At 39.0% G+C, this 1,153,433-nt stretch overlaps 10 protein-coding genes, 1 non-coding gene and 2 pseudogenes across 36 annotated transcripts; 7 read left to right on the top strand and 6 right to left on the bottom strand.

Annotated features, from left to right (window-relative positions):
- Positions 1-34,781: 34,781 nt before the first annotated feature.
- On the bottom strand, positions 34,782-87,956 carry LOC134471850 (uncharacterized). Its single transcript, XM_063232025.1, has 3 exons — positions 87,412-87,956; positions 36,878-36,953; positions 34,782-36,783 (listed from the first exon to the last, which is right to left on the bottom strand). The coding sequence occupies exons 1-3, from the start codon at positions 87,954-87,956 to the stop codon at positions 36,676-36,678; spliced, it is 729 nt and encodes a 242-aa protein (XP_063088095.1). The 3' UTR covers positions 34,782-36,675.
- A 13,554-nt stretch (positions 87,957-101,510) lies between these two features.
- On the top strand, positions 101,511-107,767 carry CUNH18orf21 (chromosome unknown C18orf21 homolog). 2 transcript variants are annotated; one of them, XM_003474078.5, is made up of 5 exons: positions 101,523-101,732; positions 101,814-101,836; positions 103,687-103,886; positions 105,390-105,577; positions 107,376-107,767. In XM_003474078.5, the coding sequence occupies exons 1-5, from the start codon at positions 101,656-101,658 to the stop codon at positions 107,527-107,529; spliced, it is 642 nt and encodes a 213-aa protein (XP_003474126.1). In that variant the 5' UTR covers positions 101,523-101,655; the 3' UTR covers positions 107,530-107,767. The 2 variants fall into 2 exon arrangements, with proteins under 2 accessions (XP_005005601.1, XP_003474126.1); XM_005005544.4 differs by lacking the exon at positions 105,390-105,577 and having other exon boundaries at positions 101,511-101,732.
- A 24,729-nt stretch (positions 107,768-132,496) lies between these two features.
- Rprd1a (regulation of nuclear pre-mRNA domain containing 1A) lies at positions 132,497-193,226 on the bottom strand. 2 transcript variants are annotated; one of them, XM_063231765.1, is made up of 7 exons: positions 192,915-193,222; positions 168,390-168,519; positions 165,942-166,048; positions 165,763-165,860; positions 161,199-161,325; positions 160,918-161,093; positions 132,497-135,938 (listed from the first exon to the last, which is right to left on the bottom strand). In XM_063231765.1, exons 1-7 carry the CDS (start codon positions 193,063-193,065, stop codon positions 135,789-135,791), a joined length of 939 nt encoding a protein of 312 aa, XP_063087835.1. In that variant the 5' UTR covers positions 193,066-193,222; the 3' UTR covers positions 132,497-135,788. The 2 variants fall into 2 exon arrangements, with proteins under 2 accessions (XP_063087835.1, XP_063087836.1); XM_063231766.1 differs by lacking the exon at positions 132,497-135,938 and adding an exon at positions 151,800-159,613 and having other exon boundaries at positions 192,915-193,226.
- LOC134471746 (apoptosis regulatory protein Siva-like) lies at positions 164,955-165,236 on the top strand. Its single transcript, XM_063231386.1, has one exon. It carries the CDS (start codon positions 164,955-164,957, stop codon positions 165,192-165,194), a length of 240 nt encoding a protein of 79 aa, XP_063087456.1. The 3' UTR covers positions 165,195-165,236.
- A 29,149-nt stretch (positions 193,227-222,375) lies between the features above and the next one.
- Slc39a6 (solute carrier family 39 member 6) lies at positions 222,376-247,010 on the bottom strand. Its single transcript, XM_003474077.5, has 10 exons — positions 246,615-247,010; positions 244,117-244,842; positions 242,188-242,371; positions 241,246-241,415; positions 239,533-239,751; positions 232,072-232,177; positions 228,638-229,015; positions 226,812-226,892; positions 225,101-225,291; positions 222,376-223,558 (listed from the first exon to the last, which is right to left on the bottom strand). The coding sequence occupies exons 2-10, from the start codon at positions 244,831-244,833 to the stop codon at positions 223,406-223,408; spliced, it is 2,199 nt and encodes a 732-aa protein (XP_003474125.1). The 5' UTR covers positions 244,834-244,842; positions 246,615-247,010; the 3' UTR covers positions 222,376-223,405.
- A 369-nt stretch (positions 247,011-247,379) lies between these two features.
- Positions 247,380-289,888, top strand: Elp2 (elongator acetyltransferase complex subunit 2). Its single transcript, XM_063231764.1, has 22 exons — positions 247,380-247,624; positions 250,065-250,143; positions 254,107-254,177; positions 257,572-257,728; positions 258,311-258,388; positions 260,220-260,284; positions 260,964-261,030; positions 261,512-261,649; positions 262,600-262,695; positions 265,484-265,584; positions 265,777-265,908; positions 268,335-268,484; positions 269,145-269,333; positions 271,693-271,762; positions 272,525-272,620; positions 272,766-272,823; positions 273,549-273,621; positions 278,694-278,886; positions 280,760-280,881; positions 282,484-282,617; positions 283,080-283,193; positions 289,009-289,888. The coding sequence occupies exons 1-22, from the start codon at positions 247,487-247,489 to the stop codon at positions 289,163-289,165; spliced, it is 2,478 nt and encodes an 825-aa protein (XP_063087834.1). The 5' UTR covers positions 247,380-247,486; the 3' UTR covers positions 289,166-289,888.
- Positions 286,205-288,128, bottom strand: LOC106028572 (heat shock cognate 71 kDa protein-like; annotated as a pseudogene).
- A 23,097-nt stretch (positions 289,889-312,985) lies between the features above and the next one.
- On the top strand, positions 312,986-365,089 carry Mocos (molybdenum cofactor sulfurase). Of its 2 annotated transcripts, XM_003474002.4 has the most exons (15): positions 312,990-313,708; positions 319,380-319,469; positions 322,678-322,744; positions 323,646-324,287; positions 328,498-328,574; positions 330,389-330,588; positions 332,455-332,571; positions 334,610-335,062; positions 336,986-337,148; positions 343,410-343,488; positions 346,507-346,631; positions 349,114-349,219; positions 351,849-351,987; positions 358,624-358,728; positions 360,829-365,089. In XM_003474002.4, exons 1-15 carry the CDS (start codon positions 313,567-313,569, stop codon positions 360,943-360,945), a joined length of 2,622 nt encoding a protein of 873 aa, XP_003474050.1. In that variant the 5' UTR covers positions 312,990-313,566; the 3' UTR covers positions 360,946-365,089. The 2 variants fall into 2 exon arrangements, 1 of the variants encoding a protein (XP_003474050.1); XR_010041452.1 differs by lacking the exons at positions 351,849-351,987; positions 358,624-358,728; positions 360,829-365,089 and adding an exon at positions 343,919-344,018 and having other exon boundaries at positions 312,986-313,708.
- On the bottom strand, positions 344,804-345,235 carry LOC134471793 (large ribosomal subunit protein uL15-like; annotated as a pseudogene).
- An 11,074-nt stretch (positions 365,090-376,163) lies between the features above and the next one.
- Positions 376,164-820,825, top strand: Fhod3 (formin homology 2 domain containing 3). Of its 19 annotated transcripts, none has more exons than XM_063232039.1 (29): positions 376,165-376,497; positions 427,724-427,830; positions 442,130-442,194; positions 577,001-577,068; positions 581,942-582,047; positions 638,808-638,902; positions 655,519-655,630; positions 662,438-662,532; positions 669,733-669,876; positions 682,018-682,259; positions 701,226-701,336; positions 704,363-704,719; positions 705,120-705,194; positions 709,944-710,057; positions 734,491-734,589; positions 738,832-738,882; positions 744,751-744,968; positions 761,187-761,462; positions 767,367-768,250; positions 779,806-779,964; positions 786,912-787,094; positions 788,483-788,602; positions 789,311-789,472; positions 792,429-792,619; positions 797,719-797,911; positions 801,519-801,542; positions 803,166-803,340; positions 808,650-808,811; positions 820,223-820,825. In XM_063232039.1, the coding sequence occupies exons 1-29, from the start codon at positions 376,333-376,335 to the stop codon at positions 820,303-820,305; spliced, it is 4,836 nt and encodes a 1,611-aa protein (XP_063088109.1). In that variant the 5' UTR covers positions 376,165-376,332; the 3' UTR covers positions 820,306-820,825. The 19 variants fall into 19 exon arrangements, with proteins under 19 accessions (XP_063088110.1, XP_063088109.1, XP_063088107.1 ...); XM_063232037.1 differs by having other exon boundaries at positions 734,455-734,589; positions 761,190-761,462; XM_013157173.3 differs by having other exon boundaries at positions 734,455-734,589.
- A 3,502-nt stretch (positions 820,826-824,327) lies between these two features.
- Positions 824,328-864,186, bottom strand: Tpgs2 (tubulin polyglutamylase complex subunit 2). Of its 2 annotated transcripts, XM_003474001.5 has the most exons (7): positions 864,020-864,186; positions 852,849-852,928; positions 838,850-838,937; positions 836,729-836,857; positions 834,653-834,766; positions 832,938-833,098; positions 824,328-831,172 (listed from the first exon to the last, which is right to left on the bottom strand). In XM_003474001.5, exons 1-7 carry the CDS (start codon positions 864,099-864,101, stop codon positions 830,945-830,947), a joined length of 882 nt encoding a protein of 293 aa, XP_003474049.1. In that variant the 5' UTR covers positions 864,102-864,186; the 3' UTR covers positions 824,328-830,944. The 2 variants fall into 2 exon arrangements, with proteins under 2 accessions (XP_003474049.1, XP_023422584.1); XM_023566816.2 differs by lacking the exons at positions 824,328-831,172; positions 832,938-833,098 and adding an exon at positions 835,782-835,859.
- Positions 864,187-864,253: 67 nt separating this feature from the next.
- Kiaa1328 (KIAA1328 ortholog) lies at positions 864,254-1,152,139 on the top strand. 4 transcript variants are annotated; one of them, XR_001202191.3, is made up of 12 exons: positions 864,254-864,554; positions 873,213-873,248; positions 874,139-874,281; positions 880,505-880,599; positions 899,424-899,539; positions 954,631-954,758; positions 1,013,946-1,014,619; positions 1,037,267-1,037,374; positions 1,095,814-1,095,995; positions 1,113,246-1,113,354; positions 1,147,431-1,148,373; positions 1,151,427-1,152,139. XR_001202191.3 is itself a non-coding variant. In XM_003474074.5 (11 exons), the coding sequence occupies exons 1-11, from the start codon at positions 864,254-864,256 to the stop codon at positions 1,147,639-1,147,641; spliced, it is 2,103 nt and encodes a 700-aa protein (XP_003474122.2). In that variant the 3' UTR covers positions 1,147,642-1,150,027. The 4 variants fall into 4 exon arrangements, 3 of the variants coding, with proteins under 3 accessions (XP_003474122.2, XP_023422582.1, XP_023422583.1); XM_003474074.5 differs by lacking the exon at positions 1,151,427-1,152,139 and having other exon boundaries at positions 1,147,431-1,150,027; XM_023566815.2 differs by lacking the exons at positions 864,254-864,554; positions 1,151,427-1,152,139 and adding an exon at positions 864,571-865,932 and having other exon boundaries at positions 1,147,431-1,150,027.
- Positions 964,493-964,594, top strand: LOC111758065 (small nucleolar RNA U13). The gene has a single exon (XR_002792300.1). It is a non-coding gene; the product is annotated as a small nucleolar RNA U13 (small nucleolar RNA).
- Positions 1,152,140-1,153,433: the final 1,294 nt, after the last annotated feature.

Below are 1,153,433 nucleotides of genomic sequence, written 5' to 3'. Positions count from 1 at the left end.
GGTGGGTGTTGTTTGAGAACCAGCAGCCAAGCGTACAATTGCTGAGTGTAGAAGTGAGGAATTATAGGATGCAGTCAGGTGGATCTTGAACAGCAGGGGACTCGAAACTGGGAAACAGCCCCAGGAGTCTCTCACCTGCTGTCCCTGGTCACGGCACCATCTGATAGAACTGTGAAGGGGGAAAGAGGAGTGGGAAGGATTGACTGCGGCTGAAAAGATAAGAAATATAAAATATAAATAACCTTTATTTTGAGAATGCAGGGAGAGACACCCCCGACCCCCTGAGGCTTGGCATCTCCACCCCGGGGCCGGTGATCTCTCCCGCGGACACATGGCGTGGGGGAATATAAGTAGCCTAAGCTTAGGGCAGTGTCCTAAGGCCATTAGAGATGCACAAGTATTTCATTGGCACACGTTTGGCACTAGGGGCAGGTTTCTAAGGGTGGGGGTATAGGGTTACAGGTAAATCTCTAGGGGCGGGGGAGGCAGGAGCTCCCTAATTCTGGCTGAGGCTTTTCTGGCTATAGTGTCCGGTCTAGGTCAGCAACCCTTTCAATGAGGAATTTGGTCAAATACCAAATATTACCCAAAAAGGCCCATTTTGCCCAACACACAGTATATCAATCACTGAAGCAATGCATTTTTTGAAAGAAAGTTTATTCATAAGACAGTCAAACTTGAGCCCCAATTGTTAAATCCATCCCCCCCAAAGTAGAGTTTAGCGGTTCTTATGGGATAAAGAAGCAGAGTGGTCTGAGGCATGGGGAAAAATGATTGTAGATGAAATAATCAGTGATCTGTGTCCATGTGTAATCGAATTTTGTGACTCTTTGTAGGATGTGTGGTCAGGAAATGGCTGCATTAGTGTGGTCAGAGAGTGTGTTCAGTACACTGATGTTAAAAGGCCACACACTGAACATTGTGCAGATCCCACTGAAGGGTCAGTGGTTCCAAGTGGTTTGACATAGAAAAAGTGTTTTCCAAGTTGCTGAAGAACATCTTAAGCAACTGTATATCAGTAGTGTTAGCTACAGAAACACTAAGGAGAGTGTACCACTTAGCTATGTGATCTCTCAAATTGATGATAAAAGCAAGTACAGTAACCAAAATCAACGGAAGTTGCAAGGCTTACTCGGGTTTTCCTGGTTTAAAAAGATGGAGATTCTCTCTGACTTAACTGGATTTGTGCTAAGAGTAGGCTCTGTAGGTCTGGCACAAACAGGATAGGTGCAAAAGGCCACAGCCAAAACCAAGTAAGGAGGAGAATTCAGAACTGACTAAAGTTTGGTTAAGGAGAGAATCTTTTACAGAAAAATTGCCTAAAATGGGGACTTGGGAGCAAGAAGGCCCACAAGATAGAGGCTTTGGTCTCTATCGTTGGAGGGCAATCAACTGCCTAGCCCAGGATGACCAGTCCAGTGCAAGTCACAGGCTGCCCTGGGGCTGTGGGGACAAGCTCCGCAAGTGTGAGGAATTCCAAGCTGAGGCAATGGTCTCAGCCTATTGGCGAGCATTGCCTAACACCCCTAAAGGGCACCTGCCGCCCTAGAGAGACATAACATAGTTTTCCCACCAGCTAGTTTCCAAGGAAGTCTTCATAGAAATGAAACGTGGACTTCAACTCAGCCTTGACAGGTCCTTGACTTCCACTGCAGGAAAAAATTTGAGGACACTCCGGTAAGGGGCCCAGGCAGATTTATCAGGCAGCATTGTAGAAGCACACACTTAGAAAATAGAATTATGGGCACTCAAAGGGGAGACACACTATTGAGATAGGAAACAGGACCCTAGCTTAGATTCGGGGAGGGGACCCTAGAGCCCGTGCAGAACTGCTTCTCCATTATGTGAAAATCCTGTGGGTTCCCTTGGGGTTGGGTTGCACAAAATGACACAGGTGCCATGAAGAGCTCCCTATCCTGGTTTCCTCATGGTGGCCTGCCCTGGGTTCCTCAGGGGATACTTTTTTCCATCTTTTATATCCCAATCTCACTCTGCAGAGCCAGTTTCTCCCTTCCCTTTACTTTTACTCTTTCAAATAAACCTTGTCATCATTTTTGTTTGTCATGCTCAAACCATTGTTCAAGATGAGAAAACCTGGAAACCAAGAGGAGGACATCCCCAAGCCAGTAGCTCTGTGGTCTGGGGTTGGGATACACATGTGGTTTAGCAGTATCTTCTTGCCTAAAAACATTCTTTGAATCATTTGTACCTACCTCTTTATCTTTTTTCTTACATGATAGAACTGTGGGGGGAGGAGGACCGGCGGTGGCTGAAAAGATAAGAAGTATGAAATATAAATAACCTTTATTTTGGGAATGTGGGGAGAGACACCCCCGACCCCCTGGGGCATGGCATCTCCACCTGGGCCGGCGTTCTCTCCGCGGAACATGTGGAGTGAGGCACATAAGTAGCCTCGGCTTGGGGTGGAACCTAAGGGGGGCATTAGGGATGCACAGGTAGCTCATTGGTCTTTGTTTGGTGCCAGGGGCAGATTCCTAAGGGAGGGGGAGATAGGAGCTCCTTGGCTTTACCAGCTACAGTATCCGGCCTGGGCTAAAACCCTTTCATTATACACTCCTTAAATAAAAAAATAAAATAAAATAAAATAAAATAAAAATGTGTTTTATTAGTGCACATCAATTTTGTTTCTCTGTCTTTAGGTCAGATTGTTGTCCTTTACTTTATTGACGGAGTTAATTTGTGGACTTACAATATCTTTAAGAGATTTGCAAGTGATGGGCCTGGAACAAAAACAAATAAGCCTAGGAAGTAAATGCACAAATTACCTGTGTAACTCTGATCATGTCTTAAAACTATGATTTCCTTCTCTCCTTTCTATCTCTCTTTATCTCTTCTATCTTACCTCAGTTTGACACACAGTTGGTACTATTGACACCCTATTAACTAACTATCAGACTGTGATGCTAGATACTGGCGTGTGGACAATTCATAAGTTGTAAATAATGTCTCTGGTGGTTATAGATTTCTTGCTCTGTGAACATTAACCATTTCTATACTTAATTTAGCAGCCTCATCACTGCTTTCTTCCATTGGCAGTACAAACAAGTTTTTTTCAAGCCATTTTATTGCTTAAGCAAAGGACCTGAGCAACGTTTTTCAGGCAGTTTATGCAAATACACATAGCTCCAATAAAGATGACTCCCGGGATGATCTGAGCATCCACCTGCAGAAGAATTAAAACACTGTCAACCTGAGGGGGTAGAGTGGGTGTTTTCTGGAGCCCCTTAGGTACCAATCTCAGCAAAGGTAGTGGGAGCGATCTATTTCCATAACTCACACTTCCTTCATTTAGGAACTTATTGATTCAAATATGCAAAAAAGCCCGCGGCAGGGACTAAGTAGGTGTGAAAGACAGCCTGATGGCTCTGCTTCGCATCAATTAGCATTTCAAAAAGTGTCAAGGTGCTGGAAACCTTTTTTTAATTGCTGTTAATCAGAGGTTCTACAGGGAGCAAAGAGCTCTCTATAGGTGCAAACCCAGTGCAGAAGTGTCCAAAAGAGAATGAAAGGGTGTCTAAGAATAGGGAGTGGGGTGGCACTGAGACACAGCCCACCAGGCGGACAGAGAGCAGGTGCATTACTGAGCTCTTAACCTGTTACTCATTAAGAACAAGGTTTGTGTTTTCTTCTGAAACATGCTTTTGCAAAAGGAGTGACTCTCCACTTTGGTCTGCAGATGCACAATGGGGAATTAAAAGCAGAAAAAGCTTCAGTTTCATTTTTCACATATCTCCATTATTACCTTAAAACTTTAGGTCAGATCCCTGTTTCGCTCTGCTAAAAGTTTTGTGAATCATTTAGAGAAGTATTTCTAAAAGTTGGCAGTATAAATTTGATTAGCCTTAAATTTACATAAAGTATTTCCTTCTCCTTTGAAACTAGAGACACCAAAATAAGAGATTTACAGGGACATTCAAGTACCAGTGGGCATGTAGAGGCCCGTGGCCATTTTTCTAAACCTGTGATCATCTTGGATTCCATCAAAGCCTCCACAAAACTGAGACTGCCTCAAGCAGAAATGACCTTCTCATGGAGGCCAGATTGCCAAGGACTTTTCCAGAGTCATCTTGCAAAACCAGAGCTGAGATAAGGATCGGCCAGCAGGGCCCCTGCCCACCTCAGCCATCTTATAAAATCTGGCTTTCTTTCTTTGTTAACAGGCCAGTCAAACCCTCTCCATCCAAGTTATACCCTTTCAGCTCCTCAAACTGAAGCTTCTTCTTGCTTTCTCTTACTATGTAATTGTGCCTCGAAAAGTTGCCTAGGCCTCTCAGTTGCCGAGTCCTGAAATGCTTTTCTGTGATGATTCTGTGCCTGGGCTGAGTTGCAGTCCACATCTCCTCTTTAGGGCTACTTCTTTGGACTCTGTGCTGTGTCAGATCTTCAGCCATTAGTTGGAAAAGGGCACATATAAGGGGATTTCAAAATTCTCAAGCTTCATTCTCTACAGAGCATGTTGAATTTCACTCACAGGCTCGGTCTCAGAATTGGCCACTTGCCTTTAATATCTGTGTGTGTGATGCAGAGACAACTCCAAACCCCAAAAGAAAAGGTGCCTTTATGTTCCTCTCCTGTCACTAGATTGTATTCTTTTAAAGGAAATAGAGCCCATCAGTGCAAAGTCATTCTCGCTTCATTATGAGGATATTTTCCCTTTGAGCAGCTGAGGGTAGGATACAGGCAGGAGTCTGAAGAGCTGATATAATTTATCTAGGGAGGAAATAAACAGAATACTCAAAGTGACAACCAGGCAGAGGGTGTGTGTTCAGAATTCCAGCAAGGGAGTCGTCCACCACCATGAGTTGTGCTGGCTTGCAGAGACTCAGGGGCCCGCTGGGGAGTAGGAAAGCTTTAAAATGGAAGAGGAAAGGCTTCCGATGAGCCCTGATTGGAGGCTGCTGGAAAGTCAAATGCTGGCTGGCTAGAAAAGAGACAGGTTTTAGATGACCACGTTAGGGTGCATATTTGGGTTTCTCTGGTTGGTTCTGAAAGGGCAGGGCCAAAACGTCAGGAAACTGAGCCACTGCCAAGTGCTGTCGTCTCTGAGCTGAGTGCTGCAGAGGGTTTGATTTGGTTTTCTAAGCTGGTTGCTATGGAAATCATAGGTCAGAATTCCATCGTTATATGTTGTCTAGTCAATGTCCATTTGTACATTTAGTTGCCAGGGTTTTTCATTTTATTTTTCTGGTTGATTGGTTGACTTTTTTGTTTCTGAGACATGATCTTGACATAGTTCGGGCAGGTCTTGATCTCACCTGGGGGCCGGGTGGGCCTTTGCCTTGGGTTGTTTTGAGCACAGATTAAACACTGTTCACAAACAGCTCAGGTGATGGCAGTGAGCCATGGCACATAGAAATGATGGCCTAGTAATGTCTCTAGTGTCATTTTTCCCATGTCAGACCCTCTATGAAATTGTTTTACAAACCTGAAGGCCATCATTTCATGGATGGCCAGTCTCTCATCAGAATTTTCACTGTCCTCTCTTGATATAATTTCCAGATTCGTGAGCAAACCAGGCTTTTTCATTTGAAGAGTAATTAGGGGTTTCCAGGAGAGGAGGTTCCAGGATGTGGGGCATAGCTAGGGCCTCTCTTTTGGGTTATGGGGCTATGATAGCAGCCTGCTTTGCTTCCCTGTCTGCCTTTTGGTTTCCTCTGGCTTCTAATGCTCTAATCCATCTGGGTCCCCTGCATATAACAATCACCTTTTTGGAGCCTATATAGCATCTAGGAGCTATAAAAAATTTTTTGTACTTTATTTCCTTTTCTCCAGCAGTTAGGAGCTTTCTCTCTTTATATATATAACCATAAACACATATTTGGAATCAGTATTGATGTTAGCTTTTTTGTGTTTTGCTAGTAAAAGAGCCCTTGTCAAGACTCTAGCTCCACTGTTTGTGCTGAGTTTCCAGTAGACAGAGTCCAGTGTCACTACTGCATATCCTGAGTGGCAGATACCTTCTGGTATAAAACCATTTAACAGCAGAGTCTCTGAGGAGTCAATCTGTGTGACCCTGATTTGAGAATACTTCCTCCACTATTTCCACAACGTAATGAAGGCAAGGTGAACCGGGGGCAAAGTAGCCAGGTTAAAAGTGTCCACTATTTCCAGTGTTATGCAGGGATCTTTATGTAGGAACCCCTGATACTGAGTGATCCTCAGATTTGATAACTAATGGTTTCCAGTCTATCAAGGTTAGTTACTTTTCTCTTGTTGCTGAGACAAAAATACCCAACACCCAAAGTTAAAGGAGGAAAGGTTTATTTAGCTCACAGTGGAGGTTTCAGTCCATAAGTGACTGTGTTATAATTTGTGTCTAAATGTCCCTCCAAACCATATGCAGTCATGGGGTAAGGCTCTTCACAGGTGGCTGAATTTAGAGTTTGTGATTGATTCGTGGCCCAATGCTGGGATTAAAGGTGTAAGTGCTACAGCTCTAGGGTGGGTACCCTGCACACAGTATAAGGGACAGAAAGAGTCTTCACTTTCCCTAATGCTGCTTTGCTACTTTCTGCCTGCCATGACTGCTCTCCTCTGCCAAAGCACCCTACCTTCGAGCTAGCCAATTATGGACTGAAACCTCTACAACCAATGTACTAATCATATACCCTTAATCCTAGTGCTGTATACTCTAGATTCAGCCACCTCTGAAAAGGTCCTATGACTACATGAGGCTTTAGGAGGACAACTAGGCACAAATCATAAGTTTACAACTGAGTATAGTACTCAGCCATTGTTCCAAGGTCAGTTTGTCCTGAATCAGCAGACAGTGGTAGCAAATGCCCCAGACACAGAGGCCATCCTAGGGGCACAGAGTCTAATTGTTTGACAAGTATGCCACTGGGCAATGCCAAGATCCCTGATTTGAGTTAGGACTCCAATGGCCATTCTCTTCCATTCATAGACACATAGAAAGGTAGACTTGGTTATATCTGGCAATCTTAAGGCTGGGGCCTGAATTGGGAATTCTCTGACTTGTTTAAATGTTCTTTCCTGGTCAGCTGCCCAGAGGAATGGCTCCTCTCCACCACTATCCACCATCCCACCATAGCTTCATGCCCACTTAGCCATAAGTTAGACACACCTTTTAGGTTAGCAAAATGGTCTTTTTCCTAGGACCCCAGCGACTCCAACAGTAGTTGAATGTTTGGAAAACAGCACAATGGGCTATATCACTATTGATTATTCAGCCCTGCTATCTACTACACAGTCCATGAATTGCATTCTAACTTCCATTGTGACCATGGGCTCCTTGGGGGTCTAAGGAGAGGGAGTCCAGTCTTGCCTACCTTCATAACCTTCAGTTCCTCCCAGCCCTGTGAAGCTGGCATCTGGCTCCTTCTAGGGCCGACAATCTTTAGCCAGTGGTCTTCTGGCTTTATAATTCTCATCATCTCTCATTTTATAGGCATTCATTTTCCTAGTGTCTTCTTTTTGCATTACACACATTGATCCCTGGCTAGTCTTGGCTGCTTCTCAGGTCCTTGCCTGGTTTGGCCCCACCCCCACAATGTCTGCATCTCCACGATTTGGTGACTTTCATTCTCCTCTTTATGAGCACTGCTGCCAACAGATCTACTTTCTTTTTGAGCCTCCAACTGGCTTCCCATTTAGCCTGTTGGTCACAGTTAACATACACCTTGGTGGCCACTTCTAATGTTGGGTTACATTCATACTAGAAAAGTTGTGTATGTTGTAATTAGGGGTTGTACGGAGAACAATTAGAATCAGGACATGGAATTTATAATATTGTTTATGATGGTCACCCAGAGTTAACACAAGAAACTGCAAGAAATCTGCCCACAACACCAAAGACATACAATATTTAGTCAAGGGCCTAAACCCCAAAACAATGTCCCACATGAGTCCAGATGAAAACCCAGAGCTCTTGACAATGCCTCCCACGAGTCCAGCTGGAGGTCCAGCTCATGACAATGCCTCCCATGAGTCCAACTAGGGGTCTACAGCCCACAAGAAGGACTCACACCAGTCCCTTTTACAGATCCATGCTGGGAAGGCCCAAAGGTCAGCAGTGGAAGCCAGAAAGTCCATGCCAGTGGGGTGAAGGAGCTGTGCTAGTAGGCTGAGGGTTCTACACTGGAGCTGAGAAGTCACACTCACAACAAAGACCAAGGCTGTCCTGAAAAGCATCATTGCCATCCTCAATGACTTGGAGGCCCCAACCTCCTCCAACGACAAGCACAGTCAAGTACTTGCCAGGAAGCCAGCGTGATGAGTTCGTCCTGGAGACCAAGCGGCACACATCTTCCACTCCAGAGCCAGGAAGCAATGCTCAATGTGAGGACCAAAGCTTCTCCAGGAGAACCTAATGGCTCAAACAGCAACACGTAGGAGAACCCACAATGCCTCAACACAATAACGCATTAGCGCTTCAATGCATCTCCTCCATTTATGCTGGCAACTTTCCTCAGGTGAAACATCATGCTCAGCAGCATGGTGATTCAATTCCACTGGCATTAAGTTGACCACCAGTTTTTAATCCCTAACAGTCTACTTTCTGTAGTTTTCACCTGGTGTCTTCCTAAGCCTGTCCCATGAAGCCTGAATTTACCTTGCACTGATTTGACCTCAGGCTTAAATGAATTGTAGAGCCAGAATGCTTCACAGAGCCTCTGGTAAAACTGGCTGGGACTTTTATAAGCTCTCTCTTTTTTTTTTTTTTTTTTTTTTTAACAAGGATTCATTACATAGGTCAGGCTGTTCTGGACTCACTATGTAGCCCAGGCTGGTCTTAGACTTACAGTGATCCTCCTTCTTGAGCCTCCCAAGCTAAAGCATGCACCACCACATCTGGTCTTGGAATACTTTTGAGATCTTTTCCAATATTGATTGTTCCCTTTCTGCCTTCTTTTGTTCCCAAGGCTATGAGAGAGCTGATTTTTCTTTTACTTTTGTTTTTAGGCTAGCTCAGGCCACAAGTGTTTTATTTTATGCCACTAGACAGTGCTGTCACTATGCAGGTCTGGTCTTGACTATGTTCAGCCACAAGTCAATATAAGAAAATTGGTCCAGATGCCCCAGCTGCCCTCCATTCCTGGTCACCACCTGATGTAAATGCTCAATCATTACCCTACCTAGGGTCTCTTTGATTGCCACTCAACATCAAAGAAGGGCCAATTAATTTCATAAAGAGTTCTCAAACTCTGGGGGTGTGGGTAGCTTTATCCTGTAGTTTTCCTAGTCCTTTTGAGCAACAAAGAGATTTAGATAGAACAGCCTGGACTCTACCAAACCAAGAACCGAACATACGTATTTATTTTGATAGACTACCCCACCAGCTTTTCTTTGACATACATGAACTTTCCAGTTTTGTCATTATCGCTATCTAGCAGGACAGACTTTTTATCAAACAAAATTCTTTGATACCAAAAGTTTATCTCTTATACTTATAACCTCTTTAATACATTTTTCTATCCCATTTATAAATATTCATAACAAATTTGGCTGCAGCCACTTGGATTTTAAAGTATGTCCCCCTTCTTTTCTTTTTCTCTTCTGCTCTCAAATTGTTATATTTTAAACTTGACTGGCTGTTAACAGGCTTTTAAGTAACCTTGAATCAGGGTTCTTATCTTAAGCCAGCAGAAAGCAAAAAGAGAAAGAGAGAGACAACAAGTTAGCCCTGTAATTATAGTTTAAGAATTTACAATGCACAAGAAATGTTTTAAAAATATATATTAAACAACAATACCAGCCTAAAGTAGAAGCCAAAAGTAAATTTATCAGTTAGCTAAGATTTGTAACCCAATTTTTCCCTTGTCCAGGGGAACTTTCCTCAAGGGAAAGAGGGGTTGAGCTCCCTGATTTATTTACTCTCCTTTTTGGTGTTTAGAGAAACAGAAGATTCTGATCATCTTTTTGGCTCCTTTTAATTTAATTTCATGTTTTTGAACCACAGATAGACTTTTTCATTAACATACATTCTAATTAGGTGGATTTTGGTGCTTTTTATCCCATATTTTCCCTATCCCTAAGCTCATCCACAGGAACCAGTTTTTCTCACCTATTAAAGACTCCCAGAAATCCACAGTAAGCCAGTGACCCTACAAATTCTTATTTCTCTATGGGCTTCGATCCTGAGCATGGTACCTTGGTCTCTGGCTTCTTGACTTCACTGGTGTTTCCTGGTCCCTGCTGCTCCTCTTGCAAAACCTCCCCAGACCTGGCAGGATACAGTCATAGCTTTCCAACTCTGGCTACCCAACCCCAGGCTGGGGCTGCTCCAGCCTCCAGACACTTTCAGGCAAAACAAGGCTGGTGACACCAAGTAAGCACCATACCAAAGCTCCCTAAGCCAGGTGAAGTAGACCTTGGAGCCAGCTAGCACCTTTCTGCCCTATACCCCAGAGCAAGTAGCCTGCAGCTGCTGGACTGGGGCTCTGGCTGGTGTGTCCTCCTTATGCTCAGGTTTCAATGCTCCCAGTGCACCACTCCCCATCCACCTGCTACAGTATCTCACACCTATGGGAAGCCCATAGCTTGTCCCTTGCCTTTGCGGACAATGTGTGCCTGGCCAAGCCAAGTGAGGCTGTGTTGACAGTGGTGCTGTACCTGGGCCAACACTGGCATGGGGGAAATCTTTCCTCTCCCTGTACTGCCTTCAGTGCTCTGTCTGAAATGAAGACCTTCTCTGCTTTGTCCCTTCAACCTCAGCAGGTGCATATGCACCTAAGCCTATCGTCCCATGCTTACACCCTAACCCAACAGCCAGACCAGCTGGATGCTCAGGTGCTCTTCCAGTCCTGGTGGGTCACACTCTTGCTCTGGACTTACAGTCTACACTAAGAGACCTGTGGCTCCATACACTTCACTCCACTAATTCACACACAACCCTACATGTCCTGTTTTGGCTCCTTTTCCCAGCTTGGGTGTAGCTTTTCTTCCAAACTTGCTTGGGTTGGATCACTCAGTACTCAGTGGTCTCTTACTAGCCAATTTTCACTGCATATTACACTTGCATTCTTGACTTGGGGTATAGGTTTTGCTGGGATTAGATTACTCTGTAGATCCTGGGAAGTGATCAAGCTCCTCTTCTGTCCTTATGGGAAGAGTCCTGCCTCAAGCTCCAAAACATTGCTGCTGTGTTGAAGTACACTGTTCCAGAGTCATCATTTTGTTCCTCAAGTTCTTCTGCCCTAACAAAAAAGGCTCTGGGATGCAGGAGAACTGATTCTCTCTCCAAGTTTTAAGTCTCACCTGGTGGTGCTGAGGTCTTGGGGTCTGCTTCAGCTCAGGGTCTGAGCTTATAGGCAAAACAGAGAGTGAGACTGGAATCTCCAGTCCCAGAGGACTCCTCAGGAAATGTTGGAGGATTTTAACAGATCAGAGTGACAAATGAGTGAAACAGGAGAATTTATTTTAGGTGGGTATGGACTCAGTGAACTTGTGTCCAAAAGCTGAGCCCTAAACAAAGAAAGGGCTCTGGTTTTATTTTTTGTTTGTTTGTTTGGTTGGGTTTTTTTGTACCAGGGATCGAACTCACAACCTCACGCTTGCTAGGCAGGTGCTTATGCCACTAAGCTAAATCCCCAGCCCCTGGACTCTAGTTTTATACATGTGGTCAAAGGGGTTGGTCTACCCAGTAGTGCCTAACTGGTGAGTGGGCAAGCAAGTTTACAGAAGCAAGATAAAAATCATTAATCATGCAGTGACAGTCTTGAAACTTAGTAATAGTCATGGGGGTGGGGAACTGCTTAAGGTTGGGAAAGCTTTTTTTCTTCTTTTTTTCTTCTTTTTTTCAAAGTTTTGCTTCAAGGGAGGTCCATAGCCTTACATGTCATCCTGACATCCTCTAACAGAAGACAGGCCAAAAAGAGAGAAGCACAAAAAAATTTTTAAATCAAATTTTTACCTGATCCTAAGGGCCTTCCTTTGGAAAACCCAGAGATCTACTTGTTTTAATGCATATAAATCTTGGGCAGCCACATAGAAATGCAGTTACACCAAAGGATAACAATCTAATAGTAATAGATTGAGTGGGGAAACCGAGCAAACTTTGTCTGTTCAGATTCTTATCCTCTTGGTTGTAGCATTTCTGCTTCCAAAGCACAAGGTGAATTCTTTAGGATGAGCATCACATTATCTTTATTGAGACAAGGGGGAGATCAGAGAATTTCTCTAGGGCCAAAAGAAAAAAAAACATGGGAAGAAGGGCAATATTTTTAGATTTTATGTCTTTCTGTGGGGCAAGGAGGTTCCAGTTTCAATACCCTACCCTGGGGAAGGTTTCTAGTTTCTAGGGAAATTTGGAGGATTCTAGTTTCTAGTTTCAGGGAAGAATGGAGGATTAGGGACAGGAGAACAGGAGTTGGTCAGAGACCTTGGTTCGGAGGCTGCTCCTGAGACTTTTTGGTTTCCTTTTGTTCAAAGTGTTCTGCATGCCAAAGCATCATACTCTGGTAGAATTTTCTGAGCTGCAACATCAGTGAAATGCAGTTGTACTCCCAGGAGTAGGCTGGTCCAAAGGAGCAGATCACCTAAAAAGAAACTAGGCCCTTTTCCACACTTTTATCCCAAACAGAGAAACCCTATTGCTTACCTTATGGTAAAATAAGACTTGTTTGGCAGAAACGTCTTTCTCATTTGCCTCTATTCCTCCTTCCCCAAGCCTTTGATAACTGAGCTCCCAGGCTAGAGAAGCAGGGTGGCTAGTGGAGGGCCTTGCTGGAAGCCCTGCCTGGTAGCATCTGTCTGTCTTTCAGCTTGAAGAAACCTGGCCCCTGAGGTGAACAGGAAAGGACTTTGGGTTGAGAATCAGGAGAACTGGATGTCAGATGACCCTAACTAAAGCATTTAAATTCTCACTGTTTATTTTAAGAAATGCCAAAATTAGGAATGCTGCTATGTCTGGGCCAATGACACTTTTTTTTTTTTTAAACTGCAGTCTGACATAAAGCACAGGACTCCTAGAAACAGCAGACAAAGGGAAATAACTCATTCTCCCAATGGTTATAAAAGTCAGGAATAGGAATTCAGTTGTGTTATGTGCATGTACCAACTTCCCACAAGGAATGTAAACACTATACTAGAAACATGTACTATTTTTAAAAATTAATCTGAAAAAATTCTGCACATTACCTGGCTCCTTCCTTACCTGAGAATTGGATTCTATATCTGACCAAACACCTCAGATCTGACTCAATTTACTTATCTTTGGGGGAAAAAATTAGAGATGGCTATGACTAAGGCTGTTCCTCTGCCATGCTTTAGGGAGCAGGAAAGTGAGGGGTCCTGACTTACTTCTTACTCTTTGGGACAGAAACTCTTGAGTTAAAGATGTCATCTGATCAACAATGTTCTTACTTCATGGGGGAACAAAGGAGACAAACCTCTCTCTAGTCCTTTTCAATAAGCAAGCCTAATTTCTAACCAAAAAAGGGAAAATTAACCAAAAATTTGTGAAGTTGAACATATATTTCCTGGTTGGAGATTCACATACATGTTCTGGAAAGGCGGATATTAATCTTTGTAGACATCACTTTATAAAAGGAGATTATACTTTGTTCTATTTATTCTATCAGCTTCCATTGAGAAAAATAAATGGCCAGTGCCATGAAGGAAAATATTCCCCAAGGTATCCCCAAATAATGCTAGAGTTTCTGTGTCAATCGAACATTGTTCCAGTTTGGTCTGTGTTTGCAGTTTGGGAAACAACCAGTTTATTAAAAAAAAAAAAAAAAAAAGCAAAAGCAAAACCTGTCACAAGAAAAATTCTTTTTCTTACAAACAGAGTATGTGTATTGATCAAGAAAAGACAAATTCTTGCTTAGTTTTGGGAATGAGGGGAAAAGATGGCCAGAAATAAAAGACCCGGCCTTTGTCTTACCAACAGCAATTTTTTAAAAAAATCTAATTACAGTGAAAAGCTGCTCACCCAAGAAGGGAATGAGGCCCACAGAGCTGCGGTGGCATTGAGCCTGCAAGAGGCAAAAGGGGTGCAAGGCATGCTGAGCTACTGAGCATCCCCCAGTTCCACTCCACCATGCCCTCCTGGGGCCTCGGGGGTCCCCTCACAGCTCGTTCCATGGGTCAGCAAGGGAGACTAAGGGACTTGCTCAGGTTCACTTGCTGCCCCACCGACCCTGGCTCTGATTCATCTTGGTTTGCACTACAAATAGTTATTCCACAAAGTAACATTTTGGGGCCCTTCAGAAAGCTGTCCTGGAAATAGCAGTGTGCCAATGTATCTCCCCACCCTAGAAGCTTTTCTAGTGGCAATGTGAGAGTCCTGCCGTCCAGTGTGGGTTGGCGTGTGTGACCTTCCTGGATGGAGGTCTTGGATTCTCAGTCTCAGAGGGACTGAGAATCAGATGCTGCCAAGGGGGAGGAGCACCTGATGTGACCATGTGCTCTTGTCAGGTCCGTCCTCACACCCCCACGAGTCTGATTCGGTGAAATTCCATAGGGACAAAGATGAGGTCCTACGAATGAGCTGAAATACAAGCAAAGTCCTTGGGAAAGATCAGAAATCTAACTTCTCTCCTTTGATCCTAGTCTTGGGGATTCTTTGTAAAATCCCAGGACCTATAAAAACAAGAAAATGGGCTACCCTGACCAGTCCCTGCACTGATAGACACACAGGACCCAGAGAAATAGAGACCTACAGAAGACATGCAGTTCACTGCCTGCCCACCCTAGAGTGGGTATCTACGTGTGCTGGCTGTGAAAGATTGCATAAGCAAAGCAAAGAAAGAAAGTTTGCATAAGCTACTTAACCTATCTCTTTCCTCATCTGAATGTGGAATAAAGTCAGCACCCACTCACAGCACCTTTTCAATAAATGTTTTATTTGTATACTTGGTTTAGTATTTTTTTGAGACTCCTCAAATAAACGAACCACTATCGTTTGGATCCTGAAGATCTCCAAAGACCCATGTATCAAAGGCTTAATCCTAGCCTGTGGTTTTTTCCTAAGTGTATCTAAACTGTCTTTCAATATTTTTTGCAGGGTTGGCTTGGTGATCGTGAAGTTCTTCAGCTGTTCCTTGTCATGGAAGTATCTTATTTCACCATCGATTTTGTGTGTGTGTGTGTGTGTGTGTGTGTGTGTGTGTGTGTGTTTGCTTTTTATCGGTACCGGGGATCAAACTCACGACTGCCTGCTTGCAAGGCAGGCGCTTATGCTGCTGAGCTAAATCCCCAGCCCCTCACCATCGATTTTGAAGGACAATTTTTCAGGGTACATGGGTCTAGGTTGGAAATCAGTTTTCTTTAGGATCTGGAATACTTCACTCCATGCTCTTCTTGACTTTATTGTTTGTGCTGAGAAGTCTGCTGTGATTCTGATAGGTTTTCCTTTACAAGTGATCTGTCTTTCCTCTCTGACAGCTTTTAATATTCTATTCTTATATTGGATTTCTGGGATGGTGATTATGATATGTTTGGGTATAGTTTTATTTTGGTTATGACTATTTGGAGTTCTATATGCTTCACTGATCCTGATGTCGGTTTCTGATCTCATGTTTGGGAAATTTTTTAGTCAATAGAGAAATCCAAATTAAAACCACACTGAGATTCCATCTCACTCCTGAAAGAATAGCCAGGATCAAGAAAACCATCAACAACAAATGCTGGAGAGGCTGTGGGAAAAAAGGAACTCTCCTGCACTGTTGGTGGGAGTGTAGACTGGTGCAACCACTGTGGAGGTCAGTCTGGAGATTTCTCAAAAAGCCAGGATTGGAAGTCCCATTTGTTCCAGCTATCCCACTTCTAGGCATATTCCCAGAAGAATAGAAAGCATCATACCACAGTGATATATGTGTACCCATGTTTATAGCAGCACAATTTGTAATCTCCAGATCTTGGAAACAACCTAAATGTCCATCAACTGAGGAATGGATAAAAAAGTTGTGGTATTTTTATACAATGGAGTACTACTCAGCTATAAAGAAGGATCACATTGAGATATTTATAAATAAATGGGTGCAGCTTGAGACCATACTCATAAGTGAAATAAATCAAACTCACATATATGAATACCGAAGTTTCCCTATTGTAAGAAATAATTCAAATATATAAAAGTATGTGGTAATCATGATTCCCCATTATGTGGCTTTGAAGCCTTATAAAATTTTCACTCACTAATTGGAATGGCTTTATTCTGGGCTGTTTGATATTATTGCCTGTGATGATATGAACAGCTATTTTGAAGAAAATAAGACATTATAATAGCTAGTGCTGATTTAATATCATCTTGTTTTAAAGTCCCACCAAACTGTTGTTCTTCTGACTCCATTGGTTTTATCATGTTGTATCTTCCTGGATTTTATTATATGTGATAGTACAAACAAAAATTTTTATAGGCAAAGAGATAATATAGAAACCATTGTTTGTTTTCCATTAGCTGGTTCTAAATACCCTGTAATACTTTCATCCTCTTGAATGGTTTCACACTGCCTTGATATGTTTGAAGCCATAGTATACAAAGTTATATTCAAATATTTCAAGGAAAGAGACACTATGTTAACTAACTATTAAGTCAGGTTATCTTGTGGTGAAGCACCAGGTTGCTGAAATTGTTATGCTTTGACCTGTATTGTTATGTTGTTATGTCCTCTTTTATCTCAATCTCCCCCCTTTTTTTAAAAAAAATTATTTATTTATTATTATTTTTTAATTAAGGAAAAAATTTTTAAAAAATTAGCAGGATATATTACATTACTTTTTTGATTTCCTATTAACTTGATTTGAAGCCCTGTATTGCTCCCACCATCTTGTTTTGACTGATTTTACTCTGTTCTGTTCTGCTTGATAGTAACAAGTTTGAGGGTATAAGCAACTTTGAATGCAATAAGATTAACTATGACTCCCATTCTGGTTTGGCTATTATCTTCTTTTGAAGTCTTGTAATGTCTCCAATGTTTAAGTTTTATTGGTCTTGTTCTGTACTGTTTTGTTCAATTTTATTTTACTATACCTAATGATATAGGCAATTTTTTTTAAGGTAGAAAGAGGCATTATGGTAACCATTATTGATTACCTTGTATTCTATTTTTACATCATGTACTATGTCCATCCTTTGTTTTGACTGACTGCTTTGTTTTGTCATATTTGGTTTTATTCTCTTCCCTCTTCCAAAAAAAAGTAATAAGAACTATGGGAGTAATAAAACCCAAAATGTGTTTAAAAAAAAAAATCCTAGCCTGTGACACTACGGAGAGGTGATAAAGATTTGTGAAAGGAATTTAGGACATTGGGGAACATGAGGACCTCAGTCCCTCCTCCTGTTCTGGTTTACTTCCTGGCTACCATGAGAGGAGCAGCCTTCTCTGGCAAGCACTCCTGCTGTGATGTGATGCCTCACCTCAGGCCCTAGTGGCAGCGCAGCCAACCTGCATACCATGGGCCACAACCACTGCAACTAAGAGCCAGAATAAAACTTTCCTCCTCACAGCTTGAGTGCATCAGGCCCTTCATCACAGCTAATGGATAAGGGTAAATGTAAACAATTAACTTGAGAAATATGTATAGTTATTACATCTATAAATGTATTTATTTGTATAAATAAATTGTGTGTGCATATGTGCGTGCACACAAGTATACAGGATAAAGAAGACACAAGACCTGACTTTTTAAAAAGTCCATTTGAGAAACTGAAGGTTTTAGTTAGATGTAGATCCAACAGGAACCAAGATGTGACAAGATCATTAAATGAGTTAATGACACTTGAGGCTCAGAAGCATCTAGAGAGGAAAGTGCCTCAATGACTTTTGGGTTAATTGGATCACATTTAGTCCATTGTTCTCAGCTGTGAATCACAGTTACTGTCACTTAGCTGATAACTAGAATGAGAGGCTATCTGGAAACTGTCACAGATAGAAAATGCAAGGCAGTGGGGAATATTTGGCCAAGGGAATACCTGGGTAACAGGGGGAGGGTAAAATGTAGCACTTAAATTCTATCATGACAGCAGTAGAAATTATTTAAGTAATAAAGGCAGGACAATAATAGAAGTTAATATGCTAGGATGCATATTTTAATCCTTGTAAAAGGATAAAATTTGTAGTCACCACAGAATCCACTATGCTTGGCTCTGTGAGCAGTATCTAGCTATTGTAAACTTTTTTTTTCTTTTTCCTTTTTATCAGTACCGGGGATCGAACTCATGACTGCCTGCTTGCAAGGCAGGTGCTTATGCCGCTGAGCTAAATCCCCAGCCCCTATTGTAAACTTTTAATAATTTCTGCATTTAATGTATTAACTCCTGCATCAATAATTAAAAATGACAGCTACTACTATATCTAAATCTTACAACTCTAAGATAAGGCACACAGTATTTATGCTATTTGTTGTAGTCAGGGTTTGCCAGAAAAACCACTACATACAGGACACATAATTTATAGTATTATTTATAATGATCAACCAAGGAGTCAAATACAAAGAAAGTGCAGGAAATCTGTCCACAATACTAAAGACCTAGAAAATCCAGCTGAGGACCTGGATCCCTTGGCAATAACCTGTATGAGTTCAGCTAAAAACCTAGAGCCAACGACAATGACCCATGCAAGTCTGTCCCATGGATCTGCACTGGGAAGGCCCAAAGCTAGAAGATCTATTTCAGCAGGGTGAAGCATCTGTGCCATTAGGTTGAGGGTTCTGCAGTGGAGCCAGGAAGCAATGATCAAAGAAGGGCCAAAGCTCTCCCAAAGTGAACCACAGCCATTCTTAGCAACAAGGTTCCCAGCGCCCCTAATGATAACAGCTGAGCGGGGAGTCAGGGGAGCCAGCATGACCAGCTCCTCCGGGAGAACCAACAGCTCCAAACAGCCACACTTAGGAGAACCACAACACTAGTTTTCCTCTCCAGGTCTCCTTATTAAGCTGGCCACAGTCTTCAGATGGTCTATCCATGCTGAGCACCACGCTGATTCAGTTCAGCTGGTGTTTAAGTTGACCACCAGTTACCAATCCACTATTTTTTTTTTTTTTTTTTTTTGGTGTTTTGAGGCAGGGTCATGCTATGCAGTCCAGGCTGGCCCTCAACTCACTATGGAGCCAGGCTGGCCTTGAGTTCATAGAAATTCTGTTTCAGCTGCCCAGCTGCTGTGACGTCATTTTATAGGTAACAAAACTAAGGCTCAGGGCTGGGGATTTAGCTCAGCAGCATAAGCGCCTGCCTTGCAAGCAGGCAGTCGTGAGTTCAATCCCTGGTACCAATAAAAAACGAAAAAGACAAAAAAAAAAAAAAAAAAACAACAACAACAACAACAAAAACTAAGGCTCAGAAAGTTAATTTAACAGGCGCGTGGTCATCTAGTTATTACAGTGAGCCAAGATGCAAGTTTAGATCTCACCCTAAATTGCACGTATGATGCCATGATGTCAAACCTGCCAGCTCACTGTTTCCTGTTTCCATAATTTTCAACTCCCCACTCTATTTCCACCTGGTTTTCCAGAATTAAATCGAGAGTAGTTTCATCCATCTCTAGTCTGAGTTGCTTAGACCTTTCTTGAAAGAACACAAGAGCTACTAACATGGAAAATTAAATAAAGAGTAAGCTTATAAATTGATATTTTGAATCCACATACAAAAGTGCCTTAAACAGAAGGTCAAATATGAGTCTCTAAAAATTCAAATGCACATAGGGCCACAATGGCAATGGTCTCCATGAAATAAGATGAAAACACATACACACACACTGCCTTCTTCTTTGCATGGTTATCACCAAGGTGCAGTGGGTTCTTTTTGTGTGTGTGTGGCACCAGAGATTGAACTCATTCCTCGCACTTGCCAGGCAGGTGCTTATGCCACTGAGCTAAATCCCCAGCCCAATGGTGTGGTGAGGTCTAACTCTTGGCCAGTAGGAGCCAGCAGGCCCCCCTGCACATGTCAAGGAGCCCTCTGGGAACAGAAAATCAAGGAAACCTCCAGGTTTTCACAGAAAGGGTCTTCATAATCATACAGTTTGCCAGCTTCTCAATTCACAAGTGAAGAAACTGAGACCAGGAAGGTAGAGTGACTTTCCTTAGTGTCCAGAGAAGGTAGTATCTAAATTAGGGGCTAGAACCACAGCCTCCACACCACAGCAGTGTGGGCTCCATGAGAGGTGCCAAGGCCAGGTCCCATTCCAGCACAAGTGAATACATGCAGATAGTTTCAGTGCTCCCTGGAATAATCTGCCTACATGATTAAACAAGCACACTACAATTGCTTTTTTAATCTGCATTTTAGCTTGCCAGTTTCTTTTCTCTGTTTCCTCCTGCTTTTGTGTTTGCTTTTATAGCAGCCTTTCTGAGATATAATTTATATACCATACAATTCAATGCGTAAATTTCAGTATTTTTTAGTTTTTCGGAGTTGTACAACCATGACCACACTTTTTGAACACTTTCACGGTCCCAAACCCCGTACTCACTGGCAGTTACTCTCCAAGGCCCCCAGCCTCTCCAGCCACTGACAACTAATCTGTTTTCTGTCTCTGTGCATTTGCCTATTCTGGGTATTTTATATTAATAGACTCATACAATGCGTGGCTTTTGTGACTGACTTTTTCACTTGGCACAATGTTTTCAAGGTTCACCCATGTCATCACATCAACCAACACTTCATTCCTCTTAATTATCAAATATTCCTTAGTATAGACATGCCACCTGTTAAAAAATCTTTTTATCAGTTGAGGTCCTTGGATTACTTCCACTTTTTGGCTGTTATTAATAATCTGACATAAACATTCATGTCCAAATTTCGTTTTCATGTACAAAGTTCTATGGTGTATGTGTTCTTTTGTCTAGGAGTAGAGCAGCTAGATCATATGGTATCTCTATGTTTTAAGTCTTTGAGAAGCAGCCAAATGGTTTTCCAAAGTAGCCAAACCATTTTATATTTCTAACAGCATGTGATTGTTTCAATTTCTCTATGTCTTTACACTGCTTGCAATTATTTTTGATTATAGCTATCCTATTGCATGTAAAATGGTATTTCATTATGGTTTTGATTTGTTTTTCTCTGATCTATAATTTTCTATTTTTATATTTTAAGCTTCTCTATTAGGCATGTAAAGATAACACTATTATATCATCTTTCTGGAATATAACTTTTTCCAATATGAAATATGCCCCTTGTCCTAGAACACATTGTATATTTTTGTTTCTGTTAAATTTTTCTGGTACATTTTCTATCTCATTTTGTTTTAGAGAGATTTGTATGTAGCACAGAAGATTTATTAATTTTTAACCACTCTGAATTATAATATAGCTAGTTTATGTTTATTTTGATTATATGCTGGCTATACCATCCCCTTCAATTTAGATGGCTTTTAAAGTATTTTTTTCTTTCATGCCTTCTGTAAGATTTACAGAATTTTCTTTGCTCTATTTTGTTCCTTTTAGTGTTTCCCTTAAATATTTAAAACATATATTTTTAAAAAATATATTTCTATGTAAATTTAACTCCTCCCCTGAAAAGAAGATTCAACCAGCTTTTCTTTTCTCTTTATTCATTCCTGCCACACCTCATGTCACAATTACCTAGGATTTTAGAATCATTAAAAGTAATAGTCTCACACAACGTAGCACACACCTGTAATCTTAACACTTTAGGAGGCTGAGGCAGGAGGATATCAAGTTTAAGCCCAGTCAGCACAAATTAGCAACTTAGTAAGACCCTGTCTCAAAATTTAAAACAGAATTTTTTAAAGGCTGGGGTTTAGTGAAGGCCTTGGGCTCAATACCTAGTATCCAAAAAACCCTCTAGCAACTAACATATGTAGTTTTTTTTTGTTTGTTTGTTTTTTGCACCAGGGATTGAACTCACAACCTTGTGCTTTCCAGGCAGGCAACTGTGCCACTGAGCTAAACCCCCAGCCCTGCAACTAACATTTCAAAAGCCATTTGTTCTACAATTTGCCTCAAATTATTTATAAATGTCTCTACTCTTACATATACATATATATATATATATATATATATATATATATATATATGAAGCCTATATTACTTATTGCACAGGCAATAAGTGAGAATCAAAAGATACCATCAAACACAGATGAACCAGTCGGCGAAAATTAAATAAAAAGTAAGAGCTGTGGTACATGACTGTAATCTCAGCTACTCATGTGGCTAAGGCAGGAGGATTGCAAGGTCAAGGCCAGCCTAAGCAATTTAGCACAATCCTGTCTCAAAATAAAATAAAAAATTAAATAGGACTGGTGATGTAGTTCAGGGGTAGAGTGCTTGCTTAGCAGGGCTAAGGCCCTGGATTCAACCCCTAGTACAGAAGAAAAAGTTTCCTACTACTAATCAGCGAAGTGAAAGCTGTGACAATACACACAACACTGATAGAACAAGATGCTCTTGACCCTGAAAAGACAGTCTGCAATGTCCACTCAAAAACATATGGACATCCACAAAAGTTCTTGTATTAGTGGGTCACAAAAAAGCAGAGGCAACTTCTTTTTTTTTTTTTTTTTTTTTTTGTCTTTTTCATTTTTTATTGGTACCGGGGATCAAACTCACGACTGCCTGCTTCCAAGGCAGGCGCTTATGCTGCTGAGCTAAATCCCCAGCCCAAGAGCCAACTTCTTTAGTAGAAATATTACAAATGTTCTTTGATCATGATGTCATAACATTAGAAATTAATGACAAATTTAAAAATTATGTCAATTTGTATTCTACATGGAAATAAAAATCATATATTAAAACATTTACAGAATTTCTAAAAAGTGATAATGATAACACTACATTTCAGAAGGTATAGGATGAATTCTTTTTTTTCCAGGGTTTGAATGCACAACCTCCTGTTTGCCAGGCAGGTGCTTACACTGATGAGCTAAAGCCCTGGCCCTAGAATAAATTTTTAAAAGCATTTAAAAAACTGGGTAGGTTGCACATGCCTGTAATCCCAGGTGTATTGGATACTGTTTTTCTCATTTCTGAGACAAAATACCTGATGCCCAAATTAGGAAAGGAAAGGTTTATTTAGCTCACAGTTTGTGGAGGTTCCAGTCCATACGTGGCTGATTGTAAGGCAGAGTAGTGCATGGCAAAGGAACAACAGTTCATAGCAGCAGAAGACAGCAAAAGCACAAGAGCAGAAAGAGAGGACAGCAGAGAGAAGTCTCCTTCTGTCCCTTGTGTTGTATGTAGGTTACCCATCCTGGGTGGGTGTAGCACTCATACCCATAATCCCAACACTGGACCGTGAATCAATCATAAATCCTAGAAGCTCACTCCCAGGACTGCATGAGGCTTTGGGAGGACATCCAGACACAAACCACAGCACCAGCATTCTGGGAAGCTAAACTGGGAAGGTCAGAAGTTTGAGTCCAGTTTGGGCAACTTAACAAATTAACAAGATTCTGTCTCAAAATTTAAAAAAAAATTTTTTTTTTGGCTCAGGGTACCAGAGATCAAACTCACAACCTTGTAGTTACCAGGCAGGTACTTATGCTGCTGAGCTAAATCCCTAGCCCTAAAAAATAATTTTTAAAAAAGGCTAAGAGGGGTAGCCAGTGTAAAGGCCAAAAAAGAAAAAAAAAAGTGATTAGAGGGAAATTCATAGTTTTAAATACTTATTATATCAATAAAAATAGAAGGATGAAAATAAATTAATTAAAAATCTACTTTCAATATCTAGATGAAGTACAGCAAAGTAAAATAAAGCAAAAGGAGAGAAGTAATAAGAAAGTTAAAAAACAAAGTCACCAGGAGTGGTGGCACACACCTGTAATCCCAGCCCTTGGGAGGCTGAGGCAGGAGTATCCTTATGAATTCGAGGCCAGCCTGAGCTACAAAGTGAGCTCAAGCCCAGCCTAAACTTCATCGTGAGACCCTGTCTCAAAAAGACACACATATACAAAAAAAGAAATATATTTAATTATCAAAAGTCTAATTCTTTGAGAAAATAAAATAGAACACTATACAATCTAATAAAAAAAAAGGAAGAACACCAGATGAGCTAATCAGGAGAAAAGAGAGTAAGAAATGAAAAAAGAAAAAATGATCATTGACACACTTTTAAAAATTATAATAAACTTCAAACGTCTGTGCAAATAAATTTGAAAGCCCACATAAACTCTAGCCTAGCAGCTCCTACAGTAAGTCGCTGGCCCTGTCACTCTAGTCTCAGCCTCTTTTGTGTTACTTTCTTACTTTTGTGTCTATGTGGTAAATCTCCCTCTCTTTTTTCTTATAAAGACACTGATTATTGGATTTGGGGACCACCATCAATCCAGAATGGTCTCAAGATCCTTAATTCAATTACATTTGCAAAGACACTATTTCCAAATAAAATTATAGTCCCCAGAACCACAGGTTAGAACTTGGACATTCATTATTTGAGAACACTGTGCAGCCCACTCCACTGATCACACATTTTATGCCAGGTACCGTGCTAACCCAATTACATGGATGAATTCATTTAGCATTCATAGTAACACCACGAATCCATACCCATTTATAAGTGAAGAAACTCAAGCTAGGAGTTTTATGCCTAGTAATTTAAAGATTTGGAATTCAGACCCAGGCAAGATGCCTCCAGAGCCATCACCCTAAATTCTGACCCTGTCCCACACCTTTCAAGCAGCAGACTTTGAGGGAGTGCTGCATCCCAGGGGACACAGCAGGGAACAGCCAGTGTCACTTTAGAAACCATGGACAAGCCTGTGTTAACAGGCTGGGAACCTTCCTCCCTGTTTTGCAGCTTGTATACCTTGTAGCAGTTTCTGCAGGTCACTAGTGTTGTCCACTTGGGACCCACACACACTTTAGTCAGACTTGTCTTGATTGTGACGATGAAAGACCACACAATATTAGTCTCCTAAGGGGTCTATCATTCTTAGCAGACAGCTGGCACAGAAAGGGAAACCGCAAATAGATGGGAAGTCGAGAACAAAAAGTTCAATACATCCAGGCAACGTGGAAAAGAGAAGAGGGAATCGCCAGGTCCTGAGCCGCCCTGGGTGAGAGATGTTCCGCAGAATCTGCCTCCTGCGCCACTGGCCTCTGGCTCTTCTCTGTGCTCTGCTCAGTACTCACCAGCTGCCCCTGCTGCTCTTGAGTCAGCCTCCTCCTTGACTGACACACTGCTTCAGCTTGCTCCAGCCTTACTTTGCCCTGCTCTGCTGCCGTTCCTAGTACCTCATGGCTGAAATTATTGGGAAAGTCTACATGGTCCAGTACCTCTTCGTGCCTAATCACATGGGAGCCTCTGGCAGCCCGCAGACGAACGGCCTTAAACCATACGCCCACCCAGGCAGTCAGAGTAGGACAAGGTCACACAGAGCCAGGGAGGCAAGTGCCTCACAGGCAGCAGTCGTTCTGAGGAACGGCCCTTCCAGAACAGCATGTCCACCCCTGTAAGCTCACTGTCATGTACAAATGTAGGCTATATTTTACCCACCATGATGTTCCCTCAAGACGAACCATACATTAGATTAGGGCTTCAACTCCTGCCCCAGGAGTGTCTTAGGACCCTCAATCTGTATTTCCAGTATCATCCTTGGGTAAACTGAGTCGCAACCTGGGCAGCACCATAACTCTGGTCTATCACTGACCCATCATCTTGGTTCTTGCTCTAAGGCTAGCTCCTGTACTATGTAGAGATTTTAATAGTGCATTTAGAATTTTGTATCACTGCAGTAGCAAATCATTGCAAACTTAACACAAGATTATCTTTAGTTCGCTAGCTTATAGTCAGTCCAGTACAGATCCCAGACAGTTAAAGTCAAGGTGGCAGTGGGCTCTGTTCCCTTCTGAAGGCAAAGGGGACAAGCCATTTCTTTGCCTTTTTAAGTTTGTAGAGGCCTGCCGCTCATGGCCTCTTTCTCCATCTTCAGAGCTAGCATGGCAGGCTGAGTCCTCCCACCCTCTCTGGCCTTTTCTTCTGCCTCCCTCTTCCACTTTTACGATAACCTATGATTGCATTCGGCCCACCTGGCCAATCCAGGTTACTTTTCCTGTTTTAAAGTCAGCTCATTAGCACCTTAATTCCTCTTTGCTGTTTAATATAACATATTCACAGTCCCTGGGACTGGCTGATGGACATCATTAGGAGGCCATTATTTTACTACCACAGAGCTCAGCTAACATTTAATGAGATCCTACCACATGTAAGCAACTGCGACAAGGTCTCATTGTACCCCCAAAGTAAATAAAGATTGAAGGGAAAGATCACAGGCCTTGTCATCCCACTCAGGGGGCCCAGAGGAGACTTTCGTGGGTGAGGTCCTCAGGTTAAAGAACACACATGTGCAAGACATCAGTAACTACAGCAGGCAGCACAGAGCAGAGCAGAGCACAAGAGCACAAGGGCATAAAAGCAGCTTGTGCCTTTATTGCATAACTCTTATACAGGTTTTTAATCACACATTTACATTCTTACCTAGCGCCATAACCAGCAGATGCATGCATACCTGTGCTAAGTCATGATTACCTGTGTCCTACCGTACACCTGTGCCTGACAAGCAGGGTCACCTCCCCAGGAGTCCATAGATGCCTTTGAGCTTTGAAGCCATCTGAGTGGTTCCCCACATCCCATCCTTTCAAAGGTCAGGAGTATACAACTGTAACATTCTATATGTAACAGGCACAAATGTCTTCCTGCACAGCAGTCAGAAAAGCAAGAGTTACGTGGTTTTGCAAAATCACTCTTTTTGGTTTGAACTGTTTCATCCATAAGCAAAGCCTAATTTGCAACAGTCAAGGCCTGGGCCGTATGTTGAGCAAGGGCTTTGACCTGGAGATCTAGGTTTATGGTCCTTACCTGGGGTCAGATGTTATTCTAGTGGCATCCCATATGCAGCCGTCAATATTTTTGGTCAGACACTTTGTAGTGGTCAACCATTGCAATGCCTGCTCAAAACATCCATTACATCATTTCCTGGCAAGAAGAGGGGCTTATGTCCTGAACCATGATTCCCTACAGGGTCTGCTTTTTGGTCACACTCCCATGTCTTGCAGTAGGTAGGCACCCTACAAGGTACAGTGTCATGTCCGTCACTCTTGAGCTGCCTAAGCTGGCAGCCAGAGCATCACCCTTCTCAAGACAACCCAACTGTCCATGTACACATATTGGGGGCCTTCTTCATGTATCACAAGCAATCACACTGTCTGCAACTATGCCCATTGGCTTGACCTGCCTTGCTCAAGTTTCAAATCAGAATAGTTCTGTATTGGCTGGACAGGGACTGCTATCCATTGCAGGGATTCGGTCATGGCTAAACCCATCAGTATACTCTGTGTCAGCCAGAGGTCCCTCTTTCCCTTCTGCATAGGGACTAGGCAACATGTCCTGAAGTCTGTCTTCCTGGATGGGTTTCTGGGATGTGTACATCGTGAATTCGTAAAATCTTTTCCAGTTCGGCTGCTGATGGGCTAGCCGAGAAAGGGGCCTGCTGTCGGAGGTATGTTCCCCAAGGCGTGAGAGTGGGGGCCTGTGCCACTCCGCTTCTGGGATGGGCTGTCCATGTCTGTACCCAGCCCTGTCTCTGTCCCATGAGTCCTCACAGTCATGCAGAGCAGCGTACAGCATGATATCAGGGTTCTCTGATATCAAAGAAATCAGCTTCGAAGGGATTAAGTATGAATAACTAACAATTAGCAATAATCTGCACCTTGGATAAATCTCACTGGCTATTGATACGGCCGCTGTGCAAAGCTGCAAAGAACTAACAGAAAGCAAGTTTGTTATCTAGAATTGATAGCCTGACAAATCTCAGCCATGTCATGAGAGAAAATCCCCAACAGTAAAAGGCATACTGAGTCACAGACAACAGTACCGAAGGCAGTCACATAGGGCCCCAAACCTGAAGATCCGCAAAGCCCTTGCAGCAGGGTGGCACAGCTCATTAACCACAGGAGAACTAACAACAAATATGTACTTAGCGCCAGGTGCACCACTAGTCTTGCTGCTTCTTGCTGTTCGTTTCCTTGTGGTCAGTTGTCCACAGAGCAGCTAAAGGTGCCCTGTTAGAAGTCAGATCATGTCATTCTTCTGCCCAGTTCCCTGAAATATCTTCCATTTGAATCCAGAGTAAATTTCAAAGTCCTTAAAGTGTCTGCTATGGTTTGGATGTGGTTTAAGTGTCCTCCAAGTCTTCGTATGTTGAAATTTGATTCTCATTATGAGGTATTAAGAGGTGGAAACAATCTGACTGTGGTGTTTAGAGATGTTTAGAGATGGGGCCTTTGGGAGGTGGTTAGTAACAGATAAGGTCCTCAGAGGGGAGCCCCCCATGATTGAATCCTGGTGGTTTTATGAGAAGAGGAAGAGTCCAGAAGAGACACAGGTACACATGTGTTCTCCCAGTACCTGCTCTTAACTTCTTTCCACAACTGTGACCAAAACCCAGCAGGGTGCTTCTATTTCCCTGTTTTTGCCACAGGCCTCAATCTATCGCCATCAACACTGAAGGTTAGGATAAATGGTAGGTTAGGGTCAATAAGTTGTAGGGCTTGCATCTGTGCAACAGCCTTCTTTGAGTCTTGAAAATCAGCTTCCGCTGCATCTATACAGCAGGCAGCTTCCACTGCACCTATCCAGCCCATGTTGTGCCCCTTTTGGTCACCTGGCATAAAGGGCAAAACTAGATGTGTTATGTCCACCAAAAACCTAGCAAACCCTCATACTCCTTTAATTGGCATGTCATGGGTCTGGTCTTACCTGACCATATAATACCCAAGAATTTGATAGACAAGTCAGTTCCCTGGACCTTGTCTTTGTCCACAGCCCACCTCTATATCAGCAAAGCTGCTTTCAGACTGTGCATGATGGCTTTCAAATCTGCAAGGTCATCAGAGGTGAACATAAATCACCAATACAAACTGACATGGGGTATGGCTTGGCGCAAGTGGCTAGGTCTTGGGCTACCAGGCCATGACACAAGGTTGGGCTATGCAAATAGCTTTGTGGCAACATCTGGAAGGTCCATTGCCTGCCCTCCTGGGTGAAGGCAAGTTGGTCCTGGCTGCCAGCGTCAGGATGAGACTTTATAGTCAGTCGCCATGATCCATCTGGCTTCTGCACAGGCCCCATAGAAGGGCTCTGCACAGGGTGTATTCACTTCCCCTTTTCCAATTCAAGACAGTCTGTCCCATCTCCTTATGGCCTCCAGGTAGCTGGTATGTGCATGGCCTATGGGAAAGTCAGTGGTACACGGTGTGAATGTCCTCAGGCTACAGTTTTTATTACTCAAATTTGCAACCAGAATTCCCTACACAGTTTCAAGCCAAGCATCAGTCAGTATGTCCACCCCCAATATGTATTCAGCCACCAGGGAAACATAACCATGATATGAGTACAGGGCAAGCCTGATACCCAAAGTCACCTGGGCCTTCAGTACCCTTCTATGCATGCAGCAGGTCCAATGAAATGGTCTGTGTTGCCATATATTAGTGTTGACTCAGCTCCAGTATCTGCCAACACTAGTACACATTTTTTGGGACCTGTAAATAGTCAGTTCTACATTTGGGACACCCATGCCCCCTTCCCCCCTGCCAAGGCCTAGGAACCTCAGCTTGCCTCCTAGTTGGGGTAAAAGGAGGCCACTGTCACTTCTTCCTGTTTCACCAGGGCTTCTTCGGCCTTTTGGCCTTGGCCCATTGGTTGGTCTTGCTGCTCAGGGCGTAACTGCCACCACAGAGCAGCAACACATGCAAAGGCCACCTGTCTAACTTCTCTGTGGCTAGGCCAGCAGTCAGCAGGTTCACCCAGATCTGGGGTCGACTAACCTTCAGTGCCCCACAGCCTGTCCCTGGGATGATGGCTGCACAAGTGACAAGTTAGATATGCAAACCCTGCATGTTTTTGGTGTCTAATACTCACATAGTCACTTCTTCAGGAAGGACTTAAGACACTGCGGGTAGCACAGTCCCAGCAGCTAATGCAGAGCTGCTGCAAAGGGCACTGAAGACTACTATACAAACGGGGCAAGAACAGAAAACATGCAAAGAGTTACCTGAGGGATCAGAGAAATATGGGGGAGCACCCAGGGATACAGAAGGACAGCCTTTAACTCCTGAGCCTTTAAACAGAAGCAGTAGGGAGCTGTTAGTGGAATCCAAGGAGAACAGTGGCCTCAGGGCAGCGCCTACCAGACAGATGAGTGCTGGGCAGGGTGGGCTGGACCCAAGAGGAGTGTAAATACAACCTCTCTTTCACTCACCATCCTCTGATCTGCAATTGATGCCTCCATAGCTAATCAGAAGCCACAGGCCAAGAAATCCCAGCTGCCACAGCGCATAGAAATCCACCTTTGGGGGCACCAAGTGGGTGGAATGAACAGAAAAGGGTTTACTTCTGGTCTGCTCCTTTTTCCAATAATTCTAGAAATAACTACATTCGGTGAAGCTCGTTGCAAGGATGGAAGCCACAGAAAGTTTTAGTTACTGTCACTAGAGCCCAGGGCCCTGACCACCCTGACCAGGGCCCGTGGAAGCTCCAAGAGCAAAGGGAAAGAAGGACAACAGGAAAGGCGAAAAGAGACACTCAGGGCAGAGTAGGGAGCAGTGCAGTAGGGGAAGGGAAGCTCCTTGCTGTCCTACTGTCAGAGGACTGAGCTCAGAGTCTTTGTTTAGAAATCAGTGCATTGAGCTGTTTACCCACCTGCAGCACTTGTGACAACCCTACCTCTGCCGTTACATTGGATATGCCCACGGAGCCCCCACGCTGTTCCTGGGCTCATTCTCAGTTATATTAAAGCACGTTTTAATTGCTATATCTTCCAAGGCAGAGAAAGCCTAATCTGAATGCAGCTTTAAAACTCACAGCAATCAGCAGAGATCTATCAATTAGTGTTCAGCATTAAGCAATGCAGAATATTTTCCGGGGCTCTGAGGGCCTCTCCACACCTGAACGTTTTACAAGATTCATTCTCTCCTGTTTGAATAATTTTTGTGGCTCTTGACTAGCACTCTTGACTGACAGTTTTTCCAGCTGCCAAAAGAAGAACAAATTTAATACAGTAGTTCTTTTCTAACTAAAATGGTACAGCTCCAACAAAGCTCTTTGCCACACATTTTTTAAGAGGAAAAAAATCTCCACTTCAACCACTAGTTATAATTTTTTATAACAATTCTTCCTAGGAAGCAGAGTTCTCAGTATAATTAACTGCTGAGAAGTAGGATGCAGCAACTGTTTGTTTAGTCTCAGTCTACTTGTTCAGAATTGTCACCCCTTGAAACTTAACTCACAATCAGATTTAAATTCCAAATATTATGGAAGCACTGTCAACTTTGGGGTGAATATTTTCCCAGCAATTTTCTCTTTTTCTTAAGAATTTTATTTAGCTTATGCCTGCCATATTCTCTAGTTAAGAGGGAAAGATTTTATTCTAGAATGTTAACATATTTATGACATTTCCCTAAGATTGAAATGTATGACTCCTTAGCCTCAAACACAGCTTTTAAAAGCTGGGCTGTGGGAAGTTTGGAATGTACAATTACTGTCATTCATTCAACAAGCATTATTATGGAAAGACCTCTTATCCCCATGTTACTGTGCCGAGAACTGTGCTGATCTGTAAGATACGGATGAAATGCACAGCTTCCAATGCTGTTGTGAAGATTAAGTATCATCTGAGCATTTGGCAAAGAAAAGGCCTTGGTACAGGGCAAATAATTCTTGCTTTTCTTCACCAGCAGCCAAGGAAAGGAGACATGGTTGCGTTGGTCAGCTTTCCTGTTGCTGGGACAACACGAGGAAGAGAGGTTTATTTTTGGTCATGATTTCAGAAATTGCAATCTGTGGTCATCTGGCTCTCAGGCAGAAATATCATAGTGGAAGGGAACAGTAGAGAAAATCTGCTTGATTCCTTGCATCTGGGAAGCAGGCTGCAGGGGAAGAGTTCCAGAGGAAGGAGCCGGGAGCCAGATAGAGCTTCCAGGTCACACTCCAGGACCCGCCTCTCCGACAGGCCCATCTCCTAGTAGCCCACCCAGCTAGGAACTCCTCCATGAGTTAAGGAGGTTAGGGAGTCTCTTAATCCAGTCAAGGAAAAAAATCAGGGCTAAATGACACAGTGGCAATGGTCAAAGTGGGTGAGAGAGTAAAGGACAGGTACTTACGCTGATCTCGAGGTCCATGATGGGAACTATCTACAGATGACCGGCAGAGCAGGACAATCTCTAAGCAGACAGACTTCTGAAATTCTCAGTGCTTAATTTATAACACAGTCACCAGAACCAAGTGGCTTTAAATTACTTGAAATCTCAAGTGGCTAGGGTGACCAATACTTCATTCAGTCACCTTCTTATCTGGCTCTCTCCAACTTTCAGATCATTTAAGCACCAGGGACTCAGATTTCTTACATCACAATAAAGTTAATGGCCTTTTATTGTGTGAGTTTATGAGACTATTTATGAAGTCCTGGGAATTCCTGGCCAAAAAGTTGCTTTACAATGATACATGTTGCCTATAGTTTGCCAATATATTTTGCTCAGATGTCACCTCTGGGAACTCAGAAAGTTATTATCTAGAGATTTAGAGTAAAAAATAGAGAGAACCAGAAAGGAAGCTAAGCCTCGGTCTGTGAGCCAGCAGGTACCCAGGCTGGGGAGAGAAGAACAACACCTTCCACCCCCAACCCCATCCCCTTCCTTGAGCAACCTGCTGATTTGGAGGAACTGCTGTTGTTTTACTGACTTTGCAAGCCTAATGCCAGTAGTCTGAACAACTATTTAGAAGACAACAATATGCAATATGGTAACTATTGTAGATTTCCTACTGTCTTATCAGTGTTTCAATTCATTTTATTGTTTTATTCCCTTTAAGATTAAATTTTAAATTTTAAAAATTCTTATAATCTCCAAACTAATACTTCCCTTAAATTAATTCATCTTATGAATCACTGAACCACCTCACATGTGCTGTTAATGTAACACTCAACCCCTTCCCCCAAGTTCCACCCAAACCAGCAAACCAACAGAATTCTACTTACATAAGGCCTTTGCAGGTGTAACAGACTTTAGTGAGACAGGATGATGACTTCCTCAGCAACACAAACATCAGACTGCATAATAAAATACCTACCACCCTGACCCATCCTTTTCTCCCCACACCCACAAATTACTCATTAAAGTCTAAAAACAACCTAGATGCTTCTTTTGATTCCTTTATGCTTGCTAACCCATACCGCCAGGACATCATTTACCATCCTAAGGTTTTTTCCTTCCTAGACAATTGCCTAAGAAGAATTCTAGTATCAACTACTGAAATTATAAACATTTTCCTTTTTTTTTTTTAATTGGTACCGGGGATCGAACTCACAACCTTGTACTTGCAAGGAAGGCACTTATGCCGCTGAGCTAAATTCCTAGCTCCAACATTTTTCTTCTTAGTTTACATAAAAAAAAAAAAAAAAAAAGCCTTGGAGAAAACAGAGCAAAATATTAACAGTGGTGGTTTTTGAGTTGCAGAAACATAGTTTCATTTCCAATTTTGTTTAATAAGCAAAAATTTTTAACATTACAAGAAACTGTAACTTTGTCTTTCAAGTGCGTTTAAAATATTTTGAGTGATGGCCTACACCTATAGTCCTGACATGTTAGCAGCTGAGCCAAGGGGATTGCAAGTTGGGCCAACCTGGGCTACACAGTGAGTTCAAGAACACTCTAGAACATAACAAGAACCTCTATCAAAAAAAAAAAAAGGGAAAAAATGAAACAGTTTCAACTAGCAGAAAAACTGCAGGGATAAATAAAAAGAATCTTTTCATCTTTTTGAGACAGGGTTTCACTATGCAGTTCAGGCTAGACTTGAACACACTTCGTAACCCAGGCTGGCCTCAAACTCGAAGCAATCCTCCTGCCTCAGCCTCATGAGTGCTGGGATTACAGGCATGTGCCACAATGACTGACAAAAATAACTTCTTTTAATCTGACAAAAAGAACTTTTTCCGAACGTAAAATGAGTCATTTGATAATGATGTATGGACATGTTGTTCTCATTCTTGGTGTTTTAGTGTGTGATCCCTACAAACAAAGACATTTCACTACAGAAGCCCAAAGTAACTCGAAACCAGGAAGTCAATCTTGTTAATCACCACCATCCTATCCTAGAAGCCGGCCAACTTATGGTAATTATCTCAATAATTTCTTGTTTTTCTTTGCTTGCTTTTCTGTTTTTGCAGCACTAAAATTTAAATCAGGGCCTTGAGCATGTTAAGCACATGCTCTATCACTGAGTTGCATACCCAGTCTCTAATAATGCTTTTTTTGTAACAAAAGGATCTAGTCCAGAACTACATAATGCCTTTGATTGTGATCCCTCTTTAGTTTTTCTCAATCTGGAAAGGTTTCTCGGTCTTTTCTTGCTTTTCAAGACGTTAATTTTTTTTTATTTCATCTTTTTGAGACAAAGTGCTGTGTAGTCCAGGCTGGCCTTGAACTCACTGGCCTAACTTGGTCTCAAACTCAGGGCAATTCCCCTGCCTCAGCCTCCCAAGGGCTGGGATTATAGGCATGTGCCACCATGCCTGGCTCAAGACATTAAATTTTTTGAAAATTACAGGTTCGTCATTTCAGAAAATGTTTCTCTACTCTGACGTGTCTGATTAGTGTGCAAGTGTGTGTGTGTGTGTGTGTGTGTGAGAGAGAGAGAGAGAGAGAGAGAGAGAGAGAGAGAGAAAGAGAGAGAGAGAGAGAGAGATTAGATTTAGGGATTATCATGGAATTAATTCTGGGTCTACAACTCCCAACAGGTGGCCTTCATGTGCTCTGTTCATTACTGATGACATTCAAAGTCATTTTGCCTTTGCCATTAGTGGGCTGTACACCAAGACTGTGTAAAAACTCTTTTCCTCTTCAACTTTCAACATACTCATTTATTACAGTTTTAAGTCAGCAGAATTCACAGCTTTTCACTTTATTCTTTAGGCTGAAAATACATATATTAAACTACATATCAATACATATTTTAGTGGTTGAATAGTCTAACATGGCCAGTGGACAACTCTTTAGCTGGCCAGTGTCCTCTGGACAAGCATTCATCATTCAATTAAGAGATTCTTTACTTTCTGAGATAAGAGGTTCCAGGTACCTTTGTCTATTTCTCTCCCAGACCTAGAATCATCTATTTCTCCAAGAAGCCCCAGATACTTTCAAAGGAAAACAGTATTGGAAAACCAAATGTGGGCACATTTTTGTAGGGATGTCCCAGTCCCTCCCTATGGTCCTCCCCATGGACACTGCTATGTAATTGTGTGTATGTGTACATGTCTTTGTCCATCTATAAAAGACATAAGCTCGCCATAACTATTTCAGTTCTATTCCAACAATGGTTATTCTGGTGTTTTTATTTTCCATATAACGAAACTTTCTTCTTGGCTAGGACATGCTACCTCTATGTTCCTTGTTGTATTATTTGATTGTTCCCACTCTAAGTAGCCCATTTTCCTGACAGAGCCCTGCCCCAAATACAGACACCCTCCTGCCCTGGAGTCCCATGCAGAGCTGATGCCAACCTCACCCCCTAGTGTTCTGGTGCCTCCCACCAAACCACTGAGACTCCCTCCGAGACACCTCTTGCTCAGCTCCTTGGAGTAACTTCTAGACAAAACTGGTCAGAAAGGGAAGGAAAAGGGAAAGAAAGGAATAACTTTTCTTTGAAAGCACAGCAGTGAAAACCTTACAGGCATGGTGGTGGTAACACACCTGCAACACCAGCACTCTGGGAGGCTGAGGCAGATATATTGTAATTCCAGTCCAGCCTGGGTAACTCGATGACTTAGTAAGGCCAAAAATAACAAGTAAACAGGGACTGATGATGTAGTTTAGTGTGAAGATCGTGGGTTAAATCCCCAGTATCCCACCAACCTGACAAAACGACATGCCCGCCTAGTGAAGTACAGCCAGTCCTGTCCACTTCCTTCCTCCGGTCTTCATTTGTGGCTGCTCACTTGCCCCAGCCTGGTTTCAGTTTCTTGCCAGCTTCTGCCATGCAGGAAAACACAGGCTTCCCACATGGCAACCGTGGCAGCGTTGATTTAACTATTACCTGTTGTGTGGGGGAGCCCAGCTCCTCCCTTTTGTCTCAATCCACTCAACCTCCTGCTTTCCCGTTATTCCTATTTAAATACAGCCTCTCATTCTATTTGGCTCCCCTCCAAATCCTTCAAAAGAAGAAAAACACAGATGAATGTCACCAAAAACTAGTCAATTTCCTGTCAAAGAGGAAGGGGTAAGAGCAGCGTGGGGCCAGGGTAAACATGGGGGAATAGACAGCTGCTTTTCCCCCAGGACACAGGGCAGGTACGGGGTCACCGCACGTCTGTGTCTGACTAAAGGATGCCATCCAGGGCAGGAAACTCACAGAAATATGACCCATAGACCCCATGTGTGCACACGGGGCGTCCTCACTGGACCTGGCATCCTCAGGGTCCAGCCCAGTGCTGTGACGGCTGAATGGATGAGGGAGCCTTGTCTTTGACACCTCTCACCTCCCATCTTTAAGGGTGGGGTCCCTTATGGGGAGCGGGAGGGTCTGCCACTTCCCATGGAAATTCGTAATGTGGTTTCATTTCCTTTCTGTCTCCATCCTGCTGGACAGTAAATTCATCAGTGAAACCCATCTTGCAGAAAATGTGTCACCCAGAGCTAAAGTGAACCAGGGAGGGGGCCAAGCCACATAGGAGGAGACTGAGCAAAGATAAGGGAGGGCCAGGCAGGCGCTGCCCAGGACGATGAAGCGGAACTCTCTGCCAATCACTCCGCCGCCTTCTCCCTTGGTTTTCTCAGAATCTCTGCCTTTGTTCCCTGTGCCATCTCCGAGGGCCTCTGAGCAGGCTCTGCTGCAGACCTGTGTCCCTCCGGCTGCAACACAAGACACGAGGGGTCAAATCAGCGCCCGGGTCCTGTGTTGTAGCCCAAGGACTCACACTGTATCATGAGCTCAGACTGCCCACACCTGCCCGGCTTCTTCCAGGTAGGCCACTGGGCTTGTGCTTGGGGAATCCAACTTGCTGAGCATCCAGATGAGGAAACTGTAAAAGAACAAAAACCAGCATGAGTAGTGGGATTGGGGCCTGGGGTTGTTCTTTGGTCATTAGAAGAAAATCCAATAGCTGAGAGTTAAAGAGGCTGGTGAAGCCTGGCACCAAGCCTTGCCCCACTGCCTGGGTGACCTGCACTCCAGGTGAGCAGCTCACCTCATGGAAATGGTCAGAGAGGGGAGGGACCACACACAGCCTTTCACTGACCACATTCCTTGCCCTCTGACCAAAGAATTACAGCTGTTTGCAAGCCACTAATTATACTTTATCATCACAATGCTTCCTGTGAAATGCTTTTTACACTAAGACCATGATGAGAATTTTACAAATGCCAGACTCCTACAATGAATTGTATTGAATTATAATAAATATCATGCTTCAGGAGTAAGGCAGTAAACACAACATTATTGCTGTCCATTTCCAATGGGCCTGAAGAAGATTTATTACTTATATAGGGTTTATTTTCATTCAAAACAATGCTTATATATCATTTTTATGTGAATTGTTTGGTGAGTCATTTCAGTTTTTTTCTTTAAAAAATCAAATGAAATGGGTCCAGAATTTTTTAAAGACATCAAGTCTTCCAAAGTTCTGACCTGCTGAAATTTCTCCTCTAGATTCTTTACTGGTTAAACTGTTTGCAGAAATCCATGGCTTTAGGACTTAGGAATGAAGTATATTACTCTCCATTTTGTTTTTTTGGTTTTTTTTGTTATTGTTGTTTGCTTGCTTGTTTTCTCTGGTGTTGAGGATCAAACTCAGGGACTCACACATGTTAAGCAAGAGCATCTTCCCCACTCCCCACTGGAAACAGTTCTTGCTGTTGACCAGACGGATTTCAAACTCCTGGTCTTAGGCAAGCTTGCTGCCTCAGCCTCGCAAGGTGCTGGGACTACAGCTACCCACCGTGCCCAGATCCTCTCCTTACCTCTCTCTTCAGAAAAGCAGAACTGGCAGTTTTTTCAATAAAAAGGCAGTAGATTCTAAGCACAAATTAGTTATTAAGCAAAAGTATAAAACTTATATATATCACATGGTTTCCTATCAGTGAACAAAGATAAGAGTCTCAGAGACTTGCAAATTGGGAGGAAGAAGGATTTTCAGAGGAATTTAGAACTGAACAGTAGAGGGCTGGAGGGATCCTTCTCCTGCCTAAATTATCAAAAACACTTCTAGGGTCTCTAGGTGACCTGGCTTCTCACTGTTATACCTGAGTTGTACACAGTGATATTAAGAAATTTTTTCCCCAACTGCCCTTTACAAACTGAGTAATCCTTTCCCAGGACCATAGGAAGTCCTGGGAAGTAAAAGGGACACATATCAGGCACTGCTGCCCACCATCCTCTCTGCCTTCCCTGCCCTCTTCCTCTCCAGGGGAGCCTGGCGGTTTCGGAACGGCCATGGCTCAGCATCTCTCCCAGCTTGGCTGCCTGTGAGGAGAGCGCGAAAGGGAGGTAGCAGATAAACAACACATCCTATCACTACTGCATACTTGAGAAAATAGCAACAGCAGCTCAGGGAATGGCAGTGGAGAGGAAGAGCACCCACGTCATATTCTCCAGACCATCGCCTTGTATACCAAATAGGACTTCATGGGACAGAAAACTGAGCCTCTGGTTTACACAGACAAAGGTTCCTTTTCTCACAGCCTCCTACTGTAGGTGGCTCCCTCCCCTCTCTCTGCCCACTTCCTCTAAGAAGCCTGACTTACCCAACATGCCCTTCTTAACCTCTTGAGTAGGGGAATGAACAACTTTTTGGCTTATGCTACTGATTTCTGGGGTCTCTAGGCTGTCGTGTTCTGTCTCTCCCAGATATCGTACATTTTGTCAAGGCTTTGTTGTGTTCTTGGGCCCCAATATAATAGCTCTGATAAAGGAGAGTCTGTCACAGAGCCACCAGGCAGTAGGCCACTCTGCAGGACCCTGGTAGAGCTCCCTGGTCCAGGGTTTGGTCCTCTGCTTCCCAAGTGTAGATGTTATCCAGGGTCCCCGTGAGGGCCCTGGATGTGTGTGGCTGGATCATTTGACAAAGCCTGGAAAACACTGAGAATCTGCTCATGGTTATCTGACCTTGAAAGACAGAAATGGGCTGCATAAGGAAGTTCTATGTGAGCAAAATGAAGGTGTCCCCAGTACTCAGTAGTAGCTTCGCATTGCAAGCACATGTGGCCCCCTGGTCACGGTTTGGTTTGGTTTGGTTTGGTTTGGTTTTGAGACCCTAACAAACATGGAAGTGATGAGGATTCTGGGGAGCAATCCAGAGTAATATGGGACAGGGAAAGGTAAACTCGCTCTGACCACAGTGGCCAGTGAGGCCACAATGGTCAACCCTGGAAATCCAGAGCCCCAGAGCAGCTTCACAGACATCCTGCTTGTCTCACAGTGGCTGCAGAGCTGGTGGACCCCAGGGTAGCCAGGGACCAGCACCAAAGTGTGGGCTGACAGGGCGGAGCCTCAGCCTGCAGGAGCCCCCTGAACCTGCACACCGTCTTGGAGCAGCAGGCTGCACCTCCCCTGATTTGGGGCTTAGCTAGAGCAGCAGAGTGGCCAGTCCCAGGCAGGACAAAAGCACACAGGCCTGGATAGTGGGCAGTTGGTGGCGTTGCAAGATTAGGACAAGCCCAGCCTCCTGCTCCTTCTGGCTGCCAGGACCTTCTCCCTCCATCCTTGCCCAATGTAACCACACTGAGCTGGGCAGAGTGAAGAGAATAGAAATCAGAAAGAGCATCGAAAGAGGGAAACGGGATCTGCACACAGGGAGGGTGGCAGGGAGAGGACAAAGGAGAAAGAGTGATTCACAAGTAGCATTGGTGGCAGGCGGTAGGTCAGGCACCTCCTCAAGAATGGTGAAGCCTGGAAAGGGGCGGGGTTTGGAGAAAAGAGAGGTCTCTTATGGGTGGCCCACATTCTTGGTGGAGTGCAGCTGGATTTCAGGCCACACAGGCCACACCAAGTGTCCTGGCAGCACCAAGCCAAGCAGAAGACCGCAGGACCAACCCAGGGCAGGCTGAGGGCTGCAGCAGAGGGCAGTGGACAGAACTCCTACCAAGGCTGTGCACCTGGGGTGCAGGACCCTGGTGTCCCTTGCAGAGGATAAGCTCATGTTGATCTGAGCTAATTTGAGAGGGAGAAGGGCTGAGCCAGAAGCCAGAGCTCTTGAAGGACCCTGACACTATGTGTCAGCAAAGGCTAGGCTTGTCTGTCCCTTTCCCCCTCCCTGGGACTGCTCACAGCGTGTGCCAAGCACACACAGACAGTCCTGCAAGACAGCCTGTGTTGAGGGGACAGTGCGGTGGCGGAGGGGGGGTGCTATCCCATTCTTGACCATGTGGGCCAGGGCCTGAACCCAAGATGTGCTGGAGGGAGGTGGCAGGGGCAAGGCCAGCAGACACAGGGGAAGGAGCAGGGGACAAAGGCCCTTGTCATTCACTGGGAGTGCCAGAAAGCCCCTGAAGACTGGCAAATAATGATAAACAGTGGTGCTATTGGCAAGATGGCAAAGCAGGCCACGTTAAGCACGGCTGTCATTCTGCTGGGTCATGGGTGGTAACAGGGGCACCAACGAAACAGGCCCATTTGCCTCTTTTGCTGCAGGTTCTGTTTGCACTCTGTTTCCCTCTATTTATTTTTATACCCTACAAACAATGCTGCACATTAAATAGCCACCTTTCATCCATTTGTAATTCTCTCCCTCTGGGCACCATACATTTCTGTTATATGATTATCATACTAGGAACTAATAGGTTTTCTCTCCTTGGCTTCAGACTTGGCCTCACAGCTGTTTCCACGGCAGGACCTGAGACCAGGGGAGGCAGGGAGGAGGGAGGACCGCCAGCCATGCCCTCTCCTCACCACGTCACACCTGGATGACTGCACTTAAATGGGCCCATTGGTAAAATCTTAAGCCCATTTCCAAAAATAATGCAAATGAGGGGGGAAAAAACCGATATGCATCTTAGAGCCTACAGCATTCTTCAGAGGAGGAGGTTTACCAACACAGAGAAAGAGTGCTGATCTTGAACGCAGGAAAATGCCTTTGAATTCTCCACTGCAATGCTCTTACTCTGTGACTTCAGGCAAGCCATTTAAACTCTCAGCCTCAGTTTCTTCCTCTGCAAAATGGAGGTATTAAACCTGCCCTGGCCTTTGCAGATTTGTTTGCACAGGTAGAAGTACATAGGGTCTACTCTGTGACTTCTGAAATGAGCATGCTGGTACTGTACTTCCAGGAACTATGAGCAAGGAACAATGACAATAAAATATGACATTGATGCAAAATAGCAGGATTATTATTTAAGGAACTTACTCTCTCACAGTCATTTAACAAACATCATTGAGCATTTAGTTTGCATTGAGCTCTTTGTTAAGCAAAGGAAATAAGGCGCCAAAACCTTCACTGTTTAGGTTCTGGTCAGATTCTGTTACCTGTAGCAAAAGGCAATCCTAGTTCACTTGCCAAGGGGCAGTAGAGAGGTTAAAGGTGTGGGTTAAGGACACAAGCTTTGGAGACAGAGTGACTCGAGTTCAACTCTAGCTTACGAGCTGTGTTTCCTCTAAAAACAAGTTTCTAGATCTGTAAAATGGGGGTGATAACAGTGTCCTATTTGTAGAATGGCCATGGTCATGTAATGTCATAAAGTGCGTGGGGCCCAGGGCCTGGAACACATGGAGATCCCATGAGCAAAGCTGTGCTGCCATATGTAACAGCATAGTGGACCAAATGTGTGTGTCCACCCACATTCATCTGTAGAAACCCTAACCCGCAAGATGATATATGAGACGTGGGCCTTTAGGTGGTGAGTAGGTCAGGAGGGTGAAGTCCTCTTGATAGGATTAGTGCCCTTCTAAGAAGAGACACAAGAAAGATCGTCTCCCTGTTATTCATAAGAAGATACAGTGAAAATGCAGCTGTCTGCTGGGCAGCAGTGAGCCCAGACATCAAATCTGCCAGCCTCTTAATCTTAGACTTCCCAGCCTCTAGAATTATAGTTGTTATTTCTATTGTTTATAATGTACCTGTTTATGGCATTTTGTTATAGCAACCTAAATGGACTAAGACTATCTGTAATATGGTTTGCCTCAGTGACACACTTGGAGATGACACAATGCTAATAACTCCAGTTTCCCCACAGAGGTGACTCCCAAGCCACTCATGCCTGTGCTTAGTCTAGACTCCAGCCAGCAGGTGAACCTGCTCTACCCTCTTCCTCAAACAGGATGAACTTTCTGAGGCAAAGCAGATTTCAGAAAAAGGACAGTCATTGTGGCTGGCAGTTACAGAGGTGGCATGGCTCCCCGCATGTTGTAGGTACTGAGCACACCTGGCTAAATGACCAACCAGTGCTTGAAGATCTGAGCATAGTCACAAACTTTTTCATTTGTTGTACACTTGCTGTATGCCAGGTACTTTCTTAGCAAGCGTGAAGGTCCTGACCAACTCTAGTGACAGCTTTAGGACTCCCAGGTAAGAGGTTATGTTCTCGGGAGATTCAAGGCACTTTTCATGAATCCATATGCCTATGGGATCAGTTCAAAATTTCAAACTGGCAACCTACAGATAAGATAGACTTAGTAAAACAACTTTATAACATTAAAGTTGGGTGTCCCTTCTGTGCAGCTAGCAGGTATCTTGGAAGCTGGACTTTCCCTTTGTTGACTTGCACAACCTTATCAAAACATCACACAAGGTGGAATTTTGCAACAGGCTGTCTCGGGCTCTGGCCAACTGCCTACAGAACAAACTAAGGCTTCTCTCCCAGAGACATGCCTGAGCCAACCTTGCCAGGCTCCCTGACACTATTGAGAAACTGCCAATTCTCTTCTCAGGCCATCTACCCATGCTCCTAATCAGCCTTGCCTCCATACCACCTGTTAGTCATCCCCTTCCCCAAACAGCAAGCTCAACCCCTTAGCCTGGCACTCAAGTTGCTTTCCTTAAAAGCACTGGATTTCTGCCTAGCTTCTCCCCATGGTCACTTCATGGTCCAGAGATACTGATTGCTTTCTTGCCTCCTGCCCCCAAGACCCCGCCCACACCATCACCCCACGAATAGCCCCCTTCCCTTCCTCTGCCTAACACTGTGCTGCTCATCCCTGAAGGGGCAGCTTAGGGGGGTCCCTTCCCATTGATGCCCCACTTTTTACCTCCTCAAGTTTCCAGATTGCACATCTTCACATTTTTCTATAGGTCTATGTAGGTCTTTTTAAACAATAAATGCTTTTGGAACTCCCAGGTTGTAAAACTCTGTTAGATCAGGAACGGAAATGTGTATCCTGTGGTCTCTAATAAGATATCTTGGATATTCTGGGTAAGTAATGAATATTTGTAGAATAAATTAAATTACTTCATGAAAAGTTCCCTATTTATCATTGAAATGGCCTTTTTCTCCCACAGTCAGAATACAACAATTCAATATCTCAAAAGCTTTTGCTGATATCATTTTCTCAAGCACAGCTATTAATAATTTGCTCTAAAATGCTCATTTAAGTGCCCAACGTGAAGATAAGAGGTCTGCTTTCCTGTTGATGCTCACACTCAACCATAATTATCTGTCATAAGAGGCACAAAGAGGTGTGAAGATGAAAGCTCAGAAGGTCACGTGGGTCACCTCAAAATCCTGAAATGGGGAACAATTAGCAGCAGCCTTAAGTGCTAGGAGAAGGGGGCACTATTAAACGCATGAGGCCATTTGTTCTGAATGTCATAGAATTCAATCTCCCCTCCCACATCTCACCATAGTGCACGCATGCACACACACACACACACACACACACACACACACAGAGGCACGCAGAACTATCCTTCTCCCTGCTGGGAAAGAATATCCACAAATGATTTTGAGATAGCTGAAGTGTGCTTTTTTAAAGACTAGAACTAACAAATCTGTAAGGGTTCAGATGGGTCTGTCCAGTCTTCCTACACATGAGAGTCTCAACATAATTCAACCTTTCATTTATAGCTCAGGGTCATTATTGCAGACCTTATTTATTACACTGTGCAAGCATACTGTAATTTTCTCAGAAGCATTGTGCCTTTTCTTCTCAATGGCTAAATATTTAGTTTCTGTATCTGCTTTTCATCATTTTTCAGCCTTGCCATGACTGTCAGACTCTGTTGTCATTTCATGAAAGGACAGCCTGCAGAAGCGGTCCCCAGCCCCCAACAGCCAGATTTACAAAGGCCAGGAAGCTCGATTACCAAGTAGATCAGTCATGTCTGAGCACACGGCATGTTGCCAAGGTAGAGAACAAGGGTCCCAAGAACATTTATTCTGGAAGGTCTGAGGCCTCGTCTTACACATTCCTTGGTTTCCTAGAAAAAACCTGGTTCTCTAAAAAGTCCAAGTTGCGAGGAGAGAAGCTCAGTTCAGGATGAAGATGGTAGGCAGCTCTGCACAATTTGTGAGCACCAACTGACCACATGACCAGCATGACCACATCATGCATCAATGCCATTAATTTAAATTGCATTGAGTTTATAGTTTTATTATATACCACTCAGAATTCCATCTGCATATGACTTTGCATGTATTAAATAGCATTATAATAGTCAGCACTGGGGATCCATAAGAATCTGCCTGGAAAACTATGAGTGCTTGACATTTGATCTGCCCTCATAGGGAAGATTTGTTGTTGACCCAGTTCTTGACTAGCAGTTGACACTGGTGCAAAGCGACTGACAACACCTTTGCCAAACGCGAGACACAGATGGTCCTCAGGGGTAGTAGGTTGTGAGGCTTTTGTTCAGATCATCCAGACTATAGTTACTGAAGTCCATCTTTTTATAACCACCAACATATTCAGGTAACTTTTCTTTTTTGTTAAACTGCTTATTCTGAGATAATTGTGTACTCACATGCACTTGTTAAGAAATAATACCAAGAGCTGGGCTAAGTAGCACACACCTGGATTCCCAGCTACTTGGGAGGCTGCACCAGAAATACCACAAGTTCAAGCCCAGTTTGGGCTACTTAGTGAAACCCTGTCTCGAAAAATAAAAAGGGCTACAAATCAGTGTGAAAGCCCTGGGTTTAATCCCCATTACTGCAGACAAACAACTGAAAGCCAAAGAAAGATCTCATGTACCCTTCACCCATTTTTCCCAGAGGTAACATCTTGTAAAACCATAGTAATGACTGAAAGTCATCACTGATACACCCATCTTGATCTACCCAGATTTCACCAGTTTAACATGTTCTCATTTACTCGTATTTATTCTTATGTGTATATAGTTCTATACAATTTTACCACACACGTAAATTTGTAAATCTACCATAAGTCAAGAAGCAAACCAAACCCAGTACTACAAGTATCCCTAGAGCTACCATTTTATAATCACACACCCCCCAAATCCCTGGTAGCCATTAGTCTGATCTCTCTATTTTTGTCACTTTAATAGTGTTACGTGAATGGAATCACATAGCATGCAACCTTTTAGGATTAGCTTTTTGTTCTTAGCATAATTTCCTCAAGATCCAACTAGCATGTTGTGTGTATCAGTATTTTCTCCTTTTTTTATGTCAATAGAAATTGAAACTAGGACCTCACCCATGCTAGGGCAAGTGCTCTGCCACTGAGCGCCTTTAATTACTGAGTAGCATCCATGATATAGATGTATCACAGTCTGTTTAATCATTCATTCACAGAAAGACATCTGTGTTACTTCTCATTTGGGGCTACAAATAACCCTGCTATGAACATTCCTGTATAGGTTTTTGTTTGAACATAAGTTTTCATTTCTCTGGGGGGAAAAACCCAACATTGAGAATGCTGGATTGGGCTGGAGATTTAGCTCAGCGGCATAAAGCGCCTGCCTTGCAAGCAGGCAGTCGTGAGTTCGATCCCCGGTACCGATAAAAAGGAAAAAGACAAAAAAAAAAAAAAAAAAAAAAAAAAAGAATGAGAATGCTGGATTGTATTTTGTTTTATAAGCAACTGCCAAGCTTTTCCAGCATATCTGTCTTTTTTACTCAACTGTATTTTGTAAAATTCTCTTCAAAACAAGGACCCCAATTTATAAAACACTAAGTTAGTAACTTACACCAGACAACTAAAATATCAATAAGGTGTCTTTGAAAATAAAAAAAGAAAGAAAGAGAGAGAGAGAGAGAGAGAGAGAGAGAGAGAGAATGAATGAATGAATGAATGAATGAATGACTGGTCCTAGAAAAAAATAACTTGTAATGAAGATATTCTAGAAAAACTTAAAAAGAAGTTCTCTGCCTCCCAAATGGTGGAAATGTATTTCTTTACTTATTTATTGCTAATTTTTTGTTTTTCAAGGCACCATTCCTTGCTGTAGATAACAATTTTTTGGCAACAAATGGAAAACAAGTCCCCACTTGCTCAGTCTCAAAATCAACCCCCCGTAAAGGCAGATCTGCAGGTGAGGAGGCAGAGGCTGGCTTGGCGCTGTGTGTGGAAGGTAATTTTCAGCTGACTACACAGACCTCTGAACCGCCGGCTTCAAGGTCCCCCTCTTCTACAGGTTGCTTCCAAGACCATAGAAATATGGCCATAGGGGGCTGGGGATTTAGCTCAGCGGCATAAGCACCTGCCTTGCAAGCAGGCAGTTGTGAGTTCGATCCCTGGTACCGATAAAAAGGAAAAAGACAAAAAAAAAAAAAAAAAAAACATGGCCATACATTGCTAATTACTAAATGTTTTAATGACAACTGAGCAAATCTATAGTTTATTTCTACTCTCACCTTCCGTATATCACATCCTCCTTCAGGAAGGTGATGGTGGAATAAATGCTCATAGATGTTGAGGGCTCAGAAGGGAAATAGGTTGGAGATACATTTGGTTCAGGTTAGTACGACCTGCTTATGTAATGTATAGTCACTTCCTTGTGTACTTCAGTGATATCTCACAGCTCTGATAAAGAAAGTCTCCCAGAGAAATCCCTGGCCATGACGGTTGAGACCAATCGATGTACTACAACATGAACATATCATAGAACACCAATCCACAGAAGGATGTGGGTAGAAGTGGGATGTTCTTGCAACCATCAGACATTTGAAGTTGTAAGCAGAGAATTCATTTCTTATCAACCCTAGTCAGAAGTTCTTCCTAGCCAAGAAAAGTCTCAGTAATAAAGTTTACAATATTAACACACCATATTCTTCCCTTTGTAGATAAAATACATTTTATCAGACTCTCTGTGTGTGGGATGGAGATAGCCTGTAAGATACCACCAACACTGAGGACATCTATGTGGAAGTTGCAGGTTTTATGTATTCCAGCAGATGCGATCACATTTTAATATATATGGCAGTTCTTACCCTAAAGTTCGGTGGCTCCAAGAGAAATCTGACCAATCTCAAGAAAACTAGAATAATTAAAATCATGCTAGATAAAGTATTTTTTGTATAGAGTCTTTATCAGTGATAGCAACCCTTTTAGAGCTTTCAATGATGCAAACAGCCCTCTGTGGCATTTGTGTCATGGGGTCACCACACTAGTCTACATAGAGTATGCTAGGTAATCAAAGGGTATGCAGCCAAAAAAGGTGGGGAGAGGAATACGGAGGTTGTTACTAGATGTGTATTTTCTTGAATTTAGGGGATTAAGGTATGGACATTGTTGGAGGCCATTATTCTGTCTGCCACAACCCACAACTTGCTGTGTAATCCTAAACAAGGTTGAGGGCTCTGCCCCATCTTATACATGATGAAGAATTAGAGTAAATCATGCCTTTTATCTCTAAAATTCTATGCATTCATAACCAAGTTCTCCAGTATATTTTGATGAGATGGTATCTCAACCCATGTGCCATTTCTGTGCTGCTAGGTCCCTGTGGAAACCAAGTAAAAAGGATATGGCATTTTGTTTGGGAGCTAGGGATGTAGCTCAGTGTAGAGCACTTATGAGACCCTGGCTTCAGTCTCGAGCATCAAAAGAAGAAGAAGAGAAGAAAAAGGAGAAGGAGGAAGGAGCCGAGGAAGTGGGGAGAGTGAGAAGAAGAGGAAAGAAGGAAGAGAATAAGAAGAGGAGGGGAAGAAAAGGAAAAAATTGTTTTGAAGACATTTGGAATAATACCTGAAATAGTTTCAGGAAATTGTTTTCTGCCCTTTTTTCTCTGTTTTGAGTAAAGCAGTCTCATGAAGCGAAGGTAACCTTCCTATTCTTTGTGGATTTAGACTTGCAAATTTAGTCATCAAAACATTGTTTTCTTTCCCTTAGATCCTCATAGCTAACATAACATGTTTGGTGCCTCTGGTAACCCAGAAATTGGAGCCATGCTCAGTGCAATTTATTTTTCCTCCCTCACTCAGTGACATTCTGGTGGCACCCAAACCTTACCCTCCACTGAGTCCACTTAAGGCCTCAGCCTCACAAGCAGCAACGCTTCCTTCTCTCTGGCTAGGGTGAGGGAGGGCTCAGCTCAGAGTGCCATCTCCATGAGGCAGAATGCAGCGGATGGCAGGAGCAAGCTGCCCAAGTGACTGCCCTTGTCTGGCACCTTAAGATCCACCCTGCTCCCTGTGTCCTCTGGAAAGGGAGGCACACAAACAATGCTGTTTTGAGGGGAGAGGCTGGTCTGCCCTCCGAACTCTTGTCACTCAGGGGTATGGCAGGGCTGCCCCATTCAATCTCCTCTAATCACCCATCTCCAGCCTCCAGTGACCCCATCACCCAGCATGCCTTGCTCAGCCAGGGACCAGGGGAAACCACCGTTATTTTAACCACAGTGAAATGCAGTGTTGCAGGTTGCTTCATCACAAGTAGTTTCTCTTCTTCACCATAGTTGTGTTCTTCCCCACCATCCAATGTGTGCACTGCAGATACAGATGACCAACCAGGGGCCTTCTGCCAACGACCCACTGACTCAGCAAACATCCCTCTATAACCAGCTCAGGGCAGGTGGGGCTGGAGGGACTGGGAGTTGAGCAGACTGAAATTCCTGCCCGCTGTGAACTTTCAAGTGGTATGAGAGAAGAGAAGAGGAAAAGGGACTGAGTGAGGTCAGGGGAGGAAGAGTGACAGTAGGCAAATCAGCCCAGTGGGGTTGTAAATGGTTTGGTCAGAGAAAATGACATGTTAGCAAAGATCTGGAGTAAGGAAATGGGAGGAGCAGATATTTCAGGCAGAGCATCCCAGGTAGATATCTCAGAGGGAGCTGCTGCAAGGAGTCTTAGAACGGAGAGGAGGCCAGGGGAGCTGGAACAGAGTGAATGGGGGAACAGTAGGAGGTGAGGCTGGAGAGGTGAGAGGAGAAGGCAAATGATAAGGGTCTTGATAAGCTACTATATTAGTCTAATTTGTGTTACTATAATTAAATGCATGAGGCAGGCTACTTTATAAAAAAATGATTTTGGGGGGGGGGAATCATGAGTCTGGAGGTTCAAGACCTAGAGGCCTTGTCTGGCATGGCCTTTTTTCTGGCAGAAACAATAGGCAGCACAGAGCTTCACAAGGTGAGATACTGGGAGAACACGTGTGTATCTGTGTCTCTTCTAGACTCTTCCTTTTCTCATAAAACCACCAGGATTCAATCGTGGGGGCTCCCCTCCGAGGACCTTATCTGTTACTAACCACCTCCCAAAGGCCCCATCTCTAAACACCACAGTCAGATTGTTTCCACCCTCTTAATACCTCATAATGAGAATCAAATTTCAACATACAAAGACTTGGAGGACACTTAAACCACATCCAAACCATAGCAGACACTTTAAGGACTCTGAAATTTACTCTGGATTCAAATGGAAGATATTTCAGGGAACTGGGCAGAAGAATGACATGATCTGACTTCTAACAGGGCACCTCTAGCTGCTCTGTGGACAACTGACCACAAGGAAACGAACAGCAAGAAGCAGCAAGACCATTTGCAAGACCACTAAGCGACCCAGACAAGAGATGAAAGTGGCTTGGGCCAGCATGATAGCCATATAGAAGGTGAGAAATGGTTGAATTCTTGCTCTGTTTTGAAGCTGGACCAACAAAATTTCCTGGCCTATGTGATGAGAAGAATGAGAGAACGGGAAAAGTCAAAATTTTGGGCCTGAGCACCAGGAACAATGAAGCTGCCATTAACTGAGATGGGAGGAAGAGAGAGTGGCAGGGGAAGGGACGTGTTAACTTGAACGTGTTCGGTTGAGATATCTGTGGGCAGTCAAGTGGGGATATCAGGGAAGCAGCCAGTATATAATCAGCATGACATTTAAAGTCACAAGAATAGAGAGTCCAGAAATAGACCCACACACATGTAGTCAACGGATCTTTGACAAAGGAGCAAAGGCAATTAAGTGAAGAAAGAAAAGTCTTTTCAACAAATAGTTCTGGAACAACTGGATGTCTATTTTAAAAAGTGACATAGACTTTACAGACCTCCTTACACTTTGCACAAAGTAGATCGTGGACTGGAATGTAAAGTATAAGCCATAAAATTTGTAGAAGAAAATATGGACTAAAATCTACATGGAAGCTTCAGAATGATGATTTTTTAGATGCAAGGCCAAGCACAAATCATGAAAAAATAATGGTAAGATGGAATTTATTAAATTCAAGTCATGAGTCTGGACAAAATCATCCAGGGAGGGAGTGAATTTGGAGAAAAAAATCAGTCCAAGGATGTTTCCAGCATTTGTAATGTTTCCAAAATCACCATAAATAACTGTTTTGAGCTCCTGTGGATTTAGGTTGAGGCAGGGTTATTGATATAAATTGGATGCCAACATAGACTATACTGAAAGTAGATAACCTAGAGAGTATCCCATGGGGAGCGAGAGGGCATAGAGAACCGAGCCTTGAAATCTCTACCATGGAGTGTTGATGCGGTAAGCAACGCAAGTAAGGCAGAATGATCAGAAGCAGACAAGGAGCAAGAGACAGTGCCATTCCCTAGGGAGGGAAGAAAACTTCCCAAGAGGAAAAAGCATCAAGGTGCCACATGCAAGTAATAAGCCACTGGAAGCTGAGGATAAACTATTGGATGGGCTGCCTGTGGTCCCTGGCAACAATGCTCTGGGCTGTATTGCTGCCAAGGCCCAGCTAGAGCAAATTCAAGAAAGAATTAAAGGACAGGCAGTGGGGACAGTAGGCAGATCTGTCACCGAATTCTTTTGAAAAGAGAAACCAAAAATTAGCAGTATCTGAAGAGGAGGCCAAGTCAGAGAGAGGGCTCTCTGTAAAAGGGAGGGATTGCAGCGTTTGCATTTGTTGCAAATAGTTCTCTAGGCAGGGGACACTTGATAATATAGAAGGAAAAGAGAGAACTGCAGAACAAAGGCCTCAGCGAGAGAAGAGAAAGAGTGATCCGCAGTCAACCACCTAACACCACAGCAAAGAAGAAGACTCAAATGCATCTGGGAAGGTCAAATGCGGGACTGACTTCCTTAATAGGCAAGGCTTTGTCTCAAAATGAAAACAGAAAAGCAAACACACAAAGGGCTAAGGATGTATCTCAGTACCAAGGCCTTGGGTTTAACCACCAATCCTGACCAAAAAAACCCAAATAAACAACAACAACAAAAAAACTAGGTCTACACTGTAGTGGCTCATATTTGAGGAACACCTAAAGGTAAAGTCAAAGCAATGGTGTGCAATTTCAGATAAAAATTAAATGATAAGCAAACAAAAAAAAATCCAAGCATTAACTCTGCTTCTCAAGCTCTGCAATTATCTACCAACAGAAAAGTTTAGGCCTTCAAGGCAGCCAAGGCTTCTGAACTATTTCACAAAATATGTATTAAAAGATAGTAATAGGTGATTTATCTTTTAGAGTATTAAAGTTATCAGATTTCTTATTTTTTTAGACAGAACATCAAGTTATACAAAAATAGTTAACTTGTCTGTGTTTTGCTTCACCCCAGGTGCACAACAGAAGCTGTGTTTGCAAAACATCTCCTGTTTCATCACCGTATGAAACTGTTTGCAGAAAGTAGATTAATGCTTGCACAGGCCTGGGGCTAAAAATGGGATATAAATGCAAACAAGCCAGAAGTTTTTTGGGGGGTGATGGACATATTCTAAAACTAGAATATGTAGTAATATTAACAACTTTTAAAATATGCTAAAAGCCACTGAACTGTATGCTTAAAGTTGTGGTGGTATGTAAATTACATCTCAGTGAAACTGTTACCCCCCAAAAAGGAAACTGTTCTGAGAGCACAGGGGTCCTCTGGGAGGATGCTGCTGCCCTCCGGCTTCAGGATGTACTGGTCACTTCTCAGAAGCCAGAGGGTGCCTTGGTGCTGCTGGACCTGGATTCTCCAAAGCCCCCTGCAGAGGCTGAGGCTCTATCTCATGGCATTCAGGAGTTTCTCAGACATAATAAGGTTCATCCCCAGGTTATGTTTGGGTGCTGATTTCATCTATAATTACCAAGCCTCAACACATAAAAATGCTTATCAGTCAGTGAATACCACTGTGTCTGGCACTCTTTGATAGTAGTAGTCTCAGAGAACAGATGGAATTCACAGGAAGAACCCAGGCTGGTTTATGGTCATAGGCCATTTTTCATTAGTATAATAAAGTATCTGAGGCTGGGTAAGACACAGAGAAAAGAGGATTGCTTTGAGCACCATTCTGAAGATCATCGTGCTAGCACTGGCTCAGCTCTGGTGAGGTCCTCATGGTAAATGGCATCATGGCGGGAGCAATCACACATGAGACAGGAAGCTGGAGAGCAAGGTTAGCCTTGCTCTTTTAGAACAAACCTCTTGAGGGAACTAGACTGGATCCCCTATAATTACGTCAGTTCCTTCATAGAACAGGACCCCCCACTGACCTCATCAATTCCCACAGATTCCACCTCCCAAAGGTCCCCCATCTCTTAACACTGCCATACTGGGGAACAAGTTTCCAACATATAGGCCTGGGGGGACACACTCAAACTATAACGAAACCATAGTGCTCATCCAGGTAATTTTCTACACTCATTCCTTTTCTTTTACATAGGGATTCCCTTTTCTCTTCCAACTCCAGCTTGGTACTTGTATGGGTTTGTTTCTCCTGACTGTGTCCAAAACTCTCCATCTGTGTTCCAATCCCTGCCTAGATGGATTATGTGATGATAATCTGCCTCTTGGATCACAGGGCCATGTACATAACATGCAACTCATCATAATCCTCTAGAAAACTGCCCTGACTTGGCGCTTTTGAATGAAGTGATGTCTGAAGTACTAATGGGAAGGATTAAGTAACCTTAGCTGGACCTATCACTAAACACCCCAACCTTTCAAATCCCAACACTGTGGCTGTCTCTAACAATACCAACCCCCAGCGATGGCCGGAATATACGGGCCCCTGGTGCCAGTGGATGACAGATTTTCTAGGTTTCTAGGTGGGCTCTATCTCTCTGTTTCAAGACAATTGGTGTCCTATTTGGTCCCGACCCCTCCATTTACCTTTGGTCTCCCCTGACTTACAGTTCTTATGTCATATTCTGACTCACAGATTTCCATCACAGGTACCCCACACCTCCCCATCAATACAAATCCTTTCAGACCTGAACAGATGAGAACAGAGGCTCAAATCCTGGTTCTTTTCTCTGGGTTCCTTGGGCAATGGCCCTGGGCACCTCTGTACGATTTTGTGATTTCATCTATTGCGAAATTAGATGGCTAAAACAAAATAGAGTTCATTAGTCCAGTGGTGCACCTGGCGCTAAGTACATATTTGTTGTTAGTTCTTCCTGTGGTTAATGAGCTGTGCCACCCTGCTGCAAGGGCTTTGCGGCTCTTCAGGTTTGGACCCTATGTGACTGCCTTCGGTACTGTTGTCTGTGACTCAGTATGCCTTTTACTGTTGGGGATTTTCTCTCATGACATGGCTGAGATTTGTCAGGCTATCAATTCTAGATAACAAACTTGGTTTCTGTTAGTTCTTTGCAGCTTTGCTCAGCGGCAATATCAACAGCCAGTGAGATTTATCCAAGGTGCGGATTATTGCTAATTGTTAGTTATTCGTACTTAATCCCTTCGAAGCTGATTTCTTTGATATCAGAGAACCCTGAAGTCCTGGCAGTATTTTGTCAGCCCTGCTTGCCCTCAGCTCTCCATGGCTTTTTGCCCACACCAGAAGCAGAAAGACGAGCTGCACAGCAGACATTCTCATTTGTCGGAGTAAAACCCTTGTCCTCTGTAGGGATTCATTTCTCTTCTCAGCCCTAATTCTTTGCCCTTTTAAGCCAGAGCTATTATTACTTCTAATTTGCATCGAATGGTCCCTTAGCAACCATCACACACTGCATTTGATACCAGCTTGCCTCTACTACTGCTAGATTTACCAAAATCTTAGGTTTTCCAGAATACAACTTTAAATATGACAAACAAGTAACCAGTTCTCACCATGTTCGCCTACATCAATGTCCTCCTTTACTAGGTAGCTAAACCACAACAGCCAAATTGACTGGCAAGCGTATTTTAGGTGAAATTTCCCTTGCCTTACGTAAAAAGTCTTATAGATTTACCATTCTTGAAACATTACAACCCAAAACAATGCCACTGCTCCTAAAAATAAAAGAAAGATTAAATAACATACATTTAAATAACTACATACTTTATAATACATCTTCAAAACACACCTATTTAGACTCGACTTTTTCCAAAAAGGCTATAAGTAGTGATATACTGGTAAACTAGCTCCCTGGAAGGAAAAAAAGAGGCCTATTTTGCAGTGTTTGCCTATATTCGTGGTGTAAACACTTCCACTATGGCTGGTCTCAATTGTTTAAAACAGGACTCACAATGACACATAGATCACCCATGGGCACAGAGGAAAAACAAACTCCCAGGCTCTTCCTCTGACTGATTAAAAGCATAATTTGTGTGCCTCCTTGTGAGGCAGTCAAGAACTTAACACATTCTGGCCAACTTGAACCACAGGTGGTTTAGAGCCACCTAGTAGTGAGATACACAAATTACAGTCCCATCACAAATGTACTGAAAGTGGCTTTTGCTGGGGCTGGGGATTTAGCTCAGCAGCATAAGAACCTGCCTTGCAAGCAGGCGGTCATGAGTTCTATACTGATTAAAAAAAAAAAAGTGGCTTTTGCTAAAGCCATGCTCTTTCCTTGGGCCTACAGACATCTATTAGGTAACTAACCACAAAACATAATTCGACTTTCATTTTATATTCTACATTACATTAAAACTTTGCATACAAGTATATTAATCACTTTTTTTTAAAAAAAGGTTGTCAAAACAAGATTTGTAGTCCTAAATTTACCTAACCTATCTCATTCTCCTTTGAGACTAAGGAGGTTAAGATAAGAGTAACTAAAGTAATTTTCAGGATTTACAGAACTATTCAATTAATTACCTTTTGCAATGCTCAGTTCCAGACGCCCTCCCTGAATAGATACCTGGAAGTCTGCAGCCATTGTCCTCAGTGGGAGCCTCACAGATTACCTATCATGATGAAATCACCCTGCTAAAAAGAAATGCTCATTTCACGGGAACCAGATTGCTCTTCCTGTCCTGCAGATTGCTCCAGAACTATGGAAATCAGAACAGATAATGATCAACCAGACCTTGGCCCATCTCAGCTAATCCTTAAATCTGGCCTCACCTTTTTGTGAGTGGGCCAGTCTGATCCTCTTGTGTCAGAGTTGCTGTTTCTGGCCACTCACGCTGGCATTTTTTCACTATTTTCTTACTTTCCTTTGTGAAGGAGTCACTAAATCTTTGTACTCTCCTTTACTTCCTAAGACCTAAAATCTCTTACCATTTTTTTATTTTTCAATTAAAGCTTTTGTCTATAAACTCATACTTTTCTTTCTTTCTTTTTTTTTTTTTTTTTTGAGGCAGGATCTCTCTATGCACTTCAGGCTGGCCTTGAGCTTACTCTGTAGCCCAGGCTGGTCTCAAACTTGCAATGATCCTCTTGCTTTAGCCTCCCAAGTGCTGGGATTACAGGCATGTGCTACCACATCTGGCTTCATACTGTTGCTTTTGTTTAATTTCCATTACCACTAAAGCAAAGACCCACACTAGCTGATGATAACAACATTCCATATCCGAAGCAGATTCTAGCACATCACTGAATGCAGCTAAAAAGATACATAAAATGCATCCAGATAATATAAACACTCGAGCATGGTGGGGTTTACCTGCACTCAGGAAGCTGAGGTAGAGACATCACAAGTTAAAGACAACCTAGGAAACAGCAAGACTCTATTACAAAACTTTTAAATATTTTTTAAAGGACTTAGGATGTGGCTCAGCATTTCTGGCTTCAATTCCCATTACCATACACACCCAAAAAATGAAAAGTAGAAAGAAAAAAAGAATGAACCAAGATAGACGTATAAAAATGGAACCAGGAATTCATAAACATACATTCTACAAGGTCCTCTACACAAGTTTAATACTCACACTTAGTGTTAAGAAATTTCCAGCACAAACAGAGAACCTTACCTGGTTCACAGTGTTCCTAAGATAAAAATAAGTTGCATGCTGAGAAGTGCCAGGTTCTTGTTCTCAAGTAGGTCACTTTTCTTTTCTTTTCTTGAGGGTCCTTTAAAGCAAAGACTATGTCACAGAGTGAATGTCCTCATCAACAGCAGGCTAATGAACTGACCTTGGGACTGCAATTAGGTGAAAGCAATGTGACAGGCCAAGGACCCAGGCAGAGTCTAGAGACTAGCTTTCCCATCATGCTGCAGTCCTAGCATAACCCTTGGCTTGTAGGACTCTGAATATAAGCCACAGCCTTGGGGCTTTTGCTAAATACCAGACTGTGGGACATTTAGAATTGCTCTTCCACCTGAAACACAGTTACTGATCATAATACCCAACCCAGAGGTCCTGACAACATGGGCTCAGGAAAGAACATTCTTAGGAAAATAGAGGGGTCTCCCTGGAACCTCTTATGAAGCCTGTTTCTCTACTTACAGGTAAGTAATTGCTGGGGAAATATTCAAAGCATGTACTCAGTATCTAGGTTCCGATTTACATTGGCACAATGATTTTATTGGTCCAAAAGAAGAGGAAGGGAGTGACAGTTGTGCAGTGAGTAACTGAGAATTTTCTCAACTTTAGCAACCTCCTTCCCAACAGTGCATAAAATGAAAAAGGTCACTTCTCCATTCCCTGGAATTTGGAATTCAGTGAACACTGTTCCTTTAAAAATAAGCTTTTTTCGAAGTATAATGTACATGAAAAAAGTTCAAAAATCATAATGAAAAAAGAACTAAGATACTCATACTAGATCAAGAGGTAGAACATCACCCCCAAATGTTCCCTTACACTTCCAAATGTTTCCACACATTAGTCCATAACCACCTTCACCACTGATTCCTTTTATCTGCTCTGGAACCTTACATTAATGAACACATGAGTACCGTTTTGTGTCTGGTTTTTTTTCACTCATCATTGCTTGTGAGATCATCCACATGGTTACAAGCAGGTACAGACTGTTCATTCTTACTGCTGTGTGGTATTCCAGTGCTTGAGTAAATCCCAATGCATCCATTTTACTTTTGGTGAGAATTTAGCTTGGTTTTAGTTTTTATCTACTATTAAGGCTTTTATGAATAGTCTAGCAAATGTCTTCTGGTGGACATAGCAATGTCCTTTTGGGTATATATATATAGGAGGAAATTGCTGGATCATATTGTGTTGCCATATTAAGCACTGCAATAAATTTTTTCCAAAAAGATAATATTTCACTCATTTAAACAAACAAAAATATTTATTTGATTATTTGTTCATTTTTGTATTCAACACCATACTCTGCTTCCGGTCAGAAACGTTTTAAAGGCCTGAGACCCTCCATAAGTCCCTTTAATGCCATCTTACAGCTCTTATTGTAAGATTTAAACTCTTCCTGACACATGATGAAATGAACAGATACTTTGAAGAAAAAGACACACTAAAATACCCAGTGCTGATCCTGTAGTGTCATAATGTGAAACCCAGCAATAGGATTATTCTTTGTTCAGTGATATTAGCCTGCTTGGGTTTGTTCAATGTCTACATAATTGAAGATATGGATAACTGCATGTATGTTTAAGTGTATAGGATTGATAACCATATTTCTAAGTTTTTGTTGGATAGTTGAACAGAACTGATTGCAATCTCACTGTTTGAATCCCCACTTTATATGCTCTTTAGTATCTTGAATAACTATTGTAAGAAGACAATCTGTAATCATCAACTAGTGATTTCTTATTATTTTTTCCTTTGAAATTATGCATTATTTCTACCCATTTTCTGTTTTGTTTAGTCTTTCTTTAAATTAAATTTTAAAAAAAGAGACATTACAGTACCCAGTGCTGATCACGGAGTATCATGATGTGAAATCCATCAATACTATTATTCTTTGTTCAGAATGATTTTAACCTGCTTTAGTTTGTTTAATCTAAACATAAATGAAGATATGGATAACTGCATGTATGTGTAAATATATAGGATTGACAACCATGTTACTAAATTTTTGTTGGACAGTTGGACAGAACTGTTTGCAGGTTCGCTGTCTGAATTCCCACTTTACATGTTTCATTTTTGTACCTTGAACAACTATTTGTAAAATGACAATATGTAAACATCAACTAGTGATTTCTTACTGTTTTTTTTCTCTGAATGTATGTATTATTTCTACCTATTTTCTGTTTTGTTTAGTCTTTCTTTAAATATAATTAAAAATAAATAAATAAATAAACTCTTCCTTATGGCTTACAGGATCCTGGTCTTCCCTAGTATACTCCTGTTCCACTCTGGCCTCTCTCACTTCTCTGCCACATAGGCCTCAGTTCCTCCAATAAGCTGTGTTCTCTCACCACTCAAGGCCTTTACACCATTCCCTCCCCCTCACTACCCTGTGAACCAGCCACCAGGGACAGAGAGGAACAAACACACACACACACACTGTGAAGCAGTCCCTGCAGGCCTGAGGAGACAAAGCCACACCCCACAGTGAGCTCCATCCCAAACAAGTTTAGGAGACACAGACACAAAAGAAATTGAAAGTTACACACCTCCTTTGTCTGAAGGACTGAATACTTCTGCAAGCAGAGAGGCATCGCAGCTTCCTGAGGCACCTCAGCCTGTGGTGAGTGCCCAGCACAGTCTGCCCAAATCTCAGACTGTTCCAGACCCCCCAGGCTTCTGGGTGCAGAGAAGTGGAACAGTGGGTTAGAGGCCACTACAGCTGCCTCCCCATCCCCCCCGGCTACACTTGGAAGTCTGCTGAGCTCCTGACGGATGGGCGGGCCTACACTAACCCCCGAGCCCAGCCGCACCTAGCCATCTCCTGCAGAGGAGGAGCTGGGCGGATCCGGAGTCCCTGCAGAAGCCCGTTCCTTTGTCTGAAGGACTGAATACTTCTGCAAGCAGGGAGGCATCGCAGCTTCCTGAGGCACCTCAGCCTGTGGTGAGTGCCCAGCACAGTCTGCCCAAATCTCAGACTGTTCCGGACCCCCCAGGCTTCTGGGTGCAGTGAAGTGGAGCAGTGGGTTAGAGGCCACTACAGCTGCCCCCCCCCCCCCCCCCCGCTACACTTGGAAGTCTGCTGAGCTCCTGACGGATGGGCGGGCCTACACTAACCCCCGAGCCCAGCCGCGCCTAGCCATCTGCCTGCAGAGGAGGAGCTGGGCGGATCTGGAGTGCCTGCAGAAGTCCCTTCCTTTGCCTAGAGGACTGTGGATATCTCTGCAAGCAGGGAGGGATCACAGGCTCCTGAGGCACTGTGGCCTGTGGAGAGCACCCTAACCCGGCTGCAATTGAAGAGCTGTGGATCTTCCAAGGGGCAGGTGGGCGCACAGTGTCCCTGAGGCCCAGCTTGTCTGGAACTGCGGAGTTCTGAGCAGGCAGAGGAGGGACACTGGTTCTGAGGCCCAATGGCTTGGGGTAGTGCGGTGTCAGAGGCTCAGTAGCTCCAAGCATAGAAGGGGATTTTCAACAGATCCTGAGGAAGCTTTCAAATAACACTTGAAACACAGAAATATACAAAATGACAAAACGAAAGACCAAATTACAACCTCAAACCTCCAGCCCATCTCAGGAAACCCTAGGAGCAATGTATATAGAAGAAAATATATCCCATCCACCTCATATATCGGACATAATAGCTACTGAAGTTGACAAACAACTCCAGGAAGCTTTAAAGAAATTCAAACTCGAAATAATCTTCCAGATAAAAGAAGAAATGATAAAAGAAATGAAAGAGATTCTAAATATATCTAAAGAAAACACAGATAAAAAATTGGAGGAACTAAACAAAAAGATAGAATCCCTAGACGAGCAATATAAGAAACAAACAGAATACATAATGCAGATGCACAGAGATATACAGGAAATAAAAAACTCCACTGAAAGTTGTAAAAACCGCCTTAATGAAAGTGAAGATAGAATTTCAGACCTTGAAGACATGATTGCAGCTAGTGAACAGGAAAGGAAAGATCTTTTGAAAATAACAAGGAATCAGGAAACAACAATTCAACAACTGCAAGACGATGCAAAGAAGAATAACATAAGAATGATAGGGATTAATGAAAGAGAGGGAGACAACACGAAGGATGTCAAGCGGATATTTAGAGAAGTAATAGATGAAAATTTCCCAAGCATGAGATCAGAAACTGACATCAAGATCAGTGAAGCATATAGAACTCCAAACACTCATAACCAAAATAAAACTACACCCAGACATATAATAATCACCATCCCAGAAATCCAACACAAGAATAGATTACTAAAAGCTGTCAGAGAGAAAAGACAGATCACTTATAAAGGAAAACCTATCAGAATCACAGCAGACTTCTCAGCACAAACGATAAAGTCAAGAAGAGCATGGAGTGAAATATTCCAGATCCTAAAGCAAAATGATTTCCAACCAAGACTGATATATCCTGCAAAACTATCATTCAAAATAGATGGTGCAATACGATACTTCCATGACAAAGAACAGCTGAAGAACTTCATGAACACCAAACCGACCCTGCAAAAAATATTGAAAGACAGTTTAGATACACAAAGGAAAAAACCACTAAGCAAAGCAAATAATTAAACAGAACAGAAAGATAAAGATGCAACAGCAGAGAGATAACATTCCTACAATTAACCAGCATTTAACAGTAATAACCATTAATGTAAATGGTCTCAATGCACCAATCAAAAGAAACAGACTAGCAGAATGGATCAAGAAACAAAATCCAACCATATGCTGTTTACAGGAAACCCATCTAACCCAGAAGGATACTCACAGACTGAAAGTCAAAGGATGGAAAACAATTCTTCATGCAGCAGGAATCCAGAAAAAGGCAGGAGTAGCCATTCTGTTTGCAGACAACGTGAACTTTAAACCAACAATGACCATAAAGGACAAAGAAGGTCACTACATACTTGTAAGGGGAAAACTCCAAGAGGAAGAGATAACTATCTTAAATATATACGCACCAAACTCCAGAGCACCAAGTTATATAAAACAATTATTAACAGAAATGAAAACTCAAATTATCAGTAACACAATTGTAACAGGAGACCTTAATACGCCATTGACACCAAGGGACAGATCAACCAGACAGAAAATGAGCAAAGAAATAACAGAACTGAATCATACCTGTGAACAAATGGGTTTGATAGACATATACAGGATGTTCCACCCAACAACATCAGAATACACATTCTTCTCAGCAGTACATGGATCATTTTCTAAAATAGACCATATATTAGCTCACAGAACATATTTAAACAAGTGCAAAAGAGCTGAAATCATCCCTTGCATGTTATCGGATCATAGCGCTCTGAAATTAGAAATTAATGAGAAAAGATACTGCAAAAATCCCACAAACACATGGAAACTGAATAACACACTCTTGAGTAATCAGTGGGTCACAGAGGAAATTAAAGAAGAAATCAAACAATACCTAAAAGAAAATGAAAATACAGATACAACTTACCGGAACCTGTGGGATGCAATGAAAGCCGTCCTGAGAGGAAAATTTATTGCACTGAGTTCCCACATCAGGAAAACAGAACGAATACAAATAAATAACTTGATGCTACACCTCAAACAGCTAGAAAAAGAAGAGCAAGTCAAGCCCAAAGCCAAAAGAAGAGAGGAAATTATAAAAATCAGAGCAGAAATCAATGCAATAGAGACTAAGAAAACAATCCAAAGAATCAACAAATCAAAGAGTTGGTTCTTTGAAAGAATAAATAAAATCGATAAGCCCCTAGCCAACCTTATTAAAAAAAGGGAAGAAAAAGCTCAAATTCATGCAATAAGAAATGAAAAAGGAGAAATCACTACAGACCCAATAGAAATACAGAAGATCATCAACACCTACTTCGAAAACCTCTACTCTCAAAAGTTTGATAACACAGAAGAAATAGACAGATTCTTAGAAGCATATGAAGTGCCAAAGCTAGATCAAGAGGATGTAAAACTGTTGAATAACCCAATCTCTGTTACTGAAATTGAAAATGTAATTAAGTCCTTACCCACCAAGAAGAGCCCAGGCCCAGATGGATTCACTGCAGAATTCTACAAGAAATACAAAGAAGACCTAATGCCGACACTCCTCAAACTGTTCAATGAAATTGAAAGGGAAGCAATCCTTCCTAAGTCGTTCCTGGAAGCAAATATTACTCTAGTACCAAAACCTGAGAAAGACCCAACTAAAAAAGAGAACTATAGACCGATCTCCCTAATGAACACAGATGCAAAAATCCTCAATAAAATATTGGCAAATAGGATCCAGCAAATCATCAAGAAGATTATACACCATGACCAAGTGGGATTCATCCCAGGAATGCAAGGATGGTTCAACATACGCAAATCAATAAATGTAATCCACCATATCAATAAAGCCAAAAATAAGAATCACATGATCATTTCTATAGATGCAGAAAAAGCCTTCGACAAGGTCCAACATTTATTCATGATAAAAACTCTACAGAAAATTGGAATAGATGGTCTTTACCTCAATATAATAAAGGCCATTTATGACAAACCAACAGCCAGCATCATTCTAAATGGCCAAAAATTGAAAGCCTTTACTTTAAAATCAGGCACAAGACAAGGATGTCCTTTATCACCACTCCTATTTAATATAGTACTGGAAGTACTAGCCAGAGCAATTAGGCAAGAAAGAGAAATAAAAGGGGTAAAGATAGGAAAAGAAGAAGTTAAGTTATCATTGTTTGCAGATGACATGATACTCTACATAGAAGACCCCCTAAACTCCATTGAAATACTCTTAGATACAATAAATAAATTCAGTAATGTGGCTGGATACAAAATCAATACTCAGAAATCAATAGCATTCCTATACACGAACAACAAAATTACAGAGAGGGAAATAAGAGAAACTGGACTATTCACATTAGCAAGCAAAAAAATGAAATATTTAGGAATTACTCTTACGAAAGAAGTGAAAGACTTATACAGTGAAAACTATAATACACTGAAAAAGGAAATTGAAGATGATCTCAGAAAATGGAAAGACATCCCTTGCTCATGGATAGGAAGAACAAACATTGTGAAGATGGCCATTCTCCCAAAACTCTTATACAGATTCAATGCAATCCCAATAGAAATACCATCAACATACCTTATAGATCTAGAGAAATCACTCCTAAATTTCATCTGGAACCAGAAGAGACCTAGAATCGCAAAGGCAATTCTAAGCAGCAAAGGCAAAGCAGGAGGCATCACAATCCCTGACTTGAAATTATACTACAAAGCAACAGTAGTAAAATCAACATGGTATTGGAATCAAAACAGAGGCGAAGATCAATGGAATAGATTAGAAGATACAACCACAACTACAAACACACTCAACCACCTTATCTTTGATAAAGGAGCCAAGCAGGTTCACTGGAAGAACGACAGTCTCTTTAATAAATGGTGCTGGAAAAACTGGCTCTCCATTTGCCGAAAACTAAAGCTAGACCCATGTCTATCACCATGTACTAAATTAAAATCTAAATGGGTCAAAGATCTGAATATTAAAACAGAAACACTAAATCTATTGGAAGACAAAGTGGGTAGAAACCTTGGAGACATAGGAGTAGGTAGAGAATTCATGAACAGGACTCAAACCGCACGGGAAACACTTCCCAGAATCAATAACTGGGACCACATCTTATTAAAAAGTTTCTGCATGTCAAAAGAAATCTCCAGCATAGTGAAAAGAAAACCCACAAACTGGGAAAAGATTTTAGTGAACTCTCTCTCAGACAAGGGACTCTTGTCTAAAACATATAAAGAATTAAAAAAACTCAGACCTCCAAAATTCAAAGATCCAATCCAAAAATGGGCATCTGAGATGAATACGCAATTCTCAGATGAAGAAATGCAAATGGCAAATAAATATATGAAAACATGCTCATCATCATTGGTCATCAGAGAAATGCAAATTAAAACCACACTGAGATTCCATCTCACTCCTGAAAGAATGGCCAGGATCAAGAAAACCAACAACAACAAATGCTGGAGAGGATGTGGGGAAAAAGGAACTCTCCTGCACTGTTGGTGGGAGTGTAGACTGGTACAGCCTTTGTGGAGGTCTGTCTGGAGGTTTCTCAAAAAGTTGGGATTGGAAATCCCATTTATTCCAGCTATTCCACTTCTAGGCATATTCCCAGAAGAACTGAAAGCATCATACCACAGTGATTTATGTGCACCTATGTTTATAGCAGCACAATTTGTAATCGCCAGATCTTGGAAACAACCCAAGTGTCCATCAACTGAGGAATGGATAAAAAAGTTGTGGTATTTCTATACAATGGAATATTATTCAGCTATAAAGAAGGATCACATTGAGATATTTATCAATAAATGGGCGCAGCTTGAGACCATACTCATAAGTGAAATAAATCAATCTCGCATGTATGAATACCGAATAGTTTCCCTAATGTAAGCAATGATTCAAATATATGAAAATATGTGGCAATCATGATTCCCCATTATGTGGCCTTGAAGCCTTATAAAATTTTCACTTATTAATTAGAAAGGCTTTATTCCGGGCTTCTTGATATGGAAATATTTGAAGCTATAGTATATGAAGTTTTATCCAAATATCTCAAGGAAAAAGACAGACACTATGGTAACTATTATTCTTTAAAAAAATTATTTAGTTATTTCTTATGTTTATTTTAATTAAGGGAAAAATTTAAAAAATTAGGATATATAATAGTAACTCTTTTCGATTTCCTATTAACTTGTTTTGAAGTCCTGTAATGCTCCCACGATCTTGTTTTGACTGATTAGACTCTGTTCCATTCTGTGGGATAGTATCAGGTCCGAGGGTATAGGCAACTACTTTGAAGGCAGTAAGATTCACTAAGATGCCCATTCTGGTTTGACTATTGTCTCCTTTGGAAGTCCTGTAATGTTTACAATGTCTAAGTTTTATTGGTCTTGTTCTCTACTGTTTTGTCCAACTTTATAATATCTAATGAGATAGACAAATCTTTTTAAGGAAACAAGAGACAACGTTGATAACTATTGTTAATAACCGTATACTCTGTTCTACATCATGTGCTAAGTCTATCCTTGGTTTTCACTGACAGCTTTGTTCTGCCATATTTGACTTTATTCTCCCCCCCCCCCAAAAAAGTAATAAGAACTAAGGAGTAATAAAATCTAAAATGTGTAAATTTGTTGTAAAAAGAGAGGAAGGGGAAAAAAGAGCTCTAACGGATATAACAGCAAGTGTGTATAGGGATGTTGAATAGCTGACTATATTAATGTTTTTGGATCATTGAACACAGCTGTTTGCAGTCTCTCTGTTTGAATGTCTACTTTGTATTCTTTGATACTGTGATTTGAGCAACTATTTCCAAGATGATAATATGTAATCTATTAACAGGTGATTTCTTACTGTTATGCTTTTTTTTGTAGTTCTGTATTATATGTAACCTTACACTGCTTTGTTTTGTTTTGTGTTTTTCTCTTTTTCCTCTTAAATAAAAAAAAAAAATTTCTAGGATCAATCAAAAAAAAAAAAAAAAAAAAAGAAAGTTACACACCTGAAATTTCTGAAACGATAGCAACTGAAGTAAAGAAACAACTTAGGGCTTATATTGTTTGATTAACTTTGCATGCCTGTATCTAATAGTCTGAGCAACCTTTCAGAGGATAACAATGTTCAATATAGTAACGACTGTTGATTTCCTACTGTCTTGTTTCTGAAATCCAGGGTTATTCTCACTGTACTTCTTTGTTTTATTCTCTTTAACATACAAAACAAAAAACAAGATGCTGGAGGATAGGGACATTTGTGTGGTTTGCCAGTGTATGGCAATCTCAATTCCTAGTTGGTTGTTTGACTACCACACACACATACTTATCTTTTATAAGGAGCAAAAGGATCTCTCCCTAAGACTTTGTCCAACTCCAAATGACCACCTCATTTGTATTGCAACTAGCTCTTCGATCCCTCAAGCCTCTTCCCCAGAGTGCAGGCAGCACAAGCCTCAAAAGATGTAACCTCTGAAAGGATGAAGAAGAAAAAGTGAGCTGTTTCCAAAGTCATGCCCCAGAAGTCATTTTTCCTTGGACACAGGCCTAGACTGGTCTGCTGGATCTGATATTACCAGGCAGTCTGCAGCCCAACTGCTATCACCCCAGCTTCTTGTGTCAGTTCACTGGAGAGATGCTAGAAAAAGAAATGTGTAAACAAAAATATTTTAAAGCATAAGTAGCCCAAGTTGAAGATGTTGTGACAGATTTGCTATATTTATATATAGCTTGTAACACAACTGCATACAATCTAATATCACTGGGCATTATGAAATAAATAGATCTGTTAATTCAAAACAAAAATCTAATGATTAGTCCAAGAAGCAGAAGACTAAATATACATTCATTCATTCATCCATTAAACAAACAAAAACAAGCCATTCAGGGTATACGTAGTAATGGAAGGATTTGTCTCCCATTAGAGGCATTTCTATTAAGATAATAAACAAGATGAGAATGATTTGTATCTCACCAATTTTTCTCCATTGTATTGCAGGTTGTAGCTGATGGGAAAGCATTTAATGATACGTAAGATTTAAAGAAGCAGAAAAGAGGAAGGAATACTATTTCTATTTGCTGAGGATATGAGTATCTACAAAATCCCTGAGAATCCATACAACTAACTCAGCAATAATTCAGCAATGAAAAAGGTAAAATTAAACTTTAGAAACAAGCACTTTCATTACACTATCAATAACTAGTGAGAAAATATAATGGCAGAACAAATTCCATTTACAAATAACAATAAAAATGAAATACAGTATATAAGAATAAGCAACAAGAAATGTACAAAATCTAAATGAGAAAAACTTCAAGCTCCTGATGACAAAAAAAGCAGATTTGAATGAATGGAAAAACAATTTTTGTTCTTGGGTAGGAAAACTCTACATTTAATTTATAAATGTAATGAAATGTCAATAAAAGTAGCAACACTAACAAGCATTTTTATCAAGGTAGGTGAGCTGACTCTAGAATTTATATGGCTAGTCATAAAAGATAACATATTGTATGGGTATATTTATGTAAAGTGTCTAAAATGGGCAAATTTATAGTAGCAGAAATATTAGTGACTATCTTAAGACCAGGAGAGCATAAAACAGAGAATAGGAATTGACTAATAATGGGTATGGGGTTTCTTTCAGAAGGGACAAAAATGTTCTAAATTAAACAGTAGTGATGGTTTTGATATTCTATAAATATACTAAAAAATTGGTTTTCAAACTTTAAATGGGTGAAATATATGATATGTAAGTTATCAAATTTTATGCATAAATATAAACATACAGAAATTATCACAGTAAAAAAGACAGGACTAGTAATATATTTAAATATACATATTAAAACCTTTGTAATTTAAAAAAGCAAGGTACTGGTGAATGAATACAAAGACAGACTAATGGAATAGAATACAAAGCTTAAAATAGACTCCAGAATATATGAAAATTTAGAATACAAGAAAGGTTGCATCTCATAATATCAGGACAAAAATTGACTTTTTAATAAATAGTACTGTGATAATTTATTGACTATTTATAAAGAAATAAGATTCATACTTCTTGCTTTATAAATAAACTCCAAATATATTAGGAAAATAATGTAAAAAGTTTTAACAAAACCACTCAAACATTAGAATAAAACAAATGTGTATTTCTCATTAACATGAGTGGAATAAAAACTTTTTAACTGAAACATAAAATCCAGGAGCAACATATGAAGATATTAATAAATTTACACTTATAAAAATAAATATTTTTTCATGACAAAGAAACACCATAAACAATGCCAAAAGACAACTAACATGGCAAAGGCAGAACAGTTTGTATAAGGCCAAAATACTTCTCAGATAACAACTATCAAGCCCAGAGAAAATACTTTTGAGGCTAAGTGTAATACTCTAAAGACACGGGAAGCAGTCAGGAGCAGACAGAAACTGGATAGGTGTCTAACCTTGGAAGAAGTAACCGATGTGATGAGTTTTTGATTTTCAGTCAAGAGGTTCTGAATCTCACCCAAGGGTATTTCCTAAATTCTAGAAAGTAGATAGAAACCTTCAGTCTTCCTGATTTGAGGAATCAAAGGGTGAAGCTCAGGGATATTTTCACAGCTGAGAAGGAAAGAGGGAAATCAATAAAAGAACAACTCCACAAAGGAGGCACTCCAAATATAGAACACAAACTGTAAATTTCTCGGTGCTGTAGATGTATGCATGTATATGACAGGCTCCAAAGAGCTAAGTACAGTAGTCATCGGCTACAAAATATTAGCTAAAACTTCAGCTGTTGCTAACCACAGCTGAGACCGATTTTGGAATTTGAGTTCTGTCAAGTCCATTGCCTACAAATGCCTATTGAAAGAGATATTTGAATCTCATCAAACAATCTATAACAGGAGCCATAACATATAGAACATATTGTTCACAATGTCCAGAACACAATAAAAATCCTCAGACATGCACAAATCTGTGTATACACACACACGCACCCACACAAAAACCCCTAGAAATAGTACCCCGTATGTAAGAGAAAAAGACAAGCAACGGAAACTGATCATACTATAAGCAACATATTAGATTTATCAGGCAAAAAGTTTTAAAGCAGTAAATTAAACTATATTCAAGGCTGTAAGAGAAAATAAGCTTATAGTGAAGGGCAAATAAATCTCTGTGTGCAAACAGAAACAATAAAAGTTACAATAAAAATTATGGTCAAAATTTACATCTAAAATTAAAAAATCACTGTATGGACTTAATTGTATATTGGGAATCGCAAAAGAAAGAACCTATGATTTTGAAAAAAGATCAATATAATCCAATCAGAAGAGATAGAAGGAAAATATTTTTTTAAAAATCTCAGTCACTTTAAGCTTATTCACCCACCCTCTTGGTAAGCGTCGCAGCGAGGGCCAGGAGGAGAACCATTACTTGTGAGCCTACTGCCACGCGGGCTGAAAATCAAACACCCTTCCCCTGCCCGCCACCTGTCCCCCTTTGCTACTGGGGATGGATATCTCAGCATGTCTTGGGAGGGTGACCATATGCAGTATAGCAAATATGGCGGATTTCCTTCTGTCTTCTGTTGGAAGGCAAAGGTTGTTTTCACTGGTTTGTTTTATGTTTCTTTTGCTCTATTCAGTATTCTCCATTGGTTTCATAATGTTCTATTTTTGGTTTGATTTTGTTATACCTAATTGACTGGACAACTACTGTGAAGTTAAAGAGATATACCATAGTACCTATTACTACTATCCCAGCATCCTACTGTGAAATCCTGTACCAATTTCACTGCATTGTCTCAATTGGCTTTATTCTGTCTTGTGCTGTTGCATTTTTACTACTTTCAAAATAAAATTTAAAAAAAAATCTCAGTCACTTGTGGGACATCACCAAAAGGTGTGATGTACATATAGGTAGAGTTCTAGAGGGAGGGGAAAAGAATGAAGGAAAAGGTTTGTTGAGAAATAATGGCAAAATACCCCGAAATTTGTTGAAAGAAACTTCAACATCTAAAAGAAAACAAACAACAAACAAAAAACTTCAATGAACTCCAGGATATATATATATATATACCACAGTCAAATTTCTGAAATAAAAAGTAAAATCTTAAAAATCTTGAAAAAAGGAAAAGGATAAATTACATACTAAGGACTAATAATATGAATGATGGCCAACTTTTTATCAAATAAAATGGAAACTAGAAAATAATGGAACCACACAAAGTGCTGAGAGAAAAAGACATCAGTCCAGAATTTTATATCCAAGAAAAAAACACTCTTCAATAATGAAAGCAAAGAATATATTTTCAGACAAATAAAAACAAAATGAATCTACTGCCAGCAGATATACACTGTAAGAAATGAAATACTACACAGCAGAAATCTATGAAACTGAAAAAGATCAAACAGTATACAAACAACAGAGCTAAAAGCTGGTTCTTAAAAAATTTTGATAAAACTAATAAACTTCTACTTCGACTACATAAGAAAAAGGGAGACACAAATCAAGAATAAAAGCCACATGTGGTGGTACACACCTGCAATTCCAGCATTCATGGAAGCTAAGTCAGGAAGATGGAAAATTCAAGCAATTTAGCAAAACCCTCTTTCTAAACAAACAAACAAAAAAAACATTCTGGGAATATAACTCAGAATGAGAGGACAGATAAATTGAACTGGGTTCAATTCCCAGCTTTAAAAAAACACCATACACTCAGGTATAAAACCAAGGACATCCCCATAGATCTTGTAGACATATAAAGAATGATAAAACAATATTCTGATAACTTTATGGCAATAAATCTGACAATTTAGATGAAATGGAATAATCTCTTGAAAAAGTGAAGCTGACACCTGATGAAAAAATGCTACTAGCCCATACTTATTAAAAATATTATCAGGTTAAGTATTATCAAAATTTTCTCACATAGAAAATTCCAGAGATCCAGATGGTTCTTTGGTGAATTCTATTAAGTATTTCAGAAAGAAATAACATCAAATTTGAACAAACTCTTTCTAAAATCAGAAGAGAAGGAAAGATTGCCTAAGTCACTTTATATGTTCAATATACCTTTGATAACAAAAAACTAATGACGATATTGTAGCAAAAAAACATAAACTACAGAACATTCCTCATGAAGCTAAATGCAAAAATCTTCAACAAACTACTAGCAAATGAAATACAAAAACATATACAAGCAACAATAAACAAGTGAGTTTTTTCATAATAAAATGCTTTAACAAGTTAAACCATCAGTGCAACCCAAATATTAATAAAATGATAGGGAAAGCCACTATCTGGTCATTTCATACACCAGAAATACCATTTCACGAAGTCCAGTGGCCATTCATGATAATGATAGAACATTTTACACTCTTTTATCTTCAAAAACAAGCTGATAATGTATTTTCTCACCACTACTCTGCAGTTTGTAGCCTTCAATGGCACAAACACCCTGCTGTAATATTTGTGACATAGCTTCACCACCGCTGTCTTAGACAATAAAAGAAGAAAATGAAATAAAGGACATAAAGATTGAAAATGAGAAAGTAAAATGCTGTCTGGGTGACAGCTTACATAAAGGATCCTGAGGAATTTTCCCATAAATGAACAAACATACCAGCAAGGTCACAGCCTATCAGGTCAACATACAAAAATCAACTACACTTCTATTTATTACCAAGAAAAAAATAGAGGCATATGAAGTTGTAAAAGGAATTCGATGTCTAATACTACCTAAAATGTTAAATGACAAGGAACAAAGTTAGTAAGAGCTGCTCAAGATCTCTACAGAGAAAATTATAAACTTAGAAACTTAAATAAGTGAAAACTCAGTATTTTATATATATGTATTTTCCTCAAATTGATTCATAGAGTTGAGGTAATCATAATCATAATCCTGTAGGCTTTCAGAAACTTTGACAAACTGATTCTGAAATTTATATGAAAATACAAAGGACTTGGAATTTCTAAAATGATACTTGGAAAAAAGAAAAAAGTAGGCCCATTTGCTATTCCCTATGTCCTTTTAAAGTCACTTTGCATTGGTCAAGTTAGTGTGATACTTTCAAAAGTTTATATAAATACATTAATGAAAAAGAATAGCCTATAAAGAAATCCACAAGGTTACTTAATGACCAACAAAACCACAAGATTTTCTAGTGCAAAACATAAATTCTTTTCAGCAAATGATGTTAGAATAAGTAGATAACCATCTGGGAAAAAAAGTCTCAGAAACAATCTCAATTCCTATCTTAAATCATACACAAAAATTAACTCAAAATGATGATAGACTTTTTTTTTCACCTGGTACTAAGGATTGAACCCAGGACTTTACAAACTCTATCACTGAGCTATATCCCTGCCTTTTTCATTTTTTAATTAAATCATTTATTTGTGTGCTTGTTTGAGGTTCTGAGGGTTGAACCTGGGCCTTTTCCCTCAGCTCCATCCCCAGGCTTTTAATTTTTTTCTATTTTTTGACTAGGATCTTACCAAGTCACTTAATTCTCCAGGCTGGGTTTGAACTTGCAACCCACCTGCCTCAACCTCCTGAACAGCTAGAATTACAGGCCTGCACCACTGCATCTGATTCAGACCTTTACACATAATACAACACTAAAACTGTAATGCTTTTTAGAAGAAAACCCTTGTAATCTAAGGCAAAGATTTCTTAGGTCACAGAAAGCAGTAGGAGGAGAAGGACAGGAAGAAGAAAGAGGGAGAAGAAGGTGGAAAAGAAGACAAAAGAGAAAAAGAAGAAAGAGAAGGGGAAGAAGAAAAAAAGAAAAGAACACTAAAGTAAACACCAGTAAGGTGAATGCTTCTTAATTAAAAGATACTGTTAGGGGACTGGGGACATAGTTCAGTTGCACAGTGCCTGCCTGGAAAGTGAGTTTGATTCCAAATATTTTTTTAAAAAGATACTGTTAAGGAAATGAATAGATAAATCATACTTTGGGTGAAAGTGTTCACAAAATATATGCCTCACAAAAGATTAACACTCAAATATGTAAAGAACACTCACAGCGCAATAACAAAAATATAAGATATTCAACTTTTTAAAAACTGGACTAAAGACAGGTACAAATACTTCACAGAGGAAACAAAGGGATGGCAAGTAAGCAAATGAATTTGGCATCATTAATCAATACAGAAATGAACACTGAAACCACAGGAGATACCATTACATACCTGTGAGAATGGCTGGTACTGAGAAGATTGACAGTGCCTGGCAGGAGAAAGCACAATACCCAAGAAATGGATGGCCCACCATCTACTCCCTATGTCTTTCAAAATTCTGAGCAGGACTCTTCAAATACAACGAGAGGACACAGTTTTTGCCCTGGAGAAACTCCTGGGTGAGCATTCTCAGGGCCACCACTCTCCATGCTGTACTTTTCACAAGTATAAAAAGGAATCCTGCACAGATCCAGACTAGTACCCAGAAGTAGGACTTGGATACAGAGCTTTCTTGGTTATTTTTCTCTCGTTGTTCAGACAGAATACCCGACAACCAAAGTGAAGCAAGGAAAGGTTTATTTAGCTTATAGTTTTTTGGAGGTTTCAGTCCACACTCAGCTGGCTCCAAGGCAGGATGGTGTGGCTGAGAGGCAACCATTCGTGGCAGCCACAAACAAAAGAGCAAACAGGGCAAAAGAAGGAAAGTACAACTCTTTCCCACCCTTACATTGTATGTCGGCTCCACCCCTGGGCAGGTGCAGCACTCACACCACCAATCCCAGCACTAGGTAACAAACCAATCACAAATGCTAGATTCTGATGAGTCCTTGATTGCATGAGGCTTGGGGGCCATCTGAATACAAACCATAACAAGAGCATTCAGCAGCGCTCGCCTCTTGTACAGGGCAGAAACTATAGTACTGTGCATACATTATTGCCAAATGCCCCTAAGCAGAAATCCCTAAGGCTCTGCAAGTGTGGACCACAATAAGCCAAGTCCCATGTGCTAGTTAACTGTGATGTCAATTTGAATGGATTAAAAAACAGGTAGTGAAGTTGTAGAGCACAGTTCTGAGTGTGTCTGGAAGATTGACTTGTAAGCCACAAACTAAAGAGGAAAGACCCAACCAGATGTGATTGGCATTAGTCAATAGGCTTTTAGCCTGGATGTAATAAAGGAAAGAAAAAGGAGACTTCTTTTCTCCTCCTTTGGAGGAACTTTGCTCTCTGTTCTTCACCATGGCCTTTGGACATTTGTCTCCAGTTCCTTCCCACGCTTCAGCTCTCTGACATGGACTTGCACCGGACTCTGCAGTGAACTCCAGGTCTTTGACCTTAACTGGATCTTCTGACTTCCCTATGTACAGATAGCTATCTTGTATTTTTCTACCTGACTCTGCAATTGTAAGCTAGTTAGTAAATACATATAGTATATATTAGTAACCACTCACTGTTCCTCTAGTGAATCCTAACTGACACATCCCACCAGGCAGGACCTCTCTCTGCAGCCTTGCTCTCTACTCATTAGCTCATGAAACCTAAAACTTGATCAGCTACTCACAGATCCACAGTATGAGGGCCACGGGTGAGTTTTTCAAGAAATGGCAGTGTTCACACCATTCACATGACAGGATTCTTTGATCCCAGGAGCCTGACCACCAGGCATTCCAAGACCCAGCGCCTCAGCTAACCTCACTCCATATTCCGGCAGACCAACAGGAGGGCTGCCCACAGCCCTACAGCATCACAGTTTGCATACCAGCTGCTCTTTATGAGCTGCTGAGCAGGTTCCTCCATTCTGACCTACCCTTCCCAGTGCTCACCTCAGTCTCCTGGTGGATCCCGCAGCTGACCCCACACAGGGCCTGTACTTGCCCCCACTCACTGGACCATGCCTTTAGGTCTCACTCATGGGTGCAGATGTATAGTCTTGCTTCTCAGGGGAAGAAACTGTCCCGGTTCACACTAGTCTTCTGCTGTCACCAAAAACACACCAGACTCAAGCAATGGCCTTTCCGATTTCTTCAGTCCTTTTGTAGGTAGAAGCTATGCAAATAGGGAAAGGTGCTAAGCACTTGACACTAATTACTGAGACAGTGATAATTGCACCCTAAGTTCACAGCACCTTTCCTGCTATCAAAAGAGCCTGGGCCACCTTGGCCTGGTTTTCCTTATTAAGGACAAAGCAACCAATGTTCTCCCCAGCACCAAGCTCTGGTGATATGTAGAGGCTCTGGCCTTGCCAGCCATGGATGGGCTCTCAGGCCATTTGGGTCAGGATAAAGAACTGGCAGAAGCTGTCTCCTGGGGCATGTTCCACTGAACTGAAGACAGACAGAGTGGGTGAATTCATTTTACCCAAAGGCCCAGTACACTGTCCTGGGCTGTCTGGTACGGGGCTGGTTCCTGCAGATGCATATTAAGAGGTTATCTGACTCTTGCTTTATGGATGCTTCCATTCTGTTTATGCATTCTCTTCCTCTATCGGGTGCATGGTTCCCATTCCTTTTCCATGTGCCATTGTCCAGATAGACTCCCACTTTTCACATCAGAACTGTCTGAACCCAAGTTCTCCTGAACTGCAATTCCTAAGACTCCTAAATCAAGCTCCTTTACATTCAATTTCTGGCTTTCAATTGACTAAATGTGTGTGTGTGTGTGTGTGTGTGTGTGTGTGTGTGTGTGTGTGTGTGCATGCATTCAGTTCTTTTTTCTCATAAATCCATTAACCACTTATATAAATTGTAAAAAGATATAAGATAATATAGGTAATGGAAAGGAAAAAATTTATATTCTAAAGCAAATTGAAGTATGCCTTGGCTAATCAAGAGGAACCAGAGCCCAGAATGTTTCTCACACTCTTTGTAAGTGTATTTGCTCCTTTGAGGGTCTTTCTGGTGAGGACGGATTAGAGGTGATGCTGAAGGGAGCACTGCTCTGGCTCCAGGCCTGAGGAATTCACCTCCCCTCTTCTTGATGTGCTGAACTCAGCTCTCCAACAAGCTTCCAGCTGGTCGATGAGCCCTGTAAAACTGCAAACCACTGGTGAAAATCACACAGGGACAGAGCTGCAGGAAGCGTTCCTCCTGGCCCTTCCTAGAGAGTCACACAGGAGATTCTTTCCAGAGCCTCTCCAGAGAGAGTGTCCTGGGAGAATGCACAAGGCCTGTCAAAGAACAATTGGCGTCATCCATTCCAAATAAATACACAAATGTGCATGGGATTATAGTGGTTATAACAGTCAAAATCTTTCCTTTATTCTCCGTTCACTAGTGCTGTCAGATGAAGCGAGTGACACACCTCCCTCTACCTCGTGTTCACACCCCTCCTGGGCAGCACCTGGACTTGTTTTTTGTTTTGGAGGGTTTTATTGTTTTGTTTTTGTAGTAAGAGGGAGTGCAAGGCCTTTGCACTGAGCTACATCCTTGGCCCTTTTTGTTTGGAGGGAGGTTCTCACTAAATGGTTAAACTGCTCAGGTTGGGCTGGAATTTGTGATCCTTCTGTTTCAGTCTCCAGAGTGCTGGGATTTCAGGCATGTGCCACCACATCCAGCTGCACCTGGGCTGTATATGGGGTTAAACACCCCTGGGCTGCCCGGGTTCAGCAGGCCTGACAGTCTCACTCAATCAGGGCAGCTCTGTTCCTCTCACTGGGCTGTCTGATGCAGGGCTGGTTCCTGCAGAGGGAAGGCGGCTCAAGTAGTGTTTGTCAGACAGAGCCAGCAGCCCTGCCACGCTCAAAGAGGCTGGCTGAGGAAAACCCAGACCAGAGCAGAGTGAAGGCAAGGGAAACCAAAAGAGAACAAGAACCTGATTGAACCACACCTGGGTCCACCACACACTTGTCACAAAACCTAAGGGTCCCTTCTGATGTTCCAACCTATGCATTGGGTTAGATTTTCTATAACCTGCAAGCAGAAACAACCTAACTGAACAGTCACCTACCTTTCAGTTGTTAAAGAATAACAGAACACAAACTATCAACATCTCATGTAACAAGTTTTACAGATTTTGACTTTATTCTCAGAAATGGCTGAACAACCTACACAGACTACAGTTTCATAGAGAAAAGATAGCTCTAATAATTCATGCATCATTTTTTATTTATGTACTATTTGCTACTAAGAGGATTTGAGTCAGTTTATAATAAAAAGCCTATCTGTACTTGGATGATTAAAACAATTAATTATCCAAGGAAAAAGGAGGATATATCAGAAAATATCCATGAAGAATATTTATTACACTGGAAGGGCATGCTGAGGGCATGGGCTCTGCAGCTTCTCTGGATCCTTGAGGATGAAGAAGGCAAAACAGTGGAGAGAAGAGGGTCAAAAAAGTAGAAGGGAGACCGTTTAGGGGAGTTCTTAGAGAGATGAGTGGCCTAGACCCTGATGAAGCGGGAGAGAGAACATGTGTTTCATCAGTGTGTGCTGCTGTGAGTCTCCATATGTTGGAGACCACTACCCAGCAGCTCTGAGGAGGATTTAAATTTTACTAATTGGCCTTCTATGTTTATCTGTGAGTCTGTCCTAGGCCTCAGCCCCTTGCCTGGCGATGGGAGCTGATTCATAGTAAGTGAACCTCTATGAATCACTGGTCCTGGCTGAGGCCTGTAGTGGCCTGTGAGGCCAGAGATAGCTCAAAGGGCAAGACAAGGCCACAGCTGTGGACACTTGGCTTCAACACTAATAAAGTAAGTCGAGACTGTAGCTGAAGGAATTTCACTCCTGCAGTCTCAATCCTACCATAAATGTCATCTTGGAGATAAAACAGTTTTCCTAAATTGGCATAATTTACTACTTGGAGAAGCCTTTGAAATGACTCCAAAGGTCCTGCTCATTTCCCACACTTTCCTCAGTTTCTCTGCCTTTTGTTGTTGGACCTAATAAAAGTGGGCAGTCCAGAAAAGTCTTTGTCTTAGCCCTCAGAGTCTCGAGCTCACTAAAGGGTTTTGACCCTTCTGGAACCCTAAAATCATACCACTTGTCTCATTTTATTTAAGCCTCCACCATACACTTGTTTGGGAGATTGAAGACCTAGGTCAGGACTTGAGATCCGTACTTCCCCAAGGAACTATGGAAGCTTGGAGAGGTTGTGCCCAGCTTGTACATAAAAGGTGAAAGATCTGCACAGCTGAGAACAGAAGAAGCTGCTGGGTAACTGCAGCTACTCTGTAGTGATCACGCACTCCACAAGGTGAGTTCAGTACCGTTATTACCCACATTCCACAATGAGGAAAGTGATGATTGGTTACTTGCTCAGTCCCACGACTAATTAATGATGGTGTACAGGGTCTGATTTCAGGTGGGGAAATGCTTGACACCCACAACTTAAAGGCAGAGATGTCTATTTTGGATCATGATTTTCAATGGTTCAGGCCAGGATTGGCTGACTCCATAGCAGAGACAGTGGAGGGGGGACAGAGATTCTCTCTCTCTCTCTCTCTCTCTCTCTCTCTCTCTCTCTCTCCTCCCCATCTTCTTTCTCTCCTCTCTGCCTCCTGCCTACCTGCCTGCCTGCCATGGAGTCAGCCAATCATGGCCTGAACCATTGAAAATCACTACCCAAAATAGACATCTCTGCCTTTAAGTTGTGGGTGTCAAGCATTTTCCCCAGCAACAGGAAAGTGGCTAATACACCCCTCAAACCCTGCAGCAAAGTCCTCCCTCAGGCTGTGATAGAAAGGAAGCTTAATCCAGGAGACGTTATCCATGTCAGGGGACATCAGAAAGCAGAAAAAACAGTGTGTCAGACTCCCAACCAGCTCGTACTTTCGTTGTTAAAGCCCTCAACCACTGCCCTGCTCCAGAGAGAGGTCACAGAGAAGAGAGATTCTTAGGGGAAAATAGGTTTAGGGCTTAGCCAAAGGCAAAACAAAAATATCTGCCTGACCTGTACATTTTCAGAATGATGACTTGCCTGTTTCAAATGAAGTCATGACAGGAATCACCAGACTGTGGAGTTGTTGGACAATGTGTAGTGTTCCCAAGTAAATGTATTTCAAAGCATTCTTTCTCTTGGGAAGCTGTCTAAGGCTGATGAAATGTATTTGTGTAGTGTTGCTTCCAGCTTCCCATGCCTCTGATTCTAAGCAGGACAGAAAAAACACCAAAGAAAAGGGGAAAAAGGATACATTGACATGCATATTCCAATGCCATAAGCACCTATGTAAAAAAAAAAAAAAAAAAAAAAAGAACCCTGGATTTCCAGGGAAGGAAGGAAAAAAAAAAACTAATCTTCCAGCCTCTCCAAAGTGTCACATTTTACCAGCTGCTTGCAAAGTATAAGCCAATTGTGTGGCAGAGAGATTTTCTTAACAGCATTAGAGTTATGCAATTGTGTTCAGCTGTCACTATACGGTCTGGGGGTGTAGTTCATTGGTAGAGTATTTGCTTAACATGTATGAGGCTCTGAATTCAATCCCAAATTCCACCAAGAAAGAAGTCATCACAGGTCCAGGTACTTGCCCAAGGACAGCAATTGACTACTACTAGAGATTGGGATCTCCCTGAGCAAAAAGGAGTCCAAGAAGATTATCATTTTCCTTTGCATCACCTTTTCCTCAGTGATTCACCATATGGTTCATGAAATTGTTTAGAAAATAAAATGTCATTAGAGAATTTCATTTTATGAAACATCCAGGAGAAAGTTCTCCAGGCAGGTAGTGCATTCCTCAAACACAAGAGGGCAAACTACTTCCCCTGGCCCTGGTGCTTCTAGGCTGCTTAGTGACAGAATCCAGGTGGCTCTGAGTTGGGACCAGAGGGAAAGGACAAGGAGGCCCTGGATGGCTGGTACTGGTGTCCCTCAGAGGGCACATCTAGATGGGCTCTGCGAACAGGATCCCAGAGCCTCTGATTTCCTCAGTTGGAACCAAGGCCTTGTGGAGTCTACTCAGTGCCCCCTGCTGGTAGATGCTAACTGGACACAAATAAAGTTTGCATGGTCACTGCCCCAGCACCACAGAACAGGGCAGCGCAGGGTGGGTTTGCAGCTGGCAGACAGCACAATAACAGGCCCAGTTCTCAGCAAAACTTGCAGTCTCCGAATGTCGATGATGTCATTTTTAAATATTGCCTGTTCTATGATTTAGAAGAAAAAAGTAAATATCAAGGAAGGCGCAGTAGAACTGTAGCCTGCTGTTGTCATGCAACCATGCACCCAGTGGAGGAGGTGGCTTCGGGTAAAACCTGGTAAGGGTGAGGGCTGTCTCTCCTGCATGCAGCAGCAGCTGCGGTATCAGTGAGGTAGGCAGGAGGCTGATGATGTCAGACATGCGTATTGTTTGGTGTGCCACTGGGAAATCAAAGGTTGCAGAGAAAAGCAGAGAAAAAGAAAAGGGGGCGAGGTTTCCGGCATTTAAAAAAGCGTTACACACTGTGGAACAGGTGGATCTAGCAGCTTGTAACTCATTAATTCATCCTGAAGAAAAAGCAGTCACATTAAACTACCTCTAGATCTGCTGGCCCGCATTCTCCTTTAACTTTGGTGAGGAGACAGACAGGAAATAAGGCTGACACTTAAAACTCCTAGGAGCCCACAAGGCATCCCTCCTAGGGCATGAACTACCTGTCCTGGACTCACTCCCCAGTTCCCACCCCAAGCAAGGGGCCATTCTGATCACTGCACGAAAGCTTTTGGAAACTTGTCTTTAAAGACACAGGACATGGAGATGTAAAGCACTGGCATTTATTAGCCAAAAAACTAGATGCCCAGGATAGTCAAGGTGTGACTGATGATTGACAAAAGACAATCTGCAGACCCCAGAAAAACGATCTCTCAGAGAACACGTTTGGCAGGATGAAGACTTTGGAAGGCTGCGGGATGGAAACCCCAGCTCCCTAGGGCAGCAGATGCTCCTCTGCTCCCTTGGTTGCCTTCTAGAAGGTTTTGGGTTATGTCAATCCCTGCCTCCCCAGCAGTCCCAGGGAGGAGATGTGTGGCCTCAGGCATGGGTACCTTGTAAGGTCTTTTCCTATCAAGTGATGATAAAGACATTTAGGTTCAGAACGGGAAAACATGACACAATGATGGAGTAAGTATACAAGAATGCTCTGAGGGTTATGCTTTGTGCACCTTCTAAAAAGCTGCCCAGGCTGGGGATTTAGCTCAGCAGTATAAGCACCTGCCTGGCAAGTACATGGTCATGAGTTTGATCCCTGGTACCAAAAAAAATAAAATAAAATAATAAAAAGGTGCCTGGCTCTAAATGGCCAGGATTATAGTTCTGAATACTTTCTGTTGTTTGTTTTTAACTTTGGCCACATGCTTCTGTGCAGCATGGATGTTTCTCCAAGTTCAAAGTGAAAACGGTCTTTCATCTTTCCCCTGTGGCTTTTCCAATCTCCACCTGGCCCTTGCATCATGGCAATACTGGCCTGTGTCCCTTGCTCCTCGACTGCTTCACTGTGACTGTCCAGCCATGTAAACCTCAGTGCTTAGTGGATGTTGTAATTAACTTTTGGGGGGTAATTACAGTATGGTAAGAGTCCTGTAGGAAGTTATCTTTTTTCCGCTGAGGCTACAGGCAGAAAGCCAAGGAGCCTCGTGCTGTCAGGGGACTGATGAAGCCCCCCCAAATCACACGCACGCCTTTTGTGTATGTAGGTGTTTTGTGACAGATGCGTCCCTAGCATTCATCAGATTCTCAGAGAATTTCTTGACCTCAAAAAGAATGAGAGCCCTGAACCTGTCTAAAATTGTTCTGTGAATGAACAGAGGACACGGAATAAAGGGGTGAAACGTGAGCCTGTCTGCTTTTGCTGCCCACTCGATCTTGATGCCCATCCCTTGCCCCCTCTCCTCTCACACACACACTCTCCCCCCTTTAATTATCAATAGCTGTTTATGATTTTAATTATTAATAGCTGCATTTAGGGTTGTTCTTTTTTGACCACACTCATGTCAAGTGCTGGTCTGCTGACCCCATGTTCTTGGAGACGAATATGGGGAATAAATAATTGGTTCAATTTAACACAATCCTGGTGTCCCTGCGTGGAGAAGGCCTTTGCTGTGGTGGGAGAGAGTTCTGGGGGAACTGTGAATCACAGCCAGGGCCACTCTCTTAGGGCAAGTGTCCAAGAAGCCAGGGCTCTGGCCTGCTGCGCTTCTTATTTATACCCACGCTGAGCTTCCAGCTGGCAGCCTCAGAGGCCAGTCCTAATACACACACACACACACACACACACACACACACACACACTCACACACAAGGCCCGCCCCTATCGACCAACACTTTCTGAGGCCTGCCGGCTCTTGCAAGTTCTCTGATCCCCAGCAAACATTTTGGAGACCCAATTACAAGCCAGGTAATAAAGCAGTTAAGAATGAACTTTTGTTGCTGTTGTTTTGTTTTGTTTTGTCTTTTTTGAGACAGAATCTCACTATGCAGTTCAGGCAAGCCTCGAACTCACAGCAATCCTCCCGCCTCAGCCTTCTGAGTGCTGGGATTACAGGCATGCGCCGCCACCTCATCCTGTGAGAATTAACATTTTGTAAATTCAGTGTCTGAGAAGATGGGATACAAATATACACATTATAGTGCAATCTAGCAGGAACTGTCACTAGAACAGGACCAGAGCCCTGCCAGTGCACAGATCGAGGGGGCACAGTCTGTGGGACTCTGTAGAAATCATCGCTCCTGATCTGTTTTCTATGTGACCATGGTCCTATCAGGAGCATGGTAGCTGCCCAGAGGACAGGTTGCCCATCGTAGACCCCTGCCTGCATGTGGGTACCTTCTACTGCAGCCTACTCCAGCCTTGGGAGGGGGCCCTCACATTTAGACCCATTAGACTCATGGGCAAAGGAATATGAACAGCCAGCCTGCACGCCTGAAAACGTCCAGCACCGCACACTGCAAGAGCAACATGAATCAAAATGACACCAACACATGGTCAGCATTTGAAAGACTGCTCGGAACTAGCATTAGGAAATTGTGCAGCTTGTATTTTGCTTCGGGAGATTTATTTATTATTTTTAATATGAGTTTACAGTACATGACTATATTTATCGAGGGCTGATGGTACATGTACAAAATATACCTTAATTTGGGTCGGGGATTTATTAGCTCAGCAGCTCAAGCACTTTCTTGGTAATCGTGAGGTCATGAGTTCAATCCCCCCCCAAAAGAGAAAGAAATATATCTTAATTCTTTGTGATGTGACCTTTCCTCCCTTCCCTCCCTGCTCCTTCCAACTTTTGATCCCCTTCACACTTCTATTTCATTTTTTTCTTCCATTTTTTTCCATTTGCTATCCTCCCCTCCCCTTCCTGTCTCTTTTTTCCCCACTCATTTGAAAAAGGTCTCTCTACTTCTTCTTCACTTATCTTTCATTTTAGTCCTTATTTACATTTGGGGGATCCTTATATAAAAGAAACCCTGCAATATTTAAGCTTATGTATCTGACTTATTTCACTTAATATTCTGGTCTCAAGGTACATTTCTTTGCCTAAAATGACACAAATTTATCTTTCTTATGGCAGAGTAGCACTCCATTGTGCGTAAAATACAATGTCCTTTATCCATTCATCTGTTGACGGGCATAGACACTGTTTCCAAGATGCAGTTATTATAAATTGTGCTGCTAATACTGTGGGTAGGCATGTACTCCATGTAACATGATGACTTTAACTCTTTTGGGAAGGTACTAGAAGGGGAATACCTGGGTCAAATGCAATTTCTATTTTTAGCTTTTTAAGGAATCTCTACACTGAAAGAGAGGTTTAAGTGATATAAGGTTTTGGAAAATAATCTGACAACACCTATTAAAAATACAGATACATAGCATCTTGACTCAGGAGTCTTACATTGGGAAATTTCTCCTACAGAAATAAAAACATTAGCACTGTTTATAATAGAAGAAACAAGACTGGAGCCATCCTAAATAGTCACAGCAGAGGAATAGCTGGCTAAATTAGGATATCTTTGTCTATGAATATTAGCCAGACAAGAAAAAAGTTAGTTAGATTTATATGTATTTAATAGAAATATACAATAAATGTATTATTTACAGGGAAAGGATAAAAGAAAATAATAGAGACACGTAGTTTGTATTTTTTAATTTTTTGTGGTTCTGGGAATTGAATCCAGGGCCTTGCATATGCCAGCTAAGTACTGTGCCACTGAACCAGAACCCCAGTCTACCCGAGGTTTACCTTTGAATAAAAATATGAAAGAAAAACAAATCCACAAACATTTACACACTCACACACACACACATCCCACAAATACATTTGAGTAGAGGAAAAGATGTGGAAAGTTATTAACTAAACTGTTCAGATTGTACATCCAAGGGTATAATTAAATGCAAAGAATAGATTATTGTTTTTCTTAAAACAGTATATATTTGATTTATTACACATGCTACAATGGGCAGGCTTTTTCCTGTAATTAAAAAAAAGCTTGGTGAAGCATTTCGCATTAGACACAGCCCACCCATATTTGGGGGTGCTGTCCTACGGGACTAGGCACTGGGCGCCCAGCCTTTCAGGGCGTTCCATGGAGCAGTTAGGAAGTGGAGCTATCTGTGCTGCAATGAGAGCCTGCTGCAGCCTGAGCTATGAAGACACAATGTAGATGGCATGGCAGTACACACAGCACCAGCCTGTCAGTAGAAACAAGACACACAGGTGTGTGCTGTGACTGCACAGAGGAGGTGCTGGAGGGAGGGTGAGAGACTTTTTGGCAGCAGAGGCCTAACACCCTCCAGGATGGGAGGGTATGAGACTCCTCCTGTGTTGTCTGCACTTTACAAGAGCAGATTATAAATAAGTAAAAGCTAAGTGCACCCCTGACTGTATCCTAGAACTCAGGAGGCTGAGGCAGGAGGATTGCCAAGAGTTCCAGGCCAGCCTGGACTAGATAGTGAGTTCAAGACCAGCCTAAGTTACATAGAGAGACCCTGTCTCAAAAAAGAAAAAGAAAGTTACTTGTTTCAGGAAAAGTCATTATGAGTCGTTTTGTTTTTGTCTTTATGTCTGTTTTTGTCCATATTGAAAGGCTACGCTACGTTCTGAGGTTATTCTCCAACCAGTGGTGTAAATACCCAAAGCAGCCTCAAGCTCAAACAAACCATCATTTCCTCCACAATGTTATCTGACCTGGAGGTGTATATAAAATAAGTGTCATAATCAATAAGGCTGTGTTTAACCTAAGGATAGTACTATGCACAACTGCACAGTGGTTTATAGTCTAGGAGGGGCAAAAGTCCCCTGTGAGGAATTTTTCTGAGTGAAAATAAAATAGAATTCAGTATATTATGCAAGCAGTAATTTTAAAGGCACATTTTAGCAGAACAGCGATCATGCCCTTCTTATAAACACTTACAAAAATAATCAAATAAATGTATCAGTAGTCTGCAACATCTCTGCCCAGAGCTATTAGGTAAGCAATTATTCACACACACACACACACACACACACACACACACACACACACAAAGCTCTCCCCACACAAAGACAGCTCATGTCTTTGGTTAAGGGATAGTGTAAAACAAACTGAAAATGTGTTTTCAAAGGTGCTTGGACATCTCTGACGTTCTCAAACAAGCAGTCTCAACTATATCCCTGGCCCAAAAGAAGCTTTTAAACGCTTTTAAACATCAGTAAAAATAAACCTTGCAGAATTCTCAGTTATGATGAACTTCTATGGAAAATGTCATTCACATACTGAGCTATGTCCTCCAGCCCTTTTTTAAATTCTGAGACACTGTCTTGCTAAGTCACTAAGTTGCCCAAACTGTGCTCAAACTTGTGATCTTCTTCTTGCCTTAGCCTCGCAGCGTGCTGGGATTAGGAGGCTCTGCCACCACGCCTGTCTTAGTCTAAGCTTCTTCACGCATGGCTGGTTCCAAGAGTCACCGGGCCAGATCTGACTGGAGGCAAAAAGACTACTTCTTGTTTACTCCACATCTTGAAAGGAAAAGTGAGGAGTCTGCAGAGTCTGCAGCGGTTGTTGGCTGCCTTTGCAGACAATCTACCGCAAAACTTAAGTGCAAGTTGTTAAATCCTACTAGCTACAAAGTACCTTTCTGCTCTTCTCCCTGGCTCCTGTTCCTGCCTCGCATGTGGGTGAGATGACTGGAAAAAGCTTCAGCTGTCATCTTGCATCCATGAGGCAACCTGGAAGATGAGAGCTGCTCACTGAGGATAGCAAAAAAAGAGCGAGGAGGCCAGGCTCCTAATGAGATAGAGGAGCTGTCACACCAGCTGAGGACTGCCTACTGCCAGAGTATTTACACACCAGACAAAATACAGACTTCTGTCTCCCTGATGCAAAGGTTATTTGCTTTTTCCATTGTATGAAGCATGGAAGGCCCAGATTCAAATATGAGCAACTAACAGAATTACACAGAAAACCCACAATGCAACATCTCTTGTTCGTAAAAATATAACTAATAGCACATAGTTTAGCTAATTGCTAACTTCTGTTAGAACCACATGGAATATATTAAAGCACAATTCAAACTAAAGCCTTAGTGGCAAGCACTTTGGCTGACAGGTAATAGGAATCAGTCCCTGCAGGCACAAACAGTGCTGGAGAAAAACCCCTTCATACCTTTCAACCAAAATGAAGCTCAAGTGATGTCCTGGAAGTCTCATCATTTAGGAAGAAACAACATGCCAAGTTCAGAGAGGGTCATCATTTGAAGTCACCTCCCCACCTTCCATCCTTTTTCTTATTCAGTCAGCAGTCCCCATCCACTGAGGTTCTCTGCCATGTCTGAGGCAGAAAGCTAATCCATCCTTTCCCCTTTCCTCTCAAATGTCTAAAACATGAAGCAGAATGGGCACCTGTTTTATGGCAGGTGTACACAGGAGGCCCCTAGAACTGGCAGGTAGAGGACGGGAAGCACAGGTGGGCATTGCAGGGCTGACTGGGCACACAGGTGTGAGTGTGCAAGGGCAGACGTCTCTTCAACCCTCGAGTGTAGGACCAGGACAAAGGGCTGCAGCCACACACAATAGATTTCTTTTAAAAAGTAGTTGAACTTAATACTATAGTATTACTTCACTCATGTAGAATTTGGCAAAATGTTTGCATACGTCTCAACTTACTGAAATATAGTCCCATCTATTTTAAACGAGTCACTAGCAGTCTAAAACAAATGGACATCTTGTTTCTATAAATACAGAGTAAGTACTACTACTACTGCGCACAATGGTGAGACCTAGAGTAAATAAATCATTTATTATGCTGCTTGGCAACACTTTCGTAATAAATGCTAGTTATTTACAAGCAATGCTTTTCTAGAAATTCCTCTCGGAATGTTTTTCAAGGTATAGAGAAGCACCCCTTGTAACTGATCAAAGCCAGCTAAACGTTCATCTCCCACCACTTGAGGATTTGTCAGAAGGAAACTTGTTGCCTCATGCAGCACGGTTTCTATCCCTACCTCCAGGACAAAGCTCCGGCGATAACCAGGGATCCTCAGCCAATGAGCTCCTCCGGCTCCTGGGCTCGGCCCAAGTGCGCGCCCCTCCCGGCAGGCGTCCAGCAGCACCGCGCCCCGCGCGCCCCGCCGAGCCGGGGGACCTCGCCGGCTGCTCTCAGAGGTTTTCTTTTTAAATCCCTTCTTACCTTCTAGTCTTTGCTTTCCGTTGCCAATTGACGTCTCGGGTTTCAGCACGCACTTTTTCCCCAGCACCCCCAAAGCGGCGCTGCTGCTCCCTTCTGCAGCACGTTCCCCCTCGCGGTGACCCCTGGCTCAGGGCGCTGACCCCGGCTCTGCTCTGGTACAAAACGAGCTCGCCAAGGTGCGCGAGGGGATTGCAGACGCTCGGCTCGGGAACAGTCACCACTCTCCGCCCCCGGCTCGCCGTCTCATTAGCAGGACACATTTCCACCGCTCCCGCTGCGAAGCCGCTTGGTGGAAAAGGGTCCTGGGCGCGATCCCCCGGCCCCGCAGCCAGAGAAGGCGCAGCTGTGCCCAGGCCCCTGGTCTGGACTCGGGGCGCGCAGCCCTCCGCTCCAGACCATTTTGACCCCCACTGCTCGAGTCCGAAAGCCCCGACCCTGACCACGACCCGAGTCGCTGGACGTGGCTCCCTTGGGTCCGCCGCGCAGCGGGTCTCGAGCTCCCTCGACCCCTCGCGGGCCCGGGCGCACGCTCCCCGGGATCGCATCGGACCCAGGCTCACCTGGCCCCTCGGGTCCCGGGCGCGGCCACACCTGGGTCCCCCGCTGCCCGCGCCGCTCCGAGGAGGCTTTGCGCGGCCGCAGCCCCGAGTCCGGGCTGGGCGGTCAGCGGGGAGTCCCGGCCAAGTTGTCCCGGTGCCTCGGAGGAGAGGGCTTCTGGGGATCCGTGCACCCAGTTTCGCGCGGCTTTGCGTTCCGAGTGGCTCCTCTAGGCCAGTTTCTCTGAACGCTAGCCGAGGTCTCCCTGGCGCCCTTCCCTCTGATTAGGGATTTGGCGCCGCGGGGCAGGAATCCATGCGAAACGCAAAACTACTTTTTCCCCCTGCTGGTGACTGTTGGGAACTGCATTTGCTGAGCAAACCGGGTAAGATTTCCCTTCCTCTCAACCGCGCAGGTTGGGGTGGGGGAGTTTCCTGCCATGTCAAAGGTTTTAAAAATTTGCTTTAAACCAGGCGTGGTGGCGCATGCCTGTAACCTAGCACTCGGGAGGTTGAGTCAGGAGGATTGCTGCAAGTTCGAGGCCTGGGTTACAACAGTGACTTCAGTGGCAAGCTGAACAGTACAGTAAGACCCTGTCTCAAACAACAAATAAAAGTTTCCTTTTATACATTTTAAATTTTTTTTATATTATCACATGCACCATACTAACAGAGGGTACATGGTGTCTGCCTGTAATCCCAGCACTTTGGGAGGCTGAGGCATTAGAGTCACAAACCCAAGCCTATCTTGGGCAATTCAGTGACTTATAAGACACTGTCAAAATAAATAAAAACAAAAAAGTAACAGCGCTTCAGTGTGAAGGCCCAGGATTCCATGGGGCAAAAACAAGACACCATTGTTTTTCTGTTTCTTGTTTCTTATTAGGGAAAACTGCAAATATAAAAGTAGGCAGTTGAGCCTAATGAGGATCTAGCATTTGGTAACAGGTACTATTTCAGCAAATAAGAAGTACAAAATCTGAGCAAAACTTTTTTTAAAAAGTTATTTGAAGCCATTGGAGATTAACCAAAAGAAGACATGGAGACCACACTGAAAGATGAGCTGAAATTGCTGTGATTCCTGTGTGCCTAGCATTTTAGGTGAGGACAATGTCCAATCCCTGGGCAGCCAGGGCTTCTGGGAGCCACAGCTGATTGGCCTGAAGAGAACAGAAAGCTGTTGTAGGCCAGTAGAATGGGAAAGTTACCAGGTAATCCAGGAAGGGAGGACTGTATGGAGAGGCTGGCTTCAAACTGTGTGTCTTGTTAGGTTTCTGTTACAACGTAACAAGTTTCCACACTTTCTGTGGCTCAAAACAACACAGATGAAAGCCTGCAGTTCTAGAGGTCAGGAGTGTTGTGTAGATCTCACTGGACAAAATCTAGGTGCTGACAGATTGCATAGGTGCCTTCCTGGAGGAAGAGGCAAATTCTCCCAGATCCAATTCCTCTGGAGAGCACCACAACTGTTCATGTATGTGTTGTCTGATTTCAGAGAACTAAGTAAATACAGAAGAAACTGATCCCGTAAAAAGCCTAAAATATTTACTATCTGGTCCCTCACTGGAAAAGTTTAGACCTGCTTTGACCATCTCCACCTAACTGATATTTATAAAACATCACACCCAACAAGTGCAGAATACACAGTCTTTTCAACTAATGTGGATCATCCAACAACTAGACGATGGATTTGGTCATAAAGTCTCTCTCAATATACAAATATTCCTTGACTTAGGATGGAGTTCTATCTGGGCAACATCTTGAAACTCCAGTTACATCTGGAGTTACAACTTGACGATACCATGTAAGTAAAAAAAAGAAAGAAAGAAAGAGGTTTTTCTACATTTAATTACTAAACATCACAGTTTAGCAACACAGTACATCATAAGGTGTCATTGTTTATCCTGGTGACTGAATGGGTGACACTGCTAGAGCCCTTCCACCCCAGAGACTCTCCCTCCCAAGAGACAGGCTGCTTCACTGAAGTCAGCTCTGAGACACAAAAGAATTCTATCTTGCAGACTCCAAATATGCCTCCCTGTACCTTCCACTTTCTTCATTCTCCTGGACCCAGAGAGAGAACCATTCTTATTTCTCTTCTGCATCTCTTTACCAATATTGAGAAGGCCCACGCTGTGGTCCCCCAGTATGCATTTATTCCTCTGGACTTGTCATCCAATTATTCCTACTATTCCCCAGGTGATACAGTTGCCAGACTCTTCAGTGACTGTTCTCTCTGGGCCAGAAGTCAGAGTCCTGGACCATGGCCCTGCCTCTGGCTATGATGCTCCACGATCCATGTGTGCTGTGACCTGGGCAGAGGGCAAACCTGGGTGACAGACAGGGTAGAAGCCCAGAATGGATGCATTAACTTTTCCAGGCTTAGCATCCTATCTGTAAAGAAAAGATGAAATATATTTTTCCAAAAAGAGCTTTGTTCTCAAATCAAATGAAATAATGTTATTGAATGTACACAGTATGTAATAGGTGCACAGTAAATGTCAATCAGTTTAATAATTTAATAAAAGCTGTCCCCAGGTTCCTTCATCTGTAGAATCCACATTCATTGGGAAAGATGATAAGGAGATGAGAGGGACCTGTACTAGAGTGAGAGTATATTTTACCATGTATCTTTATCACCATTGAAAAGATGGGTTAAATTTAAATCATGAGCTAGTGATACTTTGCCATTGAAAGATACTCATTATTTTGAAAATTAGTAAATAAGGGAAAGAAATTAACCATTTACCCTGTGTATATGGTATACCCTTAATACCCTTATACTGTATATGAGTTATCTGCATAGTAATAAAGTAGATATTTTCTTAGGTTTTTTTAAATAAGATGTGTGTGTGTGTGTGTGTGTGTGTGTGTGTGTGTGTGTCTTTTTAGACAGGATTTTCAGCAGTTCAGGCTGGTGTGGAACTCACTATATCCCAGGCCGGCCTGGAACTCACAGTGATAGTCCTGCCTCAGCCTCACAAGTTCTGGGATTACAGGCATGCACCACTACACCTGGCCTTGAGACAGGGTCTTGCTATGTAATTGAGACTAGCCTTGAACTCACTATATAGCTTAGGCTGGTCTCAAACTCCCAGAAATCCTCCTGCCTCAGCCTTAAAAGTTCTAGAATTACAGGCATGTTCCACTACATCTGGTGGAAATTTTTTTTTATAGAAATACTTCAGCTAATAACTGAAGAATGAAACACAGAATTAGAATACCACCGGTTAACAACTCTGAATGAACGAATGACCTGGGCATTGAGCATCAATAGCTGCTCACACCACAATATGAGGCAAACAAGCAAGCATGTGTCTGCTGATGAAGAAACATCATCAACCATGACATACTCTTGCCAATAAAATCAAATCTAAAGATTGTCTTTCCTGCGAGCCATGCAGACTATTCTGGGTCCAGGAAAAGAGAAGCCAGTCCACTGTTCCTGAAAGTCAGCAGAGGCCATGCTGGGTCTGGGAAGAGCACATCAAGAAGCTAGTAAGCCGTACAAACCACGTAGGGCCCAGTAAGAGAGCAGTAGATTGCCCTTCCCGTGCAGCACAGGGGCTCAGAATCAAGACCTCTTCGCCCCATAAGCAACCAGCTGGCTAACCTGATAGCAACCAAGGTACAAAAACAACTAAATGCTTGTATTGTTTGACTGACTTTGCAGGACTAAGGTGAGCAATATAAGCATCTATTAGGAGGATGACAGTATGCAATGTGGCAAGTATGGGGGATTTGCTTCTGTCTTGTTTTTGAAATCTAATATAATTGTCACTGATTTGTTTTGTTCTGATTTATTGTTCTGTTTTATTCAATGCTCTGTTTTATTCAATTTTACTGTATCTGAGGAAATGGACAACTATTGTGAAGTTAAGATATATTATGGTAGCCATTGTTGGTGACCTATTGTCCTGTTTTGAAGTTATGCACCACTTTCACTGTTTTGTTTTGATTGGCTTTATTCCCTTTTGTATTGTTGGGTTTTATTCTCCTTAAAATAAAAAAAATCAAATCTAAATCTGATCATGTCTCTGGATCTAGCTACCAAATGATAGAAGACAGAGAAAGCTATTAAATTATGAGACAATGTGAAACTCTACATTAAAAATAGCCAATTTTCTTCAAATAAATTACAAAGCAAAAGGGAGGAATAGAGGGTATTATGGTTTGCATCTACATATCTACCCAAAGCTTCGTGTAATCATGGGGGCAGGCTTCTAGAATTTGTGTTTAATTCATTTTCTAGTGCTGGGATTATGGGTGTGAGTGCTACACCCACTTTAGGTGGGTGGGACCTACATCCAATAGAAGGGACAGGGCTGGGGATTTAGCTCAACAGCATAAGTGTCTGCCTGGTAAGTGCATGGTAGTGAGTTCAATCCCCAGTATATGACAGAAAGAGTCTTCTCTCTATGTGCTCCTCCCTTTTTCTCTTGTTGCTTTTGCTGTCTTCCACCACCATGAACTATTGCCCTCTGCCATGAGCCACCATGCCTTGGAGCCAGCTAATTATGAGCTAAATACAGCTTTCCTTCCTTAATTTTGGGTGTTGGGTATTTTGTCTCAGCAATGAGAAAAAGAGGAACCAAGCCAGAGGAGAAACTATAGAGCAAATTTTTAAAAATCTATCGACCATTTATGATGTGGGGATCTTATTTAGATTTTGGTTTAAACAAACTTTAAAAACCATCATGTATATGAGACAGCTGGATATTTGATAGTATAAAAGAGTTATTTTTTTCCTTTTGGTGTTGTTGTTATTCTTAAAATCCATATATTACAGTTATCTGGTGAATACTTGCAGTTGAAATGGTAGATTCTTGGGACTTGCTGGTAAAATCATATTGGAAGAAAAGAACGTTGAGAGTATTAAAATAAAACTAGATTGACCATGAAGGACAATTATCAGCAGTGAGTTTATTACATTTATTTTTTCTTGTTTTAAAAATAATTTTATGATGAAAAATTTCCATCATATACAAATTAAACACAACAGTACGATGGAGCCTCATAAATTCTATCACTCAACAACTTCAACACTTATTGCCATCCTGGCATTCATGTTTCACCTGTACCTCCCCCTCACTCTTTCAATAATTATAATTACATTTTTTAAATGTTTAGGTAAAATGTATCTATGTTCAAAAATGAATATAGCCCTATGAAGAGAAAATTATTTTCATCACCCCTGAAGACAAAACGTGGCCAAGAAAGATTTCCATCACCTCCATAAATTTCCCTAATATTCTCTCCTAGACCACAGCTCCTGATAAAGGCTGCTACTGTTCTCCACCCAATGGCCCATATATTGGCTTTGCCTTTTGGACTTTCATATAAATGGAGCCATAAAGTATATACTCTCTTCACATAGGTAATTTCTGGCTTTCTAAAACTTCACATTCATGAAGTAGTATGCACACTTTCCTCTTTCATCCCTATTGTGCGTGTGAATACTCTGTTCCTTTCTATTGCTGATTAGTAATCTATTTTACGAGTCTATACTTTGATTTGTATTTGACTGTTGATGGACATTGGACCTTTCCAGTCTGTGACTATTATAAATAACTGTGATGAACATTCTTATACGGTATTTTTGTAGCCTATGTTGGGTGCTGTGCCCAGCAATAGGAAAACTGACTAATACAGGCACCTTGATGTGGTTTCAATAAGCATTTACTTTACACAAGTGTATGGAGCCCTTTCATGTAGCTATCGGCCACATTTGTGACTTTCTTTATGAAGTGTGTATACAGTCTTTGGCTCATTTAAAAATTTATAATTTTTGTGGAGCTATTTAAATTATTTATAATTTTATTAAGAATTCACTGTACATTCTTAATAAAACTCTATTGCTTGACTACCTATTTTTAATGATGTCTTTTGATGAGCAGAAGTTTTTATTTTGATGAGATATAATTTCTCATAAATTTTTATCAACTTCTGGTCTCACCTCTATGCTGTGTATGTGTAGATCTTATCAGTCTACCAGTGGCTTTAAGAACCAAGCACTATGGGCCGGGGGTTTAGCTCAGTGGCATAAATGCCTGCTTGGCAAACGTGAGGACGTGAGTTCGATCCCTGCTGCCAAAAAAAAAAAAAAAAGAAAGAAAAGAAAAGAAAAAAAGGGGGGGGGGCTGGAGGTTTAGCTCAGCGGCATAAGCACCTGCCTTGCAAGCAGGCAGTCATCAGTTCAATCCCCGCTACCGATAAAAATGAAAAAGACAAAAAAAAAAAAAAAAAAAAAAAGAACGAAGCACTATTTCTCAGATCCCAGACCATCACTGTATACATTCAGAATCTTCAGAATCTATCCAAATGGCATTACTAAGGCTTTAGACACTTAAATGACATTTTAACCATAACTTTCAGAAGGTGAGTTGAATTTGGCCCTAAACCTAAGCAGGTCTATTGCCAAAAAATGAAAATATGTACATTTTATATGGAAGTTAAACAAGATCTAGAGTTTCATTGTATAATATTCAAAATATCCAGCAAGCAATGAAAAATTAAAAAGCAGATTAAAAATCAGAAAAATCTCAACTCAAATGGGAAAAGATTGAGCAGATACCAACACTGAGATTGTCACAAATGTTCAACTTGTCTAACAAAGATCTAGTGCAGGTTGTGCATAAATGCTTCACTGAGCAATCATGGACATTCCTGAAATGACTAGAAATATAGACAATGTCATCAAAGAAAAAACGATACAAAAGAGAATCAAACAGTAAATTTATTTTTCAAACCTTTTTTGGTTTTATGTGACAAAGTCTTGCTATGTAGTTCAGGCTTATCTTGACTCCCTGTATAGCCCAGGCTGGGCTTGGAGTGAAACTCTTAAATTCACAATGATTTTCCTGCCTCCGCCTCTTGCTAGCATTATTAGGCATGCACCACCATGCCCTGCTCAAACACAACTTTCAGATCAAAAAAATAAAACAAATATTTAAAACATATTGGATCGGCTTGGCAGCATTATATAGATGACAGAGAAGAGTCTGTGGACTTCAACATAGGATCAATAAAAGCCATCTAGTTTTAAAACACAGAAAAAAAGTGATAAACAATTGACCACATTTTTAGAGTCCTGCAGGAAAATCCCCAACAGTCTAATAATATTCATGGCAACAGAGTATCAGAGAAGAGGAAAAATATTGAAGTTCTGAAGAAGTATTTGAAGAAATAATGACTGAAAATATCCAAAGTCTGATGAAAGATATAAACCTACAGATTCAAGAGTCTCAATAGATTCAAAAGGATAAACTAAGGAAATCCATGTTCAAAAACATCATAATCAAATCACCTAGAACTAAAGACAAAGAAAAAAATCTGAAGATAGCCAGCAAAAACCACTGTGTTACCTTTAGACTGCACATTTCTTAGGAGGAGCCGAGGAAGTCAGAATGAAATGACATGACATTTAAATAGTGCTAAAAAGAGCCAAGAATTCCACGGTATTCTACAGCCAGTGAAAATTTATTTCATTAATAAAGATCACATAAGGACATTCTGAGATGGAGAAAAATTAAGAGATTTTTGTGCCAACAACACTTTTGTTACATTTTTTTCTGGAAAAAAATGTCCTAAAAAGGGAAAGGATATCAGAAAAAAAATTTGGATTATCAGGAGTCAAAATAATAAATGATAAAATTCTGGTAAGTATAAAAACTATTTTCTCCCCTTGAGTTATTTAAAGCATATTTGATAGCTGAAAGCAAAAACTATAGGTTTGTCTTATGGGATTTTCAGTGTATGTAGGTGTAATATATGAACATCATAGCATAAAGGAGGCAGGTAAAGGAGATTTTACACTGGTAAGATTACGACTTTTCTCTTGGAGTGAAACTCTTAATTTATATTAATTCTAAGCAGACTGTGAAGCTTTTATGTATATCATTCCTAGAGAAGTTATTAAAAAGCCTGTATGAAGAGATATAGTCTAAATTGTTAGAAAATTAAAATGCAAAACCGAAAACCATTCATATGATGGAAAAGATGGTGGAAAGGGAGAACAAGGACAAAAAACAAGGAACAAACAGAAAGCAAGAAGCGTACTATACTGAATTCTTGATATTAGTAAATTCTGTCTGTCTCTTCTTTCTTTAATCGGTCCTTTTGTGGGTTTTTTGTTTGTTTTGTTTTGTTTTTTGACACAGGGTTCACTATGCAGTTCAGGCTAACCTTGAAGGCACTTTGTAACCCAGACTGACCTCAAACTCACAACAATTCTGCTTCAGCATCCAAATGCTGGAATTATAGGTGTGCAGCATAATAAACCTAAAATCAATGACCTAAAGTTTCACTTTCACAGCCCAGAAAGAGTAGGGGAAATCAAACACAAAGTAGAAGTAAACAATAATAAAGATTGATGTAATCTTAATTACTTTTCTCTTGTTACTTTGACAAAATACCTAACTTAATGCCCAAATTAAAGAGGGAAAGGTTTATTTAGCTCACAGTGTGTGGAGCTCAGTTCATAATCAACAGGCTCCAAGGCAGGGTGGCATGGTGAGGGGGGGACAGTCCAACGTGGCAGAAGACTGCAAACAACAAGAGCAAAAAAGAGAGGACAGCAAACCTCTTTTCCTCCCTTCTATTGTAAGCAGCCTACGGCACCCAGCCCACCCTCCCCTCACCCAGTGGGTGTAGCACTGACACCATCTTCCCACCCTCTTCTTGCACAGAATAGGGATGTTTATAAGGTGAGGCCTCTCACTAGACTTAACTGAGACTGATGGCACACATCACTCAGGAGGCTGAGGCAGGAGGGTAGAAAGGCTTTCCTGGGCTAATAGCAAATTCAGTCTCAGCTGGGACTATGTAACAAGAACCATACAGAAAAGGATAAAGGAGAGGAAGAAATGGGACTGAAAAACAGAGAATCATTAGAGGAAATTTAAAAAAGATAAAATTGATAAATAGCAATCAAGACTGATCAAGTACCAGGCATGAGGACATGAATGCATGAGATAACTAAGGCCATTTGGAATTAGTAAAACTTTTATTGTGCTTGTGCTTCTTCCTAGCAGCATTTTTATTTGTCTCTAAAAATCTTTCAGTTTTTTACCCCTAAAGATCCCACATCCATTTGTTTCAAAACCATCCAGTCAGAAGGTGGGACAGCAAAGGGGTGGAGCAGTGGGGGGGAACAGGTGAAACAAAGTTGTCATGTATTGACACTTACTGAAGCTGAGGACATAGCTCGATGGCAAAGTACCTGCCTAGCAAGCGCCAGGTCATGAGTTTGATCCCCGGTACCAAAAATGTCCACCTGATACTTACTAAAGCTGAGAAATCAATTACTATACCGTTTTTACTATGTTAGCATACTTGAAAATTCCCATGATAGAAAGCCATTCTGAGGAGCAAAATGAGTGAAATGGAGAACAATACTATTCCTGCAGGCAGGACATGATTCATAAATGTATATCTCATTGAGAAAAACCATTCAAAAGCCAAAATAAGCAGCCAAGTACAAAGCATATCTGCATAGCCATAAGTGTATCTACATAATTATCTATTCAGCCCCTCTCTTGACACTGACCTCCACTCCTTGGTCTGCACTGGCCAAGGAATGACCTTCCACATCCAAGTGCTGCTCTGGACCCTAACGGCTTCCTCCTGCCTCCCCCAAGTCCATCAGACTCCTCTGGACAAGGCCTGCTGTAGGGCCTGCTCATGCCCTGACAGTGCTTTTTTCCTTGTGGACCAAGTTAGTGAATGTTATGCCAAATTGAAAGAATCTCAGCTAACATGAGCACCAGACAAAGATGGATTTAAATCCATGTGATGGCAAAATAATTTAGTCATGTAGAACTAGAGCTTTGATTTCCTTGGGGTGTAGGAGTGGGCCCTGAAGAAAGCACCAATGTCTTTTCAAATTTATGATGATAAAATCATTGATGAGTAATTATTTTCTACTCCTCCCCAGGCTTTTCTCCCCCTGCCCTATCATTATCAACGTTTGCTACAGTAATTCTCAATTGCTTTAGAGTTTTGATATGCTCATGCTTATGTAACTATCCTCCATCTCTTCTAAAGAGACCCACCAGTGTAAATTCTTTTTAAAATTAAAGTTGGTCAAAAATATCAATTTATGGCTGGGGATTTAGCTCAGCGGCATAAGCACCTGCCTTGCAAGCAGGCGGTCGTGAGTTCGATCCCCGGTACCGATAAAAAGGAAAAAGACAAAAAAAAAAAATATCAATTTATTACAATGGTTCTGAAAACTTTATCTTGACTCCTGAAAGAAAAAGGAGTGGTAATAGATGCTGGCGATGAACATGGGAAACGGTAAGCATGTGAAGACAGCACTGGATCCTGTGCACACCCAGCCTTCCTTGAGCTTTAGGAGCCTGATGATGATAGGAAATCTCCCATCCTTTTTGGGTTCTGACCTCCCAAGTTCTAGGCATGTGGGGAGTGAGCATACAAATGATATATCTAGACCTACATTTGAGATATCTAGAATCACATTTATAGTTCCATCTCACTTTTTTCTTTCTTTTTTTTCAAATGGTGTATTGGTTGTTTTCTCATTGCTGAGACAAAATATCTGATGCCCACAAGTTAAGGAGGAAAGGCTTATTTTTGGCTCACAGTTTGCAGAGGTTTCAGTTCATAGCTGGTTATATCCAAGGCAAGGTGGCATGGCAGAAGAGAAACAGTTAATGGCTAGCAGACAGGAAGCAGAGAGGGATCAAGGAAGTAGAAAGGGTATATACTTCCAGGCTATGCCCACAGTGACCCACCTCTTCCCACTAGGCTTCACCTTCCAGTATCACATTCAGCTATAAGCAAATTAGTCCATTAGTCCATGATCCAGTCACCTTCCTGATGCCCCAGATATGAGGCTTCAGGGGGATTGCTAGATATAAAGCATAACACATGGCCAAACTGATGCATAGCCATGCTAAATAAAGTTTGTTCATGGTTACAAAGATTTTTAGGAAAAGAACAGAGTCCAGGTGTTCCAGCCAATCTTTGACTTTATCCTGCCTTCTTGCTGAGCTGGAAAAATAATTCCTGGGTCAGGGAAATTTAAAGTACAAATTTTCCAGAGAAAGGAGAAGTCGTGTTGATGAGAGACAAAAAAGAAGGGCTTGATATTTTAGCCAGAGAAATTCAGCTGGACTCCTATTGCAAGTTTTTGGAGCAGTGAAATGATGCAGAGAAAGCTAATAATGTAGAAACCTGGATTCAAAGTGCATCCTTGCTATGAATGATGGTGCACATCTATAATCCCAGCATTCTGGGAGGTTGAGACAGAAAGATCTCAAATTAGAGCCTACTTGGACAGCTTATAGAGACAGTGGCTCAAATTTTAATTTCTTTCAATAGCACTTGGGATATATCTCAGTATAAAGGCGCTAGCTTCAATCTAGCACCACAGAAAGAAAAATAAATAAATTCCCCCATGGATTTGTGATACTTTAAAAGATCAGTAACAGGTGAATCAGGCAAGGAGAACACCAAAATAAAGAGTAGGGACTTCAGAGACAAAGTTTAATGAAGCAAAGAATGACTCAAGAATCAGACATCCCTCAAAGCCAGAACAGGGTCAGAGAACTTTGACTTGCACCATGGGCAGGTGGTATTTATAGACAAGAAATGGAATGAGGCCCAATTAATTACAACTCCATGTTTGCCTTATCTGAAGTTGTTCTCATCAGTTGGCCACCCATTACTGGTTTGGGCTCAACTACAATGATTGGCTGAGAATGAGTTATTTGTTATAAAAATATACCCCTGTGTTAAACATTAGATTAATTTACATACTGATAAGATGCTCTTGTAGCTTGTATCTAGGTGTCCCCCAAAGCTCATGTGCTTATAGGTGGTGCTTTTCAGAGCTATGGAGCATGATAGTGCATTAGTCCACTAATTGTTTTTGCATAGCTCTGGATCTGGATAATGAGAAGGCCCAACCTGTGTGTGGGTGGCACCAACCAATAGGCTGCAGTCTGCATGGAATAAAAGGGAAATGGAGGCTTCTGCTTGCTGCTTTGTGCCTACCCTGCCATGGACTGTTTCTCCTCTGCCATACTCCTTTGCAATACCTCTCTGCCTTGTAGTCAGCTAACTATGAACCAGGGGACCATGGCAGGAGGACAGGCAAGCGAAGAGGGTGGACGTGGTGGTGCAAGGAAGTTTGTAGAACTGTGGCTTACCGCTGGTGGACCTGCGGCTGTACCAAGTACAGGTGGTAGAGAGAGAGGAGGCAGCAGTGCTGTGTAGGGGTTCTAAAACAGAAGAGAAGGCAATCAGGCAGGTTCCTGAGGGAAATCAAGAGCGTTAATCTGGCCACATTGCACCTGAGAAGGCAAATTGTAATTCAGGTAGAGATGCTGAGGAGACAACCAACATAGGACTGTGATGCTCGGAGAAGAGAAAAACAAAAAGGACTGTTTATGGCTAGGAAGCAGAAGAAATGTATTATTTCCCCATTTTCTGCTTTCTTGGTTAATGAAATAGAAAAGTCTAGAAACAGCAATTATGTTAATTTTTTCCCTACATGACAAAGTGGCATTTCACTTATGCTATTACTATAGACAGCTAAAGTAAACATATTATAGGCAGTCAAACAGGGCTAGGTCCCCAAAAGAGCAAGTATAAAAGATAAAATATAACTGTGGGTAGAGGTATATTTATCAGAGGCCAGAACTCAAAACAACTACACCCACATATGTCCCTAGAGATAAACACTAATGACTGATATTCTAACAGACATCAATCACCTGTGTAGGGGGCAAAAAGAGTCCCTGACCGACCCACCCCCTCAAAAAAGGTCTTTGTTCTTTCCATACACGCTTCCTACGTGACTTGCTTTCCCATTAGATTAGTATTATCTACGTGACTACACTTACAATCTTAATAATTGATCATAGTTTTGTCCCATCTTATACATACCTCCTGATTTTGTCTATAAAGCTTCCCCTAAAAAGTGGGCTTCTCCACCACCACTCAAGACCCCTACTGTCTTAGAAGCTTTCTTTCCCCCAATAAAATTTTCCTGCTCTTAACCTTTGCTAGTCCTGAAAATTCATTCAATTTTAAAAAAAATACAAACTCGGCACATCAGACATTTAGCAGGTTAAGAGTTAAAATATTTCCCTTAGATTATGTAGAGGTCCTCTTATCACGTTTTTGTGAGGATAAGTCAGCACCTTTAAGAGACCTGGAAAAGTGCTTGGCATATATTAAATGTGTGCTTGCTGTCTGGCTTCAAAAAAAATTCAACTCTTCTACCGTTAAAAAAAAAAAACATTTAATATTAAGGAATTTTATGACAGAAATCAAACTACAAAAGTGAGGTGCAACACTCTGAGATGAATAGTTGAATTTCAGCATAAACCAGGTCTGCGGGGCCTCATGCCATAAGGAAACTACAGGTGTCAGAGAGAGCCGACCAGGTGGATGACAGAGAGGCAGACAAACTCCGAGGTCGGGCCTTGCTACACCAAGAACCCGGCCTCCTGGCTCAACCAGACTGCGCAGCACGGAACTGGCAGGGTGAGCACCACCTCCCACTAGGCATGCCTGCGCGCCAGACCGGAAGTGCAGGAAACCGGAACCTCTCTGCAGTCAGGGTGGGTTTCCGGAAGGAGCCTGGGTCCTGGGGTCCGTTTTGGCGTTGCTAGGAAGTTGGCTTCCGCGGTGGTCTCCTGTGTCTGAGTTTCAGCGGGGAGGAAGCGGAGCGCGGGCCATGAGGCAGAAGCACTATCTCGAGGCTGCGGCGCGAAGCTTACAGGATAGCTGCCCTGGCCAAGCCCGCTATCTCCTGTAAGCGAGGGACGGGAGAGGAAGTGGGAGGCGAGCGGCGAGGTGTTCTTTGCTCATCGTGGGTCTCTTTCTCTTTCACAGCTGGACCTACTCTTCGTCACACGGTAGGAGATCGCCCTTCTGTTGTGGGCTCGCCTTTTCTCTTTCCTCTGTTTCATACGGCTCTCGGAATGTTCTAAAAGAGAAGGCGGATCGATTCACGCTTCATTAACAGAATCTAGAGGCTCCTTAAATTTTGTGAAAAATCTTAATGTCTTAATGTGTCCTGCCTTGCCTTTGGGTGACATTTACCACCTTGTACATCTTTCTGTCTCTGTCGCTGTCTCTCTCCATCTCCCTCCCTCTCCCTCCCTCCCATTTTCTCCCTCCGTCCCCGCCCCCCCCCCCTTCATGCAGTTTAGGCTGACTTTGAAGTCACTATATAGCCCAGGCTGGCCTCGAACTCGTGGCGATCCTCCTGTCTGACCCGAGTGTTGGAATAGCAGGCGTGCACCACCCCGGGCGGGCCTCGCTCTTAACGAAAGTTTTTCCACTTGGTTTCCAGGTCATTACATACAAGAGTAGTTCATCTTTAACCTCTTGCGCCAGCACTTACCCTTCCTTCGAATCCCCCAGCCTCTTAACTACTGTCCCTTGCACCTTCTTTCTACCTACACTTAGTGGTGACTTTCCATCCAGCCTTATAGTATTTAAATACCCTATACTGGGCCAGGGATATAGCTCAATGGCACAGCACCTGCCTGGCAAGCGTGTGGTTGTGAGTTTGATTCTGGGTCCCAAAATCAATCAATACCATATACTGAAGGCTTCCAAATTCCAGGCCAGACTCATTCCAGATTCTTGACTCACGTACCAGATACCTTCTTGACAGATTATTTTGAATGTTTGCTACGCATTTCAAACTTAACTGTGTCCAAAATCCCAAGTGTTACTCCCACTATACTTATCATCTTACCACTTCAGTAAATAATAACCGTATCTTCACAACTCGTTAGCCCAAAACCTTGGAGCTGTTCTTCTTAACAGCTCTTAACTCTGTCCTGCCCCACCCCAAACCAGTATACCAGCAAATCTCAGTGGCTTTAAATATCTGCCAGGTCTATCCACTTTTTCCTATATCTGCTGCACCCACCCGAATCCTCTCCATTCCTACAGGCAGTGTGATCCTGATAGAAACTAAAGCTAGATCATGTCCTTTCTTTGCCATAATGGCTTCCCATTTCATAGTAAAAGTGGGCATGTAGGAAAAGGATTGTTTTGCCCTGTTGGACAGATCCACATAACCTCTAACCTGTTGTCACCTCAGCCACAATAGGACCCTTCTGTGCTGTCACGTTTCTAGACCTTTGAAACTACCCTGTTCTCTACCTGGAACTTTTGCCGCATACACAGGCTTTGATTCCACCCTGCAAATGTTACCTGATGAAGCCTTTTTCTAGCCACCTTACATAAAATTACAGTGTCACCATCCACACCCTTTAAACCCTTTTCCTATCTTTTATTCCCAGTACTAAACATTTAATGTTATTTGTATTGTCCGTGTCCAGGAATTGTCCTTTTTTCACTGATATAGCACCAGTACCCAGAACAGCATCTGGCACTTAAAATACGTAAATATGACTGAATTTTACATTTGGCAGAGCTGTTGTAAGCATGTTCTTTGCTCTTTTGTAGTGCTGTTGAATTTAGAACTAAGCACAGCGCTGAACAGTAGGTACTCACTAAATACTGATTGTATTGTTTTAAAAAACAAAATCACAGTGCAGTTTGTTAATTTGTGGAAAATTTGTTGGTAAAATGGACAAGACTTAATTGCCTTTTTTGTTTTACATAGTAGCAAGTAATAAACCAGGTAGCAAAGCTTGGGTCCTGCTTCTCATTTGCTGAAAGGAGTGAGTGGATGCAATTACAGGATTTTACAGAATAAATTATTGCTTTATTTGTGTAATTTTAGATGACAAGAGCACTTTTGAAGAAACGTGTCCGTATTGTTTCCAGTTGTTGGTTCTGGATAACTCTCGAGTGCGCCTCAAGCCCAAGGCCAAACTGACACCCAGAATACAGAAACTTCTTAATCGAGAAGCTAGAACTCATACACTTAGTTTTAAAGAAGCAAAAATCGTGAAAAAGTACAGAGACTCCAAAAATGTATTGGTAAGATTTCAGTTCTGGTATATTAGAATAATTTATATTTTTCACTTAAAGTTAAGTGTCAGCCTATCTGTAATTCAGATTTATAACCGTATATGTGAATTATTGACATAAATTATTTTTCCCCAGTAGTTAATGTTTCCTCAAGAGTACATCTTTTGAAAATTTTTTTCTATAACCTAAAACTAAATAGTTTGAGTTCTTCTCATGGTTGAGCACAGTTATTTTCATAAATTTGAGAATTTCTTGAGCTGACCAGTATGACTGTATTTGAATTGCAGTTATGAATAAGTTCAGTTAATGGTCCTTTCCTTTACACAGCTGTACTTTATGTATGCAGGTAGCCAGTCAGTATATGCTTACTAGTATGCCAAGCAAAGATGAGTACATGTGGTTTTCATTAGGCATTTTTTAAGGATCTTTTGTGCCAGTTAGTATTGGAGATACAAAATTGAATGAAGTAAAATCAGATGACTATGAATTAGTAGATAGAAACCAGTATCAGATACATTTTGTGTCCTGTACAGTCTGTGTTAACATTTAATAACTATTCATGTACATACCTGCTCTTTGGCAAGCACTGTGCAAGGTCCTGGACATTATGACAGCGTAAGTCCAGCTTAAACTTATAATTAATAACTTGGATTGAAAATTGCCATATTAGCTGGCCGTGGTAATATACCACAGTAATCCTAATCCCAACACTTGGTAGGCTGAGGCAGGAGAACTGCCACAAGTTTGAGACCATCCTGGCCACATAGTGAATTCAAGATCAGCTTGAACTGCACAGTGAGTCGCTGCCTCAAAAGTCAAAACAGAAGAAAATTGCCATATTTAGGAGTTTACCCATATTAGATAGAAATTTTGTTTTGTCATAAAATCAAATGCTTAAGGGGGTAAGAGAGAAGAAATAGGATGTTAACGTAAATATAATTCACTGTTGTATCTCCTCAGAAAACTACTATTTGGAAAATGTTCCTAAATAGGAAGATAAAGATGATTCTTCTTCTTCTTCTTCTTCTTCTTCTTCTTCTTCTTCTTCTTCTTCTTTTTTTTTTTTTTTTTTTTTTTTTTTGCCTTCATGAAGCTTACATTCTAATATTTTAAACAGAGATCAGCCATAAGGGTGAAGGAATATTTTACTCTTTAATTTATGTACAGCCACATTATAAAAAGTATAAATAAAGCAACATAGGCCTTTGATATACGCAGATCTTCCATTTACATCAGCTGATGAACATCTAAATACGTCTCACCTCAACTAGTGTATAAATTCTGCCAACTCAGGTATTTTACATCTAAGTGTCTTGCCGTTAATTTTGTATTGAAAACTTTTACTTTAAATTTGTCTCGTGATTCCTGCTGCTATATTCAAGCTGCCAGAGGGCAGCCTTTGCGTTGCTCACCTGTGTAGCACTCTGACATAAAAATTCAGGAAATAGATCATTTATTGGATAAAATTACAAGAGAACTCAAAGGCCCAATATTTCTTCTTTTTTATGGAAGTCGATTACTTGTAAGACTTGCAACAGAACAGTTAAACATCATGGTAAAAGTAGAAGCTTTCTGTCAGCGTTGAAGAATGTTCCTGCTACTCCTACAAGTAAACTCGGCCCAAAGAGACCAGAAAAAAAGACTTCAAGCTCCACAGATGTATCTGATTCCAAAGGCCAGAGCCCAGCGTTCATTTTCAGGTATCTTAATTCACTAACTTTGAGTTGCCACACTGACTCTTCTAATTTTCTTTATTTAATATAAACTAAATATTCCATGCAGATCAGGTGTTTATCCCTTTTTTGCTCCGTATCTTGTTCTCTAATGTCCCACAATCCATTGTCCTCAGCTGTCATCTGAAAGCATATGACTTCTAGTTCTGTTACTTTTCAGTCTCTCCTTGGGCTGTTTTCAGCTGCTGATAAATATTACCCAACTCCTTGCATATCCAAAATTTAGTTTAGAGAGGCGAGAAGAGAATAAATTACTGTGGAAATCTGTAGTTGAGTACGGATTTGTCAAGTGATAAGAAACTATACATATGACTAGGCACATGTTTGTAGTAATCCTCAAGATTTCAGTCACCGTGGTAGCCTGTACATGTAATTCTATAGAAACAAAGAAATTTTGGAACATTTTGTTACAAAGAGAAAGCTGAAGTCTAACTTTGTCTATTTTCTTAATTTTATTTCAACATTTCATATAAAAATTCCTCATAGAAAATTTTACTTTGTTGGATGACTATAAAAGAAAGTTTGGCTCATTTAAAACAGTTTAGTTGCCTTCAGACCAGGCTATTGTCAGCCTTGCATAGGATCTGCATCTGCAGGTTATCCAATCCTAGATCAGAATATTTAGAAGAATAAAACCTATGTCTATGGAAGATGTGCAAGCTTTTTTTCTTGCCAGTATTCCCGAAACATAGCAACTATATACAACAGTATGTGTGTTGTATTAGGTATTACAGGTAATCTAGAAATGAACTAAACTACAGGAATTGTGAATACTATGCCATTTTATATAAAGGATTTGAGTGCCTGTAGATTTTGGTTTCTGGTGGGGGAGCGGGGGTCCCCAGAACTAATAACTCCATAGATACCAAGGAATGGTTGTGCTTTTTAATATGCCCAGAAGTGGGAAGATCCTGCACGTTTATCACACAGGCAGGTTTCTGTCTGATACCAGCTTGAGGAAAAGGGATAAGACTGACGAACTCCAGGTGAGGGTAGAGAAGCATGGGATGCAGTTGGAAGCAATGAACTACAGTAGGCCTGGATGAGGATCCATGGATTCAGCAGGTGTTTCTAGAGCACCTCTTAGATGCCTGTATGGTTAAAGCACTGGAATATACAGTTAATAGGATAGTGTCTGCCCTGTGGAGCTGACATCCAGTGGAAAAGGTAGAGCAGAATGATACCTGTACGAGTACATGCCAGTCCTTCACCTTGAAAAAGTAGTGATCTTGAGCTGTGAAGGAGGAGTGTTTTAAAGTCCTTGCATGGAACTTTCATGACTCTTGATGGCAGGCTGAAAGGAAACTTAAACCTGATAACATACCACCTCTGTTAGTGGTGGCGAACCTGTGCCATGTGTGTTACTGTGTTTTTCTAAGACAGAAGATGTTACCGTGTGAGGGGTTTTTTGTTTTTTTTTTTTTTTTAAAGTAAAACATCAGTATTCAGGTTTAATTGCAGTGTTGAGTTATTGTAGACCCACTTTGTAATAATTAAGTGGGTTTGGGGTTGCACTTTGGAACTTGGTCTCTAAGAGCTTTGCCATCATTACTTTAGGCTCATCTTAAAGACCACCCCATGTACCTCCTAAATGCTGCCTGAAGCCTAATACTCCATGAGATTTTTAAAAGTGGGAATGACAGCCCATATACAGCAGTAATATGAGAGAGTAGAAAATTATTCTGGTAGCAATTATAGAAAAGGTATTATTTATCAGTATAACCTGTTTGTTTGTTTGCGTGTGTGTGTTTTTCCCTCTTTTCAGAACACCTCCATCTGGCCAGTCAACACCCATTTGCTCCTCAAAGAGTGGGAGCAAAAGAAAGAAACACTTCTCTCAGCTAAAAATGCTGCTCAGTCAGAGTGAATCCCAAAAGGATCCAAAAGTAGACTTCAAAAGTTTCTTATCTTCACTGTGAAGACTGGACTTTGAAAATATGAGATGTCTACTGTAATTTTTCTTTCTTTCTTTCTTTTTTGGTGGCACTGGAGGTTGAACTCAGGCCTTGTGCGTGCCCAGCAGGCACTCTACAGCCTGAGCTGAAATCACAACCCCAGTCTACTATGATTTCAGAACCTACAATTAGTAAAACAGTTTGTTTTTTTTTTTACTTTTATTTATTCTTTGAATAAATGGAAACTAGACTCAGGAACAAACTTTTCTTGGCGTCCTTCAGTGTTTATGGGGGAATCTGTCATTAGAATGAGTAACTGTCTCACAGGGTGCATGTGGGGATTGAAGCACATGAAAGGTGCTTCTCTTCCTTTAGTTTTAGCACTGTTTGTTATTTGTCATTTTCTTTCAAAAGAAAATTGAAAGCTTCCGTGTGAAAGATGTGTTCACGCATGAAGGTTTATTCATGTGTCTGTAGCCTTCTTAATGCTAATTCAGAAAAAGAACCAAGAAAACCGACATCCTTGTTTCCTCACTGTCATGTACACAGCTACACAAGTACAATCTAAGCATTACACTGGCGCATCGGGTCACAGACGCAGTTCTCTCAAGAATTCTGGTCACAAACTGAATAGAGAACAGAATCAAATTTCCCCATGAGGTCAACACTGATCCTAACCATTGAGTATGCTTCAGTTCTCATCCAACTCGGTTTGCAACCAGAAGCATGGAGAGAATCAAGCTTCTAAACAAAAGTACCACTGTGTTCCTCTTTTGGATACAAAAGTAAATGTCTGGCACTTTCTTTTCAGTGCTGGGTCTTGAGCCCAGGGCCTCACACAAGCTAAGTAAGCACTCCACCTCCAGCCCAACATTCTTGATTATAAATGACTCAGTAAGACACTGGAATTTCTACTTTTACAGCTTGGTATTATTACTATATAATGTTTTACTTTAAAGTGGTATTTTAGTTTGCTCTGATGAGAATTATATCCAGTCCAAGAAATTATATCAAAGTATTACAACAGCTAGAAAGAACATACTGTTTTTAAAAAATGATAAACTAGGATTTTATTGAACATGTCTTTTAGAAAGCCCTTTAAAAAGGGGATGCTTGTACCTTGTTGGAGGTGTTATCAGTTAGTACAGCTATTTAAGAAAAACTGTAGACATTTCTTTAAAAGTATAATTACATGATCAGCAGTCCCATTTTCGAGTTATCAAGGAATTGAAGTCACTGTGTTGGAGAGGTGTCTGCACTCCCACCTTCATTGCAGTCTTAATTTACAATAGCTGAGAAATGGGAACAACCCAAGAACCCATCAGCTGACAAATGGATTTTTTTAAATGTGGCATGTATACATAATAGAATACATTCTGTTAAACCCCAGCACATGGGAGGCTGAGGCAGGAACATTGTTGGGAGTTTGAGACCAGCCTGGGCTACAAAGTGAGTATAAGTTCAGCCCAAACTACTAGTGAGACTGTCTCACAAAGATGTGTACACACACAAAGAATACGTTCTGTCTTTTAAAAACATTTGCTACAACATGAATGAACCTGGAAAACGCTATGCTGAATAAAAAAGCCAGGTAAAAAGAAATCTTGTTATATTTCATATACACATGGATCCAGAACAGCTGATCTTATAGGAGGAAATAACTATTTGAGGTAATAGATAATGTTACTTAGCATGATTTGTTCAATCTACAATATTTACATGTAATGAGACCTCATATTACAATAAATATATACAATTATTTGTCTATTAAAAATGGCACCAGAATTCAGTGGCTCAGGCTTTTAATCCCAGCACTTGAGAGGCTGATGCCGGAGGATTGCTGTGAGATCAAGGGCAGCCTGGCTACCAAGACCTTGTTCTTATAACAACAGAAATGTAAAAATAAAGTGAATGGCCAAGAGCTCCATGTAGTAAATCTTACAAAGGGTAATGAACAAGAAAGCAAAACGTAAAGTCATTTAAATACCCTGAATTCTAATTTGTTTCCAAGCCTTTCATCACTTGAAAGTTTAAAGCAAATTTTCATTTGAACTTGGCAAATTGACACACCAGGGTTAACCAGCTGTTCTTACATTTGTATAAACTTAACAAATACAAGTACCAAAACTAATGAACTGAGCTGGGCTTTCCCTGTGCCCACAGCGTATACCACCACTGTCAGTATTAATTAGGCTTCTGACAACTTGGGTTCATTAAATGCTCAGAAGCTATGGAAGAATTGTGCAATGGGTATTCTCAGGAAACGCTCTAACGTTCAGAGGTGACCCATCACACTTATCATTTAGTGTAGAAAAATTTTTCAGCTCGTGTTCCAATTCTCATCAATAAGAGTTGACAGTTCTGATTTTATTCATAAACAAGAGAAAGTTACAATGAAATGAGCATGTGTGACTATACTTGCCGACTGTTCTATAAAAGAACATGACATGGGGCTGGAGGTTTAGCTCAGCGGCATAAGCACCTGCCTTGCAAGCAGGCAGTCGTGAGTTCGATCCCCAGTACCAATAAAAAAAAGACCAAAAAAAAAAAGAATATGACATGAATAATGACAGAGTTCTTTGACACAGTTTCCAGAATCAAAACAATGGAAGAGTTTACAATGTTGAGTTTAAAGCTAGGTTTGATTTTGTTTGCTTCTTGTATCTTTTGATAGTCTTCTAGAGAGACACTTTTTTAAAAAATCAGAACACTTCTGCAAATAGTTCCTGAAGTCATGTTTCAGTTTTATCCTGAAAATAAAAATACATTGTGCAGAAGAATTTTTGAGGACATAAAATACAAATTACAGTTTTATTAAGTACCATGCAAAGAATCAAGTGTATACTTTTTAAACAATATCAAATGAGATTTCCAATATGAAGAATTTAAAAAGTGCTTATAGAATGCTGTCTAAATCCATGGCCTTCACTGAGTAATATTGCAAAGATGGAAAGCAAGTCCAACTTCTAAAAAAGCCAAATTGGGGGCGGGGGGAAGCAGATTATTTAAATCAAATTATGTTTAATAATGGATATAACTTTTTCTAATAAAACTAGTTTATCAAATGACAGCAAGATTTAGTCTCTTCATTTTTTTACCTCAATGTGTTTAAAAATCTATTAACTGCCAAAAATATTAGTGAATATTTTATTTCATATGACTATGAACTATACTTGAAAATAAAATTATAGGGCCAGGATATAGCTCAGCTGCACAGCACCTGCCTGACAAGTGTGAGGTTGTGAGTTTGATTCCCAGCACCAAAAAAAAAAAAAAAAAAAGGAAATTGTCCATTGTGCTTAATTGTTTAAGAAACAATTGTTTTGATCTATGAGAACTTAATTTTGGGGCTGGGGGTATAGTTTAGCAGCACAGTGCCTGCCTGGCAAGCACAAGATCATGAGTTCAGTTCCCGATACCAAAAAAAATTTTTTTTATTGGTACCTTTTAGATAATACATATTGATCACTTTCACGGTAGGAAATTTGTACCTGTACGCAATATACCTTGTTTCTTCTTTTTACCTCAATCCTCTCCCTTCCCTTTAATACCTCTTCCCCTCCTTATTTACAAAACTTTTACCATTTTTTAACATAATTTTTTATTTTTATCTTTTTTTAATTTTTGGTACCGAGGATTGAACTCATGCGCATTTGCAAGGCAGCATTTATGCTGCTGGGCGTAAATCCCCGGCCCATACCATTGTTTTCTCTTTCCCTCTTCCTTGTTCCCCTTGCCATTTGAACATTTTCTTCCTGTTTCCCAATGTCCATTGTACATTTTTGTCTTTATTTACTCCTTTGGTTTCTCACATCAGAAAAACAATGCAGTATGTCAACATGTATGTTCAATTTATTTCACTTAAAAGTATGGACTCAAAGATATTTACCTAGAAATATCTTAAATTTATCTTTCTTTATGGTAAAATAATACTGCATTATATTAAATAAATATGTAAATAAACCACACATCTTTATCCATCTGTTGATGGGCACTTGGACTGTTTCCAAGATTTGACTTACAAACTTTGCCACTATAACCACGATGTACATATATCGCCATGGTATGATATTTTTAATTCTTTCAAGAAGATAAGAAAGGGAATAGATGGGTCAAATGGAATGTCTAGTGCCAGAGATATAGCTCAGTGGCCCAGCACCTACCTGGCAAACACAAGGGCCTGGGTTTGATTCTCCATACAAAAAAAGTGCCAGATGGAACCCCTAATTTTAGTTTTGTTTTTCTTTTAATAAGACTTTTTGGTACATTTTAGATATACATAATGATCACATTGATCATAGTTTGTACCCAACCATGATGTAACTTGGTTCTTTTGTTCCCTTCCTCTACCTTCCATTCAACCCCACCTCCTCTCCCCATTTACCAAAGTTTAGTTTCCATCTTTTGCTTCTCACTTTTTTTTACTTTCCCCTGCTTTCCTTTCTCCCTCCCATGTCCTTTGTTCCCCTCCCCATTTGAACATTTTCCTCCTATTTCACAGTGCCTATTGTATATTTTGGTCCTTATTTACACTTTTGGTTTCTCACATCAGGGAAACAATGTATTGATACATGTATCCATTTATTTCACCTAAGAGTATGGTTTCAAGGCGTGCATCCATTTACCTAGGAATGTCTCAAGTTTGTCCTTTATGGTAGAGTAGTACTCCATTGTATTAAAACACCACATCTTTATCCATTCACCTCTTGATGGGCTGATTTCACTTCTTGATGGATTCATTTCTTGGTAATTATCCTTCTTCCTGGGGCAAGATGCAATCTCAGCTTTGTTTTAATTAGCATCTCTTGCATGACTAGTGATGTTGAACATTATATATTCATTGGCAGTTTGTATTTCATCTGAGAAGCGTGTATTTGTCTCAGATGCCCATTTTTTTTAAATAGCCTTTTTTATTTTTAATCGGTACCGGGGATTGAACTCACAACCGCCTGCTTGCAAGGCAGATTCTTATGCCGCTGAGCTAAATCCCCAGCCCCTAGATGCCCGTTTTTTATGAGTCTTTAAATCTGAAAGGACTGATTTTTTTTAGTTCTTTATATATTCTCCATAGTAATCATTTGAGGAACAGCTGGAAAGCATTTTTTCCCACACTGCAGGTTGTCTCTTCACTCTGTTAGTGGTTTTTCTTGCTGTGCAAAAGTAGGGTGAGATTCCATTTGTTGGTTCTTTGCAATAGTTCCTGAGCAGTCTGGGTTCTGATCGTAAAGTCTTTGCCTACACCAATGTCTTTAAGAGTTTTACCTACTCTATTTTCTAGCAGACTTAATGTTTCTGTTTTAATATTAAGGTCTTTGATCCATTCTGACTTTAGCTTGGTACGTAGTGAAAGACATGGGTCCAACTTTAATCTTTGACATGTGTAGAGTTAGTTTTTCCAGTACCATTTATAAAAGAGGCTATTTTTCTTCCTGTGAATGTGTTTGGCTCCTTTGTCAAAGATAAGGTGGCTGAGCATGTCTGCCTCTTCTACTCTGTTCCACTGATCTTGGGATCTGTGTGTGTGTGTTTTAACAGTACCACACCTTTTTTTTTTTTATCACAGTAGTTTTATTGCATAATTTCTTTTTTTTTTTTTTTTTTGTCTTTTTCCTTTTTATCGGTACCAGGGATCAAACTCACGACTGCCTGCTTGCAAGGCAGGTGCTTTATGCCGCTGAGCTAAATCCCCAGCCCTATTACATAATTTCAAGTCAGGGTTGTGATGCCCCCTCCCTTGCCTTTGTTGCTTGGGAGTGCCTTTGCTATTCTAGGTTTCTTCTGGTTCTAGATGAATTTTAGGATTGTTTTCTCTAATTCTGTGAGATGTGCTATTGGAATTTTGATTGGAATTGCATTTGATTCCAATGCATTTGCATTGGAAATTTGATTGGATCTGTGTAACTGTTTTGGAAGTATGGCCATTTTCAGGATATTGGTTCTTCCCACCTAAGAGCATGGGAGACCTCTCCATTTTCTAGCAGATTCTTCAATCTACTTTTTCAGAATACTATAGTTTTCAATATATAGGTCTTTTACTTCCTTCATTAGATTGATTCCCATATATTTCATTTTTGGGGGATGCTACTGTGAAGTGTGTTGTTTCCCTAGTTTCTGTCTCAGTGAATTTGTTATTCATGAAGGCTATTAATTTTTGAGTGTTGACTTTGTGTCCAGCTACACTACTGAATTTGCTTATCAAGTCTAGAAGTCTTGGTGGAGTTTCTGAGATCTTATATGTAGAGTATCGTGTCATCTATGAATAATGATAATTTAACTTCTTCCTTTCCTATTGTTATTCCTTTTGATTTCTTTCTTATGTCTAATTGCTCTGATAAAGTTTCCAGAACTATATTGAATAACAGTGGTGATTGTGGACATCCTTGTCTTACTGCTGATTTTAGATGAAAATTTTTAGTTTTTGTCCGTTTGCTATGATGCTGGTCATTGGTGTGTCATACACCTTTTTTTAAAATCAGATTGAGATAAGACCTATTCAAATTTTCTGTAGGGGTCTTTTTTTCATGACTTTATCAAATTCTTTTCCTGTGTCTACTGAAATGATCATGTGTATTTTCTCCTTGGTTCTTTTAATACAGTGTATCACATTTATTGATTTGTTTATGTTGAATCATCCCTATATTCCTAAAATGAAATCTTACCTGGTTATGATGTACTATCTTGATGTTTTGCTGTATTTTCTTTTCCAGCATCTTATTAAGAATTTTTGCCATCTGGCCAGTCTGTTTCTTTTGATTGGTGAATTGAGACCACTTACATTGATGATTATAACTGATATGTATTGACTTGGCCTTACTGTATAAGGTGTTCTTTGTCATGGAAGTGTCTTATTTCTCCATCAGTTTTGAAAGATATTTTTGCAGGTATATCAATCTGGTTTGGAAATTGTTTTCGTTTAGGGCTTGACATACTTCACTCCAAGCTCTTCTTAAGTGTTTGGGTTGAGAAAGCTGCTGTGATTCTGACACTTTTTAATATTCTGTTCTTGTGTTGAATTTCTAGAATCTAGATTATTATATGCCTTGTTGTATTTTTTTCTGGTCATAGCTAACTGAAGTCCTATATGCCTCACTTACTTGGATGTCCAATTATTTATGCATGCTCAGAAAGTTTTCTGTCATTACTTCCGTGAACAGGTTTATTATGTTGTTTGTGCTATTTCTGCTTTTTCATTGACACCAATCAATTTTGTGCTATTCTTCTTTGTATCATTTAGCAGCTTTTTCATGGGTTTTCATGAGTTGCTTTTTCATGATTTCTTTGTATTTTAAAGAAATCTTTGTTTTCATGATCATTAATCCCAAACCTATCTTCTAGATCTGATGTTCTATCTTTATATTGGTTAATTCTGCTGTGTATACTTTCATTAGAATTTTTAATTTCTTAGATATTTATTTAAATCAATTTCATGGATTCCACTTCTTTCCTATGTTGGCGTTCATGATTTCCATCATTTTCCTAATCTCATTCACTTAAAAAAAACTATATGTCCCCTAGGTGCACTAACTATATTCTTCATTATAGTCATCTCTTTAGTTATCTAGGAAATTTTTTTCTAATTTGATTTTTTTCCTAGAGCTTCATTCACTGCTTTGTTCCTTCTTCCGTTACAATTTCCGAGAGTGCAAGTGGGTGCCTTTTAAATTGTCCCACCTCACTGTCCTCTGGGTTTTGCTTTAGATGAATTGCAGCTCTGGAGTTGCATCTTGCTTCTGTTTCTTTTATTTTTTAAGCTTATTTTTGACATTGATGATTTTAACTTGCTTATAGTAGGTAGCTTTATTGCTAGTATTGAGAATTCCTTTTAAAAATGACTACTTTTCAGAGATGTCTTATAGATGTAGCTGGCTTTTGGCCTCTGAGTCTGTTGCCAGATCCTACCTCTTCAGTTTATTGGGAACTAGAAGTTACTGCTTATTTGGCCTAATACCTGGTTCTTTGGTATTGGCCTATATATTGCTTATGACCCTCAGCAATCTCAATCTTGGCATACAAGAGCGAATAACTGACTAGGGAAAACAACTATGTCCCTGAGCTAAAGTAGTACAATCACTAATAACAATAACATCAAGCACAACCAGATAATGACAAACTGTAATAAGTATTCCTTTGCCACCATTAATTATCTTAACAAGATTTATACTTATATAACAAAATCTAAAACAAACTAGAGAAGGATGTAAAAGATCTCTACATTGAAAACTATAGTCCTCTGAAAAAGGAGATTGAAGAGGATACTAAAAAATGCTCTTGGAAGAAACAACATAGTGAAAATGGCCATATTTCCAAACTGTTATACAGTCAATGCAATTCCAATCAAAATTCCAATAGCACATCTCACAGAAATAGATAAAACAATCCTAAAATTCATCTAGAATCAGAAGAAACTTAGAATAATGAACTTAGGCAATCCTAGATAACAAAGGCAATGCAGGGGGCATCACAACCCTGACTTAAAATTATACTATAAAGCTACTGTGATAAAAAAAAAAAGTGTGGTACTGTCAAGAAAACAGACCCCAACTTTAGTGGAATAGAATAGAAGATGCAGAAACAACTGCAGACACACTCAGCCACCTTATCTTTGACAAAGGAGCCAAACACAGTCACAAGAAAAAAGACAGCCTCTTTATTTTGCTTTTTGTTTTTTTGGTATTGGTCGGGGATCAAACTCACAACCTCTCGCTTGCCAAGTAGGCACTTATGCTACTGAGCTATATAGCCAGCTCATGATAGCCTTGTTAATAAATGGTGCTGGAAAAACTAACTCTACACATGCTGAAGATTAAAGTTGGACCCATGTCTTTTACCATGTACCAAACTAAAATCAGAATGGATCAAAGATCTTTTTGTTTGTTTGTTTGTTTTTTATTGTTTTTTTTTTTTTGAGACAGGGTCTCACTATGCAGTTTAGGCTGACCTTAAGCTCACTTTGTAGCCCAGGCTGGTCTCAAACTCACAAAGATCCTCCTGCCTTAGCCACCCGAGTGCTGGGATTACAGGCGTGAGCCACCACACCTGCTGAAGATCTTAATATTAAAACATAAACATTACATCTGCTGGAAAATAGAATAGGTGAAGACACTGGTGTAGGCAGACTTTATGATCCAAACCCAGATTGTGCAAGAACTATCACAAAGAATCAACAAATGGGATCTCATCCTACTGAAAAGCTTTTGCACAGCAAGAGAAACCACTAACAGAATGAAGAGACAACCTGCAATGTGGGAAAAACTGTTTTCCAGCTGTTCCTCAAAGGATTACTATGGAGAAAGAACTAAAAAAAAATCAGTCCTCTCAGGTTTAAATCAAAAATGGGCATCTAAGATGAATATACACTTCTCAGATGAAGAAATACAAATAGCAAATAAACATATAAAAATGTTCAACATCACTGGTCATTCAAGAGATGCAAATTAAAACAGCTGAGAGATTCCATCTCACCTTAGAAATGATGGCTATTATCAAGAAACAGAGGCCTCATTTGATCTAGCTATTCCCTTTCTAGCATTAAAAATATTGTACCACACTGATATATGTGCACACATGTTCATAGCAGCACAATTTTTTTTTTTATTGGTACCAGGGTTCAAACTCACGGCTGCATACTTGCAAGGCAGGCATTTATGCCACTGGGCTAAATCCCCAGCCCCATGCAGCACAATTTGCAATAGCCAGATCTTGGAAATAACCTAAATGCCCATCAACTGAGAAATGGATAAAAAAGGTGTGGTACTTTTATACAATAGAGCACTACTTAGCCATGAAGAAAGACAAACTGGAGACTTCTATAGGTAGATGGATCCAACATGAGACCATACTCATAAGTGAAATAAATCACACATGCGTGTGTAAACATTGTATTGTCTCACTGGTGTGAGAAGCTGAAACAATGCATGCATATGTGTGTGTGTATATGTGTGTGTGTGTATTATATAGTTATACTACTGATTTCTCAGAGTTCATTGAAGAGAAAGATTTATGCTGGTATTGGTTGGACAATTGGGTACACATGTCTTGTGCTCTGGGTGAATGATTTGGGGATGACAGTACACAATGTGTGTACCATTGTTGCCCCCTGATTGATGTATTTTGAAATTTTTTCTCTTTTTTTCTCTTTGAAATAAAATGGATTTGTGAAAAAAGTAAGAAAGAAATTTTGGTTTTTTTCTTTTTGAAATAAAGTTAATTTGAAAGAAAAAAAATAAATCAGAATCTAGTATACAGTAAATATCCCTTCAATATGGTGGTTTTATCTTCAGGAGTGAAAATTTAACAGGGGTAAGCAGAGAGAGAAATGGAAGAAGAAAAAGAGGTTAGAAACAGGGCAAAGGACAAATTATGCAATCTTTGAGAAATGGAAAAACGAAGAAAGAAAAACAACAAAATAAGACAAAAAGAACAAAAAACCCCTAAAAACATGTTCACACTCATAAAAACAAGAGCAATCAAGAAAAAGAGAAAAATAAATGTCCGCTTCAGGTAGTTTAGTTGATCCCAGAAATCGTGCTGTAGAATAATGGTAGGATGGTGAGTAATCCTTGCAAGCCGGCTCTTCAACTCCATGAAATTCAAGCTGATCTTAGTTTCTGGCTGTGAAGCTGGGACTCGAGCTGTTCAGCTCCCAGCACTCTGGGTACCCCTTTCCAGGTTCCACTTGGCTCCCTGACCTTGGGTGTCTCCCAAGTCATTGCACCTTACCCCTCACCTTACCCTGAAACTTGGAACCCTAGAATGGGACCAATCCCCTGCATTTCTGAGTCCTGGGTTCAGTTGGCCCCTTTCCAAATGAAACCCAGCAATCACCCTCTTCTGCAGACATTTAAACTGGAATCACTTACCAGCCACTGCAGCCCAGTGTCCACTGCTCTGTTCTACTGGTGCATTTCTCCGTGTTGGCCTCTGGAAGGTCATCCCTACTCACTTTACCTCTGTAGGTTCCACACACCTCTCACACTGAGCTGGGATTCAGGGAGAAAGCACCATTTGCCACCTTCTTCTTCTGTGTTGAGGTCCCTTTCTTCATTCTCCCCCTGGGCTCAAATTCTCACTTCAGATCCTTGCTGGTCGGTCCCAGGAACCTACTTCCCTCCTTCTTGTCTTCCCCACCTTGCTATAGTCTAGCGTCTGGACTCCAGATCTCAGAGAGACTGATTTGCTGCTTTTAACCAATCTTCCGTCTTCTCCAATAAGATTCATTGTGACGCCCATTCTGGTTGACTATTATCTTCTTTTGAAGTCCTCTAATGTCTCCAATGTTTTGGTTTTATTGGTCTTATTCTTTACTGTTTTGTTCAATTTTATTATAATTGATGATATAGGCAATTCTTTTTAAGAAAACAAGAGGCATTATGGTAACCATTGTTGATTACCTTGTATTTTGTTTTTACATTATGTATTATGTCCATCCTTTTGATTTAACTGACTCTGTCCTGGTATGTCACATTTGGTTTTACTTTCTTCAAAAAAAAAAAAAGTAATAAGAACTGTGGGAGCAGTGAAACCCAAGATGTGTAATTGTCATTGTACGGAAGAAGGGAGGGGAGAGTTCTCTGGGGGATTAACTGCATGTATGTTTGGGTGTGCAGGATGGATAACCATATTGCTGAGTTTTATTGGATCATTGAACAAAACTGTTTGCAGTCTCACTGTTTGAAGGTCCCCTCTGTATGCTTTAATTTTGTAACTTCAACAACTATTTCTAAGATGACAATATGTAATTAACTAGTGATTTCCTACTGTTTATTTTTTCTGAAATTCTGTATAACTTGTACCCTTTTTCTGTTTTTTTTTCTTTTTTCTCCTTAAATAAAAGTTTTAAAAAATTAAAAAAAAAATCTTCCATCTTCTCAGAATATTCCTAGAGCTAAAACTGGCAAGTTTCTGAGGAGCAGCCAAATAGACTTAAGAACTTCAAGTAATAGAGGTTTTTTTTTTAATCATTCTGGAAACTTTCCTATGTTTATAAATTAACATTTTGTTCATGTTTCTAAGTGCTACGCTTGGAAGATACTAAACTAGAAAAAAGAAAGGAAAAGGCAAAAGAAAACACAGGAAGGACGGAAGGAAGAAAGAGAAAGATTTTTCTGACTCAAGCTCTATGCTGTCTTACAAAAACTGCTGGCTAATCAGCCAGTAAGTTCAGTCACTAACAGTAACCTTCCTGTTGGTTGTGAATGGAGAAATTTTACGCACCTGCAGAAAGTGTTATAAAATTTTACTGCATTTATACTAGTGTATTCCATCAATGCATATAAAGGAAAGCAATCAAAGAAAAGGGTCTAGAAAGAAGTCAGTTTCTCATCTTCATATTAACCAGACATGGAAAGACTAGCAAATCAAACAGGGAGAATACCAAGCACCAATGACATCTGCCTCTAGTTTGACGTTTGCCTCCACAGCTATCAGCCACATAAGGAAGGATCAAGATTTGGACATGAAGTTCACCTGAAGTCCTGCAATACACCAGATCAAAAAAGAAGAATGAAAACAAGGTTTAACTTCCCGCAGTTAAAAACACTCACCACAACCAAAGAACCATTTCACATCCTATTTATGTTAATATCATGAAATTATACATACATACCTTTTAAATATTCTCTCAACTTTTATTTCCATAAATAAAATGAATTTTTTTTTTTGCTGAACAGAGAGATACATTTTAAACACAGGGTCATTTAAATTAAGACAAAATTTGTTTTTTTACCCTTTTTGTGAAGCACAGAATTCAAGTGATTAGTATAATTTTAAAATGCATGAAACATTGCACTTTGATCAGTGATCTATTTATTAAAGTGCTGTGATAGTTCATTGTGGTGTCAACTTCAGTAAGAAACACCTAGCAGATTAGTGGAGCAGAGTTCTGGGTGTGTCTGAATAACTGACTTATTAAAGAGGGCAGACTCACCCTGGATCCTGGTGGCACCAACCAATAGACTTGTAGTCTAGATGAATAAAAAGGGAAGGAAGGAAGTTGGCTTTCTTTCTGCTTCTCATGTGGAGCTTCAGTCTTCATCATTGCCTTCAGATATTTATCTCATTTCTTCAGTCTTCCTCTGCACTCTTCGACATTCCAATGAAGACCTTTCAGCTTCCCCGTCCGTATGGACTTCGTCAGACTTCAGTGAGCTGCAGGTTTTGGACTTCTGACTGGTTCCTGCAGCTCTCCAGAGCTTCTTTCATTCTTCCACCCCTGACTCTTCACTTTCCAGGTGGCCACTGTAAGTCTCCCTGGTAAATCCTTACATGGGATGTATATATTCTGCTCCTCTAGCAAACTCTAACTTATTCAAAAGGCATTAAAATGTGTTTTCCCATCGTATTGTCTCACTAGTGTGAAAAGTTGAAGTAAAGACATATGTGTAGAGCCGCACGTGGTGGCTCATGCCTGTAATCCCAGCACTCGGGAGGCTGAGGCAGGAGGATCGTTGTGAGTTTGAGACCAGCCTGGGCTACAAAAAGAAAAAAAAATAAAAGACATATTTGTATGTATATATATACAAAAAAAGATAACATAGTTATACTACTGATTTCTCTGAGTTCAATGAGGAGGAAGATTCATGCTGGTATTGTTCAGACAATTGTAAAGAGATATCTTGTGCTCTGGGTGAATGATTTGACAATGAATGAATGACAATGCACAATGTATGTACCATTGTTGCCCCTGATTAACATGTTTTGAAATGTTGTTTTAGGTTTTCTTCTTCTTTTTTTCCTTGAAATAAATTCACTTTTAAAAATGTGGTTTCTCTTTTTTATTATCCAAAAAGCTGAAAATAAAATCACATGGCTTTTATAATTACGAACGCTAACTGTGGTGGCATAGATACATGATGATCCAGACCCCAAATCACATTTCTACTTGTGCTTTACTCAGTCATTCTCGCAATTACAACAGATGACCTAGACAAATAAATGAAATAAGAAAATAAAGAGAAAACTTCCTGAGTGAAAAGTGGGAATCAAAAGAATTGAAATAAGGCAAAGCATTCTTGGCTTATAGGAATACATGCATGCCACTACAATTGCTTTTGTTGATGGAGTCCTCCAGAGAGTTCCTATATATGACAAGAAATCGTTGTAATGTTGAATGACTAAAACATCTTAATTACCTCAAGAGCTTGCTAAAAAAGAAAAAAAAAAATACATGTCCCCAACCTCAGATTTCCTGAAGCAGTAGTTTGGGGCCCAAGAATTTGTGTTTCTAACAAGTTCCCAACTGAAGTTAATACTAATGGTGTTAAAAGAAAAAAGTAGCCAGAGATTTAGCTCAATGGTTCAAGCACTTGCCTGGTAAGCACAAGGTCATGAGTTCAGTCCCTGGTACCAAAACGCAAAACAACCAAAAACCCACTCTGATTCAGAAGAAATATGCTCGTTTATTTATTTTTTTTTTAAGTTTTCTTTTTTTGGTCTTTTTTCGTTTTTATCGGTACCAGGGATTGAACTCACAACTGCCTGCTTGCAAGGCAGGTGCTTATGCCGCTGAGCTAAATCCCCAGCCCCAATATGCTCGTTTAAAAGTCAGCTGTACTCAATTCTAAAAATTAACACTCTCGATCTCACTAGATTGTGAACTTTGTTGAGACCAGACATGCAATTGAATAAAGTCTGTATACTTCAAAAGACATCACAATGCCTCAAACATCACAGGAATACACTAAATGTTGTATCTCCCATCAATAAAACTCAGATTTGTTACTGTCAATACAAATGACTATTTTGGGGGAAAAAAAACTAAATTAGAAATGAAAGTAAGGGTTTTGAGCAGATATGGTTGAACACCCATATTCACTGCAGCACTCTTCACAAATGCAAGAACGTAGAAGCAACTCAAATGTCAATCAGCAAGGTATGGTATATACAATTATTATTTAGCATTAACAAAGAAGAAAAGTTCTGATACATGCTACAATATGAAGCTTGAAGATATTATGCTAGGTCTGAAGGATAAATATTTTATAATTCCAATTATATGAGTTATCTAGGAAAGTGAAATTCATACATGAGTAGTTAGTGTCAGGAATGAGGGAGGGTAAGGAGTAATTTAAAGGGTATAGAGCTTCAACTGAGGAAGATGAAAAATTCTTAGAGATGGATGATGGTGATGGTTATATAAGAATGCCATAGTTAATTGCCAGAATATAGTAAAAGTGGTTAAAATTTACCCTATGTATACACCATTAACTATGCTGCTTTCTAATTTGCAAATGTGCGTTAATTTCATTGTAACCTAATATGTTGTTGTGGCTTATGTCTAGATGTACCCTCGGAGCCTCATGTGGTCATGGAAGGGCTTTTTTTCAGAGGTGGCTGGACCTACCATGTGTGATGCTAGGATTAAGTGTGTATGATTACTAAATTAGTCCACTGATCGGTTGGGCATAGTTCTGGGTAGAATTATGGGTGCCCTATCCTGGATGGGAGTGCTACCCATCCTAAAGGAGGGTAGCCTGGATGAAATATGAGGGACAGAAAGAGGGCCGGCATCCTTGCTTGTCACTTGCTGCCTTGTCATAAACTGTTTCTCTTCTGCCATGCCAGTCTGCACAGTAGCCAGCTAACTATGAACTGAAACCACTACAATCTGTGAGATAAATAAATCTTAACTCCTTTATCTTTGGGTATCAGGTATTTTTGTCTCAGCAATGAGAAAAAACTTTATAGAAATATTATAGAAAATGTGGTCCCGTGAGCACAGGCCTGGAGGATGACTACCACACTCCACCCTGGCTCAGGCCGCTGAGCCGCACCTGTGCCCATGCACCCTACCCCCACCCGCTGCCTGGAGGACAATTGCCATACCCCACTCTGGCTCTGACCACTGCCACGCCTGCAGCCCAGTGCACTCTGCCTGTGTGCCAACCCAGAGGACAGCCATGCCCACCCTGGCTCTGCCCAATGCCCTCAGCTACCCTCCTCATGTCTTAGACCAAGCATTGCTGTGAATATTTGGCTCCCACTATCCCTCTCAGAACCTTGAACTGCAGTGGATTGGCCATGCTGGTTTGATGGGAGACTTGGTGGCCCCTCGCCTAGATGGAGGACCCCAGCAGGCACTGGGTACCGGTCACTATGTACCCAACAATTGGGTGAATATCAACCACACAGTAGGACCCTGAGAGACACAATGCCAACAGTTGTGACTACTGGGATTGAATAACCAGATTTTGACCCAGAAAGTGAAAATAACAAAAGGAAAAAGGAAAATGCAATCTCAAACATCTAGCCCATCAGGAGCAAGAACAGGTGACAGAGAAATGGAGGACTTTAAAAGTCATACACCAGAACTCTCTGAAAAGATAGCAAATGAAGTACAGAAACAAATCCATGAGGCTATGGAGGAAATTAGAAATAATGTCTTACATAAAAACAGAAAAAAAAATCTTAGTAAACAATTTGCTCAACATACCTAGGGAAGAAATAGATTAAACAGATACAGGAGCCTGGGAAACTGATTGAAACTTTGAATGAACAATGTAGAAAACAAGCAGAATCCATGTAACAAATTCAAAGAGATAACCAAGAAACAAAAAATTCTATTGAAAGCTGGCAAAACCATTTAAGTGAAGCTGAGGATAGAATTTCAGACTTGAGGGCAGGATCACAGATAGCAGTCATGAAAGGGTAGACCTTATAAAAACAACAAAGCAGCATGAAGTGACAATATAGCACTTTCAAGATGATGCCAAGAAAAACAATGTAAGACTGATAGGCATCAGTAAAGATGCAGGAGACAACAGGAAGGACATAGCTAAAATATTCACAGAAATAATAGCAGAATATTTCCCAAACATGGGGGAAAATCTAATATACAAATAAGTGAGGCATATAGAATGCCAAACAGTCACAACCAACATAAATCTACACCCAGACATATAATGTTTAAGATCCCAGACATACAGCATAAAAAAAGAATACTAAAAGCTGTTAGAGAAAAGACACAACTCACCAATCAAGAAAAGCCTATTAGAATCATGGCAGACTTTTCAGCACAAACCTTCAGGTTAAGGTGAGCTTGGAATGAAGTATTTCAAGCCCTAAAAGAAAACTGATGTACCCAGAAAACCATGTTTCAAACTTAAGGGAGAAACAAGATACTTCCATGACAAAGAACAACTGAAGAAATTCATGTCTACCAAACCAACCCTAAAAAGAGTATTGAAAGACATGCTAGATACGGACAAAAATGACCATAATCTCTAGAACAATAATAGAAAGAAACCACCAGGCTGGACAAGAAATTAAGCAAGGGAGAAAGTGGAAAGCCAACAACAGGAACACAACATGGCAAAGTCAAGCCAGTACATATCGGTGATATCCATAAATGTAAATGGGCTCAGTTCACCTGTCAAAAGAAACAGGTTAACAGAATGGATCTAGAAACAAGACCCCACAATATGCTGTATACAAGAAACACATCTGACTCAAAAAGAAATTCATAGATTAAGAGTCAAAGGATGTAAAACAGTATTCCATACAACAGGAACACAGAAAAAAGCAGGGGTAGCTATTCTGTTTGCAGACAAAAGTGAACTTCAAGCCTAAAATGATTAAAAGAGATAAAGAAGGCCACTGCATACTTGTAAGTGGAAAACTATAAGAGGAAGAACTAACAACCATAAATATACACGCACCAAATACAGGAGCACCCAACTATATAAGACAAATACTAATGGACATGAAAAACCAAATACACAAGAACACAATTGTAATAGAAGACCTTAACACCCTACTGTCATGAAGAGATAGATAAACTAGATAAAAAGTCAGCAAAGAAATAACAGAATTGAATCCTATCTGTGAGCAAATGGACTTGGTAGATGTTTACAAAGTGTTCCACCCAACCACATCAGAATGTATATTCTTCTCAGCTGCACATGGGACATTCTCCACAATAGACTACATATAAAACATTCTTAAGTAAATGCAAAGGGAGTGAAATTATCCCATGCATAATATCTGACCATAGTGCACTAAAATTGGAAATCAATGGAAAAAAACTCTGCAAAATAATGTTTCACCCCCAGATATCCTGACATAAAAGTAGTTACCATAGTATCTTTTTCCTTGAAATCTTTGAGTATAACTGTTTCTTGTCTCTGATGGCTTTTAATACTCTGTTCTTATATTAGATTTCTAGAATTTTGATTATTATATGCCTCGGTGTAGTTCTGTTTGGGTTGTAGGTGGCTGGGGTCCTGTATGCCTCATACATCTGAGTATTTTTACCTTTTGCTAAATTAGGGAAATTCTCCTGGATTATTTCTGTGAATAGCCTTTGTAGTTCATTTGTTTGTGTCCCTACTTCTTCTTTTACATTCTTAATCCTTAAGTTATAGATCCTCTTATAATCTTCAAGCTTTTGTGTTATTGCTGTTTGTTTTCTTGTTATTTTTAAGAAGTTTTTCATTTCATGCTCCCACATTACAAATCTGTCATCCAGTTCAGATAATCTATCCTTAGTTTCTTTCAAGCTGTTATGCCAGCTTTCAATAGAGTTTTTAGTTTCCTGGTAATCTCTTTGAACCTGCTTCACGTATTCTACGTTTTCTGTTTTCTCCATCAAACAATTCTCCTCTTTTTTCTGTTCTTCCATTCCACAATCTGTTTTTTCTTGGGAAGTATTTAGCATTTCTCTAATTCTACTTATATCTTGCTTTAGGTCATTAAATACTTCACTTTTCAACTCATCTATGAGGCTCCGGAGATATCACTTTATCTCTATTGGTGCCGTGTCTGATATTGCATGTTTTCTGTCCTCATTCTCCTTTGCCTTTACCTTTCCTGGATCAGTGTTCTCAGGATTGGGGGCCGAGGACCCTTTCTTGTTGCTCCCTCTTCCCATACTTTTGTTCCTTCCATACAAGCATATATAGGAGGCCCAGTTTCTTTCTTTGTCGATTAAAGTTTGTTTGAATCTGCCGGCTAGGTGTTCCCACCCACTGCAGTGTACTAGGGAGACACAGACCTGAGCAGTCTTTGCTGGGCCCACCCCTCCAGGTCAACCTACTGAAGGCTTCACTGCTAGGGTGCACCACCAGATGTTGGGACCTGGTTTGGGTAGCCTACTGGGTCTTAGTCCACAGCATCACCCAGGCCAAGCACTCCCCACCAATCCTGCTTGAAAGGGGAATATGCAACTAAAGTCACTGCAGCGTCCTGTTCTGGCTAGTCTGCCCAGTCCCAGAATGTCCTCTGTTGGAGCCTCCTACTCTATGGAAGGGTCCCTGTTCCTCTCACTCACCGCAGGTCGATACAGTACTCCCCACCAGTCCCGTTCTCAACTCTGTTCGCCAATTCCCGCTCTCAGAGGTTTCACCTCTCTGTCCCTGCTGTGCTGATTCAGACGCAGCGGCGGCGGCAGGAAATTCAAATCACATGGGTTGGGGCTGGGGATTTAGCTCAGCAGCATAAGCACCTGCCTTGCAAGCAGGCAGTCATGAGTTCGATCCCTGGTACCGATAAAAATGAAAAAGACAATCACGTGGGTTCCAGCTTCGGTGCTGAGATTTTATCTGTTCTGGTTATAGTGCCAGGATTGCATTTCCAGTTGGTTTCTCTCAGCTTAGTTCATTCCTGGGTCAGTAGGGTATATCTCCCCTTCCTTAGGACTCACACCACACCATTCCTGAATTCTAAGCTGGCTAACTCATAGAGCCTCCATAGCTACTGTTATCTATCCACCATGTTCTCCTGGAAGTAGAGAAAATATTCTTAAAATTCATCTGGAAACAGAAGAAACCTAGGATAGCAAAGGCAATTCTGGGCAACAAAGGCAAGACAGGAGACATCTCAATTCCTGACTTGAAACTATACTACACAGCCACAGTAATAAAATTAGCATGGTAGGAAATAGACCTGAGGATCAGTGGAACAGATTAGAAAATACAAACACACTACAAAGACACTCAGCCACCTTATATTTGACAAAGGGGCTAAACATGTTCACTGGAAAAAAGATAGCCTCTTTAATAAATTGTGTTGGAAAAACTGATTTTCCACATGCGGAAGATTGAAAATAGACCCATGCCTATCACCATTCACTAAACTAAAATCAAAATGGATCAAGGATCTAAATATTAAAACAGAAACACTAAATCTACTGAAGGACAAGGTAGGTAGAAATCTCAGAGACATAGGGATAGACAGAGAATTCCTACAAACTGCATGGGAAATACTTCAAAAAATCAACAACTGGGATCTCATATTACTAAAAAGTTTCTGCACTTCAAAAGAAATCACCAACAAAGTAAAAAGAAAATCCACAGAATGGGAAAGAATTTTAGCCACAATCCCTCAGACAAAGGACTTATATCCAGAATATATAAAGAATTGAAAAACATCAAACCCTCCAAATTCAAAGACCCTCTCCAAAAATGGGCATCAGAGATGAATATACAGTTCTCAGATGAAGATATACAAATGGCAAATATATATATGAAGAAATGTTTACCATCACTGATCATTCAGTAAATGCAAATTAAAACAGCATCAAGATTTTATCTCACCCCGGAAAGAATGGCCGTCATTAAGAAAACAACTGATAACAAATGTTGGCGGAGGATGTGGGGAAAAGGAACACTTCTCCCCTGTTGGTGGGAGTGAAAACTGGTATAACCAGGTGGAAATCAGTATGGAGATTCCTTTAAAAAAACTAGGATTGGAAATTCCATTCAATCCAGCTATTCCCCTCCTGGGTATTTTCCCAGAAAAATTGAAAAGGTCATGTCACAGAGATATATATGCACTCATGTTCATAGCAGCACAATTTATGATAGCTAAATCTTGGAAACAACCCAAATGTCCATCAACCACAGAATGGATGAAAAAAATGTGGTATTTTTATACAATGGAATACTACTCAGCTATCAAAAGGATGGCCTTGAGGCCTTTATAGGTAAATGGAGGCAACTTGAGGATATATTCATGGTGAAATAAACAAGATTCATATTAGTAAATATCACATTGTCTCTAGTGTAAAAATAATAAAAACTGACAGAGTAATGGGATACAAAAAGTATAATAGATATTGCAAAAGGGCAGGAAAGTACTCTACAGGCTATAACGGTATGTATAGTGTGTAAGATAGATGATCATATTACTGAATTTCTGTTGGATCATTGAACAGAAGGGTTTCAGAAGGGTTTACACTGTCAATGTTTGAGTACCTAGCCACGTTTTGTGCTTTGATTTTGTGACTTTGGCAATTATTTTCAAGATGACAATGTGTAATGTATCAACTAGTCATTTTATGATGTTAATTTTTTTGAATCTGTGTTGTTTTACCTTTTTTGCTTTTCTATTTTGTTTTTTAAATTTTCTTTTTTTAAAAAAAGATAACAATATGTAATATAACAACCACTGTTAAATTTCTTTCATTCTGTTTGGAAAGCCTACACTGTTATTGTTTGGGGGTTTTGTTGTTGTTTCTCTCTTTTGCTTTTTTTTTGACTTCTTTTTTCTTTTTAAAATTAAAACATAATAAAACTAAAAAAAAAAAAAAAAACAAAATGTGGACCTCAGCCATGTATGGTGGCACATGCCTATAATCCCAGCACCTGGGAGGATGAGGTAGGAGGACTGTAGCAAGCTCAAGGCCAGCCTGGGCTCCACAGGTAGTTCAAGACCAACATGACTGTATAACATGACCTTGTCTGAAAAAATGCTTTTTAAATGTGGACTTGGTGATGGTGAAGATAGTGAGTGGCAGATAGTTAAGGAGTACAGTAAGTCCCTGTCTTACAAACAAGTTCCATTCTGGGAGAACACCTATAAGTCAGGTTCATTTGTAAGTACAGCAAAGTGAGTCTTACACTGTACAGGCTTGGAGCCAAACTCATAACGGGTTTGAATGTCAGCTTCACTATTTATTGTTTAGGATTATGCAGAACTTAGTTTCCCATGTGTAAAACTGGAATAGTCAGAGTGTCTGTCACAGAGTATCTTCTGTGTTTAGAACAGTACCTGGTACACAATAAGTACTCCTTTTGGGGGAAGCCGCTATCATCATGTATTAACTATGCTACGTGGGTCATTGTTCTCAAAGCACAGTTTGTTGATTATCTCGTTGAGAATCATCTGGGCAGCTTATTTAAAATGTGAGCCTCTGCTGAAGCTTACAGCTGGGTGGTAGAGGTATCGTGTGTGTGTGTGTGTGTGCATGTGTATGTGTGTTAGGAGTATCACCACAGGTTTCTGTATTATCCAAATCAGAAACAAACTCTCAAAATAAAATAAAAAGAACCTCTGGTAAGTTCCACTGTGTAAAACCTACTATTGCAGAGGAAGTGGATGGGAATTGGCACTTGAATTCAGATAGTGACAAGATGCCAAAGAGCACTAGAAGAACTAGCCAGAAGACATCTCCCCATTTTAGAAAAATCAGAAAGTTTTGATTCTCTGTATGTCCTTCTTGAAAATGCACCGAAGTCTAATCAAAGAACTCTAGCAAACACTACCGTACAGTTTCCTGATTTCTGGTATTTCTTAAGGTGTCCCCTACCCTACTCAGTGCAGGGGATGGAACCCAGAGTCTATACACTGAGCTACATCCCAGCCTTTTGGTTTTCTTGAGACAAGATCTTGCTAAATTATCCAAACTTGAGACAAATTTGTGATCCTCCTGAGCTTCCCAGGTTCTGGGATTATAGGCATGAAATACCATATCTGGCTTAGTAGTCCCCCAATTTTGATTTAAATTAAAAGACCAAGGCCAAGGATATAACTCACTGATAGGGCACTTGCCTAACAAGTGAGTTTGATGCAGCAACACAAAAATAAATTTCAGGCCCACCAAGAAGGCCTGTGTTGCAGGAAGGTCCAGGCACCACGTGACGCTGGACCTTTGAAAGCACTCAAGCTACTGTTACGGCTTGCATATAGATGTTTTCCCAAAGCCTCATGCAGGTTTAGGTGGGGAATTTCAGAGGGGGCTGCATCTAAGGCCGAAGATGCTGGATTAAGGGTGCCACACTCTGGGTGGGGTGGCAGCACCCAGAGGGCAGAAGCATAAAGGCAAGCTTGGTTGCTGCTACTTCTTTGTGGCTTTGCTACTCCTGATTTGCCAGTGTTTCTCCTCTCCAGTGTCCCCCTGCCATGTCACACTGCCTTAGAGCCTGCTGATGATATGAACTGAAACCTCTATAAACCTTTCCTCCTTAAACTGTGGGTATTGGGTATTTTGTCTTGGCAACAAGCAACTAAGATTTTGGTGCCAGGAGTGTGGTCATCGCTGTGACTGTACTTGACCACATAGTTCAGGAACCTTTGGAACTGGCTTGCAGGAAGTTTGGAAAGGTTTGGAGATGTTGGCTGGAAAAGCCCTGGAATATCTTAAACTGTACTTGATGAAAGATTCTAGACAGATTCAGATCAGAATGCTGACAGCAATAATATAGGAAAGACTAGGTTTCTGTTTGAAAGCAGGACTGCATTGGCTGTTGGGACTCTAGCTCTTGTGTGGTATACTTTGGCAGAAAACTTTGCATTTTACTTTTGTCCAGAGACGTGGAGACTATTAAAGGCAGTGGACTAATCTGGCAAAAGAAATTTTATGGCAGTCTAATGCTGAAATGGTGGTGTGGCTACTGTTGGGGGCCTTTACCAGTCTGTTGAAATCAAGAGCAGAGTCCAGCAGGATGATTTAAAATGTTTTGAGTTTAGCCAGAAAGCTTGCTCTAGTAAAGTTGCAGCCTGGGCCAGGAATTTAGGTCAGTGGTGTAAGTGCCTGCCTGGCAAGTGCGAGGTCATGAGTTCAATCCCTGGTACAAAAAAAAAGTTGCAGCCTAGAAAGATGGAGCAGAGGAGAAACGAGTTACTGAAAAGACAATAAAAAGCCAAGTATTTTAGAAGAGGACAATAGAAGAGACAACGTGGACAGCAAAAGAACTAACAGGACTCCAGTGTTTGTAGCCTCAAGATTGCAAAGATAAAAGGCTTTAGTTTGAGAGAAGAACTAGAGCATCGTGTTCAAGAATGACATCAGCCTAGTGTGTGTTTCTGGGACTGCGTTCACAAAATTCAGCAATCCAGGCACTCACATCCTATAGCCAAGCGAGAAGCAAGCCTGGCTATTGCTCCAGCCAATAGCAAAACCCTGGCATCATCTATATGGTGCTTGTTTTAGATGCATGCAAAATTTAAGAACTGTGGGATCAGGAAGGCTTCTGTTCAGATTTCAGAAGGTCCTGGAGGGCAGGCAGTGTGCTCTGAGAGGACAGTCTGCGAAGCCTAAGGTACACTGGAGACCGCAGAAGCTTGGAGAAGCCAGGAACGTGGATTATATGAGGACAGTTGCTAGGTGTAAACAAACCCTAAGTACATAAGAGCAGACACACCCAAGCCCTTTGGATTTCAGTCCTGTCAGACTGCCTTAGATGGTAGACATGAAACTACAGGACTTAGTGTGTGCCTTGCTGTATTTTGGTCATGCTCTGTTCCCATTTATTTTTAATCCCCTCCTTGTAAATTTTGGAACGGAAATGTCTGTCTTGTGCCATTGTATGCTGGACGAGTTTAATTTTCTTAGCTCACAGATGAGTTTGCCTTAAATTTCTGAAGAAACTTTAGACTTGAACTTTTTGAGATAAAGTCTCACTAAGTAGGCTGGCCTTGAATTTAGTAAGTAGGCTGCTTATAAATATGCTATATTTTCAACTGAAACAAGTCACAGACTTTAAAGTTGTTCTACAAAAGTAGTTGTCCAATACGTGGTCCCTAAGCTCAGAGCATTATCATTAGAAAAGTAAACTATCAACTTTTTCCTCAGATTTACTGAACTAGAAGCTCTGTGAGTAGGGCCCAGCCATCTGTAGTTTAATAAACACTCTGGACAATTCTGATACTCCAGCATTTCTCTGCCATAATATAGGTGAATACTGCCAGTACTTTCTTTCTCTCCCAGTTCATTAACCTGTCCCCTTTACATCCAAATCCAATGAGTCAGTTACAGAAACAACGTACACAAGGAAGCTTCCAAAAGAACATAAAACTTTATTAAGAACATTTATACTGTCATCAGATACAGCCAAACAAAAAAAGAAACAGGAAGAGTTCATCTTCCCATGTGCTACTGCCACCTCAGAACAGTTTGGATGGCTGGAATTAAGAGTTGCCAACAAATGCTCTCTATAAATAAATTCATTAAGTAACACAATGTTCCCTTTCTATATGGAGAAGAACTGGGTGTACACTTTAAAAAGCTCTGATATAGTGCAACAATTATGAAACATGACTACATCGGTGAGGAGCTATTCTTAACAGAATACAAAGCAGTTTATTAGCTTCATGTTATTCCACATTATATAAATTTTTAGAATGGAAAATTCAGAAAGAACCTTTTAACTTTCCCTAAAATGTACTTTTGAAACTCTAAATAAATGTCAGGACCAGTACACTAACTATACTGTGAAGAGATGAGTTGCTCCTCTACAGCAAAAACTAAAAACCTAGGTTTGTTCTTTTAATTTTGCAAATCAAGGTGACTGGGTCATTCCAGCTTTTGTTGATTTCCAAGGATTTCTAGTAGAAAAACCCTGATTTAGAGTGCATGTGGAAAACGTACCAAAATAGCTGCATCTAGAATGGTTTTCCTCATCGGGAGGTTGGTATTGAACACAACTCATTTTCTCAGACTCCCAGTTCCTCACTATGGTTCTTTTACTTACTACAGTGATGGAAGGAGAAGGGAGCGCCAGGGAATGTGTTCAAATTGCCACTCTGAACAGCAATCTGCACTGTTTATGGAGAAAAGAGTGGTGGAATCCATTCAAAGCATAGTACCCCTCATGCAAATATAGTGACATGCTTTTCTCTCAAGGGGCCAGGCCAAACCACATTCAGGTGCATGATTTGCCTCAGGTACACAGTGTAGAAAACGCTCATGATTAAGAATTTGGCATTATAGTCCCCCCAACCTAACTAATCCCATTTACTGTGAAAATTTAGCCTTCCTTTTAGGAAGGAAGACTATTTACTGCTAAGGCTTACTAAGCTAATTATAGTAAGGCTGAGAACATGACTTCTGAAATAGACTGTTTATGTCCAGTTAGGGAGCTACCCAACTCAAGTTTGTGGAGGACTGATCAAGAAGTGGGACTCAGATTTTTGAGTACTATTCCTTATCACAAATCTCATCAAGCTCTTTAAAAAAATAATGCATTTTTATCATAAATATTTAGAGCAGATACTGGCATTAAAATCAGTATCTAAGTCAGAAATCTGTGTTTAATGGTGAAAATATTCCAACAAACTTCTAAAAGATTTCAAATCTCCCCACAAGTACACAGTTTATAAATTAGTTTTAAATGGAAAATATATATATATACATATATGTATATAGATACTGAATGGATAAATCACCACTTTAGCAGATCATAAATAAGGTCAACATATGGAAAATAAGTTAGTTTTTGCTTTCACATTAGCAACAAAACAGCATATTTCATAGTAGATATAAGCAGGTTTTCTAATTGTATGTTTGTTACTCCCCCTTCCCTCTGCTGAATCATTTCTTCTATTTCCTATACAGAGGTACACAGAACAGGCAGACAACCCCATGTGAGTTTGGCTGCCACACACAATCTTTTTAGAGTGATGTTACAAATATTGGTCAAGGCCTACAGTGAAGTAATTTATCAGCCATACTGTAAGTTAAATACATCTGTGGTTAAGTGGATTAGGTTCCTATGTGAGCTTTCAGTGGTAGTGTGCATAGGGAACCCAACTACTGCTGTTTGTGTAAGAAAACATATCCTAACTCCCAAAAGTTGCCTGAAACCCTTTGGAATATAAGACATATATGGTTCAAGACTACTACATGTGTCTCTGTTTTGGAGACAGGTGACACCAGTATGAGCACTGTTTCTACAGCTACTGGCTATTAATAAATGTATGCCTTTTCCTTCTCATGTAAACTTACTTGAATCACAATCTCTAATACTGAAGAAAAAAACAGTGAAGTCATTCAGAGTAGTGAAATATAACTGGCTTGTGGGATTTAAAAGATGTTTATTATCTAATCTGAATCTGCTTACAATGAGAAATGTCTAATATGTAAAGCAATGAATGAGAAAAATATTTATCCTAAGTTATTATTAAAGACAAATTCACAGCTTAATGTGACTTAAAAAGAAAGCTAAGACCATGCAACTGCACTAACACACAAGGTTAGAAATAAGAGGTAAAAGTACATTTGTCTTGTATTTACATCTGTAAATATACAAATATAAAATTTACCAGATCTACCCTGTAGTGTAGCACTGCTTAATTTTCAAATATACAGTCATTCAAAAATCCTACAGAAACATAAAAAATGTTCCAAGCTACATTACTACACAGTAATGAATACTGTATTCTAGAGCTATGAGAGCTAAAAAATACTATTGTTTTTTAAGTTAAATGGTTAAAGGGATAACGAAAGTATCATTCTTTTAGGTTTAATTGACTTCTATACTTGAATGTTTTAATTAAAGGATTAATTATGTTAAAAGACTGATTTGTCAAGTATAAATCAGCCCTAGAACTAAAGTTATTCTCTTGACAGAGTGTCAAAATTTACAGTATTTCCAAAGCTTTTTCATATGTAGTCAAATAATTCTAAATAGTGTAAACAAGGGAGTTCCTATTTAACATCTTGCTACTCTACACTCGCAGTTGGAATGGACTGCTACTGGGGTAAAGTTCTTTACGTTCTGCACTGACCCTTCAGTTTGTGCCTGTGTTTAGTGTTAACTGCTGGCCTCTAGGGATCGAAGGCAATGGAGAGGCATGGAACTAGTATTTGGGTTGGGAAGAAAGGCAGAGATTAAGTTGGAACATTTAATTTCTTCTATAATCAAGTCCTAACTATACCATAATAAAGTCTCAACCAACTCTTGATTAGTTCTTCCTCTTTAGTAATTAGATAGTATACAGTGATTAGATACTGAAAATACAGAAAAACAATTGAAAACATATGAAGAAATAGAAACATGGAACTTTTCACAAGGTCTTGGATCAAAAAAATTACAAAAAGATCTTTTGAAAATAATCACTTTGTGAGCTTATTAATACACAGAGATCATCACTTTGTTTAAACTAAGTCATGTTAACTTACTAATAAAATAGTAAACAAACCAACATTTTAAACAATTTTATAAATTACTTGTTTCTTTTGTTAGCGACATTCTCTCAACAGTATACAAAAATAACGCTACATACAGGACTATCCACCTAACTTGTCTCCATCTTTTGCAAAGTCCTGGGCCCTGGAAAAAGAATGGTCATCAATCTTCACTGTACATGTCCCCCGCAAAGGGCAGATGCATGTGGCTGCCAGTGACATTGGGCAATCGAGATAAATCTGGCAGGCTCTGGATCCGGGATCTGAGTTCTTTGCGCACCAGGGAAACTCTGGCCAACTTGCGCTTGTATTCCTGCAACACCAAAGCATTCTTGTTAGCATCTGGAGGTTCAAAGAACTACCCAGTTAACGCCAGATATAAACTCTGTGCCAAATTTAAAAGAATTATCCCAATATTGAGCTTTAGTACCACAAGATAGACTATGAAAATATATGTATCTCTATTATTTGAAAAAACTCTTTTAACAGTAGACTAACATATATGACTAAAATGAGCATTTAAGATTTCCAGGTATTGAGCTAATAATTAAAATTACATATTTATCTTTACAAATTAAAAAATTTATCAGTTTTCAGCTGTGAATGTGGCAACAAATCATCAGTTTTATTTGTACCCACGATCACCTCCAACAGAAACCAACTGCTCCAAATTAATTGCTTTTTAAAACCACTGTGTATTTGAAGTTACATTTATTACTATGTTTGAACACTGTGGTGGTAGATTCACTGCTCAATGTGATTTAAGCTGGGTGAGGTGGTGCACCCCTGTAACCTCAGCGCTTGGAAGGCCGAAACAGGAGGAGTGCCATGAGTTCCAGCCCAGCCTAGGCTATAGAGTACTAAATAGTGAGCTCTTGTCTCAAAAAAAAAGAAAAAAAGTATTTGTTAATAAGGAAGCATGTATTATTGTACAAGTTTTAGAAATGTTTCCTTTGTAATGTTATGTATTTTACTTTATGCATTTAAAAACACTTTAACTTGAGAAGGGGTCCATGGCTTCATCAGACAGGATATCAATGGCTCACAAATAGGTTCAGAGAACCTGCAAACAGAGAAGGATGCTGACTGAATGGCTTAGTGGGAAAGTCTCCTAGATCCTCAACTAAATCCTCTTTCAGGGTGGCAGAGGATAACTCATCACCTGACAGAGATGAGACTTCAAAGGTGAGCCTAGAAAATGAGTATTTTTCCTTCTAGAAAGACCAGAAGCTTTTCCCTCCCTTTGACCAAGACTGATCTCATAAACGAAAGACTAGGTTAAATGATACTCAGCTTTACTTTCTAAAGGTTTAGTGAACATTCTGTTACCTCCACAAAGATGTAACTTCATTACTATATCTCAATTCTGGCTGCATATCAGAATCACCTAGGATTTTTCTTGAGAACTCCTTCTGATTTTTCAGAACTATGGACCCCACTGCACATCAATTAAATATATGGAAAATGAGTTCAGAATATATGACTTTGCAAAAGTTCTGAAAATGATGGTGATACAGAGCTGGAATTATGAACCACTCCTCTACATTAGCTAGGCTTCATTGTATTAGTGAGACTACATTTTAGAAGTGTCAACTTTTACCACATTTACACGTTCCTGATTTGTTTCAACACAGTTCTATAATCTCGAGGTATGATCTTTTTCTTCCTGCTTTCTCCCTTAACCAGTGATAAAATTAGAATGCCATGTAGGTTTTAGCACTCAGCAGAGAAACACGGGGCTATTTCACATTCTGGATACATCCTTCTTAACAGAATTTCCTGCTACACCCTTCCATGTGTACGTTGCTCACAACATGCCAGTATGGTAGCAAACACATACCTCCACCTGTATCACATCAGTGACCCTGACAGTTCTCATCCACATTCTCCTGAATACCCAGACACTTTGGGTCAGTTCAATACACTCAGGTTCTGTTCACTTTCAGTCTAAAACTCTCCCAACTGAGCTATTTTGGCTCCGCCCTCTGTTCACATTCAATGTGAATTTATTCTCTGCTTGTCTTCAGGCTGACGTTTTGAGAAATGACTGTTTCCTTAGTAGTCAACTTCCCCAACCCTAGTTTCTAATCTCCAACATTCAGATAGGCTAGTCTTTTAATTACTAAAAGTTAGCTTTAAAAGCCAACAAGTACCATGCACTTGTAGTTCCTGCTAGCTGGGAGGCTGGAACAGGAAGATACCTGGAGGCCAGGACTTAAAAAGCCAGTTAGGTTGAACTGCCTGAAACTCTGTAACTACCTGACTGCAGTACCCAGACCTTGGGTCCTGAAAGTTTTATACTGACTCACTAGTGGTCTAGAAAGAGGCACCAAGATTCCAGATCCTGGTTTATTATAGCAACAATGCTCACAATAATACATGCATGTTACCCTGGTTCTGACGTACACTACTAGTAAGACTTCTCTTGGGTCAGATACATAGCAGCACCACTCACTCACTCCTCTTTCAAATCTTTTTATAAAAAGCTTGCTACTACTGCTTTATGTACTGTCCATTTTGCACCAAAGAACTATGAAGCACTGTAACACATTTCAAGGGGAAAGGACCATAAAAACATACAAATACTATTTCAGATATGAACACAATGAAGTAACACTGGTAATAGAATAAAATGGGAGCAGTATGGGGGAGAGGCCAACACTACTCTACACGTAAGTCAACAGAGAACCGAAGGCCCAAAATGTTAAGTTTCGTCGCTCTGGATCTAGAGGAGACTGGCCTTTACCATGACAGTTTGAGAGAAGCCCCGCTGCCTGCTTGTTGGTAAACTAGAGTACCATTTAAAAAATCACAATCACTAAATAAAGTCTCAGAAAGTGGTCCTAAGAGCAAAAATCAAATGAAACATCTGTTTAAGAAAAATCTACACAAACCCAATAAAAATAGCAAGTGCGTGGTTTCCTCTCTTCCCACCTCAGCAAGGCACGGACTCCACTTTAACTGCTGCAACCCACAACATAAAGCTCACTCTCCTCAGAGCTGCCAGTGCTCCCAGTAGAAGGGCTTACTCCCAGAAAGCGCAGGCCAGCAGCATTTTTCACCCTGCCACCAGCTGCCTAACATTCAAGTCAAGTCCTGGGGAAACCCCTTTGCCCAATGCCCACCCTACCTTGGATGTGAAGCACTGACAAAACTGAGTTCCTGAAAACTGGTCCACACTTCAGGAAGCAGTGATTCCATGCCAGATGAGGCAAACACCAAGTCAGGTAAATATGAAGCAATTCATAGAATTATCAAAGCAAAAATGCAGAAAGTCAAAACAAAAAAATCTTCAATGGAACAAGAAAAATCCACTACTTATTAAGGACACCAGTAATACTAACATTCTCCTTCTCAGCAGAAATACCAGATGGCAGAAGCCAGCAGGAAAAAACATTTGAAGAGTTTAAAGAAAAAAACTTTCCAACCAAGAATCCTAAATCTGGAAAAGTTACTTCAAAATTTAAGATCTTTCTCCAAACTAAAAATTAGAATGTTACTTTCAGATTCACTTACAAATATATTAAAGGAATTTCTTCAGTAAAAGAACAAATGATCTCTCAAAATTATTGGAATCCCCCAGGTGTGGTGGCTCATGCCTGTAATCCCAACACTTAGAAGGCTGAGGCAGGAAGATCCCTGTGAGTTCAAGGCCAGTCTGGATCTCTTACAATTTTTGAATCGTTATTCAGTTCCAGCTTCCCACAAAGGCCCACTCCCAAGGGTTAAATCCAAGCCTCTCTATTCTCCAAAATGTTACCCACTTTATAGTCCACATACATTTTCACTTTGACAGAAGCCCTTTCCCTATCCCTGCCATCCTTACTTCAGGTTCCCAGAAGCAGCGATCTCTGACCCATCTTTCTAGTCTACATATATGTATGTTGTTCTGACACATCTCCCCAAAGGCAGGAGCATTCTTTTTTCTTTTTTTGGTACTAGGAATCAAACTTGGGACCTTGTGCTTGCCAGGCGGGTGCTGTGCCACTGACCTATATCCCTGGCAGGAGCATTCTTTATACTGTCATGACACTTTGAAATGATCACTCAGGAGTACAACAAAACCCTATGCATTACACATATTTTAGTTTGCGTATGCTTTTTGAGACAGGATCTATGTAGTGCAGGCTGGACTTGAACTTGCAGTGATCCTCCTGCCTCAGCATTCCCAGTGCTGGGATTCCAGGCATGCTACCCCATACCTAGTTTGCCATAGAAATTTTTCTTACTCTAGCCACAACCTCTGATGTTAGTACTAGTTTTTGCTTTATCAAATTATTTCTTAAAAATATTACTAGATTTGTCCAGTTTCATATCATAATTAAGGGGAAACATGTTTGGTATTTATTGCAATATCCAGCAAAGCAATCAGTTTTAACAGGGCCCCACTGTCTCTACTCCATGGAGTCAGGAGACGTGGTTTGAAATAATGCCTCTTTAACTACCTATGTGACCCTGGGCAGGAACTACCTATAATCTTCTGAGTTTTAAATGCTTCTTCATAAAATAGGGTTACCATAAAAAGCTTTGAGGATTAAATAAATCAGAATTAGAGGTATTAAATCAAAAAGTTCTGTACACCTGTGGTAACCATTCTCTAATGGCATCACTATCATTTTGTATTAAGAACAGCTAAAACAGTAAATTTCCCAAAAATTCAGAGCTCTTACTCATTTTAGGGCTGACCCAGATAGTTGTTCTAAACTTCTAGCTGCCTTAGATAAATGATTCAATTATTTCTGAATTTAAATTTATGGCTGTCCTTTTCTTTAAAATGCTAATAATTCAAATTGCACCCAAATGTGAATTTTGGTGGCCGATTCCAAACGCTATGCCTATAGCCTCATTGGCTTCCTACTTACTTCTTTAGATAGTTAGCACAATAGAAACAGAAGAGCACCAAACCAGGAAGCAGGATCCTGATCCCACTCAGCTAGTTATCTTTTGTAGGAAGCAAATATAAACAGTCTAGATTTCAGAACGCTGTGAAAACCAGGTATGAGTTCCTCCATCTCTCTCACTGTTCATTAGTGTCATCTTCAGGTTCTCTTCCAAGTGTAACAGTATGTCTAGGTTGAGCAACATCCAACATAAAAAGATGTGCTTGCTGGGTATAGTGGCGTACACTGTAATCCCAGCCTCTGGGAGGTTGAGGCAAGAGGATAAAAGGCAAACCACTGTCTCCTGGGGTTTTGTACTCCTCCTAGGGATGGTAAAAGATTTGACTAATTTCCACAGATTCAGAAATTCCTCGAGCTGAGTGTGGTGGTGCAGACCAGTAATCCCAGTATTTGGGAGGCTGAGGCAGGAGATGACTGAGATTTGAGGCCAGCCTGGTTAGTTCCAGGTCAGCCTGAACTACACAGCAGGACCCTGTCTTAGATTTTCACTTAGCTTGAGAAATTTCTAAATCTGTGGAAATTAGTCAAATCCGTTACCATCCCTAGGAGGGGTACAAAAAGCTCAGAAGACAGTGGTTTGCCCTTTACCTTTTAGTTTAGCATACAATCTTAAACTGCTAATTTTTAAAAAATATAAAACGTAACAGACAAATCCTTTCTCATTTTGTTTCACGTTATCATCTACTTGTTGAATGGAGATGGAGCTGCCTTTATTTTCTTTGGCTGTAGGAAAATACTTTCAGTGGAAATTACTTCATTGTCAATGATATCATCAAACAGTCTTACTTCTTATAATCCATCTTTGGGCTCTTACTCCTACAATTCTATTATGCCAACTTTGATGAGCCTTCTGGATTATTAACGTAGCACTGGGGGGAAATGTTTTATCAGGTTTTCTTCAAGGAACCTGATGCCTAATTAGCTAAGGACTGATTTTTGGAAACCAGTAAAGCTAAACTGTAATGAAGGTTAAGTATTATTAAAAATAGGCTTTATACACGCCAAGATTTCAGTCAGCACACTGTGACCTAAACCATGTGCTTCACCGATCTTTGTTTTCAGCACCCCATTTACTTTTCATAGAGGCTAACACTACTCATACGCTGGATGAAGAAATTTTAACTACAACTAACCAGTAACAGTTTCATTTAAACTTAACTAAGCAAAAGGAGCTCAAACCCAGACATACTGGCTTCAGAGTCCTTATGCTTCCTCATCATACAGTATTATTGTGCTTCTTGTGTGCTAGTATTTTTGAGAGGGTTATTTTGAAAAAGTTATGTTATCTGAGATTCCTTAATCAACAATAAGATCACCACAATGACAAGTCTAGCAATCATGCCCTTAAAATTCCTAAGTCCAACAATAAGGAAAACAAACTGACTTGTATATAGTCTGTCATTAAAGTATCTTTGGTACTACCAGTGGAGAGTTGACATTTTCCCATGAATAATAGCATATGCACCTTTGAGATTAATTTCTTCACAATAGTAGCAACAAAATAAAGACTTGGGGAAATAAAGCCAAGAAGGACTAGTCCTACAGGAATGCTGCCCAACACTACAGGAAAGCTGAATCCACCAATAATTATTGGTTGTAATCTTCAGGGTAGGGATATGGAGGCGCAAGTCAGGAGCTGAGGCAACATTTAACATTAGCTATTACTCTACTAAGTACACAACTTCAAAATCAAGAGAACCAATGTAAGCAAATGACCTATACGTATTTCTACATGTACTGTTAATTTAAATGAGGAAGTTGGCTTGATCACTACTCTTTGTACGACTTTCTGGTGGATCCTTAGTATATATTTAGATACTGAAGAATCACAGGATCTCAAGATTACTGTGTTCTTTGCTGTAACTTTGCTCAGAACCTTAATATGCTGAAACTCAGTGTGACGATCCAAGGTTAAAATCTGGTTTTCAGTATTCCTCAAAATCCTCAAAACGTTTTTACTGAATATTTAATCTTCAAGAGCCAACTTTTCCTCTAAGTATGAATGCGATCTTTATGTGAATCTAAAATTTACTAAAATCTTTCTAAGCTCACGTAAGTAGCATATATTTTTAAAAAGAGCTAAGTTATCTATAGAACACACCTCTGCAAACACTGAGCCCAATTTTTCTCATTCTTGTTATTCAAACTCAAATTCTTTATTCTCTCTCACAGCAGCAAACTCACTACAAGGATAATTTCACTGGTTATGGAATTCTGACTTTTTGCTTGCCTAGCTCTGCCACAAAGTCCACTCTGTGTCTTTGTTCTTGTATTAATAGGGTGCTCTCCATCCCTGACTTTTCAATCTCCTGTCCTGGATTTTATGCAGTTTGAATATGATTTATCTAAATGCAGACGACAGCTTTGGTTTGTTTTGGTTTTTGTACTTTTAAATAATCTTCATTGTACAGGGCTGGGGATTTAGCTCAGCGGCATAAGCACCTGTCTTGCAAGCAGGCAGTAGTGAGTTCAATCCCCAGTAATGATAAAAAAGAAAAAGACAAAAAAAAAATTTTTTTTTTAATCTTCATTGTAGCTGGGGTTTTAGGTCAGTGGCATAAGCACTTGCTTGGCAAGCATGAGGTCATGAGTTTGGTCCCCATACCAAAAAAAAATTCCATTAAAAAAAAATCTTCATTGTTGCTCCCTGATTGACATGTTTTGAAATTTTTAGGGTTTTTCTTTCTCCTTGAAATAAAATAGACTTGGGAAAAGAAAAACTTCTTGAAAATAAAAATAAATCCTGATGGAGTTTACAGAATCAGCGGTTTTCTGCCATTAATTTCAGAAGTTCTTAGCCAGTATTACTTCAAACACTTTGCTTCATTCTTTCTTCTGATATTCTAAGCATGTTATGTTACACTTTGCCAAACAGTCCCACAATTTCTGGGAGCTCTATTTATGAGGTGCTTTGTATTTTCTTATACTGAATTTCAATTTGGAAAGTTTCTAATGACCTATCCTCAAGCTCATCAATTATTTCCCTGGCAGTATCTAATCTACAGCACTGGGGTGCCCATTAAATTCATTCTTATTATTTTTCTACTTCTAGTACTCTATTTGCTTTACATTTTCCCCCAAGTATTTCCAGTGCTATTATCATCAATGTTTTTCATGTCTACTTTCACTGAAATTCTTATTAAGGATCCTTCTAAATTCATGATCTGATAATTCCAAAATCTGTCATGAGACTAGTTCTGATGCTTCTCTTTGGATGTTTTTGCCTTTTAATGTATTGTAACTTTTTATAAACCCAAACACAGATGTATATACCAATAAGGTAAACAGGTCTGCATCATAAGATTTTATCTGATTAAAAGGCTGTGTTTAATGTCTGCCGTAGACACATTAAGACACTGAAACTTGCTACCTTATTAATGAACTTTCATATTAGGCAATTTTAACTAGCATTATCTTGATGATGCTGGGTGTAGTAGCACACACCCAGCACTGTAATTCCAGCACTCGGGAGGCATGAGGATCACCATGAATTGAAGACCAGCCTGAGAGCCAGGGGCATAGTTAAGTGGCACAGTGCCTGCCTGCTAAGTGTGAGGTCCCGAGTTTGACTGCTGGTACAAAAAAAACAAAAAACAAAAAAACGAGGCTCTAAAAAAAAAATCCTGCTGGCCACCTGTAATAGGTTCATTTGGTCACAATCCTTCTACAAATGTAAACCTAATAGCCAGATGGGGTGATGCATGCCTGTTACGCCATCACTCAGGAGGATCACCACAAGTTTGCAGCTAATCTGGGCTACACAGTAAGTTCAAGGCCAGCCTGGAACACATATGGAGACCCCATCTCAAAAATTTTTTTAAAATTTTAAAAAGTATACCTAGTTACCTTTTCCTGGTAGTTTTTGAAGTATTGAAACTACCAAGGATTTTCAGGAAGATAACGTGTAAGACATGTTTTGTTAAATCTTTCGAAAGACCTAGGTGTATCTGACATGAGAGGAAGGGGGATTCATCATAAGGAATAATGAAGATTATTACTTGGTTATTTCATTATTAAAAAGTCCTCATTGCTTCTTTAACTTCAGTTCCTTCAGTGCACCACTGTTGATCCATCAGGAGAGTGCTATTATTGGTAACTGTACAGTCTAGTTTATTTAACCACTCCTGGTGTTTTAAAATAGTACTAGAGCTAGACTATAATGATAATCTGGGTATCATTGTATACATCAGATTTGTTCAAAGAAAACTTGAACCTGCTTAAGTCAGAATTTCTTATAAAATATGTTCAAAATCTAGTTAAGACCACATTATGGAGAGTGTAACTGCTTCAACATTCATCTCATGTCTTTCCTTTTTTTTTGATACGGAGTTTTGTTACGCAGTTCAGGTTGTCCTTAAACTCACTATGTACCCCAGGCTGGTAGTTCTAGCGGTACAATCTTTTAACTACAGATCGCAAGTACGACCTACTTGTGCCACCAGTGGACAAGATCCAACAGTGGACTCTCCCAGTAACTAGTTTTCCATATAAATGACCCCCCACTGCTCCTGGTTCTTACCAACCTGAAAAACTACCATTTTCCTTTGCTCCAAGCCATGATAAAGCAGACTCCCCATCATTGCAACCTGATTTCAGGGGGAAGGATGAAAGGGCCTGACCCTTCTGTTTCCACTGTGTCTTCAGTCCTAGTGTGTTGGTCCCACCTCCTCTTGCCAGTTCTCACTTCTGGTATCAGAGATTTGTCTAAATATTTCCACTTTTTACAACAGTACATGGGAGGATATAGATTCTTTTAGTTCAATCCTGTCAGTATTCCACTTTCTAGGAAAAAAGCTGACTGCTTCTTCTGGAGAACTTATGGTCAGTCACTGTCTCTCTGCTCAGCTCTTTCTGTATTTGGAGACAGCCTCACTAAGTTGCTAATTTGCCCAGGGTGAGCTGAACCCTGCAATCCTCCTGTCTCAGCCTCCCATATTGCTGGGATTACAGACGTGTGCCAATACACCTGCCTAACGTTCTTCCCTTTTTAGAGCAGAGATATTACATACATATCTTTACACTGTTTTGGTAATCTGTATCAGTATTATAAAGAATTTCTTGTAACAATGGAAATGTTCAGTATCTATGCTATTTAACATAATAGCCAATGGCCACATGGGGCTATTGGTACCAACAAATTAAATTTTATATTTTAACATTATTTTAAACCACTTACATAACTAATGACTACTTACTGAATGCAGCAGCCCTCTCCACATTTCATCTCTCAATCTCTTTATGTATCCTCCATTTTCTTTCTCTTTGTCTCTCTTTATAATATGGAACAACTTATACATAGTTTCACTATATAGTATGACAAAAATAATACACTAGGTTTCATTACATTTTAATATATGTCTTTTTCTATAACTTCTACAAGAAAGCTGCAACTCATTTTTAATAGGAAGTCAAAGGCAGAACATCTGATTTCATTCTTTAAAAGACAATTAACACCTACATCAGGCAGAGAAGTCAGGTGACCACATTTTAAACCCAGGTCTCAGATCCTGTGGAAATACAAATCATTGATACCTACTTCAAAAACTTCTACTCCCATAGGTTTGATAACACAGAAGAAATCAACAGATTCCTAGAAACATATGAATTATCAAAGCTGGATCAAGAAGATGCAAAACTTCTGAATAACCTAATTTCAATTAATGAAACTGAAAATGTAATTAAAACCTTACCAACAAAGAAAGAAAAGTCCAGGTCCTGATGGATTCACCTCAGAATTCTACAAGAAATTCAAGGAAGACTTAAATGCCGGCACTCCTCAAACTCTTCAATGAAACTCAAAGGGAAACAATTTTCCCTAACTCATTCCTGGAAGCAAGTATTATCCTAATACCAAAACCAGAGAAAGACCCAATCAAAAAAGAGAACTATAGGCCAATCTCCCTAATGAACATAGACACAAAAATTCTCAGTAAAATACTAGCAAACAGAATATAGCAAGTAATCAATAAGATTATATACCAGGACCAAGTGGGATTCATCCCAGGCATGCAGGGATGGTTCAACATATGGCAATCAATAAATGTAATTCACCGTATCAGTAGAGCCAAAGATAAGAATCACATGATCATTTCAATAGATGCAGAAAAAACTTTTGATAAGGTCCAACACTCATTCATAAGAACTCTACAGAAAATAAGAATAGATGGTCTTTATCTCAATGTGATAAAAAGCCATCTATGACAAACCAATAGCCAGTATCGTATTAAATAGTCAAAAACTGAAAACTTTTACTCTAAAATCAGGAACTAGACAAGGGTGTCCATTATCTAAACTCCTGTTCAATACCGTACTAGAAATACTAGCCACAGCAATTAGACGAGAGAAATAAAAAGAGTAAGGATAGGAAAAGAAGTTAAATTATCACTTCCAGATGACATAATGCCCTATATAAAAGACCCCCAAAACTCCATTGAAAAACTTCTAGGTATAATAATTCAGTAATGTAGCTGGATACAAAGCCAACACCCAAAAATCAATAGCATGCCTATACACAAACAATAAACTCACTGAGAAATAAGAAAAGCCACACCCTTCACACTAGCATCCCAAAAAATGAAATACTAGGAATCAATATAACAAAAAGAAAAGATCTAGCTGGGCGTGATGGCTCACGCCTGTAATCCCAGCACTCAGGAGGCTGAGGTGGGAGGATTGTTGCAAGTTCGAGACCAGCCTGGGCTACAAAGTGAGCTCAAGGCCAGCTTGAACTGCATAGCGAGACCCTGTCTCAAAGAAGACCCCCCCCAAAAAAAATCTATTCAGTGAAAATTATAATATCCTGAAAAAAGAAATTGAGTAGGATCTCAGAAAATGGAAAGACATTTCTTGTTCACGGATAAGAAGAACAAACATTGTAAAAATGGCCATTCTCCCAAAACTGTTATATAGATTTAATGCAATTCCAATTAAAATACCTCACAGATCTAGGGAAATCATTCCTAAAATTCGTCTGGAACCAGAAGAAATTTAGAAATAGCAAAGGCAATTCTGGGCAACAAAGGCAAGGCAGGGGAATCACAATCCCTGACTTAAACTTATACTACTGTAATAAAATCAGCATGGTACTAGAGTAAAAAGAGACCTGGAGATCAGTGGAATAGACGAGAAGATACAACTACAGTACAAACACATTCAGCCACCTTATCTTTGACAAAGGGGTCAAACACATTCACTGGAAGAAAGGTAGCCTCTTTAGTAAGTGGTGCTGGAAAAACTGACTCTCTACATGCCAAAGATTAAAGCTGGACCTGTATCTTTCACCATAGACCAAGCTAAAATCAGAATGGATCAAAGATCTTAATATTAAAAAACTCAAGTCAACTGTCCCTCAAAGAACTTCTGTCTAGAACACACAAAGAATTTAAAAAAAAAAAAAATCAGACCCCAAAATTCAAAGACCCAATCCAAAAATGGGCATCTGAGATGAATATACACTTCTCATACAAATGGCTTATAAACACATGAAAAAATGTTTAACATCATTGGTCATTAGGGAAATGCAAATTAAAACCACACTGAGATTCCATCTCACTCCAGAAAGAATGGCCAGGATCAGGAATACTACTAACAACAAAACCTGGAGAGGTTGTGGGGGGAAAAGAAACTCTTCTGCATTGTTGGTGGGCATATAAACTGGTGCAACCACTATGGAAATCAGTCTGGAGGTTCCTCAAAAAGCTGGGATTAGAAGCTGGGATTATTTGATTCAGCTATTCCACTCTGGGGCATATTCCCAAAAGAATTAGAAACCTCCTTATCACAGTGATACATGTGCATCTATGTTTATAGCAGCACAGTCTATAATAGCCAAATCTTGAAAACAACCTAAATGCCCATCAACTGAAGAATGGATAAAAAAGTTGTGGCACTTTTATACGTGGAGTACTACTCAGCTATAAAGAATGACCACATTTTATAGGTAAACGGCTGCCAACTTGAGACCATATTCGTAAGTGAAATAAATCAAAATCTCATGTGTAAATGCTGTATTGTCTCCCTAGTGTAAGAAACGCTAAGAGTAAATAAGATACAAAATCCTCAATACTGTGAAATTAAGAATCTGCTCAAAAGGGGAAAAATAACTCAGGAAAAAGGAGGGGGAAAAAAAGGAAAAGAAAAATAAAAGTTTGTATATACACACTTAAGATAACTAAGATGACTATGCTACTAATACTATTAGTTCTTAGAACAAAAGTTAATATTCATAGAATTGGATCAATTTTGTATGTTTGTGTCTGGTAATCTGAGGAATTCTTGAAGATTACTATGTAAAATAGCAATTTGGGGGGCTGGAGATTTAGCTCAGCGGCATAAGTGCCTGCCTTGCAAGGAGGCAGTCATGAGTTCAATCCCCAGTACCAATAAAAAGGAAAAAGAAAAAAAAATAGTAAACCGTTCCTATTGCCTTGTTTTCAAAGCCTGTATTGTCACTGTTTTAGGGTCTTTGTTACCATTGTCTTTTTTCTTGTTTTTCTAGTAATTTGTTTGGTTTTGCCTTCTAGCACAGAAAGGACAGATGTACAAGTAGAGCATTAGACATGCCTAGACCTTCTCCTAAACAGTTTATGATGATGTATTACGTGTGGTATAAATAGCTACTTTGAAGAGAAATTAAGGTAGCCATTGCTGATTCCCTATTATCATGCTGTAAAGTCCAGTAATACTTTTATTCTTTTAGTGGTTTTAGTCTTATTTTGTATTATTTAATTTCAATATATATGAAGGTATGGACAGCTATTTGCATTATTTTCTTCTGACCTGCTTTGTTGTTTTGTTTTATCCTCTCTAAAAATTTTTTTAGAATAAATAAGCTAATCCTGGTCTCTTAGTGTAACCATTCTAGAGTGCTGAGGTTGGGTCAATATATCAAACAAATGCTTCTAAGAAATCATAAAAGTTATCAAAAAGGTAAATTTGGAAATGCTGTATCTTTTTGAAATGAAGTAGCTTTCATACACAGCAGACAAGTAGATGACTCAAAAAAGTCAAAAACTGAATATATTCTTTAAAGGTACTAAGAAACCCACTCACAATTATCAAGATACTAAAACTGTAACTAGCAAAACAAGTACTTTCTCTTTGTGACAAACGAAAAATATTACAGACCTTTGACATTCAAAAAAAGATTGCTTGAGCCCAGGAGTTCAAGGCCAGCTATGGCAACATAGCAACTGAAAACAGTAACGACAAAATATCCCTCAAAATGACACAAATTCACTGATTAAATGACAGTAACATTAAGAAACTCTCTAAGATTTTTTGTGTTGCTAAATTTCTAAGGTATTTATCTTAAGTACCCAATTCATTTGAGTCCTCTAACTGCTACACAAAGTAGGTGTAAATTTTTATCCTTATTTTCTAGACAGGACAAATGCGTTGTCCAATGTCACTATGCTAGCAACTCTATTAAAAGTGCCAACTCTAGTTACAAAGCTCATCTGCCTCTCCAAGAGTTTACTGAGTTAAGGAAGACCAAAATCAATCAAGAAAAATTTCTAAGCATAGGCCTGTTTTGGGCCTTTTCAATATGCAAAAATATGTTACACAACTTTGTAACTTAGAATATATCACAAAAAATGACAAAAGCACAAGTTTGTAAAAAGCCTACAGGCAAACATACTGGCTCATTATTTTTGAAAATATATAAATTAACCCCAAGATTAATAATGGTAATTGTTTTAAAAAACTGAATCTTATAGTTCGAAATTTTATGCAAGCAAAACAATCCTAATATTGCTTTTTCAAAAAAATAAGTATATGCTACAAAAAGCATCTATCTTAAAAGTATTTGTTTTTTGTTTTACTGAGACAGGGCCTCATTCTGTATTCAGGCTTTCAACTATGTATCACAGGTTGGCCTCAAACTTGCAGCAATCCTACTGCCTCAGGCTCCCAAGGATTACAGATGTAAACACCAAGCCCTGCTAAGTTTTTATACCACAACAAGTGCCATAAAGTATTTAATAGGAAGGATTTTTACTGGATCTTACTTGGTTTTATATACATATATATGTGTGTGTGTGTGTGTATGTAATTGTATTTACTTTGCTTACTGAAATTATTAATTTTTTTTTTCAGAGACACATTCTCACTTAGTGCAGGCTGATCTTGAATACATGGCAATCCTACCTGTTTCCCAAACTCTGGGATTACATGCATGGGCTACCATGCCTAGCTGAGATCCTTTTCAGAGAACACCACTTCTGTCAAATATATACTTTCAAATCTTTATATGCATAATTCCTAAACTCACGGATTATGAAAAGTAGTCCTGGCCAGACATTGTGATGCACGTCTGTAATTCCTGTACCTGGAAGGCAGAGGCAAGATTAAAATTTAAATCCAGCCTAGGCAATTTAGCAAAACTCTGCATCAGAGTTTTAAAAGGCCAGGCATAATGGTGGCACACCTGTAATGCCAGCACTCAGGAGGCTGAGGTTAAGAGTCACTGCAAGTTCGAGGCCAGCCTAGGCTAGAGTGCGTTCAAGGCCAGTCTGAACTGCATAGTGACACCCTGTCTCAAAGGCAAAAAACAAACAAAAAACAAAAACTGCAAATACACTAACATGTGTGATGAAAACCATCTAAGTACCTCTCAATAGATTAATTAATAAGACACATGCTGTATAGCCTGGACTAACAGTAGGGAGAAAGGGAACAAGGCAGGTCTATTTAAAGTAACCTAGAGTAGTCAAATTTATAGGTATGAAGTGGCTGGGCAAAAGGAGGCAATGGAAGTGTATCATGCAGAGCAGGTCTGGACAATGGAAGAAGTTCAGGAGACAGGTTATACAACAACATAAGTAAACTTAACACTACTCCCCTGTACACTTTAACACAGTAAACTTCATTCATATGCTGTATATTTCCCCACAATTTTTTAATAAAAGAAAAAAATCCATGCCATCCCTTAATTGCATGTTGAATGCATCCCACTACTTTAGGCCATTATGTAATTTAAGTGACCCAAAAAAGAAAAATATGTAAAATGAAGGCTTCTAATACTTAAGTGACTAACAGCCCTTCCCAGATTAGTACATATCAACTTACATGAACAGTATGTAAGAGTTCCCACTTCCAACAACCCCTTGCCATCACAAAGGATGTCATTTTTTTTTCTGAAATCATAGCTGATTTAAGCATAAAAAACAAAATCCTTTTTCATTTTTGCTTCTATTTCTATAAACTTATGAAAGAACTACCACATATAAGCAAAGATTCAACAGTAAAGTGATACGGGGTATTATTATTCATTTTCAAAAAAAGTACTGTAACATAAATGCCAAAAAGTTACTTAAAGCAATGTTTTCCAAGAGCAGGAAAGCTGAGCATGGTGGTACACGCCTACAATCACAGCACTCTGGAGGCTGAGACAGAACTGTTCCAAGTTCAAGATCAATCTAGGCTGCAAAGTGAGCTCAAGAGCCTCAACTGCATAGAGACCGTATCAGAACAAAACAAAAGATAAATGATCAATCTAGGCTACAAAGTGAGCTCAAGAGCCTCAACTGCATAGAGACCGTATCAGAACAAAACAAAAGATAAATGCCAACAACATGATCTGGTGAAAGGAGTATTATTTCTGCAAAGTCAAATATAACTTAGCTAGTGAGATTGATAACTTGGGTTGTGAGTACAACTCAGTGGTATAGCTCCTGCCTAACATGTGCAAGACCATGGGTTTAATTTCCAAGAGAGACAGAAACAGAGAAAGACATGTGTACTAAGATTATGCCTCCAAATTTTATCAAAGAGGTGATGAACTTGTAGCTAGTATTTGTTAGGTACTCTGAAGTATGATTAGCACACAACTTTACAATTTAAAAAAAAATTTCACTGCCACCACCTGCTACATAATTCAGGACTTTACTGCTCCACAGATTTTTCTAATTAAGTCCTATCTGAACTCCCTACTGCAAATCTCTCTCCAACTGATCCACTCAGCAACTACATTAGGTTTTCAAATACTACCAATGCTCCTATTGCTCTTTGAACTGTTTATAATCACCTGCTCATTGAAATTAAAGTATCCTAAAAAATGTGGCTCATTTGTTTTTTCACCTAATTTCTCTTGCCAAGCATGGTGACACATGCCTGTCCCAGCATTCTAGAAGCTGAGGTAGGAAGAGCACTGCAAATTAAAGGCCAGCCTTTACTTTCCAATTTCTTTACTTCCAACAACTCTCAGCTGCTGCAAAACAAACTGTAGCAGTTACCAGCTGTCAAGGGCTCCCATTGCATAATTTAACAATTACAGATTAAAATCCACTTTTACATTGTAGTATATGTAACATAAAGACACAAGCAAGGATTCAGATTTGTAGCTTTTATTGCTCCACTAGGTGGCACTGTTACTTCTTATGAATTCAATATATGGTGTAGTATATTGATGAGTACTTGTTTTGTACACAGTAAGTAATATACTATATAGTGTAACAGCATATTGTACACAATAGTTGTATACAGTAAAACTTATGAGTACTTATTAGAGAGTACCTGTCATTCACATATTCATATACTGTCAATACTGTCAATGTGTTACTCTTATGGGAGACAAAGTTGTAGTGATTTTACAATTTCAAAAAGCTATTTTCTTCTTTGTTCAAAATGCTCTGGTACTGCAATCTTCTTATTCATGGTTTCACTGTATTTCAGTTTAGTCACCATGGTTCAAAACCATTACTGTACTATAACAAGGATTATTTTGGAGAAAGGGAACCTACATTCACAATCACATTTATTAAACTGTAATGATTACTTTTATATTATTATACTTAATTTGAAAATTAAACTACCACAGGTAGTTAAATATATATGAAAAATAGTATTTATAAGGTTTGATACTACCTACAGTTTCAGGCATCCACTAGGTGGATAAGGGTGGACTACTGCACTGTACTATGCTATGATGACTTAAAGATCAGCTAACCAGAGTGGTGAGAGCCCTTGTCCAGTACGTGTTTGATTGCCCCCTCCACATTAGCCTATTACACTGAATGTAATTTTATTCAAAAACTTCAAATATGTTTCAATCACTTATTCATAAAGTAATGATTCTTTTTCAACTTAAAAATCTAATTTAAAATATAAAAATGCCTCTTACAGATTACATTTGTAGTGGTATTCATTCATCATTTTAAGGCCTAGTAAATTTAATGACAAAATACCCAAAGGCCTACCAGAAGAAAGGTACCGCACTAAATGTAGAATTGAGAATATGGAAACATGAAAAACAGACATGGTTCTTCACCTCACAAAGCTCACATTCTAGTAACAAGTACAACTAGAGAAATTTTAAATTTTTCAAATAATGCTATATGCCAAGAAGGAAAATCAAAACAATGCAGTGCTCGCTTTGGCAGCACATATACTAAAATAGGAATGATACAAAACAACAATGCAATACAGTTGTAATTGTAGGAAAGGAGTAACTGCAAAGGAAGAAGATTCTCTTGAGGAGGTGACATAGGAACATGAATCTAAATGAAGAAGGAACCAAGAATAATTCTGAACCAGCAAAGCAGTCACACTTAGAATCAGTAAAGCCAAGGATGTGAAGACATCTTTTGCCTGCTGGAAGAATACAATGAAAGCCAGGGAGCCGACACAAGGTTAAACAGAGACTCATCACTGTGGTCTTAAGACACGTATGAGTAAAATAAGATCCAGAAGTGAAATGAGAAGCCCTGCAGAGTTTTGAACAAGGGTGTGATGGGACCTATACTTAAAAGATTCATCGGGCTATAGTTATGTGGGGAGTATTAGAGGGATCAGGATGATAAGTCACAAATGCAGGCACCATGTACATGACAAACACTTAGAAGAATGGCTGGCAACACTTATGACACATATTTCAGCTCTGTTTAGTAAAATATAAAAAATGGTCCATTATATGAGAGATGGAATATTTTATCTGCTCCCTGACAAAAAGCCACTACAATTTACAAAGACAGAAACCTAGCTGGGCATAGTGGCACATACCTGTAACCCCAGCACTCAGAAGATAGGCAGGAGCATCTCTAGGCAGGACTGGGCTACGAAGTGAATTCAAGGCCAGCCTGAAATGCACAGTGAAACCCTATCTCAAAAAGAGCAAACAAACAAACAAACAAAAAAAAACCCAGAAGATAATGATGAAAAGTAATGCATGAGGCAGGCGAATCTCTGCAAGTTTAAGATAGCCTGGGGTACAAAGTAAGCTCAAGGCCTGCCTGTACTGCATAGAGAACCTGTCTCAATGAGATGGGGTGTGGGGGGGGAGCCGACCCCAAAACAAAAAATGATACAAAAGTAATGCATCCAAAGAACTCTGATTAGGCCCAGGACTTTTGAGGTGTCAGGCTCCTTAAAACACAATAGTGACTCAGGTAGACAGTAAGATCAGAGAAAATCTACATGAATCTGTTAAAACTTTATCCTTGCCAAGTATGGCAGCACACATCTGTGTAATTCCAGCATCAAAGAGGAAGGAGGGCCATAAGTGATCAAGTCCAGCCTGAGCAACTTAGCATTACCCTACTTCAAAACTTTAAAAAAAAAAAAAAAAAAAAAAAGTAAAAAATAAAAAGGACTGGGGAATATAGTTCAGGGCAAAGGCCCTGGGTTGAATCTTCAATACCAAAAAAATTTAATTTTAAACAGGTATTTTTTTCTGGAGAAAATGAATTGGCCAGCAAAGAAGACCTACTGATAGCATTTGGGAATCACCAATAAACTAGTATCTTATTGACAGTCAAGATTAATAACAAATATCAAATCTTTAACAAGATTCAACAATTTCATCTTTAGAGACTAAACACCAAAAAGGGAATAGCTACACACTCACTAAAATAGTTTCTATAATATCAAAGCAGCGGTCAGAATCATAAAGAACAGCAGAAAACTATAACACAGCCATACATTAACAAGGAAAACAATGACACAGTAAGATGCACGTATCATATAAAAAAGGTAATGATGCAGTGACAGACCCACTATACAGGGCTGTCTTTTAAATTTTTTCCTGCAATAAAAACAGATTACTTGCAGTCAATAAACCTGGTTAAAAGATTACATGGTTGTTTTTAAAAAACTGAATTATATTTAGACTATTGTTAGCTCTTAAAAACTATATAAAGTATTCAGCAATCAGCCAACTATCTACCTACTTTCCTCCCAGTTGAGGAACTGAGCTACATTCCGTTTTGTTTGTCTTACTTTTTGAGATAGGGCCTAAAATGTATTTGAACTTATGATCCTCTGTCTTGGCCTCCCAGAATGCTGGGGTTAAAGGTGTACACCACCAAGCCAGTAATTTCTCTTTAAAAAGTAATTTCATCTTATGTTGAAATCTAAACCAAGTAAATATTTCAATGGAAAAATACAGTAAGTAATTTTAAAATATAACTGAAAACCAAGGACTCATCAGCTATACAGTGGTTTTTCTTTTTCTTTCTTTTTTTTTTTTTGGTCTTTTGAGACAAGGTCTCACTCTGAAGATCAGGCTGGCCCTGAGCTCACTTTGTAACCCAGACTGATCTCAAATTTGCAACAATCCTCCTGCCTGTCTTCTGAGTGCTGAGATTACAGGCATGTGCCATTATGCCCGACTACTGAATAACATTTTTGATCTGACAAACTGACAACAAAATATTGTCCTTTTTAAATGTTAAGTATGAAAGAAAAATTGAATAGCTTCAATAAATAAATATTCAAAGTAATCAAAAATCAAAATCTAGAAGACAAATGGGCCAGGAGACTAAAATAGGGAGGATGCCATCATTACTGTAGACACATGTATATATAGGAATTAAGTGTGACAAAAATGGTATTTGATGAGAATAGTACGAAAGACTGTGATTAAATTATAAAAGTGTATTAATCACCACTATGAAACAATGTTAGGACCCTGGATCAGGTCCTAAAAAAAAATTCTGATAAAATTGTTGAAAAAAGTATTTTTACAGCTATTAAAAAGGCCATCTTAAATATATATATATAAATATATAAATAAAATGCCCAGAGTATACAAAAATATAGTAAGGCATAAAACCAGAACCAAATAGAAAAGTGGTCAAAGAATACAGAGAATTGCAGGAGAAATAAAATGGTTAATAAATAGTCTTAAAATATAACCATTCTCCCTAATTGGCATGTTTTCAAATTATTTTTTCTCATTGAAATAAAATGGATTTGAAAAAATATACAGCCATTGAGCTTAAAAACTCAACCTATCAGATGTTGAAAAATTACAAAGATCACCATCATTCTTGTGTGCGAGTTTATGTAGGAAAAGATGCACTCATACTGCAAAAGGAAGAATAGTTCAGTGGCACAGTGCCTGCTTAGCATGCATGCAGTGCTGGGTTTGATCCCCAGTACCATTCACACAAAAGGTAGAAGCTTTTCAGAGCACTTAATTATACTACCAATATTTAAACCTACATCCTTCTGAATCCACTGTACTGTAGTTCATTAAGAATCTGCCACACAGTTGCAAGACTATGCAAACCTCTATTCAATCACCAGCATGTTGTTGTCTTATTTATAATGTGCAAATGTCATAATGAAGACAAACATCTTAATGGAGTCAATCTGATACCAACAGAATAGGCTTAAAATACACTATCCATATAATCCACTGGTTTTTAAAAAAGGAGGCAGATATGAATATACTGAAATAGAATGGCAAAATATAAACACTTATCTTCTCTAACATATATTCTCATTCTGATTTCCAGAACTTGGAATTCTTTCCGCCTTATCCTTCTCTGGAAGCCAACAAATTATGCCTTCCAATTTTCTATGGAAACCTATTCCCAAAATTAGAAAACAACTTTCCACAAAATCTAGTAAAAATAGATCAATATATTTTGAGATAAACAGGAACTTTATAAACGCACGTTTCCTTATAGCAACTGTATTGTGGAAAAATATGCAAAACTGAGCAACAAACACATTATATTATTGAATATGGAAGAATTTCTGATCTTTGTATTTGCCTCTTTTCAAAAATATTAAGCCAGGTATGGCAGTACATGCCGGTAATCCTAGCATTGGGGAGGACTGAGGCAGGACTGATATGAGTTCCAGGCAAAAAACAAAAACAAAAACATTAAAATTAAAATGTTACTTTAATTCCCTTATTCATGAATGACTCCTATAATAAAGCAAGGCATAGTGATATACACCTGTACGCCCAGTACTCTGGGAGGATGAGGCAGGAGAATTCCAAGTATGAGCCCAGCGTAGGCAACCTAGTGAGCTCAACACAAAATTTAAAAAGGGCTGTAAAGTATGAAGGTCTTGGGTTCAATCTCCGATATCAAAAAGAAAAGAAGTTAAATCAGTAATAGTTCCTACAATACTTTCAACTTCCTAAATAGTGAAATATAATTCCTCTAGCAATCCATGAAACAGATTTTACAAATGTAAAATAAATTAAGTGAATTTTAAATTATTTGCTAACCTATCGCTTCAAAAATAACAACTATTGATTTCCAAAATGATTTTTGAGGCTTTGTATTTTAATTATTATGAATGCTTTAACAGTGGCTTCCTCAAGAATTAGTCAATTCCTAAATTGATATTTTAAATATATGTTCCATTTTCAAGAAAGAAAACGACCGACGATCCACTGATATCCAATGATAGTTAACGTTCCAAGATGTATGAGAACAAGTGTCACGGAAAATACCAATCTTCACATCTCAGTCTCAACTTCAAAGTGATGTTTCTACTTATATCTCAAATTATCTTTGTCTTTTGACAAAAGGATACTTAGTTCCAGATAATTTAAGTTCTACTGAGTAACTTCCAAATTTATATAGTAATTCTTTAAAAAGTTGAACACAAATAAGGTGGTTTCTTTAGAATATAGAGGGAGTCAAAACATACAGTGAATACTAAAGTTTTTAATGAAGTTACTACAATAAAAGCTATTGCCATTAGTTCCCTTTTGAACACTGCCCCCTTGCTCCAAATACATTTATCGTATCATTCTTGCCACTTTCTAAAGCAGTTTTGGAAGTCTTAGCGTGTTTTTACTGCCCTAGTAAGGCTGCCTTTATGTCCTAAATTCATTCAAGACATTTATCTTTTATTGTCATTTTGACTTTGGAGAAGCACCAGATCCAGTAAGGTAGATTGGGACCCAACTTACGTTTTTATAAGCTTGCTTTTTATTGGATGGACCTTGCCAAGTGCATTTTCCTATGTTTTAATCATACCTCATAAAGACACTCATAAGAGGACTTGCAGAACTGCTTCAGAAAGTGGCAATAATGGATATGTGTGTTCAAGCAAGGGGTTGTATTTTGAAGAGGACTTAATGGCAATGTTACCTCCAACTGTAATGGTTTTCTTTTTTAAATTAAAAACATTTACCGTATTTTTCAATCACACCTTTAAAGGATAAAATTCAGTTGTACTGAACAGCAAAAGTCCCTAGAACACTATTTTAAGATAGTAATTACTTCTGAGGACCAAAAAGAATTGAAGAAACAGGGCTTCAGTTTGCACTGCAGCCTCACATTTCTTTAGGCAAAAACAGGAAATAAATGTTCTTTGTGACTAAGTGCACTGACTCTGGAGGGCAGATTCCCTGGGTTCTAAACAATTCCCTAGTTCACGGTGACCTTGGGCGACCTAGGTTATTTCCTTATGCTTAAATTCCATGCCTATAAAATGTGTGATACATCTTGTTACAAGGATTAAATGAATTGATAATATGAAGTGCCTACACTAGTACACTGATACATAGTAAATGCTATTGTTATCATAAGCCCACCATCTATGAATATTAACTATGAAATCTGGCTACGCTGCAATGAGGAAAGAGGAGGTTGCAGAAGGGTGGGTAGTATTTGATCTATTTTCTACACTTTTCAAATGTAAACTTTGTTTTTGAAACCAGTGATGATCAGAATCGCAAGTGAGAAAGCAATAAAGTAGAATAAGAAGTTTCAGTCTTTTCTTCAGTTTTCAAAAACATGAGACAATACAGGCTTTTGAGTTTGATATTTATTTTTAACAGGAAAAATATGCTAATGGTGATGACATCATTAGAAGATACGCCCATGTCCAATATCTGCAACAGAAGCTTGATAGAAGTTAAAGAAACCATACAAAAGACTAAAGACAAAAACTATATTAATTTTACTTACCCTTAGTTCTGCAGACAATGAAACAAATAATAACATACTTAAGGCTGAAGTTTCACCACAAAACCAAAGAAATGACAAGCTAATTATCAAATGTCTTTTTAGAAAAATTCACCTTTGCTTTTCCATATAGAAATGGGCAACATTTTCAAGGATAGAGCATAGTGCCATTAACTGAATATGTCTATGTGAGCAAAGGAGGAGCAAATTAAAAGGGACAGTGATAATTAAGATCTGAGAAACTGGTGTGAGAGTAATCATGTAGCTCTCTCCCAGTTAGTAGTATCAAGCCAGTCAAAGCATCATTTGGAGCATAACTAGATATTGTTGAAACAAGAACTAAGTAATAATATACAAAAGCAGCTTAACAGACACAGTACTATAACATCTACAAATTTGCAGTGAGCTAACTGCAAATGAAGGTAATCAAACATATCAGAAATTGTCTTACTACTAGAATAGGAAATCGGTACAGTAGTGAACAACTGAAACAAGAACTAGTCAACTAAAGGGTTCTTTTGAAACCAAATCTAGCTCATCCACCCAGTGATAATGGCTATGATACTGTGCCTTCTTATCTCCTGAGCTGCCAGGCTTATTAACTGTGTCAATTACTACTTTCTACCTACACATATGTATGAGCTGGGAGGTATAATGAGTGTGAATATGTTAAGTACCAGAATCAGGGTAACACAGGGGTTTTTAAAGACAAGGGCTTGATACATTTCCCAAGCTGGTCTCTTAACTCATGGACTGAAGCAGTCCTCTGCCTCAGTCTCCCAAACAGCTGAGACTATAGACACGCATCCTCAGCCCTGGTTTACAAGGAAATAATCTGAAGGGTTAAATTATATAGCTAAAAATTGCATGTATTCAGAAAATGAATAGACTAAATCTAATGGTAATTTACTACAGTTAACACCAGACTGCTATTTTCCAGTTATTTCTGTGTTAGAAAATAAAATTCAAACTGATAAATGACTGCCATTGAATGGAATTACACATGAATGTTTTTCAAACACAACTAATTCTGCTAATTCCAAATTTCAAAGTTTACTTAAGCAGATTGATTTGGTTCAACTAAAAGCAAACTCACTAATGCAAGCTTACCTGAGCTGCAGCCTAAAAAGGTCTATGATCCCCAAAAATGCATGATATGCAGTTATATTCACATATGTTAGAATTACTACCAAAAAATAAATAAGCACTAAAGAAGGAAAAGGTTACGCACTTCCAATTTATGCTCTTTCTCTGCAAGGGCTTCCTTTTGACAACGAAGAAAATCTGCTAACATTCGAGTGAGTTGCTTCCTATCATCTATTTCTGCCGCCAATCTGCCATTATAATCTGCCAGCAACATGCAAGCATCCTCTACCATTTTAGAAAGCCTTTCACCAGACTCTTTATCTAAGAAAAAAACAAAATAATGAAATTAATACACAATATAAACAGCGATATCCTCTTTCCACATCTCAGGATCCAAGAGTTATGGAGCTCATTTTTTTGACTCACCGGTTATTTTATCTAGTAGGGATACTTCTTGGACTTCAACAGGCAAAGAAGCTATCCTCTGATGAACTGCTGCATCACCTGAAGCTGCATTTTCTAGGTCTTGTAATGCTCTAACGAGATCTAGAGTCTAAAAAGTTATACAACTTTAGCACCAAAATAAAGTTTAAATAAATATAAGACTTGAATTTTTTCATATTTATAATCCTTGATTTACTTATCTCACAGTTTCCAATATAAACTGCTTAAGATAATTCATCTTTTACACATTAAAAAGCTATACTATGTTAGTTATTGAAAATGTAAATGAGATAAGGCCCCGTTGACCTTGAGAAGGTCACACTTGAGTGATATAAACAGTATAAAAATACTTACCTAGTTATTAAAGTGAGATAAGTGACTGATTTATATGGCAGATATATCAATGGTAAAAGAGAAGGTAGGCTACAACTTCAACCTAGAGAATACAAGTTTTATGTATGATATATCGTTATATTACCATTGCAAATCACATTATCATTGAAAGCATTTTCTAAATTTTATTCAATTGAATTTTGGGAAAGGGAGACACAAATTATCTGCTAAAATAGAGAAGAGACTCTGATTTTATTCCTAAATATTATAATGCGTTTAAAAATGTACTTTTGAAATATGTTTAAATAGAATATATCTTCAACTCTCTTATGGTTTGTTAATAAGAACATTAAATTTTATGTATCTAATGACTATTTATATACTGCTTAGCCAGTGTACTAAGTAATATTAGAGTATTTTAGTTGCACTATTCATAAACTATAACTGGGAGAAAAAAGTAACACTTTTCATCTCACTATTTTCATACTAGCTGTAATTAGGAGAAAGTGGGGAATTCTTTGCTGTCAATTTCACAAATCATAATACAAGTTATTTATTTATTTTCTTTTAAAAAAAGATTTTCTTTTCTAGCCTCTAGATCTTTACCCTATTTTTGTGCTTTTTTAAATGTGTGTTTCTTTTCTAAAACTACATTCAGGAACACTAGGAAATTATATATATATATATATATATATATATATATACTTTAAAAACATAAAATACTACTAATTTTGAGTATATATTAAGATGACATCTAGGCAGGGATAGTGATATGTGCTTATAGTCCCAGCTACTTAGGAAGCTAAGGCAGGAAAATCACTTGAACTGAATTGATTAAAAGCCAGCCTGAGTAATTGAGACTCTAATCTCTTTGAAAAATATATGTATGTTGTTTCAGGATATAGTCCCTCTACAATGAAAGGATACTTTGCAGCAATGACACTTACCAAGAAGCTTTTTTTCTCATGGTTCCTCAACTAATCATAAAAGTTCAAAAGTTTCCAGATTCCTAAGAAAGTCTTGCTTTATGATTTTTTTTCCCCAGACAGGATCTCATTGTGTAGTTCCAGGTCACCTTGAACTCACTATGTAGCCCAGGTTGGCCTCAAAATAAAAATGATCCACCTGCCTCAGCTTCCCAAGTGCTCAGATTACAGGCCTGCACTACCATACCCAGTCTGGCTTTATGGTCTGGACAGGGCCTTTATGCTGAAACTACAAGATATGGTAAAAAAACATAGTGAATTTTTCTTTTGAGGGAAGGAGACAGGGTGTTGCAATGTAGACCAGGCTAGCCTCAAACTTGTGGTAATCCTTCTGTCTCAGCCTTCCATGTGTTGGGATTTTAAGTGTGTGCCACCACATCACACCTAAAATTTTTTTGAAAACACAGTAAAAGACACATTGTCAAGAAGAATGGGATATGTATGTACAAAGGAAGAGTGAGTGTCCTGAATATTTTGAAAATTATGATAATGTTTTTCACTAATAAAGTTAAAACATTTTTCCATATTCATCGTATTTTTTGATCACTCAACACCATTTACAGCAATTTCTGTCAAAAACATAACGGTGTGTGTGTGTCTTCATCCACCTTATTCACCAAGTCTAGAGCTATATGACTTTGGGCTCTTCCGCAAAGTCAAAATGACCACCAAAGATAAATGCTGTATTCATGACACTGAGGCAGCCACAACTGCACTGCTAAAGACAAAAGAGGACTTTGAGAACTGCTTCAGAAACTGGTACGTTTGAAGACAGGAGTGTTTTGAGGGAGATTAATGGCAATATGACTTTTAATGTAACTTTTTTTATTTTAAGCAATCACCGTATGTTGACCACCTCATACAAATTGAATTTCGTCATACATTCACATCCCTTCCTACATGAGTTAATTCTGAATTCTCATTGCCAAATCAAGGATTAGATAAGAAAACAAAGATATCTGAAACACTAGTCTAGGACTTCCTACTATAGGAAAGTTCAACTGTATTTTGCAAAGATACATTTTTTGCTATTTTAAGATGTTATAATGACCACAAAACTGAACTACTGAGAATTAAGCAGCACGACTGATCTGAAATGATCATTATAGAAACAAAGAACAGCCAGGGATTTAGCTCAGTGGCATAAGTGCCTGCCTGGTAAGCGTGAGGTCTTGAGTTTGATCACCGGTACAAAAAAAGTTTTAAAAAATTAAAAAGAAAAATTGAAAGAACAGTTCCAGACATGGTAGCACATGCCTGTAATCCCAGCACTTAGGAGGATGAGTCAGGGGGACTGCCCAAAGACTAAGGCCAGTCTAAGGCTACATAAGTGAATTCAAGGCCACCCTATACCACAAAGGGAGACCCTCTCTCAAAACAAACAAAAAAACATTTTATACAAGTACTAAAACAGTCCAGATGGTTACTAAAAAATACGAAGTCCAACTTGTAGCTACTCTTTTACCAGTGCAAATGATAGACACCACATCTAGATCTCAGGTAAAACACTGTTCACAACATGATTTTCTGTCATGAGTTATGAGCAAATAGGGAGAGACATAGATGTTAATGTTTGGTTATTCCAAAAGTCATGTTCTTACTAGCTTTCTACTTAAGCTCTAGTCCAAGGCGACCAGCTGCTTCAGCATTCCTCATCTCTGTCACTGGGTTAACTAGGTTGGCTCAAGTCCTGGCTGACAGCCTTGGTCTACTTCTTCTGCCTTCCTAGCTCTAAGAATAATAAAAACCTACAATTTTAGGCAATGAATGATTACCTTTCAAGATCCTTTCACCAGGAAAAACACCCCTTTCAGCTTCCTACTACATGCAACTTTGAGTCCAGTCCCCTAACTTTCACGAAGCACTGCGATATATTTTTACATATAGGATATAATTTTTTTTCTTTTTCTGAGTGGGGGGTCCTCACTACCTAGTTCATCAGGCCTTGAACTCACTATGTAGCCCAGACTGGCCTTGAACTCAGGGTGATCCTCATGCCTCAGCCTCCCACGTGTGGGATTACAGGCATGTACCACCACACCTGGCACAGGACATGTCTGCTTCTAGACCAGAACTCAACAGAAAAAAGGCTCTGGCCAACATAATGTGTTATGTTTCTGTACTGTTCTGGCCCTTGAACATATTTACCTTGTTAAAAGAGAATGGCTATGTCTTCATTTTCTCCTTTGAAATTTTATCTGTCCCTCCTATATGTTTCAAACATAAAAGAAGGGAACTTAAAGACTCAATACCTACTTAATTAAAAGATGAAAATGTCTTTCATCTAATGATTAAGAACAATGTACTATACCAACCTGGAAGATTTACAGTATTAAATTAATGATTCTAATTCATCTCATTTTTGCATAGAACTACATAGTATTATAGAGAACTGTGTGAATATATGCTTGTCACTCTAATGTGCATTTTTGCCTCCAAAGCTGACCTGTCCTGGGCAGCGTCCCGTGCCTGCTCATCATGCGTGCGAGCTGTGGATGGGAAGGTGGTCTGCAGCCAGTGCGAGCGGGCCCTGTGTGGGCAGTGCATGCGCACCTGCTGGGGCTGTGGCACTGTGGCCTGTTCCCTGTGTGGCCTTGTAGACTGCAGCGATGTGTGTGAGAAGACACTTTGCGGCAGCTGCGCCATGTCCGATGCCTGAGGCCGTGTGTCAGCGAGGAAGAGGAGCAGCAGCAGCAGCAAGCACGTGCATTCGTGTGTGTGTGTATGTGTATGTGTGTGTGTGTGTGTGTGTGTGTGTGTGTTTTGTACTTTGATGACAAGTGAATAAAGCCCTTTATATTTGCAAAAAAAAAAAAAAAAAAAAAGCAAGAATACTGTTTATAGGGGCTGGGGATTTAGCTCAGCGGCATAAGCGCCTGCCTTGCAAACAGGCAGCCCTGAGTTCGATCCCGGTACCGATAAAAAGGAAAAAGACCAAAAAAAAGAGTACTGTTTATAACTAAGGTTATTTTAGTGTACTTACTTGATAAAACAGTATATACCTAAGATACCATATATAATACTTAGCAATCAGAAATTCTATGCAAAATTATTTCTATGCAAAACATGCAATATTAGAACATAGTATATTAATATGAGCAATTTGTTAACCAGAAAATAAGACAGACTCGTGCAACTTCTTTCTTGTAACCAGAAAGAGTAAAATTAATAAAGCTTGGTGGACACAAGAAAGTAAAACAACTTACTTATTAGAGAAAATCTTTTACCTGTGGTGGTTCACTTGGAGAGCCCAAAGAGGAACAATTTTCATTTTCATCTGCCTTTATTTGTTCGTAAGCTCGCTTCCTAGCCTTTTTATCACCATCTGAATTGAAAGAACATTGAAGTCTTACAGAAAACATTTTAAGTAAGAGATCACAGTAAGAGACCAAGGCTATATACTTACACAGAGCTTGCTTAAGTTGGTCTAATACATCATTTTCATAAACAGATCTCTCTTCCCAAATAGACAACACTCTTCCAAGGTGCTTTTTACAACTTTCATCAGTTTCACTAAAGCAAAAAAGAAAACTATTAGCAATAAAAATGTTCTGGTTTTTTTTTTTTTTTTTTTTTTTTTTTCTTTTTGCTAACGGGGATTAAACTCAACCTTAAGCACGTGCTTGCCAGGCAGGTGCTTACACCGCTGAGCTAAATCCCCAGCCCCAGTAAAAATGTTATTACATTCCCTAGAAAAATCAATCCAGGGGCTGGGGATTTAGCTCAGCGGCATAAGCGCCTGTCTTGCAAGCAGGCAGTCGTGAGTTCGATCCCTGGTACCGATAAAAAGGAAAAAGACAAACAAAAAACAAAACAAAAAATCAATCCAGATGTTTTCTGAGTATTACTATGTGGTCAGCAGTTCAGGGATAATGTGAACAAGTTATATTACCTGTTTTTCTTAAAAATCTTATAAACAATAAAATTACAAAACAAAATGTAAATTTTAGGATTTAGGAGTTTTAAAAAATGTTCCTAACCTAATAAAGGCTAAATATGTGGCTAAGATTTCTAACAAATGACTTTACTCAACAAATATTTATTGAACAAGCTGCTGCTTCTAATACGGTAATCAAACAGAGTTTTATAGCTATTATTTATAAAAGCCTCAAAAGAGAACAAAGTGCTAAAGACAGAAAACAGAGACAAATCCTAGTTTAAGAAGGATCAGGAAAAGTACTTAAGAAAGTCATATGAAAGTGATATTCAATTATGTTTCAACAATCAGATATACAAGAAAATGGGAAACAGATTATTTTGAAAATGGGAAACAGATTATTTCTAACCATTTCTGAACTTCCCAAAAAGATTAAACAATAGAAACCATGGCAATTATACAGAAGGACGCTTCAGTAACTAAAAGGAGAAAAAAGCAACTAAGCGAAAGTACATTATGTGAATACAGAAAATGAACGATTCAAGAGTTCTAGAGGACGACTGATTTTTCTTTTTCTTTTTTTTACAACTAATTTCTTGCATAGGAATGTGGATGGAGCTGCCATTCACTGACACAGAAGCAGTATGTTTGACCAAAAGCATAGAAGTGATAAATTCAAGCGGGCTGTGGTGGCGTACACCTGTAATCCAGCACTTGGGAAGCTAAAGCAGGAGGATCGTTGCAAGCTTTAGACTGGTCTAGGCTACAAATTGAGCTCAAGGCCAGCCTGAACTGCATAGTGAGACCCTGTTTCAAAAAGACAGACAGACAGATGAATGAATGAATGAATAATGAGTTTATTATCAGACAGAGTGAGATTTTTAAGATGCATACAAGTAGAGGTCAGGTCACTGTACTATATATATAGGTCTATGATTAAGGAAGAAATCTGCCTAGAGAATAAAATTTTAAGTCATTATTAGAGTATGCACAATAACTAAAAATATACAATATATAAAATCACCAAGTTGGCAAGTAAAGAATATGGTCCCAAAGAATGCATAGGACTTAACTCTAAGACTTAGATATTTAAAGAGATGGAAGAAGATAATATCTAAATTGAAGGGTAAATAATAGCAAAATGCAACAGTATTTGACATTACTTTTTTTCCTCAAATGTGATTAAAATTTTAAGGTATGTGGTGAGTAAATTTTCACCCTTCTGTGAATCATTATAGGCCACCATTTACTACTGTATTCTATAATTTAGACTGATTTAATAGTTCATTCCAATGCTTGCCTAGTAATCTATCATATACTTGTAGACAATGTTCAGAAATAAGTATTTAAATGGGAACAAATTAAAGTATAGACTATCACCCTCTGAATTATCTGTAGCAAAATTTTTCAGCAAGTTTATAATTATCTTTATTTCCAGAGCATTTAAAAATGTTAAGACATACAACCTAACACCAAAAAAAATAAGGTTTGCCCATACAAAGATGCGAGGAAAAGAATACAGTAGTTGCTACATCCAGAAATACTAGTGACAAAATTCACGTTTTTATATGTACACAAATTTTCAATGCAATACCTTTAATCATTCTCAATGAAGTTCATTCCAGTTTGGCAGTTACTAGTCTTTTTTTTTTTAAGTGGTTCCAGGGACTGAACTCACAACTCCACGCTTGCAAGGCAGGTGCTTATGCCATTGAGCTAAATCCCCAGTGCATCAGTTACTAGTCTTTTAAGGACAGCTGTAATTCAAGTACTCCAAATGATAATCTTAGCAAATCTCCTTCTCAGAAAGCACTTAGCATGTTCATTTACAAAAGCCAGTTAGAGATAAGTCTTTTCAAATGTAAGTTTCAAAAAACACATTTTGTTTTTACTGTAATGCTTTAAAGTAAATTTTAGCAAAAGGAAACACAGCACATTTGAAAACAGCTTACCTAGAACACCAAATAATTATCATACCTTGAAACATGCTTAAAAGCCTCCACTATAACTGGTGCAAAATCTTTTGTAAACTCCGGCCCCTTCCTTTTGCTGTTTTGAATGACATCATTGGCTAGGTACAGAAAAGTGAGCTTTCTGTTGGGTTTGGCTGAAAAGTAAAGAATAAATTGTTAAAAATCTACTAAAAAGGCAGTCATGAGTTCGATCTCTGGTACCGATTTAAAAAAAAAATCTACTAAAAATATCCTTCTTTGACTTAGACAAACTTTGTCAATACCTGAATTAAATACTTTTGAGGACTATAAGAACCCACTAGGCTTTTATGTGTCTTGTTCAAACCCAGCTTCTCAATCTACTACCAAATTTACCAAATCTCTGCTGCTAACCTCACCAAGATGATTCTGTAACTTCTAGAAATGAAGCATGTGAACAGGGAAAGAGGAGGGGAGGGGGCAACCCAGCAGGCAGAGGTAGATAAATTACAGCTCATTGCATCTCCTTGGAGTACTGCTGCCCCAGCTAATGTTTCATTCCTTGCCTTATCAGCACTCCCAAACTAAATGGTTTTTACACACTGAAATCCTCATGTATGTATAAAAATGCTTCTCTGTGAATTTATTCTATATTAAATTTTATTAAAGCCATTATAAACAATATGAAGCACAGTCATTTGAAATAAGACAGCAATTGGTCATATTAAAATGGCACCTAGGCCGGGCATGGTGGCACACACCTGTAATCCCAGCACTTGAGAGGCTGAGGCAGAAAGATCACAAGGCCAGCCTAGGCTACCTAGTATGTTCAAGTCCAGCTTGCACTACAAAGCAAAATTCTATCTCAAAATAAATAAATAAAACTTAATACTTAAAAAAAATTAATATTCATACTGACTCAAAATCTGTATTCAGTTACAGTGAAACAACAGAGTATGGATTAGGTATAGGGCTCAAACACCAACACATTATTTTCAATTTTTCCTTGTAGTATCCAGGCTACAATTTGAGAAATTCCTATCATTTATGTATGCCCTTAGTCAAATTTTCAAGGAAAAAAATTGGAATACTTCTATTTTACGATTATGTGAATTTCTACATAAAGCAATTAATGAAAATAACACATAAAATGCCAGGGGAGGGAAAAAAAATCACAAAAATGATTTTTCACATGAATTCTGATGAATTTTTAAAATAAAAGCCGCGAACTATTGTTAAAGATAAGGTACAAAGTTAACAAAAGGGCAGTCAAACCATTTTATAATTCCTTAAAGAAACACAGTCAGTAAAAGAAAATGATTCTCAGGTGGTGTGTTGCTGACCTTTATCCCTGCCCCCTTCAATGTCAGTCACATTTAATGTTTTCTATGTGCCAAGGACAAAAAAATAACCATTTCTAAGTTTGCAAACACCATATAAATTGACAGGTCCCATCACTAAAATTCCATTTCTCGTTTTTCCTTTATTTCTTCTGGCCACAAACACATCACACCAACATGAAGGCATTATATTATATCCCACTGTACATTTGAGGATGCTTCTTTATCTGTATCAGTAAAGTATAAGCCAAATAAGTACACCAAATATGTGTACCACCATTTTCTTACCCATCTCCATAAGCAAACTCTTACACTCCTCTAGGCAATAACTAAGTACCTTGTATAAGAACATAGTACAAGTAAACTGAGTATATCACTCCCACTCTGTAAGGCATGGTAATAAAAGTTCAGCTCATCATACAAGTAGTTGTTATGTAACACTGCACAAACACAGCCAGGTGCAGTGGCTCATAGCTGTGATCCCAGTGCTCAGGACGCTGATGCAAGAGGATTGCATTGAGTTTGAGGCCAGCCTGGACTACATAGAAGACTTTGTCTCAAAAAAAAAAAAAATTTATTTTTCTTTTTGCAAATGTTAAAATAAAGATCAATTACCAGGTTTCAAAAAATGAAATCAGTCTGTGCTATCTGATAAATAATATAAAACAAACTTGGTCAGTGAAAGAATTAAAGAAATGTCACCTAACTTCACTAACTCATAATTGATGTATAATCTGTTTATTTTCAGAAAGTGACAGAAGCATTACTAATTTTCTTATATTGTACAGACCATTTGCCTACTCATTTTGATATGATGCAGAATATCATAATATTAAGTCAATCACCCATGCCTTTATGAAGATGATGATGATAAATGCAGCAAACAACTAAAACCATAAAAACCATGTTTCGAAGGCAAACCTCTTCATAAAAAGAAGTAGGAAAAAACTGAATAAACATCAGGTGTGGTGGCACATATGCCTGTAATCCCAGTATGCGGATCACTGCGAGTTTGGGGCCAGTCTGGGCTACATAGTGAACTCAAGGTCTTTGAGTGAGACCTTGAACTACAGAGGGAAATTCCAGAAGAAAGGAAGGAAGGAAAAGGAAGGGAAGGGGGGCTGGGGATTTAGCTCAGCGGCATAAAGCGCCTGCCTTGCAAGCAGGCAGTCGTGAGTTCGATCCCTAGTATCGATAAAAAGGATAAAAGACCAAAAAAAAAAGAAAGAAAAGGAAAGAAAGGAATGTGAAAGGAAAGGAGGGGAGAGACACAAAGAGGAAGAGGGAGGAAGGGATAGAGAAAAGAAATTGAATTGGATGAGCAAATATTTACACATATAAACACATCCATGGAAGAAATGAGCATTACTGTAGTTTGTTGTTGTTTTGAGGTTTTGTTTTGTTAACAGGGTGTTTCACAGAAGGGATCATGGAAAAAGCAAGTGCTGGGTCAGAGGGAGAAAGTATCTCAGATTCATTGTATTTGCTTTTCCTTGAGAAGAGTTACTCATCCACCACACCCTATTCTAGGTTTTATAGTAGTCTACATTAAAATTATTCCATTTTAATGTATGCAAAGATCACAGGTGATGTTACTGTCATTGTTGCTGTTAAATCAAGGAAGGAGAGCTACATAGACTCATCTACTGCAAGACTCTGGAATGACGGCTAGGAAATGACTATGCCATATGCCACACAGTGCTCAGCCAAAAGACCCCTTGCATCTCCGTGCCCAAGGTCAAAGGATCTGCAGATAGGCACTACTGTGTTGGCCTGATGGGCAGCCCCATAATGCACCCAGGTGTGGAAGTGTGCCAGCAAGCAACCCAGTTGTGCACCTGTAGGCCTGATCTCCCACTCTATTTCACCTCCTAGAGACAGAAATAGGGAAAAGGCCATTATATCTTGAAACAATTATGTATCATAAAGATTTATTAACAATTGTTATGGCTAGAGGTATAGCCCAGTAATAGAGCACTTTTCTATCATTCATGGAAATCAGCAGTACCAAAAAGAAAAAGAAAAAAACAGACAAAGAATCTCAATTATTTTTGTGATAAACTAAATTATAAACAAGTACCTAGCTATTCACAGATACAACAGGTTACAAAGAACAGAAAAACACAGTCAAGTTCATACATGCCTATTTATACCTTAAATATAAAAATGCTATGAAACATCAATGGAAAGAATTATTCCAGGCAGAAGCTCCTACGTGTGACCTAATCAGTGTTATCATTTGTTATGTACAGAAGGTAATGGAGTAAGTGAGAAGCTGGAGCAAAAGGGAGGACCCTAAATACCAAAATAACAAGTTTAAGCTTCATTTTGTAAACAAACAGAAATTCTGAAGTTTTAGAGGTGGGGGCTGCACACAAAACACTTTCAGGTGTATTAGGAAAGCTAAAGTAAGTAAGACTGAACACTTGAGAAAACTACAAGGGACAAGAAAGACAGAATCCAAAATTAGAGTCAACATCACGGGAATTCCTTTGTTCTAGTTCAGTGATGGCAAAACTCTTAAGGCTTTCAATGATACAAACTGCCCACTGCAGCACATGTGCCATAGGCTCACCACCACAGTCCTAGTTTCCCCAAATCTAATCACCTCTTAACAATTCGTTTGCAAAGGGAGATACTTACACAGAAGAAAAACTCATATTATTTTATAGAAATTTCCACTTTATAATAATTTACTACATCTTCTTGAGTTACATAACTCTTTTGAGAAGTTGTTATTCAGAATGAGCCAGAGATATTGCTCAATGTCAGGCAGAAAACAGAATTTCACATTAGAAGCTGGGCATATGGCACACACCTGTATTTCCAGCTATTTGGGAGACTAAAGGAGAAGGATCTCAATTTCAAGGCAGCATTCAAGGACAACACAGCAAAATGCTGTCTCAAAATAAGTTTTAGGGCTGGGTAGCTCAATGGCCTAAGCGCCTGCTTAGCAAGTGCACAGTTGTGAGTTCAATCCCCAGTACCAAAAAAATAAATAAAAATAAAACAATTAGGGGTCTGGGATGTAGCCCAACTATATTAGTATCCATGAGTTCAATCACCAGTACTGGAAGAAAAATATTCTACATCAGAGCCTAAAGTAGAATGCTATCACAGAAGCTGAGTGAAACTCAAAGGAGAAATGAATAAAGGTTTTCTGCATAATCTGAAATACACAACTCAATCAAAAACAATCTATTCCAAACTCTAGGGCTGTGATGGTGAACCTTTAGAGCTTCTGATGATACAAACAGCCCAATACAACATACATGCCGCAGGATCATTACCAACACTCTAGACCAACACCCAGATACCATCTTTACTTCTAATCTCCATGTTAAGAATTTTAAAAAGTGTTTTTCATATTAACCACTGGTTAAAAGTTAAGATTTCCTTTCGTGTATATAGTTAGGATTTCCTTTTATGTGTGTATGAGTTCAACTATGGCTTACAAAAGCCTCTTGCTGGGGATGTAGCATAGTGGCACAGTGCCTGCCTAGCAAGCACAAGGTTGTGAGTTGAACTCCTGGTACCAAAAAAAAAAGGCTCCAGTTATGGATTGAGAACTGGTGGTCAACTTAACACCAGCTGAACTACATCAGCATGCATTGAACGAAGATGCTCCACCTGAGGAGGGTTGCCAGGATAAATAGGTGGAGAGGAAGGGAAGTGTAGAGGGTTGAGGCGTTAAGGAGGTATTGTGGGTTCTCCTGAAGAGGCTTTGGTCCTCACATCAAGTACTGCTTCCTGGCTCTAGAGGGGAAGACATGTGCTGCTTGGTCTCCAGGATAAACTCGTCACGCTGCTTCCTGGCACATACCCAACTGTGCTTGTCATCGGAGGAGCGCAGGGCCTCCATGTCGCTGAGGACGGCTGTGGTGCCTTTCAGGACAGCCCTGGTCTTTGTGAGTGTGATTTCTTGGTTCCAGTGTAGCACCCTCATCCCACTAGCACAGCTCCTTCATCCTGCTGGCATAGACTTTCTGGCTTCCACCGCTGAACCTTCGGTCTTCCCGGCATGGATCCGTAAAAGAGACTGGCGTGAGTCCTTTTTGTGGGCTCTGGACCTCCAGTTGGACTCGTTGGAGGCACTGTCCTGAGTTCTGGGTTTTTATCTGGATTCATGTGGGACACTGCTGTGGGGTTTAGGCTCTTGACTAAATAATCTATGTCTTTGGTGTTGCAGATAAGATTTCCTGCATTTCCCTGTGTTAACTTCCGGTGAGCATATAAAAATATTATGAACTCCATGTCCTAAGCCTAGTTGTTCTCTGTGTACAACCCGTGACTACAACAGCTCCCTAGAATCTTTTTTTCTAGACTTGTTTCCTCATGCTGTCTTAAGTCCCCCTATGCATGCCTATTTCCAACTTACTAAGTCCTTTCCAAACTAAATTCAATTCTTTAGTTCAAGAAAGTCTGTCAATAGATCTAATTCAATTCAGTCCCTTAATCCTTAGAAATCATTTAATGCCTAAGAACTCTTTTTTAAAATACAGTGCAACAAACTGAACTTGAAATCACATTTTGGCAAATAAATATTCTCTCAGGTATATATAAAAAAAAGCTTGCACTGTGCAGAAGTGCTTACATACTGAGAGTATATTCTCTGAAACGGTTGCCTGCAGGTTCTACCAACTTCACAATTTTTCCTCCTGTTCTGTAATACTGTGGAGAAAACATGTTCCTATGGCTGGAGGCAGAAACAGCTTTAACAGTAATTTTCTTTGCCACAGAAAGTACGTACATTATCAACAGATGACTCGTGTAAATTCTATCTGTCCCAGCCAGAACAAATAGTTCAATCAGACATAGTTAGCTGTTTCTTAATAGCTAAGATGGGTGAAAAATTGATGGACTTAATGTATTCCTATACTACTGCCAGAACACCTAAGATTTTTGTTACCCCTCAGAAGTTGTACTTAAACAACCCACAAGATTGATCCTCACATGTCCTGCTTAAAATCCTTCAAAAAGAGTGAGGCAAAAGGATCCTAAGTTCAAACCCAACCTAGGCAACTTGGTGACTTAGTTCCTATCTCAAAATTAAAAATAAAGGGGCTGAGGATTTAGCTCAGCGGCATAAGCGCCGCCTTGCAAGCAGGCAGTCGTGAATTTGATCCCTGGTACCGATAAAAATGAAAAAGACAAAAAAAATAATTAAAAATAAAAAGGGGTGGAGGCACAGTTCAGCATCAAAATCCGAGGTTCAATTCCCAGTACAAATTTAAAAAAAATCTTTCAAAGACTCTCTATTGTTCACCATTTAACATTTTAAATCCTAATATGAATCAAATCTATAAGACCTGTCTCCACCATCTTCCCCAACTTCATACTACAATTTCCCAACTCAAACTAGTCTTCAGACTTCAGTTAAATTACATTCTTCTATTTTTCTCTGACCAAACATTCTAAGGTAAGCACTCTTGATACACTCACAGTATACCACATTTTGCCAATGGCATACCTATTTTATATGTTTTTATCTACTGTAATGGTTCCTAAACTAAGATCTCTTGAAAGCAAAAAGTGTCAATCTCATCTCTCAGTCTATGAAATCAAGCCCTGATAAACAAGGCAGCTAGGCAACTATTACCAGTGGCTATTAAAATCACTGAAAGAAAAGTCATACAAACTTTATAATGGATGATTCGCAAAAGTGACTGAGCAATCTTACCTTTAAAACAACTTAACACTGTCTCCCAGTGTGATGTACGACATGAACAATGAAGTATTACTTGAAAATAACATCATAGGAGAAATCATATTAGATGCTAGAATATGACAACATGAAGAGGGCCAGATGGATAACGATTCTTAAACCAAGGCAGTAACCGAAGGGAAAAATAAAACTGGGAAAAGGAAGGAAAAGCGTGGATGGAGAGCTGAAGCCCGATGTACTCACAGAGCCCCATTCCATGCTGTACTAGGCACAGCCGGAGGATTTAAAGTTGTGGTAAGACCACGACTGCCAATAACGGGAGTCTGTGAACCCCACACCCCTAATGCGACACACTGACCAGTGGATCCAAAACGAAAAGCTATATTGGCTTTTGGCGACTGCTGGAAATCGAGACCTGGGACCCCACAAAGTAGCCAGGGCTGCCTGTGCCGGAGGAGACTGCGAGAAGCTCCGCAGCTCCAAAGCTGGACACCGTGCAGTTTTCTGAACAATCTGCACTGTGCAGGGAATGCAGTGAAGACAAGTGGCACAATGTGCAGTGGACCCAAGAGGAAAATCTGCATTGAGTCCCGGTGAGTACTAGGGACTGTGTCCTGCGGCTGCTGTTGCTGGCTGGAGGACATCTTGGAATTGGGCAGAGCCCACCACCACGGCGGCATCAGTGACTCAGAGAGGCCTGGTGGAGGACATCTTGGAGTTGGGCAGAGCCCGGGCCATGGTGACATCAGATAGTTAGCCCTAGTGCAGAGAGGTGTGGTGGAGGACATCTTGAAATTGGGCAGAGCCAGACGCTGTGATGGCATCAGCAACACAGAGAGGACTGGTGGAGGACATCTTGGAATTGGGCAGACCTGGCGCCGCAGTGACATTAGATAGTTGCTCCTGGTGCAGAGAGATCTGGTAGAGGACAGCTGGGATTTGGGCAGAGCCCTGTGCCATGGTGACATTAGTCAGTCGCTTCTGGCACAGAGAGTACTGGCAGGATCTGCTGGGGCTGAACTACGCCTCTGGTTAGGACCCAATAAGCAGATACAAAATAGTTGCGACTCTGTGATGTCCACAAGGTACAACCTAACTTGCGGATTGACTGGCACAGAGGCTGTAAGCTAGCTTGCACCGTCCCTGCATCCCTGCCTCAGATAACAGCAAATTGGAGAGGGCAGCAAAAACTCAAGTAAGCATGCTTCAGAACAGTGCTAAGCAATACTGAGAGGGCCAGAGACCCCCAGGACACTCCAGTCTGAAAGAAACCAGAAACATGACAAGAGATAGGAATAAAAAAAAATCTCCAGTTGCCGAACATGAGAAGTAAACACAGAAGAGAACCAGCACAGTAACCATCCAATACTAAACACAGCATCAGCTGAAATAAATACCTTCATGACCTCACAGACGAATTTAAAACTGTACTTCTGATCCCAGTGAGGCAAGATATAAAGAGACTAATCAAAGAAGCCCCACCCACAGAACACAGATGGAAGAACGGAGGAAATCAGAAAAGAAAGAGAAACTTCTGAAGAAGAATTTAAACATAACCTAGAATACATGAAACAGATCCAAAGAGATTACCAGGAAACTAAAAACTCCATTGAACACTGGCAAAATGCCTTGATAGAAACTGAAGTTAGCCTTTTGAAACTTGAAGAGGGATTTATGATATATGATCATGAAAGAAAAGACTTCTTAAAAATAACGAGGAAATAGAAACAATTCAAAGGCTAGAAGACAACAAAAGGATACATAACTTAAGAATAAAGCACCATGAGCAACCAAAAATAAAATACAAACAATATTCACAGATATAGTAAAGGAAAACTTCCCAACTATAGGAAAAAGAAATGATATCCAGATAAATGAGGCATACAGAATTCCAGCTACCTAGAACCAAAACAGATCTACACCCAGACATATAATAATCAAGATTCCAGAAATCCACCAGAAGAACAGAATATTAAAAGCAGCCAGGGAAAAGAAGCAGATAACTTACAATGGGAAAATTATCAAAATAACAACAGACTTATCAACACAAACTTAAATTGAGAAGAGCCTCAGGGGAAATAGTCCAAGAAAATAATTTGCAACCAAGACTGATGTATGCAGAAAAACTCTCTCTCAAAATTAATGGAGAAATAAGATGTTTCCAAGACAAGGAGGAACTATGGGAGTTCATGGCCACCAACCCAACCCTACAGAGAGTGCTGAAGGACATTCCAGAGAGAGAGAGGAAGGGATACCAGGATTCCAGCAACAGTGACAGAGAGGCCTCAATGAATGGGACAGACAATGGAATGAGGGAGTAAGGTGGACAAATTATAGCAGTAAAGTGGAATACCAGACATGAGGCAGAGATGGTAAGCTATAATCTTTAGTACAGATAGCTTTGATACACTATATAAAAAAAGGCAGACGTCATTGTTAATAGTGTATCAGGATTTAAAAGTCACAGTAGCCTTATTACTCTGTTCAGCTTGAATTTAATTTGTTCCGGTCTGTCCACTCATATCAGATCTGAGGGCACAGACATCTGACCCAAAAATAGCAGGTTATACTGTGGTAACTATCCTTAATTTCCTATTAACTTAAACTGAAACCCTGTATTACTTACACTGTCTTACTATGACATCTTATTTGAATCCGATTCGTTAGACCGTGGTCTTGCCTTGGCTGATTTTATTCAAATTTGGTATGCTTGATAGTATCAACCCTAAAAGTAGAGGCTACTACTCTGAAGATGACAAGATGTAAAAGATATCCATACTGGTTTTGATTATTAACAGCTCTCAAGTCCTACAATGTTTTCAAAGTTGTGTTTTTATAAAAATAGCTATGTAATACTACGCTTAACTATATTAAGTCTGATGATGTGGACAAGTCTATTGAAAATAACAAGAGTAGGAACAGTAACTACAGTAGATCATCTAATATTGTGGTCTTATGTGTCTTTTTTCATTGCATGTTTTTCTAGGAATTCGTTTTGCTGTTTTGTTATGATTTGTTTTTCCCTATAATACAGAGAGGATAGATATACATGTAGAAACTCACATACGGGAAGATTTTTTAAAACTATTTACGAGAACAGATTATATAATGCAAAATGTAATGAACAGGTACTCTGAAGAAGAGACACTAAGAAACCCAATGCTAATTCTGTATCATTATGATACCTTCATCATCCTGTAATGATTTGATTAGTTCTATAATATGCAATATGTATTTAATGTGTGTGAAGATGGGGGCAACTGGGGCTGGAAATTTATTTCAGTGGCATACGCACCTGCCTTGCAAGAAGGTCCTGAGTTTGATCCCTGGTACTGATAAAAAGAAAAAAAAAAAAAAGATGGGGACAACTATTTGGTAAGAAACTAGAGACAACTAGATAAACAGTGAAGATCTCCAGTGGACTTGCTTTGAAATCTGTATGTCTTTAAATTGTTTCTTTTTGAACTGTTTTGTTCTGTTTTGATATGTTTAATCTTACCCTCTTTAAGATAAAAAACAAGTGTGTAGGACTGATAATCATATTACTAAGTTTTTGTTAGATCATTGAGCAGAACTGTTGGCAATGTCACTATTTGAATGGCACTTTACATACTTTAATTTTGTAACCTGAACAACTATTTCTAAGATGACAATATGTAACTTATCAACTGGTGATTTTTTACCATTTATTTTTCTGTAATTCTGTATTATTTTTATCCTTTTTTTCTCCATATATATTTTTTTTGGTTTCTTTCACTTTAAATAAAATTTAAAAGAAAAGAAAATAGCATCGTAAAGATGAAATCAGAAATATGTAATCAAAAACTGTATAGTCCATGTGACACAATCGCAAGTAATAAACTATTATGAAAAAAACAGGAGTGTAGTAATCTTAAGAGATGTGTTAACCAAAACGCAAGTGTGGACTTTGCTGAAGTCTGTTTTTTTTTAGTACTGGGAATCGAACTCAGAACCTTGCACTTTCCAGGTAGGCACTGTACCGCCAAGCTATAACGCTGACCCATCCGGGAATCGAACTCAGAACCTTGCACTTTCCAGGTAGGCACTGTACCGCCAAGCTATAACGCTGACCCATTGGAGTCTATTTTGAACATTATTAACTTTTCTTTGAGGGAAATGTGGGCTACTGACCATGGCCTAGGTTTAAGATAATCAATAATTATAGTACGTTTGTTAGGCAAAATAGTACCCTTGTAATTACAGTAAGTGTAATGTAAGTCTTACTTTATGTACTGTATGACATACTGTGATTAAAGTGGTCTCTTGACTAGCGTTTGCTTTAAATAACTAGGGAAAAAGTGTTAGGGTAGGGATGATTCAAAGGGAAAAAAAGATAGATATTAACATGGAAGTGGGTGATGTGTTCATGGAAGCGCAAGATCTAGTCTTGTGGGGGGGTGCTTTTTTGTTTTTGTTTTTTGTGGTCTATTTGAGACTGTAATCTCGAGAGCTGGGATAATAGGCATGTGCGATAATATCTGGCATTTTAGTGTAGAACTTTAAAAGTCCATCATAAAAAATTCATAGCTGAGCACAGTGGTGCACACCTATAATACCAGCATCAGGAGGATCAATGCGAGTTCGAGGGCAGCCTGGGCTACAAAGTGAGCTCAAGGCCTGCCTGAACTGTATAGTGAGACCCTGTCTCAGACCAAAAAGAAAAAAAAAAGGTTAATAAATAAAACTGAAGATTGAGCATATAATGAATATCCTTTCATTTCCACATTTCCCCCATCACAGACATGTGTGTGTTAATAATTTAGTTTGTAGTTTTAGGACCATTTTGTTTACACTTGCAAGAAGTCATTATACACATATATGTATACATGTTTTCTCCAAAAATAAGGTCATGTTGCACATATTTTACCTAAAGCCACCATACATCATATATCCAAGTCATTTTTGTATTCCTAAGCATATACATTACCAAATTCTTTTTAACAGCTTCATTCCTTTTAATAGCTACTAGACATAAGCTGTTTCAAATCTTTAGTGCATTTTATCTTTGTAAGCAAGGGCAAATATTTCTGTAGAATATATTTAAAAAGCAGAGGTATCAGATTAAAAGATACAGTTTAAATTTCGACAGATGTCACATTGTCTACCAAGAGTCTATCTGATGATTAAAACACTCATTTCCCTACATCATAATCAATGTACAGTACTATTTAACTTTTTGCCAGTCTTGCGGAAGTAAATGATTTATTTCCAACTCTGTGAATTCTAGGAAGGTTGATTTCTCAGTCATTTATATTCCTGTTTTTGTGAATTGCCTGTCATGCTGCACATTGTTTAAGATACTTGCTTTTTTCCTACTATTTTTAAGATCATTTTACATGCTATGAATATATTAGTTTTTCCTGCTTTGGGTACTTATCAAAATTTCCTCTAAGTCTTTTTCAAGTTGAAATCTAGTGTCTTCCACAATCAGGGACATTATTCAATTTTTGTTTCATTTTGTAGTCCAGTTGGCCTTGAACTTGCTAGGTAGCCCAGGCTGACCTCAAACTCACCAAACTCCTGCTTTAGTCTTCTGAGTGCTAGGATTATAAGTGTGTACCACCACTCTTAGCAAGTACTTTTCAACTTCATGTAGTCAAATGTTTGTTTGTTTGTTTGTTTGTTTGTTTTTGTACTGGAAACAGAACCCAAAGCCTTGTACTTGCCAGGCAGGCACTGTACCACTAAGTTACATCCCTGGCCCTATGCAGTCAAATCTATATGCTTTATGAAACCTAGTTTGTATGTTACTTAGAAAATCATTAGACAATCTTAAGAATTATAAAGGTATATCTCATGCCTTCTTTCATGGTTGTAGTAATTAATTCTTTCAGTGCTACATCTTCAATTCAACTGAAATTAGTTTATAGTATCAGATAAAAATATAAAATTCCTTACACTACTCTAGTCCTATGGACTTGAAGTCCCTAATTACCATAGGCCTGTAAAATTCTCTTAAATCTCTATTTTGTTCCATTCAAACATATTCCTACTCCTGAGCTATCATCATACTATTATAAGTAACTTTATAATCTGCTTGGAGATCTAAAAAGATGCATTAGCTCCATTTTTCTTTCAAACCTAGCAACTCTTCTTCCAAGTTTACTTTTCTCAATCATCTTTTCTTTCCTTTTTTGGGGGGGGTGGGGGGACAGGGTCTCATTGTGTACTTCAGGCTGGCTTTAAACTCATTATATAGCCCTAGAAAAGTAACCAAGACAGCAGTGTTGACAGAAGATTTAGTATTTAATGCACTCATTAGGAAAGATGAACAATGCCATATTAATAATCCAAGGCTACAATTTTGGAAAGGGGCAGGGCAAAATAAACCTAAGCAAACTGAAAGAATAAATAAAGGTAGGAGACCAGTTAATCTGAAAACACAAAGGGGGGGGGACCTACTTCTCTGAAAAGATCAATGTAGCTGAAAACCCTTTAGCAAAAATAACAAAGAGAAAAAGAAGACACAAACGACCAATACTAACAACAAAACAAAGATATCAATATAGACCCTAATTAGGACAATATCAAGACAATAAGGGAATATTATCATAACTCCAGAAACATAAACTGAACACACTAACATGGACCACTTCTTCAAAAAACACAAGCTACCAAAATTCACTCAATATAAAATAATTTGAATAGTCCTACAATAATTAGAGAAACTGAATTCACAATTCTAAAACTCAAAAAAGAAATTTCCAGATCCAGATGGTTTCCAAATGGAGAATTATACTAAATGTATAAAGAATTTTTAAAATTCTACACCTCCAGAAAACAAAACAGAGAAATATCCCACTTCATTTTATAAATTTAGTGCTACTCTGATATGAAAACCAGAGTACCCAAAACAGGACAACTACAGACCAACAACTCTCTCATAAATGTATGTGCAAATATTCTTAATGAAGTATTAGTAAGTGAAATTCACCAATATATAGAAAGAAATACAGAACAAACAAGAGGAACTCATACCAGGGATGCAAAGCTGGTGCAGGATTAAAACATCGATCAATGCAATACACCATTTTAACAGGCGAAGAAAACTCTCTGACTCTATCAGTGACAATTCAATGAACATTCAATATAAAATTTACCAGAAGCCAACAACAGAGATAAAATGCATCTAAAACTTGATCAAATGCTTCTAAAAATCACTATATCTACAGTTTATCAGAAGACAGAATACATCCTTTCTAAAACTGGAAACAACACTCTCATCATTCTTATTCAACACAGTGCTTGAAATTCCATCAAGTAAAATAAAACAAAACAAAAAGAAAAGAAAAAAACATAAGCACAGGTCAGAAACGAAACTATTTTTACATGACATTATAATGAAAATTCCAACAAATCTATAGTAAGGGGCTTATAAACTAAATTTATTAGTTTATAATAAAACTAATTAGCAAGGCCAAACAAAACAAGATAAATACTCAGAAGTCAACTGTATTTCAATATATTAGAAATAAACATGTTGATAGTAAAATTTAAATACAATTTTAAATTGCTCCAAAAATTGAAATACAATTTTAAATTGCTCCAAAAATTGAAATACTTAACTGTAAATCTAACAAAACGTATGGAACTTCATACTAAAAGCTACAAAATGACGAAAAATATCCAAAAAATCTAAATAAAGGAAGAAATATATGTTCACAGATTAGAAAACTCAACACGGTAAAGATGTCGATTCTGCCAATATCTTACATATAGGATTAGGGCAAATCTTACAGAAATTTCAGCAAGATGTTTCCTGATAGATGTTGTCTTTGTTTTGTTTTGTTTTTGAGACAGGGTCTCCCTATACAGTTCAGACTGGCCTTGAGCTCACCTTATAGCCCAGGCACCAGCTCACAAACTCACAATGATCCTTCTGCCTCAGCCTCCAGAGTGCTGGGATTACCAGCCAAGAAACTATAATTAAAAAGCAATTTTGAAAAAGAAATCAATGTACCTTATTCTCAAGACTTACTATAGTAAGGGTTGGAGATTTAGCTCAGCGGCATAAGCACCTGCCTTGCAAGCAGGCAGTTAAGAGTTCGATCCCCGGTACCGGAAAAAAACAAGCAAACAACAAAAAAAAAAGGCTTACTATAGCTACCATAATCAAGATTCTGTGGTACTGGCAGAAGTATAGACACATGGATCAATAGAACTGAACAGAAAATCTAGAAATGGACCTCTACAAATATGCTCAAGCCATTTTTATCCAAGGTACAAAAAAGCAATTCAATGAAAGCCAAGACGGCCTTTTCAGTACATAAGTACTGAGGTAAAAATTAAATCAAAATGGATCAAAGAACTATCGTAACAGCTAAAAGCATAAAACTCAGAAGAAAATGTATGGGAAAAAATTTTAAAAAGAAAACACAAAAATAGCTTCAACATACTGGATTTTGCAATGATTTCTTGGCCAACTCACTTAAAAGAACAGTAACAAACCGGGCATGGTGGCACACGCCTGTAATCCCAGCACTCACGAGACTGAGGTAGGAGGATCATTGCAAATTCAAGACCAGACTAAACTACAAAGTGAGCTCAAGGTCAGCCTGAACTGCACAGTGAGATCCTGTCTCAAAAAGAAAAAAAAAGCAAAATACTAGTAATTAAAAGATAAAATGGACTTAAAAAATTAAAACATTTAGGGGGAGGGATTTAGGTCAGCGGCATAAGCACCTGCCTGGCAAGTGCAAGATTGCAAATTCAATCCCCAGTCTAAATAAAGAAACAAATAAAAACATTTAGTACATATTGTTACGGCTTGTATCTAAATGTCCTCCCAAAGCCTCATGTGGCCTCCTCATAGGAGGGACTTTTCAGAAGTGGTTAAATCTAGGTTGTGTGATGTTGGGATCAAGTGTGTGACGCTAGGATTGATTCACAATGTAACACTAGGATTAAGGGCTTGAGTGCTAAGGGTGAGTATCCTGGATAAAATATAAGAGCAGAAAAATGACTGCTGCTGTTATTGCTTGCTGCTTCTCTGCTACCTCACTGCCTTGCTGCCTTCTGCCTGCCATGAACTGTTTTCCTGGGTGATGACCCTTGGCCATGCCACACTGCCTTGCTGTTAGCCAACTGTGAATTGAAACCTCTACAAACTGTGAGATACAAAAAGCCTTTCCTTTTTTAATTTTGAGGGTTAGGTATTTTGCCTTAGTAATCAGAAAAATAAGGCACATATTAAAAAAATTATCAATAAAGTGGAAACATAACCCACAGGAGAAAAACCTTATGTGATTTGCAAGTCATGTATCATTTCCTAAGAGATTAATGGCCAGAATATTATTGTAAACTACTATGACAAAAAAAAGTTATACTGCTGCCTAGACATGCACCTTGAGTCCATAATTAAGTGAAACAAATGGGACACACATGTGTAAATACTACATTGTTTCTCTAGTGTGAGAAACCTAAGGTATAAATATGAACTAAAATGTGTAATAGGTATTGTGAAATAGGAAGAAAACACTCAAATGGGGAGAAAAAAAAGGGAAAAGGAAAAAGGAAAAAGTGAAAACAAAGCTTTTGTAAATGAGGGGAGAACTTGAAGGCAGAGTAGGGAAATGGAAGAAATGAGTTTTATCATCTATAGGTACAAATTCTCTGATGAATATGATCGTGTATATCTAAAATGTACCAATAAATCTGAATGGAGAAAAAAAATAGATTTTTTAAAAAAAGAAACAAGTTGTATCATCTATAGGTACAAAATTCTTTGTGATGGGGGCTGGGGATTTAGCTCAGCGGCATAAGCGCCTGCCTTGCAAGCAGGCAGTCGTGAATTTGATCCCCGGTACCAATAAAAAGGAAAAAGACAAAAAAAAAAAAAAAAAGATTTAAAAGTATCAAATCTGTGTATATATGTACAGGAAAATAGTGCATAAAAAGGGTTTGATACTGCATATGGCTTCAGGCATCCACTGAAGTTCTGGAACACAGCTCTGGGATAAAGGGGGAACTACTGTAATGGTTGAGAACTCCAAACCTTAAGGAAAGACATGAATCTGTAAGTCTAAGAAATTTAATGAAATCCAAAGGATAAAAATCAAAGAGAGCCACACTAGAACATATAAATTATCAAAAGACAAAAGCACAAAGGGAATCTTGAAAGTATTAAGAAGTAACTGTTCTGTGAAGCCTCAATAAAATTAAAAGCCAGTTTCTTGGCAGAAAATTTTGGAAATCAGAAAACAAGACAATATATTAAATGTCCTGAAAGAAAAAAAACTATCAACCAAAATTTCTGAATTATGGAGGCTGAAAAGTCCCAAGAACTGTAGCTGATAAACCAGAGATGTAAGCCAGCGAGCCAGCACTGCAGGTCCAGTCCAATACCAAAGGCTTCAGAACCATGTCAATGGTTTAGTTTCAGTCCTTTGGAGGCCAGAGATCCAAGGTGAGCACATGTTCAAGGTCACAGGCAGGAAAAAGCCAATGTCCCAGCTTGATAAAAGTTAGGCAGAATTTCTGAGGACTTCCTCTTCTTCACCAGAAAGTCAAACATTTTTGTTCTATTTAGTCCTTAGACTGCTTGAAAAGATTAACTGAAGATTACAGAAGCATCTACTTTACTAAATCTAATGATTCAAATGTAAATCTCACCCAGAAATAACCTCACTCTCAACCAGAAACAACCTTACAGATGCACCTTTTTAAAAAGTAAATGAATAATAATAAGGGGCTGGGGATTTAGCTCAGCGGCATAAGCGCCTGCCTTGCAAGCAGCCAGTCGTGAGTTCGATCCCTGGTACCGATAAAAACGAAAAAGACCAAATAAATAAATAAATAAATAAAAATAAAAAGTAAATGAATAATAATAAATGTCTGACCAAATGTCTGAACACCGTGTGGCCCAATTCAGCTGACCATATAAAATTAACCATTACTGCCTGGCATAGATACACCTGTAACTCCAACACTTAGAAGGCTGAGGCAGGAGTGCTGCTGTTTGAGGCCAGCCTGGGCTACACAGTGAGTTCAAGGCCAGTCTGAACTGCATAGCAAGATCCTGTCTCAAAAAAAAATTACAAGTGTTTTTCAAGATAGTAACACCTCATAGTATTCTAAGAAAACTCAATCTTTTGGGTATTTTGGAAAAAATAAAGTCCCTGACTGCCTCAAATTTAATTTCTTTTGAAGAATGCTCTTAAAATAACAAAGAGACATAGGCAACTTGCTGGGTTAAATATCTAAGGCTTTTTTTAAACCATGCTCTCTAAAACAGAGATGTTGCTTGAACCAAAGTATGCCATCACAAAAATCAATACAAACTATTTTTCTCATTTACAAAAAAACTCACAAATTTTTTCAATTTTTTCTTCCAAAGTGACTGAATCCTTCAACAATTTCTCTTATTAGCCTAACCTAGAATCAAATAAGATACATTTAATATAAACTGGGCAATTACTTTAAATTTAATTGTACATTTTAGGATACTCTTTACAGAGCTTTACAAACATCCAGAAAAAGTATCTGAACAAGCTGAAGAACCACTTAAACAATTACAATAACCACATTTAGAATAAGATTTCACAAATTTCAGCCTAACTCTTTACATTATAAAGATGTAAATTTCATTTAGGCTACTACAATAAATTAATGTTAATCTCCAAAATACCAAACAATACAAAACAAAACAAAAATACCAAAGCACTTCTTTCTTGCAAATGACAAGTTAATACTAGAGTTTATATGGAAAAACAAACTAATAACCTCTAAAAAAAAAGAACAATGGGGTAAGGAAAAGTAATATCCCATCATATACGAAAATAATATAATAGTTAGATGTGAGGATACAGTCCCATGAAAGAAAATAATGGTGTAGAGATATATCCAAATATATATAAAAATACATGACGAAGGTCTCTGGAATGGGAAGGGATAAAAATGAACTTTTTAAAGTTCCCTCACCCCTAGTACTGTGAACTGAATCCAGGACTCACACTGAGCTACCTCCCCACCCTTTTATACTTTAAGACAGGGCCTTGAGAAGTTGCCCAACAACTTAATGCTTGTACTGACTGACTGAAGCTAATAGTCCAAGCTTCTGTTTAGAGGATGATAATACGCAATACAGCAACTATGGGGAATTTCCTTCTGTCTTGTTTTTGAAATCCAGTATTGTTCTCACTGTTTTGCTTTGTTCCATTATACTGTCTTGTTTTATTCCCTTAAAAAAATTCTGGAAGAGCAGCATTAACACTTTTTCCCCTCTCTTCATAAGCCTATTTTGAATTTTATATTATGTGCATTATTTTTGTCTAGTAAAGTAGTACTACAGTTTTAAGTTACACCTGGAAAATCTAAGCACTTACAACAGTATAAGCCTTTATAAATTTCTTGGTTATTTCAAAAGGGCTAAGGAAAAGCTTTAAGGAGAGCAAAAGTAATAGCAGCCATGAGTTATGCTGAAGAACCACAGATGACTCAATGATAGGAAACTGACCAAGTAAATAATTCATCATTATAATCTTTTTAATGCATTCTTATGAACAAAAACATTAATGTATATCCTAAATCACTTAAAAGTTTCTTCCAACCATAAAATGTGTATTATCCTGCATTGCTCTAAAAGGACTTAATGAATTGAAATGTTTCACATAAAAATGTTAAATAATGTATGTGAGTCCACATTCAAACAAGCAACAATAAAAACTATGTCTTTATTCTTTGCACAACTTCTACTGGTAGTAAATTCTACTCATACTCCAAAACTTAAAAGCCTTCCCTGATTTCCTAAACTAAGCTGGCTCCCAAAAATGTATTCCCTTCCATTACGGTAAGTTACCAATCCAGTAGCCTACTTCCCTGGCCAATATGCTAGTTCCATGAAAATGACTGTGTCTTTTTTATCTACTGAATAATCTTAAACCTAGTAACAAAGAAAAGGCTTCAGTAAATACGTCCTAAATAAAGGAAATCAACAAAACGTATTTTATTTGTACATTTCAAATGAAAAATGCATTTTATCAAAAAATCTGCAAACATTATAGATTATTTAATACAGCACACCTTTACTTTCATTAGAAATGCAAAGTTAGTCTGCTTAACCAGCAGCAAAAATACCAAATCATTTTTTTCAGAAAGAGCTTATGTCTGAAGAAAACTTAAAAAAAAAAAAAAGAAAAACTAAAGAAAATTAAACTGTGAGTTAAAGGAAATTTTCATAAATTCAGTGTTTAGGTGTCAGGGCAATTAATATTGTAAAAAGAGTATCTCCTTAAGGCAAAAATGTATCCTAGTTTTTTGATCTAACTACTAAATTAGTTCTTAGCATACAGCCTGTAGAGCATTAGCACTCCTCAAGACCATTTCATGGTTAGGGTTAAGGTTAGGTTCATGAAATCAGAACTACTTTAACAACAGTGCTAAGACATCACCTGCTTTTTTTTTCCATTTTGTTCTCTCACATACACACTATGGTGTTTCTCCAGCCATCATGTGATGTGTGATACACCAAGACTGAATACAAAAACAAACCTTAGAATCCAACTTCTTCCATTAAGACACAGTGTCACAGGAGTTGGGGGTGTAGCTTCTCATACTGTGCTTAGCTACCAGAAGCCTTGGGTTTGACCCCAGCATCACATACAAAAGCAAAAATGCAGGATCTCAAGTTCAAGCTCAGTCTGACAAATAGGGAAACCACTCTCAGAGAAAGGGCAGGGAGGACAGAGGAGACAAAAAGTCCTGGATTTCCCAGTAATTGTTTGTTTGTTTATTTGTTTGTTTTGTTTTTTGAGACAGGGTCTCTTCATGTAGTTGAGACTGACCTTGAACTCATATGTAACCCAAGCTGGCCTCACACTCACAACAATCCTCCTGCCTCACCCTTTCCAGTGCTGAGATTACAGGTGCATGCCACTATGCCCAGTCCCAATAATTTCTAAGAAGTAAAGGGATCCTAAACAAGAAGGTCTGAGAGTCCTAGCTTATACTGTCAAAATTTCAATAAAACAACTAATTTGGTTTTCTCAAAGAATGAATTTAAAATAGAACACTGAGGGACTCCACAGATGTAAAGTGAGTAAAGGAATACAGTAAACCCAGCGTGCTAGTGCACATCTGTAATCTAGCACCAGGAGGCTAAGGCAGGAAGATCATCTGAGTTTGAGAACAGTCTGGACTATGTGGTAAGTTCAAGGCCAGCCTGGACTACCTAGTGAGGCCCTGTCTCAAAAAAAAACTGACACCCCCTCCACAAAAAAAAAAAAAAAAAAAAAAGGATTACAGTAATTAATCACAATAAATGAACTTTACTTGGACCTTGAATCAAACTAATAACTGAAGGGAAAAGCTAACAAAACACTGGCTGCATATTTGATTATTTTTTAGGTGACAAAATCTGTAACTGCTGAAGCCAGATGTTGATTATATGCCGTTTATATCTGCCATCTTTCATAATAAATTTCTTTGACCAGCCTAATAACTGATAATTTAAATCTGCCATTCTAAACTGTTGCAAAAATCACTTTAAATTACAGAACTTACTGGGGATGAGAAAAATCCATGAAAAGGGACGAGAAAGGTTATATACCTAAAATATAATTCAGTAACTGTCTTCAAAAACACAATAAATATATATGCTCAAATTTATAGTCAGTGTGAAATCATAAAATCCTTTTACCCTTTACTTCTTCAATTCTAACTCTAAAGGAAACAAGTAATAGTATTAGACAATACAAAAGCAACTGAATTTTCAATTCAGAATAAAATTGCTTCATTTTAATGATTTACACATCTATATGTTTTAAAGTATTTTTGAAAATACTTTTTTATTTTTTGGAAAACGAATTAGAGCAGCGAAGAATATGCAGTATTTAGCATCTGATCAAAAATCTTGCTAGTGAGTACAAATTCAACAAATACTTAGGCTTTTAAGTCTGCTGGAGTTAAAGGAGCTAAAAACGGAAAAAGAAAAGCATAAAGAAACCATTACTTCATAACCAATATGTGACACACACACTCCAATTTCCAGTGCAATACAAAGTTATAGTTTTCTGAGTACACCACTAGTGATTACCATTCTGAAGTTGATGAACAAACTGCCCAGCAGTGAGAGGACACTTTGCTTTGTTCTGCAAAGGCAGTCAAATGTCAAGGAAATGAAACCCTTAGTGAACTAATACAGAAAACATGAGAATTATAGCAGCAGCACATTCACCGTCACTGTCATCATTTGCACTATCACCATTCTCCTCTTAACGCATCTATTTGTATGCCTCAATTTTTCCTAATTATGAAGCATTTAAACAGATATCATTTGCTTGTATGTTTCAGACAGGGTCTCATTGCAGTTCAGACTTGATCTGAACCGCTCTGTAGCCCAAGGTGGCCTCCAACTTCCAACCCTGTGCACCACTACATAAGGCACTATTTTAGAATACAGTGTTAATTACTGCCATGTGTGTTCTACTGTATCCAGAGGTACATGTAAATAACGGAGTACCACTTTCACCTCTTTATGTTTTACCAAATGGCATTCTGGTCTGTACTTTGTTTTATAATTTTTGTTTGTTTGTAGACAGGTTTTACTCTGTAGCCCAGGCTGGCCTTTAACTCACTATGCAGCTTAGACTAGCCTTGAACTAATGGCAATCTTCCTACCTCAACCTCCAGAATGCTGGGATTACAGGTGTGTGCCACCACACCAGGCGCTGCTTTAAGATTCCCTGTGCTTTTAACTTTACTTTTTATTAATATATATTTGTCATACATATTGATCACATTCACTATAGGGATTCTGCACCTGTACCTAACATATCTTAATTGTTTTTTTTTTCTATTCCCCCTTCCCTTCAACCTTTCATCCCCTTATAAAAAATGTTTCCATTTTTTTCCTTTTCCCTTTCTCCTTCTCTCTGTTGTTTCTCTTCTCATTTGAACTTGTTCTTCCTGTGTTAGTTTTTAATTGTTATGTGGTTTTATGTAGTTTGAGTTAGTTTATGAAAACTGCTGGATAGTATTATATATGAATACCACAATTGTCCATTCTCTAATGCAATGTTTAAATTGTTTCCATTTTTATTACAGGGCTGCTGAACAACTGTGTGCATATATTTGCTTTTAGGATACGGTCCTATAAAGGGAACTGCTAAGTCAAACAGTATATTCCTTCAGCTTCATTAAAGGCTGCTAAACTGATCTCCAAAATGGTTATATCTTTTTAAATTTTCACCAAGCAATGCTAAGTGTTAGTTATTCATTAACCTCAATACAGTAGTTTCTGGTAGTTTGTTTGTTTTTTTTTTTTTTGGGGGGGGGGACGACAGGGTTTCACTATGTAGTTCAGTCTGCCTTTAACTCACTATGTAGCCCCCAGGCTGGCCTCCAGTTTTAGAGGATCCTCTTACTTCATCCCCCTGAGTGCTTGGATTACAAAAAGTGCTGAGACTACGGGCGTGTGCCACCACACTAGGCTGGGACGACATTTTCTTAAACACAAGCAAATTACACCAGTACACGTAATTCTAGCACTCAGGAGGCTGAGGCAGGAGGATCGCTGCGAGTTCGGACCAGCCTTAATGAGTTAAAAAGCAGTCTGCACTACAAAGTGAGACAGAGACTCAAAAACAAAACAAAACAAAAAAAGACAAATACAGTTTGTCTCCAATCCATACAGCTACAAGGCATTCACATCAGCCAGTAATGAAGCAACTACTTTGATTAACGGCTTATTAAAATCCTTAACAATTACATCCATCAGAATATCTGAAACAATAAGGAAGAAATTCACTCTGCCAAATGAATTAAGAAGATACGAACTAAGCAGATGAGTTTAAATTTTCAGTCGCCCTAACATAAATCAGGCCTTTACAGATGCAGGTGCTCTGCAGAAGTAAACTCAACTTCGTATATTTTAGCAACATATGTTTGCTCAAATTTTCCTTCATTTACAGAAGCATCATCAACTGTTCTGTAAACTAATGACGCTGCTTAAACGTAATATAATCAAAGAGCAGGAAGGGCCCTTAAATCACTTAAACTGACGCCTCCATTTTTAGGTGAGGCATCTACAATACGAAAGTTGTAAGAAATTTTCCAATCCAGATCCTCTAAAATTTACAAAGTCAGGCCTCTTTCCATTGCATCACGAGACTTTTTTTAGACTCCGAGTTCTAGCATTTATTTATGCCTATTAATTTTTTAAGTGTAGGCTGATACGTTCTAGAAATGATGGAAGTAAACACACACCGATCTTTTCATTTCTCGACCCTTTCCTTCTCCTAGCCTCCATTACAACCCACAGAATGAAAACAATAACTGCCTGAGTTTCTGGCCCTAACTGGATGCAGCGTCCCAAGACTCTGTACTAAATTGGTCGAGTTTGCATTATTATTAATTTCTCCATCCGATAAATAGGCACTAAGCGCAGGCTTTGCAGGAAGCGCGATGCAAGTCGCTGCCCCCGACCCGCGGAGCCCCGCGCGAGGGCACGGAGACTGCTCTCCCGACGCAGCGACGCAGGGACGCCCGGGAGGGGCACCCAGGGAACACAGCAAGCGGCGGTCAGCACCGAGCGGCGAGGGACACTCACCTTTCCGCAGCTCCCGCTCCCACACCGTGACGATGGGCCGCGAGTGCTTACGGTGGTGGATGAGCCACAGGGACAAGGTCTGCACGCTCTGCTGCGAGTTGCTCAACTCCGACAGCTTCTTCTCCAGCGCCGCCTCGGAGAAGGCGGACATCCCTCCAAAAACACGTCCACGCCGTCCCACGCAGAAGGGCCAAAAAGAGGAGAACTCTGTCGCCCTCGTCGCGGCCTCGCCCACTCACCCCACCCTTCTCCACGCCCTCACCGCAGCTGCCGCCTCCACCACTTCCAAATCCGGCCGCAAGCTAGCAAGATGGCGTCCCGCCGGCAGTGACGTCACGGCCGGCGCGTGCCCCGCCCCTCCCGCGGCTGGTCCTGGGAAAAGTCTCGGCCGGGAGGCGGAGCCGCCGGGCGGAAGGGGCGGGCCTGAAAGTAGTAAGGGCGGGACGCCTGGGTCAGGACTAGAGGCAGTTGGGCGGGGCTGCGAGTGTTTTTGACAACATTGATTACAGATCGCGGTGCAGCAGCTCTGGAAGACTACTTCCGTAGTCGTGACACTTCAAAATGCACCATAAACCAACACCGTGGAAAGAGCCTGGAGACCTGAATACTCTACGAGGCTGAGACAAGAGGATGGCTTGAGTGCAAACCGGGCAGTGTAACAAGATCCTGTCTCAGATGAAATAAACAAACACTAGTTAAGGTCTGAGAGTGTAGTTCAGTGATGCTTCACTCGTGGGAAGTTCCAGGCTCAGTCCCCAGAACCAAAAAAATAAAAATAAACTAGTGAGTGGGCATGTGGGGGTGATGAGGCCGAAGCCAGATGCTGAGATTAGTCTTTCCAAGAGATCCAGTGTTTGGCTGATTTTCTTTCCCAAGCTCAGCCATATGCATTCCCTACCTTCCATGCCACCTCCCACGCCTACTGTATGGTCCTAGCTGTGCTGAATACTGTACTATCGTCAGCACCTTAAACCAGTTTTGTTTTGTTTTGTTTTGAAATCTTCAAGCCCAGATAATACAAGGTCCCTTGTGTCCTTGATTCCGCTTACCTCTACAACTAAGACCCTGGATGATTGTACTCCCTTTGTCACACTCACACTACTTCGTGTGTGTGTGGGTGTATAATCCTGGCCATATAGAATGCAGATGGAAGCCATGCTGTTGTACAAGACTAAGAAAAGAATGACTCCTGGTTAAGTTTATAGTCCTGTTTTTCCCAGAGATAACTGGAACTATACTTCTCTGTACATCATTTTTCAGCCTCAGGAACATAATTTGTCAACTGCTGTGTAGTGATACCAGACCCAGCATTACATAGAAAGAAACACGATTCAGAGGAGAAAAAAATATTTATATATGTATATATATATACATATATATACACACACACATAAGGAAAATACAACTTCTGTGCAATTTCACCGATTGCTACCAATGCTAGAGAAACACTGGTGTGTTTGCGCCAGGAGATGCAAGCCAGGTGTTGAATCCAATGTAGCGGCAATGAAAAACTGAGACATTCACAGCAGATAAATGGCTAAATTGTGACCCATCTGTTTATAGAGTATACATAGAAATGTAAAAGATAAATCAGTGGTGCACATCTGTCACCCCAGAACTCTGGGAGGATGAGGCAAGAGGATCAAACAGAGTTAAAGCTATATTTCAAAGTGAAGGCCCCTGGTTCAATCCCCAGTACCACAAAAAAGCAGGCAGGCAAGTCTAAACACAGTGGGTTTGAGTTTTTAATAGTGGTCGCAGGAAGAGGATCAAAATTGGAACCTTTAGCTGGGCATGATGGCACATGCCTGTAATCCCAGCACTCAGGAAGCCGAGGCAGGAGGATTCAGAATCAGCCTGGGCTACACAGTGAGAACTTGTCTCAAAAACACCCCCAAACAAAAAACAAAAAATTTAAACCCTGAAACTTTGCCTTATATTTTTGTTTCTATTAGGATAAGAGGTTCATATATTACTCACATGACAGTTAAAATTTTTTTGTTTTGTGTTTTTGCGACAGGGTCTTGCTGTATAGCCGAGGCTGGCCTTGAACTCACTATGTAACCTAGGCTGACTTCAAACTTGAAGTGATCCTCCTGCCTCAGCCTCCTGGGTACTGGAATCACAGGCATGCGACCCCACGCCTGGCTACCATAGTTAAATTTTAACTCCAAGGGACTGGGGACGTAGCTCAGTGGGACATAGCTCAACATGTGTTTTACATGTGCAAGACTCTGAGTTCAATCCCAACTCAACAACAACAAATGTTAACAAATTTTAGAAATCTCGATTTTTTTTTTAAACCAGGGATTGAATTTACCACCTTACACTTGCCAGAGTAGGGGCTTACGACACTAAGCTAAACCTCCGGCCCTCAGAAATCTCAGTTAATCCAGAATATTTTGATACAACACTTGCCTTAACTATGAACATTCACAATGGATACAAAAAGATGGACTTTGTCATATTCTAAAGATTAATACAAGAAACTTCCAGAAACATGCATTTTAAAAAAACCACAAAAATCCCTAAACCTCCTACTGGATGTGTTGGCACACACTTGCAATCCTAGCACCTGGGAGGCTGAGGCAGGAGCCCAGCTCTGATTTCAAGGCCAGCCAGGGCTACATAGTGAGGCCCTTCCTCAAAAGAAAAAACATCCCTGCCTAAATCATCTTTTGAGAAACACCATTCTAGAACTTTGTACCAAATAGGCATCAAATGTGTTTATTAAGTTCTTTGGCTATGCGTATAGTTTATCTTTCCCATTTTTCTTCCCTTTGTTAAGGAATAGGCTTCAGCAGAAAATCTTTCCCATTTCTCATGGCATGGCCAGTTAACGTTCAGAGAGAGCTGAAGATGTGTCGTAACTCTTTTGTTCTCCTCTCACTGCGATGTCTATTCCTGCATTTACATCCTTCACTGCCCTATAGTGTCCTGTTTTTTCAATCCACTTAGTCTAATTTTTAATTTTAACATAAGTGGAGTTTAACCTACACATCCTCAGAAACCTAATCGTATCTTTAACACTATTCCCTTCCGTGAACTAACTCTACAGCCACCCAAATTGCTATTTATGTTAGGCCAATTTCTGTCTTCACCTGAGATTCCAACCCTCCCACTCTTCATATCTCAATTTTACCTAAACTTTAAAAAGAAAGTTAACCCAAGCGTGGTGGCTCATGGCTGGTATCTCAGCACTCTGGGAGCCTGAGGCAGGAGGACAGCAAGTTCTACCACAGCCTGGGGAACTTCGCAATTTAACAAGATTCTATTGAAAATTTTTAAAAAGGCTTGAGAGTATAGCTCAGTATGGTTCAAGTAGTAGAGCCACAAAAACAACAACACAGCACTTTACATTCCAGCCTATTTTGTTTTCATTACTGGGGATGGAACCGGCCTTTACAGTGAGGTACATACACTGCTTATTTATGTATTTATTTATTTATTTATGTCACTTGAGACTGGGTCTTGTTAGTCACTAAGTTGCCTACACTGGGCTCAAACTTGCAAACCTGCTGCATCAGCCTCACAGTGGACTGGGATTGCAGATGTGAACCCACATACCCCACTCAGCCTTGTCTGTTTTCCTACCCAATCCAACTGGATGTAAGATTTCTTTCCTATGTTGTTTATTGATCCGTATGTTTTGTTTAGCATGTACACTACCAGTCTGTGTTATTTATAATATAATGTATATTCTTTCTTGCTAGCTGGGTTTTTCTGTCAGTGACTCAGTTAAAACAACTCTTCCGTCTCCTTTGCTTTTCAGACTGACTTTGCTGTTCCTGCTGTAAACTCCCACTTCTGCTGTACATGAGTGTGCCTTGGCTCTGTTTCAGCTTCTTAGATCTATACTTAGTTGACACTGTTACTTCTTTCTGTAGTTTCACAATGTCTGTTATAACTATGTCATAGATATTTATGACTTATTTTGCATCTTATATCCAAATAGAAGGAAAAATTATCCCTACTCATAGAAGAATTTATTTCGTATCTTTAAGATATAGAAATCTTAAGGACCCAGATGATTGAGGCAGAAGGACTGCAAGCTCACGCCCAGCCTAGACAATTTAGTGACCTAGTAGGATCCTGCCTCCCAAGGACCAAGCATGTGACTCAGGGAAAAGTCTCTGGATTCAATCCCCAGTACAGACATAGAGAGAGGGAGAGGGAGAGGGAGAGAGAGAGAGAGAGAGAGAGAGAGAGAGAGAGAGAGAGAAAGAGAGTTAATAAACAAATTCACAAAGTTGCAGGATACAACACAAAATATGCACCAGCAATAAATGAGTTGCAAATAAAATTAGAAAAACAATGTCATTTATAGTAACATCAAAAAGAATAAAACACAGAAATATAAACTTAAACAAGGAGGTGCAAGACCTATATAATGGGGGGCTGGGGATTTAGCTCAGCGGCATAAGCACCTGCCTTGCAAGCAGGCGGTCGTTAGCTCAATCCCTGGTACCGATAAAAATGAAAAAGACAAAAAAAAAAAAAGACCTATATAATGAAAACCACAACATATTGGTAAAATAAAGACCAAAATGTTAGAAAGACATTCAATCTTCATTGATTGAGGGACTTAATAATCCTTGGGCAGTATTACCCAAATCAATCTTCAGATTCAGGGCAATCCATACTAAATTCACAATGGCCTTTTATGCATAAATGGAAAAAACTAACCCAATATAGAATTGCAAGCAACCCAATAATCTTAAAATCTTGAGAAAGAAAAATAAAGTCAGAAGACTTACACTTTCCTATTTCAAAAGGTACTTCACTAGAAAAAGGTGGTGGATAGATAACAACTGGCTACAGAGGCTCCCTGAGACAGTCAACTTAGAATTCAACATAACATAGAGTGGGGAGCCCCAAACAGAGGTAGATGAATTCCCTCGTCCCAAGAAGAAATTTAGGTGAGAAGAATCAACCAAACATATAGTCCTGGTGCTATTATTGGAACAGCTAAAGGTTCAGCGTTCCTGCCACAGGGCGTGACTTGCCAACCATCCAAGGTCCCACTGTGACTTGCCAAAGTCCCACCGTGACTTGCTGAGCTGTCCAAGGTCCCACCACTTCAATTCACTGGAGGCATAGTTACACTGAGTTTGGGGTCGGCAGGCCGAACAGAGAGCTGAGTTGGTGGGGTGCCTGCATCAACCAGTAGTGAGTGACAGGAGGGGAGCCATTCCACAGAAAGGGGGACTCTGCTGGATGACATTCTGGGACTGGACAGGACTGGCAAGTACAAGGGGCATCAGTGACTTCAGTCCGTTGTTCCCTTCCCAAATGGATTGGTGGAGTGAGGTAGGCCTGGGTCATGCAACCTGGCTGAGACCCAATAGGTTATCCGAAATCAAGTCCCTACAGCGTGGCGCACACTAACCACACTCACCCAGGGAAGCCTCAGAAGTTTGACTGACTTGGAGGGAAGGTGGCACAAAGTAATACAGTGCAGGCCTCAGCAGCTTGACTAATCTGGAGGGGAGGGGCCAGTATACACTGTCCCTGTCTGCAACTCACTAGCACACAGAGTGAGAAGGGTCATCTAGCCAGCACGCTTCAGAAGAATTGTAACCATCAAAAAAAGAAACTGGGGCCTCCTGAAAGAAGCAAAAAAGATGGGAAGAGGAAGCAACAACAAAACGTCCCCAGGTCCCAACCCTGAGCACATTGACCCAGGACAGGTAAATACAAAGGAGAAAGAGAATAGCAAACATGCAATGTAAAACACGGAACCAGTGGACATAGAGAGATATATTCTGGACCTCATAGATGAGTTTAAAAGTGAAATATTTAGCCAAGTAAAGCAAGGTATAAGAAGATTAATAAAAGAGGTACTAAGCACCCCTCAAGCAGACACAGATGGAAGAAGGGAGGAACTCAAACAAAGGAGAGAACCATTTGATGAAGAATATAAAAAAAAATAGAATATGTGAAGCAGATTCAAACAGATTACCAGGAAATTAAAAACTCTATGGAAAGATGGAAAATCAGCTTGAAAGAAACTAAGGATAGATTATCCAAACTAGAGGACAGTTTGCAATGTGGAATTATGAAAGGGAAAACTTTTTAAAAATAACAAGGAAACAAACAGTAACAATACAAAGGCAGGAAGATGACAAGAAGATCTATAACTTGAGAATAAAGAATGTGAATGAAGAAGCAGGGGTACAAATAAAGGAACTACAAAGGTTATTCATAGAAATAATTAAGGAAAATTTCCCAAACATAGGAAAAGGAAATGATATTCAGATCTATGAGACACACAGAACTCCAGCCACCTACAACCAAAACAAAGCTATACCCAGGCAAATAATAATCAAGTTCCCAGAAATTCAATATAAGAACAGAATATTAAAAGCTGTTAGAATCAAGAAACAGATAACCTACAGAGGAAGGCCCATCAGAATAACAGCAGACTTCTTGACACAAACCATCAAGTCAAGAAGAGCCTGGAGTGAAATATTCCAAGCCCTGAAAGAAAATAACCTCCAGCCCAGATTGATATACGCTACTAAACTGTCTCTAGAAATTAATGGAGAAACAAGATACTTCCAAGACAAAGAGGAACTTGGGAAATTCGCAACCACCAATCCAACTCTACAGAGAATACCGCAGGGCATTCTAGAGAGAAAAGTACTAGGATTCCAAGAACAGTGGCATAGAGGACTCAATGAATGGAGCAGAAAACAGAATGAAGAAGATAAGCAGACAACTGATAGCAAAAAAAGAGCATCACATAAATGAGGCAGAGAAAATTTTATTCAAAACTGATATGATTGATAGTATCAAGTCTGAGAGTATAGGCAACTACACTGAGGATGACAAGACTCGACAATACATATTCTGGTTTGATAACTGCTGGTTTTTGAAGTTCTATACTATATACAAAGTTCTGTTTTTATTAATACTGTTATGTACTGATATATTCAACTACACTATGTCTGATGATATAGCCAATTCTATTGAAGATAACAAGAGACAACACAGGAACCATGGTAGAACTCTTTGTACAACGCTCTTATATGTTTTTTTCATTTCATGTGTTTATAGGATTATGTTCTGTTTTGCCTTGCTTTGTTTTGTTTCTCCCTCTAATATAGAAAGGATAGAAATATGTGTTAAGACTCATGCTTGTGTAGAATCTATAAACAGTTTATGAGAACTGATCTTATGACACATGATGAAATGAACAGATACTTTGAAGAAAAAGACACTCAAATACCCAGTGCTAATCCTAGAGTATCATAATGTGAATAGTAACAGCAATAGTACTATTCTTTGTTCAGAGTGATATTAGCCTGCTTGGGTTTACTCAATGTCAACATAACTGAAGATACGGATAACTGCATGTATGTTTAAGTGTATAGGACTGATAACCATATTTCTAAGTTTTTGTTGGATAGTTGAACAGAACTGGTTGCAATCTCACTGTTTGAATCCCCACTTTATATGTTCCACTTTAGTATCTTGAATAACTATTTGTAAGAAGACAATCTATAATCATCAACTAATGATTTCTTACTGTTTATTTTTTTCTTTGAAATTATGTATTATTTCTACCCGTTTTCTGTTTTGTTTAGTCTTTCTTTAAATTAAATTTTTAAAAAAAGACACTACAGTACCCAGTGCTGATCACGGAGTGTCATGATGTGAAATCCAGCAATACTATTATTCTTTGTTCAGAATGATTTTAATATGCTTTAGTGTATTTGACCTAAACATAAATGAAGATATGGATAACTGCATGTATGTTTAAGTGTATAGGACTTACAATCATGTTACTAAGTTTTTGTTGGACAGAGTTTGCAGTCTCACTGTTTGAATTTCCACTTTACATGTTCCATTTTTGTATCTTGTTGTAAAACAACAATATGTAAACATCAACTAGTGATTTCTTACTGTTTATTTTTTTCTTTGAACTTATGTGTTATTTCTACTTATTTTCTGTTTTGTTTAATCTTTCTTTAAATAATTTTTTTTAAATAAAGATACTTCCAAGCTATGATAACCAGAACTACGAAGTATATTATTTAACCATAAAAAACCAATGAAATAATAATACATAGTACAAGATATATGAGCCTCAAAATACTATGTTAAGTGAGAGAAAGCAGACACAAAAGAACATATATAATTCTGCTTATTTGACATATCCACAATAGGTTAATGGAGAAACAGAAAAAGATTGCCTTAGGGGCTGAAGGAATGGGGAGTCACTGGCTAATGGGAGTTTCTTTGGGGAGTGAAGGAAATATTTGGAACTACTGGGCACAAGTGAGAGTTGTAGAATCTTATGGATATACTAAATGTCATTGATTTGTACACTTCAAAACAGCTAATTCTATGATGTATGAATTTTTCCATAGCAAAAAAGGAGAAGAGGGAGAGATGGGAGGAGGAGCAAGGAGGAAAGAGAAAAAGATGACTGTTACAACAACGCTGTTGACATCAGCCAGTAGGAATAATGAGTTCCTTTCATAATTTTAGAAATGAGCCCCCAGACTCAAATTGTCGTGCTTTAAAGTATGCACTCTGACAGCAAAACAGAGGCCTCAATAGAGAAGTTAAAAGTTTACTTCTGCAAGAGGGCATGAGTGCACTCAGACCAGAAACAGCAGGCATGCTGAGCCATGGAGAACCAGGGTTTTTAAGCCCTAATGTGTGGGAAGCTTCTATCCTTTAACTTTATAGGCTAAATTCAAAGGCTTATAACCTATTGCAGTTGGCTAGTTTAAAGGAGCACAAAGGGGAAGATCCAAATGGTTGCTGAGGAGACAGAAGACCTGAGGAGGGGAAAGGATGTGGGCAACAAAAGTCCTTCGCTATTGATAAGCTATCTTTGGTCTGCAGCTATATTCCCAGAATTTGAAACTGAGTAGACATTTCCCATAATTCCAGTGTGTTCAGGAGGGGCTGCGTAGGGTAGACTAGAGTCTAATATGGAGGCACTCCGGTTTATATCCTTTGATCGCAAAGGCAGGGCTTCAGTTTCTCACAACATTCCCCACATTTTACTTCTTTTGAGGAACACAAGGGATTGAACTCAGGGCCTCAAGTGTGATAAGCACATGCTTTGTCACAGAGCTGTACCCACTTCTCCAAATTTTAACACAAAATTATTATGAAGGCTCTTATTGTTATGATTTAGAGCTAAAGTGTCTCCCCACTGTATTCAAATACAGGGGTTTTGGAGGCTAATGGGATCATGAGGTCTCCGACTTCCTCTGCAAATTGATGAGACCACAGTTTAATGGCATAATTGGAAGGTAATGTGTCTTAGTCACTTCTCTCATCATGGGAACAAAATTCCCAACATTAGCAATTTAATGGAGGAGAGGTTTATTCTGGATCATGTTCCAGAAGTTTCAGGCCATATTTGGCTCCAACATAGAAATCATGTGGTGGAAGGGGCTACTGGGGAGGAAAATGACAGGTATCATGGCAGCCAGGAAGCAGACAGAGAGAAGAGGAGGACAGGGAGAGAGAAATACCCTAGAAGATCTGGTCCTCTTCCAATCAGGTCCTTGCTCCTAACAGCACCCTCCTAATCTCCTTTCAAAAGCCCTGCCTGTGAGGGTATGAGACTCTGGATGGGACAGAAATCTAGATATAAACATAATAGAAAATTAGGAGGCAGGACCTAGTCGAAGGCACTGGATCCCGAGCTGTGACCCTGGGGATATATCTGGTCCACAGGCCCTTCCTCTCTGGCTCTTTCCCCACTGTACACTTTCTGACTGCCTCAACGTGAACAGTTTTGTTCTATCTCACTCTTCTGCCATGATATCCTGCTTTACTTTGGGCCCTGAAACAATGGAGCCAACCAAGCTTGAGTCAAACTACAAGTTTCTTTCTCCAGGTTGTTTTTCTCAGGTAATCGGTATGGCAGTAAAAAACTAACACATCAAATTTAGGATAAAAGAAAAAAAATCAACTATCTAAAACATTGTCTTACTAAATTAAATAATGTATAAACTATTAATATACAGATGTTTCAACATTACTGTGCTCAGATTAAAACAAAATATACAAATGTTATTGTACAAAGACTGTGGAATAACAGCCTACAGATGATTCTAGTTGCAGGTTTCCAAATTTTATAAGACAGGGTCTCACTCTGTAATTCAGACTTACTGTGAACTCACTATGTAGCTGACGCTGGCTTTGAACTTGTAGTGATCCTCCCGCCTCAGGAGGGACTGTGTGCCAGGATTACAGGTATGTGCCACCACACCCAGATCCCAACAATTCTGAAAGATAGTTTTGCAGGATTTATCAGTCTGGATTGAGTTTTTGAGGTGATTTCTTTAAACATGTCATTCCAAACTCTTGCTGGGCATGGTTCCACATGTTTGTAATCCCAACATTTGGGAGGCTGAATCAGAAAGATCCCCACAAGTTCAAAGCCATCCTGGACTACATAGTGAATTCAAGTCCAACCTGGACTACATAGCAAGACCATCTCTCAAACAAACAAACAAAATCAAACTCATTCCAAGTGCTGCTCACCATTAAGGTTTGTGTTGAGAAGTCTGCTTTGTTTCTCATGGGTTTTCTATTGCAGGTGATTGTTTGCTTTTCTCTAATACCTTTTAAATTTCTATTCTTGTGCTGTCCTTCTGGGATTTAGACTATCATGTATTGTGGAGAGGTTTTCTTTTGTCTGATCATGACTATTAGAAGTTCTATATGCCTCACCCATTGTAAGGATATATTATGATTAATAAAGACACAGTTACAGAATAACAAACTTATGGACACATAATCACATAATAGCAAGCTAAAGTCAAATAATAGGCTCTGTGCTCTTGCAGCCTGTTATGTAAACACCCTGCTGAATTCAGTCAGCCTTGACTGTCTGGATCAAGCTGCTTTTCTTCTGATAATGCCCTGGGCCAATTTGACTATTACGAGCTTACCTTAATTAAGAAAATATATTACTTTTAATTGGTTTAGGACTTTGGTTGGGTGAAGTGACCCAGTCAAAGACACTTTTTAACTTTGCTTGCTCCACTTGAACTCCCTTCCCTGCATCCCCAGGATGTTTCTATGTTGATAAACACTGCCTTTTAAGAAAATATATTTAGATTTAGTTTTCCTGACAAAATATAACTTAATTCAATCCATATAATCAATCATGTAATGCCTTGTACTTCCTGATTGTAAACTGTATTCAAACTGGACTCAAAGCTGGCTCTTTGCTAGTGATTTGGACTTGGTCCCATTAACCTGCTAGCATAATAAACAGTTGTCTTCTAACTCCTCAGAGCAAAGAGTCTTCCATTTGGTTTTTCTGCAACACTATCTCTGTGTTAAATTCTTTTCCCATATTTGGAAAGTTTATAGCTATTATTTCTGTAAACAAATTTTTTATGCAATGTGTGCTGTTTTCTGATCTTTTACTAATTCCAATTAAACTTAAATAGTATTCTTTGTATCACCTAGCAGCTGTTGGATACATTTTTCATGATCTCTCTCTCTCTCTCTTTTTTTTTTTTTTTTTTTTTTTTGCCTTTTTCCTTTTTATCAGTACCGGGGATCAAACTCACGACTGCCTGCTTGCAAGGCAGGCACTTATGCTGCTGAGCTAAATCCCCAGCTCTGATCTGTCATTTTTAAGGTATCTTTCAATAGCTGATTTCTGACAACAACCCTGTCTTTTCTTTTTCACAGTCTCCTCACCTTAGTTGTCCCGGTGCTCATATTTTTCAATAGAATTTTTAATCTTTTGAATCTCTATCTGGTTCCTTTACATGGACTCTAATTTTTTTCTTTTCTTGACACTCATGTTTTGCATCACTTTGCAAAGCTAGCTTGGCTAGCTTTTTATTAGCTTCTTCTGTAAAGTTGCTGACCATTTGCTTTATTAGGATCATTTTCAGGTAGCTTATTTCTAAAAGGTAGCTCACTAACTAAATGGTACCAGATTCTAAACTGCTCACCTCTCCTTCTGGAGTTGGATTCTAGGTTCTTCTTGCCTTGAGTAAAGAATTGAATGAAGCAAGCAAAAAGCAGTAGCATCTGGCAAATGAGAAGTCGTGAGTTCAATTCCTAGTACTGGAAAAAAAAAAGCAGTGGCAAACTCTATTCAAGAAAGAAAAAAAAAGCAAAAATGAAGAGTGGAAGAGAAACTGGTTCTTCAGAGCAAACTTGGACAGAGTAAATAGAAACAGAGGGAGAAAGCACACACAAAAGTACATGCTGTGTTCGGGAAATTCAACAAGAGCTATCAGGGAAAGTTACAACAGCAAAATTTCCAGAGTGTCTGTGTGTCCTTTTGTGTTGCCTAAATCTTGAGGAAACCCTCAAGAACGTTCACATATGGGTCCTGCTTGGATTTCACATAGCCTGAGGGCTGATCTCAGGTCTAGGCCACCCTGTTGAAAACTTGCTCAAATTCTCCTCACTGAGGAGTTCATAGGCTGGCTTTAGGAGCTGTTCTGCGCCTGTGTCTGGGATTTTGTCATATGTGTGTGTGTGTGTGTGTGTGTGTGTGTGTGTGTGTGTGTGTGTGTGTGTGTGTAAAATCTCTTCTTTTGGTCTTTTTCAGACAAGGTCTCACTCTACAGTTCAGACTAGCTTTGAGCTTACTTTGTAACCTAGGCTGATCTCACAACAATCCTCCCACCTCACCCTCCCAAATGCTGGGATTATAGGTGTGTGCCACCACCCCAGCCAGGATTTTATAGTCAGTGGGTCATGCCTACTTTCCCAATCAGTTGTTAACATGTCCTAATCTCCTATCTCAAGGTCATTATCTGTTTAGTTATATGTTCTTTGAACTCATCAAGCACCATATTGATCTGGGATTTTTTATCTAAACTGCCATCTTTAAATAATTTGTGGCTTCTGATGGAAAAAATCTATACCCCCTGGATTGGCTTAAGGGGAGCTAGGAGTTTTTGGAAACACTGCTCTATTTTTTTGTTTCGTTTTGTTGTTGTTTTTTGTTTTCTGTGCTTGAGGCTTGTGGGTCAATTATAGTGTTGCTAGTATGGAGGCCTCTTTAGTTAGTGTTTGCTTTACAGTGATAGACTCTGGGAATGGTTAACTGTACCCCTTTATCTCTTTTCCTAAAATCCTACCACATCTGTTTGGAAGGGAAGACCGCAGTGTATTTGTCTCATTTCTCTAGAGCTGGGCCACAGTATGGCTAATGACACCAAGGCAGGGCTGGGAATTTAGCTTAGTGGCATAAGGACCTGCCTTGCAAGCACATGGTCATGAGTTCAATCCCTGGTACCAGTAAAAAAAAAAAAAGACACCAAGGCAATACAGATATTGGCATACAGAAAATACCAGTTGATAGTCACAACTGTGTAACTTTGGATATAGTAATAAAATCAGCAATTAGATAAAGTAGACAAACTAGATATTGACATATTCTAAGAACCACTCATCTCATTTACTTAACAATAAAAAGGAACCTATAATTATAGTAAAAACAATAAGACAAATAAATCTAGACTTATAGTAACTATCTACTAAATGTAACAACTTTGCCTCCACTAAAAATGTAACATTATGCAACAGTAATAGTGTAGAATTTATTAACTACCAATGTTACAGAAAAAACAGTGTCAAACCATATGGAAGACTCTACACCCAGGAATATAGAGGGCAACTTTATCGAGCTTGACACTAGTGGACTTGGAGACGTTTAACAGTGTCCAAATCACCAGCAAGGAGCCAGCTTTGAGCCCAGTTTAAATACAGTTTGCAAGCAGGTAGTACAAGGCAAATGGCAAGTTATTATATGATTGGTTACATGAATTGAATTAAGCCACACATTGTCAGGCAAGTTAACTCTTAAATTTACTTAAAAGGAATTGTTTACCATAATGTAGGAACATCCTGGGGATAAGGGGAAGGAATCTGAGCAGAGCAAGCAAAATTAAAAGTGTCTTTGACTTGGGTTACTTTGGCCCAACCAAAATTCTTGAAGTGAGTTAGAAGCAATATATTCTTTGAACTAAGGGAAACACAAGCTGCAAATAGTCAAACTGGCCCAGCACATTATCAGAAGAAAAACAGCTGGACATAAAAAGTCAAGGCTGATTGAATTAAGCAGGGTGCTTACGTGACAGACAGCAAGAGCACAGGCAGAGACTACTATTTGATCTTTAACTTGCTATATCGTGTAGAAGTTTGCTATTTTATAATTGTGCTTTTATTATTTGTATAATAGTGTCCTTACACCAAATTATTCATAAAGCTCAATAGTTATTCTATTCAAAATAGAGTAGGGAATTAATGGTAAAAGTAAAATTTAAAATATTAATCAATGGAAGATGAGAAGGCAGAGGTATAAGTGAGACAGATGATCCCATAAAAGTGTAAAAGAAAATTAATAATATTAGATAAAGGTAGCAAAAAAGAATGAAAAAGAAAAATAATTAAAAAAATAGAAATCAAAATAAAAGAAAAAGGGATAACATTAAAAGGAGAAAAGAAAAAAAGAAAGAAAAACATAAAGCCACAACACCCAAAAAAACAATAAAGGAAAAAATAGGGGAAAAATTTAACTGACAAAAAAATTCCTCTGTGTTATTGAATGAAAGGTTTCTTTCTAGAATCTATAGCCTCTCTCTCTCTCTCTCTCTCTCTCTCTCTCTCTCTCTCTCTTGCGCTCTCTCTCTCTCTCTCTCTCTCTCTCTCTCTCTCTCTCTCCTTTCTCTCTTTTGTCTTTTTAAGACAGGGTCTCCCTATGCAGTTCAGCTGGCCTTGAGCTCCCTTCATAGCCCAGACTGGCCTCAATTTTGCAATGATCTTCCTGTCTCAGTGTTGTGATTACAGGCATGGACCACCACACTTGGTTTAGGATTTATAGTTTTGGAATCCAACAAGTCATGATTTTCTTCACCTAGTCTTATGGTCTGAGAGTTTATGGGTGCCCTTTCTAGTCCATACATAGGCTACTGTATCCATACACCCCAGACTCTGACAACAATTCAAGCCCACATATATCCTTGCTCACATTGGTAGATGGGAAAAGCAGTCACCCCATTGCTTTCTGGGGGAGGGGTTCAAGCATACTGTTGGATTTAATGCCAACACTTTCAGATACAGCCTCCTCTGAAAATTACACTCACTGTGCAGGGCCTGTGTCCTTCCCAGCCTGAGTTTAAACTTCTCAGGGCGTCTATGTCTAACTTGAACCCCCTCCCTGACTATCTCCTATGGCTATCTTTTACCCAGGCACTGTGGGAAGGTAGCCCTGGAAACCCTGAAGTGGAGTTGTTCTAAAGCTCAGTTTTAAACATTCAAGCATTTCCCAAAATAGTGCTTGATTATATGTCGGGTCCTGATCTAGATCCCCAGTCTCCCAAACGAGTGTACAGTGAAGGCTTAAAGAAAATGAGACAAGTGGTATGATTTTAGGGCTCCAGGAGGATCATAACCCTTTAGCTGAGGTTGAGACTCTGAGGGCTAAGACAAAGACTTCTAGGTCCAAAACAAAGGGCCGGGAAACTGAGAAAAGCACAGGCAATGAGCAGAAACTTGGGAGTCACTTCAAGGAAGTTTCCAAGTAATGAATCATGTCAATTTAGTAGAACTGTCTTATATGAAGACATGGTAGGAGTGAGACTTTAGGAATAATTCCTGCAGCTGTAGTGTATTTGATGTTTGAGCCAAGTGTCTGCAGCTGTGACCTTACCTTGCCCTTTGAGGTATCTCTAGCCTCACAGGCCACTATAAGCCTCAGCCAGAACCAGTGATTCATAGAGGTCCATTTACTATGAATCAGCTCCCATCACCAGGCAAGGACTAGGACAGACTCACAGATAAACACAGAAAACCAATTAGTTAATTTTAAATCCTGCTCAGAGCAGCTTCATAGTGGTCACCAACAATTATACACTGTCTAGCTACAGGTTGGGCACTGCTCTGGGTGTCTTCTCCAACTTTACCCTGCATTGAAGGAGCCTTTTTTATTTTTTTGAGAAAGAGTCTCACTATATAATCTAGGCTGGACTTGAACTCACTGTATAGCTCAGGCTAGCCTTGAACTTGTGATGAACTTCTGCCTCATCCTCCCATGTGTTGGGATTACAAGCATATGGCACCCATCTGGCCTGAAGGAGTCACTTTTGGAGTAAACCCCATTCTGTTTTTATAGTATACAACAGCTATGGGTTTTTCTGTGATTCATCTTGCTGATCAGTTTTGTACTTTCTTCCTGGGCTTCCATTCTCTCCCTGGGCTTTGGTCTTAACTGTGATCAGGCAAGTCAGTAGGTTGGTTGGTACCTCTGCTCCACTGTGCCAAGGGGAAACAAAATATGGAGCCATACACAGAATCCATACGTATGGGGTCAGTTAGGGGCAAATGTGCATGTGATGGGGCTGCTGTATTTTCCAGGTCAGACAGTGCACAGCTGATTTGAATTTTTATTAAAAAACAATTCTAGACTATACAAAATGATGGTTAAGTGAACCTTCCCATGTCACTATTTTCAACATTTTTCAACTGTTGGACAAATTTTTACACATCCTTACTCAATAATTTTGTAGCAAATTTCAGACATTATATCATTTCATCTAACATTATTTCTCTCTGCATATATATATATATATATATAAAACTTCATCAATTATATCCTTTACCTCATTTTCTTCTTCCCTCCTTTTAGATAAAATCACCATGATATCCAATGAGAGAATTATTTGCATTTCCTGGAAGCATACAATCCAGAGCAAAGCCCTACTTGCTTCAAACAGGTCCCAAATCCCCTAACCTAAGCTCAGTGCTACCTGAGAACACTTGATCATTGAGTGGCTGCATGTTGGAAGTTCTTACCTCTTATGGCAACAAGCCTTAAATTCAACTTGTTCAGCTGCAGGGTGGGTTTGTGGTGGTTTTCACTGAAATAATTGATATACTAACCACCTATTATGAGCCACACAATTGAGATATTGCAGTGAAGAAAGTAGAAAAAAATCTAGTTTTCTGGAAGTGAAAAATGAACTATGACTGTTAGATGTGATATATATCATGTCAAGTTGTGCCTACAGGTATGGGGATGGTGAATTGGGTGTTAATATTTCCAGTTGGTAAGTCAGGGAAAACCTTCCTGAACTGGCACTCCAGGGTCTGGAAGAGAGGCAGCATGAGTTACAAAGTTGTTTCAGGATGTGTGAGCAGAGGCCGGCCTGGTGAAAAAAAAACCCGTGGGGTGTAATTGTGCCTGGTTTGGCCCAGGAATAGTGAAGAGAACTCATGCCACTCAAGGGGGTAATCAAAGAGGAGAGTAACAGAGAACTGTCAGATGTGGTGTGGAAAGAGGAAGGATCACACAGGATTTTGTAAGCTGCTACAGTGAATTTAGATTTTATGCTGAATGAGATATGGGATGTTACTTGTAGTGGATTGAAAACTGGCAGTCAACTTGTAATAACAGCTGAACTGAATCAGGGTGGCCTGAGTGGAGTGCCCAGCTGAGGACTGTTGCCAGCATTAAGGAGAACTGGAGACATTGTTGTTGTTTGGTGCTGTTGATTCTCCTGTTGTCATGGGTTCTCCTGGAGAAGCTTGCTTCTTTCCTGATATGAACTTGGCTGTTCTCACTGTCAGAGGAGCTTGGGACCTTATTGCTGAGAATGGCTGTGATTCATTTTGGGGGAACTTTGGTCCTTATGTTGAGCATCACTTCCTGGTTCTAGAGGGGAAGATGGTGAGCTGCTTAGTCTCCAGGAGAAGCTTGTCACACTGGCTTCTTGGTATGAACTTTGCTGCTCTCATCATGAAGGAGCTCAGAACCTCATTCTCACTGAGGATAGCTCTGGTATTTTTCAGGGGAGCTCTGATTCTTACTTTGAGTGTTGCTTCCTGGTAGAACCCTCAACCTGCTGACACAGATCCAGCATCCCACTGTCACAAACTTTCTAGCTTCCACCACTGACCTTTGGGCCTTCCCAGCACAGATCCCTGAAACAGATTTGCATGAGTCATTGTCATGGGCTCTATGCCTCCAGTTGAACTTGTGGGGGCATTGCCATGGCTCTAGGTCTTCACCTGGACTCATGCATAATATTGTCATGGGTTTCAGGGCCTCAGCTGGATTCCTCAGGTCTCAGTGTGTAGACAGATTTCCTGTACTTCTTGATTTAACAGTCTGAGTGACTATTATAAAATAGTTCTCTAAGTTATGTGCCCTGTATGTAATTTTTTCCTTGCAAACACCTGAATACAACATTGTTGGAAAGCACTGAACAGAAAAATGGGATGGTCTGACTTACATTTGTGCTAAAAGGAGACTAGGTACATATGTCCATAATTCCGGCACATGGGAGGCTGAGGCAGGGGGATCACAAGTTCAGGTTTGGGAATTTAGTAGGAGGCTGAGTCAAGGTGAAAAGTGCCATTATGTCCCTGATAGTGGGGTCGGCTGGAGGACAATGAGTTCCCACTTTCCATTCCTCCATTATATCCCGGAGAGTGGACCAGCTGCAAGACAGTGAGTGTGCACACTATGCCCCTCCATTACATCCCAGATGGTGGGGAAGAGAGTTTGTGCTCCAGGCCTCTTCCATTATCTCCCCAAACCAGCTGGGGGGACTGGAAGAATGTAAGACTGACAGGAGCCCCAAGACCCAGGATGACAGCCCAGTACACACATGCACATACACCCATAGAGGGTGACAAGTAATCAGCGAGCTCGGTAATGTGAAAGTGTCTGAGCAGCAGCAAGGAGGTAGTGCTTGGACTCTGGCGAACTCCACTGACAGAAGACCAGTCCCAGCTCCCACATCCAGAGACCGGGATCGGCTCCGTACCCAGCACACCTCTGAGATGTAACATGGACATTATCACAGAATTGTAAATACCAGAAGGAGGTAGGTTCTTGGGATAGCTATAAAAAAAACCCCAACTACATCTGGAGGACATCCCCGAGGAACAGACACCTCTTTTCCTTCTTGAGAAAGGCCTCAATGATAATGGTAGAGTAGGCATCAATTTGGAAGACAAAATAAAGGAAAAAACAGAAGGTGGAGAATGGCAAGACACAGATGTGGGATGTAGTCCCACCCAGGACAGGCCTGGATGGATGAAATTGGAAGTCACACATTGGAACTTCCTGATATGATAATAACAGATGTTGAAAAGCAAGTGGAAAAAGGCTATAGAGAAAATGATCTCTCAGGTACAAAAGAAATGATGCTAAAAATAAATATTAGAGAAGACACATAAAAGAATAGATGAGCTTAGAAAAAGATGGAAACAAAAAATGCCCAACATAGAAAAGAAATGAAATCCATGAAACAGATCCAAACAGAGATCTAGGAGATTAAAATCTCCATTGAAAGTATATGCAACAGATTGAGTGAAGGAAAGGATAGAATTTCAGATCTTGAAGACAGAATTGCAACTTGTGAACATGAAAAGGAAGAAAACTCAAAAATAGCAAGAGACGGTGAGAAATCAAATCCAACAAGATGAGGCAAGGAAGAATAACATGGGATTGACTGGGGGCAATGAGGACGCTAGAGACAGCACAAATGCCATAACAATCATAAATATATATGCACCTAATGCAGGAGCATGCAACTATATGAGACAGTTATGGGCAGACATGAAAAATCAAAAGAGCAGTATCACAGTTGAAACAAGAGACCTCAATACCCACATAGAGACAGATCAACTGGACAAAAAATCAGCAAAGAAATACAAGAGCTGAACCAAACCTATGAACTAATGAAGTTAATCAGAAGAAGAGAAGCCATACCCCAAGGCCACATGCCAGCAACCTACAGAAATCCAGTGAGCCCAGCAAGCCCAGTGTCAGCCTGGAGAGGCAGCCATGCACTGAGGCCCTGTGCCAGTGGCCCAAAAGTGATTCAGCATGCCCAGCACTACCGGCTCAGAGAAGCCATTGCCTGAGATCTGGAAAGATCCAATGGGCCCAGTGCAGGCTGGAGAAGAAGCTGTGCCCTGAGATCCTGCTACTATGGGGGAGTGTTGGGAGCCACAGCCCCGAGCCCGGTCGCCTCACTTGGCGGACGTGAGGCCTGTAGTAAAGAGTAAAGCCTGAGGTAGATTATCCCTCCCATCGAGCACGTTAGTTTCCTGCTTACCGCGTAAGCAACCCGCTCAACAATATAGTCTGCCTGGCAACTGATGATGTTAGCCAATCAGCTTGCCTTGCTTACTTTAACATGATTGGACACTGTATCCGTATATATACTGGTGCCACCCCTGGGGGGGAAGAAGAAGCCCGGAAGTAGAAGCCCAGAAGGAGCCGCGGGGAGCGGACCAGAGGAGGCTTCGGCTGGGAGCGATCCCAGGGCAGGCTGTACGGAGAAAGGAAAATAAAAGAAAAGGTTGTCCACTGCCAGACTTTGTCGTGTGTCCTTCCTGCCGGCCGGGAGCGGACATCGACAGGGGAGCATCGGTGAACTGCTGCCTTGCACCTCTTTACCACTCTAGGAGCCTGAATTGGAGGAACCCAGGCGCCTACTCCATTCCACTATACTGAGGGCCTGGAGCCAATGTAGGATACACCTGGGATGCAACAATGAGCCGAGTCTGAGGAACACAGGAAAACGTCAAGATGAAGGAGAAAAATACAATCTCAGACTTCCAGCCCACAGAGAACAAGTTCTGGAGACAAAGACATAGTAGAAATTAGAAGTCACACACCTGAAATTTCTGAAAAGATGACAACTAAAGTAAAGAAGCAACTTAGTTCTTGTATTGTTTTGTTTATTTTACATGCTTATGTCTGATGGTCTAGAGAGCTATTTTGAAGATAACAAGAACTTATGGCAGCCATTGTTAACTTCCTATTATCCTGTTTTGAAGTCCTGTAACACTTCCATTGTTTTATTTTATTTGATCTTACTCTGTTTTATTTTGTTTGATTTTATTATGTCTGATCGTATGGGCAGTTATTTGGAAGATAACAAGCTATATTATGATAGCCACTTTACAGTATCTTGTTTTGAAGTCCTGTGTTGCTCTGTTTTATTTTGATTGGCTTTGTTTGGTTTTATTCTCTTTAAAATAAAATTTCAGGAAAAGGATGGAGGCCTGGGATTTAGCTCAGCGCTATAAGCACCTGCCTGGCAAGCATGAGGCTGTGAGTTTGATCCCCAGTACCAAAATAAAATAATTTTTTAAAAAAAAGTACAAAGGCCTTGAGTTCAGTCTTCAGTACCAATAGACTGAGAGTTGCAGCAGACAGCAATCATTGAAGCAGAGAGAGCAATTACTGGTAACACAGAAAGTGAGAATCAGGCAGATTCTGGATATATTTTGAAGGCAGAATTGGGTGTGGGGATCAGGGTGAGAGGGAACAGTCAAGTCAAAAGCCAACATTTTCAGCCTGAGCTAAAAGTGGAAGGCTGGGGTTACCATAAACTGAGACAGAGAAGACAGAGGAAGAGCAGGGATTTGTAGGGGAAAGAAGAAGAATTCACATTAAATTGACAATAACTAACAGAAATGTTAAGTAGGCAAATTCAGAGAGGTCTGGGCTAGAGTTATAACATAGGGAGTTTGGTTCCAGACAGCAGTGTTTAATAAGGTGGTGAGACTGGATGAAATTATGAAGCAGAGGTGTGCAGAAGGTCAGGGACTGAACGCAGTGTAATTCAAATGTTCAGAGGCAGGGAAATAAAAAGAAATGAGTTGATAAATACTCAAAGAAACAGCTACTGACATCGGAAGAAACTAGTAGTGTGAAATCATTGAATCCAGAATGCATTTGAAGGAAGGAATAGAGAATGTTAAATTTTGCCAGCTGATCAAACAAATGAAACCTGAGACTTGGCAATAGCTTCTTTGTGTCTTTTCAGGAGAAATAATCTGCTTCCTTAATTTTTTTGACACAGGGTCTTGCTGTATAGTTCAGGCTGACTCCAGGCTGTCCTCAAACTTGAAGTGATCCCCCTGCCTCAGCCTCCTGAGTGCTGAGATTACAGTTGTGCATCCCCATGTCTAGCTTCTTAATAATTTTTAAAAACAAAGTACCACTTTCTAACATATTACACAATTTACCTACTTCTCTTGTTTCCTATGTATTGTTGTTAGGATGAAAGCTTCATAAAGGCAGGGACTTTAACCTATTTTACTAATAAAACACTGTACAAGCTGGGGATATAGCTCAGCAGCACAACATCTGCCTGGCAAGTGCAAGGTCTTGAGTTCGATTCCTGGTACCTATAAAAATAAAAAATAAAATAAAACACTGTACAGAACAATGTCATAGTAGGAGCTCAGTAAGGGTTAATTGTGTTTTCAGCAAATGCTTTCAGATCCATCCCAACGTTGGTTTCACGTTTTGGACACATTTGTTTGGCAAAACTTCTTGAAAATGTTTTAAGTTTGTTGCAGTCACATCCTGGATACTACAGTGGTCCCCTTTAGCTCAAAGTCTGACATTTTATGGTGTAGCTCAGCAAGTCTAGCCTGTTTGGCAGGCAGACCAGGTTGCTACTTCATGCTTCCCTAACCAGAATTATGCACTTTTCCTGTGAACTTCAGAAAAAACTTACAACCAGTCAAACCTTCATAGTTCCAAATGTGCTATTTCTCCACTGGCAGAAACCCATTCCTCAAAGAAAAAAAAGGTGAATAAAATTTTAGATAGTCAGATTGGGAAATCTGTTTTAAAGGCAGTGATACCTAACCTGAATTCCCAAACGTTTGAGCTTTGGAAGACTGGTTCAGGCAGGGATTTAAACCTTGTCTCTGACGTCAATTAGCCCTGGGATTTTTACCAAAACAATCAGCCTTACTGAACTTCATTTTATTTTTCTCCTCTGCGATATAAAACTAATGAAGCCTAACTTGTAGAACTGAGATGAGAAATAGAGAGAATTGTGTAGACAACTACAGAAGACCTGAAAAAGTGAATACTTCATTTGTTTTGTTAGGTTTGTTAGAGTAAAGTAAGAGTAAAGAAGAGAGTTTCTTTATTTCTTTCCTTTTCTTTCTTTCTTTCTTTTTTTCCCCCTCTGATGCTGTGGATTGAATTCAGGGTCTTCACACTGAGCTACGTCTCAGCTTTTTTTTTTAAACAGGGTCTTGCTAAGTTTCTAAGGCTGGGTTTGAGTTTGCAGTCCACCCGCCTCTGCCTCCCAGAGTACTGGGGTTACAGGTATTTGCCACTATGCTTGGAAATGTTTTTAAAAGGAAAATGACAATGCAATAAAAAAGGGACAGTTACGGAAGCCTCAGGACCTGGATCCTCTATGCCAAAGATGGCGAACCTTTCAGAGACCCAGAGCCCAAACTGCAGCCCCAAACACACTTATTTACTACAAAGAGCCAACACTATAATTAAACTTGGATGCTGAGATTTAATTTAGGAAAAAACAACTGTTATCCGATGCTTGGCTGCTCGGGTGAATTGGCTTGAGTGCTGAGGAAGAGAGCTCTGCCTGCCCACTGTCACACATGTGCCATAGGTTAGCCAACAATGCTCTGTGGCACAGAAGGAAGATGGCGAGATTAACGCAGCTGGGGGAGTGGTAACAAGAGCTTCAGAAGGATACAGAGAAGGCAGGAGCTCTACACTCGTTCAAGATTGATCATAGCAATCAAATTAAGTGGAGAAAACCCCATGAGCAACCTATCATATACTCTCTGGTGTGCTTAGCATAATTCCTACTTCTCAATCCTCAATAAAGGTTTTGTTGAATAAAAAAAGGACAACTACAATATTTGTTTTTTTGTGCGTGTCTGGTTTATTTCACTTGGCACAGTGTTTTCAAGGTTCATCCACATTGTAGACAATTATACTTTTATCTTGTTTTGCCTTTTGAGACAGGGTCTCGCCGTGCAGCTCAGGCTGGCCTGGCATTCACTAACATAGTGCAGCCCAGCTGACCTCTAACTTGCAATGATCCTCCTGCCTCAGTTTGCTGAGTGCTGGGATTACAGGTATGTGCTACTACGTCTGGCTGACACATGTTTTAATTTGCTTTTTTATTAAATAACATGCAATTTTGTATGATGGAAATTCATCTGTATATTTTCTCATGACTAGTTAATTCATTTCTGTAAGCTGAATGGGGTGGTACATGCCTGAACTCTCAGCACTCTAGAAAAATGAGGTAGGAGGGTAGCAAGTTTAGGCCCAAGATGAGCAATTTAGCAAGTTAGTGAGCCTTTGTCTCAAAATAAAAACAATAAAAACTGGCTGTGGAGCTGGTCTGATGGCAGTGGGTTATCAGAACTTATTAACATTAGTGTCACTAAAGTTGGTATACAACCCTCCCACTGCTAAATTTGACTGGCTTTTTAAAAAATAGCTGAGGATGTACTTCTGTGCAAAGGCCCTGGGTTCAATCCCCAGTTTTGTGGGGGAAAGAAAAATCATGTCTGCAGTCTATTCCTTCTATTCAAGAACAGGAAAGGCATATTTACTTAAATCTTTAGGTCCATAGGCAAACTTTGAAATTCTTTTCATGTAGATCTGGCATAGCTATGTTAAATGAAACTAGTTCTTTGTCACTGAATAAAAGAAAAGCTAATAGTTGAATCAGGTGGCATTAATTTCTAAATTGGTCATTCTCTCAATTTGTAAAACGTGAAGTTGCTTTGAAATTCCACAAGGCGGCAGAGTGGTTCCATTAAATTGGGCTTACTGCACAGGTTCAAATGTAATTAAGTGTGTTACATACTCTCAATAGAATATTTAAAGCTTTAAAAAGGAATGATACTCTGCCATGTGCTAGAACATAGATGAACGATCTTAGGTGATATTATGAAACAAATCAGTCACAAAAGTTTGGAGAAAGGTGGGATGGAGAATTATTATTTAATGTGAGTGGAGTTTCAGTTTCAGAAGATTGAAAAGGTCCTGTGTGTGGTGATAGCAGCATAACAATGTGGAGATACTTAATGCTGCTGAACTGTGCATGTAAAAAATGGCTAACATCATACATTTTGTTATATAAAAAGGTAAAAAAAGAAAGGCAGAGAAATTTATAAACACTAATCTTCACTCCTACTTGTCTGTATCTTTCCAAAAATCTCTGTAAGTACATACATCTATGTATCAATTACTTAATGTTCTAAATTATTATAATTAAATCAAGGGAAAAAATCTCTGTAAGAAAAAAAAGTTCAATAAACAGGAAATTTTGTCATAGACTTTGTTACAGTCAGGGTTTACAAGGAAAACAATACAGGACACAATTTATAGGATTATTTATAAATGTCACCCAAAGAGTTAAATAAAAAAGGAGTGCAGGAAATCTGTCCACACACTAGACCCAAAGAATCCAGCTGAGGGGCTGGATCTGATGGCAGTGTTTTGCGTGAGTCCAGCTGAAGACCCAGAGCGCGTCACGGTGCCCCATAAGTTCAACTGGTGCCTGGAGACCATGACAGTCTTTCATACAAATGTATTTTATTTGTCTGTGCTGGAAAGGCCCAAAGGTTAGCAGTGGAAGCTAGAAAGTCCGTGCCAGTGGGGTGAAAGATCTGTATCAGCAGGCTGAGGGATCTGTACTGGACCCAGGAAGTAACGCTCAAAGTAAGAACCAGAGCTTCCCCAAACAACCACAGCCATTCTCAGCAACAAGGTCCCAAGCTTATCCGATAATGAGAGCTGCTGAGTTCATATTAGGAAAGATAGCCTTTCAAGCTTCTCCAGGAGAACCAACAGCACCTACTTCTTCCTTTCCAGTTCTTTTTATGCTGCTGGCAGCAATCCTGAGGTGGCCTCTCACACCCAGCATCACACTGATTCAGTTCAGCAGTGTCACAAGTTGATTACCAGAGTTCCAGTTTGTTTTTCTTAAACTGGGCATTGAGCCTTGGATTAGGGGTGCTCTCCCACTGAGCTACATCCTTAGGCCATTTTGAGACAGTCTCACTAAGTTGTCCTTGCTGGGCTTGACCTAGGGATCCTTCTTCCTGACAGTTCTATTAAGTTTTAACAGATGAATACGTTTGTATAATCACTACCAAAATCAGTATATAGGAGACTTCTATTACTCCCCCACACACTTCTTGTGTTACTGTTTTACATTTATGTTGACTCTGGCATGAATCCTGGGAAGCCACTGATCTGTTCTCCCTAGCAAAATATCATGTAAGTGGAAACTTCCAATATGAAACCTTTTGAGTCTACCTTCTTCCACTTACTAAAATGCCTATGACAGTCATGGAAGTTGCCTTTATCCATAGTTCTTTGCTTTTAATACTGAAATATTGTGTTACACAAGTACTGTATACCACAGTAGGGCTTATCCATTTAACTGTTGAAGCACATTTGGGTGGTTTTCAGTTTCTGATGATTATAAATAGAACTGCTGTGCAGGTTTTTGTGTAAACGCAAGTTTTAATTACACTAGGGTAAATACACAGTAGAAAACTGCTGGGTCACAGTGTGTGTTTACCTTTTTGAGGAAATATCAAATTGTTTTCCATACTGGTTGAACTGTTTTGTATTTCCAACAACGATGTATAAAAGTTCAGTTGCTCTGCCAGAAACAGCATGTCTTATCCAAAAACATTTTGCTAGGATTTCGACTGAAGTGAACACATCTATCATGTTATTTTCTAATCAATGAACATGATATTGAAAGGGAAAAACTGTACAAGAGAAATAATTCTTTTTAAAACTTTGTTCTTTTGAAACTGCTTAGCTCTGTAACTGCTTCATGGTTTTGTAATTGCTTTCTTGACTCCTGTAACCACAAGAGCCTAACCAAACACACAGTATGTCTGACTGTCCCATTTTACCAAGCTTCATAAACTGATGGTTCATTAATCTCCCCTTGTGGCAGTGATCTTACACTGCCAGCTAACCACAACTGCCAGGCTGTTGTCTCGCCTTTGTACTTTTTGCTCGTACATCATATAAAAGCTCTAAACCACCCAAGATGGGGGCCTGATATTCTTGGAATGATCCCGATTGGTGCCTGTCGATGTAAGTATATCTCTCATTTATTTTATCAGCATTTAAAAATTCTCAATATAAACCTCCTGTATGTTTTGCTAGAGTCAAATCCAAGCATTATTTTTTGGGGGAAACTAATGTAAATGGAGTTTTGTTTTTAATTTTTAACTTCCAATTGTAAGTAGGAGATTGAATTTTTGTGTCAACATCATGTTCTTACAATGCTGCATGCAGCAGTTCTATGAAGTTTTCAATACATTCCTTGGGGTTTTCTATGTAGACAATGTCATCTGTGAATAGCAATGGTTTTATTTTTGCCCAACCTGTATGTCTTTTTGTTATTTTGATAGAACTTTCATCATGATATTGAAAATGAGTGATGAAAAGACACCCTTGCTTTACATTTGACTTTAGAGGAAAAGCATTTCTTTTTAACCAGCAGGTATGTTAGGTACAGTCTACTGAGGTTTCTCTCATAAATGGCTAACTTCTAGAAAGTGTTTTTCTACATTCATATGACCATGAGTTTTTCCTTGGTCTACAGTTTTCTTGGCTGTCCTTGTTGGGTTTTCATAGCAACAACGTCTTCATACAGTAGTTAGGACATACTCCCTTTTCTAATTTTCAATGGAGATCATTCATATACTGTACTATTGTGTATTTTTCTTTACATATTTGGTAGAATTCACCAATAAAATCATCTCAGCCTGAAACTTACCTTTCAGAAGTTTTAATTACAAACTCAATTTCTTTTTTTTTTTGTCTTTTTCCTTTTTATCGGTACTGGGGATCAAACTCCCGACTGCCTGCTTGCAAGGCATGTGCTTATGCCACTGAGCTAAACCTCCAGCCCCCAAACTCTGTTTCTTTACAGACTAATCACACTGCTTATTTGTGTTGGTTGTTTTAGCAACTTGGGGTTTTTGAGAAACTAGTCCTTATTACCTAAGTTGCCAAATTTATATTAGTATTTTTTTAAATTAATTTTAATTATCTGAACAAATATGAAAATGCAACATATTAAAATTTTTAGGATGCAGTTAAAGCAGTGTTTAGAAGCAAATTTATAGAATATTTATTTGTATTGGAAAGATTTTGAATCAGTAAGTTTCTATTTAAAAATGAGAAATGACTCAACAAATAGAAAACAATAAACTGAAAATCAAAGCAACTGAAAACAGATAAAACATTAAAGAAAATGAAACCAAAACCTTATTGAGAACATCAATGAGAACTTTAAATATCATGGTTCTGATAGACTTTTGATTCCTAAAATCTCCTGTCTTGTCTCCTCTTTCCTTTTTCTATCAGTCGGATAACCTTCCTCAAAGATTAACCTTTTGTGCATATTGCCCTCCTGCACTCTCCTCTAATCTATATTCTCCCACACAACCATGGGAACTACTATCGGCTTAGACTTTCTTACTCAATAATGGGTTCTGACTACAGTGGGAACCTTTTCACCTTTCCTTGGGTGGTCAGGGAACGGAACATATTCCCCACTCCCCGCAACTTTGGAATTTTTATGAACACAGAAAGTGTCTCTGTAGTCCTCAAATTCCTATAGAAACTTTTTTCTTTTTTGGTGGTGGTATTGAGGATTGAACCCAGGAGTACTCTAATGAGCTATGTCCCCAGCTTTTAAGTGTTGAGATAGGGTCTTGCTACACTGTGTAGGCAGGCCTTGAACTTGTGATCCTCCCACCTTGGTTTCCCAAGTAGCTGGGATTACAGATGTGCTCTGCTACATTCAGTTTAGAGGAATATTTCCAGTTATGACAAGAACGTCCTCATTGTACACTGATCTAGCAGTGATGCTACTACAGTGGGTCTGTTTCTGAAGCAGAGTAACCACTCAGCCAAAGCAGATGCATTTTATCCTTTTTGGCTCCTCAAACTGTAACTTACTTGTTATTCTTATTCCATTACTTGTTTTGGGGAACAGAAATAACATCTCTCTTGTCTCTCTTAGGCTTCAAAGTAGGAGGTAGACATTGTCTATTATTTCTGATCTTTAGAATGCAGGGTAATAACAGTTCTCCAGTTTTGGGTGGAGGTTGAAAAAATGTTAGGGAATTCTGGGAACAACTGTGGATCAGTGTTCTTTGAAATGCCCTTTGTGATAATGAATTTAGAAACTGAATAAGGTCATACAATAAAATATGTTACCTAGTATATTGTAATCTGGTTTGTAATTTAGAAAATGAGACATTTCAATTTTATAGAAACACAATGTAGAATGGTAAAGCCAGGCATGGTAGTGCAAGCCTGTAATGCCAGCACTCAGGAGGCTGAGACTGGAGGATCATTGCAAGTTCAAGATCAGCCTAAGATACAAAGTGATTTAAAGGCTAGCCTGAACTGCACAGTAAGTTAAAAAAAAAAAAAAAAAAAAAAAAAAACCTCCAGCAATGTAGCATGATAGTTTTCAGGGGTCAGGCGGGGAAGGCAAGGGGTGTACAGGGAGTTATCTAATGGGTACAGAGTTTTGATTTTGCAAGATGAAAAGGTCATGGAGATCTATTGCAGAATAACTTAAGACTCAAAACTACTGAAATGGTTAAGATGGTAAAAAGAAGGAAACAAACTATGATGTCTGACACGAAGCATTTATTTTGTAAGAAAGAAACATCTACACAATGCCACAGAAGCCCTAGTATGTCTATGTACTGTATATAAAAGGACCACTGCTCACAGTGACACTGGAGCACCATAAGGTATAAAGTACTTTCTGAATTCAGTAAGTCAAATATACTCAGAATGGGTACTAATGTCCTCACACAGATCAAAGTTTTAGCACTCTGGTATTGTGTAAACCAGAAAATCAGAACATCCAATCATGTAAATTTTGGTGATATATAATTTGGTAGTAACACAGTCTTTTGGTGATACAAAAACTTACTATACTTATCTTGTATATTTCCACACAAATACTCCAAATTCCAATTTCTCAGCCAAGTGATATATTGCTTGAATTCATTAAATATACTTAGATTTTGCTATTATACAAACAAATGTACAACTAAATTAGTACATATGTGAAAAGTGCTATGTCTTTACGGGAACAATAATACTTCACAAATATTTATGAAGGTACTCTATACTACTTATTCCCTTTAAAAGTTGCATCTAAATTTCCCCCTCTATATTATTACCAATTTTGTGATTTTTATAAGAAATCTATACCTCTTGGTTCTCAGATTCTTTTTTCCGTCCTCATTCATTAGCTTACACTTAGGTTTTGTGCGTGTTTGTGAGAGACAACAGTTCTTCAGAGGCCTAGATCCAGTATGAGAATTAATGCATTAACTTAGTGTACAAAAAGACATTTTTTCTGACAATATACAGAACATGTCATGCCAAATATCTTGTTTATACAATAAACTGAGAATATTGGTGAATTGCACACATAGCTTCTATTTCCAAAATAGAATAACTTAAATATTAAAACGTACCTTTATGTTACCAACATAACTGATCAGCATAACAAATGACAATATTCAATACAAAAATCACAAAATCCACTAACTTTAAATGCTCTATATGACAGGATACAAATTCATCTCCCTATGACTCAAACTATAGACAGCAATTCTTTAAAGCTACTCTAGCATTTATACCCTAATTAGAAATTTATACGAAACACAATTTTATGTTCAAATATGGAAATAAGTAACATAATTCCGAATCCCAAAAGTATCCCAGCATTCTGTAAAAAGAAATATCCCCAGCGGCTACATCCATGGTCACTAGCATCATTATGTAACATCTCAGGTACCTTAAAAGGAAAAAGAAAAAAAAAAAGTAACATTTAGATTTTCAGAACTAGAAGTCAGCAGCACAATTTGTAATAGCTAAATCTTGGAAACAACCAAGGTTCCCATCAACTGCAGAGTGGATGAAAAAGATATGGTATTTTTACAGAATGGAATATTATTCAGCTATAAAAAGGATGATCTTGAGGCCTTCATAGGCAAATAGAGACAACTTGAGGCTAACCTCATTACTGAAATAAATAAGAATCATATTTATAAATATCACATTGTGTCTCTAGTGTAAAAAGTAGTAAGAAATGCAGGAGTAATAAAACCCCAAATGTGTAACTGTTATTATAAAAAAGAGAGGAAAAGAAAGTACTCTAAAGGATGTAACTGCATGTACCTTTAAGTGTGTAGGATTGATAACCATAGTACTAAGTTTTTGTTGGACAGTTGAACAGAACTGTTTGCAGTCTTGCTGTTTAAATATCTACTTTGTATGTTTTACTTTTATAACTTGAACAACTATTTCTAAGAGGATAATATGTAATTTATCAACTAGTGATTTCTGTTTATTTTTTTGAAATTATGTATTATTGCTACCCTTTTTCTGTTTTTTTTTTCTTTAAATAAAAAAAGAACTATGAGTTACTTTCTAGAAGACTTTTTATGAAAATATATTTTTAATTTATATTTGGGTATATTATGGCTCAATTCATTAAAACATGGCTACATAATATCAAATTTAATAATGTTATACTACATTTCCTAGCAGTTTAACAATAATTATTCATGGGTGTTCTGAACAGGAAAAAATTTGTATTAGTACAGTTAGCACAAGTGGACCAAAATGGAAATGGAAGGCTACACTGATTTCCCTAGTTCAGTCACACTCTGTATGTTTAACAGAACTGAATGTAACACATGGTTCACCTTTAGTGCAGCAATGGGAAAACCAACACTCAATAAAGTATAGTTTTATCAATAAAACTGGCTCAAACTGTTGTGAGGATGTTGGTGACAAAGGCATAAATCTCCTTTGTTGTCAGTTGATAAGGATACATTAAGCATTCTGAAGTACACATAGCATGCCAACAATACATGGGTTCTACTAGGTTTCTTTTCAATCTATAAACAATTCCAGAGCCTCATTACTACTCTAAAACTCTCCTCTGAAAAAGATACATCAGAGGAAGGTAGCTATTTACATGTATCCTTGTAGGCAATAGGCAGGATAAAGGTGTGCCTATGACCAGCAATCCAAAAAAAATAAACTCAAAGGAGACTGACTGACTGATTTTCTTGAGATAGGGTCTTGTTATACAGTTCAGTTGGTCTTGAACTCACTACGTAGCCCAGGCCAGTCTCAAACTTGCAACAACCCTTTTGCCTCAGCCTCCCAAGTGCTGGGATTACAAGTATGAGCCACTACACCAGATGGGAGTTGTACTGTTATATGCCAGACACTTGCATTTAAATTAAAACCTTTTAAAAAATGAACCTTACTGAAAATTTTTTCAATTATGTATTTAGTTAATGTCATCTGACTTCTTAAAACTTACCATATCGACCAGAGCGACGTACATGAATAAACCAGCAGTAAGTGCAAATATCCACATGGAAACATTTTCAGCATAATGCCCAATGAAAATTCCTGTTGCCATTCCAAGATACGCCAGCATGGCTGACAATGCATTATAAAGCACAGCCTGCTTAACAGTCATGCCAGCCTTTAGTAAGACAGCAAAGTCACCTTTAACAGAAAACAACATAAAACAATTGAAAAATCATGTTTAAGATATACACCCAAGAGTCTTCTCACTTGGAGGAAAAAAAGATAAGGCAAAAAACCAACCCAGGGTTATAGCAATGTTGATTTATATAAGTAACATAGTTCTTGTAAACTAAAAACTCTTGTATCCAACATTTTCTTAGGGCTTATACTTTATCAATGACTGATGAACAGCACAAAGCTAGTATAGTATGTCGGTGTTGTCTTTAAGGAGCCTGTAGTTCCTTGAGAAGGGGAGTGCAGAGAACACACACGAAATGATTAGCAAATGCAAAAGTAATACATATGAAGCACCAAAGAATGTGATATTACAGTTATAAGCAGAAAAAGAGATAAAGATAAAAATGGTTGACAGGTTTCCAGGGGCTTGAAGGATCTTGAATGTGGAAAACAAACGAGATATTGAGGTTTACCAGTACTACAGCACAATCCGTAAACCCAGCTACTAGAGAGGCCAAGGTAGGAGTACTACAATGTTGAGGCCAGCCTGGGCACCTTGTCTCAAAATAAAATTTAAAGAAGGGCTGCAGATATAGCTCTGAGGTAGAATACTACTGGGCTCAATTCCCAATTCAAAAAAACAAAGTGGAAATGGTGTCAGGGTGTAGACTGAGAAATACATGTCCATAAGGAGAATAATCAGGAAAAGAGCTGAGATCAAAACTACAGAAGGTTTCAATTCCTAGTGACAGATGACTATGTCAAGATACAACTCATCAACTCCCCCTTTCTTCAATTCCAGTAAGGTCCTTTCCCCTAGGATTCCTGTTAATGAAGATCATTTCCTTGTATTACTCACAGTGTGTGTGTGAAGATGATCACTGTTGTCACCACTATAGGGGCATAAAATCATAATAGGGAAAGAAGACACAAGGGGCCAGATATTTCTTTGGCAACACACATAGGCAACTATGTACTTGTTGGATCAGACCAAGTGGAGTTGGGCATGGTGGTGCATGCCTGTAATGCTAGCACTCAAAAGGCTGAAATAAGGAGGACTGTGGGGAGTTCTAGATTGCCTGGGCTACATAGTCAGTTCAGGACAGCCTGAAGTACAAAGAAGACCCTGTCTCAAAACAATTTTTCAAAAAAGGCCAGGGGTGTTGGTGCATACCTATAATTCCAGCATGCGGGAGGCTGAGGCAGAAGGATCACTGCGAGTTCAAGGCCAGCCTGGGCTATAAAAAAGCCAGAGTTTGAGGCCAGCCTGAATTGCATAGTAAAATCCTGTCTCAAACACACAGACACAGACACAGACAGACAGACAGACAGACAGACACACACACACACAATCAAACCAACAGAAAAAAAAAAAAAAAAAAAAAGAACTCTTCCCAGCAAAGAAAGAAAGTTGGATAGGCCCTCAGACTCATGAGAAGAGACAGAAGTTATAAAGATGCTTGCTAGAATGGTCACTGGGAAAAGCGAAGAACAAGAGGATATTCTGCTCCTAAGAAAAATAATTCATATGGCTCTCTTACCTAATTCATGAGGCAACTCATGACAGAACACAGCGACAGAGGTACTTAACCCACTTGATAAGCCTTCAGTGAAAGCAGCTCCTGTAAAAATCAACCAGAAAAAATTTAGACACATTATTTTGTTTTCTTTTCTTTTCTGTGAAGCAGAGGGTACTGAGGATTGAACCTAGGACTTTCACACTGAGCTATATGGTCCTGTTTTCATTTTTTATTTTGAGCCTAGGTTTTGCTAAGTTGCTAAATTGCCCAGGTTGGGTTTGAATTTAGAATCCATCTGCCTCAGTCTCTCAGGATGATGAAATTACAAGGGTATTTTTCAGTAATGGCACACAAAATGAGGTTAAAAAAACAAAAACAACAAAAAACTGTACTTTGGCTGTGAATAAATACAAACTTCCCAATCCGGCTCTTATCTTTAAGAAATCTTAGATTACATTCTATTAGGTCATTCTATTAGATTACATTCTATTAGGTCTAAATTTTTCAGAGGAGTACAAGCAGGTAAAACAGAGAAGGAAAAATTCAACTATACCTTAGAATGAGTAGAAGATCTATAGACCTCAGAAGTAACTGCTACCACATAAAACACTTACTCAAGAATATAATGTAAACTGATTTAAAAGATTTAGAAAATATATTCTGCCACTCAGTGCATAAATGTTGCACAGCCTCAGAAAATTCAGTCATTAGAATTGTTTACATTCATTTTCTTATAAGGAGATTCTAAGACAAATAACTATCCCTCATCTCCTAAAACACTAACACATATTAACTGATCAATTATTGACCAGGACTGTGTTTTCAGGCATTATTGCTCCTTTGACTGTTGTAATCTGTACAATACAGTATAGAAGGAAGAGTAACAAACTTTCTGGGGAACAGGCTGGGCTCATCTCAGCCTGGCTTTGTCTCTGTTTCAGGCCTCAGTTGCTTTATTTGTAATTACTTCCATGGTTCCTTCTGGAGCTAAACAATTAAAATCTGTGTTTCCTTATTTCCAAATTGTGGCACAATAACTTAATATATAAATTTTTTAATTCGGACCAGGCGTGGTGACGCACGCCTGTAATCCCAGCACTCTGGAGAGGGAGGCAAGAGGATTGACATCAGTTCAAGGCTAGCCTGGGCTACCAAGTGAGCTCAAGGACAGCCTGAACTGCATAGTGAGATCCTGTCTCAACAAGACAAAAGAAAAAACATTCTGTAATTTAACTGGACTTATCAAGTCCATGAAGACTCCTTTAGCATAAAAAAAAAGATGACAGTGCTAGGCATCATGGCACATACTTATAATCTCAGCTACTTGGAAGACTGAGATAGGAAGACTACAAGTTTCAGGCTAGCCTGGGCAACTTAGTGAGATCCTCTCTCCACACCAAAAAACAAAACAAAGGGTGGTTGGTGATGTAGCTCAGCAGTAGTGTCCCTGGGGTTCAATCCCCAATATAAGAAGAAAAAAAAGAAAAAAAAAAGATTTTACCTTAATATAGTTTATATTATTGATATAAGAAATTCAACATGTAGGGTGAAAAAAAAAACCTCGTACATGTGCCCTACAACTTGAAGCCTAATCTTAAGGCACTGCAAATGAAACACTACTTTTGATAGTTAGAATTTATGTAACAGGCTAGACACAGATCCTAGCAGGTAATTATCTGTATGATACTTGTAAAAGTAGCCAAAAAAATTTTTTTTGACAATATTAGTAACTTCAGCCATTAAAATCCTTACCTACAGTAAATGAGCCTATTCTTTTGTAAAATACAACTGAGTATTTAATCTCATCTGTAAGTCAAGTAACAAAGAACAAAAATGCAGATGTATACCAATTGCTAGGCCATCGCTGAAGTTGTGCAGGCCATCGCCCATTATCACCATCCAAGCCAAGGTGGCAATGCCAGCATCTTTCAGCTCCTCCCGAGAGTAGCGCTGACTATGGCTGTGGGGGTGGTGGTTTTGGTGGTGGTGGTGATGGAGAATATGATGGTAGTCGTGATGGTGGTGAATGAGGTCATCTGATTGGCCCAGAGTATCATGGAAATGTGAATGGCATTTGTTCTTGCACCCCCTGGGTACATATTCATTGTAGACTTCCTGTGGATGAGCATGAGCTATCATGACCTCCTCTTCTTCCAAGACTGCTGGCTGCTGAGAATCGAAGTGGGAGGGCTCTTGTGAGTCTGCCCGTAAATAGCTTTCGGTTCCTAAGAATAAACACAAAGGACATCAGAATGAAGTCAAAAGGCTTGGTTAATGTATTTGGACACATCTGAAACATTACCAGACAAAAAGCAACAAATAATCTTAAAGTCTGTTAATCTCTCACACCTGCAGAACTAAACATTACAGCACTGAAGAAGACCAATAGATTTTAGTGAATTTTAGAAATGAAATGATCTCACATATTAGGAATGGATTTTATTCATGTATTTTTTACTATTTGTCTTTTTGAGACAAGTCTCTTTATGTAGTTCAGGTTGGCCTTGAATTCACTTTGTAGTCCAGACTGGCCTTGAACTTGGAGTAATCTTCCTCCCTCAGCCTGCCAAGGGCTGGGATTATAGGCACAGCAGGAATGGATTTTAAACACTAACTTTCAATAACTACCTTGCTAACTCTCCTCCAATTTTTTCTACTTCCCTATATTTAAAAGATGAGTTATTTCTGACCATAGAAACATCATATGCTTACTCTTAAAAAAAATTATGGTAGATATTGAAAATATTTATTTAGAAAAATATCCAAAACTGAAAACAAAAACCCTGCATAATCTTGCCATCTGACTTCTTTTTTTGGAGGGTTAAATTCAAAGAAAAACAAAATAAGCTATTTACGTCATCATCATCATCATGATGAAGTATTTGTTATCTATTTAGGCAAGAAAAAGTAAACCTGACCACAGTGGGACTGTTACTTCTTTGTCTTGCACTGTTACCAATTTTCTTGGGAGCATCTCTATTGTTGTGGTGCAATTCTCCAGCTCCTATTCCTTCCCCTTATTTCACTGAAGTCCATTCAAAATGTTGAAGAGGGAACAGAAGTATGAGTAAATCCAGGCATGCTGGTACACACTTGTAATCCCAGCACTCAGAAAACTGAGACAACAGCATGGAGAATTTGAGGGCAGCCTGAGCTATGCTGTCAGTCTGAGCAGACCTGGACAATTTAGTAAGACCCTGTCTCTTAAAAAGAGAAGGAGGGGGGCTGGGGATTTAGCTCAGCGGCATAAGCGCCTGCCTTGCAAGCAGGCAGTTGTGAGTTCGATCCCTGGTACCGATAAAAAGGAAAAAGACAAAAAAAAAAAAAAAAAAGAGAAGGAGGAAGAAAAGTAGGGGGAGGAAGGAGAGAATAGGAAGAATAGTGAGGAATTTTACTCACTCTTTAGAGAAAAACAGCATATTGGAAAATGTAGGTAAGCAGGAAACCTTCTAGGTAGACAAGTATCTAATGAGCACCTAAACTATGCAAGGCTTTCTGGTCTGCCCTGGCGATAGAATGGAGCACAATAAAATAAGTGTCAAGAAACCTAAATTAATCTGAGGCACTGGCACCAATGAGGAAAAGTAAGATGAAGGAAAGTAACTGTGAAACCTGTTGCATTGGAATGATCAGAGAAGGCCTCTAGGAGGATGTATCAATTGAGATCTAAAGGATAGAAGGAATTCATGTGAAAATCCGGGAGAAGAGCATCCCATGCAGAAGGAACAGTGAGTGCAAGGCCCAGACACAAACTCTGGATGTTCACAGGAAGAAAGGTGTGAGGCTGCAGTAGAGCGACAGTGGGGAGAGCACAGCAGGCCTTGAAGTTCACAGCACAGAGCAGAATTTAAACACACGACTCTTAACAGAGTCCTTCCAGTAAGAAATGCCACGCTCCCAGTGGTACAGGAAACACAGTAACTGTTCAGCTGAGAAACATGCAAATATGACCTTAGTCAAGTAACCCAAACTAGCATTACCAATGACAAAGCATCACAGTGGGTGGCAAATCATGTCATCAAAAGGAATATAATTCCACTTTGGTTTTCCAGTCCAAACTGATCATCTAGTCATAAATATAATTTTTTTTTTTGTACCGGGGATCCAACTCATGACCTCATGTTTGCCAGGCAGGCGCTCATGCTGCTCAGCTAAATCTTTGGCCCATGAAAATATATTATACAAACTAAATGAGAAGCAACTAAATGCAACATTCAATACTGGCTTGCACACTGGACAATTTTTTTTTTTCCTTTGAGTGGAGGGAAGGAATAAAGAGAACTGGAAAAAAAAGAAAAAAGAAACAAGTTTCACTAAGTTTCCCCAAGGCTGGTCTTGAACTTGTTATCCTCCTCAGTTCCCTGAGTAGCTCTGATTACACACCTGGTGAACTTCCTGATTTTGAACTGAACCACAGTAATAAATAAAAAGGAAGTATCATGTTTATAACTTACCTCCAAGTAGTTCAGAAAAAAAATGTGTGTGCTTATAGATAGAATGATAAATAAGGCTATAAAATAGTTGGGAAAATTGAGTGAAAAATATTCAGTAATTCTTTGAACTACTCTGTTTTCTTTTTAGGCAGGGTCTCACTACATAGTTCAGGCTGAACTTGAACTCACTACATCATAGCCCAGAGTGGCTTTGAACATAATGCAACCCTCCTGCCTCAGCTTTCTGAGTGCTAGAAATATAGGCACTTGCCATCATGTTCAGCCTGGGATACACAAAGTGACTGGTCTCGAAAGACAAAGCAAAAACAACAAGCAAAAGAACTTACAGGAGCTGAGGAGGCAACTCAGTGGACAGCCATGCTTAGCATGTACAAGTCTCTGGGTTCAGTCACAGCACTCCCCCATAAAAACACATAAAAAATAAACATAAATATACATAGAAACAATTTAATCATTGATGATTTTTGTTGTTTTTTGAGAAACGGTCTGCCATGTCATTCAGTTTGGCCTTGAACTTGTGGCAGTCCTACTGTCTCAGCTTCTTGAGTGCTGGGATTACAAGCATGCATCACCATGCCCAGCTGACTTTTTTTTTTAAGTATGAGATATTTATTTATGTATTTATTTTTGGTACCAGGAACCAAACTCACGACCTTGTGCTTGCCAGGCAGGCACTGTACCACTGAGCTATATTCCCAGCCCTAGTATGAAGTATTTAAAAGAGAAAAACAAAAAGGACATAGCCCCACCTCTTCCAAATAGTCCCCACTGCCTGCAAATCCCATAGCAACCCCCTGCAGCCCTTAGACTCGCTCATAAAGACTTACGGTCATCTGCATCTACTTTCTCCTCATTTGTTGAAAGTTGAGATTCATATTTGGACAACTGCTTCTTAATCTCCATGTCATCATCATTTTCAGGCTTTTTTTGATTCTAAAATAGAAAGAGAAAGCATACTTTGAAATAGCATATTTGCTCATGGGCATAGCTATAAATAAACGTGTAAGCAAAAGACACAGAAAAAGACAACAGAATTAACAGATGCCTACTGGAATAAAAGCCATTTATGGGCAGCACTTACCTTATTTTGCACAGCACCTAGAAGAGGATTTTAGGCAGAGTTACCTGTCATAAAGGTTAAACTGCCTCTGTAATATGAGATACAGGGCATCACATATTCATCTTCCTGAATGTTCCACTAGCTCATCTACTTGGGGGCCCTCAGGCAAGCAGCAAAGTATCACCTGGAAGCTTGTCACAAATGTAACCTCTCAGACTTCTGGGGAGGTGGCAGAGTGGCAAACAACAGAAAAGGAACCACTCCAACATTTGGTATCTTGATACTGGAATATAGTAACATGAGAAAGAGAAGGAGGAGGCATGTGTCCCTAAGACTCAGCAAGATTCTAAAGTGAGAATTTCCCAATGCAGAAAAAGGAGGTGGCAGGCAGCGCTTTGTCCCTGAGCCCTAAATCAATGCTTGGGAGGGGCAGCTCAAATCTGCAGACTCAGTGACTACTAGAGACACCAGAGGTTTCTATGGAGAAACACACCAATGGAACAAAGTGGTGGATGCAGTGGACTGCACTGGCTGGTGAGCTATTTGGATTTAGATGTCCTCAGGAGTGGGCAACTAGCCAGTAGCCATCATGGAGAGAGGCCAATAGACTTAGAATTCAGAGCAGCTATGTGCTGGTTCCATATAGTGACTTCCAGGGTCAGAGTGAGGCAGAACTGAGTTCAGGCTGGTAGGAGGCACACTAAATGCTTTTTAATTAATTTTTTCCAAATCCATTTTATTTCAAGGATAGAAAGAAAGAAAAAGAAGAAAAAACAACAAAATTTCAAAACACATCAATTGGGGGCAATAATGGTACATACATTGCATACATTGCACACTGTCATCCTCAGATCATTCACCCAAAGCACAAGACATCTGCATTCAATTGTCTGAACAATACCAGCACAAACCTTTCTCTTTAGCGAACGCAGAGAAATCAGTAGTATAACTATCTCAATTATTATTTATATACATACACATCCATATATACATAGCTTTTTTTTCTGCTTCTCACATTAATGAAACAATACGATGTTTATACATAGGCACACTGAATGTTGCAGGCTGAACAAACAAGGTTATAGTCTCAAAGCCAGAAACCAATCTGAACTTCAGTGGAACTAAAGGTGCAGACTTGCTAGGATTATCCACTATCCTACTGTAAATCTACGGCTGCCTTGATGGGACTAATCAACATGGATCTGGGCTCTGTCTGCCCTCTCTGTCTACAAGTCACAGCAGAGATGCACCCTGAAGTGAACATTCTTTTCTTCTCTTTTAAAATCTTTGTTTTTCTTGTTTTTATATAAATGAACATTGTTTCTAATATTATTGTTGTCTGTCCTGTTCTTTTTATTTCCTTCTCTTTCCCTCCTATCTTCAACAGTTTCCCAAAGTTTGTGTAATCTTTCTTTGCCTTACAGTCTTGTTTCTAATCTCATCCTCTCTTCTATGTCTCTATTTATCCCCAGCCCCTTTCAAATTTTCTCCCCTGAGGGTACAACTACCATATTGAGGACATATTTACTGTATATAATTTTCTGGTTTGTTTAGATTTTGTTACATAGCCACAAATATAATTCGTATGATTAAAGGCTGCAAATTAAGTTACCACAGTTTGTCATTCTCTAGGCTGTGTATGATGCTACTGTTATTGCTGATTGTACTACTTTAGCCAAGATGGCATAATTTTTCTAAGCAGTTGTTCTTCTTGGTATGCCAAGAGTAAGACTGCCTAAAGGTCAGAAACAACACTATAGGCCAGTGCCAAAAATGAGTAAGTTGAAGAGGTAGGATTTTGCAACAGTCTCAAAAGCCAGCTAAGCCTGGAAGACATCTCTCAGAAGGCATTTCCTAAGGGTTCTAAATAGTAGCAATAAACCTATCTTCCATAAGCAATTTACAAGCATCAATCCAGGAATTAGAATGAATATGAAAAAGACACTTAAGCAAGATCCACTCCAGCTCACTGAAGGCAAACTTAGGGGGAAATGAGGTGGGACAATTTGAAAGCCAACCACCTGAACTCTCTGACATGGTAACAGCAGAAGTATCAAAGCAGATAAAACAAGGATCCAAGAAATCAGAAATGAACGAAGGTCTTCAAAAAATCTCAAATCAGGGGCTGGGGAGTTAGCTCAGTGGCATAAGCGCCTGCCTTGCAAGCAGGCAGTAGTGAGTTTGATCTCCGGTACCGATAAAAAGGAAAAAGACAAAAAAAAAAAAAAGAAAAAAATCTCAAATCAGAAACAATCTCTCTGATAACTACAGAGATGGCAACCATAATGAAAGACGTGGTAAGCAACACTAGAGCAGATATAGATTAAATAAATAAATAAAGCCAGGCATAGTGGCTCACACCTGTAATCCCAGCACTCAGGAGGCTGAGGCAGAAGGATCATTTCGAGTTTGAGACCAGCCTGGGCTACAAAGTGAGCTCAAGGCCAGCCTGAACTGCATAGAGAGACCTTGTCTCAAAAATTAGACACCCCCCCCCAAAAAAAAAGAAGATCCTAGAAAAATGATAGAAATCATGAATGCCCAACATAGGAAAGAAATGGAATCCATGAAACAGATTCAGACAGATATCAAGATTAAAAATTCCACTGAAAGTACACGAATCAGCACACTAAACCATATAAAACAAGCATTAATGGATACGAAAAATCAAATTTTAAGTACTAATACAAGTGTAATAGGCACCTCAATACTCCTCTGTCACAAACACATCAACTAGATAAAAAGTAAAAATCAACAAATATCACTACTGAACCAAACTTCTGAACAAATGGACTTAGTAGATGTCTACAGTGTTCCACCCTCCAGCAACAGAATATACTTCTCAGCTACACATGGGATGTTCTCCAAACAGTCGACTACTACTTCATAGAATATGCTAAGTAAATGCAAAGGAATTCAAATTATCTCACATTATTTTATCTGATGAAACTGGAAATCAATGGTAAAGAAATCAGAAAAACTGAAACAATAAATCGGACACAGATGTTTAATTACTGCATTGTTTCTCTAGTGTGAGAAACTGAAAGTGTAAATAAGGACCAAACTGTGTAACAGATATTGGGAAAAAGGAAGAAAATGTTCAAATGAGAAGAGGAACAAGGAAGAGGGTAGGGGAAAAGGAAGGAAGGGACAAAAAGAATAGAAATAAAAAAAAGGAAACAAGCTTTTTGTAAATAAGGAGGGGAAGAAGGGCTGGAGGGGAAGGGAATGGGAAAAAAAGCAGCAAGATATATTGCGAACAGGCACACATTTCTTATGATGAATTTTATGTTGTATATTTAAATTGTTACCAGGAAAAAAGAAAAAAGGGAGAGAGAAAAAAAAGAAATGCAGCCTCTTAGGCCACACTCCAGAAATGAGGCAGAATGTGGATTTTAATTAGATCCCTTGGTGACTCATCTGTACATTAAAATTGAGAAACTCTACTGTAGGTTAGTAATTTAGAACCAGCTAGAAGCATTTCCTGGCATTTAATGATGTGGTAACCAACTGCTTGGTTTCCTCTATGTTTGTATTCTGGACACAAAACTTTACACTTCTTATCTATCGGGACTGGTATGGAATCCAGGGCCTTTGCACTGAGCTATAAAACCAAATCCTTTATATAATTTTAGACAAGAGTTTCACTAAGTTACTAAATTTACCATGCTGGATTTGAATTTACAATCCTCCTGTCTCACCTCCCAGAGAGCTGGGATTACAGTCATGCGCCACCATGCCCAGCTGCTGCTCATACTTTTTATAACCTAAAACTAAACTTAGCTTTTTAGTTATTGAAAATAAAACACTTTTACCAGACCACCGCTATGTTTTTTCTTTTCCAGCAAGTCTCTATTAGCTTTAAACTTTCACTGGCCTTTTTATTTTGTGGTTAAACCACAAAAAAATTTTTCTATTTATCCCTAGTACTTTCTCTGAGGCATCCAAGAAAGTGCATAAGTATCTGTAAAAATAAATGAATTCACAGTATTTTAAAGTTTCACACTTTTAAAAACTGTACATAAAACTGTACATGTTTTTGAAATAAGTTAAAGGTACTGTAAAATTATTTGTTAGTGCTTCATATTTAACCATGTTTTTCTATTGTAGGTATAATGTCCCTACATGCTAAACAATGCAGTGCACAAATAATAATACACAGTCTATTTTCTTGGAACTCACTCATAGGAAAAGGGTCTAGCACAGATAATGATTACACAGTTCTTTGAATCCAATATTCAGCACACTTTACAAAAGGAAAATGAGACCTAAATGCATTTCAGGTCAGGTTCTTGAAAAACAAATGTGACAACTATACGAAAACTTAAGTAAAAGTTTTATGGGTAAGGAGACCATGTACCAGGCAGAGATCAGTGTATGGTAGGGCCCTGACGCAGAAAAGGACCAGCTAGGATCATCCTGGAACTAAAAGAAATACGGGTTGGGGCCTCCTCTGTCAAAGAGAAAGACTAACAAGAAATGAGGCTGGGGCAGCGGAAGGAGTCTAGACAATGCAAATCACATTAAGGGTAGTGGACTTTTCCCACAAAGCAATGGCAAGCTATGATAGGCTTTAAGTAGCATATAAATCCTTATCGTCTTTGCAGCTAAACAATTACTACCTGATTTGTGAAGGAAAACAAAGTCACATGGACAGGCCAGTTATGCTGTAACTGCTGTCACTAGGGCCCACACTAGAATGATGGAAGATGGAGAGAAATGGAAAGGCCGCAGACATATTTAATACAATTAGGTTGGAAACATGGATGAGAAGGATGTCACAAATGATTCTGAGTTCCAGTGTGAACAACAGCCTTCACTGTTAGAAGATTTGAAGTTAAACTGTCATAAGGTTCCATCTATATTTATCAGGTATGAGAAGTGACCCTAATTGGAATTAGAGATTTCAGACTGACAAACATGATAGGTGACCTAAAACTATGCTCCCAAGGGGTACAGCATGGATCTCTAAAGGCAAATGCTAAGTAAAATGTCCTCTTAGATACTTGAAGTGCTCCCAACAGCCATTACATGAAGAATAGAGTTTTCTTTTTGAAACAACCAAATGAAATGGAAAACTATTAAGTGATACTAATATTTGGATGCCCCTGACAAAAACAAAGAATGTATTCTAAAAGAGGAAAAGACTCTGTTTGCAAAATTCCTGCAGCAAGTCTTTGACTAGAAATTATGCTTAGTGTTTCATGTTTCTTACAGATTCAATAAATATTTATCAATTATCTATCAAGTACCAGATATTCCTCTAGGCATGAGGAGAGATAGAGGAGAAAAGACACAGATGCCGTGTGGTTTGATGTATGACTGTGGGCACCCTAGGAGGGTGAGGCAGGAGGATTATAAATTTAAGCCCAGCCTGGGCAACACAACGAGACTGAGGTAGCTCAGTATAAAGACCCTGGGTTCAGTCTCTACTACTGTAAAACAAACAAGCAAACTAACAAACACCAGACAGAGGTCTTGGCCCTTAAGAGTTTACATTCTAGTATATACTAGTTTAGAACAGACATTAAACTTCTCTCTACAACCCATACTGATATATATAAATTATACACAGTAATATATTGTTAAGTTAGTCTTCTATTTAAAAACACTGTTATAACCCAAATATTACAGCTCACTGCTTACAGTTGTAACTGGAAAAGAAAACTGTTACTATATTAGATAAAACTGTTCTATATTAGATAATAGCCTGTCTCTTAGAATCCCAAGTTTGAACAGGTTAAAGAAAAAACAGTCTTACGGTACAATCTGAAAGCTGAATTGAAATTAGAATACTAAATAGATTATGGCATTTGAAACAGAAATACAATACAAAAACACAAATGAAAGCCCTAACACAACACATTGAAATTAGAATACTAAATAAATTATGGCATTTGAACCAGAAATACAATAGAAAAACACAAATCATGACCCTCCCACCAAAATGAAAAAATATCATTTTTAAAAAAGAAAAAAAAAAAAACCGGTAAGAATAACTCTAAAGGACATAAAAAGAAATAGGATGCATCCTGAGACCAGTCTAAGTGACACAATTGAGAAACTGAAACATGGAAGATTACTTCCTAGCGCAAGAAGGAATGAATGATTATTTAACTACTTCATTCAAAATCCATAAAGGCAAATATTCATAGGCCACAGCCTGCTGCTCTCCATGCTTCCTTCCCACAGTAAGCTTGATACTCAAGAAGAAGCAACTGTTTTCAAATCTCTTCATGCCAGTTATACCTGTTACTATAATTGCACAATTTAATTACATGTTGCTTCAGTTATGAAATGCTGATGGTAATAGTTACTTCTATGAACATGTAAGTATAGTGCTTTTAAAAATCCAAAGGCAAGCTGCTAAAAAAACGAACATGATATAGGATGGCTATTAAAGAAAAGAAAAAATATGACACAATTCCTTAATTCAAAGAAGATACTGCTCATTACCAAATAAATATATGAGTCAAATTAAAGTGTTTGAGATGTGTACTTTTTTTTTTTTGGTAATAGGGTTTCTTTTATCTGCTTTTCTTGAGAAAGTCTCACTGTCACTTTGTAATTCAGGGTGATCTTGAAGCCACTATGTAGCCCAAGTCTGCCTCAAGTTTAGTGATTCTCCTGCCTCAGGCGCCTGAGTGCTGAGACTGCAGGTGTGTGGTACCATGACCGGCTTGCATTTGTCATTTCCAAGAATTCTAACAGTCTTTCAATATACCTGCCTGATCATATTAGATAGAAGAGATAACCTCAGAGGTCTCAAGGTATTTTTACTTGAAAAAAAGCCTACTCCTTTGTTTCCTATTATTTTATGGCCCATTTTGCAAAAAGTCAGAAAATGCCACATTCCTTTGAAACACAACAGAATAGCTACTATGTGAAGAATTTAAAATCAATCACCGCAGTTGAATCACTAATAAATATTGATGGTATATCCATGAGCCTCCTGGGCTTCAGGACCCTGTTTCTACACTGTATATGGTCATTTATGCTTATTCTTGCCTTTCTTACCTTCCCATGAGTTTCTAGGAACAGTGAAGACAGAAAATTCCAGGGTCATCAAGATACAGCATTGCTGCTCTATAGGAATGTCTCTGCGACAGAAAAGTGCCTCTGGGGTACTGAATTCCTCAACAGAGACTGTACAACCCGAACAAGCTATTTTAAAAACCTAGTTAGAATGCTACCCTAGATAAATGTCTGGCCAAGATGTTTTTCTTACCTTTTTCTTCTTATCTTTAAATTGCTTAATCAATGTGAGTACATGTTCAACAAGAAACATGAAATATAAGCCTCCAAGAGCTGTCAGACCTTTCCACGTGGAATCAAAATAGGAACTTTCTTCTATGTTTTGAGAAGACAGATGACTGAAAAGTGGGCCTCTTTTCATTTCCATTGATGGCTCTTCATGGCTATGACTGTGGTGGTGATTTGCATGAGACTAAAAACGAAACGATACATGTTTTATAAGTTCATTAGTTTCATACATTATAGAAAAACTGGCCAAGAGAGTAGTGTCAATTTTGAAACCATTCAGAAGTAGGTAACTAATGGGATACTTAGGAATTGAGGGAGGGGACAGTAAAAGTAAAATAATCAATGGGCAGCTAGCTAGCTAGAGCTTAACATATGCTATGTACTATGGTACTTATTAGAGTGGGCCTGTTTAGCATAAAGACAAATACATTCCGTAGAATATATATGTAGAATATTCTCACTGTTTGACAAGTGGCCACAATTAACAGGAATTGCTGGATGTAACAGGCATGGCATATTTACTACTCCTATTCCCAAATGGAAGGATTGCACTAGTGTCATCAGCCATGATCAGCCATGTCACAACAATGTAAGAAGCCTCGTCTGTACACAGTGACCAGGCTCAGCAGGCCTCTCAGGTCTAGATGCACTAACCCAGGAGCCTGCAGCTGAGTACTGCAGTAACTACTGCTACTGCAGGTTAGGGAACTGGGTGTGGAGCATGCTAACTGAGGTCAGAGCTCCATGTGCACGCCAGTTCGTGTTGCAGATACTTTTGAACATCTGTCATCTGACAGTCAGGGAACCTATCATAACATTTTTTTTTTCCCCATTACTGAAGAGACTTGAGATTTATTGTGTTCTAGTTACTGAATGATTTTCTTTTTTACTACAAAAAAGTTTTTTTTCTTTACTGAAGAGACTTGTGATTTATAGTGGTATAGTAACAGAATGATTTCCTTTTCTACTATCTGAAAATCTCCAAGGGAAATTTTAAAAAATGAGATCCCACTATTTTCTGCCTGAGATTTATCCCACTTATTTGTTTATTTATTTAAAGACAAAGTCTCAAACTAGGTAGCTCTACTGGCCTTGAACTTGCTTATGTAGCCCAGGCTGGCCTCGACCTCACAGTGATCCTCCTGCCTCTGCCTCCTGAGTGCTGGGATTAAAGGCATGCCCACCAGGACCCAGCTAGTTCCTACATATTTAATGCAAAAATAAATTCACTTTTTCAAATCAGTTTTAAGAATTCACTCATGTCATTGTCTGAATCTCAATATACACTCAGAATTCAACTCTGAGGAAAGCCTGAGTTTCTTGGGTACATAAATGGTAACGTATTTTATTTCTTTGACAACCACATAAAGAAGCAAGCAGGTAATTCCCATTGTTGCAGTCTGACACAGTACTAGTATCAGCAGAATTTGTCCACTTTTAAGTAGGTTCAAAAAATCAGTCTTTATTTAGTGGATTCCCTTAAAGAGAAAAGCAATAAATCCATTAAGATATGGAACAAAAATGCAGCTTTGTTATCAAAAATATTTTAGAATTAACTTTTCTAAGCCAAAATTTTAATCTTTAACACATATTGATACAAGTAATTTTAGTACAAATCAAACATGTATAACTATTTTCGATGTTGAATAATAACATGAGGACAAGTTACTGTACTTACATGTGGAAGAAGGTGCAATAAAGCATCACCACTCAAAGTTCCAACAGCTAATGCCACAAGGAAACTCAGGAGAAATTTGAAAAACACCCGATTCATGAGAGGCACCAAAATAACCCCCAGCAAGGACAGGAAACTGATGATGGAAATGGCTATAAAGCCACCAACCCAGGCTGTTAAAAGAGAGCAAAGAAAACAACATATAATTGACAACTTTCAAACAGAGATTTGTGGAGAGCAGCACAAGGCAACATGTTGGACCCAAGAAATTACAAAGAAACAAATTCAGTGCAAATAAGACTATGGCAATTGCACAGTAACTAAAAAAAACTATTGCTGACTCAAATGAACAACCTAGCTGGTAATTAAGAATCCTTCAGGTAAGGAGTACAAGTTGAAAATTCTTCAAGGAGTGGGAAAACATTTCTAAGGATGAACTAGCTCACTTGTGGCCTGAACCTTCAGAGTCCCCAAACAGTTATGAAAGAGAAAAAAATTAAAAAATAAATTTTAAAAGGAGCAAGAAACAAACTAGGAACTCAAGAAATTCTCCAGTAAACAAAACAATTATTTCTTCTTTATAGCTTTTGAGCAACGTAACCCAAGACATCAGGATTTTACAATAAGAACTCACAAGAATTAGGCTCCTAAGTAACAGAGATAAACTTTGATCCTCCTCCCAAATAGTGTAACATGACATAAAAAGCCCAAGTTTGAGGTAATCCTGACTCATCCTTTGGGATGACTTTAGATAAAGCATCATCTTAAATTGTATTTTCTGATTTTGTTCTTTAAGGGGCACAATAACAACACACTTGTTTTCTTCACATTTTGAGTAACAAAAAACTAAGACGACATATTTGGAATTGTGACAAAAAGTGAAGCAGCACAACATAAATGTACCTATTTTAAGGTTTTGTTTTTATATTAAAAAGGCAATTCTACCTATTTGTAAAGAATAGGTCTTTGGTGGGATATCAGCCTTCTTCTCACTCGCTGTATGAATCAGACAAGATCTAGCATCAATTTGATTGATGATGGCTGGGCAGAGATAGCTGAACTCCGTTGCATTCAGAGGAACATGGATACCCATGCCATGAGACATAAGCAGCTTTGATGCATTGAAACACTGAAGGAAACAAAGCAGTGAAAATCACTGACGGGCATTTCTGTTAGAGAAAATATAGTTTGATGACATACCTTAACCTTAGTAGTCCTTTACTTACGTCAATTCATGTTAAAAGCAACTTTTTTCAGTACTTCCGAACTGGCCTCTAGTTATATAGAGGAAATGGCACTGTGTACTATGCTACCTTCTGTTCATTTGAGAGATGCACTTAGGTCATTAGTCACTAGGGAGAAAGCCTCAAGGTACAATAAGCTTGAGGATAAATGAAGATTCACAAGCCTGTTAACTCACTGTATAAATCTCTTAAGGAAATGAGCTTTAATTCTGAAGTGGGATTCATCAGGGTTTGAGAAACACATTGTAGTACTAACACTAATCTATGTGGCCTAAACAAGCCCAAGACATGTTCTTCCATCAATGACCCTACTTGCAAAAACTTAGCTCAGTTCTGTCTACATACTTGGCAAAATGCTCTATGATGAGAGGATATTAAATTACGCAGACTTCTCTTGCAACTTTGGTTAAAACAAACCTGTCTCAGCAGGCAGATGTTTTCAACAATTTAACTGGGTAACAACCATGGTTTGAAGGGAAAGCTTTATGCCAATTTAGCCTCCCCTACAAAAAAAAAAAAAAAAAAAAAAAAAAACTACAAAAACACCCTCTGCCTGTTTCTTAGGTTCTGTAAGGATATTTCAGACTCCTGGAATTCTCGGAGGATACCAGTAAGAAGAAACTTCATTACCATTGCTGCTTTGTTTATGACCATTAGTAGGATTACTCCAAATTTATGTTAATACAAGCACCTTAGTACCTTACTATAGATGCTCATGGTCAAAGTGGGAATGGCTTCTCTTAATGTTTTGTCTATATTCTGAAGCCGTTTCTTGAACCCTTTTCTCCATAGCAGTAGAAAAGCTGCTGCAGATGTGTTGCCAGGTGACCACTGCTGTGTCAACATTGATGCTGGTTTGAAGTACTCAAGTTTTTCTTACTAAAGTATATCAATGAATTCTTTTTTCTTGGCATCTTTTAGCCAAGGTAAAACAGGTGGATGTTGGAAGTGCAAAACCACATAAACTCTTAACCCCATCAACCACACTTTGAGCTCGTCTAGTATGAAATTCTCCATAGCTGCTCCAATTTTCAATCTCTCTGCAAGTTACTGTAAGCCTTTCGCCAAGGAGGCCACTCTACCCTTGCTGTTCTTCAGTCCTTTCAGTTTTTCCTAAAACTTAAGATTCCAGCTACTACTTTTCAATTTTTCCATTTTCTATTTTTATTAATAATTTCTCCAAACATAACCTTAGTATCTTTCTACAGACATTTTACATTCTATATATTTTACAAAAAGAAGAGTACACAACACTCTTCTCACCAAAGACCTATTCCCCAAGATCTGTACAGGAATGTTTACAACACGGTAGGCTCACTGTGAGCCTTGCTGAGGAAGCAAAACATTAGCAAGGCAAGGTGTGGTGGTGCATTCCTATAATCCCAGCACTCAGGAGGCTGAGGCAGGAGGAATGCTACAAATTCAAGACCATCCTGGGCTGCACAGTGAGTTTAAGGCCAGCCTGAATTACACAGTGAGGCTCTGCCTCAAAAAATCAAAAAATAGCAGAAAAATACCCTTTTCAATAAATTCCCTGTTTTATTTCATACTCCTTACAACTAGAAATAAGAATGGCAATGACAAGACAGACAAGCGAGTATATTAAAGCATTGAACAGCCTTTATCTTACCTCCTGAGTATTGTCATTTATGTTTCTGGAATACATGAAGCCCTTTCTGGGCTCACTCACAGACTTGTTAGTTTTCCTACCAACCAGCCGTCCCACCCAGCTCCTTTCTGTGATACTGGGTGGGGTGGAACTGTTTACATCTTTGGGAAGTTTTCCAGGCTTTGGAGTCTCCACTGTTTCTAGAAAGTGAGTTCCTTCAGAGACAGTGTTATACATGGTTGAGGTCACTTCACCAGCGCTCACACCTTCCTTGCCATTCTTTCTGCTACTGGCGTGTTCCAGGTGGAGAGATCCTTTCCCCTGGCTGTTTCTGTGATCTTTACCTGAACCATCAGAGTCATGGTCTGGGCAAAAAGCTTTCCAATTGTTTTTACCAGAAGCAACACGATTATGATGATTGTGACGATCATGGTCAGAGTGATGCTCATGGTCATGGTGTGTATGGATTCTTTTAATCTTTTCTATTCCTATATTCTGAAGCAATTTTCTGAACCCTTCAATTGACAAGGAATTGTTCTCTCCATAGCGGTAGAAAAGCTGTTGTAGATGATGATGTCGTGTGGTCACTGCTGTGTCAACATTAATGCCAGATTCCCAATTCAGATTAATTTTCTCAGTGGTCTGAGAGAAAGCAGCAGTTGATTCTAGTTCATGAAGGGGATTTGTGACCAACAGAGCAAAGATCAGGATCAAGATTACAGATAAATTCCTTGCCATTGCACCTTCCTAGAAAAGATGGGGGAAAAGAATTCTTGACCCGCTTTTGAAACAGTTTGAATTAAGAGACCTCATGCTGAAAATTAACGTCTAATCAAGTAACCAAGGTTTACAGAGCATTGTTTAGTGGGATGTTAGGTACTGAGAAGATGCAGAGTACTAAGATTTCACTTTGCATTGCTAAGACACCCAAAGCAAGTAGAGAACAGTGAGTGCCCAGAGACTGTAATCAGCACTGTAAAATTAACTATTCAGAGACAAGAAAGACCCACATGGCATGGCCACATTGTAACTTCATAGCTTGTTGAGAACCTTGATTTAAAACTGAAATCAAACCTAATTAACCACCCTAATCACCACCATTTCACAAGAGATTTTAAATACCAAAATACAATTTCAGAATTCATGTTTAAATTTTTTTCTTAAACCGGAACATTCTTCTTATATAAAAATCCATTTATGGCCCCCCCTCCCATTAATCAAAAGTGTTGCATTTTACCAGGTTTTTTTCTTTCTCATCACTCTATGTTCTTTGAATGACTGCATCATAGTTCTTTCGATAGATTAAACTTAATGAAAATTTACTTTATTGTTCCTTTGTTGCTACAAACCTGGTAAATTTTACCACAAACTATTACTATTACTCCTTCACCCAACAGTATTTTAAATCCAGGTAGAGCTTGAGACATCAGTTAAGGAGAAGGAGGTATAGTCAGATCAGTGGAGAGAAGGTTAGTTCAGAACCCTGTAAATGTTCAGCATTTGATGACAGATAGTTGATAGTGGACAAACTCACGTCTCCAGCAAAAGATCCAAAGATTTTGGATCTAAAACAAAAACAAAAACACCTGGGGCAACCAAACCTTACTACTTGCACGGCTGTTTTTTCCTGAGCCAGGCTCTCACATTCATCTCACCTGAAAAGCCTGTAATACCTATTGAGCAAGCTGAATGAGGAAAACAAATGTATGTTAAACCTAAGTATTGCTCAATTTCTCATTCCCAGGTTAACTAGTCTACAACTAGGTTCCTGAATGAAACTTTCGGGCCTTAAGTTTTTAGCTTCTCTCGAGATGGGGGTCTTACCCTGTCGTCCGGGTTGGCCTTGAACCCAACATAGCCCAGGTTGGCCTGGAACTTGTGATCTGACCTCCTGCCTCAGCCCCTGGAGCGCTGATATTACAGGAATATGCCATCGCGTCAGGGTTGGCCTAAAGTTTTAAAAATTCACTTAACAGGCAAAAGGGAACCACTAAAAATCATTTCTAGGAGTGAGGCGAGGCGCGGGGTGGGTGGGGACAAATGCAAGGCCAACTGTAAGCGGTTCCGTGCCTTCTGCAGAGAGGATGCTCAGGGCGATCGTGTACTGGTCAGCAGATCTCTTCCCTGCAGGTCTGCGTGGGTTGGACAGAAAAAAAATAATCGAAAGAAAAGGCCTAAAAGAGCAGGGAGAGTGAAGAAAATGGAAAAGAGGACACAAAGCTTTGCTTCCGTTAAGGGCTTTTTAAGCGCGTCAGTACCTTGTTTGAATACACGATAAAAAGTACAGCTCATCACCTCAAAGTCCTCTGTTGAATCCCTGAAGCCCATCTGGGTATCCCAAGCAGGGAAACCCAGCTCTCTGGGCGAAAGGGCGCCGACAGTGGTCACTCCCCGCCACATCCCTCCTCTACAGACAGGCCCCCCCAACCCCGCGCCTGGCTTGCCGGTCCCGTTTCCACGGACCCCCGGGCCGTGGGGCACCCTTTCTGCCATCCCACACTCCGATCTGCAGAACTCACCTCTCCGCGGCCTCACCGTCCTCCGGCCAGGCTCCACGCGCAGGTTCAGTTCCCCGCGGGAGCTCCGGACGGTGGGAACTGGCCCGTGGTGGTCTCCGAAAAGCCTTTAAACCTAGCGCCGATGAGGCGGCCCAGTCTGTCCCCGCCGAGCAGCCCCCGGGAGCCACGCCCAGCACCCTCGCCTCCCCGGAGCAGGACAATCAGGAGTCACAACGCCGCGCGCCACGCGCCAAGCAAAGCCAGGGACCGCCGCCCCCCGCAGCAGGCACCGCGGCGCACGCGCAGTGCGGCTCTGGAACCCCAACTCCAGACAGATCCGCTTTTCCGCGCCTTCCCAGATGCCTGGGCTCGCGGGGGGCGGAGGAGCAGTGGCGCCGCGCCGGAGATGTAGGCAAGATCTGAGTGGACAGGGAGTAGCTAGGGGTCCTTTTCCGAACCTTTCTGCGCCCCTGCGCTTCTCTGAGGTCCGAGACTTGTTAGCCAGGGTGCCCCAGAACAGTTCGTTCAGAGGATAGGAGCCAGGTCTTGAAGGGCCGCCCTGGCACTAACGCAGAGGTCTTTGTGGAGGATCCCGACATACTCCATCGGGACGTGCCTCGTGCGCGGCGCGGCGGCACAAAACACGCGAGCGAGAACGCGCGCGCTGGAGAGATGCAAGCGGGAAGGCGCGGCCTCGCTCTCGCGTTGGCTAGGATTTTGGAGAAGCTCTGGGCCGAGCGGGGGCCGAGGGGCGGGGCGGGGGGCGTTTACGCCCCGCCCCCGGGCGCCGCGGAAACGTGGACCGGCTGAGGCTTGCACCGAGGCTGTGGGAGTAGTTCCGCTCCCCGGGCGGAAGTGCGTGCTTTGGGCTCGGGTGCTGACCACCTGGCGTTATGGTGGTGCCTATGCTAGAGGCTACTCACGTGTTTTGCTGCCCGAATCGGGTGCGGGGAGTCGTGAGCTGGAGCCCTGGGCCCGGAGGACTTCTAGCTTTTGGCACGTCCTGCTCGGTGGTTCTCTATGACCCTCAGGTAAAAGGATAGCTGGATGTCCTATACCCCTTGCTTCAGTGGCCAAACCTTTTGGGCGGGACTATGAATTGCCATCCAGAGGGAGGCCTTGCTGGGCGTCTCCCGTGGGCGCGCCGTTGTCGCCCTCACGGTTGCGGGTTCTCCGTGGCCCATGTGCTGCCCGGGATCTGCGAGCCCCTTACTGGCACCAGACGAGATTTATCTGGAGCCGTCTCACAAATTCTCATTCTATTTAGGAATGAATTTGAAACTTAGATTGAAACAATGAAATTGAAACTTAGATGTGAATTAAAATCATCGTCCCACAGATGCAATCTTAGCTCTGTATTTCCCTCAGTGTTAATGAATTTGTGTTGTATTGAATTTCAAAGAAATGTGGATATTTTAACTAGGAGAATGCACATTTTAAACAATTTGTCACGTGAGGAAAGAGTCTTAGGGGTGGGGATTGTAACCACTGGTTATAAGGCAGGAGTTATCCAGTCCCTGAGTTTGTCGGTGTTTGAAAAAATTTCCCCTCCGTTCCAGGGTTCCAAGTGAGTAGTTTTGCATGCTACCCAATTTTTACTTCTGGTTGATTAAGATAAAGTTATTCTTGCATTTCAATGTAAAGTATAGAAGGTGAGATGCAAATGTGAGCCACATGAAATTTCTCCTCTTTAAATAAATGAAATGTAGAAAATTAAAATGCAGGGCAGGAGTTGTCTGTATTGCTTATTCTTTTATTAGTTTGATTTGATTTAAAATTCTGTTATCCTTTGCAGATTCAAATTTCTATATGAAAGTTTTTTATTCACTTTTGTGTATCTTGAGTGTGCTTATCATTTCTCTTCTTTGTTTCTTGTTAACTGGCATGCATTTTTAAGCAGCAAGAGAAAGCACATAAAACCAAGGAAGCACATGATAGTTACCATCAGCTAAGGACTGACTCAGTCATAGAGGCCCATCTTTGTGCAGTATTTCAATAGCTCTGTCTCCATGCCATTTTTAATAGTAACTTAATGTCTTTTTTTTTTTTTTTTTTTACCAGGGATCGAACTCACGACTTAGTGCTTGCCAGGCAGGCACTTATGCCGCTGAGCTAAATCCCCAGTCCCGATAACTTAATATCTATGTTAGGGGATTTAAGCATATAATAAAATACTTTTTTGGTAAATATTTACTGGGTGTTTAATAAATGTAGGAATAAGAGCCAGTTAGGTACTAAAACGAAGGTTTGGAAATTATGCTTATAATACCATCCTTTGAGAACCCTATGTACAAACCTTCTATATGCTAGACGATGATGGCACAAGATAATGTATATTTACTCCTACCTTTTAAGAAATTTAGTGGGAGAAAGAACGGAATACAGGTAGTGGTTTCTCAACCTCAACGCATGTGTGAAATGTATTTTATATATATTTGTCTCTGTGTCCCTTTTTCCCAGCCATGAAGGTTCAGGTTGGCATATAAGCAGACATAAAGCTGGTACAATTGACAAAAGAAGAGCTGTAAAGAGAAGAATATATAGCAGTCTGTTTTGTTTTGTGTTTTGAACAGGGCCTTACCATGTAGTTCAGGCTGGCTTCTAACCTAAGGCAATGCTCTTGCTTCAGTCTTGTGAATGCTGGGATTACAGGTGTGTGACACCATGCCGGGCAAAGTACAGTAGTCTTAGAATTAAAATTTTTAGCAGTGAGTGGAGGGAGGATGCTAAAGGATGGCATGGTTTGGTAAAAAGCAGCAGCCCGAAGGTCAATTGGGACCCTGATACGGCTTGCAGGGATCTGCTATGTAAGAGTACCTTGGTTCACTAGGACTAAAGAACCTGCCACCTGATCAGCTTTAGAAACTGAGTCATAAATTTCTGTATGCTAATTATGAATTCCATTGTCAAAGATTTTTGTTAATGAAATCCCCAAATTAGTGCAAGCATAGTAAAAGTAGTCCCTGAAGCCTAAGGAAGACGATGCTTGTCTAGTTTAAGAGTGTCAGGTGAGAAGGAAAACGTATGCAGAGATCGTGGAAGAGTAAACTAAAGCAGGCAGATGCAAACATGAGATCTCAGTGTAGTGAGAACACCAGACACTAGGAATGTGGAGAGTGTTTGCAAGCAGGAACATCTAGAGTGAAGACAATGAAAGTGTTAAGCCACAGTTAAAAGTTTTACTAGTTGAGGAGACAACTATGTTGGTATAACTGATCTTATTACTGTCAAAACACAGAAGTCTGGTTTTTTTTTTTTTTTTTGAGGCAGAGTCTCACTATGTAGTTGAGGTTGACCTTGGACTCTTTATAGTCCAGGCTGGCCTCGAACTTGCAGGGATTCTCCTGCTTCAGCTTCCTGAGTACTGGAATTATAGGCATGTGCCACCACACCTGAGCAGAAGTCCGATTTTATTAATTTGTTAATTCTTCTTTAGGGCGAATTTACTGATTGCTGTTTTCTTCTCTTAAGGAAAGGGTAGTTGTTACCAACCTGAATGGTCACACTTCTCGAGTCAATTGTGTACAATGGATTTGTAAACAAGATGGCTGTAAGTATTAATCTGATTGTTAAAGCTGATTTCAGTTGTTTTCTGAAAAAGTATGATTAATCATTTTTCTTTCAACCTGTCTCTAACTTAGCATTATCTTATGCAGTGTTATGGAGTTGGAGAATAAAAAAAAAAATGCTAAGTGAGTTATCAGACCTATCTTTTTAGTTTGTAGCAGTTGAAGCACAGATAACACTGTAGGGTTTAGGATGAAGGTAGAAACACTATCTTTGACTGTGGCAGTACCCTCCCCCACTACACCTCCAAAAGCCCACAGGCTTTGAAAACCCGTAAGTAGAGCCCAGGTTTTGACTGGCATTCAGAGGACTTGGCTGCCAAATCTGTTTTTGCCATAGGAATAGGCCACTCTTTACTTTTTTTTTAAGGCAAAACATTACATTTCTATTGACCCCAGTTTGTACCTGTTAGTACTCTCTGGAAAGGTCCATATAGGACTAGTTCAGAGGTTCGTGACACTTACAATGTCAACATTATTTCCATAGTAAGAGTAACAAGTACTCATAGTTTTCATTCATATTCTGTCACAAATGTATAGTGGAATTTTCTATCAGTTATATGATGTGTGATGTGACACATTAAATACAGAAGCAGATACAAAAATCCAGCTGTAGTATAATATAACCAGACATTGAGATTTGCAGAAATTTGAAACAGCGTCTCTTCTCATGAGTTTTTTTGATTTGAAATACATTGGTGGTTCCCTTCATTCCCATGAAAATAATTGTGTTGCCATACTGTGGGCTTCCTCGTAAGTTTTTTTTCTTTCTTTTTTTTTTGAACCATTTCTTGTGTAGTTCAGCCTGACCTTGAACTCACTTTGTAGCCCAGGCTAGCCTTGAACTCAAAGCAGTCCTCCTGCCTCAGCCTCCTGAGAGCTGAGATTACAGGATTGTGCCATCAAGACCAGCCCCCTCATAATTTTAAAGTTTGTTATTAAATAAGTAGTTTTCAAATTTCTAATATAGGAGCTGGGGATTTAGCTCAGCGGCATAAGCACCTGCCTCGCAAGCAGGCGGTTGTGAGTTCGATCCCTGGTACAGATAAAAAAGACAAAAAAAAAATTTCTAATATAGTTAATATTAGTAATATGGCTCATATAATCAAAAGCTTTTGGGGAGCCTTAGAGTGTATTTATTGGCTCTTCTTACTTCATCTGAGAAGTGTCTGTTCATTTCAGATGCCATTTTTGATTGAGAGCCTAATTATATATTTATATATATATGTATATGTATATATATCTCCTACATATAGTCCCATTTCTTTTTGGAGACAAGGTCTTGGCACGCAGCCCAGACTGGCCTCAGACTTATGGCACTTCTCCTGCCTCAGCCTCCCAAGTGCTGGGATTTTGTAGGTTTGCGCCACCACATCTGGCTTGATAGCCCTTTGATAAGTCTTAGTTTGCAAAATTTTCTCCTGTTCTGTAGATTGTTTCTTTATTCTGTTGGTGGTTTCCATTGCTATGCAGAAGGATTCTCAGAAAATTTAAAAGTGTGGAGTCCTGAGACCAAAAAGTTTAAAATTGATATATTACTGTGGATTATTTCTCTCCCATTTCTAAGATTCTCTGACTTCAGGATTCTTAATTACCGTATTGGTTGTTTTTAAATGATGCTTTCAAAAATTCAGTGGAATTTCCTTAAGTATCTTAAATATACCCACTCTGAATTATTTTTCATTCTATAAACATTCGCTGAAAACTTCTGATCTGGGTGGGGAATTTCGTCAGTTAGTGAGACTTTGCTATGATTTTATTGTCACATTAAAAGTTTAATAAGCTGTTTATTTCAGTTGGTAAAGCAGGATTAGTTGTGTATCACATTTATAAAAAATATTAAATCATATAGGAATGGCTGTTAATTCAGTTGTTAAAAAAGTTGTAATTGCATTAAATGTTACTTCAGGACGTCAAAAATTACTTGACTTTCAGTATAGGAATTTGTTATAAAATACAAATTTGGTCTTGTGTGTTTTATCTCCCCTTTAAAAGTGAGTTAACATAAAATGAATTACATGTGGGTCATTGAATATGTAACTATTATGATTGATTTCCTCTAAGAAAGGGACTTGTCACTAGATACAGTAATTTAGGTATCCTTTCCACTATATCAGGGACATAAAATTTTAATACCATTTTATATTCTAAGGATGTCTGATTTCCTCATGTACTCTTTTTATATACCTTTTCTACTTATTTTCAAAGTTATAGAAATAAATGGCTTAATTTCTGTGATATGTAAGAAACTGAAGCCTAAGATCACAAGTGGTTGGTGGCAGAGGTAGGATATGAACCTGGGACTTGTGAGTTCAAGTCTAATGCTATTTGTTTATTTTTATAGCTGAAAATTTTAATTATCCTCTTTAGACTGTCTCCCAACTTTTCCCTAAATATCTAGCACATACAGCAGAAAAAAAAAATAATAATGGAAAATCCAAACCAAAATTACATTGTTTTTTTTCTTTTTTGGTACTTCCTTCTTTTTTATTTTCATAAGATTGTAAATATTTAAAAGAGCTATTTTGAAGTATTTCTTTAATCTCAAAAATAAGTCAAGCTTGAGTGCAGTAGTTTACTATAAATTTCTCATATAATGTTATTCATTCAAAAAGTGTTTAGTGTAAATCTTAGGAAGTGACAGAAATCTAGATTAAGAGACACTTTGCACAACAACTGGCCTGTGCTATTTTCACAAAAAAGAGGAAACTGAGAAATTATCCTAGATTAAAGGAGAGTACAAAGGTGTGGTTACCAGATAGGTAATGTGTGATCCTTAGATTCTGAATTCAAAACAGAAAAGCTACAAGTGATGTGACTGGAATAATTTGGATTATTTTAATATGGACTGTAAATCACATACTAGTACTGTATCAATATTAAATTTCTTAAATGCAGTAATTGAGATAATGGAAAATGTTTCCAGAGATACTTGAAAAAGTCTGAGGATCAGCAGTCATAATGTTAGCAACTTATCTTTTATTAAAATTATTGACATACATTAATTATAGATCACTGTACTATTCCCATATATGCATGTATCCTGTCTATCCGCCCTTCTAACTTCTCTATTCACGCTGACCCCATGTACTGAGCTCATGTACTATATTTTGGGGTCTTTTTTTTTTTTCTAACTTCCACATGTGAGAGAAAATATATGATACCTGTATTTCTGTGTCTGGCTTACTTCGCTTACCATGCTGCCCTCTAGTTCCATTCATTTACTTCCTTCCTTTTAGTTCCACTCATTTTCTTGTGAATAATAGGATTTCATTCTTTTAAGATTGAATTAATAATACTTCATTGTATATGAGGTTGATTAGAAAATACATGCTTGCATTTCTAAAATTATAGTAAAAGACATGTTGACATGAATTCCTCCTGGGACTTCCCCCAATTCAAGTATACGTATTCCTTCTCGCCATTTTTGCATGCATTTCCACAAGTTCTCTTTTGTGATTGAGTTTAGTTGTGCTGATGTGACTTTGATGTTTCATCTTTCTTGGTCATTTTGACTTTGGGGAAGAGCCTGAAGTCAAATGCTGCCAGATCTGATGAATAACATGGATGAGAACACACCATAATGTATTTATTCGATAAAAATGGCTATAAATGTAACGATAAACTGCTTCCAAAAGTGGCAAGAATGATGGAATAAGTATATTCAAAGTGAAGGGTAGCATCTTGACAGGGATTAGTGACAGTGTACCCTTTACCTAAATAATTTCTAAAAGTATTTTTTGACCACCTCTCATATATGTATCATGTTTTCTTTATTCATTCACCTGGTAAGCAGCTTATTTTCAAATGTTTGGGAAATGTGTGTTCCTGCATGTATAGGGAGTATAAGACATAGGGTATCCTTATACATTTTCTGTAACTTTTAGATTTTTAGAAATAGGGGAATCAACTGAATAAAAATTTTTACTGCAACATGATTTTTTCAGCTCCTTCTACTGAATTAATTTCTGGAGGATCTGACAATCAAGTGATCCACTGGGAAATAGAGAACAATCAGGTAGGTAGATATTATTATAAGAAGTGATACGTATTCTTATTTTTCCTTTCATTTCTTTGTTTTCTTTGTGGTGTCCCTTTCTTTTTGCTTATCTGTAACCCAGATGCTATATATTCTGTACTTCATACTCCTGTATTCCTCTCTCTAATTTATTTTTTTGTTACAGGGTCTCACTACAGTTCAGGCTGGCCTTTAGCTCATTTTGTAGCCCAGGCTGGTCTTGAACTCGCAACGATCCTCCTGCCTCAGTCTCCCCAGTGCTGGGATTAATAGGCACGTGCCACCATACCTGCCTTCCTTCCTGTAATTCTATTCCCATCTGCCTATGCTGAACATCATCTCTATGAATTTCCTGTCATTTTATAGTAATTTTCAGACTGTTCTTGCATGAACTGATCTGTTTTCAGTGATAGTAAAGATTTCTTCTGTGTCAATAGGGCAGCTGTTGCCAGGTGAATGCAGAGCTTCTGAATGATATAGTATATGATACAGATGGTCCTCTACCCTGGGACAGTTAGGTTTTTTTCTACTAGTAATCAAAAACATGAAAAGGTTAGTGGGTTAGATATTTGAACACCTGCCACATATGTAGTTAAGGCAAGACCTGTTCGTGAAACAAGTATGGTACATATTTTTGAAGGCAAAATGTACTTGAATAACTAAAATACAAGTGACTACAGTGTGCAAATGTGAAAACTTGCTGCCCCATGACCATGGTATTGTGAGAGTTCAGATGAAAGTAGTAATTCCCAGAATTATTAGATGTTTAAAATTCCCCTCCGCTATTAAATCTCTTGGCATCCCCTGGAACTCTGAGGAAGACAGTTTTGGAAATATGAGATAAGACATTGCAGGTAATAATCCTGGAGAAGTGGAATAGGAGAGGGCCATGAGGGAATTCGAATACTAGCTTTAAGCATTTGTTCTTTACTAGTCAGTATTTGGAAGGCAGTGATGATTTTTAAAGCACAGGAGTATGGCGTTCAGAAGATCAATCTGATGGTAGCGAGGCAAATCAGAAGAGAAAAATGTGGAGGAAACAAAATCGGGTATGTTTTAAAGGAAACATGAGTTTGGCACTAAGGGTAGATGTCAGAGGAGTGGGAATCTATCCGGTAGGCCGGAGGATGACTAATCAGAAACAGTGGGATTCTGTCTAGGGGCCTTTGAAGGGAGATGTTTGTACAGAGAAACACAGGCAAGTAGGGAGGAAGATGTGCAGTCACTTCAGAGGTTCTTTGCATTCCTGGCTGGGCTGGGCTCACACTCAGAAACGGAGGGCAGGTGTGAAGGTGGGACCTGGAAGCTTCCTGCACCTGAATGAGAACCCCAGAGTGGGGCAGTGTAGTAAACTTGGCTTCTGTTAGGCCTAACCTTGGCAGAAGAGTTTAGAGAGGAGGATTCTAATATTTATTTATTTTTAAGACTTCGAGATTGGCAAGTCTTGCCTCAGTGCTGCCCCAAGCTTTGTCTGACATTTTAGAGAGGATTACAGGCAAGCAAGTATATGATGGAACTCGGTGTAGAGAATGTGAGGCCAGACAGGCACAGAGAAGGGACACGAAAGCCATAAAGGAGGAGTGAAAGGGATATGAACAGTCAGAGGAAGGGGAATTGTGACCTCCTTAAGGGCTTAAGTGTTCTTTCCCATATGTATTTCCACACACAGGTGCTCAGTGCACCTTGACTGCTGATAAAAGGAAATAATTCTAAGTTGCTATAAAGACAGGTTTGAGTCTTTGAACAGTAAATATTGTTTTTTAAAAAGCTAGAAAATTTAAGAAGTTTCTTCCATTGTTTTAAAAATTTGTCCAGTGGTTGAACTAGTAACCCTGCTCAAAAAATGAAATGAATATTTTCAATAAATTTGTTAGGGGATAATGATACAGTCATGTAAAGAAAGTATATAAATACAGAAAATTGTAAAGAAGGAAAAAATTATGAAATATGAGGAGAGTTAGCTTACTGATGAACATAATTCCAGAATCTCTAGTCCTATGAGTGTAATTACATACAAAAGAGATTATAATATTTTTGAATCTTTTAAAAATATTCTTTTTTTTTTTTAATATTCTTTCAGCTAAGTCAAAGTTGGGTGATTTAATTTTCTGTATAGACCCTTATGTGTAATTATTAGCAACTTTCTCGAGTTGCAGAGTTCAACTTAAGTAATTGGGAAAATAGCTAAGGAGGCATTTAGGGAACAGTTGTATTTCAGCAGATGATAAATGTACAGAAAAGATCTCCTAAAGCAGTAATGGAATCTCAGACATTTGAAAGAAACTCATAAAATAGACCTGGATTGGAGGTATAGCTCAGTGGTAGAGCTTTTGGCTAGTGAGAGACCCAAAGTTCTACCATCGGCATTACAAATACCAACAAAACAAACCAAAGGAGTAGTGGAAAGTTGCCAGAGGGAATATTAATTATCTGGTGAATAGATAGCTTTTACTAGCAAATGGAATTTCTGTGTTCAGTTTTTCTGTTTTGGAGCCATAATTGATTTAGGCAAGTATCACAATTGGATGCTAAGAATACTTGGTAAAAGTTTGATAGGAAATAAACTATTTACTCAATGCTTAAGTGTACTCAGATATTATCGCCAAGTAAAACATTAACTACACAGTGGAACAAAAAAAATCCTGTAGACTCTACCTTGCAAGATAATAAGTTTAACTTAACTAAAATTGGAACAAACTGACTTCTGCGTCTTGATGTGATGCATTTATGTACCAGTGCTGTCAGAATGCATATCCTGAATCTGTTCATGAGGAAATGTTTTCCGAAAGGAAGAACATTCCACAAAATTGGCCTGTGTTGAAGAACCAGTGTTGTAGACCTTTCAATAGCAGTTGGCATTTATTTATTTACATTATCCTTTTCACTGGCTTCAATGTATGTCTGCTATAATTCAATCAGTTCCCTATCAATAATTTTAGATTGTGACTTTTTTCACTATTATAAATGGTATGCCGGGCTCTGGGGATTTAGCTCAGTGGCATAAATGCCTGCCTTGCAAGCGCACAGTCGTGAGTTCGATCCCTGGTACCGATAAAAAAAAAAATGGTATGTGGTAGTCTGTCTTTTAATATTTGTTACATTAGCAATATCGTCTTTAGATTCTTTGCTGTATCAAAGAATACAAGTTTTGTTCTGTTAATAAGGTCAGACAGACTTCTTGAGTGTTTTTATCTTCTTCAATTTAAGAGAACCTATTTGTAGGTCAGGTTGTGTTTTTGAGTGCGAGTCAAGCTTGCTATTTATTTATATACTTTTTGCAGGTTGGTCTCCATGCCTTCTCACTGAGCTTTTTGTTTTTGAGGCAGGTTCCAGCTAAATAAAGAAAAAACTGATAATTTCTTTGTATTATAATGCATTTGTCATTCTGATTCAGCTTTTAAAAGCCACTCATCTCCAAGGCCATGAAGGACCTGTTTACGCAGTGCATGCTATTTACCAGAGGATAGCATCAGACGCTGCATTACACACACTGATAGTCTCTGCATCTTCAGATTCTACAGTCCGATTCTGGTCTAAAAAGGGTTCAGAAGGTAAGTTTAGATGCATTATAATCCAAATAAATGAAATAATAATTATTAAGTGATAACTAGAATAACATCCATATAATTTTTTCACACTTCTAAGTAACTGTTTTGTTTTGTTTTGTTCTTTTGCTTTTCGTTTTTTGAGACAGTCTCACTATGTAGTTCAGGCTGACCTTGAGCTCATTATACAGCCTTGGCTAGTCTTAAACTTGTGAACCTTTTGTCTCAGCCTCCTGAGGTTGGGAATTGTAAGTCTATCCCACCATGCCAGATTTTCAAGTAAATTTAAATTTCATTGAAATGTTTAGGTTTTTTTTTTTTTAATACTTTCTCAGAATTCTTGTACATCAAATTGTTAGACCATATAAATTTATTTTAAGCCTTTTCATACAAGTTGTTTTGTTCTCTGTAACATTGTTGAAATTCGGCCATTTAATTTCACATGGTCAGTGGAGCTTCAGAGTTTGTTATCTTCAGACCTTTGTTATCTTCTTGCTGACACACACAGGGCTGTGACAGTTCTACCCAACTTCGCTATGTAGGTGAGCTCAGAGATAGTTATTCATGGTATTTTTTATTGTTTCTTAGTAACATGCCTTCAGACCTTGACCTTTGGAAATGGATTTGCTCTGGCTCTGTCCTTATTCTTTTTGCCAAATACTGATGGTGAGTACTCTGCTAAAAGAAGAGTATAGAGTATTTGCGTATCTCCATAGGACCAGACCCTAAAGAATTGTATTTTGTCTTAGTTGTGTATCTATATCTTATTTTGTTATTTTATTGTGGTTCAGGAGATGGAACGAAGGGTCTCACATGTGCTATGTAAACACTGTACTACTGAGCTAGAGCCCCAACCCTGCTGAAACAAATTCAGATGTGGATAACATTTTTGTTACAGTATTCAAGTGGTCTAGCTATATAGAACATGAGGTTAAGGAGAGACTACTAGGAATTTTGATAGCTGTTCATAATGTATTTGTGAAATAGATTATGAAATATATAGATATAATTCAGAGGATACGTCTAATTCTTTAGAAAGTAAAGGTCTGAAATAAGTTGAAAATTACTGTGGATGGTCCTCATGAGCATTTCTGTCAAGAATGCAACTCTTTCACATTGTGCATGATGGGTTTGCCTGAAATCACTGAAAAATCTCCAGACAGAAAAAGTTCCTTTTTTGCTCTGCAACCCATCTATGCCTAAAGATTGTTTGCTTGGTTTGAGACAGGGTCTCCCAATGCAGTTCAGGCTGACATAGAATTCACTGTGTATCCAAGGTTGGCCTGAAACCCTGAAGGGATCATCCTGCCTCAGCCTCCAGAGTCCTGGGATTACAGTCACGTGCCTCCACATCTGGCTTTTTCCTTTATCTTCCATGAAGATGATAGCTAATGTGAAGTAATTTTCTTTCCACCCATTATTACCTGGAAGACAGGTTGGTGGCGAGAGGCAGGGCCTGGAAGCACCAGCTTCTCTTGCCTTTTGCAGCAGGAACTGTGCCTCCGTGGTTTCACGTTCATCTTCCATTTTGTGCAAAGGTTCCCCGAGCAGAAGCTGTAAACTCTTTGGTTTAGTAACACAGAATCTCATTTCTTCCTACTGACATTAAAAATCAGTGACTAGCCATTTTTTTTCTAGTTGATTTAAAATAAAGTCTTTGAAAAACACATTGAGTGGTAGCAAGACATTTTCCCAGAAAAGAGTTCTTTCTTTATCTTGCTTCAGAGTCATTAGAGCTATTCTTTGATATGTGAGTTTGTTCATTTATCTTATTAAGGAAAGCTCATTATAGTCACTCCTTTCATAGCTTTCCAGCTACATATTTTATTACCTACTTTTAGTGTTGAGTTCAGCCTCTAACTGTAAAGTCCTTCAAGTCATAAACGTATTCATAAATCATTGTATGGTAGCTATGATGCTAGAATCATACTAACTCAGATTTATTCAGTTAGGCTAACAACTTTTCATATTTCTCCTTTGGCTGATGTTAAAATCAAAAGCCCTGCTTGCTGTTGAACTTCTTTTTCATTGTTCATCCTTTCATAATAAAATAGAATGTAGGTACTAATTATCTCAGTGAAATAAGAGTATTTACCAAATAACAATTGAATAGAAAGTTTTAGATTATGTTATTTGTGGAGACTTCTTATGTTTTCTTTTTTGCGGTTCTGGGGATTAAACCTAAGGACCCAACCATACTGGGTAAGTCCTCTAAAACTGAGGTACATCCCTAGCCCTTTTCTTTACTCTTATTTTGAGACAGAGTCTTGCTAAGTTTTCCCCTTTGGCCTCCAACTTGTAATCTTTTTGCTGCAGCCTCCTGAGTAGCAGGCAGCTCATGACACCCAGCTCCTGGAGACATTTATTGAGCATTTTCAATTCGTTTGTTCAGTGTTGCAGGAAACAAGTCAGAGTTTATCATCTAGGCTTAGAATCTACATGGAGGATCATGTTTATGGTGGAGTACCTACAGTAATGCTTATTTTCCCTCTTCCAGTACCAATATTAGCCTGTGGTGATGATGATTGCAAAATTCACTTATTTGTACAACAAAATGATCAGGTAATTAACAATATTTATTTTAATCTTAAAATAATGTTCTGCTTAATAATACATCTTAATATAGACTTAATTACAGAATTTAAGGAATGTTATAAATCAAACCCAAATAATACAATAGGGAAATCTTTTCTGACAATCCTATGTTAAGTGATCTTTCACTCTGTGTACATCAAGAAACTGCTGCCTTTACTACCAGGCCTGGAACTGTCAGAGAGAAATAAGTCACTAGATATGGGAAGAAAAGAGGTATGTGTGCAGGCCCAGCTGTGTGTTTTCCTCAGATGTTTTAAATGAGGTTTAATATACCTTCGATGAAGCATCCTGTTATCTGTCCACATGAGCTTTAATCTTTTTTTTTTGGTGGTGGTGGGGATTGGACCCAGAGCCTTGCACATGCTGGTAAACATTCTGTCATTGAATTATAGCCCCAACTGCTGAGCTGTAATCTAGTAAACATTTAAATCATTGGAGTACTACAGACTATTATATTTATTTAGCGTTGCTCAATTAACAATTCAGATGTTGTGAGTTTTACTGTCAAATGAGTGTTGTAGTGTGTATCTGATAGATAACATCTTCAGTAAAAATGATACAGAACTGAGACCAAGTGAAGTCATTGATATACATGAAAAATGTTAAAATCCTTATATAATCCCCATGAATTCTGTTATCTTACTAGTTTCAGAAAGTGCTTTTTCTCTGTGGACATGAAGATTGGATAAGAGGTGTGGAGTGGGCAGCCTTTGGTTAGTATGAAATTTTGTTACATAGATGATGGGGACAAGTATAGGAAACTTCTTAGAAGCAGCCTCTCTTATGCTTTAAGTTTTATTTATATACTACTTTTTAATTATTCTAATAAAAACATGTGTAACTTTCTATTAACTATTGAGAATAAAACAAATTGATATTTACAAGATGACACTAGCTGTTTTGTCTGCATAGACATTCTTGGAAAGTTCTTTGCAGAACTTAGTAGACTATTTGTAAAAGTATGTTACTATTATACATTTATCAGTGTTTTTAAAAATGAACATAGATCAAATGACTGAAGGGTAAAAAGTATTTTTCAGGAAATCTAGAAATGAACACATTGGTAAAGAGAAAGTCTTTTTTGGAGAGGGTACCAGAACTCAGGATTTCACATTGGCCAGGAGGAGAAAGTCTTATAGAAACTGTTAAGAATATAATGTTTTAAAAATAATAGAATGTATTTTTTTTAATTAGGAAGAGATCTTTTCTTAGCAAGCTGTTCACAAGATTGCCTGATAAGAATATGGAGACTCTGTATAAAATCAACATCTTCAGAAATGCAAGATGATAATATAAGACTGAAGGAAAATACGTTTACCATAGAAAATGAAGGTAACAGTGAAAATATTCGATATAAAAATACTTAGGTCTCCTTATGATTTATTTATCCATTTTTCCACATGCCTATGTGGAATTTAGTATTTCAGAACTATCAGATTCTGTTCTTTGGTTTATGAAAGTATTAAATGAATTTATAAAATGTTACTAAGTTTTCAGTTTCATGATAGGATGACCTACACAACCAGTGTGAATTGTCCCTATTTTTGCAGTATAGCCATAAGAGCAAGCTGAATCCCTGTATTTGAAAAGCATGTGCAATTTGGGTTTTCTTATTATCTACTATTAGAACAGAATCCCTGCTTGGTATATCTTGTTGAATGTTGTACTGTAGAGAATGTATTTTTGGATGAGTTTTAGATGTGTATCTGAGTTATAAAGTTAGTTTTCAGTAGGCATCATTCACATAGATGTGTGGTTATTTATTGCTATTCTTGGTTTTAAAGCCCATTACAGTTCAGATTTTTGTTAATAAAGTTTTTTGAGAACCAAGAAATGATATAACCAGCAGATTGTAATTAGCTGTACCCAAATATGAAACTTTTCATATTTTTATTGATTATTTTAAAAGTCAAATACTGATTTAGTTTCCATTATTTAAAATTTTATTTAAATATATTTACTTACTGTGGTACTGGGGATTCAGAACTATGTATACATAAGTTTGTGAAGTATAACAACTTTTCAGAAACTTAAAAAAACTTATTTAATATTTATGATCAGGTAAAGGAAATAGTAGAGAAAAATTTATCTTTAGAACTATTTCTCCTATAATTTTAAACAGTAGGTGAGATTATGAAATTTAGAATGCATTTTTTTGTTGAACTTCAGCAATTATGTTTTGTTCTGATTTTTTGGACATAATTGCACAACTAACATGGTTATACAATTGTTACCTTGAAAGGAGCTTTGGGGAAAGAATACCTTCGTTGCTTTTGTTGTAGGTAGTGAAGTAACCTTTGGAGTTACTCTGGAGACTGTGTTGGCTGGTCATGAAAACTGGGTGAATGCTGTTCATTGGCAGCCTTCATTTTACAAAGGTAGGAAGAAAAATAGCCATAATCCTTTATTTCAGTTAAAGTTTACAGTATTTTGTGCTGACTAGCTGGATATTTTTTGGAGTGTAATTAGAAATCTCAAATATGGGGCTGGGGATTTAGCTCAGTGGCATAAGTACCTGCCGTCCAAGCAGGCGGTTGTGAGTTCAATCCCTGGTACTGGTAAAAAAAAAAAAAGAAATCTCAAAAATAAGATCGTTTCAAGTTGGTAGGACACATTCCTAGTGTGCTGAATACTCAGTGAAAATTAAGTGGGCAAAGTATGATTCTTGCCATGATGCCAAAACTATCATACTGTTACCTTTATCTTTTAAAAGTTTTTCCCATACCACAGTGATATATGTGCACCCATGTTTATGTGCAGCACAATGTGTAATAGCCAGATCTTGGAAACAACCTAAATGTCCATCAACTGAGGAATGGATAAAAAAGTTGTGGTATTTTTATACAACGGAATACTACTCAGCTATAAAGAATGATCACACTGAGATATTTATAAATAAATGGGCACAGCTTGAGACCATACTCATAAGCGAAATACATCAAACTCACATGTATAAATACCGAATAGTTTCCCTAGTGTAAGAAATGGTAAGAATACATAAAAGTGTGTGGTAATCAGGATTCCCCATTATATTGTTTTGAAGACTTACAATGTTTTCATTCATTTATTGGAATGGTTTTATTCTGGGGTGTTTGATTTTATTGTCTGTGATGGTATGAACAGTTATTTTAAAGAAAACAAGACATTATAATAGCTAGTGCTGATTTAATATCAGCTTGTTTTGAAGTCCCATCAAACTTTTGTTGTTCTGTCTCCATCGGTTTTATCATGTTGTATCTTATTGGATTTTATTATATGTAATAGTATAAACAAAATTTTTTATAGACAAGGAGATAATATAGAAACCATTGTTCATTTTCTGTTAGTTGATTCTAAATACCCTGTAATAATTCTACCCTCTTAAATGGTTTTTACACTGTCTTGTTATGTTTGATACTATAGTATACGAAGTTATACTCAAATATTTCAAGGAAAGAGACATTGTGGTAACTACTGTTATGTCGAGTTATCCTATGGTGAAACACTATGTTGCTTAAATTGTTCTGTTCTGACCTGTGTCGTTATGTCCTCTTTCATCTTAATCTCCCCTTTTTATACATATATATATTTTTAAATTAAAAAAATAAATAAAAGCTTTTCCCTAATCACTAAGGGACTTAAGAAAAACCTGACTTTTTTTCTCTTGCTGTATTGGGGGATGGAACCCACAACCTTCTTACTGAGCTACATCCGCAGCCCATTTTTTTAATTTTTAAGATAGGATCTCACTAAGTTGCCCAGACAGAGCAGACTTGAGCTCCTTCTGCTTCAGCTTCCTGCAGCAGTAGGATTCTAGGTATGTGCCACCATACTTGGCTCAAAGAAACAGACTTTCAAGTCAGCTTCACTGAAATCTTTAAGATACATTATTTACGAAAACTTAAGGCTGTCTTTTTTCTTCTTTCACCCTTAACCTCCATTTATGGAACTGGAGGCAGAGGAGTTGTTTTTTGAGAGTCTTACTATGTAGCCCAGGACAGCCTCACTCACAGTGATCCTCCCGTCTCAGAGTACCTAGTGCTGGGGTTACAGGCATGTGTCACCATGCCTGGTAAGGAGTGGTGGTTTTATTGTGCCTAAAGTGGTGCTGACTGTAGAGACACAGTCTCATGTTCTTCCCCCAATCCCATCCTGAAAACAAGAATTGTGGTAATTAATGCTCAGGTAATAACCAGTTAGTTAGTTCTTACTTATATTTACTACAGTTATAATTATTTTTTCTTTATGGACCAACTCTGATTCATTCCATCTGGCGTTGCCTATTGGATTCTTCCTTTCCCATCCATAACATGGCCATTTTTGCCAATTCAAGCCTTTTATTATCAATTAAAATAGGCATCAGTATCTACTTTGTACTGGCAGTTACTGTTCCATAGTACTGGTTAGTTTGTTTGATCTCAGATACTCATGATTAATTTAAAAACCAGAAAAAAAGAAGGATAAAAATAGAAAGAAACCTCAATTTTATTTTTACTAAAAATTTGAAATTATATTTTCACTGTAAAATAAAAATAAGAGACCATTGACTAAGCAGCTTGTATCATACCAGGCCACAGAACTTAACTGATACTCATAGTGATCATTCGTTAAAGTTCTGCCTCTCTGAGCTAGAACTAAACTTTATCTGACCTTCTAAGAGAAATTAGGATTAGAGAGGAACAACCAAATTTTCCATGGTTAAAAAAAAAATAAGGATATTATAGATGCTGAGAACCTGTGTGTATTCTTCTGAGCCTTCCCAGTGCATCCTCTGTAAGGCAGCTGTAGTACTGAATTCAGTGCATATCATTCCCATGCACGTTTTTGTATTTTTAATTATGCATTTATGTTGCCATTAACACATTGTTTTATAGTTACTAAAACTTGCTATCAATATGTATTGTTTTTTTATCATGTTCTTTTTTAGATTAACATGTTTTGGAAATTCATCCATTTTGTTTCATGTAGTGCTAATTGTTTTTTTTTTAATTATTCTGTAAAATATTCCATTGCTTGAATATACTGTGATTTACCTAACAGTTCTTTTAATGTGCCGTTTGCAAATTATTGCATTATTAACAGTGCTACAGTGAACATATGTGCAGTATCTCTATTGTTGTTTTTTTTTTCTAATCTACAAAAGTAGTACCTGTTGATCATCTAAAAGCATTAGTTTTTATTATTTAGATGGTGTTCTACAGCAGCCAATGAGATTGTTGTCTGCCTCAATGGATAAAACCATGATTCTCTGGGCTCCAGATGAAGAGTCAGGAGTTTGGCTAGAACAGGTAAAATGTACACATTGAAGGGAAAAAAAAAATCAGACTTTATAAACTAAATACTTAATTCCAAATCTGTATTCCAAGAGCTGTCCATTTTTATGTTCTGTATACAATAGACGCAACTAAATCTCTGGAATCCATTCCCATTGTGAAATGGGGCTATTGGTTGACAATTGTTTTCTCTCGGTTGCTTTGTAGGTTCGAGTAGGTGAAGTAGGTGGAAATACACTGGGATTTTATGACTGCCAATTCAATGAAGATGGCTCCATGATCATCGCTCATGCATTTCACGGAGCACTACACCTTTGGAAGCAGAGCACAGTTAACCCAGTAAGAAAAGCATTTTTAGACTTTCTAATCACATAGAGTGAATCCTAGGTGAAAGCTAACTAATAGGATTTATTTATAATACTCTACAAAATGATAGTTGAAGCATTTAAGTTAAAGTGATAGCACTGATTTCTATAGACCTTATATTGTGTTCATACTAGATGACTTATACTTAGAAGCACAATTATGCACAGCATTGTTGAGGTACTGCAAGTGTAAATGAGAGTGTATAGAAGGCTAGCTAGAATGTAGCTGAGTGGTAGTGCTTGCCTACCTTGTGTGAGGCACTTGGTTTGATCTCCAGCACTACCACTAAAAAACCTTATATACGTGAAAAATAGAGCCTGCGTGTACTTCATGTGGTATATTAATATGGTATGTTAAATAATGAAAGAAATAAGAACATTGAGTGAAATGTGGCTCAACATGTCTAGACATCCATCTGATAGCTTCCCTTAAAGTAAAAAATTCATGGATTCACATAACTTACTTTGTGAGGTTTGTAAAAATGTTGTCGTCCATGAGGGTTAGACTTAATTCATGAAGGGATTTACTCTTTCCCTTGTGTCCTCCAACCATCAAGATTGTTTCGACTATTATAAGCTGTGAAACTGTTAAGGTAAGGCATATTTTTAAAGATAAGCTGTTTCTCTTTTTTCTGTATTAGGAATCAAACTCAAGACCTTGCACATGCCAGTCAGGCACTTGTGCCGCTGAGCTACATGCTTGGCCCCAATCTTATTTTCTTAACTGAGAGCATTCTTAGGAAAAAAGTATCAAGATTAAGGAGAAACCCAAGCCAGAAGACAAAATCTCATTGTACTTGTCCTTATGATTTGATTTCTCAGGTGTTGAGGGTAATTTGCTTTTTAAATGGGCTTCGTATTTTAGAGCCATTTTAGATTGATAGCAAACTGAGCAAAACATAGAGTTTCTGTATGTACAGCATATGTACAGCATTGCCCACTATTGGCACCCTAGGCTCAGTCTATACATTTATAATAGGTAGTACAACTTTCTTTTCTGTTTCACTGCTGAAGGTTGAACCGTGGGAGTCACACAAGCTAGGCAAATGCTCTATCACTGTGGTACATCCCCATCTATGTGACTTTTAAAAATGAATAAACACTGTAATTGAATAATGTTTCTATAGAAAATAGTGTGGTTAATTCAAAAGTGCTATCCATTGATCAGAATTCTTTATAAACTTCAATTAGTACTAACTTCACAGTTTCTTTTTGTGTCACAGGAGAAACTAATATAATTTCTTTATAACAGCCTTTCTTTAAAAAATTACAAATAAGGGCTGGGGATTTAGCTCAGCGCCATGAGCGCCTGCCTGACAAGCGGTAGGCTGTGAGTTCGGTCCCCAGTACCACCAAAAAAAAGTAAGATAGTTTAATTACTGATTATATTCATCAGATTTGCCTTTGAATGACTTTTCAGTTATTTACAGAAATTTGTTTTTCTCTTTGTAGTCAAATTTTACTACCACTTGATATTATGTAAAAAGAGACTCTGGACCAAGCATAGGATATTTTCTATATTTTGTTGTCATTGTTTATATAGTTGTTATTGCAAGTTCCTCAGTAGGTGAACCAACTAGATTTGATTTGTCTCTGTCCTTTATACCTGTATCTTTTTTAAGCTTAATAAAAAAAGCCACCAGACCCACATCAGATCTACTGATTCATTTTATATAGTAGTCTTTTTTTTCCATACAGTACTGGGCATAGAATCCAAAGTGTCATATATGGTAGCAGCCATCCAGCCCTTTTTATTTTTAATTTTGAAGCAAGGTCTCACTAAGTTGCACAGGCTGACCTTGAAGTTGTGATCTCTGTCTTATCTCCTGGAATTACAGGTGGGTACGATCATGCCTGGTTCACGTAGTATATTTTCTTTTATTCATCTTAACAAATACAGGGTATAATATGTGCCATCATTATTCTGCATACATTACAAATATAAATTAATTGAATCCTTTTGGTGCTCTCTGAGGTAGTTGCCATTATTATAGTACCTGTTTTACAGAAGAGTTATTTAAGAAGGGTTAAGTTGGGGCTGGGGATTTAGCTCAGCGGCATAAGCACCTACCTTGTAAGCAGACAGTTGTGAGTTTGATCCCTGGTACCGAAAAAAAAGGAAAAAGACAAAAAAAAAAGAAGGGTTAAGTTGTGTTCATGCCTGAAAACATTGAATAAATGAATAATGGGAAATTTTCAGGGTTACTATTCAGAGAGTACACCTAAGTTTTAATATGGCTGATTGGAAAGCAAATCATATAGTTTGTGATCCTATCTTACAAAGTGTATCATTTTATGTTTCAAGGGCTTTATTTGCCTTTTCCCAGACAAGCATGCTTTACTTTGAATGGTGATGGTTTTTGATTATTTCGATATCTGTCATGAGCACTTTCATTGCAGAAAGAATGGACTCCAGAGATTGTCATTTCAGGACACTTTGATGGTGTTCAAGATCTAATGTGGGATCCAGAAGGAGAATTTATCATCACTGTTGGTACTGATCAGACAACTCGGCTTTTTGCTCCATGGAAAAGAAAAGACCAATCACAGGTAAAATGTCTACCTCGTTGACTAATCCTCTTAAAAACTCTTCTACGAGCACGTGTAAAGTGGGCTAAGATTGTCAGTCATTAGGAAAATGTAAAGTAAAACCTTGAGATTCTGCTGTAACCACTCTAAGGTTGGCTAAAGTTTAAAAAATACAGATAGTAACAAGTGCTGGTAAGGATGCAGATTGACTAAAGCTTTAATACATTGCTGGTGGGAATGCAAAATGGGCCACCCATTCTGGAAAATAATTTGACATTTTCTTTAAAATTTAAACATACTTCTAATCTCTGCATTTTAAACAATAATTGAAATGATGATCATCAAAATGTATTTATTTAATTTAACACAGAAGTGCTATGTCTTACAATTTTAGGGTTTTGTTTTGTTTTGTTTTTCGTCTTTTTGGAGCCAAGGTCTTGCTATGTAGTTCAAGCTGGTCCTTGAATTTAGATTTTTTTGTTTGTCTGTTTTGGTACTGGGAATTAATCTATAGACCTTGCTTTTGCCAGCGCTGTGCCACTAAGTTTTATCCCTGGCTGGTCTTTGAATTTATGGTCATAGTTCTGTGGCATAATAATTTTGCATTTCATATTTAGCTTATTGAAAATAATTGGTTTTTAAAAATATGGTCATTTTTGTTTATCTTATTTTAATACCCAGGTGACTTGGCATGAAATTGCAAGGCCTCAGATACATGGATATGACTTGAAATGTTTGACAATGATTAATCGGTTTCAGTTTGTATCTGGAGCAGACGAAAAGGTTCTTCGAGTTTTTTCTGCGCCTCGGAATTTTGTGGAAAATTTTTGTGCCATTTCAGGACAGTCACTGAGTCATGTGCTTTGTGATGTGAGTATTTCTCTAAATCTTTTATTTAAATCTGTTTTAAATCCTACATTTTTTTGCTTGAGCCTACGAATGCTCAAAAGTTATCATTCCTTATTGGTTTGACAAACTTTTGTGTGCACTGTGGCATTTATTTATACAAATAATAAACCAGTAATTTTATTTAACAGATGAACTCAAAACTGGGCGTGGTGGCTCACGCCTGTAATCCCAGCACTCAGGAGGCTGAGGTAGGAGGATTGTGGCGAGTTCAAGACCAGCCTGGGCTACAAAGCAAGCTCAAGGCCAGCCTGAACTGCATAGTGAGACCCCGTCTCAAAAAAGACAAAAAAAAAAAAAAAAAAGAAAAACCAGATGAACTCAAAACACTATAAAGCAGCAATACTATGTTCTTTTATGACATGGGTTTCTATGTTATCACTGGGTAGGTAATTAAAATAAATTACAAAAGATAGGTCCTATTTTCAAAGATTCTACTATCTTTCTGTAAGGTAGGTGTAGCAAAATGAAGCCAGGTAATAATAACAGATGCTGGCGAGGCTGCCAGGGACAAAGGAACCTTTCTGTGTTGGTGGGAAAGTAAACTAGTACAGCCATGGTGGAAATTAGTATGGAGATTACTCAACAAACTAAAATGCAAAATTTGACCCAGCTATTTCTCTTCATAGTTAGCTTCCTGAAAGAGTTAAAGACACCATATGACAGTGATACATGCATACCCATGTGTATAGCAACCCAGTTCATAATACCTACATCTTGGAAGTAGTCCGCTAGCAGATTAATGGATAAAGAAAATGTGGCATAAAGAAAGATAAACTTGAGTCGTTTGTGGGAAAATGGATGCACCTTGAGACTGTAATGTTAAGTGAAATCAGTCAGACAGAAATGTACATATCACATAGTTTCACTGATGAGAAACGAAAATTATAAAGAGCAAAATGAAAGATAATAGGAAGTAGGGAAGTAGATCTTACTCACATGGAGAGTGGGTCAAGAGATTGAGGGAAAGAAGACGGGAGAAGAAAGATGAAGAAAGGAATTAAAATGTGTTATTACATGTGGCAGCTCCATTCAAGAAATAAATATTTTGTACTATAAATTTGTACTAATTAAAATAATTTAAAGTTATATTTGAGAAAGCAAAAAAAAAGTAATTACCAAATCTTTAGGTAGTAAAATAGTTTCACAGAAGAAAGAAGTCATTGTGTTAAAATACTGAGAACACATTCAATGGGACTTCACTTGAGTTTATTTTTTATTGTACCCCTTTGCTATAAAAGATTTGAGCTACTTATGAAAATACAAGGGTTATAGAAATTATTGTACAGTCTTTTACTTACCCTTGAGTCACAGATGTTCTCAGCTCAGAAAGACAAGTACGTTTTTGATAGGCAGAGGGAGGAAGGAGAGGGCAAGCAGGAAGGGGACCAGCACTGTTGGGCTGCGTGTTGGAGAGGAGGGGGAAGTGGAGCGTGAGGCAAGTCAAACAGCAGAGTGTCTTGGGAGGCAGACACACTGCAGACTAGAGCGCTGTGGAATCCCCCACACATAGAATGTGGTGACAGAATTTTGGGACAAACCGGGCGTGGTGGCCCACACCTGTAATCTCAGCTTTTAGGAGACTGAGGCAGGAGGAACATGGAAAGAATTTTGGGACAAGGAGAGTTATCTGAGGGTCTGGAGACTGAAGAAAGTGAAATCTGCACTGTCTGGGAAAGCTGGGCGAAGAAATGAGAGTCATTTGAAATGAACTTTAGCTACTCATGTTTATGTTTAGTTTCAGTCCTTGCATTAACGTTTAAATTGTAAGAAACACTGTTAGCATATGGTCTTGTGCCAGTTTTGATGGCTAGCGTCTGGTTTCACATGGAATAACTTAAAGCTTTAAATTGCAGATTCTGAGTAGAGTTGTTATTTCACATGACACATAAGTTTTGAAATATAGTTTTCAGTTATTTAAATATGTTTAATGAAAATACTTTCTGGGAAACATCTGTGTTTGTAGGATCATTATCAAAGATATCCCTGTGGGGCCTTCTTGGAGGTGGAGATCAGGACTTTCCATTTCCTGTCCACTGCCTTTGTTGTCAGAACCAAAAAACAGTTGAGCCACAGGATTGGATGAGCTTATGGATGACAGGAGACAAACGTTGTGGATTGGGTGAGGGAAAAGGGTTAGGGTCTGTCTGCTGGAGAGTGGTTGCTCAGCGTTGCATCTCTTGGTTTAGGAAGTAGTAGAGCAGGCATGTGTCCACACAAGGGGGTCTTGAAACAGTTTCTCAGCATTTATTATGAACATGCCTTTTACAGTATTTGAGGTCACGGTAACTTTAAAACTTATGTATCTTGTTTCTTATTCTAGCAAGATAACGATCTTCCCGAAGGAGCTTCTGTCCCTGCGTTGGGATTATCAAATAAAGCTATCTTTCAGGGTAAGAGTGAGTTCTGAAAAAATTTTGAACCTCTAATGGTACTTAAAATCTTGTTACAGCAGGGCATGGTAGTGCATGCCTGTAATCCCAGCACTCAGGAGGTTGAGACAGGAGGAGTTCGAGACCAGCCTGGGCTAAAAGTGAGCTCAAGGCCAACCTGAACTGTATAGTGAAACCCTGTGTCAAAAAAAGAAAAAAGAAAACCCCTATCTAGTACAGACTATATGATATACCTAATGTTTGCTACTGAAGATTTTTTTGTTTTTAAGTAACAGCACATTGTCTTCTCCATCAGATATTCTGGGATAAGCATTCTGTTCGCACCTGTAGAGCACTAATGTGGGTACAACTTCCACAAAGTTTTGTAGAGCCCTGCAACCACACATGTGAATACTTGACAATCTGTTGTGTAGCCTAAGAAGTTTGTGAACTGTTAGGTCAAAGAAAGTGGCAGGAATCTTTATGGAATTAGGTTTTTTTCTTCTTTTCTTTTTGGTACCTGGAATTGAACTCTTGACCTAAGCTTGCCAGGCAGGTGAGCTAAATTCCTGGCCTTATGCAAGTGATTAATGCTTCTAATTTGGAAAATACTGGCACAGTAGAATAACTTTGGCTTTGGAACCATGTGGATACAGCTCTGAAGTGTGCCATTTTGAGGCGTCACTGATAATAACTGACAGCCTAATAACTCACTAATACTGAGGTGGTATTAGTGACCTAAAGATGGTGACTCCGTTCATGATGATGCATTTTTTTACATAGGAGACATGGCTTCTCAGCCTTCTGATGAGCAAGAGCTATTCACGAATACTGGTTTCGAGTATCACCAGGTGCCCTTTCAACCCTCCCTGCTTACCGGTAAGAAATGACAAAAACATGATTTAATAAAATTGCTAGTACACACTGTATGGTATATCACTGCTGACCTAAATATGTGCTATAGAATTTCCTATATTTGGTCTAAAAATTAAAAAATAATTGGAATACTATATATTTATTATAGAACCTCCCACTGAAGATCATCTTCTACAGAATACTTTGTGGCCTGAAGTTCAAAAACTGTAAGTTAAATTATTTCTGGTCTGATTCTATGATAATACATGCTTCCCCATCATCTTGATTTTTTTGTTTGTTTGTTTGAGACAAAATCTGACTATGTAGTTCAGGCTGGCCTTCAACTCACTGTGTAACCTAGGCTGGCCTCTTAACTTCCAGTGACTCTCCTGCCTCAGCCTCCTGAGAATTATAGGCGTGCACAGTCACACTCCACTTCAATTTGGTTTTGTGCTTTACCTTTCTCCTGCCTATGTTTTCGTCATGCTTTATAGATCTTTTTAGTAGCCCTTCAAAGGAATAAGAATAAAACTCATGTTGATTTTTATGTTCTTATTTATTAGACTTATTGGTCTTACTTTTTAAAGTAGACAAGCATGACATATTTTTCCTTGAAAAAGGTTTAAGTTTCATCTTTCTAGCTGAGCTTTTTTGTCTTTGGTGGGTTGCATCAACTTTTTTCCATGATGGTTTATTGTACTTGCTGGTTGGGAGTAGGAGGTAAAAAGCCGTTGGTTAATCTAGTTGTGAATGTCCTGTGTTATTTTAAGAAACGGGCATTTTTCTCCAGTCTCCCTGTTTTCCCCAAATATTGTCTGCACAAAAATGTAATTTTTAAAAGAAATATATGTTAGCTGGAGAGATAGATGTTAATCTTTTTACTTGTTAAATTTTTGCAGTATGAGAATAGATACATTCACTAATATAGAAGTCATGCATTTTTGTCTTTTAGATATGGACATGGCTATGAAATATTTTCTGTTACTTGTAACAATTCAAAGACTCTGCTTGCTTCAGCTTGCAAGGTAGGGAATTTTACTTTTCATTGTACTTGATCATGAACACTCCTGCAAGTTTGGTAAAGATTGAAGCAGAACTCTGTGTGAAAGATCACCAGTGTCTGCTTTTCCTGAATCACACTTTTTAAAGCTCTCTTTTCGTTTCATCCTTTCACAAGGTTGTAGTTGCATTTTAAATCTATTTTAGCTGTACATTTTTGTTTTTAAATACTGGACCATTGACCCTGGAACAATGCAGTGGTGGGATGCTAGCCCCTGTGCACAGTTGAAAAATCTGCATTTAACTTCCTGTGTGTGTATTGCTGGGAGTTGAATCCAGGGCCTCATGCATGGTAGGCAATGGTCTACCTCTGAGCTACATCCCAGCCCACATATGTAACTGAGTTTGTCTTTCCTGCCACGAGGACAAAATACTCAACATCTGCAACTTCAGTGTGGAGAAGTTTATTTTGGCTCAGTTTCAGTGGACTTCATCCATGTTCAGATGGCTTCAAGGCAGAAACAACTTGGTGCAAGTTCGTGACAGAGGAAGACAGCTCATGCCCGTGGTGGCCAAAAAATAGGGGAGAGGAGCCAAGGACAGGAATACACCCTGCTGAAACATGACCATCCAGTTACCTGCCCTTTCTGACCAGTCCCTGCCTCCAAATGTGGGACTTTTGGGGGACATTATATCTTTTTATTTTATTTATTTATTTTCTGAGACAAGATCTCACCATGTAGTCCAGGCTGGCCTTAAACTCACTATGTAGCCCAGGGTGGCCTTGAACTTACATCAATCCTCTTGCCTCAGCCTTCCAAGTGCTGGGATTACAGACACACACCACTATACTTGACCTGGGGGACATTTTATTTTATTTTAGTTTTTATTTATTTTGGGGGGGATACTACAGAACGAACTCCGGACCAACTTTGCACTTGTAAGGCAGGCGCTTATGCCGCTGAGCTAAATCCCTGGCTTGGGGGACATTTAGATCTAAGCCATAACAATAACTTCAACTCCTTACAAAGGCAACAGGGTGTCTGTCAAGTTTACTGCATTATAGTAGTCCTTACGTAAGAGGTTTGTGTCTATTTTTTGTGGTAATGTGAATTTATTGTCCTCAAATATTTTATGCAAACATGATATCACTTTCTCTTAATTTTTTCTTTATTTCTTGGCTATGTAGTTTGTCTTCAATTTTTTTCAAATTGTTACAAATCTCCAAAAGAAATCTGGGTAAGAGACAGTTCAAACCCATGTTGCTCAAGAGTCAGCTATACTGCGTTCTGGGAATCTGAGAGGGAAGAATGGGGCTCAGTAGCTCAAATGGTTGTTCCTCTACTGAGCAGCTGGTTTGTCTTTAGTTCAGGATGCTGATTATCGTGGTACTGATTATCCCTTTTCAATTTGGCTTACTTGTATGTGCATTTCTAAATTAACATTTCATAGATCTTTATTGAGGTGCCATTAAAATATTTTAAATTACATATTTAATATGCAAGACAATTTGATAACTTTAGACATGTACTCCACCTGTAAATTACCTGTCACAATCAAGATAATGAAAATATCCTTTAATACCCAGTTTTTATGCCTCTAGGTAATTCCTTTTTCCTGAGCATCTCATCTACACTGTGCCCCATATCCTACCCTCTCTCTATCCTTAAAAACCTCTAATCTGCTTTCTGTTGTGATCTCTTTTCTTTTCTTTCTTTCTTTTTTTTCTTTTTTTTTTTTTTTGTCTTTTTGAGGCAGGGTCTTGCTATGCCATTCAGGCTGGCCTTGAGCTCACTTTGTAGCCTGGGCTGGTCTCAAACTCACAAGGATCCTCCTGCCTCAGCCTCCCAGATGCTGGGATTACAAAAGTGTGCCGCCATGCCTGGCTTTCCATTTATTAACATTATGTGATTCCATCTGTATAACCCGTATTCTTTTGAGTGGGAAGGCTTCTTTCATGTAGTTATTTGAGATTCATCCTTGTTGTATATATCAGTAGTCTGTTCCTTATTGTGGAGTAGATTTCCATTTGTAGATGTACCACAGTTTACTGATTTGTTCACTTAATAATAGAGATTTGACTTGTTTTCTAGAGCTTAGCTTTTACCAAGTGACTAGTTAGAAACGTGTGTCCAAGTCTTTGCACAAGTATGAATACATGCTTTCATTTTTTTGTTTTTGAGACAGAGGCTCACTGTGTAGTTCAGGCAGGCCTTGAGCTCACTGTGTAGCATAGGCTGGCTTCCAACGTGCAGCAGTCCTCCTGCCTCAGCCTCCTGAGTGCTGGCATTGCGGGAATGCAACATGATGCCTGGCTATTTCATATTTTTCCAGCACATGTCTATCAGTGGAATTTTTGAGTGATATGGTGGATGTACTTTTATATTTTATTGTATTTCATTTTATTTTGGGGGGATGTTTTTGAGACATGATCTCACTATGCAGTTCAGACTGGCCTTGAGTTCCGAGTTCATTTGTAACTCAGGCTGGTTTCAAACTCACAATGATCCTCCTGCCTCGGCCTCCCAAGTACTGGGATTACAGGCATGCTCCACTACATCTGGTTTAGATATACTTTTAAATTTTTAAGGTTTTCTTAGACTACTTTCCTACTTAGTTACACGTTTTACAGTCCCACAAGCCATATAGCAGTTCCCAGTTGCTGTGCACCCACCAATAGTTGGTATGGTCAGTCTTTATTCTAGTAGGTATGTAATAGCTTATTGTAGCTATCACTTACATTTTTCTAGTTATTAATTATATTGATCATTTTTTCCATGTGCTAGTTTGCCACGTGCTAATTAGCCATCTATGTATCTTGTTGGTGAAATACATGTTCATCCCTTCTTTGTTGGATTTTCTTATTACTGAGTTGCAAAAGTCCTTTATGTTCCCTGGATACAGCTTCATCAGATATGTGCTACATGGATGTTTTCCCAGTGGTTTCTCCTTTCATTTCTAATAATCTAAGAGCTGAAGTCCTGTGTTTTGGTGAAAGTCAACTTACTATTTTTTTTCTATATTGGGTTGTACCTTTCATGTTGTCTCAGAAATCTTTGCCTGAATCAAGGTCACAAAGATTTATGCTACATTTGTGATTTATGCTACAATGTGCTAGGAGTTTTATAATTTGTGAGTTTTACATTTAAATTAAGGAAAATGTTTTATTTTCATTCTTTTTAATGTTTGTTTATTTATTGTCCTTTTGTGACAGGGTCTTGCTTGCAGTACAGGCTGGCCATAAGCTCACTTTGTAGCCCATGCTGGTCTCTAAAATTTGCAACAATCCTCCTTCCTCAGCCTCCTGAGTGCTGGGATTGTAGGCACACACTCTTGCATTTTGGTGTGGAGTACAGATGCATATTGATTTCTTTCATGTGGATATCTAGTTATTCCAGCATCACTGGTTGAAGAGACTGTTCCTTTACCACTGTGTTGGCTTTTACCCCTCTACTTGAAAGTCAGCTGTTGGTATAGGTAATAGGTCTATTTTTAGGCTTTATTTTGTTCCACTGATGTTTTGTGATCATGCCAATCAATAATTTATCAATAATTATAGTTTTATAATACAGTTTGAAACTCAGAAATTAAAATAGAAATTGTCTTCCAACTTGAGTGTTATATTTTACACTCATTACATTTCATTTTACAATCAACTTGGCAGTTTCTACAAAAAACAAAGTGCAGGAATTTGTGGATATTACATTGGATCTGTATATCTAGAGAACTGTTGAGTATTTTGACATGTGAATGAAGTATGTACCTACTAGGTCTTTAATTTCTCTCAGAAATTGTTTTTTTTAAGAAATCTTTTAGGGTTTTGGTTTTTTTTTTCCTTTTTTGAGATACAGTCTAACTGTAGTTCAGGCTAGCCTCAAACTCATGGTGATCCTCCTGCCTCAGCCTCCCAAGTGTTGGAATTACAGGTGTATACCACTTACCCAGGTTTAGAATTAAGAAAATGCAGAGATTATTACCTAGAATGTTCATATTCCTCTCTCCTAGTTTTTTCCAATGTTAACATCTTAGCATTACTGAGAATATTTACAGTTTTCAGTGTTAGGTCTTATACACATTTTGCAGATTTGTCTTTTTTTGTGTGTTTATATCTTATTGCTCAATTTTTACATACGGAAATACAGTTGCCTTTTGCATACTGATCTTCTGCCCTTGGTGGATTTATTAGTCCTAGTGCATTTATTGTAGATATTATAGGATTTTTCACATAGATACTTATATTGCCTATGAATGAGAAAAGTTTATTTCTTCCTTTGCTATATTGAATGTCTGATACGTTTTGTGATCATGCCAATCGATAACTGATCAAATAAAGTGACAGCAGCAGTCTTTGTGTTGATCTTCGTATCAGAAACAAAACATTTAATGTTTGTCCATTAAGAATGATGTTTGTAACAGGGTGTGGTGTTGTACACCTGTAATTCCAACTCAAGAGGCTGAGGTAAGAGGATTGCTGCAAGCCTGAGGCCAGCCTGGAATACATAGTGAATTCAAGGCCAGCCTGCACTACATGGCGAGAACCTGTCTCAGAAATACAAAACTAGACAAAAATGATATAACAACAAAAAGAATGATGTTTGTATAACTTTCTCATGACTTCTTTATCTGGTTGCAAAAATGTTCTCCCCTATATCTTCTGCTTTTCTCAGCGTTTATTAGGAGCAGGTGCAGGATTTTTGTCATGTTTTCCTTTTTTCTGTCTCTTGTTTTCATTTATAAACTACATTAATTTTTAACTTATGTATTATCATTATTTTGTGTGTTACATTGTATGTACTGGTGATTGAACCAAGGACCTTCACACTGATCTACACTTGCATCCCTTTATTTTGGGTGCCCTTAAGTGAGTCATTAAATTGCTGAGGCAGGGGTTTAAATGTGTGATCCTTCTGCCATAGCCTCCCAGAGTGCAGGTATTACAGGTGTGCACCACCACAACTGAGTAGGCCATTAAGAAAGAAAAACACCAGTAAACCAACTTTGCTGTTTTTTTACACCTGAATAATACAGTATTTTAAAAAACGTTTCCTTTGGTTTATTTCTATTTAAATAGCTTCATTGTTTCACTTGTATCCTACAGGCAGCTAAGAAAGAGCATGCAGCTATCATACTTTGGAACACTGCGTCTTGGAAACAAGTGCAGAATTTAGTTTTCCACAGTCTGACTGTCACGCAGATGGCCTTCTCGCCTAATGACAAGTTCTTACTAGCTGTTTCCAGAGACCGAACCTGGTCATTGTGGAAAAGACAGGATATAAGCTCACCAGAGTTTGGTAAAGCTTTTTCTTTTGATTTTTTGAGACAGAGTCTTGCTTTGTAGTATAGGCTGGCATTGAATTGTAAGGATCCCTCAGCCTCCAAAGTACTGTAATTACAGGTGTGCGACACCATGCTGGCCTAGTAAAGCAGCTTCCCATTGGGAAGATTATCAGTGGAATACTTACGTACATTGTATCCCCATCAAGCAGCTGGTAGGTTAAGAGAAATATGAAACAAGATGAAGACAAAATCTTCCATTCATATGACTTGCATACACTTTGATCTTGAGGTATTTCTAATCCTTTATTATGTTTCAGAGAATAGAAACTATAAAACTTGTGCAGTAATGTGTATTAGAATAGATTACAGATGGGACCTAACTCATGATGGTTTGACTTAGGATTTTTTGACTTTATGATGGTACAAAAGTCATACTATTTGGCAGGCCTTGTACTTCAGATTTTGAATTTTGATCCTTTTCTGTGCTAGTTGTTTACGGCACATGATGCTGGGCAGTGGTCACAAGTTGCAGCGTGCAGCTGCCTGTGTGATCATAAAGAGCAACAGCAAGTGCTCTGCAGCACGCTGTGTTGCTAAGCTGTGATGTTTGGTAGGATGCGTGTATTAAATACATTTTTGACTCAATGTTTTCAGGTTACCGGGGATTTATCAGGGTGAATACTAAAATGTAGCATGAATTTTGTAGAAGTTAAAGTGCTATTAATAATTATAGTGCTAATAAAAATTTGTAATAGCTAGATCTTGGAAGCAACCTAAATGCCCATCGATGAAAGAATGGATAAAAAAGAGATAGTATTTTTATACAGCAGAGTATTACTCAGTCATCAAGAAGGATAAACTTGAGACTTTTAGAGGTAAATGGATGCAACTAGACACTGAATTCATAAGTCAAATCAAACTCATTGTGTAAACATTGTATTGTCTTCCTAGTGTGAGAAGCCGAAAGAAATTCTATATATTTAAGATAGTTATACTACTAATAGTTAAGATAATTATACAGTTAAGATAGTTGTACTACTAATTTCTCTTAGTTCATTGAAAAAGAAGGTTTTGTACAACATCATTTGGACAGTTAAATCTTGTACTCTGAGTAACTAAAGATAACAATATGCAGTGTATTGACTGTTCTCTAATTATCTTTTGAAATTTTTTGTTTTTTCTCTTTAAAGTAAAAAAAAAATAGTGCTAATAAAGCAGTTACATGTTTTAGGTTTAGTCTATATAAGGCTTAGAAGTTACTTTATATTTAACTCCTATGAGGAAGATACTTCTTTTTTGTTTTGTTTTTGAGATAGGGTCTTGCTGTGTAGTTCAGGTTGGTCTTGAGTTCACTATGTAACCCAAGCTGGGCTTGAACTCATGGCAATCCTGCCTCCGCCTCCCAAGTGTTAGGGTTATAGGCATGTGCCACCATGCCTGGCAGGAAAATATTTCTTTAACAGTGTTTTTCTCTTTCTAACATCTAAACAGTCCATTAATCTTTTTCCTTTCCTTTTTTTTTTTTTTTTTTTTTTTTTTTTTTTTTTTTTTTTTGCATAGCCCAATATGCAAATCTGGCTACTTCCAGAGTAAAACTAAATTGCATCAAATTTTTTCCATAGTCATAAATCGAACCTTAGTTTACTGAGAAATGTTTGTCATCAGCCACTAGAGTGACTAAAAGGTAAAAAAATAACGCCCTAGTAACTACATGCCCACAGCTTTCTGGTGAGAGGTCAGTTTCCAGGCCTCAGTCTGTCACCAGAAGTGAAGCATATATAAATTGATGGCTGAGTCTCCTTAAGTGTTTGTCATTAAAAAGAGCTTCCTGATTGGTAAAAAATAACTTCTGCTTTGTGAGTGGGGTATAAATATTTTTATTTTCAGATCCAATTTTTATTCTCTTTGCCTTCACCAATAAAGTCACTTCTGTGCACAGTAGAATTATTTGGTCATGTGATTGGAGTCCTGATGGCAAGTATTTCTTCACTGGGAGTCGAGACAAAAAGGTAATTTTCTTTCTTTCTTTCTTTCTTTCTTTCTTTCTTTTTTTTTTTTTTTTGTACCAGGGATTGAACTCACAACCTTGCACTTGCCTGGTCCTGAATTTAATATTCAAATATAAAATAACATTTCCATAGGTATGAATAAAAAATTACATAATTCTGCTTTACACAACTTTTAAAAATCAGTTCATGAATCCCTTGTATTTTTCATATCATATACATTAAAAAGACTTTTAAAAAATCTTATTAAATTCTGTAATATATTTCTCTAAAATAGCAAATACACAGAAAAGCCAGGCGTGGTAGCACAGGCCTCTAATTCTAGCACTTGTGAGGCTAACGCAGAAGGATCAAGGTTCAAGGTCAGCCTGGGCTACAAAGTGAATTTAAGGCCAGTCTGAACCACACAGCAAGATGCTATCTACAAAAAAAAGAGAGAACAAAAAAATACATATACAGAGAAAACCTTTTATACACATTCCCTTCATCAAATAGCCCAAGTGGAAGAAGGGGATAAATGGATCAAAACTAAGAAACTTGGAGAGAAGAGAGCATAAGGGGAAAAATTACTTCTACTTTTCTGATTTATTTAATGAACTTAAATGTTTGTCTATAACTTAGGACTATAACCTTTTTATCCAGTAGTAGAATGGAGGTGAAGAGTGTGACCCAAGTTTTAAAAAGAGAAAAACATGTTAGCTATATGTTCTTGAATGTGACCTTCACTCTGATTCTCTCGGAAATGTCTGCCTGGCCTGTTCTTTCCTGTTTCCATGCTCTGTAAACCAGTAGGCCAGAGGCTGAGGAAGCCCACCAGGCGATTTAACATTTCTTTTCCTCTTCCCAGTCCTAGATGCGTTACCAGTTACCGCAGGGGAGGGCTGGTGTAGGCATTGTGCTACTCAGGTTAATCACTTCAGTGCCGGCTTCTCAGCGTCTTTCTCCCTGACCATCCCTTCTGCTCATTTGCAGAAAGACTGCAGTCGTGGCTGGTAGAGGTGGCTTGGCTGCAGCTCTCAGAGATAGGTCAAGGGCTGAGCAGAACAGACACCTTGCCGTGAACACTGTCAGCAGTGTGTCTGTGCTTGATTGGCCAGAGCTTTCTGTTCAAAACCTTGCAACTGTTGGCTGTTTAACTTCCCTCTCTTTTTCTTTATGATCAGTCACATACCCTTGAGGCAGGAACTTCAGGAAAACCTCATTTCTTGTGAGTTCTCCTAATATTTGAGTTCCCTGAGCAGTGGTCAGGGTAGAAGAAAATCTGGAGACTGGTCTGTAGCTTGATTGGTCTGCCTCCATAAATTTTATGATAATTTTTAGTAGGAATGTGATGGGTAGAATTTTTAGTGAATCAGAATTGGTTTGTGAATACAAAGGACACGTTAGATGTGCTCATGGTTTCTGGGTGGAGATGGTCCATCTGCAAACCACCAAGTCTCAAAAGACCGGTATCTGCCACGCTGTGCCTTCTCTCTGATGCTTGAAATGCTCCAGAGTTCTAGAATCATACACAAATGTAAATGCAAGTTTTTATATATCAGAGTAAATATTTCTCTGCCAAAACGTTGCCAAAAGAAAACTTTACAAGTGTGTTCTCTCTGCTAGGTGGTGGTCTGGGGTGAGTGTGACTCCAGCGATGACTCCACTGAGCACAGCATTGGGCCCTGCTCCTCAGTCCTAGACGTGGGCGGGGCTGTGACAGCTGTCAGTGTCTGCCGGGTGCTTAACCCTTCCCAAAGGTAGGTCTGCGGGGGGCCTTGGTTTTAAGATGGCCACTTGCTTTCTCACTTATTTTAATCCATATGTTCTTGTTGCTTCCAAGTTACTGTTATTTTCAAAATGCTTGATGTTTCTCATAAATTTTGCCTTAATAGAACTCAGTAGCTTAGACTGGTGAAATATGAAATATTAGGAATGTGGCTGGGAAGGTTTTTAGTTTCACCGTCTACAGGACTGTAGTCCTTTTTTCTGTAACAAGCATTTTGAAACAGGTGTCCTTGAAGCCAGCTCATGTATGCAACCTCTGTAGAGTTAATGTTCCTGAGGACACAGTAGAGCGACACAGCATCATTGGGCTGATACTTTTAAACACAGTCCTCTATAAGCCAGGGAGGCAGTGTAACGAACTGCCTTGGAGTAATGATGGAGATAGTGGAAATTCATGCTAAATTAATTACAGTCATCTTCCTTTCTTAAAACAGATATGTGGTGGCAGTTGGATTAGAGTGTGGAAAGATTTGCATATATACCTGGAAAAAAACTGATCAAATTCCAGAAATAAATGACTGGATCCACTGTATAGAAACAAACCAAAGGTATTTCCTTCCTATTTTTGCTTTCATTGGAGTTAAGTATAAATTATGGAGTCTTTAGTGGCAATTTTTATATCACATTTTCATATAGAGGGACAGAAATCTTTGACATTATTAAGGCATACTCTTGAAATTCATTGTGTTGAATCCTGTAGAGCAAAGTATTGGGTGTCGGGGCTGAGGATTTAGCTCAGCGGCATAAGCGCCTGCCTTGCAAGCAGGCAGTCGTGAGTTAGATCCCCGGTACTGATAAAAAGGAAAAAGACAAAGGGAAAAAAAAAAAAAGTATTGGGTGTCCCTGAAAGCTTTCAGCCACAGCAAAGGCTTCCTGAGCCTCATGCCATGGGCGTGGCCTTTGTTCCTTGAGCTCACATAGACCATATAAACCTGCTGTTTTAGGCTTCTTCAGCCTTCATATATCTGTACTGCTCCAAATACAATTTCAGGTACACTTATAAATGATAGTATCATGATGACAGTGAATGACTTAATGGAAAGAGATTTGTGAGCATTGTCATTTACAGGATACCCAATAGAGCTTATCTCCTTATTAGCCAAGCATTTTAGTGCTCCTTATATTTATTAAAGTGCGATTCTGCCTTTATTTCTATAGCTGTTATGGTTTCTGTTGTAGTCAAGGTTTACAAGGGAAACAACTTAATATAGGGCGCATAGTTTTTAGGATTTTATAATGTTGACCCAAAGAGTCAAATGCAAGAGTGTGGAAGATCTATTCACACACTAGAGACCCAGAGAATCCAGCTAAGGACCTGGATCCCCCGGCAGTGTCCTGTACGAGTCCAGCTGGAGGCCTAGAGCCCAGGACAATGTCTCATGCAAGTCTGTATCAAGGATCTGCACTGGGAAGGTCCTAAGGTCAGTGGTGGAAACTAGGAAGTCTGCACCAGTGGGATGAAGGATCTGTGTCAGTAGGCTAAAGAGATCTGCACTGGAACTCGGAAGCAACACTCAAAAGGGCTGGAGTTCCCCCAAAAAACGGCAACCATCCTTACAACAACGAAATCCCAGGTTCTTCCAGTGAGAACAGTTGAGTTCACATTGGGAAGCCAGCATGACAAACTTCTTCAGGATAATTAGCAGTGCACCATCTTCCCCTCCAGAGCCAGGAAGCAATGCGCAAAGTAAGCACCAGAGCTCCCCACAAAGTGGACCACAACCATCCTCTGTGATAACAAGGTCCCAAGCTCCTCTGACAGAACAGCCGAGTTCGTATCAGGAAAACCAGTGTGACATGCATCTCCTGGAGAATCAGCAGCACTATCTTCCTTCCCCTCCAGTTCTCTTTTTATGCTGCTGGCAACAATCCTCAGTTGGGCTCTCCATACCCAGCACCACGCTGATTCAGTTCAGCTGGGTGTTACAAGATACCCGTTAGGTAATCTACCAGTTTCTCTCCCATCTCTGACACTGGGTTTAGCAATTGTAATCATTTATAGTACTGGTTTGTTGAAGCATGGAGAAACTCACCGAAACTCCGTATTGAAATCATTTGACATTTTCTGTCTTCCTGGGCTCCCCCACCCTAGGCTTCTCTTTTTCTTTCCCTTGCTCATCTACAGTGTTTGCTCTGCCATTGACCTGGTACCCAGACTGCTTCTTTGGACCCTGTATAGGACACTGGCAGGAATCCCCTTAGAAAGCATAAGCGAAGGACATACAAGAATTTTAAGGGTTTTTTTTCCTTTAGCATCATAATGACTTAGGCCTTGCAAGGTGCAACTAATTCTTGACCTAACACATTATATATTATTTATATTGCTGATATTCCAGTTACCAAATTTGTAGTGTTTGCTACAATGAAATTCAAAGAAAGAAGCATTGTCTTTTATGTTGGCTTCTCAAACTCCATTTATTTTACTTTATTTTGTTTTATCCACTTTTGTGATACCAGAGCTGGAACCCAGGACACTCTACCACTGACTTACATCCCTAGCCCATCATACCTTTTAAATGCGTTGCATCAGCATGCTAAATTTAATAATACCGGGCCAGACCTGGGTGTGGTGGCTCATGCTTGTATTCCCAGCAGTCGGGAGACTGAGGCAGGAGGATGGTTGCAAGTTCGAGACCAGCCAGGGATACAAAATGAGCTCAAGGCCAGCCTGAACTGCATAGAAAGACCCTGTCTCGAAAAGACAAAAAAATAAATAAAAATAAAATACTAGGCCGGACATGTTGTATGCCTGAAATGAGCATTTGGCAGGCTGAGGCAGAAGGTTTGCTGCAAGTTCAGGGCCTGCCTGGGCTAGTTCAGGACCAGCCTGAACTACTTAGCAAGACCCTGTCTCAAAAAAACCAAAACTACTGCCCCCCAAAACTCCAAAAGACCTTTATAGCCAGAGAAGTACTGGCCCTCAGATAACTCCTTCAGAAAGAAATATATTTGTTTCAATGATGTCATTATTTCCAATCATTCTTTTAATGAAATGAAAGAGTTTTAATATTCTTATTACTTGCCTTTTCCAAAAAGCTTACCATTCAAGTTTTAAGCTTGCCTGCCTTTCATATTTATTTCTAAAGATCACCCCCAAATGACTCTGGACTGCTTTCAGTAATCAGATTACCTCAAAGGAAGATGAGCTCTCATTGAGAGGTCCTGAAGCGACGGTCGCCTCATAAGAAAGCCTTTCTTCTAGCAGGATTTCAGATAACATGGCAAAGCAGCGCTGATGGACTGACGGCTCGCAAGGGCGTGTCATTGCATAGGGCCTGGTGCCTTTTAAATTGTCTTTCACTACTTCAGATGTATGCTTCATTCTTACTTCTTTTCTTTTTTTTTTTTGACAATTTTAAGTAGTTTTATTGAAGACCTTACATTTCCACTTATAGTACAGTGCTTATCAAAGTGCAGTGTTCTTTTCCCTGGGTACATGTTCCATTGCTTAAGTATTGAGAATGCCCAGTACTTTACTATAGCAGTTAAACCTTAATAACTGCTACAGAACTTGCTACAAATGTAGGTCCTTCAATTTCATTACTGTTGTGAAAGAATGCTAACTCACTGTATTTGAAGTTGGCTTAACCTCTTCAGTGGTGGGCCCTGAGGAAGCACCACCAGAGGGAGGACCGCTCCACCAGGGAAACGCCCAGGATTCCTCCAAGCCCGTCTCCTGCACTGTGGTACAGCTTGGTGACGATGGAATTGCAGACTTTCTCCAGCTCCTTCTGCCAATGTAGTCTCATTCATATCCAGCCAGTTGATGATTTCATCACACTTGTCAGGAATCTTCTGTTTATCCTCATCATTGATCTTGCCCTAAAGTTTCTTACCTTTGGCAGTGGCTTTCATATTGAAAGCATAGGACTCCAGTGAATTCTTGGAGGACACCTTATCCCTTTGTTTCTCATCTTCAGCTTTGTACTTCTCTGCTTCCTGGAGACCATACGCCATAGATCCTCCTTGCTCAGATGCCTTTATCATTAGTGATAGCAATCTTATTCTCTTTTCCTGTACTTTAGTCCACTGCAGAGACATTGAGGATGCCATTGGCATCAGTATCAAAAGTGACTTCAATTTGAGGAATATCACAAGGTGCTGTGAGTTCAAACTTGCCAAGCAGGTTGTTATTCTTAGTCATGGCACCCTCACCTTCATTTACGTGAATGAGCACACCAGGCTGGTTGGTTGTCAGAGTAGGTAGTGAAGGTCTGTGTCTGCTTGGTAGGAATGGTAATATTACACTTGGTGAGGACTGCCGTGAGTCCACCAGGAGTTTCGGCACCAAGAGAAGAAGAGTGACGTCTAAAAGCAGCAAACCTTGAACATTTTCGGACTTGTCTCCATATAGAATAGCTGCCTGAACAGCTGCACCATAAATGGCCTCATCAGGGTTGATGCTCTTAATTCTTTTCCACTGAAGAAGTCTTGCAGAAGCTTCTGGATCTTGGAGATATGAGTAGAACCACCCATCAGGACAGCGTCCTAGATCTGTGACTTGTCCAGCTTAGCATCTTGAAGAGCCTTCTTCACAGGGTCCAGAGTGCTCCAGAATAGGTTAGCATTCAGCTCTTCAAATCAAGCACAAATAGTGGAGGTGCAGAAGGCAATTCATTCATAGAGGGAATCTGTCTCAGTACTGGCGTGGGTGCTGGAGGAGAGAGTTCTCTTAGCTCATTCACATGTAGTACAAAGACAGTGGACAGCTCTCTTGTTCTCACTGATATCCTTATGCTTGCACTTGAATTCAGCAATAAAATGACTAACTACTCAGTTGTCAAAATCATCTCCACCTAAGGGGGTGTCACCTGCTGTAGATTTCACTTTGAAGATTCCACCTTCAGTCATGAGGATTGACACATCAAAAGTGCTACCTCCTAAATCAAAAATCAGTACATTTCTTTCAACTCCAACCTTTTTGTCTAAGCCATAAGCAATAGCAGCTCATTGATAATTCCAAGTACATTAAGACCAGCAATGGTTCCAGCATCTTTGGTTCCTGACGCTGAGAGTCATTAAAGTAAGCTGGCCCAGTAACCACAGCATTGGTAACAGTCTTCCCAAGATACGCGTCTGCAGTTTCCTTCACCTTTGTCAGCACTGTAGAAGACACCTTCTCTGGACAAACTCTTTCTCTCTGTATTCTACTTGAACCTTGGGCCTGCCTGCATCATTCACCACCATAAAGGGCCAATGCTTCACACCAGACTGGACAATAGCATCATCATCATATCTACGTCCAATCAGATGTTTGGCATCAAAAGCTGTGTTGGTGGGGTTCACTGCCACTTGATTTTTTGCAGCATCTCTGATGAGTTGTTTTGCAGTATCTCTGATCAATCTTTAGTGAAAGCGACATAACTTGGAGTGGTTTGATTTCCCTGATCATTGGCAATTATCTCCACTTTTCCATGCTGGGAGACACCCATACAGGAGTAGGTTGTGCTAAGATCAGTGCCAGCTACACATCCCTTCGACATGGTTGCTTGCTTATAGGCCCAGCTCTCCTGGTGAAGAAATCACACAAAAACCTACTAAGCTGCTGTCATGTTCAGTGAGCCATTCTTTGTGTCCTGCGAGTCCATCTGCTGACAGGGTCTTTCAGCGTCTGACTTTGTAATTCATGTGCACCAGTAGCGTTTTCAGGGTTCAGATCTACTTAGAGGTCGCACTTCATTCCTTTTTGGTTTGGGATCTACTTTGCAGGTAAAATGTAGAGAGGATGTTCGTTTTCATAGACATTTAGTGCTAACTTGTGTTTGATAGTTCCTGGGTCTGCCCTTTTAGAGACTCTCAGGGTAATAGGCAGCCTTAATATGGTTATCTTGCTCGGTGCAGGTCCACAAAAGACCAAGACTGTTTTGGTGTGTAGTGTTAAGTCTTTCATTAAAAATATGAGTAAAAGCCTGCCTGTCTCATAGGAATGTGAGTACATGGCAAAGTTGAAATTCTTAGAAAAAGAATGTCTTTAGCACTGTTAGCTGAAAAACTGACTTTAATAGTCATTTTATGAAATGTGATCATTAAGACATCTGACTTTTTCCAGTGCTGGGGATTGAACCTAAGGCCTTGCACTTGCTGGGCAAGTGCTCTGCTACTAAGCTATAGTCCCCACCTTGTCTGACCATTTTAAAAGTAAAGGTAAATACAGTAAGATACTTTTCAAGTTAAAATACAATTGCCAAGATACTGGTGGTGGTATTAAAAATATGTACATTATAATTTTCAGGTTTTTACTTCTATTTGTGTTTCTGATATTAATATTAGAACTATGTAAATTAATATGTAAGTGAGCACCTAATAAAAAATTTTATAGTCATGGTATACATTAATTTTATGATTCTTCTATCCTGCTTTTAGCCAAAGTCATACACTTGCTATCAGAAAATTATGCTGGAAGAATTGCAATGGAAAAGCTGAACAGAGTGAAGGAGAAGGTGCTGAGTGGTTACACTTTGCAAGCTGTGGTGAAGATCACACTGTGAAGATATATAGAGTTAACAGATGTGCACTGTAACGGACTTAATAACCATCTGCTTTAAATCATTGCTTCTTAAAGTGTGTATCATGTAAATACATCATCTTTAGCTTCATAGTTGAGTCACTTCATTGCTTAACTAAGATAGCCGTATTCTTTATTTGGTTCCTAGACCCTTAAAATCTGATGAGAGCTATACATCCTTATACGTACTAAATACCCTATTGACACATACCCAGAACTTTGCTCTTAGTTTCAGAGAGTCTTGGACTTCCCTTTGTGTGTCTCAGATTGAGAACATCTGTTTTTTCATGACCAAAGTTGCTGATGTGTTATTTTGGAACTTTTCACTTGCCTATCTTGGTCTGTTTTGTGTTGCTGTAACAAATATCTGTGGCTGATTAATTTCTACACAAAAGAGCTTTGTTTAGCTTGCAGGAGCATAGCCCAGTATCTTTTCAGCTCTGGTGAGGACCTCCTGGCAGGTGGAATCATGATGGGAACATGTGGGGAAGGAAGAAGGTCTCATGCTGAGATAGGAAGTGAGAGTTTCAGGCGAGGTGTTGGACTCGCTAGTGACAACCCACTTTTAGGAGAATACACTCAAACAAGAAAGTACTTGTGTTCCAAAAACTCTATTCCCTCTTAAAGACTTAATTGCGTCTAAGTCCTGTCTGTTAAAAATTCTTCTTCTACCTCATGATGGCTAACATTAAGTCTTTATCATTCTTTGTAAATAAACATACTGCACACAGTGTGGTAGCTCTGAGTTGACCCCTTTCTTTTAGAATACACCACTTATACTAAAATTTGTCACGTGTCGGTGTGAACCTCAAGCAGTCTTTCTTCTCCTTAAAGATGAAGAGGTTTATTTTGGCACACATGGATGTTTTAGTCCTGGATAGTTGATCAGCACCAAGGAAGAGTGGTATCCCAGAGGAAAGCTATGCATGGCATAGTATTCATTGATAACTAGTTGTGGGTAACTTGTCTGGGTACTGGTAACTAGGGTAACTGTGGTTAATTAGTTGTGGGCAACTAGTCATTGTGGGTAACATGTCCTAGTTACTTGTGATTAGTTGTGGGCAACCAGTCATTGGTAATTAGTTGTGAGTTACTAGTCCTGATTACTGGTAACTAGTGACTAACGAGATGTGGGCAGTTAGGCATTGGTAACTAGTTGTGACTAGTCTTGGTTACTGGTAATAAGTGGCTGACTAGTCCTAGTTAGTGGTAACTAGCTGTGGTTAACTGGAAAACTAATGGGACAGGTGGAAAGCTAGTTCTGGTTACTGCTAGTTAACTGGTTAATGGCCAGCTAGTCACTGGTAATTAGTTGTGACTAGTCTTGGTTACTGGTAACTGGATAGCTACTCATTGGTAACTAGTTGTAGATAATTAGTCATGGTTGCTGATAACTAGTAATGGCTAATTAGTTATGGACACCTAGTAACTGGGAACTAGTTGTGAGTAGTAATTGATAACATTATTGGTGATATTTAGTTATGTGCCATTATTGGTAATTAATAACTTGCAACTAGCAGTGGTTAACTAATGCTGAACTAGTCACTGGGAACTAATGATGGATAACTGGTCATGGATAACTAGAAGCATAACCAGCAGTAACTAGTCATGGTTAACAACTGATGACTAGTCCTTGGTAGCTAATAAGTGGTAACTAGTTTTTAAGTGGGCAATGAGTAGTTTATAACTAGTTCTTAGTAGCCAAAAATTAGTAACTAATTACCAATTGGTAACTGCAGTTACTATGCTACACATGGGCAGCCAGTAATTGGCAATGAACAGTGCGTAGCTTGTATGTTAGTAGCTATATATAACTAGGTTACTAGCTGTCGTTAATTAGTTTGTGTATAACTAGTGGGTAACTAGTTTAAAGTAGGGTAATGGCTAACTGGTTCTGTGTTACTAGTAAAAGGTAACCAGTAATGGCTAACTAGCTGTGAGTTAACTGGATAATTGGTGATTTATCAGTCCTGTAGCAGGTAACAAGCAACTAGTAACTAGCTATGGATAACTAGTGCAACACTGAGTTGTGGAAAATTAGTTGAGAGTAACCACCTGTTGGTGACTAGTAATTGGTAATTAGTGATGGTTGACTGGGTGACTTATAGGTAAATAGCAGTAGGAAAGTAGTTATGGGTAACACCAGTGGGCAGCTAGTTGTAACTTAAGTGGTGTTTAGTGGGATAAAGCACTGAGAAAAATTAGACCACACCAAAGGCCCAGTCAAGAAACGGGCTACGGAAACAAGTAGACAGTTGTCAGAAGTACAAATGGCCAATAAAAACATGACAGAAGGGGCTGGGAATTTAGCTCAGCGGCATAAGCACCTGCCTTGCAAGCAGGCAGTTATGAGTATATAAAAAAATAAAACATGACAGAATGTTCGACTTGACCATTAGACAAATGCACATTAAGGCAAACTCTTAGCTGTGAGTCCCTATAAAAATCAAAAGGAAAGTTAAACACTGCTGACATATAATGACACAAAGCTAAACATTCCCATTCCAAAAGAGGGATAGAACTCAACGGGACCAAAGCAATTCTGAAATCCAGCAGGGAGAACATTAAATCCTGTAGTTCTATGTCCAGCACCGGGGGCAGGCTGTGGCAGGCTGTGAACTGCAAAGAGCTTGGATGGCCCCATCTCCACAGGATTGCTGGTGGTTGTAGCCCTCCTGTCTTCTGTCTTGGGCTGGCATTGCTCACTTCTGAGAGCTTTGCTTAGACATTCCACATTCCTGGTTTCTCCCACTTTCTGATGTTTGTACTGCACTTTTGCCTTCACTCACATTTTCATGCACTGCCGTCTCATAGGCTACTGTCATCTCAGGTGCACACTGCCTGGTGTCGCAGGCCTTCTACAATCAGAGTGAAATCCTCCATAATCCCACAACTCTCGCATTCTGTTTTCCTATAAAACCAGCAGTGATGCCAAGGTCTTGCAGCTCAAGCCATAGCAGGACCCCTTGAATAGCAGCTGCAGAGATCTCTGCCTGTATGACTGGACAATGTGAACTGAATCCAGGGTACCAACACCTTGTGTGGCCTCTTCTCCAGTGCAATGCCAGCTCTCTTTTCTCTGGTGAAAACTTTACAGCCTTGCGTGTTTGAGCCTGTAAAGAAAGGAGGGGTCTCACTGATTCCTGACCTACTCTGAAGCCATTTTTTCCTATTGTGTAGATGCAAAGTTCGTGGCTTCTTCTTTATGCTAATCTGTAACCAGGCTCTCTGTCCATCTTTGTGGGCCCTTTCTTCCTGGCAAAACAAAACTTTTAAAACAAAAGCCCTTGCCTTTTCACTATATACCTGATTAAAAGCCCCCAAAACATTTGAAATTTCCTCTACCAGATTAGTCGTCATTCTAAGTCTTCTGGAAAGTTCCAAGATGTGAGCAAAATGTTGAATTTTGTACCAGAGTATAATGACCTAGAGTCCAACTGCCTGTGCAGTCCTTGTTCCCAACTGAAGTCTCCTGAGCCTGGCCTTTACCATCTGCAAGTCTGTGAGTGTGGTGGTCTACTAAGGTGTGACCAGAATTTCCCATCAAGCTTGATTTACCTCACTCGGGCTTTTTTTTCAAACCTTTTCCAACTCTTCCGGAGAACCAGTTCCAAAAGTTTCTAGACGTGTGATCAAATAATCACAGCAACATCACTAATCCAGGACCTAAATCTATTTTAGCCACTTTTCTCATTGCTGGAACACAATACCCAACACTCAATATACCCAACACACAATACCCAAAACTCAAAAGAGGACAGGGTTATTTTGACACATTTCAGTCCCTAATCTGCTGGCTTTGAAGTGTTGTGCCAGAGAGGGAGGAGAGTGTATGCCACACTAACACTGCAGCCAACTGGAAATCCTGAACTTACATCAATAAAGAATTAGAAGGCTGGGGATTTAGCTCAGTGGCATAAGCACCTGCCTGGCAAGTGTGAGGTTGTAAAAAGAAGTATAAGGTTTAGAAGGGAGTACAAAAACTTATTTGCATGAAAAGAGGAAAAGGGGACAGGAAATTACTTGTGAGAGTAGGTGGTCTAGAGCTGGGAAAAACAAACCTATGGTCCTTTGTTCTTGGCTGCTTTAGTAGTCAAGAGGCCTCAGTGTCTGGGTCAGTCTGCATAAACACAAAGATATCCTGACAATCAGGGCATAGTGGGCATGGTAAAAAAAAAAAAAAAAAAAAAAAGGCATTTTTAAGATCTATGATTGTAAAGTGAGTAGTGGAAGGAGGGATATGAGGGAGCATGGTATAAGGGTTTATCACCACTGGGTGGATTGGAGTAACAGCGTTACTGATTACCCTAAGGTCTTGCACTTCACAATAAGACCCGTCAGGCTTGAGTATCAGGAGAATGGGAGTATTGTAGGGCAAATGGGTAGGTTTAAGAAAACTGTTGTCTAAAAGGCGCTTGATTATAGGTAGGCATGGCATGGGTAGCATGGGTGGGATTGGAGGTATCTCAAACTATGGGATCGACCAGAGAAGAAGGGAGAGGAGGGGATGGCTTTGCAGTGCACTGTGAGGGTGGCTGGAGGACAGAGCTGTGGGGAGGGAGAAGGTAAAGAAGAAGTTAAGTTTTTGAAGAAGACCTCTACCTAAAAAGGGTGTGGGACATGTTGGAATTGCTAGGAAGCTATGGGTAATGAAGAGAGTCTGGAACCTGCATGGAATAGGCTCTGTCTGCACGGGCTGCATGGGTTGGCCGTCAACACCCACTACAGAGACTGAGGACTTAACATAAGGGTCTGAAAACTCAAGAAGAACACTATAGATGGCCTCTATGTCCACAAGTACACAGACTGTCTTACCTGAGACCTCCAGCGGGACTTGGGGTTCTGAGATAGATACCGTAATGGGCTGTGGACCCCGAGTCCCATCAGTCCTCAGCAGTAAGTCCAAGTAGATCGGTCAGCAATGAATCTGGTGGTGATGAGATCTCCTGTGAGGGCAAGGATTTAGAGGATGGCTTACCCGCTCTCTGGCAGCTAGGCCAGTCACTCTTCTGATGGCACTTAAGATTGCAGAAGGAGCACTCTCTTGCCCAGTGTCCTTTCTGTCTCACTTGAAGCATGGTCTGGGAGGGGCTTGGGCAGCTCCACCTTGTCTCAGTTTACTTGTCTTAGAGCTCCAAGTGTCACTGCTAAAAGATCAGATTGTTATTTTTCTTTTGATTTTTATCTCTGTTGTTGAAAACATGAAAAGCCATATTAAAAAGGTCTCCCTGAGGGGTTTGAGGACCAAGTTTAGCCTTTTGTTTTGGGATCTGGCCCACAGTGGAAGGTATCTGTCTCCTTCACAGTCACCAGACATCTGGTTCTCTGTGCTGGCTATTTTGAGCCCTGTGTGACTGCCTATAATATTTTTAACTGACTTAGCTCCCTGTAGCATCTTTTCTCTGAGGAAGTAACACAAACTGCCATGAGGGATAATGGGCGGAGCCCGATCTGACTTCTTTAGGCGGAAGGCGGTTGAAGTTGTCCAATGGCAGTTAGGGATACTCTGCAGAGTTTAACTAGTGGCCCTCAGTAGACAGCAGGCATTTTCATCTTGGGTAGGTGTACAGCTTTAAGTCTAAAGGAGACAAAGGCAAAGAATCAAGTATGCAGGAGTCAAATAATCGAATCAACAGGGTATTTATGAGTATAATTTTAGAAATGGCTTCCTATAAGGAGGGTAAGGACAAGGTCCAGGGAATTTTAGAAACTAACACATCATTCATTTGTTATACACACATTTAAGTTTTACAATTCTATAAGTACCTCTTGTGCTGTTAGAATGTCTAATGCCATCTGATTTTTAAAGATGGCCTGTTTTATTAATTTTACCTTTTTATTTAGGAAAGAGATCAGTTGTGGTGTCATTTAAGGCCAGTTGAGTATAGTTAGTTATGGCTGAATATGTGTCATATAACATGTTTCTGGAAAATGTCTGGTGGATCCCAGTAAAAGGAATCTAAAAAGAATTTAGTATATTTGTTATGATGCCTTGGGGTTTGGCACTTTTTCAGCAAGAATATACTTTAATCAGAGCATGCATAACCAAAGTATAAAACATGTATAATCAGGGGCTGGGGATTTAGCTCAGTGGCATAAGCACCTGCCTTGCAAGCTCATGGTCGTGAATTCGATCCCTCGTACCACTAAAAATTAAAAAAAAAAAAATGTATAATCAAAGCATGGCAGTAGGGCTGACACTTAAGTTTAGTAACTGCTTTTAGGTTATAGCAATTGTAACTCATTGGCTCTTAGGTCCTTTTGTTGATGGACATTACATCAATTTTTGTTTAAAAATTATCATTTGACTGATGACATGTTGATCTGATTTGAATCTCTTGGCTGGAGCATAAGAAAAAGGCAGATGTCTGGATCTGAAAGAAAATATTTATCATTATAAACAATCCCAATTTTATATTTGAAGGCATCAGATCAGCAACAATGAATTGTCTTAGTCATATGAACTTTAGTTGGGGTGTCTCCTATAAGGCTATGGAGATTATTGGAGCCTCCAATTAATGAACAAGAGCTGGTTAAAGTTACCAGGTGGCCACTTTCTTATTCACCAGTTGAAGTCCTGTCCAATGTCTCCTTACCCCGAGGATTTTGTCTAACCAATTGTAGCATCATTTTGACCAGCTGGCAACGTAGGTGGAAGCATGTTTTTTAAAATCTATAACCCAAATAAACCTTGATTAAATGGTCTGAAAATGCAAAAGAAAAAGGAAAAAGATTGTTGAGCTCAAATAAAAAGGAACAGCTGTTTACAGAGCAGGCAAATGGACAAACATGGACAATCTGTATAGTATAAACAGGCTGGATAAACAGACAACAGATATAGAGGCTGAAAAACATGTTACAAACTCAGTGCACTCCAATATATTTGGCCAATTTGAACTATAATAAATAGACTAGTGTGAACCTTTTTGTAGATTAATAGAGAGCTCTTGAATAAGAATAGCAGAAAAGGAACCTAATTTATGGTTATTCTGAGATAGGTTGGTGAGGGAAAAAGGAACATGAATATGAACTAATTCCTTGGGGCCAGCCTGTTCCTGAAGCGGGAATAGGGACTGAGGCTGAGAAGGCTGTGGAGTGCAGTATAGATGGCCAATGAGCAGCCAACTGCCCAGCAGGAGTCTGTGTCTGAAGGCAATTACTGGGTGACTGACTATAAAATGGCTGCTTGTCACTATGTGACAGGGAAACACAAGATGGCGACTGATTACCAGGAGACCCACAACTATATGGCTGCTGCTGGTCCCATGATGAGGGACCGAAAGATGGCAGCACACCATCGCCAAAGGGGTCTGGTGGGGAGGGAGGGAGAGTTCCTGGTGGAGCAGAGTGAGCCAGAAATATCTGGACCATCATATAAGACAGAGTGAGAGAAGGACATGTCCTTAAAGTAAAAAAGGCCTTAAAATGAAGGGTTTCTGCCAACTTGCTGCCATTGTGACAAAAGCATAAATAAAAGATCAGATTTTTGGTTTTCCTAGTCTTCTTGAGGCCAAGAGCACCAAGGTTATGAACCAAGCCTCTCAGAGTTGTGTTTTGTGGGGAACAGGAAATGGTTTTCATGACTGAATTATAAGTGAGCTGAGAGAACAACTTTGCCTCCGGACATAAGAGCTTTAGCTCCCCCCAAGGGACGTGGAAGCTGTCCTGGATCACACCTATTAAGAGTGGTCACCTTGGCCTGGGGATTTAAGCGGTATAAGTGTCTGCCTTGCAAATGCGTGGTTGTGAGTTTGATCCCAGGTACCGGTAAAAAAAAAAAAAAAAGAGTGGTCACCTGTTTGGAAAGTCCCCAAACCCGTTCTTCTTGGCCCTCACCAAAGAATGGGGTAGGGTCCCAGGGAACAAAAATAACAGTTTTGCCTCAGGTTGTATGGCCTAAGGAGCATGAAAACTAGTGTCCCTGTTCAGGGACTGCACTTCTGACGCAAGCTTGTGAATTTAAAAACGGAAACAGAAAACCTCTGATGGCAGCTCACCTGTGAGTGAGGAAGGTCACTGTTGCACGTGGATTAGCAGCAGCAAGTAAAGAGTCCCGGAGGAAAAAATAGGTGGTTCATTGGCAGGGTAGCTCGAGCTGGAAGGGGCTCCCAGGAGCTATCAGATTCTGCCATCTGAGTCACATTGTTAGCACTAAGTTAGCATTTTTGGTGCAATAAAAGAGCCAAGTATAAAAGTAAAAAGTAGCCTTTATTCCAAGGACAAAGAGTCCATGACCATAGGTGGTCTAGATTTCTTTGACCAGACAGTAGGGTATGGGATATACATATAACCTCTGACCGGGGGTGGTACTTAGGGCAGGCACTGATGATGTGCGAGGAGTTGATTGGAACTTTTTTGCATGCACTGGGAAAGGAAAAAGGAAGTTGTAATAGGGGAAAGAGAAAGTGACCTCAAGGTAAGCATCTGATTTTGCCTCCCACCACCATTAAATCATGTAATTTATTCTAGAGCAAAACTCTTTCGTATATATATATATATATATATATATATATATTTTTTTTTTTTTTTTTTTTTTTTTCTTTTAGGTGGTTTCCCTTTGTCTCCTTTGCATTTTTTTCTGGGTACTGGGGCTTGAACTCAGGACCTCATACTTGCCAGGCAGTTATTTATGCTGCTGAGCTAACTCCCCGGCTTCCTTTGCATTTTATTGGAGGTGGGTGAGGGTTGGCTACTTTGGTTTCCAGCACCTTGCTTCCTGCGCGCTGTCTGCCCACCACCCTTTTTTTTTTTTTTTTTTTGTACTGGTGATTGAACTCATGACCTCATACTTGCCAGGCATGCACTTATGCCGCTGAGCTAAATCCCAGCTTGCCAGGCAGGCACTTATGCCGCTGAGCTAAATCCCAGCTTGCCAGGCAGGCACTTAGGCCGCTGAGCTAAATCCCCAGCCCTTCCACCATCCTTCTTGTCTTGTTAATTGCTTTCTCCAGCAAAGCTTTTAACATTTTCTAGTCAGGATTAGCCAGAAAGCCCAATAAGGCCTTTCCTTATTCACAGACCCCTTTGCCCTGCAACGGCAGGGGTGCACGGCAGAGGAGAGTTGCTCATGGCATGGCAAACAGGAAGCAGAGAGAGCTCCTTTAGTCTTTCAAGGTACAGAGGTTCTGCTTTTAGGGGTTTACTTCAAACAGACTACCCTGACACTGAAGCCTAACCTGAGAGTGGGCTTGCACCAGTCCTTCGGAACATGAATCATCTGGCAAATTGAGTATGTTGAAAGAAGTAAGGTGAAGACTTTCTTGGTGGTGAGATAGGAGACAGGGCATGACTTGGGCTGGCAGAGAAACAAAGTATGGTGGGACCCCGGGATCTATACAGCTCTGCCTCTCAGGACCCCATAGATGTGGATGACGTAAAGGAGATGGTCTCCACAAAGAACCCACGACTGTGACTCTTCCCAGTAGCCCATCCTGTATTTTCAAGACCAGGGTGTATTTTTCTTTTTGCTCTCTTTTCCTCTCTTGTTCAGCCCAAGTATGTTCTCCAGCCACAGTTCTCCCTCACCTCTTATTTTTCAAACCTTTTTGCTGTTTTTGGCTTGTCTGTTTTGGCTTGTCATTGTTCAAGGCAAAAAGGACCTAAAATAAGTCTAAGTGATGAGCCATTTCTAAAAGGAGTGGGAGTTTATCCATTGTCTAGCATGCTATTTCCTTCTAAAGAAGTTTAATCATGTTTTCCAACTGTAGGTCTCAATATAATATAGTCTGTGCAGTATTTCTCTAGTATTGGGGTCTGTGCCTCCCAAAAGAGTGCACGGTAAAGGCTCAAATGAATGAGACAAGTGGTATGATCTTTAGGGCTCCAGGAGGACCAAAACCTTCTGCAGAGTTCTTAACTCTGGTGGTTGAGACAGACAATGTCTCTGCATGGCCTATATTTATTCAAACAAGGATAGGGTTAGAGGGGAAAATGCAGGAAACCTGAGCAGGACCTCCTCACAACAGACAATGCTAATTAAGGAGAACTATCCTAGGAGAAAATCTCCAGATGTCCTCAGCCGTGGCCTATCTTGTCCTCCAAGGTATCTCCTCATTCTCAGTTCAGCCATGCCCAGACCATGCCACAGCCCTGCATGTACATTCAGTGTCAACAGCTCTAACACCCTAGTCCAAGAGACTAGAATAATATATAACTTAAAAAATATATGTATGAATACACACACACACACACACACACACACACACATATACATATATCTTAAAAATTTTAGCAACCACATAGTAAAAGGAAACAGGTGAAATTTATTTTAATTCAATATATCCAAAATATTAGATCAGCATACTGATGGCCCTCTGTATCCACAACTCTGAATTCAACCAACCATGAACCAAAAACATTCAGGGGAAAAATTACATTTCTGTTGAATATGGGCATACTTGAGTTTTTCTGATTTCCTGAAAAAACATACGTACAACTAAATAGCATTCATGTTGTATTAGGAACTGTAAGTAGTCTACAGATGACTTAATTATTTTTTTTAAATCCATTTTATTCAAACATAAAAAGAAAGAAAAAAGAAGAAGAAAATTTTAAAGCACATCAGTCAGGGGGTAACAATGGTACACAGGTTAAGCATTGTCATCCTAAAATCATTCACCCAAGATGTCACAAGACATCTGCCTTCAATTGTTGAGCAATACCAGTACAAATCATTCTCTTCAGCAAACTCAGAGAAATTAGTAGTGTAACTATCATAACTTTTTATATACACATATACATGTTTTTTCTTTGAGCTTGTCACACTAGTGGAACAATATGATATTTATACATGCATGTCTTATTGCACTAATAACTATGTTCTCAAGGTGCATCCATTTACCTATAAAAGTGTCCAGTTTATCACTCTTTATGGCTGAGCAGTACCCCATAAAAATAACACATCTTTTTTATCCATCCCTCAGTCAATGGGCATTTAGGTTGGTTCCAAAATCTGACTATTATAAACTGCACTGCTATAAACATGCGTGCACATATATCCCTGTGGTATGATGTTTTTAATTCTTTTGGGAAGATACATAGCAGGGGAATAGGTGAGTAGAATGGGGGGGCCTCCAATATTGGTTTTTGAGGAATCCCCATATTGATTTCCACAGTGGATGCACCAATCTACACTACCACCAACAGTGGAAAAGTGTCCATTTTTCCCCACAGCCTCTCCAGCATTTGTTATTGCTTGATTTCTTGATAATAGGTATTCTTTCTGGAGTGAGGTGAAATCTCAGTGTTGTTTTAATTCACATCTCTTGAGTGACCAGTGATGTTGAACATTTTTTCATGTATTTGTTTTTTTTTTTTTTTTTTTTTTTGTCTTTTTCCTTTTTATCGGTACCGGGGATTGAATTTATGACTGCCTGATTGCAAGGCAGGCGCTTATGCTGCTGAGCTAAATCTCCAGGCCCTGTTTGTTTTTCTTCATCTGAGAAGTGTGTATTCATTTCAGATGCCCATTTTTGGATTTGTGTCTTTAAATCTAGGAGGACTTGGAGGGCTAGGGATTTGGCTTGGCAGCATATGCATTTGTCTGGCAAGCACGAGGTTGTGAGTTCAATTCCTGGAACCAAAGGAAAAAAATCTGGGAGGGCTGATTTTTTTTTTTTTTTTGAGTTCTTTAATTTCTCATTGGTAATCCTTTGTCTAAGCAACAGCTGGCAAACATTTCCTCCCACACTGCAGGTTGTCTCTTCACTCTGTTGGTGGTTTCTCTTCCTGTGCAAAAGCTTTTCAGTAGGGTGAGGTCCCATTTGTTGATTCTTTGTGATAGATTGTGCAACCTGGGTTTTGATCATAAAGTCTTTGCCTACACCAATGTCTTCAAGAATTTTACCTGCTCTATCTTCCAGCAGAGTTAATGTTTCTGTTTTAATATTAAGATCTTTGATCCATTCTGACTTTAGCTTAGTACATAGTGAAAGATAAGAGTGTAGCTTTAATTTTCAGTATGTGTAGAGCCAGTTTTTCTAGCACCATTTATTAAAGACTCTATCTCTCTTCCAGTGAAGGTGGAATTCCATTGAGTTTTGGGTCTTTTTTCATCTATTCCATTGAGTTTTGGGTCTTTTTGTTTTTGATAGTACCACACTGTTTTTTTTTTTTAATCACAGTAGCTTTGTAGTATAATTTCAAGTCAGGAATTGTGATGTCCCCTGCCTTGCTTTGTTGCTCAGGATTGCTTTTGGTATTCTAGGACCCTGGATCAGAAGGTCCCTTCTGATTCCAGATGAATTTTAGCATTGTTTTCTCTAATTCTGTGAAATATGCTATTGGAATTTTATTGAATCTCTATAACAATTTGGACATATGAACATTTTCACTATATTGATTCTTCCTACCCAAGAGCATATCTATATTCTAATATCCTGTTCAATCTCCTTTTTCAGAGTATTATAGTTTTCAGTGTAGAAGTCTTTTACATCCTTTGTTAGATTGATTCCTAGGAATTTCAATTTTCTAATGCTATTGTGAAAGGTACTGTTTCCCTGATTTCTCTCTCAGTGAGTTTATTTGTGTACAAGAAGGCTATTGATTTTTGAGTGTTGACTTTGTAACCAGTCACGTTACTGAATTTGCTTATTAAATCTAGCAGTCTTTTGGTGGAGTTTTTGGGGTCTTCTAAATCAGATGACTTAAATTAGATAGGAAGTATACTTTAAATATTTTAGAAAGGGAGAGACAGCTTGAGAATGTGACATTCTTTTTTTAATTTACTAAGTTTAATACTATTCAAACCACTTCCTCCCCCACTGTGGAGGATCCCAAAATTCAGCATGAGTGAAAGGGGAATATTTAAATTAAACACAATGTAATTCATTTGGCCTAAAGGATTTTTAAAAGTGTTGTACTTGGGGTTTGCAAGGAAAACAATTACATATAGGACACATAATTTATAGAATTATTTTATAATAGTCACTCAAAGAGTTAAATACAAAAAGCATTTGATGATCTCTAGAAACTTTTGTCTTGGAAAACTGAAATCTACCAAACAACCCAACTATCTTCTCCACGCAGCCTCTAGCCCACTACCATTCTACTCTGTTTTTAATGCAGTTGATATTCAACATAACTTCCTACATGTAGAATCATACAGTATTTGTCGTTTTCATACTGTTTACTGTAAACATAATCAGTTTCATGGTATTACCAATTGATAGTTGGTTTACTTTTTGTGATGGATTGACAGCTTGTAATACCTGATGAGGTCCTAAATTCCACGACAATATCCTATATGAGTAAAGATGAAGACCTGGAGCACATGACCACGCTGCCTGGGAATCCAACTGGAGGCCTGGAGCCCATGACAGTGACTCATGCAAAGTCTGTTTCACTTATCTGCACAGGAAAGGCCCAAAGATCAGCAGTGGAAGCCAGAAAGTCTGTGCCTATGGGATGAAGGATCTGTGCCCGTAGGTTGAGAGTTCCACCCTGGAGCCAAGAAATGAAGCTCAAAGTAAGCACCAGGGCTCCCCTGAAAAGTACCACAACTACCGTCAGTGACAGTGAGGTCCTGAGCTCCTCCGATGATGAGAAGAGCCAAGTTCATTTCAGGAAGCCAGCATGGCAAACTCCTGGAGATTGAATAGCACACACCTTCCTCTCTGGAGCCAGAAAGCAGTAAGGTAAAGACCAGAGCTCCCTCACAGTGAACTGCAGCCATTCTCAGTGACAACAAGGTCCTGGCCTCCTCCAGCGATGAGAGCAGCCAAGTTCATATCAGGAAAGAAGCTCAACAAGCTTCTCCAGGAAAACCAATGACGACAAGAAAACCAACAATGTCTGGGAGAACCAATACCACCACTTTTTCCTCTCTACTTCTCCTTTTTATGTTGGCAACAATCCTCAGATGGGCCATCTACACTCCTCACCATGCTGATTCAACCCAGCTGGTGTTACAAGTTGACCACCAGTTGTCAATCCATCACAAAAAGTAAATCAAATTTCAATTGATAACACCCTAAAACTGATTATGTTAACAGTAAACAGTATGAAAAAGATGAATACTGTATGATTCCATGTGTATGAGGTTATCTTGAATATTAAATGCATTAAAAACAAAGCAGAATGCTAGTGGCTAGAGGTTGAATGGAGGAAAAGATAGTTGAGCTGTTTGGTGGATTTCAGTTTTCCAGGACAAAAAGTACAGTATAGCAGTGTGAATATACTGAACTTTACATTTGGTGTTTTGTTTTTTTTTAAGAGCAGAAATATTTATTGACAGAAAGAAAGCTTCTGTCTGTGAGAGAGACAAAAGGGGTCCTGAGTGGGTTATCAAAGATTCTGTATTTTCTCCGGATTCATATAGACTAAAACCATGAGGTGAGGTGGGTCTTCGGTGGGGAAAACTAGGAACTCACAAGGTGGATGGGCATGAGGTGGGACAGAGCTATGGTCAGCCAATAAGTTTAATTGTTCAGGTAAAACTGACTAAATTAGGGACAAGTGGGGAATCGAGTCTCGTAGCAATCGAGCATTCTTTATGGATCAGTGACTCTTCCTATAGGGGGTTGGGATGATGACTTCTGGCTTCTCAAAGTGATCCAGATTTAATCCCTAGGGATTATACTTAAGGGTGTGGTTGCATTTGTTCTGCATTCTCTCTCTCTCTTTTTAAATCGATACCAGGGATGAACTCACGACCATGCACTTGCAAAGCAGGCGCTTATGCCGCTGAGCTAAATCCCCAGCTCACTGCATTCTCTCTTGAGATTTGGCCCACAGCAAAGGTGTGTGTCTCCTCCAAGGTCACCAGACATCTGGTCCTCTGTGCCAGCTTCTTCGAGGGCCTAGCCCTGTCTGACTGCCTATAATATTTCTAATTAGCTCAGCTGCCTGAAACAGGTAGACGTAAAGCTGTAAGTCGCTGTCCGATGATCTTGGTGGAAGACCTCCAAATGATATAGAGGAACAAAATTCCCAACCTACTATATGTCAAGTTCTCTAAAATGAAAGAATGAATTTTAGGAACAATGGAGGTTAAGAGTAGAAATATTTATTGACAGAAAGAAAGCTTCTGTCTGAGAGAAAGACAGAAGGGGGTCCTGAGTGGGGTTGTCCTGGTGTTTTAAGATGGTAAATATTACATTTACTTTCCCGCAATTTTAAAAACTGTTTCAAGAAACACCATTTCCAATAATGATAATTATTCTTTAAGTAGAAATAAAATACTGTGGGGAAACACTCAGACTGCTTCAAAGCTCAGGGGTATCTAAAGACACCTGAGGACATGATCCCACTTGTCTAGTGGGGGTGCACAATGGGATACAGTTATGTAGCCATGACTTAGCACAGGTCAACACACATGTGCTGGTTATTACACTATACAAGAATGGAAATATAAGATAACCACCTATATAGGAATTATACCACAAATCCAGAGATATAGCTCAGTGTGGCACAGCACCTGCCTGCAAGCAGGCAGTCCTGAGTTTGATTCCTGGTACCACAAACAACAGAAGAATTATACAATAAATATACAGGTGGTTTTGTTCTAGACCATGCTGCCTGCTGTCATTGCTGATGTTTTGTATACCTGCATTCTCTAGGCTCCTCACTGGGAAAATCTCCGTTGGGCCCCCAGAGTGGTCTGACAGCTGGCGTAGTTGACAGGACATTGAAATGAGTGGTCCCATGGCAGCTGTGGAAACAGCACCCAAAGGCGAGGGAGAGCCTCAGGGAATAGCTGCTAAGTGACCTTGGTCTCACTGTGGCTACCTTAGCCACCTTCTGGGCACTGTAGAGGACTGGGAAACAGTCCTTCTGGAGCCTGGGGATGTCTTGCAAACCTTGGAAGTGACAAATTTCTCCTGCTCATTGTGAAATAGGGTGGATGACTTGGCTGTTTCTCATTTTCTTCTGCTGTGTAAATCAAGAGGTAGATGGCCTTGTCTGGGAAGTAAGCAGTCACAGCAGATAGAGGAGGACCTTGAGCAACGGTTGGCTGCTGCAGAGCTCAGGTTGCAAGGTGTGGGAAGCACTACCTCCTCCAGAAATGTCTCCAGAAGCCCAGGTCCTCATGTCCACAAAACCCCCAGGATAACCCCCTGGTTTTGCATGCTGGGCCAGTTATTCATCAAAAAGTGAAGGTTGAGGAACACCTAGCCCAGGGAGGAAGACTGGGAGAGCCACCTACCTCTACCCAGCACACAGTGTGCATGACCCATACTGCATGGAACTGCAGAAACTGGCAAAACAAAGCAGAAGGTGGGTGAAATAGTGCCTGCGTAGCTGCTATGGCTGTGGGATGATGGGGCTGATAATGTTCAGTTAAGCCTACAGGAGATATCCCAAATAGCCCGTGTGGCCAACATCCGCTCTAGGAGACAGGTTCCACAGGATGTGCAGAGGAGAGCCCCAGAAGCAGGTAATCAGACTGTGATAAATTGTTTGATGGCCTGGTTTGGGAGAATCCAGCTAACTTGCCAGAGCAAGTCACTACATGGACAACTACCTAGACTGGGTAACTGTGCCCTATGGAATAGAAATGAGGCAAATGTGCCCAATGGCCCAGATGAGGACTGCTGATAGCACACATGAAGGACATGATCCTGGAAAGCAGGCTGGCTGGCACGTTTGGGTCAGTGGCAGCCCTTCTTGCCCCCTTTGCAGATTCCCCGATCCATGATGCTGTTGATGCATTGGCCAGGCTGAGAGGTGTGGAAGTAAAGCTCCAAAGTAAGGTGAGATCTATAAAAACTGTACTGGCAAAGGAGAAAAAGAAGGGGTCCCCTGGACAAGTGAGGCCATCCCTCCAAGAACAGGCTGTGAGGCCCCCGATTGGTCAGTCAGCACCAGATCTGCATGAACCTGCTGGCTGCTGGCCCAGCCACAGATAAGTCAGATGGGCAGCCTTTGCATGTGTTCCTGACTGTGGGAGGCAGTTACGCCCTGAGCAGCAGTACTGGTCAATGGAGCAAGGCCCGAAGATCAAAGAAGCTCCAGTGAAGTGGGAAGAAGTGACACTGACCTTGTTGTACCCTGATTAGAAGGCAGTCCAGAGTACTCAAGTTCTGAGGGTCCTACAAGACTGGAGTCCACATGACTATTTACTGGTCACGGAAATGACTATTTACTGGTCCCCCCAAAATGTGCAGTTTGTACTGGCATTGGTGGATACCAGAACCAAGTCAGTGTTAATGTACAGCAACCCAGACTGTGTAGGACCTACATGCTCAGAAAGGTATAGAGGTCTCTGTATCACAGTTTGGAAGGCCCAGGTTCCTTTGGGTATCAGATGCCTCTGTGCCTGTATGATGTTTATGTTTCCCAGTGGCTGAACACCTACTGGGGGTGGACATACTGACTGGTGCTCAGTTCTACATATGACATCATGCAGGGAGAATTCCAGTGGCGAATTCATGTAGTAGAAGCCATTGTCCGAGGGCATTCCTATCACACACCACTGACTCCCACAGGTCACGTGGGTTGTGTGCATGAAGCAGTACTGGCTACCTGGAGGTCATGAGGCAACGGAACAGAATGTCTTGACATTGGGAGAAGCAGGGATGATACACCCTGCACAGATCCCTTCAGTGTGGCCTGTACCGAGACCACATGGGTCATGGCAAATGACCGTAAAGTCTCCCGTGATGATGGCAGCCAGGACCAATTTGCCTTCACCCAGGAGGGCAGGCAATGGACCTTCCCGATACTGTCACAAGGCTATTCGCATAGCCTAAATGTGTGATGGCCTGGTGACCCAGGATTTGGCCACCTGGGCCAAGCCACACTCTGTGTCAAAGTTTTGTATTGATGATTTATGTTAACTTCTGATTGCCTTGGGCTAGGGATTTAGCTCAGTGGTGTAAGAACCTGCCTGGCAAGCGTGAGAAGCCACCATGCACAGTCTGAAGGAAGCTTTGCTGACATGAGAGTGGACTGTGGAAAAAGATAAGGTCCAGTAAACTCACTTGTCTGTCAAATTCTTGGGTATTATATGGTCAGGTAAGACCAGACCATGACAGTTTGCCAATTATAGGTGTATGTGGGCTTGCTAGGTTTTAGGTGGACATAACACATAACACTCCTAGCTACCCTGCTGTGTCCTTTATGCCAGATAACCAAAAAGGGCCACAGCATGAAACTACACAGTGAAAGTTGCTTTTCAGGACTCAAAGAGGGCTGTTGCACAGGTATAAAGCCTATGAGTTGTTGACTGTACTCTGCCATTTACCTTAACAATCTGCGCAGGTGACAATGGATTTGGCTGAGGCCTATGGCAAAAACAGGAAGTGGAAGCACCCTGTTGGGTTTTGGTCACAGCTGTGACCAAAGGGAGCCAAGAGCTAATATTTCTTGATTGAGAAACAGCAGCACTGTGTGCTGCTCTGCGTCCCTCTGAGGAATCACAGGACAGATAGAGGGCTGGGTACAGATGTGAACTCCCAAGAATGGGACTAGCACAGGCCCCCACTCTCACACACTGGGGAAGGCCTCTCTCAGGCCTCATATTTACATTCTTGTATAGCCTCTTGGCAGCCAAACCAGCAATGGTTTTGGGATCCATGATGTGCAAGGCCCAGGAACCTGCTCGGGAGTTGGACTATAGGACGTGACCTCTACTCCTTAAACAAAAGGGAAAGAGGGACTCCAGCTGACACCTGGTATACTGATGAGTCTAGCTATGACCCAAGCCCGCAATGGACAGTGGTCACTGTCCAGCCCAGTATGGAGTACTCTGGTTTGAAATCACAACAGACAGCTGAAGCCAATGGGCAGGGTTGTGAGCAGTGTGGCTAGTTATGATGCATGAAGAGGGCTCCTTAGGTGTGTGTACAGATAGTTGGGCTGTCCTAGGGGGGCTGATGCTCTGGCTGCTGACTTGGGCAGCTCTAGAATGACAGGGCACTGTCCCTTGTGGGGTACCGACCTATGGTAAGACATGTGCAAGTGTGGCCAAAAAGCTGACCATGTAGGAAGGGTATCATGGTTCAGGACATAAGCCCCTTCTCTCACTGTGAAATGACTTAGCAGATGCCATGACCAGGTATTGCAATGGTTGACCACTAGGAGTAGCATCTGACCAAAAACATTGACTGCTGCATATGAGAGGCCATTAGGAATAGCGTCTGACCAGGGCATAAACTTAGCCCTCCAGGTTAAAGCATTTGCTCAACATATGGGCCAGGCCTTGAATGTTGTATTCCAGGCTTTGATGCTGCGTATGATGAAACTGTTCAAATGAAAAAGTAGTTTTGCAAAGCCACATGGTTCTTGATTTGTTAACTACAGGTACTTGTGCCCTGTTATGTGCACAATGTTACATTTATATACTCCTGACCTTTGAGGGGGCAGGACATGGGGAACTGCTCAGATTGCTTCAAAGCTCAGAGGCATCTAAGGACACCTGGGGACATGACCCCGCTTGTCCAGCATGGGTTCACAGTGGGATACCATGACTTAGCACAGGTAACCATGCATGTGTTGGTTACAACACTATACAAGAATGTAAATATGAGGTAACAACCTGTATAGGAATTATACAACAAAGATGCAGGTGGTTCTTGCTCTGGATCTCTACTCTGCTCTGTGCCACTGATGTTTTGCACAACTGCATTCTTTAACCTGGAGACCTCTCCTGCAAAAATCTCCCTTGGGCCGCCTCAGCCAGCCAACAAATACATTTGAGAAATACTGGGCTGAATAAAGTGAGCTATCTTGAGGTTGAGTTGGCATAGCACTTAGGAAGCTGAGGCAGGAGGGTTGAAAAGCCAGCCAGGGCTAGATAGCAAGTTCAAGGCCAGTGTGAAGTACATAGACTTCCTGGAAGATGGCAGAGTAGTAAGCAGCAGAGAAAGAACCTCTCTGAGAGTTGCCATCCAGACACTAGAATATAGCAATTCGAGGAAGACAAGAGGGAGTTAAGTGGGTCCCCTGGACCCAGGAAGGATCCGAAGTGAGAAATGAAGCCTATGGAGAGAGCAAAGAGAGACAAACTTCTGAGGAAGAAGAGTTGGCTGGTGGAAACTTCTCCTCAAGTTGGCACTCACTGTCACTGTGTGGGAGAAAGGGGCTACATAAAGAGACTGTCTCCAAAACAGAAGAACAAGAAAACAGAAAAAAGACATCTTGTTGCTAACATTATACTCTTTTAAAAATATGTTTAATATCCCTACATAACATTTTTAAATGAAAAATAAGAATGAATGCACCCATCTGTAAATGAAATACAAACAGTTTTACTTTGTAAGGGATCTCTTCTTCTAACAAGTAATGGATTTGTGGGGCCTTCTGACAAGCTTGAACCAGAGCAGCTGACAGAGACCATGAGCTGTGGTCAGGAGAGAGAACCTGATGCCATGTCTGATTGGTGGCTACTTGATTTGAACTCCATTGTTGGGTGGGCCCACAGGCCTGGAATCCAGAACTGAGGCACAAAGACACCAGAGTAAAAGAGAGGCCATGCTTTGCCAGAGACCCTTTCTCCTGGGATGCAAGTGGCAGCTCAGCAAAGGCTGCCTTAGAGGGACTCCCTGCAGCTGGATGGCAGCCCACACGACAGCCCCGAACCCAGGATGGTAATATCTCTGCCTGGTACTGCCACCTACCCCGGCCCACTTCCTCACTACTACTCTCCAGTGTTGGCTATTGCTGATATTTCCTCTTCTACCTTTTCCCTTAACCAAATTCTGTGTGTTTCTTAAAGCCATCTATGTAGGGACTGGGAACTGTACTCAAATCAGAAGTGGGCTTAAATTCTAGCTCACACTGGCTCTCACTCAGGGCAAGTTTTCCCTCTGTAAATGGCTTTAGTATCATTCTGGCTTTAGTTTAGTTATGTGCGACAGAAAATGCAATTTTATTCCTAGATTATACAAGAACATTTCTGTCTCAAAAATACTTAAACAGTCCAGGGTAGGCAGGGAACTTCTCAGTGTGATTAGATCAATCAGACCAAGGGTTTTTTACTTCACTGTCAGGCACTAAGGGCTGCCTGGCCTCCTGCCATGATCTCTGTATTACAAGCACAAAGGAGGAAGGCATAGGAAAGGCCTTCTCTTAAGTTAGAGGATGTTTCTTGGAAGTTTCACACTGTTCTGTCTAATCTCTTTGGCCAGAACTTAATTTTGTGGCCATACCTAGCATGAAGAGGAGCTGGAAAGAGAAGTGTTTATTGCAAATAGCCCTGTGTTCTGTGGAAGTTGGGGTGCTTTATTCTGGAAGAAAGGAGTACAGATTGTAATCTCACTTCACAAATGGCAACCACTTTGGCCTCTCAGAGTTCTAGAATGACAGGCATGAGCCACCATACCTGTCTTTATTTTCTATTTTGAGCCAGGGTCTTGCTAAGTTGCCTAGGCTGGTCTTGAATGTATGATCCTTCTGTCTCAGCCTCGCAAGCTGATAGGGTTATAGGCCTGCACCCCCACATCCAGTTGGCATTTGGTGTATTCTGTCTTCACTTGTGTATGTCTTAAGCTATTTTGGTGAGATGCTTTCTGTTACAAGAAAGTTCCTCTCAAATAGACACAAAGGATTCTTATGTCACAGAACTGACAAAAGTGGTAATTTAAGCTTCAGGTTTAGTTTGACTAGGACTGTATTTCTCTTTCTCTGGTTCTTTCAGTTCTGCCTCCCACCATCAGCTTTCTTTTAAGGTTGCAAAGGAATACAATCAGTCCAAGAAATTACTTATTTCCTTACTTATATCAAAAGAAAAACATTCCAACAGACTCTGTAATTTTACTCTTTGATTGGACCATCCCTAAACCAATAACAGTGGGCAGGAGAAATCTAGATAGTGGCTTGCACTTATTCATTTGCTGTAACAAGAGCCAGGAGATGACCTATTTTGAAGCTGAAGGCAGGCTCAGCCCCACTTGGACCATACAGCTTGCTCTGTTTGCGTGGGTTTCCAAAGTGAGGTCAGAAGGGATGAATTCTAGATCGGCAACCACTGCAAGCACACCACACAAGTCAACAGAACTGAACACTGGGTCTTCTTTTTGTTCCCTGCTTCTAGCAAATATGCTGCCACATATTTGCTAAATTCATGAGTGAGTAATCTTGGCAGTGTAGACAGCTGGAAGAGGAAGCATTCATGAGTATTAACTGCCAGTTGGTAAACTGAATAACTGGTAGCAGATCCCTTTCCTGTGTTGGTGGCGTTAAGATTTAAGGGGAAATGAACAGGAGGGGGAAATGAGGCATCAGCCTGGAGGAGACCAGAAATGCTAGCCTGGCCCAGTGGACCTGCTTACAAGTGAACACAAGAGAAACTGAATGTCCAGAAAAAGAGCTTCAGGAAGATCACTGCCCTGGGCCTCCACCCTCAGTCCTGTGGTCTGCTGGTGGGTGTTCTGTTGTTTTGAATATTCTGAATGTGGATACAATGAAGCCTTGTTCCCAAACATGTCATGATTTCCAGACACCCTTTTTACTTCTGTTCACAAAAAAGATTTCATTTCACTCCAAGGGTGGGAGTTTTCTGGGATTTCTGACTTTTCTTTCTGCAGCTCTCAAGTTGCCTCCAAGAATACACACAGCTAAGTTTTGGAGAGAAACCTGCTCCATTGCTGGGCCGGCCCTCTTCTGATTCCTAGCCACTTGGATATCCAGGTCTACACGTTTTCTTTGTAAAGGAAATGTACACTAAAATACCAAGGTAACTTCATTTTTCCAACTGAATTCTGCCTTCTTGGAAACACCCACCCGTCCAGACAACTTGGCAGGAAGTTTGTTCCATCATCATTGCCGCCATCCACCACCCCCCCTACAAGACTGACAAGCAAAGCTCTTCTGAGGCCAGGCAGTGGGACAGCCTCTCCCCTTCCTCATTTGAGGGAGACTTGACCTGCTGCCAGCTGCACCGAGATAACAGGTGTCTCCATTTAGGTCATAACACACCACCTAACCTGCAAATCGATTATTCTCCTAATTGGCATCTCAGCCTTACACGCCACCTGGTGTTCACCCCTACTCTCCCCCTGTGTATCTGAACCTTCTCATGGAATGTAGCAGGAGGCAGAGGCCCATTAAATACCATTGTTGTCAGGGCTCTGCGTCTAAAGGTCCTGCTTCACAACCGTCTGTATGAATGTATCTCCAAAGCTTCTTGAGTTCGGAGACATTTATATGACCTTGTTCAAGCCCCATATTATGTCCTGTGCCTCAGATCCTTTTCTCTGCATACACTCAGTCTCTGGCTCCTACAGCATCCAGTCACCCTGGGCCAGTCCTTCGGAAATCCATCACTTGGGCACCATCCGGGTCTCTGAGCGAGCACCCACAGCTCCTCGCCAGGACTCCTGTCCCGCTTCTTCCAAGCAGGCAGTACCCAGTGCGGAGAGGCAGGGCCGCACTTAGACCTCTGTGGCCTAAGGCACATGCTGGGCCACCACCATTGCCACGCAGATAGTGCTCGCCTGGGTGTCGCACGATGCGAGTTTGAGGTATAGCACCCTCCCGCCTTGTCGCACTGCGGTAAGGCTTCTGGGTCCCTGACTTGGGTCCTCCATTCTGCGCACAACGGAAGGACTGAGGCGAGGGGAACGTGTCCACTTATATCTGCGCACCTCTCCTGCCACCACCTCCCCCAGCACAACGCCTCGACCTAGGGCGCTCCACAATGTCACCTCCCCCAAAATTTGTTTCTTTACCCAGCTCCTCGCCGGGGTTTCGCAGTACCTGATCTCCTGGCACCCCATCCCGTGTAGCTGGCCAGTACCTCTGATCGCACGCGAGCCACACCCTCACTCCTCAAACCCTGCCCACCTCGGAGTACTTTGGCCCCATTTCGCCCTCTGGCCCCCTCCTGGGACTCTGTGGAGCTCAGGGGCACGGCTTCTCCCGCCCCAAGCGCTCCGGAGTGAGGGGGAGGGTTACAGCCGGGAGGGAGGAGCCAGGAGGCGCCCTCGCCTGGTTGGCCTAGGAGCTTCGCTGTTCCGACGTGAGCTGTCTAGTGGATCTCGGATGAGTGGATCTCCGATGAGAGCTAGTGGATCTCCCTCAGCTCAGACGCGATCTCAGAAACGCAGAGCGCGCGCCCAGTAGGACGCAGCACCGGAGAAGTCTGTCTCCTTGCAGTTGCCCCGTCGCACAGCTGCACCGAGGTGGCTGAGGTCCCTGGCGCTGTGCAGAGCAGAAAAAAGATCCTCGTTGCTTCTTCCACTGGCACTTCCGTAACAACCAGGAGAGAAATTCACCTTTTTGGTGTCGGGGCTCCTTTTCGTGGGCTCCACTGGGACTTTGTTCAAAGTCAACAAAAGCTGTCATTGGAGTCCCTGACCCTGGGGCGACCAGGCGGGACAGAGGCAAGACGCCGTGAGTCAGCGCGCCCCGCTAGGCGCCGCCCCGGACCGGGACGGTGCCACAAAAAAGGCGCAGCCGGGGCGGAGTCGCCGCGGGCGGGTCCTGCGCACTTCCCGGGCTGGCCGGGCTGACGGCTCGGTGGGCAGACGTGGGCCATGGCCGGCGAGGCGGCGGGGCCGGGGGCCGAGCCGCTGGCCTTCCCGCAGTGCTGGGACCCGAGCGCGCCGCGCCTTGCCCGCGGCTACGGCCAGCGCAGCCTGCGCGAGCTGCGCGAGAGCGAGTTCGGCCGCCTGGCAGGTGAGACGCGCGCGGGCGCCAGCGTGAACCTGGAAGGAGCTTTTGGTTTGTTTTCTGCTCCCGGTGGGAGCGGCACCGTGTCCTTTGGGGAGCGTTTTGAAGGGAAAGAAGAGGAGGGATGTGTCCACCTGTCCGCTTTGTGGATACTGCTGCCTGGGGTCCCTCCTGTAACCCCAAGACCTCTGGCTGCTGCTGTTCCCTGGGTTCTCCAGTGGGGCAGCACCGACCTCGTCCCTTTTCACCTTCCCTAGCCGCTGTTGCCGCGGAACGACACGATTCTAAAGGTCGAGGTGCAGTCAAGGTTGCAAAATGCTGCTAGTCCGCTGCCCACCACTGCTCTGACACCGCCGAGGGCAGCAGCAGGGCGCGGGGTCAGGATGGTTCCTCCGGGGCCGCGGGGTTGGGACCCACCGGCTGCGGGCTCCCGGCAAGGCTCTTCCGAGACCGCGCCCCGGGCTCCGTTGGAGTGATCCGCTTGCAACTTTCATTTTCGAAGCTTCATTTTTCTCATTCTTGCGGTCGAAACTGTGCTTCCCACCTCCAGCTTCCAGGGAGAGTTGAAAATTAGCGAACTGCCTAGTTGGAACATTAAGAACGGGACAAGCCGGTAGGTAAATTGGACTCGAACACGGGGAGTTCCGCAAGGCGGAAGGATTGAGCAGAAATCGAGCTCGATCTGGCCATGGCAGCTCACTGCTTTAGCTTTGAAACTCCCGTGTGCAATGGACATTGAGTCGGGGCTGCTTCATGAAGCCTCAGATCTGCCTGCCTGGTAGTAAGGCAGGGACAGCAGTCGAGGAAGGCAGTCGTGGTCCAGGTTTACTCTCCTGTTTATGAACCACTGGCGAGCGTTCCCGTGTTTTCGGCAGAGCTAAGCTCTTTGAGTCATGTCTCCATGTTTTGAAGGATAACTGTTTCTTTCCCTTCAAGGGTGGTGTGGGCTGTGGTCTCCTGCTTGTGCAGTTCCGGGCTCTATGCACGCACGGAAAGAGGCTGGAGGGAGGCAGGGGGTCCTTGCTTACTTCTTTGGGCCTCCGGGTTCCTCTCTGCCCCCTGTGGACATTACTGCATTATTGCCTGCTGGAGACAGCCTCTCACCCCACTACTTTCGCTGCCCCTCTCTCTTCCTCTTTCTTATGGAAATTTCCTACCACACAGAAATTGTCTGATGCCATGAGCACACAGGTGCAGAGGGGAGGAGTCCCTCCATTCTTTAGAAGCAAAGCCCAGCGCCTCTATCATTAATGGATTATTATTTCAGCACAATACGTCCTTAATCTCCCAAATCCCTTTCTAGCTCTGATCCTTCACACCCACCATTGGTTGCTCTCCCCCCTCAACACTACCCTGTAAAACACAGGCCTGCTCAGGGCCCCTCCTGATTTCACTCTTGTTCTTCAGGGGATAGCACATTTCTCCTCTAGAACGAAACAGTCCCGGCAGCTAGGATTCCAGAGCCGCTGTCACATCTGCCTATTTGTTGTCCTGTTAGGTGTGTCCTCAGTGATTTAGAGCAGTTTCCAGCATTTCCTGTACATCATGGGTGAAGAGGACTTTTGTGAACTAAACTGACACTCCACCCACCCCTCTGGGAGTCTAAGAACAAGCTCAGTTTTTATTCATAGAAGAGATGGCAGGGAAGGACAGACCAGCCAACCAAACAAAAATAGTACTGTATCACCTCTTCTTTTTCCTGTGAGTTTGAACATTTATCTGATAAGTGGAGGTTCTGGGATAATTAAATGCTCAACCTTTAAATGTTGAGATGTTTCATTTAATCAGTTGGATGGGAGTTTTCTCATTTTAGTGTGGAGAGTACATTGTGTATATAGATGTAGTTCAAATCCTTTTGGAAAGCTTACAGTACTAATTGAACTCTGTGTGAACCAGAATATTGATGAAATGTCTACTAGTTGCTTTCCTTGTCTCCTGGACAAAATACCTGATACTCACAATTTAGAGTAGAGGTTTACTTTGGCTCACAGTTTTCAGAGGATTCAGTCTGGTTGGTTGGCTCCAAGGCTGAAACAGCATGGCAGAAGAGCTGTGGAGGAAGGGGGCTCAACCCATGGCAGGCAGAGAGCAGAGGGAGAAGAGAACTCAGAGTGCACCCACCCTTCCAGGTCACACAGCCAGTGACCCACCTCCAACCAGTCTAGGCCCACCCTCTCAGAGCACAGACAGCTATGAACTTGTATTAATCCACTGATAAATATAGAACCCCCTTGATCTGGTCACCTTTTAGAAACCCCACCTCCGAATATAAAAGGTTTTAAAGGGGCATTTTACCTTTTTTTTGAAACAGGGTCTTGCTATGCAGTCTAGGTTAGGCTGGAACTATCAGTTTGTTATGTGGAACTCAAACTCAAGGCAATCCTCCTGCCTCAGCAAGCCAAGTGCTGAGATTACAGAGTCTCCCACCATGCCTACTCTGGAAGGGGTATTTTAGATGTAAATCATAACAGAGCATGACCCAGGAAACGCCTTGGAATTATCTCTATTGAAGATATAATACCAGTTGGCTTTGGGATTATTTGAGTGCTTCTATTAACAACTAAAACCATGGGCTGATTTCTGTTTGCCAGGAACTGGATCAAGTGCTTCTCCAGTTTCCTGGGGTCTCCACTGCACTTTCCTCTTCACTCTCACAGCTTTGCACACTGTGCTGTCAGGGCACTCTGAATGGCCTCCCAGGCCTTCTTCTGAAATCTGGGTGAAAGCCTCAATGGCCCTGTAACTATTACACTTTGCATGCATTCAAAACCAAGAGCATATGGATGATGCCAAGGTCTATTGCCACTCAGACAGTACCCCCCAGTCACAGCTGCAGAGGTCTCTGAGTACAAGGAAACAAATCCTTAAACTGAACAAAGAGAACAAATTCCAACTGCCATTCTTAAGCAGTATACTCTGGGACTCTCTTCTCTAAACAGAAGCTTTCACTTTTCTACTAGTGAAATCTTTCAAGTTCATCTCCTCAAGGTGCCTCTTGTATTGCCCCAATGTAAAGTATTTGATTTCTTTTAATGCTAATCTTTTCAGCAACCAAGTTCTCCTCTGCCTCAGCTTTATAAGCGCCAGCTTTTGGTTGTTGTTGTTGCTATTATTGCTCGGAGACAGGGCTCACTTTGTAGTTCAGGCTAGCCTTGACCTCCATATAGCCAAAGCTGGCCTTGAATTGGAAGTAATCCTCCTGCCTCAGCCTCTGACTTTTGGGATTACAGGTGTGCACCACCACACCTGGCTATGCTCCAGGTTTGATAGGAGTTGAGCTTCCTCTTTGGTGAAACTGAAAACTTTAAAAATTACTCAGCTGTGTTATTTGCTCTTGATTCTCCATGTAGAGCTGGCTAAAAGCGTCCATCAGTACCTATTCCATAGCCTGAATGTTGAGCTCCTTGAAATTTCCTGTGCCAGACTAATTAGTCCACCACTCTTAGTCTCCCACAAAGTCTCAAGACATGAGCAAAAATGAAAACAAATTTTCTGCCAGAGCCTAACATACATGGGCTTAAGTTCAAGCGCTGATGGATTCCTTCTTCCCAAAAGAAACCTCCCGAATCTGGTCTGTACCCTCTACTTTCTAGTCAGCATTCTAGTCTTCTGAGCTTCAACCTGAATCTCCCATTAAGAGGGGCTGACAGCATTCTAGGGCTGCTTTTCCAGCCAGTGTCTCCAAACATTTCCAAACTCCTCCCACAGATCACTTTCAAAGGCTTCTGAACCAGATGGTCAGGTACTGTCCTAGCAACAACCCCTCTCTTGGTGCCCAAATCTGCATTAGTAACTTTTTCATAGTGAGACATAAAACCAGACACCTGAAATTTAAAGAGAGATTTAATTTTGGCTCATGTCTCAGTTCCTAGTCAGCTGGCTCCAAGGCAGGCCAGTGAGGCACAGGAGTATGGCAGAAGAAAAGCACGTCATGGCACAGTGGCTGGGAAGCAGAGAGTGAAGGGAGAAGCGTGAGAGGGAGAGAAACCCTTGAGGCCACACCCTTAATGACCTGAGTCTTCTCACTGGATCCCATCTCTCTTTTGTCTTTTTGAGACAGGGTCTGCTATGCAGTTCAGGCTGGCTTGAGTTTACTTTGTAGCCCAGGATAATCTCGAACTCACAAAGATCCTCCCACCTCAACCTTCTGAGTGTTGGGATTACAGGTGTGAGCCACCACGCCTGACTGGATCCCGTCTCTTAATAGCAAATCAGTGATGAGCCCCACAACCCAGAAGTCTTGTATGTGAGCACATGAGGCATTTGGGGGACATCTAGGTGAGCCCAGCCTAGGCAACTTAGCAATTTGTCAAAAACTAAGAATTTCAAAATGGAATAGGAGTTGGGGATGTAGCTCAGTGCAAAGACTCTGGGTTCAATCCCCAGTACTGCAAAAATAAAATAATAAAATAGGATAGTGAATCATGTGCTTTAAGAGGAAGAATTTTATGGTAAGTGGATTATATATCAGTAAAATGTTAAAAGTAAAAATTAATCATATACAACATCAAATATTTAAGTGAATAAAAGAATAAATAGATCTATTGACATTGTGTGTATTTGAAACAATATTTCAGGGTTTGTTCCATGTGTTAGTAGTATAAAGTCCTAGATAAGTGTGTAACAGTTCTTTATTTTAGGGGCTGGGGATTTAGCTCAGCGGCATAAGCGCCTGCCTTGCAAGCAGGCAGTCGTGAGTTCGATCCCTGGTACCGATAAAAATGAGAAAGACAAAAAAAAAAAAAAAAACAAAAAACAAAAAACAAAAAAAAAACCACAGTTCTTTATTTTAAATGTATGTTGATAGACATTTTTCTTTTTCTTTTTGAGACAGGGTCTGGCTACGTAGTGCAAGGTACTCTTTAAATTTCAGGTGTCTGGTTTTATGTCTCACTATGAAAAAGTTACTAATGCAGATTTGGGCACCAAGAGAGGGGTTGTTGCTAGGACAGTACCTGGCCTTGAATTCACTATGTAATCCACACTGGTGTCAAACTCACATCGATCCTCCCACCTCAGCCTCCTGAGTGCTGGGATTAGAGGCATGAGCCTCCACATCCAGCTGAAACATTTTTTTTCAATTTTTCCTATTACAATGTTACATTCAATATCCTATGTACTATACAGGTCATTTCACAAAAGGATGGGTATTTATAAGAGAGATTGCTAGGTCCAGAAGAGTCTGCATCACAGTATGTGACTGATATTACCAAATGGCTTTTCCTCGAAGAAGTTGTACCTACTCTCTCTTCTACCAGCCATGTACCCATGGGAAAACAGAATTAGGACTCACCCCTCCAGGAATGGCTTAGAACCTCCAGAATAGGTGTGAGTGAATCATGGTGAAATAATTGTATTACTGTTTATTGCGAATATTTGCTGGGCACCTCATCTGTGTGGGATGCAATTCAAGGATCTGAAGAGAACTGGTTAATCAAGAAGGCTCCCTCAGGGCTTTGCAGCTCATTAAGCAGAAGCTCTGTTCCTCCTTGTTCACGCTTGGATGTGGATAAGAAGCAACACATCCAACTGCTCAGGAAAATCAGTGGCCTGGTGTGATGTTAAATGGGTAGTGGGTGGGCTCAACAACTGATTTAGGCAAAACATCTGGGAGATCTGTGCAAAACAACCTGCAACTTTATTATTATTATTATTATTTTTATATTTTTCCCTCCAGAAACTATCTATCTTGACCATGCAGGAGCCACCTTGTTCCCCCAAAGCCAGCTCACAAACTTTACTAAGGATCTCATGGAAAATGTTTATGGTAAGAAAAAAAAATTCCACCAAAACTGGTTTTAACCAACTACCGGCTGTACTCTTGCTAAGTTTGTGTTTAATGATGTTGTGTTGATGGAGAACGCACCGAGAACACAAAGCTGATGAAGCCTCATGTCAGACAGAGGGGTTCAGGCAAGTGCCCAGGGTCATTGTGTATCATTCACACAGTGCCAGGATGGAAAGGTCCAGCTCAGGTGTGCACAGGTTACTCCCAGAAGAATGGGTCTGTGTCAGGAAGGGCCTGGAAGTTTGAAGGTGCTGTGTTTGGTACTGTGGGTGACTCTGCATGTGCAGGGGTGAGGCAGCAGGAGGAACATCATTCATTCATTCACCGCAATGAATGTTTATTGAGACACTATGGTTGCAAAATAAACATGATCCTTTTCTTTGTGGAAAGTATAGACTAGTTCCAGAAGACAAGATCTTAATCCAGGGATCATCAAATAAATATAATCACCCAGGTGTGAATGTCTATGACTCAAAGGTATGTGGCCCATAGGAGTATGTATTTGCAGAGACAGTGGTTGGCAGTGTATGTGTCAGGGAAAGCTCTATTGGGAGTGAAGTGGATGCCAAAGGTTGAGCCAGATTCGCGAGGAAAAGAAGAGGAGAAGGTGCACAGGCAGTGGTAATAGCATATGCCAAGATCTAGTAGGGTTTTCAGGAAGCAGCTGAGGTCTACGGAGAGAGAGGAACATGGATGAGGTGTCCAGGGAGAGGCAGGCCTGTGCAGGTCACTGTGTTTTAGGACCAGTGGGCCACCATTGAGGGCATTTGTCAGAAGCACAGCTGTTCAGGGGTGACTTTGGAAAGGGAGTTTGAAATAATAACAGCTGTAATATTCAGCAATTATAGTGATCAGTGTCATTCATCAGCGACTCACGTATGTGTCAGGTACTGTCCCCGGTGCTTTCCAAGGGTTATCCTTGTTATCCTGACAACCGCCCAAAAAATACAGGTTCTCTCATTACCCTAATTTATAGGTGTGCACGTAAGAGGATGGGTAACTAACCCAAGGCTGCACAGCCAGGAAGGACTTGAGCTGATTCGTCTGGACATTTGGTTTCAGAACCAAAACCTTACTCCAGCCTGGCTACCTCTAATCATGTTAGTTCTGTTTTGCTACTCTAAGGTGTTTGAACCTCAGCTGTGGGTAGCCATTGAACTTTATATCTTAGAAAAAAGTCAAAGACATAAAGTCATTGTGTTACAGGGATGCACATGTTCTCATGTTTACAACTGCACAATTCCTAATAGCTAGACCTTGGAAACAGCTTATGTGTCCACCCACAGAGAAATAATGTGCTGGTCATACACAGTGCAGTACTACCGTGGTGTAAAGGGAGATCAGCATGAGGTATTCATAGGTAAATGGATGCACCTTGAGACCATAATGTTAAGTGACATACACACACAAGCTTATGTATTGCATATCTCTATCTGTATCTATAGCTATAGAATGGGTAAGTGGAAAGTAGGAAAATCTTTTTCAAATGGATAAGGAGGGAGGGGGAAAGAAAGGAGGAAAAGGAGATGGAAAAAAAGAATTGAGAAAAAAATGAAAATAAAACTTTATGAATAGGAAGTAGATCAACAGATGGAAGGAGCAGGGTGGGAGGATGAAAAAGAAAATAAAAAAGAATTAAGATCTATTCTGTACCAATCCACCACAATAAATAATCCATCACTACATACTACAAATATGTATTAATAAAAAGTTTTAAAAAATGAACCTGGGGAAACCATCAGGGAAGCTGCCAACTAGGAACTTTATCTTGACTTTAATCCGTGATTTTCAGAGAGACCTGCAATGCCCCTTCTGTAACCTTGATAGGAACTACAACCATAGTAAAGCTGTTATCCCGAGAGGTGGCTGCTTGGGGTTTCAGTTGGTCCTGATGATACAGGGCTAAGATCCCAGGTGAGGGAAGGTGATGAGGACAAGTATCAAGTCTCATAGGTTATTAGTGACGTGAAACATGAATTACTGGTAATTGCATGGACCAGAAACCCAGTGTGACCCTTCAGGGTGAGGTAGGGGAAAACACTAAAGTAAAAAAAAGCCAAGCCTGTGGGAACAAGCACACGTGGCCCTGCGCATGAGAAATACCAGGCCAGGCTTTGCCAGAGCTCTGTGCTTTTGTCTGTGAACTGAGTTTGGAGAGTGAGTAGGATTCTTTGGGATGCACAAGGGGACATTAGAGTGTGTGTGCGTGTGCGTGTGTGTGTGTGTGTGTGTGCAGGGGGGATAGACATCACCAAAGAGCAGGGAGGTGGGGAGCCTTTTGTTTCTAGAGTCGAAAGACAAGGAATCTGTTCCTTTCACATGTCTGGAGGGGGAGATGGGTGCATTTCTACAGGGACAGTTCCAGCAGCGATGGAGGGAATAGTGGCGCAGAAGAGGGGGCTATGTAAGTGGGATTCATGGCTCTGTATCCTGGGGTTGTGTCCTGGTTCTCTGGAGTTAATAAGCAGAGCCTCTGGCCACCTGTAGGGGGACTAACAGAAAAGGCTCTTGGCCTGGTTGCCTCTGAGCTAACTTCCAGCTCTAAACCCCTTTTGCTGGGCCCCATTTTATTTCATAAGTGAAAAGCGGGCCCCCCAGCAGCTTTGTTGAGTTATATTTTACATATCCTAAAATCCCCCTATTTCAAATATAGAATTCAGTGTTTTTAGTACTTTCACTGAGTGAGCCGACCATCTCTGTCAATCACTTTCTCCCACGAGGTCCTTCAGGCCCATTTGCAGTTAGACCCCGTTGCCACCCCCGCCTCTAACTGGGCATTTCATTTAAATGGAATCACACAACCACTTGTAGCCTCTAAGTCTGTCAGTTAGTGTGTTTTGAAGTTTGTTTATGGCATAGCCAGTAGTTTGTTCCTTTTTATTGCCAAATAATTGTCCATTGTGTGAATATACTGTATTTTGTCTATCTGTTCCCCAGTTCATGAGCATTTATATTGTGTCTGGAATTTGGCTTTATATTCGAGCTGCTGTGAACATTTGCACACAAGCCTTTGGATGAACATATATTTTTATTTGTTTTGGGTAGGTAGGTAACTAGGAGTGGAATTGCTAGGTTATGGGGTAGTTCTATCTTTAGCTTTTTGAGAAATGAGGGAGAGCATTTTGAAAGAACACCAGAGGAGACAACATAATAATGACCCTAATGTTTTATCTTTGTGACCTGCCAGGTAATCCTCACAGCCAGAGCATCTCAAGCAAGCTCACCCATGACACTGTGGAGCAGGTGCGTTACAGGTGAGTGACAGGGACACCTGCCTGCCCTGGCCACATGTGTGTTCCTTCTAAGCATCTGCCCATGCTCTACAAAGATTCTGAGTAGGTTTCAGGAAGATCACATTTATCTCTAAAGGAATGCACACATGATGATAAGTATCAGTCAGAGGACACAAAGGTGAGATTAGGTACCAAATGGGGTAGACAAGAAGCCCAGGTAGGTGGCTGTGTAGTTACACAGTTGTTTAAAGTAGGCTTGAGGGAATAATGAGATCACAAGGCATGATCTGTGTTCCAAGGTCTTATTTTCAGAAACAAAAAAAGCACTGTCTGTTTATATCCCCTTGTTTGTTTGTTTGTTCCTTTATTTATGTGTTTATTTCTGAGACAAGGTCTTGCTAAATTGTCCAGGCTGGTCTTAAACTTGTGTTCCTCCTTCCTCAGCCACTTCATAGCAGGCATTTCGGGTGTGAGCCACTACACCTGATACCCACCAACCCATCTCTTTTAACTAGTTGTTAAATAGCTTGTTATAATTTTAAATATATAATAATTGGCTCCTGGTAACTAATTTCCAGGTGGTACCTAAAGCTACATGTGTAATACAACTTCAAGTTATTTCAGATTTGAAATAACAGTTTGGTGATAGGATTGCCAAGATTAAAAGGGGTGTGAAACAGGTTGATGATTGAAAATTTGTGGTGGACCTGAAAGGAGACACATCAAAGGAGAAGGTGTATTCGGCCAACACCAAGTTCACTGTGGGTTTCGGTGTGTTGCATTGGGAATGGATTAATCTCCAGTGCCATCCACTGCCTGAGTCCTAACTTCACAGCTGTGGCAGAACCATGTTCTACTTTGTAGAAATAACCTCCAGACAGTGTGGAGGCCCTGACACCACCTGACTCTCTGCTTCTTCCAGGGTTCTGGCACACTTTCACACCACGCCCGAGGACTATAGCATGGTTTTCACATCCGGGAGCACAGCTGCCCTCAAACTGGTGGCAGAAGCCTTTCCTTGGGTGTCCAGAGGCCCAGAGAACAGCAAGAGTCAGTTCTGTTACCTCACTGACAACCACACCTCTGTGGTAGGCATGAGGAAGGTTGCCGAGGCCATGGACATCACATCCACTGCAGTCAGCCCGGAGGACATGCGGGCAGCCGAGGAACGGGGTGCTGTGGCCTGTGACCCTGACTGCCAGCTTCCACACCTCTTCTGTTACCCAGCCCAAAGTAACTTTTCGGGAACTAGATATCCCCTCTCCTGGATAGAGCAGGTCAAGTCTGGGCGGCTGGGCCCTGTGGATGTGCCTGGGAAGTGGTTCGTGTTGCTGGATGCAGCCTCTTACGTGAGCACCTCCCCTTTGGACCTGTCGGCTCACCAGGCAGACTTTGTCCCCATCTCCTTCTACAAGATCTTCGGATTCCCCACTGGTTTGGGTGCTCTGCTGATCAATAATCGCGTGGCTCCATTACTGAGGAAAAGCTACTTTGGAGGTGGGACCGCCGCTGCCTACCTTGCGGGAGAAGACTTTTACGTCTCGAGGCCTTCGGTGGCTGAAAGGTAACTTTGCCTTGGGGGTGGCTGGTACAGCTCTCCAAAGCAGGTTGGCATGTGTCACCTATGGGATTATGCAAGGTGTGTCTAAGCCACAGAGTTAGGGGTGCTGATCACTGCTGGTAGGGATGGATTGGCAGCAGGACTCAAATCTGGGATGCAGAGGTTGTTTGGAGCATGCCACAGGCAGCTCAGTGGTCTCTGTCGCCATGTGGCACTGAACTTGACCCCACAGCACTCACAATGGTGGCAGTAATTGCTAAGGACTCAGTGGCAGCACCCTCATTCTCCACCAGCTGGAGCCAGCTCTGCTTGGCCTCTTAGCAGGAAGGCTCAGCAGGATCAGAGGCCTCCAGGGATGGGGGGCAGCATCCACGGGAAGGTGAGGGCAGGCCATCCTCAAACAGGTGGGGGGCCTTGATGGCTTCCTTGGTCTCTGCCATTGGTGGTGAAACTGTCTCACACATGCCATAGCGGGCACACAGAGCCCTGTCTGTTGGCATGTGGGCCAAGCGTATGAGTGTTTTCTAAACTAAAACCACAGTATTTAGGTTTAATTACAGTGCTGGCACTTTGCAGTAAATAAGTGGGTTTTGGGTTGCAGTTTGGACACTCCTGTCTGAAAGGTTTGCCCACTGGCCTATCCTTTCCACAGGCTGCAAGGACGCTGGTATGGGTTATGGTGAGGACTCTCCAATGTGGTGGTGGCAGCACCATCACTTTGAATACGTGTGGCAGATGAAATGGTCACTGACCTGGACTTCTACTGAATTCAGCAGTAGGGGCCACCATGAGGTCAAAGTAGGGAACTAATCACCTTGCTGGTGCCAGCAAAGGCCTGGGGCTGAGGGTAAGGTGGCTTAGTCTGCCACATACCGGGGTGCAGCCTCTGGATCCTGCAGACAGAGCCACACCTCAGTGGTAGAGTCAGGGTTGGCTGTTGGCCTGCAGCTGGGCTACTGAGGGGGTGGGTCAGCAGCTGGGGGACACATGGCTTGATCTCTGTACCTTATGTTTTTCCTGTAGCCTGGGGGTGATGGTACTATCCCTTTACAGCTAATGTGGGTGAAGCACCAGGGGAGAGAGGGCATTGATACGTGTTATGAGACACTTTACAGTCTTTTTTATTTAAAGGACATTTCCATTGTTCGGGGATTCTAAAGCAGGAATACTAATGTGAAATCTTTAAATCCATGTATGATAATTTAACATGTCATAGAACCAAGCAAGAAATGAATGACTGGCAAACATAATGTAAATCAAAGGCAAAATAAAGAGAAACTACAAATTTAACATGGCCATAGGACCCTGAGTGCAAGGAAAGGCCAGCTTGCTATGGGCCAGAGTATGGGTGGGCTGGGCTGGGCCGGGCCGGGCCGGACCTCTTTGCTTTGATTTGGGTGGATTACTTTACATACAGCACATACCTCCTGAAGACTCTCAGAAAGCAGAACATATTCATTTGCCATTTTGTGTGGGTTCTGGGAATCGAACTCAGGACCTTAAGTTTGCCAAACAGGTGCTGTGCCACTCAACTATATCCCTGGCCCTCATTTGGCATTATAAGTATTACTTTTTTCTTACAAACTTCAGACTAGAAGTCAATATATAGTACTCAACCCAAATGCTTATTGAACCAAAACCATACTCTTCACCTTTTGTATTTTGTAATTCAATGAAATACAACCCTTGATGGAAACAAAAGGCTTTCCTCTCTTATTCTAAGGAAGAATTTAAATTATTAATTAATACACTATTTATTGATGATCAACTAATGACTTAAGTCATTATTAATTAATGTTTAGTTTATTAGTGATTATTTACTAACTTGTGATTCATCAATTAGTAATTGATTCATGATTAATCATGAGTTTTAGGTATATTGCCATTAGTTTTTGCTTATTTTTTCAGATCATTTTCTTTATTAGTACATTTCCTTTTAATTGTATCAATATATATTTGCAGCACATGAAGTTTATATTCATCTTGATTCTTTTTTTAAATTCCCTTCCCATCCACCTCCCTCCCTCCATCTCTATATCTCTTTCCCCATTTTCATTCTTGTTATTATTCCTAGCTCATGTTTATGACTTACAATGTTTGTATTCATTGTGGTATTTGATGCCTCTACATAGAGTGTCTTAATTCTTCTTTCTTCCCCTTTGTCTCCCCCTCTCTCCTTAACCTTGGTCTCCTAAACTCCTTTTCATTTGCAAGAGGTCTATCCCGATGTCTCCTATCCATCCTTTGTTGTGCTCTTTGCACCTTTCTGTCCTCATGTGAGAGATACCATTCAGTATTTAAGCTTGTATGTCTGAGTTACGTTACTCATTGTATTTTCCAGGTGCATCCATTTTCCCACAAATGTCTCAAATTTATCCCTCTTTGTAACTGAGTAGTGTTCCCATAAACACCACATTTTCTTTATCCATTCATCTACTGATGGGCATACAGGCTGCTTCCAGGATTTAGCTATTATTAATTGTGTTGTTATGAACATTGGCATGCATGTATATATATTGCTATAGTATGATGTCTTTAATGCTTTGGGGAGAAAATACACAGAAGAAGAATAGCTGGGTCACATGGAACTTCTAACTTTAGTGTTTTGAGGAATTCCCATACTGATTTCCATAATGGTCGTACTAGGTTACATTCACACCAATAGTGTACATCGTGTTTGCAGCACATAATTTTTACATCTCTTGTGGGGCATTGGTACATACACAGAATACATCTTAATTCTTTTTTTTTTTTATCTCTTTCCCTTCCGTCCCTTTCCCCTCCACCCATCTCCCAATTCCCTTCTTTGTTTTGTATATGTTTTCATAATCTTTACACAACTTGTGTGGATTAGTTCTCTAAAGAAATTAGCATTGCAGTGACAGTGTTTTAAGCACAGATTATTTCTAGAGTGTTAAATACAAAGTACCATGTTTCCATTGAAAGCCTTTACTGGCCTAAGGCAGCGGTTGCTCATCATCCCCCCCGCCCCATTACCCGAGTTCTGTCCTTCCCCAGGGGCCTCCTTGAAAGCCAGGACGCCTTGAATCCTCACTCCTCTGTGTGGAGCCTTCCAGCACTTGGAGTTTCACGCCACCTCTACTTCTGTCTGTCTCCTGCCTCAGTCCCCTGGCTCGCTCAGATCCAGTCCCAGTCCCTGATCTGCTGTCTCCGAGTTGTACCAGGCTTCTGCTGCCCAGGGCCTTGGCTGCGCCCTCTCTCCCCACAGTCATCCCGGTAACTGTCATCCCCGCCCTGGTGAACATTAGTTCTTTCCCTTGCTCCTGCCCTCCCTGCTTACATGATTTTCCTCAGAGCAGACTCATCTCGACCAGCTGCTCTCTACTTATGCATCTTCATTGGACTTATTAGACTCTGGCATGTTGCTTGCCTGGTTTCTCCATGTCTTTTTGCTGGGTTTTATTCCTTGTTTCATAGAATGTAAGGCTATGAGGCCAGGGATTTTGTCTATCTCCTTCTCTGCTGAACCCTTAGTACCTAGGACAGTGCCTGACCCACAGTAGGTGGACAACAAAGACTTGATGTAAGTCTAATGAAACGAATAAGCACGAAATGCAGAAATAACACTGTGACAATCAGGAAGGTGTGCATCTGCGATATTAATGAAGGCAGTGTCATTTTAACCAAAATCACCGCCGAGGACCTTTTGGTTAGAACTTCATAGCTGCTTTGCTGATCGCTGTGAATTGATGTCCTGTTAGTGGTGCCCTCTTGTGGTTAGAGAGCAGTATTTCGAGAGCCTATAGCACTAGGCTTTAAATCCAAATCCTTCCTTAGATAGCAAAGCAGTCTCTTGTTTTGTCAAAGCGGTTCAAAGTGATAACTTTGTGTGTGTGTGTGTGTGTGTGTGTCTGTGGCTCTCTATCACCCTGCCATTCTACCTTGGAAGTCTGAAGTAGTTCTGGAAAGCTGCAGAGCTGGTCAAGACCATACGCAGCCAGGCGGGTCTTCTGAGAGACAGAGATTGAGAGATAGAGAGAGAGAGAGAGAGAGAGAGAGAGAGAGAGAGAGAGAGAGAGAGAGAGAAAGAGAAAGAGAGAGAGCGCGCAAGCGCAGTGGTTCTCACACAATGTAGAGGGTGCCTACTGGAAGGTGCCACTCTCCTGACATCAGATGGGCCTTACATACCACACAGTGCACTTGCAGTGTGCTGACCACAGCTTGACCTTGTTCCACTGCCCCCACACTGCAGGTTTGAAGACGGCACCATCTCATACCTTGATGTGATAGCATTAAAGCATGGATTTGATGCCCTGGAGCGCCTCACAGGTCAGTGGACCTTCTTACCCATGTGGAATTGGCTCTCATGAGCTGTGTCCTGGAGAGTCCTGGTAATGGTGTGGTTCTAAAGGAGATGATGTTTGTGCAGGGGAGTAAGTGGCACATACCAGTAGTAACTGGGCGTGGGATGCAGTTAAATCTGATTCCAATTATCTTCAATGTGACTTCTCAGAGCAAGGAAACAAAGAAGGTATTGGGGAGTTTTCTGTTGCTCGTCAGTTAAAAGAATTAACTGGTAGGAGACATTCTGAATCAGAAGCGTAGTAGCTGTGGGGGTGCACTGGATGGTATCTGAACAGGGAATGGTAATCCCAGGGGTTTACTCAGTTCTCCCCTTGCTGGATCTAAAGCCATATTGAGGAGCTGGTGTTAAGTCCATTGTGCCCTCAACGGAGTAGTGGCTCAGGGAGCTGGTAGCTAGGAAGGCTAGGATTTAAACCCAGGCTGACTAATGCCTAACTCCAAGCTCCTGGCCACTATTTCTGTCACTGGCCTTTGCATGAGTGCAGTTTCTTTCCTGATTTGTGCTTTGGACATGGATAATTGGGGAGCACCCACTGGAGGCAGATAACACGTCCCATCTTCCGGAGATGGACACAGAAGAACACAATAGGAACAGCCTGACTGGTGAGCCAGGCATGATCTGTGGTGCTGTGCTTGTGGGCTGAGCTTCCTTCTGGAGCTGAGCTCTGAGAACTGAGTGGTGCTGGCCATTCGGGCCAGGGTTGTGGTGAGGCAGGGGTGAGGCTTACTGGTTAGGCAGTCTTTCCTCTCTATTTTACAATAACGGACTCTTCAGGTTCTCAACCTCTGCCCAGGACTGGGGCAGAGGGATTCATGGACAGGAGGGTCACCCTGATAGTGAAGCAGGGCGGTAAGTGGGCATTGTCCAAGACAGAGGGAGAAGGTGGTCAGACAAGCCCTGAAAAACAAGCCTCTTCCAAGAAGTATGTTAGCAGAACCTTCCACCCCCAACCACAGGTGGCAGCATCTAACAGGACTTGGGGCACCTATGAAAGCACAGGTTGACAATCCTGGTCCACATTATAGCAAACCTTGATTTTTTTCCTATTAAGTTGCTTTAAAAAAAAACTGTGGTAAAAAATATATATATATAATGAAATTAGTAAATGCACAATTCAGTGGTTTTAGGTACACATGGTTGTGCAACTGACCAAAATGTTTTCCATCCAAAATGTTTTCATCATCTTAAGCTGAAATTCTACCTGCTAAACTAGCTTCTTAATTCTTCTTCTCCCTAACCTCTGGTGACCACTGATAAGATACACCTTTTGCCTTGCTGTTCCAGATACCTTATATAAAGGAATAATTCAGCGTGTGTCCTTTTGTGTCTAGTTTATTTCATTTAGCATAGTATTTTCAAGATTCATACTTGTTAAACATGTATTCTTAATTGTTTAATTCTTTAATTGTATAAAGTGATTTAAACATTAATAAAAACAAAGTGCAAAAATATTTTAATAATAAAATTGTATATTTTTGCCATCTGCTATCAAAGGGTCTAAATCATCTGAATTTTAAGTAGTACTATATAGATATACACACATATATTTAAAAAAGAGAATGACAAGAATTCCTATAGAAAAATTCTGCCTAAACTATTTTTCAGTACCAAAGACTTAAACCTTTATCATACAGGCAATTCTGTACCATTTACACGAACACTTAAAATCATCAATGTGTGGTCCAGGTTGACCAGCTGTAGTGATCTTGTTTCCTTACAAATGTGAGAATGACTTTCCTGTGAGGTTCATGACTCTGCTTTTCTGCTTGGCATTGAGGTGGCATGGAGAATATTGCACAGCACACCTTCACACTGGCTCGGTACACCTATGCCACCCTGTCATCTCTTCGCTACTCAAATGGAGCCCCAGTGGTGCAGATTTACAGTGACTCTGAGTTCAGCAGCCCTGAAGTTCAGGGTCCAATCATCAATTTTAATGTGCTGGATGACAGCGGGAACATCATTGGTTACTCCGAGGTAGGTTTGCTTTTCTTACAGATGAACAGAATTGCTCTTTTCTGGAATTTGAAAATTTTACTGAGCCTTGAAATTTGCAGTGGAGGCCTCTATACCCCTGGAAATAGCTGGGATGAAGTGCAGATACTTCTGGGGAGCCCCAACCCTTGCTCTCCAAGTCTTTATCTCTCAATCATCCAGTTCTAGCAAGCCAGGCTGTGGATTTTTCAAGCCCTTTTTACTCAGGTAAAGTAGGAAATTTTAAATTGGAAGAGAGAGGCTGATTCTTTTGTTACCAGTGGAACAGGTGATAGCTTGCCATCACGAGAAGACAGAAAAGTACTGTGGACAGAACCACAGCTGAAGTCATTTTGTTACAGACAGCTTGGCATCTGATTGCATATCACCACGTTGTAACATCATTCGTGGCAGATCTCCTTTTCTATGAGAAGCAGAAATAGCCCACAGAATTCTGTTCATGATTAATTCAAAGAATGCTCTTAGTTTTTGAATCTTTCTGACTTGGACTCAAGATACAATGGAACAGAGACAGACCATCTCTCCTGTGTGCAGCCTAAATTTCTAACCCACTGTGGCATACTACAGTGGTCTTATTCTTCCAAGTTTAGCTGACCATTTTGCAGCAGTGGTAACCAGGACCGTGAGTTTGGGGGTTGAAAAATGGTCATGGGGAACTTCTGTCCTTTCTGTTAGGGACTGAGGATTTCCCTAGGAGCTGGCCTGTGAGTAGAGACCAAAATCTGAAGATAGACTTGTCCAGTGATGCTGCTGAGTTCTTTCACCCAGGGCTAGGGACCTCTTGGATTCCACTGACAGGTTTTTACGCCACTGGATTGTTAGCTAAGGATGAAGGAAGAGTTGTTTTTCTAAGGCTCCTGGTTCAGCCAGGAGGTTATTTCTTTTTATTCTAATAGACCAGGGAGTCGGCCACAGTGAGGACAACTATGGTCTTAACAAGGTTCTGTGGGAGGTCCCCTTGCCCAGCTGACAGCTCAGTCCAGCGTGGTGGCTGGCGGACTACAAGGCACACCATGCTTCCATGTGGCTGCCTCTGGCCATGCCACATATGAGTTCAAGGGCTTAGCCATCTGGGCACAATGTATTCATTTCCCCAGCTGCAGGTGGGTGACTCCTCCCTGACTTCAGCCTGAGCCATGTGGACTGAGAATCTACTCCAGGCTCTGTGGCCCTGAGGGAGTGGAGTTCTCAACCTACAGCCAAGGTTCAGGATGAACCTATTATCCTGGGGGCTCCAGGCAATATGAATGACATTCCTGAGCCTCCAGAGGGCAGGAAAGAGCCTTGGGAACTTCTGCACTGAGCAGCAATTCTGAATGTACCAGAAGTTGGAGAAATTAGGAACAGGAAATAGATATCACCAGGTGTTGGTGGTGACCCTTGTGGGCCAGGCTGGGAGCCCAGGTGATGCAGTGCCTTGCTGGGGCTGTCAGACTCTGCAGCCGATGCTGAGGAGCTGCTCAAGTCCCCAACGCCACTGAGTTATTCTCGTGGCCCTCACTGGAAATGTGAGTTCTTAGGATTTAGCCTGTTTGATATTTTCACTTTTCTCAAGCATACTTCTACAATTCAGCTGGAGATGCTTTAAATTCCTGTAATATTTTATAAAATGTTTAGTAAACCCACCATAGAGCATACATCTTAGAGCAAACTTCCAAGCTCAGATTATCTTTTCTTTTTTGGTGCCGGGGATCGAACTCAAAACCTCGAGTTTGCCAAGTAGGCACTTATGCTCTTGAACTAAACCCCCGTCCCAGGTATCGTTTTATTGTTAGGACACTGGTCTGAAACTCTCCCAGGCCAGCAGAGTAAAGCGGGATATCTGAAAATATCATATTTGATCCACAGGTGGACAAAATGGCCAGCCTGTACAACATCCACCTGCGAACTGGCTGCTTCTGTAACACAGGGGCCTGCCAGCGGCATCTGGGCATAAGCAACGAGATGGTCAAGAAGTATTTTGAGGTCAGTACAGGACCCTGAGGCCCAAGCATTGGGAATCATGGTGGTTACACTTGTGGCTGGTCACCTGTCTGGTAGGGGCTGGCCATTTGGGCTTATTTCTTGGGACTTTTCTGTGACTGTACAAAGAAAAAAGTGAGTCATCAAGAACGGAAAATATTTTGGGCCTCAGATGTAGCACAGTAGCAAGGCTCTGAGTTTGAGTCCTGGTTAAAAAACAAAGCAAAACAAAACAAAAAAACCCAACAGAAAATATTTTAAGATACTATTTCTTGCCTTTTTTTTAAAAGATAGAGTCTCACTATGTAGTTCTGGCTGTTCTTTTTTCCCCTCCCTTTTAAAATTTATTTTGAAGGTAGTAAAATACAACAGAACCAGACAGAACAAAAGCCAGTTGAGACAGTGCAGTGAAATTGGTACAGAACGTCATGGCACGTTACTGGGATAACAGTAATAGATGCCATAGTGTATCTCGTTATCTTCACAGTAGTTGTCCTTTCAATGAAGTATAGCAAAATCAAACCAAATACAGAATGTTATAGAACTTATCAAAACAGAATATTGAATAAAGCAATATAATTAGTTAGAACAAAGCAAAACAGTGATAACAATATTGCTTTCAAAGAGATGTTAGAAGGAAATCCCCCCTATTTGCTATATTGCATACAGTCAACCTCCCAAGAGATGCTCAGACCTCTGGCTCCCATTTGCTGCTTATCAAGGGGGTGAGCGGGTTACTTTCTTTCCCAGCGCCCTAAGTTCCAAGATGGTAGGGTCTCGAGAAACACTGGCTGGTTCTCCCCCTGGGCCACCCACCACTTTCTCAAGCCATGTCTGGCTGAATTGACTATATAGCCCAGGTAGGCCTTGATCTCACTTCAATCCTCCTGCTTCAGCCTCCCGAGTGCTGGGATTACAAGGCACGTACCATCATTCTTGGCATTAAAATATCATTTTCATGGCAGTGCTTTTTGGTTCGTTTTTTACTTGCAGGGCAAAAATGTAAAGTCAGAGAGGGCTGTTAACAGGGGATATACTAGTACACACTCTTTAGTCTGGTTTCGTCACCTTCGGGTTGGGGGTACAGTAGAATTCTTCCACAGTTTTAAAGATTTTGTGTATCCAAGAATCCCCACCCTTCCTGTCTATCCTCAAGGCTGAGGATTTTTACTCTAGGGTACAGTTTGTTTTGAACTATTTCATAAGAATATTTTGAGTGGCAAAGTGCCCTGATTTATTTTGAAATAATTTATAATTTGAGTTTCTGTTGGTTGCTCTGAATATTGAAACAGAGAGAGAGAGAGGAGCGGGAGGAGAGGGAGGGAATGGGTGGGGCAGAGAGGGTGGCAGAGGATCAGAACATAAACAGATGCAGTTCCTGACACAGCCGTGCCCCTGTAGGATGCCATCGCCACATCTCTGGGTGACCGGCTGGACTCACTGGTGTGGTGTCCCAGGCAGCGTAATGGTCACACCGATCATCAGGCAGCGGGACTTGGGGATGACCTCCTCCTGCCTCTCCTCCCTATCCTGGGAGGGACAATCAAGTTGACACAGGCCTTTACAGTGGCCTTGGCCGCCACCTCTGCCCTTTCCACCTCCTGGGGGCCATTCTCAGGTCGCAGGTTCCCTTCAGTCCTAGAGAGGCCGATAGTCTCGGGTGGCCAGCAAGTGTTTCTTGGGCCTCAGTCCTGGTAGACTACAAAGTCAACCTCTCAGCAGGTCTGAAACTTTGGCTCATCTCCCGACCCCTCTGTGGGTCAGCGGTGCGGCAGCTCTGGGTGAATGTTCTCCTGAAGCATTTCTCTTCAGCTCTCCATGGCTCCTTGAGATTGGTATCAGCTTTAGTTCACAGCTGTGCAGAGCGAGATCCGGGGAGAGGGCCCTGTGTGTTCAGAGCTGTGTCTCAGCAGCACAGCGCATATTAGTGTTGCAATCTGATCTCCTGGGTTAATTTAAAAATTATCAAATTTGTTTTACAAAACTGTTTCCAGTCATGGTGTATGAGCCCTCCGGTTGATTTATTTCCTTTTTATTTCAGGCTGGTCATGTCTGTGGAGACAATATTGACCTTGTAGATGGGCAGCCCACCGGCTCTGTGAGGATTTCCTTCGGGTACATGTCCACATTTGAGGATGCCCAAGCATTTCTCAGGTTCATCATAGCCACTCGCCTGGGCTCACCAGGTGACCAGCATGTCCCTCAGGCTAGCACTGAGGAGGCCAGAACCCCATCTGCAGAGGGGAAAGTGCAGGACATGCTCACTGCCGCTGGAAGAGATTGTATCTCACTTCAGAAAGGCATGGACTCTGGGGTTTGGAACAACTCCAGCTCCACTATGAATACCATGAGTTTGTGCCCCACTCTGAGCAAGACCACCAACACCCAGCAGACTCCTACAGAGGAAGCTGCAGGCATCCTGCCTGGGGACCTTGGGCCACACAGTGTCACCAACCTTTACCTCTATCCCATCAAGTCCTGTGCTGCATTTGAGGTAGGGGCCTTCTCTTTGCACAAAAACTGCCTCTCTTTAGATTTTCTATAAAGTTTGTTTTTTCCTAAATAAACTGAAGAAAGGATATAGAAAGTGAAAAAAGCATGCAAGACCCAAAGCATGCAATGAGAGTGCTGTGGGTGTGAAAAACTCATTCTCATTTTGCCTTCTTTATTGGGCGCGTAATGTAGGCTGGCTTTTGAATGGAACTCTGCTTACAGGGACCCCTCAGAGCCTCCATTTTTGAGTGGTGAACACCTCACTGCTGGTAATCACCATAGCTGTGTTTCCTTGAATGTATGTGCTGGCACCTTGCTGAAACATTTGATGCTTCCTGCATTTGATACTTAAAGCAATCACGTAAGGAGCATGGCAGCATCATCCTCAGGTGTGGATCCCTAAGTTAAAGTTAAGCACTTTGCCTGCATCACTTGCTGATAGACGACAGAGCAAGGATTTGAACCTGGATCTGCTTATCCTTAGGTCTTTGTTTTGTGTGATTTGCTCTGCTCAGTTTTCCCTGTGGTACCAAACTATAGTCAGTTCTATACACAGGTTCTGCATCCACTGATTCAACCAACCACAGATCCAAAATATTTTAAAAAATACACTATACTGGATGAATACACACCTTTTCTTCTTGCCATTGGTCCCTAAATAGTACAGTATTAATAACTACTTATATAGTGTTTACATTGCATTAGGTATAAACATAATCTAGAGACGGAAACTAGATGTGCACAGGTTACACACACATACTACACTGTCTGGTGTAAGATTTCAGTATCTCGAGGGGATCCTGGAACCCGCAGGACAACATGCACTACATCTGCAAATGGGCTGGCCAAGTGGTCCTTATACCTGGAGGCTTTGGCTGGCAGCTAGCCCTCATCTCCAAAAGGCTGTGTCCCCTGCTGTGGCCAAACTGAGACTGTATTTCTATAATCTTTCTATGTGTCCCAAGTCCTAGACTCCTGAGTCTCTGGCATGACAGGTTTTTCAGCTCCTCATCAGATGTACCAAGGTTGGGGCTATTCTTTGGCCTGCATTTTAGGGTGTTCCCAAAGGAGTGTGGCCTCCAGGCCGAGACCGTAAGCCAAGACTTCATCCCCGCTCCTGAACAGAGGCAGGTGAGGACTCTATACAGGACTCTGCCTTCAAAGCTGGTGTGCATTTTGTAGCACAAACATGAAGAAGGCACAGCAGGCATACAGGTGAGGAGGCTGAGCTTCGTAAGGGTGTAATTTTCCTTGAATCAGTAAGCTGATTACACTAGAGCTGCAGAATGAGTCTTGACATTCATTTTTCCAAATTATCCTGATCCAGCCCTAGAATCAACCACTTCTCCAAGGAGTCCAAGGAGTTCTTTTTCTTGGACAATGGTATTAAAAATCAGGATCTAGGTACTGGGTATAATTTGTATTTTTATTTTGTAGAAATAGGAAGAATTCAGGAAAACTCACAAACTTAAAGTAGATCAACTCAGCTTCCCAGAATAGCCACAGTTTGTAATGAGAACCATATCTATAAAGTTAGGAGGTTCCTGGACATCACCCACCATAGAAGAAGGGTGCACGAAAAGCAAGAGCCATGGGCTCTTGAGGGGAAGGGTTCTGGAGATGGGGTAGGACAGAATACACTCTTGTACTCTTGGCATTTTGTGCATGAATGTACCTTACCAACTCAGAACAGGCTGAGGTGGACGGGGTTGGGGACCGGCTCTGGAGGCTGCATGGAAGGTATCTCACTTCCACACCATTGTATCCTTGCATTGCCCTCTTTGTTTTGCTTTCTTTTCCTCCCCTTCTTCCTCCAGGAGTATATGCTGCGTTCATGGCATCCACCTGCATGTGTGCACCCCTGTGTGAAAACATGAAGTGCATTTTTGACGAGCTCTAACCTAAAATACTATCTTTTGTTTAGGTGACCAGGTGGCCCGTAGGAAACCAAGGGCTGCTGTATGACAGGAGCTGGATGGTTGTGAACCACAATGGCATTTGCCTGAGTCAGAAGCAGGAGCCAAGACTCTGTTTGATCCAGCCTTTCATCAACCTGCAGCAAAGGATCATGGTCATCAAAGCCAAAGGTTCGAAAACATTTCATTTCTGAGGGTAGCTGCAGAGAGAGCTTTCACACTCAGATTAAAGTAAACAAATGTCTTTGTGCCACCTAATGTTAAAAATATTCTAAAGTGTTGGCTGGGGATTTAGCTCAGCGGCATAAGCACCTGTCTTGCAAGCAGGTGGTCGTAAGTTGGATCCCCAGTACCAATTAAAAAAAAAAAATTCTAAAGTGAAAGTGTAGGACAGGCAACAAAAAGCTTGTTTCCTTTTTGTTTTGGGAAATTACTGCGAAGAGTTAACAGTTTGACAATCCAATCAGAAAAGAAAGAGTTCTAATCTTGGAGTTGTATGGTGTCCTTTGTACTTACCTTCTGTCTTTGTTACTTTTCTTATTGCTGAGACAAAATACCCAACTCCCTAAGTTAAAGGAGGAAAGCTTTACTTAGCTCACAGTTTATAGGTTTCAGTCCATAGTCGGGGCTCCAAGGCAGAGGGGCATGGCAGAAGGCATCACAGAGGAGAAACAGTGCATAGCAAGCCAGGCAGGAAGCAGAAACAGCAGCAGCCAGCCTGCCTTTCCTCACTCCCTTTATATTCCATCCAGCCTATAGCCCTAGTGATTGGTGCCACCCACAGCCAGGCTGAGGCCTCCATTATCCACATGCAGAACTACGCTAAACCCATTTAGTTATCACACATCCTTAATCCCAGCATCATACCCCACCTCCAAAAAAGCTCTCCCACAGTGACTGCGTGAAGCTCCAAGAGACATCTAGATGCAGGCCATAGCACCTTCCTTCTCTCCCTTCACTCATAATGTGCATTGTAGGCCTTGATTCTTCCTTGGTGGTTTTAACACATGAAAAAGTATAGAACAGTTCTGTCCAATAGAACTTGTGATGAGCGAACATATAACATCTACACTGCACAGTTCAGTGGCCACTGGTCACCTGTGGCCACTGGGCCCTTGAACTGAATTTTAAATTGTGTTCAATTTCAAATAATTTTGATAGCTATATGTGGCTTATGACTACAGTGTTGGATTCATAGGCCAGAGAATATAATATAATATAGTATAAAATATGATACATAATTATAGCATCTAGTTTTAACGAATTGTAACATTTGGCCACATTTCTTTAAGATTCTTCTCCTCTTGTGTTCCTACTTGTGTAGGCATATGTCACTATATATGTATGTCTTAGTTACTTTTCTCTAGTTGCTGAGACAAAATACCTAATTCCCAAAATTAAAGAGGGTAAGGTTTATTTAGCTCACAGTTAGTGGAGGTTTCAGTTCGTATTCAGCTGGCTCCCAGTTAGAGTGGATATGGCAGAGGGCAACAGTTCATGGCAGTGGAAAGCAATAAGAGCAGAAAGGGAGGAATGTGAGAGAAGACTCTTTGTCCCTTATATTGTATGTAAATTACCCACCGTAGGGAGGGTATAGCACTCACACCTATAATCCCAGCATTGGACCATGAATCAGTCACAAACTCTGGAAGCCTGCCCCCATGACTGCATGAGGCTTTGGGGGGACATCCAGAAACAAACCATAGCAATGTATATATGTATGTATTTATCCTTGTACTGGGGATTGAATTTAGGGTCTCAACACCAAGGGACATGTCCGGCTCTTTTTATTTTTTGAGACAGCATCTTGCTAAGTTGCCCAGACTAGGCTGAATTTGAGATCCTCCTGCCTCAGCCTCCCAGAGTGCTGGAATTATAGGCATGAATGACCATACCTAGCTATCCTTTTTAAAAGAAATGATGATAAAACATTATAGATATGGCTGAAATTCTCTGTGTGCCCTTCGTGGGCCTTATTCCCCTGCCTTCCTCACCCTATCTACCATTAACATAATATTCCAGTTTTTCCCCTAACTTGTAGATAAGCTTAAGTGAGGTACTATATTTGCATATATTTATGATCATATTTCTTGACTGTGGCTTTTCTATTTTAGTCATTTATTTTTCCGTAAATCAATAGGCCAATATCACTATTGTTACAGAATGAGTCTTGATAGCTCTGTCTTCCAAGGAGTTAGGCTATTCTTGGCCTTTTGTTCTTCCATATAAAATGTTACACATATACATATTTGTGTAGCCATCCCCACAGTCAAGGTACAAGCGTCCTGAAAACTCCTTTGTGCAAGCCCACTGTAGCCTGCCCTGCCCTTCAAACTGCTAACCAGAGATCCTTTCTCTATCACTGTAGTTTTATCTTTTTGAGAATGCTATATAAAAAGAATCCTGTAGTAGGTGATCTTTTGAGGTTGGCTTTTTTTACTCAATGTGATGCTTTCATGATCCCTTCAAGCTCCACAGGGAACAGTAATCTTTCTTTATTGTTGAGCTGTGTTCCAAAGTATGAATGCAACAGTGTGTTTTGTGCATTCATTCATTGAAGGCCATTTTAGTTGTGTCCAGTTTTGAGCAGTTATTGTCAACTTTTTGTTTATGTAGAATTTTGAATAGATAAATACTGTGATATTTGAAAAGTCAGTCTCTCTAGCTGCAACCTCTGTGAGCAATGTCAAGGATGTCCTTCCAGAAACATATCAGTTTACTTAAGGCATTATGTACGAGTGATCCCCACCAGATCTGCCGCCACCAAAGGACTGATAAAGCCCAGGGTCTTTTGGCCGGTCAGCAGCCTCTGGTCCAGCTGGGCATCCTATACTTCCCTGAGCTCTGGCTGTGGGGCCACATAGTTATAGAGTCCAGACCTCCAGTGGATGAGTGTCATTCCACATAGTGCTATCCAGTTTTGAGCAATTATTAATTGAACTGTAAGTATTTACGTGAAGGTTTTGGGGTGACAATATATTTTTATTTCTCTAGAAGAACTGTGCTGGGAGTAGATTCTCAGGTCATATGGCAAGTGTATGTTAACTTTAAATGAAACTTTTGGGCCGTTTTCTAGAGTGGCACCATTGTGCAGTCCATTCAGCCACGTGTGAGACTTTCAGTTGCTCAACATCCTGCCAGCTTTTGGTGTTGACAGTATTTTAAATTTTATTTCTTTTAATAGATGTGTTGTGGTTTTCGTTCTTGGTTTTTGTTTGTATTTTCCTATGGATAATGATGTCAAGCTTCTTTTTGGGTATTATTTGTGTTTCTTACATAGATTGTTACAGATATGGCTAAAAGCTAATTGTTTACAGATTTTCTTGTTATCCTTCCATTATTGACATTTAGTTTAATTCCCTTAAACTCTCCAAAAAAGTAAAAAAAAAAATTGTGTATGACTTTAATTCATTAAATTGGTTACAGTTCAGTTTATGATCTAGGATACCTATTACCGGGAACATTTCATGTGTATTTGAGCAACTATTAATTTAGTTTCTATTGCTATGGATTTTCCCATTATGGATAGATCACATAAATGGAATCAAACAATGTGTGATTAGCTTCTTTATTTTTGCAAAAACTATTCTTGTGTGGCATGTATTAGTACTTCATTTTATTGTGGAATAATAATCCACTGAATGGATTTTCTTTATCCATTCATCAGTTGGCAGATATGATTGTTTTCCTAAATTATTGCCCATTTGTATATTTTCACAAGAATGTCTTCAAGTTTTTTGCCCATTTTAAAATGGATTGTTAGTTCTTTTTATCATTGAGTTGTAAGAGTATTTTATGTATCCTGGATATATGTTTGTTCTTTAGAACTGCTTTAAAATTGTCTCCTTTTTGACTTTTGATAGTTTGGTTATAACTATTCCAAACTATAGTTGATCTCTTTGGTTCATTTTATTTGGCTTTGTGTTGGTTTCTTGGATCTAGGAGTCTGTTCCTTCTCCAGATTTTAGGAGCTTTCAGCTCTTATTTCTTCTCTCTTTTCTCTTTTTTTGGGCTTCCATAGTGTGTATATTGGTCCTCTTGATGGTTCTTCATAATTCCTAAAGCTGTCTTCCATCTTTTTCATTTCTTATTTTGCTTCTCTGATTGAGTTATTTCCAGTGACTGGTGCTTGAGTTTTCTCATCCTTTCTTCTGTTTAGTCTGCTGTTGAAACATTTGTAGTTAGTTACAGTTTTATGTTCTTTAGCTATTATATTTTTCAGTTATTAGGTTATTCAGTTCTTATGTTTTCTTTTTGGCATTTAAATTTTTAAAGATCTTTTTTGTCCAAACCCTCATTTTGCTCATAAATTGTACTCTTGACCTTGGTGAGTATTTTTATGAGAGTTAAGAAATTCTTCATCTGGTAATCATTAGGGACCATTCTGGAAATTTATCTTTTTTGTTTGTTGTTCTGGAACGTTTCCTGATTTTCCATTTTTCTGCACTCTCTTGTTGGTTCTGGGTATTAGACAAAGCAGGAGCTCAGACTTCCAAGCTTCTTACAGGAGACCTTCACCAATCTGCATGATCAGAGATCCTGAGGTTCTCTACCAACTCTTTCTCTCCCTTAGGAGAAGCGGGAAGCTATGTATTTGTCTGCCTGCTCTGAGCAGGGAAGAGGACCAATGGTATTTGCCAGCCCAAGCTTCTGCTTCCTTTCTCCCTGAGGTGGCTTAACTGTGCCAAACTTGTCACAGAGCTCTAAAGCAGTGAAGGCATAAGCCAGTCTGCAGTTGAGCACTCTCAGAAAAGTTGGGTGCTGGGCACACAAACCAACCCTTCTTCCTCCAGGGAAAGCTGGAGGGTGGAGGTCTTTCCTGGCCTCCATGGCACTGCACAGAGGGAGGGTCTCTGGGGACAGGGTGTCGTGAATGCCCCTACTGTCTTCAGTGAGCCTGGCTTTACATTTTCTGGGGATGCAGGAGTTTTTTAGTTAGGTCCTAATTTCCCATATCTTACTCTACTAATATTTTTGTTATCTTCCTTTCCAATTTTCATTTCTTTTTTCTTTTTCTTAGTACATTGCTAATCTGTCTTATGTAATATTGAATGGAGTAGTGTTGGAAGCCACAGTTCTCTATTACTGACTTGAGTTGCCACTTCCGAAGTTTCAAAAATAAGAATGATGTTTGTGTTAAATAAGATTTAATTTGTCAGCTAAAGTAGTTATTTTCTTATATTGTCAAAATCTTTATGACTAATTGTTAATTTTTACTGAATGTTTATTCTGCATCTGTTCTTTATTATTTTTTCTTATACTGTTAATGCAATACATTGTTTGTAGATTGTCTAGTACTGCAGTATCCTTGCTTTCTTTAGAAATAAAAATACTGCTTGTCAATAAATTTTAAACATATTGCTAAGTTTGGTTTGATAATATTTTGTACTTGGCATTTTTTATACGTATTTTTATTAGTGAGATTGATATATATGTAATCTGTCTTAGTTACTTCTGTCTCATTGCTGAGACAAAATACCTGACACCAAAGTTAAAAGGGGAAAGGTTTATTTAGCTGACAGTTTGTAGAGGTTTCAGTTCATCATCAGCTGGTTCCAAGGCAGAGTGGCTTGGTGGAGGCGCATCCAGAGGAGAAATAGTTCATAGCAGCAGAAGGCAGAAAAAGCAACAAGGGAGGAAAGGCCTTTCTGTCCTTTTTATCTTATCCCCACTGCAGGGGTTATGGTGGTGCCAAGCCAGTCAGTAGACTGATTTAGTAGTCACACACCCTTAACCCTAACATCACACACTCGAGATTCAGCCACTTCTGAAAAAGCTCTATGACCATATGAGGCCTGGGGGGACATCTAGACCTAAACCATAGTGTAACTTTGTATTGTTCCCTTTGTGTTTGAATTTGGTACCTAAGATATTAACATATATTATTTTAAACTATTATAAATGTATGTAACATACATATAATATGTATAACAAAGAAAAAGGAATAGTTTCCAATCTCAATGACATAGTAGGGTTTTTTTTAGGCAGTAATGACTTGATGCAAGAATTTAATTTAATGTTACATTTTTTACAGCATGAGGCTTCATGTCTGCCTGTCTATTTATAGAGGATTTAAGATAGCTTAGAGGATGATGACCTCAGAAAGTGGAGTCCTGTGGAGTGGAGAAATCTTTCAAAGTAATTTATAGAGCATCACAGGGACCGTGAGCATGATTGCTCCAGTGCAGGATCTTCTGCCAGGAAGTTGCCTGAAGCCACTCTGCTGGTGGTACTGAATAATGATGAAGAAAATCTCTGCTTATAATTTCTTTTTCATGTATGTGTTATAAATTTCTAAAACCCAACCATGCTCTTGATCCATCCAAGTTCCAGAGTCATTAACATTCTTGTAGGTGTCACAACCATGGACTTTTCTTGCATAGCTGTTCATTTGGTATGATGATAAACTCATCTATCCCCTTTGTTTATTAGGGATGGAGCCCATAGAGGTGCCTCTTGAGGAAGATAATGAACGGATTCAGATTTGCCAAAGCAGAGTCTGTACAGACAGGTAAGACTCTGAGGTAGGTGACAGTCCTGGCTATCATGGGCATGGTGGCACAGAGGAGAGGAGAGCACTGCCCTGTATGATCCGTCCTCTGCCACACTCCTCATCCTGTTGGTGGCACAATCCATTCTAACCATGGGCTCCTTTGTGTTCTTCATAACTACCACACACACTCCTGAGGCCTGGAATGCTCTTCCCTTGTTTCTTATTCTATAGCACTCAGTTCTTCCCCTTCACTGGTGTCCCCTCCACCAGGCTCTGCCCCAAAGTTCTCTTCTCAGAGGACCCCATGATCAACCCCGTGATCTCCGCCAGAATTTGACCCCTCCCTCTCCATGGCTTTGTTCATGTCCTTCCTGTTTATTGTTCCAAGCATACTCTATTTGTTCATTTATTGTTAGCTCTTCCCAGAATTCCTGTGTTCTTCCCGCAGAGCCTGGAACAGAGCTGGGTACACAGTATGGGGCAGGAGCACAAAGTACATCAGGAGGAACAGTTTAGAGGCCACTGCAGCAGCTCAGAGAAGCCCCATGGTGAGGGAAGAGACTTAGTTCACATTTTTCCGACTGGCTGATGGGTACAGAGTAGCTGGGAAGGGGTAGGATGCAAGTGGGAAGGTTGGCTAAACGCCTGAGTGGGCAACATAGGTGAGGGGAAATGGAAGCTCGACCAACGTCAGGGGGAAAACCAGGTGGGCCTCAGATATATATTCTGGAAATACTCCATCAAAACAAGTCGCTGAGTGGACCAGGAGGCCGAGGGTGAGATGTGTGTCACAGCATCCCTCAGGCTTCTAAAGTGGAGCATTCAGGTGACACACTGCAAGTTATGTACTGTAGAGCTGTGCAGTGTTACCTAATTTGCATTGTTGATGATAACACCTGCTAAAATCTAGGAAATGTTATGGCTTGATTATACATAGTTATCATGGAGTAAATCAAATACCCATGTCCCTTGTGATCTAAATCTGATCTGTACCTGAACAGCAAAGCTTACAATCATGGGAAACCTGTCCCATCTAATACCAACCAAATTCCCACCCTGACCATGGCAACTGACTATAGAACATACATTAAGGATTTCTATGTACTGAAACGATACAAGAATACGAATTGCCCATCAGTTACACAGTGAACTTGATAGTGGGTGGGGTGTGTTTGATTGTTGGTGCTACTCCATGGTATCAGATTGGATTATATTTCTACCTACACTGCTATGGACCTACACAATCTTGCCTATCATGACATGCTATTTTTTAAATTATTTTTTTTGAAAACCATATATTAGCATTTTAATGAGCCCCCCTTGTCCTGTGGCTTCAAGCCACCAGAATACAGGCAGCCCCAACACCCTTAATCTTCTCCTCAGCTCTGCTGCTGAAGAATTTGGCCTTAATGATGACAGGCTGCTGTAGGAGTTTTCCCTCCCAAGAACTTTGTGATAGCCCGGCCGCACTGCATCAATGATGGGACCTGCTCCAGTCTTGTTTTTGACAGCATTTACTCGTGTCTGCTGACTGACAATTTATCAAGGCTGACAGTTGGGCAGAAGCTCTGGGTTCTCTTTAAGTGGTAATGCCTCATACCAGCCTTCCCGAAGTAACCTGGGTGATACTTGCTGAAGTCGATCCTGTGGTGATGCCTCCAGCATTTCCCTGGCCTCTAGGGTACTTCTGGTGCTTGCCCATGTGGCCATGGCCATGGCTCACACGGCCCTGAAGCTTCCCGGTCTTCCTTAGTCTGGATGGCATGTCAGCAGCTGGGACCAAAGAGCATGACATGATATTTTATACTCAGATACTAGAGCTACATCCAAATTGGACCTGAGTACTTAGTGCCCCTGGGCAGAGGAGCCCAGAAGAGGGCGTGAAGATCCTGGAGAATGACTAGGCCCATAACACTGAGTATCACAGGCACTGGTCTCCTACTTGAAGGACGGCTGAAGAATTGAGACATACTCTAGCTTCTTGCCAACACTTGCTATAATTTAACTTTCTGCCAATTTAAACATTAATTACAGCACAATCTCAATGAGAGTAATGAATTTGGGGGCAACTCTTTGCCACATTGCTGTTACTCACCTGCCAATAGAAGTGTAGTCCTGGAGGGAGACCAGTAGTTACTCATCAGGCTCCGCCCTGCTTGTTCACTTCGCTCTACTGTATGTGGGAGCAGTACTTTCTTCCTGTTAATAAAGCTTTTCAGATGGCCAGCGCTAGGGATCTCTCCTTGGACCCATGGATACTCAGTGTAACAAACATGGACAGGGTGCAGTGTCTCAACACACAGGAGAGAAAGTTACACAGAGGAGTCCTGTTCACTTCCTCTCCCAGGACAGGAGGGAAACTATTTCTCCTAGGAAAAATTAAAGATAACATAGATTTTCAACAATATTATCTTGTAATCTCAAGATAAGATATCAACAATTTTATATCATAAATTCCACTGATGTACATTTGGAAGATTCTAGAAGATCCCCAAATTTTAAGACATTGGTTCAATAAATGTGCTTATTCTAGTACCTTATAGGCACAGTGTTCATTTTGCAAACCAAACACATCAGCCACATGATCTGGCTGTGAGGGAAAATGCTTCAGTCAGGTTCAGCGTGCAAAACCAGGACACATTTCAAGTGCTTCTTCATGCAAAATGCCTTTTGGGAAGATCTCAAATTCTAAGCTTTGTGCTTCTTAGTGTCAATAATTAATATAAAAATGACTATAAAGAGGAATTTCTATGGTGTTTAATCTGGTCCAAAGGCTTCTCCCAAGCCACATAGGATAGGGTTTCCTTGCCTTGATCTTCTGGCAGCCCCCAAACCACCTTCTGCTCCTAGGGGTACTTGGGGAATGTTGTTGTTTTGTTTTATTTTATTTTAATCTGACTTCTTGTGGTACACATAATTGTTCTTAAAATACTACATAAAAGTTCACCCCTTTTCTCTATTTTCTTTCCGTTATTCCTTCCTTCCCTTCTTTCCTCCCTCCTCCCCTCCCTTTCTCCTTTCTCCTTTTCCCCCCAGGGTAAATACATATGATTGTGGAGAAAAAATTTCGAGCTGGTTGTCCAAGTTTTTGGGCCGTCCCTGTCATTTAATCAAACAAAGTTCAAACTTGCAACGAAATGCAAAGAAGAAACAAGGAAAAGGTATTATTACATTTGGGATGGGTTCTTAGAGGGCAGGAACTCTGGTTTACTCTGCATGCATCAAAAACAGCCATGAAATGTCCTCACAGGGTGACTGGCTCACGTGCAGAACACAGGGACAGTCATCCATCAGCAGGAAGCTGCTGGGGTAGCCCCCATCAGTGAGACCAGTGGGCTCCACAGTCCCTTGTAGAGAGAGGCCGAGGAGAGAGTCACACCAGCTGCCTTCCTCTGCTCAGGGGTTCGGCCCATTCCCATGGGTGTGGGAGCACATTCAGTTTTGTTAAACAAAAACATTAATAGCTTCAGTGTCCCCAACTTAAATCTAGAAAGAAGAAGACCAGGCTTCTAATTTTTAGTTCTATCACCAAATAGAGATGAAATCTTGGCAAATCCTAGAATCTCTTGTGTCTCAACTCTGGACCGTAACTACTCAGACTTTTGAGAGTTGTGGCATCTTTTTCTCATCATGAGCCATTGTTAAAATGCAGGCAGATGGTGAGGAAACTGGGAAGAAGGGGTGCCAATATCTTATCTTGTGGCTGCAGGAACCTTTGGAGAATTCTAAGCTCGGGAGTTTGATGACATTGCTTGTGTCTGAAAGGCGCTCCTGGTGTGGTAGGGCAGCTGCTGCAGACAGGAGACTCGGGGAGTAAAGAGGCCAATGGGAGGTGGCTCCAGTGTCCTAGTGGGAGACTGAGGCCTGGGTGAGGCAGGTGTTGGGTGCAGAGAAGAAAGCCTGTCACCCACATGTTACAGGAGCAGCGACTGTCACCTGTGACTATGCATCAAGCATGCCACTAGTGGTGCAGAGCTCTCTGGGTCTGCCCTGGACTTCAGACACTTTAGTGTTGTTGCATTTTGGCAGAATTTTTAAAACTACATTTCCTCCTTATACATTTTTATATTATTACCTGAATTTTAAGAATGTTTTGGTGATTTTCAGCACATTGTTAAACATACAGGGCTCTTTTAAGTACAGCCAATGGAATTTCAGCACCACAGCAATTTGACTTTCATGAGTATTCATTTAAAATATATGTATGTATGTGTATATATATATGAATAAACTGTGTTTTAGTCATTAGAAATTTTCTTTGTTTCATGTTCCTTCTTTACCTAATGTTTTTTGTACTTCCTCAACAGCATTTTATCTTAATGTTATATATCATATGCTCACAAATCTTTCACTGATTGCTCCATTATATCTCTCTAAAATTAAAATGTAAGTTGAAATGTCTAAAAAATTTTGAAGCTTGTTGAGATTCTAAGGATCTAGGTGTCAAGAAACTTCTTCTGGGTTGAGTTCTTAACAGTCCTAAGTTGATCAAAGTAACATAAGTATACTACATATTTTGAAAAATAATTATTGAACATAAAGAGCAAAGATGAATCTCTTACTGAGCCCGCAGGGCTCCCTGCCATTGGTTCCTTATGGGTGAGTGGCTGTCACTTAGGGCCAGTGTCACTGTCTTCTGACAAACCTTGCTTAAGTAATAAAGAGCTGGGGAAGGAAGGAGCTGCTTAACACACTGTCACTCAAACCCTCTGAGGTCCTTGACCGAAGCACAGGGATCTAACATTAAAATGCCTTTAATCATCTGCCCCTTGACAACTTAATTAGCTTCAGCAAGTTTTGTGGCTAGTAAAGAATCAGAATCCATCTGACCTATAGGAGGATCATTTGCCCGAGCTGTGGAGACTTTATTTTCTCAGTCCCAGCTCCAGGGTTTTGAATGAGGCTTTTGTTTGCCATGCTGGAGATTTTCATCTTGGCCCTCAGGGGCAGTGTGCCTTAGGAGACCCCGAGCTTTTGTGGAGGGTGCACCTCCTCTTTCTGACAGAGCCCTTTTAGCAAAGAGGACAGATGGAAGAGGACAGCCTGGACATTCTTGTGTACTCCAGGGTCCATAGTCCAACTTTGGAGGTGGCTTATTAGGTCCTGGCCCAGTCAACCCTTTTGACCAACAGCTTGAATAACGATAATGGGGGTGGGCCTGTTAGACAAAGCCAGGCTGCTAGCAATTCTGATGGCCTTTGAAATTTTCTTTCAATAGTTTTATCTTTTTTCTTTCAGTAGTTTTAAATCTTCTACCACTTATTTCAAAGTCAGTATCTTTTCCCTAATTAGATTCAGAAGCTCCGAATGGGCCTGCTGCCCTGTCAGGCTCCTCTCCCTTGTCCTGTGTGTTGGGGAACGTGGCTCCAGTCCTCCACCAGTGCTCTTCTTCTAAGAAACACCAGGTCTCCTTTGCTGGACCGATTTCACTTCAGCATTTCATCATTGCTGTTCTCTTCAGATAATTTCACATTCCTTTTGGATCTTTGGAAGATTTAAGCCATGCTTAGAAGATTATTGTTTTTGTCAGTACCCACCCCACCTAGTAGAAATAGCATATGCCTTTTGAAAATGTAAATTTATGGAAAGGAAACTTCATTAGCATTCCAAGAAAGCAGCTCTTAATACTTCCTTCATTTCTAGATCAGCCTGTTGGCATAACAGCCACCCTTTCCTTGGTGAATGAGGCACAGTACCTGCTAATAAACACATCGAGCATTCTGGAACTTCATCAGCACTTGAACACCAGGTATGATGTCTTCCACAAGACTGGCAGACTAGGGGAAACCCGCTCGCCCCTGGGGACAAGGCCTGACACCTACTGGGGGAGGGAGGATCTGAGAGAGACAGTGAGTCCAGACCTTTCATTTACAGATAAAAAACTGAGACTCAGAAAAAGTCAGCATGTAGTTTTGACCAATTCCCATTCATCTTTCCAGGAATTCTCATCTGTCTTCTATGTTACAGTACTATTACTGTAACAAATAACTGAGATAACCAATTCATAGAGTTTAAATAGTTTTAGAGAGGTCAGTCCATGATGGGGAGGCCCTGTTGCTTTGGGCCTATGCCAGCATATCGTGTGAGGAATACAAGGCAGAGGAAATCCTATTTATCTCACAGCAAGGTGGAGAGAAAAACAGAGGAAGAGATGAGAGCCCCACAATCCCCTTTGATTGTGAATGTACCTCTGATAACCCAAAAGCTACTCATGAGGCTCCACCTTTTAAAGTTTGCACCACTCCCCAGCAATACCACACTGGGGACCTAGTCTTTACCACATGGACCTGTGGGATACACTAAAGATCTAAACTACAGCATCTCCAGTGCTCCTGACACCTTCAAGATTCCCAGTAGAGAACCTTTAGCTTGCGTTTATTAATCATTCAGTTTCTTAATATTTATTTCAATTGAATTGTCACCAATGTGACCCAGTTTCCTTGCCTGCCTTCCCAGCGTGCCCTCAGACCTCTGGCCTACTTCACAGTCATTTTGAGTGTTGAAAAAGAGAAGATCTGAAAACCTTTCAGGATTGTTGGTGTACTTCATTTGTAAGATGTACTGTCAGATGAAGCAAGCAAACCTGCCTTTCTCCCTGGCATGGTTCTCTTCTAAGGGACCTGACAGTTTTAGTGAGTCAGTTCAGCTCAAAAAAGGATTTGGTTGGGTGAAACTTTTTGCTGTTCTTTAAAGAAAACTAAAATACTAAGGTAACCAGGCAATTGGAGAAAATAACCCAGCTGTTATACCAGAGCTGTCTGGGGCATGTGCTCCAAATTCGTAATGCACAGACCAGAGAGGTGGATATACACCTCTAGGAGCACCTGCAGCCAGGCATCCTGGGATGGTCTTGTGCCATGTAGTCATGGGCAGACGTGGACACTTGAAAATGCACAAATATAGCTTAATGGAAGTGGCTGAGGATCCCTCCTGGGTCTCTCTAAAGGTGGACTGTTGATGGTAATTCTTGTTTATAGTCTTTGGTGAAATCATACAGCAGCATTTTCTTGCTGTGGGCCAGCTCAACCTCCTTGGGAGTAGACTTATGATGCAGCGACAGGGTCCTGGAGTTCACTGAGTTTTCCTAGAGTGTGGGGACCCTGTTTTCCAAGTACTCAGACCAGGAGATGAGGAGTCTGCCACTTTCTGCCTTGTCTCCCATCCCATTCCCACTACCCCATGGTAAGATTAGGCTTTTTTTTTTAAATTAGTGTTTATTAGTATGTGTTTGTAGTACATAATAATTAGGTCCCAAGTGAGGAGTTGGTACATGTACATAACACATCTTATTTTGGTTCTTTTTCCCCCTGGGGTTCTTGATGTGGAAAGATAGGAAATGAGGACTGGGTTGCTGCAACCCTGAACCTTACCAGGAGGGGCAGCATTTCCCACCAGCTGGTGTAGAGCAAGGCTGAGGGGTGGGGTAGATAGTCAGAGGAGAGAGGTGCAAACCTGAGACTGGTACTGTGTGTGAGAGCTTCCCTGTGGCTCCTGCTTGGTTTCAATTCCGTCTCCAAGGCAAATTACACAATGCTCAAGGATCACTCCAATCCTAAGTACACACCAATTCATTAAAAAATATTTATTGGAGTACATGAAGTACATATGAATGAATTTTTGGAAATACGCACTCATGTAACCAGATCAAGTAGAGAACGTACCCCTGGAACCTCCTTTGTACTGCTTTTAGGTCAATTCCACTGAAGGATTAACCCCTATTTCAACTTCCTTCAGTGGAGGTAATTTTATTTGTTCTTGGACTTAATACAACAGGGTCATACAGAGTATGCTTTTTTGTTGGGGCAGTTTTAAGGTCTATCTTCAATGCATTCCTGTGTGGGCATGCATCAAGGTTCTGTGACAATACAAATTTAAACAAGGGTGTTAAAAATAGCAAATGCTGGCTAAAACTACAAATAGAATGGAAGCTAGAAATATTATCCTCTGTGTTTCTTTATGATGTTTCAATATCTAAGCCAATGTTTGGTCTTGGTGCATTGTATGCTGTTGGTAATTTAGCTCTTTAAGTGCTCTGTTCTGTCCCACATTGTAGAACTTATTTTCTCAGAACTTAGTTCACTGTGCTCCATTTATCTGGTTTCTTCATTTCTTCAGCTTACACATGTTTACCCTTTACCTGGTTTTTGTGAGCATCTACCTGGAAGTGAGATCATATCTTGGGTGGGAGGCATTGATATGTCTTTAACAGGTGGGTGAGTGTCTCAGCTTTCCACTTGTGTAAGTTTGTTCTGACCACCTGGGCATCAGGCAGGAGTAGAATTGATAAAGTCAGGCATTGCATGGTAGGCATGTCGAATTATTTCTGCAACAACCAAATTATCTGCACCCACTTAGTCATTTTGGTATGTCTAAAACAGTGATGAGAATGGAAAGGAGGAATTATTTCCAATGAAAGATCTCATCTCACGTTTCCGGGCCAATATCATCATGAGTGGAACAAAAGCATTTGAAGAAGAGAAATGGGATGAGGTCTCAATTGGTCCCTTGCATTTCCAGGTAAGTTCTGGGAAGTTTTATTATCCTTTCTCTAGGGTTGTCAATGACAGTTGACCTTAACCTCAGACATGAATGATAGCAGGTGAGCATCCCTCCCTATCCTTGCCTCTTATCCACAAAACGTCAGCAAGAGGGGATGTGACCTCAGCAGTCTGGGACATCTTTTGGGATCATCCATCTCTTACTCCCCACAAGGGTGGCAGTGACAGTTTTCAAAATGACTGTTCCCCATGGGTGCTACCTCTACACTGTCATCATATCTAGGCCTGAATTTTCTTTCTCAGAATGCTTTGTGTCTATGAAATCTCATCACTCTGAATCTTGCTGGGTTTTCTGACCACATGGGACTTGTGCAGGGAGACTCAGAAATCTTGGGGTCCCTTGGTGCCTGTGACCACGCTGTCTCCCCAGGTGCTCTACCCTCTGCCCTCTCTGGAGCTGGAGAGGAGATTTCATTCATAGGCAAGGCCACTGATGTCATCTCTGCCCAGGTCTGTAGAACCTTTGCTGTGGCTTCAAAGATGTGAGAAGGGGAGGAAATACTTTAGGCAGTTATCCGTACTCCTCTCACAGCTGACAAGGCCCTGTGAGATCTGTCCCTATCAACTTTCCCCAGCCCATCCGCTTTTCTGCTCTGTCCCTCTGATGCTGACCTCATCTCCATACCCTAAACAAGCCAGCTTTCCTGTCTCAGCATCTTTGCCTTTGCTGATCCCTCGGCTGGCACTTCACTCCAGAGTGTCTCTCAGAGGTCACTCCTTGAAGGCATGGTTTGGCCCGGGGCACTCACATTCTTCACAGTGTCTGCTTGTCCGTCCAGAACTCACAGGGTGGAGACCGAGTCTGTTTTGTTCCTTGCGGTGCATCTTAGTACAGCTTAGTACAGCTCTGGCTGAGTTAGTGCCCCCTAAGTAACTGTTGAGAGTATGAATGGACAGCAGTGCAAGGAATCACTGGGGTGGCAGGATGGCTCATTTGTAGAGAATGTGCACAGTTCTTCAGTGGGAATAACATTATTTTAATGCTAGTGGTGTATTAGCCAGTGGCATAAACTGGATATAATGGGCCTCGCTACCTTGTGTCCAAGCTATACTTTCAGAGTGGTCATCTTTCCAGCATTCATAAAAGCAGTAAACAGTATTTTAAATCATTATCAAGGAGTTTCAGGTCTGGAGTGAGTGTGTGTGTATGTGTGTGTGTGTGTGTGTGTGTGTGTGTGTATTGAATAGCAAGATATAGCAAAAGGTCTAGTGATTTTTTTTTATTTAACTCCTCAAACTTTTTATCTTGGTAGCTGTCACCCCTCCTCTGGCCCCAAAAAAGGATCTTTTATTTCCCAAATTCTCTCTTGTAAAGCTTTCTCGGGCACCTGCCTTCCTGCATCTCTCCTAACTCCATCCAGACTTCCTCTTGCCTCCATTCATTTCCATCACTGTCTCAGCTATGTTTAAAAAACACCTGCTGTTGCATATTCTGCCTGGCACAAAGTAGGCACTGAATATACCTTTATGGATAAGCAAGGAGAGGTAGAGAGGATGAAAGGAAGAGAAGGAGGGAAAGAGCTAAATGAAACTGGGGTCTCTCTCAGAAACTTACCTGGCAGTGGCAGCACTGGTGCTTCTCGAGGTATCTGGGGTCATTAAAAAGAAAAAAAGACTCACTAAGGAAACTTTCTGAGATGATAGCTAGCATTTTCCTTTCTTTAATTATTGTTTTTAATAAATAACAGTTAAGGAAATTTAAGATATGTATGCCTTTGGCTCCAATAATTTCACTTTATACATCATAAAAATATTTATACAAATTTGCAAAATATATTACCAGATTATTTATTGTAGTATTAGTATAATTGTGAAAAATTAGGGAACATTCTAAATATTCATAATAGGGAGGTTGGTTGAATAAATAATGCCATATCCATACAATGTAGTCCTGTTAGTAGTCCTGTGTACTGTTAGTTAGTATAAGATACAGTTAATGCTGTGCCTTTCAAAATGTAAGTGTTCAAAAGATGTTTGTTGATGTTAACAGTGCTAGAGCTGCTACAGAGGGAATGACACCTGTTTTTTTTTTTTTTTTTGCGGGGGAGGGGCAACTTAGCAAGACTATTTTTGTTTTTCAATTTTTCTTTCTTGTTAGTGCATAATGATTATGTTCCTCATGGGGAACTGGTTCATGTGTGTAACACATCTCAATTCTCCTTTTATTTCCTTTCCTTTTGCTCTCTCTCTCTTCCCTCCATCTCTTGGAGCCTTTCTCATTTGCAAAAAAATCTGTCTCCCAGTTTCCTATTATCTATTATTTATTTTGCTCCCTATGTATATTTTGGGTTTCCCATGTAAGAGAAATAATGTGATATATAAACTTGGTGTGTCTAATTTATTTCAGCTAACATTATAGTCTCAAGGGGCATCCTTTTTCCTTCCAATGACTCATTTATCTTTTATGGCAGAGTAGTAGCCCATTGTGTATAAACACCATGTTTTCTTTATCTATCCATTCATCTGTTGATGGACATAGAGGTGGCTTCCAAGACTTGGCTTATATGAATTGTGCCACTGTTATAATGGTGGAAGTGCTGTATCACTGTAGTATGATGGCACCTTTCTTTTAAAGAGCAGTTTTTCCTGGATATCATCTAGTTGGCCTTTTAATCTTACTGGTTAATCCTGAAAAAATTCCAGATAAGTCAGAGAAATGAGTGAATTCAGACCTTGACTGCACAACTATCGATAACAGCAAAGCATTATGAACTTCTTATGTGACTTCAAAGGAGAGGAGCTAAGTACATCCCGTCATGAGAATTCCAGAGCATCCATGATGAAAATTGCAAAATGTGTGGATGCGCCAGCTAAGCGTGCACTGTCATGGGAGGTGACCCTTTGTTTTGAGAAGTATTTGAGAGAGACCCCTGTGGCCTTTCAGGTGTCAGCACACGCTCATGCAGGTGCAGATTATGGCTGTGGTAGCTCCACGCCACTGCATAGGATGCTCTACAGCTCTCAGCTGCACTGGTCTCTGAGGACAGGAGCAGATGCCATTGCTAGTGTTTTATCTTCTAATTTTTCATGCTGCTGTTTCTTTGACCTCCTTCACAGTGAGTACATATGCTAAAAAACAAAGGAAAAAGACAAAAAAAAAAAAAAACCCAAGTATCTAAAATACCAACCCATGAGAGTACATTGCGGGGTCAGAGGAACAAGACCCTTAAAAAGAGCAACATTCTAAGAAAGTTGTGTCCTTTGTATTGGTGTTGGGAAAGTGTCTGGAGAAATGCCCCTTTTGCCAGTTTGCAAAAATATTTCAAGACAGCCTATTAAACAAACTGTCAGGATTTCTAGCTATAGGTAGGCTGTCAGTGGCAAGTGGAGCCTGGGCCTGGGGCTGGTATGTGCTTGCTAGCCTCACATCCCTTCTGTGGCACTGGGCCCAGGTTGTCCACCATTTTCAAGGTGGACAGTGAGAGTTTCCACTTTGGGGCATGACTGAATACCAGGCCTGGGCTTGGCATCCCAGAAATAGTGATTAGGATTCTTATTAAATCCAGCTAGGCTGCTGGATGAGGAAATGAGGCTTGAAGAGGTCACAGGTCTGCCGAGTGTCACAGAGGAGCACTGGGCAGAATTCCATTACAGCATACACCGGCTGCTTGCATGGCCCAGAAATCTTGACTTCGATACCACAGAGAGATTATGTTTTCACTGTTTTAGTGGCCAGAATGTGAGTGACAGTAACAGATGAAGGCACATCAAGATTAGTGTTTCTAATTTCAGTACATAGTTTGTATTTGTCTGTCTGTGAGCAAATGAGTGAGGAGCAAATGTTTATTAAAAAAAAAAAAAAACTAGTTGCTAGATGTGCTGTGGCTGTGGCTCTGTCTTGATTACTTTTATCTCTTTGCTGGGAGAAAATACCCAAAACCCAAAATTAAGGAAGGAAAGGTTTATTTAGCTTACAGTTTTTGGAGGTTTCAATCCATAAGTAGCTGGCTGCAAGGCAGGGTGGCATGCATGGGAATAACACTTCAAGGCAGCAGCCAGAACAAAAAGATGGGAGAACAACCCTCTTTTCCTCCTTTATATTCTATATAGGCCCTCCCCCTACTCTCCAGGGCGGGTGTAACACTCACAAATCTCTGTGCTTTCCTCTTGCACAGGGAGAAGATATTTATAAAGTAAGGATCCTAGGTCCCTTCTGAGTCTCTCCTTTAAACTTCTAAACTTTTCAAGTTGTCACAATGTATCAGCCATAACAATCCATCCCTTGTCAACTTGGCAACCAGACATATTTTTTAAAACCAGCCTCCAGAATACAAAGGCATGCTTATTCTTAGCATTTCACAACTTGAACATTATAACACAGGTTTAACAATCCTTAATAACCAACATAAAGTCTGTCAACATTATATAACATTAGAACAATAACATTTTTCCCCTGGCCAAAGACTCATACAGATCCTTTAATGCAAAAAAGCATTTAGTCCATCTGCAAGAGTTGCCAAAGTCCTAACAGTTTCAGCATTGCTGAAAAGTTCAAGTCCCAAGTCTCCTCCAAGATGGAAGGTATACTTTTAGCTGCCTTGTACAAGTGAAAACAAAATTAAACACTTCCAACATGCAGTGGCACAAGATAAACATTTTCATTCCAAAAGTTACAAATAGGGGAATACAAAGGATTTGTATTCCAAAATATTGCAAGTCCAAAACCCAGCAGGACAAACATTAAATCCTATAGTTGCACATCCAGAAACTGAAGCAATCTGTGGCAAATTGTTAGCTCCAAACTGCTGTGTGGTTCTACTCCTATGGTACTTCTAGTGGTTGTAGCTCCCACAGCTTTTCTCTTAGGCCTGTTTTGTTCCCTCCTTACAGGTTTCCTTAGAGGATCCATATTCCTGGCTTTTTCAAACTTCTGGGGTCTCCACTACACCTTTGGCTCTATACTCTTAGCTGCACACACTGCTTTCTCAGGGGTACACTGGCTGGCTCCCCCGTCCCTCTGAAATAGGAGTGGGGCTTCCTTAACCTCAGAACTAATGTATTCTTCATGTGCCTAAAGCCAGCTACACGAATACTACCAAGGTCTACTGCCAGCTGGAGCAGTAGCCAGGCTTTTCTCTCTCTTGGCTGTAGGGGTCAAGTGCCTGAATTGCTGGGACTCTGAACCTGGTTGTGAGGAAGAGATTCTATATGTTGCCTCCGTTCTGCAACATGGTACAGCCACCACCATTCTGAAACATTGTGCACTGCAGCTTTTGCCTCACAGCTAATTCTTTTACTTTTATAGCTTTGAGGCTGAAAAGGGTAGAGACTTGCCACTTTCTGTGTTGCTTTCAAGGCCATCTTTTCTATTCTCCTGGACCCTTCTCAGCAATGGAGTTCTCAGCTCTGTCTTTATAGTCACCAGCTTTACTGGAACTTCTTTTCTGGCCAAATTCACAATGTTTTAATCATCCTGCTGGGCTTTTTGCTCTTGATTCACAACATAAATCTGGCTAAAGCTCCCAACTGAGTCTCTCAGTTAAACTTCTAAACTTCTCAAGTTGACACATATCAACCATAACAGGATCCCAGCTACTTGGGAGGCTGAGGCAGAAGGGTTACTTGAGCTTAGGAGTTTAACATGAGCCTGGGCAGCCTGATCAAAAATAATACACCTTTGTGAGGCTGGGAATTTAGCTCAGTGGGGTAAGCACCTGCCTGGTAAGTGTGAGGTCATGAGTTCAATCCCTGGCACCAAACAAACAAACAAATAAAAAACAAATTAAAAATAAAAATATATATAATATATATATTATAGAAAATATATATATACATTTGTATCTTTTATATATGCAGTAAAATAATTATATCCTTACTGCTATGTCTTTTTTTCAATTTAACATTTATGAGGGATATTCTTGATGTAAAGGCAATAAAATCTCATGATAAATTTCAGAGTTTTAGAAGTTCCACCACCTAGTATGACCAGAGTTAAACAGTTGGATATTTTGTTTTATGTGTTGTGTTGCAGGTGTGTGTGTGTGTATGTGTGTAGTCAACCTATCTATTATTTAAAAATTCACACTAATAAAAATGTACTTTATACTCACTTTAATTTCAAAAGCAAATATTTCTTAATTTTATTTACAGGTCTTTATAGGTTTTTAAAAAAATGCCTGGATGATATATATCATATAGATGTAGCATGGTTTGCTTAACCATTCTTTTCTACTGTGTAATGTCTAAGACATTGCCAAGCTTTCCAAAGCTTTCCTTACTGCCAGCAGTGTAAGGAGAAATTCTCACGCATGATCTGTGTTGGTACTGCTGGTTCCTTCCTTAGATTCAATTCTTAGAAGTTACAGTGTAAGTTGACGGACTGGGCATGTCAAGGCTCAATGGATTTCTTATCATGGCCAAGTACTGGTTCTTTGGTAGCTTCTTTTCTCTCTGTTTGACCTCTTCACCACTAACTTCCCTCCTCAGAGTTCCCAGCATTCCTTGAGAATGATCAAGATGATCTTTTCTTTTTCTATGCAGCCCTTAAACAGTGACTTTTTAGCTGACAAATGGCAGGGGCCATTTTTTGGCTTCCTCTAGTTTTCTATATGAGTCCTCCCTGAAAAATGCCAAGATTTGGTCATTTTTGTGGCAGGTTATGGGGCCTTGTCATAGATGCCAGATGATTTGCATCAACCAGCAGACTGGGCAACTAAACCAAGACGTTTTCCAAAAACTTTCTGAGAGTCGCACAAGAAAGGTAAGTATGATTGTGAAATCTGGCACCCTGTTTTAAGATCTGGATGTGTTATCAACAGCAGAACTTTTTGATAACAGTGCTGCTTTAGCAGTGGGGTTTGCTGCACTTTCCAAAGCCCATTTAAGGTCCCAGGTTGTCCATGGCTCCAGCTTACTTTCCTCTCTGTTCAGTTTTCCCTTTTATTAGGGGGAGAGGAATGTTGATTTTATTACATGGTTTTTTATGCCCTCAAATCTTCTTAAAGATACAAGGAGTACTGAGTTTGGTATCATAGACCTGTAATCAGAGTACTTGGGAGGAAGATTGCTGTGAGTTCGAGGCCAGTCTGAACTGCATATGAAACTGTGTCTCAGACAAAAGCAAAATAAAAACAAAACAAAATAAAACAAAACAAAGCAAAACCAAACAAAACATATAAAGAATATAAAAAATAAATAAAGTAATTGTGTTGTCTTATTCATTATTTTCTGCACTACCACGATCTCATAAGAGTAAAATGGCTCACTGTGGTGGAGCAGCTATCTAGAAAAATGCCCTTAATTTCATTGTACTAAGCCTTGTACTAAGCCTGTCAGTTCATTTACTCAAAGGTTAAAGTAGCTAAATGTTATTATGGATTCCAGATTATAAATACTGAACATTTACACTGATTGTTTAGAAACAATTTATTTTCAGTCCTGCATTTTCTGTTAGGACTTTTTGTTTGTGAAGAATTACAGGAAACCATATAAGCTGTTGGGCTGCATTAAAAATTTCCCAAAAGTTAAGAGAAATAATGCAAACATTTAATCTTTGTCCAATAATAAATTTGCCAGTTAATTCGTGGTCAAATATTCTCCACCACTGTTCATGTTTCTTCAAAAGCAGGTTTCAGGGCTGGAGATGCAGCTAAGAGGTAGAGTTCTTGCTTAACGTGCATGAGACCCTGAATTCAATTCTTGCCACTGAAAAAAAGGAGAGGGCATTGTTCACAGTATTTGAGTTACAGAACTCTCCTTTTAGATATGGGATGCGTATGGTCTGCAGAGGTGTTGTATTTCAGTGCTATAGCAACTTGTCTGCCTGGTCACTGCAGGCCACATCGAAAGGGCAAGGGGACCTTGAGCCTGCTCATGCAGGTTGCCTGGTGAAGGGATGGGGGACACAGTTACCATGAGAAGTGCCATTTCTCTGTATTATTTTATTTTTTGGTGCCGGGGATTGAACTCATTACCTTGCACTTTCCAGGCAAGTGCTTGCTCCACTGAGCTAAATCCCCAGCCCCATCATTTTAATTCTTGTGGAAACAAATATTTTATTTTTAAATTTTTGAACCCTGTGCACTCTTCATCTACATGGGCACAGATCCTAGGAAATTAGCTGAGCGCCAATCCAGAGCCTGGAACACAGGGCATCTGAAGATGTTATCACAGGAGCTAATAGATAGGATCCTTGTCACATCCACCCAAGACAGTCCGTTTGCATGGATGGCAAGCCTTGAGCAGACTTCACAGTTTCCGTTTTAGACCTTCTGTTTTTATTCTGGAGAATGTGGAGAACTTTTAGTCATTCTCAAGGAAAGTGCAGGATTTTTCCATTATCTTCCTCAGGTGCCATTTACATTAAAGAACAGAGGAAAAGTTAGATTGGCGGTGGTCAGAGCCTAGGACAGGAAGACGTGCTCCTGCATGAAGCTCGGGGTCTATGAGAAGGAGGTGAAAAGAATGAGCCAGCAGGAAAGAGATGTGAGCCACTGTGGGGAACATGAACCTTGGAGCGAGATTCTTTTTTTTTTTTTTTTTTGGTCTCTTTCATTTTTATCAGTACTAGGGATTGAATTCACGACTGCCTGCTTACAAAGGCAGGCGCTTATGCCGCTGAGCTAAATCCCCAGCCCCGGAGGGAGATTCTTTAGATCCTGAAATTAGGATTCTTCTCCTGCCCATTGCATTCTACTGTGTAACAGATGGGACCTTGTGAGTAACTTGAACCCTTGTAACTCACATGTTCCACACATGATTTTAAAGATTTGGTTGACTTTAGGTGTCATTATTATTTATAAAATTATTTTTAACCACTAGAATAACCCTGCCTTTCTGGTTGTTGTTGTTTTGTGCACAGGTGAAATTTGGCGTGTACCTGATGCATACCTCTTTGGATTCATCTTCTCCATGTTTCCTGTCTGTGGGATCCCAAGTGGTCCCTGTGCTGAAAGAGAATGCAGGACACCATGATTGACTTCCTTCTGACAAATAACAGGATCTTGTCTGCTAAAATATTTTTTCCAAAATGCATTAAAGTTTCCCTTTTCTGATGACTTCCACTGTTATAAAGATCAGAATACATTTGGTCTTTGAAGCAGGGCGGTTCTTCTCCTTTGGAAGTAGAGCACACTCTCCTCTGGTTCTGCTGACTTCTCTCTCAAGTTTGCACTGGCCATGCCAGAGGAGCAATTCCAAGGCCTCAGGATTCAGTGCTGTGTCCCACCCAGCGAGGCTCCCATATGAATCTGAATTATGATTAGTTGTGTTCAGATGAGATTTTGTGTGGTGTGAGGTGGAGTCTCACTATGATGGGGTCTGGCCTTGAATCCTGGGACTTAAGTGAGCCTCTTGCCGCAGCATCTCTAGTAGCCATGACTACAGGCGTGCACCAGCTTCAGATGGAATTTTGAATGAAGCTCACTGGGACTGTTTAACCAAGTACAGGTTTTTAAGTTTTTTATTTGGCCATTTTTTCCCAAATCTTTAGGATCTTTCCAGCCCCTTCCTGTGGAGGAAGGGAGTCTGTGCCTACTGATTTTTTTTTTAAAGACAGAATCTGTCTGTGTAGTACAAGATGATCTTGAAGTCACTATTTAGCACAGACTGGCCTCAAATTCATGGAGTGCTGGGATTACAGGCATGAGCCATGCACATGCCCACTGATCCTGATGGTATGAGAAGGTGGTGTTCTCTTCCAGTGTACTTGGTCTGGATGGGTTTGTGCACAGAGTCCTGGACTTATGACTGTATTCCTAGAGGGGCATTTCCACCTGGATATTTATATTCTGAACAAAAGCATGAACCAGCAAACCCCTCCCCTTGTTTCCTGTCTTTTGACCCTTTCTGAGTTGGCACACCGAGGTCTGCTTACAAGCCTGAAGTCACACTCAGCACTGGCTGATGTAAGCAGTTGTCCTTCCTTCCACAAGCCCACTGACTGCTGTTGACCAGCTGCCCAAGTGCCTCTCCATCAGTCCAGAGAGGAGCCCTGGAGTTCAGGGGTGCCATCTGCACCACCTCTGATCAGGGCTCCTGAAGTTGAAATGTTGAGTGCTCAAGCTCACTCTCTAATGAAGCGCTCCGTCCCATGGAGTTTCTAGAATGTTTCTAGCTTGGATCTGCCTCCTGGGACTCCCAGCGCTGTCTCAGGAGAAATGAAGAGGGAGCATGTCCACACTGCCAGTGTCCTCCTGAAGTGTGTGGTCCATGTGTGAACCCACTCCTTCTGCACCTGCAGCCTGGATTGTCTGCCGCTCTTCCCCAGGCCCCTGCCTGCCACTGCCCACGGCACCATGGTGTCCCTGCTGCTCTGTTGTTTCCCACACCAGGCTCAGGATTCCTGGCTCATCTGTTCAGAGCTCATGGGATTTGGAGTCAGTCTGTTGCATCTTCTCATTTGTAGGACCTTACATTGTTCCTCGCACCCTGTGGGGTGAATATGCACTGTTCTCCAGGATTGCTGAAAGGAGCTGTGCTTTGTACCCTCATTTGGTGTGAGGAATTAAGTGGAAGAAGTAAGCTCCAATTCAATGGTTCCTGAGTTCAGGAAAGAGGAGGCAAATGCACACTGCAACAAGGTCCAAGACCTTGTGTTGAAAGGTGTGGCCCACTGAATATGATGGAAGCCACGTCAGAAACATGTTCTGCAAAAATGAGACTGCCCACATCATCAGCATATTGTCAGGTACCAAAGACTAAAAAAAATTGTAAACTTTCACTCATGTCACCTTTTTGTAGCATGACTTGTACTTGTGTGACTGGTTTCAGACAGTTCAATGTAAACTCTCTCTTCAAAGCACAATTGTATAATTATCTACTTATAATTATTGATTTCATACCAATCTGTCTCTACTAAACTGTAAGGTCCATCAGATCAGGACTTGTTCCTGTTTGGGTCAGGTAATAGGTGCTCAGTAAAATTTGTTGCCTAAGAAAAGCTGGCTGAGTAATTTAATTCATCAACTAAGCTTACTTGTTCTATTAATTTGAATTAAACTGCCATAGTTTGGATCTGATAAGTCCCTCAAAGGCTAATACGTTAAGGACTTGGTCTCCAACATGGTGTTGTTGGGAAGTGGTGGGAACTTTGGGAGGCAGGTCTACAGGTCCCTGGAAGCGTCAGCCTGTGGAGGAGATTATGGGGCTGTGGCCCCTTCCTTACATTTGGCTCCCTGGCTGTGAGGCGAGGGACTTCGCTCTACCAAGCATTTCTCCCATGATGTGCTCCCTTGCCAGAGGCCCAAAGTATCAGGGACAACCAACTGCGGACCATAACCTCCAAAACTCTGAGCCAAAATGAATCTTAGGTGGGGGATTTAGCTCAGCGGCATAAGCGCCTTCCTTGCAAGTGTGCGGTCGTGAGTTCGATCCCTGGTACCGATAAAAATGAAAAAGACCAAAAAAAAAAAAAAAACCTATAAGACAAAATGAATCCTTTTCTCTTCATAAGTTGGTGATCTCAGGTATTTGTTACAGTAACTGAAAGCTCAGTGACACACAGACCCAACCCACAATGGAAGCTTCACACAGGAGGCATGTTTGGTGAAGGTCATCTCGGAGGGTGTAAAGGCACAGGTTAGCACACTGGCAAAGGCTTGGCTTGAGAAGTGCTGCCCATGAAAACCGACACATTAAAATCTTCTGTGTGGTGAGAAGGGCCAATGAAAAGCCTGACTTGCAAGGGTCAAACATTATGTCAGGTGTGGGAGGCCGAGGCAGGAGGATGTCAAGTTTAAGCCCAGCCTGGACAAATTACTGACTTAGTGAGACCCTGTCTCAAAATGAAAAAGGGTTGGGGATTTGGTCATAGTTCACTGTGAAGGCCTTGGGTTCAAACCCCACTATTGCTACTACTAATACTACTGATACTACACACACTCACACACACACACACACACACACACACACACACACACACACACACAGTCCAAGAGTCAAAAGTTAGTGGTGGAAAATATCCACAAATGAAATTAAATCAAAGAGGAATAATGAGATAGAAAGCAATAAAATGCAAGGTTGAGAAAGTTCACATAAGACACTGAGGAAGCAAAGCACAAGGTCATGGAGTCCAGGAGAGGAGGGCTCCTGAGTAGGAGCTGCCGAGGACGAGGCTGCAGTGAGCGCTGGCGGGACCTGACCAGGTTGAGCTGTGGGACGCTGTTCCCATGCACTTTGTCCTGCAAGTCTGGGAACCCTGAGAATTGTGGGTTCAGCTTTCCAGAGGAGGAATCTGAGATTCAAAGTGTTGAAGGAATTTACACAAATCTGTGTTACTGGTAAAGACAAAAGTGTCAGCCTGTGCATGTAAAATTATACTGCTTGTTTCTAATTTTTTATTGCTGCTGTAAAGAAATATGACATTTTAGTGTGTTGATCTTATATCTGCAACTTCGCTAAACTACTGGTTTGTCCTATGCATTTTTAAAAAAGATTTCCTTGGATTTTTTGACTACGCAATCATGTTATCAGTGAATATATATAATTTTTTTCTTTTGAATCTCCAAAGTTTATTACCTTTTCCTGTCTTTTTGCTCTGGCTATAATCTCTAGAACTATATTGAATAAAAGTGGGCAGTCTTGCCTTTTCCCAATTTGGGCAGTACAGGTATTCAGCCTTTCACTATTAAGATGATTTAGTTGTAGAGTTCTTCTAGTTCTGTTTGTGTGTTTGTTTGTTTTGAGACAGGGTCTCGCTATGCAGTTGAGCTCAGGACAGTCCTCCTGCCTCAACCTCATGAGTGCTGGAATTATAGGTGTGCATCACTGTTCCTGGCTTCTAGTTCTTTACTGGGTCAAAAAAGTTCCCTTCTGTTGCTGGGCTGCTGAGTATTTTATTTTTGTTATGAATTTTTACTTTACAGCATCCACTGGTGTGACTATCTGGATTTTCTTCTGTGCATGGTTATTACTATGGAAGATTGCACTAATTTGATTTCCAGATATTGAAACTTACATTTCTGAATAAGCTCCATTGGTCCTAATATATTTTTGTTTTTATGTAGTCCTAGGTTTGATTTTTTAAATATTTTGTTGAGATCTATGTTCATAAGAATATTAGTCTGTCAGACATGGTGGCATACCTTCTAAAAGCAAAACAAAATAATAAAATAAAAATGATACCTTTTGTCTTTAGTAATTTTCTTTGCACAGAAGTCCAATTTATATTATATTGACATAGCACATTCTGAGAATTATGGGCCAATGTGTCAAACTTAAGTCTAGCAATCTAAAAAAATTGTATGTTATGACTATGCTGAGTTTAAGTGTACCAGGATATTTTAATTTTAGACAGACAGTGGAGCCAATTAAATGGTCTTATGAAGGAAGAGAACAATTTTGGTTAAAAACTCAAAATTTCTATATGTTTAAAAAGGTTTTTAAAATATTTTTTATTTTAAAGAAAAAAAAAGCACAGAAAAATAAAAAAGCAAACAAACAAAACCCAAATGAAAACAACAACAAATAAAAACAATAGTGATAATGTTTAAAGCAGGATGTTAGGAATTTAACAATGGTTGTTATACTGCATATTGTTATCTTCAAAATAGTTGCTCACATTAAAAAGTCTTTTAGCAAGTAGAAGTATTATGGTAAATAATACTAACTAACAAGTAAATAAAAAATCTTCATTGCTGAATTTTACTGTAGTAAGTAAAGATGATTCACGCAAATGATGCACTTTTTTACTTAAACATATGATAATTTTAACAAAACTTGTTGATACTTGTTAATATTTGTGAATGAATGTGAGGTACTCTAAGTGCTTCACACAATTTCTTTTGATTCTTACAGCCCTGCGGAATAGGTATTAGTACGACATTGTGCAAATGATGCATTGAGGCTTAGAGAGGTTATAGAACCCACTTAAAATTGGAGGATTTGTGTGCATCAGGGATTAGCCTTGAGCCCAGTCTTGTCTCTTCACTATGGTAATTGAATCACTGTAATTGTGGGCATTGTTCTGAGCACTTCATATGTATTAAATCATTTGCTCTTCTAACAAGTTTATGAGGAGTAATCGACTATTATAATCTCTATTTCAAAATAAAAAAAACGTGAGGTGGTATTTTCTTTGTCCCAGAGGTGGTAAGGAGTGGAGCTGGGATTTGAACACAAACTTTTAACACAAATGCCCTTACTCTGCTCGTCTCACCCAAGGAAAACCCCTGTTGTTCAATAAATAAATTGTGTTGTTTTTGGTACACATAAAAAACATGATAAAAAAGAATCATAGGTGAGTAGTTTGCTCATGCATTGCGATGACTGGTGCTCTTTCCCACGTACTGGGTGGTGATTGTGAGAAAAGAAAGTCATAGTTCTTGCATCTGGGATCTTGCTGGTGCAGATCAGCTGACTATGAGACAGTGGCACCTGATGGAAGTCCACGGGGCAGGAGTGATGAGGTCAGCCAGGGGAAAGGGACACAAAGTTCCGCAAAGATGGACAGAACAGCAGCATCTCCTTGGACGACAGGAAGCTGTCTAAAATGAAGCTGCCATCGGCTCCAAACCACAACTATCTCTTGAATCCACTGTTTTTGGCCAGGAAGGAGATAAGGCCATTTTGGAGCCTACCACACAGTCTCAGTTGTGATAGATAAGTTAGGTACTGGAAAGCTAGCCCAGGGAGGGACCATATAATGGACAAATTGTGCCCCATCTTCCTCAGCTCCCCTTTTACTCAAAAAGAGAGGTTATGACTGGCTGAAGACAGCACAGACCAAGGGGTTTAGTGGATCCAGAGGCCCACTGCTGGAATTGGACACTGGCTGGCACTTGAGAACGGTCCTGAAACCAGAGGCGGCGGCAGAGCCAGTCACGGGGCTGACGGACTTCCAAGCACCTGGATCTCAGAGAGATTGGTGCTTTTCCTGCTGCCTGGCAGAGGAGCCTGTTTCAGCCTGTGGTTTCCCAACCCCCTTTTTAACATAGGCAAGATTAACTTGTACATGATTTCACTTAGCAAATCCTCAGATTAAAATCGTGGCAAACACTTCCCCATTGAACCTTTCTAGGTCTCATCTGAAAAGTTTGAGGGAAACCACACTAATAATGAAATTGTCTGAAAATTAGGTGAAACATTTTGTATTTGGTACAATGTCTCAAAGTAATTATGCCTGAGTAAGCCAGGTCCTCCACCCAGTGGCAGCATTAGATAGTGCAGATTTTACTTTCAGGAGGCCTAAAATTAATTCAAATTAGGTTAGCAGATTCAACAGAATGATAGCAGACAATAGCATATTTCTGAAACTGCCTGGTTTCCGGATTTGAAAACAGTTTCATTACTGGCACTAGGGTCCTTTAACAGTTAGTTTCTGAGTTATTTCTTGATCAAATTACTTTTCAACGATTCTTTTAGGGTCTTCTATTTTTCTTAGATTTTTTCTTTTAAAGATGTCACGTACAGTGGCATAAGTGCCTGCCTTGCACGCACATAGTTGTGAGTTCGATCCCTGGTACCCCCCCCATAAATAAATAAAGATGCCATGTAGAATTGGCCATTTTGTCAGGTCTGTCTGTCTTTCTCCATGTATCTGTATGACTGTGTTGGTAACTTTTCTCTCATTGCTAGGACAAAATACCTGACACCAAAAATTAAGTAAGGAAAGGTTTATGTAGCTCACAATTTGTGGAGGTTTCAGTCTATTATCAACTGGCTCCAAAGCAGAATGACATGGCACAGGGGCAACACTTAAAGGCAGCAGAAGACAAAAAAACCAACAAGAACAAAATAGGAGGGCAGAACAAGCCTCTTCTCTTCTCTTACGTTATAAGCAAGCTACCACCTGCCTGGGTGTAGCACTTACACCACACCTGTGCCTTTCTCTTGCACAGGCTGAGGATGTTTACAAAGTAAAGACCCTGGCTCCCTGCTGAGTCACTTAGTTAAACTTCTAATCTCGAATTTACAGAATGTATCAACTGTTGCAATGACTGTATTGAACACAGAAACCTAAAGAGCAAAGGTTTAGTCTATAGAGAATTTATATATAACACTCTGCACAGGAAAACGAAGCATCAGAAGAGCTGGCTCAGTCCTTGGTCACCAGCCATGACCTCCACACTTTCTTTTCTGATCCCTAAGCTACAAGCCCCAGACATGCAGAGGTCTGAGCCTTTACACCCAAACTCTGTCTCGCACTCTGCAGATGGTTACCACTTAGCCCCTGTCAGGTTAGTAGTGTAGAGGGGTCCCCCCTTAAAAGGCTGATCTGGAGAAGAGGCGCACACAGGCCTTAGAAACAGGTTTAGAGCTGTTTGGGCAGAGGATCTGTTATCCTGGATGCCTGGAGAGTAGCTAGAGGGCAGGTTGGGCTCTAGGAGGAGCCACAACTCGGGTCTGTGGACTGCTAGTCCTGTGGGGAAAGCCCAAGAGAGGCTCTCTGAAGCAATGGCCCCTTTGGCTCTGGGCTAAGAGCAAGACTGCTTGGAACTTTTCTGGAAAAAACAAACCATCCTAGAGAGAGGACCTGGAGAATCCCAGGGAGAATCTATTTTCCCACTGGTTGGCCCCAAGTGAACCTGCCAGGCAAAGAGCTTCCTCATACCTGAGGGCTTCCAGTCAATTTCCAATGTGAATGAGCTGCCAAGGGTCACATCTTCTGAGGAAAACCTCTGGTTTGAAAGGAAATGATCAGTCAAAAGGGAGTACAGCCAAAAGAGGACATCTTTCAAGATAATGTAATTAACTGGGCACAGTGATATGTGCCTGTAATTTTAGCACTGAGGGAGATTGAGACAGGAGCATCACAGATTTGAGTCTCACTGAGGCAATTTAACAAGACACAGTCTCAAAAAAAAATTTTTTTTTAATATCTGGGGATATAGCTTAGCAATAGTGCAACCCTGTGTTTGATCCTAACTACTTGGGGGAAAAAAATCGAATGATTAAAGAGAAAATCAATATTAATATCATCAGGGAAGTACTGGAAACAAGACCAAGAATACTTGAGAAAGAAAAATCAACAAGAAGTTCTGGAGAATTAAAAACATAAGTTCTGTAATATAAAATTCAGTATAAGAAAATAATCATACAGTTAAGGAAATCTCCTAGGAAGTTGGAGATTAGCAGAACAGAAAAGTTGAGAAAACTAGATCTGTTAAATGGTCCAACACGTAAAACAATAGGCATTGCAAAAAGAGAAAGTGAGAACACTGTGGAAATTATCAAAGGTGACGTGGAAACTTTCCCACATTGTAGAACAGGATTCTTAGGTGGAAAAAAAAAATCTACTGAGTGATAACCTGGTGAGTAATAAAGAACCCACAGGAGGATGCCTGCTCCTGAATTATCAGTGCAGTGGAAAGAAGGCTGTAAGGATGGGGGCGGAAGGGAGAACTCAGGAAATTAGAGGACAGTGAAGCAATGCTTCCCAGTTCTGTAAACACAGTTTTCACCAGGAGTTACACATCATGTGTGTTAGATTGATTTAAAGATGATTGTAACAGTGTCTCAAAGCCAGTACTCTTTGTAACAATGTGATTTTGTTTCTCTTCCCAATAGGGAGTAGAATCCATCTCCTTACTATGAATCTAGGCTGATCTTACCTTAGTTTACCACCTGCCCAAGACTGCAAAACTCACACAGCAAAAATTATGAGTCCAGGGCCCAAGAGGCCTCCAAGCTTTTCTTTTAAATTTTTGTTTTGTTTTGAATTCAGGAGGTTGAAACCTAACCCTCCACACAGAGCTACACATCCAACTGTTTTTATATTTTATTGTTATTTTTAAATTTGAGACAGGGTCTCACTGATTTGTCAGTGCTGGTCTCCACATTTCCTTTAAATTGTGCTTGAAAACACAATTCATTATAATGGTAGCTACAAGCAGATACTTTCAATACCTTCCTTAAGGATTGCCTAATCAACTCCAAAAGTTTATTACATATGCTGTGTATCTCCTAAATCACTGTAGGAAATTGTCCTGACTATTGTTTCACAGCTACAACACACTAATCTTTTTGTTTTCTCAGTCCGTAGTAGCAATTTTCTTACCATTTTCCATAAAATGGTTTCTTGGCATGGTAATCAGGTCAGCATTTTAGGAGGAAGAGAAGGCTGCTGTTAGGTCTTTTGAGGCCTAATTACAGCAGTCACACAATGTCACTTCCACCATATTCTTTTGGTCAGAGCAAGTCACAAAGTCACCTCCATTCAAGAACTGGAAATGTGGACTGCACCTTTGCATGAGAGAAATGGCAAAATCGCATTGCAAAATGATGAAAATAGTTATTGTTGTTGTGTTTGGCAACAAATCTGCCTCATCAAAGTAATTTCAATAACAATGAATAAAGACTCTCTGAGACATAAAATTTCTTGAGAAGGTGTCCTTTCTCCAGAGGGTGTATACTTACAAAAAACAAGGGTGCAACCCTGAAAGAATAAGGCAACTGATCTGGGAACTAGGAGCTTCTATGAAAATTGGAAAGCCAAAGAAATTTCCAGGGTGGGGTTGAAAGAGTCACATGTCCCAAATTGGAACAGGAAAATGGAAGGTTCCAAGAGGCATCTGCAAGAAGGTTGTATTAGGAAAGCAATATAGAACCAAGAAATTATTTGGCGATAGAAAGAAAGGCATTTTCTGGGCTGTTGAAAGATATTTTGAAAATTTAGCCAGCTGTTCAAGAAAAAAATAAAAAAATAGAGGCAAACATTAAATTCGGGAAAAACGAAAAGTCAAAAAAGGGCACGTAAGCATATACACCTCTTTGCATAAGTTTAAAAAGTGCCAGCACACTCATAATTTTAAAAATCAATAAACATTTTTAAAAAATTCTGTTACTATACTAGGAGGTTAGAGGAAGGAAAGTAGGTGATCAAGAAGCTAAAATTCGTATGTGGAGATCTTGGTGTGGTGATGCACTTGGGAGGCTGAGGCAGGAGGACTGCTGGAAGTTGGAGGCCAACCTGGGCTACATAGTGAGTGCAAGGCCAGCCTAGACTATAGAAAGGAACCCTGTCTTAAAAAACAAAAAACAAACAACAACAAAAAATTGTCATATGGAAAGTCAGTGTATTATATAAAATTGAAAAAAGATGTATCAATGTATATACAACATATAGTAGTATTTAGAAATGCATGCCTGTAGGAAGTGAAGGGTCAGGTTGGTATAAAAGAAGGAACTGATTTTTATTTTAAGCAAATAAAAGAGAATAAGCAAAATAAAACAGAATAAAGTCAATCAAAACAAACCAGTGTAAGTGACACAGGACGTCAAAACAAGATAATAGAAAATCAACAATGGTTACCATAATGCCTCTTTTTGTCTTCGAAACAGAGTGCAAAGAAGACCCACAAATTGGTAAAAGATTTTTTTGCTAGCTGTCTTTCAGACAAAGGACTTTTATCTAAATAGAAAGAACTGAAAAAAAAATCCAGCCCCTCAAATTTAAAGACTCAATCCAAAAATGGGCATCTGAGATGAACACATACTTCTCAAATGAAGAAATACAAATGGAAATGAATATATGGAAAAAATGTTCAACATCATTGATCATTCAAGAAATACAAATTAAAACAACACTCATCTTACTCCAGAAAGAATAGCTAACATCAAGAAATTCACCAATAACAAATGCTGATGGAATTGTGGGAAAAAGAAACCCTTGTCTATTTTTGGTGGGAGTGTAGACTGTTACAACCACTGTGGAAATCAGTATGGAGCTTCTGCAAAAAACTAGGTTTAGAAGTTCTATTCAATTCAGGGGTTCCCCTTCTGTGTATTTTCCCAGAAAAATTAAAAACATTATGCCACAATGATATATGTGCACCCATGTTTATGGCTGTACAATTTGTAATAGTCAGATCTTGGAAACCACCTAAATGCCCATGAACTGAAGAATGGATAAAAAAGGTGTAGTATTTTTATACAATGGAATACTATTGAGCCATAAAGAAGCATAAAGATAATTTAACTTCTTCTTTTCCTATCTTTATTCCTTTTATTTTTCTCTCTTATCTAATTTCTCTGGCTAACATTTCCAGAACTATATTGAATAGGAGTGTTGATAGGGGACAACCTTGCCTTGTTCCTAATTTTAAAGTGAAACTTTTCCATTTTTGTCCATTTAGTATGATGTTGCTGTTGGTTTGTCATAAATGGCTTTTGTCAGATTGAGTTAAAGATCATCTTTTCCAATTTTCTCTAGGTTTTTTTTTTTTTTTTACCGTGAATGAGTGTTGGACTTTATCAAAAGCGTTTGCTGCATCTACTGAGATGATCATGTTTTGTCTTTTGCTCAGTTGTTATGGTATATTACAGTTATTGATTTCCATATTTTTTTTGATTTCCATATATTGAATAATTCCTGCATTCTGGAAAGAATCCCACTTGGCCATGGTGTATAATTTTCTTGATGATTTGCTGCATTCTGTTTGCTAGTATTTTATTGAGGATTTTTGTATCTATGTTCATGAGAGAGATTGGCTCTTTTTGGTCGCGTTTTTCTCTGGTTTTGGTATCAGCATAATATTTGCCTCCCAGAGTAAATTAGGGAAAATTTCTTTCATTTCAATTTCATTAAAGAGTTTGAGGCGTATTGGTATTAAATCATCTCTCAATTTCTTATAGAATTCAGTTATGAATCTATCAGTACCTGGGCTTTTGTTGTTGTTGTTGTTAACAAGTTTTTAGTTATATTTTCAATTTCATTAACTGATATTGGATTATTCAGAAGTTTTATATCTTCTTGATTCAGCTTTGGTAAGTCATATGTTTTTAGGAATCTGTCTATTCTGTGTTTTTGATCTTATGAAAGTAAAGATTTTCAAAGTAGGTGTTGATGATCTTCTGTATTTCCATAGAATCTGTTGTGATCTCACACTTTTCATTCCTTATTGCATGAATTTGAGATTTTTCTTTCCTTTTTTTGGATGAAAGTAGCTACAGGTTTATCAATTTTATTTATTCTTTCAAAGAACCAACTTGTCAATTTATTAATTCTTTGTATTGTTTTCTTAGTCTCCATTGTGTTAATTTTTGCTCCAATCTTTATAATTTCCTCTCTTCTTTGGTCTTTGGGCTTAATTTATTCTTCTTTTTGTGGAAGTTTAAGGTGTAGCTTTAGATTGCTTATTTGTGCTTGTTCTGTTTTCCTAATGTGATACTTCATCACTATAAATCTCTCTTTGAAGATTGCTTTCATTGCATCCTACAGGTTCTGATAAGTTGTATTTGCATTTTTGTTTGATTGCAGATACTGTTTATTTTTAAAATTTCCTCTATGACCCATTGATTATTTAGTAAGGTGCTATTTAATTCTCTTGTGTTTATGGAGCTGTTGTGCCTTCTTTTGTCATTAATTTCCAGTTTCATTGCACTATGGTCAGATAATATACATGGTATGGTTTCAATTCTTTTGCAGTTACTTAAGCATAATTCTGGAGTTATTTCTTTACTTTTATTCCTATCATTTCAGAAATTTCAGGTCTGTGATTTCCATTTTCATCCCTGTGTGTTGCCTAGACTTGCCTTGGATGGGCCAGAAGTTTGAGATTGCATTTTGTTATTTTGTCTTAGCATATTCCTGTGTTCCTCTGAATCAGTTGGATGCCAGGTCCTAGTTGTTTCCTGTGTTGGTGGCCTGTCTGTCAGGGGGCTTCAGTGAGGGCTTTTGATGGTTGCAGGTCTCTGGGTACAGCCTCCCATTCCCTGTGAGCCTCAGAGATGGTTCCCAGGTGTGGGAAGTTCACTGGGGGAGGACTCTCAATCCACCTGGGCTTTACTGAGGGTTTTCAGATGATTGTGGGTCACTGAGTGTGGACTCTGGTCCCCACAGGCCTTAGAGGGCTCCCAGGTGTGGGCAGGTAACTAGGAGTGGACTTCAATTCCCCTCACTGAGGGTTTCCTGATGACTGTGGGTTTCTGGGCACACATTGCAAGTTCCCCCAGCCTCAAAGATGGTTCCTGCACTAGGGGTGGACTCCTAGGCCCTTTGAGCCTCACTGAAGGTTCCCAGATGACTGTAGGTCACTGGGCACAGCCTCCCAGTCCCTGATGTCCTCAAAGATGTTTCCTGGGTGTGGGCAGGTTGCTGAGTTCAGACTCCCAGTTCCCAGTGGCCTCGGAGGTTGAAAAATTATTAATCGTAATTTCAAGAGTGTTTTCAGGGTAAAAGAATCCTTAAAAGATTTAAAAGATAACCTAGATGATTAAAAATTTTTGAACATTTTATTTTAGGTGGAAATTATCTTTTGAAGTTTTAGGATTAAAATTAATTAACATGAATTTCAGTCCTGAAAGTATTATAATGTATTGGGGTTGGTATACGGTAAGCAAATCTTTATAATGCAATGTACAAATTGGGATTTTAGGGGCATATATGTAGCAATTTGAAACTAGTGAGGAAGGAGAAACTATCATTGTTTATGGTGGAGTTTAAGGTGGTTGTGCAGAAGAGCTGATATTAGAAATGAGTGTTGAAGGATAGGTGGGTGCCATCGGTCAGCTCCACAGGGAAAGTGTTCTAGGTTGAGAAGCTCATTCTAGAATAAACAAGCTTAGTATGTTTAGGAAAGAGAGATCCATTGGTGTGGCTTGTATGCACTGTGTGAAGTGGGGAATGAGTAGAGATCAGCCTGGAGGAATGAAGTGCGACTGAAAAGGCCTTCCAAGAGAGATGTGGCAGGTAACAATTTTTCTCTGAGATGTTCCACCTCAAATATGCATCTTAGAATGAGCACTGGCTCTAGAGGAGTCAGTGGAAGACCACATGCAGATAAAGGACTTGCTTGGAAAAAGACATTCATTGGGAGACGGCCATAGGAAAGAATAGTTACTCATTCATTAGACATTTACTGGGTGCTTTCTCTGTGATGGGCATGAAGCTAAAATTTGCATGGTCATTGCCCTGGAGGTGCTTCCCATTTCTTGGGAGCAGGGGGGAATGAATTAACTGAGTAATTGAGTGCAGTGACACTCAATGCTCCAAAGAGCTCTGGAATCAGGACAGGCATGGAAAGTAGCCTGGCTGATCATGGCCTTGCAGATGAGGTTCTGGTTGGGCAGCCAGCTTGAGGTGTTAGGCTGAAGACAGTATCATATGGTAACCTGGGTGAGGTGTCCAGTGAAAATCAGGGTCTAGAAGAGAGAAGCCTCAGCCTCTCCATGATTATAGAGTTGTAGATACAGGTTGAGGAGTATTAAAGCCAGTGGAACCCAGCACAAAATGTAACCAAGGACCAAGATGGGCTCAGAGCCCAGAAAGACTCCAGAAGGAGGTGGAGCTGATGGGGGCTGAGCAGGGGGTTACACGAATGGGTATTATCAGAGCGACCCTTTCATCTAAGAGAAAGGAGACCTGAGTTTAGTGGTGGCCAGCGAATCCAGAGAACGGTCAATTCTCCTTGAAAACGAAGGGGGTCGCCCGTGAGCAGCCAGGAGTCTCGCTGCTACAGCCAGGAGTCTCGCTGCTACAGCCAGGAGGCAGGCCAGCTGAGAAGGTTCCGTTGAAAACTCGGGGTTACCGGGCATCCCTGGTTCTCCGAGGCCAACCTGCAATTCGGAGACCTCGTTGGCAGCATCCCTGTCTCCGCGGCCCCCCATAGGCCCGTATGGGCTTTCGGAGACTTTACTAAGAGGCCGAGGTGAAGCAGGGCACAGCTGGGGCCAGGGTCGGCGCTGGGGTCCTGGAGCTTCGCCTCGCAGCCCCCCAGGCCTCTCGCCTGGTGACCCCTAAGTTTGTCTCTTGATACGAGCTGCCTGGATTCCCTAGTTCCTCCTCCTCCTCTTTAGCTTTCTTCTTTTTAAGGGACACCTCTCTGTATCCCTCTCCTGGGCTCCCGGTCGCTGCCACCATCCCCTTTGGTGCTGGGAGCCTGCTCCCCCGTCTCCCGGTGCTCAGCGGGGTTTTCCCAAGCCAGGCAGCAGGAGCTGGGCCGCGGCCTCTTTCATTTGGAAAGGGTTGAGGCAGACGGCAATCGGGTCTCCCCGTCTCTCCCCCGAGCTCCAGGGGATGCAGCTCCGCACCAGGCTGCGGGGCGCACGTGCAGCAGAACCCGCCCGCAGGCATTCCTGGGCCACGGTCGCCGCGAGGCTAGGCGTGGGGCTGCGGACACTGCGCTAGCGACTCTCCGGGTCCGCGTCCTGGCGGAGGGTCGCGCGGGTCAAGGCAGCCGGACCGGGTGCAGGGGGAAACGCAGGAGGGAGGAGCCGAGCAAGAGAGGAAGGAGGGGGCGCGCCGGCCCCGCCCCCGCCCCGCCCCGCCCCCGGCGGCCGGAGCCCGGGCTGCAGCTCGGCGTGCAGGAGCCCGAGAGCCCGAGAGCCAGCGAGCGCTGCTGCGGCCTCCCCTGCGCGCGGCAACCCGGCGTCCCGACCCGCGGCCCCGCTGTCCCCGGGGCCCGCGGCCCCGCGGCAGGGATGCATCATGGCCACGCTGGCCTGCCGGGTGCAGTTCTTGGACGACACGGACCCTTTCAACAGCACCAACTTCCCGGAGCCCAGCCGGCCGCCACTGTTCACGTTCCGCGAGGACCTCGCGCTCGGCACCCAGCTGGCTGGGGTCCACCGGCTGCTGCGAGCGCCCCACAAGGTACGGCCCGGGCAGGGGGCGCGCCTCGGAGCGTGGACGCAGCCCCTTCCGCGGTGCGCGCGGGCCCTGGGCGCCGCAAGCGAGCTTGGCTGGGTGCGGCCCCCGGGGACAGGCGTCCAAGGGCAGGTCCCCCTCCGCGTTAAACACAGGCACCCTGGCATCCGTCGTCTGCAGAAGGACCCTCCCGGGCGGGCGGGCAGGTCAACCCCAAGCCGGGCCGGGAGCTGGGGGCGGGCGCGCCAAGCAGGTGCCCTGGGGCCGGGGCCGGGGTGTGAAGGTTCCAGGTCGCCGCGGCGTTAGCTCTGCCGGTGGGCGGGGTGGGGCTCGGACGGGGGCGGTCAGGCCGGTACCCGGGCGCGCGCAGAGCTAGGCGCGGAGAGAAGCGGGGCGCCTCGGGAGTCAGGTCCCGGCGGAGAGCGCTGAGCGACGCCCGGGACAAAACCCTCTCGGGCCTCTGGGGCGCTGCGGGCGACCTCGCGACCCAGCGACAAAGCACACTTGCCAGAGACACCTTCTCCTCCCCCCACCGCGGGGCACCGCAGAAGAAGCCGACCGAGCGCTATGGTAGCGCTCACAGTATCCCCTTTTTCTTCTGAGAAGCAGGTGGCCTTGGGAACCCTGGAGAAGCGGTCTCTGTGGGAGGAGGGGCGGGGGCGAGGGAGGTGTTGGCGCGCGCACAAAGCCACCACCTCGGAGCTCCAGATGAGTGTCCCCGGGGAAGAATGGATTCCCAGTCCACCCGTTAGTTTTTTTTTTTTTTTTTTCTTTTAAACATTCTTTGAAGGAGGAGGACAGGCGTCTTATAAAGTGATTGTTGCAAAGACCCGGGCATTGAAAGCTAACCATTGAGTTATCCGGAAACACCCTTCCTCCCACTTAAACAGACTGACTGCACCTTGAAGAATTACCTCCTTGGTATATTTTCTGCCTAAGGTTCGTGTCACAGCTTGGAGAAGATTTATTCCTTGAGGATCAATATTGGCCAATATTTGCAAGAGATAACCTTTGGCACTAAGAAGAACAAGATCGATTTTGAAAAATTCTTCAGATTTCTCTATGATGTTCACCTGCTTTGGAAATAGGAGAGGAGGTTGTGTGGAGAAAGCCCTAGACTTTGGTAGTGGTGCTTCCCCTGTCCCACTTAATTATACAGTAAGGGGTTAGGAATGAGGAACGGGGGCAGTGCCATCTCACTCTGTGTTGGTGCAGCGTGGGTACAGTCACTGTACATGGAGACCTTTCTGGCCCTAATAGCAGTTGGATTGGACACAGGCGCAGAATGATGGATTATGAATGCAGTTTATCAGAATCATTTTAGTAAATTCTTTGATTCTTCTCGCTCAGTGGATTCAGTGAAAAGTTTTCAAAAGGCTTCTTCTACATCATGATTATTCCATTCATTTTGGTCTCTGATTACAGACATCTTTTGTTGAAACCGCAGAAGACTCATAATTGTGGCCCAGTGACCTTGAAGTGGTTTTCTTGGATTTCAAACCCTATATACATGGGTTGACCTTTCAAGTTGTGAGCTGAAGTATGTTTTTGTTTCCATGGAAGAGCCCCATAGTCTTGATCCGGTGTGGAAATTCTGGTGCTTCAACACTGCCCTCTCCTTCCTACCCCCAGCTCAAAGCCACTATGCAGCTGTGGCTCTGGTTTGCAGAACTTCTAAAGTGTCCTTTGTAGAGCAGATAGAAGCCAGAAAGATTGCTTCCAGAAAGGTCTTTTTCGGAGACCTTCACACCTTGTCAGCCTTATTTAGACTCTTTTGCCCAAAGACCCCTGCAGTACACATATATTTGTGGTACTTTTTTTGTGAGCAAGAGCAGAGCAAAAGCTGGGCATAAGAGTGGTGTACACCTGTCATCCCAGGGAGGCTGAGGCAGGATGGTGGAGAGTTGGAGGTTAGCCTGGAAGATCTAGTGAGACCAAGTCTTTCAAGAAAGAAAGAGTAAAAAAGAGTAGAACAAACATCTGATTTTATTACTGCAAAGCAGCATGCAGGTCATTTATGTGCCTAAGTGCACTTTTATGTCTTTAAGATTGTGATTAGCTTCCAGTAGAGAATCTTAAATTGGATGATCCACCTATGATAGAAAGACCTAATGAATTTTGGCCTGAAGTATATGTGCCACGGGGGTTCTTAATGTGAGATCTCATTTTAGTATTACATATGCTCATCAAGTAGGGACTTTCACTATCCCTATTTTGGTGATGAAGGAACTGAGGCAGAGGATAGTTAAATAACCGAGTTTCTCTACTTAGGTAACTGAGAGTCCAGTCAGGCCCATGTGACTTGATCTCAGTGCTACTATGCTTCCTGGACCAACTATGTAGCTATGGACAGAAACTGTACCTCAGAGGACTTCCTATCCTTTACCTCTTGGGCAGTTCACCCAGTGACCTCTTCAGGCCAAGCACTTTTTGGCCTGGAGTCAAATGTTAGCAGGAGAAAGATCTTGCAGAATTACTGGCCTGGTAGATTTCATAGCCAGAGGTGGAAACTAATCACCAACCATTTCTGTAAATTAGCTAATGGTGAGGGAATTGGGCTGGGTGTCATTCCAGACCCCTGCCACAAGTAAGCCTTTCTGAGCTACAGATAATGAATGTGTCTGTCAGGTAGAGTCTGGCCTGGCCAAGAGGAAGAGTTACTTGGCAGAAGGACACTTGGTGGTAGCAAGTGGAGAGAAGCAGAAGCTCTAGGCATGCACACGTTGGTAGCTGTGCCCAGCTGTGTGGGAGTAACTTAATTGAAATGGATCACACAGAGAAAAGTTTGGAGGTCGTAAGTATGCAGCTGGGTGTGTTTTCATAAACAGATGAACACACCTGTGCAAGCAGTCTTGCAAAGACCTGCTCAGAGGGTCTTAATTTTTAAAGCCTGCCTAAGGATTCTCCTGTCTTGGGAACCTTTGAACTGAACAACTTCTGAGCCCTTTCTGGCTGAAATTTGAGTCCAAACCTCAGCTAATGACATATTAATTTCACTCCTGTCTGCTAACTCCATGAGAAGTTGCTCATTTAGTAAACTGATTGTCTTGGACAAAACAATGTATTATGCTTATTACGCTTTTTAAAAATAAACTGATAGAATTTTTAAAAATCCAGCTTTTCATAGCAATTCTTGGAAAGATGATTGAATAAATAATTAGTTTGATAATGTAACTGGTCAGAATAGGGGAGCTGCTCATTTTGATGGTTCTCTGTTTTGACTGGATTTAATGAGGTCTTTTGTTTTTATTTTCAAATGTTGCACTTCTGGGTATTGGTGTTTATTTCTGCCTTGATAGTATTAAAGAAAATTGTAATTAGAAGGTTTCTAATGTAGAAAATGGAATTAATAGAATCAGATATTTTAAAGCTTGAAGTGTGTTTTGGATTGATTGTAGTGCTAAGATGGGGTGTGAACTAAGATGATTGATTGGTGTTGGTTTTCGAACATAAATCCACTGGTATTATTGTACTAATGAATGTCTGAAGACATTTAAGAATCTGATGATAATAAACTGACGATTATTTTTTATTCCTTTGATTGCCAAAACTAGAATTATAAAGTGTTTTTATAGTGCTGACAAGCACGAATGTCAAAATGACAATTATGACTTAGTAATTTTTTAAGGACTTGGCAATTTAATTTAGAAAACATTTTATTGCCTCCTGTTGGCTGGAGGGAGCATGGTGGTAATAGCTGTGTTGTTCTAGGCACTTGTCTCGGCCAGGAACTGTCCTAGAAAGGCATCACTTCACCAAACTCTGGGATCAGGCCCTGGCACTGCTGCATCCCATAGAGAGACCAAAACAAGGAGGCAGTCACCTGGCCACAGGACACTAAAGTTCCCGAGTTAGCTTCTGGCAGTGGATCTAATTTTTTTTTTTTTTTTTGGAGGGGAAAGAAATTGGGGAATGCACAGCTGGAGATTGAAACCAGTGGCTTCTGGCTGAGCTACATTCTTAGCTCTTACGTACATGTTTTATTTTGAGACAGAATCTTGCTAAGTTTCCTAGGGTGGGCTCAAACTTGTGGTCTTTCTGCCTCTCTCTTCTAGAGTGCAAGGATTACAGGTGCAGGCCCCATGACTGGCTAGATCTAAGTTATTAATGTCTCCACTTGTGTCTTGAATGTTATTCTAGGCAGCCTGCCTACCTTCCAGCTTGCATTTGCTCACTGGGTTAGTCTTGAGTGTCCCGTGTTCATTCCTTTCTCACTAATTTTGTCTTGGTGATTACCTTTTTGCTTCAGCTGCCCCATCTGTTAAACAGCCAATTGGAGTGAGGATTACACCCTTGCCACACCAAGTATAGGCTGGGCACCACCTAGGCTCAGACCTGCACAGTCTTGGGCCTCCCCTGACCTGTTGAATCAGAACAGGAATCTTACCAAAATCCTCTGGTGATTCCTATGCACATTACAATCTGAGCAGCGTGAATTAGAGCAGATATTCATTGGGCTGTCAGTACAGTACATGGAGTCCTCAGTGTCTTCCCTGTTTGCAGATACCTTCTTTGAGAGTGAAGCTCCGGTTGCCCAGCTTGCTGTGGTGCCCCTGCAAACTAAGTAGTGTTAAGATAGGGTGTGCACTAAGATGATTGATTGGTGTTAGTTTTAGAACACAAATCCACTGGTATTATTGCACTAATGAATTTCTACCTTAATCCTCTTAAGAGACACATCTGTGTGCTAGATTACATTAAAATTTTTAAAAGATGAGATCATTGGTAAACTTGGCAAATGTGTTGTGCCATCGCATCTTAGGACGACACTGTTTCAGAATGTTGTGTGAACTGCTAAGAGTATCCCTGCAGGAGCAGTGTTGAATCTGATTCCACCGTAATTAGCTCAGTTGGTTGGAGCCTTGCTATTGAGATCAGGATCATGGGATTGAACCTTTTATGGGTCAGTTGGCTTCGTTTCATGCATGGCCACAGACCATGTCAGTAACCCAGCCAGACATCCAGCAGGTGCTGTCCTGGCTCCTTGCAAGGATCTGGGTTGGAATGGACTGACAGCAGCATTTAGGGGGAGGGGACAGCTGTGTAAAAAGCTCATTCTGAGGACTGTACTGTGTGCCTCCATATAGAATTTTATTTATTCCCAATAGCTCTAACAGGTAGATAGATAAAGAATTTCCAGTTAACCAATGAGGAAACTGAGGCACAGGGAGGTTAAGCAGATTGTCAAAGGATACAAACCTTTAAGTGAAAGAGCTGGGATTTAAGGTGAAGTCTTTTTTTACTCCAAAGCCTGCAGCCAACTGTGTCCCATTATTAGAAAACCAGTGGAGCACATGCTCTCTGTATGGGTGGGGGTGGGGCTGGGGCTGCTGCCTGTCACAGGGCTGTGATTTAAATGGCTGTGCTCTGGTAAGTCTTTCCATGGTTGACACACTGTGAGTTCTGGCCTTTTGTTTTGGAGTCCAACCTGAGCCTCACAGGAAAACAACAGGATTGCCTTTGCCTTCCCCTGCCAGACTCTGAAACGTTAGTCCTCATTGGTGGCAACTTTAAAACTGATTAACATGCGGAGGCCAGCTCGGGAGCACCCCTCCCCCACCTCCTTTCTTCTCCATGGTTTATTTCTCTCTCATGATGAAACTTCTGAACACTTGAGGGGTTTTCTTGTCTCACACAGAGGACAGCCACTGCCGATGCCTGGCAACCTCCACACCCTTTCTCAAGGTGTATCCTGACTGGCTTGGGAAAATCTCTGACTGAAGACTGGCTGTTTAATCAGCATAGCTGGGTGCATCTCTGCAGGTCATTCACAGAGCTTGGGTCTATCAGCAGCATTTTTATAGGACCTTCAGATCTTTGGGGGTGGGAAAGAGAGGGAGGTGGGGGAGTGTATCTGGGCCTTATTCTGACCCACAGTGGGGAGGAAAGAATGGGGAAAGTTAAGTTACAGTGACTATTACATCTCACCATGAGGATCCAATCAGCAAAATCCAGATTATGAGTAATTGTAGTTTCTTCAACAAATACAAAACAAAATAAACAAAAAAATTTAAAAAAATAAAAAGGAAGGAAACCTTAGGTGATAAGAGATTTGAGAGCTACATCAACCAAAGGCAACATGTGGCCCTAAGTGGAAACTGATTCAAACACACACATTGTCAGTAAGCAGTTGATGGTTGGTGAAAATTGAATACTGGCTGGATGTTTGATATTAAAAATATTAATTTTAAAGTGATATATCTTAGTTACTTTTCTCATGGCTGAGACAAAATAGCTGACATCCAAAGTTAAAAGAGGAAAGATTTATTTTGGCTTACAGTTTGTAGAGGTTTCAGTGCATGATCAACTGGCACCAGGGCAGGGTGGCATGGCAGAGGAGCATTGCAGAGGAGAAACAGCTCATGGCAGACAGAAGACAACAAAAACAGCAAGCCAGTGACAAGCCACAAATGACATTAGCAGCTTCTTTCTGCCCCTTTTATAGTCTATCTAGGCTACCTGGCTGAGGGCGGGTGACAGACCAATCAGTGGGCTATTTTAGTAATCACACATCCTTAATCCCAGCACCATACATTCTAGATCCAGCCACCTCTGAGAAAGTCCTATGATTGCGTGAGGCTTGTGTGTGTGTATTGGGCGCATCTAAATGCAAAGCATAACAAATAATATTGAAATTATGTTTACCTAAGAATTTTATGTTTAGGGCTGAAATTAGATGATGTCTGAAATTTTCTTCAAAATGATCCAGGTTAAAGGACAAGTATGTAAGTCAATGTATAGAGGAGCATGGCAGCACAGATATTAAAGTTGGACTGTGGGTATATGGGGAGAGGTCTTACCATATTTCTTTTAATGTTTCACATTAAAAGAAAATACTTGTTGAAAGAAATACACATGAAAAGAAATACATGTTGAAAATAGTTTTTACAAGAAAGAGCTAAAGACTTAGGTTATGAGTTTCAGTGTGCTGTTTAAGATCAGAGCTTTTCCACGAAGCATGCCTGTGTGTCCTGAGCATATTCTCTACAACTGAGATGGCTAAATGTCAGTGGTTTTTTTTTTGTCCTGCCTCCGTTAATATTTTTCTTTCCACCCTCATGGTCATGTGGTCCTTAAGATATTAAAAAATGAAGTGTAGACATCAGCCTTTTTGTGTCCAGATTGCCTTTCCAGGCTCAGTCAATTCCCGTGGTGAAGTTAGTAGCTACCAGTTACGTAAACTGTTAGTTTAGCGAAAGCAGTGTTAAGGTGGGGATATGCCTGTGGTTTTAGTATATGCACCTGAATTTTTTTTATCATCAAACTGAGATGTGGCTAAGGCTATAATAAATGATACAATATAAAGGCACTCAGCTTCTCTGTGACTGTTGGAATCTGTGTTGTGCCCACATGGCCACGTTGGGGTCCTTCCTCATTCCAAGTGAGCCAGCTCTACTTACACCTTCAATGTCCCTCCATAGAGCGTCTCAGAAGACAGTATAGCAACAGTGTGATGTATGTGAGAATGTCAGTTGATTGAGTACCTTGATACTTACAACCGTTTTTCCATTTTGTGTGGGCAGATGAATCTATTTGTGGGTTATCTATTGAGAAGGGGGAGGGAAAGATGGATCATTTTCAAAAGCAAAAAAATTATCATGAATCAACAAGCATATCTACCCAGAAGTTTCTCTGTTTTTTGAGACACATAGTAACAAATGGAATGTACTTTGTATCTGTTTGCAACTCAGCAATGTGCCATCTCTTTACTGGTTGGTTTTGTAATTCAGAAATTAAAATGTCAGCTTCCAAGGGAAAATATTTAGAGCTTAATGTTAGGGAAAAAAATCTTACAAATTTTAACAAGTTGAAAAATGGAAAATGTGAATGATTACAGTTCAATATAGAATAGTATTCCTAGCTTTGACAAAAAGGAAGCAAATTAGTTTCTTGAGTGCCTCATCAAATATTTTTAACATTCTTGAAAAGACGAAAATCAAGATGGAATCTTCTTTGGTCTTGATAAGGCATCTCCGCCTCATCATGCATTGATTTTTATAGAAGGGAATGCCAGAGTCTTAACCAAGAATGTGTGGGACAAGCCCAAGATTTTTTTTAAACTCTCAGAATAGAAAATAACCAAGGCTTCTCCTGATTGGTTCACAGATCCGAAGGGTGTCTTAGGTTTTGTAGCAGATGAGTTCATGAGCAAATGCTTCTAGTGTGAATGACTAGAACTGACGTGTGTAGAGCAGGTGGGAGATGCTGAGCGGCGGACTGTTGGAGGGAGTTTGCAGAGGAGTCCTTCTGGCCAAACCAGGGTCACACACAGCACCAACACTATTCACTGGCCACAATCTTGAGTAAAAAAGTTTATACCAATTATAATTTATATCACTTATTTACCTGTTTTATCAATGATAAATTGTGATGCCCAAGTAGAAGCTTCCTCCTTGTCTTGGAAAATAGCCTTTAGTAGGGAAAGAGGAGATGGTTAGATAGAGCCAGATGTGGTTCATCTGGCAGGTTTTAGCATGAAGGAAAGCCTAGGCTATAGGCTTGTGTAATCAGCTACAGAGGAAAGAGATATTTTATTTTATTTTTAGTCTTTTTGAGAAAGGGTCTTACTATGCAATTCAGGCTGGCTTTGAGCTCACTTTGTAGCACAGGCTGGTCTCAAACTTGCAACAATCCTCCTGCCTCAGTCTCCCAAGTGCTGGGGTTAAAGGGTGGACCACCATGCCTGGCAATTAATCAGTAGCCTTTTTTTTTGAAGAGAATAAAACCAAGGAAAATAAAAAAGAATAAAACCAATCAAAATAAACCAGTATAAGTGATACAGGACTTCAAAACCTTTCAAAATCAACAATAGTTACCAAAATGCCTTTTGTTGTCTTCGAGATAGCTGCAAATACCTTCAGACATAGTAAAAATTAAACAGAATATACTAGAATAAAAAAATTTAAAAAAATGCGATAAAGGACTTTAAAACAAGCCAATAATAAATCCAAAATAGTTACCATAATATGTCTTCCTGTCTTTTAAATAGCTGCTTATGCAGTCAATTTAACATAAACAAGCAGAACAAAAGAGAGTAAAACCCAACCCAGCAAAACAATGAAAATGATATGGTTTCCAGGCAGGGATGGCCTCCTGGTGATGCCTAGTTTTCTCCCTCCTCAGTCTGCAAATGGCACTGACTCATGGAGAGAGGCTTGGGTCTGGCTGTCCCACTCCAGCAGCAGGGGTGCAGTGTGAATGGTGCTGTTTCCAGGTGGGGTTCACCTCCTGGTGAGGTGAGCCAGTTCTCTCCCCCTGCAGTCTGTGAAAAGCTTAAAAACCTTTTTTTTTTTTTTTTTTTTGGCATTTGGGGTCAAACTCACTACCTTGCTCTTGCCAGGCAGGCATTTCTGCCACTAAGCTGTATCCTCAGCAGAGACATTTTAGAAATGAGCATCAGATCATGTCATATATCAGCACTAGATCTTCATTAGAAAATTTCTCCATTTAGGGTAAACTCCAGAGTCCTGAAGTAGCTGGTCCACTGTTCCAATTGTCTGTTTTGTTACTGGTGTAGCGTCAGAGACTTTAACAGGAAGGTTTTTTTTTTTTTTTGTATCAGGGATCAAAGTCATGACCTCACACTTGCCAGACAGGCATTTATGCTGCTGAGCTAAATCCCTGGTCCCAGGAAGTATTTGTTGAGTGAGTGAATTGCCATAACAGAATCAGAGGAGAAGGTCGCCTCTTCATCTAAGGTGTCTCTGTGCAGAAGTCTCTGCTGTAGAGTCTGGTTACGGCATGTCTCATCCTGTGTGGTGATGCCGAGTTGTTTTCTGTCTCCACTGTACTAGATTTCCCTTTTTGAACTTTATTGTCTGAAGACCATTTCTTCCTAATTTTTACTTGAAGAAGTGGATCCTCATCTTGCCACAGCTGGGGGTGGAAGTAGGACAATTAATTAGTTGGCTTTGCCCAAGAGGGTGGGAATAGAATGGATAAGCTGGAAGAACCATGACTCTGTGATTGGTTATGCAGTAATCTGTGGTGTATGGATAGTGCTTAAAGGGGGTTGCTGGAGGTATTAAACCTATTGTCTTCTTTGGGGGGGCAGAAGTAAGAAGCTGGTTTCTATCCATCTGACAGGTAAATAATATGGATTATTTCTAGTACTCAATCAATGCAGTATCTGTCTTTTGGTGTGTGTGCCACATTCCCTACAGCATCTTCACTCTGCTGTTCTGTGTAGCTATAAATTTGAACTGTGTGCGTGGAGTTAGAGTACTATTATCGGGGAGCAAGATTCCATGAGAAAGGACCAAGGCAAAATTCCTACCCCTATTCAGCGAACAAAGCATCTGATTCCATCATTGAAGGAGCGTGTGTGTAAATTTAGACTACAGAGAAGCATGTTGATGAAATACAAGTCACTTTTCTCATCACACAAGGGAACCTTTCTTAATGCTTTTGTGTCTAACAGAATTTTAATATCAAAGAATATTAAATGTAATATATTTGAGTGCTTTCCCAAGTCATTAAATATTCTTGAATGATAGTTTGATAATCAAATCTACCCACAGAACATGATCCATTGTTATGGATTAAAAACTGGTGGTCAACTTAACACCAGTGGAATTGAATCACCATGCTGCTGAGTGTAGATGTTTCACCTGAGAAAGATTTCCAGCATAAATGGAGATGTGGAGAAGGAGGCATTATTGTGTTGAGGCATTGTGGGTTCTCCTATGAGTTGCTGTTTGAGCCATTAGGTTCTCCTGGAGGAGCTCTGGTCCTCACATTGAGCATTGCTTCCTGGCTCTGGAGGGGAAGATGTGTGCCACTTGGTCTCCAGGATGAACTTGTCACACTGGCTTCCTGGCAGATACTCGACTGTGCTTGTCGTTGGAGGAGCTTGAGGCATCCATGTTGCTGAGGATGTCTGTGGTGCTTTTCAGGACAGCTCTGGTCTTTGCTGTGAGTGTGATTTCTCAGCTCCAGCGTAGAACCCTCAACCTACCAGCACAGCTCCTTCACCCTACTGGCATGGACTTCCTAGCTTCCACCGCTGACCTTTGGGCCTTCCCAGCATGGATCTGTAAAAGGGACTAGTGTGAGTCCTTGTGGGCTCTAGACCCCTAGTTGGACTCTAGACCCCTAGTTGGACTCATGGAGGCATTGTCATGAGCTCTGGGTCTTTATCTGGACTCATGTGAAACATTGCTGTGGGATTCAGGCTCTTGGCTAAATATTCTGTCTTTAGTGTTGTGGATAGATTTCCTGCATTTTCTTGTGTTAACTCTGGGTGACCATCATAAAAATAATGTTATAAACTCCGTGTTCTGTTTTTAATTGTTCTCTGCACAACCCAACTACAACATCCATTGCTCCAGAATACTTTATCTCTTTCAAAGTTTAATTTGCCTGCTGCTTGGTGCCTAATAAAGTCATCAAATATGTGCATGCACAAATGAACCATTGGATGTTTAGGTAGCTGATAATGTTTAGTTGTTGCTAGTGTTCACATAGTTGCTGGTATCTTCTTCCTTAAACTGGTATTTCCTTAAGATGAACTCTTAGATATTCAATTGCTAAGATGAAGGCTAAAGATTTCATCTCGGACATGGACAGTTTCCTCCCTTTTAAGCACTGGAGATGGATGGGAAGGTGATCTCTAAAGTCAGGGTAGGGCTGGTGGAGAGTAGGCAAGCTATGAAGCCCAAGACCAGCCCGACTTCTTCCTTTCTCTTTTTGTGTAGTAGGTGTCACTACTAAGACTGACATAAAGATGAAAGTAAAAATCCTGAATAAATTATATATGTTTGTCTCTTCTTTTCAGGACATAATCATACTAAGTCAGAGATAGCCAACCTTTTGGAACTTTCAATGATACAAATAGCCTTCTGCTGCACATACACTGTGTGTTTGCCACCACTGTACGAAGTTCTCCCCTGGACCTCTCAGGCTGTGCATTCTGTATGTGTGACCTTCTGGTTCTTTATCCTGTGGCTCCTACTCCCGGGCAGGTAGGAAGCCTCAGCAGCAGGAAGCATGAATGACTACAATAATGAAAAAGTCGGAGGGTAGATCTTTTACCTTCTAGAGCTTCTGTCCTCAGACCTTTGTCAGATCCCTTATCTGCCCATATGGTTGAGATATTTTATAACTTCAAAACTGTAGGTGAATGTTGTAGAATCAACTCTTGCATTGTTTCAGGCCTCATTGGCCAGAAATGTGTAGCTTGCAAGATAAGGCACATGTCATTTCCTGTTGAATTTTGAAGGGTATAGACATGCTGGGGGTCTCCTGGATAGGAGTAGGGAGGGCTCCTCTGATGGAGAGGGCCCACGGTGGGATTTGTTCAGGATGGAGAAAAGCGACCTCATAAGCCAGGTGCTCATCAGTTTTGTTTCATGCTGCTGCCCAAGCATCTTCTTGGGGTGGCAGAGGAGAGACAGGGTCCCTGAGGTCAAGGTGACTGGCGACTGGCTCTGGTGAAGCAGGAGTGGTAGCTTCAGAGTGCAACTGTCATTTCCACGTGTGGAAAGTCTGTTTTTTGCCAACCATAGAAGTACTTGGCAGGATCTTGTTTCAGGCAATAGCTTTCATCTTAGAAGGATATATTACCTCCTGCCCTATCAGATCATAGCTGCAGGCCATAGCAGTGTTCAGCCTGGCTTCTGATAGCAGCTTCCATAAAAGACTAGGAGCCAGCAGTACTTGAGCTGCTACTGTCTGGGTGGCCAGTGCCTGGGGGTGACAGAGGTTATCCAGCCTTCTCAGGTGTCTCTGGTTCAAGCTCAAAAACACACGTCTCAGAGTGGGGAGAGCAAAGCTGTTCAACAGTTCTGCCCAGAGCAATAGTCAGGCATATGAGTGATTTTTTTTTTGGTTTTTCAAACTGTGTATGACTTTTGTGGACAATTTTAACTCATCACTGAACCCATGTTCAGATTAGCGTGGCTAGCCTCACACCATGGGAGGGGGCAGATGGGCATCATGCTTCTGTCTCACAGGTAGTATATGACTGATGCACTGTGCCCCACAGCTTTTTTTTCCTTAATGCCCTGACTCTCTGTGATGCAACTCCCCCATCTTGGTCTGTTGGGGATAAGCACAAAGAATCCTGACATTTGGTGAAGTATGCAGAATGAAGATAATCAGAGAAAAATTCAAGCTGAGTCCCATGACATTATATGTAACCAGCTGGTGGTTATTTTTACATGGGCAGGGGAGTAAAGCTTGGATGGCTGGGAATCTTCCTTTTTAACAATGCTGGTGAGCCCAAGAATATGGAAATTATTACCTTTACTGTTATGATTGATTGGGGAAATAAATCATAAACAATAAAGAATGAAGTAACAGGGCAGCAATAGAAGCCAAAAATGCAAAAAGCAAAAATATGCAATAGAGACCACCAGAGCTATAGAAATGTCAGACTTGGGAAAAATCCAAGTGTACTCCATGGTCTAGCAGGCCTTTGGGAGAAACGATAGGGTTTAGGTGGGTAGAAGAGAGGGTAAAGGGTGCTTTATGCAGGTGAAATGCAGGCAGGTGCTAGGAGTCAAGTTGGGCTTGAAGGCTCTCAGAGCGACAGTGGTTGCGTAGAGGAATGTTACCCACAGTAGCAGGCCATAGGGCTGAGTGGATTCTCAGGCTTGACTGAGGAATTTGCCTTAAATCTCAGTGGAGACTTTGGACTTTGACTTTTCAGCAATGCTGACACTGTTAGAACTCCGGCAACTCTTGAAGGTGGACTAAATGCTTTTTGCATAAAAGAATGTGCAAGAATTTTTGGGGGGCCAAGGGAAGAATGCTATGGCTTATGTCTAGATGTCTCCCAAAGCCTCATGCGTCATAGATGGTTTTTTTTCAAAAATAGCTGCTTCTTCCTCTCCTGAGTTTGCAGCCAGATGGCAGCTGAACCTGGGACCATCACAGAAGCTTCTTCAACCACATGACTGGTACCCTGTAGAGTAAAAAGATGCAAGTAGTTAGCATTCTTGGTATCTCTCTTTATCTCTTATGCTCTTTCTACGAGATTTCCTTAGCATGGTGCCTCTGCGTAGCTGAGTTTCTTACTTGGCAGCTCGGAGTTCCAAAGAGAAAGGGCCAGGAAGACACCTTATTGCATTTATTCTTACCATTACTCATTAAAAGCAAATCACTAAGGCTGGCTCTCATTCAAGGGAAGGGAATTAGACATCATTGTTTTATGGGAGGAATGCCAAACAAATTGTAAACATATATACACACACACACACACACACACATACATTTCACTTTTATTTTTGGCATTTAGTCCTATGAGTTTTATTTTTTTTTAAATTTTTTATTATCTTGAAGGTAGTAAAATACAACAGAACAAGACAGAACAAAGGCAGTTGAGACAGTGTAGTGAAATTGGTACAGAACTTCACAGCAGGTTATCGGGATAACAGTAATAGGTATCACAGTACATCTTGTTATCTTCACAATAATAGTTGTTCTTTCAATCACGTATAGCAAAATAAAATGAAATACAGAACATTATAGAACTTATCAAAACAGAATATTGAATAGAACAGTACCATTAATCAGAATAAAGCAAAACAGTAGTAAAAATATTTGCCTTCAAAAAGATGTTAGAAGGAAATCCCCCTTATTTGCTATATTGCATATGGTCAACCTCCCAGGAGATGCTCAGATCTCTCGTTCCCATTTGCTAAAGCAGGGCAGGGGAAGTGGGATGTTTGACTCTAAGCCCGTGCACCAGTAGGCCCACTATTGCTTAACAGGGAGGCAGGCTGGTTGCTTGGTTTCCCAAAGTTCCAACATGGTGCGGATCTCAGGAGTTGCTGGTGGTTCTCCCCTGGTCTGCTGCAGCCAGTCCTATGAGTTTTAAAACATCACAGATCCTTATAACTGTCACCACTAATGAGATACAGGACAATTGTGGAAACTTAAGTTATCCCCTAGCTATTCTTTTGCAGTCATAAAGTCTCCTCACTCTGAATCCTAGTGACACTGATCTGTTTTTTTTCCCATAGTTTTCCTTTTTCCAAAATGCCATGTAAGTAGAATCATTTAGTGTATAATATTTTGAGATTGGCTTCTTTGCTCTGCATAATGGCCTTGAAATTCATTAGCTATTGGGGGCATCAACCGTTCATTCCATTTTATTGCTGATTGGTAGTTCATTGTGTGCATGTAGTATAGCTTGGGTATGCATTCATTTACTGAAGGGCATTTGGGTTGTTTCTGGTTTTCAGTAATTTAAGATGAAGCTTCTATAAACATTTGTGTAGAGATTTTCTGTGAATATAGTTTTCATTTTTCCATGGTGAATGAAGGGAAAGAGAATTACCTGCTTCTCTCCTTAGCAGGTGTATTAGTCAGCTTTTCCATTGCTGGAACAACATACCTGATACCCTCTAAACTAAGAGAAGGAGAAGCTTATTTGGCTAATAGTTTCAGAGTGTTCAGTCCATTGTTGGTGAACAACCTATTGGCTACAGATGAAGAAGATCATGAAAGATGAGCGTGAAGGAGGGAAGATGCTTAGTTCATGGCAGGAGAGAAGCAGAGCAGGAACAGCGCCAGAGAGTAAAGGGCCAGGGACCACATATGGTACCCAAGTGTTTCAGTCACTTTTCTCTCACTGTCAAGACAAAACACCTGACATCCAATGTAAAGGAGGAAAGGCTTATTTATCTCACAGTTTATAGAGATTTCAGTCCATAATTGGCTGGCTCTAAGGCAGAGTGGTTTGGCAGACAAGCATCACAGAGGGGAAACTGTTCGTGGCAGGCAGAAGATAGTTAAGCAAGTAAGGGGTAAGACAAGCTTCTTTCTGTCTTATATGTTGTATCCAGGCTACTGGGATTAGTGTGGTGCCAAACCAGTAGTGTACTGACTTAGTAATCATATATCCTTAAGCCTAGCATCACACACTTTAGATTCAGCTATCTCTAAAAAAGCCCCACCTGTGACTGCAGGAGACTTTGGGGGGAAAAATTACACAAGCTATAATATTCTACCCTTGGGCCCTCAAAAACTCATGAATATCCTTTTATGCAAAAGACATCTCCAAGAGTTGTCAAAGTCCTAACAGTTTCAGCATTGCTGAAAAGTCCAAGTCCAAAGTCTCTGCTGAAATTTAAAGTAAACTCTTAGCTGCGAGCTTCTGTATAAATGAAAAGAAAGTTAAACACTTCCAACAGGTAATGGTACAAGATAGAAATTTCCATTCCAAAAGTTACAAATGGGGGATACAAAGGAATGGGAACGGAGCAAGTCCAAAACCCAGCAAGGTGAACGTTGAATTCCACTGCTGTACTTCCAGCCTCCCTGGCAATCTGTGGCAGGTTGTAAACTCAAAGGCCTGGGTAGCTCTGCCTCTGTAACACTGTCAGTGCTTGTTGCTCTCATGGTTTCTTTCTCTGGCTGGTTTTGTTCACTCCTTGCAGCTTTCTTTCAATGATCCGTGTTCCTGGCTTCCTCAGCCTTCTGGGGTCTCTTCCATTGCACCTTTGGCTTCACACTCACAGCTTCACATGCTGCCCTCTCAGGGACACACTGGCTGGCTTCCCAGACCTTCTTCTGAAGTCTGGGTGGAAGCCTTCCTGCTCCCACAACTCTCATATTCTTCATGTGCCCAAAACCAGCCCCACATGGATGATGTCAAGGCCTGCTGCCAGCTAGAGCAGTAGCCAGGCTTCTTTTTATCTTGACTATAGGGATCCAGTGCTTACGACCCAAATCCTGAGAACAGTTTCCCAAGGTCACCACTATTCTGGAACATATGCTCTGAGTGTCTCTTCTCAAAGAAAAATCTTTCACCTCTGCAATTCTGCAGCTAAAAAGACTGGAGTGTGGCAGATTCTTGTGATGTCTTCAGGCCACTTTTTCTGTTGTCTTCTGAAATACTTGGCCTTTTCTTGCTTGTCTTTTCAGTGACCAATTTCTTCTCTGCTGCATCTTTGTGCTCTACAACTTTACTGGAGTTTCCTTTCTGACCAAGCTCCCAACATTTTGAGTCTTTCTAGTAGGCTCTTTACTCTTCCTATTCAACATAAATCTGACTAAAAGCCCCCAACAGAGGCCATGCTACTATCTCAACATTAGACTGACTTGAAATTTCTTCAAGACTGACTAGGCCTTTACTGCCCTTTATCTTCATCTCAGGCAAAGTCTCTGGATGTGAGCAAAATGCAGACACACTTCTGTCAAGGTATAACACATATCACTTGGAATTCAATAGCCAATGCAGTCTGTCTTCCCAGCAGAAACCTTCCATACCTGGTCTTTACTGGCAGGATTTCAATCAGCCTTCTGGTATTTGAGCTATGACCAAAATCTTCCATCAAGCACCACCTAAAGCATTCCAACTCTACTTTTTCATCCAGCATCTCAAAATCTTTCCAAACTCTGTCCACTAGCCATTCCCAAAGGCTCCTGATCATGTATAGTCACAGTAATGATCACACTTGAGACCCTAAATTCTGTCTGTTACTTTTCTCTTGTTGCTAAGACAAAATACCTGATACCCAAAGTAAAGGAGGAAAAGTTTATCTAGCTCATAGTTTCAATATTTGGCCTGTAATTAACTAGCTTCAGGGCAGGGTAGATGGCAGGCAGGCATTACGGAGCAGAAAGAGTTCATGGCCAGCAAAAGGTAGTGAAGCAAGCAAGGGGCAAGACAAGTCTCTTTCTGTCCCTTACGTCGTATCCAGGCCAGTGAGCGCACTCATTTAGTGCTCACACAACCTTAAGCTTAGCATCATGCACTCTAGATTCAGCTATCTCTAAAACCCTAATGGCATCATGAGGCTTTGGGGAGAGATCTAGACACAAACCTTAACATCATACTGCCCACAGAAACATTCATTTAGAAATAATTGTTTATAGTTCTTTGTTCTTGATTTTAATCTTTCTGAGGTCTTTTTGTGGCTGAATCATGAGACAAAATCCTGGTCTCCACTCTGCCCTGCAGCCTGGCCTCCCTGACTTCCAGGATCACTTTGCACCTGCTGTGATTCAGCCCATAGTTTTATAAAGGGACAACACCTATGACAGAGCTATTTCTTAAATCCCACAAAGTATGGACTGCCAGAAGTTTTATTTATTGTCAAAACAGACCTCTGTATTTGCAGGTTTTGTGTTTCAACCAACCATGAATCCAAACTATTTGAAAAAAATTGCATCTGTATTGAAAATATACAGACTTTGTCTCTAACCAAGTATAGCATAACAACTATTTACATAGCATTTATGTTGCCTTGGGTAATATAAATCATCTAGAGATGATGGAAAATATATGGTATGATGTGCAGAGGTTTTTAGGTTTGGGTTCTTCTTTTGCTTGTTTTTGAGACAAGGTCTCACTATGTAGTTCAGACTGACCTTGAACTCATGTATTCCAAACTGGCCTTGAACTCATGGTGCTCCTTCTGCCTTAGCATCCTGAGTGCTAGGATTATAGGCATGTGCTACCATGCCCAGCTTCATACATAGTTTTTTTTTTTTTTTTTGGTCTTTTTTGTTTTTATCGGTACCAGGGATCGAACTCACGACTGCCTGCTTGCAAGGCAGACCCTTATGCCGCTGAGCTAAATCCCCAGCCCCTCATACATAGTTTATATGCAAATGTTATAACATTTGATATAAGGACTTGAGCATCTAAGGACTTTGGTATTCTGTGAAGGTATTGGAACCAATTCCCTATAGGTACTGACCAGATGATTGCATGGTAAATAAATGAAGCTATAAGCTACATTGGAGAATGCTACAATGTGAGATGGACTGTGATCATTGTAGATCCAGAGGAAGGAGGCATGTGGGGTATGTGGTTGAATGAATGTGGCTCATAGCTTGCTTCCTTGACTACTCAAGAGTTGTGAATTCCTGATCTCTGCCCTCTACTGTCAGTCTTTTTTTTTTTTGGTCTTTCAGGCTGGCCTTGAGCTCACTTTGTAGCCCAGACTGGTCTCAAACTTGTAAGATCCTTCTACCTCAGCTGCCTGAGTGCTGGGATTACAGGCTTACCACACCTAGCTCTGCTGTCAATCTTTCTCCTCCCATGTCACCCTCACCCTTTGTTCCTTATGTTCACCCAGTGTGTAGAAGTTTCCATCAGATTTCTTTATGGACAAAAGGGGGGCTCCTTAGAGGGAATGTGGGGTTTAAAATAGGACTCATGGGCTCCAGCATATCACCCTGAGACTTGAAGTTTGCTTGTGACATTGAAGTTTGTGAACAACCTTTTATGAAAGGCCCAGCCTCATGACAGCAGTGAAAGAGGACTAAGATGGATCCCAGAACCCATGTGCTCTCATGCCTGCCTGTCATTTGCTCTGGTAGCCTGAGGACCTGAGAAAAGCCCCTTAGATGTGTGATATCCCAGCAAATCCCAGCAAAGCTGTGTTCAATCTGGTAAATTCCCTGTCACATCTGCGCTAGCCTCAAGTTTTGAAAACATGCTTTGGTGTCCTGATTGGGTGCATGTGTCTCCGCTTGGTGAGCCTCCGATCCCTGGAATCTGTCCGGCTCTGAGGCGTTAGCCGTGTCCACTACAGTTGCTGCTGCTGCTCCATGTGCTGCCCTGGGATGCGAAAATCATGGGTAGGGCCAGAACTAATCCTCAGCCCAGGAGCGGGAAGGAGAGAGGAGGGGCTGTGGCCCAGGCCTGAGCTTTCTTTGTGTCTTAGGGCTCTGGTATCTTTAAGCCTCTTTTCTTTCCCCACTCTCTTGAGGAACCATTGGTGTCATTGAAAAAATAGTTCCTCGGCCCACCAGTTCTCTTGACACAGAAACACTAGCTCCATTAAATTGACATGCAATTCTGCAAAGTCTAAACAGTTTAAATTTCATTATTTGCTGTAGTGTTTGCCTGGAGAAGGAGTGTTTACCAAAGCAAAGGAAACTGCGAGGGCACAAAGAGAGGTTTTGTCCCCTGCACACTCAGGACTGTGCTGTTCTTCTACCTTTTACCTTCTTGGGTGTCCTTACCAGGGCTCTCCAACCCTGCAGCTGTCCGCCAGCAAAAGAGGTGGCCTACATCCTATTGCATGAGTCACTGGAGCTCCTGGTCCCTCAGGGGGAGACAGGCCAGTTCTTTGGCTATACACCAAAATGTGTTTTAGTCTCATTGATTAGTCATTGTGACAGAAGGACCTCAGGTATCATTAGTGTTAATACAGTAGTTTCCAATCAGTTTACATAAGACCTAGAGTAACCAGTGGCTCGAGGCAGAAACTGATAAGGCCACCTCTTAACACCCTAATCTGCTGATTTTGCTTTTAGGGTCTGAGCTGCTTTTTTAAGGTTAGGGTCATGGTTTTTCCTTCTGGGATCAATATCAGGTAGTGTGTTGAGAAGCAGTGCGATGTCCTCAAAGCACTTTGCTCCTGAGCCCGGGTAATTAGCTGTGTTATTCATTTACCTGTTCACTCCACACACTGCCACTGTGTGCGACACTCCTCTGAGCACTGGAGAAATAGCTGGGAACAGAAGAGGTAGAGCTGCTGGGCTCCGTGGGCCTTGTAGTCTAGGGAAGACACAGAGGAGAAAGTAAGGAGAACAGATTAGCAGGTTACAGTGTGTCAAGATTGAGTCACGGACCCTCCAGTCTCCATTTCTTCATTCGCAGAGTGAGAGCTCTTTCTTCCTTCCTGCTTGTCTGTAGGTTTCCTTATGAATTTTCACCTTGCTTCATAGAGAAATCTGGTAGTTAGCTTAGTCTCTCTCACCTGCAGGAGTTCTTCTTTTAGGTTTTTCTGTCAATTTTCTAATAAAGATTCTCAATAATTCTTTAACAAATACACATCTGCTCATAATAGCATGTAAAGAAATTCAGTTGGAAAATTAAAATTAGGCACATTGATGATTTATCTTCCCCTTTTGTTATTAGTAACTATTGATTTTATAAAATACTGGGTTTCAATGTATATATTTGGATTGTATCCATCTAACCGTTACCCTCCATTATACCCTTCTCCATTCTCTTCCTCTTATCTAATAATAGCCTCCCTTTACTCCCTTGACTAAGAAAACAGTCATCTTCTTTGGATTCCATGTATTAGAGAGAACGTGTGATGTTTGTCTTTCTAAGTCTGGCTTATTTTGCTCAACATGATGCTCTCCAGTTCTATACATTTTCCCACAAATGAGGAAATTTTGTGCTTGTTTATAGCTGAGTAATACTCCACTGTGTGTATATACCACATTTTCTTTATCCGTTCATCTGTTGATGGGCCCTACACTGGTTATATATCTTGGCTATTGTGTATTATGCCATAATAAGCATGAGTATGCAGGCATTCCCATAACATACTCATATATATATATATATATATATATATATATATTTGTTTGTTTTATGGAAAAAATAAAATAATATTTCATAACAATAATAGAATAGTTAATTGTGCATTGTTAAGTTCAAAGTAGTTGCTCAGAGTATGAGATGTGGGCATAAAAAATTCTCCAAATGATATTATCACAATCCTTTCTTTTCAATGAACTAGCAGTATAACTAATTGTATTTTTTTCTTTCCCTTGCTTTCTTCTTCTTTCTTCCTTCTCCAACACTAGTTCTCCTTCCCTTTTGATCAGTTTCTTCCTATTTCACAATATCTGTTGCACATTTTGGTCCTTATTCTTTCAGTTTCTGACACCAGGGAGGCAATATGATCAGTACACATGCTTATCTGATTTATTTCACTATGAGTATGGTCTCAAGTTGCATCCATTTACCTACAAATGTTTCAAATTTATCCTTCTTTATGGCTGAGTAGTAGTACTTCATTGTGTAAAAAGACCGTACTTTTTTTTTTTGTCTTCTTGAGACAGGGTCTCCCTAAGCAGTTCAGGCTGGCCTTGAGCACACTTTGTAGCTCAGGCTGGTCTCTAACTCGTAATGATCCTCCTGTCTCAGCTTCCCAAGTGCTGGGCTTACAGGCATGCACCATCACACCTGACAAGATGACCTTTTTTTATCCATTCCTCAGCTGCTGGGTATTTGGATTGCTTCCAAGATTTAGCTATTGCAAATAGTGGTGTTATAAAATGGATGAACATATATTGCTGTGGTATAATGTTTTCAATTCTTCTTGGAAGATACTCAGAAGGAGAATAGGTGGGTTGAATAGAACCTCTAATTCTAGATTTTTGAGGAATCTCCTTACTGATTTCTACAACACCAGTCTGCACTCCCACCAACAGTGGAGAAGGATTCATGTTTCCCCACAGCCCCTCCAGCATTTGTTATTGGTTGAAAGATAGCCATTCTTTCTGAGGTGAAGTGGAGTCTCAGTGTTTTAATTTGCATCTCTTGAATGACCAGTGATCTTGAACACTTTTTCATATATTTATTCGATGTTTGTGTTTCTTCAACTGGGAAGTATGTATTTATCTCAGACGCCCATTTTTAGATTGGGGCTTTGAATCTGGGGGCTTTGAACATGCTAACTTTAAATGTGTTCTCCACCTCAGTTCTTGGTTTCTAGTATGTGTTTTAGAAGGTGATCCAAAGATTAAATTCTTACAAATTAGTTCTACTTCCACTATAAATCTTTATATATAGTTACTCTCTAGTCTCTAAGGCCTGCCCATATTTCCCCCAGAATAACTCTCTCTGGAGTCCCATCTGTATATGTTTGTATTGCTCCATAAAAGTAAATGAAGGGAAGATGACTATAGGACATTTTATCCCAGTGTGTTCCTGATAGTTGTGTGAATCAGTGTCTTAGTTCCTTTTCTCTTGTTACTGACACAAAATACCCAGCACCCAAAGTTAAAGGAGGAAAGTTTATTTAGTTCCCAGCTTGTAGAAGTTTCAGCCCATAATCTGCTGGCTCCAAGGCAGGTGGTACATGGCAAAAGAAAGGAGGGAGACAGAGAGGAGACAAACCTCTTACTGTGCCTTATAGTGCACCCTGTTTACTGAGATTGAGGCAGTGTCAATCCAATCAGTGGGCTGAGCTAGCAGTCACCTTGCTTATTCTAGAGCAGAGTTTAGAAACCTTTGCATAAAAGGCTGAGCAGTATGTTTTCCGCTTGGGCACAACTGCCCTGTGGTGGAGCTTTCATATGAACATGGAAATGATGAGCATGGCCAGGTTTGGCTGCTGCCTTCACACCACGAAGAAAGCAAATTAGAAAAGATTCACTTGTCACTGAAAAACAAAGGAGCATATGGGACATTTTGGGATGGTGGAAATATTCTTCACCTTCACCATGGTTTGAGTCATGTGGGCAGACAGATTTGTCAGGACTCATCAAATTGTACAGTTTCCAAGATTTAGTCATTACAAATTAAACTGCTATAAACATGGTGCACATATGTCACTGTGATATGACCTTTTGAGTTTTTCTGGGAAAATACCCAGTAGGGGAATAACTGGATTGAATGGAACTTCCAATCGTAGTTTTTTGAGGAGTCTCCATATTGATTTCCACAGTGGCGCCACCAGTTGAAAAGTTGGGTTTTTAGTGTCTGGTGCTAGATCCACACATAGCCCATGGAAATAAGAGAATCTTTATTCTTACCTTGCATTATATACAAAACTCAGCTCTAGATGGATCATTGATCTAAAGGTGAAAGGCAAAACAATAAAGATTAAAAAGGAAGATACATCCACCACTTTGCGTAGCCAGAGATTTAGAACACATTTTATTTTATTTGCACGTTTGCTGGACTTGCTTACACTCATCTGAGGAAGCAGGTACAGGTACATAACACATCTTGATTCTTTTTTTTTTTCCTTTGGTACCAGGGATTGAACTCATGACCTTGCGCTTGCCAGGCGGGCACTGTGCCACTGATCCATATCCCTGGCCCTCTTGATCCTTTTTTATTCCCCCTTTCCTCCTCATCCACTTTCTGCCCTCCGTCTCTAAGTCCCCTGTCCTTGTTTTTTTTATTATTGTCATTATTTTTAGTGATACATCTCAAATATTTCTACTTACCCATTCCTCTATTCCTTCCCTTGGTCTCCTGAATGAATACCTTTCTGTTTGCAAAAAGATTTAGCTCCATATTTCCTTCTGTCACTCTTTTGTTTTGCTCTTTATTTGTACTTTGTCTTACTCAAATGAGATCTACTACATGATCTTTAAATTTGTGTGTCTGATTTATTTTATTTAACATTATATTTTCCATTTTCTGCAAATTTCTTCAGCTTATCTTTTTTTATAACCAAGTAGTATTCCATTATAGATAGATAACACATTTTCTTTTTTTAATATTTAATTTTAATTAGTACATTTTTGCTGTACATAGTGATTACATCCATTGTGAGAAATTGGTACATGTACATAACATCTCAACTTTTTTATTTCCCTTTCCCCTCAACCTCCTTCATGTCAGCATCAGATTCATTTATTTAGTTTATAGGTCCTTTTAAAGTCAATTTCCATACATACAGATTAACAGCCAGAAATTTTCTTCATCCATTCATCCGTTGAGGGACCCATAGGCTGCTCCCATGATTTAGCTATCATGGAGTGTGCTGTTCTAACACTGAAAGTCATGGATCTCTGTAATCTGATGTACTTAGCGCCTTTGGGATGATACTGTGAAGAGGAATAAGTAGGTAAAATGGAATTTCTAATTTTAGTTCTTTGAGAAATCTCCATGCTGATTTCTACAGTGGTTTTACTTGTTTACATTCTCACCAAAAATGGAAGAGGATTCCTTTTTCACTCCAGCCTTGCAGCATTTGCTGTTTCATTTCTTCATGATTGTTATTGGGAAGAGACTTGAATAGTTACTCCATTCTGTATGATATCCAGTATATCACTGACTGATACACTTTTGCACTTGTGGTATACTTAAAATTTACTTTAAAAAGTATAGAGTCTAGAAGTTGTTGGCATTGAAGTGCTAGTATTTTGCCATTTGGGAATTGGAAATTTGGAAAAGGAGGAAATGATGAAGTCCGAGAAGTTTTCAGATATTCTAACTTCAGGATTATACAATGATGATTTATCTCATCCCTGAGCACTGTGAATACGTTAGCACTGTGGTTTCCTAGGAACTTGAGAACCAGGAAGCAGTAAAATAGCCATTTCTGTCACCTTTATTTTTCCTTGTTTCTTGATATTATCATGTTGTGTTTGCAGCCTGGCCTCAACTTGCAATCCTCTTGCCTCAGCCTCCTGAAGAGCTGGTATTACAGGCAGGGGCCACCATTCCTGGCTCCTTTTTGCACTTGGGAGACACTAGGACCTTGTGCTCTCTACTTTCACCCTAAGACGTGGTACTGGTGGTGCTCAGAACATTGTGGGCCAGAAGAAGGAAACGAAGTATGCCTTTTTCCTCTCTGGCTTTCCCTCCTGCCCCCTTCTCTTTCTTATTTTGCTAGAAAAAAGTCAGAATTCTTGCTAGGGAGCCCACACCCACAGCCCATAAAGACAGAAAGACATTTATTAAAAGGACAGATGTAATTAGCATTTTGTGGTCTGAGACACAGCTAAGATTCCAAACACACTGAAACCCAGACCCAGTGGGCAGTGTGGAAGGCTGCCTTCAGCAGACAAGCATTCCATTTCTGGGAAGCTAAATGAAAAGATGTTTCATTAGTGTGATTCAAGGAAATAAAACTTCATTTGGTTCAAGAGCACTGATGTTTGCATGTCAGAGACACAGCTGCTCTGAGTCCTTTATCTACGCAGTGTGGGCTGGGATCCCTCAGCAGTCAAGCCATGTCCATCTTTCATGGACATTGTGCTCAAGGAAAAAAGGAGAAGTGTCCTTTGTAAGCATTTGGCTCTTTCATCTGCCTCCATCTTGATAATGGGAAAGTCGAGGAAAGAAGCAATACTCTTGAATGTGTGGGAACAGAGCAAATCAAATATGCCTATCAACATCAAAATCAGGGATTTCCTTTTAAATCTTGTTCTTTTTGTTCTAACCAGATAAATTAAAATCTTAAGGTCCCACAAAAGAATTTCACTTGGTTCTTAATGCTGCTTGTTGCGCATCAAGTCAAGAGTTAAAAATTCTGTTCACTGATTGCATGGGCAGTGTGCTTACATGGTGTAGAGTCTTCCCTACACCTTTCACATGAATGATGTGATTACATGCTTCAGATTTACATGCTTCTTGAGAAAATAATACTGAGCTATTTGACGGTGGGAAAGTGAAAAGCATGACACTGCACTAGGAACGGGAAGGACTGTGCCTGGCCGTGGCTGTCCTTGTCGCATGTGCTGTTCTGGGCCCCGACTCTGGCTGGCATTGTGACTCTAACAAGTCAAGAGTTTTGCCCTTGCAGGGGCCAGTTATCTTTCAGCCAGCTAGAAATAGGCACAGGATCAGTTGCTTTCAATGACGTCTCTGCTTAGGGTGTCATGAGATGTCTTTTTTTTTTTTTATGAGATGTCTTTGAATGGAGAGATTTTCCTGCTAATTTGGGAAGCAGCTAAGGTAACTTTCCAAGGTGGCTCCCTATTCTCCTGATTCTCCAAGAGTCACTATTTCCCCAACAATGTTGACACCATTCACTTCACCCTCTGTATTTTGATTTTTAAAAATTGTATTCCTCGAAGGTAAAGAAAATCCACTGAAATCTTGGCACAGCCCTAATCAAATTTTGGTGCAGATTGGCTGTATTAACACATTAGTAGCATCTACAGTGTACTTGAAGCACAGTAAATGTGCAAAGAATGGTTTGTTGTGTAGATACAGTGTGAGCTAGCCAGTGCAAAACGCTTTACCTACAAAATTTCAGCTCATCACACTAGTTTTGCACGGTGGTGAGTAGCATTCTTATTTCACTGGTAAGGAAGAAGCCTGTGGAGAAGTTAAATAATTTATGTGGGGTTATATAGCTGATGGAGGGCAGCACTGGGGAGCAAAGTCTTTCCTTGCTACCACCACCATATTCTCTGTGTAACTCTTTCTTAAACTGGGGTCTAAGCCTCTGGGAACATGTATGGAAGTTATAGTGGTAGAAGACAGGAGGGGTCCAGTTTTACAGTTTGGAAAATATTGTTTTCTGCTGCAGTTTGACTAACATTTTCTATAAAGGACTGGTCTAAGTGTTTCAGGCTTTTGGGGCCATGGAATGAGCCTGTGCTTCCCTATGGAAGCCTTTGGAGCCTATGGAAGCACCACAGGCCATGCTTAACTCTGTCTATGCTCTAATAACTCTTTGTTCATGGAAATAAACAACAGGTCAGATTTGGCCCCCAGACCATAGTTTGCTGGCTCTGGCTTTATCCCATGCTGCCTTTGTTCTTTTCAGGTCCTGCACCCTTGGGTGTTTGTACTTCTCTGATAATGACATCACGATATTCTTAGGAGTTTTCCACTTTACCCATTCATTGTCATTGTCACACATTCTGCTCATATTTGAGTGGCTGCCATGTACTAAGCACTGGGAATTGGACAGTGGTTAGAGTGAAGTTTCTGACCTCAGGGAGCTGGTATTCTGGTGGGAGACCCATGAGTGTATGGCACATGGCGAGGAGTGAGAATAGGAAAAAGGAATGGAGAGGCACAGGGATGCTATACTGTATGGGGTAGTCGAGCAAAGCTTTAAGGAGAGGCCACTAGGGCAGAATCCTACAAACAGGGAGGGAGTAAATTGCATGGGTAAGAAGCATTCTAGGCAAGGGAATAGAAGTGCAAAAGTCCTGAGGTGGAACCGTGTTTGGGATGTTTGAGGAACAGGCAGGAGTCCAAGGTGGCTAGAATGAGGAAAGGGAAGAGTGTTTGGGGAGAGGAGAAATGAGGGAAAATTCACTTAGGGTTTTGTAAGTGAGCGTAGGATTTTGCAGTGGGCAGCCACTGTAGGGTGGGGGACCGAGCAGTGTTATGGTCTAGCACAATGCAAAAGATCCCTTTGGCTGCCAGGATGGGGAGAACTGAGTGTGAGTAGGGGTAGATGCTGGGAGCTTCCTGAAAAGATGCTGCTGGAGAAGCCCAGGGTTTCTGAATGTATTATGAAGTGACATGATGTGCTTTTCCAGAGGATCACAGTAGGATATGGGAAGAAAAGAGAGGTCAAGGCTGACTTAGGGTTTTGGCTATGGCAGGCAGAAAAGCAGAGTTGCCCCTTTGCTGAGAATGGAGATGATGGGGTGCCAGGTTTGGGAGGAAGAGGACCTCAGTTTGGACATTTAAATTATGACTGTCATTTGGATATCCAAGTATAGGTGTTGGATAGGCAATGGATTATAAAGTTAGGGGTTCAAATTGGGGCTATAGTGAAAAATCAGCAATAAGAACAGTCTTTACAACCAGAGGCCAGATGGGTCTGTTCAGGGAATGAGTGGGAAAGGATAAGTGAGATTACTCTTGCCCCATACCCAGCCATTTCCCTGGTTGAATTCAGACCCCAAAGCTGTTGGCAGGAATGAGCTGATTCCCAGAAATGCTGCAGACATCTTGGGGATACTAAGTGGATTTAAGGACCAAATCCCAACAGGAAGGGAATCCTGGAGAAGTATTTCAATCAGGTGCCTATGGCACTGCTTGGCAATCCTCATCAGCCTGGGACTAGGAAAGACTTGATAGCTTTCACTCACATATGCCAAGGCAGATTGACTGATAATGCCTGCCTCCAGGTCCAGTCTCTGAGGAAAGAGTGATCGATTAATCATGTTTATCAGGAAAAGTGTTGTGCCAAGCGTTGACAATTCGCCTTTAAGAGGGTGTTTCCAGCTGTCTGAGAGTTACCCCTGTTGAGTTCAGAAGTGCTTGACACTCCCCCTATGCCTGTGGGAATTATGCCCTGTGAACCAGGCACCTGCCAAATTAGGTCTGGCTTGAAATTAACCAACTCACTTTTAAACAGACCAAATCTGTTAGTTTAAAAAACAAAACAAAACAAAACAAAAGGGCCAGGCGTGGTGGTGCATGCCTATAATCCCACCACTTGGGAGGCAGTGGCAAGAGGCTTGCTGTGAGTTTGATCCTAGCCTGGGCTACAAAGTGAGTTTAAAAAAAAGAAAAGAAAAGAAAGAGTAAGGCAGATGCCACAGGTTTCCTTCTTGTGTTTTGGAGGTGACCCCAACATTGTTGTTTCTGTGCTTTATATCATGAAGTGAATTACAGAGAAGTGGAAACAAAACATCTGAGAGAAAAGTTATTCAAAGTAGTGCAAGATTCCCTTCATCAAAGAAAGCGCTGTTTGTGCAAGTATTTTGAGCATTATAAAGCGCTATACATATTTAAGGATGTAATACTGTGCATTGCTTGAGAAAAACCAACTCAAGAGTTATGACTGTTCTTTCCTACAGTTAAATTCCTCTTTTCAGAACATGAAGAGAAACAATCTCTGGGATGGGCTTTGCCTGAATGGGGTGAGCACTGGGGAAGGCAGATAGAAGAGGGGAAGCCTCGCATGCCAAGTAGAATGCCCGTTGTTTTGGTGGGCAGCTTATCCAGTTGGGATCCATCCCCTGGAAAGTTGCCTTCTGCACTTGACATATGTGAATTGGTTTCATAGAGGATGACCAACCCAGGAATTGAAAATGATAGCCTGCTGGGCAGCCTGCTGTTCATGGACATATTTTCGGCCACAGGGAAGCCTCCTTGGGAAGTCACATTAAGAGCATGGGAGTCTCGTATCTCTTTCCATGCCTGCCTGTCCATTGGTTGCTTAGTACCAGTGAGTGAGAACTCAGAGCACTGAGATGGCCCAGGGGCAGAGCAGACTGAGGATCAAGAGCTGGGCTGCTCTGGCCATTGAGAGGGGACATTCCTATTGCCTCCGGAGCACCTCCCTGGTCCTATCAGTTTTGTGGACTTCCAGATCCCAAATACCTCTGATCCCAAAAACCTAATCTCTTTGTATAATTTAGCTTCCTCTGATTTCCTTCAAAGAGCCATCTATCCAAATATGTCCCATTTTCTTTTGCAAAAAAGTGAAATATTACAAACACTAACATATAATTTGCCTTGCTAGTGTTTGATAGAAACAGGCTATGAGATACTCATTGTAGTAAGCATTCAAAAATATTCAACAGGAGAGTTCGAGTCACTCTTCTTAGCTTCCATATGTAATTGACCAAGGAACTGGATTGTCACAAACTATACTAGAAATGAGTCTCTTATTTATATGGAGTGCTTGTTTCTGTGAGCACAGCAATTTTGGTAGTGGAAGGAGCAGGGTTTGTTGGCCTGGGTGGCCCATCTGTAGGGCAGGTGTTAGGGGTGGATGTTCTGCTCTAGCAATCTGGATCCAGGAGAAAGAAACCACATGGTGATTTAAACAGGGACCATCAAATATGAAGAGTCATTAAACCATGATAGAAGAGTAATTATAGGATCAAAGAAAACTCTGCAGTTCCCTAGGGCTGAGTTTGCCCAAGGAAGGACAAAGTTGGAAAGAACTCAGACGTGTTGGAGAAGGTGCTGCTGAATGCTTTGAGTAGCCAAAAACTTTGCTGACTTAGCTGATCTGTGATCATGGAGCAAATAGGAAGCAACTACTGGGACTTGGTGGGGTGCACACACACAGCTGGTGCTGGTGTGTGGGTGTGCAGGGGAATGGTCACTGGTGCAGACAGAAGATCAGGAGCACCTAGTATATGAAGATGGGAGATAATGAGCAGAGAGATCCAGGGCATCAGTGTAGGAGGAGGCTTGGAGGTACTGTGCTTCTAATGGGAAGCCCGATGCACATCTAGGGAGAGCTGCAGGGAGGTGATTGCTGGGCTGTGTAAGAGCTGCAAGGTCACTGGGAGACAGCAGCCCCACCAATGTCCTCCTCAGCCTCCACGTGCAGCTTCCTCCTGCAGGGTTCTTCTGCTGAGCAGGCTTATCATCATGCTTATTGTACAGGAGAAATGCTGGAAGGATTTGCTTCCATCATTACTGAGTGTTTCCTGGAAGCTGAATTTGGAGCTGAGAAGTGGTTTGTTGTTAGCTGGCATTCCTGGGTTGCCTGTCCCTACAGCACCCAGGTTTCTGGCTATCTATGAGGATGTGGGCTGCTGCCCTCCCCCAGGCTGCCCTGTTTGCTTCATTGCGGCTTATGAAGGGGGCTAGCTGTCTTTGTAAGACCCCATGAGACCACCTTGGGTAGCTAGATGAACTAAGGACAGAGGTGGAGCGGTGGATCAGAGCCTGTGTCCCTGGCCTGCCAACAGCTGGAGGTGAAAGGAACCTACCTGAGATGCTCTTGACTTTAAGGTCTTTAGCTTGACCCTCTGTAACTCTGGAAACTTGCTGGCTTCCTGAGGGCATATTATCCTTTCCCTTCCTTTAAGCCAGTGGGAGGTATTTGGAGGATGTGTGTTTCTGCTGTTCTAGATCACTGTTCCATTACAGCTCAGAGGTCTGGGAGGAGTGTTTCTTTACTGTGTTGCTTACCAGCCATGAGAGCAAGTTTTGTGCCTGTCATGAACTCTCTGGCTCAGGGTGAAATGGATTGACATGCCCACAGGGGAAAGATGGCTATCAGTTTTCATATGGCTTGATACTCATCTGCCTGGGTGCAGCCCCTAGAGATTCTGACTTAATTGATCTGAAGCAGGTATCTGGCTTGTTTTCTTTAATAGGTACCCGATCCCCATCACAAAGTTTTAAAGTGAGACAAGGTGAGGACACTGGTTAGAGCCTATCTCTACCCCCCTGGCTTGGGCCTCTTTACATACTGCTCTGTTTGCCCATTTATGTGTCCCATTTAATGTTATCTATGAATATTTTGAAAACAGAGATTGTTTTCTTCCTCTTTGCACATCTGTCCCTACATATCCTCAGCAAATGGCAGCTTCTCAGAACTTAGACTACTCTGGTTTCCATTGGGTTCCCTTGAGCAGTGGTGGTGATAGTTTCCTGGGGTTAGCTTTGAAGATCACTGTCTCCACCTGACTTTACCAGGGCCCAATTCTTACTTGCTAACAGAAGAAAATGAGGAAAATGAGTCGTGACTGGGATGGCTGGGGACAAAGCAGCTGCTGTTGCCTGACTTTGTCCTAAAACACTTGACTTTGCAGAGGTGGTTGTCAGATCAAGTTCTTCTTCAGTTCATTTATAATCTAAAAACCTTCTATGTAGTACTCTGTGTGTGTGTGTGTGTGTGTGTGTGTGTGTGTGTGTGCGTGCATGTGTGTGTGTAGAGGGGAAGGGCTCAACTACATTGAGCTAATCCAGAGGAAGGAATGACTGCCCATCTGCATTTATAACTATCTTTGCCTTGCTAGGACCCAGTATGAGCTCTAAGGATCATTTTCAAATGTGAATAGGTCACTTTTTTCAACAACTGAGTTGTTTTCCCCTCAGTGGGATGGGGTGAGGTGGGACAGAGTCCTCTGTCGGACCAAGGTTCTCAAAATGTGGTCCCTGGAACTGCAGCTTCAGCGTCACTCAAGTACTTGTTAGAAGGGCCCATCCTCCTCATCTCTTCCAACCTGTGCATCCAAAATCTGCAGGGGCGGGACCCAGAACTGTGTTGTAAGAAGGCCTCTCATAATTTCCTGGGCTTAAGTTTGAGAATTGCTGCTCTCTCCAGTCATCCAGCTGGATGGATATTTTAGTGCATTATAGTCCTTGGAGTTTTTTTAAACTCCCAGGCTTTATCTTACCCTTTGTTCTCCGCACACAGCCATGCTCCTGTTGGAGTTTCAATATCACTTCCTTTGTGAGGGCACTGCCCTTTCTCTATCAGGTATGCTTGAGTGCTTGTCCTCTTGGTTTCTCTCTGTCTCTCTTGGTCTCTCTCTGTCTCTGTCCCTGTCCCTGTCTCTGTCTCTCTCACATGTCTAATGTGGGTTCCTGCACATCACGCCAATATCACTCAGGGCTTGTTAGAAATATAAAATCTTGCCTGTAATTCCAGCTGCTCAGGAGGCTGAGGCAGGAGGATTTCCAGCCTGGGAAACTCAGCAAGAACCTGTCTCAAAATGCAATTTAAAAATAAGGGCTGGGTTGTAGCTGTGTGGTACAGTGTAACATGCAGGAGGCCCTGGGTTCAGTTTCCACTACTGATACGGGGTTTAGGGGAGGTGAGAGGAAGAGAGAGGGAAGAAAGAAGAAAGAAAAAAAAATCTGGGTCTGTCTCACCTCCTGAATCAGAATCTCCATTTGATAGAATCTGTAGCTAGTTTCTGTCTACTTTAGAATTTAGGAGGCATTGGCCAATTTACTCTTATTGCAAGAAAATTGTTTTTTCTATTAATATACATTTTAATAATACATGTTCATTAATTAGGGTAGAAAGGCAACTACATAAAAGCCCAGAGAAACCAAGACACCCAAGGTAGCATCTCAGACCCTGGTGTGAGCATGCTGTCTGGTGTTGTTATCCTAGTCCTAGGAGGAGCCCTGTTCAGATGACCTACTTTGAGACTGAAGCTGTGCTGTAAACAATGGCTAACACTCGGTCTTGCATAGAACAGGTATTCGATAGCTATTTAAGGAAACAAAAGAGGGATTTTAAGAATTTCCTACTCTGGAAGGGTCACCTTTCTGGGGGTTGAGGTCTCTGGTGTGTCAGTGAGGCAGCTCAAGGCTGTTTTTGGCTGAGCTCTTCATGGCTGATAGATCTTAGTACAGTGACCGGAAAGTCTCGGCCTAGGACCTTGGTGGTTGCCTTTCTTGAGTGACAGTGAAACTTGGGGGGAAAAACTACTGCGTGCAGCTCTCATTCATAGCCAAGACTGCTCTGTACCAGGAAACCTACTTTTTGACCTACTGGGGAAACTCTAATTGCTAATCTGATTTAGGCTTTGCTAGAATGAGAATTTGAATGAGAGGGGATTTGAGGAGAGAAGGAATTGTCCTGCCTGCCACTCTGGCTCAGAGATAAGGGACTAATTTAATTAATCCGAGGGAGTGCCCTGGCTTTCTTTTCTGAGAGGCTTTCTGAATCCTTCCAGAGGCCACCTTTAGCCCAGCAGCCAGGCTGTGTAACAGGAAACACAGCCGAGGGCTGTCCTCCCCCTTCTCAGCTTTGGGAGCCAGTCTCCCCCCAACATCTTAAGGGCCTGGGTGAGTTGCCTAGTAGAAACAGTGTGACCTTGGAGTCATAAACTCAAGGTTTTAGACATGTCCAGCGTTTCTCAGCTCTGTGTCTATAATCCAGCTTTGCTAGAGGATTTCCTCCTTGGTAAGAGCCAGAGGCAGCTCCTCTGGGACTTGCCCAGCTGCCCTGTGTAGATGCAGACACCTCATCACTGTTCCTAGCTGAACTTGGTCCTCCTTGGTGGAGCTCTATTATTGGATCATGGTGACTCTGAATGGTCACACAGGGGACCTAGACTGAGCTACTCTCACCCATTCTGACATTGCCTTTGCTGAGCATGCAGGAGGATGTGTGCTGGTGCACATGATGATATGTGTATTTTATGGGGAGAAGAGCCTGAGTTCTGTGGTAGTCTTGAAGGACCTAGGAAGTGTCCACATGCTAACCTAGAGCATTTAGCACCTGGGAATGATTATTCTGGGCTTAAAGCCCAACCCTGTGGCCGCTATAAGAAATTTCACATTTGGGAGAATAAGAAAGGTAATCAGGCTCCTGGGTGCTTGTGCTCCTCCATGTGGGTGACAAGTATTGACAGATTTCTAGGAATGCTTGAAGTCCCTTCATCTTGGGTGCTGAATCAGAAAGGGACTGAGTTCAGTTCTGTCACAAATGACATGTGCCTCTGATTGGACCCACTTCAAACCATTTCTGGAACCGAAGAATTTTCTGATTTTTGCCTTTTTTAAAGCCAACATTTAGCTGTAAAGTATTTCTCCATCTCAGATTGATGACTGAGGATGGATCTGAGTCTCTCAAAGGATAATCCATAAATTTAAAATTTCACAGTGGATTCTTTTTCACCAGAATATATATTGTTTAAGATTTTCTTTGCTTTCAAAAATTTAATCCTCAGCAATCTTAGATTGAAAGTTATTTTTGTAGCAAAGGTCAGATTCTCCAGACGTTCAGATGAGCTAACTCAGAACATTCCTAAAGTCATGGGCTGATGATTTTTACTCTAAAGTACACAGCTGCACATCATTCTGTAAGTGCAACCCCTAAGCACTCCCAAGTTTGTTGTGGGTGATAGCCCTGCTTGCAATGCTGTATAACATGAATAATCCCACAAGCGGTGTCAGCTTTTTCTCCCCAAATATATCTTAGATAAGAATTAAAGTTCGATAGTATGTTTGGGTTTTTTTTTTCAGGGAATATTTAGTTGGGCATATGGCATTACTAACAGAGGTGTTTTGCTTTTTCTGTCTCCCATGTGTGTCTCTTTGGAGTTCTTCAGCAGCCCCAAGCTCCTGGACAGATCTGTTTCAAAGATTTGTATTCTACTTTTGAATAATAACAGTGCTTACTTTTTTTCTTTTTATCTTTTGGTTAAAAATATAAAAGTTTTAATTTGGAAAAAAAGTTTTAAAAAAGTTGCAATTTGGACGTGTATGATGCCAAACCAAGCTGGTGGTGCATACCTGTAATCTCAGTATTCAGGAGGCTGAGGCAAGAGGGTCTTTGTGAGTTCAAGACCACTCTGGGCTACAAAGTGAGCTCAAGGTCAGCCTGAACTGCATCATGAGACCCTGTCTGAAAAAGACCAAAAAAATTATAGATGCCTATGGATTTGTAAACTGGATTTTAAAATGTGTGACAGGGAGTCCAGGGGCCAGTCCTTGTCAGAACCTTCAGCTGCCTTGCACTTGGTGAATCTAGGAGAGGCATCCAAATAGGGATCCCATAACCAGAAATATTTTTACTGTGAAGAAGGAAACCTGGAAAGAGAGGGAAGGGAGCAGATACTGGTTTATATGCTGGTAGTTCTGACTCTCTGGGGCGCACAAACATCAGTGAGCCGCTACTCAGTAGAAGTATTTGTGGGGGGTTTTCACTGATCACTTAACCAAGGCTGTCTGGTCATAGAGTTAATGAATTACTAAGGGAATAGAGTATCAGATATTGCTGATTTCATGCTGCTGATTTTGAGACTAAGTACTGAGAATGTGTTAGGCAGAGTGTTCATAGCATTAGTGTTTCATGCAGTTGAAAGTAAATGAAGAACTACACATTCAGTCCCATAATGTCTGTAGAAAAAGGCCCTTGGAATCCCCAGAGCTGGGGTCCAGACAGCACACGTGAGCCAGGTGAGCAGGTGACCGGGGGACTTGGGTGTCTGGGTACTGCTCAGCCAGCCTCTCTGAGCCTTTAAGGAAGCCCTGGGTTTCCAGATCTTCCTGTTCTTCGAGAGAAATTTGGAACCTAGATTTCTATACAGTCTTTTTATTTCTAACTGTTGGCAATTGATCAAAACTATTCTGAAAGACTGTGTAGGCCAAACCGAGCATGGCAGGGCACTGCTCATCTGCACCCGGATGTCTGCTGGCCTCTGTCATTTTGCAACTGGGATCACAGGCTAGTAAGAGCTGGCTGTGTGAATGTTTGTCTTTCCTCCCTTGGGGCCATTTTCTAGGGATGTTCTGAGTGACTCGTATGTTCGGTTTTCATGGCTAGCTGCAGCTTATCCTCTAGAATTCTTGAAAGCTTTTCCTCGAAGGCACAGCGGCAGCCAGCTGGACTTCCCTGAGGTGTGGCTTCTGGGCCTTGGCCTTCTGGTCATGGATGCCAGGTGGAGCTAGAGTCTTGGCCCATTAGTGATTTTTCCTAGGATCTCAGTGCATCTTTGCTGGGCATTGGGCTAATACTCACAGTTGGGAGATATCACACTCAGCATGAGGAATCCTACACACACACACACACACACACACACACACACACACACCACACACGTGGGGTGGTACAGGGGCCCGGAAACTAGGGGAAGTAGGACAAATTCTGAAGGGACTGAGGTTCTGTTCTTGGTTCTTCTTCTCTTCCTTGAGAGGCTAACATAGTTTCTCTGGTCCCTTTCTCAGAGTAGTGTCTTGGGTCCCTGTGTTAGAGCAGTTAGGCATGATGGGAAGTATGCAGTGTCCTGGGCTTTACCTGCCTATACTTATGGAATTGGAATAATGAGGTATGGCACAAGCTTCTACATTTTAAGCACACAAGAGAGGACTATGTGCACAAAAGTTTGAGAATCACTGATAAGACGTGGTGAGGCCCTAGGTAATAGCATCCTGTGATTCCAAGTCGTGTTCTGTAGGCCCCTCCAGGCAGGAATACAAATGGATCAGCGGAGCTCATCATCACCTGGCTGGTTCTGGCTCATGACCCAGAACACAGTAGGGAGTGTCAGCTGGTGGCCCTGAGCCAGTGTCAGGATGTGGGTGACCAGTGCAGGACACAAGGCTCTGCACTCAGAAGGGAGGCTGCTCTGCAGACACAGTCTTGAAAGTCTTCATTTTGTTATTATTTATTTTTATTTTTTGATTCTGTCAATTAGCTGTTTCCAAATACAAATTTCAATATAAACAGCCAGTCTACATTAAATTATGTGACAGTGTTAGTTTTCAAAATATCTTTAACAAGTAAGTAAAAGAGTGATTTAAAATATTGTGGTTTTCTTGGTGAATCTTAATTGCAAAATTTCTTTTCCTTTTGGAACATTTTCCTGCTGTATTTGTGCTTTTTCTGCCATAATCATTTTTATTTTTAAATTTGTGTCTTTTAAGCAAACAGAACTGCACTTCTGCTCACAGGTTGCCGTGTTGTCTCTGCCTCTTTACCTCCCTCTGATGGGCTGCCTGCTGCTCATGCCCCACGATACCCTGGGTCCTGTGGGGGCCTGGGTGTATGCATGGAGAGGGTTGACACTTGTCTTGTGTGCTGTATGGTGAAGCTGGGGTAGTGGGTTATGAGACTCCACATGAGGCGGTTGAATAGCTCTGATGCCTGGTGTACTTCAGTGGTAAATAAGAGACTAAAACAACCCAACAGGACAGGTGGGAAGAGAGACTGCTGATGAAAGGAGAAAGATGTTTTCCTTTTTTTGTGTGTCACTAAGAGACCTTGAATTCTGAGTTAATGTTATAAATTACATAGCTGGGCTGAGGGACCCTAGGATTAATCCATTTCTTACTTGGGTCTGTCTTATTGGTGACTCATTCATGAAATACTGTGCCCCTTACTTGGGTCTTCTCTTTCTCCTGTCTTCAGTAGTGTTTTGTTCTGATGGCAAGATTCAAGGTCTCCCATGTGTTTTAAAGTTTGTATTATACATTTTATGTATTTCTTTCAATGAACGTGAATGACAGGGATTTCTAAAGAGGAAACAAAAGTTTCTTCTAAATTTTGCAGAGAGTTTTACAGATTTAAGTGAGAAAGTCAGTGAGAGCTATCCTATTTCATGCTTTCTCCAATCTCTAAGCCTTCAGTGTGAAGTGCAGTTTGGTTATAGGTTAGCTGAGAGTGGCTTGCCCTGCCTCAGCCTGGCAGATCACTTGGGCTCTGGTGTGTGCTCAGAGAATACTTGCAGAACAAGATGAAATGATTGAAGCATGCACATCTTGGCAAAGATTTTTACTGTTGGAAGGATGAGCAGCTGACTAAGTTAGGCCTACGTATTTCTGTTGTCATGGTCTTTGTTCCACCTCACTTCTTAGCATTTGTTGGTTGACCATGTTCTGCTTGAAACATTCTCTTTCCTTGGCCTGTGGTGTAGGCTTCCTTTGTTCATTCTCTGAACCTCCTGGCTGCTCCTTTTCTTTGGCCCAGTCTTGAAATGTTGGCATTGCTGAGGATTTGCTCTTTTATCTTCCTTCCTTCCTCATTTTGTATTCAGCTGACCAGTTGTTAAGGATGTGGTCACAGGAGCCATATTGTTTGGGTTTAGTTGTCACTCATTGTGTTGACCTGGGATAAGTTGTTGGTCAAATTACAGTTTCCTATGAGTTTGTGCTTCACAGTTTTACAACTGAAGATGAAGATAAGTACCTTCTTTATGAACTTGTATTATGGTGATTAATTAATGCACATTAATTAATTTGTGCAAGTAAAGGGTAAATGTTTCTAGCTATTAAAAGTTGGATGTTTGGGCCTTTGCTTCTGGCAGTAAGTGAACTAGCTTGCAACAGAGAATGCTTCTACCTGGAATAAAAGAGAAGCTAGCCAAAGGAGCAAAGATGTGTTTGAGGTTGCAGAGTGCTATCAAAGTAGCAAGACAGAAGAGGCCAAGAGAAAGGGACGCTCTCAGAGATGAGTCTCACTGGATCCTACCTTCTAAGTTGCTTTTCACTTCCACATTTACCAGCTCACCAGTGGCAGGTTTAGATTACACAAGTGACTGTGAGGAGGCTCAGAAAGTAAGGGAAGCAGCTTCTTAATACTGAGGAGAGAAAAATGGAGCTCCGGGCTCACCCAGGTAAACCGATTCTAAGCAGCATTCCAGCTGTTTGATTGGGACCTCTAAATATTATACCCTAATAAAGGCTCACTGAACTGAGACTTCGCTGTACAAAGAAGGAAACCCAGTTTTGAGGAGCTCAATCCTTGGCTGAGTTTGAGAAGGTGGTCTGCTTTTGTGGCTTGCCAGGAGGTAAGGAAAATACTTGCTGGAGAAAAACACCATCCAGGGTTGCCAAACACTTTAATAAACAATGCTTATGTTCAATAAAAATTTACCTGGCATATCCAGAGTCCTGACCAAGAATGACAAGAGAGGAGAAGATAAGAGAATAGAAAGAAAAGAAAGAAGAGGAAGACAAGTGAACATAGGTTTCTATGCATAACACTGCATGAGACTACCAGACTGTCTTTCTAAGTGGCTGCATGATTGCACATTCCTGCCATAGTGTGTGTGGGTTTTAATTTCTCCAGAATTCTACCAACTCTTTTTTTAAATAATGGCCATGCTAATGAATGTGAATTAGTATTTTATGGTTTTAATTTGCACTTCCCCATGGCTAATGATTTTGAACAATCTTTTTATGCATTTGGTGGTCAAATGTATATCTTCTTTGCAGAAATGGTTATTCAAATCTTGGTCAGTTTTTAAATTGAGTAATTTGTCTTTTTGTTCTTGAGCTGTAAGAGGTTGTTCATATTTGTGTATTCTAATACCATTACTTTATCCCATTTAAGATTTACAAAAGTCTCCCATTGTATGGGTTGTGTTTCCTAATGGTATCCTTCATTTTTTATTGTTTTATTTTTGGTACCAGGAATCAAACTCAGGACCTTGTGCTTGCCAGGCAGGCACTGGTGCCCCTGAGCTGTATGCCTGGCCTGATGGTGCCCTTTAAAGCATGAAATTTTTAATTTTGATGAAGTACAATTTGCTTACTTTATTTGGTTGCTTTGTAGTTTTGACATCATCATTTTGAAGGATATTTTTGCTGGTTACAGAATTCTAGATTAGCGGTTACTTTCTTGGATCACTCTGAAGCTGCTGGTTTGTGATCTTACTGTTTCTGTCATTTCAGTGGAAGTCCTGGCTGCTAGGCTCACTGTTGCTCTTTTTTTTGATAATCTGTTTCTCTCTGGCTGCAGTTAATATTTTTACTGTTAGAGTTTAGAGCACTTTTTGAACATATGATATGATATTATTTGTTGGTTTTAGAAAATATTGGTCATTACCTATTCAATTATTTTTCCACCCATTTTTGTCTATTGAATCATATACTCTATTCTTAATTTCTGTATTCCTCCTTTCTACAATTTCCATTTGATTATATATATTGCACATTTTTTTGTTAAATTTCTCTAACTTGTTTTTTTTTTTTTTTTTACTGCATTGACCACAGTTGTTTTAGAGATCAAATCTAGGATCCAAATTGCCTGCAGTGAAAGAAATACCAATAAGTGCTACAGGAGAGATGAGGCTAAACATTATGCTAAGCAAAAAGCTAGTCAGGAATGACTATGGATTGTGTGCACCTCTTATAAGAGATATCTAGAATAGGCAAATCTGCAGAAGCTGAAAATAGATTAGTGGTTGCCAGGAACTGGGGTGAATGTATGGGAATGAGAAGTCCCTGCTAATGGGGCATGAGGCTTCCTTTTGGGGTAATGAAAACAAAAAACATTCTAAAATGATTGTGGTGTTGGATACCTAACTCTATGAATACACTATAAGATGATAATAAACTGTAGGTGGAATTACATGGTGTGCAAATTATATCTCAGTAAAGCTATTACCCCCAAAATGAAGGTGAACTAAAGATGCTTTTAGAAACAGAAATTAAAGGCCGGGGATATAGCTCAGTGGCCCAGTGTTTGCCTGGCAAGCATGAAGTCCTGAGTTTGATTCTTGGTTCCCCCTGAAAAAAGAAACAAATAAATAGAAATGAAGGAGTTTTTTTTTTTTTTTTTTTTTTTTTAGCAGACTCGCATTTAAAAAGTACTGAAGAGGGTTCTTCAGACAAAGGAAATTTACATTAAATAAAAAGGCACCAATGCAGGAAGGAATGAAGTGCAATGAATAAACAAATATGTGGACAAATCTAAATGCATATTAAATGCTCAGAACAATAGCATTTCATGGGTCTTAAAATATTTTGCTAAAATATTTATGTAAGTTTTTTTTTTTTTGAAACAGGGTCTTAATTTGTAATGCAGGATGGCCTTCAACTCACTATGTGACCCAAGCTGGCCTCAAACTCACAGCCATCGTCCTGCCTTAGCCTCCCAAGTGCTGGGATACAGGCATACACCACCATGCCTGACTATATACATTTTTCTTCTCTGAAGTGTTTGTACCTTGTTTTTTTGGCAGACTGTATTTATATGACAAGATAGACTTAGTGTAGTTCATAACTTATTGTGATTTATAGCCATGTCTTTCCAATGTAATTTTATATTGATAAATATTCATGAACCAATACTCATCTTTTACTTCCTTCCAGTTAAAAAGTTTTTGGAATTTGAGTAGCCTTCTAAATTATGTGACTTGGTATATTGCTAATTTTTATACCTCCCATCTATGATTAAGCAGATTAGATAACTGCTAAAATACATTTTGCAAAATCTCAAAAGGTATAGGTGATATTAAAATAATCTAGTCCATTCAAATTTTCTGAGACATTATGATGCTAATTTAAATAATTTCTGCTGAGTCAAGAAGGTATGCTATTATCTATATGGTCAGTGACTAGAAAGAATTAAAAAAATTCTGTGACTAGGAGTAAATAGTATAATAGGAAAGAAATATAGAATAATGACAAAGTGTAACAGATTAAATGAAATATGGCACAGAAAGGGGGAAAAGGAAACTGAAACATTCAGATCAATAATTAAACATGTAAATTCGAACCCAAACATTGTGATCATTACAGGTTAATAGGCTTTTTTCCCCCCAGCAGATAGATACAACCCAGGTTCTTTTCACTGAGCCACATCCCCAGCCCTTTTGTATTTTTTATTCTGAGGTAGAATCTTCCTAAACTGTTAAGTTGTCCAGGATGTGCTCAAATTCACAGTCTTCTCGCCTCACCCTTCCAGAGTGCTGGGATTTTAAGGGTTAAGAAAACATTGTACTATCAAGAGATAGACCTTAGATACATGACCACTAGTGTTCTAAGTAAAAACTAGAAGATAAAATCATAATGCTAACCAAAAGAAAGTGGTATGGTTGTATTAACAGCAGATAATGTAATCTTTAAAAGCAAGAAACATTATTCCAGATAAACGGGAAATCTCAGTGTTAAAAGAGCCAGTACACTACAAAATATTTTTATGAATCTAATAAATAACCAAGATAAACATTGACAGAATTAAAAGAAAAATCAGAAAAATTCACAGTTGAATTGGGAGATTAGTACACTCTTTATAGAACATGCATACAGAACAGTAAAGACAAAGAAGACTTCAGCATCCTATTTAACAAACACTGCAGCTGTTGAGGACGCATCCTTTGAATTTATTGAGCTATAAAATAAGACTCAGGAAATTCAAAGGATTGAAATCATACAGAGTCTATTTTCTGACCATAGTGACATTAAGCTAGATGTGAACACTTAAATTCCTACATATTTGGAAATGATGTAATGTACTTCTAAATAACCCTTGAGTCAAAGAAGAAATCCTAGTGGAATTTAGAAAATATTTTTAAACTGAAGATAATGAAAACATGACATATCAGATCTCGTAGGCTATGGCTAACATTTACATAGAAGAAATTTATAGTCTTAATGCACATGAAATCATGCCCCCATATCTGCAGGGACTGGATTCAGGTCCCACCCATCACCCCATGAATACTGAAACCCTTGGATGCTCAAGACTCATAAAATGGCACAGTATTGACATATACCTACACAATCCTCTTGTGCACTTTAAAGTATCATTACATGACCTGTAGTATTCAGTGTAATGTAAATGCTATATAAATAGTTGTTATAGTGTAATGTTGCAGGGCAATAGCAGGAAGAACTGTCTATACCGTATATATTTAGTACCGGCACAATCTTTAAATATTTTGCTTCATGATTGGTTGAATTCTTGGATGCAGAACTGGCATGCAGAACTGGAGGGCAGACTATAATGGAAAAGAAAAAAAGCCTGTTACCCTTAAGATTTTAGAGTTTACAAAAACCAAATATAGAATAAAATAACAAGGAACAGAAATGATTGAGATAGAAAACAAACTTACCATAGAGGAAAAGCAATATGACAAAAAATTGGCTCTTTGCAAAGATGTTTTAGTACAATAGATTAAGGATGTCTCCTGAACGGTTACAGGAAGAAACAAGAAAGTGCAAATTACTACCAACAGGAGTAAATAAGGGATCTCACTACAGATCTTCAAGACACATGGAACATCTATAGGGTCATAGTATACTTCCAGCGTTTCAACCACCATGCTTTTAGGGATGCCCAAACCCCGAAACATCTCTACTTTTTCCAGGCATAACATGTCAAAAGCAAGAATCCCGTTTTATCCTATTTTCCTGGCACAAATAGCTTTTTGTCCAGTGTTTCCCCTGTTGGTAAACGGTACCAACATTTATTAACTTGATCAAGTAAGAGACTCAGGGTTTTGCTTGTCTATTGGACACCTCCGCGTCTCATCAATCACTCAGCTTTCTTCTCCCCTCTTTCTCCCTGCATTACTCTTCACCAGGCCTTGCTGCTTCCCTCTTCTGCCATTGTTTCCTAACAGCCTCCTGTTCAGCAATGGCCTCTTCATTTGTCATTCAGTTTCCATCTACACTCTGCGTGCATCTGCCTGCAAACATTCCATTTCCAGCTTCTCACTACTCTAGAGTCGGGTGTAAGAGATGCTGCGGTCAGGAGCCTTCCTCCTAGAGCCCATCGGGTCCAGTGCTCTTCCAGTGTCTGGACTCAGCCTTCTTCTGTGCAGGGTTTTTGCATCATCATGGTTTGATCCCTGCATGAGAATAAGAACAGAAATTACAATGGTGACTCCCTAACTATGCTCTTCCAGCTTTGGTGATCATGCTTGTCCATAGCCACAGGTGCTTCCTGTGACTTGGTCTGTCTGTCTGTCTCATGGACACAGCACAGACCACAGCAAAAGACTATTAATCTGAATGAGTATGCTATAAAGTAGCATCGCTTATGTGGATATAAATAACTTATGCTGTTTTATACTATACTCATTGTACTTTGTATCACCTTACTTTGAAGCATCTCTAGATTGCTAGTAATACCTAATACAATATAAATGCTATGTAAACAATTGTACTATATTATTTAAAGAGTAATTACAGGAAAAAGGTCTGGCATGTTGAGGGCAGATGTGGTATTTTTCTGAATCTTTTCAACCTAACTATATATACAAAGGAATGTATGCAAGGGGTATGGTTTGAAGCATAATGAAGTGAGCACGGTACCTCACTGTCCACCTTAAGAAATGGTGTGCAGAGGGCAGGTCTGGAGCGTTCCTTTGCAGTGATTGTTTTGGGGAGACCATAGCCCGTAAACGCCTGAATAGCTGTGCTAAGGTTTTGTGTTGGTTTTATTAATAGTTGTGAAAGGGACATTTGACACTATTTTTAGAAAGTTCTTTTTCCCCGACTTCTTTTACACGTTATCTGAGTTGTTTCCTGTTTCTGATACTTTTAGAAGAAACCACAAAACTGAAGGAAGCTGCAAGCTTTATGGCTATCTAACACCAAAGGACCACGTGAGAAGGAAAACAGGTGTGGGTGTCCTGCAGTGACTTGCTGAAGCATGTGGATGCTTTTGTGCCCCTCTAAGAGCTAGGATGAGCTTGAGGTGGGACACTTGCGGTAACTCTGGGGAGAGAAACAGCTCTTAGCAACACTTCCCTTGTAAGCCAGGGTTGTGGGTGTGCTGTGGAGTCAGAGGTTCCTGGGCTAGCAAGTGCTTCAGACTCTTCATAGTTCTGTTCTTTCAGTTTGCACTGCATAATCGGACCAGTAGAACATGCTCCCAGGACCGGAGCTTCAGCTCATGCCTTCCTCCTCCTCTCGCTCCTCTTCCCGTGCTTGGAGGGGCTCTCTGCTTGGTACTCCCTCTGCTCTAGGACCTGCATGGCCTCTCTTTGCTTACCTAGTATCTACTGCTGTCTTCTGTCTTCAGCAGGAGTTTTGGCTCACAAAGGGTCAGGGTTAATTGTGTGTACTCTGAGGCTTCCCGGGGCCACTGTGTGGTGGCCACCCTTGCCTCGAGCTGGCTATGTCGTGCGCATTCAGTGGGCGACTTGTAGGGCCAACTTCTCACCCATTCTCCTTCCAGACAGCAAGCACTTCATGGGTAAAAGTTGCTTTCCTTGTCTGGCAGTGGTGGAAGAGACTGACTTAAAGTTACAACCTCCAAGCTGCTCACAAGCCTAGGATCTGCTTGGCATTTCTGGTTTGGACCAGTTTGGCTGATTTCTGTTGGGCTTTTGCAGGTATCTGACATTCACTGTTGGGTCATCTGGAGGTCTGATGATCCAGTTGGCCTCATTTGATGGCCAAGTTCCAAGAACAGCAAGAGAGGACCCCTCAGAGAGTGCCCTGCAAGTGTCTGCTGTGTCACATTTACTGCTGTCCCACTGGATATAGCAAGACACGGACGGACCAGCCTGGATTACAGGAGTGGAAGAGAGGAGCCGAGGGTGTACATGCAGGGTTGGAGAGACAAGCTGTCGGCATTTATTTTTTCTTTAGGCTTCTTTCTCTTTAAAATTCAGCATATATTTTCTCTCTTCTAAACTACTACCAAAATTAGTTTAAAAGGTAGCCTCAGAGTATATTTATAGAGTGGGTCTGTGCAAATCTATTTCAGAGCTACACAGAAATTTTACTGCCTAGACTGGGATCTCTGCAGACCTGCTGCCAGACCCCAGATAATCATTAAACCACTCAGTAACATGCCACCTCATTGGTTTAAGGAGGGGAAAGAATATATGAATCGAGACGTGACATCAGCCTTGTTTCAGATGTTTGGGGTTTTTCTGAGTGTGCGCCTGTCCTGTCTTTCTGATTATTACTGTGTTTGTAGGAACAGTCAAAAGAACCCCAAAATGACTTTGTGCAGCTTCTCTACTAGGAGCCAAGGGCTCTTTTTCTGTCTCCAGAGAATGAGGACCAATTTTAATAGTGTTTTGACTCAAAGGAATGGTGTAAAATTTAGCATATCTGGAAGAACCCTTATTGTGGATCTGGGACTGGGTCTTTCCTGGGTAGCCTGTCTCCTGCCAGGATCTTGGCCATAGGTTGTCAGCCTGAAATCTGATCTGAAGTCTCCCTGCTGCACCACTGTCACTGCCCTGAAATTCTCTAGTCGCCACCCTTCTGTAATAGCCCTGTAATGCTATCTCCCCACATGGCTCCCTGTTTTGTCTTATGTCCTGAAGTGCCCGACAATGTCCTGGCCATCAAACCTACAGCCAAGAAAGGAGTGCAGGGGACATGCTGCCAGGGGATCAGAGTTGACATGAAAATTGTCAGAGTCAGGAAATTCCAGGATCCTTAAGTCATTTGGGAAGAGATTTGACAGGAGAGGCCAAGGGGAGGGATCAGGTTGCCACCCCATAAGCAGGAATTGAGGTCAGGGACTGGTTTACCAGGGAGGGGTCTGAGTCCTTCACTCTGCAGGGAAAGTTTGGCCATTTCTATCTCAATCTTTATAGTATAATTGGATTTAACTCTGCTTGCTGCCTATTCCTGTTGTTGGTGCATTGTTTCAGAAGTTTCTGTTCCATGGTTATCACTGACAAGATTGAAGAATTCATCTAGGGTACCCGTCAGTCTGTTTATAAAAGTGACACCTGAATTAGGCATGATGACACACACCTGTAATCCCAGCACTCTGGAAGGCTGAGGCAAGAGGATTACAAATTTGATCTCAGCCTGGGCAATTTGGTGACTTAGTAAGACTCTGTCTCAAAAAACAAAAAACAAAAAACAACCAAAACCCAAAAACCTCCCAAAACTGCAACTCAAACCAAACCGGTAACAAAGGCTGGATGTATAATAGCTCAGTGTGAAGGCAGTCTAGATCCAACTGACAGTGCCATAAACAAGAACACAATAAAACATGACACCTGAAGCCAACCCTCCCCAACCTCCAAATGTTTAGTGTATAAGTTCAGCCAAGACACACTTTGTTCTTGCTCCTTGGCTCATGTCGTGATTTAAATATTAATCTGAAGTGTCTCCAGTGGGACAGTGGAGCGGGGCCTGTGTTGTGGAAGGGTGCAGGTGGTGTGTATTGACTTCACAGGTCACTTGTGTGTTTGGGTCTCGTGTGTGCACATGCCTCAGCTCTGTGAGGGCAGCCAGTGTCTGTTGGTTCCTCTTACAGTTGCCTTCCTGTGAGGGCCTCTTGTGTGCTTACCCAAGGGACCAAGAGACACATACTCATCATCTTTTTCAGTCAGGCACAAATAGGGAGAGTCTTACCCAACTGTTAATTAGTTAATTACCATATTTGACTTAGGAATGTAGCCTTTCTTTTTGAGGGAGATTTGGGCAATTTTGTGGAGGAAATTGTTGGTGGGCTCTGCTAATTACAGCAAAAGGAAGAACTCCCATACTTTTTGACAACTGATTCAATGGCATTTTATCTTGTTTTTGTATTTGTATGTCATACTCAATAAAACCACCTCTTTAAGGGAAGAAAGCATTTATGTGTTCCTTGGTACCCTGCCTGTGTCTGACATATAATTTTGTTAAAATAGAGCTATGGAAGTGGTAGTTAATGATTTCTGGAATGTGAGGAGAGGGTTGTTGAGCCTGGGAAGTTAGGGTAAGGGTTGGAGATTGTGGGGCTTTCTGTTGTGATTTGGGGCTGGCCTATTGCACATTGAGGCAGATGTCTGCCAGGCCAGATGAAGTGTCCAGGAAGACAGGATATTGACTTTTGGCTGCTGGGAATAAAGTTGGAAGGTATAGAATGGAGATGATGGATAAAATAGCCAGTGGTGGCAATTAAAGATAGGGACACTGCTGTGGCCATCAGTACAGCCCCATCCCAGCTGGAAATTAGGTGGGCATGGCAGGAGCTGAAAACCTAGGTCAGGGTCCCCTAACCTTTGCATCTCCTTTGCTTTTTCCACTGGAGGCCGGAGGCTGGGAACAAAGTGTACTCCTGAGTGCTGATTGTGAAATCCTCAGGAATTTTGTGAGAGTTTTTAAATGTAACCATTATTACAAACTAAATTAAAGAAACTTATGCCTGAAAAAAAAATAAAAACAAAAGTAATACACATGCAGACGACATCATTTGTTAATTATCTGACTGCTACTCTACTGTCTCCCAGTCTGCAGTTATTTTGGGATTAAGAATCTTAACTCACTGACTAACTGAATAGGAGCCATTCTTACAACCTCATGAATCAAAGGTGAAGGCATAAATCTGAATTTCCTAATAATGCTGATCTCAATCATCCTTGGCAAAATATTTTTCCCATATTTGTAAGGATAGTCATTGTAATTAAGTGCTACCTGTTGCATGTGCTCTTGAGGCAGGGAGCTCTCACAGTGTGGGAGTAACACTATCTCCTAGAAAGCTGTTGTGCATCGGTGATTTCCAGTTGACAGCTTGAAACAGGCTGTAGTGGGGACATTTATACCTCCTCCAGGTGCATTCTGCCTCTGTGCCATCGCAGCACTTCCTGTCCCTTTGGGTTCTCTCTCCAGGCTGAGTGTGGACCACAGCTTCACGGTGACTCAGACACCTTTGAGGAGAAGCAAACTCTGGATCCAACAGCTTCCTTCTCTAGGCTCAGAGGTTTCTGAGGGATGAGGCAAAATAAAGCATTACAGTGTAAAAATCTTCTAGTCTGTTCATTGTTTGTGGGATTACACATCGGCAGAAATGTTGGTATTACTAACAAGACTCACTAAGTTTTGTTAGTTAATACTAGCAGTATATCCTAAAAGCAAGAACAAACTACCAGTGATTACACTGATACAGTCCAGTATGCATGGTCACAGGTCCAGTTTTTAGTGGAATTTTCCCACTTAGGAGCCATAAAGACTGATTGCAGCCCACAGGAGATGCCTTCTCAGAAAACTTCCTATTTGCTGCCTCCACTGACTGGCTGAGATAGCTCCCCATATCTTTTCCTAAAACCCCAGGGAACACCGTTGGATTCACTATAAAGTGAATTTGGCTTGTTTGATCCTTATATTCAAATATCTTTTCAGATTAGATGATTTATCTGTGAAATACCACTCAAAAAGGCTGAAATTCACCAGTTTACCTTTAATTTGTCATTAGAGAAATGAGAAAAGTGAATCAAATAGGATTAACTCTCCCAGTGATTTGACTAGGTATTTCTCACAACTAATAACAACTTCCATTCATGCTCTTGAGGGTAATCAGAATCAAGGAAGTTCAAGGTTTCTCATGGGAAGTAAGAGCCCCTTCTAGTTAACAGTTCTGAACAAGATGACAGTCTAGATTTTTTTGTTGTTGTTGAGGATACTAAATACAGCTTTTTCATCAAAAGAGAGTCACTCCTTGTTTGAAATCTTATACCAGATTATCAAGCATTTGTCTGGATGTTTTAAAGTAGCCACATAAATTTGTCTCCACTATTTCCCAATTGTGTCATTTTGGAATGAAGTCTTAACTCATTAACTAGATGAATCATAGGAGCCATTCTTACAACCTTAGGAACTGAAAATGAAGTTACAGATTTGGGTTTTTAAAATAGTGTTAATCTCAATCTTTGGCAAAATTCTTTTCTCATATTTGTTAGTATAACCATTCTATGTGTAACCAAGTGCTACTTGTTGAAACAACTTTGCAGTCCTAACCATTTCCTACAGCAAAGGCTCACTTCTCCATCTTGTCACAGTCTGGGACAGTCATGGAGGCTGAGTGGCAAAGTCCTCCTTCCATACAGTGACTCAGCAACCAAGTGCCTTCTAAGGGCTCTGCCACATTCTGGGGGTTGGCTTTGTCCTCTGACTCCTCTGCACCTGGGCATAGGCAGGAGAAAAAAGGTATTTTTGTAGGCTGTTATGGGCAGGCCTGGGGGCTTTCTTCCTTTGCACCTCATTCTATTGGTTGGCACTCAGCTGTGAGGCCAGAGCCCACATATAAGGCTGGGTCACATGGTCTGTGTGCCCAGGTAGAAAAAGAGAGGAGTTGCCGAACATGTGGCTTTGCCTTGGCTACATCAGGACTCTCAGATGACATAAACTGTGCTTTGCCAACATGATGATATTGTAAATTTCCTTGTGGGTCTTGGTCCATAGAGAGGATGCATATTATAACAGTGGGAGAGAGCATGACTGAGTCAAACTGCTGGAATCCAAATCCCAGTGCCATCACTTGCTAAAGTTGACATCGGGCAAGCAACTTATTCTCTATGTTTTGATTTTCTTATCTGTAACATGGGTTTAATAATAGAACATAAGAATCCATTTGAGAATCAAATGACTTTATTATGACTACATATTTAAAAGACTGGCTGGGAGGAAATAAATGGGTTGGAAAGATAAAAGCTTAGCATGAGATTAGCAACAAAGAAAACTAATTTCTGCTTTGGGGTTTTGTAATTTGGATATGTTGCTACTCAGGTAGAGACTTTTTTTTCAGTTCAGCTGAAAAAATGTTTATTGAACAACTACGCTCTGTTATATGTCAGGTATGGCCATAAAATAAATATTCTTTATGTTGATTCAAAAGAAATAGCACATCTTCCTCACCAAATCTGTCTTTTACAAAACTCTGTGACTCTTAATCCACAGTCCCACCAGCAGCATGGTTTTAGTTGTCACTTTACAAATCTGTAGCTTACTCTGGGTCCCGCCATGTGGAAAGTAGCATTGATTAAGTGCCCAGAGAACTGCTTCCCCTCCTCATCCATGTCTTTTGGGCTCTGACAATGCTAGTCCTTTAGTAGATGTCATATCTGTCCCCTTGGTAATTAATTTGCATCCAGTCTACTCATGCTAATGTATTGCCTCTTCTAGCTCTGATTCACAGTTCAGAATAATGTTTGACTTTTACAAACACATGAGGGCAATACAAGGGACTGTATAGGAAGTCCCCATTGGAGGAGTGGCCTGACACTGCTCTTTGTCTTGCAGCTGGATGATTGTGCACTGCAGCTCTCGCACAATGGCACCTACTTGGACCTGGAGGCCACCCTTGCAGAGCAACGGGATGAGCTGGAAGGCTTCCAGGAGGATGCTGGGTAAGCCTCACCTTTGTCCTTACTGCCTGGCCCCCACTTCCTAGGAGACTGGGGAACTTGGAGGCCTTACAATACTTTGGAGAATCCACTGTAATTTTGTCCTTCTTGGCACTCATAGTCACACAAGAAGGGCCATGTAAATAATGGGAGACTATAGACCCTTTTCTATTTTGAGGGACTTTTCTTGACAACTGTACTTGGAGTGGGAGCCAGTCTTAGAAGCATTTCTAGTATACTTTAATCAAGCACATGCTGTTTATCTTATGAGTTATTTTCAGTCCAAGTATGTATGGCAATTGAATCAATATTTTCCAGATTTTCATGGATTGACAATGGTTTTAAACATAGATTCCAATAATTTACTGGATATTTCATTTTACTGGCAGATGGCCTAGAAAATAGTTTTATACTCTATCATTCTATTCATTACAGCAGAGAAAATAATGATTAGGTATGTCAATTAACATCAAATTATTTTGAAGCTACATTTAGATTGCTTAATACTTTTGATTGCTATGTTAAGTCAAAATTGGAACATTCTTAGATTTTTTTGGTTACTAAAATAGCCCCCTTTGCAGTATCCATTTTTCTTTAGACCTTCAGAGCCTCTCTGATGGGTTCCAAATAATGCTCAGCTGTATTAATTTGGTGTTCATACCCCTTCCCCAAGTTGTCTGAAGCTACTTTGTCTAAGTTTTAAAAAAAGTATATATATATATATGTATATGAATATTATTTGAGAGTAATGATTGTGTATGAATTGTTGAAATAGGGTACAAATTGTTTTTCTTTTTTCTTTTTCATTTTTATCCGTACCAGGGATCGAACTCATGACCACCTGCTTGCAAGGCAGGTGCTTATGCTGCTGAGCTAAATCCCCAGCCCCAGGGTACAAATTGTTGAAATAGGGTTCTTCATGTTGATTTCATGTAACTCTCTGATTCCAGTGAATCCTAATGGCTTCCTGGGTTTTGTCACAATTTTTAGTCATTGCTCCTCTTTTGTTCTGCTAAAACTCCCTCAGATTCAATTGTCTGAATGTCTACCATCCAACATTTTGTCAACACCTTACAAGCATGCAGTGAATATTGGTAGTCAGGTGAATGGCATAGTCCCAGAATGGATTCCTGCATGGCATGGCCGTGAGCACCAAAAAGCCCAAGGGCCTTGGCAGGCTCTAGCAAGGTTCTCTGGAGACAGCCTTCTTGTGTCCAGAGTAAGTGTGTGGGTAAAGCCTGAGGCAACCACCACAGGCTGCCAACATGAGGAGGGTTTTCTGAAGCCCCAGACTCTACTCACCATCATTTAATACATTGATATTATTAAGATAGTTAAACTTGGGTGAATCCATTACAATAATTTTTACCAACTATATGACAATGAGCTCCCTTTATATAAGGTGTTAGCATGTAGGCTGAGTGACAGTCTAATTGGACAACTTCATAATTCACTGAACAAGATGACCTCAGGAGTGTTGTAAGTAGATCACTATCAACTTGAAAATTGTCTCTGTGAAGAACTTGTCCTGTTTGATTTTGTCTTCATTCTTACCAAAATTTTAATGATTTGAAGAGCAGCTGAGGAAAAAAATGCTATTAAGTAACGGTATAAGAAAACAGGGTGTAAGTTTGAGACCAGTCTGGGCTACAAAATGAGCCCAAGGCCAGTCTGAAAAAACAAAAGAGGAAAATAACACCTATGGAGCATGCACTAGGCTAGGCATTGTTATAGATCCTTTATTTATTGACAATATCATTGTTTAATAGTTACTTTTTGCAATAGTCATGTAATTGGATTTTATTGTCTCTATTTTTCATCAGAGAAAAGTGAGCATCATAATTAAGTTACACATCTAGGGTGGCAAAGCCAGTAGGTGGTGAGCCAGGTTTGAGCATGAGTGTGACTGATTCCCAGGTGTACATTCTTCTGCCACCCCACAAGCTCCTGGGCAAAGGTGTTTCAGGTTCTGTGCAGCAAGTACAGTGACTTGAGGTTGGTTTTTGCAGGGAAATCAGTCCTGGTCTGAAACTCCACCTCCAGTGTATATAACACCCAGCATGCTGCAGAGTGGCTTCAGGGGAGACACTTTACTGCCATCACCTATCACTGCCTCTACAGCTTGCACCATAACACTGGTGTCCAGATACTGGAATTTTCTACCCAGCTGTTCCTACAGAGTCCTGTGGCAGGCTTGCCAGCATACATCTTGGTGTTTGCTTTCTCACTTTGTTCCTTTGTGAAGCCTCACCTGGCCTTGGGTCCAGCTAAGAGGTTAGATCTTGGGTCCCATTTCTGTACTCCAATAAGAATGAAAAAAAATATATGTAGTGATGAGAAGAGGGAAATACTCAAGACATGGAAACTGCAAACAGAGGAAGCAGCTCAAAAGGTGGCAGCTGTGCATTTGACAAACGTGTCTCAAACTCAGAGTGGGGTTTTATATCTTTGAAATGGTGTTCATCATAGTGAGCCATACTTTGTCCAGAAGAGTGTGAAGAAACCACCTCTTCTGATCTCCTGGTGTGTGTGGGTGTCTGTCTCCGGCCCTCATTGCAGAAGACAAGCAGGATGGCAGTGTTCTGGATAATCCTGTTATCCCTGGACTAGTTATTACTGAACACGAAGCACAGGGGAGGTCCCTGGGTGTTGACTTGCAGGCAGATGCAGGCTGAAACCCTCCCATATGGGTATTGGGGGCACATTTGCAATGTCACATGCACTGAGGCTCCCTCCTAGGCCCTCTAAACTCATGTATCCCATGATTGGACCTTAAGATAAGGACTTTTTCTTTTAAGGTGTGAAATGGTGCATAAAGAATCATTTTTGTTCTTGATTTTTCTGAAAAAATTATAAGAAAGTATCAATATTGTGATCATCTAATGAAGATGTATGAAAAATTATGGTACTTTTTCGTAAGGTGTGCTCTGAGTGAGTTTCCTTGCTAGAGGAATGTGTTCCTTTGTTCTTGTTTGTTATCCTGCTCTTTTATGCCTAAAAATTAACTTACTCATTTAGAATTATCACTGAGGCCATAGCTAATCAGAGAGGAGGACAGAGGCCTTCAAAAGTGGAAGGACAAAGTAATTAGTATGTGAACACAATAGAGCAAGGTCTGTTCGCTGCCTTCCAAGGCCAGGAAAATTAGCAAGTATAGCACAGTGGAAACGGGAGCTTCAAGGCCTCTGATTATTCCTGACCCTGTTACTGTGTGACCTCGGACAAACCATTTCACTTCTGATAGAAGTTTATAAAGTAAGGACATTTACACAATTTATTTATAGAGTAAAGACAACATTAGTCAATCCTCATGTGAGCAGGAGTTCAGACAGGGCCTCTGGTACCCCAGAAGAGCAGCATGGCAGACTGGTTAGGGACATGGGCTTTGTGGTTAGTGACATGGTTGTTTGATCATGGGGATGTAACTTCACCTCTCTGAATCTCAATTTTCTTACAAATGCAAATAATATAATCATGACATTGCCTCTTCAGTTGTTTCAAGGTAAAATGTGATGTGTTTAAAATATTAAGCTAGTTGCCAGCCCTAACCCCACATACTCAAAAATAGTAGTGATAGGCATAATTATAGCCAGAATTTGGGACCCTGATATATCATTATGGGAGTCACTGGATTTCAAGCCTGGAGGATTCTAAGCAGATCAGACACTGAAATTTGTAGTTAAGAAAACTAAGGAAGAGGCTTTTGCCTACAGGCTGAGCAGGACCAGTCTCCTGCCCTTGTATCTACCCCCAACCCTAGGGCCTCTGGAAGGAAACCAGTGCAAACCAAGTTCCCCAGAAATCTGTCATGGGGAAAGCAGGCTTTAAAGTGTACCTGAAGGGAAATAGTGTTTTGGGTGGGTGGAAGAGATGTGTTTGGGGAACATGGTTGGGGGCAAGAACGGGCCTGAGAAGCACAGTGTTTCAGAACTGTGTGAAGGCAGGATGGCTGCTGGACATAGTGCCTGCATTCCCAGGAGCTCCTCCCTTTTTTCTCAGCATGACCCCTCATTAGACCTGTGCTGGAGAGTCAGGGACAGCTCATGAATCCGCCTCTCTCACCTGCTTTGGGGTCTGTCAATCCTCCCATCTCTGGACCCCCATGTTGGTAGGTAGCTGGTTTCTCAGAAGCTAAGGATGGATGGACATGTGGCCCTGAAGCCTGGGAGGAAGCTGACCAAGAGGGTGGTGTGGTACCCCTGCCAGCTTTGCAATGGACCTGCTTAGAAGAATGCAGGAGTTTGGGGTCCACTGTGATTTGACTTTCAGACTTCTAACTTTCCTGGCACTGTTAGGTCAAGGATCCATGAGTGTGGGGTTCACAAACACCTGAGGTTTCTGTGCTGTTTGTGAGTAGGTCGAGCAGCATTTTATTGTCTTCCTAAAGATTCCCAAAAAGTCCTTTAAATGTCAAGGTAGTTACCTCTTCTAAGGATCTAATATAAAAGTTTACTATAGCCAATGACATATTTGTCTGGGCTTCCTTAGCCCCTAGGATTTGAACCTAAGTCTAAAAGCCAGCTGAACCAGAAAGACCAAACCAAAGCAGGCAACCAACACAAGCTCTGCATTAGAGAGTCTTCTGGTGGAAAGAAAGCGAATTAGGTTCAGCTGAGGGTGCAGAGGTGGTCATAGAGGTGCTTGTGGCAAATTATTAAAGGGTATGCAAGGTCTTCTGTCTTCCACATGCTGTGTGAGGCCCCACATGCAGACCACCAACACTTATCTAGCTGAGGTGGAGAGGAACTGACCCTTTCCACTAACTGGAGCAGTCGGGGTGAGCTAAGCATAGTGCTGTATGGGATGAGCCAGAGCCTCTGCACACATTAGCCTCTGTTCAGAATATTCTGGATGGAAGCTGCTTAGAAATGCTGATACCTGGGTTATAACTTCAGGAAGTTTGGAGTGGGAACTGAGAATCTTGTTTTCCAAAAATCTGTCTTGGGTGGGTTAAGTTTGATCAGGCATCTATAGCTTGGTTCTCAAGCCTGAGGAGTATTGCAGCCACCTGAGGGACTTTCCTTTCCACGTGCAGCCTGAGGTCCATGAAATCAGAGCATGGGGGTGGACCCAGGCAGCAGTGTTTTAAAAGCTCCCTCCCAGGTGAGTCCAATGTGCAAACCATTATATACTGTAGAGGGAGACGGATACCATGCCCAAGGTGCCAGATGCCAAGAAGGATGAATGAGCTTCATGTTGCATGTGTGGTGCTCTCAGTACCTCCAAGTGCCAGACTGGAGGGCCTGAGCTGGGCTGTGAGATGTGAGTTTGAGTCACAAAAGAAACGACCTGCAAAGAGCCCTCTGGGAACTCCTGAAGTAATGAGAAGTGTCCAGTAAGACATGGATGAGAAAGAGGGAGGGGGAGTGGGAGTGGGAGGAGCATTGAGCAGGTACAAGTCAGATGTGCCCCCTGAGAGTGGGAGGGAGACGGGAGGGACCTAATGAGCGTGACCCTGATCGCTGAAGAGTGGAACCTGAATCAGTGAGGGGAGAAGAGGGAATTGGAGCCAAAGACCTGGCTTATGTAGAGGGAAGCGGGAGGGTGGAGTGGGCGTGTGATATTAGGTGGAGGTTATACAATCGAGGAACCACTTAGAGAAGCAGCACAGCTGTGGAGTGGGGGCACTTCTAGGGGATGTATTTGTACATATTAATGTAAGGTGATGGGAAACCACAGTCAAGTTGTGGGGTGGCCTGTGAGGAATGGTGGCTTGGGACCCTGGTGAGATGCATCAAGGTCTGGAGAGTTTCAGAGATTCCTTAGAGAAGGGAGCTACTGAGTCTGGATGTCTCATCCCTGAGCATGAGGTAATACAAGCAGGATATGGCAGTAGAGATTAAAGAGTTTTCAGTTATCCAGGTTGCAGCATCTAGGTGACCCAGGGACACCATAATCAAGCATTGTACTTCAGTAAATAGTTGAGGTTGGCTGCCTAGAACAAAGAACCCAGATAACAATGGCTTATATTTTTCATAAGTATATTTTTATCATGAAACAAGTGGACATTAAGAGGATTAAAAAGTCACAGACAGGGAGAAAATATTTGTAAAACACATCTCAGCCAAAGACCATAGTATCCAAAATATTAAAAAAAAGTCCCAGCACTCAGTAACAAAACAAAAAGCCTGATTGCAAAATGAGGAAAAGATCTGAATACTTCACTAAAGATACCCAGATGGAAAATAAACGTATGGGAAGATGCTCATCACCATATATTATTAGGGAATTGCAAAATCAAAACAAGACACCAGTATCCCCTGATTAGAAAGGCTGAAACTACAAGCCCTGCCAACATCAGATGCTGGTGAGGATGCAGAATGACATTATTCATTCCTGGTGAGGCACTTTGGGAAACGGTGTGATCATTTCTTACAAAGTGAAACCAAATGAGTTGAAAACTTAGATCCATACAAAAACTTGCACAAGAATATTTATAGCAGTGTTGCTCCTAATAGCTAAAACTTGAAAGCAACCAAAATATCCTTCAGTAGGTGAATAAACTGTGGCATATCCACAAGATGAGGACTCATTATTCAGTGATGAAAAGAAAATGAGCAGTTGTGCTAGAAAAGACATGAAGGAAAGAAATCCATATTGTGAACTGTGAAAAGTGTATGTACTGTATGATTCCAATCATATGACTTTCTGAGAAAGTTAAAATACGGAGACAGTAAAAAGATCAGTGTTTGCCAGAGATCAGGGATGTGGGGGATGGATAGGAATAGACAAAGAGGTAGAGATCATGGGTTTTTAAAGGAATGTATTGTTATATTGTGGGATACAGAACATCATCCATTTTGGAGATCTGTTTAATGCAGAGTGAACCCTAATATAAACTGTAGGCTTAATAATTGGTTCATCTGTTGTAACAAATGTAACCACACTAATGCAGGATGTTAGTGAGTGAAATGGTATGTGAAGGGGCAGTGAGGGTGTATGGAAGTGTCTCTACTTTCTAAGCCTTAGCAAGGAGAGAGATTTCAGAGAATGGACAGTCGAAGACATCATATCACAAAGTGAGGGGTGTGACAAGGAAGAGATTCAGAGTGTCCTAGAGTACAAAAAGAAGAATCAGGGGGATGAGGAGGCAGTGGGATTGTTAGGGAGCTGTGGCTGTGTTAAACAAAATCTTCTTTTTCAGGGAGATCTCAGTAGGAAGGCGAGGAATGTGAGACAGGGTGTTAGAGACCTCACAGCATACACAGAAATTAACTAAAAATGGGTCACGAACCAAAATGTAAGAGCTACAACTACAAAAGTCTTAGAAGAAAATAGGAATTAGTCTACATGACCTTGGATCAGCCTTTCTTTGATGGATGGTGAACTAGTTCAAAAATCAGATTGTCGCAAATCAGGCATAGTGACAGATACTTGTAATCCCAGCACTCAGGAGGTTGAGGCAGGAGGATCATTGTGAGTTTGAGGCCAACTTGCACAACTCAGCGAGATGCTATCTCAAAAAACAAATGAAGAAACAAAACCAGAAAAACAAAAAGTTAGATCATGGTACTCACAATAGGTAGATGTCATGATCCCTAAATTGTGCCTTGTCAAAGTTTAAAATGATGTCAAGGAATAACCATGGAAGAGAGATGCTGAGCTGGTGACTGAGGTTTAGCTGGGTGCAGAGTGAAGTCCTACTTTGAGTGATGAAAGGATATCGCATCTGTGGGGACAGTAGGAAAATCCTACTGTCCCCGCATCTGTCAACAAGCAGAGCATGTTGGTAGAGCATGTTTTGAGGAACAGGAAAGAGTCTCAGGAACAAATAGATCATTGCTGTAGATTCCCCCATGCTCAGGAAACAGAAGGATGAAAATAAAAGGGAAAGATAAGAGAAGTGGCAACACTGGGTAAAGACAGACCAAAATAAAGAGAGACGTGTAGAGAGGGACAGAGGATAGCCAGACATTTCCAAAAATGGAAAGGGGGGAAAATGCCTGCAAGAATCATACACTGTATAATAATAATAATTGATAAGAATTTTGGCTAATGTCTGGCATTTCTCAGATGCCAAGTGTGTCACTACCATGTTACTTGTATTGACTGAATCCCCAGCCCTCAGGAGAAAGTAGACATTTTGCAGACAAGGGAGCTGAGGCTTTGAGAGGTTAAGGAATATGTTGAAGGTCACATAGGTGGCATCAGAGTCTATTTTCTACCACTGTAGACTATTAGGAAGTACTAGATTACCTGGAGATGCATGGAATGGTGGCTGGCTTTATCACTGGGCCTTTATGCTTATCGGCAAATTAATCTTAGCTAGTGCTATTTTTACTGGCTGATGACTGGTTCAAATCCTCCTTCAGACCTTTATCCCTGAGGCACAGTACTGATTGGATTTTACAGCTCTCAAAGCTTGTGAAGACCTTTTTATTCCTGGGGCAACACTGAAGGGTCTCCCAGTCTCTGTTTCTGTAGGATTGTTAAACACGTATTTCTGCCCTTGCCTGAAATAATAGGTTAGTTCTAATGTGATTGAATAAATAATGTGGTGGGGTGGGAGGTCAGGTCTACTGTTTGTTGCTACAAAAAGGGATCAAGGCTTTGGTTCTGTACCACTTAAAGCTATGTAACTCCTGGTTCCTATTGTGATGAGGTCTTGCTTTTACTGCAGTATTAGTACAAAAATATGCTCTTGAGAGTCAGGAATAGAATGGAAGTACAGGTTTCTCTGAGCATTCACTGGTTAACGCATTCCCACTGACTTGCTCACTGGTAGTACAAATGGATCTAATCACTTTTACTGATTTTTTTGCTAATAAAATTAATAAAAAGCTAGCTGACAGGACAGTCATGCAAATACCATAGTGGTTCAAGCTGCCCCACAGAAAGGCATATAGTTATGGCCCCCTCGTGAATGTGCTAAACTAGATTTATTCCTGACGGTCATAGGCATCACTGTAGGAGACACTTGTATTTTCTGAGAATCCAGGGAGTGATAGGAAGTTTAGCAGTAGCCCCAGCATGTCCCTGGCACAAGTGCTTTGATTGCAGTCTCCTTGAATTGTGCATCAGTTTTAGATAATTTTGTCACTGGGGTAGTGTTGGCCTTGGGTGTGAGCTGCAAATAGAGAATAACTGAACTCAGGAGCTGGCAAAGGTTCCCTGGCTGAGGTTGTGCTGATAAGAGAGGAATCTGGCTCTCCCTGGGGAGTTTCAGGTCACACTGAATTGCCTTTGTCAGTAGGTCAGTGGATTCTGACAGTTGGAGCATTTCACTCTGCTGCACAAGCATGGCTTGGAGGTGTAGCAGCTATGAAACAGCTCCTGGAGGCCAATCTTGGGGAGCAGGGATCACCAGAGTGCTTGCAGTGGGTGCCCAGTGACAGTTTTCCACTGGTTGCATTTCTGGAACATGAAATTTTCACAAAGGCACATATCAAAGCTTGTATTGGAGTTCTTCAGAGAAACAGAACCAGTAGGCTATGTACTTACCTGTCCATCTGTCAATCTAATCTGTCTATCTAGAAGTAGATTTATTTTTTAAGGAATTGGCTTGTGTATTTTTTTGAGAATGGTAAATGAGATTTCCAGCAGGTTGGAAATTTAGGTAGGAACTAGTGCTGTAGTCTTGAGTCTGAAATCTGCAAGACAATCAGTAGACTACAACTGTAGGTAGGATTTGTGTTCCTGTCTTCATGCAGCATGTATTTTGTGCTTGTTCAGCCCATGGTAGACACCAGTAAAGGGTAGAATGAGGGAATGAAGACAGGCAGCTGTAGGGAGGAGACAGAAATGTAGTCCCTGGGGTTAGACTGCCTGAAATTAGTCTAGACTCTCACTTTCTGTGACTTCAACTATGTTTAACTTTTCTGGGCTTCAGTTTTCTTAGTTTAAAATGACCACAATCTTATCTATCTCAGGAATTTTGTGGACGAAATCTATATAAAGTACTCATCTGGCACATGGTAAACATTCCATAAATGTTAACTACGATGACTATTACTTTCTGAACCCAAGCTGACATGATATCTTATTGAAGATGGTTATCCCAAATAATAAATGATCATTTAATTTTCCTCTAAAACAGAAGCAAAGGGCATATTTTTTGGCAAAGATTGTTTATAAAGAGGTGATATGATTATTTCACCAAAAAGCAAAAAAACCTAAGAATCAGTGATGGTGTTGAGATGGACATTTGTAAAACAAATAAAATCATAACAATCAAACTTCCTCTAATAATATCTGCAGTGACAAATTAGAAAATGTAATGGTAGAGGTAGGGAAACTGTCAGACTTAAAGGGAGCTTATAATTAATGTCCACTGTCTGTTTGTATCCATCTTAGACATTTAAGAATTATATATGTGCATGGAATATTGACTTCCTGTCATTATTATTAGATATTTAGGGTAAGCTTAACTTGGTGCTTCGGTCAACTTTTTGTCCCTGTGACAAAGCACCTGTTATAGTTTGTGTCTGGATGTCTCTGCAAGGCCTCATGTGGTCCTGATGGATGGTTTTGGAGGTGGTTGAATCTAGAGTTTTTGTTTGATTCATGGTCCAGTGCTGAGATTAAGGCCATGAGTGCTATGCCTGCCCTAGGGGAGTAGGCTGCATACCATATAAGGGATGGAAAGAGGCTTGTTCCTGCTGTGTGTCTCTTGTTGCTTTTGCTGTTTTCTGCCATCATGAACTATTGCCCCTCTGCCATGCCACCCTGCCTTAGAGCCAACTGATTATGGACTGAAACCTGTACAAACCATGAGCTAAATAAATTTGTCCCCCTTTAACTTTGGGCCTTGGTTATGTTGTCTCAACAATGAGAAAAATGTAAGTAATATCTGAGAAAAACATATTGTTTTGACTCAGTTTCAGGGGCTTCAATCCATGATTGACTGGCTCCATTTTCTTCGGGCCAGTGTTGACACAGAACATCATGACAGAGTGGTGTAATGGGCTATAACAGCTTGCCTTATCATGACTGGAAGGAGAAAATAAGAGAGTCAAAGGGGAAGAAGCTGTGGACAAGATGTAGTCTTCACGGGCATGCCCCCATGACCTGCCTCTTTCAGATAAGGTCTTACCTCTATTTCTGTCACCTCACAATAATGCCATCAAGGGGTAGGGATGTAACTCTGTGGTTTGGCACTTGTCTAACATACTTGAGGCCCTGGGTTCAATCCCTAGGACCACAAGAAAGTCATCAAATTATGAATCCATCATTGGATTGATCTGCTGATGAAGTTAGAGCCCTTATGATCCAGTCAATTCCCCAAAACCTGTGAGTCGGTAATTAGGCCTTCAACACAATGAGCCTTGAAGAGGTAGCATTTTGGATCCCAATTGTTAATACTCCTGTGGTATTATTTTTGCATATTGCACCTTTGGTTTGCCAAGGTTTTTAAAAATTTGTACATCTTAGTTTTCACCAGTTCCCTGGAGTCAGGAATCTCCTTTTTTAATCCCTTTTAAGGCCTTGGCTTGTTCCTTCCTTTGCATTGAAGCCCTGGGATCAGGGCCCTCATTCTTGACTTCCTCACCCCAACTGTGGTGCATTAATTACTGCTCAACTTGTAACTCTCAGCTGAACTGAATCAGCATGGTTCTGGGTATGGATGGCCCACCTGAGGATGGAAATGGTTCTCTTTGGGCAAGTTCCACCCTCACTTTGAGTGTTTCTTCCTGCTGAGTGCAGCCCCTGGAGTCTGCTGGCACAGATCTTTCATCCTTCATCTTGCTGGTGCAGACTTGGAAGGGGAAGATGGCATGCTGTTGATTCTCCTGGAGAAGCTCGTCATGCTGGTTTTTTTGATGTCAACTCAGGTGTTATTGTTGGAGGAACTTGGGACCTAGCTATCACTGAGCATGGCTGTGATTCTTTTCAGAGGAGATCTGGTCCTTACCTTGAGCGTCACTTCCTGGCTCTAGGGCAGATCCCTCAACTTTCCTGGCTTGGCACAGATCCTTCATCCCGCTGGCACACTTTCTAGCTTCCACCACTGACCTTTGGACTTTCCCAGTGAAGATCCTAGATACAGACCTGCATAAGGTATTGTCGTGGGCTTTAGGCCTCCAGCTGGACTCATGGAGGACATCACTATGGGATCCAGACCTTCACCTGGATTCTTTGGGTTTCTAGTGCTCAAACAGATTTCCTGCATTCTTTTACATTTGACTCTTTGGGTGAATATTATAATCCTATAAATTATGTGTCCCACATTAAATATTTTTCCTTGTAAACTCTGACTACAACACTAACCTATTTTCATGGTCCTTGGCTCCCTGTTCTACATAGGTTTTTAAAATTGTAGCATTTAGTGTACAGGGGCAGACAAGGACAGACATAGAATATTGAAGCAGAAGAAATCTAAATGAAAAACTAACTGGAAAAATAGGCTTTTTTGGTTTTGTGCTGTCTTAATTTCCATCAGGGTTTAATGTAACCGAACCTATTGCCTGATTTCTCAGCACATAGGAAAGGTGACCCTTTCAGGATGGCAGGCCTTCTGTGACTTTCTTAGAAATACTATCTCAGTTTCATTCAAGGGTTTGGAATTTCAGTGTAACTGCCATGCATGCTTAGTGCAGGAGTAGAGAGTTTTGTGGGAAAGCAAGCATCACTTAGGATGCAACTGTGTAATTGTCTGAAGATTTAAGTAGTGGCGCTGGACATTCTATGAAATTCTGTAGAACTTACGGCATTTAGAAGTACTTTCTCTTGTGCCATCTCACGCTTTCCTCCCAGGGCATCCATAACACATACTTTATCTGCTGTTCATATGATGTTTACTGCTGACCCATAACTGCTGATGATGTGAATTACAGATGTCTCTCAAGGTTGGAGAACAGATTTCCTAATAGTGGAGTGGGCCCACAGTGGGAATATAGCTTCTCTAATCCCAATGAGGTCCCCACCTATCTCTAGGTAAGGTCATACCCCTGTTGTCTGCTGCCTATACTCCCCAAAATCTTTCTTGGCAAGTCAAATGAAAAGGAGTTAAACAATTAAATTCAACATGCTTAACTATAATTTTTTCATAGTATGATTATAAGAGTTGAAAGAATGTCATTAGTGTTTTTAGGGAAGATTTTTTTGTGAGGAAATTTTGCAGAAATCTTTGTTTATAACAGTCTCAAAACTGTCTTTTGCAGATAGGTCGGGTATTGTGTATTTGTTTTAAGTTTGTTGGAACTAATGTGTGGCACATGCATGTGAAACAAACAAAGAAAAATGGAAGTCTCATTGCAAGTTGAAAGGAATCTGAGTGTAGATTCTCCACCTATAGCAAGCACCTGCTGATTTGAAGGTTGTTGCTTACTTTTCTAGGACTTTGCAACTGGTTTCCCCTTTCCCTTTAAAAGAATTAAAAAAAAAACTGTTTAAATCACACAAAATTCTCTAATCTTAAGCATAAAATATAATTGATATAGTTATTATTGCAAATTCATAACTGCAGTATTAGCAGTGAGCCTTGGTGAGCTCTGTATCTACTTCCTTCTAACACAACCACAGGACCAGAAAGCAGGAAGGCACTTCCAGGTTCTGCTACGTGTTAATCCCTGGCAGGCAGAGGAGGATGGGAAAGGGAGTCCAGCCACAGAGAGACCCACCATGTTGCCGGCTGCCATGCTGGTACCTGGCTGTTTTACCTTTGTTTACTGGCTGTGTATCTAAGCCTCAAAGCCCTTGTTATCTGCACATAGCTGGGGCTCATGCTTCCTCTCTCCTACCAACTCTGTGCTTTGGTCTTCTGCATGAAACTGGACCCCAGCAGGAGTGAAACTGGGAAGGTTCCTTCTTTTATTTTCTCCTGAGAAATGAAGTGAGAAGGAAGCAAGGTGGTATAAACTGGCATAGCTCATAATAAAATGGTTGTAAACATTCTTTGATTGACTCCTGTACAGCTTTGAATTGATGCATAGCAGAGCAGCTCTTTCCAGTTGCTCTAAGATATGTTCCCATTTCCTATATAAAAATAATAAAAATAGACCTGGGAATGGTCAGACAGATTGTGTTGTTACGTTCCAGGCATTTTACATCACAGGCCCACATTTAACATTTTTTCCAACATGGTCCGTCGTGACGACCAGCAAACTCTGTGGATGGAACTAGTGGATGAGCTTTGACAATAAAACTTCTGTGCCAATATAACAAAGCCAAACTTTTCTTATTTTGTTTTCTTGAACCTCAGTGAAGTGATATTATTTCAGGATATATTCTTGCTGTTTAGCTGCCTGCTTATGGGGAGCCTCTTTTAGGTGGTGGTGTCAGAAATGTCATGTTTATTGACAGTATTGAGGGTATCCTTGCTGACTCCTCTGACTCTTGGTCATTTTTCTCCTTTTTCCTTCAGGAGGGGCAAGAAGCACAGCATTATCCTGAGGACACAGCTGTCCGTGAGGGTCCATGCCTGCATTGGTGAGTGACATCTGCATTAGGGCTTGGTTGCTGTTCACTCTCAGTGATCAAACGTGAAGAGAATGCCATCACTACAGCGATCATGCTCCTTCCTTGGACCAGGCCCTTAGTGACTGAGTGAAGCCAATTCTAGCAGTAATTTTTGAAGACCAGTTTTTTGCTTTCCTTTGTTCTTTGGGTAATGACTGGAGCATGAGGTAAGGCAGATAGCTGATAAGGTTTTTTCTGGAAGTGGTAGAGAGACATGGTTCTTCTTGGGGTACCACCCATGGGAGCCTCTGGCCTGTTCAAGTAAACCTTCATGTGCCTCCTGTGGAGCCTGCTTTGGGGGAAGTGGTGTCAGAGGTTCCAAGTGTGCTTAGGTGATTGAAAGGGAATCTGTTGGGTCTGTGAAAAGCACATATGGAGAGTGAGTAAACCCGTGTTAAGGGAGCAGATGCATTTGTTCAATAGGCTGCCTGCTGTGCCTTAGGGAAACGATTGAGGCCATTCCTATAGCTACTGGTTTCTCCACCTGTAGACATCAGTTCAGTGGCAGCACACTGATGACTCATAGACAACCTCATGTGTGTGGTCTCTACACTGTGGGCCTGGTGTCCTCCTGGCATTGGGCCAAGTTGAAGCAAGAATATAATACAAAAAGGGAAAAAAAGGAATTAAAATTCACTTTATGCATAGAATTATTTCACATCTATGTAATTTTGTTTTCATTTAATATTTTCTGTGGTCGTCATTCAGGCTTATTAAAAGAATATAAATCATCCTGCTAAACCTAGTCTGCATCTGTAGTGTGGTTTTATGGGTGGAGTGGAAAGGAATAGTTTTGCTCCGTCCTCCTCCTTTGTTGGAAGCCAGGGGTGGAGGGGGGAGCGGCTGGCCATGGAGAGAAATTGGTGTCATTTTACTGTATTTGGTATGAATTCTGAGGTGCTAAGTGCCTTGAGTGACAGCCTTTTGTCACTGTTTGGTGAAAGAGTGATTCCATAGTTGACTTGTAATCCTCAGGAGACTGGTGTGTCAGGGCTTTGGGAGAGTATATAACATTTCTGGAACACAATAAGGTCTGTAGGACCTACAGCAAACATTAACCATTCTACCTCACAACTGCCAGTGGCACTGAGTGACTGTAACCCCTCTGTGGGCACGGAATTGTATTTTAGTCAGTTTCTGTTTTCTGACCAGTTTCATATTTCCAGGTATTTCATGTATATCAATGTTGTCTCCCTCAAGAGAAAGCCTGTGACTATCACTTTGCATAAACTTTCCTCTACCCTCATCCTAAATCTAGAACAAATCCAGGCACATAACAAGTCCTAAACATTGTTGAAGTTCATATTGAAATGCAGCTGATAGGCATTAGAGATTTAGGATGTAAGAGTTAGGAATAAGAAGGCAGTGGAAAACAGACTTAACTAAAATGGACCAGATCAAAATCTGAATGAAATAACTGTTTTTAAGAGAGCTCTAGGCTGGGGATCCAGCTCAGCAGCATAGTGCCTGCCTGGTAAGTGTGAGGTCCTGAGTTTGCTTCCCAGGACCACCAAAACAAAACAACCAAAGAAAAAACTACTGTAGTATGTACTTAAATATGTCAGAGTTTTTCATATTATTGACTGTTTGCATTGACTTCTGAATTCAGTACCCTGCTATAATAGAGATAGAATGTGTGCTTGTTCCTTGGCATGCTGATTGCTACAGATGCCTGAGCTCGCACTCTACTCCTCCTGCCTTCTTACTTCAGGCATTAAAGTGGTTGCTGACTTAGCCATTGTGTTTGCTCTCCAACCTCTTCTGTGTTTGCTCCAAAATCTCTTTATGTCAATTGTATTGGCTTATGGGAATTATGAAGTGTAATGAAATGGTACCTGTAGGTTTTATAAACTCATGAAATATGTGTATCAGAAGTTGCTCGTTCTTTGAAAATTCATAGACCATTTTGGAAAAGACTCAAAATTAGTCATTAGAAAGGCATTTATGGCCATGTAAGTAGGTTATGATAACTATAAAAGGTAGAGGAATATCATAAAAATGTAAGATTCTGCTTTTAGCAAGTGTCTTCATTTTTGCTTAACTTTAAAAAACCATAGACAATATTATTTTCATAAAAGAAGGTCCACAGGAGTTCTGGTTAGTAATGCTTACTTAGAGAACTCTTTGTGCCTCATCTTAGGTACATAATGATATTTGGTCACCATTGCTGTCAGTTAAAGTGTTAAGATGTGTATGTATTGGTTTTAAGAGGATTTTCTGCTTTAATCAGCTTTTTACTATCTATGTCTTCAGGCCTGAGTATGTCATATGAGAGGGATTGACTATGTAAATTAACACACAAGAAGGCAGTTTTTTCTTTGTATTAAAAACCAGCCCTCTTCTTTCTCACTCCATTTTCTACCATTGGCAAGATCTGGAATAGATTTATTGTAATAGCACTTAAATATTATCCTTTGGTTATGTATAGAAAATGGAATGTATGCAGCATGTGTGTGAAGTGCCTGCTCCCATTGTGACATAGTCTTTCTCTTTCCAAGCAGCAATATTACATGTCATTTCTTTAGCCTTAAAAAAAAAACCTTGAATGATCTCCAGTTGAAATGACAAAGGAAAACATGACAAGAGGGAAATGCAGTTTTTATGTTAGTTGAGCCCTTGTTTCTTTTTAAGATTATTTCCCCTGTGGGAGAGGTAAATTATTGTCGACTCTGGACAAAGCAGCTGTTGCCATGGGCCTAGCATTATATGCAACAGCCCCAAAGACTTGTCTTTCCACCCACTGTTGGCCTGGAAAGATCCAGGATCAGGGTTTGCCTAAAACACTATCAAGTCAATTCTCCACAATGTTTCCCTCACCATATTCTCTCTTCCGTTTCATTCCTGTCTTTATTAAGTATAAGAATGTTTAGGATCTAGGACTGCACGTTGATGAATTGGAGGTGACATGCCTTTGGATTTCTCCAGTGTTAACTTTGGAACCCTGCACCCATTGGGATGAGAGTGGAGTGGAGCCTTCATGCTTAGCAGCCCAGCAAACCTCATGAAAATGAAGCCCACGGGGGCTCTGCTTTGATGGTCACAGCCAGCAGCTGAGACAGGTCTTTTTGATAATGCAGCGGTTCTGATGCATTTGGCAGGAGGTTGGAATGAGATTTTGGTACTGAGAGAAACCCTAGGCTTTGGTACCTTTATGTTCCTCTCTATTGTAATTTTTTCTCTGTACATTTTTAATACGAACACTTGCTATACCATATTGTAGCAAACAATGTATGGTTTGCTTTGTTCATCTAATAGTCCTTTAAAGAAATAAAATTATTGATGATCCTACTGTGGGCATGAACTGACAGATATGAATAAAAATTTCTGATAGGCACAAGAAATCTGTATTTTATGAGGTTAGTAGAAAAACATAAGTGCTTTAATCCCTGCCAGTGGTCCTATTTGACACCAAAAAAAATATTCAGAGGGCCAGCTGGCTTTGATGACTAAATCTCATCATGAAAAAAAATGAGGCCAAAGAATTTGTTGGGTAAAGAATTGAAGCTAGGGTATGTTTTTTTAAAAAAAAAAAAACGGTCAAAGTTGTAGGATCCTAAAGCTAATCTGTGAATGTAGGTGACTTCGAAGACATTTTTATTTGCCTTCAAATCTCTATGCTTCCATTTGCTGAAGTTGATGCTGTGTTGCATTAAGAGAATAAATCCTGTCGAGTAATTCTCTGGGATCCCGTGAGCCTGTGCTTATAAGGACTCAGGACTGTATTAAAAGAAGGCATTACAGAAAAGGGTAAAAATTGACTGAAGATTCCAAAGTGCCATTTAGGCTTGCAACTAGGAAAGAATAGCTTGGAACAAGGTTCTTAGAGGGATCTTCTCAAAGCCTATGTGATGGTGAGTTCTGCCTATGAAGACAGATATGAGGCAGGGGAAAGCTGGGGAGGTGGCTGAAGTAACTGATCTCTGCATGAGATTAGTCTTGTTGTTCAGAATCAAGTCACAGGGAAAAAGACCACTTTAAAAGGAAATAAAGGAATGAAAGAAGGATGCTTCATCCATCATGCAGAAGACAATGGAAACGTTGACAGGAAGTGGCATTGATACATAATTTGCAAATCATTTTCTTCTTGCAAACTGTTATGCAGCTCTGTGCTTTGTATTTTAGTACTGTTAAGTTAAGAAAGTTAATTGCAGATGGAGCAGCCCTTCAATAAGAGCCTGCTAATGTGAGAGTGACTGAGGTGGGGTGCGACATTTCATGTACCAGCAGGTTCAGGGGAGGTGGCTGTCTGGGGCAAGATATTCATCAGGTTGAGTCTGTATGTAGTCTCAGTGAAAAAGGATTCTGAGTTCGTTTTTGTTGCTGGTGATAGAGGTGGTGCATATATGTGCATGATATGAGGTAGCAGCAGAGGTCTAAGATGTCCATCCTCCTGCAGAGGTCCTCACGTGACCATAGCCTCAGCACAAGGCCACTTTGGGTTTGAAATCCTGAGTCCACTCTGCAGGAGACTTCCCGTAATTGGTACTTTAAGAAAAACAAAAAAGAAAACAACTTTGTCCCTTTTGTACTCCATCAAGTCTGTTCACCCAGTTCAGCCTATGGCCCTGTGTCTTATGTGTGGATTATTCACATAAGTATCTTCCATTATCTGTTTCTTGTTAATCTGTCACAGGTCCCATAGAATATCCATGTGACTAGAAGGCCCTTGGGTTTCTGTGGGGGGAGATTTCTAAGCTGGGTCAGTCTGCCATCCTCCATGTGTCTTATCATTAGACTGTGATTGGTAGATTTGCCCCCCTAGCCGCTACCGCACAAAAAATGTGGGTGGGAAAAGAATATGTGAGGCATGTAAAGCATATACCAGGTTTGTTTCCCCACATTAGAGTCTAGTTTTCAAATGCTGTTGACAGTTCAGTTCTGACACACATCTTTCCACCAATCCTATAATTGTATGGACACCTAGGTTTGGAATGAGTTCTCACAAGAGGAAAGAGCAATAAGACAATGAATTTAAAGCCTATCTCCAGACTACACACACATGCAGATAAAGATAAATACAAGGGATGAGTAAAGAGAGTGAGATACCAACCTGTGAGAGAAGCAGCATGAGAACCATCTGGGTATGGTCAGAAACTCAGATCAGCTATGGAAATTAAGGAGACCCAGAAAAGAAATATAGATGCAGACACGTGTGAATTGAAGGTCCTTTATGGCAGTTTGATTTCATGTTTGCGCCCTTAGTGGTCCCCTTACCCCCACCAATTTGGCTTATTTAAATTGCTTACTGTTTCTCAGGCTTGGTTACCTTTCATCTCTAAAGATCTAAGATGTTGTATGATAGCATCTGAGCATTACCTTTGAACAATTATTAGTGTGCATGCTTTGCTGCCTAATAATTTATCCCCTTCCCACTTAAAAAGGAACACACAATTCTAGCAAAAAATAATTGACGATGCAGAATGTAATCACACTGGTAAAGATATCCGTAGCCTGTGTGCTGGCAGCTTACATGGTGGCAGTTAGACTGCAGGGTTGCTATCAAGAAAAATCTTCTGCTCTAACCACTGGCGAGGGACACACTGTGCTTTCAGGTGACTACTGTACCACTGAATTGTGCAAGTGCTTTACCCTTGCAAGCCTGACTGTGCAGTGTAAAGCAAGTGCTAGTGACCAACTGTCTGTGCCTATGGTTGTCCTCATAAAAACTTCACTTTGGGTATTGAACAATCACAGCCTGTTTCGGGAAACAAAACACTCTCTTTGTTTCTATTTAGAGTTCTAAAGGAGGATGGATCCTTACAGATGTCTTGCTAACCTGAGGCTTTCTAGGATAATGTTCAAGTCTTATAGAAAGACTCAGGAAATGGATTCCTGAGGCATCTTTGGGCGCTTTACCCATTTCTGTAGTTTTAGAAATGTCAAATGAGACCTGAGCTACTGTTTTGAAGATAACAATATGCAATATAACAACCACTGTAAATTTCTATCATCTTGGTTTAAAATCCTGTTACTGCTTTTTGTTGTTGTTGCTATTGTTGCATTTTGCTTTTGCTGTTATTTTCTTTGTTTGCTTCTTGATTTTTCTGTGTTTTTTTTTTTCTTTAAAATAAAAAAAGAAATACCAAATGGGAAGTATTTTAAGTTGGGGGAAACAACAGAATATGCAAGCAGTTTAAGATTTATTTTAAAGGGAGAAAATGGCATTAAAGGATTTTTTATAAGTACTGCCATCTCAGGATTGCAGACCACAGTGATAGTGACATAGGAAAACATGTGAAGGGTTTTGTCAAAGTTCTGTTAATTGTTCCTGGAAGTGACATGATTTCTTTGTAATCTCTGTACTGGGTTGGGAGTGTGGGGGCCAGCAATAGTGACAAGGGATAATAGCTCAAGACACAGCCTACATTCTGTCATTTGTTACCTTTAGAAAACTTGATTCTAGATTCATTGGTTGATTTAATAACATAATAATTTGGTTGACTGATCTATAAGTATTTCAAAAGTTGTAAAATGCTACAAAATCCATTAGGTTGAGAGGAACTCTACCGATAATCTGAAAATAAATCTTGGTAAAAAAAAGACTTGTGTCATTTTTTAGAAAGTCGCAAGAACCCTGATCACTGACTCCCATTTGCAGTTTGAACCTTCCACACATCACTACCCTTCTGAGTGTCACAAGGGCTGGGAAAGTGGCCCATAAATGCTGGGTAGCATTTTCTCAAGGTCTCCTGGCTGGGTGTCATGGGACTGAGAGTCTCTGGAGTCCCTCACAGGGGTTCCATTCCCTGGCCTGCCGCTCCTGTGAGGCCATTTGAACCATCTTCAGCCCTTCTCTAGACATAGAATGCCAGGGCCTGATATTGCCTTTTTGGTTTGAAAAGCATGAGAAGTGCTGCCAAAACATTTTAATAAATATCTATTACAATGTTTTCTGTGAGTAAAGTTTTATCAGGCTTTAAAAAGCAGCTTCTCTGACCTCCAGTGTGGTTCCCAGGTTGTCTGAAGGAAGGTCAATCAGCTGACAAAGGTGCCTCGAGAGAGAACTGTGTTGAAAATGTCTTCTTCCAAGCCAGATTGTGGTTGTGGCTTATAGATGGATCATGTCCCATCTGGGCTTCCATCCTTCCACCCTGACTGGTGGGGCTTGCCCCTTTCAGTTCAGGCCTTATGTTGGCAAGTCCCAGGAAATGGAGGCTCTTAACTGAGTACGACTGCATACTATGGCCTCTGGCTTTAGGAACTGTCCCATAGGAGCTAGGAGGGTCTGGCTGGAGGCCAAGAGTCCTTTGTACTCCTGGTTTGGAGCCTTGGTCTTCACCTAAGAAGATCTGTATCATGCAGGTTTTGTGCCAAGTAGCAACTCACTCTTGAGTACTTGAAGGTAAACTGTTTTGTGTTTATGAATCACATTTGGCTCATAGAAGGAGACTCCAAATTATTTGTTGCTTGAGAAAAGTAGTAAAAGTATTATGGAACAGCTAAGTCTAATTCATTTATTTCAGAAATGTACTGCTTTGATATATTAAAAAATAATTAAAGATAAAGTAGATGGAAAGTTAAGAATCTTTGAGAGCCAGTGGAATGTCATTTCAAAGAGGGCTCTTGGTCCTGTGGGGTGTGTGTGAATCTGGAGTTACACTATGTGGTGGCTGGAGCACATGCCAGGCAGAACCGTGTGAGTGCTCATGAGTTATTAGGGTGGGTCAGGGCTTAGAGGGACTGTGAGCTTGCTCTTGAGGTTGGAGGGCACATAGGTGTTTTGAAGTAATATCCTAAGACAAGACTGTTTGGTGGAACAGATTTTGTGACCTTTCTGTTTGAATGGATTAGAATGCTATTGTTCCCAAGTATTTTGTTGCGAAGCCAATGAAGAAGCAGGAAAGTGCTCCAGTAGGACGGTCTGTGGATATTGCAGTGGCTGTGTGGTTTGAGAGTGCTGGTTTAGTGCCTTTGGGTTACCCAGGAAGGTGCCTGTTTCCATGCTGGAATGGGATAGCTTTGGGAACCTTTCTATTCTTTGATAAGATTCCTCCTGAGTGGGCAAGTTGTATGGCCTATGACAGTGATGGCAAACTTTTTAGAGATATAGTGCCCAACTGTAACCCAAAACCCACCTATTTATTGAAAAGTGCCAGCACTCAGTTAACCCTGAATTCTCAGCTACTGGAGTGTTGCTGGGACTTGGCTTACATGCCAGCCAAGAGGCTTTGTGTGTGCCCACTGCAGCACACATGCTATAGGTTCTCCACCATGCCTAGGGTACCACCTGAGAATGAGTAAATGGGTAGATGTAAGGGGTGTAGGGATTTAGATATGAGGACTTATTTAAAAATAGAGTTGACATCATTATGAGTCGTCATATTCTCCCTGCAAGGAGTTAGACAGGTTATTTCATTTATTCCCCGAAACAAGTATTATCCTTACTTTATAGAAGACAAAAGATTCACAGAGGTTTGATAATTAACCCAGGGACACAACTAACCAGCAAAGATGAGATTCAAATCCACGTCTAACTGCTAAATGGAAAAGCCTGGTTTTATGTTAAAAGGCATTTGCTTTTTAAAATTTGTCTATTATGAGAGAAGAAAGAAATTTCTGCTAAACATTTAATATTTCCTACCTGGCACTGAGCAGAGAACTCAGCAATTAGCATTTCACTTCATCTAAACAATAACCTCTGGGAATTACTGTTCCTATTTTGAAGCCAAGGAAACTGAGGTATTCGGTGGACCAGTCACTTGGCTGAGGACCTGGACTGCTGGATGATGTATGCAACTTCTGTGTTCTTTGCCTCCTATCCTGGGAACTGACCGTTTTCTCAGCATCTGCCTGGGGCTTTGACCATTGCAGCTCTGGGCTGTTGAGATAACACTGAAAAACTGTGACCTTAGATGAGTGACCTCACCTAACAAAAGGAGATGATAATATATCCTTCCAGAATTGTAAGAATTAAGTAAATATTTTATTGGTGCCAGATTCAATAAAGTACTTATATTGGATTTGATTTGTGAGCCTAAAGTACAGGCAGAAGAAGGTAGTGTGTGCTCCAAAATTAGAGAAACTAGAGTTTTAATCCTAGGCCTGCCCCTGTGTGTCTATGAAAAAGTTATTCACCCCATCTGTTTATAACAGTATGGTCAAAGAGATCCAGTGCCTCATTTCTGGTGGACATGGGAGCCTTCAGGATGTTATGGGTCCAGGCATGCTTCCCTGCATCTGTCAAGCTCTGGAAAAATTGTGACAGATTGGCATCATGATCTTCATCACAGAAGTTTTGTGTTTTGTTGCCTTACCACTTATTAGAGAAAAGTTGGGATATAGTTCTCAAGTAGTTCTCACAGGGAGACATTTTTAGAGGATCTGATCTATCCCTAAAGGCAGCACCAACTTGTGCAAAATGCCTGTCTTGCCTCTAGTCTGGAAAGATCTTACCTTTTTTTATCCAAAACAGAATCCCAGACATAAATAAGTTGAGGTTTATTCTCTCACGTTCTGTGCACACACCCTTCCTAAGGCCTTCTGGATGAGTGGCAGTGTCAAGAGAAAATCATGCTAATAATAAATACAGCTAAAATGGCAGAATCTCATGGAGAGGAGACCAAGATGGCGGAGCAGTAAGCAGCAGAAAAACAGCCTCTCGAGTCACTATCCAGACACTGGAATATAGCATCATGAGGGAGACAAGAAGAAAGGAAGTGGATTCACTGGATCCAGGAAGAATCTGAAGTGTGGATGGAAGCCCATAGAGACAGTGAAGAGAGAAACTCCAATAAAGAAGGGTAGCTGGTGGTGCCTTCTCCTTGAGATGGAACTCACCGCATGAGAGGAGTCAATCAAACCTGTGGACCCAGGGTGACAGTAATTGCCATCACCCCAGAGGCCTCTGCAGAGAGGCTTGGTAGTGGAGAGAATCAGCAGACATGAAGGACTGCATTGGCTGGTGGTGAGTGCAGAAGACTTAGTTCTCCTGCAAGAGAGAGTGATTAGCCAGAGGCATTTTGGAAATGGGCCAGCTGAGCTCAGAACACAGAACTGCTGCCTGTTCCATCTAGCAGATCCCAGTTGGACTCAGAACTGTGGAAATTGCTCAGATGGCAATGACCCTATTGAATCTGGTCTTGGGGCAGGCCTGCTGAGATTATCCACTACCCCATCAAAAAGCTACTGCTGGATTGCTGGGAGAGATCTGTGCGACTTGGGCTCTGATTCATTCATTCATTCTTTCTTCTTCTTCTTTTTTTTTGTCTTTTTGAGACAGGGTCTCTCTATGCAGTTCAGGCTGGCCTTGAGCTCACTTCATAGCCTAGGCTGGTCTTGAACTTGCAATAATCCTCCTGCTTTGGCCTCCCAAGTGCTGGTATGACAGGTGTGAGCCACCACGTCTGGCTAGAGGGATTGTGATTCTACAATTTGTCCACTAGTAAAATCAGAAGAGAACCCTGGAAGTGGACTTTTTTCCTTTTCTTTCTCCTTTTTCCTTTATTGTTTGATTTCCTTCATTGTTTGTTTTTTGTATAAGAATGAAGATAGTTCCTAGCCCCTTGGTGGTTGTTCTTCTATTTATCTCTTCTCTCTTTTCTTTCAGTCTCCTGCACCAGTTTCCCAAAGTTGGCATGATCTCTTTTTGTCTTTGACTTTTTAACCTCTTCCTCTTCTACCATTTCTATTTTCTCCTTAATCTACTTTAAATTTTAACCCCGTCAAAGAAAAATTGACTTGCATACTGCATATAATTTTCTGGTCCATTTTAGACTTTGTTATATAACCACAAATCTAGTTCATATGGTTAAAAGAAGCAAATGAAGGGTTAGCTCAGTTTGTCATTTTCTAGGTTGTGTTTGATGCTATTGGTACCACTGTAGCCAAAATTGACATAATTGTTTTAAACAGCTGTTGGTCTTGGTATTCCATGACTGAGATTGACTAAGGGTCACAGAAAATACTATGGCACAGTGCCAACGAACCAGGGACTGGACCAAACAAGCAAAAACTTCTCATCTCCAACAAACTGAGGAGGTAAGATCTTCCAACAGTCTCAAACCCAAAAACCAGCTATACTTGGAAGATACTTTGGGGAAGTAGTTATAACCTAGGGATTCTAAATACTAGCAATAAAGCAACCCACTATAGGCAATTTATAAGTATCACCCCAGGAATCAAACTAAAAAAAAAAAAAGAAAAGAAAAATGATAAGACACTTACACAAAATGCAGCCACAGACATCAAGTTCACCAAAGACAATCTATAAGCATCATCCCAGGGATTAAACTAAAAATGAAAAAAGGAAAAATGAGAAGACACTAAACCAAAATGCAACCACAGACATCAAATTCACCAAAGACAAATCCAGGGGCAGTGAGGTGGGACAGTCAGCCCCTCACCAGGCCTTTCTGAAAAGGTAACAACAAAGCAATTGAATGAGGCTCTGGAAAAAAATGAAATGTGGGCATCAGAAATAATCTGTCAGATAAACACCATGTTTAGTGATACTAGAGAGATTCAGACAGAAAAAGTAGATGCTCTTAAGAAAATTATGGAAGATCAGCATACAAAAGAAATGGAATCCATAAAGCAGATTGAAGAAGATATCCAGGAGAATAAAAATTCCATTGAAAGCATTTGAAGCAGATTAGGCCAATGTGAAGACAAGATCTCAGATATTGAAGACATCCTTGCAGTTAGTGATAAGGAAAAGAAAGATTTTGCAAAAATAACAAGAGACCATGAGAAATAAGTTTAGCAGCTGCTAGATGAGACAAAGATGAATAATTTAAGATTGACTGGAGTCAATTGAAAAAGCAGGAGATACTACAAAACTTGGTAGAGCAAAAAAATTTGACATATAGACATAAGCAAGGCTTATAGAACTCTAATTAGCCATGATAAAAAATTCTATAGCCAGGCATATCATAGTCAAGATTCCAGAAATTCAACATAAGAATAGAACCTTAAAAGCTGTTAGGGAAAAGAAACAAATCACATATAAAGGAAAGCCCATCCGAATCACAGCTGACTTCTCAGCACAACCTCTGAAGTCAAGGAGAGCTTGCAATGAAATATTCCAAGTTCTAAAGGAAAACAGCTTTCAACCCAGATTGATGTATCCCAAAACAGAACCCCAGAATTGTATTAAATATTAAATTGGGGCAAGAAATCATGGAACTCTTAAATACGAAATTTAGTGCCTGATTAATGTGTTTAGAGGAGGTATTTGTGTCTAATTTTTTTTTGAGGGTCAAATAGGTTCAAAACAGTAGCTCAGTAAACTTGCATTCAATTTTTATATTCTTACAAAATAGATTGATCAAACTAAAGCCCAAGGGCAATTCTGATCCCGGGACTTCTGTTCGACTTCTGGCACTGGGGTCAGTGTTTGTAGATCTCTTCCTTTCAAATTATCCTGTTGATGCTTTTTATAATGTTCCAGTTTGGGCAAGCACCTAATAGTCAATGTGTTTCCTGAAAACTTCGACTTCACTGAAATAAGTTTGTTTGGTGACAGTGAAGGTGCTTCCCAGCCAGCTTTCTATATGCTCTTTTTTTTTAAATCGGTACTGGGGATTGAACTCATGCCCACCTGCTTGCAAGGCAGGCGCTTTTGCTGCTGAGCTAAATCCCCAGCCCCCTTTCTGTATGCTCTTGGGTTGTGTTTTCCCCAACAATGCACAGGAGGGATTGGAATGGAAAGGTAGGAATAAGCTTGAGTTCTTAAGCACATGCTCAGGCATTAGTCAAGACAGTAGAATAAATAAAAAGGAATAAAAACATCATAACAATATCAAATGCTAATTCCATCCAATAATTGTAAAGATTGAAAAAATTATACCCTAAGCACTAAGTAAAAGTACCCCAAATGTTTGTATTAGTTGACATTTATAAGACACTTAGACAATTCAAGTAGATCTAAACATACAATTGCGTTTTTTCTACAATAAATATGTTAGTGATGGTAAACTTTCACTACATATTGTGAATTTAATCACTGACAATATCTGGAGGGTTTGTTTTGACTTTTTTGGTGCATGATACATGAGAAACTGTACAATAAAGTCACGTGTAGTCCTCCTCTGCCTTCCCTGCATGGTTACTGGGCATTGGTTGTGGATACTGGAGTTGGGGAGGGTGACGCTGGTAGCTCAGGATAGCACGTCCTGACCCATGTTAGTTCAGGTCACCAGCAAGCAATGGAGAGTGCCAGGGAGCACTTTGTACTTCATCAGAAATCCATAAAAACATTTAGCCCATTAGGGACTTGGAAAAGAGGCTCCACAGAGCTGTCCCAGGGAGAATTCCTGGCTGAGTATGTCACCCATGTGTGCTCTTTTTAATGGAAGATAATGGAATCTTGGAGAGAGGGGATCAAGGTAAGTGTGTGGGATGAGATAGCCTCAGCATGCCCAGAGAAGCCCATGCCAGGCTCCCAGAGGGTGTACTGAGGGGGCATATGGGCATCAGACTGGTGGGATAGGGATCTTTGTAGTGTAGCTTGGCCTTGGGGGTTGAGGATCAGCCTTCTTCCTCGGCTCTTCTCCGAGCTTTGATATCTTTTCTGACATCTGATTTGAGGTCTGGCCTTTGTCAGCACTTGTAGAGGCTCTGGCTACAGCATCTGGCACAGAATGCATTGGGTAACTTGGGATTTGGAGTGTAGCATGTCATTAATGGGCCAGGCAAGAGACCACTGATCTGGACCCTGTGGGAAGAACTGCTGATGTCGCCTCCAAATGAGGTAGTGTCAAGAGTCTAAGAGTGCTAGCTGTTCAAAATATATCAATTTGTAAATAACTCCCCTTTTGTGTGTCTTTATTTTTTTTCTTATAATAAACGATGTAGGAACCCCAAACCAAAATACAACATAACAAATGGATCCCATCTTGGATGAAGTCCACTCAGGTCTTGGGGACCCAGCCTGCTGTGGAGGATGTGGGGCCCCCTGAAGAAATATTTTACTGGAGAGGAGATGCTAGTCAAGGGAGGAACAGCATGATCCTGACTCTAGAACCAGCATCTAAAAGGTGAACTTGGGATGTGGCAGCTGTTTCTAAAAATGAAGACACTCATGCTTCCCAGGGTCCTTGGCTATGAGCGGACCCCCACTAGCTCTGTGGGATTTATCATTAGGGTGAGCTTGGTTGCTGTTATTAACAAGATAGCTTGGACTTAAAAGCATCATTTGTATTATTGTAATATAACATCTTTCCAGGTTTCCACCCAACAAAATAACTCATCAACATTTATTAAACATCCATCAGGCGCAGCCACTCTGTGAAGTGTTATAAAGGAAAGAAACAGGCATAGAAGTGAATGCAGGGCAGGGAGGTGCCGTGATTCCAGGGAGAAGCTGCATGTTGGAAGTTCCCAACTTACTCTGGTTCAGTCCGTCCCTGATGTATGTGCTGACACCTGAACTTCCTGCCATAGACACTCTCTCCCTCACCCCATGCTGGCAAGATTAGAGCCAACACGCCTGTATCCTCAATGCCTGTAGCTGACCATTGGCCCCTTCTCCGGAAGTGTCGGGAGATATGTCCACTGCATTTCAGGGAGACCTCAGGGCAGGGGTGAAGGGGAAAGGGGACTTGACAGGAAGAAATTAATTATGGTACTTTCCAAGTCTGTTTTCCCAGTTGAACTTGGGGAATATAGTTTATTTAACAATTGGAGAATATAAATTCAAAATAAGTTTTTGTCTCTTTTTAAAAGTAGACTTATGTAGGGTTTTTTCTTTACTCATTTTTCCTTTTGGGTGTGTCTTTCTCCAAGGATATGAGTTGTGTTTGAAATAATGGTGAATATTTAAACTAAAACAAATTTATTTTAATAAAAGATAAATTGCCATAAATTCCCCTCAAAATATTCCCCCTCCCTTTGAACATACTTATCTCATTGTTCTTGCCACTTTCTGAAGCAGTTTTGGAAGTCTCTTTTCATGAGTGTCTTTAAGATGTGATAAAAAAATTTGTTTTAGTGTAAACATCCATCCTTTTTTGATCACCTTTCATATTCGCTCATATAGTACCAAATATACCCCATATTCCTGTCCTTCCAGTTCTGTAGCAGATCTTGTCTTTGTAACTTCACCCTGAAGTAGAAGACCTAAGGTGCAAGCTAAGCAGGAAACAGAACACAACAGATGGAGGTGTGTCTGCAAGGTCCACTGTTTCTAACTATAAACAGAAAATGGGCAGACTGTTTTCTTCAGGCTCTAATTGAGGCCTTTTGGAAGGGCTTGGAAATTAGAGTAGTGTAGATAACTGATTCCTCCAAATGCATTTCTTTTTCCTTCTTTGTCCTGTGGAAGGTGAACTCCCCCGGCCTCACGAATGGAAGAAATTACCTCCTTCATCTCCCTTTTCCACAACTGTGGTACTTTTAAGGATAATTCTCATGGCTTCTTTCACCGGTCCTATGTCTGTTAATTTCTGGAGAATGCACAGGATTCTTCTGTGTATAATGTCATAATTTGATTTTAGGTTTAATGGTAATAGTTGTAGTCCTACAATTGATTCTTTCCCCCATTCACGCAGCTGAGTCTGGGCTTTTGGCTTCTCTTAGTTAGCTTTTCAATGCTCCAGCAAAATACCTGAGAATAACAACTCAGAGAAGGGAGGGTTTATTTTGGCTCATGACTCAGAGTTTTTAGTTCATAGTTAGCTGCTTCCATTGCTTTTAGGTTTGTAATGAGACAAAAACATCTGAGAATTGCATGGTGGAGGGAAGCTGCTCACATATGGCCTCCAGGAAGTAGAGAGAGCCTATGCTTGTAGGCTTCACCATCTGCTTTTGTTCCATCTGGGTTCCCAGCCTACTGGATGGTGCTACCCACATTCAGTGCAGTTCTCCCCTCAGTTTGCTGTTCACATGTGTTTGGAAAGAATAATACTCTGGAAACACCCTCATAGATACACCCAGAAGTGTGCTTTACTAATTCCCTAGGTGTGACTCCCTTCAGCTTAGTTAACAATCAAGATTAACAATCAAAGCCTCTGATAGCCCTACATTCTTCCCACTTCCTTGCTTCTGAACAAATTTTTACACTATTGGCCTTTTCTGGAGTGGTGATTTTTAAACATGAGTTCTAGTAAGCCCCTAAGATGATGGAACATGGATTTTCTTCTCCTTGGAATTTATCTCGGGGGACCCCTATGTCCTGCTCTGCTTGTTTGCAGAGAGCAGGGAATTCCTCTTGTCTTCTGTGGAGGATGCTTGTGGCCTCCCCACACTTCTCATTAATCCTGCCTGAGAAAGAGTGAACTTGGGGGATGGGTAAGCCGGTGACAAGGCTCAGCCCCTTCCTCTTCAGTGAATGTGCATTATGAGATGCTCAAGGTCTTTACTCAGTCATGAGTGAATAGCCTGGCTCCATGGTGGGCCAGTAGTTTTTTCCAGAATGAAACTGGAAACTGACTAGTTGGCAGACAGAGTAAGCTACTGTCTGTCCACCTGTTTTCCCTGTACTTCTGGGTGCAGAGGGGGAAAGACCAGTGTTATTTGCCACCCCCAGATACCCCTTAAAGAGACTCTTCACAGACTGGTGCGGGAGTTGGGGATGTGGTGTTCTAGCACAGCCCTGATCCTGCAGGTCTGGGTGCCAGCTCCATAGCCTGTACAGAAGAACCACGTCCACAAGTTCATGTGGACACGATCAGCACCTGCTCCTATCTCCTTCCCCTTGCAGCAGTTGTGGCTTGGAGGAGTGTGGCTGTGCCAAACACAGTGAAAATCAGAGGTGCCTTGAGCTTTGCTCTGTTTAAGGCCAGACTATTTCAAGGTCAAAGATAGGGAAGGATTCTAAAATTAAATGTGATGCTGTTTGTGATGTGGAGCCAGGTGTTGGGTGCTTGCTGCTTGGGAGGTGGCTGAGTTTATGCTCTATCATTGCACTGTGCTCTGCCTGTTATCATGTTTTAGGAAGCCACTTTCTACCTTGATTTTTTTTGGAATAATACAACAAAAGCCATTGGAGCCATCACACTCTGATCTCTGTGACTTGAGATGAATAACAGTTGGTTTTGAGATGAGGGTATTGCAGCAACCTTGATTTAAGAAAGCTCCCTGCTTGAGCTCCCTATCTGAGGACCTATGCTTACCACACTGGCTCTGTTATACCGGATGTATTTCTCTGCTCCCTATAGCATTTCAAAGAGAAAGTGGGAGTAGGGAGTTATTAAACTACTAAACTGTGGGACCCACAGTAACCACATAGAAGGAACTTATGGAAAAACTGATTGCAACTTTCGTGGGAAAATAACACATGGATCGGTAGTGCACAGCTCATCAATGAAACCAACTTGGGAAGGCAGAGTGCATCTACTGGGACAGGAAGTGACACTACCTAGCTGTCTTTGTCCTACTCCTGAAATTGCCTGTGAATATTCACGGAAAATGGTGGTTGCCTGTGTGATGAGAAATTAGGAAGTGAGGCCAGAGGCCCTGAGACCTTGGATTGTGGTCACCAGTCAAGCCTCCATTTCATGTCCTCCATGAGCATAAGCCAGGGTTTCACAGTGTGCTGCCGACACTGTGCAAAGGTTCATAGTCACTGGGGGCAGACCTGTAGGGTACTGAGGGTCAGAGAGACCCTGTGGTGACCCTGTAGGAGCACCAATACCTGAGGGCAAAGTGTCCCCACTTTTCAAGGAAGAATTTGGGCCCATTTTGCCAAGGGTTAATCTTTTGCTGAACAACTTCCGGGGTCTCTGTATCTACAAGGGTACTGTGAGTGCCTAGAGTCCAAAAGGCCCTCAGCCAGGTTAGGGCACTTCTTTGAAAACTTTACAGTGGAAGGAGAGTCCCATGGAGGATGATGCTGTGGATAATGGCACAGTTCCTGGGATCTGGAACTAGGGCAAACTCAAGGCCTTAGTAAGGTTGCGGAAACCAAGGGTTTGAAGCCAGATGTGTGTGTTGAGCCCTAGTTCTACATTTCGGCAGAGGGGACTTCAGATAGGTCACTTAATCTCCCTACTCGTCAGATGACTCTAGAAAAGGGATCTTTGGTCATCGTCACACCTCGCTAGATAGGTTTGCAAGCATAGATGAGATGATGTCACATGTCCTATCCTCCCAGCTTCTGTTATGCTAGTGGCTTTCCAGATAGGCCATGGGCCCCCACAGCTATGTAACTGTGTTCTTTTTTATTTCCTGACACATACTCAGTTGAGATGAGGCATGTAAAACACTTGTCATAACTCCTGGGTATTGTGGGCTCACTGCATGTGAGCTCTGATTGTCTACTTATTGGTGCTACTCCATTCTACAAGAGAGAGGATCTCTTCTCTTGAAGCTAGACCATCTGATTCATGCTTGGGCTCCATTACTTGCAGTCTCTGTGACTTTGAGCAGGTTATACCTCTGCTTTCACTTGCTTACCGTAGAATGATACAGTCATGCAGGTTACAGGGCTGGGGGGCAGTTCAAAGAAGCAATCCACAGCAAGTATTTAGAATAGCACCTGGTGAACAATAGTCAGTATATATGATGTAGCTGTTATTGATATCCTTAGCAAGTGCACAGTATATTCATATATATATATATATATATATATATATATATATATATATGAATGGAAAATAAGGACAGCAGAGTTTGGGATTATAAGGAGAGCCAAGCTGAAATATCAGACTGTGGAGTCATCTTCCCTTTCTTCCCCAAGCCCTTCTCAAGTTTCCCTGAGGTGCTGATAAGAGGTAGTGGCCAGAGCTGAACTATGTCTGCCAAAAGGTCCCTCCCTGAAGAGGGAACAGAGGAGAGACTGGCTCTGCCCTCCCAGACCCTGAGCCCCATGAGCTGCTGCCTCTTTACCCACCTGTCCTTTAGAGACACTGCAAGGCAGCATGGAGGGAGGACAGAGCTTTACGCAGACCAAGCAGGATGCATCTCCTGCCTCCCTTTTATCTGGCTCTGTCTGGGTTTCATGCTCAGGCAGCTAATTTGTCCCTCAACATGCAGCAGATCCTTTTTCCTTTGGCTACTGTAATGGCAGATGAGCAGGATGGTTTTAATGAATTACTGTTTTCTTTTGGAGATTAAGCTTTCATTATAAATATAATTGCTGACACGCAGCCTTCTGGTACTTACATATACTTGCCAATTAGGGTAATGGACTTAAAAAAGTCCCTTGGAAAGTCCAAGTTAAGCCCTGTAAGTCAGCTTGGGTGCTGGCGAATGAAGTGCTTTGCCAACTGGAAGCAACATGTACCAAGTCTGCGTACAATATGCTGGTGCTAAGAGATCTGAAAATATTCATGACCTTTGAGAAATTAAAATTAGTAGGCAGAAATGCTTCAGCCAGCTCCAGTAGTTTGTGATGTGGTCATTTCAGAGTGTCTGCAATGCCCACCACATGCTTCTCGGGTAACTGCAGGGCAGAATCTTTGCTACTTAGTAAGTGTAATGTCAAAAGTATTTATGATAGATTTGAATCTGGTAATGAATATTGTGATGTTTCCATCACTTCTTTTAGGGATTAAGGTCTTTGGGCGCACTTGCTCATCCCTTTTTCCCCCAGTAGTGGAGGTTCCCTTCACTTTGGTGCTAACTGACATTTGGGATCAGATACTTCTTCGTTGTGGGCTGTCCAGTGTACTGTAGGATGTTTGGCATGATCTAGTCTCTACTCAGTAGATACTTGTAAAGTGCCTCAGTTATCATAGAAAAAGAAACCTCTAGACATTGCCAGATGTCCTTAGGAAGATACAGGTGGCCTTGATTGTGAACCATTGCTCCAAAGCTGGGCCTGAGAAGAGCTGAAGAGAATCTGAGAAATGTCAGTAGTCGCTTCAGTAGCACAGTGTGCTGGCAGGGTGGTGGGATAAACACTGATCTACTGGGGCAATCCACATTCATTTCCCCTGGAAACGAGCACTACCAGGGCTCCAGCTGTGTGCTTGGTGCGGTGGTAAGCTCAGCAGCTGCATAGGTGGGTGAAACTGACCATGGTTCTCAAAGCCACTTTAAGACATGGTTGTTTTCACTGCTTGCTTTCTTTCTTTCTGTCTGTCTGTCTGTCTGTCTGTCTGTCTCTCTTCCCTTTCCCCTTCCCCCTCCTCTTCCCCTTCTTCCTTCTCCTCCTTCTCTTCTTTATTTTGCATACTTTAATTTCAGAACAAAATAAAAAATAAGATCACAACACATAACATCCAACCTTGTTGTCAAATTATGGAGGGTACAGGTCTCAAGGCCCTTGCTTCCTGCTTTCAGCACAGGGCAGGAGAAATCACTACACATCAGTGGAGAGAGTGTATTAGAACAGAGCCACTCAGGCTGCTGGGGGAGCCATGGGATATATATACAGAGGACACAGGTTTCCTACAGTGGGAACTGCTAATCACTTTCTTCCATCTGAGATGCCTCCCCCTCCCCTTCAAGGGGAGGGATCTCATCAGGAACAGCAGCACTGGGCTCCTCTGCAGTTGCCTCACCTTTATCATTGCTCAGGCTCAGCTTGATCATGTGGTAGATACAGCTGGAGGGCGGTCTGGGGGTCCTGCAATGAGAAGCCAGAAGACAGCACAGTCTCAAACAGCAGCCGTACAAGGTCCTTGACAGCCCTGTTGTTCTTGTCAGCTTCAGCCTTCTGCCACAGCGTCTCCACAATGGGGTGGTCAGGGTTGATCCTCTTGGCCCAAGCTGCTTCTTGGCCCTCATGTAACCCATGGTAGAGTTATCATGGAGGGCCTGAGCCTAGAAGGCTCCTTTTTAAAGTTGACCAGCTGACCCCACTCCAGACTTGATACTATCTGGCTCCAAACTTGAGAAAAATCTGGGTTCTGGAGGTATCTTATGTGAGGGCAGAGAGCTTATCCTTCTGAATCCACAGCTTTGGATCAAAAAATGAATTTGTTTGGGGAAAGGACTTAAGAGGTAAGTGATTTGATGAGAACTTGGAAAGATTCACATTGGTGAAAAGAGAGCTAGTGATGGGAGGAAAGATGCATCAAAGAGTAGAGTGAATCCAGCCTAGATGGAAAATAACAATGGGTGTGTATGCAGGGGGTGGATAGTGGATGGATAAGGTGTACCAGGCTGAAGGCAGAAGGCCTGGGTTTTGAGATATTAACTTGATGGGGTGGGGCAGGATGACATTCTCTACCTCATGAATTTTTGGTTCAAAGAAGGTTCAAAGAAGATTCCCAAATGAAGGGTATTATTAAGGTCTTTGGGTGGGCAACATTTTGTAACAGAAAATAAATAGAAAATACTTTGCCAGTCGAAAATAAAAGTATCATTGAAATCAGATTTTGGGCAGGGGAGTAATATGATAGGTATAGAGCTCAAGGAAGAATATGCTGGATGAATTGGAGAAGAAGGAGCCAAGAGGGAGGATTGAGAGATCAGGATGGGCAGAAGAGTGTGGTCCAGCTGATCACTCCCCACTCCAGGACTGGATGGGATGACGAGTATCTGGTTGGAGGAAGCAGAGTTTGGCCAAGTTCTATGATTAACTGACTGTACAGCACCTTTCTGCTCACCAAAATGATAGGAAGTGGGTAGAGTGTCTAAAAGACACAGTGCATTAAATAGACAACATTGAAAATTATAAGGAACAAAGAAAGACATTACTAGGCATCTGGGTAAATTAGTAATTGTAGCTAGTCCCTGAATATTAGCGCTAAGCTTTCTTGTGGCTTAGTTGTAAAGGAAGAAAAATGGCTTAGAGCCTAGATTTTTTTTTTATTTGATGGGAAATCCCTTTTGAGATGTAATGAAAGAAGAAATCAGTTTTAAGGGGCTCTGAATGTTCTTTAAACCATTAAATGAAGGCACAGAGCGTATCTTCAGCTGCAGGTTTTAAAAAACCACATACCCTTGTTAGAATGGGCAGTTCTTACATTGAGTCCCTTTGGAAAAATGGAAATATATTTTTAAAATTGTATCTCAGTTTTCCCAGTGGTGCTGTTTGTTTTTTGAAACTCTTTCTGAGGCTCAGTTGGTACCTGTGGCACATGGCAGGCCTGGGCCCTGGTGTCTTGTGGGGTCTTTAAGGGTTACTTGGGTTATAATGCCAATACAGAGATGTGGTTTGTTGAAGTGTATGGAAGTTGAATTCTGGGGAAAGAAACTGACATTTTGACTTGAGGAAACCTCGGTACTTAGAGAAAACTAGGGATGGAGAAAGCATATGGTCAGTTTCCCATCTCTATATGTCAGTGGCTGTTACAAGGAGTCTTGAATTGGGAGTTAATGGTTATGATAAAAAAGGAGCCATCTCATTCTGTATCTTAATACGTTTGTGTCTATAGATAGATGTTCTCCAGAGTTATTTACTGACTATGACTATAGAGTTATTCAATTAAAAAACCTGGTTGCTTTCATGATTTAATTTAATTTTATTTTTATAATACTAGGATTGAATCTAAGGCCGTTGTACTGAGCTACATCTTTATCCCTCTCCCCCCTGTTTAAAATAACATTTTGAAATTTTGAGACAGTCTTGATAGTTTCCCAGGATATGGTGGAACTTGGAATCCTTCTATCTCAGCCTCCCAGAGTGCTGGGATTACAGATTTGTGACACCATGTCTGGCGGATTTTGTTCTTTTGAGTTACAATTCTTTCCAATAGAATGATTTGAAAATTAAAAGGCTCAAAGGACAAACTGTGAACAATCTCTCTTCTAACCTTGTTGTGGTGACCTGTTTTGTTGCTGTCGTCAGTTTCTTCTGTATCTTTTCAGGGTCTATGTACATGTGAGCAAGTGTGTACCTGGGTACAGATGCACATGACAGTGTTCCACTGCATGATAAGATTTTTTTTTTAGCAATTTCCTTTTGAAGCTACCAAATGATAGTCCATTATTGAGGGGTTCCATAAACTTTGAAAGGTGTATAAATAAGTATTTATGCTGGCATAGAAGAAACCAATCAAGACAAACCTGAGTGGTTTCAACTCAGCCTGGTAGGTGATGACTATAAATCTGAAAGAAATTGGGGCCTGGGACAGCACCTGACTTTGGCGATATGGCCAGGAGTTCAGTTTTTGGTATGTAAAGTTATCTTTTTTGGAGGCACGAGAGAGGGAAGAGTTGGTGGTGAGCTTAGGGTGCTTTTGATGCGGTAACAGATGGGCACCTAGCTCCCTAGCTGTCCAGAGGGAGGGGGCCAGGGAGAAGTAAGAGAATCAGTGGTGGCAGCAATGTAATGAAGGCAGCAGAAGAGTGCTGGGAGAATCAACAGAGAGGAAAAAAAGAGTGGGATCAGGGTGGGAAAGTGGGTGTGCTTTGCAAAGGATGGGTGCTGATTTTTAAAAATCTTTTAAATTAGGCATGTTTGTGTACACCTATAATTCCAGCTACTTGAGAGGCTGAGGAAGGAGGCTGAGGAAAGGACAATCTTGAGTTCAAGGCTCATCTCGGCAGCATAGTGAGGCAAAAATAAGAAGAAACTGTGCATAGTGGTCTGTATCTATAATCCTAGCACTCATATTATATACATGTTTACTCTTCCTGTTGATTTTTTCTTTATCAACTTGTAATGACTTTCTTTGTCTCTTCTGATCAGTTTTGGCTTTAAATCCACTTTGTGTGAAAATAGGTATCTATTTCTGCTTGCTTTTGGGCTCTGGTTGCATGGAGTATTTTTGTTTTCCAAAATTTCACTTTTAGTCTGTGTGTTTCTTTGTAGATGAGGTTGGTGTATCTCTTGTAGGCAAGAGTTGGTTGAATTTTGTACTTTGATAAAATCTGTTAATCTGTGTTTTTTGATTGGGGAGTTAAAACCATTTACATTAATGAAAGGCGTTTACTGAATTCTGCCACTATGTTATATTTTTAGTGCTAGTTTTAAAATTTTTTCATCTTAATGACTTTCCAAGTTAGATGTATTCTTTCCTTTGGACTCTTTGGTGCCCTGCTACCTCTTTCTCAAACTCCTTTGAGCATTTTCTGCAATGCAGGTATGATGGTCATGAATTTTTAAAAATCATTTTCTCATGGAAAGGTCTATTTCTTCATCAATTTTTGAAGAATAATTTTACAGGACATGGTAGTCTTGGGAAATCATTTTCCTTTAAGACTTGAAAAACTTTGCTCCTGGCCTATAATATTTGTGTGGAAAAATCTGCTGTTATTCTTGTAGTCTTACCTTTATAAGTTACTTGATTCCCCCACAACAACTTTTATTATTTTCTTGAATTACTTGGATTTTATTTTACTATCATATGTATGGAATTTCTTTGCTGGCCATAGTTGTTTGGAGGTTCTATGTGCCTTATTTACCTGAATTTTGAGTACTTTTCTTAGATTTGGAAAATTTTTTTGCTATGAATTCAGTGAATATATTTTATATACCTTTGCTACTTTCTTCTAATCTGTAATGCCTACAATTCTTAGGGGTTTTAAAACTATCTAGCAGCTGTTGGATCCAGTTTCCATGGTGTCTTGTTTTTAAGGTATACTTAGTACAGGGTCTGTGTCATTTGCTCGTTGCTAGGGTACAGTACTCACTGCCTATGACTTAAAAGAAGAGAGGCTTTTTGGGCTCACATTTTAAGCCTGGGGTTCATTGACTTTAAGGCAGGACTGCATGGCAGAGGGGACAGAGGAGGAAAGGGTGCTTACATCATGGCAGCCAGGAAGCAGAGGGTCAGGGAGAAGAAGAAAGGGAGGTGTACCCTCTTGGGACACACCCACAGCCAACTGCCTCTTCTGACCAGATGCTACCTCCTAATGGCAAGTCAGCTATAAAGTCCCTGTAATCCAGTCACCTTCCATGTGAGGCTTTAGGGATCATTCTAGATTTAAGTCATTCCACACATGATCTACTATACCTGCCTTTTCAGTTCTGACTGTCTCTATCAGAGTGATTGTACATGTTACCCATACTTTCAGTTGGATTTTTAATACCCAGGATTTCTCTTTGATTCTTTTTCATAAACTACTTCACAAAAGATATCTTCATTGTTTTCTTTAATTCAGTCAACTTTTTGTGTATTCTTTAAGTTTGTTGAACATTTTACTAATACTCCTATTTGTATCCCCTGTAAGCCCACTAGATAACATATGCATTTACTTATTTCTTCTTTGGTTTCTTAAAACATTTTAACCATTTAGGTTTTTTTTTTTTTTTTTTGGTAGCGGGGATTGAACTTATGATGTTGAGCTTCCTAGGCAGGTGCTTACACCACTGAACTAAATCCCCAGCCCAACCATTTAGTTTTGGAGTTTTTTACCTGATATTTTCTCCAGTTGGGTGCTCATGAGATCAACTTTCGGAGAGTTAAGAGTTTTTGAAGGCATCTTGTTGCCTTGTTTCCAAATGTTTCTACTGTTTTTGTGCTGATGGTTGACGATCAGATAGGATAGAAAATCTGTCACATTGCAGACATACTGTAATTAGTGTATGTCTCTGTGGTGTGGCCCTAATTTTGGTGTATGTACAGCTGTTTCACCTTTTTTACGTAATAAAATCAGCCTACAGGCTATATCAGCATAGACAGAGCTAATTGTGTGTTGTAAATTTAAAGCTGGTTTTAACAATATTGTGCTCGTTTCAGCAATCCATAAGACAACAAAATAGTACTGATGAGAAGTAGGTGGGAATGTCAAGGGTGAGGGAAGAAATAAGGCAGAAGAAGAGGAATAAGTAGTTCAGAAGTCAGGGAAGAAGAAAAGAGATAATGGCAACTGAAGGAAAAGTGATGGGACTTTATATTTTGACTGGAGGGAGAAGAGGAGGAGGCTTTGGGAGGTTATTTAGTGAGGCAGGGAAAAGGAAGAAGAGAGAGAGGAGAATAACCACAGGCTGGGGGAATCTGTAAGATCAGAAGTAATATGCTGATATAATGTTTGTATTTGAATCCCCCTGACATTCCCATTACAGATATTATCTAAACTAGAGCTCTGATAAGTTATTGTTCCCTGTTTCCCATATACAATCATCCCTACACAAACATACATGGAGAAAAGAAGGATGTAGGGAGAAAAATAAAACAGAAAAAGAAAAATCTACACATACACAAAATCACATAAAGAACCCTCTCAGTCCTTTTTATATTGCAGCCAGAATTCGAGTTCAAGGATGGGGAGATCTTGACCTGTGACACTTGTGCAGGACTGAGCTCACTTCTCTGCCATTGTAACTGGGAGGTTGGATGTGTTCACCAGTATTTGAGCTGGTTCTCCTCCAGGGCTTTGTCTCTTGGGTGTCACTGAGTGCTGGGGCTGGGGGTCTGAATGGACCATCCAGCCACTATTTCTTTTTCTCTGCAGGCAGGGCTCTGTTAGGTTACAGCTGCACTCCTGAAGGCATGACTGGCAGGGTTTTTCCTTCCCCCTGGTCTTATGATTGGAGACCTTTGATTTTCTCAGAGCTGGGGAGGACGCAGTGGGGCTTATCAACCTTCAGTCTTTGACCAATCTCAAGAAGAACTTCCTTCATCTGTCATCTGTCTCCTTTGTCTTTCATAATTCCTGCTGCTGCTTGTATCTGTTCCCTCTACAGGCCTCCAGATGAGTGTGCCATATGACACCCTCTCATTCCAATTCTCTAACCACACCCCTCCAAGAGTCTCTATCCAGACCAAAAAATTTAGTGATGTTCAGTCCTTAGTAGAATGGAAGTTTTCTGTGAGAAATTTACCACCCTCTGAGTGATTCTCTAGCATGTGCTTCCTCAATGCTGTCACTGGGGAAGGTGCTGTCCTACAAATATCTTGCTCCCTGCCCTGTGTCTCCCAGTGGGAAGGGTGCTAGAACAGTTGGGCAGTGATTGCCCAGTTGTGTGCTAGTCACAGAAACCCCATAGTCACTGCCACACTTGGCTGTGTCCTTCTGGGGGTTAGGCCCTTTCCCAAGATGGTATTTGGTAGACCTGGGCTATAAGTAGTACTGGAATCAAGGGATACCTTGCTTATTTCTCTAAACACTCCTGACACTGGAATTCATCTTGTGGGCTCCTCCTTCAAGTCCTCTTACCCTACAGCCCGTTCTGAGTCCCTGCAGATCACAGTGACTTGTGAGTGTTGCTTCGTCTAGCCCACCATCTCCCAGGAGCACAGGATGTCTATTCTTTAACTCCTTATTCTTTTTTCCCCTATGATAACTCTGCATGAGATTTGACCTCCACACTTTTATGTTGCTTATTTTTATATATGAAATGTTTTCCTGAACTTTTAGAAGGAGGCTTGGTTTTAGAATTGTTTTTCTATCTTCACTGAGCTTCTCAATCTATTACTTTACAGTAGCATTCAGAAACATGATGGATTGCATTCTGAGATTTCTGAGTTATTTTCCTGCCTCTTACTTTTATTTAATCCATCTTTTCCCTGCGTGTTATTTTTTTCTCCACTTTGCTTTCACTTGCAGCAGTTTCTGCTGCCCTGAAAATGATCCCTGGGGGTCAGTTTTGAGAATGCACAGGGACTGTACTGCTCCAGTCTTTCGCTCCCAGCCATGGGCCTGCTGACTTGCTGGGTATTGGATCGTCAGTTCCCCTCTCAGTTTCAACTGCTGGTCCCAAATTGGCATCTGTCCTTTCCAGTAAACACTTACTAGCTATTTTGAGTTCTTTTGTTCTCAGATCTATCAAATGTCTCGTTTCTTCCCTTCAATTTCTCCTGGACAGACAATAATATCATGTATATCTATGGCTGTTAGTGGTTTGTCCTCACCCACTTAAATTTTAGTGTTTGTGGAATTTATTCTCACCCACTTGTATTTTGACATTTGTCATTTCATTTTAAATGTTGTTTATGGATTTTTGTTTTGCTGTCTGATTGCTTTTTAAAGATAGTTTTTAGAAGTTTAAAGAATCTATTTTGAGGCTCATACATAGTTATAAGTAGTATCGTTCATCCATTGCTGTACTATTATGAAAAGTTTTGGAGATATTCAAGAAGTATCTCACTGAAACTGTTCCCATCTTTATAAATTCTTTACTCATTGATGATATTTAAAAGGATTTCCTAAAAACTACTACTTAGGATTCTATTTTCCTACAGATTATAAACTCCCCAAGATCATGATTAATATCTTCAAGATATGTTTTCTCTTCTATTTATGTAAAAAAGAGATCTGGAGGCTTGCTTGAGGACTAGCATAGCACTGGCAGGAGCATGAGAGATGTGATTTCTTCCCTCTTGTTGCTTGTAATTTTTAGCAAATGCCTTCAGAATCCTGGTTGATTGCTTGAGCTATAGTCATTACATCTGCATTTCAGGCATCAGAGAAGAAGGATGGTTGAAGAAAAGTTTCTCCTATCTTCTTAAGAAACTTTGAGAGTTACCCCACAACACTTCTGCTTATTTTTGATTGGCCAGATTTTTAGTCACTTAGCTACGGGGAGCTGCAAAGGAGTCATGGAAATGGATCTTTCTAGCCAGCTACATGGCTGCCTGAAATAAAATTCTCCTAATGAGAAGGGACAGAGTAGATATTGCAAGAGGATCCAGAAATGAACAGGGTTTTCTTACTTTATGCTTGAACTCAAACTTACAGAAAATGAACAAATATGCAGGAAGTTGAAAGAATATTTTGAGTTTGATTTTAATCTTAGCATATTTTCCTTATTAAATTTATGCTGTTTTGAAAATAAAAGCAATTTAGTGCTATGTACTGAACTTTTTGAGGATGTCTTGAGATCTTGATGGCATCTCAGTACAGGACTAGTCTCTTGGAGGCAGTAGTGGTGACAGAGAGAGGACTGTCCTTGTCTCTCCAGTGGTGCTCTCTGCATCTCCTTATTTCTAACCCCTTAGAAATTTGCAGGGTATATTTCAAAATTTCCTTAGTTTCTTAACCTTTCCTATACAGTTAGGTAACCACCCAGAGCCCTCTGAGTTTGACACTGAATTTAAAAAAATCCAGTGTTCTCATTCTTGTGTGAAGTGTTAAGAGCCATGGCAATCTTAGGTGACTAGAATAATGAAAACATGCACTTTCTCTTTTGCATTACATATGCATATTAATGCACACATAGCAAATATATATAAATGTATATTTAATTTTTTAGTTGTTAAATATACAAAAATAAATTTACCATTTGAAGGTTATAGTTAGATAGTGTTAAGTACATTTACATTGTTGTGTAACCAATCTTCAGAATTTTTTATCTTGCAAAACTGAAAATTTTCTGTACTCATTACACATCAAGGCCCTTCCAGCAGGCCTTGACAACCCCCATTCTATTTTCAGTTTTTAAAATGCTGCTATAAGCAGTGCAGTCTAGTTTTTGGACTAGTTTAACTACCTTCTATAAGTGGTGAAATCATCCAGCACTGTATATATCTTTTTGTGATTGGTTTATTTCACTTAGCATATTGTCTTCTTGTTCTATTCTGTGTTGTTGTGATTGACAGTTTTCTCCTTTAAGGCTGGGTGACATTCTATCATACATATATACCACATTTTCTTATTCCATGTGCCTGTCAGTGGACTTCCTGGTTGCTTCTGCTTTTTGCTTACTGTGAGTAATGGCTGCCATGAACATGGTACACACGTGTATCCTTAAAACTTTGCTTTGAATTCTCTTTCTTATTTTCCTTTTCTCCCCTCCTCTCCCATCTACACCCTCTTTCCTCTTCCTTCCCCCCTCCCAAGATCATATAGTAATTCTGTTTTTAGGTTTTTGAGGAACAATCGTGGTCTTCCATAGTGGTGGCACCATTTTATACACCATTTATGTTTTGATAGCAGTTCTAATGGGTATGAGGTAAAGTCTCATTGTGGTTTTGATTAGAATTTCTGTCATTATTTTTTGAGTCTTTCTTTATTAGCTTTAAGTGGAGAAACCCTAGTACATTCTTTGTGGGATCCCTGAAGATCTGTTCTGGAGCATTGGAGGGTTTCAAGTGGTCCAGGTGTGGCCACCTGAACATAATGAATCTCATACGCACCACTGGGAAGGCTTAGCTGGACGCTGGTATGGAAACTGAAACCTTATTGTAGTTGTGCTGTGGAAGGAAACTTTCTTTTGCAAGATGAAAATATTCTATAGGCACAAAGGCTAATTGCCTTTTCATAAAATCTTTAGAAGAATTGGGAAAAACTTATTTGATTCTTTTTTAAGGGCGTAGAATTTTTTTTGCATGTTTCAAAATGATTTGCAATTTTCTGAGTGCTAAAAATTAAAAATTATATTTAATTGAAAGGGATGCTAAACTCTGATACTGTAATTATCCCTATCTGATTTCCTCCTAAATCAAACTGTGATACAACTAATATCCTCTTATCATTTTGGAAGGGAGTGTTTGTCCTGGCCCCTCAGTGACAACACAGATGAGGTCTTTTGCTCAGAAACTCTCAGAATCTTCGAAAGAAAATCAGTCATAAGACAGGCATGGTAGTGCATGCCTGTTAGTCCCAGCACTCAGGGGCTGAGTTGGGTCGATCACTGTGAGTTTGAGACCAGTCTGGGTTACAATATGAGCGCAAGTCCAACCTGAAATGCATAGCAAGACCCTGTCTCAAAAAAAACCCCCAAAACAAAAAAAAATCATTTTCCCCTAAGCAGACAAGTTATCACTAATGATATAACAGCTCTAGGCCCTCAGTTTCTCCTTTATTTCTGCTCTTTGGTCATTTTCATGGGTTATTTTCAATCTTTTATTTGCTTGTTTATTCTCATTATTCCAAAATACCCCTTTTAAGTCCTGCCTGCTTTTTATGTTTGTATAGCAGCTGTTGACTATTTTTCTCTTCATCTACTGTTTTGTAAAAATTGTGGCAAAATAACTAAGTGTGATGGTGCACATCTCTAATTGTAGCATTCTGGAAGGTTTCTTCAGGAGGATCAAAAGTTTGAGCCTATCCTGAGTAATTTAGCGACTTAGACCCTGTGTCAAGGTAAAAAATAAAAGGCTAGAGATGTAGCTCGGTGTGAAGATCCTGGATTGCGTTCCTGGTACTGCAGAAAACAAAAATGTGACAAGTGACAAAATATGTATAAGTTAAATTTTTACTAACAGTCACCTTTAAATATATAGCTTAATGGTATTAAGTACATGAATATCATACAGCCTAGATCTCATCTTGTAAGACTGAAACCCCATATCTGTTAGGCAGCTCCCCTCATCCCCAGCCTAATAACCATTATCCTAATATCTGTTTCTAAGAATTTGACTGTTGTAGGCACTTTATGTTTACATATGTATTTAAGTGGAATCATACAGTGTTTGTCTTTTTTGTGACGGGATTATTTCACTTGACATAATGTGCTCAGATTTCATCTATTTTGCCATGTGTCAGAATTCCTTCCTTTTTAAGGTCAAACAATCTTACATTGTGTGTAATCTTACTTTTTTCTTATTGCTGAGACAAAATACCTGACGCTAAGTTAAAGGGGGAAAAGGTTTGTAGAGATTTCAGGCCATGATTGGCTGACCCTGAGGCAGGGTGGCTTGGCAGAGGGACATCGTAGAACTAGTTCATAGCAAGCCAAAAACAGCAAGAGAAAGCAAACAAGGGACTTTAACAATGTATGTTTGCCCCCTTTATCTTATCCAGGCTATTCAGGACAGGTAGCACTAATACCCTTAATCCTAGTGCCCTTGAACCTAGCCTTGCACATGAATCAATTCCAGCATCACACACTCTGGATCCAGCCACCTCTGAAAAAGTCCCACCTCTGGCTGCATGAGGCTTTGGGGGGTATCTAAACACAAACCATAACAAAGGTGTATATCACATTTTGTCTGTCCACTGACCAGTACTTATCATGAATGATATTGTTATAAACATAGGTACACAAACATTTGAGCCCTTGCTGTCAGTCATTTTGAATATGTATTCAGGAATGGAATTGCTAGACCATGTGGTGATTCTATAACCACTGCTTTGGAAGGAGGAAGTCACAGCTGTATATTAGTGCTTTGGATTTTAGTTCAGTAGATACTAGAAACCTGTAGAGAGTGGAGCTAGCATGTGGTCTCAGGGACTTGTCAAGCATGTCAGGAGCAACTCAGGCCAGGGGACACCCACTGATATGGAGCCTCATGTAATTTCAAAAGAGCTTCAAGCTAGTGTCTCTTGTAACCTCAGTCACTATGTGTGCTCTTCAGCCTTTGCTCCAAGTTCCTACCAAAATGGGTAACGGTCAGATAACTTTCTACAATGAGTAGTGTGTACCTGTCCCCCGCTTTACAGGCTGTGACTCTGTTTGGGTGTATTGTAGGGAAAGGCATGCAGCATGGTTAGGGATGAGGGGAAGCATCTGTGTGCCATGTGGGAAAGTTTGGGTCTCTTTCTTTTTGTTCTGGCCACAGCTCAGATAAGTTCTGAACTCATTCTCTTGGGTACTTCTTTGTTCAAAGCTGCCTATTTGTGGGATTGTGGGAATCTGGGCCTTGTGTCTGACATCAAACAGAGGCATCCTGACCTTCTGGGGCACTACTGTTCTGAAAACAGAACTAACATTCCTTGGCTTCGAGTGTCCACATGACATTGATGGAGCACTGGAAAGTATAAATCATGTGCTGCTTCCTTCCACAGCCCGGGGTTCCTGGGCTGGCCCAGTTTAAGTGTCCTGATCACTTTGCAAAGAGGCAAATGTCCAGACCAGGTTATGAGTCAGCTTCTTTGGCTCCCATCCAGGCCATACCAAGCCTGCTGTTCTCAGCCCAAACTTTCTTTTGGGAAAGCCTGGACGCACATTTGAGTTTTCCGAGATGGATTAATCATCGTGTCTGCACAGAGACTCTTGTGCGCATGTTCCACTGAGGCACCCAGGAGACTTCTTACACTCCCTGTTTTATGGGAGAACCATGAGAAAGGGTAAATCAGGGCTCCTTTGTGCAAGGAGTGGTACTGGAGCCAGTTTTCTACCCCAGGTTTCTCTGGGGGTGAGGGTGAGCTCTTTGCCCACTTGGCCAGCTCTGTGATCAATAGTCTTCTAGCTCCCTGGCCTATTTTCTCCCTTTATCAGCTTTGGAGTTCCTGGCTTGGAAGATGCCTCTGGAATCAATCCCATGGAAATCTATCACTGGGGACCCAGCACTTTCTCTCTACAACCACTGCTAGGTAAGTGGGCTTCACTCAAGTTTGTAGGAAGACAACACAAAGGTGTAACTAGAACTGTGTGTGGAGGAGGGACAAGAAGGCTGGTGGGCCTCATAGGACAAAGCAGAGTTTGATTTTCTCCTTCTCCTTCAATCACCTTGAGAAAATAAGTGTGAGAATGTTCCCAAAACTGGGTAGGAAGAAGGTGTGAGGTGCAGATCCTGGCTGCAGGTATCTGTCACTGCTCAGTAGGCTATGTCCTTTTCTGTGAACAAAGAGTGTTTCTCCAGCTTTGGTTCTACACAGTATAGTTTATGAGTGATTTTCATTAACTTCCAAGGTTTATTTTTGTATGTTTATAGAGCCATGGAAAAAAATGAATTGGAAATAAAATATGCTTTTGGATAATTTTATGGACTACAAGTGCCTAGGCTTTAGGTTAGATTTTAAAAAATAATTATATAGTAAAAAAGGAAGTTACTCCAATAAATGCTTACCTATTGCAGGATGTAAAATAGAAACACTATTTCTGCCCAGTCTCCTTTTGAATAGGTATGGCAATTTTAGGCCTAATTGGTCTCTGTCCACTCCAAAGCTCTCCAGACCTCTAGGACTCCAATGCCAAAGGATAATCTCCATCCTAGGAGTGGGGAACCTCAGGCTGCCTCTCAGGCTGGATTCTGATTGGATAGTGAGCACATGCCAGGATGAGAAAGCCATTCTGGTGGGCTTGAGAGAAGCCTGGGGGGGGGGGCAGTGGGGAGCCTAGGCTGTCAGGAGTCAGGTGAAAGGGAAGAACCATCCCATGAAACATGTCCATCAGACGAGTCCAGGCAGCCCTGAACAGTGATGGTGCCCAGGTGTCCGTATCTGTCCTGGAGATTATAGCTTTAACCTGGGGCACATAGATCTAAAACCAAATATGACCAGGAAGTAGATATCTGCAACTGTCTCCCTTAGGATGGAATCTTCCTTTTTGCTCTGTGGACAGAGGAGAAAACTTAGCCCAGAAACAGAGTAAGAGGCCAGAAAACAAAAGTCACATTGACAATGACATATGTCTTTGAGGGAGGCGTTTTAAGGAGAAGAAATGGTACAAAGCATAAGGGCTACTGGTTTTGGCCTCGATCTGAAAACCTCAAGCTTCCCTTAGGTTCTGGGAGAGCGGGGACACTTGTGCATTGCAGGGTACTAGTTGAAAGGGAGCAGTCTGAAAGATGTGGTGGATGGCCTGTGTGATGGTCTGAATGTTTGTGTCCCTGCCATCCTAAATTGGAACCTAATACCCATATCAATAGTATTAAGAGGTAGGATCTTTAGGGCAAAGCTCTCACAAATGGCATTGGTACCCTAATGAATAAGGCCTGAGGAGTTTGTTATTTGCCCTTTCTGCCATACACATGGAGGGACAATCTGTGAGGAATGGGACCCCACAGTACACTGAATTTGCTGCAGCTTTGATCTTGGATTCCTAACCTCCAGGTGAGGAATAAACTTCTGTTTTTAATTTACTCAATCTAAAGTGTTTTATTATAGCAGCTGACGTGGATTAAAACAGCCTGTCATTGGTAGGAATACTTTTCTCAATACTTGAAGCGTGGTAAGGAGGAGTAGACAGGCATGTTCAAGAAAGTTATGGGACTGGTCCCAAGTCTTGCTCTGTGTACCATTTCCTGTTGGTATGTGACTTTGGCTGGATCACTCTATTCTGATCTTCAGTTCCCCAATTTATAAAACAGGTACAGTAATATCCTATGGGTCTGGACTTCTGGGAATATGAAGTGCAATGAAGGAAGTAAAAGTATTCTGAGACAGTACATGTTAGGGACTCAAGAAAACAGGGTTTGCTCTGGCCTTCAACTTCTATGAAGAAGCCATCTCATGCAGGAAATCTCACATGATGTCCATGATTATTGGCTAAACAGACCTGAATACTCATTTTGTTAATGTATGATTTCTAAGTAGAAATAGGAGTCACAGAAGAGGATGTTTAGAGAGACATGGCCAGCACATTGCAGGGCTGCTGCTGGGAAGTTCACATGTAGTTGGATGTGAGAGGAGGCTCCTGTGGTGTATGATTTAGGTGATTGATGATGTCTGATGCCATCTCAGTATGATCAGCTCATTTCTAACTGAAGGGCTGGAGGTAAAACTATGACTGTTTTACTGGCATCCCTCACATATATAGTCCATCTACCCAGTTTTGTGTTTTTTGTGAGGTAAGATCTTGCTAGATAGTTCAGGTGGCGTTGAATTCACTATGTAGCCTAAGCTGGCCTCATACTCACAGTGATCCTCTTGCCTCAGCCCCCCACATGCTGAGATTATAGGCAGGAACTATTGCATCCAGCTCATCTACTCAATTTTTATAACTAATTAAGATTCAGTTCACATGCCCCTAAATTCCCTGATGTCTAGTGTATGCATAGAGTTGTACAAAAATTACCGCATCGACTCTCACAAAGATGGCAGATTGGTAAGCAGCAGCATACAGAGGCTCCCTAAGAGAGACAACTCAGATGCCGGAATAAAACATCCTGCAGAGGTCTGGGTAGAGGGAGATGGATCCTCTCAACCCAGGAAAAAACTAAAGGGAAAAGAGCTTGTCAAAATTGGAACAGCTAAGATTAGCAGCCATGGCGTTCTCACCAGAGCAGCCCAAACTCGCGCCAGTGTGACTTGCCGGAGTCACCCAAACTCGCGCTGCTGGGCCCACCGGATTCATGGTCTCACTGAAGTCAGAGGTCGGTAAGCCCAGTGGAGAACAGAGCCAGCATGGAGACCTGCATTAAACTGCAGTGAGTGCAGGGAAGAAGACTCTCTCATGGAAAAGGTGTGACCAACTGGACAATATGTTGGAATTGGCTTCTGTGGGTTGACTGGCCTGGAGGGGAGCGGTCAGCATACTCTGCCCCTGCTTGTACCTCAGTGACCAACAGCAAACTGGAGAGGGCACAAATCCTTAGCCAGTGTGCTTTGGAAGAGCCATAGCCAACAAGGAATGGGGCTGGGACCTCCACTATACACCTGTATGGAAGAAACCAAAATCATGACAAGAGAAAGAAATAAGAAAAATCCCCTATACCCCAACCCTGAGAATATTGATCCAGGAGAGGTAAATACAAAAGAGATTGAGGGCAGCAAACATGCAATATCAGATATGGAACCAGTGGACACAAAGAGATGCCTTCAGAATCTCATAAATGAGCTCAAAAGTGAAATATTAATTCAAATAAAGCAAGATACAAGTAGATTAATAAAAGAAATGCTAAGCACCTCTCAAGAAGACACAGGTGGAAGAATGGAGGAACATTAAAAAAAATGAGAGAAACATTTGATGAAGAATATAAAGAAAACCTAGAATACATGAAGCAGATTCAAAGAGATTACCAGGAAATTAAAAACTCCATTGAAAGCTAACAAAATTCCTTGAAAAAAACTAAGGATAGACTATCCGAACTTGAAGACAGATTTGCAATGTGATCATGGAAGGAAAGATCTCTTAAAAATAGCAAGGAAACAGAGTGTAACACTACAAAGGCTAGAAGATGACAAGACAATCTGTAACTTAAGAATAAAAAGTGAATGAATAAGCAGGCATAAAAACAAAGGAAATACAAAGCCTATTCACAGCAATAACTAAGAAAAACTTCCCAAGCATAGGAAAAGGAAATGATATTCAAATATATGAGGCATACAGAACTCAAGCCACCTACTACACCAAAACAGAGCTACACCCAGACATATAATAATCAAGATCTCAGAAATTAAATGTAAGAACAGAATATTAAAAGCTATCAGAGAAAATAAACAGATCACCTATAAAGGAAAACCCGTCAAAATCAGGGCAGACTTCTTGACACAAGCTGTCAACTCAAGAAGAGCTTAGAGCAAAGTATTCCAAGCCCTGAAAGAAATTAACCTCTAGTCTAGATTGATGGACCCTGAAAAACTGTCTCTAGAAATTAATAGAGAAACAAGATGCTTCCATGATAAAGAGGAGCTGGAGGAATTCATGACCACCAATCCAACCCTACAGAGAATACTGAAGAACATTCTAGAAAGACAGAAAAAAAATAACAGAATATCAGGAATAGTGGCAGAGAGGCCTCAATGAATGGAGCAGACAGTAGAATTAAGGAGAAAAGTAGAGAACCAATGCTAGAAAAATAGCATAGCAGAAATAAGGCAGAGAAGTTCGGCTATAATCTCTAACATTGATACACTACAAAAAAAAAAAAAAAAAAAAAAAAGAAAAAGAAAAAAAGAAACACAGGCAAAGTAGATCCGGAGGTTGGGTCAACCAAGATGCTCTGTATAGGAACTATAATTAACCTGAAAAAGGGTTTCTGGACTGAAAATCAAATATGAGAAAAGCAATCCTCTATGTGACAGGAAATCAGAGAGAAACAGGGGGATCTGACCAGCATCTGCAAATAGGTTGGAAAGACAAGATACTTATGGGCAATAGAGAACTACTTAGCTATAATGAGGGAAACCTTGAGGCTTTTGTAGGTAAAGGAATACAACTTGAGATCAAGTCCAGGAGTGAGAAGGTTTGGAACTGCTTAGGTAAATAGCAGGTTGCCCCCCTAATCTAAAGACTGAGGGAGTTAGTGAGACCCAGAATGTGCAGTACACCTTGTGGGAGTGAAAGGGGGAGGAAAAGTCTAAAAAAAGAAGAAGAGGATATTGATAATAGTGTATCAGGACTTAAAACCCACATTACTCACACTGCTCTGTTTAGATGGATTATATTCTGTTCCAGTTTGTCTACTTGTACTAGGTTTGAGGGCACAGACAACTATCCTGAAAATAGCAGGATATAGTATGGTAATCATCCTTAATTTCCTGTTAACTGAATCTGAAGCCCTGTATAATTTGCACTGTTATATCATGACTGATCTTAGTTGAATCTGGTTCATTAGATTGCTGTTTTGCATAGACAGATTTTAGAAATGTTATGATTGATAGTATCAAGTCTGAGAGTATAGGCAACTACACTGAAGATGGTAAGATTTACTAGGATACCTGCTCTTGTTTGATTATTACCTGCTTTTTGAATTTTACACTCTACAATGTTTTGTTTTTATTAATATTGTTATGTACTGCTATATTCAATTATACTATGCCTGATAATATAGACAATTCTATTGAAGATAACAAGAGACAACACAGAAACCACTGTAGAACACTTTGTACTATGGTTTTATATGACTTTTTTGTTTCAGATTTTTATAGGAATTTGTTTTGTTTTGTCTTCCTTTGTTTTGTTTTTCCCTCTAATACAGAAAGGATAGAAATACATATAGAGATTCTGCATGCATAGAACCTATAAACAATTTATGAGAACTGATGATATAAGACATGATGAAATGAACAACTACTTTAAAGAAAAAGGGACACTACAGTACCCAGTGCTGATTCTGTAGCATCATGAGGTGAAATCCAGCAAAACTATTATTCTTTGTTCAGAGTGATTTTAATTTTTTGTTTTGTTTAATTTCAACATACATGAAGGTATGGACAGCTATTTTGAAGAGAATGAGAGATGCTATGACAGCCATTGTTGACTTCCTGTTGTCTGATCTTCAAGACCTAAAATGCCTTGCTCATCTTGTTCAGATCAGTTCTATACTATGTTGTTTCATGTGAATTCTTTGTGTGTGAAGATATGGACAATTATTTGGAAGAAAGTAAGAAACAATATGATAGATAGTGAAGATATCTGATTGTCTTGCTTTGAAATTTATGTCTCTTACATTGCTTTCTTATGTTTTATTTTGTTGTGTTTAATTTTACCCTCTTTAAAATAAAAAAATCACCACATCTAATTCCACAACTTTTATTATTCTCCAAAAGAAACCTGTCCTTGTACTCATCCGCAGTTATTTAGTCTCCATTTCCTTCCCAGATCCTGGCAACCACAAATCTGTCTGTCTTTATGGCTTATTTGCCCATTTTGGAAATTCTGTATAGATGCAATCTTTCATTTCTAATTTCTTTCATTTAGCATAATGAATTCAAGGTTCATCCGTGTTGTAATAAAGATGAGTACTTCATTCCTTTTTATGGTTGAATAACATTCCCTTGTATAGATATACCATATTTTGCTGCTCTGTTTCTCTCCTGATGGACATGTGGGTTCTTTCTGGATGTATTTCTGTACACATAGCTATGTGAACAGATGTTTTCAATCTCATATATTATTTTTTTGATCTAAAATCTTTTTGTTTCTGTAGGCAAGAAAGTATTTCAAATATGATGTTTTTGAAATTGGGATTACTCAATAATAGCCATGAAGATAGAATAAGCCCATAGAGAGTGGTGGCATTTGGTCCAGTTGGGGGAGAAGAGAAGTAACAAGTCAGCTGGACTTGCCTTCCTGTCTTTAAAAGCAGAAAACCTACAGAAGCTCCAGGTGTGAGGAAGGCCAGTCATCATGGCAGCAAAGAGGCCTCCCACTTGTTACAGATTATGAATATGACCCTGCAAACAACCTAAGTGTTCACCTTGATCAAATCTTGGAAAGGCTGTTTCCCTACTTCCGACCACTTCTTCCATCTTCCTGGAAGTTCTGCTCACCTTGATCAATATCCTTTATATCCACACACCTCACTGGGATTTCCCCATGTATGTATAAAACACTTACGTAAAACATAGTACATTAAAAGTATTAGTAATGTTTTAATAAAAATAAATGGGAAATACATACTTTGTAATACAAAATAATTATATACAATATTTTTACACTAATATAGTAATTTTTATATATGAGCATTCCTCACGAGGAAAAAGGGCTTGTTTAAGGTCACAAACCAACTGAAAAACCAGGAATAGAGCCACTTTCCTATGACTTTAGTCCAGTCTTTTTTCCCTGATATTCACTGCTCCTCATTTGATATGACATTGTGTATCCTTTTGGGCCATTGCCTCCCTTTATGTCAGAATGGGAAATGGCTTTGTGTGGAATGGAGCTTTATATTTTTCTGAATTTTAATGCCTTAATAACAAATATGTTCCAGGGTTCAGAGTATCTGAACTAGAACCACAGTGAGTTTCCATCAGCTGCAGAAAACCAAATGTTTACACATAATGGCATCTTTTGTTTGCCCTCTGCCCAGAGGCATGTTAGCCTGGGCTGAGACTGTGGCCAACAGTGACGCAAGTCAGAAACTCAAGCTGGCAAGGCCATAGGAAAGCTCTCCTTGCTAAGCCATAACAATGAAGTGAAAATCTTTTGGGACAGTTTTGTTGGGAAGGGGCCATGGGGCTCAAGGTGGGCTTCTTTGCAATGGTCAGTAGAAATCCTCAAAGACTAGAAATGGAAGGAACCCAACCCAATCAGATGTCTGGCAAAGTTGAGAGGTGCTGGGATGACTTGCAGATTGTTTTTTTTTTTTTCCTCTTTTACCTAGGAGGCTGGCCTGGGATGTGTTCTGTGCTTTGCACTCTGGTTTCCTTTTAGAATGAGGCTGGCAGAATAGAATAGGGCAGTGCTTAAAGTGAATTGACAATAGTACTACCCGAGAGTGTCCAGGAGAAAGAAGAATAGTTAAGCAGTTAATGGAAGCCCATAGTTCTCTTCCTACCTTTAGAAAACATGTTTCTGAGGTTATCTGCAAGATAAATGGCAAAGCACTCTATGTCACCTGCTAAAATTGGAACATTAGAAGCTCTCTGGTATGCCAGGGCTTTTTTTTTTTTTAAACAATATATAAGGTGAGAATTCTTAACTACTAAATCTGAAGTTCAAAAAAACTCTAAAATCTGACTTTTGCGAGGTGCTGACATACACCATGGGCAAATAATTATTTAATGTGAAATTTTGTTTAATGTACAAAATTACTAAAAATATTCTTCAGGCTACATGCATAATGTATACTGAACTGACTTGGGATATGTGGGCAATTCCTTAAAAAAAAAAAAAAAAGAAAGAAAGAAAAAGAAAACAGAAAGGTGGTTGGACCCCATGACAGCCCAGTGCAATCCACCTCTCAGGGCTTGGCCTTAGTGTTCTTTTAGAGCTTTTCTAGGTGGCTCTTTGGGATGGCCAAGGCTGAGAAGTGCCAAGCTACTATTTTGCACACCCAATTTTCACATGGTAACTAGAGCCAAGCTTGCTCTATGCCCTACCTGTGCTAAGTGCTTTACTTCTTTACTTCTGGATCACATTTCTGGCTCCTTGGCAGGGAGATTCTGTTATCTCCTCCAAAACCTCCTACATTATCTGCCTTCTGATAGTTTGGGTAAGGCTGGCCCCAAACCCTGACCTCGCTGACCTTTTGGGTTATACTGTTTCCTGCTGTGCTCTCCATAGGGGACTGTTTCATTCCAAATGGCTTCTGGAGAGTGAACTCCAGGTCAGCCATATGCTAAGGTATTATTGGTACCCCCTCCTGGGATGGAGATGGAAGCAGCAGGGTCTCTGTTCAGTGCTGGTTCACACCCTACCTGACCTACTCTGTGACCTCGAGTAACCTCTCTATTTCTCTTTCTCACTAGCAAACCAGGGGTTTCAGAGCTCACTCCATTAGGTTAATGGGAGGGGGGCATTAAATGAGATGGAAGTGTGAGACAGCAGCTAATAGAAAAGATACAGATTATTCCTGTTATACCAGATCATGTGTGCATATAACCTGATCTCATGCTGACTAGGCTACCGACTGCTGAAGGGCAGTCCATGCAATGTCACAGTTCAACTATATCACCTGGGGTTGCAGGTTGCTTACATTAGGGAGTCTGAGAACCTGTTTCTGACAAGTCCCTAGGTGATGCCAACAGTGGAGACCTCGGCTCCCTGGGTTCACATGTATCCAGTTTAGTAGCCAGCAGGAAGCTGAAGGCAAAGCCACCTGGTGAGTCAGAATTATGTATTCAGAGTACACCTGCTGTATGCACATATTGATGGGTACCAGCCCTGCTGTTTTTATGGTAAGACTCTGAGTGATTGTAGCTTTCGTCTATAATTTTTTGACTCATCTAGTTAGCAGTCATTAGAAGTGGAAAATCCAGTTAAACATTTATACTTTGATATTAAACTAGTGAGCTAATAAATGATAAAGCATCTGTTACCCTTTTTCATGCTGTGGTTTTTGTGAAATCTTTGCCATGTATTTCTTATTTATAAAGCATAAGCTTCTCTCAAGCAGAAAGAGAAATGGTTGTGGGGTTGAAAGTTTAGGATTTAATTTTTGGTTCTGTCACTTAGTAGCTATTTCCCTTGAGTTGTTCATTGCTCCATTTGTGTGTCTGTGAAATTGCACTAACAGTAACCTCAGAATTGAGTTTTTAAAGAGAAATATTGAAGAGGTTCTGATTTTGTTTTATCTTAATTATATTCAAAACAGAAATGTTTCAGTTTGCTGAGGATTCAGTTCAAAGATCAAAATATATTTTTAAAGCTTGGAGAGCTGCCTCTCCCTTGCTCTTTTTACTTCAGCATCATGCTATGAACCAAATTGACAGGTATGAAATGTTTGCAGTGTGCAATTTAAAATTTTATATACTTTAAATTTGGAGGATATGTGACATCTCAATGTAGGATTTGAGAAATATGTAAATTGCCAGTGAGAACAAGACAATCAAAGCACAGAAATAAGAATAAATGAAAGGATCAATATTTGTAGAAATCAGGATGACCAAAAATATATGCTTTATAAGCTTCCCCAGGAGCTGTGAGGACACTTTTATATGACTGAACGTACCAAAATACGGGACAGATATACTTCCTGTCTACATGGAGAAATGAGTCTTGTTTGTGGCTGAAAGATTCATGTGTACTGGGAATTATATAATATTTTCTTTTTTTTCTCCTTTGTTGGTTAAATGAAGCAAGGTTTCTATTTAAAAGCTAATATTTAAGTCTGTCTGTGGGTTCCAGAAGTTGAGCTCACTGCTCTGTGGCTATAATTCTAAAGCACATATTAAGTTGTTGATAGTGACCAGATGGGAAATTCATTTGTGAACTTAGATGGATTTTGATCAGTTTTAAGTTTACATTGTAAGTCTTGCTTTTCCAGGGAATGAGAAATAGCTACTGGTTTCCAGGGACTGCTCACTATTGCAGATGGTAGATCACCTGTCACACTGTACATGGCATTTTAGTGGGCATGGCTGCAAATGGGTTTGCTGAAATGTGGCCTTCCACAGAGATATGTATTGGAGCTCTCTGAACTGGGAAGCTTGCAAACCTACCAGTCCTCTTGCCTTGTTTTTTAATACTCATAGTTTTTGAGAGATAAATTTTATGTATAGTAAAGAGTTTTTCTTTCAGAGCATTTCTGTATGTGCCTAAAACACAGCCTTGGGCACATGTGTGTGTGTGTGAGGGTAGACTGCCTGTCTGGACTCTGTGGCCCAGAATTAGGAGTTGGGTGAGTGGAAGAGAAGGGATATGAATGCCTTATGCAGTGACATTGAAAGGAGATGCCTTATGTTAAGACTGTGTCCTTTTGGAATTCTGCTCTTCTGTGGCTCACCAGTCATTCGCATCTTTGGATGAAGGAATCGGATTGTCTTTTACCTGAGATCAGATGTCCATGGAAACTGGTGCCTTTTATTTTCAGAGAACTGTTATGGAGTTTGGAGTTCCTGATGTCATGTAGTATTCTGGTTGCCAGCTCAAGAGTAGAACTGTCTATAAGCCACTCCCATGGGCTGGTAAAGAGGAAGTGCTCTTGGCACAATGCCATACATTAATGGCATGCCCCCACTGGGGCACTCACATGGTGCAATCAGACCACATGTTGGTTCTCATTCTGGCTTTCCTGTCACCCATCTGTCCACCCACCCACCCGTAAACATTGGCTAAGTGCACATGCTTCTGTGTTTGTTGTGGGATGAGGTCATGTATGAGTCCAGTGTTTTGCACAATACGTTGGCAAAAGTAAAAGTGCACCATCGGCATCTGGATCACTGGGTCAGTGACGTTTCCTGACTTCTTGTTTTCCTCACTGTTTCTGCTCACCTGTCATCTTTCTTCTCAAGGCTACTCTTGTTTTCATTCCAATTCAAAACTATAGCAGGAAGAGTGAGCAAATAGTTTTAGGGGCTCTTCTCAGAAATAATATTTAATTGTTCCCTTCTCTGGTCAAATCACTGCCATCATGACCATTTTCCTCAGTCAGCTCTCACTCAGCTCTTATTTACAAAAATCCATAAATACGTCTCTTTAATGGCTGAGTCATAAGACCCAAGTGCCCCATGGAGATGATCCATCATCTGTTCTGGGCTTTGCTCCTTAGATTGTGGACATCCCCAGTCTTCTCATGATGGACACTGTCCAGCCCTGGCCAGATTCCAATAAGTCTATCTCTGGCTCTTTGCTGCCAACTCCTTGACTATGCTGGTGCCTGTTGCTGGCTAACCAACTCCCATTCGAAGTAACAACTAGGTGTGAACTAATACATGTGGTACTGGAACGAACCTTGAAGACTCCAATCCAGTAGTTTTTAGTACAGTCACAGCATTGTGCAGCCCTCATTATGATTTTAGAACATTTTTCGTCACTCTTAGTAGAAACTTCAAACACACTGACAATTACTCCCCATTTTTCTTGTTTCCCTAACATATGGCAACCATTAACCCACGATAGATTAATGCATTTTATATATTTTATTACAAATAGAATCATTACCATGTTATCTATTATATCTTGCTTCTTTTATGTAGCATGATTTCTAGGTTCTTCTGTACTTTATCTTTTTTGTGGTTCACCTAATAGTTTCATTGTATGAACATGTCACATTTTGTTTATCCATTTGTTAGCTAGTGTACATTTCAGTATACATTCACGAATAATGCTAGTGTTAACATTCATATGAAAGTTTTTGTGTGCATGTGTTTTCATTTATTTTGTGTATATATCTACAGTGGAATTGTTAGGTTGTATAGCACAGTAATTCCATGTTTAGCATTTTAGGAAACTGCCACATTTTCATTTCCATCAGAAATATGTGAGAATTCTTGCCAACATTTGTTATTGTTTGTAATTTTGGTATCATATCCAAGAACCATTGCCTAATCAAAGGTCAGGGAGGTTTATTTTTATATTTTTCATTAAGAATTTTATTATTTTACCTCTTACATTTAGGTCTTTGATCCTTTTTGAGTCGTTTTTGCCTATTATGTGAGGTCTAACAATATTTTTTTGCATATAGTAGGGGTCCAATTTAATGCTTTTGTGTGTAAAGATTCGTCATTTTGTATATGGTGTGGTACCATTTGTTGAAAAAATTATCCTCACAGTTTTTTTTGATGAATTAATAAACATTTTAGGTTTCACTTATAAAACTCATTATGTGCTTATATTTGGAACAAATATTTCTTAGAGGACATCATTTGTTACTGTATGATTTGAAATGAGGAATCCATTTGTCTTGGTTACTTTTCTCTCATTGTTGAGACAAAATACATGACACCCAAAGTGAAGCAAGGGAAGGTTTATTTTTACAGTTTCGAAGGTTTCAGTCTGTATTCAGCTGGCACAAAGGCAGGATAGCATGGTGGGGCAGTCATTCATGGCCACCACAAACAGCAAGTGCAAACAGAGCTAAAGAAGGAAAACATACCTTGTTCCTGCCCTTACACTATATGCTGGCTCCATCGGGTGTGTGCAGCACTCTACAACCAATTCCAGTGCTAGACAATGAACCAATTATGAACATGAAATTCAACCACATCCATGATTGCATGAGGCTTGTGGAGGCATCCTAGACATAGACCATAAAATCATTGATACCGTACAGGTATGTCTATTTGAGACTAAAATTTATAAAAGGAAATTTATTGTTAAATTCTAGTTCTTAACGACCCAAAGGTCTTCCCTCTTGATACCATTTTATTCCTGTTTTTCAATGGTTGCTTTTCATCTTACTTGCCATTTTCTGTAGTATTTATTGACTCATCTGCTTTTGCTTTTTGTCTGGACAGTATGGAGTACCCACATTTAAAATGTTTGGAGCATAAACAACAGTTACTTCCATAGATCTACTTCCACTATTCAGGAGAGTACTGGAGTTTTTTACTTTCAGAAAAGGAAAGGAGCTCAGATTCTAGCTTCTTTTCCCCAATGAGAGCACCCTAATTTATTCCAGTGCCATTTGACACTCTCCTATTTAGCTTCTAAAACAAAGCTACCATTTGGCCATTGCAAGATTGATTTGCCACTGCCTCTCTCCCTTTGAGTAGCCAGTCTCAGGCAATGGCTGCTCCCTTGGCCTCTCTTATCCCTACCCAGACACTCCTAAAATAGACTTCATACTGGTGGGCCATCTGCCAGGTGACAAATGGATCACTGGAGTGATGAGTAGGATTTGTGATCCTTGCATAAAGTGTGCTCTGTGCTTGCCTAATTTTAACCAAGACTATTCTTCTCCACCCCTTACCCCTTGTAGATAACAAGAAGGAGGGATATGTGTGTGTTAAGGGTGATCAGGGCCACCACCTTAAGAGTCTAAGTGGCAGGAGACTTAAAAGCTTCTCAACTCAGTACTTTTTCTTTAGTACTGTAAAAGCAAGTATAAGGGTATCTGTGCAAATGCAAGGTTCTTCTCTCTGTATATTCACATATACATTTGAAGAGCAATTGGAGAAATAGTTATCAAGAAAATAGAAACTACTTAAGTTCTAGTAAACTAAAATTTATAAAAATATGGCAAACTCTAGGGGGAAAAGGAGATACCATTTTTAAGCCAAAATAAGCCGGATGTGGTGGCCCATGCCTACAATCCTAGCACTCTGAGAGGCTGAGAACAGAGGATCACAGGTTCAACCCAGCTTGGGTAACCAGTGATTTAGCCACTCTGAAAATTTAAAATGAGGGGATGTAGTTCAGTGCAAGGACTCTGGTTCAGTCCTCAGTACTGCCAAACTGTGTTGCTGAAATGCACATAATTTAGTCAGGTTGATTCACAAATGACATGTATTAAATGAGATTCATTCTTGTGCAAATGGGGAAGCTTTATGTTGTGAAAAGACATTTTCCCCATGTATGGTTCAAAATAATTCTAGAAGAGTTGCTTATTTTTCATAAAGTAAGAATTAAGGTAGAAAGAAGAATTAATCTTTCAGAAATTTTGTCAAAATCAAAATACTTTTTCCTGTGATTACTTTGTTTTTGTTTTCATTGGAAGAGATTTGCTATTGAATAAGATGAAGATTCAAACAATATAGGTTAGATGTACAAGTCTAATAGTGAAAAGAGCAAAAAAGCCAGTAAATAAAAATAAATGAATGGTACTCAGATTCCCTCATCTTCCTGGCAGTATGCAGTGCTGAGAGTGTCCCTGTGGCCTGGCAAAGACTGCTGCCCACCAGGTCCCATCCGAGACAGAGAACTAAAAGCTCTGGCAGTGGGCAAGGCTAGTAGCAGAGAACAATCTTTCCTAGAAACACTTGCCTTAGTTAGGCACCCTGGTTTTCAGCAGTATTTATGTCTTGTCAAAGATCTGAACTGTTCCTTAAGTTTTCCTACAAAAGGTGAGCATTGTTGTCAGCTTGTGTTTGGAAGGAGACCTGCAGTGAAGGTTTGTCAGTGATGAGTGGGCAGCAGTGTTCTGTCACCTGGGGTGGATGGAGCTGCTTCTATGCTCAACAGCACCTGGCTACAGATGTTTGGCTCCACCTCCTCTCTGTACACAGGAGAGGCGCTGGGGACATTCTTTCAGGGGCTTCTTTAATATTGCCCCAAGTAGAAAATGTTCAAAGCATGACCTGTTTTCTAGGAGCCGGGGCTATGCACAGAGCTCAGACTGGCTCAATGGTGCAAGGAGCCTCACCATGGCCAGGGCTGCTGCTTCATGGGGGGGTGAGTTGTTTCTGGGGTCAAGATGTGCTGCCCCACACCCGGCCTCTTTTTATCATGCTGCATCAATAACATTAGGCAGCCTCAATGTATATGTGTTGCTCATGGCCAGTTGTAAAGGCTGCCATTTCGTTTTCAAAATTCTTATACTTCGCTTATTCTCCAGAATTTATTATGCTTTACATAGAATTAAATTGAAATGTATTCTTAGTGTGGTAAAATATGTGTAACATAAAATTTGCCATTTTAATGATTCTAAAGTATACACATTAATGGTATTAATTACATTAGTAGTTCTATGCAACCATCACCAAAAAGTGTTTCCAAAACCTTTTCGTCTTCCTAGACACTCTGCCAATATCAAGCAGTATGTCACCACTGTCACCTTATCTCAGTCTGTGTAACTTTTTGCTCTACTTTTTAGTTTTTATTAGTACATGTTTCCAATACATAATGATTGCATCCCTTATGGGAAGTTGGTACATGTACATGAAGGAGATTTCTTGTTTCCAACCCCTATCCCTTGCCCCTCCTTTCATCCCTTAATTCCCTTCCCATATAACCAAGATCTATTTCCATACTTCTTACTGTCTGCCTTTTATTTTTCTCTTTATGGCCTCAGGGTACATTCATTTTCCTACTAATAACTTGTTTATTCTCTTTATGGCAGAGTATAAATCAAATAGTGTATAAATATCACATTTTCTTTATTCATTCATCTGTTGATGGGTAGGCTGTTTTCAAAATTTAGCTACTATGAAATGTATTGCTATAAACATGCGTATCATGTATCATTGTAATATAATGACTTCTGCCTCTTTTGGGAAGACACCAAGAAAGGGACTAGCTGGGTTAAATTGAATTTCTAGTCTTAGTTTTTTGAGTCATCTCCATATTAATTTCAGTAGTTGTTGTACTAGATTATTTTTCCACCAACAGTGTAGAAGGGCTCTTGCAGCCTTACTAGTATGTGTTGTCATTTGATTTTTTGATGATAACCATTCTTTCTGGAGCAAGATGTGGTTTTAATTTGCATTTCTCTAATGGCCAGAGATGGTGTGAGTTCTTGTCATATTTTACTTGTTCATTTTTTGATTGGGTCCTTGATTTGGGGGGATGTCTTAAGTTTTGAGTTTTTTATATATTAGTCTTCTGTCTGAGGAATAGCTGGCAAAACTTTTCCCTTTCTACATGTTGTCTCTTCAGTCTGTTGTTTCTCTTACTGTGTGCAAGCTTTTTAATTTGATATGATCCCATCTGTTGATTCTTGGTACTATTTCTTGTGCAGTCGAGTCCTTGTAACTTTGTCTACATTTTTTCTTTATGAATTTGCTTATATAATTTTAAAATTTAATTTTTAAAAATTATTTTAAGTTAGACATGAGGTTTTACAGTTATGAGCTGCGCAACTAAACACAGTTAAATAGCAGATTTTCCTTAATCTGCACACTAGACAACTGTTAGGAAAGACATGTATGGGTGAGAGGGGAGGGTCACTAAATTCTGGAAGGTCTATTACATGCCAAGCACAAGAGTAGCTATATGGTATCTGTGATCTCAACTGTTCAAAGAGCAGCTGAAGTGAGTTGTGCTAAGACTAAGAAAGTTATGTTCATTTACATAAAATTTCTCTTACTAGTAGAGATTGAGAACAAAATCCTTCTGACCTCAAGAGATCCATCTCTTTCCGTTATTTCTTTCAGGGCTCCTAAAAGGTCACATGAGTGTGGACGGTGCATTTTTACCCATTGTTGTGTTTAGTAGAGTAAATGCCAGAGCTAACGGTGGTGACAGGAGTACCTACGAGGGGCATGTTCCACAATGCCAGGGGAGCCCTTGCCTTACTTGCAGCAACTTGCCCTCCCAGGTCAACTCCTCCATAGCCATTCACTGGTGCGTAATCATGTGCTGGAGCTTGGGGGATAAGCCGGTGGCGGCTCCTGTCCTGCTGTGATGAGATTCTCTTGCTCTATTGTGATGACAGTGGCAGCTACCACCCTCACTGTTTGTTGAGCACATTCTATGAGCTGTACTCAGTAGGGTGTTCCTAGAGCTATGATCCTCCCAACCCAACAGAGATGTGGCAAGGGGGTCAACATGAGGAAACAACAACTCACTGAGGACACATGGAAGCTGTTGGCTGGTGGTGGCAGCACAGGGCTCAGGAGGAGCTCACGTGGGTCTGGGGACTTCCAGCGTGTCTTCTGTAGGGAGAAGGAAGAACATTGTTTCCAGGTCATTCTCTTGGCCAACGCATGGACACCAGCAGAGTTAAGGGCCCTCCACATCAGAAGATACGGTGACAGGTCTGGGGAGCAGGGACTGCAGGGTGTTGGAAGCCTCTGTTTCTGAGCCACCCTGCCCAGGAGATCCTTAAGTTTCAGGAGAGAGGGATGAGGCAGAGTTCCTATTTTTCACTGTGAGTGGCACAGGCTGAGGTGGGGCCAGGTTCTAAGGTCCATGGCAACAGGAGAGTAATGGCGAGTCAGCCTGCAGTGTGCGATCCTATCTGTGTGGTCATTTTCATAGAGGAAATGCCCTTTCTTGATGCCTGTTGACTCTGTTTTTGCATGCATAGCTATCACATTCATGATCTTGTTCATTAGTTTACAACAAATCAGCAAAATCCACTTTGGAGTGTGCAGAGAGACCCGTGAGATAGCATGGTGACAAGAAGAAGTAGGGCTGTAGGAGGGTTGATTAGGCTATGAGATGACAAGGAAAAGGGGGAGGAAAGAAGAAGAGGGGCCTTTAGAAAGCCTGTTAATGTGCAAGGATTTATCCAGACATTTAAATTCAAATTATACAATTTAGTCTGTTACAGAGAACAAATGGGCCCCTTTTCAGCTTTATTTCATCTGAGCTGTTTTATTCAGGCAATAAATACTTAATTGGTGGATGTTTAGAGTTTACCAGACTGCAGTAAATCTATATATAGCAGAAACTCATGTGATATAAGCCATTTCCGATAGGATTAAAATCTCACATGTTTTATCAAATCCTAAAAGGAATACCAACCTTTGTACCACATTTGGTTTTATAATCTTAATTTCACACAGACCTTCTTGTTCCATTGGCAGGTTGTCCTTTTTCTCTGATTTCATAATGGTAGTATTTTTCCTTTTCACTCTGTGATATGGCGGAAAGAGATAGGGTATTTTTGACCAAGTTTGATGATCTAACGAAAGGACTCTTTGCTTTGCCTTCCATACAGTTAAAATTGTGAATCATCTGGAAATAAATTTGTATTCAAACATATTTTAAGCACATTAACTATTTATACCTGAACATCAGGTAGATATGTGTGATTTCATTTTTCTTTCATGTTTTTTGAGGTAGAGTCTCATATGTTGCTCATACGAGACTTACCTTGAACTTAACTATGTGGTCCAGCATGACTTTGAATTCATGGTGAACCTCCTGCCTCAGCCTTCCAAATACTGAGCTCACAAGTGTGCACCATGACTTATGGCTTGCTTCTTCACTATGTGTAATTACACTAAGCTATGCAGAGGCAGGCTGGATATCACTTAGGAGGTGTGAAGGGTCCTTGACCTCCATTTAGGACATCTTTGCTTACATGCTGGAGCTCTAGCTTGTGCCCCAGACGTAGGTGACAGAGTGACACACATTAATCTGCCTTCTTCCACAACCGTTTGGTTGACTGTACTTACCTTATTTATTCTCGCATTTCTCAATATTAGCATAGCATTCTGACTTGGAAAGCAGTTCCCAAGGGCCCTCTCTTCATTCCAGTTGCTACTTCACCTGAAACTGGGCTCTTGGCCCTTCTTTGCTGGAGCTCTCCCTGGGTGCCCTTGCCTTCCAGGGATGCTGTGCCAACCCTTCCCCACACCGATCTTCTTGATGTGCATTTCCTTGAAATGCATCTAATGTGCTGAACTGGGGCATTCTGTCCTTTGAAATCTTTAAAAGCCAGACACATATACCACCTTTCCTTTTTAGACCACCTATATGTCTTCAGAACAATGTACAAACCCCTCCTCGTCCCGCCTAGTACCCTCCCTCTCTCTGGTGTCCTTCCTGCTGCCCAAAGTAGCCACTTTACTCCAGCTACCTCCTGTCCCTGGGCAAATGTGTCTGGTCCAACTTTTCCTTATCTATGAAGAAGCAGTTCAGCATTAAAGAGTCCCACTTAAAAAATTCTCTTTTAGGGGCCAGGGATTTAGCTTAGTGGCACAGTGTTTGTGTGGCAAGCAAGAGGTCATCAGTTCAACCCATGATGCCAAAAAAAATCTCTTTTGTTCAAAACCCCCATCCACCTGGGATGAGAGATATTAGAGGAGACAAGAATGAATATGTGTGTATTTATATATTTATATCATGATGATACTATAGACTGTAGAAATTTTTCTCTATAACTGTACATTTTGTCTTTTTATTGCATTCTCATGTATTTCTGAGTTAGAGACTATAAAGAAAGGATGACAACACATATGAAAATTTTAACTGGCATCTTCTCAGGTATTTGAAAAACAAGTCAGTCGTCAAGTGAACCAGCCTTAGTGACAATTATGATGCTGGTGTTAACTTCTTTTACCAACTTTTCATTTCCTTGAAATGCATCTAATTAACTACTATTTAGTGTCTTTGAATTTTTTTGGTATGAGTTTGGGAGGTACGATTACATAGGGCTCTTTAAAAAACAATGGTTATCACTACTCAAGAAATTGACTTCTAACAAAAAAAGGCAGAGCCTTAGGAATATCAATGGACCTCAAAGGTACAATCAGTTCTTAATTTTTCCACCAAAACCAGCACTCATTGTGTTTTTACCTCAGTGATTTGCCAACACTCGCTCCTTCACATGGTTTGCCCTTGGCTTCTGGAAACAGAGTGACTTATGTCTACTTACACCAGTGTATCTATTTCTGGTTATGTTCAGAGCAGGTGTAGCTATCTCAGGGCATAGATTGTCCTAGAAGTTTCACATTTTTGTGTTTTCTGTAAAGGAATTTTGCAGAGATGAATATTTAGAATGCCTAATTCCAAGCAAAAACTTCAGAGGTGGAAGGTTTAAAAAAATGATTTACTTTCTATTATAGTTTTCTAGAAAGCACATATATTATGTTTGCCGAAGTGCTCTGAAGCTATTCCACATTAACCTGAGTACTTTGTCAGCCATCAGGACCTGGAGCATTGGAGGCTACAGAGTACTGTGGAGCTGAGGTCACGGGGAGATGAGTTCGTTATGAGGAAGTAAGTGTGGAAGGCAAATGGCCAAGTTTTACTTTTGTTGCTTGACTTTTTCATTGTGGTACACCACGCAGTTGGCCTTTCTTTTCATCAGAAACTGAATTTTCTTGCTGAGTGGGAATTTCTCATTTATGAATGGGACTGAAATGGTGGCTGGAGAGGACAATGCCAGTGTCAGTGCAAAGTGTGCAAATAAAATTTACAATGTGGAAACTAAAGTCTGTTTTTACAAATCTGGCTATAAACACATTAAATTTTTATCCAGTATCAAATGTGAGGAAAATGCTGTGAAATGTGAAACAACACTGGATGCAGTGAAAAGAATTTATAGATAATTATATTTTGCATCTTTTCCTTATGCAAAGGGTGCTGTGGAGTCTGATTGTCCAGCTGTGCAGTTGTGAGGACCCAGAACTCTTTTCCCAAACTTTTTGGGCCTGTTCTTTGCTTGACTATCCCTGCTTGGGTTTAAGTGGAGGTCTCTTGGACAGCTGGTGGCCAGGGCAGCTGTAGTGACCCAACTCTAGTGTGCCCCTCCCAGGGATGGAGCGCCTAATTTAGCTGTTGGGTTTCTGCATAAAATGCCACAACACAGCAATCTGAGCTCTTGCATTCTGTTTAAATAAAAGGGCAGATGCTTCACATATGTTTTCATGAATTGACATAAACCATGGAAGGAAAGAATGCTGATATTCAATAGGAACCCTGTAACAACTTGTTACTTGTAATTTTTAGGTTTACAGTAAGAGCAGATGCAGAGAGAAAACCTGTATCTGTGGGGATGCTAGATTAGGAGTAACCCACGCTCTTTTAAGTGGGTGAGCAACAGGAGAGTAGGACATCTATAAATAGTGAGTGGTAGGTCTGACGGACCCCAGAGACAAGAGGGCTTCCTGGGCCAGTGAATTGGCATGTGACCACGTGTGGGTGTGTGTATGTGGAAGGGGGAGGAGTATACTCTCTTTCACCTTTCTTTCCATATGAAGACAAGCAGATGATTGAATTATGGAAGGAGTCTGATGAGGTGCAAGACCTAGGGCTAAGAAAGCTAGTCAGAAGATACTGGCCTCCATGACTTTTGGAAGTGTCCTGTGGCTCCCATGGGATGACTGTGAAATTACACTTGAACACTTGTGTCTCTTCCTAGGCTCAACTATCTTAAGAAAACGAGCTTCTCTTTGACGCTAGAGGCCAGAAGGGGGGCTGTGGGCCCTGGGAATTCCTTGCAGTTGTGGTGGATTTATGCTGATCTGTCTGCACTCTCTCGGTCCTCCGTGACAGTGCCAGGCACATGTCAGTGTTGAAGTAATTGATGGTGTACACTGGAAAAGAGAAGATCTACAGTTTCAGAGTATAGTCTGTGGGTATCAAATGCAGCCGAGTGTCATGTAGCCTGAGATACACAGGCATGGAGTGATGAACCAGCAGTGAGCACTTCAGAAATTATCAGTATGACACAAGCCAATGCAGAATGGCATCTCTATTTCCTGGCATGGCAGCATCCCTTCCTGTGTGTTGGAAGAACTTTCAGGTGAAGTCAGAGCCTGCTTTTGTGTAGTGATGTGCTTGTCTGTGTGCTGTCTCAGGAGTGTGGCCATGTGGAATCTCAGGGGAGACTGGGACCTATCTGTTAAATAAGCTAATGGTCAGTTTGACTTGTGGCTAGCCATGGTCAGCTCAGGACAACTGGTCTTATAATGAGACCTTAGAGAGCACTTGCTAGAAATTTGGTGTTAAATAACTCTCACTCTCATATTATAGAGTTTTTTGGTTTTTGTTTTCTTTAAGCAGTATTTGCCTAAAGTAAGAATCAGCTTAAGGGAAAAGGCTAGGCAGGAGTCTGGGTTGTGTCCTTTATCTTATCTATGATTAGTTGAGATGCCTGATTAGTTGTTTGCCCATTTCAGTGCCTTATGGCTATTGGAGTCTGTCTGGCGGCAGTACAGCATAATGAGGAAGGCTTATAATTTGAATAGAAGTTACTAAATGGCAACATTTCTTGCTGGCATTTTATTTCAGCTGTTTAATTCAGTTATACTGGATTTTTTTAGTGTTTATCACTGTCTGTTTCACTCCCACTCTTTTTTCCCCCTAGGAGACAAATGGTGAGTTAAATATGGCTATGACTCAGTCAGATACTTGGCAAAAGTCTAGTGATAGCCATTAGGATGGGCAGTGTCGCAGGTTTTGTTAGAATTGGCACTTGGGCCCTTTGGTGGGTCTTTGTGTTTGCTAAGGTCAAAACTGGTCCAGTTGACCTTATTCTAGTAATAAGCTAATAAAGCTAAGTTTTTTCAAAAATTATAATATTTTTTTAAAAATGAAAATTTAGGTTAACTCCCATGTGATATTCATATGTGAGATCATACACAGAATTGATCTAAGTCTGTAACGCTTAGGCAACATAGAAGAGCTACCTTTGAATTTTCAAGTACTTACTCGAGGGTCCTCAGAGATACCTGGATACTCTCGTATATAAGAAGGTTCTGATTCTTGTAAAGTTAGTTAACTCTGAAACCTTTACTTGGGTTGAACAATGAGTCTGTGGTCTTGATATTTCAAGGACTTCAGTCCTTGCAACCTGAAACCAGACTGCAATGATCAGCTTTTTGTAGATATTAAGTGTTAGAATGGGGGAAACAATGAGTGCAGTGGTGACTGGCTTCACTTCTCTCTCTTCAGAAACTGTTTTGAAGCAATAAAGGTACATGTACTGTTAAACATAAATGTAGCTGAATCTAGTGGAGATGCCGGCGGGTGTTTCAGAATCTGCAGACAACCAGGAAACAATAGTGACGTGCAGTTTTGGTGTCCAGTGGTTTTATGGACAGGAGGTCTGAAGAAGGAGAATGGCAAAGGAGTCCTCATGGGAAGGAGTGGAGAGACGGAGCTAGAATGGAGCTTGGGAAGGGACACAGTGGACCCCTCACTGAGGGGTCCACAGAGCCTTCTTTCCTGGATTGGTGTACAAGGGTCACTTTTGGTACAGGTCAGTTCCTCAACAATGTGTATGCTTTACTTTTTTATTTTTAAGACAAGAGTTGCTGTACACAGCTGGCCTTGAACTCACTATGTAGTTCAGGCTGACCTTGATGTCACCATGATGGTGGATGCCTCACCCTCCTAAATGCTGGGATTAAGGCATGCACTGCTACTCCAGCTTGCTTATTCTAATTGTAAAGAGGCATTAACTCTGTATTTAAGTTTTTGAAAAGGTGGTACATCTACATAGATTCAACTTTGAAAGTATTGTGAAGATTTGTAGTAAAACATCTCATCCTGTGATTCCCTGTCACCTTTACTTTCTTCCCCAGACTTCGCAACTGGCCACCTATATAAAGATTGTTGTTAATTCCACGTGTTTTTATAGATGAAGAAAAACACCATATAACTTAACCCTCCTTTAAAAAATAAAAAGGTAACATACCCACTCTTTTTGTTCACTTAATATTTCTTGGGGACTTTTGCCATATTAGTAAATAGCGAGCTTCTTATTTGTTTTTAATAGTATAATGTTTGAACACATGCTGTTAATCCATCTTCTGTTTATAGGTAATTATTTTGTTGTCTAACTTTGTTCGTGATGAATAAATGCTGCAAATATCAGCGTTTTATATACAGTTGGGCTTCCCTGACCACTGATTCCATGTCTCCCAAATTCAGCCAATTGTGGATCCAAAACATTTGAAAAAGAATATATATATCTGTACTGAACATCTACAGACTTTTTCCTTGTCATTACCCTAAAATACATTACTATAACTGTTTATGTTGTGTTAGATATTATAAGTAATTTGAGATATTCTGTGCATACACTACATTATTCTATGATAAGGATCTAGAGCATCGCTGGATTTTGGGATTTGCAGAGAGAGGGGCCACTGAAACCAGTGCCATGCCCATAGAGAGGGACACTGGGATGTTATTTTGCACATGTACAAGTTTTCTGGTCAGATAAATTCTAAGGGGAGAGATTACATGCACTTAGAGTATTACTAGATATTGCCAAAGTCTCTTCCAGAGGGCTCGTTCTTTCCCATCAGCCAATTTGTGATCAATATGAATGTGTTGGAATATCTCTTGGGACTCAAAATAATGAGTCCCAATGTTCTATGTGTCAGTCCAAAAAGTACCTTTCTTTCAGAATATGACAGTACTTCCTGGTGGTGTGAGGTATCTACTGAGTCTCAGTAGCAAGTAAGAGAGGCTCATCCTGTATAGTTGTATTGTACCCTGTCCAGGGAACCTGTCAAATGGAATGTGACCAGAGGAGGTGCCCTTGTCTAATGCCCAATAACAACGCTGGCTGAGAAAACCTTGAGAGACACAGAAGGCCACTCAGATTAGAAAACATAGTCCCTGAGAAAGACTGATCAGCTTAGTGAAATTAACCCTGACCGAGGCTGTCATTAGCAGGTGTGTAGGAAGTGTGTAGGAAGAGGAGCAATCAGTTTAAATTTTAGTGGTGTTGAAATTGAGCAGAAATGATTTAACATTTTCAAGAGTTTAACATGAAGAACAAAGCTACCAAGCAACAGTTAGTAGGCTAAGGAATGGCAAGGAACAGAGCTGAGGAAGCTTCCTATTTTCTCCTTCCTGGATCTCTCTCAACCCAGTCATTCCTTGCTGTAGAGCTCAGTTCCTGGGGTGGGGCACACATATTACCCCCTTTCCCTGCTACCCAACTTCTCTTAACCACCGATACCATATATCCAGATCCTCTCTTCTATGAATTCTAAAATTTAAGCAGTGAATCTTTTTTCCCAATAAAAGCAATGCACGTTTATGATAGAAAATGTGTAGTATTTGTGATTGTAAGCTGTGATTACAATTCTGGATTCTGTTGACAATCAGATTGGGTGGGAGTAAGGAATGAGCAAGTGTAAAGCTGGTTGGAAATAGGCAGAATTGAATTTGGGTGAAGTTCTCAACGTGTGTGTAATAGTAAAATAATCTCGATACATTTTGACGATTGGGAGACTGTGAAAAGCAAGATCATCTAACTGTTTTTCTCAGGGAGAATCTGATGAAAATTCTTAAACACACCATGGAAATAGAGTGAGGGTGCATGACAAAAATGTGCTCAGAGTCACTAATCATACAGAAATAGGACACATTAGAAAAGAAACTGCTAAGATTTTAATGATTTGTAGGGAAATAGAGACAACTTGAGACCATAATGTTAAGTGGCATTAAATCAGATTCACAGAGTTAAATATGGCCTGGTTTGTTTTATGAGAAACCCAAAGTATGAATAATTTAAATAGTAAACTAAAAGATATCAAGAAACAGGAGATAGAAATGTTAAAAATGGTAAGGTGGGGGCTGGGGATTTAGCTCAGCCGCATAAGCACCTGCCTTGGAAGCAGGCAGTTGTGAGTTCGATCCCCGGTACCAATAAAAAGGAAAAAGACAAAAAAAATAAAAAAAAATAAAAAAAAAAGATAAGGTGATCTACAGATGGGGGAAAAGGAAGGGAAATACAAAGAATTAAGATGTTTATGTATATGCACCAACTTCCATGATAAATACAGTCATTGTATACTGAAAACATTATAAAACTTTATAAGAACCACAAAGAGAAATGAAACTTATTTTAATATATCAAATCATTAATAATGAATAGCAGCAGTAATTTGAGGCCCTATTTCATGACTGTATGTGTGGACTGAGCAAAGGATTACAGGGCCATTGACAGTGGTGTGTGTTGTGAGGGCAGAAAAGCCAGATGGCCTGGGAATAGGAAAGGGAAATGACTGAAGATTTGTAATAAACGTACCTGACATTGGGTTTTTATAGGCAGTGGTGTAGGATGAGCACAGAGAAGGAGAATGACACATTCTAAAGTTAAATAAAAATCCCCATTCACAATTTTCCTTATCCTGTTATATTTTTCACAGCAGTCACACCTGCTATCATATACTTACTTCAGTGTAGCACTTGTTTTTAAAAATCTTGTGTGTCCCAAAGTGGTCGACACCTTTCGGAACAGTTTGAGCATAACACAGCTTTAATGTACTGTGCAGTTTTATTTGCAAGAGAATGAGAATACTGTACCCAATGATCTGAGCCAAAAAAGAATACATAAAATACACATGGTCGCACTTCTCTAGCATCTAGTGGCTTCCTGACTTTACATCTGGGCTTTTTGAGCCACGTTCACCTACGTGTGGCCTTGCAACTCACTCCTGACAATCTTGCTACTTCCCTACAATTACTTATAAGTAGCAGCACTAATGTACTCACTTACATAAGATACTTTCCACAATAAAATGTTATATTTAAATATTTATATATTTAACCACTTAGTCCGTGTACAATTGTGCAGCTATTTCTCTTAGAATTGTCTTTTCTTTTTCTCTATGCCCGCTTGCTTCTATGGTGAGATTTTTGATGGCATGGTAATTTGTAGGAATGTGTGTGTTGTGTCCTAGTGGAACAAATGGGGAATGACTATGTTCATTGGTCACTGCCTTGTCCAGTGTCAATACACTAGGGCAGTGCCTTGGAGTCATTCTCTCACTATTGTGTCCTCAGCACCCAGATTAGCATCTGGCATAAAGCAGAGACTCAAAACGTATTGTTGAATTAATAAGTCATCTGATATTTTATGCAAAATAGCTTTCTACTCATATTCTGTTATAAATTAATGATTCATTTAAGCAAAGAATTATTACAGTTAAGGAATATATTATAACACTGAAATTTGGTAGATATGATCAGCTCTTTGGATGACATAGGGCAAAATGGAAATGTATGATGTGGGTTATACAGCTTCCTAATATTTGAATTCAAGGAAGACTTCAAGCTGTAAAAACTTGTTCAATTAAAAGTAAGAATAAGCAGAATGATAGCCTTACATAAACCCATGGCTATAAATATCCTCCCTCAGTAAAAATAATGGGAAAAAGAAATCCTGGTGGATACTGTGAGCCTGCAAAAGTGATTGATACATTAAAAAAAGAATTTTGAAAGGAATTTAGAATGGTAATATTTTTCACTGGTTGTTAGAAAGGGCTTACATTTTTTAAAACCAAAATTCTTATGTCATTGAATCATTGGTTTAGCACTTCTCATGTATGTTTAATAAATATATTTGTTTGGTGTATAGCAGTTGAAGATGTGTGATCACTAGCTTTAACTGTATCAACTTAATTAGGTTGGGATCCAGTGAAGAGATTAGTAAAGCATACTTCTCTGTGTCCAAGTGGATAATGTAGGTATGGTCTTGGATACTATATTTGGTCCTTGACCCCTTCTTTTTTTTTTTTTTTTTTTTTTTGTCTTTTTCGTTTTTATCGGTACCGGGGATCGAACTCACGACTGCCTACTTGCAAGGCAGGCGCTTATGCCGCTGAGCTAAATCTCCAGCCCCAACCCCTTCTTCTTTGGTACAATTTCTTGATATCATGAACTAAGCAGATTTGTTACACTACGTCCTTCCACCATGATGTTACTGCTTCAATACTAGTGAATCATAAACCAAATCCTCTGAAACATGAGCCAAATAAACAATTTCTCTTTTATACTGTAGGTGTCAGATATTTGGTCCCAGCATTGGGAAAATTAATACAGCATGGATTGAGTGTGCACATATGATAACTAAAGTTATGTGGACATATGCATATCTTAGTATATTTCATGTTGCTATGACAGAATGCCACAGACTAGCTAATGTATAAAGAAAATACACTTATTACTAGAAGCTGGAAAGTCCAAGGCCTAGAGACCTGTATCCAGCAAGGGCCTGCATGCTGCATCATCCTATGATAGAAGACATAAGAGCAAGAGAGGGTGAGACTTGCTTTTATATGACAAGTTGGTAATGAACCTGCTCCTGCAATAAAAACATTAATCCATTCATAAGGCTTTGTTAGGTCTTTCCTCCCAAAATTGTAGCACTGGGAATTGTGTTTTCAACACATATATTTTGGGGAATGCATTCAAACTAGAGCAACATACATACATATGTATGCAGATGACTTTGTGTTGCCACACTGGAAAGCAGTGTGAATGCGTTGCTGCATTTCATCCTCACATAAGACTCCATGGTAGGTCTTGCCTGTTTTCGCCTCTTTTAAATAAGGACACTGAAGCAAAGAGAGGTTAGTAACTTGCAATGATGCAGCTGGTAAGTAAAGGACCTGGAATTTTGGATGCATAGTCCATACCTCCATGTGTTGAGAGAATGATGCTAAGTCCTTATGATGTCAAGTAAGATGTGCCCCCTGTCCTCTAAAAGAGGAGATGGAGATATAAGTGACAAATAACTGAGCTAGGTACTTGAGCTAGCAAGGAATGAGGAGACATGGGGCATTGAGGATGGATGGCTCCTCATTCTCTGACCACAAAGCTGCTTTGGAAGTTGGCCCTCTTCATTGCAAGAAGCCAAACATAACCAAAGAAGCAGAAAGCTTCGACTGGTACATGAAGAAAAGAATTAACATTTACTGGATTGCTACCTCATTCTAAGCACTAGACTGGTTGCTTTTGGTATATTATAGTAGATACTCTGAATTTGGATCTGGACTTTGTGGTGAATGCTTTTATTTGTTCTGTTTCTTTTAGTATTTAATACTCTGGTGGTTTGTTCTCTTATGTTTATTTTCCATAAAACTCAGAGAATGTGCCAAAGTTACACACTTAATAAGTGATGCTATTTAACCACTACTCACCAACCAATGAAGTAGAAATTCTTTTTATAAAGGAAGATAAACAGTGAAGAAATGGCACAGTTAGGATTTGAGCCAAGGCTCTCTTCAAATGGAAAAGACTTTCCTTTTTCCATTACTAAAAAAGAGCATATTGAGTAAGATGTGTTATGGCTTATATCTAGATGTCCCCCTACAGCCTCATGTTCTCATAGCCACAGCCTTTTAAAGGTGATTGGATTATATGGGTGTGATACTCATCAGTATGTTTGCTAAATGTTACTTGGGCTGTGAAGCCTAGTAAGGAGATGGGTTACTATGGGTGTGGTCCAGAAGGATATATCCATCTCCTTCCCTCCTTTCTTGATTTCTCTGTCTCCTTCCTATCTGCTATGCCATGTTTCCCTGCCTTGGATTCAGCCAATTAAAAACCTCTACAAACTGTGAGTCAAGTAAACTTCTGTCCTTTATGTTGTAGACGTTTGATATTTTGTCCCAATGATGAGAAAAGTAACTAAGAGAGGTGTGTTTCTTAAAATATGGGAGATTTGAGATAGAAATGATTATGTTCCTATACCTCCTAATTAAGTATATATTTTAGAGTAAAGTGATCTTGTGCTTAGAAGAAAACCAATTAGCAAATTATACAGTGATTAATCACAATATAGCAGGCATAGATTCTAAGTGTGGTAACAATAAGACACAGGGCATTACATTGCTGGCACTGGGATTTTTCTGAAAACAAAATCTGGTCTTGCCTCTCTTTTACCAAAACCCCCCCACCCCCGCTGCCTCATTTTTCCTGTTTCCCACTCTGAACAGCCTACTTTTGGGGCCAGTGTCCCAGGGATGAGACTCATTCCCACAAGCACCTCTTCTCTCTATCCCCGAGTGCTTGCTGTATGTTTTTATGTCATAGAAGAGCAGCATCCTTCCTTCTTCTCAAGAGCACCATATTTTCTTTCCTCAAAAATCTAGTTCAAGTTTCATTACCTTGAGCAAGACATCTCCAACTCCCTTAGGCAAAATTTAGTTCCAGCATTTTCTGCTATTCCAGACCATTGTCAGTTTTGCTGTTGTGAATTGTGCCTGCTGGATTGCCACCACTGACTCAATGTGATTGATTTTCTCAGCGGCTGAAGGATTTTTCATGGACCAACACTATGTATTATCCATAACTCAGCTGGTCTGTCACTGGTGGCCAGCATGCTTGGAACATCCATAGCTGCGCCTGTCAGTTAGTCCTGTTGCTCAGCTCTGAGACATACATCATACCTTAGTTTCCACTAATTATTTTTTGGTTACTTTTGACTTCCCAGCTAGATGACTCTTAGAGGGCAAGGATTGCTTTCATGCTATTCCTACCCTCAGGTGTACACATTTGTAAGCATGCCTGTGTAGTAAGCATTAAAGAAATTCTTACTGATACAGCCATCATTTTCTTGTTTTATCTTGGACCACTATAAAATGGCTCCTTCCTCCATGCTTGGTTCATACTTTCTCATGAGAACAGAGACCCTTCTGTGGCCTGCTTCATTACAGGAGGCTTACTATAAGGATACAGGAGTAGTTTATGAAACAGAGGAGCCATGAACACAGCTGGGCCTTCTGGCAAAAGAATGTGAGACGTTAAAGTCCTCTGGAGCTGTGGGGATGTGTCTATGCTTGACTTCTTTTCTTGTCAGATGGTTACTCTTTTCTCCTTCCCTAGGGCAAGTGCCCCAGCTCTTGGTTTTCTCTGCCAGCTGGGCCTTTCTGTTTGTGCTTGGAACATGGCAGCACGATCACCAAGTGAGGAATTATCACCGAGTACACACTGGCTTTCATTGGCATGCAGTGTATTTCCAGAGGAGAAATCCCATAGGTTTCCTTAGGGTCCTTGTCCAGTCAGCCATGACCAGAGACAAGGGTCATTGGCTGTCCGCAATTTTAGGCAGGATTGTGAGAACACATCTTAACAACAGTATAGGCTGACTTGGAATGCCAGGCTTCTTTAGTGAAACTTAAAATGTGCTCCGGCAGCAGTCCAGCAAGAATGTTAATTAAGGGGCCATGTGTCAACATTGCTCGGAATAAAGAAAGATATACCATACTGGCACCTGAAGCTTTGGACTATGAGTGGTATGCATGAAGAGTTTTGAGGTCTAATTAGAAATTAAAGATTGTTTTTCCCTGAAGGTTCTGTAACTAGAATGTCTGGAGGATTGGATGTCATTTCTGTGGCATGTTGTGCTGTGAGAAGCAAGGCTGTTAGCCATAGGGCATCTTTAGGGTGTTATGTGTCTGTGTGGCAAGAGTGGAGGAATACATTCAATAGTAATCATTACTGCCAATCTTAAAAGATTATCAGCCTTCAGTGGGAAAAAGAAGAGGAATCCTAAGGAGGTGCATAACTAATGAGATTCAGGGTGCAGATGGGAGGAGAGGACACACAACTTCCTATACCAGACTGAAGGGAGAAAGAGTCGTGGTGGGGCACACACTATTCTTTAATGCTTACAGACAGCTACCAAGCTTCAGGGGGCCCTCTATTCTGCCCTTGACTTTGAAGCAGTCTTCAGTTGTTACAGATGAAGGTATTTCTTTGATATGGAGAGAAAGGACATTTAGAAATGTCTCTCTTTTTAGCTTGTTAGCACAGGTATGGGGCTCCTGAGATTGGAGAAATAATGGTGAAAAGCTTATGTGTACTGCTCGGAGGGCAGGAGAGACCACAGGTCTGAGGGAGGATGGTACTGCTCCACTCCACGTGCTGTGATCCCATCGACAGAGAGGGTCCTGTCCCTCATGGGTGCTAAACCTTGTCATTATCTCCAGGGACATTAAAGTATCTCCTAAGAGATTTTTTTCATGTCTTATGCTCAAAGAGTCTTCATTTGACAGAGAACAAAAATAGGGGATTTCGATTGTCCCTTCCATACAGTTTACTTCATGTACAGTCTGCATTTATTGTAAGACTAGAGCTGGACTAGTAAGGCAGTTTTTGTGAGTTTGATTTATTTCACTTTAGTAAGGCAGTTTTTAAAAATGTTCAGTTCCTGAAAGTCTATCAGCACTCTCCAGGAAAACTTGGACCATTGGGTACATAGTAATTAGCAAATTTTTGTTGCATTACAGTGAAATTTGGAGTAGAACTGATGAGCACATTGTGAGCACTTCTAAGTGGTTGCAGAATTCCTGGAAACCAATATGGGGTAACTAAGCATGAACGGGGCTGAGCTGGCCTCACAGTGGGGATAGCATTGGCAGGTAGATCTTGTTTTAGGAAGTAGATTTGATGGGACCTTTGTGTTCCCTTTGTTGGAGGAGGGGTGTGAGATGGGATAATTATTCATTGCCAAACATGCTGCTGTTGTTTTGAATTACCATAATGGAATGGGCACTGGATGCCAGAATGTTTTCATATTTTCAGAAAAGCAAAAATCAGTGCCTTACATCTGAAGAGTCAACTGCAAATGATGCAAACTGACAGCAGACAAGAACACCCCATGTGTTATATATACCAAAGTGGAGATTTCCAGAGATTGAAATGAACTCAGAAGGTTAAACATAATAGAAATAAATGTCCAGCCTCTTAGGTTAGAAATATTATTATAGGGATATGGAAAGGAACTGGAAAAAAAATCCCAGCACTTCTACAGACTTACGTGCTTTAGTTGATTACATTTACAGCATGTAAAGCCTAACACGATGGGATTCCTCATAAAGCTCTTTATTCTACTAAGTGCTCATTCCTGTAACTTTTGCAAGTCATGCATCAGAGACCCCTAATTGTTAGGAGCATGTTCTGACAGGAGGAGAGTTTTGGATGCTCAGAGGGGTTGAGGCAGCCTGGCCTGGAACCCCGGCAGGGCAATGGGAACTTCTTTGCAGGAGCCAGGTTTGTCTGGAGGATAGAGCTGGGCTGTTCTTGGCAGCACCTGAGGGCAGTGCCACCTCTTTGTGTAGAGGTTACTAGTGGACAGATTGATTCAAGTTTGAGCTGGTTTGATGGCTGGATTGGGAAGTATTTCCAGTGAGCAAAGAGTTGAATTTGGAGGCCTCTGAAGTTCCTTCCAAATCTCAAATTCTGCAGTACTGGACAGTCCACATTTTGCTGTAATTTTAGAGTCACAAATACATGGTTTAGAGATGGTTTTATCATTATAATTTGGGTTATGTAATACTATAAAAGGAAACAGTGATATGAATGTCCTTTAAATGGGAAGGCCTAAGGAAGTTTCCAAAGAAGCAAGAGAAACCACGACAGTTTTGCAGTTTTGTTGAATGTAATTATGATGAGAAAATAAACTTATTTCTTGAAATATACATGGTAACCGAGGAGAGTGTAAAGGAAACATATCGTGTATAGGACATGTTCTCGAGAATGCATTTGGGATTTAATCAGCAAAGGTCGACTCCATTGGATAAACATAAGGACTTTTAAAAAAGTCTTTCCTCCGGTTTGATGATCCTTCTTGAGCGTTTCCGCTTTCCAGTAATCATAGCTTTGTTGGCCAAGCTAGCTCTGCCTCTAGGGGCAGGCTGTGTTTTACAGAGCAGTTATTACAGCTGGCATGAGTGCCTGAGGACCCATCAGGACCATGGCTGTCCTGGAGATTTTCTTCAGAAAGAGATTCTGATTACTCTTTATTTTTGCCCATGTTGTTTTTATTCTGATCTATAATTTAAAATACTATACAAAGAGTCTACAGAGTACCAGCTAAATGCTTGGGTTTTTTTTCTCTTCCCCTTTTGAAATTTTAAATAGGACTATTGATTCTGGTATTTGTTACCATGAAGTTGATAAGATGCATCTTTTGGTTGCCTTCACTTCAGAGACCAGGGAAGTTAGAAACAAAATTACAAGATACAAAAGTTCAAGATTTGTGTAAAGGTTTTTATTTGTTTATTTTCCTAGAAAAGGAGGCAGGGAGCCCTCTGTCAACTTGGTCTAACACAGAAGAGGGGAAGACTGTTGGGTTTCTGGAATGAATCTCTAATTACAACCTGGGAGGCTGTAATCTTGGGGAAGCCCCAAATGTGTGCTGGGTTCCTGCTTTCACTTGTCTTTCTGGGGTGTGTTAGGGTCACATGTGGAAGGGAAGAAGATGGGGCCAAGACTGTACTTGCACTCATGGGACATTGCCAACCACAAGGACAATAAATGGCGCCTTACTGCAGTTTTTGGAAAGCAAATGCTTAATTCGTATATAATAATGGCTGTCTCTTGATTTTCATTCAGTGCTCTTTGTCGTGTGTTTGGACTGTGTTTCTTTGAAGGAGAGGTCGAATTGCGTTTTCGTTTTTGGATTCTCTGCCTTTTAAAGATTTTCTTTCTCATTTGCTTCAATTGTTTGAGTGGTTTAATGTTTACTCCTATCTACTCAATCTTGAACAAAATCATTTCAATAGCCTGAACTTGGTGTAGGGCATTATAAAGTAGACATAAGACTCTGCTTTTGCTTGGGAAGTACAGTTCCTTTAGAAAATCAAACAAACAATATACCTATTCTACTATGTCTATTAGTATTTTGAAAAGAATTTCAAAAATTTGTCCTCTTAGTAATTTAACTTGTAAGAATTAAGCCCTAGGATATCTTAGGAAATTCAAAACACAAACATCTTCATTTGAAAGCATTCTTTATAATAACAAATTCTAAGAATAACTATTATGAACAAACTAAGTGTGTCCTGGGAGGATTGTGTTACCTCATCTTTGTTCTCGTCTCTGTATTTCAGCATCTTGATAAATGGGTTCATTTGAGTTGCTCTAGGAGCTAGGGGATCTTAGAATTCTATTTTTATGGATGAGATGCTAGACTAGATGGGCTCTAAATTATTTTGTATGCACAGCTTGTGTAAAGAATTGAAAGCTTTGGTTTAAAATATCTCATACTTAACTGATTTTGTATCTGAGACTTCTGTTTCTGGCCATACGGTAAATACAGTATCCTGAAAATCATGCTCTTACAAGATACTTGGTACAAAACACTGAAAATCTTTTAGATGTGTGGCAAAGATAAGAAATCGAGGGCAATCCCCAGGGATCAGAGAACTTTTCACAAGTGAGAACCATGCTAAATGATGCCAGAGCATCCCTGGGACTGTTGGCCATTCCTGGTGACCTTAGGCTTGATTCCTAGAAGTTAAATTACTGAGAAACATGGAATAGCAGTTAGGACCTTAGACCTAAGGCTGGCAGGGATTCCTGTTTAAAGCCAGGCCCCCTAGGAAGGTGTTCTTGGATAAAAGGTATCCTCAGCAGATTGAGGAAATCAGGAATTTTGTTAGCTCAGGCTTAGGGCTGAGCATGATGGAATAGATAGCTTTAGGTGTACCTTCATGTAGGTTTAGGGTTTGAAGTGTCATTACTGGTATAACACAAGAGACAATCAAAGATGTCCATATACCTTAAAAATAATTTTATTAGTGCCCATTATTTTTATAAAATACTGGGTTCCAACGTGTAATTTCAATACATGCATATAACATATTCTGATTGTATTCATCTTCCTGTTACTTTCTCTGAAACCCTAACCTTAATCCCTTCTTTTTGTCTGATTAATAATCTTGTACTTTCACTGTGTCTTTTATTTAGATTTCACTTAACCAATTTAGTAGATGTTTAACCTCTCTTTTTTCAGACAAGTAAAATGATGTGTAGAGATCAGGCTGCTCTCCGCAGGTCCTAGAACTGGTAGGTGATACAGACTGAAGTCGAAGCCAGGCCTGGGCCATCCCAGAGAGTGTGCTCTGGCCACTCGTCCCCATATCCTTGCTCCAGCGGCCTATCCTGCCCACCAAGTCAGTACTATCCCTCATGTCCAGTCCCAAACTTGCTTTCTTCTGTAACATTATGTCTAGATTCTTCTATGTCCTTCGGAGAACTTCTTTTCAGAAGCTATTTGATAAATATAAATAAATTACATTTTTGCGTTCCTCTTATATTAGTTTTGATTGTTGCTTTGTAAATTACATAAATTTAGCAGGTTAAGAAAACACATAATTGTATTTATTTTTCTACAGTTTACACAGGTCAGGAGCCCTGACAAATACTTCATTGGTTTTCTGCCTACGCCAAAATAAAGGAGTCAGCTGGGACCTCTTCTCATCTGAACTTGAGTTCCTCTTTGAAACTTATTGGTTGTTGGCTGAAACTGAGATCGTTAGCTTTTCCAGGCTGTCTGCCCTTCCCTGTGTGTGGCTCTCCCTTTAACATGTCAGTTGCTTCTTCATCCTCTGCTGCTGCTGTATTTTTTTTCAAGCCTCCTGTTAAAGGTCTCATTTGATTAGACTAGGTTAATTCAGTATAATCTCCCTATTGATTAATTTGAAGTCCACTGATTTGGGTCTTAATTGCGTCTTCAGAATTCCTTCATCTTTGCTTTGTGGTGTAACCTAACTACCCCTCACAGTCACAGGTCCTGCCCGCATTCAAGGGGAGGGATGACATGATGTGTGCAGCAGGGAAGGAGATCATGGGAACCATTGTAGACTCTGCCTACTACACCCCCCTCCTCTAAACATTTACTCATCAAAGCTCCAAAGAATTGCGCAGGATCAGGGTTTAAATTCCTTTCCACTTCAAGTTCACTCAGCACTTTATTAAGAATGTCACCAAAGTTGAGTATGGAAAAAAGTTTTAGTATGATTCTTACCCAAAGACAAAGGATAGCAAATTTGGTCAGTTTCTAGGTACACTGAGGTTTTATCGGGACAAAAAATATTCTGGGTGTGCGATCTAACACAAAGCTATTCAAAATGTGATATATAGATGAGTGCTGATTTGAGATCTGTTGCCATTTCACAGTGAGATGATACAGAAAATGAGAGTAGGAGTACACATAGAGAAACATTTGTAGTTTAACATTCTTGCAGTGTCTAAACAAGTGATCAATAGACAAATCTTTTCACCCCAGTGTAGAACAGATCGTGCATTGCTAGACTCACTCAGTGAGTTACATGTAGTATAAGTCATATTCCAATTGTGTTCAGAGCTGTATTATAAAACAGGATTTTACTTTTTAAAAGTCACATATATTTATTTTTAGAAATTTATTTATTTATTTAGAGTTTTTTTGAGACAGGATCTAACTTGGCCTTGAACTTGCTTATGTAGCCCAGGGTGTCTATGAACTTCCAGTGATCCTCCTGCCTCGGCTTCCTGAGTTCTGGGATTATAGGTGTCTGCCACCATACTTGGCCTCAAGAATTTTATTTTTAGTCATGTTTATTAAGGTATAACTTACATTCATAAAATTCACCTATTTTAAAGTGATGGTTTGATGACTTTGACAAATTTGTACCTCCATGTAACTGCCAGTACCAAAATCACAACATAGAACATGTCCATGTTTCCAAGTGATCCTTTTCAATTCTGCTTTCTCTATTTCCTACTTGGCACCCCGCTCAACTCACTGGCAATCACTAATAGACTTTTTGATACTTTTAGGTAAGATTTGTCTTTTAGAGCTTCATATATATGAACTTTGAACTAATTTTTGGTCTGGCTTCTTTTATTCAACATAAGATTTTGAGGTCATTCCATGCTGTTGTGTGTTATCAATAGTTCATTAGTTTTTATTGCCAATAAATCATTCATTATTTGGATGCACTGTGGCCTATCCATTTATTAAATGTTAAATGTAGACCTCTGGATTATTTCCAGTTTGGAGCCATTAGAATAAAGCTATTGTGAATATGTGTTTTATGCATTTTTTTCATTTTTCTTGTGTAAATACCTTGAAGTGGAATTGGTAGATCATGTAGTAAGTATATTTAACATTATTTTACAAACCACCCAACTTTTTCAAAATGAATATACCATTTTAAATTCCTACTTACAGTGTATGTGAGTTCTATTTGCTTTTTTCTTTTTTTAAAATTTTATTTTAAAGAGAAAGTAGAAAAGAAACAGGCAAATTGAGAAGCAAACAAACCTAAACAACAAGAACAACAACAACAAAAATCCAACAATAGCTATATAAAGTTTCAAAATAAGATGATAGGAATTTAGCAATGGTTGTTTTACTGCATATTATTATCTTCAAAATACCTTATATTCAGGTTACCAGATACAGGAATAAAACAAAACAGTAAAACGAACAAAACGTTGGATTTCAAAGACAAGACAGAAGGAAATGTCCTATAGTTGCCACAACACACACTGCCATCCTCCAAATAGAGGCCCAGACCACCAGCCCTAGGCCTGCAAAGTCAGTCAAAGAATACAAGCATCAAACTATTCCTTTCACCTCTGTTGCTATCCTCTCACTCTGAGTCCTCTAAATCAGCCAGTTACTTACCGGGTGTGTGTGCTTCTGGTTTCCCAGAAGGCGCACTGGCTGGCTCATGGGAGGGTGTGGTTTGTCTTGTGCTGGGTCTCTTCTTGATCCCTGTGGTGGAGCCTGCCTCCTCTGTTTGCTTCTTAAAATTAGCCATTCTAATAAGATTCTGATACGTTTTGTTTTAGTTACCTTTTTACTCATCACTGAGACAAAATACCTAAAGCCCAAGTTGGGAAAGGAAAGGTTTATTTCTTACAGTTTTTGGAGGTTTCAGTCCACACTCAGTTGGCTCCAAGGCAGGCGGGCATGGCTGGGCTGTAGTTCATGGTGGCTGCAAACAGCAAGCAGGAACCAGCAAAGAGCAAGACACTCCTACTTCCTGCCATTACATCACATCCTGGCCCCACCCCTAGGTGGGTGTAGCACTGACACCATCAATCCAAGCACTAGACAATGAACCAATCACAAACGCACAATGCAAACTCATGAGGCCTGGGGGCCACAGACATAAACCATGACATTCCATCCCTGGCCCCCAGGACTCATGTACATCCTTTATACAAAAGACATTTAGTCTATCTCCAAGAGTTGCCAAAGTCCTAAGTTTCAGCATTGTTGAAAGGTCCAAGTCCCAAGTCTCCTCTAAGACCTATGGTAAACTCTTAACTATAACCCCCTGTTCAAATGAAAAAAGGTTAAACATTTCTGAAATGCAAAGGCACAAGATAAACATTACCATTCCAAAAGTTACAAACAGGGGAATATAAAGCATTGGAAACCAAGCAAGTCCAACATCCAGCAGGATGAACATTAAGTCCTATAGTTCCATGCTCAGCATCTGAAGCAATCTGGTTGCAAGCTCCAAAAAGCTTGGGTGATTCCAACCCCAAGCTTTTCCAATTCCTGGTACTTCCAGGAATTTCAGCTCCCACAACTTTTCTCTCTGCTCGCTTTTTGAAGCTTTCCTTGGATCATCCCCAGTTTCCAAACTTCTGGGGTCTCCACTGCACCTTTGGCTTCACCCTTACATCTTCACAAATTGCCCTCTCAGGGGCACACTGCTTGGCCTCCCAGGCCCTTTACAATCGAGGTGGAAGCCGTCTTACCTTCAGAATTTGTGCATTTTCCTTGCACCTAAAATCAGCACCTTGTGGATGCCACCAAGGTTTGCTGCTAGTTGGAGCAGTAGTCAGGCTTTTCTCTCTCTTGGCTGTAGGGGTCAGTTGCCTGGATCACAGGGCTCTGTTTACCCAATTTAATATGTTACGACCATTTACTTAGGCCTTTTTAAATTTCTCTCTGCCATGTTTTATTTTTCAGGGTACAGGTCTTACACATACTTTGTTAGGCTTATTTCTACAGGTGTCATTTTTTGATGCTATTGTAAATTTTTCAACTTTTATCGTCCATATATAGGATAAATTAATATTTGTACATTTACCTTATATCCTATAATATTCCATTAGCTTTTAAAAATAGATTCCCTAGAGTTTTCTATTTAAATAATTATGTAATTACATGAACGAATAGTTTAATTTATATCTATTATCTAAATACTACTTGTTAACCAGTATATATTGATTTTAAAATTTCAGTTTATCAATGGAAAAGCAAATTTTACTGCACTCTTTCAAGATCTCTTTTCCAAATGGGAAGTAGTAAGTGGTTAACTAACTGGAAACCACTGCAAAAAACAGAAGATTTTACGTTAGCTTTACTTGGCAATGTGAATCTTTATATATTTAATTTTGCAGCTGTGATTAGAGGAACTACTAAAACAACAGCATGTTGTTTTTGAGACTCTATTGCTAATGAAGAGATAAAACCATTACTATGTAAATAAAGTATACATCCAAATCAAAGAAGTACACTGAAAATGGAAAGAATTCTTTAAAGGTGGAACTCAGTTAAAGAGCTGACACATGGAAGTGTTTACTCAGCTGACACATGAAATAAGACTTTCTGGGCCTTTTATTAAGTAACACTTTGATTTGCTAAGAAGAAAACAACAATGTAAAAGTTGTCACAAGAACTGTTCATTACAAGAGTAGTAAAAGACTGCATCAAAAATGTTTGTGTGGAAATGTTGAGTGAATTGATGACAAAGAAAAAGCTTACAAATCACTTCCCAGTGATGTACTGAGAAACTGGCTAATAATTCAGAAAACCATTCACCTGGAACAGAATAGAGTCAATAAAGAATTTTTCACTATAACTTGAGGAGTATACAGAGTCACTGTATGGCAATTCTTCCACTGAATTTATATGTTGAATATGATATTGATATGCTGGAAAAATTATTTTCACTTTTATTGCTCATAAACAACTAGCTCTAAAGTATGTAAAACTATGAAGCACTACATTGTCAGCAAGTATGGTTTGGGATTTACATTTTGCTCAAGAGAATATGTTATTAGGACCAATTGCAAAGAAAGAACCATCGGGAGCTGGTGCACAGATTAACTCCGCTCAGAGCAGAGTTAAATTCCTGTACTTCCTTCTTTGAGGAAGTTTTGGAATGAGAAAGATGTCATGAACTCAACATGTGCTTGTGCTTACTGATGACATAAGAACTGAAGCTACATAAAAACAAAGACATTAAAGATTGTCTTTCATTTTATAAGAATATGAAAGTTAACAGTAAAACATATTGCATACCAAAGTATAACAGTTATTGAGGAAAAGTTTGTGGAAATGAGCTCAAAATAAATTGTTTTTATTTTTTGAAGATCAGAAACCAACTTGTTCCCAGTTCTTTAAATTTAGACAGGCTTGCTTGCTTACTATCCTGGCTATTAAAAGGCATAATGCATATTTTTTTAGTGACAGACAAAATCAAAAAGCGAAAAACATTAGAATTTGACTACAAGATTTTGTATTTTACAATTTGCTGTCAAATGTTGCATATCTAAGAAATGTTATCACCAAACATCATTTTGAATTTTATTGCACCAAAAAGACGCATTCCTATAAAACTTTGTGAATCTAGTAACTGTTTACACATTTGCCTTAAATATAATTTGAATTTAATTGAAATGGTACTGGATAGATTGTTGAATTGCATCTCCAGAAGGATTGATAGTATATTTTGAGAATACATCATCACTTGCTTTCATTTTGGATGAAAGTTAAAAATGAATGTAGAGTTTACCAAAATTATGTTAAAGCTTCACTTCCATCAGTATACTTTTGTGAGACTAGTTTCTGAGTATTAGTAAAACAGAATTTAGAAAGCATTAATATATTAATCCCTGCAAATAGCTAGGTTAATTCAAGCTAAGATAAACAAACAAGCAAAAAGTAAGGAATTATTCCCATTAAAAGCTTTGAATATTAGTATAAATTGCTTTTTTTATTATATGCATAGTAGGTTTTAATTTGGAGGATATGTTTTACTTATAATTTTTTTACTTGGCCTCCAGGCAAACATTATAAGGAGTAATATGATTTTCTGTATTAATTGCCTCTAGGATTACTTCCGTATTCTTATATTGTGTAATTGTTTGCTTATTCTATTTTTTAAATTATATTAAAATAGACTTGTGCATTGAATCTAAGATTAAAAAATCATCCTTTTTTATTTCCTTTACTAGTCTTCCATTTTGTCACATGTTATGAAAGTATTATCTGATTGTGGCTTGAAATAATAACAAAAACCAGTCCTTCCACCTGGATAGTTTGAGAAGCAATGAATTGAAAGTTTGGATTCTCCTTAGGAACACTTAATTTCAGTGGCATCCTCTTTGTCCTACCCACTTCTCACCTCCAGAGGCTGCTGGCAGGGGTCTTCTGTGGTTTGCTTATAGGCAATTTCCACAAGAGGGCTGTTAGGAGCCTCCATGAAGCCCTCAAGTTGTTCCACAAAGAAAACTTGGCAATGGAGGATGATCCAGAAATATTATTTATTTAGATCTACCAAGCTGACCTAATGGTGGTGATTTTCAGCAATGACTTCTGCCTTTACTCTGAGTTCAACAACTCCTCAACTCTGCATTTTCCCAAGCGTCCAACAGTCACGGGATATGCTCACAAGTCACCAGAAACCTCTCCACTGCCAAACACAGGGCAGTTTTAAAATCTCATTTTGTTAATGGGTAGTAATGCACACGTTGATGAGATATAGTGTATATTCCACTATTGTACAAAGTGTTCACTGATCAAATCAGGGTAATTAGCATTTTTTTTTGCCTTGTCACCTGTTTGGTGCCTTCATCCTCCTCTCTTCAAGATCTTCATAAGATATATGATTGGTTATTGTGAATGATAATCACTCCACTGTGCAGGTAATGCTATAATTTATTCTTTCTATCTAACCATATCTCCCTTTGATTTCTTATCTTCCTTCCTACCTTTTCCAATCTCTACTAATCACTATTCTGCATTTAGAGTGATTTCTTTTTTAGTGGCCACATGTGAGAGAGAATGTGATGTTTGTCTTATCTGGCTGTTCCATATGATTCAGCTATTTCACTTCTAGGCATACATCAAAGGAAATGAAATTAGCATACCAAAAAGACACCTGGATGTCCATGTTTATTGCTTCCCTACTTACAATAACCAAGATATGAAATCACCCTAGGAGCGCATCAGTGGGTATGATAATTAATCCTGTCAACTTGCTTGACTTGAGAAAGACCTAGAACATTATAAAGCACACTTCAGGAGGTATCTGGAAGGTATTTCCAGAGATGACTGGCATGTGGTGCAGCAAACAGATGAGGGCAACTCTCAGTATGGGCAGCACCACTCAATAGAGTGAGGACCCACATGGAGTAAAAGCAAAAGGAGGAGGAAGCCAACCAGGAAGACTTTGAGGCTCTTTCCCTGTCTCTCTCTCATTCCTGGCTGTCATTAGGTGAGCATTTTCCTCTGCCACACCCTGCCTCTATACTGTCTCTTCCTGCCTCACCACAAGCCTAAAACCAATGAGCCAGCTGATCATGGATTGAAACCTCTGAAATTGTGAGCCAAAAGAAACCTTTCTTCTGTTGGGTTGTTTACATTAGGTATTTTGCTACAGCAGTGGAAATCTAACACAATGGATAAAGAACACGTGTTACATGTACACGATAGGGTTCTATTTTATCATAAAGGAGAAGGAAAGTCTGTCATTTGTAGCAAAATGGATGGAAATTCAGAGATCTTTTGCTGTGTTTCCCCTTTTTGCCACCCTTGTGTCCGGGAAGCCTTTCTTCATTGGTAATTTAAACCTTTGCCTTGAATCTTCTTTCCCAGCAACAGCCTTCTTCAGTTTCCTCGTGTCTTCTGGCACTGGAGCATCCTTTTCTTCTTCCTTTGGCCATTTTCTCAGGTCTCTCTTGTGTCTACCCTCTAGCTTGTGCTTCTGTCAGCCTGGGTGCTGTCCTATCTAGCAGGCCCTCTCAGTGCCTCCCAGCGTGGCTTTCTTTGTATTTAACTTCCTGCATTGCCTCAGGTACTCCTTCTGTCCTCTGGCCACTGAGAGGCAGTGCTCCCCATCCTGTCTCTCTGGGGTATCTCCCAGTCCATCCTCCACTTTGGCATCTGAGATTTTACTCAGAGACTCAGATCTGATCCTGAACTGAGCTCTTTGTAGCCTGATCTGAGGGACTGTCCATTCTCATCTTGGACAACCATCGACTTTGAACTCAACACAGGTACTGAGCACCGTATTGAGCACAGGCAGAAGCTGACAGCTGACAGAGGCCTTTTAGATAGGATAGATCTATGTTTTCTACAACTGAACAAAATTACCTGCATTTCACAGAGACTTTGAGAGAATGTGGAAGTTCCTCTCTAACAAAGGAGCCTAACTGGAGAGAACCATAGAGTACCTTATTACTAAAGGAAGCTATTGAAAACAATCTTTAATTTTGATCAAATGCTCCTTCATTAAATTTAATGTAGTTTTCTAAAGACTTTCATAGATTCACTCTGAACCTTAGGTCCCAAGATCTTTTATCTGAAGTTTTTCAGCCATGAGTTTTCTCTCCATGGAGTTGCAGAAGAGAAGATGTATCACTTGGCTCTCTCTTCCTGACGACCTTACAGTGCCTTGTCAGGCCTGTGCATTTGCCCCAGGATTGAGCACAGGAGTCAATGAGTGTTTGGATATTAACTTTGGACATTGGACTAAATCACTGCTGTGCACATCAAATCCCGATGTGCATGTGACTGTATCAGACTTCTCCAGAGAAAGAGAACCACACACACACACACACACACACACACACACACACATCACAGAAAGGGTTTGTTTTGGGAGTAATGCAGCTTGAGAGGTCCTGTGATATGTCTTCTGCAGTCGGGAGATCCAAGAAGGAAAACTGCTGTAGAGTTTAAGCCAACTCTGAAGGCCAAAGGCCAGATGTTGTCACTGAAAATGAGACCAAAGCCTGAGCACTAAGGTAAAGTGGGTAGCTGGCATAAGTTCCAGAGTCTAAAGGCTTGAGAACTTAGACCATGATGTCCCAGGACATGAAAAAATGTATGACATAGCTTTAGAAGAAAAAGTGTTTCCTCTTCCTCATCCCTTTATTCTGTTTAGCCCTCAATGGACTTACAGATGCTGGCCACCAGGGATGAGGGCAGGTCTGTTATGCTTGGTAATCTCTTCCAGAAACATCCTCGCAGGCACACCTGGAAAGATTTGACCAGTAATCTGGGGATCCTTTAACTCCGTCAAGTTGTCACCTGAAATTCACCTTCCCATCACTTTTCCAAGGATCTTGTTAAAATGTAAATGGTGCACATAGGTCTGTGTGGATGTGGCATTTTTTGTTTCTTATTAGGTCCCAGTTTAGGCTGGTGCTGCAGGTCTAACACTGTGCTTTAAATAGCTAAGATTAAACTAGTAAGTCCCTGATTTATGAACCAGTTCCGTTCTGGGAGAACCTTTTGTGAGTTGGATTTGTTCATAAGCTGACAAAGTGAGTCTTACACAGTACACCTGTGAAAGTTCAAAACTTGAATGTTCATAAGTCGAGAACTTACTGTAAAAGAATAGTGAGAGCATTTGGGTTCTGCCTGCCATCTCTGTAAGAACCAGCACAGCTGTCCTCTAGCTTAGAAGGAGCAGGTGTAAGGCATTCCTTTCCTCATGTGTAGGGAGGAGCCTTCTCTTCCTGATGGAGGCTCTGGTTGCCCATCTGGTGTCTCTGCCCAGTCCTTCTTGAAGAAGACATATGTGGAATGGAGAGGGCACAAGGTATGGTGGCAGATGGACTCTCTGATCAGTCTGCTACGTGTCTGCACCTGTCAGACTCTGCTGAGTCTCCATGGCCCTCTTAGAGCTCATTTTTTGCTACCACCTCTGCTAGCCATGACCCCGAGGGCCACCAGTGCTGCTGCTGCTACTCCTAGGACTCTGAAGATTAACTTGAGTCAGGCATGGGAGAGAGGCCAAGTTTTGAAATTTTTGCTAATGAACCTAAGCATCTTTAGGGTAAAAACCCGTGCCCAAATGCATAATAAATTCTAATATCTTCTCACTTGTTAGCATAGCTTACATACTTGCCATTTTTACATGGCTCACTGGATACATTCCCTCAGGTTGCCTGGATGGGCCATGTATATAGCCTTTCCACAGGGCTTGGGCATTTGGCACGTCTCCAGATTTTTCTTCCTTAAGTGGTAGGGTTGTGACTGTCTGCTGAGACTTTTTCCACTCCAGTTTGCCTTAAGTCACTTAGATGCATGGTGTAAAATCTGCTACACCTTTTTAGTCTCTTTTTTTTAAAGAATTGTTTTCTAATTGTAATTATATACTCATTTACATGGTTATGTATTTAATGTCAGTCTTTCCTATAGAGTACCAATTCCAGAAGGATGGTCCCATCCTCTCTCTCTGTTTATAACATTCTCAGCAGCTTGGACACTACCTGGCTTACAGGAGCTCAGTATAACTGGTTAGATGAACAAGTAGGTACTCTGTAAGCAGATCATATGAAAGCTAAGGTGTGCTTCTCACTGGCTCCACCTGCTCATGCGTGTAAGGTGAGAACCTGCATGGGCCAGGCTTTGTGTCAGACTCAGGGGAATTCAGGAGAGGCGGAGGCCTCACCTTTAGGCAGCTCAAATCCTCATGGGGAAGGGAAATGACCAATTATACTTCACTGTAGCAGGTGCCAGAAAATCTGAAACGTTAGAATTCTGTGGGAGCAGGCTGAAACTTGGGGTCTGCAGGAAGTCTTCCTGGAGACAGGGAGGGCTGCCATGGGCCTCCAAAGCCTCAGAACATTTCCTAAGATGCCTGCTACAAGTTGCTGGACATCTCCATGGCTACTGTAATGGGCTGAGCTCTTGTTAGCAGGATTCTTCTTGGCTTGTGTTTGCTGGTGGCTCCTTTTTCATTTCAAGCTCATTATGGACGTGATATATTGGGAAACCACATGTTGCAGGGGAAGCAGCACACGAGGAGCCTTGCTGTGTAATTGCCTTGCTGCTCTTTAATTATAGACACTGTTGTCGAACTCCATCTCTCTATCACTTACATTTTAGGTACAAGGTGGAACTAAACATACCCACTCATGGTAGTGGAGTCAGTGAGTTTTTTTTAGTAGACTAGAGGTAGCTTGGTCAAGCCATGGTAACATGTAAAAAATAAGGAAGGCCAAGTCAGTTATGCTAAGTTAGGAATTCTGACTTTGGTTCATAAGAGTCAGGGAATAGATAGAAGTAGGACAGAAAAATCAAATACTGATTACAGAGTATTTCCTCTATGAGCCAAGTGTGAGAAGGTGTCATTATTTTTCACAAGTAGAAATTCATATGCAGCAACTGGCATGCTTAGGAACTTCCAGACAACTGGGCATCCATGTGCTCGTGGCCTGCTCCCTCTCTACTGCCAAACTCTGCTCCCAAACCTTCTTCCTGTGCTGTGTCTTGGTTACTTTTCTCTCATTTTGACACAAAACACCTGACACCTAAAATTAGGGAAGGAAAGATTTATTTCGCTTACAGTTTTGGGAGGTTTTAGTCCATAGTCAGCTGGCTCCAAGGCAGGGTGGCATGGCACGGGAGCAACACTTCAAGGCAGCAGCAAGCAAAAGCAGCCAGAGCAAAAAGGGGAAAACAAGCCTTTTCTCCTCCCTTATATTGTACACAGGCCCCCCCACCCAGGGTGAGGTAGCACTCACAAGATCTCTGTGCCCTCCTCTTGCACAGGATGAAGATATTTACATAGTAAAGATCCTGGCTCCTTCCTAAGTCACTTAAACTTCTAAACTTCAACTTTGACACAATGTATCAACCATAACATACCCGTGCCCTCCAAGGGAGGGCAAAGTTGTGGTTGAAAGTTCTTCCAAGTATATGGCATTCTTTCATCCTGATCTTTTAAGCTATAGTCCTGACAATATGTTTATCACACATAAGAATGTAAGATACTTCTCACATTTAGTTCAAAACTAGTGGGTTTTCTTTCTTAGTTCTTCATTTACAGGGTGTTTATGTACTGAGATTTTTTTAAAAATTAGATGACCTTGTACTGGGATTTGGAATTCTTGTGGTGGATCTATTATTTATTTTTCATATCATCTGCTTCCTTTTCTCATTCTGTGTGATGCTACAGGAAAGATAAGCAGATTTCCAAGTAACAAAAAGTTGGTGGGATAATTTTATATTTTTAAATTTATCTTTATGCTTCTCTACTTTAAAAACCTTCCAAAGACATTACAAAAATAACATGGACGTCTGTGTGTCTTTTGTTCTATCTTCTCACATGTCCCCATGTAAGCCAATATAAGCTCAAACCAGGAAATTAACATTGCTGCAATTCTATTGACTGTTCTTTAGATTGTATTGAAATATTGTGAATTAGCCCCTGAGGCTTTGTTTCCTGTCACAGGGTCCAATTCAGCATCATTCCAGGGTCACACATTTTATTTTATTTGTCCTTGGCTTATGGTAATTCCTTAGTGTACTCATGACCTCGATGCCTTTGAAAGTACTGTGTTAATCAGCTTTCTATTGCTGTGACAGGCAGTTGGAGACTTTGTTTCTTTTGTATTAGGAATCAAACTCAGGACCTAGAGCTTGCCAGGCAGTTGTTTACACCTCTGAGCTATAGCACCATCAGTTGCTGTGACAGATACCTGAGAAAATCAACTTAATGGAAGAAAGGTTTATTTTAGCTCACAGTTCCAGAAGTTTTAGTCCACGATCAGCTGATTGCATTGCTTTTAGGCCAGCAACAAGACTGAAAATTATGGTGGCAGGGCATAGTAGAGGAAAGCTGCTCAGGAGGAAGAAGGGGGAGAGGGGGCGGAGGGGAAAAAGAAAGGGAAGGGTAAAGGGAGGGAGGGAGAGATAGGCTGGGGACCAGATAAAGTCCTAAAAGTATCACGTATTTCCTTTAGCTAGGTCACCTCCTAAGTTTCTATCACCTCTTAACAATGCCATCAAATTATGCATACGTTAATTGATTAATCCTCTGTAGAAGTTAGATCCCTGAAGATCCAGTTATCTTACAAAAGCCTAACTTCCTCATGTATGAGACTCTGGGAGAACATTGTAGATCTAAACCATAGCAAGTACTGGCCCATTATCTTGCAGAATGTCCCTCACATGGGTTTGTTTGAGGTGTTTCCTGATGAGTGAATTCACATTGTGCATTTTTGACAAAATGTACCATAGAAATGTGCTCCCCCTGATTCATTGTCTGTTGCAATACATGCTACTCATGTATTTCCTTATTACTCGATGATAACTTTGAAAGCTTTGGGAGGGAAGATATTATCTGAAAGTTTAGTTCCATGAATAATTAATGCTTTCCCCTTTGTCATCAATAAATGTCTTGTCAGGAGATGCTTAGGATTATATAAATATCCTGCTTCTCATCATGCTTTCTTATCCTTTGATAATTCTTCTCTAGGCAATCATTACTGTGGTGTTTGCCAAATGGTAATTTTCTTTTTCCATCTGCACTTATTAAGTGAAACTGCTGTAAAAAAGAGCTTTCCTTGTTTATTTATTCACTTAGTAATAGCAGTATGGACCCATGGATTGTTGTTTTGTGGGTTGTATCCCATTATGGTCATCATGTATGTAGGTCAAATTGTTCTAGATTTTTTACTATTGGGAGATCTTTAAAGTTGACTGCTGTGACCTTTAGACATTCCCTAATTATGTATATTTTTTCTGAGTTCTCAAGAAGTTTCATACTTTCTCTGCTCAGTCCTAGAATCAGCCATCTCTACAAGGATCTTGTGCCCTCTTAATGGAAAATAATATTTGGATATACTTATTGATACTGAAATATTGTTGGTTTTATACCTTATTAGAGGGTAGATCAAGGAAACATAAGTATATATAAACATACATATACACAACTGTCCGTCTGTCATCTATCCAAAACTTTCAGTTTGTACTGATATGACCTATTCTAATCCTGCCACTTCATTCTAATAATCTCCTTATTTGTAACTTCTTTCCCAATCAGTGAGAAACTTGGCTCATTAGCTCAAAAGTTTGGTTTATTTACTGAATCTTCAAATATATAAAATACCTTCAGAACTATTAACCTATGTTCTGCATAAAAACCCCTACTAATTAGAGTATGATAATTACTGCATAGTCCTATTTAGCTTTCCAGTATCTAGTGAAAGTTTTTCAAAGTTACATATGTGAATTTGTCTTCTCCATTTCATTCTGTGAGGTTATAGCATTTATCTGTAATTCAGTTAGATTCGTTTGTTGCTTTTTGATTTCCATTTTGAGTTCTCCTTCATCCAGGTTGATTTTAGTTATTTTTTGAGTATGTGAGAAATAAGCATAGTTTAAAAACCTGCTCTATACAGAAAAGCAGGCTTGGAAAGGTTTTACTTTCCATTTATTCCTAGTACTCTGGTCCCAATTCCCCTTCTTTCCACCTGGTTCCCACTCATGCCCTGTGGCTAATCAGTCCCTTTTCTGGCTTACTGCTCTGTAGTTATTGAACAAGTGAGCAGATATATTCTCTCTTGCTTTTACTTTAAAAAATTAACAGAATGTCCTAGAAGTCACTTCTTATCAGTTATAGAGATCTTCAGTTTTTAAATAGGTGCATTGTACTTCACTGGGTGAATGTGTCATAGTTTATTCAACAACTCTTTTACATGTGGGCATGCAGGTTGTTTTCAGTATTTTGCAATTACAAACAATACTACAATGAACAACTCCATGCATGTGTATTATGTTTATTTTCATATTGTTGGGGATATATTGTCAGGGTAAATTCCTAAGAGTAAAATATAAGCCAAAAGATAAACCACATATGCAGTTTAGATCTTGGCACATTCCCCAAAAGATTGTAGTAAGATAACCTGAATGGGACAGCTTAGCAGACTGTGACCTTGTGTGCCAAAGTTGTTTTCTGAGACAGCTAGTATTGTAGAGATGGGTGGGCGTGGGTGGTTCTGTTTGGGGGTAAGGGAGACTTGACCCCTTGCCCTTCCTTTCTCCTGTGTTATAAGGGCAACAGTCTAACATAGAGAAGAGAATAGCTCTGAGGCCAGCTCAGGATTCTGATCATTAATCCATGCACTTTCCAGCTATCTAGGGGACGTATGAGCTGCTGTTCATGGTGGTCAGTGAAATGATCTCTCCCCTTAGGGAAAGAGCGTGAGCTAGGGATGAGGTGTGGGTTTAAAAATTTCTGGGTTGGCTTTGAGGTTTAGCAGCATGACTCCTAAGCAGACGTTTTACTTATAATCTCCCTAAAACATGACAATGACAGATGCTAAATTATGGGAGGTACTTTCTATGGTGTCTGGTAAGGTTTTTGTGGCTTGTCTGAGGAGTAAATAAATTGTAAATGGAGCAGTACAGTATAAGTTACCTCCTGGCTGTGCCTCTAAATGCTTTCAGTTTAATTGGAATAGGATCATTTCATTGATTGTGAAGAAGTATTTAAAATTTGTCTAAAAAGTGGGTGTGATGGCACAGGCCTGTAATCTCAGCATTCCAGGAGTGAAAGACAAGAAGATAGACCTTTCAACCCAGCTTTGGCAGCTTAGTGATTTAGCAAGACCCTGTGTCAGAATAAAAAAGTGCTGTGGATGAGCTCAAAGCAAAGGCTCTGGGTTCGATCCTCAGTACCACCCAAACACACACACAAAGTCCTATAAATGTAAGCTTTGCTTTGTCTCAGTGTTTTACAGCCCAAGGAAGGATCTGACTGAAAGTTTGGGGTTTGCTGCCTTTTAAGTTTCCTCTTTCCCGCTGAGGATGCCCTTGTTGGTCAGTTCTAGGAATCCTGGGCATATCCAGGCCGTAGCCATGAGGCATTGTCTGGATAGCAACAGAAATCACAGTCACAATCTCCTGATCTTTACTGTGGTTGAGGTTAAAATTTAAATTGCAGTTTTCTTCTCAATCAATTAGTAAAGAATTCTTGACCTGTTCCAGCATTCTCCAGGGCTTTGATGGTTGCATGCAAATCATCAGACCTCTGCTGATACACTGATACCCTGTCTTGTTTTAGGCACTGAGGACCAGAGCTTCTTTCTGGGATGCTAGATTTTAGAGGTTTAGGATTGCCTGAGGAATTGTCCACAGTTAATCATGCTGTTACTGCAGGACAGATCCATGTGGACCGAGTGAGATGTTTGAAAACCAGACCTCACACTATGCTGTGGTCACCCAAGGCCAGCAATCTTGGGATCCAAAGCATGGGGGACTCTGGCCTTCCTCAGCCCAAAGGGCCCTGGGGCTTATCAGAATGACTCAACCTCATCGGTTAGTCTGAAATCACCTGCAACATGAGGAGCCAGCCATGAGTCAGCCTGACTTTTAACAGTGTTGTGTCTGCATATTGATTTCTGCTACTCAGTAGTCCAGGCCTCTGTGGGCACTTTCCCTTTCCAAAGTGCTGTCTGTCAGCATTGGGGATTGCCCCCTGGAAAGACTGAGAATATTTCCTTTTTGACAAGTTTTGTAGCACCTTAACCCACAGATCCCAAATTCAATCCTTTTTGAGTGGTAAGACTTTGCAAGTCAGTAAGACTGTGCGAGTAAGGAGGAAAGAGCATTGACTGGGGAGGGCATGGACTCATAGGCAGGTCATCTTTGTCCTTGTGCAGTTCATGTGCACACTCAACTCATTTTCTGGTTACCCCCACTGTCACTCCACTTCTGAGCTATTAATGTAAATCTGTGCATTAAGTTGTTAGTTATACCAGTCCCCTCCATAAGACTCTGAATTAATAAAAAGCAAACTGATCTATCTATCTATCTATCTATCTATCTATCTATCTATGAGTAGGAAAGTTTTATTGGAGAATAGGAATAGCTTCTGAGAGGCAGGATGGGTCTTGAATGGGTTGCCACTGAGCCCCTTTGTCAGGGGTAATTTATACAGCAAAGTTACAATGTGGTACTATGTGGATCAAACTATAATCAATAATATTACAAGTATAGTAGCTCAGCTAATATTGATCCAGTAAGGAAGGAGAGCATGTACTAAGTTTGTATGTCTAGCATCATTAACTTCAACTTATCTATGACCCCAAAACAGGAACAATTTTGGGAAGGTATGGGTCTAGATGTCATGGTCACCCACCTGGGTGCCTGATGAATATCTGGATATAATGGACTGGGTGGTACTAATTACAGAATAGTCTCAAATTTCCATTTATCCCTCAAGAAATCATGCAAGTCTGGCATTGTGGCTTTATCTTGGGGACTTTTCTTCTTCAGATGTGCCTTCAGCTACAATACTGATGTCTTTTTTCACTGACTTCCTTGAAAGCCCTGTCCCTTTCTGATTGTATTAATTTCTGTCTAACTTAGCCGCCTATACTATTTTCCCCTCTGAAAAGGTATCCTTAACTGAGGTTAGAATCAAACTTACTTGAGCCGAGAATGATTGATTTATGGACACCACAGTAGGGACCTTCTCCAGGGAGCTAATCTAATAGTACTTTGGTAGAAGTTACATTGGGGTTTAGCAGTTATGAACTCTCTTTAGAAGGTCAGTCTAGTGAGTCATGGTAAAAGGAGTCTGACATATTTGTCATTGGTTCCATGTACATCTCTTTGAGTTTGGCAGCCTTTGGGAAAGAGAAAACAAAAATTTCCAGGAGATTAAAGCACATGTAATCCCAGCATGAGCACTAGAATGTAAAGGTAGATTGAGGGAGAGTCACATCCAGACACTGCCCTTAGGGTTTGTAATCAGCTGGTTCCTTGACTTGTCTACTAATGGAGGTTATCTAGAAGTCTGGTATTTCCTTTAAGATTTTTTTTTTACCAGATTTGAATTATATATCTAAAGACACAAATTTAATTTATTAGTGAGTGCACAAGTCCCTCAAGTTTTACCTGAAAGAAAATGCAGAGTTTAGTCTTTTAGAAGGGCAGCTTTAGCTAAAAGAATTTGAAGACTCTTGGTGTGCTTTTAATAGCTTCCACTGTAGCTTTTCAGTCTCATTGACCATAGCAGTGGTCAGCGGCAGGTGTAGCTGGAAATTGCCAGCAGGGGACAGTGGTTGGAGCCCCTTCCCATATCTAGAATCTGTTATTGTTACTTTTAAATATCTTTGGTTATACTTTTCTGTTGGATATTTAAGACCAATTTAAAGTGGAACCTGTGTTAATAAAAAAAATCTTGCTGTCTATAAAGTCAACTGAAGGTCTTCAGGCGTTACTTTTAGAACCATGAACAGATTAAAGTCTTCTGTCTGTGTCAGCCACCAGCATGTGTCGCTGCTTTGCTTGACCATGAGGCTTCCTACAGAAGTATGGGAGGCATTTTTTTTTCTCATATCTCTGTTGATCCTCCTTTTTATCACACTGTACATTGATTGACCCCTGTTCTTTGTGGTCCAACAGCCTCCCTGCTCAGGATGTTGGGGGACTTACCAGAGTTGTCAGAACCCTTAGAAAGGTCACCTTATATCCTGGGTCTTTATTGATGTTGGAGAATCAGGGCCAAAATATTAGCTGTCCTCTTAGCCCTGTTATGTTTCTAGTTCTGAGCTCCAAATTCCAAGTGTTGAACACCCAGGAAAACAGTTGAAATATGTATGTTTTTTACCAATCATGCCTATATTAGAAGTCAAATTCTTGCAGAATACTAACACATAAAAGTTTCATAGAGAATATTTGAGATCAAGGGCAGAACAGCATTTTAGCATGAAAAATCATTATGACATTATCTCTGAAACACGTGTAGACATCTTTTTTAGTCAGTTATCTTTATGACATAAGAAACTTTTACCTAATTTGTTATCTTTTAACCATTTTCTGTTACCAAAGTGACATTTAAGTAGAATGCATTTGTTTACCAGCTGTACTTTAAAGTTTATTAATGCCTAATCTCCAATCATTAGAGGGACATTGTCTGAACTGTGCAGTTTTTAGGTATCTCTCTAACTGGTCTAACACAATTACATAACAACACATGCACGGGCTTGAATATGTATCTGCATCATCTGATTGACACAAGCTGTCAATTGAATTCATATGAACAGTGCATCACAGATAGCCAGAACACAAGGGAAAGCCAGATCCTTGAGCCTAACAAAGTTCATCATAATAAACAACTTCAGTTGGAAGTCACCAGTATAATAGGATGTTTTTTCAGTTTTTCATATTTAAAGATGGCCTCTACACTTGGAAAATATATATTATTTAATAAACCATGAGGTTAGCAATAATTAGTATCACAGCTATATTAAAATCTTTACATATTTAGTTTCTACTTAAGACAAATTTTAAGTTCCTTTAATAGATTTATAAGGTGTCACTATATTAACAAGAGTTAAGGACTTCTGTGGAGCTCTGAGAAGTTTAGGAAACTGTTAATGGTTATACATAGACATATTACCTGATGCACAAGTGTATCTCATTTATATGGTAACAAAATTCTTGCTTAATTGAAGCCAACAGATGAGGTCAAGTTTAAATGTCAGGACCAAATTTAATGAGTTGTCCAACTTTGATCATTTTATATTTTTAAGATTTAAACAAATATTGTACAAAGGAGAGCACATATTGCCATTTTTTTGTTTTTTGTTTTTGGTCTTTTTGAGACAGTCTTCCTATGAGATCAGGCTAGCCTTGAGTTCCCTTTGTAGCACAGGCCAGTCTCAAACTCACAACAATCCTTTTGCCTCAGTATCCCAAGTGCAGGAATTACAGGCATGTGCCATGAGAGCAGATATTGTTACTTTGTGTGTATTAAACCCATGTCATCTTAACTCTGTAAGTTTTATTTTATTTTGTACTGGGGATCAGACTCATGACCTCATGCTTGCCAGGCAGGCACTTGTGCCGCTGAGCTAAATCCCCAGTCCCTATAAGCTTAATTTTAACACTTAGATCCAAAACATAGCTTGTTTTATATATATACATACATGTATGTCCAGATATAGGTTATGTCATAAACTAAGTTTTTTAACCAGTCATGCACTGATTAATGCAAACATTTCATAGATTACCATTCAAATACTCATTAATTTTTCTTCATTTTCTTTTGTACCAGGGATTGAACTCAAGATTTCATACTTACCAGGCAAGCACTTGAACCGCTGAGCTAAATTGCCAGCCCCAAATACTCATTAATTCTTAAAGCTCACTTTTTTAGTAACCACAATACTAACAATGAGAACACAAGAAACTTATTTTAGTAAAATATAGAACCTTTGTTTTGAAATCTAGTTTGGTTATTTTAAGCAACAGCATCTCAATATTTTTAGGAAATCATGTTGTTTTAGACATAGAAAACTTAACATTTTAATTATAGCCAAAAACTATGACTTTAGGTGACTTATCATAGCAGTTAGCACTTGGTAAGCTATACATACAAACTGGCACACATGTTTGGATGCACATACACACATATATTAAAATCTTTTGCCAAGTAAACCTCTGCATTCCATTTTACCTCCAGGGGATAGGCAGGCCATGCATGAGTACAGAAAAATACTAAACAGCTCTTCTTCAGAGTGTGAGAGTTGAACAAGTTCCAGTGCTTAAAAATACTTCAAAGGAGTAAGGCACATGGACATTGAATTTCCTGTCTTTTACTGACAGTGATAACAACCATCCATAACACAACTTCCAAAACTTGTCCTTTATCCTTGAACATACCCGAGAGTATCAACTCCTTCCAAAGATGTCAGTTCGAGTGCCAAAATGATATAGAATAAATACAGCTCCCAAACTGCTAGATGTCAGATGTGCTGAGTTTGTGTCCCTGAAATTGAAGAATGAATTTTAAAGGACAAAGAAGGTTAAGAACAGGAAAGGATTAATGGGCAATAGGCATAGCTCTTGAGAGACAGGAGGGGTCCTAAGTGGGGTTGCCCTATTCACCTGTTTGTGGACTTCAGACTCCCTGGATGGGAAGCTTCTCCAGCGAGTGAGCATGAGGCAGAAATCATTTCGGTGGAAGTGGGGAGAGCCACTTCCCGCCTTGCAAGGCTCTAGCTGCAAGAGTGTTGAGAGTGGCAGACCTTAGCCCCACCTGTTGTGATCACATCAAAGGTGATTTCAGATAGCCCATGCACTCTCTTTTTGGCTTTGGGGAGACTTTCTGTAGAGGCCACTGCATCTTCATAGCCCAGAGATAAGGACTGCATACCATGTGGCAGGCAGTGTTCCTCACAGTAAAGCTATACTTTCAGGAAGAGGTGGGGCAAGGCCCTGTCTGCCAAAGAGTTGCAATCTTCCTTATTTTCTTTTTTTTTAAGGTTTTTTTTTGGGGGGGGGGCTCATTCAGACTGTGACCTTCACTTTATAAGGTTTTTATGATGAATATAAATTAATGTCACATTCCTCAGATTTTTGGATAAAAATTATGTTCTTGATGGATCACATTAACCCTATGGGTCAATGCTGTGTTCCTGTAGATACTCCAGGGTGTGAGCATGCATTTGAGTGATGTAGGTTGCAATAAATTCTAAAGCTGTATCATCCACCTGACAGTGCTTAATGATGTTATATTGGGCCTTGGTGTGTGGACGTCATAGCTTGACTCTGACTAATTTGTAGAAAGAGAGAGACCTTCTTCCTGCCATTACATTGTATGCTGGCTCCACCCCAGGTGTGTGGGGCACTGACATCATCAATTCAAGTGCTAGAAAATGAACCAATCACAAATATACAATGCAAACCCATAAGGCATGGGAGCTACCAACATAAACCATGACAGCTGGGATAGACTTAAGAGCTTTAAGAAGTGTGGACAGTATGTTTCTCTTCACATTTAATATAATCATCAAAAGGGACTGTATTCAGCCTTACAGAATATTTCAAAACCAACACCAAGACAGCTATTGCAGCATTATTTAGAACAACATTTTAAAATAAATCTTAATGATTAAGTAAATTGACTTCACAGAGTATCACTAAATTATTTTTAGTGTAGTGACTTGGGAAAAGGCTGTTGGTTGGGTAAATAAAAGCAAGTTTCAAACTTATAGGAACATTAAATGCACATCTGAAGCAGACGTAGGTTGCTTTTCTCTGAGGAAGGCAGCAGGTAGCTGGAGGAACAGGAATGATTTTGCACTCTGCTGAGCACCCATTTCTTGGTGCCCTGGGGATTTTACTCAGCTTCTAGACTTGTGCCTGTTTGTGATTCAGATCCCAGCCATTCTTCTCCAGTTTATTCATAAAAATACTACTCTTCATTAAAACAGATATATCATATTTTTAAACGTTGTGTTAAAAGCTGCAGTTAAGGTACTGTCTGAATCCCTAATTGTTGAGCTCTTTTCCTTTTTCTTTAATATCAGTTATCAGTGTCTGCTATACCTTAGAACTGCCTTGAAGAACTGAACAAAGGACCATGCCTCAGCCTCACCCAGCTTGCTGGAGTGGAACTTCTGAGGGATGTGTCTGGCAGATTTTCAGGTTTTTCCTTCTCTTCACACCTTTTTCTTTGCTTTAAAACCATCCTAGACTTGTAAGCAACTTCTGAGGATATCACCTACCTTTCCAGGGCCCCAATCTTTGTTCTGAATTTCAAGGTGTCAGAAGCATTTGTAGGCTGTGTTCATGTTGGCAAAACAAAAATCTTTTAAGTCAGCAAGTTTTTACTAATTACATATGTATTTTTTAGCCACCAGGAATTCAATACATTCTATTCATTTTCACAGTTGGACAGGCTCTTGAGAAGTCAGGGCTGGCTACACCCAACCCTGCAAAGAATTCCTAGGGGCAACAGGTCCCTGGAAAATGGAGAGGCTCAATTTTCTTATCTATAAAGTGGGCATTCCCTGTAAGACTGTGAGGAGGAGAGTACCTATGTAGTCTTTCTGACACACCAATCCTAAGAAATGCTAGCAATTCTGTGGCTACTCATGACCTGCAACACTGCTCTGAGCTCTGTGTCAGTGAGATTTAGTAGGGAAAAAGAGGTGTCAAAAGACCAAGTCTTATTTAATCATCAAAACTCATGCAATACTTGTTAATAGTAATGAGCTTGATTAAAATGAGTAAGTTTTAAAAAGTTGCAAAATAAAAACCTTTCTCATTAAAAGAATTTAGAAATAACTTTTCTTTATGGCTTTACTGGAGTGTTTTTGGGCACTGAGTCATTTTGTTTATTCAGATTCTTATTTCTGAATTTGATTTTTGTTAACCTATTGCCTATAGTCATTGAAAAACAGCAGGCCTTGCTGTGACCCCACCCTGTCCACCCTCAGTTCCCATTCCAAGAGATAGCATCTCTTAAAGCTCATTCTTATAGTGGGTTTTCACAGTTCTGAATAATTTGCTGTCTCGTGTATGTTGATCTTTTGCTTTTAGACATTTTCTCTTTACTTCCTGGAATGAACATTCTGTTTTCTGTAACATTCCCTGCAAAGTGCATGTACTACACACAGGGATACACATATGTGGACCCGTGTATGCACACACAGAGAGACGTACCCACACAGAGAGACAGGTACACACAGAAGGAGACAGACAGACAGATACCACCCAGGCAGCCTCTCATTACAGCTGCAGTGCCGTTTGTTATTAAGTGCAGCATATCTGGCATTTACATGATTACAAGTGCTCATAGCCAAGCTACATAGGGGACAATGATATCTCGTTTCTTGTAGACTTTGTTTTGTGCAATTGATAATTGTCCTACATTTCGTATGTTTAGCTTTTCTGTGTTGTTTATCCATGAACTCTGATAGAGCTAAAAAAAAATTACTCTAAATTTTTTTGGGTGCAAAATTCCATCGTTCAAATTTTTCTTGTAGACTTCCTTTCTGAAGCTCATGGCTCCAACCTTTCTCAATCTCCCCTCATCCCTTTTTGGTTTTAGGATTGAGGAACAGCTGTTCCTCTGGAATGGGAGAGTGTATTCCATACCTGACTAGACACTCTCCACCAGCCGTTTTGTTTTCAGACCTACCCTCTATCTAGTGTTCAGAGAGACCTCACTTCATGTTCTCTAGCCCTTTGGAGGTTTGCGTTGTGAATTTGCTTTGCTCTGCAAACCTACCAGTATGACTTTCACTTCTATAGGAAACAATGGCCCAGACCATAGCGCTTAACAAAGCTAAAGAGGAAATGACAGCAGTGGAAGGATTTCAGTAGTATTTCTAAAGCTGGAATTGAGTGCACACATTTAGTCTGCTCTGCCCAGCTCTAAGTCACTTCTGGTCACCATTGATTCACCAGTGGATGCTTTGCAGTCAGTATCCCATAGCTTACCTGTCAGCAGAGCTGGGGGCTGAGGAGGGGCAATTGTCCCTGCTTGCTACCCATGGTGCTACCATCTCCAGCTTTAGCAAGCTTGATCCTAGGAAGAATCTATTGGAACAGAGAGTTTGGTCTCAAGGGAATAAACAAACAAACAAATCTGTTGAAATTGCTAGGGAGGTATTCTAGGGTGAGGTGGGAGGAATAAGAGACAAAAATTTCCAGTGTTTCATAATAGATCATTTGCTTTGATCACATCTGTATGATCATAATGTAACTACCACAGTTTTTTGGGTGAAAACTTTAATACAATTTTATTAAGAGATTTGTTTTCCATTTAGACAGGTGCTGGCAATATTGGCTAAACTTCCATTAGAAAAAAACTTTACACATCAAAGGTGAATGCATGTATTTAGTACAGCAAAGAGCCAAAAATCTTTAAACAGTTAAATATAGGAACCCATGTTCCCAGTCCTGCTGTCCTTGAGCTCCATGACGAGTCAGCAGTTACTGGAGCACACATTTAAGCCTTTACTGCAGATACCTGGATTCTGGCTGCAGCTACCAGATGGAGAGAAGATATAAACAGATTGGACTGTGACCTTCAACAGAATGGCAAACTCATTTCTTTCCATCTGGAGTTTGTGTCTCCCTTCTTCTTCTTCCCTATTCCTCCCCAGGCACCATGTTAATAATTGGAACTACCTGGCAGACAGTCTCCAGGGGTTGTGCCCTAACGCTAAAGCTCCATGCGTAAATACTTTAAGATCATGTGCACCCCAGATATGCACTTGCATGTGTCCTGGCATTTAGATATGCCATCTCCGAGGGCCCTGTACTTTTCCAGTGTTTTCCAGGCCCCCTGTGGAGTTAATGAGGCTTCTGTTCCTGTTGAACTCCTTTTGTCCTGAGCAGTGAACGGTGACAGGTAAGCCCAGCTCTGGCTCCTAGTATAATTATAATTAACTGTGGGCCTCAAACAAATCCCTTAGCTATGCATGATTTTCTATCTTTCCATGGCCTTGGATTGTCTGTGACAATTCAGCTTGTGACAGTGATCAGAAAAGAGTAATTTCCAACAAATGTAGGAGAGTACCCAGGGAACTGGAGTTTTTCAGCCATGCCAACTTGGGGGTTTTCAGACTCGATATGCTGATGGTTTTTCTTTTCTTCTTGAGAGACAGAGAAAAAAAAACAAGTTGAATGTAATGAATTGAAAGGTACTTTGAAAAGAAATATAAAATGATGTGAATTCCAAGGTCATGGGTAAGAATGAAGTAGAAAGTCAACACTGTAAAATTATTTAGCTTATAGTTTTTAAACTGGTCTCCAAGGCCTTCTGGAAGGATAGAACTGGGTGGCAGTGGCAGTATGAGGTCAGAGAGGGTTCCATTTCTGCTTCCCTGCACTGAGTATCCAGGACTACACCAAGCTTTGCAGAGAGTCCTACTGTACACACCTCAGCTTTTGCCCAGCCACAAGCAGTGGAACCACTAAATGAGAACCATCATCTTCCCTCTGTCATAGGGCAATACGGGTCAGAAGAAAAACACTGGTGTACAAGTATTCACCTTAAAAGGAGGATTCTATTTAGTACCTGCATGGTTGGTTTTGTGAGATAGTAAGAGAAGGATTGGAAAGATGTAGACAGCCTGAATAGAACATGTTGCCACAGTTAAGTTCTAGCAGATTGGGCATTGAGAAATAAAACGGAAGGGTCAGAATGTTTTGGGAGTAAAGAGGTTTTAAGGGCATAGCTGTCAAGCTGTATGTGACTTGAGTGAGAGAGACAGGTGAAAAAAGCATAGGAGACGTTTTGCTCTGTGTTGCTGCCTGGTCAGGAAATCTTGATATGGACCTAAAATGCCATTGAGAACCAGTTTGATGATGGACTTTCATTTCTGTATGAATGCAATCATCCTGTGATGGGCTGTCACATGCCCTTCTGGTGGAGAATGCAGCTGTCTGCATTGGTTGGTAGGGAAGAGCATCTTTAGATGTGGTTTAAAAAAAAAAACTGTGTAGTAAACACAAGCTTCTGTAAAGAACATCTGGTTTTTGCCAGAATTTTGGCTTAAATTCACATACTCAGGGTATCTGAATCCAGCAATAAAAAGGCAGAGTCTTCAAAAAAGAAAGAAAAGAAAAAAAAGCTGTTGTAATTTGCTATTATTGGTAGGTCTGCAAGCTGTTCCAAAGAGTTTGACAGCCTTGCTCCAGAGGATGAGATAAAGAAACCACAGTGGCAGCTGGAGTGGGTGAACAGTCATGGGTTTGCGGCACTAGATGCGTTTTTCTCTGAGTCAGTACCTGTTCTTTCTTGGTTTCTCTAGGAGATTCCTCAGAGTTTAGGAGAGTTAACATAGCTCAGGAAGTCGGTGCCTGGAAACAGCACAAGGCAGACTTACATTTCAGCCTCATCACACGGTGTACAAGATCTAGAGATTATAGCCTCATCATCTATATGCTATTTATTTCATTAATATCTTAAACTTTCTTAACATTTGGATGGCCTTGAGCTATACTGAGTGGTAGATTCTGGAGTCCCCAACACCTGAAAAAAGAAGGCAGAAACAAGAATAAGTAGAATCCTCTACTTTCTGGCCCATTCCTTCCTGTGTACCTGTTCTGTAGTGTTCTGAATTAAAGACAAAAGAATACATTGAAGTAATAGCTAGTTGGATACTAGTGGTTAATCCAAGTTCCCTTTGGAAATACCTGGATGTCCAAAGAAAGTGTAGACTCACAAAACTGACTGGTGAAGTGAGAAAGCAGAATAGATAGGGGTACATATCATTAATTAGCATAGGTGAGAAGGGTGAGCTTGGGGTACCACTGGATGCTTTTCTTTAGGAAGCTGCTTCATCTCCAGTCCCCTGGAATAAAACAAATTTGAACAGTTACTGAAAAACACGTTTGGTAGTACGCACTTCACACCAAATGTCCCCTGACCTTTATGAGTGCTTCCCTACCTTAAGGGCTGCTGCGGAGTTGTGGGAATTGGAATCAAGGATGGGGGTGTCTCTGCATTAAAATTACTGCTCACTTCTGTTGAGGGCCTTTTCTCTGCCCCTGCATTAGCCTGTAGACCTTTGTGTAGCAGGCAGGAGAAACACGACAGCCTCAATTGTGTTAAAAAAGCACAATCATTTACTAAGTGCTTGTGTGGAAAATTGAAATATTCTCCTCATGAAATCTCCCAAGTAGCTCACTTGAAGCATCTTGGCTGAGGTAGTTTTTGTGATTCTTTCCTATCACCTTTTTTTTAATCTCAAAATTTATTTTATTACTTTGTACCTTAAAAAATCTGAGTCTCTGGGTTGAGCTGCATTGTGACTCTAGACATGCATCCTTCTACGTTTGGGAATATTTGTGCTGTTGCCAAGCTTTTCTTGACTACGTTGCCATTTTCTCTGACTTCACCTTTCCCTAGTGGTGGCTTCCATGGCAGTGCTCTCAATTAGCAGCCTGGAGTTTAGTGGCAGTCTCTTGACTGTTTAAGACACCTGCCTTGTGGGAAAGTCATTTTATTTTTTTTGTTGGTACCAGGGGTCGAACTCACAACCTTGTGCTTGCCAGGCAGGCGCTTGTGCTGCTGAGCTAAATCCATGCCCTAAGGCAAAATTGTCCTTTAGGTTCTTGTCCTTTGCACTTTTTATCTTTTACCAGTTCTTTCCAGTCTGTGTCTGTCAGCGGCATTTCAATGTATACCCTCATTTGTTGCCCCTTTAGGGAGCAGCATCCAACCTAACGCAGAAGATACCACTACCTTTAAAAAGGAGTTTGCAGTTGGGGAGAGAAGTAGCTCAGCCACAGGACAGCTGACCAGGCAGGCCAGGAAAAAGTGGCCAAGCATGCAGTGAGGGTGAGATATCAAGTACAACCATCTGTACATAAGCGCATCTTGACCAACAGAGCAGTGTGTATATGATGGTGGTTCCAGAGGCTTATAATGGAATTAAAAAATTTGTCTCTCCTAGTGACATTATAGTGGCTGTAACATCCTAACACATACTATAACACATTACACACATTTTTTTTGTGGTGATGTTGGTACCAGTTTTTAAACTTTACTTCTTATAAAAGCAAAGTTTACCATGAAATAATAAGGTATATTACAGCAGAGATAATGATACAGCTTGTGTTTACTATATCTTTTGATGGTGTCGAGGGTTCATTTTTAAGGATTGATCTGCCTGATAATAGGTTTTGTGAGTTCAGTTTATGATGACTGCACAATATAGTCACTGTAGATGCCACCCCGGAAGGAATCTCCACCATTAAGTGACACTTGACTACTGCTGAGCATGATGAAGAATACTACAGAAAGAATTACTCAAGGGATCCTGTACGTGCCTTGAACTTGGAGTTGGATGAATTGTTTTTAAGACTGGGCTGCCTTTGTGGGGACTTCGACTGGAGTTGCCAGTGTGTCTTCCCATCAAACCTTCAAACATTCCAGCATGCACAGTGGTCACATCTTCACAGATGGCCCAAGAGAAAAGCACAAGAGAAAGATTTCAGCCAGCTTTTCTAGTCCTCAAGTCCTGAAGGAGGACGAGAGGAAGGGATGTTGTCTACATGATGATGTATACAAGCAACATGTTTTGTTTTAGACATTTTAGAAAGTGAATTTAATTTTACAATACTTTTAAACTTACAGGAAAATTGCAAGAATAGTACAGAGATTTTTCTTACACATCTACTCAGTTATTATCAACAGCTTATATTAATAAGCTTTTGTCACAACTGTTATTATCTAAAGTTCCATACTTTACTCGTATCCTCTTCAATTTTTTTTAACCTAGTGTCACTTTTCTGCTTCAGAATCTTGTCTTGGATAGCACATCACATTTAGTTGACATATCTTCTTTGGCTATGACGATTTCTCAAACTTTTCTTATTTCAATGATTTTGACGATCTTGATCAGTACTAGTTGGTATTTTGCAGAATGCCCTTCAGTTGGGATTTTTCTCACACTTAGAATAGCATCATAGGGGGAAGACTCAGAGGTACAGTGCCATTGCTTTACATCACATTAAGGGTATGTGTTGCCAGCGTGGTTTATCAGTGTGATATAACCTGGCGCATCTGGTAGGTGGAGGATTGGGAGGGGGAGGTCTCTCCACTGTAAAGTTGCTTTCTTTCTCCCTTCAAATTCAAAGGTGTAGTGTTACTTTCTTTTTTTGGATTATAATTTGAGAATACATTGGAACAGAGGTTTTGTAAGGCACAAGTCTCTCCACATATGTGAGACATTAGTGTAATCAGTGTATTATACGTTAACCCGCAGGTCATTTTCTCATGAAACGGTGCTATGAGCTGTTTTCCACAGGACCCCAGCAAGCTGTGGATCACATGGCAAGAGCATGTGCCCCATTTCTGCCATGAGGTCCCTCAGTTGTCACTTTGAATCCTGCTTCCCTTCTTGCTTATTGTGTAAACTCAGACAAATCACTAAACCTCTCTGAGTATTGTTTTCTAATTGGTCAAATCAAGACATTGAGGCCAGTGGCAGAGAGTTTAATGAGAAGCTGATAGAGCAGTGCCTGTGAAGCTCCCAGCAGGGACAAAGCTGACCGCTTTCTCGCCTGTTGCTCTCAGCCATGACTTTGATTGAAGCTGCCCTTCTTCCTCCCTGAGTCGGCCAGCACCTGCTTACTCCTCCTCTCCCTCCTCCTGTTTCTGAAGATAGGAGAAACACAGGCATAGATATACAGACTACAGAAGGGGTTCTTTCCTCAAATTCTCTTCTTTTTCCATTAGATTTCCACTGGGAGAATAAAGTGGATTACTATCTGTGACTGTTGGGTGAACCTGAACTGGTCTTATTCCCAAGTCTTTGTTATTCACTCTCTTTGCCCTTGTGGTTTGACAGTGACTTCACCCGGGAGTGTGCTTGCCCAGCACTGAACCTCAATTAAAGGTAGCTGAGGACATAGGGACTCTGACAGAGTTCAAAGATTACCCACTTCTGCTTCTCATAGTGTCTAAATTTGCTTTTGTGGGCTAGACTGGGAATCTGTCCAATACAGGAAACATTATTTTCACTGGGAAATTTCTTTTTAATTTCAAACAACTAACTTACTAATAAGTTTTTGGAATGTAGGTAGTTGGCCTTGCAGAATTGGTGTTGTGCCTGTTTTGTAAGATACAGCAGATTTCCAAAGAGGAAGGGGTGATGTAGTGGAAAGAGTGGAGCACCAGGAGTTGGAAGGCCTCTGCCTTAGTCATGGGTCTGTCACAGTTACTGTGATCCTGAGCCAGTCCCTTCTAAGCTTGAGGTTTTCATTTCTTTTCAATAAAATCAAGTTGGACAAGAAAATCTTGACGATTCATTGCAGAATGTATTATTCACTATAGAACAATATGCAAATGTGAAAGTATTTCTGGTAATTTTTGGATGATTTCAAACAAATCTGTTTTTATTGAAACTGCTTTCTCATTTTTTTCTGTTGAAATTCCTGGACTGCCTTAACTTTTCTTTATTCTCTAGCCTGGGTGTTCATGTGGAATGCTTGTTGACCAGGTGGTGTAGAAGAATAGAGACATACTTCCTTGTAGCTTTGGTAGAACTTCTGCGGGTGTGAGTAAATAGACTTTTCTCCCAACTATCTTGTTTCAGTTCTCTGATCTTAGATGTGCTAGATGGCTAAAGGTGTATTAAAGTACTTCAGATCATAGTAGTTTAAAGACAGCAACAAATAGTAATTTTCCCATTGGCCTCTAATTTATTAAAAGTCTCATCTGCATGATTTCTAGATTTTTAAAATGTATATTGACAACTTTGCTAATGGGAACTTTTATTTCAAGAAATTAAGAGTGAGTTATAAATTTTAGTGAAATCCAGATTAGTTAAGTGGCTATCTTTTTTTTTTTTTTTTTTTTTTGTCTTTTTCGTTTTTATCGGTACCAGGGATCAAACTTAGGACTGCCTGCTTGCAAGGCAGGCGCTTATGCCGCTGAGCTAAATCCCCAGCCCCCAGTTAAGTGGCTATCTTACATTTTTGTAGTCTTCATACAGTTAGAATTGAATACCTAAGAATTTCTTTCTGGTAGCCTTGTAGGCTGGGGCAAGCTTTTAGCTCAGGTGCCAAATTATTTGCCAAAAATAGATTTTTTTTTCAGTGATTTCTTGATGCTTTTAAGTCTAGGAGACCTTGGAAGTTGGAGAAATTAAATTCCAATCATTTCTTGAAAATGTAATGCAATTTTGTTTTTAGAAGAGTATTTTTTTCCTTGGACCCTGTTTATTGACAAAATAGAGACATATGATTTGCTTAGAAAATAGATTTTTAAGCTAAAAAGAAATCCTCAGTATTGATGGGCATGTTCTGTTTTCAGTGATAGAGCAAGAGGCTTTTACAGTGAAATTAAATAGGAGAAAACAGAAGAGCCTCGTGTTTCTAATACCTGGCATTTGACTTGGAGCCTATCTGTGACCAGGTTGATAATTCTTTCGGGAAACATGCCACTGTACTTAAGTTTTCAGATGATTATGTCAATATTGACGTGTCAAAGAAATGACCTGTGTACTTCTGTGATAAAAGATATCTGGGGAAAGGATTAGCAAAGGACAAGTCAGTTATAGCAATAAACATTCCTTTCATTAATAACGTTCAAACGGTTCCTAAGACAGTTTGCCTTTAAAATTCTCTCAGAAAACACTATTGCTACTTGAGGTACATGGTAAGGCTGACCTGTAGATAGTTCCGAAAGTATTGTATGCAATGTGTGGGGGGTATGTGTATGTTGGGGGGCATCTTATAGCCTGGACCCAGGACCTTGGGGGCTCAGGCCAAGGACAGATTGGTTCCTTCCTAGTGAGTCAGACCCAGCCAGGGAAACTTGGGTCAAGGGAATGAAAATTCCATCAACTGTCACTTAGGAGACATTGCATTGGTTTTCCTTTAGAGACTGCCAGTGTGATAACTTGCAGGAGTGGAAACGATCTGTGTGCATGTGGAGAGAGAGGGAAGCCAGGGACAGAGGCCCTGGAGAGAGACCTGGATGGGTTCTTAAGGAGGCGCGGAGACAGGAGGGAGCAGCAGCAGCAGGAGGAGGAGGCATCAGTGGAAACAAGCACAAAGGTCCAGCTCTCAGCCTTCTTCTTTTCCTCCTTGCCTGTCCTCTCCTCCCTGTGCCTCCCTTTAGTACCTTAAGGCCTTAAGCACATACCCAGAGAGCAACTGTTGTAGCTCATGTCTAGATGTCTCCCTAAAGCTTCCTGCACTCATAGTTGGTACTTTTCAGAGGTGGCTGGATCTAGGGCGTGTGATGCTGGGATTATGGGTGTCCCATACTGGGTGTGAGTGTTACCCACCTTGAGGGCAAGTAGCTTGAGTGAAATATATTTATAAAGGATGGAAAGAGGGCTGCTGCCTTCTGTCAGTCACGACTATTTCTATTCTGTGATGCCTTCTGCCACACTATCCTGCCTTTGAGCGGCCAAGGATGGACGGAAACCTCTACAAACTGTGAGCTATAATAAACCTTTCCTCCTTTAATGAGTGCCAGGTGTTTTGTCTCAGCAGTGAGAAACGTGACTACGCCAGGGGCCTGTGAACACCATTCTTTCTCAAAATTTCTCATGCATAAAGGCAAACTACCAAGGGGTGTTTACAACTTTTTAAGTAAAAACAAAATAGAAATATAAAAAGTGGTGGGACAATTTTAGGCAAAACAAATAGAATGACATGGATCTTACTACTTTAAAGGAAAACAGGCAACAATGTTTGTGGTTCCTTCTTGTGATCATGGTCCAGAAGTGGCCTGGGCAGGGCTGAGCCTATGGCCTGGGCTGGTTTCAGCAATGCTGTGGTGGGGGAATCAGAAGTTGGCACAGAACGTACAGGGCCACTTCAGCAGTGGTGGAGGACCTTCTGGTTCATTGCTCTGTCCCTGACACTGTCAGCCAGGAAGATGGTTGATGGCCTCCTCGTATTTCTAGGTTCACTAAATATCCATGAGAGATTGATCATCCACACACTGGTTTGTTTGTTTTTTAAGACAGGGTCTCACGGTGTAGTGCAGGCTGCACTTGAACTCACTTATGTAGTCCATTCTGGCCTTGAAATCACAGCAATCCTCCTGCCTCACCTCCTGAGTGCTGGGATTACAGGTGGGCACTACCATGTCCCACCCATGCTCTGATTTAAATCAAGAATCTCAGGTGTGTTTTATCCTACAGGCCAATGCTTATTGACTAATACCAGAGTTTGGAAAGGCTGTGTTTAGAATGACTGGAGCCCTTGTCTGGGCTTAGTTAGGTATCGATGCTGAAAGCTGTGTGAGAGAGGTAGCTTTTATTTTTTTTCTCTAAATCCTTCTAACTCATATTAACTTTAGACTCTTATTCCTTTCTTCTTCATGCATACATAGGTACTCTTTACCTGTTCAGACCATGTCTGAGATTGGATCTGATTTCTGTTACAAAGTATAAACTTAGAGCTAGTTCTCAGGTAGACAATGTGGTCACTTGTGTGCCAGGAGTCTGCTTTCCTAGCCCTTTTCTCTTGTGTGCTCTTTCCCCCTCTTTGCCATCCTCACTAATCCCAGTATATCCAAATGCATGTAATCTTGACATTGCTGAAGAGATGGGCAGAAAACTGTCTACACCCCTGGGTGGGGTGGGATTCCTCCAGTCCGTGTTACCCCAGGGAGAGGGAGAATCCTAGAGTACCCCATGAGATGGCAAATGTGCTTTCAAGTCTTGGGTGAATCCTTGTCTGTGTTTGGGCGCCTATGCTGATTACTGCAGACCTAACTGCTCCTGCAGAGCAGCAAGGATCCTGCTCTTGGGGGAGAAGACTGCATTGTTTGGTGATGACTCTAGGAAAACAAGATGCCAGTTTCCCTCCCTTCACTTTAGTCTTTTGAGACTAAAGTGTTCTCCTTGATTTTCAGTTTGCTTTTCTACTCACCGCCTAGTAATTCAGACGGATTGTCCTCAGAATATCTTCAACATTGAAAGCTGGAAATGTCCTTTCCCATAGACCCTGTGCTCCTGAGAGAACCGCCTATATGGGTCAGAGCTGTAACTTCCCTCCTGTGGCAACCCTAGTAGCTCTCTGGCAGGGGACACCTCTCTTTCCATTGGAGCAGAGCGCAAAAGCGGTCCAGCATCTCTCTAGAGGAAGCCATAAGGTAGCGGTTGAGCTCTGATAACAAGGACCCAAATTCCTGTTCCTTAGCTCGGAGCTGAGGGAAGGTCACGTGCCCATTCTGTCCTCAGTTGGCTCAGTGCGTAAAGCAAGAAAACATTTTTGCTGTCATAGCACTGTTGTGAGGATTGCTTAAGAACACATGTGAAATGCAGGCACACCATGCAGCATCCTAGAAGTACAAAAGTGATTTTGTTATTGAATGAGTGTGACCTTATTCTCCAAGGCATGCTAGTCTTACTTAACATCCAACTCTTATAAACCTTTGGTGCTCTCCTGCTTCAGGAAGGGGAGGAGGTGACTCCTGGTATCTGACAGGTGAGCACTGCATGGCAAGGGGTCTTCAGTCACATCCTACAGAAATGGAGACACTCACTAAATCTAAGTGCCAAAATACCTCTACTGATTCACGGTGTGAAGAAGGACAAGTGAGTAGACCCCAGGCTCTCCCATGCTGTTCTCTCCCTGTCTACAGAGGCATGAAGAGGCTCCTGGGTATAAGAAGCCCCAGCAAGGTGGTTGTCAGGCTTCAAATGGTCCTCAGTAGCAGTCATATTTTTCCTCCTGGGGCCTGATTTGCTAGATGGTTTCTGATGTCCTTGTTACCATGACAACTCTATGCTGAAGTTACATATATAGTGGATGCCTCTGGGCTAGTCTGGGTCATGCAGCAAGGAGGCCCAAAAGGGGAGCGATGAGGATACAACCATTAGGGGAAAATGTGGTGCTAAGAATAGCCAGCTACACACAGTGATAAGGGCCCAGATGGTCAGGGACGTCAGCTGGGGACAGGGAAGGCGGAGGTGGCAGGGAAGGAACAGGGTGATAAGATAGAGACTGGGACACAGGAATGCACAGCTGGGGTGCTGGAGATGCTCAGAGCCGGTGGTGGGTGAGGAGGCTGCTGGAACCTCCTGGCTCTTCCCTATGGAGGTGAGCAGTGGGAAGAAAGGGTCACCTCTGACCTGAGTACATCACAGACTCTCATCAGAGTCAGCAGCATTTGAAAAAATCTTATCATATACTAGCACCTCATTCCCAAGTCCTTACAGAACCAGCAGCCTGTACACAGACACACGAAGGCACCATCTTGAGGAAGTGGCGGAATCTGATCTGAACCCAGCTCTCTGACTTCTTCCTCAGTCTTCCTGGCATCCCCACCCCAACCCTGCTATGGCTGCCACAGCTTTATGTCCACTGCTCAGTTCCTGGGAGCACAGGGTCTCTCAGAGAGGGCTGGCCAAAGGTACAGGTGCTAGTGATTTCCCCCAGAACATCAAGTACCTTCTAGGAAGCAGCCTGGAAACTACCAGACTGGGACTATGCTTTCTGGGAGTCCAGGAAGGAGAGGGGCCAGCCTGTTCACAGGGAAACACAGAGGCTTGTATTCATTTCAGATTATGACAAGCCCTAGGAAGGAACTGAGTCATGGGGACTTGGGGCTGGCGCCTCAGGTCTTCAGCATTGCTGTGCTGCTGGTCTTCCTCTTTAAAATCATGATCACTCTGATGCTTACTGACACTTAAGGTGAATATTGTGTTTTATGCATCCCACCCCATCTTCTACCCCATTCCCTGGGTGAGTGCAGATTCAGAGTTATACAGTTAGTAGACACTGACACTCTTGGGATCCAGTAATTACTGTTTATTTCTCCTTTGTGAAATTTAACAGGGACATTGTCATGTGGCTAGGATTGTGGATTTGGATACAGGCTAAGGGAAATGTGCAGTTTGTGCTTAGGATCCCTGGGCCTTGCTTATAGCCTGGCCCTTGTGTGGCCCAGCCATATGGACACTGTCCTTTCTTAGACTGTGATGCCAAGGCAGGGCAGAGGATCTGAATGCCTTCATCGCTCCCCTTGATGCCATACACAGCAGGCTGTCAGGGTTTCTCTCCAGGTATTTCCTTACCTTGCCCTTGAGTAATGGGAGTTTCAAGATGGCATGTTTAGGACACAAATATCAAGCTGCTTCCTAAGAGCCTAGAAAACAACCCCCTCATACTCAGCTTCACTTGACTAAGAAGCAATCGATGCTGTACAAAAATAGCTCAGCATGCATGGTCAGGCTTGACAGGGGCTTGCAATGCCTTTGGTTGAATCTTAATATGAAACCAGTTGGTGCTCTGATCAGGATTTAAGGGCCTTCAAGTTGTTCCGGAGTTGTGGGCTTCAGCAAGCCCTGAGGGAAGTCGTTGGAGGGTTGAGGGGGTAGTGGTGGGTCTGCAGGGAAGCTCCAGTGCTCTGTGGCGAAGCCAGAATAAGCATGATTATTTCCACAAATCAAGCCGTTTTCATGCATATTTCCCCTTGTGTCCCGATCTGTGTAATTATGGAATGCCTATGTGTGGGAAGGAGTCTTCGGAAAACTGGTTCCTGTTCTTTGTCAAGAGGCTGAAAAGCTTAGGAAATTGGTTTGTGAAGAAATTTTGTAGTGGAGAGCTGGCAGGAATTCCAGGTGGTAGGGGGAGGGTGACGTGTCTGAGGCAGGGGCCAGACTGTGCTGCCTGGCTGCTTTGTCCTCTGGAGCCTATGAAGGTCAGATGGGAACCGTGGTGCAAAAGGAGTAGGTGTAAAAGTGGCAATGAACAGGGGCTGGAGATTTAGCTCAGTGGCATAAGTGCCTGCCCTGCAAGCAGGCAGTCGTGAGTTCAATCCCTGGTACCGAAAAAAAGAAAAAAAAAAAAAGTGGTGATGAACAGATTTTTTGTGTGTGGGGTGGTACCAGGGCCTTTCCACTGAGTTACATCTGCAGCCTTCTTATTTACTTAATTTTTATTTTGTGACCATTTCTCAGTAAGTTGCTGTGTTGCCCAGACTGAGTTTACACTGGCAAGCCTCCTGCCTCAGTCTCCCAGAGTGCTGGGATTATAGGTATGTGACACCATGCCCAGCTAGGTGAATATTTTCATATTAAAGTTGGGAGACCTGGAACTCTTGAGCTGAACAAATACCCTCTTTTGTTCACCATTGTCACCACAGACAATGTGTGCCGTTAGACCATCAGGAGCAAACATTCCATCATTTCCCAGACTGCAGTGTTTTCATATGTGCTAGGAAGGAGCTGGATTCGCTCAGAGAGGGCAAAGGGTTTTATGGTTCCCAAGACAGTTGTCTTGTAGCATTTAAGAATTCTCCTAGTGGGACCTTCTCAAGTCCTGGTGCACATGCATGCCTACGCAGTTCCATGATTACAAGGCATACTGAAAATTTTATTATCTTTTTTTTTTTTTTGGTCTTTTTGAGACAGGGTTTTGCTATGCAGTTCAGGCTGCTTTCAAACTCACAGTGATCCTTCTGCCTCAGCCTCCTGAGTGCTGGGATCACAAGGGTGTGCCACCACATTAGGCAAAAAAAATTTATTATTTTCAGAGTGTTAACTGATATGGTTCTGGTCAAATACTGAGTCCGTTCAGTGTGCTCCCTGGTAAGCAAAATAAAACATGTTACCCTCTGACATAGGGCAAGAAGCAGTCAGGACTCAGTTCAGATTCCTGTTTAGCTCTGAAATCAGGCAGAGTCTTAAAGGTCTCTGGACAGTGATGTCCTCACTGGAGGAAGGAACAGGAAGGCCAGGTTCATGGAGCTGTTCATGCAGTCACAAGCAAAGAGCCCTGCAGGTGGCAGGAGGTGTTGGGTGAGTGAGAAGTAGCTGGACTAATGTCACTTCATGCTGGCTGAGGAGGGGATAGTATCAGGAGAGGGTTGCCTGCTTTACCTCTTTAGGTGAGAAACCTCTCAGGCATTCAGTTTTGGCTTAGAACGCCCATGAGCACTCTCATGCAGTTTGCGTGCTACCCTGTTCTAGAGGTGAAGGTACTAATGCATTTTTGCATTAAAAATAAAAGGGAAGATGTTGTATGCTTTTTTTTCTGTGGGTGGACGGGGGAGATAAAGATGCTATCTGTGGTACATGGTCCATCCCATAAGGCAGAACATGAATCCCTGCCTCGTGGGTACTGTTCCAACTATCAAGAGCTGATGACGGCTTTCCTTCCTCCTCTGTGACACACCATCTCATCCCAGGGCCTCACACCCCAGCTCATGACCCTGCATTCCTGAGCTGGCTTGCATTCTGCTTTACCATCAGTTCCCTCAAGCTTTCCTGCCCCAGGCTGCAAGGTTGCTGTATAGGCCACCCCTGCTGTTTCTCTTGGTCACCTCAAGTCCAGAACAAGTTGTTGGTCACTTAGGGTCCAGAATAAATGGTCATCCATCAGCTGCTTTGCCTTAGGGCCCTTGGGCTTCTCCCAAGCATCCTGCTCACTTGGAACAAAAAAGCAACCATACAGAGGATCAGCACAGTGGACTATTGAGCATTTCTCAGAGTAAAGACTTCTTTTGTCCAGAGTGCTGACTTTGGAACGTTCTTCTTGAGGTTTTGGGAATTAGAATCACCAGAGCAAAGACAGCAAAAGACAACTTCCTTGTGGGAAAATGACCCCATTAAAGGTGGTTGGTTTTCTGCTACTCCCACAATTGTTTGCTGTCTATCCACAGTATAAGTGATACTTTCTATGCAGCACATGGAAAGGTTATTTGTTTTAGGGACATAGCTTCCAGAGTGCAATTTTGTTTCCATACCAAGGACTTTTACATAAACAAGATGATATGAGTAATGATTTTCATAGCTTTTGTGGGCAGTAACAAAATACCTGTGAAAGGCTCCAGCCTAGGTGGAGAACCAATTGCTGTTTCCAATCATTTCAGTACCCAGGCTTCCTGAAAGTCAGCCAGTTCTGGCTGAGAGGATAAAAAACTCAAGCTCAGAAAATGAAGTTGCTTGAAAAAAAAAAATGTCTCTAACCAAACTTTAAAAAGAGCGCTAATTTCAAATTCCACATTTTATATAGCATATTTTGTCATAATTTTAAATAAGACTGCTATATGATTTCTTTTATTAGCTTTCAAGTACCAGTTAGTATTTGTAATTGTTTTTTTTTTCATTTTCAGTTTTTATTTTTATTTTTTTTAAATTTTATTTAAGGAGAAAAAAGAAAAGAAACAGAAAAAGGGTACAAGTTATACAGAATTTCAGAGAAAATAAACAGTAGGAAATCACTAGTTAATTACATATTGTCATCTTAGAAATAGTAGTTCAAGTTACAAAATTAAAGCATATAGAGGGGACTTTCAGACAGTGAGACTGCAAACAGTTTTTTTCAATGATCCAACAAAACTCAGTAATATGGTTATCTATCTTATACACTTAAATGCAGTTATATCCTTTAGAGCACTTTCTTTTCCTTTCTTTTGTACAATGACAATTACACATTTTGGGTTTTATTACTTCCACAGTTCTTATTACTTTTTTTTGAGAAAGTAAAACAAAATGTGACATAACAGGACAGAGTCAGTCAAATCAAAAGGATGGACATAGTACATAATGTAAAAACAAAATACAAGGTGATCAACAATGGTTACCATAATGCCTCTTGCTATCTTAAAAAGAATTGCCTGTATCATGAGTTATAATAAAATTGAACAAAACAGTAAAGAACAAGACCAATAAAACCAAAACACTGGAGACATTAGAGGACTTCAAAAGAAGATAATAGTCAACCAGAATGGGCGTCATAATGAATCTTATTGTCTTCATAGTTGTTGCCTATACTTTCGAACTTGGTACTATCAAGCATAACAGAATAGAGGAAAATCAGTCAAAACAAGATGGTGAGAGCAATACAGGGTGTCAAATTAAGTTAATAGGAAATCAAAGTGGGCTACTATAATTGTAATTGTTTTTAATGCACATGTCTGAAGGAGATACATGAGGAAGCTCAGGATTGTTGGTATTGACATCTTGTCAGCAGTCTTAAAACAGTCCCTTGTAAGTTACATGACATCATACATCTTTTATGAATGAGAAGAAAACTATCTTGGGAAAGGTCAAATATTTAGTATATGAAGAAGCTAGAATTTTAAAAACAGCTTTATTGAGGTGAGTTTACATGTCGCAGGACTCCTCCTTTTAAAGGATACAATTTAATAGTTTTTAATATGTTCAAAAAATTGTGTAGCTACTGCCGGTACCTGACTCTAGAATATTTCCATCGCCTCTATAGGAAACCTCATGTTTATGAGGTCACTCTCTTAATCTGTCTTCCTACCAGCCCCAGGGAATCCTGACCTACTTGCTGTCTGCATTAGTCAGCTTTCTATTGCTGTGATAAAATACTTGAAAAAACCGGCTTAAGGGCTGAAAGGTTTATTTGAGTAATGGTTTCAAAGGTCTATGGTCAACTGGCTGTGTTGAAGCAGAACATGATGGTAAGGCATGGAGCAAAAGTGCTCACCTCATGATGATTGGAGAGGAGAAGACAGAAGAGGGGTACGGGGACCCCAATATCCCCTTTAAAGGCTTGTCCCCAAATGACTAATTTCCTCCCATACACTTTCACCTTTTAAAGGTTCACCACCCCTCGGTAGGGCCACAGACTGACGATCAAACCTTTAGTGTGTGGACATTTAAGAATCAAAGCATAACACACACTCTATGTGTTTGCTCATTCTGGACAATTTATATAAACAGAATCATGTAGTCTTTTAAGACTGCTTTCTTTGACTTAGGATACTATTTTGGACTCTGTCCACTTTGTAGCATATTGGTGCATAATATTATGTTGCACACATATACTGTGTTTCATTTGCAGGATGGATGAAATGAAAGGTACTCCAGGTTTGCCTACTTTAGGCCTGGTTCTTGGGCCTGCAGCACCAGCTACTTTCTTCTGTACCTGTCACCTGATCCTTCACCCTAAGTAATGAGTAAGACTTTCAAGTGTGAGAAGATCTACCAAGACACACACCTAATCAGAGCCCACACTAGGGCTCTGATTCCCCAATTTTTGGCCTACACGGATTTTTTTACTTCTCCATGTAACTTCTAGACATACTCAGAATGCATCATTGTCCTATAAAATACTAATAACTTCTTCACTGTATCAGTACATGACATAGAGAGGCCCATAGCCTTTTGCATCGACTGAGTATAAGAGATGTAACTGAAAGGAAGCTGAGTTAGTGTTAGCAACACTTACTGTTCTCTGAGTGTTTCTAATCCTGAGGTACTCATTTCTAGCCTCTCTGTAGAAATTTCATTCCATGGAAATGTATAAGGACTCAGTAAAGGAAGCTCACTACTCCAGAACACAGCTTTTGAGGAGGATCCTCTGGTATTAGTAACACTTTGAACTCATTTTGGGAAACACATTTGATCCCAATATAGATGATCCAAAATCCTGCCATCCTGTGTTGATGTGGAAGTGATACCCAAGTTTCTTTATGTATCTAATTATTTTACTTCAGGTTTTGCTTACCTGTCAACCCTGAAGAGTTAAAGTTGGAATTTAGAAAATAACATTTCTCCCAATATCTACACATCAAGAACAGTAAAGTGACCTTGAAAAATACTCAGGTATCATGTTGGCATTGGTTGGTCTTGTAAGAAAAGAACAACTTTCAGTTTGCCTCCTCCACTGTGTCTCTACAGTGTGTCCGTGCATCTCAGGAATTATCTCAGTTCCTCCAGGACAGAGATGCTTATGGAAATGAACAATGGAAGACAGGTGGAAATGTAGCCATCAAAGATATTTTTATCAATTTTGGCAAATACCTTATGGTAAATTTGTGTCCTATCCTGTTGGTTGTTTAAGGTATCTGCTTATTGTTGGAATGCTGAAGCTTTTGAGTAGGAGGCAAATTGCATACTGAGGAAGTGCTCAGCCTGTGGCTTGCCTGCAGCTGGAGGCTCTAAGCCTGACAGTCCAGAGGAGGCCGGAAGTGTGAGGGGAATTTTAATAATGGCATTATTCAAAAAAGCCAAAAGATGGAACAGCTTAGATGCCCATCAGCTTATGAATGGGTAAACATAATGTGATATATGTGTATAAAAGACCGTTTAAATGGCTTTCTTTGAATGTAGAACAGTTACCTCTGCATTAGTTAATCCAGACCCTATCTCTATGTACTGATATGTACAGAGCTGGCTAAGCTGTTTCCTTTTCCCTTCAGTTGGCTCTAAGCATTGTAAACAGGGCCAACTGAGGTACTGATGCATAATCTTTAAAGCCAATTGACAGTTTTCTGTGTCCTTGTCTTGTGTCTCTTCATGTAAACAGTTGAGCACAGCAGAATGGCAGAGCCACAGAGCTCCAGAAATGTCAGCTGGGTTTGAGCCCTGAGAGGAGACGCTACGACTCGCCAGGGCACAAAAGTTTACATGTCAGAAACTAAAGCAACAGCCTCCTGAACATTTAAATGCTACTTCAATTGAGTTAGGCAGATTGGTCTTTCTACATACCTTTTTCTGCACATTGCAGGGGTGCTTTCTGGCCTATTAGCTAAGCCCAGCTCACAGATTTACATAATTCCTATCATTTCACCTATCACTCATCCGAGAGTGAATAAATTCTGTGTGAGGCCCTAGATCAAGGCTTTTATTCTGTGAATCCTCACTTGCACTGGACTCAGAACCCTTTGGCTTCCCCTAACTGTAAATATGTCTTAGTGTCTTTATTCTCACCATGGGTTGCACTGGAGGTGGTAGATTAAAATTAACTTGCTGGGATTCCAATACTGTTTCAGTGGGATTACAAAAATAAACTTCCCAGACCACGAGGAAGACAAAAGGATTACAATATATATGCACAGGAGAATATTCATCAGCCACAAAATGTACTGACCTATGGTACTACTACAGTACTGACAGCATTATATCAAGTGAATGAGCCAAGTATAAAGGTCATGTTATTTAATTCTATTTACTTATTTATATGAATTGTCCAGAATAGGCAAATGCATAGGATAGAAAGTAGTTTTATGGTTGCTGGGGACTCAAAGAGGAGATGAGAGGAGAGACTGTAAATGGTAGGGTTTCTTTTTAGGGAGATGGAAATGTTCATAATTAATGGCAGTGATGACCAACTTCATGAATATATCAAAAGCCACTTGATTGCTCCATTTTACAGGATGAATTTTATATGAAGAATATATCAATTCAACAGACAAAGAAGACAAGGTTTATATCTTTTGCCTGGGGATTAGAAGGGTTTTAGGATTCAGCACCAACACACAGCAGGACTTCCATAGAAGACTGATCAGTTGACAAGTGCAAGGAAGGAATGAATGCACAGACAAAGCTCATAAACTGTAAATCACTATGTCAGGGAAATATTTTTAAAAATAAATTCTCTTGACAAGCCTTTAGGCCACATTTATCCTAACATATTTGGTAAATGATACATTCCGGCAATACTTTTTTCAATTTATAGTTTTTAGGCCATTATTTTTTAATGTATATTCATTTTCTAATTACAAAAGTAATGCATTTTACTTTGAAAAAAGCTGCAACTTGTAAAAGAATAGAAAACCACAATTATATATCTACATGTGAAGTAAATCTTTGATGCCACCTTAGTAGACATATATATATATATATATATATATATGTATGAATGTGTGTGTATATATATTTATATTCATCCCTCCCATTTAATTTAAATGAATAGATTAGCAGCATGCTATACATTTAAGCACACATGAATAGTTTTTGTATCTAATTTCTTAAAAAGTTTCTCAGAAATTGCTTTACTGTCCTTTATTTTGAAGGCAGGCTCTTCGCATTCAAATTACCAATTCTTTGATGTTTTCTTTTTCAACTCCTCCATGAGCTCAAATGGCCAGACCTGCCTGTGTGAGAACTGCCTGTGTAAGAAATCCTTGGTGACAGTCACAGTCCTCAGAACCCCGTGGCTGGAATCTTTGTGAAGACCACTGAGTGTCAGAAAACACCAGCTGCCCCAAGCTGCAGGGTCCTGCCAGACTCCGCACCTGCCTATGGCTCGGTCACAGCAGGGCTGTCAAGCTGCTGAAGATGAGTACTTGTGTCTATCAAAATAAGGGGGCACAGCCCTATCTGAGCTGAGCAGAGACGTGAAACACCCAAGTCCTGCAGTGAGGCAGGGTAGGGGGAATGCTGCTGTAAAAGGCACAATTTTCCCCCATCCTGCAAGCCAAAACATCCTACAGTTGCAGGAAGGAATCCCTGCCTCCAGCAACCAAAGTCCTGTTAGCTACAGGGGTTGAGATTATAGGGTGCCTTCTAGGGTTAGTTTCTCATGGTCCCTGCCAGCCCTCAGAAGGCAGGCTGGCAGCAATGTGGAGTGAGCTGGGAAGCCAGGGCTGGCTACCCCAAATGGATCCCTTTCCTACATTCCTGAGATCTGTTCATGCAAGTTCCCTGGTTTTTGGTCGCCTGTAGCCAGGAAGGGGATATAGAATACACAGTGTTCATTATATTTAAGTCAACTCTTAATGATTATGAGTCATTGAATCCTCCTGATCAAACATAGGCAGTAGTTTCACATCAGTTAGCTTCTTGAAAGCAAGTTCTGAGGAAAATTAGGAGTTGGGAAGCAAATTGAATTATACATCAAAGAAAAACAATCCCTTGACCTTTCTTCCTTCCAAGATCTGCTGTTACTTAGTATAAAGCTCCAGGTTGTGTGCAGTCAATTTAGTGTGTGGAGATGGAGGTCAGTTAAAATGACTCCTGGAGCACACTTTCTACTAAGAAATGTTCCCAGCATATGGAAGAAACCCAGGGTGAGTGTTTTGTCAAAAGAGTACAATGAATTGGGAAGAAATGCAAAAGCAAAACTGTCATCTAGTGCCAGAAGTAAAGAGTAAATTAGATGAGACAACCTCATGGGCTTTGAGAGTTCAAAGGAGACAAAGAACAGCCATGATGGGAGTTGTCTGGTGAGAATGGACTACAGGGCAAGTCTTTGGAGGTGGGTAGAATTTGGAGAAATGAGGAGGAAGGTATGGGACTATGGTGAAAGCGAGGAAAGAGGGTGAAGTGTGAGGTTTGCATGAGGTGGTTATTCGGGTGAGTCCAGCTGGATAGATGGAGTGCCCTATGCTGGAGGGGGGACCCTAGAGTTGAGCAGAGACATGCTGGAAACTTGTTGAGGAAGGAAATGGAGTTAGTGATAGTTATTAAAATGGGAGTAACCCAATAAACCAGATACTAAAAGAGATCAGATTTGTGTTCCATACCAATCACTTTTCCTCTTAGGATCACAAGTGACCAAAAAAAAAAAAAAAAATCACTGAGCTTGAAATCCTTTATTTAGAGGGGAGAAGCTGAGTAAGATCTGAGGATTTCTTCTGTGGCAGAAAAATTGTTAAGAAAAAAAGTATGTGTAGACACACACACACACACACACACACACACACACACACACACACGGAATACCAGGAATGTATTAGCCATTGTGCCAGGCATGATGGGAAATAAAAAGTTCAGATCATGAATCTTCAATATCTCTAAGATGTTCACAATCCAATGCAATTTGTGTGAGAAGTTGGCAGAACTTTTGGAGACTCTGAGCTTATGCAGGGCATAGTTCTTGGTTCAGGAGGTGAGAGTATAGACTGTAGAGTCCTAGGACTATGACAGGCCAGGAAAACAACTATGGGGTCCAAAGCTGGAAGCACTGTGAAGAAGTTGGGCCTGTGTACAGGATTTGACAAATGAGAAGAGTAGAGAGATTTGGGAGACCCCGGAAAATGGCTTAGGAGGCTCCAAGGCCTATTCATGTGGGAATGAATGTGCTGGGAAGGTGGAGGGGATTTTAGCACATGGTTCTACAAGATGAGCAGTAATTGATTGCCTATAATGCTACTTTTCTTAATCTACCTGCACCCTGTAATGTTGGCTAAGTATCTTAGTCTTGCTATTGTTACCTCATTGTTTGATGAAACAGGCATCTCTAACAGCTTTTCCTCTTTCCTTCTGTTTACTCTACAATTATTTATCAAGTATCTTAGTTCTTTCGAAATAGTCCTCCATGGTGAATTTAGCCAGAGTGGTCTTTGTAAAATATGTACTGTAGCATATTGGGTCTCACTTCTCTACTTAAGATGCTTGATGGCTTTCTGTTGCGTGCTGCTTCTTATCATCCATTAGTCCTCCTGATAACTTTCCACTCTTAAACCCTTCTAATCTCCCACCCCTCCATTCCTTCACTCCTTTAAACTTTGCTATTCTGGTCTTGTAGACTAGCACTGAGTTCCTATTTTATCTCCCTCTTCCCAAAACTGAAATACTACACCAATGAGGGGATTCTAAATATAGCTTATACTATTGTATAAAGACCAGACCTGATGGACTTTTTATCAACTTCAGGTAGTTGAGAGGGAATGTCTATAATCAAAGGAATAGATGCACAGAAGCATAAAATGGCCTGATACTTCCCATTCTGCCTTTCCCTCCAGGTAGGCTGGTGCTAATGCTCCCATCCACCATTGTATATTTCTTGTAATCCAAGGATTCCTCTTCCTGTAATTCACTTCCCTTGCAGCTCTTTCCCAGCTGCAAGGGGCTGTATCAGAACAAATTAACCATACCTACACACTGATTATTGAAAATTAGGTAGAATCAATTGGTAAAATAATCACATCCAGCCAAATTAGTGGAACATCATAGATAGTGATGACAAATCAATTCTACAGAGTGAGTTTAGGCAAATGGGCTTTCTACCAGTTCATTTACTTCCATGCATTGACAGCTTGAAAGCCCAGTAGAAAGCAGTTTATTGTTGAGCTTCTGCTAGGTTGAGGCCTAGTGGCTAGGTGCCTCCCCTCTCTCAGCACTGTTGTAGGTACCTCCATCATTCCCACCCCATACCTCCCGCTGTGTGCTGCTTCTCATTTGCTGTATCCTAGCACCTGCTTACCAGGCACATTAGAACCTTGGAGAAACCTTCATTTAGTTCCATAAAGAAATATTTTTGCAATGACCAGGGAGATGATCATTGTCCCATGCCCATCAAGAGTTTTCACAGTGGAAATTTGGGGGTAACTAAAGTGTTTACATAGATGAAAGAATGGTCTCTTCATTTTAGGAATGTACAGTTTAAGCTCTTGTCTGTGGCTTCAAGGCGATTATCATTATTGACAAATGTTGTAGGTATTCGAGAGTATTTTCTTTTCTTTTTTTTCTTTGGCAATTTTTAAATGGAGGTTTAAGATTCTAGCACAGTAGCATGGTAACTTCTGTCATCTTGCTAACTGTTGTGACCTGAAATTTTGTGTGAAACAAATTATACCATGAAAACATCATTTGGTCCTAATTTACATCATCACAATATCCTGGTACAGTACAACAGACTGACCTCATTATTAATGAAGAGTGTGCACTGCATATGCATGAGCAGACATTAGCAATTATCTCAATCAAGGTTTATTGCCACACCAAGACTTGCCTCCACATACTCATCTGCTTTTGTCTCCAAGTGAGGATACAGCAGTTTTTCTCTCTGACCTTGGGCCTTTCCCTCATCATAGCATTAAGAAAAAGCATTTATATTTCTCTAGAAACTTCAGTTGTTTCCAACCAAAATGTCTCATGCTGGCTGTGGGCCAGGTCTGGTCTTTTTTTGCATTTGAAGAGCATAACTTCTTTTTTTAAAAACTTCTGAGGCATTCTCTAGCTGGTGTTGGAAATGTACCTTAATTTTCCTCAGCATTTTTCTTTCATTGAAGGAAAAAAAGCAGCAGGACCCAGGAAGAAGGGGAGTGGTGGAAAGTCATTATTGCTTTCTCTGTGTGTTCCTTGCATCTCTTTTTTTCAATAAACTGCCTCAGGAATTTCTGCAGTCAGCTATAATCTACTCTTGAAAGGCTTCCTTTTGGACCAAGCTCTTCAAGTGAGCCAAAACCTCTCCCTAGGACTGCGGGGTTTGGCGGAAGACAATAGAAAGAAAGGGAGTATTAACATGTGGTCCTTTGGTGAGATTGGGGAATTTCCGTAAGGTGTGCTCAAGAGGCTGAAAAGGCAGAGAGCTCTGCATTTTTTGCAGGGCAGCATTCCCTGCACTCCCTTTTCTCCTGTCTTTTTTTCATTCTCTTCTCACCCTTTGGATGCAACAAAGAGCTTTTTCACAGGTCTCTGGCAATGGGGCATTGTGATTCCACTGGTACCATGGACAGATACCAAGCACACATTTTTAGCTCTTGATGTTTTACAATAGTGTCTCGGCACTAAATTAGCATCAGGGGCAAATAATAAAAATTTGACTTTTATATGATCACCTCCCTAGTTAATTAAATATGAAATTTAGTGTTGGAAATAGGTTAAACACAATTTTTATACATACCACCAAAGACAAAGGTATTTTAATCTGATGCCTGACATTTTAAAAGGCTTTTTTTTTTTAACCTCCTACTTAGTAAGGAAAAATTCCTTATACTACCGAATCAGAGGTGGTCTGATTGTGAACCTATATTAATCTATTGAAAGTGATAGCAAATTAATTCATGTTTCCTTAATTCCAACAGTGACATAAAGAGAACTTGCTTCTATTTTGTGCCAGGATGTACATTAGAGTTTTCAGGAATTAGGCAGAAGGTGAATATTTCTGGGTATTTTATCTGTGATAAAGATCCTGAAAGTTATTCTTAGCCCTCAGAAATTATAAGCAAAAAAGAGGATGGTCAAATAGGGTCAAACTCTGTATTCATAAGATAAGAGGAACAGGGAAGGAGAAAGGAGTCTGGTTCTTTCCTGTATTCAACAAAAGTTAATTTGTACCTGTTATGTGTCAGTCACTATTTAAGGTCCTGGAGACATAGCCATGCATAAAGTAGACAAAAGCCCCTGCTCTAGTGGAGCTCACATTTCAGTGAGCTAAATCAGATAGTAAACAAGGGAAATAGTAAAAATAAGTAGTGTGAGGCTGAGAAATACTATGAGAAGGAAATCAGATAAGCAACTCTGAAAAGAAATTGTCTATTTGAGTGAATGTTCAAGATTTTAAATAGAACACCCAGAACAGGAAGTGTACCATATAGTGATGCGAAGCAGGGTGACAATGGAGGAGACCAGGACTTGAGTGAGAGATGACTTAGAGGAGGAGTACAGTGGATAGGGGCAAGAAAGACTCAGCTGTGGGATTCCTTGCTGGCTTACCCTTGAAGGTCTGGGGTTGAGAGGTGAGAAGGTTCTGTCCTGATCATCAGATACAGACCTTGTGATCCCCCTGCTATGGTGGCTAAGGCAGAGTCACCTAAGACTTTCAGTTTGACCTGCTTTGTATTCTGTGTAATTGCTTTCCCAGTTGTTTGCTAACACCCTGAGAACAGACTTGCTTCTTTATCTTTCACATCTCAGGGAACCCAATAAACATTTGTTGGCTTCAATGGAATTGACTCTATTCCAAAATCAGCACTTAAGACACACAGGATGTTGTGGAATGCCTACCAGGTTTATAGTGCATGACACACCTGTGAGGAAAATGATAGCCAAGGGCCACGATGGAATCTTCTCTGAAACAACTGGACCCACTTGTTCCCTAGAAACAGACATGTGGGCTCACATTGAGGAAGAAGGATGGAACCTCACTTCCAGTGCAGTCCCAAGGCTTCCCATTCTGCCCCCAGAGCAGCCAGGAGGACTGTAGCTTTTTAAAGGGATACTGGATTTTGCCAAATGGTCTGACATCTGGTGTTCAAATTCTGGTCTCTCCAGAGATTTTGTGTTGTAGCATAATCTGAAAGCAACTCAGGGTTTATGGTATATCTTGAATCCAGGACAAGGCAGTAGGGCAATGGGGCTGATAAGAAATCTAGTGGACACCCACAGGTGAATGACAAAACTCCCAGACACAAGTGGCTTAGCCAAATGCTCCTGGAAGCCCAGGCACCCAATGCTTTTGACCTAAGGAGGATAAAAGAAGGGGTATAAGATTGAATCTGCTTTTTATTCTTTCTGACCGGTCATGTTTTGTGTTTTGCTGCAGATTAGTCTGTTTTTGGGTGTGATAAGCACATAAGTATCCCAGAAGCTCATGCTCCATCAGCTCTTTGTTTATTCTTGGGTGAAAAAAAATCATAACAGATGCTAGTAAAATGCATTACAAAGTGTGGAAGACAATACAATGTTTACATATGTGAATCTGATTTATTTCCCAATGACATATCTTGAAACCATACATATCACTGTTGAATAAATATCTTCTCATTTTTGATACTAGACAAAAAACCTTTTCAACAGGATCAGAAGGACTCATGCTAGCCACACTGGTGTGGACGTCCTGTCATTCTAATTGGCCTCAGTGGTGGGCAAGCCTTTTCCAAAGTACTGCAGGTGTTAGCCAGCTGTCCCAAAGCTGCTGGTTCTCTAGGTGTCATCCTCAGACACCCACCAGGCATGGGAATGCCACCTGTGAGTTCATGAGAAATGCAGAATCTTGTACTCTGCACCAGAACTACCCAATCCAATTTGTACTTGACAGGCAATCCAGTATGCACATTCAAGTGTGAGAAGAGTGAAGGAAACACACGTGTAAAGCACTGTCACATGTGATAATACCAGCTGTGGACCGGACTTAGCTGCAAGGGCTCCTTCAGAGATGCAACCTGCACTTCTCATCACCTCACTTTTTCTCACTGATTTCTTGAAACCCTTTAAGTTCATTTGTCCAGTTCCTCTAATGTGTAGCCTGAGTTTTTGATGATCTGCTTGGAAATTGTGGGCAGGATATGCCTCTTGTGTACTTAGCATGCCACATGTCTAACTGAGCAGGGAGAATTTGCTGTTTCAATTCTTATTGTATTTACAGGGATCCTAAAAGCGATTCCTTGACTTATTGCTGACTCTGCTGAAGTATTCTGTAGCTACAGATATCAACTGGTAAAAGGAGCTCAAAATCTACTCATCATAGGTCTCGGTGAGGATATAAAACACAGACCTTTTCGTAGTTTTCAGGCTAGGAAAAACAAAACAAAACCCTGCTCTTTTGCAAAGCAGAACAATGATTTGGATGTCTGGTTTTGTCCTAAGGGCACCTATATCTGCAGTGGGTGTTTGAGGGGGCCTCTAAGAGTGGTGTAATGATGGGTATCTATGTCTCTTTCTGGGGCCATGTGGAGACACAAGAAAACACTTCAGTCCCCCCAGGGTATGTGGTAAAGACTGGGGCCCTGCTGCAGACCACAAAAATTACTGAGGACATTTTCCATGTTTGTGGCTCTGGTCTGTGTGGAGGAAGGGGAAAGAGAAGGGAGTGCACTAGGGGAGGGGGCAGCAAAGGGCACCATCCCTGCAGCGCCTGTTCCTGGTCTGTAACAAGAAGTGCTACCCACCCTGCCACCAAAACAGTGGTTAATATGGGGAATGTGGAGAGGCAATGTTGTACCCAATTATCATTTGCTTGTATTTCTTCTTCCATGGTCTTTCTGCCCCTGAAAAAATGCAAGCTGCTGTCGGACCTTTGGGTACAGGCCAAGAAAGAGCTTCATATCTTAAAAATGTACTTTAAATTGGTTATTCACACCCATGTTACCTTGGCTTTCATCATGTTCTGGTCAGAATTAGACTCAGTTTCCAGTCTGAAATAATGCAACTGGTGACCAGCCTGTACCAGTTACAGTGATCTGGGGACTAGGTTGTGGTGTTAGAGTAAAAGGTCCTTGTGGTGTTCTCCTGTCTCTGGCTTGTAGGCATAACTCTTTCTTCTGAAGGCTCAATTGGCTCCGACTCCAAGATGAATTGATGAGGCCACTGAAAGTGGGGAAGCCAGGCACGGTGCCGAGCCTTTGGGTGATCTCTGAGCTGCCCTCTGCTCTTGTTCCCTGCAATTTCTTGAAAAGATAGGGGCTGCACGTGGCTTCCCCTTAGGCTTGATGTGGATGAAACAAAGAAACCCCAGTGTGGGGCTAGTTTTCCTGGGACACAGAGCCTGGAGGGAAAAGAAGATCAGAGTCTGGAGGGTCCCAGAAGTAGCTGGGGGCAGTGTCAATTGACATCTCTGTGGTCGGACACTGGGTGCATTTGGTGACCCTGAAACCTAGCATGGAGCAAGGCAGAATATCAGAAAATACCACTCAGTTGACTGACCATGAGCATGACTGATAACTCTCCTAGGCATCAGCCTGTGGCTGATCCAGAAAACAGGAGCAGCTCTGCCCCCCCAAAGCACTGCAGCAGCTCCCCAGGGTCCCCAACAGTCTCCCTCCTGATGTGTGCTGCATTTATTCATCTGTAAAGCGGCACCTCCCTTCACTCTCCTAAGGACCTACTCATTTCTCTAGCCTTTACCCAAACTCTTCTGCTCCCAGAAGCCTCCCCGACTCCCCTTCTGCTGCTGCTAAGATCTTTCTTTGCTCATCACTACCTATGTCCAACTGCTCATACCTATGTGGGGGTCTCTTGCTAAATGCTAAGTTCCACAGCACCACCATGCTGTGTTCTTCAGTGTGTAACCAGCACTTTGCAGTGAGCAAATGGCGTTTTCCTTCCTCCCAACAGACTGTTATCACTGCTCTCATGGCAGCAGTGGTGTCCCTGGATGGCACTATTTTTCCCATAACTGTGAGTCTATGAGTGCAGTTAGGTCTCTGGGGCACCAGCTCATGGTGTCTCTGCTTCTGAGTGCTTTCATCATCAGTAGTCATTTATATGTTGCTTTAGATCCATGGGATGTTTTAAAGAGATTTCTTTGTAAATTTTTATAACATTTTATTATGTCTGACAGTTACAGTAAAAATTATGTTAAGAGTTAGAACTCAAACTGAATTATAGAATCTCTGGAATCAACCTTTCTTAGTCAACTTTGTTGAAGAATTTAAATGCAATAAGATATACACATCTTAAATGTACTATTTGACTTTTGATGGCTGACTGCATTGTCACAAGCAAGACAAGAAACATTTCCCTCTAAATTCCTTCATGCGTCTTCCCCATAATCCCCCTGGCCTCCAGTCTAGGCAAGCATTGATCTGTTTTCTGTCCTCAGAGATCAGATTTGTCTTTTCTAAAACTTCATATAAATGGAATGATGGAGTCTGTAGTTTCTTGTGTCTGGCTTCTTTCACTTAGCATGTTGTTTAAATTCATCCATGTGATTGCATGTGTCTATAGTGTGTTTATGTGTTGAGTAATGTTTGAATGTACCAGATTGTTTACCTTTTCACCAACTGATGAGTATTTTGGTTGCCTCTAGGACTATTTTCCCATTATGAATTAAGGCCACAATGGATTTTGGTAAGATATTCTTATGTCTATCAGTTTTCATTTTCTTTATAGAAAACTCTAGACATTGGAATATCTGAGTTCTGGGGTAGGCATCTCTTCCTTTTTATAAGAAACAAACTGCCTTTTAGAGCGGTTATACCATCTCATATCTCTCTAGCAGGACATGGAGGCCACTTGCTTCAGGTTCTCAGTAACTTGTAAGCATCAGTCTTTTATTTGTTTGTTCTGCTTTTAGTTTTGTTTCTTGAGAGAGTTTTGTTCTGTAACACAGGCTGGCCTCAATTCACTGTGTAGTCCAGGTTGCCCTTAAACTCATGATCCTCCTGCTTAGGCCTCCTGAGTGCTAGGATTACAGGTGTGTGCCACCATACCCACCATAATTAGTCGGGTTTTTGGTCATTCTTGTTGCTTATTCTAATAGTTTAATTTGCTAGTCCTTTCTTCTGGAAATGAAAAACAAGAGGCCTAGACATATTAACAGTCTTGTCTAAAAGCATGTTGAGCTGTAATGAGACCCTGGGCCCCTGAACCTGTTGGTCTCCCACTGCACACTGCTTTTGCTCTAACAGGGATGATGGCTGTCACTTTACCTGCTTGAAACTAAAGCACCCTTCCTGGGTGAACCAGAAGGCCCTCTGCAACTCTGTTGTTCAGTGGGAGATAACCTTGAACAAATGACTCAATATTAAGTTCAGAAATACTGATTTCCCTGAAGCTTCGAACTGCAGGCTCTCTTCCTGTTCTCTGTAATTAGACTGTCTGTGATATGAGCTGCGTAAACAGCACCTCCTAGTTCTCAGGTGTGTTGGACTCACTAAGCTGGGGGCACAGGGAACGAGAGATGTTGTTTTCTCACTGCAGCAGTTTGTTGCACCTTGGCACAGCATGCTGGCTCAGTCCTGCTGGCCCCATGACTCACAGCCTGGAAATAAACTCACAAAGGTAGTATCCAGACGTTAGGGAGGGGGTGTGTGCAGCTTGCTTTTTAGTTATCTAAATGTATAGGTTGGTATGAATTTATTGTAATTTAAAAACCATTGCTTAGCATAAGCAACTGCCTGGCAAGCACACGATTATGAGTTTGATCCCCAGTTCCAAACAAACAAACAAACAAACCAAAGCAAAAACAAACCAAAAAACCCCACTGCTTAACTTTACTAATCTTATTATGGCAAAAAGTAAAGACAAGGGGCATCACCATCTCTCATTTGAAATTATGCTACAGAACTACTGTGATAAAAGCAACATGGTACTGCAAAAAACAGACCCAAAGATCAATGGAACAGACTAGAAAATGCAGAAACAACTCCAAATGCCCTCAGCCACATTCTCTTTTACAAAGAGGCCAAACATCATCATTGGAGAAAAACCTCTTTAATAAATGGTGCTGGAAAAACGGCTTTCCAAATGTCAAAGACTAAAACTACATCCATATCTTTCACCATGCACTAAACTAACATCAAAATGGGTTAAAGATTTAAATATTAAAATACAAACACTAAATCTGTTGGAAGGCATAATAGGTAGAACTCTTGAAGACATAGATATAGGCAAAGGCTATGAACAAAACCCTAGTTGCACAGGAACTATCACAAAGGTTCAACAACTGGAATCTCATCATGTTAAAAGGATTTTGCACAGCAAAGGAAACCACCAGCAGAGTGAAGAGACAACCCAGAATGTGGCAAAAAATTGTTACCAGCTGTTTCTCCAAAAAAGGACTAATATCTAGATGATATAAAGAACTAAAAAAATTTTTTTCTGTTAGCTGGTTCTAAATACTCTACAATGCTTTCATCCACTTGAATGGTGTTACACAGTCTTGATATGTTTGATGCTATAGCATATGAAGTTATATTCAAATATTTCAAAGAAAAAGACACTATGGTAACTACTATTAAGTCGGGTTATTTGGTGGTAAAGCACTAGGTTGCTGAAAGTGTTATGCTTTAACCTGTATTGTTATGTTGTTATGCTCCCTTTTATCTCATCCTCTCCTTTATTCATTAAAAATTATTTAATTTTTTAACAAAAAATATATCAACCAATAAAAAATGCTCCTGGATCTGTAGGGAAAAAGAAACCCTTTACAACTGTTGGTTGGAGAGTAGACTAGTACAAACACTGTGGAAATCAGTGTGGAGATTCCTCAAAAAATTAGGATTAGAGGTCCCATTCAACCCAGGTATTCCCCTTCTGTGTATCTTCCCAGAAAGATTGAAAAGCATCACACCACATTGACTTATGTGAAACCATAAGGTTCAAATTATACAATAGTCACTGTGAAATGGGAGGAAACTGTTCAATAAAAAGAAGAAACTAAGATAGGGGAAAAGAGAAAGGATAGAAGGGAAAAGAAAAAAATGCAAATTAGTTATACCATTAGTGTCACTTAGTTCACTGAATAGGAAAGGTTGTGCTAATATTGATTGAAGAAATTTGTATGCCCATATTTTGTACTTGAGTGACTAAAGATAATGATGTGTAATTTATCAACAATTGTTACTTTTTCATTATTTTGTTGTGAAAATTTGTTTTACCTTTTCTTCTTAATATTAACAAATAAAGTAATTTATATTTTTAAAAAAGAACTAAAAAATAAATCAGAACCTCTCAAATTTAAATACACAATCCAAAAATGGGCATCTGAAATGAATAGGCACTTCTCAGATGAAGAAATAGGAGCAACAAGTAAATATATGAGTAAATGTCCAACATCTCTGGCTGTTCAAAAGATGGCTGTTATTAAGAAATCAATAACATGCTGACAGGGTTGTGGGGGGAAATGAACCCTTTTCCACTGTGGGTAGGAGTGTAGCCTGATGCGACCACTGTGGAAATCACAGTGGAGATTTCTCAAAAATCTAAAACTAGAGGTTCCATTTTGACCAAGTGCTTCCCTTTTTGGTATATTCCCAAAAGAATTAAAGGCATCATACCACAGTGATATACACACACTCATGTTTATAGAGCATCATTTATAATAGCTACATCTTGGAAACAGCCCAAATGCCCATCAACCAATGAATGGATACAGAAGATTGTGTGTGTGTGTGTTTTAAACAGTGGAGTACTATTCTACAGTAAGGAAGGATAAACTTAAGTTATCTTAAGTTTATGGTAAATGGGTACACTTTGAGACTGTACTCTTAAGTGAGATAAATTGGACACACATATAAATATCACGTTTTTCTCTAGAGTGAGAAATGGAAAGGGTAAATAAGGACCAAAATGTAGAATAGGTATTATGAAATAGGTAGAAAATGTTCAAATATGAAAGAGAACTAGGAAAAGGGGAGGGGGTAAAGAAGGAAAGAAAAAAGGAAAAAAGAGGATAGAAAGAAAAATGGAAACAGACTTTTTTTTTAAACAAGGAGGAGAGGGGATTTAGACGAGAGGGAGTAGAAAAAGAAAAATCAAGATATATCATGTTCAGATACAAATTCCATACGATGGATGTTACCATCATGTATGTCTAAAATGTACCAAGAAAATTAACTTATAGAAAAGATTGTTGGAATTTAGCAGGTATAACAATCCAAAGAAAAAATGTTTACTGCTCTTCATTATAAAATACAACAATATGTCCTTTTACTGTGCTTCCTTCCTGCATCACTGGCTAGTGAACAAACACTTCTAAAGACCATTGCTTTAACCGTCCAGTTCTTTCTCAGGTTCTGTTTTGTTTGCACTACATGATACTTGCCTGGTATGAATGGCCATTTTCTCTTTGAAGGACTCTTAAAGGGACAGCATGGCCCCATGGGGTGGGGCAGGTGGACTCTCAAGTTTTGCCCTCTCTGTTCACTGACATGATTGATGCCAAATTGTTCCCTTTTGACCCCAGCTAATGATCCTTATCTTCTCTCCAAGGACTAGACATCCACCTCTTCTTTTCTCAGAGTGACTAGGGCAGGGAGGATGAACATTTTCCCTGTCAAGAGCCATTGACCCCGGCAAGGAGATCCCTGCACGTCCTGCGGCCCAGCACCTACACTACCGCGCTGTTGTCTTTGTTGATCATCTTTTTCACTAAAAACTTGAATTGTGCTATGTCTTTTTACTCCCCTATTTGGCACAGCACGTGTCCCATAGAAAGTAGTCAGTGATTGTTTGAAGGAAGGAAAGATAGAAAGTCAGCATTACCTATTGAGAGCTAAAAAGAAACACCCTAGAATGCCCAGAGTCTTCAGTGTTGCTTGTGCCCTCCCTTTGGGCACTCAGAATAGGCACAGACAGATGAAAATCATCCACGGACTCTTTCTCAGGGATCCCTGGCCTTGTGCAGAACACATCCATCTGCCCACCAGCCGTATATCCCAACCCCAGACTCCAGCCAGACATGTCCAGGGCCTGAAGGGAAACCAGTGTGGATTCAAGTCAGCTCTGGTATAGGAAGATGAGGAATGATTTCAGAAATATGTCCTTGCTTGAAGGCACCTATGTAAAGAAAGAGTAATGAACAGTTCTGCCCTCCATAAACCCCAGGATTGTGACCTTTCATTTCCTGTGGGATGCTTTTTGGATATATTTTTTTCGATAGACTTAATTTGTTGGGGGGTGTAATTTTTGCTTAATAGAAAAACATTGAATGTAGAGTACAGTTTCCATATGCCCTGTTTCATTCCTGTTTCCCCGTTGTTCATGTCTGCATGAATGTAATGTATTTGTCATAATTAACCAATATCCATACAATTAACTAAAGTCCATAGTTTATATTAGGGTTCACTTTTAATTTGCATCTCTTGAATGACCAGTGATATTGAACATTTTTTCATATATTTTATGTCTGTATTTCTTCATCTGAGACATATGTATTCATCTCAGATGCCCATTTTTGAATTGGGTCTTTAAATTTGGTGGGATCTTCAGTTTTTGATATGTTCTAGGTATTAGTCTTTTGTCTCATAGACAACTGGCTAAAATTTTTTCTTACCCGGTGGGTTGTCTTTTTACTCTTGTGTGAAAACAGAGTGAAAAAAAGATGAGATCCCAGTTGTTGATTCTTTGTAGTATTTCTTGTGCTATCTGGGTTTTGTTCCTGAATTCTTTGCATACACTTATGTCTTAAAGATTTATACCTATTTTCTAGTAGATTTAGTGTTTCTGTGGAAATATTTAGATCTTTGATCCATTTTGACTTTAGTACATGGTGATAAACCATTGGTCTAGTTTTAGTCTTTGGCATGTGGAAAGCCAATTTTTCCAGCATCATTTATTAGAGAGGCTATGTTTCTTCCAGTGAACATATTTAGCCCCTTTGTCAAATATAAGGTGGCTGAATGTCTTTGTAATTGTGTTTGCATCTTCTAATCTATTCCAGTGATCTTTTTGGGTTTTTTTTTGCCAGTGTCATACTGATTTTATCACAGTAGCTTTGTAGTATAATTTCAAATTAGGGATTGTGATGTTCCCTAACTTGCCTTTCTTTGTGTTTTATATTCTATGTACCCACCATTGCAGTGATATATAGGGTAATAGTTTCTGCGCACTAAAAATCTGATACTTTATTTATTCATCCCTCCCTCCCTTCCCTAATCCCTAGACAATCACTCATCATTTTACTCTTTCCATACTTTTTCCACTTCAGAGTGTCGTATAACTGGCTATATCTACATGGTATGTAACCTTTTTCAGACTGCTGTCTTTCATTTATCAATGCACATTTAAGTTCCCTTCATACTTTTTTGTTACTACTCAAAAACAGCTCATTTCTTTGTTAGCAAATAAATACGATACTGTGTGGATGTCCTGCAGTTTGTTTATCCATTTTCATAGTGAGTGCTAACTTGGATGCTTTGAAGTTTTGGTAATTATGACTATGACACAATTTGTCATGTTGCTTTCTTTGGTCATATGGCTAAAGTGATGTGGCAGAGCAGGGCTGTTTTTAGAAGAAGGCTGGCCCCATTCACAGAAGGCAGGATGTCAGAATACTTTTAGGTTTGGCTAACCTAAAGCTTTGATCAGGTCAGATGATGGGGCCTTAGGAATCTGAATACTATGTGATCCTCATGTGTTCTTTTGAGCCCTCACTGCCAATTTAGTCATTTAATTATTTATTTACCAGGGAGTTAGGTTCTGGGGTTATGGGGTAAATTATTCCTGGGCTCTGACATCAAGGACATCACAGTTTATTTCAGAGGGTAGAATTTCAAAGGAATCTGTAAAAGTTGGGACTATTTCAACAAGCATTGACTATGTGAAAAGTAAATAACAGTACCTAATTTGTAGGGTGAAAAAGAGAACAATGCATCATCCACACATCTTCCAGCCTTGGGTACCAAATAGGAATCCACAGAATAGTAGGAATCCACAGCTTGGAGGGTGGGGAGAGTTGCTGACCTGGCCTTCAGAAGAGAGAGGGAGGAGACAGTGAAACCCTGTTACACACAGGATATCACATGAAGGCTGAAAAGTGAGAGCCTTCAGCTGAGTTGGAAGAGGGTCCCTGTATTCCTCCAGGGTCCCATTCCAAAGACCTCTTCACTGGTGTTTTGCTTCTGTTCTCTTCCCATTCCATTTTACATGTCTCAACCAACTATGCAGACAGTGAACGACATAAAACTCTGCCTCATTAGAGTCTTTTCCTGCTGCTGTTCTCTCGAGAGCCCTCCATGACTGCCTGTGAGTCAGGGAGTTGAAATCCCTCAGCATGGCCCTGTGAGGCTTTTCTGTGTCGCCAGGCTCTGGGTGATCTCACCTCTGCACACTTCATACCAGCCACACTACAGTGGTTGACCTCTGCGAACACAGGGCTTTGTTTTTGTGTCTGGCTGTACTCCTGCTGCTTTCTTTGGCTTTCCCTTGGCACTTGCTGTGGTGGATTTTGCACGGGGTCACCTCATCACCACTTCCCAGCCCAAGGTTCCCAGGCTTGGCCACACCTTCCTCTGGAGCCTCTGAGTGTCACCGTCCCTTTCTCAGATGACAGTGTTATGATCTGGGATTATGTCTGTCTGTCACTAGACCATTGGCTCATCTGATGGCTGAGACACTTTTCCTGAACAATTGTAACCCGAGTGCTCCGTATAGTACTAAGCAGATCATCAATAAGGGATAATTTAAAATTTTAGTTATATATTTTTTTCTGGTGCCAGGGATCAAACTCAGGGCCTCACACATGTTAGACTAGTACTTTACCACTGAGCCACACCCCCCATAAAAAGGATTATTTTAAGGATTATGTTACTAATGAATATTTAAAAATGTGACTGTAATCCAAGAGAATTTGGATTTAAACATCTTCTTAAGCAACTGTCCATTTTATGAGGACCCATGACCTTGGCATTGCTCCTCTTAGCCTCTTCATCCCGCACTGACAGGCTGCCGCTCAGTTGATTGGGGGGCACCTGCATCCATTAATCAGTGTCACCCCTTAGGGCACGAGGAAGGAGTCCTCTTTCTCAAGGGCACTTGCTTTGGATGTTTGTGTTTTCTCTCTGAATTGACACGGTGACATATGTACCTTGGTTAGGATTTGGGTAGGTTTCAGTGTTTACCTTATTTTTATTGTACAAAGTATACAGATGTCTCTATGTATTAGTGATGGTCACTTCACTACCCCATTTCTGCCAGTCTCGTCTCAGGCCTAGGTCCAGCACTTCTGTTTCTTAGGTATAGAATGAAGCGTCTTCAAGTGTGAAATGAAGCTTTTGGGTTAGAGCAATGATTCTCACCTGCAGTCTCCTGAAAGCCCATAGGAAGTTTCTGGCATCCATCCTCTCTGAAATTATATTAATATTTTGTGTATGTACTTTTTTGTAGATATGTGATGTTTAAATGAATGTATGACTCCAGAAAGTTTTAAAAGTGCTGGAAAAAATGACTTCCAAAGGCAAACCAAGTAATTTTACTGAAAAATAAAATTTCCACAATGCCACAGTTTTCTTTAAAATACTAGTATGTACTAATGGAGCAATGGTTGCAGTTTGAACATTGGCTGTGTAGACTTTCTGGCGTGTGTGAATGAGGTAGCACGTTTGAATTGAGAAGCCCGAGAATGGAATCCTTTAGAATCAGTGCATATAGGAACTTGTGTTAAGTGCTTTCTGTCTAGAAAGATCACCTAAGCTTGGTCACTGATTTTAGTTCCTTTCATGTTTCCATGAGGTTGATTTTCAACTACCTGTCCCTGCCTGGTGTCTGATGAGCAAAGGCTGGAGGACAAGGACCATTTCTTATGGCTGCTTCCAAAAACTTGTGATGGTTCTATTCTCTATAGCTGATGCAGACACAGTTGTACATGTATGTGTGGGCATATGTGCCTGTACCTCACCTCTCAGTGGTAGCAGTTCAAGGGAAGAAGGAAAGCCATTGTCTCCCCTGAGCAGAGGAGAGACTTCAAAGTTTTGGTCCAGATTTTCCCCAAGCACTTTGTCCCTGTGTTGGACTCTTGCTGAGGAAGGGTATTCTCAGCTTACTATACTTTAGGGATCCAAAAGCTTGATCCTCTAGAAGTATCTCTATGGTTTCTTTCTTAAAGGTGATTTTGGGTTCCATATTCTTTCATTGATATAAATTGGTTCTAATCTCATTTGCTTTTTCTAATTAATGTGGTGGCCTTTCCCCATACAATGAATTGTCTTCATTACATTCTTGACTGAGTAGGAGGCATAGGATGCTTTTGATTTCTTTGGCATTTGTATTTGTATGCCACATAGGGATTTTCCAAATGACAAAGCAGGAATGGCCCTCAAGGACCTCTAGTATTTTGCCCTCTGTTTCTTGTAATAAGCCAGTTTAGAATAAGCCAGTTTCACCATGGAAGAAACATAGCTCATTTTTATAAGGCAAGACACATGGGGGAAGGATGAGGGGGCAGTTACAAAGACTTCCAATTACACGTCATGTTCTCCACCAAAGGTGGCTGCTAATTGCCCTTTACTAACAGGCTAATACTACATACATGCTTGTACCCAGGCAGGTTTAATTTGGAATAATGCATTGCTTTGTTCCTGCCTTTCTCAGCTTCTCCCCAATCTTGGAAAATGCCCTGGCTCTTCCAGTACCGTCTGCAGCCTTAGCTCCCATGTGCTTCTGGGTTCCTCTCTGAACCCCTTCCACTGAGCAGCCCCCATGATTCAGGGTAATGGCCACCCATTAGAGTTCAGCCTGACCTTTGCCCAACATTTCTGCTTTGAGTTTTACTGTTCAGCTCACTTGACATTCACCTGAAAGTGACACATCTGCCATTGATTTTTTTTTAGGTTTCTTTTATCCTTGATACTGTGACTTTGAGCTTTCTAAGTGTGGTAGAGACAAACCTCTTCCCTGGTAGGGGTTTGGCCAATTTCATTGTCATGCAGTTATAACTGAGGTAGAGAAAGGGGAGAGAAGAGAAGAAGTTCTGTGGGTTTGTGCGAGAGTTAGAGGTTTGCATTTAAGGGAAGCATACATAGGTTGCTTCTAAAGGAGTGATTGGAGTTCAAGAGGAAACAGATCCAAGACTAATGTCAGGCATGCCTTTGGGAAACTCAAAGGCTAGGAACTGTTTTTAGATGAGCCCTTCACACTTTGGTATAAGTTAAAGGGAAGGACTGAGTAGCCTTGGTTAAGTGTGAGTTTTTAGGTTTTGAAACCTACATGAGCTCAGTATGTCACGCGGCAGCTGAAGTTCCAGATCATATTTCCTGTGATGGTATTAGTAATGCACTAAGAAAGCCAGGTCCTGGACTTGGGAAGGAGTGCTTCTCCTTTAGGCTGTGGTTCCCTCTTGAGTCATGTCAAAGGACTCAGCACGCTCTGGTTTGGGCAGGGTGTTAACATGAAATTTCTGTTCCATACTCTTCCACCAGCGGGAGTTGTCCTTCTTAGAGAGGTAAAGTTATGTGTCATTTGAAAATATTTTTGGTTCCTAGCTCTTCCTAAGCCTTTATCCCTAAAGTGTGTGTTAAGAATCAAAAGAGCAAGTCACGTTGGGTATAGAGGCTTTGTGGTATCAGTATGTCTTAAAAATAGAAAAATTGTTTTATGTACTATGATTTTATACCATAGTATTGGATCTTTGTAGAGAAGGAATATCTTACTGAATTGTCTTTCCAAAGATTAGAGGTCTAGAATAATATTCCTTGGAATGAATATTTGGTTATTTTTTATTTCACCCATAATGGAGATGACTCTAACACTGTTCTCATGTGATATAGGGAACAAAGCATGACATTTGTTAAAATAATGACTCATAAGAAATTACTTGTTTGGAGTACTTTAGGGGAGGGTATCCTTGTCTATGTAAAACAAAATCACTGCCATTTGTGATTTGTATGTGTTTATTTTTTAAAAGGCTACAACTTACAGATGCCACATGATCAGATCTCAGATTTAGAGCTCACCTAGTGTTTTATAGCATATGGAATTAAAAAGCAAAATATGTCAGACATTTCACCCAAAATTTGTAATATATAGGTAAACTGTCTTTTGAACTTTGATAGTTTTCAAAATCACATTAAAATTTATAAATCTCTCACAAGTCTGAAGTGAGAATTCTGCACAAAAGAATTATTTGGAAACAGTACTATTTTATTATTCAGCTTTTTTTGGAATAGAAACTTCTTAAATAATTGCAAATATTTTTTACAGTTAAAGATATTTGCACTGGGGAGTGTTTATTCTTGAATAGGACTATAGTCAGCCAGAGGATGCTGGCTTCCTCTTCTGACTTGATCTGAGCCAGGGGATCCCTGAATATGAACAAGTGGCCAGACCTAGGAAGAGGTAAGGGTTACTTCCTGCCTCAAGCACCTTTGCATGATTGGAGGGAGATCATTAGTCTATATAGACAGCCTGCCACCTGGGAAACCTGGCATACTTCTTAATAAGGAGAAAGGAGGCTTTCAGAGACCACTCAAAGAGTCTGGCCTTTATAGCGGGGTGTTTCTTATCACAGAGTGAGAGGCAATGTTAGATCCTCTTGTACCATTGGAGAGTCAGTTGTGATGTCCTAGAGGTTAAAAATACATAGTAATGGAGGGATTCATACTAATTACAGGACAGAGACTGACAGATTATATAAAGAATACAATACAACTGTAACTCTGAAAAGCTCTACATACATAGGTTAAAAATGAAAGAATGGGAAAAGATATACCATGTAAGCACCATTCTAAAGTGACCATATCAATAAATAGACTTTAAAACATGGAATACTGCTAGGGATGAAAAGAGACATTACATAAAGAAAAAGCTCACTATAGCTGGAAGTGATAGCAATCCCTAATTGTGAATGTACTTAGCAACAGAACTTCAAAGCACCTAGCATCCAAAATCATAAAGCTGAAAGAAGAAATACACAAATCTACTCTATAATTTGGAGACTTCACTCCTTTCATATTAATCTATCCAACAGATAAACAGAAAATTAGTAAGACTATGCATAACCTGATCAACCCTATCACTCAGCTTGACCTAGTGAGTAATTATAAAATAGTTCACCCAATAATGGCACAATACATGCTCATTTTCAATGTACTTGAGACACTCTCCAAGATAAAATACATATGGGGCCATAAAATAAGCCTCAATACATCTAAAAGAACTGATATCATACAGCTTATGTTCTGACTATAAAGAAATTAAGTTAGAAATTGGTAATACAAGGATACTGGAAAATCCCAAATATTTAAAAATTAAGAAATATATTTCAATCAACCATTTGTTAAAAAAAAACTAGGACTAACATTCCAGTTTGAATCTAATAAAATATCCCACATTAATGCATTTTGAATGAAAACACACAGTATACCAAAATTTGTAAGAAGCAGCTGAAACAGTGCATTAAGATAAATCTAAAGCATTAATAGTCATTAATCTAAAACATTAATAAAATCAGAAAAGTGATAGGAAAAATAATGAAAGCAATATATGATTTTTACTAATATAATTAATGCAATTGATAGACCTCTAGCCAAACTAAGTAAAAAGGAGAGAACACACAAATCATCAATCAGTGGTGAAAAGGAGATTGCTATAATCTAGCAATAAAAAAATGACAGGGAATATGAAGAGCAATTTTATGTCCATACAGTTATAACAATTGAAATGGATAATTTTCTTTAAATACATAATTTATCCGGGTTCTTTCAAGAAGAAATAGATAACCAGAGCAGCCCTCTATTAATTGAAAGAATTGACTTCATAGTTAAATGCCTTCCAACAAACCCCTATGCTCAGAGGCCTTCATTGGAAAATTCTGTCAAACATTTAAGGAATAAACAATATTAATTCTACACAAAAGCACTGTGACCGTAAGAGAGGAGGAGGAGGGAATAGTCCCAAGTCACAAGCTGGGCACTGTCTCCAGTGTGTCTTCAGCATACTGTAGCACCACCCACTGGCCAACTGGTCACTGTGGCCTGTTTTTCTGTCTCTCCTGTGCAGTGGTCAGTGCAGGGTAGAAGCTCACCTCCTGCTATGAAATTAGGTACTTCCTCCTTTGCAAAGCCCTGCTTAGTTAGTCCATGTGAAATGTGACAAATAGTGGGGCTATAGAAGTCAGCCAGAGAATACTGATGCCAGGCTGCTTCTTCTGCCTTGATCTGAGCTAGGGCATCCTTGAATGTGAACGAGTGGCCAGGCCTAGGAAGAGGTAAGGGTGGCTTCGCACCTGGAGTGCTATTAATGGAAGGAGACCATTAGTCTTTATTGACTGCCTGCTGCTTGGGAAACCCAGGCCCACAAGAGTGCTTGAGGTGAGCAGCACGATAAAGAGAAGACGGCACCAGAGGGTTTTTGAATACAGGTGCAGAAAGTATCGGGGTACTCTATGGCTAGGAAGTAAGGTAGAAGGAAGCTTTCTGTTTTGGCTACATTGATTTTTCTGGGTATTGTAGACCATCAAGAGGCAATATGTGTACACTGGGAAACAGAATCTCTAAAGAGCTAGTTATAGAGATCTGTAGAAGAGGAAGCTGGGGCTGAGGTGCAAATGGGAACATACCCTTCTCCACAACTCACTTGTGCCTGTCTCTGTCACCTGTAACAGTCCAGGCATGTGTACAAATCAGTCTTTGTACATTGTAGGTAGACTGTGGTCCTGTTATAATACCTGGCACTTAGAAGTTCCTCAGCCTTCATATCTTCTGCTTATACCATTCAATGGACTAGTTAAATTAATTGTTGTATTCTTTATTTCAGAAAAACTGTACAACTCCAGTGGACGAGATTTAAGAAGGGCCCTTTTCTCCCTGAAGCAGATATTTCAGGTAAAAAGGAAAAAAAAGTATTTCTAACTCCTGTTTTGCTTTGCTATGGAATTAGGTACAGACAAATTTATTTCACTGAGTATTACAAGAAGGAAATTATATGATAAGTTAGGTCAGACTTTTAGAGAATACTTTTTAACACATCAAATATTTCAAATGTAAAAAAGAAAGGCAACTTTGTCAAATCATATTTTTTCCATACCAAGTTTTTAAAACGAAAAACCTGTCATGGGTATAAGTGAAGAGCTGTGTTCTGTTCCCCATGCCAGTTCCCACCTGACCTCCAGACCCCTCTCTGCTGAGTGTTGAAATTGAGTTCATTGTGTGCACACATGATGTGTGCATATTCATCAACAGTGTGTGGTACTCTTTTGAACTAACTTTGTATCTGTGTCATTCAGTTGCATTCATTTTATGTCAGCTTGCTTATTAGGAGTGGGCAGGGTGAAGATCTGACTGATGGAGTTCTGGCTAGCATTGCATGGTCTGAATGAAGCACAAGTGTTTGGCTCACTCTTTGGACAGATAGGTTACTTTCCAGTGTTTTCCTATTATGAACTACACTCTGTGGATGTGCCTCCTTGTGTGCATGTACAAATCTACCTCTTGGGTTTCATATCCATCCTTTGTAAGCCTTCCCTTTATCCTGACCCTGATAAAGTCAGGATGCAAACAGGCTCTGAGCTAATCAGCCATGAGACTGCATAGAGCCAGTCAGGAGGTGGGCTTATGAAGATACCTTTACATGGAGCCTGTGTCTGTCTGGGTTCATTGTTCCTTTCTCTTAGGATTTTGAACCTGAGAGTATGTTTTCTCCTCAGATCTCATTTTATCCATATCCTTTAATTATTTTGTGTGTTATGAGAGTTCCAGCTAGGGTGGGTTCCTACCTGTGTAAGAAGGAGTGGGCAAAAGGCAGCCCAAAGAGGTACCGAAAAGAACTAGAAACAGTATTCAGTTTATCAGTAGAAAGCATCACTAGCAGTGAGATTGTGGTCTAAAACACTAAAGGGAACCAGAGTCCCTTGGAGAAGTGCCTAATTCCAAGTCTGGAGTAGAAAATGTTGTAAATTTAGAACCGCTTATACAGACAGTTGGAAATTACCAGATATTGTTAGGATTATTTCCAAAATTATTCCGAAGCAAATTGGAGGATCTCCCATTGGCTGCCAAGATGGGACAATACAAATCAATAAAGGTGATAATTGCAAGGCTTCTAAACATATCAACTAAATTCAAATTGATGAGTTCATAATGATACTAAAGAATAATTATGGACTGGCAAAATGAATAGGCAAAAAAAAATGCTGGTAAACTAACTCATTATGAGAAAATGGATAACGTTTTAGAATCTCACATTTACCTTGTCTTTTCACACGTGAACCGTAGGTTAATCCAACAGTAACTGAGAGGCAGTCTTGTTTGTAGAAATAGTCTAGTAATAAGTAAGAATAAGTATAAAATTACAGTGTCACCATTTTGCAGCCTCCCTTGTTAATGGATTTGCTAATGGATGATATAGCTCAGTGTAAAGGCCATAGGATCAGTTCCCAATACTGAAAACAAAAATTACAAACCTTGCAGAAATGGGATAAAACAAGATACTGTATTCTTCCTGATGGAAATACAAGCTATGATTTGGTCAAACCGACAAAATCAACCTTGGATCTGATCCTACCTCGATATGCAACAACCAATTTATAAAAGATTGAGGACAGAGACACATATTTAACTACATCACAGGGGTGTAATCAACAAAAACCAGACTCTGGCTACTCTAAAGGACAAGTGACCTTGTTTATCCAACGTATAAATTTCAAGGGAAGAAAAGAAAGAAATGGAGACAATCCATAAATTAAAAGATACTTCAGAGTCATAACTAACTGCCATGTGTGGATATTACTTGGATACTAATACAGTGTAAAAACATTTTTGTGAAGCAGTTACAAATTTGATCTCTGGACATTTGATAATTATTTTAAAAAGCATTATTTTTTATTTTGAATAAATATTTTAAAAAAGAATTTCTGTACTTTGGAGATGCATATTGAAATACTTAGGAAGTGGTGCCATGTATAGACTTTACTTCAGATTGATACAGCAGGGGATAAGTTAGATGCAAGGTTAAATAGGATTGGCATAAGTTGATTGACATCTGTGGTTCATTATTCTGTTGTTTTTATATTTAAAGTTTTCTAAATTGAAAATTTTTTTTAAAAAGCAAATGAAGACATGCTTAGACTTGTCACACATTCCTTTAGTCAATCTTACTCCACAGTGTATGTTCCTTGAATTCTCAAGGGTGTTTTCTCTGCTATTTATTCATTAAACAAATACTTTCAAGCAGCCTAGTTGGCACTGTGTAGACGAGGAAGAAGGTGCTTGTTACTAGGAGTTTATGTTCTGTTTTGAAGGACCACACACATATGCACAAAACAGTGCTCACACACAGGGCAGCAATGCATCGGAGATTAACCAGAGTACATGAGCAGCAAGCTGTCGGGGTTTAGGTCCCCACTTCTCTACCCCCGGGTCCACATCTTCATCATCCTTCTTGTTTTCTAGGTGTGGAGGTTCTTTTTTCAAACTTTATTTTGAGGCCTTAAATAACAATGCCATTAGTCATCTGAACTGACTTCAATATTCCTTGACTAATAAGCATTTTTAAAAAATGATCAATGGTTAATGCACAGCTATTATAGAAAATTGTGAAATGCAGCAGTATTAGTGCTAACATTTTTATTTCATTCTAGTCTAAAACCAGTGTTTTAAAAATAATGTATTAATGCCTCTATATTTTTAGGGTATGTATTTAAAATCTAGTACATTGCCAGTTTGGAAGATTCTCTTTTTTTAATCCTTATTTACATATATGCATACATTATAGTTAAGATTCTGAATTACTTTTATAAACACTCTCTTGCCCTGTGCAGTGTTTTTTTTTTTTCCCAAAACTTGCTCTTACCATCTAGATCTCTTATATATTAATATTAGTGATTAGCTTAAGTGGTTTCTTGAGAACTTGTTCTCACTTTTTCACCATGAAGTCATGTGTGAATCTAGTTTTAAAGTAATAAACATTTGTTACATGCTTGGAAAAACCTTCTGACTAGACATGAGCTCATCTAAATGTCCACTTTTCACATATGCTGGCGGAAAAGGATATGGATGGAGAGAGAACTTTTTTATTTCCTTTATACATATGAGTGTAAAGTAATTTTCCAAAAACTCACAATATTGTCCCATTTTCTTCTTCCACAGCCATGATTATCTCAAAGTCTGAGTTAACACAGCTGTCTTTCATTACTTTCGGGGCACAAGCATCACTCACTCCCTCAAGCCAGCTCAGACCCTAGAGTGGTATTTAGTTTTCAGGGTTACTTTCCTATGTCCGCACTTTTAGCTCAAGATCCCACTGAATATCACTGAAAATGCCTTAAAATCAAAAGAAAGAACTGATTGCACGTAAGGACAGGAGAATTAAAGTTGAATAAATTACTTTTTAAAGATATAAACCATGGTTGCTGTCATAATAACAACCTTTCATTATTCTATTAGGTTTTGTACTATTTACATCACTGAGGTTTTTTTTTTGGTTGTTTTAAATTTTTGCTCTGTTGTTATAAACGAAGATGGATGTTCCAGCTCTATCCTAGCTGCAGTTGGGAGAAGGCACTATCCAGCTGAGGAAATCTCCTCTTAGTGGAGGAAGACAGTGCTGGAAAGATCTGTCTCATGGGGCTCCTTGGAATTTGTACCAGAGGAAATTGAGGTTGGAAGCTAGCCGTGGCTCCGTGGTATCAGCCAAGTATTTGTTGCCACTCTTGAGTTTGAAAGTTGTTATCTCTAAAGAGAAAGTACTATTAGATCAGCAGTTCTTGAATGGGCTGCCCATTAGGATTTCCTGAGGAATTTAAAAGCAGAGCCTGGGCCTCACTCAAGAAGTTCTGATCAAATCCATCTGCATATAGTCTTAGTTCCTAATCTTTGTAAAGCAGATGATCCTAATATGAAGATGTCAGGAATGAAAACCTGAGTGCCTCCAACTCACCTGAAGACCTTGTTTTAAGTAGCCTGCTGGCCGCACTGCAGTTTCCCATTCTGTAGGTCAGGGGTAGGGCCAAGCAATTTGCATTCCTACAGGTTCCTAGGTGAGGTTATTGCTGCCAGTGTGTGTGAGCCTTTTGGTGTTGGTCAGCAGATCTGAAGAGCTGTTTTTGAAAAACATGGGATTATATGACCCTGAAGTCTATTTCATGTCTACCCTCTGCTGATGGAGGCCAAGTTGATTCTTTTGAAGGATGTCATGGTTTCTCCAGATGCATGTCTTGTCCTGCACTCTGCTGCTCCTTCAAGCAGACACTGCAAGACATTGAGGAAGCTGCTTCTTTAGGTTCACAGAGATCATTTGCAAGTCCTTATAACTTTTGAAACAGTGGAGTTGCTTTGAATCCTTCTCTCAGTGGTCTGTGCTGCAATCCGATGTTTCCTGTAGAGGAAAAAAAAAAAGCCAGCAAAGCTTCATGTGGCCTTTCCCTGGGGACCTGTGGGGGTTGTGGAGCCTGGTAATTTTTAAAGAATGAAAAACAGAACACTATAAATATTTCTGACAGGCAAGGGATTCATTTGCTTTATCTTTATTAGATTGCCCCAGAAGGCAATAATTGGTCTTTGGCAAACAACAACGTGAAGACTGGTTATAAAATTCCTCTGGCAAGAGTTAAGATGCTTCATTTGAATAGAGCAGAACAATCCTTAGGGGTCATTCTGGCTTCAAAGGCTCATACATAGTTTGAAAAGCACAGCCTGGGTGGAAGATGGACAGGGATCACATTTAAAGTCTTTTTTTGTTTGTTTGTTTCTTTCCTGACAGGATGACAAAGATTTGGTGCATGAATTTGTCATGGCTGAAGGTCTGACATGCTTGATCAAGGTGGGAGCTGAGGCTGATCAGAATTATCAGAACTACATCCTGAGGGGTAAGTCACACTGGGGCATGTAGTGGCAGCCCCGCTGCTTGGAACCTGGATCTGCTCCAGTGATTAGCACACTGAGAGCTTTTTAAGAGGCTCCTACCCAGGAGGGTGGAAAAGATACCCTATCACAAGAGATGACCCCTTCACTGGGTCTTATCAATTTCTAATAATTAGTGATAGTTAATTTTTCTCACTTTCACTTGCAATGTCTTCTGCGTTATTAAAGAAAAAAGAACACACAACTCAAGTTTTTTGTTGTTGTTGTTGTTATTGTTTTGTTTTGTTGAGGAGTGAACTCAAGGCTTTTGCACTGAACTACATCCCCAGTCCATTTTCTTTTTGCGTAAAAAATTTTTATTAGTGCTACATATTTGCAATACCTAATGATTACATTTATCATGGGGAATTGGTAGATTCTGGTTTTTATTTTGAGAAAGAATCTTACTAAGTTGCCCAGAGTAAGCTCAAACTTGTAATCCTGCTGCCTTGGTCTCCCAGGGTGCTGGGATTACAGGTGTGTGCCACCATGTATGCTTGTTAGTTTTTTAGACACTGTCTTATTAAGGGTGGTAAGTGCCATTAAATGGGCTCAGATTCTGCATGTTAGCAGAAAGCCACCCAAACCAAAGAGGTCAGTTTATTTCTTGGATAAAAATATTTTATCCAGCTTGAGTTATCACCTGGAGCTCTTTTCAGAACATACCTTCCTTGCCATGTCCTCTTGTTTTAACTTGATGAGTCTGGACCACTCCTGGGAATCTACATGCTATAAAATGATTCTGAAACTGGGCGTGGTGGTGCATGCCTATAATCCCAGCACTCAGGAGGCTGAGGCAGGAGGATCATTGTGAGTTTGAGACCAGCCCCGCTACAAAGTGAGCTCAAGGTTAGTCTGAACTGCATAGTGAGACCCTGCTCAAAAAGAAAGAAAGAAAGAAAGAAAGAAAGAAAGAAAGAAAGAAAGTGATTCTGAAAGCAGCCTCTACCATTTCATGAATAAAGCAGTCGGGCGGTGTTTGCAGTACCAACTCCTTCTGTTGTTCAGTTACTAGTCTTTCACAGTGGTACTGATTTTGTGCATCTTCACTGAATAATTTTCCATCAGTAAAAACAAAAACTCTGCCTAGGAAGGGGAGAAATGACTATGTTAGACCATGAAATTGCTGCTATATATAATTTTGACCTAGAAAAGGAGAAATTTCACATAGAAATAATATCTACATTTTATGGTTGGAAAAAAATTAAGGCTCAGTCCAAATGTTTTACTTAGACAAGTTACTCCCCCTGTATTTGTCCAAGCAGGGAGTGAGCCCAGATATTGGGGCATATCAAGATTGTTCTCCTATCCCTTCAGTGTCTATGTTCATGTTGGTGTTCATATAAAAAATCCTAAAACCTCCTTTTATTTTTCTGTGGGTAAAGAAAAATGTATGAGCCATTTGATTTCATGTTCAGGGTTAGAGGTGTACAAGAGAGGCAGGGTGGGAGGGTCATCTCAGCGGTGCTGTTTCCCCTGGACATGGGTCCTGATTCCTTTGTTGGTACCATCCCAGCTCAGTCCTTCCCCTTCCTGTACTCCTGGAAAACCACACAAGAGAAAGCAAACGAGCAAATGGAGGGATTTTCAAGTTGGTATTGTTTTCATTTGTTTTGATAAGTGCTGTATACACGGGAGAAAATGTGCCCCTCGGCCTCCCCTTTTGTGCTCCACATGTGCTCATGACAGCATCTGTGAGCCTAAGGATTCAGTTCCTTGTGTCACCTTCCATCATTCCCCAGGCTTAATTACAAGTTGTCACAAGAGATACCTTATTGATGAGTTTTATGATTTACCTCCTTCATCTTACTTAAACATTTAAATGGAAAGTAGGGATCTGTGTAGAGAAATTAATCACAGATTGTCTGTGTCATGTCCAAAGGCTGCTGTGTGTCTCTGTTAAAGGAGCTGAGGCAGGACAGCGTTTCCATCCCATTTCCATTTTCACTGGATCAACACCTAGAAAAGGGAAAGATACAGAAATACAGGCAGAACTTTCACCGCTTTCTTGTTCTTAATCATAATCTGAACAATCACAAGTTGAACCACATGGCCAGAAATGTACCTAAAGTTGTCTAATTCTGAATAGTGGCTCCAAAGTGATAGTATATTTTTCCATTGATGTTTAAAGTATATATTTTTTAACTTACCAAAAACAAAGTCACCCCCAACACACACAAATACACACACCTCTCTATAGAAGTAATAGTCCACATTTTAAAATTTTATCCCTCTGACCCTTGTCCAGGCAATGTATATGCATTTCTAGAGAGAGAGTATTTGTATAAGCATCTGTTTTTATTTACATCCAAGTCTGTCCAAGGGGCAAGGCCCTCCAAGCTATGGTTGGCCTCATTTACAGCCATGCATTTTGTTAGAACTCCCTGTCCCCCACCCTCACACGGGTTAGAAATGAACACGTACAGCTGCAAGAGAGGCAGAAAAAAAATGAGCATTTGGCTTCCTGTGCTCAAAAAGGAGGCAACCAGGGAGAAAGGTTGGCCTTGGGTCTGAGGGTATCCCCCCTGGGTGCTCTAGAGGGTATTAGGAGAGAAAATGCCTTTACTTTGGTGCTGCTGAGAGAATCCTTGCACAGGGGCTAGGGTAAAGCTGTGTGGCTATAGAAGGTCCCAAGTGGCAGCATAGTGTGAACTGTTCTTCCCTGCAAGAAGATGCTGTTGATGCAGAGAACTTCAGTTAGGCTCCTTATCTAGTAAGTGTTCATCCTAGTTCAGCAGTGTTCTGGTCAGTACCATAGAGACGCCAAAAGCAACTGACCAAATGTCTGAGTACTGTAATAGATTGTTTACTCATGACCCAGGGAGAGCCCTGTCAACTGCTGCTTTTCTATCCATGCAGAAGATTCCAGAAGGGTAGAACTCTCACTGTAGACCACAGTTCCTAAAGTGAGGTTTCTGTGGTCAACATCTGTAGTCTGGGTATACAAGGGAATGGATTTAATACAGGACATATGATTTATAAGATTATTTTATAGTATTCATACAAAGAGATAAATGCAAAAGAGTGCAGGACATCTAGAGACCCAAAGAATTCAGCTGAGGTCCTGGATCCCATGGCAATGTCCTGCACAAGGTCAGCTAAAGACCTAGAGCCCATGGTAGTGTCCTCTGCAAGTCCAGCTCAAGGCCTAGAGCCTACGACAGTGTCTCACACAAGTCTGTATCCAGGATCTGTACTGAGAAAATCCAAAGATCAGTGGTGGAGGCTAGAAAGTCTGCACCAGTGGGATGAAGGGTCTTTACCAGCAGTCTGAGGAATCTGCATTGGAGCCAGGAAGCAATGCTCAAAGTAAGGACTAGAGCTCCCCCGAAGAGAACCACAGCCATCCTCAGTGACAATGAGGACCCATGCTCCTCCAGCATTGGGAATAGCTGAGTTCATATCAGGAAAGCCAGCATGATAAGCTTCTCCAGGAGAATCAACAGCATGCCATCTTCCCCTGTAGTTCTTTTTATGCTGTTGGCAAGAATCCTTAGGTGGGCCTGCACACACGGCACCACACTGATTCAGTTCAGCTGGGTGTTACAAGTTGACCATTAGTTAATCCACCACACTTGGCTTCATATTTCGCTCCCCAGCAGTGTCCATTTATTGGGAACCAGAAGGCTCACTAAGTATTGCCTGGAAAGTGCACCAGTACGCATGCTATTCAGGTCACTACAAAATGCTCTGCTTTCCTCAGAAGGGGGAGACTGTGTGGCTATCCCACATCCCCTGAGTCTCAGACACCTCTAGGTAAGCAGGGCCCACTGTCCAATCATCAGCACATTTTGATGTATTTGGCTGAAGGCTTCTGGGGCATCTAAACAATAGATTTCTTGGGGTGTGATTTTTTTGTTTTTTGTTTTTAGACAGAAAAACTATCATTTTTCCTCACCCACATGTTGAGTCACTCTTTTATGACTTTGATGAGTTTCTCGTGAAGGCTTTTTTAGTGATTAGCTGCCAGCAGCCACCAGACATTGTTGAGAACACCCTTTGAATTGCTGCTCTTGGCCTGTCCATGTTTTCAGCTCTATTACCTTAAGCAGGGGGTTAGACCAGAAGCAGGTCAAAAGAGGGAGCTGGGGAAAGTTTCTTGGTTGTGTTGTTCACAGCTCCCCGAGAGAACACAGAGGCCATACCGGGCCACTCAAGGCAAACTTAGGAGTCAGTCATGAGGCAGAGGGAGGGACCTGTGGGTGACATTTCAGTTGTGGCTTCTGAGGGAAGGGACAGATGAAGGGTGAGCAGGCTTATGGGAGTTGACTGGTATGAATAATTTCAGCAAGTTTTGGGGTATAGTGATGTCCCTGGGGTCACCCAGTGAGAGCCTTGGGAGTGATTAGGAGTGTGGGCTTCATGGGAAGCCAAGAAAGAGGAGCCAACTGGCCTTCAGCCAGTGCTCAAAACTGGGTCAAAATAGCATTTAGAAAATGGCATTGTGTGAAGTGAGTCAGTTGCCCAAATGCTCCTGAAAAGCATAGTGTCTACCTCAGGTTACCTGTTCCGTCAGGTGCTCCACATCCTGTGAACATGTGTGGGTCCCCCAGGCACGAAGGGAACAGTGTGTGGAAAGGCCAGCCCTTGCCCACACCTGCTTCGGAAACCTTTCCACTTACTTTTATTTTTGTCCTCATCCTCCTGTCAGACCAGAAATCCATTGCTTGCTGTTGACTATCTGCAGAGAAGAGCAGTTAGGTTTGAGCTACAGGGAAGCCGAGTGCTCTCTGCAAATGTGAGCAGGCTCCCGGGAAGAGGGTTTAACTGTACAACATGAATAATATTTATCTGACTTATTATTCTTGGATAGGTGTTGCTAATGATCTAAAGTTCTTCAGGATAGTGAGTATTTAATATAAATTGACTGTGGAATTTTGTGCTTTGCAATTATTCTTATGGAAGGAGGACCTAGAGTGTATATTACTGGGGATTTAAGTTTCCACAAACATTACTGAACCTATGGGCTTTGTGCCATGTCAGGCCCTGGGGCTAAGCCGATGAACCTGATATTCAGCCCTGCCTGAGGCAGATGCCTTTTGCATTATATATGCTGTATGACACACGTCTTATACATTTAGTAAGCGCATGTCCATGACATGCTTTGAGGAGAAAAGAGAAAAAGATAAAGCAGAAAGACCAGCTTCTTCTCCTGGTTGTACCTCAAGAAAAGCTGCCCCCTCCAGGCTGGTTTCATATGGAGAAACTTGATTGGCTCATTTTATCCAAAGCAAAATTCCAATTAATCAGGAAAGACCTCAGCCATTATCAGAGTTGTTTTGAAAACTGATAAAATCTTAACACTCACTTAGTTCAACCTTTGTGTTCTACAAGAAAAGTACAAATATTTTGCCCCTTAGTATGTTTTAAGGAATGTTGTCAACATTTAGAAATTGGGATATTTGACATTTAAAAGTCAGGATTTGTGTGTGTGTGTGTGTGTGTGTGTGTGTGTGTGTGTAAAAATGAGAACACCAGAGTTAACTATATTCCATGCTAGGAAAACCCCTAAATGCCATGCCTGTTCAGGGATCCCCTAATGAAGATCAGGATGCTTGGTCATGGTGTTCACAAGCATTCACATCATCAGAAACAGACATATAGACACAGAAAGAGATTTGATGATATTAGAGAGAAAATAGACACAAAATATTTCCAGGCTGGAAACTAGAAAAATGTGTACTTCAGCATTTCAGAGCAAAGGAAGCGAGCAGAGGGTGGGAGAGGTGCGGGCTGCACAGAGGAAGGGTAGAAAGGGCATCAGGCAACGTGAGGAAAAGGAGCAGAGGGGATTTACTGAACCCAAGTTGGCCACTGGCACATGGATTTTTCTTTAAATGGCCCAGAGTGGCTCCTCATGCCTCGTGTACCCTGGTCCCGTGTCCCACCTTGCTGACATGAGGGTGACCCACCTGCTTCCTGCCACGAGTGCTTTCTTTCCCCTGTGGTTCTAGACCTCCAGGATTAATCATGGTAAGTTCATGTCCTGGCTTTGGGGTGGGTGACTCAACTGTATAAGGGTCCTGTTAGTGTCATAAGAATCAAGTGGATTGAAAAGAGAGTCAAGGGCAGAGTCCTTCCTTGCTAGTGTCTGCCCTCCTGCTGCGTCTGTACAACAGAGGCTGCTCCCAATAAGAAATCAAGGCAGTAGCACAGATAGGCAGCTGGTAGGGCCAAGTAAGGCTTACAGATATATATATATATATATATATATATATATATATATATATATATAGTCTACTTAGTATAAAAATTTAAAAATAATGAACAATTATATATATATATTAGAAGATTTGATATAAAAATATAGTTTTAGAGCTTTTTGTAGAAAACTGAAAGCTCAGACCAGCATAGGGCCCTCATGGCTGCATGACCACAGTGAGCTGGAGTTGGAAAAGGCTGCCCCTGCCCTGGAACATATGGCTTCCGGTTACCATAGTCCCGCCATTCCCTGAGATATTACCCCTGGGCTGTTTTACTTATTTTTGTTGCCTCTCTGCCCCATGGGGATGTAAGTTTGAGACATCAGCCTAATTACCTCAACCTGGGACATGGGAGTGATAGGTATCTAAAGTAGAGGAATCCAGATTTATTATAGCCAGACATGTTGATGCCGTTGCTCCTTTGTGAACTAGAATCTCAAATATAACAAGGTTTTGGTTTTTTAAAAATCTCTTTTCTTTAGTACTTTAAAAAATACATAAATCTTGGCACTCAATTCTGCTTTCTACCCACCAAGTCTTCCATAGAGATAGAAAACTATCACTTGAGGGACAGAACAGTTTGGGACCAGGCTGAGAAGAAGCAATCACTGCCTGGGCTTAGGAAGTATTGATAAGAAGATCCTGCTGAATATATTTGCTGAATTGGTTGAACTTAAAGTTTGGAGGCAGTGAGGCTTTGATTGCAACCCCAAGTCTTGTGCCTGAGCATCCGCCTCATAAAGTTCTCATCACGCACTTGTCAGACTGGTCAGGGTGGTTCTGGAGATTGGAGTGTCAGGGTGTTAAAGCCCATGGGATAAAGGTAACCTGAGGTAGGCATGGAGTGAGGTAGTGTTTTTTCCCCTTAAAGCACATAGTTTTAATAATTTTTCTTCACTCAATAAGTTGTGAACACTCTATTTCTTGAAAAGCAAATAACGTAAAAAGGAAAATCAGAAATTACACATAATCCTACCAAAGTGAGAGAACATTTACTTTGCAGTTGAATATGTGCTGGCTTCAACTATGCTTTTTATAAAAATGCAAGTCTTTACAGAACTTAAAAATACGGACGTAGGAAGCACACAGACCATGTCCCTGTTGTGGCACTGGGACCTCATTCAGAACTTAAACTGTAGTTTCCTTGTTTGTGAAAAGGTGATGTCTAACATGTTGCAACAACTAAGTGACTTCTAGAAATGTCTAAACAAAGGACAGAGTTGGAGCGATGACAGCTATTACCAGTACTATGCAATTATATCTATGTAGTGACCTTAGAAGCTATGTCTCCCCAAATTCATCTGTTAAAATTCTGACCTTAGTCCCTCAAAACATGACTTTTTGGAGACACAGTCTTTAAATAGGTAGCTAAATTAGAATGCAATCATTGAGTGGGTGCTAATTCAGTATGGTAAGGACCTTATAGGAGGGGGCTATTAGGGCACCTACCTATATGGAGAGCCTCCCAGAATGTGGCATTTGTTACACAGCCTGAGCTGACTGTTACATCAGCATTGCACAGAGTTCTCTATGAGTTATTTAGGTATTTCCTAGAACAAAAGTACTAGGGTTAGAGTTGTCAGATTAGAAAATATATATACTTTCATTTTATTTTACACTAAATAGCTCCCCTTCAAAAAAGCTGCATGAATTTATGTTCCCAACAGTGTTTTCTGTTTCTTTTCATTTACTTGAGGCCTAGGGGCATCATTTTAAAGTTTTTGTCATTCCTAGTGATTGGGGCATATTTACTCCTAGCAGTGATTTTTATGATACTTTTAAAAATTGGCTTATAATGATGGCTGTCATTATATTAAATTTGTTGATTAACTTGGGAAGATTTAACACTTTACTTGGGAACTGTAAACTATTTCCATTTACTTCTGTTTTCTGGAACAGATTCTTCTCAAGTACTGCGCATGTACCCATGTGAGCATGTGCATGTGCACATTTAATTTCTCTCCTTGCTCTACTGTTTTGAATTGGGACAGATATATTCCATATAATAAAGTAAGAGGACTCTTTGGGGTTCTTTGCTATGGACTTGCACTGTAAATTTGGCTTTGGAGTATCATCTCCTGCAGAGGGTCTTTTCCATTTTCTGTGTGTTTTTTCTTCAATCAGGGAACATTCTATGTCTTGGCATCTGGGGTCCATAGTTGTAGCAACTAAGCAGGTAACACAGGAAGGCTCATGTGGGAAATATACTTTCCTGGGGAGAAAAATGCATCCTCCTTTTCTGTTTTCATAGGCTTAAAACTCTCCCTGGTTGTGGATTTCAGCCCACTGGCTGTGGGCTAGGAGCTGGAGAAGCTGGGCCACTTACAGCCATAGGACATGCTCTGTGCCTTTTGTTTGGTTTTTCTCTGCTACCCTAGTTGTCAACACCTCTGCTTTGGATGCCTCCTTTCCCCTGTGACCTGGTGTGTCTGCCCTGGGCCTGGCTTTTGTAGCCTAACTTGATATGCGTTAGGTATGAGACCTCCAAGTGTATCAAGCCACATGCTAAAGTGTGTGATTAGGGCGAGAGAGACATGGCCTGTTCTGCCTAGGGAGGAAAAGGGACCAAGTCCCTCCTGTTGCCACTGGTAGTACACAGAGCAGAAATGCTTCCCTGGAATCCTCTAGGGGCTCCATCCATGGTTGTTCTTGGTTCCTTGTGCCCCCAGCATCAGGACTGAACCCTGTTAAAAAACTGCATCAGATACCAGTGAAGACTTGGACTTGTGCTCTTCCTTTTCCAGCCCATCCAAACACAGGGACAAAAAAGACTCAAGCTGAAACAATTTGCAGCTTGCTCTGGCCTATCCAGACCAAGAGGTGCTTATAGTTGCTCAGCTTTTCTGTACTACTTTCTACAGCACTGAATTTCCAGGGAAGGGAGCCAGGTACTTGTCCCAGAGTCCTCCACGTCAGCAGCACTCTCTGTGTCTATGTGGACCTGCTGCATCTGTGATGTGTCCCATTACTCATCTCAGGCCTCGTGAAATCTCTTTTCCACTTGTGCTTCTCATTGGTCATTCAGTAGACTTGGATGAGCCTCCTTGCTATGCTGTCCTGTGGTCTACAGATGCTAAGTTGTCTGAATCGTCATTACTTGTGCCTGTGCCCAGCTTCCTCTCAGGCCCAGCGCTGCATTCAGGAACTTGGGTGTCAGGTGGGTGATAGAACTCTAGCCAGGGGAAGAAGGGAAGGACAGAGGTGGGTCTTGACCTTCGATGGGACAAAATGCCTTTGTTTCTCTCAGTTCAAAGTGAGAGAGGATGACTGGGACATATATTAGGAAAAGCAGGTACCAAATAGGATCACCAGCCCTTTACCAATTCAGCAGTAAGTATGGTATTTGCCATTGATTTCTTATACTAGGTAGGTACTGCCAGCTTGAAGGACGATGTAGCATTTCTGTCTTGACCCAGTTTGGAATATTTTTCCCTCTAATTAAAATATCCCTATTTTGGAGTAACTTTCAGATTGGAAAGAGTTTAATTTTTCTAAAGCAAAAATCAATTAATAATATTGTTAATTATGGCAAGTATTAAATGGTAGCAGAAATTCTTCATGTAGAAAAGTCTTTATTATCAAGAAATACACAGCTGTGTGTGTGTGGCCAACATTACCTTCAATCTGGAATGTCAAGCTGAACCATATGAACTTGGTGGTATTTGATCCCCTTTTTTAGACTACAGAAGTAGTGAAGTCATACAATTTAACTAGATGTTATTGGAATTTAATCTTAATTCTTTCCTGGACAGAGTACATGGTGCTGTTGCTGCTATTTACATTTTATTTTTTGATGCTGGGGATCAAACCTAGGGCCTGCCTCAAAGGCAAGTGTTGTGCCACTGAGCTAGAAGTTTCTTGATTAAATGCTTCTTAAAGTTAACCTTTTTCTTTATAAAATTACTTCTCTCCAAAATCCATGCCAGTTTTCAGATAAACAAAGCAAAGCAAAGCAAAACAAAACAAAACATTCTTTGCAGTTTCCTACACTTAGGCCTCTGAATACTTCCCCTGAAAGGACCATTCTATTCCTGTGCATTTTAGCCAAAGAGATTTCTCCAGAATTTTAGTCTCCACTAGAAGCCTCCATGTTTTTCATTTTATCTAAGACAAGAAAGAAGGAAAAACAGAGTTATTTGGCTATTCCTATGCAGAGTGTGGAATTTTCCACAACCAAATCTCGGTGCTAGGTATTCATCAGGAATTCTTCCATTTAATCACACTAAAGATGTGCCTGTGCACTCTGTCCTTTTCTTAGTCAGTAAACTTTTTTGAAGGAACTGCTGGCTTAGGTGGATCTTGAAGCCTGCTCATTGCTCTCTTGGATATGACTTTATCTCACATGTGATCTTTTTTTTTTTTTTTTTAACATGTGGTCTTCTTTTGTAGGGCTTTGCATCACAAAGGCTTATGATGGAACCAAATGTTTTACACAGAATTTAAGCTTTTGTTTTGGCTGTGATTTGCTGGAGAAAAAAGGGTGTTCATAGATTCCTCATTTTGGAGTTGGAGGTCCCTCAGTAGATGGGTGCGTTCTGGGCAGGGCGCCCCTCTCCCTGACACTGTGTCTTCCCTTGCTGTTGATGTCCCATAGTCCCGGTTATTTTCTGATGTCCATAGTGCATCATGTCCAGGCCTGATATAACAGCTAGTTATTGGCCTATCAGTTGCAATAATCTTCTCTGCAAAGAGCGCAATCACCTATTGCATTCAAGCCAGCCATCCACCCCCAAGCCACTTCTCCTATTCTCTGATTTAATCATAAGCCCCCAGCCTTAGATTTCCTAACCTGCACTGTTTTTTATCCACTCATCTCTTCTCATTGCCAATTATATTTTATTTCAGGCCACCATTTGTTCCCCCTTATCTACTCTATCAGCCCCCTAAGTTATCTCTTTGCTTTCAGTCCTGGCACTTTGGATTGCTGGTCTGCTGGTTCAAAGCCTTCAGTGGCTCATTCCATCTGTGCAGGAAGAGCCCATGTAGATACTGCCCCAGTGTGTCTGTCCAGACCATTACCAACCACTGCCTCCTATCGGAGGGAGGGTTCTATTCTCTCTTGCAGCCTGTGAAGGCTTTGCTCAGTCTTCTACTTGATTCACACATTGTCCTGTGCATCCTGCTCATCATTCAAGGTGGGGCTCAGGTATTATAATTGTAGGAGATTTTTCTATTTTTTTGTATTTTTTAATTTTGAAGGTAGTAAAATACAACAGAACAAGACAGAACAAAGCCAATTGAGACAGTGCAGTGAAATTGGTACAGAACTTCACAGTAGGTTACCTATTACTGTTACCACAGTAATAGGTATCACAGTATATATCTTGTTATCTTCACAGTAGTTCTTTCAATCATGTATAGCAAAATAAAAATGAAATATAGAACATTATAGAACTTATCAAAGCAGAATATTGAATAGAACAGTACCATTAATCAGAATAAAGTAAAACATAGTAAAAATATTTGTGTTCAAAGAGATGGTAGAAAGAAATCCCCCTTATTTGCTATATTGCATATGGTCAGCCTTGCAAGAGATGCTCAGATCTCTGGTTCCTATTTGCTAACGGCGGGGAGGGGGAGGGGAAGTGGGATATTTGACTCTCTACCCGTGCACCAGTAGGCTCACTATTGCTTATCAGGGAGGCCAGCTGGTTGCTTGGTTTCCCAGCATCCTCAGGAGACTTTTCCTGACCCCAATATTTTGACCTTCTGGACATACCCTGGCCATGACATTTATCTCTCTGATAATAGATTCATGAACATACCCTGTGGGCCACAGGACCTTGGCTAATTTTCTTCACCATACTTGGGTGCTTGAATGGCAATTTTACTCTTTCTTCTGTGATGCTCTTTACTGGTAAGGCACATTTCAGGAGCTCAGTAAATGAAGGAAGGGATGAAAGATGGAATATCTGATGGAAAAGTGAAATCACTACTTTTGAAGAAGCTGCTGAGCTGTAATGATAATTTTAGAAAGCCCGAATTTGCTAATCTGAAACTTTTTGCCCACTAGATCTTGTTTCCAAAACATTTTAGTCCAAATTTGTTTTTATTACTTTGCAAAAATGTCAAATGATTCAATTTTCTTTCTTATAAACTTGATAACTTGGTGGATTTGGATGTTGTAGACCTGGATTTTAAATGCCATGATTTCTGTAGATAAAAGGCATGTAAATGTGGATTACTCTGTATAACCTATTGTATGTGTAGATATATATATATATATATATATATATATATATATATATATATACCTGCCTGTAAACATATGGATTTGAGTTCCTTTATGGCAGAAATAATAGTGTGCAGTTTTTGTCATCATATCACTATCTTGCTCCCTAGTGCCTTGGATTCAGCAGATGATTGGTGAAGAGTGAGAAGAATCTCTGGATCTATATAGAGAGCTCTGTATTGATCATGTTCAGTGTTCATTGGGTAACTGTGATTTAAAGTGTGAACTTTATACCAGGCACCCTACACGCATGACTAGAAGGCATGAAATAGGAAGTCATGGGTTATGTGACAAATGATTAAGGGTGATTTAATGAGCTTTCATTTTATTTGGTATTCAGTGCACTTTTATTTTCCCTTGCTTTCTGTATCCTGCCTCTTCTAGCCCTACTTCCTCAAGTTGGAGTGTCTCCCAAAGTCCCCTGTATGATAGTTTGGTATAACTTCTGGAGCTGCTTCATGCAGGGAGAATAGTACTTCTTAGCCTCTGAGCCACACAAAATCATTTCTTCCCTTGTGGGTGCCCTTGACTATCCTGGAATTACAACTTCACTCTTTATCCCTCCAGGGTTACCCTGTCCTTAGGGGTGGGTTTGAGCCTTGAAGGATTGAAATGTGGCATGACTTCACATGTCAGTAGCTAACTACCATCATTATTTACTTACTTTTTGAGGAGGGGGGAAATTGTTGCTTTTCAAGGCAGATTAGGAAAGTGGTTTTTAACTTGAAGACAAGCTCCAAGAACAAAGTTGGAAAATTAGTTTATTTCTCTTGCCAACATAAACTGATCAATGGTGCATTTCTGGAGCAATCTGTACAGGATCCTGAAGCCACATCCAGCATCAGCAGGAAAAAGTGCCACAACTGATTAGTGATGTCTGTCAACATCTTGTAAGGTAGCGGGGAAGGCAGGAATACTGTGTGTGGTATTTGATTGCTCAGAATATTTATTGAGTTGATTTCAAACAGGTGTGTGGCAGTTCAAGCGTTCCACTCATAGAACAAACTATTTTGCATTGAAAATCCTCCGGCAGAGACCAGATGATCTATTAAGGCTGTTAAACTTGAGGTTGGGTGCTACTGAGTGACTTCTTAGAACTCTCCATCCTTAAAATTCTCTGAATCTAAGTAAAATAGGAAAAGTAAAGGAATGAAAGCAAGCGGTTTATCTCTCTCTGTCTCCTTCACATTCTGTCTTAGTTGCTGTAGGATCTCCAGGCTGTTGCCAAATGTATATTACCCTCTTTTAGCTTCAAAGAAAACATCTGCTCATATGACATTTTGAAGGGTTGGCAGAATGAGAACAGTTTCTATTCAGGAATTCATATATCCATGGTGAGGCAAGAGGCACAGGAAACAAAAGTGGTTTTGGTGCTTCTCCAGAACCTGAGCACTGGAAGCTGGGAGGGTTCATAGAAACCTCAGGGGGTTGGGCTCATTGATCAAACCAAGACAGGGCTTATGGCAGTTGGTATCACGAAGTAAGTGCCGACTGACATGGCTACCCCAGCTTTACTGCCTTTCTGTCTTCCTGTGGCCATCTGCCTTCCTAACATGGTCCAGAAAGTTTCTGCCCTGTGTATATCTTACTGGAGCATATCTATCTCTCTTTTTTTTCTGTCTTTCCTAGTTCCTCCAGGAAGCTAGGAAAGCTTAATTGGTGGGTTGCATGAGCTTCGACCTTCATTAAATTCTAGATTTCACTGCTTTTTTTTTTTTTAATCAGTCTGTAACCCCACTTCAACTGTTCTATGGTTGGGGGCCTCAGTAGATGAAGATAAGTTGACTGGTTCATTCATTCATCAGTGAGTGTTATTTAAAAGCTTTATGTGTATCAGTCACTTTGGGGTTGAGTTAAGGATAATGTAAACTAAACACTTTAATGGTAGGTCCTGAGAAGAATGAGCTTAGAATGTAGTAGAGGAAGTGACATAAATACTGTTGTAGCAGAGTTCTAAGATGGCCCAGGGGAATGCATTCCTTCTGCAGGGATACACCCTGTATAATCCTCTTCATCTGAGTGCAGGTCAGACCTATGAGCGTGAAAGCCATGCAGTTATGATTAGCTCCCATTATAAAGCAACAGTAAAAGGATTTTCCTGATGTAACTAAGGCCCCAAATTTGTTAATTTTTATTCAATTGTGGGAAGATTATCCTAGGTTGGTGGGCCTGAACTGATGAACTGCTTAAAAGAACATCCAGAAATCAGAGACATTCTCTTCTGCTGACCTTGAAGAACGAGACACCATGAGTTCTACAGCTGCAAGGAAATGAATTCTGCCAACAACCACAAAAGCTTGGAAGAGGACCTCAAGCCTCAGAGGGGACCATGGCCCCAGCTGACACCTCAATTACAGACTTAAGAGACCCTGAGAGAAGGCCTGGTTAGGTTGTGCCTGGCCTCCTGCCTTATGGAAACTGTGAGGTGATACATGGGTGTTGTTTTAAGCTGCTAAGTTTGTGGCAATTTGTTATATAGAATTAAAAAATGAATAAAGTTACATATCAAGAGTCATGATTCAAAGCCATCTGGACTTGCTAAAATTGGTACAAAATACTGTGTAACCTCCAAAGAGGCAGAGGTCCTTGGTGAGAAGAAAAGGGAAGATTTCCCAAGGGCAGCACGTTTGATTTTCCTCCTGGGCTTTTTAGATGGCTGCTGAACTCCATTTGAGCTGTCTTCTCCTTGTTCCCCCATCCTCTTTCTGCATGATCCTCTTCCATGATCTGAGTGGCCCTTTATGCAAGTGATGGTAGCTTACTTCCAGCTCTCAGTTCTTGCTGAGGTCTGTGCATGTTCAAACAAAGGACTCTGCCACACACAAATGAGTAACACAAATGAGAAACTGACTTAGAAGAAAATTCAAGATTTTGTAATATGCCAGGGTGCTGCAAAGGTGTCCTGCATGCATTTGTAGAGTTCTGAAAAGTCATAGGGTTCACTGTCCAGCATATGCCTTGTGCAGACAGTGGCAGTAGAAATGGGAAGGCTCTGGCTGAGGCCCCTGACCATAAGGAACTTGGCAGGGGGTTAGGATAGGAGCCACCCGGTAAGGATGGATAGACACAAAAACACTGTGTTAAGTTAGGTTTTGGATGAAAATCCTGAAGTCATCCTTTTTTTCTCTTCCACGATTTGCTTGTATCAGCATTGTTTCCAAAGGCAGTTGATAGATTTTTAAGTAGTTCAGTCCTACATCATCCATTTCAAAGACACAGGAAAGAGTTTTTCAGTTATTCTTTGCTTAGTCATTTAAGATGTTTTCTTTTCATAATTCAGGGTTTTTTTGGAATCAGCTTAATGTATCATGTTTCATGGGAATTTCATAAAACATGAAATGTGGTACTTGAGTCAAATATTCATTATCCTGTAAGCAGAAGACAAAGTTTTATATTCATTATCAGGGTTGAAAATAAGGAAAATGTGAAACTTTATGGTTTTGTTTCAGAATTCCATGTGAATTACAAAATCTCAGCATCAGTTGAAGCCCTAAAGTGAAAGGTGCTTGGAACCATGAATGATTGATCCTTCTATAAATTGTAGTTGAGAATAGTTGAGACATGAGACATCTAGACCTATTTCGAAGGATCCTTACTCCCCAGTTTTCTTGGGCTGTTATTTTTGGGCTCTGCATGTGGGTACTGCAGTTGCACTATTGGAAGGACAGTGCTTGGTTGCTTTGCCTTTGCGCATGCTGACCCATCTGCCACCTTTGCTTACTGTAGGATATCTGTCTGTCCACTGTCAGCCTTTCAGGGACATCTCTTCAGGGAGCTTTCTTGAAAAGCCCCTGCAGCCTGTGATCTCACTTCACAGAGTAAGAAACAATTTGTCCATGTCTTTGTTAGGTGAGATCCGTGGAGGATCACACCCTCTTTCTTATGTGCACCCAGATCCCACAAACCCTTCTTTAGGCAGACATCTCATTCAATACCTGGTACTTGGCAGATTATCCAGTAAAGGAACCCACCAGTGACTGTTGCCCAGAGGAAACTCAGGGAGAACAAGCCTTTGGCACAAGGATAAGAATCAAAAACTAGAAGGAAAGACTGTCATGATATAAACATGACATAGCGAAAGCCTTGTCCCTGCTTATGTGCAGAGCTAGATGGAAACATTGTTGGCTTGCCTCATTCAAGCTGCCATATCATATGATAAGAACCTAAAATAACTGGCTTTGGATTTGGAATAGCTTGCAGGGAATGGGGGCTCTGTCTTGCTCATCAGTGAGTGCAGTGTTTCTCGGGAATAAAGTCTGCCTGTCTATGGCTCACTTGCCTTTTTCCTGTGTAAAGCAGACAGTGCTGAGAGACCCAAAGCTCAGTTGCTCAATAAACTTGCTCCTGCCCCCTTGAGATACAGATACCCTCACTTTGGGGACATCCGAGCTGGTATCTCAGGTCTATTCCTGGCTTTCCCGTTTCCCGATAGCATTGGAGGTTCATGCCTGTGACTTTCTGAGTATTGAGGCTTCTCATTTGCTCAGGATTTATACACATACTATTCAGTGCCACTGGGCTTATTTGTTAATTTTGTTTTCTTTTTTATTTTAAAAAGCAGAACAGAAAAAAAGAGAAATGATACAGAATTTCAGAAAAGAGAAAAAATAGAGAATTAGCACTAGTTAATATATTTCACATTGTTATCGCAGATCTAGCTGCTCGTTACAAAATCTAGACACAAAAGTGACCAGTTGAACAATGACAGCACAAATTTCTCTTTTTGATGAACTAAGATTAATAGCATAGTTATCTATCTAGTATACATATTGTTAAATTTGTTTTTTCAATGGTACTATTAAAAAAAGACTTTTTTTTCCCTTTCAGATTAAACATTAAAGGTTTTGCACAGCTTCTGCCCCTGCAGAAAGCCAGGCTGCTGCATGTTACCTCCCCACTTCCCCTTCCTAGGTCTCCATCCATGAGGCGTCCTGATTGCCACGCATCTTTCTCCTGGACACTGGTTCCGCTGATGATGGATCGGTGTACATTGAACAGAATACTCTGCAGTGCAGCGAGCAGCTCATGTTGCTGTCAGGGAATTCTGAGCCCAGGCAAACCTCACCATTCTTTGCTGTAAAGAGGGTGTCTAGAGGGCAGATGGAAGCTTTCTCACTTGGAATTATATAAATAGATGTAGCTGTTGGCGATGCTCTGCCGGCTTTGCATAGTACTTCTCTAGATTTAGCTGAACAGCAGTGTCTAACTATGATTGTCTTAGTCATGGGAAATTGCTAGTGCTGTTCCATAAAGACAAGTTTCTTATCAGATTGAAAAAAACTGACACGCTTGTTTGCCCTGTGCTTTTAGTGTAGCTGTCTGCTAGTATTATACCTTTTTTGTGGTATTTTCATGATAAAGATTTAGGAGCAGTCTATTTTAGCCTGTTTGCATTTTTAAGAGAAAATTTAGTGAATTTTTCCCACTTTTTTCTTTTTTTGGGGAACTTTGTTATATATGTTTTATAGATGTAAAAAGACTAAAGTAGCCTAAATCTGGATAAGGCCATTTAATATAAAGTAGTCTCTCAGTGTCCAAAATCAGAAGCCAGATTTCTGGCAAGGTTCTCTATCATGTTCTGTAGCAGCAGGCACTATAGGGTTCGTTGGGTTTGAGGAACGTTGGCCTTGACATTGACAACATCTGCTTTTTGAGAGAGACCAATTTCCCAGGATAGAGGATTTGGTCATGTTTGGGTGGGGATGTGTGACATAGAATCAATAATGTGGGAGATACATAAGTTTACAGGAGAATTATCAGTGCTTTTATTGGTTAGTTCCCTTACCAGTAATGGTTGTCATGAAGTTATTTTAAAAACTAGATGTTTAAACTGATATTGGGAATAATAAAAAGGAACACATTTAATCAGTTTAAGATGAAAAACATTACGAATCAGTGGTTTGGCTTTTCCTGACAAACAGCACCTTCTCCCCACCCTGAACTTCTTGCTTTGCAATTTGTGGGACCTAAGTCTGTCCTACTTACTGTGTTACTTGGTGGTAGTTTTTCTTCTCTCTAGTCTGACTGGGGTAGAGAATTCACATATTCCATTCAATCATATGTTTCCCTGGCTAGAACAGCATTTCGACTCTTGAGTACTTGTGCTTGTTAAAAGAACAAAGAGACCATAATGCTATAGTTTGGACCTTAACATTTCCCCAAGGCCCCGTTTGTTAAAGGCTTAGTCCCTGGCGCATGGTACTACTGGGCTGTGGTATAAACTTCAAGAGGTTTGGATGGAGTTAAGTCACTGGGGGTGTGCGCTGGAAGGGGATGTCTGTCTTTGCTTCTTGGCCTCCATGAGCCGAGTAGCTTTCTCCACCATACTTACCCCACCATGATGTACTTTGTCCCAGGCCCAAAGGCAATAGGCCAACCAGTCATGGACAGAAATCTCCAAAAGTGTGAGATAAAATAATTTCTGTCTCTGTCTGACTTCCCTCAAACCCCATATTGGCAGTAGAACTAAAGGCTTTCACACTGAGCTGCCACCCCTGCTTCCCTCGGGATCTCACTAACTCGTCTAGGCTGGGCTTGAAATCGTAATCCTACTTTTCCTTTTTTACGTTATCCCAGTTACTTTTGCATAATGATAGAAAGTTGACTAATACACCTAATAATGCAAGATTCATCTATATTGATAATGTGGCATTTGCTTGTGCATTTTCACTATGGGATATTTTATATGTGAATGTGTCACAGTCATTTGTCAGTTCTCTGGCTGGTTCTCTTCTAATTTGTGTATGTTTTTGTAAATGCAGACAAAAGTAAATACCTATTTTTTATTGTGTTTCTTTGTATATCCTTGTGAGTTTCTGTAGGGAACACCTAAGATTTAAATTGCCAGATTAACGGGGGTACTCATTTTTATTCTAATCATAATACACTTTTATTTTCTGGAGAGAGTCAGCACTGCTACTTGTAACACAGGAATCTTGAATTCACTATGGGTTGCTTCTCAGTGGCTTTCTTTGTTTCTGAGTCTTGCTCTCCCTCAGGCCCTTGTGGTAACCAAGTGATTATGATGAATGGAGTCTCTGGCCTGGGAAGAGACTTTTTCTTGGCCAACTTTCACTGGTCCCCAAGATCCTTGCCTCTGTGGCCATGGTTGAGCTAAGTTAGTGTCAAATCCAATGGCAGGCCCAATTAAACAAAAGATGTTAGAACCAGAAGCTGCCTTAGAGGTGTCCTATTTGGGTCTTCTCATTTTATATAGAGGAAAGCTGAGGTCTGGAGGATTGTATGGCTTGCCCATGGTCTCAGACAGGTATTGATTTAGCTATGGATGTCCCCTAGCTGGGGTGCTCTCCACGTTATTAACAGAAGGAAGACACAAAGGTGAAGGGGGCAAGCAGCTACCATTCTCACTTGCGTATCCTTTAATGTTCCTGTGTGTATGACTATGACTTTGATGGTCAAAGTGGAGTGTCAGTTTGACTTACTTTAGGGTCCACTGGGGGATTGGCGAAGCACATTTGTACATGTGTCTGAGTAGGTCACAGAGGCATAAACTAGGGGGTTAATATCTGGTTCCTCTTTCCTTTTTCCCTGGTGCTGTACCCCTGATTCAGCTTCCGGCCTACCATGAGCTAAGCATCTTTGTTCCACCATACCTTTCCACCATAAAGTTTCTGCCTCAGAGTCAGCTTACCATGGACTAAATTCCCAGAAACTGTGATCCAAATTAAACTTCTCCTTTAAGTTGTAGGTGTCAGGTATTATGTCCCAACAGTAGGAAAGTTGATGAATATAATGACCTTGCTTTTATGGGTATACTGTGTTCCTCTTGTTTTTGTCTTTGATAACCATGGCTCTACAGTGTGTTCTTTGCCCTTTCTTTCAGCCTTGACTCATTTCAATGGGTACAGTCAGTCCTTTTCAGAACACTTTAGTTGTTGGAGCTCTTTTTCATTCCTGTGTTATCCCTCTGAGATTCTGCCAGGTAATCATTGTTCAATCCCTCCCTCCCTGAGTCATTACAAAGCACATCACTAGGAAGGAAAGGATGACTCCGGGATGATTTTGTAACACCATAGCTCCCAGGAACACACTAGGTTCAAAGCAGCCTGTTTGATATTCGCAAAGGGTGCCAGTAATGCATTGCAGAGGTGACAGCTTATAGAGGGACAAGTTACACACTGATACAAGTCAGGAAGAATATATCCAAAATGGAGATCTCTGGGACTGGCTCTTCTTGGGCTCTAGTCCCATAACTGCAGCTGTCTAGAAGCTGTGATCTTCTCAGGATCAGAATGTCTGAAATCAGAGTGGTTTGCCCCAGGATTAGCTCCTTCCCAGGTCATCTTGTGAATGTCACAGAGTCCTCTTAGCAGCACCTCTGCATTCCTTTATCCTTTCACTGAGTCTCGTACTTTCCAGCTGAGATATCTTAGTTTCATCCCTTTCCCCTGCTTCCTGCTCTCTCTGCTCTGTCCACTACCTCCATATTCTCTGCTCAGCTGCTTCTGAAGAACTGTCCCTGCCATGTGCCTTTGTGGTGTCTTTGGAAGAAAATCCCAAGTTCTGACCCTTCCCCAAATCATGCCACTTAGTGTTTATTCTCTAACTGTAATTTTGAATTATCAGTCAAGCTCTGTAATTTCAAGACTTTCTGAACACTAAAGTATGTAGTGTCTCTTTTGCAGTAGGTTTCAATATGCCCACAGTGCCTTTACTCTTGATCTACATAGTGAGAAATTCTAGAATCCTTGCCATTTTCTCCTCCAGCTACTTTCTTCAAGTCTTACCATTTCTGAAAGAGGTAGGAAAGGAAAAGAACCATCTGCAGTGGCTTCTTGTTGGCTCCTGGGGACAGGGGCCTGCTGGGGCATGCTTTAGATGTCAGAGTTTTGGGTAGCGGTGCTGGTATCTCTGGTACTTACACCAACCTGCAAAGGCACTTCCGGATTCCTACCCGCCCCCCCAGGAGTACTTCAGAACTTTCATCACCTGTTCCACTCTTGGTGGGAGACTAGAAATCAAAAATTTCCAAAGATCCTCTGTTAGTCATCTTTAGATCATCAATGTCTCCTTTGTAGGAGTTCTGTATGCCACAAGGATTTCTGTATGTTAGTCTGTAGATCCTGAAGTACCTGTGAAGCAGGGCAGTAGAATTTCTACTCAGCTGTAGAACTTCTACTTTGGCCTGCGTGACATTTCAGGCTTTTATCTAAGAGTTCTTTTGAGAAGGGTTCTGTTGCTAAAACCAGGAGTCTATATGAGATGAAGAGCAATTTCATCCTGTCATTCAAGATCCTCTCTTGCCTAGTACCTGTCTGACATGGTGAATCATTTCACTGCTCCCATTGTGATGCCCTACTTGATAGCCTGTCCAATGGTACTTTCCTGGGGAAGGGCTTTGTAGGCACTCTATGTGACCGTACATTTGCTGTTTCTAGAAACCTATTCAAAGTCCTCAGGCCTCATCTATCATTATGTCCCCACTGTGGGGGTAGAAGGGAGGCAGAGAGACCCTACTGGGCCAGTCTGGGAAACTTTGATGCCTTTTTTAAAATGGTGTTTTCTTTTCTCTTGTGTTTCTTATTTTACTAACTTGACCCATTTGATCCTTCAGACTCCGTGCCATCTCATCCCAGGATGCTCACATCTTCAAATCAAAATGCAAATCAATCTCACAAACAAAAACAAAACACAATGAAAAAGTAGCACCACCAAAACTGTATCCTGAGGCGCTAGAATGTAAGCCAGACGGCTCAGTGTGTTGCTCACTGCCCAGGTGAGTTGAGTGGTCTTCCCTCTCCAAGGGTAAGAGTCATGCCGTAGCCTATACCCATACCTGCTCCCCGGATTAGAAGATCCAGGATGAGATCAGACTCTGTGGCTGCCAGGCCATGCAGTCACTCTCGTCTCCCTTGCCTGATCCCGCCCAAACTCTACTCTGTCTCAAATAAGTTACCTTTTGCTTGCTTCTGGGAGTGAGAAAAGTGGATCTAAGATCTAAGCCCTTGCAGATCATCCATAGTAAAGAAGTGGGCCACCTAGGGACATACTCAGAAAAAAAATCCCATGAAACAAGACCAAGATTATTTTACTTCTCTTAAAACAGAAAGGCCTTGGAGGGGAGACATACTCTACACAATGGAAAATTTGACTTAGAGTTACTGTAAGGCAAACTGAGTGCTGTTTAATTTTGCTTTAATGAGTAAATATTATCTTAATTATTTAAAATCAGCATATTTTGTTTATGTGATGACTTTAGCAATATTTAATAATACTTCAGAAATTATTTCTGCTAGCTTATTTGTATGATTAATTTATACCAGAAATTGGCTGACTTTTTCTGTAGAGAGAGTCAGAAGATAAATATTTTAGCCATTGCTGTCCAAGGGTCAAATTGACTGTTGGGCAGATATTTCTGTGATGCAAGAGAAAACCTGCACAGGTTGGTTTAGTGACCAAATTCATAGTAGTCATAATCGAGTACAATGTTTTTATAACTTCAGGCTACCAATTTTGTGATGGAATTTTGGTGGGAGAAGACCACATTTTGTTCAATCAAGATTCTAAGTTAGTGTTTCTTACCAAATCAACTGCAAGTGCTTACCTGTAAAAACTATTCTTAGCTCACTGGCTATCCATAAACAAGCGATGAATCATTTTGGCCTACGGGTATGGCTTGCTGACCCCTGATTTATACATGAGTCTCATGGAAAGTCCTTCCCTCCTTCCTATAGAATAGGTCAAGGTAACTCCATGTCTGGTCCTAGACTAATCAGTATTTGTGAACTTGGGAATACTTTGATTGTAAGTCATTTTTCTGTGTGCTTGTGTAATTACACAAATGAATCTTGCTGTCTTCCTATGTGAACAAAGATGGACTTAAGTCGTGTCCCACAGAGCTGATGTAGGCGTTTTATGGGTGTGGACAGGGCCGCACTGCTGTGTTCTACACACAGCTTGCCCTGTGCATCTGCTCCCTCTGGGCCCTGTACTGGTCTTGCAGTTATGCATGTATCTCCACAGCCACCTGCCAGACGAGCTGCCCTGAGCACAGGGACTCCCTGCTGGAGACACTGTGGTCTGAGCAGCATCCTGGCTAGGATCAAAGGAGGGAAAACTGGGGAAGTCCCTGTTCCCACACTTTTATCTGCTTTTTTACCGCACAAAGTCTGCCCAAGGGGTGATGGGCAGCTGCTGCTTTGCACACGGCTGGCTGCAACACACTAATTCTATTAGCAGTCTTGGCCCAATGAAAATGCCCCAAAATATTTCTTTTTCCCCTTAGTTCAGCTGAAATACTATAATTTTTCAAATGGAACCTTTTTCTAGAAATAACAGTTAAAAAGGAAAGAAAAACAAAGGGAAAGAAAAGTAAATCTACAGAATCAAAGTCGAGCTTGATGAAAACACTGTAACCTGACTAAATCTGAAGCGCTCGCGGGCTCCCCTGAGCCCAAGCCCCCATTGCTCTCCTCTTGGTTTAGAGCCATGCTTTCTGTTCTCGCTGTCTGTCTGCTGTGTCAGGTTTGGTGTTCCAGGTGTTACTTCCGGGCTACAGCTCCTGTACAGCCTGTTTTCACTCCAAGCAGGACCCCCACCCATTATCATGCTTTCCTCCCAGGGGGAGAGAAAGGCTTTGCCTGTGAGGTCTTTGGAGACTCACTCGCTATTACTCACCCTTGCTGTTGGCTGAAGGACTTGTGTTTTGTAGCTGTCTGAACATTCGTGCTGGTCACTATCATGTCAAACCCTGTTGAAGGTTTCTCCACTTCCACATCTGAGCCCCTCTTAACCGTTCTCATGCTGTTTTCCTATGAGGAGCTGAAACTGTAATCCATGTCTGAGTGAGGTGTCCCTTACCTTATCGAGGAGTCAGCAGAAACAATGTGAGATACTTGAATTTAGGAGCTTCCTTTAGGAGCTTCTTGCTAGGGTGATGCCAGGAAAGGCCAAGTGGATTGTCAGTTGAAACAAAGTAAAGAAAACTACGAGAGACAGAGATGATTACATGGTGAACAAATGGGCCATTTAGAAGGCAGAGCAGTCCTACCTGTGTGTGGACCAAACAGCAATGCTGCAAAATGTGAAGCAGAAAGTAGGAGACCTGAACAGAGAAACAGACAAATCGTAGTTAGGACTGGTGACTTCGGGGTCCCACTCTTAACAACTAATGGGTTAATTGGAAAGATCAGCAATTAAATCACTGGCATCATTAAAATCAAAATTCGTATAACATATGGCCCCATAGCAGAAGAATACACATTCTTTTCCAGGGCCCAAGGAATATAGACTAAGACAGACCATATACTGGGCTGTAAAGCAAACCTCAACGAATTTTAAAGAAGGAAAGCCATGCAGAATGTGTGTTCTCCAGCCATACTGGAGTCAAATTAGAAATCAATTATAAGAAAATCTCTAATCACTTAGAAACTAAAGAATACCATGAGTGTGAATCTATGGGTCAAAGAGAAATTCTCAACAGAAAGTTTTAAAATATTGAATAAAAGTATAACATCAATATTCATGAGACACAGTAAAAGCTGTGCTGGAAAGAAAATTTGTAGAACTAAATATTTACCTTAGAAAGGAAGAAATGTATGAAATAAATAATCTAAGCTCCCATCTCCAGAAACTTGAGAAAGAAGAACAAAATAGATCTAAAACAAGCAGAAAGAGGGAATAATGAACAGAAATGAAAGAACAGTGAAAACAATGGCCATAGGCTATCAGTGTAACAAACTTGATAATTTAAAAATATCAGTAAAAAACCTCAGCAAGAGGGGCTGGGGATTTAGCTCAGTGGCATAAAACGCCTGCCTTGCAAGCAGGCAGTCGTGAGTTCGATCCCTGGTACTGATAAAAATGAAAAAGACAAAAAAAAAAAAAAAAAAAAAAAAACCACCTCAGCAAGAATCCCAAAGAATTGGGAGGCTGAGACAGGATCACTGTGAGTTCAAGACCAGCCTGTAGTAAAATCCTGTCTTCAAAAAGACAAAAAAGCATACACAAATTACTGTCATGAATGCATTAGGTGATACTCCTACAGACTCTGCAGATACCAAATAAGAAATAAATGGAATCATATAAATAATTATACATCTAATACAAGAAGCTAACACCTGATAACTTCAGTAAGTAGAGTATTTGGTTTTTTTCTAGGTGAATGGTGAAGTAAACAATTGTACATCTAGGCTATGCAATATTATTTAGCAGTAAAAAACCATTGACACACATAACTTAGATAGTTCTGAAAGGCATTATGTTGGCTGTAAAGAGCCAACTTCCACAAGTTACATAGTGTGATTCCATTTGCATAGAGATAAACTGGGGTGGGGCATTGAATAGGAGGGTAATGTGACTATAAGGGGTTGCCTCAAAGAGCATCTTTTTATGGTGGGGTAGCTCTTCATCCTGACTGCCCCATAATAAATCTGTGCACATTATAAAGTGATTTGGTCCCTATTCGTGCACATTTTGCCAGTGTGGAATTCTTGACCTTTACATTGTACAATGGTGTGTGTAAGATGTGACCACTGGGGGACACTGGTGAAGAGAATATGGAGAACCTCACTGAACTGCCTACAAAGAAAGGGGAAGGAATTCAAGAGATGGAAGTGGGAAGGAAAGGGAAGGAAAAAGGATTAAAACAGGAATTCAGATATGTCATGTACGCGTAGCAACTCCACAGAAGAACTGTAAACATTTTGTATCGCTAACATGTACCATAAAGGGGAAGGGGTGTTAAGAGATGGATGGAGGAGGAGGGAGGGGAAGGAAAGAGGATGAAAAAAGGAATTAAGATGTGCTATGTACTTATACCAATTTCCCACAAGGAATATAAACATTATATACTACAAATGTGTATTAATAAAGCTAAAAAACACATAAATGATATTTCAAAATAAGTGAAAAAAGATCAGTGGACACCCTCTGTCACTTACCTGCCATAAATCATTGTCTTGCCTCTTCTGTCCACTCTCCCAAATGGAAACACAATGTGGGCTGCACTGATGCATTGTTTTTTACTAAAGGTGCATGGTGGTCTTGCTGCTTTTTTGTGATGATCAGACTCCCTTCTGAGTTAACCCTGCACTCATGACTGTATTCTATAATTTGCAGACTGAGCTGCCTGGAATCCAGGACATAATAAGCTGTAGAGGGAACTGGGGCAAACCTGCCAGGGAGGACATGTCATGACTTTAACCTTTTGAATAGTTGAGGCACATGGAAGACACAGTTATTCTGTGTGCTTGCCCAGAGGTCAAGGTCAGGACCAGTGGTTGGAAAGTGTCCAGAGTGATACAGGAGCTTAATATAAAACAATTCCTGTCACTGTCCACAGAAGAAAATAGGCCCCAGCTCCTTCATTGCTCAGATGTACCTGGAGGCTCATTGAGCATCAGTCAGGAGTGTTGGGGGTGACCGTAGTGGTGGAGCTGGGGACTCCAAGGCACCCTTCATGATAATGCATGGCTTTCGGCCAAGTTGTAATGAGAGCAATCAATACCAAATGGGTAGAATCTGTGGTGACAAAAGCCAACAGGGACATTTTCTCTATCTTCACTATTTTAAGGGAATTAAAAATCAAGGTTTTGTGGGATTATTTATGGACTTGAATTACAAAGTACAAGTTGCAGTACAAGTTGAATTTGAGGATGATGCGCTTATTGACATCTCCAGGAATGGACAGCAGTGAAGAATGAGAATGGATGACTCTTGGGGAGAGGCTTGGTTCTGATATGGCGGTAGGGGTGTAGTTTGTGGGGGACACTCACATCCCCACCAAGCCTCTACACAACACAGAGAGGCCCTACAGAACCAAATCAGTTCCCTGCTGCCTCTGGCTTCCTGTCACCTACATTTAAATTCTAATCCCTTTCATTATGTTGCTCCAGCAAATGTGTGTTCCACAGATCAAAGCAGATTCCTTGATGACAGACATCAGAACTGCAGGCGTGGGATGGCATTGGCATGAAATATTTGGCAGGTGTGTAGGGCCTTTCCCATTATACTGGTAACATTAAGCGCCAAGGCAAAATGGATCTCTGATTGGTTGGTCAGTCAATTAGCTATCAACGCACACAGTAGCTAAATGTAGTTCCTGTCAATGCTGTTTCTTTTTGAATCAATTCTCCAAACCATGGTGGCTGAAATTATAGGTTGGCAGATAGAATAAATGTCTCCATGAACAGAGATTGTATTTCCGTGACAGGCATCCTCATGGCTGGAAACTGACAATGATGGCTCCAACATCTCCATAGAAGGCAGACCTATAGAAAAGGTTTGTGGTACCAAATGGCATGTAGGGATGTTTAGGGACTTCCTGATGAAGTGAAGTTGATGTATGTGAAGTCATTCATATGACAGTCGTGCTTCTGTCTCTCTGGTTTTAACTTCTTGTTACCTAGTGACTGAATCAGGAACGGGAGAAAGGGTAGGATAGAGGACTGGAAAAGGAGGGAGAGTTGCAAAAAAGCAAGCAAAGGTAGAACTCATTGGCCAAGAAGTGGCTTGTAAGAAAGGATCTGGAAGGGTGCTGTCTGGTTATTCAGTCTGGCATCCTGCTTCCAGGGATGGGGTGACCGAACACACCTAATCCATAAATATCCATAGTGATGTCTACTTCCTCTAATGCTCCCATTCAGTGGGTTGTCCTCACCAATGAGGAATACCTTGCTTTGGTTCTGTAGAAACAGTGCTATGTATTGTTTTGTGTTCAATTTTTCCAGAAGAATATTTGAAACAAGATACAAGTGTGTGTGTGTTTGTTCACTCATTCCAGATACAGGGGGAAGTGAATCAGGTGGTCAGTAAAATGGAGAATGAGAACATTAGGATAACAGGGAAGGTGTTACCATGGTTGGGGTTATAGGTCTATTGTTTCCCAAAACATTTAAAATTCAACCTTCTTATACTTGGCATTAAATCTGACAGCTTCTATGGAACAGAATTGGAATTGAACCTCAGGATTGAACTGAGCTAAATCTCTAGATTGTCCCCCTTGGGATTTCTGAGAAGTTCTTGATCTTTCTTTTAAATGGTTAGAGACCTTCTGATGACAATACTGTGTGTTTGTGTAGTACTCTGGGAGAGTCAGGAGAGCCGAGCGAGGATCTAGAGACTTCCAGAAGAATTCACCCTTGCTGTTCCAGTTCTCACCAGCTCCACATCAAAGCTCTTTTACAAATGGGAATTTGGATCCCACTACATAACACTGGAATTAAAAGGCCAACACACTGTGGTAGAGCTGTTTATAATGAGGATGATTTTAATGGGTTTCCCATAGCTCTTTGTAGAACCAGTACCATCCTTGTCTTTTGTGAAGACAGCTGTCCTATGCAAATTAGATGGATCAGAGCTGGAGCCCAGGACACACAACACATCATGATTTTCAAGGGGAATGTGCTTTGCATCTCACAGAAGTCAAGGGGCAGGCATAAAATAACCCTAATTATTTGACGAACTTAAATTTCTTTAATTTGTTTTTATTAGGGTTAGAGAAATCATCATTAGTTGTAAAATTTAGGAAAATAGGCAGTCTTTCAATGCTAATGTTTGCTAAAAATAAAACTAAAATGAAAACTACTATTTTTTGTTAGGTTTCTTGGCTCAGCATTCAATCTTTTACTTGCCAGATATATGTGTGATACTTCTTGAATTATCAATTTTTCCTGCAGAATCAACATTCCAAAAAGGACTTACATTGGGAAAACAAACATTTTGCCTTAAAGTTTTTTTTTTTTTTTACTGTTTTCAAAAGTTAGATATGTGTTTTCTCCTTGCAAGGAGAAAGGCATAGTGGCACTGTATGTGTCTGTTACTGAAGATGGGACTCAGGGCCTTCACACTGAGTTGCATCCTTAGCTGTTAATATTTTATTTTGAGATAGGGTTTCACTATGTTTCTAAGGCTGGGATCAAGCTTGCAGTCCTTCTGTAACAGCCTTTCAGAGCTCTAGCATCATAGGCATCTGTCACCATGTCTTGGTTTGGACCACAAGTTCTTAAGTGTTAGATTTGTATACTTTCTTTTGTAAAGGAGATGAATTTGGAAGTTGTCAAAAAAGATTTATAAAGTTTCTGGGTGACAAGGGGTACTTATGTTGCTAAAATATATGCTTTTATACTTAAAAAATATTTAGCATATAATAGTAACTCAGTGCACAAACTTAATTTGTTATAGTGTTGGGAAATGTGGGCCATGTTTGTGTTTGTATGGTAAAGATGACTGTGGTTATGTTTATCGCCTGATGTAGAATTTGCAAACAAAAACTAAATTTTTTGCCAGATACTTTTATTTATGAACCAAATTGTGTGCAAACAAGTGTTCATGAACTTTGTGATACCACTGTATATGGCAACTGAAAATGTGAGAGGGTGGGAGAGAAATTGTAGTTGTTTCATATGATAGTTAATTTTATATACCATCTTGGCTCAGCCAGTGTCCCTAGATATATGGTCAGACACTATTCTGCATGTTTCTCTGGAGGTGTTTTTGAGGAGATTAATTTTTAAGCGAGCAGACTAGAGTAAGCAGATTGATCTCCATAATATGAGTGGGCCTCATCTAATCAGTTGAAAACCTGATAAACAAGAGACTGGTCTTTCCAAACGAAGAGGAAATTTTACAGCAAGCTCATATTGGGCTGCAATTTCACCTCCTTCCTGGTGCTTCTCATCCTGGAGATCTTTTGACTGGAATTGGTATATTAGCTCTTTCCTGAGACTTTCAGCCTACTAGCTTACCTTACGGACCTTAGACATACCTGGTTCCTTATCAGTGTGAGCAAGTTCCTTGAAAAAGAAGCTTTTTCTCTGTTTTTCTTTGTCTCTGTCTCTCTCTCTCATTCTATTTCTCCAGAAAAGACTAAGTAGGAAAATACACTAGCAGAGAAGTCTATGATCAAGAAATTAAATTGAGGGGCAGGGGATTTAGCTCAGTGATGTAGGTGCCTGCCTGGCAAACATGAGCTCATGAGTTTGATCTCTGGTACAAAAAAAAAAAAAAAAAAAAAAAAAGAAAGAAAGAAAAAGAAATTAAATTGCACATTAAATTGTTTTCCTTGATAGCCCAGTTGGATCCTTCAGCAAATAATGAATTTTAATCGGTTACTCCATCTAGGATGAGCAGAAAAAAACACTGTTGGGGTTTTTAGATACTGAAAAGGGTTGTAGTCCTACTGGCCTAGGACACCCTACCTCCTGGAGAGGACTGTGACAGAGGTAAAGGAGCAGGGCCAGAGCATGAGCTTCAGCTGTGGCCCCCAAGAGCCCGTGGCAAATGCACCCAATGGGACTGAGTGCTTGTTCTCTACTGTTTAAATTAGCATTTGGAACCAGTGCTGAGTTTTTCAAAAATAGTTACGCTTCTTAAAATAAAAGTGTTTATAGAAAGAAACAGTACTTCTAATCTCTTTCAGTTATTTTGGTGATGGAAGCTGGAACTTTGTGTCCGGAACCCCTGATTATTGTCCATGGGGCTGGGAGGGGAGATTGAAAATCACTGCTGCAAGTTAAGTCTTCAAACAAAACAAATAAAAGGACTTTAACATCTTTTATAGGCTTGTGACACATAGTAGGTGTTTGTTAAACATGACGCATGGATGAGAGGGCTGTGGGCTGTTCCCAGGCTCGGTGGCTGCGTGTCTGCTGTTTGTTTCTCTGCAGTACCTTAACCTCAGAGAGCAGGCCGTGGGTGAGGCTTGAAGACAGGGATGCTGGCCGGACTCTCTGGAAAGAGGGGTGCAGGGTGGAGAGGTGAGGCCGGAGCAGCTCCCCTTTCTGCAGAGCTGCCCACGGCCCACTCACGGTGGTTAATGAGGAAGCATAGACGCTGCTTGCTCACTGACAGTGGACTTTCCTTTTTACTTCTGGTTTGCTTGCCGGCTAATTGCCTCTAGTCTGTGGCTAAACGCTTTATTAGTTGGGGCCAAAGCCCAGGCATCTTCTGGGCCTGATGAATCAGGCGCGTCTCCAGGTAGCTCTCAATGTGAGGTGCCTGGCACCTGCGTCACTCAGCAGCCTGTGGCTCCAGATGCTTTGTCCCAGCACCCAGCACTCCGGGTGCCTTTGGACTCGGCAAAAGTTTCAGTGTGCTGGGAAGGTGGCCACAGGCTGAGAAGGGCTGCCTGGAACGGAGTCGGGTTGTGGCACAGTCAGCGTGTTTTGGAGGAAAGCTTCCATCAGGTAAGCGGGCATGGACAAGTCAGGACTGGCCGCCTAGCACCAAGCTCCCCTCTCTGGGGGAGCCTCTCAGAAATGCCATCCTCCCCTTTCTCAGCAGCTTCCCAGGTGTTTTCTTGGAACAGAGCAATGAGTGCTTTTCCTGCATGTATAAATCTTTGAACAGAGATTTTGCAGATGATACTAACTTTTTAAATATAAACCAGAAACAACTTTTCTTCGGAAGTTGGGATTTCTTAGATTAAAATCTTAGATAAACTACGTAAACTTCCTAACTCTGATTTTCTTATTTCTAAAGTTAGACTAGCGATATTGTCTGCCTGTTGCTACCATGAGAAGTCAATGAGGCAAGATGTAGATGATCTCATTGTGGTAATAGAATGGTATTAGAGTAGGTGGTACAACTTTAACTTGCTTCAGCCTTTAAAACTGACCCATCTTTTTTTCCTCCTCTCCTCTTTTCCCCCTCCTTTGATTCTTCATCAAAAAACAAAAACAAAACAAAACAAAAACACAAAAAACAACTCATTTTGTGTCTAGTGAGCCAGGACCTGCGCATATGGTAGTGAACAGGACAGACAGAGTTCTGCCCCTTGGAATGTTTCATTCATAGCTAAGGTGACCGATAAGGAACAGATAAAGGATATAACTAATAATGGCAGATGGTGATAGCTGTGAAGAAAAATCAAGCAGGGTGTGGAGACAGAGGGCCTCGGGTATGGGGTGGGGATACTATACTGTTTTTCATAGCATATACAGAGAAGATGACTTTTCACTGAAAGAATGAAGGAAGCCAATTAATGTGCATCTAAAATGTAAAAAGGGCTGAATTAAGGCATTTGCAACAGTTTTCTGTATCAGCAACCAGTGATGCTAGTGATAACATCACAGCTCAGAGATGGTTATCCGGAAGCATTTTTGAGTTCTGGAAATCATTTCTGCATGTAAATGTGTATATGTGTTTTGACATGTTTGGGAAAAGAACCTTTCTATTATCATGGATCAGTGTTGCAAGAATAGTTTGGCACCGCTGAGCAGAGAGTTTGTGACGTACTCGCAGTTGGCTCTCATTGACTAGTACTTAACAGGAACTACTGGGTCACCACTCCTTTTACATGTGAAATGGGTCAAGACTTTACACCTCAGTTTTTCTTTTCAGAAAAATATGTTATTTGTAAAAAAAAAAAAAATGTTTAAATACAGGTTTATTTCCCTGCAAGTAAGAAGAAGCTAACTAGCAGCTGGTAAGGTGTTGCTGAGAGTGGTCTTGGAAACCTTGCCCAGAGAGGACCCTCCTCAGGGAACGAAGAGCTGCCTTTTGGATGTAACCAGTATGAACTCCTTCCTGAATCTTTGATTCTGTCAAGGCAGATTTCCTCATGGAGAATGAGTGCTTGAGCTAACGGCAAGGGGAGCCCTTTCACAGTTGTACCAGAAGGTGAAATTCCATTTAGTCCATGTTTCCTTATGTCGACACTCATCTTAAGGTCTCTGGTAACCCTGTCTTCAGTGTCACTATATTAGCAGTTACTTCTCACCCCTGTATTAAGCCTAAGGTTCTCAGTGATCCTCTGGCTGTTTTCATTTCTTGTCTGTATTGACCATCAAATTTGTGTTTCTTTGCAACAGTTCCTCATCTGTGCTTCCAAGTTTGGATATTTCATATGACAAAAGTGACTCGGGCAACCTCAAAGCAAGCTTCCAGCATGTGTGTGGCGACTGGGCGATTTAAGCTGTGTTGTCTTCACAGAGGTGGTGGCCTTAGGAGCATATGAGTTTTTCAGATGTCATGCTATTGTTTTCTTCAGAGACAATGGCATTTGACAGAGGTTTTGGGAAGTTGCTGTAGTTCCCTGTCCAGCCCAGGAAGCGGGGGAGGCAGGCTGGAATGGTTATTAAGGATTGTTTGGGTGCTTCTGCTGCAGGCAAAGGCAAGCCGATTTTAACTTGGGCTTTGGCATGTCAACTGTGCTGTTTGCTCCAGCACCATGTTCCTGTTGCACACATGTGATGAATTTTGGCATGTTTATGGAGTGCTGAACACACTGTGTGACCCGAGGAGGTTAGTGTTGATATGACATGCTTGTTTCATGCTTCTCCATGATTCTTACATGCTGACTTTCTCAAAACTACCTTTCTTTTTTTTTTCCCAATTATAAGGAAATCAGTGTAGAACTTAAAACAAGAAATGACTGAAGTCAGTGTGCCTATGAAATATAGACCCTTGGATAATGTGTTGACTTTTCCTGCTTCACAGAGCTGGTGATGGTGTGGGGGGAATCAGTTTTCTACCTGCCATTACCCACTCCCCTGGGGGATCCACACCCTAGCCTCTGTACTTTTAGCCTTAAGAGTAGGTTGGTAACTGAGCCCCAAACCATCAGCATAGCGCTGGGGAGAGTGATATCCTTGTGGGACAGTGGACATGTGAGCATGTATGAGGCAAGGTCAAGCCTCTGACTGCACAGAGCTGGCTCCTCCAGTTAACGTCCACGGTTTGATCCCTGGCTGGGAGGAAAGCCTGACTCTCCCCAAATCTCTACCAATAGCCAGGATTTGTAGGAGAACTCCTAAGAATAGGAAAGGGTTTTATTTTACTTTTGTGAGTAGGTTCGTCACCAGTTTAAAACCAAGGGCAAGGAACTTAAATATTTTATCTCCACAAATACAGTAAGACAAAAGAAGAAAGAGAAAGAATTCAGGAGTGAGGAATGCAGAGAGAAGATACCTAGAATCTCAGAAAGGAATGCAGCGCTTCTGGGAGCCGAGCACCTGCTTGAGAGTGCCATCCACTCCTACAGCCAGCGCCAGCAGGAGCCCAGGCAAGGGCACCTGCTTGGCAGCTTCCTTTCTGACTCTGGTAATTTTGAGTTAGGTCTAGGAGGACAAAAAAGGAATAAGGTGGAGGTGTGCGATTTGGATTTGTTGGGCATTTTGAAGCAAAACAGGTTTGTTCATTCAGCAAACATCACCTGGAAATTGGTGATTTTCCAGGCACTGTGTTTAGCTCTGGGAGTACAAAGATACAATGTGAGATTGCAGAAAGCTAACTAATTTGTTAATTTTGAACAGGATTGTGAGACCTCAGCCCTTTCTTATTTCTCTCTTAGCTTTGTGGATGCTTTTAGGGGAAGATTCCTCCAAACCACAAGGCCAGATGACTAAGGAGTCTCTGAACTATAAGCTAAAGTAAACTTTTTTCCATGATTATCTCAGATATTTTGCCACATATTTTGTGATGGAAAGCTAACAAAAGTAGCATTTCATTGTATGGATATACCGCAATGTGTTTACTCATTTGTATGTTTGATGGACAGTTGGTGTTTCTGGTTTTACACTATTCAAAATAAAGCTGTTGGGAACATTGCATACAACTGTTTGTGTGGACATTTGCTTTCATTTCTCTGTGACAAGTACCTAAAAGGGGAGAGTTGAATCATAAAGTAAGTGTATGGTTAACTTTTTAAGATACTGTCAAACATTTCCGAAGGAGCTACACTATTTTATAGCCCCAGTAGTGCTGAGAATCCAATTTCTTCATCACATTCTTCCCAACACTTGGAATGACTTGTCTAATTTTAGCTCTTCGGCTAGGTAAATAATGGTGACTCATTGGAGTTTTTATTTGTGCTCATCTAATGACTAATGGTACTGGACATTGTTTTATGTGCTTATTTTCTGTCCATCTTCTTTGAGTGAAATGTTTGTTCAAGTCTTTTGCCAGTTTTTAAATGGTACTGTTTCTTATTTGATATTTGTTGTTTGTTTTGCTTTTATTTATATTTTTCTTATCCTTTTCTATTTCTTACTGAGTTTTGAGAGTTTATTAATATTCTGGATAGAATCCTTGAACACATATCTGATTTGGATCTGATTTCCCTAGTTTTTAACTTTTTTTAAAAAGTGTCTTTCAAAGAGCAAACATTTTTAGTTTTTAAAAGAGTTCAGTTGTTTATTAGTTTTTTCTCTTTAAAGAACTGTACATTTAATGTCATATTTAAGGAAACTTTACCTAACTTCATGTCAAAAGTATTATTCAGATTTTTTTATCTATGCGGTTTATACCTCTATGTTTTAAACTTTGTGTGTGTGATCTATTTTGAGTTAATTTTTGCATCTAGTTTGGATCAAAATAATTTTACCCATGAATGAACAACCTTTTTAAATTTTAAAAACTCATCTTTTCTCCACTGAATTATCTGTGGATAGTTGTTAAAAGTCAATTGTTTATTTCATTGGATCTGTTTGTCTCTATTAATGCTAACGTGATACTATTGTGATTACTATAGATTTACAAACCTTGATGTCAGATGGTATAAATCTTCTAGTTTACTTCTTTTATTTTTCAGAGGACCTATACTCAGTCCTTTGCATTTCCATATGAATTTTTTAATTGGTCTGTCAATCTTTAGGGGTAGAAATACATTGAATGGGTAGGTCAATTTAGGGAGAACAGACATCTTCAAAATCTTGCATCTTTTCATCTGTGAACATCCTAGATCTCTCTAGGTCAGCAGTTTCTCTCAGCAATGCTTTTTTTTTTTTTTTAGTTTTCAGTACATAAGAACTACTTACTTGTGTGTATACTTTATCCCTAAGAATTTCATGGTTTGATACAGTTTTTGAAATTTCAATTTCTAATTTTTCATTGGTTACAGAGACACACAAATGAATTTTGTGTATTGATCTAGTATCCTGCAATCTGGTTGAACTTAATCATTGAAGAAGCCTTTCTGTAGACTCCACAGGATTTTCTGAGATGATCACATCACCAGTGAATAACACCAATTTTACTTTTTCCTTTCTGGTTTTTCTGCATTGCGTTTCTTACTGCATTGAGTAGCAGTGATAATAGCGGACACCTTTGTTTCATTTCCCATGTTTGAAGCATTCATTTTTTCATGATTAAGTATGCTTTTGGTAGGGTATTTTGTGTATGCCCTTCATCAAGCTGAGGCATTTTCTTTGTATTCCTTGTTTGTTAAGAGTTCCTATCAGGAATGCATGTTAGATTTTGTTAAATGATTTTTATGCATCTATTGAGATGATAGTTTATTGATACAGTTGTCATGGTTTATAGTTAGATGCCCCCCCAAGCCTCATGTGCTCATAGGTGGGGATTTTAGGAGGTGAGTGAATCACGGGTCATGATAATAATCAGTGAAGTAGTCTACTGATGAGTTTAAAGCTGACTTACTGTTAGGATCTGGGTTTGGTCAGAAGTGGTGGGTCACTGGAGATGTGACCTGGAAGGGTTTACTCCCCCCCACACACACACATTTCTCCCTTCACACATTCTGTGTCCTAAGCTCCTCCTCTGCCATACCACTCTGACCCAGACAACTGCAGATTGAAATCTCTACAGAGTAAAAATAAATCCCTACTCCTTTAAGTGTTTTTTCCCCATTTAAGGTGCTTTTGTTATGTTTTTTGAGACGGTCTCACTGTATAGTTCAAGCTGGTCTCGAACTCATTATGTAGCCCACACAGGCCTCAAACTTGCAGTGATTCTCCTGCTTCAGCTTCCTGAATTCTGGGATTACAGGTATGTAACACTATGGTGGCTTCCTGCCTTGTCTTTAAACTGCAGGTGTCAGGAATTGTGTCTCAATGATGAGAAAGTAAAATAAGAGTTAACTACATGGATTTATTTTAAAATTGTTAAATGAACTGGGATACACTTTTATTTATGATGTATTTCCCTTGTAGTTTGCTAAATCTTTCTGTTGTTGCATCTAAGATCTTGAGAGATAGTGGTCTAATGTATTTTTTTATTATGGTAGTTCTGGGCTCATTGTATAATTTGACAAATATTTGTCCCCTTCAGTTATCTGGAAGAGTTTGTGCATAGTTGATATTGTTTTATCCTTAAATGTTTGGTGGAGTTATCAGTACAAGTAGCCGTCTGGACTTGGAGGTGCCTTTCTGGAGAATATTTCACTGCTAGTTTTATTTCTTTAGTAAGTATTGGGCCATTCAGGTTATTTGCTTGTTCTTGACTGAGACCCTCCTACTTTGTGTCTTTCTAAGGAATCTGTCACTGGCCCAATTTCTGGTGTTAGTAATTTTTATTTTCTCCTATTTTCTAGTCAACATAACTACAGATGTCAATTTTGTTGCTTTTTTTCAAAGAACTAGATTGATTTGCTTTATTTATTGCCTTTTATTTCACTGGTTTCTTCCTGATCTTTGTTATGACTTTTATTCTGTTTACTGTGGATTTAACTTATCCTTCTCCAGTTTCTTTTTTTTTTTTAATTTTATTTAAGGAGAAAAGAAAAAAAAGCAGGGAAAGGGTATAAGTTATACAGATTTACAGAAAAAAAAATGAACAGTAGGAAATCACTAGTTAATGGATTACATATTGTCATCTTAGAAATAATTGTTCAAGTCACAAAATTAAAGCTTGTAAAGTGGACATTCCATCAATGATACTGCAAACAGTTCTGTTCATTGATCCAGTAAAACTCTGTGATATCATTTTCTATCTTATACACTTAAATATACATGCAGTTATATAGTTTAGAGCACTTTCTTTTCCTCTCTTTTGTACCATGACTATTACACATTTTGGGTTTCATTGCTCCCACGGTTCTTATTACTTTTTTGGAAGAGAGTAAAACCAAATGTGACATAACAGAACAGAATCGGTCAAGTCAAAAGGGTGGACATAATAGATAATGTAAAAACATAATACAAGGTGATCAACAATGGTTACCATAATGCCTCCCGCTGAAAGCTACAATCACTGATTTGAGATCTTTATTGTTTATAATACAGATTTTAGTTCTATAAAGTTCCCTCTATATATCGCCTTTTAGAAGTAGCCTATACACTTCAGTATGTTGGCTTTCCATTCCTTTATTTCAAAATATTTTCTGTTTTCCCTTCTGATTTGTTATTAACTCTGAGTTACTTAGAAGTGAGTTACTTATAAAAAATACTTAGATTTAGCAGTGATCTTTCTATTAGTGTTTCTAAGTAATTCCACTGTAGTCAGAAAGTATACCTCATATGACTGGCATCTTTTAAATAGTATTGAGACTTTTTATGTGTCGGAATCTGATCTGTTTCATGGGCACTTGAGCAGACTGCATGTTCTATTGTTGAATAGTGTGGTCTGTACGCAAATGTCAGTATATCAAGTTGAGGGTAGTTTTGTTCCAATCTTTTAAATGCTTTATTTTCTATCATTTTATTCTATAGACAACTGTGAGAGTAGTGAAATTTTCCATTCTAATTTGTAGGGTTTTCTATTTCTCCTTTATTTCTATCAATGTTTGCTTTAGATATTTGGAAGGTATGTTGTTATAGCTCTTTGTGGTTACTTATTTACAATATAGTCTTTTTAGTGTTATTAAATAAAGTGCTTCACCTCTGAACTATTCACCTCTCTGAAATAATGTCACTCCTATTCCCTTTGATTAACATTATCATGGTTTATTTCTTTTTCATTCATTTAGTTTTAGTTGATTTTTGTCTTTATACAGAAAGTTCACGTTTTGTAGGAATCATATAGGGTGTTGCTTTTTTGTCCACTCTGGGTTTAAATTGGCATATTTAGATATTTAGTTTTAATGTGACTGATGATATGATTAGGCTAACACCTATCAATTTCTCCCATTACATCTCCTTCTTTTTTTATATTTTTGAATTGATTTTTTTCAGAATTTCTTTTTATTGCTCTTTAACTGTAACTGTCATCATGTTTAATAGTGTATATCTGTAGCTCATCACAGACTTTAAGTGGTAGCACCCCACTTTTTATATGTTATAAAAAACGTGTGATAAATATGCTTTTTACCTTTTCACTCTGTGCCTGTTGTCATACCCTTTACTTTTACATATGTTATGTATGCCATACAACGTTGTTATTTTTATATTTAAATGTTATCTTTTAAAGATATATCTGTCTCTATAATACATATAATATATAATAATTTACATATTTCTGTGTACTTACCTACTAATTGCCTTCTCCAGTGCTCTTTTTTGTGAATTCATATGTTCACCTGGCAGCATTTTCCTTAAGGATTTCCTTGTAGTGTAAATCTATTAATGGTGAATTCTTTATTTTTGAAAAGTTTATTTCACCTTTTTCAATATACTATCACTGGGTATAAAATTTTAAATTGAAAGTCTTTTCTTCAGTGCTTTAAATATGCAGTTTCATTTGCATTGTCTCCAGCAAGAAATCTCCTGTTTTATCTTTGTTCCTCCCTGTGTGTATCTATTTTCTTTTGTTTTTCTTCATCAGTGTTTTTGATCAGTTTGGTTATGATTTTAATTAGTATGTTTTTTTCCTCATGCTTTATCTTGTGGTTTGCTGAGCATCTTAGATCTGTTGGCTTACAGTTTTCATCAGAGTTGGAAAATATTCAGCCATTAATCTTGAAAAAATTTTTTCCATCGTTTCTTCCAACTTACCTCCGTCGGGGGCCCCAGTAACAATTATGTGCCTCAGCTTGCTGGGTGCAATACTCTAAAGTTCCTTATTCTGTTTTAATTTTTGATAGTTTCCATTATTATGTCTTCAACTTCAAAAAATTTTTCTTCCATATTTAACCTGCCATTAAATCATCCACTGTAATTTTCATTTTAGAAGTTCTGGTTTTCACTTAAAAGTTAAATTTTGGTGCCTCTAATGTATTTTATGTTCCATTTGACTTTTTAAAAATATGAGATACTACTATACTAACTTTTAAATGTTATTGTCCGATAATTCTAGTACTAGTTTTAATTGATTTTTGGGGGGTAAATGTGTCATTTTTTCTGCTTCTTTTAATGCCTCAATCTTTTTTTAAAAATTGAATTCCACACAGTATGCATTGTGCCTTAATATATACTAACCACGTTCTTTTTTTTCATTATCTAGAGAATACTTTATCAATTTCTGTAATCAAAATCACGTAGATAAGACCTTACATATTTAATACAGTGCATTACCCCTGTACAAATGGCAAAAAATTGAGTTTAACGTTTCTAGACCAAGATGTTTGCATTCTTATGAATGTTTGGAATGTTTGTTCTGGGACACAGTTATTAAAACAATTTGATTCTTTTGCATATTGCTTTTAAGATTTGTTGGGCAGGACCAAAGAAGCATTTAGTCTATGGCTAATTATTTCTCGTGACTCCACTGAGATCATCAGAGTGTTCTATTCTGTGCTCTATGAATTAAGAGATTTCCCATCTGGCTAGTGGCACTGCCCATGTGATTTCTGGGTAATTTTCTGTCTTTAAGGTACTTTCTTTTGGGTATGTCTACACTGGTAGGTGCTTTAATGAATATGCTCAGGGAACTCTCCTATAGATTCTGAATTCTTTTCTTGGGCAGCTTTCTCTCCTGTTTCATCTGGTGAACTCTGCTTTACTCTCTCAGATCTTCAGACTTAGGGAGTCTGATGAGCCCTGACAGCTTTGCTTTCCTGGTATCATTGTCTGGGACTGTTGTCAAGGCAACGAGCTGGACCAGCTGAGGGCTCCCCTCCATTATTTTCCAAACTTCTGCAATACGATTTGTTGTTTTGATGTCTAGTATCTTAGAAAGAGTTGTTATATTTAGTCTAGTTTTCTGTATATTTCAAGCAGCAGGAGAAATTTGATCCTAGCTCTTCTCTCTTGGCCAGAAGCAGAAATCTTGCAATCATTTGTACTTAAACTGTATTGACAATCTACAGTGATTCACAAAAAAATGGTTAAACATTTTGAACTACTAATTTCGCCTCTGGGAATATATCTTAAGTCATTCTAAAGTTAAAAAAGATGTTACATACACATGCCATAATCTGTATAGTGCTACTGTAGTGGAGAATTAGAAGGAATTTGTGTTTAATGAAAGAATAGTTAAGAACTACCTATGTAGTTAAATTTTATAGGTTTATTTTACATGATAATTTCCAAGAATTTTCAACATTAGAAAAGCCTAATAATATTAAAATCTAAAGATTTATTAAAATCTTCCATCATAATTGTATATTTATTTGGATAAAGATTCAAAAGAGAATGCAATCAGCCCACCTTATCCACGGGTTCCACATCCCTGCTTTCAACTAATGTTAGATAGAAAATATTCAGGGAGTAAAGTTATGTTGTACTGAATACATAGTCTTTTTCTGGTCATATTCCCTAAATAATTAGTATAGTTGTGAGTGCTATTTTCACTATAGTAGGTATTATAGTAAACTAGAGGTGATTTAAAGTAGATGAGAAATGTTATAAATGAAACTGTACACTTTTTTTTTATAAGAGACTTGAGCATATCTCTGGATTTTGGTATCTGCAGTGAGCTCCTGGAATGGGAGATTGAGTAATGAATGTACAAAATGATACTGCATTTCAGGGGAACAGAATTGGGTATTTCTCCCTTTCTTTAAAGCATAAATTTGTCATCATATTAGGATATGTTAATTTGGAATTAATCTGATAATCACTTTAATATGTCACAAACTATTATAAGCATACAAAGAAATCTACAGAAGAATAAGATAAATAGCTATGAACATACCATTGACCTTACAAAGTAATAATAATGCAGTTGGACGCTCCCTGTAGGACACTCTTCAGTTGTTTCCTCCTTTTCTTCCAGGGTAACTACTATTCTGACTTGCATCTTTTAACCTCTAAATATAATATACCAAAACTCTAAAAGTCAGAGTACTGTTTGTGTTTTCAAGCTTTTTTTAAAAAGAATTTTATGCATTTTTCTATAACTTGATAGTATTACAGTGGACTCATACTTGTGTAGTTATTTTTGTCAAAGTGTGGCATTGTTGGAGGCTCAGATTCATGGTCGAATTTTCTTCTGATGGAAAGTTAAGTTGCCTTAATTTTCCCAACACTGATACTAAAAAAAGTCTTATACCTATCTCCTTGTGGATACATACATGTTTCTTTAAGTCAGAGCATATAGGTATGAGAAATGTTACAAGCTATGGGGTCTATAATTAAGTTTTATGGAGCTAGATTTCATAATCTCCCTGGTTTTTCCAGTTCTCTGGAAGAAGGAATGCTTTATATTTCCAGGTATATATTAATTTTTCTCATATGATTCTTAAAAAGAAAAACTCCGTAAATTACACTATTAATCAGATCAACTGATACTTAAATGTGAACCTGAAACCTTCCTGATTTATCCATAGAGTATACATTAGTTATCTGTCATGTGGGGAGTTTCCTAGAATTTCAGTATTTATTTTGGCACCATTTGTAAGTGATTCCTTTGGCATAAAGTCACTTTGCAGGTTTTGGAATTTGCCTGTTGGTCCCACCTTGGGCTGAATTCCTCTTAGCTGCATCACAACGGAGCTGTAATGCTTCCTGTCTAACCTCACAGTCTAGTCTAGATCCTACGCTCTGCTCAGCCTCCACTCCTGCCTCCTCCAGAGCCTTTTCACGTGACAGAAATAATCACCTTGCTATGACTGATTCAGTCAGCTTCACCTGCTACTGTCTTGTCTCTCCTGACCTCCTTGGACCATCATGCTCTTTGATGGTTTCTTCATGTTGGTAATGTGCTGCCTGAGCAAGCATGGTTTGTTCTTTTTGGATTCTTCCAGAGCTTGTTCAGTCCAACCGTGGGGAGCCCAAGTAGTTCAAACGCCTGCAGCCTTTGATCATGTGGCTGTCCCAGTACAACCTCTAACTACTCAGCAGTGTACCCTCTACCCAACTGAAAGAGGGAGGAGAGGGAGATGAACCTGACCATCGGCTGCAGCATCAGGCCCTCCTCCAAAGGACACTGTTAAACTAGGTGCAGCTGACTTTGACCTTACCTCCTTCCTAACAGGCTGCTGTTGGCAGGGGATTATTGTTTACTACTTGTGTGCCATTGACCTGTGCTTGTGCCTCCCCGGCACCTCTGTGCTACATCTTGGCCCTTTTCCTGGGCGGAGCACACAGACCTTTGAAACAGAGCCCAGCGTGGTTGTTACTCCTAGAGTAAGGCCTGTGCTCCCTGAGGATGTGTTTATTTCGCTTGTTCTCACTGTTTCATCCCAACGTCAGAGAAAGTGATAGGGAGGAATCAGAATGACTATAGACCATGGCTTTAAATGCTATTAACATACCTTCTTTTTACAAAGTGAGTAAAAATACAGGATCAAGACTATGAAGATCGATGCTGGGGCCCTTCCCCAGGCCTGGGTAGGGGTGTAGGAGAAGGAGGGATTTGGAGATATAAGCTTTATTAGCACATTGTCCTCCAACCTGAATTAATTACAGCATATTAACTGTCCAGGGGATGGTCACTTGAACTTTGTGTTTCTTTGTAGCATGTACATGAGCAAAAGAGAGGCATACTTTTCCACAGTCTGCTCTTCCTGAAATAGATCACATGTGCTCAGCTCCTTCCCATCTGAGGGTATGGTAGACCTGGGTGTGTATCTACCTGGAAGAGAACCCAAAGTACTGTATACTTGAGACGAGGACTCTTCCAAGAGAGAGTTGGCAGTGAGTATCCACTGATAGACTCTGGTTGAGGAGAATGCCTTTCTCACAGGGAAGTGTGCACTGCTTAATGGTCACTTTGTTTTTCTGCCTGGGAGGGCATCACCAGTAGCAGCCTGAGCTTTCAATAGACAGACGTATGTGTCTTCTCATATTTAATTCTCCCTGCAGCTCCTTAAGAGACAGCACCGAAGTTTTGTTTGTTTATTTGTTTTTCTCCAGGGGAGGATTTTAAGCACCAGAGGTCAGATCATGTGCACACAGTTGCTTGTTTGGGAAGAGGTAATGCCAGGTGGCCTCAACCCCAAGTTCTTTGGCTGGAGCCCAGGCTTGCAACACTTCCCTGGCCTACCTCGAAATTCTTCCCCTCAGGGCTGCTATGAGGTGAGGGGTCCAATTGGTGTCCGTTCCTGATCGTTGTCGTGCTCTCTCTGTTTAGCCAAGGCGGTTCTGGCCAAATGGGCCTCGCAGAGTGCTTGGCACTTAACAAATGTTGTAACTCCTAGCACAATATGTCAGTCTTAAGTTAGCTAAGAGTTTGGGCCAAGGGGAGGGTACTGAGAGCTGTACGTTGTACTGAAAACACTGGAGAGAGGTCTGCATCAAAACTTACAGTAATTTTCAGTTAAAACTGATTTTCATAATTTTGAGTGTGTGTGTGAGAACAGTTGGTTATTTGATTTTTAGTTTATGGAAGTATTTATAACATATAAAGCACTACTTGTCAACACTTTATTATCTCCTCTAAGGAGGCTTTTAATATGTTTTCTTCTTAATCATCCTCTATCTTCTGCCCCCGAGAAATATGAATGCCACAAATACACTGTGTCCCTGTTTATTCACTATATTCTCCCAAAGGACCATAAACCATTGTGATATTTAAAATATATTTGCTCCCAACAATTTTCTTATGTCTAGTTCTTGTAGAAGATTTATGGTCTGAAGTATTTATTCAGTTTCAGAAGCTGACATGTGCGATGCTTGTGTATTTATAGCTTTGAAAACAAAATACTAATCATTGACAGCCAGTAATTACTATTAGGATGGCAAAACAATTTACTTCTAATGAGCATGTAATTACAGCTGCCAGGAAATAGCTATTAAATTAGTGGAATCTACCACCTTGGCCCAGGAGACAGGATGGGTGGTGGACAGCCTTGAACTCATGGCCTCACTCCCTCAGTCAGTTCTGAAGGGCTGCCCTAGGTTGGTGCTCAACAGTGCACAGGGAAATGCCCAGCACTGGAGGGCTTGCGGCAGGTCCCCAGCCCAGGCCGTTGGAATCTTACTTGCTGTTAGGATTTTCTGCCAAGGTCATTAAGCCATTATTTTTAGCTAAGTAATATTTTGATAGGTTTTTATTTTAACTTTTTCATAATAATAAATAATAATGAAATAAAATCATTCCAACCATTTTAAATTATAAAAGTCAGTGGCATTAGTTACTACCATCTATTCCCAAAACTTTTTAATCACTCCAAACAGAAATTCTGTATCCACTAGGCAACAACTCCTCAATCTTTCTTGTCTCTGAAATTGCCCTAGAATGTGCAACGACATGATTTACAGGTATAGTCACACAGTATTTGCCATTTTGGTTCTGGGTTATTCCATTAAGCATAATTTTTTTTTCAGGGCTCATCCATGCTGCAGTGTGTATCTGATAGGAATTTTAGGTGTATCTATATATTAAATACATCCATACCCATGAAGGTATCCATCTATTTTTCAGCATGCTTTGGAAGACAGATGAGAAAGTCAAAGTACATAATCAAGAGAAACTTGTTTTTCTCTCTTAGAGGAAATTTTATTATTTTTCTTTATTCTCCTCCTTTGCACATTGATTCTGTGTGGTCACTATGGGAGGACTTCTACTTTTTTGACTATTAGGGATGTCTTGATATTGATGTAGGTTATGAAATACATGTAAAATATCACTGACATTATACTGAGCAAGCTAAAGAATTTACATTTAGCTAAGTGGTAGACAAGGGACAAGACTGGATTTTCATTTTTAGAAAAGCATCATAGCAGTCTACCATAAAGTCATCTTAGAAGAAATAATGAAGGGATTATCTAATAAAATAAACCCTAAATTTTAACAGGTGTACAAAGACAATTTAGACTTTCTAGGCAGGAGCTGTTTAGACATTTTTAAAAGTACATTTAATGATGAAGTCTCTTGCCCTAATAAACTAGATATTAAAATTATTAAATGCTGTTTATTTTTAAAAATTATTGCATCACATGATGTTAAAGTTGAACTTAATGTTAAAGCTGAAATTTTCAGACTATATCTATCAAAACATGCAAGGGTGAACTTAGATAATGTCCAGGAGCTAATCCCAGCAGTTTAAGGAAGGACGGGAACTAGCATGGCCTACCTTGTCTGGAGTAAGGGAATAATCCTCGGATATGGGAACTCATGTTTTTCCTGTGTTTGTCTTTGCCTTTGGTCAGATGCAGGTACTGATACCGAGCTCAACTGTGGAGAGCCTGACTGGGACAGTACAGCTCTTCAGTGGTGGTTTGGCTTGGTACTGATGCGTGGTTCATATGGCAGAGTGTGGGATAATCACCTATAGAATGCTGACAAATGCCGATGCCAGGTCCACGCCTGTGACCTGTTAAGTCAGGTAGTGGAGGTGGGGAGGAATGAGGGACGAGAGGTTTAAGGCTTCAACACAATGAGTTTCCTTTGTGATCTGCGACCCCACAACCTGGTCAGTGCCTGCTCAGCATCTGGGATGCAGGCCATAAGGTAATTTCAGGTTTTGAAGCATTTTCATGGATCCAGCAGCAAGCCCTCTCAGGTAATGCGTCCTAATATACAGATTCACCATATTTGGTGGATTTATAGTAAAGTTAAGAAGTTTAGTACATTGAAAATTATCAGAGTTAAAATTTTAATACTGTTGAAGTTCTAAATAGGAATACAAAATCGATATACAGTAAAATGACTTTATAGTTTTAAATAATGCCCTGAAGTATATTCTGATTTTTATAGGCTCAATTTATAGAGTTATATACTAATAAGGCGGGTTTGTGGAGCTTGCCTTTGCTGGTAGAAACACCTAGTTGAAGGGCGCCCCCTAGTGCCAGAGACTTCACATTACCTCTTCCAGGAGGTCTGTAGAATAAAGTTAGGGAAATGTGGAATTTTGGTGGTCTTCAGATTTAATCTCCCTGTCTCTCAGATGCATCATTTGAAGTCCAAACGTTAATTAGAAAAACAGCATCAGTAAGAACACCACGGCCATCAGCCTTGTGCTACACTCACTGCAGGATCCAGGTTTACAAACCTGTACGCTGAGGCTCCATAGGCTGGGGAAACTGGGCTTCCTAGAAGTGAGGAATGGTGAAGGTGGCATGCAAACCAGCTTGAACCTGGCTCCAAGCTCCTGAGGCTTCTTTGAGACTGTATTGTCGTGAAAGCAGAGACCAGAGAATCTTTTCCATACCTCTTCTTAAGCTCATCTAAGTGAGCCCCATCCTGTAAGGTGTGTCCCTGTCTTCCTCCTCCTCCACCATGAAACCTTTTTTGATTACTCAGGTCATACCAACCTCATGCTTCTCTGAATCTGAGTATTTATGTGCTCCAGCCTACTCACTTGGGCTTAGTTACTCTTTCATGTTTCTGGCCAGGGTTACCCGCTTAGACAGGGATGGACGCCTTGTGTGTGTACCTCTGGCATGGACCCTCCCTAGAGGGAGGTGCAGGCACTGATCAAGTCCTTGTTACTGATTCAGGGTGCTGCCTAGCTCCTGTGGGAAAAGCAGGGTGAGCCATGAGCACATGATAGTGAATAAGACCATCCTGGCTACTGCTGACCCTGCAGAGTCCATGTCTGGCTCATTTCATCTCTGGCTCAGAGACACCTTAGGGAGGCTGTGTGCTTCTTCTGGTATTTCATTTGGATGTAAGTCCTGAAAGATCGTTATAGAACAGATAATTTAAATGACTGTTTTTCTTTCCATAGAGAAATTAGAAGTCTGCCAAAAAGTTTTAGGGACTCAAAACTTGCTAATATATGAAAGTTTTCTTCATTCTTTTGGTTTCTTTTAATCTAAAAACAGGGGTTATGTAGGATGAAAAGAGCTGAGAAGGGCCAGGGTGCACAGGTATAACAAAGGCCACTAAAGCCTGATGGTCATGAGGCCTTTCTTGTGCTGGCAGTTGGCTGGGGTCTTCTTTTAAGCTGTTAGTATGGGAATCTGGGATTTAAGTTTTGCTACTGACAAGGAGACAAATGCATAGGCCAGAAGCAAATCACTGTTCTGAGTGGCATTAGCTTGAAGAAGAGGCAGGGATCTTGACCACAGAGAGTCCTTGTGGGAAGGAAGGTTGACCAGAAAGAACCATGTCAGTGATCTTTAGGCCCCAAGTGAAAGATCCTTCTCTTCTGAGAGTTACTGATGAGGTCTATCAGTATTGAGAGAGGACCTTAGCCCCAGTTTATTTTAAACTTTACCTTGGGGACTATTTTTTTTAAAGGAAATAAACATTTTAAGGTAGAGAAAAGAGCAATTTTTTCCCTAAGATGCTTTAGGAAATTTGCATTGAAAATACTGCTGATAAAAAATAAAAAAAAATTAAAAAAGAAAAGAAAATACTGCTGAATGTAGGCAGAGAACTCAAAAGTTTGACACCTTGTTGGAGCTCTTTGTGCTGATTAAATTCTTGCCTCCAGCCTAGAATTGGCAGCTTAGTTTCCTCAATTTTCTTGCAGTAATCAGTGTTGAAAGAGAATTTTTTGACAGTTGCCCTCGGGGAAAACTGAGCCAGACCTTGCTATTTAGGGCAGATGATGAAGTGGAGGGAAATAATAATAATTGGGCTCCAAGATCATCCAACAGGTAGTTCCAAAAATGTCAAAATTATCAACCTCTTTTCAGTATTTGCAGGACACCTTAATGAGGAATGACAGAGATCAGCAAATCCATTGCAGAGTTAAGAGTGAGTTTCAATGCTTTCATTAAAATAAATTGAAACCCCTACTTTAAGATGAATCTGTCCTTCCCAGAAATTAAGGTTTAAGTGGCAGTAATGTGTGTGTAAATGTTCATGTATGCTTTCCTATCTCTGGAGATAATTGTGAGTTGAAGACTCTCACTGCACATTGTCAGAGCCCCATTCAGTTCTAGTTGAAGAAAGTGTTGTGATTTTAATATTTAGCACAATTAATGTATGTCCAGCAGCACAATAGCATCCTGTCTTCACTCTGATGGGCAAGTCACAGGCTACCCTCTCCGAAACCTAAAAACCAAAACTCCAGTGACTACTCATACTTGCTTATAGCAGAATTTTGGTCTTGTGGGGAGGGAATTTTTCCTTAAATTTTCAGATCACTTGTTTATTTTTTCTCTACTCTTAGCAGAAATACAAGTTATTTCCTATCACATTTTAAAAATGGTAAATGATTTCATGGAACAGCTATGGTGCAGTCTCCTGAACCAGACTTGTTTTCTACTATGCTATCAGCCGTTCACTGAAATAATGTGTGTTTTAAATAATTTATTTGTGAGGCAGAGAAATGGGAAGAAGTGGGGACCCCAAGTTTCAACCTGCCTCTGTTCATAAGATCAAAAAGCAGGGTGATCTGAAGTTTGGAGGGAGGTGATTTGAAGAAGGGGAAAGGGAAGTATTCAGTGGGATGCACACTCATGGTCCAATTTTGTGGCTTTTTGTAGGACACAAGTTCAGAAAATTGTGGAAGGGTAAACTGAGGATGGAGTTTTGGAAAAGATTGCCAGTGTGCACAGGTCCGAGTGAAGGGTCGTGATTGCAGCTGATTTGAGATTTTTTTAAAAAAGTAACTTCTCAGATCACAAAGAACATTTTCAGCAGCTGTTACCTTCATGACTCTTGTGTCAGAGATGTTATCCGTAGCAAAGCTAGTGGGGGTCTACACCACTGAGCTATGTGACCTCTCAAATTGGTGATAAAGACAAGTAACTAAAGCATGTGAAGCTGAGTTTTATCCAACTTTGCCCTGGTTTCAAATCTTTCTTTTTTCTTATGGCTTTTCTAAAAGAAAATCAAGACTAGGAAGACCACATGGAAAGGCAAACCACAGTACTCCAGCTTCACTGAGAGGAATCTTCTGTTTCCTAGTGCAACTGTATGTGCTTACAAGTTTAAAAGCTAAATAAAACCTCATATTACACATGCATAGGCTAGTTTATAGTAGAATTGTAATATAGCTACAGTCACAACAATGCTCGTTACTACTGCATTCAAACACATAGGCCTAAAATAGGTAACTCCCTCATGAAAGTATTTCAGCTTTTAATTTTCTGTGCCCATTTGCAGAATACATGTGACCTTCATTTCACTTTAATTTAGAGTAAAAGGAAAGAGTGGCTGAGGGGTTGATTAAATGATGACACAGAACAGCGATATTTAAGAGCTCTTTGTTTAAAAAGTTACATGTTTCTGCCAGGAAGAGATTGCCTTGAAACGTTTTCCATGGTATTTTTGGTATCTTTGGCTGAAGTAGATGACATGAACAAGCAAGCTAATAACTCATTTGGGGTCATGGTTTTTTTGTGTGTGTGTCTCCAATGGGTAAAAAAAAGTTATTTAAAAAAAGCCTACTTTAGTTTGCAGAAAGGATATATATTTTTATATGTGTTTAACATAAGTGCAAAGCATGTATAATAAAATTAAAAACATAGATTTGGAATCAAAGACTTGAGACAGCAGCAAAAGATTCAGAGACACAGGAATTCAGATGGTCCAAGCAAGAAGCTGAATGGCTGGCTGGTCAGTTGGTCAGAGGTGTGCGGAGCCCTCTGTCCTGTCTTCATGCAAAAGAGATACAGGAGTCAACTGGAATGTCTCACCCTTTGGAATATTTGGTGGTAACAGGGCTATTATGGATTGGAAAATGGTGGGAACAACACCAGAAGATAGACCTGCACCAGTGGTATAGGGAAGAAAAGAGTTCAAGGTCTGTTTCAGATGAAACATTGAGAGAATTAGTTAAATCATGGGAGGTACAGAATGAGGAAAGAGAAGGCGTCTGGAGTAGTTAATTCCAAGCATTTTTGGTTGAAGACCTATTAGGAAAAAGAATTCATATTTATATAACAAAAATAAGAACAACCTTCCCCTTTAATGAATACAAAGCATTCTGTATTCTATTGTTTTATTCATAGCAAACAATATACTGCTCATCTAGATTTATGAAACTGATTCAACACCTCATAAGTGGTGTTTGAAATTGCCGGTGTAGACTGGGCTGCAGCATATCACCTGGTGACTGGCTGCTGTATATTGTTAGCAGGGTCAGCAGGACCTATGGGAGTGGGTGGGGAGGGCAGTCAAAGCCCCTCAGTGCTCCTGCCAGCAGAGCAGCTAGGAGTCACTTGTGGTTTACTTCCTTTGAGGAATTCACTGGACTAAAGGGTTTCAAGGTTTAAAAAAAAGGAAGCTCAAAGAAGAGAAAATGATGATAAAGCAAAGAGGAAAGGAAGAAGAAATGATTGGAAGCACAGGCTCAGACTAATGAAGTAGGGTTCAGAGTGGTTCCCCAGCCACAAGGCTTGCTCTGTCTGGTCCAAAGTCCACTTTGCTGCTTAAGGCCATTTTCTAAAGGGCAGAGCAGAGTAGGGAGGAGGTCCAGTTCTGCGTGAGATGGATAAGCACACATGACCCTGTATTTCCCACTCAATAAAACTATAAAACCTGGGGAAAGATACACAGGACAACTATTTGATGACTTAAGAATAAATAGTGGCAAACGGACTGGAGAAGACTAGAATTTGAAATGGCATCAAACTGATGGTGCTTTTAACATTTTCTTCTGATAATCCCTGGTCTGGACTGAAATCAGCTCCAAATCCAACATGGGCACTGACATGGACAGATTTCCAGAGGCAAGTTCTGCCTCTGGCTTCAGCAGGAGGACAAGAGACTGCAAGTGCTCACAGATTCCTATTCCTTACTCTTTATTTCTCTGGTAACTTGTGTCCCTACCCCCAGGTAATTCCAAGGCAAGACAAGCTGTAGGAATAGCACAGCAAAGACTTTGAAAATTGAGCTGATGCTGGAGCCACAGCCCATGAAGTTGGGTCAGAACTCATGGCTCAGGTTAATTGCCTGCTTAAACAAAGATGCTAATATTTTCTGTAATATTTAAACAAAAACCAGGCTTTCATAATTTTCAAAATATCCAGGATATAAGCCAAAATAACTTGCCAGACAGTAAACTAAGAAAATCTCAATTTGCACAGGAAAAGACAAATCAGCAGAGCCCAGTGCCAAGGTGATATAAATACTAGATTTGTTAGTCTAGAACAGCCATTATAAAAATGTTTCAACAAGTAAGAATGAACCTCCAGAAATGACTAGAAAGATAAAAGTCTCAGCAAAGAAATAGAAGATTAAAAAGAAAACCCCAAAGCAAAAGCTAGAAAAAAGATACAGTAAAAAAAAACAAAAGGCCACTCGATGTGCTCAGTAGCAGATGGGAAAGGAGAGACCTAAGTTTACATACAGTGCATGGATAATTAGGATTTGTCTAATAACACTAATCTGAAGACAGAGTATCAAAATGGATAAATAGAACAAAATCCAACTCAATGCCCACAAACATTCACCTTAAGTATGCTGTTATAGGTGATTTGAAAATAAAAGTATGCACAAAATAAAAACAATGCAAACACTAATCAAAAGAAAGCTGAAGTGACTGTTAAGTGAGAAAGTAGACACCAAAGCAAAGAAAATAAGAGATAAGACATTATAGTGAGAGAAGAAATAGTGCACCCAGAAAACACAGCTTCAAAGTGCATGAAGCAAACACAGAAAGAATTGAAATAAAAACAGAAAAAATCATGTTATAGTTGCAAAGATCAGCACCTCTCTTTTGATAATTAATTGATCTAGTAGATTGAAAATTAGCAGGGCTGCTGAAGAACTGGATAGCACTACCAGTGAGCTAGTTCCAACTGGCATCCACCCGACCGCAGAAGAATCCATATTCTTTTCAGATATGTATAAAACATCTAACAAGATTGATCACATCCTCGGTCATAAAATGAACCATAACAAATTTAAAAGAATTGAAATCGTAAGATTTTTTTTGACAATAATGGAATCACACTAAATCAGTAACAGAAGGATAACAGGAATATGTCCAAACACTTGGAAATTAACATACTTCAGAATAATCTATGTGTTGAATTCTGAAAGGAAATTAGAATTTTTTTTGGTATTAAATGAAAATACAGTGTATCACCATTAGCAGGATGTAATGCAGGGAGGGAAACTTATAGTATCACATGCTTATATTAGAAGAAAATATCAAAACCTACCTTATCAAGAGTAAGGAAAGAAAAATCTGAATAAATAAAAGGAAGGAAAATAAGATTAGAGATGGTTGAAATTGAACATCAAGAAACAATAGAGAAAACCAGTGGAACAAAAAGCTGGTTCTTTGAAAAGAAAAAATTGACCAACAAAAATGACGAAGAAAAAAAGGGAAGACACTGATCAACAAAGTTAGAAATGAAAAGATATAACACTATAGTCATTAAATAAGTAAGAGGATACTATGAATAGTTTTAAGCACATAAAATTAACATCTTAGATAAAATGGACTAGGCCCTAAAATGGGTCAGTACTTTATAAAGCACAAACTATCAGCACTCACCCAAGATAAAACAGATAATTTTACTAGCTCCATTATTACATCTATTGTTAACTAGAAAGAAAGAAATTTAATTTACAGTTAACAATCTTCTGAAAAAGGAATCTCCAGGCCCAGATGGTTTCCTGGCGAGTCCCACCAAACATTTAAAGACAAAATAAAACAAATTTTATCCAGTCTCTTCCAGAAAATAGGAGAGGATGGGATGCTTCCTAATTCATTTTATGAGGCTAACATTACCATAATATGAAAACCAGACAAAGACAGGGTACTAGAGACCAATATCTGTCATGAACAAAGATGCAAAACTCCTTAACAAGGAATTAGCAAATCGAATCCAGCAATAAATATATAAAAATAATGCACTATGGCCAAAGGGGATACAGTGCTCATTCAGTATTTGAAATTCAATCAGCGTAACCTCCCACATTAACGGTCTGAACTAAAACCATATACTCATAGGCAGCTGAAGTATAAAAAGCATTTAACAAAATTCATTTTCTCATGATTCAAACATAGCATATTAGAAAGCGGTGGGAACTTCTTACCTTGGTAAAGGAACTCACAGAACCCTACATCTGACATTATAATTAAGGGCAAAAGAATAAATACTTTCCCCTCATCTTGACCATAGGCAAGGGTGATACGTCCTGTTGAACATTGTACCAGAGGTGTTAACCAGGGCAGTCAGGTGTGGTAAGGGATATGTATTAAAAGGGAACAGATACAGTCATAATAGTTTACAGAAGACACCATTGCCAAGGAAGGAAATGGAAAGGAACTGACAAAAACAAAGCAAATAAAATGACCAGAATCTTGTAGGATTAATACGTTTAAATTGCATGACATAAGTCCAATACAAAAATCAACTTTATTTCTATATATACATAATAAACAAGACATAGAAACATTTAAAAAATACCATTTCCAACAGCCGCAAAGGACACAAGACACAAATTTAGAAAACAAAAACCATGCGTTAGATACACATCTTATCATTAAACTATAAAATCTGATGAAAATAATCAGAGGTCAGGCAGACATACATTGTAATACTTTTATAGATTTGTAGACTCAGCTTAATAAAGATGTCAATTCTCTTAAAATTTACTTCACACAATTATAATAGTTACAGAAGTATTTTTTGTTGCTGTTGATTTAGACAAACTGCTTCTGGAATTCATATGAAAAGACAAAAGAACAAGAAGAAGCAAAAGAATTCTGGAAAGGAAGGATGGAATGGGAGGACTCCCAGTATATAATTTGAAGACATGTTAGATTATGTGATGTTGGTAAAGGGGTACATAGACCTGTGGAACAGAAATGGAGCTTGACAGACACGGCTGCTTGTTTTTTGGCTAATTTATAAAAGGGATAAAATACAAGGAATGGTCTCTTCAATGAAGGATAGTAGATTCGTTGCCTGTCTATATATATAAAAGAAGAAATGGCCTCAATCCAAACCTCACACTTTGCACATAAATTATCTCAAATTTGATTATATGGTCAAATAATAAAAATTATACCTATGAAAATTAAAAAAAAACTCAGGAGAAAATTTTGATGACTCTGGATTAAGAATAGTTCTGTCCATCGTGCGACCAACAGCTGAGTGAGGATAGTTACGAAGGCGCCTCCCCAGTTTTGTGTCTCTGAGACCTGCTTGGCATGTGCTTCTGTTCCGTGTGATGGACATTTGATCTCAGTGTGGTGGTTTATTTGGCTAACGTTGGTTGGGTATCTACTCTGTCGAGCATGCTTCCTACTCAATCCCCATAACACCTCTGCAGGAGACTACAGTATTACTCTCTCATGTTTTAGATAAAAGACAGTGGAGCACAATCAATAAATATGCCTGGAGTAAGTTCCATGAATGTCATAACGTGGAATGCCACGGCTGTCTTTCTAGAGCTGTGGTGCCACCCGTCGCTCCCTTCTGACAATCTTGGCTTTCTCCACCCTCTGCAGAATGTAAATGATTAATTCTCATGACTCCTGTAGACCAGATACATGTGTTTTCAGGCATCCAATCAGCCCCTCCCTTGAGTGGTCTTTGTTCTCTGGCCCACCTTCAGGGTGGTGGTGGGTCTTTGTTGTTGAATCTAGTGGTATTAACCCCCTGGAGCCTATTTAGCGCCATCTTGTGCCTGGAGTAGGTTTTGCAAGGAAGGACTAGTTCAGTGTTAGGACTGCAATACAAAAGATTATCCTTAAATTGGGAAATTTTGTATCTTCATTTAACTCTTTTCTGCTTTACTGGTTTTCTAAAATTATATGTGCTATTGTTACTTGTAAAATATTGCCAGAAGTATCAGTGCTGCATCAACTAATTATGGGTGAAATATGATTAAGGACATTAAAGAAGCCTATTAGGGTCTAATAACTTACACTTTTTAATTATCTAGAGTCCAAATTTTGATGGTAATGGAGCTGAGAAATTAAACTATCATTTGTTTAAATAATGTGGCATACATTTCCTTTTCGGGAGAATAATGGTAATATGTGGTAACTACATTTTCCTAAACTAAGTTTTCAGTATTTGATATGTGACAATTTATTATTTTAATCAGAAAATCTCTAAAAAACTACAAATGATATTTAAGTGTGTGTGTATTGATCCTCTAAAGGAATAACATTGCACTGGTTCTGGATGATCCCATAGAATCAGGTTGCTTTTGGAAATTTTGTTTCTTCTTGGCTCCAGTTGGAGCCACACCCAGATATCATTCTCTGAAATCTTTTTTGTGACTGGTAGTGCACATAGAAAGAGAAAACATAATATATATTCATCGGGGCATACAGAAATAACCGACACTCGATTTGGTACCTTAATTGTGTTTTCCCAATGCCAGGGATACCTTTGCTTCTTTTGGTGTAGTCAAACTTTCTGAAATGAGATTGAGCCCATTTCAGAGCTCACTGCTTATCTTTAGATCTGGTTCCTAATGTACTGTGTACTTACAAGTTTGAAAATTTCAGTTGACATTAGGACCATTGAAGAGTGTATTTGTATAAAAATTCACGTTGTCTCCTTTCTTCTTTTCTGTAGCTTTGGGCCAGATTATGTTGTACGTGGATGGAATGAATGGAGTAATTAACCACAATGAAACCATTCAGTGGCTATATACACTTATTGGATCAAAGGTAAGAGGAAATTACAGTGAAATGTTTTCTTTCTTTTGCATATCATATACCTTTCTTTTTGTTATCCTTTCTAACATAATTTTGCAGGAAAAAATATTCTATTCTTTTCTATTCAAGTCTTTCCTCATAAATGAGGACTTTACAGATTTTAAATTATAATTAAATTGCAAATAGCTTATGAAATTTTTATGCATTTGCATTACTTCTCTTAAAATGTAATTGAATGCCTCTGCTCTGTTGTTTTTTGTTAAACATTATACCATAGATTTAGTGTCTGTGTACCCCCTAATTTCATATATGTATTAAAGTACTTACATACATATTTATATATTGTATCTATTAAAATACAAGTTTATATATGTAGATGACAGAATTTGACATTACCTTTCAACTCCACCATTAATTGCAAAAGTAGTCAACATTTATTAAAAATATACCAGGTACCATGCTGAATGTTTTACAAATATTATCTAATTTTAATCCTTTTGAGGTCACTAGCAGGTAAATAATATTATACTCATTTCATAATTGAGGATAATCATAATCATAATCATAGTTTGGTAACTGATTACTTTGAAACTTACTGAATTTGGTACCCAATTCATTTTGACACCAAAATTTTGTCCCTCTACTTTTTGTTTGATTGGTATATGTCACATAACCTAGAACTTGTCAGAGTCCAGCCCAAACACTTTGTTTTAGGAGCCATCATCTTTAGTACTTGCTGCATCTCCCGGAACCACTAAGTGAGGAGTACTGAGCTATCTTTGCATTTGCTTATGAGAATCTAGCGATTTCTGCATAGACACTGGCATGCATTCACCCAGCTATTGGTTGTGAGGTCCCCACACTTATGGAGATGCTGCCGAGAAGCAGATCCATCTCATCACTGGAGCATACCAGAAGCTGGCCAAGGCTTTGTTGTTGTCCTCTGTGTCCAGGGGTGAGAGAGGGTAGTTATGGAGCTGGCTGGAGGACAGTTTGGAAGAGTGTTAAGAAGGGGTCCTGTCCAGGGGAGGGGCACATATGGCAATGTTGTGGGCAGTGACAGTGGAGGTAGGATGTCTCGAAGGAAACCAAAGTGCCCACCGTAGGTAAGTTGGGCAGAGAGAAACTTACAGGTCCAAATGTAGCATTTGCACCTGATTTAAATAAATCACAGACTGAACATGGCTTTCTGGGGGCCCAGCAGAGCCCTTGGTTAGGCTATTCACAGTTCCCATGTTCACTGTACATCTTGATGCAGGTGATCCTGCAAGACTGCTGTGTCCCAGCATTGAGTACAATCCTCAGGTGTCATTTTTTTTATCTCACATGCTTCCAGGGGAGTCTGTGATCCTCAGGAATACTCAGTCCTGGTTGGTCTTTGTGACCAGCATGGTTCTGGTCTTAGGTTGCACCTGCCTTCAAGACTTACCAACCTTTCTTGTGGGGATTGTGCACTTGCCTGGTGGGAAAACCTGTTCTCTGTGGACAGCACTGGAGTGTGGCCTGGAGCCTTGGTTGGCCTTTATTCAGCCCCCAGTTTTTCTTTCCCAGTAGTACTGGTGAGAGACTGTTTTCTCTTTTCATAGTGAAAGCGACTATGGTTTTCCTTTCCTATTTTTATTTTTTCGTTTTGGCTTTCTAGAGTCTTCTATGGAAAATGGAAGAGATTCTATTTTGAAAGTGATGTTAGTGGGCTGAGAAGCAGAGCAAGTAGCTAGGCCTACCAGGCTAACCTAGCCAGGCCAAAGGAAGATTTATATCTGATGTCTGTTTTAATGTTTTCTGTCTTCCCCTTGCATCTGCTGGCCCCTCCCTAACTTTCACATTCATTTGGAAGCCAGTCCCTCCTCAAGGATCTCTGAATGATTTCATGGACCTTAAATCTAGAGATGGGAGATTCTACACTAAAAATGGACTCTGGGTACCTGTCACAGCTAAATTAAGCAGTATTTATAGTCTTCTTATGGCCACAATAAAACAACAATCAGTCCTATTTCTGAACCTTTTATTTTAACCTTTCATGGCTAAAATAAGACACTGAGACTCTCAGCTCAGTGTCAGAAAGGGAATAGAGTAACAGCAAGTTTGGGTGGTAGGACAGGATCAGGGAAGAGAATCAGTGGCCAGAAGGAAAAGGGGAGCATGTCCCCCAAATCCATGTGCTGGAAACTCAGTCCCAGTGCTACACTTGGGAAATGCATAGCTGTTGGGAAGTGCTCAGGGCAAGGTTCTGCCCTCATGAGTGGATTAAGGCCACTGTGAAAAGGGCTTAAGAGTGGCTTCTCCTACTTTTGCTTGTCCTCCATGTAAGGATGCAGTCTTCTTCCCTTAGGAGGACACAAGGACAGGGTGCCACCATGGAGGCAAAGGCTGGACTCTCACCAGCCAGCACCTTGATTTTGAACTTCCCAGCCTCTCAAACTGTGAGGAATGAAGTTCTATTCTTCATAAATTACCTAGTCTCAGGAGGTGCGTTATAGCAGCACAAAAGGAGTAAGACACAGAGAAAAGGCACAAAAAAGAGAAGAGAGAGAAATGGAAAAAAGTACACGGAGGGGACCATGGTGAAGGAAAAGGAAGAAAAAAGATGACAAAAAAAAGCAGAGGTAACAGATACATCTCTGGGCTCCAAGTCTTTGGTGTTGCAACAACCTTGTATCAATTTTTCTTTGGAATCATTCTGCAAGGAAAATAAACAATTGAGAAGAAGCACACTGAAAAATTCTTATTTTGTTTCTAAATAACATGGAGAAACCATAAAAACGAATTGGGAGGAAGGTGCTTTCCCCAGATGGCATACACAATGTGCTTGTCTCTGGCTCTCTGGATCTTCTGTCTGGGATTTGTCTTCTCTACAGCCACTGGGGCATCAGCACTAGATCGGTGTAGATTTCTGTCTCCATCTGTCACTTGCTCGGGAAGGTCCACAATGGTCTCTGTCTCTTGGTAAATGAGGGCAAAACAAATAGAGTCAAGAGCCAGCCTGTACCTTGGGGCTCATGAAGCTGTTAGAAAGGAAAGCACTGGGGGCAGCTGTAGCCCTGGTCACTATGATGTCAGATGGAGGTTCCCCCTGACCTTGCAGGGTATGCTCATTCCCGGGCCACTGGCTGAAAGTGGGTGACAGCAGCAGCTTTCAAGTTTATTTGCAGCACAGACCAGAGATCTCTTCTTCCCGATCCCAGTCCAGTGTCTGCCAGGACTCCTCCCTCAGCACCATTTGAACTGAGAAGCATCTACAAGGGCGATGACTATGCTAACCTCACCAGGATTCTTAGATCCTGAGAAAGGAAGCCTCAGTTTCCTCCCTGAACACACAGATTGGCAGTACAGCAGCACCATGTTTCCAGGAGTGCTGGGACCCCAGCATTTCCTTTGGAAAGAGTCAGAGTTCTCTGAACCTGAAAGGTTTGCCTTGATATCCTGCTCTCTTTTCTTAAGCAGTCGCAGAGTTGATAAAGGAAGTACTGGGTTAGAATTTTTTTTGTCATTTTGTTTTCATAATTCTTCATTTTCCTTCCATGAAAGGCAACAAGATGTGATTTTGCCGCCTGCCAACAGGTCATTATGCAATGCATATTTGGAGATATTTGAGCTTCATAGCCAGAGGAGAGAGTGATGCATTTGCAACCAAATAATGACTTTTTAAGAGAAAGAAAAAAATGTTTTCAATAAAGTGTTTCTTTCTGTTTATAAGAGCTGTTATTTAAATACCCCAGTCAGAGCTAAGAGGCAGATACGTATCCCATCACTTACTACAGGGTGAGGGTTTATTTTTTTCTCTTCATACAGCTGGAATTCTAGTTAATTGAGGTAAGATGATTCAGTTTGTACAGCTTGGCCTTTCGTCTTCCTAACACAGAGAGTCTGTCTCTCTCTATCCCCTTCTGGTCCATGGAGAGACCCTGGAGGCTCCTTATAGTTCTCCAGGGACACTTCTGACATTTGCCCTGCTTTCTTTATTTCTGCTCACCATATGGAATCTTATTTTTCTAGCTGTGTCACAGGTTGCTGGTGCCAGGCCTGCAGGCTTCTTTGTAGTTGTGTGAGAGTGGACCTGCTTTTCTGCTCCTGCCTCACCTCAGCTACTAAACCAGAGTCAGGGAGCCCTGGCTTTGTCCTTCTTTCTTTTCCTCTGTCATTAGGTTTGCCCCTTTGTCTGTCGCTTTCCATCTCTCTTGGAATGTCACTTAAAGGTTCTCATTAGGAAGCAGAATGAAGAGAGGAGGCGTATGCATGGAGTGGAGGGGAGAGGAGAACGATGTGAGCAGGGGTGGGAGATGTCACGTATGGTGGTTGTGAGGTGATGGGGCCTGGTCTAGAGTTGCCCTGGAAGCAGAATGATGGAAATGTGGAGACATCTTGAAGAACAGCTTCCTAGGACTGGATTTGTAGATGTAGAATGATGAAGACAGGAATCAAAGGTGGGTCCCAGTGTTGCTTCTGAATAGTCATGAGTTTGGAAACTCCTCTGGGAGGAATGGAGAAGTTGGAACTTGGGGTTTGTTGGCAGAAAACTTGTTTTTGAGATGAAGGAAATGCCCCTTAGGAGAGTTAAGCGAGATCTCCAAGGTGCCTAGTGCTCCTTGCACTCCAGGAAGTAATGGCTGACTGACAAATAGAGGTGATTCAGCCAATGCTTGGGTTTTGCAGTCTTTAGCATGTCATTGCTGTGTGATCTACTCAGGTGACCCATACATGGGCAAGAGCAAAACACTTTGAAGTTATATAAATAGAATCTTAGCCTTGAATAGATGATAATGTCACAATCAAGGTTGTGAAACCTGACTTCTAAAGGTCTCCTCAGGTGGGAGAAAGAAGAAGGCTTTGTGTTTCTAGGGAAATGAGATGCTGGAGGTTTAGTGACTCCAGCCCTGTTGGACCCTAGTATTAGTGGGGAAACTCCCCTTATTGGGACACACCTTCCTCTCTGCCATTAACCAAATGCTAGTGTCCTGCCTCCTGGAGCAACATACTCTGATTTCCTGAGCAGGCTGAGCATGTGAAGGTGGTTATTCTGTAATTCTGTCCGAAGTAATGACTGTAAATGTCCTTAGGACATAATTTCTAATTCTCATCCTACTGATTACTGACTTCCATATATCCAGAAGAAAGAACAGTAAGATGCTGAGCTCCCAAAAATCCCACCTTTGCTTCATAAGCCCCTTTGGCAACAGCCTGTGGTGCTGGCTCAAATAGGACTGGTACCCCTAACCCTCTAGCCACTCCCCATAAACTCATCTGTGTTTGTCACTTTCTTTTGTTGGACCTGGCTGTGATTGATGATTTTATATCAAAACACAATACTTTGCATTTTTTCCCCATTGATGAAAGCAGAACTCCTGCCTCAAGATAATTATGAATTTTGGCTTGGCCAGTCTTCATACTATTAGTGTTAGTTTTATTTAACAGAAATATAGTAAGCACAACTATTTGAATAAAACCAGACATTATGGTAGCCACTGTTGACCTCCTGTTGTCTTGCTTTGAAATTCTGTGTCAGTTGAATTATTTTTTTCTTGACCTGCTTTGTTCTGTTTTTACTCTCTTTAAAAAACAAACCAATAAATAAATAAATATAGTAAGCAAAGCTTGCATGTCTTTGACCAACATGTTTAGTTTGACAGAGATAGGCAATAGCATAAACAAATGCAATCTGTGTGCTGTAAGAGACCAAGCCAGGGTATTTTAGGGCTGTTCTGGAGTCAGAGGAAGCTGTCTTATTCTAGAAGCACTTAACCACGGCTCTTTATGGGTTTCCAGGTCTTCCCAAAGTTAAGGCTTTGTGCATCTGATAATAAGTGTTTGAACTTCAAGGTGTAGCGCACTGTTGGTCCTTTGGGTGGGTCACCTTTTCATGTGTTATAAGCATGGGAATAAAATGGGAATAATGTATAAACCCCTGAGCTTTGTACCTGGCACCAAAGTGTCCAGTATTGTTAGCCAACACTTCTTTTCCTCAGGAGTCCTCCAACCTCCTATCTTACAGATGTGTACTGTCTGCCATTTACCTCTCATTTTGGGACAGATGTGCCTAATTCATTTGTTCCAAAGTTCTCCAGACCATTTTATCAGTTTCATTGTTGTAGAAGATATAATTTTTGGATGTCATCTATCTCCCCCTCCTGTCCCTTGGGTAGTTGCTATTCTGTATAACCCCCAAATGTGCATTCTGAGAGAATTTCTTAGGTGTTATCGTTGCCCCTGACTTCTCCAGCAGTGTCAGGAATTCCCCTAGGAGCAGACTGCAAAAGGATGCCCATGTTCTTTGTGTCTTTATTTCCCAGGGGTTTTGTACTTTCATGAAAACCCACCCATGGCCTTTATTATTTTTAATTAAATATTTTTTTTTGAGACAGGGTCTTGCAATGTACCTCAGGCTGGCCTTGACCTCACTGTGTAGCCAGGCTGACCTCAAACTCATGATCCTCCTGCTTCCTGATTGCTGGGATGACAGACATATAGCACCACACCTCACACTCCCATTCTCTGACAATTTGTTGAAACCTGTTTTTCTGGCTGCTTTGGATGGCGGCTCCATCCTCTACCCCTGCTGTAACTCTGATGGGTCCTTGATTTTTCTTGCTGAAAGGAAGATGATCCTTCAGTCTTTGAGCTATTTGGTTTCCCTGCAATTTCAGCTCCTAGTGGGCTCAAATAAAGTCATGATTTTAATGACAATTTGGCTTTTTGTTATTGTTAGTTTGAGAGTGATGTTCTTTATAGCTTGGACAGAAGTCCAGTTTTGAATATTACTTTTAAAAAGCTCTGAAGCATATTAAATACCATGAGATCTTTTTAGCAAGTTAATTCAATATGATCCAGCCAAAAAAAGTTGCCAGAACATCCAATATTCTGAATTGTACTATTGTCTAACATCAATCTGGATATCGAAGCAAGCATGGTAATATACACCTATGTCCCAGCTACTCTGGTGATGAAGCAGGAGGATTGCATTTTCACTGTCAGCTGGGAACTTAGCAAGACATTGTCTTGAAATGAAAAAGAAAGGGCTGCAGACATTGCTGAGTTGTAGAGCACTTGCCTAGTACATAAGTGGCCTTGCATTCAATCTCCAGAAAAAAAGCCTGGCTATTGGATTTTGTGTTTATACTTCCGAATTACTTGAATTAATATGCATTTAATTAATTCAAATTGATTTAGCACTATTTTTGCTAATGAAGTTAATGATACATGATGGAAGCAAAAACATACCTGAAGTTAAGTAGTATAATGTGGAAATCTTGATACTAAGAGCATGAGTTTTAAAAGTTTTACTGAGTTCTTTTTAAGAGTAATATATCCTCTTTATATAAAACTTCAGAAGTACAAAAAAGTGAAAAAATACCATGAAATGCTACCACATGAGGATTATTAATTTTTGGTAATTTCTGATTTTTCTGATATAGCAAATACTAAATACAAGAATTTATCTGGGTTAATAAAATTAAAAACAATGAATGTAATATTGTCAGATGATTATACTGTAATTCATTTGATTTTTTTCATATTTTTCAAGAACAAAATTGAAATTATTCTGTGCTGTATTTAAAGAACCTTATTTCTAATCATAGAATCTAATTAATGAAGCTGTATTGAAATTCCCTGCATGTTTTCAGCATTTTATGTGGTAAAATTTCTAAACCTTCTGAGATTTTAATGGCATATTCTCATGCTTCTTGTGTGAAACATTGTGGATGCAGAGAGGCAGCTTCTCCTTTAGGGTTATTGTTTCTCTGCTGCTTACCTGGCTGTGTAAGCCAGAAAACAATTTCTCCTATGATTTCATAGATGCCCCCAGATGATGATAGTCTCGGTAGGCAAAGAGGACCAAAAACCAAGTTTCACTCATTGCTTTTTTTGGAAGACATCAGAGTGGACACCAGAGCTCAGACCAGGTCTTTAAGGGTATAGTCTGCTGAGCCCCACTGTCCAGGGTAGGTGTTTCTGTAGCACACTCAGTGGTAATTAGCTTCAGGGAGCTCATTTGTGGTTCTTCAGTTCTCAAGAGGCTTCTTGATAAACCAGAATGGCAGGTTCTGATTTATAGACATTGTTCTGTGGAGGCCCAGATGCAGAAGGAGATGGGACTTTGATTGATGTTTCTGCCATCTGGCCAAAGGCTACCAGCTGTGTTCTAGCAGCTAGGGAAAGTAGAAATGAGTGATTTGAACATTTGCAACTGTGCAAAACCCTTCATATCGCCAATAACTTTGTGTCCAGTAGAGGAATTCTGTCCTCTTATAGGAGAGATAGAGGAGCAGAAGGGGCCAGCTCAGGAATTGCCCTGCAGTTCCCCTTTGCCAGTGCAGATCACCCCATCCCTGTAGGTTTTTACTGCGCTCTGTCCACCATGTCCACTTGCCAGCCCTTCTCCACCCACTCCCAGGAGACTGCAGTGAGCCAGCTGCTGAACTCTTCCAAAAGCAAGTTCCCCACACCTGAAGTTAGCTGCCATCCCTAGCATGTGTCCAGGGCTGGTTGCTTACCTAAGAAGGTTCTGTAACCTTGATTATTACTTGGAAAATAATAACTGTCACATTTCCTCAGTGCGTATGTTTTGCAACCAGTGGGAAAGGTGGGAATCTCCAAAGGACAATGGAAAGAATTGTTCTGTAGCTTTCTTTGATTTCCAAAAGTAAGTTGTGTGACAAATTAGCCTCTTAGAATGTGAGATTTTGCACCTAAAATCATGGATTCTTTTACCAGGAAAAGTATCCAACCATATTAATTTCTCTTAGCTAGTATTTCACTTGGAAACATCACCACGGTGTTTCTTAAGGCAGTGTTTTATTTAATGTAGGGATTTTGTTACTCCTTTGTTAACAAATAATAGATGAGTGGTACATTTTATCAACCAACTCTTTATAATTACCTGAAAAATTACCTAAAAAAAATTTTTTTTTACACTGGAAATCAAACTTGGGACCTTGCACTTGCCAGGCAGGTGCTTATGCTGCTGAGCTATATCCCTGGCCCTGCACTGTTTTTAAAATTTTAGTTTTTTTTTTTTAATGAGTACTGTTTGCAGCACCTGGTTACATTCATCATGGGGAGTTGGTACATGTACACAATAGATTTCAATTCTTTTTATCTTTTCTTTTCCCTCTCTCCCTCTCACTTTTCTTTAAGTAAAGCTCCAGCCAAGCCCCATAATTTTATCTTAACAAAAAATGTTAATTTGTAGCATTATTTATATTGTTACTTATCTTAATTATTTTGGATTGTCTGTTCTTTAAGATTTCCTGTTCACTAATTAGTAATTTAAGGGCTTTCCAGGCTCATACTTGGCTACTACACTAATCATAAATTTGGAAATTACATGAGTTATAAGCAGCTGGCTGTTAGGCTCGGGAGCCAGAACACATAGATCAGTTGCAGATGACTTCCTGTCCTGGCAAATGTGCCAACTGTGGTCACTACACTGCCCCATGGACACCCCCAGGCAAGGCCCAGAGTCCTATACCTAGGAAATATGTTTGGGCCTATGGTTTATTTTTGAGAAGACCCATGTCGTGTTGCAGAAAACTTATTAGAAGTTGGGAAAAGGAGATATTTGGAGCTGAAAACTTTGTTGAGCTATTGGATGATTAGATACGAAGGCCTTAAGGCCCACTCTAAATTTCTTCATCAGAAATTCTGAGTCTGAGTGTATAGTATAGGATTAAGATGTTTTACATATCTTAAAAATATGTATCTTAAATTGCTAGTATGTTTTACTACTCAGTATATTATAAGGTGCTGGTAAATGTGCAGCCAGTGTAGCAAAGCTTTATGGATCTTTATCTTACCAATTTCCAATTTGATTCTAATAAGCAGCATCCATTTATATAACATGTATTTATGCTGTTAGTAGAAGTAAAACAAAATCAAGCATGATTTTCTAATCATGATTTTCTTTTGTAATTTAAATCCTGAGATTTGAAAGTTGATTTCTTTTTATGATTATTGAATTTTTAGAGGAGGAATTAGGAATTTGAAGGGTTTTTTGGGAAGACTTTTATTTCTGCTTAATGGACAGCATATTTGACCTGCTCAGGGTAAATCTTTTGTTTCCCTAACTACAATAAAACATGAAGGATGCTCCAGTTTGTTTAAGGAGAAAAGTATTGGGAAACTGTCTTTTATTCCTTTGCTAAACATCTGATGATTATATTTTATGTGGAACTTAGATACTGATGTTCTGAATGGTCTCACTCCACACTTTCCCTGTAGGTTAAGCCAGAAAATAAAACAGTAACTACAAAGGACTGTATCGGTAGCATCCAGCTACCCCTCCTTCTGGCCCAGCCCCACCTCCCTGCTAGGGAACCAGTAGTTTGTGGTATATGGAAGCTCTACCTGGAAATGGCCCTTTCCTGTGTCAGCAGGCATCTCTGTTCCTCTGAAGCTTCATGGCCTTTACTTTATTCAGACCGTTCAAAATGATGGCTGCAACAGAAAGCAGAGCTCAGCCCTGACCACCAAAATGTGCTAAATCATTATAAAGTGTGCAGTAAGTCACAGCCACTGCAAGCTCCTCTCTTCCAGACTCTCCAGTTACAAGGCGATTGTCTCAGATTCCTATTATATAATGTGATGTAACTGAGTATTTTACAACCACATAAAGCACAATTTTATTACAATAGGAGAGTTGAAATGAAATAGTAATATTCCCTAAAATGTAAGTAATATACAGGCAGCAAGGCCCAACAGCGGAACCTAGAGTCCTAGTGTATTACTTCCAAACTGAAGGAAGTGGGCTTATTTGTTTGAGCAGTAGCCCAAAGGCCAGCACACAGGTCTATCCTTCCCTGTGAACCAGCACAGGTTGGCTGGATACAGGTCTAGTTTTCCCTGACTGCTGTCCTTGCTCCTGAAGGAATGCTCTGATATTTGCCAACTAGGTGGGTCTGTAACGTGAGAAATGCCCTCAGTTTCCACAATGTGGTAATGGTCTGGGGCCTCTTTCAGCACCTGAGTGGTCATTTCCTTAAAGTGGGGCTGTGTCGTCATTACCCCCTCGTAGAATATCACTGGGTGCTGGGCATCTGGAAGGTGTTCCTGATGTTGAAACTGGAAGCAAAGACTGTTGGATTGGGAGGGAACTTAAATAGCCAATCCACCCCATCCAGCCTCTGAATTCCTTTTACACCTCAGCCATGGCAGACTGCCAGGCAGAACCTCCAAGGATTGGACATTTTCTCCTCCCACATCAGCCTGTTGGTCTTTGAACCACCGAGGCAGACTCCTGGTTGCCTGTAGCTTCGTTTAATTGTTTTATGACTGCTGTATCTTCCCCTGGCGTCAGATGCTCTTAGAATGAGCATCAGTTCTTACCGATTTTCTCTTGGGGCAGGACCCATAGGCAGGTGCATGAGCCTGCGGATCGCTGCAGTCAGACCTTTCATTAGAATGTGAAAAGGTGAGACTCAGACAGTGCAGGTCGATGTGACACGTGGCTGATGTGTCTTGTCCGAGGAGCTGTCATGTCTGAGCCGTACAGTGATGTGTGCCCTGGCGTCTGTGCAGCTTCCTCCCACCCCCCTCATTCATGCAGCTTGCTCTTGCTGCCCCCGCTGCTCTGTCACTGTCCTCCCAGGATTGCCTCCTTCAGCAGATATAGGCTGGATTCTCAACCGCCCTTCCTAATAATCTTGCTCTCAGATAAGCAGAAGGGGCACCAAGAGTGGATTTTTAAGAGCTTTTGGGAGGAGCAGCTTGTTTAGACTTGGAGAAATGGATGTGCGACATCCACGGTGGCTGTTCCAGTGTTTGCAAGTCTTAGTCCAGATGCATAAGAGCATAAAATTGAAAAATTTATAGATGAATGAGGGTTTGTTGTAAAATTCTTTTGAAGCAATGTACTTTTATTACTTTCAAATCTCTGTTCTAGTGCTATTAAGGAATTTCTGAAGAGAAGCCCCCTGGATATATTTTGATGAGTAACTAGATATGTTTGTAATTAGTACCAAGCATTTCCATACAGTGGACATTCTGAAGCTACTCTTTCTAAAGCACTTTATCTAATGGTTGTTATTAATTTACATAGTAAAGCTTCCAAAATACATAAACATAAACTTGGACTCCATAGAAGCCAAATTCATAGAAACATAAAATTATGACTCTTAAGAGTTTGAGGATTTTTTAAATGTGCCAAAAGAATGCCATACAGAGTCTTTACTACAGAGGAGAAGATGTGAATGGGCATATTGAGACCCAATAGAAAAGGAATATTTTGCTAGAAAAGTGATTTCTTTGTTACAGAACCTCCTAAGGAGCAGTGGTGATTCGATACTGGGTCCCCAAGACTGTGTTGGATGTGCCCAAGGAATCTTTCTGAGATGAGCAGAAAAAGGTCCCATTTGAGACCAGCTAATAGGGGAGATGGGCTGGGCGCAAGCCAGGTTCTTTCCCAGGCAGGCATTTAGAAGGCTTAAACCACATAATAATAGTCTACCCACTGAGGAAGTTGCCAAGCCTGGACTTGCTAGGTTTTTATTTACTTGAAGAAATTTCTCTAGCTCCAAATGTATAAAGCATAGCTCATTATGCCAGACCTTCCCTTCTACCCCCAACTTTGTAGCTGTTAAGAAAATACACTGGAATTTAGTCTGTTCCTGGGCGGGATGTGGGGGAACAATTGTGGGACTTAAATTATGAGAGTAGCAACCCTCGAAGAGTTTAGAGCCCTCCAAAGCCCTCAGATTACTAAGTGGGGAGGGCATGGCCATGGAGTTGGAAGCTTATGACACTGTTTGCCTCCAACTAACTGTGGAGGGGGCTTGGTGTGGCTGGAGCTGTGGTGACATGGAAAGTTGCTCTGCACAAGATCCAGGGCAGTGGGTTGGAAGGAAACTCTTCAGTGAGGACGCGATGCCCAACCTTTCATACAACACACTGGTTTAGCAGCTCCTCCTGCATGACTCTGTTGTCATGTAGTTTCTGTTCTTAGTTGAAATCATCAGTCAAAAAACATATAGCCAATCAGACTTCCATATCTTCAGAGACTACACTGGGATGTCATCCAAGAATGGATCAGAAATATTTGGAAACAAATGAGGCTGTACTAAACATGCATGGTTTTTTCTTATCATTATTCCCTAAACTTTATAGTAATCAACTATTAACATTGAATTTATGTTGTGCCAGGTATTATTAGTAATTTAGAGATGATTTAAAGTATACCAGAGGGTATATGTAGGTTATGTGTAAACCCCATACCGTCTTACCTAAGGGATTTGAGCATCCATGGCTTTTTAGATTTGTGGAACCCATTCCCATGGATAATGAGGGATGGATGAGTATACAGCAATTTCAGGTCATGACCAATGCTTTGAAGAGAATGAAATAGTGATGTGGCAGCAGCTGAGGGTTCCTTTAGATGAAATAGTCAGGAAGGCATTTCCATGAGGGGGATTTCTCAGCCCTGACCCATAAGGTAGAGAAGAACCAGTGAAGAGATCCTGAATTATGAGCAAGCCATTGTATGTGAAAGACACACTCACATAGCTGAGGGATCAGTCCATGATTGGAGCCTACTGGGCAGGAGAGGGAGTGTGGAAAGCAGAAGGGTGCAGTGGTCACTCTGGCTGCAGTATGGACATCAGGGGTATAATGTAGAGGCCACTCTGGTGGCCTTAGTTAGAAATGGAACCAAAGAGGAAAGGAGGTTCAGGACAGATCATGAAGGGTGCTCTGATAGCGCTAGAAGATGGGTGACTCTCAGGACAGAGTGTGAAGTTCTGGTGATTCTGCTGTGCACTCAGTGATGGACTGTGACTTGCACTGAGGTGGACCTTTGGAGGGAACAGGCCAGGCTGTGGTAGGCTCATGAACAGAAACTAAGAGTTCTATCTTAACCATGTGAATTTGATATGCCTGTTAGCATCTGAGAGATTATACGACCACAACACTCTTAGAACATTGCATGACCATTCCACTCAGGAGTTTGGTCAGGTCTGGAGAGCAAAATCTTGCATCTTGTTTGAGGTGGACATTAAAAACCCAGGAACTGGATAAACCTTCTTAGAGTATGTGTAGAAAGAGAATGAAAAAGATCAGAGGCAGAATTGAGATATTCTACATTGAGACTACTGTTTTAACAAATGTTATAAAAATATTTAAAAAGTTTTGATACTTATATACATTAACTATATTAAATGTTTTATTCCTCTTCACTCAAAAGAAAAAAATTACGAGGGCTCAAAAACAGTAGACTGCAGGCTGGACATGACTACAAGGAGTCAGTGCAGTGAAGAGCTGGCCCCTCAGGGAGAAGACTGAGTTGCCCCGACTGAGAGACAGAGGAAGTTGTCTCTGGAGGAAGCAGTTAATTGTGTGATGCACTGAGAGCTGAGATAAATGGGCACAGGGAGATGACCAGTGGGTCGACAAAGTGGAGGCCACTGTCAACCTTGACAAAAGTAAAAAGTGGTGGGAGTAGAAGTCTTACCCGGGCTGGGAAATGAATGGGAATTAGGGCCAGAGGCCATAGCTACTCTTTGGACAAGTTTTCCTGTAAATAGAGGCTGAGAACCAGGATTGAGAACCGGCTGGAGAGAGACATAGTGTCAAGAGAAAAGACAGGTAGTTTGCTAGAAGTGTGACAGTAGAGGAGAGGACAAGGCAGTAGAAGTGTTGCATGATTTTGAAGAAATGAGTTGAAGTTGGTGATGTTTTAAGCTATTCCCTGAGGATAATACAATGTAGTCCCAGGCGTGGGCTCTCCCGTTACTTTTAAAGTCTACACTTTAGTGAGTAGATGCCTCTGAGAGGCGTGGGTCTTCCTCTGGCTACAGAACAAATTAAGAAGCTGGAGCTGATTCAATCACAATAGAGCATAGAAGCTTGGTGGGGGTGGGCCAAGGTCATAAATTGGTTGACCTGGCCATTAACTGATGAATTTGTTAATTGAGCAATTATCTCCAAGCCCACTCAGGGCCGAGTACGGTTGTAGGTTATAGAGACACAGTGCAGGTGAAGCCCCTCTCCCTTGAAAGAGCTTGCTGCCATGGAGGTGGTCAGCAACATGCCAGAAGATTGGGGTGGGATGGGTACCCCAAAGCAGAATTGTAGTTTCCCAGATACATGATGTGTACCCACTATTGGTATGTATTTGATGTCTGAATTCCTTAAAGAGGAGATTCTTGAAGGAAAGCAGAGTCAAGGGAGGAGACACTGGGCAAAGAGTTGCAGCAGCATCTCAGGGAAAGAGGAGACCAATCTGGAACCCCCACAAGGTTCCCACAGCCCCAGGGATGAGGAATCTGTGACAGTTTCCATTGAAAGGTGTCTTAGTTCCTTTTCTGGCTGCTGAGACAATTACCTGACCCCCAAGGTTAAAGGAGCAAAGGTATATTGTAGCTCACAGTTTATAGGTTTCAGTTCATAGCTGGCTGGCTCAAAGGCAGGGTGACATAGCAGAGCCGCATCACAGAGAAGAAGCAGTTCATGGTGTGCAGAAGGCAGGAAGGCAGCAAAGCAGCAAAGTATTGAGAAAGCAAGCAGCAGTAGAAGCAAGCTACCCTCTTTCTGTCCCTTACATCCTGTCCAGGCTACTCCTGGGCACGTACCACTCACCCGGCAGGGGCATCCTTAATCCTAGCACTGCGCTGTGAATCAATCTCAGCATCACACTGAGATCTTGCCATCTCTGAAAAGCCCTGCCTATGACAGCATGAGGCTTTGGGGAGACATTCACACACAAGTTATAATAGGTGTGGGATCTTCTGTAGGTGAGGAACCTGTGGCTTCTTAGAAGGCAAGTTCCATCTGTGTGAGGAAGCCTCTGGGCTGTGCAGCCCCTCACAAATGCTGATCCTTTGGCCCAGGGAGTATGGATTCCCAAACCCCCAGCAGCCTTCTTTGCCTGGTTTTAAGAATGGGGAACTTAGCTGGGAATGGTGACTTACGCCTTCCATTCCAGTGCTCTGGGAGGCTAAGGGAAGAGGATTGCAGGTTCGAGATCAACCTGAGCGGTTAAATAATGTCTCAAAATTTAAAAAATAGGGCTGGGGATTTAACTCAGTGGCATAAGTGCCTGCCTGACAGGCATGAGGTCATGAGTTCAATCCCTGGTACAAAAATAAAAATTAAAAAAATAAAGTCTGAGGATGTAGTGCAGTGCAAAGGTCCTGGATTCGATTTTTTTGTACCAAGGAAAAGAGAGAGGGGACTTGGCTTAGCTTCCTGTTTGTGACCCAAAGGAAGTCATTTAAACTGTTGTTTAAATAGTTAATTAAGAACTATGACTGTTGCCTACCTCCCAGGCTTCTTTTTGGAATAAAATGAAGTAACACACTCAGCATCCCTGCCTTTGTGTTGGGATCCTCCTAGGCGAGAGCTCTGGAGCCCAATGCCTTGCTTTCAACTTTTGGTTCTGTGTCTTAAGAGTTGCATGATCGATCGTGGACCAGGTACTTTGGGCCTCAGCTTCCTGATCTGCACAATGGGGAGGTTATTAATACCTGCCTTCTGAGGGTTCTAATGAGGGGTTAGTGAGGACCTAGTAAGGAATGTGCATAATTGCCAAGAGGGCACTCGAGGTTCCTGTGAGCGCTGCTTGGCAGCTGCAGTTAGCATAACACTGTGCCCAGGCGAAATGAGGCCACACTTGCGGCTTCCTGATGGTTTTGTCTGTTCTCCAGTTCCGCCTGGTGGTGAAGACAGCTCTGAAGCTGCTGCTCGTCTTTGTGGAGTACTCGGAGTCCAATGCACCTCTTCTCATTCAGGCTGTCTCTGCTGTTGACACCAAGAGAGGTGAGCAGTCCCCACCCCTTATGTCATCAAGGTGAAAGGCCTGAGGTAGGGAGGCTGCCAGGTCTCACATGATTAACAGAATTCCATGGGCATGGACATTTAGCTGCACCGAGACCATTTTTTAGGATAGTGAGTGTGCAGTGATCAGGGCTGGAACGTGGTTGAAAGAAAGGCATGCTTGAACCTACCCAGGCGAGAGGAGACCCTGTACTGTGCTTGTCTTTATCCTCTGCCAGCTTGCACCACAGAAACTGCAGAGAGGTAACTCCTTCTCCCTTTTTCCTGTCTGGTTCAGGACACTTCAGCACCTTCTTTCCCTCTCCGTATGCACTTCATTAGTTCTTACTCTTAGGTGGTTGTTCCTTGAACTTGTCCCCTTCTCTCCAGGCCATTCCCTGCCTCACTCTCACTGTCCCTCACCTGGTATCCCTTGTCCCCCTTTAAGTACAATTAGATGATTCATCTAAAATCAAAATTTGGTCACATCATCAAACCCCATCTCAAACCTGCCAATGGCTTCCTGGTCCCCACAGCATGAAATCTAACCAAATTCTTCACCTGACTCACGTGGCAACCTGCTATTCCCTTCTCCTGCCTGTCCCAGCCTTTTATGGCTTTCTCATGTGCTCTCAGGACCCCTGTGTGTGTCTCTTTTCTCCTGTGTCATCACTGTCTGTCTGTCTGTCTGTCTGTCTATGGGTGAATACCCTGCTCACAGACAAGTTCTCTGCCTCACAGTTTGGTATCCAGGTTCTCAGAGCAGGCAGGCATGCTACACACGTGGGGAATTGTGAGCTGTGGATCTGGGTAAGGGTGTAACATGTTGGGTGGCCCCTAGAAGAGTGTGAAGAGCCTGAAATGCCAGGAATATTTTTTTTGTCTTGATGTCATCCTGAAGAAACCCAATAATTGTTAACATCATTTTTGTAAAACTAAAAGAAAAACAAAATCTTCATATTTACCTTTTTCTTTTCATGATTATGACAGCAATACTGATGTAGATAATTTGGGAAAACCAATGTAAAGAAGAATTCCAAAAAGCACTTTTAGTCAGGCATAGTGGTACACACTTATAATCCCAGCTATTCTGAAAGCTAAGGTAGGAAGATTGGAAATTCAAGACCAGTCTGGGCAATTTATCGAGACCCTGTCTTGAACAGCACACAACCACCACCACCTAAAATAGAAGGGAGGGTATAAGGATATAGCTCTGTACTTCCTGGGTTCAATCCATATTTATTCCCTGCTCCTGCCACCCCCCAAAAAATCATGATTTGTTTCAAGAGACAAAGATAACAAACATTGCCTAGAGTTGGGTGAATGCACATGTGCCTGCATGCACACTGATGCCTACCAGCCTAGATGTAACTGTGAAGAAGAAATGGGCACTGAAATAACACTCTTGATTCAAATCAGTTGTATTTCTGAATGACAGTTGCTCAGAGACCACTCCCCACTTCTCATGCTAAGTGGAAATGTGAATGGAAGTAGCTTACTAGTCACTCTGAAAGTGTGAGATAAATTAATGAAAGCCACTCAGGACCATAAACCAGACTTCCTTGCCATGAACATGTAGGCAGATGTCACCCCAGGTTTGGTGGATTCTAGAGAGGACTGGCCCCAAACCCTTGCAGAGGGGTATGTGAAGGAGACAGAGTCTCATGTATGGTCCAGGGCTGTGAGTCTGGAGGGAGGATCCCAAACCAGGACAAGTTTCTATCAAGTATATTGCCATGTGGTGCCAGATAGGAAGAGACTTCTTGTCAAAAACAGGACATGGGGACCAACTGAGAATCTCACATGAGATTGACTAATGGTTCAGAGACCATGTCCAACTTTCCCAAAGCCAACCAGTTAGGTTTAACAGGTTCTCAGTGGGGGCATACTTGCATGATTATCCCTTTGGGCAGCTTGTACTATCACTAGGATGTGCTCTACTGTACTATCAGGCAGCTTGTACCACCGAGGAGGGCTGTCCCATGGCACCCAATGGGACAATCATGATGTACCACTGTGGTTCAAGTCAGCAGGAATGTGTTAAGGCTGAAGGTAGGTATTTGGGGGAAAAAAACCCCAGTTCTTTCCATTCATCCTTGGAGGATTTATATTCCTTTCACCAGCTCTGGGGATTACTTTAGGACAACTAGTAGGCTCTTTGTCAGCTTCTTTGTCCTAAATTTCAAGGAACCCCAAGGGCCCTTGCCATGGGAGCCATGTTAGTGCAGGAGCCCTCTCATGACCTTGGGTTTCTCATTGGGCTTCTTGGAATGGAGAGCTTCACATTTCATAAAGGGTAGGCTGAGAATGATCTTCCAGTGAACGTAAGGCATTGTACCCTCACATCCAAGACTCAATCATAGCTCCTAGCCAGAGGCACTCTGCTGTCCTGACTCTCTCAGTGAGACAAAAATGATAGCCATCTTTTCTCAATTAGTCAAAATTAAAAAACAGAACAGGTAATGAATTGTTTTCTTAGCTTCATGATTTTTGCCTATAAAATTTCTTAAACTTTTGGCAACTGCTTTCATCTGTCTGCTACTATGCACTAGCAGCTACAACAGAAAGGGAATATAGCACTCATGGAAAAACTCAGAAATAGCTTATCATGCATGGCTCAGTAATATGTTTCTTTATGGACATGTGTGGTCTTGGCTGTGATTTTATAATGTATACATATAACATCATCCTATTTTACTGCTAGTAAAATCGTTCCAGAATCCTGTGATGAAATTAAACATATAAATATGTCATGGTATTCTGCAGAAGGCAACATAAATTCCAGCTGTGTTTCCACTTAGTGGAGTTAGAAGCAGCTCTCCAGGTCCCTCACAGCTGGGTCACAGAACAGCCTCAGGTGCCAAAGGTGACCGAGAGCAAACCAAGCATGTCCATGTGTGCACACATTTACAAATAAGCCATAAATTTTACTCCTCAGAGTGGTTTTAGTTTCTTTACTTAGCAGAGGTAAATGACACATTAAGTGTAGAGAGTTCTCTCTCTTTTTAAATAGAGAATAAAAAACCCCTCAAATTTAAGGAATCAGCAAATAAAACTCACAGAATAAACAAAGAATCCTCAAAAAATCATTACCACCTAAAGCAAATGAAGTCATTCCAGAATAAATTCCCTGGGTTGTTTTACAAACATCATGCATGGCTACCTTTCAGTTGACCAGAAGGCTTTGTCCTGCAAAGTGAACCACTTAGAGAACAGGGCAGGGATAAAGCTGAAGGGATCAAAGGTCAATGCAGTTAGTAATTTATGAATGAAGGGAACTTTTACACACCCCACTTGACCCAGGCAGTACTTTGGCACAGGAGCTGGAATGAAACAGTGGATTTGATTAGTCCTTAGGCCTGCTGTGGCATTGTACCTGTCTGCTCAGACCCCGGATCCTCTTCTTTTGTGTTTGCATCTTCCAGTTGCTTTCTGTTTCTGGTGGTCAGGGCCTGGCAGGTAGAAAAAAGACAACAAAGCTTCTGGAGGCCTTTGAGAGAGCCTCACTTTATCACCTTCCGTTCTTTCCTTGAGTTCTACCCTGAGGTTGACGGAAGCTGACTGAGAGTCCACCACTCCCTGGGCTGTGGGACCCTCCCTCTGACCATGGGGTTGGTTTGCTTCTCCCACAGGGTGGGGCAAGGAACCAAAAAGGAAAACTCCTTGGGAAATTTTAGTCATAAATCTTGGGTTTCACTAATTTGGTTTAGCAAAGCTTTTGAAGAAGTTGTATTTTCCATTTGAATATAAAGTGATGAGATATGACATAATTCTTAAACATGTGTACCGCATATGATTAACATGGGAAAAGTCTAGCCATCCTTTGTAATAATCCTGTCTCAGTGAAGAATGCACAAAGCGTGATGGAAGCCAGAGGTTGGCAGAGCTCCATCTCCATCTCACCATCCTCTAAGCAGAAATGTGTCCCCAGGGTCTCGATCCATTGTGTAGAAAGATCCGGAGTGTGCTGTGAGGAGCTTCTGTGTGACAGTTAGACCAACTCATGTAGAAACATTACGTTAAATGTCTTACTTTCCTTTAGGTTTAGTTTACGTATTTAGGAGGAGAGTAAGAGGGACAAAGTCTTGACCTGCTCATTGTGTGGGTTTTTATTTGAGTTAAGAGGGGGGCACTGTGTTCTGGTGGTAGAGAGGACTGCCCTTCTTTAGGTGAGTATTGGTGTCACCCTAGGCCACCACTACAATCACACTTGCTGATGTTAAGTGCCCCTTGTGTAAGGGACATGACACTAAGTATTTTTCATATGCCATTCATTCATTTGACAAGTATTCCAGTATCATCTAGGTGTTTGGAAACATAGAAAACATCAGGCCCTGAACAGAATCTGTACTCCAGTATGTGGAGCGTAGGATGGGGGAAGGAGAGATGGAGGAGTGACCCAGGAGATTAAGTATTGTCTTCTAATGTGTCCATCAGTGCTAAAGAGTACCAAGTGCTTTGCCTTGGTGACACTTTGTAGCAATCCTGGAAGGTAGGTATTAGCACACTGTTTTATAGGGGAGATCTTCTAAACCAGACTTCATTCCCCTGTCTTGGAACCAAACTTCTTTCTCTGTTATGTGAAGTATTGGTTTGTTATTCTTATACAAGGACTCCCCCACATACACACACAGTCATGATGAAAGTGGGAAGCCAGTGACCCAGGCCTCTAAGTCTGATAGGAAGCAGCTCCTAGAGGGTTGGCAGTGCAGTGCTTAACACAGGCCTTGTGAGAGCCCTGACAGAGCTATTTGTGTTAAGCCTCCTCTTCACCTTTGTTCTTGTATTTTCCATTTTCTGGTCTTAAGACAGAGAGTGAACATTCATCCCAGCAGTGTATCAATATGTGCACATTTCCAGATTCAGAAACTTTAAATGGCAGTAAGGGAATCTGGTATCACAACTGAAGAACACATTTTTCAATTAAATTAAGTCCGTGTTTGGGTGTTTTAATCCCAGTTGATGAGACTGTGCATACATGTGCCTGTGTTTATACGGAGTGGGAAGATGCAGTCTGGCTACTTCCTTCCCTCTGGGCGCCTGCCTCTGCTTCTTGCTATTCATTTCTCAGGCCCTCGTGGGCACTTGGACTTCAGAGTGAGCAGAAGCCATTTAGAAATGCTCAGCCCCAGTGCTTTCCCCTGCGCACTGACTTTAGTGCATGTGCTTTATGCTGAGCTTTGGTGCTGTGTGAAGGATGGACAGGGCCCTCTTGCCACACAGGGGGAGATTCCCAGAGCTCTGCAGCTCACCCAGACGGTGAGACCCAAGGCCTCCTGATCATATCCATCGATGTCTTGAGGGCTAAAATAGTAGTTACCTTGGTGGACTTCAAAGAGAAGTTACACTGGTGTGAACTTCCAAGGAGCCTGACATTAAATAGGATAATTTGGCCATTAGCAGGAAAAAGTATATACCTTTGTGTTTAGTGACAAAGGATCATAGAAGAATGTGTAACTGGGACTCAGCCAAAGCATAAGATCTGTGGCTCTCTACATGGGACCACATATGTGTCTTTCACATCTTATATACAGGAACCTATTATTCAATCTTCTTATCTTCTCTCCTTTTGTTACTGTGTACATCCTCCTTGTTTCTTTTAAACTTGTTCTAGTTTAAGCCATGTCAGACTCTCTCAGAGATCTACACATCATTATTATTTGGCAGACATTTTATTGAACAGATACTATGCAGCAGGCACTGTGCCAAGTGCACAGAAATGAACGAGATGGATACTGTCACTACCCTTAGGAACTTTTATCTGAAGTCCAGGAGCAGCTCTAATGTAATCCATCCAAGGATTAGTACTTAGGAACTACTGTATTTAGGTTAATTCAAAATTTGCTTTTATCAAGAGAAAATAAGAAATAGTCTTTTGAGGCATTTATAGATAAAGGAGAGAGCTTCATGTTTCAAACCATCAAGCCAAGGACAGGGCAATGCTTACTTTAACTTCAAGCACTTACCTCAGGCATGGGAAACCATGTCGAGATGATTCCCCCTTTGTAGCCTTGCCCTTGGCCTGGTGGTCCTGAGCATGAAGCATTTTCTAACCCCCTCCTGGGGTCTGGGGATACCCACACAAGGGCCTCACCTGCAAAGTCACCTCTTACCCTAAGCTCTCTGCAGCCATCCCTAATACAAGTCACCTCTCTCACTGAGTGACAGGCTTAGCTAAATGCTTCTGCCACTTCTCAGCTGTTGGGTCTGCAGCATTGTTTGTTTTTGCTTTGTGTCTAACCACTTCATTAGATTTTAAAGCTGGGGAGGGCAGCTTCCCCCTAAACTTTGTACCTAGCTGATGTTTAGACAGTATTTCTACCTTGTTGGAACAGAGGTAATACTTTTTGTTCTTGACATCATTGCTACATGGTATCTTACTGTTAGTGCCTAATATCAGTGCTACAAGGAATGCAGATCCTCCACATTCTTAGCCCTATGTGCTGATAGACACTCAAAAAATAGTTATAGTTTTCTCATTCTGAAGTATATGGCCCCAAAAGTTGCTTATAAATGTGTTTTTAAAAATCACATATTTACTATAAAGCACGTACATAAGTGTTCTGATGCCAAAGAGCATGGGGTACCTGGAAGAGGATAAGAATGATATAGTACAGGGTTGGCTACTAGGAAATACTCTGCATTAGAAGCACGTGCAAATCCACCCCAAGGGTGTCATCACACTTGGAAACTTGATAACTGAAAGACAGTACCACTGCTGGAAGATATATCCCTGGAGTAATTATGATCTGAGCTGAATACAAAGTGTTGTTGAATGTCTGTTTCTAACGATTTCTGCTTTAATCATAGGCATCAAACCCTGGACAAATATCATGGAAATCCTGGAGGAAAAAGATGGAGTCGACACAGAGCTGCTGATTTATGCAATGACTTTAGTGAACAAGGTTGGTTAATGTGTGTTGCACATTGATTGTCATCCCAAAGGATATGACAGACCTTTGAATGTGATCTTATTTGGAATTGGGGTCTTAGCAGATGTAACACAGTTAAAATGAGGTAATTAGGGTAGAGCGTAAGCTGATATGATTAGTTTCCTTGTAAGCAAAGGGAAAGAGACAGTGAGGGAAGACAGTTGAACACATAATCATGAAGAAGACAGCTAGTGCCAAGGCAGAAGGTAGGTGCATCTGTGAGCCAAGGAATGCTGGGGTTTACTAGCAGCCAATCTGGGTTCTTCCCATGAAACCATCAGAGAAAGCATGATCCTGCTAATACTCTAATATCAGACTTCTAAATTCTTAATGTTTTAATACACTTGGTTTTTGGTACCTGGTTATAGCAGCTCTGGGAAACTACTACAGTGTAAAAAATCTAAATATTTTCCTGTAAGATCCACACCACACAGACCCTCATCATGATGGCTAGAACTACAGCAGCCATGTTCTCCCTTCTTCAAGGTAGAAAATCCTTTCCACATGACAGTGTGTGCACTCGGCTGCACATGCCTATGAGGGTCTCTGGCGTCTTGCATGCTTTTGTGCTTTGTTGTTCTTTCCAGTAAAACTGAGAAGCAGATAGCAAGAATTTTGTGATTGCTTTTCTTAGCAAGATACATCCTAAAAACATTCTTCCTTAAGAACTAACTTTAAAGAAATAGTTCACAAGTCAGGAAGAAATTAAGCCTTTTGTTTCACTGGCTATTGAATTCTGACTCCAGGGTTAAAAGGAGGATTCCCGCGGCTGCATTTTATCCTTTTTATCTGATGCTGACCACATCTTTGTGCTCCTGTTCTCCCATCAGATCCCTCCTTGTTGAGCATCTTGCAGGACAGTAGCTATCCTTGGTACCTATCCTTCAGGGCTCTTCTGAGGCAATGGGTCCCAGGATGACCTGGGATAGACCAGGTCTTGGGGCTAGAGTTTCGTCACTGGGATTGTCACATCCTAGACATCCTGTGATTTTCCCTTTGCTCTCCAAGGTGCTGCTGTGATTAAATCTTCAAAAAGATCCAGAGTCCCTGCCTGCAGTATAGCTGGAGAGATGTTGCCCCTGATGAACTGAAGACATGTTCATAGAAAGCAGTAAAACTACACAGAGCAACTTCTTCCACTTAGACTATCTATCTGGCCTGCTCTGAGGATTAAAACAGTGTGATCTTCTCTCTTCTCAGCTGGAGGATGATTTGCACAAAGCAGCTTTGAGGCAAAAGCCAGTGTTTAGAACTACACCATTAGTCCACATCAGTGGGGCAGGGTAGCTTTAACCATGATCCAAATGCTAAGTAGAAATAAGCAAAAGCATTCTTTACCCATATACCACAATAAATCCCAAATAGATTGAAAAGTTCAATGTAACATATGAAACTATAGGGGAAAAATGATAGAAAGAACTGAAGGTGTAAGTGGTCTCTGGTTAAACTGTTGACTTCAGCTGAGTGACAGATAAACTCTGTGAAGCGTTTCCTTGGGAATAGTGAGGCACTGCAATCTGGAGTACACATGCAATGGCAGGCCAGAGGCATATTTAAAGAGGTTGGGGCAAGAGAAAGCTTATTTTGGAAGAAAAAAGGGAAGAAGTCCCTATCAGCTGTTTTGAAACAAAGACCATTGGTTACATGGGCTTGTGGCAGAGGTTAGTATTAGCTGATTGGTGGAGAGAGCAGTGTTAGGCAAATGTGCTTATGCAAATGGCTTGTCTGGAATACCACAGTTTTCAGGAGGTCCTTGAATAGTTCTTAACATAGGTGTATATACTTGGCAGTCCCTCTGGGGCCTTCAAGCTCCATTTTGCTTGGTTTTGATATAAATAACTCCATTTTGGTGCTTTGGTTCACAAGTCTCATGAAGATTATTTTAATAATGAAACCAGTGAAAATACACCAGAGGGGATTTATATATGTCACTGCGTAAAATTCTAAATGGTCTTCTTTATAAAATGAAAATCATAAATTATAGCTAAAGGCAGATGACAAGCTAGAAAATCATTTGCCAAAAATAGGGCAAACATTGGGCCCTTAAATCCTAAAGATTAATGAAATCCTAAAGATTTAATGAAAGACATTAAACAGCTATGAATAAAAGAACTACATGGTGAAATAATAGAACATTTTCCCCAGGGCATATTGACAGTGATTGCTTTTCAGTAAAATATCACTTGTTGATAAGCACATGGGAAACTTCTACACCCTGTGGGACCCAGCACCACATTTCTGACACATAATCCTTTGTTTTTTCCTGACAGATTATTTTAAGAATTCTTTTATTTTCAAAATCATTTGTGAATTTACTGTGTGACTTGAAGCCATTTTCTGTTTGTTTAAAAAGTAAGATCATCTATTTCCTGTCTCTTTTGGTCATTTACCTTGTTTCCTGAAACAGTGAACTCATCAAAAATGGAAATTGCACTCTTTTCCAGAGTTACCTGTTACGACATTATTTACTTGATTGGTAAAGGCCATGTCCAGCTGTCCTTAGAATCCATCTCAGTCACACCCAGACAGTGTGGGCACCCTGTTGCCAGTCACTGGCATGGGTCTGGTGCTTGTCACTCTCTGTCAGTCATCACATGCCATTTAATGTCCCGGGATTACTGGCTTGCTCCTTCTCTGTCTCATCCTGTCTTGTTCTGCCCAGGAAGAGCCCTTCCTCCAAATGCAGCTCTTTCCTTGGAAAGGTCAGCAGACCATTGCTGCTCACATGGCCTTTGTTTGCTTGTAGAATTGGAGTGTTTATTGCCCCAGTGAGTAAAATGCTCTGAGATACCATCCAAATGACAAATTGAAATGTTCTTATGGGTCTGGAGAAAACGCAGACTCTGAAATCTGGAAAATTATATGGCAAGTTGGGTGGTTTCTAACTAGCATTGATTTCAACAAAATAAACGATGGTATAATAACATGGGATTTTAAAAAGTTGACATTTTCATGACAAAACAAGGCCACTGAATCCTAGACTGCCTAGGGTTCTGAGAGTGAAGTAGCCTTTTATTAACCAGGAACATTAAACAGACTCACGATTCCCCTCCTTCCTCTTTCTCATGTCTTCATAAGATCTGAGGGAAGGTCAGAAATTAGCCATTTGTCACCGTGCACACTGAAATGACATAATGCCCTGTCTTGACCCAGCTGAAATTCTCTCAGGGAGGATCAGCCACTCTAGGGGCAGGGATCAGCTCTGGACTGCTTCATAGATAGGCGTGGGACAATTGAGTGGCAAAAGGCAGTACTGTGGGGCTGGCCAAGGACATTCCTAGAAGGCAGGACCTTAGGGCACCCTGGAGAGAAGAGCTGCTATGTTAGGGCCAGGAGATAATTAACCCACCGGGATTCAAGCTGAGTCTTTGCTTTATTTTTCACATTTTCTTTAATTGCTTTCAAAATATGTAAATGATAAAATGATAAAACAAACTATTCCTTTTGGTGTACAGCTGTATGAGTTTCACACACATACAGATAAAGATCACCTTCACTATTAGAGAACTTTCTTCCCACATCTTGTCACGTTCTTTTACAGGGTGGTCCTGGCTCCATAGTAGCCCTTGACAATCACTGATACAATCTCTTATCACTATGATTTTGTGTTTTCAAGAATGTCAGATAGGTCATGGAGTATGTAACCCTTGGAGGTCAGTGTCTCCCGTTCAGTACATCTGTTGGGTTAGTAGCCCTCTCCCTCCTGCTGCTCCCTAGGATTCTGTTACATACATGCAACACTGTTTATCCACCACCCATGGGAAGAGATTTGGGTGCTTATGGCTCTTGGATTCCACAGATGACACTGCTGTGAATATTGTGCCAGGCTTCACCACACTGATTTTATTCTACATCAAAGATTGGATGGAATCGGTAAAAACCTAGAGAGAGGAAAAATACCCTTTAGCAGAGAAGTTCCATCTGGAAGATGACTGTGATTAATTACTTGTTACAGGCCCTGGCAAGACAAAATTAGAGAAAACCAGGGAGAGGGCACCAGTTGTCAGGCAGCTGTGTTGCATCTAATGGCATCTAAGGACAAAGGCATCAAGAGACATTTGCTTCACAGATTTTTGTGGCAAAAGTGCCATGTTTGCCAGGTGCAGGCAGTTTAGCAGTGAGAGTGGTGAGTAGAACTAGGAGGGGAGGCTTGGGGTCAGCAGGGGTGAGGTGAAAATAGCTAAGCATATGAGGAAGTGGAGGTTATATAGGTGGTGGAAGGCCACCATCTCCCTGCAGCCACGTGTGGAAACTGAGGTGTCTGCAGAGTTGGCCCAAGCCCTAGTCTTCCCAGTAGAAATGATAAATGACATTTTAATATTCTTGGTTTCTGGCCTATTACTGAGTAAGGGCTGATTGAGTCTGTTTAGTTCTATAGGTCTAAATGTTTAATTATTTAGTAAAGATCCAACCTACTCTGTATGGGTGGCCTCACTTAGGCAGTGGAGGTTATTAGGTCCACGATTCTCATCTCCTGGGAACTCCTGAATTAAACAACCTCAGTTAACTCCAGGGTGGGAGGCAGAAGGAAGGAGGAGAGGTGAAGAGATTCCTGGAGATGGTCCTTGCCTCCTACAGCCCCACGCTGCAGTGCGGAAAGTTTTCCATCCTAGATCCTAAGTGTCAACTTGCTGTCTTCCTCACTTTGTACATTTTGCAGCCAGCAAGTATATAGGGTATCTCTACTTGTCTGCCCTCCCCAGACCTTATACTGTGTTAGTGTTTTGTCATCTTTTAACAAGTTCTAGAGTTTTCACCCAAACCAAAATATGATGTTGTTCTGATGATGCTATTCTTTAAATGAGAGGATGATTTTCAATGTGTGCTGAAGTAGGCAGTAGCTCAGCTGGCGATGATCGCCTGGTAATAAATACACAGATGTTACTCTGGAATGTGCCTTCCATGCTTGGTCTCATCTGTGAAAGTACCTGTTTACTGCAGCTTCTGATTTTGTCTCCTGTTGTGTGTCCTAATTGAAGCATCTGAGTTGTTAACTATACATAACCATTTTCTGTGAGTTTCTGATCTCAAAGTGTACTATATCCTCTTTGCTTAGCATAAAAGGAAAAGGTCACTATTGGGCTTATGAATATGGACATTCTTTCCAGTATTGATAGCCCCAAAATGGAAATAGCAGAGAAGTTGGAGGTAGATAATGATCCTTTGAGGGTGTTGGTCTTGTGTCTTCTGAGACCAGTTATCATGTTTAAAATAATTCTGAAATGTATGTTATCAGGTCCTGACCTAGGACCCCAATCTCCCAAACAAGTGTATGGTGGAGGCTTAAATAAAATGAGACAAGTGGTATGATTTTAGGGCTCCAGGAGGGTCAAAACCCTTTAGCTGAGCTTGAGACTCTGAGGGCTAAGACAAAGACTTCTATGGACCGCCCACTTTTTTTAGGTCCAACAACAAAGGGTGGGGAAACTGAGGAAAGCACAGGCAATGAGCAGGACCTTTGGAATCACTTCAAGGACATCTCCAAGTAATGAATCAAGTCATTTCGGTAACACTGTCTTATGAAGACATGGTAGAAGTGAGACTGTAGGAGTAATTTCTGTAGCTGCAGTCTCTATATTGCTAATTGAGGTTGGAACCAAGTGTCTGAAGCTGTGGCCTTATCATGAGGTATCTCTGTCCTCAGAGGACCGTAGGCCTCAGCGAGGACGAGTGATTCATAGAGGTTCACTTACTATGAATCAGCTCCCATCGCCAGGCAAGGGGCCGAGGCCTGGGACAGACTCACAGATAAACATAGAAAGCCAATTAATTAATTTTAAATCCTGCTCAGAGCTGCTTTGTAGTGGTCTGCAACAGTATGTAGTGTTCAGAAATGCAAAGGTGATGAAATAAAAGGAATAAAGACTAGCATTTGAGATTCCAGGCAGAATTCCTTGTGAGACCCTGAGTGCTATGATCTGGGTTTTATCCAAGCTGCTTCAGTGACTGCCTGTTCCTTTCACTCCTCTAGCCTTCATCTCCCTCACTTGTTTGTTTTTTTCCTTCTATCTCTCTCTTAACTTTTTGTTAGAACATGTTTGCAGTACATGATATTTGCACTCCTTGTGTGGAGTTTGCACATGTACATAACACATCTTTGTTTTTCATCCCCTTTCTCTCTTCTCCTTCCATCTGTTGATCCCCTTCACATTTGAGAAAGAACTATTTGCCTACTTCCTATTATTAATCTTTTGTTTTGGTCTTTATAATATAGTTTTCTAATATCAGAAAAACCATGCAATGTTTAAGCTTGTGTCTGATTTATTCACTTAACTCAAGGTGCAATGACAAGGCACACATAGTAAATCTCTTCCTCCTAGTTCTGAGCAGGTGTCTTGAGATTTTCTCAGAATTCAAAGTCGACTTATTCTTTCTTGGATTATCTTTTTGTTTCTTTGCTACTTTGTAATTTCTCATGTTTTCCTCAGTTTTATAGACCAAGGGGAGGCCCTGATGAATTTAAGTAGAAGAGAATCATCAAATGATTATAACTCCTGGTATTGATGTATTGAACATGATATAGGAGTGTTTAATAATGAAGTATACCAGTTTTCAAATGCCAAAGTTAGCAGCTGGGAACAGTGTGGAGCAGGAACCCAGGTGCAGCCTAACTGTGCCATCTGCTCAGGGTTTTCCAAGACCGTAGTCAAGGTGTTTCCAGGCCTGTGCTCCTCTGTGAGAATTGGGATCCCTGCTAGGCTCCTGTGGCTGTTGGCAGACTTCATTTCCTTGCAGCTGTGTAACTCACAGTGCCTTGCTGCTTCTTTGAGGCCAGCAGGATAAAAAGAGGGAAAGACCTAATTCCATTTATCAACCAGGACAACGTCCTCTTTGATTAACTCAAATCCAGGGTTTGGGGACACTTATAATAACTGCCAAATTCTTTTACTTTGCTGTTTAGCATACTTTATCATAGATATGACATCCCATCCATGGAGGACCCAGCTCACACTCCAAGAGAGGAGATCATTCAGCACATGTACACTGGTGGTGAGAATCTTGGGGTTCACTATGCCCACCACACTAAGGAGATTTTTTTTCTGAAGAGAACTTGCCATCTGTTTTGTTGGACTCCATATTGTAACCACTGCCATTGGCTACCATGTAAAAATGCTTCAGAGCTTCAGGAAATCCCCTAAGGTATCTCTTTATCAAGTTCTTTTCTTCTTCCAGACATTGGCGGGATTACCAGACCAAGACACCTTCTACGATGTGGTGGACTGCCTGGAGGAGCTGGGCATTGCGGCTGTGTCCCAGAGACACTTGAATAAGAAGGGGACTGACTTGGACTTAGTGGAACAATTTAACATTTATGAGGTAACAATACATGCCTTCTGTAAATCAATGCACAGCTTTAGCAAATGTCAAATGATGAGGGCCACAGGTATCTAGACCAAGGTTCTGAGTGTAATGTTAGAGCACCTATATTACAGGGAATTTTGTAGAAATTCAGGTTCTCAGGCCCAACCCAGCCTACTGGGGCAGAAACTCTAGAGGTGGGGTCCAGGAGTCTGAACTGTAGCAAGTCTTCCATCCAACTGATGCATTTAAGTCTAAGAACTTTTGATGTGGGGGAATCCTAGAAGTGAGAAACACGCATTCTCACATTCTCTCTCTCTTACCTTTACTCAAAGGAAAAGGGAGAAGAAAAGCAGAAGACTCAGAGACAATAGATATATAGAGAGAAGTCCAGCTACATATTTTGTAGGGCTTAATGCAAAGTGGAAATTTAGAGTTATTTATGGAAAAAAAGTACTATTAAAGATAATAATGATCTTTTACTTCTGTAGTCTCTTGTTAATGATGGTTTTGTTTGATACATTACAAGAAAGAAAAATTGAAATTTAAAATAATTACAGTGGATTTTTCTGTTCATCTTTATATTGTCCAATGTCAGTTTAAAATGCAAATATAAGATGGAGCATTTAATTTGTGTTCAGCAAACAAAATTTTCAGACTCATATTTTGCACTTTTTTATATGCATGTGTTTTGTTCTTACCGGAACAATGTAAACACTACACAGAATTAAGTGTTTTTATTTTCTTCTTGATATGTGTGTGTTCCACTGACACTCAGCCTTGAGCTTACTGATAAGCAAAGAAAGACTGAGAAGGGAACTCTGGGCTGCCCTGTCTTTTTCTTCTTTCTTTCTTTCTTTCTTTCTTTCTTTCTTTCTTTCTTTCTTTCTTTCTGTCATCATTTCAGCATAAGTGGTTGGCTGATTTGGGAAGAAATACAAATGAGAAAGGATATGATAAAGCTCCTTGGATTGTCACCTTTCTGTTTTTACCTTTAAATATCATTCGAATGGGAGCATGATTCTCAGGATTGTGACACCCCTGTTTGTGCAGTTGTGGGCCTCACCAACTCCCGTATGTCACAGTCAACTTGTCTTCCATGTTCATGAGCAGCAGAAACAGCAGGCATGCACATCTCTGCATATGCACGTTGTTCTTAGTGCCCCAGTCTCCATTCACAACCGAAATTTGCAGATAAAATAAATTCAAAATGGCAACTGAAGATCATTAAATCAAGTACAGGTCCATTCTGAGTGTGGGCCTCATGTAACCTCACAGGTTGCAACCTATATCACGATCTCTGCTTGGGGTTATGCATCATTATTTCATGGCTTGTTGACTTGAAAAAGTAAGGGACTCTGTTTTAATTATACCTAAAACAGCTTATTCTGTGATCTAAAACCCAGGATAAGATTATCAAATCAAAGTTGAGTGGTTAGAGGTCCAGACCAGTATCTAGCTATACTAATAATTTCAGACCATGGAGGTGCATATGAAGCAGAGAGAGGTCTAGGACATTCCTTGCGATTCCCCAGGTTCTCCCCCTGTGCAGCAGAGGTGTGCCTTCTGACTCACAATAATAGACCAGGTCTGCAAGTGAGGCTCATGGTTGCCTTGCTGGGCAAGTGACATTCAGTTATAAAACATCTGTATTTCATAGCTCAGAGTCATAGCTCATATACCTGTAAATTCTGGGATTATTTACTATAAATAATCCTTAACCAGGGACATCTTGCTATTCTAGAAATAAGAACTCTCAGCAAATGTTGTTAGTCTATTTATTAGGTAGTCTCATTATTAGCATGCTTACTATGGATTAGACTGGTCATCACCTGCCTTCATCCCTTCCTCTACAAAATACCTTTCCTACAAGAAGAACAAAAGAATCACAAGTCACCTGTTCTATGCTTTAGCTCTTTCTTCCCAGTTCAAACATAAATAATGTATTAATTTTTTCTGCTTTCAAATGTTTTATAAATAAAATCATATTATTTGTATACTTCTACAGTGTACCCTTGCATTAATGTTCTTGAGACTTATACAAAAATGTGGAAATCTAGATTTTAATTTTACTGCTAATGAGTTTATCACAATTCATTTATTTGTTCTTTTATTGGGTATTGAATGATTTACAATTTTGTCATCATGGCAAATATGATACCATGATTTCTTGTACTTTTCTTTTTGGGTGCATACAATAGTTGAAGTGTTTAGGTATCAGTTTTATTCATACTTCAAAAAGTTTTTGAAAATTTTTCTTTTCTCTCTGTGCCTTGAAAAAGTTAAAGTGGCATTTCTCTTTGGTTTTTTTGATGGTGTGTTAGAATTCCCTTGGTAAATTGTGTGGACTGCAGTGTTGTGTGTGTGTGTGTGTGTGTGTGTGTGTGTGTGTGTGTGTATGTGTGTGCATGCATGTGTCTACTTAGTGAGGAAAGTGGGGGAGATTACTGCTAACAATATTTCTTATGAAAATGGGTCTTTTAAACTTATTTTCTTTGAAGAGGTCAGTTTCATAAATTATAATTTCTTAAGAAATTATTTGTTTTGTCTGGATTTTTAAATCACTAGCAAAGGGATTTGTAGTCTATTATGGATGTTTTAATTTGTTCTTTCAGTAGTGATTTTTCTTTGATTTTTATTTTGTGTTTGTGATTTTTCTCTTTTACTCTTCTAGATTAACTAATGATTTGTCTATTTTGTTGATTTTTCCTCCAAACATTAATTTTTATTTTTGTATATGATTTGCACTGCTTTTGTGTTTTGTAACTCAATAAGTTTTATCTTTATATTTTCCTTCTTTCACTTTCTTTTAGATTGTTCTGTTGGATGTTTGTTTTGCATCTTTTAACCATCTTTATATTCCTGTAATGTAGCACACTTAGTCATGATGTACTCTTTTGTTTTTTAGGATTTGCCACATCCTATTTTATTGTTTGCTTGTTTATTTTAAAGAGGATAAACAAAATAAAATAGAATAAAGCAAATCAAAACAAAACAGTGAAAGTAATACAGGACTAAAACAGGATAATAGGAAATTAACGATTGCTGCCATAATACCTCTTGTTATCTCTTATTGCTGCTCATACCATTAGACATAATAAAATCAAGCAAAATGGAACAGAATAAAACCAATCGAAATAAAACATTGAATAAAACTGAACAATAAAATGGAGCAAAACAAAGCAGAGCAATATTGGATTTCCAAAACAAAATAGAAGAAAATCCTCTATAGTTGCATATTATCCTCTAAATAGATGCTCAGACTACTGACTTTAGGCCTGCAAAAGCAATCAGACAATACAAGTATTAAGTTGTTTTTGTACCTCAGTTCCTATCACTCAGGCTATGTTCCTGTGAATCACCTGGTTGCTTATGAAGGTGTGAGTTGGTGGCAGGGATTTGGGTCTTCTTGTCTCCCAGCACACATGCCAGCCAGCACACAGGAAGGGCAAATTGGCTTCCTGTTTCTCCTCCCAGCCCATGGCTGCCACTGGCTCCTGGGAAGGGCATTTGTTTTTCTTCCGGGGCCATACATGACTGCTACTGACTCATAGGAAAGGCACTTCTTGTTTTTCTTTCTGGCCCACAGTTACTGCTGGCTCACAGGATGAGTAAATTGGCTTTCTGCTTCTCCTTCTGCCACATGGCTGTCCTGGTTCATGGGAAGGGTACTTCTTGTTTCTCCTCCCAAGCCATAGTTACCACCGGCTAACAGGAAGCATGAATTGGCTTTATGTTTCTCCTCCCAGTCCAAGGCTGCCACTGTCTCATGGGAAGAGTGTATTTTTAAAAAAAATGTGTGGTTGTAACTGTTTGATATACAAGTATTTACGGTATTATTAATAAGTAAGATTGGTCTATAGCAACTCCTCCAGTTCCTTTTCCTTCATTACACATCGTCTTAAACTTTGAGCTCACTGTTGTACTAGCATTGTAAGAGAATTCCTGAGTACTCTTGTCATTGCACCTGGTGGCCATGTATATAGATGTCTCCAGGGTACTTCTCTGATAGCTCCTCCTCAGCGTCCCTCTCCCAAGCCCTCCTCTTCTGTCTGCAACCTTTCATCAATGGAGTGTCCTTTTCATTCCTCCTGTCTCTGTTATGTAGACTATCACTTATTGTGGTGCTTACTTTCACAGCATATGGCTGCCTACCCCTCTTCTCCCCCCACCCCTCCCCCCTGCGCTTTCTTTGTTTCATTCATTCAGAATCCATTATATGCCACATACTCTTCTGGGGGTGCAAACACATACATTAGATATATTCCTGTCCCCAAAGAATCTCCAATCTTTAGTTTAAGACAAAGTGGTAATCAATTCTAGAAGCTTAAACATGATGGTACAGAGGGACAAAGAAGATTCCAGAGATTGCTATGTCTGATATGTCCACTAGAAATCGTTGCATGAAACACCACCATCCCTAAATGAAACCATTGCTTATTCCTCATGATTAAAACAAAAATCCTGCACAATTTAAAATTTTTTTTCATCTTTGCAATCAGCAGAGTCTCTGATGTTACAAACACTTAAAAATTTGATTAGTTAAAAACTGTTACCCCCCCCACACACACACACACACTTCTACTGTCATCTTCCTAGCTCCAGCCCTCATTTTTCTTACCTGGATATCTATTAATGCAATGCTGTAAGAAATGCAATATTTTTCTTACTGCAGTGTCTTTGATTAGTTCATTCATCCATTAATTTTTCATTCAGCACAGCTTTATTGAGCACTTTCTGTGTGCCAGGAGCTATTCTACACCTGCAGTGGAACATAGCAAAGATGCTGCCTGGGGGAGTACCATTATGATGGAGTGCAGATGGTGACCAGCTGCAGGGGTATGCAAAGAATCTGAGATTGTAGGCACATCTATGAAGGCAAGAGACTGATGAGGTAGGGGTGCAAAACTGAGGCAGGGATAAGGAAGGCCCCTAACAGAGGGTGGCCTAAAGAAAGATGGTAAAGGGTAGAAGAACACTAGAAGAGGACTGGTAGCTGCTGAGAAGGATCAAAAGAAGGTTCAGATGACTGGATGGCTGGGGCCTAGGAGGGCAACCTGTACAGAGCTGAAATAGCTGGCATCTTTCAGAATCTATGTCCCCACAGATCTTTTCTTGCCTCTTTCCCCTTTCTAACTACTTATAACTGCTAACAAAGTGATTCTCCTGAAATTTCAATCAATGTCATTTCTGTTTAACACATCCATGATGGGGCCGTACATGTATGACTGTCCCATTGGGAGGCTTGTACCAGCTGGTGATACTGTCTCGTACCTTTTAATGGGACAGTCATGAATGTACCACTGGTGATTCAAGCTGATGGGAACAAGTTAAGAAAATAAAATGAATAACCTTTTTATGATCAGCAAGATGGTATCCCAAACTCCTTGAGGTGAGAGAAGAACCCACACATTCCATGGGCTTCTTGCCTCTGTGGCCTTGTCTTTACCATTCCCAGATACCTCTGAAGTTTTGGCCAACTTCCCTTGTTACTTGGACGTTAAAGTCAAGTCCTTTGGGGACCTTTCCTTTAATCATTTTCTCTGTTGTCTGAGGTCATTGTTCTTCCATTCTTTGATTTACTTCCTATTCCTCCTTCAGGAGTCCTATGAGATTATCTTCTCACAAAGTCTCTTAACAAGGTAAGAGAGCCTCTAAGCTTGTTCTTCCTCATTATTTATGACCAATGAGAGAGCACTTTGCCTATGTCCACACCAAGATGTATTTCCTGCTCTGTTCCTCGTTGAGCTACCCTAAGTGACATGTCTCATGGTCCCAGGGCCCGGCAGCATAGCTGCACAGAGAAGTTCAGTAAGTGTTTGGATGAAGATCTCCTTCATTTATTGCACATTTTATGACAGTGTTTGCAGATGCTATGTTAAAGGAAGGGTGCAGTTTAATCAGAAAGTGGCTACCTTCGGGGGAGATTGACCTGAGTAATAACTCAAGGTGACAACTGAATGCTTCAGGTAGCAGGCATAGTCAGGATCTTCATTCCTTTCTGAAAGTTAAAATACATTTTAAAAAATATTTACTGCCACAGGGCAGCCAGTTTAGTATATATATATAGTGGCAACAAAAAAATCTACGTGCAGACCCAGTATTTTCTCACAAAAAACTCTGAGTGTTCTCAAGCGCCTGAGGAGAACTTGGGTTGACTTCTAGAATTCTTCATAGTAGTGGAGGATATCTGGTGGCCATATGTCTCATATTTTCTGTGGTCAGGCCCAATTTCTTGTAATTTAATTCTATTTCTGAAAGGTGATTTGATCCATGTTTAATTAAATTCATTTGAGCTTTAAGCATCATATGATTTTTCAAATACATAAATTGCCAAAATAAAAAATATTTTTGTCAGATTATATGTTCTAGTTTTTTGGTTCTGAAAATATAGTCCCTGTAAGGGGAAAGGCATCTGAAGTCTGAAGACTTTGGGGTAAGGAATAATTATTACTTTTAGAGTTAATTAACTAATGTGTCCAATCTCTTAAGAGTCTTCCTTTTCAAATTTTTTTGTATCAGTTATCTCTTGCTGCACAACATACACCCCAAAACCTAATAGCCTAAAACAGTAATCACTGATCATGATTCTGTGCATCAGGAATTTGCCTCTGCTTCTGCTAGGAGCTTTGCATGTGGTAGCAGTTTCTGGTGTCATGACTGGGGCTTGATAGTCTGAGATGGCCTCACTGAACTGGTGTAAACTTCAGTGCTGGCTGTTAGCTGGACAGTGTGCTTTCTGTAGGCTTGCTCGTAGTGCACGTGACAGCAGCATTTACAAAGGCAAGACCCAACAAAAGTTTTCAAGAATCTGTTGACATTTATCCCTACAAATTGGAGCCATGCACCGGCTGCTGGGGGAGAGCTAGACTCCAGCCTTTTCCCATAAGTCAGCACCATTCATGGACTACAGGGGAAGAGAAGTCACCAACAGGCAAGCCCTCCCTGCAAATTAGCGCCATGCTGAGGGGAGAGCCAGATGGCTGCCCCTTCTGGCATGTGGGCTAGGAAACAAGAAGAGCCATGATCCCACCACTACCACTGTAGGCAACCAGCTGATCCAGAGAGACACAGCTGCGATGATGGCTATTGAGATGGAATATAATTTAATGCTTGTAGTGTTTAGCATTTCACTGACTTTGCAGGTCTGAAGCTGATGGTCTGATCATTTATTCAGAGGATGGCAATATGCAATGTAGCATCTCTAGGGGATCTCCTTCTTAGGATGGTGGCCATTGTTGATTCCTGATTGTCTTGTTTTGAAGTCCATGTCATTTTCATTGTTTTGTTGGGTTGGGTTTTGTTCTGTTTGATTTTATTGTATCTGGTGACATGGGCAGCTATTTCAAAGATAACAAGATATATTATGGTAGCCATTTTGGATTTACTATATCTTGTTTTGAAGTCATTTATTGCATTCATCGTCTTGTTTTTATTGGTTTAATTCTATTCTATTCTATTAGATTTTTGCTATATCTGAAAGTATCTGTAGCTATTTTGAAGATGGCAGGAGTCATTATTGTTGATTTCCTATTGTACTGAAGTCCTGTGTCATTTATACCGGTTTGTTTTGATTGACTTCATTCTGACTTGTTTGGCTTGGTTTTATTCTCTTCAAAATAAAAATTTAAAAATTTTTAGAAAAGAATCTGTTGGCATCATATTTACTGATGGCTATTGACTGGAACAAGTCCAGTGGCCACACCTAGACTCAATGTGGGAGATTGAGGGGGAAGTAGGTAGATGTGATTCTCTTGGGGCGTAACACTGTGACTGTTGGCCCCATCCTGTCATCATGATATAGTCTTGGTGAAAAGTTACTAGTACTGACACTTGACCTGAAAGCTGATCTGAGGGGTATAGATATGGATTTAAAAGAATGTATGACATAGTGCAATGGAAGAGGATTGTATATGTTATGGCAAGATAGCTATCAGCAGCAGTATAATAAAATAAAGAAACGGCAGTGGTTTTTGATCTTTGTTAAGAATGTTTCAATTGCTGAAGTGTCTCTCAATGGTAGAACATGTGCGTAGCATGAACAAGGCCCTGGGCTCAGTCCTCGGCACATGATGAGGATGATGATGATGATGATGATATTCAGATTATTAAACATGTGATGTTATTAAATCATTATTTTAAATGGGGCAATGGTATGGTGGACATATTTTTCAAAACTCTGTTTTAGGACTATATTGCTACTTAAAGATGAAATGATATGATCCTGGATTTATCTTAAAAATTTTGCTCAAAACGTTGAAGGCAAGGAGTAGGATGTAGAAAGACGTTGACTGTGAATTGCTAAGTGTTGAACTGTAGTGGGTGATAAGCATATCATAATCTGTACTCTTGTCTATAACTCGTGTGTGTTTGAAAATTTCCATAGCAAACAGTTAAAAAATTATTTTAAAAAAGAGTGAAACTATTACATATACATATTTTTTTCAACAATCCCATTCTTGAGTATTTTCCCAAAAGTATTGAAGTTAGGATCATGGAGAAAAATACCGGTTACTACAATGCTCACTGCAACACCATTCATAATAAGCCAAGAGTGGAAATGACTTAAATGTCCATGGATAAGTAGATTAAAGAAAATGTGCACTAAATATATGCACTAGGATATTATTCAGCCTTTAAAAGAAAAAAATTTTGACATTTGTAACAACGTAGATGAACTAGATGACCCTGTGCTAAGTGAAATAGACCTGTATAGTTCCACTTAAATGAGGTAGTTGAAATAGCCAAACTCAGAGACACAGAAAAAAGAATGGTGGTTTTCAGGGGCTGAGGGGAAGAGGAAAGTTGCATAAAATTTTAGTAACACAAGATGAATAAATTCTAGAGATCATTGTTCCCATGGCTAAACAATATGATATCTGCTAAGATAATAGAGCTTATTGTAAGTGTTCTCACCGCAATAAAAGAGAAAGAACAAAAATATTTAAAGTTAAAAAGAAGGTTTGGATCATTAATTAGCCTCAAAAACTTGTAAAAGTTGTCACTAAACATTTAACTGATACTAACTGCTCTCTCAGTTAAGGAGGGTGTGCAAGCAATCAGTCATGGATTCTGGATCATATTTGATCCTCACCTGGAGTTTTTGTTTACAAGCAGTGTTCTGCATTTAATGGGAAGAGTTAGAAGTATTTAGGGGATAAGTCACACCGTCATTTGGGAGTGATTTAGCAGTCTCTCTGCACAGGCTCAATTTTACTCTGTTCCCCTGGACACCTCTCACTGAAATTGTAGTTGATCAGCCCTGACCCCACAGATTCTGAATGAGCGCACGCTGGCAGCTGTCTTTTCCAGATGTTTTCTATCTCTTTTTACCCTAGACTGCAAGCTGCATGCTCCCTAGATCTGAAGAGTATGGAAATAGCACCATAGCCCTAATTGTGGATATGACATCTTTGCGGTCATCACCAGACACTAGTGGCTCTAGAATTTTTATTCTAAAGACAAAACTGTGAGTGAATGTCTGCTCCAACTCTCATGGTACATTGTCCCTGATTCCAAGCCCAAGGATGCCTTTGGGTGCCCTGGAATTCTGTGCCCATTCACCCCCTCTCAACCTTCCCCCTCTTCTTCCGCATCCTGTTTCTTTTCCTCCTCTGGTTCCTGCCCCTCTTGCTTCTTCTTTCCTCCTTCTTCTACATAGGTGTTTTGTCAAAGATCCGAACTTCAGAAAACCTCAAATGATTCTACTTTATCATACTGCCTTTGCATTTCCTCAAGATTTCTCTTTTCAGTTAAACTTTCTAGTTGTCTTCTTCTATAACAGAGGACTTGAAAGTAGATTTCACTTTCTGCACACCCTGTGTTCCTCTCTGAAAGAAACTGTGAGAGGAATGTTATTTGGATCTCTGAGGTTGGACAAGGAGTTAGAAATATCTGAACTCTACTTTAGACCCTAATCTTATCATTCCAAATGTGTGCTTAATAAGAAGCAGAATCAACACTTCAGGTCAGAGTAAGTTCAAATAGTCTCGAGTTTTTATGTCAGAAATGAAGGAAAAAATAATTGACTAGAAATATTCAAAAATGCTGTTCTTGGTTAGGTGTGTGGTCATTCTCAAACTTTCCCCACAAAATGCCATTTAAACTTTTAAAATTGAGATGACAAGTGTGATTAATCAAGTACATAATTCCATTTCTAGTTCCTGCAGGGGTGGTGAAGAAGCAGAATTTCCAGCAGGTTTTTATAAAGAAGGAGTTTTAGGTGAACTTCCTTCAAGTCTTGTTTCAGAGTTCTCAGATTTTTAGTGAATTCTAGGGTGATAAAATAAATGAAAGGACTTTTAAATTGCATTCTTGTATCTGAAAGCTTACTATAAAATATATCTGTCACATAGAAGAATTTCCACTAAATCCATCTCATCTGAAAGCTGGAACTGGAGGAAGGAGGAGATGGGCAAATGAAGATGAATGTATCCCTGTCTATAGGATGTGGATATTAGATGCTCACAGGAGCCTAGAGACTGGGATGCGAGTAGCTAACCTGACCGACCTTCAGCTAGGCTCACATCCTTAGAGGAACATGGGTGTGAAAACTTTGGACAAGGGAAAACTGATTTTGCAGTGGCTAGGTTTTCTGTTGATAGTCAAGGTTAAAGCTGCGTAGCATGTTTAGCATTGTGGCTTTTCACATCACTTACCCATTTTCTCACATGGAAGGACTGATTGTTCCTTAGCCACAAGGTTGAGGGACTTGCACATGACTTTGGACCATGTGATCCATAGTTATTGAATCAGAGTCTGCTGAACTTGGTGGATCCTCGCCCACGTAGGCTGCCTAACCTGCTTCTTGATGTGATGGAGGAGTTTATAGGTATCCTGAGCTGCTTCATTTAAGAGCACAGTAGGGAAAAGCCATTATACTGTATTTCTAGAGTATAGGCCACAGAGGAACCCTGCCTTAGATGCCTGGTGCCAGTTTCCTCATCACAAATCTGCAAGTGCAAAATTATTCTCTCTTGGTGAATCAGAGAGAGGGCAAGGAACTCTCTCCAGGTCACAGCTGGTTTGTAAGTGCACACAAAGGTTTGGTCCACACCATGGCCTGGTACTCTTTTTACTGTCTAGCTTTAGCAAATATAGGCATAAAAACTTCGGGAACCTGAGGTGTTGGTAAGTGTGTTTAGCCGGAAGGCTGAAGCACACACCAGCTGTCAGAGTGGGCTGGGGACTGTGCAGAAGTTGATTCTAACTGGAGGTGAGAAGCCACAGAGTAGAGTCTAGGATAGAGCAAGGTCAAGAACTGGGCAAGCTGGGGCATAGTCCGACCCTGGACTAAAATATCCCTTGAGAGAAACAGAGGGCAGAGGGCAGAGGACATAGTGTGAAGTGGCTCAGGTTTCCTCATAACAGGCAAAGTGGCAAAGGGTAAGGTAGTTATTCTCGGTATAAATTTGGATTACTTTTAAGAAAGCAGTTTTAAAAGTTCCTTTGTCTAGGGGTCAAGTCTGTTTCTGTTGTACGCCTTAGTGTCTATATGTGTAAGCTGTCTAGTGTAAATACAGAATTCACTCGGACCCTGAGACCATGACTTGGGGTTAGTGCAGGATAGCCTGCTAGCACAGTAGCTGTCAGCCAGGATTTTGGGATCAAATGACATGCACAAGTGAACTGGGTCTCTCAGAAAGATGTCCAGGCAAAGCCACGGCTCATTCTTCTGGTCTTGTGGTGCTTCCCTCTCCTGTACTCTGCTGAGCACTCTCTTAGAGAAAGGCAGCTCAGGAATGATTAGAATATCCCCCCCAACCCCACTCCACCCCCCCCACCCCCACTCCAGGAGGGTCTCTGACTTCAAAAAAGAGCCACAGGAGGGCAAAAAAGATAAAGGCCAGGGCAATGGAAATGCTGAGCCAAGGATAAACTAGATCTCATAAATTACAAATATTTCTCAGACTTCCTCATGACTTTGGTTGTGTTTTTTGTATCCATTGGATTGGAAGAGTCGTAAGAGCAGCATCTTTGAATGGTAGGCTGTGCTTGGCCTCTAGACTTGTGTGGCTAGGAAGGGACTGTAGTGGCTCAGAAGCCCAGTTTGCAAAAAGACAGCATTAAATCCATATTAGGGTGAGCCTGTTATGTACAGCCACATCAAGGAAAGGCTATCGAATCTGACTTCACCCTGGGCACATTCTGATTTTTCAGGCAGCACTCAGGCATGAGGATGGTGATGAGACAGCAGAGCCACCCCCCAGTGGGCTCCGGGATCGGCGGAGAGCCAGCGTGTGTTCCAGTGGCAGTACAGGCGAGCACCAGGGTCTGGACCGCAGGAGGAGCCGCAGGCATTCGGTGCAGAACATCAAGAGCCCGCTGTCAGCTCCCACCAGCCCTTGCTCCCTGTTGGCTCCCACCTTCAAGCCCAGCCAAGTGCGAGATCTCTGTGAAAGGTAAGCAGAAAGCCAGCAGTGGGCAGGAGTGTGGAGTGCTGCTGAAAAGTGGCAGGGAGGCCACCTGAGCACATGTGCCTATCACCATTCCCTGCCCATGAGGCAGTTAGGGGCCCTGGCCCTGCTCCTCTTCTGTGACATTAAGCCACCATCCTAGGGAACTTCCCTTGTAGGATGGCCCATGGTAGTGTACACAGACTTGATCTTATCCTATGAACTCATCTTTAGTCATTTGTGTTTTTGTATTATTTAATGTTTCAATAACCATTCAAAAAAGTTATTTTATAAAAAACAAAACTTTGGCCTAGAAATCAATACCACTATAGAAATGTGAGAGGGTAAGACTCTTAAGATATTTGTGGCAATATACAAGATTGGTTTTAAGTAGATTACCCTGCATAAATTTGAAAACATCTGTCTATTTGTATTTCAGTAAATACTAATTCCATCAGTTAACTGAGTGTCAATTGTAGATTAGGACTGTTTAAAGGCATAAAGATATATAAATGGAAAAGGTATGACCTTTGTGTTTATAAACTTCATGTCTGGATTTGGAGAAAGAAAGAAGAAAGGTATAGGAATTTATAGAAAGATTGGCAACACTTTAAGAGACTATAGAGGTTCCAGCCAGAGATATAGCTCAGTGGTGCAGCACCTGCCTGGCAAGTATGAGGTATGAATTTGATTTTCAGTACAAAAAAAGTAAAAAGAAACTATATAGGTTCAAAATATGAAATTTAATCAAATCCATGGGTGCTCAAAAATGGTTCTGAAAAACAGAGGTCCTGCCACAGGATGGCAATGCTGCTTTGGGGTCTGGGTCCAATTGACTGCTCCCATGTGGGTGCTGTCAGTTTAGTAGGATGTTGGGTTTGTTAGACTAGTCCACGCCATCCCCAGAAGCTGACTGATCTACTCACCCCTGCTGATGGTAAGGAAGAAGCTGTAGTCATGGTACTGGGATGGAGAATTTGTCTCAATCATGACGATGCTCCTAAGAGCCAAACTTAGATCACCTGGCTGCATGGTGAATAAATAGGTTGATCTTAATAAAGTCAGCTATCAAAATGGGTTCTTCCTCTCGATTGCTAGGGAACTTACCACCATTGTCATGACAAAGAGGTGGTCCAATCACTCTGTTAGTCATGGAATCACATGGGAGTGTGCAGGTCAGGCCAGGAAGCACAAGGTGTGCATGGTCTGAAAGTGACACGTAGTGTGCAAGGTCCATGTTTACATCCCTTTCCTACCTCCTACTCCTAAAGGCTCTTTATCTACAAATCTTTCTGTTTTTGAAAGTCTGTGTGCAGCCAGATGTATCTTAATGAAAAGAGACCTAAACTCTGAACAGTGGAGAATGAAAACATTTTATCATGAGCATTGTTTTTGTGATTGAAGATCTTGAAGAAAACTCAGCCAGTGCTCAAACAAAAAGCACCTGAAGACCCCTCAGCACTGCTCCTAGTTAATGGCTTGTGATTTTAACATGGAAAGAGTTTGGGACAATTCCACAATGAACAGAAAAGTCTGTATTTAAAACCATCAAAGATGCTGAGGGTTGAAGGGAGGTGGCCTCATCAGCGGTGCTTCTCTTGCTGTGTCTGATGTGTGCCATGTTTGTTCCCTGAATGTTTCTTGCTGTTATACTTTTCAAGGACCATGTGTTATGAGTTCAATGACAATGTCTTGTGATAAGTTGGCAAGGATGACAACAGTGGAGAGAACCATCCTGGGTATCCTGTTGACAGTCTCCAGGTTGTGGGAATTGAAAACAGGAGTCTATGAACACTTCTCTGAATGCTGCTTGTTTCATTCTTTTCAAATAAGAGGACTTTTTTCATTTTATTGGACTTAATTAGCAATTGATAGAATGCATCATGCAGACTGACAATTATGAAGTGAACTCATCCATGGAGACTGTTAGAGGGGATTTTCTTGTAGCTCCACAGTGATGGTACAATTTTGGCCAGTGCAAGAGTTACAGAGGTACACAGTGGCAAGAAGCAATGTGGGAAATGATTGCGGAATGCATAGCTCAGTCACCTGTTCAACATCTGCACCTCCAAACAGTGCTTGACCATCAAGTAGCCCATTGTGTTCTGCCCCCTGAAAAGGCACAGAAACACACCTGATCTATGTTGCCCTTTGTCTGTGTGAATACCGTGGCCACACTTACTGCTAGCTTGTCACAACATGCCTGCAGATGCTGCATGCTACATGCCATACTGTATTATGGCATTCTCCACCTCAGATGGTCCTTTTCCATCATTTGAATCTTATCCTTACTGTGATCCTCTGGAGGATGCAGGTGTCATTATCCTCCTTGTACAAGTGAGAAAGCACGCAGGTGGGTGCCTTGTGCTCATTTCAGGATATGAGGTGGGCCAAGTCATGGATGAAGCCCAAGTCTTTGGCCTTTTATTCTAAATGCTTAGCATAGAGAGCTGCTTCTCAACCAACCATTTCTAAACATATTCATTGCATGAGATTTATGTGTCTGATCATTTTAGAGAACAAAAAACTTGATTTATAACCATGCAGGTAAGTTTTATTGAAGTAAATATAAAAATTCAAAGAATTGAAAAGGAGAACAGTCTCATTCTCCCTCTAGCCATATGTATAAACCTGCTTAGTTATGTACTATAATTTTGATAATGACTAATAAGATTCAATTCTCATTGCTTTGCTTTGGTTTCCTAAAAAATAGAATTCCAAATAAGGGAGAGTTTATTGGTCATCTGTCACCTAAGCATCTTTGTGAGACTCTGTGCCAGAATGAATTTCATCTTTGGACCTAAAATTTATATATCTGATTGATAGGAAGAAAAAAGTGCTTTCAATTATTATTAAGACAATTATTTGGGGTATCTACTTGCCAAAATAAAAAAAAAATACCCCTGATTTAAATTTTAATCATATATAATCACTTTATGACTAAAAATTTCTTGAAGTTTCTCTAACTTGAAGCAAGAGCCAAGTGATGGGGTGCATTTCCAGACATGGCTTTCTCTTTCCTGAGTACCACCATTCCCCCTTCCAGCCACATACATTTCTGTTTGTGAGGAAAGTCTTTCTCCTGAATTTGTATTCCCACACACACCATTAATTCCTTGGTTGGTTTGGGCTGTTTCTCTGTCAACACACACAGACTGCATGGCAGTCTTTCTGATATTGAAAACTACATGGGAGTTAACACACGAACTGTAAATTTCATCTTGTTGATTTCCACACAACATTCCAGCCTGTAGTGGTAATCTTGAATTTCATTGTCACTGATGTTAGCTGCTGTGCCATCCAGCTTCCAGTCATATGTGCATTTCAATGTATATGGAAGAATGACCTTGCAGGTAGTGGATGATGACAGCCATTTGGAGAATGGAAGGTGCAGGACTAGTACTATATGCTCTAGAGATGAGTCTGCAAGCTTTCTCTGTCTGGACCAGATAATAAAATGTTAAGCTTTGTGAGTCAGATAGTGTCTGTTGCAACTATACAACTGAACTGTGCTTTTGTGGCACAAATGCATCCATAGGAAACAGATCAGCAAATGAGCACAGCTGTATTCCAATAAGGTTTTACTTATAGAAACTGAGATTTGAATTACACGTTATGAAATATTATTCTGATTTTTTTCAACCATAAAAATGTAAAAACTATTCATAGCTCATGGGTCCTCCAAAACAGGTGGTAAGCCCGATTTATCCCAAGACTGGAGTGTGCCAAACCCTGTTCTAACAGGCTGGTTTCTTGAGGGAGGCTGGGGAAAATGGTCCAGAATTGGCAAGGAAGAATGGTTGTAGTAAAAGAAAATTCCACCATACTGTGGGAGAGAGATACAGGAGCAGGGTTCTTAGGTTTGGAGACAGAGCAAGGAAGTAAAAGGATTATTCTGTGAAGAGAGTGACAATATTGGGAATCTTGCTAATCACTGACGATGAATTACCAAAGCAAGGGGAAGACTGAGGAAGATAGAGAAGGCTAAGTCAGACTGAGGGACACATTGAACCAGGTGCGAAAAAATCTGTGATGAATCCAGGGGAGCTTAGACTGTTAGAAAGGTTACTGCAAGCTGAGATTAGCCCCAATGATCCCTTAAGGTCATGGCTCTCAACAAAGTGATTTTTGCCACCAGAGGACCACCCATATGCATCTTTGGTTTTCGTAACTAAAGCAGAGGGTGCTACTGGCATCCAGAGCATAGAATCAAGGAATATTGTTCTGTGATGCTTAGGATACCTGCTTGTGTAAACTTAGTCTAACCTGTCAACAGAGCTAAATCTGGGTAACCCTGACTTAGCATGAAGTAGACAATTGGTTATAATTTTCACCTCTTTGAGGTGATGGTAAGGTAGGAAATGCCTCAGTTAGAAAGGGAGCTTTCTCAGAAGCAAATGGAACTCTGTGGACCTATAATAAATGTTCATGTGCATGAGCCACAAATATAACAAATCAGTTAAACCCCAAGTCTAGGCGTATTTCTAGTTCAAGAATTTTTAGTGAAGAAATGCCTTTATTGGTATTTTTTTTATGAATCTCATGGACACAGTATTTCTTAGCAGGAAATGAGATAAGGAATGTCTTCAACAACTAGCTGGTTACTCTGGGCTACATAGTTTTAAGGAGAGTGCTTTTTCTGATTTTTGCTTAATTGTATTTAGCAAAGTTTTACTCTCAACTTCTCAGGATATATGCTGAACCCTCACAGGTACCCAAAAGTATAACTAAATTTATGCTTCTCTCAGTAATCAAACTTAGCTAGGTCTAATCAGCCTCATATCTATTACATTTCAAAAAATCGACATCATGGAATGTGACATGAGATATAACAGAGATGTGATACTCTATAAGCATGCATCATGAACCTTTTAGAGGAACAGGAACACAAGCTAACAATCTAACCATTAATGTTCCATATTAGCCGCTGATATTGGCAACTAATGGTCACAAAGTAAAGTAAAATACAAGAATTACCAACTTTCCCATGTAAGTTAGATTAGGCATAAAGATAATAAAAATGAAATGTGTAATGTATGTGGCACAGAAATACTCTTTCTAATAAATTGCAAATGTAAATAAGGGTCAAAGGTGGAGTCAGGGTTGTGGCTAGGCTTTGAGTTTATGGTCAGTAAGCCTGAAGTTTTGACCTGTACACATACCTGACCCTCAAGCAGCGGACAAGATATGGCCTGGCCCCAGCTAGACCTTGAGAGAGAGCTAGAGGAGACCATGCTCAAGTGGCTACAGGCTTAGAGGACTGACCAGGGGATAGCTTACCCGCCAGCTTCAGGGAGAAAGAGGAAGAGTTTTATAGGAGTATGTTATGGGGACAGAATAGAGATACCAACCTTAGGAACTCAGTCTGAACTTAGTGGCCATGAACAGAATTTGGAATCAATCGTGGTGCTGGACATAGGATGGATGTGTTAATGTAGGGCAGGACAAGTTCAGAGCCTGCCTCTACCATTATAGCCAGGTATGAACTTATATGTGGCCATTTCCTCACAGTAGGTTGCCCACTAAGTAGCAACTCAATAATTACAGCTATTAAAAAACTTCCAACCTTTATTGAACATGAAATTATCTACCAGGCATCATGCTAGTCACTTCAAGTATACTAACTCTACATTCACCATTATGATGGTCATTGCTGCCATGTGACAGGAGGTGAGGCTGAGACACAGGGAGCTGAAGTAATGTGTCCACGGTCCCTCAGCTAATATGTAGTAAAACTGATATCAGGGTTCACTTCAAGCTCAGGGTCCATACCCTCATCATCCTGTTCAACTGCTCTAATTTCTGTGATTCTGTAGAAATAAAACAAATATTCTGAGTGGTTGACAGGAAAAAGTTAGTAGATGTGCATGTTGCCTTTTTTTATTATTTCCTCTAGATTTTTTATATCAGTACATTTAAAAAATGATTGCTTAGTATTCTCATTATGTAGCTATGCCATAATACCTTAATGCTTTCATTTATTTCGCTGTGGCTTGATTCTAGTTTTTCCTGGTTCCAAACTTGTGGAAATGAACATATTACACATGAACATGCTGATGCTCATGTACATATGTTAGCATTTATACTTTTGTAGGATAAATTCTAGGAAGTATAACTCCATGTCAAAAGACACTTACTCTTTAAATATTGACATAACCGTGTTGCTTTTTTAAAAAGTCCTTGTCAGCCTACTATCAGTGGCCATTTTCCCATACCATCACCAGCCCTGGATGTTTTTATAATTCTGAAAAGTGAAATGTGACAGCTCAGTATTTTAATTTGTATCTTGTGATTACTACTGAGGTTGTGCATCTTCAGTCACCTCACGGGAGGAAGTGCTATTGACATTTCTTAGCCTGTTTAGGTCTTTGCTGATTTGTCTCCAGAATATCTTGACAATCAATGTATAGCTAGCTACTCTTTATTTTTATATGGAAATTTTCACATCCAAAAAGTATAATATGTTCTTTAGATGTGTAAAATACTAGCTTTTGACAATTTTACTCTGCCTCTCAAATCTCTCAATTATAGTCAACTCTCTAACCCCTTAATATGTTTTTAAATGCTGATAATGTTTTATCTTTTGAAAATGAATTAGATTTGTAGAGAAAAAAGATTAACAAAAATGTTTATTTGAAATTTATAATTCTAATAAGTTATATTGTTTATTGATTTTGCTCCTGAAATCATGTTGATTTGTTTTTTTGCTCATAAATGGGCACTGAAGACAGTTTTTGAAGAGAAATTCTGAAAATACTGAGAATATTAATTGCAACATTGGAACAAACCTTTCCAGTTGATCGTAACTAACTAATCATTACTTGGGAGTTGGAGGAAGGAAGATATAAATAACAGAAGCTCACACTTAGAAGCAAGGCACAACTGACTGTCATTTGTTAGAATTTGAGAGGGAGTAGGGATCTATGCTGTGTTGGTATTTTAGAAGCCCACAGCTGATGCCCAACAATCAGAGCCTCAGAAGGATGATGGGATGAGGACAACCAAGCCTCAGGGCTGAGTCTACTATGGGAGCTGTAGGGAGTGACTGGAGGGGATGTTATTTGCTTTGTTCCCGTGGGAGTGGGAGGAGTCACTGGCATATGTCCACCAGCCACAGGAAGCAGTGGGCAAATGGAGGAGACTGATTTGGAACCCACTAGGGGGTGAGTTCATCTGCTCATATCTTGACAGGAAGGAGACACATTTGGATGCCTAAGGTCTAGAACAGCACCTCATACTTTGTCTACAAGGCTTCACTGCCAAGGTTACAGAATTAATTCCCTCATTATCTCCAAGGTCTGCAGTTTTGTAGTGGAGAGCCTTATCTCTTTCCTGGTAGCAATTGGCAATGAGCACTTGATTTGCTAGGAAAACATACAGTATGATATGAGTAGGTATTATATAATGTTAACCTACAAAATCTACTACTCCAATGACCAGTTTTGTCTTGGCTCCTAGGGGTAAGTTTGGCTGCATGCAGTAAAGAAGAAGTTGTGGTTGAGTACAGAGGTATGGTCTTTATTTGTGACTGTGTCCTGTAAAATAGTTATAATGATCCTCACTCTCCTTTTAAAAGAATGGAGAATCAGGATAGACAGCAAAAATGTACGCTTTACCTGTGTTGTCATTAATCACTCTGTGCCCTGAAGCCTTCCTGGATAGTGTCTATTAAAGAAGGTAATTGTTAAATAAATATGGACATGAACTGGAGAGAATATTCTGTATACTGGCATCAACATGCTAGATGATTTCACAACAAGAAGATTAGCAACCACTGGTACCAAAAGCAGCAAGTAGCTACTTGGGAAGATTTATCTGATGGTACCTGATTTGTTATAAATGGGATTCACTGACAAAGGCTCTGACCTCCTGAAGAGGTATGATTGGAAGACAGCCAGTGATTCTGAGATGTCCAAGTGTCGTCCTGAGTGTCTAATAGCTGGAGACAAGACTGAAGGTAAGGGAGCATTAGCCTGGAAATGGGAAAATGTATGAGACCAAGACAGGAAGGCACTAAGGCAGGAAGAAGTCCCCTTTTGAAGTGCCAATTTCTGGGTCAGGATGTCTTCTTAGAAATTCCCCATGACCAGATTACAGATTTCTTGGGAATGGACTTTGATGCATTGAATTTGGAGATCTATCAAGGTCCTGAATAAATTGGTAGACCTTTATTCTTAAAACCAAGCAGAACTACTAGTGGATTTTAAGAGGAGAAATAGGATGAAAGTTTTGTTTTGTTCTTGACAAGAGTACTTTGGAGGTAGCTAAGAGCATTGGAGAAAAAGAAACTAAAAACAGAAAGACCATGACAGGATAGGAGCAGTGCGTAGCGAGAATGGAGAGTGTGGGATGAGATGCAGGGAGACATGGTTTGTAGAGCCATGACTGGATTATATGATGAAGTCTAAGCTGATTCCCAGGGTTATGGGATGGCTGAAAGAATATTTAGTAAGTTATGGGTTTGTTAAATTTGATGTGTCTATGGGAAAGACAAGCAGTAATTCGCCTGGTGAGTTGGATAGGCACTTCTGGAGCTCAGATAACTGTAGACCATGGATGACGGCCAGGCTGCTACCCAGAAAAAAAAAATGAAATGAAACAAAACAAAACATATGAGAAGAGAAGCAGATAATAAACCCCTGAGAAAGAAAGGCAGAATTATCATCTTAGGAAATGGTGAAACTGAGACTGTCATCTCTTGTCAAGCCAGCAAAAATTTATATCTGTTATCTCCAAGTATATTTCTCAAGCTACAGAGGATGCCTGTGGTATAAGCTTTCAGCAAAAAACTAGCTATTCTCTTGGGAGTGGTATGGATGCACTTCAGAGAGAAAGCCAGGTTCACGTTCTAGTTGAGTCTTTGACTGGTTTCTTTCAGTGCAAACTTGGGCAATCCATGCATGTGCGGGCAGGGTGATCACACTGGAGGCATCTCTCTCCTTATTGTCTGTGTGGTTCCCAGAATTCCTTTGGAGGTCGGGTGGAGGTTTTTTAACCAGTACTAAGCCTACGTGATTGAATCCAGTCATGAATAGAGGAATAAGATTGTCCTTGCTTGATAGAAGCCTTGTGGAGTGACCCAGCTAGCACCTCTGTACTGATGAAAGCTGAAAAATCAGGGAAATGAAACCTTGAAAATGTAGGTTGAAGAGGCCAAAATGTGGCAGCAGAAAAGAATTCTCTGCTGGGCCCAGTTGATATTGGTGAATTGTTTTGCAGAGGCACCCTTTGGGGTTAGGCTTTGGAAGTTGAAACGAATAGCTCCAAAGACAGACCTGGTCTAAGCTCATGCTTGTCTTACTCCATGTGCTCATTGAGCTGATGGTGGTGACAGAAACAAGGTGTTCATGTTGAAAAATATTTATTGTTTCTAAATGAGGTCATATTTATGTTTCAGAGTGTGATCAGAATTAACATGAGCCATAATCAAGGTCCAAATACCTCTACTGGTACACTGTAACATTCATTTCTTCCCTCCTGAGGGCCATGGGGCCATGTGGGACAGGCAGAGAATGATGAGGCCAAATGCAAGCTGGTAAATTCCCTGTGCACATGAATCCAATCAGAAGGGCCACCTGTGTTCAAGAAAGTAAAAGAAGAAAGGTGTAATGGCTCCTTCTAGTTCTTAAAGAGAAGAGGCATTGTTTTTCTAGCCATTTGTTAAGGGGTTACAGCACAGCATAGTTACAAGAGCACGATGGTAGAGTTGGACTCCTTGGTTTCCATTTGAGCTTAACTAGTTGTGTGAGCAGAAATGAAGTCCTTAACCTCTTCGTGTCTCAGCTTCTCATCTGTGAAGGAAGGTAGGAATAGTATTCACCTAAGGATCACATAAGGATTAAAGAAGTGAAACATGCAAACTGCCTTGCACAAGGGCACCTGGCTCAGAAAGTAAATAGGATAATAAGTGACTACAGTCCCTTAACCTTTAGTCTCCAGTTACTGTTTACCTCCAGAGAGATCCTTTGGGGCAGGACGAAGCAAAGAACAGAAATGCCAGGTCCTGAGCCTCAGTGCCATGTAGAACTTTAGGAAGCCTGGGCACACTGGGATGGGCATCTGTAGCCTTTGATCATCCAGAGAAAGGTGTTTCACAAAGACACAATAACTCAGTGAAGAATCCAGAGACAATTATATTACACTTCAGGAATACTCAAGAATAGCCTCCACATTGCACTACAGAAATAATTTCATTCCTGAGGTTTTCTTTCCAGCCGTGTGGTTCTGTTTTTATAAACATGAGATTAAAAATTGACTAGAGAAGAGCTCCCATAAGGAAGTGGCCAGTCCGGGCCTGCTGCATGCCAGTACTTATCTCCCAGAGGTCCTTGGACAGGACAGGCAGTGTAATGGGTGCTGTGGCTGTGTGCCATGACCAGGCCTGAAGGGAAACGGATACAACTGGGCTTGAGAAGCTGCTTTTCTACATTTTTAAAAAACCTGTTTAAGCTTTTAAAAATTGCCTTTCAAATAGGTAAATAATTCGAATCACAAAATCAGTAAAACAAATGATGTAGTAGTACCTTGGAACCTCCCTTTGTTTTTGTGTGCTTGTGAACTTGGGTCCATATCTGTGGTAGCATTTGTCTGTAAGTAACTGAGAGAGGCATCAGTGCTCTAGATGAGAAGCTGCCATGCCAGATGTGTTATTCCAGAGTAGCATTAGTATTGGTATTTTATGGGCTCCAGTATTTAATTACTGACTTGAGTTTGTTGAGACAGGAATACTAAAGGAACAGAATCATATTCATTTGTTACTTTGATTTTTGTGCCTACCCATATTCTTAGATCTGAGGATATAATGGTGAACACAACACTTAGAAGCTCATTGTTTAATGAGTCAGTGTGCAAGTGATTATTACAGCAAGCCATCATGGTAGCTTTGGAGGAGGACTTTTAAAAGAAGCAAATGTGGCTGTGTGGTGGAGAGTAACATGCTTACCAGGGCACACATGTGAGGGTTACTTGCCGATGTGCAGAAGGATGTGGGCAGGGATGGTCACTAAAATATCACTTAGAATAAAGAACAGAACTGAAGAATCATGAGAAGAGATGTCTGTCTGCCTGATGGGAAAGGGGTGTGGGGATTGGGGGAGATTGGGAGGTCAGGAGGGAAAGTAAAAAGGATCAAGGCACATTATGTACATCCATGTACAAATTCCCCATGATGAATGTACGTATTATGTGTCAAAACTTAAACCAATAGCACACAAGACTGGAGATAAGGGAGGATGGAAACAGGAACATAGGTGTTGGATTTTGATGCAGAACTCCAGGGAGACTTTGGTAGCTTGGACTATGGCAGTGCTTCTCAACTCTCTAGAATACTAAAAAAATGCCTTTCCCTGCCTTAACCTAGAAGAATTGGACACAGTTTCCAAAATGTACTGAACATTCACATTTAAGATAATGTAACTGGAGGGTGTGAGGGACTCAGCTGGAGATTGTCAGTGTCAGTGGCTGTGGGGAGATGTGGAGGGTTTGAAGAATATGTGAGAGAAAGAGTTGGCTCTATGGCTGGATTTTCCAGGTTCTCCCATTTGAAACACAGGGGGAACCATGTGAATGTACAGGTCGCCACAAGGACAGATGACATTCATCCAGTTCCTTGGGTGATAGCCTATGTAGGTAGTTGTAACCCTTTGCTGATCTTTTTTTCTTTTTTCTGTTTTGTTACCTCCTTTGGGTACAATTCATTTTTTGTGGGCATCTCTACCAGTAGACAGTCAGTGAAGCAGATAGTAAATGTTACCCAAATAAATCTGTGTGGTTGTCGTTGGTAGTTGGACGGCATGACTTGAAGGGGTAGAGAACAGAAAATGAGGTTGTTGGGAAGAACCCTGGCTGAAACACTAGATTTGGGGGTTTATCTCTAGATGGCAATTATCTGTAGCTGATTACCGTATTAAGAGTTTATTGTGGTGTGTTCAAGTCCAAAACATGTGAAAGGGCAATTAGAAGTTCCTGGATGAAACTGAGTCATAAATTAAAAAGGTATTACTGCACATTGAAACATGTTTACCCTCCTCATGGCGGTTACATTTGATATCTGCTTCTTAAATACACACAGATCACATCCCCATTTCTAAGAGACTTCCTCTCAAATATTCTTTTCTTCTTACTGGCAAAAGGGATGAGACAGAAGATACATGAGAAGTGCCATTACTGGCTGAGTATCCCTTATCCAGGATGCTTGGAACAGAAGAGTTTTGGGTTTTGTACTTTTTCAGATTTTAGAATGTTTCCCTTCTTATAATGAGCTATCTTGGGTAGACAACCTCAATGTAAACGTGAAGTTTATGTTTTGTATACACCTTATACACACAGCCTAAAGGTAGTTTATGTAATATTTTTCATGCACCTGTGTTTTGACTGAGACCCAATACATGAGGTCAGGTATGGAATTTTCCACTGGGGACATTGTGTCAGCCCTCAAGTACTTTTGGATTTGAAGCATTTCAAGATTTATGTTTTTGAGATGAGGGATGCTCAATGCTATTTGCATTTAAAAATAAGACTGATCATAAAATACATTAGATTAGTAATTGTACAACTCTGCAAAGGAGAATATAGGACGAAGTGTTTGATATCGACACAATTCCATTTCTTTAGCTGTAATAGACCACTAGAGTTTAAGGTGTTACACTGTGTTTTCTAGGTGAGATAAAACCTAGATCAGCCAAGGTCTCTGGACAGATTCAAGCCACACGTGAGGCAGGCCATTACCTTTTGAAGGCCATTACTCTGAGGCTGTAGTCAGAGTACCTGCTGTTTCTAAAAGTTGTTGGAGAACTGCAATGTACCTTCATCATCACAGTTATCTTTCTGCTCTCTCAAGAACTCTCACACACATTTAGAGCAATTAACTAGTATCTGTGGCTGAAAACAATGTTTTTTACTAACATGTTTTATTAACATGAAATCAAGGTATACATAAAAGAATGTGGACGATGCTACATAGTCTATAGCTACCACTGGATTAATTTACTTTACATCCGAATAAATCTGAAATTCCAATCACTAATTCTGTGTTTCCCCTATCAATTTTTATGCTCCTCAGAATTAAACCTACTGTATTAAACTGCATTTCAATAACATAAATGTGTGGTTCCATTATTGTTTGATTAAAACATAAAGTAAGATCTTATGTGCTAACGTGCTGGCCAGTAGTCCAGCTTATTGGGTATGTTCAGGATCCATGAACTGTATACTTTATGCTCCTTCTAAGCTGTGCATGCTACAGGGACAATAAATACTTTCCTTTCTAATGCTGGGCTGTCACCATGGAAACATCAGCACAACAGCTGGGCTCTGTTAGATGCCTTTTCTTTCACTTGGCTGGTACAGATCTTTGAGAGAACTTTTATTTTATTTGGTGGATGACAAAACTCTATTTTTAAATGAAATTATTGCTTCCTTTAGTCAGATCTTCATTGTAACTGATCAAGATCACTAACTAGAAAGTTTAAACCTTGTCTTGGGCCTGGAAACAGCCTTGAAATGAACAAAGTATGAGTCACTGAGAGTTAAATTGAAACTACAGTTTAAGTGTTTGGTAACACAGAGTGATACAAACCTTCCCTAAGGGGGTACTCTCTTTGTCATACATTTAGCTAAATATTTCTATGAAATATTTTTTCATCTAATTATGATAGAAGTTGTGTGCATTTTATAGATCTAAGTGGGGCATTTGAAATGTCTGTAAAATTTCATCTTTTCTTGAATCATTCCTCCTTGGCCTCCTGAATGTTGCTCTAACAGTACACTGGATATCTTTTCAGGTCATTTAGGTTTCCAAGGTTGAATAATTTCTGGCATAATTAGTTGTGTGTCTTCTTTCTCACCAGACTGTGACACAACATTGGGAACCGATTTTTAACCTCTGTGGGTCTTGCACATAATATATTCTCAATCAAACGTTCATTAACAAAGAAAGAACGTTAGATTCGCTAGAACGTTTACATCATAGACTGCTCTGTTTTCTTAAGAATTTTGCTTTATTACCTACTTTAAAATATCTTAATTGTAGGGGTTTGGATTAATCATAATCCTTAGTCATAGCATGTTGTCATTATCGGTCTGTATGTGGTTCTCTTCTAATTTATTTTTGTATATTCTCTTATCAGGAACATAATGAGATTATGGCCTATCTAAAAACAGCAAATCATTAGCCCTAATTTACATCCAGCCTTGTGTTTCTCACTCTCCTACCCCAAGGCTTGGTAGCTAACAGTACAAATATTTGTTCCTCTTTGTCGAAAGATAATCATGTACATATGAATAACTAAACAATATAGAGTGACCTTTTTAATTTTATAAAGCAAAAAGTACCATACTATGTATTTCTTCTAAGATTTGTGATCCACATTCCACCTTGTGTTTTGATGGTCATCACGTTGCTACGTGAAGCTGCCGTAAACATGGAGTTTACCACACTCACTCTGTACTTCCTCCTATTGGTGAGAATTTGGGTCATTTCCAGCTTTTCACAATTATACAGTGCTGCTGAGAGAATCCCTGGGCCCATGCTGAGGGAAGGTTTATTAATCTTGGCACTGTTGACATTTTGGACCTATAATTCTTTGTTGTGATGCTGCCCTGTGCATTATGGAATGCTTAGCAGCTTCCTTGGCTTCTGCCAGTTGTTCCTCTCCCACCCAGCTGTGTAACTGAAAATGTCTCCAGACACTGACACTGTGCATCCCTTGGGGAGATGGAGAAAAAAATCATCCTGACTCAGAGCTATTGCCCTACCAATATCACTTTTAAGTCATGATATTAATGTTTAGCTTCATAAGAATAGTGCCAACTATTTTTCCAAAGTCATTGTCCTACCGGCAGCATAAAAGAGACAGTTGGCCTATATTTCTTCAGCACTTGGTGTTATCAGGCAATTTTGCCAGGTGGGACTAAAATGATACCTCATTGGAGTTTTCATTTATAATTCACTAACTTACAGATATTAAAATATATTTTGTACACATTTATTGCTTGTGACCATTTTTTAGATGGAGTTTTTTTAGTATTTTTATATATTGTTTTATGCGTTTGTTAGATGTAGTACAGATGCCTTCTCCCAATTTACTATTCAAATTTATTCACCCTGATTGCTTTGATCCTAGAACATGCTTCAATGCTCTTCTGAAGTTGTGTCATGCTTTTGAAGCAGCTCAACAATACGCATTTTCCCTTTTTGCTTGTCTTTCTGGAGCCTAAGCGATATGACATTAGCCTGAGAACTGAATTTGGGAAAGTTAAATTGACCTTGATGGAAACTATGCCCTATACAATTGGTCAAACTAGGGTTCTGGCTTGTTTTTCTAAAATGAAAAGATTAGTTGCAAATCTGGAATCATTTGTGGTATAAAGAAAAATACCTAATGGGGTCAGAACAGACTTATGCCCAAAAGTGACTCCTTATCAATTAAAAAAAAAAAAAAAGCAAAATCCACACAGAGGTATTTGAAAGCCAAAAGCCAAACACCCAGAATTCCTCAGTGCAAATATAAATAACTATAAATGATTGTACTTAAAAGAAAATCTATCTGAGGAAGAAGCAAGATTTTTTGAGTCAATTCTTCAGTCTGAAATAATATCGGCATAAAAACCATTCTGTTGGGCTGACTTTATCATAGGCTAAAACTAAATGAAATGGAGCATAGGAAGTCCCGTGCCCTGAGAATAGGGCATGTCCTTCTCCACTTTTTCCATTATAGGACAAGGCTGGTGCGTTGCTCGTGGGAATCCTGGAAGTGGACCCTCCCAGGGAGACACTATGTTATCTGCCCTTGATCTCATTCTAGCATTTATGATAGGCAGCCTATATTATCCATGTCATGTGAAGATTTATTGTGGGATTGAAGTATGTGGAGTCTGAAATGAAGACAGCTTGGCATGTAGGACAGGGTAGCTATTTTCACACATTTGGACACCATTATGTGGGAGGGAAAAGGATCAAGAGACAGAGCTAAAGTAGGTGGAAGGTATAAAAGAGGAGACGTTCCTGCCTGTGGCATGGACTGCTTTGCAGGGAACTGTACCTTTTTCCTTTGAGAATCAGTTCTGAGTGTCCATTGATGGTGAGGGTAGAGGTTTCCTCAGATAACTTGAAGATGCTAATGACAGTGTGATCAGAGGTAAATAGCTAAAACGAATTGATTTGCTTGTTGTGTATATGTGAGGGCTTTCCAAAGTGCCTTTGCATATTAATTCTACGCTCTTAGGAAGCAGATGCTGCTAGTACTCCATGTAAGGATGAAGAAAGTGGGTTCACATTTGGTTGGTTACACAACCAGAGTGGTGGGACTGCAGAGCAAATTCTGGCAGCCTGGCTCCAGAGACCTTTAGGATCCATCTTGGAGAGTGAATGGAATCAACTCAATTTGGAGTATTTTCTTTTAAAGGGAAGAGGCCCAGGATTGTCAAGGTGGAGGACATTCTGGGGAGCGAAGAAGTAATATAAACTTCTCATTTACCTGAAGGTTGCGGGTATGGAGGAAGCCCCGATCCAGGATGCCAAGACTTGTGGCTATGAGATGGTGTTACTACTTCTCTCCTCCTTTCTGCCACAGCTAGTCAGTCACTGTGTTCAGCCCAGCCTTCTGCTTTAAGCCTTTCCAGATCAACTTCTTTCTCTTTCGTTCTGTTCAGTTCTTTATTGAGGCCTGCAAAACCTTGATTCCCAAACTTGATAAGCACGTTTTCAGGAATGAGAATTATAGATCAGAATCAAGCAGTATGAAAAGGCCATTCTAGTACAAGAAAGTGGGTCTTTACTCTCAGTATGCAAAGTTGGCTTAGCATTTTAAAAAATGGTCTTTTAATTTGTTATAATTTCAGAAAACATTATGATTATCTTGGTTAACACATACAAAAGCATTTGCCAGTAGATACTTAAATAGTAAGATCTTGAAATAACGCATTTTTAAGTCAGAACAGTAAAAGCACTAACATACAAAGCAAGATAGGATCTCATTAAGGACTTCTACTCACTGAAAGACCTCAGGAAGTGAGTGCAAAGGGAAAGAGGGAAGAGAATTTGTAATACAAATACCAAAGACTTGTATCCAAATTGCATGTATTTAAAAAAATCTTCAAATCAAAAGGAAAAAAGGCAATCTCGTTTTGAAAAAATGAGTGAAGTACTTAAACACCTCAAAAAAGGATATCCAAGTTGCTCTTTAAAAGTATGACAGTGTGCCTAACCTTATTATTTATCAAAGAAAATAAACTAAAACCACAGTGAAACACTACTACACAGAAATCAGATGGCTAAAATGAAACAAATAAAAATATCAAATCTTGGCAAACACATGGAGTAACCAGAAGGCTCATTTATTACTTATAGGAATTTAAATTAGCCTGATCATTTTTTTAAAAATAGAACTTTCTAATAATCATGAACTCATGCATACTTTATGATACCCTTCCCCCCAATTCTGTGTTTAGATGTATTCTCCAGTCATATACTTAAATTTTCACCGGAAGACATGTGCTATCATGTTCATTCAGGGTAATTTAAAACTCCAAAGTACCCAAATATCATCCACAGTACAATGGATAACGAAATGTTGGTGTATTTATACAACAATAATGTGTAACAATAAGAATACAGGAGCTCCAAGTGCACACAATGGTGGGGACGAAGTTTAATGCACAAGTTTAATGCTGAGCAAAGGAAGCTAGTCCTGATATTATTCTTGAGACCAAACGAAACTACCTAATGCTAGTTGATTTAAGGTGGGGAAGGGAAGTAATTGCAAAGGACCATTAAGTGGATGCTGGTTAGATGAGTATGTTTTTGAGAAAATTCAGTTTTTTGTGTAATTTTCTGTAGGTATTTGGTAGTTCAGTAGACAGAAAAAGCAGAGCTATAGACAGTAGTTCTAGAGAGTTAAAGGTCTTGGCAAAATGATGCCAAAGAGAAAAACAGTGATTTCATACAGCAGGCAAGAAGGTGCTGGGGGACATTTACAAAGGAGAACTGGAACACGTTGTGCACCTGAAGAAGAATTTTAGTGGGAGAGTGGATGCAGGTTGTGGTAGGAAGGAGGAGTGGGTTAATTCTGTATCATGAGGTCCAGAGAGTGAGGGACTGATAAGGGAACAGGCAGAAGGAGCTGGAGTTCACAAAGGCAAGGGTTTGAGAAGCCCAGCAGGGCTTTGTGCAGCTGTTCTCTGTGGACAGTGATGTAAATCAGTGTCTTCAGAGATTAGAAGCCAAAGGAAGGTAGTGATCCTGTTATCAAAGTCTTCAATCTGTACTCTTTTAGCTGTGAGGTCAAACTCTAACTTCAGCTACCTTAAACAAAAAATAATTTGTTATCTTCCATCAGTGGAAGGCCTAGATGGAACTTTAGAACTGCTCGATATCGGTGTCACAGTAGTTATGGGGAGTGCTTCCGCCTGCATATCCCAGGGGTGACATGAATTGGCTCCATCTGGAATAGTACTGCTTGAAGTGGGGGTAGATCTGCCCTCTAAAACCACTCACTGATGATGAGGAAGTAGCTTGCTGAAACCGTATGTCCACTGTGGGCGTTAAGGAGAGCCAGACTGGCATGAGCCTCCGTGCTTTCTTACAGAGGGACACAGTGAAGAAGTGAGGGCTCTGTCGGTGCTGCAGGTGCTGGTCATCACCAGGAACATTTATGGGATGATTCTGCGTGAATGCAAAAGCCATAGAGTTAGCCTCCCCAAGGCCAGAGTCCTCTGAAGTGTGTGTGGGGATGCAATGTAGTGGCATCAAGGCAACTTGACAAAGAAATCTGACCTTTTCTGGGTTATGGCATCTCTTGTCTGTGTTTTAAGTTCTCTGTCTGAGAAGCGTCTGCTTATGCTAACACATTGACTGTTCTCCTTTTCATTTTAGCCAGCTGGGTTGTTTTTGTGTTTTGTTTGTCTATTTATATGTTCATATTGCTTTTCCATCTTGTCTCTGTGTGCATTTCTCTTTTTCTGGCCTTGTCTCAGGGATGAGGAGGAGGAGGAGGAGGAGGAAACTGAGGAAGATGAGCAGCCAGTCACGGAACCCAATTCAGAGGAAGAGAGAGAGGACGAAGCCCAGTGTCAGGGCAAGGACAGGTACTAAGGGCCGATCCTCTCAGGCTCACACTAAAAAGCCTGAGTCTCCTTCCTAAGAATTAGTCTGCTGCTGCCACCTTTTAGAGATCTCCTCCAATAGCTGGCACTGTCAAACTTTCACTACCCCTGTCCACTGAGCCACAAGATGGCGAGTCTTGTGGAAATAACCGCACACTTTCATTTGAGATCTGAAGTGTTTTTTATCCAAATCCTGCTTCACTGATCACCTAACTGATTTTCTCCTCACTGTTCTCCTCCCTCCCTGAGTGTATTAGCTTATCCAGATTGATGGTGATCCAAAAAACTCCTCTCCACTGAAGAGTTTATACCTTTGAGCATTATAGTAAAAACCCTTCTTCCTGCTTTTTGCTAGTAAAATGTTGGCTAAAATGATTATGTTAACTACTATACTAATGATTCAAGTATATTCTTAATCCAAATGGACTGGACATTTTTCACCCTACATAGGAAAGAAAATTTTATGTTCAGAACAGCTAACAGAGCTGTGCAGACCTTGGGGGCATTTGCTGTCTCCTGCGCACCTTAGTAGAGTGCATTCTTTTGATCTTTAGTCAATATTAACACATTCCTGCTGGCTTGAACTATTAGTGGTACATACATAACTGTGTCACTGTGCAGCTTGTACGACCCAGTGGGGTTGTCGCATGTCACCCAATGGGACAGTCATGCGTGTACCACTGGTGGTTCAGAGCTGCCTAGCAGCATGACATAAAAATTATGGCCCCATCATGAATGCGTTAACAGACATAGTCCCCTTATAGAACTTTTGAATTTGTAGGTATTTCCCCCAAATGATTTATTTATTAAAAACAAAAGTGCTCAGGAATTTTAATTTTTCAGTATGTAAAATTGAATAGTTTTCTTCATTTAATTGCCACTGCACATTGACACCTTAACTGTTATTTTTTCTATACATAAAATCAAAGAATTTCAGGTGAATGAAAATAAAATTCTTTTCTTGCCACCATCAGTGTTCCCAGGATGCTTTGCTGTTCACACTCCATCTTCAGTTGTCTGTGCATGTGACAGTCTTCATTTGACATAATGAGTCTCCTACCAAGGCTCATAGAGTCCTCTCTGTACTAACAAACGAATGGTAGCCTTTACAAATCCCACCACCACCCACCTTTGGAAAGGTCTGCAAAGAAGCCAGCAGGATGCTCAGCGAGGCAAGGAAGGAGCTGGTGATAGGGAATTAGCCATATAATGCCAAATGAGAGAAGGGTCAGCATAAAACCAAGCCTCTTGTCCTGCTGATATGGCTGGCTTGGCATTAGTGATAGATCAGTTAGGAGTGTTATGGGAAGGAAGAAATTTGACTGACAGCCCCTACTTAGGCTGAAAATTAGTCACATAAAATTATTCTGTGGAATCCTAATAAATACACTGATTATAGCTGTCATGTGCTTAAATGTGCATGTTTAGTCCCAAATTCTTAAATTACTGGTGCCAAACCTGTGGAACTTGTGCAGCAGCCAGCTGTTTGTTATCACTGAGTGTTCTAAAAGGTTCACCATCACTGTCTTAAGCTCTCAGATATTCACACTGTTGGTACCAGTAGACTAGGTGAAAGAATCTTTCCAGAAGGAGCAACTTTCAAAGTCACCACCCTTGATGGTGTGGTGTCTTATCTAAGATCGTTATTTACACAGACAAATGATTACTTCTTATAGGAACTGAAATGTCTCTAATTACACAAATTGATAGTGGATATCATTATTCATCAGAGGGTGGGTGGTTAGAGCTTCCAGTTTTAGGAAGTGAAAGTGTGAATATTAAACAAAGAACTTAATCTTGACAGTACTATTTGTTAATCTTGGCCCAAACATTGATTATTCTCTAGTGTAAACCTACAAGACTTTATCTGCAGGCTTAACATCCTCTCTCCCCTCCTTCCTTACAGCTTCCACTTAGTGCATGTTCCCATCTGCCTCCTACCCCTGCTGCACACCATGCAGGGCACCCTGCAGCATGGCCTGGTGCAGTCCTCCTGTCCACCCACAGGAGCTGCTGTGTCCCTGGTGTGCAAGTAGACCTCTGAATCTGGGGCAGGAAACAGTTCATATACTGTGTCCTAATTGGCACATCTTGGAGTCAAGATCTCTGGGGAAGCAGCTGTGGTTTTGAAAATACAGAATTTAGCATTGGTTTCTCAGGTTGTAAAGCAGTGTGTTGAAATATCCAAGTATCTAAATCTAGTTCCCTTGAAAGTAGAAAACTTTTTTTTAATCTAAAAGTGTTTTTTTGACAGATAACAATTGTAGAAGTTTAAATTATATATAATACAATATATTGGTTTGCTATATCTGTACATTATATAATGATCACCACAATTAAATTAATCAGCTAATCCAGCACCACTCTGTGTGTACCATGTGTACACATAGGAGATTTTGTATCTATTAATTGTGGGCCTGTGTGAAGGAGCCCAGTGCTGAAATCTTAGTAATGAAAAAGTGTAAAATGATAAATTTGTCTTCACTTCCTGATACTTCCCTTTGGTTTTTGCATTTCTAGTTGGCATTTCCTCTCTTTTTCGTATATCTATGCCTGCTTTCAAGGAAGGCTTTGAAAGAGTTACTGAAGAACCTGGCTTTTTTGGATACTTTAAGGCTGAGCTTTTCACTAAGAGGACAAATCCTCTATTTAAAAACAAGAAATGAAACTCAAATTGTGAAATCTCAGGGACCAACATAACAGGTGGAGACAGGAGGTGGGTGGGGGACAGTCTGCAGGGTTCTGGTGAATTTCCTCCCAAAGGCCAGGGTCTCCCGAGAGGCCAGGTGCAGTGTGAGGGAGGCTTCCTTGTAATCTGCAAATCTTATTCTCAGAGCAGCAAGTGCAGGGGGCCAGGACCCACTGGGCATTTATGCTGCAGTGCAAGGACTACAGTGGGACCTGAAGTCAGTGCCATCACAGGGTGGGCTTGATGTGCTTATTTTTCATTCCCTTAACCTTTGCTTCCTCTCTCCCAAATCTCTTTTCTCCTCTCTGCTGGCCAACAGGAAGGCCAGCCCTGTCTCTGAGCAGAGTCCCACTGAGAAGGATCCTGCTCCAGACAGCTCTGCCCTCTCAGCTACCTCAAGCATTAGCTTGCAGGGAAAGCAGTTTCCGGTCAGCACTGGCCCAGGGAACCCCCTGCGCAATGGGTCTGCCAGGCTTGAGGCCTCCCAGCCAGCCTTCCTTCCAACCCCGAGCCTGGCCTCAACCACTCGAACCACCTCCTCTACAGTGAAGGTTTCACCCACCATAGACAAGCTGCCCTACGTACCTCACAGCCCTTTTCACCTCTTCTCCTATGATTTTGAGGATTCTCCCTTATCTACCAAGGAAAAGGAAGCAAAGTCCCAAAAGGAAAGCAGGTAGATGGACTCACTCTGAGCCTGTGTGACATTAACCAAGGAAAGAGAGTGCAATATGTTAACTATATCCTGTTGCCTTCCTTCTGCTGTGTTCCTGTGGATTTAGTGAACAGAGAGGGGTTGTGACCTAAACTAACTCCTAACTATAGATTAAATAGTGAACAGTAGTTAGATAAACTGCAGAGGAAATCTCACCCATGTGAACTAAGATTTTCTGTTTAAATGCAACTTACTAATAGTGGATTTGGCAACCTAAGGTCTTTTGAAATATGATCTGTTAAACTCTAAAAGTCTCACACCCTTCACCTGGCATGGGGGCTTTCTGACCTGCACAGTACTGAGGGGTGTTTTGCCCTCTTTGCATGCTATATGGTGTGGGGGGTTTTCCTTTTTTCCACAGCTCTCCTGACTCTGTCCCTTTGGGCACACATGCTGCCTCTGAGCCTTACAACTTCCGGTCCTTCTCTTCCAATAGGTAGGTGCCTCATTACTGCTTTCTTTCCATTTCCTACAGCTTTCTGCTCTGTTTGCTAATATGCACATTTTCTTCCTTAAAGATTGCTTATCAATGAGCCTTAATGTAATTACAGTATTTAAGCCTTTCGGTAAGAAATCTTAGTGGCAACAGAGGTGAAGGGAGATATGCAAATGACTAGAGCTTGTTTAACTGCTGTGTCTGTTTGGCTGTTGCCCCATGGCATGGGAACAGGAAATACATGGTTTGTATGTGTTGAACATTCAGTTGTCCACAATGGATAATTGATCATTCTGGTCACATCTTAGAATAATAATAGTAGCTGGCATTAATTGTACATTTATTATGCCAAGACCTGTACTTCCCATTAAACTAATACAGCAAAGTATATTATTTAACCCTTAAAAAGTAGGCTGTATTACTAACCCTTATTTACAGATAGGAAAGGAGGCACAAAGAAGCTATGTTTGTAAGTTGGCCAGAGTCACTCAGCTAAAGAGTGGGGGAGTGGTGTTCCTCTCAGGCAGCCTGCTCCAGAGTCAGGTCCTCACCTGGCTAGTGTGCTGCTGCCCGCCTTACGCAGCCCTTCATTCTGTCTTCTGGGCCTGCCACTTCCCTGCCAGGGGTCTCCAGGCAAGGCCATGTCCATGCACTTTCACCAGAGCCTGCGTCTGACAAAAAACTATACTGTTTTAAATGAAGCCTTATAAAACTAGAGCCTGGAAGACATCTCTTTTATAACATGCATATCTCTCTGGTTATCACACCAGGATCATCTGGAATCATCAACTGTTTTTTGCTCACATATAAGAATTCTAAAAGCTTCCCTCAAAGTCTTAAGTTGCCCATCTAAGTTTGTTTTATCATAAGTTTAAATGGCTGTAAAGGATATAATTTGTCTACCTTATGTGTGTTTAAAAATTTACTTTGGTCAGCACGATGGTGCTTCAGATGTAACTGATTCTGTTTTGAAAACACCTATATTTCTCCTAACTAGCAAAGCCAGACTCAGTAAATGAGACCTAATTTCCGTTCAGAAAAGTCCAGCTTCATGTTTCGATTCAATTAAGCTCAAGTGAGTGTTGTGACACTCCAGGGTCTCATTCTCAGGTGGACAGGGAGATGGAGGTCAGGTACAAACGTTGTGTTGTGTTTGTCCCTGGATGGATACCACACCATCATCTTCCTCCTTGCTGTTTCTTCTGGAATTTCCTCCCAAATTGCTTTTTTACTTGGCACCTCAAGGCTTTTTAAGGCAATGCCCACATTTTCTCAGCCTGCTTAAGAGCTTCACCTTTCTAAACATGACAGAAGAGAAGGCAGGAAGGAGAAGGAGGAGCCCTTGGAGCTCTTAAGAGAGAGCCATTCAGAAGAGCCCTTCTGGGGCTGCAGATCTGAAAATGCATTTCTTCTCGTTCCCACAATGGCTTTCTATACTCTGAGTCTGAATACGTTGACACTGCAAATCCAAAATCCTGAATTGTTGTCATCTCTCATACAATTTTTATGGAATGAATCTAACATCATTCTTCCACCCTCCAAGAACAGTAGTGGTGTGCAAGTTAGGAAATGTGTCTTGGACCGGAACAAAAAGATCTCTGCAATCTCATCTTTCCCAGCAGGATGTTAGTCCGTGATAGTGATCCTGCACTTTCTGGTCGTGGTCTCAGCCTCTAGTGGGGATTTTATGGGTCTAGGTCCTTTGTTCTTTGCCTCTAAGTTTCACTGTTAAGTGTGATTCTGGGGGATTGGAGCAATGGAATCACATAAATGTTACAGTTCAGCATACACATACATACACACTGAAACACAGCAACATTTGTGCTTGCAAATGAGACATATATTTTAGATTTAACCAGGTAAAGTTTATAATTTGACAAGAATTTTAATACTGAATTTTAATACTGTAAAAATGTTGTTTGTTCCACACTGAATTTTCTGATGTTCACTTGCTGTGGTTTTCATGGGTCTGTATGGTCACAGATTTGACTATTCAGTGGTTGACTGCATTTTGAATGGGTTGTAAGAGAGATCAAACCATTAGTCATTAAAAATAACATGAAAATGCTGAACAGTGAATTGTATGATATAGTTAGTTTGGCTGAAATTGAGAGGCAAAATTGAGCAGACTCAGGCATTTGAATTAATTGCATAGCCATTTGAATAACCGAAGTTGGGGGAAGCACATTATGCTTGTTTTATTTCCATAACATCGTTTAAACATAATTTTAGCAAAATGATTCCATTAAAACATTCTTCAGGGTATCTGCTGATGGTTGAGGAGGGCTGTTTCAGCTGCTGGAGTTGGGTAACAAGCTGAGTGTCCAAGCAGCTGGTGGGTGTCTAGGTGGGTGACAGCATCCCAGCCTGGCCCTCAGAGGGACTCTGGACATCCTGGGTGGCTCCTCCTTCCTTTCCCTTCCTTGTAGCCACTCTTATTGTCTGTCCTGATCTTGCCTCTCTGTTGTTTAACTTTGTGTCCCTTTTCTACTTCCTTTCTATGGTCCTTACATCCTTTGCTTTTCTGCCTGCTCCGTGACCTGTGGTTTATGGGTCCTCATGCAAATCTGGACCAGCTCCCACATGGAGAAGCAATTAACTTATTAGAAATGTAGAATATTGGGGTTTTTTTTAAGAGATGAGAAAATAAATGCCCTCTTATGTGAACCATGAGAGTGATGGGTTGACAGAGAGGACCAGCAGGGTAGAAGCATGTGGTTGCAGGAATGCCTGCTACCAAGTATATGCCTGACATATGATGCCAAAGAAACGAGGGGAGCAACAGCTCCACGGATTGAAACACAGGATAGGTTTTTGGAATATAAATATTTCATTTTCCATTATAATAATGTAATTGATTATTAAAGACTAAATTTCTCTGTGTGTGGTGGCTCATTCTTGTAATCTTAGCACTCAGGAGGCTGAGACAGGAGATGTGTTGCAAATCAAGACCAGCTTAGGCTACAAAGTGAGCCCAAGGCCAGCCTGAAAGACATAGTGAGACCCTGTCTCAAAAACAAACAAACAAAAAACAAAAAATGAAATTTCATCTCTATATTCCACTTTTTAAAATAGATGGATATATGTATATATTAACCTTTGAAAATCATTTTTACAGTTTTGGCCAAACTCCATGTATATTATATCCTGATGTTTTCATTTAGCCTATATATATTTACATGTTAACATTTACATAGTTACTGATAACACTGGTCATCATTTTAATGATTAATATTCTGTTTGAGTAACATGTATAGTTATTATACTATATCATGCCTTCTTAACCTTTTCTGCATTATATGTGCCTTGTAGTTTATGTTCTTCACCATCATCTTAATACTATTCCAGTGAGTATCTTCATGCATGGCCTTTTTATCTTAGTTACTTTTTTCATTGCTGAGACAAAATACTTGATGCCCAAAGTGAAGAAAGAAAAGATTTATTTAGCTTACAGTTTGTGGAGGTTTCAGTCCATGCTTAGCTAACCCTGAGGCAGGGCAGTGGGGATAAGGGACAACCATTCATGCAGCCACAAGTGACAAGAGCGAAAGGGGCAAGTGCAGCACTCACACTGCCAATCCCAGCATAGACAACAGACCAATCACAAGTGCTAGACTTTGCCGCCTCCGTGACTATGTCAGGCATTGAAGGGTCATCCAAACATAAACCCCGTAATATTTTTTTAGTATATAAATAATCATACAGTGTATTAGACCCCTAAAGTAGACTCACTCTGACAAAGGCCATACATACATTACTTCGAGGGTGCTGATGGGAGTTTGGTCTGCTTTTACTGGGTATAAGAAAATCTGTGTATACATTGCTCACAGTGACCCTTGGGGTTCTATATACACTAATACAATGCCCCTCACCAGGTTAGGGAAAGAAGTCAGGTCTGCTGTCTGCCTGTGTTGCAAAGCTGTCTGAATCTCATTGTTCACAACTGATTTTAAGTAATTACTCCCATATAAAGGCTTCAAAGTGATGGTTTATTTCCTAGGGATGCTCTGAATGATGATATCCAAATACAAACACTAAAGGACATCTATTCTGAAAACAGTGAGAACTCTAGAATTTTGTAAAGTCTGAAATTTTACTTGTCAGAAATGACTAGGAAATGCTCAAAGACCATGCAGTACTAATAGCTGTAATTTCAGCTGAGGAGAAGTATTGTGTGGATCTATAGATTCACATATCTCTAAGCTACAGATCTGTCCAGAAAACCAAGGAACGGTTTCTCCTTGATCACAGGACTCAAAATGTGATTATACATAACAAATGAAATTGATTTTAAAATATCTAAAGTGTAATATTTAATAAAATGGGATTTTTTTAGCCAAGTGTATGATATTTTCTACCAATCTTTGATGGCATTAACACTAACGTACCATCATAAGGGACAGGAATAATCATCATGGTTCAAGTGAAAATAACTAGGAGTCCTAATTTATATTAGGAATTGATTTTAATGCACATCAGAAAATACTGAAAACAAGGATTTTCTTTAACCCTTCATCATAAATCTGCTATCTAATGGTTTGGGATTCAGGGAGACTTCTCAATGAGAAATTAATCAGAACAAAACAGTTAGTAAATCTCTGTGGATTAGAATAATTACTAACCATGGCAGCATTTCCAGAATGGTTCTTCATGTAAAATCTAAAATGGCTTATTAAATTTTATTTTTTTATTGACTTGTATTCATTTCTTTGTCTTTTTGCCCCCAATATATACTTTTGTACCTTTAAGATACAGCAACTTTGGCAACAACTCTTTCCACTCCTCAAGACCCTTATCTGGATCCAGTGTGACCCCCACAGCATCATCACCTCTGTCATCCCCACAGGATGCCAAGCTGGAAAGGTGAGTTTATGAACAGACCAAGCTATGGCTATCCTCAAGTGCAAGTCATTGACGAGATTAGGAGTAGCTAAAGGAAAAGTATAAATAAAAGACAGTCGGCTGTATTTTCCTTTGTAGAACATACCCCAAAGATATGAATATTTTCTCCATCTTTTACTCTCTTGACTAGGCACATGTTTTATTAGAGGTGATATTTTGTTTTCTCCTACATACTTTGCATAGAAAGTAGTTTTCTCTAAAATATTTGTGTGATTATTTTTATTTAGCCCTTAAAATGGTTGTGGATGTCATGTAAGTGCTGCTATTTGTCTCAGACACATCAGTTTTGACTTTTGCATGATTGAATTTATGTAAATTGGAAGTTAGTGAGTCTATTAAGGTGTGTGTAATTAATCCAGGACCTACCAGAAGAGAAAAAAATTATATGGGTACATGGAAGGAATTTAACTTGGCAAGAGTATTAGACCACCAGAAGTTCACTGATTATTACTTCTAGAAGCCAGTAATTGTACAAGGATGTGTTTACAAGGGAAAGGTAAGACCCATAATTTTAAAACAATTAAAAACAGTTACTCTTTCATAGCAAGAGTGCTGACTTAAGACTGCTTAGGGTTCCAGCTGACTCGCTTTCAAGTTATTTAATCCATGTGGGTAAAATGCTAGTTACCTTAGTGATTTTGTGTGAAGCCCACTGTGTGTCTGCACTGGGAGCAGGCAGTACAGAAGATGATGGCACATGACTTTGAGTAGCTCCCAATTCACTGAGAATTTAGACATGATCTACTTGGATCTTTTGCCTTAAATTCCAAATTTAAAACCAACTAGACTATATCCCACATGTAAAATCTCTTCTGTGTATTGTGAAGTGTGCTTTGCTGAGTAGTGCTGCTGGTGGGAGGATTGGTTGGATTGTGGAGCAGGCCAAGATCTTAGGGCCCTGGGAAAAAGGGTGTCCAGTGGGGCTTGCCTAACTACATGTCACCATTAACATTTAAGATGACATATGAATCTCACAGTGTCAGACTCTCAGTTTCTCAGCCTTGAGCGGGCTGTAAGCTGGATAGAGGCTGGCAAAATTAAGTCATGGTAATAAAGAAACCAGCTGATTGCTCTGAAAAGAGTCTTATCTGCTGGTAGCTCTGTCTTTTAACTTCTTAAGACTAGCCAAGGTTACCTATAGTCCTGGGAAAGTCATCATCCTATGGATGTGCAATTTGGGGCCAAAATGAGGAAGATTGGAGTCTGACTGATGAGACATGACAAGTCTGGCCCCTACTAGGCTACCTAATCCATGAGGCTAGAACCAGCTCCATTCATTGTTGTATCCCTTGTAGTACCTTGGTCTTTGCTCCAGTAGAAGCACAATAATCACCAGGTGAAGGAATCAAAGAGTTAGCCATCTGATGTTTGGGAACAGTTGGGAGGTCCATGAAGTTGAGAAGTTTTCAGGGCAAGAGATCCAGGTGGGCCACAGGTTTGCTGAAGCCCTGAGCTTTGGGGGTGCTCCTTTCATGTTCTGAAGAGAAAGCCCGAGCCGAGGACTCCTGACTTCACCTTCTTCCCTGTTACTGCTATTTGAAGTGTCCTTGCTGGGTACATACATGCATGCTTGCATGTTAGGGTTAAATCAGGAAGGGTGGGGCTAGATACTGAGCACTTTGAGCATGCTAGAGACATGACTAGACTTTCTATGAAGACCATAGAAGTGTTCAGATTTGAAAGCAGGAAGTGGCCTGCTTTTCAGAGAACAAGCCAGTGAGCTGAGATTGTAAGAGGCTGTTGGGAAGTTTAGTGGGAGTCTAAGAGAGGTGCCTGCACTCAACAGGGCAGTCTGGAGAGGAGCATCAGGTTTGGGTAGACTTGACTGGAAAGCAGAAGCAGAGTGAGTGAAGATTCAGGCTTGTGTTAGTGTGTAATTATTAGATGCAAGAAACAAAGACATAGCAGAAGAAACACAAAGTAGCAGTAGAGCTATTCAGCCTGAGGCATTCAAGATATATAAGGAATCTGACACCCAAGGAGGTATTTTGTAGTATGGGCTCAGTAGTCCTTACATGAATTTAGGCACTGGGATTGAATCATTCCAAGAGATTGTGCATTGAGACCAGGTCACTGGAAAACAACAATGGCATGCCCCACTCATCTGGACTTTTGTTCTATTATGTTTTGTTGTTTCTTTTTCTCTTTATTTATTTTTTGATGGTGGTCATACTGAACATTGAACTCGGGACCTTTGTACTGAACTAAATCCTCAACTTTCTTTTATTCTATTTTGAGACAGAGTCTCACCAAGTCACTGAATTGCCCTGGCTGGGCTTTGAACTTGCAGTCTTCTCCTGCCTCCGCATCCCAGAGTGCTGGGATTTAAGCATGCCACACCCAGCTTAGGCCTCCATTCACTTTGACAGTGCACTGTAATTGATTTCATTGGCCATCTATCTTGGATGATAAATGACCTGGTCAATAAAGTAGCTTTAAAGAGTTTATTCTTTCACATTGGTGTGTCTTTCTGAGCATCACTGTGTGCTGGTTTGAAAAACCATATGATGAAACATTTGAAATTTAAGATACACAGTTTTATTAATACCAGAAAGCCAGAAGGCTTGGCTGAATCACCGTTTCTTACTCTCAACTCACTAGCTTATGTATTCTAAATGAATGACTGAGTGAATGAATGAATGAATGAATGAATGAGAGGGCTTCTCAACTCCATATTTGTACACCATCACTCAAGCATATTATATTGGTTTTACTTATAATAACATGTTTGGGCACCTTAATTACTTTCTTTTTGGTGGTGGTGGGGTGTCAGGGGTTGAGCCCAAGACTTTCATACTAAACTACTTCCCCTCCATGTTTTGTTTTGTTTGTTTTGTTTTAATTTCGAGACAGGTTCTCACTAAATCACTAAGTTGTCCAGACTGGGCTCAAATTTGGAATCTTGTTGCCTCAGTCTCCTGGGTGCTTGGATTATAGGCATGTGTATTACACCTAGATTTTTTTTTTCATTTTGACAGCTGAATTGTTTGACTGTTACCTATAGTATAATTCTACACATATGAATAGCTTTTGCTCTATTAAGATATATGACTAGCTATTAAAGTAAATACTCAATTGAATGTGTGAGATTGAGATATTCTATGTCCCTATATATTATTAAAATTAAAAAAGAAAACTCTGAGGCAAGACTTTGAAATATTATGAACAACAGTTGCATTTTTTTGCAGTGAGAAGCCACATTTTCTGTCAGCACACTCCCCACTAATGAACATCGTGCCAGAGCCATGTGCAATACTAGAACTCTAAAAGTCCATTGCCTTGATTTGGAAATGAGTCACTTCTCTGAAGTTTTATGAAAATGAGGCCAACTCAAATACCCCTTCAGGCACCTTGGATCATTTTGAAAATGCAATTGGGCATCATCTTGAGCTTAGAGTTTTCCATTTTTTCCCCAAGTGTGTTAATATGTTGGATGTGAATAAAACTTGGATGATAAATGACCTACAAAGGAAGTGCTGAAGAAAAAAGTACTAAATTAACTCAAGGCAGGAGTATTAAAATGAATCAGGCTACAGTGTTCCTGTTACAGCTTCATTTAAAGGGCTCTTTTAGAAACAAAGAGAATACCATTAATTTTCATGAAATTGGAACTCAAATTGTGCCAAAATACAACAAAAAGCCCCAAACTCTTTACAAAGACTACAGGATTGCAAGATGCAACTGTTTAATGAAGGAAGACTTTGAAAACAAGCACTTAAGTTTTGAAAAACATACTTTTTGAGTGAAGTTTTAAATATTTTTTGAGTGAATTCTAAATATCTTTTTGAAAGACAACAAAAATCACAGGACTATTTGAACCATTCACTTCAGGGATTCAAACAAAACAAATAAGCAAACAGTAACCACACCACCAGGGAGCTTATGACTGGAACCTGGGGAAGGTAGGGAGCATTCTCTTTTACATCCCAGGGGCTTGATTGGTGGCTTTAAGATTTTCAGTTAACAAGTAAATATGAGGGATCTGTAAGTCCAGGGCTCAGGACTGAGGGTACCTTACGGCAGATCCTTGTGCTGAGGCTGGGCAGCCTACTGAGAATGCCTGTCCTGAATTGCTCAGTGGGAGGATGCTGGAGGATCCTTGGTCCCAGAACTTGGGGGTTCCTTCTCTGTGGATATCTGAACTAAAGCCCAGATGGTCAGTATGTGTGGTAAGCATGAGTTCTGGTCTCTTTTCATTTATCATAGAGCCATCAATTACTGTGTACCAGTCACCTGTGTGTTTCACAGATTAATATACAGAGTCCTTGAAAGAAGTTATGAATGGCCAGACCTGTATAATTGTCCCAGAAGAATTTTTCCTTCTGCCAAGATTATGACACAAGGGATAACATTACTGGGGAATGATAATGGATAATAAGGGGTTAAAAAAAGGGTGCCTCATTTTATGGAGGGGTATTTGTGGCTAGAACATGAGATTTATACTCCTAACAAAATTTTAATACCTTGATAACTCTTTTTTGTTTTGTATAACTGTTGCTTTGTATCCATTAAATCCTGTATCTTTGTTTCTCTAACCCCCTAGTGATCACCATTCTATTGTTTATATCTTTGAAATTTTAGATAACTCATATAAGAGGAATCCTACAGCATTTGTCTTTCTGGGACTGTCTTTCTGTCTTTCACTTAACATAATGTCTATCTGTGTTATCAAAAGGGTAGCATTTCCTCCTCTGTTAAGGCTAAGGAATATTCCACTCTGTGTGTGTGTGTGTGTATAACCATTGTCCTTTATTACTCATCTATTGATGGACATTTGGGATTGTGTCCATATTCGATTAGCTGTAGGTTAAATTCTTTAAAATGGGTTAGTAAATCAAAATGGTTATATACTTTGATTTATTTTTGCCAAATTTCTCTTCCTAAAGATCTTACTAATTTAGATTCTCAACAGCAGTGTATAAAAAAGTGTGTTTTCCTTAAATCTTTGCTCATATAGTAGTGAAAAATTGTATGTCCAAAAATTTTTCATTGTTTTTCTCGTCTTGAATGTGATTGAACATGTTTTCATATGCCTAGCATGTTTTTATGTTGCTTTTTCTATTTCTGACTCATAGTAATGGAGCTGCTTATTTAACTGTAAAGGTCTTTTACAAACTGTGGTAGGCATAGCAATTATTTTCCTCAGCCACTGAGCTTTGTATTTTATGTTGACATGCCCATCTTTTTAGCTGGCCCGGGCTATACAGAGTGAAGAAGAACTGTCTTGGGATGCATATGTGTGTGTGTGTGTGTGTGTGTGTGTGTGTGTGTGTGTGTGTGTGTGTGATGTATGTAAGTAGCACATTTTCATTGTAAATATTTACTATAGCGTTTTAAAAGTTTATGTGCTCTGCGGGCTGCAGGTTGGACATACCTTAATGTAGAAATTTTTTCACTTTATGAATTAAATGCATTAATCTTTTCCATCTTCTGTGATTTGTGTTTCTTTCTGTGGCTTCTAGTGATTCTATAGCTCCAGTTTTCACATCTAAATATTTTACCTCTGTGGAAATTATCTGGACAAATGGTATGAGGCAATGGCTCAACTTCAATTTTTTCACTTGTTTCAATGTTTCTTGAATCCATCCTGTTCCAACTGGCTGTATGCTGGTAGGAATGTGGATGTCTTTATTATCACATGTTCCGGTCATTCCCTTAGGAGCATCTTACATGTTTTTCAGCTGTCCATCTTCCCTGATTGACAGTTCCAGGCTATCCGGAACTCTCCTTCCTCCCAGTATATGTCTCTACCATTTCCTTAGTAGTCATTTAAACATGACTTTGTTGTGCCACCTTCAAACAGCTCTCTGGTTCTTAGCATCTGTTGCTGAGACATTTTGTATGGTGATTGTCAGTGTAGACTGAAGAGCTCAGTAGTACTTTCAGAAGCTGGGACCAAGAAGCTGGCAGGAGAAAGGTGGGAGCTTCCACAGTGTATAGAAATTTCATCCCCTTCCAGCTCGTTACTGGAATCTCACTTTTGATAATCTCCTTAAACACCTACCTTTGCCATTTTTGTGATGACTCCTTTCTCAGAATTGAGGTCTCTGTTCCCATGCACTCCCTGCCTATTTCCGTTACAGTTACTCTTCTCAACAGGCCTTTAACTCTTGTCCTGTGTATAACAGCTGTCCCTGTGTTTTCCTCATTCTAATTACTATCTTCAAGTAGCTTATTCTGTATGATCCAAATCCTTGTGTCTTCTCTTTCTTGTCCACTTTGGCTTTGATTACTTCTTGTCTTGACCCTGCTAGGATCCATTTGTGCCTTAATGTTCTCCTTTCCTGGTTTGCAATCATTGCTCTTTGCAGGTATATGATCTCTGTGTTTTTCTGGATCACAAATACTTGTTGGCTGTGTTCTGTCCCTTGGGGCTGCAGTTAAAAAAATTTAAATTGGTTGCTCAAAGTGGGTTAAGAAAGAAAACTAAGAAAATCCCAGTGAGAAAAATCTCAAATAGCTTATAAAACAAGATAAAATACATTACCTTTCTATGTGATGACAGCGAGAGGCCCCCTGTGTACCCCTGCCGACAGGAAAAAAGTGCTAGTGAATCCTCCCCCCTACCATTCAAACAAGGAAGCTGTATGGATTGGTGCTGCACTGAAGTGGGCTCCCCACTTGCTTGCTGCTGCTTCCTGACTGTGATAGCAATCTTGTTACAAACAGTGAGTTCCTGTAAGGCAAAATGTGGTCTTAATTAATTGATGGTGTTACATCCAAAGTGCACAAGAGGATGTTTGCAGGTCCCATTGATGGAATAAGCTTCCATAGAGTCTGACTCAGGCTGGCAGTTTCCAGCAGAAACTAAGAATTAGATAGCTCAAGTTCCATGCTGCCCACTTTGCTGCCCTGGGTCGATATTCTGGGTCTTCAGCAGATGCTAGAGAGTCTCCCTCCTACATCTATTTGCGACCCACATCCTTCTTACCTTCCCTCCTAGGGTAAGTGTGGTACAAAATCTGTGTCAGGCTTGGATTATGCTGTATTTTGCAGTGATACATGTCTCTATCCCTTCTGAACTGTGAGCAAATGACTTTTACTGCTTAGAAACCTTGATTGACTCCCACTGTTTATCAGGAAGGCCTGGCCTGACAAAGGTTATACATAAGAACTGTCACACTTGAGGCTTGCATGTACCTTCTAACTTGATCACCCGTTGATTGTCCATCTTTACTGATTTTAACCCCACAGAAATTCTCCTGTGGACACACAAGGCTGCCTTGAGACACCCACCACTTCATATTAGCTTTGTCCTCTGTTTTACCTCCCTCCTTTTCTTCATTAATTTGATTCTTCTTTGTTCTCAACCCAGACAATTAATATCTGTCCTATATAACTCCTCAAAAAGAATTTTACCATCCTTTCTGATTCATTAATCCATTTCAGCTTGCAGCGTCTTGAGTTATTTTGTATTTCTGCAACTGTTTGTCAAGTGGGGTCACTTACCTCCTGAGATTGTGGACCGGGGACCTATAAAGCCAGGGAATGAAGATGGCCATTTTTATTAAAACATTCAGAACAAATATTAAGACAAACACTCTTTCCATGTTCTTGGTTTTGTTTTGTTTTTTTGTTTTTTGCCTTTAGGGCCTCTTCACTCCTCTCCAGCATTGCTTTCTGTGTTTCCTGTGTTTCTTCTAATGAGGGTAGCAGAACCTTGAGCCAGGTACTATGCATTCCCCATCCTCAGATCTCCTGACAACCAGCTCATTGCCCTGTTCCTATACGGCTTTGCAAATAACAAGTGCATGGCATTTTCTAATCATTTTGCATGCTGTTTTATTCCTTTGGAAAGTATGATTTGAATAGTTTTTCCTTATTTATACGAAGGGTTGCATATTATCCTTAAGTATTGTAACTGTGCTGCATGTAAGACCATCACATGGAACACTTGAGAGTTACATGAGGTCTGTAGTAAGGGAAGGCAGATATCATTCCCAGCAAAAGAACAGATGGAATGCCCCCTCCAGAGATGTAGATACAGCTGTTTGGACCATGAACTGAGTCCTTTGTGCTGCCACCTCTGTCTTTGCATCATCTCCTAGTGGATAGGTTTCCAGCTGTCTCTGGCTGCAGTGGGCTGTACTAGTATTATACAAAGATCACAGGATGAAAAAAGAGTATGCGTGAGTGTGTGTGTGTGTGTGTGTGTGTGTGTGCGCTCCCCTTCAGAAAATATATTCTATTTCCCCACTGTTTCCCTCAGATTCCATCAATGAAAAGGGAATAATCTTGTTTTCCTGTGTTCGGCGTGGTAACCCAACACTGATTGAATCAAACACATTCCTAGGTTTCATAGATTTACACATTCGTGGTAGAAATGGAAGATAAGCAAACTGTCAACAAATAGTTTCCATTGTTAGAAATGCTGTGTAGAAAATGAACCTTTGCAGAAGAAAGGAATAGAGGCCACCAAAATATTGGCCTAGCACTAGTACCTTGTGTTTTAAGGGAGACGTGACAATGAATCTGGGACTCATTTAGTCATCAACACAAGTTGCAGTTTTTTCTGAGATTTTCCTGGTGAAGGAGGGGCACAGAAAGTAAAAGGGGTGATTAAATAATGGACTGAGTCAACATCTTTCTTTAAAACATGATTATGAAGAAGTAGATTGGCAGTGAGGCTGTTAAGATGTTTAGATAAAAGGCACATGTGCAAAAGACAGGTGTACTGGCTCAGGGTGGCGAGATGGAGGTTAAGTGTTAGGCTGGGCCAAGCAGTTAGTGTCAGAAAGTGCTTTAGGAACTTCCAGGAGAATGGTTGAGTTGTGAAGCTAAGCAGAGCTGGGCCTGGGGCTGTGACAGAAGAGGACTGACCCCTCTTTGGGCTGAAGCCCCATTTAATCTTGGACAGAAGGGTAGAAGTTAAAAGAGGATGAGGAAACAGGCAAAAACCACTCTATGCCAAAGTCATGCGTACAGCACAGGCCAGCAGACAAGCTGAAGCATGAGGACAGCTGGGACCTGGAGAAATGGCTTCACACTCTACTCCTGAGCCAGTGCAGATATGTGAGCCTTCATGGAACCAACTTCCACAGCCCACTGCCTAGGCCCTGCTGTTCCCTTCCATGGCCAGGAAGCTAGATCTTTCCTGAAGCAGCATGTGAATCCTGGAGAGGAGAAAGCATGAGAGACTTAAGTCCACATCCCTATGTCTAACAGTGAATGCCTCCAGGATTGTAGCCGCCAACAGTTGCTTTTATTGGGATTTGCTTTTTCTTTTCTTACTGGGATTTGCTTTATCTGAGATTTGCTCATTTCATCCTGAGTGCTAGGATTCATCCCTAAAGATTGGAAGGAAGATTTTAATATTTCCTAATTTTAGGTGCTATAGTTTGGATGTGTTTAAAGACTCTTGTACTGAAGTCTTGGTCTCCAGAGTGATGCTATTGAGAGAAACTTTAGGAGGGGAGGACTAGTGGGAGGTATGTAGGTCACTGTGGACATGCCCTCCAAGGGAACTGAGGCACTCTGCTTTCTCCTCTTTCATTCATTTCTGTCTAGGAAGTGAGTAGTTTTGCTGTACGATGACTCCCACAGTGATGTACTGCCTCATCATAGACCCAGAACAATGGAACCTATAGGTTATGAACTGGAATCTCCCAATCTACTTTTTAAAATTAATCATTTCAGCTATTTCATTATAGTGACTGAAAGCTGACTAACATACAGAGCAAGTGCCTTTTATAGCTCAGCATCCCAGAGTTACCTCTTGAGCTATAATCACCATTTCATAGTCAGGTTTTGAGAACAATCTAAGTGTTCAACATCATTTAACTTCCATTTTATTATTTTAACTTTTTAGCCTCCATAGTATATAATCTACTTGTGAATTAAGTAAAATTCAAATATCAGATACTTTGTGATTGCATTTGGCTTTTCTTAATATTTAACCACAGATTAGATTGTTGAAGTATGAGATGTTGGAAGTTTGCTTCTTGTCCCAATAAGAATTTACTTAACTTGAATTTACCAAAGGATATTTTTTACACTGCCATTGCAGTAAAATTGACACGTAAAAGGCTGCACATAAATTTTGGCATCTACACATCCATGAAATCATTGCCATAATAAAAAATAATGCACATGTCCATAACCCTCCAAAATTTCTCATACCTTTCTATGATTACTGCCATCCTTCCTTGCCTCTCAGCAAATATAGATCTGCTTCATTCTATGAAGATTAGTTTGCATCTTTAAGAGTTTTCTATGAGCATGATGATCGTTTTGGGGGGAGAAACTTTTAATTAGTGTATGTGTTGACATTCATTTAATTGTGTGTTTTAGTAGTTTACATGGTCTCTCATTTTCATGGTCTTTTGGCTAGAAGCTTAACAGTTGTACTGATCCCAAAGAACTAGCTTATTTCACTTGTCCACTGTTTTACTTTTTGTTTAATTTTATATATAGCTTCATTATTTCCTTTTTTCTGCTTACTTTGGGTATAGTTTGCTCTGCTTTTCTTTTTTTTTTTTGGTCTTTTTCGTTTTTATCGGTACCAGGGATTGAACTTACGACTGCCTGCTTGCAAGGCAGGCGCTTATGCTGCTGAGCTAAATCCCCAGCTCCTGCTTTTCTTTTTCTTTTTTTTTAAGGAGAAAAAAGAAAAAAAACAGAGAAAGGGTACAAGTAATACAAAATTTTAAAAATAGTAAGAAATCACTAGCTAATAGATTACATATTCTCCTCTTAGAAATAGTTGTTCAAGTTACAAAATTGAAGTATATAAAGTAGACTTTCAAACAGTGAGAGTGCAAACAGTTTTGTTCAGTGATCCAAAAAACACTCAGTAATATGGTTATCTATCTTATACACTTAAACATATATGCAGTTATAACCTTTAGAGCACTTTCTTTTCTTTTGTACAATGACAACTACACATTTTGGGTTTTATTACTCCCACAGTTCTTATTACTATTTTTTGAAGAGAGTAAAACCAAATGCGACATATCAGAACAGAGTCAGTCAAATCAAAAGGATGGACATAATAGATAATGTAAAAACAAAATATAAGGTGATCAACAATGGTTACCATACTACCTCTTGCTATTTTAAGAAGAATTGGCAGTTATAATAAAATTGAACTAAACAGTAAAGAATAAAACCAAAGCATTGGAGACATTACAGGATTTTAAAAGAAAATAACAGTCAACTGGAATGGGCGTCATAATGATTCTTATTGTCTTCACAGTTATGCCTATACTTTCAAACTTGGTACTATCAAGCAAAGCAGAATAGAGGAAAATCAGTCAAAATAAGAAGGTGAGGGCAATACAGGATTTCAAATCAAGTTAATAGGAAATCAAAGTAGGTTACTATAATGTATCCTGCTATTTTTTATTTATTTTTCCCTTAATTAAAAAAATAAAAAGAAAAAAGTAAATAATTTTTAAAAAGGGGGGATTGAGATAAAAGAGGGCATAACAACAGAACAGCGCAGGTCAAATCATAACCATTTAAGCAAAATAGTGTTTCACCACAAGATATCCTGACATAAAAATAGTTACCATAGTGTCTCTTTCCTTGAAATCTTTGAGTATAACTTCTTATACTGTAGCACCAAACATATCAAGACACTATAAAAACATTCAAGAGAATGACATTATTACAGGTATTTAGAACCAATTGACAGAAAATGAATAATGGTTTCTATATAAACTCCTTGTCTGTAAAAGTTTTTGCTTATATTATCATATATAATAAAATCCAATAAGATACAACCTTTAAGACCAATGGAGACAGAAGAATACATGTTTGATGGGACTTCAAAACAAGATGATACTAAATCAGCATTAGCTATTATGATGTCTTGTTTTCTCCAAAATTGCTGTTCCTACCTTCCGATCTTCTCTGCTTCATTTCTGTTGAGATCTTTTTCTGTCGTTTGTTGTCAGTTTGTCTTCTTCATTTCGTTTTCTGCTCCATTCATTGTGGCCTCTCTGCCACTATTTCTGGAATCTTGGTATTTTCCTTTTTTAGATTATCCTGCAGTATCCTCTGTAGAGTTGAATTAGTGGTGGCAGATTCCCCTAGTTCCTCTTTATCCTGGAAGCACCTTGTTTTTCCATCAATTTCTAGGGACAGTTGTACAGGATATATCAATCTTGGCTGGAGGTTATTATCTTTCAAAGCTTGAATTATTTCCCCCCATGCTCTTCGTGATTTGATGGTTTGTGCCGAGAAGTCTGCTGTAATTCTGATGGGTGTTCCCTTGTAAGTGATCTGTTTCTTGTCTCTGACAGCTTTTAATATTCTGTTCTTATATTGGATTTCTGGAATTTTGATTATTATATGCCTGGGTGTGGCTGTGTTTGGGTTGTAGGTGGCTGGAGTCCTGTATGCCTCATATATCTGAGTATCTTTACCATTTGCCAAATTAGGGAAATTCTCTTGGATTATTTCTGTGAATAGTTTTTGTAGTCCATTTGTTTGTGTCCCCACTTCTTCTCTTATGTTCTTAATTCTTGTTATAGATCCTCTTATCATCTTCTAGTTTTTTATATTGTTGCTGTTTGTTTTTTTTTGTTATTTTTAAGAAGTTTTTCATTTCATGCTCCCATATTACAAATCTACCCTACAGTTCAGATAAGCTGTCCTTAGTTTCTTTCAAGCTGTTATGCCAGTTTTTGATAGAGTTTTTAGTTTCCTGGTAATCTCTTTGAACCTGCTTTACATATTCTATGTTTTCTCTATCTACTCCATCAAGCAATTCTCCCCTTTTTTTCTGTTCTTCCATTCCACCATCTTTTTTTTTCTTGGGCGGTGCTTAGCATTTCTCTAACTATTCTGCTTATATCTTGCTTCAGGTCATTAATAACTTCATTCCTGAACTCGTCTATGAGGCTCTGGAGATAGTGCTTTATGTCTATTGGTGCCATGTCTGCTATTGCGTGTTTCTCAGGATTGGGGGCCGAGGACCCTTTCTTGTTGCTCCCTCTTCCCATGTTCTTTGTTCCTTATATTTAAGCATGTATAGGAGGCCCAGCTTCCTTCCCTGTCAGCCACAGTCTGTTTGAATTGCACCGGCTAGGTGTTCCCGCCCACCACAGTGGCACCAGGGAGACACAGACCTGGGCAGCCTATGCTTGGCCCACCCCTCCAGGTTAACCTACCGAAGGCTTCACCATTAGGGTGCACCTCGAGGCACCCTAAGTATAGGGACCTGAGTTGGACTAGCCTATTGGATCTCAGCCAGAAGCGTCTCACAGGCCAGGCACTCCCTACCAATCCCACTTGAAAGGGGGATATGTGACTGAAGTCGCTGCAGCTTCTTGTTCTGGGAAGTCAGCCCGGTCTGAGTATGTCCTCCGCTGCACCTCCTTTTCTATGGAAGTGTCCTGATTCACTCACTCACCGAGGGTTGATGCAGGGCACCCGGCCAGTCCCGCTCCCAACTCCTTTCAATGCTTCCCACTCTCCAAGCTTTCACACCTCTCTCCCTGCTGTGCCGACGGGGACGCAACAGTGGCTGCAGGTAATTCAAACCGCAGTTTCCAGTGACGCGGGTCCGGGTTCCGTGCTGATACCTTATCTGTGCCTGCTGTATCACCAGGATTGCGTTTCCAGATGGTTTCTCTTAATTTAGCTTGTTCCTGGGTCAGCAAAGAATATCCCTCCTTGCTGGGATCATTCCTAGATTTCAAGTGCGGTTTCTCAGAGAGCCTCCAAGGCTGCTGCTATCTATCCGCCATGTTCTTCCGGAAGTCCTCTGCTTTTCTTAATGTTAGGAGATGAGGTCATCGGTTTGAGGCTTCTGGTTTTTTTTTTTTTTTTTTTTTTTTTTTAGTATAGGGATTTAGTATTAAAATTTTTCCTGTAAGTGTTGCTTTAACTGCACCACACAATTTTTCATGTTTTATTTCCATTTCATTAAAATATTTCTTAATTTCTCTTTTCATTATTTTCTTTACCTCATGGGTTATTTTGGACTATTTATTTATCTCGTAAGTATTGTGGATTCCCCTGTTATCTTTCTGTTATTGATTCCTACTTTAATAAAATTTTGGTCAAAGAACATTTTCCATAACTTGAGTTCTTTGAAATTTATCAAAATGTATTTTATAACCCAGATTATGATCTATTGTGGCAAGTATTATATGTTCACTTGAAATGAATATGTATCCTCATGTTGGGATTATGTGGAATGTTTTATAAATTTTAATTTGTGGGCTAGTTTTGGCTTTATATTTTATGTCCTTAGTGATTTTTTTGTCTACATCTTCTATCATTCGCTGAGAAACTACTGCAGAAAAGTTACACTGTAGTTTTAGATTTGCTTATCTCTTGCATTTCCATTATTTTTTCCCTTCAGCATTTGAATCTTTTATACTATGTGAATAAATATTTATAATTTCCATATCTTCCTGGTAACTTTATCTCTTTCTTATTTTGTAATGACTCCCTTTATCCTTGATAACGTGTTTCATTCGTAAGTATACTTTTTTCGTCTTTTTATTTTGATGCAAACTAGATTTTAAAGTTTTTTTTGCAAGCATATTCAACACTTGGTTAATTGTTTTATATCCACTCTTATAGTCTCTGCCTTTTGAGTATTTAAATCGTTTATATTTAGTGTGATTGTTATATTTAATGAATTTAAATCTATGTATTGTATTTTTTTTTACTTTTATTTTTTATTTTTGGTGCTGGGAATCAAATGCAAGGCTTGTATATGGTGGAAAAGCGTTCTGCCAGTGAACTACATCCTTAGCCACTTAAATCTATGTACTTGCTATTGGCATTTTTCCCTTTTATCTTTTTCTGTCCTTTCATTTTTAGATTATACATTCTTTATTAGTCCATTTTGCTTCCTTTGTTATATTACATGCAATAAGTCTTTACTGTGTTATTTTCATGGTAGTTTGGGGGTTGTGTAGTGTTCATGTAACTTACAGTCTACCTTGAAATGATACTGTAGTTATTTCTGTATAATTCAACAATCTTGGAGCAATATATTTTCACTTTTACTTTTACTCACCCACTGGGATCATCAGTTTAGTTTTCTATGTGTTGTAAACCCCATAATATATTGTTATTTGGTTCATTATAAACAGTCCATTATCTTTTTCCTTTTTATCAGTACCAGGGATCAAACTCACTACTGCCTGCTTGCAAGGCAGGCGCTTACGCCGCTGAGCTAAACCCCCAGCCCCAACAGTTGTCGTTTAATGATACAGTAATAATAATAATAAGGCTTTATATTTATTGGGTCATCACCTTTTCTGATTCTTTATTCCTTTGTGAAGATCAAGATGATTATGTGCTACAGTTTGTTCTACCAACATTTCTTATAGTGTAAATCTAGATGATAAATTCTTGTTTGTATGTCTGAGAGTACTGTGAATTGAACCTAAGGCCTTTGTACTCCCAGCTCTTTTATTATTATTTTTTATTTTGAGACAGGTTCTCAATAAACCACCAAGTTGTCTAGGCTGAGCTCAAGCTTTCAGTCCTCCTGCCTTGTCCTCCCAGAGTGCTGAGATTACAGGTGTGCACTACCATACTCAGCTATTCTTTTTTAGATTCTCTCTTTTTCATTGGTTCTTAGCAGCTAAATTTTTATTTGCCTTGTTGTTTTTTTATTTATGTTTCTTATACTTGAGACTTCTTTGTGGATTTTCATCAAATTGGGAAATTTTTCAATACTTATTTCTTCAAAATGCTTTGATATCTTTCATCTCTCCTTTCCTTTTGTAACCAATTACATGCCAACTTAACAACTTGAAGTTTTAAAAAACTTTGTTGGTGTTTTGGTGATTTTTTAAAATTATTTTTCTCAGTGTTGTCCTTGAGAGTAGTTCTGTTGCTGTGTGTTCAAGTGCACTAGTCATGTTTTTACAGTGTCTGTTTGTTTTTTCCACTCTGCTTTTTTTAATACTTCTCGTATCTTAATGATACAACTTTCCTTTAGCTTTTAGAGTCCATGGGCTATCATTATATATTTTAATATTCTAATCAACTAATGCTATCTGTGTCATTTCTGGGTTGGTTTCAAATGATTTTGTTTCCTTCTTTATGGCTCTTTTCTTCTTTGTATACAATACATGATCTTTTTATGCCATATCATGTAAATTTTGTATTGTCGGGTGCTAGATATTTTTGTGTTCCCATAAATATTTTTCAATTTTGCTCTGTGATCCACTTTACTCACAATCTTGTCCTTCTAGGTGTTACATTTTTACCTTTAATAGGCCATCCCAAAATTTAGTTTAGTCCACAATTTTATCATTGCTGAGGCAAGATCCTGTTAGGACTTTATCCAGTGTCCTCTGAATGACCAGGCTTCTCTCTCTGACTGTTGGAATGGGACTGCTCTTCTGTTTTGTGTAATCTCCAGGTGCTGTTTGCTGTAATTCTTTTGGACAGTTCTTGCATTGGCTTCAGGTAATTCCCTCACACACAGGTGCTGGATCAATCCTCACCTGAACACTTGAGGGAAACTGCAGATGTACAGTTTGTCTCTGGGTAATCTCTTTCTGGTACACCATGCTGTCAGTCAGTATCTCCAGACTCCCAGCTGGATTCTCTCTAGTCATAGACATCTAAACTTCCCTTCTCCCCCTCAGCTTGCAAACTTTCTCCAAGCAGTAAGCCAAGGCAGTGCTTGCAACCACCTCCACTGCTTCTCATCTCTCAGGAATCACTGATTCTCACCATCTGATGGCTTGTTTCTTGAGTGCCATTGTTCTGTATATTTTGTCTGATTCATAGTTGTTTCAGGTGCAGGTAAATCTGGTTACTTCACACTGACTGAAAGTTGAAGTCCAAAAACTTGCCCATTTTTTGCCATTGAAATAGGTCTCCAGTTATATGTAGAGAATCGGATGGGTTAATGTGCTAAGATTTGTTTTATAGTAACTTTTAATAATAAAGCTAATTTCTGTAAAGTGAATAAAAAAAAAGCAATGGACTTATGAATTTACTCACTTGGTGAAACATGTAGTTTAGGACATTGCTAGTAACACTGATGTGTAAGCAGTTCATTCAATCAGTGCATATTGACAGTAAGCCAGATGTGGTAGGGGAGGATGGAAGTAGGAGGCGGAAACTGTGCTCGGATGACTTTACAGTCTTGCTGGAAATCATATTCATTCACAAAACACTTAGGGACCACTTAGGGCAGCGGGGATTCTTTGGGAAAGAGTAGGAGGTGAGTGTAGCCTGTAGATCAGATTCTGAGATGACTTTATTTGCATCTACATTTCAAATTTTATTGGAGGACACTAAAAAGGTATCATCTTCCTCTTCAGAAATAGAGAAAATGTTCTCAAAACCCAACTTGTTTTGTTCAGCTTTTACTACCTAAGAAATCACTAGAAGTTGGTGGTTTAACCTACCAACCATGCAATTATCTCGTAATTCTCTTTCATGGTGGTTTTGGCCAAGCTCACATTCAGCAGATCATCTGGGCGCGGCTGGGTTTACCCAGTTGTCCGCTGTCAGCTGGTTGTTGATTGCCTTATTGGTTGTCCACATGTAGCTATTCCTGGTTATCAGCTTAGTTGACAGGGCAAGTTGGCCATTTGCCTCTGTCCAGCCACCTAGCCCAGACTTGCAGACTCCTGGTGCTTGCAGAGCACCCATGGGTAACCAGGAGGTGAGCCTCAGGTTGCATACACTTTTTAAAACTTTCCTTGCATTGAATCCCGTTTCTGGAGAGCTACAAACCAAGTTTACATAGTCAGCCTGGATTCAAGGAAGTAATGGCTGCTTTTTTGAATAAAAGTAGCTGCAACATTAGTTTCTGTTTTTATAAGATGTTATACATCCATTAAATATTTACTGCTACACACAGGAGTGACCTACTGATTGTTGACTTTAAAGTGATCATTTTGCTCAGGAAACAATTGCAGGCTAGTTGGCAGACTTAAATGATGTTTTGAATAGCTCTCCAGTGTTTTAAAAAGTTGAAACTAATATGTTTTAACCTCTCACATTTGTCTCAGCTTTATCTTCATAAAGACCTCCCATTTTATGTTTAGTCTATTTGGAGATTATTAGATCACCAAAGTGCCAACCTAGCATCAAAAAAGAATGATTGTTGTTCATGGAAAATCTCCCTCTCTGCTTTTGGTCCAGTCTTCTCTCTGTGTTGTGCTCACTCAGCCTAGGCAGTGGGTTTCCTTTGTGCAGAGCCAAGAGACATTCCAAACCACTGGAGGTCAAGATTGGACTGGTTGTCTTGGGTCGTTCTGGCAGATCACTTTTCCATTAGAAAGGCAGGGCAGTCTTAGCAAAAGGAGACGTTCCTATTTATGTATTTAAAAACCTCATTGTGTTATGGAACACATGTAACTGTTTATTTCTAAGTCTAAGAAATCATTCTCATTATCAAGTATATAATTTTGGTTCTCTCTGGAACCAATCGTTTTATTACTCAAGTTAGCATAATGAAAATAATGCTAAATTCCTAGGAGAAAAACAATGGAAGTCATTTGACTTTACCTCTCCCCTAAAAAACAGATGATGGTGGCAGTGGGGTTAATGTCGGAAAGATAATAACATGAGGTAAATAGTCCTGACTGCTAGTTACCATGTAGTACATTTTCTGAGTCCCTAACAATAGTGAACACTTCCAGAAAGAAGACACCAAAATTTTAGCAAGGCTGCCATTCCAAAAATCCCTGTCACTTAGTCAAGAGAATGTGAATATAAATACTGTAACAGTAACCAAGATGTTGAAGGAAGCATCTCAGTGTGGTTCTGAGACTTCACACAAAGACCCATGTGTGGAGCTGTCAGATGTAAGTATGTGCCCCTGAGGAGATTTCTGGACTAAGGTGTCACAGAAATTCTCCTGCGAAGAGAATGTGGCTTTGAAAATACTCTATAATATGCACTGCTTTTGGATGTGGCCATTCCAGTAATCATTATTTTCCCAAAAAATTTGAACCTGAAATTTGCTGGTAGTTGCAGGGGTATTTGTGGAGACACAACTCTTTGTTGTCCTGAATTCCCTTTTTGTGTGTCTCCTATGAGCTGGGGTTGCTCCCAGTGATGGAAGGGTAGAGAGGAACTCCTGTCATTGTCAGCACAGCAGGCTGTCAGCTATGGAACAGGCCTCCTGCGTTCCCGGGGAAAGCCTGACATGCCTCCTCCTCCACGGGCATCTCCCCGCGCAGACCCAGGATCATTCAGGTACCCTCTAGTGCTCTGTCTCTAACATGTCAGTCCCTCCCTATGTGCTACTCTCTTGTCACCTTACTTTCTGTTCCCACCACCTTTCTCTCACACATCGGCATCACATTTTGGCTTTCTACTTGGCTTCTTTCTCTGTTTTGGCCTATCCTTATTTGGTCTCTCAGACCTGCCCAAGGTCTCCCCCACTGCAGTTCTGTGGTTCTGCTTCTCCCCACTGCTCACTCTCTCCCCACCTCTCAGTTCAATTTTGTACATGACAACTGTAGGCTCAGCCTTCTGCACAGGGAGCCTCCAGTCCATTGCACAGCCTCCATTTGGGGTGGCGCTGTACCCTACCTTTGCTTAGCTCTTGCTGGGGAACAGTCTTGGTGCAAAAAACACCTTCTCTATAGTTTATTGTTATGTGTTTTTTCCTTAGAGAATTGGCTGGTGTTGTAGAAGCATTGGGATTGCAATGTACAAATCATTCTCATTTCATGCATCTTATGTATTTAATAGCTAATTGAATCTTTAAGCAATCAGTGAGGTTCTTCTGTATGCCAGGGAAGAAGAATATGCAAGAAAATAGGATCTTATCCCAAATTTTAAGCTGTCAAGGGAGAATGCAATAATATGTATGGAAATGTAGTGACAAATCTGAGTGACAAATCCAAGGTAGTGATCATCTCTAGGAAAGAAATGAAAAAATAGATATTCCTATCTAGGTACTATCTATCCTGAGTGCTGCAGGAAAGTCACTTTGCTAAGTACAGTGGTGTAGGAGAGAGACACTGGTCAAGCTAGAGCCTGTCTGACAGATCAGTTTAAAAATCCACAGTGTAACTTTTCTGTACCTCAGTTTCCACATCTAAAGAGGGGAAGAGACCTTAGCTCAAGAGGCTGTGTGGATTAAAAGAGCTCTGTATGTAACATAACTGACAGATAGGGCCATCTGCATATGCATCAAATGTTTTTGCCAGCCATATATCAGTAAAAGAAAGCTCCCGCTTCAGGCGTCCCAGTGAGGGAGAGTTAATCAGGTGGGATTTGGGGAGCTAACTCTGGGATCAAATTTTTATACTGTAATTCATGTCACTCAGAGTACATCATCTCTCCACGTTTGGCCTTTTGCCACTTGTGGTCCTAAATGGCTTCACTCGGTTACAATTGCTTGGGTGACTTCAGATGACATCAGGTCTCCAGGTGCATTTTGGGTTGGCACATGACTGACCCAGATGGCAGCCATAATGGGAAGGTTCAAATTTAACCTTTTCTCAGTGGGACCTATCTGGCTAGGAACTGCCAGTGTTGTTCTCCAGACGTGATTTGGGGATTGCACTACAACCTCCCTCAATCACTACCTACACAGATTTTAGTCCCACACAGACTGATGTCTACTGAGTGACTACATGGCCCAGATATTTTTAGGGCAAGTTTATGTCTTCTGCAAGGCAAATTGACAGTATTTGAATAAAAAGCATGATTAATGCTTTTTTACAAACAAGTAAACTGCTTCAGAGAGGTTAAGTGACTAGCTCCACTGAAGTTTATTCATGCCAAGTCCTGTGCTCATTCCTCTATGCCTTAGCTGGTCCCTAAAGCAGCCAACATAAGCATTACAGCAACTGCCAAGCACTGTAGTTACTTTTTTGGCAAACTTATTATGTAAGATAAAAGTATTAAAGATGTTATAAAGAAGAGAGTTTCATAATGCTAGCTTGAATCTTGATGATCTTTCTGTAGTGATGATTTTGGTTATCCCCTTTGTATAGTTAAAATGCAGTCCAGCATTGGTATTACATCTTGTAAAAATCCAGAAATAAGAATTACACTCTCACAAACTGAGCTTCTCTGGGTAACAGAACACCTAGAGAATTTTAACTGATGGAATATTGTTATAAGCAATTATTTTTACTGTGATGGAAATGACTTATATGCATCTATAAAAGATAATAAGCTCATGGAGTCCTTTAATTTTGTCTTTCTGCTACAGAGATCTGTGGGACACTGAAGACAGTGGGTTTTTAATTTCATTGTGGGCTTAATTAACATTTCTTTTCTCTGGTTCTCTGATCATCCTTTGTATATTTAGTGGCTAGGTAACTTTCCTTTTCAATTAAATTCTTTTGCCCATTTTCACTGGTTAGTTTATCTCTCTCATACTGATGTGAAGATGTTCTTTTTGAATTATGTATACTAATCCTTTATAGTTTGTATATGTTACAAATAACTTCTGGGCTGTTGCTTTTCGTATTCATAATATTCATATTCATAATTCAGTCTTTCAATACACAATGTACAGGTTTTTTATCTAATATATCCATATACTTGTCAAATTTCTCCTTTTTTGGTTGCGTGTTTTGGTTTAAAAATTCTGTCAACCCTAAAAGCTGTAACATTTGCTTTTTGCATTTTTCACTTAGACTACCTAGAATTTGTTTTGGTGTTTGATATGAGCAAGGATTGCCAGTACTGTTTTTATGTGGCTAACAGTCTGAGCACTATGTGTTAAGGCTTTCTCATTCCAGTAGAACATGTTTCAGCTTATACACCAAGACCGTGTTCACTCGTGACACTGTGGTTGTAGAATGGGTCTGATGGCTACTCTGGCCAGTGCTTTACTTTTTTCTCTTGTTCAGAATTGATTATCCTTGGGTTTTAGATCTTATCCAAAAATTTCGGACATGGCCTGTAAAATTTGATGAAAAATATTATGGGGATGTTGATTTAAATTGTATTTGAGAAAAAGGTGAATTAGCATCTTAACTAGATTGTATCTTGCTATGCATGAATGTGATATAACTTTCATGAATATGAGTCTTTTAATTGCTTCTGGTATTTCTAAAATGCAGTTGATTTTTATATATTTTATATGTAAAATTTTTATGGAACTTGTATTAACTCTAATAACTTGTTGATTTTCTAAATATTTGGTCAGATTATCTGCAAATAATAGTGTATATTTCTTTTCCTTTGTTATATTTTTAATGCTTTTTCTTAGTACACTGGGTAGGATTACCACAATAATGTCAAATATAACAAATGATACGAGCATCATTGTATCATTTCTATGTTAAACTCGTCAATGTTTCAACTTTATGAATAATTTTCACTGTAGTTTTTAAAACTTTCTTTGCTAAGGGGCTAGGGATTTAGCTCAGCGGCATAAGCGCCTGCCTTGCAAGTAGGCAGTCGTGAGTTCGATCCCTGGTACTGAAAAAGACGGAAAAAAAAAAAACTTTCTTTGCTAAATACCTATTGTCATATTAAAAAAGTTTTCTAAGCTTGATAAAAGATTTTTATAGCGAATGTGTGTTGATTTTAAAGCATTTTCTGCATCTTAGTCCTGATATTTTCCCTATAATCTTGCAATGTGGTAAATTACATTTGTTGGTGTTTTAATTTTGTATTTCCTTTGCAAACTCAACCTAATTTTACAGTGTCATTTGTAATTGCAATCGGTATATAACCTGCCTTCACATTTTTCTTGCCTATTTTTATAATAATAATCATATAAAATAATGTTCTCCAAAACTTAGTATTCAGCAGATGAGCTCTTCTCTGAGTCTTGGGTAGAAATCATCTTAAAAGAGTTTCACCTAGTGGGTTTTCCTTTTTGGTATGTGTATAAATATGTGACTCAGTTTCTTTAAATGATTAAAAGAGACATTAAATTTTCTATTTTTTCTGGAGTTGAATATTATATGTTCTCTATTTCTAGAAAATTCATTTTTTGAAGTGTCTAAATGTATTATAAAATTTTCTTATAATTTTATTTGGCCTGTACTGTATTCATAATCATTTCTGTCATTTCCAAGAATTGCTCTTTTTTTTTTTTTTGCCTTTTTTCTCTTGGATAATTTTGAAAGAATTTTTCTGCTAATTAGGTTGTTTTTAATTACAAACTAACCTTTGATTTTGTTGATTTTCTTTATATATTTTTGTTTTCATATTTTATTAATCTTATTTCCTTTTATCTGCTTTAAATTTATTGTTTTTCCAGCTGTTGAGTTGACCACATGTTAATTTTTGCTCTTTTCTAATATAAATACTTAAGCAATAAATAAATAGCATGTTAGAACCATTCTATAAAACTTAGTATACTGTTTCATTAAGGTACCCTTTGAATATTTTCTAATTTTTTGTGGGTTTTTGGGGGGCTTTCTTTTTACTTGAACTATTTAAAGTATATTAAAAATTTCCATTCATATAGTTTTTTGAAAATAAATTTATCTCCCTGGTTTTTATTTTAAACTTACTTGAATTACGATCATGAAGGTGGTTCATCTGAGACGAACTTTTGGCATGAACTTTGATGACAAATCAATGATCAGTTTTTGCATTGTCTCTGTATTGAGAATGTATTTTCTCTAATTTGAGGCATCAGGCTTATCTCTTAGATAAAATTATTAATCACATATTTAAATGTATTATATGCCAAACAACTTGTGTCAGTCACTGTGCAAGCAAAATACTAAACCCCTTCACTCTGATGATGGTATATAACATTTTTTTAAAAACCACATAAAATAGTGTATCAAAAAGAAGTAATAGAGCAGGGCTTAGACCTCTTTTACCTAAAACATAAATAAATTCTATCTATGCGTAAGTGTCCAGAGCTGATATAATAGCTCCGTTGTGAGCCTGGAATCTAGGATTTGCTTGCAAGGATGGTATTTCCCCACCGTCACCACTTCTGCCTAACAGCCACAAATGATGTAGCTTCTCAGATGAGAACACCCATGGGACACATGCATGGGTATGGACTGACACTTTTTTCTTGTACTAAGATAGCTGTGTTCCCTATCGTGCAGGCATATTTTCTCTGAATTCAATTCTTCCTATGCCTGAGTATCTAGGACTTAGGTAGTAGTCCCTTATGAGTCTGAAATATAGGAATTGGTTATAAAGATAGTGCAACAAAAATACAAATATTTTATGTTCTATGCATTTCCTAGAATATTTTTTGTCTATAATGCTTATGATCAATAATTTCTTACATGCAAAGCATGCTGTTTGATATTTTATATACATCGCCACCTTTTTGTCTTATCAGCACTTGAAGCAGATTGCTTATCACAGTTTACAGATCAAGGTCCTGAAATAGGAGACTTCAGATATCCTGTAGTCTCCCCCAAACCTAGATACTGCCTAGATACTGGCAGACCACCAAGCTTGGACTAATTCCTGCATTAACAGGCCAAGCAACTAAAACATGAACTCATTGTATCTTCAGGTCATCACTGAGTGGTCTTCTCACATCATCCTTTAGGCAACACCAGGAGTCTCTGGCAGCAGAGAGAGAGAGGCGCCGGCAGGAGAGAGAAGAAAGGCTGCAAAGAATAGAACGGGAAGAAAGGAACAAATTCAAGTAAGAAAGATTTTAAGATTCTTTTAATAATAAGTTGAAATTTTAAGAATATGACTTTGCAGGTGTATATGACTAATACTAGCTAGGAAATGTATTTACTTCTAATTCTGTCTGCATCTAAGGAAGATCAATATTTACTTGCTAAAGACTGGCTGTGGTATGTTCTGACCTTTTTCTAACCATGAAGGCAGGAAGCATGGAAAACCAAATGCAATTAGGAACTCGTGTATTTTATATCCTCCACTATCTGCCCAAGCCTAACTGACTTGTCTTAATTTGCCATTTCTCACTAAAGAGCCTCATGTTTTATTCATACTGTATTGGAGACGTAAAGGAAAATGCTTCCAATTTTCTGGTTTGCTGCTTATTTCCTGTAGCAATCTTTTAAAAAGTAGTAAGGTGGCTGAGGATTTAGCTCAGTAGCTTAAGTGCCTGCCTGGCAAGCTTGAGGTCATAAGCTTAATTCCTGTATCAAAAAACAAAACAAACAAAAAGAGGTAACACACAAACATATATATACATATGCAATAATCCCTCTTCCTGTGGGGGAAGCACTTGCCCTTGTGGTGATTTCTAGCCCATTGCCTCCTGATCTCTTCGCCTCTGTCCAGCTCCAAGGATGTGATCCTGGGTGTGACTCATCGAGATTCTGCATCTTGACCTGTCTGTGCCTGCTGAATTCAGTGTGCTTCTGCTTCCCCTTCCACCAGTTCACCAGTCCTCATGTCCTCCAGGCTGACCTCCTCCCACCTTCTTTCCTGGTTTTTGTGCTGTGTTTTGACTCATAGAATGTTGGGCTGAGCCTTTGCTTACACATTTCCTTCTTCCCCCTCTTTCTTTGCCTGCTTTTCTGATCTCCTTTTTCCCACTTGTCTCCCTCTCCTGCTTTTCCTCGATGGTCTCCTCTTTCTTTACTTTCTAGTCCAATAGCTTTTACCTATGTTTTTTCCGCATTACCCTTTACATTTCTACTTCCTGTTTCATCTCTTCAGTTTCATTGGAGAATAATCTTGCTATTGATTACTTTCAGTTAGATCAGTAAAGGATGTAGGGGACTATTAATAAGGATTTATGGGTTCAGTAACGTGGTTTATTCTAGGACACAAGGAAAGTATGTGTAATTATAAAATGATCAAATGTCAAAAAGGTTGTAAAGTTGCTTAACCTTACTACTTTATGAATACAGTTATTTCAAGTCCATAGATGAAATGCCAATCCTGGCTTTTGTAAGAGTGGATGAATGGGTTGCTTGAACCAAACCAGCATCGTTTCTCCACTGTGCTTGTGGTTTTCCATTTCTCCACACCAGAGCTGTCAGGTTTCTACCAAATCATATGTGGAAACACTGGCTGTATTACACCATTTGTCATGACCTAGTTCAAGAAGTTATTTTAAAAGACAATTTTTAAAACCCTGTAACAGGATAAAGGCTTGCTGATTAATTGCTTTCTGAGAGATCTGGATATTTTACCACTAACCAGCACCAAGGAATTTGATTGAAATATGTGGAAAATTCAGAGATTAGCTTATATATTTAGAATTATCAATTGGCAACTTCTTAAAATAAGGTTCCGCTTTTGGAGAAAATGGAATCAGCATGTTCCATCCTGTCTCTCTATTGCATCATTGAATACATCCATAAATCATAGAATGCATGGCTCTGGAATCTCTGAAATATAATAGGGAGTAAGTAAGTTAACAGAGGAGACCAACATCCAAAATTATACCAGTGAACATTTACTATTTTTTACCTCCAATATCATCTGGCATGGGCTCAAAGGCACTCCCAAACCTAGAAACCTGTATCAAATATGGACCAAAAGAATGCCAAAAAAGCTTTCTTTTCTAGACTGAGGTGCAGCCAAAGGAATTCCTAAGGGTCAGAGACTATAGAAATACTCTATTTTTTCCTTTTTTCATTCTGTACTGCCTCAGCCTTTAAGCAATATTGCTTCAACAGCATGGTGAAGCAGCAGGTGCCTAACCTCTGGGTGAGGAAAACCTATTCTCTAAGTAGAAGAGCAGCGACCCATGAGCACTAGAGAAATCATTGTGTGTGTGTGTGTGTGTGTGTGTGTGTGTGTTTGTGTCCTTTGGCTGTGTTGCCCTGGATCCAGTCGCAGTTATCGAAAGTACCCAGTAGATAAGGGAAAATGAAGCCAAGTTTCTTTAGCTGAAAGACTAGGAAGGTAAACCCAGGAAGCCAGAAAGTGTGAAGAAAGTAACAAAAAGCCTGTAGATAAAGGAGCTCAGGTCCTGAGAACTAAGTAGGTGAGGATCAGCACTCAGGTACCAGCCTGGCCACTGGGAGGGGCACTTAAGCCTGAGCTGAGTAGGACTGACAGTAGTTGAAAGCTGATATTTAAACTGACCCCAGAAGGGAGGTCAAAACTCTCACAGGCTGAACCTAATCTGGTTAATTGCTTGCTAAAATAAAACAAAACTCAAGATTCTTCATAGAATATATCCAGAATCTTATTACAGAATATACCCAGAATTTTATTACAGAATGTTTAAGATTTATACAACATGATTGAGAATAATTTGTCATACAGAGAACCAGGAAAATGTTAACTCCTAGAAAAAATGATAATGAAAGAGTGCTGATCATAGAAGGGCATAGATATTATAATGATCAGATGACTTTAAAATAGCTTTATGCTTCAAGAAGTAAAGGCAAATAATCTTGAAATAAATGAAAAGGTAAGTCTGCAAAGAAGGAACTATAAAGAACTAAATAGAAATATGTATAGAACAGAAAAGTTTAAAACCCAAGATAAATTCATCAGATGAAGAGAGCAACAGAATAGAGATAAGAAGAATGTCAGTGAACCTCCAGATAGAGTAATAGAAATTATCCAGTCTGAAAATAAAAAAACCTTAAAAATATGAACAAGCATCATAGAAATCCTTGGAATAATACCAAAATGTCTAACATTCATGTGATTGGAATCTGGGAGATAAAATAGAATATATTATAATGTATACTCAGTCAATATTGTGTGGTACACAGCATGGGGATCGCATCCAGGCACTCTGTCCTCAGAGTCTGTATTCATAATTGTTCATCATTTGCTTTTGGTTTCAAATGAGTCTCATTTGTCATATAAGAATACATAAAGCGATCCTGGCAAAATGACTCCAATTCCAGAAAGATGCTAATCTAATCATCAGCACAGGCCACATCCAACTATTAATTATAGTGACTGGTAACTCTGTTTCTGACATTATGATAGGAAAGAGATTTTTAAAAGAAAATAGGAAAATTTTTCCATGGCACTCCCTCTCATTACTTGGATTGCCAAACTTGCATCTGTTTCACTGATTTAAATTGTACGTGCTGCCTATACTTTTTGCAAAGTGTCTAAGAGTTATTCCTTATCTTCTATTGTTGGTTTCATTGACTATGGTGTTAAACTTCCTGGTTATAAGAAGTTTTATTACCAAGGTGGAAAGTGGCAAGGATGGTTGTTTATAATCGATAACAATGTTTTTTGATGTACTATCCCTTTGTAGCCAGTTACCAGTGTGCTGAGTGAGCAGGAGAACACTACACTCCATTACAAGATCTAGTGTAGAAAAACAGGAAGTAGGATTCTCCAGGTAAAATAAGAAAGGTAATTGAACACATTGTTTCAAACTTAGATTCAGGTTGAAACCTTACCGGCAGGAACAGAAAAACAGAACATTAGAAGTGGACAAAGTTGAGAGTCTTGGGAGTACAGCCCAGAGACAGTGTACAAAGCACAAGCTTGCAGTAGCCTAAATAGAAACTAAGAATGATGGATATTAAAAAAAAAATCCTCAAGAGGAACATCATGGAATATAATACAACATGGCCAAGGCACTTGGGCCTGCTTAGATTTAATTCTTCAGATGGATATTATGGAACTAGTAAAGCTTGATCAGCTATTAATCACCTCCAAAAGCTATTGCCAACTTGTCATTTTCACATTTGATTTATGTATTTTTAAAAAATTCTTTCTTTCTCCCTCGTCTATTTATAATCTTTACACAGAACAACTGGTAGTGTTTCTGAGTGACTCCAACATTGTCATTTTTAACTCCTTGTGATTTAATTGAAAATCCATTGCATCTAGTACTTAAAAGAACAGTTTTTAAATTTAAAAGTCAACTATGACATTTTTCCTTGCTGCAGTGATAGGCTTTCATGATATCCTGCTAATAGTTTCCTGGTACTTTTATGAGCATCTAACTCTATTTTGTGCATGTTTCCATCAGCCGAGAGTATTTAGACAAAAGAGAAGAGCAAAGACAAGCAAGAGAAGAAAGGTCTGTATATTCCTTCTTTTCCATTGTGATCTAATGGCATGCGGCTTTGTGCTGTTAACCAAGCATGCAGCGGAGACAGTTTCTTAAAATGACTTGACCTAAGGCACCCAAGATATTGCATCACTGCACTTCAGAAAAGCATTCTTATTATCTTAAGTTTTTGAGGGAAATTTTGGACTTATCATTTAATGCCATCATGATAAAATATCTGTCTGTTGCTCCAAAGTCTCTTTCCAAATAAGTACATTAATATTAACACAATGACATACGGTATATAGAGGCATGTGTCACTGGGAACAGATATACATTCTGAGAGCTGCAGTGTTAGGTGGTGGTGGTATTGTTTGAACATCATAAAGAACATTTACATGGACCAACAACCCATTATACTTTATGGGACTAGTGTGTGATCCACTGGTGACTGAAATAGGCAGTGCATGACTGTATCTGAAATATCTTGCATTATTATCACTGATCTTCACTTAGCGTTCCTTACCATGCTGAACTTGGTGAGCATTCATCCAAAAAATATTTGAGCATGTTCTTGAAGCAGAGTAGGTACTTAGGAATAATGTGTAGAATTAAATGAGCAAAAGAATTCACAGCTTTGTTTGTGATATCCAAGCTATAAACAAGTTCACTAATTTCAGTGGCAACATGATTTTGAAACAATGAAAAAGTAATATAAGCAAGGGAAACTGATTTTGGAAATAAAGCAGCAAAGTTTTAACTCCCTGTACTACATAGCCTGCAGTTGTGCCCACTGCCACCAGATGGCGGTACAGCATGGATCTGTGGAAACGTTTATTTTATACCCTTTTTTATGAGAGCCAGCTGAGAACCTAACAAATTTCTGGACTGTGCCAATAAGATGTGGAATTGTGCTAATTTTTCAGGCACCATCAGCTAAATAGATCAAGAAGGTCTGAGGCAGGGAAGAGTGGAGACTGCCTGTGCTCAATTAAAAAATTAGATGCATAACTCAGCCTCATAAATAAAACTACAGCATTGTTTTATTTCCAACATTCTATTAGATTAATGTCATCCTAGTGGCCAGTTGTGGCCAGTAAATTCAGAGTGAAAGATGCTGGTAAAAAGACAAGAAACTTCTGTTTTCCATGACTAGTGCCTGTTTTTAGCATTGGGGGGCATAACATATTCTCTTACTGAAAATACTGTTGACTTTCTGCCCAGGCTTAAGGAATTCCATTTTATTGTTTTAGTTCTTCCTCCAGATTCTGTACTTTTTTGAGTTCTGACAACTTGACCATCAGGTCACGTCCACATAGGTGAGGCTTGGCAGCTCCTAGGGAGATGTCAAGGTGCTTTGTCAGGGTCTGAACTGGCTTAGGCTGACTTAAGAGTTTTCCCACATCACTAAAGACTAGCTTTTTCTGAATATTATTTCCTGCTGCTTTCTTCCAAATAGGGCTTTACTGTGCCTGCAGACTTGTATAATGAGGCCATCACTGCCTCCTCCCGCTTCCATCCTCCTCAGCCCTTGGCTGCCTATCAGTGTGGGCCTTAGCAGGTGTGGAATCCTCTCTCCCGCTCATCTCGTGGGGGTGGGAGGTGAGAGACTGCGGATTGAACCCAGCACTTTTGCACTGAGCTGCATCCCAACCCTTTTTCTTTTTTGAGACAGGGTCTCACTATATCAGTAAATGGCTGAAGTTGGCTCAAACTTGCAGTCCTCTGGCCTCAGCCTCCCAGAGTTCTGAGACTGCAGGTGTGTGTCACCATGCCCAGCTAGCTCACCTTTCTGTTTACACAGAGGTTAGGCAAAAAGCAGCCAGCCATTTTCCTTTGGTTTGAAGCAGCCACTTTTTTTTTTAAGAGGGGTTAGGGTTTTTTTTTAAATTACTTTGTAAATAGAGAAGTGAGGAAGATGTACTTTCATTCCAGTTTGGAAAACTGGAAACAATCAGATTTCCAAGTACAATGGAATCTGGAAAGAGATAGGACACCTAGTGGAGATGAGAAGGGGGAAATCTGCAGAGATATGAGGGTGAGAACTCTGTTAACTTTTCAAGCAAAGCCAGGCATGTTTGCTGAAATTTGTGCCTGTTATTCTTAACAAAAAGATTCAGAAATGAGTAGCCCGAATCAGTGCAGATGGTTTCTGAGGTTTGTGTGATGTCAGTATGAGAAGAAGAATGTCACTTTGCTATTCTAAGATCTTGTGGTTGTCCAGTTATATTTTACATCATGTGATCTCATTTTGTAATTTCAGGCAAACTGTTTTATTGACAATGATGCAAACCAGGAATCGGTTTCTGTTGAGATGCTACTTCTAATGTTTTTTTTTAAGTGTTAGTAGATACTCTTTAAATAATAATGGTCAGTTTAAGTGACATTCATGAATAATATTTTTAAGCACAAGAAGTAACGCTAGGTGAAATATAAGCTGGGTATGTGCTTAGATTGGGGTGGTATGATTGGTGAATCAGTTCAGTTTGGATTTGTCAATCTGAGGAGGGTGAGTGACAGGACACAGACAAGAGATGCCTTAGGAAACAGGTCACAGTACAGGAAGATTTGGGACTGGGCTAGGATTTGGTATATTATGCAAGAAGTGTTCATTGGAGCAATGAGAAAGGATTCTCATCATCATATAGAGGGGCTGAGAATAGAAGTGAGAGGGAGTCTGTCTTAGGTTTAATGTAAGGGAGAATTTCCAAGGGGCTCAGCGTGGATAAGCAAATTTAGGTTAGTCTCGAGGGCCTCTGAAGAGATCTTGAGCTACAGTTCCAGATCTCTTGGGAGTCAGAGTTTGTTCCCAAAAGAGTAGTTTGTTTACCACTCGTTGCCACTGAATTGTGAGCCTCAGAAGGGTGTTTTTTTTTTCTTGTTTATTATTAAATATCTAGTGCTTATTACGGTTCTTAGCAGATGGCAGGCAGTCTAAAAATGTTCAATAAATCAATAAATAAACGAAAAAGATGAATGAATAAGGAGTGGAGCAGAGGTGGAAGAAATGAGTGTTTTGATGTAGGCAGATAAGGTAAAAGGTCTCTGCTTGGGGCTGAGCCTTGTGAATAGAAAGCCTTGCCCTTTGCGCAGGGGCCACATCATGGTCTCTTCATTGGTTTCCTATCATTAGACATCAGGGACACCTAACAGGCACTGCATGGGCAGGTGGGCTCCCCAGATCAAGGACAACTGGGTCCCTAAATGCCATGGCTCTTGAAGCCACTGTCTAAGGAATGGTCATGATACAGATCCAGCCTCCTCCCTAAGGGACCCCAGAGAATCATATAGACAGGAAGGCTACTCAACTGTGACCTTCTCACTGCCAGGTTCCGTGGCTGTGTCCATGGGTACCAGTCCCCTACCCTCACCTCTTGGGCCATTGTAGACAAACACTGCTGCTGCTCTTCTGTGAAGATTTAGTGGTTTTAACCTCAATACCTATCTACTTTTGCCATTTAAAACCTTTTAAAAATGCGATAACATAATACAGTGTGAGTAGTATGATGTATGTTCATGTGGCTGTACAATTAATCTACAGAATTCTTCTTACCTTATAAAACTGAAACTCTGCATGTACTAATCCTAGCTTTTACCATTTTTGTCTACCATATAAACAGTTTCATTCCTTAGAGCAGTTGTAGTTAAACCTTTGGCTCTTTGCTCATGTCATAGATCCTTGGTGAGGGCATTTGTGTGCTAGCGGGGTGTGTATGAATATTCTTTGTATTATATCTACCCAGGATCTGGGATGAGTAATCTCTAGAGTTCCTGAGAAAATGGGGTTGAGTGCTTTGACTGCCAATCCATGCTTGCCAACCTGGCTACCCATAGAGAAGGGTACAGAAGGTACAGGGTCTAGAGCTCACGTGGCTAAAATAAAAATCAAAAGGAATTGTCCTCTTGGCTGGAAGCCTTTCATGCAAGGACTTATTAACCATCCTTCCTGGATTCCTGCTTTCCTGCTTTGGGATTCGGATCTCCTAGGCCTGTCTAAATCCTCTTTTCCTATTTTATTCCTTGCCTGCCCCTTCCTCCTGTTGCAGGCTTGGACTAGTATGCTTGGAACTCCTACTGGGCTGACAGTGCGGGGCTGACAGTACTGGGCTGACACTGCCGCTTGCCCTGCACATCCTTTTTTCCCAAGGCTCCTGTTATTTCCCTAGTCAGAGGCTTTTCCTTGCTGGTCCGTATTGAGCTCAGAAAACACATTCCTTTTATTATGTCTCTTCCTTTTGGAGAGATGATGCTGTTGGCAAGGGAAATCCACAGTGTGAGTCTTTCTGGGTACAGCTTCCTCCTGTGGCTGTGAGGCAGCTGCTCCCAACGAGCCTTGGGTTGTTGGTCTGTATAACCCATCATGAGTCTTTTATCTGAGATTCACTGGGGAGATGGATTCACTGTCGGCAACTGGGAAATAGGATGCCTTTGCCCAGCAGCGTCCTGGGCCACAGGTGGACTTCTTCAGGTCTGAGGCTGCTTTGCAGATGTCTTCCTGCATGCTTTGCCTGCTTCCCATCAGCTGACAAATGCAAAGCACTGAAGGATAGAACAAAGGATGGCAGTCTTCCTAGTCTCAAAAATTGTATTATCTGCTTGTTGAAAACAGACAAAAACATGTGAAAAGATGACTGAATATGCCAGGCAGTAAATGTTAAAATGCCATCCGAGCTGAATGGGCTACATATCCGACATGAGTTCAGAGGCAGGGCCAAAATCACTTCCAGCTGTGGCGGTCAAGTCAAGGCAGACTTTACAGGAGGAGCGGTGCATTTAAGCATGGCCTGAAGGGCAGTCTGCCTTTGCGCTGGCCCTGAGATGGGGTGACAAAGACAGCTGGAGGGAGCCACACTCCCTGAAAATGGGAGGAAGTCCCTGCATTAGTTACAAGATTTTAAACCTGTGCCATGCCTTACTTAATCCTCAATTAGAGCATCACTTCCAGTGACAGTAGGGTCCCTAGTGGCTGGGGGTTGCTGGTTGTGAGGGACTAAAGTAGTGAATCTTGATGGGTCTTGAGTAAGTTGCCTTGTAGTTCTGTGGTGGGTAGAATAGTCACAGGTCTGCTACAGCTGAATTTTTACATTTATTTCTGCACCAATAATGGTGGGTAAAATTAGCAGACATCTGGAAGAGGCGCATATTTCAAAGTTATTTTGGTCTGATCTATAAAGCGCACTATGAGGAATATGATTGGTAGCTGGTCTTAATAAACAGTTAGTGGGTTCTGCCTGCCTGAAATGCAAAACAGATGTATCTTTGTTCTTTTAAACTGACTTTGATGAATAAACTATATGTGACGTCAGGTCCAAGCTATTGGATGTCTGAGTCCTGCTCAGAAATACTTTAGAATATAAAAAAGTTTCCATGGCTGATGCTGACAGAACAAAGTGAATTCCAGTTGCATTGCTATTAGCATTGAAGCAGGTTCAGAAATTCCAAGAGGCCTTCCCCAAGCAGTCCCGTTGGTATTTTGGGGGCATTGTTTATCTCCACCACACAGAGGCACTCTCTCATTTTGCAGCTGTGAGCTCTGAGGGGGTTTGGTTCTCAGCCATCACCATGGGGACTTTTTGATGGTCATTATTGCTGCTTGCTTATTTGTACAAATGTTTCCTAAAAGAGAAAAATCGTATTCTGCAGCAGTGATCCAGGATCTGGAACTGTGTGACGTTGCCATTTCTCCAAGTTTGTTGGGTTGTGAATGATGCAGGATTTTTGATCATTAGCATCTTGGCTTTGCCACGTGTTTTTGGCAGACTGACCCTCCAGTCAGCCCTGCGCTGTGCTCTGTGCATCAGGAAATCAGCTCACTCTGCAGGTGTTTCATCCATAAACAAGCATCAGCCATGGGCTCCTCTTTCTTTTTACGGAAACCCTTTGGAATTTAACTTTCAGATACAAATACTTGGAACAGTTGGCAGCTGAGGCACACGAGAAGGAGCTGAGAAGCCAGAGTACGAGCCAGGGCAGAGCTGACCTCTCCTTGGACTTGACCTCACCAGCAGCCCCTGCCTCGCCTGTCCCTGAGAGCCAGAGCCCTCTGCCTGCAGACGCACAAGTTGCTTTCACAGTGTCTTCCTCCTCCTCAGCGGGAATACCTCAGCATCCCCAAGGTGAGTGCCAGGGAGAGGTGAGGGAAACTGGTGCATTAATGTCAAACAGGCTTTTCTGGGCAGTGGTAATGAATCTAACCTGTAGACTAATGTGGAGACAGCAAGGACAGATAAATTTCTAGGATAACTGCAACCTGCGTTGGTTTTTTTGTTTTGTTTTGTTTTTGGGTTTTGTTTTAATAAGCTAGACATCTTCAAAGCAAAACAAAATGATTTACAAAGTTTGTCAATGTGTGATTGCTAAAAAGGGAGAATATAAAAAATAAGACTGACTTTGAAACTTGATTCTAAATACTGGGGTATTAACTTATTTCCTTATGATTTCAATATATGGCTTTGCCCCAAAAGTGATCAATTTTGAATTTTCTAACCCTGGGATCTGTTAGTCTGGCTTAAATTAAACTGATGGACAATAAAATTAAGGTTGACAAGGAAGAACGTGGACCTAGTGAAAATAGAAGTTAAATACTGAAGAAGAAAAAAAAATAGTAAAAAGTTCTGGCATGTGGTGTGTGTGTACGCATGCACATGCTTATAAGCAGACAGGCAGGCTTTCCCTGGAGAAAGTCTTGTCGTCTTAGCTTTATTTGGAAAAGAGCAGTGATACTATTCACCGTAGCTTTGGGCATCAGTTGTGTCTCTCTGATTTCTCTGTGCACTGTGGGTTCATTTGCTTTCACATTACACGGAGCATGGTTCTTGGTCATAGGTGCGTACAAAATGCATGTTGATTACTACTGCTGTTAGCACTGTTTTTCATCAAGTGTTAAGGAGCCTAACGGAGACTTAGCCAAGTGAAGACGAGAGACGCTAAACTTTTAACTCTAGGGAGGTTGACTAAATATGGCATAAAGTTTAATTTAAGCAGGACAGGACTCTGTGACCTCACCAGAACTGGATGTATTGGAACGACATTGTCTGTCCAATTCTTGCTGGCTCTGTGAGCCCTGGGGCTCATTCTGTAGAGGCAGGCTGGCTCTACCATTGCTTTCCATCACATCTAGTTACTGCTGGTCCCCCAGCCATGGAAGACTGTCCTGGGCAGATGGCTTAGTCACAGATGAGTAAGATCAGTCTGAAAATATTGAGACTCTTGAGAATTGGGAAAACATAGTGTTTTGTGATAGCCTGGTGATTTCCAAACCCTGCCTTACATCAATGCTGTATCTATGCAGTGGTATTTCCAGGGGGGCAATATGAAAAATATACCCTGCAAAGTTGTGGTTCAGAAATTAATCTTAGGATTTTTAATTTGAGGAGTTGTGCTTCCAGCCATTTATAGAATGAGTGTCTGAACTGTGAAATTTGTATTGGCCCAAACTAAGAAGGAGCTGTCAGTATCTGTAAATATTGTTTGTGTTCAAGTTTTTAAACGATTCAATTTCTGTGGCAGAGGCAGTTCCTCAAGTATTTTGTCTAATTAAAGTTGAACTAGAGGCCATCCTATCTAACAAAAGAGAATATTTTAAACTCTAAGAAGATGAATAAAGATGTTTTATATATGCTGTATGTATTTGGAGAAATATATTTTTAGTATACTTTTAGAAAGTATACTTGCAGGGCTTGAGTTGATACATGAATAAAATTTAATGAAATAGCATCATATAACATCGCTTTTCCCAAGGTACAGTGTAAAAACAGTGGCTGTTTGGGGCTTTAGAAGAGCTATCCATCATATGTTAACTAATTATGACCCAAATCATGGGATCCAAGGACATATTTCAACTCCCTTGTCCTGATAGGTAGCTCATTTATAAAATTAGAAATAACAAGTCTATAAAAAGAAATTCTGTAGAGAATGGTCTCAACAAGAACTGACAAGGGTTCTTTCCAATTGCAGACTTTTGCTTTCATGTCAGAAATACAAAGTTAGGATGATAGAAGATTTTTCTCAGCCTGTTTTGTTATTGCTCTTTGAACATCCTGCTAGCCTCCCATTAATAGTTAATTCTTTTTACCAAGAAGTCCAGTTTTCAAGTGTTGAAAGTAACTTTTTTCTGATCCCTAACATTTACAATATTTCAACATCTGGAGGAAGAATAAAAAGTATAATCACAAATCCAGATGTTTGTCTTGCACCAAACACCTGGCACTATGTGGAGTAAGTGTGCCAAGGCTGGACCGGCCTTTTCACTCCTGATGCTCATGGGATCATATGAACACAGTACGCACATTTCTGTAGTTCTCTGTCCCAGTCTCTCCATTTACTAACTTGTCATGCATTTAGGTAAAAAATGTTACAAGCCACGTTTCCCTAACACTGAAGTAGACTGCATTAGCACAGTCCTGGGAAGAGGACCCAGTGTTTGGGCCCATTCCAGCCATGTAGCATGGAGTCATGTCCACAGCATTTGTGCTGTGATCACATTTATGCCATACCACTTGCCTACTGTCTCCACAATATCTTCAAAAATTGCTGCCTGTGTTTCAGAATTTTGTAGTAAGAAAAGAAAAGACTTGTATTTCTTATTGAATTACATATGCTGCGAAACTATAGTTCACTTTATGGGTTCTTTTACCTAGAGACAATTTAAAAACAGAAGATATAAAGCAGAAATATCCTCTTTTCTCTTATCAAATATATTATTAAAAAGGGAAAGGCTAAGGATTAAACACCAATAGCATTATGTTCCATTTAGTGAGATCTTTCAACCAAAACCCTTCTCAGTTAAATCCAGTGTAACTTTTGTATGAATGATGGCACTACCTCCCAGCATCAGTGTGTACCAGAATTATGTTTACATCTGACGCTCTTGTGGTTTGCAGCAGATGTGTGTCACAGTGCTGCCTAGAATTCATGGTGATGGTCTGAGTATTTTTCCTCTTTGTAAAACTACCAGCCTCAAATGAGGAAAAGACATCAGCATGTTCTCACTTGCACTGTTCTGTGCTTAAGGCAGGCAAACAGCCCAAAGTTCAGGTGAATATACAGGGGCGTCTCCCTTCACTCATTGCTTTGATATCCTTCCCTTATTTTCCCTGAGCACTGGAGGTTTGCATCAGCATATCAATCTAATATATGAATAGCCTGTTATTATTATTATCTTAGGAGACTCACGGATGACTCTGGAAATGATAAGCTGCTCTCTTTAAGCACTTGAAGACCAGGTGATGGTGGCAGTCCATGCAATGGGTCCTATTGTTGAACTGCTTTCCCTGGAGAATTAGAGCCATGTCCCTACCTTGCTCCCTCCCTCATCTGTATGAGTCCCTTATGAGGCTAGGTGGAGAGAAGTGACCTTTCCTAGTGGGGAGACTGCTGTCATGAGTGGCTTTGACACACTAACCACCATGAAAGCACATCATAGTGGAGTTACTTTTGTTGTTAGCCTGGTCGCCCCATTGTGCACCTAGAAATGATACATTCCAGTTACACTTGGATTTTTTGCCCCACTTTAGTAATTTTATGTCAGAAAAAACATGCTCAGCAGCAGTTTCTTTTTCTACTTGTAACTGGATTCCTAGGTGTTTCCAGATGAGCTCAAATATTCGTTTGGCTCTGAAGATAATAAGATGTGGCTTATCTGGCCATGCATTTATCTGGCAGCATTTAGAAAAAATAACTGACAATGGTATAATAATATTTCCTTTCATGGCATTCAAATTACTGGCAAGTATGACAATTTTTACTTTCCAGATTCTCAAACTTGGAAATAATAATTTATTTAGATGTACAGTGGTAACACGCAGTGTCCATTCTGTTTAAATGAACAATGACTGTGCATAGAGGCATCCACTGACCATCCTTTCCGTTGTCATTGTTAGCATCCACTGAGTGCCTTTGTTGCTTTGTTGCCTAACGCAATAGAGTCTTCCTCAGGTATAGACACTCTCCAGAGTAAGATACAGAATCTGCATAGCACACGTCAGAAACATCTGCTGTCCTGTTTCTCCCTGGCACAGTGGTAGTGGAATATTGTCAGTCATAGCCTCATGCATGCTGGTTTGGTAGCATAAAGCTGTTGGATACCTCCACTCCAGTGATGCATGTATTGATGGGAAATGATTCCGTGGGGTTCAGTGACTCAGGATTGCCTTGCCTCTCTGTAGCTCACCTGACTGCTGCTACTTGATGCCACTTGGTCAGTTAGACAAAATCCCTCATGAACTAAGGCCTTACCCTTATCCCTGTTATGGGATCTTGCTGAGAGCCTTTCCAAGTCCCTGGAATTTTAAAATCACTGTTTTTTTTTTTTACACACGTGTGTGTATGGGTGTCTAGGAATGAACCATGGACCTTCACACTGAGGTACACTCCTGCCCCTCTTTTTTAAGAGTTTTGAGGCAGAGTCTTAGTAAATTGCTAAGGCTGGGCTTGAACTTGTGGTCCTCCTACTTCAGCCTCCCACCCGTCATACCTAAATCACTGAATTTTTCAACCTCTCAGTCTCTAAAAATTAAAAAAAAAAAGACATGCATTTCTCATTTTCTCACTACTTAGAATGAATGTGTTCAATGTATTTTTATAGCATATTTTGACATTTTAAATAATTTTGAGTCCATTTAAAGCAGACCTTAAGACAAACCTTAAGATAAAGCCTGAAGATAAACCTATAAACCTTAAGCAAAGAACAATATAAGGAAAGCTGGTAAAGCAGAGCACTCTCTGATCAACATGGGGGTTTCATAAGTGCTGTTAGATGTCAAGAACTGGGTAAGTCTGAAAATTTACTTGTAAACCAATAATTTAGCCTACTGCAATTTCATGGATGCTGGCAGAAGAGACAAAAGTCCAGGGTCAGAGACAAAGACCTGTGTTTATTTGTAGCAGTAGGGGTGGCCAGAGAGTCAATACTTGTCCCATTTTCCTAAGTCTTGGTTCGTGTAGTGATGTGAATAGGCCCTGGTGAAACCTTTTCACACAGTATGAAGAACCTGAGGAGAGAAGCTATGAATTGTTTGTAATGGCCAATAAACCTGGCTTTCCTTCCTCTCAGAGAAAGACATCACAGAGGGCAATAACTCTTTGCTCCAGAGGAGACACTATCTCCATCTTTCAGGGCTATTCTTCACCACACATACATTCTTAAAAGTGATACCTAAGAACAAACACCAGTGGTGCTTCTGCTCATGAGACTGCAGAAACCTCAGCGATCCATAGACAGTTGTTCCCTCACATTAGTTGTAATGATTTTTAGCCAACTTTAGAATCAAAGTTGCATCCTAAAGCTGATAGTCAAAAATTCAAGTTTTCAGAGTGATTAATCTGCTTGTTATTTAACAAAAATAAGTAGTATCAGGAACTGGCCACGGGGAGCCTGGTTGATGGACCAGGTGACACATCAGTGCCTCTCATCCAAGGTGAGGCATCTGAGTCCAAGCTTTCAGGCACAGTTGCAGGCTCCACACAACAGAACAGTGGACATTCTTTAGTTCTTTGGATTTCCAGTCAGTGACTGAGATCTGGGAAGCACAAAGGACAACAACTGCCAGGCTCCCATATCCTTGTCTGAGCTCGGTATCTTAGTCAGCACTGTACCATCACCATTCCTCATTTCCTGCCAGGATTCCTGCCCTTCTTCCATCTACCCTGTAATACACTTTTATAAAATGATGCAATACCTGCAGTATGTTAGCCAGCAAGCACACACTGGTTTTCCAGTCCCCCAAATTATGCTTTCTCAAGAGAGCACCCGAGTTCAGGAACCCTACAATACACTGTGTCTGCCTCCGGCCATCCATGCATCTGTAGAGCCTTTCAGAGCTGGAATTTCTCTGATAAAGCTGCTTCTGCTAGGTACATTGGGAAGTTTCAGTGGCTTTTTGTTGGCTTGTTGGATCTAGCCTCTAAAGGTGTTCCTTGCTTTTTGTGTCATCTATAAAAATATGTCCCTTGCTTTTGTGTCATTTTGTCTTTCTCATTGTTTTGCTGTTGTCTTCTGACTCTTCTGCCTCTCCCCTAAGTTGTAGAGTTTTTCAGAGTTCCTCCCTGCTTTTCATGCCTCCTTACCAGGTCCTCATTTACCCCTTTTTGGTTTTTAGTTATTTACCATATGGCAAAAACTGCCAGGTCTATGTCTCTGGCCTTGACCTTCTTGAGCCCAGGGCGAGTATCTCCCATTTCCTCAGACATCTTCCATCTGAATGTCCCTCAGACCCTTGGACTTGCAATGCACCAGCCTGAGATACTTCAGTCAGATGAGAAGGTTCCCCACTGTTTCATGCATAAGCTGGCATGTCCATGTCTGTTCCACGCCTACTAGTATTTATGTGGAAAAGGCTGCCTCTTTTTGCTCAGTCACTCAAACTGGAAGCCTACATACAATTTTTGATCCCTCCCTCAATATTCACCCAGCATCTAGTCACCAAGTATTATTAAGTTCTTTTCTCTTTGATCTCTTTTCCCTTTCCATCACCAGCGCTTTAGTCCTTGCCTTAACTATCTCCCCTCTGGACTATTTCAGTTGCTTCTAATAGACCTCACTTTTCTTATGTTCTCAGAAAACCAACAGTTACATCTACACATTTTTAAACATCCTCTGCAGATGTTCATAATCTATCATTTAAGTTCAGCACTTAAGATTCCAGTCCTTTAGTTTTCTGACCCTACCAGTCTTTTACCAGCACAACAACCCCATGTGCTACCCTTCACAATAAACCAGTCAGTGCCGGAGAAGGACCATGTTCTCTTAGACCTGCCTGTGAACATGCCCACCGGACCTCCAGTCATCTAGCTGAAGCATCTTCTCTTCTCAAAGTCCTCCTTTGGTTCCTCCCTTGTGTTTCCTTTGTGCCTTGACCACAGTTAGGATACACTGTGTGATAACTGGTGCTCTCCATTCATCACGTTCTGCCGAGGGAAGGCCTGTGCCTATATTCACCCTTTTTAGGAACAAAATAGAAATTCAGTAGAAGTTTTATGAGTCTGTGAATGAACAACAGGAAAAAAGAAAGCAGACACATTAATCTACCTAGACAGTTATATCTCTTCTAACCAGAAAGAATTTTATTACATGGGTCACAGATAGGAGGACACATTTGACTATACAGACCGCTCTATAATGATGTTGGCCTCATTGGGAGGAAACTTTTGCAGAGAACTGACATACTTTATTGTGTGTTTCTGAAGATCTAACTGCTTTGTGAAGATGAAAGTCAGAGAATGATTCTTGACAAATTCCTAGTTATTCACATAACTATTTTTAAAAATAACCCCATGTCTTAGTCAGTCTTACTCATGTCTGCTATGGGAAGCTGCTACAAACTGGGTAGACTTATAAACAGCATTTATTTCTCATAGTTCTTAAGGTTTGGAAGTTCAAGGTCAAGACCCCTGTATGTTTGGTATCCAATAAAGGACCCTCTTTCTGATTCATAGTTGGAGCCCTCTCACTGTGTCCCCACATGTAGAATGGGGTAGCTAGTTCTCAGGACTCTTGCTCTCTTTCATATAAGTGAAAAAGCCACCCCCATTAGTGACTGAACATAAGTGAGGAAGCGCTAACTCTTTGGGATGAATATTTGAAAAAGGGACTTCTAGCTATTTCCTAATCTCAGCCAGCTAGTTTTGCTTGAGCTTAGTCAGAACCTACTGACAAGAAGAGCTAATATTTTCTTTAGCTATTAGTTGTTGTGGTGCTATAGTGCCCCTTGGCTATAACTTAATAGAAAACTTTAGCTGGAAAATACTCTAGAGATGATATTTTTTACACATTTGAATTTCCTGTGCCTTAGCAAAGTCTTTGGCACATGATAGACTTCAATTAATATTTATTGAATGAATGAATTTTACTTCTTGTCACATCAAAACATCTATTCAAATCTAGCTGAGCCTAAAAATGAATTGATCAAAAAACTCGAGCTTTTATCAATTTGTTTACTAGGTCTAATTTTTGGACTATCCATTTTAATGTTCATATATTCTTTTGATGTCATTGATGTTTCTGAGACCTGACAAGAGCTAGAGAGCCTCTTCAAAGTTTGGAATTGGACAACGTTCATTCATGAGGAAAGATTCCTCTTCCTGCTTGTCCTGTAAGAAAATGAACATGTCTTTAACCCAGGTCCTGTGCCTACTCTACTGGGCACACAAAGACAAATGAGGTCTGCAGTTGATCCTGTTTGACGTGTTTGAACCAAAATAGGACCTGTCTGCCTAAGAAAAATATTTAAACAAATTCAGTGGAAGTCTTTATAATGTAAGATTGATATTTTGAATCTTATGGTTTGATTTGAAGATAATGATGTTGCAGTAAATAAACCAGTAATCTTAAACTGCTTTTCACTTTCTGTTCATGGTATAAAGTAGAATATTTACATTATCAAGATGATAATAATTGGTCCTGAAATTGCTTGCTTTCCTTCTATATATAAAACTGCAATAAAGCTATGCCATACACATTTGCCCAAGTGAATTCACTCAGAAGCACACTCAGAGGAATAAGAAGGGATGGAATTACAGTAGTGCTTACAGTCCTATCCAACACCCAACTCAAATGCATGTCCCTGAGTAAGCGTGACATGAAAGACATAGATCTTTTTATTTTGTTGTTTTTCCTTAGGCCATTCCTGATTCCCATTTGTCTCTTATAGCATGAATAACATGTGGCATCTAGTGGGGTTTTGGATTTACAGATTTGGACTTGGGTTTAATATGGCCCATGAATGCATGTCCAGACTTCTTATGGAGTCCACTGACACTAAATGAAAACCTTGGTTGTTGGAACTGTGGAGAGTAGTTATAGGGCCTATAAAGTCACCTTCCAAGGGATTGAAAAGCTTGGACCTGAACCTGTTTGAACAGTCTAATATTTGGAAATGAGGCTGCACTTGGTTTTAAAAGCATACATATTAATTAATTGCTGAATCAGTTTTTAGGTGGTAACAAGTTTGAGCAGCCAAGTTTGTATTCATCCTGATGTACAAGAAGGGATTTTCAACCTGGAGTAATTTTATTCTCTGGGACATTTGGCAGTGTCTGGAAAAATCTTTGTGCTGTCACAATGGTGGGAGACAGATGAGTGTAGATGCTGAATATCCTACAAAGCATAGGACAACTCCACAACAAGGAATTATTCGGCCCCAAATGCCCATGGAACCAAGGCTGAGAAAGCCTGCTTTAGATAAATCTTAGCAGCTTAGCAAGGCCTGGCCCAACACCAAAGGCAAAGTCTAAAGAATCTTCAAAATTGTGAGGTTTTTTTTCTCTTGGGACCTTTCTCAGGTTTGTATGATTAAACCACAAATTTAAAGCTGATGGTATTAGTTATTAGCCCTGAACCAGGGAGGTCCCTGGAACCTATACAGTTTTGAGTAACTATCAGAGAACTGGCTGGCCCAGCCCTTAGTTTCATAAGAACTGCCAGAAAGCCGAGACTTGGCAAAGTTGTCAAGACACCAATATAGACTAAAACTGATTGAAGCCACCCAAAGACTAATTAAGTTTAGATCTTTCTACCAGCAATTTATGTCTTCGAAGAGGAGTTGCATGACAAGAGATCCCAAGTGGACATGCTGGACTCAGCTGTCAGGGACGTTGATGAGAGCAGATTTGGAACGGCTATGCCACCATATGTTGCTGCATTATTTTTCAGGAATGGTTTTATAGTTTCCCTCTGTGGCTTAAGTTATCCATCACAGAGTGCAACGTTGTGATTAAGAGCTAAGGCCTCGGGCAGGCCAGTCTAGGTACCAGTCCCAGCTATGATCCATGTGCTTCCTTGGGGTGAGGCAGTGCCAGAAGTAGGTGGCACATATTCAGAGGGTGACCGACATGTTCAGTGGGGCTGCTTTTGGAGGTCAGGAGATGGCAAATCATCACAGGTGGCAAAACGCCCCAAGACAGCAGCTGGAGGAAGCTAGAAGCATTGTTCCTAACTCTTAAGCCTCCTACCAAGGCGGGGAGCCTAAGAGTACCCAGCCTGCTGTGCAATCCTGGGAAGTTGCTTATCCTTGCTAATATGCACCTTCATTTTCCATGTGGGGGCATCAATCCTTTATAATGTGAGTGTGGAAGCCAAACAGGATGATGTAATATGATTCCTAGGTTAGCCCCTGGGTGGAAAAGCTACTCAGTATATAGTGACTTATTTTTATTTCATGTAAGGCCAAATAGGATACTGACATCTTGCATGGTTTTAGGGACCAGTTGAGAAGGAGGCACCGGGATTCTGGAGAGGCAAAGAGTAAAATGGTGGGAATGAATGTCTTACCCAGCTAATTGGTAAATTGAGAGGATCTAGTTGACATCCCCTGGACTTCTGCTTCCTGGGTACTTTTTTCCTTGAGTTCTCCTGTCAGTGAGCTCCCATCCTGGCCCCCAGCCTCTTTTACTCCTATAAAATCTGTTTCCTGGGTTAAATAATTCCTCTCAAGTGGGTGCCTTTTGGCTCTAGGTCATTCCTTAGGGAATACTGACAACTTGATTTCCCACATGGACCTCTTCCTTCCTCTTATTTCTTCTACTTTGCATAATCTATTGCTGTATCTTTTAAATTAGTTTAATATTGATTTATTCGATTCTCCCTTATATTCTTCTCCCCAACTTTAAAATCTAGTTTAAAACCCTTTGAATCAGGTCAGTGCAGTTTGGGCCAGATACATTTTTCTAATCTTTGCTAAGTGCATTCTGGCGATGCTAAGCCCCATCTGTCTGCACTCTAGGGCTATGGTCCAAGAAGACAGATTTCAGCTTTGGATGGCTTGAATGACGCCAGGCTCTCCTTGCCATGTCCTCCTCTCAATTCCACACTCACACCCCACTGCGAGAAGGTCTGCTGGACACCAGCCTGCATCCTCCTTCAGTTTCCCTCTCCCCAGCACAGTACAGTCCTCCTTCCCTCTGAGGAGCTTATGGACAAGCATGGAGCCCTAATGGCTCCTGTTCTGCAGAGTTTGGTTTATCAGATCATTCTTCAGCCTGCCTAAGGGAGATGCTGCTGTTGGGTCCTTAAAGGCATGTGGTAGGGAGGGGATGCCTGATCACTTTGGCATGACCCTTGGCTCATCTCTGCTGATGTGGCCTTTCTGAGGGTTATCACAGAGCTTCCGATGGAGAGGAAGTGAGCATTGCAGAGGACAGCTCATGTGAAATGCCCAGTGACCATTCATGCTCCCTTAGGATGTGAACCCATTTCCTCATCCATTGCTGTCAGTGAGGGAAACTTTGGCAATAGTGTTCAGGATCTTGATCCCTTATCCATGTGGGTCAGCCTTCTTATTTGTTCTCTTCTTTTCTTGCACTGCCCTGATTGGCTTCCATTTCCTCCTGCTCCTCCTCCTCCTCCTCCTCCTCATTCTGCTCCTCCTCCTCCTCCTCCTCCTCATTCTGCTCCTCCTCCTCCTCCTCCTCCATCTCTATGTAGGGTGTCCTTCCTGGCCTGTTTACTTCACAGTGATTGATGCTGACCCAAGATCTTCCCAGCAGAAAGCGTGCTTTGCTTGGGATACAGGTATAGACAGAGTTCCGCTCATGTGAACCAGCTGTCACTGCCCTTAGGGTAAGGTTGTTGCTCCTTATTTGGGCACACAGGCTCATTGTCACAGCTCCCAATGCTGTCCAACTCCCTTGGCTCCCTGAGCTCTAGCCGACTGGACATCTCTTCCCACCAGTGTGCTCCAAGTTTCTGGGTTCTTTTTCCTCTGCCCAGGACAGTTTCATGGCCACTTTTATCCCTGCCCTTTAACTCCTTCTCATATTCAGAGAGACTGTTTAAGTATCCTTGGGCTTAGAGACTTAGGACAGATCCTAGACCTAGGCCTTGTGACACTCCCTTGCCCCACCTTGCCAGGACTCCATGCTTTAGATTTTAGAACATACATTACATTGAGAATTTTTTTAATTATGTCTGATGGGAGCTGAGACCCAGGTTGGGATTTACCTGTGTCCACTGAAAGTGCCATACAGTGGCCATAGCGGGATTATATAGTATCTTTTCTCTCTGCCCTCTGCAGCCTCCATGATGCCAGAGCCAAGTCTGTCTGGTATATCACTGTGTGTCACCGCTGATACCACTGTTGGGCCAAACAGAGGCACATTAGCTGCTGGGCCTAGTTGCAACTAGAAGTTGTAAACCCTGTTTTCACCCCTAATTGTTGCCTAAGAACTTTTTTAGAGTACAGACTTAACATGATTCCTCCTGCTTTCTGAGGATTCTGAGAGTAGGTGATACTTTTCCAGCATGTGTCCACAGAACAGCAGGCCTGACTTACAGTGACTCAAAAGGACATAATCAAAAGGGGATGCCAGCAAGGGAGGTCCTGATGAAAGAGAATGGAAAGGGGTAGAAAACCATTCTAGAATTTGCTGTCATCTTAGAGTCTTCCGGGGTGCTTCCTATTGACAAGGACTGAGAAGAAATTTGTGAGTCAATGCTGGCCTTAGGACTATGTGGGGCTCATGTGAGAAAGTGGTTAGGCATGGCCGTGGGACCTTCACCCTTGTCCTTGTGTTTAAGGCAGTGAGAGAAGGGCTACACCCTGGGGCTGACTGCTCTCTCTCTCTCTGTGATCCCTGTCACTATGTCTAGTGGCTTCCCCAACCACACCACAGTGAACCCTATAGATGAGGCTTTATGTCCTGTGTCCTGTGTCCATCTTGCTACAAGATGAGCTCTCTATGTTTGTTCTCTTTTATCACCTCCATTCTCAGTCCTTACTTAATTTGCTTGACTGGAATATGTATGACTCCCATCTGACTTGTTTGTCATTAGGACAGCCTCACATGCCACAGAATGCAGTCAGACCTTATAAGATACTGAGTCATGTGTTCAAGGCAGTCACCTGGCTAATCATGAGAAAAAGAAATCACCCCAACATTGGGAATCAAACACCTAAATGTCTTAACTCCATGTAGTTAGACTCTAACATATTGGGATGAAATTGCACTGTTCTGCTCCAAGAGTATATGACTTTTCCAATGCTTTCTCAAGCCTTTCCATACCTATTCAGGCAACCCTTTGGCCAGTCAGGATGCCAAGTCTCTGCTTAAGTCGCATGTGGTAAGTGGAATGAGGCACAGCAGTGGCTTCATGGAGGCTGATGTCAAGCAGCTGTCAATCTCAGATCCTCCTGATTCTCCCCACCCAATCTCTGGAGGATGGTGAGGACCTGACTCTCCCTGCCAGTGACAGTGCCACCAGGGAGGCACCCTGACCAGTGTTCTCCAGATGCTTGCCAGTGAAATCTCAACTGCATGCCACATGCTGGGCTGTGTAGAACACATGTTCGTTTTGATGTGGCTATTCTGAAGTGAATGTGTGCAAACACATATGCTTTCTGTCACCAGATGATGACACCAGCATTGCTAAAGCCCAGCTTTTGCCATGCTTATAAAGCCATTTGGGTTTTGTGTTTCTTTGCTAAATACTCTATTATCAAATGAAAAAGAAACTACCAAAAAAATTCTTTCACGTGAAAGGGGATTTTTCTGAAAGACATGTTCTATCTTTCTCATTTTATAGTTCAGTTTTTACTTAGGAAATGTGTACGGCCTGCCTAGTCTCAGAATATGGGCTCATACTGGTGTACCCCTGGGTTTCCTGCTGCTACTGCCAGCCAGTGCATCAGTATGCCCTCATATCACCTGTTTTAGAACTCGGTCCTCCAGGGACAGGCTCTAGACAGCAGAAGACTCTTGCTGCCCATCCTCTCCCCAAGGCTCTTGAAAACCAAGTTCCTGTGTTAGGCTAAGGTCCACAGCAAAAGCAGCACAGGTGAACTCAAGCCCCAGACAGGCAGAGCAGCCCTCGTTCTTCCACCCCCGTTCTGACCCAAAGGGTCCGAGACTCTCAGTGTTTGGAAACTGTGCAGGATTGGCAGGAAAGGCTGCATCTCATCCTCTCCACTGCTTCTCTCCCTTCTGGAAAGCACAGAAGAAAAAGCAAGGGTGCTAAATCCCAGTGAATCCTGTCAAAATAACTTTTTGCTGGGAAACTGTGGGCAGCTGGGTCCCATGCCCAGTGAGACCCAGGTTTTCTTCCTCCTGGCTCACTGAAGGGCTCCACGTACCCTAGGGCCAGCTATCACCACTCCAGCCAGCAAGATGATGCCTCAACAAAGAGAGCATGTGGTCTCAGTGGGTCCCTTCCTGTGGATGCTGCCATATGTGGATCCTGTCTTTCTTTATCATTCCAAGTGGTGTTTGCCTAGGACACAGGCTTGAGGGGCACACTGGCAGGATTCCAGCAGCGTGGCCTTGTTGCCCAGGGTAGCACCCATCCTCATCCAGCTTGTACATGGGGCAGTAGACTCATAGATTTTGTATTCTCAATCACTTTGCTGCCTAACCACAGCTCACAACTGAGATCTTTGCTCAGCAAAAACATGCCTAAGTCAGGAAATATCATTTCCTGCTCCTTACAGCAGCACACAAGTGACAGAGTAAACACTTTTGCTAAGAATGAGGATCAAGTCAACCTTGATGGATTTACAGGTAGTCCTATGCCACTGAGTGATTCTTAAATAGATTTCAAAATCGAGGACTAAATTTGCATTATGAGAAAACATATTTCAAACAATGGGTGATGGGATTTTTATTGGTTTAGCCATTAATTTTTATACAATATTAGGCTGCTACTTGTCAGCTTGATTCACTGTGTGTTTTCTTACTCATTCGCTGAAGCGGCAAAAGGACCGTGTATTGGTTTTCTCTTACTGTATAACAAGTGACCACAAATGCAGTGATGGAGAACAGCACCTCTGTATTGTCTCACACTCACCCTTGGTCAGGGCTCTAGCATGGCCCAACATAATTCTTGGCCCTGGCTGTCACGAGGCTGGAAACCATGCTTGGGGCAGGCTGGGCTCTGATAGAAGGCCCTGGGATGCCCACCTCCTGGCTTATTCCAGGGATTGGCAAAACCCAGTTCCTTGCATTTTTAGAGCCAAGGTCCCTGTTCACTGCTGGCTGTCAGCCAAGGTTTGTTCTTGGCTACCAGAGCCCCCCATTCCTATCACATGGCCCCCTCCATTTGAAAGACCACAGAATACGTGGGACCCTTCTCCTGCTCATCAGGTCTCTTACTTCCTTTTCTGTTGCTAATTGTAAAACACCAATTGTAAGAGGTTCACCAGGCTGAACTGGACCCACTAGTGAATGATGATTATTTTAAAGTCAGTGGCTTAGGGCTTTCACATCACCTGTACATCCCCTTCCCATCAATATTCAAGCAAATATCTGGGGAGCATAAATCTTGGGGGCCATATTTAGGCTTTTTTTAATGGTTTAATGTATTTTAATAGCATATGTACAGGAACAGCACAGAAAGACAGACAGCATTAAAAACTTAGCAGGTGTGTAAGACAACTGAGAAAAACATAGTGGCTGGATGGAATCTATTGTATGCTGCAAACACCATTTAGTTGCTACACCATAGAAAATTTACTTGTTTTTAAAAAATGCAAATGCTGGCATTGTCCAGAAAAAATTTAACAGGTTTATTTATAATTGTTATAAAGTTGAATTGCCAAAACTTGTTCACCAAAAATATTTTGACTTGTATTAATGCTTTCCACCCCAGAACAAATATTAAAAATATACAAATGAAAATGGAAAACTGCCTTGATTTTTATCCCCTATTGTTAACTTGCGATCTGTACTTAGGTACATTTTGACCCCATGGAAATAAATTGTCTAACATTTAGAACTACTATTAACAAGAAGGAGGGAAAAAAAGTTTGAGAATGCAATGTTCTCTCCACAATGGACTCTTAAGCATGTTCTTCACATGTGTGACATGCTAGCAGGATATGTTTCGGCATAATGTTAAAGTTGGTATCTTCAAACAGGCCAGGCAGGTAGTCCTCACTTGTCTCCTGCAAAGCACCAATAGCTGCACTCTGCAAGTGTAGATCTGTGTTGAAGTCCTGAGCAATGTCTCACATCAGACATTGGAAATGGAGCTTGCGAATCAGAAGTTCAGTGGACGTCCAACGTGGAGTACCAGTCTCAGCCCTGTCACGATGAGATTTCTTCACCCCTCCGGTAGAGGGCACACTCTTATGAGTAGCTTTTGTAATCAGTTGTTTCCTGAGCACTTTACCACCTCTGAATTTATGGGGAGTCTGCTTTGTACAAGCTGAGGCACAGAAATCTCCTTACCCTTCACCTTTGGCTGGAGCTCAGCAAATGAGAGGGCACTGGTGTTGCACCGCAGCTGCTGCAAATGCCATCTTTAGGCTTCTGCCATCACAGAGAAATTAACCTTGTGTTCATTTTCACATTTTAGATGACCCTCAGGAAAACCCTGTTGTCAATGTCATCTCCACTCTTGTCTCCAGCAGTGAGTGCCCAGGAACCTGTGGCCGAGGCTGAGGCAGGACAGATTGCCCATGAAGCCGACCAGCACATAGCCTGCACCCAAGGGCGAGCGGAAAGAGAAGGGGAGCGGGCCCTGGAGCAAGAGCCAGAAGAAAGACTTTCCCTCAGCGAGAAAGAGAGGCAGAACGAAGAGGTGAACGAGAGGGACAACTGTTCTGCCTCCAGCATCTCATCCTCCAGCAGCACATTGGAGAGGGAGGAGAAAGAGGACAAGCTCTCCAGGGACAAGGCAGCTGGTAAATAAACCCCCTTCTCATCGGCACTTTCCAGGAACAGGGGACAGAGGACCTGGTTTGCTTTAGAGCCTATTCTGTCCATAGAAGGCCTCCAAGGTGAACCCTTGGGGCAGGAGTAAGGAGTGTGGCCCACAACCTCCCGCCCCATAGAGAGGCGCTAACCCCAAGCCTCTGCCCCGTATTGTATCTCCCACTTCATGGGTAGCAAAGGGGACCAGATAATGAAGACTTTCTTGAGGAATGAGTCCCAAAATTCATTTTCCTGTGTTTGTTTTGTTGTTTATAGTAAATGTAGCCATTTTCAGTTTCTGATTTAAGCTTAGAGACATATCATATTTAAAAAATTTCAATGAAGTGTGTTAAAACCTGATAACTGACCCTTTGAGACTAGAATAGATTTATTAAATGAATTGGATGACTGCTTCTAAAATGTATTTCACAGTGTGTTGAAGTCAGGGGTTGATATGCTAAACTGGAATCATTTTCTACATTATATTTAGGACTCTTTTCTTTAGTATAGTACACATGCTTTTCCTTATGGAAGTGTATCCTTTCACCTCACCTGATATTTCTTTTAGTTTCCCTGTCAGTGAAGACTTTATGATTAGGGACCAAGTGGAAAGCCAGATTGTAGATTTAACCCACAAAGTCCTCACTAGGGCTTAGAGAGGTGCCACTGAAGGTTATGGAAACTGTAAATGATTTGTACAACCTGCAGTACCACAAGATTTGATTTTGCCACCCACGGCATGTCTCCTGTTAGGGTGGTACAATCCTGTCTTCCTCAACTAACACTCCTCACCAGTAGAGTACTAGTTTATAGACTGTCCTTCTTTAAGCTACATACAGTGGGTACACACTCCAGTCCTAAGGCATCATGAGGACTTGCTAGCCAGTGCCAGGACCAGTGCTTAGCCTGGTAGTTTTCAGATGAAAAAATATACTGTCTGTATCATAGTCAAGTGAATGAAAACAGAATGAATGAACGAAACTGTACACTGTCCCATTAGACCGTAAATCAACAGTTTGGCTTACAATAGTTAGTTTTTCCCAGCTAGAATATACTACTGGATTATATATTTATTACTAATCACTATAAGAGAATAAAGGCCTGAAAGACTTTATTAGTTTATATGTTAGAAATTATTGCACTGAAATTCCTGTCTTTGTTTGAAGATGTATGTGCCAAGTATCTCATATACTAATATTTACTTAATTTCTTTCAAAATCAGATTATGATCTCCCAAATTCTGCAAGCATTATTCACATTTGGTAGAATTATGGTTAAAGTACAGGGTGTAGGGTAAGTCTTCTTGATTAGTTTGGTCTGAAATGATGTTTTATGGATTTTGAAGAGCTTTAAGAATTACTCATCATATCTGAATTTAGCAGGCTTAAAACATATCAGCAAGTTGGATTAGTGGAAATAACACAAGAAACAGACTTTCTTGGATCATATTGCACACTGTTCTTCCAAATAAGCACAACTTTCCAAAAATGGAGACTTGTGAAGAATCATTGATTTTCTATCAAAAGTGAGTGGTGTCCAAGTTTATAGACTCAGTAATTAGGGTTTTGCAGTGATTTTTCTGCTTCACCCCAGTGTTGTAAAGAGGTTTGATCATGTTTATTTTCTGTAGATTATTGGTTCATAAGAAAATCTCACTGCTGACAGGCACCTTCAGCAGCTAAGTCAGGGGAACACCAAAAAGGTTTCCCTTTTTAAAATGTTTTCAGTTAAATCACAAAGGAACTTCATGAAAATTAAATTTATTCCCAATCTTATTTTGTGTCTATTACCAAAAAGGGATTTGTAGGACTTAAAAGTGACTCACCTTATTCTAATTGGGCATGTTATTTTTCTTTGTTTCACATATTCTACTCTACAGTATTTGTTTGAGAGCCTTTATCAAAACCTTCTTTACATTTTGTTATAATACTTGTATAACCTTCCTGTGTTGACCTTTGAATGTCAGCTTTATGATGTTTGTCTTGTACCATGTGAGTCCTCACTTCTTACTTTGTGCCTAGAAAGTATTACAGTCTCACAAAGTCATCAGTGAGGAATGAATAAAGGTATATATATGTCCCCTTCCTGTTGGCAACTGAGTGACCCTCCACCCCTGACTGGTATAAAGATGAAACTCTGAATTACACTGGAGGTATAGCTCATCTGTTCTATGCTTTCCCCTGCTCAGAGTCAACGGGAACTGAGCCTGTGTTCCTACTTGAAGGTAGTAACTCAGTGTGAGTCAGTGGCCCTTGGTCTCCAGGAAGACTCCAGTGGGCCAGGGACAGTGGAAACTGAACTTCTACCCTCCTAATCTATGATGAGGCAGTGTAAGTTGGTACTCTTGCTGAAGTGGTAACAGTATCGTGCAATAGGGAGCTAAATGTCTTCCTCCATCAAGGCCTGTAGGGTATACCTACAAAGGATGACTGCTTGCTAAAATAAAAAGGCAAATAGGATGCAAAAGCTATCAGATGACATCCAAAATGTCCAGGATGTAGTCAATAATCATTAATCGTATCAAGAATTTGAGCAGGTCTACCTGGAATGGGAAAAGAAGTCAACAAATACCAACTCTGAAAGGACCCAGATGTTGGAATTGTGTGACAAGGGTTTGAAGCAGCTGTCATAATTCTTCAATAGTCCAGGAAATACATGAAAGGAAAATTTAGCGAAGACATATATTATATAAAAAGAGCTATAGGTTATTTATTATAGAACTGAAAAGTATATAAGCCAAAATAAGGATCTTACTTCACAGCCTTAATATTTTGGAGAGGGCAAAGGAAATAATCACTAAACTCAAAAACAGATAAGTAGAAATTACTAAATCTCGAGTGACAGGGAAATAAATGGAGAGAAGAATGCATTAAAGGCCTTCTAGTGCCTCAGAGACCTTTGAGATTGTAAGAATAGCTCTGGGATCCACATCACTACAATATAAGGAGCAGAGGAGAGAGGGTCCAGAGCTGGAAAAAATGTTTGAAGAGATAGTGGCCAAAAGCTCCCTAAATTTATCAGAAGGCATAAACTTACAGATTTCAGAAGCTAAGTAAACCCCAAACAGAAAAAAATTCAAAGACATCTACACCAAGACAAATGATAAGTTTCTAAAAACTAGAGGCGAGAGAAAACAAAAGTTTTAAAAGAAGTTTCAAAGACATGTATTTCCAGTCAGGGACACCAATTCAGGTGACAGCAAATGGTTCCTCTGCAACCACAGAGGCCAGCAGGAAGGAGCATAATATGTGCACAAAGGGAAAGGGGCACTGTCAATTATGAATTTTATACCTGGCAAATATATACATTGAGAATAAAGGTAAAGGCTGGGGATTTAGCTCAGCGGCATAAGTGCCTTCCTTGCAAGTGTGCGGTCATGAGTTCGATCCCTGGTACTGATAGAAACGAAAAAGACCAAAAAAAAAAAAAAAAAAAGTAGAGAATAAAGGTAAAATAAGATACTGTCAGAAGAAGAAGAAGAACTAAGAGAATTTGTTACTAGCGTACTATTAAAAGAATGACAAAAAGATCTTCTTTAAACAGAAAGGAAATGCTGACAGAAAGCTGGGAACTCTAGAAAAAAAAAAAACCAGAATGGGCAGAAATAGGTGTAAATAAAATAGACTTTTTTCTCAGGCTTCTAAAATCATATTTGAATATTGAAATAGAAATTATAATACCATTTGATACAATACTCTGTATACAGAAGAAATACTTCAGGTAATTTTAATTTTAAAATGTGGAGAATGGAAGGAACTAAATAGATGTGGTAAAACATAGTAAATCATAGTTAACAGACCGTGATAAGTTAGTGTGTATATTCTAATACTAAAGCAACCACTAAAAAGCTCTGTTAAGTCATATACTTAGAAAAAACTGAAAAAAACAATATGAATTTCTTAAAAATGTTCAAGTAACTCATAGATTTAAAAAGTAGAAACAGAAACTGAATCAAAGGGCTAAAACAACAAAACAAGACAAAACAAATAGCAGGCTTAAGCTTTAACATTTCAGTAGTTACTTTACATTAAATGACAAGAGTTTGGTAGATTTAAAACAAAAACAAAAAATTTTAAACATAAATACATAGAAAGATTGAAATTAATAATTATGAAGAAATATAACATTCAAACACTAATAAAAGAAAAACAAGAGTAATTAATATTAGATTTTGTAGCAAAAGAATTTACTAATGGCAAAGAGGGATTCTATAAAATGGCAAAAGAAGACACAAATGAAGAGAATAAGCAAGAAAGACAGCCTTTAAAAAATTACCTGAAATATGTTCTTTGTCTGTTGTCAAAATAAGAGAAGTCCATATTTCCTAGGAAATAGAAAAAGAGAAAGGTTGTTGAAACAGGGTCACCACTGACTGCGGCAGTCTCCTGGCCCCAATCAGTCTGCGTGTTTACCGGGAAAGCCGTGCTGGCTTCGTTCTGGGTTGTAGCAGTGGAGATGATGAGAAAAGTGGCTGGATTCTAGATGCAACATGATGGTTTAGGCACCAGGATGCCTTGCTACATTGGATGTGGAGGATGAAAATACAAGAGCCAAGGGTGATTTGAGGTTCTTAGAATTGTTGGCAAGGTAGATGAATTTGTCCTACATGAGCTAGCAAACACTTCAGGAGAAGCTTCTAAAATCATATTTGAATATTTTTTGAACCCAGAAGGGTTCCTGTCCTAAATAGCTTTGGTGAGGGATGGATGATACTTAGGTAAAGTCTGAGGCTAGCTAACGTGATGACTCCAAGAGTGAATGTAGATGGAGAAAAGAGGTCCAAGAATGTGCAAAACACATTCTGGAAGAGCCAGAAAGGAGACTGGGAAGGAGAAACCAGGAAACAGGAAGCAAACCAGGTGAATGTCATATCCTGGGAGAATTGTGTGAAGAAGGATGTATGTGAAGGATGGGGAAGTGATCAGCTGAGACTGGTGCCATGTGAAAGTTAGTGCCATGGAAGAAAATAGATTTGTGGGGAAATGAGAGAAAAGGTTCCACTTGATTGAATTCTAGAGAGAATAGAGAGAAATTAGAGGCACTGAGCAAAATAACTCTTATAAGCAGCTTTACCCTAAAGGAAAGGAGAAAACTTGAGTGACGGAGATAAAAGTGGGATCAAGAGTCTACTTTCTTTAAGGTTAGAGAAGCTGTACTAATTTTATACCAGAAAGATCTAATAACAGGCCACGGGATTCAGGACAGAATCATTCCAGGGGGTTCCTAATGTACCAGTGGAGTAGCCAAGCTCTGCTAAGAGGGGCAGTTTGTGGGCAGTCACAGAAGCAAGGCTGTGTCCTGGGATTCAGGTGCAGATGAGGAGGTGTAGGTGGAGTAGAGATCTGGCAAATCTCTTTTGATTTGTCTGAAGACCTTATCTATACTCACAAGGAAGAGATGGGTGGGTAAGTTAGAAGAGACAGGAAGGGTATGGAAGGTCATCTAGAAGAAGGAGTAGAGGCATTAAGCCGTTTGGAGTAAACATAAACTTAAAGTGCAGTCAGTGGTGTGGTTCTTGTGATTCCAGGATTGGGGTTGCAGAGTGAGGTAAATTTATAGACCTTTCAACATGCGCCCTAGGCCAGGGAATGGCTTCCTTGCCTACCCTTGTCTAGTTAGGACAGAGACCTACTTCTCAGTTAGGCATATCAGGGTGGCTCCTGACTTGCTTATGGGAGGGCAAGAGAAGGAGGAAAGGTTTTTCTGTGAGCGCAGGTGAGATCCAAGAGCAGTGTCACACCCAGAAGGGTTCCTGTCCTACACAGGTCATTGCTTTATTTCAGCATCTTCTCTGAAGTATCTCCTGTGTGTCTAGCCCTTTCTTTACCTGATTGGTTCATGGAATTGTCACCTGCTTGCAACTCTCTCATTGTCTTTCTCCTGTACCCTTTTAGGGTTGTGGTCCCCAGGCCTTCAGGATGTGGGCGTAAATGGACAGTGTGGCGATATCCTCACCAACAAACGATTCATGCTGGATATGCTGTATGCCCATAACAGAAAGTCCACGGATGATGAGGAGAAGGGTGAGGATGAGACCAGGAGGACTGAGCAAGAAGTGGACACAGTGGCCAGCCTGGCCACCAGGATATCCACCTTGCAGGCCAACTCTCAGGCTCCGGAGGACAGTGTCAGGAGGGTGGATGTAGGCTGTCTGGACAACCGGGGCAGTGTGAAAGCATTCGCAGAGAAATTCAACAGTGGGGATCTGGGGAGAGGTTCTGTCTCTTCTGATGCTGAGTCCAATGACAAGGTCCCAGAGACAGCACCCACACAGCCAAAGACTGAGTCAGATTATATCTGGGACCAGCTCATGGCCAATCCAAGGGAGCTCAAAATCCAAGACATGGATTTCACCGACCTAGGGGAGGAAGATGACATCGATGTCCTGGATGTGGACTTGGGTCAAAGGGAGACTCCAGTGCCACCTCCCCCTCCCCCACCTACCTTTCTGGGTTTGCCACCCCCACCTCCTCCACCCCTGTTGGACAGCGTACCTCCCCCTCCAATCCCTGGTAATTTATTGGCTCCTCCTCCTCCAGCATTCAATGCTCCTCAGGGTTTAGGGTGGTCCCAGGTACCCAGGGGTCAGCCCACATTCACTAAGAAAAAGAAGACTATCCGTCTGTTTTGGAATGAAGTCCGGCCTTTTGATTGGCCATGTAAGAACAATCGCCGTTGCAGAGAATTCCTGTGGTCAAAACTGGAACCCATTAAGGTGGACACTTCTAGACTGGAACACCTGTTTGAGTCTAAATCCAAGGAACTGTCTGTCACAAAGGTACTGCTGGCCTCCTGCATGTTTCTTAATTCGTAGTAGGGTAGAGCTGAAGAGATGCATTCATTATAAAATGCCTATCTTCATGTTACTTTGGCTATTTGGTAAAAAGTCCATTTATATAAAAATGTGACCTATAGGATAGTTTTCCTGTGTCACATGCTGAATGTAAGCTACATGATGGGATATGGGTTTACTAATATGCAAAGTAGCCTTTAAAGAACCAGATAACCTGAGGACGAGACAGAAACGTTAGCCCTAGCACAGCCCAGTGTTAACTAGAGACAGTGAACTTGTAGATTGCCAAACTCAGAAAATTAGTTTATTTAATCTTACCATCAGAGATTATGGTTATAGTAATACTTGGAACTTTAGCCATTTGAACTTTGAGCTCATTGCTTTTGCAAAGGCAATCATTCAAGTGATATTTCTTTGGATGACCCCCTAGTCCAACACACTACAACTGCCGAAATGTTTCATAATAAGTATATATTTAGCATCCTGTTAGTATTATATATGCAACTAGCCTTCTTATTTCTCATAAATATTTGAGAATCTGTAGGCATGACTAACAGGTGTTGCATCTACTTTTCTTATATAGAAAACACATGAAGTCATTGGGCATCAAAGGAAAAGTGATGGTTCATGAACACTGATGAAAACACTGGGAGATACTCTATCAGATTGTAATTTTTGTAATTCAGTGCATTAGTAATGCCTCCTTTGCGTATTTTAAGGAATGTTGAGACTCTTTTTGTTTTTTTTTTTTTTTTTTTTTGGTCTTTTTCATTTTTACCGGTACCAGGGATCAAACTCACGATCGCCTGCTTACAAGGCAGGTGCTTATGTCGCTGAGCTAAATCTCCAGCCCTTGAATATTGAGACTCTTATGATTCAGGATTTGTTTCAATTTTAAAGCATCTTAGGGTATGAGAAGGCACTTTGTAAGGTAATGTAAACATGAAAGAGCTTATTGAGGAGCTTCAATTCTAGCTCTGTGTTAGAATTCTAACTCCATGTTGCATCATCTGTTAATTTTTTGGAATGTGTAGTGTATAAAGCTACCTGAACCAGGCTTTCAGACCTGACAGTAAGGACCAATGCTGAATCTAACACTGTGTAGCATCCTGAGGACTAGAGTGCCCTTCAAACAAGGTGGTGCCTGTAGTTGCTCTGTGATACTGAAGGGTCAGTTAGTGGAGTTGTAAGTGAAAATTCTTCCTTTAAAATCCATGTCGAGTTTTTTAAACTACTTCCTGCTCCTTATTCTTTGACCTTTGCCCCGTACCTATTTCTGCCCTGTCCCAACAAGAATGTGAATCTAAATCATTTCCAGCTTTAGGGACTCTTGTCAAGTCAAAATTAAAGCTTTCTCATTTGTAAATTCGAACTGCTGAGAGCTAATATGAAAAATGAAGCCCAATTAGTCCTGTCCTTCACTTGAAAGTGAATCCAGCTTTTGTATTATCTAGAAAATAGCTCCTAGAGGTGTGGTCCGGGACATTCACACTTGGCGTGCCCAAACCCTAATTTCTCCAGATTGGTGCCGTGTGTTGCTAAACCAACCACATGCCCTTTTCTCGTTCTGCCTGGCATTTAGGAGATGAACAGCCAGGAGTTATGTTTCCTGAGAGTTACCCACAACCTAGGACAGCATTCTGTGTTTGCCAAGTGTTGCCCACAACCTATTTTGCTGACACCACCACCTGACCCACTGATCCAGTTGGCCAGTGCCACCGCCACTGCCTCCTCCTTCTCCTCCCTCCACTCCTCCCCTTCCCCTCCCCCTCTTCCCCCTCCTCCCCTTCCCTCTGCCCCTCTTCCCATCCTGCATTCACTTGGCTGCTCTGGACTTCTTGTGGTTGCTTATTGCTCTTAGAAGTTGCCAGGGAGAGGCTGCTCTTGAATCAGCATTGGGAGGGATAGAAAGGAGTAATAGGTTGTCAGTGAAAGCTCTTCTCACTTCCTTTTTGCAAAGGAAACAAAAAGATTAAATGTCTTTGACTAGATCCAAAATGAATGGTTCACTTGCCTTCCTCTTTGCTTCCGCTATACTTTCGTTAGTGTTTTGGATGGTGATAAGATTTTGGCTTCTGTGCTCTTTACAGCTCAAAATTCCATTCTTACCTGACGTAGGTAGCTACTTCTTAAAAGATCTTGAATACCTAGCTAATGGTAAATATTTGCCTCATCTTATGAAGTAGATTTTGCATCTAGATTCTACCAACTGTGGAAGGAGTTGAATCTGAACTTGTACAGACTTTTTTCTTGGTATTATTCTCTAAATAATACAATATAACCATATATATGTGGCATTTACATTGTATTAGGTAATATAAGTAATGCAGAGATTTAAAGTATACAAGAGAATGTACATAAGATATATGCAGAAGCTATGCCATTTTTATTTTAAAGAGGATAAAACAGAATAAAACCAATCAAACCAATGTAAGTGACATAGGATTTCAAAATATTCCAAAATCAACAATAATTATCATAGTCCCCTTTGGTGTCTTCAAAATAGCTGTAGATAACTCTGGACATGGTAAAAATCAAACAGAACAGAATAGAATAGAAACAATAAAAACAAAACAATAAATGCAATAAAAGACTCCAAAACAAGCCAATAGTAAATCCAAAATTGCTACCATAATACATCTTGCTACCTTTGAAACAGCTGCTCCTGCCATCAGATTTGACACAATCAAAGAAAACAAAAGAGAATAAAACCCAACACAGCAAAACAATGAAAAAAATATAGGACTTCAAAACAAGACCGTAGGAAATCAACAATGGCTGTAACTCTCAAAAGGAAGTCTTCCTGCCACTTTATTTAAAATGAAAATGCAAGGATTTCAGTGTCCTCAGTGGTCCTGTAACCAGTCCCTCATAAATACTGAGGGACAACTATATTGAAAAGTTCACCAAGTTGATTCCAGAGGGTTCTATAATAGGATGCCGAATTTCTTGCCTTGATTTTTGGAATAGGAGACATAAGCACGAGTTTATTTGCAAAATGTTACAAAAGATAAGAATGAAAATTAGAATTAAAATACATTACATTGATGAGGTAAGTCCATTTTGTATATGTTACTAATTCAGTTATAACCAGTTTCATTTCTGTTCCTTATCATTGCCTGTGACTTTGTAAAACAGCTATATACAACCATTCCCAAATTCTGACTCATGAGAAGTTTTTCATTAAACACAATAAACTACAACAACAATGAAATATGCTTCATGAGGCAGCATAAAAGAAAGGGAATTAGTTTTAGTGTCTGTTTGAAAACTAGTACCATACTGGTGTTATAGGGCATGACTGTCACCATCTAAGCTCCCCCCAAACAGCCATAAGCCAGATCCAAGACTGGACAGACCACTTAATGAACATAAAAACAAAAGGTGTGCTTTTTGGTTTCCATTCAAAATAGTTTCTGAGACAGGATCTATATTCTTCTCTTAGCAGGAAATATATAGCTTTGTGGTAAGATGAATTTCATTGTGTTTTTTGGAGAAAGAAAAAAAAATTTAGTGCTAAATTCCATCATATATTGTTTCTATATCTTGTCTGATATGTAAAGTATCACACAGGAGACAGTTAAAGTGCTCCCAGAGAAAATTGTCAAGACAGAAAGTCTTTGGAGGGTCTGGACTTGGAACCATCTTGAGGAGTACCAGGAACTATCTGTACAGCCCTTGTGCCTACTCAGGACCGGCAAACCCTCGATCCTCCAGAAGGCATTGCCTTTGTCACCACCAAACTGAGGCAAGAATGGAGTAGACCATGAGGACCAGAAAGAAGTACAGACTTGGTTTCCCCTTTACAGACCTGATTTTTTGTGTTCATTAGGTTTATCTAATGGAGGAAACTCAATTCTAGTTGTGAAGAAATTTGTTTTTTTAACCGAAAGTTTCAGAGTAGATCAGCATTGTGGATGGTGACTTTTTAAGAGAAGGTGGGGATGATGATTTAATGGGCCAGGGGATAAAAGCCTCTGTCTTGAGTTTTTTTTTTTTAATTTTAAAGAGAATAAAACAAAACAGAATAGAACAAAGCAGATCAGAACAAAACAATGCAGGCAACATAGGATTTCAAAACAAGACAACATGAGATCAACAGTGGCTACCATGATGTCTCTTGTTTTCTTTGAAATAGTTGTCCACACCTTCATATACAGTACAATCAAACAAAACAAAATAGTATAAAACCAATCAAAAATGAAAGCACCACAGGCCTTTAAAGCCTGTTTGGGTTATTTTTAAAGCACATTCTAAAACACAATAAGGTGGTAACTCGCTGATGTAAAGTGACAGCTGAGGCACCAAAGGAGCAATACCTTTCTGCTGCCTACTTTAACACTGATATCCTTGACTTGATTTATTTTCCTGAAAAGAGAACAGAACTTCACTACCCTAAATTCAAATTCAGAACAAAGGGAATGCGCTCTTTTAATATCAAACTCAGAAAATCTGAGCTCTGCCTAGAAGTTCCAAACATAAAATTTTTTTGTCTGTTGAGCCAGCATTGGTAATCTCACCTAAGTCTTCCAGGTAACGTGGTAGAGAAACTAACACAGACTGACTAACTGTTGGCATCTGCAGTCAGAGGCTCAAAGGGTAAATATGGGAAACTAGTACTTTTTTCTTCACTTAATCATAAGACAAGACTATTCTGGCAAGGAATTTTATTCCTAAGTAATGGTTTTTCAGCCTTCATTGAGTATTAGTTTTCTGTTTGTTGTGTTTTGTTTTGGTTTTTGCCTCTGGGTTTTGCTTTAGTAGTGCCTCAGCATCTCCCTTATTATAAGACTTGAGGAAAACTCCATAGTCATCTCATTCCTGTGGCATTAGTATCAGGGCATCCTTGTAACTGTCACTTTCTCAGTAGGCAGTTTTGAAACTGTCACTGTGGCATCACTTTTGGCAGTGAGCAGGGAACGAGGAGGAAGGATTTACCATTTCTAGAACTTCTGTCTTGCTGAGCCAGACCGAGGGCCTCTGACCTAGATGCTGAGAAGTATGAGCAGAGGTTGGTCTCCTTTCATGGAAGTACTTTCTAACTTAGCGGTATTCTCCCAGAGTCGGAGTTCTCCAAATAAATCTATCTATAGTCTAGCTTCTATTTGCAGCCACAGTGCTTTCTGGAGTGACGAGTTCTGTGTGTTGAATATTCACTTTTTAAATATCACATCCTCTACTAGGAGTAAAATAACTCTAAAAATTCAACAGAGTAATTGGTTATATCAGCATTTCAGGGAACCTTAAACTTAGTGCCTATTCTATACTATTTAAATTTGCCTTCTTACCTTGTTCTAATTGCTTCTTGAATCCCCAGCCTTTACTTTTCCAAAAATTAATGATTTCAAGGGAAAATGAAGATCTTTTTCTATCCCCAGGATGTTGACTAAAATCAGGTTATGTTCACTCTTGCATGGTGACTATATCACCTTCCAGTAACCATTTAGAATCACATTTGAGCAGCTGGGGATTTGGCTCATTGGCATAAGCACCTGTCTGGCAAAGTGTGAGTTCATGAGTTTGATCCCAGTACCAAAAAGAAAAGAAAAAAAAAAACCTTAGCAAAACAAAACTAGATAGAATCACATTTGAGTCCTTATTTACAGATTGTAAAATATTTGTTTTTAGAGGCAATAATTTATTCTACCCAAAACCTCAACTTGCAATCTCTCCATGAGGCATTTGTCAGCTATCTCTGCACCAAAGGTTAGTGTTTTGCAACTCTTTGGACAGACTTGTGGCGCCGCATTGCTTATCTCCATCTGGACCTGAGTACGTGGCTTAACTGTTCTTAAAAATAGTGGTATTACTCTGTCTGATTCTCCATGCCTTGGAGTGGCTAAAATTGCAAGATCTTACCTCTTGGCATTCAAAAATTGATTTGGAACTGGGTCTCTAACCCAGCTAGCCACCCTCCAGGTGATTCTGGGCTGCAGAGCACTGTCACAGCTTTCCCTAAGGCTTACCACTTGGCAGTCACTACTTAAGTTGGCTTCCTTCCCCGTGCTTCCCAGAGGTCCTGTGCCTCTTTTGCCCTTGAATGCTATCCACTAGATACCTTTCTCTAGAAGAAGGTACCTCTTTCTTCTTTAAAACTGGATCCTTATCATTCCTGGGCACCTTGTGAAGAAGGAACTATGTTGCCTTAATCACATCTTTCCTGTTTCTTCTGAGTCCTGTGCTCTTGAGAGACAGGGTAACCTCTGTCTCTCATATATCTTGGCTGTTCACACCCTGCCCCCCTCTCCCTGCAGTGCTCTTGGCCAAGACAGAAGAAACAATAAAAGCCCTACATGGCATCCAAGCCTGAAGCATTTCTCCAGAGATGGTCTTGCTCTGGTATGGAAAGGCTACCATGGACATGTTGGAGGGCCCCTGGTTGGCACGGCTTTGAAGAAGGAGCCCTGCTATAAGAACTCAGTTAGACGTTTTGGTGCTAAAACAGAGCCTGGCTTCTTCCCAGGGTCCCTCCTTAAAGAAGCAAGCTCCCCTTCTCCATGAATACTTCTGGACTTATTTGGGAAAACAGGATGTTGAGAGATAGCCCCACAGAGATTTCCCCCACACTGCCACACACCAACCCTTGTACAAATTTCCCCCAGACATGGTTGTTCCTGTTTTCACATCCAGCCACGGCCCTAGACTAACAGCCTATACCCAGATCCTGGGCCCACAGATGTCTCCTTCTAACCTCTCCCTCCCTGAGAGTCCCTGGAACTTGTTGAGGAAGAGGGTAGAGATTCTGGCCCATTGACCTTTTATCGAAGAATTGGGACAGAGACCTTAACTTCCTGTTACCTAAGGTTGACCAATCATGTCACAGGCTTCCTGGCCTTCCACATACCAGCATTTTTTGTTAGCACCTATGGAACTGTTCTCATCTGCAGACTCTGCACCCAAAAGTCACTCAGGAAATGCCTGTTTCAGGAAACGTGACAGCCAAAAGAGTCAGTAAATATGGGAATATGTGCAACCAATTAGAAAGAGACTGTTGGAGGCCTGAACTTCTTCTCCTGCCTCCATTCGGGTTTTGGGGTTCTAGGTCATCACTTGATAATGTTCAAAGACTGCAGTCAGCAGGGATGTTGATGTACCCTATTCAGCCAGAGGTTCCTGGTGGGGGATGGCACCGCACCCCTCCTTGGCTCTTCCTACATGGGCCTGTGTTCCTGCTTCCCTCTAACTCTCCTTTTCCTATGAAAGCAGACTCAGTTGAGCCACACTGTCACAGTGTTCACTTACCACATTGATCTGTTTTAAGAATATTGTTGTTGACTTGTTAAGTTCCTACAGCCTTTCATATTAACTTTTAAATATGTTTTTCTAATTCCAAAAGCAGGTCTTATTGAAAGTTTGATAGAATTATTTTAAATATGTATGTTAGATAAGAGCTTTTTGGCACACCCATAAATTGACTTCCTAAGAGCCCGGCATGGTGGCACATGCCTGTAATTCCAGCTCTTTGGGAGGCTGAGGCAGGAGTTCAAGACCAGCCTGACCAGATTAATGAGTAAATAAACCCTGTCTCAAAAACAAAAACATAAAGGGGGCCAGAGATATAGCTCAGTGCAAAGGCCCCAGGTTTAATCTCCAGTATCAAAAAAAAAAAAAAAAAATCCTACCCAGGAACATGACGTTTTTGTCCATCCAAGTCCTTTCAATATTTTCAAGAAAATTTCGACATTTTTTAAAACAGTAGACTCTGCTTTGTATTGATACTTAAAGAGATTAATTCTTGGTTTTGCTTTCTTGTTTGGCTGTTTTCATGACATGTATCTATTCTCGGGTCTCGAATTTAAATGCAAACGTTTCAGTTTCCTATCCATAAGCTACTTTTCTCTCTCTTCTTTCCAACCCTGGTTCCATCTCTTTCCTATCACATCTCACCCCTTAGAGGTCTTCAGACGGCCATAGCCCATTTCCTAAACAACTTTAGGAGGGCCACTCTTCTCCTCTGACCCCTGCTTTATAACTCCATCCTGTCATTTCCTAATTTCCTAAAATTGTACATCATGGACAGTCACCACAGTTTCCAATCAGAGAAATGCAATAAGGAGAAGGGTGTCTGAGAAAGACTTTAGCAAGTGCTGTTTGGATGGATTGGAGAGGAAAAGAGCTAGGAAGCACGAGGCTGGTGGTGGCTGCTGGGAGAGGCTGGATGCTGGAGAGTCAGGCTCTGGGCGGAGGTAGCGAGCCTGGAAGAGGAGGAGTGGGCATGCAAGGCTTTGTGGAAAAGGAGGTGACAGTCATTGCACTGTCATGGAACCATGAGGAGGCCCTAGAGAAACTCACTGTGGCTCTTTGATCCTGAAAAACAACTTCAAAGGATCAGAACTGATCACTACTTGTCCTTGGAGAGGGACTTGTCCTCCCAGGGACAAAGAGCTTTGTCTTCCTCTTGCAAGTACAGCATTAGGTTAATGTTGGGGGAGAGGGGCTGGACAGGACTGCACAGCTCCACACAACCTGTCCCCTCACCTTGGTCAGAACTAACCAGTAAATACTTGAGTGTTCATAGCATCAGATGGATGTTTGCTTAAATTTTCAAGAATGGTATTTAAAACATCTCTTGGCCAAATGCTTAAATTTTCAAGAATGGTATTTAAAACATCTCTTGGCCAAAATCTAGAGATTGAATAATTCCAGTTTTCAGCTTTCTCAGTAGCTCACCTTGCTCAGTAGTTTGCCCCTCACTGGTTTTTAGGGGAGTGTGTGGGGATATCTATCATTGACTAAGCTGAGTTTTATTAAGGAAGAGACCCAGGGCATGTCAGGTGCAGTCACTACGTAGGTCTGTTCAGGGTGTTTGCCACACTTGGACGCAAGTTGCAGGAAAGAGGCTGAAATCTGAGTGACACTCAAGCAGCTGTTTGTCATGGTGCTCTGTCTCGCAGGGAGCTTCTTTTTCTCTTCCACATAAAGACTGTAGCTGGGCTGGCTGGGCCTGCATAGCATATCTCCAGGACCCTGGAGTGACAGAACTGTAGGAGTCGGAGGCTGGGGGCTAACATTTCCCAGTGAAGCCTTGTGGCCATTCCTTATGCTCAGAAGACTTCTACAGCTGCACCTTCCGGCCTCATGTCCACATTCTTGGCAGGAATAAGGAGAAGAGCAATATGTCTGTCCCTTTTTAGTCATTAAAACAAAAGCTAGAACTAAGCCATGGTGTTAATTTTAGATACAAAGGGTCTCAGGAGGTAATTTTTAAACCAATTCATTACCAGCCTATGGAAATAACTAGGGTCCTGGTGGTGATGGGGGGAGAGAGAATAACAAGAGTAGGTTCCCCTGCTGAGCCCAGGGAAGCAGGCATCGCCACTGCAGTGTCTAATACCCCTTGTCAGGGGCCGTGCCTATATTCAGCATATTGAATATCCTCAGCATATCCTCTCTTATTCCTTGTAGTCTGAATAAAACACACTATTTTAAATTAAATTTAAAAGCTATGTTAATAATTTTCAGGAGTTCATCTTAGTTCATTTGATTAAATATAGAGAAGACAAAGCCTGCCCAGCAGAGCAGAGATGCATTTATGCCACATGTCCCTGAGAGCAACTGTTCAAAATTGATGACCACACCCACAGGCATTGCCCCTCCTAGCCACCAGGCTACAAGCAGCTGGGTTGCTTTCAATTGTTTTCTTCATGGAAAAAAAAATTGAGTTTATTCTCAAATGCATATTTGAGGATTTAAAATAGAATTTTAGCAATTAAATTTGGATGCCCAGGAAGACTGCAGTAGGACTTAGTCCATTTTCCCCTGATGGCTCCTAGAGTCTAGTCTTCTCCTAGTCTCTGGGTGGCTCAGCTGCTCCCAGCCCAGCGGGGTTCCTGCTGCGAAGGAGAAGGTGAGAGCAGACAGTGAGTAGGGGTCTATCTGCTGAGTTTGGCTAAAGCCCCTCAGCTGGCTCATGTGGTCTTCTGAGATGTGGCCCCATCAAACCTACAGTATCATCCGTATCCCCACCAGTTTCCAGGCCTATGCAAAGCTGCTGCTTATCTCCTTCCTTTCCCCATAACCACAGACTATATCTGTAGGCCTAGCTCAATGTTAGCTTTTGCAGGCTCTCACCCTCTTCACCCAGGTGAGTTACTCACCCTCTTCACCCAGGTGAGTTACAGCTGCCTTGCCAGTGAATCCACTTAGAACCCCACCGCCCTGTTGAGTGTGTCTTTCGTTTCAGGGGAGCCACTCCACCTTACTCAGCTTTGTCACCCTAGCCATGTATCAGGAGAATCATCCTCCCAGCTGCATTTGTCTCAAGGGAATCTTGAGCAGGGAACTTTCTGGACTAGATCTCCTCCTGTTGTCCCTCATCCCCACTGCTACCCCTGCTGTTAACTTCCTCAGAGTTGAAAGGAAAGGTGGAGAGGGCAGGAGGGTTGTGGTCACAAATCTTGGTGGTCACAAGTGTTGGCTCAGTATCTCACATTCTTTGTCTGCTATGGCTGCCCTAATGAAATACCATAGATTTAGTGGCTTAAACAACAAAAATTTTTTATGCTTCTGGAGACCAAGAATTCCAAGATAATATGCTGGCTGATTTGGTTCCTTATGAGGATGTTCTTCCTGGCTTTCACATGGCCACTTTCTTGCTGTGCAATGGAGAGAGCTGGCTTTTTGGTCTCTTATAAGGACTCTAAATCCACCAAGGGAATCCTACCCTTGTGACTTTGCCTAAACCTAATGTCCTCCAAAAACTATCACATTGGGAATCAGGGCTTTAATACTTGAACAGGAAAGGAACATAGACCTTCAGTCTGTAACACACACTTACTGAGTTTTGGCCACACATTAGCCCTGGAGGCTTCGAGAATGAGACAAATCTAGGATGTGACTCTGAAAGGTACCCAGGCCAGCAGGAAAACCACACTCCCAAGGGCTCACAGCAGATGCCAAGACACCTCTGTTGCCTGTCTATATCTGTAGCCCCAGCACCTGCCTCTCTCTCTTTCCTCTTCATCAGCACGTGGCTTTCCATTTCCTTTCCTTGGACAGCCCCTCTTCCTTCACAAAGTGGACAGCTGTACCTGTGTCTCAGTTTAGCAGGAGAGGTCAGGTGCTGTAATCTAGAGGGGCTGACAGACCAGCTGTGCTGGCCTCTTCTCATCGGCTCTGTCTTCTCAGCACGTGTACTCCAGGCACACACCATCTGTCTGGGGGCCAACCAAGATGTATTCTGACACCTCACAACCCAGAAAGGAGCCTGAAAAGTTTTAGTTTTATTTTCACTGCTTCTATGGAAAAAAACAGGGATTTTTTTCTTGCAAAATATCACATTTTTCCCAATTGAAGGAAAATCAATTTTATTTTGTAATGTGTCTGACTTGAGAAGTTCCATTGCTGACCCAAGCTTGGCAGCTTCTCGGAGCTTAGTCCTTGATCTCTTTCTTCTGAGCTGAGTGGTAGCCAGTCCTTCCCTGAACTGGAGCCATTTGTTTTCATCTCTAAATACAGAATGAGTTTGCTTTTAAAAATGAAACACAGAAAAGACCTAAGATGATGCATTAATCTTTGTTTTTCCTTGCTTTATCACCAAGAAAACTGCTGCAGATGGAAAAAGGCAGGAGATCATTGTTCTAGATTCCAAGAGGAGCAATGCCATCAATATTGGTCTGACAGTGCTGCCCCCTCCAAGAACGATTAAGATCGCCATTTTGAATTTTGATGAATATGCCTTAAACAAAGAAGGAATTGAGGTAAGAGAGTTCTGTCAAGGATTGCTTGTGTTCTATAACATACCACATGCTTAAAATGTTTATCATATTATTCTATCCATTATGACTTTCTTCATAAGGTAACTTGACCTTCTTTTGTTGGTCTCAGCCAGATTCTGAATAATGTTACTAATTCTTATGTTTTTACTCTGGAGGTATGCGAGCTTTACTTTATCTATGAAATTCAGAGATTCTTACTCTCCAGTTCATGCATGGATTTCTTTTGATACACTCTGCCTGCCTCAAATGGAAAAGAATTATTCCAACCACCTTACAAGAGAGATAAGGCCTTCTTTCATGTCATTTCACATGTGATTAGAAAACACTTTCAAATGTAGAGTTTTTAATAGATGCTCATATCTATGTAAAGGGTTTTCTCTCTTGGCACTTATTGGAATATGTGAAGAGGTATTTGGTATGATAATATAGAAAACCAAGCAACCGAGGCTATAGCCCTTGTTGACCTCAAAAGTGAAGAAAGATTGGGTGACATGACCATGATGCGACCCATGATGTGACCTTGTTTGGAAACAGAATTTTATGGATGTAATCAAGTTAAAGTAAAGTCACTCTGGATTAAGATGGGCCCTAAATGCAATGGTGTCCTTATAAGAATGGAGACATTTGGACACAGACACAGAGAAGAGAATACCATATGATGACAGAGAATACATAGGGAGACACATAAGACAGACTGTCACATGATGACAAAGACATAAATTAGAGTGTGCTTATACGCCAAAGAGTGCCAAGGATTGCAAGCAAGCACCAGAAGGTAAAATGAGGCGCGGAATAATTCTCATCCAGAGGCTTCAAAGGAAGCATGGTCCTGCTAAGTCCTTGCTTTGGGACTTCTAGTTTCTACATCTTGAGTAGTACAGTTTTCTTCTTCTAAACCACTCAGTTCATAGTCTATTATTAAGGCAGCCCTAGAAACCTATATAAGGCCCAGTTGGCTCCACTCTGAGAAATATGTATTCCCAGTTTCAGGAACAGAGTCAGGCTGGCAGCATGTCCATGCGGGCACAGCAGGTAGAAAAAAATGTGTAGTTGACAGTTGGCAGAGCTGAAGAGAGATACTAATGCACCTGCCTGACAGCAAGAAGGGGCAGGCCAGGCATTTGTGTAGAACCCTCCCATTCTGGAGTCCCCAGGAGAAGGGCAGAGCCTACTATTAGTAACTATTAGGGCAAACTAAGTATAAGACACTTTTTCAATGAGAATAAGCCAGGTACAGGCCTGGCCATCCTGTGTACTTATCAAGATTGTTTAGAAATGGCAAACACTCAAATTCACATGTAGAGAGGGTTTAAATAGCCAACCTAGTTGAAGGAATCATGACAATCTCTTTTTAAAAAATACTTGTCCTTGTTAAGAGGAGTTGGAAGTCCATCAGGGACAGTGTTTCCTTTGGCTTTTGCTTTTGTTCTTTCCTAAAACGTAGCTCTCCCTGGGTGGGGAAAGTTGCAGATACAATAAATTATATAGATTTTTAAATGAGCCAAATTATTCTTTTTCCTTGTCTGGCCATTTTCTATCTGACCACCCTTTAGGTCCAGAAAGGAATATCCACAGTAGCATTAATGCCAGTGAATATAGTAAGAATAGGTAGATGCATCACAATATCCTCCTTAAAAGTTTTGGAGGTGCACATATTCTTCTGCTCTCCATCTTGAAGATGAAGAAAGCAAATCCCAACACTAGCCTCACAGACCTATGAGAGATCCACCAGAATGTATGCCCCAGACCCTGAGTCCCAGGGTGGGTACTGGGGATGGCTTCCCAGGAGGGATTCTTGGGCCTGAGCCATGTACCCAAAGAATGAGGGAGAACTGGAAGAAAAGAGAGAAGCATGCAGAAGGCCCCACAGTGTACCTCAAAGTGCTCCTGTGACTTCCCTCAGAGCCCTGTTCCCACCTAGGAACTGCCAATTCAGGGCAGAATTTGAAGTGAGAAGACTCAGCCACAGAAAGCACAGGTGAATCCTTAACAAGATGTTATCATGTCACAAGCCTTCAATAAACCAATATTGGATCACAAGAGATCTTGAAGTTACATTTTGTCAGCTTTCCTTTAGTAGCAGGGTTTCTCAAAGTCAACACTATAGCCATTTTGGTGGGGCAGTCTTTGTCCTGAGGCTGTCCCAGGCACTGCAGGATGTTTACCAGCATCCCTGGCCTCTACTCACTAGATGCCAACAGCTTCTACCCTCCTTTGCTTCAACCCACTGCTGAAAATGTTCCCAGATGTTGTCAAACCTCTCTTGGTGACAAAATCACCCAGGTTGAGGCGCCCTGCTAAAGGCTGCCTGTGTGAGTCCAGAGGTTGTGTCTACCCTTGCACAATTCTCGGCCATGACTGAGAAGACTCCAGCTCTCCTGGAGAATGTGGAATCCAGGACACTGTCACCATCTACTATTTCTGGCCATTAATCTCGGAGACTTGAGGGGCATAGAACGGGCAGTACCCAAAGCTTATTCGGTAGGCTTGTTATTCATGAGTTAAATCAAGACCGAGAGCAGATGGCAATTGTGAACTTACAGATCTTTGCTAATAAGATTTCCAGCTAATGTCCAAAGGGCCTTTAGCCAAACCATCTGCTTCTTGGATGCAATCACCATGGCATGGCACCACAGCTTAATATGGTCATTTAAAAGCTCTGTGTACCTAAACATAATTAGGGTGTATTAAATGACATCCTGTGGCTTTGCCTAGCAACCAGTGGTAGGTACTTGGGGTTTGTCATGCAAACCTGAGGAAGTAGATAACTTCATTAAGGAAGTAGCTCTCAAGAAGAACATTAAATTTTAGTAAATTACTTTAGGGACATCTCTAAAGAGCATGAATAATATTTTTTTCTAACTAAAATGTCACTGAATTATCACAAATGTTTCCTCCCCCTTACTCACCTTGTTAATTTTTAGAGTCTGTGTCTGCTCAGAGGGTAGCACAATCAGTTGGTCCTGAATGACATATCTCTAGGCTCGGTTTGGCTGCCAGGTCTGCCATCCTGGAAACAGAAGTTTCCTTAGCCCTGTATACAAAGCCTCAGCATCTTTCTGAGTGGTTTGTGTTGCAGGAAGCCTGTCCACAAGGCCCTAAGTGCGTGCTGGACACACACAGATGAGTCTGTCCTTGAAAAGTCACAGCTAGCTTAGCAAAGCGGGTATCCAGAGTACTCTAATGAGGGGATGTGGCTGTGCTGTGAATTTTGCATTTCTAGCTAAGTCCCCCCGTACAGTAGAGTTGGTGCAGCCCCTAGAGTTGTTCTCAGCTCTGTCTTATTGGCTCCCGCCTAGCCAATGATTCTGTAACTTGTTTCTTCTGTAGGTTTGATACAATAATTTTTGCCCCAAAGGGCCTTAACGAATAGTCATAAGAATGAAGAAGATGCTCCCAACATATTTTAAGAAGATTTTTAAAAAAGTTGCTACATGAAAATAAGTACATAGCTAGAACACTATTTTTTTCATGAGCAAATCATAAACAAACCAAACTCAGCCCTAAGTTCTCCAACTTTCTACTCTTGTCACTAAAATTCTTGCTACAGATTCTTATCCAAAGCTGTGGCTGGGATTCTGTTCAAAATTGTAAAGCAAAATAACTACTTATTATGTTCTTATCTGGAGCTAAATAAGATAACAAACCCAATAGCATTTGAGTCCACAAAAGAGGATGTTATTGCATTTTTCTCTGAAATATAGCTTTTACATAAAAAAAAAGCAAGTATACTTATAGCAGTATTAAACACCTCCTAGGAGGAAGCTAAAAAGACTGAGAGGTTTTCGTATTTTGGTCTGGTCTGACGTTTGTTTTCCTGGATCGTACCATCATTCATAAACCTAATGACATGGCAGAGGAGTAAATTACAGATACTGTCTTGCACTTCTCCTGTTATCCTTTGTTTATGGGTAAAAGGACCATCAGCTTCCAGGAGGTAGCTTTGACCCACTGTTCAACTGTCTTACAGCTGTTTTTATTGTCAGTGATGTGTAAAAAAATCAAATAAAATAAATTGGCAGATGGCAACCTCATAAATCAACAGTGAACAAATGGTTTAAATTAGAGAAGTGAAAAACAAAAGTAAAAATGTTTGATTACTTTCTCAAAGGAACAAAGCAACAAAAATCATTGCGGGAAAATCCCTTCTGAAGGGTAGAAAAGGTGTTGGCAAGTTTTTGTTTTGGAATTCGTGACATGCCTAAGATAATTCTAAGCATTAAGGAAATTAAAATACAAATTTTAGTATTTATTTTGAAAAACAGTTAAAGAAATAATATCTGCTTGAATTGTTTTGATTACTTTTTAGTGTCATCTGTGTGGATGTCAAGGTATGAGCCCAGCTATGGAAAAATGACAAGCACCATGGCTAGATCTCTCTCCAGGTGCTTACTGTCCACCCATGTAGTGCTAGTGGTTGAAGCCATGGTGGAGAGTGAGTTGGAAGAGGACTTCACTGAACACTTACCAGGGGTTCCCTTCTGTAGCCTCAATCTGGCTGCAGCACAGAATACACATCCTCAATGCTATTGTGTATCAGAAACCAGTGATACACTAAAGACACTCTACCAAGGACCACATCTACCCCACCTAGATATATATCCAAATGCACAATTATATAAACACCTACATATTGGTGAATCAGTTACTCAGTTTACTTTGTTATTTTTTAAGAAAATACAGAATTAAGTTGATTTTTTGATATATAGTTCTATAAGTTTAAAAATGTATATAAATCTTATAAATAACCATTGCAGTCAGGATTTAGGATAGTCTCATCTCCCTGTGAAGCAGTTGTGCGCCCTTTTGCAGTCGCACCCCCATCGCTGCCTCTACCCTTTGGCAACCTGATAGATTCTCTGTCAGTACAGTTTTGTCTTTTTGTGAATGTCACATACATGGAATCTTACAGCATGATCCCTTAGAGATTCAGCAGTCAGATATATCTGTTTTTTTCCTTTTATTGATGAGTACTATTCCATTGTTGGGAATCTGTTTATTAATATATATTGTATGTAATACATTAATATTGTTTATTAAATAATCTGTTTATTCATCCACTGAAGAATATTTAACTTGACTCAGTTTTGAGCAATAATAAATAAAGCTACTACAAGTATTCACATGCAAGTGTTTGTGTGAACAAGTTTTCCTTTCTGTGTAGTAAACACTTGGAATATAATTTCAGGGTTATAGGGAAACCTCTGTATTTAACTTTTTGATGAACTATAACTTGTCTTTTCATTATCTTAGCTGTCTTTCAAAAAGCAAAAGTTTTAATTTGGGCAAAATTCTATTCATTAGCCTCTTTTTTTCTGGCATCATTTAAGAACTGATTTGCCTCACATGAGTTACAAAAATTTTCTCTTTTGTTTCTTTTTGTAAGTTTATGGTATTACATTTTACTTTCAGATATATTATACATTTTGAATTTGGGAGGTTTAAATTGAGATTCATTTTTTGCATATGGAGTCCAGTTGTGTCAACACCATTAGTTAAAAAATCCTATCTTTTCTCCATAGAATAGCTTTTGTGGCTTCATCAAAATCAATGGTCCATATTTAATGTTCTTAAAGTCAGGTGGTGTATGATTCCTATAAGGTTATTATCTTTCACATTCATTCTGGTTGTTCTAGTTCTTGTGCCCTATGATATAGCTTTGGTAATGTTTGTCTATTTTGACAGAAAAATCCAATTTTGATTGGGATTGAGTTGAATTTAAATGTGAGTTTGGGGGAATTTAACATTTTGATTGTGAATCTCTTTAATATGTGAACAGTATGTTTCCTCATTTGTTTAGATTTTCTTTGATGGCTTGAATCAGCATTTTCTAATTTCCAACATACAGATCCTGTACATTATTAAATTTACTGCCTGTGTTTCCATTATAAATATCACTTTTAAAAATTATTCTCCATTATCAATATATAGAGATAAAATGGAGTATTTGTATACTGGCCTTATGTTATACAACATTGTTAAAATCACATTTTTGACTTTTTTTCAAATTCCTTAAAATTTTTTATGGGAACAATCATGTCATCAGCAAATATAAACACTTGTCTTTCTTTTCTAATCAGTATGATTTTTATCTCTTCTTTGTGCTTGGCTAGGATTTCCATACATTATATAAGACCAGTAATGGTTGACAGGGGAATTTTTATTGTATTTTTTTAAATATAAAGGCTGGAGATTTAGCTCATTGGCATAAGCGTCTGCCTGGCAAATGCGAGGCTGTGAGTTTGATCCTTGGTACCAAAATAAAATAAATAAATAAATAAATAAATAAATGTGCTAACTATACTTTGAAACTTGTGAGAACTGTAAGCCTTATGAAGTCTTTTAACCTTCTTCACTTCTCACAATTGATTTTTTACCAAGAACAAATAAAGATAAAAAGATACATTTTTTTCATTAGCAGATGGGTATAACTTTTTATAAATACCATCATAATTTTTCTTCCAGCAGACTTGAGTTTGAATTATTTAAGTACTATCAGTTCTATAAGTAATTAAAATAATTAAAATTGCTTGTATCACATGAAAAGAAAATCGGTCTGAATTCTTTTTAAATAGGTTTTGTAAGCTCTTAAATTAATCCATGAGAATTGCTACAAAGTATAAATTGTTGATGTGTTTCATTCGTCCTCTTGGAGAAAAGGGAATTGTTCAGTCTTCTATATTTCAGCTTTCTCTCACTTTCTGTCCTCCTTTCTTGGCTAAACTGACCTTAATGTCAAGACCACAAAACTTTCAGCAAATGGTATAAAAGTGTGTTTGGTTATGACAGTATAAAACCTATGTGAGGTACAATAGAATTTTTTTACTGTTTGATTGGAAAATTATGGTAAAAATTTGAAAACATCAAAGGAGTAAGATAAAGCCTGCCATTAAGAAACAATGTATTATATCATCACCCTATCTTTCCAGAAAATTCTAACCATGATTCCTACTGAAGAGGAAAAACAGAAAATCCAAGAAGCTCAGCTGGCCAACCCGGAAGTGCCCTTGGGCAGTGCAGAGCAGTTCCTCCTCATGCTCTCCTCCATCAGTGAGCTCTCGGCTCGGCTACACCTCTGGGCATTCAAAATGGATTATGAAACCACAGAAAAGGTGAGAGCATTTGTAAGAGAGGCAGACAGTCCAGTGGCTCCAGTGGGAAAAGGCCAGGTTTTTTTATTACGAGTAGTAAGGTAGTGAAGTATCATTGTTGGCCAGTGTAGGCTGATAATGACATTGTCCTAAGTGGTCAGCAGCCTGCCACTGAGAATTTTCTGTAAATTGTTTGCCTGGCTTCTGCTTCAGACACTAGATTATGGGCACCAGGTTGAATTATTTTATAAAAATTCAAAGTTGTTTCATGCAGTTTTCATTGTAGAAAATTTGGAAAAATGAAGAAAATCATAATATAGAAAATTTCCTGTCCCTCTATTTGGTGATATGCATCTAAGCTGCCACTGACCATAACAGCATGTGCTTTGGTAGCTTTTGAGAGAATATCTTCGGTAGAACATTGAAGATGAAACAGATTTCAAGCAGTTTTGAGGAGACCAGAAGGAAAAAGATCACAGGAGAGGCATGGAATGCTGCTTGGGTATAAAGTGGAAGACAAAAGCAGCGGGGGAGAAGAGGTGGGCAGTAAACTTCAGGGGCTGACTTGAGAGGAAGTGCAGGAAGGAAATAGATTCACAAGCCCAGGTAAAAGGCTGTGCACCTCTATCTTCTAGCAAAGGAGAAAGCAAGTCCCTAACCTAAGGGCTGAGGAGGTGGCAGCAGGATTCGGCAGACTTCAGGAGAGAACTACAAATTGAACATCTCTAATCTGAAACTCTGAAATTCAAACGTTCCAAAATCCAAAGCCTTTTGAGGACCAACATGATGCCACCTGACCTCATGTGACAGGTCACAGTCAAAATGCAGACACATTAAAAACATTATATAGAATTGTTCTCGGGCTGTGTTTAAAGGATATACAGTGAATAAGAATAAATGTGCCCCCAAGATAACTCATTATGTACATGCATATATTTTAGAATCTCTCCCAAAAACCAAAATCTTAAGCACATCTGGTATCAGTCATTTCTGAAAAGGAATACTCAACCTGTACAGTATTTAAGATATGAGGGAGCCTATGAGCTATCTGCTAAAGGAGTATAGTAAGGGAGATTGTATTGGTAGCCAGCCACAGTTGGGAGCCAGCCACAGTGAGGGAGGAATGACCTGGAGGCTGTGCTTGGGCTTAGATGATGGGCAGCAACAGGAAGGACAAAGTATTTAGTATCTGGTATAAGCTTTGTTTGGCCTCCACTGTGGAGTCTTTGGGGATTGGAGCACCTGCCATCTTTTGGCCTTTTATTTTTTTGTACCTGGGAACAAGTGCCTATCATGAGCTTGCTTTGTGCTAAGGAGAACTGCATTTGTTACTATATTATACTGTACAATTTTTTAAATAAATAAAAATGAAAATGTACATTCTTCTTCATCTTGTTTTTAACTAAAAGGAAGTAGCAGAACCACTTTTGGACCTGAAGGAAGGAATAGACCAGCTGGAGAACAATAAAACCTTGGGCTTTATCCTATCTACTCTTCTAGCCATTGGGAACTTTCTCAATGGAACTAATGTAAGTTTTCTTGCCTCTCCCTTTTGACAAAATCCCTGCCCCTCATTTACTGATGGAAGTTTTACCCTTTATCCCAGTGCACAGTAGAACAAACAACATATGTATCTTGTTGCTGAAAATCTGGAGGAAATTTTGTCCTTAAGACAAAATCAGGGCTCATTCATTTGAACTTGAACCTTGTCATAAATGAAGAAGCTTAGAAAAATAAGCACATTATTCTTTACAAAGTTTGGCTACTCCAAAATTGACATTGGGGGAATTTTTAATCCATCCTATTTGTTGTTGTTTGCTGAGCTTATCATTCAAATATTTGTGCTTATACACATGCTAATACTTTTTAAAGAGGCAACTTTGTTGGTGTCGTTGTGGTCTGGCTCTGGCCAGAACACAGAATGCACCAGGGCAAGGGGAGAAAGAAGCTGCAGGTACACAGGGACCAGAGAACAGTCCCGCAGCACCTGGCTGATGGGCTCAGGGCTGTGTGGGAAAGGGTTGGAGGCTGGGTTCCTTCTCACTGTGGCTGGTCCTTGTGTGTTCAGCAAAGGGGGGCAGAGTGTGTGACTGGAGAAGCTTCAGAAAAGCTTCAGAGAGCCCAGAGAAACTAAATATTGGCTACTATGGCCGAGCTTTGATTCTAACCATCTGTCCTGTCCTAAGAGCCTTCATGAAACTTGATTTTCTCATCTTTAATTTAATGTCACCACACAGGCCAAAGCTTTTGAGTTAAGCTACCTCGAGAAGGTTCCAGAAGTCAAAGACACAGTGCACAAGCAGTCGCTTCTCCACCATGTGTGCACCATGGTGGTGGAAAACTTCCCAGACAGCTCTGATCTGTACTCAGAAATTGGGGCCATCACCAGGTCAGCCAAGGTATGTCTGGACATGGAGGAGCGACCCTGCCTCAGCTTCTGCTGTGGGATCTTTATCCCTCATCTCAAAGGAACACAGTCTCTTTTAAGTAAGATGTTCAGCCCTGCCTGCATTCCCTACACTAAAGTTTGTGGGTATGATTCAGTCTGTGCCATGAACTTTTTTCTGTCTCTGGTTCTCGCTCAGATTCTTTCCTGCTGAGGTATGTCAGGCGAGCCTGCCATGCAGCCCTCATTCCTGCAGTCACTGTTGAAGAACTGCTCTCCAGGATGGATTCCCCAAAACATTACAGTTACACAGCCTGTTTTGGGTGGGCTAATGTGTCAAAAAGATGTCATCTGGCTCCTCCTCAGATGCCCACAGGACTTTGCAGGGAGTTGTGGAGCCTAAAACAAGGCATACCTAGCCCTGCTGCCCACACATTGGCCATCCCTGTGATCTTACACACAGGGAACATTTTTATAGGGCTATAAACAATATATAGCACTGGCCCTCAGCTGCAAGCTCTTAAAGTAAGTGCAGGGTTGATTTCTTTATGAGATGCATGTGGATCCCCAGAGGCCTCCAGGGCAGGAGGAGGATGGAGGCTAAACAATGCCCAGAGGAAATGTGAGAACACCAGAACTGGGAGAAATGGAGGGCTTGGGAGCCCAGGAAACTCAGTGGGTTGGAGGACCTTGTTAACTAGGACCCAGGAGCCAGGTCATTGTGCAGGAGCCTCCTTGGGAGACAAGGGCTAGGGAGTAGGAGCTGTGAGTATTGGGAGGCACAGGAGTCCAGTAGGGGAAAAGAAGATAGGCCCTAGGCAGAGTGGGAAGGAATGGAGGACTTTCCTTCCAGGACTTTCCTCCCTCTCTCTGCCTGGACTAACTTGAGGACCTGTTGGCTGGGGGGGCTCTTTATGTGTTTCAGGGGTCACAGGCTGGTAGCCCCCAGGTGTACCATGCAGGGGTCCCTCAAGCTAGCATGGCAGCAGGCCCCTAGCTAGGTAGCTAGCAGAAGGCTTCTCAGAACACAGAGCGCTCTATTTAACAGGACTCATAAAATGTTATTCTGTGACCAGTACTGTTGTACTTTAATGCCCTAACCCAGGCAGAAAGCCTCTCTGAGTGTCCCAGCAGAGGGTCCCCAACTGCTCCTCTGACATCCCACCTGTACTGCCTCAGCTGACAGTTTCCTTAGGAATTTATGACTAAGTCAGCCTGACTGCCCCTGGATCTCCTTCATTCAGAGCTTCCCAGAATTATCAGTTCCCTTTTCACATGTGGCCCTTTGCTTTTTATCTGGAGCTGCCCTAGCTGGAGCTCACTTGTAACCAAAGTGTCCCTGCCCCAAGAGTACTGACTTGATACCAGCCCCTAGTTGACTGCCCCGTTCCCTCTTAGAAATCAGCCTTCCCAGAAGCCCACTGAATGTTTGTCAGTTAACTTATGGCTGCATAACTTACCCTGGTCTAAAGATTGTGCACACCTGCCAAAACTGCAGACAGCCTCTGCCTACTGACTTTGGCCATTACCAGAGGTGTCTGTTGGCCCAGATCCTTGTGACTTGCAAACAGAGGCCATAGGATCAACTTCCACCTCTTCTCAGACTTCACTTGTACTGCCTTTGTGGTTTTTTAGCACTGAGAAATTCAGGCCAAGTCCTTCTAGACCTGAGGCATCCCCTATGCTCAGTGTTTTCCTCCTGTTGAGGCCACAGATCCTCTCACAGAATCTGCCTCTGTTGACATGGTGCTTCTTTTGTCCTTCTGAAGTGGGGCTAGTAGTCTGAGGTCATTCTGGCAAATCCTGGAGTTCTCCAGGCCCCCTGGCTGCAGTCACTGGCACCTGAACAGCGGTGGCTCACTTCCACATGTCTTCAGCTTCGTCTGACTTTTGTTTGCCTCATTCTTTCCCAGCTTTGCTCTCTCCCCATCCACCTCCGTCTCCTTCCATCAGCTTGCCTATTGGTTTATCTATTTCTCCCTCCACTCTTATCCTCAGTTTTTTTTCAATCTCACATTTGTTGCTCTTACATGTGGCCTCCAGCATACTTTTTATGAGTAAGTAACTCTCCAATTAATGCCATTTTTAGTCTAGGAATTCTATAAAAGCATTCATTACCTTGGAGAGTATCATCTCAGACCATTTGTTCAATTCAATTATTTGCACTTCCTTAAATCCACAGTGGGTGCTCTGTACACATCTGTTCTTTGCATGTATACCTTGAATTCGCTGCCCTGATCTCTTGTGTACACATCATACATGCACATGCACACACATAGAGAAAGGCCTGGTAAGGTACTACACACCCTCACTAGGCCTGCAGCAGAGCCTGTTGATCCCCAGTCTGTACAATAAATCTCTCTGAGAATACAAATTTAGTTTCATTCAATATCTGTCTCGGTGCTTTTAGTGTCTACCATGGGGACCGATGTATACTGATTTCCCCATGAGTATTGGTTGAATACATAGATGGTGGATGAATAACTTGTACAAATTATAAAGGAAATCACAGTGATAAATATCATGGCCCCATCACAGCAGAGCCATCCATGTAAGACTAGGATATGTTTCTCAGCCTGCAGTGAAATATCATCCCTGCAGAACAAGTTTGATTGCTCTGAAAATTTTTACAAGATACCTACTCAGTTCATGTTGTACTGAGATTCCTTTAGCTCATATTTTAATTTATAGTTCCCGAACAGTTTCAAAACATTTCTTTCCAAATAAGGCAAGAAAAGGTGACATGTGTTTTGGGTTCATTTGGAGAGCAGTTATATCACTGAATAATTTGATGTCAAGATAATGACAAATACACATGTGAATGATTTTTAGACAATGACTATGTTTGTGTCTCAAGATGTAAATTTGGTTTTGATGTTTGCTTCTTCCTGCAGGCACTGTGGTCTCCTGGTTCAGGTTGGTGTCCAGTTGTTTCAGCATATTTGCAGTGTTCTCTCTCTGATTTTCAGGTTGACTTTGATCAACTTCAGGATAATTTATGTCAGATGGAGAGAAGATGCAAAGCTTCATGGGATCACCTCAAGGCAATAGCAAAACATGAAATGAAACCAGTTTTAAAGCAACGAATGTCAGAGTTCCTAAAAGACTGTGCAGAGCGAATTATAATTTTAAAGATTGTCCATAGAAGGATAATTAACAGGTAAGTATATTGAAGAACTTATGGAATATCAGTACAATGACATGTTGAGAATATTCTGCAAGCCAAAATCTGATGGTTAAATTTACGAAAAAAAAAGTTGCTGTACATTCTTGGTGCATAGCAAGTATACCTGTGATATAGATGTTTCGTAAGTGCTTTCATAGGAATTTTGCTTTTTCCTACAAATAACATGGTGTTGAATCTTGAAATTGGAAGGGATAGCAGAGATAATGTGATCTAAAAATCGCACTTGATGCGGAATTGCATCTGTAAGTTCTCTGATAAATTGAATGCTGCTTCCCCTGCAGCTGCTGCAACAGTTTCACCTACCGACATCCCACTCCTTTTCCAGGCAGCTCTAGTCATTGAAAATGTTCCTTTTTAAAAAATCTAATCTCTGGTTTGACCTCTGAGAACCTTCAAGTCGTTCATTCTTTGATGGCTTTTCCGTGTTACTTGTGCCTGGGTGAGAGCTGGGTCTCACTGCAAGTCCTCTGCTCTGGACCATCCTTTCTCAGTCACAAGTTCCACTAGTCCCCTGAACACAGCATTGATAGGAGGTTAGCCAGGGTCTAGCATGGCTTCATGGCTGTCTGGAACTGTTCTTCAGTAAGTGTTAGTAGCCAGGATTAGATCTTGGGTCAACTAATGTCCTAGGCCTGAATATTTCCTGCAAGAGCCACCATTTGTGCTCCTATGTTTCACCACCGAATGGGGTTGTGGAACCTTTTTCTCCATCCTTCCTGTCAAAGTCTTGTAAAGCTATTGTTCCTGTTATATTCATTTTACCCTTCCCTCTGTCTTTCCTTCCTTCCTCTTCCTTCAAGCCCACAGACAGCTTTCAAAACCTTGATTCCCTTATCTGCACATGAGCCCCCTCCTAGCTATGTCATTTGCTGCTTTGATGACCGTCATGCTTCCTGGGTCTTGATACACACTGCAAAGAAAAAAGGAGTAGTTTTAAATATTGGGCAGGACAGAGATGAGGCACAGAATCTTCCCTTAGGTTGATGACTACCCAATAAACAGTATTTTTGGAATCAAGTGATTCAAGTATAAATCCCCCTAACTAACCATTCAATTGCCCTCTGAATCTTATAAAAGACTCTGTTAAATTTCTTACTAAAAGTAGAGTACACTATGCTTTTAACATGCTTAGAAAGGGGAGGTAAGAAATGTGAGCTGATTTGACCCTTGATGCTCTTTGTATGATGCAAGAAATTCCCAACTTTAAAAAGAAAAATAAATTTTACACAATTTCCATTTGAGATGTCATGAAAACGAAGCCATTTTAACAAAGTCTTATAAAGCTGATTATTAATCATTTTATCCCAGACAGAGTGAAAACTCATTTTGGTGGTAAATCTACTCCTTAAGATAAATCTGCTTTCATTGTTCCACCCAAACTGGTCATTTGGGTGATAATTAAACTTGCCTTGCAATAAGCAACTCACTCTTGGGAAGAAAAAGTCATGAATGACCAATGGGAGGTACCTGGTGGTAGCCAGGCCAAAATGCCTATCAGGGTTGCCTGGACTACATTGAGAGAAACTGTCTTGGGTCAAATATAAAACCTATAGTATATTTAGTGTACATAGGTAACAAAACTTCCTCTACTTTCACATATTTTATTACAACATTTTAAAGAGAGCAGATAGCCCATGGGGCATGCCTGTGAAACCTGGGTACAAAGTAAGTTTTTAACAAAAGCCTTGCATGTAGAATTGAATAAATCTAGAAAATTTTGTTGAGAGATGAATGACTGTCATGCTTTGCTTCACTTTTCCATCTTCTGCCAAAATTCCCAGGAGTGATCCCAGGCCTACTGGGATAGCCTTTCACCTTTTACATTGGAAACCGAGACCCAGAAAGGAGAGGGACCTATAGCTTGTACCCATGAGTCATCTTGGCCATGTAGACCAGCCTACACTTAAGGCTTCAGAGCAGAACATTGTAGAAGGTTATGTAATTGTTGCTTCAGGTAGCTCCTCGGCTTCAAGACTATTGCTTTGCTTAGAAACTCTTGTTCTGGGTGTTGGAACCTGCATGCTAACCTTCCTTATATCTTGCTGCCCTAACACCCTAATAATCCACTTGGTGGATGTATAAACTCATTCCTATAATTTTATTAGGCTGCAGTTACACTGTGAAGGTCACTGGTGGGCTCTCGAACCTAGTGAAAGGTGAAGGAGGCCTAGTGGACTGCATTCAAATATTTAAGGAAGGCATAAGACAAACACCCAAATTAGAATCTCATTCTCCAAAATCCACCACTCCCACTCTACACCAGACTCCCATTTAATGATACACTCAAGCAAAAGTGGGTGATGAAGCAAGTCCAAGGTGTTTGGCTTGTTCCTGGAGGTGCTGCAGAGGGAGGCCGGCTCCCCATAACCGTAAGACCTCTGTGTCATGTCTTCTGAAAGCGACAAGTTAATTAACAAAACAACGCCTTAAATGTTTTACTCCCTCAAAGTCATATTTGTTTGGTCCTTCTAAAGGAACATATGGTCTTTCTCTTTTCAGATGTACTCATCTGAATCTTTTTTTCTCTTCAGATGTGAATTTTACTCACTTGTTACTTCCCTCATTTGTAAAATGTATGCTTGAATCACATTTCCAATTTATGGTTTGGATCTTCTCTGAATCCTAAAAATGCTCTTGAAAGTAGAGAATAACGAATCTTGGTGGTGCTTATGTGTAAAAGTGAACCCAGAAAGGTCATATATTAAGAATGACGTAACAGTTACCCAGCTATGGCTAATGCACCTTTCATTGATTGATCCTGCATACTGATCTTGAACAGTGATAGTAGTATATCACGCTGTTCTAATGAATCGTCATTTTATATATTTTCTGTATAATATATAATGTCAGTTTGCAGTAAGATCCAAGAAGGACAAATTAGAGTATAAATGGGATAATTACTTGTTTTGGTGGATCAAATCCAGGCCTTTGGCCTTCTAGGTAACTGCCTTATCACTAAGCTGCATCACCAGGAAAAATAGGACAGAAAAATACAAAAAGGTGCTATTTTGCATGAGGTAGCCATGAAAAGCTTCTCTGGGAAGGTGGGATATGAGAGCACTATCCATGCAACTATGTGGCAAAAAATGTTGTAGACACAGCAAGCAGCCAACACTGTGCCCTTCATCAGACCTATGATTTCAGGGTAGTAGCCTCTTCAGCTTCTTTACCCCACCATTAGACCTCACACTATCATCTTGTTGCCCTCTGTTCTCCTTGGGCTCTGGGTGTCCTACACAATGCACAGGGGCTGTTGCCAGGCATGACAGACCTAGCACTTGAGTGGCTGAGGCAGGAGGGTCACTGTGAATTCAAGGCCAGCCTAGAGTACATAGTCAGAACCTGTCTCAAAAACAATCAAAAACAAAACAAACAAACAAAACAAGGTCTGAGGCCTTAAGGTGAGCTTATTCAAGGAGTAGTCAAGGGTCTAGAACGACTGGAATCACAAGGGATGAAGTCACAGAAGTAATGGGGTGAGTCACACAGGGCCTTGTGCGCATGTGTGTTTTGTTTATCCATCTGTTGATAGATACTCAGGTTGTTTCCACTTTCTGGCTATTGTGAACAATGATGGTATGAACATTTACATAGACAATTTTATTTGTACAAATATTTTCATTTTTTTCTGGGTTTATGCATAGGAGTAAAATTTCTAGATCATATGGTAAGCCTATATCTAACTTTTTGAGGAACGGTTAGCAGCTAAACCATTTAAATCCCCCCAGAGAGATAAAAATGTCCAATTTTTCCATATTCTCACCAACACTTGCTGTCTTTCTGATTCTAGACATGTTAGTGAGTATGAGGTGGCATCTCCCTAAGCTTTTTATCTGTAATACCTTTAGAATAATGATGTCAGGTGTCTTTTTATGAACTGCTTGGTTATTTGTCTTTATCTTTTAAGAAGAAATGTCCATTCAAATCTTTGTCTGTTTATTTGCTTCCAACATTGAATCATAAGATTTCTTTATAGATTCCAAATACAAGTTCCTTATCATGCAAATGATTTGCAAACATTTTCTCTCATTCTGAAAGTTTCTCCCACTCTTAATAATGTCCTTTGGAGCACAAAAGTTTTTAATTTTGAGGTTTAACTTATCTATTTTTTATTGACTGTTTATGCTTTTGATATCTATCTTAAAACATTTTCTTACCAAAATCATGGAAATTTATACTTGTTTCCTTCGAAAAATTTTGTAACTTGTGTTAGCATTTTAAAAACTTTGATTAGTACATGTTTGCAGTGTACAATGACTACATTCACTGTAGAGAATTGGTACATGTACATAACACTTTCAGGTTTTTTCCTTTCCTTTCCCCTTTTTTTTCTCCAGCATCAGATTCATTTGTAAGAACTTATGAAGTTACTTACCATATTTACAGATTGAAAACCAGATGAATAAGCCAAAGAATTGACCTTCATTTTTCAGTTCCTTTTAAATACAAGTTGTACACTCTGTTATTTTCAGAAAAAAGAATCATTCAGTGCTTCTCATTAAGAAATAACACTCATATTCAAACTGTACAAATTAGAGTGATCAAAACCAAAAAATTTTGTTTAGAAATAGTGGTACCATTTATACAATACCTAATGTGCTCCACATAAAGATTTTCCTCTGTTTTCTACTGTCATTTTTTCCATTTCCTAATAATTAAATACTGGATACTTTACAAAATTTTTTAAACAAATAGACTCATTAAAAGAATTCTAACAATATTTTTATTTCTATTCTTGTTTAATCTAGAAACTGCAATAATTTCCTTAAGACAATATTTTCCCATTTTTATAGAAAGCTTTACATGTCCAAATAGAAAAAGGTTCAAACACAAGTAATCCAAAAGTAATCTCCTAAAACCTTGCCAAGATATGACCTCTATCAATGGGGAAGTGAGTTGAACTTTTGTTTGCATTTTAACTTAAGATTCTTAAAACTCAAAGCCCCAAGAATGAAGAATAGTGTCCTCCCACTGAGAGCTTGGCTCACTGGTTTCCTATGGAAAGATTTTAGATAAGTAATTTTTGTTCCTTAAAAGTGAAGTCATTGCCCTTACTATTTTTTTCTTTGCAGATTCCACTCCTTTTTGCTTTTTATGGGCCATCCACCTTATGCAATTCGAGAAGTGAACATCAACAAATTCTGCAGGATCATTAGTGAATTTGCACTAGAGTATCGCACCACCAGAGAAAGGGTTTTGCAGCAAAAACAGAAACGAGCCAACCACAGAGAGAGAAATAAGACCAGAGGAAAGATGATCACTGATGTAAGTTTCATGAAATCAATCTCTTTGTGTCATTTATTTTGAAAGTAATCTCAGCCCTAAATCCTCCCATGGTTTGGGAACTTGATTGTGGGGAGGAAAATTCTTTTTTTAAAAGTGCTTTCAAATTGCTCTTCTGCAATTTCTGTGAAAATCTACTATGTAACAAACAAGGATGTATGTCACAGAAGATTAAGATCATGTGCTTGGGCAAGGAATGTATAGCATAAATTGGCTTGTTATATGATGTTGATCACATAAATACTTGGTAAAATTAGAGAAGAAAAGTATCAGAGGTAACACCACTGATCATAAGAAGACAAGTGTATTGATTTGCAATTGATTCAGGATTTTAAACATGATAACAGTGTTACATAACTGATCAGTTGACACATGAACCACACATTTGGCTGTTTGACTGGAGAAACTGTACAGTTGTTCCAAGACATAATCTGATGGGTTCATGGCAGTCTCTTGAGTGACAGAATATCAAGGTGGGAAGAGATCTACGAGGACAGTGAGTACTCTGAAAAGTTTCCCTATATCACCTGAGGTGCTCTAGATACTTCCAATGTCTCTCCTGATTCTAGGTTCTTCCTCTCCACCGTCTCAGCCCTGAGCATGTCTCATTCTTGGTGCAGTGAGGTCACACAGGGAAAGGGTTCAGGAAGGTAGGGGCTGAGGGGACATACAAAGATGCCAGAGACCAACAAAGATACCCAAAACAGATTCCTCTCTCGGATGCACCTTCGTGAAACATGCAAGCCAGATTGGTATTTAACATAGCTCATCTGTTACTAGTAGGATCTAAGTTCAGTCCTGAAAAAAGCATTTTCTGTCTCTTTTCCTCACATTTATTCTTGTACTTAAGAAAAATAAATGCATTTTATTTGATTCCAATAGATCATATTTGGTACCTGTTAAAGGCCTTCCTCATATAATTTTTTTCATTGTTTAAATTGGTGCCCGTAAACTCATACTTCTGCATATATCTGGTAGCACATGGATTCTCAGCTGTGCAGTGAGTGAAATAGGAAAAGAAAGGATTTGGAGGTAAGGAGTGCTTAACCCAGGAGGATTTAACTCGGGAGGTTAAAGCTCACCTGAACTCAAATCAGGCAGATTTCTTTAGGGAGAAAGAAAAATCATGAAGACGTCACAGAGGCTGCTTTCTATGCCCCAGGTGTGTCCACGCTGTCAGCAAAACAGGGATCACAGTTACTCTACGAGTCCACATTCCTGAGGGTTCTGCCTTCACATGGAAACCTAAATGCATTAATTGAGACATTTGTTGTATCTCAAGGCAATTTTAAGGAGAACCATGAACTAATAAGTCCAAGTTCTTTTGTTTCTTTAAAATTTTCTGGACTCACAGGGAGAGCCAAGCTACTTTTCTCCACAAAGAGTCCTTTTTATGGTTCTTGGCAGTTTTGAAAACCAGTGCCATCATTTGAGAGTCTTCTGTCTCCTGAAATCAGGTTCAATGTGATTTTTAGCCTGTTGGAAGATTCAAGAAGCAAACTGAATCCACTTCGGCAAACTGTGGCCCATGTTTTATTCTAAATACTATTTTTACAACTTTTTAAAAAAAATAGTATTTATTTTTGTGGAAATAAAACACATTGGAGGGTGAAAATCACAAGCACAGAATGCATGTAATTATGAGAGTACGTCAAAATTTCTTGCCAAATTCTTGAGATTTTTTTCAACAGATCCCACTAATTTTTAAGTTCTGTGCTTCTCTGAAAACATTTGGCTTTCTCAGACATAAACAGAGGTAAATATTTCTAGAGTCTGATTTAAAAAACTTTAAACTCTCAGTAAAACGTGAAGCATACAGGTTTCTTCAGGGTTTATTATCAACCTAGTCCAAGGTTTTGAAAGGTCAGTGGCATTATTCATGGAGAAAGACTGCCATCTGCTGAAACTTTAGGATATTGTCACCAACACAAGTCAGTCTTGCCCAACGCTTAATAGGAGGGTTCATTGTGTACCCACCATCGCAGTGGACACCAAGGAAGAGTATAAGAGAAAGCTTATACCCCAAAGATGTCATCGTAAGGTTATAAAATGATACACACACAACTAAAACCACTGAGACCAAAGCCAGACCAAGATTTAGAATCATAAAGTTCCATAGCGCTAGAAGAGATTTTGGAGAAAACCACAGTAGGTCACTTTGAAACAGATGCTAAATAAATGAGGATGAAATGGTAGCAGTTAAATCAAGACAAAAGGTCTGGGTTAAACTCTCAACATTTCCTCTCTAGAATCAGCCGAAGAGCAGACCTGCAGTGCTATCCTTCCTTTGCCCTTGCTGCTCCTGGGCAAACAACAGACAGGCTTCCTTTCCCAAAAGCCAAAGCCTTCCTGGCCAGGCTCAGAGAGAAACCCATTCCTCATCTTCCTGTCCTAAATTGGTTCCAGACTAGTGGTGAGATAGACAAAGCAGCACCATGTAGCTGTGGCCCTTTCTGCTGGGAGAACTCAGGCTGGTGAATCCCAGGACTCCACAGTGAAGGGCACTGGGACTCTCGTGAAACTGTTGACCTCTCCCAACCTTGGCTTCCTCATCTCTAGGAAGGAATTGATGGTTTCTTTCAGGGATATTTAGGGGTCTTGGGATTTTGTATATGTAGTGCTTTACCCAGGTTCTATTTGCTGGGAAAATATTTGTCATTTCAGTTAAATCATTAGAAAAGTATGAGACTGTTGCATCTCATCACAATGCCAGGAAATGGGGGAGGCATTATGTAGTGTGATATACTGGAAGCATCTTGTCATTTTAACTCCAAATGTGTGGTCAACAAAATGTGTCTGGTTTGCTGGCCTGGCCCATAATCTCTGTGGAAATGTTTAAATTGAATTGTGTTTAATCAAAAGATTGACGTGATTTTTTAGCCTCAATTTATTTTTAGAAAAAGGGATATTTTAATGTCACTTACATTTATCTCAAGTAATTGAAAGAACACAGTCCATTCCAATGGCCACCATGATGGACAAATGAGATTGTATGAAGAGGAGAAGAGAGAATAATAGGACGCATCTGCTTGGGAGCTGTTCCACTTGTCCAGTCTGGCCTCTGTAGGAGAGGATTACTGTGGGCCAAGCTCAGCCTGAGCAGAGAGGAGTCTATCACTCAGGATGAGAGGTGGACAGCAGCTAATGAACAGAGCCAAGTAAATGAATAGCAGCAGTCTTGTGACTGAGGGCTGATGGTCAGCAGGTGATGGTGGCCTTAACAGGCTATCACCAACGACATGCAGGTCCCAGAGCAGGGAGTGAGGTCATTAATGGCCAGGGAACCAAGTATGCTGATTATTGACCTCATGGGCAGCCTTAGGAAGTTGGCCTAGAGCCTTACAAGTTCCTCCTCACTGTGTTCAGGGCTGGTCTTGGAGCTCAGGGAGCAAGTATCCAGGAGAAGATAGAAGAGTAGGGCTGGGTAGCTGCCAAAGCAAGAGGATGTACCCTGGTTGTGGTGATCAATTTCTTTTTTTTCTGTTTTTGGAATGGGATGTAATGTTAAGATTATCTCATCTGTGCTGACTTCTCTGCCTTCTAAGCATCCTGTCTTTTCTGTCCTGTCCTGTCCTGTCCTGTCGGGTAGACTGATGACGAGGATGAAATTGAGGTATGACTATACATGTAAAGAACTCCACATTTGACTTTCTGTGAGTGCTGTAGAGTCTAACTTACCATAGTCAGCATGCAGTGGCAGCACCATTCAGTGCTTTAAACCATGCATGGACGTTTTCTGGTAGATTTTCCTGTGATCACTAACTGCCTGACAAGGAGTGAACGGTTAACTGTATTTCCCAAGCTGTCCTCAGTCTACAGTCATCAGTGGTTCTGTCACCAGTAGCAGGTTCAGCAGATATCTCCCTATTCCTGAAAACATGGACAAGGGATTTTCCTTGTGCTCCTCTTTTTGAGTCTTTTTTCAACTCAAATTTGAGAACCAGATTTTAGAAATAGAGTTCTAAAACCAAAAGGAAGTGGCACAGTGGCCATGAGCTTCCAATTGATTTTCCTTTCCTTGACTGGCCCCTGTGACATCCCTAGATCAGCCTGAGTGCAGTATTGGGAGGGCAGGTTTTCCTCCCCTAAAACTGAGCACAGTGCAAAAAACAAGCCAAGCCAGACTGATGGGTCCTAGAAAATGAGGTGGGAGCAGTGGAGATGGTGCAAGCCACAGATGTGTCTCAAGCTCTGTCACCTTGGCTGAGACACTAGAAGAAAAGAGGAAGCCAGAAACCTGTGGAGATATTCTTTGCAAATGTTAATCTTTTTGTTCTTTACCCAAATATTTAGCATTGTGCTCATATCATATTCTAGCAACTTCTTTAAAACATATATCCTGACTTTTAATTTGGTAGAATTACAGGAAATCTTTGTGAGTTTGTAATACCTATAAAATAACTAAATATTTAAAGTAACCCAAAATAGTGAATTTGTTGCCAAATTCAGTTTCAGATGAATCTGTATGTTCTATTCTGTTCTGCACCATGGAACTAACCTATTAAGGGCCTTTGGCAAGTCACTTATTCTTAGAGCCTCAGTTTCCTTCCTTATATAAATTGAGATGGTCTATATCTAGAAGAAATCAGCCTTAGTTCTTAACATGTGATTCTGTGACTAAATCCCACTTTTGTAATTCTACCATCATAAATGATGTTTATGAAAAATTTAAGTGTTTTCTGGCACAAAGTTTGAAAAATAAATCTCAATCTATTTGACTAACAAGCATTATTTCAGTTCTTATATCAAGATTTAAATCTGATGTTTTTCATAATGGAGAGTGCATCCAAGGAATGCTGAGCAACATCCTGAGTCTTTTTATTTTATTTTGAGATAAGGTCTTGCTAAATTGCCTAGCTGGCCTCAAAGTTGTAATTCTCCTACTTCAGCTTCCCAAGAAGCTGGGATTTCAGGCATGTGCCCCCCTCCATGCCCAGTTTTAATCTGATTTTTTAGCTCTTCCTAAGTTGATGTCTGGCTGGTGTGTACTGGGGAAGCTAAGTAAACCAGTGGATGGGTAGAGCTTGTTCTGGAGCCAGTGGCTTCTCTTTTTACTAATACATCTTCTCTGGACAGAAGTTGTTAGTTGACAGCCTCTCTGGCTATAAAACTAATTAACACATTTGCAGAATGTACAAGCAGCAGAGCAAGTTTTCCTCAACTGAGTGTTCTGTAAGCTGAAGTTGGCTTTTTGGGGGAATCTCCCCTACATCCTAACTCCACTTTGGTTTTGCAGTCAGGCAAGTTCTCCAGCAGTTCTCCGGCACCACTGAGCCAGCTGCAGGGTCTGAGCTACGCCGAGGATGCAGCTGAACATGAAAACATGAAGGCTGTGCTGAAGACCTCCTCCCCGTCTGTGGAGGACTCCAGCCCCGTTCTGGGCATCCGCACACGCAGCCGAGCAAGCAGAGGTAATCCAGGAGGGTGGAGTTCATTTTGTTGGGTTGCCCATGGGAGCCAGCATCTCCATCACTGCCTGCAAGTGACTGTGCACACTGAGGGGCTGTGAGGGACCGTGAGATCCCCAGGACTTTCAGTGCCAACCTAAACACACACAGCTTCCTTTACTGACTCCCTTATGACCTAGCTCCAATAGGTTCATCTCAGAAACACCGCTTCTAAAAGTATAAATTTCAAAATGTCTTCTTATTATGAGAGGATCCTCGCTAGCTAAAGCTATGGTCCATAAGTTGCAGTCTGCAAATCAAGTTCAGTGCAATAACTATTTTTATAAATGAAGTTTTCTTGGAGCACAGACACATTTATTTATTTTTATATTATGTGTGACTGCTTTGCACTACAGTGGCAGAGTTGAGCCATTGTGACAGAGACTCCAGGGTTTGCAAAAACCAAAAAAGTTACTTTATAAAAAAAAGTGGGCCAACCCCTGGATTGAAACATACCCCTATGTTCCTTGTTTTTACATTTTTGAAACAAAATTAAAATTTCAAGATGATAAAGACACATAAGAGTTTCTGGATTTGATTTATAATTAGAAGGGATTTTTTAAAATGTAATTTTAAAATAGAATGCATTTTACACATGAGAATATTTGTTCACGTTTCCCTGGACTAGTCTGCTGCCAGGTTAGCCACACAGTTCCTCACTGAAAGATACAGTTCAACTGTCCACACTGTCTGATGTTTAAAGCATTTGTGGTGAGCTCCTATCCTGTCCTACCCTTGTCTCTCACCCTCCCATGTTGTTGGCACCATCCTTTGCAGCATACCCTGTGTATCCCTGAGAGTCCCTCTTGCTCATGGTGTCACTCAGCTGAGAATGGCCTTCTCTCCTGCCTGTCCATTTCCCACTCACCTCCAAGACACCAGCACCCCCAAGCCCTCTGTAGCTGTCCATGTCCTCCTTCTCTTTGGTGTACTGCTAAGCCTCAGTTCAGGCCTTCTGAAGAAGATAAATTGCTGGAGATGAGATAGGCTTTCTTCTTGTGGTATTTGCTTAATACATGCTATGTATGCAGCTAGAAGAAACCATATAATGTCCATGGAGTATGACAGAGGATGCTAGAAGTAATTGTGCTGGCAATTACCATGTTAGGTAAGCTAGGTTGTAGATTACCTTATATACCACAGAAATGTAGGTATGAATTAATGAATAAGTGAATGAATGAACAAATGATCAAACTGCCATTCTGACATCTTCAGAGGCTGTAGGGAATCTTTAGACCTTCAAGATGACAGAAAGTCAGCTAGAATCCAGAGTGCTATGAGGCAGAGAAACCTGAGAAGGACCATCAGTGACTTCTAATTGGCTTTACTCATTAACCAGGCTTTCTGGATGCTTGCTATTTTCAATTCTGTTAAATATATACAAATAATGTTAGTAACAGCCTTTGTAAAGGACAAAATATAAATGCATCTCTTGATATTTTCTTGAAAAAGAAGATGGGTCGCTACCATGCAATGCAAGTGACTTCTTGTAGTTTTTTTGTAAACCAGATAATCCCAACTGTTGTCCAAGAAGGATGCCAAAAGGACCTGCAGGCTATGTTCTAGAACTCTAGGGTTCTTGTGGAGTTATACTGCTGGTTTTTTGTTTTGTTTTGTTTTTACAAAATTACTGATTTTCTTACTTCATACAAGTACAGTATTTCTGAATATCGTTCCTTCTCTTCTGGCTTCATGCGGAACATTTTCTTTGACATGCGGCCAAGAATATGCCCAAAGAAAGGCAGCCCCTCGCCATCTTTAACCCTGTGTTATGCTCACTGAGATGAGGATGACCCAGTAGAAATGTTATATCTCATACTACTATCTTAATTTCTGAGCTGTGTATAGCCTTTTTGCATATATTATTATATCAAAGACTCAAAGATTAGGTGCCTAGGATTTTATCTGTCCAAATGCTCTGATTTCTAGGTAATTTTAGATATAAAGTTAGGTGAAGAAAATAAATTCACACCATTTGACAATGAAAAGGGATCTTGTAGTGGTCAGCAGCAGAGTCAGTATTCTAGCACTATAAAATATCTGAAATGAGGATCTCAATATGTGGGCTTAAAGGACTGGCTCCAGCAAAAAAGGGAAAATTTGTGAATTTAAGGACAGGCTAAGAAAAAGTGCACACACTAAAGCTCAGTAAGAAAACAAAACAGAGTAGAAGCGAGATATGGGACACAATGCAGTGGCCTAACCTACATTTGAAGTACCAGAAGGAGAAGATGGGTAAGAAGCAATGTTGGAAGAGATAATGGCTAAAAACTTCCCAACCTGACAGATATTAACTCATACACTTAAGAAACTTATCAAATTCAAATAGAATAAATACAAAGAGAACCATTCTATAGGCAAATACTAAAAAACCAAAGATAAATACAAAACATTTATAACAGAGAAAAGATGTATTACCCTCTAAAGGCCAACAGTATTAATGATTGCTAACTTTCCTGTAGAAACTAGTACCAGAAAAAAAATAATAATGTGACGTCTTTAAGCTGCTAGAAGATAAAACTTCTAACCTACTATTCTTTCATCAGAGAATTTATTTTCCAGAAATGAAGGCAAAATTTTTCCTTATATTAAATAAAAATATTTATTTTGATTAATTTTTTTCTTGGAGGCTAAGTTAGAGCTCCAGAAGGAAAAAATAAAGTATTGTCTTTCCAGCTACAATTTATGTATCCTTAGAAAATGAAGATAAAGTGAAACTGTGCTATTATGATCTAGAGTGTTCTATCCTCTCTGCCACATCTGTGTGTAAAGTTTTTTTTTTTGCTACTACTTGAGACTGAAAAGAGCCACATGAGCCCTTGCGTGTACAAGTGGTAAGACCAATATTCCCCTGATGGCTGCATGTGAGTGCAAAGGTTTTAGAAAGAGAAACAGGAAGCAAGCAAATAAATGGTGATCAGGCAATGAGCACAGTACCCAAGAAGAAAGGGGATAAAAAGCAGAACCAGGCATGAATTCATCATAAAACTGAGTCTGACAAGATGTTCCTTTTAAGCCTTTCCTGACAATTATACTGAAAGCAGAGCCCTGGGGATATGAGATATGGGAAGTATTGGTAATTATCAGAGGGAAGATTGGGTAAGTCCTTCATTTCTGGCTCAGTGCTCTGAAAATGTATTATGCCCAATGATAATTGGTGGAGCAGAGAGAGAGAGAGAGAGAGAGTGAGTGAGTGTGTGTGTTTGGAAGGGTAGTATAGTATTTCAAGACATAGGATTATGAATCAGGAAGTAAATGAGAGATGGAAAAGAAACCTATGGGTACAATCTAGTTGTGCCATTGATAGCCCTGCTCTGAGGGGGGTCATTTTCAAAAAAGGTCTGTAGGCCCAGTCTGACAACTGTGACATCAGAGGCCTCTTGGCTATAGTTACAACATCCAGACCACCCTGAAAGTGCAGGAAGACGCAATAGTAATTTCAAAATTTTGTTTCTGGGAAGAGCTTATTTTAAAAAGATTTCATAGTATAAGAAAAGGACCTCCTGATGGGAGAAGTAGATTGAGTTTCCTTAGGAACAAGCAGGAAAATTGCACTTCACAGTGTGTGCATGTGCCACTGCTGTAGACAGACCCCCCCCCCTTAAAAGGGAAGCAAAGCAAATTTTAAGAATTGTATCAACAACAACATAAAACATACTGTTTAAAATACATCCTATAGCCACCGGTCTCACACACATGCAGGTTCTGGACCTCCTCCTAAAAAGTAAGAATTGTTGGGGGCTGGGGATTTAGCTCAGCGGCATAAGCGCCTGTCTTGCAAGCAGGCAGGCAGTCATGAGTTCGATCCCTGGTACCAATAAAAATGAAAAAGACAAAAAAAAAAGTAAGAATTGTTGAAACCAATCATGTGAACTTCACTGTTAGAAATCATGACACTATAGCATATTTCCTATTTGCAGTAAAGTCCATGAAACACACATGTCCATGAAAACCACAGTCCACTGAACTGTGATCCACTGTTCCAAGTTAGTTCTGTTTTTTCTGTTTTTTCTTTGCCAATTAGATGCTTGCAAACTTCAAAACTTCAAAAAACAAGGGAAAGGGGCTGGGGATTTAGTTCAGCGGCATACGCGCCTGCTTTGTAAGCAGGCAGTTGTAAGTTCGACCCCTGGTCCAATAAAAATGAAAAAAAGACAAAAAAAAAAAGATAAAAAAAAAAGGGAGAAGAACTAATTTTTAAAATGTTTAGTAACAGTTATCATTAATGCTTAAATATTTTAAATATCATTTTTAACATTTTTTCCTCTGAAATGGGAAACGCTGGCTGTTCTTACAATGTAGCTGGATCTTATGTGGCAGGGAGGTCAGACACAACAGTGTTCTATTTGGCAATGACTTTGACAACCCTACCCTGTAAGCTTTTAAAATCATACATGTATTACAGCATGAAGTGTGGGCAGTGGAAATAAATGATTTTGAACATATTGTCCATCTTTCCTCCTGTGGAAACATTCAGAAATCATACAAGAGATTTCACAAACAAGTTGATCTATCACAAAGGCATAGTTCTGGATATATAAAATTAATTTGTAATTGTTTGATATAACTTATGTTTTCATGATGCTTTCTTATTATTACTTGTCTATAAAGTGATCCCTTGATGATACCTTTGAACTGTCTTAACCTTTATGAGCACAATTTTCTGATCAAGAAGTGATTGAATGTTAAAAAAAAAAAAAGGGTCTGTTAGCATCCCTGTTACTGGTTGAGGAAAGCAATCTTGTTATAATGTTTAAAGCTATGTAACCCAAAAATAAACTATATTATATAACCCCTTGGTTCCTATTTAACCTGTGATAAGTTAGGGTTACAAGACATTCAGTAGATACAAGCCTTGGCCCCTGAGTGCTGGCTTAGTAAACCCTTTTGTTGGTCTCTGTAAGTTATTGAAGATGCCCTGCTGGATACCAGTGATGTACACATCAGGATGTGACACATTGGTCATCTCCCTTTAGCTGGTCACAAAACCTGGCAAGGGAAGACAACACGTGGGTAGACAATTAAATAATGAGAGACAAAAGCATGGCTGTTTTACAGGATGGTATAAGTGCCCCAGTACAGGTTTGTGCAGATCCTGGAGGGTCACAGTCACAGGTGGTGAAGGTCAGCCCCCTCATGTGTTACCAATTCAGAGGCTCTCACTCTGGCCTTTAATAGATCCTTTGTTGAGAGAGCTCAGCTTCTTGGAATAGAAATGATGTGTGTTTTCCTTCTCTGAGCATGCTGCGCTCTCTGGCTGTTTCATCTTTCAGGATCCACTAGTTCATGGACTATGGGAACTGATGACTCACCTAATGTCACAGACGATGCGGCTGATGAGATCATGGACCGCATCGTCAAGTCGGCCACCCAAGTGCCCAGTCAGCGAGTGGTGCCGAGGGAGAGGAAGCGATCTCGGGCCAACCGCAAATCTTGTGAGTGCTTTTGAGCAGGGGTGGGGGGGTTCGATCTTTGAGGGTTCTTCCTTTCTGGCTGTGTGACTCCGAAGGGCAACTCCTGAGTGGCTGTCTGCAGCACCCACCTGCACTCCTCAGCAAAAGGTTCTGAGCTTCGCTCTCAGTGGCCTTGTGGAGGAGCAGGGTTGTAGGCATACCTATCCGGTATATTGCTGTTGGTGTCCAGGCTGCTCTTGCTTTGTAATTTGTCCCTAGGAAGGTCCAAAAGGCTTGTGGATGTCTTTCATGTTTAGGGATGGGCACAGTGAAGTGCACTGCCAGCAATCAGCCCAGATGATTTGGTAGAGGCTGCTGGTCTATTTCACCCAGGAACCACTTGTTGTACTGGACACTGATTACCTCCGGGGTTTCCCACATCTCACAAACACATCACAGGTGGAAAACTAGGGTAGCAAGTGATTTCATGGTCATTAGGATATTTAAATAGCTCACGTTAGCCTAGGCTGCTCAGTGTTTTACTTTTGCTACCAAACAGAGGATTAAATGAAATCAAAATGACTGTTTTTTCCCTTTAGCCTGCACCTTCTGCCCACACCTGTGTCCTGAGCTGATGGACGTGGTGATGCTTTTGCTAGTGGTCTGTGCCCATTGACTGTGCTGAGTTCCCACTCTCTGGGGAAACAGGATCCCTGTGAATCTTTTGACATTTGGATGCATTAACTGGTGCCCTTGGTGTTTTAAGAGCATCCCCAGGCTTTATTGGCTGCTTGGTCACTCACAGAAAGCTTGATTCTCCACCAACTGTGCCTCTGAGAATAAGGGATGGTGATAAAGAAAGGAAGCCTGGTTGCCCACCCCTGGCCTGTATCCCCAAAATGAAAAGAAAATGACCCCAACAGGCAGGGAGTCTATAAGAACTCAAATGCAGGGCAGCCCCAGCTCGTTCCACTGGTGAAAGTCACACAGAGGTGACTGGGGTGTGGGCTGCACATGGTGATACTTGTGGTTCTGCCTGACTCATTGCCATGCTTGTTTCCAGGGTTAAAGAATGCTAAAACAGATTCCTGCAGCCTCCCAGACTGTGCTCCTTCCACATGATCTGCTTCAGTTTCTGATGGGAACTTTCCGCAGAAAGGAAAATAACTGTGTGGGGGTGGGGCGGGGATGGAGTTTGATTCTCATTTGGTGTAATGGGTGGGCTGATAATGTTTCTCACTTAGTATAATGTGTGGGCTGATAATCGGACGAGCTCCCACGTGAGGTTGATGCTGCTGACCCTTGGCATTCACTTGGAATAACAGAACTCTTGAGCTGTAGTTCTCAGCCATGGATGTACATGCTGAGATTTGTAAACTGCAGATATCTTGGCTCTCGCAGGCTAACAGCTTCAGAACCTCACTGATGAGGACTGGGGTCTGGGTCTCTGATTCTTGGGAAATTACTGACATTAGAAGGTGGACATTCCCTCCAGTACATGCTTCACCCCCTGTCCTACAACCCTCTATTTTTCAAATGGATAACTACCACATAAAGTACACTGGCTTCCTACATCTTCAAGAGTATATTCTCACTTCCAGTATCAATATCTAAACACCAATATCTAAAGAAGGCCTTTACATTTATTTTTCTAATATTTTACTCCTTTCCCTGTGCCACCATGAATTCCTTGCTTGGGTCTTAATGTACCCATGTGAGTACTTGACTAGGGATTTGTTCCTCATAATTGGACCTCAGACAACATAGATATTTCCTGGAAGCTTATTCACAATGAAGATTCATGGGCCCCATTCCAGGGAAATTGATCCAGAATCTTCATTTAAGATCTCTGTGCATTTGACTCTTATAATAAAATTGAAAAGCAATGGGCAAAGGGACCAGGAGTGATTGTACCAGATACTGAAGTAGCCATCTCTTCTCCAAAGGGTTGGGGCTAATTCATACTGACTGACTACCACACGACAGATCTCGTTTTATCCAAGCCAAGTGCAACAGTCTCCTTTTTCCTATTTAAAGGGTGTGAAATTGTGTTTCCTTGTGATTTTAATATACCTTTCCTGCACATTAAGAAGGCTTGGCCCCTTCCAGTTGACATCTCTTCTATATGACTTGTCCATATCATTTGCCCATTTTTCTGTTGCTCTTTTTCATAAGAAATTGACTTCTTAAATTGCTTCTTAAATAAAGCTCGTGAAAGGCTTTTTGAGTAGATTATCTTCAGTGGTTCCCCTTTATCCCCTTGTTACTTCCATAACTGGCAAGAATGACCAAAGCTTTTTAGATGTTAACTCCCGGTCTTATGACAGTGGGCAGCGTCAGAGCAGGGTTCCACATGAGAGGTGCTGGGAAGGGCCTGGGAGTGGTGAACTTAGGAAAAGGGTATGGAAAGGCTGCCAGGTGAGGGAGTACCCTGGTGGAAAATAGATGAGTTTGGGCAAGGGACCTCAGATGAAAAGACATGTGAGACATGGACCCGGCCAGTCCTTAAAGACCAAGGTTATGAGCTCCTCTTTCGAGTTACCTGTCTGCACTGGGCCCACCCTCTGGTTCAGAGAGACAGATTCTTAGACTGATAGCATCAGGGGAAACAACAACACCATCATAATTAATTTTCCTCTTCAGTCTGGTCAGAGAGAGAGCCTGATATTTTGGTTGACATAAAATAATTTCGTAAGGTATCATTTCCATTCCGATCTTATGCAAAGCAGCCATATATTCTTTTTATTTAGCCAAACATACTTTTCCCGGTGACATAGTTGCCATAACAAATAGAGCACTGTGTGCTTGTGTTTATCTGTAGCTCATCTCATTTATTAGTAATGGCACTAGCAACAGAAATTTAAGACAGGGAAGGTTAGATGTTGATTTCTATTTTAAAGGGTTGGACGATAAATGCTGGTTTTCATAAGAGGTTAAAGGAATGAAAAAGAAACAATTTGTAAAGTCTATGTGAAATTTGGTGGTCTGGGCCTCACCATGAAACAATGCTGTGTTTTAGTTGATTGTTTAATAGTGGCAGTGAGGCAAACGGATAATGAATAACCAACATAGTTGTGTTATAACTCATTTTGCTAAAGACAATTATAGTCCAGCTGGTGCAGGAAACTGAACTCAATCTAGCCTATAACTTAGAAATTTATGGCCTTAAAGTCACTCAAGAATCCTCAGAGATAATTAGTTGTGTGTTTCACATGTGTTGCTGGGGGCTAAGTCTATACATATCAAGTATCCTGCTTCCACCTGACATATGTAGTCATTTAGGACCTTTCAATGATATCTTAATCCATTTACAGATTCCCATGGTACAGTTTCCTGCTTTTCCAGGTAGTACCAGTCAGCATCTCATTAAGTAAAATGTTTCAAATTGTGCAAGTGATTTCTAGCCTGTCTCTAGCTACCCCAGATGCCTTCCCAGATTCTAGCCAAAGTTCCATTCTGCTGGTGGCTGTGACCCAAGGAAAGTGTTCACAAGCTCTCGTTTTTGTTTTGGTGGTTGTTGCTTTTATGTTTTAGGTCTTTTTTTGTCATATTAGAGCCTGTGTTTTGTCCCAAAACCAGTTGTCTTCTGAGGATTTTTGGAAGATGGCCTTGCCCAGAACTATCTGAAGCTCAGTAATGTTTGAAGGATCCTTCATAATTAATTTAATACTACAGGACTGGCTGTAGCAGCTGGAGAGGAGATGCAGCCTCCATCCCATCCTCTTCATCCTTCTCTCTCAGACACATGGTCGGAAGAGTGTCTGCCCTGCTGTCTCATGTCACCAGGATCTCAGCAGAACCTGGGTTAAGGACTCAGCGTCAGCTTTTGTCTTTTCCCAGGCAAGCCCAAATCTTGTGATAGTTGAGAGCGGATGGGTGTCCTTTTTATCTGCTGAGTTTCTGTTGGGGTTCTAGGCCTCACCCATAATGTGACACGAACTTTTGGGCTCAAGGCTACATTTTTGTAAAGATGCCATCATTTTGATGTGCTCTCCTACTAGTCAAGAACCTTAAGTTGGTCACCTCTGTGAGAGTAATTGTTCAGTGAGAAGTTGCCAGGGATTGCTGAGAAAGTAATGCAGGACTTTGATTGTGCACCCTGATTCCTGTCACCTCACTGTGGCGAACTCCGTGATGTGTGTGTGTTTCCTGTAACTATGAAATTTCCTGGAGACAGAGAATTGTTGAATCTTAAAAACTACTAAAACCAAGTATGGTGGCAGGCACTCACAATTTAGAGCATTCTGGGGGTGGAGGCAAAAGGATTGTTGCAAGTTTAAGCCCAGCCTGAACAATTTAGCAACTTAATGACTCCTTGTCTTTAAAGAAGGAAAGAAAGGATGGCAGGGAGAAAGGGAGGAAGAGCTGGGGGTGTAACTGAGTGTGAAGGCTCTGGACTCAATCATCAGTACCATAGAAAGAAACAAATCACACTGCCACAACAAAACAATTAAATCTACTTTAGGAAAAAATAGGTGACATGTCTCCCAAAATACTAAGTTTAGCTCTGTAACTGATCATTGCACAACATAGTTCATGTCTTTACTTTTCCAAAGTGGTATTTGAAAATATTTAGTGATTTCTTTCATTAATCCTATTAAGAAAAATTTCCCCACATTTTTAAAAATAGTTCTTCCTTACTTATCCTGAGCTAATTATATCTTCTTTTTATAAGGCATGTTAATGATGGCCATAGGCCAAAGGCTTTAAAATGCTCTTAGAACAAAATAAAGTAAGATATTAAAGAAAGGAATTAAATGTCTTGTCTTCTCAACAATACTGTTCACTCAACAGGATGGTCATTAGTATTTACCCAGAATCTCAGGGATATTCAGAGGTCATTCCAGATGGACTGACCTTTGAAGATAGCTGAAGGGCCTACCCATGTACACAGGACCCAGGACTGGAGGGTGAATGAAACAACCTAGGAGAGAATCTGCAGCCTTCTATCCGTGACCTGTAGTGGACAGGCCTTGCAGCATAGAGGCAACCCTGTTCCTGGCCCAGACATTAGGGCTCTGACTCTGTAACATGTTTGAAAGTCAGGCTCAGGTTTTAGGGTTGGACATAGGGAGAGTCTAAAGTGTTTCACTGCACTCAGTGAATGGCTCTCTGGTTCTTGTCTTTTTAGACACATCATCTTCCCCCTTGGGGAACTAGCAGCCTAGTTCTTTATGTCTTTATATGGGCGCTGATAAATAAAGGCAGGCACTTTCTTGTCAAAAAATGCTGGGCTTTCATTTCCTTGAAATCTTAAGGTTTTTTTTCTGTTTAAAAAATAACTTATTCTGCTGGGTGTGGTGGCACATGCCTGTAATCCCAGCCGTGGGGAGGCTGAGGCAGGTGGATGGGTGAGTTTGAGGCCAGCAAGGATGACATAGTGAATTCAAGGCTGAACTACATGATGAGACCCTGTCTCAACTAGCAGCCTAGTTCCCCAAGAGGAGGCTGGCTTTTCTCCCCTTTGCCATGCATGTCCATGTGGCAGACACTCATGTGACACAGAGTGAGGCTGAGAAGGAAGGAGGAGGAGTAAAGAGGAATCCCAGGGATCTGTCCTTCCTGCCTCCAAGAGCTGTTCTGAGGGCAAGAGAGAGAGGGTTCCTGTTAGGAAGCTCAGGAAAGGCCAAGCTCCTTCCTGCTGGGATATTGTAGCATTTCATTGTCTTTGCCAGTGAATTCAAGTGGACTCCTATCCCACACAAGAATTCACACATGTACACAGTAGGAATGGAGACGGGATTCCACATAAATTACTTGGCCTTATTTGGCCACAGGCTTCTTAATAAATGAGGGCAGTAATGGATGGGTAAGTGAGGCACGATGACAGTTCCCACTTCCTTTTTCCTTTCCTCCCATTCTTTTTCTCTTGTACCAATGCTCAGGGAGCCTGATGCTCATGGGAATTTGAAGATGGCTTGCAGGTGCTTAAGGACTGCCCTGCACAGAAATCCTGCCTCCTCAGTTCGTCACTCTGCTCCGTCACCCACATCACTCTGCACCAATTGCCATTTGCCATACCCAGAAGGAGACCAGACCTACCATTATCTCCTTTCCTCTTTCCACCAGGATGCTACTGTGATGGGCTTTTGCCTGTGCACATAAAAGCCCGCAGTGTTAGCACAGTTCTTGGCCAGTGATATTCCTATGACAGCCCAGAGAACTGGTGGGCTGGGCTTAATCTGGACAGAGGGAGGCAGCTTTATCCTAGTGAGGGCTTGAAATATCACTGAAAACTCTGAGTCTGTGAATTCCTGAGCCACCCTTCCTTCCCATGTGTAGACTTCCCAGGTTTGTGTGGTTTCTCCCAAAATTTATTGAACATCTGTTTCATTTCTCCTTTTAGGCCAAACTTCACCCATATGTCTCATGGGAGGCAGTTGGCTTTTGGATTTCCACTAATTACTTTCTATTCAGCTCCTTCCTAGAAACTAAATAGATTCTTAAGCAGTACCGGATGTGAACTGAGCCAGTTACAGGAGGAAAGGCATTGCTGTAGGGGTCCTGCTAAGCAGGGAAACCGTAGCCAGACCAGTGACTGCAGAAAGCACTGATACCATGAGTGTTTCTGAGAGCTGTTTTGGAAAGAGTGAAGTTCTTCTGAGTTAGCTGAAACTCCACGACTGTAAGCCTTTACCACAAAGGCTGCAACCTATGACTTTCCTAAGGTCGTGCCTTTACCTGATCCCTGGAGAAGATGAAAATGCAGGCTTGTAGGACTCCCCTAGAAACCTTTTTCAGTGAATCTCAGAAGAATCAACAAATCGAATTTAAGTGAACTACATTTGGAAACCTCTGTTTTGTTTTGTTTTGTACCAGGTCTGTTTTAACTTTTTATTTTAAGAAAATTTTACACTTATAGAAAAGTTACAAAAACAGTACAGAGAATTGCCTTATATTCCTTATCTTCCTTCTCTTAATGTTATCACCTTATAATGTTAAATCTAGAAACAATGCCGAAAAGTTTATCAAAACTAAGAAATTAGCACTGAAACACTATGCTAACTAAACAATAGGTTTATTCAAATTTTACCAGTGTCTCCCCAAAAGTCCACTCTTGGTTCCAGGGTCTTACCCAGGATCCCACATTACATGTAGCCAACATGTGTCTTCAAGCCTCCTGATCTGTTCAGGACATTTCATGAGATATTTTTGAAAAGTGCTGGTCAGTTATTTTATAGAGAGTCTACCCATGTGGAAAACCTCTTGCTTTTAATGGATGGATTTTATGTGAAAAAAAAATGAGTGGAAAATGAAAAAAAGAAAAAGATTATTAAATTATTGACTTCAACTAAGAACAAAAGTAAAAAAAAAAAATCTATGGAATATCTAACACCAAGTTACTGAAGACTATTCACTTAAATTGCCTGTATGTGGGGCTGGGGATTTAGCTCAGCGGCATAAGTGCCTGCCTTGCAAGCAGACAGTCATGAGTTCGATCCCTGGTACCGATAAAAACGAAAAAGACAAAAAAAAAAAAAATTGCCTGTATGTAAATTTAAACAGCATGAGTGGGGCTGTCATTTTAACTCCATTCAACAGACAGAACAAGATGACCAAGGGACAGTATGGAATGGCAGCAGGCTGATTCTCCTCAACATGTGAATTTATAGGACCCTGAAGTTCTATATTAGTCCTATGGTTCTAAATGCAGTGCTCCCCATTAGAATAATCATTATAGCATCTTAGCATTAAAAAAAGAAGCCACCCCAGAGCTCCCAAATCATGGTTGACATTATATACAAAAACAAACAAAACTGTCAGTGAGTCAAAGGCAAAAGAACAGAAATGGTCAACTTCTCATCAATTTGAGAGTGTCACAGAGCGTCCTGCCAGGCCACCGCAGGGCACAGCCAGTCCAAGTATGGGCTGTGATCCAAATGGCTTGGCTCAAATCCTTTTGTATTCTTTACTGTGTGAGGCTGGGCTACTGGGTTGATCCTTCTGTGCTGCCAGTTGTTTACTTATTGAAGGGGATGATAACAGTACCCATCAGGGTACTGACAGGGTTCCCTTAAACAATCTACACGAATATTCCGTAAATGGCCCCTGTCCTCACCATTGTTCTCAGGTTGGACTCATTTATCGAAAAGTGAGCGTTTAGTAGGATTAAAAAGCCCCTTCATTTTCAAGGGAGGAGAAAAAAAAGAACGTGTGCTTTCTGATTCCACAGTCCTTTTGACAGCAGAGATGCCCTGAGTCAGAGTCCCCTGGCATCACCATGGCATTGTGAGAGATGTCGCCAGTATCTAGGGCACTGCTGGTACCAGCCAAGTGACCCATGCTAAGTATGGAAGAGCCATGAAGCAGATGGGGGTAAAATGTTTCCAGTCTGTTCTCAGTTAAACAGGCTTCGTATAGAAGAACTGATCACTTGTGGTGGGCTTGAGCACATTAAGGTAGGACATGCAAGTGGGGAACAGAGGGTCCTCTGTCTTTATCACTAGACCATCAGCTAGCCCCACCTCATCCTGACACCTGAAAACTCCACTGTTTGATGCAGGGGTTGTTTCTGCTGTAGAAATTTGGATTGCACAAGTCCATAGCCTGCAGCTCCTGTTTGTGAATGTCCTTGTTATCTAAGGTCCCCAGCCTTTGTTTTCTAGAATCTTTGAGTGGAAGCCAACTCCCTGTCTGGACATGTTCTGCCCTGAGGTTTCTCCTTATCCACATACCTGTCAGTACCTGTTAGGCCCCTCTTTCCTTGACCGGGAACCTCTGTCCATAGCACTTGGCTCAGGACAGCTACTCGGGAGCACTTAATGATGAACTGAAAAGCAGATAGACAATGAGGCACACAAAGAGGCTCTTACTAAATGAGCTACTCAAATCTGGGGTACAAAACTGCTTTTAGTTAATAGCTTTCATTCCTTCTGTTCTTTCAGGTGGTAAAGTGAGTTAACAAGGGGAAATATTAGAGATGCAGGGTCTTGCTCATTACACTGAAGGATTCATGTTTTTCTAATGGAACTTATCGGTATTGTCACGAAGGCCCCCAGAAGCAGGGTTCTATAAATAGGGAAGATTTTCTTACATGTATTCACTTTTCAAGAACACATCTGGGAAACAAAGGGAACTAAGCTTTTACCACAGGAAAGGACAGTGAACCCAGACAGGAAGAGAGCTTAGGAAGGTGGTCCCAGGCAGGTTAGAGCTTCAAAACCCAGTGTGGGCCCACAGGGGTTGGGGCATAGTCTCTTTGTACCAATACAGGTTATCATGTAGCCTCATTCCGTCCTCTGAGCTGTCCCAGATAGGCCAGCCCAAGCCCATACCTGTTAGGAGAGTGTAAATTGCCAGGGTCCTTTCTCAAGAATTTATATGAACTGAATGTGATAGCTATGGGATTAGAGAAAATATATGAACAGTAGTATTCTTTAAACACCTTCCTCAGTAAAATGCCTAACAGTCTGTGGGGGCTTCTGTAATCATTTACCCCAGAGTGTACATACACCTCAATGTACACAGATGACATGTCCTTGCCACCTTCTGTGACTAATAAAGTTGTAGCTGCCCAATAGTACTCCATGGGCTTGTGTAGGCAGGACTATCTTGAATAGGTATTAGCAGTGTTTCCTACTTGACAGTAATAGATATTTTGCCTTTATTTTTTGATATTAAAACAATTTTTCTTTAACAATCACTTTAAAAAGTAAGAACATAAAACCTGTTACAGACTAGTATTTTTACTGCTGCCCCATAGAACAAATTCCATTACTGATTAAATGCACTCTGCCTTAAGCCAAACATTTTATCAGGCTGAGTTTTACACTCAGTCTGGAGTCACAGGGGGCTGGGCTGAGGGAGGGTGAACTAAGCCTTAAGAGCACTTGTGCGTGGAGGGGCCTCGATCCAAACCAAGGTTCATAAATTAAGTAGAGTTGATCAGTTGAAGGTACTACTCACAGATCCCGTGTCTCTCAGAAAATCCATATTTAATGTCTGTGAGTCTTCCATGGGAATTTTGAACCTTTCAGCCAAATGTTGAATGCATAATAGGTTTTCAGTTGATAGATTGGATGTTGATCTTTGTTTAAAGTGCTGATTTCTGGGAGAGACGAATCCAGTAGGTACTAGTCTGTGCTCCTTCTGCCATGAGCCTGAGTCTTTCAGATCTTCTGCTATAGCTAAATGAACTTTGTTCAGGGGCTGATGGAGGGTGGGGCATAGGTTATGGGTGTTGCCTGGAGACCCATGAGATGCATCCTGGAAGGGATATAAGGGGAAATTATATCTGGCAAGAGGAAAGAAAAGGCATTATGGGTGTCATGCTTCCTCCACAGTTTGATAAAAGACCTGCCCTAAGATTCAGGGATTGACTGATTTAAGAGTTAGGATAGAAAGTAGATCCATGACATATCTTTTCTGAAAACAGAATAAATACCCCCAACTCTGTTTGACCTTCAAAGAAATAACAGAATAGGCCAAATATAATTTGTAAATCAAGGAAAATGTAATTAGCATTTCAAATGAAAAGATTTGTTCTGAGAGGGATGGTTGCCTCCTCAGTGACCCTCACTTGGCATTTGTTTGTGGTGCTGAGGGCCTCACCCATGCTAGGTGAGCTACATCCCCAGTCCCCAGCCTTTGTTTTGATGTAAAAATTGAGCAATACCACAAAAAAAAAAAAAAAAAAAAAAAAAAAACCCACCTCATATTGCCAAGCTAAAATAAGCAGGTTGTGTATCAGTTGAATACAAACTGCCCTCCAAATGCCCACGATGACCCCCAGGGAAGAGAGTGGGGCCAATGGCTTTCTTGAGCCTTCTGTTTCACAGAGAACATCCTCCCAGAAGTCTTTTGTCTGTTTGTTCCTTGGCATGCATTCCATGAGAGTCACTGATTATTCTAAACGTTGTGCCTAAAGGCCTTTTGATAAGCTGAGACTGAGACCCATAACACAGAGGAACTCATCCTGACCAGCCACCAGAGTGCTGTCCACTCTGGTTTCCTGTGATACCTGACTCCATGAGTTCCTGGTCACATCCCCAGCTATCAGTGCTCTTCCTGCAGATTTGCAAGACTGTTTGAGCTTGCTGAACCATCACTAAGCACTGGCCATTCACCTAATTAATGTCAATGGAGCTCGTGTTTTCCTGTCTTTAATGACTTCCTCAGTTCTGTTATACTCTTTATGCCAGGCAGATGTGGAAGTCTCCACATACCAACCGTCTTGCAGTTGGTGCCTGTTTTTCTGAGATCCTATAGGAATTCCTCCCCTCCTTTTAGATCCCACTCCCCTTCCCCAGGATCACAGCATCTTCAGGTGAGCCTGCTGTAATCCTAAGATTGTCTCTGCAAGAGCAAGGAGGTACAGAGCACCCTTGGTACCCCAGCTTCCTTATGGGTCCTCAGGGACAAGGGGGATTGGTATACTGACAGCGGTTGGCCCCACTGCTAACACCTCCTTCTCTTCTTCTGTCTCTGGTTGTGATCTGTGTATGCCACGACAGTGCGAAGGACCCTGAAGAGCGGCCTGACTCCAGAAGAAGCCAGAGCCCTGGGCCTGGTTGGCACTTCTGAGCTGCAGCTGTGATCCTCGGGCACCTGCAGGAGTATACTGAGCAGAGGACCAGCTCGTTACTGGACAGAAACCCACCAGTGGGGTGGAGGGGACTTGACTCTAACATCCAATGGTTCTGAAAGGAAGCAATCTCCTGTTACCTTGTGGCTTTTGTTGCCTGCTACACATAGACATGGATCTCCAGAAATCTCCTGCACGAACGTTTTTCATCGTGTCAGCTGTGTTTCTCTTTTTTCCTTAACACCTGGTTTGTTAGTTCCAAAGTGTGATACTTTTTCTGGGCAAAAAGAATGGCCCTTTTAAGGAACAAATCACTTCTGTCACAGTTATTATGGTAATACGAGGCAATCTGATTAGATTCACATACTGGATTTCCACAACACCAAAATATCCAGATGTAAACTCCAATCTTGTACTTAAAAAGAAAGCACAGATTGTTTACCAGTTGTGGATTTTAGATGTACTAAATATTTATACGAATTCATAAATGTACACCATGTTTCAAATACTAAATAAATAGAGTTTAAAGCCATATGTGCAAGTTTTATTCTTTTAGGTGTGGGAACTAAAACAGCTGTGCAAGCTCACCTCCTTTTCAAGGCCTCTTCCAGGGGCATCAGAAACACCTTTTCTTGGAAGGACTTACGAGCCTTTGGGTTGTATTTTTCTGTGAGAATGAGAATAGTGCCGCAGTCTGCTCTTGGGAATTCTTGGTTTATTTAGGCATCGGCTTTTGTTGCAGGATATACTAGCTGTTATTACCTAATACACGGCATTCCTTACCCATAGGCTTGCTGTGATGCAAAACATAGAGGAGCTTTTCACACATCTGAACTACTCTGCACTGATTTATCTTTTATAGAAAAATTCATCTCGGATAATCCTAAATCACCAAAATCAAGCAGAAATGTAAAGTTTTGTCCACAGAGAACCACAGAATTGCACATTGAGTACACAGCTCTCAGGTACTGATGATCAAGAGCTACAGCACCCAAAGGGAAAGGCGGTGGGAATTCAGGGCTCTCAGCAATCACACAGGAATGCCGAGGGACTGGTGCCTCACAGAACTGAGCCCTCCCCAGGACCCCTTGGCCTGAGGTCACCTTGCTCCCCAGGAAGAACCTCCGCCTTCAAAAACAGGGAAAGGTAAAATCACAGGAGGTATTTTGGGAAGTCAGATTATTTCATCTTTGCTTCACTGGGGTATGTGACTTATAGACAACATGCAGAGGACCTAAAAAGCCAGAGATAAAATATACTATGGGACCCTGCTTGAAAGAAGGAGGCATTTGTCAAATGATACCTGAAGGAGGTGAGTACCCCAGAAGAGCCTGAAGAGTTATATTTGTGGATCACAGACCACTAGTTTTATTTAATCACAGTTGAAAATGATATATATTAATATTCATTTCCCTTCTGGTTGTAAATAACATGTAATATTCCATACATAGTTTAGTGGTTTGTGAGGGGAATCTGTTTGTTGCCTTGGTACTGAATACAGATATGTACTATCTGTAGCACATGGGATACTGATGGACAAACAAAAGAAACTGAATTTTGTCACATTGTTTAGTGAACAAATAATCTGGTGCCCTTCTAGAGGCTGTTGGTGTTCTGAGAGTTGTTGTTTTAAAATAAAGAGTTCACATTTGGAAGGAAATGAATGACTGAATCTAATGTTAATTTAATTTTAGGGATCAAAGATGTCTCAGATTCAAGCAAGGTTAATAAATTTATTGCTTACAGCTAGGTAAGGAGGGTCTCATATTGGGAATGACATTCTGAATGCTCTCTCTGTAGTATGGAAATAATGTAAGGCAGACATTCCCTAGTGTGTGGCTTGGACTCCCCTGAATGTAACAAGAGCTACTGATATCTCTGTCACTTTCCTAGGAATTGTGATCAGTTTATCTAGAGTGTGGCCTGGACTTTGGAATGTTTAAAAGATCATTGTGTTTCTAATATAAAGATGAATTAGGAAGCAATGGAATCACAAAGGTGTTTCTCTCTCTCTCTACTTACGGTTGAAGACTGAACATGGTATTTTTCAGAGCTTCGCAAAACCAAACATTATTCCTGAAGGTAGAACTGGTTCTTAATCACTACTGTCTAAAATAAAGGATGACAGAGATTGTCTCCTGCTATTACTCAGGAATAGCAGAGGACCTGCAATCCCAAATATACTTGATATGGTGAACTACAAATACACCTGATGAGTTAGGAGCAAGGGGAAGCTTTTAAAGACAAAAGACAGAAATTAATGTAAGTTGTTTTAAAACAGACATGATTACAGGAGCTTACTTCAGGAGCTGTTGTCAGTTTGTCTATTGGGCAGGTGTTCTTGTATGCACACAGCTAATTATTTTTCTGTGGCTATCTGTCCTTGTGCAACTCATGTAGCAAGTTGTAGGGCTCAGAAAAAAATTCCTGTGGGCTTTTTTTATTTAGCCAAAGCATGTCAATGTGCTCATTCATGGCCTTTTGGGTTCACTTGTTTAGGGTTAGATATAAGTGTCTTAATTTTGGTATTGATAACTTTCACTCTGTTGAGGAACAGATCAAGCAGGTCATGTTTGAACAAAGACTTCTGCACACTGGGTGTCTAGAAAACTATCCTTATCTTCTATCTTAAAAGCTAGGCAGAAACAAGCTAGTCCCTTACTAAACATTTCTTATGTCCAGTAACATGGGAGGAACACAGGCGGTGATTTAAGAAGCCAGCTCTTGCCATAATGTTGTCTTTTATTTACCCAGAGAAATGCCTCCTACTTCAGTGGCAGGAAGACTTCCTATGGGGAACAAACCCTGACATTGTGGACAAACTCAGAGAGTAATGGGAACCCTGCTTTCTGGGTGAATGTAAAACCTTCTGTTCTGAATTCTCCTTCCCACGGGGCTGTAGAATTCTGTGGAGGGAAGATCCATCGAAAAGGCCTGGAAGAGTCTGGACACAATTAGTCTGCATCTTTAAACTTGATTGGTTTTGTAATTTTTAGAAAGTAAAATTGGAGGATATTTATGTTGCTTATTTCCTTTTTCTTTGTTGCCACTTACCCTGGGTGTTTCTGTTAGTGATTTTTACTCAGGATATTAAATTTCTCTAAAAGAACTTTGTGAAGCATTAATATGAATGGTACCTTACATTTCAGAGTGCTATTGCTAATCTTTTTGTTCAAATTACATAGATATTCTTGTGTTTATGTCTTTATATGGGCGCTGATAAATAAAGGCAGGCACTTTCCTGTCAAAAATGCTGGGCTTTCATTTCCTTGAAATCTTAAGTTTTTTTTCTGTTTAAAAAATAACTTATTCTGCTGGGTGTGGTGGCACATGCCTGTAATCCCAGCCGTGGGGAGGCTGAGGCAGGTGGATAGGTGAGTTTGAGGCCAGCAAGGATGACATAGTGAATTCAAGGCTGAACTACATGATGAGACCCTGTCTCAAAAAACACAGAAGCTCACAAAAACTTATTCTAAGGGATATGGGGATGGAGGAAGAGGGGTGCATAGGGCCTTATAGGGTGAAAGACTCAGTTTTCTTCCAAGTTCACTGCTGAAAGTGTGAGAACAGCAGAGGCCAGATAGTAGACGACTTGGTTCCCAGGCTCCTGATTTTTGTTGGCTCTGTATCATCTATGGTTCCTGAACTCACTGTTTTGTGCTCATGGCCTGAAATGGTATGCCATCAAGTTCCACTGTAATATGCTGAATACTGATCACCCAAAGACACCAGGTTCTAATCCTAGGAGTCTGTAATTGTTACCTTAGAAAGAGAGGCCTTTGTAGAAGTGATTATTTTGAGGCTGTTATTATAGGAAAATCATCACGGACTGTCTGGGTATGTCCTAAACCCAATTATAAGTATCCTGAAAAGGGAGAAGTAGAGCAGGATTTCGTGAACACGAAAGAAGAGGGGTTAAGTGAAAGTAGAAGAGGAAATTTTTGTTGTTTTAAGCCACTAAGTTTGTGGTATTTTGTTTGTGGAAGTCTCTCTTAGTTTGTTCATTGCTGGGACAAATACCCAACACTCCAAACTTGCAAGGAGGAGAGGTTTATTTTGGCTTGTAGTTACATTGAGTGGTTGGCTGGCTCTAAGGCAGACATGGCATAGCCGGGAAGGCAGCTCACATCTCATGGTGGCCAGGAAGCAGGGTGAGGAGGGAGGAGCCAGGAAGGGAGATCCGTACTTGCAGCCCAGCCCCCCAGACCAGACCCCACCTCCTCACAGTGAGTTAGCTATGTTGCCTCCATGGTGTACACACCTTCCAAAAGCCCTACCTATGAGTGCATGAAACCTCTGCAGGTCATTTTTTATTCAAGCAATAATGTAGTTCTAAGAAGCTACACAACCACAATAAATAAGCTCTGAGAGCCAATAAAGGAGGAAATTGTGCCAAGCCTGGGAAGTCAGCTGGGAAAAAGACAGCCATGATCCCTTAGGGAAGATTACCAGGAGCTAGCGGAGGTAGTAATCATCTAAAATTTTTTTTTTTTTTTTTTTTTGGTATCGAGGTACCAGGAATCAAACTCACAACCTTGTACTTGCCAGGCAGGCACTGTGCCACTGAGCTGTATTCCTGGCCCTCATCTAAATTTTAAAGATTAAAAACTTATCACCCATTCTGCATCTATTTCTGGTTTTCTGGTTTGTTATCAGAAAATATTTTATCAGAGAGGCAAGTAGAAACAGAAACACCAATTGCCTAAAGGTTGAAATGTCTGGAGTTACAATGAAGGTTTGTGTTAAAACACGTAAATTTTGTTGAAAAAAATATTTGGTAGAAAAATCAGTTCTTGGCTAGGTAACTCCAAGTGACTTCAGAATAGTTAAAATATTTATCAAAAGTGTATCTTTGTGAACATTTGATGTGTATTATTTAATAGAGTCCTTATGGTCATTCTACATTTTCATTTAAAGAAATTGAATGAGACAGATTTCCCTAAGGTCATAGAATGGAAAGTGACGTATCTTGGCTTGTTGCAGTAGTGGTGAGAATGAACCAGGGTGAACCTGGTTTGCCTTGTTGATTTGTTTCTACCATGTCACCCTCTGGCTGCTCCACACTACTTTGACCCTTACTATGGGAAGGCCTGCTCCCAATCCAGGTGGGGCAAACTGGCTGGACATTGAAAACATCCAGCTAAGTATCTGAATCATTTTGCTTCCTATGTATGTCAAGAATTGATACTGGACAAGGCATGGGTGCTAGGTGCTATAGGAAGCATAAGAATGTATAAAGACCCTATTTCCAAAACCACAAATGAGGATCTGATAAAGGTTTTCAAGTCGCAGCCCGTAAGCATGGCATGAGGCAGTCTTGGTGATACTTTGATGTCAAAACATCTTAACTGATAATGTATTTCATTATGGCATCTGACAGAGACAGTCTGTGAACTGAACTAAGGTATTTCTGCCTCCAGAATAAAGCAGTGGCCCTGTCTTCCCAACTTGTATAAACGTTTACACAGCATCTTCACAACTTATTAATTTTGCTTTTTTTATTTGTCCTGAAGTATGAGGCAGCTTTAATTTAGTATAAAATTATATGTACCTGACCCTTTTTAATAGTTCATAGAATTCCACACCAAGTAGGATGGCTTTCTAGAGTAACAGACTCCAACATAACAGTGATTGAAGTCATACAAGAAACAAGATAAGATGACCAAAGTTAACCAAGTGGTACTGACATGAAGTACTCACAGCAGGCTCTCCCTGTGGGCTGGAGCTTCATGGAGCTGTGAGGTAGAGGTAAATTAAAGGTGAACCTCAGAAGGAAACTACAGGTGTAAAGGAGCAAGAAAACCCAGTTGGTGTTCTGGAAAAGAAGGGAATGTCTGAGAAGAGTAGAGCTGGATGGGTCATGTAGAAAGTAATTGCAAACAAAGTTTGGAATCACATCATAAAGGAAGAATGGATAACGTTAACACTACATTTTCTGAGTTCTTATGTATTGGCTCATGTAGTGGCCACAATGAACTCCATAATAGAGGCTGTGTATTTTACAAGAGAATGCTTGGCTGAAAAACAATTTGTTAGCTTAAGCCAAAGGAAGAAATTCATCACAGAATACTATGGGAAATAGCACAGGTAACACAGATAGTTCCCCACCTGGAGTCCAGTCAATTGTAATGAAACGGCCAGAGTTATACTGTACAAATAATGCTGCCAAGGACCCTATACAGTATGTGAGTGGCTATTATTTTGGTTACATTATAACCTCTAGTGCAACTGTGAAAATCTAAAGCAAATATAGCTCAAAATCCAGTACACTGGAGCTAATTTTGAAAAATCAAAATAAAGTTGAAGGACTTAAGTATATAGACAAAACATGATTGGCCATGAGTTGAAAACTTGAAATTGGATGATGGATACAGGGGATTAATTATACTCTTATACTCATCTTTGTGTTTAATTAAAAGCTTAGAAAAAATACATCATGTAGAAATTTTAAAAAGGTCACTTGGTCTTTCTATGCCAGTCATTATATAAGACTTACTGGATTAAAAGTTTTGAATTCTCTATGAAATAAAAGGCACAACTATCTGATACTCTAGCAAATTTTGGACTTGATAAGCACCACTGTCATCATTAGTTGATTAAAATTCCTGGTACCTGGAACTGTTCCTGGCAATTTTAAGTTAGTAGGTCTGGTGTGGGATCTGGGCATCTGAGTCCAGTGCCACTGCTCCATGTTTGGAAGTTTTAAGAGCACAGCCATAAGGAATCAATTCTACGGGCTGTCACATGCAAGCTTTGACTTTTCATTCCTATCTTTGGCTTGATTACCTCCCTGCAAGCTGAATGATGACAGTGTTTTATGTACAATCTTAATGAGATCAACACATTGTGAAACACTCTGCCACTGATTCTCTTTGTAATTCCAACATAGTGTCTATGGAGCCCACTTCTGTTGCTTTAGTTACCAAACAAATCTCACGGGGTTTCTTCCCCAGGCCACTCATTTGACTCCCATGTTGTTACAACTTTTGCCAAAAGCACAGGGCCAGCTTCACAGGTGGGTGACCCCATGCAGTTACAAAGGGCTGCGCACTTGGGGGGCCTCCCATTGATTCATTGCTCTGTCAGAGTACTAGAACTCAATTTTATCCTTGCATTTATGTTCTGTAAGTCACAGACATGAGCACAGGACATGTGTATCCACTGTTTCTGAGTGTTCCATGCATTACAGCTTTTGTGAGCGTCAGAATCCACTGGACCCATGATGTGGCAGAGGTCAGTCAAGATCAGTACAAGGCAAACATGTTATGCCTCTAACTGAATACATGCTGTACTGAGCCCATTCAGAAGCAAGGCACCTTCTAGAAAGGCAAAACATTGAGGAACCCTATCCTATCATTTCTTACTCATTTTATTTTTCTGTATTAGCCAACTACTAATGCTGAAAAGAACAGCACAGAAGAAAAAGAAAACAGGGCAGTCCATACATCTTTTTGTTTTTAGTCTTTTCTTACCCAACAATAAACTAGAAGTTGGGTAGATTGGTAAGATATACACACATCAAAAGGTGAAATAACAGCTAATCAAATTTAGTGCAAGTTTTCTACTATTCTAGTAAGAATCAAATACACAGGCATACTGTATGCATACATAAGCTATAAAGTATAAACTGTATAATCCTGGTGATGTTGCACGAGTTAATGCATTTATATTTTTAAACAAACTGCACAATGGTAAAATGCATTTAATAATATAAAAAAATTCAAGTTTTCTCTGCTTAAAAGTTTTACGTAGCAAGCAGAAAACCTTGCCATGAGTAACTATAAAACAGACCATAGAAGAAAGAACATTTTAGTACTTTTAGTGGTACTGTTTTTGTGTTACTATTTTGTTGTTTTGGAATCAGGGATCAAACTCATGACCTTGCTCTTGCCAGGCAGGCATTTGTGACACTGAGCTAAATCCTTAGCCTTTTTTTTTTTTTTAAAAAAAGATAGGGGGGATCTCATTATGTTGCCTAGTCTGGGTTTCCAATTGTGATCCTCCCCAGCAACCTCCATTACAGGTATATGCCACTACATTGAACTGTTTTCCTGTTTTTGTACAAGAGGCCCACATCTTCAATTTTGCTGAGTTCTGTGTACTTTGAAATTGGCCCTGCTTTTCGAGGCTCTGTTCCTTGAGGCAGATCTCTAGCCTGGCCTGATAGTCTTGTGAGGACTCCTGCTGATTATCACTGTTCTAATGGGAACCATTGCTCTCCTGCTTCACTTGTGGACTCCAGAACGAGACCAAAATAAATTCATGGGCTCCTTGCATACTAACTGAAAGTGACTGGCTGCAATGGAAAATAACATGACTTGTTGACCCCCTTTCAACCTTGACTTGTCTTGGAGAAGCAGTCAAATCCTATTTCTTTTGTTTCTTCCTTGAATGTTGCATTTTTGTAAATGCTTGAACTGTAATAACCTAAACAATTAAAAGGGCTGGAATAGCTCCCAAATTAGGAAAAATCTGACAGTCATATCATTGTTGAAAACATTCAAAAATGTTTAAATGACCAGGGTGAATTAAAAATGGTTTTGTAACAGCAAAGAGGTGCCATTTTCAACATTCCCATTAGAAGTGAACCAGAATGACTGATGTACTGACATATTTTAAAGCAACTGAATGAAAACATGAAGCTCTGTTTATGCTCCCGAAGTCCAAAGACTTTTAAGCACTAATGTTTCAAAACTTTGAACTATTACAAAAATGAGCAAGCAACCAAGGATTGTCTGAGACAATCCTTGAAAGCCAATTCTTTCCCCTGGTTTTCCTCAGAGGCTATGAAAAGTGGCAGAACGAGGGGAAGACTCAAGCTCCCCCATGAGTATCACTGTAGCTAACAAACCAAGAATTGAAACATTTGATAAATATTCAAGTGGTATCAGAGTCAGTTGCAGGTACAGAAACTCAGGAACTTCTTTTAATGTCTCTAGTGAGTTACAGAAAAAGGAAGTCCTGGAAAATTGTATAAGGAAGCCTGGACAATCACCGCAGAAGAAAGAAATCACAAATGAGAATGAAAGTGAGTTGGAACCGAGGTGTGCAGCTGATACGGGTCTCTGAGCTTCACTCCTCTGGGCTCTTTCTCCCCCAGACTCGGGTATTTCAATACAAAAATCGAAGCCACTCAAGGGCTCCCTACTATCCCTGCTGGTAGTAGGTGACTCCGCACTATCCCTGTTAGGAAGTACAGAGAAAGTTTTGTTTCTGCCCAGTGATGGGCCAGTGAGGAAACAGCCATTCATAATTGCAAACACAACCAACTTGCTGTACAGAAATTCCATTCGATGTAGCAGGTAAATTCAAAGTGATCTTGCAACAAATATTAGACATAAGCTAAGTGTGGCAGCACATGCCTGAAATCCCAGCAATTGGGAGGCTAAAGCAGGAAGATCACAAATTCTAGTTCTGCCTGGGCCATTTAGTGAGACCTTGTCTCAAAAAGATGTAATTCAGTCTGATCACCAATACCACAGATTAAAAGAAAGAAAGGAAGAAAAAAAGAAAGAAAGAAACTAGGCATATGGGGCCAGCTAGATAGATGCCTAGTTTCCCTATACATCCATAGGAAAATGATTTCTGAATTATAAAATTCTTTCAAAGAAACTCTCAGAACTCCATTCTGATCTAAGCCAGGGCCTGCCTCTCTAAAGGATGGCCCAGGACGAGACAAAGTGGGACAGATGTCTCAGAGCTGAGAACAGGCACAGAAGGCGCAGTGCTTCCGTTCAGCAACTTGCTTCAGCAAAACTCTGGGAGGCTACAAAACAGCACTGGAGTGTGTTTTCTCTTTTCGTGTTTAAATGGTTAGAAAAAAGTGTACCAGGAGTACATGTCTCCTTAAAATACATTTTGGCAAATGAATGAACATCACAACAGAACTAAAAGCAAAATAAATAAATAAATAAAATAAAATAAAATAAAAATTACAGGGAACTAATGAGGAAGTTTATAGGAAAATGAAAAATGAGAATAGTGAAATATGTTCCTGGTAAACAATATGAAGAATATACAATTATAGACTCAAAGTTTTCATGAAACATTACAACCCATGAAGTTAAGGCATTATTATCTAACAACAAAAATTAACTGGTTTGAAGAAGAGCGGTATGAAAATAATATAGTGATGTTCAAAGTAACTTTCTGTAATGATAGAAACATTTCATATCTCTATACTGTCCATTATGGAATCTGCTAGCCATGTGAATTCTTGAAATATAAAGGCAACTGAGGACACGAATTTTACATGTAATTTAAATAGCCACATGTGACTGGTGGCTACTTACTCAACTGTGCAGTTCCAGTGTCAAAAACCAGTGGTTTCTTATTACTGCTGAGAGACTGAAGGTCAGGTATGCAAACAAAGGAAAGTTCTTAAGAGATTTCTCTGGCCACTTAAGATCTAAAATTCTCTACAGCTTTTGGAGGCAGAGGCTGGCACAACCCACTAGGAAGAGCAAAAGGGAAGGATGCATGGGTAAAACCCAGTACATATGCCCCTCTAGTTCCCAGCTACTGTCAGCAGGAAGATTTTGGCCACTCTGTAAGATGCTTACAATTACACAGAATCAGGTTGTGACCCCCATGGGGCCATCTGTGCATAGAAATCACTACTGTGGGACTGGTGGAGAGGCAGAGATGGTGCTCATTTGCGGATAGGGTTTGCAGAACTTGATGAGGGTTTAGGGGCAGGAGGAGCTGAGGGCCCTTTCTGGCCCCCTGCTGGCTGAACAGGCCCTTTCTTCTTTGGGATTACAGTCTTGTTCTTGGTCTTAAACACTTTGCTTGGATCCAGCTTGTTCATGAAGGAGTCAGTCTCTCCCGTGAGCAGGTCTGTGTTGTAGGTGATGGGCTTAAACAAGCTGAACCACTGCTGTAAGGCAGAATTGAGAGAGAGGGTCAGAATTCAAAGGAAAATTGCCATTCTTAGTCAGGCTATGCAGGGAGAAAGCTGGGGACAACAGAAAAAAGAAAAACAGGTCAAGCATCTCAAATCTGAAACTTTTAAGAGTGTCAACCAAGAAAGTCTATGCATATATTTCAAAATTTGAAAAACTCTGAAATGTAAAACACTTCTACCCAAGCATTTCAGATAAGGGATATTCAATTTGTGTTCATTTTAATGAACAATGTTCTTGAAAACTCTTTAGCTCCTCACTAAGAGGAAGCGATGACAGACCCCATTTATTCTTGGTCTATATATGTGTTTGTGAAGCCTAATGAACTCTAAATTAAATGTGAGATAGTGTGAGAACTAAGAATCTGAGTACACTTCTTTCCGTCTGATCTAATGAGCTGCCAGGGGACAGTGTCCTTCTGACTAGTCCTCAAAGTAGCTATTTTTCTCAGGTGGGTTCTGGCAGCACCCCACTCCCCACCCTTTACCCCAGGAGAGGTACGACAGAGGGCACTGTGTGCTTTCCTAAGGGAAGATGTATATGCTGGTGTTTCTTCCTTACTGGTTTTCCAAATAGCTGAAGGGAAATAACACCCCGATTTATTGACCTTTCTTTTATCATAACCACCTCACAACACTGACCAGGTGGAAGTTATCATTATGTGACCTTTGAGGAAAATGAGGTCTACTCAATGAATACCTAGCAAGGTGGTACCTGAGCTGAGTCCCTAATTTCCTTCTCATTTACTGTTGTAAGAAACTACCATGAAGGAGCTCAGACCAGCTGATTCCTGTCACAAGCACTTCCAGCCCCTTTTTTGTTCTCAAATGAGGATGTGTATCAGTTTTACCTGGTACCTGTTTGAAATGATGCTCAGACTTATAATATAAATGGAGCATATCCATACAGTGGAATACTCTATAGCCATTAGAGAAGACAAAGTATACTACATGGAGTAATTGGGAGACATTCCAAGATACAGCATTGAGTGAAAAGAGCAAGGTAAAGAAAAAATGTGGGTAGCACATTATACTTGTGATTTAGCAAAAGCAAAAAGGGACTCAAAAAATCTGTGTTACATGTAATGAGTATCTCAGCAAGATACACAGACAGGTAACCATGGGTTCCTATGGGAGGACAGGGGAATAAGATGTAGTTTTTATTCTATCTGAATACATGTAATGCCAGTTCAAAAACAATTTATTTAGATCTAAACCTCCATAGCATTTAGTTAGAAATAAAAATCCTCAAGATGACTGATTCTGAGGATCAACAAAGTTTGAGAATCATTTAACTAGATGAATATAAAGCGAAGTTGTCCATGTAATTGGAATCATCTTTGCTTCTTCAAACACATGAGTTCCTGGGCTCTACCCCAGATCTCATAAATCAGACAGAGAAGCTGGGAATTTTCAAAGTAACTATTTCCCCAGCGGATTTTCTTTTCTTTTCTTTACCGGTACCAAGGATCGAACTCACAACCAAACGCTTGCAAGGCAGGCACTTATGCCGCTGAGCTAAATCTCCAACCCCTGTTGTTTTGTTTTTGTTTTCTGAGATAAGATCTTACTATGTAGCTCAGGTTGGCCTTGAACTCACTATGTAGTCGAGGCTAGCCTCAAACTCACAGCAATCCTCCTGCCTCAGCCTCCTGAGTGCTGGCATTATAGATGTGTGCTGCCATGCCTCGCAGAATTTTATGTACGTCGCATTTTGAGATGACAGGTGTTGTCCTCTTACCTTGGCCTGTGGGCTAATACCATAGCTGGTGAAGGCATACTGCCATTGGGGCAGGCCCAGGTGGGTGATAAGCAGGCGATAATAGGCAGTAAAAGTATCTGTGAGGAAATGCCAATATAATGCTCTGTCCAGGAACCAGATTTCAGTGTCTTGTGCTAATGCTACAATAACAAAGGAAATAAATAATAAAGAGATAGTTTAATGTTTTTTCCCTTTAAACTATAAAGTTAACATACACCACTTATGGTGTATGTTAACTTTAGAAAGGCAAATAGTAGGGAAGATGTAAAATATACAAGTTCTCTTTTTTTCTCTTACAATTTCTCAGTGGCTACTTTTGCCAGTTTCTTTGATACTCTTCAACATTCTTGATCATTAGTCACTAGATTTATCACCAGGGCTTCAGCTATCTGGAAACACACTCAGGCTGTCTAAGCAGATGTTCCTTTTCTGAGGGGACTCAGTACCCCTCTGCCCCAGAAAATACTGTGTTTTCAGCTTTTCTGATGACGAGAATCTCTGGCTTATGCTCTCTTGAGTGGCTCAGGTTCTCTTAGCCATCAGAAGTGCTATGAAAACCAACTATGAAGAAACCCAGACAGGCTCACTGCAGGGGATCCTACGTGTGGTCGTGTGATGAGCTGGTTGAACAGATTCAGGCTCTGCTGTACCAGCTCTTCCAACCTTGCATCTTCTGGCCTTCCGTTCTTACCACCTTCAAGCCTATCCGAGTCCATCTGCATCTAGATAACTGTACATCTCCCTAAGTGGCGTCCATCATCTTGTCTCTTCTTTCCCCAGAACTTCTTTTGGTCACAGACATTTTCATCTGAATCCTGCCATTCTCCCAAGCAATCCTGACTGACTGTCCACTGTCTTAAACATTATGCCTCACATACTGCTCTGCGTGAGGGGGAACCGTCTGCCTTTTAGCTTTCCCTCCTTCCTCATCCCACGTAGTCCACTGAACTGAACTGTTACTCCTCCGAGTCAGCTGTACTTTCCCATAACACGGCTCTTATCCTTTTGTCCTTTTGGTTAGATGTCCCCTTTTACCCTCTCCCTCACATCTAATTCCAGTCAGTTCGAGATGCAGCTCACAGGCTATCTGCCATAATTCCTCTACCTAGAGATGATCTTTTCAGCCCCCAAGGGTAAATGCTGTATCTCATACCCCATCAGACAGGGCTTTCTGAAGGGAGCTAGGCCCGCTCTGTATTTTTATAGTTCCCTGGTCCAAACTGCTGTTAGGGGGCCAAGTGGTGGTTGCTGCTCAAGGGCACAGAACCTTAGTAGCCACTATCTGGCCCTTTCCTCTTACTTTGCCAAGTAAAGTCTAGTAATTCAGAATTTATTACCATTAACTGGCCTAGATATAGAAGCTTAAAATAAAGAAAGTATGTTTCTTGGATGCTTATGTCATCCATGAGCCTGCAGAAGTCTATGACAGAATGACCTTTTCTTTCAGGTTTTACTTACCTATGATCTAATCCCATTACTGTTTTGTAGACACTCACATATGAAGAATGCTAGATGTTTGCCTCAAGGGGAATGTTTGGAAATGATCAAAGGTGCTTTCTGGGTCTTCACACATACCAGAAGCCTAGTAGCATCTCAGAAAGCCAAGGAGGTATGTGCTTTTTGTGTGACAACCAACAAGCAAAGCAAGAAGGCTAAACTCAAACTATATGACTTTGTTGGTAAAGGATTCTTACCTGGTTTCCCAGTTTTGTAGACAAGGCAAACCTTTCCATTACCATTGCATGAGTCCAGTTCAAATATTACACTTCGAGAGTCAAAATGAGGCTTCTCTGGCTGGTCCTCACTGGCTACAAACCCAGAAGTTAATGGTAAGGTTTGAATAAGCTCAACTTACACGGAGCTGTACATTTAAAAAAAAGCCAAAAAAAAAAAAAAAAACCAGGAAGAAGTATTCTTTTAGACATATTCTTAAGTATTATTTTTAAAAGAATCATATGCTTTAAATGCCCTAGATCTCACTGATGGATTAGGCCTTCTGTCTGGGTTTTTCCATCATCAATAAACAGGGAATCAATTAGAACTATCACAAGGACATTCCTAAAACCCACAAGAAATTCCTTCGCATCCCACATGTATCTCATGCCTTGTGTGCCTTGTTCATTTTGCACATGGCTTCTGCATCACTGTTTACTGGGATAATCTCTTTAAGACTGAAGAAGTTCATATAAAAACACTTGCCTAGAAATGTCTGTCTCCATTAGTGGGTTAACATCAATTTCGGCAATTACCTTTTGAGATCAATGAACCTTGTTTCTTCGCAGCTTATTCATACTTTTTTTTTGCATTTAAGTTTCCCTTTATCAAAATTCTTGTGGATGTACTTATGATTTGTCATTAACTTGTGCATCCTGTACTGGAATTCTCTGTTATTTATCCCCAAACAAATTTTACTATTCAAATTTTTTATTTTAGGTTGGGAACTGGTTATGATCATTTGTTGTTTGTATGAGTAGATCCATCTGGCTCCATTCTTACTTTTAAACAATGTATCATTATTTCCCTAACCAAGATGGGCACCCAGAATTCTCAGGTGGCCCCCAAGATTATGGCCTCCAAGACTGCTGCACCCTAGTGTACACATCACTCTTCTCTGAGGGCACTTGGGGACCTGTGAACATGATGGGTAGTCCCTTCATTTGGTTACATTAAAAAAAAGTTTATAGCACAAGAAGAAGAAATTTTTAGGGCTTAATGTGAAAGGGTCATGTGACTAGTATCTAAGAGCAGGGCTAAGTGGCTGAAAGTGAATCCTGGCCTAGAGGCAGAGCCCACATTCCTCAACCATAAGGATGAAAATCATACCCAAAGGTTGTTGACACAAGAAGCCAGAGGAATCCTGACTTTCTCAGGCAACTACACCAGCTAGTTCCAGATTTCTTGCTATAAGAAAAAATACACTGTTATTTAGACACTGTAATCGGGTGTTATGATTTATATAGGTATTCCCCAAGAGCCTCGTAGGCAAAATTCTTGGAAGATAGCTGGATCAGAGGGGTTTATTTACTGGGCAACATGGCAATTAACAGCATCTCAAAATTAACTGAGCTCATCCAGTCTCAGAAAAAGTGGGTCACGAGGGGTCATGGCCTAGAATAGTTTTTCTGTTTCCCTGGTTCCTTTCTTCACTCTCTGCTTCCTACCTGCCATGCCATAAGCAGCTCTCCTCTATCATGCCATCCTGCCTTGAAGCCAACGCTATGGACTAAAATGTAAGCCAGATAAACCTTCCTTAAATTGTGGATTTTGGGTATTTTGCTTCAGCGATGAGAAAGTAACTTAAGACAAAGGTTTGTTATAAGATATCCTGACCGAAGAAGCCCTCACTTACACCCTGTTATTCATAGGCTTTAGCAACTATTTGACCTATGAGCCATTTCACTCAGAAGTGGCAAAGAACTTGGAGATGGAAATGGAGAGGAAAAGAACTATATTTAGAGTGCCATATTCCCTGAGTTCTCTTGAGATTGAAGTCTTGAGAAAAACTTATAATATTCATTCACTCATCAAGTTCTCTTTAATTACCTACTATGTTTTCTAAGCACTGAATTGGGTGCAGAAAACAAAGTACCAACTCTGGCATTGTCTTCATGAAATTTCTTTTTTTGATACAGGGTGTTTTAAAATTTTATTTATTTTTCTCTCCTAAATCCTGAGCTCCTAAGAAATTATGAATCAGAAGGGTTTTAGTTTGGTAAAACATACTAACAAGCAGGCTGATTCTAATCCAAAGCAGAAGTTCCGCCAGGTACCTTCATATGTATCGTCCTCCAGGTCTGCCAGAGTCGGTGCGCTAGGAAGTGAATACACAGAAGACTGGTTGAGCTCAGTTAGTTTTGAGATGCTGTTAATTGCCATGTTGCCCAGTGGAATGATGTGCTCTGTGGGAACATCAAAAAGAAGAATGACACAAAATATCAGCCTATTTACAATGCTCATCAAAAGGTTTCTCCTTCAATATTCCAAGTAGAACTATTGTTTAGTCCCACGGCTGAGGCATCTGCTGGAAGGTACAAGACAAAGATCACTCACTACATGTCCCAGACGCCAGCTTTTAATGCAGGACAAAAAAGAAAAAGAAAATGACCTTGGGGTCCTAGATGATGAATAATACCTACTATATCATTTGGGTGCAGATGAAGAAAAACTTGCAAGAGACACTCAAAGTAAGTTGGAAAGCCCAGATTTAGGAAACTTAAAAGTAAATTATGTAATAATAGTTTTACTCTCTCTTCCAATATTATGTAAAAAGAATTACACTTTCTAAAGGAGTAAAAGCCTTGATTATTTAATAGGCCCTTTCTCTCCTTACAAGCTTTCAAGACAGAAAATTTCCCTCTTTGTATTTGTCATTTACCCTTACTCAATGGAATGAACATGACAGTCTTCTTGCCTGTTCAGTCTTCTGATTAGGGTGTAAATAATGAATGGGGAGACTGCATGTTTTCCTCATCTGTTAAATAAGGCCCCTGTTATATAGGATGCTGGACACAAGGTGGCACACATGGATTTAGAAATATAACTTCTGAAAAAAATGGGAATGGTTGAAGGCAATGAAACAGGTGTTGTATAGAACAGGGACAGTACAAGAAAAAAAAATGTCACTAAACATCAGAAGCTGCCTCTTCTACTGACTTAAACTATTCAGTAAAGAATGTGTATGGTAATGGGAATAAAAAGACCAGGATGGGGATAATTAAATTACCAAAGATACTGCAACATGAAAAAGGCTCATTTATAAAATATTCATAAAAATCTCTTCTCTAGGACATACTTGGTGCTGATCTGTCCCCATGATGTAGGCAATAGAGTTTATAAGTCTTGTCTTTGTTCCCTGTTTGTCACTCCAGATTCCCAAGGCCAGGTCCATGCTCTGAAGAGGGCACTGATGCTGGTGATAAATAGACTACTGAAGGAATCGAGTCTAAGCTAGAAGCTAATGTTAAATATTCACTAATAAATTATAGAAACTACTTCTGTGCAGGCAGATAAGAAGGCTTTGGGACTCACCAAAGCAAACAAACAAACAAACTCAAGATATACAGGAAGAGGACAGTGGCAATGAGGAAACTAACCAGCTAAGTAGGTCTGCTATGCAACAGAAGTTAATTCTGCCTCAGAATTGTGGGTGTTTTGTCTGTGGGATGAGGTTGGAGATGGAAACAATAAAGGCCAACAAAAGTGGGGCTGGCAAGTCTATGCCAGGAATGGGCTGGACTCCTGTGGCTAGGTCAGGATTTCCTGGCTTATGAGCTTTTACATAAATCTTCACCTAAATGCAATGCTGCCTTTCATGTCGACATAGTGTCTACAATCTCTGTCCAAAGTCCTGAGTTCCTACATCTGCAAATGTCTTGGCTTTAGAACACTAAAAGCTAAGATGACAGCCTAAAAACCGAAGTGGTTGGTGACTCATGCTGAGGTGATATAAAGGAGAGAAGGAAAGGCTGTGTTTTGAGGTGACAGCCCTGAAGTATCCACAATGATAAGAAAAGGGAAGGAGCCTGGATGACATGGGCAGCTGTTTCCAGAAATACTGGAGGCTGGTGTGGTAGCTGACCCTGGGAAAACTAGTTTGGGACGGAGTACTCCGCAAATTTGTGTTTGAGTTTGTTGGGTTCTTTGTGGTTAACAAGAAGCCTCTAAACCGAGCTTCCTGATTAGGAAGACACTGGAAGAGGGTGGTGATAGGTGAAGCTCTGATGGTACTGGTTAGCTTTGGGAGAAAATTAAAACTTTTGGATGTGGCATTTTATGAACACTGACAAAAACTGTCCAGATTCAAAAATTCTAAAATTGTAAGGCTCTCTGAGTCAAGCCATCCAAACTGTCCATCAGTGGAATGTTCCCCAACAGCAAGGAAACCAACTCACCATCTAGCTTCACACTCCAGGTCATGTGGAAGCCGTTGGTCATCAGGTAAAAGTTCTTCATATCCTCAGGCATCATACAGTCATTTTTCTAGAATTACAAAGCAATGGAGTGTGTTAGATGAGGACTGGGAAAAAGGGAGTAGGGCTACACTCAAAGCATGGGGACTCTGTTTACCATGATTCAGATTCCTAAAACAGAATGACTGATAAGTATCTATCAACTTCATTAGATAGGTGGTGAGGTCTATGAGCAGACTCACCAGCCTGACATTTTTTTCTTCCTCATTAGATAAAGCAGACTAGGTATCTGCTTTGCCATGATTTATGTCCTGGTGACTAGCTGGGGTGTCTGGGGGGGTGGGGGGAGAGGGTGGGAGGGAAGAGCTCAGAGCAAGCTGAGAGGAAATAACAGAATGTGATGAGAGACAAGGTCTAACAATGTTAGAACAAAATGATCATTGTCATAAATTTCAGATCTATCTGTATATACTGATTCCTGAAATAAATTACCTGACAAATGGTAATATTTTAAGAGTGAAGAATATATTTTCAAGGCATTTAGTGCAACAACATTCTAATATTTCTGACATTTCTTAGAAAATTGTGGTTGTATACAAATATTTTATATGGATAAGAAATCCTCCAAACTGGTACAGACAAAGGAATAGCTCGGTATCCTATTAGGAAGTACAAGGAGTAAGCCTTAGGTACTAAATAATTCGTATCTGTGCACGGGCCTCACCAGTCTTCTCTAGCCAATTTAAATCACTGAGTATACAGAAAGATGAGTTGTTTAACTCCTTCTAGAGTACTCTAGAGTGTCTTCTTGATATGGTTATAAAGGCAAACAGGCAATATGTTAGTAACTCGGTCCAAACTTTTATTGGTCTCTCTACAATCTAATACTAACCACTGTGTATGTCAGGTTTATTTTAAGTCTTCCCATCACTGAGTTCGAAGGACCCAATGCGTGGGCAAATATTACATAGCAAGACAATCTGAGTTCACGTCTTAATTTCTGCTACTAGCTAAGTGACTTTGAATATATCACTTAAATTGTACTGGTCTAGGTTCAAGAATAAATTCTAAAATGGAATCTACAAAACACTGGTGGTGGGAAGCATTTAAGCTTGACAGGAAGATAAGAGGACTAGGCAGTTATTATTTGGAGTCATAACATCTTCAAGTTCTACAGGTGAGAAGAAAAGCTGGTAGGTCATTTTAAGCAGTGTTTTAGCTTAGTTAGACAAGAGCTGTCATTTTAATGAATCAAGTTTTTAAGGTTCTTTAAGAACTAGAATATGGGGCCAGGGACATAGCTCAGTGGCATAAGTTCCAGCCTGGCAAGCTCAAGGTTCTGAGTTTGATTTCTGGTACCAAAACCAAAATAAAAAACAAAACAAAAACGAAAACAGGAAAACCTAGAATATGATGTTTATTAGTTTTTATATTTTCTCTTGTTACCACCTAGTTACCAAAACAGGAAAACCTAGAATATGATGCTTATCAGTTTTTATGTTTTCACTTATTACCCCCTAGTTACCAATCTCAAAGATATGAAATGTAAAGCACTGGATTCTCAGATTTTTTGGGTTAATTTATTTTCCCTCTAAGTTACAGCACTGTATTTGGAATTTAGATCTTGCTTCCTGTATGCTCTATTCTCTGTGGTTCCAAAGAGCAAAACTGCATTCAGAATGCCTCTCCATCCCCAGGAGCCTAGGCACAGGAAATCCACAGTTAACAGTGTTCTGATAGAATTCTTTCCTTCTGTAGCTCCCAAAGCCAGTATCCAAAGATTTTGATCAGTAGTGCCACCTTGTGGTACATACAAGGAAAATGCTGTGTATCAGCCTGGGGATTTTTTGTTTGTTTTTGGGTACTGAGGATTGGACTTTACACTAAGCTATATGTGTTCTGCAGCCATTTTCATGTTTTTTTAAAAAAAAATAAAAAAAAAACAGAATAAATGATGCAGAATTTTAAAAAACAAAATTAACACTAGTTAATATACTGCATATTTTTATCTTAGAAGGCCTTTTTCATTTTGAGACAGGACATGGCTAAATTGCTCAGGCTGGGGTTGAATTTGTGATGTCTGTTGAGTGTTCATTGTGCTACCATGCCCACCTATTCTTAATGAATATTCAAAGAAATTCAGCAGAGAAAGGCTGGTAGATTGCTTGAAATTGTTTGTTTTTAAGTTAGGCTAAGAATTCCAGTAGTAGTAATATTTTTTGTTATGGTATTTTATCCAAGAAGTTTTAACATTTTATATCATTGTTTTTTAAAAAATTCAAAATTCATAAAAACATGAAAAGTCAGTGAAATTATATAATACATTTTAAATATTAATATAAATTGTCAGGTTAGCCAAATCCATGAAAAATATTAAGTCTACACTGTCCTAATATATATGAATGGTGGTTCCTAGCCCTGCTGCTTCTTTGTTGAATGTTTAATTTTTTTGAGTGAGTCTTCCAGGGAACTATAGTGCCTTTGCCCTAGCCAGAGACTCAGTTACTAGCATTTTAATTTCTCTCTTTGTCAATATGGAGAGTCCACTGTTCCCCAGGAGCAATCAACCCATTTTAAGGGTTTCTCTCCACACCTGAGTTTAATCTTTTCTTCTTTTGGAGGGGGGAGGGGGACAGATAAAAAGAGAGAAGGAAGACTGGCAGAAAGTGACTGGAAGACAGGCATATCAAGATTGGAGGGAGAATTTAGAAAGAAGGTCAAGAACATAGGTCAGCGCTGATTAGTCTGTAAGGTAACAGCTGACTACACCTGCAACCTACTGCTGTATCTATCTGTATGGTGATGATGACTCTGTCACATGGCTCCCGATTTTCTCTACTTTTTTCTCCTCCTATGGAGGCTAAGTACAGTAGTTTCTTTAAGCTACTCTATAAAGAATCCAACACAAATCTTGTTACCACTTCATTAGTTTTGGGAATCAACTTGATTCCCGGAAAGCCTTCATGAGAACTGATGCTCCTCAACAGAAAAGCTGCCCACTGCCTCTTGCTCGCTTTCTCTACTTATGAACAATTCTGTGCGGACTGTTCCCTCCACTTTTAGAGGCCACCTTGTCTTGGAATGGAGTGAAGTAGCAGATGCAGGATTAAATCAGAGAGGTGTGGGAGGATGGAAATTAATGTTTCTACAAGTGCCTATCCTTTTTGAGCAGGCTATGTGTGCATCTGTTTGCAACAACAGCCAGAGGAAGCCAACCAAGGAGGAGCACAAATATTCCTGGAAATATGAGGCAATAAGACAACACATCTACTTAAATTCTTCTTGGAGGGGACATTTCATGGAACAGAAAGAAAATTTGGGCTGTGAAGGAATAGTGTGAGATCCCCGTAGAATTCTCAAAGTCCCTTCAAAGATGGGGGAGTGAGGAATTAGCTTACTGAGTCAAGCTCTTATAAGAGTTCTGGGCCAGTACTTAACAGGTCAGTATTTAAAGAAGCAGCAGAATAATTTGCTCCAAATATTTCTCTAAACAACCATCAGTCTCTCTAAAAATAGATAAAAAATTTATAAATTTTGCCTCTGTCTGGGGATACCATATGTTTTGGTGAAGAAAGTATGTAACAAACTCAACCAAAACAACCTTTAGAATAGTCAGGCCCTGAACTAGCCAAATCGTGTTTTACGTTCTTGTTAAAAGGAGACAGAGCTGGAGACATCCCTTTATGTTTTTTTTACTATCTTGTGCTTGGAGGTGACAGGTGGGACCCTGAGTCAACTGGTCATCAAAAAGGAAAATGACAAAACCATAGGAACAATGGCGAAACATTATCATGGCTGATGAATCAACTAATTGTCTACCACAGGATCTGTTACAAGACAAATACTAATTCCTATTTGTTTAAGCTATTGTTAAATCAACATTACACTTTCTTGAATCAAATTCATTCCTAATTTATACAGAGACAAATGTGTAAGAGGTAAGTATAGTGGAACTATGAGGGGCAAAGAGAATTACGAAGAACAGTCTGAAAAAGATGGTGCTTTAGAATCCAAGGGAAAAGATTTATGAGCAGACAAGGTAGCTTTCACTAGGTACCTGGCACATTTCCTTCCACAACAAACAACAACAAAACAGCTCTGAGGGGTGATCATAAAGTTAAGTGAATATTTAAATTGATTTTTTTATTATAGTAGAAGACACATTGCTATTAATTTCTCTTAAAATACCCACCCCTCCCATTACTCTGAACAGTTTCCTATCATACTTGCCACTTTCTGAAACAGTTCTAGAAATCACAGTTGTATAGTCATGGCCACCTTGATGGTCTAAATCAATTCAAATTGGTTACCTTTCATTGTCATTTACTTTGGGGGAAGAGCCAGGAGTTACACGTTACTAGATTTGGTGAATAAGGAACACACTGTCATGTTTCTATGAGGTTACCTTTCCATTGGATACCATTCAGTGGCAGTATTTACTGTATTTTTGGATTATATTTTATAAAAACACTCACAAAAAGAGTACCCCCATAACTGCATCAGAAAATGGCCAGAATGGTGGGAAAGTGTTCAAAGTGAGGAGGAATCTTTTGAGGAGCATTAATGACAATCTGTCTTTTACTGTAATAATTTTTTTAAACACACACCATTTTTGTTGATCAAACCTTGTATTTCACTGCAGTATTCGAGAGTGTGCTGGAGTCTAGTGTAGGTGTGGCAGAGACATGAACACAGGGATACATCACAACCTTACCATTTTTCCTCCTTCCCCTCCCTGCTCTTCTTCTGGATCTTGCTATGTAATTCAGGCTGGCCTTGAACTTACTATGTAGCCCAGCCTGGCTTTGAATTCATGGCAATCCTACCTTAGCCTCCAGAGTGCTGGGATTACAGGTGTGTACCACCATACCTGGCTCATCACAGCCTTATTAAAAAAAAAAAAAAAAGAATCAAATATACAACATCTACCGTTTTGCCTCTCTAGTGCAATCCTGAATCAAGAGGGACTTTGCAAGAGGGGGAAAAATAATCAGGATGCTCCTGCCAATTCTCATGCCACTTGAAACATTTGTTGCTCAAGGATTCTATGACCCTGATGGGTCCCAAGCCCAATTTGGAGAGCTGTCAGGTTACCACATTGCTTCGCTGCTCTTGCTCCAGAGAAAAAGCCCAGCTCACACTGTACCCTCCCTTACTCAGGGGCCTACTGTACAAACACATCTTGAGACCTTTCCCACACTGGGCTCTGAAGCAGCTGCCCAGCTGCCTTCAGCAGTTTAGCTGACCTGTGTCTAAAAAACAGTGGCAGCCACAGAGGCCATAAGAAGCAGATATGTAGCTCTCTTTCATGAGTGGCATGGCTCACTGAGGTCCTCCCTAAGAAGCTGCTGAGAGGCCCTGTCTATCCTTCAACAAGCAACTATGCAGCCTGATTGCAAAAGCTTGGCCCAGTGAGAACCTGAGAAACAGAAGGCCTCAGTAACCAACTTTTGGTCCTGAGAAGCAGCTGAAAGGCTTACCTACAGCAGGTTGGATCCCAGAACCTCCAGAAAGTTGGCCACGTAGCTCTTAAATACTGATAGCTTGTTAGTCTGGGCTTAAGGGTAGTCTTTAGCCCCTGTGCAGACCTGAAAGACTAGCCCTCTGCCCTACTATTGGATATGGCATGCTACTCCCACTGGGGGAGTCCCCCTCCCCTATAACCTTAGAAACTAGTATGTGCCACATAGCTGCAGCTGGGTGCACTGTGCCAGCAGTTGCCAGTGATTCTGTCCCATCTAAATGAGGTGCATACCAGCTGGCAGTGTGACCCCACAATTAAAGCAGAGGTCACTGAGACAGCAGTAGGCCAACTTGGATTGCTACTGAAGAAGCAATATGGATGCTAAATCTTGGAACCAAAATCAGTGTAGCATATTTAACCAATACTTTATGACATATCACCAGCAAAGTATTTTATTTTAAGAGCTGCCCCCCAAAAACTGATAGAAGCAGCCAGCTTACCAGATGCACTCAATCAATACAAGGACACAAACATGAAAAAAAATAAGGTAACACGATGCCTCCAAAGGAACAAAATGCTCCAGCAACAAATTCCAAAGAAAAATAAATTACTGCATTGTCTAACAAAGAATTCAGAAGAATGATTTTTAATGAAACTTAATTAGATACCAGAGAATACTGACAGTTTAAGGATGTTAGGAAGACAATTCATGACATGAATGAGAAATTCAGCAAAGAAAGGAAGACCCAAATAGAAAATATGGTACTAAAGAACTCATTAAACGAAATAAAAAAAAAATATAGTGGAGAGCCTCAAAGATATAATACAGTAAGCAGAAGAAAGATCTTCTGAGCTTGAAGACAAGCTTTTGAAATGACTCAAAGAAACAAACCAAATTAAAAAGACTAAAGAAACCTTTGAAACTTACAAGACACCATTAACATTGTAAACTTTTTTGCTCCAGAAAAAGAAGAAAAGGGAAAAGGCACAGAAAATCTATTTAATGAAACAATTGCTGAGACTGTTCCAAATCTTTGGAAAGATACTAACATCCACATCCAGAAAGCTCAAAGGAGCTTTTAAAGTACAGCCCTCTAAAAAATGAGCTGTAAGATTTATAATCAAACTGTCAAAAGTACAAAGGGAAAAAAAGAATTGTAAAAACATCAGGAAAGAAGTGGCATAAAAAGGAATCTCTATCAGACTAGCAGTAGACTTCTCCACAGAAACATTACGGTTAAAGGGAGCAAGTGATGATATACACAACATATTGAAGAAGAAAACTGCCAACCAAAAACAATTGCTCCTTTTTTAAAAGGACAAATAAAGTTTCCTTAGGATAACTAAAGTAGAAAGTTTATCACCACTAGATCATCCCTATAAGAACTCTCTTAAAAGTTTCTATAGAAGTGAAATCACATAAAACTACAAAAATTAATAGTAGAACAGACATACAAAAAATAAAGAGAATAAAATCCAAGGAGTATAAAAGCTCACCAAACCCTAAATATTAATAAAAGTGAATAAAAAAATCTATAAAACAACGGAGATAATTAACAAAATGATAGACTATTTCTTATCAAAAATGACCTTGAATACAAAAGGATCACATACCTCAACTGAAAGATACATACTGATTAAATGGATAGAAAAAATTGATAAGCTGCCTACAAGAAACTCATTTCACCGGCAAAGACACAGTCTGAAAATGAGCTGGACAAAGATTTGGACCTTAAGTGTGCCTCAAAGGTCTATGTGTTAAAGGCTTAGTCCAAAGCTTAGTATCATTGGGAAGTAGAGAAAACCTAAAGAGGCAGCCCTGAGTGGTAAGATTTAGCTCATTGGTGGGATGTTCCTGAAAGGGTTATTGAGATCCCAGCTCCTCCTCTTTCATTCTTTGCTTCTCAACTGCCATGAGCTAAGCTACACTGTTCTTTCTGCCACACACACCAGACAAGTCACACTACCTCATCACAGGCCTAAAGGCCAAGGATCTACCTCATGGACAGTGAGCCAAGATAAATCTTTCCTTATTTGAAGTTGATTTATCTTACATATTTGTTAAGAGTAATGGAAAGCTGACTACCACATCATGCAAACAGAAACCAAAAGCAACAGAGAATAGCTATACTATGTTAGGTGGACTTTAAGTCAAAAACTATCAAAATGGATAAAGATGGTCATTATATAATGAAAAAAGGATCAAAGCAACAAGAGAACATAACAATTATAAATGTACGTGCATCGAATACTAGAGTACCAATTATTAAGTAAACTATTAATAGAAAAGAACAACAAGTCTAAAACAACAATAGCTACAGAGGCTTAAACACCGCACTTTCATCAATGGACAATTTATATATTCGCACAGACATAGACATAGATAGACACAGACACAAACAAAAACATACACAAACTGTGGAGAGCAGCTGAAATTGGTCACATGTACGGGACTAAAGCAAGGCCAGCCTAGGGAGGAGGACCAGCTGGGCCACTCTCCTTAAACAAAGGGCAATTACTTTACTTTAGCTAAACCCGGCCCTCTCTCCATGTACTCACATGTACAAAGCTGGCTAAGCTGTTTCCTTTTCCCTTCAACTGCTCTAAGCAATATACACATGGCTAGTTGAGGTGCTGATGCATACTTTTTGAAGTTAGGCAGAAGTTGCTATTTCCCTATCCTCTGACTCCCAAAACATGGTTGAGCCAGGAGGAATGAAGAGCTACCACTCCAGGACTCTCAACTGGGTTCGAGCCTTGAGATAAAAGCTGAAGCACTGATGCTACCTCCACTGTGTTATGCAGATTGACCTTCCTGCATATCCTTCTACATATTGCAGAGATGCTTTCAGGCCTCCTAGCTATCCCAGCTTACAGTACTCATGTATTTCCTGCCATTTTCACAGTCACTAATCCTCAAGCCACTCCCTTCTTCATGAACTAATAAAATCTGGATTAGGCCTTGGGTCAAGGCCTTTGTTCCAATGAATGTTTATCCTAGCCAGACTTAAGATCCCTTGGTTCCCCATAACTATAAATGTCTTAGTGTCTTTATTTTCACTGTGGGTTGCACTGGAAGTGGTAGATTGGGATTAACGTATTGGACTTTCAGCAACTTTTCCATGGGGTTACAATTATAAACTTTCTGGACCATGACAAGAGGATAGGAAGGGCTCCTTACACGGAGCACCTAAGGACAGCCACATAAACAAGCTGTTCTGGCTCCAAGAACACGAGGTTCCCTGAGGTGAGCTAAACAATCAAACTGCTTCACAGAGGTGTTTCAATTGACAGTATCTTCACAAGTGTAGAAGTAAATGTCCTGCAGTGTTGGGCAGTTCTTTTCCTCCCATCTGGACAGAGGGTGCCATATGATCTCAGCTTTCTGTTTTTTGATTCTTGTCTTCATTTCTTCATTCTCCATCATCTGCTCCCTGAGAAGTTATGGAGCTGTGCTGGATGTGGCACACACACACACACACAAAACCAACAGAGAAACATTAGGTTTAAACTATACTTCAGACCAAATAAACCTAAAAAGACATTTGTGGACCATTTCAACCAAGAACTGCAGAAATGAAATTCTTCTTAGCAAATGTGAGACATTTTACATTCTAGACCATATGTTAGGCCACAAAACAAGTCTTAACAGAGTCAAAGAAAATGAAACCACAGCATATATATTCTCTAACCACAATGAAATAAAACTACAAACCAACAAGAACTTTAGAAATTATAGAAATACATGAAAGTTAAACAACATCCCCTTAACCAAACAATGGGTCAGGAAAGAAATCAAAAGGAAAATTTAAAAATTTCTGGAAACAATTGAAAATGAAGAATAACATAACAAACCTATGGGCCACAACAAAAGCTGTACCAAGGAACTTTATACTAATAATTGCCTACATAAAAAAATAGATTACAAAAAAATAACCACCTAAAAATGCAACATAAGAAACTAGGAAAGCAAGAATACACTAAAGCCAAATTACTAAAAGAAAAATAATAACAAAGATCAGAACAGAAGAGACTAAAAAAAAACAATATAAAAGATCAGTGAAACAGTTGGTGTTTTGAAAAGAAAACTGACAAAAACTGTAGCTAGACTAACCAAAAAAAAAAAAAGAGAAGACTCTAGTAAAATCAGTAATGAAAAAGGAGACATGAAACAACATAGAAACAACAAATGATCATCTGGAGCTATTATGTACAACTACCTTGTAAAACTTAAAAGGAAATGGATACATTTCTAGACATTTATAACCAAACAAAATAGACTCAAGGGCACATAAAAAACCCAAGCAGATGCATAATAAACAAAGACACTGAATCAGTAGTAAAATGCCTAGGACTAGACGGCTTCATTGTAGAACTTTAACAAAGCTTTAAGGAAAAACTAATACCAAGTCTTCTCAAACCATTCCAAAGTATTGAAATACAGTGAACTCCAATCTCATCCTACAAAGCCAGGATTACCTTTATACTAAAACCTGCAAAGGTACAACAAAAGTGGAAACAACCAATTGATATCTGTGATATACACTAAATTCTCAAAAATACCAATATATCAAATCCAACATCACATTTAAAAGATTATGATAAGATGGTATTCATACAAGAAATGCAGGCTGCTTTAACATATACAAATCATTGAATATAGTAGATCAAACCAATAGAAGAAAGGACAAAAGCCTTATGATCATCTCAATAGATCCAGAAAAAACATTTGATTAAATTCATTCTCCCTTCATAATTAAAACTTTAAAAAATTAGGTACCTCGGCAATGAAGCTCTTGATACTATGAAAAAGGTTAAATTTTTAAAGATCAAGAACAAAGTAAGAATATCTACTTCCACCACTTTTATTCATAAAGTATTCAGAAGACTTAGCCAGATCAAAAAGGCAAGTGAAAGGAAGGAAGGAAAGAAAGAATGAACGAATCTAAATAAGAAAGAAAGAGATCAAATTAATTTTGCAAATGACAGGATTTTATATACTAGAACACCTAATGACTCCACCAAAAAAGGTTAGAATTTATAAACAAATTTAGTAAGTTGCAATATATGAAATCAATGCACAAAACACACAATAATCAGATTTTTATATATCAGTAATGACACTGCTGAGAAATAAATCAAGAAACAATTTCATTCACAAAAGATACAAAAAATATTTAATAAATTTTACCAAGAAATGTTCTTGACAATGAAAATTAGAAAACACTGATAAAAGAATTGTAGAAAAGAAACACAAAATGGAAATATAGCTTATCTATATCCACTGGAAGAATTAACATTGGTAAGATGTCCATATTACCCAAAGCAATCTACAGATTCAACGTAATTCCCATCAAACTATCAATGACATTCTTCACAGAAATTTTTAAAAATCCTAAAATGTCAATGGAACCAAATAAGACCCCACTGCCCAATAGGAAAAACAATCTTTTGCAAAAAGAGCAATATTTGAAGCATTAAAATACATGTCTTCAAAGCATTAAGCATTATCATAACTCAAACACACTCTGGACTGATACACACTCAGACACAAAGAACAATGGAACAGAAGAACTAAAAGCCTGCAATCAAATCCATATATTTACCAGTTTTTGACATAGATGGCAAGAACACACAATGGAGAAAAGACAATCTTTTTAATAAACGGTGTTTGGAAAAATGGCTATGTACATGCTACAGAATCTATACCTGTATATATCATCATATATGAAGATCAACTGAAAATGGATGAACGACTTAAAAACAACACTCAAAAGCATGAAACTACACAGGACTCCATGGCATATTCCTCCAGCTACTCTGGAGGCTGAGGCAGGAAGACTGAAAATTCAAGGCCAACCTGGGCAAGTTAGCCAGGCTTTGTCTTAAGGAAAAAAAAGTGCCAGGGATGTTGCTCAGTGATAGAGAGCCTTTTACTGTAATGCATTTTGAAGAACACAAATAATTAACTAATTTTTAAGTCACACCACGGATCTGTCTGAGGATCATTTTTTTTTAACTCTTTGTTAGTTAAAAATCTCTTTTTCTCATTCCTACTGTTTAATTCTTTGTTTGTTTTTTGTCTTTTTCCTTTTTATCGGTACCGGGGATCAAACTCACGACTGCCTGCTTGCACGGCAGGCACTTATGCTGCTGAGCTAAATCCCCAGCCCCCTACTGTTTAATTCTTGCAGACCTCTGAAGGCTATTCATCTAGCCCTACAACTGCAGTCTTCTAAGTATCAGTCTAAGCTGAACAGGAACCCAAGTGCCCAGGAGGCAGACTACATTCCAGTGAGATACACTGCATACTCCAGCCCTCAAAGAAACTACAGAAAGCAAGTTCCACATAAATAAGCCACAGTGTAGTAGGTAAAATAAGGACAAAAGTGTAAGGTCTAGAGATGTGGAAAATATATAATAACAAGACACAAAAAAGGGTACACCTGAGAAACTGCTTCAAGTGAGTGACATAATATATCACAGCCTTAAGGGCACTCCACCCTAGACAAGAGCCCCAAGGGCAGTTTTCCTAAAAGGCTAGCTTAACCCTATAATGGATCAAGAGAAATGTTTCCAATCATATTTTTTCTCAATGTTACCTGTAACAATGTCAACCACAGAAGCACTATAAAATGGCTCTGACAAGACTGACCACTTTATAAGAGTTCAACATTGGTTGACGGGTTATTTTTATGCCAGAATTTTTTTTTTTTATAGCTTTGTAACATACTTTGAAATCACTCACTCTGATGTCTCCAGTTTTATTCTTTTTAGTCAAGATGTATATGTTTGGCTAGTCAGGCTTAATATGAGCTTTAGGATTGTTTTCTACTACTTCTATAAAAAATGACATGGAAATTTTGAGAGACTGTTGGATCTGTAAATTTGTTTTGGGTGCTATAGACATTTTAATAATGATGCAAAACAAGCTAGACACTAAGACAAATATACTCTTTGATCTCACTTGCATCTATAAAAGTTGAAGTTAGGGGGCTGGCAATTTAGCTCAGCGGTATAAGCACCTGCCTTGCAAGCTCGCAGTCCTGGGTTTGATCCTCTATACCAAAAAAAAAAAAAAAAAAAAAAAAAGGTTGAAGTTATAGAATTACAGGAGAATGATTACCAGAGACTAGGGAAAGAGGAGATACTGGTTAATATATTAGGAGGAATACGTTTTGGTGTTTTATTGTAAAACATGATGAATAGTTAATAATGTGTATTCCAAAATAAAAGATTTTAAAGGTTCTTGTCCTAAAGAAATGACACATATGTGAGGTAAAGAATATACTAATTAGCCTAATTTGATCATTCCCCAATCAAGTCCATTTGCAATCCTATAATCATGGTGATCTTCCTAAAGAAAAGAACTTTCTCAGTTCCCTACTTAAAACATTTTGTTGGCTACCCTCTGTTCCCAAGATGTAGAACAAACTCCTGATGTCCATATGTCTTGGTCCTCGCTGACCTCTCCCTTGCTCTTTCTTTACATTTTTGGAATAAAATAATCCTTCCTATCCTCAATCCTTTACAGAGACTGAAATCTCTTTCATCTGCATCCCATCTGCCTACTTGACAATCTTTTGTAGCTTCTTTGGGAAAACTTTTTCTCACCACTGGACTAAGTTAGGCCTTTGGACAGTTCTCCCTTTACTTCTTTCATAGCACTCAATCTAATTTATAATTATGCTTATAGTAATCTACATTGTCTTAAAACAGTATGATCAAGCGGTAAGAAAAGAGACTTCTAAAAAAATTACCAATGAGTAACCAGGGCTCAACAGCAAGCACACTGCCTTGACTATTTTAGACGATGAAGTTTTACTGAATAAATGAATGAAAGGTCATAGGAAAACTAGGATGCACTAGAAATGGATCTGGTTAATAGTTAAGCTCTACCCAGCGTGATGCTTACTACAGTTTTTTTCCCTTGATATTTATTTTTTGTATAAATAGTTAAATAGTCACTGCATTCACAGGTGACAGGGCTTAGGGGTGATACTTTATGCTGAGAAATTTTATGGAATGAGTATGTATCTGCTTCTGGTCTCTGGTCTAATGTGGTGTGAGAGCTCACTCTGTGGAATTTATAATTTTCTGGATATGCTGGACTCTTTGTTGTTATGTCCATGGTCTATTTTGAAGATGAGAAAAAGAGTAGAAAGTGAGTTTAGTGATTGCCCAGATGAGGGGGGAAGGGATTAGAGGATGATGGCTACTGGATAAAGTGTTCTGATGTGAGATAATGAAAATGACTTAAGTTTGATTATGGTTACAGTTGTACAGCTCTGTTAATATGCTGGAATTTGTTGAATATTGCATTCTACTTAAGTTTGTGGATTCTGTGGTATGCAAATTTTTAATCCAGTAAAATTACTTTATTAAATAAAAAGGAAATGGCATGGAATGGAAGGAAGCTGTGATCTGACATAGGAATGGGTTTTCTGCCCTAATTTTTCCTCCTTGAGGGCATTGATGGCCTTCATAGGGAGAGGAGGATTCTGTGACAACACTTACTTGTTCCCATGAAGAAATCATATGACGTTCAGCAGGTGCCTTTTCTATGATGGTTACTTCTGTCACACCTGGAGAAGATTCTAGAGGAAGATAACAAAAAGGTTTGTAGAGTTGCAATCAGCTCAATTACACATAGTCTACACTACAGGTTGACTAACTGTTGATAAGGAAGCTAGGATTATCCGATCCTTCTCAAGAACATTAAATCCAATGTAATGAAAGCAGAGAACTGATTGGCCCCTGAAAAGGCACTCGGTCCCATAACCTAAGATGATAAAGTCTACTTGGTAGAAAGAATACCAACAAAATATATAGTGTATTACACTCAATTACTCAGTCTTTTGTTAATTAAAGAAGACGATTCTAAATTCTTACTGATTTCACACTGAACATCTCAGTGGGCTAAATATACTCACTTATGGTAAAAAGGAATAAGGAACAACATCTCATTAAGTTTTTAAAGACAAAACTTTTTGCTTTTCTTCTAAATAAAACTCATCTTGAACATAATAGTCTACTGTCTGAGGACAAGATTTAGAAGCTAGGTTAACATTATGAAAAATGAATTTTCTCTATACATATTCTGAAAATAGAATACCGTATCTCTACACCTCAAAGGAGAAAAAGATCTCCAAATAATCTGATTACTTGTCTTTGTGGAACTGTGATTTACCACCTACTCTGAGGTAAATAAAAAGATACCTGGGAATATAAAAGATTCCAATACTTCATTACACATTCTCTACTTACCTGTTCATCCACACTGAAGATTTTGAAGACCCTGATCTAACAAATAAAATCTGTCATGAAAATTGTTATGGCTTGAATTTCATCATTTCCACAAGAGTTATGTTGAAGTTCTAACCCCAAGACTTCACAATATGATCTTATTTGGAAATAGGGTTGTTGCAGGTGTAACTGGTTTAGACGTGTCATATGGGAGTAGGGCAGACTTCCAGTCCACTATAATTGGTGCCCTATTTATACCAGAAAGAACACCATGTAAAGAGGATATATGGCATTGAGAAAACAGAAGACTGAAGTGAAGCACCTATTAGACAAAATATGCCAAATATTGCTGGTAAACTACTAGGTAAAGGTAGGATCTATCTCGGGCAAGTTTCAGAATGAACAAGGCTCTGGTGACACCTTGACCTCAGATTTTAGTACTCCACAACTGTGAGAATAAATTTCTGTTGTTCTAAACCATACCATGTTTTTCTAGCAGCCTTAGCAAACTAATCTAAAGCCTATGTACCTTTTCTCTTTATGATACTGGGTAATTTTTCCCACTGTTACTTTTGTTTTACACCATGGTCACAGCAAACCTTAACGAAATTACAGCCATGAAATTTCTTCCTGCTTTGACCCATCCTCAGCATACCACCTGGGCCTACGCTTAGGCCCGTTTCCTATTTAATACTGCTTAGATCTCTCTTTGCTTTGGAAGATTGAGGACCTACTGTATTTTCTGATTTTATTTTCTTCCATAGTCCAAATCCTTTGCTTCACTACTGTCAGTTCCCTGATTGTGTTAATTCCTGCAACTTTTCAAAAACCAAATCGGTACTCATATTCAGTTATGCTGCACCCCATTCCTGACACATATATCTGTATGGCCAATGTTTCTCTTCATCTATTCAAGTCCTACTCATAATTAAGGCTAGTTCTACCTCCTCCATGGAACTATTTCTTTTTATTCCAACTCATAATGATCTCCAATTTTCCTGATATATCATCCAATCTCATACAGGGTCTGCACTACGTATGTTAACTTAATTATATTCTATTTTGAACTATATATTGATTATTTACCATGAGGCCTACGCAACTGTAGATAAAATTCATTAATTTAAAAAAAACTTCTAGAAATATGGCAAACTTCTTTTATGTGGTTCATTGATTCCATAATTGTGTAGTACCCTTTCTATGCACATAAAGTCTCCTCCAAGTTATTAGTACATTCACATCTTGGGGTTCAGGAATATAGCAACTATGAATTCTTGACTCCACCTCATCTGGTCTTTCTTTATATACTGGGTAAGCTGTATGACCCATGACCTGAGATGAATCTTCACTTCTCTTAGCCTTCAGTAGAACAGAATTCTGTTACTTCCCTTGGTAGGAGAGCAGAAGTAAAAGTGCTTTGGGAAAAATGAAAAGTAGTACATAATTACACATACACACCAAAAGCATTTTTTTGGCCTTCTGTTCAATACCCTTTGTAAAACATGGGAAACAAAGTTCCATTGTGAAAAAACACTTTGGGGGCTGGGGATTTAGCTCAGCGGCATAAGCACCTGCCTTGCAAGCAGGCAGTCACGAGTTTGATCCCTGGTACCGATAAAAATGAAAAAGACAAAAAAAAAAAAAAAAGAAAAGAAAAAACACTTTGAGCTTCAATTAGGTGTGGATGAATCTCTGCTTTGTCCCTGATTAGGGTAGGATGAAATATGCTATCTGTCCCTTCAAAAGTGGTCCCACTTGACTCTGTTTCACTAAAGCCAACATAGTGAATAAATGGGTAACATTTATGTATGTATGCCATGCTGAGGCTTGAAACCAGGGCCTTGTATGTGCCAAGAAGTGTTACACCACTGAGCTTTATTTCCAGTCCATAATAAATGTTAAGAACACTGAAACTGAAAGGTTAATCCAGAAAACGAATTCTCTGACACTCATATATAGTTTTAATTGAGAGGGGTTTATGTGCAAATGTTGATGTGTTCTCCTTGGTTCAGCTCTTTACATATTATTCTATGAAAATGTAGTCCAATCAGTCTTAGCAACTTACTAGTTCATGTGCACTAGCGTAGAATAATTCTTTGCCAATGACCCAGTTGCTTACAGACTGATACTGTATTGTAAGAGTATTCTGGTGTGTAAAGTTGTAAGATATGTAAGATTGCAAGAGGATATACACAATTACTCACTCTTTCTGGTAGTTTACTCTCAAGTTGGGGGCTATCCCTTCCTTCCCCACATGCCCATTCCATTTCTTCATTGGGAGCTGGAGTCTATTTCTCCACTTCCTTTAATTTGAATTTGGCCTCAAACTCCTCTGACCAATAAAATATAGCACACATATGCTGTTTATTTTAGATTTAAACTTCTATAAGACAGGCGATTTCCTTTCTCCTTTGAGTCCCAAGCCGTTTTCATGTTTTTTACATAGTGGCTTTAAACAGTGACTAACTTTCCTAGTTGTGTGGATTGATTGGATTTAACTGACGTAGTGCTCATTTTGGATCTCTCAACTATTTGCAGTCAAAAAGCAGCTGGGACTAGAATTATGTGGCTTCAGTAGCCACATGTCTGGCTCTCTGTGTTCCTCAATATGGAGAGTCAGTCATTTTTTCAAGCTACTATGTTTTGGAGTGGTCACCCAGAAATACATAACCAGGACATACTACAGCTTTATAATCTGAGTCAGCAACATCTGCATTTAACGAGGACCTCCTATGTCCTCAGCTTGGGGAATCACTGCCAAATATTAAAAATTTAAGTAGAAGACACTGTTGCTACTTAAACAAGAAAACATGTAAAAATCACGTGTTAAATTGAATGGTACTGAACACAAAGACCACATTGTTGGTGAACCTATGCTCAAAAAATCTGGAAAAAGAGAATAAGCAGGTGAGGTAGAGGGCACATGGAGAGACTGGCTCTTCTCATAAGCATAATTTCAAAAGTGTTTCAACCTCACAGGGTTGATTGTTGCAGTGGTAGTAGTAATTTCTAAACTCCCAGCTTCTTTTTTACATTAAGCTGCAGGTACTTCCTACTTAACATTTCTCTTATGCATAAAGTTCCCACTATGTAGTTTGCTTTCCTTGGCTCCCCCAATGATTTTGTAGGCTAACGACCCTTAACAAATCCCTTTTGCCTTACCTAGCTGAAGTGAATTTTTAGCCTTAATCTGGAGTGCATTCTAAAGCTTGCAAAAAATAATGCTGAAAGATATAAGTAGTTTGGTTTTGTGGGCTTAGAAAAAGTGACTTGCTAAAACAGGAGAGACCACAAGAAGTTGTCATTTACATTATTTAAGAACTGTGGCCACAAAGCCAGACAAAATATGAGAAGCTTTGGGATGGAAGATGAAACATTATATGCTTTTAATGAACCTGAGTAGCAAATGTAAATTAGGTATCTTTGTGGCTAGAAAGACTATTCGAAGAGGACAACGTATTAGTTTTCTTTTGCTGAGCAATTACCACAAATTACAGCTTTAAACACCTATTCAGTAGGTCAGTTCTGGAGCTCGGAAGTCTGGCACAGCACGCTGGTACCATTTAGACTGCAATCAGTGATCTATAAGCTTCATGTGCTGCTCTACTATGAGCTGCTCTGTTTGCACTGGGAGTTTGAGGTCATCTTGAAAGCCCATTCCTGTTTTGGACAGATTTTAATTGCTCGGGTTGTAGGACTGCAGCCTCTAGTTTCTTACTTGTCAGTTAGGGGCACTCTGAGTTTCCAGAGATCATTTGGACAGTCCTAACTTGGTACTTGATTGCTTTGCTCATCGTTTGATATGTGACAAACTTTGATGTGAGTTTTCTCCTACTATTTGTTATTAGCACTATACTTAAAATCTAGAACTTGTCAGTGTTGATTGCCTTGTGACCTCTCCAGTTAAAAAATCTTTTTGGTTCTCATTTTTTGTTTTTTGGTGTTTGCTGCATCTAGAACCAATTACAGCAAATACCAAGTACAACTGTATTTCCTTTCTAATGGTCCCACTCATCTTAGGTAAGCAACAGCATTAAAAATCCTTTTGTTTCAAATCTCTTTTAATTTCATTTTCTGTTAACAGCATGTTTTAAAGTGTTTGTGATTTTATGCTTAACTGTATAAAATCCCTTTTGCCACTTAACATATCAAAGGTGTAGTATTACATTAATACAATATTAACTTCACAACCCTGGGGTTTAGAGCAAGAATTCTTGTATAGCTGTTTTGAGAATTCCTTTAAGTTTCAGTGAGACATAATTTGCATATCATAAAGTCTATCCTTTTATTAGAGTGTACAAATCAGTGGTATTTAATGTATTCTTTGGAGTTGTGTATTCTTATTCCCCACAAAGAACCCTCATTCCTAATAGCAGTTACTCCCCACACTCCTCTATCAGACTCTGGCAACCATCAATCTACTTGTGGCATCTATGTATTTGCTTATTCTGGACATTTCATATAGATAGAATCATACATACAGACATACAGTTTTGCAACTGTCTTCACTTTGTTTTCAAAGTTTATCCACATTATAGCACTACCAATAATCTTTTTTACCGCCTGAATAATTTTATATTGTATGAATGTATATTTTGCATATCTATTCAATTGATGAATATCTGCATTATTTCCACACTTGAGAATATGTAATGCTAATAATATTTGTGTACGTGTATTTACGTGTAAATGTTTTCAATTCTCTAGAACTGGAATTGCTGAGTCTCATGATAACTGTTCAACCTTTTGAGGACTTACCAAACTCTTTTCTCAAAATTGCCAAGTCATTTTACATTCTCACCAGCATTCTATGATTGATTCCAACTTCTTTATACACCAGCCAACATTTATCATGTCTTTTAAAGTCACTCTACTGGGTTTGAAGTGGTATTTTATAGTGATTTTCAACTGCATTTTCCTAATAACTTATGATAACGATCACATTTATGTGTGCTTATCTCTTTGTATATCTTCATTGCAGAAATGTCAACTCTGATCCTTCTAAACTGGATTTATCCTTTATTGCTGAATTGCAAGAGCTCTTTATAGATTCCTTACATATTTTTCATATCTGATTTACAAATTGTTGGGAGCCGCGGCCGAGCCCGGTCGCCTTACTTGGCGGACGTGAGGCCTGTAGGAAAGAGCAAAGCCTGAGCTAGATTACCCCTCCCATCGAGTGTGCTAAGATGGCGCTTATTTCCTGCTTGGTAAACAACCCGCCCTGTAAGATCTCCTGCTTCCTGCTTGGTAAACAACCCGCCCTGTAAGATCTCCTGCTTCCTGCTTGGTAAACAACCCGCCCTGTAAGATCTCCTGCTTCACAACCCGCCCTGTAAGATAGTCTGCCTAGCAACAACTGATGTTAGCCAATCAGCCCGCATCGCGCGCTTTGAACTGATTGGCCACTGTAACCCTATAAAAGTGAGTGCCTCTCCCGCCACGAAAAAAGAAGCAGAAGAAGCACACAAGGAGCCACGGAGAGCGGACCGGTAGAGGCTTCGGGACAGACTGTAGGGAGAAGCACGCAAGGAGCCGCGGAGAGCGGACCGGTAGAGGCTTCGGGACAGACTGTAGGGAGAAGCACGCAAGGAGCCGCGGGGAGCGGACCAACAGAGGCTTCGGCCGGGAGGATTCCCGGGGCAGGCTGTACGGAGAAGGAAAATAAAAGAAAAGGTTGTCCACTGCCAGACTTTGTTGTGTGTCCTTCCTGCCGGCCGGGAGTGACACCGACAACAAATATTCTCTATTTTGATATTTCTTGATGGTATACTTAAGAGCATTTTTAATTTTTCTAAACTATGACTTATTCTTGTATTGTTTGCTTTTAATGTCATATCTAAGAATCTACTGCTTAATCTAAGATTGCTTAAAACCTAATTTAAAACACATGTTTTAAGAGTTTTATAAGCTACTAAACTTAGTTGTAATACCCATTTAATTTTTATGTATGACTTGAGGTAAGGGTCCAGTTTCCTTCTTTGTATGTAGCTATCTAGTTGCTATAGCACATTCTGTTGAAAGATTATTTTTCCACATTAAATGTCTTGCTATTCTTATTAAAAAAAATCAATGCTTCTTAAAGCGATAATTTTTAGTGTTTCAAGCCTATCCCACTGATCTACATTTCTATCTTTATGGCACTGATATTCTAAAGACTACTGTAGCTTTCAAGCAAATTATTTTTATTGCAGCAAAATACACAACATGAAATTTACCATTTCAACCATTTTCAAGTGCATATACCAGTGGCATCAAGAATTCAGTGTTGTGCAACCATCTCCACAATTCAACTCCTAAACTTTTTCTACCACCCAAACACAGTAAATTTTGAAACAGGGAAGATATAAGTGAGATGAATTGTTCTCCAACTCAGGACCTCGTGCTTTTCAGGTGTTCTCTTTTTTCACGATTGTTTTGGTTATTTAAGATCTTTTGCATTTCCACATTAATTTTAGAATTGGTTTGTCAATTTCTACAAGAGACAGCTGAACTATTTGTAGTTCCCAGATCTGTAGATCAGTTTAGGCAATAGTTTCAGATTTCAGTGACATTAACTCTTCCTATAAACAAATATGGGATAGCTTCATTTATTTTGATCTTTAATATATTTTAACAACCAGACATACTGATGCATGTAATCCTTGCACCACTGAGGCAGGAGGAGCACCTTGAGTTTGACATAGCCTGGGCTACACAGTGAGTTCAATACCAGAATGAACCACATAACAAGACCCTTTCTCAAACAAAACAAAACAAAACAAAACATTTCTATTATATTCCTTTAGATACTGTTGTATCCAAACTTATTTTCTTATCTTTGTTCATGGCTACTGTTTACATTTTTTTCTATTTGGTGAATTCCTTTAATATACAAGAGTATATCATTTGTAAGTAGAGATTAGCTCTTGTTTTTTCCAAGTCAGATGTCTTTATTCTGCTTTTTTTTTTTTAACTGCCCTGGCTAGAATCTCTGATACAGTGTTGAACAGAAGCAATGACAACAATGAATTTTTTTTTGGGTGGCACTGGCTAGCAGCTAGTAATTTATTTTTTGTTTTATTTTGATTTCTTGCTAGTATGTTTGCAGTACATGATTATATTCTTGTAGGGAGTTGGTAACTCTACATAACACATCTTACTTCTGTTTTCATCCCCTTCCCTTCACCTTCTATCCCTTGGTCCCCATTTCTACTTGAGAAAGCTTGATCTCCCTACTTTGTTACCTATTTATTTTGTTCTTTGTTATATTTTAGGTTTCTCATACAAGAGAAACCAGGCAACATTTAAGCTTGTGTATCTGATTTATTTCACTTAAATTATGATGACAAAGTACACCCACTTTTCTATAAATGACTGATTTATCCTTCTTTATGACAAAGTAGTACTTCACAGTATATAAATATATTTTCTTTATCCATTTATCTCTTGGGTAGATAGGCTGCTTCCAAGATTTACCATTATTATGAATTGTGCTGCTTAAGATGAGTTGCATGTCACTGTAACAGTGAATTTTTATGAAAAAAAGATCCAACACAGTAAGCTTGAGACTCCAATCCTTCAAAAACATGTAAGGCTGGCCCGTGGTTCGTATCTAAAAAATTAGCTCTGAGGATGAGTCTGATGACTTTCTGACGTTCATTGTGCCTTATTAATGCAAATAATCTGTTTTTGGATGAATAACTATTTTTCTTTAGGGACTCTGGAATTTTGGTACATGCTAGGTAAAGGCTTTCTCTATGAATGATTTCCAATAAAAGGTCTTGACTCTTTTGACTCAGGGAAACTCCTGATAGACAACATTCCATACATGTCAAAACATGTTGCTGGATGATTTAAGGTGTGTCCCATGTAGTTTTGTCCTGAGAAGTCTTGAAAGCTTGCACCTCACTTCCTTATTTTTCTATATGCACCTTTACTTCTGCTAATTTTGCTTTTTATCCTTATTGCTGCACAGCTGTGAGTATGACCACTTTCAAGTCCTGTATTCTTCCTACTGAATCATTAAGCTTGGTATGGTGTGGAGACCTATGATACTTTTTTGTTTTTGTTGTTGTTGCTATTTTTAGAAGAGGCATCCTTAGGCAGAATTTTAAATGTACACATTCAAGCATATATTTATGGGGGCTTGAGGGTGTCCCTAAAGCAGCTTATCTATGATAAGCATCTGTCATGTTTTGCCCATTGGATGTATTAAAATGCAGTCAATTTACATTTGAAGCTGAGACATGCTGTCCTTTCAGACTTTCTGAGTGTGGAGTTGGTAAAAGGAAGCACAGATGAGGATGGGGGTTATAAGAGGGACTGCAATTTACAGGTGAAAGTTACAGGCAAAGCCTAGTTTATAGGTTCATTGTCTTTAAGGTTCTTAGGAATTTTTCTCAGAAAGGAAAAACGCTGGAATAATATTTGTCCTAAAGCTACAGTTTTTCTTTAAAATTACATTTAACATTATAAGTTCCTTGTTTCCTTTTTAAATCTAACCTATTTCATTTCCCCCTCCCAACTTTGATATCTTATTCTTATGAGCTATAGATGGGTTGAAGTAACTGGTACTTTAGACTGATTAATCATACTTGCCAGGAAAAAAAAATCTCATTTTGACTGACCTAAAGAAGACAAAGGCAGATATGGTTGTTACCAGCATATCATTGAAACTTAAGGCAGAATCTGATATTGCAATAACTTTTGGATATAGGTCTTGTAATGCAGAAGACACATTTGCAGAGTTATTGGGAATATATACACATTTCGTTTTAATAATAGCACAGATGAGCATCAGCTTGACTAAGAGCTAGAGAAGTCAAAGTTTTAGTCTTGATGCTTGCTTATCACCTGTGGCTCATGGCCAAAGGAAATCTCACTGGACAAGGTCCAAACAGGTCCCAAAAGTGGAGAGGAGGAATCCTGAGGAACCCCATGCATGGGGCAAGTTGCAGGTTTGCTGACTTCCATCACTGAAAAAGAATCCTCAGTACGCATCAGTAAAAGGCATAAAGAGATTTATTAGGCAGAAGTTTTAAATTATACACTCAAAGAAACAGAGTGTGGGCCCTCAAGGAGGAGACAGGCCTTTTGTGGTTGTTCTGAACGGTAAAGCAATCAGTCTTTCATCATGACGTTATCTGTTGGCTCTTCATAGATGCCCTCTACAGGTGGAGAACATTTCATTTAAGTTATTTTTAATCATCACAAAAATATGTTGGATTTTGTCAGTGCTTTTTCTACATCTGTTGAGAATTAGGAGGCTTTTGTTTTACAGTCTATTAACAGGTTATACTACATTTAGTCTTTAGGTTAACAGGTTAATTGATTTTCAAATATTAAACAAAGCACACATTCCTAGGATGAATGACACTTGGTCTTGGACTTCTATTAAAGAACAAAGGCAAATTAAAAAGCAACCAAATTCATAATCTCAAATATAGCAGTTATAAGTGCTGCTAAGATTAAAATAAAATAGGACAAGAAAATGAGATGCTAGGACTATATTCTAGGAAGGTGTCTCTAAGGTAATGATTATTTGAATAGCGATGTGAATAATTTGAGAGAGACACTGTGAAGAAATGCCAGGTGGAAAGCCAAGCAAACTGCGAAGAGCTTGAAGCAGGAACGATCTCAGTGTGTGGAAGGTTAGTCCTAATAAGATGGCCACTATGGTCAAATAATTAAAACAGAGTAAAGAAATCTGGATTTTATTATAATTGTGATGGGTACACACTGACGCGTGCTTTTCTGCCTGCGCAAATAGTCTTTATTTTTCTTAGTTTTCTAGTTAACATTTATTTGAAAATCTAGCTTTACCTTCTCTTGGACATGTTCCTTAAATTCTCAGAAATGCCAGTGACCTCTGTAATACACGTGAGCAATGAGAGCTTATTGACCTCTTTTCGTCCTGCTGAAGAACCAGAATTTTGTCTTTTGTATCTGTATAGTCCCAGAGTCTAACATAAACATTTATTAAAAACTAATCTTCCTGCCTGGCAAGCGCGAGGTCGTGAGTTCGAGCCCGGGTAACAAAAACAAACAAAAAACTAATTTCTTGAGCAGTGCAAGCTTGACTCTTTCTGAGTACTTCAGGTGGCTCTTGGCAGACCTGGGAAGCTAGGCAGGCCTTGGTTGCCCTGGGAAGCTTCAAACTCGCTGCTTTGGCTGAGATCGCCCATTGAAGACGCGACCTCCCAATTGTCAGGTGCGGAGTCCTCTATGCAGGTCTTTGCCCATCCTTTCTAGCTCTGGATGGATCCTCAAGTGGAAATGGGAGGAGGGAAACTTCCGGCTTTCCCGCTTTGCCAGCAAACCCTTTCCCGGCCTAGTCTTGCACCCAGTTCCCCGTGCCCACCCATAGTCAAGGTCCAGCTCATGCTGTCCACGCCGCCATCCGCCTTTCTTCTATTGTACATGCCCTCGTCGGTACACAATCTCCCACCGCCCCCACTCACCTAGGATGCGGGTGATGCCAAGCGTCAGCTTCTCCAGGTGAGGCTTGTTGCAGCCCAGCGGCGGGGGCGGCGTCTCCTCCATGGCTCGCGTCCCCACTCGCCGCGCGGTCGGCAGCCCACCGGAGAGCTCAGCAGACCCGAGAAGCCCCGGACCCCGCCTCAGCACCGCGGCCTTCAAGCTCGCGGCATGCCGGGAGCTGTAGTTCTTGACGCCTGAGAGCGCAGCGGAGGAGGATGGGGGACCCGGGCTGGTCCGGTAGCAACAGCTCAATAGGGAGATCCTTTCCGAGGCTCAGGACAGTGTACGACACTGCACCTCCACGACCCCACCTCCCCTTCGCCCGGACCCTGCAGCCCCGCTGTGGCCGGCCTCGCAAGCGGGGGCGGGCCTCTGCGCGTGACGGCCAATGGGGGCTGAGCCTGGAGGCCGGGGCGTGGCGGCCCCAGCGCAACACCCCCAGTGGCGGTTGTTTCAAGATGGCGGACGTGGTGGGCCCCTCCCGCCCCGGTGCCGCGGCGTTTTGGAGCAGGGACTGTATCCTTTGCCCGGCTGGCAGGGGGCGCCGGCGCCCTCCGCAGTGCGGCAAGGGGCGAGAGGTCGCGTGGGACTCCGGGTGGACAGACGCGCGGTGTGGACCCTGGGGACGGGGGTCCCACCGTCCGGTTTCTGTTTAGGGCTAGGGGTCCCTTTGCTTCCTTGTCAAGCGTTTCAGTCAAATTCCAGGTGTGGGAACGCTGCTGATAGTTCCCACCCGGTGTTCTAGGTGGTGAGTGTGGGAAAGATGGCCTGTGATGGAGGCCCGGCCTGGGTTGGCAGCATCACTTTGGTGTCCCTCCCAGTCCTCAGGCCGACCAAAAGTGCGGAGTGAGTTTGTGGTGGAGGGAGATGGGCGTTAGCTGGGCCGGGCTCTGTGCTAGCTAGGCGGAAAGCCTTTTTTGGCTTGATTTGGAATTGTCCATAGTTGGTGTTAGGAGCAAGGCAAGACCCCTTTGGACTAAGAAGGCTAACGAGTGATGAAGCCCTCGTGCTGATGCTTTAAGAGAAATGTAGGGTTTGGTTTCACTGGGACGTCCTAGTGGGATTTGAATTTTTGTACCTAGAAGTTGAGTTGCTTACCATGTAGACTGTGGGTCAATATCTGCAAGGATTGACATTTTGGGATGAAAAAGTTCTAGAGCTTTCTATCCCTGTGGTAGTAATCTGAGTACAATTCCTGTAATGAGATGTGAGATGTTTGTTTTACAGTTGTGCTGTCCTTGGGTTAGGTATGCTATTATCGCCTGAGCTTTTGTCCTTGTAATTTAATTCTTTGTTACAAGAGTGTCATTTGGAAGAGGGATGTTATTAAATGCCCTCAAAGACTAGTATTTTTGTCTGTTTGCTAGGCTTGGTGATAGCAGTGCTGTTACATTTGGGAGAAGCTGTTACACTTCTTGGACATTTTACTTAGCTTCCTAAGCAGGCCTAAGTAGTGAAATTTACAGAACTGTGTTACCAGTTCTTTTTATTGAGTTAACTAGGTTTAGAGTGTCATGTATGCAGAGAATATTTTTACAAACTATACTGCTACAGTTTCAGTATTATGCACTTACTAAATAGTTATCATTTGTCTCTGGCAGGTTGGTGAGAAGCAAATGAAACTGTGAATATAGACTGTGGATGAAAGCAAACTGGTGCACTGTGTAAATTAATATGTTATCCTTTACCTATCAGTAATGAGTGGTATTTATCAGGGATGAAGAAATTACATGCATTGGGGCTAACTCTCAGGAACTTGATGAGTTTCCAAATGAAATACTGCTTCTGCATTGATAGGAGACTTTTAAAGTTATCAGCTTGCATCAGCTAATAGTATTGTTCACATATAGACTACAGGGTTGAGGGGTGTGTGACTGTGTTGTACTGCGATCAGGTAAGTTAATAAGCATGTAGACTGAACTTGTGCTCTTGGTCTTAGCAGCACTGGCTTTGCTTATTAATGTGGCCATATCATTGTACTTCATGTAGAAGTCATATGTGTTCTCTATCTCTTAACTTCTCTCCTACTCTGAAAATTTAATATCAAATACTCATCTACCTATGGATAGTAAGAAATTGTATTAGAAAATATAGTGATTACATGTTATAGAAATTCAGAAGTAGGAAAGTAATTGAAGGTTACTAGTGTCACCTGCTTCCCCAACCTATTCCATAACATAAGCAATTAATATCCAGCCCTCAGTTTTTCCTTTTAGGTGCATAGGGCATCAAAACAGTGTCAAATGTAAATTTTTTACTGAACATTTGATAGTTGTCAGTCATTTGGTTTAGTACTGTGCTTTGGATCTTGATTTCTTTTCTGTTACATTGATGTTTCCCCATACTATCCTAGGGTCCTTATAGTAGAATTTTCAATATGAAAAGGCCAAATAGTATGTCCCTATGATCTCGTATAGTTTTTACACCACTGAAAAAAAAAAAGTTTGCATGCCTCATCTAAGCCATTGGAAAAATGTGATTGAGTGGTTTCTCAATCATGGAAGTTTCCATCATGAGAAGACAGATCATCTGAGACTGTCATTTTTTTTTTTACTGTTGTTCTTGTTGTTTATGTATATTCTGCACATTATGGTTCAGCAGGGCTATTTGGGAAAGGTTTGTCTTAGTCCCTAATATATAAAGGATGGATATGGCATATTATCATTTCATGGGTTAAATCTTCCAGTAAAATATGCATCATCAGTTGAAATTGCTTTGCTGCTTATTATAGTTGCTAATAATAATAGAAGTAGTAAATTTGATTGCTTACATGCACTCAAGTGGATTATCATTAGCAGTATTAGTAACTTGATATTACCTAATATGAACTGCAAAGGACTCAGTCAAAACATTGCGGTTGCTATAATCTCTTCCGTTGAATTTCCAAATAAGGATAGACAAAGACTTTATGATGATGTAAAAAGGATTTCCTCACTCAGAAGTCTTCATGGTCACTAATGATTGCATACACACGGGTGTTAAAGTGGGCATTTCTAAACTTCTTTACTTCAGATCCTAAATATATGGAAGGGAGGTATATATATTTTCTGCCATTTTTGCCATGGGTTTCTAATTACAGCTTCAGTTTGGGACTTTAAATTGATTGATGCTAGCAGTAAAGATACTTCATAAGTTGATATACTTGTCTTATTGAGGTGTGTCTAAAGAAATCAAAGTAGAGCTTGGGATTTAGCTCAGCGGCATAAGCACCTGCCTTGCAAGCAGGCAGTCGTGAGCTCAATCCCTGGTACCGATAAAAAGGAAAAAGACAAAAAAAAAAAAAAGAAATCAAAGTAGAAATAAGGTGACACAAGGAATACAATAGTATAGCCGGTATACATTTGGCATATACTACATCCCTTTTACATCCCATGTACATTTTGGGGAGGTTCTTTACAGTAAGGTAAATATATGGGTCTTAAAGAGTTGAAGATTGATTATAGAGTGTTAGACACCTTTGAGTGGAAGCGATTTCAAATTTAATCTTTTTTTTTTTTGGTACTGGGAATTTAACTCATGACCTCGCATTTGCCAGGCAAGTGCTTGTGCCACTAAGCTAAATCCCCAGCCCATATTTTTTTTTAAAAAAATATTGAAGTCACTTTATATTTTTTCTGTTTGAAAAGAAATTTGGTTGCATATATGGCTAGAAGTATTAAGATTTGCCTATATATTTTGAGTGAGATAAAAGAAAGAATACTGCATTTGGGCCATGCGTCATAAAATTAAATAAATATCAGTTTCATTCTTTCATAGATGGCTTAGTTATGAACCAGCATTCTTTTATATTTGGGAATACAAATTTGAACAAAGAAAAAGTCATTACCTTTTTGTATACATCCAGTGAGAATACACCAAGAATAAATAATATATATTGTATAGTTATATCTGCTATGGATAAAAGTGAAGGAGAAAAGGATTGTGTGGTAGGGGAAAATAGATGAGTTGCAGGAAGAGAATTTTACAATTTTATGATATTAAGTACTTACATGGTTAAGAAAGTAAAGGTCTCAGTCGGAAGATGACCAGAGCCCTAAAGTTGATGAGTGAACCATAAAGATACTGAGAAAGAGCAGGCAGATAAAAGAAATCATAAATGGAAAAGTTCTGAAGCAGAGACTTTTATAATTTGTTAACAAGTATCAGGAAGCCAGGTGTCTTAATTCCTTACCTCGTTATTGGGACAAAATACTGGACATCCAAGGTTGAAGAGGGAAAGATTTATTTAACTCATGGTTTGTAGAGTTTTTAGTCCATAAACTGCTCAGAAGCAGGGTGGTGGCAGAAGACCACCATGGTTTGCTAAAGCAACAAGAGCAAAAAAGTGCAACAAGCCCTTTTCCCCCCTTTTATCCGGACTGCTGGTATTAGGGTGATGGCAGCCCAGTCAGTGGAGTGATACAACAACCACCCAGCCTCAATCCCCGCACCTTTAATCCCAGCATAACACTATGAGTCAGTCGCAGACTTTAGATTTAATTACCCCCCCCCCCCCCGTGACTACGGGAGGGTCTGGGGTGATATTCAGACACAAACTGTTAACAACAGGAATGAGTGAACGGAAGAGTAATAAGAAATGAGGTTAGAGAGGTAAGACAATGGAGAGGTCAGATTTTGAGCACTGTGAGCCCTTGTAAATGCTCCTGAGCTTTTAATGTGAGTGAGGTTTGATACACATTTTTTGATATTTTATTTTAAAAAGAATAAAATCAAACAAAACAGAATAAAACCAATCAGAACACTGAAAGCATTACAGACTTCAAAACCAGGTAATAGGACATCAATAGTGGCTACCATAATGTCTCCTATTTTCTTCAAGATAGGTGCCTATACCATCAGACACAGTAAAATCAAATAGAAGAAGACAGAATAAAACCAAACCTAATAAAACAATGAAAATGATATGGGAATTCAAAACAAGATAGTAGGAAATTAACAGTGGTTACCACCTTCTCTTTTTAGACATTTCCTCCCCTATAGTATCTGTTGTACATTTTGGATCCCACTAACTCCTTCAGTTTTTTATGCTAGGAAGATAACACAGTGTTCACCTATATGAGTCCAAATCATTTCACCCATGAGCACGATCTCAAGTTGCATCCATTTACCTACAAGAGCCTCAAGATATCTTTCTTACTGCTAAGTAGCTTTCCCTTGTATAAAAATACCATATCTTCCTTGTCCGTTTTGCGGTTGATGGACAAACTACTACTTTTTTATGGTTTTCTATCACATGGAGCATTGTTTCCTTTCCTTTGACTTTTGGTCTGTGAATTTCCTTTCAAGTTAAATGTGCTTTTTGTACACAACATATTGATGGATCTTGTTTCTTGATCCAGTCTCCCTGCATTTCTTTTTATTGGTGAATTGAGGCCATCTATGTTGATGGTTGCAACTGACATATATTGGCTCATCTCTGTAATGTTACCCTCCTTCTGTTGACCCCTCACTTTGCCTGTCTATTCAATTGCCTGCCCTGTTTGGGGATCCTCCTCTGTTGCTCTTCCTGGAAACATGGTCATCTTTATTTCTCTCTAGAATATCCTTCAGCGCTCTTTATGTGGTTGATTTGGTGGTCATGAATTTCTTCAGTTGTTCTTTGTCATAGAAGTATCTTATTTTTCTGTCAATTTTGAAAGATGGTTTTGCAGGGTACATCAGTCTGGGTTGGAAGTTGGAGTGAATCTGGATGTTTCTCCTTGCCCACACTGGCTGCCCGCAGGAAGCAAGTGTCCTGATCTTAATATAAATTTTAAAATTTTTATTCTAACCACTGTGTGAAAAATGGGCTTTTGATGGTTATGCCCAGAAATAAGAGAGCAGTTACAAAATTGTAATAATCTTGACTAGAGAAAAAAGTGACTTGGATCAAGGTCAGACATGTTGGTGAAATGTAGTTATATAGAGATACAGACATATAGACAATATATATCTGTATACTGCATTTTGAAAGCCTTGCTAGCAGACTTTTAAGAAGGTAAATATATGAAAGAAACAGAGGTCAAGAATAACTTCATGATCTTGGCCTGGACAGCTGGAAGGATGGACAGCAATTTACTGAGATGGGAATGGCTGTGGGAGGCTTTTGAGAAGATGGTTAGCACTTCAGTTTTGGACATGTTAAGTTTGGAATTTTGTGTGTGTGATACTTGAGATTTCACCTGTGAACTTTCATATTGAGCCACATCCCCAGTATTTTTTAATGTTTCATTTTGAGACAGAGTCTCCATAAGTTGCTCTGACAAGGCTTGAATTTGTGATTTTTCTTTTTTGTGGTACCAGGGATCAAACTCATGACCTTGTGCTTGCCAATCAGGTGCTTATGCCACTGAGCTAAACCCAGGCCTGAATTTGTTATTCTCTTGCCTTATCTGGGATTAGAGGCATTCACCACCACACCAGGCAAATTTGAGATATTTTGTAAATCTAAGTGGCAGTGTCCGGTTAGGGGGGGATAGGCTTATGCTAGAGATTAATTTGACAGAAATCAACTCATTGATGGTAAAGACATGAGAACTGAAAAAGATCAAGAGAATATGTAGATGCCATATCACAGTTTAAGATTGAAGCCCTGGGACACTCCAGGATTTGTAGGGCAGAAAGAGTCAGGAGATACAGAATGAATCATTCAAAAAGTAAGAGGGAAATTAAGAGTACAGTATATGGTGTCATTGCAAGGCAGAAAAGATGTTTTAAGGAGAGTGGTCATCTATGTCAAGTGCTATTGATAGATCACGTACAGAGAAGCCTGAACATTGTTGGATTTAACAGTACAAGATATTATAAGTATGTTAAAAGTAATCCTAGATTGATAGGCTCAAAAGGGTTGGTTTGGTTTGGTTTGGTTTATTTTCTTGCTGGCCTTGAACTCACTGTATAACTCTAGCAGGCCCTTATCTCAAAGCCATTTTCCTGCCTCAGGCTCCCAAGTACTGGGAATACAGGTGTGTGCCATGATGCCAGGCGCAAAAGCTTGGTTGTAGAAAAGTTTGATTGGGAGGAGAACTGGAAACAATGAATGGAAATAAAAATGGCACTATAGTTGGAGAGGGCTGTACAATCAAGAGTTTTTTTTCTGGAAAAATAAGGTATTACATATTTGAATGCTGCTGGGTAAAGTTAAAGAGGAAAAAGATTGATTCAGAAGAAAGGAGGAAAATATCAGAAACAGTATCTTTGGATAAGAAGGCAATTTTTAATAGAAGGGTTGCATTCACTTTAGAGCGATGCTTGAATAGTCCATGTGTAGCAAAAAGAGGAAGAGCAGAATCTATAAATGGTGTTAGGTGTGCTGGAAAAAACTTGGGGAAGATATTTACAGTTAGTTTTCCTTAAAGAAATAGGAAACAGTTTACTCGCTGAGAATCAGGTTAGAGAACTTGTACCAGATTTAAGAAGAAAGTAGAAAATACTTGACTGCTCTTGCAAATCCGAAGCTGAGTAGGCTTTCCAGTGGCTGGTCTCTTCCACTGTTAGCAGGCTCCTTTGTGAATCCTTAAGAAAGTATAGTTTGTTTTCTAGGATTCAGAATTATGTTAGTCTTCCCATAAGTCATCTTTGGAGAACAGTCTGAAAATTTTTCTATACTCTGTCTTGTAGTTAAAAGCACTGTCATATGGAACATGTCTTGCCCCATTGTCCAGGATTTTTCTTCCTGGGTGCTTTTCCCCAAGTATGTTTCAAATAGTAAATAAACATTTATTGAGTATCTCTTATGTGTACAAGGTCCTGTGCACATTCTAAGGGATGTGAAAAAAATGAATCAGTTTTTTCTTGGATGACCTGAACAATTTTATTTTATAAGGCTATTTTTAAATTGATATCCAGTGAATTTAAACATTTTCTGCTCCCATATTTGTGGCTGTCAGTTTCTTTGACATAGTGGTTCTAATTTTGTGTACTTGCCTTATGTGTCTCCTTTTCTAAACTCAATCCCTGATGTCTGGAGGAAACTGAAAATTTAGGGAGACCTATTATCAACTTAAATATTAAAGCTATGATCCTGCAGGTGCTGCAGAGAGGTATGAAAAACTAACCGGCAGCTCCGACAGTAGGCATTAGTATTTCTAATAAGTATTCTTATAACACTCTAGGCATTTTGGGTCGGTATTACATGGAAAGACTCCATCATTTGGGTTGATATTGTGCTAAAATACGTTACTTTTTTGGTCATATTATTAAACCTATGGTAGCCTGTTCTATCAGGCCAGAGTTAGTGACTGCTTTAATGGAAATCTTTGAATACATTTTTAAAAGAATAGAAAACACTGGAAACTTTCTAGATCATTTGGAAAGAAAATCATTTAGATGCTGCTTGTCTGAAGTATAATAAAAACTTTGAACTTATCTAGATTTAGATATATTTCTGACTATGATTTTGATTCCAGAAAGAAAGCTTTTTATTATTTTGGTTCTCTTTCTGTAGCAATGTTATAATCTTAAATTTTCTTTCTAACATTTTCTTAAATTTTCTTTCTAACAAAATATAACATTTCTTTCTAAATTTTCTCTTTTGAAATTAAAGATGATTCTTTTTGTCTTCATTTCTTTCTATTTTTTGGATAATAGGACTTTTTGAGACAGTCCATGAATGCATTGTAGAAGAATAAATATTGTCTTTGTGTTTGCATGATTGACTTGCCCCTCAAACAGTGATTTGATGTTCAAAGCTAAGCTTCATCTTGAAATTATGTATATGAAAGTGTTAGGAGGAAGTAACTTGCTAACTTTTTAATAATGGGCAAACTGGAAAACTTAGCTACTTGTTTACAAAAGAAAAGGAACCTGAAAATGGGATGTATATGATGAGATATTCTGCTTCGGTAGTAAATAAAAGTTTTCAAGAAACAAGACTTTCGTAATTTTTATAAATTATTTAAACAATATTGATTTTGCTGCATTTAATTCAATTATCTGTCTTTCTAGTTTTGTCTTTAATAGTTATCAATTTCCAGGTCAAAAGTTGAATAATTGTAACACATAGATACACATATATATGATGAATAATTCTAATATATATATTTGATTATATATATTAGTTATATGTATTGTATATATTATATAATGTAATATATATATGTGTGTGTATATATATATATATATATATATATATGGAGCAACATCTGGAAAATGTTATAATCTTTATGGTATTTTCCTTCATGTTCCTTTTCATAGTTTCTGATGAAGAACAATCAGTAGTATATGTTCCAGGTATGACTTTCTGTATTAAAATTTGGGAAGTTTCTTTTGCTTCTAAAGTATTAGAAAACAAAACTTGAGGACAACTTTGAAGGTATAACTGGATGCCAAGCAGTCCATCAGAACCTAAACTTATTTTTTCAAAGCAAATTTAAAAATCCAAATATTTAAAAGTATTTGATGAGACTCTCAAGGTTTGAAATACTGGCTTATTTTAGGAATTAGCTAGATTGAGTCAGCTTTTAATGAACTTGTAGGGTATTTCATGTATTCATGGACAGAATGTTTTTAAAATGTTTAAATGAGTAATAGTCTAAATATAACATTTCAAAAGAAAGTGAAAACTTCTTGATACAGTACATGTAAGAAATTCTTTAAAGTTCAGTGATTGTTACTAGATGAATACTAAAATGGAATCATTGAAAGTAGCCTAATTAGGTGATATCTTTGATTCTTGTGTTAAGGTATCTATGAAACATGTTGCAATTACTTGGTTTTATTGTGACTTATGAGTGTTCACAAAACCTTTTAAAATACTCCAGTTGAATTTTTTGATATTTCTTTAAAGCATAACCTTTTCATGATGCATTTTTTTCCCTTGTCTTTTTGAGACAGGCCAGTTCAGGCTGGCCTTGAATTCACTTTGTAACCAAGGCTGGTCTCAAACTTGCAAGCATCCTTCTGCCTCAGCCTCCTAAGTGCTAGGATTACAGGCATGTGCTACCATGCCCACATTGCAATGCATTATATATTAAGAGAGCTTTAAAATGAAGTTTTTAAAGGAAATCCTTCCCATCAGATTCCATAACGTATAGGATACCAACAAAGAGGTTAACTGGGAGGGTTTAAGAGGATTAAAAAGATACAATTTTTCTGAATTCTTGTTTAATGAAAACCTATAGGAGTTTCTACAGAAGGAAATATGAGATCAAGACACAAATTGCTAAATCCAAGAGCTGATGCTAAAGTTAAGACCCCCAGGGTGACTGATGCTTCGGTTTCTGTGGAATCTTTAAAAGGTGCAGGAGATTCACTAGATGAACAGGTCAGTAATTTTTTAAAAACATTTTTATTAGTTCTTGTAAGTGCTGACCAATAAGGGTACAAGAGCCTATAATTCATAGAACATTAGTTGATCTACAAGCATTCATAAACGGTAGAGAAACTTCCGAAGTTGTTTGATAATAGTGGGTATGAATATAAAATGTCTAATTACTCAAAGGTTTTGCTCCAAATATCTAGACATATTTTAATCCTTAAGAAAATGTATTACTTTTAATATAGTATGTTTTGAAAGATCTACATTCTGATCTATGTGGTAGAAATAAATCAGATTAACAAAAATTTTCTTAAAATTATGTATCATTTATGATTTTTTCTTTTGAATTTATTGATGATACACCCTTTTATATAAGAACATGTTATTCTATTTATTCTGATTTTTCTATTAAAAAATTGACCTGCATCATTATCATTACTATTATCATTACTTTCACTTGGAAAATAATATAGTCTAATTTTTTATAGCCCAATCATAGATTTCTCCCTTGTCTTTATAATAGTATCTGCATTTTTGTAATTTGTACATCATATTTCAGACAAGTATCTAGCTGGATCTTTTGTGTGTATATAGACTTTTATTTGACAGTTTTCTTCTGCCCAAATGGTTGCTGATCTACTTATTTTATTTTCATTTTTATTATATTTTCTATCTTCAACGAAAGTTAAAGACAGTATTTGCTATTTATGATCTGTGGATCAAACCTTCTGTTGGTTGTTTTGCAAATACATAAAATTTGTTTGAATCCCAGTTCATCCCATTCTTTTAGGTATGGTCTGTGGCTGCTTTTGTGTTAATGAGAGTAGCTACAGAAACTGTATGCCAGCAAGCCAAAAACATTTACCATTGAATACTTGCCATAAATTTTCACAATCCCTAATTTGTATTCTTGTAGACATTTCTAAGATCTAGTTTGTTACTAATCATTATTTTATATTTAGTTTCCTACAAATTTAGGTGTGATTATGACATCAAGCTTCGTCTGTGTTTTATTATGTATCATCACTTTATTTTTTATGGCTAAATACAGATTTTGTATATCAATTCATTAGCTAATGGATACATCCAGAGTGCTGTCAGGAACATTCATTTACTAGTTTGTGTGAAAATATTTTTAGTTCTCTTTGAATATAACTAGAATTGCTGAGTCATGTGGTAATTATGCTTAACTTTGTTTTTTTTTGTCTTTTTGAGACAGGGTCTCACTATGCAGTTTGGGCTGGCCTTGGACTCACTTGGCTGGTCTCAAACTTGCAAAGATCCTCCTTCCTCAGCCTCCTGAGTGCTGGAATTACAAGCATGTGCCACCACGCCCAGCTAAATTACGTTTCACTTTTTGAAAAATGCCAAACTGTTTTTCAAAGTGGCTACTTTGCTATCAGAAATGTATACAGTTTGTAATTCTCCACATTCTCACCAACATTTGTGTTCACTTTTTTAATTATAGCCCTCCTAGTGGGTATGAAGTGGTAGTTCACTGTGATTTTGATTTGCACTTTCCTAAGGCTAAAGATGATGAACATCTTTCTGTGTATTTCTTGGTCATTTGCATGTCATTTTTCAGACAATTATCTTGCTGGACTTTCATCTGACATTTTTCTTCAACATAAAGAAATTTCTTCAACATTATTATAGTGCTGGTACACAGGATTATTTTTCAGTTTTTGTATGCCTAAGATATATTTTCCTTTCATTTTTGAAAGGCATTTTTTTCTGGTTATAAAATTTTGAGTTAATAATTATGTGTCTTTGAATGCTTAAATGATGTTTCTCAGCTTCCTGCATTGCATTGTTTTTTTTAGAGGTCTACTATCCTTATTTTTACTCCTTGTGTGTGTGTGTGCATATGTGTGTGTGTGTGTAAATTCTGACTGCTTTTAAGATTTTCTTGTTATCAATCATTTTGAGCAATTTGACTATAGTATGCCTTAGGGTAGTTTTCTAAATAAATATCTCTTTTGACTGTGGTTTGTTAAGCTTTTGGAGTCTTTATGTTTAGTTTTCATCATATTTGGAACTTTTTTACGGTTATTTCTTTTAACAGTTCTTTATTTCCATCTCTTGTCTTTTGATGACCTTAGTTACACAAATATTAGATTGACTGAAGTTATCCAGTAGCTCTGAGATCCTTTTGTTTATATTTTTATTTTTTCATTCTTTACCTTTGTATCGCTATTGCTGTATCTGAGATTCATTAGTCATATTCTTCTGCAATATCTAACCCTCCGATTCCATCCAGTATATTTTTCACATGAAACAGTGCTTTATAAACTCAGTTTGGGTCTTTTAAATTTATGTTCTATAACTCTGACATAATCTTCTAGCTTCTCAAACATGCAGAATATAGTTATAATAACTTTTAATGTTTTTATCTTCCAAATTTGATCATTTATACATAGTATTTTTATTGAATAATTTTGGATTATTTTTCCTGCTTTTTGTCTGCTTAGTTTTTTGTTGTTTGTTTCTTTGTTTGGGTACCAATAGACAGTGTAAATTTTACCTTTTTGTATTCTGGATATTCTTTTATTCCTAGAAATAATCCTGAGATTTATTTTGGAGCAGTGTCATTTGGAATTAGTTTGCTTCTTTACAGTCTTGATTTTTAGCTTTTAAAGGTGATACTAGGGCAGTTTTACAAAGGGCTAATTCTGCCTACCATAGGCAGTCCCATTATGAATATTCTTCGTGATGGCCCCTTCAGTTTTAAGACTTAATATTGTGACTTGTGGAAACCTGGGATGTTCTTTATAATGTGTTAGGTACTAAAATTATTCTTATTGTTCACTTTGGATTTTTTTCCTTATGTTTGGGTAGTTCCTTCATGCATATAGGCTGTTTAATTAATACTCACCTGTTGACTTAAATGTACTCTGCATATCTCTGAAACTCTTTGATTTATAGCTTTATCCTTTCTTTTACATTGCTCTGCAAATTCTAGAAATTTTAGCTTTCCTACCTCTACTCAGAAGGAGTTCTATCAGGATTTATCTACCTTGTTCCCACAGGTAATTAGCTAGGAAGATTGTAATGCTCACATTATTTTGTCACCCACTTGCAGTGATCATCCTGCGCTGTCTACTAGCAAATGAAAAAAAAAATGTTTCATATGTTTTGTATAACTCATTTGGTTAGGAGAGAATGTCCTAAATATGGAAGATGTATGTATATTTGCTTATTTTTTTCAAGGTGAAATGGTGGTGTGCTTTTTATTTTGTTTGTTTGATTTGTTTTTAATGGGAGGATATAATTCTTGTGTTTTTTTTCTGTGGATGATCCTTGTAGCAATTGATGTACAATATCTAGATTCTTAATTTATTAGTATTTTCATAGTGGTGACTTTTAACAGTTAGTTTTCTTGGGAAGTAAACTACAAGATGATTTAGAAAGATTTAGAAGCGATTTAAGGAAGGAAAAGCTTGCAGACATATTCAACCTGTGGGTCCATAGGCTACTTGTTCTCTTTTTAAAACTGTTACAATAACAAGTAAAGAATAATACAGGAAGTTTTATTACTTGCATATGTTAGCTATATTGTATATTTTATATGGGTTCCAAGACAGTTCCTCTTCACTCAGCAGCCTAGGCAAGCCAAAAGTTTGGACATATCTATAAAGGTAAATGAGCAGGAATAGTCAGAGAGACTGCAGAACTTCAGGTCTGGTACTTATGAGACAGGTAAAGAAGGAACCTTGAGGATAAAGGTCCTCACACTTGAGATACAGTCTGAGATAGGGTTTATTATGCTATCAGGAACCTCAGAACAGATGTTACCTTTAGAGGATGCCACTTAAAGCAGAAATACCCCAGTTCTAGTGTCTTTTTGCTGTTTCCGGTCATTGCCATTGGTGTGAATGCTGCAATAGATGCTGAAGGTACATAAAATGGGAACAGTTAGCTAACTGCACTCTTTGTAGCAAAGTCTCTCTTTTAGCAACCATATTGCTTTACTTTTTGCAGCTAAGCCTATTATTGATCAGGAATTAATGTGTATATACAGTGTTAAATAAGGATCACTGTTCTTAGTTCCATACTGACAGTTTATTGACCCAGAGTCATTCCTTGAGAAGACCCTTCTTTTTCCTTAATAAACTGCAGTGATGCCATTGTTGTAAATCAAGTGACCATAAGCTATGGCCTTCCTTTATATCTTCTTTGGTATTTCCTATCTTGGATTTTATGTTTATCATTTTTTGTTTTTCATATCAGATATAGTCAAGATTTTTCTGTAAAGAGCCTCTGATAGTAAATATCCTTTGCAGATCACAAGATCTATCTCAACTACTCAACTTTATTCTTGTAGCATTTAAATATCCATGGGAAATATGTACATAAATGAAATTGGCTATGTTTAAATTACCTTAGTTACAGAAACAGGCAATGGGCCAGATTTGGTTTGTAGCTATAGTTCTGCAAGGGCTAGAAAAATTGCAAATTGGAATCAGATGTTCTGGTCAGGGTGCATAACTCAGGTATAATGCTGACAGTAAAAGGAAAGGGTATGTTCTTTTCCCCTCTAACAGCCTTTCATCTTAATCTAGTTCTGTCAGCAGAGGTTTTCAGAGAGCCAGTTGGCAAAGGAGAAAAGAGGCTTCCATACACTTAATTTCAGCAACACAAAGCAGAGCATAGATGTATCAGTTTAACTACAGATGAAAGTCATCAGGGTAACAACCAGTACCTATAGAATGCCATTGTATAAATGTGTTACAGTTTTGCTATCTTTAGATGATAGACATTTGTGTTGAGGTTTCCACTATTGAAGGCAATGGTTGTTCACCTGTGTGCAAGAGTTTCTCTTATTTGTTCTCTCACTCAGTGCACCACTACTGAAATATCTTTTCATGAGTTATTAGCAGTTTCTTTCATTGCTATATCCAAAGCCTTCTATCTCCAGTCTGACTTTTTTGATCTTTAGCACTATCATTAACCACACTCTTCAAATTTATTCTTCTTTTGCAATATCATATGCTGTGGTTTCTCTTCTTGACTTTTTAAATGAAAATTTAAAATAAAATAAAAATTGAAATCAAATACAAATTTTCTTGGATTTATAGCTGATTCATAAAAAACTTGAATTTCCCTTAATTCAACTAGTATCTATGATTTTTTAAAAGTTGAAACTTGGAAAAATACAAAGGAAAAAAGTCTGTAAAGTAAACATCATCTATAACACTATATTTTGACTTTTAAAGCTTTATGTTTAAAGCTGACTTGAAAGGCAGCTCTACCCTTCTAACTTCTACCTAGACAGTTTCACATGTCTGTGGTTTTTACTGTTTCCAGGATTTATTTCAGAGATTGTGGGTTATTCTTGGCAACTCAGAATAATTGGAGTGACTTCTTTGGTAGCTGAACAAATGCCAAAAGTCTTTTTTCTTTCCTTTTACATGTTACCTATGGTTCCTTGGCAACTCTTTCAGTTTTATGGCTTTAAAGACGTCTCAATATTGGTAAAGTACTGAGGAAAATATTTGTAACACAAAAGATAGGATATTGTAGTATTTAAGAGTACAGACTGGAACCTGTGTTTGAGTCTTGATTCTTCAGTTAAGCTGCTATATAGCAGCTATATAGCATGGGCAAGATTACCATCGATAAAGGAGTAATACCACCTAATAGCATTGCTGTGGAAATGAAACAATAATAAATACAAGGTAAAAAGAGTATTCTTGGCGTGTAGTAAGTGATAGATATAAATGTTAGCTATTATAATTGTTATTCATTTATCTAGTACCCTTTGGAATGAACTTTAGAACATTATGAGTGCTTAGTAACTGATGTCTCTTTTGCCAACCCTAGTGTACTGTTAAATAGGGTAAGGCTGAAGTTTAAGAAAAGTTCTCAATGTTTTGCATTAGAGATTTGTTTCTTTGACATTCCACAAGGGAAAGTTACTACTTTTTATACTCTAGTATTTTATCAGTAACAGTTTCTGCTTCTAAGTTTTTTTTTTTGTATATGCTTTTTTTCCTCTTTTATCTTTTAATATGCTTTTCTCTGTAAACTCATGATATCTACTAGTTCACAATCAGTTCCTTAGCCTGTTTTGAGTTTTTAGTAGGTTTAAGTGAAACAAGTCATAGCCCACTAGATAAAAGATACCTAAAACATTTCACTTTCCATTTTTATTTTAATAGTTTTCTCAAAAAAAGTTTAAACATTGTTTTTAGAAAAAATTAACCAGATTTTTTTGTCATTGTTTTAGAATTTCTGCAAGGAGGGAATCAAGAGTGCATCATTGAAGGATTTGTGTCTTGAAGATAAAAGACGCATTGCAAACTTAATTAAAGAATTGGCTAGGTAAGACAAAACTTCATATGAAGTCCACTGTAAAAGACAACTATTTGAAAACAGAAATTGCTAATATTTTTTGATGTCATTATGTTATTGATCTATGGGAGAAAAGACTTTTAGAAAAAAGACATTTTGTATTCCTCTGAAACAACAATCCCCCTCAAGTACCTACCGCTATACCCTAGCTTTCTATTTGGCTCTGTCTTACAAAGGTTTCATGAATTACCTGGTGGGCTGGAGCTGAGCCATTAATAGATGGACCTTTGGGTTGCTTATCCAAATTACAATAAATATTTTTGGGGAAAGGCATTGGAACTGTTCAGATATACTATTTGCTCTGAAACTATTATTCACTATGATAAATGCTTATCTGAGAAACTTACCTGAAAACTATTACAGCAGTGTTTAATAGTCACTTTATAAGTACCATGCACTAACCGATTGTGCCACTGGAGCTCCTTAATGGTCACTTTATAGTTCTCATTTTGTTTTATGTTTGTTAATTGGAATTCTTGGTTAAGGATGAGCTGTCCTTTTTCTGTACTATTTATTTATTTCCATATTTATTTTCATAAATGTCAGACTTATGGACATTTATTTTATTCTAATCCAGGACTCACAGAAATAAAATTAAGTAACAATATAATAATCTTTAAAAAATAACTTTTATTTTGAGATCTGACAAAATCATGTATACTTTACCCAATTTCTACCAATGATTACACTTTAACTAACTGCAGAATAACATTACAACAAGGAAATTAACATTGATAGAATTCATAGTCATCTACAGATTTCACCAATTTTACATATACTCATTGAATATATTTTGTTCTATGCAGTTTTATCATGTGAATTTGATCACGTGTGATTTTGTGTATTATCACCATAGTCAAGATACAAAATGGTTCTGTTACTACTTAGATATCAAACTTTTTTTAAGTGCATGGCTACTTTCCTTCCTATGTCCTTTTCTACTCAAACCACCATTAAACTCTTCTCTAACTTTGTTGTTTCGAGAAAGTTACAGAAATGGAATCATGTAGTATGTAACTTCTGAGATTGGCTTTTTAACTCACTATAATTCTCTTTAAATCCATCCAAGTTATTAAATGTTTCATTAGTTTGTTCCATGGTTAGAAGTAACATGGTTTGTTTAACCATTCACCTGTTGAACATTTGGGTTATTACTAATTATGTATGTGCATATGTGTGGTGTGTGTGTGTGTATGTGTATATTTTGACGGGGTCGGGGCTGGGGATTTAGCTCAGCGGCATAAGCACCTGCCTTGCAAGCAGGCAGTCGTGAGTTCGATCCCTGGTACCGATAAAAAAGAAAAAGACAAAAAAAAAAAAATAATAATACATTTTGACGGGGACTGAACTTGGGATCTTGCAGCTGCTAGACCCATATCCTACAACTAGTCTACATTCTCAGTTTCTTTCCTACTTTGTCTTTATATTTTATTTTGAGACAGGCTCTTGCAAGTTGGCCAGTCCAGTCTTGAACTGGTAGACCTCCTGCCTCAGTCTTCCAAGAGCTGATATTGAAGGCATACAGTACCCTGGCTACTGTCGAGTTTTTGACAGTTTGACCAGTGAAGTTTCTATAAACGTTCATGTACAGGTTTTTGTGTGAATGTTTCCATTAGTATTTTGGGGGATAGTGTGTCATATGTTTAGCTTTGCAAAAAACTCCTGAACTACTTTCCTGAATGGCAGTACAATTTTACATTTCCAGCAGCAATGCAAGAGAGACCTATATTTTCTGCATTTAACAAATTTGTTATTATTAATTTTTATTTTAGAAGTTCTTGTAGCTAGTGATATCTCATGTTCATTTTAATTTGAATTTTTCTACTGGCCAATGGTGTTGAACTTTATTTCATATGCTTATTTCATCTGTGTTTTCTTCAGTGAAGTAGCTGTTCATTATTTTTGTCCATTTCTTATTGGAATATTTGGGTTTTTACTGCTGAGTTTTTAGAATATGTTCTAGATATACATCTTTTGTTGGATATACAGTTGTTATACTTTTTCTGGTTTATAGTTTTCTCCTTCACAGAACACATTTTAGTAGATCAGTGTTTATTTTTTCCTTTTAAATCCATGGCCCATATTTAGTTAATTTTTGTATGTTGCAGGGTATCTAAGTTGGACTTTTGTTTCTGTTTTATCTTTTTGCCTATTGAAGTCCATTTTATCTAGCATCATTTGTTGAAATCTTTTATACACTTCTGTCAGAAATCAGTGGGGTCACACTGGTATAGGTCTCTTTCTGGGTTCCTTTTTTTGCATTGATCTCTGTATCTGTTTTTCCAACTGTTTTGATTATTGTGTAAATAAAGTATAATAAGCCTCTGTGCTTCTCCCTCTTCAAAAATTTTTTAGTTATTCTGTTGTTAGTTTTCATCATAATTTTAGTTTAGCTTGTCAATGTGTAAAAAAACTGCTGAATATTACATCAAACTGTAGATGTATTCTAAGAAGAATTAAAGTTGTTACTGTGTTGTATTTTCTAATCCATAAATATGGTATATGTCTCTTCAGCTATTTAGGACTTTGATTTCTTTATGTAGATGTTTGTAATTTTTATAATGCAGTCTTACCTATCTTAATATTTAACTTTCTTTGGAGCAATTGTAAATAGTATTATACTTGTAATTTTGGTTTTTGTATATTTGTTAATAGTATGTAGAAATATGATTGAATTTTGTGTGCTCTCTTGATTCTTGAAAATTTAGATGAATTCACTCATGAGGTTTAGGTTTTTTGGTTGATTCCTTGGGATTATTAATACTTTTTGTTTTTTATGGTGGTTTGTTTCTTTTTTCTTTTTTGCTACTGGGAATTAAACCCATGTCCTTACGCATGTTAGGCAAGTGATCTTTTTGAAGAGTTTTTAAATCTTCAGTTTCTTTAATGACTATGAAACTTGTATGTATTTTATTTTGATTGAGCCTTGGGGAGTTTGTGATTTTTGAGAATTATTTTTCCTAATTTGTTGAATTTATAAGGATAATGTTGTTAATCTATTTCCTTACTGTTAATGGTGATAGGCTCTATAGTGCTTTCTTTCTGACATTAATGATTTATGTTTTCTCTCTTTTGTCAGTCTTACTATCTTTATCAATTTATGGATTTTTTTTCCAAAAAATCAGTTTTGTTCAATTGATTTTTCTGTATCTCTTAGTTCCTTCATTCCTTGCTTTGGACTTTGCTTTTTTTCTAGTACCTTAGGTGGAAACTTATATATCATTCTTCTACTAATGTATTTAATACTATTAACTTGTTTCTTTAATATGCTTTCACAGTACCCTACCTAGTTTTAATTTGTTGTATTTTCATTTTCATTCAGTTCTGTATATGTTTTTTGTTTTTTGTTTTTTTTGTATCAGGAATTAAACTCATTACCCTCTTCTTGCCAGGCAGGTGCTTTTACCACTGAGCTATATCCTCAGCCCCCAGGTCTGTATGTTTTTTAAAATTTCCTTTGCTATTTTCTCTTTGGTCGAAAAATGGGTTATTCAGAACTGTTTGAATTTCCAAGTGTTTGAAATTTTTCTCTTCTTTCCTTTAGTGACTTCTAATGTGGCTTTATAATGATCAGAGAACAATTAAAAATTTTTTTGAGATTTGTTTTATGGTTCTGGATATAGCTGGTCTTGTTGAATATCCATAAATGCTTGAAAAAATGGTTTATAATTGTATCTCTCTTAACTGACATCAAGAATTTTCTTTAAAATTAAAAAAATATCATTCTGTGTGCAACTAATTCTCCCTCATTGTTGCAACCCATCTAACTACTGTACAGAAGCCTTTCTTATCCTACTGAAATTTGGGCTCCCAATTCCAGTCCCTCTGTCTTCCTCCTATAGATGCCCTCTCTTCCTTGCTTGTCTTCTAGCACACCATTCTAGGCTTTGCTGTACCCAAATGCCTGCCTCACTGCCCTCAGATTCTGACTTTTCATGACTGTGCTCACTACATGGACATTCTCTTCTTTCTGCTTGTGCTTTCATATCCCGTGCCCAGCCACCCCTTGGTGGTTATGTCCTCCTTACCCGTCTCTGGCTCTGACTTCACATGCTCATCCTAGATGCTCTCTTCAGCCACCTCAGGTTCTCATTGCGTACAGTTGTGGTCTTCTTGAGGACAGCTATGCTCTGTCTGCCTGATTTCTGACACTCTATACAGATTACCCCTGAGTACATGTCCTCTTCAACTCCATCCTCATGTTAACATTTTGAAAATTTTTATTTTTAATTTTAATGTAATACAAGTAGATAAAAATAAAGAAAATATAAAAAAACACATTTCATAACAAAATAATTGTAGAATAACAATAATTCATATAGCATGTATCATAATAGTAAAAGAATGGCCAGTTACTCAGTACATATACATACTATCTTTGCTGTTTATTAGTTATACTTCACCCTGCAAGGATCCCCTCCTACCATACATGGACTCTGAATCTCTATACTAGGTCACCAGCATCTCTTTACAGGGTACAGATCCTGTTCCACTTAAGTTTTTGCATGCCACATGGATGCTGTTATTACCTTGCTTAGGTCCTGGCATCTCTTTTTGTACTGCCGTGTGTGTGGCTGTCTTCAGTTTGCTTGGGCCTTGACAGTCTTGGCCACTCCTCTATGTAGATGCCATCTTTGTCCCACTTAGATTCTGACTCTGCCCACATCATCATTTCAGGTCTTAGATGTTCAAGGAGAAAAGGCAAAGTGGAAAAACAGAGAAATGACATGAAAGTTGAACTTTCATTTTAAAGAGAAAACTGTATCCTTGGGTAAAAGACAGTTAGATTATTTCCTTTTTCATGAACATCACAGAGTTTTATATTCATATACTTTGCTTTCTAAATCATAGCATATAAAATGCGTCAGTAATTGCTTCTTCAGTGTTATGCCTGCTTTACTTGATATATCATTGGTTTTTTTTTAATCAATAAGCTTCTTATGAGTAAATAGAGAATAAAGATAAGTTATTAATAGAAAGGTTAGGAGGATGAAGTTTTAAAAGTTGTTTTAATTTATATCTTTTCAGAAAATATTAGTTTTGAAAAATGCGTTAGTGATAGTAAAGTTCAAACCAAATGGGAAAAAGTGTCAGAGTATTTAAAAAATGTAGGTATTCATGTGACCTATTTAACTGTAGCATATATCAAGAGTTTTACTTCTTATGCAAATCCACTGCATTGTTTCAGGGTAGTAATCACAGCGCTGGCACCCACCACTGGCCATTGACAAGCATAATTTCAAAAAGATATTATATTCAATAGTTGTCAGCACAGTATATAAAACAGCATATTTTTTAATTACAGGGTGAGACAGTATTAAAGCAAAGAGCTAACTATAGCTTCCTTTTAATGGTGCCTTTAAGGTTTAACTCATCCTTGCAAGAGCAAGGCATTTTAAAAAGTCTGGATTTGTGTAATGTTAGGTAGAAAAGCTGTATGTATCCCAGTGCTGAACAGGATACCTGTATCTTTAAGGGATTAAGTAAGGCCTTATCTAGGAGGTTCATTTTACACAGTATCTTTATTTTTATTCTTTCATACTTGGCATAAAAAACTCTCTGGTATGAGAAACAAAAAGTGTAAATAAGGACTAGAATGTATACTAGATATTATGAAATAGGAAGAAAATGTTCTATTGGGAAGAGGAACTAGGGAGAGGCAATGGGAAAATAAAGGAAGGGAAAAGAAAAAAAAACTTTAAGAAAAGAAGGAAAAATGGAAACAAAGCTTTTATAAATAGGGAAAGGGAGAGGGATTGAAGACAATTAAGTGGATGGAAAAGTAAAGGGGAATTGAGGTAAGTCATGCACAGATACAAAGTTCCTATGATGAAAGTGATAGTTACACACATTAAAAAAACTATGTGCTTAATTAAAATAAAGCTTATTGGTACACTGATAGTATAACTGACTTGTATTTTTTCTCTTTCCCTTCTTTCCTTTCACCTTTCTCCGATGTGTTTTATCATCTTGTATCAAATTTTTTTTCATAGTTTTAAAAGTAATTAACCTATGTAACAAAAGTGGCTAAGTATACTTGAGAGATACTTTATGTTGACTTGCAGAAGCCAAAAATTTCAGCCTTTTTCATTCTGTGGCATGTTTCTCCTTGTAATTTTTAAAATTGAACAAATGCTAAAACTATCTTATTTAAAAAATTAAAACTGCAGGTAAAATAAAATCCGTATTTGATTTTCCTTTGTTCTCCCTCCCCTTTCCCATACATATATTGGCTAATGTTTGGGTGGGATCTCATTTTAAACTTACAGAAAATATACAAAGATAAAACTCCCACATATTATTCACTCAGCTTTCCATACATTTTGCATTAGACAGTACAGTTGTCATAACTAAGAAATTAACATTAGTGCAGTGGTATTGACTAAACTGTGGGCTTTCTTCATAATTTCACTAGTGTCATTTCACTAAGGGTTTTTTTTTTTTAAATTTTAAAGAGAATAAAACCTAACAAAATAAACCAGAACAAAGCCAATCAAAACAAAACAGTGAAAACAACAAAAAACTTCAAAATAGGATGACTGGAAATCAACAATGGCTGTCAAAATGCCTCCTGCTATCTTCATAGTTGCCACCTGTACCAACAAACATAATAAAATCAAACAGAACAGAATAAAATAAAACTGAGAACAATATTGGATTTCAAAAACAAGATAAAGAAATCCCCCATTTTTTGCTATATTGCATATATTATCGTCTTAATAGATGTTCAGACTACTGACCTTAGACCTGCAAAGTCAATCAAACAATATAATCATTAAGTTGTTTCTGTACCTCAGTTGCTATCAATTCAACCTGTCCTCCGAATCAGCTGGTTGCTTAAAGGGTAGAGAAGAGGTGTGGTATGCTTGACTTTGAGCCCACATGCCAGTCAGCTCATAGAAAGGGCAAATTGGCTTGTGTCTCCTGGCCCCCACATGGTTTGCGTGGCTCAAGAGAAGAGCAAATTGGCTTCTTGTTACACTCATCCCAGACCCAGCATGGCTTCTCCCAACTCACAGAGAAAGGCAAATTGGCTTGTGTATCTTCCTGGGCCCCATGGTTTGCCCACTATTAGGGTTTTTCTGTTTCACTGTCTGATTTAGGATCTCACAGTACTTTTGTCAATTCTTAGTCTCTTTGAATCTGTGATAACCATTCATTCAGCCTTTCATAACGTGGACACATAAAGAATATTATTCACATATTTTGAGAAATGTCCCTTGTTACAGATTTTTCTGTTTTCTCTCATTTAGACTCAGACTTAGCATTTGTGGCAAGAATGCCATAGAAATGATGTGGTTCTATCATAGGCTATCTGAAATTATGTCCTTACTGATGATACTAATCTTGGTCATCTTAGTAAAGTGATATCTGTCAGGTTTCTCCATTGAGAAGTTATTTTCCCCTCTTATAATTAATAACTATCATAGTTTTGTGGGTTATAATATGATATTATTATGTTTAGTTGCTAAAATTATTCCAGTTTTGAAAATTGAGATATGTTAAGAATATAAGAGCAAAAACAAGTATGTAAGCAAATACATAATTATATGTAAATAAGTCTACATGACTTAAGGGATATTGTTCCCAGTATTATAATAACAAATAAAAAGGTAGAACAAATTGCAAACCCAGGACATCTTGAAAAAAATCTAAGGACTGAGAACTTACAGTATCTGCCTAACCTGAGATCTAAGGAGACTTATGCTGGTAGTGAAAGACAGACACTAGAACTGGCTTACCAAAGGTGGACATAGCTAGAAATGAGTCAGATTTTGATGGATTAAGAAGCAATGATAGTATGGGCAGGTGACAGTATGGACACTTTGGGACAGCAAATATAAGGGTCACTGAAACTCTTTTGAATGTTTCTTAATTGTTCCCACTTGGCGAGGTTTCTGCTAAAGGAGAATTCTGCTAAAGCATTCTCCTTAGTGTGACTCTGATAAAGTTATTAACACAAAGTATAACAAAGATAACTAAATATGCTTAAATGATATTTTATATTAACTCTTGGAGAAGCCAAAAAATTATAGTAGCTGTGGAAAAGACATGAAGTATTTTCTATATTTTTCTTCTATATTTTACCTGTAACAAAAACAAAGTTTATGAAAGTTTATGGACTACATGAAATGTTGTCCTTAGGGCATTCATAGAAACTATGTGTGGAGGGGGTTTGAGGGGAGAGTTATATGCTGGTCCCAAGCTATATAAAAAGGATAGAAATACTTCAAGGACCTCAGCATATAGGGCTAATAAGCATAAACATAATTCTTAGAATGATAACAACAAATCTACCCCAACCCAGATCTCCACCACCATATTAACAATTTAGTGTCCAGTAAAAGTAGAAACTCATAAAGACAGACTCTGTAGGTGAAAAGACATAAATCTGAAGGTGGAAGGGACATTGGAAAATAACATCAGGCTTACCTAAAAGGAAATCATGCCTAAGGCCTAGGGAACTGAAGCTTGTGGTGCATTGAGGGTCATGATAACAACAAAAACTTTAAACCAGTCTAAACCTGATTTGATTAATACAATCTCTACACTGAAATCCTACCCAAAAGAAAAGTCTTGACTACTGTTAGGACTAAACATTGAAAATTTATATCTGAGTGTACTAATTACCCAAGACTAGGTACCAATAAAGTGTGAGAAATAGGAAAGAGTGGAGAAAGCAGGAAAATGTGCTAAAGATCAGAGTAATGGAAATAGATGCAGTTAGGTCACAGATTTTAAATATATATACATCTGTGCCAATTATCTGTGGTTTCCAAATATATTGTCGTAAAATTTAGCAGCCTAAGACACTGGAAGCTTCCTGTAGGTTCTGTCATTTAAAGGAATTTTGAGGCTAACCTTTCTTCAGCACATTTTTTGTGTTTGTATTGAGGCATTAACTTGAATCTTTCTGAAGTCTTAATGAAAGTTTCACACTTGGTTTTATCTTTAGAGCATGTTTTTCCTGGTGGTATCTTGAGTTGGACATGTGTTTAGAAGACATTGAATCTTAGCATGTTTTGCTAACAGAGAGAGTGGCAATTTTTAAAATCATGAAATGCGTGCTCATTTTAATTGTTTCCCCATTCACTGTTTTTTTTTTCAATTTATTGTAAGCATGAAGAAGAAATTAGAAAAGTTATAGCATGTACAGGTAAAAATTCTCTATGATGAATGTGATCAACATATATCTAAAATGTACCGATAAAATCTATACAAAATAAAAAAAGAATACCTAGAGAGAGGAAGCACGGGTCATATTTTAGAGGGTGCCTGTTATGATCTTTATGATTTTCGTAAATTAACTTAATATATATTTTATAAATTTCTCAATATTTATATATACTTAATGTCATTGGCATATAATTTTTTTTCCAACCTGTATGCATTGTCTTTTCCTGGAAAATTGTTTTACTGACTATGACCTCTCTTCAAAAGAGATAGTGACAGCTGTCATTCTTCCTTTCTAGTTGAAGTACAAGATTAACAATGATTTGTTCACCTTTATAGGTATATAATTTTTTTCATAGATGCTCTTTATTAGACTGAAGTAGTTTCTTCAGTTCCTAGGTTGTTGAGAATTCCTACTGTGAGTAGACCTTGACAAATGCTTTTCCTTCACTTATGGATGAGTCTATTAGGTTTCTTCTTTTTTGTTAACATAGTGAAATACATCCATTTTCCATTATTAAACAAATCATGCCTTCCTGTAAAACACCCAGTATGGATGTATTATTATTGCTATGTGTGAATTCACTTTTTTTTTTTTTGTCTTTTTCATTTTTATCGGTACCAGGGATCGAACTCAGGACTGCCTGCTTGCTGAGCTAAATTCCCAGCCCCGAATTCATTTTTTTAAACTGTATTTTTAGATAGATCAGGCTATATATTTTTCCCATAATATTCTAGTTAGATTTTAGCATCTAGATTATGTTTGCTGCATAAATGAATATGTACCTGAACTAAAAGAGATATGTATTTCAATGATTAAATGTTTGATTGACTTTGAACATATCATACCAGTATCGCTTATGCTTTGTTCCTTGAAAAATGTATTGTTTCAGTTTTTAAGTGGTATATGTTTTGATCAGTTTTATCTATAGCTAATCTTTTTGCATTTAAATTCATTTTTGTCATTTCCATTTCCATGTCAGTTACCATTTTGATTATATAGAGAATTTATGCATTCTTCTATTCATATCCTAATTCTCACTTGGCTTAGAGTTTATAACCTCTTACATTTTACTTAATGAGAAAGAAGAAAAATCTTTCCTTAGAGGGAATATAGTAAATAGTTTGATACTCAGAACATTCTCATTACACCTGAAGGAAACCTATATCCACTTCCTATCAATCTTTAATAGCCTTTGATAACTGTGATGTTTAGCCTTAATAATGTCAGTTTTGATTGGCTTAAGATCAGTAAAGCACATTTCTTGGTGTGTCTGGGTGAGTCATGGAGGCATAACATTAAGTATCATATATGGTCACTTGCTCCTTCCTGTCAGGTGCTGTCCTCCTTTGCTTCCTGGCCACTAAGCAGTTTTGTTCCACTGTGCCCTTCCATCATAATATTTATGCCGTGGAGCCAAGTAACTATGGATTAAATTCCCTTGTAAAGCTCTCCTTCTTTAAGTTGTGGGTGTTGGGTGTTTGAGTTCAGCAAAGGGAAAGCTGTCTAATACAGTAACCACTGCTCTTTCTGTCTCAAGGGACCTTCTTATAGATAGAATCAATATAATATGTTGCCTTTTTAAACTAGTATTTTTTACACAGCATAATAATTTTAAGATTTATCAGTGTGGTAGGTGGCATCTATCAGTACCTCATTTCTACTTACTTCTAAATAACATATCATTTATTCATTCCTACATTTTTGTTTATTCATCTTCAGGTAGACATCTGGATGGTTGTACCTTCTTGTTGTTATAGAAAATGCATTTAATCTTTCATTGTTAAGTGTGATATTATGCATGGGTTTTCATATCTGACTTTTCTCAGGTTGAAGAAATTTCCTTTATTTTTTTAAATCATAAGTCTTGAGTCACTGTTATATTATTTTTTCAAATGTTTTTCTAAGTCTTAGATAATCATGTAGTTTTTGTCTTTTATTCTATTGATATGATCTATTACTTGTTAGATGTTGAACCAACTTTGTATTCCTGGGAAAAATCTCACTTGGTCATGGTATGATCATTTTTTTTATGTACTTACATTCTGTTTGCTACTATTTTGTTGAGGATTCTGGTGTTGATATTCATAAAAAATACTGGTTCATAATTATTAGTATTCTTTTGAACATAGATTGTTGTGTCTGTGATTTCTGAAATAACCTGTGTTCCTTTAGGTAGTTCCTTTTAAATAACAGCCAAATATTAAAATTTGTCCAGAAAGAATTAAGATGATATCATTGACTTTTTTTTGAGACAAGGTTTCCATATGCAATTGACATGACTGTGTAGCATAGACTCCTCTTAAACTCATGGTGATCCTCCTGCCTCATCCTTCCCACTGCTTGCATTACAGGCATGTAGCACCATGCCCAGTATCCATTGAAATAATTTTAATAATAAATCTCTTCTTTTTCACTGTGCCTTTACTCAAAGGCAGTATGTTCTTTCTTTGTTTGCCAGGTTTACTATGAAACCTCTTCCTTCCTTTTCCAAATCTTACGAAATTGATACTCATTATTTATGAAATACGACTAGCATACTTAGCTCCCACCTGAAAGATATTAAACAGGGAAAACACTTAATTGGTTGACCAATTGGTAAGTTGTGTTTCTCTCTGGGATAGACGCTTTGCTGACTTAGCTTTGTCTTTCATCTTAGTGTAAAAGAATCCTTTCCTGGATTATCTGGAAGAGTATTAGAGATATGCAAAATCATAAAGTAAATCCCTTATAAAACATCAGTTTTACTAAAAAATCTGAGATGAGGGGCAGAAACCTGGCAATACTTTTATGGAGAAAACATGCAGAAATTTTTAAGGTAAAATATAAGAATTAAAAAAGAAATTCATTATTTTTGTTATAATTTTCAGTGCCAACACTCTTTCTAAGGGTATGACTGCTTTTTTGTTGTTAGGTAAGAGTAGATTTTGTGGAAGTTTTTGAGATACAGTCTTAGGTCTTAAATTATTAATGATGATATGATTTATGAACAGGTTAATGTCTTCCTTATAAATCATACTAGAAATATCCTCTTATAGAGTTTTAACATTTTAATCCTTTAGTAAATAGTTCCCTGTGTTTAGATTCTCATTTTGTTAACTAATTTATTGCTGTAAAGAGGGTAAAGGTCTTTTTTGTTACTTTCATAGTCTGAGAATGCTTAGATGAAAAACGTACATCATGATACTAAATTATTGTACATCATCTGTTAGCTGAAATATTATCGAGCAATTGAGCATAACTAAAATAAGATAGATTTCAGAATATATATAAATCTTGGGATGGCTTTACTGGCATCTGCTCTGTACTTAAACTCTCTAGTAATGTACTTGATCATATTAACTGTGCAAATGAACCTCAAAGAAGCCAATCGTGTCTTTAGATACTCCTGCAGAAAAAAATGAGAGTCTTTGTTCTAATGTAGCTTGTTAATTTTATAGCCTTCCAGAACATAATAATTACTGAAGAATAATCTAATCATAGCAACATAAAAGATTTTTGAAGCCTTGTTTAATAGTGTAGTGACAAATATTTCAACAATACTCTGGAAGCCACATTTTGAAAAGAATAATTTTATCTGACTAGAGATCTTTAAACTTTGGGAACAGCTCATCATAGACTGTGACATTATGAAATTTAACTATGTAAGCATTTTTCCCCTCAGTGACACTAGATTTTCAGGGATATCCTTCAGGTCACCAAAATAAGGATGTAAATGTTGGGGTACAGCTGTGTGTTCTGATCTGACCCGCAGATGCTTTCATATCATTTAGGTTAATGTTAAGTTAAATATAGCAATCTAATTTCTTGTTAACTGTTTTTTAAAATGGCCTCCATTGTTTGCTGAAGAAACAAGTCCTTGCGGGTACTCTTCATATTTATATGACTTTGATGAATGTGATTTGAGCTATAAGAGCCCTTGTTTAGTTTGTTTTTGGATAGGTCATGCTGACTTAAATTATTGTGATTATTTTTGTAATAGCTATTCAGCAAATATTTTTAAATGAATGAAATGTAATGTTATTGGCTTAATGATTTTCTTCTTCAGTCATTTTTTAAAGGTTTTATTCATCTTAAGATTTTACTACATCTTTTCTTACCTTAACATTATTTTTCTTTACAATATATATCAAGTCATTTTGTCTTTGTTTATGTAAAATCCTATAGATTCATCACTCCCTTCATTTGATGTTTATACTGAATTTCACTCTTATACTTTTTAATATTTCTTATATGTACTTATTTCTCTCATCTGTGGGTATTGCTTTTGCTTATAGTTTGTATGTTGTCCCATGATCAAATGTTTGATTTTCTTATTTCTTTACAAATGCTCTCTGTATTTATAAAGAATATGTATACACTATCAGAATATTTACAATATAGTGAAGAATATTCCAGAACTTCACCTAAAAAGAATTTTACAATTCTGCAATTTTTTTCTTTATGAATGAGAGTAAGAATACCCAGAGAAATAAGCAGACTTTGCCAAGGTTACTGTGAAAGATGTTAGTTGTCAGTGTTCTTGAGAGTAATGATGAGAGAAGACATTGTGAAGAGACCAGAACAAAGAGGTCAAGATAATTTGATAATAGAGTATAAATTCTCCTCATGTGTGTGTTTGTTTGGTTTCCTGGGTTACTTATAAACGTATCAGTTTTAGAGATTACCCTGCTAAAAAGGGTCTTTGTCTCATTTATAAATAATATGGCTTGAGGAAATTGCTTGAATGTCATAATGAGGCAGAAGAAATAAATCTACTAAGCACTACAGTGTGCTATACATTTTCAAACAAATTATTTCAAAGACAGTGTGGCAGGTAGAGTGGAATTTCAACTTGCTTAGCTTTGAAATCTACCCTAGCAATTGGTGGAGCATATTTCTAGGTGCATGTGAGTTGATCGTGGAGGTATGGTATTGGGGTCTATGCCACGTCCTTCCCCTTCTACTTAGCACTATTCTACTCTGCTTCCTGGCTGCCATGAAATAAGCAGCTGTGCTCAAATACATCTTTCCATTCTGATGCCTCTGCTTTAAAGCCACCAAAGTGCGGACTGAAACTGTGAGCAAATTCAACCTCTCGTCTTTTTTTTTAATTTAAGGAGAAAAAGAAAAAAAGCAGAGAAAAGGTACATGTTATACAGATTTACAGAAAAAATAAACAGTGGGAAATGACTAGTTAATGGATTACATATTGTCATCTTAGAAATAATTGTTCAAGTTACAAAATTAAAGCTTATAAAGTGGACTTTCAAACAGTGAGACTGCAAACAGTTCTGTTCAATGATCCAACAAAACTCAGTGATATCATTATCTATCTTATACACTTAAATATACATACAGTTATATTGTTTAGAGCACTTTCTTTTCCTCTCTTTTATACTGTGACAATTACACATTTTGGGTTTTGTTGCTCCCACAGTTCTTATTACTTTTTTGGAAGAGAGTAGAACCAAATGTGACATAACAGAACACAGTCAATCAAATCAAAAGGGTGGACATAATAGATAACGTAAAAGCATAATACAAGGTGATCAACAATGGTTACCATAATGCCTCCCACTATCTCTAATAGAATTGCCTATATCATCAGTTATAATAAAATTGAACAAAACAGTAAAGAACAAAACCAACAAAACCAAAACATTGCAGACATTACAGGTCTTCAAAAGTAGATGATAGTCAACCAGAATGGGCGTCATAATGAATCCCACTGTCTTCACAGCTTTTGCCTAAACTTTTGAACCTGGTACTATCAAGCAAAACAGAATAGAGGAACATCAGTCAAAACAAGATGGTGAGAGCAATATAGGGCTTTAAATCAAGATAATGGAAAGTCAAAATGGGTTACTATAATATATCCTGCTATTTTTTATTTATTTTTCCCTTAATTAAAAGGATAAAAATAAAAAAGTGAATAATAAAATGGAGATTGAGATAAAAGAGGGCATAACAGCAAAACAGCGCAGATCAAAACATAACCATTTAAGCAAAATAGTGTTTCACCACAAGATAATCCCGACATAAAAGTAGTTACCATATTGTCTCTTTCCTTGAAATCTTTGAGTATAACTTCGTATACTGTAGCATCAAATATATCAAAACAGTGTAAAACCATTTAAGAGTATGACAGTATTACAGGATATTTAGAATCAACTAACAGAAAATGAACAGTGGTTTCTGTATAATCTCCTTGTCTATAAAAGTTTTTGCTTATACTATCATACATAATAAAATCCAATAAGATACAACCTGTTTAGACCAATGAAGACAGAAGAACAAAAGCTTGATGAGACTTCAAACAATGATGATACTAAATCAGTATTACCTATTAAGACATTATTTTCTCCAAAATAGGTGTTCCTATCATCCAATCTTCTCTGCTTCATTTCTGTTGAGCTCTTTTTCTGTCATTAGTTGTCAGTTTGTCTTCTTCATTTTGTTTTCTGCTCCATTCATTGTGGCCTCTCTGCCACTATTTCTGGATTTTTCGTATTTTTCTTTTTTAGAATATCCTGCAGTATTCTCTGTAGAGTTGAATTGGTGGTTGCATATTCCCCTAGTTCCTCTTTATCCTGGAAGCACATTGTTTTTCCATCAGTTTCCAGGGATAGTTGTGCAGGATATATCAATCTTGGCTGGAGATTGTTATCTTTCAAAGCTTGAATTATTTCCCCCCCACGCTCTTCGTGATTTGATGGTTTGTGCCGAGAAAGCTGCTGTAATTCTGATGGTGTTCCCTTGTAAGTGATCTGTTTCTTGTCTCTGATGGCTTTTAATATTCTGTTCTTGTATTGGATTTCTGGAATTTTAATTATTATATGCCTGGGTGTTGCTCTGTTTGGGTTGTAGGTGGCTGGGGTCCTATATGCTTCATACAACTGAGTATCTTTTCCTTTTGCTAAATTAGGAAAATTCTCCTAGATTATTTCTGTGAGTAGTTTTTGTAGTTCATTTGTTTGTGTCCCTACTTCTTCTTTTATGTTTATGTTTGTATCCCTACTTCTTCTTTATCTTAAGTTATAGATCCTCTTATCATCTTCTAGTCTTTATATTATTGCTGTTTGTTTTTTTGTTATTTTTAAGAAGTTTTTCATTTCATTCTCCCACATTACAAATCTGCTCTCCAGTTCAGATAATCTGTCCTTAGTTTCTTTCAAGCTGTTATGCCAGTTTTCGATAGAGTTTTTAGTTTCCTGGTAATCTCTTTGAACCTGCTTCACATATTCTATGCTTTCTGTATTTTCTCCATCAAACAATTCTCCCCTCTTTTTCTGTTCTTCCATTCCACCATCTGTTTTTTCTTGGGTGGTGCTTAGCATTTTTCTACCTATTCTGCTTATGTCTAGCTTCAGGTCATTAATAACTTCATTCCTGAACTTGTCTATGAGGCTCTGGAGATAGCACTTTATATCTATTGGTCCTGTGTCTGCTGTTGCCTCATTCTCAGGATTGGGGGCCGAGGACCCTTTCTTGTTGCTGCCTCTTCCCATATTCTTTGTTCCTTATATATGCAAGCATATATAGGAGGCCCAGCTTCCTTCCCTGTCAGCCACAGTCACAGTCTGATTGAATTGTGCCGGCTAGGTGTTCCCGCCCACCGCAGAGCACCAGGAAGTTGCAGACTAGGCAGCCTATGTGGGGCCGCCCCTCCAGGTCAATATTCCGTCAGGCGCTGGGACCTGGGCTGTGCTAGCCTACTGGGTCTCAGCCAGCAGCGTCACGTAGGCTAGGCACTGCTCACCAATCCTGCTTGAGAGGGGGATACGTGACTGAAGTCACTGCAGTGCCCTGTTCCCGCATGTCTGCCTGGTCCCAGAATGTCCTCTGTTGGGAGTCTCCTAGACCATGGAAGAGTCCCAGTTTCTTTCACTCACCACAGGTCGATGCACAGCTCCCCGCCCGTCCTGCTTTCAAGAGCTTTAGCGCGTCTCTCTCCCTGCTGAGCCGATGTAGACGCAGTAGCGGCTGCGGGAAACCAAATTGCTGCTTCCAATGGCGCGGGCTCCAGCTTCCACATTCAGGCTTTTCTGTTCCTGTTATAGCACCAGGATTGCATTCACAGTTGGTTTCTCTCAGCCCAGTTTGTTCTTGGGTCAGCAGGGCATATCTCCACTTGCTTATGATTCCTTACTCTGCACCATTCCTGAATTGTAAGCTAGGTCTTTTAGAGAGCCTCTGTAGCTGCTGCTATCTGTCTGCCATGTTCTCCCGGAAGTCCAACCTCTCATCTTTTAATTTATAGGTATCAAGTAGTATGTCTCAACTATGAGAAAGCTGAAAAATAGAGACATGCAATCAACTCTTGAACATTCAGCATTCTAATTTTCATTCAATTATTTCCTTGATTTCAGTATCTATGTTAGAGGACACCAATAAAGAAAGTCTCTAAGGCTCATGTTGTTCAGAAATTGGTCTGGTAGAATAAGGTTCTGGAAGGAGTCAATTTAGTAGTTTAAAAAAAAGTTTAGGGTCCTTACAGATTTTACTTGTTCCTGTATCTGTGAGATCTTCTGGACTGTGCTGTATCCTCTTTATAGAAAAAAGTACCAGTGGCAGAGAAATTCTCTATACCTCTCTGTACAAAGGATTAACCTCTCTGTACAAAGAGTAGTGTGGGGGAAATTAGAGTAGTTCCAGTTTATACTTTGGTGAATTGTAAATTTTAATGTTGGTCTTGTTTAGGGTTTTAAAAAACAATTGTTGGCCTCATATGCTCATCAGGAACCATTCTTTTTGGTATGATTAAGTTGGGATACTTTTCAGAATTAAATATTAATGATAAAGGCATTTTTGGTTTGTGTTTTTAACTTTATAACCTTTTTGGACTAAGAATGAGTATAGTGTAAACCTTTCTATTAATGCCATCTTTTTATTCCAGTCCAGTTATTTGTGCATTACTGAAGAATGCAGGGTATCAATGCCAAGTAAAAAGTAATATTTCATACACATATTTAGTAAAACATTTTAGATATATATGATTTCTATTTCATTGACAGAAGTTAACTAAAAATATGCAAGAAATCTAAATCGAAATAAATTGGTAATGTTGACAATTAAAAATGAAACACTATTTTTAACCTTTTTTCTCCTCTGGATTATAATTCAGCATCTGTGTAGGACTCATATATAAAATGTGTAGGATTCACATATAAAATGATGATTGAAAACATTGTTATTTCTTTAGATTGCAGTAAAACTTACATTTGGTTAAAGTAAAGATTTCATACATACTTTGTTACAAAGGGGAGGAAGATAGCTTTACTACTTTAAGACAGATTAAATTAAAAAAACAAAATTCAAGCATGCCTGTAACCCTAGCAGTCTTTAAAGCTGAGACAGGAGAATTACAAATTCAAGCCCAGGTTGCACAATTTAGTGAGATCCTGTCTTGGAAATAAATATCCAAATACTATGTTAAAAGGATTGGGTATATAACTAAGGAAAAAGGTCTTGAATTCATTTCCCAGTACCATAATACAAGCAAAACACAGAATCTCCTTGAAGAAATTCTAGCATGTCTTTAGAAGAAATTTAATTTCGGTCAACTTTAGTCATAGGCACATATTTTTATCCTGATGAGCATTTTTTCTCTTATCCTTCATTTGTTTGTTTCTTTTAGAGTAAGTGAAGAGAAAGAAGTGACTGAAGAACGACTGAAAGCTGAGCAGGAATCATTTGAAAAGAAGATCAGGCAGTTGGAAGAACAGAATGAACTGATCATAAAAGAAAGGGAAGATATCCTTTTTGAAAACCCTAATTTTTAATGTTCAGAAAGTTTGACTTTTTCATGAGTAAGGTGTAAATTCCAGAGAAATAGTTGTTCTAATTGATAACAGGGAATAAATCTGCATGTGCTGCCATTTCTAGGCAATCAGAGAGACACTAAACAGCATGTGCTGTTGCTTCCTTTGTGCTTGATAAAGCCACCCAGCTGTTCTGCTGCTGCTATTGTGCGGTATAGCACGTATTTGTCAACTGAAAAAGACAATAAGAAATTTGGGCGTTAAAATGTAATGTTGGAACTTTATTAAATTCTATTCCACTACTGTAATTGAGCCGGAACCTACTTGTATTTGGTATTCTTTCTAGTTAAAGCTTTCACAATTTTAAGGAGTTCTACTCTGAAATCATGAAAATAAAAATATGCTTTGTAATGTACAGATATTGTAATAGATAATTGTTTACATTACATGTTAAAACTATCAAACTCATGAAAGAATAACTATTGAGTTTAGAGCTAGAAGTGTTATGTGGGTTTGTATATATACTGCATTGTTTGTTTGAGAGAAAAAAGATTTTAACTTAAAAAATACACTTAGGAGACTTGTGAGTTAAAATGAGCACATTTCTGAACTTCATTTTGAATAGGTAAAATTAATTGTCCTTGGGTGTTTTATGCAGTGGCACTGATGTAGAAGAAAAACAACCATCGCTAAAGTTAGAGTGACTGAGCCGCCAGCAAATTGGTATATGAGTGCCTGAAAAACCTGTTGTCTTTATTGTCAGTATGATCATTAACTTGATAGTTAGATATTATTTCAAAGATTCTGAAAGTGTCAAAAATGATCCTATATTGACAATTACTATGTCTTTGTGAATACTAGAAAAATAGAAACATAATCATAATTAGCTTGAAAAATACAAAACTATAACCATGAAAAATGAGTTCTGAACTTTGTTTTCCAAGTAGTGGGAATGTTTGATAGAAAATTAATATAATCATAATTATCAGACTCAATTCACTGAGTAGAACATTAATAAGGCTTATTTAACCAGTAATTGTAAAGGAATAGATCTGAGATCTGTGTATTTGGATAATCATCACAGCCCTTGCCTGTTTTGATTTTATTGCCCTGGGTTGTCACCTTCAGACCAGTCTGCTTTTCTTTTTTTTTTTTTTTGTCTTTTTCATTTTTATCGGTACCAGGGATCGAACTCATGACTGCCTGCTTGCAAGGCAGGCGCTTATGCCACCGAGCTAAATCCCCAGCCCCCAGTCTGCTTTTCTTACTCTTCTCTCTAGGTTAGAGAGATGCTGTTTAGTCACTTTGCTTAGTACTTTCAAGAACTAGTAGATTAAGAATGATATTTTTTTGGACAACAAAAATTCAACTTATAGGGCCTTTTTTCCACACAAGAACTCTGGAGATAGCCTCTGGCATTAATTTGACAGCTCCAATGTTGGCATGTCTACAGTTCTCCTAGCTTTTCTCTAGTAGGTGCTCTAATTCTAATTCTTATCACACAGAGACAATCAAAAATATACAGCAATGTTTAAATTTTTTAAAAAATTTTTACAGTAAAAAGACATATTGTTGTTAATCCCCCACACATTTCTGTCACTTCAAATAAACTTGTCCCATCATTCTTGCTACTTTTTGAGGTGATTATGGAAGTTCGTATTTCATGTCTTTATGAGATATGATTAAAAAAATACAGTGAATACTCTTGCAGCATGTCAGCCAATGGAAAGGCAGGCATAGAACCTTTATGGTGTGCCTTCATCCACCTTAATCGCTGGATCTGACATCACACAATTTCCACCTCTTCCTCAAAGTCAAAATGACCATCAAATGTAAATACTTTGAATCAAATTCAGGATATTGATGTAGCCAAAAGAGGACTTCTAGAACTGTTTTAGAGCTCTAAGAATAATGGAATATCTGTTTGAAAGGAGGGGGAAATATTTTGAGGGAGATTAACAATATGTTTTTACTGTGGTACATTTTTAAAATGTAAAGATACACTATATTTTGTAATCATACCTTACATTTTCAATGGGACAAGAAGAAAAGGAGGGAGAGGTCCTGACAGTTGTGATTCCTGTTTTGAAAAACAGAGATCCCACTCCACCACCCCTTCTGGGTGTCTTCCCAGAAGAATTAAGAACATCATACACATCACTATTATATGCACCCATGTTTATAACAGCACAATTTATAATAGCTAAGTCTTGGAAACAACTCAAATGCCCATCAACTGAAGAATAGATAAAAAAGGTACATATTTATACAACGGAGTGCTACTCAGCCATAAAGAAGGATAAGCTTGAGACATTTATAGGTAAATGGATGCAATTTGAGACCAGACTTTTAAGTGAAATATATCAGAGTCACATGTGTAAACATTGTATTGTCTCCCTGTGAGAAACTGAAAGAGTAAATAAGGTCTAAAATGTACAGCACATACTGTGAAATGGGAAGAAATTACTTACAAAAACAGTTAGGATGAGCAAAAGGGGAAGGACAGTAGGGAAAAGGGAAAAATGCAAGTTAGTTAAATTATTAGTGTCGCTTAGTTCGTTAAAAATATGGTTTATGCTGATATCAATTGAAGAAATTTTTACGCCTATATCTTTACTCTGAGCAACTGCTTTAAAGATAACAACATGTAATGTTTTAACTATTGTTATTCTATTATTTAGTTATGAAATTTTGTTTTACTTTGTTCCATAAAAAAAAACATGAAAACTTCTTTAGGATATCTCCTACCTGGCCTCTCCTCTAGCTAGTAGTCTTTTATATGATATTTCATATGATAGTTTTCCTGAACTTTATTCTGTGATAATGTAAGCTAAAAAGAATGTTGAGAAAGAATGTTGCTTGTCCAATTTACATAGTGGGAGGTGCTAGAGAAAAGGTGATCAGGAATGACATTAATCCCAACTCCCACATCAAAAGGTAAGAAAATAGAATCCACTTTTTATATGGAAAAGTGTTGATACTTTGACCTTCCTGGGACAAAAAACAGCATAGCATTCTGTGGTACTGAGGCAAGTTGGAGAAAGAAGATAAGCATGATTAATATTAATTTAGAAAGCCTGCCTGTAATTAGAGTGGGTCCTTGTTTGTCTGGTGATACCCTTAAGAAAATTGTGTAGCTGTTTGGAAAAGTTAATATTAATTTCAGTGGACTATAATATTTAGCATCTTGTGGGTCGACTAATACTTTCTGGCGCTGAAGTTCACGAAAGTCTGCATGGCTATGAATGGTTTCTTCTAGCAGGCTCCATGTCAAGATACCCTGGTGATTGTAGTGACACAGTTTTGCATATTTTCTTTATGATTTAGCTCTGAAGTCAGCACACTACTATGGTGGGCTGTATACCTACCCCAATAGGATGCCAACTAAATCTTGTGCCACCCCATCCCTGTGTATTGTTTAAAGTTGATGTGTTCTAGGTTCAAAAAAGTATAGTAGTTGCAAAAAGATCCTCCTGGCCTAAAACATGTAGTATCTGTCCCATTACACAAAATATTTGTTGACCTGTGAACTCTCTTCAGAGTGAAAAAGGGCAGAAAAAGGCTTGTGAATAAAGTCAAAGGCTTAGAATAATGGTACAGTTACAACCTATTTTACACATGGGAAGAAAGGAGTTGGTTTGAGCTTTTATTCTTTATTGGGAATAAAGATTGAAATAAATGTTATATTATTACTAAAAATAAAGTTGTTTAGTAGGTGTAGTTTCTTTAACTGGTACCATTAAAGGCAGGTAGTATTTGTAGAATTTTACTGTCAAAAAAAGAAAAAATAATTTAAATAATGACAACCCTGGTTTTCTTTCTAAGTAGATTATTCGCGTACAAATCTCCATTACCAGAATAAAGCTGTCAAAGGTTAATACAGATGATTTTATAGTACATAAAACTCTATAAAACTTAGAAACATAAAATGAGGTTGTAATTTAAAACAATATAATTTTAACTACAGATTCATTTACCTATCATACATGAATGATTCAGACTCTTTGATATACATGAAATCAGATAATTTCAATTCATTTTAAAGTCAGTTTCAGTGTAAGGAACTATATTCATGAGTTACAATTTTTGATGTTTTAAAGATATAATTTATGGTTTTCTTGTTTTTGAAGTTCTAATAACTCAATTTACTAATCAACTGTTTGCACAGACAAGTGCTTAAGTGAAAAGGAAATGTTACATATTTGCATTAAGATCAGGCTTTTTGAAGGATTTATTCTTATAGAAAATTGGGAGTTTATTAAGACGTAAAACTTCTGGTTAATTTTCAATTCTTAAAAAAAAAGCCTATTTCTTAAGATCTTAACCATGTAAATGAAAAGGCCTTTTACAAGCTGAGCAGTCTAATAAACCTAGTAGATGCTTGCCAGGATGAATGAATATGAAAGGAGCGATAAAACTGATATTTAAAGAAAATCTTTCCAATAATGATAATTCTGAATCATTTTATCATATGAGACAGAGGATGTAGCCATTAGATAAGTTGATTAATATTTAAACTAGTTGTATTTGTAGACCTCTAACTCAGATCAGTGGTTGGATCAAAGCTTATAGAAGGAAAGGAAAGTCAAATGATTTTTGACCTGACAGTATCAACTGGCACTTCAAGGAAAATAACAGTGAAGAAAGCACAGGGGACTTCAAAGTTCTGTTTTTATACTGAGTAGCCTCTTGGGAAAGTTACTGAACTTCTCTGAGATTCTTTTGCATCTGTCATATTCAGATAACTAATAATACCTTATTTTGTTGGCCTGTTGAAATTTTTAAAGATTCATAAAGAATCTAGCAGTGTCTTCTTAGGAGACCCTGAATAAAAGGAAAGAAATGAAGGGAATTAGGGAAAAAAAAACACACACACACACACAAGCATTTCTATCAGTCTGGTTTCTAGGGGAGGAAATTCCCCTTCTGGTTTCTTGCCTTATGTTTCTGGCTGGGACTTGCTAAACTAAATAGATTTAGAATTACTTGGAAATCACATCTTTATATAGATGGTCATTCTTTAGGAAGAAAGAACTCTAAAAGAATCCTTAGAAAGAACCAAAGAGCTCAAAATAGATTAGTGAAAATTCATAAGAATTTTATCTAATTATATGAAGCAGCCATTGGTTATAACAGTAATATATCAGAGCTATCTATATCTTTCTGTTTAACTAAAGATCTCATTTCTCTATAGAAACCATCATCATCCAAGATTTTTAATAAGAGCCATACTATGGGATGGTAAAGTGAAGAAGGAAGGGAAACCACGGAAGAAATGTTTCATAGGATATTGTTTTAAGAGAAAGAGTAGATCTCATTTTTATTAATTCTACTGACCATTCATAAGCGAAGGTAGAACATTTTTTAGACTGAAATAGTTTTGTGAGATTCAAGAACCTAAACTTAAAATGAAACCTATCCTTTCTATGTAAAAGAGAAAGGCTATGAAAGAAGAAAGGGAGTTTTGGTATCTGGTGGTATAGTTTACTAATATAGGAAACTGTGTTGCCAAAGTCCTTTATCAGCTTTGATGAATTTGGGCCTTTTTGGAAAAAATGTTGAGCTTTTATATTTTATGTTTACAAATTGAATTATTTAGTGATATAATATTCTACATACTTGGATAAAGCTATCTTATTCCAGTTGACAAGCCCTGTAAGATACTGTTTGCTAATCAAAAAATTGTCTTTATTCCTATAGGAGTTATATTGCTTGAGGCCACTTTATTTGCTTCATGATGCTGTATAAATTTATCAGCTTTTGGACCATTGTTATTATACATTGTCATTTTAAGTCAGAATGATACACTGGATTACTTTCCATTTATATTACAGGGAAGTAAGCATGCTTAAGGAAACAACTGATTGTTATTACTTTTGGTGGTGGTCTAAACCATTCTTGAAGTTTATTTTCATTCTCTTAAAATATTTAGGTACTGCTAAGTATAGGAAGGAATTAATGGTAAATATTTGTGGAAAATAAAATAATTGCCTAAGTTTATACTTACTTTCCTTTCAGTAAGAACTTTTTGAGATTAAACTACTCTTTGATACCAGTTATAGTTGTACTGTACTTTTTTGAAATTCACCCACAAAATAAAAGCAGTACTCCTCACCTGTTCGGATCACTTTTGTATGCAGTTTCTTTATACAAGACTTCCTTGACTGTCATGGATAATAAATTCATTACTTGATGTCTAGTTTCTAAGCCCATTGCAGCTTAGAGGGAGACAATTAGAAGTAGGGAATGGAGCTTCAGTGAGAATACTGAAGCCAAGAAGAGTTAATAGAAAAGTTATTAAAAATCACTTAAGAACTGAAAATGTACAAGAGTCTAGAAGTCGACCCACCTAATTATATCTTGGGAACTTTAGTGTGAAACACAACATAGATTAACATTGTCATGATTTTGCTGCATCAAGGTAACAAATTATTTTTATCCCTTTTTATTAGTAAACATCTTAGAATTGTATATTTCTTTTCTATTTATAGAGTACTTTCATGTCTTCATAGTAAGCTGGTTAAGTTAGGTGTGGCAGATGCTCTTATTCTCATTTTATAGGGAAAGGAACAGATCTGAAGAGGTTGCTGAAATAGCTCACTAAAGACCTAAAAATGAACTCTCTGCTTCCAACTGTTCTGCTCTTTCCATTATGCCTAATTATTTGTGTATCACAAATAATTAAAATATCAGTAAGATTATCTTGCCTAGACTGTTTTGTAGTTAAAGCACAACTTTATAAAAATTAGTAATATATTTTATAGTACTTTTCACCCAAAGATGACTAAAACTTTATTTTTGTAACTTAAAAGGTACCTAAACCATAGGTAGTGTAGAAAATCTAGATACGTAGACTATCCCAGTGATTTTCTTGAATTTTGATTTCTCCATTCCATTGCCAAATCTTTCTCCTTTTCCCTGTGAATTATTATTCTCAGCCCATTGTCCTTTGGTGTTTTCATTGTCACCTTAACTAATTTCTGTATTACCTCATAGCAGTGGTGGTGAACCTGTGGCATGCATGCCACAGCTGGCTGTTTGTTATCTTTAAAAATGCTTAAATGTTTTCCATCACTGCTGTATGGTGTCCTTGTGTTCCTTTCTCCAGTGTCTGCAGCCACCTTCTATGTTTATTCTACACTGCTGTCTGATTAACCTTTCTTTTTTTTTGAAACAGGAGCTCTAGGTAATTCAGGCTGGCCTCAAACTTGCAGCAATACTGCCTCTGCTTGGTGAGTTCTGCGATTACAGGCATGTGCCACCATGTCTGGTTTATCCTTTCTTTAAGAACTACCTTATACTCCGAGTAACTACTTTAAAGATAACAATATGCAATATATTAACCATTGTTACTCTTCTATTATTTTGAAATTAATTTTCTGCTTTAAAATTTTAGAAAAAGAACTATTTTTATTACACTGCTTGGCTTTTTAATATCTTTCCATATCTTCTTATGCCCTAAAACATCAAATGGACATTCTTGATTTTGAAATTGAGACCCTCTATTACTGGTGTCACACATATGTGACTATTTTTGTGGCCTTTTGTGTTGTTCCTGTATACCTGCTAAGAAAGACTCATTGATTTTTTTTTCTACTTATTATAGCTTATTTCCATGTCTTTGTCATTGTTCCCTTTAATAGTTTTTATTTTCAAGATTTCTTTAATATATCTTTTCTGATAAAGTATTTTCACAGGATTTGGGTCCTGGCATTCATATCTGTACTAACTGCCCTAACTTGTGTCTTGTTTTATCGTTCCTTGGGGGCACTGTGTGCACTTGCAGCAGTACTTGCATTTTGAGCAAGAAAACTTAGACTTTATTCCTTTGTCTGCTCGTTACCATTGAGACTGAAGTGGGTCATTGAACTCAGTACAGGTTCATTGGCATTTTAGAAGAATAAGCCAATTTCTCATGGCTTTAGTCTTGGTAGGGGTGAAAAAGCAGAGGCTACAAAGAAAAGGAGATAGTGTCTAGCCAAAGGGAATCTGTATTTGAAGGAATGTTTTTGGTTTGCTTTAAGGCTGGAAGGGATTTCTGTGGTCTACTTTACATCTTATAATACTTTTTCTTAGTTTTAGTTTCTTTAGTTAAAGTTATATAAGCCTTTAGAGGACTTAAACATTTATCTGACTCCTTACATTCTTTGGGATATTGTATGAAGAGATTTGTCTTGTGATTTTCAGTCCTTCACCTTCTGTTCTGGGCTTAGCAAGATATGTTAATGTATTTGTTATTTTACTGTTTTTTGTAGACTGATGTATGATTCTCTCAAATTTGTACATGACCCCCAAAGTGACTATAGCTAAAGTCAAAGGAGGTATTAAGTTAAATGAGGTGATGGTGGGGTCCTAATGGAATAGGACTATGGCATTGTAAGAGGAAGAAGAGAGATTTCTTCCTCACCCTTCTATCCATATGAAGATTCAGCCAGAAGATAGCCATTTGAAAGAAAGTCAGAAAGAGATTCCTTACTAGAGATCAAATCCTGGTAGACATTAATATTGGATTTTTTGGACCCAGAACTGTGAGAAAGTAAATTTCTGTTGCATATACCAGCTAGTCTATAGTAGCTTTTTTTTTTTTAACAATCTAAGGAACTTCAGACAGTATTTAGCTTATACTTAGTTCTTTGCTATTTTATTATTCTAAGTTTGTGGCAAAAGACTGATATAATTGTTAAAGGGTAGTATTTCTAAATATCCAGGTCTTCAGATGTCATTCTCTGATCATATTCCAATATCTTTATTTCCCTGGTTGCATGTTAATGTGTTTTTGAACATTAATTTTTTGTGTATGTGTGTGATGCTGCAGATTGGACCTAGGGCTCATGCATGCTACACAGATACTCTACCACTGAGCTACAGTTCAGCCCCCACTGCATCTTTGGTTAAGTTTTATCTTGACACAAGCTCTCACTCACTTGCCCAAGCTGGGATTGAACTTGCAGTTCTCCTGCCTTAGCTTCCTGAGTATCTAGATTAAAGGTATGTACCACGCTCAGCAACATTAATATTTTGTTTTCCTTGTATTATTTTTTGATGAGATTTGCTTTAGGAATATTTGTGTTATTGTCTAGAATTCTTACAATATCTAAGATGTACTTATTTTATAATAAAACAAACAGTTTTTATTTGATTTTGCTTTAATTTTGATTTCTTTGGCTGAAGGCTCCAAATAGCGCCCAAGAGCAACTTCTTTATTACTGTTAAGTGAGTAATGCTGAAATTCAGATGGATATGGAGTGCGCTTCTCAAGTGGTCTTATTGGCTAAGTAGTTATTCTCATATCCACAGATAAATAAACACATTAGACTAAAGATACATATATATTTAAAATTTTTCTACATCTTTTTTTTCCCCAGTGATAGTTCTACACTGATTAAATGGTACTAAATCTTTATAGCATCATTTAAAATTACTTTGGAAAGTTTTAGCAGTTCTTGCATGAAGAAATAGAGTTCCAATAAATCAATTTCATAGTAATTATTATTCAGGAAAGTTCATTATTCTGTTTAGGTTTTTACATTACTGATCTTTCTTAAAAGGCTATTTTGATGTAATCTTTTCAGCTCAATCCATTTGTCATACCACAGTTTATAATTGCTTTATATTTGAAAAATATAATGAATAAATTTATTAATAATCGGTAGCAAATTTTTCTTAGTGTTATTAACCTTAGCATGACCTTTACTTATGAATAGTTAAATGATGCAGATATTAATACTCTTATTCAGTTAAAGAATTATACAATAACATTTCATTTTTTTTTTTAATGGTTATGACCAAGATTTAACATTTCCAAGCTCTATAATTTTTCACAAATAGTAAATCTAGTTAGGGCATAGTCGTGTAATGCTCAGAAGTTAACAGAATATGTAAACTGGATTTCCCTTTAGATCATATAGTATTATCTCTTCTTAACATGGGTTGAGTATCCCTTATCTGAAACACTAGAGGCTAGAAATGTTTAAAACTTTTGAATTTTAGTATATATGCGTTGATGATCTGTTGAGGATCTTTAATTTTAAATCTGAAATACTCTAAATACACTATGATCTTCAGAAAGTTTCAAGTTTTGGAGTATTTTGGATTGTAGGTAAGGGATCCTCAGTCTCTGTAGGACTCACAGGCAGGAGAGTATCTTGTTTTCTTGGATCCTTAGGTTTGTGAGCAGTAGAACTAATGAAATGAAGAAAGAGTCTTTCCTATGAAAACGGTCTCAAGCTCTTTTAATTTCTAAATAAATGTTGCTTGGAAAATATGAGTATCTAAAGATAGTACTTATTATGCTCTAATTCATTGGTGGTCAACCTATGACATGCATGCAGCAGTGAGCTGTTTGTTATTACTGAAAGCTCTAAAAGACAAAGGAGAAAAGATATGAAACCACACAAAAGATTAGAAATTGTAATTAGCTTAGTGAGAACTCTGTACCAAACTGTGACAATAAAGAGAGCATACTAAATGGTAACAAAAGAGAATAGTTGTAAGGACAGAGAAAAGTTGCCAAATAACCTACTCTAACTCACATAAGCAGCCTAAGAGAGTGGTAGTGAACGTTTTAGAGCTTTCGATGATACAGACAGCCTGCTGCGGCAGGCATGCACTGGCTTAAGGCATCAGTGTGCCAGGCTGAGAGCATGAGGACTAACTCAGCAAGGGATGAAGAAAAGTGAAGTAGGGCCAAGGGTTTAGCTCAGTTGCATAAACACCAGCCTGGCAAGCGTGCTGTTGTAAGTTTGATCCCCTGTACCAAAAAAAAAAAAAAAAAAAAAAAAAAAGAGAGAGAGAGAGAGAAGTAAAGTGCAAGATATATCACAGTAGTTAGATATTCTTGCTATAACATTATATAGTAATTGATATAGCAGAGAACTAATTTAATATGCTACAGAAACTTCCCCCCTTTTAATAAAAAACAATGATCTGAAAATCCCTGTTTGTAAGTCTTTATCTAATGAGCCAGGAATTGAATATCTCAAACATTACTTGTCTCAACATGTGATAGAACAAGAAGCACTGGGAAGGGAACCGGATTTATAAAACTCAGAATTTTGAAAGCTCTACCTTGAATAAATCTTAATTACAAGTCTTAATTTCATCATACATGTTAATAATATATGAACTATTTACCACTGAAGATGGCCAAGTAAGGTAAAATACTTTTTTTTCAAATTGTGAAATACTATAAAAATTTAAGGTTAAAAAAATTTATAGCTTTTAAAACATATTAAATGATATAAAGATATTTTACATATGTTGCAAATATTTTTCCAATTTTGTATTTGTATTTGAAGATTTTTGTTTTTGTTTTTACCTTTAGAGCCTTCATTCAGATTTCTGTTGTCCAAAGAATAACTACTTTTTGAAGTGGCAAGCACTGTTTTGAAACAAAATTTTTTAATAACATGAGAGTGCATCCCTTTAAGTTTTTTTAAGCTGTTGTAAGAAAGTTTGTTACTAAGACAACTCAGCTAAGAATTGCTGAAGAATCTCAGCAATCATAATGCTACCTCAAACAAGGCATTGAGTTCTCAAGGAAAGTAATGCAGAAACAGAGCTGAAAAGCTATGGCTGTGTTGGTTATTTTTCTCTTGTTGCTGAGACAAAATACCTGAAGCCCAAAATTAGGGAAGAAAAGGTTTATTTAGCTTACAGTTTTTGGAGATTCCAGTCATAATCAACTGGCTCCAAGGCAGGATGGCATGGCACTGGGACAACACTTCAAGGCGGTAGCCAGAGCAAAAAGGGGAAAGAACAAGTCTCTTCCTCCCTTACATTGTAGACAGCCACCTCACCACTACCATACCCCCAGCCCGGTCCTGTGTAGCACTCACCAATTCTCTGTGCCTTCCTCTTACACAAGATGAGGATATTTACAAAGTAAGGATCCTGGCTCCCTGCTGAGTCTCTTAGTTTAACTTCTAAATTTCTCACAAAGTTGACACATTGTGTCAATCATAACAGCGTAGATTGAACCTACATATGAATATTTTATAAATTTTTGTTGAGATTAGGCTTTTTTTTTTTCATTTTTATTGGTACTGGGGATCGAACTCACGACTGCCTGCTTACAAAGCAGGTACTTACGCCGCTGAGCTAAATCCCCAGCCCGAGATTAGGCTTTTTTGTGCATAGTAAAAATGCCAAAATAATGGTATCAAAATAAGATGTGTATTTTATTTCTTATTCATGTAAAAGATATCCTGGTGCCAGGAATTTGAAGCAGATATGGGCATTTTGTAGATTATTTTTAAGGAGCCAAACTTTTTCTATCTTGGGTTCAGCCATCATGTGTACATTCTAGGCAGCAGGACAGTTTATTTTGAAAAGTTCTAAATTTTGTTTTAATTTCATTTTTTCCACACTGAATTTAGGAATCAAATTGATTTTTATATATTGATTTTACATCTGCTGACTTTGCTGAAGTCTCATGTACTGTTCTAGTTATGTGAGGATTTTGTGTGGAATCACGTCGATCTTCAAATGAAAACAGTTTTAGTTTTTTCTAATCTTTATGCTCTTTATTTCTTTTCTGTCTTTATTGCAGTACTGCCATTAGTGATAAGAGAGGATATCCTTGTCAAGGTCTGTACCTTAGGAGAAAATACACATTGCATTCTTAAATTTAACATTATCTATAAAGTTTTGGTTTTTAATATTTAGCTTTTTATCACATTGAAGGTTTCTCCTCCCTTTGTTTTTCTTCATGAATTTCTCTCTTATTTTAGATGTTGTTTTCTGTTTCTTGTTTTTTAAAATAAAAAATGGATGTTGGTTATTTATAGCATTTGATGGTCTATTATATATTTATCATCTCTTCCTCTCATAAAACATCATATGTCTTGTGCACTATTGTGTGCTCAATAAATATCTGTTAGTGAATGAATTGTTAAACTAGAGTTGTTCAGAGAACATATGACTCAAGAGAAAACTTTGACTGTATTTAACTGTTCAAACTGAATAATCTGGCACTCTACCACCCCTGGGGATGGTGCATCTGAATTGCAACAAAAGCTACTTGGAAGATAAACATGTGAGAGGTAAAACTGCAAAGGAATAGATTGATGTGATAGTTACATTTTAAAATAAACTTACATGTAACTACAGGTTTAACAAATACGGTTTATATTTCATAGGTGCTAAAGTGTTTTCTGTTTTTCTGAATGCCAGAAAAGGATGAAGGACCAGTTAAATTACATATGTTAAAGCAGCAGAATAAATGGAAGGAATTGACAAGAAGAGTGAGAGCAAAGATATTTTTATATTTGACTTCTTTGCATTTACTTGCTTTTAGGTGCTAGGAAAGCTGAAATTTTAAAAAACACAAATTTTCTAGTTTTTAAATCTTATACTACATGTTTAGTATATTGCGGGAAAGCCCAGCTTGTGGCCAGTAATGAAATGTAATGCTTATTTTTAAAAATGCAATTCATTGGAAATAGAATTCTCTTAAGACATAGTCTAGAATTGAGTTGGATTTATCTGTTACATCAACCAGCATCATGAAGTAAAACTACCATCTATCCTCTATCCTATTATAATTACTACAATGTAGTTTTATTTCTCAGTCTCCCTCTAAAGAAAGAACCATGTGCTAAACATATGTTAATAGAAGTTTTTAAAAATGCAGTTCAAATAATACAATTTTCTTATTAAGTTAAAATGGTCAATCTTACCATAAAATATTAATAATTTTACAGAAAGATTATTCTTTCTTACCATTAAAATATCGTAGGGTAATAGTGATGAGAGTACTGTTTTAGTAATAAAAATTGTCATGTGGATAAGTTCCCCAGAAGGCCCCATGATGGTAATACCCCTAGATTCTGTCTTTAAAGAAAACTGCTGAGAGGCAATAATTTTTTTTGTATGTGTCCCATTTTCATTAATGCATGGTAATTGATGGAGTTGCAGTGACTTGTAGCAGTAATGAGTTCTAAACATAATAATGCACTCTTTTCTAATAAGTGAGCACTGCTGGGGTTTAAAAGCATACTAAATCAGTTGCTTTAGTATGAATTTATTAGTTTTTTTCAGCATTAGCTTTAATAGTAGTTATTTACATAAGCGTACATCCCATTAACCGCCATCAGGGCTGGAAAACATGCTGAACTGTTCATATTTTCATATAATTATTGAACATAATGGTTTCATTTGCATTTCTAAACAGTGATGTTTCTGTCAGCCTTGGAAATAGTGTCTTTACGCAGTCCCTATTTCACATCCACTTATTTGACATCGTTAAATTTTATGCTAATGTGTTTCCCTAGAATATCATCAGTAGGACAGATGCTTGTGCTTTAATATACAAATCAGGGATGCTTTTCCATCCCCCAAATGGCAAAGGAAATTTTTAAAAAATCTGCAGTTTTAGATATCCAGTCTGTCTCCATATAAATAAGTTTATGAAGTAAGACATTCAGGGTTAAATGTTATAATGTGGTATCTCTTCAAAATGCTTTATTTTGAAAGCTTTCTAGTGGACTTGGGTTGGTTTTGTTATCTTGAATAAGGAGCTAAGTCTCAGTAAAGATCTTGTTGCTTATGAATATTTAGAGTTTTGCTTCTGAAATGTTGATCTTGAGATGCAAGGGTTTTGGTACTTTGAATATATCAGACCACAGTGATAGTTTTAAAAATATTCTCTATGTTTTGTTCCTTTAAGTCTCAACTTGGATGTAAAATCTTATGGTGGAGGCTGTTATGTTAATATTCTTGGGCAGTATAGATCTTGTATGTATTTAGAAAATGTTCACTGTGAAAGTGTGAGTCAGTTGGTCAGGAAGATATGTCAAATTAAGAAGCAGTGCTAATACAGAAGGACAGCTTTATTTTCTGTCCAAGGACAAACTCCTTTTCTTTTGGAGTCTGTGTGTACTATCAGATTCTGTTTCTCCAATGTATGTAAATGCTTCTGTCAGTTCTGTCAGTCAGATGACTAGAACATTTTAAACAACAGTAATCAGTTAAAGAATTATTTTGAGAGTTATCTCAGTACTTTTTGGTGGTAGAAGAGTGGGCATGAAGCCACTTGCATATTTTGGTCTCTGTGGGCCTCTTTTCTTGTTCTTTGACATCTCAGAGCAGCATTTTACTATGGACTCTAGTGGACCTGCAGTCCTGGAGCTGACTGCACAGTTCAAAATGCAAGGTTGGCAGTCTATCAAGATACAGAGTAAGCAACAGCTTTGAAAGGAGCTATTGATTCACATTGCTTGCTAAAAATATGTTAGAACTGATATAGCATAAAACTGATGTAGCATAAAAGTATTATTTGGACAGAAATACTATTTAGTTTAACAGGTCAGGTAGCAACTGAAATTTTTGCAAAGGCTTCTTTTCTTTGGGAAATTGCCAAGAAAGATAGTAAGAGTTATGACAAAACCACTATAAAGCTAGAGTTTCGTAGGTATTTGTTTTTAACCCAGCTTGTTTTATGCATTTTCTGTGATTTAAAATAATCTGGGATACTTCTTAAAATGTTAAGATCTTCTATCAAATTGAAAACATTGGTTTGGTCCTCCAATCATTTGTTGCCAAATCTGTTTTCAGATCAGATATCATATATGAAAGTAAAAAAAGAAAATTTTGAAAATCCAGTTTCTTTTATTATAAACTAAGTGATATTTTCAGCTTTTTTTTTTTTTTTTGTGGTACTGGGGGTTAAACTCACAGCCATGTGCATGCTAGGCAAGCACTCAACCACTGAGCTACATCCTGAGTCCCTTTTCAGCTTTTTTATAAAGCTATGTGTGATAGGATTCATCAGCAACAATTTTTGTTTATATTTTCGTAAGGGCATTTTGGTATAAAGGTAAAGAAACATTTCCTATCACCAAAAAATAACATTTATCCTTTTTTTATTCTCTGTACAATCTTCTTCCTTTTCTCGAAAGTGGTTAACATTGACACGAAAATTTCATTTGCCTATTTAGTGTTACAGGGCTATGATATTTTATCAGATAACTTGCACCTAAACTTGTGTGTTTGCTGTAGAACATAGCTACCTTCAAGGCAGAAAAGGTGGCATGCTAGAGTACTTTGTGACTGATTTCCAATCCCTGATTTCAATGATACAAGAATACTTAATTATGTTTTAGGATAGCTTTTTTGTATACTTTTTCTAAGTTTAAAATTCTAAACAAAGTCAGATATTACCCATAAAGTATCAGCCAATTGGGAGGACTTTACGTGTTTAGTTACACATATTTTCTTTTTTATAGCTTGGTGAGTACAATTACTACCTCCTTTTTAGAGATGATGGAAGTATTTAGAAATAACCCTGGAGCACTGTGAGATGCCTAAACTCCACCTGTTTTATAAAGCTGCAGCAGGGACTCTTTGGCAGCTACTGTGTTGCATCTGTTCAAGGAAATTTTAATTTGGGATACTTGGTTTTTCACTGCATGTATTTTGTTTTATTTTTTCAAAGTTAGCTAGAATGTAAATTACTCTTAGAATCCTCTGGCCTCTAGAGATATTCACAAATACATATCCATTACTTTTTCCTTAACTCCCTGCCTAGTCTTGTTATTTGAGGATGTAGAGGAGCATGTGAACTGTTTGATAATTGATACTTTATTCAATTAAAATGTAACTTATTATTAAACTTTAAAAATGATACATATCCATTATGAAACAGTATATTGTTTCATTTTTTAAATTATCAGTATGTGACATACAAGATGCGATCAAAATATACATATGATAAATATTTAAATTAACATTTATGATACTAAAGTGCCACTAATTTTCCAGAAAATACTTTTTCTTCTAATATATTTATTCCATTCCTGAAACTGCAAATTCTCATTTGTCAGTATATGAGGTATTTAAAAAAAAGATGAAGGTGAATGCTGCTGCCAAACGCCATCCAACGGGAAGGCAGACTATGAAAAACATTACAATGTGATGTGTCCTTATGCACTTTATTCACCAGATCTGGTACTAGGTGACTTCTGGATCTTTCTCAAAGTCAAAATGACCACAAAAGGTAAATGTTTTAAATCAATTCAGGACATCAAGGCAGTCAGTCACAAGAGTGCAACAAGAGATATCACAAACAAGGACTTCCACAACTTCATCAGAAAGTGGCAAGAACAATGGGGTAAATGTGTTCAATACAAGGTAGGGTATTTTGCAGGGAAATAATGGTAATGTATCCTACTGTAACAATTTTTAACTGTAAACATTTCCCTGTGGTTTTCAATCATATCTTGTATTCATACTTTCATTTAATCATTTGAATGCATGTAGGTATAATTTGCCATCACAGTGAAAAGTTAACAAAATTTCAGATTTCTTGCATTTAATTTTGCTATTATATTTTGCAGTAAATTATATTTTATTTATTTACTTATTTTTGTCTTTTTGAAACAGAGTCTTGCTATGCACTTCAGGCTGGCCTTGGGCTCACTTTGTAGCCCAGGCTGGTCTCAAATTTGCAATGATCCTCCTGCCTCAACCTCCCAAGCGCTGGAATTACAGTAGTGTACCACCATACCTGGCTTAATTATATTTTAGTTAAGCTAAATATTACAAATATTTAAATATAGCAAATACACAAATACAGCAGGTAAGTCAGTCAAAAGATAATGGAATTTATGAAAGTTTTCTGCTTGCTGGGTGTAATGGCACATGTCTATAATCCCAGCACTTGGGAGGTTAAGGCAGGAGGACTGCTGTGAGTTTGAGGCCAGTCTGGGCACAAAATGAGTTCAAGGCCTACCTGAACAGCATAGTGAAACCCTGTCTCCAAATGCCAAAAAGAAAAAGTTCTCTGCTTGATTTTGTGCTTAAATGCTTAGGTCTTAACAGTGAGGGTAGAGAGGGAAGACTCAAAAGAAAGGCAAATGTAAAGTGATTTTAGGGGAAATATTAGAAAGAGAGCATTTCCTTGGTGTTCATTTAGTGCTTAGACCACCTGTGCTCTGGTAAGCCAAGTAACTATAAAAGTCCTGTAATGTGTGCAAATCACTAGCCTTGCTGAAATTTCAGTTCTTACCTGAAAAATAAGAGTAATACTGTGTACTTCAGTGGGCTTATTGTGAAGATTAAATGAGGTAAAATTCTTAACACATGCTTTGTACCGTAATAAGCACATTTAAATAACTCAAATATTTTTCTGTCCTTGACTTTCTAGAAGGGTGCATAGCTAAAACAACCCTGGCTTTCCTTATTCTTTTTCTTTCTAGTCTTTCTATTTTCTTATCAAGTGTAGTCCATGGGTTTGTAATGTGAGCATCCCTAATAACATCTGAAAACCTGCGCCAAATCTATATTTTTACGCCTAACAGCATACTTCTTCAGAATCTCCATTTTTACAATATGCCCCAGGTTATCTGTACATGAAAGTACCACTTATACTAATTTCTTATAATAAGGAATGTTTTGTGAAAAGATGTGGGCGCTGGAGAAATATATGCTTTTCCCCTCTTGTGTAAGCTTAAAAACTTGTGTCTTTGGAAAATGATAGAAAGTGAAGCTTATTAATGTGGAACATATTACTGTTGATGGATTATTGTTCATTTTTCAGATGTGTGATTCACAGCTTCACTGTACACACTTTTAAAGTCTACTTGTTCTATCAGTTGAGAAAAGGATATTAAATATTTGAATATGCATGTGGAATTATCTTTCTATCCTTACAGTTCTATCTGGTTTTGCTTCAGATATTTTGAAAATGCATTTTTTAGTTGTACGGAAGTTTGAAATTATTTCCTCCTAAAGACATGACCCCTTCATCAATATTAAATGACCTTGTGTATCTTTGGTAATATTCTTTGTGCTGAAATCTACATTGTTTAATGTTTAGCTACCTACTATGGCTTTTTTTCCCACTAGTTCTAGCATGGTATATATTTTTGTAGCCTATGATTTATATTAATCATGTCTTTATATTATATATTTATATTATATTTTGTGTCTTTACATTTCTCATGGTGCATAAGCAAGTCTTAAATACAGTCATTTATGCTTTTTGAGATACTATAGGGTTGGTTAGAGGTTGGTTTGTACTTTTGCAATCTGTTTCATTTGAACTTTGTCCCTCTTTTCCTTTTTGTCTGCTTTATTTTTGCACAATAGGTAAATTTGTCTCTTATTGCCTATTGCTTATGAAAGTTCAGTTTGGTATTTAGTGGTTACTGTAAGATGTGTCTGTAACACCTTTACACCTTTAATCACAATCAGCTTTCTATTGATGGCTTAAACTACTAGAGCTATCTTACAATAGCATAAAGCATTTTTTTCTTCCTTATCATTTTTATGAGGATTGTGATTATTTTATAGATTCTTTGGAACTTGTCACATGAACAATCATGTCTGCAAATAAGGATGGGTTTATATCTTCCTTTCTAATCTATTTTTTTTTTCTTGCCTTATTGCACTAACTAGAACTTCAACATTGAATGAAAGGTGTGTAAGAGAAACCTTACCGCAGATTATGGTAGGAAAATGGTTGCTCTCTGACCATCAAGCATGACTTTTAGCTATAAAATTTATCAGATGCCCATTGGAGAGGGTCTTTGAATTTGGGGGGCTTGATGTTTTTTAATTCTTTATATGTTTTGGATATAAGTCCTTTGTCTGAGAGTTTGCTGATTAAAATTTTTTTCCCATTCTGTGGGTTTTCTTTTCACTCTGTTGGTGATTTCTTTTGAAGTGCGAAACATTTAATAATATGAGGTCTCAGTTGTTATTCTTTGAAGTGTTTCCTGTGGGGTTTGTTTTTGTTCAAGAATACTCTGCCTACTCCTGTGTCTCCAAGACTTCTACCTACCTTGCCTTCCAGTAGATTTAATGTTTCTGTTTTAATGTTTAGATCTTTTATCCATTTTGATTTTAGTTTACTGTATGGTGCTAGGCACAGGTCTTGTTTCAGTCTTTGGCATGTGGAAAACCAATTTTTCCAACACCATTTGCTAAAGAGATTATCCTTCCAGTGAACATGTTTAACCCCTTTGTCAAATATCGGGTGGCTGAGTGTCTTTGTAATTGTGTTTGTATCTTCTAATCTGATCCGTTGATCTTCAGGTCTATTTCTTTGCCAATACCATGCTGATATTTATCACAGTAGCTTTGTAGTATAGTTTCAAGTCAGGAATTGTCTCCTGTCTTGCCTTTGTTGCCCAGAATCACCTTCGCTATTCTAGGTTTCTTCTGTTTCCAAATGAATTTTAGGAGTGTTTTCTCTAGATCTGTAAGGTATATCAATGGTATTTTGACTTGGATTGCATTAAATCTGTATAACAGTTTTGAAAGTATGGCCATTTTCACAATGTTGATTCTTCCTAGACAAGAGCACGGAATATCTGTGAAATCTCCATACTGATTACCATAGTGGTTGCACCAGTCTACACTCCCACCAACAATTTCTTCAATCTCCTTTTTAAGCATAGTATAATTTTCAACATACAGATCTTTTACATTCTTAGTTAGGTTTATTCCTAGGTATCTCATTTTTTTAGATGGTATTTAGAAAGGTGATATTTCCATAATTTCTCTCTTGGTGAGTTTTATGTTTGTGTGCAGGAATGCTATTGCTTTTTGAGCATTGACTTTGTATCCAGTTACACTGCTGAATTTGTTTATTACCTCTAGTAGTCTTTCACTGGAGTTTTTTGGGTCTTCTATATAGAGTATCATGTCATCTGAAAATAGTGATAATTTAACTTCTTCCTTTCCTATTTTTATTCCTTTTATTTCTCTCTCTTGTCTTATTGCTTTGGCTAATATTTCCAGAACTATATTAAATAGAAGTGGTGAAAGTGGATATCCTTGTCTTGTTCCTGATTTTAGAGTGAAAGCTTTCAGTTTTTGTCCATTTAATGTAATGTTGGCTGTTGGTTTGTCATAGATGGATTGAGGTAGATACTGTGTTGCATCTATTGAGATGACCATGTGGTTTCTGTTTTTGGCTCTGTTGATATGGTATATTACATTTATTGATTTGCGTATGTTAAACCTTCCCTGCATTCCTGGAATGAATCTCACTTGGTTGTGATGTATAATCTTGTATTCCATTTGCCAGTATTTTAATGAGAATCTTTGCATCAATGTTTATTAGTGAGATTGGCCTATAGTTCTCCTTTTTGGTTGGGTCTTTTTCTGGTTTTGATATCAGAGTAATACTTGCCTCCAGGAATGATTTAGGGAGGATTTCTTCCTTTTCAATTTCATTTAGGGAGTATTGGTGTCAAATCTAATCTAAATTTCTTGTAGAATTCAGCTGTGAATCCATCAGGACCTGGGCTTTTCTTTGTTGGTAAGTTTTTTTTTAATCACATTTTTAATTTCAATAGCTGATACTGGGTTGTTCAAAATTGCTATATCTTCTTGATTGGGCTTTGATAGTTCATATGTTTCTGGAAATCTGTCCATTTCCTCTGTCCTATTTGAGTAGAGGCTTTCAAAGTAGGTATTCATGATCTTTTGAATTTCCGTGGGATCTGCGGTAATTTCCTTCTAACCTAAAAAAAAAAAAAAAAAATGCAAAGAATTAATGAATCAAAAAGCTGGTTTTTTGAGAGAATAAACCATTGATATACCTCTGGCTAACCATATCAAGAAAAAGAAATATAAAACCCAAATTCACACAATAAGGAAACATTTTAAACTACAGCTTCAACTTTACTATAATCAAGGTTACCTATTTCTTCTTGAATAAGCTTGATAGGTTTCTTGTCTCAGTAAATTTTCCATTTCCTCATTATTTTCAAGTTTATATCCATAGCATGAGATAGAAATTTAGGAATTAACTGAATTGCTTTCTTGACTCATATTAATTTTAAATAACTTGAAACAAAACAATATTTATTTCCTCTTCTTTGGGATACATTCCTTCCTCATTATGGCTCAATTTGTTACTTTTTGAGCTTTGAGCCAACTAGTTAACTTGAGGGAGACAGTTGTTTTGAAGACCCAAATTTATTTTATTTATGTTAGCAACTTACAGACAGTGTGACTCTCTGAAACCTATAAAGATTTTTATAGCCAAGTCTGGCCGTATTTTTGCAAACAAATTTGTTTAGGAAACTGTATGTCAGTTGTGGATATATTTATATGAGATTGGAAAACAAAATTTGCAGCTGTGTGAAAACAGTGCATATTAATTATTGTTTGTATACAAACACAAATTTTTCTGATTATAATATCTGTAAATTGAGCCACCCCCTTTTTATCATACACACACACACACACACACACACACACACACACATAAAACATTATGAAGCTAACTTTATTGACAATGTAAATTTAGTGGAAAATTTCTTTTCCAAAGCCAAAATTGGTAGGCTTTGTTATATACCTTAGCTTAGTTAATAGTAACAGAATTGAACCAGGACTTTGTGCATATTTTATCCTAGTTACTTATTCTTGTTTCTCATTTTTCATGAAAAGATACATGTCTTCCTGTTCTGAGTGTAATTATGTAACTTACTTTGGCCAAATAGCATAAGACTAAAGCTATTGTACTATTCTCAAACCTGAGTTTTTACATGTGGTATTGAGTATTTCCTGTTGTCTTCTTGCTCTTCTGTTACTGTTATAAGAAAAGATTCCAAAGGGAAGAATGAAACATCTTTGAAACCAATCTGTCCTTAGTTGCCAGTGTAAAAGTGTTGTGCATTATTGGTATCCCAAAAGCTGCTCTTTAGGTTCCTTGTAACCCCTGCCATCCCCAGTTTTTAAGATTGAAAAATATTGCTTCACAGGTATTTAGCATGTAGTCTTTATCTGTTCATTTGCCAGAACATTTGGATTGTTTCCATATCTTCCCTATTGTGAATATATTCATTTTATACATTATTTTATATATATTTTATCTATGATGTTAGTTTTCAAAATTTTATAGGATAATTTGAAATTAAGATAATGCCATTCTAAAGCTTCCCATTGGACTTTTGAAATTACTCTTACTTTGTAAATATCAGGCATGTTTTTTGTTTTTCTTTCTTTTTTTATTTTATTTAAAGAAAGACTAAACAAAACAGAAAATAGGTAGAAATAATACATACATTCAGAGAAAAAAGTAAACAAATCATTAGTTGATGTTTACGTATTGTCGTTTTACAAATAATTGTTCAAGATACAAAAATGGAACATGTAAAGTAGGAATTCAAACAGCAAGACTGCAAACAATTCTGTTCAGTTGTCCAACAAAAATTTAGTAACATGGTTGTCAGTCCTATACACTTAAACATGTTTTTTGTTTTTCATTTGTTTTGTTTTGTTTTGTTTTGGTACCAGGGTTCAAACTCATGACTGCTCACTTGCAAGGCAGGTGCTTATGCCACTGAGCTAAATCCCCAACCCCTCTTTAGGATTGTTTGCCACTCTAGGAATTTGTGGAAATTTTTCTAATTTATTTTCACTTTTACCTATTACTAAATATATTTTAATACTTAATGTCTTTTCAGTAGCTAATATATTTTAATCTTTTAATCATATTTTGAAATAGTAAGTTATCTAGTAATGCTATTCATTGCACTGATTTTTGGGAATTTGCTGTGTCAGGTTAGTAAGGGTAATAAGATTTTATCTCATTTATTTTTTGGAAGCACATTTTAGTGAAAAACTTCAAAAGCAGCTTCTTAATTTTATATGCAGTAAGTATTGGAAAAGACTTTCTTTGTAATTTTTATCTGTTTTTGGAAATGCTAGAGACTAAACCCAAGGCCTCAAGCATGCTGACCATTTCTTTAGCACTATGCCCCAAGCCATGTCCGGTTTATGTGTAAAACATCTTAGTCTTCTCCCCTAGACTAGTAATAGCTATAATAGCAACTTTAAGAAGTAGAATAATAGCAACTTTAAGAAGTAGAAGTACACTATTATACTGAGGTTCTTTCCATAGCCTATCTCAATATCACTTGTAGTGATAAGAATAAACCATGGGTAAGAGGCAAAGAGTAGTGAATATTGTATTCACGATTACAGTTCAGAAAACAAAGATCACAAAGGTTAATAATGTGTAAGATCAATCATCTAGTAAGTACTTCAACTTTTGTCATTTCATTGTGATGACTTTAGGTATGATTTTACCTCTGATTACCCTACGTAAAATTCAGTGTCATCTTGAATCTGCAGATTCATGTGTAATTGCTAGTGAAAATTATTGAGTTATTATTTCTTTATATATTGCTGTTGGCCCATCATTATTAGCTTTATGGAAACTCGGAGTAGGGACATTTTAGATAACTTCATCCTTCTTACATAATTTCATTTCTCTTCCTATTATCTAATGTATATTCTCACTAACTTCTTCAGGTCTTGTATAAATCTGCTTTTCTCTTCATCTCTAAAATACTTCTCTGAAACTTGTGTAAATCTGTTTATATTGCCTTTTGTTTTGCTAACTTTTACTTATGGTGCCCCATGCATGTTTACTGAATTATTGATTGAGTTGCTCATTAGCTTTTTTTTTTAATCTTTGTGACTTTTTGGATAATTTTAATGAAGTTTTTAACAAAGTATATTTGAGTGTTTTCATGTTTTAATCTTTATAATCAAAATATTATAATCAAAATAATCATCTTGTACCACCTTTGATTATTATAAAATCCTAAGCTATCATGAAAAAAAATCTAAAACTAAGCTCAGCAATACTAGAAGATCCAACATATAACACAGAAATCTAAGATTCGCAAATATAGGATCCAAGGTCAATGTTGCGATGAATAATTGAAAACTGAAATTTTAAAAAATAGAAACATTTACAAAACCTTGCTTATAAATGAAACAGGTATTAAATTCAGTTATACACAGAGATCTGTCTTGAAACTTCCTGACTCATTCTTCTAACATTACCAATTTGCTTTTTTAAAGTTCAGTCAGTAAATGTTTCATTTCAGATGCTCAAATTTCAATGCTAAATATCCATTTTATACTATATTTTACCTCTTTTAGGTAGAATTCCATATATGTTTATGGATATAGTCATAGCTGTTTTAAAATTCTGTTAGGTAACTAATATCTGGATTGTTTTAGGATTGGTCTTCATTGATTACCTTTATGAGTAGTACTTTCTTTTAATTTTGTATTATCTCTCATGATTAATGACACATTGAAGATAGTTTGCATTCTATTGTACTCTACTGAAAAATTTTGCATTTTATGTTGTTTCCCCCAAAGTCAGACACTAAATTTTCTTCTGAGCTTAGGCAATGGATAAAAATCTATTCATTTTATTTAGTCCTACCTGAGCTGCTTGGACACTTTTTTGTGTATGTGTAACTTAGCTGTCAGTCGGGGATTTAGATAGTTTTATATGTAGAATTTGTGTACTTCCTTTCTCCTTCCTGAAGTGTTCCCCTTCAGTTTCCATCTACCATTAATATATGTAACTCTGGTTCTCTGATTCCTATCTAAAATTTAGCCATTTTGTTCAGCATGGACCGGGGACTCCTGTACTAAAGGGAAAAAGGCTGCTTAAGAATAGGAAAGTTAGCCTGCAATGCTCCGACCAGCCTGGAGCCCACCTCCAACTCCCCTCAGGCAGCTGAGGCACAGGAAGGTGTGGAAACAGTAGGGGAGGTGGCAAGGTCTTGGGGACCAGCGCCTCCCATGCTGTTGCCACCTGCCTGGGTCAGGTTGGCCTGAGCTGGGTTGGTGCCAGGAGCTCTGAGTCACTCAGGCTCTTGAGGGAGGCAAGTGCTGACCAGAGTTTGAGCCCCTGTCCTGCCCCCTTTATTAGTAGCATCAGCCCATCACTGTCAAGTGGCAGCCCAGGATGCGGGTGAATGCTGTACATGGTTTCCCAAGGGGCTGCAGCACCACAATCACTGCCCTGGGCACCAGGATCCAGCCTCTCCATCCACATCCTCAACACTTGGTTCTTTGGCGATTTTAAGTGTTGAGGATGTAGATGGAGAGACAGGTGGCAATTTTTGCTTCAGTGTCATGAGGATCTTGATGCCAGTCTACGAAAATTAAATTCTTGCCTGTTTGACATTCATAAACAGCTGACAGATGTGTTTCCCAGGCTTTTCAAGGAGTGAAGTATTACTCCACTTTCAACTGAATATGGTTTGGAGCTCTTTGGAAAGGAACAGGATGCAGCTATTAAGAAACTGGCTATTGAGGCTGGAGTAGAAGTCTTTGTATGAATTTAGCATGCTTTATATGACCTAGACAAGATCATAGAACTCAGTAGTAGACAGCTGGCTCTAACTTACTAAAGAGTTCAAATGCTAATCATCAAAATGGAGCCATTGAAGATTCCACTGGAGATGCTTACTTCAGAAGTGATAGAAAAGTACATGACTACTTTGCTTGATGACTATGATGAGAAATATGGAGTTTCTTCCTTGGAAGACTAGGTTTTGCTACTGATGGCTTATCCTCTACAATGTGGCTAAGTGGCCTCTGTTAGCACAGACAGCATGCTTTAAAGTTTCACATATGCACAAACTGTGCAAGGATCATGCATTAAATCTCCCTCTTTTTGTTCACTTACAGCTAAAGTGACTTTGTTATTAAAATATATACAATTACTCATCTTTTAGTATCCCTTTTTTTGTTCTTCATCTCCAATGATTTTAGTTTTTTTTAATGTTTGGAGTTTTTATGTCTTTAACTTTTGATCGTCTGTGAGAAGGTTGGTTCAAAACAAACTTAACCATTATAGGAAGTAGGCCTTCCCTTATTTTTCTTTTGATTTATGCTACATTTATAATACTATACTGGTAATTAGGGTTTTCCTTCTCATCTAACAATATGTCAGGCTCCTATCAATTTTATTTATATTTAAAAGGCAACTTTGGACACTCAATTTTCTTTTTTGTATTTCATTTTTTCCACTCAATTTGGGTTTAATTTGCTTATCTTTTTCCAGCATCTTAAAATGGAAACAGAGCATTGTTTTTAAGCCTTTCTTCATTTTAAACTAACATTGAAAGATATACATGTCCATCTAAGCACTGCATTAGTTGTATCCTACAAATTGTGTTTGCAATATCATTCAATTTGAAATGTTTTAAAGTATTTTTATTCCTTTTACACACATATTTAGAAGTACTTTATATTGTTATTGATGTCTGTTACTGACTTCCAGTTTAATTGTTTTGTGCTTAGCAAATACATGTACTGCATAATTTTAAGTTTTTAAAATTTAATGATAATTGTGGGCCATATATGGTATGCCTTGAACATTATATTTCTTTTGAATAGTTTTTAGTTGTTGAGGATATTGTTTTGTAATTTTGTCTTTTAATCAAGGTACTTAATGGTGTTATTTAGAGCAATGTTAACTGGTACATATACGTTTGTTATGTGTACATGGTATAGTTACTTTTTTCTCTATATTTAACAACTTATAGTCTATTTTGTTTAATATTAATGTTTTCAACTCTCATGCTTAGCTGTCTGGATGGTATGATTTTTTATACTTATAATCTGCCACTTTTATTTCTACTGTATCTCTTGTATATAGTAATGATATAGTTGGGCTTGACTTTTTTTTCTTTTTGAGACAAGGTTCTCATTATAAAGTTCAGGCTGGCCTTGAGCTCACTTTGTAGCCCACGCTTGTCTCGAACTTACAACTATTCTCCTGCCCGAGGCTCCTGAGTGCTGGGATTACAGTTGCCTTTTAAATACAGTTTGATAGTCTCTGTTTTTAATCATCAGTTTATAACATATTACATTTACTTGATTATTGATATGGTTGAACTTATTTAGGTTTTCCATTGTAATACTAGTTTACTATTTGTCTTACTTATGTTTGCCCTTAGATCTCTTAATTTTTGTAGTTAAATATTGAGTATATTATTTTTATTCCTCTACTGGAATGTTACCTTACTACTTTAGTATACAGTAGTGATTCAAGGGATTGTAATATGTATTTGAAATGATCAATTATGAAAATACACCTTGAATTAATATGGTACTACTTATTAAAGGAATCTTGCAAAATAGAGTAACATTTACCTTTTGCTCTGTGATCCTTAATTGGTTTTACTTTTTGTAGATATAAAAAGTCTTAGACTTTTTTTAGGCACTCAAGTTACTTGGAATCAGTGTTTATCTTGCTGCTAGTTTTTATTAGAGTATGTCCACATCAACTTTTATTCTGGGTTAATTTAGACCCATTACTAAAATGTGACATCTTTGAGAAACCTATCAAATATCTTGCTAGTAAATAATTACTGTGACTGGTGGGAGTATTATTTCCAGCCCTTTATGAGCTCTTGCAATTATTCAACCTTTTGCTTCCCAGTGATTTTTTTTTCCCCATTTGTCTCAAGGGGTCATTCCATGAATCGGCAGAGTAGTGTTCAGCCAGAGTCAAGTCATCTCTCTTGAGATCTCAGTGCTCTATGTTGGTTCCTCCTTTGCTTTGTAAAATTTAGCTTCTTGGGCTCCCTATACCTCTTTACATGAAATATGGAGTTGTGCAAATTTTTTCAGTAATAGAAGATGTTATACCTTGAAGTCAGTGTCATCATAGAAAATCAGTCATGAAGAACCAGTAATATTATAGATTTTGGGGATCGAACTCACGACCGCCTGCTTGCAAGGCAGGTGCTTATGCCACTGAGCTAAATCCCCAGCCCCACATATTCCAATTATTAAAAAGTAAGATACTATGAACACACTTAACTTCACGCATATAAGTTTTACAGTTAACATGAAATCAATAAATTTCATGAAAGACAGACATTCTAGGAGAAATGAATAACTTGAATAGTTCTAAATCTAGTAAAGAAATTGAATTTGTATTTTAAAACAAGTAAAGTGAAGGGTAAAGAATGAAACAACTTTTAGACAGAAGCATATCCTACAACATAGAGAAATAGAAAACATAGTTCCCTCATGTTTAGTGTGGTAGCTACTAGCTATAATGGTAATTTAAATTAATTACGACTCAATAAAATTTTTAAAAATTCAGTACATTAGTCATACTTGTCATATTCTCTGTTACTACTCTGTTACCCATAAGTGATAGGTACTAAGCAGAACAAATAAGAACATTTACATCATCACACAAAATTCTATTGGACAGAGCTGTCATAATGTGTTAGTACACTGTGGGAGTTTGATTTGATGAGAGTACAGGTTGCAGTGATGAAAGGTGCAAAGGCAAGCAAGAAGGTAGTGATGCTGGCAGAGTAAGTTTAACTCCATACTGTTGCGTGTCTTCTGTGGTAAAGGTATTTCAGTTGATGCTGGAGTGTATCAGCTGGGACAGAGAGCAGGATTTTAGTTTTGATTATTAATTTTGGGTGCCGGCAAATTCATCTGATTCAAAGAATATTTCTCAGAGCAAGATAAAAGATAGTTGGGAAAGGAAACATCAGGAGCTCGCTATCTAGCTGATCAGTAGTTCAGATGACAGAAACTATGAATTGAGAACTAAATGAGAGGCAGTGAAGATACAAAGGAAAAGATAGGTATGACTGGTAGTAGAATAAGTAGTAGGATTTGTTTTGTGAACTAACAGAATCTGAATGACTTATTTCTGAATCAGGCTTTATAGAAGTGGCATAGAACATGTAGAAATCAGGTTTGGAAAAGATAACTTTAATTTGGGCCATATTAATATGGAAGATAGGCTCTGATGAAATAAGATTGAGTCATCTGAAAATATGTGGCTTTGAAATTCTAACTATTGGTGAAATGAGATTTCCAAGAGAAAACCTGGAAACAGGTAGAAACCACCAAGTGTGGTGAAGCACACCTGTATTCCCAGCACTCACGCCTAAGGCAAAAGGATCACTGCAAGTTTGAGACCAGCCTGAACTACATAAGGAAACCCTGTCCAAAAAAAAGAAGAAATAAAAGCCAAGGACCCAACAATTATTTGGTGTAGAACAATAGGTCCTTAGGAAAAGAATGAGAAGGAGTAGTTAGAAATAAAGGAAGAATAATAATAAGTCATGTGCCCAAAAGAGCCCAAGAAAGGTAACATTCCTAGGAGGGTTATACTGATGTATACGAGAGAAACATAAGCTTCCATTGGATTTATTGAACAGCAAGTCATTTGGGACCTGTAGAAACTGCAGCACGCTTGTTCATCCGGTGAATCCAGACTTCAGTGTTGAGGCACGTTTGCGAAGGGGCATTAGCAACACCAGAACTGATACTGCCTTCATTCATGTAAGTTATTCCTATTTTATTTTTAAGATAGTAACACATAATAGTGGGCTTTTTTGTATTATTATAAAGGTTAAATGAGAGAATAACAGGATATTTAGTAAACTCTATATATTTTTAAAAAAAATTTACAGAACTATGCTTTTGTTAGTTTTTAGTGAAATCTAAATATGAGTGAAGAAGAGAAAAAATTCTACAGGCCAAATACCTATTAGGCAGATCTGAAGCATACTAAACAAATTTAGAATCTTTTCTTTGTTTTAGAATAGTACAAACGATCACTGTTCCTTAGATGTGTTCAAACTCATTACATTAATTATATTTTAACTTTCTTGAAGAAAATCTTATAAATGTCTTAAAGATAATTTCATTTAAAGTAGCTAATTTTACAGGTAATATTAGCTTCATCTCTATTTCTTCCCTCTCCCTTTCTGCTCCTCCTTCATGCCTTTGATTTCTTCTGCTTGAAGTTTTCTGACTTTTTTTTTTTCATATTGTTGTCTTTTTGTTGTCTGAAATCTCCAGCTCTTGCAAGTGCAGGTGTTCTGAATGTGGGGTTTCCTGGGCATTATGTTCAGTTTATAAAACTGAACATAAAACTGAAGGCAGACTTCAGTGCAAAGGAATTTGGTTTCCAGTGTAGTAAGATGAAAGGTAGATTTTCTGGGAAATGGAAAATATTTAAAGCCAAATCAACAGTAATTTGTAATTCTATTTCAACATACCTGTCACAGTGCCCTCCTTGGCTTTCACAGACATAATTTCTAGTAGTAGATGGAAGTATCAGGCATCTGGGCATTACATATAATTGGAAAGGGAGAACTATTTTTATTCACTCTCTTTTGCTTCCTTCCATCCTACTCACCCCTAAGGGAAAGTGTGTACAGCTGTAGTTACATAATAATACAACAGCCCTGTTCCATATTCCTCTGTTTAAAGCATACCTTGAATCTTCCTTGCTTCTCTATCGAGATTAATTTTATATAGATTCCCTAGACAAAATTCTTTTTCTTCAAGTTTGTTTCAGTAAATTTAGGCTGAAAAGTAGGATAGAAACTTGTTCTTTGGTTTTATTTAAGAAGATGAAGTCAGAGTTAAAGCATATACCTTATACCTGACCACTTTTTACCTACTCTTTATTAAACGGTAACTTAAAAATTAATTAGTACAATGAGAGAGAAGACAACTTGTTTTTTATGGAAGAATTTCACATAGTTTGTGTACATTTTATCCATCAGGAGATAAATCCGACTTCCCATGTTCTACTCTTGAAAGTGGACACCTCTTCATCCAAAGACTATTGGGGAAAAAAGTAATTTGATGGTGAAGAATCTTGGCAGACACTAATCAGACTAAGTGAATAATGCAAATATCAAAATATGACTATCTCTTAGCCCTGCTGTGATATGATTAAAATGGCCCTTTAGCACTCTTTCCAGAAATCTACAACACTGTTCTAAGCATGAGAAAAATATCAAACAAGCTGAAATTATAAAATATTTTATAAAAATGGTTTGGCAGTCCTTCTAAAAACCACTGTAGAAACTGGAAAATGGTCACCAACTAAAGGAGAATAAATAGACAGGACAGTTAAAAGTAGCGTTGTCTCCTGGACTGGATTCTGGAACAAAAAAGAGCATTAATGGAAAAATTAGTGGAGTCAAGCTAACCAAAGTGTGGAGTTTACTTAATAGCAGTGTAGCCATATTGGATTCTGTGGTATGACAAATGTATAATCAAAATATAAGATTTTAATGATAAATCTAAATAAATCATCAGAACTGTATTGTCTTTGCAACTTTTCTATGAATCTAATATTACTCTAAAAACTTTAATAAAAATAAACTTTTCCTTTTATTTCTAGCACTGTGGCATAGCAGTATGGCAAAATTTTGCCTGCTGTGAATAGAGGCAAGTTGGTAATAGTGATAACTTTTTCTCAGATGTGATTATTTTCACTATGCTTTAAGGGAGGGAAAAAAGAGAAATGGTCTAAACAAGAGAGCCCTTGTAAAAAAAAATAAGTAGATGCAATTCCCATAGAATAATACACACAGTACAGTTAGAGCCCAGATTTTCTGTTGTCTAGAAGTGTTTCGCTAATTTAGAAGGAAATGAGTAAGCTCTGCTTTCATTTACTGACAGCTCTAGTATGTAGGAAGTTTCTCTGCTGTGTCAGTATTGCTTACTATTTCAAGAGAGAGAATGAGAATGAGAATGAATGTGTGTTATACTCATTATTGCTGTTTATAACGCTCTAGTGTAGAAGAGATAAGGTCTTGGCCCTTAAGGAGAAAAACACCAATAGAATGGCACCACGGTTAAGAGTATGGATCTTGGTTTCACACTGCTGACATTTGAATCCCTTCCTGGTTACACAACTTCTAACTGGGATCCTGAACAATTTACTTATCCTCGTTTTGTCTTTTTCTTTATCTGTAAAATTGGTATTAATTTATCTCCTAGGTGTTTGTGACACTAGTGCCTGACATGAACAAGTGATCATACAATTTTTTCCTTTACTGTTTGTAATTCTCAAGAATCTCACAAATGTGTAATGTTGCTGTTGTGATGTGTATTTGTTTCAATACTTTAAAAATGATTCCTTTTTTATGTATTGAAAGTTTTCTCTGGCTTTAGTTTTCAGAAATTTATCTAAAATGTATGTTATGGGTATGTATGTGTACATCTTGGAGTTCTTTGAGTTTCTTTGATTTGGAGTTTGTTGTGTTTCATTAATTTTATAATGTTTGTGACCATTATCTCCAGATATATTTTCTACCCCTTTGTCTCATTGCCTTCTAGGACTCGAATTATACATTTGATATGGTTCTAAAGTTCTTGGATATTCTGTTCTTTTTTGTGTGTGCTTTATTTTTCCCCCTTCACTTCCCTTTCTTTCAGTAACTCATCTCTTCGTTCCCTTTCCATTTTCAAAAGATGCATCTTCCCATGTTCTATTATCTATCTTATATTTTCTCTTTATGCTATAGTTAACATTGTCTGAAGGTTTATCCATTTTCCTATAAATGATTTAAATTGTTTCTTCATTATGAGAGAATAGTACTCCATTGTGTACAAATGCAATGGCAAGCAGAAACGCTGAAACAACACCCAGGATTTGGAGGCAGATTTGTTTTTCATCAGATGGGCACCAATTGAGATCAGTCGCAAGGTGCTCTTGAGCTTATATGGGATAAACAGGCAGGCAGTACAGAGGCAGAATGGCTTGTCAGTTGGGGTTTGATTCTTATAATATGCATGGTAGTCACCAGCTGTGCATCCCAATGACCAGCCATTTCTAAGAGACAGAGCAATCAGAACTGCAAAAGGAACTATTACCTAGGCAACTAAGAAACTAGAGTATACTGGCGGGGAAGCGGAGGTGCATTTTCTGTTACATAAATACTGTTTATCCATTCATCAGTTGGTGGACACATAAACAGCTTCCAAGGCATAACTATTAAAAAGTGTGCTGCTATAGACATGGGTACATAAGTATTATTTAGTATGATGTTTTCATACAACTCTTGGGAAGATATGTAGAAGCAGAAGAGTTACGTTGAATGGATTTTCTATTTTTTTTAAAGATTTTTTTCAGTTGTTTTAATTTTTTTTAGTTGCTTTCTTCTAATGGCCAGAGATGTTGAATATATTTTCATGTATTTATTGGCTATTTGTTTGGATCTTTGACTTTGGATTATTGGCTGTTTGATTGGATTTTTTGGGAGAGGAGGTCTAATTTTTTGAGTTCTTTATATAATCTGCATTAGTCCTTTGAGGAGTACCTGGCATAAATTTCCCATTCTATAGGTTGTCACTTTATACTGTTTGTTGTTTTCTTTGCTATGCAGAAGCTTTTTTTGGGGGGGAGGTTTGTTTTCTTTTTATCTTTATATTGGGAATCAAACTCAGGACCTTGCGTTTGCCAGGCAGGTGTTGAGCTGTTGAGCTATACCCCTGGCCCACTCTTATTTTTCTCAGAAGCTTTTTAATTTACTCTAATCCTATTTGTTGATTCTTGGTGTTACTTCTTGTGCAGTTGAGGTTCTGTTCAGAAAGTCCTTGCCTATGCCTGTCTTCAAAAACTTTACTTATTTTCCAGCATATTGTTTCTGCACTAATATTTTGATCTTTCATCCATTTTGATTTTAATTTACTGCATCATGAAAGATACAGATCTAGATTCAATCTTCTGCCAGTTTTTCCAGCACCATTTGCTAAATGTGGCTTTCTTCTATTGAGTATTTTTGGCCCCTTTGTCAGAGATTACATGGCTAAATGTGTCTGAGGTTATTTTTGTATCCTCTGTTCTCTTACATCGATCCACCTGTCGTTTTGTGCCAGTCCCCTGCTGTTTTTACCACTGTAGCTTTATAATGTAACTTAAAATCTGGGACTGTGATGCCTCATACTTTGCCCAAGATTGCTTTTGCTATTTTATGTCTCTTCTAATTCTGTATGAATTTCAGAATTGTTTTCTCTGGTTTTGAGGAATGTGTTGATGTTTTGATTGGGATTATATTAAATCTGTATGGCCATTTTGATAATATTGGTTCTGCCTATCCAAGAACAGAAGATATTTCTCTCCATTTTCTGATGTCCTCTTCAAAACCTTTTACTTCCTTTGTTAGGTTAATTCGTAAGTATTTAATTTTTCTTCAAGCTATTGTGAGTTATATTATTTCCCTAATTTCTTTCCAAGTGGGTTCACTCTTGGTGTACAGGAACATTACTGATTTTTTTTGTGTGTGTTGATTTGTATTCTTCTATCTTGTTGAATTTGTTTGTTAGTTCTTGGAGTCATTTGATGGAATATTTGGGGTCTTCTCCTTAAAGGATTATGTTATCTGTAAATAAGGATACTGTGACTTCTTCCTTTCCTGCATGTATCTCATTTATTTCTTTCCCTTTCCTGATTGCTCTGACTAAAGTTTTGAGTATTACATTGAACAGGAGTGATGATAGTAGACATCTCTTTTCATTCCTGATTTTAGAGGAAAAACTTTGTTTTTCTCCATTTAATATATTGGCAGTAGGTTTATCATAAGTGGCATTTATCAAATTGAGATAATGTTCTGATGTACTTATTTTCCAGTTTCTATGCATGAATGGATATTGGATTCTATCAAAGATTTTTTTTCTGCATTGCTTAAAATGATCATGTGATTTTTGTCCTAGCTTATGGTTAAGTGATGTATTATATTTATTGATTTGCATATTCTTCCATTTCTGAGATAAAATCTACTTGGTCATGATGTATGATCTTTTTAATGATTTGTTGAATTCCATTTGTCTTGCTAAGGATCTTTGCAGTCTGTTTGCCAATGTTGTTAAGGATTTATGTTCATTAAAGAGATCGAACTGTACGTGTCTGTCTTTCTTTTTTTTTTCTTTTTTAGTTGAGTCCTTTGTGGTTTTGGAATCAAGGTAATGCTAGCTTCCAAAATGAATTTGGCAGTACTTCTTCCCTTTCAGTTTCATTAAAGAATTTAAGAAATTATTATTGTTAGGTCTTCCCTGAAGTTCTTATAGAATTCATTGATGAATCCATTGGATCTTGAGGTTTTCTTCTTACTGCTGCATCAAGTTCATTGCCTCTTGCTGGATTATTCTGAGTTTTTATATTCTTGTTCAGTTTTGATCATTTATGTGTATCTAGTCAACTATCTGTTTCATCTGGATTATCTTAATTTATTGGAGAGCATGTTTTTGAGGTAATTACTAATACTGTGCATTTCACCAGTGTTACATGCTTTGTTTAAGATAATCTTTGTTGCATTATTTTTAAATTGTTTGATTCCTAACTGTATTCTCTCCGTTCTGCTGAAACATCCACCAAAAGGAATTACTTGATTCTTATATTGTATTTAAGCTAGGCATTTTGTTATGATTCTTACTAATGTCATTTCTCTTTGCTGAAATTCCCCATCTGTTCATTCATGTGTCTTTTTCACTAAAATATTTTTAAAAACTGTTTTAAAGTTTCTGTTTACTAATGCAAGTGTCTCAGTCCTTTAAATTTAGGTTCTTGGCTACTTTCTCTCTTGTGTATTGTTGGGGGACATCCCCAATGTTAGCTTACTTTCATCCCTTTATTTTAGTGTCTGGGTTTGAATGTTACAGAACAGTAAAGACTGCTACTCCCATTATTTCTTAGAAATCACTGCTAAGGGGCTGGGGATTTAGCTCAGCAGCATAAGCGCCTGCCTTGCAAGCAGGCAGTCATGAATTCGATCCCTGGTACCGATAAAAACGAAAAAAAAGAAATCACTGCTAGAGGAGCGTGAAGAACATTCAAGAACTAAGTGGATGCTCCTTTTGTGGGTACTCCCTGGAAATTCTTTATTGTCATACTAGCTCGCACTCAGCCTTTCAAAATGTGTTTAAAGAGTTAGCTATTTTATTCTTTTACCTGCCTTCTTATGACCACCTCTTCCTCTGGGCTTTGTGTCTTCCTTGTGACCTTAACTTTATGATGACCTAAAGTTATATTTTGTAGATTATCTGGCTCTTTTTCATTTTTAGTTTGGTAGCAACATTCTTTTGGCACTTAAATTCTAAACATGGTACCGTCTTTTCTAATCATTATACATACTTTATAGGTAAATAGTTATAGGAAAAAGTACTTCACATTTGGAGAATTACCTTTTCTGATTTTGAATCTGGTAATTGTAGATATAATAAATAAGTTAATAATTTGAACAATTGTAGTAGCTATACATAAATGCATAGGAATATACTCTTTAATAGGCATTTCGAATACTGCAAAAAAGATTTTATAAAGTATACTATTATAATGAGATTAGTTGTACATCATGATGTTTTAATCTGTAGGGTTTAGGAGAATGGGTCTCCCACTGCGTAGTGTATCTAGTTATAGTATCCATTGTGTAATTATTCCTCCCATTGATTAAATAAGCAATGATCACTCAGTTTTATTTTAATTATCCTTCTGTTTAAGATAAAGAGTGCAGCTTCAGAATGAATCTAAATAATATGGTACAATACTATAAGAATTGACAGTATTTGTATTAAGAGTTGATGATATAACTCATTCATAAACACTTGCCTAGCATGCAGGAAATCCAGGGTTAGACTCCCAACAACCACAACACACGCACACAAATACACACACGCGTGTGCACTGTTTTTCTAAGTATAAGCACCTATCCTTAGCTATAGTCAATAATTTTTGCTTTCCACTTTCTTTCTGTTTATGTCATTTAGTATATTCTTTCATTGTTTAGTCATATCCCATCTTAGTTACATTTTACTCATTGCTGTGACAAAATACCTGTGAAGGGAAGGAAAGGTTTATTTAGCTCACAGTTTGTAAAGGTTTCAGTTGTTAGCTGACTCTAAGGCAGAGTGGGGCAACCATCTATGATGATGCAAGACAGCAAAAGCAACATGAGCAAAAAGGTGGAAAAAAAGCCTCTTTTCCTCTTTATGTTGTAGGCAGGTTACATGACCAGGGGTGAGTATAGCACTCACACCCCCAATCCCAGTACTACGCAATGGGTCAGTCACAAACTGTAGATTCAGCTACCTCTCAAAAGCCCTCCTGCCCATGACCCCATGAGACTTTGGGGGCACATCAAGACATAAACCATAACATCCCCCAAACAATAAAAAAAAGTCTTTTAAATTTGAGTTTATCGCATAAGAACTCTGTGTGTGTGTGTGTGTGTGTGTGTGTGTGTGTGTGTGTGTACACCTACGGCCTTGTACAGGGTAGACAAGTGGTCTATCACTGGACTATACCACAATCCCAGCATTTGAATTTATAAAAACAATCCTAGATAACCTGCAGTTTTTCTTTTGAATTAGTAAGATGACTTCTAGTTCTAGTTGACCTCACTTTAAGGTAGCTTAGCACTAACATAAATTTGAAGACTTATTTTCCTCTGTCTTTTAGAAATGTGAAATTTTAATTTGCTTTTCAGCTTCTATGTTTAAGTAGAAATAAAATGGTCAGTTATATACAGTTTTGCAGTATTTTTGCTATTTTATGATTTAAGGAATGTATGTTATGATGTACATTTTTGAAAAATTATCAAGTTTAACTACTTTATTTTAAAATATTTGGTTTACAGTACTATTTAAACACTTAGCGGTTTACTTTTTTTGATTTTCTGTATAAGGATATTTTTGCTAATAGGATTCTAGGTTGTATATTATATTTAGAAAAAAATGTGATATATACTTTAATACCACCAGTTGTAAAAGATTTAAACCATGTTGTGGTTTGTTTAAATGTCCCCCAAAGCCTCATGTAGTCATGGAGGTGACTGAATCTAGCATTTGTGATTGGTTCGTTATCTAGCCTTGGGATTAGTGATGTATGAGTGCTTTATCTGCTCAGGGGTAGAACTGATATACAGTGTAAGGTCAGGAAGAGGATGTGTCTCTCTTTTGTTGGTTTGTGCCTTGCTGTTTGCAGCTGGCCATGAACGGCAGCCCAGCATGCCACCCTGCTGCTTGGAGCCAGCTGAATATGGACTGAAACCTCCAATCTGTAAGAAATAAACTTTCTCTTCCTTAATTTTGGGCGTCAAGTATTTTGTCTCAAAGTAACTAAGATAAACCATATTCATTTAAATGTAATGGCTTTTTCCCTATTTTCTATTAGTTTATTTTACATCTTTCAGGGACCATAGAGCGAAAAAATCATAGAAAAGAAGTGAGTTATTATTGAAAGTAAACTTATGAAATTCTTAATGCTTTTATGATACAGACTATGTATTAAACACATAAATGACCATAAACATTTCCTTTATCCTTCAATTTGTATGAGAAAGCATTTGAGATCCTACTTAGTATTTATATAACTGACATTTATTATAATTAATTACCCTGAAAGAAAAGTGAAATTCAACGTAAATGTGGGAAAGTAGCTCCATATCATATTCTGAGGTATTTGCTCTGAGTTAGAAAGGAAAAAAAAAAAAAAAAGAATAAGCAAACAAAATTGCAAGATAGAGGTGCTTATTGTGTTATTCCTTTTGTGTGCAGAATTAGTAGAAGGTAAAAGTTATGACACTAGACCTACTTTTAAATACCACTTTTTAACCAGTGTAGAAAAATAGGTAAAAGTATGTTTATCTTTGCATTTAAGGCCCCTAGTATATGTTTTATTTCTGTACTGAATGTCCTTCATGATTTTTCAGATGTTTTTACCTTCAGAAGGACAGATTTTAAAAAATAAAAGGATAGATTTCTACACTTTTATAGTAGAGTAGTAAGAACAGTTAGAAATTAGAGGGTATAAAAATAAGAAGAACTAAGCAAAATTTCTTAAGTTTGGCCAATTTTGTTTTTTATTTATTTTCCAGAGTGAGGATGAAGGAAAAGGATAAACTGGATCTCTTTCATGTTTTTCTCACTCTTGACAAGATTTTTCTAATCTTCATTTTTTTTTAATTATAAAGGAAGGGAAAAATCAGGAAGCAAACTAGGAAAAACAGTAATAAAGGCAAAATGACAGCTACATTTATTTATGTGGTTATTGATTATTTGTGACTACTTTTGTGCCACAGTGACACAGTGGAGCAGTTACACCAACACTTATGACCTACTAAACCTAAAGGCCTCTTATCTGGTTCTTAAAAGAAGTTTTCCAAAGTTTGATTTGAAATCATACACCCTAAAGGAGACGCTGCCCCTTTTTCTCCTTTTACCTAGAACCCAAATCACTTCAAAACAGCAAATTTGGGCCTCATATGTATGCCTGTCATTTTGTATCTTAAATATCAAGGGTATTTTCCTCTTTTTTGTTAGAAGCTGCTGAAGTTACCTGTCTTTTCTGCTCCAGAGAGCCTGTGACCATTATTATGCTTTGTGTTGTCTGGGAACCATATTATTTAGTGGGATTTAGCACTGGCTTGGTTTGTATCATTATTTATACTGTTACTGTTATGCATATTTATGGGAAGGCTTAATCTTCCTTGCTTGCACTTTTGGCTTGTAAGGAACAGATCTGCAAATGGAGAAAGGAGGGGAGAAGGTGTGTCACTCAGAACTTCCTAGATTCTTATCCTAATGAAGCAGCCCAGCTAGTCAAGTATGTGCTGAGTGTATACCTATTAGGAAATAGCAAGAGATAGTTTTAGAGAACAAGGATCAATTTATCAAAAAAAAATTATTATGTGGCACTTTAAGTGGCAGCATACGTGTATTAATGAGATGTGTGCTGATTTTTAGCAAAATTCTGTATAAATAATCATAATCTTAAAAGATGCCATTAATAAACTTTGTAGGTTTTAATTTATTAAAGCTGAGGCACTTAGTTTGGTACATTTATATACAATTGAAGAAAAAAATGTTGACTTCCTATAGTTTTTAAAAATGTTTTATATAATTAATGAAATATATTCTGGGCAGGTGTCAGAATTTTGAATTGCTAGGGTTTTTGTTTCACTTTAATTTTTAATTTAAAAATAAATGTATGTATTATTTTGGAAGTAAAATGTGATATTTTGCTATGCTTACATTGCTGAATGATTGAAGCACTCAAAACATTATTTAATAAATCCAGTACCTCATATACTTACCAGGTTTTGTGATAAAAAAAACATTTGAAGTCTACAGTTTTAGCAATTTTGGGATGTACATTATTTTTCATCAGCTATAGAGGTGAGATCTCAAGGTAATTTCTACAAATGAAATTTTGTGTCTGTTGATCAGTAGCCCCCTTTCCTATTCCACACCTCTAGCCAAGCTTACAGTAGCCACCATTTAACTCTGCACTCCTATGAGTTTGGTTTTTAGATTACAAATATAAATGAGACCATATAGTATTTATCTTTCTGTTCCTGGCTTTTTTTATGTAGTATAATATGGGTACATCCATGTTATCACAAATGACAAAATTTTCGAGGGTTAATAATAACTCATTGTGTATGTATATCCTATTTTCTTTACCTTTTCAACTGATAATGAATATCTAGGGTTCCATAATTAGCTATTGTGAATTATGCTGCAGTAAACGTAAAAGTGTAGGTATATTTTTTATATTACCACTGACAGTGCACAAGGATTCCCATTTCTCCATATCTTCATCAGTAACTTGAATGGAAAAGGTATAAATTTTAACCCTAACCCTAACCCTAACTATATGTATTTTAATAAATACCAAAATCTATTTTATTACACATACATACAGCATGATGTTTTTCTCCTGAATTCTTGTAGAAATCTGTTTAGATCTTTTCTAAGAGGAGACAGAAGATCAGTAATACTTTTATGGAAATTGACACATGAAACACTTCAAAAATACTTTTGGATGTTTATTCATAATTACTATATTCCTGTTTACCAATGTGGTAGAGCACTGAAATTTTATTATACATTATACAATCAATTCTGCTATAAGGATAAATGTATTCTGAAAAGTCACCACACTAGGTAAACCATGCCAAAAGGCCATACTGGGCATATGGAAAAAAATAGATTAAAAACACATCAAAAACTTTGTCAGTGAAACATCAAAAAAAGAGAACCTATGTAAAACTGATATCACAATTTTGAATAGTATAATAAATATGACACTTTTTGAAAGTGAACATTGAACAAGTCATAGCTTATTATTATAACATGTAGTACAAGGTTACTAAAATTGGGTAGAAAGTTGTACCACCAGCTGTCAGTGGGTGTAATTCATTACACAAGGTAAACAGATAGCTGGGAGATATTTGAGGCATAGTGCCCATTAGTGTCTGTTTTACGTATTTATAGTGGGCTAGATTAAGCTGAGTATAGTTTTCCAGTTGCATCAAGTATTTCTCATGGTGATACATTATGCTCAAGTTGTTTCCAAATATATCAAATACACAGAAACAAATTTTTGTTTCCTCAACAAGTGATATATTAGAACTGAGTGTATTTGAAATTTCACATTTTATTGATACAATTTAACGTTTTATTGCAATTTAGTTCCATGGGCATTAGGGGGAGTACTAGATCTAATTTTGTAGCAGCAGTGACCAGTGCTTTTCTTAGTTTGCAACTGCACATATGATAAATGATTATCATTTTATGGTTACAGTTATAAGCAATTTGGTAGAAAATGACAGCTAAATTATGAAGTATTACTTTTATTTGTTTTAATTTTGTAATCTAGCTATATTTTTTAAGTAAGAAAATAAAAATCAGAACAATTTTTAATAGGAGTAATCCTTGCTGTCACTTAGTATTGGGCCATCCAGTAGGCCTTATATTTCTTTTGTAATTGATTTGTTATGAATTATAGAAATTGAATATAGCTGGGAAACTATATTCTGAGGAATTGTTTTAGTTACATTATCATGACTCTTTTTACTTAATAAAAGAGAGCTCATATAAAACCGAATTGACACAGACATGAATTTAAAAATTCCTAGAGACAAAAAAATTCCTCAATTTTATTCTAGGAAGCATCTGTACCAATAATTGCATAGCAGATTTACTTCCATCAGCCTTACCAAGATTTGTCACCATGCATTTCCTAGGAAGAGGCATCAGAGCCTGTGGACATCTCTATATAACACTCTTGGTTTAAATGGAAGGAGGTAACTGTGCCAGGACAAAGATGAACAGAATACCAACTGTGTTTGGGACTTTTATATTTAAAGGAAATGGTCAGTAATTAGTGTCTGGACTTTGTTTTGGAGATTACTGTAAGCCAATCTTGCATCTATATCTAGTATAAAGTAATAAATTTGCTTATATGAAGAAAATAAAGCTTTGTAGCATTATCATTATTTAGGTGTGCAACTACTTTCAGTATAAAGCCTTTCTTAGCTGTTTGCTTGACTTGCTCATTAAGTCTTGCCAATGTCCAGTTGGTTGTCTGCATTTCTTAAAATGCAGTCTACCGTTCTCCATGGTTTATGTATTTCAGAGCCATTACCTAAACTCAGTGGGGGAGAAGATTTAGATAAACTCCTTGCTTATCTAAAACTTTGACACGGAAGTAGTATAACCTTACTGTCTTTATTCTAGTATAAATGTCATTTCATGGGCTTTAACCAGGGCAGGGAGTTATTTTCCATTTTCCATTGCTTTAAGTCATTTTAAAACAATTATTGTAGAAGTGACATAGGTAGCACTAGAAAACAAGTCATTTTGGTGTAGAAAAACAAAATTACTGTAATCTTATTGATGCTGGTTGGAGAAAAAATATCTTATTTTGATGGATAACATAGTTCTTAGTTGTATTTGGTATGATTTTTCTTTTATTATATAATTCATTTGTATTATATCATATACTATTTTGGGTTCACATCAAAGGGCAAACAAATCAGAAACTAATCATGACATATTATTCTTTAGTAAACTAAATTTTATGGAATTTTTTTCCAAATGAAACTGGTATATCTCAATACTTTTTTCTACAAAAAGCAACATTCAGTGTATAAAGATACTCTGAAAACTAATATAGTAAAACCTTTTCTGCATTAACTTTTGTTATTTAAATGTAAAGGTCTAACATTTTGGGTTTAGCTACTAAGATTTGTCAATTGTTTTACCTACATTTTATAAATTGTATATTATCAAATATATGTACATCTCTCCTGTTAATAATCATATTTGTAATGTGGGTTACTATAGAACCTCGTATCACACTGCTTTTTTCTTGAAAAGCTAACAAATTTGAAGGTCAGTATATATATTGAGTGGAAGCTGTAATAGATTCAAGGTCACGAGGGGTAATAAAAGCTGATTATGTTCTAGGACATATGAGGGAATATCTGCATTGAATAATGAGTAAATGAAATAAAGTCAATAAAACAGACTTAAGAAGCAGCAGAATGGGCCAATAATTTGAAAACTGGGCGAAGAGACCCTCTGTAGAAGAAGTAGCCAACAAGAAGGGTAACACCTGAAATCAGATTGATAATAGCAATTAGTAGACGGAAAGACCACTTGTCAGAGATAAAATGTAAGAAGAGTGAGGGGTAGAAAAACATGTTGTATTGGGCAAAACAGTTAGATATGAAGTAGAGACATAAATATATGTTAAGTTTTTCAAAATTTTGATGATGGGGAGTAAAGAGAGATGTTGACAGCTTAAGAAAAAAGCATTGTTTGAAGAGGACTTTTCTCAGGATGCAGTTAGTTGAAGGCTTATGGGAATTAACCAAATTTATTGAGATCAGTCACAAATAGGATAATTTATAAGACACAGCCCTGAATGATATAGAAGAATAAATTAGGAATCATTTGTCTTAGAAAACATTTATTCAAGGCCTGGGATATAGCTCAGTGGCACAGCACCTGCCTGACAAGCACAGGTCCTGAGTTTGTTTCCAAGTACCAAAAAAAAAAAAAAAAAAAAAAAAGGAAGGAAGGAAGACAGAAAAGGATAATAAGAAAACATTTAGTTACTCATTCAACATATGTTGAGTGCAAAGATCTAAAATAATGATGTGTTAGGGTGGGACTTGTGAGGACATTGAGGCTTTGGCTTCCTATAGTGCTGGGATTATAGGTGCGTGCCCCACTGCATGGCATAAATTGAGACTATTTTAGAAGTTCATAGTAAATGTGTACTTTTTCAGTGAAATAAAATATACTTAAAATGAGCAAGTGTTGGGTGGGAATATAGCTCAGAGGCATAATGCTTGCTGGCAGGTGCAAGATTGTGAGTTCAGTCTCATGTACAAAAAAAAAAAAACTTGCTTCTAGGTGTGGTTGCTTATTACCTGTAGTTAATTCATTTTAGTTTTTTCCTTGTTTACCTCAGAAAGCAAACATTTTATTTGTTTCACCTGTCAAAAACAATTTAGAAAATCTAAGAGAGGAAATCTATTGTATTTATCCACATTTTTGCTCTAGTTTTCATCCTAATGTTCTGAAATGCCACTCTTAATCATTTTTTTCCTGTTTAGGGTTTTCTTTAGCCTTTCTTTTAGAATAGGTCTACTGGCAATAAATTCTTTGTCTTTTAATTTCTCTTTTATTTCTGAGTGGTATATTTGCAGGGCACAAAATTCTAAATTGACAATTTCTTTCCACATTTGAAAAATGTTACGTGGTTTTCTCTGGCCTCTATGTTTTGTTATGTAAAATCTGCTATCATTGGATACCTTTAAATAGGGACTACTTTTGTCTTGTTTTCAAAATGTTTTTTCTTTCTTTTGTTTTTTGTTTGTTTTTCTTGTTGTATTTAGTGGTCAGAAGTTCGATTTTGACGTTTCTTGGCATGGATATTTGTAAGAATAATCCTGTTTACAAAGTTTTAAAAAAATTTTTTGCCAAAATGGAGAAATTTTCAGTTGCTATTTCTTTTGAATATTTTACAGCTTTACTTTCTTTCTGCTCTTTTTCTGGTACAGAACTGTAATGACACAGATACTGAATCTTTTGTTATAAGTCCCTAAGTATCTTAGGTTTTTATTTTTCAGTCTATTTTCTCTCTTTTGCTCAGACTGGTTAGTTAATAGTGTCTGTTGTATTTTCAGCTTCTTTGATTCTTTCCCAGGTCCTCTCCATTCTTTGTTGATCTTACCCAAGAAGCTTTTTATTTTGATTATTGTAATTTTTATTCTAAAGTTTCCACTTGATTTTTCTTTATAATGTTTGTTGTTTATGTACTCTTTTTTTCCATTTGTTTTAAATCTTCACATGGTTGCTACTCCTTGGAACATTTCAAGATGATTGCTGTAAAATACTTTTCAGATAATTCCAACATTTATGTCATTTTGGTGTTGGCATCTGTTATTTTTTTGTTCAGTTCTATTTTCTTGCCTTTTAGTATGGCAAGTGACTTAATTGTTTCTGGACATGTAGGATACTATGTTAAGTATTTAAATTATCTCTTTTAGCAGATTTTTGTCTGACATCACACCAGTGGAGAAAGAAGAGGCTCTTGCTTCATTACTTCCATGTTAGGAAATTAAAGTCCAGCATCCCCAGTTGACCTTTGACGCTTAGGGTAGGCATCTCAATGCTAGGGTAAAATGGGAGTTCTGCCACCCTTAGGCCTCTGTAGAAAAGGAAAGAAGCTCCCCTAGTGGCTTCTATTCGTTGCTTCTGATATGTGGGGAAATTCCTGGCTTCCCATCTTGCTTTTCCACATACTACCCTAGCGAAGAGATGAAGTTAGATGGGAGCCGGACTCCTAAGTTCCTCATGAAGCCTCTGTTAGTAGAGGTCAAGGTGAAACAGGTATTCAAGTTCTGGCTCACCGTTTAGTCTCCCTTAAGAAGAGAGCGTGGTAAAGGTGCACCTAGAAGTCTAGGGTAAGGTTGCTGCTTGTTTCTTTGGTGTTCAACAGTTCTTGTCTAAAAGCTTTGTCTGGCTGGTATTCCTTTTTCTTTTAGATAGAGAGAATGAGTTTTTCAAAAATCTTTGCTCATTAGCATTTCTAAATTGCTTACCTCTGTAATACCTACTATAGGATAGGAGACAAAAATCAAAACCAAGCAACTCACTGCTGTGATGTTCCTTGGGATCTCAAGTCCTTAATTAGTCTGCCTTCTTCTATTTTTAGCTGATCTTAATAAAAAGAATAGAGAGAATTGTATTTATTCCATCTTAGCCACTATAAAAATTCCACTGAATGTATTTTATTTTTTCTTAAATATAAAGTTACTCTGTTTACTACCTTTGAACATACTGCTGTATTTAACGTCTTAGTTCAAAAGGTGTTTTTCTTCCCAATATAGAAATTGGTGAGTTGATTTAGCCAAAATTTTCCAAGAAAAATAGAGACTAGAAGATAAAAGACTAAATGTGATAAGATTCTTAGTCCTAGATGAATTGTTTAAAATAATCACACATTAAAAAAAAAGTACAAGTCTTCAACTCTATTCTGTTTATTTGAACTTTTCACTAGGTCTCATTGCAAATCTTATATAGCAAAAATCTAGGCTTTAGGGCTTATTCTTGTAACTATTGCCTCAGATTAATTTAGTAGCCAGTAGTGTTAAAATAGTACATAAAAAAGAAATGCATAAATCCTTGGTCTCAGTGATGCTGTAAAACTTTTCTCCTTGGGTGTTTGGGATCTTCCTTTATAACATTTCTGTAGTGGAGAGTCAGGCAGATAATCTGGTTTTCTACTATTGTTTTGGGAGGGGTGATACCAGGAAGCAAACTCAGTACCTCACACTGACCATGCAGGTGCTATATCACTGAGCTGTATCCCCAGCCTGTCTACAACATTTCAAACTGTCTGCTAAACAGTCCACATAAGCTCGATTATATAAGGAATCAGTGAAATAAAAGTGTTAATAAAATATTTTATTATCTTTGGCCTTGCAGTATTTGCTGAAGTTAGATAATAAACTTCCACACAGAAGTTAATTTCTTTCTGTGCAATAATTTGTAATCAGTAGTCTCAGTCATTTTTAAGAGACAAGAATTTTTTCCATTTGAACTTTAAAATATAAGATATGGTCCCATTGTATAAGCATTTTCTTCTTTTTGACTCCAGTTCTGAATCTTATTTTATTGAACTTGTGTGATTTTTACTTCAAATTATAAGTACTGGGTGATATTTTCATAATGTAATAGAAGGTAGAAGAACTCCCATGAGCTGCTTTTGCCCAAGGCCACGGCTGCTGGCAATGTTGAACTCCATTCAGAAATCTTACTGTGAATTTAGGCCTAGACATCTGCTTGGGAAAGGTAGACAGTGACTTTTGGAAGTAGAAAAAAAAGTGATTGCTTATTTTTTCCTGTGGATTTTTTCCCAGTTGAAATTATTAAGCCCTAGGGGTTATATATACTAATTACTATTACTTTAGTAGTCAGTCATGATAGAAATACTGTTCTGCTATGAAAGACAATTTTTGAAGAAAATGGGCTGGGGATTTAGCCCAGTGGCATAAGTGCCTGCCTGACAAGTGCAAGATCATGAGTTCAATTCCTGGTACCAAAAATTAAAAATAAATAAATAGTTGGCAAATATTTAAAAAGAAGAAATTGGGTTTTTTTGTATCTCTTATTTTCTATATGCCTCTTTTCAAAAGAAAAGCAGTTGACTATGTGGGGAGCCAGCTCAGAAGTGCTGCAGAACTCAGGATGTCACTGTTTGGATCAGACAGTATAACCATGACTTAGTACAGACAGCTGCACATGGGCTAGGTTTTAGAATAGTTCACGAGAATGTAAACTTGATGATGGCCAGTAAATCCAAGCCGGACGACAGACACAGCTCTTGGCTGCTTGCTGCTATTACTGCTCTCTGCCTGTTTGCCTTTTTTGGGAACCTAACAAACTCACAAACATTGCAATAATGGATTAAAGGGAAGAAGTGAAGGAATCTAATAAAGTATTATACGTAAACAGAAAGAGGATGAGAGTCCTCTTACTGGTATGGAAAAAACTTTTGAAAGATGATCTACATTTTCAAAGTCTACTGCTATGACTGACTTCAAGTTCACTTGAAAGTGTGGTAGAAATAAAGGGTCTTAACCCTTATCACAGGTCCAGTGAATCAGCTAAGGAGACTCACAGGTGATTCCATTGTATATTACATTTTAAGAAACAGTGTGGTAGCAGTCCTAACAGTTTATACTATCCCAGTTCACTGATGGTGTTCTTTGGGTAAGTTGTTATCTGTTCTGTGCTGAAAGTTTATTTGTAAAATGATGCTAGTAACAGAATCAGATGAGGATTTTTTTAATGAAAATTAAATTGCTATCTTTGTCTTAATTTAGAAGCATCACACCCCAAAACAGGGATTTTACTCAGCCGTCCAGATACTATAACCACTTGTTCCTAGTAATACCTAATTATGACAAGGTTGTTGAGGAATCTGAAGGAAGGGAGAGATGACTAAAGTGATCAGTTGGAAGGTGAAATACATAAGAAACCCAGAATGTCTCTGGACTACTTAGTTTGGAAAAGAGAAAATTAAGGATTTAGCTTACATTTCCACTCAGATGAATGAATGGCCTCACATGATGACATAAATAGTTCAAGTAGACAAATACAGGTGTATGAAGAAAGAGCAATAACGTGTGTACTGACATTAATATCTCATGGAAAGTTCTAAGTCAGGACAAGAACAAATCTTTTGCTTGAAAATAGGGATTAGAATGAGATAATTTTTCTTTAAGGAGCTTCTAAGTCTTTTCCTCGTGGCTGAGGTAGAGAGGCTTCACAAAGCATTATTCACTCAACTTCAGTGATCACCTTTCAGGGTCTGGAGATATTGGTGTGTATTATTAGGAATTCCTTTCTGAAATTTGAAATCTGCAAGTGTTATTCATTGTTATGCACTACTGTTTACAAAGAAACTTCTTGGGTGAAAGGATGTGATAACAGCTTTTTCTTTTACAATGCTGGGCTATTTCCGGTAAATGACAAAAGGCAGAACTGATTTAAAGCAGCCTTCCAAATGGTGAAATATTTCTACTTTGGGTCTTGCTGAAGCATGGTGCCTTTAAATAAAAGATAGATATTTAAGTAGGTTAGAAGCAAGATAAAATGTATGGCTTTCAGCAGAAATGCTTTTGCAACCTTTAATGTCTGGTGAATTCTTAAAAATGCTTGTTCTCTTAAGAATATTGTGTGAAAAGGAAATTATAAAAAAATAAAAGTTCAATCACTCTAGTACATTCATAGTTTGCTTTTTGGAATATCTACATATAAACTTTTGTTTTGTTTTGTTTTGGTACCAGGAATCAAACTCAGGGCCAAGCAGGTGCTGCATATAAACTTTTAAGTAAATGTTCTTACCATAAATTTCGAAAAATAACCATTGAGTAATCTCCATTGTGTGGGTGTTTTCCTGAAAAATCTCAGGGCCTAATGACCTAAGCAAAATAGAAAGTAATGTATCTTACTGTGCACCACTGGATTTTGAAAATCTGTCAGAAACAAGGTAGACTTAGAAACCTCTAAAGGAGCTGTTTAAGTGCTCCAATCAGCTATTAATCAAGTCCTGTATCAGTGAGATGTACTCCTGCGTAGATCACAATTTAGAGGATGAACACTCATGTGAAATTCTCTAGCTCTGCAAGCTATGGCAGCTGGTAATCGTTTTTTGTTTTGTTTTTGCCAATAGCTAGTTGTCTGTTTCTTGCCCTAGTACTCACTAGATCACTGAGTACTGGAAAATATAACCCAGTAATATTGGACCACACTCCTGAGTCTGTTTCCAATCATTCTACATTACTGTTGTGTAGTGCATGCTTGCTACATGTAGCAGTATTCACAAAACATTTGTTAAATGACTAGAAGAAAGCTTGGCACTCCCTTCATGAACTTTTTTGCTGCTTTGCTTTTGGAAGCTGCTTTGCCTCTTTGTAGCTCAAAGGAAAGATTCTAGTTACTATGTCATGAGCACATGAGTGTGATGAGCACTCAGTAACAGTTTGTCATCTGACATAATGACCAAAAGCACATACATTGTTAGAGAGCTCTTAGGAGGCTAATCTGGTATATAGGTTTCTGCTTCTCCCATGATAATTTATGTTAGAAGTAAGAGGACAGACGAGACTAATAGAAGCAAAATTGAAAACAAAAACTAAAAAGGTTTTTTTTTTTGCAGCTTTGTACTTAATAATTTTCAAATATATAGAAATGTTGATTATTACAGATTATTCTAGAGAGCTACGCTATACCTTTTACCTGGATTCAGTAATTGTTTCCTCATTATAGTCCTTTACTCTTTCTATGTTTATATTTATATATATATATAAATTAATATAATCTGTATAAATCAGTTTAATATATAACACATTCAGGTAGTTATAAATATTTACTTATAAGTTTACATTTATAAAAATATGTAACATTTGCTTATTTCTGAACTGCTTGAAAGTGGCAAGTGTCATTCATGTTAACCCTAAATACTTCATATTTGTCTCATAAGAACAACATTGTACCATAGAAACCACATTATGATATAAGTAATTCCACAATACCAACTCTTGCCAAGTCGATATTGCAGTTTTCCTAGTTATCCAAGAATATTTTATAGCTACCTTTACTTTTACCAGGACCCAGTCATGGTTTACATTAGTTATGTCTTTTGTTGGTTAGTTGTGTTCCATTTTCTATGAAATGACCTTTTGAAGAATTCAGGCTAGTTGTTATTTCTGTTGAAGAAGACTCTTCCACATTCTAAATTTGTCAATTTATTTGTGATATAATTTAACTTGTTCCTTTATTCTTTCTAGTTCCTGTGAAAGACAGTTGTTAACTTTAGTGCAGGAATTTCCCCCCATAGCTCATGATGCAGTTGTGCCCTGCAGGCTAGCTCCTCTTCCTGTGATGTGGGCTGTTTGTGTTTGAACACTTTTTTGCATTAATGTAATAAGACATTTTAAGCTCACTTGGAATTTTTCTATACCAGAATGGGGTTCACCCATTTTCTAGAGTCTTGGTTCTGAAAAAAAAATAAAGATTTTTTATTTAGTGATTCACTTTTTTTCCTCTCACAGAGCCTCCCTTCATTTGATTCTGTATTAATTCAGGATCACAAAGTACCTTGGCCAAGTATCGTAGATATTTAGGACAAAGTGAAATGAGGTGGTAGGGTTGGGATTCTGCTGTACAGAGGGGTAGTTCTAGTTTAAAATAATGTGTTTCTACTTTGCCAGTCTACTAGTAGTGTATCTTATCTCTGACTCTTCCTCTCTCCACCTCCGATTCTTCCTTACAGTTTTTTTTTCTTCCCTTATCTCCCAATTTTTTCTTTCCTAGTTTCAGTTTTGATGTGATCTTGCTTAATACTAATTTATATTTGTTTTCCTATGAAGTAGTCTTTCTTTGAAGTTGAGTAGCATGGCTGCTTATTTATCTGTTTTCTTAAATACTTAAATGTGTTTTTTTTTTTTTTTTCTTCATCAGTACCGGGGATCAAACTCATGACCACCAGCTTGCAAGGCAGGTGCTTATGCCACTGAGCTAAATCCCCTGGCCCTTAAATGTGTTCCTAAACAGACTCAGTGTGTTATATTCATGCCATGGTTGGTTTACACCATTCTTTAGGTTTTTGTACCTATTGCACTCGTTTGCCCAGGAGTGAGTCAAACATGTATTCTCTTCATTTTACAAATTGGTGAAGAGAACATCTCCCCAATTTATATGTTCCTAATATAAATCTCTCCAGATGAAAGGCTGAAGTCTTTATTGTGTTAGGGAGGAAGAAAAAGTGGGGCATTTTGAAATCTGATAACATCAAGAAAGATATAAAAAGTTGATGAAGATAAGACTATAGTATCTGTTTTTATACTTTACCACATGGCATATTATTCAATTTGCTTACAATTTGTCTCAGATGTTGACATTTAACTCCTAGGCAGCATCGTTATGTTTGATTTTTTTCAGAGTAAAATTTATATTCCATGACCAATCTAATACATTCACCTATTACAAACATTACTGCCTATGGTAACACCCTGAATAAAAAATTCTTTTGATGTACACAGTAGTGGGTATAGGCTCCTGAGAACTTGGAAAGTCATGCAGTATTTTGAAATTTGATAACAAAAAGCATAGAAATGTTAATCCGGTCTATTGGAGCATAGATTGGCTCTGAAAACCTACTAGCTTATTTAGACCAATGTGCATTCTGTTGTTACTGTCATTAAGACATCAAGTAGTTCAATAAGCTTCCTATTCTCTAGGTTTAGTAACCTAAGCTTCACTGTGGACTAGTATCTCCTCTATAACCCACCTCTTGTTCCTTTTTTGTTAGAGGTTGATAATGAGAATAATGAAGAAATTAGTTATTGATTGATAAAAGTTATTAGAGGAATAATCTGCCCAGAAGCAATGAGTAGGTTATTAAAATATTAAGGAATATTGAAACCAGTCACTATTATTGATATTTAAGAAATACCATTTCCACTCTTAATCATGATGAACTCTTGAAAAAGTATGCAAAATAATTCTATTTTCTTTCTTTCTTTCTTTCTTTCTATTGGGAATCAAACTCAAGGTCTGGCAGGCAGGAGCTGTCCATCTGAGTTTCCTCCCTGGCCCTGAACAGTAACTCTTATATCAATAGCATATGTAAGTGTTAGAGGAAAATTCCAGAAATTACCTGAAGGGAAAAAAGAAGCCATAGGAGGAAATTACCACAGTGAGAAGAAGCAGAACTTTGTTTTGACTGCCTTCCAAATGCCTAGTTTACTAGGTTGCATGCGTTGTTTGATTATTTTCATCTTGATTATTTCTCCCGTTTTAGGTGCTATGGAAGAGTTAAGATCCCATACTCTTTATACCAGACTGTAAAGAATATAGGGGCTGTATATGGACCGAAAATTCTTTGGTGATGGTTTTATTAATAAAGAGTAGATTTAACTGATATTAAACAGGACAAGAATGCCTTAATATTTATTATGGTTAAGAACTTTCTATGTAAACTAGTAGTTATTTTTATCAGAACAATATTATTTTTAATTTACATTTGTTTTTCAACAGTTTTATTGAGATCAAATTAAAATAAAGCTCACCCTTTTCAAGTATACATTTAAAGCATTTTGAGCATATTCCCAGAGACACATAAGCACCACTGCTACCTCATTGCAGAACTTATTCATTACCTTTCTCCCCAAACTTACACATAGTGGTTACTCCTCCTTTCCTCATCCTTAATCTCTGCCAACTACTACTCAACTTTCTCTGTAAGGATTTGCATGTTTTGCATATTGAATATAAATAAAATTATACATTATATTGTCTTCTTGGTCTGTCTTTGTCATTTAATGTATTTCATGGTTGGTATCATTACTTCATTACTTTTTAAACGCCTTTTTTTTTTTTTTTTTTGTCTTTTTCGTTTTTTTATCGGTACCAGAGATCGAACTCACGACGGCCTGCTTGCAAGGCAGGCGCTTATGCCGCTGAGCTAAATCCCCAGCCCTACTTCATTACTTTTTATGGCCAACCCATGTTCCATAAGTTGGATGACATTGGGGCGTTTTCACTATCAGTGATGCTCTAAATATGCATGTATGAATGTATGAGATGCTTTGAGTAAAAGTTTCTGTTGGGTAAATACCTAGGAGTAGAATTTCTGGATTGCATGGTAACTGTGTCTTTTTCCTTTTTATCAGTACTGGGGATTGAACTCACAACTGCCTGCTTGCAAGGCAGGTGCTTATGCCACTGAGCTAAATCTCCAGCCCCCAACTGTGTCTTTTTTAAGCACTGCTAAATTATCTTCCTAAATGGTAGGAGAGTATTATATTTCCATTAGCTATGTTCAAAGTTAAAGTCTTTCCACATTTTTGTAAACATTTGCTATTACTAGTCTTTTTAACTATTGGCCATGGTAGTGGATACGAAGTGTTTTCTCACTGTCCTATCAATTTCTAGTTCCCTAAAGATTAATTATATTTAGCATCTTTTCTAGTGATTATTGGTCATCTATATATTTTCTTTTGGGAAAACTACATTTCCCATTTTTAAATCAGGATAATAATCTTTTGTTGAGTTGTGTAAGATCTTTATATAGTCTAGATGCCAGTCATTTATCGTATATTGATTTCCAAATATTTTCTTTCATTCTAAGGGTTGTCATTTTAATTTTTTACTAGCATTCTTTGGGGCTTAGAATTTTAAATTTTAAATCCAATAGATCTCCTGGTGTTTTGATTGCTTATGCTTATAAGTTATTGTCACCAAATCTAAGATCACAAACATGCAGTTCTATGTATTCTTCTAGGAGAAATAATTTTAACTCTTACATTTAGATTAATGGTTTATATTCATTTTATGTTTCTAGGCTTGAAGTAGGAATTCCTTTGTGTTTGTGTAGATCTGTTTTATTTTTTCAGAGTTAAAGAATTGAAACACAAATGCAGTACCTCTTGACTGGGATAACTATTGCTAATCTCTTTGTGAACTTTTCTTTCATGATTTTAGGGGGTATACATGTACTATTTTCATCTGATGACCTCATATTCACCTACTCTCTTAACATATATTGCATTTCTACCTCTATTTTGTTTATTGGAGTCTGAAAAGGAGTACTTATGTATGCAGTTTGAATCAATTTTTTCAGTTGTTTTTTCCCTTAATTTTCAATTGTACCTCTTCAGCTACAGTATAGAGAATGTCAGGAACTTCTAAGTCTCTATCAGAAATACTTGTCAGAACAGCAGGAGAAACTCACCATGTCTCTCTCAGAACTTGGTACTGCTAGGATGCAAGAGCAACAGGTAAGCATCTTTATTTTTACCCTTTGTTGTCTTTAATGAATCAGGAAGATACCAGAAGTATCATTTGCCTTTTAAGTTAGTTGTCTCACAGTATATAGTATTTTCATAAAATTTGGAAATACAAAATGTGACTGAGTTGCTGTCTTTTGCTTTCTTATGCCTTGGACTGGCAGTCAGGAATGAGAACTTGAAGCAGCCTGTATGTTAGTAGGGATCTCAGTTTGAAAACACTGCAGAAATGATAAAGAAGATACACTGCATGTTGCTTAATAAGGATAATCAAGTGGACTGTTTGTTACTCATTGCCTCTTTGGAAAGCACTAAAAAGCCTTTTCTAATTTATGTTTGTAATTCTTAGTATAAAAGTGACTAGGTGATGTATCAAAAATTTAACTGGTGAAAATTGGAGCATTTTATATAAATGAAGTATGATTGAAAAATACTGCAAGTATTTAAATTTTAAAAAATGTAAAAAAATTATTGCAATAAAAGACACATTGCTATTAATCTCCTTCAAAATATTTTTTGTTTCACCTACTTACCTGTTGCTCGCCTCTTTCTGAAGTTGTTCTAGAATTCCTTTTTTTGTGAATGCCTTTTGTTTAGCTGTTGGCTGCCTTAATGTTGTAATTCAATTAAAAACATCAGACATTTCGTGGTCGTGACTTTGAGGAAGAGCCAGAAGTCACATGGTGCCCAATCCAATGATTAAAGTGGTTCAGAACACACTGTAATAACATTTTTTATAAGCCTGCCTTTCTGTTAGGTGGTATTCAGCATTATGCTATTTATCACATTTCATAAGAATCTAAAAGAGGACTTTTATAACTGGTAAGAAAGTAGCAAGAAAGATAAGAGTTGATGGCAACATGTCTTTTACTATATTTTTTACAATTTAAACTTTGGTCCTATTTTTCATTCATCTACTCTATGTTATGTATTGATCACATAGGCAAGCATATGAATGTTTATATACGAACATAGGCATACACATATCACCAAGTAATGTAATTAAATGAATCATCAAAATTGCCATTTGTGATGTGAACAAACTCTAAAGACACTTCTTGCTCCCCAGGAACTGATACTTGTTGTCTTTTTCATATCCTTATGAGTTTAAATCTTCAAATAGATTATTTTTCCTTGCCATTTTGATGTTGTAAAGGTACTCCTAGCCTATTGCTGTTGGGCAAGCTAAAGAAAATTGAGTATGAAGATCACATTTCTGGCCATTGGTTTCACGTTTCTGCTTACTCTTGAATGACATAGGTACATGTAGAGGGTACAAAACTGAAGACACAGACATGGGACAGGAGACTGAGGAACTTTTGATGAATCTTACCACTTTAAAAATATATACTGATAATCAAGAAATAGTCAATGAAGGAAAAGAAAAAGAAAAGATAAGCAAACCAAAAGAAAAATAAATCAACAAACAACAAAATACAACAAATGGGCAGGAGGCTCTAAAGACATCTAGATAACTAGGTATAGCCCACTTTCTATCTGCTTCTGAAATTGGAGAGAAATAAAACTCTGAGTTGTTTGTGACTTAAATTTAGGGTAGTGATTTCAGGTTTCACTGGAGACCAACCATAGTTAACACTGTCTTATTTAACCCCAACCTTGAGACACAAACCTGAAGTGAAAAAAAATATTGATGTTATGGCTTGAGTGTGAATGTCTTCCTGAAGCCTCATGTGATCATAGGTAGGGTTTTTCTGAGGAGGCTGGATTTAGAGTGTGTGACAATGGGGTCGATTCATGATACACGATTAGGGTGCTAAGATTAAAGGTGTATGATTACTAAATTAGTCCACTGATTGGCTTGTTGTGATACTTTTGAAGTTTCATTTTGACCTCGTCAGGTGGACATTGTTAAACAATGTTTTTAGCAGGTGCCTAGTAATCCAGTTTTAGATTGTGTGAAAATGGAACCAAGAATTAAAGGCCATTGATAGGCTCTGCCATTTAAACCTAGAGAAGTAAAATAAACCTGTTTTTTAATATCAAAAGGAGATAGTCACTTTATTTTCTGTGCTGTGTGGTTTGTTCTTTGTGTGGCTTCTTTAAGCTGTATGAAGATAAACACCTTCTCTTCTTTCCTCAAGAGAACTGGTAAATTTAGCTAAGCCGGCTTCATTTCAGGAAGGATACCATTGTGCTGACTCTGCCCCTAAACGGGAATACTGACCTGATTGTTTCCCCTTCTCCTGCCGTAAAGTTACATGGACATGTACCCACAAATAGACTGTGCTCATCTGTATGAATCAACCTTTTTCACTCTTTTATACTCATTGTGTATTCATTTGTCTCCTATACTGTACTTTTTTAAAAAAAAACAATCATCCCATTCCATTGATGTTTGTTTACCCAGAATCTCAACAAGGATTGGTATCACACATATTATTAAATTTTATTTTTATTTAACACATATTTATATGTGTACTATAACACATAGTATTTAATCTTAACCTCTGTAAATTTTACAAAGGAGGAATCTCAGAGACAGTATGAGTGATTTTGGTCAACTAATAGAGTTAGCAAGTTGTCAAAGCTAAAATAAGAACTTGGCAGTGTGGTTCTATAGTTTTATGAAGCAGAAAAGACAGGGTAAACTTAAGATAGCTGAAAAGTGTTGAAAATTTTCTTCAGATATCCTTATTTCATAAAACTAACTTTCCTTAGCTCCTAATATTGACATACAAACTTTTGACTAACAGAATATATATGTTACTAGGGATGGGGGAAAACTGTTTCTTTCCTTGTGAGAAACCACAGTGTCACATAAAACATAAAATTTTATACTTAAAATGTTAAATTCATGTCCAGATTTTGTGTTGAAGAATGGTGGTTCATTTTTTGTGAAGCATTTATTTGACTTTGAGAGGTTTGTTTTGGTGTGTGTGTGTGTGTGTGTGTGTGTGTGTGTGTAAAATGCCATTTGCTCAGATTATATTCTTCAGCATTTTCTACAGCTTTATTAAGTCTGTACTTCTCTATAGTTTTATTAAGCCCACATCCTAGCTTATGATTTTTATGATTTATGCTGTTACCTTGGAAATAAAATGCTTCATCTGCAAGGTACATTTTTTTTCTGGTTTGCTCCCTGTCCTCTTTCTGCTTTTTCTCAAAGATGAATACATTTCCTTGTTCATTTTGTAATTCATTTTTACAAGTTGTTCATCATGGGTTCTAAGAGACATTCTTTACTTGTTCTATTTAGGTTGAAATATTTCATTGACATGTGTGAATCACTTCATTATCTCATCTTAAGAAATAGTGCTTACCCATTTTATAATCTTAGTCTTGGATGTAGAATGATATAATGATCATAGTTGTGGCAAATGTACATCTTAGAATGTTACCATAGTTGAGTGTTATTTTTATATTATTAATCCAAACTTAAAGGCATCTCAAACTATAATGTTTATAGTTTCTAATTTTGTCTTATTTGACACAATTTTTAAAAATGTATTTCTTCTGACTCGCAAGTGCTAGGTCATGACTTTGATCCCCAGAATAAAAAAAAAGATGTATTTCTTCAGTACTGTTTATTTAACATTATGAGTTGCTTCTCCTAATCTAATTTGAAGATGTTGCTGTACAAGCCTACCTTACTATTTTTCTTAACTTTGCATTATTTTGGCAGATAAATATAAATAAGTAGCTTTTAACTTTTCCTGGGATTTCTGTCTTTTCTTCAGAATGAGTAAAATTATCACTTTTAAAGCTATGGACTAAAATGGATTTTGAGGAACAATGCTGTTATGATTTGGTTAAGACACTGTTACTGAAACATTTATTTTCCTCATGATTACCTATTCCATATCTTTTAATATAGAACTGGGCCATATACTACTCAGGAATCTAAAATATTCTAATGATAAATCATTGCCAAATATACATTTAATGTCTCTTAGTGATTTCTATCACTATTGTTCCTGTAGCTTTATTAAAAGAATTTTGGTATTTCTTGGGCTGCACAGCCTTAGAATTACTTCATATCCTGTGTCTAGTTTCATTAATTCTTTTGCTTAAATTTTCTTTTAAGTGCCAACATATAGTCATATATTAATAAAGCTCCTTATCATGTTAGGTCTAATTTTGTTCTATGATTTTACTGTGCTTTTAATATGTAACATGTATATAATTTTTTTCTAGTTTAATATAAGCTATATTTGTTATTGTACCACTTTGTTATAACAACCCCTAATTTTGTTGACAGTCCAAGAAACTTTACAATACTTCTAATTAACAATGAAAACAAATTTAAGGTGTCATGGTCATTACCCTAAGCTCCTCACAAAACAAAAGATTTATAGAAAAAAAAGAATAGTATTAACAGTTACCTTCTTATCAGAAACAGTGGAAGATAGCAGTAGGATGATATATTTTTAAAAAACTAGGTGAGGGGACCTTTAGAAATTGAATAAAAATATTATTCAAAATACGAAAGTGATATAAAGATTTCCTCAAATAATTAATATTGGCCTTATAATGAATCTTAGTTGAAGTCTTCAGATAAAAGGAAATAACATAAAACTGTGTCTTAAATTCACAGGGAAATAAAAATTACCTATAAAGACAGTTATATATTTCTTTCTTAAATAATGTTACAGATACATGAGTGAAACAATAATTAGAAATTATATCGGTGAGTCTGTAAGACATGGAGATGCTCTGTGCATGAATGTGTATTTGTACAAAGGGAAAGGAGCTATACTGGAACACATTTCCTATATATGTCTGGAATTAAGTTAGTGGAAAGAAAATAAAACATAAAACACTCTGTTCACAGATAATGTGATCCTTCTATGTAGAAACTCTGAAGATTAAAAAAACTTGACAAGGCTAATAAATGCAGAATATATGATGTACATAGTCAGTTCCATTTCAGGTTAGTATCATTGAGCAGTTAAAAAGGAGTATGTTTAACAAAAGTGTAAAACGTGTACAGTGGAAATTACAGAATATTGCTGAGAGAAAGTTTAAACATCTAAAATAATAAAAAGGTTTCAACTTCATGGATCATAGGACTCAAATGTTAAAATGGAAGCTCTTCCAAAATTGATCCATAGAATTTTTTATGAACCCTGTCAGAATTGTAGCAGGTTTTGGTAATATTTTAAATGAAAACTGATAAAACAATCCTAAAATTTGATGGAAATACAAAAAAAAAAAAAATGACAGTGGCCAAAACAATTTGAGAGAGATGAATAAAATTTGAGATAAATGAAACAGAAGGTTGTCATTTATAATTTCAACATTTCATTCTAAATCTTTCCAACAGTAGGTAAAATTTTAAAGTGGCCCAAATGACTTTTGCTCTGTACTCCTTTTGCTCTGTTATGATTCCTAGTAAAAACAATTAGATAAACCTAATCTAATCACATAAGAAAAGCTTTTTCCACTTGTGAGTAAACGAGGAAGTCAGAGAAACTTCAATTAGGGAAAAATTTCAACACATCATTGTTGGCTTTAAAAATAGAGGGAACTGAAACAGATCTTGGAAGATGGCAGACAGTAAGCAGCACAGTAAACAGCTTCTCTGAGAGAAACAGCCCAGATGCTGGAATACAGCATTCTAGAGAAGACCAGAAGGAAAGAAATAGGTCCCCTTGACCCAGGAATAAACTAAAGTGAGAATTGAAGTCCACAGAGAGAATAAAAAGAAAAGAAAAGAAAAACTTAAACAGAAGCCATTAGCCAGAGGCTCTCTCACTGGAGCCAGTCCCACTATGCAAGAAGTGCCTCTGGAATCTGGAGACTCAGCAGGGAGATAAGGCAGCAGAGGCTGGTGGTAAGGGTGGGGGACTCAGTCCCCCCACAGGAGAGTTGGTGATTGGTTGGGCACTATTTCTGAGTCCAGCAGGATAAGCCTGGAACCAGAACTGCAGCTGGCTTCATTCATCCACTCCTAGCACAGAGCAGATTGGTGAAAATTGCTTGGACTGAGTCCCACCCCTGTATGCAGTCCAATAGCCAATGCCAGGATTTCCCTAAAGCTATCCCTAACCAACCCTGTCTGCACAGCACACACTAACTTGGTGAAGACTCCCTGTGGTTAATCAGCTTGGGAAAGAGGGGGTAGCTTGCCTCGCCCCTGTTTATACTCTAGTAGTCACCAGCAGATTGGGGAAAGCAGCAAACAGCAGAAATCCCTAGCCAGCACACTTCAGAGTAATTATAACCAACACAAGAAGTGCTGGGGTCTCCACACTCACTTGTCTGGAAGAAACCAGGAACATGACAAGAGGAAGCAACAAAAGGCGGTTTCCAGCCTCTAGCCCAAGCAGTACTGGTCCAGGACAGGCCAAAACAGAAGAGATTGGGAGTCACACACCTGCTGTTTTGAAGCAACAGCAACTGACATAAAGAAACAACTTTTTGAAATTATAAAAGAACTTAAAACAGAAATACTATACAAGTAAAGGAAGATGTAAGACACATAATAAAAGAATTGCTAAGCATCTCTAAAGAAGACACAGATGGAAGAATAAAGGAGCATGGAAAAAGAAGGGAAACCAATGAAAAATATTTTAAAAATTTAGAATACATGAAACAGATTCAAAGAGATAACCAGGAAATTAAAAACTCGATTGCAAGCTGGCAAAACTGCTTGAAAGAAGCTAAAGATAGACTATCAAACCTTGAAGACAGATTTGCAACTTGCAATCACGAAAGGAAAGATCTCTTAAACATAACAAGGAATCAGGAAGTAACAATACAAAGGCTAGAAGGTGACAAGAGGATCTATAATTTAAGAATAAAAAATGTGAGTGAATAAGCAGGGGTAAATACAAAAGAAATGCAAAGGCTATTTAAAGAAAACTTGCCAAGCATAGGAAAAGGAAATAATATTCAGATAAATGAGACATACAGAGATCCAGCCAAGTATAATCAAAATAGATCTACACACAGACATATAATAATCAAGATTACAGAAATTCAACACAAGAACAGAATATTAAAAGCTGTCAGAGAAAAGAAACAGATCACCTATAAATGAAAAACCATCAGAATCACGACAGACTTCTCAACCCAACCATCAAATCAAGAAGAGCTTAGAGTGAGGTATTCCAAGCCCTGAAAGAAAATAACCTCCAACCCAGATTGATTGGACCCTGCAAAACTATATCTCAAAATTAATGGAGAAACAAGGTGTGTCCATGACAAAGAGGAACTGGGGGAGTTCATGACCACCAAACCAACCTTACAAAATATACTGAAGGACATTCTAGAGAGAGAGAGAAAAAAGACCATGGTTTCAGGAACAGTGGCAGAGGGGCTCACTGAACAGGGCAGACAGTGGAATGAAGAAGAAAAGTAGACAACCAACGGCAGAAAAATAGCATGGCAGAGATTAGGCAGAGAAGGTTGGCCATAGTCACTAATATGGATGGCCTTGATATACCAATAAAGAGAAAAACAGGCAGAGTGGATCAGGAGATAGGGTCCATCAATATGCTGTATATAAGAAATGTATTTAACCTGAAAGAGGGCTTATAGATTGAAAGTCAAAGATGAGAAAACAGTGCTGTATGTGATAGGAAAAAATGTGACAGAAAAAAATGAGGGTAGCTTGCCTGGTAGCTGCAGATTGGTTGGAAAGACATGACACTTTTATACAAAGGAGAACTACTCAGCTATAAGGAAGCAAAATCTTAAGGCTCTTTAGGTAAATGGATACAATTTGAGATCATACTCAGGTAAAAAGGTTCAGAATCACTTAGGTGAATAGCAAGTTGCCTCCCTAATCTAAACACTAAAGGAGTTAGTGGGATACAAAATGTACAATGCACCCTGTGAAAATCAAAGGAGAGGAATTGTCTAAAAAGGGAAGGCACTGGCCTTTGTTAATCTTGTATCATGATTTGAAACCCATATTGTTTTCATTGCTATGTTTAGTTTGGTTATATTCTGTTCCAGTTTGGCTACTTGTACTAGATTTGATGGCATGGACAGCTACTCCAAAGATAGCAGGATATATTATGGTAAACCATTTTTGATTTCCTATTAACTTGATTTGAAGCCCTGTATTGTTTTCCTTGTCTTGCTTTGACTGATTTTATTTGAATCTGTTTTATCTGATCACTGTCTTGTTTTGACTGATTTTATTTGAATCTGTTTTGTTTGATAGAATCAAGTCTGAGGGTATAGGCAACTACTTTGAAGACAATAAGATTCACTATGATACCCATTCTGGTTTGACTTTTATCTTATTTTGAAGTCCTATAATGTCTTCAGTGTTTTGTTTTTATTGGTTTTGTTCTGTAATGTTTTGTTCAATTTTATTATGCCTGATAATATGGGCATTTCTTTTGAAGATAACAAGAGACCTTATGGTAACCATTATTGATCACCTCATATTTTGTTTTTAAAACATGTGCTATGTCCATCTTTTTGTTTTGACTGACTCCATTTTGTTTTGTCTCTTTTGGTTTTATTCTCTTCAAGATAAAAAAAAATAGAACTAAAAGCTAAGAATAGGGGGTCAATAGCAAAAAACAAGAGTGAGGAAATTTAAGTCATACAGCTATAAAAAAAGAAAACTGTATTCTGTCAACAATCTGACTGACCATGGAGAATTTATGAATACTTAATTTGACCACAACCTGCTGAATTTAGTCTTTGAGAAAACAAGCAGAGAACCTAGCCAAACCTACCTGGGATTCTGACCCATGGAACTGTGAGCTAATGAGTCTGTATTATTTTAAGCCACTGCATTTATTGTGATTTGTTATGCAGAAATAGGCAACAAATACATACAGTATTAAATACAGTATAGTACTGCAACAAGGATGCACACACAAATCAATGGGACAAAATCATGAATTCAGAAACACTCCTTTACAATTATGGTGAGTTGAGTTTTTTTTTTTTTTTTTTTTTACAAAGGTGCTAAGGTAATTAAATGGAAGAAGAAACAATTTTTCAGCAAAACATGATATCTAGGGCACACACAAAAAAAGATAAATGATAGATCCTTACTTCACACCATGCACAAAAATACAACTTCATCATTATTCTAAAATCTAGAACACTTGCCTTGAAACTAACTTTAGACTCTGACTTTTTGCACCAATTTTATTAAATAATTTGCTTGTCAATATGTTTGATCCATTATTAGATTTATCATAGTTATTTATTCAGATCATTACACAAATCACCATTATTATAGATCAGTTGCTACCACCATGAGAGAAGGGATCACCTTCTATATACTTTTTTGACAATCATACATACCTATTTCAGATCATCAGATCAGGATAAACCAAATAATAATTACTACTTGTGAAATCTTTCTGATTCTTACCTGTATATTTGAAAAGTATAATTCTTATAGTTGTGTACTTACAGTCTTGGATTCTATGTTGGTTACTTAAAATATTTTTTTTTTGTCTTTTTCATTTTTATCGGTACCGGGGATCGAACTCACGAACACCTGCTTGCAAGGCAGGTGCTTATGCCGCTGAGCTAAACCCCCAGCCCCTACTTAAAATATTTTGGAATTTTCTGTTATAGCTACATTGTGTTCTGTTAGGTATAAGGTGGTTCAATTTTAGTATAGTGGGCAATTGAGATTTCAACTGGCTTATTACTCTTAACTTTAAAAATTTATTCTTTCATATTCCTTTATGTGCCAAAAGAGTTTTAATAAATATCATGAAATCTAGTTAATTAACCTCAAATGCTAAGAGTTACATTATTTTTTAAAAAAGAAAAACTTGATCCTCAGGTTCATAAGCGTAATGATTGGGTGTTCATGCTGCATGCATGACATGTACCTCCTTTGAACCTTATTGCAACATTGGCACATTACCCATCTGACATAGGAAAAAAAAAAGAAAAACTTAAAGATTTAACTGCATGGACACTCCCCCCTCTCCGCTAAGATATTTGGCAGTTTTTTTAACCTTTCAGATTTTTAGAATTTGAATATATAATATCAACTTTGTTTTCCTTATCTATTGCACTAGCATTCTACAGTGGAGCTTGATTTAGCTGGATGCCTTTTGTTGACCTTGCCTGTGGTCACACATACATGGATGCAAGTAATTATATAACATATTGGGTATAGCACTGCCTTTGCTGAGCCTCTCTTTTTCTCAGGTTCAGAGCCTCTTTCTGCATGTAGGCTCTGCACTTACGTCATACAAAAAGGTGTTGGACTTCTTCCCTGGAATTTCAGGACTCCCAGAATGCAAAAATGGAAGCATTCGGGTATGTAAGTAAAACAGGCACTCACCTGACAAAGTATTGGTCAAAATGAATAATTTGGCAGGACTAAATTCAAAAACAAAGAGGCTACTGGTAGGAGCTACTGGTTGTTGGAGGCCAGAAGTGTAGCATACAGTCATAAACAATATATCATAGTCATTTTAATTTGCATTGCTGAGATGACTAGTGGAGTTGAACATTTTTTCATATGCATATTGTCATTTGTCTTTTCATTGAAATAACTTTTTGTCAAGTTTTTGCCCATTTTTCTTTTTGACAATTTTTTTTGTATTAATTTGTAGAAATTCTTCATATTATCTGGACACTAGTCTTTTGCTCATGGTATGTATTACGAACATCTTTGAGTGGTTTATAGCTTGTTTTTACTATCTTTATGATGTTTTTGATAAATAGAAGTTTTTAATTTAATGGAAGTTGTATTTATCAATCTTTTACAAAAAGTCCTTCCTTCCTCTAAGGCATAAAATATTTTTGTACATTGCCTTCTAAGTGTTTTATAGTTTGAAACCAGCCATATAAATAGCCAGGGGAACAATGTTCCTGACAGAAGGAACAGCAAGTATCAACTGGAAGAAAGAGGCACTTAAAATTAGTGAAAGTGAAAAGCTGAAGAGGAACTGTTGGTTCAAAAAAAATAATCTAAAATAGGGTACAGTCCTGAGAAGCTGAATGTTAGAAAGGAGATTTCTTTAGCCTCTATACTTAGAACACTCTCAGGTATCTGACTGAATGACCATAGGCTAACATTTTACATTCTATGAATCTATGAATATATCCTTGTTTCTGTAGTGAAAAATATGTACATATTTTCTGTTGACAAGCACTGTGTTTAGAATAAATCTGTAAACAAAGCTGAGGTGATCCAATTTCTGAAAAGAATATTAATTCCAAAATGATGATATGAAAAAATGATTGGGTTTTTAGAAATTGGATACCTGAGGAGTGAAAGGAGATGTTGAATACTAGTTTTACTGGACTCTTGTGTGTTTCTAATTCCAAGAACAGTAACATCTATTTCACCCAGCATATGTCTGAAGGCAGAAGATAGCATGCCTTATCTTGGCAAGTTTTTAAGGAACATTCCTTGTCTGGAGTTAAAGATTTGGACCTCTTGGGATATAACTGTGTCTAATTTGGACATCGTATTGGCATTGCCTTCTCAGTGCCTGTAGCATACTAGATGTTCAAATGGAAGGAAATCACTTTGAGGTGTTGGGTTTATGCTTTGACGTTCCTTAAAAAAAAAAAAAAAAAAAAAAAAAAAAAAAAACAACTCTTTTCCTGTTACCAGATTTACCCCCTTGTCCTTTACTCACCTCCCAGAAAGTTACATTGAAAAGCAGTAGAGAGTCCTTCAGGAACTATTTTGGTCTGTGTAAAGTAGTATAACCCATTGTCATCTGCTTTCATTACTTCAAACAGTTATCTATGAAAATTCTTTTCCATTTTGATATTTTAACAGTAATGATTTAGGAAATGTTATACTTCTTTTCTTCTCCCCTCTTTTCCTTTCTTCCTTTTTCCCTTCTCTCCTTTCTTTCTCTTTGCTTCCCTTCCTTGCTTATTAAAATTTTTATGGTTTGGTTTGGTTTGGTTTGGTTTGGTTTTTGGGACTAAATTCTATGTCTTTCGTAAAAGGAATCCAAAGTGTATATACTTTCTAAAATGTGTCAAATTATCCCACATTCTAAAAAAAAGTTAATTAAAAAAATTATTGGTTTCTAGTTAAATTATGTAAAACATTACTTTATTATTTTAAAACTTTTTTTAAAACCTAGGGTACTTTGTAAATGTTCTGTCCTGTAAATTTGTAACCTTGATTTTTAGTGGCATACCGGGGAAAAGTTTGAAACAAGACTGTTCTTAAATCAGGCACATCAAGGACATGACAAAGCACCTGACACAAAGTGGATATTAAGATTTCTTATGGGTTGAGAGAACATGGTAGACAGATAGCAGCATCTACGCAGGCTCTCTCTGAGACCCAGCTTAGAATCCAGGAATGGTGCTGATGGAGGAATCCTAACCAAGAGGAGATATACCCTGCTGACCCAAGAATGAACTGGGCTGGAGTTAAAGATACCAACTGGGAATGCAATCCTGGTGCTGTAACAGGAACAGATAAAGCCTGATTGTGGAAGGTGAGCCCGTGCCATTGAAAGCTGCAATTTGGATTTCCTGCTGCCGTGGCTGCATCTAAATCAGCTTGGCAGGGAGAGAGATGCGTGAAAGCGCTGAGAACAGGAATCGGTGAACGGAGTTAAGAGCTGGGCGGGCGGGGAGCCGTGCATCGACCTCCGGTGAGTGAGGGAAACTGGGACTCTCCCACGGTCTAAGAGGCGCCAACAGAGGACATTCTGGGACCGGGCAGACTTGCCAGAACAGGGCGCTGTAGTGACTTCAGTCACTCTCAAGCAGGATTGGTGAGCAGTGCCTAGCCAACTTGACGCTGCTGGCTGAGACCCAGTAGGTTAGCACAACCCAGATCCCAGCGCCTGAAGGTGCACCCTAGCGGTGAGGCCTTTTGGTAGGTAGGTTGACCTGGAGGGGCGGGCCCCCCATAGGCTGCCTGGTCCGTAACTGCCTGGTGCGCTGTGGTGGGCGGGAACACCTAGCTGGCACAATTCAGTCAGACTGTGGCCGACAGGGAAGGAAGCTGGGCCTCCTATATACGCTTGCATATATAAGGAACAAAGAATATGGGAAGAGGGAGCAAAAAGAAAGGCTCCTCAGCCCCCAATCCTGAGAAACAGGCAATAGCAGACACTCCACTGATAGACATAAAAGGCTGTCTCCAGAGCCTCATAGATGAGTTCAGGAATGAAGTTATTAATGACCTGAAGCAAGACATAAGCAGAATAGTCAGAGAAATGCTAAGCACCAACCAAGAAAAAACAGATGGTGGAATGGAAGAACAGAAAAAGAGGGGAGAATTATTTGATGGAGAAAATAGAGAACACGTAGAATACGTGAAGCAGGTTCAAAGAGATTACCAGGAAACTAAAAACTCTATCGAAAACTGGCATAACAGCTTGAAAGAAACTAAGGACAGATTATCTGAACTGGAGGGCAGATTTGTAATATGGGAGCATGAAATGAAAAACTTCTTAAAAATAACAAAAAAACAAACTGCAATAATACAAAAACTAGAAGATGATAAGAGGGTCTATAACTTAAGAATTAAGAACATAAGAGAAGAATGGGGACACAAACAAATGGACTACAAAAGCTATTCACAGAAATAATCCAAGAGAATTTCCCTAATTTAGCAAACAGTAAAGATATCTCAGATATATGAGGCATACAGGCCTCCAGCTACCTACAACCCAAATAGTGCTACACCCAGGTATATAATAATCAAAATTCCCGAAATCCAATATAAGAACAGAATATTAAAAGCTGTCAGAGACAAGAAACAAATCACTTTCAGAATCAGAATTACAGCAGACTTCTCGGCACAAACCATCAAATCATGAAGAGCATGGGGGGAAATAATTCAAATTTTGAGAGATAATAACCTCCAGCCAAGATTGAGATATCCTGCACAACTATCCCTGAAAATTGATGGAAAAACAAGGTGCTTTCAGGATAAAGAGGAACTAGGGGAATATGCAATCACCGATTCAACTCTACAGAGAATACTGCAGGATATTCTAAAAAAAGAAAAATACGAAGAATCCAGAAATAGTGGCAGAGAGGCCACAATGAATGGAGCAGAAAGCAAATGAAGAAGACAAACTGACAACTAATGACAGAAAAAGAGCTCAAGAGAAATGAGGCAGAGAAGATTGGATGATAGGAACAGCTATCTTTGAGAAAACAACATCGTAATAGGTAGTGCTGATTTGGTATCATCTTATTTTGAAGTCCCATCAAGCTTTTGTTCTTCTGTCTCCATAGGTCTTAACATGTTGTATCTTATTGGATTTTATTATATGTGATAGTATAAACAAAAACTTTTATAGACAAGGAGATTATACAGAAACCATAGTTCATTATCTGTTAGTTGATTCTAAATACCCTGTAATACTGTCATTCTCTTGAATGGTTATACATTGTGTTGATATATTTGATGCTACAGTATACGAAGTTATACTCAAAGATCTCAAGGAAAGAGACAATATGGTAACTACTTTTATGTCGGGATTATCTTGTGGTGAAACACTACTTTGCTTAAATGGTTATGTTTTGATCTGCACTGTTTAGTTGTTATGTCCTCTTTTATCTCAACCTCCATTTTATTATTTACTTTTTTATTTTTATCCTTTTAATTAAAGGAAAAATAAATTTTAAAAAAGCAGGATATATTATAGTAACCCACTTTGATATTCTATTAACTTGATTTGAAGCCCTGTATTGCTCTCACCATCTTGTTTTGACTGATCTTCCTCTATTCTGCTTTGCTTGATAGTACCAGGTTCAAAAGTTCAGGCAACAGCTGTGAAGATAGTGGGATTCATTATGACGCCCATACTGTTGACTGTTATCTACTTTTGAAGACCTGTAATGTCTCCAATGTTTTGATTTTGTTGATTTTGTTCTTTTCTGTTTTGTTCAATTTTATTATAACTGATGATATAGGCAATTCTATTTGAGATAGTGGGAGGCATTATGGTAACCATTGTTGATCACCTTGTATTATGTTTTTACATTAACTATTATGTCCACCCTTTTGATTTAACCGATTCTGTTCTGTTAAGTCACATTTGGTTTTACCCTCTTCCAAAAAAAGCGATAAGAACTGTGGAAGCAATAAAACCCAAAATGTGTAATAGTCATTGTACAAAAGAGAGGAAAAGAAAGTGCTCTAAATGGTATAACTGCTGTAAATTTAAGTGTATAAGATAGACAATGATATAGAGTTTTGTTGGATCATTGAACAGAACTGTTTGCAGTCTCGCTGTTTGAATGTCCACTTTATATGCTTTAATCTTGTAACTTGAACGAATATTTCTTAGATGACAATATGTAATCCATTAACTAGTGATTTCCTGTTTATTTTTTTTGTGAAATTCTGTATAACTTGTACCCTTTTTCTGCTTTTTTTCCCTTTTTCTCCTGAAATAAAAAAAAAAGATTTCTTATGAAATCTTTTGTTATTACACATAATGAAACTTGTGAGATTAATGTCTGAGTGATAGTAAAAGAGTCCCATATTAATTTCAGTAGTGTACTTCCATAGGGTTTACTTCATCTATTGGCTAAATTTTTTTGAAACTAACCTGTGTTGCTAGGGACTTTTAAAAATAACACTAGTTCTCTTTTTCTAGTAGGCCCTTTTTTACAATTCTAAATATTACCTTCCATCTGGAGCGCCATTTAATCCTAAGGAAAGGACACTTGTATTCCAGCAAGTGCTATAGCAAACTGCTTTGAATAAACATATCCTTTTATTAGGACTGGTTATAAGTGGTGTCTAACATGGAAACTTATACTTCAGATTTTCAAAGACAGCTGGTCATATATCAGTTGTTGAGCTGCTGTCATCAGCAATAACTCCTTGCTGCCATTACTCACAGTTGAAGAGATACATGATTCAGTACTGAAAAGGCAGAAGATGATTGTAAGGTTGGCCTCTCAATTAGTCAGCTTCATGTTACTATACTGAAATACCTGACGTAATTCACACTCCTTCAGTTTCCTTCAAGGGCATATCCCCAGTGGCTTAAATTACAGGAGGAAAAAAATGAACAGAGCATTAATAACTTTTGGGGATAATATCCAAAGGTCTTTTATGTGAAGGACAGAGAAAAAAGGGTACTTTAAAAAAAAAGGAAATAAAAGTGTAAGGAGTTTTCAGTAAAACAAATGCCTCGGTAAAGTGTAAATTTTGAGGGGTAAATTTTCCTTTTTAAAGTTGGGAAGCATTTATAAATTTATACTGAAAAGTGTCAGTTTAAAGAGCAAAGCAAAGTTGTCTTGAATATAAGGTGCTAAAGCTTTCTCTGGCAGAGAATGCTATTTGCCTATTATTCATTTACCCATGAGTTATCCACCTTTCCACCTTATGTGAATGCCAGTCTTCCTGAGAATGAGAGTCTCTGGCTACATAACCTGCATTACCCAACTTTATTTTCCAGACAGAATAGGACTAGAATACAGTTATAACCAGTGAAAGTTGCTCCTTTGGCTCTCTATGGTTACAGACTGTGGTGGATTGATTAATGATCAATTTGAGTGGGAACACCTAGCTGAATTGTGTCAGCATCGTTGTGGGTGTGGAATATTCACTTAAAGATTAATATCTGAATACACAAAAGGATAACAAAAGAGGGGATTTCATGCTGATTTTCCTGAAGAAGCCTTGGCTGTTTTCTTTACATCTATTTTTGTCAGAGGAGCTTGGGTCCCCACTGTTGCCAAGAATGGCTGTTGTTCTCTCTGGGAGGCTCTGGTGTTTGCTTTCATCTCGAACATTGTCTTCTGAGTTCAGTGCAGATCTCTCAGCCTTTACACAGATCTTTCAGCTTTTTGGCACAGATTCTCTAGTCTTTAGCACCAGCCCTTGGGCTTTTGGCACAGATCCTTTAGCCGCCTGATAAGACTTCCATGAGACTTCCAGCTGGACTTGGGAGGAAGCATGCTGTGGGACCCAGGCCCTCGGCTAGATTCTTTGGATCTTTAGTGTGCAAACAGATCTCTGCATTCTTCTACACTTGACTTTGTGGGTGAATACTATAATCTTACAAATTTATGTGTCCTGCATTAAGCCTGTTTGCTTGCAACCCTTGACTTACAATAGAGACAGAGGGAGGAGTGGGTGTAAGAGCTCATTCTTTTTTGTTCATTATCTTTTTCCTCTATCACAGACTGTTCTCCTCTATCACAGACTGTTCTCAACAGGGTTGATTTTTTTTTTTTAACTTCAAGGGAAATTTGGCAATATCTGAATACATGTTTGGTTGTTAAAACTGGGGTTTGCTATTGACATCTAGCAGATAGAAGTCAGTGGACCCTAATTGCAAAACATAAACCAATTTAAAGAAACCGTATTCAGTGGAATACAGACTTGATATTGGAGATTGAGCAGCCATTTTTTGACTGTAGGATGGTCTGTATCTGAGCTGAAAGATAACATTGATAACTTTGTAGAGCTGCTAAAAGAACCCCAGATGATGTGCTCCCATACACCTCATTATAAGAAAAAGCCAATGTATAATTTGAAACTAGTGGGTTTCTTTTACCTTACTTTGTTTCTAATTATCTGACAGTATTTATTTAGAAACTTAGTCACAAAGAATAAAGTATAAATTGTTATGAATAGGCCATAGGCAATGAAAAGAGTAAGAAATCTTACACCAAGATACATTTGGGCAAAGAGACAGTGTGGAAAGTGCACCTGGTGAGTAGAGAAGTATACAATCTAGAAAAATATTAAATATTTCTGGGTACAGACATAAATTTGCCTATTGAGAGATTAAAAATATCTTAAGAGGAGTTGAAAGCATTTTGTGAGTCTCTTTATTGAGGCACTTTCCTGCCACAATAAATGTATTCATTTTGGTGCCAGAATTTGATCACTTAAACATCTACAGATCTGTGGTTATCTTGGATCATGTATGAATTTAAAGTGCTTTGGCTTCTGTCGCTTGTGGTGACAGATACATTGAAAGAAAGGTGGTAGAAGTAAGCAACATCATATGTGTGTGAAAGACTAAGAGATAATGCTGATTTGGCTCTTTGTGATCCTTTTCTGAGTATGAGTCAATATCAAATCTAAAACACTGTATCTCGCCTTGAAACCTCATTCAAATCATATTGTCATTTGAGATTACATCACACAGTTTTAAAAGACAAACGGAAACTTAACAGTGTGACCTAAGAGAATAAAAGTATACATAGCAATAATTGTCAGAAACAAAAAATAAAATATTCAACATAGAAAAAGCCCGTAACCATGAAATTGCCTTATGTTCTCAGGAAAGTGGCATTTCTTTATTATGTCTATGCTAGCTGTTTGCCTAAATTATAGGTACTCTACAAGCAGCTATTTTCAGGGTACAGATAAGTGAAAGAAGTCAGACTCAACAGGTGATATACTATATGAGTTCATTTATATGACAATCCAGGAAAAATCCCTACAATTTAGGAGCAAAGATAGGTGCGAAGGTTGGGAGACAGGTTCCTTACAAAGGAGCAGGGGGTGTTTTTTGATATGAGAGAATTATTTATAGAAACAAGTCATCAGCAAAAGTTATAGCAGGTGATAAGGTTGGGGGAGAGTTGCTTATAAAGTAGAAGGGGTTACTTTTTGGCATGAGGGAACTATATGTGGTTCTAGAGGTTGAATACAGGTCTCACACGTGCTAAGCACACATTCTACATCTGAGCCACATCCAATTATCTTCTTATTACTATTATCCAACACTATTGATTTCCCAAAGCTTAAAGAATGAATATTATTGTGTAGATTGTACCTTACTTTTAAAAATGAATGCCTTGTTAGTAACAGCAAAAGACTGAATTGGAGTTCAGAAACTACTCTAGGTATTTTGATCAGGAAGAAATTTAGTTCTTAAAAATGAGTATATGGGAAAGATGTGAAAGGGTTAAAGAAGCAGGTTCCATGTTAGACCTCCAGTAGTGACCTCAGAAAAAAATATAACTAATATACAAAGGAAGCAATGTCCTGAGACAGTGCTATAATCTTGTTGGAATTAGAAGCAGTCCATTTGTTGCTGCCACAACTGGCCCTAAAAACCCAGGAAACAAAGACTAGATGTCCATTAATGAGATGTAGGGGTTAGAAAGCCAGATCAGGTTGTTGCCTCTGCTACTGAAACAACTGCTGTGTGTTTTCCAGAAAACTGACTAAAATTCCCTGGAATGTCACTGCAGCAAAGAATTCTCTTGCTTTCACTATTGTCCTTGTCATCAGAGACTAAGAAATAAGACCTCCAAAACTCATGTGAGATAGACAGAACCTGAATGGCATTTAGAGTGTAACTGCAAAGATGGCTGGAATATGTGATTTGTAACTTCTCCAGTTTTACAGATAAGTGGAAGGTAAGATGGAGGTGTAGTAAGCCAAACCTCGATAGCCAGGGCATTACCTAAATTTCCATTAATAAGAGACTGTTTAAATATATGTTTACTATAGATGATAGATTATAGGTGTTCAGTAAGCCAGAGTAATTGCGCTCTTTTTTTTTTTTTTTGGTACCAGATATTGAACACACGACTGCATGCTTGCAAGACAGGCGCTTATGCCACTGTGCTAAATCCCCAGCCAGTAATGGCACTGTTGAGTATAGGTCAATAAATATGGGATAGTTAAATGCTGAACTCTTAAATCTAGCCTATACCAAAGCCAGTGTCTGAAAGTTTAAATTGGTGCTGCAAGTTTCCAAATTTATAAATAATACAAAAGATCTGTAAGAGTTTTCTATGTAAGGGAAATGAACTGATAAACTATTCTGTTTATGTAGAATCAGTGGCAAATATGTGATAGAACACAATTTTTCTATTGGCTATGAATTCCAAACGTTACCTTCCAGATGGCATTTGGGTCACTTTTCTTAGACAGTGACGTAATTGCATCATTTTAATTTCACCTGCTAGGATTAGTTTGTGTATTGGCCACGTTCTTGTATATGCCTACAACATATGCATGGGCCATCCATTCAAGTAGGTTCACTGAAAACAAAAGCTCCATGGAGAGGTATTTCATTCTGTGAACAGAAGTCATCCAACCCCACCTTGCAATGTGCATGGGATTGAGCCTGGGACCTTGTGCATGCTAGGCAGGTACTCTCCCAGCCCAAAGTCTTGTGCTAAGTTCTGCCCTCTCTCAGCCTCACAATATGAAACTGAATTCTGGAAATATTTTTTATTTAAAAGTAAGCAATTTTTGTTTTCAATGTATAAGAAATGATACTAAATTGTCTCAGAATCTAAATGGCCAGACATTCCATAACAGACTTTAGTTATTTTTAATAGTTTTCTCAAATTAAGACTCAAAATAGCTATTTTAAGTAAACTAGAGCAGCTCTTTTGTCTTCATCGTAAACTTCAGACCCTAAACAAACCATGAAGCTGGGCAGTGCACTGTTTAATTTTCAAATTGGATTTTTCATTATGTTTTATGATAACTTTTTATTAAGTTGCTTCTCAGCCTTCTGTTTAGACTTAAAAAGATTTATGGCAAATGATGTAGGCGCTTATTTGGACAAACAAATGCAATAAATCAGCTTACTCTTTCAATAAAATGTTATTAATAGAACACATTATTCTGTTCAATATTATGTTATCTTAAAATTAAGCAGAACATTAGTGATGATGAAACTAGTTTCTATCAATACATTCCTGTAATGAATCCTCTTGTAGGAAAACTTTTTAAGGAGGAAGAATGCCTTTAGCACAAGTACCAACCCTTCACAGCTTCTAAAAACTGGTAGGATTTCTTTGCATTTGTTTTGATGTTAAGAAGGTAGTTTCTTGAAAATTACCTTGAATCAGTTAGAGCATGAATGTTCCTTAAATGATTTTTGTTTAACTGAGAAATTTATTTGACCTGGGAGGAACCCAAATATGTGCTTCATAAAGTCAGAAAGGCAGTGCCTGTGGTAACATATAGTCCAGGGGTGTAAGAATTGCTAGACTCTTCTGATGTAATATAATTCCTATAAAGTATCTTACTGAATAAAAATAAATGATACTCTGATATGAAAGATAATGACATTGACTCTAATGTTTCAAAACTCAAAACATGAAAATTCCCTAGGATTAGAATTTTGTTTTGGCCCTTACTTATCCACTATATTCCCAATTGCTACTTTAGATTTATGGCTTTAAAATGAAAGGTGGTTGAGTCTCAAGATAGTGTTACCATCTTAAGAGACATACATGATCGCTTTGGAAAACTGAGCAATCTGCAGATAGTTCTGTTGTGGTTAAGATAGTAAAGTGTAAAGTACGTTTGAAGAACACTACTATTAGCAATAGTCCAGAAATTAAAGAGAGTTGGATGTTAAGTTGATTACAACTGCAAGTGAAAATGCTTAAAAAGTTTATTAGAGATGTATTTGCTTAACATTTTATTGTCACTTGAAGTCTGAAAGTTTTTTCAGACTTTCTGGCATTCCAGATTTACTCCTTTACCTTCTGCTATTTTGTATTTTTAATCTGAATGTAAGAAGTAAAAATATTTATTGTAATTTTGTTCTCATTTAATTAAGACTTTATTATTTGAGGAAGTGAGGATTATGGTAAGGTAAAAAAAAAAAAATAGGAAAATCCAAGCCATCTTTGAACCATTCTTTTTTTGTGGGGAAGGGCACTGGGGATCAAACTCAGAACCTCATGCTTGCCAGGCAGGCGCTTATGCCATTGAACTATATCCCTGGCCCCTGAACCATTCTTCTGACTTAAGGTAGTTTCCATAACTCATCAGGCAAATAATTTCAGCATATTGTTATACAACTCTGTTAGTAAACAGATGAGCGCTACACTTACTGAATCCACGTTAACATTTTATAAACACACTGTCCTCTTTCTGTACTCATTTTAAAAGCAGGTGATTACAGAGGGTGATGGTACACACGTGTAATCTCAGCACTTGGAAAGTAGAGGCATGGAGGTCATCATGAGTTCAAGGCCAGCCTGGACCTTGTAGTGAGTTCAAAGCATGCCTAACTTACATAGTGAGACCCTGTCTCAAAAGAACAAAAATAAAAGTAAATGATTGTCATAATTTTTTCATACTAATACGAGACTACTTAAAATCTGCATTTGAGTTGTACTGTCATATTGTTGCATAAGGCAGTACACCACTGGTTTTAATTTCTCTATAACAGTGATTGTATGTGGACACTTTGATGGCAGCTAATTGGTTATCTCTGCAATGTACTTTTTTCTACTTCCCAACATTTTAGTATCATCTATGTGTGTAAGGGATATTGATCTGTAGTTTTCTTTTCTTGTGATGATTTTGTCTCAGTTTTGGTATTAGAATAATTCTGACTCCATTAGATGAATTGGAAATTGTTTCATTTCTCTATTTCCTAGGGCGTGCATTTTTAAAAAAACTAATGATGGAACTAATCACTGAAGCCATCAAGAACAGAGCTTTCTACTGAGAAGGCTTTTTAGGAGTATAAAGATTTTGTGTTTTGTTTTCAATTTGTTTTTGCCTTTCAAGGAATTTGCCTATCTCATTTAAGGAGTTATATACAGTAGCATTAACTTGGTATTATTCTTTTATTATCTTAGTAATGTCTAGGCATCTGGATCTGTCTGCCTCTTTTTCCTTTTTGATTTTGATCATTTATATCATAGTTTTTGATAAATGTTACTGATTTTTAACAAGGTAGCTTTTATTAAATTTTTCTATTGTTTTGTGTTCATTTCTTTCTGCGTTTGTTTATTTTTCTTGCCCTTTTTTTCATTTTAATTTTCATTTCTTCTGACTTGCTAAGATGGGCATCTGGTTCACTGATTTGGAACTTAATTTCTTTTCTGACATGGTTGCGTGCCACATAATGATGTCCCAAAATGACATTACCCTAAAAGATTATATTACCTAGTGACAACTGTACCATCTTAGTTGTGCAAATATACTCTATGATGTTCACACAATGAGAAAATCACCTGAGTGCATTCTGCCATTAAGCAGTGGATAACTGTGTAAGTATTTAAAGCTGTAAATTTCCCTTTGAGAATTCTTTTAGATACATCCCACAAATTTTTTCTTTTGATTTATTTCAAAATACTTCTTAGTTATTATTTCTTTTTTGAATAGTTTATAGTCACATAATATTTTAAGTTCCCAAATAATTGCAGGTTTCTCATATAGCATTTTAAAATTAATTTGTAATTTAATTGTTATGATCAGAAAATGTATTTTTCACAATTTCAATTCCTTAAATTATTGAAACTTTAAAAAATATATTCTATGATATGGTTTATCTTGGTAACTATTTTATCTGCATGTAAAAATAATCTAATATATAGTTATTAGACGCAGTGTTCTCTCCTGTGTATGCTATCTGTATGTGTGTATGTATATAGATATCTTAATATTTTTAGAGTATCATTCAGATCTCTTTACAATTTGAGTTTGTGGTCTGCTTTTTCTATCAGCTAATAAAAGACAACTTTAAAATTAGCTACTATGATTATAGACTTATTTTTCCCTTTATTTCCATCTTTCTCTCATGTATTTTGTTTCCATTATTTGATGCATTTACATTTAGGATTATTAGATATTTTTTAGTTATCAATTTCTTACTATTTTTATATGTCGTTTCTTTATTCCTGTCATTATTACTTCTTCTGAAATATACTTAATATGATAAGACTTGAATTCCAGCTTTTTTGTGACTGTATTTGTAGATCTTTTTTCTATCCTCTTTCTTTAGCACCATCTTTATGCTTATAATTCGTGTAGAATTCTCATAACTAGTGCACGTCAGGTTTTGGTTTGGAATCCAGTCTGAAAAATCTCTGGAATTTTATGTGATTATATGGAACCTTTTTATTTGATGTAATGATCAATTTGATGATGTCTAAATCTGCATCTTGTAATTTATTTTCTAATTATCACTAATCTTTCAGATTTATTTAGAAATTTCTATGTTTTGGTTAAGTAGTTTTAGTATTTATCATATCATCTCTATTTTAGGTTCATAATGTTTGTTTTTACTTGTTTATGGTTTCTCTATAACACTGAATGGCGAAGCTTTTATAGACAAGTGCCCAAACTACAACCCAGAACTCACTGGTTTATCATAAAGTGCCAACACTGCAATAAAACCTGAATCTGAGGTCTTAGTGTAGAAAAAACAACTCATGCATTAACATGTTTTGTCTTTAAAACAAATAACACGCATGTCATACATTTGCTACCACTGCTTTAGAGTCTGCAATATGCAATAAGCCACCTTCAAATATTTTATCACTTTCAACTAATATTTTACCATTTCATGTACAATGTGCAGTAACCCTACAACAGAATATTTCCATTTCACTCTTACATTTTTTTCTATTACTTCACCCTATATTCACTTCTGTCTGTTAAATAAATGTATTATTTCTATTATTACTGTACTGATCAAATATTGTTGTGGTTTGTTTAAATGTCCCTCCCAAAGCCTCAGACAGTCATGGAGGTGGCTGAGTCTAGGGTTTGTGATTGGCTTAGTATCCAGCACTGGGATTGGTACTGAGTGCTGTACCCGCTCAGGGACAGGTAGCTGGCATACAGTATAAGGGAAGGAAGGAGGCATGCCTTCCCCTTTTGCCCATTTTGCTCTTGTTGTTTGTGGCTGCCATGAATGATTGTCTCTCAGCCACACACCCTGCCCTGGAACCAACTGAGTATGGACTAAAACCTACACAAAGTTTCCTTCCTTCGTTTTGTCTTAGCAACCAGAGAAAAGTAACCAAGACACTTATCTTTTATTTTAAAATGTTAAGTATAAAAATGTTGCTCTTATGTAAATTTCCTTTAATCCTCATTCATTTTTATCTAAATATCTATGTAGTATTTTTTATTTATGTATAAAGATGTTTGTTTATGGTTATGTGGTTTCTTATGTTGGTAGATTCCTTTATTTTTTGTTTGCCAAAAGAAAAGGTCTATTTCAGTTTCTTTTTCTTTTGGCTTTTTGAGACAAGGTCTAGCTATTTAGTTAAGGCTGGCCTTTAATTCACTATGTAGCCTAGTGCTGGCCTTGACCTCACAGCAGTCTTCCTGCCTCTCCCTGGAGTGCTGGGATACAGGCTTGCACCACTACACTTGCCTTTTCACTTTTAGTTAATTTCACTTGTGGTTATTCAGTCAGTTATATCTGAGGTACTGGGAAATAAACCCAGGCCCTTGCACTTGCCAAGCTTTTTTAGTTTTTAAAGTAAGTTTTTGCTTGCTATATACATTTCTGGATTAGCAGTTTCCTTTCTTCTTCATTGTCTTCATAGTCATCTTTTTCTTTTACCACCACTTTATAAATATTTTATTATTTCTTTTTATAAAAGTGAGACATTGCTCTTTTTTTCCCTTTCTTTCTTTTTTGAAGGTAATACTTTTATAAACTGCTAGCTCTAAAAGTCTGTTAAGGGATTTCATACCATAACAAAGCATTGTTTTCTTTGTGGTCTTTTCTGCTTCAGTCTCATTGAGTTTTGGGGTTTATGGGTTTGTAGCTCTTTTGTTTACAATGTCAATTAAATACTCTACTCCCTGTATCATCTGAACTTTCTGACACTTGCATTACACTGCTACAGAGGTACTCAATTGTTAATATTCCTCTCTAGCTTTTTTTTTAAAGAGAATAAAACCAAGCAAAATAAAAACAGAATAAAGCCAATAAAAACAAACCAGTGTAAGACACACAGGACTTCAAAACAATACGAAATCCACAGTGGTTATCATAATGCCTCTTGTTGCCTTCAGAATAGCTACAGATACCTTCAGACATAGTAAAACTCAAACAGAATAAAAAGAAACAATAAAAACAAAACAATGAATGCAGTAAAAGACTTCAAAACAAGATAAGAGTAAATTCAAAATGACTACCATAATGTATCTTGTTATCTTTAAAATAGATGCCCATGCCCTCAGATATAATAAAATCAAACAAAACAATAAAACCCAACCCAACAAAACAAAATGCTACAGGACTTCAAAGTAAGATGATAGGGAATTAACAATGGCCAACACCTTCAGAAGGAGATCCCCCATAGATGCTACATTGCATATTGTTATCCTCTGAATAAATGATCAAACTACCAGCTTTAGACCTGCAAAGTCAGTAGAACAGTAAGCACTACAAGCATTAAATTGTATTTTATCTCAATAGCTATCCTTGTGGCCTGTGTATCTTTGGATCAGTAGATCACCTATGGCAGGTTTGAGGAGGGCTGGGTTTTCTTATTTCCCAGCCTGTGTACCAGAAGGGGCTAGTGTCCTGCTCTCCTCTCAGTGGCCCATGCATGGAGCTGATTTGCAGGGGAAAAGGCTGGAGTCTGGCTGTCCCCAGCAGCCCGTGCATAGCACCTATTTGAAGGGAGAGCTTGCTTCTTCTTGACTCCTTGTTCTCTTCCCCCACAGTCCTCCTCTCTAGCTGTTATGTTCAGACAAAAGATATTTATAATAAGAACACTTCTTTGGGATGTATATAGTTATTAACTTATTAATAACTGTGTTTCATTTTGCTACTGTGTCATGAAGTAGGCATAGGCGATATAGTTGATGAATATACCTTTTCCTGGCTGAACTCAAGGTTATTTTTGCTATGGTTATATTTAACTCTTATAAGGTAATTATAACAAAGCTGAATGACTTGCTCAAAGTAACAAAACCTAAAGTCAAATTCATGTGCAGTTTGGTAACTAGCCAAAATCCATTACTTCAGCAAATACTTCTTTTTCTGTAGTTCTTATTTAAATCTTACTCCTCTTTTATTGCTTTGGCCCTCAAAATGAGTATACTCTTTACAAAATTCCTATTATATAACAATTTGGGATTTCTTTAATTATAAAGTTAGAACTAAACTTGTAAAAAACATAGCTTTTCTTTCTTTTTTCAATTTTTAGCCCATTATATTATGTACCCTTTTTTAACATTATATCTAACTTCCTTAAGATAACAAAATCATTCAATATTTTTTTTTTGTCTTTTTCCTTTTTATTAGTACCAGGGATCGAACTCACGACTCCCTGCTTGCAAGGCAGGCGCTTATGCCGCTGAGCTAAATCCCCAGCCCCAATCATTCAATATTTTAACTTCTCCTATTTTTCTTATTGTACAGTTACACTCTTGCTGAGTAATTTTCTCTCTCCATAAAACTTTTGTTTTCCTAAAAATACCAGTAAATTTATATACTAAAATCTTAACTTATATATTTAAAAAATAGTTTCTGTCTGAAATTCCTTTTTTGAAGTATTCTAGAATCCTAGGATCATACTTTTCTTCCACTAGAAATGCTAGAAAGTAAGATCAAATATATCAAAACTATTAATTGGCTTAAGACACACTGAACAATAAGCAATGTAAGTTTGTGATCTAGAAGGCCTTTAGTGGCCCCAGATTTCTGTTCAGATAAATATATTCCAGACTGTAGCACAAAGAGAGAAATTCTAAGTGAAATACAAAAGTCTTGTTGAGTTTCTTAAAGAGAGATTGGTATTCAGGAAGGTTGAAGTAGCTTGATGTTATAGGACAGAGTGCCAGAAAAAAGAGAACTACTCAGAAAAATAGGTAATCTGTACAAAGGTCTGTCATGACCTTTTATATAAAAAATCCAAAGGAATCTACAAACAGCATAACCTCCAAAATAATAAGTTCAGCAAGGTTACAAAATCAGGTACTGTGTAGGACTAAGAGGTACACTAAAATATGTATGCAAAATATGAAAATAGAAGGAAGAAAAAGAAGTCCAAATATGTCTTTTCTTTCTTCATTGTTTACAGACCACCAAGGCACAGCCCTTAAAGGATGAAGAAATTTATAGATTTACTTCAATGCAAACAAATTTGTTTTAGTAGTCACAAAAGGAGGATCACTGGTAGATATTTAGGTATACATTATACTTGTCATACAAAAAGAGGCCAAAGCTGAAAAATCCCATGTTACTAAGTGAGGAAATAAAAACATCTGAATGGGAAGTAACCCGTAGCCAGGTGGAATCCACCCATGACAGAAAATATTTGCTAGTGTAAGTCCTCAAAATATGGTCCCCGTACAGCGGCAGCACCAGAGTACTTGTTAAACAATGCAGATCTCAGTTCCCAGCCTCCATCCACTGGAGTAGGAACTGGAGGTGGATAGAGGACTTTCGGTTGCATTTTAAGAAGCCCTCTAGTTGAATCTCATGAACACCAAAGTTTAGAAACCTCTGTGCTAGTGTAATGCAAATATCTCTTAATCAAACTTGCTGATGAGTCCTTTCACAGAGGTTTTAAAATATATTTTCCTTAGTTATTTCCTTCATTCAGATGGACTAGAAATATTCACAGTCAGAAAAATATCAGTGTACTTAATCACACAAATGGAAAACAAGGAGAGTCTGCAAGATAGAAAATAAGAAAAGTTTATCTTCATGTCTACGGATCTCTTCCTCTAACTTATTTTTACCATTCATACATGATGTGCTTTTTCTACAATTAATCTGTATTGATGAGAAAGTTTAAACTAATTTTGGTTTAGAGTGAGATCAGATAAGCTGTTCTCAACACAAATGAGTCCTTAAAGCCTAAAAGAATTTTTAAAACTGGTTTGAAGTGTACTAAAGTAATAACTTTTTCCACAGAATTTTTTCTGGTTTAAGTTACTGCTGTTTACCCTCCTTGATCCTCCTTTCTCTGTATTCTCAGTTCTCTGGTTCTGTCTTACTTCTCTATGCCACTTTAGCTTTCTCTCCTGCCCTTCTATTAGACTATGCCTACAGTAAAGAAAAAAATTACTGAGAGTCAGAATTTGGGTTTCAAAAGATTAGGAAGCTCTTAACAACTACTTCTGTCTTTCCAATAATACCAAAGGGAAAAATCACTCTATTATGTAGACATTTAATTGTAAATGTACTTGGTGTTTGCTTACCACCTTTGCTCAAAGGGTTGCTCTATAAAAGAAACCACACCAGGTCTGGAATAAATTCTGGAGTACATTGAAAGATAAATTTGTTTGTAACATCCAAGCTTCAGTACAACTCAAAAAGAAGCACATTGTCTTACCCTTCTCTCTGGAAAAGAAAGTTTTTGTTACAGTAATAAAAGCAGGCTGTGATGTTATTTAAACCATTAGATGATTAAAACACATTTAATAAGCCTGATAGTCCCTAGATGCTGTCTCTATTGAAGTTGTGCCAGTTCTTGTAGGAGTCACTGGTGCAAACCCTTTACATATAATTCATTAGGACAGATGGCCTGTGCTGAACAGATGATGACATTTGGCATGGGCAGATATTCCATACAATTTGGTTTGATTAGATCTTCTTGACACATGCAAAAACAAGATGACTCTTGCCAGTATGACTGTCCATGCTCATAGCCACCTGCTCTTTTTATTTGGAGTCATTGCCTGTGCTATCCTTCTTCTTTTAAATGCCTATATTTATTGTCTATTTCCACATGAAAAGTTCCATGAGCCCAAGTTTATGAGATCATTTGCACACGCACACACATACATGTACAGACTTCTACAGTAGTATATTAGGACAGTGCTCTTTCAACAGGTTTTCTGTTATTTTCCAATTCATGTTTAGTCTAGATTAATAAACTAACTTATTTTTATATTCTTTAATCTTGGAAATAATAAGACAGCTAAATAATCATCTTAATTGTACCCTCAGCCAAACTGACCAAAATTTTATAGGATATGATAGCTCAAAAGAACTTCAGATTCAAAAAAGTATACTATAAAAATATTCTTTGAGTAATTTTTTATGTAAATTTTTATCACTCTTAGCAGTAAAGAAAGCAACATCCAGCCCACTGTTTGAAGTGCTTATAGTTTTTCTTGTTCTTTTTTTTTTTTTTTTTTTTTTTTTGGTACCAGGGATTGAACTCACAACCTCAGGCTTACCAGGCAGGCACTTACACCATTGAGCTAAATCCCTACCATTTTTCTTACAAATAACTTTACTTCTTTCCACCTGTTTTCTACAAACCATATTTTTTGCTATTTTTATATTGCCATGCACATGTAAAGCTTTTGTAACAAATCCCTCCTTAAATGATTTTTCAGCTAATAGACTCTAAGACTCATCTTAAATGAAATAAAATTATAATATTGAAGTGTGGCTCTCCCACATTAATGACAGATTGCTTGGATCTTTTTTTAGTACATATTATTTTACCTCTAAATAATCACTAACAAAGATGGAATGTATACTAAGACAAGTAGCAGAGAATGTAAGATTTCATTTAGAATGTATCATTCATTTTATTTTTAGTCATGTATAATAGCCTTATTTCTTTTGTCACTTTATAGTGACCTAACTTAGTTGTTATTTCTTTCCTCTAAAATATGGATGGGAATAGGCATTTTGCATTCACTGAGGATTCCACAGTAGCCAGAACACTACTTTATACCCTTCTTTATATATTTGTCACATATTAGTAAATGAGCAAATTCTGTCTTTCAGCACCTTTATTATAAAAGTCACTTACTGAAATGTGTAATTCTGAATTTTTGGTAAATTTATAGAGTAACCATCACTACAATCCTGTTTCCTAAGATTTGATCATCCCAGAAGATTTCTGTTGCACGTTTCCAGGTGTTTCTACTCTTACCTTCAGGCTTAGGCAATTACTAATCTACTTTCTGCATCTCGGGATTTGCCCTTTCTGGACATTTCCTACAAACCAAATCATATACAAGCCATTTGCATTTTATATTTCTGTTAACATCACGATTTTTATATTTATATTCATTGTAACATTTATCAGTAATTAATCCCTTTTTCTTCCAAATATTATTATTTTTCTTATGTATATAATTATCACATTCACCCTGGAACTTGTACCTGTACGTGACGTTTCAATTTTTCTCTCTCTGTTTTTGCCATTCCTTTATCCTTCCTTTAACCCCTCTTCCCCTCATTTACACAAGCTTTTATTCCATTTTCCCTCCTTTTCTCATTCATTTTCCTCTTCACTTGCTTTTTCACTTCCCGCTCCCTAGTTCCCCTTCCCAATTGAACTCTTTCTTCCTGTTTCATAATACCTAGTGAAAGGTTCTTGCCCTAGTATAAATTATTGTACAATTATGGCAATGGTGTAACATGGTGGAAGGCCAAAGCAGGAACATTTGTCCTGATGACCACTCCCTCCTCCTTCCCCTTTGGCCCAAATTGTCACTTTCTCTCTCCTTCATGTGTGAAAAAAATTCCAGTCTGTTCCTTGCCCGTCATCAGTGCCTGCCCCTTGCACCACTTCTGATCAGAGGTCGTATCACCCTCTGCCCGCTATGTATCCAGTCAGAAAGAGAAAGCCAGATCCCCACAGTTGTGAGCTTCCCTTCTTTCTGTGTCCTCAAATAAATGGCCACTTTCACTTTCTCTTTTCTTCTGCTTTATTGTGCCAGAAAACTCTAACACCTCGTATATATTCTGGACCTTATTTATTCTTTCAGTTTCTCCCACTAGAGAAACAATGCAATATTTACACATCTGGGTTTGATTTATTTCACTTGAGTATGGTCTCAAGGTCCATCCATTTACATATATATGGCTCAAGTTTATCCTTTTTTAAGGCTAAACAGTACTGTATTGTATAAAAACACCTCCCTTTTATCCATTAATTGGTTGATGGACATTTTGATTGTTTCCAGGATTTAGCTGTAACAAACTATGCTACCATAAACAAGGGTGTGCATATATTGCTATGATATAATGCATTTAATTGTTTCAAGAAGATATCAAGAAAGGGAATAAATGGGTCAAATGGAATATCTAGTTCTAGTATTTTGAGAAACTTTCACACTGATTTCCACAATGGTTCTACCACCAAGAGTGGAGAAAGGTTTCAGCCCCACCAGCATTTGTTATTGGTTGATTTCTTGATAAGTGCCATTCTTTCTGGTATGAGATACAATCTCAGCATTGGTTTTAATTTGCATCTCTCCAATGACCAGTGATGTTGAACCTTTTTTTTTTTTTTTTTTTTTTTTGTATATCTGCTATTTCTACTTCATCACTTGAGAAACATTGGTTCATTTCAGATTCCCATTTTTGGATTGGGTATTTGAATTGGGAGTCTGATTTTTTTGACTTCTTTATTTTCTGGACATTACTGCCTTGTCTGAGGAACAGCTGAAAAAATATTTTTCCCACTCTGTAGGTTGTTTCTTCACTCTGTCTATAATTTCTTTTGCTGTGCAAAAGTTAAGACAAGGTCTCAGGGGTTGATTCTTTGTTATAATTCCCCTGCAGTGTTTTGTTCATAAAATCTTTGCCTAAACCTATGTCTTTTAAGAGTTCGGCCTTTTCTAACTTCAAGCAAATTTAGTGTTTCTATTTTGACATTTAGATCTTTGATCCATTTTTATTTTAGTTTAGTCGATGGTAAGAGACATGAGTCTCATTTTTGTCTTCAGCATGTTGAAAGCCAGTTTTTCCAACATAACTTATTTAAGAGGCTATCTTTATTCCAGTGAGGGTTTGGCTCCTTTGTTTAAAATAAGGTGGCTGAGTGTGTTTGAAGTTGTTTCTGCATCTTCTAATCTAGTCCATGGATTCTCAGTTCTGTTTTCTTACCAATACCATTCTGTTTTAACACAGTAGCTTTGTAGTATGACTTAAAGTCAGGTGTTGTGATGCTTCCTGATTTGCCTTTGTGGTCCAGAATTCTTTTTGCTGTTTTAAGTCTCTTCTGGTTCCAACTAAGCCTGGCTTGTTTTCTCTAATTCTGTAAGGTATGCTATTAATATTTTCATTGAAATTGAATTAAATCTATATAACAATTTGGGGACTATGGCCATTTTCATTATGTTGATTATTCCTACCAAAGAATAAAAGACATCTTTCTGTTTTCTGATATCCTCTTTGATCTTCTTTTTTAGAGTACCACAGTTTTCAGTGTAAAAATGTTTTACTTCTTTTGTTAGATTGATTCTTCAGTATTCAGTTTATTTATTTATTTATTTTGCTGCTATTGTGAAAGTCATGGTTTCCCTACTTTCTCTGTCAGTAAGTTTGTTGCTTGTGTACAAGAATGCTACTGGTTTTTGAGTAGTAAATACTTTGTATCCAGTTACGTGACTGAATTTTGTTATTAAATCTGGAAGTCCTTCTGTGAAGTTTTGGGAATCTTCTGAATAATGTGTCATCTGCAAACAATGATAATTTAACTTCTCCCTCTCCTATTATTGTTCCTTTTTTCCCCTGTTCTTGCCTCATTGCTCTGGCTAATGTTTCTAGAATTATACTGAATAAAAGTTTTCAGTTTTTTACCATTTAGGATGATGTTGGATGTTGTTTTGTCATAGATTGCTTTTATAAGATTGAGATAAAGACCATCTATTCCAATTTTCTATAGGGTTTTTTTCAGATTTTTTTCTTCATCTATTGAGATGATTATATGGTTTTCATCATTGTATCTGTTGATATGGTATATTACATTTATTGATTTGTGCATGTTGAATTCCTACATACTTGGGATTAATCCTACTTGGTCATGGTGTATAATCTTCTTGATGACTTACTGCATTTTGTTTGCCAGTCATTTATTGAATATTTTTGTGTCTATGTTCACTAGAGAGTTTGGCCTACAGTTCTCTTTTTTTATTGGATTCTTCCCTGGTTTTAATATCAGAGTAATGCTTGCTTTCAGGAATAACTTGGGAATATTTCTTCCCTTTCACTTTCATTAGAGTTTGAGGAGTAATGGCATTAGATCTTCCTTAAATTTTTTGTAGTGAATCCATCAGTGCCTAGGCTTTTCCTTGCTGGAGGATTTTTAATTATACCTTCAATTTCATTGACTGATATTAGGCTATTTAGAATTTTTATATCTTCTTGATTCAGCTTTGGTAATTCATATGTATCTAAGAATTTGTCGATTTCTGCATTTTCCATCTTATTTAGAATACAAGTTCTCAAAGTAGATATAGATGATCTTCACGATTTCTGCAGGATCTGTTGTGATTTCACCATTATTACTAATGGAATGAATGAATTTGAATCTTTCCCTTCCTTTTGTGAAAAGGTTGGCTAAGGGTTTATCAGTTTTATTTAATTTTTCAAAGAACCAACTCATCATTGAGTCTTTGTATTGTATTCTGAGTCTGTTGCATTAATTTCTGCTCTGATCTTGTAATTTCCTCTTCTTTAGGTGTTTTTGTTTTATTTTAGTGTGAATAAAACAAAACAGAATATAGCTACTCAGAACAGAACAATGAAAACAATACAGGACTTCTAAACAAGATAATAGAAAATCTACAATGGCTACCATAAAATGTCTCTTATTTTCTTCAAAATAGCTGTCTATGCCATCAGACATAATAAAATCAAGCAAAACAAAACAGACTAAAGCCAATCAAAACAAAAGAATGAAAGCATAATAGGACTTCAAAACCAGATAATTGGAAATCAGTAATGGCTACTATAATACATCCTGTTATCTTCAAAATAGCTGCCCACACCATTAAACACAATAAAATCAAACAGAACAAGGTAGATTAAAACCAAACCTAACAAAATAATGAAAATTATATTGGAATTCAAAAAAAGATAATAGGAAATTAACAATGGTTACTATCTTTCTTTTTTAGACATTTCCTCCCTATCACTTTAGTAATATCTATTGTACATTTTGGATCCCACTAATTCCTTCAGTTTTTTATGCTAGGGAGATAGCACAGTTTCACCCATATGAGTCTGAACCATTTCACCCATGAGCATAATCTCAAGTTGCATCCATTTACCTACAAGAGCCTTGAGATTCTCCTTCTTTATGGCTCAGTAGCTTTTTATTGTATAAAAATACTGTATCTTTCTTATGTATTCTGTGGTTGATGGGCAACTTATCCCTGCTTTTTTTCTGGTTTCTTTTCACATGAGAATAATTGCTTTCTCTCCTTTGACTTTCATTCTATGAATTTCCTTTCACGTTAAATGTGTTTCTTGTACACAACATATAGATGGATTTTGTTTATTGATCTACTCTCCCTGTGTTTCTTTCTATTGGTGAATTGAGGTCATCTACATTAGTGGTTACAATTGGCATACATTGACTTGTCTCTGCCATGCTATCCTCCTCCTGTTGGCCCCATCCATTTTCTCATCTGTGAAATTGCTTACCTTGTTTGGCAGTCCACTTCTGCTTATGTTCCTGCAACCATGGTCATCTCTATCTCTATTCTTTAGTGCTCCTTGTAGGGCACTACAATACAGAACTTCTAAACAAGATAATAGGAAATCTACAATGACTACCATTGTTTAAACCCAGATTCACAGGGAGGTGTTGGGGTATGGGGTGGTCTTTTCCAGACCTGTATGACTGCACTGAGGCTTCCTCAGTGGCCATGAGTGCATGATGATGAGGCTTCTTCTCTCAGCCTGCACCATATAGTGGCAGGTACACAGGTGCATGTTTGTCTGATTCTCCCTGTCTGCATTGGCTGCCTGCAGGAAGCAAGAGTCTCCAAAGGTGGTCTGTGGGTTCACAGGAATATCTGGCTGTTTCTCCCTGCCCTCACTGGTAACCTGAGGGAAGCAAATTTCCTGATGGTGGTGTACACAGGGTGGGTCTGGCTGTTTTTCCCTGCCTGCTCTAGCTGCCTACCACATATTTAGGTTTGACTTTTTCTTTTTGTAGAATTTTAAGGTTAAACATTCGGGTAGTTCATTTGTGCTGGTTTGGTTTGGTTTGATTTGATTTGGTTTGGTTTGGTTTTTTGAGACGGGTTTTGCTTTGTAGTCCAGATTGGCGATGAGCTCAGTATACAGCCCAGGCTAGTCTCCAGCTCAAGGTGATCCTCTGGCCTCCACATCCCAAGTGTGAGGATTATTAGCATGCACCACCATACCCTTATTTTACTTAATAAGGATCCTTAATCACAAAACTAGTGATGTCACTCATTCATAAATGCCAAAGAGAAATCATACAGTACTTACTTTAAATGAAAAAATAAGGGGAAAAAAAGCATATGTGGACTTGCAAAGATCTATTATAAGAACAAATGTTCTTTCCATGGAACTATGATTGGTTTTTTTGTTTGTTTTTTTGTCTTTTTCATTTTTATCGGTACCAGGGATCAAACTCAGGACCGCAGTCTTCCAAGGCAGGCACTTATGCCACTGAGCTAAATCCCCAGCCCCCAAAACTATGGTTTTTAGCCATTATTTTTCAAACATTTTTCTATCCCCTTATCTCTCTTTTAGGATTCCCACATCATGAATAGTCATGCATTATTTAATGATGGAGATGAATTTTAAGAAATACCTCTTTGGCTGGGGATTTAGCTCAGCGGCATAAGCACCTGCCTTGCAAGCAGGCAGTCGTGAGTTCGATCCTGGTACCAATTAAAAAAAAAAAAAGAAATACCTTCTTGGGCAGTTTTGTGATTTTGAAGATGTCACAGGGTTTGTATATATAAAACTAGGTTGTGTACATGTCAGTCATCTAATGTGACTTCTTGATATACACAAGATGTATGAAGTTGCTGCCAGCACAATTGGCATACTGTTTTATAATAAATAATTTTCAGTAAATGGAACCACCCTCTGAAATGATAAATAGTATAATATAATGAATACATAAACCAGTAACAAATTGTTTACATCAAGCAATGTGTATAGTATATAAACATATTCAGTATGTTTGATATATATATATATATATATATATATATATATATATATATGCAATAGATTTGTTTATATTATATCACCATAAACTTAATACATTATTCTAGGTCATTACAATGACTGTAATATTGCTGGAATATATGCACTTTTCAACTTTATTACATTCTTTTGAGACTACTGTTGTATTTTCAGTCTGTCATTGATTAAAATATCATTATATAGCAAATGTCTGTGTATCCAACGTGCTTGGTGTCCCACAGGTCTCTGAGCTTAATTTTTCATCATTCTTTTTGTTTCTGCTCTTCAGATAAGGTAATAATCCCTGTTGATCTGCTTTTAAATGCACTTCTTCTAACTTCTGTTTTATATTTGCTGTTGTTACCATCTATTTAATATTTTATCTCAGTTTTGTATTGCTCAATTCTGGTATCCGTTTGTTTTTTTTGTTTTGTTTTGTTTTGTTTTTTTACTGCCAACCATATTTCTCAATTGAGATTCTCTATTTGTTGTCATACTTTAATTCTTTCAGTCTGCTTTTCTTCAGATCTTTTATCATATTTATAGCAGATCTTTTATCATAGCATATCATATTAGCCAATTTAAAGTCCTTTTATGTCTAGTTTTTAGCTCCTTGGTTTCTATTTTTTCTTAGCATTTCTTATAATTGTTTATTAAACATGGATACCTCATGTAACATGTGTAGAATCTCTGTCTTCTTGTCCCTCCTTTTATAATTTGTGGCTACTGTCTGTTTGCCTGTTGACTTTCCTAGATTTGTACTGTAGAGTTTATCTCTGTTGCTACGTCCATGGATATCTGTATGCAGTCTTAAAAAGCAAAACAAAACAAAAAACTGAATTTGTAGAGGACATCCTCAACCAGCATAACTTGATTAAGAATTAGGGGCTGGGGATTTAGCTCAGCGGCATAAGCACCTGCCTTGCAAGTAGGCAGTCGTGAGTTCGATCTCTGGTACCGATAAAAAACGAAAAAGACCAAAAAAAAAAAAATTAGCTAATTATTAACAGTAGCTGGTACAATCTGAGCCACTCTGACTTATACCCTTGTTAGAGAATCTGTTGAGTTGGGGAGTACCTTTATTTTCTGCCATGGCATCTTATGTCTTCGCTGTATGTGAGTAGCTATCACATTCAAACAGAAAGATACATATAGATAGTTAAGAACTCTAATCTCTACTGAATGTGTGCACCACCTAAATGTGAATATTGCCTTCTAGACCATTAGGAATACACAGATCTTAGTAAGATTCCCTTTATTGTCTCATTTTCTAGTATTCCTATTAAAATTCTGATTGCTAGTCAGCTGCTATCTCCAGTCAGTCTGCTGTGTGACTTACGTCTTTCTAGACATAACCAAGCTATGCAAAATCACACAATAAAGACTATGACTTTTAAGAGAAATGTCATATTTTAAGATATTTCAGAAGTCAAACATCAGTGTAACTGTTAATTGTAATTTCATAAATTATAGACTAACACTTCTAACACTTTGTCTCCTAGCTTTATTTAAAGCTCTATTTTAACATTCATTTTTTGAGTTTAGTAAAGAGAATTCCTAGACATATTTTTAAATAATACTTTTTACATGTTATATATGTAAAATATTATATATATATATATATATATATATATATATATATATATCACTAGTCCCTGGACTTGTCAGTGATGCAGATATTTTTTTCAAAGACACTAACTGTGGATCTTATCCATTGTCTCCCAATTGGAAATGGTAGGAAAATGAGGAAGATAACAATACATTTAGTTATATAATATGATTTTTGCTCTTTTTTTTCTTTCTGGTTTGATCCCATTAGTTTTGTGTTGAGAAATTCCCCAGGCTGGCCTCAAACTTGGATCTTCCTGCTTTAGTCTCCCTAATAACTGAGGTTACATGCATGTGCCACCAAACCCAGGTGTGATGTGTATTTCTAAATATAAATGGGTTATGCAGAGTGATATAATAAAAAACATAAGTCATGTGAGGAAAGTGAAATTGAGAGCACAAATGTCAAAACTTTAAAGCATCACTTTAAAAATAAGGATCTAATAAGACATGGAAGGAGTGAGGGGAGGAAGGAAAGAGTATGTGAAAAGGAATTAAGGTGTGTTACAATATACCAATTCGGCACAAGGAATGTGCTACACATATCTACTAATAAAAAATAAATAAAAATAGTAACAATCTTACACATGTTAAATGTTAAAAATAAATACATAACCAGTAAATATACCAATAAAACCTAAAATTAGCTATAAGAGTTACAATTTGAGGCTAGGGATTTAGTTCAGTAGCATAAGTCCCTGTCTGGCAAGTGCAAGTTTATGAGTTTGATCCCTCGTACCAAGAGAAAAAAAAATATTACACCTTGTGAATTCCAAGTGGTTGAAGTAAGGTTATTAGAAACAAGAAGGAAAGTTTTTAAATACTGTTTTACAAAAGAATGACCTGGGTAGAAGCACAAAAATCTCAAATCTTTTGGCCTTTAAGCCTATGAGGCTTTTTTTTTTTTTTTTTTTTTTTTTTTGCATTTGAGATGAAGGTCTTTTGAGGTATACCTTTATAATGATACCCATTTTCTCAAAATTGAAGATTTGACTGAATATATAGGGTTCTCCTGTTAATTTCTATATCCCTGATAGAAATTGTTCTAGTTTTTTATACTGCTAACATGTTTTTGAAACCATTAATCCAATTATTAGTAATCATGAAAAGGAGCCACTTCCCTACTATTTAATGATTTACGTAAGGTTTACACAATGATTTACATTGTGAATATGTTGTGCTTCCTTTCTGAAATCAGTGCTTTAATCTTTGATTTTCATCCCAAAATCTCACCATATTCTTCCATTTCTTTTTATTTCCCTAGGATTTGTTTTTATTGACTTCACAGATCTTGAAGTTCTATCAGATGTAAACTTGGTGTGTGTGTTTATTTTTATGGAGTTCTCAGTTTGTTGTTCTGGAGATAACACTCTGCTTCTTTTAGAAAATTTTATTAGTTCAAACTTCTCTTCAGTGCTTGAAGTTTTTCTTTTACATGTACTGCTTGAAATTTTAGAACCAAAATATTCAGATATCTGGGATATATTGAATGAGTGTTTCCTTGTATAGAAAAGTTTACAAGTGCGAAAGAATTTCCAAGCACAAACATGGTATATGCGGAGGGATTATAATATCTGGTAGTTGTTTCACATGTATGTGTTTTCTAAGTGTTGACATAGCTCAGATCAGCTGTGTTCAGTTTTCTGTGTTAACAGAGTGATTTTTACAGAAAGAGTTATACATTGTAATATAATATTTCACTATGTCCGTGTTGTTCCTTAATATATAAATTGCATTGGAACAAAACTACTTTTAATGATAAAATAATTTTAATAAAAATAACAATAACAAAACTACTTTTAATAACACTCTTGGCTTCTTTTAGAAAAGAAGCAAATTTTTAATAACTTTTAAAACTTTTAGTAACAGTAGAAAACTACTTTTAATAACAATAGCAAAACTAGTCAGATTCTAATTTTTTGTTTTTTGTTTAATAATGGAGATCGAACTCACAACCTCATACTTGCCAGGCAGGCACTTGTGCTGCTGAGCTTAGTCCTGAATTCTAGATAATTTAGATCAGTATTTCTCAAGCCAAACTGTGGTGAAAAGACTAAGTTTGAATTTTGTTTTCTAACTTTTATTGACTAAAACTTTTGTAAAATTCTTCACAAGTGAAATACTAGAAGATAAAATAAATGGCAAAATTTTGTTATAGTTTCAACAGCCATGTATTTTAGTAAACAATCTGGACAAATGTACTACAAATAAAGACATATAAAAACTTTAGTCTCATAAATTTTTGTTTGAAGTTATAACTAAAAAGATTTTCATGGAAAAACTATAATTACCCCATAATAAATGTCTGCACATATTTTGAATAAGCACCACATGTATTGATAGTGGTATGTATATCAATATTTAGAGCTTTAATCTGATGTATAAGTTTGCTCCTAGATCAGTACCCTCTGCAGACTTTTGGGGAGAGTAATAATAATGGTACAGTATTTGATAATATTTAAACACTTTGTTTTATTGTTATGCAAAAGAAAGTATTCTTATAGTGGTATATTGCTAGAAATGGAAGAGATTTTTAAAGAAATTTCAATAAACTCTGAATATTCATTCTTTTAACTTTTTGTCCAAAATAATGGAAATGATTATTTCCAGTATTTATCTCCAATCCTTTATCATTAGCAAGTTTCAAAAATTTATCCTATAAATTAGAGTTAAATTCTTTCATTAAGGAAATTGATTTTCTAATTATAAATCTTTTGATGGAAAATAAAATTCAAAACATCAAATTTGAAGGGAGATTAAAGATAAATTTTTGCAGGTTCTCAGTATCAATATAATCATTTACATCATTGCAGTGGTGGAATATGACATAATACTGACTTTACTCTTCCTAACTACCACCATTCATTGTGCTCTTCAGTCTTCTCTGTCATTGAATACATAGCTAACAGCTTTTATTATGTGTGGGGGTGCACTAATTCATAAGTGCTGCTTTTTGATTGTAGCATTTTTGATAGACCTATCACATAAAACATTTTCTCCTTTTACACAGAATTAGAGGGTCATAAAGTTGAGAATCTGTTACCAAGACAGATTCCCAGCATATTATCTGGCAGAAGCTACCAGATCCTTGTCCTTCCTGCCCCTCCAAAGGTTTAAGATTATAGAGAGAAAGGATCATAATTCTCAAAGTGTTTATCAATAATATTGTTTGTATATGCTATTCTCCTTTGTTGTTAAACAAATACATAAGATTTGGTTTTAGGCTGTCATTGAATACATTAGATTTTCATAATACGAGTAATGATTATGAATCAGTTAAAAAAATACCAAACTTAACAGTTTATCTTCAAAGTTGAGAAACCAAACATATCTTTAGGTGGCTATGCAGAAACAGTGAAGGTCTGTTCCAAAAGCCCCAACAGACTTTAACCCTTCTGCTGTAACGTCACACCCCCACACATAATAAAAGCTGTTAATGGTTGGTTCAAATAACTAGGGATAAATAATCCCAATTTTATGCATCTGCCTTGTGAAATCTAGTTTAATTAGGTGTACTGTTTAAATTAATTATTAATAGTAAAACTTTCTAGGTGAGGGAGTCAATGTTTATATTCTAATGCATACTCTAAAATCTTTTTCCTATCGCTACCATACTGTCAGAACACATCCCTACATAAAACTTAAACTCCAATCTGTACTTATGGACAGTGTAAACCTTCATAGTTTTTTGAATTTCAAAAATAATGTTTATCAACAATCTAAAAAGATATCTTTATTTCATCCAGATGTTAAATTGCCACAGTAGTATATGTGCATTCTTTCAGCTTACAGTGAAAACTCATTTATTAGTTTTATTACGTACATGTTTTCCATGTCACTAGTTTCTCCTAGTTGAACTATAATGTCATAAAATGTAATACCTGTGCTACTCTGTGCTTCACATCCAACTGCCATTTCCATGCACATATTTAAATTGATGCCTAAGAACTATACTTATTTGTAGAATACCGTGTGGATTTCAGTTCAGTTATATATTAAATAATGTTCAAATCAGGGTAAGCTGTCTTGTCCTTTATAATTTCATTGTAGCAGGAACATCTAAAGTCCTTCTAGCACTTATATATCATTATTTATAGTTATGTATAGTTTTACTATATGACAGAAACTCATAATTTATTTCTCACATATAATTACTGAATTTTAACTTACTACGCTTTGGCCAGTCTTTGCCCATCCCTTCCTTTCCTATCTCCCTCCCTCTATTCACCACTACTCTACTGTTAACATATAAATTCAACATTTTTAGGTTTTACATTTACATGAGGTTATTCATGCACAAATCTTCCCCACAGTGTTTAACTAATGTTATAGTCATTGTGTGTGGTCTTTTTACTCTTAGCAAGACAAAGTACTATTTTATATAAAGCCTGCAAAACACTTATGTTTATATGTGAAGTGTTCACTGCTTTTATCACTTTATAAATTCAGTAATTTATTTCAAAACTTCTTATAGTTTTTAACTATAAGAAGTATTTCTTTATACTTATATGTAAATGCTAGTTTAATTTATATGTCCATTTCTTCTTTAGTCAAAACACCTCAGTGAATAACAAACTGTGATTTTAGCACTGTACTGTCCTTTATGGCCACAAACCAAACAGTTCTAGCTGGCATTAATAGCATTTTTAATCCTGACCCGGACCTGCTTTTTGCTTCGTCCCTTTTCCACTACACTCTGGACTCCTTAGAATTCCCTGTACGGATTAGTTTTCATAGTCCCTGTCCTACTACTTTTTCCACTTGCATGCAATGCCCTATTCTACAAATCCTCATTTACTCTTGTCATTAATTACTCAAATTTGTCTTCCAAAATTTAGTTTAAACACTGACTGTACTATCAAGTCTTTCTTATTTCTCTTCGTACAATTAAAAGCAAAACTAATTCATAAGTGCTGCTCTTTGATTGTAGCATTTTTGATAGACCTATCACATAAAACATTTTCTCCTTTTACAAAGAATTAGAGGGTCATAAGACAGATTCCCAGCATATTATCTGGCAGAAGCTACCAGATCCTTGTCCTTCCTGCCCCTCCAAAGGTTTAAGATTATAGAGAGAAAGGATCATAATTCTCAAATTATTTATCAATAATATTGTTTGTATATGCTATTCTCCTTTGTTGTTAAACAAATACATAAGATTTGGTTTTAGGCTGTAGAAATTTTGTCTATTCCCGTGTATCATCCATCTAATAGTAAAAAAGATATTCCTCCCAAAATGACTAGCATTTTAATTCTTTCTTGTATTTTGTGTAGCATCCAAAGCAAGGAAAAAGGGGGATATATTTAAGTTCCTAAAAAACAGTTATAGGGTGATATTTGTTTTGTAGTATCTTTACACATATTGAATGACATCATTCGCTGAAAAAAATTGGGGGAAAACACAATTAACTTTACATTTTTAAAGTCCTTTTTGCCCCAGACTTGCACAATTTTTTAGCATAATGCTATATGTTTCAAAATCTTTTTTCATTCTAGGAGAACCACGTAAAACTGATTAAAAATGTAATGCAAAATAGGAATTCTGAAGCAGTACCATTTTATTCAGCCATTCTATCTTATAACCTGTTTGCCTATTCTGTTGGGTTGATTTGCACATATTTTATAGTCTTTCAATGCATTTTCTTATTTTAATAACTTTTATACATTTTATGCACATTTGGGCTGGGGATTTAGCTCAGCGGCATAAGCGCCTGCCTTGCAAGTGTGCGGTCATGAGTTCGATCTCTGGTACCGATAAAAATGAAAAAGACAAAAAAAAAATTGAGAACATTTTATGCACATTTCAGAAAACCATGTGATGATCTGTACTTTAAGTTTAAACTCTTATCCCAAAACTCTTGTACTTTACTGTTGCATCAGTCTAAACTAAACAAACATTTAGAGCTCTATGTGTATTGCCTGTGAGCAATGCAAGAAATAGTTGGAATTTTTCCTTCCTTTTCTTTGGTCTTTTTGAGACAGGGTCTAACTTTTGCAATTCAGGATGGCCTTGAGCTCACTTTGTAGCCCTGGCTGGTCTTAAGCTTGCAACAATCCTCCTACCTCAGCCTCCCAAGCGCTGGGATTACAGACATTTGCCACCATGCCCGGCCTGGTATTTTTCTAATGCTTGTAGAATTTTTTCAACCTTTAGATATTCTGAGAAAATACACTTACGTAAGATGTGTCTCCTAGAATACATTTAATGGATTTTAAGATTAAGTTGCCATCCAGTTCTTAGCATACATCTTGGGTTATTTAACTCTTAATACTTCTTCATCCTGCTTATTAGTTCATTCAACAAATATTTATCAATTTAATTTAAGCATCTATGTAAAGAATGAAATCATTGAAATATGAGGTTCAAAGAAACATTGTTCTGGTCCTCAAGTTTTGTACAATAAACTCTATAAAAACCATTATTTACTGGGCACCTGTCATTTCTTAATGGAGGTACAGCAATGAACAGGCATTTAGGATATCAATCCTCAGTTTCTATTAATTGAGGTGTAAATAAAGATTTAAATTACACAAGGAAAATTAAGAGTTGTGAAAATTGGTATTGGTTGCAAATGGTAGAATGAAATAAATTCAACAATAATGGAATGAATAAAGTGTTTTGGGATACCTTGGAGGGTATAGATAATTTGAGCTAGAGGAATAGCATCAGCACAATAAAGTGAAATGGTACCCACACAGTTCTGAGGAATAGAAAAAGGAGTCAGAGCATTTGAAAACTAGAAAGTTCAACCTGTCTGGATTTGTTTGTTTGTTTCATTTCTGAAAATGAAATCTCTTGGGTTTTTACAATGAACTCTGATATTCCTAAATTTTTAAAAATCAAAATTTGGGCTTGAATAAAGGAGAAATAATTGTATACAATCCTGTCTCTAAGAACGGCCTACTCTAAATTCTAGAAATGCTTTCAAAAATGCTTGTCACAGGCTGGGGATTTAGCTCAGTGACATAAGCACCTGCCTTGCAAGCAGGCAGTCGTGAGTTCGATCCCCGGTACCGATAAAAAGGAAAAAGAAAAAAAAAAAAAATGCTTGTCACTAGACTCTCTGGCATTCCTAATCTTCAGCTACTTACATGGGGAAAAGAATATAGAAAATTAAGGAAGACTCTGCTGTTTAATAAGACTTTGATTCACTTTGGCAAGTCTCCATGCTATTGCTTATATGTAGATGTCCCCTCAAAGCCTCAAATGTTCATAGCTGGAGCTTTTGGGAGTGACTGAGTCATGAGTGTACCACACTGAATCATGGGTATATGATACTGGATTAGTCCACTGATTGTTTCAGTGTAATTCTGGGTGTGATGTTGGGAGATGGAACCTGGTGGGAAGAGGTATGTCACTGTGGTTGTGGCCTCAAAGGGTAGGGATCCGGGGGGGAAGGAGGGATATCCCTTCCTGTGCCATGCCCCTGTGTCATGCCGCCCTGCCTTGGATCCAGCCAACTATGAACTGAAACCTCTACAAAATGAACTAAAGTAAACCTTCCTTTTTTGACTTGTAGGTGTCAGGTATTTTGGCCCAGCAACAAAAAGGTAACTAAGGCTTATTATAATAAACAGATTTTTCCATTTCTCCTATTTTTCTATTGTTAGGCTATTGGTTATACTTCTTGGTATTTCTTAAATACTGTTTTTGCAGAGTTTCATCTCACTGGTTAGTCTCAAAATTATAACAGAAATGCTTTTCCTCTCATCCAGTAACATAAATGCAGTGTAAATTTTGATCTCCCTGTAAGGCAGTCATATTCAGGTACCTGTTACCTTTTTATTTTCTAGAAACTGTCCTAGTTACTTTGTGTTAAAGCTTTCCTTCATTTGATGTTTACTCATAAAATTTGCTTCATATAAAAAGAACTACATTAGAATATCTGTCTGTATGTGATTCTTACAACAGTTCTGGAACCTGATTGTTACTGACGAAAGATGAGAGAGATGGTTGAACAATCCTGGGAGTGCTGTTGCAAGCCCAGGGATACTCTCTACAAACAACATTAACAGGATGCCACAAAAAAATTGGTGTAACCTCTTAGAAATCATTTTCTTGTCCACATTCTAATTGAATATCAGCTCTAATTGAGTTCATTCTTGCAATGTTTTGTTTTATATTTCTGGAGACTGTTCTCACTGTTTCTATAGGTGTTACCTTGTCTTTGCCCTATGTCTAAATTTTTGCTATAAAATTATTTTACCACTTTTACAGTCTTCATTACATAATAAAAATGGCTGTATGCTTGTTTCCTTTCATACTTTTACAAAGTTGCTCCTTTTACATTTTTTGCAGTTGTAATCATCTGTCTGAAAACAATTTGAGTCAGGAATATTGTTATATATTTCCGCAGTGAATATTTGACACTTTTTAATTCCATCAAATTATTTAGACTATAACTACAACTTTTTACTTATCTTATTTGATCTTTAATTATGTATATTTTAGTTTTAGTGCCAAGCTGTATAAACAAAGATGATTAAGTTCTTTGAGTGTATGAGTCACATAAGACAGTAACAGAGTTAAAACACAGAATTTGCTATGGAAATAGAAGCAATGGACATTGAATTACTTGGTTGTAGGTCTGTTAGTTGACAGCTGAATTGGTATACTAATTTACGGTATGATTTCTCATCCAGCTCTTTTTCTGTTCTCTTGTTCTTTGGAGTACAACAGCCCAATCCCTGGATTTTTTGATTCTTAAATATATCACCTGCAGAGATCACCAAGCCCAGTCCCTTTCTTTACAAAGGGCTAAACTACTTAACAGAGGAAAAGTAGCTTTCCTGATATGACAGAAATAATAAGAATTCCTACTGGAAATTTACTCATAGCCTTTGGACCTCAACTTTCATATACTGTCAATTATTATAATAGCAACTCAACAAATTCCAATTCTGCTAAAGATTGTAATCATTAAGTAATATGAAGTTTAGCCTTTTCTAAGTACAGTAGTTGTTGTTAAAAATGTTGGAAAATCTATTGTGTACATATCCTGGGGACCTGGAATGGCCTCTGTTATCTGTGGGTAACTGCCGTTTACATATTACGATTTGTCTTCTGTATTGCTGTATTCTTCTAAACTTCATAATTATTGACTTTAATGTCTCTTAGACTCAATATTCCTAAGTTGTTCTGCAGTTCCTCTGGGAACTAGAATAAGTTATTAGAGCTTGTGTTTGACTGCTGCATCCTGTTATTTTTCTCTTTTGCTGATGGCCTACAGCTTTAGCTGCTGAGCTGTGGAGGAACTTAAACCTCTAGGGCCCATTAGATTTAACTTGTTTACTGCCTTGATATCTATATGTTAAATGACAAGAGAATTCAGGTTATTGAATAATTTAAAATTCAGCTCTAATTGGTGTCATATGACCTGGAAAAGGCCATGGATGACGCCAGGAGCATGCTGTGAATTTCTTATAAATAATTCATAAATTAGATGATTCATATGCCTCGCTGTCTTGCTAAATGCAAAAGTTTGTAAGTTATAACTGATGATACAACACCTGTAAGTATTTAGTTCATAATGCTGGAAGGTAATCTACCTTGATGATCTTCTAGCAAAATCTGTCAGTATAGGAGAGTTAATTGCACTAGAGAGAATGAACATTTATTTGGGATTAGACTTTGGCAAACTACATAGTGCAGCTGTTATATGTATATTTTCTCAGTTTGACAACTGGTCTATGTGTGCCCAATGTTAAAAATGCAGCGTGTTATTTTGTGTCTTATTCTAGATTAACTCCAAATGATCTGGACATAACCTGGCCTACACATAGTGTCTTAGGTTTACATATATTTATCTAGGTATTGGACTATTGACTTCTTGATAAAATTCAGAACATAGATTTTCATTTTCAGTAAGCTGTGAATGGAAAAAAGAGGATTGTTAGTAGGTTACTTGCCAGGATTGGAAAATTATTATTTACCATCAGAAAAATGAATACCAATAAGACCCATTGATAATGTTGACAAATCATATGGATAGCGATCCATAAAAGCATTAGAAGTAATTACTTCCTGTGCATCTAGAGATAGCATGACTTAACTATAGCTTGTGTCTGGAGGTCCCCCCAAAACCTCATGCAATCATAGGTGGTGCTTTTCAGAGGTGACTGGGTCTAGTGTGTGATGCTGGAATTAAGTGTATGATGCTTAGATCAAGGTTATATGATTGCTAAATGATTGTTTTGGCATAGTTTTAGGTGGGATTGAGAGTACTCCAGCTTGGGTGTGAGTTCTGCCCACCAGTTTTAGTTACTTTTCTCCTTATTGAGATAAAATAACCAATGCCCAAAGTTAAGGGAGAAAAGATTTGGAAATGCCACCTAAAAAAGTAAAACATGTTAGGCTGTACTTGATGGGAGAGTTTAGTCAGAAATCCAAAAGCCAGAATGCTGATAAAAATGCTTCCAGTAAAGACCAGGCTCAGAAGGTTTAGGCTGGGAAGTGCTATATTGACTTTTGCACTCCGATGATGTGTGGTATGCTTTGGAATAAAATTTGTCTGCAGTTTGCTCGTGTCCAAAGACTTTGCCTGGGACTGAGATTAAGAACAGCAGACTAATTTTTCAGAAGGAACCAAGGCAATCTAATATTGAGGCAGTGTCGTGACTATTGCTGGAAGCTTTAAGCCAGATTTATGTTGAGATTCAAGAGCAAAGAGCCCAACCGAATTTAAAACATTTTGAGTTTGGACAGAAAGGAAGCCCCAGTAAAGCTGTGGACTGCAAAGACAGACCACAGGAGATCTCAATTGCTGAGAAGGAACAAGAGAATAGAAAAGATGATCTGGGAGCAGCACTTTCACAGCCTGAAAATTGCAGAAGTGAAAGATTTTGCTTTAAGATGAAAGCCCCAGAGCCCTGTGTTCTAGGATGGCAGTGGCCTAGGGAACTTGTTCCTTGTAATTTGGTTCATAGGAAATTGGCCTCTGTAGCCAAGGGAGAAGGAAACCAAGCTATTGCTCCTTCTGACAACAGACGTTGGCATCATCCAGGTGGTGATGGTTTTAGTACATGTAGAGTGCAAGAGTTGAGGAATCAGGAAGGCTTCCACCCACATTTCAGAAGAAGGACTGGGAGGCCATGCAGTGTGGCCCTGATAGGGCAGTGTATGAAGCTGCAAGTGTAAAGCCAAAGGTGCAGTGGGATCCCAGAACTTTGAAGAAGCCAGGAACATAGATTGTGTGAGGAAAACTGCAAGAAAGGAGCAGAGCCAGCCCCAGAGAGAAGTCATGGGAGCTGCAACCACTGGCAGTGCCATAGAGGTGGAGTCACCTGAGCCCCTTAGAGTTCACATTTTGCCACACATTGCCTCAGATGCTGCACATGGAACTACAGGGTTTACTGTTTGCCCTGATGGGTTTTAGACTTCCTTTGGTTCCATTCCTTTGTATTCCTTTTGTTCCTTTTGTTGTCTTCCACCACCATGAACTGTTGCCCCTCTGCCACATGCCACCCTACCTTGGAGCCAACTGATTATGAGCTAAAACGTTTACAAACTGTGAGCCAAATAAACCTTTCCTCCTCTAACTTTGGGTGTCAGATATTTTGTCTCAACAATGAGAAAACTAAGACCCAACCTTCATGATGGATATGGAAGGGATATGAGACAGAAAGAATGCTGCTGTTGTCACTTATTGCTTTCATTTTCTGCCGTACTTCTTTACTTCCTCACTACTTTGTTGCTTTCTGTCCAGTATAAACTGTTTCTCCTCTGTGATGTCCTTCTTGCCATGCCATTCTACCTTGGAGCTTATTGCCTATAGACTGAAAGCTCTGTCAACTGTGAGCTGTAATAAATCTTTCCTCCTTCAACTATGGATACTAGATATTTTGTCTTAGTAACAAGAAATGGAATTGCGATACAATGTGTTGCAAGAAATAGTACTAAGTTTAATCTACTTCTCCTCATATGATTCTATAGCAGAGAGATTAGCTAGACCCATATAAAAACAATTTCTAAAAGTTTGTGTGCTACATGTGGTACACATGCCTATAATCCCAGCATTCTGGTTGCAAGTCTCATCCCAGCCTGGGCAATTCAGTGAACTAGCAAGATGTAGTCTTTCATACATACTTTTTTAAGAGAATAAAACCAAGCAAAATAAAATGGAATAAAGAGGGGCTGGGGATTTAGTTCAGCGGCATAAGCACCTGCCTTGCAAGCAGGCGGTTGTGAGTTCAATCCCCGATACCAATAAAAAGAGAAAAGGAAAAAAAAAGTGTAAAAATTGGAATAAAGCCATTCTAAACAAAACAGTGAATGTGATACAAGATTGCAAAACCAGATAATAGGAAATCAATAATGGCTTCCATAATGCCTCTTGTTATCTTCAAAATAGCTGCCCACATAACCAGACATAATAAAATCAAACAAAACAGGACAGAATACAACCAATCAAAACAAAACAATGAAAACAGTACAGGACTTTAAAACAGTAGGCTGCTTATGGGTGGGGGGTCATGTTGGACCTTGGCTTTTTCTTGTCTCCCAGCCCATGTACCAGCCAACTCAGAGGATGGAACTGGCTTATTGTTCTCTTCTCTACAGCTGGTGACTGGCACTGGCTCATAGGAAGAGGCTGACTTCTTGTTCTCCTGGTGGCCTACAACTGGTGCTGGCTCACAGGAAGGGGTTGACTTCCTGCCGTCTTGACTGCCCAATTCTGGTGCTGGCTCACAGGAAGGGGCTGGCTTCTTGTTCTCCTCCCTGCAGCCCAAGACTGACATCTCATACATATTTTTAAAACTTGTTCTTTTCTTGGAGATATTTTTCGTCTAGTCAGTCTATTGTCTATGCAAGTTAAAGGACTTTTTTCTCTAACTCTGTCATAAGCCATAAATATGAGCATTTCCTCTTTTCTGACTTCTGTGCTGTGAAACACATTAACTTTCCATGTCAAGAATTTCATCATCACAAGTCACTTGTAATAATCAAGTGTAAGACAGGTCCTAATATGCTAGCACTGTGAACTCCACTGTTTTATCTATTGTAATTTATAGATAGTCTAAACTTTTTGAAATTCACATAGTTTTTCCTTGGTTGGAATTTCCTCTGCATGCTTTTTTAATAAATACCATTCTTTTAATTTCTGACTAAGCACTGTATTATGCTCCTTTTAACTACATAGAAACTATATAAATAGCACATGTCAGAGCATATTGTTTAGTTTTATTACTGGGTTTCAAGCATATCTTAGTATTGTAGAATTCTTTAATTGGAAAAATACTCGATGTGGTCAAGTTCAGTTTATAGTCTATAAGCCAAATCAAGCTGCATGATTTTGTAGAACCTATAAGCTAAGAATGATTTTTGTATTATTAAATGGTTAGAAGAATGAGAAAATTCCATGAAATTTAGATTTCAGTGTTCATAAATAAGGTTTCACTGGAACACAGCTATACACATTCTTTTATGTATTATCTATTGCTTTTGTACCACAAAAGCAGAGCTAAGTAGCTATAACACTGTGTGTATGGCTTGCAAAAACTAAAATGTTTACTGTCTGAATCTTTACAGAAAGTTTTCTGACTTTTGCTGTATAGTTAAAAAAATAAATTAATTACAGCTATATGTAGCATATAGATAAATTTAATAGATACAATGTTGGGTGTGAGAAGCTAGCCACAAAAGAATATGCAGTGTATTTTTTCATTTATACTTAAAATTGAACAAGTAAAACTGAACTATACAACATATAGTTAAGTAAGGAAGGATTAATGCAAAGAAGTTAATCCCATCAGAGTCAGAATAATTATTCCCTTTAACAGGAGAAGTACAGAGGCTATGAAAAGTCTTTTCTCTACAAGTATTTTTTTATTTCTTAGTTAATAATTATATGGATATTGACTTGTGATTACTTACTGAGCTGGTCATATTTTGCACATTTTAAAATCAGATTTTATTGATACATTTTAGATATACATAATGGTCACATACATCATAGAAAATTTGTACATGTACATTATATCACTTAATTCTTTTTTCCCATTCCCCTGTCCACTCTTGAATCTGTCTTCCCCTCTCCATTTACAAAAACTTTGTTTCTGTGTATTCCCTTTTTTGTCATTTTTTAAACAACTTTTCCCTTCTTTCCTTTCTTCCTTGCCCCTCCCTTGTTTACCTCCACATTGGAACATTTTCTATTTCACCATGCCTATTATACACTTTTTCCTTATACTTTTGATTTCTCACACCAGAGAAACAATGAGGTATTACACATCTGTTTTGTGCATTTTTCTGTATTTACTATATTAAAAAATTTTAAAAATCAGTAGTATAATATTAATTGAAGACTAGGATTTAGATAGAGACATATTCCCATGTCCCACATGTAGTATTGACATGAACTGGGAAGTTTCTGTTTGTGAACTTTCTCATCTGTAAAATGGCACTTATAATAGCTACCTACAGAGCTATTGTAAAGTTATACGTTGAATATATAAAACATTTAGTATACTGCAGTTAATAATAACCTAAGTGAACACACACTGGTCAGTGCAGGTGACCTCTGAGAGCCAAATTTTCTCTTCAGATATAGTTTGCATGAAGTTCATCTTTGGCCTCCATTTTTAATTTTCGGTCTTTGGTCTTTTAAAATTTGAGTTAAAAGTTTGATTCATCAAGCTCTTGACAAAAGAAAATCCAAATGACCAACTAGCATAACAAAAGTTGTTTCATGTCAAAACATTTAAGATAAATATAAAATAAGAATACAGTGAGATTTTACTATATAACAGAATGGCTGAAAATAAAAATACTTTTAAGTGTTAGTGAGAAATGGAACAACTAGGACTTATAGTTTGCTGGTGCGATGTAAAATAGAATGACCATTTTAGAAAACTTTTGTCAGGGGCTGGGGATTTAGCTCAGTGGCATAAGCGCCTGCCTTGCAAGCAGGCAGTCGTGAGTTTGATCCCCGGTACCGATAAAAAGGAAAAAGACAAAAAAAAAAGAAAAGAAAAAACTTTTGTCAGTTTCTAATAAACATATCTTGTCCTGTTGCAAAAAGAAGTAAACGTGTCTAAAAAAGACTTGAATAAGATCATAGAAGCTTTATTCATTATTGTCCTACACTAAGCTGGATTTGATAGTTCATTCCTGTAATTCCAGCCCTGAGGGAGGCTGAGGCAGGAGAATTGCAAGTCCTTTACGGGCACCTTAGCAAGACACTGTCATAAAATAAAAAATAAAAGGGATTGGAGATGTAGCTCAGTGATAGAGCAACCTTAGCTCAATCCCCAGGACTTAAAAACCAAAACAACAAACCCTACACCAGCAACATTCTAATATCCATGCAAAACAAGTTTTATAACAACTCAGTGATATAGTCATGTAGGGAGAAAAAAGTAAATATTGATAAGGCAACATAGAAACAGCCCAAAAAGTATATTGAACTAAAGGAACCAGGCACAAAAGTGTAGCATACATTTATATGAAGTTTACAAGGCAAAATAAGTGTGGTTATATAATTCAGACTGATGGTGATATTAAAGTGGTATTAACTATAAGGGGAATTTCTATAAGGTGGTATTAATTAATGGGGAACTTGATCTGGATGATGGTTATGCCTAATGTATGCATCATTAAGCCACACACATAATATCTGTGTATTTTATTTGTTACACTTAAAAAACTGTGGTTTCTATGTTATTGTTACATATCTGAAATTTTCATATTAAATTCCCATACCAGTGGTAGTATTTAGGACTTTTTGTTCATTTAAGCCTTATCTAAAAGAAGTTGTGTTTGTAGATATCATACAGAAGGCATGGAGTAGCCCCCAAAAGCCATATGTTTCTTTCAGACCCATTGTTTTTTTCATGTGTCTCCAAGTCAGTATCTGCCCTCCACTCCACTAATAAAATAGCTTAATTACTTGGTTGTCAAGCTCAATTCATTCCAAATTCATATTTGAACACCAGAAAGTTAGAGAGTTGAACATATTTTTAGGAAAACCAAATAATTGTTCTGGGTCCTAAAAATTATAAATTCATTTTTCCAGGATGTCAACAAATTTTGGAATAATTCCTTTCTTTAACTCTATGGTGGTTCTCACAATTTTCCTCCTAGCTTTACTATTTGTGTCACTAACATTCTTTGGAGTCATGGGTGTGATATTTTATACAAATAAAGAGAAAAAAAGGCAGGAATGTTTTAATGCAGTAACATAAGCACTATGTGTTGTCTAGGTGAGAGCCACACTTAGACTGAACAGTCACCACTTTGTGTCCTGGGCAAGATGCAACATGTGGCCCACACAGGTTTTTCAAGTCAGATTTTTGGTTTAACTATCTAGCGAAGTAATGATCAGTGAGCAGATGGTTTTTCACACTTTGCTGTTTGAGTAGTGGAAAGTTTGAGCTTGGAGCCATTGGACAACTAAGGTTATATTTAGACTCTAACAGACAGTTGTTTTTTGAATTATTATTTTTCCTCCCTTGTTTTCTTACGTGATTCAGACTATTCACACATCGTAATTTTCTTTTCTTCAATTGTCATGCCCCAGAAATTAACCTGAATTTTCTGCTAAGCTGGTACAGTCAGCCCATGCTTGTTGTGAATGTACTATGCGCAAAACTTACCTATACAGAGAGATAAATATAGCCCCAGCCTTCAAAAGTTGTTGAGGCAAAGAAATCAATGACAAGAATACTATAATAACAATGAGAAACATTTTTTGAATACTGACTTTATATTAGGCATGATCCTAACACTCTTTTTAAGTTAGCTCATTTAATCAGGACAACAACTCTAACAAGCAATGCAAGATATTGCTGTAAGAGTGGTATCTTTTGTATGGAGGAGAAAGTGAAGAAGAACTTGTTATCTTAAGCAATTCAGCATTGACCTGACTTGCAAATCCCAGTTTAAATACTTTATCAAAGTTAAGATAGTAAGCCTTAGCTTCACCCGCACCAAGTCTGCTGTGGTTGTGAAGAAGATCGAGACCCATGATGGGAAGCTGATGTCTGAGACCTCCGATGTCCTGCCCATGTGAATGAACCACAGAAGCCTTTCCCAGCCGACAGCCCTCCCTAGGCTGCCCCAGAGCCTGGAGGGAGACAGCCTCATATGGGAGCAAGAGACCCACCTGAGGCTCAGCCCTCGCCCTCAGCCCACCCTTGGGGGGAATCTACTGCCTGGAGTACCCCTTCTTTCCCACGCCCTCCACCAAAAACCAATTCACTTGTTTTATTCCAAAATAAAGCTTGGTTTTGCCATCTGAAAAAAGTTAAGATAGTAACTGAACTTGTTCTTGTTAAAAGATAGGGTGGAGATAAAATGTTTGATTTTCTTTGAGGAATCTAATCTATCTCTCTCCCCCCATCCCTCCCTCACTGCCTCTGTCCCTCTCTCCCTCTCCCTCTCCTAATCTCCATACAATGTCCTTGAAAGACATTTGAATAAAGATTTGAGTATTTTTTTTCATTTTTTAAATTGGGCCTCTATAAAATGGCACTTACATCAAACTAACCTCTACATTCAGTTTTGATACGGTTCTTCTTTTCAACACCTCCATGTTAAGTTTACTAATGAGGAGCCTGAGGTTTAGACAAGTTGAGTAATATGCTATATTTTATGTTAGTATGTAACAAATTCCCACAAGTTTAGCAATTTAAAACAACACACATTTATTATCTCACAGTTTCTATAGGCCATGAGTCTGGGCTCAACTTAGTTGGGTCCTCTGCTCAGTTTTGATAGTGCTGCTCTCTAGATATCAGTGGGGCTACATTCTTATCTGGAAGCTCAGGATTCTCTTTCAAACTCACCAGGTTGTTGGTAGAAGTTAGTGTCTTGTATTTGCAAAATGAATGTCTTGTTTTCTTATCAGCTTTGGCTTGAGCCTATCACCTGCACCAAACATCTTTTCAAAAGCAGTGTTTTCTTTGAGCAAAGCAGATATCAAAATGATTAATCATTATCTCTCAAAAGCATAAAAAGTTAAATAAAAATGAATTTTAGAAATATTCCAAATATCTATGAGTAATTTAATAATCAGTATCACTCGTGTAAGATATATAAAGTAGGTGTAAAAATGCACATATGTAAGTAATGTTAAGAAACAAAAATCAGAATATAAAGCAGTGCATATACTTTTTCTATTATATAACACATATATTAAAATATGTAAAATACTTGATTAAGTTTCTAGATTTTTATAAGTTTAGTTGTCATTTTTAAAGTACAGTTATTCTATACAAACCTTAACCATACAAAGTAGAAGATAGCACTGTTACATATTTGTCTTGACATTAAGTACTATAGAAGTTCATAACAGGAAAGATTAATGTCAACTAGAGTCTCTCTTCAGGTGTCAAATAAGATTAAATTTTTATGAAGTAGCTTACTAGCTAGTCATCAGCTAAGTATACAGGACTGCATGTCCTCTGAAGAAGACTTTCTTCTACCTAGATATGACTAATACTCACTTATGGAAATATTTTAGCATTATTTTACAAAGTCAGTTAAAATCTTTAGATTACTGTAATATCCCTCTTTGTCATAGAGTAGGGAATAATGTATTGTGTATCTCTATTAGCTGACACTTTTTTAAAGTCCCATCAGTTTACCATTTTCAGATATTGCAAAGTAAAATGATTTTCTTCTGCTTCTGCCAGGAATCTCAATATTCAGTTATTCTGTGTCTCTAGAATAAACAACCATCTCAACTGTTTATGTATTGGTTTTATTTAAAAAGACATTGTGGTAGACTGAATAATGTGCCCCCTTCCCACAAATGTGCCTACATCTTAATTCCTAGAACTGTGAATGTCACATTATGTGGCACAATGGACTTTGTAGAGCAAAGGATTTTGCAGATGTGATTAAGAATCTTGGGATGAGAAATTATCCTGGCTTATCTGAATGGACCCCATAAAATTCAAATGCTACTTATAAGGAAGAGATAGGAGAAGGCAGTGTGATTGATGATGGAAGCAGAAGTTGCAGTGAGTGCATTTTCACTGTGGAGGAAAGGCCACAAACCAAGGAAGTCAGGTAGCCTCTAGAAGCGAAAAAGGCAAGGAGAGTGATTCTCCTGGAGCCTCTGAAAGGAGTTTGCCAACACCTTGACTTTAGCCCATGAAATGGTTTCCTAATTTCTGACTTCTGAAACTGTAAGAGAATAATTTTTTGTTGTTTTGAGCCATAAAGCTTGTGGTAATTTGTTACAGAAGAAATAGCTAATATTGCAGTTGTTATGTATTAGTTTACTGGAAATGCCATATTTTACTTGTAGCCTTGAGCAAATAAGCTTCTCTCAACTTGTAAATAATTGTTCATAAAAGTAGAAGCGCATTTCAGTAGATATAGATAGAAGATTAAGGAGGATTTTTGTTAATATTAGTGTTCACTACATGATTCCTTTCTGTATTTGTTTGTATAGAGATAAAAAATAGAATAGAAGTAAAGAGTTAATGTAAACTGGCTTTAAATAAAACCCTGAAGGGAGAGGAAGATGAAAGTAGAAGCTGTCAAGGATATTTTAAATGTTTTTCTTGTCTGCCAGTTACTTTCTCTTGTTTTTATCTTTCAGTAAAAAGTCCAGGGTGGAAAACAAAGTTTCTACAAAAGTGGACTATTTTCTCCTTTCAGCTTCTGCATTAAATATTGTACTCGGGCACTTCTAAAGAAATAACAGCTTCTAGGCTTAGTATATCTTTGGATAACCCATCTTATTGGTTAAATAACTGGACTAGGTGGCCCCCTTTTCATACTGAAGATCTAACTACAGGGAACCATTACGATTTTAGTGGGCCGTCTTTGGAATAATCTGATAGTTGGCTGGCTTCATTCTCAGCATTTTCAGAAGTGAATACCCCATCAATCCAGTTTCATTTAGTCTGCATTTATTCCTTTCATTATTATTTTGTCATCCCCAAGTATCCACTTTTCATGAGCAAGTCGCTTATGTGTTGCACACTCAGTAATGTTTTATACAAGAATATTTCCAGTTGGGCAAACTGTAATTTAGATACCACAGATTTCTGAAACACATTGTGAAGGAAAGCTGCTTATTTGTTCTGTTGAATCAATGATGTTTGGAACTGAGTGAACTAAAACAACTCAGTCTTGTAAAGCCAACAATTCAACAGATGGAGATAGTGCAGGGCAAAGACCTGTCGTTTTCAGAATGTGGTTCCAGATCAGCATCATCTGGGAACTTGTTAGAAATGCAAATTATCTGACTTTGCTCCAGACTAAGTGGAATCTCTTGGGAATGAAGCTAGCATTTTATGTTTAATAAGCCCTCTGCTGGTATTTGTTAGAGTTTGAAAATGACTGATAGGGACTAAGCTTCACTCTCTAGTAGAACAGAGTTCTAGTAAGTCTGATAGAATGGACTTAAGGCTAAGATGTTGGAAAAGCTCATTCTTTTGATCTATCAGTGGTAATTTTTACTGCTTCCTTTCTACCCTAGTTCTACCAGACCATTCGAACACTAAAAATCCCTTATGTTTGAAGAACAAATGAAATATATTCTGCATTTGAATATCTGCTTTTGATTAAAATTATATTTTGTTCAAAGCAATTTTACCTATGTTCTATAAAGGTATTTATAAAAACTCATGAAATTTTTAGCACTAACCTCCTATTCAGTATAAGGTGAAATATTTTATATCAAATTTCATTCTGTGTGATGGCCAATCAACGAGTATTTAAAGCTGCTGAATGGATTCTTGGTTCAGTATATGAGGGTAAACATTTTTAGATATTAAAATTCAATGCATTTGCTTCATCTCAGGTTGATTTTATGTAATATTCATTATTTGCAATTCTTAAAATCACCAAAGATCTTAGTTAAAGATCATGTCGCAACCCTATATTTTTCTTGTACTTATATGGATTTGCTTAAGTGTAGACTGTTAAACCTACAATTGGATAAAGCTTTGTAGCACATCTGTTTAGCTATGCAAATGCTGTTTAATTTTAAGAAGATAGAACAGGAGTATTTTTTAAATGAATATATATTCTTAAGTTCTGAAAAAATGAAAAGAAAGAATTGGTTTTACTGTGCTTTTATTTGACATGTGACACTGTGGGGTATTTTTGCAGATAACCAATAGGAAAAATGCTCTGCAGTCTTCATCTGTGGAATTGGATGGCTCCTACTTGAGTGTAGCCAAACCACAAACCTACTGTCAAACCAAGCAAAGGCCCAAGTCTGCGAACCAGGACTTAGCTTCAGAATCTTTTATGGCATTCGGGAATAATTCTTTGAAATCAGCAACCCTTTCTCAACCCAAAGGAGGTCTGGAGAGGCTGCCAAGAGAAATAACAACATGTAATTATGAATCTCCAGGGAGAAAACCACTGATTGCAGCACCAACAGAAATAGCTCCACTAGAAGAACTGAAGATTAAGGAATGTCCAAACCTTAAGCCTACTCCATCTAAACAATGCTGTGATCACAGACTTTCTGAAAATAAAGATCATGTTCATGAGCTCCATCCTACAAACCTGGCCTTTCAGTATTCTAAGACACATCCAGAATCATGCAGTCATTGTGGGATTTCTTGGGCATCTGACATGTACAATAAAGGAGCACCACAACCCAATGAAACCGAAGTGAAAAAGCATCTCTCAGAAGACAGACGGCAACAACTGATACTTCAAAAAATGGAGCTAGAAATTGAAAAAGAACGCCTTCAGCATCTGCTAGCTCAGCAGGAGACAAAGCTACTACTGAAACAGCAGCAACTTAATCAGTCTCGACTGGATTATAATTGGTGAGTCCTACCTGTTCTTCAACAATGTATGTGAATTGCAGTATAAAATGTCTGAGGCATTACTGTGAAAGACTTCTACGGAAAGATCTTGGTTTGCTCAGGTTGTATACTAGCACTGACTACTAAGTAAATTCCTGTCTTCTGTGTAAGATCTATAAGATTACCTTGATTTCACAATGTTAGATTAGAATTTCTACTTCTGAGCAATCAGCTGTAACTTTTGTTGGATTTCAAAGATAATGTTTTAAATTATATTAACATTACACCAAGCCCTTTGTTCTGATGTCATTGTAGAGAATGTTAAGCAGTAAGTAAAAACTCAAGCGTTCAGGTTGTGGGATCAACTGAGAAGTGTGACTAGCTTTATCATTCTATATTTATGTCTAGCTGACATAATATCAAAAATAACAAATGATGGAAATCTTCTAAATTTCATTTTTTCATGAAATATAACCTGTTTAATTACCAGCTCTCATAGACTTGACCACATGTGCATTGTTCTTCCCTTAATTCTTCTCTAAGATCAGTGTTTCAAAAACTAAATTGCTTAGCTTTAAATTGCTTTGTCTCAGATTGTTCAGCATAGTTTTGTATGCAGTCATAAAGATTGCTAGCTTAGTTTCAGAAAAACTGCTAGTGAATCAGACACAATTGTATTTTAAACAATAAAATGTGGCATGTATAACATTTAAAAAATAATAAAGTGCTAGTTTTTGTAGGGAAGTGCTTACACGGAACTTGATCAAAATATACAATGAATATTTAAATTTTAAAAATTTATTGGGGCTGGAGGTTTAGCTCAGCGACATAAGTGCCTGCCTTGGAAGCAGGCAGTCGTGAGTTCGATCCCCAGTACCGATAAAAAGGAAAAAGACAAAAAAAAAAATTATTGTACTAAAAGACACATTGCTGTTAATACTCCTCAGAATATTCCCACTTACCTCAAACAATATTCCACAGCTGTTACCGCTTTTGAGGATGCTTTTTTTCTTGATGCTTTTCTGAAGCAGTTCTGGATGTCTTCTTTCATAAGTGTCTTTACAAGATGTGGTGAAAACTATAGTGAATGCTACTGCCAGTTTTCATCCACTGGAAAGGCAGGCTTGTAAAAATAATACAATCAAGAACTATGCAACTTTTGACTGTTCTCTCCAGTTAAAATGATTGTGAGAGATAAAAGTTTGAATTGATGTATGTCACTGAGTAAGCCGTGACAGCACAACTAAAGACATGGAGGGAGAGGATTTCCAGGACTACTACAATGTGCATTTTTCTAATGAGAAAGAAGTAAACATCCATTGTATTTTTAAATTACACCTTGTGTATCCTTATAGTTTCTTCCTAGGTCAAAATTTCTATTTTCCCTCTGTAAATATTCTTACTAGAAATATACCTCTCACATAAACACAATAGAAATGGTAATTTATTTTCTGTTGGTGTTTTTTAGAGTCACTTTTCTTTCACTTAAAAATCATACCTAATATTCTTTAAATTCTTCTTTCTTTGAAAATTCCATCATGACTTTTCCCCCCATATCATATCTACTTTCCTTGGAGCCGTAAGGGATCTTTCTCTTGCTTCATGATCAGAGGGTTCTGTTCCTAATACCTAGAGGCTGTTAAAGTACACGGAAATGAAGTCTCTGCAACAAGAGTGTCACCAGATTCTAGACAGTTACCTCATTCTTATTAACCTCATTCTTAACTCTAATCCTCCATTTAGAGTAGATTTTCTTGAAAACTTTAAGAAATACTTACTGAATTCCTATAATATATGAGGAATGGTCATAGGTGGCTAGGATTTAAAAAAATAAATCAAATGTAATGTTTCCTTTAAAGAGGCACAGTCTTGCAGGAAACAGTAGATAATTTTAGAGTAGGCATCGTGTTCTTATGTGTAGCACTATATAATTGAAATAACCCCAAATGATGATAGTAAAGTATTGTTCTCTGTAGAATAGTGTGTGGGGAACAGCTTTTGAGCAAGTTTTATATATGCATGAATTATAAAATATTATACATATTCATAGATATATTTCAAATCTTATTTTGAAATCATTGTAAACTCACAGAAAGCTTACAGAAGTACTACAGAGGTCCCATGTACCCTTTACTTGGATTCCACCATTAATCTAAATTATTCACAATTATGATATCAGAACTAGTAAATTAACATTGGTACAATATATGTGTATAGTTATATGCCATTTTATCCCATGTAGACCTATGAAGTCACCACATTCAAAATACAGAATTATTTTTGTCATCACAAAGATATTTTCCCTGCTACTTTATAATAGTCCTACCCATTTCCTTCTGTCTTTAGTATCCATAATCCATAGGGACCACTAATCCTTTGGCATCATCTGTAATTTTGTCATTTTGAGAATATCATTAAATTGTATATTACATAAACCATATTTTAGCTTTTTTTCACTCAGTTAATTCTTAAGATCTGTTAAAGAATATATACTAGACCATTTTATAGCTACATATACTAGACCCTTTTTTAGCTTGTTAGTATTCTATGATGAATATAGAATACCATATTTAACCATAATTTAACCATTCACCTGTTAATGAAAAATGTGATTGTTTCTAGTTTTTTTTGTCTTCTAAACAAACTTGCTGTGTACATTTTTGTGTAAGTTTTTGTGTGGACTGAGGTTTTCATTTCCAAATGTGGAATCAAAGAATATGGTTGCTAAATCACGAGTGTTTATTTAGCTTCTTTAAATTAAATATGCTTTTAGCTTTTACTACAGTTAGGTCATAATACATTCTTACTGGAAATGTATGAAAAACCTAGTTTCTCAACATCATTTCTAGAATTTGATATTATTGCTAATTTTTATTTTGCCTCTTTTGATATGTATATGATAGTATTTTTATTATGGTTTTAGTTTGCATTTTCCTAATGGCTATAATGATATTAAATGTCTTTTCCTGTATTTATTTACTCTCCTTTCATCCTTTACAGAAAATAGGCTCTTCAGTATCTTTTGCTCATATATTAACTGGAATATTGGGGTATTCTAACTTTTGAGTTTTGAGAATTCTTTATATCTTCTGGACAGCTCTTGTCAGATATGTGGGTCACAATTATATTTTCCCAATTTATAGTTTGTTCTTTCAGTCTCAACAGGATCTTTCATGGCATCAAAATAATTTTTTTCTTTTCAGGACTAGAGATGGTAACAGGTTGTGTAAGTGCCAGGCCAGTGCTCTGTCACTGAGCTATAGTTCCTTGCCTTTTTAAAAATTTTTTATTTTGATACAGCATCTTACTATGTTACCCAGACTGGCTTCAAACTTGCAAACCTCTTGCGTCTGTCTCCCAAGTAGCTGGGATTACAGGCCTGTACCACCCTACCCTGCTAAAAGCTTTTGATATTAATGAAGTCGAATTTACTGACTTTTTTCAGTTATGGACTATATTAAACTTTTATCATGATTAGGTATTGAATTTTGTCAAATGCCTTTTATAATCATATGATTTTTCTTATTTAGCCTGCTAAAGTCATAGATTACATTGAGTTTTGAATATTGAACTAGCCTTCCATTTCTTGAGTGATCCTCACTTGGCAATAGTATGTAGTTTTTTTATATTTTAAAGATATTTCTATCAGTATTGTTGAGGAATCTTAGTCTATTTTCTTTATTGTATATCTTTGTCTGGCTTTAGTATCAAGGTTATTTTGTCCTCATTCAGTGAGTTGGCAACTGTTACTTTTTAAATGTTTAGTAGTATTCACTGAAACCAGAGATTTATTTTTTGAGTTTTAAAATTACCGTCTCAATTTACTTAATACAAGGTTATGCAGATTATTTCTTTGGTAGTGAGTTGTAGAAGTTTGTGTTTTTTGGAAAATTGACCCATTTTTCTTGTCATGAAATTTATATGGGTGTGGTTGGTAAGAATGAAATTTTTTCATTTCATTGTTATTGTATTTTCAATTTCTTCATTAATTCCTTCTGTTTATTTGCTTTTGCTTTATCTTGCTCATATAAAATTTGTTAAGTTAGAAGCTTATATGATTGATTTGAGACATTTTTCTTTTCTAAGGAAGAATTTAGTACTGTAAATTTTCCTCTGAAGCATGATCCAGTTGTCTCTCACAAATTTTATGATCTTTTCTTATTCATTCAATACAGTATATGTTCTGTCTTGATACATATTTCATGAATGCTAAAGAAAAATGTGCATTCATTGTTTTAGAGTGGAAAATATTCTATAAATATCAGTTAAATTTTATTGCGTGATAGTGCCTTTGAGTTGTTCTATATCCTTGTTGATTTTCTACTTGTTTATTCTTTTAATTCTTAAGAGAGCAGTTTTAAAAGCTCCAACTACAAGTATGGGCACATTTATTTTATTCTCAGTTCTATCAATTTCCTTTTATGTATTTATACCTCTCTTGTTTGCTGTTTATACATTTAACATTAAAATGTCCTCCTGATGAATTGAACTGTTTTTATCATTATGTAATTTTTTTTCTGGCCATAACAATTTTTCTCTCTCTACAGTTTCATTTATCTGATATCGATAAAGCTATTGTCACTTATATTTGATTATTTCACTCTATACTTATGATGTGTTTTTTTTTTTTTTTCCTGGCTCTGGAGATTGAATACATTGATGTACATTGCTGGCCCTTTTTTTTAATTTCTTGAATCAGTGTCTCACTAAGTTGACAAGTTTGGCCTCAAACTTGCAGTCATCCTACCTCAGCCTTCCAGGGTGCTAGGATTATAGGTGGGTAATGTCATTTGCATGTTGTAATTTTAAATTGAATTTCTTAGCATTTCATTGAATCATGTTTTTTTAACTTACTTTGCCAGTTTTTGTCTTTCAGTTGGTATGTTTAGACATACAGTTTTTTTGTTGTTGTTTTTCAGAGTTCTGGTGTGTGACCAAAGAAAGCCTCAAATTTTTAATCCTTTTATTTAGCCTCATGAATAGCTGAGATTACAGGCATGTGACACTGTGTGTTACTGGACATTTAGTTTTAATGTAATTTATATATGTTAGGAATTAAATCTGACATTTTATTTTGTTTTTTTCCCTGATTTTTCATTCTTCTTTTTTTGCCTTTTTATAAGAAATTTGAGCATTTTTTAGAATTCCATTTTAATTTGTCTGTTACATTTTGACTGTGTCTCTTAGGGCATATTTGTTTTATTGACTCTAAATATTACATGTATGTATGTAGCATAGTCTATTGTTACATTTTACAGCTTAATTTAAATGTAGAAATTTTACCTTCCTGTAAGTCCTTGTGTTCTTCCTTATTTGTGGTTCACTGAGAACCACATCAGAAAATAAGTTTTGTTTTTACTATTGTGTTTAGAAAATAAGGTTTGTTTTTACTATTTAGATTAACTTATAAATAATTCTGAAAAATAAAGAAGAAAAGAAAGTTTATTGTTTATATTTTTATTATTTTATTTATTCTTTCTTCCTAACATTATAAGATTCCATCTTTTTTCATTTTCATTTCTGTTTAATGAACATTTTGGGCATTCTTTTAGGGTAAGTGTTCTGACAACAGAGTCTCTTAGATTTCATTCATCTGAATATGTTTCTATTTTGGAATTCTTCAAAAGGATATTATTGTTGAATGTAGAGTTCTGGATTGACAGTTCTTTTCTGTTAGCACTGTAAATCTGTACTACTCTCTGTTGCCATGTTTTCTGATTTCATTCAAATTATTTATCCTTGTACAGTGTATCATTTCTCTTTTGCTGCTTTTAAAGTTTTTTTGACTTTAGTTTTTAGAAATTTGACCATCATGTCTGTTTTTAAGGATTTCTATATATTTATGTTCAATGGACTTAGTTCAGATTCTTAAATTTTATGTCTTTTGCCAAATTTGAAAGTTTTCAATTTTTTTTTTTTTTTTTTTTTTTTTGCTTATACAATCTGTGCCTCCTACATTTCTCTTAGACTCCAGTCAAATAAATATAAAATCTTTTGTTATGGACTCACATATCCTCATTTGATTTTTATTGTGGTGGTTATTATTCAGTGCTTTTCTTCTAGTTATTCAAACTTTAATTTTCTAGGATTTTGGTCAAGTTTCTGATTCTTTCCAATAGCCTCTCCACTGTGTTGTTAAGCTACTCTGATAGAGTTTATTTTTCTTAGTTTGTGTTTTCCTTTATATTTTGCACTTATCTGAAGGTAAATATTCCATTTGGTTAATTTTTATGACTTCCATGTCTTTTCTTGCTCTCTCTCTTTCTCTTTTTTCCTCCCTCCCTCCTTTCTTTCACTAGGGATTGATGTGCATGATAGCCAAGTAGTTAACGACTTACATACCCAGACCCTTTCATTTTATTTTGAGAAAGTTTTCTTTAAGTTATTGAAGTTGGCCTCAAACTTGTGGTCCTTCTGCCTCAACCTTCTTAGTAGCTAGATTACAAGCATTCAATGCCAGGCCTAGCTATTTTTTGTTTCATTTAGTATTCTGTTTTTAAAATTTGTTTCAAGTATATTCAGAAATATTCACTGAACCATTTTATTACATCTTGCAATAGTTTTATGAGATAATTCCAACATTTGTGTCATCTTGGTATTAGTATTTGTTGGTTACCTTTTCTCATTCAAGTTGAGATTTCTTTTTTTTCTTTCCTCCTCCTCTTTCTCCTTTTTCTCTTCCACCACCTCTTCTTCCTCTTCAACCTCCTCCAATCCTCTTCTGCCTCTCTCCCCCTCCAATCTACTTTTAACCAGAAATCAAACTCAGGGTCTTGTGCTTGCCAGTTGGGCACTGTGCCACTGAGCTACATCCTTGACCCTCAATTAGATTTTATTGGTGCATTTTACATATACATAATCATCAGATTAATCATAGGAAATTTCTTCCAATGATGGAAAAGGGTTCTTTTATCCCTGTAGCCCCTCTGGTATTTATTAATGCTTGATTTCTTGATAACAGGCATTCTTTCCTTCTTTTCAAGGTGAAGTGGAATCTCAGTGTTGTTTTAGATTGCATCTCTCAAATGACCTGTAATGTTGAACAGTTTTTCACATAATTTATTTTCTGCCTGTCTTTCTTCATCTAAGAAGTATGTATTCATATCAGATGCTCATTTTTGGTTTGGATCTTTAAATCTGAGGAACAGTTGACAAACATTTTCTCTCACATTGTAGGTTGTCTCTTCAGTCTATTGGTGATTTCTCTTGCTGTGCAAAAGCTTTTTAATAATGTAAGATCTCAGTTATTGATTCTTTGTGACAGTTCCTGTGCGATTGGGGTTTTATTCATAAAGTCTTTTCCTACATCAATATCTTCAAGAGTTTTACCTATTCTAACTTCTAACAGATTTAATGTTTCTATTTTAATATTTAGATCTTTGATCATTTTGAATTTAGTTTAGTATATGGTGAAAGATATGGATCTAATTTTTTTATTTTAGAAAGAAAACAACAGCAAAAGAATAAAAATGATGATATAGAATTTCAAAACAAAATAATAAGAAATTAACACTAGATAATATATTGCATATTGTCTTCAGCTTACAAGATATGGGCATAAAAATGATCAAATAATCAATGAAAGCACAAAATTCTTTTTAATGAACTAAGAGATTAGTGGTATACTTATCTATCTTGTAGGTACATACACATACATATATACTCACATGTGTATCTATACACATATAATCTTTTCCATGAATCTAATTTTAATCTTTAGTATATGGACAGCCAGTTACAGCACCATTTATTAAAGAAGATATCCGCGTCTTTGTCAAACATAAAGTGGCAAATTGTGTCTGGAATTGTTTCTGCATCTTCTAATGTGTTCTGCTGATTCTCTGGTCTGGGTTTTTTTTTTTTTTTTTTTTTTTTTTTTTTTTTTTTTTACAATATCGTGCTGTTTTTATCACAGTACCTTTGTAGTATAATTTCAGGTCTGGAACTGGGATGCCCCATGCCTTGTCTTTGTTGCCTAGAATTGCCTTTGCTATTCTAGGTTCCAAATAAATTTTGCAGTTGTTTTCTCTAACTATGTGAGATATGCTATTGAAATTTCCATCAGAATTGCATTAAATCTATATAACAATTTTGGAAATGTGGCCATTTTCACTATATTGGTTCTTCCTACTGAAGAGCAAGCCATATCTTTGCATTTTTCTGATATTCTCCTTGATCTGCTTTTTCAGAGTAGCATACTTTTCAGTGTAAAAATTTTTACTTCCCTTGTCAGATTGATTCCTTAGTATTTCATTTTTTTTGATGCTATTGTGAAAGGCATAGTTTTCCCTAATTTCTCTGTTAGTAAGTTTGTTGTTGGTGTAAAGGAATTCTACTAATTTTCGAGTGTTCACCTTGTATCCAGCTACATGACTGAATTTTGTTATTGAATCTAAAGTCCTTTTACGGAGTTTTGGGAGTCATCTGAGTAGAGCATCGTGTCATCTGCAAATAATAATTTAACTTCTTCATTTCCTATCATTATTCCTTTTATTTCTCTCTCTTATCTAATTGTTCTGACTAAAGTTTCTAGAATTATGTTGAATATAAGTAGTGAGAATGAACATCCTTGTCTTGTTCCTGAATTTAGAGTAAGCTTTCCATTTTTTTCCATTTAGAATCATATTGTTGTTTTGTAATAAAAGCCATCAGATGGCTTTTATTAGATGGTGATAAAGGCCATTTATTCCAGTTATCTGTAGGGTTTTAATCATGAAAGGGCGTTGGACTTTGTCAAATGCTTTTTCTGCATCTATTGAGATGACCATATAGTTTTCTTCTTGGCTCTGTTAATGTGATATATTCCATTTATTGATTTACATATGTTGAACCATTCCTGTATCTTTGGGATGAATCCTAGTTGGTGATAGTGTTTAATCTTCTTGATGATTTACTGCATTTTGTGTGCCAGTATATTATTGAGGATTTTTGTATCTATGCTCATTAGGGAGATTGGCCTTTAGTTTCATTCTTGATTGAGTACTCTAGGGTTGGTATCAAGGTAATATTTGCTTCCAGGAATGACTTTGGGAGGATTATTTCTGTTTCAATTTCATTAAAGAATTTGAGAAGTAGTGGTATTAGGCCTTCTCTAAATTTCTTGTAGAATTTAGCAGTCAATCCATTAGGTTCTAGGCCTTTCCTTGTTGGTAGGGCTTGGCCTGCTCTTTTTCTTCTAGAACATTAAGTTGTTTATTTGAGCTCACTCTGATTTCCTGATTTGTATACTCACTGCAATAGGTTTCCATCATAGGACTGCTTTCATTATGCTCCATAAGTTCTGTTACATTGTATTTACATTATTGTTTAATTGTAGAAATGGTCTAATTTTTTCTTTAATATCATCTGTGAGCTGTTGGTTGTTCAGGAGGGTGTTAATTTCTATGTGCTTATGAAGTTCTTGTGATTTTTTTGCCATTGATTTCCAGTTTCACTGCACTTTGGTCTGATAATATGTATGGAATAATTTCTACTTCTTTGCATTTACTTAAGCGTATTCTGTGTGCTTGTATGTGGTCTGTTTGGAGAATATCCTGTGTGTAGCTGAGCAGAATATACATTTTGATCTTGTGGGATAGAACACTCTGAAAACATCTACTAAGACCATTTATTCAGAAGTTTGGTTTAGTTCTAATATTTCATTGTTGATTTTTTCATCTAGTTGATCTGACTCTGTGATAGTGGGATATTGAGATTTTCCCCAATATAATTTTATTAGCGTTTATCTGATTTTTCATGTCTGTTAACATTTGTTTTATATAGTTGGGCACACTGGTATTTGTTACATATGTATATGTATGATTATTATCTCTTGGATTGTTTGTTTTACCCTCTTTTTCTCTCCTAGTCAGTCTTGGCTTGAAATCTACTTTGTCTGCAAATAGAATAGCTACCTCTGTATTTTGCTGTGTTCCTATCTCAGTGAGTATTGTTTTGCATTCTTTGGCTTTCAGTCTGTGAATTTTTTTTTTGAGTTAAAGATGTTTCTTGTATGCAGCATATTGTTGAATCTCACTTCTTGATCTATTTTGCCAGTCTTTTGATTGGTAAATTGAGACCATTAATATTTATGGTTATAACCGATACTAATATTTATGGTTATAATTTATATGATTATAACATGACTTATCCTTGTGATGTTATTTTTCTGTTGTTGGCTACCTTTTGCTCCTCCTCTAATTAATTGTTTGCCTTGCCTGGAGGATTAATTCTGTTGGAGTTCCTGGAGTTGCAGTCTTTGTTATCCTTTTCAAGAATGTCTTTCAGATCACTTTGGAGTGCTGGTTTTGTTTTCATGAATTTCCTCAAGAATTTTTATCATGGCTAATTGAAGTTCTATATTATATTTTATATATATATATATATCATAATTCTATATTTAATTTACTTAATTTTTTCTAGAGCCTCGTTCATTTGCTTTGTTGTTACCATTTCAGAGAGGCCAGATGGATTGCTTTTGGGTTGTCCTACCTCCTTGTCCCCCTGGGTTTGACTTTGCTGAACTGGATGTCTGGGGTTACAACTTGTTTAAGTGTCTTCTCATTTTCTATTTTGTTTCTCATTTTTTTAAGTTTAATTTCTGAGTTGATACTTGTGATTTGCCTATGGTATATAACTTTATTGCTAGTATTTGGAACCTTGAGGCAATTGCTACTTCTCAGAGGTGTCTTCCAGGTATAGCTGTCTTTTGGGTTTTGAGCCTATTGCAAGATCCTTCCTCAGTTTGTTGGGGATGAGAAGTTGCTGCCTGTCTGGCCCAGCCCCTGGTTTCTGGTACTAGCCAAGGTATTTGCTATGACCCTTAGGCAGTTTCAGCCTTGGTATACTGGGAAGAGCAGCTGGTTAGAACAGTTAGGTTATTTTGGCTACAGTGGTACAATAAGCAGTAACAATAGCATAAAACAGCCTAGAAAATGACAAACTGAGGAAACCATTAATTTGCCATCTTTAACTGTATGAACTAGATTTGTGGTTATGTAATAAAATCTTAAACCAAACAGTGGTTTATTTATATGCAATAAATAAGCCCTCTCAATATGCCAGTTTTACCCTCAGTGGAAAAAAGAGGCTGGAGGGGAAATAGAGAAATATAAGAAGAGAAGAGATTTGAAGCAAGACTGGAGGACAAAGTAGGACTATGCAAACTTTGGGAAACTGGAATCGAAGATAGGAGGAAAAGAGAGAAGGAAGAAATAAAGGGACTAACAGAACAAGAACCACAAAAGAACACACCTAGAAACCACATTCATGCCCTTATAAAAAAGATCAAACAATGAAGAAAAGCCAGGGATTTAGCTCAGCGGTATAAGCACCTCTTGGCAAGCGTGAGGTCTTGAGTTCAATCCATGGTACAAAAAAAAAAAAAAAGAAAAGAAAAGAAATAGAAGAAAAAATAAAAGAGAGAGAAAAAAATCCACTTCAAGGTTTGTCTCTGTTATCACTGGTACACAATATGTATAGACAGAGTCCAGATGCATGCTGATTTATCCTAGCAAGCCAGCAGTAGATTTATGGCAGAGTAGTGGATAATCTCAATGAGCCTGCACCAATATTTCATCTGAAATTTTGGCTGCTTTCTGACTGTGTGGTTGGAAGCAGACCCATTTAGTCTGTTGCAGTCAGCATACCTTCTGTGGGCTTAAACTCAGCTGGGATTCACTAGATGGAGCCAGCAGTTGTTTTGTGTTCTGAGCTCAGTTGGCTCCTTTCCAGATGTCTCCCAGCAATCATCCTCTCCAGTAAGATGGCCAAATCCCATCCACTCACCAGTCAGTGCAGTCCACGGTATCCACTCCTCTTCCATTGCATGTCTCCTTGGAGGCCTCTGTAGTTGCCAACAGTCACTGTGTGTGTACAGGTTTGAACCATTCCTCTCATGCAGTGAGTCCCGTCTCAGGGAGAAGGCACTGTGTGCTACCTCCTTCTTTGCTCTTCCTGTGGACTTCAGTTCTTATTTCAGATCCTTCCTGGCTCCAGGGGACCCACTTCCCTCCTTCTGTTCTTCAAGTTGCTATATTCCAGTGTCTGGACAGCAAATCTCAGAGAAGCTCTTTTCTCTGCAGCTCATCATTCTGCCATTTTCCCAGAAATTTGAGAGGTTTTTTTTTTTTAATCATTGTTCCTATGAGTGCTTTTCAATTATTCTGAACATTTTGATTTTATGATATGAAATACTAGATTTTACAAAGTCTTTCTTTTTAGGAAACTCTCAATGACACTACTATGACAGAATCATTGGACACCTCAATAAAGCCAGTGGAAAATGAAAGCCTGGTCTCCCACTTGACTTTTGCTGTGGGAATAGGGAAAGTTTCCCCATACTTAGTTAAAGTATGGTAATTTATTGTTTAAAAGTTTTCTGTCTTGGTAGACTACCAATCTCTCTTGATCCTATGACTAGAGAGAGCAAACTTTTGTTTTCTCTCTCTCTCTTTCTTATTTTTTTTTCCTTCTTTTCATTTGTTTAGAGTTCTAGTTTGCAAACTTCTACAGTATTCAAAGTATATGAGGCAAAAAGAAAGCCCAGGAAATTCACACCTTGTTCAGGGTCTCTCCTTTTTTCATCTATCTTTCAAAATCTTATGTTTGTTTCAAGCCGAAACATCTAAGATTTAGGACTCTACAGGAGTATGAACAGTTATATTCACTTGATCTTGTCCTAAACTGAAAATCTCTAGATATTTTAATAAGTAATAGAAAGCAAATATGCAAAAATTCAGTAGGTCAATTAATGCTTAGTTTTCTTCCAAGTCCACTCACCTAAGTATCCACATGAATTAGATTACATCAAATTATATTCTGTTGTTTAACACTAAAAGTTTGTATCATCTGGAAAAACTGCATACTTGATACAGCTTAAACACCTTCTTAGTCTGAGATCTTTAGATGCTAAATTTATTTTTATTATGTGTATGCTTATTATCATTTGACCTTAATGCATTTCTTGACTAGAGGTTTTATTACCCTTACAAGTTATTTGCTTTCTAGCTTTAAGAAATCCTCAGTGTTTTACTTTGGTACCTTTCCCACTTTATTGAGTACTTCTCATCAGGTAAATGCAAACCATCAGGCAGTGCCAGGTGTAATAGTGGCTATCAGTAGAACTAGTGAGACTGGTTTTTGGTAACTTAAGCATCTTTTAAAGAGGTTCTTTTTGATTCTTTGTGAGTCTTGTTCTGCCATTTCATTTATCTTCTATAGCTCTAGTCCTGATGTAGAAATAGTTCTATCGAAATCTTTCCAATCAAGAATTTTTAAAAAATCTAAACCACCCAAACAGTAGTTCTAGACATTTTTAATTGGATAGTTCTCATTTTTCAATCTCCTAGTTGTTTCTACAATCAAGTAAGTCGGTTTACTATAGTTACCTGCCACAATTTAGGACTGAGATTCTAAATTTATCCATTTAACTAATCAGTATTACAACTCATATTTCAGTTGCCCTACTCTTTGTCCTACTTTTTAAATTTATGCAATTTTATATCTTTATGAGTTACCTGAAATTCACTTTATGCACATTAGAATTGTATACCAAGAATATCTATATCAAATGAATCTTTCTAAAACATGTCCTTTATTTTGCCACTTCCGAATTATAAAACCTGTAATTTCCTATTAGATTTTATGTATGCAACCTGGTGTGCAGAACTTTCATAATATATAAATCACTTCTTTACTCATGTGCTCTACTTTTCCTGAGAAATAATTTTTTTCCAGAGGCAAATTTATCTTTCTGCATCTTTTCTCAATATAACATTTATATTTCTTCCTCAAGCCATACCTTTTCCTCAGGCTAAATATCTTAGCTTTACTTTTCCATTCATCTCCATCTATTACAGCACAATTAAAAATCCCACTGTTTAAATTTTTAGGCCTGTTTTCGTTCTCATTTGGCTCCAAGTTATGGAATATACTCAAAGCTAGTAACTTATTGTTTCATGTGTAATGTATATAGTAATTCAGTTTGAGTCTCCTTGTTTTAGCAGACATTTACTAAATTCCTTGTTTTGCTTAAAACTGTGTGAGTGGAGCACCAAAATAACCAAAGCTTATCTTATCTCTCAGTGATATAATATCACTCTCTAATGTACACATAATTTGCACTCATTATTGAATTTGTAACTTAAATGGCTTTTTAATTATTATTATTTTTGGTCTTCTTCCTTTTTATCAGTACCAGGGATTGAACTCACAACTGTCTGTTTTGTAAGTCAGGCACTTAGGCCGCTGAGCTAAATCCCTAGCCCCTAATTAAATGGCCTTTGAAAACTCACTTCAGGGGATTTAGCTCAGCAGCATAAGTGCCTGCCTGGCAAGAGTGAGGTTGTGAGTTCGATCCTTGACTAAAAAAAAAAGGAGGAGGAGAAGGAGAAAAAGAAGAAAAAAACCTCACTTCAGTTAAATTAAGTAATATACGCTGCCCATGAGATATTGATCATAGTACTCAGGATATTCAGAAGAAATACTGGGAAAATAATTAATTGAAAAACAAATGAGTAGCATAACTTGTTCAGAATTTGGGAATGAACCTGTTATATTGGAATAAATTTGGCATAACATTAATATTTATTTAAATTATTATTAATAATTCATGTACTACCTTGAATATTCCATACTAATCAATAAGAGCTTTCAAAAGGCTGTCCTTCAGAATAGTGCACTGGAGCAAATATGCTCCAGTGTCTAACTGCAGGGGGCTACTAAAGATACTGACCAGAGAAAGGCTGTGCAGAAGCCAAACAAGACTGTGAATGGGAGAGTACAGGAAACAGAGAGGTGGACTAGGCACAACAAATGGTACAGCCTGAAGTAAAATCACAGTGGGGAACCTGAGGTTGCTAACTGGAAGTGGGAGAAGCACAGCTGATCCACCAACATTCTGAGATCACCAGAGGCACTTGACTACTGCTTCCTTCGTATGGCTTTTGGTGTGTGTGTGTGTGTGTGTGTGTGTGTGTGTGTGTGTGTGTGTGTGTGTGTATGTGTGTGCGCATGTGTGTGTGTGCGTGTGCATGTGTTCTTGTGTGATTTTTCAAGTGGCAGGCCTTTACATATATGTAAAGGATTATAGGTCCTATACATATATGTATAGGATTATAGCTGTGTGTGTAAATTTTCTACTGTTGCTTATGAAACACTGTATGTAGTTAAGCCATATATGCTCACTTCAGAGATTCTATCTGGACCTCTGAAGGTTATCTCACCTTCCTTGACTGTTAGTTCCGCAGTTAGATATAACATCCTTATCTCTTCTCTCATCTCTTATAATTTCATCCTTTCCCTTACCTTTGTTGTTTTCCACTTCTTCTGCTATCTCTAAGCTACTCTCCCGTAGTTTTTATTTTCTTTTATTTTTGTCACTATTCCTCTCTTTTGTACATCAACTATTATGAATAGCCTAACTACTACAGTATATTAACTTTTCACAGAAGTTCCCCGTCTCTAAAGGCTTTTTCAAAGCACTGTCCATTTAAAGTCCTTACCCCATCCTCTCCCTTCACTTGCCCTTTCACATCCTCATTAGTTTCCTCACCTGACCCCTTTCTTTTCTTATAGATATAAACTCTTATAAAATGTTTTTCTTTTTTTTTTCTATCTTAGTGTATTGTGAGAGGCATATATTTATGAATAACTGTAAGTGAGTGCTAGCTACCACTTCTGTTTTTACAGTATTTTGCATTGACCTGTCAGGTTCTTCCTCACCAAAGGTGGTTGTTTACAACTTTTAACATGGAGTTTCTGGTAACTTATAAATTAGATACAGTCTCCATAAAGACTGTCTCATTTTCTACTTATAAATCCCTCCTTTTACTCCTTTTTCTTTGTCAAATCCTCTTTCCATCTTCTTTTTATGATATAAAAACAATATCATCAAAAACCTTCTTTTATCTACTTTTGTTTCTTTCTGTGCCTCCTATTTTCCTTCATTTTTTAAATTCTTTTTTTTATATTATCTTTTTTCTCCCAGCCCTTTCTTTACTATTACTAATCTTTTGTGTTTTTGGGCCATTGAAAAAGTAGAAAACTTGTTGAACTAGTTCTAAGTTACCATACATCAGTAAATGATTGGTTCTTTACATGTAGATACTACCAGCAATTGTTCTTCCTTTGCAAGTCAGTCTTAGGAATTCCTACTATAGTAGTAGAGCAACAAGGCAACAATATATATCAATAATCAATAACTCTCCAAAAGCCACTCTTAGAGACAAGCATAGAAGTTTCAGGCAAAGAGCTCAAAAACTACATAATTGAGGTATTTGGAGAGCTCAAAGCAGAAACAAACAGATGGAGATGTTTAGTTACCTCAAAATGGTTGTAAATAAGCTGATAATTATTTGATTAATAAGATATTCAACAGTCTTAAGACATGGGTGATTGAATCATAAAGGCTAAGAGAACTTGGAATTAAAGTTTACCAAGCACTAAACGAAAACAGCTTTTAATCCAGGTCACAGTATCCTCCAAAATTATTCTTCAAACTTGATGGAGAAATAAAGGCCTCCCATGACAAGGAAAATATAAAGTAATCGATGACCACCAGGCTGGAATTTCAGAAAATACTTAAGGGAATTCTAAACAGAAACATTAAGGCCAACATCGTCAAAGAACCTAAAGGAAACAATACATCTAACTGAAAGAATGGTTGAACAAGAGAAAAAAGAAAAGAATACACATTGAAAAAATAATAAAATGATAAGAATCAGTAAATACCTGTCAATAATAATTCTCAGTATAAATGGTCCTAACTCCCTAGTCAAAAAACACAGGTTGGCAAATTAAATTGCAAATCAAAACCCAATTATATATTCCCTACAAGGAATATACTTCATCTGTGAACAAACACATGGACTGAAAATGAATGGATGAAAAACAGTACTTTGAAAGCAAAGAGGAATAGCTATCCTGATTTCAGACAAAATAGATTTCAAGCCAAAACAGATCAGAGATGAAGACGGTCACTTCATATAGGCAAAGGGAAGAATTCAACAAGAATGGATAACATATACATGCACTAAATTTCATGAAACAAAAATATCTTTGAAAAAGGGTAGACACCAGTAAAATCATAGTGGGGACTTTAATATATCACTCTGACAGATAGATCAACCAAGAAGAATCTCAGTAAAGAAATATTAGAGTTGAACCATACCACCAAATAAAGGAACCTAACTAGTATCTACAAAATGTTTCATCCAACAACAGAATGTGCATTCTTCCTAGCAACTCACAGATCTTTCTGAAAGATCATCATAGGCCATAAAGGAAGTTTAAATAAATATGAAAGAATGGAAATAATTCTCACATCCTATCAAATTACAATGGTGTTAAACTAGAAATACACAGCCAAATAAACTATAGACACTATACAAACACCTAAAGATTAAAGAATTCCTTCCTGAATAATAAATAGGTCACAGAGGAAATCAGGGAACAAATTTTTAAAATCATAGAATAAAATAACAATGACAGTATAACATACCAAAACCTGTGTGACACAATGAAATCAGTTCTAAGAGTAAAGTTTTTCTGACTTAGATATGGGCTATCCCTCCACCCACCTAATGCCAAAGCTTCTGTGTTTAGAAGGTGATTAAGTCAATGGAAGTGTGATCTGGAAGGGTACATATCCTTCGCTGGTTCTTCCCTTCTTTCTTTGTTTCCTGGCCACCATGACATGGCAGTTTTGTTCTTCCGCAAGCACTTCCACCATACTATTTTGGGCTTGGAGTCTGCCAACCATGAAATGAAACTTCTAAATCCGTGAAACAAAATAAATCTCTCACCCTTCAAGTTGTAATTATCAAGTATTATGTCTCAGCAGCAAGCAAGTGACTTAAGAGGTTTGTAACTATGAGTGCCTATATTAGAAAAATAAAGCATTACTAAATAAAAATTCTAATGATACATCTGATGGCCTTAGAAAAGCAAGAGCAATCCAAGTCCAAAACTTGTAGAAGGAAAGACATTAAAAAGATTAGAATGGAAATCGTGAAGTTGAAACTGAAGAACAATACAGAGTGTCAATGAATCAAGCTTAGTTATCCCGTAGTCCATGGTATTGTATCTTTTATTATAATGAATATTTTTTAAATTTAAACATTCAGCAAAGTTTTCAGTCTGCATATCTATTTTTATCATGGTTTTAATCATAATCATAATGGGTGTTGGATTTTGTCCGTTTTTTCTGTACCTGTTGATATGATCATGTGATCTTTATCTTTCTAACTAGATGATCTACTGTATATACTTATTTACATATGTTGTAACATCCTTGTATCCCAGATATTAAGCTGGTTTGTTTATGATATATGATTTTTTAAATTTTAAAAATAGATTAAAATAAAAGAGGACATAACAAAAAGATCAGAAGAGAACAATTTAAGCAACATAGTATTTTACTACAAGACAACCTGACATAACAGTAGCTACCATAGTGTCTCTTTCCTTGAAATATTTGAGTATCGGGGCTGGGGATTTAGCTCAGCGGCATAAGCGCTTGCCTTGAAAGCAGACAGTCATGAGTTCAATCCCTGGTACCGATAAAAAGGAAAAAGACAAAAAAAAAAAAGAAATATTTGAGTATACCTTCATACACTATCTAATCAAACATAACAAGACAGTATAAAACCATTTAAGAGAAAGTATTACAGGGTATTCAGAACCAACTAACAGAAAACGAACAATGGTTACTATATTATCTCCTTGTCCATAAAAATTTTGTTTATACTATCACATCTAATAAAATCCAATAAGATACAACATATTAAAACCAATGGAGACAGAAGAACAAAAGCTTGGTGGGACTTCAAAACAAGATGATATTAAATCAGCACTAGCCATTATAATGTCTTGTTTTCTTCAGAATAGCTGTTCATATCATCACAAACAATAACATCAAACAACTCAGAATAAAACCATTCCAAATAATGAATGAAAACATTATAAGGCTTCAAAGAAATATAATGGGGAATCATAATTACCACATACTTTTATGTATTCTTACCATTTCTTACACTAGGGAAACTATTTAGTATTTATACATGTGAGTTTGATTTATTTCACTTATGAGTATGGTATCAAGCTGCATCCATTTATTTATAAATATCTCAATGTGATCATTCTTCATGATATATGATTTTTTTATTAGTATGTTTACAATACATAATGTTTATCTTCCTTATGTGGAATATGTGCATATAACACATTTTTAATTCTTTTTTTCACTTCCCTTCCACCCCATCTCTTGATTCTCTTCCCACTTGAGAAAGATCTATCTCCTACTTCCTTATTATCTGTCTTTTATTTTACTCTTCTTTTATACTTTGGGCTTCTCACATAAGGCAAACCATGCCATACTTAAGCTTGTGTGTCTAATTTTTTTTACTTAACATTACCGTTTCAAGGTACATCCTCTTTCCTACAGATGACCCAAATTTATCTCTTTTATAGTGTTATAGGACTCTACTGTAAATGAATATCACATTTTTCTTTATCTGCTCATCTGTTAATGGACATATAGCTTGCTTCCAAGATGTAGCTGATATGAATTGTGCTTAAACATGAGTATGCATATATCATTGCATTAGTATACCTTTAACTCTGTATTTTTAATGACTTGTTACATTTTGTTTGCAAGAATTATAGTTTTAGGCACCTTTTGTTGATCAAATATTCATAGGAATTTCTGTCAAATAAAAACAGCATCCATCTTATTCACCAGAACTAGCACCCTGCCACTTAGGTTCTTCCTTAAAATAAAAATAAACATCTTGAATCAGGTCATAATGAAGCAGCCATGATAACACAACTGAACACACTCAAGAAAAATAAGTTCCAAAACTGATTCACAAAGTGGCAATGTCTCAGAAAGTGGCAATGATTCAGAAAACATCCATGTGGAATAAGTGTATTCGAAGTGAGTGAATATTTTGATGTGGATTTATGCCAGTGTCTTTATTTTTACTATAATCAGTTTTTAACATATAAATATTCACCTTATTTTTTATTATACCATGTAGAAAGACGTTAACTCAAAGTGATAAAGCCAATATGTGATAAACTCACAGCCAACATCATAGTGAATGGAGAAAAACAAAGCATCCTTTCTACAACCAACAGCAAAAAAGGAAGTTCACTTTCAGCACTCCTGTGCATGAAACTTTAGCCAGAGCAGTCAGTCAAGAAAGAAATAAAATAGATACAAATAGAAAAGGAAGAAGTCAGGCTGTGTTTATTTGCAGATGACATGATGCTTTATATAAAAGACCTCCCCCCAAAAACCCAGAAAACTCTTAGAATTAATAAATTCAGCAAATGGATACAAATTCAACACACAAAAATCAGTACAAAGAAATTAGGAAAATAATCCCATTCATGGTAGCTCTGAGAAAAAAATATTAAATACTGAGGAACCAAAAAGGTAAAAGGTTGTGAAAACTATACTACTCTAAAGAAAAATATTGAAAACATAACATGGAAACACACCCCCTCTATCTTATTGTCCAAATAGCTATATTACATAAAGTGGTATGTAGATTTAATGCAGTTCCAATCAGAATACCAACAGAATCTTTAACAAAACAAAAAAAAAGTTCCTAAAATTTATATGGAACCAGAAGAAACCCACAATATCCAAAGCAATTCTGAACAAAAAGAGAAGGCAAAAAAGATTACATCTCTGGATTTAGCATGAAACTGGCACAAAAAATATACATGTAAAACAATAGAACAGGAGACACAGAAATAGCCCAATGAACTGTTAGCCATCTGTTCTTTGTCAGCAGGGCTAAAAAGAAGTGCTAGAGGAAAGACGGCCTTTTTGACAAATGGTACTAGAAAAAAAATAGTTATGGCAGCAGAATAATTCATACAGAGCTATATTTCTCACCTTTTTAAATATCAAATCAAAATGAATGGAAGTACAAGATATAGAAAGAAAAACAGTAAATCTTCTTGAAAATAGGTCAAACACTTAAAGTCATTTAGTACAAGAACTTTCTGAACAGAACCCCAGTTACAAAAGAAGTAATTTCAAGAATCTACAAATGGAATTTTATCAAATTAAAAAGCTTCTATACATTAAAGGAAACAACAGTGAAAAGACAATCTACAGAGTGGGAAATAATTTTTGCCAGTTATTCCTGTGATAGAGTACCAAAATGTAGGATATACAAAACTCAAACTATTAGACCCTCAGAAAAACAAAAGATCCAGTAAAAAATGGATCAACTGAAATGAATAGACCCTTCTCAATTACAAGTGGCCATAAGTACATAAAAAAATGTCCAGAGTTTTTGACCATTAGGGAAATGCAAATGAAAACAGCACCAAGATTTCATCATATTTCTGTATGAATGGCTATCATCAAGCACTAAAAGAATAAATGCTGATGAAAGTACAAGGCAAAAGAAACCCTTTTACATTATTGATAGGAATGTAGACTAGTACAACCATTTGGAGATTTCACAACAAAGTAAAAGTAGAAATTCCACTTGATCTAGCTATATGTCTTCTGGGTATCTTCTCAGAAGAGTTATCACATTCATGACAAGACCACAATTCTGTCTTGCTGCTGAGAAAGTGATACATGCATGACTGTTCTATGCATGACTGTACCACTTCTACCATCAATGGTACAAGCCACCTGATGAGACAGTCAGTGGAGCAAATGTGTTTGAAGTAAGGGGGAATGTTTTGAGGGAATTAATGGCAATGTGTCTTTTGTTGTAAAGTTTAAAAATTTAAATATTCGCCATATAGTTTGATCGTTTCCTGTGCATCTCTGTATATCACAGTGCATAGTTACAGTTAGAATGGCTTTTGAAAGACATTTTGAAAATGACAGCACTGTCTTATCAGTGATTTACCTCTTCATGGCTTGATTTCATAAAGAATGTACTTGTACATGTAACCAGGGAATTTTTTTTAAACAGTGGAAATGGGTAGTGGATGTCACATTTTATATCAAGAATTGACACACACTCCTGGTAGAAGAGGTTTCTTCAACAACCTTCCTTTTTTCTATACACATAAGTATGGGTCTAAGTTAACACTGATAGAGAGATTGTCTTTCAATTCTTTTTTTTATGTGTCCCAGAGAAAATGTGCTTATCAGTGAGTTTATCCACACCTATTTAAAATGTCAGTATAGGCGGAGACCTCCCATGTAGTGTATGTTAGACAGAGTCAAATATACTGAAGAATTACTAGAATTCCCTCTTAGAGCCTGATGACCAAAATTCACTGCTTGCTTAGCAGTAACTAGAGGGAAGATTTAAATTCCTGAAGAAAAGACTTACAGTGCTTTAAAACATCAATCATTTTAATTTTTTAAATTGTATTCTTACCAACTCATTCTTTCCCCTACTTTCCCATAAATAAATAAATTTTAAGTCCTTTAAGTCAGTTGTGTACTATATGTGTGAATTCAGGTTTTACTTTTTAAAAATCGTATTTTTGGTGCAGGGGAATTGAACCCAGGGCCTCGCTCATGCTAAGTATGTACTCTATCATTGAGCTACACCCCCAACCCACCCATTCAGTTTTGACAGATTGAGTTTTAATCTGCAAATAATTCCTGGGTATCTTATCTGAACAATCGTGACCCAAGAATTACATAAGCCTGTCACGCTTCTTGGGATTAGAAATTCTCTAAATTTATTTTTACAGGCTAAAATCTCAAGCTGTACTTAAACCAAAGGAACTGGTTGCAGACAAAGAATTTTTTAAACCTCGAGAGCGCAGTTTGGATATAAATGAGAATGACTCCAGACCAAGGTAAACCTAATGACTAGGTAATGACAAGAATATTAGCAATGATAGAACTGTGGGGGACTGGCGGGCAGCTGAAAAGATAAGAAATATGAAATATAAATGACCTTTATGTTGAGAATGCAGGGAGAGATACTCCTGACCCCCTGGGGTGCAGCATCTCCCCCTGGGGTCTGGCATCTCCCCCTGGGGTCATCGATCTCTCCGTGGAACACAGGGAGTGGAGGCATATATGTAGCTTAGGTTGGGGGTGGTGCCTGAGGGGTATTAGGGATGCACAGGTAGCCCATTGGTATTCTTTTGCCGCCAGAGGTAGATTCCTAGGGGTGGGAAAGATAGAGTCACACGTAAATTCCTAGGGGTGGGGGGGATAGGAGCTCCTTGGTTCTGCCTGAGGCTTTACCAGCTACAATGTCCTGTCTGGGCCAAAACTCTTTCATATCCTGTCTTATGATTATTATTATGAAAAGGGACAAAGATTTCTTTCTTTGCTGCTTCCTGCTGTAAGGGGGCGCAGTACTGGGGTCTAGGGGAGTTGATGGGATGACGGTTGATGCCCAGGTAGAAGCTGGTACCAGGTGTTTTAGCCAGGACAACTTCACGGGTGAATGCACATATGTTAGACTGGAAAAACAAAGAGACAAAATGTTATGGCACTATCATATTTAAGGACCCAGGTGAGGTAAGGTGCCTTACCCAGGTGAGGGAAGGTGCCTTTGATTTAGACATGTCATTATATCAGGACCATGTTGAGGTAGAATTATTGCCACAGAGAGGTAGAATTCTGAAAAATAAATGTGGGGTTAGGAGGAGTGAAGTTATGAGAGGTGATTACTCCCCCATCTGAAAGGGTAAAAGTTAAGATGGTAGGTAGGTAAGGCTTGTCTCTGGTATGCATGATGTTAAGAGTCCTGCTTAGACTGTTCCATTCTGTATGATAGTATCAAGTTTGAGGGTATAGGCAACTACTTTGAAGGCAATAAGATTCACTAAGATGCCCATTCTGGTTTGACTGTTGTCTCCTTTGGAAGTCCTGTAATGTTTACAATGCCTAAGTTTTATTGGTCTTGTTCTCTACTGTTTTGTCCAACTTTATAATATCTAATGAGATAGACAATTCTTTTTAAGGAAACAAGAGACAACGTTGATAACCTTGTACTCTGTTCTACACCATGTGCTATGTCTATCCTTGGTTTTGACTGACAGCTTTGTTTTGCCATATTTGACTGTATTCTCTCCTCCCCAAAAAAGTAATAAGAACTAAGGAGTAATAAAATCCAAAATGTGTAAATTTTGTTGTAAAAAAGAAAGGGGAAAAAAAAAAAAGAGCTCTAACGGATATAACAGCAAGTGTGTTTAGGGGTGTTAAATAGCTGACTATATCAATGTTTTTGGACCATTGAACACAGCTGTTTGCAGTCTCCCTGTTTGAATGTCCACTTTGTATTCTTTGATACTGTGATTTGAGCAACTATTTTCAAGATGATAATATGTAATCTATTAACAGGTGATTTCCTACTGTTATTTTTTTTTGTAGTTCTGTATTACGTGTACCCTTACACTGCTTTGTTTTGTTTTGTGTTTTTCTCTTTTTCCTCTTAAATAAAATTTAAAAAAAAAGAGTCCTGCTGTAAAAAGAATAAGAAATTAGAAACCAAATTGGATAACAAAACATGACAGCCTGAGACTTGTGGTTGTGAGGCCTGGTGAAATGGAGATGAGTAAGCAAAAGGATGGTTAGATCTAGGGCCAGAAGGGCACCACTTAGCCTGAGTGATGTGAAACCAGGATGGCAGTCTAGCAACTCTGATCATTGTTGAGGTTGCCAAGAATATTAAGTATGGGTCACTGTAACCTGGTTGTAGTCTTTGGAATGATTTGCTGTAACAGAACTTTAGCAAGTATATAAGCAATCTCCCTGGTTGTGTAAAAGGCTTTTATGTATCCTGAAAAAGTGTAAACAAATTGAAAAGACAGTCTTGACGAGGGTTGTCTGAGAAATTGGTGAATAAGAAAGGAAGGGGGCAGTCTTATATCACTGAGGAGAGGTTTATTAGCAATCACAGGTGTAAGCTGTTGAGACCTCAGTGTCTGGGTCAGCCTGTATAAACACAAGGGAATAAAAAGCATTTTTAAGGGGCTGGGGATTTATCTCAGCAGCATAAATGTCTCCCTTGCAAGCAGGCAGTCATGAGTTTGATCCCTTGTACCGATAAAAAGGAAAAAGACAAAAAAAAAAAAAAAAAGCATTTTTAAGATTTAGGACTGTAGAGGGAGTGGTGGAGGGAAGATTTGGCACCACTGGGTAGATTGGAAAGAAGCAGTGTGGGACCTGCACAAAATAGGGCCTGTTTGTAAATGGCATAGGTTGGCCATTAATACCTCCTAGAGATCAAGTACTTATTATAGCGGCCTGAAAACTCAGGAAGAACTCTGTGCATATGGCCTCTATGTCCACAAGTATAGAGAATGTCTTATGTAAGACTTTTAGTGGGACTTGGACTCTGAGAAGGACACCCATAAAGGGGGCTGCTGTTGGCCCTGAGCCCCATCAGTCTTCAGCAGCAAGTTTAAGCAGATCTGTCAGCAATGAATCTGGCAGTGTTGGCATTTCCTGTGAGGGCTGGAAGTTAGGATGGCTTACTCACTCTCTGGTGGCTAGGACAGTCCAGTAGCCCTGAGGTAAGTTCTCAAAGGAACGCCAGGATGGGGCACTGTCTTGCCCAGTGTCTTTTGCTGCATTTGAGGCATGGTCCATGGGGGTGGGGGGCAGGCAGCTCCACTTTGTGTCAGTTTACCTGTCTCAGAACTCCAAGTGTCACTGTTATCTCTGTTGTTGAAAATATGAAAAGCCATATTAAGGTCTCTATGATGTTTGAAGGTCAAGTTTTGCCTTTTTGTTTGGGATCTGGACTACTGTTGAAGTTATCTGTAGAATTAAGTATGCAGGATTCAAATATAATCAACAGGGTATTTATGTCATATATAAGAATCTCTTTATGTTATTAAAATGTCCAATACCATCTGATTTTGGAGGATGGCCTGTTTTATTAATTTTTTGACCTTTTTATTTAGGAGAGAAATCAGCTATGGTGTTATTTAATATCAGTTGAATATAGTTAATTATGGCTCGGTGGAGGGCTGAGCCAGGGCAGGCAGATAGGCTGGGAAAGGTTTAAGTTTGGCTTCTGCTGCAGTGTTGGTCTTGTTGTTTTGTATATATCATACCACCCTTGTCTTGGAAAAGAGTTAGTGGTTCCCAGAAAAAGGAATTTATAATTACTTTTTAATTTTAGTTGTTAAACAGGATATCAGTAACAATACAGTATAATATAGGCAGTAAGCTTAACACAGAACATTATTGGTGGTTTATAGTAAAAGGAATTTATAAATATCTCTTAATTTTAGTTGTTAAACAGGAGATTACTGAAGGCTTTAATTGATAAACAAGGCTGGTAAAATTACCAGGTGGCCACTTTCCCGTTTATCCAAAGTCTTGTCTATTGCCGACTTATTTAACCTTGATTAAATGGTTTGAGAATGTAAAAAATAGCAGCTATGAGCTGAGCTGCCGAGCTGTTGTTTATCTGTGTTTGTGTTTAAAGTGGCACTTGTGTTTGGGAGACGCTTGTTTGGAGACGCGCAGTGCCTAAGGCAGGATGGAACTCTGAGGCTGGGTGGGGCATGCCCAGGGTGGGGGTGGCACACGCAGAGTGAATGCAGGGCAAGCGCCAGGATGTAGTGCGCAGGGCGGGCTGGGACTGCCCCCGGAAACGCATGCAAGGCGGCAGTGGTGGCGGTGGCGGGCACGTGGCACCCGGGGGGCAGAGCTGGGAGGCGGCCCCATGCGGAGCTCAGCTGCCACGTGGAGCTGGAACTGCTTGTGGGGCACGCGGATTAGGGTGTGGTGTTAGAGCCAACCCACGCGGACCAGGAGCACAGCACGAGAGCTGAGATACTGTGCAGAGTTGGGGCGCAGCGTGAAAGCTTAAAGCAGCAGTATCTGTTTGGGCTGGAGCACACATTGAGCTTAAAGCAGCCTGCGCGTATCTCTCAACACTGTTTGGGTCCCCTGCCATCTCAGCAGGGAATGGGTTGGCGCACAGCTGGGGAGAGGGAAAGCAGCGAGGAAACAAAGGGATGCTGGCGGGAAAAGACACACATTCTCAAAACAAAGGCTTAGAGATAGAGAGTTTTGTAAACTTGTCAGTGTGATAAGCTATAAATAGGTATGGTTTTGGGGGGGGGACAGGAAGTGGTCCCCAAGATAAAATCTGGTGTGGGGTCTGGCCCATGGAGTTATGGCCTGATGAGTCAATGGACCATGGTCTACTAAGTGTAAGTCATCACTTTTTACTTATTTTAGACCGATCATTATTATATGGTTCCAAAGCTCGTAATAATTGGCCATCACCAGTATATATGAGTGGATTTCTCATGGGTTTTAGTAACAGCACTGCCTATGAGAACTTAAAAAGCTCTGAAGGACATGAGAGTTTTTCAGTGTGGACACAGGCTGGCCCAGGAAAACTCTGCCTTGGGCTATCAAAGGACATGAGAGTATCACTCAAACCCACGGAAAGGGGGAGAAAACCCACCTGGGGCCTGGCCCAGCGGCAATCTCTGGGGGTTGCTCACCTGTGGTAAATTGGGTCGGTGTTGTTTGTGAGTGAGCAGCGACAAGTTTACAGTTCCTGAGTGTAGAAGTGAGGAATTAATGCAGGATGTAGTCCAGTCCTGATCCTGAACGGCAGGGGACTCAAACTGGGAAGGCCCCAGGAATCTCTTGTCTGCCGTTCCCGGTCAGGGAACCAAATGATAGAACTGTGGGGGACCGGCAGGTGTCTAAAAAGATAAGAAGTATGAAATATAAATGACCTTTATTTTGAGAATGTGGGGAGAGACACCCCCAATCTCCTGGGGCACGGCATCTCCCCCTGGGGTCAGCAATCTCTCCGTGGAACATGTGGAGTGGAGGCATATATGTAGCTTAGGTTGGGGGTGGTGCCTGAGGGGTATTAGGGATGCACAGGTAGCCCATTGGTATTCTTTTGGCGCCAGAGGTAAATTCCTAGGGGTAGGGAAGATAGAGTCACAAGTAACTTTCTAGGGGTGGGAGAGATAGGAGCTCCTTGGTTCTGCCTGAGGCTTTAGCAGCTACAGTGTCCTGTCTGGGCCAAAACTCTTTCAAGCAACATAAGATATTCACAATATATTTATATACATTTGCAGCTCTGTCTCCACTATTGCTGTTTTCCTTACCATATGAATAAATTTTCATTATAAATTTTTGAAAAATATTGAAAAATCTGAGCTGGGTGTGGTGGTACACTATAATTCCAGTACTTGGGAGGCTAAGGCAGGAAGATTGCCACAAGTTCAAGGCCAGCTTTTGCTATATAGTGAGTTTAAATGTAGCTTGAAGTACATTGCATGATAGTATCTAAAAAAAAAGGAAATTCTAAAAAATATTGAAAAGTGTAAAGAAAAAAGTCATAATCCTACCTCTAAGACATAATTATTTGAGCTACCTTGGATTGTGCTTAGGTAGAATTTTGTTACTTTTTTGTCAGATTTTTCATCTCATTAAATATATTATGTTGAGAGAAACCTGCTATTTCCTTCATTCAACAAATATTTTTTTGAGCAGGGCATGATAACATATGCCTATAATCCCAGAATTCTGGAGACTGAGGCCAGAGAATCTCTACAAGTTTGAGGCCAGTCTAAACTACATGGTGAGACTCTGTCTCAAAACAAAAACAAAAACCCCCCACTTTTTGTGCAGCAAATGTGTCCCAATGTTTATCTATTAGACTGTTATTGGATAATATAGAATTTTGCTATTATGAATTATATATTGAAGGATATATCTCTAAATAATTTTTTTACTTCATCGTAACTTATTTCCTTGGTATACATTACGATAAATGGAATTACCAAAGGGTATGAAGTATGTATCAACCTAGTTAAGATTCTCAATTTACAATGTCTAGTTGTTTCCTATAAAACATTTCATACTCTCAATACTATGTTTAAGTATTGTCTTTTTATGAATTTTTAGAAATTTTTGGCCATTATTTTTTTACTTTTTTGTTATTGTAAACCCAAATATTGAGTTCAGTCATCCAAGTATTGTAATACTCTTTCTAGTTTTTCTCACATTCCAAAAAGTTATATGTATAATTCCATTGAGGCATTATTGGAATCCCAGTAGGTTAATTCCAATCTACCATCACCAACCCAACCCACAGTGAGAGTAAAGACACCAAGACATGTTCCACGTGAAGGGCAGCCAAGGGGTCCTAAGTCCAATCCTCACGAGGATATACAGACAAAGGCCTCAATCTAGGCCTCTTCCAGCATTTATTCTCTTATGAAGAAAGGGAGGTGGCTCAGGGATGAGTGATAGTGAGGATGTCGGGGATTACTAAGTAACTTGATCTGGCTGGCCAGGTACAAGAATGGCATCTCTGTAATTTGCAGAGATAAAGATATGCAGAAGGATCAATTTACATAACCCAGTTATGGTAGCAGTGGAATTGTTTTGGGGGGCTATAGCTTCGGTTTCTGATAAAAAAAACTCTTGTGCCCTGGGGAGTCATAGCCTCTTATCTTGAGGCTCTTACCCAGGTGACATTCCCAGAGCTGTTTGCTCTAACATCTCGCCAGCTCAATCCTGTACTGTGGAGAGCACCATGTGAGGAAACAGGACTGTCTGATGGCTAGACTTTGCATATTAGCACCTTGGCTAGCCTTATTTGCAATGCTCAGAGCCAGTTGAAGAGTGAAGGAAATATCCTAGCCAGCCTTTTACACATCAGCATAAGGAAATGAGTCTCCAAGTAATCAAAGTCACAGCAATTGTTTTGGATTCAACAGAAGTCACTGGAAATATCTCCCACATTTTGTCTTTCTCAAAACCCTTTTTTTCACTATTCCAACTACATGTATATTTAATGTGTAGATACTATCTTGTAGGTCCCTAAAATTGCCAATATGTTTGTGAGTAGTAGTAACTTCTTTATTGCTTATTTGATTTTTAATTTCTGTTAATATTTGTTTTGTATAGCCGGTGCTCCCAAATTTGGTGCATAGATAGGATTGTTAACTCTTCCTTTTGGATTTTTCCCCTAACTAGTATGTAGTGACCTTCTTTATCTCTTTTGATCATTCTTGGTTTAAAGTCCATATTGTCTGCACACAGAATTGCTACCCCTGCTTTTTTTGGGGTTCCTGTTGCATGAAGTTTTGTTTTCCATTCTTTGACTTTCAGTGTATGAGTTTCCTTTTGGATTACATAGTTTTTTTGGATACAGCATATGATTGGATATTGTTTCTTGATCCATTCTACCATTCTGTTTCTTATAGTTGGTGAATTGAGGCCATTTACAGTAATGGTTATAAGTCATATATTTTGGTTTATTTTTGACATGTTATCTTTCTGCTGTTGGTTCTTTACCTTTCCACTCTGATTAATTGTTTGCTTTGCCTAGTGGTTTTTTCCTATGTCTATCTAGAATGTCTTTCAGTATTCTTTAGCTGTTGAATTATTTCCTGGTTCCTTGTTATTTTTAAAAGTTCTTTCCTTTCGTGTTCACTAGCTGCAATCTTGTCTTCAAGGCCTGAAATTCTGTTTTCACTTTCCTTGAGGCGGTTTTGCCAACTTTTGATGGAAATTTTGATTTTCTGTATATCTCTTTGAATCTGCTTCATGCATTCTTATATTTTCATTCAAGGTTTCCATCTTTTTGCATTGTTCCTCTAATTTTTTAACTATTTCTTTTGTATAGTTAGTACTCCCAAATTTGGTGCATAGATAGGATTGTTAACTCTTCCTCTTGGGGTTTTCCCCTATCTTTAGAGATGTTCAGCATTTCTTTCATTGCATTTATCATTTCTTTTTTTTTTTTTTGCCTGGGAGATTGTTTCTGAACTGAGTTCTTTTATAGCTTCCTGGAGTTATTTCTTTACTTTAGTTGCTATCATTTCAGATATTTCAGGTGTATGGCTTGTATTTTCTTCTATGTACATGTCTTGTAGGCTTACTTGGAATGGGCTGGAGGTTTGATATTGCATTTTGTTCTTTCGCTTTGTCATTTGCCTATATTTCCAGGCTCTGAACAATAGTCCAAGGCTTCCTCGTGCACTGGAAATCATCTCATGCACTTTCAGCTCACAAGTTGGGATGCAGGCAGCTGTCCACAGGCCAGCAGTTGCTGGGCGTGGCCCAGTTAGGCCCACAGGGACTTCCAGTGTGGCCTCCGATAATTTGGGAAGCTGGGCAGAGTCTTACTGACTAGAGTGATGTCCCAAATCTTCCCTGTGTGCTGCAAATCACCTCGCCAGTAGTAACTTTATAGTACTTGTCTGCTTATTCTAATACTTGGCTCATGTTCGGGCTTATGTCCTTTAATTAACCTTGTTCTTGCATGTTGGCTGTTTTTCCTATTTGTATGTTCAGCAATTTTCTATTATTGTGCTCATTGTGAATGACTCTGAAATTCAGTTATATTCCCTTAAACAGTGTTGACTTTTCTGTAATAGCAAATAGTTAACTTGATTAAACTCAAACTCCAACCCACAGGGCCCAGCTAGACACTGAGTAGGCTTAGTGCCTGAGGCTAGGGCTTCCAACTGGGCTTGGAACAGGCAGGAAGTCTCAGACCATGTGGACTGACTTGGTTCTGGGCTGATTTGGAATCTGGGGCAGGTCTGGAGCCTAACAGATTCTGGGGCTAACTTGATACTGGGCAGACATGGAGACTAACTCCGCAGGGGCCAGTTTGGCAAATGGATCCAGAGGCGATAGCCTAATGATGAGAGATGCTGAGATTTATTGAGAACCAGAGGCCATAGGAGTGTATTAGAGCCTCAGTCTGTGGGCCTGACCTGGCCCTTGAACTGCCTCAGGACTGCTGGGACCAGCCTGTTATTGGAGATGGTAGAGACCCTAGGATCATTGAAGTAGGATAGTGGTGGAAAAGACATAAAGAAGAAATATAAATTTTCCAGGCAGACCTGAACCTGACTCAAGACAGAGGTTGGAAGTTCAGATTGAGGCTATCTGCTAGAGGAGGCTATGAAGGTTTGCTGACATCATGTAGTTTACTATTATTCAGTTTAATTTTTGTATAATTGTTTTCTTTATAGTTTCAAATTGCATTATTTATTACATAAAGACATATTTCATGATTTCACTTGCGTATGTGAAATCTAAAAATGTAAAGCTCATTCAAGCAAAAATAGAGTGATAATTGTCAGAGCAAGAGGGTTGTAAGAATGGAGAGATGTTAGAGTACAGTTTTGTTTAGACAGAATGAATGAGTTCTGGATATCTACTATATAATACAGTAACTATAGTTAGTCATAATGTATTACATTCTTAAAAATTTTCTAAGAGAGTTTATCATCTTAAAATAAGAGATGATGGATATGTTAACTAGATTGATTTGATAATTTCACAATACATACATATATCAAAACTTCATACTATGTATCATAAACACATACAATGTTGGTCAATTTAAAATTTTTAAAAAATAAAACAAAAAGCCTTATTTCATCTTCTATATACTCATCTATTTATTCACTCATATATTTATAAAGTTTGCTGCTATTTGCCAGGCATCTAGACTGTGGGGAAATAGTATGCACAAAACAGTCCAAAATTTTGGACCTTTTAAACTGACATTTTTATATCTAATCATTTCTAAATTCATCAGAAATTCAGCCTATCACTATTAGAATTTGTGTTTAAATGTCCCCCCAAAGCCTAATGCAGTCATGGAGGTGGCTGAATCTAGAGTTTGTTTTCTGTTTGTTTGTTTCATTCATTTGCTTTTTAATATCAAAATATATTTTATTCTGGACTTCTTTTAGATCTGATTCAAATTACAGTTGTCAAAACAATACAGTGCAATGGGAAACTGTAACAACAACAACAACAACAACAACAAAAATGTGCCTTAGAAAGGATGAAAAAGGTTATTAGGGACAAATCATTGTAATGTGAAATCAAAATACATCGTAAAAATATAATTAACATGGTCTAGCATTTGTGATTGGTATGTTGTCTAGTGCTGGGGTTGGTGGTATGAGCGCTGCACCTGCCCAGGGGCAGGCAGCTGGCGTCTAATATAAGGGAGAGATGGAGGTATGCTTTTCCCTTTGGCCTTTTTGCTCTTGTGGGTTTTGGTATCTGCCACAGCCACCAAAAGCTGAAACCTCCAAAAGCTGAAAGTTAAACCTTTCCTTCCCTCATTTTGGATGTCAAATATTTTGTCTTAACAATGAGAGAAAAAATAACCAAGACAATCATTTATTCTATCATACTTCATTTCTTTTGTGTCTTTGCTTCTTTCCTCCTTTCATGCCTCCCTCCCTTCTTCTTTTGGTCCAGTACTAAGGATTGAACCCAGGGCCTTCACACTGAGCTACACACCCACACAGCCCCTTTTCTTATTTTGTACTTTGAAATACAGTCTTGCTAAATTGTCAAGGCTAAGCTTAAACTTATGGTCTATCTACTTCAGCCTCCCAGAGTGCTGTGATTATAGGCATGTGCCATGTGCCACCATAACTGGCTCATTTTCTTTTTCTTTTTCTTTCCCTTTCTTCCTTCCCTTTCCCCTCCATTAAATTCTGCTGCGGTCCAACTTGTTACTCTATTTTTGTTTATACTCTATCTTTTTGAAACATGTCCTTTAATAGCTTAATAAAAGGAGTACAGAGGCAGTAATTTTTGAACTGTCATATCTCTAAAAGGTGCCTTTAGTCTATTTTCATATTTATGATTTAGTTCTTTATTGAATTTCAAGTTTGTAATTGTTTTTCCTCAAAAGGAATTAAAATTGTGTTCTATTACCTTCTAGTTTCTCCTGTTACCATTAAGAATCCGGTGCAGTTTGCTTATTGATCTTATTTTTGTAAAATATTTTCAATAAAATTATCAGATTCTTGGCTTTTTCTGAATTCTTATAAAAATTAATAATGCAATCCATTAGGTGGGCCTGTTTTTTACTCATTATTCTAAGTAATCAGTGTATTTTTGGCTAGAAAATATCCTTCAATTTAGGGAAACTTTGTTAATTCCCCAGTCTTACTTTTTCTATCTTCCCTGAAAATATCTTACCCAAAAGTTGAATCTCTTGAAATCATTCCTTATTTTCTTTTCTTTCATCTGTCTTTTTTCCTCTAATTTCTAAGAGATTTTTCAAACTTTTTCAGTGCTTCTGTTGAACTTTTTTTTGCTGCTATAATTTTTAACTTCCTAGAATACCTTATTCTTTGAATGCCCCCTTTTTTTTCTTCTTTTTTTTTGTACCGAGAATCAAACTCAGGACCTTATACTTGCCAGGCAGGTACTTATGCTGCTCAGCTATAGCCCCATCTATGAATGTCCATTTTTAAAAAATAAGAATCTTGAGCCAGGCGTGGTGGCTTAGGCCTATAATCCCAGCACTCGGGAGACTGAGGCAGGAGTATTGCTGCGAGTTCGAGACCAGCCTAGGCTACAAAGTGAGCTCAAGGCCAGCCTGAACTGCACAGCAAGACCTTGTCTCAAAAAGACTAACAAACAAACAAAAAAAAGAATCTATTCTTTTTACGTACATAACGTTTTTCTTAACATTGAGGATACTTAGTTTTAGAACTTTGTTCTGTTTGTAGTGTTGTGTTTTTGTTAAGTTCTAGTTTTGTTTTTCCACATATGTCTAATGATCCTTTTACATTTACAAAGAAAATAGTAAAAGCTACTGAAACTCAAAGTATATATTAGCAGGGTTCATTAACTTATGGCTTTCCTTTGACCATGCAGAAACCCTGGGGCTTGTTATTTCACATCAGTCTTTTCTGTTGGGTGGTCACTTCTCTTAGGGATAAATTGTGTACAGGGGAAGGAAGGGATAGGAACACTGTAAAATCTTGGCTGCTGTGCTACTCATAGTAGTTCGTTAACTGTGACAAGAAAGGTTTATTTTGCCTCACAGCTTCAGAGATTTCAATCCGTGGTGACCTGAGTTCTGTTTTGTGGTCTGTGGCGAGGTCAGATATTATGGTGTGGAACACTTGATCAGGCTCACCTTATTGTGACCTGAAAGCAAAAAAAAAAGAGAGACAAAGGACTCAGACCCCACATCCCTGAAGTTCTACCTCTTCCTAGCAGTCCTGCAGGTTGGCAGCTATAATGACTTGTGTTTAGATGTCCCCCTAAAGCCTCATGTGGTCATAGGTGGGTCTTTTTCAGAGGTGACTGTACTTAGAGAGTATGATGCTGAAATTGATTCATGGTGTAATGCTAAGATCAAGGGCACTAAGCTTAAGGGTGGAGTGCTACCCACCCTTAGTGGCCTGGATAAGTTATAAGGGATAGAAACAGCTGGGCTGTCCCTTGTTTCTTTGCTACCTTTTCCCCACCATGAACTATTTCTCCTCTGTGATGCCTGTCTGCCATGCCACCCTGCCTTGGAGCCAGCCAATTATGGACTGAAACCTCTACAAACTGTGAGCTAAATAAACCTTTATTCCCTTAACATGTGATGGTCAGGTAAGTTGTCTCAGCAATGAGAAAAGTAACTTAAGACAGAAATCAAGCCGTTAGCATATGGACCTTTGAGAAACATTTAAGAATGTTAATTTCCTATTTTTTTTTAAATTCTGTACCATTTCTATCCTTTTTTCTGCTTGCTTTTTGAAAATAAACTTTTAAAAGAAGCAACCAATAACAGCTTCTAATGGGGGACTCCATTGAAAGAAGAGGAAAGGGTCCCATCGCTCAGTATTTGTAGGCTTTAACCAAATCTGACTTTTAACTGTGGACTCTCTTCCCTCAAATATATTTCTGGCTCACTCATTTTCAGCCCTTCCCTACAGGTAAACACCCAGTCTTCACTCCCAGATGGAGCAGATACAGGAGGGCATCTTGGGTTTTTTATGCAGATTTTCGCTCAATTGTGCTTGCCTCCTTACTGCATTCCTACCTGCCCAGGGCTTTCAGGAGTTCTCTGGCATGTTTCAGCTTACCTTCTTCACCACAGCTAGCAAATATTTCAGCTTTTATTTTTGCAGTTGGCTAATTGAGATTCAACTCCTATATCTGCTTTCTGTATTTCTAAAAATTTGTAACATGTTATCTCTTGTCTTCATTTTTCTGCAGCCACATAGGTTTATGTCTTTCTTATCCTTTTAGTATTTAGCATTTCAGGAAAAAAGAGGTAGTTTTTCAGTCGCATAAGTTGGCTCTCTAATATTATGAACAATTAAATACTTGGCAGTTTAATAAGTGGAAAGATAGAACGCATTGTAATTTAGTATTCAATTCAAATGAACATTCTCTATGTGTTTATTAACCTTTTGTTTTCTTCTTCGTAGAATTTCTATTTTCTGGTCACTCCACATTTTTATGTAAGGGCATTGTGATTTTTCTTTAGTTGATATAAAGACCTTTTTAGGAGCTGGGGATTTAGCTCAGTGGCATAAGTGCCTGCCTTGCAAGCAGGCAGTCGTGAGTTCGATCCCTGGTACCGGTAAAAAAAAGACCTTTATATATTTACTTTCTTACTTGATGACATAAGATAATGTGCCAATAAGCCAGAAAAAAGAGAAATAAAATGTGCCCATAGTTTTGTCTAGAAATAATCTTAATATATAACTTCTAAGTCTTATATTTATAAGATTTTATGTGTTTATATTATACATTTTGTTTCATAATTCAAGTTAAAATACTTTTGATTAAAAGAGGTCACTGACCAAAAAATATAAGTAGTATATTGGGAGTAGTCTGCAGCTGACAGCTAATAAAGAAATAGGTACCTCAGTCCATCTACTGCAAAAAATCAAATTCTGCCAACTCAAATGAGCAAGGAAATGATTGCTCTCTTAAGGGCCTCCAGAAAGGAAAAAAGCCCTGCCAACACCTGGATGTTAGCCCAGTTACCTCAGTGAGACCCATGTTAGACTTCTAACTTACAAAAGAGTAAAACTATAAATCTGTGTTAAGCCGATTTCTTGTAGTAGCAATAGAAAATGAACACAGATGTCAACCCATTACTTAATATAAATGTATAATCATCTGTAGTCTATATATATGCACCATAATTTACTTACTTTGTTTTCTAATGCTGAGTATTTGTTTCACCTTCTTTAAAAATAATATAATAATGAACATGATTACCCATATATTTTTATGCAGTTCTGGCACTGTATTAGTGAGCCTTCTATTGCTGGTACAAAATGCTTGCCATACACAGCATGCAGAATGAGAGATTTATTTTGAGTAGCAATTTCAGAGATTCACGTATGATTTCAGAGTCCATGTTTGACCACCTCCAAGGAAAGATCATCATGGTGGAAAGGGATGGCAGAGGAAAGCTGCTCACCTCATGGCAGCCAAAAAGCCAAGTGAGAAGGAAAGAGTCAGTGAAGGGACAAGATAGACCCTTCAAAGGCACATCCCTAGTGACATGCCTTATCTAATTAGGCCCCTCCTCCCAGTAGATCCATTGAACTATTAACTTATTAATAGATTAATTGGCTTAATGTTAGAGCTTTTATTATCCTTCCAGTTCTATGAATTCCACCATCTTGCAACCAAGTCTTTGACTCAGTGAGGTTTTGGGCAGTCATTTTTAAGAAATTTTATTCAAAGAGGAAAATAAAATAAAATTTCAAAACAAGATAATAGGAGAGTAACAGTGGTTAATACCATTGCATTCTTTATCTTTAAATTAGCTACTTTAAATTAGAGTACATGATACAGGCATTCATTTGTTCAAACAATATTAGCACAAATCTTTTCAATGAACTAAGATAAATCAGCAGTATAACTATCTTAGTTATCTTGTGTGTGTGTGTGTATATATGTATATATATATATATATATGTATACTTCATATGTATGTATATATATTTTTTGCTTTTCTTTTTATTTTCTCCTTTCCCCCATCCCAATTTCTCTTTCCTTTTGAACAGTTTCTTTCTGTTTTGCAATATCTATTGTATGTTTTGGATCTTATTTACTCTTTCAGATTCTCACTAGGGAGACAATATGATGTTTACATGTGTATCTAATTTATCTCACTTATGAGTGTGTTGCATCCATTTGCGTATAAAAGTCTAAGCTTATCTTTCTTTATGGCTGAATAGTACTCCATTGTACAAAAATACCACATCTTTTTTATCCACATCTTTTTTATCCATTCCTCAGTTAACAGATATTTGAGTTGTTTCCAAGGTCTAGTAATTGAAAAAATGTGTTGCTATAAACATGGGTGCACATATATTGCTGTGGTATGATGTTTTTAATTCTTCTGGGAAGATACTCAGAAGGGAAATAACTGGATCAAATGGGACCTCCAATCTTAGTTTTTGCCAGTACCACACTGATTTCCACAATGGTTGTAACCAGTCAGCATTCCCACTGACAGTGGATAAGGGTTCCTTTTACCCCACCGCCCTTCCAGCATTTGTTACTGGTTTATTTCTTGATAATAGCTATTCTTTCCATGGTGAGATGGAATATCAGTGTTATTTTCATTTTCATCTCTTAAATGATCAATGATGTTGAACATTTTTTCATGTATTTATTTGCTCTTTGTACTTCTTCATCTGAGAATTATATATTCATCTCAGATCCTATTTTTGGATTGGGTCTTTAGATTTGAAAGGTCTGATTTTTTGAGTTCTTTATATGTTCTCAATAATAAATTCTTTGTCTGAGGAACAGCTGCTAAACATTTTTACCCACATTGTGGATTGTCTCTTCACTCTGTTGGTGGTTTCTCTTGCTTTGCAAAAGCTTTTTAATAATATGAGACCCCAATTGTTGATTCTTCATTATATTTCTTGCATGGTCAAGATTTTGTTTATGAAGTCTTTTCCTACATTAATGTCTTCAAGAGTTTTACCTATTATATCTTCCAGAAGATTTAATTTTTCTGTTTTAATATTTAGATCTTTGATCATTTTGAGTTTAGTTTAGTGTAAAGACATAGGTCCAATTTTAATCTTCAATATGTGCAAAGCCAGCTTTTCTAGCACTCTTTATTAAAAAAGTTATCTTTCTTCCAGTGAATGTTGTTTGGCACCTTTATCAAAGATAAGGTGGTTGAATATGTGTAGAGTTGTTTCTGCATCTTCTAATCTGTTCCATTGATCTTCAGGTCTATTTTTTTGCCACTACCACATTGTTTTTATCACAGTAGCTTTTAAGTATAATTTTGAGTCAGATATTGTGATGCCTCCTGTCTTGCCTTTTGGGGGTCATTTTGGATCCTAACCATAATTGGTACTTTTGTTTCCACAAAAGTAAAATTACTGAGTCAGAAGTTGTTGATACAATTTATTTGTCACTGGCTAATTGCTAAATCAGAGTTATTGACATAATTTATTAGTCAGGTTATAATAGGCATGCTAATTTTCCTTCCAAAAAGATTGTAGCAGTTCATACTCCTACTTGTGACTTGTGAATGTTTTCATCACTTGTTATCAAATAACTATATAGTGAGTGCTTTTGAAAATAGCACTACAGTTGAGGAGTTGGACATGCATGGGCATTTGGGCATGGATACTCTTCATTATGACAAAATTAAAGTAGGATTATACATTGCTTCCACAAAAGTTTCTGAGAATGCCTCTGATAAAGCCATTGATCTTTCAAAGTATTACTATACATTATGTAAAGTTGAAGAAACTGGTAAAGGCTTTCAAGTACAGTAGTCACTGGAATGCCAAGAATTCTCACTCAACAACTCTTGAATTGTTTTTATAAGAGTGATAAAAGATAATAAATTTGAAGTCTCCTTGATTCATTTGTGTATGTAAGTGATGTTGTATCTATTAAACAAAGGAAAAGGTACAGATAGGTCAGGGGAGAGCACTGTACGGCCCTGAGCAGTCTTTTTAGAATTAGTCAAACTGAAATACCTGCTGATTTTAGAACACATAATCAAGAATTGTTATGAGAATGACCTTCTTTCTACCTTGCAATCTCTTTGACTTTAATAGGAGAACTCCCAAGGTAAAATTTAATTTTAAGCTAAATTTTGTTTATTTGGAAATTTAAATTATCCTAGTATTAAAAATACTCTGTGTATTTAAAATATTAAACTTACTCAAGTGAGGCATTAAGAATTTGGAACTAAAATAAATGATAATGAGAAAGTGAATAACATATTTTTTTATAATTAACAGCTCATTTTGAGTTAATTATGTACAATTACCAAAATCTAATTGCAATTTATTTTCTATTATCTGTGGAAAGAATCACAGGCAAGGGAGCTTACACTGCTGCCTTCCTGCATAAATGCTATAGAATGAAAATAAATAATAAGGGAGGCCTTAATGACAAATCAGAGCAAATAGTAGAGCACAGCTGAGCCAAACCATTGGAAGGTAATTATCACTTGAAAGATGGTAATGGCTTAAAAACTCACAAACAACTCTGATTGTTTATAAGTCCTCTGGCTTGTTTTTTAGTTACTTGGTATAATGTTTGTTTATTGGCTGTGGGAAAAGGACCCTTAGAAATTTACACTTTCATAATATAGTTCAGGCTCCTAACAACTGATCAATTTGTACTTTCATTTAATACTGAGAAATTTAACAAAATATTATTTAAACACTTAGCTATTTAAAAATAAATAAGTAAACCTTGGTAAATACTGTAAGATATGTAGGGAAGCCACTACCTGCAAGTACTGTATTAGCAAAATAAAGCAAATATACAAATATTTATCATTTATGTAGAATATAAAAGAATCACAAAGAAGAGATTGTAGAAGAGATACTATTCAAGGTGAACCCTAAAAGATAACATAAATTTTGATAGGCCAGGGTTAGGAACCTAGGCTCCCTACCTGAAACATACACACGCTTATGTGTGCATACATACATGCGTGCATTTGTGTATTACTAGTGGAAAGAGAGGTTGACAAAGTTTGAATAAAGAAAGGATATCACACAGTACATGTCAGGGACAACAGTATATTTCAGCTTAACTGTAAGAAGAAAGAAAAAGGAAATAAAGGAAAATGAAACTAAATTAAACATATAAGGTTAAATGATGAATGAGTTTAAGTAACAGGCTTCAGGTTTTCATCTAGGTGATTAGAAATGAAAAAACTGATTTTGTGATGAACATGATTAATTTGATTTTAAAGACCACTGGAATAAGAGTTGAAATGCAGGTTTTACCTTTTCCCACAATTAGCTATGAAGCACTTTAATATTCTTGCCTGTAAATTAGAATTCACTGAATTTTTACTAAGAGTTTCTTCCATTTTTAACAACTGTGATTATTAAACAGTTAGGATTTTAAGGCAAAGCTATCTACTAGAAGGTGGACAACTGGATCAAAATCTCCTAAGATAAAATGAAATTACAGAGATTTAGATTTGGGAATCATCTACATTTGGGTTGAACATATGAGAATGTACGTTATGTCTGGAAAAGGTTTAAACGAAGAAAACAAAAATGTAAACAGAACCTCATATGTGAGAATTTAAAATAATAAAGAGAGTGACAATGTAAAAAAGTGACACAATAGCAAACTTTTGGGCTATTTTCCCTCTCATGTACCAGTCCATTTTTAAATTGTTTTTTGGGAGCAGTTACTATTTAGATTTTTTAGTTCCTTATACATTCTGAATATTAATCCTTATTAGATGTATAGTTTGCAAACATTTTCTCCTATTCTATAGGTTGTCTCTTTACTTTAATGTTTGTTTCCTTTCCTATGTAGAAACTTTTGAGTCTGATATAATTCCATTTGTCTAACTTCATTTTTATTTTCTGTGTTATTTGGGTCATGTCCAAAGCATCCTTACCTATTCCAGTGGCCTGAAATGTCATTTCTATGTTTTATTCTAGTAATTTGTTTCAGGTCTTGCAGTTAAGAATTTAATTCATTTTGAGTTGGTTTTTATAACTGGTAAGAGGTAGGGCCCTTGTTTCATTCTGCACATAGATACCTAATTTTTACATTATTATTGAAAAGAGGGTCCTTCCTCCAATGTATGGAGGTAGTACCTTTTTCAAAACTCAAGTTGACTATAGATGTGCAAAATCATTTCTGTGGGCTCAGTTCTTTCCATTAGTCTGTGGATCTGTTCAACATCAGTATTCCATATTCATATGTGAAATATAACAGAAGTTGCCTGTAATCACATCATTCAGGGAGACTGAGGTGAGAGGATCGCTGTAAGTTCGAGACCAGCCTGAGTTACAAACTGGATTCAAGCCTACCCTGAACCATATAGTGAAACCCTGCCTCAAAAAAAGACCAAAAGAAAAAGAAAAAAATTGGCTTCATAAAAATTGAGACTACAGTAGTGGTTACCAGAGGCAAGTAGAGTGGGTTCAGAGACTTTCCTATTTACTCTCAAATTCTTTTGAATTATAAATTAAAAAGCTGTTTCTTCTGCAGTATTTTTTGTCTAGACCCAAATTTCAGTCTTTTAAATTCTTCACATTTTTAATAAATATAACCCAGTTATCCAGCAATTCTACTCTGAAATAACATACATCCACACAGAAACTGCTCAGTAAATATTTGTCACAGTATTATTTAGCATACTTGGAAAGTGAAAACACCTCAAATGTCCAACAACTGGAAAATGGATAAATAAGATGTCATATATGAATACAATGAAATATTTGGTGATAAGTTCTCTTTTACTAATGCTCAAAATTCAAAATGAATTAAATGTCTGCAAACAAAATAATTGGTACAAAGCTTTGCTTCCTTCAAAATCAGTCTTTCCTCTTTTTTTCTCTATATTTCCCCACTCACTCACTATTTGGTAAATGTTTTTATTTAACTGAAATCTCCAACATGACTGCTCAGAATCCCTACTGTATCCGTAAAGATACAATGATAAAACAAGTAGGAGTAAATAGTATTTAAACCTTGTTTATGAAATCTGTCTTGGTGAATTATAATATAATTTTACTAAGTTGAATGTAACTTAAAAATGAAAAATTAGTGCTATACAATTTATTAAACCAATTTTTATATTTTGTGTAGTAAGCATTCAGGAAGATGGTTAACATCACTAGTTGCTGTAGTCAGGGATCGCAAGGAGAACAATTACATATAGGGCACATAATTTATAGTATTACTGTATGCTAGTCACCCAGAATCAAATACAAAGAAAGTGTAGAATATCTGTCCACACACTAACGACCTAGAAAATCCAGCCAAGGGCTTGGATCCCAAGGCAATTACCTGCGTAAGTTCAGCTAAAAACCTAGAGCCCAGGACAATACTTCCACAAGTCCAACTGGAGACCTGGAGCCCATGACAGTATTCATGCCACTCTGTTTCAAGAATCTGCACTGGGAAGGCCTTTGTTCAGCAGTGGAAGCTGGAAAGTCTGTGCCAGCAGGTTGCGGGTTCTGCACTGGAGCCAGGAAGCAATGCTGAGAGTAAGGACCAGAAAAGTACCACAGCCATCCTCAGCGACAATGAGGTCCTGAGCTCCTCTCATGCATGATGAGAATATCTGAGTTCATATCAAGGAGCCAGTGTGACAAGCTACTCCTGTTGATTGAACAGAACACCATCTCCCCTCCAGAGCCAGGAAGTGATGCTCAAAGTTAGGACACAGCTCCCCCAAAGTGAATCGCAGACATTCTTAGCAACAAGGTCCCAAGCTTCTTTGACAATGAGAATAGCCAAGTTCATACCAGTAAAGAAGCTCAACAAGTTCCTTCAGGAGAACCCACAGCAACCGGAGAACCAACAGCACCAAAGCACGACAACCTCTTCTCCAGTTCTCCTTTTATGTTGGCAACGATCCTCAGGTGGGCCCCTCACTCAGCACCATGCTGATTGGTTCAGCTGATGTTAAGTTGACCAACAGTTTTTAATCCACCACACCAGTCTAATGACTGTTCTCTCCACGCATTAGCCTGACCTTGCATAGCCTTCAGGAGAAGTTTCTTATTTTCCATTCCAGGACACTTAATTTTTCTGCCTTTTCCACAAATGCAGATTTTAAAATGAAAGCTAATAGACTGAAGTGTAAGGCTACTTAGGCCTCACCCAAGCGGTTGTCTATATATGATTTGTTACTTTGAAAATTGGTGACACTGAAATAGGAAAAGAAAACTTACTGCCCTTTCATACGTAGCATAGCATGTCCTTAGAACTGGCTTCTTCATATGAAGACTCTGCATGTTCCTAAATCTAGATAATTTTTAAATCAGGTTTGTCATTTTAATACATGAATTATGAGAGAAATATTTTTTAAAGTGACAGAGAAATGTTTTAGTTTGTTAGATTATTTGACTACAAGTCTTTTCCCAGGATCCATTTTATATGTGTATGGAAATAGGGAGGAGGGAGCTTCATTGAGAGAAACCAGAGAAGCTTCCAGAAAAATATTGCTGTTACCACTTATAAAATAAAGGGCTAAATAATAAATTATACAGACATTTACACTTTATCTGCTACATATTAATGCACTTAATAGATTTAATAGTAGTGTTCTAAGCTTTAACATACTTACACAAATCTGTTTGAAAGTAATTTTCTTCCTTCCCAAAAATATTAGTAGGATTGGGGAATTAGAAATTTCATTGCCACTTGAGTCTACTTGTTTGATAACCTTATTCCCAAATTTATTTGGAATGAAAGTGGTTTCTTTTTAGGCAGTAACTGCCTGTTGTGCTATAATCTGAAACTTACAGGTTCTTGTCAAAATATGGAGCAGAGGTGGCATCTCAGATAGTGAACATTATTTCTCAGGAGATAGAAACAGTATAGACTTAAAGATCTCAACTTCAAGTTACTTAAGACATGTCATTTATTTCTTAGCACATTTTCTGTAGGTCTCAATAAATGAAGATTAGTCCAAAACCTGCAACTTTTGGTTGATAGTCCTTTTATAGACTCCAAAGGACTGTATTTGATAAAATATTTATAATTAGAATTTTAATGAAAGGAATCTATAAATATATTGTTTTATTTATACAACTGAAATGTTAATATACTATGTATTTTTCAGTAGAAGGAAGGAGTGAAGGACTATGGCAAAATGGATGAAACCCAAAATCATTTTACAAAAAATTCAGGTTGGCACATAGGACATTATATGCCTATTAATTAGGAGAAGCAGCAATGTTAAGAATAGTGATAATTAAGAATAGTGTATTTATTCTTGTTTCCAGAAGTCCCAGGAGTCGCCTCTAGAAGGCTATAAAAATTTTAGATACCATAAAAGATTTTTATTTTTAATGAAAACTAGCTTTAATTTATTTTTCTAACTGCCTAATGATAGCTTAAAAATTGATGTTTCTATTCGGGATAATAATATACAGGAGAAACATAAAAACACAAAATCATAAACAAATTGATTCCTTAAAACAAGTACATTATTTTATTTATATAAGCATTAATATGTTAGAACTTCCTGGGTAGATAGGACAGCTGAAGATTTACTTGAAAATGAGAATTTAAATTTTTTGTTAATTTCAAAGATAGCAAAATCCAACAAAACAAGATGGAACAAAGCCAAAAAAAACAATGTAGCAGAGTTGGTACAGAACTTCAGAGCAGAATACCGGGAAAACAATAATAGCTACCATAGTATATCTTGTTATCTTCACAAGAGTTGTCCACTCCATCAGCTATAGCAAAATCAAACCAAAAACAAAAGACTAAAACCAATCAAAACAGAATGTTGAATAAAGCAAAGCAATTAATCGGAACAAAGCAAAACTGTGAAAATAATGTTTGACTTCAAAGACAAGATAGAAGAAAATTCCCCATATTTGCTATATTACATACTATCATCCTCCCATGAGATGCTTAGACTGCTGGTCCCAGGCCTGCATAGTCAACCAAACAATATAAGCATTTAGTTGCTTTATGTGCCTTAGTATCAACTCAGGCTGTCCTCAGAACCATCCACTTGCTAAGGTGGGTGGAGGTGGATGGTGTTTGATTCTCAGCCCACTCAGTGGGAAGCTCACAGGAGGCACTATCTGACTTTTCTTTCCCTGGAACATGCACAGCTTGCACAGTTTACCAGGGAGGCTGGCTAGTTGATTTCTTGGTTGGTCCTCCAACTCTCAGCATGGCCGGTTCTCAGGAGACACTGACTTTTCTCTCCTTGGAGGACAGGCGGCTTGCGCAGCTTTACCAGGAAGGCTAGGCAGTTAATTTCTTGGTTGGTCCCTTAAGTCCCAGCATGGCCGATTTCTCAGGAGACACTGTCTTTTCTCACTGAAAATAAGATTTAAAAACTGAAAAACCTTATTTCTGACATACATTTCGGTCATAAAGTATATTATAGTTAGGATCTTGACTAGTCTGTAGTGGTTTGTTGTAGGTTGATACCTATCTCTAAAAAACTCTCTATGATATATAAAACTGTTAATTTTTGATAATCCTACAGAAAAAATTTTACATTGAAGTTCCAATTCGTTTGTTTTTCACATTTCTCCTGTGGTGAAAAGGATTGATTTCTGTATTGCTTTTACTGTCTGGCATTTTATCTTTGGTACTCATTGTATACAATTCTTATTTCTTTAACCTTGAATCTGAGTTTTAGGCTATTTGATGGAGACAGAATCTTTCTTTATGTCACACAGCATTTGTAGAGTGTTGTATTAGTGTCAACCAGAGAAACAGAACCAGTGGGAGATAGGTAGATATGAAATGTAATGCAAGGAATTGACATACACAGTTGTCAGGGCTGGCTAGGCAAATCTAAATCCATATGGCACGCTGTTAGGAAGGACAGGCTAGAACTCAGAAACAGGCTGAAGCTGCAAACTCCAGGAAGAATTTCTCTTTCAAGAAAGCTTCATTCTGCTTTTAAAGCTTTTTGAGAAATTAAATCAGTCCCATCTAGATTGCCTAGGATTTCGTGTACTTTAATTACATCTACAAAATACCGTCCTAGTAACACCTACACTAGTGTTTGATTTAATTAACTAGGCACTTTAGCCTGGCCAAGTTAATACATAAAAAAGATCACTACAGTCCATGTTGACAACTTGGCATCCATATACATCTTTTTTTAACTATACTTAACTTCTGTCTAAATAAACACAATTTAAAATGTCATACTGCCATCTAAGATGGTACAACTAAAAGCATGCTAACACTTTTTCCAGAGGAGTGCCCAGAGTCCTTGAATGATAGTCACTCTTCTGATATCTTTTAACCAAAATGCTGAGATGTAAAGGTATCCTTTAACACTACTTATCTTAGATGAGAAAAGTATAAGGAAGGGAAGAAAACAAAACTGTTTGGTTAATATGCACATATTCAGAACAAAATAAGATAATAATAACTATTATTACTACAGTCCACTACAGTCTCTATAACTAGTCACATGACTGTAACTACTTTCTTCTAATACCTACTTTGTATATACTTCCAGCAACCACTTGAGTGATACTTTTTCCATTGAAGTGATCCAAATCTTCATTTCAAAGGAACTGAAACAGTCAGTATTACTCCTGCCTGACATGGTTTTTGAAGTTTCACATTTGCTGTAATCACAATACGCAGTACTAAAAGGTTCTAAAGGATCCTTCTGTATTCTAGACATACATTTCCATTGTGTATTAACAACCCACCTCCCTCATAATTACCCCAGCTAATAGAGTAAACCATCTTTTTTTTCCTATGAGTTCAAAAGTATGAATTGCCCTGTGTCCAGGTAGCTTTATCAGCTTCTACTTCAGAAGAATCATTGTTTCCTGGAAGAAGCATCCTCCTTTCAGAACTAATTCTAAGATACCTAAAGTCACTGAGAAGAAAAGAGAAACAAAAATATGTCTAGTGGATCCCTCAAGAAAATAGTGTGTGGAGCTATTCCCATTCTACTGAACCCTAGCTATTGAACCCTAGCTATAGAATAAGCAGCACCGTATGCTGGACAATGATTTGGAGACTAATATAGGACCTTCCCTAGTCTCTCAAGATATTGCTACTTAGTTAACAGTATCACTGGGTCTTTAGAAAGGCCATTGCATTGTTTTCTCAAGACAGCTGCTCTATGATGATGGAGGATATGTTAAATACTGGTGAATTTCATGTGTATGGGTCAGCTGCCATGCTTTAGTTCTGTAAATTGTGTTTCTTAATCAGATATGATACTGTGTAAAGTACCAAGGTGGTGAAGAAGGAATTCTTTAAGTTCAGGGTGGTGAAGGGCAACAGTTGGATACATGTCAAGAAAACTCCCTAACCAGAGTAAATGTCTGTGGCAGTAAAATATACTTCCGTTCTGTGTAATAGTATCAAGTTTGAGGGTATAGGCAACTACTTTGAAGGCAATAAGATTCACTATGATGCCCATTCTGGTTTGACTATTATCTCCTTTGGACGTCCTGTAATGTTTACAATGTTTAGGTTTTATTGGTCTTGTTCTCTACTGTTTTGTTCAACTTTATAATACCTAATGAGATAGACAATTCTTTTTAAGGAAGCAAGAGGCATTATGGTAACCATTGTTTATAACCTTGTACTCTGTTTTTACATCAAGTGCTATGTCTATCCTTGGTTTTGACTGACAGCTTTGTTTTGCCATATTTGACTTTATTCTCTTCCCCCCCCCCCAAAAAAAGTAATAAGAACTAAGGAGTAATAAAACCCAAAATGTGTAAATTTTGTTATAAAAAAGAGAGGGAAAAAAAAGTGCTCTAAAGGATACAACAGCAAGTGTGTTTAGGTATGTTAAATAGCTGACCATATTAATGTTTTTGGTTGGATCATTGAACACAGCCGTTTGCAGTCTCGCTGTTTGAATGTCCACTTTGTATGCTTTGATACTGTGACTTGAGCAACTATCTCTAAGATGATAATGTGTAATCTATTAACTGGTGATTTCTTACTTTTTTTTTAGTTCTGTATTACTTGTACCCTTACACCGCTTTGTTTTGTTTTGTTTTTTTTCTCTTTTTCCTTTTAAATAAAATTTAAAAAAAAAGAAATATACCTCCAGTCTTATAATGGCTACTGACACCTATAATTTTTCAGTTTAAAAAGGACAAGAAAGTTATAGATATGTAAGGGAATAAAGCTAGAATTAATAATATGATGTTAACTTAGAGTTGCAGACATTGCACATATTCATGTTATGTATCGTCTTAGTCTGCCTGTACTTCCATGACAAAAAGCCAAAAATAGCTTAAACAACAGAAATTTATTTTCTTACAGCTTTGAAGGCTAAAAGTCCTATATCAAAGTGCCAGCTTTGTTGCTTTTTGTGACATATAGATACCCACCTTCTTGCTGTGTACATGGCACAGAGAGAAAGATAGCTCTGTTGTCTCTTTCTATAAGGGCTGTAATCCCATTGCAAATTCTCCAATAAATTCATCTAAATGTAGTTACTTCCTTGGGCTTCTATCTTCAAACCATCACATTGAGGGTTAGGGCTTCAACATGCAAAGCCACAAAGTACACTAAGTCCCTACTGTGTCTGTGTAAAACAATGTTGCCTATATATAAAATATATACAGAGATGAGTTAAGACATATATTTCTAGCTTTGTTTCCTGAGTGTCCTAGAATCAGTGATAAGCAGGAGCAGTGAGTTCACCTAGCACCTAAATCTTCGTTCCTAAGTATCATTCACCAATAAAAGAAACTCATAAGAGAAATGGCTTGTAGTAGGGATAGCACGAAGAAAAAGAAACATGCTCTTGGCAGCAGAGAGCAATGAAGTACTCAAAATTCAAATAGATTGGGAAATTCAAAGGAACACAGGAGCCAACCCAAAAGCTGCTTGCCTGTGACCAAAGCCGGAGCAATTTAAGGAACAAAAGTAATTGTATAATACTGAGTTACAACCCAAAGTATAAAATAAGTATAGATGAAACCATATGTATGTAAATAAAGTTATAAGCAAACAATTGAATAGCTGTGTCTTCACTAAGAATTCCAACTCATATAGTTAAATAGTAAGCCCTTTAGAGGAAAAGTTTAATCTCAACCCCCTTCAACATGATGTATACTTAGTAGCTCACATCTAAGAAAGAAGACATGGATAAAAGGAAAACTTTAAGTGGAGCAATCTAGCAAACACTAACTTAATCAAATGATTGAGATCAGTATCACCAATGATTAATCATATTGTGACATCTAACGTGATATAATAAGGAAAAAATTTCACCTCTAGCTAGAAATTTCCCAAATATGCTTTTAAGTGCTCAGAATACTATACTAATCATAAGAAAGTAATAAATCCAAATTGAGAAGTTCAAAATTGGTAGATGGGAAGACTGAGCATATGTCATATTAAAGGAAATTAAGGAGATATGATATCTAAATTCAGTGTGGTACCCTGGAATAGATTAATAGAATAACAACAACAAAGGTGTAAGGGCGTTATGCTTGCTTCGGCAGCACATATATAAAGGTGTAAGTGTTTAGCCGAGAAAATCCAGTGGTCTGGAGTTTAGTAACGGTCAGGTACCAGTGCTATTTTCTTAGTTTTGACAAATGTGGTAGCATTATAAGTTGTTGACTTTAGGGGAATCTAAAGAAAGCGTTATGGGAATCTTCTGTATTATTTTTGAAATTTTCCTGGAAATCTAAAATCATGGCAAAATAAATGTTTTATTTTAAAAAGCTGGAAAGTATAAATAGAAATTAATATGCTAATAAATTAGATCATGTTAATGGTAGCTGCACTACTTTAGCAATAGGAAAAGATGGGATTTTGAACAAAATTTAGCTGTACTGACTGAGTTCCAGTGACATTTACCAAAACATGCTGCATGATAAATGTATTGATTAGTTTTGTTGTTATTGTTTGGTTGATTATTCTTTTCCTTGTAAAGCAATATACAGAAGTCACTTTGGTTGAGGTGAAATGAGGAAAGTAGCACCATTTCCTTAAGCAAAGAATTGCAGAGTAATTAGAGTATTTCCTCAGTCCTTATGGTTTGGTAAAGAAATTATTTACTCTTCATTACTGTATTAGTAAAATGAAGTGCTGAATAGTATAAGAAGGGACTGGTTTTACTCAAAAGTAAGAGGTCTGGTAATTCATCCAGAAAGCCACCTCCTGAGCTTTAAAAGAAAGCCAAAAAAGCCCAGTTCTGCCTAAGAGTAAAGTTCTCATCTTGTATTTTACTATCCTGATGAACTATAGAAATGTCCATCTTATGTGTCTTCAGTTATAATTGCTTTACCTGTAAGCAAGTGTCTTTGAGGAAAAAAAAAAAAAAACCACTGAGATATCATCTCACTCTAGAAAGAATGGCTAAGATCAAGAATCAACCAGTAACAAATGCTGGAAGGGCTCTGGGGAAAAAGGAACCCTTTCCCATTGTTGGTTGGAATGTAAACGGTGCAATCACTGTGGAGATCAAATGGAAATTTCTCAAAAAGCTAGCATTAGAAGTCCTATTTGACCTAGCTATTCCCCTTCCTAGTATTTAGAAGAATTAAAATATCATGCCACGGAGATATATGTGTACTCATGTTTATAGCTGCACAATTTATAATAGCAAAATCTTGGAAACAACCCACGTGCTCATCAATTAAGGAAGGGATAAAACAATATGGTATTTTTATGCAATGCAATATTTCTCAACGATAAAGAATGATAAACTCAAGGCTTTTATAGGTAAGCGGATGCAACTGGAAACCATATTCATAAGTGAAATAAAGCCAACACATGTGTATAAACACCATATTGTCTCACTAGTGTAAGAAACTGAAAGAATAATAAGATCCAAAAGTTGTAACAGATATAGTAAAAGGGGAAGAAACTGCTCAAAGGGAAATTACATTGTTTGATCAATTCTGCATGCCTGTATATGGTAACCTGAGCAACTATTTTGAAGATAACAATATGCAACCATTTTTAAATCTCTATCATTTTGGTTGGAAACTCTGTATCACTATTGTTTTTTGTTGTTATTGTTGTGAATTTGCTTTTGTTGTTGCTACTATTTTTGTTTGTTTGATTTTTTTATTTTGGGTTTTTTTTTCTCTTTAAAATAAAAAAAATGGGAACTATGCATTACCTTAATGTAACTCACACAGTCTGATTTAAGGAGATTAAGATGGCCTACTTTTCTCTTTTATACAGGGCTCAAGGGACATTTGTGCTTCATTCTACCTTAGATGGAATTTTTAAGAGTTTGTCACAGAAATTGTGTTAGGAATATAGGAATCCAGCATGACCAATGTATCAAAAAGGATACTTTGGTATAGTATAATTATTTTATGTGTTTATTGGTCTGTTACTCTGCCTGTTAATCTGCGTTCATGATAATTAACTTGATAAGGACTTAAAACATCCTATTGTCCATGATTAAGAGTTGGGAGTCTTTTTATTCTCTGAATTTTAGAGGTTTCCTTTAGTTCACAGTACCTTTTGTTTACAATACCCAAATTCAGGAAATTGCACATATTTTGAATGGATATGTAAGCAATTATGGAAAAATAATATACTGGAATACTACTTGCCAATAAAAAGGAACTATTAATACATGCAGCAACTAAAATAAATCTTAAAGACACTGTACTAAGTCAACAAATAATCCAGTCTCAAAATTTTATGTCTTATTTGATTCCATTTACATGGCATTTTATAAATGATAAAATTATGATAGTGGAGAACATAGTGATTGTAAGTTTTAGGGTAGGAGACAAGGTGTGACTATATAGTAATGGCAGAAAGAATGTTTAAGATTGATGGAAGTACTCTTAAGAAAATACATATTCATATTAAAATTCAATAAAAAGGTATGCCCTAAAGGTTAATTTTACTGTTAACCCAAAGGTTAATTTTAGAAATTAAAAGCTGTTGCTTCAGAATTTTTCCTGCCTTTTATCTCTGGGTTCTTCCATATTGACCCCACATTCAATTTTCCAAAGGATAGTCTGGTAATTTTTCTGTAGAGCCATCACTCCTCAGACCATATAGAGTAGCAGTTCTCATGCATTTTGATTTTAGCACTTCTTTCTTCTCTGAAGTATTATTGAGGACCCCAAGTAGCTTTGATATAGGTCATTTCTATTTTATGTAATATGTATTAAATGCACTATAATAGGAATTAAAACAAAATATTCATTTTAAAGTAGTAAACAAGAAACCTGTTACATTAGTGTAAATAATGTATTTTTATAAAAACTGTATTTTCCAAAGCAAAAAAGGATTTCATGAGAAGAGTGACCTTGCTTTACCCTTTTGCAACTCTCTTTAATGTCTCACTTAACAGAAGAAAGCTGGATTGTTACATCTGTTACTAAATTCACTCTGTTGTAATGTCACATGTTATATATCTCATGGAGAATTTCATTGTATACTCATAAGAAAATGAAACTTACAAAGACAAATATCAGTCAGATCAGCCTCTACCTACTGGCTGCCACCTTTGAAAAGCTCACTTCCTGTGAGTAGCCAGCCAAAGAAGACAGAACCAGATCTGCCTCTGTGTGCCATCTGGTGCCATCAGAAGGCTCGCTTCCCATGGGCAGCCAGCACAGGCAGGGACACACAGTCAGAAAAGCCCCATGCACAAACAGGACATCACTGGAGATACTTATGTCCTTCAGGCAAATACACCTGTGTTCCTGCCACCACCAGGGGAGTCCTGGTATAGATACGCAGGCTGAGAGAAACAGCCCCACCACCACTCACTCCTGGCCATCAAAGAAGCCCCAGTGTAGCTACACGAGTCTGGAGAAGCCTGCCCTACACCCTCCTTGGTTCCTCCCAACAAGCCAATTGTGGAGTCCCAGGCAATTTCCATGTTGGCTGTCCCTCCAGAGTGTAGGAGAGTGGGCCAAGACCTAGGTTGCTCTGACCCCAGGTTTACAGGGAGGTAGCCATTGTTGGTATCTTATCATCTTGTTTTGAAGTCCTATAATTCTTTTATTCTTTTGTTTTGATTGGTTTTATTCTATTGTGTTTTCCTTGATTTTATGTATTATAGCTTGGATGACTGTTTTGAAGAAAATAAGACATTATAGCACCCATTAATCATTTCCTGTTATCTTGTTTTGAAGTCCTGTGGTGCTTTCATTGTTTTGTTTTGATAGGTTTTAGTTAGTGTTTTATGATTTGATTTCAATATGTTTAAAGATGTGGACCACTATTTTGAAGAAAACAAGAAACATTATGGTAGCCATTGTTGATTTGCTGTTGTCTTGTTTGGAAGTTCTGTAATGCTTTTATTCTTTTGTTTTGATTGGGTTTTTCTGTTAATTTCTTGTGGTCTTGTTTTGAAGTCCTGTGTTTCTTGCATTGTTATATTCTAAATTGCTTTGTTCTGTTCTATTTTGTTTTGTTTTGTTCTCTTTAAAATAAAAATAATTGTCTGGGAATCAGCGCCATGTGTGAGCTGCCGCTGGACGGGGAACAGCCAGATCCAAGCATGTCCCTGTGAGTCAGTGCCATTTGCAGACTAGGGATAAATAGAACAAGGGAACACCAGCAAGCAAGCCCAGTCTGGGAACCAGTACCATGTGCAGGCCACTACCGGACTGGGAACAGCCAGACTGCAGCCCCTTCCAGCATGTGGACTGGCAAACAAGAAGTACCAGTTCCCCTGCCATCCTCCTGTAAGCGACCAGCTTATCCAGAGAAACACAGGGTGTGATGATAGCTATCGAGATGAAATACAAATGGATGCCTGTGCTGCTTTGGTATTTCACTAACATTGCAGGTCTAGAGCCAGTAGTCTGATCATAGGTTCTGAGGATAGTAGCAAATAGTTTAACATCTGGGAGGGGGCCTGCCTCCTGAGGGTTGTAGCTGTTGTTGATTCCCTATGGTCTTGTTTTGAAGTCCTGTGTCGTTTCCATTGTTTTGTTGGGTTGGGTTTTATTCTCTTTTGTTTGATTATGTTAGATCCGATGACAGAAGCAGCTATTTTAAAGATAGCAAGATATATTATGGTAGCAAATTTGGATTTACTATAGGCTTGTTTTGAAGTCCTTTATTACATTCATTGTTTTGTTTTTATTTCTATTCTATTCTGTTATGTTTGATTTTTACTGTATCCAAAGTTATCTGCAGCTATTTTGAAGACATCAAAAGGCATTATGGTAAATATTCTTGATTTTGTAATGTTTTGAAGTCCTGTATCTCTTACACTGATTTGTTTTGATTGGTTTTATTGTTTTATCTTCTTTAAAATAAAATAATTACTAAATAAACAAATTATAATTAAATAAATAAAAAGACAAATATCCTTTTAGTATGAAAATATTATTTACATCTTTGTACCACATTTGAAAACCACTCACTGTTTTAGAGATAGTAGAAGTATAGGTTGGTCTTTGTATTGTGTCTATAGTAACTTAATGACTATATATTGATTGACTAATGGACTCTGGTTTTCTCTAGAGAAATTTGTTTATTTTTTATTTTATTTTATTTTATTTTGTGTCTTTTTAGCGGTACCAGGGATCCAACTCACGACCACACACTTATAAGGCAGGAGCTTATGCCGCTGAGCTAAATCCCCAGCCCCTCTCTAGAGAAATTTGAACCAGTCCTTAACTGACCTCCATAAGGTTTTTTGACATTTGCAAGAAGTTTATAGACTTTTGGTACTATGGATTGGATTATTTGCAGGATGTTATTTGGCATGCTATGAGCATGTCCTCATAGTGTCTTTCTCATCTTGTGCCAGATTTTTGAAGTTTCATAGCTGCATGTTTTGTTGAAACTAAAATGTGACCTGCAAATGTAAAAATGACTAGGAGTTACTATAGATCATAATTCTGAACCAATATCTCTAAAATTTTTATCTCAGATTTCAGCATTTTTCCCTCCTGCAAACCTGTCCTTATTTCTGCATGATAATATTATCTAGCCCAGCGAGAAGCAATGGCACATTCCTTTGTCCTAGCACTAGGGAAACTGAGAGGAATGAATTGGTTAAACCCAAGAATTCCTTACCAGCCTGGCAACAAAGTAAAATCGCATTTCAAAAAAAAAAAAAAAAAAAACTCACCCAAAAGACTTAAAAACTCATCAAATTAAATGTCTCCAGATGCCATCCAATTGCCTTTATTTAAAAAATGACTTGTTTTTTTCCCTATAATTCTCAGCCATTATAATTTACATCTGGTCAGCCAGTCTATAACAACTTATTAAACACCTACTGCATACTGCTCTAAACTGCTAATATTAACCTTTTGTATAGTAATATAAGTAATAATAAGAGATGAAAATGGAAGCCAACATTTAGGTAATGTATATGTTCTGGGAATTCTGTACAGCTCACATGAGTTCATTTATATAACTCTCATAATAACCTTATAAGTTACATGTTATTATTATCCTTGTTTTGTAGATGATGAAGTGAGACCCAGAGAGGTTAAGTAACTGAAGATAGCTGTAGAGTACCCAAGTCTGTCTGTCACCAAAGCAATATTTTCAACCATTATGCTACCCTGATTGCCTCTAAAGGTCAACTCCTGTCTTTTCTATACTGTGCACATCTAAGTTACATCTTTCATGCCTGTGAAGTACCTGTTATTCTCATCCAGAGACCACTATTCTAGCCAGCATAACTAGGAACTTGGTATAACTTCTCCAACAGGATAGCCACATCTTTTCAAGCCAGTACCATTTTCATGGTAAATGCTAGTAAATTCATTCTTTTAACTGCCTTACCTCAGCCCCTTCAGTACTCCCCTTCCACTCTTCTTTCACGCTTCCTATTATTGTTACCTGCTCTCTATGACATTTGTGTACATCATAACACTGCCACATTGTGTATTCCTTGTTTTGCTATTTCATCTTGTTTATCTATAAATATTCAAAAATAGTCGTGCCTTCATCTACTTCTCTGCCTGCACACAGAACTGATATATGACATTTATGGAATATATGGAAATAAAATATATTGACGATTCATGAAATAGACAATAGAAAGATCTGACAATATATGGAACATTTCATGTATGACATTTAATTCCTTAGTCTTTGGTCTCAAAATATGTTGATCTTTCACAGGTCCACCTATGAGGATATGAAGATTTAGTTGGCAAAATTAAGAAAGCTATTCTTTTTTTTTTTTTTTTTTTGTCTTTTTTGTTTTTATTGGTACCAGGGATTGAACTCACGACTGCCTGCTTGCAAGGCTGAGCTAAATTCCCAGCCCCAAGAAAGCTATTCTTAAGACAAATTTTAAACACTATGTTAACATCGGTTTCACATTCATTGGTTGCCATGTATGCACAGAAATGATAACTAGAAACTAGTGCAACATAAAAATCATGACTTCTTTATTTAAAATTAGTAGGTAAAATTTAAATAACTTGTTTAGACAACCTCCCTTTGCTTTTTCTATTTGATTAATTTAGCACATCAGCAGATCCATAATATTCCATTTATTGATCAAGTAGACCATTTTTGCTAGATTGATTTATTGAAACAAACAGCTTAAACAAGTTAAATCCCATTTATCACATCTCTGCATTAATTTTAACATGATCTAGTTGGTGTTAAATGGACATTTGTTTTTACTGTCTCAGAGATTGGACTTTTCCTCCAGTAAAGCAGAATAATGTATCTATATGGTATTCTAACTTGAGAAGTACATAAAGATTAGTAAATAAGGCCCCATTAAAAATACTTATAATGTAAGTAACATGAGTCCCAGTAGCATTTCTAATGTCCATTAATGATTATTCTGAGGATCAGAGCTCATTTTACTGAGCCATTTAGTCAAACCGTGTGATTATTTAGAAAGTTAATTCATGCATACTAAAATCTAGCTTAAGTAATGCAGAGGGTAGGAGGTAAAACTCTATGGAGACTATAGTCCTTTTTGTTATTTAATGATCAGCCATAATTAACTTGCAAATTTGAAATAATTAGAACAAATTAAAGGTATTTAACTTTGCCTCCCTAAAGAAAAATTCAAATTGCACCAAATGCAGCTTTAAATTATTCAAGTCTCAGAGGTCTAGGGTAAATTTTTTTTTTCATAACGCCTTCTCTATGATGAGAATACCAATCTGCTTTTTGTCAGAAGGCGTCCTATCAAGTAATTGTTCTTTGTGTTAATAAATGACAGCTATTCTTCTTTCTAAAAGAATTCAGTCTCCCAAGACTACATCAGCATTTCTGTGGCATTTTAATCCAATAAAACAAAAGGTTAATGTTTTTCTACTTTTTAAGGAATGTGGATACAATTGGTTTTCAATTGGTCCTGACTGACATTTAAAATTTGCCATTCAAGCTCAGCTATACTGTCGCGATATTAAATTTGGGCAAAATAGAAAAACATTTAAGGTGCATTGGATTATTAGAATTTCATTGAACTTGAAATGAAAATGTTTTTCTGTTTCCCACTCAAACTCAGGGTTTCCCAGTTAGTGTTTATACTACTAAAATATGAGGTTATCGTTTAGTAAAATCTTAGTGACCTAACTGTGACTTGTTACAGTATAGCAATCCTAAATGCTATAGTTTTAAATCTTTTCTGCTAGCTTGATTTATATCATTTTGCCATATTTTTAACAGCTCCAACAGTTACTAAATAAGAATAACAGGAAAGTATTCTCATTAGTTCCATCCATATCTGTGAATGATGTAGATGTATCAATCTTCTCTGAATTTTGCACATTTTTTATCTGAAGTATGTTTAAATGATAAAGAACACTTTACCTAGCATTTTGATTTTGACTTTATGGTACATGACACAAAGTATATCCTCAATAAATATTTCTTCAGTTTGGTATCTGGATTTAACATACAGTTACTAATTTTGATATATCTCAGTATACTATAAAATTCTTTGGTATATTTTTTCAACTTTTTCTTCCATTTTGTTTTTTAATCATCTATTGAAATATAGCTTACATTCAATAAGATGTACATGCCAAGTTTGATGTGTGTTAACAAATGAATTTACCTGGGTGTTTAATACCCTAATTAATATATAAAGTATCCATCACCCCAAAAAGTGTCTTGTACCATGTTTCAGTAAGTTCCTTTATAAATTCCTGCCACAAGCAACCAACAGCCTAATTTCTATCTTTTCAAATTATTTTTCATGCTAAATCTGCTTATAAATGTAATCATACATTATATTACACATGTGTGTGGCAAGTGTTACCTACCATGTTTTTGAGATATGTCTATATTGCTGCATGTTTCAGTACTCTACTAGCTTTTTATTCCTTAATAGTAACTTATTATATAACTATATAACAACTTGTTTATAAATTCATCTGTTGGTAGACATTTGGATTACTTCCACATTTTTGTGTGAATGAAGAGATAGAACAATTGACTGTGCTGTAAACATTTGTGCACAACTGTTGAGTAACAAAGGGGTTTTTTTCCTCTTAAATATCAAGGAATGGAATTACTGTAACATATTGTAACTTTGTTTTGTAACCATAAATGAAACAACAAATTGTTCCCATGGAGCTAAAGATGATCCTTGATTTACAAGGAGTTAATATCCCAACCAGTCCATTAAAAGTTGAAAATACTGTATTTAATACACCTAACCTATTGAGCATTATAGCTTAGCAGACAATGCACTGTAGAGAATCAGTTATTTCCCCTTGTGATCACATGGCTGACTTGGAGCTATAGCTGCCTTTCTCTGCCCAACATATTATGGGAGTCTTATACCACATATTGCTAGTTTAAGAAAACAATCAAAATCCAAAGTGGGTTTATACTGAGTGGATTGCTTCATACCACTAATAAAGTTGAAAAATTCATACATTGAACCCTTGTAAACTAGGGACCATTTGTATAAGTTTACTGCTAAAGTTTGATATTTATCTCTTTAATTTAACCATTTTGGGACAGGGATATAACTCAGAGGCACAAGTTCCTGCCTGGCAAATGCAAGGACTTCAGTTTGATTCCCAGTACAAACAAAACAAGACAAGAAAAAAAAAAACCCACCAACAACAAAAAACATTTTGGTGATTGTGACGTGGCCTCTGGTTGGGGTTTTAATTTAGTTTTCCCTGAAAACTGTAAACTGTTGTTGAGCATATTTTGATGTTGTTTATTGGCCATTCATTACCATTACCAGTGCAGTTCTTGAGAAACTCCCTTGGGGAAGACCATGAAGAATGAAGGCAAGAGTGAAAATGCAGAAAACAGGTCAGGTGGAGGACTCTCTCTCTTGGTAGGAGAAGAGAGCTGCCCAATGACTACAGAGCATTTATTATACACTGGGCAGGTTGCTGTCAGGTGAAACCCCTCTGCCTAACAACTTGTTCATCTGGCTTGCCTCAGGCACCCTTTGTTGTCTGGGCTGGCGTTGCCCTAGCCCCACACCTGTGATCCATCTTCAGCGTCAGCCATCCCCACAATTCATATATCTTCTTTTGTGAAGTATATATTCAGATCTTTTAACAGGTTTTAATAGGACAAACAATCCTATTATGAGACATACATTTCTTTGTATATTTGGGATACAAAGGATGAACATAGGATGAATGTTTCTTTCAGCATTAACACAGCCCATTTGACCCTTTCTTTAGGTTCTTGGGGTGAAGGACTGCCAGCTAGAGAATAAAGAGACAAAACTGGGATCAGGTGGAGCCCTTTTCCTCCTGATGGGAGGAAAGAAACTGCTTAACCAAGGTAGCATGTTGGTTTATATACTCAGAATAATGATGTCAGTTTCAACCCTGCTGCCTAGCAACCCATTGCTTGGAGTGTCTAGGGGCTTGGTGTTTTTCTAGGCTGTAGAAATTTTCTCAGGTGGCTTGCCCCAGGCACTCTTTGCTTTTGGGACCGTTATGTCCCAGTCATGCCGCAGCCCTGCACGTGTGGTCAATTTCCAGCTTCAACGGCTCCCAACACAGCGTGTGTGGCTTACTCTTCACTTCTTTGGTGGTGGTTTTGAAGAGCTGAAATTTTCACTATTGATGAAGGTTAGAAAGATATGTTTTCCTATAGAAGTTGTATACTTTTAACTTTGATATTTAAATCTATGATATATTTTGCAGTCATCTTTTGAGTACTGTGACATAGGGCTCAAGATTTTTTATGCAGCTATCAAATTATTCCAGAACCATTTCTTTAGGAATTGAATGATACATTTTTAAAAGTCAATTGTACATATATATCAACATAAAGGTATGCATTTTTATTCCACTGACCTATATGTCCATTTTTCAACAGAAACACATATTATGAATTACTTGAGCTTTATGGTAAATCATGAAATGAGGCAGAATAAGTTTTGCAATTATTTTCACAGGCTGTGCCTGGTAGCATATGGTTGGCACCCCAGCATTTGAGAGGCTGAGGTGAAAGAATTGCAAATTGTAGTTCTACCTGTGCCTACCTAGCAAGAACTTTTCCTAAAATGAAAAGGAGCTGGGGACATAGCTCTAGCACAGAATCTCTTGGCTCAATCTCAAGTACCACTAAAACAACAACAAATCTTTTGGCTATTCTAGGTTCTTTACATTTTAATTCAGTGCATTAATTTCTGCTAAGAAAATCTAATTGTGGACTTCTGGGAGAACATGGCAGACAGATAGCAGCAGCTACGGAGGCTCTCTGAAACACCCAGCTTAGAATTCAGGAATGGTGCTGAGTAAGGAATCATAAGCAGGAGGAGATATGCCCTGGTGACCCAAGAACGAACTGGGCTGAGAGAAACCAACTGGGAATGCAATCCTGGTACTATAACAGGAACAGATAAAGCCTCAGCTTGGAAGCTGGAGCCCGCACCATTGGAAGCCGCGATGCGGGTTTCCTGCCGCTGCGGCTGCGTCTGAATCGGCTCAGCAGGGAGAGAGACGCGCGGAAGCTCTGAGAACGGGAATCGGTGAACGGAGTTGAGAGCGGGACGGGCGGGGAGCCTTGCATCCACCTTCGGTGAGTGAGGGAAAACTGGGACTATGCCACGGTCCAGGAGACTCCAACAGAGGACATTCTGGGACTGGGCAGACTTGCAGGAACAGGGCGCTGCAGTGACTTCAGTCATGTATCTCCCTCTTAAGCGGGATTGGTAAGCAGTGCCTGGCCCACGTGACGCTGCTGGTTGAGATCCAGTAGGCTAGCACAGCCCAGGTCCCAGCTCCTGAAGGTAGACTGACCTGGAGTGGCGGCCCCGCATAGGCTGCCCGGTCTGCAATTTCCTGGTGTGCTGCGGTGGGTGGGAACACCTAGCCAGCGCAATTCAATCAGACTGTGACTGACAGGGAAGGAAGCTGGGCCTCCTATATACGCTTGCATATATAAGGAACAAAGAATATGGGAAGAGGCAGCAACAAGAAAGGCTCCTCGGCCCCCAATCTTGAGAAAGAGACAACAGCAGACACAGCACCAATAGACATAAAGCACTATCTCGAGAGCCTCATAGACAAGTTCAGGAATGAAGTTATTAATAACCTGAAGCTAGACATAAGCAGAATAGTTAGAGAAATGCTAAGCACCACCCAAGAAAAAACAGATGGTGGAATGGAAGAACAGAAAAAGAGGGGAAAATTGTTTAATGGAGAAAATAGAGAAAGCATAGAATACGTGAAGCAGGTTCAAAGAGACTACCAGGAAACTAAAAAGTCTATCGAAAACTGGCATAACAGCTTGAAAGAAACTAAGAACAGATTATCTGAACTGGAGGGCAGATTTGTAATATGGGAGCATGAAATGAAAAACTTCTTAAAAATAACAAAGAAACAAACAGCAATAATACAAAGACTAGAAGATGATAAGAGGGTCTATAACTTAAGAATTAAGGACATAAAAGAAGAAGTAGGGATACAAACAAATGAACTACAAAAGCTACTCACAGAAATAATCCAGGAGAATTTTCCTAATTTAGCAAAAGGTAAAGATACTCAGTTGTATGAAGCATACAGGACCCCAGCTACCTACAACCCTAACAGAGAAACACCCAGGCATATAATAATTAAAATTCCAGAAATCCAATACAAGAACAGAATACTAAAAGCCATCAGAGACAAGAAACAGATCACTTACAAGGGAACACCCATCAGAATTACGGCAGACTTCTCGGCACAAACCATCAAATCACAAAGAGCATGGGGGGAAATAATTCAAGCTTTGAAAGATAATAATCTCCAGCCAAGATTGATATATTCTGCACAACTATCCCTGGAAATTAATGGAAAAACAAGGTGCTTCCAGGATAAAGAGGAACTAGGGGAATTTGCAACTACCACTTCAGCTCTACAGAGAATACTGCAAGATATTCTAAAAAAGAAAAATACGAAAAATCCAGAAGTAGCGGCAGAGAGGCCACAATGAATGGAGCAGAAAACAAAATGAAGAAGACAAACTGACAACTAATGACAGAAAAAGATCTCAACAGAAATGAGGCAGAGAAGATTGGATGATAGGAACAGCTATATTGGAGAAAATGACGTCTTAAGAGGTAATACTGATTTAGTATCATCTTGTTTTGAAGTCTCATCAAGCTTTTGTTCTTCTGTCGCCATTGGTCTAAACAGGTTGTATCTTATTGGATTTTATTATATATGATAGTATAAGCAAAACCTTTTATAGACAAGGAGATTATACAGAAACCATTGTTCATTTTCTGTTAGTTGATCCTAAATACCCTGTAATACTGTCATTCTCTTAAGTGGTTTTACATTGTTTTGATATATTTGATGCTACAGTATACGAAGTTATACTCAAAGATTTCAAGGAAAGAGACGATATGGTAACTACTTTTATGTCGGGATAATCTTGTGGTGAAACACTATTTTGCTTAAATGGTTATGTTTTGATCTGCACTGATTTGCTGTTATGCCCTCTTTCACCTCAATCTCCATTCTATTATTTACTTTTTTATCCTTTTAATTAAGGGAAAAATAAATTTTAAAATATCAGGATATATTATAGTGACCCACTTTGACTTTCCATTATCTTGATTTAAAGCCCTGTATTGCTCTCACCATCTTGTTTTGACTGATGTTCCTCTATTCTGTTTTGCTTGATAGTATCAGGTTCGAAAGTTTAGGCAACAGCTGTGAAGATAGTGGGATTCATTATGGTGCCCATTCTGGTTGACTATTATCTACTTTTGAAGACCTATAATGTCTCCAATGTTTTTGTTTTGTTGGTTTTGTTCTTTACTGTTTTGTTCAAATTTTATTATAACTAATGATATAGGCAATTCTATCAGAGATAGCGGGAGGCATTATGGTAACCATTGTTGATCACCTAGTATTATGCTTTTACATTATCTATTACGTCCACTCTTTTGATTTGACTGACTGTTCTGTTATGTCACTTTTGGTTCTACTCTCTGCCAAAAAAGTAATAAGAACTGTGGGAGCAACAAAACCCAAAATGTGTAATTGTCATTGTACAAAAGAGAGGAAAAGAAAGTGCTCTAAATGATATAACTGCATGTATATTTAAGTGTATAAGATAGATAATGATATTACTGAGTTTTATTGGATCATTGAACAGAACTGTTTGCAGTCTCACTGTTGGAATGTCCACTTTATAAGCTTTAATTTTGTAACTAGAACAATTATTTCTAAGATGACAAAATGTAATCCATTAACTAGTGATTTCCTACTGTTTGTTTTTTTCTGTAAATCTGTATAACTTGTACCCTTTCTCTGCTTTTTTTTTTCTTTTTCTCCTTAAATAAAATTAAAAAAAAAAAAGAAAATCTAATTGTGATTTGATCACTTTGGAGGAATAGAAATACTGAAAACATTGATATTTCCTATACATTAAAATAACATCTATATCTATTTATATCTTTTTAAAGTAATTTAATAATTCCATTGTTCTACACATTTTTCATTGAATTTAATGGTAGTACAGTATATAGAAAGAGTGTTTGTTTTCAGATACTTACTTTTATAATAGAATTTGCTAATTGCATATATCCTATCCAGTTTTGTTTTGTTTTCTGTTTTGTAGCTTTCTGAACATATTAAAATTCACAATTACATTGCATATAAAAACTTTATGGCTTTTTAGATGTTACATCATTTCTCTCTCTTTCTTTCATATATTCTTTCTTTCAGACTGATACAGGCTAACTTAAAGAAGAGATATATATATATAACATAACAGTTTTGGAGCCTGAAAGTCTGAAGAGCATAGTACTGGTTCTGGCAAGGGCCCAGTAGCAGATAGGGAGCACATGTGAGAAGAAGAGGTCACCCTGCAAAATCAGAAGCCAAAGAAACTAGAGTACCAAGGTCCCTTCCCAGGTCACACTTTAGCTGATGTAGGGTCCTCTCACTGGGACTCACCTCTTAAAGGTACCATACCACTTCCCAGTACCACTGTTCTTCGGTCAAGCTCCCAACACAAGAACTTAGGGGGAATAACCACATCCATACCATAATATGCTCTTTGTTAGGTCAAAATAAGTTATCTTTTATTTCTAGTTTCAGAGAATTTTTATTAATATTTTTATACATTTATTGATATATGGTTTTCCTGCTGTGTTTTCTTAATGTCATTATTGAACTGGACTTAAATTGGGATTGTTAAGCCAACAATACATTTTGAAAAATCTGCTCACTAGGCTATCATATAATACCATTTTATATATTACTGGGCTTTTACTTTTTCCTAGTATTTTGTTAAGGAGTCTTGTGTCATATATTTATGAGAAACATTGTTTCTTAATCTTTCATCATAATCAGATTTTCATCACAAGATAACATAAAATGTGTTGAGAAGTGTTCTATCCTATTTCTGAAAGGATTTGTATGAGATTGGTAATATTTCTTCCTTACATGTAATAGAATTTACCAATAAAGTTATCTGGCAAGTTCTGGCCTTTTTGGTTTGTTTTATTTTTGTGCAATCATCTTTGATTATGAACACCATTCATTTACTATATAAGAATCTATTAATATTTTCTGTTTCTTGAGTTAAGTTTTGACAGATTATATTTTTCAAGACCTGTATGCATTTTATTTGTTATTGAATATTTTGGCATAAAGTAATTGACATTCACTATTCTTTTACTATGTGTAGGTGTACCATCTCTTTAGAGTGGCATACTGTCTGTAATTTAGAATAGGGGCTTGTCAATTTTATTAATATTTTCAAGAGGCCAACTTTTGTGTTTCCTTCATGTTTTTATTATTTGCATATTTCATGGACTTCTACCTTTTACTGTTTCCTTCCTTCTCCTTGCTCCATGCAGTATCTAGTTTACTCTTCCTTTTATTATTATTATTATTTTGAAGGTAGTAAAATACAACAGAACCAGACAGAGCAAAGCCAATTGAGACAATGCAGTGAAATTGTTACAGAATGTCATAGGTTACCTGGATAACAGTAGTAGGTGCGATAGTATATCTCGTTATCATCACAATAGTTGTCCTTTCAGTGAGGTATAGCAAAATCAAACCAAATACAGAACTTGTCAAAACAGAATATTGAATAGAGCAATACAATTAGTTAGAACAAAGCAAAACAGTGATAACAATATTGGTTTCAAAGAGATGGTAGAAAGGAATCCCTATTTTTGCTACATTGCATACGGTCAACCTCCCAAGAGATGCTCAGACCTCTGGCTCCCATTTGCTAACGGGGAAGTGGGGGATGGGATGTTTGAGTCTCAGCCCATGTGCTGGTAGGCTCAGGGCTGCTTACCAGGGAGGCAAGTGGGTTGCTTTGTTTCCCAGCACCCTAAGTTCCAACATGATGTGATCTCCGGAGATGCTGACTGGTTCTCCCCCTGGGGCGCCCGCTGCTTGCTCAAGCCATGGCTGCTTACCAGGGAAGTGAGCAGGTTGCTTTCTTTCCCAGAGCCATCTACTCTTCCTTTGTGAGAAGCAATTTTCCCTCAAAGAACTGCTTCAAATTTTATGTTTTCTTTTTATTAACAATATCTATTAATTACTGGGTTTTTTTAACATGATGTAGTTTACTCAGAAGTGTACTTGGGAATTTTTTTAGATTTTTTTTCTTTTGTTTGAGTTTTGTTACTTCGTTTTATTTTTGTTATTTTTAAGATGCAATCTTGCTACTTAGTTCAGGCTGATTTGACGCTTCAGTGTAGCAATCCTGGTCTTGTCCTCTCAGTTCTTTTACCTCAGCCTCCCAGGAATTATAGGTGTATACCACCATGTTCAGCTTATATAATTTGATTTTTATTATTTGTGTAACTCCATTGTGATCATAGTCTATTAACTTTCATTCTTTTGAAATTTATTAAATTTTACTTTATCATCCAATATATTTTCTGTCTTGGTTTGCACACGTCAGTTAGATTAAATTAATTAAGTGTTGTTCTATTCTTTTTTAACCTATTGAATTTTGGTCTCTTTTGTCCTATTAATTGATATCAAGTTGATGCTAAAATCTAGGGCTATTACTTGGATTTCTTTATTTTTTCCTTTAGTATTATACTGTTTGGAAGTGCTATGTTAGATGCACATGTATTTTTAAATTTTTTATCTTTCTGATGTTATCAATTTTATCAGATATTTATCTTTACTCTGTTAATACTTCTTAATGACTACTTGAGTTGATATATTAGATATTACATAACCATTGCAGTCTTCAGTATGTGTTGTTGACATAGCATATGTCTTTCCATCCTTTTATAGTAACCTATTTATTATTTTATATTTCAAGTGTAATTCTTATAAGTAGCATATGCTGGCATTCTGAATTATTTCTATTTTTGACTGTCTATTCCATTTGAGTGTATAATCCATTTAAATTTGATTGATACTGTTAGATTTAAGTCTATCATTTTGCCTTTTGTTTATCTTTTCTACTAATCTTTTCTGTGTGTGCATGTGTGTGTGTGCGTGTGTGTGTGTGTGCATGCGCGTGTGTGTTTGTTACAGGTATTACAGTTTGTGTGTAGTTGTGTCTAGATGCCCTCCCCACTAAGGCTTCATGCAGTCAGAGGAGGCCAGCCTTTGGATGGCAACTGAATCTAGAGTTTGTGATTGACTGATTGATTGATTGATTAGTGCTGGGATTGGAGGTGTGAGTGGTACACCTGCCCTAGGGCAGGTGACCTGCATATAACATAAAGGAAGAAAAGAAGCTCCTTTCTCTTTTTGCTTTTGTTGCTTGTCTGTCTTCTGCTGCCGTGAACTGTTGCCCCTGCAGAGGCACCACCATGCCTTGAAGCCAGCTGATTATAGACTGAAACTTCTAGAAACTGTGAGCTAAATAAACCTTTCCTCCCTTAATTTTGGGTATCAGATATTTTGACTCAGCAGTGAGAGAAAGATTACTAAGAAACTGGGGATCAAGCCAGAACCTTCATACTATATACCCCTAGCCCTTTTTATTTTTTTTTTTCTTTTGATTCAGGTTTTCATAAGTCACTAAGTTGCCCAGTCTGAGGTGGACCTTGCAAACCTCCTGCCTCAGTGTTCCAGAGTTATGAAATTACAAATGTATGCCACCACACCTGGCTTTTCTTCTATTTGTTTGTTGTGGGATTTTTTGAGAGGATACTTTTTTTTTTCAGTTTTCCATATAAATCCCCTAATTTATTTTGAGCTTCTAAATATTCTTGTGTGTGTGTGTGTGTGTGTGTGTGTGTGTACTGAACCCAAGACCCCTCAATGAGCTACACCCACCCTCTTTAATTTTCAGGTAGTATTTCATTACATTGTCTGGGACAACCTCAAACTTATGATCATTCTGCCTCAGCTTCCCAAGTAGCTGGGAGTGTAGGCATACTCAACCATTCCCATCTTTATATACTTTTTAAAGAAGTTACAGTAAGTGTTTAAAGATACAGCCTTTTATGTTTATTTAAATATGCCCTATTTCTGATGCTCTTTGTTTCTCTAGATAGATTCATATTTCTGTCTAGTGTAATTTTCCTTTAATTTGAAAGGCATCCTGTTTTTTCCTATAATGCAGGTGTGCTAATAACATTATTCTTGTTTTTGTCTGAAAAAAATTATTTTTACTTCATTTTTGAGGGATATGCTCTGAGACAGAATTCTGAGGTGACAGATTTATTCTTTCAACATTCTAAAGCAACTGCTCTATTCTCTTCTGGTCAATTATTGTTCTAATTAGTTGTAGTTAATTGTCTAGAATATCATCTTTCTTCTATATGTAATTGATTTTTTTATGGTTCTCTCTTTTTCTTTGGTTTTAGACAGCTTAACTATTAAGTCAAAAAATTTAATCAAATTTGCAAAATATTCTGCCACTTTTAAGGATACATTTCTTCAAATGTTTTTTCAACCCCATTCTCTTACCTTGTAAGACGGCAGATATGCTTCATAGACAACTCAATATCATTTCTAAGATCCCTGAGACTCTTATCACTTTTCTTCATTCTTTTCATTCTTCTCTGTTCAAATTAGATAATTTCTATTAATTCTGTCATAAATTTCACTTTCTCTTTATTCTTTCATCTCCATTTTCCAATGTTTATTTTAGTCACTGTAATTTTCACTAGAATCCCTCTGATTGTATTTAGACTTTCATTCTCTTTGCTGAAACTGTCTTATCTGTTCATTCATTGATACTATGTTTTCTTTTATATACATCAACTTATAAATGCTCCTTGACTTGTGATAGGGTCACATTCTATCATAAACCCATCATAAGTTGAAAATTTCATAAGTCAAAAGCATTTTATATACCTAACTTATCAAAGTTTAGCCTGCCTTATGGTTAGACAAACTCATCTAACATGAAACCTGATATTAGAATTAAGTGTTGAATATCTCATGTAATAATAGTCTAATACAAGTTTATAATATAGATATATTCAGAACACTATAGAAAGGAAAAAACAATTATTTTGTATGTATGTTTTGGTACCACCATAAAAAGCAGAACACCCTAGTCAAATATGCATAAATCAAGAAACCTCTGTTTTGTTATTAGTAGATTTAAATGAAGTTGTAATCTGCTTAAGCATCTGGGCCATCTTTTGATTGATTATAATTGACTGTTTTCCTTGACTGTGGGTCATATTTTTTCTTTTCATGTGCAGTAATTTGTATTTTCTCCTGGATATTAGGGATGACACATTTAGAAATGTAAATTTTATTATCATTCTCTGAAGAATGTTGATTTTTCTCTTAGCAGCAATTGAATTACCAGGTAGATTTCTTGAACTTGAGCAGGATTGGTTTTATGCTGTTTGAGGGCAGATCTCTGGAATGCTCATGATGTTTCACAAAGTCCTTTATACTGATGGGACCTAATCTCCAAACTCTACTTTGTATATTTTTTTGTACCTACATTTTAGCATTTGTTATAAAGGTTTACAGTTAGCCTTCTAGGATATGACCCTTTTGGTATCTCAGCTGAAATAGGAACACTAATACGAAATAGGATATCTTCGTATTTGCTCAAGAATGTAAATTTCTCCTATCATTGTCCAGTCTGTGATACTTCTGTATTGCATTCTGCTTTCAACCTTATACAGCCACTCTTTGTTGAATCTTACAATGAAAAGAAAACAACCATTAAAGTCAACTAAGCTAAAGTTGATTGCTAAAAAATGTAAAATTAAAAAGCCTTTTTAAGATGACAATCTACTATGAAGAAAAAGAAATTGCCAATATCAGGATGAAAAAGAAAATATTAATATACATTCTAATGATATTTTTCAAATTTATTAAATTATGCATACAGACCTTTACAGGCATGTTGATAAATGACAACATTTTCTCAAAATCAACAGAATACAAAATTGAGGCAAAAAGTAGAAAATCTGAATAGTCCTATATCTGTTAAAGAAATCAGTTTACTAATTAAGAAACTTACTATAAATAAAATCACAGACTCATCCAGTTTTCACTTGTGAATCCTATTTCTAAAGGAGGAATCATATCAATGTGACACAAATTCATTTAGAGACTATAGCAGGTTTGTTGGCTTTGGCACTATTCACTTATGATCAGATAATTCTTTATTTGCTGGCTGTTGTATAGTGGGTATCTTATGCATCATAGAATTTTCAGCAGTAACTTGGCTCAGTGGTGCATATGTGTAATCTCAGCACTCTAGAGGATGAGGTAAAAGAATCACCTCAAGTTTGAGGCCAGCCTGAACTACATAGTGAGACCCTAGTTCCAAAATAGAAAAAAAGGAAAAAAGAAAATGTTCAGCATAATCCTTGGCTTATTTTTATTGGATGCCAGTAGCAATGCCAATTCTGACAAAAACCTCTATAAATCACCAAATGCCCACTGCGTGGTAAAATCCTCACCACCCTAGCTCACTTGCGAACCACCAGAATGCAGTACTTGGAAACTTTTGCCAACTCTTTTTGTGAGACTAAACCAAGTAAAGGCATTAGAGGAAAATAAAATGACAAACCAGTCTTTCTCATGAACATAGGTTTATTTTTAATCTTAACAAAATATTAGATATTAAGTCCAAAATACAAAAAGAATATAGCTTGACTACGTAATGCAAAGTCAGTTCAACATTTGAAAGTCACTCAATGTAATTCTCCATATTAGCATAATAAAAACAATTAAAAAGGAAAACTTCAAGTAAAAGCATTTGACATAATTGGTCCAGCATTCTTTTATTATGGGAGAAAAATAACCTTTCACTAAACTACAATATCTGATCAAGAGTAATGAAAAAGTTACATCTCTTTAATGATGAACATTGAGAAGAACAAGGAAAATTGTATGGGAGGTTCTAGCTAGTACAATCAGGCATGAAAAATATTGGAAAGAAAATTGCCTTTATTTTCAGGTAACATGATTTTCTGTCTTATGGAACCTACATAAAATCTACCAGAATTATTCAGTGAATTTTAACACAAGAAGAGAATACAAGTTCTGTATAAAAGTAAATTTTATTTCTGTATTAAATAATAGTGATTAACATATAAAATTATAAAAAGCACTTAGTGAGATACCCAATGGTAAATCTACCCAAAAAATCCAAAAACTAAAAATGCCAAGCTCATATTAACAAAATAAGTACAAAATCTCTACATTAATAACCACATAATACTGCCTACACACATTTAGGAACACTTCAGAAAACAAAGATAAGTTTTTAAATGTGAACACTCAGTATTGTTATATCAGTTTTTCAAGTTGAAGGTTAGACTTAATGCAATTTCAGTCAAAATATCAGCCTGTAAAAATATCAGTTTTGCAGAAACTGGCAAACCTGTCCTAAAATGTTATCAAAATATGAAGGTCCCAGAATATCACTGATGATCTTTGCTATTCTAAAAGGGCTTATGCTACTCAATTTCAGATGTGTTAAAGCTATACAATCAATATAGTTTAGTACACTAAATACATACATAGACCAGTGGGAAAAAAATAGAATCCAGAAACAGACATACTCCTATGCTCAACTGATTTTTGATAATGATGCCATGCAATTAAGTAATGTTAAGTTTACTGGATATATATGGAGGAGAAATAAACTTTGATCCCTGCCTCACATCATAGCCCAAAATTATTTTGGTCTTGAAGTGTTGAGTCTGCGTGTTGTGAGAAGGGCATCTACACAGGAGGATAGCTTGGCATACAGTATCAGAAAATTTGCAGTCTGGAGGCCTTCCGTACTGGGGACTGTATTTATTAGATGTCAGAGCCTAAGGAGAACAAGGAGGAAGATGTCTAAATGGAGGCTGACCTTGCATTGAAGTCCTGTTGCTGAGGGTGTTAAGAAAGGTTTCCTGACAGTATGGGTAGCCCAGTCTGAGATAGGTGGGGAGAGTGTTGTAGGGGAAAAAGAATAATTTTTTCCATTCCCATAAGTTCTTATTTGGAACTAACCCTTGTGACAAAAGATGTTAACCAGAGAAAATAAACATAAATTTATAAACATGTATAGTTCATATAGATGTATAGGTTTCATAAATACAATGAATAATTCTCAGTTGAATTCTAGCTTACATATTATCTTAAAGAACAGTGAAATTGTAGAGAAGTGACAAGACAAAGGAGAAGCATTCGGTCTTTATGAGCTACAAATTGGGAGAAGAGAACTAAAGATTACTTAATAAAAGTTGTTAATATAGATTCCTCTGGTATCATCTATGGATGATAAGGATCTAAAGTTGTCTTTAGTAGTCAGTCTTTATTCTCCCTAATAGAAAGAGGGCAAGAGCAAGATAGTGTTCTATCTTTATAAATCTGTGTCTTGCTTTAGGCAAACAGAAAAGCCAGAGAGTTTTCTGTGTCATTTGCTTCCTTTTAATGGTCCTCTGTTAAGTAATCTTCTATATTTTGGAGTAATGTGTTTATACACCTCCTCCCTACAATATTCCTGTGGTTTTTTGGTCACAGGTGCACAAACACACACACGAAGATAACAACAACAAAAACTCATTGATTTGCTGTCTTCTTCCATAGGCATTAGACCATAAGGTTGACCTCAGCTTCTATTTATCAATATATATTTGCCTTGACCTCCAGTGCTGTACCCTCCCAGTAAATCTAACCCAAATCTAGCTCTCAGACTGCTTTCTTTGCATTTATAACTGTGCACCCAGGTCCTGCTATAAATTTATGATTTCTAATTCTGTCAGGCTCTCAGCATTTCAGGACAGTCTTTCTTCTGTAATTTCTGTCCAGATTTTTGCAGAACTTCATCTCTCTCTTCAAAACGCACTTCTGTCACTCACAAAAATGAATTTGCCTCCTGTACCAAGGAATTGAGTCATTTATTTCCTTGACTCATTCTTCCTCCACTCACTACACGGAAAATCAGGCAACCAACAGCAAATTGCTACAGTCACTGGTCAAGTTGCTTTCATGAAATATCTTCTCCATAATCACCATTATGTTACATTGAATTTCTCCTACTCCCAAAATCTCCTCTGTATTGCTTTCCATCTAGTACTCTGTCAGTCATCCATGACTCCTTTCTGTCCCTCACTTTTCATGTTTAAAAACTCAAGTTCTGGCAACTCTAATATTCTCCTTTTTATTTTAGTTTATTAATTCATGTATGCAGTATATATTGTTTACATTCTTTGTGGGAAGTTAGCATATGTACATAACACATCTTAAATTCTTTTCTAATACCTTCCCCCCTTCTCTTTTCCCCTTACTCTCTTTTTTTGTACATGTTTACAGTATTTAGTGTTTACAATTCTTGTGTGGCCTTAGTACATGTACATAACATATCCCAATTTCTTTTTCACATTCCTTATCCCCTCCTTCCCTGGTTTTCTTTCCACCTCTTAATTCTCTTCTTTAAGAACAATTTATAGTTTTTCCCTATTTCTTATTGTCTATTTTGCTTTTTATTTTTACACTGCCAATTTTAAATTAAAAAATTGTTTTAAAATTATTTCTTCCTTTTCATTCTTGCTACTGTTTCTTTATTCAGTGCTGGTTCAGCAGACTTAATAGCTCATTCAGTTTCTTGTACTCTATTCTCTAAATTGTACTTGAGGAATTTTTTATAAATTCAAATTGAATATGCAATTTGTCGCCTTAGAGCCCTTCAGTGACTCCACCTTACCTACAAGATAGAGTTCAAGACCCTTAATATGGAAAACAAATCCTTTCATGATCAGTATGTTCCATCTCACCTGCTTCACCTCTATTCCTTCTCCCCTACCATCATATTTTATGTTATAACAGCACCAAACCATTTAACTTGCCCAAAATATGTGACAAAGTTTTATTTCTTGGCATATTTGCTGATATTGTACTATTTTCATCCACCTAGAACACTTCCATGCTTCCTTAGACCCCACTTACCCAGCAAGATTTGAGTTTGAAGTTTTTCAGGAATCTCCATTGTGCAGACAGAAATAGGTTCTCTGCCTTTGTGTTCTCACAACATCCTGCATATTCCCGAATATAGCATGTATCACTTTATGTTAAAAATTGTGTTCCCATCTTTGTTCCCACCATTAAGATCACTTTAGGAATGGAAACTAGGTCTTGCTCATGTTTTGTATACCCAGAACTTAGCATATATCAAATACTTAGTAAATGTTTTCTCTTTTTTTTTCTTTTTTTTTGTCCACCCCAGATCCATAGCACATACCAAGCCTATAAAATTCATCCTCAGTAAATATCTGATGAATATATAAATAAATGTTTATTTGGCAGTTTTTTGAACAGAAATAAAGAAAGTAGAAATTGAGGCACGTGAAGTCCCCACCCACAGTGGTAGAAAGGATATGGCACTGCTAAGTAAGGATGGAAAGACATGGAGGCACTAGTTTCATGATAAAAAGTAATGCTTGGGGCTTGGGACTTAGCTCAGCGGCATAAGCACCTGCCTTGCAAGCAGGCAGTCGTGAGTTCGATCCCTGGTACCAAGAAAAAAAGAAAAAAAAAGTGTAAAAAAAAAGTAATGCTTTGCTTGGACGTGAGTTGGTTCCAGTTATCCTTTTGGAGCTTGTTACTGTATTGATCAGGTATGAGTGTTGGAGAGAAAGTGAGCTAGAGGAAACTGTTTTTAAACCTCAATTAAAGATATAGAGATGTGGCAACAAAATGTTTAAGAAGCAAACAAGGACCTTACAGAATCCTCAAGAATGTCTGCATGGGAAGGGAAGGAATAAAGACTGTTCCCAGTAAGAGTCTAAGTAGAAGCCTCATGAAACTAGATGCCAACCAGGATAATGTATTATGAAAGCCAGAAGTAAAAAGTTTTAAGAAAAGAGTCAATTGCTGTGGGATAATAACCTGAGGAAAAAAAGATTTTATTTATTTATTTATTTTTGTCTTTTTCATTTTTATCGGTACCAGGGATTGAACTCATGACTGCCTGCTTGCAAGGCAGGTTGCTTATGCCACTGAGCTAAATCCCCAGCCCCAAAAACAAGATTTTAAAGAAAAGCCTTTGATTTGTTCTTTAGAAACTAGTTCTAATAGATATGTTGGTTTGAATAAATAACTTTTTATTTTTTTTAGATATTCTGCAGAGAAAGAGAAAGAAATGGTAATGGAAGAGAGATGGTAAAAGGCGTTTGCTATTTAATTGCAAAACTATCTACATACTAGAAGAAATTAAGGCACTTGTAATTACATAAATTAAAATATAAAAGCCTTTTCCAGTCATCCTATTTCTACTTTTCTTCAGTTTGACATTTATCCATCTATAACTTTGAGATTACATTGTATGTTCTGTTATCACAAACTGTTTTCATATCATGAAATTCTTCCAAATTAGTAAGAAGAACTATTTCATTCATTTTAATAGTTGAATAATGGGCCTTATAATGGATATGTAGCATCATTTATTTATTGCATTATATTTTCACTATTACAAATAAATCTGCAGTAGTCATCCTTAAATAAGTATTCTCATGTTGCTCATGTAGTTCTGTACCATAAAATTTTAAAAGAGAAATGTTGGAAGAAGTGCATTTTTATTCTGTGTTGACAAATCACTTACAAAAAACTAATACCAACCTTCAGTTCTTCCAGAAGTGTGTTAAAGTGATTGTATCCCCATATCTTCACTGGTAATAGGTAAATATTCCTTTTAACAGAAAATTTTTGGGTTTGGGGGTTTAGGTTTTAATTTTTAATAGAAGAACTGATCTTATTTGTAATCCTAGGACAGAATCTAGTGGTGAGAAAGAATCTGTAAGTTGTAAGACAAAGGAGATAACTGGGGGGTCATAGTTACAGAAGGCATGGGTTAAGATGACATTAGCAGTGAAAATCAAAGATATAATTTTCTGAGGTATTAAGAATTAGTAGATAGATTAATATATAAATAAATGTAAATGAAGAAAGATTTTTTAAATTTTGTTTTTATTTTATTTTGAAAAGAACAAAACCAAATGAGAAAGAAAACAAAATGGAGTCATTCAAAACAAAAGGATGGACATAGCACAAGATTAAAACCACAGTATAATGTGACCTACAGTGGTGACAATGGAGACATTCACTATGATGTCTTTTATTATCTTCAATAGAATTCATTAGAATCAGGCATAGTAAAATTGAACATAGCAGTACATAACAATATCAATAAAAACAAAACATTGGAGACATTATAGGACTTCAAAAGCAGACAATAGTCAAACCAGAATGGATATCCTAGTGAGTCTTGTCGTCTTCAAAGTAGTTGCTTCTACTCTCAGACTTGATACTATCAAACATAATAGATTTGAATAAAATCAGTCAAGACAGCTAACAAACCAGATCAGTCATAATAAGACAGTGTAAGTAATACAGGACTTAAGATGAAGTCAATAGGAAATTAAGGATGGTTATTGTAGTATATCCTGCTATTTTTGGGATAGCTGTCTGTGCCCTCAAATCTAGTACAAGTAGACAGACCGAAACAGAATATAATCAAACTAAACAGAGTGATGAGAATAATGTTGGTTTTGAATCCTGATACACTATTAACAATGTCCTCTGCCTTCCTTTTTTAGATAGTTCCTCCCCTTTCACTTTCACGGGGTGCACTGTACATTTTGGTCCCCACTAATTCCTTTAGTTTTTAGATTAGGGGGCAACCCATTATTTACCTAAGTGGTTCTGAACCTTTTTACCCTTGGTATTGATCTTAAGCTGTATTCCTTTACCTACAAAAGCCTCAAGGTTTTCCTTCCTTATAGCTAAGTAGTTCTCCACTGCAACAAAGTGTCATGTCTTTCCAACCTATCTGCAGCTGCTGGACAAGCTGTCCCTATTTCTCTCTGGTTCGCTGTCACATAGAGCATTGTTTTCTCATCTTTGACATTAACCCTCTTTCAGGTTGATTATATTTCGTATGCAGAGCATCTTGATTGACCCTGTCCCTTGATCTATCCTGCCTGTGTTTCTTTTTGGTAGTGTATCAAGGCCATCTATGTTAGAGATTATAGCCAGCCTTCTCTGCCTCATCTATGCTATGCTATTTTTCTGCTGTTGGTTGTCTACTTTTCCCCTTCATTTCACTGTCTGCCCCATTCAGTGAGGCCTCTCTCTGCCACTGTTCCTGAAACCCTAGTGCTTTTTTTTCTCTCTAGAATGTGTTTTAGTATTTTTTGTAGGGTTGGATTGGTGGTCATGAATTCCCCCAGTTCCTCTTTGTCATGGAAGCATCTTGTTTCTCCATTAATTTTGAGAGATAGTTTTTCAGTGTACATCAATCTAGGTTGGAGGTTATTTTATTTCAGGACTTAGAATACTTTGCTCCAAGTTCTTGATTTGATGGTCTGTGTCGAGAAGGCTGTCATGATTTTGTGATCCTTTATAGGTGATCTGTTCCTTTTCTCTGACAGATTTTAATGTTCTGTTCTTGTAATGAATTTCTGATTATCTGATCTTGATTATCATATGTCTGGGTGTAGATCTGTTTTGGTTGTAGCTGGCTGGAGTTCTGTATGCCTCATATATCTAAATATCATTTCCTTTTCCTATGCTTGGGAAGTTTTTTTTAAATATTTCTGTGACTAGCCTTTGTTTTCCTTTGTGTTTACCCCTGCTTCTTCACTCACATTTTTTATTCTTAAGTTATATATCCTCTTGTCATCTTGTAGCCTTTGTATTGTTACTTTCTGGTTCCTTGTTATTTTTAAGAGATCTTTCCTTTCATGATCAGACATTGCAAATTTGTCTTCAAGTTTTGATAGCCTATCTTTAGTTTCTTTCACACAGTTTTGCCAGATTTTGATGGAGTTTTTAATTTCCTGGTAATCTCCTTGAATCTGTTTCATGTATGAATTTTTAAAATATTTTTCATCAAAGGTTTCCCTCCTTTTTTGGTGTTCCTCCATTCTTCCATATGTGTCTTCTTGAGAGGTGCTTAACATTTCTTTTCTTAGTCTTCTTAGATCTTGCTTTAATTATATTAGTATTTCTGTTTTTGAGTTCTATGTCATGAAGTTATTTCTTTATGTCTGCTGATGCTGTTTCTGATATTGCATATTTGCTGCCCTCAATCTCTTCTGTGTTTACCTCTCCTGGATCCATATTCCCTGAGTTGGCAGCTGGAGATTTTTGTTGTTGTTGTTCCTTTCTCTTGTCATGTTTCTTGTTTCTTACAAACAAGTAAATAGTGGAGGCCCCAGGCCCTTTCTGTATTGGTTACAATTGCTTTGAAGCATACTAGCTAGGGATTGCTGCCCTCTCCAGTTTGCTGTTGATCACTGAAGTATAAGCAGGGGCAGTGCAGGGTGGCCCCTCCCCTCTGAGCCAGTCAATCACCAGGGGTCTTCCCCCGTTAGTGTGCATGTGGGGATGGAACCAGTTTGGGACAGTTTCAGGAGCAACTTCGTCCCTGGCTATTGAGTCCCACCCAGCGGCATGACCCAGTCCAACCAGTTCCCACCAATCTGCTCTGCACCAGAAGCAGCCAACTGAAGCTGCTATGGCTCCAGGTTCAGGTCCTGACATATTAGAATCCTGCCTGATTCTAATATGTCACCCAGCCGGTCACCCCCTCCCACGGGAGGACCAAATTCTGAGCAATCACTGTGGGCTAGTGCAGATCTCCACACCAGCTCCATTCTCTGTTGTGATGCATCCTCCTGAGGTCATCAGGCTCACCAACCCCTGAGTTCAGTGTGACCATGAGTCATCAGACTCCAGGGTGTCTAGTACAGCATAGACCTGCTCTGGTGAGAGCATGACTGGCTCCAACCTTCCATCCGCATTTTTCTTTTCTTTTCTTTTCTTTTTTTAACCTTAGTTTCTTCCTGGGTCATGAGAATCCCTCTCCTTTCGTCAGGTCTTCTGCATGGCGTTAAATTCTAGCATCTGAGATGTTTCTGTCAGAGAGGCTCTTTACCTTGCTAATTACTGATCTGCCATCTCTGTGGGAATCCAAAAAGACTTTATTTTTATAGTAACCTTTATTTTAGGGAAATTGGAAGCCAAGTTGGAGGAGGACCAGGATAGGGTTTTGAATAAAGATACAGAAGCATGCTTATGTAAAATGGAGAAAAGAAGCAGAAAGCAATCCTTATTGGGACCAGTAACACTGGCTAGTATTGATATGAGAATGAATACTTTCTGCTGATCTGAGCACGAATGGATTTGGGAGATGCCAGGAATTATGGTCACATTAATTTTTCTCCGTGAACAAATACAGATGCAGTGGTTGGGTTTGATTAGTTGGGGGCATATCTGAGATATAAATTATATTCACACTGAAGGTTTCATTACCTCTAATTTCCTGTCCTAGGAATAAAAGTTTGGTAACTAAGGCACACCTCTACTGGTAGGTCTGCACAAGAAGGTGTTCTGCATTGCAAAAGACAAAGGAAGTAAAAACTTACTTCATTATGCCTACATAAAGCTATATACTGTTATTGTTTCTTTGTGTCATTGGGAGCATGAAGCCATTTAACTTCTTGGTTCTTATTAATATAAGTTATGATATGAGAAAACATTACTAAACACAAACCATCGACATATATAAACTTATATGATTTGAATCCTGGCCATCCTTTTGGAGAGTTTAGACATCTTAATTCTTAGAATCTTACTTTTTGAGTAACTATCTCTATCAGTTTGTCAGTCCTTTTTTTCCTTGACTTTAATTTTCACATTGTATGTGGTCATAGGGAAGATAAAACCAAAGTACATGAGTCATGTGGACAGCTATTTTGAAGAGAACAGGAGACATTATGGCTGCCATTGTTAATTTTCTTATTGTCTGGTTTTGAAGGCCTGTAATGCCTTCATTACTACTCTGTTCTGATAAGTTTTATACTATTTTGTTTTGTATGAATTCATTGAGTATAAAGATATAGACAACTATTTAGAAAAAAAAAACAAGAGACATTATGGTAGCCACTGTAGATCTCCTGTTATCTTGCTTTGAAATCTGTGTCACTTACGTTGTTTTGCTTCTGTCTGCTTTGTTCTGTTTTGTTATGTTTAGTTTTATTCTTTTTAAAAAAAAATTTTTTTAAAGCAAAGTAGCATGAATCTATGGGAAATTTAACAGAAACACATCAGAATATTTCTTCCTAAAATAATAAAATGTAAGTGGAAATATGCTAATAGTAGAAACAAAGTTTATTAATGAGAAAAAACAGTAAAGTGTATTCACTTTAATTAAAGTGTATCCATTTTAATTAAAATGTCTTTTAGTTCATATTTGCCATGTCAATTTTATAACTATATCATATAAGGAGAGAGTCCATATCTTCCACAAGCATTGTTGCATTGTTCTTTCCATACCCTACGTACTTAACAAATATTAAAACAATTGAAAATGGAAATAAAAATATATTTTGAGATATATGGGTGATATTTTAATTCCTAATGTTCATTTTTAGTACTTGGAATACATTTTAGATATGAAAATCTTGTTTTAGTATACTTTTTTATTTCTTGAGATACTCAAATTCTTAGTCATACTGTGGTTTTATTAGTAATAGCATGTGTTTGAGTGTCATTTCCCTAACTCCAAATGTAAGCTTTTTGAGGATAAAGACCATTGCTTCTGTAAAACTGTTGGAGTGGAACACAAAATAGACCTTTTGTAAATTACTCAAATTAAAAGAATTTTAAAAGTTTTAAGAAAATAAAAAATAAGAAAAAGTAAGTTCTTATTGTCATGAATTACATTTCAATTCATTGAATTTAAATAACTTTATATACTCAATACCTCCCCTACTATGCTGTCTATAGCTCATTCATATTTTCTCTTCCAGTTTATTAAAGTCAAAATGTAATGGATGGCTTCCCAGAACTTCATCATCCTTTAAAAAATACCAACACTCCCCAAATAGTGGAGAGAATAAGAAGGAGAAAAAGACCATTGGGTTTCAGTCACATACAGAAGATGATGCCAAGTGGATGTGTCAAAAGAAAGATACATGTGGCCCCCAGAGGGGTAAGTTTTTTTTGTTGTTGTTTGTTTTTTTTTTTGTCTTTTTCCTTTTTATTGGTACCAGGGATTGAACTCACAACTGCCTGCTTGCAAGGCAGGCGCTTATGCCACTGAGCTAAATACCCAGCCCCCAGAGGGGTAAGTTTAACATCTGTAGTACCAAAATGCTTGGGGAAGGTGGTTGCTGGTGGCTGTCAGCCAGTGAATGCCAGATGATTTCTTGAAATGCTGAGCAGAATTTAATATTGCTAACTGACTTTGCCTGCAAGGCCACAAGCAGGACATCTACTAGATTAGTGAAATGTGTCTTCATTTCCCTTAGAATATTGATAGAGGAACTCTTTGCAGTTTCATCATCTTTTTGCAAACAACAGATTCTTAAGGATTAATCAGTAAGTATGGTCATAGACAAAAATAATGTCCAAGTTGAATAAAGATGAAAAGAAGTTGAACATACATCTCTCCTGGGAAAGTAAACCCTAACAGCAACAGTTATTCTTCACTTAACTGGAAACTTAGGGGACAGGAAACTTGAAGAAGGGATCATGGATAACTCCACACTGTTGTTTAAAACAAAAGTCATAAATCTAAAGCAAAAGTCATAAATCTAAAGCAAATATTGACTAGCAGTCTTTTGAGTGCCAGTAATGCTTCCTATTTGATATGTGATGGATTTTTTAAAAGAAATCTATTATAAATAACTGAAATGTTGAGTGAAGGAAATTTATTTTTCCCCCTGGTTATTAATGAAGTGGCCCTAGGCCACCATAATCTTTCTTAGGAGAATTAAAAGAAGAGTTTTGGAGGGGAATAAGCCTCACTGTGCAGAAAAGTTGTATAGAAAGCAAAACACCAACGAGGCCTGAATTTTCTCCTCACATCTCTTTAATAGACATCTTTTATTTCTCTCTACTCACAATGAGTAACTCTGATTTCCTTCTTATTTACTTCTGTTTTGTGCCAGGCTGCTATCTTTCCACCAGGAATCAACATAATTTCTTTAGCCACTCTTTTACTGATTGATTGAGAATTAGGCAGTTTCTTGCAAGTGAATCTCTTCCTGCCTTTCCACTCGTGCTATCTGCTTAGTTGTGGGTTTTGTTCTAATTAAAACTAAGCTAGAATTTGTCTAATCCTATCCTGGATAAGTGAGATACGAAAACTAGTCAAAGCTTCAGAAGGGTGACTTACAATATAAAACAAGAGCAGAAGTATGAGTTTTTTTGTTTTTTACTTAAAGCAAATGTCCGGAGACCTTCATTGCTTTAGAACAGCTTAGAAGCTTCTTCTTAGACTTTCTTACCAAAAACAAAAATGAAATTGAGCAGACTTACTATATGAGAAAGAATTTTCTTTACTTTCTTTAGCAGTACTCTTTCAGAGGTGGGAAACTCTTACTTCAGCTTTCTCTATTCTTAGACATTTTACTTTGGAGATTGGAGAACCAGCCAGAATTGGCCTGGTGATTACACCACAAGGCTTAACATAGTCTTCTGTTAACTTGTCAACAAATTGATGTTGTGTGTCAGCACTAAAATAAAATGGAAAAATCAGAAAAATATAGTGTAATAGCAAAAGGACAAATAACTTGTGTTATTGGTTAAGATCACAGCAACATTAGAAAGTAGCAGTTGAAAAGCACTTTGAGAAAGGTATCATCAAGCCAGTCCTTGCTATCGTGGAGGTTAATCTCTCCAGGTCCCAGCTACAGAAGCCAGAAGCCTGGAAAGGGCTTGTGTCCAAAAAAAAAAAAAAAAAAAAAAAAATCAATTTCTAATTTGAAATAAAATCGTTTTTGACTAACAGGAGTTTAGAACCCATTATTTTTTGCTGTACAGTCTGCTGACATTTCAGCACTTTCTGTTGTGTACAATGAATCCTAATAGTCATTTTATAATGTTGCTGTACCAATCAACTTAACAAAGAGAAGCTGTTACAATTCTACAAAGTTTTCAGAAACAATTTTTCACTTGTGGTTTTATTTTTTGTTGTTAGTAGTTTCTCTCTCTCTCTCTCTCTCTCTCTCTCTCTCTCTCTCTCTCTCTCTCTCTTTCTCAATGGAAGAGAGGTTGTATTTCAGTGAAAAAAATACAGTAACCTTTTTCATATTTAAAAAGTTCGTATTTCCAGATACCCACAGGAATTATTAACTTCTTTTCTGTTCATGTAAAGGACTGTCTAGTATTTTTCTTTCATTGTTCTAATATGGTGCCATTAGCAAAATTATGGCCTAGATCATCACTGAAGGACCTCAGGTTGCCCTCTTAAGCCATTCTGCCTATTGCAGAGCTGGTGTATGCAGATTACTCTGCAAGGCAAAGTTATTGCATTGGCCTTTGCTGTGGCACCTAACCAAATGGGAGACATAAACTTTCCAAGATGTGCTACAGTGGGTTTTGATACCCTGTTTATCATAAGGCCAGTGACCTAGCACTAATTGCCCACGTTACACTGCTTGGTTTGACACCTCTTTAATTGCTTTCCTCTCTTTAGTGTATCTGAATTTTTTAATATACATTTTTGCTGTTTTATATCCTTTGTTTCCTTTGTTCTTATCCTTTAATCATTAAGTACTATACAGGACATTTATTGAAGGGCCATTAATCTTTATTACCAGTCTTTTATTCCTTTACCTCTGGTATCCTCCTTAACCATTCTGCCAACATTATTAATGTTAAACATGTAAAGGAGGCCAGACTCATGGCTCAAGAAACAACCTTGTGATCACAAAAAAATATATATTATCAGAATTGCACTTAAAATATATTCTTTGATGTATCAATGTTTAGAATGTTATATTTCACCTTCTTTTATTGAGCGTGGTAGAACAGAAAAATACTACTTGGGAAAATCTAAACTTGGATTAAGAACTATTAAAAGGCATTATTCTGGAAACACTCAATTTTCGTTCCTGTTTTCCGCTTATACAGCAGCAAAACATTCTCTCCCAGCTTTCCTAGAACCTCCCCTTCCTGAGCAATTACCCATTTTCTACTATAAGAGGAAACTGACACACATTTTTTTCCTGTTACGTTAAGCCTGAGGACACTGAGTATACACGCTCCAGAAATAAAATGTTACTGGGTTGGGGATTTAGCTCAGCAGGCATAAGCCCCTGCCTTGTAAGCAAGTCGTGAGTTTGATTCCCAGTACCAAAAAATAAAAAAATAAAATGTAAGATCTCAGATGTTGGCATTATCCTTCCTAAATCAGGCTACAAAGCCATTTCTCTGCTACATTTGCAGCTACATTCTATTTGTTCCTCTTTCATGGTTCTCTAAATTCCGATAAATCTTTGAGAAACACTCACCCTAGGATAATTTGGATTTAGTTGGTTTTATTGATCATACCCACATTTTGTCTTGGAGATTTTCCTTTTTAGGTTATATAATCTTATATAGCAACTGTCATTGGTTGAGTACCTCTAAGGAGTCCCAAGACTTTCACTTGTTTTTTCTTTTTACTGGAAGGGGATTATTGTAGTCAAGTGAAACAAGAAAGATTCTCTGAATCAACTAGCGGTTCCTATAAGTGATCCTGTCTTGCTTCTAAGGACCATTTATTTGTGTTTCCTTTATTAGTACCATCATCATCATCATCCTCACTAATATATAGTTAATTATAATAAAAAGTACCACAATGTATTACTTTTGATTTGTAATAGGAAATAAAAGATTAAACTTAATGCCTTTACCAGCAATATACAGAAGATAAGCAAAATAGAGGGCTATGAATAAGCCCAGACATACAGAATAAATTGTCCTGCTAAGTTCACTTTAAAAAAAGAACTTGAATGTAAGAATTGAATTTGCTGTCTTTAAGAGTTGACATTGCTATACATAGAATATTGTCTAGTGTCTGTATTTCTCATTCTCTACTATGGGAAGAAATATCTTAAAATACTGTATTAGATATATCACCTTTCACTAGAATATAAACTTCATATGATCATTATTGTATTCCTGCTCCTAAAACACTGCTTAACACATGATAGTTGTTCCTTATATATGTGTTGAATGAATTAACATAGCATTACATATATTGATTTTTCTTTCTGAGTCCTTGTTCCACTTTCCCAAAATAAGGACGTAATCAGCTAGACCTTTTGACCTCACTGCCTGCAGTGATTTAGTGACTTAAGCAAAATGTATGCTTATCCCTTCAAAGTCCTTATGGTGATTGATTGCTAGTGTCAACGAAAAAGCAATAGAGTAGGGTCTTAATTACCTCTTTCAAGTCCCTATCTCCAAATACAATCACATCTTAAAGAATACTGGAGGTTAGGACTTTAACACATGAATGGAGGAAGGAACACAATTTAGTCCATAACAACTACTTTCTTTGCAATATTTATGCTTGTTTCTCATATCTAATTAGAGCACCTGTTACACTGTAGAAAAAATGTTATAAATAGACTCCTATACTTTGTTCCTGATCTCATTGGGTAGGCAGACAGCTATCCATACATCCAATATGATTTTTAGCTGGAGCTTTTAATAAATAACTCTTTATCATGTTGGAGAACATCCTTCTTTGTTTGCTGAGAGTTTTAATAAATACGTTGAGATTCATCAAATCTTTTTTCTGCATCTATTAAGATGATTTTGTTTTTTCTTTTGCTAGTTTGATGATTACAACAATGGTGAGATATTAGGATACAATGCTTTTTTTTGTAATGAATTGTCAGATTTTGGCATCAGAATTATTTTCATGTCTTAAATGAGTCAGGATCTTGTCAGTTAAAATAGTGGAGTAAGTAACTCCAGATGGCTCGTTTCTCCCCAGAAATGTTGAAAAGCTGCCAAGAATTGGTAGATTCAACCTTATAAGAATACTGAATGATAGTAAAAGATTTGCAGAAGTTAAACACCTGTTTAGCTAGGAGAAAGGCTCCTAAAAGACAGTGGAAGAGCTTGTGAAGCTGTAACTTGACCTTGTCCCCTGCCCTGGGTCAGAAGCAGTCTTGAAGATGGCAACTTGAGATCCAGGAAAGAGTCCCAAGCTTTAGTGGAATCAGAGCTGGCCTTATTTCAGGAAATAATGAGTCTGTTTTTACCTCTGTGTGAATCTCATCAAAGACTGGCACAAGGATCTGCTTTTGTTTTGCCTGACTCTGAGCTTTCTCAGGGCAGAAAAGCAGCTACATTTAGGACATGCCTTGAAAACACTGAAAGTCAAAAAAATACCACACCATCAATTGATAAAAAAAAAAAAACACAACTATTAGCAAGACAAAGAATGGATGCATCAAAAGATAAAAAGCTACATAGCTTAGATAAAATAGAAATCTAAATAGATCCATAAGGAAGACTTTTAATCATTAATCAAAAACATCCCACAAAAGACAAACTCATTGGTGAGTTCCATCAAGTATTTTAAAAAAGAAGTAACACAAACTTTTCTCAGACTCTTATAAAACAGAAGAGGAAAAAATACATCCTAAGTCATTCTAAGGGACTCTAATACTAAAACCAGGCAGAGACTAAATTAAAAACTATCAGCAGGACCCCCTATGAGTATGAAAGAAAGTATTCTCAACAAAATAGTAACAAAAAATGATTTCAACAGCACATTTAAAAGGATTATATACATCATGACCGAGAGGGATTTAGCTCAGGAATGCAAGGCTGGTTTAACATACAAAAATCAATCAGTATATTTCAACACATTAAAAGAAGGGAGAGAAAAACCAAATGATCATTATCCTTGATGCAGAAAAAGCATTTAGTAAAATCAAACATTCTTTTTTTTTTTTTTTTTTTTTTTTTTTTTGTCTTTTTCCTTTTTATCGGTACCGGGGATTGAACTCACGACTGCCTGCTTGCAAGGCAGGCGCTTATGCCGCTGAGCTAAATCCCCAGCCCCAAAATCAAACATTCTTGATGATAAAAAAAATGAGTGGTTAGAAGAGACGTTTCTCAACATTATAAAGAGGATATGTGTAAAACTTATTCCTGACATCACATTCAACTATGAAAGACTGAAATATTCCTCCTAAATTTAGGAACAAGTGTTACTACTTTTATCCCTTCAATATTGTACTAGAAGTTCTAGCCAGAGCAACCAGGAAAAGAAGAGCAAGGAAAAGGAGAAGGAAGAGGAGGAGGAGGGGAAGGAAAATACATCCAAATTTGAAAAAAAGAAGTTAAACTATTTCTTTTGGTAGATCATGCATATATAGAAAATCCTAGTAAATGTACAAAAACTTACTAAAGATAATGAATTCAGCTAGTTTGCAAGATAAAATTCAACACAAATCATTTGTTTTTCTATACACTAATAAGTTACATGAAAAAGAAATTGCGACAATTTCATTTATAATAACATCATAACAAAAAATACCTAGGAAATAAATTTAAAGATTTAATACTCGTACTGAAAAGAACAAACATCCTTGAAAGAAGTTAAAGAATACATAAATACATGGAAAGACATTTTGTATTCATGAATTTGAAGACTTTGATTATTAAGATAGGAGCAGTTCACAAAGCAATCTACAGATTTAATCCTTATCAAAATTCCAATGACATTTTTTGTAGAAATGCAAAATTCTATAAATCTTAAAATTCATACAAATTTGTGAGAGTCCCTGATTAACCAATACAGTCTTGAAAAAGAGAAATATGAAGTGAGAAGACTCACACCTTTTGACTTCAAAACTAAACTAACCATAAACCTATTGTAATCAGTATAATGAAGTATTCTCATAAGGATAGATTTATACCAGGTATAATCAGCAAATAGAATGAATGTTTAAATAGCTCTGAAGTCTTTTTGCTTCTAGTTACTTGGCATGGCTGCCTCAATACCTTGAATCAAGTCAAAATATTTACCTTTCATGGTCATCTTGACTTTGAGAAAAAGCAAAAAATTATCTGATGTCAGATCTGTTGTATAAAGGCACACAATAATCTTTTTATTTGAGAGAAACTACCATAAGTGTTTTGAACGGATTCAGGACATCAAGGCAGCCATGAAGAGACATTCATGAAAGAAGACTTCCAGAACTGCTTCAGAAAGTTGTGAGAACTGTAGGGTAAGTGTACGTTATGGTTTGTGTCGAGATGCCCCTCAAAGCCTTATGCACTTTTAGATAGGGTTTTTTCAGAGATAACTAAATCTAGAGTCTGTGACTGATTCATGGTTCAATGCTGTTATTGAAGGTGTTTGGATTCAGGGTGTCATGGTCTATGTTGGTGGCCCCCAAGCCTCATGCGTTTGCATTATGCATTTGTGATTGGTTCATTGTCTAGTGCTAGGATTGGGAGTGTGAGTGCTACACTGGCCTAGGGGTGGATCCAGGATGCGATGTAATGACAGGAAGAAGATGTGTCTCTCTCTCTTGCTGGTTTCTGCCTTGCTGTTTGTGGCTGCCATGAAATGTGGCCCTGCCATGAACTGTGGCCCTGCCATGCCACCCTGCCTTGGAGTCAACTGAGTATGGACTGAAACCTCCAAAATCTGTAAGAAATAAACCTTTCCTTTGCCATATTTGCACACATAAGGTTATTTGGTCTCAGCGACAAGTAAAAAGTAACTAAGACAGAATTTGGTACCAAGGAGTGGGGTTGTTTGCTGTGACTATACCTGACCATGTTTTTCGAGAGGCTTTGGAAATGGCTCGTGGGCAGAGTTTGGAAAGGTTCAGACATGTCACCTGGATGCATAGAGCTGGAGCAGCTTAGGCTGTTCTGTAGAGGAGATTCTGTTCAGAGCTCAGGAGACCAGAAGGCTGATAGAAAGCCTCATGGTAAAGACCACGCTTTGGAGGTTTCTGCTGGGAAGGAACTGCATTGTTTGTTGGACTCCCTATGATGTGTGTTATGGCTTGGCAAAAAGTTTGTCTGCATTTTGCTCATGCCCAGAGACTTTGACTGAGACTGAGACAAAGGGCAATGGATTGATTAATCTAGAAAAGGAAATTTCAAGAAAGTTGAATGTGGAGGCTGTTGCATGGCTATTGTGGGGGCTTTTAGTCAGCTTTATGTTGCAAATCAAGAGCAAAGAGCCCAACAGGATAATTTACAATATTGTGAGTTTGGCTAGAAGGAAAACTCCAGTAATGCTGTGGATTATAAAGTCAGATGAGTCTTTGATTGCTGAGAAGAAACAGAGAGATAAGACAGATGGCCCAGGGTGTCCCAGGAAGCAGCAGGTGTCCACCCTTTGCAGCCTCAAAACTGCAAAAGTGAAAGAATTTCCTCAGAGGAAAGCTGCAGAGCACCATGCTCCAGAATGGCGATGCAGGCCACATGAAGTTCCAGAATGGTAGCAACATAGAGAAAGTTTTCTTCACCATCAGGTTCACAGAGCCCAACGATATAGGCAGTCGACCCCTACAGCCAAGAGAGAGAAAAGCCTGGCTACTGTTCCAGCTGGCAGCAAACCTTGGCAGCATCCACATGGTGCTGATTTTAGGTGCAAGCAAAATGCACAAATTCTGAGAGTAAGATGGCTTCCACCTTGATTGCAAAGGGTCTGGAAGGCCAAGCAGTGTGCCCCTGAATGGGCAATTTGGAGCTTGCCACCAAATTGCTTCAAATGCTGAGCATGAAACTCTAGGACTTAATGTTCATCCTGTTGGATGTTGGACTTGCTTTGTTTCCAGTGGTTTATATTTCCCAGTTTGTAACTTTTGGAATGGTAATGCTTATCTTGTGCCTTTGCATTTCACAAATGTTTAACCTTATTTCATTTGTACAGGGGGGTTACAGTTAAGAGTTTGCCATAGATCTTGGAGGAGACTTGAGACTTGGACCTTTCAGCAATGCTGAAAATGTTAGGACTTTGGCAATTGGAGATGGACTAAATGTCTTTTGTATAAAGGATGTACATGAGTCCTTGGGGCCAGGGATGAAATGTCATGGTGTATGTCGGTGCCCCCAGGCCTCATGCGTTTGCATTATGCATTTGTGATTGGTTCGTTGTCTAGTGCTCCGATTGGGGATGTGAGTGCTACACTGCCCCAGGGGTGGGGCCAGGATGTGATGTAATGGCCGGAAGAAGGCGTGTCTCTCTCTCTTGCCGGTTTCTGCCTTGCTGTTTGCAGCCTCCATGAACTGTAGCCCCGCCATGCCACCCTGCCTTAGTGCCAACTGAGTATGGACTGAAACCTCCAAAATCTGTAAGAAATAAACCTTAAATCTCCATGTATTCTTTTGTTTCCTTTTCTTTAAATTAAAAAAAAAAAAAAGAAAAAAGAAATAAACCTTTCCTTTCCCAGCTTTGGTCATCAGGTATTGTGTTTCAAAGACGAGTACAAAGTAACTAAGACATAGGGTAAGTGATTGCTAGATCACGATACGATAAAAAGGGGCAGGAAAAGGTTTGTTTCCTCCTTTTGCTCTTGTTCCTTTTGCTGTCTTCTGCCACCATAAATGGTCACCCTTCTGACATGCCATGCTACTTTAGAGCCAGCTGACTATGGAGTAAAGCGTCTACAAACTATGAGCTAAATAAACCTTTGTTCCTTTAACCATGGATGTTAGGTATTTTGTCCCAGGTATGAGAGAAAAGTAACTAAAACAGTGCATTATAAATTAAAGGGATTATGTTGCCAGGGATTAATGGCAATATGTTCTTTAATAATTCTTTAAAAACTTTTAAATCTAAACATTAACTGTTTTCCTTGATTATATTGAATAGATAAATGAAACAGAAATAAACAGATCATCAACAATAGCTGTCTGATGATCAGAGTATAAATTCATACGATCAGTTTGGGAATTTTTGTGGCATTATTTATTTTAAAAAATCCTGTGCATCAGTAGTTCCAAATTTATGTATTAAAGAGAATCTCATACCCAAAATGATTCAGTTTCAGATATGTTCATTGCAGCTATAATAAGCTAAACTATGGTAAGAAAAAGACAGAAGAAAATCAGTGTTTAAAGAACAAGAAATATTTTTATTTCTCTAACAGTCCAACTTGAGGGTTCAACTTGGCAGTAGCTGTGATTAAATAAATGATGGTTTTATGTGCCTTCCAAGGTCATCTTGGACTTTGCAGTAACATAAGAGTCAGTAAACTTAGATCATGAGGTGTTGCCTGTTGCCTGTTGTAAATACTGTTTTATTGTAACACAGCTATGCCCTTTTGTTTACATATTGTCTGTGCTGTTTTCATGCTATAACAGCAGAGTCTAATACATCTGACAACAGCCATATGGCCCAAAAGCCTAATTTATTTATTTTCTGACCCTTTAGAGGAAACTGTTGACCCTGCCATTACATATACACATGGAAGGTTTTTATATGATGGACCTGGGGTGGCATACACAGTATCCACTGATTTTCCACCTGACCACACATAATTACAAGGAAGACTGAAAAATATAGCCGTGTACTTAGGGAGATGCAAGTTAGAAAGTGCATTTTGGTGAATAAGTAGCAGCTTCTGTCACAGCAACATGCTTCATAATAGTTCCAAACCAGAATTATACCAGCTATCAGTAGCAAAATAGATTTTTTAAAATTGGTGCACAAAATAGAGTAATATAATAGTAAAGAAAACAAACTACAGCCACATAAATCATCAGCACAGGTAAACTCTAGAAATAGAGTATTGAGCAAAAGAAATACCAAAAAAAAATTTTATGTTTACCTGGGTACATACCTGTAATCCTTGCAAGTTTAACATATTCCCACCAGATTGAACCACCTGTGGTACATGTATGAGTGTCCCATTAGGCAGCTTGTACCACTGGTGGTAGAAGTGGTGCAGTCATGCATGGGACAGTCATGCATGTGCCATCAGTAATTAAAGCCAGCAGCAATATATACAAATTATAACCCCATGATTTTTAAAAGAAAAGTTTTTTTAAAGGGCTGGATATGTAACTCAGGGTGAAAGTCCTGTGGTCAATCCTCAGTATAGATAAGATAGATAGATTGATTTATATATGTGTATGTTTCCATATTTATGAAATTCAAAAGAAGCAAAAGTAAATCACATTTTTAACCAAGTAGGTAGATGTTATCCAGGAGTGGTGGTACATGCTCGTAATCCTAATACTCTGGGGGTGGAAGGCAGGAGATTTGTAAGTTTGAGCTCAGCTTGGGCAATTCAACAGTGCAACTTAGCAAGACCCTGTGTCAGAATATAATAAAAGGAGTGAGGGCTAGAGGTACCTCAGTGTGAAAACTCTGGATTCAAACCCCAATGCTGAAAATATATATGTATGTTAATATTAGGAGGGAAATACTTATCAGAACAGTGGCTCTGGAAGAAAGAAGTGAGATGTGAGTAGGGATGTATACTGGTGATACATCTGGGGGGCAGTGCTGACACTGCTGTGTTTCATAATCAAGAAAGGAGTTATAATGGTGTTTTCTTTATAATGTATTCTTTAAGCTAAACTGAATATATGATATGCCCTATTTGTTTTTAAAATGAAAAATAAAACAAAGGGCCCAGAAACATAGATTTCTAATCATTGTAATCATTGATTTCTAATGAAAAAGTTATCTTACCCTGAGATGTCAAATGATGGATGAACACATAGACCTGGCTACATATAAATAGGACATGATACATTAAGTTCAGTTTCATCTGTGTATGCAAAAATATATGTGCATGTTTATTCTGAAATATAAATGTACTCATATATGTAAACATATACATGTATATATGAAGTTGGTCAGCCTAATGGCTGATTCTTAAGCATTCTTCTTAGTCTTTCATTTTTTAATAATATAGTTCTTTCGTGAATGTGCATGTTCAAAAATATATAGTTTCAGGAAAACACATTATTCTACATAATTGCTGGTATACTTAATATTAAATCAAATTTTATAAATGGAACAAATATAATTAAAAGCTAATACATAGCTTTACTTAAACTATGCCTTAGAGTGAAGATTTATAACATTTTTGGGGTTTCATAGCCTTTCAAATTTTGATAAAAATTGTGATCTCTTTTCTAGGAAAATGAATGGACACATATAAATAATTATTCATATTATTGTACGTGCTAGAGGATTCGTACATTCCTGAAATAGATCCATGAATTATAAAATGCCTTGGAGTCTGTTAAAACTCCTTGACAGGCATGGTGGTACATTCCTGAAATCCCAACATTTGGGAGGCTGAGGCAACTCACCATGAGTTGAAGGACAGCCTCAACTCTATAGTTCAGGCCATCCTGAACTATATAGCAAGACCTTGTCTCAAAAACCAAAAAAGATACAATTCTTCCTTACGCTGCCCTCATCAAAGCAAAGCACGGTAGTACATGCCAGTAACAGAGCACTTGGGAGGCTGAGGCAAGAAGACTGCCGTGAGTTCAAAGCCAGCTTGAGGTACATAATGAGATCAAATCAAGGTCAGCCTGAGCTACATTGTGAGAACCTATCTCAAAAAAAAAAAAAAAAAGATAGATAGATAGGCAGGCAGGCAGGTAGGCAGGTGGGCAGACAGGCAGACAGACAAACAGATAGCCTGACCCATCAAATGGTAGCTGTCTCAACCAACTTCTGAGAGAAGTATCAAAACAGAAAAAATAAGACAAATGTTTAGGTCTTCTTTGATGGTAACTGTGGTCTTATTTGACTGGATTAAGAAATGCCTAGCAAATCAGTAGAGCACTCCAGGGTGTGTTTTGGTGGGTCATAGAGGTATGGCTTGGGTACTAAATATGCTTCTTTGCCTGTTCCTTCCTGGTGGTGCTGTTTCATGATTTGAAACTCATATTAACAATGGCCACTGCCTTCCCTTTTTAGACAATTCCTCCCCTTCACTTTCACAGGGCGCACTGTACATTTTGTATCCCACCAACTCCTTTAGTTTTTAGATTGGGGGGGCAGCCCTCTATTCACCTTAGTGATTCTAAGCCTTTTTACTCCTGAGCATGATCTCAAGTTGTATCCATTTACCTACAACCCTCAAGGTTTTTCTTCCTTAGTTCCCCTTTGTATAAAAAGTGTCATGTCTTTCCAACCAATCTGCAGCTGATGGGCAAACTACCCCATTTTTTTTTTCCTGGCTCCCTGTCACATAGAGCATTGTTTTTTCATCTTTGAATTTCAGTCTATTAACACTCTTTCAGGGTTATTGTATTTCTTACATAGAGCATCTTGATGGACTCTATCTCTTGATCCACTCTGCCTGTTTCTTTTCATGAGTGTATCAAGGCCATCTTTATTAGTGATTATGGCCAATCTTCTCTGCCTAATCTCTGCCATGCTATTTTTCTGCCATTGGTTGTCTACTTTTCCCCTTCATTCCACTGTCTGCCCTGTTCAGTGAGCCCTCTCTGCCACTGTTCCTGACACTATAGTCTTTTTTCTCTCTCTCTAGAATGTCCTTCAGTATTCTTTTGAGGGTTAGTTTGGTGGTCATGAACTTCCTCTTTGTCATGGAAGCATCTTGTTTCTCCATTTATTTTGCGAGATAGTTTTTCAGGGTACATCATTCTGAATTGGAAGTTATTTTCTTTCAGAGCTTAGAATACTTCATTCCAAGCTCTTCTTGATTCAGTAGTTTGTGCTGAGAAGTCTGTCTTGATTCCGATGAGTTTTCCTTCATAGGTGATCTGTTTCTTTTCTGTGACAGCTTTTAATATTCTGTTCTTGTGTTGAATTTCTGCGATTTTGATTATTATATGTCTGGGTGTAGCTCTATTTTAGTTATAGCTGGCTGGAGTTCTGCATGCCTCATTTATCTGAATATCATTTCCTTTTCCTACGCTTGGGAAGTTTTCTTTAAATATTTCGGTAAATAGCCTTTGTATTTCATTTGTGTTTACCCCTGTTCTTCACTACATTTTTTATCCTTAAGTTATAGATCCTTTTGTCATCTTCTAGCCTTTGTATTATTACTTCCTGGTTCCTTGTTATTTTTAAGAGATCTTTCCTTTCATGATCACAAGCTGCAAACCTGTCTTCAAGGTTTGATAGTTTATCTTTAGTTTCTTTCAAGCAGCTTTGCCAGCTTTCAATGGGGTTTTTAATTTCCTGGTAATTTTTTGAAACTGTTTCATGTATTCAAATTTTTTTAATATTCTTCATTGAAGGTTTCCCTCCTTTTTCTATATTCCTCTATTCTTCCATCTGTGTCTTCTTTAGAGTTGCTTAGCATTTCTTTTATTATGTTTCTTATATCTTCCTTTACTTGTAATAGTATTTCTATTTAAGTTCTTTTATAGTTTCACAAAATGGTTTCTTTATGTCAGTTGCTGTTGCTTCAGAAACTGCAAGTGTGCGATTCCCTATCTCTTCTGTGTCTTCCTGTCTTGGACCAGTACTGCTTGGGCTGAAGGCCAGAGACTGCCTTTTGTTTCTTCCTCTTGTCATGTTCCTGGTTTCTTCCAGACAATTGGGTAGTGGGGTCCCTGGCACTTCCTGTATTGGTTATAATTACTCTGAAGCATGCTGGCTAGGGATTGCTGCTGCTTGCTGCTTTCCTCAATCTGCTGGTAACTACTGGAATATAAGCGGGGGGAAAGGGTGATCAGGCTGGCCCCTCCCTTCCGAGCTGGTTAACCACAGGGAGTCTTCTCCATGTTAGTGTGTGCCATGTGGGTGGGGTTGGTTTGGTAAGCTTTAGGGAAACCTCAGCCTTGGGTATTAGATTGTGCACAAGAGCAGGACTTAGTCCAAACTATTTTCACCAATGTGTTCTGTGCTAGGAGTAGCTGAATGAAGCCAGCTGCAGTTCTGGTTCCAGGCTTATCCTGCCCAACTTCAAAATGATGTCTGACCAATTGCCCACTCCCATGGGAGGACTGAGTCCCCCACACTCACCACCGGCCAGTGCAATTCTCTGGTCTGCTGCTTCCATCTGCCACCAGTCTCCCAGAGTTAAGGCCTTTGGGCTTGCCAGTCACCTGCTTCACTTGGGACCATGAGTCTCTAGATTCCAGTGGCACTTCTTGCATGGTGGGATGGGCTCCTGTGATGGTGCCTCTGGCTACTGCCTTCATTTAAGTTTTTCTTTTCTTTTCTTTTCTTTTCTTTTCTTTTCTTCTTTTTTCTTTCTTTTTTCTCTCTCTATGGGCTTTGCTTCTCACTTTAGTTTCTTCCTGGGTCAATGAGACCCATTTCTTTCCTTCTAGTCTTCTCCAGAATGCTATTCCAGCATCTGGACTGTTTACCTCAGAGAGGCTGTTTACTCTGCTACTTACTGTTCTACCATCTTCTTGGAATCCCCAGGAATTTTTAAAAATAGTATCTACTTCTGTTTTTACTACTTTTAACATTCAGCCACTCATAGCACAAAGCAGATTGGTGAAAATAACTTGGATTAAGTCCTGCCTCTGTGTGCAGTCCAATAACCAAGGCTGAGGTTTACTAATATTTATCAAATTATACCATTAAAATTGATTGATTATATTATATTCAAATTAAACCCCATGAAAGCTGTTAAGATGGATGGATGGGTGGATACACTGGTACATTGGCACTCAATGGTAATTTGTTCTGGGAGTACAGTGAATACTAAAAAATGAGTACCAAACAAATTGTTTTGGCTGGAGAAAGCACCAAGTATTGAGGAAGTCAACACCGACTACACATTCAGTACCAAACAAATGACAAGCACAGGGCAAATTTTTCATGTCAAGATGTATGGAGTACCAAATTCAATGAGTTTCAGAGCAGTTGTGTAGCAAAGTATGGAAAAGTTCTGATAGTGCCTGAACATGTCCTGTGCATACTGTGTGTTAGCAGTTACTACTTAATACTGCTTGGAGATGTGTTTCTTTGTAGAACTGTTAAAAGGATCTCACTTCCTTACTGTCACACCTGTCTTCCCTTTTTCTATAAACAAAGCCTGAGTTGAATCAGTTCCACCATAAGTACGCAGTAGATATTTACTGATTGCACTCTAAGGACTCATGGACTATGTGTAATATGAGTATGTACTGGGTTGGATGGAAGTTGTCACAGGATGTGAATACAAAGATAACTAGTCTTTTACATCTGTGCATAATAGAGAATAGTCACTACTAAGAATACAATTTTTCAATAACAAATACCGAGGGCAGTAGATTTTATTATTCTTGTATTGGGTTTTTTGTTGTTGTTTGTTTTTGTAATAGAGATTTAACCCAGGGGCTCTCTATCAGCAAGCTGTATACCCAACCCTTTTTGGGATATTGAGGACTGAACCCAGGGCCTTTACACTGAGGTACAAGGTACATCCATTTTTTTTTTTTTTAGTCTTGTTTTGAGATAGGGTTTCTAAGTTACAAGGGCTGGCCTTGAACTTCTGATCCTTCTGCCTCAATCTCCTGAGTAGCTGGGATAATAGGCGTGCACCTGATTGTGATGACAATTTTGATACTAAGCTCTACAGATACAAGACTCTAGCCTTTTCTATCCCTTATTTTCTCTGGGTACACTGACACTATTGGCATTCTCAGAGTTAACACACCATCTTGGCATTTTTAGATCCAGTATTCCCAACACTTCAAAGCTATCTTTGTGTAATGTAAATACTCTTCCTTCAAAGAAAGATTGGGTCCTCCCAAATAACTCATTGGACCAGTTCTCCAGGAACCAAAAAAAAAAACTGAATGGGATTCTTATAGTCTTCCAAGACAAAGGCAGGGTTGTTTTATGTTATTTGAAAACCAAATAAAAATATTTGTAATTGCCATCTCTTTATGTAGCATTCTGGAAGAAATAAATAGTTGTGAACTAAATTTTGCTTTTTACAAAGGAGCAGGATCCAGATCAGTTAGTACACTGCTTTGGAATCTGATTTTGAATCTTCATGCTTTGAAAGATAAACTATTGTTCAGGAATCTACCATGGCTCTAGAGGAAATACTTAGTAGAGAATCTCTTTCATTTAAGACCGGTGGTAACTTAGTATAGAGTTCTTTAAAAAAACTTTCAAGATTTATGTCTGTAAAAGCTTCTAAAAAAGATCATTTTAATTTGGAAGATTTGCTGATACAAAGTGCTAGAATTTTCTGTTTTGTTGAGGAGAAAGATCTTCTAGTGAAACGAAACCATCTGCTCTCTTGGATATTTTCACAGTAAACCCAAGTCATCAGAAATAAGATAGACTTTAATTTACAAACAAATCTCTAGTCTAGTATTGCACAGTGTGCTTTTTAAAAAACATACACATACACACACACACACACATAGCAATACTGACTGTGTTGTTCACAAAACCAAAACTCACTGAAATTTTTGTCTATTATTTTTCTATTTCAGGGGTTTAAAAAGTCTGTGTTTAAATTTGTACGATATCTATAATGGACTTTTTATCTCCTCTCACTTACTTCCTTTACTGTTTACATAGGAATTGTGTCAGAAGTTAGAAAAGATGCATCTACATCACCTATACCAACAGGAAGCCAAAAGGATCTTGAAATCAAGACCTCATCATCTTTCCAATACAACACCCCACGGTGAGCTTTAGGAATTATTTGATTCACTATTCTCCATATAAGAACATTTTCTGAGATGTTTTGTTAAAATAAGAATTGGAAAAATATTGACTCTTATTCAAAAAAAAGTTTTCTACCTTGAAGCATATAAATTTGGCCACGTTAAACCACATGAAGTTTTTCTTTCTACTTGTACTTATTTAATTGATGATAACAATTGGCTGTCATAACAGTTCTGTTAAACACAAAGCTAATGCTACCCTTCATCGGAAAGTCTGCCCAGCAGCCAGTACCTTCTGATTTATCCTGGAGTGGTTATGCATTTGAACTGTAAGTTTAACTAAAGTAATTTTGAAAATTATAGTGACTTTTGTACTAAAGTATGTCAAAAGTTACTTATAGCAGAGATATTAGAAAGGTTTATCATTTGATCAGCCATTTCTGGAGTCAGAAAAAGAAATGCATGATATAAAATTTCTTATATCTAATATGCCAACTCTATATTATTCATTAAAGGCTTAATATATAAATATCAATACCAAAAGAGCTTGATTTATGATTCCTTGGGAATATGATTGGTTCAGAACACTTAAAATTTCTCTCACTTTATCAAATGAATGTAAATTTTAAGTCTTAATTTGTAGTTAACTCAGAGTCCACTAGACTTGGAAAGTAAGATGCCTAGAATGTTGGTCTCAAGGCTGATAATTTCAGAAGTGCTATGTACTGTAAAACTTGTTCTTTTGGCTTGTAGTCATTTTAAAAGGAGAGATGCATTAACATTTCTAAAGACTTGTAAAGTGTCGTTTCCAAGTTCAGTGGAAGTACTGCCTCACAGAAGCCATGCCTAGAACTCACTAAGCATCAGTGTACATTGTAATCTTACCTCTTATTACCAAGCCTTTATTTCTGGGGCCAGAAGGGTAAACATCTTGAAGAACTCAAGAAAAGACTGACACCAGATAATAATGACTGTAGTCTACAATATTCCCTGCACTGTGCAAAGCTCCTTAATTCATTTTCTGATTTAATCTACATATTATAATGAGATGGGACTACTATCATCCCTATTTTAAAATTAGGAAGCTAAAACTCAAAGGGACTGAGCAAGTGACTTATCTAAGGTTACCTATCAGACTCCAAAGCCATCTTTTTTTTTTTTTTTTTGGCACTGGGGATCCAGTTTATGACCTGACACTTGCCAGGCAGCACTTATGTCACTGAGCTAAATCCCCAGCCCCCAAAGCCATAATTTTAAACAGTGTAATAGGTAACAATGACAATTTCCCTATTGTAGTAGTCACCTACAATCAAAAGAAAATTTAACTTAGATTGCCACTTACTTTTTCTATTGTGATTTTTCTTTTTAATGCTAATATTGTTGACATTTGCCAGAGACCCACAGTGAGTTGTGACTGATTGATTCACTGACTGATTTTTTTTTTTTTTTTGGTTTGTTTTTTTGAGACAGCGTCTCACTTTGTAGCCTAAACTGGCCTCAAGCTCACAACAGTCTTAACTGCTTTAGCCTCCTGAGTACTACAACTGCAGGCAAGCACCACTATACCCAGCACACAATTTTGAAATATTAATGGTGCCTCTTTTGAACAACTTAACATTATGGCTGAAAATTATTTTCAAATAATTTCCATCTGGCTCACATTGAGGGACTGGAGGAGTTAGAGGTAAAAAGGGATAATGATCTGGATTTTAAATCGCAGTGAATTTTCCTATTGATGAATATTAAAATGAGATCTTCAACATCACTGTAATAGGTTTCTGGTGGTTGCATTTTAGTTTAGAAAGAAGCATGAAAAAGAGGAATGAAATATTTCTCCATAAGGATTTTGTTAAACATCCTCAGCACAAATTTTTTGAATAGAGCATTATCAACTTTGCAGAGTTTTTCGAGCCTTGGCATATGCAAAGACCTGGGATTAATTGCCAGCACCATCAAGAAAAAAAGTTTTAAAAAATAGTTGTGAAGGCATATTTATAGCCTTTTTAAAAATAATTCTTTGTTAGTCCTTAATACATGAATCAACTAAATGTAGATTTTTAAATAATGAACATTTGGCTAAATAAAACAGGTAAGGGCCAGGGATTTAGCTCAGTGGCTCAGGCACTTGCTTGGTAAGTGTGAGATTGTAAATTAAATCCCTGGTATCAAAAAAAAAACTGTGTAACACACCAAATTTTATCCTTAGAAGTGCACACTGGCATATTAGTGGTCTGTTATACAAAGTGCAGATTTGAAAAAAAAGATGCAATGCTATGAAAATCAGTTATCACTTTCCAGACTTCAGAATCAAGATTATTTGGATTGTTCTTATTTCAAAGTATACAAAGTCTACACTTTTCATGGACTACTTTTAGATGCATTCAAACTCTTAATACAAGACAAAACTCTATGGATTTTTCTTTAACAAATCATTAAAGGTACTGAGGAAAAGCCTTTCTTTCTCCTATTACCATAAATTTAAGAATATTTAAGACTTGCAAAGGAAAATAGGAGTGCTTCAGATGCTGACACAATAGAGGTTTTCATTTGATCTCTACAAACACCTAGAAGCATCCCATATCTTTCTGAATACGGTGAAAAATGACATGGCAGTCATCTGTCTCATTCACAGTGTAGGCTGTTAATTGTTCCCTCTGTTGGCTGTCAATATAATGTGAAATTTTCATTCTCCATTCAAGATGGAAAAAGTTGTGGCTGAAAATGTTAACATTTGCATTTTTATTTGTTGATTTATTTAAAAGACAGCATTTCCTACAGTAATCCATCACTTGGTAACACCCCAAATATGAATAATGTATTGTAGACTTGCAGTTACAATGTGTTATAAGTGCTCGACAGTAAAGGAATGTTAACTATGTTGCAAATGTAATATTTATCCACTCGTAAAAGTTTATTGCCTTCGAGGTTCAATAATACTGACCATAGGACATTAATATCACTTACCTTGGTTTTAGCTAGGCACTTTTATATGTAGAAATATTCATCTATCTCAGGCTTCCAAAATAAATATGTAATTTACAGTGCACGCAAAGAGGGCATTACACTGTTCTATGCTGAAGGCTGCTGTGGGCAATGCCTCTTCCTTTCCAGTTCCATGCCAGCTTCTAGCACTAACCACATGCTCCTGAACTGTCAGCACACACCACTCCACCTGGAGAGAGGCATGGAGACACTTTCCCCCCTGTTATTCTGAACATCTGGTGCTCTGAAAGAAAGCTGAATGTATACCTTTGCCACAATGAGATTTAGAGTTTATCAGTTATTCTTGGTGCTCTGGTCTCCAGTGTGATGCCAGAGATGGGCAGGTTACCATGTACTTCTCAAATGAATGTGTAAGGGCACAAGTCTTCCTGATTATTAACCCTTTTGTGTCTTTCACAACTAGGTGTATCCATTTAGAACAATAAGGAATATAAAAATATCTAACACTCAAAGCAAAAGAAGTAATGTTAATTAGCAGCCATGAGCTGTAATTGTGATCGACATTAAGATGCAGAATTATGTATTTCTTCGTTATAAATAACCTTTCTAATTTTACTTGATGTATGCCAATTTAATCAAAAAGTATACTTGCAACAAACAGATATTTGCATTAATGTAGTTTTGGATCTTAAAGTCTTTTATTTCAAATTGGACTGGGAAATAAGGTCTATCACAGCTATATATCCTTTTCTGCTGGTATCTTTATATTCACATATGTAGATCTGATACATTTTATATTAAAATAAAGTTATCTTCTGGGATTGTTCAGTGCAACAGAAATCTTGTCACTTTTTCAAATACTAATCCAGTTTTTATTTCTCAGTCTTACGACAACAAAATGATGATTGTTACAAACTGATAAGCAGAGGCAAACACCAGGCCCAAGGAAAAAGGATTAAATTCTCAGTCCCTCAAATGAAAGACTGCTGAGGCCTCTTTTCTTTGCCCTTCTTTGACTCACAGAAAGACTTGTACTCCCTAGTTTTTCTGTAAGATGTGAAGAGAGAAAGAAGATGTCTCCAAATCATGCCCAACTAGTAAATTTTTGTATGTTTTTTGTTTTTTTTTTTTTTTCAACAGAGTCTCATTATGTAGCCTGGGCTAGCCTCAAACTCACAGTGATCCTCCTGCCTTAGCCTCCCAAGTGCTGGGATTACAAGCGTGCACCACCACACCTCTCCCCAACTAGTAAATTTTGAAACTAGAATTAATCTGTATCTCCTGTTTGTCTCTCTAGCTTTTTTTAATTCTTCAGAAAGATTAGCTGGATTGTTTTGTTTTTTGTTTTTACAAACAAGTATTAAAGGATTTTGTTTTATTTCAAGTTATTGAAAGGTATGAAGTTTGTTTTTCTTGAGGGAGCTTCAGAAATAGTTGATAATGTGGTTTGAAGGATTTGATAGTTTATTGGGGGACATTTTGAATAGTTTAATTTGTTCTTTTTTAAAAGATCTTTTTTTTTTTTTTCAACTGGCAGGCCAAATGCTTAATGTGTTCTGAACATTTTGCTCTAAGTTTACTCCTTGATGAGTGTTCTACAGTGCAGTCACTTGTGCACAGCCATACTCCCAGCAACTGTCAGTGCATAGCTAATTAGACGGGGGTTTGCTCACGGAGGCTGAGATGCAGAGATCAGGCCTAGGAGCACTGGAAACCTGGCACTGTACTCTGCCAAAGCTAAGTGGGGAGGAATCTTCTCTCTGTTTTGAAGACAGTGTTTTTACCTTAAGGAACTTGACATGAAAATCATTGACTCCAGCTCTACATATGATGGCACAGTTTCTACAATGCTACCCAGGCATAGTGGCACTTGCCTCTAATCCCAACACTTGGGATGCTGAGGCAAGAGCAGTGCCATAAGATCAGGATGAACTATGGAGTCAGACCCTGCCTCAAAAAAGCAATCAATCAATGAAAAGCTCAAACAATAATGGCATTGAGTACTTGACTAAACTACACAGCGGAACAAACATTGCTGCATTTTTGTTTGTTCTTTCTGGGTGATACAGCATGGCTTCAGCCAGTGGTCAGCTGAGGCAGCATCTAGTTTCCCACACCAAGGTGCCAGTAACCACGTAGATTGAAGAAAGGGAAAATCATGTAAACCTACTCTTCCTGTTTATAACAGTGATCACTTTTATCTCAGTAACAGAATTCTGGATTAGCAGCTGCTGGAATATACAAGCAACATGTTTTTGTTTTACTAATAACAAAAAACTAAAAATTTTAATTACTATTCACAATTTTTAGCATAATATATTGGAACTGATAAAGTGCTTTTAACACTCATTCTTTCATTTATTTTATACCAGAACCCTGTGAAATAAGTAGTAATAATATCCCACTTAACAATGAGGAAATGAGGAAAGACTGAGAAAGACTAACCAAAGTCACATAATAAGGAAACTAAAGACTTGAATCTAGTTTTTGTAATCCCAGAGTTCTGTGTTTTGGGTTTTTTTTTTTTTTTTTTTTTTTTCTTTCTGGGTTTTCATTCTTCTCTATCAACCTAACAGTGGGATTTGATTTTGAAGTATAGGTGCTGAGCTGATAATATTCGAGTTTGGGTACAAAAAAATCAGACCAACTTACTTTCAAGCATTTGATTTTTTAACTGTAGAGGAAGAAACTGAGTTACATAGAGAAGTGAAAGTATTATGTTTCAATTACACATAATAACCCAATTGTGATACTTTCATGCATTTGTTCAAGAAAGAATCCTAACTATAATAAAACCTTTAAATTAAACTTTTCACCTATATACATATACAAATATTATTTCATACTCAACCAGATGCTCTCACATGTCCAGCTAAGGAAATTATCATGTGCTATTCTCCCAGAAAGGAATAAAACTTTGAACCTCTAGTGGGAATCTGTGATAGACACGAATAACAGGCCCCATTTCTCCTTTATAACACAGTATATGAGTATTACCATGTATAATTATACTGGCCTTCATTCACAGAACATCTATACCAGCTTTTGTTTTGAGCATGTACAGATATAGCCATCTATATGTTAATGTAAATTACATATTACAAAAATTATTCACCACTATTAAAGTTTAGTTTTAAAATACTGTACAAATTTCTTCTCAGATTTTTCATGATTTTCCAGCCTAAGAACTATAACTTTAGGTTTATCTGCCTCTTGAGTACCAGCTAACACAGTACACACAAAGTAGCACTTACTATAACTTTTCCATTTTGAGCATGTTAGAAGTACTAAAACAAAACCTAATGAAATAAGACATATAAATTTATGACAATGAAAAGAAAGAATATCTTGCAGCTTTTATCTAGATACCCTCCCAGAGCCTCCTGTAGTCAGTACTAGGTACAGCTTTTAGAGGTGGCTGGGTTTAGGGTGCATGCTGCTGGGATCAAGGATGTGATATTGTGGCTGAATCATGGTGTGATTGCTACTTGCCCTTCCTGGGGGGCCTGAATAGGATATAAGGGACAGAAAGAGCTTGCTGCTTGCTGCTTGCAACTTTGCTGCTTTGTGGCATAGCAAGGTGGCATGGCACAAGGGCAACAGTTGAAGGCAGCAAAAGAAGCAAAACATAAGTGAAAAATGCCAGTTACAGGAGCACATCGGCTGCAGGAGAATTTCCTGTAGTGCTTATAAACTTCAAATTTAGTTCAGGAGACTGGCTGTTTTAAAAGTGACTCCAATGCCCTAAAGAAGTTACTCACTTTGGACTCCTTTAGCCCCAAGAACTTGAACTACAAAAATAGCCATCTTGACTTTTGGGCCAGCAGCCAAACCCTTGAACCTGCCAAATCCTTTGGGCTGGTTCATGCCTCACTGAGTAAAAGCCATTCCCCTATCATTCTGAAATTTCAGGGCCAGCTGCCATAGCTATAAGCCCAAGTACTCTCTTTGTATACTTTTTTGTATATTCCAGATTGTATAAATCTTTCACCTTTTATCAAGCACCAACCTTGCTCATTTACCAAAAATTAAAGACGGTCCTATCCCCAGAGCACAATTTTGGGACTGAAACCACTGTTATAAGAACTTGGTTTCACCTACCTTACTTATCAGGAGCCAGGAAAGCCCCCAAAATAGCCCCATGGCTTCAGGAATGTGAATGACAGTGGGTCCCAATGGTTCCCAACACCTGTCCTCACCAGGTAGGACCTAAGGAAGATCACCTTGCCAGCTATCACTTCAGTGCTGCAGCTGCTGATGAAGAAAGCCCCAGCATCACTCAGACTTATTCCTGAGTATAGTACTCAGGAGTATAAAAAAGGATCCCTCCATGTTCTTCAGCTTCAGCCAGTAACTACAGCACTGAAGCTTTCCCCTGCTGAAACTTTCCCCACATGACCTAGAGACATTACCACCCATGATGCACAGCTCTGGGGCCACATATACCAGAGCCACTAGCCGCAGCACTGTTTATACCCCTAAAACCTACACAGAGCCCAGACACTACTACACATGTTCTTAGTGACCTAAGGAACACTCTTGCATAGCTCACAGACTTCCTATCACAGCTACTGAAGCCAAAAGTCTGCTACTACGTGGAACCTGTAGAAATTACCTCTATGGTCCCAAAACTCCATAAAAGTAAGTAAAGGTGCTACAAGCCCCGGTACAAATGCACTTGCCCCTTAGGACTTGGAGAAGGTCTGTTTTGTATACCACAACCTTGAATAACAGTTACCAGTTCCACAGTCCCCAGTAACATGAACTGCTGCAGTCTGTATTCTTGAGACACTTGTAGATAATGCTGACATCAAACAATTACAAAGAAATCATACAGAGACTACACGTCTGAGCCTTTAACCAATGCCAAAGCATTTATCTAACTGGGATCTTATTTCCTATATACATATCAGAACAACCCTCCTACAAAAGCTACTTCAAAAAAATTGGAAGAAATAAGATATTACACAAGATGCACAGACATCAATGTAAAGAAAATAACAACTCTCCAAAAAATAGATCTCAATATGAAGGAAATCTATGAAATGCCTGAAAAAGAATTCAAAATAATTTTCCTAAAGAAATTCAATGAGATGCAAGAAAATACAGATAAACAACACAAAGAAATGAGAAAAGCATGCAGATATGGATGACAAATTGTTCAAAGAGATAGAAATCATAAAAAAGTCACTCAGAAGTCTCAGAACTAAAAACGTCAAAGAAATTAAAAATAGATCTTACTACAGATAAGAGCAAGCAAAAGCGTTCCTGAAATTGAGAACAGATGGTTTGTTTCATTTTGTTTTGGCAGTATTGTGTTTGAACCCAGGACCTTTGCAATGAGCTACATCCCTAGCCCTCAAATTTCTCAAATTTTTATTTCTCAAATTTCTGAATAGCCCAGGCTAGACTCAGATTGCCAACTAAAATAATTCAGTCAAACAAAAAAGAAGGAAAAGGAGATGGAAGAAGGATGAACACAAGAAGGGAGAGGAGGAGGGGGAAAGAATGAAGCAAATCTAGGAGACTTATGGGAAATCACTAAGCAAACAAATATTCTTATTATTGGAAATCTAGAAGATGAAGGTGTTAAAAACCTGTTACACACACACACACACCACACAACACCCCCTACACTCAAAGCCAAACTGAGAAGCTCAAAGAACACCAATTAGGCTTAACTAAAACAGATCTCCACCGAGTCGTATCATAGTCAGAACATCAAAAGTATAAGACAAAGAATTCTACAAAATTGAGGTTTCAGCTAAAATGGCAAAACAGAAGTATCCTTCGGATATCTCTGCAAGTAAGATTTAGGTCAGAAAGAAGATATATTCCAAGGGGAAAAAGAGAGAAAGAGCTCCAGGAACCCAGAAAGATGACAGGAAAGCTAAAAAGCATAGAAAAACAGAAAGGTAACTCAGCAGAATGTACATAGTCTGCAGTACCAACCCTGGCCCTGAAACTGCAAGGTAGACCTGGAGAGCACAGTGAGGCTCAGGTCCTGAAAACAGGAGAAACCTGTGGTTATCAGGTCGTAAATCCAGTGTGGGGATTTGATCTAAAACTAACTCCTATGTGAGCTTGTTTGTTTGTTTGTTTGCTTTGGAGCAAACCATCGTGGTACTGATCATATTTTAGAGTGCTGTAGCCAGGAACTATCTTCAAAGGAATATTACTCTTTTGGATTGACCTACTTCCAGAATCAAAATTCATGGAACAACCATCACTCAGGCTCCATGTAGACACCCACCACGGTGCCTGGGTGGGACAGTCATGGAGAGAGAGAGGGACAATTGCAAAGCCACTGGGAAGTTTAAGCAGGGGAAGCTCAGGCTGTGGAGGATATGACATCTCCCTCCCTGGTGAGGAGTGAAATTCATCCTGTGTAGTTTTCAAAGGTGCTGGCTCTTAAAGTACTAGGACCAAGGCCACTCTATTAGCGTCCCCTCCAGTTCAGAACTCAGTGGTCTGTTGCATTCAGGGATACCACTTTGCTTAGAGGTTTTCCATGCCCCCCATTTCATGGACAGGGGACTTCTGGAGCAAGTGGCCACCTAACTGACCCACATGCCATAAAGCTAGTTTGGGGCTAGCACTGAATCCAAACATGTAGAAAGAAATTACAACCATAAAAGGCTTCTAGGATCAACACAACCCCCAGGCTTCCAACAAACCATTAACAGGCCACGCCAAGGCAGAAAAGACAGGGCCCACCACCAACTTGTATGGTAGGAGCAGAAAGGAAGTAGGCCCCACGTGCAACTTACTCCCTTTCCAAAACTGGTGGATTCTAGTGTTAGATATACTGAAAAGAAACTTCTGTCTCAGTTCTTTTATCTCCTCCCTTTGAATACAACTGTTTTTGCATATGGCAAAATGTTTCTACTGATGAACAAGCTGCACTGACTTTTATTCAAAGGATTTCATGGTACAGTTATAACACTATATCATCACTTGCATGTTATCTTTTATATCAATGTGAACATTTTAATTTCACACCCTGCAGACCACAATCTTTTGTGTTCTCTCTGCTCCTGTTGCATAAAGAGGAAATCCCTATATTCCACTTATTCTAGATGAAAAAAAAAAAAAAGGTATAGTTGATCCATGTGAGAGCTCTAAACAAGTAAAAATCTGCTCATGAAAAGCTGTTATTTGAGGAGAAAAATTTTTAAAGAATTATTTTCAGCTACTGTGGTTCTCTATATGAGTAAGTAAAGGCCAAGGCTCAAAAGAGAAAAAGTTAACCTCTGCTAACATTTATTACTGGTACTGTGTCATTAGCAGATATTATCATGAATTTCTTGATTGAAACATGGGATGTCTTCAACTGTATGAGTATAAGAAAGCCATCAAACTGGGCCCAAAATCTTTTAGCTAGCCAGTACTTGTTATAAAAAAAAATTTACCTCCTGCACACAGCATTTAGAAGAAAGAAGGAAATGTAGTAGAAAAAGCTGTAAGCTTAGAATAGGTGAATAGCAAATGCAGTAAGAACAAAATAGATCTTATTATTTGAATTAAATACCTAGTTAAAATGAATTTTTAATGAAATAAAAGCCCCATATATAGTTTTCATATCATAAACCTAAGATCAAAGATACCAGAGAATTAGTTTAATGGTGTAGTTTACTTTAGCAGTGTTAGGGATTGAACACAGGGCATCATACAAGACAACTGCTCTACCACAGAGCTACATCCCTAGCTCTTTTATTTTGAGAGGTTTCACATGTTGCCCAGGATGGCCTGGAATTTGGAGTGCTCCCATCTCAGTCTCCCCATTAGGTGGAATTACAGGCATGGGCCACCACACTCAACTGAAACAAATGAGTTTTTAAAGAAACTGGTAACTGTGATTTGGCAGCAGTCTCTTTAAGTGCATGTGTTTGTTTAGAACTAATGCAATAGTACTGAAGATTCTGTAAAACACCATTTAAATTACCTATAATCCTACCTCCACTATAGATACACTGTATATATCACTGTCGGTATTATAATAGTTGGTATATTTCCTTCTGGTCCTTATTTTGTTTTACTTTATGCACTCTATTTCTTTAAAGCTTTTTCTTTCTGTGCTTTGTTTTGCTAGGGTTTTTGTGGTTCATGTTGTTGTTGATGCCATTATTTTGTTTTTGCTTTATTTTGTTTCATGTTGAGGATTAAACCCAGGACCTCACACATGCTCTGCTACTAAAGTACACTCCTGATCCTATATAATTATTTTTAAGTTGTGAAATGAATAAAAAAACAAAACAACAACAACAAAAAAACTCCTACTAATGTTGCCATTCCATCAATAAATAGGAAGTAGTTAGGAATTAGATATGCTAAATACAGTTGCCTAAACTGCCCCATTAGCAAGATTGATTTTTGGCATGAGAATGTACATGCTCCTCTCATAATTTATCTTAGGAATGCTATAGTGTGATAGTTTCCAATTAGATGTTTACAGAAATTTAATCACTGCTATAAAATGTCTATTGCAGAAATGACTCTTAGTCTTATTTTGAGGTGAGAAAAATGTGTATTAAATATAAATATAAATGTATAAGCTATTTTTTTTAAAAAGTATGAATTCAGGCAATTAGAGTGAACTTTATAGAGAAAGAAATGATTAAATGGAATCGTCCTGGAAGGGAGTCAAGTTATGTAAGAGACATTCCCTGGAGAGGGGTACTCAAGTTTACTGGTTGCCATTCTACTTTGTTTCCAGAGCAGAAATGGCATCAGCAAGTCAGTGCTTCACCCTTGCAGGCATGAACACTTGAGCTAAGAAAGAATACTATTCTCTTGCTCTGAGCCTCTTGTGAGACACCAAAATAATCTTGGATTTCCATCTCAACATATCCATTTATTCACTCTTTTTACTCTTTGATTCCACTTATCATTGATTTTGACCCTCATAAGTACTATGCTGGCCAAGTGGCACTGTAATGAACCTGGAGACCCGGACCTTCCCATCCTTCAGTCTGTCATGTTCAGTCTGTCTGTTGACACCTCTTGTGTTTCAGGGACAAATTCATTGGCCTTTTCCTTGTCATTTTTCCTGAAGTCTTACAAAATGGTATAGGTGGTGGATCTTTCTGTATTTGGGGGTTGTTTTGTTTTATTTTGCTTTGTTTTGTTTTGTTTTGTTTTGTTCAGTTTTGTTTTTACAGCCAGAACACTGGAAAATACCCAGTTGGTCCTTCATCTTGATAATGCTCCATTAGAACTATTTTCTTCTCTATCAATATCTGCTTTATCCTTCCCTTGTTTAACAGTAATCAAACTATTTCTATCTACTTGGTTATACTTGCTTTTTCCTTTATTTAATTTCCTTCTCATTCTGTTAAATTGTTAATTTTCTGTTGAATTGATAGTTTTCCTAGCATCAGTGAACATATTAATGGATGTTAGAACTGTAAGTCAGGATATAGTTTTCTGTACTACTACTTTTTGTTTCATTTTCTTTCCTTGCTTTCTCCTGCCCTCTGTCCCTTACTGCTTCCCTTCCCTCTTTCCTTCCTTTTCCTCCCCTTCCTTCTTTTTCTTTCTTAAGAAACTTGCTTGCCAAGTATGGGGGTACATATCTGTAACCCCAGTACTGTGGGAGGCTAAGGCAAGAAGACTACAAGTTTGAGCCCAGCCTGGGCAATTTACTGAGACCCTGTCTCAAAACAAAGAGGACTGATATGTAGCATAGCTCAGTGCAAAAGGCCCTGGGCTCAATCCTAGTGCAAAAAAAAAGAAAGAAAAGAAAAGAAACTCCCTTTATACATGTGTGATTAAAACTTCAGTATATGCATTACATGGTGATTACCTATACACTTCACACAAAGTACTATTCTCAAAGTGATAAGAAAGAAGCAGTACTTTAGAATCTTCTTTTAAACAAGTTTGCATCGCCCCCCCAATAACAAGGTATGTAGAATAACAAAGGTATGTAGAATAACATTGAGTGCACTTCCATCACATCATCTGTGATTTTCTGAGTCCAGAGACATTTTTGTTGGGAGATGTCCTGGTCATCAGAGAGCCAGTCCAGCATGGTTTGCACTCACAGCAAGCACATCAACAGTGTTTTCACCTGCAGTGTTTCAGTTTACATTTAATACGGAGTTGACCTAATGCCTCTTCAAGGATACACATTGTATACTGTTGACATTGTTTATCTCAAAAGCTTGAATATTCCCTCATGGCTAATTTTTATTTCGGGTACCAAATTTGAGATCTTTACCCAGACATGCAGCCATATACAGGATTAGGAATATAATCTCTGAGTTCATAATCCTGACCAACAAACTGGCTCTTCTGAAACTACCTATATTTAAAACAAAGTAGATGAATTCTTTATATAGTTTATTCTTTCATGATTTGCCCCTCTTCCAAATCTGTATTACCTTCCTGTGGCTGAAGGCAGTGGGGTATAATCTTATATGGAATCTCACGTTTCTTCCCAAGAATCTCAGGCCTCTTCCCCCAAAATTCTTTCTTCAGCTTGTTCCCAAACAATTCTAATTTCCCAGCTCCAACTGTTGCACTGAGGGTAAGCAAAACATTTTAATCTTCAGCCCAACTTGTCCTCAGCAAAGCAACCTTGAACAGCTGTTTTTATTTACAACTAAAAACAGCCTGTGACGCCACAAAGAGGAACTATAGGGTGGGGGGCAGGTTTCTTGTCTGCTAGCTTCATATAAAGGTTATAAATTGCATTTATTCATACTGTCTTCCTCTTTAAAAAGTGTAAACAATCATAAAACTATGTAACTATTCAAACACTGCACTGATAAATTATTTATGTTATAGAATGTTTTCAATGATGTGTAACATAAAATGTAATGAATACGTATCCATAGTCCCTTGAACTTTCTAAAGTGTACAATCATAAAAAGAATAACATAGCATCATTTTGGCCTGGTCAGATTTACAAGATAAGTACTTCCTTTCAATTGCGGTTTCTGCATTATGTTCTCCAGCAGTCAGCTTCCTGCTTGTCTTTCTGGAACCTGCCAGGATACCTTCTTTGACTACAACCTATCTAGCAATGAAGATTAGAGCTATAATTTTATGTGTCATGCACCTCTCAGCCATACTGAATTAGGCTTTAATTCTTGATTAGTAGGAACTTACAATTCTTTAGAAAACATTTTAGACTAAATTGTCATTATCTAACATCATAATTTCAGACAATGATGAAGATGCTAAAAAATAAAATATTTTAAGTTTTCCAGTACCTGAAAGTACAGCCATAGGGAGCAGAAGTGATATTTTTAAAACTCCTGCTATAATGACAAGAACAGAAGAACTTTATTAAATAATTCAATTTTTATAATTGCACAAATAGCATAATTTTATAATTTGCACAAATATCACATTTGCCCAGATTTGCTTATCAAAATTCTAAATTCTGAAACCAAGTACACTATTTGCATAGTTTTACCAAAACACCCCCAAAAAACAACAAAAAGCCAAGTGTTGCCAATTCACCAACTTATTGGGAATTATTGAGGACAATACGGCTTCTTTCTTTCTTTCTTTCTTTCTTTCTTTCTTTCTTTCTTTCTTTCTTTCTTTCTTTCTTTCTTCCTCCTCCGCCTCCGCCTCCGCCTCCTCCTCCTTCTCCTCCTCCTCCTCCTTCTCCTTCTTCTTCTTTCTGTATTGCGACAGGGTCTCACTAAGTAGCCTAGGCTGGGCTCAAAGTTTTAGTCCTTAGAATACAGGATTACAGTTGTATACCACCATATCTGGTCAGTGAGTGCATTTAGAATTTTCATACATATTTCCAGACTGTTTATTAATAGAAATTGTATAATTTATATCCTACCTTCAGTCTTTGAAAATGCCTGTTTTATCACTCTGTCAAAAATATCATCAAAAAGTTTAGTACTTCATCAAGCTGAGAGATGAGAATGTTATCTTGTAAGAAAAGTTAGTATTTGGGGCTGGGGATTTAGCTCAGCGGCATAAGCACCTGCCTTGCAAGCAGGCGGTTGGGAGTTCAATCCCCGGTACCGATAAAAAGGAAAAAGACAAAAAAAAAATAGTATTTCTCTTATTAATAAAATTTTATTTTCTACAAACTTTTATTTTTTCTATTTTTTCACTGAGTTGTTAATATTTGGCTTTTTGTCCTATAGGTACTCTTTTTCCTGTGAAGAAAAGCAGTCCTTTTGTAGTATGTCACATAAATTTTTCCCAGCTTGCATTTAATCTTTTGATTTTAGTTCTATGTGTTTTGTTTTTCATGCAGCAAATTATCCCATACAAATGACCTTTCAGGTCTTTTGTTCTCCCTTTAATTTGTCACTAATTATTTTACTCTGCATTTATTCCTATAGTATTTTGCTATGATAGCTTTAATGGTATATTTACCTACAATTTTTTCTGATTCTTCTATCTAATCTCCCCTTTTTTGACTCTTTATTGCTTCCTAACAATGTTATTTGTTGAGCACTTACTATTTGTCACACGTTATTAAGCACTTAACCTATATTATAAATCTGCACAAAAGTAGGCATCGTTTTTACTTCAATTACATATATAAAACAATTGAAGTTTAAAAATTTAAACAAATTTCCAATATCACATAATTAGAAACTGAAAGGCGCAAGATGCAAATCTAGTATCTAACTTCAGGACCTAGCCTTTTCCCCCTGCCTTGAATGCAGTGGGTTTTTTTGTTTGTTTGTTTGTTTGTTTGTTTTGTCTTTTTCATTTTTATGGGTACCGGGGATCGAACTCACAACCGCCTGCTTGCAAGGCAGGTGCTTATGCCGGCTGAGCTAAATCCCAAGCCCCAAATGCAGTGTTTTTGTGAATAATTTGGTGCTATTACTAGAAATAGTATGGCCACTTATGATTAGCTCTATTAGGATGACTACAATATTATTGTCCTTAAATTACAATGTCTTAGGAATATAGATTCAGATTCTTCGTCATTTTGTTTCTACTTGTGTCTCAGTGAAGTCAGAAAAAACATACCATTTATTAGTCCATTTTGTACTACTATGATGAAATACCTTGAGACAAGTTAACGTTATAAAAAAAGGTTTATTTCTTAAATTAATTTTATTGGTATACTTTTTATATACATGATCACATACATCATAGGGAATTTGTACCTGTACATAATACATCTCAATTTTTCTATTCCCTTCCCTTCATCCCCTCTCTTCCTTTACAAAACTTTGCTTCTATTGTTTTTCTTCCATTCTTTTTATTTAGTTGATTCTTATTCTCTCCCTTCCTTCCCCTTCTTTTTTCCTCTTCCTTCCCACTTGAACATTTTCTTTCTACATCTTGATAATGATCATCCATTTTAATAAAAATAAATAAATAAATAAAATAGAAAAGGTTTATTTAGCTCACAATTTTGGATACTGAACATCCAACCAGCATGCTGCAGACTCAGGCAAGGCTTTTTCTGCCTTTGCAGCACCAGCTGATGGCTGATGACCATGAGAGCAACAGGATGGGGCCAGGCTCGGGCTCCTGTAACAACCTACTCACAAGAGCTAACCAGACTCCCACCAGAAGCACCTCCATTCCTTCCAAGGGCATGTCCCAAATGACCCAAGGACCTCCAAGTAGGCCTCACCTCTTAAAGATCTGTCACCTCCCACCACCACACTAAGTTCCATGCCTCCAATACATGAATAATTGGGAGCAGAGAGACAATATCCAAACACACTACCATTTAAAATAGGTAAGAAGAATCTATCAGAAGTATGTGTGCAAATGAATTTAACTTCAACACAATCATCAAGGCCATTTATTTGTTGAAGTACTTGAGTCCTGTGTCACAGAATTACACACATTCTGGTTCTTGGCTCTTTATATACTTGGGCTATCAGTCAGTCTATTCCGGTATACTTTATGTTTCATGAAAATTGACAATTAAATGTAGACATTTGATTAAAGTTTCACTGTTTTTTGGCAAGACTCCTCCGTAAGTAATGCTGTGTACTTTCCATTATAACATATCAGGAAGAAAATAATTATTAGTTGTCTTATTCTTAGTGACTTTAGGATGAATCAGTGGGCTCAGATGATGTCATCCTTGCTCCATCTATTAAAAGTCCCCATCACCTTTCAACCTTTCACTAATGGTTTGGGCAGTCATTGGTGGTTGTTGACTAGATTAGGGGTTATAAAACAATGACCTTTTTTCTATTACTGTTCCCTTTGTGTGTATTAGCTGTAATTGCCCTTTAAAAACTTAAAGAAAGGCTATTTTAGTATTTGGAAGATACTAGAGCATATCTGAATGCTGATAATTCGGTTGAGATAAAAACAGTGATATTGAAGAAGAGAGGACAGATGATCAAATGATGAAGCCCAAGGTGTCGGAAGACAGGATTCGGAGAAGATAGGGAAAAATCAGCTTTGGTCAGGAGATGGTGATGGAAGAGATGGTGACATGGTGATGGAAGAGAAAAAAGAAGATGGGTGTAAGATGCAAGCAAGTTACAGATTTGATAGTTGGAAGAGTAATGTAATTCCCTGCGGCACAGTTACTGAGTAAGAAGTGGGTAATTAGAGAGCATAAGTTTTAATTCTGCTCTTACATTTAGTGAGAACTTTAAAAATGTAACTCTGAAAATTCTTATTGTTGCCATAATGACTCTGCCTTAAAGAAAATAAGAATAGTATATTCTGAGCTGAACTTGAGTGATCATGACCCAGGAACATGGATCTAACTAAGTTAGCCTGAAAGAGGCTCCTTGTTACCATGCAAGAGGGTCCATGAATTTTTATAATTAGAAACCATGAATCATGAATCAGTGTGTCAAAAAAAATACATAATTGGGGTGACCAGGTAAGCAGGCTGCAGCACTGTGGGGAAAATCACCTCTATGGGATTTAGCCATTATCACATTCTTAGCTTTAATGTTAGGGTAGAGGTTAGGTAGATTAAACTTCACAAAATACTGAGAGATTTGCCTAACAGTAGGTTGTTAGGTGAGATACAAAGTTAAAAGTAAAAATGCTTGTTTTCCTAAAAAGTCCCTGGTAGCCCAGGATAACTTTGGCTCTTGATCTATAGAGTTCCCTCTTTCCACAGTCAAGATGCTCTCGGCAGCCAAGGTCAGTCTGCTGGCTCTTCACTGTAGAAGTGGCTTCCTCAGAGAACTTCAGTCCACACTCCCTTCCCAAAGTCTTTGTTGGGAGCTAATTTTGTCTTAAAAATCATTTCTTTTGAAGGAATTCCTGAAAGCTGCCTAATCGCTTTGATGGGAGGCAGAATCAAGAATTAATTTATTTTTATATCCATGTTCTCTAGCCCTTCCTGAAATCAAAATTTGATTCCTAAAAAGCAGCACTGTCTTTCAGCCTTGCCATTGGGTAGCTATGCCCTTTTTTGCTTCTGTTCCCTTTGCTGTGTGTGTTGCTGTGGGGGCTCTCTCTTAAGGATGCAAGTTGGTTCAATAGTTATTCTTATTTATCTGACAACTAAACATGAAATTAGTGGTTTTTCAGATATGGCTAGTGTGTATTGTACAACTGATGCCTGTTATCCCTCTTATTAGTTAATGCTTAATGTTGATTTGGATTATATCTATGCACATTTTTTTAAAAACCTGATCATTTGCCACTGAGATAACTTTTGCTTCACAAATGTCTCTTGTTTGTCCATTGTGTCCCTAACTGGAAGTATAGATTATCATCACATGAATAGTAAACATCTTTCTTCTTATAAATTTAATATAAATATTCTGGGAAATGTGGTAGGTTCTATTTTTTCCAAAATACAAATCCTTAATGGGTTCCCAATAGTTCTCCTTACCCTTAAGCAAAATAACATTTGAAGGTAAAGTTAAATACTTTAATTTTAAAGTATTTAAACCTGAATGTCCTAAGAAAACATGATACCTTCTCAAATCAAGTTCTTAAAGCATGTTTTTAAAATGTAAATTAGCATCTTTATCAGCATCTTTCCTCTTCCAACTAAGAGAGAGTAACAGGGATTTATCTTCCCACTTGAAGCAACTAAAAATACAAAATCTGTGAAGCAACTGTTTTCAAACATTATACATCTAATGCAGGACAGTTGTCCCTGAAAGAGGAGAAAGAATGAGGTTAGCCCTACAATTACATTCTTGGGCCGTCAGTGGAACTAAGGAAAATCACTGGGCCAAAGTGGCTTATATTTACAGGCAGGGTACTGAACAGGAGAGAGCTACAAAGAATAGAACATAAAAGATTACACTGAAAGGAACATCAGTTGTTTAAGGCAAATTATATAGGGTGCTTTGCCTTTATTGTTTGTGAGTTTACCATTGTAGATACTACTGAGTTGAATCTGTGCCAAGTCAGTGACAATGACTGAGAATGGCCTTTATAAATAGTTTATATAAAATAATTATAGGAAATAATATTTTCAAAGAAGTTGAAAAAACGCTTTTAAATACAACCTAAAATGGAATCCATAAAATGAACTATAACTAATGGCATTAAAACAAATGGCACTAAACATATCTGGAAAAGAAAGTTTTGTTGGACAAATTTACAAAGCTTGTGAAAATATAAAATATTTCAAGTTTATGCTTATGCACTGTGTCAGTCATAATAAGTACTTTGAAAAAATTGGAATTTATCATATGTTATGAATTAGCAGTATCATTGGCAAATGTATTCATTTTCAAGGATATAACCATCACCAATTACATCAATTTTTCTCAGAAATAGAAGACAAATCTACTGACTTGTGACATAGTGGCTCGGTGGCTTAACAGTGGTAGAGTTCTCTTTTGTTTTTTTTTTTTTTTTAATTTAAGACTAAAGTTGAAATTTTTTATTTGAGCAAAGTCACCTTCAACTGTGTTAGATCTTTGTCAGAGTGATGAAATGCCTGAGAAAAACAATTTACAGAGGGAAAAGTTTGTTTGCTTCATAGTTTTAGAAATTTCAGTCCATGTTCACTTGGCTGTGTTGCTTCTAGACCTGTGGTGAGGCAGAAACCTCATGGCGAAGGCATGGCAGAGCTGCTTGCCTCATGGCCGGCAGAAAGCAGAGACAGAAAGGAAGAGCCAGAGAGACAGGGGCTGGGTATATTCCCTAAGGTCACACCCTGATGATCCAGTGTCTCCAGTTAGGCCCAAACTCTTAACTTCCCAATAATGACTACAAATAATAAATCCTACGAGTGGACTTATTCACGGATAAAGTTAAGGTCCTTATGCTCCAATCACCCACCAAAAACTCCACTGCTGAACGCATGACATTTTAAATCTAAACCATAACAAGCTACTATTGTTAAACACTGAATAGTCTTGGTTTTTTTTGTTTTTTTTTTTTGTTTTTTTTTTTTTTTGTCTTTTTCGTTTTTATCAGTACCAGGGATTGAACTCACGACCGCACACTTGAAAGGCAGGTGCTTATGCCGCTGAGCTAAATCCCCAGTCCCCACTGAATAGTCTTGAAAATTAGCTTTTTCTGCAGATATGATAATGTTTTCTTAATGAAAGTCAACCTAAAGGGGTTGAGGGTTAGGCTCAGCGGCATAAGCGCCTGCCTTGCAAGCAGGCAGTCGTGAGTTCGATCCCTAGTACCAATAAAAACGAAAAAGACCAAAAAAAAAGAAAGTCAACCTAAAATTATAAAGCAAACCACTGCTTATATGTAAGTTTTAATAACTAACATTGTCTGAATCATAAGCGATATCAAGCTCTTTTGTATATTTTTCACATTGTTAAATGTTTGAACAATAAAAGAGACCTTCATTCTCCATAAATTTGCTATTGATATATTTTCTAAACTCAAATGACAGTTTCAGAAAACTTTTTCAGACCTGGATACAAGTACAAAGGTAATTTATTGAAAACTCCATTTAACTACTGCATTTAATTTACAATTGAGACTCTTTTACCTATCAGTTGGAGCTGATTACCCTGCAATGCAAAGACATGCTAAAAGGCAAATGTCAAGAAAAGAATCCAATGGAATTCTGTTAGTGTTCACCTGAAATGATATGCTTACAGATTGATATCATATTTGACAATACCTATCTATGTGAAAAGACATTTTTACAAATGAAATATGTAAACATCTCATTGTAGCTCAGCATTAACAAGCAAGCATTTTCAATTTGAATGAACATTAACTTTGAACCTTAAATAAGTGAAATGTTTTCCCTTCCTCCCTAAAAATCAAAATTCCATTCTTCTCAATAGAAGACTTGGATTTTATAAAGTATACTCAACCATTACTGTTTTCAAAATGTCAATCAAAATGTTATAAATTATCTTTTCCCTTATTAGTTATACCGTCTCATAGATTTTTCCCTTTGGCTTGCAAAGACAAAAATATGTACTATTAGATCCTTTATAGAAAATATTTTCTGATTCCCATTCTTCCTTCTCACAGACTTGGAGAACTGAGAAACCGCACTGACCACTGTCCAGGGCCCACCTTATTCCCTATGTGGGGCACATGCATTGTTCATCCAAATACCCTTATAAAATAAAACATCTAACCAAAAATCCTTGGACAACTGAAATGAACAGACACTTCTCAGAAGAAGTACAGCTGGCTTCTTGGCCATTAGAGAAGTGCAAAGCAAAAGATCAAACTGACACTGAGATTTCACCTTATCCCAGGAAGAATGATTATCAGTAATGATTCCAAAAACAACAAATGTTCGTGAAGTTATATGGAAAAAGGAATCATTTCAAATTATCAGTGGAAATGTAAACTAGTACAACCACTATGGAAATCAGTATGGAGATTCCTCAAAAGCCTAAAAATTTAAATTTCATTTGACCTAGCTATACCTCTTGTTGGTATCACCCCCAAAGAGGTAAAGTCATCATATTACATTAATACGTGCATTCCCATGCTTACAACACTATAACTCACAGTAACCAAAGCATGGAAATGGCCTATAGGCCCATCAACAGATGAATGGATAAGAAAATGTGGTACATGTACACAGTGGAATACTATCCAGCCCTAAGACAGATAAAATTTAGACATTTGTAGGAAAATAGATGAATCTTGAAACCGTTAAGACTAAGTAAAATAGATCAAGACAGAAGATGCAATATCGTACAGTTTATCTTATATGAGAAACTCACAATATAGATAACTCAAAGAGCAAAATAAAAGATGAGCAACAGAGAAGCAGGTTCTGTGGAGATGGAAAGAGGATGGCAAGACAGATGAAGGCTGGGGTATAGGGAAGTAACATGATATATATTAATCCTCCAAAATGAATGTAATTATTATACATCATAAACATTTCTGGTAAAAGTATTTGGAAAAAAATGCCCTGCAAATGGTTTAACACCCTTGCTAACATTGTAACAACACTTCACAAGCTAGAACTATACCCTGAAGGAATCCTGGTTGAATTCCTGCTAAACCAAACTAAATAAGCCAACATTCTTCTTAGGATCTAAAACCTTATAGCCCACTGTATGTGAAGATATGGACAACTATTCTAAAGAAAACAAGAGACATGGTTGCCATGTTTATTTCCTATTATCTTGTTTTGAAACCCTGTGTTGCTTACATTATTTTGTTCTGATCTGCTTTGTTCTGTTTTGTTTTGTTTTGTTCCATTCTCTTTAAAATAAAAAATTTAAAAATAAAAATCTATAACCTCACAATAAAAAAAATAGAAGAACCAAATTCTTATTTTAAAGCTAAAAACATAAAATACCAGAAATCAAAAGCTCCACTGAATGGGCTCAGTAGTAGAACAGGAATGACCAAGTTAGTGAATTCATAGATAAGTCAGTAGAGATTATCCACTCAGAACAACACAAAAGAGAAAATTAGAAAAGCTAAAAATAAGCACAGCCTTAGGAACCTAGGAAAGATTATCAGAAACAAGAGAAACAGCAATAAGTAGAAAAAATTACTAGAAGAAAAATTTCTCATTTGGTGAAACACACAAGCTCAGCAAACCACTAACAAGACATACTCAAATGCTCTCCAAAATACATCACAATTAAGCCTCTAAATATTAGAAACTAGAAAAATACTGGAAGTTGCCAGAGATGATTGACATATGTCACATTCTCAAATCACAATGATTTGAGTGATTATGTGTGTGTTTGGTTTTGGTTTTTTGAGACAAGGTCTCACTGTGTAGTTCAGGCTGGCTCCAACTCACAGCTACCCTCTTCCATCAGCCTCCCGATTGCTGGGATTATAGACATGCACCACCATGCCTGGCTCAATTATGTGCATTTCTCATCAGAAACCCAAAAATAATGGAACAAAGTATATTGTGAAAGTGCAGAGATAAAAGAATCATCAATCCAGAATTCCAGTGAAAATATCTTTGAGGAAAAGAAAAAGTGAATTAATGACAGTCTCAGATGAAGGAAAACTAAGCAATCCATCACCAGCAGACTTGCTGTAAAAGAAGTACTGAAAGCTGGACTCAGGACCACACTGCTGGGCTGAACTTCCCTCTCAAGCCAGCATGGCCTGTGGAGGCAATGGCCTGGCTTCTCGGGGGTCGCTTCTGAGCAGCTGGAGTCATGGAGAAGAGTGGGTTCCAGTTCCACTTCTTTGTGTGTTAGTGCCGCACGTTGACAATTAAGCAACTTTAGGGTTGGGGACTGAGCACAGCTTGTGAAATTTGTTCTTTGTGTTTGGCATGCAGCACTATTTAAAACATAAACTAACCAAACGAAGTCATTTTACTCCGTTACAGAATTTCTCAGAGTGAGGACAGTTCCACTGAAGGTCATGTGTAAGGCCATAGGGTGTAATATTATGTTGTGCAGTGGAGTAAACTCAGCATTGAAGGGGATCCTGAGCAAAGCACATGTTTGTGTTTACAGATTACTAGTGTTACTGCCACATTTAGAGACTCAGAGTAACAGCAGGGCTGCGGTAGTTTTGGCTGTTAGGCCCATTGCAGGTGTGTTGAAAACAAGCACATTACTATTCAATTGGTAATATCCTGGGGGAAGAAGAGCAGGACTCGAGTCCAAAATGTTGGTCATTGTGCCACCCTTAGCAGTTCTTGTGAGAGCATGAATTAGTCAAGTTTATATACTTAATCTTTTTGAGTTCAAGTGTTTCCTTATGCAGAGGGATATTTCACAAGGTTGTTCTGAGACCCAAATTATGCTATGAACATGAAATGCTGGTACAGTGTAAGGAGTTTTTGTTTTTTAAACGATACCAGTACAATTTAAAATTATACTCTCTAAATATATAAATAAAAATGAAAATAAATATTAAGACAAAATAGAAAAGATTCTTTTTATGCAACAAATGATAGTCTACATAGAAAACCCATGAACTCTATACAAAACTTCCTAGAATTAATGAATTTAGAAAGGCTGCAGGATAAAAAGCCAGCACACAAAATGCAGTCATATCCTGAATATAATTAGAGACTAAAATTAGTTAAAATTGGAAACTGAAACTAATAGAGTGGTAGCATTTATAGTAGCTCCAAATAATTGAAGCAATCTACCTGAATTGATGTGCTTCATATATAGTATAAACTTAAACAGAACATATCAACTTTCCCCTTCCCACTTTAATGCTATGATTATACACTTAACTTTCACTTATATTGTTACTTTGTGCCCATCTATACTTCTGTCTAGTACCATTTTACTTTAGAGTCCCTTTATTAACATCTGTGCATGTATTTAATTAAAATGTAGTGAATATGTAGTGTGTGTGTCAGGCATTTGCTGAGCATTAGGGTTATAGTACTCAAAAAGATGCATGCTGTTATTACTTGAATGAAAATAAATGCCTGGATGAAAAATCTCTTGAGTAAAGACAAAAGTCATACTGCCAAAATTGTCTTCTAACTTTAGAATTAACATATTTCTTCATCTGGAAATGGGGATGAAAGTAGTTTATGATACCTGGTATCATTTTGAAAGTACTATATATGTGTTAGGTGGAAGTCCGTGGTCAGATATGTAACTTGCAATTATTTTCTCCCATAGTGGAGCATGTCTTTTAACTATCTTAAGGTGTCTTTTATAGGTGAAATACTTTTTAATTTTTTTTTTATTTTGAAAGTAAAATACAACAGAACAAAACAGAATAAAGCCAACTGAGACCATGTAGTGAAACTGGCACAGAACTTCACAGCAGTTTACCGGGATAACAGTAATAGGTATCACAATATATTTCATTATCTTTACAATAGTTGTTCTTTCAATCACGTATATCAAAATAAAATGAAATACAGAACATTATAGAACTTATCAAAACAGAATACTGAATAGAGCAGTACCATTAATCAGAATAAAGCAAAATAGTAATAAAAATATTTGCCTTCAAAGAGATGGTAGAAGGAAGTCCCCCTTATTTGCTATGGTCAACCTCCCAGGAGATGCTCAGATTTCAGATGCTCATTTGCTAACGGGGTTGGGGGGGAGGACACGACAGGAGAAGTCGGGTAGGGGAAGTGGGATGTTTGACTCTAGGCCATGCACCAGTAGGCTCACTATTGCTTAGCGGGGAGGCAGGCTGGTTGCTTGGTTTGCCAGCATCCTACGTTCCAACATGGGGTGGATCTTAGGAGATTCTGGTGGTTCTCCCCCTGGAAGGGCCGCAGACTGCCACACCGCAGCCGCTTAACAGGGAGGTGAGCTGCTTGCTTGGTTTCCCAGGGTCCTAAGTTCCAACATCTACTTTTAATTTTTATGAAGTCAAATTTATTAACTTTTTCATTAGGGCACTGTACTCTTATGTGTAAGAACTCTTTGACTAACTCTAAGTCACAGGTATTTGACCCATATTTGTTTCCCATTTAGATCTATGTTCCATTTGATAACATTTATGAAATTTGTAAAGTTTGTACTTTTTGGTGGGGGTACATATGGATGTCCATCTAGTTTTGCAAGACTATTTGTGTTTTTTGTTTGCTTATTTTTGAGGATGGTATTGGGAATCGAACTCAGGACCTCACGCTTGCCAGGCAGGATATGCCTGCACCACTAGGCTAAACACCTGGCCCAACACAATTTGTTGAAAAACTTGTCCTTTTTACATCACCTTTCCATATCTGTAAAAAACTAAATCGATCACATTTCCATTGATATATTCCAAAGTTTTTATTTTGTTCTTTTTATATATTTCTTCCTTCTTCACTCCATGACATTGTTTTGATTAATGTAGCTTTATAATAAGTCTTAAAATCATCTTCTGTGAAGCCTCCAATATTAGTTTTCTTCTTCAAAATTGAGTTGGGTATTTCTAATTACTTTTCCTTCACTTATAAAAAACAGTCTTAGATGAAAAAGTAAAAATTATAAAAATATATGAATTGTAATAACAGGAACTCTGCTGTTTATACCTTTTAATACATTATTTTAAAACTGTTCTTGACTGAAGGGTTTCCCATGATAATTATTGACATCCCTGGAAGTTCTTTAGCCTTCATCTGAGATATACTCTCTTGTGCATAAGAACACCAAAAAGAAATATGTTGACATGTTCTAGTGACAGTGTCTATGCTGACTGGAGAACATAGAGAAGGTAAGGTGCCGAATAATCCTGTCAGTCCTGTGTTTGCGCATACCTGGTTTTTGAGTTGTTCTCTTATCCGGTTGCAGGTCCATAAGCACAACCAAGACCATCTTTAATTCTTATTAGCCCTTTTTATTTAGCTTTGGCAAATGAGTGTGAACAGCCTATGAAATCTGTTGGGCATTCTGTAAGTACTGTAGAAACTTGAATGCCAAATTATTTTTGCTTTAGCAAATAGAGTAAACAACTTTTAAGAATTTTATTTTAGGACTCCTAATAATTTAATAATTGCTTATCCTTCTACTTCTTTACAAATCTGTTCTTCTCAGATTTGGTATATTGTTTTTTCACCACCCAGCTAAAAATAATATTTTAAGAATACTAAAAAAAAAAAAAAAAACTGTGAGGACTACTTAAAACTATTACAGATACAGATTTTCAAACTAAAAGATAATCATAAAGTAAGTCGCAAGCGGCAACAGCAAACCTTCTGTCTGTCCCTTCTGTTCTGTTCAGGCTTACCTACCCTTTGGATGGGTAGGGCTCACACCCAGAGTAGGGCACCCTAATCCCAGGATCATACCCTTAGCTCCATGGCCACACACCCTAGATCCACACATCTCTGGAAAGCCCCACCTATAGCCACATAAGGCTGTGGAGGGACATCTAAGTACGAGCTGTAACAGTCCCTGTGGTCGCCTGTAGTTTTAGCATTGTCCTCGAAATTCTAGCCAATGCAGTCATAAAACAAAAATAATATAAATATTGGAAAATACAGAAACCTCATCATTTTTATACTCGGTATGATAATTCACCTATAAAACCCATAGGAATCATTTAAAAAGGTAATTTTATTATTATTTTTTTAATTTTATTTAAGGAGAAAAGAAAAAAAAAGCAGGGAAAGGGTACAAGTTATACAGATTTACAGAAAAAAAATGAACAGTAGAAAATCACTAGTTAATGGATTACATATTGTCATCTTAGAAATAATTGTTCAAGTCACAAAATTAAAGCTTATAAAGTGGACATTCCATCAATGATACTGCAAACAGTTCTGTTCATTGATCCAATAAAACTCTGTGATATCATTTTCTATCTTATACACTTAAATATACATGCAGTTATATAGTTTAGAGCACTTTCTTTTCCTCTCTTTTGTACCATGACTATTACACATTTTGGGTTTCATTGCTCCCACGGTTCTTATTACTTTTTTGGAAGAGAGTAAAACCAAATGTGACATAACAGAACAGAATCGGTCAAGTCAAAAGGGTGGACATAATAGATAATGTAAAAACATAATACAGGTGATCAACAATGGTTACCATAATGTCTCCCGCTATCTCTAATAGAATTGCCTATATCATTAGTTATAATACAATTGAACAAAACAGTAAAGAATAAAACCGACAAAACCAAAACATTGGAGACATTGTAGGTCTTCAAAAGTAGCTAAAAGTCAACAAGAATGGGCGTCATAATGAATCTCATTATCTTCACAGCTGATGCCTAAACTTTCGAACCTGATACTATCCAGCAAAACAGAATAGGGGAACATCAGTTAAAAACCAGATGGTGAGAGTAATACAGGGCTTTAAATCAAGGTAATGAAAAGTCAAAATGGGTTACTATAATATATCCTGCTATTTTTTTCCTTTAATTAAAAGGATAAAGATAAAAAAGTAAATAATGGAGTGGAGATTGAGATAAAAGAGGGCATAACAACGAAACAGCGCAGATCAAAACATAACCATTTAAGCAGAATAGTGTTTCACCACCAGATAATCCTAACCTAAAAGTAGTTACCATATTGTTTCTTTCTTTGAAATCCTTGAGTACAACTTCGTATACTGTAGCATTAAGTATATCAAAACAATGTAAAACCATTCAAGAGAATGACAGCATTACAGAGTATTTAGAATCGACTAACAGAAAATGAACAATGGTTTCTGTATAATCTCCTTGTCTTTAAAAGGTTTTTGCTTATACTATCGTACATAATAAAATCCAATAAGATACAGCCTATTTAGACCAAAAAGGTAATTTTAAAGAATTGAGAGTTCAGTGACATATAAAACTTGGTATAAATCTCTGTACTAACATTAGTTATCTTAAAGATAGTGTTTGAGGGAAATGAAAAGGTTTAATAAATTCTCAATAATAAACCAAAAGGAAATTTATAGAAACTCTCTGAAAATATATTTCTTACAGTACATGATAAAAAGAACTCATGTTTATTTTTTCTCTTTCCTGAGCTACCAATAAAATGAGAGTAACTGGATATTTTTTAAAAATATAACAAGAATAGAGAAAGAAGGATCATCAATACACCATAGTTTATATACATTTTTAGAGAAGGAAAATGAATGGACAAAGGAAGTTCCCACATAGCACTGAGAGAGGGCATGTTCAAACAGAAGAGAGTGATTTCACAGAATTTGGGCAAAGCTTGGGACAAAGGGGCAATATGAACATTGGAAAGTGAGGACAGAGGTTGGAACTAAAAATGGTACAAAGTGGACGTTTGAAGCACAGTACTCTTGCCTATATTAGTCTCATGCAGATCTTTAATTCCCAGGAGAGATTCAACCAAGAAAGAAGGACTCAGGTATGTCATTTTTTAAAAAGGCAAGATAAGTCAAAAAAGGTTAAAAATGATTAATTCAATATCTACAAATGGAAAGTGCAATCCCTTTCCCTGTTCAAGAGTTACACTATGTTTCCCTGCCATCCAGAATATTGAGTCTTCTCTAAACAAGTTTAATGATGCCAGAAAAAGACCTCCATATTACTGATACTTATAGGTCCCTAATTCAGTGCTAGTGACACTGTAAAATGGTGTGGACATTTTGAAAACAATTTAGCAATTCCTTACAAGGTTAAACATAGTTATACTGTGGCCCAGAATCCCATTCTTAGGTATCTACCCAAGAGAATTTAAAGCACTTCTATACTAAAACTTGTACGTGAATGTCCATAGTAGCTCTGTGCACAACAGCCAAAAAGTAGAAATAGCCCAGTGTCCATTATGTGATGAACAGACAAACAAAATACATCCACAGTTTGTAATGTTATCTGCCAACAAAAAGGAACAAAATGTTGATATAACTACAATGTGGTGAACATTAAAAATATAATGCTGAGGAAAAAAAGCCAGTTACAAGTGCCATATGTTTTATGGTTTCCTTTTACAGGAACTATCCAGACAAATCTTTGGAAGCAGTAGTTTTGTGACTGTCTAGTGCAGGACGAAGAGGCTAGGAATGAGAGTGACTATCATTGTGTACAGTTTCTTTGGGAGGAATGACGATGTTCTAAAATTAGATGATGATAATAACTGAACCCGCTAGATAAACTAAACACCACTGAGCAGCATATTTTAATATATTTTTCTGATGCTTTACTTCAATAAAACAATTTCAAGTTCATAAATAAGTGATTAGCCACATATAATCTTTTGGATTTAGGAATATGAAAATCATTGGTAAATTTGGTAATTTTATTTTTACTGGAGGAGTAGAAAGTGACCATCAGAATGAAATCAACTCAGAAATTATTTGGGCTGGCCATGGTAGCATACACCTGTAATCCCAGCACTCAGGAGACTGAGCCAAAAGAATCACTGTGAGTTCGAGGCCAGCCTGAGCTACAAAATCAGTTCAAGGCTAGCCTGAACCACATCATGAAAGCTCATCTCAAGAAAGACAAGAAAGAGAGAAAGAGAGAGAGAGAGAAAAGAAAAAGAAAGAAGAAATTATTTGATTATGGAAAGAACCTCTTAGATGTTCTTGGTTTTCTACTAAGTAAGAAATTATTAAGGTTCAGGACTATATAATCAAGACCATAAGGTTCAGAAGAAGCAAAAATGAAACAACTGACCTTAAGAAAAGAATCACTCCACTGATGTAAAAGGAGAAAATAAGAGTCCTGAAAATTTGTAAATTTGATACTATAAAGACAATTTCTACTTGATGACCTTTGTTTTTTCCTAAAGTAGAAAGCAAGACCATTGGTTTAGGGTGAGTGGCAAAAAGGAGAAATAAAGAAAATGAAATAACCAATTAAAGAAGTACAGTAGACCCACCAAAAAAAACGTTTAGCACTCAGACATATTGACTGTGAATCTAAGTATAGGTGTACTTTGTTTGCTTGTGGTAGGTTTGGTTTTGGTTTTGTTTTCTCTACACTAAATTGACCAAGTATAGCTCATAGAAAAGGCAGACATTGGGATTCATCCAGTGTTATTTGGAGGAAGGAAAAAGGACATGTCTTGAAGAGCACTATTGAGTGAGTGTTTGGAAAGCTATGCCATGAAAATTAGTAGGATAATGGATAGAGTTGAGAAGACAGTATGTCCTAGGAGAAAAGTTTTACCACTACTACTTTATTCCTAGTTTGTAAAACAATAACTGAATTAATGATCAAATGAGTGCAATGGACACAGATAATGGGAATGGTGAACAACCAAGCCTGAAGGGTAAACATGAACATCAAAAAATCGTTGGATTTTATATTACTGAATTCAGAACTGATACAGTGTTCACTGATGACAAGTTCTAGAATATGATTACGGAAAGCCTTCCTGAGAAAGTTTTTAGAATTGAGAGGAGGTCAAAGAACTAAGAAGTCAGCTATTGGTTGAGTATGATGGGAAAAATTGAACTGTAAGGAATTGAATGCTAGTGAATCCATAAATGATACAGATGAAAAGAAGTCGAGGGTAGTAGAGTAGATGATAGTATCCTGGGGAGAATACGAGTTAATAGAGACTCAGGCCATAATGGTCAAAAACAATGACAATTCCAGTACTAATTCTTGACCCAGAAACACATGGTATATGTTAAATATAAATATTTTCTACTCAAAAAGATGTAAGAGATTGACTGATCTCAGGAAAGAGTCCCATTTCTCTGAAAACTAGGAGACAGAATAACTCTGTGAAGAATATAAAATATAGTAGATTATATCATGAACCAAAAGATCCTGAAGCATTGAGGATGACAGGAAAGGTTGAGAATAAAAGGAAAAAATGACAGAACACAGTGAAGAGGGGAGTGTTGCTAACCTATGACAGATAGGGTGGGGAGAGCCTTTCAAGCTTTGGCTAAAGGAATAAGATACAGTTGATTTAGGCTCCAAGACTTCTGTGCCTAAGCGAAGTGGTCTTCAATAGACAACTGATTAAACATATGTAAGTATATTCAGAAAATGAAATAATCTGAAGTCATTAAAATAGAATAGGGCCAGGGATTTAGCTCAGTGGCATAAATGCCTGCCTGGCAAGTGTGAGATCATGAGTTCAATCCCTGGTATAAAAAAAAGGCCTAGTAATAATATATAATATTAGTATAGAAAATTTCTCCCAATATATTAAATGAAAAATAGTTTATATAAATTATGCATATAGTATCCTTTTCATGAAAGAAGATTCTGTGGATGAGTAATATATTTCATGTTTCAGATATATATTGAGATTTATTACAGACTAGCTGTCCAAAGATTTTTAAAAGTGCCTATGGAGCAAGGTGCCAAAACTTAAGCCTTGAGATCATTCATTTATTTAACAAATGCGTAGCACCTTCCTTGTACGTGTTACTGTTCTTTGCACTAGAGATAACAACAATAAACAAAATCATGACTCTATCCTTATACACAAGACTGTTGAGAGAAATGATGAATAAATAAACATATACCTATATCTTAAATAATATTGAATGACACAGTAAAATACCAGCAAAGTGTCTATAAAGTGATGTTTCATGTGTATAGAGTACCCAAGGAAAGCTTTGTTAAGGAGGCAACATTTAAACAAAAATATTAGTGGATAGGGAAAGTAAACAAAATGTTAAAAAACATCCTAAGCAAGGAAAGCACAAGACAGAGCTCAGAGATAAGAGTCAATGATAACAGCAATGTTTTAGCCCAAACCAACTGGGTTGATAGGAAAGAACACAATTTACAGAAAAAAGTAAGATTTCTTTTTTGTACAGTTTGAGATGCCTATTATACATCTGAATATAGATATCAAGCAGATATCGGAACTCAGAGCAAGGTCTATATTGTACCCATTTGGCCATGTCAGACTGGCCCTTTTTTGAACTAGAACATAAACCAAGTCAAATCAGCAGAGGCTACATCTTTATGTTTTGTCTCAGTATTTTGCTAGTTCAGAGGCAAACAAAACTGGAAAACAACTGTAGGAAGACAGAATTAATATTACTATAGCCCAGTGCAGGATGGGACTGGTAGAGTAGACCAAATAAGTCTTTTATTTATCATTTGTCCATAATGAAGCTATTAAAGTCAGCTTCTGTGCCTAGGAAACTCTTTTGAATACTGATTCTATAAAGTAGAGACAGCATATTTAATTCCCAAGGGTAAAACACAGTCAGATACTTAAAGAGATAGTATTTTATGGTATTTTAGTAAGTGAAGTGTCACTTTAAATTATTCAACTGCCAAACAGCCCCAATGGGGTCAGACCAAACTGATCAACCTTAGAGTCCCCTATCACATGTCACCTCAACAAACCAAAACACACAGCTCACAGAATGCAATCTGATAATACTTTATTTCTGGTAATTAGTGCAAAGTCCCACAAGAATTCATTTGCATTTGCTTTATGGCATTTGTAATTCTTGTAATAGACTGGATGATTTTTTTAAGTTTTGCTTTTTAAACTAATCCTGGGTATTTGTTGGTTTTTAATTTACCAAATTATTTTTTTTCTGATGTCAAAAGTACTGTCAATACACTTGTTGAACAAAATAAGCTATGAAGTGCATCTGAAAGGTGAGCACTGCCTACCACAACCACAGTGTCATCCATAAGTGAATGTGCCTCCTAGAGAAACAGAATATTCATACCAACAGTAGGACCATAAGATAAACATTTGTTTCTTAAGTACATTAATATGTTGGAAGAATAGTCTGGTTACAATCAATCATACTATACTTTTAAAATAAAAGGTAGTTGGAAATTGGATCCATTCTTTCTTTTACTTTTTATTTAAACAATATCTTCTCTGTCTGGATGGAAAGATTGAAGACACACTAGTCTGGGCAGTCCAAAAAGCCTTGGTTTAAAACCACGCATTTGTTCCGTGATCTCAGTATATGTATACATTTCTGGGCTTCTGTTTCTTCATCTATAAAATAAGAAAATTATTCTAAATTATGTCAGAGACCCATTGCTCAGTAGGTAGGCATTACTAATGTTTGCCAATACCAAGTTCCTTTTCCCTTATTATAGAGAGTAACTGATTCTGGGCAGCCAGATATAATGAGTATTGTATCACTTTGTGGCTATGGGAAATCTCTATATAATTCTTCATTTCTCTGCCCAGTCAGAACAATAAAGAATCCTATATATTTCAGGTGATGAAGCCACTATCTTCCTAGCCCTACTCTGCAATAAGTAATAGACATTGCCCTTACTGTATCATGTTTATTTTTCCAACTCTTCATAAGTTAGGAAGGAGTATTTAGAGGTCAGCAGAAGAGAAGAACTGACAGATAGTGGGGCCTTGTTTCTGAAGCTCTTCTGTGTGTTCCTTCTCTAAAGTTTCCCCAAGGAGTCGTCTTAGAGCACATGATGTCATCTGTGATCTGTGACTCTTGCCCTGGGCAGCCCATAATTGCCTTCTTGGATTCTAGTGTTCTAATAGCCTGATCTGTTTATGTCTGGGTTTTGTGTCTGACAGGTACGAGACATCTTTGTTGGATTTGGTTCAGTCTCTGAGCCCGAACTCTGCTTCCAAACCTGAGCCTCATCTCTCCAGAGAAGCTGGAACTTGGAATCACAGTACTCTCCGACTTAGTCCTCAGAAATCAACATGGAAGAAGATGGGAGCCTGCAGGACCCCTGAAGATCTGGAGGAGAAACAAATACTGGAAGACATATTTTTCATTTGACTTGAAACACAGGCTACAAATTTTTCATAGGAAATTTTCAGATTTCTTCACATACTGATCTAGGATGTTAAATTATTTAACTGCAAAGTAATTGTGTCCTTTTTCAGGAACCTATCTCACTGGCATCTTGTTATGTTTGAATATAGAAATCATTCTAACAACCTAAGATGTTTCTGATCAGCCCAATCAGTAAAGAACACATTAAAGGGAGATGGGCTGGCAGATGGGTATCTTTTTTTTTTTTTTTTAAGCCAGAGATTAGAACTATTCTTACTTTCTACAGAGTAGACACCATTGCATATCCAGCACCACTTCAGTTTTCTTTCTCAGTGTTTTGCTGGAAAACAGTTGGCTTTCTTTTGTGCATAAGCAAAACCTACCCACTGGTAGATCCCTCAAATATAAAAGTAGCCTTTTTGTAACACAAATGATTTCAGAAAGTTTCATCATCATCCTGTTCTCTCACGACCACTTTGATCTGAGTGTCATCACTTAATTCTGAAGTTAGAGTTGGTGCCCTTACTATTGTAAGCAACACTGAGGACCAGCCGTGAGTGAGTCTTGCAGTGGTAATCAGCTGGATGGTTCCCCATCCATAAGCAAAAGGCTCTATAGGCTGGAGGAAGGGCCAGACAAATCCTTGGAAACAAGCACCATTGAATCATATGGAATGATTGCCTGGGAAAGTGCACTGGAGAGATAAGCCTGGAACATTTCCCTATCAATTTTCAGGTGATTATTTCTCCATGTTCTGAGAATACATAAGAGCAAGCTCTAGGAAGTATTTGTTCATCTGTGAGCATCTGTGCTCTTGAAGTTCTCATGGTTGTGTCTGGGGAAGTATCACTAAAGAAACTCTGTCCTTTCCTTCCTCCCTCTTGGTGAGGATGAAAGGCCCTTGCTGGCCAGGCCCTGGCATGCTCTGTCTAGAAAAGCCATGTCGAGCAACCTTCTTTCCTTGTCAAAGATCTGAATCTCCTTTCTTTTCAGATTGAACCTGGCCCTGTTGCTGTACTCAGGCTTCATTTGAATCTTTTTGTTTTGTTTCAAAGACAGAAAAGGGAACCTTCCAGTATCATATTCTTAATCTGAGGTGAATACAAGGTCATGACTAACTAGTTGTAGACCCTCCCTTGAAAACTTGAAAATCATTGCAGATTATATTTTCTATTAAAGTTTACCCCTGTGAGAGTAACCAAATCAGTCTCATCCCATTTTGCCTTTGGAATCCTGTGCTTTCATTGCTGTGGCGGAAATGTCTGCAGACTTAGAGCCGTCAGTCATTTTCTCAAAATTAGGTTTCCAGAACTGCCCCTTGTGCCCATGTGTCACAGCCAGCTCAAGTATACCTTTCTAGTGTGGATCAGCCATAACCATAGACACAGTCCTTCCTGCTCTCTGGAGGGAAGGGATCCAGGAGAATCAAGTCAAAGGTTATAATTTCTTTAAGAGCCTGTTTGCCTTTACAAGAATCATAACCTAAAAACTGAAGGCTTTTGAGGCAGTCGCATGCCAGCAAATGGAGTTTATTTCTTTATACCACCCTCCCAAAAGGGTAGTTTAGAGGGGAAAAGAAGAATTTCAGTCAACAGTAGTTCTTGTATGTCCCCCCCACACACACCAGTTGCCTTTCTCTGTCCTGTAGACATTATGTCCATGTTGGTGTGCGGTCAATTGGACGTGAATTTGTACATAATCTAGTGTCTTCACTATTTGAACAATATATATTAACAATGTAATCTGTATGAAATTTACTTTGAATATATATGTTGTTGCAGAGCCTGGAAGCTTAATCTGATTGCATATTGTTCCACCAAGAAAGGAATTGAGTGCTCCCAATAGCACCTGGTTGGGATTTGCTTACCTGACACTTAGATAGTTTATCAAAAGCAAGACCGGACGTATATTGAGGTTGCCACATGCTACAGCATTGTTTACCATATAAGAGAAAAACAATCAGTGCTTATAAAATGCAAGAGTCTGTCCATTGAAACCCCCTAAGTAAATCCCACAGTATATGATTTTTAAAAATCAAAGTTGGTCATAAAAACCTGTGATGACATCAGTCTTCCAGGAGGCACACTTGTGTTTATCCAAACCTGAACTCAGAATGGGGACTTACCCAGAGCACCCCAAATGGTATGTGGGAGGGACTTCCCCCTCCTGCACAGCCACTCTTTTCACTTGTCCCTGCTTCCAACATCAGGAAGCATCCTGAAGATTTGCTGGCCAGAAACTGGGAAATGGAAAAGCCTAAAGGAGCAGAGCTGAGTGCAATCTGCTGAGAGAAGTAGAGGCTCTGGCTTTCTGTGATTCTTAATGTGGGCAAATATTTATACGTGTATGAAATTTTAAGTAAATAAATTATGACAATTTTCCCCATGTAGTTTTGAAATTGAATTGTCACTTGAATATTCCTCATCAGATCAGTGGGGCATAGTTTAAAAGCGAAAGTAGAGGCCTGAGTTATCAAGATGTTATTTTCCTCAACACCTGTTAAAACAAGAGCTTGTGGTCCACCAGAAGGGGCTGAGGATTTAGCTCAGCGGCATAAGTGCCTGCCTTGTAAGCAGGCAGTCGTGAGTTCCATCCCTGGTATCGATAAAAACGAAAAAGAGTAAAAAAAAAAAAAAAAAAAAAGAAAGGATATACTGTGCCACTTTCTAGTTGGTTTTCCTGGTTGGCTCCAGCTTTTTCACATCATATAGACACCAGCCCACCTGTCTGTTCTGTGGCTGCTGGAGAAGATTCAGTCTGTGACACCTCTGAGTCTTTTCTGTATATTTATCCCCCATCACTGCTCATCACAGTACTGCAGACAGGAGACACAGTCCTGCCATACAGTTGTGGGCTCAAGTGCCTGAATAGCCTGGTTCTGAGATCACACCCATGGATTCAGTAAAGACAGTCCAAGACCCTTTCTTGCTGTCATCTCCTGGACCAGCATGGTGCCTCACCCTAACAAGGAGACTTTATCTCAGAGGTAGCAAATGCAGAATCCTTACTCAACCTGCTCTCAAGCTAAAAGTAAAATAGGCAAAGTTTGCCCCAGTAGTCATAATGTTAGTGTTGAGTCTACAGACAAAGCTAGAGATGAATGGGGTTACCTTTACCCTGCAAGGATAAATGAGCTGGCAGGTACAGAACCAGTTTAATGTAGATTAGTGACCAGTTATGTGATTTCTTGGAGTATTTTAAGCAACAGTTCCTCAGCCTCTGGGATTCCACTGTTCTATTTGGAAGTGGGGCCTTCTAATATCTGTGGTTTCAGTGTCCCAGTATTTCTCTCTCCCTGTCACCTCTACCACATACACATACTCAGAACTGGGGGAGTAGCTTATCTTAATTCATTTGTGCTGCTACAGTAAAATACCTGATGCTCAGTATATTATGAAGAACACAAACCTTTGTTTCATATCATTTTGGAAGCTGGAAAGTCTAGAATCAAGTAGTAGCTTGAGTGGTCTGGTGAGACAGCATCCTCTGAAGAGGCAGAAAATTGAGTTCTTGCATGGCTTAAAAGCAAGCTAGCAAGCTGACCAAATGCGTTGTGAAGACTTTTTAAAGACCTTAATCCCATTAATGAATGAGGAAACATCTTTGCTTAATCACCCTCCAAGCCCCACTTCTTAATACCATCACACCTGAATTTTGGAGCAGACACATATAAAGCTGGAAAATATGCCAGTTTTTTCTACATGCCCAGCTATAAATCCATCATATTCCAGAGTCCATTGCTAGACTGTTCCTTAGCACCCATCTAATTCATCACTTTCATTTTACAGATAAAGTTCAGAGAAACGTGATGGAACTTCATATCTTGTCACAAGCCTGACTGCTACCTGGCATCCCCCAACACCACATCACTTGACCTGTGTTTGTTTCAACATCAACTCTACCACCATTGCTCAGGAATGGGCCATCACAGACCCCTTGAGCCAAGCTGAGCAAACTTGCACCATTTCAGCTCTTCAGAGGTTTTATAGGTTGTGTACAAGTTGTGTAGGTTTATAAATGGTGGAGGATTGAGTGCCATCATCTGGATCTTTCTGTCAGCAGAAGTGGAAGCCATGAGAAGGCAGACAAAGTAATTGAAGAAGTACATCTCCAGTGTGACTGTCTTCTCCAAATAACAGAGGCTTTTACAGCCCCAGTGAAGAACTCTTCTGTAAAAAAGAAAGGCCACTCAATTGAGGGTGAGGCCTCCCATTAATTGGAGGAAGGGAATGGTTACTATTCTAGTACAATAGTACTAAATCAGGCATTTGGTTCTTCAAATCTAATAGGAACAACCCATGTGGCATATATTGCCAGTGTGACAACCAGCTACTTTGTCTATATCCCGCCAAATCCCAAGGCTGGTCGCCAAGTCTTCCTCTGCTCTTGATCAGCTGAGTGACCTCCGCCCCAGCCCACCATTCTGTTAGATCCTGTTGACTACACTGAGGAGATGGTTAACATGAACTATGCAACGAAATAAACCTTAATACAAATCTCAGTTGCACTGCTTCCTGTCTGAACGATTTTTGGTAAAGTATTAACTGCAGTAAATGTAAGTTTATTCATATGTAAAATGAAAATGGTTATGCATACTCTCATGGGATGGTTGTAGGGCAAAATACAATGAGATAATATAAAAAGGTCTACATATAGTATCTGAGAGATACAAGTAGGAGTTTCATTAATAATAACTGTCATTATGATTATTGTTTTTATTATTATTCAGTGAACTTACACACTGAATAGAAGACAGCTTCAAACTGAAAATTTTAATAACAAAACAAGAGCTATCAATAAATTTCCAAGGGCTGATAGGAGGCTGCAACTGTTATAGCTTCCAGACAGCAGATTTTTGAACTGAATTTAGTTAAGCTTTAATGAGAGGAGGAGGAAGAGGAGATAGTAAAGGAAGAAAAAATTTGACCTAGAATTTGGAAGAATCTCTCCTATCTATAGGACTTTTTTTTTTTTTTCCAGATTTGGTGGTGGAGAGGAACTACACTTACTTGAAATCCCTTGGTTTATAACCTAGGCCCTGAGAATCTTGAGACCCAAAAGGTATTACTAGAAATCCATGATCAATTTTTATTATTTCAGAAAGCCTAAAGGACATCCTACCTGATTGTAGGTGAAATATTCCCAGGGCACCTGTAATAACACTTCTTCACTTTGAGCTGGAACTTACTGTATCAATTTATAAGGACTATATCAAGTTAGTTATTGTGTGAGGATCATCTCCCTATCAGCTAATAGGGAATAGAATTCACACTCAAACTAGGATGGGAGGTTCATAATTCAGGGTTTCTCCTTTCCTATTTCCAGCCAATTTCCAAAAGTATCAAGCCCTATTTTTCAGACCTACTCACTTCTCATCAGTCACTTTATTGGTCTTCTAGGTAAGAGGCATGGATTCATGCTGGAATATTAGACTATCTCTCACTACCTCTCTTTTATCTTTAAGTAGGGATGATAACAGAACCTACAGTCAGATATAATGGTGCATTCTTGTAATTCCAGAACTCTGGGAGGATGAGACAGGAGGAGTGCAAATTCAAGCCAAGGGTAGGCAGTTTAGCAACTTAATGAAAAACTGCCTCAGAATTAAAAATACAAAAAGGGATGAGCACTCACTTTAAAGGCCAGGGTTCAATCCCCAGGACTACAAAGAAAAAAATTAGAATCTACCTCGAGCTTGTAAAGGTTAAATGAGCTAATGCCTGTGGAGCATTCAGCGTAGATGTAAATATTCAATGTAGTATTCGCCAAGAAGCTGTCAAGGTTGTTGTCATGTC

The sequence above is a fragment of the Cavia porcellus genome, unplaced genomic scaffold (genome assembly GCF_034190915.1).
Source record: "Cavia porcellus strain 051 isolate PalLab524CR breed Dunkin Hartley unplaced genomic scaffold, mCavPor4.1 scaffold_20, whole genome shotgun sequence".
Taxonomy (NCBI): Eukaryota; Metazoa; Chordata; class Mammalia; order Rodentia; family Caviidae; genus Cavia; species Cavia porcellus.
This window is presented reverse-complemented; position numbering and strand designations above follow the sequence as displayed.

What these genes read in the sequence shown, in the direction of transcription:
- LOC134471850 (XM_063232025.1), bottom strand. Translation starts at nt 87,956, where the DNA reads ATGCGATCCCGGGGAGCGTGCGCCCGGGCCCGCGAGGGGTCGAGGGAG. An exon ending in CGGAAAGCAAAGACTAGAAG is followed by an intron (nt 36,954 to 87,411) that starts GTAAGAAGGGAT and finishes GTTCTTTTACAG; the next exon opens with TTTCCTCATCTGGATGCTCA. An exon ending in ACCTGGAAGAAGCCGGGCAG is followed by an intron (nt 36,784 to 36,877) that starts GTGTGGGCAGTC and finishes CTTGTGTTGCAG; the next exon opens with CCGGAGGGACACAGGTCTGC.
- Tpgs2 (XM_003474001.5), bottom strand. Translation starts at nt 864,101, where the DNA reads ATGGAGGAGACGCCGCCCCCGCCGCTGGGCTGCAACAAGCCTCACCTG. An exon ending in CTACAAAACTGGGAAACCAG is followed by an intron (nt 833,099 to 834,652) that starts GTAAGAATCCTT and finishes TTGTTATTGTAG; the next exon opens with CATTAGCACAAGACACTGAA. An exon ending in GTATTAGCCCACAGGCCAAG is followed by an intron (nt 831,173 to 832,937) that starts GTAAGAGGACAA and finishes TCTGCCTTACAG; the next exon opens with CAGTGGTTCAGCTTGTTTAA.
- Rprd1a (XM_063231766.1), bottom strand. Translation starts at nt 193,065, where the DNA reads ATGTCCGCCTTCTCCGAGGCGGCGCTGGAGAAGAAGCTGTCGGAGTTG. An exon ending in CCAACTTAAGCAAGCTCTGT is followed by an intron (nt 165,861 to 165,941) that starts GTAAGTATATAG and finishes CTTTCAATTCAG; the next exon opens with ATGGTGATAAAAAGGCTAGG. An exon ending in CTCCAAGTGAACCACCACAG is followed by an intron (nt 161,326 to 165,762) that starts GTAAAAGATTTT and finishes ATAACTTTTTAG; the next exon opens with ACTCTAGATCTCGTTAGAGC.
- LOC134471746 (XM_063231386.1), top strand. Translation starts at nt 164,955, where the DNA reads ATGTGCATTTTTGCCTCCAAAGCTGACCTGTCCTGGGCAGCGTCCCGT.
- CUNH18orf21 (XM_003474078.5), top strand. Translation starts at nt 101,656, where the DNA reads ATGAGGCAGAAGCACTATCTCGAGGCTGCGGCGCGAAGCTTACAGGAT. An exon ending in GGCCAAGCCCGCTATCTCCT is followed by an intron (nt 101,733 to 101,813) that starts GTAAGCGAGGGA and finishes TCTCTTTCACAG; the next exon opens with CTGGACCTACTCTTCGTCAC. An exon ending in GAGACTCCAAAAATGTATTG is followed by an intron (nt 103,887 to 105,389) that starts GTAAGATTTCAG and finishes TTTTTATGGAAG; the next exon opens with TCGATTACTTGTAAGACTTG.
- Mocos (XM_003474002.4), top strand. Translation starts at nt 313,567, where the DNA reads ATGGCCGGCGAGGCGGCGGGGCCGGGGGCCGAGCCGCTGGCCTTCCCG. An exon ending in TGCCCTGGAGCGCCTCACAG is followed by an intron (nt 328,575 to 330,388) that starts GTCAGTGGACCT and finishes CTTGGCATTGAG; the next exon opens with GTGGCATGGAGAATATTGCA. An exon ending in CTGAGAGTCGCACAAGAAAG is followed by an intron (nt 358,729 to 360,828) that starts GTAAGTATGATT and finishes TTTTGTGCACAG; the next exon opens with GTGAAATTTGGCGTGTACCT.
- Fhod3 (XM_013157173.3), top strand. Translation starts at nt 376,333, where the DNA reads ATGGCCACGCTGGCCTGCCGGGTGCAGTTCTTGGACGACACGGACCCT. An exon ending in CCATCACCAGGTCAGCCAAG is followed by an intron (nt 789,473 to 792,428) that starts GTATGTCTGGAC and finishes TCTGATTTTCAG; the next exon opens with GTTGACTTTGATCAACTTCA. An exon ending in CATAGAAGGATAATTAACAG is followed by an intron (nt 792,620 to 797,718) that starts GTAAGTATATTG and finishes TTTTCTTTGCAG; the next exon opens with ATTCCACTCCTTTTTGCTTT.
- Kiaa1328 (XM_003474074.5), top strand. Translation starts at nt 864,254, where the DNA reads ATGGGGGACCCGGGCTGGTCCGGTAGCAACAGCTCAATAGGGAGATCC. An exon ending in TCTCGACTGGATTATAATTG is followed by an intron (nt 1,014,620 to 1,037,266) that starts GTGAGTCCTACC and finishes TTATTTTTACAG; the next exon opens with GCTAAAATCTCAAGCTGTAC. An exon ending in GAGAATGACTCCAGACCAAG is followed by an intron (nt 1,037,375 to 1,095,813) that starts GTAAACCTAATG and finishes TTTCTCTTCCAG; the next exon opens with TTTATTAAAGTCAAAATGTA.
- Elp2 (XM_063231764.1), top strand. Translation starts at nt 247,487, where the DNA reads ATGGTGGTGCCTATGCTAGAGGCTACTCACGTGTTTTGCTGCCCGAAT. An exon ending in TGAGTCATGTGCTTTGTGAT is followed by an intron (nt 269,334 to 271,692) that starts GTGAGTATTTCT and finishes TTCTTATTCTAG; the next exon opens with CAAGATAACGATCTTCCCGA. An exon ending in AAATAAAGCTATCTTTCAGG is followed by an intron (nt 271,763 to 272,524) that starts GTAAGAGTGAGT and finishes TTTTTTACATAG; the next exon opens with GAGACATGGCTTCTCAGCCT.
- Slc39a6 (XM_003474077.5), bottom strand. Translation starts at nt 244,833, where the DNA reads ATGGCAAGGAATTTATCTGTAATCTTGATCCTGATCTTTGCTCTGTTG. An exon ending in TAAATGACAATACTCAGGAG is followed by an intron (nt 242,372 to 244,116) that starts GTAAGATAAAGG and finishes TGTTTCCTTCAG; the next exon opens with TGTTTCAATGCATCAAAGCT. An exon ending in TATTGCACCTTCTTCCACAT is followed by an intron (nt 239,752 to 241,245) that starts GTAAGTACAGTA and finishes TTTCGTTTTTAG; the next exon opens with TCTCATGCAAATCACCACCA.